General features: G+C 44.0%; 12 protein-coding genes, 2 long non-coding RNA genes and 2 pseudogenes across 23 annotated transcripts; 7 read left to right on the top strand and 9 right to left on the bottom strand.

Annotated features, from left to right (window-relative positions):
- The first annotated feature begins 1,479 nt into the window (after window positions 1-1,479).
- Window positions 1,480-93,832, top strand: LOC143960994 (protein tyrosine phosphatase domain-containing protein 1-like). 2 transcript variants are annotated; one of them, XM_077470087.1, is made up of 12 exons: window positions 1,480-1,576; window positions 28,464-28,663; window positions 40,496-40,576; window positions 41,243-41,361; window positions 42,482-42,619; window positions 43,329-43,876; window positions 44,073-44,189; window positions 47,754-47,876; window positions 60,550-60,648; window positions 61,913-61,990; window positions 79,203-79,313; window positions 87,226-93,832. In XM_077470087.1, exons 2-12 carry the CDS (start codon window positions 28,485-28,487, stop codon window positions 87,391-87,393), a joined length of 1,761 nt encoding a protein of 586 aa, XP_077326213.1. In that variant the 5' UTR covers window positions 1,480-1,576; window positions 28,464-28,484; the 3' UTR covers window positions 87,394-93,832. The 2 variants fall into 2 exon arrangements, with proteins under 2 accessions (XP_077326213.1, XP_077326214.1); XM_077470088.1 differs by lacking the exon at window positions 1,480-1,576 and having other exon boundaries at window positions 28,475-28,663; window positions 40,489-40,576.
- Window positions 93,833-102,694: 8,862 nt separating this feature from the next.
- Window positions 102,695-163,714, bottom strand: TYMP (thymidine phosphorylase). Of its 3 annotated transcripts, none has more exons than XM_077470085.1 (12): window positions 163,604-163,714; window positions 140,946-141,066; window positions 139,194-139,224; window positions 138,532-138,657; window positions 129,738-129,940; window positions 121,213-121,311; window positions 118,615-118,744; window positions 109,238-109,356; window positions 108,888-109,050; window positions 106,337-106,549; window positions 104,011-104,151; window positions 102,695-103,081 (listed from the first exon to the last, which is right to left on the bottom strand). In XM_077470085.1, exons 2-12 carry the CDS (start codon window positions 140,946-140,948, stop codon window positions 102,888-102,890), a joined length of 1,422 nt encoding a protein of 473 aa, XP_077326211.1. In that variant the 5' UTR covers window positions 140,949-141,066; window positions 163,604-163,714; the 3' UTR covers window positions 102,695-102,887. The 3 variants fall into 3 exon arrangements, with proteins under 3 accessions (XP_077326211.1, XP_077326210.1, XP_077326212.1); XM_077470084.1 differs by lacking the exon at window positions 163,604-163,714 and adding an exon at window positions 162,374-163,297; XM_077470086.1 differs by lacking the exons at window positions 140,946-141,066; window positions 163,604-163,714 and adding an exon at window positions 162,374-163,377.
- Window positions 163,715-188,638: 24,924 nt separating this feature from the next.
- Window positions 188,639-284,132, bottom strand: LOC143963250 (uncharacterized). The gene is made up of 3 exons (XR_013270918.1): window positions 284,104-284,132; window positions 189,596-189,678; window positions 188,639-189,061 (listed from the first exon to the last, which is right to left on the bottom strand). It is a non-coding gene; the product is annotated as an uncharacterized LOC143963250 (long non-coding RNA).
- Window positions 255,247-292,178, top strand: LOC143963247 (ciliary microtubule associated protein 1A). 3 transcript variants are annotated; one of them, XM_077472822.1, is made up of 8 exons: window positions 255,249-255,484; window positions 266,241-266,282; window positions 283,406-283,561; window positions 285,662-285,865; window positions 286,004-286,105; window positions 288,286-288,407; window positions 288,497-288,637; window positions 291,574-292,178. In XM_077472822.1, exons 3-8 carry the CDS (start codon window positions 283,453-283,455, stop codon window positions 291,664-291,666), a joined length of 771 nt encoding a protein of 256 aa, XP_077328948.1. In that variant the 5' UTR covers window positions 255,249-255,484; window positions 266,241-266,282; window positions 283,406-283,452; the 3' UTR covers window positions 291,667-292,178. The 3 variants fall into 3 exon arrangements, with proteins under 3 accessions (XP_077328949.1, XP_077328948.1, XP_077328947.1); XM_077472821.1 differs by having other exon boundaries at window positions 255,250-255,484; window positions 266,197-266,282; XM_077472823.1 differs by lacking the exon at window positions 266,241-266,282 and having other exon boundaries at window positions 255,247-255,484.
- Window positions 292,179-294,742: 2,564 nt separating this feature from the next.
- On the top strand, window positions 294,743-339,111 carry LOC143963249 (ciliary microtubule associated protein 1A-like). Of its 2 annotated transcripts, none has more exons than XM_077472824.1 (7): window positions 294,743-295,309; window positions 324,695-324,854; window positions 329,754-329,957; window positions 330,052-330,153; window positions 337,650-337,771; window positions 337,865-338,005; window positions 338,894-339,111. In XM_077472824.1, the coding sequence occupies exons 2-7, from the start codon at window positions 324,746-324,748 to the stop codon at window positions 338,984-338,986; spliced, it is 771 nt and encodes a 256-aa protein (XP_077328950.1). In that variant the 5' UTR covers window positions 294,743-295,309; window positions 324,695-324,745; the 3' UTR covers window positions 338,987-339,111. The 2 variants fall into 2 exon arrangements, with proteins under 2 accessions (XP_077328950.1, XP_077328951.1); XM_077472825.1 differs by lacking the exon at window positions 294,743-295,309 and adding an exon at window positions 306,195-306,308.
- A 6,384-nt stretch (window positions 339,112-345,495) lies between these two features.
- NME6 (NME/NM23 nucleoside diphosphate kinase 6) lies at window positions 345,496-371,456 on the bottom strand. Of its 2 annotated transcripts, XR_013270629.1 has the most exons (6): window positions 371,343-371,456; window positions 367,171-367,273; window positions 360,767-360,806; window positions 359,418-359,578; window positions 348,428-348,582; window positions 348,122-348,259 (listed from the first exon to the last, which is right to left on the bottom strand). XR_013270629.1 is itself a non-coding variant. In XM_077471435.1 (5 exons), the coding sequence occupies exons 1-5, from the start codon at window positions 371,439-371,441 to the stop codon at window positions 348,111-348,113; spliced, it is 552 nt and encodes a 183-aa protein (XP_077327561.1). In that variant the 5' UTR covers window positions 371,442-371,456; the 3' UTR covers window positions 345,496-348,110. The 2 variants fall into 2 exon arrangements, 1 of the variants encoding a protein (XP_077327561.1); XM_077471435.1 differs by lacking the exon at window positions 348,428-348,582 and having other exon boundaries at window positions 345,496-348,259.
- Window positions 345,496-1,112,851, bottom strand: LOC143962110 (uncharacterized). The gene is made up of 2 exons (XR_013270631.1): window positions 1,112,598-1,112,851; window positions 345,496-345,895 (listed from the first exon to the last, which is right to left on the bottom strand). It is a non-coding gene; the product is annotated as an uncharacterized LOC143962110 (long non-coding RNA).
- Window positions 374,873-400,389, top strand: LOC143963705 (rab-like protein 2A). Of its 2 annotated transcripts, none has more exons than XM_077473418.1 (9): window positions 374,873-374,928; window positions 377,958-378,154; window positions 382,356-382,385; window positions 383,507-383,586; window positions 387,500-387,579; window positions 391,138-391,249; window positions 391,393-391,490; window positions 391,866-391,949; window positions 399,757-400,389. In XM_077473418.1, exons 2-9 carry the CDS (start codon window positions 378,024-378,026, stop codon window positions 399,835-399,837), a joined length of 696 nt encoding a protein of 231 aa, XP_077329544.1. In that variant the 5' UTR covers window positions 374,873-374,928; window positions 377,958-378,023; the 3' UTR covers window positions 399,838-400,389. The 2 variants fall into 2 exon arrangements, with proteins under 2 accessions (XP_077329544.1, XP_077329542.1); XM_077473416.1 differs by having other exon boundaries at window positions 374,880-374,995.
- Window positions 427,552-484,204, bottom strand: LOC143962820 (TRPM8 channel-associated factor homolog). The gene is made up of 8 exons (XM_077472296.1): window positions 483,961-484,204; window positions 452,188-452,809; window positions 446,538-447,493; window positions 446,361-446,455; window positions 445,290-445,503; window positions 443,276-443,515; window positions 439,278-439,615; window positions 427,552-431,955 (listed from the first exon to the last, which is right to left on the bottom strand). The coding sequence occupies exons 2-8, from the start codon at window positions 452,802-452,804 to the stop codon at window positions 431,704-431,706; spliced, it is 2,712 nt and encodes a 903-aa protein (XP_077328422.1). The 5' UTR covers window positions 452,805-452,809; window positions 483,961-484,204; the 3' UTR covers window positions 427,552-431,703.
- LOC143963804 (TRPM8 channel-associated factor homolog) lies at window positions 494,969-540,706 on the bottom strand. Its single transcript, XM_077473537.1, has 8 exons — window positions 540,583-540,706; window positions 532,821-533,442; window positions 520,740-521,695; window positions 520,567-520,661; window positions 518,131-518,344; window positions 512,760-512,999; window positions 505,359-505,696; window positions 494,969-495,437 (listed from the first exon to the last, which is right to left on the bottom strand). Exons 2-8 carry the CDS (start codon window positions 533,435-533,437, stop codon window positions 495,186-495,188), a joined length of 2,712 nt encoding a protein of 903 aa, XP_077329663.1. The 5' UTR covers window positions 533,438-533,442; window positions 540,583-540,706; the 3' UTR covers window positions 494,969-495,185.
- LOC143964198 (TRPM8 channel-associated factor homolog) lies at window positions 579,977-630,425 on the bottom strand. The gene is made up of 7 exons (XM_077473902.1): window positions 629,809-630,425; window positions 604,633-605,588; window positions 604,459-604,553; window positions 600,052-600,265; window positions 593,356-593,595; window positions 586,160-586,494; window positions 579,977-580,501 (listed from the first exon to the last, which is right to left on the bottom strand). The coding sequence occupies exons 1-7, from the start codon at window positions 630,423-630,425 to the stop codon at window positions 580,250-580,252; spliced, it is 2,709 nt and encodes a 902-aa protein (XP_077330028.1). The 3' UTR covers window positions 579,977-580,249.
- Window positions 710,191-755,726, bottom strand: LOC143963646 (guanylyl cyclase-activating protein 1-like). Its single transcript, XM_077473333.1, has 4 exons — window positions 755,184-755,726; window positions 749,815-749,964; window positions 711,673-711,763; window positions 710,191-711,131 (listed from the first exon to the last, which is right to left on the bottom strand). The coding sequence occupies exons 1-4, from the start codon at window positions 755,379-755,381 to the stop codon at window positions 711,004-711,006; spliced, it is 567 nt and encodes a 188-aa protein (XP_077329459.1). The 5' UTR covers window positions 755,382-755,726; the 3' UTR covers window positions 710,191-711,003.
- On the bottom strand, window positions 746,180-746,360 carry LOC143964581 (U2 spliceosomal RNA; annotated as a pseudogene).
- On the top strand, window positions 895,257-984,949 carry GOLGB1 (golgin B1). 2 transcript variants are annotated; one of them, XM_077471017.1, is made up of 16 exons: window positions 895,257-895,447; window positions 900,346-900,443; window positions 908,777-908,944; window positions 925,632-925,745; window positions 926,513-926,815; window positions 932,177-932,287; window positions 935,685-937,047; window positions 946,086-946,147; window positions 953,321-958,359; window positions 958,478-960,266; window positions 960,370-960,513; window positions 962,255-962,386; window positions 962,540-962,634; window positions 972,038-972,163; window positions 977,902-977,995; window positions 980,611-984,949. In XM_077471017.1, the coding sequence occupies exons 2-16, from the start codon at window positions 900,363-900,365 to the stop codon at window positions 980,740-980,742; spliced, it is 9,753 nt and encodes a 3,250-aa protein (XP_077327143.1). In that variant the 5' UTR covers window positions 895,257-895,447; window positions 900,346-900,362; the 3' UTR covers window positions 980,743-984,949. The 2 variants fall into 2 exon arrangements, with proteins under 2 accessions (XP_077327143.1, XP_077327142.1); XM_077471016.1 differs by having other exon boundaries at window positions 895,257-895,462.
- On the top strand, window positions 898,484-898,662 carry LOC143964603 (U2 spliceosomal RNA; annotated as a pseudogene).
- Window positions 1,010,966-1,125,286, top strand: LOC143962108 (src substrate cortactin-like). Its single transcript, XM_077471434.1, has 18 exons — window positions 1,010,966-1,011,258; window positions 1,021,267-1,021,350; window positions 1,032,338-1,032,411; window positions 1,042,701-1,042,830; window positions 1,045,117-1,045,227; window positions 1,046,377-1,046,431; window positions 1,050,322-1,050,377; window positions 1,067,690-1,067,744; window positions 1,075,239-1,075,349; window positions 1,093,770-1,093,880; window positions 1,100,608-1,100,718; window positions 1,103,844-1,103,899; window positions 1,105,005-1,105,074; window positions 1,109,293-1,109,438; window positions 1,116,401-1,116,511; window positions 1,116,597-1,116,864; window positions 1,118,883-1,118,927; window positions 1,123,149-1,125,286. The coding sequence occupies exons 2-18, from the start codon at window positions 1,021,267-1,021,269 to the stop codon at window positions 1,123,283-1,123,285; spliced, it is 1,731 nt and encodes a 576-aa protein (XP_077327560.1). The 5' UTR covers window positions 1,010,966-1,011,258; the 3' UTR covers window positions 1,123,286-1,125,286.
- The last annotated feature ends 15,882 nt before the right edge of the window (window positions 1,125,287-1,141,168 follow it).

Genomic DNA, 1,141,168 nt, shown 5'->3' with positions numbered 1-1,141,168 from the left:
TAAGTTCAACTCAAACATCGGGTGTTTGCCCATTCGCCGAATTTGGAACATTATGGGGAATTAGTAGCAAATTCGAGCACTGCAGAATGCCCATAAGGCACTGTGAGTGGTATAGGACACACCCCATGCCATGACCCCTTAAAGGAGAATTATATAAAAAGAATGATTCAAAAAAATTTTTTTGTAATCATTAGTATTCCTTTAGACCCCTTTCACACTGAGGCGTTTTGCAGGAGCTATAGTGTTAAAAATAGCACTTGCAAACCGCCCTAAAACAGCTGCTCAATTCACTCCAGCGGTGCGCTGGCAGGACATCAGAAAAAGTCTGCCTGTTTCTTTGGAGTGGTGAAGGAGCGGTGAACTCGCCACTCCTCCACTGCTGCTCCCCATTGAAATCAACGGGGCAGCGCTGCTATACCGCTGGCAAAACGCTGCTGTGTCGGCATTTTGTGGGCAAATTTAACCCCTTTTTGGCTGCCGTTAAAACCGCCCCGCTAGCAGCCGAATAGCGCAGCTAAAACAATGGTAAAGCAGTGCCACTTTACCGCTGACGCCCTAGGCGGCACAGTGTGAAAGGGTTCTAATACTGGCTTTTGAAATGTACAAATGCAGCCATTTAGAAACTGGATGAAAGGTTTAGCACTGGGAAACACTTTTTTAAAGATAAAAAGTACTTTTTTTTTATACAACTATATAGATCAGACCGAAATGAAGGACAAATAATGATGAAAGAGGGACAGAGGGACTTTGTTCCAAATTGGGGACAGTCCCTTGAAATCAGGGACAATTGGGAGCTATGCAACTGCACCAAAGTAGCACTAGACTTTTTTTGAACAACGTTTTATGCTGTGCTATATTGATGTGAATGGGCACCATTGAAAACATTCCATTGTCATACTATTCTGTGTGACTCAATTCGCATCTAGTGTGATCCAGGCCTATGTCTCACGCTGTATACAGGAGAAAATATTACTTTCTGCTTTGATCTCTTTGCTTCATTCAATTTCTAAAGTGTTTCTTCCAATTCATCCTATTTTGACTGACTGACTCAGGTGCATGCACACATTTTCCAGGTTTGCACTTGATAGTAATAATGTTGTTACTATCCTTTTTTTTTAAAAGCAATTATTAAATACACCATTATTTAGATCACAAAGCAGTTAATTGCCAGTATCCTTTTACTCTGGCAGGATTATGTCTAGAGGAACTGGGATGACCAGGAATGTAATTACATTGTACTAGTCTGGCAGTTTGTTCACATTTCCTAGTTTTAAATGTTAAACCAAATTTATGTTCACTAAGACAGCGTATGGTGGTGCAATACTACAGTTTTATCATGAAAAAGCATTTAACTTACTACATTGTATCAGTTAATATTCTATTTTAGGCTTTAAAATTAATAACTGGAGTGTTGGTAATGGGAACGCTGAGCGGCTGGAAATAAAGACTAATGTATTACGCTAAGGAGATTACAACAAGCAGGCTGAGATGCATGAGGCCAGCTGGAAGAAGTAATTCTCTGTGAAGAACAAGCTACGATGGAGACATCACCAACACTGAGCTCACTACACACAAGGTAAAGTACCATTGATGAGTCCTATTTACCTTTGTGTAATATTTGTCCTATCTATCCTGTCCACAGCAAAAAGTCATATTCTGCTTTTCATTCTCTACCATCTAGATAAAAAGAAAAATAAGCCACTATTTTTTAACTTTTCTTACATTAGACGTGTTACTTACAGCATCCCATTTTAAACCCTTACCAATTACAGTCTAAAAACCAATACAGTTTCCAGATGTAAATGACGATCTAACAAGGCAAAGTGTCTTAAATGTGAATAACGTATTGCACCTTATTCATTTTTTAAGAGACCCACTTTATACTTCAGATCAAAGTATTGATGATACAAAAAAAACTGTATTATGAAAATTTATTTTATAACCATCCAATCTTAGTTCTAGAATACAACTAGTTGCTTTAAATTATAAAAAAAAAAAATATTTGGCACTCCACTTTGTGCACTAATACATCTTCAGTCGCCTTTAACAATAATCTACAGCCACTAGTGAAATTGCCTTGTAATTGAATTGTAATGTTTGCTATTCCTTGATCTATTTTCTGTAATAGGTTATCATATTATGGACCATGTAACTATGTTGCTTCTCCATTTGGAAGAAATAGTTTGGTGCTTTTCAGTTGTAAAATGATTAACCAGGATTCTAAATGCAGGGTCAGATAATAATCGTGACCCCTTGTCAAGTGTTTCATGATGTCTGTGTGCTTGCTAGGTAGAGTCACTCTTTTACTAGTCATACTCCAGTCGAAAAAATCGCTTGAACGCGTTTTCGAAAAACGAACACGCGGTTGTGAGAGCAAATGATATTGATATTGTCATCCAATGATGGCCCAATTTCGAATTATCAATCACTCAATGGACAGAAATTAGGCCCCGGGGGCACATATGCACTGTACCAACAGTTCAATTTTTAACGGGAGAGAAACACATTAATCTTTCAATTTATCATTCGTTTGGCAATAGGTTTCCAAACTTTACCTTTTTTGGCTCAAGAACATCAATTTGCATCTGTTAACTGGAAGAAAAGCAAACGGACTGTCCAAGTAACAGATTTTTGAACAATCTTTAGTCTCTAGTGTATGGGCACCATTTCTTTTTCTGTTGGTGCATTCATCACTAGAATAGAAAGTAAAGGGAAATCCTACATTTTAGAGTTTTCCCCAGAACAAGAGGTGAGTATATATCTTTCAGTGGGGAAACCTATTCTAGTGGAATTCCCCTCACTTTAAAGTAGAGTTCCCATTCTAAAAAAAAATAAAAAAAAAATGCACATACTACAAATACTGCAGCTGCTGACTTTTAATAATTGGACACTTACCTGTCCCACGATCCAGCGATGCGGGGGATAGAAGCCCTACTTGTCTCCCCCTCCACTCAGTGGCGCCGGCATTTTAACTGTGGGCGCTCAGCTGTGGCTTCACAGCCAGGCACCCCTGCGCATGCACGAGCCACTGCGTGCGCCGTGACTGGCTGCAAAATCATCTGGGACCTGTTATGTGTTCCAGATGATTGCCTAGAGGGAGGGCGGAGAGGTGATCTCCCTTCCTGCACCAAGGGAAGTGATGTCAGGAGCCCAGGTGCTGAAGGAGGGAGACTATGAGGTGAGAGTGCAGGAGGTGCAGGGAAATCTTCCTAATGAGATGCAAACAGCAAAAAATAAACTGAGAGGGATTTAACCCTTCTCTCTATTTACAACCAAAAAAAAAAGTTTTGGTCTTGCACTTTATGGTCCTTCCACAGCCTACTCTGCCCCATATTTAGTTTTGTGTATACTGTAATAGTTTGTTTTGTGTATTTTTTTTGTTTGTTTTTTTTACAGAAAAGTGTATTTTATTAATAGTGCAAGCATGCATAGATGCCCTAAATGACATAGATGCATGCATAGATGCCCTAACTGACAATAATAAAATATTGCATGTGTCAGTGATATTTGTTTCTAAAATTCCAGCCTGCTGAAAATTTTGTTGAGCTAATGGTCTATGGCAAAAAAAGGGAAAGGGATTTTTCCTTGAATGCATTGAGTTCTTTTGTCAATTGAATAGGTGAGAGGATCATGGTGGGTCTAAACAGTACATAAATCATTCAAGAGCCGATAGACATTTAATGATTTGATGTTTTCAGTGAGAAATGTGCCTATTCATGGCTACCTGAATCAAACTAATATCTAATTCCCAGCTGGTTTTAGTAGGGATTAAAATTAACTGGGATTCCCTCACACAGGGAACATCAGATTATTTTTGAATGAAGGAGATACAATGATTGTGCATGCTACTAAAAGGTACCAGTTGTTTTCTGTTCAATAGATATCTTAACCCCTGTACAGACGGTCGGAAAAAGGTCCGATCCGACCGTGTTGTCGGATAATCCGACCGTATGTGGGCTACATCTGACTTTTTCCGTCAGAATGTCTGACCAACAAAGTTTGAGAGCTGGATATAAAATTTTCCGACAACATAATCTGATCGGACTTAGAGAATTCCGATCAGACAAAGTGCCACGCATGCTCAGGTCAAATTATGAGACCAAAGCTATTGGCTACTAGCCGCAACGTAGTCTTTGTCTGGCCGTGTGTATGCAACACCAGTTTCGGACAAAATCAGACAGGAAAAATCAGACGGATTGCATTTATATTTAACGATAGTTAGAGAATATACAGAAATGTATCTTACTGTACAGTATGTCTCTACTACTTCTGTTTGATCACTCTTTAATATGTATATGATTTATATTTACTAATTGGCTTGATACCAATACTGCAGAAACCACAGAAAACACCAAGAAAAAAAGCTATTTTAATGTCAATGATGATAATTTATGTACTGTTGGGAAGCTAAAGTAATGTTGTTTAGGCTGGGTTCACACTGCTGCGGGGGGAGATCCGGATGTGATTCGCACCGCAAATCACATCCGATCTCCGTAGCGATGCGAGTACAGCCATACAGATAGTATGGCTGAATTCGCATCGCTCCCGCAGCAAACTCGCACGGGACCCTTTTTTTGGTCCGCAACAGAATCGGATCGCATGGGGGTTCACACCATGCGATCCGATTCCTGTGCGAGTCGGCAGATCGCACTGCGATATGCGGACGGATCTGGGGGTGTCATTAACATATCATTGACACTCCCAGCCGTCCGCATAGGGCAGTGTGAACTGCCGGCGGGAGTAATGCGATGCGGGAAAACGCAGCGGATTCGCGGCGTTCCCGCATCGCAGCGGTGTGAACCCAGCCTTAATGTTAATGCCCTATGGCACAAATACTTTTTTATTTTCAGTTCTGAGTAGAGTAGGGAATGGTTAGAAGCGTTTATTTTTTGCTGCCTGTGTTATCCCAGAGGTGTAACAAGAAGTGAGAGAAAATATATCAAAGGGAAAAGAATTCCCCATGAAGACAGCTGTCCCCGTTGTCATAGTACAGATAGATGGGTGAATCTCCCTGATGGGGACACAGACAACAATAAATACATTGAATGGAATCCACAGTAAATAAAGAGCTTCCAGTGTCCCACAAAAACTCATAAACAGAAAAAAACAAAAATCCCCAAAATATTGTTATTTTGTACCCCAAACCCCTAACCCATGGCCAAACAATAGGCTGAATTGGGTAAAGAGTCAAAGTTTGGACTGCATCTCGGTAGTCGGTACAGACTAAACCATTGGCTTATCCCTAATTAGGACTGGGTTTTCTTGTGGAGCAGTAAAAACCTGACAGGGAAGCTAACTCTTCCATCAATCTATCCAAAATGAAAAAAAGATTTTCCCTATATAATATTTTAGGTCTTTTAAAACCACTTAAGGACCACCCCATGTACATATATTGGTTCAGGGCGGTCCTTGAGTGTAAAATCACAGACCTGAATGTGATTCCATCTTCAGGGTCTTGGGTGCGCACATGATGCTGGAGACCCGCTCCCACTGTGATTGGACACAGCGAGAGCCAATCAGGGGGTCGGATGGATGCCATGTCCACTGAGAACATGGTGATCGTTTGTAGAGAGGCAGAACTGTGGTCTGCCTATGTAAACAAGGCAAGCTCACCATAATGCAGAATCAGTGGGAGCCTGAGTCTGTCATTTGCCACCATTGATGTACACAATAACACTGCGCAATAGCCAACAATGGAAAAAGTCTAAGGAAGCAAAACTGAAAAATAAGGCTGCTAACACGCTAAAACTGGGATCTTTTTAGCTCAGAAAACGTCAAGAATGCAAAGTGTAAGCGCCAAGCATATATAAATATTGCCCTTGTGATTGACAAAGAATAAATAAACAATACTGTGTGCATATACCTATAACAGGCAAATACAATGTGACCCAAAATATGGAAATATCACAATATGTGTAAAAAATAATGGAAAAATAGGTATATAAACATCGAAATCTATATATCTATAAAATTAAACATATATCATACTAAACAAAAGGAAATTCCACTTTACTGTGAAGTAATCCCAAAAGAAAGGGAATAGCAAGGCAAAAGTGCGGTGAACATCCACGTAAATGTGAAATAAAAAGAAAGAAAAAAAAATTTTTTTTTTTTAGGAAAACACTAAAGTTCATAGATGAGTAAAAAAACGTATAAAGTGTAAGTCCCAATAAACTTCGGTGTCCACAAGCGTCCCACTTTACTGTGACCAGAAATGACTTCACCCAGTGTAGCTCCCACCACCTTAAGAAGCGCAGGCTTACCGGATGGACGTGACCCAAATAGACATATGCCTAGGGGGTCAACAATAGCTTGCAATCGCAGTTACTGCAACTTTGGATACAGCATTCCACCATGAAAGAAGTCCAACCATAAACGATTCATTCAGTGTGACGAGCTGCGTGTGATCACCGTTTTTATGTATATAGACAGCTCCGGTAGAAATTCAGGCATAAAAGTAAAAAGATATAGCCGACATAGCGTAATAACGTTTTAAAAAAAGGCTTTAATAAAAGTTAAATATCAAACTCACATTTCCAGTGTAATCAATAAACATGTTAAAGAGAAAATAGGCAGTGGCAGAGTCCTCCCGACGCGTTTCGACCTACAGGTCATCATCTGGGGTGGGCTCCAACCACTGACCCACTGCCTTATATAGATAATACATAGAAAGACAATTGAAATCCCCCCTGTGTGACAAACATACCAACTTCCGGTGTAGGCAAGATGGTGGACCGGCGTGCGTTCCACGACTCAGTCTAAATGCGTTCCACCACTATAATATATGCTAACAACATGGAACTCGTATTGTGAGTAATGCATGCCCACTTCCGGTTCTGGCGTGCGCTCCACGCCTCGATGTCAACCTAAATATTTCTATAACTGAGACCATGTGCCTCGTGATACATACAAACCGAACGTCCATGGCAATGACACAGGGTGTGGAGAGAGTATGGCATCGCAACCAAATCAACAAAACACATAGGGAACATATCCAACAACGGGATACACCGGACCCATAACAAAAGTGATGGGCTCCGTTGAGCATAGACGACATCCTCCTCCCACTTGGCCATGAAAAGATTGGCCAAACTGGGCGCAAATTTGGCCCCCATGGCCACACCCCTTTTTTGCAAAAAGTACTGGACATCGAACCAAAAGTAACTGTGGCTGGTTGCAAATTCCAGCAGTTCGATAATGTACTCACGTTGGGCAGAAACTAGCGACTGCTCCCTGTTTAGAAAATGGCGCACCGCTGCAATTCCCTCCTCCTGTGGTATACAGGTGTACAGGGATGCAACATCTGCAGTGGCCATGATACAGTGTCCCTGGACCTGTAAACTCTCCAATCTTCTAATAGTGTCACCTGTGTCTTTTAGGTAAGAGGGCATATTTCTAACTAAAGGTTGGAGATAAAAATCTACATACCGACCTATACGTGATGTCACGGAATTGATACCACTGACAATTGGTCTGCCGGGGGGGTTAGTTAAATTTTTATGAATCTTGGGCAAATAATAAATGGTAGGTATTCTGGGTGATACAGGAACTAAAAATGCTCTTTCCTTTTTATTCAAAATCTTCTGTTCAAAACCTTTGTCGACAAGGGCTTTTAATTGTCCCTTGTAGACGCTGGTGGGATTATTGGGTAATCTATGATATGTGCCAGATTCGCTCAGAATATTGGCCATTTCCCCCTCATACTTTACCTTGTCCAGAATAACAATACCACCTCCCTTGTCCGCAGGGCGTACAATAACTTGTTTCTGGTCACAAAGTGACCGCAATGCTGCTTTAGGCAAGGAGGTAGGGTAATGATTCTTCACAGGTAATTTAGCTAAATCTTTAAGTACCAGATCTCTAAAGATTTTGACCGCAGGCGCGGTGGGTACTGGAGGGGAAAAGAGAGAGGGGTTAGATAACCCCGAATGCACAGTCCCTGATGTACTAGCATGATAGTCTGTTCGATATGGATTAGTGATTAGATATCTCTGTATGTTGATCTTCCGTACAAATTTATGTATATCTATGAACGTAGTAAATTTGTTAAGTTTGTTTGGGGGTGCAAATTTGAGGCCTTTGTCTAATATAGACATCTCATCATGAGTAAAAGATTTAGAACTCAAATTAAACACACCCTGGCCCATCAAAGCCTTCTTCGTTTTCCGCCTTTGTAGTCTCCTTCCACCTCTACACCCTCTCTTGGTTCTTGGCCCCTTTTTCTGGTGTACGGGTCCTCGTAAAAACCCTGCTGTTCATAATTCATAGAGGGTAAATTATAGGGGTATGGGGAAGGAGTATGCCCAATGTATGTGCTATCGGAATCTCTCATATCTCGTAAGGGTGCAAATCTATTTTGTGTGGATGGTATACCCTCCTGATGTTGGAATACCCGATTTTGATAATTAGAAGAGTTTGCCTCTCTAGGGGGGGATAATACGGAGAATCATTATAATCCCTGTGGGTTGAAGTGTTCCTCTGATGGGAATAACCCCTTGGGTGACCTCGTCCTCCCCTTTTCCCCCTTTGACCTCCCCTACCCCTCCTTTGGTTATTTGGAGTGTGTGGACTATAATGTTGAATTCGTTGTGTACCTTTATCAGACCACCTTTGAACCACCTCGCTATAAGATCTCGGCGGTACCGCATCTTGGGATGCGGTGGTACCAGAATTGGGAATAGTCCCTGCATTCATAGAAGGGATAGTTTGGTTTGGAGGTGGTACTAAGAATAATTTTTGCCACCCAAACACGTTGTTCGTTTTTGTAGTCATTCGTATCTCGGGAATATTTCTTCTGTTTTTTATTTTTTTGTTCACGATCCTCTTTCTCCAAATGACTGAGTAAATTAGAGGAAAGGGAGATATATTCGGGTGAACCTTTATACATATTCAACTTATCCTTAATCTCCTTAATTTCCTTATCAATGCATGTCAAACGGGCCAAGAGAGGGTGTAGAGGTGGAAGGAGACTACAAAGGCGGAAAACGAAGAAGGCTTTGATGGGCCAGGGTGTGTTTAATTTGAGTTCTAAATCTTTTACTCATGATGAGATGTCTATATTAGACAAAGGCCTCAAATTTGCACCCCCAAACAAACTTAACAAATTTACTACGTTCATAGATATACATAAATTTGTACGGAAGATCAACATACAGAGATATCTAATCACTAATCCATATCGAACAGATTATCATGCTAGTACATCAGGGACTGTGCATTCGGGGTTATCTAACCCCTCTCTCTTTTCCCCTCCAGTACCCACCGCGCCTGCGGTCAAAATCTTTAGAGATCTGGTACTTAAAGATTTAGCTAAATTACCTGTGAAGAATCATTACCCTACCTCCTTGCCTAAAGCAGCATTGCGGTCACTTTGTGACCAGAAACAAGTTATTGTACGCCCTGCGGACAAGGGAGGTGGTATTGTTATTCTGGACAAGGTAAAGTATGAGGGGGAAATGGCCAATATTCTGAGCGAATCTGGCACATATCATAGATTACCCAATAATCCCACCAGCGTCTACAAGGGACAATTAAAAGCCCTTGTCGACAAAGGTTTTGAACAGAAGATTTTGAATAAAAAGGAAAGAGCATTTTTAGTTCCTGTATCACCCAGAATACCTACCATTTATTATTTGCCCAAGATTCATAAAAATTTAACTAACCCCCCCGGCAGACCAATTGTCAGCGGTATCAATTCCGTGACATCACGTATAGGTCGGTATGTAGATTTTTATCTCCAACCTTTAGTTAGAAATATGCCCTCTTACCTAAAAGACACAGGTGACACTATTAGAAGATTGGAGAGTTTACAGGTCCAGGGACACTGTATCATGGCCACTGCAGATGTTGCATCCCTGTACACCTGTATACCACAGGAGGATGGAATTGCAGCGGTGCGCCATTTTCTAAACAGGGAGCAGTCGCTAGTTTCTGCCCAACGTGAGTACATTATCGAACTGCTGGAATTTGCAACCAGCCACAGTTACTTTTGGTTCGATGGCCAGTACTTTTTGCAAAAAAGGGGTGTGGCCATGGGGGCCAAATTTGCGCCCAGTTTGGCCAATCTTTTCATGGCCAAGTGGGAGGAGGATGTCGTCTATGCTCAACGGAGCCCATCACTTTTGTTATGGGTCCGGTACATAGGCGATATCCTCCTCCTATGGGATGGCACCCCTGAGACACTTTCAGAATTCTTTTTAGGATTGAATTCCAATGATAGGGGTATTTCGTTAACCTATCAAACTAGTACTGACAAGATACAATTCTTGGACTTGGAGATAGGAATTGCATCAGGAGGATTCAATTTTAAAACACATTTTAAGTCCACCGATCGCAACAGCTATATTTCCTTGGACAGTTGCCATCATAAAACCTGGCTCTCCTCTGTCCCCCGGAGTCAATTTATTAGACTTCGTCGTAATTGTACTGATAACCATACCTTTTTGGTTCAAGCCAATCGTTTAAAACAACAGTTCTTGGATAAGGGGTATTACGAATCAACCTTGGAGAAGCAATTACAGGAGGTTTTACATACCAACAGGGATACCTTGCTTCAGGTCAAGACCCCCCAGAGGGATAATGATAAATATAAGTGGTCCTTGATGACCACTTATAATATCCAACATAGACAACTGAAAAATATTTTCAGCAAATATTGGGAAGTTTTGAAAAAGGACTCCGTTCTGGGCCCTAAACTCCCCGAAAGAGCTAATGTCTTATTTAGAGGGGCTCCATCACTACAGAGTAAAATAGCCCCCAATATCATTAACCCCCCAGTTCGACCAACTTTTTTCCATAATCTTGTTGGGTATTTCCCGTGCAGGAAGTGTAGTGTGTGTCAGCACAACACATTAACACAACGGAAGATTTTGGACTTTACATCGACTGTAACTGGGAAAAGATATTCCATCAAAGCTTTTTGCACCTGTAAAACAAGATATATAGTATACCTAATAACTTGTCCATGTGGGAAACAGTACGTTGGCCATACCACTAGATAATTTTCCACCAGAGTGGGGGAACGTATTTCTCTTATTAAGAGTAAGGTATCCAAACATACGGTACCAAGACATTACAGGGAATGTCACAATAACGATCCACAGGGCACCCAGTTTGCAATAGACAGGTACACTCCACTTTGGCGAGGGGGGGCCCTTAAGAGAGGGGTCTCTAGGTTGGAGACCTATTGGATCTATGAACTCCAGTCCCACTCCCCATTCGGTATGAATGTGGAGTGGGATATCAATGCGTTCATTGATGATTCCTGAGGGGGCATTGTTCAAATTTTTTTTTTTTTTTTTTTTTTTGTGGGTATTCATGTCATGGCCTTTTCTGCTGTGCATATGTGTGCACAAATCTTTATTGATAAGATGATGATATCACCATTTTTTCCTTCTTTTTAGAAGGATATAATGGATATAGTATAATAATACGAGTGTGTTCTTTAATTAAAGACCTAACTTTTTCATCTCTTTTTTTTATATTCTTTGTTTTTCTAGCTCTTTAAATTTTACATTTAAGCTCAGCCTATGAATTTTCAAATTTTTATTAATAGCTATTGTTTAATTCCTGGTAAGGTATTAGGGCTTTCATCATTGTTTATACTGCCCTATAGCTATTTGATTTTGGGACACTAGGTGTCGCTAGCGTATCCACCTCCTCGTTGCCAGTTGTGATTGAGCAGGGCTAGGTCACATCTTGGCCTCGCTCTCCTTTCGAGACCGCACCGGAAGTTACGTTTGTTTACTTCCGGTTGCGGCACCATTGGGAACAACCAGCGTGGGTGCACTTCCGGTTCCGAGTCATCACTCTAATAGCATCAGGTAGTGTATCCCGTTGTTGGATATGTTCCCTATGTGTTTTGTTGATTTGGTTGCGATGCCATACTCTCTCCACGCCCTGTGTCATTGCCATGGACGTTCGGTTTGTATGTATCACGAGGCACATGGTCTCAGTTATAGAAATATTTAGGTTGACATCGAGGCGTGGAGCGCACGCCGGAACCGGAAGTGGGCATGCATTACTCACAATACGAGTTCCATGTTGTTAGCATATATTATAGTGGTGGAACGCATTTAGACTGAGTCGTGGAACGCACGCCGGTCCACCATCTTGCCTACACCGGAAGTTGGTATGTTTGTCACACAGGGGGGATTTCAATTGTCTTTCTATGTATTATCTATATAAGGCAGTGGGTCAGTGGTTGGAGCCCACCCCAGATGATGACCTGTAGGTCGAAACGCGTCGGGAGGACTCTGCCACTGCCTATTTTCTCTTTAACATGTTTATTGATCACACTGGAAATGTGAGTTTGATATTTTACTTTTATTAAAGCCTTTTTTAAAAACGTTATTACGCTATGTCGGCTATATCTTTTTACTTTTATGCCTGAATTGCTACCGGAGCTGTCTATATACATAAAAACGGTGATCACACGCAGCTCGTCACACTGAATGAATCGTTTATGGTTGGACTTCTTTCATGGTGGAATGCTGTATCCAAAGTTGCAGTAACTGCGATTGCAAGCTATTGTTGACCCCCTAGGCATATGTCTATTTGGGTCACGTCCATCCGGTAAGCCTGCGCTTCTTAAGGTGGTGGGAGCTACACTGGGTGAAGTCATTTCTAGTCACAGTAAAGTGGGACGCTTGTGGACACCGAAGTTTATTGGGACTTACACTTTATACGTTTTTTTTACTCATCTATGAACTTTAGTGTTTTCCTAAAAAAAATTATTTTTTCTTTCTTTTTATTTCACATTTACGTGGATGTTCACCGCACTTTTGCCTTGCTATTCCCTTTCTTTTGGGATTACTTCACAGTAAAGTGGAATTTCCTTTTGTTTAGTATGATATATGTTTAATTTTATAGATATATAGATTTCGATGTTTATATACCTATTTTTCCATTATTTTTTACACATATTGTGATATTTCCATATTTTGGGTCACATTGTATTTGCCTGTTATAGGTATATGCACACAGTATTGTTTATTTATTCTTTGTCAATCACAAGGGCAATATTTATATATGCTTGGCGCTTACACTTTGCATTCTTGACATTTGCCACCATTGCCTGCCACCAGATGCAGATTGTCACTTACCACGCCACCTGCCACCAGATGCAGCTTGCCACTTGCCATGCCACTTGCCAGACATTGCGGACTGTCACTTGATACATCACCTGCCACATGTTGCGGATTGTCACTTGCCACGCCACCTGCCACATGTTGCGGATTTTCACTTGCCACGTCACCTGCCTCAAGTTGCGGACTGTCACTTGCCACGTCACCTGCCACAAGTTGCGGACTGCCACTTGCCACGTCACCTGCCACAAGTTGCGGACTGTCACTTGTCACTTGGCTACCTGCACAGTGAGGGCGGAACTGCAGGGCGGGCGGTGAGAGATAATGTCAACTCTCTTTTCCCCCGCCCACCGGCTCGCTGATTGGCCAGCCGCCCAGCTGCCTGGCCAACCTGCTCTCTTACCCGTCCAGCCGCTCGCTCTTTTACCCGCCCACTAAGCTGCTCAGCTGCCCAGCCCACGCGCTCTTGCAAGTGCCCGCGGAGCTGCCCCCCGGATTCGCCCCTGCACTGATCGCTGTATTGGTGTCACTGGTCCCCAAAAAGTGTCACTAGTCTCAGAATGTCAAAGTCCCGCTAAAAATGGCTGATCACCGCCATTATTAGTAAAACTAATAAAAAAGTCTATCCTATAGTTTGTAGACACTATAAACTTTGCGTAAACCAATCAATATAAGCTTATTGGGCTTTTTGTTTACTAAAAATATGTAGCAAAATACATATTGGCCTAAATTGATGAAGAAATTTGATTTTTTACATTTTTTTTATTTGATGTGTTTTATAGCAGAAAGTAAAAAAATATTGCTTTTTTTTCAAAATTTTATTTTTTGTTTATAGCGCAAAAAATAAAAACCGCAGCGGTGATCAAATATCACCAAAAGAAAGCTCTATTTGTGGGAAAAAAGGACATCAATTTTATTTGGGTATATTGTCGCACAACCGTGCAATTGTCAGTTAATTCAACGCAGTGCCGTATCGCAAAAAAATGGCTTAGTCAGGAAGGGGGTAAAACCTTCCGGAGCTGAGGTGGTTAAACATCAACCTGCTTTTATCTGCTCTGGACACCATCTAGATATTACATACAATGCAATTCCATCTATCAGTGACCCCCGCCCATCTACAAAATGTATCAGAGCTGTTAGGAAGTAAAGTCCCGAGCAGATACTTTTGCAAAAAAATAAAAGACAAATGTAACAGGTGGAGTTTAGTCCTGAATTTTGTTTGCTGTTAATAATTAACAAAATATTCTAAGATATCACTGATGACTATTTTCTCAGTAATCTTATTGCTGTCTGATTCTGATGTTTAATTATTGCTGTAATTGTTTAGACATACATTTTTTAAAATTTTTCAGTTTAATGGTATGTGTCTGTAGAAAAAGGCCAAATGAGCAAATATATGACAAGGTTTTCTTGCAATATTTTCCTCAGTTTTGTAATTTTGGAGTAAATGTTTTAAGCTACACCAAATGAGGGTGACAATGCCCAAGTCAGATTTTAAGAACATGCGGAGTAATTGACTGGCAAGAAGGCTGATTGTCTTAATGGAAAAAGGGTATAGTAAATGCTATGAATTAGAGCTTGTTGTAATTATTAACCACTTTCAGACCGGACCAATTTGCTGGTCAAAGACCAGACCACTTTTTGCGATTCGGCACTGCGTCGCTTTAACTGACAATTGCGCGGTTGTGCGACGTGGCTCCCAAACAAAATTGACGTCCTTTTTTTCCCACAAATAGAGCTTTCTTTTGGTGGTATTTGATCACCCCTGCGGTTTTTATTTTTTGCGCTATAAACAAAAATAGAGCGACAATTTTGAAAAAAACGCATTATTTCTTACTTTTTGTTATAATAAATATCCCCCAAAAATATATAAAAAAACATTTTTTTCCCTCAGTTTAGGCCGATACGTATTCTTCTAAATATTTTTTTTGATAAGCGATTATTGATTGGTTTGCGCAAAAGTTATAGCGTTTACAAAATAGGGATAGTTTTATAGCATTTTTATTAATAATTTTTTATTATTTTTTTTTTACTAGTAATGGCGGCGATCAGCGATTTTTATTGTGACTGCGACTGTGGGGGACCCATCGGACATTTTTGACACATTTTTGGGACCATTGTCATTTATACAGTATTCACTGCTATATAAATGCAGTGATTCCTGTGTAAATGACACTGGCAGTGAAGGGGTTAACCAGTGGGTGGCAGTGTAGGGGTTAAGTGTTCCTAGGGATGTGTTACTAACTGTGGGGGGGTTGGGCTTTCATTTAGTGAACACTGATCTCTGCTCCAATCACATGGAGCAGAGATCAGCGTCACTAGTTGCTAGGCAGAATGGAGAAATGTTGTTTACAACGGCACTTCTCCATTCGGCCGCTCCGTGAGACGATCGCGGGGATGCCCGCGGCGATTGAGTCCGTGGGTCCCGCGACCGGACTGACGGGGTCCCGACCAGCGCGGGAGCGCGCCGCCGGCGGCGCGCTCCCGATGGCAGGGCGGCACATTTAAAGGGACGTACATGTACGCCCATTTGCCTGCCCGTGCCATTCTGTCGACGTACATCGTCGTGCGCTGGTCGGCAAGTGGTTAAAGTGTTACTAAACCCAGAACCTACATTCACTATATCTGGTCTCCCACAGTACACAGAACATGAAAATGCAATTATTTTAGTAAATATAAACCGCTAAATACCTTTTATCATCAGCAGTATATAGCAGTCTTGTGACTTCTATCAGTGCCTGGTTAAAGCTTGTAGGAGGGGGTTTGCTTTCTCCTCTGACTGTCCTATGAGACTGCAGGATCCCTGACCCTCTGTCTGGACAGTGCTGTGAGCCACCCAAAAAAAACTCTCTAGAAATACACACCAAACTGAGCATGTGCAGAGGGCCCCCCATGCTCTGTATTATTAGCAGATGGATTGGGGACTGTGGAGGAAGGGAAGGATCAGAGAAGACAGGATCAATCAGCCTTTTTGCACAACACAGAGGATTAAAGTGGAAGTAAACTCCCCTATTGTTTTCAGCCAAGGAAGCTGCCATCTTTGCCTCTGTTTAATCTTCAACTGCTATGGTGCTGCACATGTGATTCGTTATGACACCAGCCATTGGATGGTTTGATTGTTTGGCTGAGAGCACAGCCAATGTGCAGTTAGCATTCCCGGCATGCCGCTTTTTTTTAACTGTTTAAATCGATTGGTTTACTTCCACTTTAAACTATTATGTTCCACAGTGTGTATAACAAGCGTACTTTATTGCATATACAGACTGATTTTACTATTGTGGGTTTAGTAACACTTTAATACAACAAGATATGACACACCAGTTATTTAGTGCAGACTAAAAAGTGCAGTAAGTCAAAAGTCCTACATTTCAGAAGATATGTAGACACAGGATATGCTCACAATTTGTGCCTTAGGTCAGTATTGATGTGTATAGGGTGTTCATTAGGACATAGGAATGTCTTATAATTTAAGCCAGAAATGTTGTCAAAATGTCACATTCCATTGAAAAACCGGTTTAGAAAATGCAATTCAGTCTTTAAACAACAGGTTCCTACTGCAAAATCTGAAGTTCATACTGAAAGGTCTGTTTCACGTGGGCTTCAGCTTGTATAAGAGCAGTGTGAATAGTGAGCTTTTGCAGAGCTTTCAGCAAGCCTTGTTGAACTTTTTAACCTCCCTGGCGGTGATCCCGAGTCTGGCACGGGTTGGGATTTTAGTATCATAAGCGGTAACCCCGAGCCAGACTCGGGATCGCATTGCTGGATACAGGGAGGATACAGGGAGAAGTTACTTACCTTGTCCCTTGGATCCAGCGATGTCCTCCGCGCTGTGTGAGCGAGCTGTCCTCCGCTCGATTCACACAGTGCCCGAATGCCGCCGAGCTCCGTTCCCTGCGGAGTTGCGGCTCACGGGAGCGGAGATCGGTGCCAAATTCAAAAAAGTAAAAACACACAAAACACACACAGTACTGTAATCTTACAGATTACAGTACTGTATAAAAAATTACACACCCCTTCATGCATGCACTTTTATATTATAAATACAGTTTTTTCTGCTGGAATTTGGAGATTGTCCATAGCAACCAAAAAGTGTCCCTTTATGTCAAAAGTAATTTTAGACCAACTAGAAAACAGCGATAATAAATTATAATCACTTGCAGAATTGAGTGATAGCGATTTGTGAGGAAATTCGTCATCAAACACTAAATCTAATGACAGCGACAATTCTGCAAATGAGCAAATTTCAGTGTTTTTGGATTTGATTACATTATTGAATAATTTTTATTATTATTTATTATATTATAAACTTTATCATACCCGGGATGTCTTCTAGACTCTGGTTTGAACAGATTTAAGAGAGTTATTCCTAAGAATTATAGGACTACAATATAAAACGCCAAATTTCCATGCAAAATAAGTGTACCTCTTTCAGCACCTAAAACCAGAACTAATCATACCGCCAGGGAGGTTAAAGTACCATTCAGCTTCGGTTTGTAAATGCTGAACACAGATCCTAGTGGGAACTCTGATTGTCACTTTAAATAAGCTACTAGCAGGCTTCAGTACTATTTGAAACTTGTTGCATGCGGTGCCAGTGCGTCCATTAAGGGCAGACGGGCACTGCCCCCTCTCTCCAGACACCCCCCTCTATGAATAATGGATAGATTCATGCATAGCATAAATCTATCCGTGGCCACCGCTGCCGCCGCCACCCCCTACTCAGGCATGCGGCCCTTATCGAATGCCGGGCGCCTGAATTCCAGCAGTGGGGGTGTATTTTTGAAGCATCTGATTAGAGCTATAGTCTCTAATAGGCTTTAAAAAAGGTGAACTGCGAGTGCAGAGAATTGCGCTCACAGTTCAACCAGGTGTGTTAGAACAGTGAATGAATATTCACTGTTCTAACACTGAACCGCCCCTCTGCCAATCAGGAAGCAGCTGTTTGTCTGATATGACAGGTGCTGTGATTGGACGCCTATCAGGAGGAGAGGAGGGGAGGAGACGCATGGAGGACACAGCTGGCCGCTATCTTCCACTGCCCCACTGAGATAGTGTAAGTGCCGGGCAGACAGCAAGCGCCCGGGGGAGTCACAGTGGCAACTTTTGATGGGCACAGTGGTGGAATTTGATGGGCACAGTGGTGGCATTTGATGGGCACAGTGGCAGCATTTGATGGGCACAGTGGCAGCATTTGATGGGGCACAGTGGCAGCATTTAATGGGCGCAGTGGCAGCATTTCATGGGGCACAGTGGCGGTATTTGATGAGCACAGTAGTGGCATTTGATGGCACAATGGCTGCATTTTATGGGCACAGTGGCTGCATTTTATGGGCACAGTGGCTGCATTTGATGGCACAGTGGCTGCATTTGATAGGCACAGTGGCTGGGTTTGATGGGCACAGTAACTGCGATTAATGGGCAGTGGCTGTGATTGATGGTCACAGTGGCTGCATTTGATGGGCACAGTGGCTGCGTTTGATGGGTACAGTGCCTGTGACCGATGGGCACAGTGGCTGTGATTGGACACAGTGGCTGCGTTTGATGGGCACAGTGGCTGCGTTTGATGGGCACAGTGGCTGCGTTTGATGGGCACAGTGGCTGCGTTTGATGGGCACAGTGGCTGCATTTGGTAGGCACAGTGGCTGCATTTGATGGGCACAGTGGCTGCAATTGATGGGCACAGTGATTGTGTTTGATGGCACAGTGGCTGCATTTGATGGGCACAGCGGCTGCATTTGATAGGCACAGTGGTTGCGTTTGATGGCACAGTGGCTGCAATTGATGTTTTTTTTCAGCATTTTTCAGTTTGTTTGCGTTCCCCCAAAAGATTTGAGCACCAGCCGCCACTGGTTGTATGCCTGCTGAAGCCTGCTAGAAGCTTGTTTAAAGTGACTGCCAACACTCCTATTAAAATCTGTGTTTTAACATTTTTAAAATTAAGCTGAATGGTACTTTAAAAGCTTCAACAAAGCTTGTTGAAAGCTCTAAAAATGCTTTGTAAAAGCTATGTCTCATATACAAGCTGAATCCTGTGTGAAACAGGCCAAAGAGTACTTTATCTATGCCCCAGTAGGCTACTAGTGTTTGGTAAATTTAGTTTTTGGTCTCCTTGTAACCAAGTGGTTAGCAGTTATTGATTAGCAGTGTCTGTTCTAGCTTCTGTGGGAGCAGGCTCAGCTACTTTCCCCAACATCCCACTGAGCTCTGGGATAAAGTAGACAGAAGAGCTTAGACCTCGGCCTGCATATTGATGCCTCTTCAGCCAATCCCTGGTCAGGAGAGTGAGTGATCAGCAGGGGCTGAGAGGCATATAAATAGGCTGGGGCCTAGAACAGCTTTCTCTTGTTCCTGGGGGAGATCAGCGGCAACATGCAAGAATCCGTTTTTGGGGACTCAACTCCTGCTTGGTCTGGGAGACCTCTGGCTTAGCCTCCTGAACACACACAGAAAGCTCATCTGAGGATCCAGGACACAGGAAATTAAGTACAGAAGCTGATTGATACTGCAGATAGCGACACAGTTTTTAGGGCACAGTGAGTACTAGCCTTTTAGACATTATAGACTTTCCTTTGCTTTACTTGGGAGCTCTTTTCTCAGTACATCCAGGACTTTACTCCTGTTGAGGAGTCCCTATTTTTCGAGTCAGTTTATTCTTCACTTTAAAGAGGGTGTTCACACCCTGAAGGAGCAGATCAGCTATAGTGTCCTCAACTACAGTTTGTTAGAAGTTTCTTATGCCGCATAAACATGACCGAACTTTCCAGCAGAAAAGGTCAGACAGAATATTACAATCGTGTGTGGGCTTCATCTGACTTTTTTTTCAAAAATTCCAACAGACCTAGAAATAGAACAAATCTGTCCGATAGAATCAATTTCTATCGGGAAAACCATTTGTCATTATGCTGGTCCGACAGACCAAATACGATGCAAGGGCAGCTATTGGCTACTGGCTATTGAACTTCCTTTTCTAGTCCCATTGTACGTCGTCACGTTAAAAATGAACGGACTTTGATCCATTCGTGTGTGGGCAAGACCGTTCGTTTGGAAGTCCGCCGTAACTCAGTCGAAAGTCCATCGGGAAGACTGTAGGACCTTTTCTGCCAGAAAGTCGGGTCGTGTGTACACAGCATCCCAAAGCTCACCCTCACCCTATACCAGTTCTTTAACCACTTACGGACTGCTTGCCGTCTTTATACGTCGGTACTTTGAAGAGGAGTATCATTGTTATGGCAGCCGCTGGCTACCATAACCCCAGTATTCTCTTCTTCAGCGGGTGGTCCACTTTCAAATAAAAGTGGTCTCAGAGACGGATTCGCAGTTAGATCACTTTTATCGACGACGGGAGAGGCCCCCCCCTCCCGCTGTGCTATGGTGCCCTCCACTACTTACCAGAGCCGTCGGTAGCGGTGGAGGCGAACGAGTCCTCTTCCGTATGTGGTATGGAGACGAGTGAGGGGAAGATGGCCCCCATCTCCATACCATTGCATGGCGGAAGCGATGTCAAAACGTTACGTCTGCCCATAGCTCTTATAGAGACATTTTTATTTTATTTATTTTTTTCAAATGACATAAAAAAAAAATTTTTCGTTTTTTTTATTGCATTTTAGTGTAAATATGAGATCTGAGGTCTTTTTAACACCAGATTTCATATTTAAGAGGTCCTGTCATGCTTTTTTTCTATTACAAGGGATGTTTACATTCCTTGCAATAGGAATAAAAGCGATACCATTTTGTTTTTAAAAAGAACAGAAATAAAAGATAAAAGGTAAAATAAATAATAAGAAAAACATTTTTAAACGCACCCTGTCCCGCCAAGCTCGCGTGCAGAAGCGAATGTATACGTGAGCAGCGCCCGCATAGGAAACGGTGTTCAAACCACACATATGAGCATGCAACCTGTAGAATTCTTTAACCTCCCTAGCGGTATGATTATTTCAGATTTTAGGTGCTGAAAGCGGTACAATTATTTTGCATGGAAATTTGGCGTTTTATATTGTAGGCCTGCAATTCTTAGAAATAACTCTCTTAAATCTGTTCAAACAAGAGTCTAGTAGACATCCCAGGTATGAGAAAGTTTATAATATAATAAATAACTATAAATAATGATAACAAATAATAATAAAAATTATTCAATAATGTAATCAAATCCAAAAACACTGAAATTTTCTCATTTGCAGAATTGTCGGTGTCATTAGATTTAGTGTTTGATGACGGATCTCCCCACAAATCGCTATCGCTCAATTCTGCAAGTGATTCTAATTTATTATCGCTGTTTTCTAGTTGGTCTAAAATCTCTTTTGACATAAAGGGACACTTTTTGGTTGCTATGGGCAATCTCCAAATTCCAGGCAGAAAAAAACTGTGTTTATAATATAAAAGTGCATGCAGGGCACTGGACAGACCACTAGGGACAAAGGGGGTGTGTATTTTTTTATACAGTACTGTAATCTGTAAGATTACAGTACTGTATGTGTATTGTGTATTTTTACTTTTTTGAATTTTCCGCCGATCTCCGCTCCCGTGCGTGGTAACGTCGCAGGGAAAGGAGCTCGGCGACACTCGGGCACTGTGTGAATCGAGCGGAGGATGGCTCGCACACACAGCGTGGGGACATCGCTGGATCCAGGGGACAGGGTAAGTAAGTCTCCCTGTATCCTGCGATACGATCCTGAGTCTGGCTCGGGGTTACCGCTCGTGGTACTGAAATTCCAGCCCAAGCCAAACTCGGGAATACCGCCAGGCAGGTTAAACATCGCCTATGGAGAATTTTAAGGGTAAAAGTTTGTCGCCATTCCATGAGCAGGCGCAAATTTGAAGCGCGACAAGTTCAGTATCAATTTACTCAGCGTAACAATATCTTTCACAATTTTAAAAAAATGGGCTAACTTTACTGTTGTCTTATTTTTTAATGCAAAAAAGTGTATTTTTTCCCAAAAAAGTGCGCTTGTAAGACCGCTGCACAAATACAGTATTGCAACAGACTGCCATTTTATTCTCTAGTCTAGAGTGTTAGAAAAAAATATATAATGTTTGGGGTTCTAAGTAATTTTCTAGCAAAAAATATGTTTTTAACTGGTCCTAATTGGTTAAGCAAATAAACTGTAAAAAACATTTACTGCCCAATTCTTGACTGAAGTGACTGTGAACTACTGAGTGCCTGGCTGCCATGTTTATCAGGGAATGGAAGCTGGGATCAAACAGACAGACCAGCCCCGTGCTACACTCGTAGGCCTTGTCAGCTGACATCTCTCAGTCTTTGTAAAAACGTTTTGCTTTTTTTTTATTTTTCTGGTAAATGGCCGTGTATTTGTTGCAAAGTGAAATTGCACCGCATTCACTAAGCTCTGAGGAAATTTCCTATTCACAGTGCCACTTCCCTTGTAAAGTAAACAGCTAGTTTGTCCTTAGTAAATCAACACTGATGGGCTTAGGAAGTTCTAGAGCCCTTGAGGGGAGAACATATGCATTGGTCTGTGATGGAAGGCATCAGTCCGGGAGGCCAGTAAACCAATTACATTTGTACAACATTGTTGGAGAATACTGGATTTTGTAAATCTACAAAAGATGAAGATAGAAATAATGCAATTAGAAAATTAGCTTTGTAGAATAAAGCTGGCCATTGACAGATTTAAATTCATCTAGTTCAGAAGGGACTGGCAGAATTTTGAACAGTGCATGGCCATCCCTGTTTGACAGAAGTTGATCAATAGAATGGCTTCTGTTGAATGGACAACCTGGGAAACAAGCATGGGGACAACATGGGGAACAAGGTGCTTTTGGGTGGGGGGCCACAGAGCCCCCCCTTCCCCAAAGCACCCCCCATGTTGAGGGCACGCGGCCTGGTACGGCTCAGGAGGGGGGGGCACTCGTTCGTCCCCACCCCCTTTCCTAAATGGCCAGGCTACATGCTTGGATAAGGGTCTGATATGGACATTGGGGGGACCCCCATGCCGTTTTTTCAGCGTAGTGCTTCCCCTTTAAGTCCATACCAGGTGACGGGGGCCAGCGAGGTGTCAATCTCGCTGATGGAGGCGGCAACATTGACTTCCTGCGCTAGTCCCGTCTACCTGGAGCCGCGTTCAAAATTAACAGACTTTTCTCCATGTGTGGGCAAGTCCGTTCATTTCAAAAGTTTGGCGGACAAGCACATAGACGGCCGGATTGTTCGCCGGACAATTTTGAGTCAAAGCTTCTTTCTAAGTCCACCGGACTTTTGGAAAGAAAAAGTCCGCCAGAGCCCACACATGGGCGGATCATGTCTGATCATGTGTACGCAGCATAAGTCACACAGAGGTGCTTGAAACTGCTTCCTGTCATAATCCCATGAGGAAAGGGGGGTTCCTAGAAACCCCTCCCCCTTTCCATTTATGAGATAACAGACAGGAAGGCAACATACCAAAAAAGAATACACCAAACACAGAGTTTTTTTTGGATAATAGCTGGCCCGACCATTTATTGTTGGTTTAAAATAATATACTTCGAATAAATAATAACGTTGTATTTTATACACTCAAGCCACCAAGGCTCAAGTTGTAACTTAAATAATTTTAACTATTCACTTCCCAGATGACAGGTGGGACTAAACCCATCTGTCACAACAACCCTGTACTGAGGCCTGCTCAATACAACTCCGTAGATCCATATTAAAAATGTCCAACCCTATGCCATTCAGGTGTATTCATCATCTCTGTATAAACTGGAATAACCACCCTCCAGGACTCTGTGTCTGAAAGAAATTTCTCCAATAGAATTCAGACATTTTTCAGTTGCCCTGTTCACCCTTCTAATTTTCTCTAGTGGCCTCAGCAAAGGTGATTCCAACCACCTTAGCCTTGGGACTATTTTGTAAAAAACAATTAAGACCTGTGGAAAAGATGCCTTAAAACCAATAATATCATTTTGAATACTAAATATTTTTCCTTGCCCTATGTCATTCCCCCCAAATGAATACTCAAAATATCAGGAGGGGGAAAAATGTATTCAAATGACCCAATTCAAAGAATAAATCTGCCCACACCATACCTCTCCTCCCACTCCAAAAAACTTTAAAACTGGCTGGATCCAAACCTAAATTTTCAGAGTATTCTCTGAGAGCTGCTCTGCGCTGTGTCCAAAAAACGAAGGAGTGGCCAAGGAAACGATTCAAAGGATAGAATTAAGTCTGACATATAACTTGTAACTGTAATGCCTCGTACACACGATCGGACTTTCCGTCAACAAAATCCTGGAATTTTGTTTGAAGGGTGTTGGGTTCAACTTGTCTTGCATACACACAGTCACACAAATGTTGGCCAACAATTACGAACTTAGTGATGTACAAGACGTACGACGAGCCAATGTGATAATTCCGTTAGGAACGCTAGGTTTACAAGACCGAGCGTTTCCGGCTCGTCCGTCCTTGATTCCGAGCATGCATGTTTGTACTTTGGACTTTTGTCCAACTGACTTGTGTACACACTATCGGAAAAGCCAACAACACACATTTGTTGGCAGAAAATTTGAGAGCCTGCTAGCCAGCATTTGTTGGCGGAAAGTTTGACAACAAATGTCCGATTGAGCATACAAATTGTCGGACTTACCGCTAACAAGCTCACATCCAACATTTCCCATCGGAAAATTTGATCGTGTGTACGCAGCATTAGCCTTCCGTCTCCCTACTAACTTTATGAAATCTGAGTCTAGCCCAATTTTAGATGCCTCAGTAGCTGCCCCGATCTGAAAAGGAATGGGATGTAAAATGTCCTTGTAGAGTCAATATAGAAACACATTTTTTAAGAACGCTAATAAATTGAAATCTGGCAAATTGCGAACCATCTATATGTATAAACAAAAAAGGCCCTAAATGAGGCCTGATATGTAAATAGCTTGCTGGTAATTTAACGGGACATATGTAGGAGCCACTGAAGGCATGAAGACTAACCCACCTACCTTTACCCAACTGATCTGTTTTAGAATGCCTAATAAAAACTGTCACAACCTCATCTGTAATAAGTACATCACTAAATTGCAAACCAAACTTACCTGTTTTACTATACTGGACAAACTCAGAAACCTTGAGTGCTGCAAAGAAATTTATTGCAAAGACTGCCTTAAACATTACCGCTTCAAAATCAGAAAACACACACTCAAGCTGTGGAATCACACAGCATTCTTGAAAGATCTGAAGTAATAGGCCTCCGCCTATTCACACTAAAATTATCTTTCTTATAACCCTTCAGTGCTTGCTTAACCGAGAAAAAACCTGAACAAGAAGGCAAGGTCTGTCATTTTAAACAGACAGAGATTCTGGACATAACTTTATTCACATGAGACCATGAATAATTCTGTAGAAATAGATGTTTTAAAAATAAAAGTATCAATTTCTCAAAAAAAATATGTTTTTTGCTTAAGGAGTCCAGAAAGGCTAACCATAGAAACCAAGCTGACCAATATCCTGCCAGGGTAGCCATCACCACCAAATTTGTGATATTATCCGCAATTAGACTTAGATCAAATCCCAAAGATGGGATGGACACTCCATTCCCACAGCATCCGCTGTTGGTAATAAGCCGAAGAAACGGTCCATCTGTAATCAAGATAATGAATCCGCCAAATGATTAATTTTCCCCGCCACAAATTTAGCCTTGATCCATATGTTCAAGCTTAAACACTTAAAGATTAAGTAACGAAGAAAAATAATGACAGGCGGAGACTTGGATGACAAGCAGTTAATAGCGTATACAACCCCACTATTATCTGTACTGACCATAATTCTTCTGTTCTTAAACGCAGAGCCCCAGCCTCAAGGTCAACAACTATAGGAAAGAGCTCGAATAAGACTATGTTTTTCAAGTAACCTCTTACCTGCCATTCAGAATTCCAACTTTCTGCGCACCAGTGATTTTGCCATATGGCTACAAAACCAATGGTGTCTGCGGCATCCGTAAAGAGGTTAAAATTGGGTTGCCACACTCCTTTACCATTAAAGTTCTCAAGAAATTGTACCCAAACTAAAAGATCTTCCCTCATGTCATTTTCACTGTATCTATTGTTATATTTAAAAAATCCAGGCAAGTAGAAGGCTAATGTGTTGCATACACACGGTCGGACAAAGTTGTTGGAAAATCTGATCGTTCGGAACGTGATGACGTTCGTTCTTAAGGACGGGACTACGTTTAGGCTAGTAGCCAATAGCTTTGGTCTAGGAATTTGATCTGAGCATGCGTGGCGCTTTGTCCGATCGGAATTCTCTACAAACGATCGGACAAAGTCCGATCGATCCGATCGGACTTTTTCCGATCGTTTGTAGATAAAATTGTCGGAAAATTTGATAGCCCAGCTCTAAAACTTTGTCGGCCGGATATTCTGACGGAAACAGTCCAATGGAGCCCACACGCGGTCAGATTATCCGACAACACGGTCCGATTGAACATTTTCCGCCGGAATGTCCGACTGTGTGTACAAGGGCTAAGAAGTTTTTTCCACTGCTAATGGAACTCCAAATTGTTTACAAACCTCAAAAAATTATTGTAACAGGAAAAGACAATCCGAAGTGCCGGGTGGGCCTAAATATAAAAAATGATCTAAGTAATGAATCATTAACCCCTTCCCTACTGTGCATAGTGATATGACGGCGGCAGGAACCCTTTATCCCTCCGGGCCGCCGCCATATGAAGTCTTTTACTCCCCTAGCCTCTAGGGGGCTCGTCACCAGGCACCCGATGTGTGTGCCCAGCAGCCGCAACATCCACTGGGGACCCGCGATTGCCCGTGAACACAGCAGGACCATGGATCTGTTTGTGTAAACACACAGATCTACGTCCTGTCAGAGGAGAGGCGACCGATGGTGTGTTCCCAGTACAGCGGAACACCGATCGGTCTTCTCCCCTTGTGAGTCTCCTCCCCCTACAGTTAGAACTCCCTAGGATACACATTTAACCCCTTCCTCACTCTTAGTGTTATCCCCTTCCCTGCCAGTCACATTTACACAGTAATCAGTGCATTGTTATAGCTCTGATTGCTGTATAAATGTGAATGGTTCCAAAATAGTGTCAAAAGTGTCCGCTGCAATATCGCAGTCACAATAAAATAACAATAAAGATGCCATAAATGAATCCCCTATTTTGTAGACGCTATAACTTTTGCGCAAACCAATCAATGCACGGTTATTGCAATTTTTTTTTTTTTACCAAAAATTTTGCTTTAATATTTTATTTTCAGTTTTTGAACCAACAGGTGAAGCTTTCAATTTCTTGTTTTAAAGGCTCTCAGTTGTTTCTTTGATGACAGGAGCTTGTTGTTGACACAGACGTATGCTATTGTTTAAAACCTTATCAGAAGGTTTGTTTGGGCAACATATATAATCAGTATTTCTTGCATTGGTACATGTTCCACAGTGTCTGCCACTTTGCTATTTTTTAATACTCTTTTACATGTTTCCATTTCATATGTAGTGCTTATTTTATAATTAGGAAAAATGTTAACCACTTAAGCCTCGGAAGGTTCATCCCCTGTCATGACAAGGCCATTTTTTGCTATACGGCACTGCATTGCTTTAACTGACAATTGCACTTGACTTGCGATGTTATACTCAAATACAACTTATGTTCTTTTATTTTCCCCACAAATGATCACTTCTGCGGTTTTTATTTTTTGTACTATGAACAAAAAAATTTAAATAGTGAGTAAACTTTGCACCTCGTATTCTATATATAGTGCTCAAAAAATAATATGTATTATGCCACATACATATATTATATATTTTTCAATTAATAATATATGTTAATAATATATTTTCACTGAGTGCTCCCTTTTTGTTTATAATTATAAACGAAAAAAGGCTGACAATTTTGAAAATAAAAGTATATTTTTTACTTTCTGCTATAAAACATACCCAATATAAAATGTAAAAAATCTAATCTATTCATCAATTTAGGCCAATATGTATTCTGCTAATATTTTGGTAAAAAAAATTCCAATAAGCATATATCGATTGGTTTGCAGCGACTTTGAGCAAAAGTTATAGCATCTACAAACTATGGGATATTTTTATGACATTTCATTTTTTTTTACTAGTAATGGTGGCAATCAGCGATTTTTAGCTGGGCTGCGACATTGCAGTGGACAAATTGCCAGAGACACGTTATGAAATACATATAGATGTAACATGTAACATGTAACATGTTATAAAAGCTGGACTTTAAAATACCACGTTTTCACTACTAAAATCACTTTTTTTTCTAGATCATGTTCAATAACAAAAGCAATTTTTAACTCTGCAATTTCATTCCTTTTCACCTTTGTGTGCAAAACTTTTATGTATTTTAATGGCAGATATTTACAGTTCTCTTGCAGCTATTTATTGACTGACCTTATTAACCAGTTACATATTTTTTTCAGGTTTCCAGCCCGATTTAGAGGATGAGTTCTTCCGGAGAAGAGCCCCTCCCATCTTATTCTAATACCAGAGAGCGGATTGTTAAGGTTGTACCTCATCATTTAATTTGCTCCCTTACATGTGGAGGCCGTGAGTGTCGCTATGAGGGACCTGAAAACTGGTCCATGGAGCAACAAGCAATTCCAGGGTTGTACTCCTCCTGGTAAGACACTGTAGGTTTTGGTAATGCTTAAGGCTCGTTACAGCGTATAAATGCCTTCCTACAACAACACTTAGCCCTTGTACACGCGGTCGGACATTCCGACAACCAAATCCGTCAGGATTTTGTCCGACAGATTTTGTCCGAAACTGTTGCATACACACGGTCGGACAAAGTTGTCGGAAAATCCGATCGTTCAGAATGTGATGACGTTATTTCGTTACGACAGGACTACGTTCAGGCTAGTAGCCAATAGCTTTGGTGTAGGAATTTGATCTGAGCATGCGTGGCACTTTGTCCGAATTCTCTACACATGATCGGACAAGGCCCGATCGGATTATGTTGTCGGAAAGTTTTATAGCCAAGCTGGAAAACTTGGTCCGTCGGATATTCAGACGGAAACAGTCCGATGGAGCCCACACACGGTCGGATTATCCAACAACACGATCCGATCGGACATTTTCCGTCGGAATGTCCGACAGTGTGTACAAGGGCTTAGGGGTGTATTTAAAAAAAAAAAGCTGATCTATTCATCATGTAAATCTGCATGTACATTTGTTATCTGTGAGCACAAGCAAAAAAATTACTAATACGGGCTATTTTCTCTCCAGGTTGAATTATCATTATGGCCACTTGTTGGAGCTGATTAACATAAATAAGTATTTATTAACTATTATTATCAGCTTCATCTAGTGGCTGTAATATGGAATTTTCCTCATTCATTGTATTTTGTATTATTGAAAAACATTTGACCTGAAGAAAAAGAAGTCAATTAAACATTTTTCTTGCCCCATAGGATGAAGTGTTATGCAGCTAAGTAAACTAGGTAATAGCCAATTGAATTAGAAACATAGGTAACAGCAATGATAAGACTTTGATAACTAATCTGTAAACAGAAGGCTAAATCCACTTTTGAGTGCACTCTATATGAATGGCAGTGATGAAATGTATAACTCCCTAAAGTGGTACCTCTTAATATAGACAATAGCCAAAGTTCTTGTGGAGCATCTGTCTGAATGAGCAGTCTTTAGCCCTAATTCTTCAGCTGGCTGGCTTTGGGGCCCAGTCTTTCTGGTGATGCACATGGGTACAGTACCAGTAAAGTCTGCATAAATAATGCTGCTAGTTAGATAGCCAGTCCCTATGTGCTCAGTCCCGCTCAGTCCCTGCTAGTAGCAAGAGGTTAATGGCAACAGAATCCTCTCACCAGTCCCAGCAACAGAGGTCCCGCTGTTCAGATGTCAGTTCACTTGTGGGTCTCCCTGAAATGACTCCGGTCCTCAGCACAGGGCTACAGGCTTGTGTCAGGTTGATGTGCTCACAGGAGCAGTGATGGTCACACCTCAGACTCCTCCCTAGGTATTCAGCTTTTTATACTCAGCTCCCAATGGGTATTGTAGTCCAATCATCCATAGACTGCCATAGTAAAGTTTCTTTCCAGAACTTCATCTCCCATGATTTAGTGCTGACGACCATCAAGTTGCACATGCCCATACCTGTAGTGATTGAAATTAGATAAATGTGTAATAAATTCTTAATAACCACAAATAACAACAACAACGCAGAAAAATTATATATAGAATGCAATAAAAAAACAGTCCCAAAAAGAAGTCTTTCACATCAGTGTATGCTATAGTTCACCAATAGTGTCCTTATATAATACACATAATATCCCTCTTCATGCAGTACTCGTAACACCCACTCCCACTGTGCAAATTCAATGAGTGAGTCATCTATATCCATAAGGATTCCACCTTTTCCCTAGCTCCCTTAGTGATGCTGTCTCTCACATTCACTTGTACATTATTCTTAATATATAGGCATACCCCTTCCCCCTTTTTTAACGTCTCTCTCCCTGCGATAAAGGGTATACCCTTGAATGGTTGCCAGCCAATCATGAGAGCTGTTGAACCAGGTCTCTGAAATTCCCACAAAATCAAAATCCTTCTCGTACCACAATATCTCTAGTTCACCCATCTTGTCTGCCAGGCTCCTGCCATTGGTGAACATGCCACGTAGTTTAGGACTTGTTACTATACTTACCTTGGGTTTATGGGCTTTAGTCAACCTACCATTAATACCCCAATACTACCCTCTAGAATGTTTTCCGCACTGACTTTCTTTACCTCTGGGCCCTCCCCCCATCTCTTATTTTAATAACCCCGTTTTGTCCATCTTTACGCCCAGGTGATCTGCACCCTCCTCATTTAGGTGCAGTCGATCCCTTCTATAGTACTGGTGATCGACTGAGAAGTCGGCCAAGTCCTCCAGGAACCCAAACTCCTCCTTACTACACCAGCTCCTCAGCCACTTGTTTACTTCCCTAATCTCCCTCTGCCTTTCTGGTGTGGCTCAATATAGCTGTAGTATTAGTGAGAATACTAACTTGGAGGTCCTTTTCCTCAATTTAGCTCCCAAGTCCCGAAAATCATTCTTTAGGACACTCCATCTGCCTCTGACCTTGTCATTGATGCCAACGTGCACCATGACAGCTGGGCCTTCCCCAGCCCCTCCCAGTATTCTGTCCACCAGATCCGTGATGCGCCAAACCCGCTGATTCAATAAGTGAGTCATTGAGTCTGCACAGTGGGAGTGGTGGTCACGAGCACTGCATGAAGAGGGATATTATGTGGATCATATATGGACACTATTGGTGATCTATAGAATATAGTCATGTAAAGGCCTTTGGAACTTTTTTTAATTCCATTCCATATATTACACATTTATCTAATTTGAATCACTACAGGAATGGGGATGTGCTTAATATCTGTGTATTTTGGTTATAGTTTCAGACACTGGTTTGGTATGTTCATAAATATGTCATCTTGTTGCTTTCTGAGTTGTGTAAAGGAAATATACAGTATTAAAATAGTAAGATACTATACCAGAGAGGAGGCACAGTGCCCAGTGCCGCACTGATAGAGCCCCGGGAAAAAATATCCAGATAGAGTCAAAAAATATCAAAAAATGTTTTTATTGAAAAGTAGTTACAAATATTGCATAAAAAAATAAACAACAAATCCTGCACCTTACACAATCTAATGACAATGTTGTCTGGGGACAAAGACAAATCACAAACAGAGTGTCTAGACATCATCCACGCATCCAAACTGATCCTATATAGCACTATGTGTAAGTCATAAAAAACTTCTAATTAAACATCTTAATCGGAAATGGGATGTTTCCTTTTGGGAGAATTATATTTCCCAACGGATAATCCCTAGATGTCTGAGAGATAGTCATTCCTGTGGTATATCTGCACACTGATAGTTTTATTCCAAAATGGAAGGAACTATGTATATCTCATGGTACAGTTCTAATGAAGTTGATTGTAGAAGAGGAAAAATTACAATTGGTAAAAGTAAAAACTGAGATAGAACAAAGCAGATTGGACTTAGACCCCTTTAAAGAAAAATAGGAATTCACTAAACAGAACGACTTGGTTAGAAAGGAAATTGATAGAATACAATTTAAAATGGATCTCCTTGATTGGGAAAAATATGAAATCTTTGACCTCTCTTCACAAAACGGTAGGAATAGGTCTAGACGTAGACAGGGTAGATCTCTGTTCCCCCACCCTGAAACAGATATGGCTATGAGGGACCTTGATAGTGATGGTTTAGTTTGGTCAATCACTTTTTTAGATCAAGAGCGGGACAGTTCACTGTCCCCGGCAAAAAGTTCACAGGAAAAGACAGGTATTTTGAGACAGAAGAAAAAGAAATAGAAATTGAAAAAGACAAAGAAAGAGAAAATACAGAACACAATTACAGGACAAGGAGTCAACTAAGGAGAACCTAATATGTGATTCTCTCTTGGGAAGTCCAGATAATAAGGTTGTCAACCAAAAGAATCCCATATACAAATCCTTAGTAAAGGCCTATCCTTTTTTCCCAAAACAAATAATGGAGGAGTTTACAGTGTTTAAAGACATAATGTAAATCTTTTTATGGGCAAGGTTTTATTTCAGTTTAAAGAAAAAGTCCTGCAGCATTTGAAATCCTTCAGGAGTAGGTCAAAAAAGTGAATGAAGATCTTTTGGCCCTTCTGGATGAAGGACCATCTGATATTGATTCGCCAATATACGATGACACAATGATTCTTAGACAAGTTGACCAAAAGATACAAATCTAAAAAATGTTTACCCTTTTCAAAAAATAAGTTAATTGGTCATTTTTTTTACCTTGTAAGTAATGAGCTAAAGAAATTAAACTGGGAGGATTTCAATTGAGATAATCTAAATAGACAAGAAAGGGCAGCCCTTAATGAATTAAAGAATGCGAAGGGAACAGTTATTGAAAAGAGCAATAAAGGAGGTAATGTGGTTCTGATGAGTGAAGAGAAGTATGTTGAGGAGGTAAAAAGACAACTGGGTAATCCAGACATATATTTGAGACTTTCAAGCTCTCCTTTCTCGACTTTGGTTGAAGAAATCAATTAAAAGTTGATCTTAGGACAAGAAGAATTCCTAATCACTAAAAAGGAATTAAACCATCTATAAGTATCTCTCGGTTTTCTATGCTATCCCTAAGCTTCATAAGGACTTATTGAACTCCCAGGAAGACCCATAGTCTCTGCAATCAATGGACCCCTAAAAAGGGTGGGTCAATGTACTGACGGTCTTTTGGAGACAATGGTTCCTGCCCTGGAATCATATGTGAGAGACACCAAGGATGTTCTCAACAAACTTAGTAACATTGTTATTGATTATGATTGGTTCCTTGTCGGTGTTGATGTGGAGCCGTTATATACTTCAATGTCCCATCACTGGGGACAAAAAGCTGTGGAATTTTTCCTGCAAACATTTTGTCTACAAATGGCTCATCAAAACAAATTAGTCTTGGACCTCTTAGATTTTGTCCTACATAACAACTATTTTGAATTTAACAATGTTCCATGGGCTCCCTCATATGTGTGCCAACCCTTGGGTATGTGGGAAGAACTGGGGGTATATAAACTAAGATCCCTTGATAGATTTATAAGGCTGTGGATTTGTTACATCAACAATATTCTGGTGGTCTGGAAGGGAACCCGAGTCTGAATTGCAGGAGTTAATTAATGAACTCAATGGTAATACACACAATATCAGACTTATGTTTGGATTTGATCTTGTTTCGATTCCCTTTTCAAATTTTCAAAGCAGGATGGTGTTCTGGAAACTTCCACATTTCGAAAACCCACGGCGGCCAACATCTTACTTTGGGCAGATAGCTTTCACCCTAGAACTTTAGTGAAGGGTATCCCTATGGGTTAATTTCTCCATATTAGGTCTATGGTGTGGACAGCACCATAGGAACACAGGATTTTGTGCTACTACTAGTAGCAGCAGGTGGCCAGTACATTCGACTGTGCCTCATCACTCTCCACATCTCTCTAGTGATTCCACTTTGAGTTCAGCGTGCTGAGCACAGCCACAAGGAGAGACGATGAGAGCCTGGATCAGCTTTATCAGCTTTCTTTGCATACCGCTGCTACTCGGTCTCCAGCTAGCAGCGAAACACGTAACTACACATCAACCAATGGAATTTCATTGCTCAATATATTTTGGTCATTGTGTAGCCATCTGGAAACAATTGTTTAATACTATGCTTCTCATATGAGCACATGACCGGCTCCAATAGCCAACAGTTAATTTTCAGTTCCTTGTATCCATTATCTGTCAGTGGTTATGGCTTTGCAACTTCAGATGCCCATTCCCATTCCCCAAGTACTATTGTCAATGGTAGTGTCCCCTTAGCCTGAACTGTCGTCCTCTGGAACCCTGACAATTTGCAATGGCTGTTGCTTTTATTAAATCCATGTACAGGACTGCTTGGCCTGGAGTTGCTATTCCCCTCCATTTGCACTTATACATAGTGCTGTATAGGATCATTTTGGATATGTGGATGTTTGTGCTTGTCTTTGTCTCCAGACAACGTTGCTTTAGATGGTGTAAGGTACAGGATTTGTTGTTTATTTTTTATGCAATTTTTGTAATTACTTTTCAATAAAATTTATTTTTGATATTTTTGGACTCTATCTCAATATTATTTCCCTGGGCACTATGCCTCCTCTCTAGTACAGTGTCTTGCTATTTTAATACTGTATATTTCCTTTACTCAGAAATCAACAAGGTGACATATTTATGAACATACCAAACCAGTGTCTGAAACTATAACCAAAATACACAGATATTATATGATCCACATAATATCCCTCTTCATGCAGTGCTCATGACCACCACTCCCGCTGTGCAGAATCAATGGCTCACTTATTGAATCAGCGGGTTTGGCACATCATGGATCTGGTGGATAGATTATTGGGAGGGGCTGGGGAAGACCCAGCTGTCATGGTGCATGTTGGCACCAATGACAAGGTCAGAGGCAGATGGAGTGTCCTAAAGAATGATTTTGGACTTGGGAGCTAAATTGAGGAAAAGGACCTCCAAGTTAGTATTCTCACTAATACTACAGCTATATTGAGCCACACCAGAAAGGCAGAGGGAGATTAGGGAAGTAAACAAGTGGCTGAGGAGCTGGTGTAGTAAGGAGGAGTTTGGGTTCCTGGAGGACTCTCAGTCGATCACCAGTACTATAGAAGGGATGGACTGCTGCTAAACAAGGAGGGTGCAGATCAGCTGGGAGTAAAGATGGCCAAAAAGTTAGAGGGTTTTTTAAACTAGGAGACGGGGGAGGCCCAGAGGTAGAGATAGTCAGAGCAGAACATATTCCAGAGGGCAGTACTGGGGGCACTAGTGGTAGGTTGACTAAAGCACATAAACCCAAGGGGTAAGTATAGTAGCAAGTCCTAGCTGCAATCTCGGAACGCCCAATAAGCAGATAGTATGTGATCGGTCTAAACTACGTGGCATGTTCACCAATGGCAGGAGCCAGGCGGACAAGATGGGTGAACTAGAAATGGTGGTACGAGGAGGATTTTGATTTTGTGGGAATTTCAGAGACCTGGTTCAACAGCTCTCATGATTGGCTGGCAACCATTCAAGGGTATACCCTTTATTACAGGGATAGAGAGGGTAAAAAAAGGGAAGGGGTATGCCTATATATTAAGAATAATGTACAAGTGAATGTGAGAGACAACATCACTAAGGGAGCTAGGGAAAAGGTGGAATCCTTATGGATAGAGATCCAAAGGGATCAAGCTAAGGGAAAATAATACTGGGATTATGCTATAGGCCCCCTAACCTGAGGGAGGAGGGAGGAGGGAGGAGGGAGGAGGGGGAGACGGATCTCCTATCACAAGCTGGATTAGCAGCAAGGATGGGAAGTGTTATCATAATGGGGGATTTTAATTATCCAGACATAGACTAGGCGGAGGGAACCAGGCACTCGTCTAAGGCTTGCCAGTTCCTAAATGTCTTGCAGGACAATTTCATGGTTCAGATGGTAAACACACCAACTAGAAATAAAGCGTTACTGGATCTACTGATTAACAACAATACAGACCTGATTATAGATGTGGAAATATGGGGCAATTTAGGAAACAGCGATCACAGGTCAATTGGCTTCAGTATAAATCACACAAATAGGAAACATAAGGGGAATACAAAGACACTGAATTTCAAAAGAGCAAACTTCCCTAAACTACGAACCTTGCTAGAAGGCATGAATACGGATAAAATCTTAGGAACAAATAACACGGAGGGGAGATAGGTCTGCTTTAAGAGCATATTAAATAAGGGCATTAGCCAATGCATCCCATTGGGTAATAAATTTAAAAGAGCGGAAAAAATCCTGGATGGCTTAACTCCAATGTAATAATGCATATAAAATCAAAACAGAAGGCCTTCAAAAAATACAAGTTTGAGGGATCATCATCTGCATTCATATTTTCATAAAGAATGCAGCAAGAAATGTAAGGGTGCAATTAGGGCGGCTAAGATAAAACACAAAAGACACATAGTGGAGGAGAGCAAAAAAAATCCTAAGAAATTCTTTAAGTTTGTAAACAGTAAAAAAGGGAGGACAGGCCATATTGGCCCCATAAAGAATGAGGAAGGACATCTGGTTATAAAGGATGGGGAGATGGCGAAGGTATTGCATTTATTCTTCTCCTCAGTCTTAACAAGGGAATCAGGGGGCTTCGGTAACCAAAACTGCAGTGTTTATCCTTATGACACATCAAAGGAAGCACCTCCATGGTTAACAGAAGACAACGTTAAAATTATACTTGGTAAACTTAACATTATTAAATCACTGGGACCAGAAGGTTTGTATCCGAGGGTACTTAGGGAACTCAGTCAAGTAATTGCCAGACCATTGTTCATAATTTTTACTGACAGTCTACTGACTGGAATGGTACCAGCTAATTGGAGAAAAGCCAATGTAGGACCAATATTTAAAAAGGGCCCAAAATACATCCCTGGGAATTACAGACCACTTAGCCTAACATCAATTGTTGCAAGCTCTTGGAGGGGATAATAAGGGACTATATACAAGATTTTAGTAATGAAACGGTATCATTAGCAGTAATCAGCATGGATTCATGAAAATGTATCCTTGCCAAACCAATCTATTAACCTTCTATGAGGAGGTGAGTTGCCATCTAGATAAAGGAAGGCCGATAGATGTGGTGTATATGGATTTTGTAAAAGCATTTGACACTGTTCCCCATAAACATTTACTGTACAAAATAAGGTCAGTTGACATGGACCATAGGGTAGGTACATGGATTGAAAACTGGCTACAAGGGCAAGTTCAGAGGGTGGTGATAAATGGGAAGTACTCGGAATGGTCAGGGGTGGGTAGTGGGGTCCCCCACGGTTCTGTGCTGGCAACAATCCTATTTATTTTGTTTGTAAACAACCTGGAGGATGGGGTAAACAGTTCAATCTCTGTATTTGCGGATGATACTAAGCTAAGCAGGGCAAAAACTTCTCCGCAGGATGTGGAAACCTTGCAAAAAGATCTGAACAAATTAATGGGTGGGCAACTACATGGCAAATTAGGTTTATTGTAGAAAAATGTAAAATAATGCATTTGGGTGGCAAAAATATGAATGCAATCTATACACTGGGGGGAGAACCTCTGAGGGAATCTAGGATGGAAAAAGACCTGGGGGTCCTAGTAGATGATGGGCTCAGAAATGGCATGCAATGGCAAGCTGCTGCTAACAAAGCAAATAGAATATTGGCATACATTAAAAAGGGGATCAAACAAAAGGGATCAACTCCAGAGATAAAAGGATAATTCTCCCACTCTACAAAACTCTGGTCAGTTCTGGGCACCATTCCTCAGGAAGGATGTACTGGAAATGGAGCGAGAACAAAGAAGGGCAACAAAGCTAATAAAGGGTCTGGAGGATATTATGAGGAAAGGTTGCGAGCACTGAACTTATTCTCTCTGGAGAAGAGATGCTTGAGACCCCACAATAGGGTTAAAACTTTTTTGTGGAAAGGAGTTTAACAAGACACGTGGCCACTCATTAAAATTAGAAGAAAAGAGGTTTAACCTTAAACTACCTAGAGGGTTCTTTACTGTAAGAGCTGCAAGGATGTGGAATTCTCTTCCACAAGGGGTGGTCTCAGCGGGGGGCATCGATAGTTTCAAAAAACGATTAGATACGCACCTGAACAACCACAACCTACAGGGATATATAATGTAATACTGACATATAATCACACACATAGGTTGGACTTGATGGTCTTGTGTCTTTTTTCTACCTCACCTACTATGTAACTATGTAACTTTATATGGACACTATTGGCATACAGTGATGTGAAAAACTTTTGGGACCGTTTATTTATTGCATTCTATATATAATTTGTCTGTGTCGTTGATGTTATTTGTGGTTATTAAGAATTTATCACAAATTTATCAAATTTAAATCACTACAGGTATGGGGATGTGCAACTTGATGGTTGGCAGCACTGAATCATAGGAGATGAAGGCTCTATCAGTGTGGCATTTGGCACTGTGCCTCCTCTTTGGTACAGTGTCTTACTATTTTTGTAGGCTGCTTTGGCCACTGAGCCCCACTCTATTGGAGTGAGTGGATGAATATCCGGGGGTACCTTTGTGTATCTTGAATTTTTTTGTTGGTTTCCTTTTAAAAGTGCCCTGTAGGCAGTGGTTAAACAATATGTTAAGGATTAAAAAAACAGTTTAAACAGTATAAAGTATAAATTAGATAAAAGTTAGCAAAATCATAATACTCTGTGAATTCAGCGTCATGGACATACCATTTTTTTTCTATAAATAGTAAAATAATTTACTTATAAATTATTTTTTGTAAACATTTTTTTACAAAAACTGTTAAAATGCAATTGGATTATGGATTATCTTTAACATTCTTTCAATTAGAAAAGAACCATGCAGCTTCATAATAGGTGCCCAAACATTTTATTGTATATACCAGGGGTGTCCAAACCTTTTTTCAAAGAGGGCCAGATTTGATGAAGTGAACATGCGTGAGGCCGCGTACACACGGGCGGACTGTTCGCCCAACTTTGTCCGCTGAACAGTGTTTGGGCGGACAGTCCGCTCGTGTGTGGGCTTTCAGCGGACAGTTTCAGCGGACAGTTTGACGAACAAGGTTTTTCGGAAATTCCGTAAAACTGTCCGCTGAAACCTTGTTTGAGCGAACAGTCCGCCCGTGTGTAGGCTTGTTCGACAAACTAAGTTCCGCGCATGCTCAGAAAGGCTTAACACGCCGAAAGTTATAATGCAGTGTATAGGACGTCGTATTTTTCGTCCCGTCGTACGTGCCGTTCACGTCATCGCGCACGGTTTCAGCAAACTGTTCGTTCGTCGTGTGTGGCCATGTCCGTCCATGCTAATTTTGCCGAAACTGTTGGACGGACAAAGTTGGGCGAACAGTCCGCGCGTGTGTACGCGGCCTGAGGGCCGACCATTTTGCCTGACATTTTTTGAACCATTAAAATTAAATGCAAATTAACTAATACACTGCCCAACAAGAATTCTCTTGCTTTTGTGGCTGTGTGTGGTGAAGAGTCTAAGGATGAGCTCGGGCATGTTATTTGGCTATAGTTATACAGTATGTATCGCATATAACACGCACTTTCACATTAAGAAGAACATTTTAGGAAAAAAATGTAATTTGAAGTCAAGAACTGTGAAGCAAAATAAGGATCAGCACCCATCAATGCAGCCTAATCAGTGCCCATCTGCAGCCTCAACATTGCCATGAATGCAGCCTCACCATTGCTATGAATGCAGCCTCACAAGTGCCATGAATGCAGCCTCACCATCACCATGAATGCAGTCTCTGAATGCAGCCACACCATTACCATGAATGCAGCCTCTGAATGTAGCTGCACCATTACCATGAATGCAGCCTCTGAATGTAGCCGCACCATTACCAGGAATGCAGCCTCACCATTGCCATCAGTGCAGCCTGATCAATGCCCATCTGCAGCCTCAGAGGGGACGAGGAGGGGGCAGAACGAGTGCCAACAGATTACATACAGAAGAATCTCCTGTTTACTCGGTGGCCTCTTTAATACAAAGTCACGCCTCCTATGATAGACAGAACAGTCTTCCAATGCTAGCCCAGGAGACAGGACTTCCTATTACAGAGGTCGCCAAGTAAACAGGAGATCCTCCTGTATGTAATCTGACGGCACTCGTCCCGCCCCCTCCCTGGTATGATAAATACACTTTATATCTTTTGTGACCCCCAACAAATCCCTGAGCGCCGCATTACCAGTGGGGCTGCATGAAACGGGACCACGGGCCGCAATTGGCCCACGGGCCGGACTTTGAACATGCTTGGTATATACAATTTAAAGAGCTGATCACTTGACATGCTAATTAGTATTGTAGTTATTTTATGTGTTTACCTATACTATTATGTTTGTGGCTTTATTTGAGGTTTTAGGATTACAGATGAAATTCTGGCTATGAGCCGCCCATCCACTCGTCTGATGCAGGAGTACAAGATCACTGAGCAATTTCACAGGTAAACAGAGAACCTAGACTAAGCATGACCTATTAGATTAGGTACATTTTGAAAATTCAGAGTATTGTAGTTCAGTATTTTTACAGATGTGTGTTTGGCAGCTGGCCATGCTTACATCTACTTATTCAAGGCTTAATTCCTAAGGCCAATGCATTGTGGCTATCTTTTCTTTTCCTCTACGTGGCATACTATGGCAGGGTATTTGTACTGCTGCAGAACCTTTACAGTAATAACGGCTAGTAAGCTGACCACAGTTATTATAGACTGGGGCCAATTACATTGGGTAGTATGAACATTCCAATCACTCTATAGCACAGTGTGTTTTGTGTACTAAGTGTTTTGTGTACTAAGGCAGCCCATTGATTTTGAATGGGCTTGCAATGCAAGTATATGTCCCCACCCTATGACCATTCCTCTGACACATTTCACCCAATCAGGGCTGCATCCTAGAGATCAAGCCCTAATTGGGTAAATTCCATCAGTGGGTGGCCCTAGGGCGGGGACTGTTATTGCCATGCTTGTGGATGATACAATAAAGACTTGTGATACCTCCGGTGTTCTGTGGCTTTTCTCTTTGCTTTACAGTGATTGTGAATTTGAAATGCCTACATACTGCAGTGGGGTGAGATTAAAATAAAAAACTAATTGTGCTGTATAATTTGACAGATATGGGATACGTTCAGTTGTCAATGCACAGATTCCCTGGGAACATGGCTATTGTGGAGACTCCCTTGATCCTCAGAGTGGCTTTTCATACAGACCCCAGGATTTTATGGATTCTGGCAGTAAGTGTTTTTCTGTATATATTATGTTAGATGTAACTCAATGGTACATCCAGAGCATATATAGCTAAATATAAAAGAGTGAAAAGATAATTCCTTCAGTCACTGACACAAGAAAGGTCTTTTGTCAAAATGAACAATGTAGAGCTTCTGCAGGTCATCTAAGTTATTACCAGCTTTAGTGCATTTGCGACATTCTACCCATTCTCCCTAATTTCTCCAACTGTCAATTGATGCTGAAAAGGTTTGACCAGTATTTTTTTAATTGTTACATCTGGTTAGTTCATAAGTATATGGGCAAGTGGTAGGCCATCTCCCCCTTATGCCTAGGAATGAGGACCCTGCATTGGCCTAGTTGTATGTGACCCAAAATCTACAATTAAAACTACCACCATTCACACAGGTTTAAGTCTCTGGTCAACCTCTGCATTCCATAGTTTGGTTCTTCACTGGCTTCATCTACACACATGGTAATTAAACAGCATACAAACTTAAGTTTGTATTGCAAATTGCTTCTCTTCTCCATTTATGGTAAATCAAACCTTGTCTTTATGGTGGCATAAGACATACACTAGTTCTTAATTAGTCCTAAAAATAACATAAACTGTTTCCCTAGATTATATTTCTCACATTTGTCATGGCAATTCCTTTCAAAGAGCTACGCACGAATAATGGCACAGCAAGAATAAGGCCTGTAGTAATGGGGAAATCATGTGGCTTACTACACTGTAGACAACCTTCTCTGGATAAAAATTTTTGACAGACACCTCTCTAGCCCCACTCACCTGTTTCTAAATTACCCATGGCCAATGACAGAAAAGCCTGTTGCCTGGAACCTGAGGTACAGAATTAAAACCAAGACCTAACACTCTGAAACAATTAGGAAGTCTTTATTGCTTCGGTATGACCATGAAGGTAAAAATGATCAACTTCTAAAAAGACTCATTGCAAATGTTAACTAGAAATGGCAATTTTTTTTAAGTAGACCTGGTTTTTAAAGAATGTACTATACTTTAAAGCAATAGCTATGTTTGTGAAAATGTTTAACATATACTTGGAAATGGTTTTCATTACTGCCTTTCATTTTAACCACTTGACTTTGTTCCCATTTCATTCTTTCTAGTCTGCTTCTATAACTTTGGTCTTCCAGACTTTGGAGTAGCTCCTGTTCCCAGAATTCTGGACGCAGTGAAAGTCATTGCATTTGCTCTTAGAGAGGGGAGAATCGCTGTGCACTGTCATGCAGGACTCGGACGCACAGGTAACAGTGACAAGCTGGACCACTTTCTGAATAGTGTAGAAACATAGATTGCTATATCTTTCTTCTATATCTTTCAAGTTACACAATAATTACATGAATTTGTTTATATTTTTATACACATTTGGGATGAACCATGTTATGTATTGCTGCAGCTATATTTTATTTATTAATGTTTTGACTTGCTTTTCAGGATCATAAACTCCCTCTGCTAATTCCAGTGATATCAGTTTATTGGGAAATATCAGGAGCAGTCAGAATAACTTTTGTGACTTTTGTGCCTTCTTCCTTAGGCCCAATTCACATGGGCTCTATCTGGTCCAATCAGTAGGGGATCCATGAACAGAACGTTTGTGCCATCCATGTCCAGTTTCCTGTTTCTTTTAAAAAACAGAGAATTCCAGACCAATGTTAGATGTATGACTTACATCTGTTTACCTCAGAGACATCACCTTTAAGCATGAAAATACAGAAAAGAACGCAGACCTTTTTTTTTTTTCCTGGACTTGGACGGATTCGGAGGTAATCCGATGTAAATAAATGTCCATAGGTTTACATGGAGTTTTCAATCAGGCCTGCCTGAAAAACTGACAGACAGACCTCATCAGATCGCCAGTGTGAAAGGGTTAGGATCCATTAGGATAGTTAAAGTGATTGTCAAGACTCAAGTTTTTTTATTTTCATGCATTCTATTCTTCTGCTTTTCCACCAGGTGTTCTCATTGCTTGTTACTTGATCTATGCATGTCATGTAAGTGCTGCAGATTCCATTCGTTTTGTGAGACTGCGTCGCCCTGGATCTATACAGACAGGATCGCAGGTGTCTCTGGTGTGTGATTTTGCATTGTTCCTAAGTTCACAATGGCCAGTCTTTCCACAGGCCCCCCTTGGCCACCGTTCCTTTACTCTAGCACAGTACCTGGTTCAGCAACGTAACCTTCTCCATGGTCAGGAAGCTCGGAGCTTGCGCCATCTTCCCAAGCCAGTGGTAGTGATATGTCGAAGACTGGCACAGTTGGCAGGGGGTAGGAGAGCAAGAGGACCATGGGTGGAGCTGGAGAGAGAGGCTGCACACAGGCTCCTCCGCCAGGTCATTGTCAGAGCAGCAAATGACCGCCAGTGTAAGAAGATGCCCACACCAACTTGTGAGACTGATGACAATGAACAGGAGAAGACAGTAAAGAAGAGAAGAGGTCTCCTACAGAGTCAACTTAGCTGCGACACTGGAATACTGCAACTGCTACTCATGGGTGACACATCAGTAAGTGATTATGGCACATGTATATCACTGTGTAACTCCTTACAATAACTTGAACAGAAGCCCCTTATCTCTGATTAAATACAATATATAATTTGAAGGTCATCATTTGTTTGTAGCAGTTTTGTGCATTTCTTTTTTAGCTTACATTATCTTTATGTTCAGGATCGAGGTGATATATTATTTGCTTTTTCCACAGGTAGATGTGGCAAGTAATGGTATTAGTCAACTTGAGCTTGCCAAAACAGCAACAGCTTCAACAGACACTAATGTCCCTGAAGATTTGCAGAAGGGAATATACAGCAATATGCCAAATGTGAGTCCCTATGCAAAGAAAAGAATGGATAGATTATTTTAATAAAACTGTTGTTTAAAGCTGTATTTACTATAAGGCACTTGTAGGCCATGGTTCAGCTTAGGAGAGCAATAAGACGCAGCATTGAAGGCCAGTTTGAGTTTGATATTTTTTTCATTTTCATCCTGCTTGTCCAACTCTGCACTTATGTGGGTAAAGGAAAGAGAGATGGGGTGGAAAGTGAGCTTAAAGGGCAGGGTTAAAAAAAAATGGGCCTCTGTGTACCCATAGAATGTGCTCTTATTGCTGTGTCACAAGGTAGGGCCTCAGATACCTGTATAAACCTCCATCCTTGTTAAAAATGAGGTCAGGAGTCCATAACACATAGAGTGCAGGGGTCAGGGATACATACTGTACAGAGTGCTGTGATCAGTGCTGGATTTAGGAGACCATAATGCACAGAGTACAGGGGTCAGAAGTAAATAAGGTACACAATGCAGGGGTCAGGTGTGTGTAAGATACAGAGTGCAGATGTCAAGAGCACAAAATGAAGAGAGTGCAGGATTCAGTTAGCATTACTTTATCCCTCTTTCCACTCTCAGCTACAATCCCCCCTCGACCCCCAAAAAATCCAGCACCATCCTACCAGTACGATCTCCCCCATCCACTGAGCCCCTCCTCCCAGTACAAATCTTTGCCTCGTTTCCCCCTAGATCCCCCCCCCACCCTACCAGCATGCTTGTCTGCCACTGAAATAACTTCCCCATACATCTTGCCTCCCAGCATATATCCTCCTCCCTCAAACCCGCCTTCCCTCATAAAATCCTCTCCCCCCACAAATACCTCCTCCCAGCACAAATCCTCCCTAAAATCCCCCCTCCCAGATAAAATCATCCTTCCCACTTAAATTCCCCTGAAAAAATCCCCCTTCCCAGATCAAATCCTTCTTCCCACTTAAATTCCCCTGAAAAAATCTACCTTCCCAGGACAAATCCTCTCCCCCCCATTACAAATCTCCCTCCTAAGACAAAACAAATCCTCCCCCCAAGAACAGCAGACTTCCTCTATCCCCACCCAAATCTCCTTCACACCACAAATCCCCCCGCCCAAACTTCCTTCCCAACACAAATCACCCACCCCCATAATCCATCCCAACACCAATCCTCTCCCTCAAGCAAGTATTTTTACCATCCTTGGACGTTGTGTCCCCAGTACAATTCTCCTCTCCCTTGCTTACAGACCTCAGACAGATCACAGCAGAATGCTTGAGGATATCCTTCCAGGTCCCACTCGTTTTGTGTCATGTGACACATCAGAACTGAGGGGGAGCCTAGGGGAAGCTTCCCTGTAAACTTTAAAATATATTGGTCTAACAGACAGCTGACAGAGAAAGCTGCTGAATGCTTCAGTGGTATAGTGGGGTGTGTTCATGATGTTGAAGACTTGGGGCACCCCCAAAAAAATCCAATGCTAGCAATGCCACTGCTCTTCACATAAGGTAGACAGCATATTTCCTTTAGTACCACATTCTGGTTTTCATGGGACATACAGTAGCTATATAGATCGTTTTTTTGATATGGCTGTAATAAGGTTAAGTCACACAAGCCTCGTTGGGGTCTAGGTCAACATAATTTATAATATAGGCCTAATCATGATAAGGTCTGCCTTAAAGCCAAATGCAGAACTCTTCATATAGTATAATCCATAGTCCAGCGGTGCTGATTAAAAGCTTAACTGGCCACATACGTTGACCTAAGTTTTTAAAATGTCCATGATATGGTTCCTTTTTTGCAATTGACATTTCTAGCTTTAGAAATGCTTTTATATCCACATTAAGTCATATAATTTTCTTCACACAGTGTTTTACTCTACAGTGGAAACTCAGTGTATTGTTTAGTCTGCTGAATGGGAAACTGGTTCCCTTGTGTCTGGTCGTATTTCAACCACTGGCTGCAAACATGCAGTGTATTTCAGAATTTATATTAATAATGTAAAATGTGAAATTCAGAGACACAGCTATTAAACTACATGGCCTTATCGTAAAATCTAACTGATGCTTCCTCATGTCAGATATGACAGCCTCAAGCCTCATACACAGGATCGGATTGTTGGCCAACAAAACCGTGGCTTTTGGCAGAAGGGCGTTGGCCCAAACTTGTCTTGCATACACACAGCACACAATTGTTGGCCAACAAATACGAACGTAGTGACGTACTACATTGTTTTCACCTCTTTAGCGCCACCCTTTGGGCTCCTTCTGCTAATTTCGTGTTAGTAGAAGTTTGGTGAGTGTTGATTTGTGCTTTTCATTTCACACTTTTGCACTCAGTTTGCACTTGTCATTTCCTGCTTTTCAGTTAGTTTCTGAATGGCCGTTTGTCAACCAGACATGTTGCGGAATCGGAGGAGATAAGGTGTTATTTATTATTGGCCTTGGAGTTATTGCTTTGAGATTATTTTTTTGGTTGAATAATGATTTTATTTGGTAAAAAAGAAGAGAATGTGCAATGTATTTGGAGATTTCATAATCTACCACATCACGAAAATGTTAATTCTCCATTACGAGCGCTAGTTTACAAGACTGACCGTTTCTTGCTTGTCCTTGCTTCCGAGCATGCGCATTTGGACTTTGGATTTTTGTCCGACGGACTCTTGTACACACGCTCGGAAAATCCTACAACAGACATTTGTCCGCAGAAAATTTTAAAACCTGCTATCCAACATTTGTAAGCCGAAAATCTGACAATTGTCCCATGGAGCATACACACAGTCGCAATTTCTGCCAACAGCCTGTCATCACACAATTCCCATTGGAAATTCAGATCACGTGTACGAAGCTTTAGGCTCTCATGCTGCCCTTGAGGTGCCATCTTTCAATGACATTGTGCACACTATCATCTAATTCATGCACTTTTAAGTCCACTGGGGAACAAGTAAAAGAATGCAAAGAGGAGCAAACCAAAATCACACTGGTTAACAAGTTTCATTGGCCCAAAACTGCCTCTAGCTTGCAGCATACTATTGATAACCTTATGCAGTTCAATACAATACATAAATACACGTGGAGTGGAGTAAAACAGTCGGGATTCTTTATTTTCTTTATCCTTGCTCTAGTTCCAGAACTCAGCAGTGGCAGATTCAATACATTTCTTATGACAGAGTCACTTTAAAGTGACAGACAAGCAGGAATGGAAAGTAGAAAAGTAGGGAAAAAGATTTTTTTCTTGGTATTACACATTAGAAATAATATTTCAGCATGTTTTTCATCTTTTTTTTAAAAAACACAGTAGTTTTCAATTCACCTAAATTGTTCCACTGCAAAATAACCAACATCCGTGAAACATCTGGTAAATAGAATGTGATGTAACCCTTTAAACTTAGAAGAAGGTGTAAGTGTGGTGTAGCCTATTGTTCTTTGCACATAGCCAGTCATCCAATTGGTGCTTTTGCATTTCTCCTTAACACCCTTGTGCTTCTTCTCGAAAGCGATGAGTGACCATACTTGGATCCTATTAATCATGTGTGTACTGAGTTACTGTTTCATCATGCCATGTCTTGGTGACTGATGTTCTTGCCTGTTTGCAGAAAGACAATATAACTGAGCCATGTCAGCCGGTTACTCCACACCATGTTTTGTGCATTGCAGAAGCCCTGGCGGAATTACAAGCTGTTGAACTGGTGATAAAGCAAAGTGTGCAACAATTGCAGGTATGGCACCTAGTAATCCAAAAGAGGCTGGGTTCACACTAGTGCAAATTTGATGTGGGTTTCCCTCGCATGACAGGAGATTGTGACTCTGACTTTTGATTCTGAAATGGAGCTGGCCCGCAGTGGAGCTGGCCCGCAGTGCAGACGCTCCGGAGTGCATTGCACTGGAGTCCTGTGCGTCTTTGGCTCCATTTTAGGTCCAAAATTCAGACAGAAATTTTGGTCTGATTCATCCCTGTTCTGGAGAACAGGGACTCACTGGCCCCTGCTGTCAGGCGCATCAGTGTTTATTGTAAACTCAGCCTTAAACAACGTGTTTTAGCCCTCTAAGCCCTTGTACACACGGTCGGACATTCCGACAACCAAATCCGTTGGATTTTGTCCAACGGATTTTGTCCGAAACAAAGTTGTCGGAAAATCCGATCGTTCAGAACGTGATGACGTTATTTAGATACGACGGGACTACATTCAGGCTAGTAGCCAATAGCTTTGGTCTAGGAATTTGATCTGAGCATGCGTGGCACTTTGTCCAATCGGAATTCTCTACAAACGATCAGACAAAGTCCGATCGGATCATGTTGTCAGAAAATTTTATAGCCCAGCTCTAAAACTTTGTCGGTCGGATATTCCAACAGAAACAGTCTGATGGAGCCCACACATGGTCGGATTATCTGACAACACGGTCCGATCAGACATTTTCCGTCGGAATGTCCGACCGTGTGTACAAGGGCTTACAGTTACCCAGTCCCCAACTAAATCCTAATGTATTTTGGTAAATTCATGCCCTAATATGTGTTCGGGATTAAAGGGATGAGGTGGCAACCCTAGGTGCATGTAGCTAATCGCATAGAATTAGACAGTAAGAAACAGAAGGAAGAGAGAATGGGACTTTATATCAAGCATGACACTGAATTAATACCTCATTTGTATAAATCATTTGATTATTTATTAATTATAATCAAGTTAACAATATCAATGATCTTTTGCAAAAACATGATATATTATAAATAACTGTCCACTCATATACATACAATTATTATACAGAATTAAAATACAAAAATCTGAACAGCATGATTAGCAATATAAATTCATGAATCACTCATCCATTTATTATAAATAAATATATACAAAATGCATTTTGTGAGCCGAACTTTCATGGCATCTTGTAATGTAAACTCGATGCATTTCATGGCTCACAGCCATTCATCAGGAGTATGATGCAAAAAAGACACTCTAGAAATGAATCAACAACATATCTATCAATATAGGGTACCCCTTCAAAAGAGAAACATCTCTCAAGGAGGATTTAAAACTTACAAAACAGCTCAACATCAACACCTGTATCCAGGGGAAGGCATGGGCCAGAGATGAATTGTCTCACCCGGGGCTGAGATGAGGAATCCCAACCAGAACAAAGAGGGCAGCCAGGGAAAGGCCAGGTGACCACATCTCGAACGTGTGGATGCTAAGCAAACCATACTTATCTGCAAAAATATGTGAAAGAAAATGTGTAAGATGGATGGATGGATGCGTGAACAGGGGAGTGATTGAGCCTAGAACAGTTGGGTGAAAGGGATAATGCAAAAGTGTGTGATTGCTATGGTGAACTAAAGTGTGCTTATTGAGGGGACTAATACCAATATTAAATTGGGTAAGTGCCTTCAATTAACAAAAAAAAACACATGTAAAACCATACCCAACATGTACAGCCTATGTGCTTACCAAAGTAAAGGTGTAAAGTGTAAATACAGCCAATGAAGTGTAGAATGTTAATGAACCCTCTATTACCTGTGTATTTCAGTGAGCATTGACGTGCATGGATCCCTCTCATGTGAATAGCCCGTATGAATCGGTCAGCCGGCCAGCCCAAGTCGCTGTTCTCTCCGGTGCAGAGCGGGTCCCCGCCAATGTCATGAGAGCTCACCGTATCAGCGGGCAAAGAAGCGACTGATTTTGGCTCCACTCGCGGCAACTGTGTCTGCAGCGGGGCCAAGCCAGTCCCATCCCCGACTAGATGGAAAGGGGAATCCAGCCCCGCACTCTGGCATGATGACATCCAGAGCGGGGCATCAGAGCATGACACCAATACATAGGAGGTAGAACCCTGCCCCATGCTGTGATTGGGGGGAGTGAGTGTCATGCATCCCAGCCCATGGGACCATAAACCGTTAATTAGTGTGGTTTCCTTAGCATCCACACAACATCCACACGTTCGAGATGTGGTCACCTGGCCTTTGCCTGGCTGCCCTCTTTGTTCTGGTTGAGATTCCTCACCTCAGCCCCAGGTGAGATAATTCATCTCTGGCCCATGCCTTTCCCTGGATACAGGTCGGACTTCACTATTGAGCTGTTTATCATCACGGATCGTGACAAGAGGAGACAAGAAAAGGGGCAGTGAGGAGCAGAAGAACAGAACGGCCAAAGCTCTCAGTACTTTTCTCTCCTTCACATATCAACACTACGCCTGGGGCTGATGACACTGCAGCCCCCCCTCCCCCCATTGTCCAGGGATTACAAACAAGACTTCATGTATAATGTTTTACCTCTTTTTTTCCCCAAATATTCTTTGAGAGCTGCCATCACAAGCCCAAGCTATTGCAAATGTAGCTCTGACCCCCGAAGGAGCAGCTGAATTTATTGGGCTTACCATTACCTTCTTCACCTCGTATGCGTCTAGGGCTTTCCCGAGGCAGATGGCCCAAGAACTATAGATACTGACGACAGATCCGCTTGAAGGGATTTTTATTTGAAAAAGTAGTTAACAGTCTATCAGTATAGGATCAGAGGGTTTAGGTGAAAAGTCCAGGTACTCTTAGACCGCGTACACACGGGCGGATTGTCTGCCCAACTTAGTCCGCTGAACCGTGTTTCAGCGGACAATCTGCTCGTGTGTGGGCTTCAGCGGACTTTTTCAGCGGACAGTCTGACGGACTAAGTCTTTCGGAATTTCCGTAATTTTGTCCGTCCAAACTTGGTTTTGTCCGTCCAAACTTGGTTTCAGCGGACAGTCCGCTCGTGTGTAGGCAAGTTGGACGGACTAAGTATGGCGCATGCTCAGAAAGGATTTACACGGCCGAAGGTTGCATTGCAGTGTATTGGACGTCGTATTTCTAGTCCCGTCGTACGTGCTGTATACGTCATCGCGCAAGCTTTCAGCGGACTGTCTGTTCATCGTGTGTGGTCAAGTCCGTTCATTCAAAAGTTGAACGGACTGTCTGTCGGATTGTCTGACGAACTAAGTTGGGCAGACAATCCGCCCGTGTGTACGCGGCCTTAGTGTCAAAGTCAGTATGAAAAGAACTCTATTATTTTGAATAAATCCAGAGAATAGCCATTCACAGCTGGCTCCTCACCCTAGTTGGATAGTCCTTCTCTCACCAGGCCTAGCAGCCAACAGGGTGCTTGAGTCAGGAACAAGTCTCTGCCACAGACTTCGTTATAGAACCCGAAAGAGGAAACTTTGAAAACTCGTAGGACACTCGTGTGGTATCAGTATCTTGCAGCCGATCAGGCAATACCGCTTAGGTCCTTCAGCTTCACCAGGCTTTTGCTGAGAAACCAACCCTTGCATGGCCTTCTCCCGAAGATTCCTCCCCTGGTTAACTTTGAAGTTGCTGGGCCTCTCTACAACCCGAGACGGCACCGGACCACTTCTGAATCCTTCTTTTAGTTTCCACGCCTCGGGCTAGCCAGCCCCGAGACGTAAAGTCAGGTGGATCCGCACCCCAGGCCATGGAAGTCCTGGGGGCTGGTCAGGAGGACCAGTGAGAACATACTTCTGGACCGGAACCCCGAAACACGTGACATCTGAATCTTAAGTACCCCCTCCCAGAAGGCACAGCAAGAGTGACACTCCCACTGGGCTGGTTCAGAGAGAAAGAAACCTTAAAGCACCCAACTAGACTGTGTTTCCATACCTACCAGAAGTGACAGCGCCCCCTATAGCCAGGCAGAACACTCTGCAGTCCAGTCAGACTGATGCTGAGGTCAAAATTTAGAGTAATTAAGCCCAAACCAAACTGCGGTTTAGGGGTAACATTACATTTCAAAAACACATAGCGTGTGCTCTTCACGATCCGGCACTACATAAACATGTTTCCATCTCCTGTTAGCTTGTATGTTGCACAAGGAAGCTTGGAATCACAAGCTGCTACAACTATCAGTCCTGATCTAGGAATCTCTCTAGACCTGCATTCTGTTTTCCACAGCTGGCTGTTTGAAAGCACATGTTAGGAGCAGATGGGTGGGCACTTTTCTTCCTGCTTTTAGCCAATTGTAATCTCCAATAATTGCATGAGTGCATGGTAGCACGGAAATAATTATTTATGGCTCTTGATACGGAAGACATTGAAACATACATAAACACTAAGTGGTGCAGATACCTTCCTTGACTTCACACTAACTTTGGTTGCTGCATATTTGTCACAGGTCAGTGACTCAGAAGTATGTATTGAAGGTATATTAGCAGCATGCCAGCCAGGGACCTATTATTTATTTAGAGACAAGTCAGCAGTGGCAGGCTAATATGACAGGCTTCCATTACCTTCTCTGACAACCACAAGTTAGAGGTTATCATGTATTTATATATATTAGTAGAAAAAATGGTCATAATTTATTTTTTACATAGTTACATAGTAGGTGAGGTTGAAAAAAGACACAAGTCCATCAAGTCCAACCTATGTGTGTGATTTATATGTCAGTATTACAGTGTATATCCCTGTATGTTGCGGCCGTTCAGGTGCTTATCTAATAGATTTTTGAAACTGAAAACACAGCCTGTGGAAGGGGATTCCACATCCTTGCCACTCTTACAATAAAGAACCCTCTATGCAGTTTAAGGTTAAATCTCTTTTCTTCTAATTTTAGTGAGTGGCCACGTGTCTTATTAAACTCCCTTCTGTGAAAAAGTTTTATCCCTATTGTAGAGTCACCAGTACGGTATTTGTACATTTAAATCATATCCCCTCTCAAGCGCCTCTTCTCCTGAGAGAATAAGTTCAGTGCTCACAACCTTTCTTCATAACTGAAATCATCCGGACCCTTTATTAGCTTTGTTGCCCTTCTTTGTACTCACTCCATTTCTAGTACATTCCTTCTGAAGGACTGGTGCCCAGAACTAGACAGCATACTCCCCTTTTTAATGCATGTCAATATTGTGTTTGCTTTGTTACAGCAGCTTGGCATTGCATGCCATTGCTGAGCCTATCATTTACTAGGACCCCAGGTCCTTTTCCATTATAGATTCCCCCAGAGGTTCTCCCCCTAGTGAGTAGATTGCATTCATATTTTTGCCACCCAAATGCATTATTTTACATTTTTATACATTAAACCTCATTTGCCATGTAGTTGCCAACCCCATTAATTTGTTCAGATCCTCTTGCAAGGTTTCCACATCCTGCGAAGAAGTTATTGCCCTGATTAGCTTAGTGTTGTCCGCAAATACAGAGATTGAACTGTTTACCCCATCCTCCAGGTCATTTATGAATAAAGTAAACAGGATTCATCCCAGCACAGAACCCTAGGGGACCCCACTTCCCACCCTTGACCATTCCAAGTATTCTAGATTTATCACCATCCTCTGAACTCGCCCTTGTAGCCAGTTTTCAATTCATGTACTCACCCTATGGTCCATGCCAACGGACCTTATTTTTTACAGTAAACATTTATGGGAAATTGTGTCAAATGCTTTTGCAAAATCCAGATACACCACATCTACGGGCCCTCATTTATCTAGATGGCAGCTCACCTCCTCATAGAAGGTTAATAGATTGGTCTGGCATGAATGATTCTTCATGAATCCATGCTGATTACTGCTAATGATACCTTTTCCTTGCTTAAATATTGTATATAGTCCCTTATCATCACCTCCAAGAGCTTGCATACTATTGATGTTAGGCTAACTGGTCTGTAATTCCCAGGGATGCATTTTGGCCCTTTTTTAAATATGGGTGCTACGTTGGCTTTTCTCCAATCAGCTGGTACCATTCCAGTCAGTAGACTATCAGAAAAACTTAGGAACAATGGTCTGGCAATTACTTGACTGAGTTCCCTAAGTACCCTCGGGTGCAAGCCATCTGGTCCCGATTTATTAATGTTATGTTTCCCATGTCTAGTTCTAATTCTGTCCTCTATTAGCCATGAGGGTGCTTCCTGTGATATGTCATGAGGACAAACACTGCAGTTTTGGTTACTGAAGCCCCCCGATTCCCTTGTGAAGACTGAGGAGAAGAATAAATTCAATACCTTCGCTATCTCCCCATCCTTTGTGACCAGATGTCCTTCCTCATTCTTTATGGTGCCAATATGGTCTAACCTCCCTTTTTTATAGTTTATATTCTTAAAGAATTTCTTGGGATTTGTTTTTGCTCTCCTCCGCTATGTGTCTTTCGTGTTTTTTCTTAGCTGCCCTAATTGCACCCATGCATTCTTTGTAAAGTCTGAATGCTGGTGATGATCCCTCAGCCTTGTATTTTTTTTAAGGACTTCTCCTTTGCTTTTTTCAGGGAAATGGCCGAATAATGGGTAATCCTCTCAGTACCCATCATGGTTGCGCCAGGCAAATCCCCATTAGCAATAGCGGGTGCATGGAGGTGTGCGTGCATGCCGTGACAGATGTTGGCGTCCCCCTGGCCTATTTAAACCTGCCACTGATACATGCAGGTTGCTGGATTATCATCCTGTGTCTCCTGTGCCCTTTATATCCTGATCCTTGGACTTCCAGCTACTGACCCGGCTTGCTATACCTGTTTATCCTGAACTTCTGGCTTGACCCCTGGCTTATGTCCTGACCTGTGCTCCTGTCTGTCTCATCGTGTTTGACATCGGCTTGGCTGACTACTCTGCTATCTCCTGCCAACTGTGCAGGACCTGGCTTGATGCTGTATCCATCTCTGACTGATTCCTCTGTGTATGACCCCTGGCCCGGCTACTAACTCTGTTCCTGGTTTGCCCTGCTGTTCCATACCTGGGATCTCTCCTCGCATGGCTGCCAACACAGTTCACCTAGCGCACCCCAGTTGCCCTCTGCTAACCAGCTCATCCAGCAGCAGTACCGGCAATCTGTGCTCCTTTGGGCACCACACTACCTGTATCACTCCCAGGGGTGCATTGCACTCTCAGCAATCCAACCTTGCACCTGAGACATGACAGCTTTTTTATGAATTTTTACATTAGAGTTAAGCCATGCAGGACTTTTGTTCTCTCTTTTAAAGTTATTTCCCAAAGAGGTTTACTGCCTAATGCCCTTATTAAATATGCTCTTAAAGCAAACCCATCTCTCCTCCGTGTTCTTTGTTTCTAAGATTTTATCCCAATTTATATCTTCTAGCAAGGTTCGTAGTTTAGGGAAGTTGGCTCTTTTGAAACTCAGTTTCTTTGTGTTCCCCTTGTGTTTCCTATTTGTGTGATTTATACTGAAGCCAATTGATCTGTGATTGCTGTTTCCTATATTGCCTCGTATTTTCACATCTGTGATCAGGTCTGTATTGTTGGTAATCAGTAGATCTAGTAATGCCTTGTTTCTAGTTGGTGCGTCTACCATATGACTTATAAAATTGTCTTGCAAAACATTTAGTAACTTGCAAGCCTTGCATGGTTCCCTCCACCCAGTCTATGTCTGGATAATTAAAATTCCCCATTATGATAACACTTCCCATCCTTGTTGCTAATCCAAATTGTGTTGGAGATCTGTCTCCCCTTCTTCCCTCAGGTTAGGGGGCCTATAGTATTATTTTTCCCCTTAGCTTCATCCCTTTGGAGCTCTACCCATAAGGATTCCAGCTCCTCCCTAGCTATCTTATTGATGTCATCTCTCACATTCACTTGTACATTATTATTGATATATAGGCATACCCCTCCCCTTTCTTTCAAATATTAATTCTCAATTTTTTTTTAGGTTGAGAAAGCGAAAACAATTTGTTATATTACAGTCTAGAGCAGTCATTCTCAAACAGAGGTTCCTAGGGGTTCCTTGAGCTGTGGTTAATTGACCTCCTATTTGGTGGTGCTTGCATAGTTCCAAGGCCAATGGCATTTGAAATAGCCAGCTGCAGGACACAAATTATGTTTTTAGCTTTCTGCAAGGTCAATCCAAAAACTGTCAGGCCATACTATACAAAAGAAGGGGCCGACAGCTAATGTGTTTAACACCGTGGGTTGGTGCAATCCTAAAAAAACAATATTCACAGACCACCTCCCACCAGAATATCTCCCACCCAAGGTGTTCAAACATAGGAAAACTAGTATTATCACATCAAAAATCTGTATAGATGACAGCATGGACCAATAACATATTACATTACATTAATTAAATTGAACTTATATCATATATGTCAAAAAATCATTAGTGTGCACATCTAGAGCTGGTCGTTGAATAAATCATAAACTGCAAATAAAACCAAAAATGCGATGTAAAATAATAGTCTTGGAAAGATGTGTTTATTCCAATGCCTAATCCATAAAGGACATCATGTGCAATCGATATAACTGTATAACTATTGTGGCAGCAGGCAGGTGAAGTCACCTGGTTGTATCCAGGATGGTAAATATGTGTGTCCTAGATTCAGGCTTTATGCAGACTTTTACAATTAGAGGGGAAGAGTTAATGAGCCCAGCTGAAGCAAGTGGGCTCACTAAGGCCTCTACAAAAAAAAACAGCATGCATAGGGAGATGCTCCATCCTGGAACCAGTTTTGTGTTGTATAGACTGGGGAGTGTGTCACCTGTACTGTGCGGTGAGTTAACGCCTGTGTGGCAAAACCTTTACAACAAAGGCAGGGACTGGTACAGCACAAGGCTGTACCCAGTTGTTAGACAGGGAGTCTATGTGTGTAGTTAGAGGTCAAGCTGACCAGGATTTATTTTCTTGTTTTATTTTGTTTGGCTGTTATATGTATCACTGCATGGAGCATAAATAAACCGGATCTTTTGTTTTTTTGAACCTACACCGCTGTCTGCTGTGCCTGACTTTGTGTTGTGAACCCATCCAGGGGGTCACACACACCCGCTGCCGAGCTAGCCCCTCACACTATATATTCCATATTTTAACACATAAGAATGTGTATATGTAAGAAGGCCAGTATGGTGGCCTGAATTTATAGGAGGAGCCCAGGGGGGTATTGAACCAGCCCGCTCGCCTGGTCGGTATGTCCTTCCTATGCAGGCTTGTACAATTATCTCTTCAGCGCCAGTTTAATGTCCACTGTACGTTCATTCCAGGCTAGTGCAACCTCACAGCAAACTGTCTCACTTTAATTACACTTCCCTTTTACCAGAAACCCAGAGCCGATCTAGTGCAGCCCTTATCCCTCCTTGGTCTCAGTTGACTCTGGACTAGTACAGCATCTGCACGGAGTGACCCAGCTCCTCAACCAGTCTCTGTCCCACAACACGCTCAAAGCCTACCACACAGCTTGGAACGTGTACAGCAAATTCCTAACATCCTGCTACTTGGAAACAACAACAGACACCAAGCACATACTGGCTTTTATCTAATATTGCCATAATCAGTTGGCCCTATCCCATAACACTATCCAACTATACTTAACCAGTGTCCAGCACTTTCTGGCCTTGCGAGATCCCCCAAAACCATCTTTATTCGCATCCCGTGTGATCTGAGCGGCACCCAAAGACAACAACCCATGGTCAAGGCCAAATAACAAATGCCATCTTCCGGGATATGTCTACTGTCCTTGCTAGTTCGCCATTTGGCCTTCTCCCCATCCTGCTCATACAAGCAGCCATTACTTAGCCTACTACAGGTTCTGGCAGCCTAGCGAGTTCACCTACAGCAACCCTACAGGTCAAGTTCTGCATAGACATCACTTGGCTAGCTGCCAAGACCATTTCATCCTCCACCTTGCAGTGTCTAAAACCGAGCAACCTGGCTTTGGGGTAGACATCCATCTCTATAAAACAAACAATGTCTGACGTTCAGTAACCGTACTTGACCGCCTACTGTCACTCCTACCGGAACACTCAAACTCTAGTCCCCTACTACCTTTTCCAATCAAACCCTTGAGTGCCTGCCAGTTTGTCAAACACGTGCACCTCGACCCCAGTCAGTACCTCGGTCACTCTTTCTGTATTGGAGAAGCCTCTGCAGCATCCCGGCATGAGGTCCCAGATCATGTCATTAAAAGACTAAGCAGGTGGAAGTCTGCCTACGTCGCCTGGTACGTCCCCAATCCTCAGGTGCAAATGGCACGAGCATTCACCAAACTTGCTTAATAAATAAAGCTAAAACTAATAAAAATACACACCTACCTGAATGTTTTTCCCCCCTTATTTTGGCATACCGTCCATCAGACCAGGGCACACTTCAGGTTCATTTCATGTTGTAAGTCTCATGTTAAGTCCATGTTATCCATATCTGTATCGGCCATAGGGCTTCAACCATAAGTAAGAAGGCCTGAATTTAGGGGAGGAGCCTGGGGGGTATTTCACCAGCCCGCTCGCCTGTGGTCGTTGTCGGTTTCCTGTGCGCGATAGCCACCCTCCCATCCCCTTTTTGGGGCATTTCTCAAATTAATTTCTCTTCACAAAATATTAATTTCTAATCTTGGGTATGCCTTATTTTGGCATACCGTCCATCAGACCAGGGCACATTTCAGGTCCATTTCCTGTTGTAAGTCTCATGTTAAGTCTATGTTATCCATATTCATTTTGGCCATTGGGCTTCAACTATAAATAATTATAATGGTACCCGCATTAAAAGCAGGAAACCAAAATAAAAAAAGAGTGATTTCCGGTTGATCCTTGTATGGATATAAGGCAGACCCTCAAAATGGATGTAAGAAGAAAAAAGATCAGAAATGAAGAAAGGACATCATAAGAGATATAAAGTGTATACATGTAAGCATGTCCATAATCAAATCTATCAATGTGATATTGTGTACATACTGTATTAACCAAGAATACAAAGGGATACGAGAGAGAAATAGAGACAAAGAATATATTGATAAAGGCACTGATCGAACGAATCAAATTGTCTCCAATCCCTGATATTAGCTCTCAGTTTTATTAAACTCTTCAGCAAAATAAACTGTTGTAAATACATAAGGTTCATATTGTTTATATTGAGAAAATGGGTGGAAGCTGAAATTAGCACACAAGAAACAACCAACCGCATTTAAATTAGGAGTAATTAGATTGCAGTATGATCTGCAGTGCTGCTATATCACAAGCCTTTGTTGGTGGCAACAATAGGGGTCTTTTACACACTTTTATAAGCGTCCTGAGAGTCCGCAAAGATGTGTCTCATCTATAAAACTATCTCACTCATAAAAATGAGACACATCCCACTCGAAGTTGAGGCCTGCAGGTCTTCTAGTATTTAATCTAAAGATCCAATGAACTTATTATTTACACAATATTTTGAATTTATCTCCACCCCTGGGTGGCCTCACAATTTTTTTCCATACCCTGTATCATAAATTTGGATACATGTTTGTGGTGATGATCATTCCAATGACAAGTTACGTTAGTGGAATGATTCTTCTCTAAATGGTAGAGGTGATCGTAAATACAATCTCTTAATCTACGCGTCGTCCTGCCCACATATTGAATGGAACACAATGTGCATGTGATCACATATATTACAAAGCGAGTGTTACAATTAATAAAGGACAGGATATGAATGACTTCCTGTTTAGAATCAGAATCGCTACTGCATAAAGGTTTAGCCCAAGGAATTGTCCAACTAGAATACTTTTTATTGTATGTCCTAGATCAGTGGTCATCAGCCTTGTCCTCAGGACCCACTAACAGGCCAGGTTTTGCAAGATAACTGAAATACATCACAGCTGATATCATTTGGTGCTCAGTGATTGCAGTATTCTAGTCTGCATAAAGCCTGGCCTGTTAGTGGGCCCTGAGGACAGGGTTGATGACCACTGTCCTAGATGACTAGAATTAGCCCATAACAACATGTTGCCAGCAGTAGGCTTTGTATATATATTGGAAGTGTCGCTATCATTATTTCCAGTTAGAACCACATCTAAAAACTCAATAGACACCAATTCATGGTGTCCAGTGAATTTTAGATTTCATTGATTTTCATTCATGTATTGCAACCATGTTTCGAGGCTAATGTGTTGTCCAGAGACCAGAAAGAGGAGGTCATCAATATACCTACAGTAAAATACAGTATCACTTTCACAGAGACTATTGGGTTCCAAAAATGCAGAATTTCTCCTACCATCCCATGTACAAGTTAGCCAGGGATGGTGAGAATTTAGCCCCCATGGAGGCTCCGCATTTCTAAAGATAATAGTCCCTGTCGAACATGAAAAAATTGTGTGTGAGCGGATAAGCTCATCAAAATAAATTCCTTCAAGACTAGTGAAAACCTTCCAGATCTACCTAGGAAGTAGGAAACGGCTTGCAAACCCAAAGTATGGGGGAATTGAAGATTAGAGATTTGACACATCATGAGAAATCCAACTGTAGTTACTGTACCACTTTAAATCTTTCAGTTTTGATAGGAGTTGTTTAGTATCACGGTGAAAACCTGGTTCCTCTGGGGTAATGACACTGGGTAAGGCTTGTCTAGAAGTTAGTATATACAGAATTATGGAAATGCACAGTAACAAACTTGTTTATAACACATATGCATCTCATGAATGGTAATATAACATATGTTATGGAGTGTTACTTGTTTTATTATCTTCTGCAGAATCTTGTGAATGAGGAGGGAGCTTGGGCGGCAGTATCCACAGAGAGCAATCCCAAAATTCTTTGCACTCTGCTTTGGGATTGGTTGCATCAGCTCTCGGTAAGTCAGTATTCATGAATAAAGTTAAAAGAAAAGTTTGGGGATTTAAAAAAAAATATATATACTCACATCTATGTGGCAGCTGCAGCATCAGTGTGATGCGGCATCTGTCCCTCATTGGCTCTAAGACTGAGAACTGAGTGATGTCAGAACCATTGATTTCTCAGTTCTTGGGTGCTCTGAGCAGCTGCATGTGAAGAGGCAGAGCCAACTGTCAACCAGGCATCTGGATGGATACCGACAATATTGTCAGGGTCCTTAGAAATTCTGAAGTCTGCTATGTCAGCTGAAAGCAGGCAGTAGCCCACTCTCAGCTGATTCTGGATCACAGGATAACAAAAGTAATTGCACACCTGTTACCCACAAGAGAAGTATGGCCAAAAAAAACTTTTGCCATAATCCTCTTTTAAGCTGTGCATGTACACATAATATGATTTTCCTGAGAAAAAAATAAAAAAAATCACATCATACTTTAGCAGCAGCACTTTTAACAAGAACATTTGAAGGACAGGTAAAAAAAAGGCTCTGTTAGTAGGCTGATCATTCCTAGTGTTATATCAAGTTTTGAACTTGAGATGATGTACAATTTATGTAGTGACAAATTAGCAGAATTTTGAAGTTTCAGGAATCTTTCAGATATTGTATATTTTATATATGATCCAAGTCCTCCTTGTGATTAGACATGTGCATGATGAAAAAATGTGTTTGGTTTCTTATTTGGAATTAGTTTTATGTCTTTTTCGAATCTTCTTCGAATTTAACGATTTCTTTAGATTCAAAATGTTCGAATCAATAAATTTTGAATTGGCCGAATCGTAAACGTTAGATTTTTTTTTTTCTGATTCAAATGTGGCAAAGTGAACCAAAAAAAGAAAATTCTTCATCAAATGTTTACAATCAGTCTTGAAATCACCTTTGGCTTAACAGCATTATTTCGATGGTACTCTAATAACACACAGTCTTTGATTTCCGAAACATGTTTACAGTTCAAATCCGACTGGAATTCGATGTAACATTTGATTTCAATTTCAACTTGAATCTCAGAAATTCCGGACAAATTTAGTTTAGTTATTTGGAGCATTTGGTAAACTTTGTTTATACTGTAATTCGGGTATTTGGACATATCCGAATCTCCGAATACTGAAAAATTTGTCAGAATATTTGGAACGAAACGAACCGCACATGTCTAACTGTGATCTTTTCCACTTTTGCAACGTTTATTCTGTTTTGTATCATACCTTCTGACTACATTTCCTTTTTTTAGGAGCCTGTACTAAATCAAGAAGACATAAATCGCTTCTGTGATGGGGACTGGAGAAAGAATCTGACAAAACTAAGCAGGGTGAGACCACAGTCTTGTTTTTTGGAGGTGATATATAGATCAAAAAATTTCTTGTAGTAATCATTGTGTAAAGCAGGCTTATCAGTGTATCTTGAAGGAGGCATTAGGCACTGCTTTGGGCAGGGCCACCCCCATAGCAGTGTCCTCTACTACCACCTTGCACATCACCCCCCGAATCCCTGCATTGTGAGCATAACGCACTCCTGATTCTTGCATTCTGAGCATAATGCACTCCTGATCCCTGCATTCTGAGCATAGCTTACTCCTGATCCTGGTATTCTGAGGGTAACTCACTCCTCATCCCTGTAATGTGAGCATAACATATTCCTGATCCCTGTATTCTGAGGGTAACTCACTCCTGATCCCTGTAATGTGAGCATAACGTACTCCTGATCCCTGTATTCTCAGGGTAACACACTCCTGGTCCCTGATCCCTGTATTGTGAGCATAACGTACTCCTGATCCCTGCTTTCTGAGCATAATACACTCCTGATCCCTGCATTCTGACGGTAATGCACTCCTGATCCCTGATCCTTGCATTTTGAGCATACTTCACTCCTGATCCCTGCATTCTGAGCATAATGCACTCCTGATCCCTGCATTCTGAGTATAACGCACTCCTGATCCCTGCAATCTGACGCAACACCCACCTAATCACTGCATTCTGAGTGTAACACACTCCTAAACCATGCATTCTGAGCGCTGCTAAACACTGCACTCTCTTGTAATACTTTTTTTTTGTGTCCACTGCATTTGGGCTCTATTTTGGGGTTTGCAATGTATCATCACCCGCAATAGATCACAAAGGCAGTGTGTTTTGAAAACTGTGCAGGAAACACACATGGGACATACCTTTCTGGCATCATGTTCTGGTGTGAACTGGCCCTGACAACAGGACACTGTGCCCGGTCACCTTTGACTTCATCATTGTTGTTCAAGTAGATTTCCATCTCTCTAAGGTTGCCTACCCCTGCTATAGAGTGTCGCTTTGACCGTCGGGGCCACTGACATAACATCCAAGTCACCAAACTCATTCTGCACTTCATTCATAACCTACATTGTCTCCATAATGGGGAGGTAGAGTCATCAACATTTTTCTATGCAGGTCCATGAAATATATATATGTCCTTGTATTTATTTCCCTTGTGAAGATAGCCAGTGTTCTCAAATAATTGCCAAGGACGTCTTGCTGAAGAAGCAATGTATCTTGATAATGCAATTTTCCAGGAGCTTCCTTCCTCACTGTGCACGAGGAGCTATTTGGGTTTTCCCTTTCAGGAGAAAGGTGACACACTGAAATTAAAAACAGCTGCAGTGCCAACTTTTTCCAGTAAAGAGGAAAGAAACAGTGCCAAAGGCCTCAGCCAGTAGGGTTTCCACTAAATAATGAGAAGAGCATAGGAACAAAATGGGAGCACTTACAGTTAAGAAAATACTACTTTGTTTAGTGTTGCATTGTTGAATGTTCAGTCTTTTTTTTTTTTGCATATATTAAATGTAGATCTAAGAACAATTAACATAATCTTATCAAATATATTAGGGCTTGTTTGCACCAACCACCACAGTATACCATGGGTGCTGCTGTGCGCTGTGAAGCAATGCACTGTTTTCTTTTTTTTCTTTTTTCAACTTAATCACCTTTTAATTGCCAGGGGGTTGCAAAGTGATGTACTGCATCACATAATGCTGAGTTGAAAAAAGTATGTCCTACTTTTATTCAGTACACACCATTGCAGTGCAGCAGTGAACTCATAAAACTCAAGGCAAATTGCTTTATTTTAATAAAAGATGCATACCTATTTAAAAAAGATTGATACAGTAAAACCTTGATTTGAGAGTAGCTTGGTTTGAGAGCATTTTGCAAGACAAGCAACATTTTTAAATACATTTTGACTTGATATACAAGCGATGTCTTGATATACAAGTAGCATCACATCACAATGGAGTATAAAAGTGAAGAGAGGTGCTTCTAAGTGTAGCAATATGGTTACATTTAATGAGGGTTATGGATGAGCCAAACACCCCCAGTTCGGTTCGCAGCAGAACATGGGAACAGGCAAAAACTTTGTTCGAACATGCGAACACCGTTAAAGTCTATGGGACACGAACATGAATAATCAAAAGTGCTAATTTTAAAGGCTTATACGTATGGTATTATCATAAAAAGTATTTGGAGACCTGGGTCCTGCCCCAGGGGACATGTATCAATGCAAAAAACTGCTGTTTTTTCGGGAGCAGTGATTTTAATAATTCTTAAAGTGAAACAATAAAAGTGAAATATTCCTTTAAATTTCGTACCTGGGGGGTGTCTATAGTATGCCTGTAAAGTAGCGCATGTTTCCTGTCTTTAGAACAGTCCGAGAGAAAAATGAAATTTCTAAGTTAGTTTCTAAGAAATTTAAAAGTACTTGCGGCTATAATGAATTGTCGTTTCTGGCAATACACATAAAAGTCATTGAAATAAACAGCATGGGATTCCCCCACAGTCCATTACCAGGCCCTTTGGGTCTGGTATGAATATTAAGGGGAACTCCGAACCAAAGTTAAAAAAAAATAATTGCCTGGGGTTCCCCCCAAATTCCATACCAGGCCCTTCAGGTCTAGTATGGATATTAAGGGGAACACTGTGCCAAAAATTTTTAAAAAAATGGCGTGGGGGTCCCCCTCAAAATCCATACCAGACCCTTATCCGAGCATGCAACCTGGCAGGCCGCAGGAAAAGAGGGGGGAGAAGAGAGCGCCCCCCTTCTGAACCATACCAGGACACATGCCCTCAACATGGGAAGGGTGCTTTTGGCGGCCTCCTCAAAGCACCTTGTCCCCATGTTGATGGGGACAAGGGCCCCATCCCCACAACCCTTGCTCGGTGGTTGTGGGGGTCTGCGGGCGGGGGGCTTATCAGAATCTGGAAGCCCCCTTTAACAATGGGGACCCCCAGATCCTGGCCCTCCCCCCTGTGTGAAATGGTAACAGGGTACAAATGTACCCCTACCATTTAAAAAAAAAGTGTGAAAATGGTAAAAACGACAATACACGCCTTGGGACAATTCCTTTATTTAAAAAAAAAAAAAATATCCCACGAAGTCCATTCATCATCTTCTTTTTCTCTAGCTCCGACAGACCAAAAAAAAAAAAAAAAGCTGCACGCTGCCACAAATAATAATAAAAAAGTCATAAACTATCCCCCATTTTGTAGACACTATAACTTTTGCACAAACCAATCAATATACGCTTATTGCGATTTTTATTACCAAAAATATGTAGAAGAATTCGTATTGGCTTAAACTGAGAAAAAATTAGCTTTTTTTTTAAAAAAAAAAATGGGGATATTTATTATAGCAAAAGGTACAAAATATAGTTTTTTTTCAAAATTGGCGCTCTTTTTTTGTTTATAGCGCAAAAAATAAAAACCGCAGAGATGATCAAATACCACCAAAAGAAGGCTCTATTTGTGGGGAAAAAAAGGATGTAAATTTTTTTTGGGTGCAGCACCATACGACCATGCAATTGTCAGTTAAAGCGACGCAGTGCCGAATTGCAAAAAATGGCCTGGTCATTCAGCATCCAAATCTTCCAGGGCTGAAGCGGTTAAAGAACAACCTCTCTTCAAAAATTTGTAGAAGAATACATATGGGCCTAAACTGAGGAAAAAAATAGTTTTTAATCTATTTTTTGGGGGATATTTATAATAGCAAAAAGTAAAAAATATTGTGTTTTTTTTCAAAATTGTTGCTATTTTTTTGTTTTTAGTGCAAAAAATAAAAACCACAGAGGTAATCAAATACCACCAAAAGAAAGCTCTGTTTGTGGGGGAAAAAAGGACATCAATTTTGTTTGGGTCCAACGTCACAGGACCGCGCAATTGTCAGTTAAATCGATGCAGTGCCGAATCACAAAAAAAAAGTGCTGCGGTCAGGAAGGGGGTAAAATCTTGCAGGGCTGAAGCGGTTAAACTGAAAAACTTATGAATAAATGGTTGTGGAACGAATCATTTGAGTTTTCATTATTTCTTATGGGGAAATTCGCTTTGGATTACAAGCATGTTTCTGGAACGAATTATGCTCGCAATCCAAGGTTTTAGGCCCCTTTCACACATGCGGACATTATGTCTGTATTTCATCCATCCGTTTGCGGATGAAATACGGACATACATGCATTCCTATGGGATAGCAGACACCCGCTATCGTCTACCTCCGCTATTGTCCGATTCTGCAGACGGAGGAAAATCCTATATTTCTATCCATCTGCAGAGTGGATCGGATGAACACGGACAGACGGTCCGTGTTCATCCGATCCCCCATAGAGGAGAGCAGAGAGCTGACAGGGCGGTCCCGGCACAGTGTGCCGGGACCGCCCTGTTATCCGCCGTCTCAGCGAGGACAACGGAGCGATCCCCGCTGAGAAAGCGGATCATCACGGGGCGGATCATTACTGATCCGTCCCGCGTGAAAGGGGCCTTACTGTAATTGCTTTTGAAGTTACATTAACATGTTAAAGCTTATATGAGATTTTAGTGATTGGGTTTTCCATATAGTTTAACAGAGATTTAGAAATTGCACATAAAGTGATAACTCCCTCCAGTGGTGAATCAACAAACATATATTTTAAAATGACTATGAACAATACATTTTTACATAATGTTAAAGCGGAACTTAACCACTTTCAGACCGGACCATTTTGCTGGTAAATGACCAGAGGTCTTTTTACACTTTGGCACTGCGCTGCTTTAACTGGTAATTGCGCGGTCATGCAATGTTGTACCCAAACAAAATTTGCGTCCTTTTCTTCCCACAAATAGAGCTTTCTTTTGATGGTATTTGATTGCCTCTGCGATTTTTATTTTTTGCGATATAAACGTAAAAAGACCGCAAATTTTGAAAAAAAATGATATTTTCTACTTTTTGTTATTAGAAAAATCCAATAAACTCAATTTTAGTCATACATTTAGGCCAAAATGTATTCAGCCACATGTCTTTGGTAAAAAAAAAGTCAATAATTGTATATTTATTGGTTTGCGCAAAAGTTGTCACATCTACAAACTAAGGTACGTTTTCTGGAATTTACGCAGCTTTTAGTTTATGACTGCCTATCTCATTTCTTGAGGTGCTAAAATGGCAGGGCAGTACAAAACCCCCCCAAATGACCCCATTTTGGAAAGTAGACCCCCTAAGGAAATTGATAAGTGGCATGTTGAGCCCATTGAATATTTTATTTTTTTGCCTCAAGCGATTGAATAATGACAAAAAAAAAAATTTTTTTTTTTTTTTACACAAAGTTGTCACTAAATGATATATTGCTCACACATGCTATGGGCGTATGTGAAATGACACCCCAAAATAAATTCTGCTGCTTCTCCTGAGTATGGGGATACCACATATGTGGGACTTTTTGGGAGCCTAGCCGCGTACGGGGCCCCGAAAACCAAGCACCGCCTTCAGGCTTTCTAAGGGCGTAAATTTTTGAGTTCACTTCTCACTACCTATTACAGTTTTGAAGGCCATAAAATGCCAAGATGGCACAAAACCCCCACAAATGACCCCATTTTAGAAAGTAGACACCCCAAGCTATTTGCTGAGAGGCATGTTGAGTTCATGGAATATTTTATATTTTGCCACAAGTTGTGGGAAAATTACAAACTTTTTTTTTTTTTTTTTTTTTTTAACAAAGTTGTCACTAAATGATATATTGCTCATGCATGCCATGGGCATATGTGAAATGACACCCCAAAATAAATTCTGCTGCTTCTCCTGAGTACGGGGATACCACATATGTGGGACTTTTTGGGAGCCTAGCCGCGTACGGGGCCCCGAAAACCAAGCACCGCCTTCAGGCTTTCTAAGGGCGTAAATTTTTGAGTTCACTTCTCACTACCTATTACAGTTTTGAAGGCCATAAAATGCCAAGATGGCACAAAACCCCCACAAATGACCCCATTTTAGAAAGTAGACACCCCAAGCTATTTGCTGAGAGGCATGTTGAGTCCATGGAATATTTTATATTTTGCCACAAGTTGCGGGAAAATTACAAACTTTTTTTTTTTTTTTTTTTTTCACAAAGTTGTCACTAAATGATATATTGCTCACGCATGCCATGGGCATATGTGAAATGACACCCCAAAATAAATTCTGCTGCTTCTCCTGAGTACGGGGATACCACATATGTGGGACTTTTTGGGAGCCTAGCCGCGTACGGGGCCCCGAAAACCAAGCACCGCCTTCAGGCTTTCTAAGGGCGTTACAGTTTTGAAGGCCATAAAATGCCAAGATGGCACAAACCCCCCCCAAATGACCCCATTTTGGAAAGTAGACACCCCTAAATTTAGGGGTACACTAGTGAGACTAGGTAATAAATGGCGGGTGCCCTGAAACTATAAAAAAATAACTAACCAACCAGCGTCACCTGTAACAGTTATATGGTGATCACTGGTGAAAGGGTTAACTAGGGGGCAATTAGGGGGCTTTATGCGGTAGTATATGGGGGTCCCTGGCGCTATAAAAAGCTGCAGCGAACCTAAATACCTACCTGCCTAACTAGCGTCACCTGTGACACTAATACAGCGATCAGAAAAACGATCGCTTATTAGGCTGGGTTCACACTGGAGCGATGCGGGAACGCCACGAATGCGCGGCGGGTTCCCGCATCGCATGCCTCCCGGCGGCAGTTCACACTGCCCTATGCGAACTGCTGGGAGTGTCAGTGAAATGTTACTGACACCCCCAGATCAGTTCGCATATCGCAGTGCGATCTGCAAACTCGGATCGCATGGTGTGAACACCCATGCGATCCGATTCTGCTGCGGGCCAAAAAAAGGGTCCCGTGCGAATTTGCGGCGGGTGCGGCGGGTGCGGCGAATGGCTGAACTCGAATCGCACAGAGATCGGATGTGATTTGCACTGCAGTGCGGTGCGAATCACATCCGTTCTCATAAACCGCTGCAATGTGAACCCAGCCTTAGTGACACTGGCGACGGGGGGTGATCACGGGGTTAAACCTTTATTGGGGGGGTTAGGGGGGTACCTTAGAACTAAAGGGGGCTAACCCTAACTGCCATAACAGTTATTAGTCACAAATGACACCCGCCGGGTGATCAGGGGGTTAAACCTTTATTAGGTAATAAATGGCGGGTGCCCTGAAACTATAAAAAAATAACTAACCAACCAGCGTCACCTGTAACAGTTATATGGTGATCACTGGTGAAAGGGTTAACTAGGGGGCAATCAGGGGGCTTTATGCGGTAGTATATGGGGGTCCCTGGCGCTATAAAAAGCTGCGGCGAACCTAAATACCTACCTGCCTAACTAGCGTCACCTGTGACACTAATACGGCGATCAGAAAAATGATCGCTTATTAGGCTGGGTTCACACTGGAGCGATGTGGAAACGCCGCGAATCCGCGGCGGGTTCCCGCATCGCATGCCTCCCGGCGGCAGTTCACACTGCCCTATGCGAACTGCTGGGAGTGTCAGTGAAATGTTTCTGACACCCCCAGATCAGTTCGCATATCGCAGTGCGATCTGCAAACTCGGATCGCATGGTGTGAACACCCATGCGATCCGATTCTGCTGCGGGCCAAAAAAAGGGTCCTGTGCGAATTTGCGGCGGGTGCGGCGGGTGTGGCGGGTGCGGCGGGTGCGGCGAATGGCTGAACTCGAATCGCACAGAGATCGGATGTGATTTGCACTGCAGTGCGGTGCGAATCACATTCGTTCTCATAAACCGCTGCAATGTGAATCCTGCCTTAGTGACACTGGCGACGGGGGGTGATCACGGGGTTAAACCTTTATTGGGGGGGTTAGGGGGGTACATTAGAACTAAAGGGGGCTAACTCTAACTGCCCTAACAGTTATTACAGTCACAAATGACACCAATGCAAAAAAAAAAAAAAAAAAATGACATTGGTGTCACTGTGACTGGGGGGCAGGGGTAATTGGGGGGGTGATCGGGGGGTAAAGGGGGGGTGTGAGTGTGCCTGGCATGTTCTACTGTGTGTGTAGAGTGTTGGTGCAACTCACCGATCCGCTCTCCTCCGTGTCGGAACGAAAAATACCGACACGGAGGAGAGAATACATCACTTCCTCTCCTGTGTTTACATTACAGGAGAGGAAGTGATGTCACCGGGGATTTCTATTCGTCGGGAGCGATCGCGAGGGGGTGGCCATGAATGAATGGCCGCCCCCTCGTCCCGGATCGCTCCCGGACGAAAACCGACCGCCGCAGGCACCGGGCGGGGGCCCGATCGGGCCCCCGACCCGCGGGAGGCAAGGGACGTACATGTATGTCCTTATGCCTGCCCGTGCCATTCTGCCGACGTACATCGGCGTGCGGCGGTCGGCAACTGGTTAAAGGGTAACTCCTGTTTCGTGGGGAAAAAAAATAGCAAATAAAGAAAAAATAATATAGCACATGTATTTGCGACACTAATCATATTGTGATTGAATGTTATTAAAAATTACCTTTTCTTTTTAACCTCTTGGCGTCCGCGTTATAGCTGAATGATGGCCACAGCATGGACCTGAATTTCCGGGAGGCCATCATCCCGATCCCGGCCCCCTACCACAGGATCAGCTGTCAGCCAATGACAGCTGATCCCCATGATGAAAACAAAAGCTCGGTAACCGTTTTTTATTCTCCTCACAGCGTTAGGTGTGCAGAGGTAAGCAGAAAAGGAATTACAGTTTGGGGTGCACAGGTGAGCAAGGAGGGGATATATGGAGATAAGTAAGGTTGGTGCAAAGATGAGTAGAGGAGGCAGGTAGAGTTAAAGGTTGGAGGGTTGGAGTGGAGAGGATGGGGGAGGTTTGGGGTGCAGAAGTTAGCATGAGTTTTAAGATGCAAAGGTGTACTGACAGGATGGATAAAAATGTAGGTAGCGTGTAGGGCAGCCCAATTATTTCAATGGGCTGCTCTATGCTCTAGAAATGCAAAAGAAAGTCTCTAACCCTTTTTTAACGTCACACTGTGCCACAGTGACAGCACATCTCAGCAGATGGGTGAGGGTGTCATTAACAATTGATTGCACTGCTGTGTATCTGCTAAAGGACAGCACATTTCTGTGGTGTCAGGAAAGCGATTTTGCATGTGTTCCCGACACACAAATTTGAATGCAGGCTAAATGTCTCAGTTACATTGGTGGTCAGTGTAAATCTTATCATTACATTGGGGCTGGCTTGATGTAGAATCCTTTCATTCACACTAGTGGTCAGTGTGAATGCCCCCCTTACATTAGTGGTGAGTGTAAACCACCATTACATTGGTGGCCAGTGTTGAAACTCCTCTTTATATTGGTAGTCGGTAAGAAAAATCAGCATTGCCATTGATCACCCCCTCCCCTTCCCCCCAGCACTGCCACTGATCCCAAAAGTTTTAGGATCCCTAGGAGTTTTCTATCTATTGATGGGTCCCCTTACCTCCCCAGTCCATGGTTTGCAGGCAGTGAGGAGATGATGTGCTGTAACCTCTAGCAAGCAATCGGTGACCAGTAATACTGTACAGTAATCTCTAGCAACCAATCAACAAGCAGAAATCATGTGCTGTAACCTCTAGCAACAAATCAGTGAGCCATGATGTGTGCTGTAACCTCTAGCAACCAGTCAGTTAGTGGTAATAATATGCTGAAACCTCTGGCAACCAATCTCAATCGCTGCCTGATTTGATACAGTATACTGATTTTGAGTCTAGCTGCTATTTATTATATGTCTCAGAGCAGGTGGAGAGAAAAATTGCATGGGGGGGGCCCCAAGAAAATATTTGCCCAGGGTCCAATCAATATTAAAGATGGCTGTGTTTATAGCAACTGCAAGGGGAACCTTATCGGGAGGCAAACGGTGGTTAAATGAACAAATTGAAACCATGAATGGAATTTGAAGGAAAACAGCTTTGAGAACAGTTGGTCTGAAGTTATGTGGGCCAATGTGCCTTGTTGCGATTGGATTGGAACTGGACCATAGGGTGAGCCGTAGTGAGGGGTGTCTGTCAATGACATGACAAATCAAATAGTGATCTGAATTTAAAAGTGAACCGTTGCATCGTTGAGGTGACCAACAACAGTAGAGCGTATGATGAGATAAAAGAAACGAAAAATGCACGAATGACCCGACACAATGCGACTGCTGATCCTAAGGAGAACATGACAGACAATATATGAAAAAATACCACTGAATGATTGAAGTGATGGTGTCACGAATCGGGGGCGGGGGGCGTAACTGCGACTGACAGTGAACCCAAACTTTGGAATATGGGATGAAATGAGGGCAAAATGAAATGAACGAAATTAAGCTGACACGAGTGCTGCTAAAGCGACTGGACTCGGCATGTGGGGTATATGAAATTAAATGACCGAAATGATTGCCATGGCAAAGGTACGAATTGGTGTGTCATGATAGCGACTGACAGCAAACCTGTCTATGGAAAATGAAATAATAATGGCTAACACGAGTCAACCTAAATTATAGCATTGCCGATGTGACTGAATTAGAATCGGAGCAAGGGTATGTGAAATTTAACGAATTAAATGTTTGCCATGATAGTAGCACAAATCAGTGTGTTGCGATTGCGACTGATAAAGACCCGGACTGTGGAGCATGGAATTGTATGAGACGGAATGACTAGATTGAATCAGATGCGTCTGGATTTGAATCGGAGTGAAGGGTATGCGAAACTAGGGTGCCCACGTGTCCCGGATTGCCCGGGATTATCCCGTAATTTATATCCCTGTCCCCAGTCCCGGGCACCTTCATTCCGGGACAATAAAGTGTCCCGGAATGAAATTGACAATCTGGGAACAGGGGCGGACCGAGCTGCCATAGCGCTGGCTCTAGCTCCGCCTCCACCTCCTACTGATCACTGGTTGCTATAGCCGCCTTGCGTCTGGCAACCAGTGACGTCACAGCCCAGCGTTGAATGCGGAGGAGGATTTTACATCCTCCTCCTCCACGCTAGTGCTGCTGGGAGTCACTGCTGGTTCTTTTACCTCCGCACTTGGCTCCAGTGGCTGGCTTGCAGCTTGTGTGGGGTGTTTCTGTTCCCACACACTGCGATTACAGTGTGTACTGCATGGTATCTCTCCCTTCCTCCCCCCTCCTGCCCACCTCACACTAACACATGGACTGAAGTCCCCTCCCCCTTTTCCTCGGCTCACAGACAGGAGAAGGAGGGGGAGGAGAATGGACACAACAGGACGGGATGTGCTGATCTGAGGTTTGTACAGAATATTAATGCTTGGCACTTGCAGGAGAAGAAGACACAGAGACGGGGGGCAAGTTGTCAAAAAAGAATACTTGCAGCGATTTTGGGGGATAAGAGCATGCTGTATGTGCTAGGGGGCACTTTAGCAGAGGAGAGAAATTGTGCTGGGGGGGTCAGATTTTTTATTCAACCCCCCCTTCCTGTACAATTTCTCTCCCCTCCCAAAGTGTGCCCTCCTAGAACATACAGCATGCTCTTATCCCCCCAAATCACTGCAAGTATTCTTCTTTCACAACTTGCTCCCTCCCCATCTTCAAAGACAAACTGGCTGCTATCACGGAGATAATTGTACTGTCTGGTATCCTGGGAACTTTGACAGACTATCAGGAGGTGCACTCCTCTTCCTCCTCTCTCCACTAACTACCCCCCGCCATACACTCCGCACTCCTCCCCTGTACATATTACCCCCCTGCCATACACTCCGCACTCCTCCCCTGTACATATTACCCCCCCGCCATACACTCCGCACTCCTCCCCTGTACATATTACCCCCCTGCCATACACTCCGCACTCCTCCCCTGTACATATTACCCCCCCGCCATACACTCCGCACTCCTCCCCTGTACATATTACCCCCCTGCCATACACTCCGCACTCCTCCCCTGTACATATTACCCCCCCGCCATACACTCCGCACTCCTCCCCTGTACATATTACCCCCCTGCCATACACTCCGCACTCCTCCCCTGTACATATTACCCCCCCGCCATACACTCCGCACTCCTCCCCTGTACATATTACCCCCCTGCCATACACTCCGCACTCCTCCCCTGTACATATTACCCCCCCGCCATACACTCCGCACTCCTCCCCTGTACATATTACCCCCCTGCCATACACTCCGCACTCCTCCCCTGTACATATTACCCCCCCGCCATACACTCCGCACTCCTCCCCTGTACATATTACCCCCCTGCCATACACTCCGCACTCCTCCCCTGTACATATTACCCCCCCGCCATACACTCCGCACTCCTCCCCTGTACATATTACCCCCCTGCCATACACTCCGCACTCCTCCCCTGTACATATTACCCCCCCGCCATACACTCCGCACTCCTCCCCTATACATATTACCCCCCCGCCATACACTCCGCACTCCTCCCCTGTACATATTACCCCCCCGCCATACACTCCGCACTCCTCCCCTGTACATATTACCCCCCTGCCATACACTCCACACTCCTCCCCTGTACATATTACCCCCCCGCCATACACTCCGCACTCCTCCCCTGTACATATTACCCCCCTGCCATACACTCCGCACTCCTCCCCTGTACATATTACCCCCCCGCCATACACTCCGCACTCCTCCCCTGTACATATTACCCCCCTGCCATACACCCCGCACTCCTCCCCTGTACATATTACCCCCCTGCCATACACTCCGCACTCCTCCCCTGTACATATTACCCCCCGCCATACACTCCGCACTCCTCCCCTGTATATATTACCCCCCTGCCATACACCCCGCACTCCTCCCCTGTACATATTACCCCTCTGCCATACACCCCGCACTCCTCCCCTGTACATATTACCCCTCTGCCATACACTCCGCACTCCTCCCCTGTATATATTACCCCCCTGCCATACACCCCGCACTCCTCCCCTGTACATATTACCCCTCTGCCATACACCCCGCACTCCTCCCCTGTACATATTACCCCCCTGCCATACACCCCGCACTCCTCCCCTGTACATATTACCCCCCTGCCATACACTCCGCACTCCTCCCCTGTACATATTACCCCCCGCCATACACTCCGCACTCCTCCCCTGTATATATTACCCCCCTGCCATACACCCCGCACTCCTCCCCTGTACATATTACCCCTCTGCCATACACCCCGCACTCCTCCCCTGTACATATTACCCCTCTGCCATACACCCCGCACTCCTCCCCTGTACATATTACCCCTCTGCCATACACTCCGCACTCCTCCCCTGTATATATTACCCCCCTGCCATACACCCCGCACTCCTCCCCTGTACATATTACCCCTCTGCCATACACCCCGCACTCCTCTCCTGTACATATTACCCCCCGCCATACACTCCGCACTCCTCTCCTGTACATATTACCCCCGCCATACATTCTGCACTCCTCTCCTGTACATACTACTCACCACCATACACTCCGCATTCCCTATTTATTAAACAATAATTTGACACACTTTTTTTTTTTTAAGGTTATTAACCGATTAATCGAAACAATAATCGGCCAACTAATCGATTATGAAAATAATCGTTAGTTGCCGCCCTAAACAACACCCCCTTTAAGCCAATATTTAGTGCAATTTAAGACATGTCCACTGTTCACCACGACACGCTTTGCGCCATATTGTTGTTGTTCTTAATGCCTAGGGTCCGCTTTTGATCTTGCACACAGGTCTGCTGATTTCATATGCCCCTGCCCCAAAAATTGGCAAAAAAAGATGTAAAAAATCATCTTTTTTTGGGGGGGGGGGGGGGGGTGTCCCTGAATGGCAGTTTGGAAATGTGGTCACCCTATGCGAAACGTAACAAATGAAACGATTTGTCATGACAGAGGCATGAATCGGTGTGCCGCAATTTGCGACTGATAACGAACCGAACTGTGGAGCGTGGAATGCATGAGACGGAATGACTAGCAGGAGTCAACATGAATCGTTGTGTTGCAGATGCGACTGGATTCGGATCGGAGTGATGGGTATATGAGACGAATGGAATGATTGCCATGACAGAAACACAAATTGGTGTGCCTCAATTGCAACTGACAATGAACAGGACTGTGGAGCATGGAATGGAATGAGATGGAATGACTAGAATGAGCCGTTAGGAATTGGTGCGCCGCAGATATGACTGGATTCAAATTGGAGTGAATGGTATGCGAAGTAACATTGGATGCCATGACAGAGACCAGAATCGGTGTGCTGCGATTGCAACTGACAGCGAACCGGACTGCGGAGCATGGCATGAGATGACATGACAAAACTAGCCGGGACGAATCGGTGAGTCACTAGTGCGACTGGTTTCGGACCAGAGGGTAATGTGAACTAAAATAACTGAAATGAGACAGTAGGGGTTATTTACTAAAGGCAAATCCACTTTGCACTACAAGTGCAAAGTGCACTTGAAATTGCACTGAAAGTGCACTTGGAAGTTAAATCTAATGCCGCATACACACGACCGGACTTTTCGAGGCACTAGGTCCGACGGTCTTTCTGACGGACTTTCGGCGGAGTTCCGACAGACTTTCCGAATGAACAGACTTGGCCACACACAATCACACCAAAGTCCGACGGATTCGAACGTGATGACGTACGACCGGACTAGAATAAGGAAGTTCATAGCCAGTAGCCAATAGCTGCCCTAGCGTCGTTTTTTTCCGTCGGACTAGCATACACATGAACGGATTTCTCGGTCTGGTGGATTTCCGGTGGAAAAATGTAAAACATGTTCTATTTCTAAAGCCCGCCAGATTTTTGACAAGCAAAGGTCTGATGGAGTCCACACACGATCAAATTGTCCAACAGACTCGTTCCGTCTGACCTTTGCTGTCAAAAAGTATGGTTGTGTGTACGCGGCATAAGGGGTAGATCTGAAATGAGGGGAAGCTCTGCTGATTTTATTATCCAATCATGTGCAAGCTAAAATTCTGTTTTTTATTTTCCTTGCATGTCCCCCTCGGATCTACAGCGACTGCACTTCCAAGTGCCCTTTCAGTGCAATTTTAAGTGCACTTTGCACTTGTAGTGCAAAGTGGATTTGCCTTTTAAATAACCCCCAGTGTTTTCTAAGTGAAATGGACCGACGTATGTGGCGTGTAACAACAAGGTAAGAGACTGTACGAATGAAACCAATGAAAAACGGCTCAATGTTTTTGCTCACAAACTGAGCCACGAGTTTGTCGTTTAGCACAAGGCTAACTAAGGCTGCATATGGAGACTTAACGAATGACTCGTAAGTTCCGTAGTGGGATTTGGTGATACGGGGTACCTGGCAAACAACGATGCATTAAATGAAGAAATTATATATGAATCCTACCTACGACAATTGAGCAAGACTTGATCTACGAAAAACCACGAACGGAGACCTGAAAGCCTCTGGAAGTTCGGACATGCAACTCACAAACATCGAGTGAGTTGGAAGAGTCGGCCTAGTGACGCAACGAATCGCACACAGGAACCGACAAAGACCACAGATGAGTGGGCTGCTTAAATACCTCCTGGACTCTTCCCATTATTATTCCCATTATTATTATACAGGATTTATATAGCGCCAACAGTTTACGCAGCGCTTTACAATATAAAAGGGAGACAATACAGTTAAAATACAATAAAATACAAGAGGATTAAGAGGGCCCTGCTCACAAGAGTTTACAATCTAACAGGGTGGGGCAGATTGAGAGAGTTTAATATCACTTTAACAAGCAGTAACAGGTCATTCTTCTAGCTGCTTGCAATGTGATGTTATTTTTTCTCAAAACCCTCAAAGATCACAATAAAGACTTTCCAGTTACTGCAGGTTTTCTAACAGTTTAGAAGCTCCTACTGGGTATTTTCATTAGAAGGGTGACAGGCTGTTGTCATAGAAAAAAAGCTAAGATTTTAGTACTTCTGTTGTAACCTTTGAAGATTAATTTCTCCAACATGCCTATAGCTACAAAGATGAATGAGAGCTTGTTTTAAACTGCTTGTTTAAAATATGCAAATGCTTTACTGTGAATAGACTGGGTGCAGATTAAGTTTAATAAAATAGAGAGATACATAGAGATATTTTACTGACACAGATGTGGGTGGGGCTCGTTTATTGATATCCAAGATGCAGTAAAGTCACATGTTGGTACTGTGGCATTGTTATTATTTGGTAAAATAGAAGTAGCAAATACTCGTGGTGAACAGCAGCAAAGTGCTTGCTTAGCAATCCCAAAACATTATGGCATCAGAGTCTTGGTAATACAAGCAATTTGGGTACAACGACCTGTAGCAGCATTAGTGGTACTTTAACACAGGTCCAGTACTTATTATTTCACTTTAACTATGCTTACATTACTGGGAAAGCAACTGAGTGAAGAGGGTGGCAGATAGGCAGAGCAGTGGTGAAGGCAGACTGACAGAGTTCTTTGTCCCAGGGGAAAGCTGCTCTGTCCCTCCTCATCAGGAACCTCTCCCTGGTGCTAAGTGCACTGTCCCTCACCAGCATGGATCCTGCGCCAACTCTAGCCACTTTGCAAATGCACGCTAACTATAATGGGACAATATTTTTTATTCGCGCGACCCTCGCGAAAGATGGCCACGAAGGTAATCTTGTGTTGCCCGGTCTAATTGGACAGCTGCTCTCCTGATGATACCTACAGAATCATTAGAAGAACAAAGTTCTTCTCATCCTCCATTCTCTTTGTACAACGCCACCAAGAGAGGGGAGGATAAACTGCACCTGCCTACACACACTTTCACAAACACACTTCATACATTCCACCCTCCACTAACAGCACATCCCTCCCCGGCCACCTTAAAATTTTGCCCACACCCCTTTCAGTTCACACTGCATTCCTTCCTGTTCTTGCAGTGCAAACCTACCCAGCAACTTCCTCCTTACATGTCATGACATTTCTCCCATTTATCTCACCATTTTCTCATAGCGCGTCTCTCCCCAGCAAGCTTACTTCCACCCTACAAACAATGCATTGCTCCCTGGCCACCCCACCACCGTCCTCGCACTGAATCTCTCCTTACCTTTCCCTCCATGACTCCTTAAACCCCCATTCACAGTGCTTCCCTTTCTGGCCAAATCAGTCCCCATGCACCCAGCAATAACTTTGTGCTCCCAGTACATCCCTCCCTCCATCCAGCTTTAGTTCCAGGTCCAAAGTCCCTGTCCTGCTGTCATGACCACCTCCTTTACCTCCATCAGCATTAAACATTGTCCTCTCCGTTGCCTCTTACTAGATCATATAATAAAACAATTTTGTTGTTTGTGTATTGCAGAGTCAGGGGGAGATATTATGCTGTCTTCTGCAGTGTGTTAGCAAACTTCCTTCCCTGCCATGTACCCTGGAAGAGATGGTGTTAATGAGACTTATCAGAGCATTGACAAAGGTAGGTAACCCCTGAATTTTGCAAGAGATTTTTTAAATAAAATATCCTGTTAGCTACCGTACTTCTATTTATTGCAGTAAAAATTATAAGGGCTATAGCTGTGGATAACTGTTTAGAATTCTGAATTCTCGGTATCAAAAAACAAAACAAAAAAAAACAATTATTTCTTCTAAAACAGGAATTACTGCATAGTTTTGATACATACCATTTGCAGCTAACATGCAATGCTAGACAATTGCATCAGAAAGCCCAACATTCCCTCCAAACCTAGTATTACAAAAGCACCCTGTAAAAAATTTTATTGGTAAAATAAAGGTTTCATACAAATAAATACAAAATATTAAACCTATGAACTTTTATGAGCTTGAACCTAAATTTTCCAAAAACAAATTCCTTTTAGGTCTTCAGAGGTCATGATACATATTACAATCCTGTTTTGAAATCTGCAGATCTTTAAAAATAACTATAATTTGGATCACAGCTTTGGCCCCAGACATGCATTGCACACAACCACTGCGGTGTCATTATCATCAGGGCCATTTTAAGGCAGGGCAAAAGGGGAAGCTGCCATGGGCCCTGTCATTGTTGTGGGGCCCAAAACAGTTGCCTCATACTTGTCAACTACCCCAGTTTAAAATCCCTTGTCCCTTGAAGTTTTAGTCCTGTGCTGTGTCCCGATATCTCAGTGTGAAGTGTTGGTACTAATGCTGCCCAGCTCTGCCCTATTGTTGTGTACAGATGACTCCCATGCAGACCCTGTGTTTACATGTAAATAACCGGCATTGATATGTAAATAGCGGCGGCATTACTAAGTAAATAGCTGCGGCATTGATATGTAAATAAAGGCAGCATTCATATGTATATCATGCTCCCCTACAGTGAGGAGATGATGTGCTGTAACCTCTAGCAACTAATCAGTGAGCCGTAATGTGTGCTGTAACCTCTAGCAAGTTAGTAAGCAGTAATGATATGCTGTAACTGCCGCCAACCAATCGCAATTTCTGCCTGATCTGATACAGTAAACTGATTTTAAGTCTAGCTGCTATTTATTGCATGTCTCAGAGCAAGTGGAGAGTGAAATTGCATGGGGGGGGGGGGGGGAGAATTTTTTTTGCCCAGGGTCCAATTAATATTAAAGATGGCCCTGATTATCATGAATGGTTTAGCATTATTAAAAAATTGCAGGCTACCAAATGAACACATACTCTTTGTGATTTATCCAACCCCCTGTGCAAAGTAGAGGTTTTTTTATGCACTGAACACCATTGCAGTGCAGGGTATGCACAAACAGGAGAATTCAGCATGACATTGGAACAGCACAATGCCTCACTATGTTCAAATAAAATTACAAAATGATTGTATTGTGCTTCATTCATAACAGGGAGGTTGCATTGCAGATGGAAATAATGCTTTAGGGGCCATACTGCCAGATCTAATTTATCATTATTAAGTAAGAGTGGGGTGGTAAGGAATCATTGTCAGTATTTAATGGCTGGCTCTAGATAACACTAGGCTGCCAATGAAAGCATGAGATCCAGCCTATTAGTAGTTGGGGAAATGGGCATGAAACTTCCAGCTGCTGTACTTTCTTATACATAAATCTAGCAAATATCTATCATAAATCTACAGAATTTAACTTAAAGTGGAGTTCCAGTGATTCTTGGGTTTATTAAAAGTCAGCAGCTACAAAAAGTGTAGCTGTTGACATTTAATAAACTCACACTCACTTGTCCCACGATCCAGCAATGCGGCCGCCCAAACCCACGGTTCTCTCCCTTGCCTCTCCCCTGCACCGGCATCACAAATGTGGACACCCGGCTGTGACAGCTTGCGGCTTCACTTAGCATGTGCGAGTCATGCTGTGCCTCCTTAATGGACAGGAAATCTTCTGGGACCTGTGATGTGTCCCAGAAGATTGTAGGGAGGGAGGGGCAGAGGAGAACTTCCGTTTGAATTGCCTAGGTGGCCGAGTGGACGTGAGTGCTAGGTAACTGTCAAAATTAGGTACCCACACCCCCCACCCCCAAAAAAATGACATGCCAAATGTGGTATGTAGGGTGAGGAGTCCTTAACCACTTAACAACCGCCCATAGCCGATTAACGGCTTCAGGGTGGTTGTTTAACTCTGAGAGGCCGTTAATTAACGGCCTCCCAGAATTCTGCTCTTGTGCGCCCCCAGGGGCACGCACACGAGAGCATCCGTGACCGCCGGGTCCAGTGGACCCGGCGCATCACGGATCACGGTAAACGGCTGCTCATCGCGGCCGTTTACCACATGATCACTCCGTCAAATGGCGGAGTGATCACTTGTAAACAAACCGGTGTCATGTTATGACGCTGGTTCCTCCCTCCCCCTCTCTGTACCGATCAGTACAGCGGAGGGGAAAGAGATCGGTGTCAGCAGCGCTGTGGGCTGCATCTGCAGTGCCCACATCGCTGCTCACCGAATTTAACCCCTCCATACCCTGGCAATACTCTGCAATACCCCCCAATACTCTGCAATACCCGCCAATACTCTCCAATACCCGCCAATACTCTGCAATACCCGCCAATACTCTGCAATACTCGCCAATACTCTGCAATACCCGCCAATACTCTGCAATACCCGCCAATACTCTGCAATACCCCCAATACTCTACAATACCCCCTAATACTCTGCAATAACTGCCAATACTCTCCAATACCTGCCAATACTCTCCAATACCCGCCAATACTCTGCAATACCCGCCAATACTCTGCAATACCCCGCCAATACTCTGCAATACCCTGCCATAAATTACCATACCCAGCCATACTTGGAGATACCCTACAATACCCAGCCATACACGGATATACCCAGCCATACTCGGAGATACCCAGCCATACTCGGTGATACCCTGCAATACCCAGCCATAGATGCCCCCCCATCACCGCCCGCCGGTGCTTCTACCAACTCGCCAATACGATCAAAGCCAGAATCTTTTTTTTATTTCAGGCTTTCCAGCCTAGAGGTGACATGCAGGGTCTTATTGACCCCAGATCTCACTGTAAAGAGGACCTGTCATCCCATATTCCTATTACAAGGGATGTTTACATTCCTTGTAATAGGAATAAAAGTGATCAAAAATTTATTTTTGGGGAAAAAAAATGTCAAACTAAAATAAAGTAAAATGAACAATAAAAAAAAAAAAAAAATTTAAAGCGCCCCTGTTCCCATGTGCTCGCATGCAGAAGCGAACGCATACGTAAGCCCCGCCCACACATGAAAACGGTGTTCAAACCACACAAGTGAGGTATCGCCGTGAACGTTAGAACGAGAGCAATAATTCTAGCCCTAGACCTCCTCTGTAACTCAAAACATGTAACCAGTAAAAAAAATTTAAAGCATCCCCTATGGGGATTTTTAAGTAGCGACGTTTGGCGCCATTCCACGGGCATGTGCAATTTTGAAGAGTGACATGTTCGATATCTATTTACTCAGCATAACTTCATCTTTCACTTTATGCAAAAATTGGGCTAACTTTACTGTTTTTTTTTCTTAAGCACAAAACAGTTTTTCCCCCCAAAAAAACGCGTTCGAAAAATTGCTGAGCAAATACCGTGTGAGTTAAAAATTTGCAACGACCACCATTGTATTCTCTAGGGTCTTTGCTAAAAAAACATATATAATGTTTTGGGGTTCTATGTAATTTTCTAGCAAATAAATGATGATTTTTACATGTAGGAGAGAAATGTCAGAATTGTCCTGGGTGCTCCAGAACGCCTGATGGCGCTCCCTGAATTTTGGGCCTCTGTATGTGGCCACGCTGTGTAAAAATCTCACACATGTGGTATCGCCGTACTCGGGAGTAATAGCAGAATGTGTTTTGGGGTGTAATTTGTGGTATGCATATGCTGTGTGTGAGAAATAAACTGATAATATGACAATTTTGTGGAAAAAAAATAAAAAATAAAGGAAAAAAAATCTTGATTTTGCAAAGAATTGTGGGAAAAAATGACAACTTCAAAAAACTCATCATGCCTCTTACTAAATACCTTGGAATGTCTTCTTTCCATAAAGGGGTCATTTGGGGGGTATTTGTAATGTTATGGCATGTTGGGGTCTCAAGGATTGAAATAGGCCGTCAGTACTTCAGGTGTGATCAATTTTCAGATATTGGCACCATAGCTTGTGGACTCCATAACTTTCAAAAAGACCAAATAATATCCACCAATTGTACTTATTTTTATCAAAGATATGTAGTAGTATAAATCTTGGCCAAAATTTATGAAGAAAAATTACTAATCTGCTAAATTTTATAACAGAAACGAAGAAAAATTCATTTTTTTACAGAATTTTTGGTCTTTTTTCTTTTATAGCACAAAAAATAAAAAACCAAGAGGTGATTAAATACCACCAAAAGAAAGCTCTATTTGTGTGAAAAAAAGGACAAAAATTTCATATGGGTACAGTGTTGCATGACTGAGTAATTGTCATTCAAAATGTGAGAGCACCAAAAGCTGAAAATTGGTCTGGTTATTAAGGGTGTTTAAGTGCCCAGTGGTCAAGTGGTTAAAGTGGAACTTCCACTTTTGTGTGAAACTCTGCTTTAAAGGCTAAGTTCACCTTTCGGAAAATGTCATATGTTACACCTGTATTTAGGGAGTAACGTGACATATTCCTAAACACCACTGATTGTGGGTGCAATGCTTTGCAGGATCCTGTGGGAAAAATAATAAATGCTCACTTTTTCCTGCAAAAATATTAGCATTTATTTTTTTCCTTAACGGTGGACTTAGCCTTTATAGTGTATCTAAAGCCAAAACTTTTTTTAATGGTAATGGTTAGACCCTCTATTAGCTTTGCTTTGACGTCTGAATACCCATTCTATTTGTCCCGGTGACCAACGTTACTATAAAAGAATGTAATGGGAAATCCAAAATTTCACAGATATTACTAAAACAGGAATACAGAGAAAGTACAGTGGAGATTATTCTCACTTTAGAGGAATTTCCTCTCACTTGGTGATTTGTTTCTAGGACAAGAGTGTTAACCATTCCATACTAATCCAAAACAAAAAAATAGATTTTTGTACTTGCTGTAAAATCCTTTTCTGGAGATCATTGGGGGACACAGGATTCGAAAATGATTGGAGTATACTGTTGTCTATAGGAGGATGTGGATACTGGAAAACAAAAATCAGCGAGCAGCCTGGCATAACTCCTTAAATTTCCAACATGCCTCAGTTTTGTTATAAGCAGTGCCTAGAGAAAGACCATAAACACAGAAGGGTCTGTGTCCCTTAAATAACTTTAAGGAAACACATTTACAGTGAGTAAAAAAATTCTATTTTCTTCCTCACTTATTGAGGGACATAGGATTCAGAGACTATGGGATGTCCAAAAGCAGTCAAAATGAGGGATAGGCCACACAAAAAACAAAAAACCAACAAATCCAAAAATAAATAGCAGAAAAAATGGAATGGCCTGCAGCTCAAACAGCCACCTGAAGGATGTTATGTCTGAAGCTTGCATCATGTGAGGCTTGAACATCCAACTAGTAAAATGTATTGAATATGTGACCAGATATAGTAGAGTGTGTCTTGACAGCAAAGGGAAACACATGATCCTCAAGCCCTAAACTTGACTGATGATCTGTCTGAACCACAGAGAAATGGTGGGTCGGGAAGCATGTTCCCCTTTACGTGCACGTTAGGAATGACAAACACAGAGTCAGTCTTTCTAAGGGAAGAAATCGCTTTGAGGTAAACATGCACAACTCAAACTACATTCAGACAATAAACGGAAATCTTTTCTGATGTACTGGGACTGGACACGGGGATGAAAACGGAATGTCTGTGTTGAAGTGCAAGGCCGACACCACCTTAAGAAGGAGGCTCTAGCCTTTAACACCTCCTTGTCTTTGTGTAAGACAAGAAACGTTTCCTTTAAAATGCCCGTTCAGACACATGTGACAAGATATGCAACCTTGGGAAAGTGGATCCTGAGTTGGAGGTGACTGAAGGAAAATTGGGCAAAAGGGAGTGCCTCAAAATAAACTGCAAATAGGCTCCTGGAGTCTCATAGAGAAAGAATACATTGGTTGACTCATGGACTGAAGTGTGAAAGTCTGGAAGGGGAGAGCTAGATTTTTGTGGGAGAAGAACTCTGGCTAGAGCTGGGTCTAGAATCAAAGCCAATTATTCCAAGTGATGAGTCAGCTCCAACACAGACTTCTGAAGGTTTAGATACCACCTGAACATATTTAGGTTGTGAATTGTCCACACTATATTGTTGGACAGAACCTGTGCCGACAATTCCCTTAACTGGAAGTCATCTAGATACCCCACAATGGGGATGCCCTGGGAATGTAAAAAGGCAAGCATGGGGCTAGAACATTGGTAAACATATGAGGGGCAGATGAAAGGCTGGATGGCAAGGCCACAAACTGAAAGTTCTGTGGACCCCATGGCAGCAGCAAATGAATTGCTGATGTGCTGGAAAACAGAAACATGCAAATATGCTTCTTTGATGTCTACATAAACCAGAAAGTCTTTCTGATGAAGGAAAGCTATGACAAACCTGGTGATTTCCATGCAGAATGTTTGAGACCCAATGTCCCCATTTAAAAAGATTGAAATAAAATCCATGAGACCTTTCCAACACAGAAACTAGGATGATAACCTATTGCTCCAGAAGACTTGCAAGGGCCACATGGATGGCAACTAATATGCATGGTGACAGTGGAAGGTAAAACAGGGGGGAAGTTGGAAGTTTGTAGCCAGAGGAAACAACCCCCCCCCCCCCCCCCCATTAGGTGCCTTCAAAGGCTAAAGTACATCCCTGTACTTTGGAAAGGAGGAGCCCCTTTATACTGAATTAGGACTCTAGGTTTGAGTAATTTATTGGTCCAAGGTTTTTGATTAAACCCTTCCCATGAATTATGTCCATTCCCATATTTTTTGACTGAAAACATCACAACCATAGCAGGTAGCAATGCAAGGGCTGCCAGAGAAAACAAGGTGTTGTCAAAAATCTCTAAATGTATTTTTATGGGATCCTTAAATTCTGGTGCACCCTCTACAGGAATTGTCAGTGCTTTATTAAGACAGGCCACTGTATCAAAGCAGTATTGGATTGTAAAACATTTGGGAGGTTCAAAGAGTTTATCAGAAGTTCCCAGAGTACGTAAAGGACATTTGGGAAAAGCATGTGCAAGGGGACATTTTAGACTGGAGGAAGCTCCAGGCTGCAGCTCCATTGTTATGTAGGTGCTCCCTGCATCAATAAGAGCAGAAATGGGCTACCTAAACCTGAGAGTTATGATGGTTGCCTGTGACCCCTCAGGAGGAACCTCATCCGGCAAGGATTTGTGAGACTCTTTATCAGCTAGAGGCTCTGAGGATACTAACACTGCAGGTATGCCAGATGATGAATTTGAAGGGGAAGGTATAGAGTCAGCAACTAAATGTGCAATATTCTGGAGCTTATATGTTGCAATGCCATAGATCAGGTGTCTCCAAACTGTGGCTGAATGTGGCCCTTTGTTTGCCTTTATTCGGACCTTGGGGCACTACTAATCCAATTGACACCAATTATGGGGCCTTGCTTTCTTCCACTGATGTTAAGACATTTTCTGCTCCCACTGGCCAATCACACAATCTGCGCCTCCCCATAAAAGTCTGAAGGACAGTAAGCCCTTTGTTTAAAAAGTTTGGAGACCCCTGTCATACATCACCAGTAGGTGAAAACTAAACTCTAAAAACTTGGCCTAGGGAAAACAGGGGTACTGGATGTGAAAAATCATTCCAAGAGAATCCCTTTAAAGTCATGGATAAAATAGATGTAATTTTTGGTTTCCAATCTGCAGGACAGTGTTGACTAGTCTCCTAAATCAAGCCAGTTGTTCCTGTGTCTCTCTTATGTTCAACATTGTATTTATTTCCTTTCACAGCAGCCACCTGATATGCCACATTTGCCTCCAGTTCTGTTCCTGCAGCTTCGCTCTATTGTACAAGAGATAAGAGCTCAGGGAGTCATGTCCCGGGCACATCGCAAAGCAACAGATACAGCAAAACATGGACAGCAAAATACAGAGAAGAATGAAGAAAAGAGCAGTTAATAGTGACCTGTATAGTAGTTTAGTACTTGTGCACAAATCACAAGAATTATGTATGTATATTTAACAAAAACTGCAAGCATTTGTATGTACTATATGTTTACATTTTCTTGATAAAACGGTGCATGGAATATAAACCAGATATGGCCTCATTTATCACCAGTAGGAAACGCATGTATTGCGCACCAGTCAGGCTTGTAACTGTGTTCAAAATCATAAATTGCATATTGTTAATCAGTAGCATCAACAGCAGAAGTTGCTTTTTAGAAAAAAAGATTGAAGAAAACGTCCCACTTCCATTAACGCGTTCTGTTTCCCAGGGGGGAAAGTACATGTAGTACTATCTCCCAACTTTCTTGGTGCTACCTAAGGCTAGCTATAAGGTCAGACAGGGCACCCCTCCTCACTCAGCGACCATCTGACAACACTGCAAGCAAGGAGATGGCTGCTTTTGCAAACAACACTTTTTTCCATCTCTTAGCACTTGCTTCCGCTTGTCCGTAACACTTTAGCTGACAAGCCCCCCCCCTGCATTTAACATGAGACAGAAAAGTGCTTGGAGACGGAGAAAATCATCTTCTGTCAAAGCAGTAGTCTCCTTGCTAGCTATGTTGTTGGACTGCCATAAAGGGACAAAATGCAGACACACATATGCAGACAGCAGGACCAGGACAAATTGGGGGTGGAGGGTGGGGTGGAAGGGACACGTGACCTGGGCGCAGTGTTGATATGTGGCACATTGGGATTTTCAACTGCTTCATTCCCTGGCACCTCACTGAGAAGAGGGACTGCAGCGTCACTCCTGTTAAAAGGTGCAGAAGCCATGATAGCTGCTGGAGGGAGGATTCTGCTCTCTCCTCCCTTCAATAACAGCATACTGATAGATGGATAGATAGGCTCCTGCTGAGAACACACCTTAACCACTTCCTTACTGGGCACTTAAACCCCCTTCCTGCCCAGACCAATTTTTAGCTTTCAGAGTTGTCACATTTTTTATGACAATTGCATGGTCATGCAATGCTGTACCCAAATAACATTTTTATAATTTTTTTCCCAAAAATATAGCTTTCTTTTGGTTTGATGGTATTCAATCACTGCTGTTTTTTTTTATTTTTTGTTAGAAAACGAAAAAAGACCGAAAATTGTGAAAAAAACAAAACAGTTTTATAATTTGTTATAACATTTTGCAAACAGATCATTTTTCTCCCTCATTGATGTACCCTGATGAGGCTGCACTGATGGGCACTGATGGGCTGCACTGATAAGGCAGCACTAATGGACACTGATAAGTGGCACAAGTGGGCACTGCGAGGTGGCACTGGGTGGCACTGATAGGTGGAACTGAAGGGCACTGATAGGTGGCACCGATGGGCACTGATGGATGGCTATGATAGGCACCAATGGGCACTGGTAGGTGACACTGATGGGCAGCACTGCTAGGTGGCACTGATGGGCAATGATTGGTAACACTGGTGGGCATTGATAGGTGGCATTGGTGGGTATTGATAGATGGCACTGCTTAGTGGCATTGATATGCGCTGGTGGGCACTGATTGGTGGCACTGATATGCACTGGTGGGCACTGGCAGGTGGCACTGGTGGGCACAGATGAGGGGCTGTGGCTCTTCCTCTTTGGGACCAATGTCCCTTTCACAGAAGCCGGTGATCATTTTTTTACTCCTCACGCTGTCAAAAAAAGATTACCGTTCTTCTGTTTACATCACGTGATCAGCTGTCATTGGCTGACGGCTGATCACGTGGTAAGAGGCCGGCCCCTTACTCCTATCTGTGATCAGCTGAGTCTCATTGATCACAGAGCACTCCACGCGCACCCCCAAGAGCAGGCATGTCCAAAGTCCGGCCCGCGGGCCAATCGCGGCCCGCGGTCCGGTTTTGAACGGCCCGCCTGGTGTGCTGCGGGATCAGGGCTGTCAAATGAGCCGATCCCCGTCACTGTGAGAAGCTCCGTCGGCTTCAAAAGTGAAAGTAAAGTGCAGAGGAGTGTGCTGTGCTCTCTGCTTCCCCCTACAGTGCAGTACCCGGCTGAATAAGGAAATGGAATGGAAAGGTACTGTACTACAAGCTAGATTCGTTTTAAAAAGGCTTTATTTATGTGTATGTGTGTGTGTGTGCATGTGTGTCTGTATGTATGTATGTGTGTGCATGTGTGTCTGTATGTGTGCATGTGTGTCTGTATGTATATGTGTGCATGTCTGTCTGTATGTATGTGCATGTGTGTCTGTATGTATATGTGTGCATGTCTGTCTGTATGTATGTGCATGTGTGTCTGTATGTATGTGCATGTGTGTCTGTATGTGTATGTGTGCATGTGTGTCTGTATGTGTGTGTGTGCATGTGTGTCTGTATGTGTGTGTGTGTGTGTGTGCATGTCTGTCTGTATGTGTGTGTGTGCATGTCTGTATGTATGTATGTGTGTGCATGTCTGTCTGTATGCATGTGTGTGCATGTGTGTCTGTATGTATGTATGTGTGCATGTGTGTATGTGTGTGTGTGCATGTGTGTCTGTATGTATGTGTGTCTGTATGTATGTGTGTCTGTGCATGTGTGTGCATGTCTGTATGTATGTGTGTGCATGTGTGTCTATATGTGTGTGTGTGTGCATGTCTGTCTGTATGTATGTGTGTGTGTGTGTATGTGTGTCTGTATGTGCATGTGTGTCTGTGTGTGTGTGTGTGCATGTGTGTGTGTGTCTGTGCATGTATGATTGCATGTGTGTGTGTGTCCATGTATGTCTGTATGTATGCGTATGTGCATGTGTGTCTGTATGTATGTGCGTGTATGTCTGTCTGTATGTGTGTGCATGTATGTGTGTCTGTATGTGTGTGCAGCATGTGTGTCTGTATGTATCTGTGTGCATGTATGTGTGTGTGTGTATGTATGTCTGTATGTGCGTGTATGTATGTACGTGTATGTATGTATGTATGTGCCTGTATGTATGTATGTATGTATGTGTGTGCATGTGTCTGTATGTGTGTGTGTGTGTGCATGTGTCTGTATGTATGTAAGTATATGCATGTGTCTGTATGTGTATGCATGTGTCTGTATGTGTGTATGTCTGTGTGTATGTGTATGCATGTGTGTTACTTTTAATCCAGACCTCCCCCCTCCATTCTTGTACCATCAGAACTGCTTTTGTGGTGCTTGTGTGTGTGATAGCAGCCAGGATTGCTGCTCCTCTGAAAAGCAATCCATATACAGATCGCTTTTCAGAGGCATTTGAAAGGTGGTAAAGAGGCATTATGTTGCCTCCTCACCACCTGTTTTAAGCCCGTAAATGTAGCATCACTATACCGCAACTGTGCAGTCTACACAGTTGCGGGGTAGTTGCAGTGCAGGCCCATTCACCCTGAGCATACCTCCAGCTGCAGCCACAGCATGTGTACACCCCCAGCTGCTCCCTCTGCAGCTAGAGGGGGAGAAGTTGGGGGTGGTAAAAACAGCTTAACCATGTAGTTTTACTGCCCCTCCAATAAGCCCTTGGTTCACATCTGCATGGCTGCATGCTGTGTGTAGGGCAGCCCATGCATTTCAATGGGCTTCCATACCCACAAAAATGCAGGGAAAGAAGTCCCAGAGCTTTTTTTTTTTTTTTTATTGCGCTGCACCAAAAGCACCCCATGTTTCCAATGTGTGGGGTACCATTAAGACTTAACGGTACCCCTAAAGAACAGAGCATTCGTCTGTGTGTCGGGCAAACGAGCGCAACAAAGGCACGAGAATTTTTGTTGGGCCAGGTATGAGTGCTCGAATGACCGAATTTTAATGGTTCAAAGAATGTCAGGCAAAATGGTCGGCCCTCACACATGTTCACTTCATCGAATCTGGCCCTCTTTGAAAAAAGTTTGGACACCCCTGCCCAAGAGGGACAAGCAGCTCAAGCACGGGAGGACGTCATATGACGGTGTCCCAGCAATGTAGGTCCAGCTATAGCGTGGATGCAAGGAGGTTAATCTCAGTGTGGTTCTGTTGGGGAGTGAGGGAACACTGCCCTTCTTCCTGTCTACCTGTGACATATGACATGCCCAGAGATAGGAAGATAGGTCTTCATTCCCAGTGGGCACTGCGATGCGAAGAAGGTCACATGTGCCCTGCAGCAGAGACTTACTGGCTCCTAAATCTGGCCTTCCATCTCTCAGTCTAGCTGTACACAGGGCTATAGGAGGCTGCTATTACGAAAAAAAGTACTTACACTAGCTGCATTTAAAAAACACATACAGTATTTTATTCAATGAATTCGTAACTATATGAACTGATGTTTTCAATATCTATTTAGGATTTAGCTTAAGCCCTCAGCTTTTTGAACTCTTATTATTTCCTGCCTGTTTGCATTTTCTTATGATAAAATGACTAAAGATCACACCACAGTACTCATAGCTTTGTAGCTGCAGCACCATAGATTTTACGTCCCACACTATCCTAAAGGATTTATGTACATATACCGGTACTGCTTTTCTTCCTCATGCATGTCAATAATGAACATAAAAACACTCAAAGGTCTATGAAGCAGTCTGAAGCAATTGATAAGCTGATTATAGCAAACTCACAAGCAGGTCAAAAGGACACAAAAGCATACGACTTACTTCTGAGTATGCTGTCTATGTACGTGAACCATAACATGGCCAATATATTTTCTTCTATTTTCCCAGTTCAATGAGATGGAATCATCTGTGAAGAGCTCCAAAAGTGTATGCTTACAGAGCAATCAAAGGGAATAGGCAAAAGCACTTGTGATGCACCATTGCTATAGAACAGTGATGGCGAACCTTGGCACCCCAGATGTTTTGGAACTACATCTCCCATGATGCTCCACTACACTGCTGAGTGCATGAGCATAATGAGAAACGTAGTTCCAAAACATCTGGAGTGCCAAGGTTCGCCATCACTGCTAGAGTTAGCGTGACTCAAAATGTGTTCTATCAAACGGTGTAGCAGAACATTAATGGGTTAATCTAAAGTCTGTGTGATTCACTGTAGAAATATTTTCACAAACCTTCTAACCAGATCATTGTGAGGACAGTGGGATTATACATCCTGAAATCTGTCCTCTCTGAATCCTACATCACTAGGTTCACTAAAGCACCCAAGGAAGGTCTCAGGTTCACACTTTAGGCGGACGCGGGACTTGCTTTCCTGAACCTGCATTAAAAAAATGTGGTTCCCCTGATGAGGTAACTTATGATGAAATGCGTAGGGAAGAGCCGGCGGCTGTGACGCTATTGCACATGCGCTTGCATCCTCAAGGATTCTGGGAGTTGTAATTTATGTGAGTGCTTTTAACCTACTTTAAATTACATACTACTTACTTACACTATGGGAAGTTGTCTTGTTTTGTTTTTTATGCTGTGTACCTGGCCTTGATTGCATGGAGAATTACTATTATTATTATAATATTAATGATAATATCAAACGTTTGTAGACTTCTCTGGTAAGCCTCAGAGTGGTTGGGGGAGCACGGGGCTTGCATACTAGCTTTTTAAGAAGTTATTCACAGAAGTCACTGTGGACTATTATATGATTATTTATATTTATCTCTCTGTTTTGTGGATTGTTGTATGTTAGTTCATTTGTATCTTTTATTTTAAGCGCTGCAATTTTTGCATTTTATAGTTCATTGGTATAGTGTTTCCTATACTTGGTGTGAAAAAGCTTCTTGCAGTAGGCAAAAGGAATATTAGTTATGGAGAGAGATGCGTTCCCTGCAGGGCCGTTTTTAAGGCAGGGCAAAAGGGGCAGCTGCCCTGGGCCCTATCATTGTTGTGGGGCCCAAAGCAGCTGCCTCATACTTGCCAACTATCCTGGTTTAAATTACCTCGTTACCTAACCTAAACCTGATTTATGTCTGCATAGACTTTAGGAGGTAGATACTCAATGACCCTGTGAGGTGCTTTTTGAAGTCTTGCTGCAGCTGATTGCACAAAGCTCACATTAGTTGAACTGAGTACGCTCTATGATTATAAAGCTCGTGTTTTCCGGATAGCACTAGCAGCTCACTTAATTGCTTTCATTTGTTGCCAAGAATTGCTTTTTAATCAGAACTGAATGCATGAATGCATTTTATGGGAACATTAGCAGGATCAGAAGGCTATTGATAGCAAAGGCTATTGATGGCAAATCAAACACAATCCTACAAACTAATTCATTTTCTAATTCTTTAAAACTTTATTACTTTAAAACACTTTAAAACAAAATATACATTACAAATGATTAATTCAGGCACCTTTGTCGTATCTAAAATACAGAGTATGACAGGATACACCCGGTTTTACCACTTCCCTTTCCTACATTTGTGTTTAACTTGTTCTTAGAAGTGCTAAAATATTTCCATTTCTGATTTTATTTCACTGTTGAAATTTTATTAGATTACATTTTGTGATCACATTATTTTCTGTCAACAAACAAGCTGGATATTACAATAAAATACATTTTTCTATATTATATTTAAACTATTCGATCAACTGCTGTACTGTGTTTTTTTGGGGGGTAGAACAGGGAATGGACTTTGAAATTTTTCGTTCCAGTTCTTCACAGCCTATCCTTTTGGAACGGGTCATTGGGGTTGATTTACTAAAATTAGAGAGTACAAAATCTGGTGCAGCTGTGCATGGTAGCCAATCAGCTTCTAACTTTAGCTTGTTCAATTAAAGTGGGGTACCCCCTAACAAAAAAAAAATTAAAAGTCAGCAGCTACAAATACTGCAGCTGCTGGCTTTTAATAATCGGACACTTACCTGTCCCGGGTTCCAGCGATGCGGGGGAACGAAGCCCCCCCCTCGCTCCCCGCTCTGCTCGCGGCGCCGTCATGCATACTGTGGGCACCCGGCTGTGGCTTCACAGCCGGGCACCCACTGCGCATGCGCGAGCGGCGCAGGGCGCCGTGATACGTCGTACAGTCACCTGGGACACGTGACAGGTCCCAGGTGAATGTGCGGCGCGAGGGGAAGTGATGTCACCAGCCCGGGCAATGAAGAAGGCAGACTACGAGGGACCCCCTAGCAACCGGTATTTAGAGGTGAGTAAAAAATTTTTTTTTTGCCAATTATTTTTTTTTGATTTTTTTTAAGATTTTTAAGTAGTTTTATTTTTTGGGGGGCAACTCCACTTTAAGCCTTGACAATAAGCCCCCTGTTCACACCGGAACAACTTGTCATTACAAGTCGCACCCGATTGTCAGCAATTGTGCGACGCATCGATTTGAAAAAGTAGTTCCTGCACTACTACACTATCCTAACGTGGACCTTCAGTCATTATTTTCAACTTTCCATCTATTAACTCCTCTGTCCTTGTTGTTTTGAATTTGGATAGTAAAACATTTTTTTCTACCAGTAAATACCTTATAAAGCACACTTCCATTTTCTTGTCTGGTAAAAAGCCTAGGGTTATGATATCATGGGGGTGAGTCATAAGAGGGTGAATGAAAGCTGCAGAGCTGGAGGTGTGCCTCTGTGTATCTGTGTAAATCCAGGAAGTGAACAGGCAGCAGCTTCACCTGCCCACAATTAAAATGGCTGCAGCCAGATTCAGTGGAGGGAGATTTCTGCAGCATATTTGGCAAGCAAAGAATCACAGTATATATAAAATAATATGTAAAGTTGTTGAAGGGAAGCTTCAGAATGGCAAAGATGTTTTTATTACAAATTATGTGAGCAGAATCTGTAGTTCATCTTTAAAAAAGGGGGGGCTGTTGAATGGTGGTAAAAACATGTTTCAACCACTTATTTTTACTTATCTTTTTACTTATTTACTGTGCCCCAAACTAGTGGCTGCTTACAGCTTTCCAATATGGGTGTTCCTAGTTGAGGCAGAAGATGTTAAGGCTCAGTTCACACTGGTGCAATACGGGAAACCCTGCGAATCCAGTGCGGGTTCCCGCATCACACCTGAATCGCCGCCGTTTCACGCTGCCCTCTGCGAACTGCTGCGGGTGTCAATACAAAGTTAACCCTTTAACGTTCTGCTCCACCATTTTGGTGGAGTACATTTTGAGTCACGCTAACTCATTGAAAAATGTGGACTTTAAAGGGTTAATGACACCCCCAAATCGGTTCTGGCGTGGATAAACAAAAGGGGTCCTTCACGAGGTTTGTCCGAATGAGATGCAAATTCAGCCATACAGTTTGTATGTCTGAATACGCATCGCACAGACATTACATGTGATGTGCACAGAAATGCGGTGCGAATCACATGCGATGTCTGGCGTCGCACCAGTGTGAAGCGGTCCTAAAGCTGAAGTTTATTTTTAGTTTTATATGGGGGGGGGGGGGGGGGGGTTGTGGTGCAGTGGCAAACACATTCGTTGCCAGGAACTGCTTATCAATCAGAATTCAGAATTCCATGTATGAGTGAATTTTATGGGAACATTAGCAAGGTCAGGAGTGGAAGGCTACTGATGTCAAACACATTAGTTATGTGTAGTGGTGTGCACCTCTTTACCTGCAGGTGGCTGCTTCTGCTAAAAAAAACACCATGATGTTCCTTCACAGCCACTGGATACTGCCCTGAGCACTGCGAGGGTTAACAGAAGCTGGAGCTTCTGAAAATAACACAGAGATGTTCACAAAGCTGCCGCACATGTGCGTGGGGCCTTGAAGCAGAACTCTTTTTAAAATACAATGCAAGATTTATCAATCATATGGTGAGGACCATTCATAGGAAATCTTGTCCCATTGAAAGGAATTTTGTCTCCCTCTTGTGGTGGTCGCATGGTCTCCATAAGGCCTGGTTCACACCAATGCATTTTTTTAGTCCGTTTTCAATTTTGCAGAAACACACTACAGTCCATTTAATATGGTTTCCTATGGATGTAGTTCACATCTGTGCATTTTATGGAAAGTGCCAGGGACCAGTAGGTTGGGATTTTGGTTCCTCAGATTTCAATGGATCAAAAACATGTGTTGAAAAATGCAAAATTCACCTGAAATCTGCAAACTGCATAGGTGTCAACCGGGCCTCAATGGGCTTGAGGATTAAAATTTCGGTAGAGTCACCAATAGGTTTGCCACCTGTCCGGGATTCGCCTGGACAATTCAGTTTTGGATTCATGCGTCCGGGTTTCAGACTGCCTGAAACCTGAACACATTATTCAGACTGGACTATGGCCTCCCAGCAGGGTTGCTGGCTGCAGTTGTCTAAGCCAATGTTTCTCAACTCCAGTCCTCAAGGCGCCCCAACAGGTCATGTTTTCAGCCTTCCTATTATTTTGCACAGATGATTTGATCAGTTTCACTGCCTTGGTAATTACCACAGCTGTTTGATCTGAGGGAAATCCTGAAAACATCACCTGTTGGGGCACCTTGAGGACTGGAGTTGAAAAACACTGCTCTAAGCTGAGAGTGTCTGTTACACACTCTTTCACACTACCCAAAGCCAGCACTAACAGTTCCCCCACATACAGATGGGAGAGGAGAGAGGGCTCGATCTACTCCTCTTCCCCCCACCCCTATCCCTCTTTGTCTGCCCACACTCCAATCCCCAGCGTTGTGCCTCAGAAAAGGGAAGTGGGGGACCAGAAATTTGAAGTCCAGCAGCCTCAGATACATCTGGATAAGAGGTGCTGATTGCCAAAGGGTGAGTGAGCTCACTATCCAACCCTGTCTATGACTGAATTCTCCCCCCTTCTCTCTTCTGCCTCTGAGTGAGTACACTAACGTAAATCAGGGTTCTCAGAGTGCCCCTTATATCACAGTTCCCCTTTACACCAGAGGCCACAGTGTTCCCCCTTAGATCCAAGTCTTCACTGTGCATCAGAGTACTTAGTGTTGCCTCTTAAATTAGAGTTCCCAGAGCATCCCTTATGTTAGAGTCCCCAGAGTTCTCCCTTACATCAGAGTCTGCAGAATCCCGCCTTACAGTGTAAATCAGGGATATGCAATTAGCGGACCTACATCTGTTGCAAAACTACAAGTCCCATCATGCCTGTGACTCTGGGTGTCATGCTTGTGGCTGTCAGTGTATTGCTATGCCTCAAAAAAGGGGAACTCTGCGAATTCAGATGTAAAGGGGGAACTCTGTGGAAGGGGAACTCTGCGGATACAGATGTAAAGGGGGAACTCTGTGGAAGGGGAACTCTGCGGATACAGATGTAAAGGGGGAACTCTGTGGAAGGGGAACTCTGCGGATACAGATGTAAAGGGGGAACTCTGTGGAAGGGGAACTCTGCGGATACAGATGTAAAGGGGGAACTCTGTGGAAGGGGAACTCTGTGGATTCAGATGTAAAGGGGGAACTCTGTAGAGGGGGAACTCTGCGGATTCAGATGTAAAGGGGGAACTCTGTGGACTCTGATGTAAAGGGAGACTCTTGTGATTAACTTTATATAATTATAAATGTTATTTAATTGCAAAATATATGTATAATTTATACTTTAAAAAAACATTATGTGTGCTGCTAAAGTGTTCAGGTTTGACTTGAAGAAAAAGTGGCAACCCTAGTCATCAAAGGAGAGTAAATGAGCAGTGCAGTGTTGAGGCAACTGTCACAGAGACCGTCCATTGGGGAGATTCACAATTCTTCTTCTGCAGGCACATTTTTTAGCAGTTTCATATATATTTTCATAGATTACATTTGCCGGATTTTAAAACACTTTTTAAGATTGGCCAGTTTAAATACAGAAAGTGAACATTTGTTTGTGCTATTTCTTTTTTCTAACATTTTTTTCAACATTTCTAAATACTAAAAATCCAAAATTACTGGAGTGCCAAACATGGGCTGTGATTATTTACATTAGTTTTTCAAGCGAATACATTATTCTACAGTTTTACAGTACATATTAGTACAATAATATTTTTAACATTTTTACTACTTACAAATATTATATTAATGTGCAATGACAATTATACATGTACAGCATAAAGTGTTAAAGCGGGTTTCCACCCATCGGATTCCCCCCCCCCCCTCCGGTGCCACAATTGGCACCTTTCAGGGGGGAGGGGGTGCAGATACCTGTATAATCCAGGTATCTGCACCCACTTGCGGGAATAGCTAGCCGCAGATGTCCCCCATTGTGTTCTGGGAAAATCCCAGTTCCCAGAACACAACGGGGACCAGTGAAGACGTGCAGCGCGCTCACACATGCGCAGTAGGGAACTGGGCAGTGAAGGATGCAAATACCTGTATAATCCAGGTATCTGCACCCACTTGCAGGAATAGCTAGCCACAGATGCCCGCCCCCCGTTGTGTTCTGGGAAATTCACAGTTCCCAGAACACAACAGGGACCAGTGTAGACGCGCAGCGCGCTCGCAGCTTCACTTCCTGATTCCCTGACAGAGGATGGCGGCGGGGGCGGCAGGAGAGACGAGCGATTGCTCATCATCTGCCGACATCGCGGGCACCCTGGACAGGTGAGTGTCCATTTATTAAAAGTCAGCAGCTGCAGTATTTGTAGCTGCTGACTTTTAATAATTTTTTTTTTTTAAGGTGGAGCTCCGCTTTAATAAACCCAGCTGATAAAAGTCACATTTACAGGTTGTTTATGCATTTAGTTCACACACTTCACTCGATTTTTATTTTTATTGCACCATATGAATTTTGTTTTTGCGGTGGCTCCTATCAGTAGCCGGGTCTCTATGGAGCCACCGCAGCACGCACGCTCCCTCTGGGACTACACTGACATGCACAGACCACACAGAGATGCTGAAGCAAAAGAGAACCTGTGATCTGCCCACTTGCTTTTGAATGACATTTCATATGGACAATTAGGCTAGGTTCACACTGCTGCGATGTCCATGATCGGATGTGATTCGCACCGCACTGCAGTGCAAATCACATGCGATCTCTGTGTGATGCGATTTCAGCCGTACAGATAGTATGGCTGAATTCGGATCGTATCCGGCCCAAATTTGTACAGGACCCTTTTTTTGGTCTGCAGCAGAATCAGACCGCATGGGTGTTCACACCATGCGATCCGATTCCTGTACGAGTTTGCAGATCGCACTGCGATATGCAAACTGATTTGGAGGTATTATTAACTTTTAATTGATACTCCCAGCAGTTCGCATAGGGCAGTGTGAACTGCCGCCGGGAGGCATGCGATGCGGGAACCCGCAGTAGATATGCAGCGTTCCCGCATCGCAGCAGTGTGAACCTAGCCTAAAGGTTATTTTAACAAAATAGTTGTAAAATATATTTAAAAAAATAAAATAAACATTTTTTTTTGTTTACTAACTTTTCTGCTGGTCATCCACTGCAGTTAGATGAGAGCAGAGAGAAAAGCATTAAATCAATGAAACTTCCACATGCATGCAGATTGGAACTCACAAGCAAAATATGATGGGACATGTTGTCTCGTGGTCAATGCATCTGGTAAATTACCAGAAGTGGAGGAAGTGCTGCACCAGGTTGAAAGAGTGGAGAACATTAAATAAAAAAATGTTAAAAGTAGAGTATATGAAAAAGAAGCAACTAATGTAAATAATACATAGATATACAGTACATAGTGAGCTATTTTTTTTCATGGAGGGTTTATTAATACGTTAAACTATAAGGTCTGAGCTTTACAAGGATGCACTTAGGTCATTTATTTGAAAGGAAAATCGGGTAGAGTTGGCGCTATACCTTTAAATTTGCTATATATATCAATTCACAAAACTCTTTGCTCATTAGTGTTAAAAAATTATTACTTATCTGTGCATTTAGCTAAAAAAAATTGTTATAAGCATTGTGCCCAATAACGGGGGCCTCGTGCTACTATAATAACCAAAAGTGCAAAAAAAAAAAAAAGTTATTATGTTATTGTGTAATAGGTAAGTGTATGTGAAAGTTCATTAGTGCTACCAAAACTTAAATCAACAATTATGCCCAGTGATGCTATCAGAAACCACAGAATTTATGTTAAAATTAGCAAGTGAAGAAGTCCAAAAAAATGTAACAAGTGAAAAATCCAAAAAACTAAAATAAATAAAAAATGGAATTCAAATCCTTCAGTCCTTTTATCCTATAAACATAGAGTGCTGGCAAGTCCTTTTATAGTATGTTAAGCAGTTCACAACCAGTATTTCATTTCCAAATGGTGACTTGTGCAAGTATCCAAAGAAAATCTCCTGTGTGCTTTGGTGAAAATAAATTATATTGCGCTCACCAGATCCTTGCCCCTACTGGGGGAAAACCGCCTTCACAGTGTTTAGCCCCTGTGTCGCTCTCTGGCGTCTCCCTGGGAATCTGGTTATTCATCCACGGGTGAAATTCTCATTCATGCATTGCATAGAAAAAGGAAGGAAGCCCATAGTGTAGTATGTCTTTAAGAAGTGTTTATTAAAAGAAGAAAACTACTCACATAACATCAAAGCTGAATTCGCTATGTAAAATCCTCACACCACCAATCGCTGTGGTTTGCCCCTAAAGAGGTCACGTCCTTATGGCCACGCCTACTGGTTTCGTCACACAGACGTCATCAGGAGTGGCCATATTGGTGCACCTTTCCGTTTATATAGGGTGCAGTGTTCCGCGCATGTGCTGAGTTGTCTAGCTCCATCTTTGTGAAGGGAAATCGCCAATCATTTAGTTTTACTAAGTCTCCCGGGGTTTGTATTTGTTTTCCCTATACGTCCAAATTTGACCGGAACTTCCTGGGTCAATTACCATCAGAGATTCTAGGTTATAATGAGTGTAACTGGGAGTAAAGAGACCCGTCCCATGTTATTAGAAGGACCCATCCCGTGTTGTTAAAAATTGGACAGGGGTAACCTTTTTTTACGGGCATCTCAGATTATAGGCTTGGAACCCTGCATCCATATATGCTATGGTCTCTGTTAAAATGCTTAGTACCTGTGCCCCCGCAGAGGCACAGATTCACATTATTTACGTTATCTTTAATATGTTATAATTAGATAAAATAAAATAGAATAAAAAATTCCATTACTTTTTATAATTATAAATATTAGAATCACTATTATATATTGTATAAATGTAAAATAAAAGAATAAAAAAATGAAAAAATAATAACAATAAACATGAATGTAAATATAAAATTTAAAATAATAATAAAAATAAATGTAAAAATATATAGGAAATAAGATGTAATTAATAAAGTTTTAAAAATTAAAAGGGAATTCATTACCAATAGAGGGGAATGCGTATAGAAAAATGTGTCCCCCAAGATGGTTGAGATAATCAGATATCCATATCCCAATATAACTCCCCCTTCTATTCACGTATTATTTCTCTGTGTATAGAAGATTTTTATTCTGTTGAGCTTAAGATGTTGTGTAAAAAAATCCTATCACCCTAATATATAAAGGCCAGAGTGATAGGATTTTTTTACATTGGTAATGAATTCCCTTTTAATTTTTAAACTTTATTAATTACATCTTATTTCCTATATATTTTTACATTTATTTTTATTATTATTTAAATGTTTTAATTTTATATTTCCATTCATGTTTATTGTTATTATTTTTTAATTTCTTTATTCTTATTTTTATTTTACATTTATACAATATATAACAGTGATTCTAATATTTATAATTACAAAAAGTAATGGAATTTTTTATTTTTATTCTATTTTATTTTATCTAATTATAACATATTAAAGATAACGTAAATAATGTGAATCTGTGCCTCTGCGGGGGCACAGGTACTAAGCATTTTCAGCTTCGATGTTATGTGAGTAGTTTTCTTCTTTTAATAAACACTTCTTAAAGACATACTACACTATGGGCTTCCTCCCTTTTTCTATGCAATACATGAATGATAATTTCACCCGTGGATGAATAACCAGATTCTCAGGGAGACGCCAGAGAGCGACACAGGGGCTAAACACTGTGAAGGCGGTTTTCCCCCAGTAGGGGCAAGGATCTGGTGAGCGCAATATAATTTATTTTCACCAAAGCGCACCGGGAATTTTCTTTGGATACTTGCACAAGTCACCATTTGGAAATGAAATACTGGTTGTGAACTGCTTAACATACTATAAAGGACTTGCCAGCACTCTATGTTTATAGGATAAAAGGACTGGAGGATTTGAATTCCATTTTTTATTTATTTTAGTTTTTTGGATTTTTCACTTGTTACATTTTTTTGGACTTTTTCACTTGCTAATTTTAACATAAATTCTGTGGTTTCTGATAGCATCACTGGGCATAATTGTTGATTTAAGTTTTGGTAGCACTAATGAACTTTCACATACACTTACCTATTACACAATAACATAATAACTTTTTTTTTTTTTTTTTGCACTTTTGGTTATTATAGTAGCACGAGACCCCCGTTATTGGGCACAATGCTTATAACAATTTTTTTTAGCTAAATGCACGGATAAGTAATAATTTTTTAACACTAATGAGCAAAGAGTTTTGTGAATTGATATATATAGCAAATGTAAAGGTATAGCGCCAACTCTACCCGATTTTCCTTTCATATCCTAATAGCCCCACCCGCTTTTGGGGGGGCATACCAAGTAGAGGTAGCTCTTACCCTATATTATTTTAATATTATTTTAGTATTATTCCAACACCATTCTATAGGGCAATCTCATCCTATTTTCTTCAGTTATTTGCCTTCTCTCTCTGCACTGTGGTATCATTTCCTTGTTTCTTGTCATGAGAAACAATGATATCCCTGATTAAAGATGGTGGTGTAAATGCAGGCCGGTCTGTGATGCAAAGGGCATTTTGGAGGGCCTGTCTCTGTGTGTCATGAAGAGGAGGTTTCTCATAATGAATCCTGATCCAAGGAAACCCTAGAAGAAAGAAAACAGGTTTTAGTCAACAGATGGTGTATCTTTCTTTCTGAAAAACAAAAAAACAAAGTTAGAAGGGTAAACTTTTCATCAAGTATAGGAGCCAACGAAAAAAAATGGTATTGGAAGATTTGTAGAGTGTGTAAATTACACTCACTCGCTCCTTTAAAGGTTGTGGAGATGCGACCTCATGTCACAGGTGCAAATGAGCAGTGTATGCCTGATTTTGGTAGGCTTGCTAATTGTACCCCTGTGTGCTGGTTTCATAATCATCCCAGGAACAGAGGTCAGTGCTCAGACTTGGAGACAGCTCCGTCCGGCAGACAGGAAGTGTGGTCTGGGAGGGTCGTACTAGGAGACGGCTCCAGGAGAAATAGACCGGAGATCTCGGAGTCTAAGGCTGCAGGTGGCAACCTGTGTGTGCGCATCTGCAGCAGGCAGATGTGACCCATGACCAAAACAGCACAAAGCTGGCAGTGAGTAACCCAGGAGGCTATAGTTTGTATTTATACAGTGATGGTGGAACCCCCTCCGCGCGGGACGAATATTGTTTGTTTGAACTTTTTCGTTATCTGAACATCTCCCTGGACAATTAGTTTGAGAATTTTGTTTTTAAAACAAACCTTTTTTTATTGTATAACATTTTTAATAAAGACGTTTATTTTTATAATTGATGGAACAATGCTTATTAGACCCAAGGAGGTACACCTAAAGTCCCAAATGACTATTTATGTTTATATACTCTCTCTTTCAGGGATGGTACCTCCTTAGGGTAAGAGTTGAATTACACTCCCATACACGATATATTGACCACACTGGATTTTGCTGTGTTCCAGACATGGAGAAGGAGGAGATTTGTGCATATTACTTGAAGTATACAGAGTATTCTGACTTCTGTCATCATAATACTGTCTATGACTTCCTTTTACCTTTCTCTACATGTTGTCCCACTTTTACCAGGATTTCTGCTCCAATATTGTGATTAATTACATCGGTTGCCTTTTTCCTCCCAGCTCCCAGTGCATTTAGGATTTCAGCGATGGGTCTGGCCCGAATCAGCTCCACTGTCCCTAGAAACAGACAAAAATAAGCAAATAATATTAAGAAATATTCAAGATGTGAAATGCATTTATTAAGCAGGAATGTGGATTTTTTCAGAGTTCTCATAAATGATTCATACCCTATGGTGTACTTTGCTGACATAAAAACAAACATTTACATATAAAGGTGAGTAACTGAAATGATCTTACATTATATCCTATATGAGCTCCGTGTGAATTTCTATAAAATATATAAGGTGTTGATTGGTACCAAATCAGCCATTCGTAGTAAATGCAGATACACGTTAAATAGCCAGACAGGATGGCTGCATTGTTTTTGGGTCACATAAATTCTGCATGACTTCATACTCTGTAATGGTTTTACACAAAACAGCAAGTAATGGTGAGGCCTCTGTGCTGTCCATCCGCTACGTGCAACTTCACATGCTTCACACGTAGCCTTTCATACAGCTTAGCATCAGTCAATGCACAAATACACCCAATGCATCAGACTTAGTTGTAAAATCAATCTCTGCCATATAAAAAATGCTTATTTTCTCCAGGTTTTTAAGTATATTGCAACAAAAGGTAGGTAGTAGGATTTTAAATACCCCTCCAGTGATCACACAAGTACACTTATGTAAGAAAAAATATGTACAAAATCTTTATTTTAACAATAAAATATTTAAAAAACACATGTCAAATTGTCATGGCTTGCATACTGATACCAGCAAAACATTATCTACTACAACCATGTATAGCTGTTTGTCAAGATGAGGAACGCAGCTTCTTCAGGACCAGTTAAATGTGCATGATCACAAAAGTGGATTCTTTTTCTGGAAGATTTCAATTTATATACTTTTCATGCATCGTGTAACTATACCACACAGTATACAGAGATGTACTGGTGGAATATCCAGTGAGGTATAGTCTCGCCGGCCCATGGGAGAAAGATCATTACCAATGTAGAGCTCTTCATACAGAAATACCCCAAAGTCTCCACATGGTGTGGTAGTATGTAGTAGGTAGTAACCCTTTTCCAGCTAGCTAGCTAGCAAGTATCATTCAATATGTTACAAACTCTTAAGTGATAAAGAAACTATACTGTCTGTATATATACAATGAATCCCCAGTGCATCAAGCCTCACATATTTTATTTACGTGCATTACACAGGCAGCTGCCAATCAGTGTATTCTGACAGCAGCACCCCATGTCTGGGCTGGGGGAATTTCTCCATCTACCTAATTTGTGTACAAGCTGCCCGCTAGCTGAATAAAAAAAACTATCTATGGCCTAGTGTCTGATGAAAACTGAATCTAAACTAAAGGAACATGGAAGAGAAGGGAGGGTCAAGGTTGAACTGATATAACTAGCACAAAACAAAGGAAGAAAGCAAAGAAATATACAATAACGAGTCGTATAGGCCCTTGATACACAATTCTCAACGATGCAATGCTATCCAATACAAGGGCAGTAAAATATGTACAGGTGGGCTCATGTATGGTATATTGAAACCAGGCATATCTGTAGCGATCATTTGAAAATGCCTCAGTGATGCCATGCACACACGATTTGAATTTTGGTTGGAAAAGACTTTTCCCGACGGAATTCTGACGGGATTTCACTCAAGCTGTCTTGCATACACACAGTCACACCAAATTCCGCCCGCCAAGAACGCGGTGATGTACAACACCTACGTCGGGACTAGAAAGAGGAAGTTCAATAGCCAGTAGCCAATAGCTTCCATCTCCTAGTTGAATCTGAGCATGCGTGAGTTTTTGCGCATCGGAATTGCATACACACGATCGGAATTTCCCATAGAAAGTTTTGCAGTTGGAAAAATTGAGAACGTGTTTTCAAATTTTTGCTGGCGGGAATTTGGCCAGCTAAATTCTGATGGAGCATACACACGGTCGCATTTTCCAATGAAAAGCTCTAATCGGTCTTTTGCTGGCTTAAATTCTGATCGTGTGTACGCGGCATAAGTGTAAAAAGCACAAAGAAATCCTGTTAATTGTCCTAATCCCTATTTAAAGTTAGATCTCAAAGGGAGCTGTATTGACAACTGCCTTGTAGACGAGATACCCGTAATGGTCAGATGGTAATACAGCTTATGGGAATCACAAATATTATGTGTAAAAAAAAGGTGGTACCTTCATATATCATACCTATATAACCACAGACAGGCATTGTGAGTGAGACAAATATGCTGACCTGTTGTCTGCGCTATCAGCTCTTCTATGTGAGATGCTTTTCCTAAATTGCTGTTAGAATTAAGACTCCTTGCTATGTCAGGCTGTACCCCTTGAGCTTCCATCATCTTTCGAAAACATTGCAAAGCTGATCCGTCATCCAACACTTTGGCAATTTTCTCAGCACCTTGTGATTCTGACACAGCCTGACCACAAAGCCAGAGGAGGTATCCACCTGTAGGCAGAGGGAAAAAGGATCTTCCTCAAATTGATTAGATACAGCTCAGTGAAGTTTAATATTTCACATATTCTTGCAGTGTTGGTTTCATAGGTGTGCGCAGGGGGTGTGCCTGGGCACACTGTAATCACTATGTGTGCTACCCATCAGTGCCAACCCTAGGGTCAGCGACACCTGGGTGCAGAAATATTCCTGCCCCCCATGGGCGTGGTCATCTTACTAACCCCTCCCCTTTACAAATGCTTCTATGGCAACGAGTCAATGGCACAACACCTAAGGATAATGCTCAACAGCTTATCACCAGTAATTGTAAACTTTTGAGTTTACAGTTGTTTCAGTAAGCCTAAACTGCAAGCATGCCAACCACATCCTGAATTTTACCAGCATTAACTAATCACAGCTCTACTACTTAGCAATGTAGGGATTTGGAAACAAGAAATTAACAACTTGAATGCAGTAAAAGTCTGCAGCTCCCATTGGCTCCTTCAACATTTCTAACACTGATGAAGGAAAATTAAATAATCCTTTCAAAGGACGTGTAAGCACTTAAATCATCACGACACCATGCTTGATATGATGTCAGGATGATTGAATTACATTATTTCTATTACTACATTGTAATATATAATGAAATCGGTGGGAACCCTGAGCTTGTCACTTGCCACAAAATGCAGCGTGCCACAGTCGCCTGCCACCAGATGCAGCCTGCCACTTGCCATCATTGCCTGTCCTTTGCCACCATTGCCTGCCACTTGCCACCACTCCCTGTCACTTGCCACCATTGCCTGCCACTTGACACAATTGCCTGTCACCAGATGCAGCCTGTGTCTTGCCACCATTGCCTGTCACAAGATGCAATGTGTCATGTGCCACCATTACCTGTCACCAAATGTCACTTGCCACGATTGCCTGCCAGAAGCTGCAGCGTGTCACTTGCTACCATTGCCTGCGATAAGATGCTGCATGTCACTTGCCACGATTGCCTGCCACAAGATGCTGTGTGCCACTTGCCACAATTGCCTGTCCCCAAATGCCACTTGCCACCACTGTCTGTCACCAGATGCAGGCTGTCACTTGCCAGTACTGCCTGCCTCAAGATGCAGCATGTTACTTGCCACCATTGCCTGCCACTTTCCACCACTGCCTGTCATCAGATGCAGTGTCAGGGTGTCATTGCCACCACTGCCTGCCACTTGCCATAATTGCCTGTCACTTTCCACCATTGTCTGTCTCCCCAGATTCAGTGTGTTACTCATAGCCTGGCTCACTCTCCCTCCCCTTCAGCTGGGCTTGTTGGGGGCTGCAGCTTCCCCCTAGGATTGCAATGGGCCCGCCAGTCCTCGGACTACATGTCCCATGATCCTCTTTTTTCCTCCTTTTTGTTTTTTTTTCCCCTGGCCAAGAGGGAGGAAACATAGTGGCCGACTGTCCTGGCAAGCGCCTCTTCTGAGAACAGCAGCATGAGGAGGAGAGGGAGGAGGGAAAGAAGAGCCTGCAGATGCTCTCTTTCCACACAGAGACACAGCCGCTCTGATCTCCTATTCTGCTGCCCACTGATAGAAGGCGGGAGGGGGAATGGGAAACAGAGCCCTCTTCTGATAGCAGCACTTTGAGCAGGGGGGGAGGGAGGCAGCACAGTTTTTCCTCCTCGGACCCGCTCTTCACTCCTATCATTTGCCGGCGGGGAGAGCAAGTGGGAGTGGGATCCGTGGCACCTGAGCTTCAGCGCCCCCTCCTCTGCCTCAGCTCATGGTGCCTGGGCACGTTGCACCATGAGCACCCACCTGGGATTGGCTCTGCTGCCCATTCCCCCTACTGACTGTGCCCCCCCCCCATTGATGTCCCCCCCCCCCCTGCCCAGCAGTGCTACTGGCTTCCCTCCTCTCCTCTCTTCCTAGGGGCTGCAGGGAGATATTTCAGGATGGAGAGCAGGGAAAGGGGCTAGTAAATATGTAATTTACTAGCCCCTTCATTTTCTAAATGAACTCAGTGAACACACTCAGTCACTGTGGCCATTCACAAAGGAAGCATAGTAAACTGTTTACTATGCTTCAGTTTGTGAATTAACAGGATGCCGCTCAGCACAGAGCACTTCCCATTCATCCACTGCCCCGTGCAGGTGAGGCTGCAGAGAATGTGTGTTTGAGCTTTGGGGTGCACTCCCTAATGCAATAGGCTGCGCACACCTTGGTTTACAGGCAAGCAGGCTGATATAACAAAAGTAGCTGTCTATGTGTTGGTTGGAGTCTAATAGTTGGACAGATATGTACATGTAAGGTTCTGCATCAGGCAGTATATTCTGTATACGTCCCACAATATGAATACATTTCCTGACCTGTGCGTGTGACAAGTTCCCTGAGATCTTCTGGCCCTTTTCCTTCCAGACATTTCAGTGCTTCAATAACTTCCAAACTGTTTCCAACACAATGACCAATAGGATTATCCATATTAGTTATTAAAGCAATTGTAGGGATTCCGAGAGAGACTCCTACACTCACCTGAGAAAGACACATATGTACATAAATGTATACATCTCACTGATGACAATAACTACAAAGAAGAGAGCTGGGAGGTTTACTGGATAAAACACAATACAGCAATCAAACTCTCTTCACGTGCTTTAGACTACAGTGCTCAACAATAAGGATACATAACACGGTTAGGAGTTTTGTAAGAAACACTTACAAGACTATGCGCCAACCTTCTTGCATCTTCAATGGTTGGGCTTTGAGCCGCTTCACCAAACTTGACATCAAGGATCAGTGCAGAAAGGCTTTCAGCCACCTTCTTGCTCATCACTGAGGCTGTGAAGAGATCAGCACCATGGACATTGTTATGGCTATATTGACTCACAGCATAGCTTTCTTAACGTTTTACAAAACCTACAACAGTAAAATCACTATACGCAGTAAAGTCTCTATATGCAGTAAAGCATGCTTGTTAAACTCAAGGGAGCACTCTGCACATGCTCAGTTTGGTGTGTATTGCTAGAGATTTTTTTTTATGGGAGAGTGCATGTGATCGGTGCCAATCAGCACTGCCCAGACAGAGGGTCAGGGGTCTTGTTGCCTCATAGGACAGTCGGAGTAGAAAGAAAACCCCTCCTACAAGCTTTAACCAGACACTGATAGAAATCACAAGACTGCTATATACTGCTGATGAGAAAATGTGTTTAGCAGTTTATATTTAATAAAAATATTTGTATTTCCATGTTCTGTGTACTGTGGGAGACCAGATATAGTGAATGCAGGGTCCTGGGTTTAGTAACACTACGTTTTTTATATCATCATTTCATTCACAAATCTAAAAACTAATGCCCCGTACACACGAGCGGACTTTTCAACATCCAAAGTCCGAAGGACCGAGTCCGTCAGACTATCCGATCGTGTGTGGGCTGCAACGGACTTTTGATTCGCCAAAGTCTGACGGACTTTAGAAATGAAGCATGCTTCAAATTTTCCCAAAGGAACTCCGCCGGACCCGGTCCCCTTCGAAAACTCCGCTCGTGTGTGTGCTACTCCGACGGACTAAAACCGACGCTAGGGCAGCTATTGGCTACTGGCTATGAACTTCCTTATTCGAGTCGGGTCGTACGTCATCACGTTCGAATCCGTCGGAGTTTAGTGTGATCGTGTGTGGCCAAGTCCGTTCGGCCGAAAAGTCTGTCAGAACTCCGGCGGAACTCCGGCGGAACTCCTTTCGAAGTCTGTCGGACATAAGTCCTCTCGTGTGTACGGGGCATAAGGGTTTATTTCCTCATTTAAGGATAGTGACTTTGTAACAGGACACGTAATTGGCTGAAGGACCAGAGAGAAGGTAGCTATAACTGTTTACTAAACAGGTGCAAAGTTAGAGTCAATAATTGGAAAATAGGCTCAGAATGGCAAAGAGCATGCATATACTGGAGAATATTGCAAAACATGGATTCTTCAAAGCAATGTCTCTATGGCTTAAAGGGGTTGTAAAGCTAAATGTTTTTTCACCTTAATGCATTCTATGCATTAAGGTGAAAAAACATCTGACAGTGCCTGCTCCCCCAACCCCCCCGTTTTACTTACCTCACCCCTCGAAAGTCCTGCACTCGTCCCCCGACGTCCTTTCCACCGTTCAGCCTGGCCGCTGATTGGCTGGAGTGGATGGATGGAAAGCAGCGCAGCCATTGGCTCGCGCTGCTATCAATCACATCCACTGACGCGGAGTGCCGGGGGGCGGGGCTGTGTGATACAGCGAGCAGCTATAGCCGCCGGCTGTATCACGGGAGCGCACCCGCAGATGCTTCTCACCATGCGAGGGAGCTCGCATGAACGTGAGAAGCATCTGAGGGAGGAAGCCGAGACATCCGCCGAGGGACCCCAGAAGAGCAGGTTCGGAGCCACTCTGTGCAAAACGAGCTGCACAGTGGAGGTAAGTATAACATGTTTTTTATTTAACCACTTGAGGACCGCCGTATTGCCATTGTACGTCAGCACAATGGCACAGGCAGGCATAATCACGTACATCTACGTGATTGCCTTCCAGCGGGTTCGGGGTCCGATCGGACCCCCTCCCGCTGGTTACGGCGGTCCGATTCGGTCCAGGAGCGCTCCGTGATGAGGGGATGGCCGTTGGTTTTCGGCCACCCCCTCTGGATCGCTCCTGGCCAATGAGAAGCTTCCTCCCCTGTGTATTGTTTACACAGGAAGGAGGAAGTGATGTCATTCTCCTCGGGGCGGTCTTTTTGACCGGACTACGAGGAGAACAGTAAAAGTAAGTGTGCACCAACACTACACTGACATGTAGGTACACACAGGCACACAAACCCCCCCCGATCCCCCCCCCCGATCGCCCCCCGATCCCCCCCCCGCCCCCCCTCCCCCCCAGTCACAGTGTCACTGATTGCATTGATCATTTCTTTACTGATCAATGCATTCAGTGTCAGTTGTGACAGTAAAAACTGTCAGGACAGTTAGTGTTAGGTCCAGGGTAGCCCCCTATCACCCCCCAATAAAGATTTAACCCCCTGATTGCCCCTAGAGTTAACCCTTTCACCCCCTTTTGCCAGTGTCACTAAGCGATCATTTTTCTGATCGCTGCATGTGTCGCTAGTGTCGCTAGGTAGCTAGTTATTTTTTTAGGTTCACCGCCAGGTTTTTATATCGCTAGGTACCCCGATATACTACCCAATAATGTTTTTAACCCCCTGATTGCCGCTAGTTAACCCTTTCACCCCCTTTTGCCAGTGTCACTAAGCGATCGTTTTTCTGATCGCTGCATTAGTGTCGCTACAGTCGCTAGGTAGCTAGTTATTTTTTTAGGTTCACCGCCAGGTTTTTATAGCGCTAGGTACCCCGATATACTACCCAATAATGTTTTTAACCCCCTGATTGCCGCTAGTTAACCCTTTCACCCCCTTTTGCCAGTGTCACTAAGCGATCATTTTTCTGATCGCTGCATGTGTCGCTAGGTAGCTAGTTATTTTTTTAGGTTCACCGCCAGGTTTTTATATCGCTAGGTACCCCGATATACTACCCAATAATGTTTTTAACCCCCTGATTGCCGCTAGTTAACCCTTTCACCCCCTTTTGCCAGTGTCACTAAGCGATCGTTTTTCTGATCGCTGCATTAGTGTCGCTACAGTCGCTAGGTAGCTAGTTATTTTTTTAGGTTCACCGCCAGGTTTTTATAGCGCTAGGTACCCCGATATACTACCCAATAATGGTTTTAACCCCCTGATTTCCGCTAGTTAACCCTTTCACCCCCTTTTGCCAGTGTCACTAAGCGATAATTTTTCTGAACGCTGCATCAGTGTCGCTAGTGTCGCTAGGTAGCTAGTTATTTTTTTAGGTTCACCGCCAGGTTTTTATAGCGCTAGGTACCCCGATATACTACCCAATAATGGTTTTAACCCCCTGATTGCTGCTAGTTAACCCTTTCACCCCCTTTCACCAGCGATCACAGTATAAGTGTCACTGGTGACGCTGGTTAGCCAGTTAGTTATTTAGGTTCCCCGTCAGGTTTTTATATAGCGCCAGGGACCCCCATATACTACCTAATAAAAATTTGAACCACCTGATTGCCCCTAGTTAACCCTTTCACCACTGATCACCGTATAAGTGTTACGGGTGACTCTGGTTAGTTTGTTTTTTATAGCATTTTATATTCAAATCCGGAAGGCAGTGCTTGGTTTTCAGGGTCCCGTACGTGGCTAGGCTCCCAAAAAGTCCCCCACATGTGGTATCCCCGTACTCGGGAGAAGCAGCAGAATTTATTTTGGGGTGTAATTTGACTTCTGCCCATAGCATGTGTGAGCAATATATCATTTAGTGACAACTTTGTGCAAAAAAAAAAAAGTTTGTAATATTCCCGCAACTTTTGGCAAAATATAAAATATTCCATGGACTCAACATGCCTCTCAGTAAATAGCTTGGGGTGTCTACTTTCCAAAATGGGGTCATTTGGGGGGGTTTTGTGCTATTTTGGCATTTTATGGCCTTCGAAACTGTGATAGGTAGTGAGGAGTTAAATCAAAAATTTGCACCCTTAGAAATCCTGAAGGTGGTGATTGGTTTTCGGGGTGCCGTGCGCGACTAGACTCCCAAAAAGTCCCACACATGTGGTATCCCCGTACTCGGGAGAAGCAGCAGAATGTATTTTGGGGTGCAATTCCACATATAACCATGGCATGTGTGAGCAATATATCATTTAGTGACAACTTTTTGTAAAAAAAATTTTTTTTTTTTTTTTTTTTCATTATTCAATCCCTTAGGACAAAAAAAATAAATATTCAATCGGCTCAACATACCCATCAGCAATTTCCTTGGGGTGTCTACTTTCCAAAATGGGGTCATTTTGGGGGGATTTGTACTGCCCTGCCATTTTAGCACCTCAAGAAATGAGATCGGCAGTCATAAATTAAAAGCTGTGTAAATTCCAGAAAATGTACTCTAGTTTGTAGACGCTATAACTTTTGCGCAAACCAAAAAATATTCGCTTATTGACATTTTTTTTACTAAAGACATGTGGCTGAATAAATTTTGCCCTCAATGTATGACTAAAATTTAGTTTATTCGATTTTTCTTATAACAAAAAGAAGAAAATATCTTTTTTTTTCAAAATTTTCGCTCTTTTTCCATTTATATCGCAAAAAAAAAAAATCGCAGAGGCAATCAAATACCATCAAAAGAAAGCTCTATTTGTGGGAAGAAAAGGACGCAAATTTCGTTTGGGTGCAATATTGCATGACCGCGCAATTACCAGTTAAAGCAGCGCAGTGCGAAATTGCAAAAAGACCTCTGGTCCTTAAGGTATTTATTGGTCCGAGGCTGAAGTGGTTAAAAAAATAAAAATAATTCTCTTTACAATCCCTTTAATTAGGGTAACATTTTGCTGCATAGTATAGTCTCTATAAGACCCCTTTCACACTGGGTCATTTTGCAGGCGATACAGTGCTAAAAATAGGGCCTGCAAACTGATCTGAGACTGCCGCTGCTGTGTCTCCTAAGGGAAAGCCCCGAGGGGTTCACACTGGAGGAGTGCGCTAGCAGGACAGTAAAAATAAGTCCTGCTAGCAGCATCTTTGGAGCGGTGAAGGATCGGTGTACCTTCATGCACTTTGCTTGTGTGTGTGTGGCGGAATCTGTTGTTAATGCTGATTGAAGACCAGTCTATGGCCAAATTTATGGAAAAGGGACATTCTTTCAAGGAAAGCGAGGGGTACATATAATGGGCAGAGAGAACAACTGGACAAGTGGTGTAAAAGAGTCTATCTACCTCAAACTGGAACAAGCATCCCTAAACAGGGGTGGTGGCATTCCACACTAACTGTCACCCACGTTTACTGCTGCTTTAAAATCTCTTTCCTGGCAATTTGATGTCAATTCACACCTTCAGCCATGTAACAGGACAATCAACGTGTCCCTGACTTAGTGGGAGGACTGGGATGGAGGTTCACAAAACTTTAAAGCCAGCCATACATGGATTGAAATTTGGCCAGTTCAGCAAGGACCGGCTGAATTTCTATTCATGTATGGGCAGGCTGATTGTACCCATCGGTTGACTTGTGTACAACAAGCTTGTCAGATCTTTGGCATGCAATTACTGTCGGTGGCTATAGCCACTAGAAATAATCCTTGTGTACTGGCGGCAGCCTGCGCACCCCCTCCCCCCCACTGGCAGAACACAATTACGTTGCGGGAGGCATTCCCCTATCAACACTGATTGTGTTGATGGGGGAATTAAATGAAAATCGAATCATGGGCTGCCTAACACCTCCCTGCATGTTCTTGGACAAATAACAGCTGCCGCAATACATTCCATTATGGTTGGCACAGGAGGCCTTGGAAGGACCAAAGAGAGCGGTTTGGATGATATTTTGAGACCGGTTAAAGATGTAGCTGGGGGCAGAGTTGTGGATGGCTTTGTAAGTTGTTGTCAGTATTTTGAATTTAATTTGTGGCATGAGCTGAAGCCAGTGGAGGGTTAAGATGATTGAGTTGCCATATGGCTATAAATGCTGAGGTATGTTCCTGATACCTAATGAAAAAAAAAAAACTAAATAGGATCAACAGGATGCAGCACACAAATACAAGACCTAAATACAAAATAAAACAGAAATAAGGGCACAGTCCACAGGACATGAGAAGAAACTGAATTATATAATATCGCTGCACCTGCTTTTTTATGATTATGTAAAATGATGAGACCAGAAAAAGACATCTCATGAAATGATGATATGTCCTCAAAGGGGTATGTTTTTTTTTTTTTTTTTTTTTTTTATAATTCATTAGGCCTGCACTACGTAGTTAAGCTTTTATCTGGGGCTGTCTGAAAGATCTCCCTGTCTGGGACTTTACTCTGGTTGATTTCAACAAGTCCATTTAAACTCCTGGAAAGGTTTTAATGAACTATAAAAAAAAAACTGTACCCCTTGAGGAAATCTTTTTAAAAAAAAATGGCAGCCAATGCCCACTTTGGTAGCAGGAAGATTCCTGAATCCTAAAGGCCTTTTGAGAAATAATGAACTAATCACAGGACATTTTATGCGATAGCTTTTTCTATTCTCATCATTTTACATCCAAAATCATAAAAAAGCAGGTACAGTGCCTTGAAAAAGTATTCATACCTCTTGAAACTTTCCACATTTTGATCATGTTACAACCAACAATGTAAATGTATTTTATTGGGATTTAATGTTATAGACCAACACAAAGTGGCACATAATTGTGAAGTGGAAGGAAAATGATAAATGGTTTTCCAAATGTTCTACAAATAAAAAGTGAAAAGTGTGGGGGGCGTTTGTATTCAGCCCCCCTGAGTCAATACTTCGTAGAACCACCTTTTGCTGCAATTACAGCTGCATGTATTTTTGGGTATGTCTCTACCAGCTTTGCACATCTAGAGAGTGACATTTTTGCCCATTCTTCAGATTTGATAAAGAGTATCTATGAACAGCAATTATCAAGTCTTGCCACAGATTCTCAAGTGGATTTAGGTCTGGACTTTGACTGGGCCATTCTAACACATTAATATGATTTGATCTAAACCATTCTATTGTAGCTCTGGCTGTATGTTGAGGGTCGTTCTGGAGGGTCGTTCTATGTTGAGGGTCCTGCTGGAAGGGGAACTTCTGCCTCAGTCTCAAGATTTTTGCCCTGATTTTCTACTAAGATTGCCCTGTATTTGGGTCCATCCATCTTCTCATCAACTCTGACCAGCTTCCCTGTCCCTGCTGAAAAAAAGCATCTCCACAGCCCGATACTACCACCACCATGTTTCATGGTAGGGATGGTGTGTTCAGGGTGATGTGCAGTGTTAGTTTTCTGCCACACATAGCGTTTTGCCTTTAGGCCAAAAAGTTCAATTTTGGTCTCATCTGACCAGAGCACCTTCTTCCGCATGTTTGTTGTGTCCCCCCACATGGCTTCTCACAAACTGCAAATGGGACTTCTTATAGCTTTTGTTCAACAATGGCTTTCTTCTTGTCACTCTTCCATAAAGGCCAGATTTCTCGAGTGCATGACAAATACTTGTCCTGTGGACAGATTTTCTCACCTGAGCTGTGGATGTCTGCAGCTCCTTCAGAGTTACCATGGGACTCTTGGCTGCTTCTCTGATAAATGCTCTCCTTGCCCGGCCTGTCAGTTTAGGTGGACGGCCATGTCTTGGTAGGTTTGCAGGTGTGCCATACTCTTTCCATCTTCGGATGATAAATTGAACAGTGCTCAGTGAGATTATCAAAGCTTGGGATATTATTTTTATAACCTAACCCTGCTTCAAACTTCTCCACAACTTTATCCCTGACCTGTCTAGTGTGTTCCTTGGCCTCCATGATGGCATTTGTTCACTAAGGTTATCTAACAAACCTCTGAGGGCTTCACAGAACAGTTGTAATTATACTGAGATTAAATTACACACAGGTGGACTCTATTTACTGATTCGGTGACTTCTGAAGGCAATTGGTTCCACTAGTTTTTAGTTAGGGGTATCAAAGTAAAGAGGGCTGAACACAAATGCACTCCACACTTTTCATATATTTATTTGTAAAAAAAAATTGAAAACCATTTATCATTTTCCTTCCACTTCACAATTATGTGCCAATTTGTGTTGGTCTATCACATGAAATCCCAATTAAAAAACATTTAAGTTTTTGGTTGTAACATGACAAAATGTGGAAAATCTTAAGGGGTATGAATACTTTTTTCAAGGGACTGTAAGTGTTATTACACAATGTGGTTTGCCTTTGCTCCACCTTATGTCCTCTGAGGTTACCATTGACTCCTTTTGTGACCGGCGAGCTGACTATGCTGCACTGAAATCCCAAGAAGCTTTGTCAGCTTTGCCTGAAATCTCCTCTGCAAGACAATGTCAGCACAACTTTCCTCAACTCCATAATTTTCATCACTCATTGCTCACCTTCTACACCAGCTGCCTGCGTTTATTTTTTACAGGGCAGCAGTGATGCCGTTTTCAGCCCACTATTGGATGTTGGGAAGAATCACCAGGTATTTTTTAGAATTTACATTAAATAAGAAATTGTGCAAGCATTATGGCCTGTACACACAATCTGAATATCGTAGAAAAATATCATCCGAGGAAGAATCGTACGATTCTCGGATTGTGTGTACACTACTTTCGACAGCTGATCATGACAGTTCATCCAATATTATTCGATTGGATATGCGCGAAAATTTTCCTCGTATGATTCCAGATCGTACGATTTTCGCTTAGTCAGTATAGTTGTCATCCAAAAATACAATACAAATACATTACAACACATGACAACACTTCTAATTTTTTTTCCTGTCGTACGGGAATTTTCGTGACTTTATTAACCTATTCAAATTCTAAGGGAAAAGGGTTGTACGATCTGTCGTACGATATTCGGATCGTGTGTACAGGCCATTGGAGAGCTGTGATGAACATTTTTTAGATATTGTATATACATATACTTTTCATTTTGAAAAAAAGGAAAAGATAAGTGTTTGAAAAATGTCTCTGTTTTCTACACAATACTTAGAGATTGCTATTTTAGCAAAGCCTAAAGGTTTTCTTTATCATAGTTTATATTAAGAGAAACTTCCCTCCCCTTTACATTTTTTTTTCTTCCCGATACCCTGACCACTAGGTTGTTCTTAAAAAATCATACTCATGGGCCCAGCAAATCCAGCATCTTCTAGTGTATCCTGCCACTCCATCAGTGCATTCCAGGTCCCACACTGCCATCTTTTCCTCCCATGTCATCACAAGGTCAACTTGCTGATTCTTGCAACTGCCCTCTTGTGCCCCTGCACTATCCTATCACAGGGTGCCCAAGACTGCCCCAAAGGCCTCCTGGGATGAGTGACGTGAGTATCCAAGCATGCTTTGGGAAGTACGGGGGATGCCATTCTAGCTTAGACAAGAAAGCTGGAAGCACAGGGCCAGGTCCCTCAAAAAAGTATTTTGAGATTTTTTTTTCAATGTGGATTAGGGTATGTAGAGTTTTTAAAGAGCGAGAGGGTCAGTTTTAATAGTGCACTATGTGCATATTTTAATAAACATCATTAGTAGACAAAAAGCTAACATTTGGTGTATGTTGCCGCTACCTGTTATGAGAGGCAAACTGTCCACTGTCGCTGTAACATCCCGCATCTCATAGAGTATCTTATCAGCTGGGACAAGATTTGCAGACTGCCCAACAATACAACAGCCAACAGAATGAAGGATTTCTAACATCTGCAAACATAATAGAAAGATTTACTGATAGATATAATAAACTAAACGACCTTACAGTACTCAGTTTAAAGTGGTTGTAAACCCCAGTCATGAAATATGAACAAAGCACATCATTATAGTGTGTACTTGTCTTAAATAAGAGCACTAAGTGTAATTTCTGTCTACTGCTTTATTCCTCTGCTATCACCATTAATCACTTCCGACAAGTTTTCCTGACATCAAGAGAAAAAAGTGACAGGGGAGGGATCTCCAGCTGATTGACAGCCTTAACTGTGTTTCTGTTTGTTGTATGAAGGGGGTGTGTCTCTTCCCTCTAATCAGCTCTCATACCTCTCCTCACTCCCCACCCCCTGTTTTCTGACAGCTCAGACAAGCTTTAAAAAATGTTGGGCTTTGAAGGGACATTGAGAAGAGAAGATTGCAGATAAACAGGTGCAACTTACAGTCAGGTCCATAGATATTGGGACATCAACACAATTTGAATCTGTTTGGCTCTATACACCACCGCAATGAATTTGAAATGAAACAGACAATATGAGCTTTAACTGCAGACGTTCAGCTTCAATTTGAGGGCATTTACATCCAAATCAGGTGAATGGTGTAGGAATTACAACAGTTTGCATATGTGCTTCCCCCTTTTTAAGTGACCAAAAGTAATGGGACAATTGGCTGCTCAGCTTTTCCATGGCCAAGTGTGTGTTATTCCCTCATTATCCCATTTACAAGGAGTGGATAAAAGGTCCAGAGTTCATTTCAAGTGTGCTATTTGCATTTGGAATCTGTTGCTGTCAACTCTCAATATGAGATCCAAAGAGTTGTCACTATAAGTGAAGCAAGCCATCATTAGGCTGAAAAAAACAAAACAAACCCACCAGAAAGATAGCAAAAACATTAGGTGTGGCCAAATCAACTGTTTGGAACATCCTTAAAAAGAAAGAAAGCACTGGTGAGCTCAGCAACAGCAAAAGACCCTGAAGACCACAGAAAACAACTGTGGTGGATGACTGAAGAATTATTTTCCTGGTGAAGAAAACACCCTTCACAATAGTTGGCCAGATCAAGAACACTCTCCAGGAGGTAGGTGTAAGTGTGTCAAAGTCAACAATCAAGAGAAGACTTCACCAGAGTGAATACAGAGGGTTCACCACAAGATGTGTGGTGAGCCTCAAAAACAGGAAGGCCAGATTAGAGTTTGCCAAACAACATCTACAAAAGCCTTTACAGTTCTGGAACAACATCCTATGGACAGATGAGACTAAGATCAACTTGTACCACAGTGATGGGAAGAGACGAGTATGGAGAAGGAAAGGAACTGCTCATGATCCAAAGCATACCACCTCATCAGTGAAGCATGGTGGTGGTAGTGTCATGGTGTGGGCATGTATGGCTGCCAATGGAACTGGTTCTCTTGTATTTATTGATGATGTGACTGCTGACAAAAGCAGCATGATGAATTCTGAAGTGTTTCGGGCAATATTATCTGCTCATATTCAGCAAAATGCTTCAGAACTCACTGGACGGCGCTTCACAGTGCAGATGAACAATGACCCAAAGCATACTGCGAATGCAACCAAAGAGTTTTTTAAGGGAAAGAAGTGGAATGTTATGCAATGACCAAGTCAATCACCTGACCTGAATCCGATTGAGCATGCATTTCATTTGCTGAAGACAAATCTGAAGGGAAAATTCCCCAAGAACAAGCAGGAACTGAAGACAGTTGCAGTAGAGGCCTGGCAGAGCATCACCAGGGATGAAACCCAGCGTCTGGTGATGTCTATGCCTTCCAGACTTCAGGCTGTAATTGACTGCAAGGGATGGATGATTATTAATCTGTCCCATTACTTTTGGTCCCTTTAAAAAGTGGGAGGCACATATACAAACTGTTGTAATTCCTTCACCGTTCAACTGATTTGGATGTAAATACCCTCAAATTAAAGCTGAAAGTCTGCAGTTAAATACAGTTAAATTTCATTTCAAATCCATTGTGGCGGTGTATAGAGCCAAAAGATTAGAATTCTGTTGATGTCCCAATATTTATGGACCTGACTGTATGTAGGAGGATTTGTTTCATCTGTTTCATCTGTATCACCTGAGGCCGGTCACTTCACTAGGTATATGAGAGGGTTTACACTTTAATTTGTAGATGAAAACCACACTTTTTTTTAATCTTGTTTTTAACAGTGTCTTCATTTATCCTTTAAAGGCACTTGTTCAAAGATCTGTGGCATGGTGTCTTATATGCCTAAAAATAAAAAAAATGAAGCAATGGACCAGGTAATTTGTGAGCATAAAAGCACATTTTTTATTTAATTGTTTTACTGTTTAACTGTTGTGTAGTAAAATACTAGGTTAGCATTAGAGGTGTATTTTACAGGTGCTTTTGAATTTTAATCAATCTTTGACCGCTCAAAACAATAAAATGATATTATTTATTATGTCTGTTCTTACATTGTATTTACTGTACATACCTGCTCAGGGCTCTGCTTGGAGCTAAACCCTGGAACTGATTCCAACTTATCCAGAGTGCCACCTGTATGTCCCAGTCCTCGTCCACTGATCATAGGAACCTTTCATAAAAAGAATACAAACATTGGAATAAGTTTTGCATAACCTAAGATACTGGTGCTAACTCAGAGACGGATAACCAAGGTTCCCTGAGTTTACAAAATTTGTTTGGGGTAGCCGTATTTTAAAAGATTTAACTTTTCTTTGGAAGAATAGAGTTAAAGCGGTATTAAACCCCAAAGCAAACACTTATTATATTGCAGCTTACCAATTCTTAGATGTAATGGCTACATTTGATTTCTTTTTTAGGCTTTCTATCTTTGATTTTTATCTGATGTTCTGCCCAGTAAGTGCCCGTTCACATTACCGCGACTTGTCAGGCGACTTAGCCGCCTGACAAGTCGCGCTCCGTTCTGTACTACGGAACCGTTCTAATAGGAGCGACTCAAGTCGCTCCGACTTAGAAAAAGGTTCCTGTAGTATTTTCGGGGCGACTTCAGGCGACTTGCATTGACTTCTATACAGAAGTCATTTTGCAAGTCGCCGCTGAAGTCGTGTGCAGGTCGCGTCTGTGAGACGCGCTGCAAGTCACGTCGCCCCTGTGTGAACGGGCACTTAGTCTGTTGTTTTTTTTAAAGAACAATCTCTCTTCCAGAAGTATTAAGCTACAGGGATGAGACAAACCTTTTAATACTGGCAGGGGTGCTTAAAATTATCAGTTTTATCTATTTATTCAAAACCTTTATCCCAAAAGTAATAAAAAAAAAAAACTGTTGCTGAAACTGCTTATATGGTATTAGCTGGAGTTCAGCTTTAATTTGATAGTGTATTTAAATCTGCTACTCCATCTAACATGCTCCTCTCCCCAAATGAACCCCCTTCACGCCCAAGGGTAAAGCAAATTTTAATGTTTAAGCACAATTTTGCAACTTTGATGTGTTTTAGTAAAAATTCACATATCACCACAACTACTTTGTGCATCCAGGTGGATTATACCGTGCTTTTTTAAGACAAATTGGGCTTTCATTTTGTGCTAAATGGTAATGGATAGCTCCTGATTTTTCTTTTATTGTTAAAGGAAAACAGGTCAAAAATAGTAAAAAAAATAAATTAATTAAATTTAACTGTAGATTTTTTTGCAACTATCATAATCTTCCACCAAAGAACAGCCCAAATTACATTCTCCTGCTCCTGAGGTTCGCAGCGATACCAAATATGTGTATGTTAGTTGTTGTTTGTACCAGTAGTACAGCCCAAAAACAATAGTGCACATTTTGCTTTTTTTTATCCTACCTAAAACACACTGACATTAACTGACACTGATAGTAATAAAAAAAAAAAATCATGTCCAAAAATAAATACTGACCCTGACCTTTGACCCTAACCTTGGCCTTTGACCCTGACCCAAACACTAACCCTGGCACTGACCTAGATCAAACCCTTATCTAGGTCTTTTTAAAATATTATTAGTATTTTTTTTTCTCTGTAAGGAGAGATACAATGTATCTCTCCCATCTACAGAGAGAGAAAACATGGGGGCAAGCTTCACAGTGACTGATCACTGTGATAGCCAATCAGAGGCTATCACAGTGATCAGGTAACGTGGAGTAGTGAGTCCTGGGTCCCGATTATTAGTACGGGGCCCGGGGCTCCCACTGAGAGCCGGTCTTTGTGCTGGGAGATATGCAAATATGCGGCCCCATGGGAAAAAAAAAACCAGCCCAGTGGAGCCACATATTTGCGTACACTTAGTGTGAATTGGATTAAAAATGCTGATGTCCAAATGTGCCCCCTGTGCTTCTTCATCCAGTGGGGACACTCTAATGCCCTGTACACACGGTTGGAAATTCCGATGGAAAAAGTCTGATGGGATTTTGTTGTCGGAAAATCTGATTGTGTGTGGGCTCTATCGGACTTTTTCTGTCGGATTTTCCGACGCACAAAGTTTTAGAGCAGGATCTAAAATTTTCTGACAACAAAATCCAATCGCATAAATTCAGATCAGGTGTAAACAATCCTGACTGACAAAGTGGCACACATGCTCAGACGAAAGAGACGATAGCTATTGGCTACTGGCCCGATGTACGTGTTGTACGTCACCTCCTTCAGAACGATTGGATTTTCCAACAACTTTGTGTGACCGTGTGTATGCAACACAAGTTTCTGACAAAATCCGTCTGAAAAAATCTGACGGATTTTGTGGTCGGAATGTCCGACCGCGTGTACAGGGCATTATACAGGAGGTGTGTTACTGGCCAGACCGCCAGGTGAAAACATAGGGAGAAAAGCCTAAATAAAGAAAACAAATGCAGCCACCACATCGAATGATTGGCAAACAGCAATCTAGTACATTTTTGGTTTTGGTTTTGGGTTTAATACTTCTTCAACATGGGTCCACTAATGCAGATATATCTGTATTCACGTACGTCTCTTTCATATAACAAGTGACAATTGTGTAATTTAGGGTGCAGTAACTTTCCACTTTATTTAATAGAGTCCTTATGTTTAAGGCCCTTTTCATATCTAGCGATTTGGGATCCAATCCAGATTTCCAATACTTTGTGCCACCAAAACAAAACAGATATGAAGTGTTGGGAAGGACTTTGTGCATTTTGTCACTTTGTAACAGGAAATGTCTGAACAAATATCTTCATGGCAGGAAAGGGGATAGTGATATGGGTAGGTGACAATGTCAAAGAGGCACCAACATCCCTGAAAGTAAGAGTATAAACAAGAGAAATTTCAGTTTTTTTTGGGGGGGTGACCAGCAAATAGAAAATACAAGTACTAAGATACTCCAAGGGTGACCATGCTGGTGAATCGTTCTACTTGAGGTAAATGCCAAAGAACCAATCGTCTGATCTTTTGCTGCATTATTTAACACTCTGCTCTGCTCTATATTAAAATCTATTTTAATAATTTCTAGTTGTTTCTATATACACCTGCTGCTGTCTGTTTTTTTTAAAAAGCCCCCCCCCCCCCCCCCCCAGGGACAGATAATCTGCAGCAGGAATTTTGTCTCTGTTCTGTGTAATATCTGACCTAGACTTCTTTGATTCTGGCTTTATCTGTCCCTATACTAGTCTTACTAGTCTTTTTCTTTCGTAAACCCCAGTCTGTACAGTCTGGACCTAATTAGACCCTCTACTACCCTATTTTTGCAGCCTTTTCATCATATGTTTTCACAAATTAGACTACAGTCTGTAACTTGGCACCCTTGGCTTATCTTCATCTTAGCACCTTTTGATGTAAGTATGCCATACAGGCATACCCCACTTTTAAGTACACAATGGGGTTTATTTACTAAAGCTGGAAAGTACAAAACCAGGCTCATTTCTGCATGGAAACCAATGAGCTTCCAGGTTTTATTACCAATGATTAATTGAACAAGCTGGGGTTAGAAGCTCATTGGTTTCTATGCAGAAGTGAGCCTGATTTTGCACTTTCCAGCTTTAGTAAATAAACCCCATTGTGTACTTAAAAGTGGGGTATGTCTGCACTTACGTATGGTTCATATCTACACATTTATGCATACAATATTTTTTGCATGCATTTGATGCTTTTTCATATGCTTTTATGCATACTCCTTTATAATACAACACTTTTTATTAGCTATTCTCTTAGTCAAACAATTAATACAATTTGGTTAACACACTATAATGATATACACACAGATCCCAGCCTGGTCTGATCGGGCATTGATTGGCGTACATATGTGCTCTCTAGTAGACATGTGCACACTAAAATATTTTGTTTCAGAATTTCGTTTTCGTCTGAAAAATACATTTATTTAGTTACTCCCGAAATAAAATTGTTATTTATTTAGTTTCATTAAAAAATGCATTTGTCCGAAAATCCTAAATAATTAAGATAGAACCTGTTATTGAAGGCTTATGGTGTCTTTTGAATGTTCTAAGAAGATTCGATGGAGCAGCTAAACTGTACGACACCACAGTCGTACATTTCCAGTCGAATGTTCCGCCTACAAGCTATAGTAGAATACTAATGTTGTATGACACTAGTAATAATTATATTTATTAATTATTATTACTAGTCAACCAGCATTAGAATTCTTCTATAGCCTATGGGTGGAGCATTTGACCATAAATGTCCGCTCAAGCTGACTGCTTCGTCGAATCTTCATGTCGAATCTTTTCTCTCTATGTCGAATAATCTTGAACTAATAGAGTTAGGTTAGGCACATTCGACTTTTTTTGCTATTGTCTCTATAAAGTCAAATCTTTTCTCACTATGTCAAATCTTTTCTCTCTATGTCAAATAATCTTGGACTAATAGAGCTAAGGTTAGGCACACTCGACCACAGGTTCGATGGACACAGATTGCTATTGTCAGCATCATGTCAAATCTCCTATCTATATCGAACTGTTGTCACAACAAAAACTAAAATAAAGCATTTGTTTATGTCGGATCTTTCGGTTTTCGGATTCTGCACGTTTGTTATTGTTCGTTATAACGATAACGAAAATACCCGAAATTCGGACTAAAACGAATGCACATGCCTACTCTCTAGTGACTGCTCCCTTGCTATCCAGAATCCAGCTATAGGAGAGGAGATCTTATGTGGACAATGAAATAGCATGGCAGCTGATATTGTAATTTACTACGTTGCATAATGATTGCAGTGTCTCTAATTATGTTTTGTTCTATGCAGTGCTACATCTTTTCTCTCTAAATATATCCCCTGAGGAAGCACCTGGGTGGCGAAACATGTTGGGACAATCACTCTACTGTTACCGTGAGTGACTAGCTTTTAACTTCTTTGAAGACAAGATGTTTTCATGCACTCGTGTACCAAAAGCACAATTAATTGTTTAATCATGTATTGTATGTAATAATAAAATCTTTGTTATTTTTTTTATACATATCTTAGTACTTGTATTTTCTATTTACTGGCATGGCACCCCCAAAAAGTCTGATCATTAGAGGAGAGCAGGCTGAGTTTCCAGCACAGCTAGAGAACTGACCATGCTATGTTTTCCTGCTTAGTGTGGTCAGTTTTTATTAAGAAAGGAGATGGACTGGCAGGAACACCAGAGATTTCACACAAAGAAAGTAATACAAAGAGAACAGAATACTTGCATGCACATATCAAGAATATGAAATGATGGGGTAGCAAACACTTTAAATTAGATAATTGGACAAGTCAGACTGATGTATAAAGGGACAGTGGGAGACTGGAGTGATTCTCAATTCTGTGGAAATAACTAATATAGAGAGTAACATGAAATGCAAAGCAAAAAAAGGATAAGAAGCTGGAAAGGTTGCAGAAATACGCTGTGCACAGACAATTTAACAAAGTGAAGCATAGAGAGGTATTAAGTACGAAAATGATGTACTCTAAAGGTTTTATCAAAAATGATAGTCTTAAAAGTCAGTTTCTAATAAAATGTAACAGGTTATTTGGAAAGATAAACTTCATCCTTGCGCACGTTTATCGAATATTTTAAACATTTGGCCTTATTCATGAAAATTCTATCACCCTTGTTTAATTCTGAAAATTGTGCTAGTTAAGGCCTCATGCACACTGGACGTGATTAAAATGCCAGTAGCATTAGCCGTAGAAAGCTGTAGCTGTAGAATGAGTATTGCTGTGTTTTTGTTTTGTTTTTCTGCTTTTTTAGCTGTTTCTAGGTTTTTTTTTTGCCAAACTTTACTCTCAAGAATGCTTATAAACACAGAATAGCCCCGTTTTTCAGCTTTTTTTTTATCAGAGTTAGTGCATTTTTACAAAAAAATAAAAATTAAACCCACTAGTTCTGGGGGGTTTTTCCAGCCCAAAAACACCCTAGCCAAAAAACTTTGATAACAGCCTATGTGTGTGTGCATGGACACAAAGGATAACACGGAGTTTACTGGCTGCAGAAAAAAGATGCCTGAAACCAAAAATGGAAAAACATCCAGTGTGCATGAGGAATTAAATGACAAATGTTGTGCAGATGCTAATTTTTATTTATCTGCTAAAATATATTTTGTGGCCACCAACATATTTAAAACATTTTTACACAATTTACACACATTTTCAGAATTAGCCTTATTTGGAAATCAGTAAAGACCTTTATGGCAATAGGAAAATATGACATGGAGTCACTGAGATGCAAAATTATTTTTCTAACCTGATAAGAAATTCATGCTTCTATTTTAATGGGCATTTTTGTTTTTGCAAGAATAAACAGTAGTTGGTGCCTTATCAGTTTCTTGCATCATTTCACAATGTATTTAAACAGCAGAACGTGTTAGCTTGAACAGGTCAAGGTATAAACTGAACTTTAAACCATGTTTGCTTTTCCTTTTGCTATGTCATACATGTGCTATCAGCAGCTTTCTAGAACCAGTCAATTCTGTATATGTATCGCCAGCTGTATTTTGGGAAACCGGGAAATGCCCTTTGGATGCTTCTAGGCCAGGGGTACTGAATTCAAATTCATGGAGGTCTGGTTGGTAACATTTTCTTTCTGTATCAAAATTTTCTTCTATGACTCTTTCACATTACAGCCCACTTTACATTAGTATCCTCAGTCCCTCCTTTCCCATGACAGCCCCCATTACATCACACAACCCTCTTTCACATCACAGTCCCTCCTTAAATCACAGTCCCCCTTGCAAGCACAACCCCCCACTTCACAGCTTCCCCCTTGTGACATCACAGCCCCCTTTTAATCACAGCCCTCCTCCTAACATCACAGTCCCCTCTCAAATCACAGCCCTCCATATTATAGCTCCCCCCGCACATCACAGCCCCCCATATCACATCATAGCCCCCCTCTCACATTATAGCCCAACCATCTCACAGCTCCCTCTATCACTTCAAAGCTCCCCCTTCTCACACCACAGACCCCTATATCACAGCTCCCCCCTTTCACATCACAGTTCCCCCTTCTCACATCATAACCCCCCACATCAGAGCCCCCCCATATCACATCACAGCCCCAATATCACAGCCTCCGCTCTCACATCATAGCCCCTCTCTCACATCGAAGCCCACCCATCTCACAGCTCCCTCTCTCACATCACAGCTCCCCCTTCTCACACCATAGACCCCTATATCACAGCTCCCCCCTTTCACATCACAGTTCCCCCTTCTCACATAACAACCCCCCACATCACAGCCCCCCCCATATCACATCACAGCCCCAATATCACAGCCTCTCCTCTCACATCATAGTCCCTCTCTCACATCGAAGCCCACCCATCTCACAGCTCCATCTCTCACATCACAGCTCCCCCTTCTCACACCACAGCACCCTATATGACAGCTCCCCCATTTTACATCACAGCTCCCCTTTCTCACATCACAGTCCCCCTCTCACATCACAACCCGTCCATCTCACAGCTCCCTCTCTCACATCACAACTCCCCCCTTTTTCATCACAGCTCCCTCATCTCACATCACACCCCCCCACATCACAGCTCCCCTTTCTCACATCACAGCCCCCATATCACAGCTCCCTCTCTCGCATCACAGCTCCACCATATCCCAGCTCCCCCTTCTCACATCACAGGCCCCCATATCACAGATTCTCCCTCTCACATGACAGCCCCACTCTCACAGCCCCTGATTTCACAGCCTCCCATTTCACAGTTTCCCCCTCTCACTTCACAGCCTTCCCATATCACAGCTTCATCCTCCGACTTTCTAGCCCCCCCCCCCCCCCCATAATCTTTCCCCTACCATAACTCAGAATTTAGAGGGCAGGAGGAATGACAGGGTAGATTCCTCTTCTGGATGTCCTGCCGCCGCCGCTGAACTTACTACAGGGAAGAGGGTGGGAGGTACAAAAAGTCTGCACTGAGGGCGGGAGCTGCCCAAATCTTCTTGTTAAAAAGCTTGTTAATATAAAAGATTGGGCAGCTGCCACTCCCCCTGTAGACCTCCTGTGCCTCCCGCCCTTCTTTCTGCCACAAGTTTGGCGGCGGCAGCAGGTGAGTGCATTCAATAAAGAAGTCCATCCTGCCATTTCTCCCACCCTCTCCCTTGCTGTGATTTCAACAGCAGTGGCGGCAGGCAAGTGCATACAGAAGAGGAGTCCACGCTGCCATTCCTCCCGCCATCTACAATGCTGTGATTTTTACCAGCTGCAGCAGCGGGAGGAGAGGAATCCACTCAAGTGGGGTGACCACGGTCTGAACAGGACTGTCACTCGGTCCATGTCTGGACTGTGGTCCGCAATTTAGTGATGCCTGTCCTAGGCTCTTAACTGTCATAAAGGCAATCTAAAGAATGCTTTGCTCCTGTCATCAGATATGACTTATTCTGCACATACAGTACATTGAATCTTTATTATTTTTAGCAGCTCTGAATAATTTGGAATTGAAACTTAGCTGTAAGCATAGCCATACAATTTCACATATATGGTTTATTTGTGCTTTATAAATTATCATATAACATAATGACATAGTGATTAAGTAATAACAGTGAATATTATTATAATTATGCAGGTTGAATGTTTTTTGCTACATATGCCAATACCTTGCATCCACAGGCAGCAAGTGCTGGTGCCAGAGGCAGGCTTACTTTGTCTCCAACTCCTCCTGTAGAATGCTTGTCCACCAACAAACCATGCCATTCCTCTGGCCATGTCAGCACACATCCTGAAGCCACCATTTCCTTGGTCAGGGACATGGTCTCTTCTGAGTTCATTCCACGCAGCCAGATTGCCATAAGGAGTGCACCTAATGGTAAAAATATGCAATATACTTTATACTGCATATGATATTAAACTCATTGCACAGTTAGTTAGCTCAGTCTCCTTAAAGTTAATGTAAACCCTTTTTTTAAATTAAAATAATGGTACTGCACAGAGCAGCATCTATCCTCATCTTTTGGAGTTCTACACCTCTGCTCTCCTCTCCTCCTCTCCTGAGTGTTCCCCTATAGCAAGCCATGTGCTATGGGGGCACACGTGCAAGCATTCTCCTGAGTCGGGCTGTGTGCAACCATAGGCACACACAGCATGGCTCAGCCATGCCAATTGATCCCTCCTCACAGGATTTTCCTGACAGCAGCAGAAGTCAATGGTTCTACCACCAAGAACTGAGCGATAACATGACCACTGATTGCTCAGTTCTTGGTCTGCTCAGAGCAGAGAGCAGTGACTGTCAGTCAACACTCTCTGCTCCTCTAGTGCTTCTTGGAGCAATGGCCTAGAGAGGTGGTGGGTGCAGCTGGCTTCACCTCTCCAGTGGCATCACTAGGGCTGGTGTCCCCTGGTGTGGTAAAACATGGTGTCATCCCCCTCTTCAATCATTTTTTTCCCATATAACACTGCATATAATGGCAATAGTAGTGCCGCAGTGAAAGTAAACTCCCATCCCAATCCTGCATTACTGGCCAAGGCAGTCACTTTTTAACCCATCAACCCCCCATCTGCATTTGTGGTCATACAGCGAAAGTTAACCCACCTCCCCCCAGCCTTGGTGGTCATAGGGGGGTTAAATTTAAAAGCCATTCAATCCTAGCCACCTCCACTGCCCAGAGACCAATTGTTGATTACTTACCTGATCAGAGGTTTCCATGTTGCTCTCTCTCCCTCCATGCCAGGACTTTTCTCCTTCCACAGTACATTGTTCCTTTCATTGCTGGGTGCTGGAACGCAGAGAGTGTTCCAGTGCCCAGCATCATGGTGCATGATTGGCATGTTCTGGGTACAAGGGACATTGGTAGACATCACTGCTGCTGTCCCCATGGCTTGGACATAGCTGCGGGAAAGCTGGCAAAGTAGCAAGTATGCTCTCTCACTGCACTGAACCCCCTGACCCCCATTTTTCTATGTCCCTGTACTTGATGGTATCACCCCTCTGAAGGTCCACACCCTCAAAGCACTCTCTGTGATTGGCTCATTCAGTCATCCATAGATGCGGCGACAGCTGGATTTGGCGGGTGATCGTGGCTTCCTCCGGCCTCACTGTCCAAGTCTCATCGATGGCTGTGCCTGGGTGGGCTTCCAGCACACTTCGAAGTCCACATACAGGAGACAAGAAGAGCCCAGGTGAGTGATGGCTGTGTATTGCCGTGCCGGGCTGGCTGGAGACCAGCAGGCTCAGCAGTGACCGGGAAACGGATCAGGTAGGATGGGGATGGCCAGGGTGACACGTTCTTTGCCAGGCTGAAATGAGATGATAGAGGACGTTTATCTGAAGTGCAGCTCTTCTATCGCTTCTGGAACACCTCACATCCTGGAAGGGGGACACATTCCCACAGACTGGGAAATCATATTTGCCAACATGCACCCAGAGCTTTCTGTCTGCTCTGTGCTTCATACATGGGGGGGGGGGGGGGGAGAGGGGTCAGTGTATAGATAGTACATGGGATGATGAGGGGCAGTATGTGTGTGTGTATGTATATATATATATATATATATATATATATATATAGGGCCTTTTTTCAGTGGGAACGCAGTTCCCCCATCGCCAGCACTGAATATGTGCAATGAAAAGAGGTGTTGGGGTGTGATGGAGGGTCTATTGATGCTGGCTGCTGGGGGATTTATTGTTGCTGGAGGGGATCTATTTTTGTGTGGCGATTTATTGTTAATGGTGGGGGGATCTTTTGTTGATGGGGGTCAATTGTTGCTGAAATGGATCTACTGTTGATTAAGGGGTCTATTGTTGCTGGCTGCTGGAGAGTCTATTGGTGTTGGCTGCTGGGAGATTTGTTGTTTTTGTTGGGGGCCTATTGTTGCTGGGGTGGTATTTTGTTGTTGGGTTCTGTTGTTGCTGGGGGGGTCTATTGCTGCTGGCTGTGGGAGATCTGTTTTATTGCTTTTCTTGCTATTAGTCCCTTGAAATTACTTAGTACGATATAATGATTCTTTTCTCTGTATTCTAAAGGGGTCCTACTGGGAGGTGGTGGAACCAAGGGTAGTGTTTGGAGTTGGGTAAGGGATGGAGATGCAAATTGACTCAGAGGGAGGAGTTCCTGCACCTATTCTCTGCGAAAAAAAAGCTCTGTGTATATATGAAGTTGTGCTCATAAGTTCTCATGTCCAGGCAGAATTTATGATTTCTTGGCCATTTTTCAGAGAATATGAATGATAACACAAAAATATTTTGAAGCCATTTTTTAATCAACTGTGTTTATTTTTAAAATCATAATGGCAACAGAAGCTGCCCAAATGACCCTGATGAAATGTTTAGATACCCTGGTGATTTTGGCCCGATAACATGCACACAAGTTGACACAAAGGGGTTTGAATGGCTATTAAAGGTAACCATCCTCACCTGTGATCTGTTTGCTTGTAATTAGTGTGTGTATAAAAGGTCACTGAGTTTCTGGACTCCTGACAGACCCTTGCATCTTTCATCCAGTGCTGCACTGACGTTTCTGGATTCTAAGTCATGGGGAAAGCAAAAGAATTGTCAAAGGATCTGCGGGAAAAGATAGTTGAACTGTATAAAACAGGAAAGGGATATAAATGATGTCCAAGGAATTGAGAATGCCATTCAGCAGTGTTCAAACTCTAATCAAGAAGTGTAAAATGAGGGGTTCTGTTGAAACCAAACCACGTTCCGGTAGACCAGCTAAAATTTCAGCCACAACAGCTAGGAAAATTATTTGGGATGCAAAGAAAAACCCACAAATAACTTCAGATGAATTACAGGACCCTCTGAAAACATGTGGTGTGGCTGATGCAAGATGCACAATAAGGAGACACTTGAAGAAAGATGGGCTGCATGGTGGAGTTGCCAGAAAAAAGCCATTACTACGCAAATTCCACAAAGTATCCCTCTTACAATATGCCAAACAGCACAGAGACAAGCCTCAAACCCTCTGCCACAAAGTCACCTGGAGTGATGAGACAAAAATGTAGCTTTTTGGCCACAACCATAAACGCACCATTTGGAGAGAAGTCAACAAGGCCTATGATGAAAGGTACGGAGGTGGATTGCTTTGGAGATGTGTGAGTTACAAAGGCACAGGGAATTTGGCTAAAATCGTTGGCAAGATAAATGCAGACTGGTATCAAAAAATACTGGAGGAACATTTGCATTCATCAGCCAGGAAGCTGCGCATGGAATGTACTTGGACATTCCAACATGACAATGATTCAAAACACAAGACCAAGTTGACCTGTCATTAGCTACAGCAGAATGAAGTGAAGGTTCTGGAGTGTCCATCTCAATCACCTGACCTCAATATCATTGAGCCTCTCTGGGGAGATCTCAAACATGCAGTTCATGCAAGACAGCCCAATACTTTACAGGAACTGGAGGCTTTTTGGCAAGAGGAATGGATAGCCTTACCATCTGACAAGATAAAGAGCCTCATCTACAAATACCACAAGAGAGTTCAAGCTGTCATTGATGTTAAAGGGGTCAATACACGGTATTAAGAACTGGGGTATGTAAAAGTTTGATCAGGGTCATTGGGTCGTTTTTGTTGCCATTATGATTTAAAAAGAGTAAACAAAGTTGATTGATAATAAATGGCTTCAGCCAAACACTAACCATGATTGAAAGAAACGTTTTTGTGTTATCATTCATATTCTCTGAAAAATGGCCAAGAAATCATAAATTCTGCCAGGGTATGTAAAGGTATGAGCACAACTGTAAGCAAGAGGCACCACTAACCAAACACTCTCCAAACAAGTAAGGGACAATGTTGTTGAGAAGTACAAGTCAGGGTTATGTTATAAAAAAATATATATCATAACCAAATGGAAAGAACATGGCACAACAGCTAACCTGCCAAGAGATGGGCGCACACCAAAACTCACGGACCGGGCAAGGAGGGCATTAATAAGATAGGCAGCACAGAGATCTAAGGTAGCTGGAGGAGCTGCAGAGTTCCACAGCAGAGACTGGAGTATCTGTACATAGGACGACACTAAGCCACATGCTCCATAGAGTTGGGCTTTATGGCAGAGTGGCCAGAAGAAAGCCATTACTTTCAGCAAAAAACAAAATGGCACGTTTTGAGTTTGCGAAAAGGCATGTGGGAGACTCCCAAAATGTATGGAGGAAGGTGCTCTGGTCTGATGAGACTAAAATGTAACTTTTTGGCCATCAAAGAAAACGCTATGTCTGGTGCAAACCCAACACATCACATCGCCCAAAGAACACCATCCCCACAGTGAAACACGGTGATGGCAGCATCATGCTGTGGGGATTGAGGGAAAGATGGATGGTGCTAAATACAGGGATATTCTTTAGCAAAACCTGTACCACTCTGTGTGTGATTTGAGGCTAGGATGGAGGTTCACCTTCCAGCGGGACAATAACCTTAACACACTGCTAAAGCAACACTTGAGTTGTTTAAGGGGAAACATGTAAATGTGTTGGAATGGCCTAGCCAGAGCTCAGACCTCAATCCAATAGAAATTCTGTGGTCAGACTTAAAGTTTGCTGTTCACAAGCGCAAACTATCCAACTTGAAGGAGCTGGAATAGTTTTGCAAGGAGGAATGGGCAAAAATCCCAGTGGTAAGAAGTGGCAAGCTCATAGAGACTATCCAAAGCGACTTGGAGTTGTGATAGCCGCAAAAGGTAACTCTACAAAGTATTGAATTTAGGAGATTAATAGTTATGCACATTGACTTTTTCTGTTATTTTGTCCTATTTGTTGTTTGCTTCACAATAAAAAAAAAAAAAAAAAAACATATTCAAAGTTGTGGACATGTTCAGAAAATTAAATGATGCAAATAATCCATGTTAATTCCAGGTTGTGAGGCAACAAAACACGAAAAATGCCAGGGGGGTGAATACTTTTGCAAGGCACTATATATATCTATATATATATATATATATATATATATAGATATAGATATATAAATACATGGGGTGATGGGGCAGTGTATAATACATGGAAGGAGGGGGGTCAGTGTGTATATATAATACATGATGGTGGGGGTCAGTGTATATATCATACCTGGGGGGGGTCTGTGTATGTATAATATGTATAATACATTGCGGGGGTATGTGTATATATAATGGGGGGGTCAGTATATAACATACATCGAGATTAGTTTGTATATAATATATGGAGGGGGGGGGTCGTCAGTGTGTGTGTGTGCGTATGTGTGTATGTATATATAAAATTCAGTGTATATAAAATATATGGGGTCAGTGTATATATAACATATTGGGGTAGTGTATATATAAAACATAGGGCGAGGGGGGCAGTATGTAATACATGGGGTGATGGGGGGGTCAGTGTATATATAATACATGGGGGGGCAGTGTGTAATACATGGGGTAATCGGGGGGTTCAGTGTATATATAATACATGGGGTGATGGGGGGGTCAGTATATATATATATATATATATATATATATATTTATATATAATACATGGGGAGCAGTGTGTAATACATGGGGTGCTGGGGGGTCAGTGTACATATAATACATGGGGAGATGGGGGGGCAGTGACACAGATGCATTTTTTAAATTACATACATGTGCTTAGGGGGTAAGGGGTTTAATACTGTACTAGTGTAAGGGAGTACTAAAAGTAAATGAGTTGGGGTGCAAATTACTTGACTTGACCCCAGGTGCTGACAACCCACGCTACGCCACTGTGCACAACAAAAAATTTATTTTGTTTTGTTTCGGATTTATTTGGATTCATTTGTTAACCCCCTTCTGCCCAGCCTATTGTAATATGACAGCAGGGCGGGAGTCCCGTTATCCTCGGAGGATGTCATATGATGTCTTCCCAAGATTGGTCGCGCTTTGGCGTGATCTGTCACCCGCAGTGTCCCGGACACAGCAGATGACAGGTCAGTGTAGATCAGTGTACTGGCTTGCTGGCGTAGGTACCATGTAATTGCTGTGGCCAATCACAGCACATCACATAACAATTGTACACAATGAAAGGCTTTGATTCATGCCATCACATGCCATCTGCACCATGTGATTAGCTGTGACCAATCACAGCTAATCACAATAGTAAACACTGAATGAATAGTTTTCATTCAGAAAAAAAATGGTTATTATGGTAACACTGTATTGCTCTGTTCGCTGTATGTAAAAATAAATTTTCAAAAAAGATAAAATATTTTTACATACTGTCAGCGGTCAGTGTCTCTGATCACCGTCATACCAGTTATATGATGATGCTGTATGGCACTGGTGAAAGTATGTAAAAATGATTAAAAAATTGTGACAATTATTTTTTTATTTTTTTATTCTTCATCTCTCCAAAAATTGTGACAAAAAATTACAACTTCAAAAAACTCCCCATGACTTTACTAAATACCTTGGCCTGTCTACTTGGACTGTCTACTTGGACTGTCTACTTTCCAAAAAGGGATCATTTGGTGATATTTGTACTGTCCTGGTATTTTTGGGCCTCAAGAAATGAGATAGGCCATCAGTACATCAGGATTGATCAATTTTCAGAGCTATATATATATATATACACACTATATATTCCACAAATTTCCTACAGTCTAAATAATAGACACTGATTTGGATTATTTTCACCAAAGATTGTGGCCTAAAGATATGAAGAAATATATTTATTTGCAAAATGTTATAACAGAAACAAAGAAAACATTTTTATTTTCAAAAATTTCGGTCTTTTTTCATTTATTTATCAAAAAATAAGAAGCTAAGCAGTGATTAAATACCACCAAAAGAAAGCTCTATTTGTGTGGAAAAAAAATGATAAAAATTTCATATGACTGCACAATTGTCATTCAAAGTGTGACAGTGCTGAAAGCTGAAAATTGGCCTGGGCAAGAAGGGGGTAAAAGGGTCTGGTTTTGAAGTAGTTAAGTAAACAATTTTGTTTCGTCATATTCAACGATGATTCGTTTTCGGAATTTGTGTTGTATATATTTGTGGCCAATGCCCAACTATGACTTAGATAAACAGAATAAAAAATAAAATAAAACACTCATCTGCTGTCAGAGGGGTTCCCCGCTAACAGTAGAATGTGAAAAAAAAAGCATTCGTAATTTCTTTAAAAAAAAAAAAGCACGGGGATCCTCCCCCAATCCATACTAGGCCCTTCAGATCTGGTATGGATTTTGAGGGGAACCCCACAAAAAATGGCATGGGGTCGCCCCCAAAATCCATACCAGGCCCTTATCCGAGCATGCAGCCTGGCAGGCCTGAGAACTGGCGGATGGGCGAGCCCCCCCTTTGAACCATACCAGGCCACATGCCTTCAACATGTTGATGAGGACAAAGGTCTCTTCCCCACAATCCTGGTCCAGTGGTTGTGGAGGTGTGGGTTGTAGTTTATTGGATTCTGTAAACCTCCTTTAACAAGGGGGCCCCTAGATCCTGACCCCCCCAATGTGAATGAGTATGGGGTTCAACAAAAAAATTGAAAAGCAAATAGAAACATGAAGACAGTTTTTGCCAAGTCCTTTATTTTAAAATAAATAAACTTTTTTTTTTCGTGCAGGACGGTGGCCAGCATTCTTCGTGATTGACACTGGATTTACATTGGGAGCAATGTAAATCCAGCATCCATCACAAAGAATGCTGGCCACCGGAATGCGCGAAAAAATAAAATCCTGTGGCCTGCCAAACATGAACCGGTCCCATCCAGAGACACTCGCCAAATGACAGCTGGTAAGTATACATGGGGCAGGGACACCCGGTGACATCACCCAGTGACCATGCCACCCTATGACATCACACTTTTATAGTAGATACTTGCCTTTATCCAAAGCACCTAGTGTGGTTCCTATCTCCACTCTCCTCCCTCTGCTTTCTACATGCATCATTTCTTTGTTTATGTTGACACCAGACAATCCCAGGAGATGGACTGCCCCCCCTCCAGCACACAGAAGGTGATGGACAGCCACAACTGTGCATGTTTCCGTATGAGACTGTGGAGAGGAGGGAATTCTGTCCCCCTCTCTGGCCTCAGATTTCATTCAGCTCTCTGCTCTATACTGTGAAGTGTGTGACATCAGATCCCCACCCCCTGCTATCTGAAACTCAGAAGTGCTGTGTGAATTCACTACTTTGAATGGCTGTAGAGGAGAGAGGGTCACAGATAAACAGGTACATCTTAGGTATCATAGTTTTAACTCTCTGTATCACCTCAGGCTAATCACTTCAGGTGTATATATAGGGGTTTACAGTTACCTTCATTTTGATTTTAAGGTTTACGTACAGTTGAATGTTTTGTAGTGAATACATAACAAGATAAAATTGTGCAATTCAGGCAAATACCTAGTGTTTAACTTTAAATGGCTAAACCTTTGGTTTGTACATTGGTTCCAGAGTACTTATACATTTCTGAACCTTTCAATATCTGGGATTAGCTGTAAAGGGTAGGGATTACTCATTGTTTATTTTGATTACCTAGTTGACTGTCTTGAACTTGGCCTCTCATTGTCTCTTTCACCACATGCCTGATCTCCTGTGATGATAGTGGTAATCCATTACGCTTCTTACCAATTATATCAGCAATTCGAAACTGGAAAGTATCTTGAAAAGACAACAAGAAAATAATAAATCAAGGGCATATGCAAGTGTTATAATGAATCATACAAAAGTAACAACTAAGGCCTTATGCACACTGGACGTTTTTACAGCGGCTGTTTTTGGCTTCAGGCATTTTTTTTCTGCAGCCAATAAACTGTCCATGCACGCATAGGCTGTTATCAGCGTTTTTGGCAGGGGCATTCCTGGCTGGAACCCCCCCCAGAACTAGTGAGGAGTTTTTCAGCTTTTTTGCCTGATTGTGATTTTTCTTCACTCAGACCAAACAAGAATCACGGCAACATTTTCTAGGTGAAAGAAGGGTTTATACATGGTAGCTAAATGTTATACTATACAATTTAGATGTACAGATGCCCAGATTGTGTACACAATATCGCTGTCTTAATACATGCTAAATAGTTCTATACTCAAAAGAAAATTTGCAGTAGGAAACATAAGAATATTTATTGTTAAATAGATATGGCAGTATGCAGTATAACATAGCAGTAACGTGTAGTACAATATCCAAAACCATACCATACCATTACATCTCTCTGCTGTTGTGGTTGCCATCTGAAAAATAATAAGAAGAAAATGAAAAATAGTTATATATATAGTCGTACTGTCAGTGATGGTTCGATCAAACATAATTTTCCATGTACTGATTACACCTCCTACCTCTACTCACTCTGCACAAGGCCAAAGTTACACCTAATTATACTCACAGCTCTTTGACAGATTCTGTGCAACAGCATCCAGTGTCTATGGCCTCAAACACCAGGTGAGCCTTAAATTGTACTGTAGTGTAATTGAATGTACAGATGCAGTTTTGTTTCGTGAAAAAAACACAAAGCTTGGGTTGGGTATAACTGACTAAAACTATTTCCTAAAGCTAGCCCTTAACTCGAACCATAACACTTAAAGTAGAATTCCAGCTAAAGTTTAACTAGTCTAAAAAAAGGCTCCCTACCCCCTCCTAACCCCTATGCTGACTAACCTGTGTAAAAAAGATGTAAATACCTATTTTCAGCTTGCTGTCTATTGTTGCCCACAGACTAGTTCAGCCCTGCCCCAGCTTCCTCATCATTTGATTTGATTGACAGCATTAGCCAATGGCTCCTGTCTCTGCCTCCATGTCCAGTGAGAAGAGAGAGAGAGGAGAGAGACCCTGCTCTCTTGCACAGTACTGGATTTAAAATCAAGCTCAGGTGAGTATGGGGGGGGGGGGGGGGGGCTGGAGGGCATTAATGAAAAGAGTTACATTCTTGGGTTTAAATGCATTATTACACTTTAAGGGTTAAAGGTCAGCCCCCCCCCCCCCCCCCCACATACACACACACACACACTGTAAGGGTTAAATGCTCATTAACTCTTGTGGATCAGGAATAGGATATAATATTTACCTTACTACTTGCTCCGATAGGTTCCGGTGCTTATCTCCACTCAGGTTTGTGAGTGGTTCCTTGCCAAACTTGTGTACAATTGGTCCTGCATTGTACTTGATGAGATCATTTAGAAGAGGCTTCAGGGGACCATTGGCGCAAACCATTGGCACAAATGGAGGAAGCCTGCTAGAAGAAGGAGTAAGGTATTACACCTTATTCCTCATCACCCAGATCTAAAGAGCATTTAATCAACCCTTGCAGTATGGGCAGGAAAAGGTGATGGGTGTTTTGTTTTTTCTTTTTTATTGTCATTCTTGGAGTTGGCCTTTAAGGTTAAGATGCAACAATCCATTTGCTTCCAACATCAAGTATTATGTAAAATACGTTGATGATATTATTATCATCTGGGACAGCAGTGAGTCATGGATACATGAATTTGTGGCCCACTGCAATAGTAATGATATTTGTCTTTCCTTCACTTCAATCACTGATAAAGACACATTGGCCTTTTTTAGACTTACAGATGTGCCATGAAGGCAACCATATTTATGCCAAAAACTACACTAAACCCACCCCTGCATATTTGTTTCTCCAAGTTCAAGTATCAACGTTGCCAACATCCACGGTGGATTAACAACATCCCCAGGAGTCAGTTTTGTAGACTTAATATTGTGGAGCAAGCATAAACCCCACATTTTATGATGGAACACATACTGTGTAAACATTGGCCCCTTCTTAAACAGGATCAGTTATCTAGAGTCTGTTATACCAGACAAGCCCAAGTTTGCTTATAGAAAGGCTTCTAGTATCAAAAGCAAACTGGCTCCAAATAAGCTTAAAGCCTCGTACACACGTTACAATTGTTGGCAGGGGATTGTCTGTTGACAGACTGTTGTTCTAAAATCTTACCATTAGTATGCTCCTTTTGACAATTGTCCAATTTTCGGCCAACAAATGTTGGATGACAGGCTAAGAAATTTTCGTCAGACAGCGGCTTGATGTCAGATTTTCATATGGTCAGTACACAAATCTGTAACACAAAAGTCAAAAATACAAACAGGCATACTAGGAATCAATGCTCACCAAACACAAAATTAGCAGAAGGGGCTCAAAGGGTGGCGCTCAAGAGCTGAAATTTCTCATAGTACGTCACTATGTTCCTGTTTGTGGCACGACAATTGTGTACCATTAGTATGGAAGACAAGATCCTGGCACACGACCTTTTGACAAAAATCAGGCGCTCATTTGGCCAACAATCGTACCATGTGTGCGAGGCTTAAGAATAAACCACAGCCACTTTTTTCATCTCTACCTACATTTCTATCCATTATAGGCATGTATCAATGGTGCAAGCCCCTGTGCAAGACTAATCGCTCTGTCCAGCATGGACAGAAGAAATTCTAAACTAAAGGCAAGACCTACAAGATCAAGGAATTCCATACATGCTTATCTGAGTATGTGGTCTATTGTTTATCCTGTCCTTGCAATCTACTTTATGTAGGTAGAACCATATGAACTCTTTGGTTTGGAGAAAATTGCAGATTTATCAAAGATGGTATAGACACTTTTTAAAAATCATGGTAAATCTACAATGTTAGGGTCCAGGTTATTGAGGCTTTGCCTAGGGGTCTTCCTGTGGCTGAGCATTTCCAAAAACTATGCCGAAGGGAGACCTATTGGATATTTGCCCTAGATGCTCTATCTCCGGGTGGTTTAAATGAGAAATTGGAAATCAATTCTCTTTAATAACTGTTTTATGTAGAGCATCTACACAATATCACTCATAGACCTTTCTCTTTTTGTTTCAGCTTTTCAATACACATTTGGATAATTTTAATAAATATTAATTGCAGTAAGTCCTATATTCTATGCAGATGTATTTTTAGCATGTTATTGTCATGATATACATGGTGTTGCTACATTTTGTTTTTATCCTGTCTTATTATTTATTATTTCACCATTATAGTTTGTTGTGAATTCATGAAGAAATACATTTAATATTCACTGGCAGAGATGAGATTTCAGTAGGCCTACAAAAAAGTGGATGAACTATAATGTTGATATTATTGAACTGTGACCCTCTTGGAGAACTTTAAAGCAAAATACAGGATCTCACATGTTTTTCCAAATGTTCAGGGGATTAGTTATTCTTGTAGGTTTTACAAGCCTGTATTGAAACAAGATGTTGCCTGAACAAAAGGATGTTTTGTCACAGACACCAAAAAAACTCTTATCTATCTCCTTGAATGGACAAGGAAGGCCGTGCAAATATATATGGCAAGGTTTGGGCCATACTTAGGTTGTACCTGTGACTAACAGTCATTAAATCTGAATGACCAGAACAAATATCCCATTGTCTCAGAAAGTGAGAGATCAACAAAACCTATTGTGTGAATTGTCGAGACTTGAAGGGCACAACTAAGATCGAAACATTTATTGAACTGCTCAAGGTTCATCTCAAAACATGGTGTAAGAGGGATATGCAAGTCAGACATATTTCAAAAGTACTTCAAGTAATTCAAACTATATGTGATATTTGTAGGTCACAACAGAGACATTATAATTTTAGTATCCAATGAGTTGATGAAATCAGTTATAAAGAAAATATATATGAAAGTATAAGGTTATTAGTAGAATTGTTTTAGGAACAAATTAGTATTAAGAAAAACATATAATCGTGATTATAACTGTATAAGAATTTAACCTATGTTTAGATAAACAAATATTGATTGGATACCCGAATTATACATGTATCCATATAGATAATAATTGTATGTGATATTGTTTGATATATATCTAACCTGTGTCCTTTATAAATGGACTAAAGATTTAATAGATATACATTGATATACATATATAACCATTTTATACAATGGGGATTATTCAAAATTATGTTAAGTGTATTTTATATTATACTATCATTCCTGAACACTCGAGATATATTCGTTAGAACATATATAAAAAACGAACGCATATTATAGAAATAAAAATATTAACTTAAAGAGATAAAACCCCAAACACATGTGAGACACCTGGGCTCCTGGGAAAGCTAACCATTACATGTTGCCTGCCAATGAGGAGGGAACACATACCTTCTGGGCAGAACTTAGTATAATTTTATGATCTTTTTGTTTAAGAGGATATTTAAGAAACTAGAAAGATGCCATAAAGGAAGAGAGCTCGGGGAGAGCTGAGAGAGGGAGCTCAGGGGGAAGCTTAGGGACCCCCCCCTGAGAAGGGACACTGGAAGACTCCCAGACAAACTGATACTCATGCACCATGCATGAATACATATTTTTACATTCACGAAGATCCCTGCTCCTTGGAACTTGGAGGTCACACAAAGTAATTCCTCTGTAAGAGAATCTATGTTGAAAGTCACGGCAGCCATCTTAAAATTCCTGGTAACCAACAATCCACACTAATAGCCATTTGGAATGGGTAAATATATGTTTATCATCTCTTCTATGTTCTCTTAAATATTGATTTTTTTGAATATTCTATTATTGAAAATCTTTCTCCCGAATCAATAACCGCCTTTTAGATTTTTCTCTAAATTTAATTTTTCATTATAAATTTATTTTTGCATAGATGCCAATTTTATTGACAAACAAATGTCTAATTTATTTCACATCGTTAACCACTTACTTACCTGCAGTATAGTAACTGTTGGACGTGTGAAATACAGACATTCTGTTTAATTGTCAATTATCAAAAGGTTATTGATTCTACCGAGAAGTGATAATGGTGATAATTAAGTCCAGGGTACTACTACGCCCAGTTTGAGGGTATTTCCATTAATTGTCAAATGATCAAGTAATGCAATCTGTATTTTAATTTCATGTAAATATTTGTCTATTGTCAACCAATAAATGTAACTATTTTTATGATCACTTGTCTCCCTGAATACATTTCACATATATAGACTGTGTCATATAGATTGATTCTGTATCTTAAAAATATCTTCGTTAAAAATTACTTAATAAATATTGTGCAGGAAAATGTCCTTAAAAAGCACGACAAGTTTACCTTTATCATTATGTTGCTGGTTCTCTTAGGCTCATACCACATGACTACCAATGTTCTGGTTTTGAGCCCTGTCTTAAGTCTCCCTCTTCCCAATTCATTTCCATGCTTACCTATAAATTAGCCACATTGATAAGTGTGATGAATGCAGTATGTTATCAAAAAATACTAGAGGAACATTTGCATTTATCAGCCAGGAAGCTGCGCATGGGACGTACTTGGACATTGCAATATGAAATTGATTCAAAACACATGGCCAAGTTGACCTGTCATTGGCTACAGCAGAATAAAGTGAAGGTTCTGAAGTGACCATCTCAGTCTCCTGACCTCAATATCTTTGAGCCACTCTGGGGAGATCTCAAACGTGCAGATCATGCAAGACTGCGCTTGACAGAGTTTACAGGAACTGGAGGCTTTTTGCCAAGAGGAATATCCCTACCACAAAATACTTCAAGCTGTCATTGATGTTAAAGGGGGCAATACACAGTATTAAGAACTGGGTTATGTAAAGTTCTGATCAGGGTCATTTGGGTAGTTCTGTTGTCATTATGATTTAAAAAGAATAAACACAGTTGATTGATAATAAATGGCTTCAGAGAAACACTAACAATGAGCGAAAGAAATGTTGTTGCGTTATCATTCATATTCTCTGAAAAATGTCCAATGAATCAAAAATTCTGCCAGGGATTGTAAACTTATGAGCACAACTGTATATCCTTGTCCCTATATATTACATATACATCACACTTGAATATTGACTTCCGGATTATACCTTTTTTACAGTCTTTTATTTTTTATATATCCCCTTTTTTTTATTATTTACTTATTTTTTTACAAAACTTCTTTACCAATTTTTTCCTCTATTTATGCTCCGAGGTTCTGCTGGCACTTATGGTTCCACGAGCATAGACCATCCCCTTTGTTTTATGTTTGTCTTTTAGTTTGTAAATTAAGCTTGTACTCTTGTTGTTTGTCCCACATTAACTCTGTTTTCTCCTTTTGGTCTCATTATTATTATAAATTTTTCCCCTTTTATAAGTATCTGTCATTTAGTATATGTGTTTTATATAATGATGCCATTGCTCCCACCCTTAGTCCTGCCTTAGTTACTATAGAAACATCACATTTGCCCTTAATCCATGGTTATGAAGAAGGAGCTAGTGAACAGGCTCTGAAAGGCGGCACCGCCTCCGTTTGACTTCACATCCGGGTGCCTAAATTTCATGTTGGCTCCGGCAACGTGGCGGCTCTTCCTGCTTTCCTGACACCACCGCTCCACACCGCTGGTTGTCTATGGGATACGCTGCCAGGATAGTACAGGGAGAACTTCTCACTGGGAGTCTTTCTTAATCTGATGAGCCTGTACATTTATTACTTCTTGTAAAGGTTTTTAACTTAAAAAAGCATTTTTTTGCATATTGTTTTACTGCACTTACAGCGAAAGCACCATCTTTGTGTTTTAATTCTTTACTAGAGCTTGCTGCTCTCTTATGGAGTGCTGCTGATGTGCATCTCAAGACACATGCCTGCTATTCCTTTGTCCACATCATGATTTAGACTTTGAACTCCACGGTCTTTGGAGGGTCTTTTTTGCCAAGAACCCCCCTATACATAACTATTTTCTGTGCCTGCTTGTGAATCTAATGTTGCACTGCTTCTGGATTCAGAGCAGAATTGCTCTGCCCATGGAATAGAAAAAGTTGCAGGTGCTGTGGCTGTCAGGATTGTCACCTCTGGTTTACAAGCCTGTGGCCTGCCAATAAGAACCTGACCATAATTAGCCCCGGCACTGCCTCTGTTGCGGAAACCCTCTCGCTGTGAGCTGCATGTCTGGGAGAGGGAATTTGTGAGAAACAAATGGAGAATTTGGCTCATTCGGGGAAGGTTGAAAGTTTTTTGTTTATTCTGTGAGTCTTGTGCATCCCATACTAATTGGATTTAGGCCACATTCACGCGGCTGTTTACATGCTTACATGCTTTACATCCAAGAATTGGTAAGCTGCAATATAATAAATGTTTACTTTTGGTTTTAATTTTGCTTTAACTTCTAATTCTTAAAATTAACCCTACCATTTAAAGTACAATTAAAGACTCTTGTTTGACAGTTTTAACAAATACTAAAGCCTTCTTTACGTGGCCATTTACATACAGCCACTTGATTCCAGAAGATTCTTGAGGCTGGGATGATCAGGGCATGAGAATAGCCGTGACTGCGTTCAGGCTCGAACATCTATCCCTAACCACAGGTGTCTGATTTGTGTGTGGCTACATGCGAAAGCCATGCTTACTGTCAGCCTGTTATTAGTTTTAAAAGGCTGAGTGGCTGCTGTTATTTGCATGCCCTGATAATTCCAGCTACAAGGAACTCCGGACAGTTTAGGTAATAATGTGCTAGTGTTAACCATATACTAGCACATTATGACAGACTTACCTTAAAACAAAGCCCTCAGTGGCACGCTGTCACCGATGTCGGCACTTTCATCTTCACCTGGTCTTCCTTCCAGGTTTGAGCTTTTGGGCCGTTTGAATGGTTGGGCAGTGATGACATCACTCTTGTGCACACTGATGGAATTAGAAGTTGTGGCACAGCGCTCTCAAAGGATGACATACTCCAGTGTGCCATCTACTCAGAGCACAGTGCACATGCGCTGATGATGTCACTGGCTGCTACAAATTGTGAATTTCTCCTAAACTGTACACGTTTAATAGATACAGTGCCTTGAAAAAGTATTCACACCCCCTTGAAATTTTCCACATTTTGTCATGTTAGAACCAAAAACATAAAAGTATTTTATTGGGATTTTATGTGATAGACCAACACAAAGTGGCACATAATTGTGAAATGGAAGGAAAATGATAGATGGTTTTCAAATATTTTTACAAATAAATAATAAGTGCGGTGTACATTTGTCAATAATTTGTAGAACCACCTTTCTCTGTAATTAAGTCTTTTTGGGTATGTCTCTACCAGCTGTGCACATCTAGAGTGACAGGTTTGCCCATTTTTCTTTGCAAAATAGCTCAAGCTCTGTCAGATTGGATGGAGAGCGTCTGTGAACAGCAATTTTCAAGTCTTGCCACAGATTCTCAATTAGATTTAGGTCTAGACTTTGACTGGGCCATTCTAAGACATGTATATGCTTTGATCTAAACCATTCCATTGTAGCTCTGACTGTATGTTTAGGGTTGTTGTCCCACTGGAAGGTGAACCTCTGCCCCAGTCTCAAGTCTTTTACAGATTCTAACAGGTTTTCTTCTAAGATTGCCCTGTATTTGGGTCCATCCATCTTCCCATCAACTCTAAACAGCTTCCCTGTCCCTGCTAAAGAAAAGCATCCCCACATGATGCTGCCACCACCATGTTTCACGGTGGGGATGGTGTTAAGGGTGATGTGCAGTGTTAGTTTTCCACCAAACAGAGGGGTTGATTTACTAAAGGCAATTAGACTGTGCACTTTGCAATGTGCAGTTGCACTCTGCACGAGCAGGTGCTCCAGAGCTTAGTAAATGAGGTAAAGCTTCACTTTGCAAAGGATAACCCAATCAAATGCTAGGCAAATACAAAAACAGCATTTTTGCAGGCACGTGATTGGCTGATGGAAGTCAGCAGAGCTCTTCCTCATTTACTAAGCTCTGGAGCACCTGTTTGTGCAGAGTGCAACTGTACTTTGCAAAGTGCATGTTCTATTTGCCTTTAGTAAATCAACCCCATAGCGTTTTGCTTTTAGGCCAAAAAGTTCAATTTTGGTTTCATCTGACCAGAGCACGTTCTTCCACATGTTTGCTGTGTCCCCCACATGGCTTCGTGCAAACTGCAAATGGGACTTCTTATGGTTTTCTTTCAACAATGGCTTTCTTCTTGCCACTCTTCTATAAAGGCCAGACTTGTGGAGGGCACAACTATAACCAGCTTATCCCACCTGAGCTGTGGCTCTTTGAAGCTCCTCCAGAGTTACCATGGGCCTCTTGGCTGCTTCTCTTATTCATGCTCTCCTTGCACAGCCTGTCAGTTAAATTATGCACAGGTGGTCTCTATTTTCTAATTAGGTGACTTTCAAAGGCAATTGGTCCCACTAGATTTTAGTTAGGGGTATCAGAGTAAGGGTGGCTTTTTTTAGCGGCACTTTACCGCCAATTTTGCAGCGCTATTCGGTGGCTAGCGGGACGCTTTTACCCCCTTGCTAACGGCCGAGAAAGGGTTAAAACCACCGCAAAGCGCTGCTGCAGAAGCGATATGCCAGCTGCCTCATTGATTTCAATGGGCAGGATCGTTCATCGCTCCCAAGATGCTGCTAGCAGGACTTTTTTTACCGTCCTGCCAGAGCGCTGCTCCAGGGCTTTCACACTGGAGACACAGCAGCCACTCTTTCAGGACGCTTTGCAGGCGCTATTTTTAGCGCTGTAGCGCCTGCAAAGCGCCCCAGTGTGAAAGGGATCTAAAGGGGGCTGAATACAAATGCACACCACACTTTTTACATATTTATTTGTAAAAAATGTTGAAAACTATTTATTATTTTCCTTCCACTTCACAATTATGTGCCGCTTTGTGTTGGTCTATCACATAAAATCCCAATAAAATACAAAATACAGTTTTTGACAAAATCTGGAAAATGTCAAAGGGTATGAATACTTTTTCATGGCACTGTATTCACTGTACCTACCTTTAAGTCCTATTATAGGCTTACCTGTAGGTATGCGGAGCAGAGTTTACTGCCACTTTAAAAATTAGAAGTATTAAACACAAAAGCAAACAGTTATTATATTGCAGCTTATCAGTTCTTAGATGTGCTGCCTGCATTTACTGTATATACTCGAGTATAGGTCGATCTGAATATAAGCCGAGGCCCCTAATTTACCACAAAAAAAATGGGAAAACTTATTGACTCGTGTATAAGCCGAGGGTGAGACATGCCTGTCCATCCCTGTGTGTCCGTCCATCCCTGTGTGTCCAGCCCTGTGTGTCCGTCCATCCCTGTGTGTCCGTCCATCCCTGTGTGTCCGTCCATCCCTGTGTGTCCAGCCCTGTGTGTGCAGCCTTGTGTGTCCAGCCTACCTGTGTCCCGAGCCTGCGTCCCGAGCCTGCGTCCCGAGCCTGTGTGCTTCTGCACATACGGCGGCCATGCCAGGATCACCGCACCTCTTCTCGTCTGACAGACGGCGGCCATTCCCCTGTTCAAAAGCCGCGCCTCCGTCTGTGATAGGCGGAACACTCAATTTCCCAGCAGTCTGTGTTCCGCCTATCACAGGCATCCTCTCATCCTCGTCCGTAGTATGAGGATGAGCGGATGTCCGTGATAGGCGGACCACTGACTGCTGGGAAATTGAGTGTTCCGCCTATCACAGACAGGGAGGCGCGGCTTTTGAATAGTTGAATGGCCGCCGTCTGTCTGCTCGACGTGCTGATCGGGTAGACAGACGGCGGTGACTCGAGTATAAGCCGAGGGGGCACTTTCAGCCTCAAAAAAGAGGCTGAAAATCTCGGCTTATACTCGAGTATATACGGTAGTTTTCTTTTTTAGGTTTTCTTTCTTTCTTTCTTTTTTCATCTGGTTATCTAGCCAGTAAGATGTATCAATTCCAGTGATAAGAAAAAACATTTGCCACTGACAGAGGTGCTTACAATGATCAACTTTTATTTATTTATGTAAAACATTTATCTCAAAAGAAAAAAAATGTTCGCTGGAATGGCTTGTAAAGTTTTATCTGGAGTTCAGCTTCAATTTGTTAGTACATTTAAAACTGCTAGCACATCTAACACTCCCCTCCCCCCAAACTAATAATGCTGTTGTCCAAATATGCCCCCTGTTCTCCTTCATCCAGAGTGGGACGCTCTGATACAGGAGGTGTGTTACTGGTCAGATCATCAGATCACCAGGTAAAAACGCAGGCAAAAAAAACTAAAAAAATGCCTGAATTTGCCCCTAAATAGGACCAGGAGACCCACAGGACCCTTCTTCAATGCAGACTGTGGCAGCCCTGGACCCATTGAGAGCCGGACCTGTCATGTGAATTGGATGCGGAGAAACCTGTACCCAATTCGCATTTGTGTGAACCTGGCCAAAAAGTTTAGAATAGGGAGTATTACGTTATGTTGAGGGTGGAGTTAAGGTTTAGGTTACAGGTTAGGGCCATTCTTGCACACACTTTAATTTTTACTTGTTATGGTCCTAAAAATCCAGCTCTGAGAACTAACAGCGCTGCCTCCTGACACCAAAGCCCAACATGCTGCATTTGTCATTGTGAGATCCATTCCAGGCCAAGAATGGACTGAAACGTCAAATGGAAACTCATACGGCAGTTTCAATGCAGTTTGACACAAGGTAACCTCTTTGCCTAGCAAATTTGTGAATAGAGCTATTCAGTTTATTTTAAGAGTGCTTGGCAGACATGATACATTTACATTTCTTTTGCAGCCTGTATTTATGGAAAACTCCTTTGAAAAGAGAGTTATATCAGAGCCCCAACTTTTGCCTCGTCCTCCACCAGAAACTCTGCTATTTGGTTGCCTGTGTTGTGCTTCTGGGCATATTAAAACTAGACAGTTTTCTTCATCTGGAGATGTGTTCGCATAGTCCATTCTGATTGTACAATCTCCAGCAACTTTGCATGCGAGGGCCTTCCTAACCGAAGATAAAAATATTTAATTTACTTATTTAGGTAGGTCATGTAAGGCCTAATTCACATGGACACTGAGCGCTGTACACCATGAATTGTGTTTGTTTAGGTGGCTATAACGCCTAGATCCCGCATGCAGGCAGCCCCTGTAAGTCTAGGGCAGTGATGGTGATCTCCCAGATGCTTTGGAACTACATTTCCAATGATGCTCAACTACACTTCAGAGTGCATGAGCATCATGGGAAATGAAATTTCAAAACATCTGGGGTGCCAAGGTTCGCCATCACTGATCTAGGGGGTCGCACTGGGTGCATAGGCACAGCCATTCCTTCTAATTTGACAGGCATGCAGGTGGCTGTCTTAATGAGGCCTAAGTGTGTCCAGCTCAAGAAGAGAGACTACACACACTGAGACTGATTTACTATAGGCGTTTTAAAGTGGAGCTCCACCCAAAAGGGGAAGCTCAGTTTGTTCAACCCCTCCCCTCTTCCACTGCCAAATTTGGCACTTTTTGGGAGGAGCAGGTGCCTGGTTTTCACAGGTACCTCCTTCCACTTCCGGGTAAAATCGCAGATCGCTGATGCATTTCCAGACCCGCCTCTTTCCCTCCATAACCTTCTGGGACACATACAGGTCCTAGAAGATGGCAGGACCATTCGGAAAGCACAGCACAACTTAGATATGTGCAGCAGGAAACCGGCTGTGAAGCCTGAAGGCTTCACTGCCTGTTTCCCTTACTTACTATGCTGGTGCCTGCACCCAAAGCCAATTGACAAATCAGCTTGTGGGGGGGGGGGTCGACATCGTGGGATTCCTAGACAGGTAAGTGTCCTTATATTAAAAGTCAGTAACTACAGTATTTGTAGCTGCTGGCTTTTATTTATTTTTTCAGACTGAAGTTCCTCTTTAAGATCTTTACACTTCAATTATCCGATCATTTGGAAAGCAAGTTGTTGTTTACTTATTTCATCTGCACACGATTGGATATTCAGTGTAAAAAAGGAATTTGTTTTCACATGATTAGAGAAGTAAAGTTTTTGATTCTGGGGAGTATTCCACTTCCATTTGAAAATTTTAAGAAATCCATGTTACTTCAGCTCTTGGGACAGACAACCCTCCTGGCCCTGGGCCCACATTCACCATATCCCATCGCTAACTCATTACATGTAAGTATTCAGGACTGACAAATTCCCTTCTCCTGCTATGTTCAGTGCTATATTAGATTAATTATATTTCTTTTTTTACAGATAATGATGTCATATAGTGTTCAAACCATATGTGAAATGACAAATAAATATATATAATATTTAAACATATGATTAGAATAGTGCAAAGTACTAAAAAACATGTGCAAGGGTAGTCCTCACAAAAAATCTGCGGCTACAATATATCACATAAACAAAAATTCCATAAGCTCTAATATCCAGTGAAGGTAGCTTCAGTTCTAATGCATAGATATATCATTCACCGCCTGTGTTCCCGTCACCTTAATAGGATTGAAAACTTACCAGAAGCCCTACAAATAAGGCTTAGTAGAATCACTGAAAAGGCATTGGATGTTGCCCCAGCAGGCGACCCACAAACATCAAGGCAGGGCACTCTTCAGAGACACCCAGATACACGCCAGGAACTGCTCACTTCTGGGGTATTACAAAGAGATCCACAGGTATGCTGTGAACTTCCAGTGTTAAGAACAGCATACAGCCATGGTATGTTGAGAGGGAGAAAAAAAAGAAACTCCAATTGTGCAGAGGTTCCCTTTATTTCTTTTATTAAAAGATTTACAAAAACCGAGACAGAAACCCGATATATAAAAGACAAAAAACTTCCTTGCAAGGATTTAAAATAGCTTGATCCGTATCCAAAGGTCCCGCACATGCACAGTACGTGGGTATGTGTCAACCCTACGACTGATTCGCAGAAATGATGTAATCAGGGGCACGCACACATATCCGCGCCTGCGCATTATATACCAAAACAGCAAGGCGGAAGTGCGTGGGCCATTGGTCACACGGAAATTATATGAAAAGCTGATGCTGAAGCTCATTGGACGAGCTAGGTAATAATAAAGCAGAGAGCCACATTATTTAAAGGAATTGACACCCTAGTGACACCCAAAGGGCAACAATAATATTATTAAAAAAAAAAACACTAAATGGGTAATTGTCAAATACATAAGAATAAAAGCACACAGTGCCATCATGTAGACAGTTGCAATACTGCCACAAAGAAATACAATACAAAATCCTTTTTCCTTATATTTATTAATTATCTATAGGTAAGGATGTATTCTTAAAAAAAAACAAAGGAGAAAAAGTGCTCTTCCGCTTTGCCATCAGTAAACATAATCACACCACAAAGTCTAAAATAAAAAAGTAAATGACAAAAAAAGTCTTCCTTTCTCATTTAAAAATAAGACCACATAATTGCTCATATAATCATCAAGTGGAAAAAAAGAGGAACATAAGTCCCAATAGTAATGGAAATAGAGTTAAACAACTCATAAAAGGAGAAAGATAGGAGAAAAAGAACTAGGAAGGATACTACAACCACTAAATTATTATGGCAATGCTGATACTAGCGTGGTGGCGCTAGTGGAGGAGACATCAACAGTTATTGATAAAACAATTGATGTCCCACTCCACATTCAAGCTGTTAGGAACATGAGATCCAAGCTTGTGTATCTAGTTTGTTTCAGCTCTTGAGACACTACGTCTATCATTGCTACCTCGCCAATGTGGTATGTGTTTCTCCAAAGCAATAAAGGTAGTACCTTTAGGATCCCTATTATGTTTGAGATCATAATGCTTTGAGACATTATGTTTGTCGAAACCCTTTTGAAAATTAGCAACGTGCTGCCCTAGCCAAACATGTAACATCCGGATGGTGCGTCCTACATATTCTAAACCACAAGGCCACCTTAAAAGGTACACAAACATACATAACATACATACATACATAAATGATTTGATAGAATGTGTAGTACCTGCACCAACCAATGTAAATTCCTCTAATCTCCTACCACGAAATGCATTTATTCTGCAGATCTGGCATTTTCTGCAAGGGTAAAAACCTTTTAGATCACCAAGAAGGTTGGATGTGTAGGCGGAACCGGGACGTTGGGTGGTATAGAGTGCCTAAAGTTAGGGGCACCTCTAAATAGTACACAAGGTTTATCTGACAACAAAGGTCCAAGAACCCCATCATTTTTAATGACAGGCCAATGTCTTTTGATTATTCTCTTTATAGCCTAATGTTGGCTGGAATACCGTATATACTCGAGTATAGGCCGACCCGAATATAAGCAGAGGCCCCCAATTTACCCCCAAAAAAACTGGCAAACTTATTGACTCGTGTATAAGCCGAGGGTGAGACATGCCTGTCCATCCCTGTGTGTGTGTCCGTCCATCCCTGTGTGTCCGTCCATCCCTGTGTGTCCGTCCATCCCTGTGTGTCCGTCCATCCATCCCTGTGTGTGTGTGTGTCCATCCATCCATCCATCCCTGTGTGTGTGTGTCTCCATCCATCCATCCATCCATCCCTGTGTGTGTGTGTCTCCATCCATCCATCCCTGTGTGTGTGTGTCTCCATCCATCCCTGTGTGTGTGTGTATCCATCCGTGTGTGTGTGTGTGTGTGTGTGTGTGTGTGTGTGTGTGTGTGTGTGTGTGTGTCCAGCCTACCTGTGTCCCGAGCCTTTGTCCCGAGCCTCCGTCCCGTGCCTTGCCTCCTTGCCTCCTTGCCTCCGTCCCGTGCCTTGCATCCGTCCCGTGTCGTGCCTTGCCTTGCCTCCGTCCCGTCCCGTCCCGTCCCGTGCCGTGCCTTGCCTTGCCTCCGTCCCGTGCCCTCTTCGTCGGCGGCCATTGTAAAATTCAAAAGCTGCGCCGCCGCCTTCGCCTGTGATAGGCGGAACACTGAATTTCCCAGCAGCCTGTGTTCCGCCTATCACCCTATCACGGACATCGTATCATCCTCGTCCGTAGTACGAGGATGATACGATGTCCGTGATAGGCGGAACACAGGCTGCTGGGAAATTCAGTGTTCCGCCTATCACAGGCGAAGGCGGAGCCGGAGGCGCGGCTTTTGAATTACAGAATGGCCGCTGTCTGTCTGCTCGACACGCTGATCGAGCGGGCAGACAGCGATGACTCGAGTATAAGCCGAGGGGGGCACTTTCAGCCTCAAAAAAGAGGCTGAAAATCTCGGCTTATACTCGAGTATATACGGTAAGTGGTGAGGAAAGCTAGTCCAAAAATCATCACTGTTTTCTATTTGGGGAGGTTTATCACCCAAAAGGGTCTGGCGATCTATGTTCCCTATTTCTGTTATTAGACAATCAAGGGCCAAGTTATCATAACCTTTGGTCAAAAATCTAGATTTTAAAACCAAAGCTTCTTTCTTAAACTCGTCTAAATCAGTGCAGTTATGCCTTAGACGTAAAAATTGGCCCTTTGGAACAGCTGATGACAAGAATCCAGTGGGATATAACCGTTCCTGTCTGTCGCTTTAAAAAACATGGATGTAATGATTCTCTCATTCTCTATTGGAACATCGGTAGCGGCGGAGGCAATCGGATCCTTTGACATGCAGGGTATGGAGATTTTTTTTTATTGCATTTTAGTGCAAATATGAGATCTGAGGTCTTTTTGACCCCAGATCTCATATTTAAGAGGTCATGTCATGCTTTTTTCTATTACAAGGGATGTTAACATTTCATGTAATAGGAATAAAAATGACAGATTTTTTTCTTTTTTTTTTTTTTTTAAAGAACAGTGTAAAAATAAAATATAAAAGGTAAAAAAAATGTAAACGCTCCCCACCCCGCCCAGCTCACATACGTGAGTAGCGCCCGCATATGAAAACGGTGTTCAAACCACATGTAAGGTATCGCTGCGATCGGTAGAGCAAGAGCAATAATTCTAGCCTTAGACCTCCTCTGTAACTCAATGCAACCTGTAGAATTTTTTAAACGTCACCTATGGAGATTTTTAAGGGTAAATGTTTGTCGCCATTCCACGAGTGGGCACAATTTTTAAGCCTGACATGTTGGGTATCAATTTACTCGGCATAACATTATATTTCACAATATTAAAAAAATGGTGTATTTATTCAAAAAAAAGTGCGCTTGTAAGACCACTGCGCAAATACGGTGTGACAGAAAGTATTGTAATGACTGGCATTATATTCTCTAGGGTGTTAGAAAAAAAATGTATAATGTTTGGGGGTTCTAAGTAATTTTCTAGCAAAAAAAATGTTTTTAACTTGTAAACAACAAATCTCAAAAAGAGGCTCTGTCCTTAAGTGGTTAAGGTGTGTGTCTCTCATTGTATAATTCCCTTGTCAGGAACCATGAATCAGACTGAGGCAGAAGTGCAGAAAAAATAAAATGGTAAAATGGTATAAACAGAGCAAACATAGTTAAACTATAGCCAGAGTTCAGTAACCAGGACGGGTAGTCAGAACAAGCCAGAGAAACAGGAGTCCAGAGATCAGCGAAGTCGGGTGCAGCAAACAGGATCAGGAACCAGAAGGGAAGTTCGCCAAGCAAAAGTCTTTCACAGGAAAATACAGCAGAGAGAGTCCGGATATGTTGGCAAAGACACAAACGATCTGATCCAAGGAGCTTATATAACCAGCAGCTCAAGATGACAAGCAGGAAATGAAGATCAGGTGAGTGACTGTGGAAGGAAGAGTCTTTGGCAATTAACCGACAGCTGAGCACAAAGCTCTGAGAAGGAAGGGTTGAGCCCAGCCCTGACAGTACACCCTCCTCAATGACCCCTCCCCCTTGGAGGACCACCAGGTTTGAGGGGAAAATGCCTATGGAAGGCGGACAGGCGCATGTGCATCTGAGGATGAGACCAAAGAGCATTCCTCCAGACCTTACTCTTTCTAATGAACCAGGGACTGTATGCGCCCACGGAAGCTACAGGAATCCATGATAGATTATATCTCATATTCCTCATGGTTCTCAACCTGAACTGGGTGAGGATGTGGTACCGAAATGGTGAAAAGGTTGCATACCAAAGGTTTTAATAAGAAGACATGAAATACATTAGAAATATGCATATTAAAAGGAAGGTCTAAAGCGCAAGCCACTGGGTTGATCCTATGGAGAATACAGAAAGGCCCAATAAACCATGTTGCCAGTTTTACTGAGGGAGCGTGGAGTCGGAGGTTGTGAAATGACAACCAGACCCTGTCTCCAACTTGGTAGGAAGGTGCAGGTAGGCGTCTGCAGTCAGAATGGAGTCTGTACCTATCATTGGCACGTTACAATGACTCTTGGACCTGTACCCAAGTGGAATGAAGACAACGAAGATGCTCCTCCAATGTAGGAATGCTCTGAAGAACAAATGAGTCAGGCAACATGGATGGTTGGAAACCATAATTTGCCATGAGAGACAATCGGGAAGCAGTATTGATGGTACTATTGTGAGCAAACTTTGTCCAAGGTAAGAGGTCTGACCAGTTGTTATGGTGGTCAGAAATGTAGCAACGTAAAAAAACTGTTCCAAGAACTGGTTGGCTCGTTCTGTGGCCCCATTGGACTGCAGGTGATATGCAGAGGAGAAAGAAAGCTAAATTCCTAACTGTGCACAAAAGGCTCACCAGAACATGGATCACCTTAGGTAGCCCGTGTAAACTAAAGATCTCCCGAGCAAAAATAGAAGCTAGTTATTTAGATGTGGGCAACTTCTTAAGTGGAATGCAATGAGACAATTTTGAGAACCGGTCAACCACCATAAGGATAACTGTGTTGCCCGGAGATTTGGGTAACTCCACAATGAAATCCATTGGCAGGTGGGTCCAAGGCCTCTCGCCATTGGGTATGGGTTGTAGGAGGCCCACTGGAAGGTGTCGTGGTGTCTTACTCTGAGCACACATGGAACAAGGCCACCAGAATTGTTGGGAAATGGCCCAAAAGAGTTGGTCCTTCCCTGGGTGGCCAGCAGGCTTGGGAGAATGGTAAGTCTGGAGCACGGCAGTACAGAGCGGTCACAAGATTTCTCAGGAGGAGAATGGATCTTAGCGGCAAGAATTTTGTCACCCAAAGAAGAAGTGAGACTGGTGCGAACCATAGCCAGAATACGAACAGGAGGAATCACAGGTACAAGAACCGACTACATCTTGGAAGTGGAGGAAAACTGTTGTGACAAAGAATCAGCCCTTACATTCTTAGTACCGGGTAAGAATGAGACTATGTAATTGAAACTAGACAAGAAAAGCGCCCATCGCGCCCTTCTGGGAAAGAGGTGTTGAGAATCTTATGGTAAAACAGAATAAGAACCAGAACAGTGGTACCTTTGAGGAGATGCCTCCATTCTTTAAGGCAGTGTTTCTCAACTCCAGTCCTCAAGGCGCACCAACAGGTCATGTTTTCAGGATTTACCTTCAGATGAAATGGCTGTGGTAATTACTAAGGCAGTGAAAACTGATCAAATCACCTGTGCAAAATAGTGGAAATCCTGAAAACATGACCTGTTGGTGCGTCTTGAGGACTGGAGTTGAGAAACACTGCTTCAAGGGCTAAAATTGATCGATAACAACTCTCCGTCCCCAATCTCATAATTGCATTCCACACGAGATAATTTTTTAGGAAAAGTAGCCACATGGATGCATAGCACTCTCAGAGCAGCCACAACAGATCTAGAAGCAATACGAAAGTTTACTCCTAAAAAGAAAATAATGCTGAAGCCCTCAACTTCATAAAAATTGGCCAGTGAGAAAACAGGTGTAAGGTTGTGAGCTTCTTTTTTTATAGATCTAAACTGCATTGTTGTAACAGTTTAATAAAATATCAACTCCTCCCTCCTGTACCAATATCCCCAATTACTACCAAAAATATGAAAAATGTAGACTTCAGATATGTGTTAGGTAGAAATTGGCTAGCATCGGGACAGTACACGAGCACTTGAATAGACAGCAAAAACAAAAGACAATGCAGTTTTTAACTTGCAATAAAAATTACAGTGTATTATCTGAGCGGTAAAAGCCATCAATATTGTTTAGTGGCTGGACAGAATGTAAGCAGCTTGGTTAGGCTGCATATAAGAGGGAGAAATGAGAGAAATAGAAATGAGAGTTTATTATTTGTGAGACAATAGCCACAAATATTTACAGTAGCTGGACAATGCAGATACAGATGGTAGCAGGCAACAGCAGCTATCTGAAGCTGTAAAAAAGCTACACCAGAGCCATCCGCATTTACTGTGATCTGAACCCCACACTATCCAAGAGTTTTGCGCTGCAACCCCTCTTTTATTAAAATAATAACCCCCTCTCACAAAAATGTCCCGTGGTGTAAATCTGTTGTCAATCACGTCTTCCAACGATGTAGATTCATTGGCCATACCTAAGGACTATTATCAGGGATTAGAACCCCTTGTCAGTTTTTATTGCTGTCTGTGCCCCCGTTAGTAATATTTTCCCCCTCCCCTCCCTCTATTTCTCCTGTTTACCATTATCATTGAAAGTGAAAGTAAAAGAAAATACCACATTTAGTCAAAGTAATAGAGGGATAATCTTCCAATGGGGACACTAGTTCTGGTGACCTGGAGGTCCCCAAGGAATTCCCTTAATTTGCGTGGATTTCCTTTCAATTCCTGTTTGGCCATGATTTTAGTCTTTTTTTTTTCTAAAATAACAAATATGTTGATCTTACCTGCTCTGGCATTGGTTTTTCACAGAGTAGCACTGATCCTCCTCTTCTGGGGTCCCCCACTGGCAGTCCTGGCTTCTCCTCTACCCTGAATGTACCCATAGCAAGTTGATTGCTGGGGCCACTCATAGAGGCTCAATCTATTGCCACACATCAATTTTGAATTTAGGAGCCAGCTAAAAAAGTTAGGAGCCAGTTTTTTTTAACCACTTGCCTTCTGTAGGGCTCAAAATTTCAAGTCCTGAGCTGCTAGCCAAGCCTCAAGGGTTACTCGTCACCAGTTGCTACGCCCCTAATTCTGCCCCTAAACACACCCTCATAAATTATCTCATAAAATGACACTTAAATGTTTTATGCAGAATTAAGTTATAAAAATAAATAGTAACAACTTTATCTGTGCCCAACAATGCAGCCTGCCCGCGTCCACCAAAGCAGCCTGCCCGTGTCCACCAAAGCAGTCTTCCTGTGTCCACCAATGCAGCATGTGCCACCAATGGAGCCTGTGCCCACCAATGCAGCCTGTGCCACCAATGCACCCTGTATCCACCAATGCAACTTGTGCCACCAATACAGCCTATATCCACCAATGCAACCTGTGCCATCAATGCAGTCTGTATACACCAATGCAGCCTGTGCCCATCAATGCAGCCTGTGGTGATGGACACCCTCTTGCTCTCTCGCAGTGCTCCCACAGTCTTCAGTACGTAGCCTCACGCATGCACCATAGCAGAAGAAGGGGTGCTGGGCGTGTGGATGTAAACACCTGACAAAAGCAGGGGTACCAGGATGCAATTTCTAGACGTCATGGTGACTTGGTGCCTGGGATTTGTCGACCTGGGCCCTAGAATTAAATGCTGTACCCTCCCCACCTAAAAAAAAAATCATGTCCACCAAAAGACCCCCACATTCATTATTTTATATCATGATAGTTAATACTAAAAATACATTTATCAGGAAGTCAGACTTACATGAAACAGCACCTTGTTTATATGCAAAATTCTATGACATACCATTAAGCTCAACTCCAAGGGGCAGGCCAGGGCAGCATAGGGGCAGGCTAGGGTGGTATATAGACAGACTAGGGTGGTATATAGACAGACTAGGGTGGTATATAGTCAGGCTAGGGTGGTATATAGACAGGCTAGGGTAGTATATGGACAGGCTAGGGTAGTATATGGACCAGTGGCAATGCGTCCATTAAGGGCACACTGGCACCGCCACCCCCTCTCTCCAGCCAGCCCCTATATGTAAAATGGATAGATATGTGCATTGCATGAATCTATTCATGGCCGCTGTAACCACCCTCTATTCAGGCGTCTGGCCTCTTTTCAGATGCCGGGCACCTGAACTACAGCGGCGGGGGTGTATTTTTAAAGCACCTGATTGGAGCCATAGGTCAATCAGGGAGTGCAAGTCTAATACCCGTCACATGATTGGCTGAAAGCACAGACTTACACAGGACCTCCTCCTTTCCCCCAACCCACCCATCCCCCCCCCCCCCCCCCCCCCGGGTACGGCTGACCTGGACGGCTTAGAAAACCCCTCAACATCCACGCGTCTTCTTACCAGCTAACAGGATGGGCTATGCGGCTTCTGATTGGTCGGGGCCGCCCATGTGACGGTGCTGACCTATTAGAATGCTCCAAAATATTCCCTGAGGTAAGTTTTGGACATTCAGCTGAGGGGATTTCTAGGCCCCGGGTTCCTGACGTGAATATACCAGGGCTCAGAATGGGAGATTGCTGCGGTCCAGGTCAGAGGGACTGGGGGGTTGAGTGGCTAAGGAGCGGGTCCTGTGTAAGTTCACCTTACAGATTTTTCTGTAAAGGTAAACTTACACTTTAAGAATAAGAAAATGAGAATAAAATTGTGAGTCGTTGCTAATAGCAACCAGTTAGGTTTTGTTTTACGGGAAAATTGAGCATGTTTATCTGATTGGTAGCTATGAGCAATGACTTCAATTTAGTTCTCATGAATCAAGGCCCATACACACTATCAGATTTTCTGCTGATTCTTTTCCTTCAGATTTACCAAAACCATGTAGTGCAAGGGCCTGCCTGATTGCATACAAATTGAAACTCCTAAGGTTTGACCTCATATTATATGGTTTTGATAAATCTGAAGGAAAAAAATCAGCAGAAAATCTGATAAGTGTGTATGGGGTGGGGCTTCAGGCTCATTAAGCACAGGATGGACAATCAGCAGCTCCACAATTGTAATGATAAATGAACAGAGCTTCAAAATAATAAATGATAAAATAATAAATAAGCTTCAAAGGAAAGACAAACGTAAAGTTTAAAAGTAATATAATAGAAATTTACAGCATTAGGTATGTACTGATAACAGGCATTGAAAAAGAAATTATATATATATATATATATATATATATATATATGTAAATATACACACACACAGTATATTATTATTGTTCAAATAAGAAGTTGCGCTGTATTAAAAATAAAATTAAATTAAATACTCCAAACAATAGTGATCAAATAAATCCAAACGTCAAATGTAAATTCTTCTAATGATATCCACATCATTCACCACCGTGTAATGTGTGATGCTTTAGAGACACCTCCACCATAGATAGAGTGCTTGCTGACCAGCTTGCACAGATCTATCACAGACAGTAATAGGAGATCTGTGCAAGCTGGTCGGCAAGCACTCAATCTGGTGGAGGTGTCATCTTTAAAACACCACACATTACACGGTGGTGGAGTATTCAGTTTTATTTTATTTTTAATACAGCGTAACCTCTTATTTGAATATTTGCTTTGGGACGGTGCTATATCTCACAGTCGAGTTGTTGCTTTGATGTTCCTTTATACATAGGTGTTTAGTGCTGTTTTTCTTGTGTGTTTGATATTATTATTATTTTTGTTAGTATTGTTAATTATTTTTATAAATTGTATTTTACAACAAGCTCTCTGTGACTTGTAGCACAGAATGTGTAATCCTTCCCCAGCCAGAGGAGAATGCACATCCTGGAGTGAACGATGCCCATGCCATGCTGCCAATCATAACCATCTCACCTGTGTTCTCCTTGCAGAATGACCCCAGTGTCTTGTGCCTTCTCTCTGGGAGACGTGTGCCTTCTCTCAGGGTGAGTCTTGTGCCTTCTCTTAGGGTGAGTCCTGTGCCTTCTCTCAAGGTGAGTCTTGTGCCCCCTCTCTGAGTCTTGTGCCTTCTCTCTGAGTCTTGTGCCCCCTCTCTGTGTCTTGTGCCCCCTCTCTGAGTCTTGTGCCTTCTCTTTGAGTCTTGTGCCCCCTCTCCGAGTCTTGTGCCCCTTCTCTGAGTCTTGTGCCCCTTCTCTGAGTCTTGTGCCTTCTCTCTGAGTCTTGTGCCCCCTCTCTGAGTCTTGTGCCCCCTCTCTGGGTCTTGTGCCTTCTCTCTGAGTCTTGTGCCCCCCTCTCAGAGTCTTGTGCCTTCTCTCAGGGAGACTAGCGCCTTCTCTAAGGGTGAGCCTTGTGCTTTCTCTCAGGGTGAGTCTTGTGCCTTCTCTCTGAGTCTTGTGCCCCCTCTCTCAGGGAGACTTGTGCCTTCTCTCTGAGTCTTGTGCCCCCTCTCTGAGTCTTGTGCCCTCTCTCAGGCAGACTTGTGCCTTCTCTCTGAGTCTTGTGCCCCCTCTCTGAGTCTTGTGCCCTCTCTCAGGCAGACTTGTGCCTTCTCTCTGAGTCTTGTGCCTTCAATGAAGGGTGCCCTCCTCGGATGCTTCTGCAGTCAGCTGAACTTTTTTTTCATATTTGTTTAATTAGCAAACCTTTTCAATGCCAAGTTCACTGTCCGAGTGACAGAGGCGTTCCGGGAGGAGGGACGGGGCAGTGACACCACACAATGAATGAGGTCAGGGGACATGACCCGCAGTGTTATTATGCTGATGTAGTGTAGAGGTGACACTGAGATCGTGCGATCTGTGTCCTCTGCTGCTTTCTACTGTTATAATGCAGCTGTCAGGATTGTCCGATTATTCAGACTGCACAGAGCCGTATAACATACACATGGAAATGATTTCTTACATTACAGCAATCATAGCATGACTATAGAATGCTTGGGGAGTGTCAGTGCTGCCCATTAGAACGTCCAGTCAGAATCCTCTTGTGCATGGGCTGACCTATCATGTGTACTACAATCACCATCAGACTGGAAATACTGTGCTCTGGGCTGTGACAATGAACTGACATCGCCTATCAATACGAGCATTAAACACTGGAGTGTGAGAAAATATTGTCATTTGTTAAGATTAGGAATATTGCATCTCTTACTTCGCACATCATCTGGCTGCTGCTTTGTTAGTTCCACTCCGTGGGCTCGGTGTAATTGGTCCCCACTCCCCACTGATGTAGCTGTCAAACAGCATCCCCAGCACAGCATCCAAGCTGGGGGGCGGGGCCTGATTGGCGACGATAACCTTAGTTCCCCATTAGGTCCGCCGCACTTGTGGATGACGGATGACAGCAGACAGTGGGCGGGTCCTTAGACAGCAGACAGTGGGTGGGTCCTTAGACCGTGGGCGGGTCCCTAGGCAGCAGACAGTGGGTGGGTCCTTAGACAGCTGACTGCGAAACAAAAATGTAACTTAAAGGGGTTGTAAAGGTAAATGTTTTTTCACCTTAATGCATTCTATGCGTTAAGGTGAAAAAACATCTGACAGTGCTGGCCCCCCCAGCCCCCCGTTTTACTTACCTCACCCCTCGAAAGTCCCGCGCTCGTCCCCCGACGTCCTTTTTACAGTTCAGCCTGGCCGCTGATTGGCTGGAGTGGATGGATGGAAAGCAGCGCAGCCATTGGCTCGCGCTGCTGTCAATCACATCCACTGACGCGGAGCGCCGGGGGCGGGGCCGTGTGATACAGCTAGCGGCTATAGCCGCCGGCTGTATCACGGGAGCGCGCCCGCAGATGCTTCTCACCATGCGAGGGAGTTCACATGGTGAGAAGCATCTGAGGGAGGAAGCCGAGACAGCCACCGAGGGACCCCAGAAGAGCAGGTTCGGGGGCCACTCTGTGCAAAACGAGCTGCACAGTGGAGGTAAGTATAACATGTTTGTTATTTAAAAAAAAAATTCTCTTTACAATCCCTTTAACCACTTGCCTACTGGGCACTTTTACCCTTTCCTGCTCAGGCCAATTTTCATCTTTGAGCACTTTGAATGACAATTGCGCAGTAATGCAACACTGTACCCATATCCATATGCCATTTTTTTATAATTTTTTTCCCCACACAAATATAGCTTTCTTTTGGTGATATTTAATCACCACTGGGGTTTTTTATATTTTGATAAACAAACAAAAAAGACCAAACATTTTGAAAAAAACAACAACATTTTCATAGTTATAAAATTTCCCAAACAGGTAATTTTTCTCCTTCATTGATGTGCGCTGAAGAGGTTGCACTGATGGGCACTAATGAGGCGGCACTGTTAGGTGGCACTGATGGGCTCTGATAGGCAGCACTGATAGGTGGCACTGATGGGCACTGGTAGGTGGCACTGAGAGGCAGCACTGATAGGTGACACTGATAATGAGGCACTGATTTGCAGCGCTGATGGTCACTGATAGGTGGCACTAGTGGGCACATATTAGCAGCACTGGTGGGCACTGATTGACGGCACTCGTGGGCGCTGTTGGAATCAATATCCTCATAACAGAAGAAGGTTATTGGCTTTCTTCTTCTGTCGGCGTGTGGAGAGAAGAGCCAAGAACCGTCTTGTGTTTACATTCTGTGATCAGCTGTCATTGGCTGACAGCTGAGCACATGGTAAAGGGCTGCTATGATTGGCCCTTTACTCCAATCTGTGATAAGTTGAGTCAGAAGCATTGGAATCCTGTACTGTAGCCTTCTTTGGCTATACCGCAGGTGGCAAATGGTTAATGCCATTTATCAATCCTTAAATGTGATGGCTGCATTAGTCCATCTATCACTACCCTCTCCACAGGTTGACAATGTTACTGTCCAAAGAGTGGCTTCAATGCTCCTCCATAAAGCGCAGCCACCCTAAGGCAGTGGTTGCCAACCTTTCAGACCTCTTGGACCATTAAACTGACAATTTTGAATACCGGGGAGCACTAACATTAATTTTACATGCCTTATACACACAATGCCCACAGTCTGTGACCAGTGCTGCGATCAGAAGTCCCTTTCTTCTTCATCTCCTGCTCTCTGTACTACTCCCGGTACCACCCTCTGAGTTCTGTGTTCACAGGAGCTGGAACTATTGAGGAGGCAGCAGGTATCAATGCATGCTGATAGTATTGACTGTCAGCACTCATTGAGAACAACACTGGAAACAACATTGGGCAGTATACATCTGCCATAATGTTGATTCGCAGCAGAACCCCTGGGAACCATCAAATATTTTTCAGGCCACGGATCACTGGCTGGTGACTGCTCCCCTCAAGGCATTAGGAAGTATGTTCTAGGCTGGACCATCAGGTGAAAATAAGGAAAAAAGACCTAAGATAATTAAACAAAGCCACTACATCTAAGGATTGGTAGCTGCAACATATTATGTTTTTGCTTTTGGATGTAGATAAATTTTCAGCGATAGGAAGAAACTTTGGACATTTTTACAATTTAGTATTTACACATTCTTAGCCCTTGTACACACGGTCAGAAATTCCAACGGAAAATGTCCGATCGCACCGTGCTGTCAGATAATCTGACCGTGTGTGGGCTCCTTTGGACTTTTTCCATCGGAATGTCCGGCCAACAAATTTTGAGAGCTGGATATAAAATTTTCCAACAACATGATCTTCCGGTCAGATGCACACGCAGTGATCTGAGACGGAAGTTTGCCCCCCCCCCCCCTTTCCTTCGCAGCCTTGTGGGACACATCACATATTCCAGAAGACTGTGGGACCATTCACAAAGCACACAGTGCTTCGAGCATATGCAGTAGGGAGCTGGCTTTGAAGCGACAAGGTTTCACTGCTTCTTTTTCTTACTTAAGAAGGCAGCGCCTGCAACTGAAGCCGATTAAAGAATCGGCTTGGGTGAGGACATTGCTGGATCCCTGGACAGTTAAGGGTCCTTATATTAAAAGTCAGCAGCTGCAGTATTTGTAGCTGCTGACCTTTAGTTTTTGGGGGAGCCTGGAGCTCCTTTCTAATGTGGTCTTATCATGCCTCAAAGGTTTTGCTCCTTTTTTTTACATTTTATTTTTATTTGGAGTTAAAACCAGGGGAGACATGAAAAGCAAGCTACATTGTTGCAAGTAATCTGAAAATAACATTTATGTTATGAGTTATATATCTGCAATAAAGTTGACAAAATTCCTTGCAATGCGTTTAGGGCAGTTTAAGGAGAATTTATTTCTTGAGCTTTATTGTAGAAGTCAGACCAACATCTTGTGCTGTGAAAATAAATTACAAGTTTATTCAATGTGTACACATGACACTTTACCAACAAAATTGCTTACTGTACGTTTCAAGGATGTATTTGTACCATTTGAACATTTATGCAAAGAATTTGATCAGTTAAAAAGGGTCGCTGGTTTGAATCTCAACCATGAAACTACCTGCATGGAGTTTGCATGTTCTCTCTGTACCTGTGTGGGTTTCCTTCAGGTACTCCGGTTTCCTCCCACACTCCAAAGACATGCTGGTAGGTTAATTGGCTTCTGTCCAAAATTGGCCTTAGTATATGAATGGAGACCTTGGATTGTGGGCTCCTTGAGGGTAGGGACCAATGTGAGTGTGTGATGTACAATGTACAAGGATTGGGACAATGGTAGACAAGCACCCACACGCACTCAGGTTGAACTGGTGTCTTAATTCAACCTTACTATGTAACTATCAGCATGTAATATATTCCTCTTTAAAGGGTTGGTTCATCTTTTCTAGAAAAATTATAACGTGAACTAACACCATACATCCTGCCCACCTTTCCCCCTGGTCCCCATTGTACTTACCTCCATGGGTGATGAACTGTCAGTACCCGCACAGCCAGTGTAGTGGACAAAGGATTTGAAATCCTCACTCTTCACCAGCAGTGTCCCATCCATATGGGGCGCAGGGGTGCCGCCCCCAATACATGTGCCTGGCCCCTTTTCTCAATGCAAATGAGGGGGGGAAGTTTGTTTGCCGCCCCCCAAATAATATTGAGCACCAGATCAGAGTGATGCTGTGTGCTGGCTCTGACCAATCACTCTGATCAATCCCGGAAGCCCTGCAGAAAATGGACTATACTGGCTGCATGGGCACTGATAGCTCATCATCCACGGAAGTAATTACAGTGTAGGTACCAGGGAGGGTGAGGAGGGTGTATGTTGTTATTTCACCTTTTTATTCTTTCTGAAAAAGTGGACTTACATTTTAATACCAGTTATTAAAAAATGTAACCTTCTAACCATCCCAATCTCTGTGAATTTCCAGAAGACAGCCTCATTGTTTATCTATAACAAACTCACATAGAACAAGATAACCCAGAGTTCCCATGCTTGTTCCCACATAACAAATTATACCGTTCACACATTTAATTGTTATTTGGTAACTCTCCATAAGGTTGGAGGAGCAGAAGGGGACAGGACCATGACCACCAGGCCTGCTAGCTGATTGAAGTCATCTTCAAAACTCCCCAACAATTTTATTTTACACCTTTTGCTGCAATATTCTGATAGTACTGAAGAAGTGTTTGATGTGAAATGATTTTTTAGGGGCTGATCTTACAATTTGTATATTGCCATATGCATAGTTCTTATAGTATTAGCACCCTAAAACTTGATTCTAATACTATTCATTTTCCTTTTCCAAACAAAATAACTGAAGAATTTTCCTGCATTTTTCAATGCATCCATTTAAACTTCTCTTTTCAGTAGCATGTAGTTTCTAAAACCTTAGGATCTGTTCTCTCTTTAGCAATCTCCCTTGTGTTTTTATGAATGGGAATATGCATGTACATATAAAAAAAAGAAAAAAAACCTACAATATCTACTGTACACTGTGCTGTCTATATCTAAAATGTTTGCTGACTGGGTGTCCTAAACATTCCTATAGGCACCTACAATGTCTGCTGTATTGTTTGTAATTTGATAATGGTCAACTCCATCTGGTGGCTGTAATGTGGTATTTTCATAAAAAACTTAAATAAAAAGAATACTGCATTATGGCCACTAGATGGAGCTGAGGATCATAGGAGATATTCATATTGCAAACAATACAGAATACATTGTTGGTGCCTGTGCAATACAACCAGCATTTTATACATAGTCATCTGTGCACTATACAGTGCAATAAACACTGAAAAATAATACAATTACTGTAAATATAGATAGATAGATATATAATGCAGTGCTAACAATATTGTGTGTTTCCAGCTTTAGGTGGAGGGTGGTGGATTTTTACAAAACAAAGAAAAAGAAATGAGACCTTTTAGTATTGAAACGTCACTATATCCTACAATAATAAATTCTATTATCCTCAATACTATCTAGTGGTCGTAATAAGGCATTTTCCTGATCCACTCTATTCTGTATGAATCTGGAGAGAAAATAGCCTCATGACATATCGTGTCCATTTTTCATGGGACGAAGAGGTCTACATTTGTTTAAATACACCCATTAGTTTAATTCATAATCACCAGCAGCGATCCCTTATATCTAGAGCACATATGATTTACAATTGTCAAAATAAGAAAAGGCTGCACCTCACGTGGGCTCCAAGTAAAGTTTATTGGAATATTAAAATATACAAAGGACACAAGCAGTGGTCAAGGTAGACACGTTTCACACAACAGAAATGTGCTTAGTCATTGATTAAGCACATTTCTGTTGTGTGAAACGCATCTACCTTGACCACAGATGGTGTCCTCTGGTGTCATTTTGTATATTTTAATATTCCAATAAACTTTACCTGGAGCCCACGTGAGGTGCAGCCTTTTCTTATTTTGACAATTTACCACGGAGGTGAGCAGGGGAATGGAACTCAGGTGTGTGTTCCATCAGGTTCTGGGGCTGCCTGGGTCTGTTCTGAATCAATAGCCCCAACACCTATGTAAATCATATGTGTCCCTAATTAAGGAAACCAAATCTGGTCATCCTAGATCTATGTCAGCTATTATCTTAGCCATCTCACTATCCAGGTCAAAATGGCCCACTAGATGACTTCATTGCTCTATGGAGTTTATTAATTTTTAATGCTGCAGCCCTTTGCCACATTCCTGCAGTTCTCTTCCCAATCCTAGGCCACATTTATGAAAACCGTAAAGGCAACAGTTGTCTTAAGAAGGATATTATTGGTTATTGTGGGACACAATTAACTGAACGTGACAATTTTTTCCTTGGGTCTATAAAAAAAACCCCCATGTAAACTTCCCACTTACACTTAAAGTGGTTATAAACCTCAGACATGAAATATGAACAAAGCATATCCCTCTTAGGCTAGGTTCACACTGCTGCGATGTCCGAGATTGGATGTGATTCGCAAGGCACTGCAGTGCAAATCACATGCGATCTCTGTGCGATGTGATTTCAGCCATACAGATAGTATGGCTGAATTCGCATCGCATCCGGCCCAAACTCACACAGGACCCTTTTTTTGGTCCGCAGCAGAATCGGATCCCATGGGTGTTCACACCATGCCATCCGATTCCTGTCCGAGTTTGCAGATCGCACTGCGATATGCGAACTGATTTGGAGGTGTCATTAACTTTTAATTGACACTCCCAGCAGTTCGCATAGGGCAGTGTGAACTGCCGCCGGGAGACATGCGATGCGGGAACCCAAAGGATTTCCAGCATTCCCACATCGCAGCAGTGTGAACCTAGCCTTATAGTGTGTACTTGTCTCAATTAACCACTTCAATACTGGGCACTTTTACCCCCTCCTGCCCAGGCCAACTTTCAGCTTTCAGAGCTGTTGCAATTTGAATGACAATTGCACGGTCATGCAACAAAGTACCTAAACTACATTTTTAGAATTTTGTTTACAGAACTAGAGTTTTCTTTTGGTGGTATTTAATCACCACTGGGTTTTTTATTTTTTCCTAAAAAAATTAAAAAAGGCTGAAAATTTGAAAAAAATAAGTTTTTCTTAGTTTCTGTTCTAACATTTTGCAAATACATAATTGTTTTTCATGAATTTACTCCAAAATGTATTCTGCTACATTTCTTTGGTGAAAATAACCCAAATGAGTGTATATTATTTAGTATATAGGAAAGTTATAGTCTACAAACTATGATATATACAGTGCCTTGAAAAAGTATTCATAACCCTTGAAATATTCCACATTTTGTCATATTACAACCAAAAAACGTAAATGTATTTTATTGGGATTTTATGTGATAGACCAACACAAAGTGGCACATGATTGTGAAATGGAAGAAAAATGATAAATGGTTTTCGAAATTTCTAACAAATAAATATCGGAAAAGTGTGGCGTTCATTTCTTTAGCTGTTCAGTAAAGCCCTCAGAGGTTTGTTAGAGAACCTTAATGAACAAACAGCATTATGAAGGCCAAGGAACACACCAGACAGGTCAGGGATGAAGTTGTGGAAGGTTTAAAGCAGGTTTAGATTACAAAAAAATATCCCAAGCTTTGAACATCCCACAGAGCACTGTTCAATCCATCATCCCAAAATGGAAAGAGTATGGCACAACTGCAAACCTACCAAGACATGGTTGTCCACCTAAACTGACAGGCCGGGCAAGGAGAGCATTAATCAGAGAAGCAGCCAAGAGGCCCATGATAACTCTGGAGGAGCTGCAGAGATCCACAGCTCAGGTGGGAGAATCTGTCCCCAAGACAACAATTAGTCGTGCACTCCACAAATCTTAATGCAGAGTGGCAAGAAGAAAGCCATTGTTGAAATAAAGCTAAAAGAAGTTCTATTTGTGGTTTGCAAGAAGCCATGTGGGACACACACACATGTGGAAAAGGGTGCTCTGGTCAGATGAGACCACAATTGAACTTTTTGTTCTGAAAGCAAAACTCTGTGTTTGGTGGAAAACTAACACTGCACATCACCCTGAACACACCATCCCTCACCGTGAAACATGGTGGTGGCAGCATCATGTTGTGGGGATACTTTTCTTCAGCAAGGACAGGGAGGCTAGTCAGAGTTGATGGGAAGATGGATGGAGCCAAATACAGGGAAATCTTAGAAGAAAACCTGTTAGAGTCCGCAAAATACTTGAGACTGTGGCAGAGGTTCACCTTCCAGTAGGACAATGACCTTAAACATACTGCCAGAGCTACAATGGAATGGTTTAGAACAAAGCATATTCATGTATTACAATGGCCAAGTCAAAGTCCAGGCCTAAATCCAATTCAGAATCTGTGGCAAGACTTGAAAATTGCTGTTCACAGATGCTCTCCATCCAATCTGACAGAGTTTGAGCTATTTTGCAAGGAAGAATGGGCAAAAATGTCACTCTCTAGATGTGCAAAACTGGTAGAGACATACCCAAAAAGACGCAGCAGTAATTGCAGTGAAAGGTGGTTCTACAAAGTATTGACTCAGGGGGGCTGAATAAAAATGCACGCCACATATTTTTTTTATAAAAAATTGAAAACCATTTATTATTTTCATTCCACTTCACAATTATGTGCCACTTTGTGTTGGTCTATCACATAAAATCCCAATAAAATACACTTATGTTTTTGGTTGTAACATGACAAAATGGGGAAAATTTTGAGGGGTATGAATACTTTTCAAGGCACTGTATCTGAAAATCGATAGGTTCTGATGTACTGATCTCATTTCTTGAGGCCATAAAATGACAGGACAGTAGAAATAACCCCCAAACTACCCGTTTTTGGAAAGTAGGCAGTCCAAGGTATTTAGTAAGAGGTATTGCAGGTTTTTTGAAAAAAAAAAGGTTTTTTCTTTCTTATACTCTCATCAGTGCAGTACAGCATCATCATATAACTCGTGTGGTGATGCCCAGAGACACTGACCTTGTGACAAAAGGCACAAAAACAAAATGCTATAATTTTTTTTCTTTTTTTTGTCACACTGTGACCAAAGCAATACAATGTTACCATAGTAACATTGTATTACTCTGGGGAAGTGATCAGGATTTTTTTTTTCTTTTACACATTATTATGTTTGCTTATAGCAGTGTTTCTCACCTGGCGTTCCGTGGATTTATATCCGGCCAATGTTCCTAGTGTGCCCAATGCACGCTGACAGTAAGTACTGTCAGCGTGCATTGATACCCGATGCCCTCTCTTTAGTTCCAACTTAGAACTCAGATAGTGGAGTTGGGAGCGATGCAGAGAGCAGCGATCCGAATTCGGAGCATGGAGGCAGGGAGCCGAGAATGGAGGCATGGAGGTGGGGAGCTGAGAATGGAGGCATGGAGACGGGGAGTCGAGAATGGAGGCGTGGAGATGGGGAGCTGAGGGAGCTGAGAATGGAGGCATGGAGACGAGGAGCCGAGGGAGCTGAGAATGGAGGCATAGAGATGAGAAGCCGAGGGAGCTGAGAATGGAGTCATGGAGACAGGAAGCTGAGAATGGAGTCATGGAGACAGGGAGCTGAGAATGGAGGCATGGAGACGAGTAGCCGAGGGAGCTGAGAATGGAGGCATGGAGACGAGTAGCCGAGGGAGCTGAGAATGGAGGCATGGAAACGGGGAGCTGAGGGAGCTGAGAATGGAGGCATGGAAATGGGGAGCTGAGGGAGCTGAGAATGGAGGCATGGAAACGGGGTGCTGAAGGAGCTGAGAATGGAGGCATGGAGACAAGGAGCTGAGAATGGAGGCATGGAGACAGGGAGCTGAGAATGGAGGCATGGAGACGAGTAGCCGAGGGAGCTGAGAATGGAGGCATGGAAACGGGGAGCTGAGGGAGTTGAGAATGGAGGCATGGAAACGGGGAGCTGAGAATAGAGGCATGGAAACGGGGAGCTGAGGGAGCTGAGAATGGAGGCAGGAAGACAAGGGAGCCTAGAATGGAGACCATGGGGGCGGGGAGCTGTGGGAGCAGAGAATGAAGACTGGAGGCGGGGAGTCATGAATGGAGTAGAGAATGAAGAATGGAGGGGGGGAGTCATGAATGGAGTAGAGAATGAAGACTGGAGGCGGGGAGTCGTGAATAGAGCAGAGAATGAAGACTGGAGACAGGAAGCACCAGATCAGAAGGTGAGATCCTCTCTGAATGCTAGTAGTGATGCACACCATGGATATCAGAGAAAAGGAGCACATGGCTGGATCGGGAGGTGAAATTCTGTGTACAGAAGGGGTGAATGCAGACTGAGAGAACAGGAGGTGACTGTGTGTAACAGCACTGAATGCAGACTGCAGAGGGGGAGCAGAGAGTGGGGGGAAACAGCTGGATCAGGCTGAATATAGCAGGAGGTGTGATTATAATAGCTTTATGTTATGCCATAATTGTACATGCTTTTATGATCTCACCTCCTTCTACATTCAGTCTCATCCAGCCACAGGCCCCTGCGCTCTGTTCCCCGCCTCTGCAGTCTGCATTAAGTCGCTATCATACAGAGGATCTCAACTCCTGTGCTCCAACTGTCAGCACTCCTCCTGGCACCATCCTCACAGGTTCAGAGGAGCTGGAACTATGGAGGAGGCACCAGGTATCAATGCACATTGACTGTACTCGCTAGTACTGACAGTAGTTTGACAGTAGTCAGTGCATATTATAAACATTGGTATCATGTGCATATTTTTTTTTCTGTAGAGAAATATGCAACATGTATGCATTTTTCTGCAGAAAAAAATACTCAAATGACACCAACATTGTGGTGTGAACAGGGTATATAGAAATCAGTTGTTTTCTTTGTCCTTGCAGAGACTTACGTTAGGGAAATGCATGTCTCTGTGCATGATGTGAACAAGACCAAAGTATTCTATGCAGGTCAAATCTACACTATTTTACATCAATTCTTATGCATGTATGTTGTGAACAAGGCCCAACTGTTCCCTGTCTGCTGTCCTATTTATGAATGATGATATTTGGGAGTTTTGTTCAAGTTCGGTAATGCCCCGTACACACGAGAGGGATTAAGTCTGACAGACTTCCGACGGAGTTCTAGCGGAGTTCCGCCGGAGTTCTGGCGGACTTTTCGATCGAACGGACTTGACCACACACCATCACACCAAACTCCGACGGAGTCGAACGTGATGACGTACGACTGGATTCGACGTAGGAAGTTCCTAGACAGTAGCCAATAGCTGCCCTAGCGTCGGTTTTAGTCCGTCGGAGTAGCACACACACGAGCGGATTTTTCGAAGGGGACCGGGTCCGGCGGAGTTCCGTCGGGAAAATTTAAAGCATGCTTCATTTCTAAAGTCCGTCAGACTTTAGCTTCGCTAAAGTCCGTTGCAGCCCACACACGATCGGATAGTCTGACGGACTCAGCCCGTCGGACTTTGGATGTCGAAAAGTCCGCTCGTGTGTACGGGGCATTAGGCCTTATTCACAGCATAAGTGCAAAAAGCTAATGGAAAATATGTGCAAATTTGACTTGCTTAAAATATTTTGGGCTTGTTCTAACATAGATCTCTGCAAGGACATAAAGAAAACTATTGATTTCTTTGTGCCCTGTTCACCGTATAATGTCAGTGTCAGGTGAGTTCTAATATTTATTCTAATATTTAACCGCTTGCTGATCAGGCACCGTCATTATACAGAGGCAGGTCGGCATGATCCCCCGAACCGTCGTAGCTGTATATCGGCTCCTTTAAGCGGGATAGCAGGCTCGCACCCGCTGCACTATGGGGGTGCCGATGCATGTGGCCGGCTGTCGCAATGACTGCCGACCACGCTCGATCACGGGCACGAGAGCCAGAATAGGGACGTGTGTATAAATTAAACACACAAATCCCTGTTCTATGAGGAGAGGCAGATTGTGAGTTCCTACTAGCTAGGAACAACGATCTGTCATCACCTCTAGTCAGTCCCATCCCCCTACAGTTAGAGCACACACTAGGGAACACAGTTAGCCCCTTATCGCACCCTAGTGTTAACCCCTTCCCTGTCAGTGAGATTAACGCAGGAATCAGTGCATTTTTATAGCACTGATCGCTATATAATTATCAATGGTCCCAAAAAATGTGTTAAAAGTGTCCGATCTGTTCACCATAATGCCACAGTCCCGATAAAAATTGCAGATCACCGCCATTACTAGTAAAAAATAATAATAATAAAAATGCCATAAATCTTTTTGCTATTTTGTGGACACTATAACTTTGTAGCAGTGGTGAGTTACAGTTCGGTCCTAGTCCAGTCCCCTTTCCCCTGTCAATGCAGCGCTAGGCTAATGAAGCCTGAATGCTGCTCACACTGCACTCTAGGAAGATAAGGTATTTTTTGTCTCACTCTAATGGAGACCTCTATGGGGGGGGGGGATGATATATATAGACACGCTAAGGAAGGGGGGGGGGATGCTGCTAATATAGAGGGACTTTAATCCAATCCGATCCAATAGGGGTCACTTTGTAAGAAGGGTTGCTGAACTCTGAACTAATGGGGGATGTTAACTGCTGGTTTTACCACCATTATATCAGCGACACCGTATATCAGCAATCCCCCCCCCCCCCGTCCGCTGTCAGCATTCTCCCAAACCAGGCTGCTGTGATCACTGAATCGCTGGAGGAAGCCTGTATAAGGATACAGAGAGCCACAGGGAACTCCAGTGAACTGTCAGAAAAGCTGTCAGATGGCCTGGGACACTGACTAATCAGAGCGTTTCGGTGGCTTAACCACGCCTCCCATCATCAGAGACTGACCATTCACTGGAGTTTCCGGCAGCTCTCTGTATCCTTGTACTGGCTTCCTCCAGAAATTCAGTGATCACAGTAGCATGGATCGGGAGAATGCTGACAGTGGACTTCACACAGAATGTGATCTATGCTTACCGCTCTGTCACATGCAATACAGATTGTTTTCAAACATTTCATTTAAGAAAATCTACTGCACCAGCGGCTACCTGGCGCCTCTCTCTCCCTTCCAGTTTGGGGAGTATTGCTCGCAGAGGGAATTTTGCACTATTACCCCTACACCCCTGATTCCAACACTTTTTGTTTTGTACTCATGACTCCAAATAGACATTACACACTCCTGTCCTCTGCATTCTGTGCATAAGACTCACAGGCTCTTTCACACCTAGGTGTTCCAGAGTGGAGGTGGAATAGAAACTTCTTTTGGGTGACAGGCGTCCCGCAATTCTGTTTGCACAATTTTGACATGATATATCGAGTAACAGTTGTGGCAAAATTGTGCTGCGATTGGGGTGCTATTGAAAGTAACGGGATCGTGAGCACATCCAATGATTTACGGCATTCAGGAATCGTGGGCAGAATCGCGGTGATCCCATCTGTGATCCAGAATGTGAGTGGAGCCACAATTTGGCCACACTCACTGTTCAATCTGGTGCACTGAGCTGCATTACTACTCTCCTTGGGTCACCCAAAGGTGTCCCAGGTCTTCTACAATCTTATAGTGTATACTAAAAAAAGAAAACATGCCGTGCACCATTAAAGTGTTCAGGTTTGACTTGAAGAAAAATTGGCAACCCTACCGGTGACAGATCATGCCGTTGTGCGATTGGCACACCCTTACAGGACAACATATGACATCCAGCCAGGATGGGAAAGCCACCACCCTGCCGTCATTTTGCTATAGGCCTGGCGCAAAGTGGTTAAAAGCACTAAATGTAATTTCTATCTACTGCTTCTTTCCTCTGCTATTAGCATGAACCACTTCTGACAAGCTTTCCTGACACTGAGGGAAACAATATGAAAGGGGAGGGTCCTCCAGTAGAGTGGCAGCCTCAACTCTGTTCCTGTGTGCTGTGTGAAGGGGGTGCCCCTTCCCTCCAGTCAGGTCTCAGAGCTCTCCTTACTGAGCTCTGCAGAGTGTAATTTCAGCTCTCCTCCCCCTGTTTTCTGACAGCTCAGGCAAGCTTTATAAATTCTGGACTTTGAACGGATGTAGAGAAGAGAAGACTGCAGATCAGTGGCAGCCACTCATATGGGGCACAGGGGTGCGGTCCATCCTAATCTATTTGCCTGGCCCCTAATCTATCTGCAGGGCGCCAGACACATGGATTTCAATGGGTTATTTTTTTAAGCACATGATTAGAGCCTTAGGCTCTAATTTGCTTCAAAAAGGGTGGGCTCAGGGCGCAGAGCACTGCTCCCTGAGCCCACCCGGTTGTGTGAAATTAGCAAATTAATATTCGCTAATGTCTTCTTGTTTCTCCTCCCGGACAATCAGGAAGTGGGTCCTGAGACCCTATTGACCGGGAGTCCTAAGAACAGACTGGCCAAGAGTCCTAAGTCCTGATTGCCCGGGAGGAGAAGCGACTGATGGGACCCGGGAAGTCACGCAGGAGGGAAAACCGCCAAAGCCGCGACCTGGATGGGGTAAGTGCAGAGATGGCGGGGGCTTGGCAGGCAATGGGTGAGCATAGTGGTGACCGATCGATTGAGCGACGGGTGTGGGGGGGATCGCTGATCGACTGAGCCCTGGGGGTGGGGGGTGCTTGGCTATCTGGGGGGGAGCTTGGCTTGCTGGGTGGGGGCCGTGGGCTGCCCCCCAAAAAGATTAAGCACCAGCCGCCACTGCTGCAGATAAACAGGTAGAGCTTATGTGGGAGGATTTGTTTTTTCATTGGGTATATGTAATGTTTACGACCACTTTATATTAATTTTTAGCCAATGGAAAGCTAGTTAATAAGCAAGAAAATGCCCAAAAATGCAAGTTATGTTTTGAAGGCACCACCATTGAAGCTTATGGGGGCCAAAACACATAACTCTGCCCCAAAACAAGCTCATGAACTTTTTCAAGTGATGAGCTTCAACCAACACTTACTCAGGTGTGAAAGAGCGCCACTGAATACAATGGAAATCCTAGTGTCAACCGTTAAAGTGCTTCTGATGCATCAATACTGCTCTTTTTGCTACCTTTGCTCTATAGCAGGGTTTCTCAACTCCAGTCCTCAAGGCGCCCCAACAGGTCATGTTTATAGGCTTTCCATTATCTTGCACAGGGGATTTGATCAGTTTCACTGATTTAGTAATCCCACAGCCGTGTCATCTCAGGGAAATCCTGAAAACATGACTTGTTGGAGCGCCTTGAGGACTGGAGTTGAGAAACACTGCTCTATAGTAACATTTCCCCAGCCAGGAAAAAAAAAAGGAGGCATTTGCATCATATCTTCCTGTGTGAAGTCTTCATAGAAGCACGTATTATGCAGGAAAATAAAATGTTGCAAGAATGATTAACCTTTACATTCATAAGTAAAGCATTTACACAGAAAGAAAAGTATTTTTTCCAAAGAAGCATAGAGAATGGGAAACAACTAATTTCACCAAAATGTAAAAATAAATGTCAAACTCAATTATTGCAAAATGTTATAATAAAGCAACAAATACAGCAAAACAATAATTGTGTTATATAGACCACAACAGTATATTTAGTATACCATGCATATAACAAATACTTTAAAAAAGGAAAACCAGATTCAAATATAATAAACGGTGAAGGTAAGCTTCATATGCAGTGGGGAAAATAATCATTCGATCACCTGCAGATTTTGTAATTTTTATCAAGCTGTATTTGATAGAGACAGAATATCAATCAAAAACACATGATACAAATGTTATAAATTGAGATGCAGTTCAGTGAGTAAAATAAGTATTTGATCTCCTATCAACCAACAATAATTCTGGCTCCTGCAGACTGGCTACAGTATGTGCTCATGTAGTACACAGTCCTGTCAATTTAAGAAGGTGCTCCTGACAACTGGTTATGTGTATAAAAGACACCTGTCCACAGAATCTATTTCTTCCATTCAAGCCCACCATCATGGGCAAGACCAAAGAGCTGTCAAAGGACGTCAGGGATATGATTGTAGATCTGCACAGGGCTGGAATGGGCTACAAGACCATCAGTGAGAAGCTTGGTGAGAAGGAGACAACTGTTGGAGCGATTATTTCTCATGGGGTAGGGATGATCATGAGAAAAGTGAGGAATCAGCCCAGAAGTACACGGGAGGAGCTTGTGAATGATCTCAAGGCAGCTGGGACCACAGTCACCAAACAAAACCATTGGTAACATAATACGCCACCATAGACTAAAATCCTGCAGCACCCGCAAGGTCCCCCTCATCAAGAAAGCACATGTACAGGCCCATCGGAAGTTTGCCAATGAACATTTAAATGATTCAGAGAAGGATTGGGAGAAAGTGCTGTGGTCAGATGAGACCAAAATTTAGCTCTGTGGCATTAACTCAACTCGCCGAGTTTGAAGGAAGAAAATAGCTGACTATGACCCTAAGAACACAATCCCTACAATTAAGTATGGAGGTGAAAACATTATGCTTTGGGGCTGTTTCTCCCCTAAAGGTACACGCCAACTTTGCCGCATTGAGGGGCCAATGGACGGAAGCCATGTATTGCAAAATCTTGGATGAGAATCTTCTCATCCAAGAACACTGAAGAACACTGAAGATGGGTCATGAATAGGTCTTCCAGCATGACAAAGACCCAAAACATACCACCAAGGCAACAAAGGAGTGGCTCAAGAAGAAGCACATTAAGTTCATGGTGTGGCCTAGCCAGTCGCCAGGCCTTAATCCTATAGAAAATTTATAGAGGAAGCTGAAACTTCAAGTTGCCAAGCAACAGCCAAGAAACCTTAAAGGGGTTGTAAAGGTTAGTTGTTTTAAAAAAAAAAAAAACAACAAGCATGGTATACTTATCCCCTCTGTGCAAGGGTTTTGCACAGAGTGGCCCGATCCTCCTCTTATGGGGTCCCCTAGTGGCGCTCCTGGCTACTGTTCACATCGAGTGCCCCCTTGGAGACCCGCTTTCCAAGGGAACACTCGTGCGGGTGTGGTTCTGAGTCCTGCTGCTGCGCCCATTGACAAAGACAGCAGGACTCGGTCCTGCCTCCTGGCTCCCATGTCCATGCTCCCATGTTGATTGAAAGCAGTGGGAGCCAATGGCTGCTGCAGCTATCAGTCTGTCCAATGAGGACCTAAGACAGTGGCTGGAGCTGTTGTGCTCGTTCTCATCGCTGGAAAGATTGGGTTCAGGTAAGTAAAAGGGGGGGCTGCTGCACTACAGAAGGTTTTTCACCTTAATGGGGGGCTGCTGCACTACAGAAGTTTTTCACCTTAATGCATAGAATGTATTAAGGTGAAAAAACACAAGGGTTTACAACCCCTTTAACCTCCCTAGCGGTAATCCCAAGTCTGGCTCGGGGTGGATTTTCAGTACCTAAAGCAGTAACCCCGAGCCACACTTGGAATCACATCGGAGTATCCTTGTACAGTTACTTACCTTGTCCCCAGGATCCTGCAATCTCCACACGCTGTGTCTACACTCGATGTATCACAATGCTGAGCTCCGTTCCCTGTGAGCGTTTCGACACACGGGGACGGAGAACGGCACCAAAATACATACAGTACTCTGTAATCTTACAGAATACATTACTGTATCAAATAATTTCACATCCTTTTTGTCCCTAGTGGTTTGTCCAGTGCCCTGCATGCAGTTTTATATTATAAATACTGTTCTTTCTGCCAGGAAACTGGAGATTGTCCATAGCAACTAAAACTGTCCCTTTATATCAAAAGCGGTTTTAGACCAGCTAGAAAACAGTGATAATAAATTAGAATCACTTGCAGAGTTGATCGATAGCGATTTGTGGGCAAATTCATCATCAAACACTGAACACTAATGATAGCGACAATTCTGCAACTGAGCAAATTTCTGTGTTTTTGATTTGATTACATTATTGAATAATTTTTATTATTATTATATTATTATTTGTTATAATTATTTATAGTTATTTATTATATTATAATTTATGATTTTGTGTTTTAGACTTTATCATACCCAGGCTGTCTACTAGACTCTTGTTTGGATAGATTAAAGTGAGTTATTGCTAAGAATTACAGGCCTACAATATAAAACGCCAAATTTCCATGCAAAACAATTATACTGCTTTGAGCATCAAAAATCTGAAATAATCATATGGCCAGGGAGGTTAAGGATTTAGAGAAGATCTGTAAAGAAGAGTGGAGGAAAAGGGCAGAAAAGAAATGGAGAAAGAAAAGAAGTGTAGAAAAAGATAAAGGATAAAATTATTATACAAGAGGAATTAGAGGGCCCTGCTCGTTAGAGTTTACAATCTAGAAGGGAGGGTCAAGTGTAACAAAAGGTAATAACTGTGGGGAATGATGATATGATGGAGAAAATAAAAATACAGTTGTAATGTGTGGGTAAGATAGGCTTCTCTGAAGAGAAGGGTTTTCAGGGATCGTCTCAAAGCTAAAATGGTAATTAAATCACAAAGGTATGAGGGATGAAAAGATAAAGAGAAAGCAGACAAGTGGTGAAGGGATGGTAAAGGAAGTGAGGAGGAAAATAGTGGGTATACAAGGAAAGGAGTAAGTAAGGATGCAAGAGAAGAAATAAGGGATTAGGGGGTTTATTTACTAAAGCTGTAGAGTGCAAAATCAGCCTCACTTCTGCATAGAAACCAATCAGCTTATAACCTCAGCTTCTTCAATTAAGCTTTGGCAATAAAACCGGGAATCTGATTGGTTTCTATGCAGAATTGAGCCTGATTTTACAGCTTTAGTAAATAAACCCCTAGGGGATAAAAGGAAGGTAGGTAATGGAGGAAAGAAAGGATTTGTGAACAAGTAATCAACGGGAAAGGAAACAAGTAAAAGAAGTAAAGTGAGGAAGAGAAGGCATATGTGTAGCGGATGACATTTTGGATAAAATGTCATACACATGTAAATTTTGTTTTTGCCTCGGAACATAGGGGTTCTGAGGGTTAATTAAGTAGGTGGGCCTAACACAAGTCTGGCCAGGCTGTGTTTGTAAGTTCTGCCTGATGATGTGAACGGTGAGGTGCACATGACAGGCCAGAACCAGGCCTGGTTGGATGTTTAGGTATCAGCCTTCTCGGAACCAATCAGTGGGAGTGCCGGGCCCGCTGAGGAGCCTGGGAAGGGGTACTTAAGGGGTGTGGGTCACGTGTTAGGGGGAGAGGAGTTTGTGAGACCCGTGGGGTCTGGTCTGGTTCCAGGACCGGGGTAGCCCCGTAAGGGGTCCCGGTCACAGGGTGTTCAATACCCCGCAGCATGTTCCTGTGGAAGGTCCCTGATAGATCCGTCTGGTCTGGGGTAGGGATCCATTTGTTCCCGAGTCTCAGACCCGGCTGGTCCGAGGCACAGTAACTGAGGGAGGATTCAAGGTGTCCAGGTGTGCTCTTGGCTTGGAGAGGCACCACAGCTCGTGGAAGTGACCAGGGGAGGACTCTTCGGAGCAGGGCCGGAAAGGTACTGAGGAAAAGGTTCCTGTTCACATTTAGTTACAATTTGTCCACGTTCACGGGACTGTTTCAAGTTTTTTTAGTCAACGTGCTGACTGCCATGATCTTTGGCTAGAGATCTGTTCAGCCTTGAAGTACCCAGCTGCGAGTGTCTACTGGGTGGAATTAGAGACTTTGCTAGACCTGCAGTTCAAGGTGCCTGAGTTCTTCACCTGTGCCCTCTGTTCCCTAGGAGACTGTGTTGTCTGGAAGTTATTAACGCAAAATAAAACCTTTTAAAGAGGACTTCATCTGTGTCAGTGTTCAAGTCGTTGAGTATCAACCCTGGGAACCCCTAGACGTGGAAGGGCAGGCTGAGAGAAGGTAACTGGTAAGCCCAACAAGTCAAGGCCGCACAGCAAAGGTTGTGGCCGCTACATATGTAAGAGGAAGGAAAAAGTGAGTGGAAAATGAAGAAAAGTAGAAGGGGAGGAGAAGGGGTGAGGAACAGAAGGAGCGAAGGGATGGAGTGGATAATGGGAAAGGAAATAAAAAATAAATGGTGGGAGAAAAAACTGTGAGAGAAGGAATTAATAACAGGATATTAAAAAGGGAAGGGGAGGAAAAAAAGAAGAAAAGAAGGAAAAAAGGAGGACAGAAATTGGGAAAAGGAAAAAAATGAAGAAACCGAAGAAAGAAATAAAGCCATATTGTAGAAAGGGGGGGAAAAACATAAAATTATTTCATACTTACCGTAATTTACTTTTCCTGGTGCCTATCCATGGCAGCATACCTGTGACAAGCTCCGTCTTGGCTCCTCCCTCAGGACCAGTGAATATTATAAAAGAAAAGGATTAGTACACTCCCAGCATTCTACGTAATATAGCATACCGAGGGTGGGCCTGTATGCGGCCATGGATAGGCACCAGGAAAATAAAATTACAGTAAGTATGAAACAATTTTCTGTTTTCCTGGCGCCTCCATAGCAGCATACCTGTGACAAATTACTAGCTGAAGTGGGTGGGATGATGCGTAGTAAAAGATTTATGTGAAAAAGAATTTAAAATAGGCAAATGCCGGCCTGATAGCCTGTCTGCCAGTTTCTGGAAAGCTGCCGGGTCTACTCTGTAACCTCTCGTAAATGCATGTTGGGATCACCATGATGCTACCCTTTAGATAGTTTTGATGAATACGTCTGTTCTGGCTGTCCAAGAAGCAGACAACAACTGGGTGGCATACAGCCCAACTGAAGAGGAGGTTCCGGTCCCCTCTCCCGCTACACCTTCTTAACCAACTTGATTATCTATGAAACTGTTGTACTGCAAACTATGGCTCCCCAGCTGCCGCAGAACCACATGTCCCATGAGGTATTGTAAAGCTCTGATATTCACAGACAGTGCCGCTGATAGGGGGGGACCACTAGCCCTCCTGTACTGGGCCCTGCCCTGCAGGGGGGCCCGGAGGCAGAGAGGGGACTCCCAAATTAGGGGGACTATACTAATCCTGAGCTAGGGTCCCATGTAGTGTGCGTGGGAGGAAGCAGAAAGCAAATTATTTAAACACTTTTGGGCGTAATCTGCAGCCGTATGTCCAGACTATTACATACAGTACATCACACAATTCCCAGTCTCTTCTATATCAATACGCCTGTCGGGACTTGTGTAATGTAATTTTCTGGACATACGGCTGCAGATTACTCCCGAAAGTGTTTAAATACTTCGCTTTCTGATTCCGGCAGTCCAACTTCGTGCCCAGGAGGAAGGAGCAGAGGTTTTAGAGGAGCTCAGCTTCTGGCCGGTCCCCTCGCTCCCAGATCCAGAGGATCCAAGCCCTCCACCCCAGGAGAAGCACTGCATGAGGACCCCAGATAAAAGAAGCCAGCAGGACTAGGTGCTTGTGAAGTCAGGGAATGTTAGGTGGAGGTAGAGACTGGGCCGGGGCTCTGAGCATAAAGTTGGCCATACTGCATACTGCTCTCCCACATATCTAAAATATTGTGGGTATTCACCGTGCCCAGAGTCTTTTCCCTGCTGTACTTTCTATTGTGTTAATATACAGTATCAATGCTGCCACAGTAACCACATGGCTGGAGTGACACCTCTCAGGGGCATAATTGCTGTGTATTAGTGAATGCTTGTGTTGGCCACTGAAGAGTCATCCACAGTGGATCACTTTTCAGTGGGTTTTTGCTAGGTGGTGGGGAAGCAATAATTTGCCTCCTGATTTAATCCATTAAAACCTGTACCTGGCTGCAACTACATGCATAGTACACAGTTGCAAGTGGTCCCCTTTAATGGTATGGGTCATTTTGGGCTATCAAATGCCACACGGGAGATAACATTTGTATACCCCTATTTTAGGGTTGCCACTTTTTCTTCAAGCCAAACCGGAAACACTTTAGTGGCGCACAGCAAAAACAATTTTTTGGGGATTCTGTAAAGGATTGCAAAAGACCTAGGACACCTTTGGGCTCTCCAATGAGAATAGTAATGTGGCTTGCATAGTGCCCCCTCACCCTCACTGTTCTGAGCTACATTACTGCCTTAATATTGTGTCCAGGTTTCAAGTGGACACATGATTCAAAACCTGAACTGTCCGGGTGAATCCTGGACAGGTGGCAACCCTACCCTATTTGCTACCTTTGCCTGTTACCCCCTCCTGACCCCTGCACTCTGTATGCTACATACTCCAGATCCTATGTCTTCTATGTATTACCCACTCCTGACCCCTGAACTAATCAATACCCACTCCTGACCCCTTTATTCTGTACAGGCATACCCCACTTTTAAGTACACAATGGGGTTTATTTACTAAAGCTGGAAATTGAAAAATCAGGCTCACTTCTGCATAGAAACCAATGAGCTTCTAACCTCAGCTTGTTCAATTAAGCTTTGGTAATAAAACCTGGAAGCTCATTGGTTTCTATGCAGAAGTGAGCCTGATTTTGCACTTTCCAGCTTTAGTAAATAAACCCCACTGTGTACTTAAAAGTGGGGTATGCCTGTATGTTACATATTCCAAACCCCCTGCATTATATGCATTACCCAATCCTGACCCCTGAACTAATCAATACCCACTCCTGACCCCTTTATTCTGTATGTTACATATTCTAAACCCCTGCATTCTATGCATTACTCACTCCTGACCCCTAAAACATGAACATTACCCACTTCTGATTCTTGCATATGTATATTAAACCCTGCATTTCTCCATTGTACACAGTTTGCGGGTTAGAGGGAGGGGTGCTCAGGTTCAGGCTCCACCCCTGTTATGTGGGGGGCCCCTGCCAGGTAGACTGTACGGGCCCCATGATTTTTAACAGCGGCCCTGTTCACAGACATGACTAGACATAATGGATACTGCAGTTCCAGAATGGACTGAGGGGCCTCAGATGATGCTTCTTTGCTCTGTCTTTTTTTTTTTTTTGGAGTATTACAAATAGGTTAGATGAAAGTCTAAAGGGAGTTGAGGCTTGAAGATAGTGTTGAAGTAATATCTTCATGAAGAAGGTCAAAATTGGATCTGAAAAGATTGGCAGGGCCCAAGGCTTGGAGATAGTAGAGGAAGAGGAGAACTTAGGGATGAATCCATTTACTGTTCTAAGTTCCACTCTATCCAAGTGCAAAAAATAATATTATTGTCTTCTGATCCCAGTGCCTGAAGTTCTGATACTCCCCAGCCCGATGCCATCGCCACAAAGAAAAATAGTTTCCAAGTGAGATTCCACAAGGATACTGAATCAGATGGGGCAAAAGGCTGTTTTGATTAGAGCCCCAGAGTGATAGAGAGATCCTAAGTGGGAAATATTTTGCCTCGTTTCCACTGAACGTTTGGGTCAGTACAGTTTGGAAGGCCTAGAATGGTTCGGCCTATTCAGGTGAGCATTTCCACTGCAAGTCGGACCGCTAGGGGCCATATGGGGTTTAGAAAAAATGCATAGCGTGACGTCACACTAGTGCAACTAGAAACTTGAAGCTACAAACAACAACAACAATGGAGGTCATCCAGCAGGTTGTCTTTTCTCTAGTTGCCCTTTGGTTCATTGTAGTTAAAATACATGCCGTACTGTATGAGAGAAGGTTGCGAGCGGCAAAGAGAAAAACAGCAGATAAGAAAAGAAAACTTCTAGCTTGGATATTTAGCCAGGAAAAGTATACCTTCGTGTGGCAAAGACAAAGACTGCAGCGCTATAGGGTAAGCTGACCCACCTACCTGAGACACACTGACCCACCTACCTGACACACACACACACACTGACCCACCTACCTGACACACACACACACACACACACACACACTGAACCACCTACCTGACATGCACACACACACACACACACACACAAACTGACCCACCTATCTGACGCACACACACACACTGACCTACCTACCTGACACACACACACATGCACAGTGACCCACCTACCTGACACACACACACACACACACTGACCCACCTACCTGACACACACATACTGAGCCACCTACCTGACACACACACACACACACACACACACACTGAACCACCTACCTGACACACACACACTGACCACCTACCTGACACACACACACTGACCCACCTACCTGACACACACTGACCCACCTACCTGACACACACACACATACACTGACTCATCTATCTGACACACACACACACTGACCCACCTACCTGACTCACACACATACACACTGACCCACCTACCTGACACACACACACTTTCCCACCTACCTGACACACACACACACTGACCCACCTACCTGACACACACACACACACACACACACTGAACCACCTACCTGACACACACACACACACTGACCCACCTACCTGACACACACACACTTAATAATAATGCACAGTATAAGGAAAATTGGAATATTATATATGTTGTATTTATTGTGATATGTTACCATCTGTGTTTTTTTAGATGCTTCTGCTTTTGTCAAAGCAGCGCTGCTGACCAGTCATTTGGGCTCTCCCCCGCGCCAATGAGTGATGGGATGTGACTGTCCTGGGATTCACACACTCACATACACACACAGTGGGTGCACAATTTCAGAATGTCTGAGGAAACCTTCTCATACCTTTGTGCAAAGCTACGTCCAGTGATGGAGAAGCAAAACACCACCTTCAGAGCCTGTTTGCCTGTGAGGAAAAGAGTTGCCATTACACTGGGGAAGCTGGATACCAACAGTGAATACAGAAGTATAGGTCATCTTTTTGGTGTCAGTAAATCATCAGTGTGCCAGTGTGTGCAAGACTTCTCTACGGCTGTCTGCACATTGCTAGCTCCTGAAATTGTTCATTTTCCGGACCGGGAAAAGCTTAAAGACATGGCTGACTAATTTGAGAACAGGTGGGGCCTTCCACAGTGTGTTGGTGCTATTGATGGCTCACACATACCAATAATAGCACCACAAGAATACCACACTGACTACTTCAACAGAAAAGGCTGGCATTCCATCATCCTCCAGGGAATAGTTGATGGAAAAGGACTGTTCTGGAATGTGAATGTACGAAAGCCTGGGAGTTTGCATGATGCTTGTGTTCTACGATTGTCCCCATTTTGGGATTGGGTTGGCCAGGGAGGCCTGTATCCTGTTTGCACTAAGAATATTTGTGGGGTGAATGTTGGCTATTATGTTGTCGGGGACTCTGCCTACCCTTTACAAAATTGGCTCCTGAAACCATTTCCTGACAATGGCCATCTGACACCAGAACAACAAACCTACAACAAGAAAACATTCAGGGTAGATGGCGGTGTCTTATGAAGAGGAATGACAGTGACATTAAACTTGCCAAATCCATGGTCCTTACTTGCTGTGCTCTTCACAATCTTTGTGAAAGTCATGGAGAAGACTTCCATCAGGATTGGAATACATCTTCAGATGAGCCAGTACTAGTAATAGCAGCACAGGATATTGAAGAAGAGTGCATTGAAATACAGGCTCTGATGCGTCACTTCAACATTTAATTTCGTACCATGAATTTTTCAATTTTTTTCCAAGTATTACTATATTTTTAATAAAGTCTTACATTAAATCAGACATACTCAAAAAGGTCTCTCATGTTTTTTATTACACAAAAAAATAATCTTTCTATATATTCTTGAAAGTAAAAATTAGAAAAATATATTAACAGAGTTTTTTTACAAAAATTTAACTAAAATATTTTAACAAAAACAAGTGCCCAGGTCCTGTGCTGCATGAAAGGCAGTACTGTCTTGGTGGTGACCTGGGATCACGACTGGATCCAAGCACTTGAACAAGCTGACCCAGGACACCGAGGAAGGCCCGGTTGAAGGTAGCCAACTGCTCCATCTGCTGCTGGGAGATTTCTGCCTCCTGGCGCATAGCTTCCTGTGCATCCTGACGCAGTGCCTGAAACCGCCTCTCAGCAAGGTTCTCAATCCTTTCCAGCTGCCTTTCCTCTGCTGCCCGCATATCCTCCATGACTGTGTGCAGATCCAGCTACAACCATCTCCTTTCACCTGTAATATACAAAAGACCAGAATAGTGTTTTTGGTAGCATCAGACCCACCACTGTAACCCCCTTTTTCATCTGCCCCTCCAGACTGTACCCCCCTGCTCTCCTACCCCACCTCTGTTCCCCCTGCTCATCTGCCCCACCAATACACCTCCTTTCACATGTGCCACACTGCACATCTGTCTCACACTGCTGAACTCCTCTTCTCATCTCTTCCACCACTGTACCCCCTGCACATCTGCCCCACACAGCTAAACTTCCTTCTCATCTCTTCCACCACTGTACCCCCTGCACATCTGCCCCACACAGCTGAACTTCCTTCTCATCTCTTCCACCACTGTACCCCTGCACATCTGCCCCACACGGCTTAACTTCCTTCTCATCTCATCCACCACTGTACCCCCTGCACATCTGCCCCACACAGCTGAACTTCCTTCTCATCTCTTCCACCACTGTACCCCCTGCACATCTGCCCCCCTGCTGATTTATTTTAAGAAAATGCACAATTACAACTTTCACTATTATCATCATGTCTTACCAGTTGTCCGGTGCTGCGGAAAGACGTGGAAGCTCCATCATCTGAAAAGTTTGACGCATCATTGGAGTGTCCATCACCTGTTTCTAAAAATAAACATATGGTTATATATATTTTTGAAATGGTTAGCAGAGCGAAATCCTATGCCAAGTATAAAAAAAAAAACAGCAGTGTGACAGATATGCAGGGGGGTACAGTGGAGGAAGAGATGAGAAGGAAGTTCAGCTGTGTGGGGAATATGTGCAGGGGGTACAGTGGAGGAAGAGATGAGAAGGAAGTTCAGCTGTGTGGAGAATATGTGCAGGGGGTACAGTGGTGGAAGAGATGAGAAGGGGGTTCAGCTGTGTGAGGCAGATGTGCAGTGTGGCAGATGTAAAAGGAGGTGTATTGGTGGGGCAGATGAGCAGGGGGAACAGAGGTGGGGCAGGAGAGCAGGGGGGTACAGTCTGGTGGGGCAGATGAGAAAAGGGGTTACAGTGATGGGACCGAAGCTACCAAAAAAACACTTACCAAAGGGGTCTATCATGGATTCGAGAATTGCAGTTGCAGAGTCCAGACCTCCCTCCCTGCCTTGGTTTGCCAGCCTATGACCGTAAATGGCATCCACTACGGCTGTTGGCGTCCTTAATTTTTTTATATTGGCCTTTAAGCTTTGCCCTACACTGACCCTACATCCGTTTAAATCCCTCGGCTAACATCCGCTGAGAAATATCTTTATACACCTTTTCATTTCTCACTGATCCATCAAGCTAACTCTGAATAACTCTATCACCAATTATAGTCAGGAAAGTAGATAGTACCTGAGATGACCAGACCCTGCTGTTGTTTGCAGGCATTTCTCCTTTATCTGGACTGAACGGCGACGTGGTGTTTGGCGCTTTCCTTTGACATCAGCATTGACGTTTTTCTGTCCGCCAATCAGTGGAATGTATCGTGTGACGCCAGTAGCTCCACCCTAACCATACCGTTCCATTTTCTATGGCCCCACATCTGAAGCAGGACCCTGAATGGTGCGGTATGGTTCGGTTGTATGGGCTGCTTTCATAATGGAAACACTGAGAATAGCGTACCATACCGAACCAAGCTGAAATGATTCGGCCAGTGGAAACGAGGCATTTGTTTTAATGGGTGGGCTTATCTTCTTGACAGTCTTGAAGAATTAGATTATTACATCTACGGCCCATCTCTTGTCACAGCAGAGATTGCCACCAGCTGTACTTTTAAATTGCTTACCGTATATACTCGAGTATAAGCCGAGATTTTCAGCCTCTTTTTTGAGGCTGAAAGTGCCCCCCTCGGCTTATACTCGAGTCACCGCTGTCTGACTGCCCGAACAGCGTGTCGAGCAGACAGACAGCGGCCATTCTACCTTTCAAAAGCCGCGCCTCCGGCTCCGCCTCCGCCTGTGATAGGCGGAACACTCAATTTCCCAGCAGTCAGTGTTCCGCCTATCACGGACATCGGCTCATCCTTGTACTACGGACGAGGATGAGACGATGTCTGTGATAGGCGGAACACAGACTGCTGGGAAATTGAGTGTTCTGCCTATCACAGGCGGAGGCGGGAGGCGCGGCTTTTGAACAGGGGAATGGCCGCCAGGGCGCCGACGAAGAGCGGCGATCCTGGCATGGGACGACACGGAGGCTCGGGACGGGACGACACGGAGGCTCGGGACGGGACCGGACGGAGGCTTGGGACACAGGTAGGCTGGACACACAAGGCTGCACGGACACACACACACACGCACACACACACACACACACACACACACAGGGAGGGATGGATGGATGGACACACACACACACACAGGGATGGATGGATGGATGGACACACACACACACACACAGGGATGGATGGATGGATGGACACACACACACACACACACACACAGGGATGGATGGATGGATGGACGCACACACACACACACAGGGATGGATGGATGGACACACACACAGGGATGGACGGACACACAGGGATGGACGGACACACAGGGATGGACGGAAACACACACGGATGGACAGGCATATCTCACCCTCGGCTTATACACGAGTCAATAGGTTTCCCAGTTTTTTGGGGGTAAATTGGGGGCCTCGGCTTATACTCGGGTCGGCCTATACTCGAGTATATACGGTAATCCTAATCCTATATCAAGTTCTGCTTGCAAGAAGTCAAGGAGTTGAGAGTAAGAGGGTACATCAGGATTGAAGTTTTGCCGTTCATGAAAAATCTAAACTTATTCCAAACCTTGTCATACGTATTGTTAATTGAAGGCTCCTGTGCTTTGAGCAGACCTGAAACAACTCTGGAGAAACATCCTTATGATTAAAGTCTCTGTTTTAACATTCTAATGTGAAGGTTCAATCTGTGAAGATTTTGATGGGTCTGATGCCTCAAACCAGAAGAAAGGGTATCCGATGAATATATACCAGAGGCTGGACACTAATGCTGCGTACACACGATCAAACAAGCGGGTGGAAAAGTCCGGCAAACTGAAGTCCGCCAGACAATCCCCCCTGTGTGTAGCCTCCGGCATACTTTTTTGACCCGAAAGTACGGCGGACTTAGAAAGTAGTTTTGCACTCCAATCTTCCCACCGGACTCGCATTTTGGCGGACTATCCGGCCGTGTGTGTGCCAATCCGCCGTACTTTTGAAATGAACGGACTTTTCCCGCCCGGAGAAAAGTCCGCTCATTCGAGCGGATCTCCAGGTAGGCGGAGCCCGCGAAGGAGACGTCGCTGGCCCCGCCACCTGGTATGGACTTAAAGGGGAACCCCAACGCTGAAAAAAATCGGCGTGGGGTCCCCCCTAGGTCCACATCAGACCCTTGTTCGAGCACGCTACCCAGCCGGACAGGAAAGGGGGCGAGCGAGCGGCCCCCCCACCCCAAAGCACCTTGTCCCCATGTTGATGAGGACAAGGGCCTCTTCCCGATAACCCTGGCCATTGATTGTCGGGGTCTGCGGGCGGGGGGCTTATCGGAATCCGGGAGCCCCCTTTAATAAGGGGGCCCCCGGATACCGGCCCCCCACCTTATGTGAATGAGTATGGGGTACAATGTACCCCTACCCATTCACCTGTAAAATAAAGTACAAAAAAACACAACACACAAGATAAAATAGTTTATTGCACAGCTCCGGGGTCTTCCGTCTTCGGGGGTCTTCTCGCCTGACTCCTCCGCTATCTTCTTGTAGCTCTTTTACTAGCGGAGGAGCCCGGCTTTCTTCCTCGCCGCCGGCCTCTTCTTCCAACTTCGGGGGTCTTGTCCCCCCTCTTCGGTTCTTCTGCCGGGCCACCGCGCCTTCTTCTAGCTCTTTTACAGGCGGTGGCCCGGTCTTCTGTCGCCGCCGCCGCCACCGCCTTCCGTTCTTCTTCTTCTTCTTCTTCTCCTTCTTCTCCTGGAGATGTTAACTCGACGTTCTCTCTGGCCGCAATGCCAGGGACGTGCTGCGCGGCGACTTATATAGGGACAAGGGGCGGGGTCTTCGGTTGATGTCACATGGGTTGATGTCACATGGTGTCCCCGCCCCCTTACGATGTCACAGTCCCGGAGGATGCTGGGACTGTCGCCATGTGACATCAACCCATGTGACATCAACCCATGTGACATCAACCGAAGACCCCGCCCCTTGTCCCTATATAAGTCGCCGCGCAGCGCATCCCTGGCATTGCGGCCGGAGAGAACCTCGAGTCAACATCTCCAGGAGAAGAAGGAGAAGAAGAAGAAGAAGAACGGAAGGCGGCGGCGGCGACAGAAGACCACCGCCTGTAAAAGAGCTAGAAGAAGGCGCGGTGGCCCGGCAGAAGAACCGAAGAGGGGGACAAGACCCCCGAAGTCAGAAGAAGAGGCCGGCAGCGAGGAAGAAAGCTGGGCTCCTCCGCTAGTAAAAGAGCTACAAGAAGATAGCGGAGGAGTCCGGCGAGAAGACCCCCGAAGACGGAAGACCCCCGGAGCTGTGCAATAAACTATTTTATCTTGTGTGTTGTGTTTTTTTGTACTTTATTTTACAGGTGAATGGGTAGGGGTACATTGTACCCCATACTCATTCACATAGGGTGGGGGGCCGGTATCCGGGGGCCCCCTTATTAAAGGGGGCTCCCGGATTCTGATAAGCCCCCCGCCCGCAGACCCCGAAAACCAACGGCCAGGGTTGTCGGGAAGAGGCCCTTGTCCTCATCAACATGGGGACAAGGTGCTTTGGGGTGGGGGGCCGCGCGGCTCCCCCTTCCCCAAGGCACCCCCCATGTTGAGGGCACGCGGCCTGGTATGGCTCAGGAGGGGGGGGGCGCTCGCTCGCCCCCCTTTCCTGGATGGCCGGGTAGCGTGCTCGGACAAGGGTCTGATGTGGACCTGGGGGGGACCCCCACGCCGATCTTTTTCGGCGTTGGGTTTCCCCTTTAAGTGCATACCAAGTAGAGGGGTCAGCGATGTCTCCTTCGCGGGCCCTGCCTACCTGGAGACGCGCTCGAAATGAGCGGACTTTCCTCCGAGTGTGTGGGTGAGTCCGTTCATTTCAAAAGTAGGGCGGATAGTACGGCGGACTTAGTACGCCGTATTAGTCCGCTGAAAAAGTGCCGTGTGTGGGCAAGTAGCCCGTTCGTCGGATAGTCCGCTACGTGTGTACGCGGCATAAGAAATATTGCCCTAGGGAATCATGGGTCTCCATGCAAATATGGCAGGACTGTTATTACTGTTTATTGTTGATATTGCAAGTCTCAAGAGAATTTTCGAGGTAGGAGGCCAGAGGAGGCCTAAATTAGATTGCATGCCCTAGGACTTTACAGGGCATCTATTGATTCTGGCCAAGGATGAGGTAGATGTGAAATAAACCTCTGCAGCTTGATATTGCTTGCTGTAACAAAACGATGCAGTTTAGGAAGGGTCCACTGGCCCACAATCCAACTGAATTACTTTGGTTGTAAGGACCCTTTGTTGGGATCCAGGAATCCTTGGGATAGGTGATCGGCATCTGTGTTTAAGTGGGCTGGAATATAGACTACTCTTAGGTCCTTCAGATTCCCCTCTGCCCAACTGAGGATGGATTCTACTTCCCTTAGTAAGGAACTGTTGTTGGTTCCGCCTTGGTGATGTATGTATGATTATGCAACTCTATCTGAATCAGAACTTATTTGTCCTTGATTTGAGAGAGCAAATGTTGTCTTACAAATTGAACGCCCATCTCTCCTGAACCAACATCTGGTTGCAATGTGCCTCCTAGCCTATTGCATTTGCGTCTGTGGTAACTGTGGTCCAGAAGACATGCCTTAAAGAGGAAGTAAACCCTGATGAGTTTACTTCCTCTTTCATTCCCTGCAAAGGCAAAGCATAATGGACTACTATGCATCGCATAGTAGTCCATTATGTATCACTTACCTGACACAGGAGCCAGCGAAGTCGCCGCTGTCCCCTGTAGTCCGCCGCATCCATCTTCTTGGCGGGGTCTCGCAGCTTCGCAGCTGTCATTCGGCGAAGCCGCGATGACGTCACTCCCGCGCATGCGCACGGGAGCCGACACGCGCGGCAGCTCCGTCGTTGAGAATGCCGCACTCAGTGCGCCTGCGCGCCGCTGTCTACGGCGCATGCGCCGTAGACAGCGGTGCCTGTTTTTGGGCAAATATCTCCTAAACCATATAGGTTTAGGAGATATTTCTTGGACCTACAGGTAAGCCTTAATCTTGGCTTACCTGTAGGTCAAAGTGGTTTGTAAGGGTTTACAACCACTTTAATGGATGTGGCTTTACAGACATCTCACTCTTTGTCCACTAGTGCAGATCCCTGTGCATCAAACTTGTTTGATATATGGACTGGGATAGACAGATGCTTCATTGCTTTAGGAATTCTAGCTAAAAGGTGCCTGAGGTATCCATGTGTCCATAGGACCATCTGGATACAAAAAGACAAAAATCCCTATTAAGTTGAGTTAGTTTGAGGCTGTTATGTAGGACCATGTATTCACTCTCCTCGCTTTCTGAATGATCGCCCACACTTTCTGAGATGGCAGGGACACTGTCCCTTTCGCAGTGTTGAATAACGCGCCTAAACTGGAGAAAAGATGACTCGTTTGATGTTCCACTGTGTTCCACTAGCTGGGCTGGATCTTTTGATAAAAGGAGGATATTGTCTGGTTAGTGATAAGAACTGAGGCCCAGCTTTCATAAAGAAGCTTGGATAGTGATCCGAGCCCTCGTTAGGGCTCTGAGGGAAGTGCAGGGCCCGAAAGGGAGACTCTGGAATTGTAGATGGGCCTGGTCAACCTAAAATCTCAGATACTTCTGTAACAGTTGTAGTATGCAAGTAAGCATCCCTGAATCCCCGGGTACATCTAATTTTGCAGTTCTGGGGAATCAAGTCTGACTTTCCTCCTGTAACGCGGGAAATGGCTTTCTGTAACCTTTCTGCAAAGAGTGATTTACCATCAAAAAAGGGTATTTATAGTAATTTTGTTTTGACACATTGTCAGCTGCCTGTAGTTCTGACCACAATACCCATATGGCCAGGGGTCAAGTCCTGGGGAAAAAAGTGTGGGAACTCCCACCCAAGATCCACTCCCCTACCAAAAAAAAAAAAAAAAAAGAAGATACGCTCATATGCATATATATATTTCACATAAAATACAGTGACTGCAAATGCGACATGCTACAAGAGATGACCAGACTGCGAATGTGACTACAGGAGATGACCAGACTGCGAATGCGACATAGTACAGGAGATGACTAGACTGCGAATGTAACTACAGGAGATGACCAGACTGCGAATGCGACTACAGGAGATGACCAGACTGCGAATGCGACTACAGGAGATGACCAGACTGCGAATGCGACATAGTACAGGAGATGACCAGACCGGGAATGAGACTACAGGAGATGACCAGACCGCGAATGCGACTACAGGAGATGACCAGACTGCGAATGCGACTACAGGAGATGACCAGACTGCGAATGCGACTACAGGAGATGATCAGACTGCGAATGCGACATAGTACAGGAGATGACTAGACTGCGAATGTAACTACAGGAGATGACCAGACTGCGAATGCGACTACAGGAGATGACCAGACTGCGAATGCGACTACAGGAGATGACCAGACTGCGAATGCGACTACAGGAGATGACCAGACTGCGAATGCGACATAGTACAGGAGATGACCAGACCGGGAATGAGACTACAGGAGATGACCAGACTGCGAATGCGACTACAGGAGATGATCAGACTGCGAATGCGACTACAGGAGATGACCAGACTGCGAATGCGACTACAGGAGATGACCAGACTGCGAATGCGACTACAGGAGATGATCAGACTGCGAATGTGACTACAGGAGATGACCAGACTGCGAATGCGACTACAGGAGATGACCAGACTGCGAATGCGACTACAGGAGATGACCAGACTGCGACATAGTACAGGAGATGACCAGACCGGGAATGAGACTACAGGAGATGACCAGACTGCGAATGCGACTACAGGAGATGATCAGACTGCGAATGCGACTACAGGAGATGATCAGACTGCGAATGCGACTACAGGAGATGACCAGACTGCGAATGCGACTACAGGAGATGACCAGACTGCAAATGCGACTACAGGAGATGACCAGACTGCGAATGCGACTACAGGAGATGACCAGACTGTGAATGCGACATACTACAGGAGATGGCCAGACTGCGAATGCGACTACAGGAGATGACCAGACTGCGAATGCGACTACAGGAGATGACCAGACTGCGAATGCGACTACAGGAGATGACCAGACTGTGAATGCGACATACTACAGGAGATGATCAGACTGCGAATGCGACATAGTACAGAAGATGACCAAGTAGCTAGTTTTAAAATTTAAACATGTCCTTAGCCCCTTTATGGCACCTCCTTTACATTCCTGTCCTCACCCCCTTTGTAGAACCCCCCTTCACATTCCTGCCCTGCCTCCCTTTTATATCACCCCTCCTCATTCCTTTCTGTTTCTGATACTTTCCCCCTCCCTCCTTCATAACAGTGTCCTCTTCCCTGTCTTACCTTACACAGGACACAGCAGATGACATCGGAAGTGCAGCAAAGGGATGGACAGAGGGCGGGACCTGCCCCAGTTAACTGATTGGTTGATAGAATGCAGAGCAGTTCTATTAACCAATCAGTTAACTGAGCCAGCCCCTGCCCTCCGTGCATCACTGTGCTGCTCTTCCGATGTCAGCTCTGTGAAGACAAAGCAGCTAGCAGACTGTGCTAGAGCCTCGGGCGGCTCTGGTCCTGCAAAGGGAACGGCGTTCCTGCTGTGAAAAAAGTGCGGGGACGCCGTTCCCACGCGTTCCCGCAGGACTCGAGCCCTGCATATGGCTATCACAAGTAGCGACATTGATCTTGCGAAGTAACGAATTGTATGCATCGCAGTCTCACCAGTGAAGTCTGCTGAGAGACATAATTCGTCCAAAGCCTTGACTATATTTTCCCTTGGAACATTTTGATGAATCACTGTTTCCATGTTTTTGGTCCATGCCCACAGGGCAATTGCTGACTTCCAGGCGTTTACCCGCCATTTGGTAAGCTCCTTTAAGTTGGGGTCTATTCAATTGTCTAAAGGATACTCAATTGAGGCTGAATTATCAAGTTTTTTTCTTTTTTCCTTTCCTCTTCAACAATGTCTTTGATATCATCCATCAGAGTAAGCCTATGTTTCCACTCTTGCGACCTGAAAGTCGCACGATTTTGATGTGACTTGAAACAATGCCTGTGTATTCTTGAGTGTCTATTGACCTCAAGTGCCATCAAAGTGGGACCAAAGTAGTGCAGGTACTACTCTTAATTCGCTGCGACTTGAAATCGCACAAATAAATGGTTGGAGTTACCACCTCCTCCCTTTAAACCCGAACACATATGAATTACACAGATTCTGTGGCTGATTAAGGTGGTAATTAAACTCCTTAGGTGCCTTATCTGCATTCAATTAGCCTCAGAACCTGTGTAATTCATATGTGTTCGGGTTTAAAGTGATGAGGTGGCAACCCTATAAACGGTACTCATTGGAAATCATGGGGTGTGACTTGTTATGCAACTTTGCAATCCCAAGTCGCACTAGTGGATACCAAACCGAAAGAAGGAACCGGCTTCTTTAGAAATGGGAAGTACATCCTGAAAACTCAGATGTAGTGTTGGCTTTCTCCCAGCTAATAGCTGGCTTTACAGGCTGGACATAGGGCTGTACTAGGAAAAAGGTGAAGTCTGAGGGCCAAGCTCTTCTGAGGTATCCTCAGATAGCCCCCCGTCATCCAGATGTCTAGGAGGGATACATGCTGTGTGGTGAGAGGATTCTCTCGGGAATAGGCCAGGAAGAGTTAACTTCTCTGGAGGAGCTAATTGCTGCACTAAACCTGCTGTTGCTCCTTCCACCATGTATCCCCTGCCAATCTTTGAGTAGGGCAGCTTACCTGTTAACCCTCTGACTCTCTGTCTACTGAATAGATGCTAAAACAGCTTTTGCAGACCAATTGGCTGGTAATGGAATGACCCCGCATGCTCAGCATTTAGGGATATGAGAGTTGGTGAATGTGAAGAACTATGTCTTTTCACTGATGAACCCTTGCCGCTTGCATGGTATGCTGATCTGGTTGGGGCCATCATAGGTTTGTTTATGTCACCTTGAAACGTACCAGCATAAGTGCTCTCTTTCTTTTTTTTTTTTTACTCACCTGGGTGACGGTCCCTACCTTAAATGTTGGAAAGGGTCTTTTTGGAGTGGTGTACTGCTTATTTTCTATTCCTGAGTAAAGAAAAAGAAAGAAATTACATTTACAGTGCCTTGCAAAAGTATTCGGCCCCCTTGAACTTTTCAACCTTTTCCCACATTTCAGGCTTCAAACATAAAGATATAACATTTTTATTTTTTGTGAAGAATCACCAACAAGTGGGACACAATTGTGAAGTGGAACGAAATCTATTGGATTTTTGAAACTTTTTTAACTAATAAAAAAATGAAAAGTGGGGCGTGCAAAATTATTTGGCCCCCTTGCGTTAATACTTTGTAGAGCCACCTTTTGCTGCGATTACAGCTGCAAGTCGCTTGGGGTATGTCTCTATCAGTTTTGCACATCGAGAGACTGAAATTCTTGCCCATTCTTCCTTGCAAAACAGCTCAAGCTCAGTGAGGTTGGATGGAGAGCGTTTGTGAACAGCAGTTTTCAGCTCTTTCCACAGATTCTCGATTGGATTCAGGTCTGGACTTTGACTTGGCCATTCTAATACCTGGATACGTTTATTTGTGAACCATTCCTTTGTAGATTTTGCTGTATGTTTGGGATCATTGTCTTGTTGGAAGATAAATCTCCATCCCAGTTTCAGGTCTTTTGCAGACTCCAACAGGTTTTCATCCAGAATGGTCCTGTATTTGGCTGCATCCATATTCCCCTCAATTTTAACCATCTTCCCTGTCCCTGCTGAAGAAAAGCAGGCCCAAACCATTATGCTGCCACCACCATGTTTGACAGTGGGGATGGTGTGTTGAGGGTGATGAGCTGTGTTGCTTTTACGCCAAACATATAATTTTGCATTGTGGGCAAAAAGTTCGATTTTGGTTTCATCTGACCAGAGCACCTTCTTCCACATGTTTGGTGTGTCTCCCAGGTGGCTTGTGGCAAACTTTAGACAAGATTTTTTATGGATATCTTTGAGAAATGGCTTTCTTCTTGCCACTCTTCCATAAAGGCCTGATTTGTGCAGTGTACGACTGATTGTTGTCCTATGGACAGACTCTCCCACCTCAGCTGCAGTTCTCTGCAGTTCATCCAGAGTGATCATGGGCCTCTTGGCTGCATCTCTGATCAGTCTTCTCCTTGTCTGAGCTGAAAGTTTAGAGGGACGGCCAGGTCTTGGTAGATTTGCAGTGGTCTGATACTCCTTCCATTTCAAAATGATCACTTGCACAGTGCTCCTTGGGATGTTTAAAGCTTGAGAAATCTTTTTGTATCCAAATTCGGCTTTAAACTTCTCCACAACAGTATTACGGACCTGCCTGGTGTGTTCCTTGGTCTTCATGATGCTCTCTGCGCTTTCAACAGATCCCTGAGACTATCACAGAGCAGGTGCATTTATACAGAGACTTGATTACACACAGGTGGATTCTATTTATCACCATCAGTCATTTAGGACAACATTGGATCATTCAGAGATCCTCGCTGAACTTCTGGAGTGAGTTTGCTGCACTGAAAGTAAAGGGGCCGAATAATTTTGCACGCGCCACTTTAGTTTTTTATTTGCTAAAAAAGTTTAAAATATCCAATAGATTTCGTTCCACTTGATAATTGTGTCCCACTTGTTGGTGATTCTTCACAAAAAATAAAAATGTTATATCTTTATGTTTGAAGCCTGAAATGTGGCAAAAGGTTGAAAAGTTCAAGGGGGCCGAATACTTTTGCAAAGCACTGTACCATTGGCAAAAAACAGGGTCCTCTCCAGGGGCTCCCCACATAGGCAATCTCCTCAGATGACAACAGGCTGCCATGCTTAAAGCCCCCAGTAATAACCAATGGAGGGGGGGCATCTGTGGAAGATACAACCCTCTAAAAAATGATTTTGACAAACAAGGGCAGAAAAAATCAAGATGGCCACCACGACCTCAGGCCAGATCTTGCATGTGCGACCAGAGGCACTAGGATCTATGCGGCCTGCCCGACTCAGCCCGACGCTCCTGACGTCCACGCATGCGCAGAGCTTGCAAGAAGATGCTGAGGGACTCAGAGAAGCTGGTGCAAGGTATGTTCTGCTCACTATAGTAACCAGGAATTAAGGTACAATAGCAGAAGGAGGGGAAGGTGGTGGGGGAGGAAGGACCTGAAAAAGAGAGAGAGAGGAACACAAAGAAAGGAAAGCAAGAGAGAATGGATGACAGGAGGGAGAAATGGAAAGCTAAGGCTAAGTGAAAAATAGATATAGCTTCTTTCTCTGCTGCAGGCTTGATACTGATACTGCAGGCCAGTATACTGTATAAACGCAGATAGGGAGTCCCTTCTGTGGGGAGCTTCTATCTTGTCAATTATTTTAGCTGCCCAAGAATAGGAACTGCACCTGGGAGAGGCTTGAACCCAGCTGGAAGCTGCCGATTGTAGGGGTAAGGGATGTTCGAACACCATTCACTGGCCATGAGGTATGAGTGAAAAAAAGGAGAATGCTGGGAGTGAACGAATCCTTTTCTTTTATAATATTCACTGGTCCTGAGGGAGGATCCCAGGAGGAGCTTGTCACAGGTAGGCTGCCATGGAAGCCCGAGGAAAGAAAGATAACAGGGAAGGAAGACAGGAATGGAATGAATAGTAGGAAGTGAAAAGGGAAAGGAAACAAGTGAAATACATGGAAGACATTTTAAACATAGTGCAGATTGGTAACACAGGGCATTTAAAGTGCACCACTAAAATGGAAAAGAATGCTACTTGGAAACAAAGGCTTTTAATACTTACCTATCCTGTTTCCTGTGCTGCTGATCTCTTGGCTGTCTTAAAGAGATACAGCTGTTGAAAATTCTTCAGCATCTGACACATTTTGAGGTCTGATGCCTGTTTCTCCCTTGAGTGCTATGGTTCCTTCTGCTGCTCCCTAAATCTCTAATGTGTCCGGCAAGTCCTTTGCACAGCCAAGTTGGAGCCTGTTGGAGTGCCATTGTAAATGAATGGCAATAGAATCCACCACATTTTTTCTCATGTATTGCCATTCACTCTGGTAACTCAACTGTGTATTGCTACTACAATATACTGGCAAGAATGGGCCCTAAGTCTGTCCATATACAGCCCAATATAAGCAAGTAATGAAAACAGTTTGAACATCGCTTGCTCAAAAAAACAAAAAAGACACGTAGAGGCACTAAGTAAGAAGAGATTATTATTGCTTAAAGAGATACCTACCACACAAGAAAGTATGTTCGAAACTTACAACCATTTGTTACCTTTTCTATGGACATTGCATTTCAGGTAACCACAAATTTAAACTAAATATATAACTCAGGTAATTATGCTGTACCCATTACCACTGGTCTTTAGGAACACCAGCTACTGTATGTATACTATGTACAGTTAATACTATTTCATTCTCAATTTCTTACACCTGGTGTAAATTCATTTTTAAGTAAATTTGTTCCTGAGGACAGAAAACAAACTAAACATAAAGGAATTCCTAGAGTGATATGTACACTACCCTTAGGTCAGTGACCCTGAAGTGAACTAATACATGGATAGTTTTGTAAATTGAATGCTATTTAGTGGATGAAAAACCTCTGTCATGAGTGGTATAGATAACAATGAATTCAGTAAGAAAACAAAACGCTTTTTTCAAGAGAACTACTTGATCAGAAAAGTGGAAGATACAGTTATATAAATCAGTTTTCCCCAAACTACAGATTGTAAAATATGTGAAGGGCTAGTGAAAGTCAAGGCTGCAAAATTAAAACTATATATATAACCAATAACTGTTAGTGCTTATAATAAATAAATCTTAAACAGAAATAGTGGCCATATATATGGTAATAATGTCCGTGATAAAAAGTCCATAAAGTGAAGAAATTAAGTGGAAAATTTGGTCATGTAGAATAAGACTGGATCAAATTGAAGATATATAGTCCTTTATAGCATGAGTAGATAAGAAAGACAGCCACCACCGATTATAAGAAGGCTTACTGGAACAAATAGACCCAAGTAAGTATATGCACAATGAGTCGCAAAAGCTTGTGGTATAAACACCAATGAATGGATCATCGACACGTATAGTTTAAACCAAGATGAGAGATACCTCCATATACTGAAGAAGGTTCCAACCAGGCTCGGCTCAGATAAACCAATATCCACAAGTCTCGGTGGGATATGTCTTAACCATACAGTGCCTTGCAAAATATTCACCCCCCTTGTCAGTTTTGTTGCCTCACAATCTGGAATTAACATGGATTATTTGAGGATTTGCATAATTTAATTTACAGAACATGGCCACAACTTTGAAGATGTTTTTTTTTTTTATTGTGAAACAAGCAACAAATAGGACAAAATAACAGAAAAAGTCAATGTGCATAACTATTCACCCCCCTTAAGTCAATACTTTGTAGAGCCATCTTTTGCGGCTATCACAGCTCCAAGTCACTTTGGATAAGTCTCTATGAGCTTGCCACATCTTACCACGGGGATTTTTGCCCATTCCTCCTTGCAAAACTGCTCCGGCTCCTTCAAGTTGGATGGTTTGTGCTTGTGAACAGCAATCTTTAAGTCTGACCATAGATTTTCTATTGGATTGAGGTCTGGGCTTTGACTAGGCCATTCCAACACATTTACATGTTTCCCCTTAAATCTCTCAAGTGTTGCTTTAGCAGTGTGTTTTGGGGTTATTGTCCTGTTGGAAGGGGAACCTCAGTCCTAGCCTCAAATCACACACAGAGTGGTTCAGGTTTTACTCAAGAATATCCCTGTATTTAGCACCATCCATCTTTCCCTCAACTCTGACCAGTTTCCCAGTCCTGACTGTTGAAAAACATCCCCACAGCATGATCCTGCCAGCACCATGTTTCACTGTGGGGATGGTGTTCTTTGGGTGATGTGATGTGTTGGATTTGCGCCAGACATAGCGTTTTCTTTGATAGCCAAAAAGTTCAATTTTAGCCTCATCAGACCAGAGCACCTTCGTTCATACATTTTGGGAGTCTCCCATATGCCTTTTCACAAACTCAAAACGTGTCATTTTGTTTTTCGCTGAAAGTAATGGTTTTCTTCTGGCCACTCTGCCATAAAGCCCAACTCTACGGAGCATACGGCTTATTGTCGTCCTCTGCTGTGGAACTATGCAGCTCCTCCAAGGTTACCTTAGGTCTCTGTGCTGATTCTCTGGTTAATACTCTCCGTGCCCGGTCCATGAGTTTTGGTGTGCGGTCTTCTCTTGGCATGTTTGCTGTTGTGCCATATTCTTTCCATTTGGTTATGATAGACTTGATGGTGCTTCTAGGGATCATCAAAGATTTGGATATTTTTTATAACCTAATCCTGACTTGTACTTCTCAACAATATTGTCCCTTACTTGTTTGTCAAGTTCCTTCATGGCAGTGTTTGATTAGTGGTGCCTCTTCCTTAGGCATTGCAGCCTCTGGGGCCTTTCAAAAAGGTGTGTACAGGGGGTCCCCGGGTTACAAACAAGATAGGAACTGTAGGTTTGTTCTTAAGTTCAATCTGTTTGTAAGTGTACATTTTTTAAGTGTAGCTCCAGCCAAAAAAATCTATTTTTTAAGCTTTATGGATAACATATGGAAGGGTTATCACCCCTGTAACATTTGTTTAGCTGTCTGTGCCCCTGTACAGAAGATTTCACCTCACTTTCTGTCCCACTGGTAATTGGAGTTGGAAAATTTTGGGCTGTTAGGGATACAAGGTTGGGTGATAAAGCATCAGTGGAGATCCCTTTTTCCCATATTAATTCTTACAGGAGAGATTTTCCCTTCCTAAAGGTAGATTTCCTCTTACTTCCTGTTATCTCCCTCCGTTTGTAAGTAGGAGTCGTTTGTAAGTCGGATATTTGTAAGTAGGGGACCCCCTGTATATGTAATGACAGATCACATGACACTTAGATTGCACACAGGTGGACATCATTTCACTAATTATGTGACTTCTGAAGGTAATTGGTTGCACCAGAGCTTTTTTGTGGGCTTCATAACAAAGGGGGTGAATACATATGCAAATGCCATGTAAGCCTGTAGGTATGATAAATTTAATGTATAAAAATTGGGAACACTCACATTTGAGAAGAGTAAAAATAAGTGCTTGTAAACATCAATATAGGCAATGCAATGACATCAGCAGAGCTCATGTTGACGCGTTTCGTCTAAGAAGATTATATTTCATTTTTCCTATGCCGCCTCATAGATGGGATTTATTTTTATGTTTCAATGTTTTTATTGACATTTTTACAAAAAAAAAGAATATAATCTTCAATGCAAGAATAAGTACAGCATAAAATGTATACAAAATCCAGAGTTATCCCATCAATTTGTGGATATCCCTACAGTGTACCGTATTGCAAATACACGTCTTTACTATCTATAATAATTGAGCTATCTTTGTCCACATGAGGCATCCGCTATTCTCTTTTAGAATTTCAGACGTGGTCTAAGGCTAATACTATGTATCTGTTATATACAGTTAGAATTTTATTTTGTTTTATAATTCAAGGTCGATCTTCTGCTTACAACTTTTATATGTATTGTAATAATAATAATAATAATAAATTTTATTTATAATGCACTTTCCATCAAAAGACCTCAAAGTGCTACATAATTACAATAAAAACAAACAAACCGCTTAATTTACAAAACATTTGCTAAAAAGAAAAGTCTTCAACCCCTTTTTAAAATTTTCAGTAGACTGAGAAACCCTCAGACTATCAGGCAAAGCATTCCACAGACGTGGGGCAGCAGCACAAAAAGCCCTATCTCCCATGGTTTTCAACCTAGTTTTTGGAACCTCTAAACAATTCAAATTAGTTGAGCGAAGGGAACGCGGTAGATTTTGCAATCTAAGAAGTTCCTTAAGATAAGGTGGAGCTTGTCCATGTATGCATTGATGCACAAGAAGAGAGACCTTATACTCAATCCTTGTAGAGACCGGCAGCCAATGAAGAGATTTTAAAATTGGAGTGATATGCTCATGCTTCCCCACTCTCATTAGGATCCTTGCTGCAGAGTTTTGAACGTATTGCAGCCTCTGCATGCTCTTTCTCGGATTCCCAATGAGAAGTGCATTGCAATAATCCAGCCTGGAGGAGACAAAGGCATGAATCAACCTTTCAGCATTGGAAAAAGAAAGGATAGGACGAAGTTTAGAGATATTACGAAGGTGGTAGAAAGAAGTCTTGCATACTTGATTTATATGAGCTTCAAAAGTGAGTTGGGAATCCATTTTTACACCAAGATTAGTGACAACAGACGAAACTGGAATTTTAGAGCCTGAAAAGGCAATACTTGTTATCAGCGATGATTTAATCTGGTGAGATGTTCCAATCATAATAAACTCAGTTTTGGAGCTATTTAGTTGCAAGAAATGTTGTTCCATCCACTCCTTTATCTCCTCCAGACAGGCGGTAAGGACTGAAAGGGGTGACTGCACTGAAGGAGTTTCAGCTGCAGCTTTTACATAAAGCTGTGTATCATCAGCATAACAATGGAAAGAAATATTATAACGATTTATAATATGGCCCAAGGGAGTAAGATATAGAATAAATAAAATCGGGCCAAGCACTGACCCTTGGGGAACTCCGCAGGTAACCACATGCGGTTTAGATTTAAAATGACCCAATGTAGTTTGTTCAATCCTATCTGTAAGATATGACTCGAACCAACTGAAGGCTAAATTTTTTAGTCCAACATTATAACGAAGACTATCTAAAAGAATGCCATGATCGACAGTGTCGAACGCAGCTGACAAATCCAACATAATAAGTAAAGATGGAGAACCGGCATCAGATGACATAAGAAGATCATTTGTAACCCGAACAAGAGCGGTCTCCGTACTATGAGCAAAACGAAAGCCTGATTGAAATTTTTCAAAAAGGCTGTTATGCTTGAGATGATCCTGAAGATGACTTGCAACTGCTTTCTCAAGTACCTTAGATAAAAAGGGAAGATTAGAAATAGGCCTATAATTAGAAAGGACTTCCGGATCAAAAGTGGATTTTTTAAGCAGTGGTCTAATAACAGCACTTTTTAAAATGGAAGGAACATGGCCAGTTCGAAAAGAGTAATTAACAACAGCAGTAATCAATGGACTTAAAACTGAAACATACGTTTTTACCAGTGGAGTTGGAAAAGGATCCAAGGAACAGGTTGTGGGCTTCATTTGCTTAACAATACCCTGTACCTCTTCCAACGACACCTCTGGTAAATGATCCATTTGTCGGGGCACAAAACAGTTTAAATGGACAGTTTGAGCCAAAGGACCAGACAGAGAGGAACGAATATGATCAATCTTGGATCTAAAAAAATCCATAAATTCATTACACCGCTCTTCCGAAATAGCAGTAGTCGATGGCGAATTTGGCTTAAGCAATTGATTTATAGTTGAAAAGAGCTGCTTAGAATTTCCTGAACTATTTCGTATAACTTTAGAATAGAACTGCGACCTAGCCTCCTTAAGGGACTGTGCATATAGATGTTGATGCTCCCGGTAAATTTGTTTATGGACAGTGAGGCCAGAGGCTCGAAAACGCAGTTCAAGAACCCGTCCCACTGCCTTCATCTTACGAAGCTCATCTGTATACCACGTGGGGTGAGTGAGTAAAAGTAACAGCTCTCGTTTTAAGTGGGGCATAAAAGTCCAACAGACTGCTAAGCTGGCTATTATAATAAGCCACCGCATCATCAACAGAGCAAAATTGTGTAGATAGATGCTGAAAATCCATTGCCAAAAGTTCAGGATTTATATTTTTTAAGTTTCTAAAACAAAATGTCCCGCTTGGGCTTATAACAACTGGATGATGATGTCAAATCCATTGAAATAGCCATATGGTCTGACACACCTAGGTCATACACCTGCAAATTAGTCAAAGGAGCAAAATTCGTAATGACCAGATCCAAGGTATGCCCCCTAGTATGTGTGGGGACATCAACGAGTTGTTTTAAATTAAAACAATCCAGCAGCTGAAGAAATTCCGCTGCGGGATGGCACGAAGGGGTATCAACATGAATATTTAAATCTCCTAAAATAATAACATTTACATTTGATATACAAAAGGTTGTTAAAAGATTTGACAACTCAGCAATAAATGATGAGCTAATTTTCGGTGGCCTATAAACAAGAATGAACAACACAGGGAAAGGAATTTTACATTTAAAAGCAAGACATTCAAATGACACTAAATCTGGTACTAATTGCAAAGATAGCTCCAAATGGCTGCGGTAGATAACTAACAGACCCCCACCTCGCCCTGTGCTACGGGCTATTTCAAGATAACTATACCCTTTAGGACAGCTCTCGTTTAAAGAAGAAAAAATATTTGGCTGATGCCAAGTCTCTGTAATGAACATAAAATCCAAACATTTATCCAGAATATGATCATGAATAAAACACGATTTGTTTGTAATAGATTGTGCATTTAAAAGTTCAATTTTGCTACTTGAAAACGCAACACATCTTCGCACCGGTCGCAACAGACTAAAATCCACCCCACGTTTCTCCTTCAACTCAGCAAGCGATGTTGCCATAGAAATGTTTAAACCACATAACTGATGATCACCAGCGCGCCGCTGACGCATGCGTGAAGTAACAGTTCGTATTGCTGACCAAAGAGTCGGGATGGTATGATTAGTCTGTGAACAAACAAACTTTCGCCGAGAGCTTCTATGGATATAACGTGGGCGGCGGAGTAGTCCCAGCTGTTTAATCACCGCAATACATGGTGGAGCCAAAAAACTGGTATAATTCATCAGCTGTTTAACTGAATAACTCAGACGTAATGATGGTACCAATGGCAGCATTTTAAAAGCACAAAATAAATATCCGTAGCACTAAAGTGCAATGCACGAAATGTCTATGAAGGAATACAAATAAAATACAATCAGGGTTATATTAATCTATACCCTGGATAGCTACCACATAGTGCAGGAGTTCATTTTAGGCCAAATACACTGTAGTCCTTCCAGAATTGCACTGTTCCCAGTTTATGTGAAAAATTGCAAAATACAGTAAGGAAAATGTAGAATTAAAAAAAATATAATCCAAGTCCCCGCACCTGCTTACCAGCTTCCAAGTTCAAACAAGAGCAACAAAACTGTGTAGCTTAAGGGAGAGGACCTGCTCAGCCATTCAAACACTCTGCTACTCAGTTTCTCTGCGAGTGATAGTATTCAGCTGTTCCTCGTCACTCCATTTTCCTTCCACATCTCCAGATAGCTGATTTCAGCCGCTCGGCTGTTTGAATACTCGGCCGCTAAGCTGTTTGGGCACTCGGCCGTTCGGCTGCCCGCCTGATCGATGGCTCTGGAATCGACTGGCCGGCCGCTCCGCTGGCAACAGATGTCATAGGGCTCCTCCTTCCTCGTCCTCCCCTCGTCCCCTCCTCGTCTCCAGCCCGACACAGGACACACAAGTGGAACACACAAGCGCCGGCTGGAACCCGCCCACCAAAGCGGAGAAACAACAGGGAGCGGAGAAGCGGCGAACAAGCAACAGGCCACGCCAGCGTCCTCTCCTTCCCTCTCCTGTAGACTCTCATTAACTAAGTATGAGTAAGAGGGAATGGATAGCTGTATAATGAGGATACCACAACACTCAGCTCCCTGAGATCAGAATATATTCTTCAGATGTAATCACTGTTCAGGGATTATAGGGAACAAATCAGATGATTCTCATATAACTACGGTAAAGACCAAGAAAGGAAAACTAACAAAAGAAGAGAGAAAAAAAAAGATGGGATTTATTTTTAACAAGGGTTTCCTAGAATTTAGATTCATAATAATAGGTATAGTTTTATATGGACCAAAGTGTTCCTGAGGCATTTTTACTCAACTAGTCTGTCTTTAATTGGTGCATAGATGTGATTTAGACAGACCTACTGTAGACAGCACAACATACTACCAGTAAATGGCAAATCCACTTAGTTGTTGTTCAGTCATTTAGTCACGTCCGACTTTTTGTGACCTCAGAGCGCCAGACTTTTCTGTCCTTCGCTACTTCCCGGATTTTGCTTAACTTCATGCTCATTGTTTGGATGATGCTATCTATTCTCCTTTTCTCTTCCATGTTTCCCAGCATCAGGGTTTTAGCAATAAGTCCTCTCTTCGCATTAGGTGGCCAAAGTATTTGAGTTTCAGCTCCAGCATCTGTCCTTCCGGTGAATATTCAGGTTGATTTCTTTCAAGATTGACTGGTTTCCACTTTACTGAAGGTACTTAATTGGAACCTAGCCAACCAAGAATTATGACACAGTGAGGTATGATTAGCCAAATATGTCACACTTTTATATTCTCTTAGTTTTTCTTATGCTACCTCCAACCAAGTCATCTTAAAGTGGTTGTAAACCCTTACAACACACTTTGACCTACAGGTAAGCCTAGATTAAGGCTTACCTGTAGGTCCAAGAAATATCTCCTAAACTTACACGGTTTAGGAGATATTTGCCGAAAGACAGGCACCGCTGTCTACGGCGCATGCAGGCGCCGTAGACAGCGGCGCGCAGGCGCACTGAGCGAGGCACCGTCAACGGCGAATATGCTGCGCGTGGCGGCTCCTGTGCGCATACGCGGGAGTGACGTCATCGCGGCTTCGCTGAATGACAGCGGCGGAGCAGCGAGACCCAACGAGAAGATGGATGCGCCGGACTACAGGGGACAGAAGTGACATCGCTGGTTCCTGTGTCAGGTAAGTGACACATAATGCGATGCATAGTAGTCCATTATGCTTTACCTTTGCAGGGAATGAAAGAGGAAGTAAACTCATCAGGGTTTACTTCCTCTTTAACCACCACGAACAACAACTCCTAATGGTGGTAGAAGTTCTAATTTTATCTTTTCTCCCACATCTTACTTTACTAAAGGCTGATAAGATGCTGGTGTGGGCTAATCAGAAGCCAGCATGAGCATGAACAGAGGTGCTGGTCAGGGCTATATTTAAATAAGTGGTACTAGTTTATCAACTTAGTACACTGCAATGTACATGATGACATGCTAGGACATGTTTATCAGGAAATTGCTGTACGTTTGGCCTCATTTACTTTATTTCCGATCTAACTTAATAAATTGCTATATGACATATAAACCACAATGAATAGGCATCTCATCTCATGTTGTCTCGCAATGCTTTGAACTGAGAACAGCGCACAAACTAACAAGCAAATTGTTGCAGGTTTAAACATTCTGAAAGTGGAAGTGGTTTTCTCTTCTGTCTCAAGCTGTTTGTGCTTCCAGGGTATGATAAATAATGCTATGATGGTAATGATCTGTTCTGGAGTGCTAATGTGCAATAAATTCTTATGTGTCAGGAGACAACTAAATCGTCCATAGCTTTCATTCTAAAGACAGCAACGTTATTTATATATTGCAATAATAATAAATTAAAACTAATAAATTAATATTAGTAGATAATGTTCTGGCATCGGTGGTTATGGTAGGGGGAAGGGGGTTGTTACTAGAAATGGCCCTCCCCAAACAGGATATTGCACTACCTGTAGGTAAATAAGAGAACCAGCACCTCCGCTAAATGGAAGAGTATGTTTAATAATAAAGTTGGCAGTGCCTCTGCTCAGGACAGGGCCTCTGTGAAAAGATGGGATTTCCTTCCTGGGAAAATAACTAATCAATAATCTAAACAAGGTACCCAGGAGCAGAAGAATTACGACAACCAGCATATTACATTAACCATAGTATATAGATGCCCACCAGCATAGAAATAATAAAGCTTTATAGAAGAAGAGATTAATAACAGTACATACATCCAATGTACAAACAGGTATCAACAAAGGGCCGAACAAAAGTCCAGGGGAAATTGTGCACATATACCTGGGTATATATGGTTATTAAAAGATATACCTCCAGAAGAATGTTGCAGCAAAGTCCAGTTGTAGGGGCCCCTGAGGATGATGTGGTGTCTGTCAATCTGTCAGAGACCTAAAAACAAGATCAGCGGCAAGGGAGTATACTCCAACTGTTGTCCTACCAGCCTGCAACAAAGCTTCTCATTGGCAGGAACGGTGGTCTGGCACATGAACTTAGAGTTAGCCTATCTATGCTGCACTTTGGTCCCTCCCTAGTCGTTTCTAATCCAACATGCAACTAGTTAGTGGCCATCGGATGCCCAACACGGCTCTAGCCTATACTGCTTATTGAACCCTAAGCTAAAACTAGCCAAAGTATCCAAAAGTATCCTAGAAGAGAAATGTTTAACTAGAATAACAGGAGTTGCATATAAACTATATTGCAATAAAGAGATTAATCTACTAATATACTGGAAGGTAACCACTACATAAAGAGGATTCGGAAATATGCTTAGGAAGCTATGGGTAGCTGAAGTTAAACTACTGGAACATAAAAATACTTGCACAATAGTCTCTACTTCTGAAATGGGTGAAAATACAGCAGCAGTAGCAGCCTCTCTGTGTAGAAAGCAATTTGGCTCAGTTCTCCCTCTTCACTTCTTCCTTGTGGGGTTTTCAAAGCCCCTTCCCAAGACAGGACATGTTAAAGGGTTTGTAAAGTCTCAAGGTTTTTCATCTTTATGCATTTAGGTAAAAAGCCCTCTGTGCTACAGCTGTCCCCAGAGCCCCCCCTTTTTCTTACCTTAAACCCGTCCATCCATCGGAGACAGCCTACGAAGAGGAGAACCCAGGAGCGCATGCACAGGGCAGGTAAGTATAACATGTTTGTTATTTAAAAAAAAACAAAAAACTTTACATTCACTTTAATACATATTTATACATAATATTGTGATATTAACAGCTACATTGCCTTGAAAAAATATTCATACCCCTTGGTAGAGACCGCTTCTTCAGGAAGAATTATTATCCTCTATAAAATAATAAATCATAATAATCTTATATCAAATTAACCATTGCATAAAACATTTGTTTATGTTTTATTCAATGGTTAATTTGATATAATATTATTTTTACAATTTATTATTTTGTAGATGATAATAATTAATTTCTTCTGACTGCAAAACATGTATAAGATTATACATCAAGATCTACTACATACTGTATCCTCATTACCAATTGTTGAAAACCTATCATCACCTATGACGCGTACACACGACTGGACTTTTCGACGGACTTGGCCCGGCGGACAATCTGACGGACTTTGCAGCTGAGGTCTGCCGGACTCTCAAACGAACAGACTTGGCCACACGATCACTCCAAAATTCCGACGGATTTGAACGTGATGACGTAGAATAAGGAAGTTCATAGCCAGTAGCCAATAGCAGCCCTAGCGTTGGTTTTAGTCCGTGGGACTAGCACACAGACTAACGGATTGTCCGCTAAAAGCCGAGTCCGGCAAACAAAATTTGAAGCCAGTCTTATTTCTGAGTCCTCCTGACTTTTGGGAAGAAAACGTCTGCTGGAGCCCATACACGATCGAATTGTCCGACTGACTCTGGTCCGTGGAAATTCCGATCGTGTGTATGTGGCATTACAATTAACAAGCAAAAATGTACTGCTGTAATTGCTGTTTTTATTCATATATATGAATATGTATATTCTTTTAATGAATTTGTAGAAATAAAATGTTATATCTTTTATAAAAAACATAGTTAATTCCTGGGTACAGAGACAGTCCATTTTCCTTTTTGCCAGAGGCATGATTGGGATAGCCCCGTGCACTCCTCTTTAAATGTTGAAATGAATGGTGGAAGCCCCTGTGCAGACAACTGTTTTGAACTTTTCTTTCATTTAAAATAAAAGTGGTCCATCTAGACCTAAAAATGCACTTTCTGGTAGGCGTGAGCTTACTGGAAAGCTCTACACAATTGAGTTAACTTCTTCAAGTTCACAAGTAGTGGAGGATATGGACAAAGAGGTGGAATTGTGCAAAAGTAAGCTTATGCCAGGAACTGTCTGGGTCAGAAAAAGTGCAGTGTGTAAGAAGGAAGCAGCCCTTAAAGAGACAGGGCTCTGTATTTTGAACTGTATAAAAGCTCAGCATTACAGTGTGCATGGCTGTTTAGGATGTTTCAATTTGAGATGGCCAGTCCGGAGAAACTCTAATTTTTGAGTCTGCTGGGGACTGGTGCAGATGACATCTGTCAGTGTTAACCCCAGCTAAAGGGGAGATGCATGCTGTTGTCTCTGGCAACACTGGTCTAAGTGTGCCACAGCATGAGAAGTGGTCTAGCACAGATAACTGGGCCAGGAGAGGGTGAGGATGGAATGTGATCACACATAGCAACAATGTTAAGGCTGCTCGTGGGGTCTATGGATTGTGCACTTACCCTACTGGGGGTCTGAATTGCTGAACTTTAACATTAATACAAGTTTTCTTCTCTGCTACTGGACTCTGAGTGTTTACTGCCACGGCACCACACTGCACCTCCCACAGATGTAATATGGGTGATCACTGAGATGTGTGCTTTTTCGTCCAGAGACAGTGCCAGGTCCAACAGAGGTGTCCCGGGAAACCTCTCAAGAGCCTGCAGCATTGGAGCTTGTGGTTTCTCAGGACAACTGTAGAGGGGGAGAGTGATCCTCTAAAGGTGGAGGTGGATGTTCATGTGTTAAATGGGCCACAGGCTCAAGTTGGTAATGGGCTAGCTGCTAGAGCATTCCGCTAGAGATAAAAATGCTGATGCCAATATGAGATTAGCTAATGCTTTTGATAAAGACAGTAAAATACCCTGTGTCTTGCAGAGCAAAGGTAGTATAGTTAAAGGTTTGTTGTCTCCCATAGCAACAGTTGGTAAGGCAACAGAGATGTTCCTGGGAACTGCCAAAGAGCTCAGTGTGTTGGAGCTAGAGGTTGCCCAAGACAACTGTGATGCTGCTCTGGTGGGACAAAGGAGACCTGTCATTTATAATAAGAGTGCAGTCTGCTAACAATGAAAATACTTATGTGATCAATGATGCGCAGGGGGAGGTTGGGGGAGGAGCTCTGTGCCCAGTGGTTGTAAACTGACCTGTGTTATATGCATTTTATGAACCCTGCAACTCTGTAGGCATCAGAATTCTGAACCCTGCACCCTAGACTTAGCCCACTCTTGAACTCTGCTCTCTGTACGTAGCACAATCCTCAACCCTGTGTTCTGAATGTAACGCACACCTGGATCCTGCACTCTATACGTAGCACATCCCTGAACTCTGCACACTGTGCATAATGCACTGCTGTACCCTGCAATCTGTATGGATCACACCCCTGAACTCTGCTATTTGTACGTAGCACACTTCTGAATGCTGCTGTCATCTATCTGGTAAGGGGCAGAATTGACGAGGTTGGCTAATCCTGTGTCTCCAACCTAGGCCCCGCTGAAGGTGGAACAGATGGTGTAGAGGGACAGGAGTGATACACACAAGTTCCGTCAGGTATCGATAGCAGAATTTGCAGCTGGAGATTCAGGCTTGAAAAGTCAGGCAGGACATCAGGCTAGCAGAAGATATATACTTTACACACAAATACATAGTGTCCATAGAACCTTTTACATTCCTTATTGGCATCACATATTACATTCTCCCCCCCCCCCCTTCCCCTCCAAACAAGAACTCCCGACCCCAGATCCCTCTCCTCTCCCTCTATCCCTCCATCAGTGCTATGTATCTCTCCGTTTTCCTAAATTCAAGCCAATGTCGCCATGTCCTTTGGTGTATCTCCCTTGTATCTGTCGTATTTATTGACTCTTTAATAGCTCTCACCCACTCCACCCTTGCTATCCACTCCTTTATCCTCTGGGCCTCTTGAGTTTTCCACATACATGGGGTAAGGGCTTTAGCTGCATTCAAAAGGTATGGAACTAAGGTCCTTCTATACTGGGAGACCCCCTTCTCTGTGTCATGGAACAAGCATACTCAAGGTTGTTTTTTAATACGTTCTCCTGTTATATGGAAAATTGCTTCTATGATTCCATCCCAGTACAGTTGTATTTTAGTACACTCCCACCAGAGGTGCGCAAAGGTCCCCAGTGCGTCGCATTCCCTCCAGGGAGTTGGGGGGCTTTCTCCCCCGTACCTGTGTGTCCTCTGAGGGTTCACGTACCACCTGGCGAGCAACTTTTAGGCCATTTCCGTTGTTTGAGTACCCTTTGCTGAAGGGTAGGCCAACCTGAGTATTTGATGGGCACATTTTGCTGTACCCATGAGCGTGTCCCTTAACATAAAATGTGTCCATCAGAGTGCCCCTTAACATAAAATGTGCCCATCAGAGTACCCCTTAACATTTACTATGCCCATAAATATGCCCATCAGAGTGAACCTTAACATTAAAAAAGGGGCAAGCTGATGGGTATATTGTATGTTAAGGTTCATGCACATCATGTTCCTCGTACACATGCTAGGACTTTGTTATATATACTGTTATTTTATGCATGTAAAGCCATCTTATTGCATTGGAAGGATGTAGGCCCTCTTTCGGCCCACGCATTCTTCCATAGTGTTCATGGGCTTCTCCCCAAATTGAAATTGATATATAAAAGTAGGGCATGCTCTAAGAAATTCACCAAAATATGGCAACCATGGTTAGATGTCTCAGAGGATTTCTGGGGGGATGTCCTATCTTACCCAGTGAGTCTCTCCACTAATGTAGCTTTGGAACAGTGATCTGAAGGTTGGCTATACATCGGCCAGGGATTGTTTTGTGCAAGACTTTCCGTTACATAGGGAGAGCTTGAAAATGTGCCATTCATACGGGGTCGTATGTGGTGTGGGTTTGAATGTGTGAATGTTGTTGGGGTTTTCTTATTCTCTCCACGGACTACCTGCTTTTTGTACATTAATGGATACTTGACTTGATATTTACATAAGTGCCTTATGTGCCTGTACTGTGAGTCTGTTTCCTTTGTATTTTTGTGTTGTAAAAACTAAAATAAACACCTTTAAAAAAAAAAAAGGTTCACGCAGATGGGCACATTTTATGTTATGGTTCACACAGATGGGGACATTTTATGTTATCGACATGCTGATGGGCAGATTTTGTTGAAACAGTAAGAAAAGCTCTAGAGAGTTCGGCTTCGGCCAAAAAAAGGAAAGAAGACTTATACAATCTTTCATGGAAAATACTTGTGATCTCGGCCCTATACATTTTTTTACATTTAATTCACTACCCCGTCATAAACCAACTTGTGCTAGATTAATTAATTAAATCAATAAATAAATTGTATCAATAAATGCCATGTAAAAGTGTGAACCAACGTTTTTTCTTTGTATTAGATTAATCAAATTAATCAATGAAGAATTTAAAGTGCATTAAGGGATGGCTGTGCAAAGCAAAGTATTTTCCTTGTAAGAAAGGGCTGTTGTCCTCTGTATCCCAATATTATTTGTGCCTCCACCTTGTGAGGGGCATTTAATAATATGGACTGCCACTGACCAGATATGTTGGACTCCCTTACCATATAGCAAGAGAAGGCTGCTATGCTTATAGGTCTTTCTGGGGACCTATCCCACTACGGTGTCCTCTGGTTACCCCCACTGGTGTGGGTTACATCCAGTGGTGACTCCAGAGCTCCCGGATCAGAATGTGCAGGTGTACAGGTGAAATGTGGAGAGAAAAAACTCCTTATAGTATAAAATACTCAAATGATTTATTGTATATTGGCATCATACATGATAAAAATCCATCAAAATAGTATTGCTGTGAATGAAATATGGCTAAACTGAATGACACAATAGCAAAAACGGCCATTCACATGCGTGGGTAGTGGTCGCTGCCAAGTGCATGGCGTGCATTTCACTGTCTGGGGCGATGGTGATGTGTGGGAGATTTCTCTCCATATATTGCCTGTACACCTGCACATTCTGATACTGGATCTCCGGAGTCACCACTGGAGGTAACCCACACCAGCGGGAGTAACCAGAGGACACCGTGGTGGGGATAGGTCCCCAGAAAGACCTACAAGTACAGCAGACTTCTATTGCTAAGGTGGACGCACAGATAATATTGGGATACGGAGCACAATGGTACTTTCTTACAAGGAAAAGACTGCTTTGCACAGCCATCACTTTATGCACTTTACATTTTCCATACATTCTTCATTGATTAATTTGATTAATCTATTACAAAGAAAAGACTTTGGTTAAAAAATCTAATAATGTATGCACTTTACATGTCATTTATTGATATAATTTATTTATTGATTTAATTAATTAATCTAGCACAAGTTGGTTTATGATATGGTTTAGTAATAGATATTGAATATTATAGCACTGGTAATTTATTACAACATTAGGTGCAGCAAGCGCTGTCATAAATTTATTTATTCATGTTTGGCTCACTTGTGGAGACAGTATTGACAACAATGGCCCAATTACAGTAACACACTACTGAACCCTGCACTCTGTATGTAGCAGTCCTGAACTCTGCACTCCGTACATAGCGCACCCCTGAACTCTTTATGCATCATATCCCTGAACTCTGCACTTTGTGCATAATGCACACTGAACCCTGCACACACTCCTGGTATTTAACAATGCTCCATTAGGACCTTTCCCACAGTGCAATTTAGCTAGTAGTGGGGTGTGTGTCTTGTGTTGTAAGTGGTGTGGGGGTGTGGTCAGTGTTGCCAGCACTGATTACTTTTTTTACTGACAAAATATGAAAAATATACTGAAGGAGCACATTTTTTACTGACAATCTGAACTATGACACTCCTATTATAAACTAAGGCAATCAATATTTGAATGCTAAATTTTTCAGGAAAAAGAATACATGCATATATATTTGCAGGAATTTTTTTTTTCGGTTTTATATTTTTACCCAAGAAAGCCTGCAAACCATTGCACCCACGCTCCGTGGATCATGAGTACAGTGTCAGGCTCCTGCAGACACTTCCGCCAGCTTTTTCAGGAGGAAAGCTGGAGGAAGTGTCAAAAAACTACAAGTGTGCTGATCAAGGGGAGAGGGTTAGGATGCTTAGCAACATGTTAAACGCTAAACACTGGTGTAACACATAAAATGTTCCTAAAGGTGAACTTCGCCTTTAAACAATAAAAACAATGTGTAAACATTAACAACAAGTAACCTCCCTGGCTTTACAATTAAAATGTGAAAACAGCGTGACAAAATGTGAGCAAGACTAAGATTACGAAAGTCTTCGGGGAAAGAACAGAAAAAAAAAGCTCTGCAACATGCATAGCGAGTCACGGTGACCAATGGGCATGGCCAGTGGGAGGGTCTTAAAGAGGGATTGAACAGAATTTGTGCCTGTTGAGACAATAAATAACCTTGGTCAGGTCTATATGTACAGCATAAGGCAGTGATGGCGAACCTGGGCACCCCAGATGTTTTGGAACATGACGCTCTGGCACATTACAGTGTAGTGGAGCATCATGGGAACTACATAGCTCCAAAACATCTGGGGTGCCAAGGTTCGCCATCACTGGCATAAGGTATAGAGTAACAGTGATCCGGAGTAAGTAAAAAAAAAAAAAACACGTGGAGTGCAGCAGTCAGGATTAGCACTACATTCACAGCAGAGTCCTCCCTTACATCAAATTCTCCATCTTTCCCATGGGCATCCGCAGGTAGGGGCAAGGGGGGGTGCCCCCCCCTGGAATCAGGGATCAGATCACCCTCATCACCCCTCTCTGTCACCCCCCCTCTATCTCTCACCCCTCTGTCTTTTTCACCCCCCTCTCTCTGTCACCCCCCTCTGTCTCTTTCTGTCACCCCCCTCTCTCTGTCACCCCTCCTCTCTCTGTCACCCTCCATCTCTCTCTGTCACTCCCCACATGTATGCAGTCTCTTACAGTCTCTTAAGCCAGTATGCCATCTCTGACAGTCTCTTGTGCCATGTCCGCAGTGTCTGACCATCACCTGTACTACGTCTGCAGTCTATGACTGTGATAATGTCATTGTCGAAAAAGGGTCAGAGAATGGGTGACCTTAAAATGATGCCCCTCCCTGAAAAAAGTTCTGCGGACGCCCATGATCTTTCCCCCTATAAATCAGAGTCCATAGAATCCCCCCTTACATCCATGTCCCCAGAATGTCACCTTACATCAGAGCCATACCTTACATCAGAGCCCTACCCTATATCAGAGCCCCCTTACATCCTCAGGGCTTCCAGAGTCCCCTCTTACATCCTCCAGAGCAGTGGCTTTACTATGGGGGTGTGGGGGTGCGGACACTTGCCAGAGGGGTGACACCAGGGGTGGACTGGGCCAGGGGCTAGGATAACAATGCCTCATAAAGGGTTCCACAAGCATTTATCGGCTCCTCTGTGACATCTCTCCCACCCAATCTGGTTGTATGTACAAACTGCAAAGCAGAAGCCTCCTCCTTCTTAGCATGGACATTGTACACAGACAGGAGGATGAGCCGGAGAGGAGGGACACTACTGCATGAGCCACACTGCTCTGAGGACTGCAGAGAGTTTACTATGAATGGAGAGCTACTGGGGAGGTGGACACAATGACCAGGAAGGGAGGGTGGAGGGGGCAGGTAAAAGGGGGTGTACACCTGGAGGAGTGATTTGGGGGGGGGTCGAGGGTAAGAGGATTTGTACTGTGGGGTGCTTTGGGAGGGGGGAGAACTTGTGCTAGAAGGGGGAGTGGATTTAAAATTGCCCCACTCCACCTTCTAGCACAAGTCTTCTCTACTCCCAGAGCACCCCCCAGTATGTATCCAACCCACTTAAGTCCTCTCCCATCTCAACGTGCCCCCAGTACATATCCTCTCCACCCCACCCTCTAACACAAGTACTCTCACCTCCCAAAGCTTCCCCCAGTACATATCAGCTCCCCCACCTCACCTTCTAACACAAGTCCTCTCCCCTCCCAGAGCACCTCTGAGCACATACTCGACCCCACCCCACCTTCTAGCACAAGTCTTCTCCCATCCCAAAGTACTCCTAACACATATCCAAAACCTGGATTTTGTTTAATCATGCCCCTTAAGCCCCTCCCAATGTAAAATTTGTATTACTAAGGGGGAACTTTGAAGCATTTGAAGGGGGTACTCTGGGGGATGTAAGGGGGAACCCTGGAAGTACTAAGTTAGTACCTCCAGAGTGCTACCTTAGTACTTCTGTACTCTTATCTACTTGGTACTAGGACTTGTCCATTAAGTATACCTGTGGACTATACATGTGTATTCTTTTGTTCTTCAGAATCTACCACTTGACTCACTGGGGATGATTTACTAAAATTGGAAAGTGCAAAATCTGGTGCAGCTGTGAATGATAGCTTTGACCGAAAAAAGTTAAATGTTAAAGACACAAAAAATGAATACAATTGGACATAGATTAGTTCACTTTGGAGGGCTAACATAGCCTCAAATTACTTACACAAACTCTGCTTATCAAAAAGTATAGGTACAGGGGCACCAATAGCCCTATATATGACAAGAATGTTTCCAGCATGGGATTAATCACTGTAAAAATGAAAAATGCAAGACTAAGGGCTAAGTTGCATACATACAGCATACAGCTGCGGCATACATTTTTAACCTGCAATAAGTGGAAGCACAGAACGGTCGCCCCTGTTGTCCAGCTCGAGTGAGAGTGGACTGGCTGGCCTTATAAGCCCTCCACTCGGTCGGTGTCTGATGTCACCAACTGAGTGAGGACGTATATCAGCCATGTGCTGATGGAGGCCATGTCGTTGGCCTACAAGGACCAAGATGTCAAACTGCAATGCTGTCACATGACACAAATACGTCACATAATGCAAGATGGAAACACCGACGGAAGGCGATGCGAAGAAAACCGCCGTGTAGACCAATTGGCAAAAAGGGGGCAGAGCCAAACGGAAAGGCAAGGAAAAGGCTTGGCCAGGTGATCACATAGGCAAAGTGTACAGTGGCTTAGAGCAGGCGTCCGTCCCAAAAGGACAGAAGCCCTGGGCATCCATGCAACCACACAAAAACACGAACCCCCCTATATATACCACTAAGGACAGCCCAGGGAAAACATCAAAGGTTACCCAGGCAGAAGGAGAGGAGGGGAGAGGTGGGAAGCCAATGTTGGCGAAACATGTAGGGACGCAATACACACCAATACCCATTTGATGTAAATGGGATAATGTGGCCAGTTTTTTTTACCATTATTTTGGAGTGGTGGCTGCAAAATTGTCAGTAAACTGTTGCAGTGATATTTATGGTGGTAAATATGAGTGTGTGGCATTCTTGTCAAATTACAGTGACTTCTACAGTAAGTCAAGTGACCTAAATGCAAATCATAACATATACGTCACATATAAAAGTAAATAAGTAAATGTAATGTTGTCTTAGTACACTGTACATTAATGTTTAGCTAGCCAGTGAGCGTACAGAGAACAAAGATTAAAGGAAAAAGTGGGTAGGAGGTGTTAGGTGGTAACTTATAAACATGTACAGGTTTAGTACGTATGTCAGGGACAATGCACTCAAAAAAAACGATTTCATAAAAATTTTATGACTTTGTAGAACCCTCGGCAATCTGTTTCACCATTGAAGAACAAAGGCAAGTACTGTATATGTTGTTTGCAATTGTCACGTAGCAATATGCTGAGCTGTGAGAGCTCATGTTAGTTTTCAGTCTTAGTTATTGATAATGACAGAGGCACAAAACTACAAGGTCAGTGACATGGCTTATCACAACTTATCATTGTTATACTTTATCGCCATCTAATTGTGAAAAGAAAAATAACAACTCAAGGAGTGGTGATGTATGGCATTAAAACGTGTGCTACAGTATTATTGTTATTATTATTACTGATAATAATAATAATAAAGGAATATATATATTGTGCCAACAAATTACGCATCACTTAAAGAGTTTGCAAACCTCCATTTTCAAGTTGTACCTTATAGGTAAGCTTTATTATGCGCTTACCTATAGGTACAGTAAATAGCTCCCTGTTCAGGTGATATTTCTTTTTTACTGCGCCGATGATGTCATTCGCGCACACGCTGTGAAGAAACGGCCCTCCAAGCCGTTTCTTCACTGACTGTCAGCTCCCGCAGGCAGGTGCAGAAGTGATGTCACGCAAACCCTGGCCAGTCGCAGAGCTGGACTCCACGGCCCCAGAAGGGAGGGAGGAGGGCGAACATGGATGCGGCCTCCAGCGAGGACAGCGCGAGTTTTGATTGCAGGTAAGTGTCACATAATGTGCTAGTATGTATAGCATACTAGCACATTATGCTTTTACTGCTGTATGCTTACCTCAACAGAGGAAAACAAGAACCCACTGAGGCCTAAAGGATGAAATCCTATAGATGGGACAAGATTGTTAACACTTGTCTCAAAAAGAGTATGTAGAAATATAGATGCTCTCCCACAAACATAGAGATTTTACATAGATGGTTGAACCCTAATACTTGCTGCTGCAGACTGTAACTGGGGCTTAAAAGTCTGTAGCAGCAAGTATTAGGATTCAATCATTTAGGGATGATACTATATAATTATATGTGTATATATATATATTTGTACTTGGAGACTTTATGAAAAATCAAATAAGAAACGTGATGAAGGAAAACATAAGAAGTGACCTGGGGTGTGTCAAAAGTTACATGGTCAGTACACCTAAAGGGGCATACTCAAATATGAAATGAAAAGGAAAAGATAAGAATAAAGGGGACCAGGTGGATGGGATATGCAGGGCCGTCTTTTCGCATTGGGCACGCAACATTCAGATGTCACAAACTTCGCTGCCGCATTGTGCCAACGCTGTGCGGCTCCCTCACAGAAACAGAGTGCCGCACGATCAGTCCCAGTATCAGTCAACGACTCAGCGGTGGGCAGTGTGCAGTGTGAGTCAGCTGTCACTGTGAAGAACAGAGCTGATGCTTTCTCTGTGGTTCCGGCTCTTCACAGGCGGAGTGATATGAAATGCACTCTGCCTGTGACAGATACAGGAAGTATGCTCTCTACTGCAGCCGCATGCTGCAGCTTCCTGTCACACTTCCGTGTCTCAGAGGAGCCAGGCAACAGTACACACACCAGCATTAATACCTACAGTGGGGATCGAAAGTTTGGGCACCCCAGGTAAAAATGTGTATTAATGTGCATAACGAAGCCAAGGAAAGATGGAAAGATCTCCAAATGGCATCAAATTACAGATTAGACATTCTTATAATATGTAAAAAAAAAAGTTAGATTTTATTTCGATCATTTACACTTTCAAAATTACAGAAAACAAAAATATGGCGTCTGCAAAAGTTTGGGCACCCTGCAGAATTTATAGCACGCACTGCCCCCTTTGCAAAGCTGAGACCTGCCAGTGTCATGGATTGTTCTCAATCATCATCTGGGAACACCAGGTGATGTCAATCTCAAAGGTTTTAAATGGCCAGACTCATCTGACCTTGCCCCAACAATCAGCACCATGGGTTCTTCTAAGCAGTTGTCTAGAAAATTGAAACTGAAAATAGTTGACGCTCACAAAGCTGGAGAAGGCTATAAGAAGATAGCAAAGCGTTTTCAGATGTCAATATCCTCTGTTCGGAATGTAATTAAGAAATGGCAGTCATCAGGAACAGTGGAAGTTAAAGCAAGATCTGGAAGACCAAGAAAAATAGACAGAACAGCTCGCAGTATTGTGAGAAAAGCAATTCAAAACCCACGTTTGACTGCACGATCCCTCCACAAAGATCTGGCAGACACTGGAGTTGAGGTACACTATTCCACTATAAAGAGACACTTGTACAAATATGGTCTTCATGGAAGAGTCATCAGAAGAAAACCTCTTCTACATCCTCACCACAAAAATCAGCGTTTGAACTTTGCAAATGAACATATAGACAAGCCTGAGGCATTTTGGAAACAAGTTCTGTGGACCGATGAGGTTAAAATATAACTTTTTGGCCAGAATGAGCAAAGGTACGTTTGGAGAAGAAAGGGCACAGAATTTAATGAAAAGAACCTCTGTCCAACTGTTAAGCATGGGGGTGGATCAATCATGCTTTGGGGTTGTATTGCAGCCAGTGGCACAGGGAATATTTCATGAGTAGAAGGAAAAATGGATTCAATAAAGTTTTGGATGGTAACTTAATGCCATCTGTGAAAAAGCTGAAGTTAAAGAGAGGATGGCTTCTACAAATGCATAATGATCCTAAACACACCTCAAAATCCACGGGGGATTACATCAAGAGGCGTAAACTGAAGGTTTTGCCATGGACCTTCACAATCTCCTGACCTCAACATTATTGAAAATCTATGGATAGACCTTAAAAGAGCAGTGCGTGACAGACAGCCCAGAAATCTCAAAGAACTGGAACATTTTTCTAAGGAAGAATGGGCAAAGATAACATTCAAACAAGAATTGAAAGACTCTTGGCTGGCTACAAAAAGCATGTACAAGCTGTGATACTTGCCAAAGGGGGCAGTACAAGATATTAACTCTGCAGGGTACCCAAACTTTTGCAGACGCCATTTTTTTGTTTTCTGTCATTTTGAAAGTGTAAATTATGGAAATAAAATCTATTTTTTTTTACATATTATAAGAATGTCTAATCTGTAATTTGATGCCATTTGGAGATTTTTCCATCTTTCCTTGGCTTCGTTATGCACATTAATACACATTTTTACCTGGGGTGCCCAAACTTTCGATCCCCACGGTACTAGCACCAGCAGTACCCACGCCAGCATTAATACGCACCAGGCAGCACCAGCAGCACCAGAGTGTGAGTGTGTACATTTATATATATTTATTTTGTTTTTTTTGTTGTATGATTTAGTGGTGAAAGTTATTAGTGCCCGGGCCCCCCTAAGTTCTGAATGTAATATCTTATGTGTCCACCTTATATATCAATCTTAGAGTTGCCACTAGTTCGAGGAAGTGTAAGAAAGGTGAGGAAAAATAAACGTTATTACGTGTTGGTGAAAATAACCTTTAGAGCAGAAATGAAACGTAATGTTTTGAGTGGAGCGCAAAAGAGGAAAAAGGCTGCAGAGGAGAAAGAGAAAATGTGCAAACTTTGTGCAATTGTGCGTGATTGTGTAGACAGGGCCCCAGTGCACTGTATTGCCTGGGGGCCTATAATGCTCTTAAGATGGCACTGGGGATAAGAGAGGGAATGCCGACAGGAGAAAGGAGCAGGAGGGCAGGTTTAAGTACAGCCTGACTCCTCGTACAAATTCAGGCTAGCCTGCGGCCAACCTTCTCATTTGTACTTGGAGTCTTTATGAAAGATCGAGTAAGAAACGTGATAAGAAAAACATAAGAAGTGACCAAGGGTGTGCCAAAAGTCACGTGGTCAGTACGCCTTAAGGGTTGCAAAAATAAAGACAGTAGGATAAATCAGCAAACAGATTTATTTTAAGTAAACATAACATCAGTCAGCTAAATGCCTGGAAGCCTAAAGCCCCATACACACTATCAGATTTTCTGCAGATTTTTTCCTTCAGATTTACCAAAACCAGGGGCGGACTGACCATTCGGCCACTCGGGCACTGCCCGAGGGCCCTGGGGCACTAGGGGACTCCATCAGGGTTGCCAGCCTCAGTAAAACTAGACAGTATGTAAAAATCTGTGTTTGTTTGTTACATCTTTCTCTGAAATGTCCCTTACCGACATCCTTTTGGTCTAAAAATCCTGAGATTATAGCTGTCCCACCTCTCCAGTACCTTCTCAGCCAATAGAAACATGTCTGTGTATACTGTGTGTACATGTATGTGTATGCTATGTGATTGTATACTGCATGTGTGTGTATACTGTGTGGCCCCATAATCTCTGATTGCCTGGGGGCCCCATAATCTCCTATTGCCCGGGGGCCCCATGAGTTGTCAGTCCGCCCCTGACCAAAACCATATAATATGAAGTCAAGCCTGTGTATGCAATCAGGCAGGCCCTTTTACTACACGGTTTTTGGTAAATCTGAAGGACAAAAATCAGCAGAAAATCTGATAGTGTGTATGGGGCTTAAGACATCTCAACATGTGGATCCGGGGCATATTTGGAGAAATATGATGAGTTCCATCTACCCAACTTCTTAATAATGTGAGCTGGGATCCCCTAGTGAGAATCTGCAGAAGCCACCCCTATTCTGAAAGAGTGACCAGAAAAGAACTACAGAGTTTAACCCTAGGTTGGTCAATAATGTGCGGCAATGCTTGGTAAACTGTGCCACCGTGAGGAGAGCATGAGGGAAGGGTAACAAGGGACTATCCCCAGGTTTGTCTATGACCAGCTCCATAAGCTGGTCCAAAACTGCAATGGGGCACCAAGCACTGCCAGTCTTGAAAAACCTGAAGTCCGTACCGGCCCCAAACTGCTGCGTCTTGCGCGCAACCAAATGTAACCAGAAATTATCTGGATGTCTAACCAACTGGCTAATTGTGAGCACACGGGAACTCGAGCCGGAACGGGTGGACTCGCCCAGCCTGAGGAACCCATAGAATGCCAAATATATAGCTGCTTTGAGGACCACGCTGAGCAGCCTTTCAAAAGGTGACCTGGTCACCAAATCAGACATGCCTTGGAAGGTATGTCCAGAAATAGGAAGTATGCCGTGAAGAAGGAAGACTATTCCTCCGAATACCCCTCAGAATGACCTTGACAATATGGGCTGAAAAGATGAACGGTCTATTCAGGGTCCTGTAAAGACAAAAAATGTCGACCCCTGCTAGTCACGTTTTGATTGTGCCATATGACAGATTCAGATGTGAGGGATAGAAAGCAACAAAAGCCAGCAGGTATCGAACGTCATGACCATTAAATCAAGGATAAGGGGAATGGAAAAAAGGTTTTCCAGGCCGTGCAAGGACTGCGGGGATGGCGTGGCCAGGGCCGCGGTTAGAAATCACGGGGCCCCATACAGCGTACCTGACAGGGCCCCTTGGTCCCGCCCACAACCCCACCCCTGACCTCATGCTGTCACGAAATCTGGGGGAAAGGTGGCAGGAGCTGAAACATGTAAGATGTTCCAAAAGGCAAACCTTTAAAGTGGTGTTACGCCCCCAAAAAAATAAACATTAAAAGCCAGAAGCTACACATACTGCAGTTGCTGGCTTTTAATAAATGGTCACTTACCTGTCCTGGAGTCCAACGATGTTGACACCCGCAGCGGATGTTTCCATCAGATGTTGGGTGCTCCACCACCATTGTGGGTAAGGGAACCCGGCAGTGTAGCCTTTCAGCTTCACGCTGGAAACCCTACTGCACATGCGCGAGGCCCCGCTTCTTCTCTCCCCTTTTGGCCCGGGGGCCAGGGGAGGAGGAGGGAGCCCCGCGGTGACATCACAGCTCTGTGGCAGGGAATCCTGGAAGTGGAAAAGGATAGCTGATACCTTATCAGATGAGCAGAAGTTCCACTTTTGGGTGGAACTCCACTTTAATAACCATTATTATTCTATATTTTTTTTTTTACCTGAATGGACACAAGTCAATTCATATCTGGACTCCTGTAGACCTACATGGGGCTTTCAAATCGGGCCATCAAACTTAGCTACTGTGCCATCAAACTTAGCTACTGTGCCCATCATACACAGCCACTGTGCCCATCATACACAGCTATTGTACCCACTGGTCCACAGGAAAAACTGACAGGCGGACCTGATTACAAGGCTTGGGTGAAAAATTCTAAAAGGGGAGTGATTTGGGGGTGGTAAAAATGCATCTTGGCTGTGTGTTTTTACTGTCCCTTCCCCCCATCACATGTGTAAAGTAGCATCTCACTATGTTCTCATGGTCATTATGATGATCAAAGCACAGCAGGTTCTCTATGGCTCTGTCAGTGTAACATGACTGTGTGGTGTTGACTTTCTTATGGCTGTGCTGTGTTATAGTCTGTAACACACAGTACAGCCTTATATTAAGAAACTCACCACCACACAGCATGTTACACTGACAGAGCCATAGAGAACCTGCTGTGCCCTGATCATCATAATGACCATGAGCACACAATGGGGAGTCAGGGGACTGAGCCTCAGCCTGTGTGATGTGTGTGATGTGATGTGTGTAGGGGAATTGCTTGCCTGTAGGACCAGCGTCGGGATTACTCTCTCTTTCAGTCTCTCCTTCAGGCTGCAGCAGCACGGCACTTATTGAGGGAAGGGAGCCGCAATACAATTGAATCCATCCACCCAGGAAAGCATACAGTGAGCACAAGGTACACAGATGCAGAGCAGGGATTGTATGCCTATACCGGGCCCCCCCTGCTGGCTGGGCCCGGTATAACAGGGCTGGTTGTACTTCCCTATTAGCGGTCCTGGGCGTGGCACAGGCATCTGCTTCTGGGATCTGTTGAAAAAACAATTGATAATTAAGCCGCAACAGACCATCTGTTATTACATTCTCTGCCGCACTGATAAACCTACAGTAGATGACCGCGATATTGTGTCAATCTCGCTGCTTTTATCGTCGAGATTGACACCCTGCAAGCCCCGTCGTGGGAGCCAGCGCCGAGCCGGCTCGCATCAGGAAAGTAAAAATGTTTATTTTCCTTTCCCGATAAGCGACAAGCATCGCTGGCCGGGTTCACACTGGTGCGAATTAGATTCCCGCCAATACCAGGCACTGTATTTGGTATGAATCCTAAGGGAGAACTCCACGCCAAATAAAAAAAAAAAATGGCATGGGTTCCCCCTCCGGAGGCATACCAGGCCCTTAGGTCTGGTAGGGATTTTAAAGGGAATCCCCTACCCTGAAAAAAAACGGCGTGGGGGTCCCCCAAAATCCATACCAGACCCCTATCCGAGCACGCAGCCCGGCCGGTCAGGAAAGGGGGTGGGGACGAGCGAGCGCCCCCCCTCCTGAGCCGTACCAGGCCGCGTGCCCTCAACATGGGGGGTTGGTGCTTTGGGGGAAGGGGGGCGCCCTGCGGCCCCCCCACCCCAAAGCACCTTGTCCCCATGTTGATGAGGACAAGGGCCTCTTCACGACAACCCTGGCCGTTGGTTGTCGGGGTCTGAGGGCGGGGGCTTATTGGAACCTGGGAGCCCCCAGATACCGGCCCAACACCCTATTTGAATGTGTATTGGGGTACCATGTACCCCTACCCATTCACCTGGTGAAAAAAAAGTAAATAAAACACAACACACAAGGGTTAAAAATAGTTTATTTATCTTGCATCTTGGGGGTCTTCTTACCGCCGCCCGGGGGTCTTCCGACTTCGGGGTTCTTGTCCCCCTCTTTGGTTCTTCTTGCCGGGCCTCCGCTTTCTTTCTTTAGCTCTTTTACTAGCGGAGGCCCAGTCTTCCGTCACTGCCACCCCTTCTTCCGACTTCGGGGGTCTTGTCCCCCTCTTCTGTTCTTCTTGCCAGGCCACCACTTCTTCTTCCAGCTCTTTTACTAGCTGTGGCCCGGTCTTCTGCTGCCGCCGCCGCTGCTGCCGCCTTCTGTTCTTCTTCTGCTTCTTCCTTCTTGAGATGTTGACTCAACGCTCTCTCCGGCCGCAATACCAGGGACGCGGTGTGCGGCGACTTATATAGGGACAAGGTGCGGGGTCACAGATTGATATCACATGGTGGCCACGCCCCCTTATGATGTCACAGTCCCAGCATCCTCCATGATGGCCCCGCCCCTTATGATGTCACAGTCCTGGAGGATGCTGGGACTGTGACATCATAAGGGGGCGGGGTCACCATGTGACATAAACCGATGACCCCGCCCCTTATCCCTATATAAGTCACCGCACACAGCATCCCTGGCATTGCGGCCGGAGAGAGCGTCGAATCAACATCTCAAGAAGGAAGAAGCAGAAGAAGAACGGAAGGCGGCAGTGGCAGCAGAAGACCGGGCCACCGCTAGTAAAAGAGCTGGAAGAAGAAGCGGAGGCCCAGCAAGAAGAACCGAAGAGGGGGACAAAACCCCCGAAGTTGGAAGAAGGGCGGCAGTGGCCGCCTTCCGCTTTTCTTCTGCTTCTTCCTTCTTGAGATGTTGACTCGACACTCTCTCCGGCCGCAATGCCAGGGACACGGTGTCTGGTGACTTATATAGGGACAAGGGGCGGGGTCACCGGTTGATGTCACATGGTGACCCCGCCCCCTTATGATGTCACAGTCCTGGAGGATCTGATAAGCCCCCCCGCCCGCAGACCCCAACAACCAATGGCCAGGGATGTCGGGAAGAGGCCCTTGTCCTCATCAACATGGGGACAAGTTGCTTTGGGGTGGGGCGGCCGCAGGGCGCCCCCTTCCCCCAAAGCACCCACCCAGGACAGGATCGCGCTGGAAACACATTATCGGCGTCACCTACTGTACAATGCATGTGAAAATGAAACTGCAGGGACAGCCAAATCAGCCTGCGTACGAAGGACATGACTATTAATGACCTACAGTGCCTTGCGAAAGTATTCGGCCCCCTTGAACTTTTCAACCTTTTGCCACATTTCAGGCTTCAAACATAAAGATATAACACTTTAATTTTTTGTGAAGAATCACCAACAAGTGGGACACAATTGTGAAGTGGAACGAAATCTATTGGATATTTTAAATTTTTTTAGCAAATAAAAAACTGAAAAGTGGTGCGTGCAAAATTATTCGGCCCCTTTACTTTCAGTGCAGCAAACTCACTCCAGAAGTTTAGCGAGGATCTCTGAATGATCCAATGTTGTCCTAAATGACTGATGGTGATAAATAGAATCCACCTGTGTGTAATCAAGTCTCTGTATAAATGCACCTGCTCTGTGATAGTCTCAGGGTTCTGTTGAAAGCGCAGAGAGCATCATGAAGACCAAGGAACACACCAGGCAGGTCCGTAATACTGTTGTGGAGAAGTTTAAAGCCGGATTTGGATGCAAAAAGATTTCCCAAGCTTTAAACATCCCAAGGAGCACTGTGCAAGCGATCATTTTGAAATGGAAGGACTATCAGACCACTGCAAATCTACCAAGACCTGACCGTCCCTCTAAACTTTCAGCTCAGACAAGGAGAAGACTGATCAGAGATGCAGCCAAGAGGTCCATGATCACTCTGATTGAACTGCAGAGAACTATAGCTGAGGTGGGAGAGTCTGTCCATAGGACAACAATCAGTCGTACACTGCACAAATCTGGCCTTTATGGAAGAGTGGCAAGAAGAAAGCCATTTTTCAAAGATATCCATAAAAAGTCTTATCTAAAGTTTGCCACAAGCCACCTGGGAGACACACCAAAACATGTGGAAGAAGGTGCTTTGGTCAGATGAAACCAAAATCGAACTTTTTGCCCACAATGCAAAACGATATGTTTGGCGTAAAAGCAACACAGCTCATCACCCTCAACACACCATCCTCACTGTCAAACATGGTGTTAGCAGCATCATGGTTTGGGCCTGCTTTTCTTCAGCAGGGACAGGGAAGATGGTTAAAATTGAGGGGAAGATGGATGCAGCCAAATACAGGACCATTCTGGATGAAAACCTGTTGGAGTCTGCAAAAGACCTGAAACTGGGACGGAGATTTATCTTCCAACAAGACAATGATCCCAAACATACAGCAAAATCTACAAAGGAATGGTTCACAAATAAACGTATCCAGGTGTTAGAATGGCCAAGTCAAAGTCCAGACCTGAATCCAATCGAGAATCTGTGGAAGGAGCTGAAAACTGCTGTTCACAAACGCTCTCCATCCAGCCTCACTGAGCTCGAACTGTTTTGCAAGGAAGAATGGGCAAGAATTTCAGTCTCTCGATGTGCAAAACTGATGGAGACATACCCCAAGCGACCTGCAGCTGTAATCGCAGCAAAAGGTGGCTCTACAAAGTATTAATGCAAGGGGGCCGAATAATTTTGCACGCCCCACTTTTCTTTTTTTTATACCGTATATACTCGAGTATAAGCCGAGATTTTCAGCCTCTTTTTTGAGGCTGAAAGTGCCCCCCTCGGCTTATACTCGAGTCACCGCTGTCTGACTGCCCGAACAGCGTGTCGAGCAGACAGACAGCGGCCATTCTACCTTTCAAAAGCCGCGCCTCCGCCTCCGCCTGTGATAGGCGGAACACTCAATTTCCCAGCAGTCAGTGTTCCGCCTATCACGGACATCGGCTCATCCTCGGATGAGCCGATGTCCGTGATAGGCGGAACACTGACTGCTGGGAAATTGAGTGTTCCGCCTATCACAGGCGGAGGCGGGGCTTTTGAACAGGGGAATGGCCGCCAGGGCGCCGACGAAGAGCGGCGATCCTGGCATGGGACGACACGGAGGCTCGGGACGGGACGACACGGAGGCTCGGGACGGGACGACACGGAGGCTCGGGACGGGACCGGACGGAGGCTCGGGACAGGTAGGCTGGACACACAAGGCTGCACGGACACACACACACACACACACACACACACACACACACACACACACGGATGGATGGATGGATGGATGGACACACACACACGGATGGATGGATGGACACACACACAGGGATGGATGGATGGATGGACACACACACACACACAGGGATGGATGGATGGATGGACACACACACACACACAGGGATGGATGGATGGATGGACACACACACACACACACACACACACACAGGGATGGATGGATGGATGGACACACACACACACACACACACACACACAGGGATGGATGGATGGATGGACGCACACACACACAGGGATGGATGGATGGACACACACACAGGGATGGATGGATGGACACACACACAGGGATGGACGGACACACAGGGATGGACGGACACACAGGGATGGACGGACACACACAGGGATGGACAGGCATATCTCACCCTCGGCTTATACACGAGTCAATAGGTTTCCCAGTTTTTTGGGGGTAAATTGGGGGCCTCGGCTTATACTCGGGTCGGCCTATACTCGAGTATATACGGTAAGTTAAAAAATCCAATAGATTTAGTTCCACTTCACAATTGTGTCCCACTTGTTGGTGATTCTTCACAAAAAATAAAAATGTTATATCTTTATGTTTGAAGCCTGAAATGTGGCAAAAGGTTGAAAACTTCAAGGGGGCCGAATACTTTCGCAAGGGACTGTAGAGCTACTTTTGTTGATAATTTCCATGGCAGCTTGATTGTCCATTGAGAAAACAACAGTTTTTGCCCCTGACTAAAACCTACCCCACACCTGGGCCGCTGACACTATAGGATAGATCTCAAACAAAGCTGAAGACTCTGTAAACCCTGAGATAGCCAAGATCACCTCCATGGCCCCGCAAGCCAGTGGGTACCAAAAATGGCAGCAAAACCTACAGGGGCTGCTGCATCCGTCACAACCTGAGGAGAAAACATGGACTCTGCAGGGATAAACATGGCAATCCCATTCCAATGCTGGAGGAACTCATCCCACATATGCAGGTTAGCCAGAGTTGCAGCATCCAGCTTGACCCGAGAGTCTGAGTCAGGGGCTGATGGCAACAAAGCCAATAACCTTGAAATAAATTACCTACCCTGAGGAATGATTCTCATGGTGAAGTTTAATATGCCCAACAAAGATTGCAACTCCACTCTGGAACAAGCCAGAGAGATAGTAAAAGTATGAATACAATCTCTGATTCTAGCAAACTTATCTGCTGGTAGATTGGCCTGCATGGCCTATGTACCCAGAGTGATCCCCAAAAAGGTACCCACCATCACTGGGCCTTCCATCTTCTTGACTGCCAACAGGATGTTGAGCGCTGCAAAAACTGACAATAATTTCCAGCAGGGGCTTGCTTGAAACTCTCTATAAGGAGGAAATCATCCAAATAGTGAATGATTTCACAACAGCCTTCAACATGAGTAAGAATCCAATTGAGCGCTTGCGCAAAGGTATCAAACAGTCAGGGGCTGCTTTTGGAACCAAAGGTGAGCTTGGTGGCAAAATAATACAATAATGGTAGATATTCCCGTGCTACTATGGCAAAGTAAATGGACAAATAAGAGTGCTGTAAACACCGTGAGGGTCAAACACTACCCACAGATCAGTATAAATAAAACCAATAGGTGGTGTTGCGCTCCCAAAAAAACATTAAAAACAAAATAGAGTGCAATAAATAGTAAAGTGCAATATATATGCTGTGATGACTCCAAAATACATCAAAAATAAAAAATTGATAATAATTATGGAAGATTCATTATATAAACAAGCACTTTAAAGTCAAAATAAAGTGCAAAGCAGCATGCAAAGAAAAGGGCAACAGTGATGAGCAGGTGACTGTAATGAATAAAATGATAACTGTCCAATATCAACAAGTGGATATAAATCATATAAATCATATGACTCACAGGGAGTCTAAAGAAATGAAAGGTGCAAAATAGTGCAAAATAGTGCTACTGAATGGCAGAAAAGTCCTTCTGGATCCAAAATGCAAGGTGCAAAGTGAAAGTGCTCTGCAGTAAACAGTAGATGGCACTGTGACTTCAGTGGTTGTGGACCTTTGGTGTAAATGACACCCGTAGATGTACTAACTTCTTACCTTAATGTTGTAAGGTAAGCAGCATTCAAATGTAAGAGAAAGAGGGGGTTGGTCACTCAGGCGAGTGTATTTCCTGCGCGTTCCTTCCTTCCCTCACATATCAACTAACTCCACCCGAAAACAACCCTCTTTAACCCCTCCAGCTGACCCAGTTTCACTCAGGCAGGCCTACAGAAACCTGAAAAACATTTCAGGTTCAACATGACTAGTGGTGTGACGAACCATGATGAATGAAATGGCCTAACGTAAGCTGACTGAGAAACGGGTGAGGAGACTTGCCACTGCATAAGCCAATTAGAAACGATCATCTCAACCCGCTGTAACCTAAAACGCGATAGGCAAATACCGCAGTGGCAAAATGTGACCTGAAACATGAAGGCAAAGTACGATGAAGTGAACAATGCATAAGAAATGAGGGCTTACCTTCAACCGAGAATACAAGACCTGTGCCTGACGACCGATGCCCACCCTGAAATATAATGTATGAGCGGGACTGAAAATGTGTCAGACCCCTGAAACAGGTACTGAGTAACCTGAAACATAGCAGATAACTTTACGTAACCCAAACCCACAAAAAACTGAAGACGTGTCAGACAACTGAAACGAGTGTTGCGAAGACATGATTGATGCATGACCGTGAGCATGAACGGATGAGGAGACTTGTCACCGCACAAGTCAAATTAGAAACTAAACATCTCAATCCAATGACATCCATAAACGTGATGGGTAGGGATGGCCGAACGGTTCGCCCAGCGGTCGTTTCGCGGCGAATTTCGGCTGTTCGCCGTCCGCCCGATCGGCGGACTATTGCCGCCGCTCGCCCGGCGGACTTCCGTGTTTACTGTGTAAAAGAACTTTGACCTATGATGACACATCCATCATGGGGTACAGGACAGCCAATTGAGACATTACAGCACATGGACACTTGGACATTCCCCCTAACTTATAAATAGACCCGATCCGGCAGCCATTTTACATTCTTTCTTCTGTCACTATAGGGAGAGGTTGCTGTGTGGAGCAGGGAGAGATTGCAGTGACCCAAATCGCTAGCTATTTGGTCCACAAAAGTTCTTTTCAGGACTGGTATAGGTGTTAGGTGTAGTTCAGGATATAGGTTTGAGGCACTGCTGTGCTACTGATTGTTGCAGCAGCCTGTCTCTTGTCAGTGTAGAGAGAGGGACAGTACACTGTGTGCGGCAGGGACAGTCAGTTTAATCATTAGCTGTTACTATTAGGTCCACAAAAGTGCTATTCAAGTTATTGTTCCAGCAGCCTCTGTTTTGTCAGTTTAAATAGGGACAGGCAGGAAGCTGTGTGTGGCACAGTGAGGGACAGTCAGTTTAATCAGTAGCTGTTACTATTAGGTCCACAAAGGTTCTTTTCAGGACTGGTATGGTAATAGGCTTGTACACGTATATTATTCTTTCTTCCAAATATAGAAAGAATATTATACTTGACTGCTGCCCTTCTGCTGCAGTAATCCTTTATCAGTATAGGGACTGAGGTACAGTCTGCTAATCATTCACAACCTACTTGTTCCACAAAGGTCCTTATAAGGACTGGTAAGGTCTAGGGTGCTACAGTACATAGGGTTGAGTGAGGTACAGTCTGCTATTTCTTAAGACTGGTATAGGTCCACAATACATAGGGTTGAGGTGCACTACTGCTGACTGCTGCCCTATACTGCAGCAGTCCTTTATCAGTATAGGGACTGAGAGTTTTGTCACAGGGTCATTTAACAAATGACAGGCAGAGGAAGAGGCAGGCCCTTCCGCAGGGGTGGTAGGGGTAGGGCAGGACCAACAGGCTTGAGCCAAAGTGGGAAGTTGCAGAAGGTGCGTTCAATTACTTTAAAGGACGCACCAGACTTGGTTGAGTGGCTCACTCAGCCTTACTCTTCTGCACCCTCCTCATCCTCTCGATCTGCACCCTCTTCTTCACTCTCTGCTATGTGCACCCCCAAAGACACTACCACCAACAACACCACCACCACATACCTTCCGCTTGAGTCACAGGAATTATTTTCCGATCCATATCAAGACATTTCTGATGCGCAGCCACTCTTGGTATTGGATCAGGAAGAGGAGGTAGCAACAACCGCTACTCAGCAGTCTGACGTCAGTACCCAGATTAGCCCAAGGAGGAGGTTGGTTCCCAGTGTGGCTGCCTACTCCGAGATCTCTAGTTATAGCGGTGGGGAAGGTGACGTCGATGATGACTTGTCTAGTGATGTCACGTGGGTGCCCACAAGAGAGGAAGAGGAGGGGAGTTCAGAGGGAGATATGGACCAGCAGAAAGGGAGGAGAAGCAGGAATAACTTACATTGCACAGGAGGGACAAAGCAGACTGCAAATGTATCAGGAGCGAGTCATCGACCATGTACGGTCACATCTGGCGCTCCCAGGACACCGGCACATGGCTCCGCAGTGTGGGCTTTTTTTAACGTGTCCGCTGCTGACAATAGCGTTGCCATCTGCAAGCTTTGCAGTCAACGCATTAGTCGCGGTAAGCCCAACACTCACCTAGGGACGACCGCCTTAAGAAGGCACATAAGCAGCCATCACCGAGCCCAGTGGGAGCAATGGAACACACAAAGCCACACTCCAGGCTCTCACCGTCCAGCCTCGTCTTCTACTTCTCCTTCTCCTCTCTCCTCACAATTGTCCTCCACTCCACCTTCCATCACGCCAAGCTCACGTTTTTCTGCAAAAAGGCAGGCTTCCGTGGGCCTAATGTTTGAGCGTAAAAAAATGATGACGCCGGATAACCCTCTTGCCCAACGGTTGATGGCTGGCTTGTCAGAACTGATAGCCCGCCAACTACTGCCATATAAACTGGTGGACTCGGAGGCCTTTCGAAAATTTGTGGCTATTGGAACACCACAATGGAAGGTCCCAGGAAGGAAGTATTTCTCACAGAAGGGCATCCCAGAGCTATATGGCCATGTTCAGCGGCAAGTGAATGTATCTCTGGCACACAGTGTCGGTGCCAAGATACATCTGACCACAGACACATGGTCTAGCAAACACGGACAGGGAAGGTATATCACTTTTAATGCCCACTGGGTGAACCTTCTGACGGCCGTCAAGCATGTAACCCGTAGCACCCGTGTAGATTTGGTTTTACCGCCACGGATTGCATGCAGGCCTGACTCTTCTTCTCCTCTTCCTGCTACTCCATTCTCCTCCCTCTCCTCCTCGGCTGACTCCTCCTTTTCCGCTGCTAGCGTCTCTTCCACTTCGCCGCCCAAGCTCCCCAGAACCTATTCGACATGCCAGGTGAGACGTTGCCATGCCGTGCTGCGTCTGTTGTGCCTGGAAGCCAAGAGCCACACTGGCCCGGCACTCCTTTCAGCTTTGCATTCACAGGCAGATCAGTGGCTAACACCGCTCAATTTTACAGTTGGTAAAGTGGTGTGTGACAACGGTGCCAATCTGCTTAGCGCATTGAAACAGGGCAAAATTATGCATGTGCCATGCATGGCACACGTCTTAAACTTGGTCGTGCAGCGATTCGTTGTCAAATACCCTGGGGTCCAGGACATCTTGTGGCAAGCAAGGAAAATCTCGGCCCATTTCAGAAGATCTTACACGGCCATGGCTCTCCTTGCTGACATTCAGCGGCGACACAATCTGCCAGTCAGACGTCTTATTTGCGATTGCCCGACGCGATGGAACTCAACCTTCTATATGCTTGATAGGCTGCTCTAGCAGAAACGTGCAGTTAATGTCTACCTGTATGAACTCTGCGGCAGAACAGGTTCTGGGGAGCTGGGTTTTTTTTCACTGCGCCAGTGGCTGCTCATGCGCGACACATGCAGACTTCTGCGCCCATTTGAGGAGATCACCAAACTGGTCAGTCGCAGCCATGGCGCCATCAGTGACATGGTACCTTATGCCTTCTTTATGGAGCGTGCATTGGGTCGTGTCATTGATCAAGCTGTGGAGGAGCAGGAGCGGGAAGATGAGGAAGTCGCAATGCTGGATGAATTCCCAGGGGGGGCTACTCTATCTGAGACAAGTGAACAACAGGAGTCTGAAGAGGAGTCAGAGGAGGATGGTGTCGGGGGTGATGAGGAGGAGCAAGAAGAGCATGCTTTAAACCTTTCTGGGATCCCTGTTGTTGTGCGTGGATGGGGAGAGGAGAATGAAGAGGACGACATTATCCTGGATGATGAGCAGGAGCCAGGCCACCACACTGCTTCCAGTTTAGTGCAAATGGGGGCCTTCATGCTCTAGTGTTTTAATAGGGACCCCCGTATAAAAAGCATAAGGGTCAAGGACCAGTACTGGATGGCAACGTACTTAGACCCCCGGTACAAACACAAAATGGCGGAAATGTTACCGCCGTCACAGAGGGCTGTCAGAATGGAACACTTCCAGGCCTTGCTTCGAGAAATGCTGCATTCTGCTTTTGCGTGCGCTGGCAGAGGAGCAATTCCCACTCCCAGAGAAGGAGTTGCGGGTACCAATCCAACAGCGCCTGCAAGAAGAGGCCGGTTTGAAGATGTGTTGGTGACTTCGGATATGAGGTCATTCAGCCGACCCATCGACAGGTGTCATCCGGATCCAGCATCAGGGAACGCCTAGACCGTCAGGTGTCCGACTACATCGGGTTACTGGCCGATGTGGACGCTCTGAGGAGTGATGAACCCCTGGACTACTGGGTGGGCAGGCTTGACCTCTGGCCAGAGCTTGCCCAATTTGCAATCGAACTGTTGGCTTGCCCCTCGTCCAGTGTCCTGTCCGAAAGGACGTTCAGCGCAGCAGAGGGGATCGTGACCGATAAGCGTACTCGCCTAGCTCACGACAGTGTTAACTGCCTCACATTTCTAAAAATGAATGAGGCATGGATCTCGGAGGAATTCAACACATGTGACCAGTAGACCATGTATATGTCTATAAACAATTTTTTTAATCGAGCACACAGACCTTCTTTCTTCATTTGGCTCACTTCCTTGTCCAAAAAAAGCACACCGTACTATATGCCCGTACCCTCCTGTTTGAAGAGGTGGAGCGGTGTCATATTTCTACTAGGGCTGCTTATTATGAGGGGCTCCCACCATCCCTGTGCTGTGCTGACTTCCTCCTGGGGCTGATTATTATGAGGGGCTCCCACCATCCCTGTGCTGTGCTGACTTCCTCCTGGGGCTGCTTATTATGAGGGGCTCCCACCATCCCTGTGCTATGCTGACATCCTCCTGGGGCTGCTTATTATGAGGGGCTCCCACCATCCCTGTGCTGTGCTGACTTCCTCCTGGGGCTGCTTATTATGAGGGGCTCCCACCATCCCTATGCTATGCTGACATCCTCCTGGGGCTGCTTATTATGAGGGGCTCCGACCATCCCTGTGCTATGCTCATTATGAGGGGCTCCCACCATCCCTGTGCTATGCTCATTATGAGGGGCTTCCACCATCCCTGTGCTATGCTGACTTCCTCCTGGGGCTGCTTACGGTGCAGGTGTCAGTGCTGTATATCACGGTGCTGGTGTCAGTGCTGTATATCACGGTGCTGGTGTCAGTGCTGTATATCACGGTGCTGGTGTTAGTGCTTTATGTCACGCTGCTGATGTCAGTGCTCTCTATCACGGTGCTGCTGTTAGTGCTGTATATCACGGTGTTGGTGTTAGTGCTTTATGTCACGCTGCTGATGTCAGTGCTCTCTATCACGGTGCTGGTGTCAGATCACTCTATCACGGTGCAGGTGTCATTGCTGTATGTCACGCTGCTGATGTCAGTGCTCTCTATCACGGTGCTGTTGTCAGTGCTGTATATCACGGTGCTGGCGTTAGTGCTTTATGTCACGCTGCTGATGTCAGTGCTCTCTATCACACTGCTGGTGTCAGATCACTCTATCACGGTGCAGGTGTCATTGCTGTATGTCACGCTGCTGATGTCAGTGCTTTCTATCACGGTGCTGCTGTCAGAGCTGTATATCACGGTGCTGGTGTTAGTGCTTTATGTCACGCTGCTGATGTCAGTGCTCTCTATCACGGTGCTGGTGTCAGATCACTCTATCACGGTGCAGGTGTCATTGCTGTATGTCACACTGCTGATGTCAGTGCTGTATATCACGCTGCTGGTGATCATCTCCTGCACCCTCTTCTTTGCCTGCCCTGACCTTCCCTCTCCTCCATTGCCTTCATGAGCTCCACAGTCCTGAATTGTCACAATTTCACATATAAAAAAAGAATGCTTGTAGTTGTCGCTCCCAGATTCACCTCATACATGTGTTATGTCATTGGCCATGTGGTGGGACTATGTTTGCACAACTAGTAATTATTTTGTGGCTGCAAATTTGATCTGTAGGTTTGCAAAGTTCGCCTCCCATTGGAGTCAATGGGGCCCACCGCGAACGTTACGGTTCGCGAACTATCGGCCGCGTTCGTGGTCCGCATTCGCGAAACGTCCCGTCGGAAGTTCGTCCATCACTGGTGATGGGTGATCCTGCAGTGGTATGAACCATCAGGCCTAAAAGGACCATAACCCCTGTATGTGAATGGCAGCCTATAAAAGATAAACCAACAAACACCTACCTGAGCTGGACTGAAACCTGGAAGAAAGATACTTTGTGACCCATGTTTGCTAAGCAGGAACAACAACTACAGGAAAAAAAGGAACAAAACATACTAAAGCCCACACTTGAAATGACGCATGGCTGAATGAACTCAGGTAGGAAATGAAAAATCATTGCAACAACAAATGACTAACATATATCCATTGTGAGTCCATCTATCGCATGACTAACATATATCTATAGTATCCTCTGAATGGAGGAGGGCCAGACAGGATGTAATAATTAACCAGGCCACTGACCTGTGAGATGCCTAGGAACCTCTGGCAGGTGCCCTCCAATGGCCAACCCAACGTGACGTGGTGGGATATGGCTGAAACTGATGGAAGGAAGGTGGAAGCCGTGCTGCCTCAGTATCCCCACTAAAGAAAAACTACCCCATGACTGTGGCAACGAGCCCTGTGCTGATGACCTGGCCAGTGTAACATATGCTGCCGCAGCAACTTCCCCCTCATGTGGCCCTGAACAAAGTAAGATTTGACAGCTCTAACAAACATAAGCCCCAACCAATCCTACCATGCCCTACCACCCTGCCTAAAGTCCAAACCCCAGCCTCTCCTTATGCGACCATCACCAAGGGAAACCTGTGTAAAACAATATAAGTGGAAACTTGTGAACTCAAATCGTAAATAACTAGACACATTACGCTTACTGAGTACTCTGAACTGAACACGGACTGGCGGAATGTAAGCACACTATAACCAGTGTCCTAAAGATGGCCCTAAATATTCCCTCATTGTGATTTTTTGTTTCCTATATTAGTAGTCGTATTCCCAGTTTTATTGTTACACCACTGATCTGGGTAGCGGTAAATTGTATGCCTTGGTAGATTTTGTTGTGTAAACAAATCGCTACCATTTCAGTGACTATTGGCAACAATTGTCTTACAGGCGGCAACACAATAGATACCTCAAGTGAATAACAACGTGCTTGCCTCTCAATCTTTCAAACTGCTTGACTTGCCTTTGTGTGTGTTTTATACTCAATATAGAAGCACTGAATTGAAATAGCTAACACTGAGTTAATAGCAACAAACAGTAAATTCAAACACTTATATTGACAAGATATTTAACTTGCATTTAACATGCTTCTTCTAATATAAAGCAATTATAAATAACGTATCAATTTCCTCATAGGAAATGTCTATGCTATTTAGCTAAAATCCGCATTTTTGACTACAGAAACACTTAAAACCCCCAGAATATTACAGATTAGAACAAAAAGTTTATAACTGCAATTCTTATTTGGCACATTATTTGTGCAGCTGTTTATCAAATCTATATTTTAAGGAGAATACACCAAGGCCTCTTTCACACTGGGGTGTCAGCGCCGTCGGTGGTAAATCGCTGCTATTTTTAGCAGTGATTTACCGTTGTTTTTGTGGGGGTTTTTGGCCACTAGCAGGGCGATTTTAACCCCCGCTATCGGCCGAAAAGGGGTTAAAACGATGCTGCAGCGGTGCTTTGCCGGAGGTTCGGCAGCAGTGCTCATTCAGTTCAATGGGCAGGAGCAGTTTAGGAGCAGTGTATACACCGCTCCTTCACCACTCTAAAGATGCTGCTTGCAGGAGTTTTTTTTAACGTCCTGCCAGTGCATTGCCTAATGCCGCGTACACACGACTGGACTAGGTCCGACGGAATCAGTCCGTCGGACAATCCGATCGTGTGTGGACTAATCCGATAGTTTTTCGTTTAAAAAAAATCAGACAAACCTAGAAATAGAACATGTTTAAAATCTGTCCGACGCATTCAATTCCTATTGGGGAAAACCGTTCGTCTATATGCTAGTCCGACAGACCAAATACGACGCAAGGGAAGCTATTGGCTACTGGCTATTGAACTTCCTTTTTTAGTCCCGTCTTACGTCCTCAAGTTCAAAACGAACGGACTTTGGAACGGACTTAGTCCGTTCTTTTGTGGCCAGATCCGTTCGTTCGGAAAGTCCATTGGAACTCCGCAGAAAGTCCGTCAGGAAGACCATCGGACCTAGTCTGCCGAAAAAGTCCGGTTGTGTGTATGTGGCATTATGTGTGAAAGCCCTCTGGCCTTCACACTGAGACCACAGGGGAGACGTTTTTCAGGCGCTTTACAGGAACTATTTTTAGCCCAAAATCGCCTGAAAAACATCTCAGTGTGAAAGGGGTCTAAAATTAATCTTAGAGCACACAAACACAATTCACAATTTTTTTTGGTATAAAGAAAAAAGAAGAGGTAGTGTCAATTAAATAGATACCACATACTTTATGTAAAGCCTCAAAACTGTGTGTATGTGTGCATGAAATGGAGAAAAATTGCAGTACCTAAAATTATCAATAAATAATTGTAGATAATTATAGATGATTGTAAATATCTTTATAGTTCATCTGTTTAGAGTTTACTGTAACTTAGGGACCTAGAATTATTGCTCTCTCGTGTCTCAAAAGTATTGTGACACCTGCCTTTACACACATATGCACTTTAATGGCATCCCAGTCTTGGTCCATAGGGTTCAATATTGAGTTGGACCACCCTTTGCAGATATAACAGCTTCAACTCTTCTAAAAGGCTGTCCACAAGGGTTAGGAGTGTGTCTGTGGGAACGTTTGCCCATTCTTCCAGAAGTGCATTTGTGAGGTCAGGCACTGATGTAGACGTGAAGGCCTGGCTCACAGTCTCCATTCTAATTCATCCCAAAGGTGTTGAATCGGTTGAGGTCAGGACTCTGTGCAGGCAGTCAAGTTCCTCCAACCCAAACTCGTTCATCCATGTCTTTATGGACCTTGCTTTGTGCACTGGTGCACAGTCATGTTGGAACAGGAAGGGGCCATCCCCAAACTGTTCCCACAAAGTCTGGAGCATGAAATTGTTCAAAATGTCTTGGTATGCTGATGCCTTAAGAGTTCCCTTGGTTGGAACTAAGGGGTCAAGCCCAACTCCTGAAAAACAACCGCACACCATAATCCCCCCTCCACCAAATGATTTGAAACAGTACCCAAAGCAAGGTCCATAAAGACATGGATGAGCGAGTTTGGGGTTGAGGAACTTGACTGGCCTGCACAGAACACCTTTGGGATGAATTAGAGTGGAGAAAAATGTTTAAACATGTAGCGCATCCCCCATAGAAGCCACCGGTGAAGAGGGATCCCCACCCTGCACAACCAGGCACACCAAATTTTCCACAGGATCACTGAGACTGGAAACAGTCCTTGCAGCTTTGTTTTATATTTTTTTATTTATTTAGGGGTTAATAAATTAGATGGGGGTAGGGGTTTTTATGAGATGCCCACTTGACTGGAACAAAATATTTTCAGGGACGCTCAACTATATACACTTTTATGTACACTTTTTTTCCTCCAGCACTTCACAACACAGTGACGCAAAGAGGAGATAGAGGGGGCAGGGCTGAGCCGCAGCTCCATGTCTGAATGGACACAAAGAGCAGCGGCTCAGCTCAGGTGCCCTTATAGCAAGCTGCTTGCTATGGGGGCACTAGGTAAGAGGGAGGGGCCAGGAGCCTGAGAAGAGGAGAATATGGGCTACTTTTTGCAAAATCACTGCACAGAGCAGGTAAGTACTGTAAGAGAATGTGACTCCATTTTGGATTCCCCTCCATTTTACATAAAGTAGAAAATAACTTTTGTGTATGTGAGTTTTGGCATGGTTAGCTTGACTAGCAGTTTGCATAGAACCACACACAATGAGATTCTGTGGTTAAGCCAAATCTTGAAGTAACATCCTGTGTTAGCAAGTCATCAGTTATTTCTTGTTATCTAGCCAGCAGTCTAACTCTTGATAAGAAAGTCCTGAGTGTAAGTTTTGTATAACCCTTATGCCGCGTACACACGATCGGACTATCCGGTGGACCAGAGTCTGTCGGACAATTCGCCCATTCGTGGGCTCGGGCCGACTTTTTGTTCCCAAAAGTTTGGCGGACTTAGAAAGAAGTCTTGACTCAAAATTGTCTGCTGGACTCGGCAGTCCGGCGGACAATCCACCCGCCTGTGTGCTAGTCCACCGGACTTTTGAAATGAATGGACTTGCCCACACATGGAGTAAAAGTCTGTTCATTTTGAACGTGGCTCCTGGTAGAGGGAACTAGCTAAGGAAGTCACCTCCATCCAGCGAGATTGACACCTCGCTAGCCCTGTCACCTGGTATGGATTCAAAGGGGAACACCTACGCTAAAAAAACGGCTTGGAGTCCCCCAAGGTCCACACCAGACCCTTATCTGAGCAAGCAGCCTGGCCAGTCAGCAAAGGGGGTGGGGACGAGCGAGCGCCCCCCCCCCCCCGAGCCGTACCAGGCCACGTGCCCTCAACATGGGGGTGTGGGTGCTTTGGGGAAGGAGGGCGCCCTGTGGCCCCTCCACCCCGAAGCACCTTGTCCCCATGTTGATGAGGACAAGGGCCACTTCCCGACAACCAACGGCTAGGGTCTGCGGGTGGGGGGCTTATCAGAATCCGGGAGCCCCCTTTAATAAGGGGCCCCCAGATTCCAGCCCCCCACCCTATGTGAATGAGTATGGGGTACGATGTACTCCCATTCACCCGGGGGAAAAAAAGTGTTAATAAAAAAACACAACACAGGTTTTTAAAATGCTTTATTAGACAGCTCCGGGGGTTTTCTTCGTTCTTCGGGGGTCTTCCTGCCGGACTCCTCCGCTATCTTCTGCTCTTTTACCGCTAGCTCTTTTACTAGCAGAGGAGCCCGGCTTTCTCCTTCGTCGCTGGCGCAGTCCAGGGGTCTTCTTCTGACTTCGGGATCTTCTTCCGACTTCGGGGGTCATGTCCCTCTCTTCGGTTCTTCTTGCCGGGCCTCCGCTATCTTTTTACTGCTATTTTACTAGCGTTGGCCCAGTCTTGTCACTGTCGCCTTCTTCTTCTCCTTCTTCTTCTTCCTTCTGATGTTGACACAACGCTCTCTCCGGCCGTAATGGCAGGGACGCGTGGTGTGGTGACTTATAGGGATACGGGGTGGGGTCACCGGGTGATGTCACATGGTGACCCCGCCCCTTATGATGTTACAGTCCCAGCATCCTCCGGGACTGTGACATCAAAAGGGGCAGGGTCACGTGATATAACTCGGTTACCCCGCCTCTTATCCCTATATAAGTCGCGGCACAACACGTCACTGCCATTACGGCCGGAGAGAGCGTCGTGTCAACATCAGAAGGAAGAAGAAGAGAAAAAAGTCTGCCGGAAAAGTCCGGTCGTGTGTGCAAGTCCGTTCAGAAAGTCTGGAGGACCTCCGCTGTAAAGTCTGGCAGGTTGTCCGCCGGATAGTCTGATCATGTGTACGCGGCATTAGACACGTATTTTTACTGATATATAAAACTACTGTTGTACTCAATAAAGACAGACACCTTGTGAAAACACTCAAAGCTTTTTTCCCATGTCTCATGTGGTGTCTCACAGATCCAAAAGGGTCCCGGTGGTCTGCCTGCATAAACCAGGGTGGTTGTCAAGGTGTATAATTCCTTTCAAGTATAACATGTTTTTTATTTTTAAATTTAAAAAAAACAAGACTTTAGTATCACTTTAATGATGATTAAGAAGGTTTAGTTCTGCTTTAATGCTCAGGACGAGTTTTGCAAGGTTAGCATTTGTTAGCAAAACTGTACTTACTGTATGTTTGCAATAAATGTTTTATTGGTCATGTAGCACTGACCCCGAAGGAGCTGCTGGTTTGATTGGGCTTACCGTTACCTTCTCCTCCTCGATCTGTGTCTAGAGGTTCCCATGGTAGATGGCCCAGTAAACTCAGAGATTGAAGACAGATCCGCATAAAGGGATTTTTATTTGCAAAACGTAGGCAACGAACAGTCTCTTAAAATAGGATTGGAAGGTTAGGAAGGAAGTTCAGGTACTTTTAGTGTCAAAGTCAATAATGAAGGACTTGCTTACTTTGTCTAAATCCAGAGAATAGCCATTCACAACTGGATGTTCACTCAAGTTGGATAGTCCCTCTCTCACAAGGCCTAGCAGCCAACAAGGTGCTTTACTCAGGAACAAGTCTCTGCCACAGACTTTGTAGAACATACAGGAATACGTCTCTGCCACAGACAGTGTTGTAGACTTCAGGAAACGAACACTTATGGAACACTCATGTGATACCTGGATCTTTCAGCCAGATTGGCCATGAGACTAGATTTACTTAGGTACTTCGGCCCTTCCAGGCTCTTGCTAAGAAACCAACCCGTATGTGGTCTTCTTCCGAAGAGTCCTCCCCCGGATAGCTATGAAGTTACTGGTCCTCTCCAACTACCGGAGATGGCACCGGACCACCTCGGAATCCTGCTTTAGTTTCCTTGCCTCGGGCTAGCCAGCCCTGTGACAACAAGTCAGGTGGATCTGCACCCCCGGCCATAGCCTTCCTGGGGGCTGGTCAGGAGGACAAGGACCATGGAGTCAGAACATCCTTCTGGACTGGAACCCTAAACCACGTGACATCCGCATCTTAAGTACCCTCCCCCAGAAAGCACAGCAAGAGTGACACTCCCACTGGGCGGACTTCGAGAGAGCGTAAACTTAAAGCACCCAACTAGACTGTGGTTCCATGCCTAACAGAAGAGACAGTGCTCCTTGTGGCCAGGCTGAATATCCTATAGTCCAGTCAGACTGATGCTGAGGTCTAAATTTAGAACAATTGTACCCAAGCCAAACTGCAGTTCAGGTGTAACCTTAACTTTTAAAAAGCATAGCGCGTGCTCTTCAGGAGCCGGCGCTACAGTCAAACAATGTAGAGTCTAGTTACACACACTTAACCATTGTTTAGTCTTGAAGATCTACACATCTTGCCAAAGACATATTTGCCAGTCTAAGTGTGATAGGATAACATGAAAAAACAAACATTTTTTAAGGCATTAGACCTTCTGAGGATTACACAACATCTTTGAGTAGAGCTGCAGTGGTATGAAGTTTACTTAAAGAATCTGTGATAGCAAATGGTTCTTAACATCTCTCAAAGGGTTGGAAATGGTGATGAAATTATGGCCAATCCCTGGTATGAAAATCCACATACCATTAAGACACTCAAGAGTAAGGCATGGTCAGTAAAGCCGCTTACACACGTAGCCGTCTGTCCGACATACTTAGTCTGGCGGACTTCCTGCCAGACTGTCCGTCAGACTTTCCGAACGGGCTACTTGCTCACACACGGCACTTTTTCAGCGGACTAATACGGCGTACTAAGTCCGCCGTACTATCCGCCCTACTTTTGAAATGAACGGACTCACCCACACACGCGGAGGAAAGTCCGCTCATTTCGAGCACATCTCCAGGTAGGCGGGGCCCGCGAAGGATACATCGCTGGCCCCGCCGCCTGGTATGGACTTAAAGGGGAACTCCAACGCCGAAAAAAAACGGCGTGGCGGTCCCCCCCAGGTCCACATCAGACCCTTGTCCGAGCACGCTACCCGGCCGGCCAGGAAAGGGGGGACGAGCGAGCGGCCCCCCTCCTGAGCCACCCCAAGCACCTTGTCCCCATGTTGATGAGGACAAGGGCCTCTTCCCGACAACCCTGGCCGTTGGTTGTCAGGGTCTGCGGGCGGGGGGCTTATCGGAATCCGGGAGCCCCCTTTAATAAGGGGGCCCCCAGATACCGGCCCCCCAAACTATGTGAACGAGTATGGGGTACAATGTACCCCTACCCATTCACCTGTAAAATAAAGTACAAAAAAAAAAAACACAACACACAAGATAAAATAATTTATTGCACAGCTCCGGGGGTCTTCCGTCTTCAGGGGTCTTCTCGCCGGACTCCTCCGCTATCTTCTTGTAGCTCTTTTGCTAGCGGAGGAGCCTGGCTTTCTTCCTCACCGCCGGCCTCTTCTTCTGACTTCGGGGGTCTTGTCCCCCTCTTCGGTTCTTCTGCCGGGCCACCGCGCCTTCTTCTAGCTCTTTTACAGGCGGTCTTCTGTCGCCGCCGCCGCTGCCTTCCGTTCTTCTCTTCTTCTTCAGATGTTGCCTCGCCGAGTCCTCCGCTCACAATGACGGGGACCGGGCACGCGGCGACTTATATAGGGATAAGGGGCGGGGTCTTCGGTTGATGTCACATGGATTGATGTCACATGGCGACAGTCCCAGCATCGTCCGGGACTGTGACATCGTAAGGGGGCGGGTCACCATGTGACATGAACCCATGTGACATCAACCGAAGACCCCGCCCCTTGTCCCTATATAAGTCGCCGTGTGCCCGGTCCCCGTCATTGTAAGTGGAGGACTCAGCGAGGCAACATCTGAAGAAGGAGAAGAAGAGAAGAACGGGAGGCGGCGGCGGCGGCGACAGAAGACCGGGCCACCGCCTGTAAAAGAGCTAGAAGAAGGCGCGGTGGCCCGGCAGAAGAACTGAAGAGGGGGACAAGACCCCCGAAGTCGGAAGAAGAGGCCGGTGGCGAGGAAGAAAGCCGGGCTCCTCCGCTAGCAAAAGAGCTACAAGAAGATAGCTGAGGAGTCCGGCGAGAAAACCCCTGAAGACGGAAGACCCCCGGAGCTGTGCAATAAATTATTTTATCTTGTGTGTTGTGTTTTTTTTGTACTTTTATTTTACAGGTGAATGGGTAGGGGTACATTGTACCCCATACTCATTCACATAGGGTGGGGGGCCGGTATCCGGGCCCCCTTAATAAAGGGGGCTCCCGGATTCCGATAAGCCCCCCGCCCGCAGACCCCGACAACCAACGGCCAGGGTTGTCGGGGAGAGGCCTTTGTCCTCATCAACATGGGGACAAGGTGCTTTGGGGTGGGGGGGCCGCGCGGCCCCCCCTTCCCCAAGGCACCCCCCCATGTTGAGGGCACACGGCCTGGTACGGCTCAGGAGGGTGGGGCGCTCGCTCGCCCCTCCTTTCCTGGCCGGCCGGGTAGCGTGCTCGGACAAGGGTCTGTTGTGGACTTGGGGGGGACCCCCACGCCGATTTTTTTTGGCGTTGGGGTTCCCCTTTAAGTCCATACCAGGTGGCAGGGCCAGCGGTGTCTCCTTCGCGGGCCCCGCCTACCTGGAGATGTGCTCGAAATGAGCGGACTTTTCTCCGGGCGGGAAAAGTCCGCTCATTTCAAAAGTAGGGCGGACTGGCATACACACGGCCAGATTGTCCGCCGAAATGCGAGTCCGGCGGGAAGATTGGAGTGTAAAACTACATTCTAAGTCCGCCGTACTTTCGGGTCAAAAAAGTATGCCGGAGGCTACACACGGGGGGATTGTTTGGCGGACTTGAGTTTGCCGGACTTTTCCACTCGCTTGTTTGATCGTGTGTACGCGGCATAAGAGTACCTTTCTGCAAAACAGGAGTGTTGATGTCATAAAGTTGATCTTATAAAAAGAAGAAAGCAAAGAGAGGGGTAGGACGGGGTAGAGGGAAAGAGTTGAACCAGAGGGGGCCTTCACAAGCAGGATTAACTTTCTATTGGTCAGCTTCAGAGCGTTATAGCTTCAATAGCTATAACAATGACCTGGCAGAGACCTGCAGCAAATCTGTTCACATGTGGGAAATCCAAAGATGTGGCACAAAAGAGTGGCGGTAGGTCTGCAATATTATCGGCTGAGGTTCCTCTTTAACGAAGGACAAAATTAAACCTATGAATTACTAGATAAAACTCCCCATATATACAAGCCCCAAGTATTTGCTGACTGCTGAAAACAACAAGGTCAACCCTATCACTTACAAAGTGAGGCATTTTTGTTTTTGCTTTTGTTAATCCTCCCCAGCTTATCCCTTGTTGTGCCCTAAATTTTTTTTCCTCTTTGCTACTCGGCTAAGAAATCATTGTGGGAATGTTATGATATACGATATAGTAAATTGCTACGTTAGCACTATCTCAGCATTTTCTAATTCTTTGAGTCTAAGAAGAATGTACAGTCACAGCTAAATGCTAGTATTAAAGGATTTTTTTGCCCGGGTAGTTTGAGTAAGGATATGTTTTAGTTAGTCATTTCACATTTAAAAGGGACCATAACTATACTTCATTTTAAGTAAGCTTAGGCTCACTTTCACTACTCAAACTTTGTTCTTTAACTCTAGTTCCTCAGTTGTATAGGTCACTGGTCTAGGTCATTGGTCTGGGATAGCCCAGTGGCCTATACACCTGCGGAACGAAATGCTGTTAAAGCTTCCTCAAAGCAACCAATAAGGTTTTACCATGTAGGCTAGATTAATTGTTTACATTATCACATTTTCTGCAGACGTATTTTTAACTCTAATGCCGCGTACACACGACCAGACTTTTCAACATCAAAAGTCTGACGGAATGATTCCGGCAGACTATTCGATCGTGTGTGGGCTGCAGCGGACTTTTGATTTGCAAAAGTTTGACAGACTTTAGAAATGGAACATGTTTCAAATTTTTCCGAAAGAACTCCGCTGGACCCAGTTCCTACCGAGAAATCCGCTCGCGTGTGTGCTAGTCCGACGGACAAAAACCGATGCGAGGGCAGCTATTGGCTACTGGCTATGAACTTCCTTATTCTAGTCCGGTCGTACGTCATCACATTCGAATCCGTCGGACTTTGGTGTGATTGTGTGTGGCCAAGTCCGTTCATTCAGAAAGTCCGTCAGAACTCCGTCAGAACTCAGTCGAAAGTCTGTCGGACCTAAGTCCGGTCGTGTGTACGCGGCATTAGGGCTAGTTTACACTTGCTTTGTAAAAGCTCTCTGAACACCAGTCAAAGCCCCTGTCACTAAATAAAACAATCCGGTTTACACCTCGCTTTTGCTTCGATGGGGCTTTGATGAGGCTTTGGTGGGTTTTCGGTGAGGCTTCAGTGGGGCTTTAAGTGAGCTGTGCCATAACCTTCTATGGAGGCTTTGAAGATGCTTTGAAGCACCACTAAAGCTACATGGAGTATATTTTTGAAGCGAAGCTGAAGCAAAGCAAAAGCAAGGTGTAAAAAGTACTATAAGCTAACCATTTTATTTAGTGACAGGGGCTTTGACTAGTGTTCAGTGAGCTTTAATAAAGCTTGTCTGAAGCCTTGTTTTGAAGTAAGTGTTAATGGGGGTTATTTACGAAAGGCTAATTCATTTTGCACTACAAGTGCAAACCAGTGCACTTGAAATTGTACTGCAAGTGCACTTGGAAGTGCAGTCGCTGTAAATATAAGAGGTAGATCTGAAATGAGGGGAAGCTCTGCTGATTTTATCATCCAATCATGTGCAAGCTAAAAGGCTGTTTTCTATTTTCCTTGCATGTCCCCCTCGGATCCACAGCGACTGCATTTCCAAGTTCACTTTCAGTGCAATTTCAAGTGCACTTTGCACTTGTAGTTTGCACTAGTAGTGCAAAATTAATTTGCCTTACGTAAATAACCCCCAATCTGTGTTAAAAACTGAAGGAAGTGTAAACGAGCCCTTTCTAGACAGCACATACTGTTTAACTGTAAAGACTCAACTGGGGGAAGTACCTGTATGGATGTTGCATATTCTCGTTAGTTTTTCCACAAATATAGTGGTAGGCTAAATGCTGCCTAACCAAATGGGCCTATAGTGTCTATAGACTGCTTTCACACTGTAGCGCTAGTAACAAGGGTTGTAGATATTTTTTCTTAAAGGTGTTCAGTTTTGGGCACCTAGAGGCAAACTATTGGCATGGCAAAATTGTGCTAACAGTAGAAGCAGCTTAAAATTTGAGTTTACTCACAGTGATAATTTCCAAAATTATTTCCCGTGTTCAGTGGTCACTTCTATATTATGCTCTCACCACTGAACACGGGAAATAATTTTGAAAATTATCACTTCCCTCTCCTTCACGCACGGAAGATTCCGTCACTCACCAGAGACTTTTATTTTATTTTTATCTTTATATTTTTATATCTGTATATTTTTATATTTTAATTTTTTTCATTGTTTATTTGTTTTTTTCCTGCACTGCACATATCTTCACTTATATTTTTGAAGTGTGTCAGTCATCACGAAATTACTTCTGACTACACTTTGCATGATATTTTGTGCAATACACCTTATAACCAAATATAGTCACCATATTTTTAATAGTTCTGAGATAACACAATTTATTTTGTTTCCATAATTTTAATTCACGAATGATAACATATAGTTATTGGCACATGTAAACTCACTGGCACTTGCACTTTAGCAACATATTGTTTGAGTCACTTTGCGAATAAGCAATTTCCACTTTATGGTTTTTTTCATGTTTTTCATTTAATTGCCAGCACGCTGACCATTACAAAGTTAGTTTTCATGCACAGGTCTATTACTTGCACTTTAGTATTATTGATAGTAATATTTGGATGAACATTTCCTATTTTATGTCTTTTATTTTATGATTTCCATTTAATTGCCAGCACGCTGAAAATTATACATAACAGAGTTTTCACGCACAGATTTGTAGTGTGTACTGTGGGAGACCAGATATAGTGAATACAGTGTCCTGGGTTTAGCAACACTTTAATGTTTGTTTTTACATGTACCTCCTTCCTTATGAAAAAATATGGTACATGCATAATTTTTAAATTAATATTAGCACTTGTGGCTGTGGTACTCATCTTTTCATTTGCAGGAGTGACGTCATCCTGCACTGGTCAATGGAGGAGCCGAAGACTGGCAAACATAAGATGTCGGCACTGGTGAGGGATGGGATTGTTGGAGTGAAGGTAAGTTTAGTTCCACTTTACGAGCCATTGTCTCTTGACAGTTGGCCTCCGCAATAGCAACCAGCTCTCCTCCTTTCTTCCCTTGTTGTGGTAATTGTATGTCGTTTTTCACCCCTTATCTAAAATGGAACTAAAGTCTCTTTATTGCAGAAGAGACAATGTCAATGTAATGCTGCTTCTGCAATAAAATGAACCTACCTGCCTGCTCAGTGTACACTTGAGCACAGCACTGGGATGACTGCCCTCCTGCGCGTGCACAGGAGTGATGTCATCCTGTACCAGCCAATCAAGATGGCCAAAGAAGAAGCCGTAGAGAAGATGCCGACACTGCCTAGGGACCTCTCGTACAAGTATTTTGGACTTTGCTTCCTCTTTAAGGGGGAGACTAATTTATAGAGTATTTGTCTTATATGGTTTTCTTCTACTAAAGCTTGAGTTTTATCACCAGTTTGGTTTTACGTTATCTATTTTGTTCTGTACCGTTTATTAATAAATTAACCAATAAAGTGCCACAGTCATTTATATTACCAAAAAATTTCATAGTTCTGCATTTTTTAATACACATTGTTATATATATTTTTTTATTTTTGTCAGTTTAGGGGTACCGCTTGCATTCCCATTCTCATGTCGATCGTAGAAGAGCTTCTAGAAAAGTACTTCAGATCACTCAGGTGTGAACCAAGGCTACCTGTGCTTCAGCGTTGGATGTTACCGTGGAGACAACCACAGCGAGAACGAGTCTGAGCCGAGAGAGAACAAAGTGAACGCCGGAGGGAGGGGAAGACTGCTGTGTCAGATGGAGAAACAAGTGTGAGAGTGTTCTTTTTCCGTTCCTGGGGGCACAAGGTACTGTGCTACACTGTCATCATGTAGGGACTGTATGGGGACTGATCCCTGGTAAATGCACTGCTATTCTGTAACTAAAGCTGAATTGAGAAGAAGTAAAAATACATAAGCCCTTGTACACGCGGTCAGACATTCTGACAACCAAATCCGTCGGATTTTGTCCGAAACTGTTGCATACACACGGTCGGACGAAGTTGTCGGAAAATCCGATCGTTCAGAACTTGATGAGGTTTTTTAGTTATGACCGGACTACGTTCAGGCTAGTAGCCAATAGCTTTGATGTAGGAATTTGATCTGAGCATGCGTGGCACTTTGTCCAATCGGAAATCTCTACACATGATCGGAGTATGTCCGATCGGAGCATTTTGTCGGAAAATTTTACCAACAAGTTGGAAAACTTGGTCCGTCTGATACTCAGATGGAAACAGTCCGATGGAGACCATACACAGTCGGAATATCTGACAAAACGGTCCGATCGGACACATTCCGTCGGAATCTCCGACCGTGTGTACAAGGGCTTAGACTGGTTCAGAGAATGATCAGTGTGAGGACTGAGTCCTGAATGAACTGTCTTGAGGTTGTCTATGTGGAAACACTAATTACCTGAGGTCAGTGACTATACCTTTATTGTACGTGTACACGGGAATATACGGTATGTCCTCGTATTCTCTTGGAATGTGTGTCTGTTGCTATACAACTGGAAAGATAGCACATAGTAAATAAAACCAGCTAGTTACTAATTACTAAGGTTTGACCACTAAGGTCGATTACTGATGTAGACCTAAAACTATGACTTACTGAGTAAATGCAAAAATATATATATGTGTATGTATGTATGTATGTATGTATGTATGTATGTATGTATGTATGTATGTATATATATATATATATATATATATATATATATATTGTAGACATGTCACTGGAGAAGTGATCGAGGGGGTGTACATCTCACCTAGGTTGCTACACAGTGTGAGATGGTAAATCCAGGATGGATCAGTTTCTCAGCAGCGATATGCTGCTGAGTTGTTATTTAATTTTGCCGGGCCTGGGTTTATATGGAATGGCAGGTAGGTTTGGTAGAGGGACCTGTCATTCCACATCCCCCGATCCAGTTCTGGGTTTGGGATCAGGTGAGCCTTGATCCTAATTAGCCTGGGAAGCTAAAGGATCTGCAGGGTCTGCAGGTGATTGCTCTCAGCCAGGGAATGAACAATCTGTGTGTTGAAGGAAGCTGCAAGCACAGCCACTGCTGGAGCTAAAACTCACCCTGCGATATCCAGGCGAAAGACGCTGTGTTTGTAAGTGTCAGATAGGTGAGCAGAACCTGTTAGTAAGCGCCCAGCCGGGCTAGGACTTTTATTTTTGTTGTACTTAGAAAGCACGGTGTTGCTGTATATTTTGTTTGCTGGACTGTTTGTACCACGAATAAACGCCAAGATCTGATTTATAATTTCCAAGTCTGCTGTGAACTGTGTCCAAACACACCCTACCCCGGGAAGATCCCTTACAATTGGTGGAGGTAGCGGGCAACACGGTTGCTAGGGGCAACGGTGTGGACAGACTTGGCTACAGCTGCTTATGTCTTGGGTGAAAGCTGCAACTACACTCCAAGAACAGTCCAGCAACATGGAGGAGATGCTGAAGCAGTTTATGCAAGTGAGTTTGCAACAACAGCCACGACATGAACAGTCCATGGCTGCACAACAACAACTTATCGAGCACCTGATAGCAAATCGAGAGGCGCCTGTGGTTGCTAATCCACCCACAGTGATGGGAGCCGCTCCAGAGATTTTTTTTGGGAGAAGGACTGTGCAGAAAGCGCTGCAAAAGATGACTGCTGAGGACGATGTTGAAGCCTATCTAACAGTATTTGAGCGCGTGGCTGAGCGAGAGAAGTTACCAGCCGCTGAGTGGGCAGAGGTAATTGCGCCCTATTTAACAGGTGAACCTCAAAAGGCCTACTATGACCTCAGTGAGCAAGAGGTTAAGGACTATACTCGGCTAAAAGAGGAGATACTTGCCCGACTAGGAGTTACTACTGCAGTCCGTGCCCGGAGGGTACGCAACTGGAGCTACAGTCTGGACAAATCAGCGAGGTCCCAGATGTATGACCTAATCCATTTGGCAAGAAAGTGGTTGGAGCCAGACACTTCTACTCCTGCACAAATCCTAGAGAAGATCGTGATGGATCGCTACCTCCGAGCGCTTCCTACTGACCTGCAACGCTGGGTGGGACAAGGTGATCCTAAGAATGCAAACGAACTTGTCAACCTTGTGGAGAGGTTCCAGGCGACTGAGGACTACCTCCGTGATGTTCCTGCAGCATCTTCACCTCCCCGGAGCGCCAGACCTGTGCCGTCAGCTGGTAAGAGACTTCCATCTATTGGGGGAGTGTGGAGGGGTGCTGATGGGGGGAAAAGGGCTCAAGTGGTGTCTCAGGGACAAAAGGCTGGTGATGGTCCCGGGTGGCTAAGGGGCTCTAAAAAGGACTCCTTGCCAAGGGGACCAGGCCCTATCCAGTGTTGGAGATGCCATGAGGCGGGACACGTGTCTGCCCATTGCCCCCTTACCACTGAACCCATGGAGTGTGACGCTAGCCGGCGTCAGTCGCTATTTGCGGAACCATCTTGTGCTGCAGTTCCTGGACTAGAGACTGAACCGCAAATCTGCGACATCACAATCAATGACTTTCCTGTTAAAGCGTTAATGGACTCAGGAAGCCTCGTAACCTTGGTGCATGCTAGCCTGGTGACTGGGGACTTAGAGTCTAAAAAGCATATGAGTGTTGTGTGCATACATGGTGATACAAAAGTGTACCCTATAGTGCTGGCTAAAGTCGGGACTGAACAAGGCACCGTACAATATGAAGTGGGTGTGGTTAAAAACCTCATGCATAATGTAATATTGGGGCGCGATTTTCCATTATTCTGGGCTCTCTGGGAAAAAAGAAAAATCCCCAAAAGGAGTGAGGATACCTCTAAGGTGGTTGCCTTGTCCACTGTGAATGATAAAAGTGTACAGGATGAAAATGATTGTTTTCCTTTGCAGGTCCTGGCTGGGGAGGAGGAGGCTCCTCCCACTGAGCAAAATATACTAGACTTAGAGGTGTCTAGCGATAATTTTGGGGCTGCACAATTACAGGACCCCACTCTCAAAAATGCGAGAGAGCAGGTTGCTGTTATGAACGGGGTACCTCAGGAACCAGATGCTGAAAAAAGATTTCCACATTTTTCGGTGACTAATGATCTTTTCTATAGAGTCAATAAGGTTAAAGATGAGATTGTGGAACAGCTTCTGGTACCTAAGCCGTACCGGCGTCAGGTGCTTGACATGGCACATAACCATGTTCTTGGGGGACACTTGGGGACTGACAAAACGCGAGAGAGGGTTCTCCAGAGGTTTTTTTGGCCGGCCATATATGAGGACATTAAAAAATACTGTGAGTCGTGCCCCACATGTCAGGTTAGTGCCCCAGTGTCACATTTTCGCAGTCCTTTGGTTTCACTCCCTATTATAGAAGTGCCTTTTGAGCGTATTGCCATGGATTTAGTGGGTCCCATTGTAAAGTCAGCTAGAGGACACCAGTATATTTTGGTAGTCATGGATTATGCGACCCGCTATCCTGAGGCTGTACCCTTAAGAAACACTGCATCTAAAACAATTGCACGTGAGTTGTTTTATATGTTTTCTAGGACTGGGATCCCCAGAGAAATCCTAACTGACCAAGGTACGCCATTTATGTCGAAAGTAATGAAGGAGTTATGCAAACTATTTAAAATCTCACACATCCGTACCTCTGTATACCACCCCCAGACGGACGGATTGGTGGAGAGATTTAATAAAACTTTGAAACATATGTTGAAGAAAGTGGTGGCAAAAGATGGTCGTGACTGGGATCATTTATTACCCTACCTCATGTTTGCTATTAGGGAGGTGCCCCAAGCGTCCACAGGGTTCTCACCATTCGAGTTGGTCTATGGTCGTCACCCTAGGGGTCTACTGGACATTGCAAAAGAGACATGGGAGAATGAGTCCACCCCATACAAGAGTGTTATTGAGCATGTAGCACAAATGCAGGACCGTATAGCCACTGTAATGCCCCTGGTAAGGGAACACCTCCAGAGGGCTCAAGAGGCCCAAAGTAGAATTTACAACCGGTCCGCAAGAATCAGGACATTCAACCCAGGCGATAGGGTCCTTATACTAGTCCCCACTGTTGAGAGTAAATTCTTGGCGAAGTGGCAAGGTCCCTATGAAATTGTTGAAAAGATCAGTGAGGTGAACTACAAGGTGCACCAACCAGGTAGAAGGAAGCCTTTCCAAGTTTATCACATAAACTTGATCAAGCCCTGGAAAGACAGGGAATCCTTGGTGGCGACAAATACTGTTAATAATTTGTCACAACCAATCCCTCCAGTCAAGGTAGGTGATACTCTATCAGTGTCACAGAAACAGGAGGCTCAGGAATTTTTACAGAAAAACAAAAACAAGTTCTCTGACCTCCCAGGGCGTACACACCTCATCCATCATCACATTGAAACTGAGCCTAGAAGCAGAGTAAACCTTAAGCCCTATAGGATACCGGAGGCACGTAGGGAAGCCGTATCTGCCGAGGTAAAACGTATGCTTGCTCTGGGGGTAATTGAGGTGTCACAGAGTGAATGGTCCAGCCCAATTGTGCTAATCCCAAAGCCCAATGGAACTTGGAGGTTCTGTAATGATTTCAGAAAGTTGAATGAGATCTCCAAGTTCGATGCGTATCCTATGCCCAGGGTAGATGAGTTGATTGAGAAGTTGGGTAACGCCAGGTACATAACCACCCTCGATCTCACAAAGGGCTACTGGCAGATTCCACTTTCTGGTGAGGCTAAAGAGAAAACTGCATTCTCCACCCCTGATGGGCTATTCCAGTATGTAGTGATGCCATTCGGGTTACATGGAGCGCCTGCAACTTTCCAGAGGTTGATGGACTTGATTCTGCGACCACATCGTGATTACTCAGCTGCCTACCTCGATGATGTGGTCATTTTTAGCCCTGATTGGGAAAGTCACCTCTGTAAGGTACAGGCCGTGTTGGATGCCATAAGTGATGCGGGGTTGACCATAAATGCCGAGAAGTGTGCTCTAGCCCTAGAAGAGGCCAAATATCTAGGCTACATTATTGGGAGAGGGTTAATTAAGCCACAGCTAAATAAAATTGAGGCAATACAGAATTGGCCTAGACCCCTGACAAGGAAACAGGTTAGAGCTTTCCTGGGTATTACGGGGTATTACCGTAGATTTGTGCCGAACTTTGCCTCAGTTGCTGCTCCACTAACTGACTTGACAAAGGGCGGAAAGACAGCAATGGTCACGTGGACCCCAGAGGCCGAGAAGGCTTTCCAAAGCCTTAAGTCTGCCTTGTGCCAACCACCTGTCTTAGTTACCCCCGATTTCAGGCGAGAATTTCTGGTCCAGACAGATGCCTCTAACACAGGCTTAGGTGCAGTACTCTCACAAGTAGTGAATGGTGAGGAGCATCCAGTGACGTACTTGAGTAGAAAACTAACCCCGGCCGAGAAAAATTATGCCATTGTGGAGCGAGAATGTTTGGCAGTAAAGTGGGCCCTAGAATCGTTAAAGTATTACTTGCTAGGCAGGAAATTCAAGTTGGTGACAGACCATGCCCCCCTAACATGGATGAAGTTAAACAAGGAGAGAAATGCAAGAGTGACTAGATGGTTTCTCTCCCTACAAAACTTTAATTTCACTGTGGAACACAGGCCAGGGAAATTACAGGCAAATGCTGACGCATTGTCAAGGGTAAGTTGTCTGTGGGGACAAAAGGCTCAGCCCTCCGGTCTGAAAAAGAGGGGGGGGATATGTAGACATGTCACTGGAGAAGTGATCGAGGGGGTGTACATCTCACCTAGGTTGCTACACAGTGTGAGATGGTAAATCCAGGATGGATCAGTTTCTCAGCAGCGATATGCTGCTGAGTTGTTATTTAATTTTGCCGGGCCTGGGTTTATATGGAATGGCAGGTAGGTTTGGTAGAGGGACCTGTCATTCCACATCCCCTGATCCAGTTCTGGGTTTGGGATCAGGTGAGCCTTGATCCTAATTAGCCTGGGAAGCTAAAGGATCTGCAGGGTCTGCAGGTGATTGCTCTCAGCCAGGGAATGAACAATCTGTGTGTTGAAGGAAGCTGCAAGCACAGCCACTGCTGGAGCTAAAACTCACCCTGCGATATCCAGGCGAAAGACGCTGTGTTTGTAAGTGTCAGATAGGTGAGCAGAACCTGTTAGTAAGCGCCCAGCCGGGCTAGGACTTTTATTTTTGTTGTACTTAGAAAGCACGGTGTTGCTGTATATTTTGTTTGCTGGACTGTTTGTACCACGAATAAACGCCAAGATCTGCTTTATAATTTCCAAGTCTGCTGTGAACTGTGTCCAAACACACCCTACCCCGGGAAGATCCCTTACAATATATATATATGTATATGTGAAAAATGTAAAAAGTATTGGGACACCTGCCTTTACACGCACTTGAACTTTAATGGCATCCCAGTTTTAGTCCATAGGGTTCAATATTGGGTTGCCCCAGCCTTTGCAGCTATGACAGCTTCAACTCTTCTGGGAAGGCTGTCCATAAGGTTTAGAAGCGTGCCTAGGGGAATGTTTGGCCATTCTTCCAGAAGAGCATATGTGTGATCAGGCACTGATATGGACAAGAAGGCCTGGCCTGCTGTCTCCACTCTAGTTCATTCCAAAAGTGTTCTATTGGGTTAAGGCCAGTCATGGTCCTCCATCCCAAACTCAGTCACCCATGTCTTTGTGGACCTTACTTTGTGCATTGGTCCAAATAATTTGTTGGAGGGGGGATTATGGCGTGGGGTTGTTTTTTTAGGGGTTGGGCTTGATCCCTTACTTAAAGTGAAGGGAACTCTTAAAGCATCAGCATACCAATACATTTTGGACAATTTCATGTCCCCAAATTTGTGGGGACAGTTTGGGGATGGCCCCTTCCTGTTCCAACATGACTGCCCACCAGTGCACAAAGAAAGGTCCATAAAGACAAGGATGAGTGAGTTTTGGGTGGAGGAACTTGACTGGCCTGCACAGAGTTCTGACCTCAACCCGATAGAACATCTTTGGGATGAATTAGAGCGGACACTGAGAGCCAGGCCTTCTCGTCCAACATCAGTGCCTGACCTCACAAATACGCTTCTGGACGAATGGTCAAATATTCCCATAGACATACTCCTAAACCTTGTGGACAGCCTACCCAGAAAAGTTTAAGCTGTTAAAGCTGCAAAGGGCGGGCCAACTCAATATTGAACCCTACAAACTAAGACTGGGATGCCATTAATGTTCATGTGCGTGTAAAGGCAGGCGTCCCAATACACCAAAGTAATATTTTTTTCCTAAACTGCAGGTCCTTGATTCTTGCCTGGACCTCGCGCATGCGCAGAAAGGCCACTAGTCACTCCGAGACGTGGATGCAGTTCTGCAAACTGTCTCTTGGAATTTCTACATCATGCATCCCAGAAGGCAGCTTGGAGGATCTCATGCATAAAAAGAAATGGCGCAAGTTCTATGCCAGTTTACTGGCAAGGTCCTCAGCCTGTCTGTGTTTGTGTAGGAGGTACAGTGCATGCGCAGATACAATGCAGGTCCCATAGACTTGACATAGATGCTCTTATGCTGTAAAGTACTGCTTAAACTGTCGGCACTATACAAGGTGTGTCTAAAATATTTGGTGATTGGTATCGGAAAAAAAACAAACCAGAAGATAAAAACCTTTATTGGTCTTCAAAATAATAGCCATCCTTCACAACACACTTTTGGCAACGTTCATAAAGCTTGTGGAAACTGTCAGCAAGGCCTCTTTAGGAACCAATGGCAGAACTACTGTCACACATCGTCTTGAACGTTTGTCTTGATCTGGGACTTTTGCAGGTCACTCTTTTTGGGTCGCAAGGAGGACGTGAACATCATCAGTTGCCACTTGGATTCCACAACGAACTGGTATCACCAGGTCTCACCCCCTGTGACGATGGTTCACAGAAAGGATGGATCTTGATCACACATGGTAATGAAATCTCCAGAGGTTTCCATCCGTTTTGCTATCTGTTCATCTGTCAGCTTGTGCGGCACAAACCAGGAACAGATCTTCCACTTACCCCAAACTTTGCAGATGATGGTGCACACCGTGTCCTTGCTAGTGTCCAATTCCTCCGCCATCAAGCGTAGAGTCAGTCGCTAATCTCGTGCCAGCATTTGTCACACTCTCTCCATCATGTCTGGGGTTCTGCTTCTCAACGGCCGACCCGAACGTGGCTCATCCTCAGTCATTTTCTTCCCATCGCAAATGAGTTTCAATCAGTCGTAAACACCTTTTCTGCTCACGGCTTCCATCCCGTACACTTGCTCCAACATTTCATGCTTCCCCATCGCCGTTTTCCCCAATTTATAGCAGAACTTGATGTTCACTTTTTGCTCCTTTGCACTGTGACCCTACCTCTCTCAGTGACTACGGTTGACTGCCCGCGCAGGTTTAACCTGAGGTTCACGTGTACTCCACGCTAGGTACCACTTCTCGATGTGTCTCTGGATAGCCATGTGCATGCGCGCACACCTGGCCCACGTTGCCATTGAGATATTGGACCATTCATCAAACTTTTTAGACACACCGCATATAAATTCTGTATATTAATAATAATAGATCCCGGCATCATGTCTGCACATGTGCCAGAGCAGTACAGGGAGAGCTTAGCCTACAAGCAACAGAGCGCTGGAATCACCGGAGTATAGTAGTCAGTATGTTTTTTATTACGTTCATATAGAGACAAGTTTTAGTATTTAAACATTATATTTTTAACCCCCGTGGAGGTATTCCCGAGTCTGGCTCGGGGTGAAAATTCAGAACCATTAGCGGTAACCCCGTGCCAGACTCTGGATCGTATCGCAGGATCCAGGAAGAGCTTACTTACCTTATCCCCTGGATCCAGCGATGTCCCCCGCAGTGCTCATCCTCCACTTGATCTATCACGGAGCCGAGCTCCGTTCCCTGTGAGCGTTACAACGCACGGGGACGGAGATCGGCGCCAAATTCAAAAAGTGAAACACATACATTACATACAGTATAATGTAATCTTACAGATTACATTGCTGTATGTAATTATTTCACCTCCCTTTTGTCCCTAGTGGTTTGTCCGGTGCCCTGCATGCAGTTTTATATTATAAAAACTGTTCTTTATGCCTGGAAACTGGAGATTGTCCATAGCAACCAAAACTGTCCCTTTACCTCAAAAGTGGTTTTAGACCAGCTAGAAAACAGCGATAATAAATTAGAATCACTCGCAGAATTGAGCGATAGCGATTTGTGGGAAGATCTGTCATCAAACACTGCAACTGAGCAAATTTCAGTGTTTTTGATTTGATTACATTATTGAAGAATTTTTATTATTATTATATTATTATTTGGTATAATTATTTATAGTTATTTATTATATTTTAATTTGTGATTTTGTTTTTCAAATGTTATCATACCCGGGATGTCTACTAGACTCTTGTTTGGACAGATTTAAGTGAGTTATTCCTAAGAATTACGGGCCTACAATATAAAACGCCAAATTTCTATGAAAAACATTGTACTGCTTTCCGTATCTAAAAATCCGACATAATCATACCGCCAGGGAGGTTAATAGTAAGAGTGGCGTTCCTCTTTATGGCATTGCACGTTTATTTTTTATTTTTCTGTCATTATGATCTCATGCAGGCGCAAATCTCCTCTAGTGTAGAAATCCTGGCATTTTTCCATGCCCGGTGAGCCATAGGTGGCCTGCACAGCCTGCCATTATAATGAATGGCTGCTGTTGTAAGTTTAGCACTGCAGGAGTACACATACCTCCCAACATTTTGAGATGGGAATGGGGGACACCTACTAGCAAATGTATGTAGGCATAGGACACGCCCTCCTGCCACACCCCTTTAAAGGAGAATTAACAAAAAAAAAAGTTAATTAAATTCACAAGGTGTTTTTTTACCACTACTATTCCTTTATATTTGCTTTTGAAATGTACAAATGCAGCAATTTAGAAATTGGATGAAAGATTTAGCACTGGGGAACCCTTTTTGAAATAAAAAAAAGTGATTTTTATATACAACTATATAGATCAGACCAAAATGAGGGACAAATGAGGGGGAAAGAGGGACATTGCTCCAAATCAGGGACAGTCCCTCGACATCAGGGACAGTTGGGAGCTATGGGAATACGTCATAGGTGTAGGTAACCAAAAATGCAAGCATTGACATGCACCAAGTACTGTATGGCCAAGCACATCCCTTCCCTTTTTATTTTTGCACCATCAGAAGCTCTAGCACAGAAAAAAAGTCAGATTTTTACACTAGAGGAAATTTGTGGTTGCATGTATTGTGTGTATGAGCCCTAAAACGTCTCGGGTGAATATTAGACCCTGAGGTTTTATTCTGTTCCTTTTGTATGTTTGCATCTAGGAGTGAATTGAGTGAAGATGGTTTGTTTTAGTAACAGCCTCCAAGCCCGGTAACCAGGGACACAGTGTTTAGTGAATGGACTGGGATACAGAGACTGAGGTTTTGTCATACTTTGCTCTGAGTTTTCTGAATAGGAGGCAGGCAGAGCAGTCACCTAAAATACTGCTGGTGACAACTTCTGAATGTGATTTTCACTAATGTCCCTTGCAGAAATCCTGCTTTCTAGGGTTCAACTTTCATTTACCCCCTGACAGAACAAGATCAGCCACAGGAAATTTCATCAACGTGTATTTGTGGTGAGTGCACATTTTAGGTTATTATTATATTGTATCATTTAATTTAATGTTGTATATGGCTTTTGCATTTTCAAAGCTTGCTCCTTAATATTTCTGTTGTGGTATGAAAGCAGTATTAAAGTCAGAAACAAAATTGTAATATATCCACAATCTTTGTGGTAAGCTGCATTACTTTTCTTTTTTAATCTCCCCCCCCCCTTTTATTTTAACCTGGTAGTAATCCTGCCAGTAACACATTCCTGTCTCAGGGTCTCTGCACTCTGGAGGGGGGAGAAACAGAGACCTTTGGACAGAAGTATTGTCAGTCTGGGGATAGGGCATAGCTCCCAACTGTCCCTGATTTGGAGGGACTGTCCCTGAATTGAATATCCCTCTGTCCCTCTCTCCTCCTCATTTGTTCCTCATTTTGGTCTGATCTATATAGTTGTATAAAAAAAAGGCACTTTTTATCTTTCAAAAAGTGTTTTTCAGTGCTAAACCTTTCTTCCAAATTCTAAATGGCTGCATTTGTAAATTTAAAAAGCCAATATAAAGGAGAAGTAGTGGTAAAAAAAGCACTTGTAGATTTAATTAATCTTTTTTTGTTAATTCTCCTTTAAGGGGGTGTGGCAGGGGGCGTGTCCTATGCCTACATACATTTGCTAGTAGGTGTCCCTCATTCCCATCTCAAAATGTTGGGAGGTATGGGAGAGGGTAGTATTAGGTGGACTACCAGATTTAGATGGATTTGACTAACAAATTAACACTACTAGGGAAGCTGTTATCTTTTATTCATTTATGCAAAACATGTATCCCAAAAGGAAAAAAAAAACAGTTGCTGTACCTGTTAAAAAAAGTGTTCAAGTGATTGTAAACAATCACCTTGTAAAACAATCCTTTCTTTTTAAAATAGAAATGAAAGGCAAAACACTTGTGTATAGATATTAAAAAAAAGATTATAAATACCCCTTTTTCCCTTCTTTCTAAGTGATCACATTCCCTCTGTCCCCTCTGTTCTCAGCTGCATAAGAGCTGGGGGAGGAGAAGCAACAGTACACTGATCACTCCAGTGAAAAGCTGTGCGGGGGGGGGAGGGGTGTCAGGACAGGACAAGTCTGATCATTGGAGGAGACTCAGGAGAGTACACTAAGCCCTTGTACACACGATTGGAGATTCCGACAACGAAATCCGAAGGATTTTGTCCGTCGGATTGTGTCCGAAACTGTTGTATACACACGGTCGGACGAAGTTGTCGGAAAATCCAATCGTTCAGAATGTGATGACGTTATTTCGTTACGGCGGGACTATGTTCAGGCTAGTAGCCAATAGCTTTGATGTAGGAATTTGATATGAGCATGCGTGGCACTTTGTCCGATCGGAATTCTCTACACATGATCGGAGTATGTCCGATCGGAGCATTTTGTCGGAAAATATTTCTGGCAAGTTGGAAAATTTGGTCCGATGGATATTTCAACGGAAACAGTCCAATGCAGACCGCACACAGTCGGAATATCCGACAAAACGCTCCGATCGGACACATTCCGTCGGAATCTCCGATCGTGTGTACAAGGGCTAAGTTTGCAGCATAGCTAGAGAACTGACCACAGTGTTTTCTCATGCTTAGTGTGGTGAGTTTTTTAATAGGAAAGCAGAGGGACTGGCAGGAACATCAGGGATTTCACATAAACTAAGCAATACAAAGAGATCAGGATACTCTTTCATACAAGAACATGGTACAGCAGACACATATAAGGAATATGAAATGTTGGGGTAACAAACACTTTAAAGCAGAACTAAACATTTTGTTCCCAAAAAAGCAGGCTTTTTATTGCAGAAGAGATCTATAATGTCTCTTCCACAATAAAATAAACGTATCTGCCAGTTCACAATCCTCTGCAGAATGTAAATGGAGCTGTGCATGCGCATTGACTTTATCCCACACTGGCCAATCAAGATGGCTGAAGATCTGCACTTGAAAAAAGACAGGTAGAAGATGCCGGCGCCACAGAAGGACCTCGCGGGCCTTTAACCAGTGGAGCAGAGGTAAGTATTATCTACCTTTGGTTCCATCTAACTGTCACTTTTTCCAGACAGACAGGTCTGTTAAAGGAAGTTAAAATATGAGAAACTTACCAGTTAGATTAACAGGTGAAAATAAAGGCAAAAAAAAAAAAGAAGAAAACGAATGTAGCCAATACATCTAAGAATTACTGTGAGCAGGAGCAGTAGGGCAGGGCTATCAATCACTATGTCCTAAAAGGAAATGTGGTAGGAAGTTTTTTTTGTTATTACCAAATTCTATTCAAATTACCTAGCACCACAAAATGATACTTGGTTCTGTATTCTTTAAAAGGGCAGTACTGGGAGGTGGGTAGGGGTAGAGAAAGAGGGTGACCTGGAAAGGGGAAGTGCAAGACGTTGCAGTCAGGAGTCTGCACAGACATCAGTTTTTCCAAAACTGGCTAGGCAGGGTGCCCAGTTTGGTATTGGACCAGTTCGTCAGTGCTACGTCTCAAAAACCCGGGGATAGTCCTCTGTTGCCTTTCCCTAGTGCTCCTCTCTCCGTAGCTCAATTCGTGCTACATTGTCGTACCCAATTGGCCAATTTTTTGGGGGGGTTGGACCCTTAGGCACACTCTAGCCATTCATTTAGAATGGGAGGGGCTTCCGCTGCTTCAAGCCAGGTGGTCCCTGCTTTTATTGTCATGTAATTGGGTTGGTGGAGGTCATCTTGTTTCTCTAAGCATATCCCAGATCCACTGTTTATGATGTCGCAAGCTTTGGCAATTTGGCCAGTTTATAGGTTTCAGCATGTCACAATCTTTGTTCAAACTTCATCCTACTGTGTTATTTTTGCCCACTTTTAGGCATAATGACCACGTGACCTGGGCACACCATGTTCTCAGTTTCTCTTTTCCTTTCCTATACTATCCATATATAAGACTCTGAGTACAAGTGTAAGGCTAACCGCAGGTGAGCCTGTATTTGTGGGAGGAGTCTGGCCACATAAAGCCTGCCCTCTTTTCCTCCTCCCCTGGTGGTCGTAGCTCACGTGTCCCACCTTCCCATTCCCTTTTCTGTTACTTTTTACATTCCATTTTATTTCATACTTGGGCATGCCCACTTTTAGGCATACTGACCATGTGACCTCGGCACACCGCAGGTCAATGTTCTCAGTTTCTCTTTTCCTTTCCTATACTATCCATAGATAAAACTCTGAGTAGAAATACAGTATCTCACAAAAGTGAATATTTTATTATATCCTTTCATGTGACAACACTGAAGAAATTACACTTTGCTACAATGTAAAGTAGTGAGTGTACAGCATGTATAACAGTGTAAATTTGCTGTCACCTCAAAATAACTGAACACACAGTCATTCATTTCTAAACCACTGGCAACAAAAGTGAGTACACCCCTAAGTGAAAATGTCCAAATTGGGCCCAAAGTGTCAATATTTTGGGGGGCCACCATTATTTTCCAGCACTGCCTTAACCCTCTTGGGCATAAAGTTCACCAGAGCTTCATAGGTTGCCACTAACATCCTCTTCTACACCTCCTTGACAACATCACGGAGCTGGTGGATGTTAGAGACGTTGCGCTCCTCCACCTTCGGTTTGAAAATGCCCCACAGATGCTCAATAGGGTTTAGGTCTGGAGACATGCTTGTTTAGTCCATCACCTTTACCCTCAGCTTCTTTAGCATCTTGGAGGTGTGTTTGGGGTCGTCATCTTGTTGGAATACTGCACTGCAGGCCAGTTTCTGAAAGGGAAGGGATTATGCTCTGCTTCAGTATGTCACAGTATATGTTGGATTCATGGTTCCCTCAATGAACTGTAGCTCCCCAGTGCCAGCAGCACTCATGCAGCCCCAGACCATGACACTCCCACCACCATGCTTGACTGTAGGCAAGACACACTTGTCTTTGTACTCTTCACCTGATTGCCACAACACATGCTTGACACCATCTGAACCAAATAAGCTTATCTTGGTCTCATCAGAACACAGCACATGGTTCCAGTAATCCATGTCCTTAGTATGCTTGTCTTCAGCAAACTGTTTGTGGGCTTTCTTGTGGACCATATTTAGAAGAGGGATGACAGCCATGCAGACCAATTCGATGCAGTGTGTGGCGTATGGTCTGAGCACTGACAGGCTGACCCTCCACCCCTTCAACCTCTGCAGCAATGCCAGCAGCACTCATATGTATATTTCTCAAAGACAAACTGGATATGATGCTGAGCACGTGCACTCAACTTCTTTGGTCTACCATGGCGAGGCCTCTTCTCAGTGGAACCCGTCCTGTTAAACCGCTCTATGGTCTTGGCCACCATGCTGCAGCTCAGTTTCAGGGTTTTGACAATCTTCTTGTAGCCTAGGCCACCTTTATGTAGAGTAACAATTATTTTTTTCAGATCCTTAGAGAGTTCTTTGCCATGAGGTGCCATGTTGAACTTCCAGTGACCAGTATGAGAGAGTGAGAGTGATAACACCAAATTTAACACACCTGCTCCCCATTCACACCTGAGACCTTGTAACAATAATGAGACACATGACACCGGGGAGGGAAAATGGCTAATAAGGCCAAATTTGGATTCACTTAGGGGTGTACTCACTTTTGTTGCCAGCGGTTTAGACATTAATGGCTGTGTGTTGAGTTATTCTGAGGGGACAGCAAATTTACACTATTATACAAGCTGTATACTCACTACTTTACATTGTAGCAAAATTTAATTTATTCAGTGTTGTCACATTAAAAGATATAATAAAATATTTACAAAAATGTGAGGGGTATACTCACTTTTGTGACATATATATATATATATATATATATATATATATATATCCACAACCTTCTTTCTGAGGAAGTTGTTTTGTTCTTGGCATGATTACATTGCACATGTCAGTAGCAGACCCTAGACAGGTTTCACCTGCATACTCCCTAATGCCGTGTACACACAATCAGAAATTTAGTCAGAAAAAACTTGGATGGTTCTTCCGACGGAATTCCACTCAAGCTTGGCTTGCATACACACAGTCACACAAAAGTTCTCTGAACTTTCGACCGTCAAGAACACGGTGCCGTACAACACTACAACGAAAATTAAGTTCAACGCTTCTGAGCATGCTGTCGAATTGTTTCCGAGCATGCGTAGGAATTTTGCGCGTCGGAATTGCTGCAGACGATCGGAATTTCCTATTGGAACTTTTTCCGACCGAAAAATAGAGAACATGCTCTCAATCTTTTGCTGGTGGCCACCAAAAGCCCAATGGAGCATACACACGGGCACATTTTCCAACCAAAAGCTCTCATCTGTCTTTTGCTGGCCGAATTTTCCGATCGTGTGTACGTGGCATAAGGTTCACACTAGTGTGGGCCGTGCATCCTGTGTTTGCTCGGGCACGGCATCCCATTAATTTGAATGGGCTGCTGTGCCGTGTGAAATGTACAAAATGCGGCCACAGGGGAAGCGCATGGTCATGCGATTCCCGCACTAGTGGGAACTGAGCCCTAGGAGGTCTTAATCAATAACACCTAATCTGGAACACCAGGTTCTATGGATTTGATGAATGGATTGAGGTGGTGGTAAATGTAGGAGTTTCGTGGTGAATGTAGCAGTGGTGTGGTAAATGTAGGAGTGTCATTACTTTTTCCACATGACAAATCTGCATTTTTTTCTATTTTAGATTTTGAGAACAAATGCAATATGTCAATTTTATATGTCATTTGTTTGAATATAACTAATTTATCTGCAGACACTGTTCTACTAAAGATATGTTTGCCTGTTATATACAAATATATTGTAAAAGTAAACAATTTGAATGGGTTGTACATATCTTTTTATATGACAGTAGCGGGCGTTAACAATGACTTTTCATTTGCCCATAGTGGAGAGCAGAAAAAAAGGAGCCAGGTGGACATATAATAAAACTCCATACCAGTAAAATACTTTTTTGTGAATCATACAATTTGATGCAAAAAATTATGAGAAAATAACAAACACATGTAAAATAAAAAGGGGCTTTGTGAATTAATACTTATGGGGGCTTGTTTGTAAAGTTGCGTTGAGCCCAGTTTTCTGGCGGAAACATGCCTTTTTTTCTCTGATGCTGTGTGTTGCAGTGCCAAAGTACATTGTAAAAAAGGTAAAAGCAAAGAGATTGGCAAAACCCTGTGTTGTCACCTTGAACAATGTTATTTCTTCAGCTTTTCTTTGAATATAATGGGATTACAGCAGGCTTTGGGTAATGTACAGTGCCTCGAAAAAGTATTCATACCCCTTGAAATGTTCCACATTTTGTCATGTTACAACCAAAAACGGAAATTTATTTTTTGGGGATTTTGTGATAGACCAACACAAAGTGGCACATAATTGTGAAGTGGAAGGAAAATAATAAATGGTTTTCAACATTTTTTACACATATATATATATATATATATATATATATATATATATATATATATATATATATATATTGTAGACATGTCACTGGAGAAGTGATCGAGGGGGTGTACATCTCACCTAGGTTGCTACACAGTGTGAGATGGTAAATCCAGGATGGATCAGTTTCTCAGCAGCGATATGCTGCTGAGTTGTTATTTAATTTTGCCGGGCCTGGGTTTATATGGAATGGCAGGTAGGTTTGGTAGAGGGACCTGTCATTCCACATCCCCCGATCCAGTTCTGGGTTTGGGATCAGGTGAGCTTGGATCCTAATTAGCCTGGGAAGCTAAAGGCTCTGTAGGGTCTGCAGGTGATTGCTTCTCAGCCAGGGAATGAACAATCTGTGTGTTGAAGGAAGCTGCAAGCACACCCACTGCTGGAGCTAAAACTCACCCTGCGATGTCCAGGCGAAAGACGCTGTGTTTGTAAGTGTCAGATAGGTGAGCAGAACCTGTTAGTAAGCGCCCAGCCGGGCTAGGACTTTTATTTTTGTTGTACTTAGAAAGCACGGTGTTGCTGTATATTTTGTTTGCTGGACTGTTTGTACCACGAATAAACGCCAAGATCTGCTTTATCAAATTCCAAGTCTGCTGTGAACTGTGTCCAAACACACCCTACCCCGGGAAGATCCCTTACAATTGGTGGAGGTAGCGGGCAACGCGGTTGCTAGGGGCAACGGTGTGGACAGACTTGGCTACAGCTGCTGATGTCCTGGGTGAAAGCTGCAACTACACTCCAAAAACAGTCCAGCAACATGGAGGAGATGCTGAAGCAGTTTATGCAAGTGAGTTTGCAACAACAGCAGGCTCAGACAGAGGCCAATAGACGACATGAACAGTCCATGGCTGAACAACAGCAGATGATGGCTGCACAACAGCAGGCGCAGACAGAGGCCAATAGACGACATGAACAGTCCATGGCTGCACAACAGCAGATGATGGCTGCACAACAGCGGATGCATAAGGAAGAGTTGCAAGCTTTGCGCCAAAGCCAACAACAACTTATCGAGCACCTGATAGTAAATCGAGAGGCGCCTGTGGTTGCTAATCCACCCACAATGGAGGGAGCCGCTCCAGAGATTTTTTTTGGGAGAAGGACTGTGCAGAAAGCGCTGCAAAAGATGACTGCTGAGGACGATGTTGAGGCCTATCTAACAGTATTTGAGCGCGTGGCTGAGCGAGAGAAGTTACCAGCCGCTGAGTGGGCAGAGGTAATTGCGCCCTATTTAACAGGTGAACCTCAAAAGGCCTACTATGACCTCAGTGAGCAAGAGGTTAAGGACTATACTCGGCTAAAAGAGGAGATACTTGCCCGACTAGGAGTTACTACTGCAGTCCGTGCCCGGAGGGTACGCAACTGGAGCTACAGTCTGGACAAATCAGCGAGGTCCCAGATGTATGACCTAATCCATTTGGCAAGAAAGTGGTTGGAGCCAGACACTTCTACTCCTGCACAAATCCTAGAGAAGGTCGTGATGGATCGCTACCTTCGAGCGCTTCCTACTGACCTGCAACGCTGGGTGGGACAAGGTGATCCTAGGAACGCAAACGAACTTGTCAACCTTGTGGAGAGGTTCCAGGCGACTGAGGACTACCTCCGTGATGTTCCTGCAGCATCTTCACCTCCCCGGAGCGCCAGATCTGTGCCGTCAGCTGGTAAGAGACTTCCATCTATTGGGGGAGTGTGGAGGGGTGCTGATGGGGGGGAAAAGGGCTCAAGTGGTGTCTCAGGGACAAAAGACTGGTGATGGTCCCGGGTGGCTAAGGGGCTCTGAAAAGGACTCCTTGCCAAAGAGACCAGGCCCTATCCAGTGTTGGAGATGCCATGAGGCGGGACACGTGTCGGCCCATTGCCCTCTTACCTCTGAACCCATGGAATGTGACGCTAGCAGGCGTCAGTCGCTATTTGCGGAACCATCTTGTGCTGCAGTTCCTGGACTAGAGACTGAACCGCAAATCTGCAACATCACAATCAATGACTTTCCTGTTAAAGCGTTAATGGACTCAGGAAGCCTTGTAACCTTGGTGCATGCTAGCCTGGTGACTGGGGACTTAGAGTCTAAAAAGCATATGAGTGTTGTGTGCATACATGGTGATACAAAAGTGTACCCTATAGTGCTGGCTAAAGTCGGGACTGAACAAGGCACCGTACAATATGAAGTGGGTGTGGTTAAAAACCTCATGCATAATGTAATATTGGGGCGCGATTTTCCATTATTCTGGGCTCTTTGGGAAAAAAGAAAAATCCCCAAAAGGAGTGAGGATACCTCTAAGGGGGTTGCCTTGTCCACTGTGAATGATAAAAATGTGCAGGATGAAAATGATTGTTTTCCTTTGCAGGTCCTGGCTGGGGAGGAGGAGGCTCCTCCCACTGAGCAAAATATACTAGACTTAGAGGTGTCTAGCGATAATTTTGGGACTGCACAATTACAGGACCCCACTCTCAAAAATGCGAGAGAGCAGGTTGCTGTTATGAACGGGGTACCTCAGGAACCAGATGCTGAAAAAAGATTTCCACATTTTTCGGTGACTAATGATCTTTTCTATAGAGTCAATAAGGTTAAAGATGAGATTGTGGAACAGCTTCTGGTACCTAAGCCGTACCGGCGTCAGGTGCTTGACATGGCACATAACCATGTTCTTGGGGGACACTTGGGGACTGACAAAACGAGAGAGAGGGTTCTCCAGAGGTTTTTTTGGCCGGCCATATATGATGACATTAAAAAATACTGTGAGTCGTGCCCCACATGTCAGGTTAGTGCCCCAGTGTCACATTTTCGCAGTCCTTTGGTTTCGCTCCCTATTATAGAGGTGCCTTTTGAGCGTATTGCCATGGATTTAGTGGGTCCCATTGTAAAGTCAGCTAGAGGACACCAGTATATTTTGGTAGTCCTGGATTATGCGACCCGCTATCCTGAGGCTGTACCCTTAAGAAACACTGCATCTAAAACAATTGCACGTGAGTTGTTTTATATGTTCTCTAGGACTGGGATCCCCAAAGAAATCCTAACTGACCAAGGTACGCCATTTATGTCGAAAGTAATGAAGGAATTATGCAGACTATTTAAAATCTCACACATCCGTACCTCTGTGTACCACCCCCAGACGGACGGATTGGTGGAGAGATTTAATAAAACTTTGAAACATATGTTGAAGAAAGTGGTGGCAAAAGATGGTCGTGACTGGGATCATTTATTACCCTACCTCATGTTTACTATTAGGGAGGTGCCCCAAGCGTCCACAGGGTTCTCACCATTCGAGTTGGTCTATGGTCATCACCCTAGGGGTCTACTAGACATTGCAAAAGAGACATGGGAGAATGAGTCCACCCCATACAAGAGTGTTATTGAGCATGTAGCACAAATGCAGGACCGTATAGCCACTGTAATGCCCCTGGTAAGGGAACACCTCCAGAGAGCTCAAGAGGCCCAAAGTAGAATTTACAACCGGTCCGCAAGAATCAGGACATTCAACCCAGGCGATAGGGTCCTTATACTAGTCCCCACTGTTGAGAGTAAATTCTTGGCGAAGTGGCAAGGTCCTTATGAAATTGTTGAAAAGATCAGTGAGGTGAACTACAAGGTGCACCAACCAGGTAGAAGGAAGCCTTTCCAAGTTTATCACATAAACTTGATCAAGCCCTGGAAAGACAGGGAATCCTTGGGGGCGACAAATACTGTTAATAATTTGTCACAACCAATCCCTCCAGTCAAGGTAGGTGATACTCTATCAGTGTCACAGAAACAGGAGGCTCAGGAATTTTTACAGAAAAACAAATATCTGGGCTACATTGTTGGAAGAGGATTGGTTAGGCCACAGCTAAATAAAATTGAGGCAATACAGAATTGGCCTAGACCCCTGACAAGGAAACAGGTTAGAGCTTTCCTGGGTATTACGGGTTATTACCGTAGATTTGTGCCGAACTTTGCCTCAGTTGCTGCTCCGCTAACTGACTTGACAAAGGGCGGAAAGACAGCAATGGTCACGTGGACCCCAGAGGCCGAGGAGGCTTTCCAAAGCCTTAAGTCTGCCTTGTGCCAACCACCTGTGTTAGTCACCCCCGATTTCAGGCGAGAATTTCTGGTCCAGACAGATGCCTCTAGCACAGGCTTAGGTGCAGTACTCTCACAAGTAGTGAATGGTGAGGAGCATCCGGTGACGTACTTGAGTAGAAAACTAACCCCGGCCGAGAAAAATTATGCCATTGTGGAGCGAGAATGTTTGGCAGTAAAGTGGGCCCTAGAATCTTTAAAGTATTACTTGCTAGGCAGGAAATTCAAGTTGGTGACAGACCATGCCCCCCTAACATGGATGAAGTTAAACAGGGAGAGAAATGCAAGAGTGACTAGATGGTTTCTCTCCCTACAAAACTTTAATTTCACTGTGGAACACAGGCCAGGGAAATTACAGGCAAATGCTGACGCATTGTCAAGGGTAAGTTGTCTGTGGGGACAAAAGGCTCAGCCCTCCGGTCTGAAAAAGAGGGGGGGGATATGTAGACATGTCACTGGAGAAGTGATCGAGGGGGTGTACATCTCACCTAGGTTGCTACACAGTGTGAGATGGTAAATCCAGGATGGATCAGTTTCTCAGCAGCGATATGCTGCTGAGTTGTTATTTAATTTTGCCGGGCCTGGGTTTATATGGAATGGCAGGTAGGTTTGGTAGAGGGACCTGTCATTCCACATCCCCCGATCCAGTTCTGGGTTTGGGATCAGGTGAGCTTGGATCCTAATTAGCCTGGGAAGCTAAAGGCTCTGTAGGGTCTGCAGGTGATTGCTTCTCAGCCAGGGAATGAACAATCTGTGTGTTGAAGGAAGCTGCAAGCACACCCACTGCTGGAGCTAAAACTCACCCTGCGATGTCCAGGCGAAAGACGCTGTGTTTGTAAGTGTCAGATAGGTGAGCAGAACCTGTTAGTAAGCGCCCAGCCGGGCTAGGACTTTTATTTTTGTTGTACTTAGAAAGCACGGTGTTGCTGTATATTTTGTTTGCTGGACTGTTTGTACCACGAATAAACGCCAAGATCTGCTTTATCAAATTCCAAGTCTGCTGTGAACTGTGTCCAAACACACCCTACCCCGGGAAGATCCCTTACAATATATATATATAATATATTTGAGAAGTGTGGCATGCATTTTTATTCAGTCCCCTTTGCTTTGCCCTAACTAAAATCTAGTACACCTATGTGTAATTTAATCTCAGTATAAATACAGCTGTTTTGTGAAGCCCTTAGAGATTTGTTGAGGACCTTAGTGAACAAACAGCATCATGAAGGCCAAGACAGGTCAGGCATTAAGTTGTGGAGAAGTTTAAAGTAGGGTTAGGTTATAAAAAAAAAAATCTCATGCTTTGAACATCTCATGGAGCACTGTTCAAGCCATCATCCAAAAATGGAAAGAGTCTGGCACAACTGCAAACCTACCAAGAGTTGGCTGTCCACCTAAACTGACAGGCTGGGCAAAGAGAGCATTAATCAGAGCAGCCTGGAGGCCCATGGTAACTCTGGAGGAGCTGCAGAGACCCACAGCTCAGGTGGTAGAATCTGGCCACGGGACAACTATTGTGTTAAAGATTGAAATACTACATAAAGTGGACCTTGTAGGCACACAAGTAATAGATCTAGAAGAACATTAGTAATATTTACCTTGTTTTATTAAAAAATAAGTATAAAAATACTGAGGTACAGTTATTACAACAATATGTAACATAAGAATAAAATTAGTTATTAATATACCCTACACATATAGAGAATGACATCACATAATAGCTAATGTAACCACACTCATGACAATGAACCATATAGGTTCTTGAATCATTGCCTGATGAAAATATCCAATAAATTGTGTGTCCAAATCTAGGTCCGGGTATATCAATTTTTTCAGAAGCTGGACATGTTGCGCGTGGATTACGCTTCCTTGGGAGCAGCAATTTTCTGATCAACAATAAAAATTACTAAATAATACATAGAAATATACATATAATGTAATATTAATAATAATGAATCTAAATAACAAAAAATAATTAAGAAAAAACAGGAGACTCAGCTCAATCAGAGGCGCACAAGTATCACCCACGTTAGCTAAATCCACAAGGGCAGCAGCAAAGTCGCCTAGTGTGGGCATATTAATAACTAATAATTTAGTACTTTCATAGTGTCACCCTATGTTAAAGTACTTTTTTGGAAAAAAATCCTTTTAGTCTAAACTATTAGTTGTGCACTCCACAAGTCTGGCCATTATGGAATAGTGTCAAGAAGAAAGCTATTGTTGAAAGAAAGCTATAAGAATTTCTCCTTGCAGTTTGTGAGAAGCCATGTGGGAGATACAGCAAACATGTGGAATAAGGTGCTCTGGTCAGATGAGACCGAAATGTAACTTTTTGGCCTAAAAGCTATGTGTGGCGGAAAACTAACACGGCACATCACACTCATGTTGTACGGATGCTTTTCTTCAGCAAGGACAGGGAAGCTGGTCAGAGTTGATGGAAAGATGGATGGAGCCAAATACAGGGCAATCTTAGAAGAAAACCTGTTAGGCCGCGTACACACGCGGGGACTGTTCGCCCAACTTTGTCCGTCAAACAGTTTCGGCAAACAGTCCGCTCAAAATTAGCATGGACGGACATGGCCACATACGACGGACGAACAGTTTGCTGAAACCGTGCGCGATGACGTGAACGGCACGTACGACGGGACGAAAAATACGACGTCCTATACACTGCATTATAACTTTCGGCGTGTAAATCCTTTCTGAGCATGCGCGGAACTTAGTTTGCCGAACAAGCCTACACACGAGGGGACTGGAACTTTGTTTCAGCGGACAGTTTTTCGGAATTTCCGAAAAACCTTGTTCAGCGGACTGTTCGCTGAAACTGTCCGCTGAAAGCCCACACACACACGAAAGTTGGGCGAACAGTCCCCGCGTGTGTACGCGGCCTTAGAGTCTGCAAAAGACTTGAGACTGGGATGGAGGTTCACCTTCCAACAGGACAGCAATCCTAAACATACAGCCAGAGCTACAATGGAATGGTTTAGATCAAAGCATTTTCATGTGTTAGAATTGCCCAGTCAAAGTCCAGACCTAAATCCAATTAAGAATCTGTGACAAGACTTGAAAATTGCTGTTCACAGATGCTCTCTATACAATCTGACAGAACTCGAGCTATTTTGCAAAGAAGAATGGGCAAAAATGTCACTCTCTAGATGTGTAAAGCTGGTAGAGACACCCCCAAAAAGACTTGCAGCTATAATTGCAGTGAAAGGTGGTTCTACAAAGTTTTGACCCAGGGGGGCTGAATACAAATTCACACCACACTTTTCAGATATTTGTAAAAAAAAAAAAATGAAAACTATTTATCATTTTTCTGTCCACTTCACAATTATGTGCAACTTTGTGTTGGGCTTTCACATAAAATCTCAATAGAATACATTTACGTCTTTGGTTTTAATATGACAATCTGTGGAAAATTTCAAGGGGTATGAATACTTTTTCAAGGCACTGTACATTATTGGAAAAATGATTGGAGGAAAACAACAAAAGAAAAACAACTATTTTAAACAAGCCCGGTTGGTATCATTATTTAAACTAAATGACCTGAGCTAGCCTTACAAAAATTGCTAAGGTAAAAAGAGCGCAAGTGCATGTGTTCAGATCAGTCCTAAGAAACCTACATAGGTATAGCCAACATGTTTTATTTTTTACATTTTTTGGGGATAGAGCAGGGAAGGATTAAAACCCCTGCCAGGTAATTTTTTGTTGTCTGTGTATCATTAGGGAAATTTTGCTTTACTTTGTGTACAGGGGTCCAACAGGAAGTTAGGGTGATTTCCCTCTTAGAAATTTGTCTCAATGAAAGGTGTCCCAACTGGAAGATTTCTCCCTGAATCTTGTTCTGTGGACAGCTATAACATTTTGGATTTCCTCTAACTTTCCTTTTCTGAAACCATTGTCATCAGTACAAATGGAGTGGTGAATCTCCCCAATGGAGACACACCAGATAGAGGGGAGAATTCAATAAAGAATTTGCAACTTGTTTCTGTTGGTATAATCTCTATTAAAATGGCCTGCAACTTGCATTACTTTAATTACCACTTCCAAAATGTACAACAGATTCTTGTAGTTCTTATTTGCATTACGGTTGCAATGGGTCGTTATAGCTGTGACAAATTCAAAAATAACTACCTCCAGTTCATAGTTAATGAAACTGGAGATAATTAGGGCAAACTCAAACACACGAGACAAAGTTATAGGGGTTGTGTAATGTGTTTTGTATGTACTTCATTGGTTGTTTGGATACAGGCCACCAATGCTGAGAGACTGGTTGCCCATCAGGTTTGCCCTCTTTGTGATTGACAGCGGACCGCAGTCTGTAGCTGCTATTGTGTTGAATAGCAGCTATGCAATCTGCCCACTCCTATGTGACCTCATATATAACTAGTTTCAGAGTTCCTCATCAGATTCTGCCCATCCAACAATCTCAACTCCATGGACACTGTGCAAGATAGGTGGACAGAGCCCAATGGGGAACTCTGAAAGACTAGTTCTCCATGAGGTCCACCACCTTTGTGATTGACAGTGGACATTAGTGGGCAGATTTCATAGCTGCCATTGGTTTAAATAGCTAGCCTAGCATTGCTGAGCTCCACTGAGGAAGAAATGTCTGGTATGGACACACCAAACTCAGTGCTGGCCTTCATGTGACAGATTCATGTACATGTTTCAGACAGGTAAATGTATCTGTCACAAAACGCTAACAGTTGTAGTATAGAGGCCTGACAGAATGCTAAAGAATGTCTACAACACCCTTTATGAATTCCAGGGAAAGAGTCTAATGCCGGGTACACACAAGCGGATTTTCCTTCGGAAAAATCTTGGATGGTTTTTCCGATGGAATTCTGCTCAAGCTTGACTTGCGCACACACGGTCACACAAAAGTTTGTGGAACTTTCGACCGTCAAGAACGCGGTGACATACAACACTACGACAAGCCGAGAAAATTAAGTTCAATGCTTCCGAGCATGCGTCAAATTGTTTCCGAGCATGCATAGGAATTTTGCACATCGGAATTGGTACAGACGATCAGAATTTCCGATCAAAACTTTTTCCGACTGAAAAATTGAGAACCTTCTCTCAATCTTTTGCTGGCGGGAATTCGGCCAGGAAAAGTCTGATGGAGCATACACACGGTCGCATTTTCTGACCAAAAGCTCTCATCAGTCTTTTGCTGGCCGAATTTCTGATTGTGTGTATGCGCCATTACTCTTCCCCACTCTATCCAAAAGGAAAAAAATAACTAGATATAAACTTTAAAAAGGAAGCTGTCAATTAAAAGCATGTTTTGTCCCACTGGCTGGCAGTGCATGCTGGGGTTTTTTATTCATAACACCTACAAAGCGAACAGCTACATTTACAGTATAGATGAGATGCATTACTTTTTAGTGTGTTAAAGTGCATCAATTCTGAAAATGCTTTCTTCATGACTATTGATTACTTCATTAGCTACAAAGTTTGAGTTAATGTATATTTACATTAATTCAGTGTAACAATATATATTATAATATATTCCACATATGATATGCGACAGACCTTGGATCAGGAAATAATTGTAATTTGCTGTAGGGGCACACAGTAAGACTCCTCCATTTCATCTCAGCAGGAAATCCATACACTTATATCCCTTCTGAATCAGATCACAACATGAAACATATGTGATATCCACGTTCGTTCCAATTCTGTTTCGTTTTTTTCTCCATCTTGTAATGCAAGAAAAACAGACCCATGTAATTCTGATTGGTGGCCAAATGTAAACAGATGTGCAGCCGTTTATCTGTTTGCATCCTTCCTGTTCAGGCCTGCCAAATCAGACCTAGGCCTAAATCTACTGCGTTTGGTCTGATGAACCTAAATGAACCCAGATGTACAAACGCACATCCTTTTATATGTGGCAACCCCATAGGTGTGCACAGCCTATTGCAGTGTTTCTCAACTCCAGTCCTCGAGGCACCCCAACAGGTCATGTTTTCAGGATTTCCCACAGATGAAATGGCTGTGGTAATTGCTAAGGCTTTGAAACTGAATAAATCACCTGTGCAAAATAATGGAAAACCTGAAAACATGACTTGTTGGTGCACCTTGAGGACTGGAGTTGAGAAACACTGGCCTATTGCATTAGGGTGTGCATACCAAAGCTCAAACACATTTGCGTGTGTGCATGTGTATATATCTATATACCGATGGTGTCAGCAGAGCAATGGATGATGTCAGTAGGGCAGAGATTGGTGTCAGTAGGGCAGTGGATAGTGTCAATACTTTTTATTATTATTATTGAATTTTTTTTATTATTTTTTACAATTTTTATTGGAAGCCTCATTGAGAAGTTTTGATGAAATATCAGGGGTCTACACAGGGGGGGTCTGAGCCACACTGGGTGATTAGGGTGTGCCCAGACACATGGCACACCTATCAGCTACACAATAGGATACATTGTAGTCATTTTTGATCTGTGTAATCATGAGTTAAAACCTGACTGATGGATTGTCCTTGTGAAGGGACCTTTGTGTAAATGTGCCCACATTATATAATCTTGGTTATTACAAGAAGAGAATGAATAAAACAAATTATAATGCCTCTGAATCACACACTGTATGAATCTGTCCACTGTAGTATAGTTTATAAATAAACATTTATTTCTCTTTAGTTTTTCAAAGTCTGTGTGTATGGTGACACCCCGATCATAAGTTCACCATGACGGCTGAAGTTCACGTTGGAACCTGGAAGCCCCACAGACCCCGAGGGCCAATTGCAGCTCTTTATAGCAGCCCGGGACCTAAATATGGATTGCCAGGGAACACAGGTAAATGCTGAAGCTATACTGGGTTAGTAAGGCCTTGTTAGTTTGAAAACCTGTCTTTTTGTGTCTGTCTAAATAGAAAAAAAGGAAAGAAAAGCAGAAACTGCAAATACCTTTTTTTACAATCACTTGTGCTGTATTAGGACAGACAATTAATGACTTTTACATCTGTTGCAAGCTGAATATATGCTGAAGAAGGTATAAGAAGGGCTACGTGGATTTACCACTTCAATACTGGTCATTTTAACCCCCTTCCTGCCCAGGCCAATCTTCAGCTTTCAGTGCCATCACTTTGAATGACAGTTGCGCAGTCATGCAACACTGTACAGATATGACATTTTTATCATGTTTTTCACACAAATCAAGCTTACTTTTGGTGGTATTTAATGACCAATGGGTTTTTCATTTCTTGCTAAACAAACAAAAAAATACAGAAAATTTTGAAATAAACACTTTTTTCTTAGTTTCTGTTATAAAATTTTGAAAATAAGTAATCATTTTGAAATGATTAGTGCCCTAAAGATCAGTGTAAAATATGTACTTACAGCCTTCCCAGTTATTGACTCTCCTTTACTCACACAGACACAGCGTGTGTCAGGAAAGGACTGTTGATATCCAGCAAGTCTGTTTACATGTGATCAGCTGTGATAAGACACAGCTGATCACATGGTAAAGGGCTGCTGTAATTAGCCATTTTCCCTGATCTGTGATCAGCTGTGTCCAAAGGACACAGCGATGACAAAGCACACCCAATGCGTGCTCCAGGGGGTGGGGTTCTGACATCCATAGCCACGATCCCAGAACTGGAGGACTGCGCTGTAGACATCTTTCGGCTATAGCGTGGTCAGTAAGTGGTTAAAGCTAAATTCCAGGTATGTTTTTTTTTTTTGCAAAAATAATGGAGAACTGCTGTAGAAGTGGAGAATGAATGTAGTAGTCACTACTGTCTTACAGGTCCAGTGCTGAGTGTCTGCCCTGCATAGTAAACCTAGGGGGGTGCTGGCTTAGTATGGGCCCCTTTAACAGAATTTTCTCATTTAATGCAAAGTATTCTCTGATTGGACGAGTTAGGGGGATCGTGATGTTAGTCTCCCTTCTCTCCACCTCGGCCAATTAGAGAACAAATTGCATTCACTAAGAAAAATGAAATTCTGTAAATAGTGTCCATGCCAAATGAGCGACCCCCATGGGACAGGACCCATAAGACAACGGAGATCACTGTGGTAGTGGTGACAGGTATAGCATACTAACATTGGTCCAAGCTGAACCAACGAAAATATGTATTTTAAGGCCACCTTCCCTGTCTTTGCTCCTGGCAGAAAAAGCTGCACATCCATTTGGGCGTTCATTGATTCAATTTTTACAGAATATTACATTTATTCTGGCCACTGGAATAAATGAACGCTCAAGCGCTGACCACGCCTAGCGTTTAGGTGCATTCAATGTTTCCTGATTGTGCAAGTGGTGCATTTTTTTAGCCTCTAAATGCTCCTCTTCTAATACACTTGTAAACGCCTACATTACTAATCAAAAGTTTTAGACAGGTGTGAAAAAAATGCTGCAAATGAACCACTCTCTGCACACCCACAATGGTTTTACTCCGGACAGGTGCCAGCTGAAGGCCAGGTGGTGTACCTGTACATTGCCTGGCACATGCGCACTGGTGTGCCCCTGGTAATCACTGTAACAACAATCAAATTTTAAAAAGAAAAAATCCCTGATCATTCCCCTAGAGTAGTACAGTGTTACGATGGTGACTTACAGACCAGCCTGCGACCAACCAAATTGACCAATATGTGTTAAAAACAGGGGTTTAGTCTGCACACATTTGCAATGGGCTGTGCTGTACAGGCTGCAAAAAAAAAAAAAGTCAAACACCTGCATATTTACATTCTACATCAGTACCCAGAGATATACGTAGCTAGCTTTATGTATATATCCTGTTTTTCTATAATGTTTGGACTTGACCATGCCCTCTTCAACCTCTCAAGGCTAAGACTACTTATCTTGTAGTTATGAAAAAAAAGTATGAAAAAATTATGTTTCCGTAAATTTGAAGTAAATACTTTCCCTGAAACTGCTTTCATTTGGATATCTTTGCAGGTTACATCCAGCATGATCCTAGTAAATATAGAGCACCTGCATATAGCTTTGGTAGCCGCCGCTTCAAGTTTGTTGATAACTGCTCCCCAGGACCAGGGTATTTGGTGCCAGCTAATATCACCATGAGGGGCAGAGATGGCACACCAGCATATTCACTCTATGGAAGACCCAAGGATCTAAATATTTTCAGAACTCCAGGACCAGGTGATATTATAAGTGATAAGATAATTTTGTGCAGGAAAACAACAGGTTTGTGATATAAAGCTTTTGTTAAAAAAAAATCCTCCAAATTCACCCGTGTGTGTGTGTGTGTGTGTGTGTGTGTGTGTGTCTTTTTAACAGGTAGTTACTCTCCGGAGCGTGCTGGAAAATCTGCTTATCGATCAGTTCCAATATATTCACTAGGGGCAAGAACAAAGACCTTTAGCAATGACCAAACACCAGGTAAGTGTTACATTTGTGACATTTAATTATGCAAAATATCAGTTAAAATGACTACTAGCAAACATTTATGATAATAGTAATTCATATATCCCTGTATGTAGCGATCGTTAAGGTGCCCATTTAATAGTTTTTTAAATTATCAATGCTCCTTGCTGATACCACTGTTAAAGGATGAGCTCAGGCGTGTTCGCAAACAGCACGTGCAGAGCCCGCCAGGAAGTCATCACTGCGGAACGCTAATCACAAGCAGTGAGACATTTCCTGATCTCTGCAGCCACGCATCGGGACAATGTCACACTGCTTGTGATTAGCGTTCCGCAGTGCCAACTTCCTGGCAGGCTCTGCATTGCAGTGCAAATCATATGCATTCTCTGTGCGATGCGATTTAAGCCATACAGATAGTATGGCTGAATTTGCATCGCTTTCGGACCAAACTCGTACAAGACCCTTTTTTTGGTCCTCAGCAGAATCGGATTGCATGGGTGTTCAAACCATGTGGTCCAATTCCTGTCCAAGTTTGCAGATCGCACTGCGATATGCAAACTGATTTGGGGGTGTCATTAACTTTTAACTGACACTCCCAGCAGTTCGCATAGGGCCACCGGGAGACATGAGATGCTGGAACCCACAGTAGATTTGCAGCGTTCCCACATCACAGCAGTGGGAACCGGCCCTTATGGTTAACATCTTTTCCAGCATAAGCCTGGGCACACCCTAATGACCCCCTGTGTGATAGTGTAGCTGCATGCCTGCTGTCTCCCGAGATCTGCTGTGAAATGCTTCAAGAGACAGTTTCACATTGAGCAGTCAGGGAGGCTTGTAAGAGCCGCTCAGTGTGTGACACTGTTATGTAATGTAACTGCATGCAGAGACCATCTGTCAAAGTTCGGCGGTGATGTCGGGGTGTACAGAACAGAACAGCTATTGAACACCAGCCAACAGGATAGGGGCAGGGCGGGCCACTCCGTATATGTGGATCCACTCCCTTTCTTATGCAGCCCAATCATTGGCTGGTGTTTGATAGCTGATAGAAAGGAGCGGAACCACATACACAGTACCTATCCCGTTGGCTGGTGTTTAATAGCTGTTCTGTTCTGCCCACACCTGACATCACCACCAAATTTTGACAGATGGTCTCAGAATGCAGTTACATTACATGACAGTGTCACGCAGTGAGCGACTTTTACAGGCCTCGCTGACTGCTCAATGTTATAATCCCCCTCTCCTCTATCAGTGGCAATCAGCGCCGCATATCAGTGCCCATAAGTGCCTATCAGTGCCACCTGTCAGTGTCAATCAGTGCCAATCAGTGCTACCTGTCAGTGCCAATCAGTTCCACCTATCAGTGTCAATTCCTGCTGCCAATCAGTGCCAACCAATGCCACTTATCAGTGATAATCAGTGGCCATCAGCGCTGCCTATCAGAGCCCATCAGTGCTGCCTATCAGGTGTACATCAGTGCCACCTATCATTGTCAACCAATACCACCTATCAGTGCCTATCAGTTCCGCCTATCCGTGCCAACCAATGCCACCACTGACCATCAGTGCTGCCTATCAGTGCCTCTTATCAGTGCCCATATGTGCTGCCTATCAGTGCCAATCAGTGCTGCCTATCAGTGCCAATTAGTGCCCATCAGTGATGCCTATCGGTGCAGCCTATCAGTGCCAAATATCAGTGCCCATCAGTGCTGCCAATCAGTGCCACTAAATGCTGCCAGTGCTGCCTATCAGTGCCATTAGTGCTGCCAATCAGTGCCACCTATCAGTGCCAATCAGGGACTATCAGTGCTGCCTATCACTGCCATCCATCAGTGCCAATCAGTGCTGCCAATTAGTGCCAATCAGTGCCACCCAGCAGTGCCTATCAGTGCCCATTAGTGCTGTCTATCTGTGCTGCCAATCAGTTCCCAGCAGTGCTGCCAATCAATTCCCATCAGTGCAGTGCAGGGATGGGAAGATGAACTCTGCAGACAGGCACAGTGTCCATGGGGGGCACCCATTATTTTCCTAGCCAAACACCAGAGCCCTCAAAGTACAGGTATCCAGGCTCCTGACCAACTGTTTCTTCCTCTGAAGCCCTTTTACCCCAACAGAAGTCCCAGCCGGGGACACAAGTACCTGCTGTCTCAGTGCTTTCTGGGACTGTTTGTCACAAATGCTATACCTTATGTATTTTAGGTCCTGCAGCATATATGCTTCCATCTGTGCTTGGGCCAAAAATTGTTAACAGATCGTCAGCACCAAACTTCTCTATGACTGGACGAAGCAAAATAGGAAGCTTCCATGAAGATCTACAGAAAGTAAGCAGTCTTATTTTTCAGTCCATATTCAAGCTACATTTTTATTGACATCTATATACTAAAAATATATGTAACCTCTCCAATCTCAGACACCGGGACCTGGAACCTACCGTGTTGTTGAGCCATCAACATATAAATATAAACCTCCACAGTACAGTATGACCGCCAGAAACTCCCTGCCTGGAGACACCACACAAAAACCAGGTCCAGGAGCCTATAGTCCAGAAAGGGTAAGATTCTTCATGAGATTGAGATTAACAATATGCTACAATGCAATCATGTTCTTCTATCAGCTGTACATCCTAAGAAAAACTTGCAATGTTAAAGTGAGAGTAATGCTGTAAAAGATATATCAATAAATATGCAGCTCTTATTTGTGGTATAACCCTATTAACCAGAAAAATATATTTAACATTCCACAAATTCTAAACTTTTAACTCAATTTTTCCTTGTGACAAATCATCATATATACAACATGTATAATCTAAAGCCCTCATGTATACAACATGTAGAATCTAAAGCCCTTTGTAAATTAAATTCAGTTTCAAATCTTCAACAAAAATCATTCCATTCAATATATTGATGTTTGAACCCCTTTTACTTATCTACCACACACAGTGATCCCTCCACCTAAAATAATGAACCTGCATTCACCAGCTTTTTTGCCACATAGGGATACCATTCCTCCAGACTGTAGACTACCACTTTTACTCCACAAGATATATCATAGATGTCACCCCCTTTTTTTTTTACAAGATATATCCTCTATCATTTATATAGTCACATTCAATACAATGGAAGTGTAAAAACCTTTTTAAATGTAATAAAAGTATCTAAAAAATTGCACTCACATGTCATAAGTGCCCATTAGCACAATATACAAGAATCCAGCAACAGCGGGTATAATTTCTTATGCCATCCAGTTCCTTTCCAGCAGCCTATCTGTATCTAGCTCTCCAATGTCTTCCGCTAGCATTGTCATAAAAGGTTTACAGCAACTCCACCAGCCATATTGGTAATGCCACCAGACTCCACTCGGATGTGTTTCGTCCATTTGGACTTTCTTAAGCATACAGACTGGTGATGTTGCAACACTTATAGGATGCATCATGTTAGCAATGCTGTCATATACAGTATATTAATAGTTTAAAAATCAACGGTGGGTTTCTTCTCTAACATACATGATTCTTTTCCTAATCAGATGTGTTTATCCTTTTGTAATCCTACTACGCATATAATCAGAAAGATTAAGAGCCTGATTATATAGGTTAAAAATGCCTGTTTTTACCACACTCTGGCCACCTGTGTCAAAAGACATAGTTACTTATTAAGTTTTTATTTTCCTTTTATTTAGCTTTGCTCTCTTTGTCAGAGTCTGTCATAGTAACTTTTGTCTGTCTTAGTAACTTGTGTTGGGAGTCAGAAGTCATCTACTGCCCAATAGTTACTGTCTGTCAAATGTCTTAACTTAAAAACATAAAAACAGTGTGTGAACAAACAATGCACACGCCTTGAATTGTCAGACTTCATATGACACCTGACCCTATTATACAATTTCTTTAACTTTATTTTATGTTTACCAAAACCATTTAATACAAGGTCAAACCTAAACGCTTTCAATTTGTATGCAACTAAGTAGGATCTTGTATTACATAGTTAAAAATAAATCTAAAGGAATTTGAACAATAAAATAGTTTAATGTATGGCAAGCTTAAAGGGGTTGTAAACCCTCAAGGTTTTTCACCTTAATGCATTAAGGTAAAAAACCTCCTGTGATGCAGCTGCCCCCCTTTTACTTACCTGAACCCGGTCTTTCCAGCAACGGGGACGAGCCCATCAGATCCAGCCGGTGTCTTGGGTCCTGATTGGATAGATTTATAGCAGCACAGCCATTGGCTCCCACTGCTATCAATCAAATCCAAAGGTATAAAACAGAGAGGAGATAAGGGTGCTCTGGTGGAGGTGGATAGCTGGTCAGGGGGATGATAGTGATGAGATGGCCCTTCTGGCAGCACTTTGGTTAGAGGGGAAACAACTCTGAAGATATAAAAAAGGAAAAGAAAGGTGTATCTAAGTGCAGTATGCAAAATTTAATAAAGTGATTGTTGAGTGTTAAAAAACAAGATAAAATCAGGAGTCCTCATCTCTGGCATGTGTCCATCCTCAGCACGATGGTAGAGAGCAGTGTAGAGCCATCCAGCAGCTGTAAAGCCTTCTTCTACGTACGTTCCAGTTTGATATGCCCCCACCAAGTATATCCATCTGTGGCACCCAAAGCTCGAATGTGTTATGTTTTTTTAGGCTGTTATTATATCTATCTTCTTTAGCCTGACAAATCCCAAGCGCAGCACTCGTTGTTAGTATGAGCCGGGATGTGTGGCTGGGCGTGTTCACAATGTGCCCGAGCCCGCAAGGAAGCTGTCAGAGCGCAGCCCTACCGCCTATCTCAGGCACTGTGACATTTTCCCGATCACTGCATCTGCAGTCCGCAGATGCAGAGATCGGGAATAGTCACAGTGTCTGTGATTGGCTCTTCGCGCTGTCAGCTTCATAGCGGCTCGGGTACCTAGACTTGTGAACATACCCAGCCACACGCCTGGCTCATACTAAGATTAAGATTCAGGATTTGTCAGGCTAAAGAAGATGGATATATTAACAGCACAAAAAACATAACACGCTCAAGCTTTGGGGGCCACAGATGTGTATATTAATATATATGCAAATTCCAAGTGGGGGCCACATCAAACGAAACGCGGGCTGGACTTTGGACATGCCTGCTTTAAGGGATGGCAGCTGACATATTTCTATCCTACAGGTTTCTTTTAGGCAACAGTTTTCCTTATTTGCGTTAGTGCCAGGTTTGTGTTGCATCTTTTTCTGCAGTTTTTTTTTTCTTACCCAACATTAAATCCTCATACACAAAAAAAATTATATGTTAAGTACTATAAGGATTTCTAGCAATGGATGTTATTTTGCTGATATATTTTCAGTGGAATATAAAATACACAAAGGTGACAACTGCATCCAAAAAGTAAAAGAAAACTTTAGCACCGTATTGCAGATGCAAACTAAATGATGTACCATATTTAGGATCACATGTATGTGCTCATTGCTGGATTGTAGCAGTAGATGTTAAGTGTGCTTGACATTTGTCCTTTCTCTTTAGGTGGTCATGTCTCGGCCTCAAGCCCCTAATTTTTCTTTTGGAATCAGACACTCCGAATATGTGGCTCCATTGATTGTGGATGTAGTAGACTAAGCAGCAAAAGTCTACCAGCACAGACCTACCTTCAAAAAAGAGGAATGGTCTTCATTTCCCCACTCTATAGACATGCTGTAATGTCCTTCGCCTTGTGGTAGCTCTGCAACACAGTACAATGCAGCAACTCAGACATACACCTTGGTGTGTGGTCCTCTGGAAGGTCATACGATAAGTTTTATTATGTCTCCATGTTTAAATTCATTTATATGCAGTTCACATTTCACAATCCTTTACGATGTTTGACTATTAAGAGTTGAAGTTGACCGACTAAACTACACCAATTTGTAAAAAAAATAAAAAATCTTTTTTTGTATTTTAACTACCTGTGTATCAGAAATCTGGAATTGCAGAACATGTTTTTGGAGTGCCAAACTAACGTTTGCACAGTTTGTTTTAACTGAAACAAATGCCTTTTGGAATCAAATGTATAATATCATATTGTGCCAGTTTAAATAAAGTTAGAATTTCCTATTTAACATAAATAAAGGTCAAGAATCTCTGGTAACATATACTATCAGTAGAGCAGTCCTTTATTTTACTTTTTTTTATGTAGATAACTACCCTGCTTTTATCTCATTTTATTTTGGCAATATCTAATATCACCAATCTGTTCTGAGATGGCAAAAACATTAGCATCTGCCATTTCAACACAAGAATCTTATTAGGAAGTCACTATCACATATTACTCAGGAATGTATACACCATAATCTCCATTAAATGCAACTTTCATGAAGAAGAGAAAGCCTACACAGCCATCAATGGAGAGTGTGTACAGTAAACTATAGCTGAGCCCTTTGGTTCCCTTAGGCAATGTAAGCCTTTTCATATACAACTGGAGTTGATAGGACTAATGACGTGTACACACAAGCGGACTTTTCGACAGCAAAGGTCCGACGGAACAAATCCGTCAGACAATTCAATCGTGTGTGGGCTCCATCAGACCTTTGCGGTCCAAAAATATGACAGATTTTAGAAATAGAACATGTTTCAAATTTTTCCGACGGACTTGAGTCCGGTCGAAAATTCAGTTCGTCTGTATGCTAGTCCGACGGACGAAAACTGACGCTAGGGCAGCTATTGGCTACTGGCTATGAACTTCCTTATTCTAGTCCGGTCGTACGTCATCACATTCAAATCCATCGGACTTTGGTGTGATTGTGTGTGGCCAAGTCCGTTCATTCGGAAAGTCCGTTGGAACTTCACCGAAAGTCCGTTGGAAAGACCGTCGGACCTAGTATTTTCCTGTACCCTGTTATTCTTTTGCTGTGGATTTTTTGATTTTGTTTTTAAGTGACCCACATTGTTTTAATAAAAAATGGGATTTCAAGTCTTTTTCCAGTATGCGGCTATCCAGAGTTTTGTCCTGTTCCTTTGCTCATTCGGAAAGTCCATCGGAACTCTGCCGAAAGGCCGTCTGGAAGAGCGTCGGACCTAGGTCGTTTGTACGCGCCATAAGATTTAAGTGCAACACTGTTGCTGTTAATGTCCAGATATGGATTAATTCAAATGTATAAAATGTACAGAAAGCCAAAGCCTTTTGGGGGTCAACACATGCCCCCTGCCTCCAGATTTTTAGGAGACAAATTATATATGTAGGCTTAAATTGAAATTGGTACTTCCATATTGGTTGTGTGTTGCTGCTTGTCGGCAACTGGTTGTGGCAGCCACAATTGTGGTCCTATAACCCCTTGGAGCGTGCGCCTCCCAGCCCTTTAAGGGGTTTAGGATTCCGGGAGGCGGAATAGGGTTTATGATCCTGTGACCGCTGTGATTGGCTGTTACATCAGTCGCATTATCGGAAAGCTTACGATCTCAAGCAATGATTGGGAGCTTTCCGTTAGCTGCAAGTAACTGTGCCAGGAGTGCGCAGGGCACACGCTCTTGGCACAGCTGTATTTGCACTAATGCACGCAAATATGTGGCTGCTCGGCACCAAGGCCAACCTGCTGAGAGGCTGCATATTTGCGTGTGGCCGGCACCAAGAAGGTAATTCCAGTCACAGCTACCCAAGATGACCAAAGAGCCCACTTGGTGCGCAGAAGCTGCTAGCCCATTGTCCAAACAATCTACACCAATAAGCCAGGGTTCCATGGCCACCAACCCACTCCTAGGGCTGAAACTTAGTATTAGGCTGGGTTCACACTAGTGCGAATTGGATGTGGGTTTCCTTGCATCCAATTCATAGTTACATAGTTACATAGTAGGTGATGTTGAATTTTTTTTATCCCTATTGTGGGGTCACCAGTATGGTATTTGCATATTGAAATCATATCCCCTCTCAAGCGTCTCTTCTCCAGAGAGAATAGGTTCAGTGCTCGCAACCTTTCCTCATAACTAATATCCTCCAGACCGTTTATCAGCTTTGTTGCCATTCTTTGTACTCGCTCCATTTCCAGTACATCCTTCCTGAGGACTGGTGCCCAGAACTGAACAGCATATACCAGGTGCGGCCGGACCAGGGTCTTCTAGCGCGGGAGAATTATCATTTTATCTCTGGAGTTGATCCCCTTTTTAATGCATGCCAATTTTCTGTTTGCTTTGTTAGCAGCAGCTTGGCATTGTATCAGGGATGGATCCAGAGTCTAGTTTAGGGAGGGGCACTGCCAGAAAATAAGGCTGCTTTCACACTGGGCATCGGCAGTAAAGGCCGCTAGCGGGGCGGTTTTATTCCATTTATTTCTACTGAGACACACAGCCGCTACATCCCAATATGACATGTTGGTGCGGGTCCTTGAATAAACCCTACATGCATTTTGGGATCCGCGCGCATGACATATTGGGAGATAGCGGCTGTGTGTCTCAGTAGAAATAATTGGGATGCATGTAACACTTCATGCATCCCCAAGCCAGTAAAAGACAGCCCTGCATGTTAGGCGCATGTCTGCAGCACGCCCTGTGTGAATGAAGCATAAAGATACATTTTTCTGTCATTCTATATCATTATTATCATGATAATCACACAATACAGGTGCTGTGGCTCAACGCACCTGTACAGTGTGATTATCATGATGATAATGATGATGATTGGTAATTGTAATATGGCACATGGAGGGGGTTAATGTACTCACTGATGTATTACTGACCAGTGGCAATGAATTAACCTCTTTGTGCTGCATTAGTGGCAGTGTTTATAAACCCCTTTAATGCTGTAGCATAAAAGGGGTTAATTGATGGTGCCACTGTCATTAATGCAGCACAAAGGGGTTAATTGCCACTGGTCACAAATACATGAGTGAGTACATTAACCCCCTCCATGTGCCATATTGCAATTGCCATTGTAAATTATTTCACCCCCACCCCCAAAGCGTTAACCACTTCACATGTAAGACAAGGTGTTAACTCATTAACATAACAATGCCTGTCGTAGCTCATTAACATAACAATGCCTTAGCTAAGTAAGTGATCACTCACTTGCAGTGCCCTGAGCTGGCTACAAGTCCATCTTGTCTTCAATCCTGCGCGCCTCTGAATCGCGACGTCACACCAGCCGGGACTAGGAAGCTCCTGTCGGGTGATCACTCCGCCTCACAGGGAAGTAAAGTGACACTTGCATCGGAAGCAGAAATAAAGTCCCTGCAGCTGCATTTAGATGTCTCGTTAAGGCAAATCTGGTGATGTGGCGGAGGGAGAAAGCCTTGGAGTAAGTACTATTGCCCGTTGCCCCCCTCGGGTCTGCCCCTGCATTGCATGCCATTGCTGAGCCTATCATCTACTAGGACCCCCGGGTCCTTTTCCATCTTAGATTCCCCCAGAGGTTCTCCCCTCAGGCGAATAGATAGCATTCATATTTTTGCCACTCAAATGCATTATTTTCCCTTTTTCTACATTGAACCTCATTTGCCATGTAGTTGCCCACCCCATTAATTTGTTCAGATCTTTTTGCAAGGTTTCCACCTCCTGCGAGAAGTTATTGCCCTGCTCAGCTTAGCAATTTGCTTGACAGGAGATTGTGACCGGCTCTCAATGGAGCCGGTTCATACATCTCATGTGCGGCTGTGAAGCGAATTGCACAGGGGTCCGTTTCAGGTCTGAATTCAGGCAAAAATTGTGGCCTGATTTGTCACTGAAACGGAGAACAGGGACACTCCGGACCCCTGCTGTGAGCCACATTGGTGTTAGATGTGAATCCCTTAATGTTTTTTTGCGATAGAGTATGGTAGCGCTACCCCCGCAGGGGCCGCTGGATTTTTGGGCCTTCCCTTTACACACAGGAATTTTGCAGCTTTCAAACAGACTCAAGAATCAGTCAGGGGATTTTTGTTTTGTTTTTGTTTGTTTATGGGTTAAACTTGGATAGGGAATGGGGACGTAAGGGATGCCTGGAACTGTAAATTGAATATCACAACATATTTTAATTTTGACTCTAGTCTGTGCTTACTATGATGACACCTATATCCTCATGAACAGTGTTTTGTCATGCCAGCAATATTAAATCCCAAACTATTATTTGTTGGGCCTACTTTGCTTAATATAACCGCTTGAGCCCCGGACCAATTGTCAGCCTAAGGACCAGAGGTATTTTTACAATTTCGCACTGCACTGCTTTAACTGGTAATTGCGCGGTCATGCAATGTTGTATCAAAATTTGCGTTCTTTTCTTCCCACAAATAGAGCTTTCTTTTGATGGTATTTTTTTTTTCTCTTTTGATGGTATTTGATTGCCTCTGCGATTTTTATTTTTTGCGATATAAATGGATAACTTTTTGTTATAAGAAAAATCGAATAAACTCAATTTTAGTCATACATTTAGGGCAAAATTTATTCAGCCACATGTCTTTAGTAAAAAAAATGTCAATAAGCGTATATTTATTGGTTTGCGCAAAAGTTATAGCGTCTACAAACTAGAGTACATTTTCTGGAATTTACACAGCTTTTAATTTATGACTGCCTATCTCATTTCTTGAGGTGCTAAAATGGCAGGGCAGTACAACCCCCCCCCCCCCCAAATGACCCCATTTTGGAAAGTACGGGGATACCACATATGTGGGACTTTTTGGGAGTCTAGCTGCGTACGGCACCCCCCCCCCCAAAATGACCCCATTTTGGAAAGTAGACACCCCAAGGAAATTGCTGAGGGGCATGTTGAGCCTATTGAATATTTTTTTTTTGTCCCAAGTGATTGAATAATGACACAAAAAAAAAAAAAGTTTACAAAAAGTTGTCACTAAATGATATATTGCAATTGCACCCCAAAATATTCTGCTGCTTCTCCTGAGTACGAGAATATGACATATGTGGGACTTTTTGGGAGTCTAGCCGCGTACGGCACCCCGAAACCAATCACTTCCTTCGGGATTTCTAAGGGTGCAAATTTTTGATTTCACTCCTCACTACCTATCACAGTTTCGAAGGCCATAAAATGCCAAAATAGCACAAACCCCCCCCCCCAAATGACCCCATTTTGGAAAGTAGACACCCCAAGCTATTTACTGAGAGGCATGAAATATTTTATATTTTGCCACAAGTTGCAGGAATATTACAATTTTTTTTTTTTTTGCACTAAGTTGTCACTAAATTATATATTGCTCACACATGCTATGGGCATAAGTGAAATTACACCCCAAAATAAATTCTGCTACTTCTCTGCTACACAAAAAAAAAAAGTTTACAAAAAGTTGTCACTAAATGATATATTGCTCACACATGCCATAGTTATATGTGGAATTGCAACCCAAAATATATTCTGCTGCTTCTCCTGAGTACGGGGATACCACATGTGGGGGACTTTTTGGGAGCCTAGCCACGTACGGGACCCTGAAAACCAAGCACTGCCTTCCGGATTTAAATATAAAACGCTACCAAATAAAACTGTTAGCGATCGCAGGGATCAGGCCTGACTCTGCAAACGCTGCAGTTATGTGTTTAGTGTTTTGTAAGTGACAGTGATCGATCGATACTGCACTTGGGTGGGCTGGGCGGAGGGGTAAAACGCAGGTGCCAGCAGGTATTTGGGCTGATCCCGCTAACAATGTGTTTTTTTGGAACCCTAAACTGCTGGGGACGCTAGTATAGATCTGATCAGATATTGATCTGTTCAGATTCTATACCACTACGGGAGGTTTATGCTTTGCGCGTGGGTGTTAGCGGTAATGGCACTAACCTAGCGCTGCCTGGGGCGACGCAGACCCTGACCCTAAAACCTAATTGATATCACCCGCCGGGTGATCAGGGGGTTAAACCTTTATTGTGTAATAAATGGTGGGTGCCCTGATGCTATAAAAGCAAACTAACTAACCACCCGTAACACTTATCTGGTGATCACTGGTGAAAGGGGGGCGAAAGGGTTAACTAGGGGCAATCAGGGGGTTAACACCATTATTGGGCAGTATATCGGGGTACCTAGCGCTATAAAAAACTGGCGGTGAACCTAAAAAAATAACTAGCTACTTAGCGGCACCAGTGACACTAATGCAGTGATCAGAAAAACGATCGCTTAGTGACACTGGCAAAAAGGGGTGAAAGCAGTGGCGGCCCGCCCATAGGGGGGCGCCCGGGCGCCGCCCCCCCTCCCCCTAGGTGTAAAAAAAAAAAAAGTAAAAAAAAAAAGTAAATAAAAAAAAAACAACGGGCCCTTTAAGACATTAAAAAATAAAAAATAAAATGTCATTTAACAATTTAACATAGTGTACTGTGGCGCAGAAGAAGAAGAACGGGCGGCGGCGGCGACAGAGGACCGGGCTACCGCCTGTAAAAGAGCTATAAGAAGGCACGGTGGCCCGGCAGAAGAACCGAAGAGGGGGACAAGACCCCCGAAGTCAGAAGAAGAGGCCGGCGGCGAGGAAGAAAGCCGGGCTCCTCCGCTAGCAAAAGAGCTACAAGAAGATAGTGGAGGAGTCCGGCGAGAAGACCCCCGAAGACGGAAGACCCCCGGAGCTGTGCAATAAAATATTTTAACCCTGTGTTGTGTTTTTTTTGTACTTTTTTTCACAGGTGAATGGGTAGGGGTACATTGTACCCCATACTCATTCACATAGGGTGGGGGGCCGGTATCCGGGGCCCCCTTAATAAAGGGGGCTCCCGGATTCCGATAAGCCCCCCGCCCGCAGACCCCGACAACCAATGGCCAGGGTTGTCGGGAAGAGGCCCTTGTCCTCATCAACATGGGGACAAGGTGCTTTGGGGTGGGGGGGCCGCACGCCCCCCCTCCCCCAAGGCACCCCCCCATGTTGAGGGCACGCGGCCTGGTACGGCTCAGGAGGGGGGGCGCCCGCTCGTCCCCACCCCCTTTCCTGGCCGGCCGGGTAGCGTGCTCGGATAAGGGTCTGGTGTGGATCTGGGGGGACCCCTACGCCGTTTTTTCGGCGTAGGGGGTTCCCCTTGGAATCCATACCAGACCTAAGGGCCTGGTATGCTCTCGGAGGGGGGAACCCACGCCAATTTTTTTTCAGATTACATAAGGGGCGTGGTTTATGAGAAGTGGGAGGGGCCAAAATGATGGGCGGGGTCATGATGGGCGGGGTCTGGCACCCCCCCATCCAAAAACTTCACCAGCCGCCACTGGGTGAAAGGGCTAACTCTAGGGGCAATCAGGGGGTTAAACCTTTTATTGGGGGGGTAGGGGGCTACCCTGGACCTAACACTAACTGCCCTGACAGTTTTTACAACAACTGACACTAAATGCAGTGATCAGAAAATAAATTATCACTGCAATCAGTGACACTGTGACTGGGAGGGGGGGGGTGATCGGGGGGTGACAGTGTGCCTATGTGTACCTACATGTCAGTGTAGTGTTGGTGCACTTACTTTCAGTGTTCTCCTCGCAGTCCGCCCCAAGGAGAATGACATCACTTCCTCCCTGCCTGTGGTTACTATACACAGCGGGGGGAAGCTTCTCATTCGCCAGGAGCGATTGAGAGAGGATGACCAGAAACCAACGGCCATCCCCTCATCCTGGATCGCTCCTGCAGCGAAACGGACCGCCGCATCCAGCGGAGGGGGTCCGATCGGACCCCCCACCCGCTGGAAGGCGAGCACGTACATGTACGTGCTTGTGCCTGTCGATGCCATTGCGCCGACGTACATTGCCATGCGGCTGTCCTTAAGTGGATAAATATCATTTTTCTAGCTGTACAGTACAAGACACAGCATCTTTAGTCTTCAAACCGATATTAAACCCAAACCCAAAAATGTAATATATTGCAGCTTACCACGCATTCGATTCGGTGGATGCATTTGTTTTCTTTTGTTAGGCTTTTCCCCTCGGTTTTCACCAGTTTCTGGCCAGTAAGAAACCTCCTGTGTTACAGTACCCCTACTATGAATAAAGGAGCACAGGGAGCAACTTCTGGTAGTAACATTTTCAGTATGGGGAGAGGGGAGTGGAACAAATTGCAGATGAACTCCAGGCAACAATTTTAAAACAGTTACAGCAAACAGTTTTTTTTCCCTTTTGGAATAAATGTTTTACATAAATAAATTGATAAAACCAATCATTGTAAGCACCCCTGTCAGTGTTAAATGGTTTGTCTCTACCCTGTAACTGATACATATGCAGGAGAGCTTTTTCTTTTGAGAAGAAAGAAGGCCCCCCAAAAAATGAAACTAGAACAGCCACCAAATCTAAGAATTAGTAAGGTGCAATATAATAAATGTTTACTTTTGGGTTTAATACCCCTTTAACAATGGGTTATATGTAGCTACCATCAGGTGATTGGACACTGGCAAAACATAAATCTGCAGGGACAGTTCCCTACGTAGCCCAGAAAGCTGCAGGGACATGCCCCTGTGTATCCCCTCTCATTGCCAGCTAGCTGTTTTGTTTTGTTTTTTGTCAAATGTGAAGAGCAAATCCAAGAAGCGGTCTGGGCCTCTTATTCCTAATGGTCAGCATCTGATGTGGTAAGTGCTGGCATAAGCTTGTTCTTATGCTGTCCAGAGTGCCAGTACCTCCATATCCAGGTTTTAGGTGCTGTGCAGGTTGCATAGGTGAAGCCTGCAAGGGTAAAAATGGCCTTGAAGAGGAGATGTCACATACCAGGACCGCCAATGAAGTTTACATTTGGCACAATTTTTGTGAGGGGGTGTGGGCTACTGTGACTGTGCAGCCTCATGATAGGGCGCTCCACTGTAGATGCCCAGCCGCAGGTCATGGCATGCTACTACATCTGTGTGACCCTGCTCCCAGTTAGTCTAGTGGGCATGCACGTCTCACTTCTTTTATTTCCCTAGCGAACTTCCAGCAGGAAACAGCGGTTTCCAACTTCTGCTCCTAGGGTTCCTGGGTTCTTCAACAGACTACAGTGCCTGGCTAACCCACAAAAACACTGAGTCCCATGTTTCTGTTATCTGATCTGATTAAACACTGTAATCAGCCTCAGTAGACAATATCTCAGCAGATTTTAAAAAATGTCATTAATCGAAACAGCCAAACTTGGCATTTTGAATGCTTTTAAGTGCAAAGGAGGGATCTGGGGTCTTATAGACCCCAGATCGATCCACAAAAATACCTCACATGTGACTATTATGCCGCGTACACACGACCAAAGTTTTCGATGGACTTGGTCCGGCGGCCTGGAATCCGTCAGACAATTCAATTGTGTGTGGGCTCCAGCTGACTTTTTTTTCCCGAATCTAGAAATAAAACTTGCTTCAAATCTTTCCGACGGACTAGAGTCTGGTCGTCTGTGTGCTAGTCCGATGGACTAAAACCGACGCTAGGGCAGCTATTGGCTACTGGCTATGAACTTCCTTATTCTACATCATCACGTTCAAATCTTTTGGACTTTTGGAGTGATCGTGTGTGGCCAAGTCCGTTTGTTTGAAAGTCCGGCGGACCTCAGCTGCAAAGTCCATCGGATTGTCCGCCGGACCACGTCCGTCAAAAAGTCCGGTCGTGTGTACGTGGCATAACTGTCATAAGGGATGTTTACTTTCCTTGTGACAGCAATAAAAATAATAAAAACATTTTTTAAAGGGACAGTACAAAAAAAATAAAAATAAGAGAAAAAAAATGTTCCATGCTCGCGGGCCAAAGTAAACACATACGTAAGTTGCGCCGGCAAATGTAAACAGTGTTTAAACCACACATATGAGGAATGGCTGTGATCATGAGACAATAATTCAAGTACAAGACCTCCTCTGTAACTTTAAACAGGTACCCATTAAAAATCTCCATAGGTGATGTTTTAAAGATTTTTAAGTACCGTAGTTATCTATAAGTATACGGTATAGGTACCTATACCGTAGGTATCTATTTACTTGGTGTAACATCATCATCTTTCACATTATACAAATAATTGGGCTAACTTTACTGTTTTTTTTTTTTTATTGCCTGAAGTGTATTTAAAAAAATAAATAAATTGCATATGAAAGACCGTGGCGCAAATACAGTGTGACATAAAATATTGCAATGACCACCATTTTATACTCTACGGTCTCTGTTAAAAAAATGGCCATAAATTTTCCCTCATTGTGATTTTATTTTTTTATTTCCAGTGTTATCAAGAATGTTCCTATTTTTATTGTTACCCCGCTGTCGCTGATCTGGATAGCAGTAAATTGCAGCCCTTGGTAGAGTTTGCTGTGTAAACTATTAACTGTGATTTCAGTGACTATTGGCAACAATTGTCCCACCGGCTGCATTACAATAAATGCAAATACCAGGAAATAACTGTGTTTGCCTCCATGACACTTTTAAACAGCTCAAAGTGTTCTTATGTGTCTTATGCAGGGTATACACACCAGGCTGGACCAATGTAACTGTAAAAATGACATACCTAGACTTCAGCTTTAAAACTTTCTGACTGCTAAAAAGAAAAATGCCAACCCTATCACTTACAAGGGGAGGCATTTTTGTTGTCGCTTTTGTTAATCCTCCCCGGCTTATCCCTAATTATGCCTTTACTTTTTTTCCCTCTTTGCTACTCGGCTCAGAAATCAGTGTGGGAGTATTGTGATATATGATATAGCACATTGCTAAGTTAGCACTAACCTAGCATTCTCTAATTCTTTGAACACAAGAAGAATGTCCGGTCACAGCTAACCACTTGCAAGAATGTGTCAAAGGATTTTGTTACCAGGGTAGTTTGTGTAAGGCTGTGTGTTGGTTGGTCATTAACAGAAAAAATTTCTACAATGAAAGGAACCGTAACTATACTCCATTTTAAGGATGCTTAGGCTATCAGTCCTTTTTTTTCACATTTATTATTGAAACTTTGATCACCAATATTCACCCAATATTTATTGGTGCATAAGCTCAGTGAACAGGGGTGGACTGACAACTCATGGGGCCCCCGGGAAATAGGAGATTATGGGACCCCCAGGCAATCAGAGATTATGGGGCCACATAGTATACACAAACACACACAGACACAGTATACACAGACATGTTTCTATTGGCTGAGAAGGTACTGGAGAGGTGGAGCAGCTATAATCTCTGGATTTTTAGACCAAAAGGATGTCGGTAAGGGACATTTCAGAGACAGATGTAAAAAAAAAAACACAAATTTTTACATACTGTCCCTGGTTTTACTGAGGCTGGCAAACCTAATGGGGCTCCCTAGTGGCATGGGGCCCTCGGGCAGTGCCCGAGTGGCCCAATGGTCAGTCCGCCCCTGCCAGTGAACCATATACCTGGGGAACTAAACGCTGCCATAAATCCTCAAAGCAACCAACCATGTTTTGTCCTTTAGCCCTCACCCACACTTATGTGACACAAAAACACATGTGATATGACATTAAAACTCGTTATAATATGGCAACTGAACTGCATCGCCATTCATTCTAAATGACACCTAAATGGCACCAGTCAGTATATGTGTACTAAATTGCATCACAATGCATGGCTATTTATAAAGAAAGGGTTGCTCATTTTTTCGTGCATAGGACAGCTATTTTAAATGAATCAGCTTCCCTAATCACAACACACCTAAATGCACAAAAATACAGGCACACTATCGCATAGGTGTGAAGAGGGGCTTGGGTTAGATTCACATTTTGTATTGTGAAAGTGATCTTATTTATTAATTTTGTAAAGGGCAGTGCATGCTGATTAGCTGTATAGACCCCACAAGGGACAATACCTATATGGATGCAGTATATCCCCCCTGTTTTGTCTAGCAGCCCACAAATATATTGGTTGGCTAAAGACTGCCTAATGAAATGGACCTAGAATGTGGGTAAGAGTGTAATCACCATACAGTGTAGTAAAATGTTGCATTTACAGACATTTCTCCTAATTTTCTGTTCTTTTCACAACTATCACATGAACAGATAAAAGAGTACATTTCTCCAATGGGGACAAAAAGCCATAAAAAAAGTGACAGATATCATATTTTTCCACTAAAAATAGAAGTACATTATTATTGCTGGGTTTGTACATGTTTGTCCCAATGCCCGCTTAAAGGAATAGGAAGTAGAAATGTACCCAGCAGGTATACAGTGCATCAATCACTCAGGATATTTGTTAGAGCAGTGGTCTCCAAAATGCAGTCCAGGCGCCAAATTTGCTAGCTTTTATGTGGCCCTTGGAGCACTATTTAATCTACTGATACCAACAATGGGGCATACTCCTCTCTCCTAGATTGTAAGCTCTAACGAGCAGGGCCCTCTGATTCCTCCTTTATTGCATTGTATTGTAACAGTACTGTCTGCCCTCATGTTGTAAAGCACTGTGCAAACTGTTGGCGCTATTTAAATCCTGTATAATAATGATAATAATAATAATTCCCTCCACTAACCCCAAGGAAGTGGCATAATTCTTCCCAAGGACTCCAATGATGGGGCACAATTTCTCTCAATGATAACAATGGCACCTAATGACACCAATGAAGGGCCAAAATTCTTCCCAAAGACACCACTGATGAGGCACTACTCCCATTGAAACAAACGATGGGGCACTATTCCTCCCACTGGCGTTGGGACCTTTTCTACTCCCAATGAACACAATAAGCCCCCCTAAAGCATAAAATACAGTAAAATGGTCATTTATTTAGAAAGCTTGGAGACCCCTGTGTTAGACATTAGTGAACAAAGTCATCTTTATGTGAACTAATGTAAAGTGTTCAAAAAAAGGCATAAGCCCCCATTTAAAATAAATAAATAAATGCGCCTACTTGATTAATAAAGAAATGTGCATGCATTATTATTATTTGCTTTATTTTTTTTGCATTTAATTCTGCAAAGTATCAAAATGTCAATCAGTGGGCCGCGGATGCAGTGCTCTGACTCCTGCAGACTATTCCACCAGCCACAGGTCCATACTGAGGTATGTCCCTTCAGTTATGGGCCTATAGGAAATATCAATGGACATCACCGCACTTGTGCTCTGTTGAGAACTATGAGTCCCTCTACCACAGTGGCATATGGGACTTGAATTATTTTTTTTTTAAATGATGCTATGCATGGCTGCACTGAATTAAAATAGTGACAGGATGGTGCAAGGAAACATGCCACTGGATTCTGTAAGCAAGCGAAGCAGACCGTGACCATGTTTCATATTATTTCCTGGACCAGAATGGTGGCTGGATGTGGAGCCAAAGCTAATAAAACAAGAAAAAAACAAGAAAAACAAAAACAAATACCCCCCCCCCCCAAAAAAAAAGAATGGCATGGGGGGGGGGGGGGCACACATATATGTGCATTATATTTTAAACTATACTATGCAATAAAATGATTCTGAATTCATTAACTACAGATGTAATTTTAGCTCATTAACCTGTATTGTACATGTATACATAAAAGTATGTCCTTTTGTGTGTGACAATGACCATTGCTATAGAGTTGGCAAGCCAGCATGCAGTTAATAAAACCAGCTAGTTAATAATTACTCCAGATAAAAGTATGTCAAGGGCGCTCAGAATGTCAGGACCAGGCAGATAGTGTCTTTATTGAACGGATGAAGTGGTCTTCAAACACTTAGGGCTGCACTCAAAGAGAGAAGCAATCTCTAATAGAAAACAGATGAAAGAAAAAAGGCGACTCTAAGTAAAGAATTAAAACTTTTAATATCCCCAAACAAGATTAAAAACACTTACATAATCAAGGATAAGAAGAGGCATAACATGGATGTATGAAGCAGGTGATCCGGCATCAGGAGGTCCCAGTGTATCATCACAGCTTTCCAGGGGTAACGATATGCAGCAGTAGAAGGTGCCAGGATAACCAGTAGGTGAACACCCCGGGCTCTGGAAACACTGGTGAAGCAATCGTGCCGTCTGAGTCAGCGTGGAGCATGAATCCTGGAAATGGCGTCAGCGGAAGTGGATGACAACCAGCATGGGCCGCAAACAGGAAATATGACATCAAAATGGGACGCTTTTCAGAAGTACTGATTGGTTCCTTCTGTATGCCATTGACAGACAAATATGTTATTAAAATGGGACGCATTTCGGAACTGCTGATTGGTTCCTTCTTCAAGCCAATGACAGTGTCATTGGCTTGAAGAAGGAACCAATCAGTAGTTCCGAAATGCGTCCCATTTTGATGACATATTTCCTGTTTGCGGTCCATACTGGTTGTCATCCCCTCCCGCTGATGCCATTTCCGGGATTCATGCTCCACGCTGACTCAGACGACGCGATTGCTTCATCAGTGTTCCCAGAGCCTGGGGTGTTCACCTGCTGGTTATCCTGGGACCTTCTGCTGCTGTTGGATCACCTGCTTCATACATCCATGTTATGCCTCTTCTTATCCTTGATTCTGTAAGTGTTTTTAATCTTGTTTGGGGATATTAAAAGTTTTAATTCTGCACCTAGAGGCGCCTTTTTTCCTTTCATCAGTTAATAATTACTGAAGTTTGAGCACTTGGGACAAAAATTGATAACTGATCTAGACCTGAAACCCTTGACTCACTGAGTTACTGCAAAAATAGGAATATAAAAAAGGTATCAAAAATATTTTCCTATGATATATATATATATATATATATATATTTTTTTTTTTTTTTTTTCATTAAAACATTTAGAGTAACTATGTTTCCCTGTGGTTTTATTCAATCCTTTTGTATTTTCACATGTTGGAGAGAATTAAATAAGGATGGTTTGTTTTAGTAACAGCCTCCAAGCCCGGTAACCAGGGACACAGTGTTTAGTGAATGGACTGGGATACAGAGACTGAGGTTTTGTCATACTTTGCTCTGAGTTTTCTGAATAGGAGGCAGGCAGAGCAGTCACCTAAAATACTGCTGGTGACAACTTCTGAATGTGATTTTCACTAATGTCCCTTGCAGAAATCCTGCTTTCTAGGGTTCAACTTTCATTTATCCCCTGACAGAACTCGTCCTGGGATTTAAAGTGCTGTTATAAAATCAGCCACAGGAAATTTCATAAACCAATAGTGTATTTGTGGTGAGTGCACATTTAAGTTAATATGATATATTTTTATTATATTACCTTAAAATGACAATAAACTAAAGTGGTTTAAAAAAAAAAAAAATAGAGTATGTATTCTTAACTCAAAAGCAGTGGCGTAGCGTGGGTTGTCAGCACCCAGGGCAAGGCAAATAATTTGTGCCCCCTAACTTGCAGACTTTTAGCACTCCCTTAGTCCCTTCCAATACAATAGTATTGACCTACCCGATTCCTATACTGACCACTACACTACACTGTCCATTATACCATACTGTTCACTACACTGACCACTATACCATACTGTCCACTACACTACACTGACCACTATACTACACTGACCACTATACTGTCTACTACACTATACTGATCACTACACTGCACTAACCACTATACTGTCCACTACACTATACTGACCACTACACTATAATGTCCACTACACTACACCGTCCACTATATTTTCCACTATACTAAGCTGTACTGTCCACTACACTGACCACTATACTATGCTATACTGTTCACTGCGCTATATTGTCCACTGCGCTACACTGTCCACTACACTAAATGCTATACTGTCTACTATGCTATACTATCCACTACGCTATACTGACCACTACACTATACTGACTGCTATGCTATACTGTCCACTGCACTATACTGTCCACTGCACTATACTGCCCACTATACTACACTGACCACTACACTATACTGACCACAATACTGACCACTATACTGTCCTGCCTAAAGTCTTCATATACTGACATATACGGTGCTTCCCCCCCCAGTCCATCCATTCCTCACCTTCTTGTCCCTTTGAAGACAGTGGCTAAATTTTTTTCTATGTTCATTCATGGTAAGAGCGTGGCCACCCTCTCTTGCTCATTTCCGAGATAGACTATGGAATTTGTAGTGTGCATAGAGCAACGCACATGACTACAACTAACATACCCTGCTCATTCCAAACTGATGGAAGTGTGACGGACTGGGGTTTATATGGTCACAAAACAGACACCCCAAAGCAAAGTACATATTCGTTTTTTTTTTATATTTCTAAACATCTCCCTTCTATTCTATTAATAACCAGTAGATGGCAGAGAAGGTACACAAACAGAGTCTATATAAGGCCACACACCATGTGACTGGAAATTAAACTACTTCCAGCCATAAAGTCAGTGGTCATATCTCATGCTGTTTGTGTGATTCTTTCCAGGTATGTACTCTAAATTGTTCCTAATCTGTATTAACCTGTGATAGAAAGATTCCTAAACATCTTGAGCAGATGCAGAAAAAGTCTCAGCAGATTTTATGCTATAGTTTTGCTGTAATTAGAAGTTTAGAACAGCATGTGTCAGAAACAAGTGAAAAGTGCATAAGAACATGAAAATACTGCATTAGTCAGAACAAATGTCTATTATAAGCACTAAACCATTCTAAATAGGTATATTTAAACCTGATTTATTGAAAATGGCATAGATTTATAGAAGCACATGTTTTCTGTTATTTAATATAGAAAAAACCTATTGTATGTAAAGCTTATGTATTGCATCATACAGACATGCAATGTGCACCATCTAGTGGTTAAAAAAGAGTACTACCATGAAAATATTTGTATTAAAGCAATGCATTGCTAGTATGATTATTGCACACTTAAAGTGTACCAGAGAGATAAAGATAATTATCTATAACACTGAATAACAAGGATATATGTTATTAAAATATAGTAATGTTCATTGTTATAACTACGTTTTAAAATACTTTAGTTAAAATCTGTATTATATATATTGTTAATGGTTATAAACATGTGACTATAAAAATGTAAAAGATGTATTGTTATGTAAAAATTAAACTACTTCCAGCCATAAAGTCAGTGGTCATATCTCATGCTGTTTGTGTGATTCTTTCCAGTCCACGCCAAGCTGATCACCTTATCTCATCGCGTCTACAATCATCGGCTCTCTTAATTCACATTTTGAGGCCGGTAACATTTTGGGGGCTCGTGTGCCGGGATTCGTTGTGTTACCAGTGAGAAGGAAGTGTGAGACAAGCGTGAGCCTGCTACAGAGCTACAAGGAGAGTCGTGAGTGTCGTCTGCCTCGTGAGTGCAAGTCTTCAGATTGCAACAGAGATGGCGTCTCCTCGTCGTGCGCTGATGTGGGATATCCAGAAACAAATTCATCTGCTTAATGAAGAACAGCTGCATAGCCTCGCTATTACGCTGGAAGATGAAAGAGACGTGGACGTTCCATCAGTGACTGGTACCAACGAAATGGAACTTGTTGACTTTATTAAAGACTACTTGAGAAGTGATCAGCTGGAAAAGTTGGAAGATCAAGGTATGTCTTACCTACTCATCATCCAAGACAAGATCAATGAACTAAAACTTAACAAGGAAAGTACAACTGTGGACATTGCAACCGCTGCAAAAAAAATAAGTAGTGGAACTGCAAGGACTGAATAGGTATCGGAGGTGGTGAGATTAACTGATGTTGTTGCTTTATTGCCACGTAGAGAATTTAAAATGCATGGTGGTGTAATTTCAGATCATGGTTCGGACATGAGTTACAGTAGTGTGTGCAGACAAATTGACGAGGGTCTAACAGAAAAATTCCCTGAATCTGAAATTATACGCACAGTGTTGAGAATAATCAAACCTGGTAATTTTAAAGATATGTTGACTGACAAAGATGATCTTACTGTTGCTGAATTGAAAAGGTTTTTGAAGTCACATATGAGAGAACGAAGTGGTAATGAGTTATTGCAGGACCTTAGCAATGCTACCCAGCAAGAAAGAGAAACAGCACAACAATTTGTTTACAGGCTAGTGGGGTTAAAACAAAAAGTTCTGTCTACATCACAACATGATAGGCGAGAGCTTAGCTATGACAAAAAACTGGTGCAAGCCATATTCCTTCATACACTCTATCAGGGACTAAATGAGAAAAATTCTAATGTTAGACGAGATATCAAGCCTTATGTGTCTGATTTGACAGTAACGGATGACTTTATCATAGAGAAAGTCACCAGATCAGTTGATGAGGAAACAGAAAGGCAGAGACGCTTAAACAGTGCTCCTAAACATAAACCTATTACTGTTCATTCATCACAGACACCAGGTAATAGTGAAAAAGACACCTTCCAAAAGAGAGTTGAGGGAGATGTTAAAGCAAATCACACTGCATTAATGGAACTAACAACACAGGTCTCTGCTCTCACAAAGAACCTGGAAAAGATGATGAAGCAAACTCCTATTGTTGGAAACCAAATGACTAAGCCACTAACCAATGTTCAAGTTCCAGATACAACTCACTGCAAGCCCAGGTGTGATGATTGCATTAAACGAGAGAGTCAGAACTGCTACCATTGTTTCTACTGTGGTTGGACAGGACACAGAGTGGTTGATTGCTTGAAGAAAAGAAGGCAGTCGGGAAACGACAGACGGTCACTGGGAAAGGGACAACCAGTGACCACCTCAAATGATCTGTCCCATGCTAAGGTAAACAGGGTATTCACCCACCGGTCAACTAGAACACTCCCAAAAGAGAATGGATTCTCCAAACAACACGTAGCACAATTAATTGGAGGAAAATGCCTACTGTCATGTCAGATGAATGGTGTACCGGTTGACATGTTGATGGATACAGGAGCTCAGGTCAGCATTGTCGGGAAGGCATGGTTAGAAAAGTTTCTACCCAGCGTCTCCATTAGGCACATACAAGATTTACTTTGTGATGACAACTTATCCATTACAGCTGCAAATGGTTCTATCATTCCATTCATCGGATGGATGGAAGACTGCCTGGAATTCGAAAGTAGTGGACATGGAAACTTAGCCATTTATGTGCCAATGCTGGTGAGTGACTGCTGTAATGACAATCCAATTCTTGGGTTTAATGTTATCGAAGAATTGATCAGAGAAAACCGTGACCGACCAAACAGCACCCAAAACCTGACTATCTTGCTGAGTGAAGCTATGAAAGTAAGACAGAGTGTAGCGAATAACATTGTCAATGCTGTCAGTCAAGCAACTGACCCAGGAGAAATATTCAATAGTCGTATGGTCAAAGTGGGGAAGAAGGGACTCCAGATTAAAGGAGGCGAGCTCTGTGAAGTCAAATGCAGAATTAGAGCGTGGCCGAAAGGAGGAATCATGTCATTTGAACCACTTCCCGAATATCCAGTTGAGGAAGGACTTGAACTATTTCCTTCAGTGGTAGATGTGCCAGATGGGTTCTCTAAACTGGTGAAGATACCTATACTGAACCGTGCTCAACATGACATCTACCTTCCACCCAGAACAGTATTGGGTACCATTTCTCCAGCAGCTGAGATTCTACCATTGTCTCCAAACAAAGACGATGGAAAGGGAATTGACCAGAAGAAAAGGGTGTTTCATGTAAACCAGTTGAATCAAGTGGACACTGGAAATCAGCTACCCACTAACAAATCTGTTAAGTGGCACCCACCTGTCAATTTGGAAGGTCTCTCAGAAGAAGAACAGGAGATAGCGAGACAAATGTTATATGATGAATCAGATGTCTTTGCTCGAGATGAGGGAGACATAGGATGCATCCCTAACCTGAAACTGAGGATAAATCTGAAAGATGAAACTCCTGTCCAGAAATGCTACAATTCGATACCGAAACCCCTATACAAAGAAGTGAAAGAATATATCCAAAACCTTCTTGACCGAGGTTGGGTAACAAAATCTTCTTCCGCATACTCATCACCAGTTGTTTGTGTTCGAAAGAAGGACAGTAGCCTACGACTATGTGTTGACTTTAGGGAGTTAAACCGAAAGACTATCCCAGATAGACATCCACTACCCAGAATACAAGATCTGCTGGATAGCTTAGGAGGATTTACGTGGTTCTCAATCCTGGACCAGGGTAGTGCGTATCATCAAGGCTTTGTGCATGAAGAGTCCAGACATCTGACGGCTTTCAGCACCCCCTGGGGACTCCTGGAGTGGAACCGTATTCCATTTGGATTAACAAATGCCCCAGCAGCTTTTCAGAGATGCATGGAGAATGTATTAGAGGGCATCAGAGACAAATGTTGTTCTCCATACTTGGATGACGTACTTTGCTACTCCAAAACTTTTCAGGTGCATGTCAATGATATTAGGCAAGTGCTTAGTCGAATGCGTGAGCATGGTATCAAACTTAGACCGAAGAAGTGTGAACTCTTTAAACGACAGATTCGATACCTTGGACGAATGGTGTCAGAAGAAGGCATAAAAATTGACCCAAAAGATCTTGAAGCGGTATTACATTTGAAAAGGAAAGAACCAAAAACAGTGGGAGGGGTCAGATCTTTGTTAGGATTCCTGAGCTACTACAGGTCCTTCATTCAAGATTTCTCTCGAATTGCTAAACCACTGTATGAACTTTTGCAGAACACTGAGAAAGAATCTGCTACATACATCCCCAAAAACAATCGGAGGGAATCTATAAAGAAAAACGGGAACAAAGCACAAGTGCCATCTAAAACACTGATTCAATGGACACCCAAACATCAAGCTGTAGTATCCAGACTGGTGGACATGCTAACCAATCCACCAATTCTAGCATACCCTGATTTTGATTTACCCTTCGTCTTACACACTGATGCTTCCAATGAAGGCCTAGGTGCTGTACTATACCAACGACAAGGAGAAAAACTTTGTGTTATTGGGTTTGGCTCCAGAACATTGACTCCAGCAGAGCGCAATTACCATCTTCACTCTGGTAAACTTGAGTTTTTAGCTCTCAAGTGGGCAGTCTGTGACAAATTCAGAGATTACTTGTACTACGCTCCAACATTCACCGTTTACACAGACAACAACCCATTGACATATGTATTGAGTACTGCCAGACTGAATGCTGTGGGTCATCGCTGGGTTGGCGAGTTGGCTGATTTCCACTTCGATATCAAGTACAGGCCAGGTAAACAGAATGCAGACGCAGATACACTGTCACGATTTCCGGTGGAACTCATGAAGAATCTGAGTGAGTACACAGAGCTTGTACCATCTGAGGTTGTGTCAGCTATGTGGCAAGGGAGCAAAGCTGTTGACGAAGAAGAGGCATTATGGGTGGCTTCATTGACTCTTCACTCAGAAAGTGATGTGGCCGAAGAATTGCTGAAAGGACAGACAATCTGCCCAATGACTCAGGAGAATATCAGAGCATTACAACAAGACGATACCAACATTAGAGAAGTGGTCTGGCTTAAGGAGAACGACTGGATTCCAAACCACAAAGAAAAGGAGAGTATGACCAGCAAAACAAGACGTTTGATACATGAATGGAATAAACTCAGAGTCGATGAAGGAATCCTCTACCGACACTCTGGAACCCGAAAACAGCTAGTTCTACCAGAAAAGTTAAAACCATTGGTCTTAAGAAATCTTCATGATGACATGGGTCACATTGGTACTGACAAGGTAACCCACCTAGCACGTGAACGATTTTACTGGCCATTTATGCAAAAAGACATTGATGAATATGTGCTGAAGAAGTGCAGCTGCATCAAACAAAAGCGTCCAAATATCACCGAAAGAGCACCTATGGGTTCGATTACTACCAGTTCACCTTTGGAGTTAGTATCCATTGATTATCTTCACTTGGAGAAAAGCAAAGGAGGATATGAGTATATACTTGTAATAGTTGACCATTTCACACGCTTTGCACAAGCGTATCCAACTAAGAACAAATCTGGAAAAACGGCGGCAGAAAAGATCTTTCAAGATTTCATACCACGTTTTGGCTATCCAGAGAAACTCCACCATGACCAAGGAAGAGAATTTGAAAACAACTTATTTCAGACATTGCAACGATTGGCAGGGATTTCTCATTCAAGAACTACTCCATACCATCCACAGGGTAACCCAGTGGAGAGACTGAACCGTACTTTGTTACAGATGCTTCGCACCTTAGAGGAAGAGAAAAAGTCAGATTGGAAAGAACATCTTCCACATATGGTTCATGCATACAATTGCACCAGGCATGAAGCCACAGGATACTCGCCATTCTTTCTATTGTATGGAAGATCTCCTCGTTTGCCAATTGACCTAATGCTCAACCTAAATTTGGAAAAGGAATCAGAAAGTCAACCAACATTTACTCAGAAATGGGCATCTAGAATGCAAGAAGCTTACAAAATCGCATCCGAGAATAGCAAAAAATCATCTGCTAAAGGGAAGAAGTACTATGACAAAAAGATAAAAGGAGCACCTCTTCAACCGGGTGATCGGGTCTTAGTACGAAATCTCTCTGAAAGAGGAGGACCTGGTAAACTTTGTTCATACTGGGAAGAATCAGTACACAAAGTGGTAGAAAGAATCAAAGATGGGCCTGTGTACAAAATTCAGCCTGAAAGTGATAAAAAGACTATTCGAGTACTGCACAGAAATCTTTTACTACCAGTAAATGACCTACCAATTGAAGGACACATTCCAAGAGTACCGATGAAACAAAGACAATCAAGTAACAGAAAGGATACCAGAATGGATGTGGACCAGGAGGAGGAATGTTCAGATGAAGAAAGATGGTATTATCCTTATATACCAGAGACTACAGAAAGTCATGATTGTGTTGTGTCTCAACCAAACTCTCAAAACGTACAGAAAATTCCATTAAGAGTTTCTGCTGAAGAGTTCTATCCTACAACTACCACACCCAATCTTGAACAAGAACAAAATGATGGAACAGTAGTTGGCGACCAAATCTGGGCTACAGATATGGTGGGACTAGACACTGCAGAATTACCCTCATTAAGTCAAGACTTACCTGTGAACCAAGATATGCAAATGGAAAATGATGTTGATGGAGAAGACTCAACTCCTGTCAGAAGATCTACCAGACAAGTTAAGCCTAAAGAGATCTTTACATATGACACACTAGGTCAGCCAAGATACATACCAAGTCAGATTCACACCATACAAACTCCTACAATGCTAGCTACTCCCAGGACATGCCAGGTAGTTAACGTAGCTCCTTGGTGGCAACAAGTACCTATTTGGGTTATTTAAATCACTAAATAGTGTTCAGATACCAATTGAGTTTAATGTCGGGAGCCATTAACTGAAGGAGGGGAGAGTGTGACGGACTGGGGTTTATATGGTCACAAAACAGACACCCCAAAGCAAAGTACATATTCGTTTTTTTTTTATATTTCTAAACATCTCCCTTCTATTCTATTAATAACCAGTAGATGGCAGAGAAGGTACACAAACAGAGTCTATATAAGGCCACACACCATGTGACTGGAAATTAAACTACTTCCAGCCATAAAGTCAGTGGTCATATCTCATGCTGTTTGTGTGATTCTTTCCAGGTATGTACTCTAAATTGTTCCTAATCTGTATTAACCTGTGATAGAAAGATTCCTAAACATCTTGAGCAGATGCAGAAAAAGTCTCAGCAGATTTTATGCTATAGTTTTGCTGTAATTAGAAGTTTAGAACAGCATGTGTCAGAAACAAGTGAAAAGTGCATAAGAACATGAAAATACTGCATTAGTCAGAACAAATGTCTATTATAAGCACTAAACCATTCTAAATAGGTATATTTAAACCTGATTTATTGAAAATGGCATAGATTTATAGAAGCACATGTTTTCTGTTATTTAATATAGAAAAAACCTATTGTATGTAAAGCTTATGTATTGCATCATACAGACATGCAATGTGCACCATCTAGTGGTTAAAAAAGAGTACTACCATGAAAATATTTGTATTAAAGCAATGCATTGCTAGTATGATTATTGCACACTTAAAGTGTACCAGAGAGATAAAGATAATTATCTATAACACTGAATAACAAGGATATATGTTATTAAAATATAGTAATGTTCATTGTTATAACTACGTTTTAAAATACTTTAGTTAAAATCTGTATTATATATATTGTTAATGGTTATAAACATGTGACTATAAAAATGTAAAAGATGTATTGTTATGTAAAAATTAAACTACTTCCAGCCATAAAGTCAGTGGTCATATCTCATGCTGTTTGTGTGATTCTTTCCAGTCCACGCCAAGCTGATCACCTTATCTCATCGCGTCTACAATCATCGGCTCTCTTAATTCACATTTTGAGGCCGGTAACAGAAGCAAGGGGGAAAGGAGGGGTTCAGGAGCTCAGTAAGGACATTACAATGAGGCAGAAAAACACAGTAAGAAACTATTTTAAAAAATAGATTACAGGGCCATTAAAGTGGAGTTCCACCCATATAAAAGTCAGCAGCTACAAAAAAGTGTAGCTACTGACTTTTATTAATCAGACACTCACCTGTCTTACGTTCCAGTCTCTGCGGCGCACTGTGAGGGAGGGGGGAGAGGTGATCTTCCTTCCGGCAACGCGGTGCTCTGGGAAGAAGTGGGAGCTAAAAAGAGGATACCCGCCCCCCCCCCCCCAAAAAACAATGACATGCCAAATGTGGCATGTCAGGGGGTCACCTTTACTTAAAGCGGAAGTTCCATTTTTGGGTGGAACGCCGCTTTAAGTAGTGGACATGTATGGATTATTTCTGGAGAATAAGGATATTGTTTAGTGTCACTTTAAAGCTTGACTCCAGAAAAATATGAAATTTCAACAGGTCATTCTATAGGTATGACTCTACTCCGCAGTGTTCCTTTCACTTACCTCTTCGCAGCCCATCCTACAGTGTGTCCAAAATCTAAAGTCTAGCACGCAAGTGCCAAATATCAGATGGCGTTGGCTGGTTCAATAGAAACCGGCTGAAATCCGACCCATGTGTGCTGCAGCTGGTTGGACAGAAGCCGGCCGTTCGGCTTCTTTTGAAGGGGCATGACTGAAAAATGTCTTCTGATTGGCTCCTGACTAAAGTGTTCTGGCAGGGACGCTTGCCCCCTGTCAGAATACAATAGGACAGCGGTGGAGATTGCTGTACTAACATTGCATGGTTAGTACAGCGGCTCCTCCGGGGCTGTCAGTTTTTCATTCAGCCCTACTGGGTTGAACAAAAAAAAAAAAACTAATAGTGTGTATGAGGCAGTGCCATTTTGCTCAATGAGGAATGGTAATTTCCTGCCTTGGGGATCAGCCACTTTCCCCAGCTTGTTGACTGTTAGTACTGGTCCCCTTCCTGCCTACCAATAGGAGGTGGCCATGTCCCCCAGGCAGTGACATGGACACCTAAAGAAGGACACTGACAGAGAGAAGGAGACGGCTCAGGACCTGAATATCACTGGCTTTCAGGTAAATCAAAAGAGAATTTATATATTTTTTTAATAGCGATCAGTCCGAGGAATGTGGGAGCGAGGGTGGGATGGGGTTCTGTTTTGCCCAAAGTTGCGATATAATATATATATATATATATATATATATATATTATATAGAATATATAATATATATATATACAGGTAATATATAAATATATTACCTGTCCTGCCTTGTTGCTAGGATACAAAAACCAATAGTTTTCAGTCCTGCAATGCAGGGAGTGTGCGTCCCATTGTTTTTGACGTACCATCAACAAGTCAGGAAGTGGGGGTTGCTAACTAGGGTTTTTTAGCCAGGCTTCTGAGGAGACCCACATGGCTTACAAGTAAAACAATAAAATGAATGATCATTTTACAGAGCTGTACAGATTTTTAATATTCACTAGGGACCCCCTGGTTTAGCAACTAGGGTGAACTTAGCCTTAAATAAGCCTATCAACTGAAAAAAAAAACCACATGTGCGGTCCTGTTTTGTGTATCTTGGAAGTACATCCTGGGTAATGATGAGCTGAGCATACCTGGGTTCAGTTCGAGGAGGGTTCACTTAACATTACTGAAGATGCTGAATCTGAACCCCTTTGGGAGCCAAATGTTCCAAAACAGTAGTAGACATTTTTTAGGTTAATAGGAAAGGGATTATCAAACAAATGACATGACAGATTGGACACTGGGTAACATGACCCGAAACAAAAAATAAAAGAAAAAAATTCTATTTGACAGGGAGCAGCAATTTTAGTAATGCTTAAAGCGGAACGCCACCCAAAAGGGGAAGTTCGACTTATCTGCCTCCTCCTCCCCTCTGCTGCCACATTTGGCACCGTTTGGGGAGGTGGGGGGATCGGGTAATTAGTTTTGATAGGCACCCCGCTTCCACTTCCGTAGTGAACTGAGTCAGAAGTTCCACCCCCTCCTCCTTCCCCTGCAGCCGCCCCATTCACAAAGCACAGCATGCTTTGCGCATGCACAGTAGGGAACCGGCTGTGAAGCCACAAGGCTTCACTGCCAGTTTCCCATAGTCTAGATGGCTGTGCCAGCACTCAATAGCCAATTCAAAAACCGTCTCAGGTGAGGACACCATTGGATTCCTGGACAGGTAAGTGCCCTAATATTAAAAGTCAGCAGCTATAATATTTTTTTTTCCGAAGGAGCCTGGAGCTGCTCTGTAAAAGAAAACATTAAAAATGCAAAATTTTTCTAATTGACTTTAAATAACATGTCTGGGAGATGCCCTGACTCTGCCTGTGAAACGGCACATCTGAGAGATGTATATAACCTACTACAGCAACACTGTGTACCTAAATTGCCGGCAAAATGCCAGCCACTATGCTGTTTGTGAACATTCATCCATACCAGGCCCTTATCCTAGATTAGGGTCTTATATACCAAGCCCTTCAGGTCCCCACACAAAGTCTAAAACAGACCCTTATCCAAGCATGCAGCACACTCATATATGGTCAGTGATATCACCCGGGAGACCTTGCCCCTTTGTTTATAACAGCTATCACCTGCCGGAGTGGGAATGGGTTCTTATTCTTTTGTTGGGTCAGCGGCGTGGGACATCATAATTGTCGTAGATCTACATCACTGGACAGTGTAATTAACAGGCCTTTTTTTTTTTTTAATGAAAATACTTTACTTTTTTTTGTGAATGAGTAGGGGTGCTTATTCACCCACGGGGAAAGCCATTACTTGGGGCCATGTCCTCTATGAAAGAAAGTGTGACAGGAAGTTTTTATATATGTAAAAGTGTCTCTTTCAGTCATCCTTTTGCAAGACATTTTTTTACAGTTTCACCACCCTTTCCTAAAGGTAGATTTAGGCATATAGACCACATTCCACCCTTATCAAGGGATGGTGATGGAGCGACCATTGACTGCTTCAGCACCATGTGTACAAAGAGATTTTGAGCTGCACACTGTGGCATAAAAAGGATTAAATGAACCACATCCTTTCTTCCTTTAAACGCTAAATTCACCTTTTCCAGAAAATGGACTATGTAGTCAAGGAGCTCCAATAGATATTAAAAAACTGTGCAGCTTTGTAAAATATGCAGTAATTTTATTGTCATACTTGTAGGCTATTCCCCCCCCCCCCCGGCCTAAAAGCGCCCAGTTAGCAACCCCCTTCCCTTGACTTGTTGCTAAGATGGAAAAAACTGTTGGAAGCCCACAGCAAGCATAACAGACGCAAGGAACAATCGTTTTCCTGTCCTAGCAGCAAGTCAGCACATCCATTAGGGTCCCCTGCCTGCATCGACTATTTTCTGGAAAAGGTAAACTTAGCCTTTAAGGGACAGTTCACGCCATATGCAGTCCTGTGTGTTTTTTTCTGCATCAAGAACGCAGGGAAAGTAGGTTATATGGTTTCCAATGGCATAGCTCACACCGATGTGGTCAGTTCCCGGGCTTGCCAGTACCAGAAAATTTAGAACATGCTGCATTTTGCCTGCACTGGACTGTACTGGAATGCAGTAAAAATGCACCAAAAACGCACTGAACCCCAGTACAGTGAAGAAAAAAGAAGGAAAAAGCATCTGGGATGCATCCAGAAACGCACCAAAAATTCATTAAAACGCGCATGCAGAAACGCATCCGTAACAGATCTAGAGAGCATTCTTGTGGTGTGAACCAGCCCTAAGTCTGCCCATACTTGTTATCTATATGGGTACATGTTAAATCAGGTTGGTTCTTTCTTATACCACTCCCATTATAATTACTGTTTATAATTTTTTCCTTTTTTAGATTTGTATGTATTTCTGATATTGCCCTTTTTTACATTTTTATGTGGGGGATTGTCTGAATCTTACTTGAGTCCTCTATTGCCAATCTGACACAGTGGTGGTGGTAGTTGTATTACTAAATCCTTGCTCTATGTGATTTGATTTATTATGACATACTAATCTCATTTTCTAATTTTTTATAGCAACCAACTTCAGTCTTTATCTTTTATTGATGTCCACTTGTTGGCCCTATATGCTATAACAGTGATTCATTGTTGTTTGACAATCAGTGGTTAGGTGCTACACACCAAGTTTGATTTATGTTGTGCACTTGGTTACCATGACAGCAGTATTCTCTGGCTATTGTGGGCAGTGAGATGCCAGAGTTCCTCTTCCTGTATTGCTCTGACATCACTTCTGGTTTGTTCGGTTGCTATGCCAATGGAGTTAACAATGGTGATGTGCATCAGACTGCTCTAATTGTTGGTGTTTTATACATCTGCTGATTTCTAATACACTTACTATTATACTGATGTCTCCTTGTACAGTTTGCAGTGATGTATTGAGTTGCTATGATCTGATATAATATCATTACAGATTATATTTTCTTCAGTGCTTTATAAATGGTATTTATAATATACCTATGATTTATTATGCTTTAGACTAGAGTAACATCATTATTAGGACTGTTGCTATTGGTTACTGCTGTCTGAACTGATATTGTAACTACTTTAAAACATTAAAGCTGAACTAAACCCATTTATTTAACTGTTTTTCAGAACAGTTAAATTCAAGGCATGCCATTGAGTGATAACTGTTACAGTTGCTTGTGCTCTCAACCAAACTATCACGCTAGCAAATGGCTGGTATCATACTTGATGTGCAGCACCATAGCAACTGCAGACCAAAAAGAGGCTAAGATGGCAGCTTAACTGGCTGTAAAGAGTAGGATGGTTTAGTTCCACTTTAGTGTTGCAATGGTCATGTCTTGCAAAAGTTACTAAGATAAAAAGACTGCAGGTACATGTGTTCAAATCAACCCTTGTAGCCTCCTATGCTTAGGAAGTATACAAAGCCTTAAAGCAGTAGTAAACCACCATGCATTTTTTTTCAAACCTGCAAGGTAAAGTTATAAGGCGCTAGTATGCATCGCGTACTAGCACATTATGTAAAACATACTTTAAAACAAAGCTCTCCAGGGACGCGCTGTCACTGCTGACAGGGCTTCCATCTTCACCCGGTCTTCCTTCCTGGTTCACGCCCTCCTGCTGTTTAAATGGCTGCGATGACGTCACTGCTATTCACGGTCTCTGAAGGAACGGTGCTGACATGCCGTTCCTTCAGAGCGCATGTGCCAGTGATGTCACAGGCCCATTCACAAGTAAATATTTGCTAAGCGGTGAACGTTTGGGAAATATTTACTGTACAGTACCTATAGGTAAGCCTTATTATAGGTTTACTTAGAGGTAAATATCAACCATGGGGGTTTACTCCCACTTTAACTCTATGCTCTGGGGTTAAAGGGGGGGGGGGGGGGGTTTGAGACTTGAGAAGAGACTTCTGGGGAAGAAGGGGAGGATAGAGGCCCTGGCATTTCAAAGAAAACAGGGCTTAAAGTGTAGCCATTTATTTTTTATTTTTTTGCTGTCGATGAATCATTGGGGGAATTTTCTTTCTCTTTCTGTCCCAGAGAAGCAACAAGTTACATCAAATCTACCAAAGTGATGGGAATTTCCCTCTTAGACAGTTGTCCCCCTAAAAGGTGTCTCCAGTGGATGATTTCTCTAAGCCCCCATACACACGGTCGGAGATTCCGACAACCAAATCCGTCGGAGTAATTCCGATGGATTAATTCCGGAAGAGGTCCGGAAGTGATGTTGCATACACACGGTCGGACAAAGTTGTCGGAAAATACGATTGTACATAACGTGATGTCGTTATTTCGTTACGAAGGGACTACGTTCAGGCTAGTAGCCAATAGCTTTGGTCTAGGAATTTGATCTGAGCATGCGTGGCACTTTGTCCGTCGGAGTAGGCTACACATGATCGGAGTACGTCCGATCGGAGCATTTTGTCAGAAAATTTTACCGGCAAGTTGGAAAAGTTGGTCCGTCGGACATTCCAACGGAAACAGTCCGATGGAGACCACACACATTCGGAATATCCGACAAAACGGCCCGATAGGACACATTCTGTCTGAATCTCCGATCGTGTGTACAAGGGCTTTTACTTGCTCTGGAGACAAATTTTGCATTTCCCCTCTTTCCTTTTCTGTAACAATAGTCAACAGTACAAAAATAGTGGTGAATCTCCCTGGTGGGGATACAGACAGCAGACAGAAGGGGTTATTTACAAAAGGCAAATCCACTTTGCACTACAAGTGCAAACTACAAGTAAAAAGTGCACTTGAAATTGCACTGAAAGTGCACTTGGAAGTGCAGTCACTGTAGATCCGAGGGGGGCATGCAAGGAAAATAAAAAACAGCATTTTAGCTTGCACATGATTGGATGATAAAATCAGCAGAGCTTCCCCAAATTTCAGATCTATCCCTCATATTTACAGCGACCTCACTTTCAGTGCAATCTCAAGTGCACTTTGTACTTGTAGTGCAAACTGGATTTGCCTTTCGTAAATAACCCTACAGAGTCTATGGCTCCAAGGCCCCTTTCACACAGGAATCTCTAGTTCAGCCTTTCTCAACCTTTTAAAGATGGAGGAACCCTTGAAATAACTTTATGATCTTAGGGAACCCTTGCTAAAAAATTACTATATCTAAAATTCATTATACACTAGTCTAGTGTGGTCAGTGGGAAGAATGTTCCTTACACTTGTGGACATTGGGATGAATTAGCACCTTACAGATAGCTAAAAAGATCAATAGTGTCAGAGGGAACTTATCTGAGAGTCAGAAATTGCTCAATACTCAAGGAACCCCTAGAAACCTCTGTAGGAACCCTGGTTGAGAAACCCTGCTCTAGTTCATCTCAGCAGGGAATCTTAAACCAGGGTTCCATGGAACCCTTGAATTCCTCCAGAGGTTTCTAGGGGTTCCTTGAGTATTGAGCAATTTCTGACTCTCAGATACGTTCCCTCCACCATTGATCACCACTGAGTTGGATCAGAACAGAGACAGATGTCATGAATGTGACATCCATGTTCATTCTTGTTCAGTTTGTCCTCCATATTGTAATGGAGGAAAAATAGATCAATGTAATGCCTATGGGTAGCCAGATATAAAAGAATGTGTGCCGGTTTATATCTGTTTAAATCCATTCACTTCAGGTCAGCAAAATCATTTTGTTCAATCTGACAAACCTAAACAGACCTGTATGTAAACAGATGCATTTATGTTTACATCCATCCATAGGGATACATTACAGTCCATTTTTGATCCATCTAATCACAGGTCAAAAAATGAACTGACAGAATGCTCATTTTAAAAGGGGTCTTAGTGTAAACATGTCCATATGAGTAGCCAGTCTTTATTATTACAAGAAGAGAATGAACACAAACGGGGATATTTTTCAACCGTCATAAGGCAAAGCAATGCTAAACAGGAGAACTGAAATGCATCATGAGATTTATTACAGGGTTACAGCCTCAGTCATAAATTCCTCATTTGGCTGCTCTAAAGTTGACACATGCGATCGCGATAAATCTGACCCTGACCATTTCTTAATTATGGGTCCATAGGCGTGCACACAGGGTGTGCCGGATTTGCCTAGGCACTCCCCATGCCTTGCCGATTGCCCCTGCTTTCTGGAGCCCCTTGTCTCTTCCCTGCAGTGCTTCCAGCTTCCCACCAATCCCACTGACTGCTGCGGGAGATGTTTCAGAATGGAGAACAGGGGAAGGGGCCAGTAAATATTTAATTTACCAACTCCTTCATTTCCTGAATGAACACAGAGAGTGATCTGTACTGATCGCTCCTGTGTTGATTCTTATCTGAAGCAAAGTAAACTATGCTTCAATTTGTGAATGAACAGCCACTCAGCACAGAGCACTTCCCATTTGTTCACTGTCCAGTGCTGCTGAGGCTGCAGAAAAAGAAACTGGGGAATCTCTGTCCTCTCTCCCATTCTCTGTCTCAAAAGTGAGACATCAGGGGTCTGTTTAGACCTTTGACATTTCACCAAAGACCCCCAACAGAGCTCCTAAAAAAGTTGCTTTACTGACACCGTCTTCTGCTCTGCTGATATACATGTATGTGTGTTTGTGCTCTGGGGTGCACACCCTAATGCAATAAACTGTGCACACCAATGTATGGGTTGTTTTAGAGTGAAAAATCGGTTTAAGTCTAGGTTCACATATATGTAGGTTGAGGAACGCATGCTAATTGCACGCATTCTCCAACCCACATGTAAAGCTTGCTGTTCTTTTGCAGTTGCATAACGGCGTGATGCCATTATTTCTTAATGTCACCCCCATGCATCAGAAAATGTGGTGCACTTTTTAAAAAAAGAGTCAGGGACTTTTTCTCTGCATTTTCCACAGATACAGCAGCCCATTCAAATGAAAGGGCTGCTGTGCACATGCAAACGCAGCATGCAGGGCCTGCACAGAGGTGAACCTAGCCTTATCGTCAGTAATAAATCTGTCTTCAAACTGTGCAAACTGTCGCACTTTGCCAGGAATACAGAAACACAGGTCTGTAAACCAATTGCAGAGCCTGGTCTTATTGTCATACTAAATTGCTTGTTAAATGTCCTCCAAAGAATTCGAATTTTTCTGTAAATCATATGTATCTGTCCACTATAGTATGCTTTATGAATAAATATTTTTTTCTTTCATTTTAGTCATACAACGTCTTTGTGTATGGTTTCTGACATCCCAAATATAAGCTCACTATGACTGCTGAAGCTTATGTTGGTATCTGGAGGCCCCACAGACCCCGAAGGCCAATTTCGGCCCTTTACAGCAGCCCAGGACCTAAATATACATTGCCAGGGAGCACAGGTAAATGGTAAAGCTTTACAGGCTTAGTCAGACCATGTTAATTTAAAAATGTGTATCTGTCCATTATATGCCCATTTTTTTTGCAATTGCTTGTACTGACTAGAACAGACAAATATGAATCTTTAAACCTGTTGCAAACTAAGGCAACAGGTTGGTGAAATCTGGTGGTAAAACGCCACTAAAAATAGCGGTGTTTTACCGCCGACGCTATGGGCGGTGTGGTGTGAAAGGGGTCTTAAATGTTTGAAGATGATCTCAAGGCACATATAAAAAAAAACAATAAGCCAGAGTTTCCTTTAATTACACAACGGTATACAGATAAAGCAGTTCACCTTAAAAGATGGTATATACAGTGCATCATACAGAATCACAAATATAAATATAGAAAGGCATCACTAAATTGCAATAATAAATAACAACCATAAAAATCGAATTCAGGTATATGCAGTGCTATGAAAAATTATTCACACCCCTTGACATTTTCCACATTTTGTCATGTTACAACCAAAAATGTAAATGTGCTTTATTGGATTTTTATGTGATAGACCAAATGATAAAGGGTTTTCAAAACTTTTTACAAATAAATATCTGAAAAGTATGGCGTACATTTGTATTCAGCCTCTTTGAGTCAATACTTTGTAGAACCACCTTTCGCTGCAGTTACAGCTGCAAGTCTTTTGGGGATGTCTCTACCAGCTTTGCACATCTAGAAAGTGACATTTTTGCCCATTCTTCTTTGCAAAATAGCTCAAGCTCTGTCAGGTTGCATGGAGAGCGTCTGGGAACAGCAATTTCAAGTCTTGTCACAGATTCTCAATTGGATTCAGGTTTGGACCTTGACTGGGCCATTCTAACACATGAATATGCTTTTATCTATTCTAAACCATTCCATTGTAGCTCTGGTTGTATGTTTGGGGTCATTGTCTTGCTGGAAGGTGAACCTCCGCCCCAGTCTCAAGTCTTTTGCAGACTCTAATGCCCCGTACACACAAGCAGAATTTCCACCAGAAAAAGTCAGACGAGAGCTTTTCATCATATATTCTGACTGTGTGTATGCCCCATCAGACTTTTTACGTCGAAAATTCTGACAAACCTAGAAAGAGAACATGTTCTATATTTTTCTGACGGAACCAATTCCTATGTGGAAGACCGCTCATCTGTGTGCTGTTCCGACGCACCAAAAACTATGCATGATCTGAAGCAAGTACGAGACAGAAGCTATTGGCTACTGGCTATTGAACTTCCGTTTTCTAGTCCCGTTGTACATGTTGTACGTCACCGCGCTCTTCGCGGTCAGACTTTGGTGTAACCATGTGCATGCAAGACAGCTTGAGCGGAGTTCCGTCGGAAAAACCTTCAGAGTTTATTCCGACGGGAAAACCAGCCGCGTGTACAGGGCATAACAGGTTTTATCCTAAGATTGCCCTGTATTTGGCACCATCTAGCTTTCCATCAGCTCTGACCAGCTTCCCTGTCCCTGCTAAAAAAAAAGCATCCCCACAACATGATGCTGCTACCACCATGTTTTATGGTGGGGATAGAATGTTCAGGGTGATGTGCAGTGTTATCCACCACACATAGCACATTGCTTTTAGGCCAAAAAGTTCAATTTTGGTCTCATCTGATCAGAGGACCTTCTTCCACGTTTTCTGTATCCCCCACATGGCTTCTCACAAACTGCAAACGGGACCGCTTATGGCTTTCTTTTTGCCACTCTTCCATGATTTGTGGAGTGCCGTACTAATAGTTGTCCTGTGGACAGATTCTCCCACCTGAGCTGCGGATCTTTGCAGCTCCTCCAGCGTTACCATGGGCCTCTTGGCTGCTTCTTTGATTAATGTTGTTCTTGCCCGGCCTGCCAGTTTAGGTGGACGGCCATGTCTTTGTAGGTTTGCAGTTTTGCCATAATCTTTCCATTTTTGGATTATGGATTGAACAGTGCTCCGTGAGATGTTCAAAGCTTGGGATATTTTTTTTATAACATAACCCTGCTTTAAAATTCTCCACATCTTTATCCCTGACCTATCTGGTGTGTTTCTTGGCCTTTGTGGTGCTGTTTGTTAACTAAGGTTCTCTAATGCCGCGTACACACGATCTGAGTTTGCGGCAGAATTCCCCAAAAGTCTGACAGACCTAGTAATAAAACATGTTTCAAATCTATCTGACGGACTCAAGTCAGACGGACTAGAAATCGCAAAAACTGTTCGTGTGTGTGTGTGCTAGTCCGATGGACCAAATACGAGGCAAGGTCAGCTATTGGCTACTGGCTATTGAACTTCCATGTTTAGTCCCGTTTACGTCATCACATTCAAAACAAACAGACTTTCATATGGACTTAGTCCGGTCATGTGTGGCCAAGCCCGTTTCATTCAGAAAGTCCGTTGGACCTCTGCCGAAAGTCAGTCGGGAAGACCATCGGACCTAGTCTGTCGAAAAGTCCAGTCATGTGTTAGATCTGTGGAAGATCGCATTGGAGTCGCCACTGGATTGATTCAGGATTCCCTTAGTGTCACAACGTGGCAGGCATACTCCAGGGAATGGAGTGCAATGCTGTTGGAGGTAGGAGGGTTGGAGTCCGGGGTGGAAGTTTCCTCCGTGGTTCTATACTTCGTGGTGCGTAATTTTGTTATGGGGGTGTCAGCGTCATCCGTGGGCCGGAAATTGGCGGGCTTAGTCCTCTGGTACAAGTTGCAGGGTGTGAGGGATTTTACCAAATGTCAGGCCTCACTTATTTTAGGCCCTAAGTGGCCGTTATGATTTCCCTTCTTCCTGTCTTTGTTACCCCCTTTTTTATGTTGTACGTCAGTTGGTTTGTCATATTGGTAGATGGTACTGTGGTTTTCTGTTTCTTTACAGGTCAGCATTGTATCGTTTGGATCCTGGGGCAGTCATACATCTTTTGGGGTGCCAGAAGGGTGGAGGTCAGGCCTGAGGCTAGGCAATTAGGCCTCCCCTCGGAGTTAGGCAGTGTTGATGGATCGGTGTGCGGGGCATGCTTTGGAGTCAGGTGGTCCCAGAGGTTAACCGTTTTGCTAGGCTGGACAGGGCCCCGGCTATCTTCAACATACATGCATACATGCATCATCATACTTGGGCATTAGATCTTCCAGGGAATGGATCAGAGATAGCAAATTTTATTTTCTCAGGCTTCGCAGTGCTTTTCCAGGCACTATCATACTCTGATTGGACATTGTGGCCCGGATGGCATGACACAAGGCTAGATTTGTGGAAAAACTTAATAAAGCCAGAGTCAAGGTCAATAAGGAGGTGAGGAGGTTTGTGGTCAGGAATGGGGGTCTGGTCAGCAGACATTTAGAGTTGGAGTCTGATACTTGGCAATTCCTGAGAGGTGACAGGGGGGGAACCTCAACGCAGTGGGTATGGACCTTTGGTTTTTGGGATTGGAAGATGGCTTGCAGCGGGCTTTTCATGTGTGGCAGGGCGCGCAGGTGTAAGGCTTTACACCTCTATCGCTGTGGCATTTTGGGGTCCTTGATGGCAGTCTAAATCTGGTCATTGGGTAAACAGTGGGGAACCATCAGAGATATGGTTTCCTCGAGTGGGAATAGTTCACTGCACAGTGACCGAGTATTGTTAAGAATCCTATGTGACTGAGGTTAGTTGGGTGTAGGCCCTGAGTCAGTAGATTGCGACTGGGGTGGCAACTCAGCTAGCTGGTGCCTCAGACACCAAATGTGTTAGGGGTATATGGTACCGTGAAGGATCTCAAAAATAAATGTATATGGAGTAGGTCACAATTATTATGTTAAGTATTATGTTAGTTATTTAAATAAAGCTGTTATGTTAATAAAGGGTCCGGTTCCGCCATTTAACCCCACCCTATGTGTTGTGTGGTTCTTATTTAAATAAGGGGGTGTTATTTTTTTATATTCTTGGAGTATTTGGTCAGTTGGACGGTTAGCTCTTAGCTACCCTACTCAAAAAAGGACTGTAGCTGAGCAGGCACAAAATCAGCGGAGGGGATACATGACAGGGTGGTAAGGGTATCCAGTCAACACAGGGTTAATATAAAATACTGTCTGTTTAGCCAGGATTAAATATTAGCTGTGGAGAAAAGGAGATGGGGGGAGCCCAGAGGGTATTAGTTGCTGGAAGGGGGTGGGGCTTTAGCAGTTGCAGAGCAGGAATCAAGGAACAAACATCCCTCCCTCCCGCCCTTTTTGTTTTTTATGATGATGTTTGTGTTATGGCTGTTATATTCTGTATGAGCGTTTTGAGGTCCTTGACGCCGGTCTAAATCTGGTCATTGGGTAAACAGTGTAGGTATGGTATCCTCGAGTGGGAATGGTTCACTGCATAGTGACCGGGTATTGTTAAAGAGGAAGTAAAGGCTATTAAAAAAAAAAAAAAGGCAACCTGCAAGGCAAAGGCATAATGAGCTAGTATGCATAGCATACTAGCTCATTATGAATAACTTACCTGAGAACGAAGCCCCCGAAGCGGTCCTCCATCTTCATCTTCGCCGCTGCCATGTATCCTAGAGTGACTTTTGGGTCTCACTGCTCCAGCACTGTGATTCGCCGGAGCCACGGTGACGTCACTCTCGCGCATGCACACAGGAGCCGACACGAGTGGCATATCGCAGTGATCTGCAGCCAGCTCAGTGCGCCTGCATGCCGCTGTCTACGGCGCATGCGCCGTAGACAGCGGTGCCTGTCTTTTTGTAAATATCTCCTAAACTGTATAGGTTTATAATGTTTGGACTTGACCATGCCCTCTTCAACCTCTCAAGGCTAAGACTACTTATCTTGTAGTTATAAAAAAAAAAAAAAGTTGTCGGGGGCTTCAATGGGCAAATACGGTATGAAAAAATTATCTTACCGTAAATTTGAAGTAAATACTTTCCCTGAAACTGCTTTCATTTGGATCTCTTTGCAGGTTACATCCAGCATGATCCTAGTAAATACAGAGCACCTGCATATAGCTTTGGTAGCCGGCGCTTCAAGTTTGTTGATAACTGCTCCCCAGGACCAGGGTATTTGGTGCCAGCTAATATCACCATGAGGGGCAGAGATGGCACACCAGCATATTCACTCTATGGAAGACCCAAGGATCTAAATACTTTCAGAACTCCAGGACCAGGTGATATTATAAGAAGTTCTGTGCATGAAATTCAGTTTGCAATATAGAGCTTTTATAAATTTCCAAATTAACTCTTGTGTGTGTCTTTTAACAGGTAGCTACACTCCTGAGCGTGCTGGGAAATATGCTTATCGGTCAGCACCACAATATTCAATAGGGGCAAGAACAAAGACATTTAGCAATGACCAAACACCAGGTAAGTGCTAAATGTGTGACATTTAACCACATCAATAGCGGGCACTTTCGCCCCCTTCCTTCTCAGGCCAATTTTCAGCTCAGTGCTCTTGCATTTTCAGTGACAATTACGGGGTCATGCTACGCTGTACCCAAAATAAATTTTTATCATTTTGTTTGCACAAATAGAGCTTTCTTTTGGTGCTATTTATTCACGACTCCGTTTTTTTTATTTTTTGTGAAAAAAAAGAGCAGAAATTTGGAAAATAAACAATATTTTCTTTATTCTATTTTAAAAGAAATCCAATAAAATCGAATTTTGTCAGAAATTTAAGCCAAAATGTATTCTGCTACATGTCTTTGGTAAAAAAATCTGAAAAAGTGTGACGGAGGAAAAACCTACTTTTCCATCCGTCTGCGAGTGACGACGGACTCTGACAGGTCCGTCCCTGCACAGTGTGTAGAGACGGACCTGCCATCTTTCTGCTCAGTGGGGATCGACGGAGCGATCCCCACTGAGCAAGCGGATGTTCACTATAATAACAATATAATAACAATAAAAACAATATTTGGTTTGTGTGATCATGGACAGATGTACGCAAATGATCATGTACAGATGTGCGCAGGTGATCACGGACATATGTGTGCAGATAATCATTGGGGACATGTGATTTTACTGGGACATATGTGGAGGACAGGTGTTTTTAGGGACATGTGTGTGGGGAAATGTGTTTTACACTGTGTTACTATGCTGGTGATCAGTGTGTAAAAAGCTGTAAAAACACAGCTCACACACGGTTCACCAGCTGGCTGCAGCGATCCACTCTCCTCTACTCACGACAACTAATGTGTGAGGAGAGGAGAGCCGATCACCTAGCAACCGGCTCTCTGTTTACATCACATGACGGCTGTGGTTGGACATGGCCATCATGTGATCAGGAGGGCCAATCACAGAGCCCTCCTGCCGATCTGAGATGCACCGTGTCCGGGTGACACAAGCGCTTCGGGATCGTGCAGCTGCACGGGACCACGCGCGCTATCCCCCTCCTTCTGAGGGACGTTCCTGAACGTCCACTCAGGAGAGTGCCCACCTGGCCGTACATATGCAGTGGCCTGGTGGGAAGTGGTTAATACCCCAAAATGTCAGATAAATGTCTTTTAAATCAGTGGTTCTCAGCTCTGTCCCCAAGTACCCCCCACAGATCATGTTTGCAGGTTTTCCTTTATCTTGCACAGGTGCTTTAAATCATAGTCAATGGCTTGGTATTTTGGACAGCTATCTAAGAGAAATTCCCAAAAGATGCCTGTTGGGAGTACTTGAGGACATGGTTGAAAACCACTGCTTTAAGTGACAACTAGAAAAGGTTTGCCTGTAGAGGGATCAAGAGTAACACCACTCCTACAGCGCTGCGGCTTGCAGGACTTTTTTTTACCATTTTGCAAGCGCACTGCTCCAGTGTGAAAGCCCTTGGGCTTTCACACTGGAGACAGGAGAGGCTCTATACAGCCGCTATTTTTAGCGATGTAGCGCCTTTAAAGCGCCTCAGTGTGAAAGTAGCTTTAATAAAGAAAACAATTGCTAAGGTAACTATGAGGAAAACGGTATTTGAACAAGGAGATGAATGGCCATTCAAAAAAACACTTGTCCCAGGGTCACAATAGGACACAAACTCTCAAAGTATGGCAAAATCTTACCTTAACTATTCACTAAAATAGTAGTGTTTTTTGGTAGATTACAAATCCACTACTGTTCAAGTGACAACTGTAAAATTTTTGATATTGTCTTCACTTTCTGTCCCAAAGACAACACTTACTGGGACAGAAATTTGTAGTGAATCCCCTTCCTGGGATACATGCAGCAACAAAAACACAATAAAAGTTTTAACCGTTACCCACAGCTGGAGGTCCACATTAAAGCATGTAACTGCACACCTCCCAACAGTCCCAGATTCCAGAAGACTGTCACAATATTTCAACAAAATCCTGGTATCCTATGGTGCAGGGCTGTGTCCTGGAGCCCAGTGCCAAAACACTCAGTTACCCCACTTAGCTCCACCAACATACATTGCAGTGCAAGATCTTCCTCTCCAGCCCCCCATCTTGCTTTCAGCCAACAGCAATGAGGTCCCTATGGTGAGGGGGGGGGGGGGGGGGGGGCATGGCTGACATGTATACATTGAGAAAGGGAGAGGGAATGGATGGAAATGAGCGCAGGCAAGTAGCCGCAAGATTGCAGCAGGAACTTTGCTGGAACACCAACCAGTGTTAATCCATCAAGAAAGCACTGACTCAGAGCCTCCTCCAACAAGTAAATACCAACAGGTCAGCTTTAACCCAGTGCGTACAGAGGAAAAGTGTGTGTGAAGGGGGTGGGGATGTGTATTGGGGGGTGCAGTGTATACAGAGGGGGGGGGGGCAGTGTGTGTGGGGGAACGGGGGGCAGTCTGTACAGTTAGTGAATTTATTTTGACCTATTTCCTAGGTTGTGTTTAATTGTTTCTAATCAGGCTCTTATTGAGCCCTACAAAAAAATATTCACCGCAATGTAACCACATCCACTTTTTTTGCCATGGTGCGCTAAGCTCGCTGCAGGTCTATATTACCCTAATTTGTCCCTGATTCTCGTATTTTCGAGTTAGGAGGTATGTAATTTACAGATGGGAACACTCAAAACGTATTCTTTTTCAGATTTAGCAATAGAAAAACAGCTACTTTAAGCTGAACTCCAGGTATGACGTTGCAGCACATCCCCTGATGCCGCGTACACACGTAGCCGACTGTCCGACGGACTTAGTCTGGCGGACTTCCCACCAGACTGTCCATCGGACTTTCCGAACGAGCTACTTGCCCACACACGGCCGTACTATCCGCCCTACTTTTGAAATGAACGGACTCCCCCACACATGCGGAGGAAAGTCCGCTCATTTCGAGCGCGTTTCCAGGTAGGCGGGGCCCGCAAAGGAGACGTCGCAGGCCCCACCACCTGGTATGGACTTAAAGGGGAACCCCAACGCCGAAAAAAAATCAGCGTGGGGCCCCCCCCCAGGTGCACATCAGACCCTTGTCCGAGCACGCTACCCGGCTGGCCAGGAAAGGGGGGCGAGCGAGCGCCCCCACTCCTGAGCCGTACCAGGACACGTGCCCTCAACATGGGGGGTGCCTTGGGGAAGGGGGGCCGCGCGGCCACCCCCAAAGCACCTTGTCCCCATGTTGATGAGGACAAGGGCCTCTTCCCAACAACCCTGGCCGTTGGTTGTCGGGGTCTGCGGGCGGGGGGCTTATCGGGAATCCGGGAGCCCCCTTTAATAAGGGGGCCCCCGGCTACCGGCCCCCCCACCCTATGTGAATGAGTATGGGGTACAATGTACCCCTACCCATTCACCTGTAAAATAAAGTACAAAAAAAAACAACACACAAGATAAAATAGTTTATTGCACAGCTCCGGGGGTCTTCCGTCTTTGGGGGTCTTCTCGCCGGAATCCTCCGCTATCTTCTTCTAGCTCTTTTATTAGCGGAGGAGCCCAGCTTTCTTCCTCGCCGCCGGCCTCTTCTTCCGACTTCGGGGGTCTTGTCCCCCTCTTCGGTTCTTCTGCCGGGCCAACGCGCCTTCTTATAGCTCTTTTACAGGCGGTGGCCCGGTCTTCTGTCGTCGTCGCCGCCGCCTTCCGTTCTTCTTCTCCTGGAGATGTTGACTCGAACACTCTCTCCGGCCGCAATGCCAGGGACGCGCTGCGCGGCGACTTATATAGGGACAAGGGGCGGGGTCATCGGTTGATGTCACATGGTGACCCCACCCCCTTACGATGTCACAGTCCCGGAGGATGCTGGGACTGTCGCCATGTGACATCAACCCATGTAACATCAACCGATGACCCCACCCCTTGTCCCTATATAAGTCGCCGCGCAGCGCGTCCCTGGCATTGTGGCCGGAGAGAGCGTCGAGTCAACATCTCTAGGACAAGAAAGAGAAGAAGAAGAAGAACGGAAGGCGGCGGCGGCGACGACGACAGAAGACAGGGCCACCGCCTGTAAAAGAGCTATAAGAAGGCGCGTTGGCCCGGCCGAAGAACCGAAGAGGGGGACAAGACCCCCGAAGACTGAAGACACCCGGAGCTGTGCAATAAACTATTTTATCTTGTGTGTTGTGGTTTTTTTTGTACTTTATTTTACAGGTGAATGGGTAGGGGTACATTGTACCCCATACTCATTCACATAGGGTGGGGGGCCGGTATCCAGGGGCCCCCTTATTAAAGGGGGCTCCCGGATTCCGATAAGCCCCCCGCCCGCAGACCCCGACAACCAACGGCCAGGGTTGTCAGGAAGAGGCCCTTGTCCTCATCAACATGGGGACAAGGTGCTTTGGGGTGGGGGGGCCGCGCGCCCCCCCCCTTCCCCAAGGCACCCCCCATGTTGAGGGCACGCGGCCTGGTACGGCTCAGGAGGGGGGGGCGCTCGCTCGCCCCCCCTTTCCTGGCCGGCCGGGTAGCGTGCTCGGACAAGGGTCTGATGTGGACCTGGGGGGGACCCCCACGCCGATTTTTTTCAGCGTTGGGGTTCCCCTTTAAGTCCATACCAGGTGGCGGGGCCAGCGACGTCTCCTTCGCGGGCCCCGCCTACCTGGAGACCCGCTCGAATAAGCGGACTTTTCTCTGGGCGGGAAAAGTCCGTTCATTTCAAAAGTACGGCGGACTGGCACACACACGGCCGGATTGTCCGCCGAAATGCGAGTCCGGCGGGAAGATTGGAGTGCAAAACTACTTTCTAAGTCCGCCGTACTTTCGAGTCAAAAAAGTATGCCGGAGGTTACACACGGGGGATTGTCCGGCGGACTTCAGTTTGCCGGACTTTTCCACCCGATTGTTTGATCGTGTGTACGCAGCATAAGGAGCAGCAGTTAAACTGGAATCCCCCACCCTGCACAGCCAGGCACACCAAATTTTCACAGGCACTTCAGAGACAGAGAAAAGTCAGTGACTTTGTTTTTGTTATTTATTGAGGGTAATAACTTGGATAGGGATGGGAGGTTAAGGGATGCCCACTTAACTTTTGGCAGAACTTGGCAGGACACTCTTCCTATATACAATCTCTCAATATAGTCTCTTTATACAGCTCAACTTCTTCCTCCGGCACATACTTGCTAGCAGAACCCAACTGGATCACTGTGTGAATATCTGACAATCACTCAGTCAGATTAAAGGCAGTTCACCATTACAGTCAGGAACCTGAGGCCCCTTGAATGTGTAGCAAAAGAATTACAGTGTCCTGCTTGTACTCTTCCTCCTGTGGCCACTGATCCCAGCACCACCTCTTCAGGCACTGCCAACCCACCTTACTGCAACTGCCCCTTTACTAACCCCCCAGGCTAACTTTTCCACCACAGTCCTCCTGACGCTCACCAACCCACGCGGATGACTCTCAGGAGATCTCTCAGTAGTGCTGACCTGGTCCTGCTGTCCTCTTTCCTTCCTCCCATGTCTTCAGGTAGGGTTTCCTCCATGTGTTTTGGCAGGATCCTTCCAGCACCCGAGCCCTGGCCCAAGGTCACCCCCCCCCCCCAGACTAGGGGCAACCCAGAGGTCCACCAACAGCCTCCTCAGCACTTCATCTCTATCTCGACTGCCCCTGCTGGCATGACTCATGCCTATTTATGAGGTGTCCTGCCCCCTGGCAGCCCTTACTGTGGATTGGCTGAGGCCCTCATAACTATGCCTAGCAGCTCCTCCTAACCTCCACCCACTATGTCCAAAACATTCTCCAATGTCCCAGAAAACAGGGGAGGGCACCAGAAAGACTGCTGGGATGAGTTATCCAGCCCTGAGTCACTGAACTCTGGCCCTAAGCCATACTAAATTTACCTACACTCTACTAACTTCTAGCACACACTAGAGGGTGCTACATTGTTAATTGCATAGCTTGAAGCAATGTAAGTATGCATATTTCATACCTGCTTGACTACAACGACCTCTGCTATCTTACAGGTTTTGTGGCAAGTGGCTGCTCTAGGATCACAGGGGTTCACTTGCTCGGCCCCGCCACCATTCACAGAATGCGTTGAATTTTTTCAATTAATACAATATGTTCACTGTTTGGACAAGGTGGAGAGATGGGTTGGTGGTGTCAAAAACTCTACTTTGTGGAAATTGTGGTCAGTATGCAGTGGGGCAGCTGTGGTGAGTTTGCAGTGGGACAGCTACTTGGTACAGGAACTGGAAGATAGAGGCGATCCCTGTAGAAGCGCCAAATGCTACAGTGATTGTCAACTTCCACAGCAATCCATCAAGTCTGAAATATGCCTACTTACATTAGTCCAAGCTGGACCAATGTAACTATACAGTTAAGGTCATATCTGGAGTTCAGCTTTAATTTGCCTACTGACCGTCAGTCTTCAGGGAACGTTTTTACATTTAATACAGCCAGAACAGCCTCCACATAATGATGCAGCAATTTTGTTCTTGACACATGTTCAGCTTGGGGGAATGTCTGAAATACTTTAGCTGCTTCTTAGCAGATAATGTTGGACCAGTCAGTACATTCACTGATACTTGCACTCGCCATATGTTCATGTTTTATTTTTAAATAAAAAACTGATTATTTTCAGTGCTTATAGCCTAGCACAATGACATAAGGACTGGTATACCTAAGACAAGTTGGCAATGCACATGCAGTCCAAGCCATGCTGATACCAGTCTACATGCCTTCAGCACTGGGGTCATAATAGGAAAAGTCCCCAGTATGGGATATACCAACCAAAGCACTGATGTCTAGTTCTGAGTAGCAGTGGGCTCTTCTGGGCTTACGTGCAACCTATTTGCCCTGCATAAATAGTTTTTAGGTACTTTGGGACCCTAACCCATCAACTAGTGCATGTGGGTATGAAATAATTAAAATAAAAATGCAAACAAAAAATAACTTGCAGCTCATCCATTAACATCTCACTTAGTCCTGCATGGGTTCCCTTTAACATCACTGAGGCTAACACAAATTCGTATATCACAAAATTTGTTACAAGATAGAATGCCTTAAACCAGTTCACCAAATAGGGGGTAGCAACCTGCCTGTGAGGTGCAACACCATGGAAACAGATGTGCATTTCTTCACCAAGTATAGAAAGTTTGAGGTTCACCAAATACAGTAATTCTAATCCTTTGTCAGGTGAGTTTGACATGGCCCCTGAAATTACAGAGATGCCACACTCAGGGTCCCACAGTCAAAAGTATGTACCCCTTCAGATCTATCTCTCTGCTTAGAACTACTTGCCTTTTAATAAGTCACCAGACACAAAACCTATAATTAAGTGGACAGTGTGGTGATCAGGGAACCTACCCACTCTTTCCCTGGTCAAACTCCAGAACCCCCAAATTATTGGTATCCAGAATGCAGGCCAAGGTTGTCTTCCTTTGAAGCCCTTTTTATCAGACCAGAAGCCCCAAGCCCAGGCCACAAGTATCTGCTATCTCAGACCGTACCCTGTGTTTTCTGGGGCTGTTTGTCAGCAAGGTTTTTCCTTATGTATTATAGGTCCAGCAACATATACACTTCCATCTGTGTTTGGGCCAAACATTGTTACCAAATCATCAGCACCAAACTTCTCTATGACTGGACGAAGCAGGATTGGAAGCTTTCACGAAGATCTTCAGAAAGTAAGCAGTCAAATAGTTTCTGTCTGTAGTAATACCTACATTTTTTTTGCCTTCTATATCGTATAAATATCTATGTAATTTCTCCAATCTCAGACACCAGGACCTGGAACCTACCACGCTGTTGAGCCATCAACATATAAATATAAATCTCCACAGTACAGTATGACCGCCAGAAACTTCCTGCCTGAAGACACCACACAAAAACCAGGTCCAGGAACCTATAGTCCAGAAAAGGTAAGATTTTTAATAATATTGAGATTAACCAATATTCAACAATGGAATCATATTCCTGAATCTGCTGCGCATTTTAGGGAAAAAAATGCAAATTTAAATGTGTTCTTAGTATGAGTAATGCTGTGAAAGTGTAAATAGAAATGTAATGTGTTTTAGTGAAGGAGAGGCTTTGGTGTATATTAAATGCTGTAGCTCAGTGCCTTGTTCTGTTCTGTTTAAACTTTCGCTGCCAGAGCCATTTCTGTTTTTTGCACGTTTAAAAAATATATATTTTAGGTCTACAACTTAGTTAAAATCCCCAAAACATTATACATATATTCTTTAAGCAGAGACCCTGGATAATATAGAATAAAATGGTGGTAGCTCCAATTGTTTGTCACACAATATTAGCAAAATGGTATATCAAACTCAAATTTTCTGTAAAAAATACACTAAAGTTAACGTTAAAGTGGAAGTAAACCCTGATGGGTTTACTTCCTCTCTTTGTTTCCCTACAAAGGTAAAGCAGAATGGGCTACTATGCATCGCATGTCACCGCTGTCCGCTCTTCCACGGAGCGTCCATCTTCTTTCTGGGTATCGTGGCTCCGGCGCTGTGATTGGCTGGAGCCGCGATGATGTCACTCCCACGCATGCGTGCGGGAGCCGCCACGAACTGCATAACGCCGTTAGCAGCGGAATGCTCAGTGCACCTGTATATTTTATATTCCATTAAAAATATACCAAAGGTGACAACAATATGTAAGAGAGTGAAACAAAACTTTAGCAGTGTACAGCAGATGCAAACTGAAGGCGGGATCATATTCAGAATTACACATACAGTATGAGCTTGTTGCTGGATTGTAACAGTAGATGTTAAGTGTGCTTCACATTTTGTCCTTCTCCTCAGGTGTTCTTGTCTCGACCTCAAGCCCCTCAGATCTCTTTTGGAATCAGACACTCAGAGTATGTTGCTCCATTGATTGTGGATGTAGAAGACTAAACAGCAAAGTCTATGAGTACAGACCTACTGTCAGAGGAAGAACAGAATAGAAAAGCAAAGCTATGTTTTGCTATTAAGAATTAAAATTGTACAACTAAAATACAGATTCGTTTTGGTAAAACAAATTTTTTTTTTTTTATTGTAAAGCAGATCTCGACCCCAAAGAAGAAGCTCTGCTTCTTTGCTTCCTCCTCCCCTTCCCAAAACCAGGTACCAGCTCCAACTTCTGGGTAAGATCACAACAATTGTGTGCCGAACTACAAAATTTCCAGCCCCTCCTCCTCCCCTGCTGTCTTCTGGGAGACACAGGTCCTAGAAGACAGCAGGACCATTCAGAAAGCGCAGCATGACTCACTTCACTTTCTGTTTCCCTTTGGGCACTTTCACACTGGCAGCACCTGGGCATTGGCGGTAGAGAGCCGCTATTTTTTTGCAGCTCTTTTTGCCCGATTTTCACCTCCGATAAAGGCCAAAAAAGGGTTAAAAGGAGATGTGTATATGGCTAGAACTCTGATTTACCTACCTGTGTGTCAAGTAGAATCCCAGAACCAGTTGTAGTTGTGCCAAACTAATGTTGCACAGTTCTAACTGAAAATGCGTTTAAGAATCAAATTTGAGATTATATATCTATCTCTATATGTCATATGGTGCCAGTTAAAATTTCTTATTCTCTTATTTAACAAATCAAGTGGTTAAAGTGTTACTAAACCCACAACAGTTACATTTGTCTTTATATGCAGTAAAGCATGCTTGTTATACTCACTGTGGAACCTAAGGGGTTAATCCTCCGCATTGTGTAAAAAAGCTGTTTGAGTCTCCTCTGATCCTCCCCTCCTTCCACTGACTCCTAATAATTTCCCGATAACACAGGCTATAGAGTCAGACTGCACATGTTCAGTTTGGTGTGTAGTGCTAGAGAGGTTTTTTTTTTTTTTGGGAGAGTGCATGTGATTAGCAAAGGGCCAATTAGCACTGTCCAGACAGAGGGTCAGAGGTCTTGCAGTCTCAGAAAACTCCTCCTACAAGCTTTAACCAGCATTTGGCTGGACACTGATGGAAGTCACAAGACTGCTATATACGGCTGATGAGAAAAGGTATTTAGCAGTTTATCCATGTTCTGTGTCCTGTGGGAGACCAAACCATATATTTTGAATGCAGGGTCCTGGGTTAAGTAACACTTAAAGAATCTCTAGTAACATATATAATCAACAGCACAGTATATATAATTTTTTTTTTTTTTTTTACATTGCTGTAGTCATCAGTCCCATTTTTATATAACTTTATCCAAGCAATATCTAATATCACCAGTCTATTCTGAGGACCACAAGGATATCATAACGTGCCAGTCCAACACAAGAAACTTGTTAGGAAAATTCAAGTTAGACTTACCGGTAACTTTTTTCCATGAGTCTTTAAGGACAGCACCTGAGAGTGTGGCTTCTCCCACGTGCCAATAGGAAACACTTCTTCCACCAAACTTTGAAAAGAACGCTAAGCAACTTGACCACGTAGCCACCTTACAAATTTGATCTGGGATGGCACCAGTTTTTTGAGCTCTTGTTGAATGAGCTCCAATTCCTGGTGGGGAGATAGACCCATCTGAGAATAGGCTACAGAAATAGCCGATTTAAGCCATCTAGCAATTGACTTTTTTGATGCTTGTTGGTCTTTTTTGTTCCCAGCAAAAAAAACAAATAACGAGTCCGAGGATCTAAAACCTTTTGTTAACTTCCAAGTAATGCAATAGGGTACGTCTAACGTCTAAGTTGTGAAACAGCTCCTCCTTTTTTCCTAAGGCTCCATGCACACTGAAGCTCAAAAAAGCTATTTCTGGACGCCAGATTGCTGGCAGAAAACGCTGGTTGAAAAACCTGCTTTTAACAGCGTTTTATACTAGCGTTAATGAGCGTTTTACAGCGTTAGCGTTAATGGCCGTTTTTTATAAAAATACACAGAGGACACTCCAAAAATCCCACAATGCATTGAAAAATAGAATGCCGAACACTAATGAACGAGCGTTAATGAGCGTTTGTCGTTTTTTGCCGCTGAAAAACGGCACTTTGAACGCGAATTTCTGGCGTTCAGAAAAAAGCCCATAAACTCCACTGCTCATTAAAGCTGAAAAACGTCCATGTGTGCATGGACACATAGGCTAACATAGAGTGGAGTTTATGGGCTTTTACAAAAAACGCCCAAACGCCAATAAACTGCAGTTTATCAGCTTCAGTGTGCATGGAGCCTTAAGGGTTTGAGCAAAAGGTTGGCAGGATGATCTCCTGTGACCTGTTCTGAAATGTTTCCACTTTTGGCAAAGACCCAGGATTTACCTTAAAGCGGTGTTCCAGCCGCAATTTTTTTTTTTTTTTTAAAGTCAGCAGCTGCAAACACTGTAGCTGCTGACTTTTAATAAGGACACTTACCAGTCGAGAGAGCCCACGATGTCGGCCCCCCGAGGCCAATCTGTCCACAGGATCAGGTGCCAGAGCCGCCATCCTAACGAAGGGAAACAGGCAGTGGAGTATGCGGCTTCACTGCCCGTTTCCTAATGCGCATGCGCGAGTCACACAGCGCTTTGTGAATGGACGCCTGTCTACTGGGCGTCCCAGAAGACATTGCGCCCCATCTCCTGGGAGACAACACAAGGGAGGACAAGAACGTGGACTAGGAAGTGGCAGATTAGGACACTCTGCCTAGCAACAGCCATTTCTGGCACGTAAAAACGTTTTTTTCAAATGTTTTTTAATGTATTTTAAAGGAGCATGTTTATGTTTTTTTTTAGGGTGGACCTCCGCTTTAAGTACAATACTATCTGCACAAATGCTCTCCTGGGCTTTGGTGGCCATTTTCCATGTGATTGTCCCTATACAGGATGCCGGAGGCCATTTTCTTGAAGCCTGAACACGTTTTTCAGTGTTCTCTAGTGGTGGCATGTGCTCCTGATGGCCATTTTAGCTGTGTTTTATGTCCTTGTGCTGGACGCTAGGCGGCCATTTTTTGAAGCCTGAGCACACTTCAGAGTGGTTTCAGCGCCATTTGCAGCTGCTTCCACCAACACAGCACTGTTTCCTCTGCACGTGGGAGCCAACAGAGACTACAGGCACTACCTGCTGGATAGCGCAGAACCCCTCAGGGTATTGAGTCCTGCGGGAAAGAGTCCCTCAGCTAACGGCAATAAAGAGGGTGGGACTGTCACTGTCCTAAGTCCCCTTCGGGTGGCAGACAGGGTAGGGTCAGCATGGCTTCAGAAACTGGTGTTTCTTCCCCTGAAATCCAGGCAATTGCAACCGGGTCACCTGCGGACTGCGCAGTGCCCTTGGACACCCTGACGGCTGTCCTCAATTAGTTTGTTGCCAAGATGGAGGCAGCACATGGGCAGAAGGGTGCAAAAAAGCGGCCCCTACTCCACCGTCCTCTGGGGAGAGCTCTGACGCAGACTCGGGCCCTGAGGCTGGTGACCCCTGCTCTGTCTTGTCAGACGACGCTGACCAGGACCGTTTGGACAGTGAGAATTAGTCCCCGTCTGGGTCCGTGCGCGACAAAGTGCTTGTTGGAGCACAAATCACAGCTGTGCGTAATACCCTGAAGATTCAGGAGCCAGCAGATCCCTCTGCTGATGTAGTGGTCCCTTTTGGGTCCCGTAAGCCAGCACGTTCACCTAAGGTGTTCCCGTATCTGACTTATTTTGACAAGTTCATTTACAAAGAATGGGGTCGCCCGCAACGGACCTTTTCAGTCCCCAAATCCATGGCGGTGCGTTACCACTGTGAGTCTACATGTTTGGAAATAGTTTGTAAATGGATAGAAAACTGGCTAAAAGACAGACTTCAGAGTAGTGGTTAATGATTCTTACTCTGAATGGTCTAAGGTTATCAGTGGTGTACCTCAAGGTTCAGTGCTGGGACCCTTACTTTTTAATATATTTATAAATTATATTGGGTCTGGGATCAAAAGTAACTTTTCTGTCTTTGTAGAGGACACTAAGCTATGCAGTGAAATAACGTCCTTACAGGATGTCTCCAATTTACAAGCCGATCTCAATGCTCTTTCTAATTGGGTGACTATGTGGCAGATGAGGTTTAATGTTGAGAAATGTAAAGTTATGCACTTGGGGGGCTAAGAATATGCATGCATCATACATACTAGAGGGGCAACTGGGGGGATCCATAGTGGAGAAGGATCTTGGGGTTTTGGTAGATCATAAACTCAATAATAGCATGCAATGCCAAGCTGCAGTTTCCAAAGCGAACTAAGTCCTTTCCTGTATTAAGAGAGGTATGGACTGCAGAGAGAGAGATATCATTTTGCCCCTGTTCAAATCATTAGTAAGACCTCATCTGGAATATGCAGTTCAGTTTCGAGCACCAGTTCTCAAAAAGGATATTGGGGAACTGGAGAAAGTACAGAGAAGGGCAACCAAACTGATAAGAGGCATGGAGGAACTCAGCTATGAGGAAAGATTAGAGGAACTTTTAATCACTCTTGAAGAGGAGATTAAGGGGGTATATGACAAATGTACAAATATATAAGGGGTCCATATAGTGAACTTGGTGTTGCGTTAGTCACTTTACAGTCAAAGAGGATAAGGGGGCACTCTTTACGTCTAGAAGAAAAGAGATTTCATCTCCAAATTACGGAAAGGTTTCTTCATAGTAAGAGCTGTGAAAATGTGGAATAGACTCCCTGCAGAGGTGGTTCTGGCCAGCTCAGTAGATTGCTTTAAGAAAGGCCTGGATTATTTCCTAAGTGTACATAATATAACTGGGTACTAACATTTATCGGTAAAGTTGAACCCGGGGGAAAATCCGACTGCCTCTCGGGGGATCAGGAAGGAATTTTTTTTCCCCTGCTTTAGCAAATTGGATCATGGTCTGCTTGTTTTTTTTTTTGCCTTCCTCTGTATCAACTGTGGGTATAGAATTGGGTATATGGGATTGTATGAATTTTTTTTTTTTTTTTTTGTGTGGTTGAACTGGATGGACTGGTGTGTTTGTGGACTAGTGTCCAAAACAGCAAATCTCATCACCCACATATTGGGTCACTAAAACGCTACATAAACATATAACAACATAAATATGTTTAGATCTGTACACACAATAATTTTTTTTAACAGGTAAACAAGTTAACCTCTTCACGACCGCCGCACACCGGTGTACGTTAGCAGAATGGCACGGGTACGCAAAAGGGCATACCCGTACGTCCCTTCATAATCCCGGGTTAGCGGGCGCGTACCTGCGGTATTGATGTCCGCCGGTGACCCGCGATCGCGATGAGGAGAGGTACAACAGGGAAATGTAAACAAGGCATTTCCCTGTTCTGCCTAGTGACATGACCAGAATCTACTGTTCCCTGTCAGCAGGAGCAGTGATCTCTGTCATGGCCTAGGTAGCCCACCCCCTACAGTTAAAACACTCTGAGGGAACACATTTAAATCTGATCGCCCCTAGTGTTTAACCCCTTCCCTGCCAGTGACATTTACACAGTAATCAGTGGCTATTTTTAGCTCTGATTGCTTTATAAATGTCAATGGTCCCAAAATAGTGGCAAAAGTGTCCAATCTGTCCGCCGCAATCCAGATGAAAATCAGATCGCCGCCATTACTAATAATAAAAAAATATATATAATAAAAATGCCATAAATCTATCCCCTATTTTGTAGACACTATAACTTTTGCGCAAACCAATCAATATACACCACTTTTTTTTTTTTTTACCAACAATATGTAGAAGAATACATATTGGCCTAAACTGAGAAAGAAAATATTTTTTTAATATTTATTTTTGGGGGATATTTATTATAGCAAAAAGTAAAACAATATAGCTTTTTTTTTTTCAAAATTGTGAGGCTTTATTTATTTATAGCGCAAAAAATAAAAACCGCAGAGGTGATCAAATACCACCAAAAGAAATCTCTATTTGTGAGAAAAAAAGAACGCAAATTTCGGGTACAACATTGCACAACCCTGCAATTGTCAGTTAAAGTGACGCAGTGCCAAATTGTAAAAAGCGCTCTGGTGTGGAAGTGAGTAAAATCTTTCAGGGCTGAAGTGGTTAAATGAGCCTCATTCTTTTTTTTTTTTATCAAGGTTAAGAAATTAAAATAATCAAAAAACACAGATTGTTTTAAAGTCAGATTCTTTTCTGCATGGGTATGGCATCAAAGGCTCCTAAGCTGAAGATAACTGCATTCCAAGAGTCTACAAACATTATAGCAAACACTGCTGCATCACATCACCCTCTGAAATTACCTTCTGCTCCTTGCACTGGCCTACAGACATTTTCTTTTTGATGCCAGTCTGTGCTTGCTGTGATCCCACATTGTATTCTCATTATTGCATTTTATCATGCCAACAAAGTGCAAATTTATTTTTTGTTTGTGTCTGCTCTGCCTAATAGTAGGTAGTAAAATGCTATTTAACATCTCAGTCACAGTTAATGAAATATAGTGGGTAGTATTCTGAATTACTATAACATAATATAAATTATTAGTGGCGATAATCAGAAGGCATACGATAGATTCCAACTTTTAATGATATGCTTTTCCAAGCTCTTTTCTCAAACCTCATACATCTTTGTGGGTTGCTCATCTTAATACTTGAATTTATGTTTAATAAAAAAGAAAAAAAAAATCATGAACTGGCATTAAGTGTTTGTAGCCCTTAAAAAAAAAAAAAGAAAAGAAATGAAAAAGAAGGGAGATCCTGTTCCCTCATAGCAGGTTAAACAGCACAGTGCTTGTACTGTCTAACTTGCCCCCCTGGAAGCTGTAAAAAGCTTGGCTGATCCTGTCTGGTTTTGCCCTCCCCCCTGTAAGCTGACCATGGTTTATCATGGCTGCTGAGCCCTGAAACCGTGGTCAGTGCTGCTGTTAGTAGAAAAGGGCACTTTTAAAAAAATCACTGCCAGCAACTCTCTTAAGTAGCAATATTATACTGTATATGCTTGTGTTAAAAACTAAGCTTCCAAATACCTTTTTGGATGCATCTTCAGGCCGGTCATATGACTCCTGGGCTACAGTGGGAGGGGCTGAGTGGCCACATGACCTCCCTGGGTGATGTCAGAGGGAGATCTCGGCCCCTCCCACTGTAGCCCAGGATTGGAGGTGTACAGCAGTTGGGAGTCATGTGACCGGCCTGAAGATACATGCAAAAAAGGCATTTAGAGGCTTAGTTTTTAACAAAAACTTATACAGTACATTTTGACTGGATACAAGTGAGGGTCTAGAAGTTAGGGTTACAAACACCTTAAAGCCAATGCATTTTCTTTCTCCTGAAAGGCTACTGTGACCATGGAACCCATTATTTGAGAAAGTAAGAAGAAAGAGTTAAATGAAAACTGCACTTTAAAGTCTGATGGAACAAACTGGACAATTTTCAGTGCAGTCTCATTAAAAATGTAATGGCAATTTCAATCTGCAGGCATTTATGATCCTCTTAGGCCTCATGTACACTAGGTGTTTTTACAGTTGCTGTTTTGGGCATCAGACTTTTATTTTTTATTTTTTTAACTGCCCCTCAACTCCCCTGCATGTTATCCTTTGTGTTTATGCACACATAGGCTTTTAGCAGCATTGTTTGGCAGGGGCATTTAGTGGCAGAAAAGAAACCCCTCTGCCAGCTCATTCTGGAGCAGCAGTGTTTTGGCAGAAAAATGCTGACAGCTTCTAAACTCTGCTTAATGCTGGTTTACAGCGTTAGCAAAGTTTTTTCTTTTATGAAGCAAAGGCTGCTGGCGTCCTTAACCAGCGATAAGCTGGTTGCTAAGGAGGGGGCCGGGAAGCAAGCCGCCGCATCCTTGACAAAGGATGAGTCATGTAAAAAAAAAAAAAAAAAATTGTCAGCAATACAAAAATTTAAGAAAAAATGTAAGAAATGTAAGAAAAATGGCATGGGCCCCCCCAAATTGGGTCTGGTATGGATTGTAAGGTGAACCCCACGCCAAAATTTTAAAAAACGGCATCCCCCCCCCCCCTTAAAGCCATACCAGACTCTTAGTTCCAAGTATGGATTTAGAGGAAAAAAAAAAATATATATTAGACCCTATCTGAGCATGCAGCCTGGCAGATGAGCAAGCGCACCCTCAGTCGGTGACATCACAAGGGGCGGTGCTACCAGGTGGCCACGCCCCTTCGTTATTTAAGAACTGTCAGACGGCGGAGCCAGCAGACAACAAGAGCCTTCATCGGGACCAAAGGTTTTATTTTTTGGGTCAGCATTGGTGGCGGGTGTCTTGATTGACGACAGATCTACAGCCGGGAACATTTTTGATTTTTTAACAAAGGAATTGTCAAAAACTTGTGTTGTATTTTTACTTTTTTTGTGAAAGTACCCCTACTCATTCACATGGGGGGGGGCAGGAGCTTCCATTCTTCCAGATTTGGATAAACCCCCTTGCCCGTAGACCCCCCACAACCCCATTGCTTGCTCGTCTCGTCCATCCCATCCTGGTCTGCCAGGCTGCATGCAAGGATTAGGGTCTGGTATGGATTTTGGTGTAGGGATTTCCCTCAAATTCTGTCTGGTGTGGATTTGGGGGGGGGGGGGCACATGCTGTTTTTTTCACATTTTTGTACTTCCGGCAATGTAATTTTTTTTACATTTAGCGGTTAGTGCGGAACCCGCTTCTTAACAACCAGCTATTCACTCATTGTTAGGGATGCCAAAGGTCTCACTCCTTAGCGCTATAGCTCTTAAAACATAGCTTGCACACCAAGCTAAACACTGGCAGAAAAAACGCCAAAACGTTAGCGTTTTTTTTTGTCCAGCATTTTTACAGTCTTTTTTTTAGCTTTCTAGTATGCATGAAGCCTTAAATGCCCAGAAGTTACTTTGTTACATGATATCACTGGGAGGTGATGTGCATCCTTTGTGTAAAAACAGTTGTGTATACCTCCAGACACTCTTAACCTTATATTCGGTCACTTTAGGAAAAAATTCCAGCTCAAAATAAATATTCCATATATCGCTTCAGTATTACTGCTTCTGTCCCTTTACCAATCTTTCCATTAGTTCACATTTAAAAATGTTAGATTTTCAATGAGATTTTAAATGGAAATACATCCCGAGCATAAGGATATTGTTGAAGTATTGGCTATAATCCATTCCACAGTGCAAGGCATTGTGTTTCTCTCATTGTTGCACAAGCCGATGTTCCAATTTCTCCTCATCATAACATAATGGACCCGCTCTGTAAAGAGGCTCTTCTTCTTCATACCAGCGATTAACATTAAAGTCAGGGAAGAAAAAGGAGATTTCACGGCGGGCTGAGTCTACGGAATCTAGAAGGGAAGACCATTTAAACAATGAACAAATTAGGAAGAAAAATAAAATTTACATTTAGTGTATCGATGGTCAAAAATATTGATTTCAACATTGTATTTGATTTACATCTAGCCTATTCTATTTATCTGAATGATTTTGAAAACATACTTTTCTGTGACACATACCCACTATGCCCTGTGATAATGCACTGCAGTGTCAGAGGTCACAGATCCTGCCTTCTTTCTTAGCTATAGAAGTGCTGAGAAGAGGAGTTCCAGAAGGCGGAGTCAGTACAGGAATCGCTGCTTGCAGGCAGCAAGGTACCATGCGATATGTAGTCCTTAGGAATCAAAAGTAAACAAAAACAATTATCAAACTGCAAAGCATTCAGGGAATCCAGGAAGTTATGGAAAGGGATGGGCAGCAATCACAGCATGAAAAGAGTCAAAGCTGATAAGACATCATCTCTTGTGATCCATAGCTCCAGGATGTCTTTGGCCAGCAGAGAGCTCATACCCACAGCTGGAGCTTTGTGGTCATGTGAAAACTAGAAATGGGAATGCAACATTTCACAGGTAACCTATCCTTCTTCCACTTTAAAGCGGGACTGTACTGCGGAAAAAAAAATATTAAAAGCCAGCAGCTACAAATACTACAGCTGCTGACTTTTAATAAATGGACACTCACCTGTCCCAGGGACCAGCGATGCCGGCAGCCGAGGCCTATCGATCGCTCGGCTCTCGGCTGCTGCCGCCACCATTCTAGGTGAGGGAATCAGGAAGTGAAGCGAATCGGCTTCACTTCCCGGTTCCCTACTGCACATGCGCGAGTCGCGCAGCGCAATAGGAATTGTCCACGCCGTCTCTGGGACCCGTGTGTTTCCCAGCAGACAGCGCGACAGGACAGGAAATGGCATAGACTCCCACGGGAGTCTATGCCCGGAAGTGGGTGTAAATACCTGTCTTTGACAGGTATCTGCACCCCCCTCCCCCCTGAAAGGTGGCAATTGTGACACCGGAGGGGGGGGGGGGTTCTGATCAGCGGAAGTTCCACTTTAGGGCGGAACCCCGATTTAAGTTCACAAAGACACTGACAGTGAAGTGGGCAAGTAACTTAACCAGCAAAAAGAGAGAAAGGGTTTAGGACTTTGAGTGAAGCATGCAGCTAGAGAGCAAGGAGGCACTAAAGGTTATCAAAATTCATTTTATTCCATAAATACAACATACAATACATTACTGGAACAGAGATACATTGAGACCCGCAAGCCATCTCAAGTTGAGTTGCATAATTTATAATATGCAATATAAATACGGAAACAAAAGATACAATTGTATATGACGTCCCATACAATAGTGATAAAATAGTCACTGACTGTAAACATAAGGTAACAGCATTGTTGGCTCAAACAACTGGATGTATAACCATGATTGTAGCATCTATAGCTCAACACGTTTTGTGACTAACTTTCACTCATCAGGAGCAGACGCTGTAGGGATGTCTAAAAAAATTGAAAGGTGAACAGCGAGTAAACTGAACACACATAAGATGGGGAAGGGGGAATGATGGAACATTCACCCATACTTACAGGTCAACAATGAACGTGGAGTGCGGCGGTGGATGCCAAACCTCCACTTGGCATCCACCACCGCATTCCATTGTTCTCTGAGGAAACAATGGATATTGTGGAACGCGTCTTCTGATTGGCCGACGCGTCACTTCCGGTATACGGAGCTTGCGCTCCACGCTAAAACACACTTCCGGTTCCGGTTCTCGGACTCTCCGGACGCTAGAAGGCACTGATACTGCCTATTGCCATCATCTGGACATCCACGAGGCGGCATTTTCTACAAAAACTAGGCTGCTACACTGAAGCCTCTGCTGCTGAACATCTATAATGGCCGTTCCAGCTATTTATCATCTCCGCTCCTCCGGATAGAAGTGGCTGTGATTACCCTCCCCTCCGTTACATTTTATGCCTGACTACAATGTCATTTTGTGAGTAGCCATTTATTTGGCTGTGTGATTTTATCAGATTAAATATCATTTACCTTATATACTACACTTAGTTTGGCGCACTTCTTGTCTTTTCTACAAATGACTTGAGGTAGGCCATGGGGCTGATTTACAAAACGGTTTGCATCATGAGTTGTGGCGCACGCCGATGCGCAGCGGCCGTTTTCGTATTCACAAAGCATTTACACCTGTAACACAGCGCAATTCCCTATTTACTATTATCATGCCGGTGCACGGGAGGCGGCGATCGGTGCGCCGCTATAGACATGGCGCACGCATTAGTCAACTCAGAATTAAAAGAAGGTGGAAGTGCCAATATTATGGGGGTGATGCGAGGAAGTATAGTTATAACTGTCCAAGTAACAAATATGCCCAAAATAGAATGGAAAAGTAACTTTCTCTGAACAAGCTTGCTGCTCCTGCAAATTCACTTGAAACTGCGCGAGGTAAATTTATGCACTGCGCATGTGGAAGCAGCATTTGCGCAGTTCAAGTGCTTTGGTTCACTGCACCGACAAAATCTTAGTAAATGTCAAGCCACGTAGTTGAATTTGCATAAGTTGAACCTCTCAACTTGACTTTTTTTACGCTGGTTCACTTCTATGGCTTTTAAGGCTACGTGCATACAGGTCATGTTAGCATTAAGAAAAAAAAAAAAATAAAAAAAAAGTGTGGGGGTCCCCCGAAATGCCATACCAGGCCCTTGATTTTAAGGGGAACCCCGCACAAAAAAAAAAATAAAGGCGTGGGGGTCCCCCTCAAAAACCATACCAGACCCTCATCCGAGCGTGCAACCTGGCAGGCCGCAGGAAAAGATGGGGGACGAGAGAGCGCCCCCCCCCCCTCCTGAACCGTACCAGGCCACATGCCCTCAACATTGGGAAGAAACTGAAGGATGAAGAAAGGAAGAAGAACCGAAGAAGATGGAAAGAAGAAGACTTTAATAAAGTAATTGTCAAAAACTGGCTCTTGTCATTTTTAACACTTTTGTCACTTTTTCGGTGAAATGGTAGGGGTACTTTTGTACCCCCTTACCATTTCACACGGGGGGGAATCTAAGGGTCCCCTTGTTAAAGGGAGCTTCCAGATTCCGATAAGCCCCCTACCCGCAGACCCCCTCAACCACCAGCCAGGGTTGTGGGGATGAGGCCCTTGTCCTCTTCAACATGGGGACAAGGTGCTTTGGGAGGGTACTCCAAAGCACCCTCCCAATGTTGAGGGCGTGTGGCCTGGTACGGTTCAGGAGGGGGGGTGCTCTCGCCCCCCCTCTTTTCTTGCAGCCTGCTAGGTTGTGTGCTCGGATAAGGGTCTGGTATGTATTTTGAGGGAGACCCCAGGCCATTTTTTTTTGGCCTGGTGTTCCCCTTAAAAGCCATACCAGACCTAAAGGGCCTGGTATGGATTTTGAGGGGGACCCCCACTTAATTTTTTTTTTTAAATTAAAGTCGCCTAGCCTGGGGGCGACTTAAAGTCGTGTTGTAAGTCACCCCAAGTCGCACTGGAAGTCGTGTTGCCCCTGTGTGAATGGACTGTTAACGATACGGCGTGTGCTATTATCAATGGCATATTATTATAGCATGCGCCGGCATATTATCTGTTGCGCTTATGCATGTGCCGGTTCACACGCTCAATTAATAATTTATCTGGAGCACAAATTAAGGTTTGAACTGGCGCAGCGCATTCATCATAGTAAATTACCCCCAATGAGTGTAGTGTTGGAAACAAGTGTCAGCTATGGGAAGGAGAGGAAAACATCAAGTATACATGGAAGACAATTACATATATGTTTGAAAAATACTTTTAAAGATGATTATATGCACATGATAAAGCTGAAATGTAGGCAAAACACTTGCTTACTGGGCATGTTTACCCCCTTTCCTGCCCTGGTCAATTTTTAGCGCTGTAACAACCTGAATGACAATTGCGCAGTCATTCATGCAACACTACTATTTTTTTACAAACAAAAAAAAGACAGAAAATTTGGAAAACAACAAACTTTTTTTTAGTTTCTGTTATAAAATTTAGCAAAAAAGTTTTTTTTTTTCCTTCATCGATAGGGTTCTTTCACACGGGCGGTCTGCCCGGAGGACTCTGCTTTGCTTAGCAGGGGATCGCTCTGCTGATCCCCGTTGAGCAGGTGGATGACAGGTCAGTCTCTGCCTACTGTGCCGAGACGGACCCGTCAGAGTCACGCTCTCTTTGATGGGGAGATCATATAAAAGTGGACTGCCTGTGTTTTTTCATCCGATCTGCCAGTCGGATGGAAAATAGGGTCACATCAGTCTGGATTACATGGACAGGATTGGATCGGATAGCAGCAGGTGTCAGCGAACATGTCACCACTGACATCCTCCGCTCCATAGGCCATAGACTACAAGCATTGAACTTATTCTCTCTGGAGAGGAGATGCTTGAGAGGGGATATGATAGCAATGTACAAATACCTTTTCCGTGAAAGGGCATTTAAAAAGACACGTGGGCATTCATTGAAATGAAAAGATAAGCGACTTACAGTGGTGTGAAAAAGTGTTTGCCCCCTTCCTCATTTCCTGTTCCTTTGCATGTTTGTCACACTTAAGTGTTTCGGAACATCAAACCAATTTAAACAATAGTCAAGGACAACACAAGTAAACACAAAATGCAATTTGTAGATGAAGGTGTTTATTATTAAAGGTGAAAAAAAATCCAAACCATCATGGCCCTGTGTGAAAAAGTGATTGCCCCCCTTGTTAAAACATACTATAACTGTGGTTGTCCACACCTGAGTTCAATTTCTCTAGCCACACCCAGGCCTGATTATTGCCACACCTGTTCACAATCAAGGCATCACTTAAATAGGAGCTGCTTGACACAGTAAGGTCCACCAGAAGATCCTTAAAGGCTACACATCATGCCGAGACCCAAAGAAATTCAGGAACAATTGAGAAAGAAAGTAATTGAGATCTATCAGTCTGGAAAGGGTTATAAAGCCATTTCCAAAGCTTTGGGAATCCAGCGAACCACAGTGAGCCATTATCCACAAATGGCGAAGACATGGAACAGTGGTGAACCTTCCCAGGAGTGGCCGGCCGCCCAAAATTACCCCAAGAGCGCAGCGACGACTCATCCAAGAGGTCACAAAAGACCCCACAACAACGTCCAAGGAACTGCAGGCCTCACTTGCCTCAGTTAAGGTCAGCGTTCATGCCTCCACCATCAGGAAAAGACTGGGCAAAAATGGCCTGCATGGCAGAGTTCCAAGGAGAAAACCACTGCTGAGCAAAAAGAACATCAAAGCTCGTCTCAATTTCTCCACAACACATCTTGATGATCCCCAAGACTTTTGGGACAACATTCTGTGGACCGATGAGACAAAAGTGGAACTCTTTGGAAGGTGTGTGTCCAAGTATATCTGGCGTAGAAGGAACACTGCATTTCATAAAAAGAACATTATACCAACAGTAAAATATGGTGGTGGTAGTGTGATGGTCTGGGGCTGTTTTACTGCTTCAGGACCTGGAAGACTTGCCGTGATAAAAGGAACTATGAATTCTGCTGTCTACCAAGAGATCCTGAAGGAGAATGTCCGACCATCTGTTCGTGTACTCAAGCTGAAACGAACTTGGGTTCTGCAGCAGGACAATGATCCTAAACACACCAGCAAGTCCACCACCGAATGGCTGAAGAAAAACAAAATGAAGACTTTGGAGTGGCCTAGCCAAAGTCCTGACCTGAATCCTATTGAGATGTTGTGGTATGACCTTAAAAAGGCCGTTCATGCTCGAAAACCCTCTAATGTAACTGAATTAGGACAATTCTGCAAAGATGAGTGGGCCAAAATTCCTCCAGGATGCTGTAAAAGCCTCATTGCACGTTATCGCAAACGCTTGGTTGCAGTTGTTGCTGCTAAGGGTGGCCCAACCAGTTATTAGGTTTAGGGGGCAATCACTTTTTCACACAGGGCCATGATGGTTTGGATTTTTTTTCACCTTTAATAATAAACACCTTCATTTACAAATTGCATTTTGTGTTTACTTGTGTTGTCCTTGACTATTGTTTAAATTGGTTTGATGTTCCGAAACACTTAAGTGTGACAAACATGCAAAGGAACAGGAAATGAGGAAGGGGGCAAACACTTTTTCACACCACTGTAACCATAAACTTCGTAGAGAGTTCTTTAATGACAGAGCTGTAAGAATGTGAAATTTTCTTCCACAAGCAGTGGTATCAGCAGGGAGCGTCAATAGTTTAACCACTTTCAGACCGGACCATTTTGCTGGTAAATGACCAGAGGTCTTTTTACACTTTGGCACTGCGCTGCTTTAACTGGTAATTGCGCGGTCATGCAATGTTGTACCCAAACAAAATTTGCGTCCTTTTCTTCCCACAAATAGAGCTTTCTTTTGATGGTATTTGATTGCCTCTGCGATTTTTATTTTTTGCGATATAAACGTAAAAAGACCGCAAATTTTGAAAAAAAATGATATTTTCTACTTTTTGTTATTAGAAAAATCCAATAAACTCAATTTTAGTCATACATTTAGGCCAAAATGTATTCAGCCACATGTCTTTGGTAAAAAAAAAGTCAATAATTGTATATTTATTGGTTTGCGCAAAAGTTGTCACATCTACAAACTAAGGTACGTTTTCTGGAATTTACGCAGCTTTTAGTTTACGACTGCCTATCTCATTTCTTGAGGTGCTAAAATGGCAGGGCAGTACAAAACCCCCCCAAATGACCCCATTTTGGAAAGTAGACCCCCTAAGGAAATTGATAAGAGGCATGTTGAGCCCATTGAATATTTTATTTTTTTGCCTCAAGCGATTGAATAATGACAAAAAAAAAATTTTTTTTTTTTTTTTTTACACAAAGTTGTCACTAAATGATATATTGCTCACACATGCTATGGGCGTATGTGAAATGACACCCCAAAATAAATTCTGCTGCTTCTCCTGAGTACGGGGATACCACATATGTGGGACTTTTTGGGAGCCTAGCCGCGTACGGGGCCCCGAAAACCAAGCACCGCCTTCAGGCTTTCTAAGGGCGTAAATTTTTGAGTTCACTTCTCACTACCTATTACAGTTTTGAAGGCCATAAAATGCCAAGATGGCACAAAACCCCCACAAATGACCCCATTTTAGAAAGTAGACACCCCAAGCTATTTGCTGAGAGGCATGTTGAGTTCATGGAATATTTTATATTTTGCCACAAGTTGCGGGAAAATTACAAACTTTTTTTTTTTTTTTTTTTTTTCACAAAGTTGTCACTAAATGATATATTGCTCACACATGCCATGGGCATATGTGAAATGACACCCCAAAATAAATTCTGCTGCTTCTCCTGAGTACGGGGATACCACATATGTGGGACTTTTTGGGAGCCTAGCCGCGTACGGGGCCCCGAAAACCAAGCACCGCCTTCAGGCTTTCTAAGGGCGTAAATTTTTGAGTTCACTTCTCACTACCTATTACAGTTTTGAAGGCCATAAAATGCCAAGATGGCACAAAACCCCCACAAATGACCCCATTTTAGAAAGTAGACACCCCAAGCTATTTGCTGAGAGGCATGTTGAGTCCATGGAATATTTTATATTTTGCCACAAGTTGCGGGAAAATTACAAACTTTTTTTTTTTTTTTTTCACAAAGTTGTCACTAAATGATATATTGCTCACACATGCCATGGGCATATGTGAAATGACACCCCAAAATAAATTCTGCTGCTTCTCCTGAGTACGGGGATACCACATATGTGGGACTTTTTGGGAGCCTAGCCGCGTACGGGGCCCCGAAAACCAAGCACCGCCTTCAGGCTTTCTAAGGGCGTAAATTTTTGAGTTCACTTCTCACTACCTATTACAGTTTTGAAGGCCATAAAATGCCAAGATGGCACAAAACCCCCACAAATGACCCCATTTTAGAAAGTAGACACCCCAAGCTATTTGCTGAGAGGCATGTTGAGTCCATGGAATATTTTATATTTTGCCACAAGTTGCGGGAAAATTACAAACTTTTTTTTTTTTTTTTCACAAAGTTGTCACTAAATGATATATTGCTCACGCATGCCATGGGCATATGTGAAATGACACCCCAAAATAAATTCTGCTGCTTCTCCTGAGTACGGGGATACCACATATGTGGGACTTTTTGGGAGCCTAGCCGCGTACGGGGCCCCGAAAACCAAGCACCGCCTTCAGGCTTTCTAAGGGCGTTACAGTTTTGAAGGCCATAAAATGCCAAGATGGCACAAACCCCCCCCCAAATGACCCCATTTTGGAAAGTAGACACCCCTAAATTTAGGGGTACACTAGTGAGACTAGGTAATAAATGGCGGGTGCCCTGAAACTATAAAAAAATAACTAACCAACCAGCGTCACCTGTAACAGTTATATGGTGATCACTGGTGAAAGGGTTAACTAGGGGGCAATCAGGGGGCTTTATGCGGTAGTATATGGGGGTCCCTGGCGCTATAAAAAGCTGCGGCGAACCTAAATACCTACCTGCCTAACTAGCGTCACCTGTGACACTAATACAGCGATCAGAAAAACGATCGCTTATTAGGCTGGGTTCACACTGGAGCGATGCGGGAACGCCACGAATGCGCGGCGGGTTCCCGCATCGCATGCCTCCCGGCGGCAGTTCACACTGCCCTATGCGAACTGCTGGGAGTGTCAGTGAAATGTTACTGACACCCCCAGATCAGTTCGCATATCGCAGTGCGAGCTGCAAACTCGGATCGCATGGTGTGAACACCCATGCGATCCGATTCTGCTGCGGGCCAAAAAAAGGGTCCCGTGCGAATTTGCGGCGGGTGCGGCGAATGGCTGAACTCGAATCGCACAGAGATCGGATGTGATTTGCACTGCAGTGCGGTGCGAATCACATCCGTTCTCAAACCGCTGCAATGTGAACCCAGCCTTAGTGACACTGGCGACGGGGGGTGATCACGGGGTTAAACCTTTATTGGGGGGGTTAGGGGGGTACCTTAGAACTAAAGGGGGCTAACCCTAACTGCCCTAACAGTTATTAGTCACAAATGACACCCGCCGGGTGATCAGGGGGTTAAACTTTTATTAGGTAATAAATGGCGGGTGCCCTGAAACTATAAAAAAATAACTAACCAACCAGCGTCACCTGTAACAGTTATATGGTGATCACAGGTGAAAGGGTTAACTAGGGGGCAATCAGGGGGCTTTATGCGGTAGTATATGGGGGTCCCTGGCGCTATAAAAAGCTGCGGCGAACCTAAATACCTACCTGCCTAACTAGCGTCACCTGTGACACTAATACGGCGATCAGAAAAATGATCGCTTATTAGGCTGGGTTCACACTGGAGCGATGCGGAAACGCCGCGAATCCGCGGCGGGTTCCCGCATCGCATGCCTCCCGGCGGCAGTTCACACTGCCCTATGCGAACTGCTGGGAGTGTCAGTGAAATGTTACTGACACCCCCAGATCAGTTCGCATATCGCAGTGCGATCTGCAAACTCGGATCGCATGGTGTGAACACCCATGCGATCCGATTCTGCTGCGGGCCAAAAAAAGGGTCCCGTGCGAATTTGCGGCGGGTGCGGCGGGTGTGGCGGGTGCGGCGAATGGCTGAACTCGAATCGCACAGAGATCGGATGTGATTTGCACTGCAGTGCGGTGCGAATCACATTCGTTCTCATAAACCGCTGCAATGTGAACCCAGCCTTAGTGACACTGGCGACGGGGGGTGATCACGGGGTTAAACCTTTATTGGGGGGGTTAGGGGGGTACATTAGAACTAAAGGGGGCTAACTCTAACTGCCCTAACAGTTATTACAGTCACAAATGACACCAATGCAAAAAAAAAAAAAAAAAAAAATGACATTGGTGTCACTGTGACTGGGGGGCAGGGGTAATTGGGGGGGTGATCGGGGGGTAAAGGGGGGGTGTGAGTGTGCCTGGCATGTTCTACTGTGTGTGTAGAGTGTTGGTGCAACTCACCGATCCGCTCTCCTCCGTGTCGGAACGAAAAATACCGACACGGAGGAGAGAATACATCACTTCCTCTCCTGTGTTTACATTACAGGAGAGGAAGTGATGTCACGGGGGATTTCCATTCGTCGAGAGCGATCGCGAGGGGGTGGCCATGAATGAATGGCCGCCCCCTCATCCCGGATCGCTCTCGAAGGAATGCCGACCGCCGCAGGCACCGGGGGGGGGCCTGATCGGGCCCCCCACCCGCGGGCAGGCAGGGACTTATATATACGCCCATATGCCTGCCCGTGCCATTCTGCCGACGTATATCGTCGTGCGGCGGTCGGCAAGTGGTTAAAAAAAACGATTAAATGGGCACCTTAACGATCACAACATACAGGGATATACAATGTACTAATGACAAAAACACAAGCACACTCGCACATCACAGGTTGAACTGGTGTCTTTTTTTTTCAGCCTAACCATCTGTGAATGGAGGCTCTGATCAGGTCCATCTGAAAAACTGACAGGCGGTCCTAATCGAAAAGCCAGTGTGAAAGGGGCCATAGGATCCAAAAGGACACAGTGATCACAGAGCGCACTGGAGGGGGCAAGGGAGGGGCATGGTTCTGGAAGGATGTCCATGGACACCCTCCCAGAACAACAGAGCTGTGCTGTAGCTGTCTTTTGGCTATAGCGTGGTAAGGAAGTGGTTAAAAGAGAAGTATGGGTTTAAAAAATAAACATTTATACTCAGGTGGGTGCAGTATTGGTCTGATGCTGCATCTGTCCCGTGCTGCTTTTATGACTGAGGACTGAGTGATCAAAGGCCGCTGATCCCTTTGTTCTCAGTCTTTAGTGAGCAGAGAGGCGGTGACTCTCTGCTCTGCCCCTCCAGCGCACACTGGAGTGCTGGGCAGTGGAGGGGGTGGGAGCGGCTGGCTCAGTCTCCCAGTGGGTTACTGAGATGCTGAGCCAGCTGCTGGTCCAGGCATCTGTGTGGATCCCCACTGTAAGGTCAAGATCGATCTAGAGCCCAGACCGGCTGAGTGACATCAGTTTAGCCCGCTGCTGGCTGAAAATGGGTCACAGGAGTGCAAAACGAACTGCACTCTCCTGATCTCCAGAAGTAGTACAGCCAAAATAGCTTTGGCTATACTTCTTTAACTCTTTGCAGCATAACAAGATGACATCAATGACCAATTTATTATTTGTAAACAGAACTCAGAAGTGTCTCACCTGATCCATGAGTGGTGTTACGAGTGTCGGTAAGTCCCAATTCTCCACGGACAGTTTCTGGAGCATCAAGTCTTGCTCTAAAGACCTTTGTTGGACCCATAAGCCTCCTCCACAACTGGACAGCATCATCATGTGCTAGGATGTATGCCCGCATTGGGCCACTGCATGGAAATTAGAAGAGTCAGATGTTATAATTTTCATGGTCTTCATCAATCCGTTTCAGCAGAAAACTCTGCATGTTCGGTATTTTTTGAATGAAATTAAGAATCAACACCAAGTTAAAATTTGACTTATAATCACAGTAAGTAACTGAGGTATCACTATTACTATTTACACAACAAACAACACAATCTCCTGCACTTGGGGGCTTGGTCTATGAAAGTGTGGTGCAGTCAACCCTTTAGGTTTTAAATGGAATGTCACAAATCTTGCTGCCCTCCTCAGAACAATGGGTATCCTTGAAGCTGAAACATACAGAAAAGAAAGGAGGGTGCACCGACCGTTACATCGCTATGGCTCTGATGAAGAGGGTCCTCCCTCGTAACGCACAAGCCGCTTTGCCATGCTGTCTGGTCCTCCGTAACATCTGGTCCAGGTTTCAGATTTTAGAGACACGGTTTTATTTGTTGATGTACTGACATTCGTTTTTTTCACGATTCTATGCGAGTATGACCATTGGTGTTACCCTTTAATAATTTTTTTCTTTGGTAATGCACAAGGTCAGTGTGCCCTCCTTTCTTTTCTATATGTTTCAGCTTCAAGGATACCACTGCTATTTACCACAGATGATCAAACAATCATGTGGCTGTATCTTAATACATAGCATGCAGACATGGTTAGGAGGTTCAGCTCTTAATCAGGCAATATAATGGGGGAGATGCATGATGCACATGGTTGATTGCTGATGCAGCAGTTCTGTTGACAAAAAAAACCTGGTTAATGAGAAAAGACTGGTCAGACTTGTTCTAGCTGAGAGGTCCACATCTGCTCAGCAGTGGAGTGCAGAGGGGCATGCTAAACATTAAAGTGTATTGTTGTTGACACTTTTACAGGGTACTAGAAAGGACACCAGATAAACTGGCCACTCTGTATATATAAAGTAAATGAAAATACATACAAAAACGTTACCATGCAAGAAAACTTTTAAAGTACAAATGATGATGTAAGCATCAAAAGTAAGATTAGTACACATCTGAAAAGCAAGCACCCTACACAGGGCTGTAGCAGAACTTTATTCCTGTCTACCCCCAGTGAATTACTGATGCGGCTCTGCCAAGATCCTATGCAAATAATAAATTCTGAAAGTATCTGCATAGAGCTAAACAACGTGTAAAGAATGCGCATTTTACCTTGACATGAATTCCACCAATCGTTGATAAAAGAATCGCCCTTAATGAAAAAAAAATATATATAAATATATAGATTATATACACAATAGATGTATATATGCTCTGATAAAGAACAAGGACATTGGGCATATCAGCATGAACAGAAATGCAAAGGAAGAATATAGTCTAAATTAAAGTGGTTGTAAATCCTTACATGCTGTATAACCAGTGAAGTGACTGGCCTCAGGTGATACATATACAGGAGAGTATAGAAAAAAGGGGATGGAGAGCTGAAGTTGCACATGCTCAGTCAGGCGTACTCAGAGCTGATTCGATGGAAGGGACAAACCCCCCCCCCCCCTCCACACAGCACACATTAACAGAGCAGAGGTTGTCAATTTGCTGGAGCTCCCTCCCCATCACCTTTTTTTCTCTTGGTGTCAGGAAAACTTGTCAGACATGATTCATGCAGATAGCAGCAGAAAAAAAGTGACGCTTAGTGCTCTTAATTGAAACAAGTACACACTATGGAGGGGTATACTTTGTTCATATTTAATGTCTGAGGTTTACAAGCACTTTAACCACTTCAATACTGGGCACTTTCACGCCCTTCCTGCCCAGTCCAATTTTCAGCTTTCAGCACTGACGCATTTTGAATGAAAATTGCACGGTCATGCAACACTGTACCCAAAAAAAAATTTTTCCCCACAAACAAAAAATAAAACCAATAATAAAAAAACAAAACTTTTTTTAGTTTCTGTTACAAAACTTTGCAAACAATTACATTTTCTACTTCACTGATGAAGCTGCACTGATGATAAGGCACTTATATAAGGCACTGATAAGCAGCCCTGATGGGCACTTATAGGCGGCAATGATCAGGAGGAACTGGCAGGCATCACTGGTGGGGCCAGAGTGCCATCCCAAATGGGCACTGATTGGCATCCCTGGTGGTCTCCAGTGGGCATCCTCGATGGGTCTGCGCTGATAATCACTGCGCTGATTATAAAAAAAAAAGCACATTATGCAACACTTACATGCAAATGAAGCCCACGCCGTCCCCATTGCAGGCCGCATCCATGTTTGCTCCTCATCCTTCTGGGGCTGCAGACTTCGGCTATGTGACTGGCCGGAGCCACCAGTCATGACACTTGCTCCTGAGGAAACGCCATGGGCAGCCGTTCCTTCAGAGCGAATGCTCCAATGACATCATCAGCACAGTATGCAGTAAATATTTCCTAAATGCCGCATGTTTAGGAGATATTTACAGTACCTATAGGTAAGCCTTATTCTAGGCTTACCTATAGGTACAAGTACTGCAGGGAGGTTTACAACCACTTTAAATTTACAGATGACAGTTTTATGGAGCTCTGGGAGTACATCTATTGCTACACTCCTGGAGCTCTATCATTAGAGATGGTGCCTTCTCAAACGCTGCATCTCTGCCTGCCCCTCCCCTCTGCTGTCCATTTACAGGAGCCTTTGTATTTTGTGAATGAGTTCTATAAACGTGTAGATTTACACACCTCTGCCAAACTACACAAGAAGATCACTCTAATACTCCTTAGTTCAGCTTTGTCACCTCCCTGCTAACTGGACAAAGGCATTGATGCTAATGCATTGTTCAGTGTGCGATGTGTATGACATCTAGGTGCTAAATATAATTGGTAGATCAATTTTCTGCCAGGCATGCAAAAGTGATTGGGTGGCTCCAGTCGCTACTGCATCCGTGAGTTTGTTTTACCAGTTCACCGTTTGGATGTACCACTCATGTCCAATGAGCTGAACTACTTAAAATATCCATAGATCTTTATAGGGCTTGACCAATTCATTTCAAATATCGCAAAGCAGAATTCAGAAACATGATTTTGTAATGCGTCAAAAGCACAACTCTTTAACCAGCATATGAAGGACACCTTTAGAGGTATGTGTACTTTACTACCAGTGGTAATTTCATAGTGTTAATTTTTAAGTAAATCTGTGGGGAGAACATTAAACTGCTACTTTTGTTCAAAAGTAGGCACCTCAGGGTGGTAGCATGCCAATTGTATTTCTTTCCAGGCTGCCTGTCCTGCAATCATTAAAGTCCAGTTCATTTCAATATACACACATCAGTCAGCTTTTATAGATGCCGGCCCTGACCCACCACCTGCACCTTCCTGTACTGCATTATTGACTCAACACCATTATGAGTGTCCTCACTAAATAATACCAGAGGCAGCAACCACAGATGGGGGGTATTGCATGAAGCCCCTTTCACAAGAGCAGACTGGTTAAGTCTGCCTGTCAATTTTTCAGTTGAACCGAATCGGACCCTCCAATCTCCTCTATGGATCGGCGGTTGTAAACAGATGTGTTATTGTCGAGCTGCCAGGGCACACTGCAAGAAATGCAAGCTGGTCTGCCGGCACCTGGAAGTGCTTACTGTTGATTTTACAGTAAATGGCATTTTATTAGGTTAAAGTGGAACATTAGGTAAACCACTAAATACACAGTTCAGATATGCTGTATATCAGTGGTCATCAACCCTGTCCTCAGGGCCCACTAACAGGCCAGTTTTGCAAGATGAAATATAACTGAAAAAAAAACTGAAATAATCGCAGGTGATATCACAGGCCCCATCAGATGTGCCAATCAGTGCCCCAATAATAAAGTCTGCCAGTGCCCAGCAGCAACACCTGTCAGTACCTCATCAGTGCTGCCTGTCAGTGAATGGAATACTTGTATAGCGCACAATGCGAACTGAATCGCCCCTGTCAGTGGCCATCACAGCTCCCTGTCAGTGGGCATTAGTGCCACCTATCAGTGCCCATCAATTCTACCTATCATTGCCACCTCATCGGTACCAGTCAGCGAAGGGGAAAACAAAATTTTCATGACAGAAACTAAGAAATTCTTTGTAAAAAAAAAAAAAAAAAAAAAAAAAAAAAAAAAAAAAAGAAGAAGGATGTTGGTCTTTTTTAGTTTGTTTAGCAAAAAATAAAAACCCCAGAGATGATATACCACAAAAGAAAGCTCTATTTGTGGGAAGAAGAAAATTGTAAAAAATTTAGTTTAGGTACAGTGTTGCATGACCGCGCAATTGTCATTCCTAGGCAGGAAGGGGCAAAAGTGGCTGGTACTGAAGTGGTTAAATTCCCTTTCACAAAAAGGCTTTATCCCTATTGTGGGGTCACCAGTACGGTATTTGTACATTGAACTCATATCCAAGCATCTCCTCTCCAGAGAGAAAAAGGTTCAGCGCGTGTAACCTTTCCTCATAACTACGGTCCTCCATCTACTAGGACCCCCGTGTCCTTTTCCATCCTAGATTCCCCCAGAGGTTCTCCCCCTAGTGAGTAGATTGCATTCATATTTTTGCCACCCAAATGCATTCATTTTAGATCTTTCTACATTAAACCTCATTTATCATGTAGTTGCCCACCCCATTAATTTGTACAGATCTTCCTGCAAGGTTCCCACATCTTGTGGAGAAGTTATTGCCCTGCTTAGCTTAGTATCATCTGCAAATACTAAGATTGAGCCGTTTATCCCATCCTCCAGGTCGTTTATGAATAAATTAAATAGGATTGGTCCCAGGACAGAACCCTATGGTTCCCCACTTTCCCCCCCGGACTGATCTGAGTATTCCCATTCATCACTACCCTCTGAACTCACCCCTGTAGTCAGTTTTCAATTCATGTACTCACCCTATGGTCCATGCCAACGGACCTTACTTTGTACAGTAAACCTTTAAAGGCAACTATATCAAATGCTTTTCCAAAATCCAGATACACTACGTCTACAGGCCTTCCTTTATCTAGATGGCAGCTCACCTCCTCATAGAAGGCTAATAGATTGGTTTGGCAAAAACGATTCTTCATGAAATCATGCTGATTACTGCTAATGATACTGTTGTCATTACTAAAAATCTTGTATATAGTCCCATATCATCCTCTCCAAGAGCTTGCATACAATTAATGTCAGGTTAACTGGTCCGTAATTCCCAGGAATGTTTCTTGGCCCTTTTTTAAATATTAGTGCTACATTGGCTTTTCTCCAATCAGTAGACTGTTCGTAGGTCTTTCCTGACATTTTCTTAGTCGCATCCTACAGCAAAAGCCATGGTCCACAGAGAGCTTTCAAAGCATCAGCGGGATCTTATTGTTAAAAGGTATCAGTCAGGAGAAGGATACAAAAGAATTTCCAAGGCATTAGATATACCATGAAACACAGTGAAGACAGTGATCAAGTGGAGAAAATATGGCACAATGGTGACATTACCAAGAACTGGACTTCCCTCCAAAATGTATGAAAAGACAAGAATAAAACTGGGTCAGGGAGGCTACCAAGAGGCCTAAAGCAACATTAAAGGAGCTGCAGAAATATATGGCAAGTACTGGCTGTGTGGTAAACGCATCTGAGATCTAAAAGCATTCGGGAAAAATGTGTTATGGTCTGATGAAACCAAGGATTAACTTTTGGCCATAATTCCAAAAGACATTTTTGGCACAAAAACAACACTGTACATCGCCAAAAGAACACCATATCCACCGTGAAGCATTACGTTTTGGGGCTGTTTTTCTTTAGCTGGAACAGGGGCCTTAGTCAAAGCAGAGGAAATTATGAACAGTTCCAAATACCAGTCAATATTGGCACAAAACCTTCAGGCTTCTGCTAGAAAGCTGAACATGAAGAAGAACTTCATCTTTCAGCACGACAACGACCCAAAGCATACATCTAAAACCAACAAAGAATGGATTCACCAAAAGAAGATTAAAGTTTTGGAATGTCCCAGCCAGAGCCCAGACTTGAATCCGATTGAAAATCTGTGGGATGATCTGAAGAGGGCTGTGCACAGGAGATGCCCTTGCAATCTCACAGATTTGGAGTGTTTCTGTAAAGAGTGGGCAAATGTTGCCAAGTCAAGATGTGCCATGCTAATAGACTCATACCTAAAAAGACTGAGGGCTGTAACACAATCAAAAGGTGCTTTAACAAAGTATTAGTTTAAGGGTGTGCACACTTATGCAACCATATTATTTTAGTATATTTATTTTTACTTCCCTCCATCTAAAAGATTTTAGTTTGTTGTTCAAGTGAGATGTATAGTTTATAGGTCACATTAAAAAAGGTGGAAAAAGTTTTGAAATGATTTATTGTTGTCTCATTTTTTTATATCACAAAAACCTGACATTTTAACAAGGGTGTGTAGACTTTTTATATACACTATATGTGGCTTAAAGTGTTACTAAACCCACAACAGTTAAATCAGTATGTTTATGCAGTAAAGCATGCTTGTCATACTCACTGTGGAACCTAAGGGGTTAATCCTCTGCATTGTGTAAAAAGGCTGTTTGATCCTGTCTTCTCTGATCCTCCCCTTCCTCCACTGTCCCCAAACCATCTCCGGACAGTACAGAGGCTAAGGGACAAGCTGCACAGTCTCAGTTTGGTATGTATTGCTAGAGTTTTTTTTTTCTTGGGGAGAGTGCATGTGATTAACATGCAGCCAATCAGCACTGGCCAGACAGAGGGTCAGGGGTCCTGCAGCCTCATAGGACAATTGTGGGAGAATGAAAACTCCTACAAGCTTTAACCAGACACTGGTAGAAGTCACAAGACAGCTCTAACATCTGATGAAAAAAGGTATTTACTAAAACTATTGCATTTTCATGTTCATGTTCTGAGTACTGTGGGAGACCAAATATAGTGATTGCAGGGTCCTGAGTTTAGTAACAATTTAATAGTTTAACATTTAAAGTATTATCAAGCTACAGTTGTACTGTATGATTCATTAATTACATATAGATGCCAAATGTTGACAGAATTTGTTTGCTGATACATATAAATGTTTGATATAATCCAAAAGAGAGCAGCACTCGCAGTTCTTGAGAGGTGAATACACAGGGGAGATTTTCAGGACTAGCGTGTGCCTCAAAATAAAATCTTCACTGTGCGCTCATCTCTCAAGACCCGCGAGTGCTGCTCTCTCTTTTGGATTATATGAACTACAGCCTTTTCTGCGCACCGGGGGCCCATTTTTTATTTGTAATATGTGTGCAATGTTACCAATGAATTATAATGTTTAATATAAAACAAATTTGATTATATATTATTTCTACAGATATTTCTTATTATATTTCCAGCTCGCCGATCACACTAATGTTCTGCAAGCTGTAGATCAGAAAATTTTTTCATGGGCTTCCCAAGATCTCATATTAGATCTCAAGATCTAATATCAAAAAGGCTGCTCTCATAATAATAATAATAATAATAATAATAATAATAATAATAATAATAAATAGTTATAAAAAAAGGTATTTTTTTTAATACTTAGAACCTAAGGTGTGTTTCAATAAGGGGACAAAATGAAAGCTTTCTGCACAACACATTTTTAAATATAATCAAATACATGTTTTATCCTCAGAAATAATAATACTTACCGGCGTGTTCATGGTAGAAATTCTGTGAATCATTAATCCGCCAATTAAGTTCCTTACTTCTTACAATGAGGAAATGGTTATTCAGAATCTTCTGATGTACAGCCTATTAAGAATGATAAAAAAAAATAAAAATCCTGTTAGGCTTACTGGTAATGGTATTTCCACAAATCTTCCAGGACAGCTACTTGAGAGATGATTGGCTCCGTCCTCTACAGGAAACACAATTTAGAAGGCCCCTCCCTCTCCTCTGACCCTCAGTTGTTTGAAGATCACGTAAACCTCCACCAAAAGTGTACCAGGCAGAGGAAATAACAGAATCTAACTAAACACCACCACCAGGTAAAGTAAGGAGACCAAAGAATAGGGTGGGAAAATAGAGGCTTTCCTGGAAGATTTGTGGAAATACCATTACGGTAAGTCTAATGGGGGTTTTCCCCCCTCATCTTCCAGGACAGCTACTTGAGAGGATAAGTAAGATTCTATACTTTAGGGAAGGACGACGGCCTAAAGTACTTTCCTTCCCAAGGAGAGGTCCTAGTTGGAGGGTATCTGGACTCTATAATGCTTGATAAATGCAGGAGAGAAGGACCAGACAACAGCTTTAGATATCTCTCCCATGATGAGGCCAAAGATCTAGTCGAATGAGCTCTAACTCTGGTAGGAGGGGTGTGACCTGATGCTCTGTAAGCTTCAAATTGCTTCCCTAATCCATCTGGAGATGGAACCCTTGCTTTGGTCCCCTTCTTGGGGTCACTAAACAACACTAAAAGCTGTGAGGATCTTCTAAACTCCCTAGACCTTTCTAGATAATGTAGAAGACATCTTTTTACATCCAAAAAAACTAAACCTTTCCTCTTCCGCATTTCTGGGGGAGGAACAAAAACTAGGAAGAACTACCTCCTGGGACCTGTGAAAGCTGGAAGAGACTTCGGGCAAATACAAGGTCCTTACAGGAAAGGGACTCTAAATCAGAAATTCTTCTCCCTGATGTTATGGCCAACAGAAAGGTAATATTTAAAGTAATCAATTTCAGAGAGGCCTCATGTAATGGCTCAAAGGGAGCTTTGGTCAGAGCATTGACAATGAATGACAGATCCCAGGGAGAAATCTGTTTAACAACCTTGGGTAAACTTCTAGCTCTGGCTGAAAGAAACCTCTTGACCAAAGGGTCCTCAGCTTGTCTTCTCTCTAAACAGAGACAGGACAGCCACGTGAACTCTAAGGCCGCGTACACACGCGGGGACTGTTCGCCCAACTTTGTCCGCTGAACAGTGTTTCGGCGGACAGTCCGCTCGTGTGTGGGCTTTCAGCGGACAGTTTTAGCGAACAGTCCTCTGAACAAGGTTTTTCGGAATTTCCGTAAAACTGTCCGCTGAAACTTTGTTTCAGCGAACAGTCCCCTCGTGTGTAGGCTTGTTCGTCAAACTAAGTTCCGCGCATGCTCAGAAAGGATTTACACGCCGAAAGTTATAATGCAGTGTATAGGACGTCGTATTTTTCGTCCCATCGTACGTGCCGTTCACGTCATCGCGCACGGTTTCAGCAAACTGTTCGTCCGTCGTGTGTGGCCATGTCCGTCCATGCTAATTTTGAGCGGACTGTTTGCCGAAACTGTTTGACGGACAAAGTTGGACGAACAGTCCCCGCGTGTGTACGCGGCCTTAGGGTGCTGACAGAAAGTCCTTTCCCCAATCTAGGCAGTAGAAAAAAAAACAACTCCTGTTTTCTTCTGCTGGGGGGGAAAAAAAAAAAAGTCTTCCAAACTTTTCCATAGATCTTCCTGTATTGAAGTTAAGGACTCCGGAATCCTCAAATGAGAGATCTGACTTTTTAGATACTTGTGACATAGGAGCGTCTAACCTAGGACATTTCAAAAACACCTCCTCAAAAATCAGAATGAAAGGGAAATCTTCTCTTATGTCCTATAGACTGGAACAACCTTCTTTCAGGTTCTTTCCATTCAGAAAGGATCATGTCCTTGAGTGAGTGATGTACTGGAAACGACTTAGGTTTATGTCCCTGTAAGCCTCTGTACATCTTATCCTGAACAGACTGTGCTTGCTGAGGCATCTCGATCTGTTCAGAGGTATATATTGACTTTAAAGCCCCATACACACTATCAGTTTTTCTTCTGAGTTTTTCCTTCAGATTTACCAAAACCATGTAGTAGAAGGGCCTGCCTGATTGCATACAAATTGAAACTCCTAAGGTTTAACCTCATATTATATGGTTTTGGTAAATCTGAAGGAAAAACTCAGCAGAAAAACCAATAGTATGTATGGGGCTTAATAGTTTGTCAATGTCTTCAACTGGAAAAAGAGAAGGAGGATAAAAACAAGAAATATATAGGAAGTATCGTATATATTTTGAATCCAGATTAAATGGGACTGCTTTTTATGTTATATTATACTATCTTTTACATTGCTATTCATATTGTTTTTCAGGATAATGGGAATTAACAATAAGGTATGATGTGTAGCTGTTATGCATTATCAGAACAAGTGAGGAGTAATGTAATGGTATGACAGCCACTGGTGATGTCAGTTTTATACTTTGAGACTAATATTATGGTTTGAGCAAGATATAGTACAGAAAGAATGAATGATGCATTTTAGACATTTTAGTTATTTCAGATCACTCTGTTGTTATGTATAGAGCAAGTGCTTTGCAGTATACCGTTGAGTAGCATAACAGAGGTGGGAGAGAACCCAGACCGCTGACGTCCATGATTGCGTTGACGGTGCGGTCCAGCCTCATACACCATCCAGTATACTGCTTAGCAATGGAGTAGAGGTGGGTGGAAACTCAGACCGTTGACGCCGGGGATGACGGGCGGTCCCGCCTCACATGTTATTTAAACCAGTAGTCGCATAGCGTGGCCACGCCCTCTGAAGACGTAATCACTACAAAACGCATCAGCGCATGACCACATGACCTGTCAGCACGATACAGCTTGGCGTCCATCATTTTTTGCTTAGAATAAAGATCACGATTCTCTCACATTATACAAAAAAAAAAAAAAAAAATGGGCTAACATTACTGGGTTTTTTTCCCAATTCATTTAAGTAATTTTTTTCTCAAAAAAATGCATTTGAAAGACCGCTGCGCAAATACAGTGTGACATAAAATATTGTAACCACCACCATTTTATTCTCTGGTGTCTCTAATAAATTTTTTTTATATATATATATCTGCCCTGCGTTTGGATAAGCAGCGTATCCACATTGCATCCACGATGAGTTGATTAAGACATCAGCGTACGGATATGCAACGTGTCACTTCCGGGTCTGGCAGAAGTGCATCAGACCCCATCTTGATACACTCAATGCGGGGAAATCAGGAGGATGCTTACTCTCCACATTTCCAGGCAAATGCTAGATATGTGTAATGGAAGTTGCCACTGCTAAGACAACACAAGGCAAGTAATCCATATCAACACAGGGGGGCCCTTTTTAGTCTACTGAAGTAGAGACATATCACAGACATGGTCACAACCTGTCTGGGTATCACAAAAAACAAAAGGGGGGGGGGGGGTCAACCAACTATGGTTACCAGACCTACAAAAAAAAAAAAAAAAAAATAACAAACATTACAGTGTGTAATCCTGGAGGGCCTGGAAACACAAAACAACTGCGGATCAGGAGAGGGAGGGGCCTTTCAAATTGTGTCTGATTTGTATTTCCTGTAGAGAGCAGAGCCAATCATCTCTCAACTAGCTGTCCTGGAAGATGGGGGGGGGGGGGGGGGGTATTTCAGTCCAAAACAATCAATGCAATTGTGCTCTTTACTTGAGGAAAAAAAAAAAAAACTTTTTTACTGGAGGACAACCAATAGAAATGTTGAGAAGACAAGAAAGCCCAATATCTCTCCAAATTCTTCAGTGTGATTTGCATATTTTACCCATTTTAGCTTGTGTGACTGGTATGCCATCCCAGTATCTGAAATATGAAACTGAAATATGAAACTGCCAGAACTGGAATATTATAAACATCCCAATAGATCATCTTCCCACTCTTTAATTTCAGCAAACAGGGATTGCACACCAACTGGCGGCCGGTTTGGTGTACAGCAGATACAAGAAACAAATGCCCCTTTATTTTTGGAGGATCTTCCTTGTTTGTTTTGTATCTTTCTATCCAACAGTTGCATGATAAGAAAGCAAACATTCTTACTTGACATATAATTGGATGGGCCACAGCATCAGGTTTAATGACAGCTAAAGTGAGCTGAAGAGAGCGAGTCCAGCGCAATGTGGACATGATCCCATTCATGAAGGAAGGCACTATCTGTAAAGAGAAAATAAAGACATATATTGTACTAGGTACCTGAAATTGTTAAACAACATCATTTCTATGTGATTATCAGGCATTAAGCACACAGGCTTATGAAACCAAGCAGCAGAAAATTTATCAGAAAAAAAAAGCCAATTACATTACAATATGTATGCGTGTATGTACCCCACTTATGCTTGTATGGTGTTTGAGCCAAAATGCATTCTACAAATGCATGTTTTTTCTGTTCAAAAGGTCTTTGGTCGTTTTTATTTCTGCCTCTAAAACCACTCCCTTTCAAATATTCCTGTACATGCCTATGTGTGTATGACAACATACATAGGCATCAAAAAAAAAAAAAAAAAATGCCGATTGCCTGTATAAGTGAAAGAGAATTACAGCCAAAGCTCTTTTGTCCCTACTTCTCCTGTAGATCACTGGAGTGCGGTTTGTTTGGCACTCCTGTGACCTGTTTTCAGCTGACAGTGGGCTAAAGTTCACTGTCAGATGATGTCACTAAGCTGGTCCAGGCTCAGGAAAGATCCCGACCATATGGTTGGGATCCACTCAGATGCCTAGACTGGCACCTGGCTCAGTCTCTCAGCGATCCACTGAAAGCCTGAGCAAGCCCCTCCTGACACCACCACTCCAGGGAGTGTGCGAGGGGCAGAGCATAAAAATAGCTACTTTATTTCTGTGCGTTGCTGCTGCAGACTTCCCCTCACTTCCTCCTGTCTAGTAAAATGTTATCAGCAGGACAAAAAGTGAGTAGAAGAGTTTTAATGCATATTTACACTTTTTTAGAGTGAGAAACACCCCCTGTATGTTTGGTATGTGTTCCTATTCACACAGAATAACCCCATTTTTTTTTTAAATTTCTTAGATTTTAGATATTTTTCAGGAGGAGGTGCCTTGGCTGATAGCAAGGTTCTTTGAACAATTTTGGGGTGGCTATACATTGGAACCTTGGTTAACGAGTAACACGATTAACGAGCGTTTTGAAAGACGATTCCGACTCGGTTTGCAAGTGTTGTCTTGCAAAACGAGCAGAATTCAAGCTAATGGGGTGTGCAGTACGTCTGGAAATACTCTGTTCCCGAGCCTTTCCATGTTCAGCCAAGCTGTCCCCGAGTATTTCCAAGGCTCTCCAGTGCCCCCTCCCCCCCCATGTGGTATTGCATGCAATAGAAGTCAATGCAGAACAAATTATCTTAATTTCCATTGACTTCTATGGGGAAACTCGCTTTGATATGCGAGTGCTTTGGATTACAAGTATTCTCCTGGAACTGATAATGTTCGTAATCCAAGGTTCCACTGTACATGAGACACTTCCTTTTTTTTTTTTTAACTGCTTGCCGGCCGTATAACATAGATATACAGCGGCAAGGTGGTTCTGCTGCGCCAGATCATGTACTAAGTACGTGATCTGGCAGTTCCTGTTAGGGGGGAAGTGCCCCTTGTGACCCGGCCGTGCTGTGATTAAATACAGCAGGTGTTGGCCAATGGATTGCCGCTGGCATTTTTATGAATTTACACAGGACAGGGATCTTTTCTTTTACGAAAAATATGTATCGAAATACATATTGACATAAAATTATCAAAAAATTAGATTTTTTTTATTTTTTCACTTGATGTATTTTATAGCAGAAAGCAAAACAAAAAAATTAAATTTTCGGTCTTTTTTTTTTTTTTAAATAAAGCTCTATTTGTGGGAAAAAAAGGACATACATTTTATTTGGGTACAGTGTCGCACGACCGCGCAATAGTCATTTAAAGTAACATAGTGCCGTATCGCAAAAATGGCCTGTTTAGGGGGGGGGGGGGGGGTACATCTTCCGGGGGTCAACCGGCAGGCTGAACAAAAATAACTGACCTGATTCAGGGAATCCCTCTCACTATATCTTTGTATTCTGACAGTGAAGAGGGATTAGAACCCCTGTCAGTTTTTTATTGCTGCCTGTTTCCCTGTTAAGGATATTCCCCCCTTTCTATTTGTCATGTTTACCATTATCATCAAAAGTAAAAGAAAAACAAAGTCACAAATTTTAGGTTGTCCCCACAACAGTAGGCCTCATGCACACTAGATGTTTTTACATCAGCTGTTTTTGGTTTCAGGCATTTTTTTCTGCAGCCAGTAAACTCCCCAGCATGTTATCCTTTGTGTCCGTGCACATGTAAGCTGTTATTGGCGTTTTCTGGCTGGAAAAAAAACCCAGAACTAGTGGCTTTTAGACTACCTGCACACTGAGGCGTTCCAGGCCCTTTAGCGCTAAAAATAGCACCTGTAAAGCACTTGAAAACTGCCTCCCCTGCAGCCCCAGTGTGAAAGTCCAAGTGCTTTTACACTGGTGCGGGAGGGCTGCCTACACCGCTCCTAAACTGCCCCTGCCCATTGCAATCAACAGGGAGGCGCTGTCAAAGCACCTGTAAAGCCCACTGATGGGTTTTTCCTCACTCGCGCCTATCAAACGCGAGTAGAAGAGAGCCAATCGGCTGCTCCTCTGACGGGGATGGGGGTCCGTGCTGATTATCAGCGCAGCCCACCCCCCGAGGATACCCACACTGGACTACCAGGGATGCCACCCATGGCCACAATGGATACCAATCAGTGCCAAACAATAATACCTGCCAATCAGCACCATAGATTAGTGAACATCATATTAACGTCCATCAGTGATGGAGAAAACGTACTTATTTATAAAGTTTTGTAACGGAAACAAAAAAAAAAAAACGTTTTTTACTACTAGAGAGGAAACCCCCAGAATTCCCTCACTTTGGAGAGATTTCCTCTCAGTTCTTGGTGTGTCTATGGAACGGGAAGTGAAGGGAAATCTCCCCAAATGGACACATGGCAAAAAATAAATAAATAAAAAAACCTGACAGGGGTTGCAATCCTCGATCACTCTTCACAAAATAAAATAAAATAAAAAAGATTGCCTATAGTCCCTTTTTGAGTGTATATACACTGAATGTCTTGCCTATAGACCCCTGTGTTTATGTATGCAGCTCAATGGGTGGAATGTGAAGGAACGCTTCTACAAAAGGCTGATCGCAGACTAGCCCATCCAAACAGGGAATTGTCAGGTCAGACCATTCATTGCTCCCAATGCATTGCTGGGGACACTCACCCGTTACCCCTCCCGCACTGCTCCTCTATGGCAACTCTAGACGCCACAGCACGCCGTTTCCGGGTCACCTCACCCGGCGCTAGAGAACCCTCACCACATAACTGTTCTCAGATGTTGCTGTATTCATGTCTCTAATGAAGAAGACATATTACTGGGGCTAAAAGGACAAGTGTGGTTCTTTGGGCTTCTAAAAAATGGCCGCCACTAGAGTCCTCGCCGCTCCCATGTGCGGACCTCCTTTTCCGGCTCTCTATCACCTCTACTAAATGAAAGCGGTGCGCCGTTCATAGTCCTCTCAGTGCGCATGCGCGGTCTCTGCTCTTAGGCATCTGTTGCTAAGCAGAGTGAAGTGGATGGAGGTGAGTGACGCTGATCATAGGAGAGGATCACATCGTACATCGCTAGCTCCAGTCCTATGTATACAAGGTATGTTCTGTGTCCGTCTACTTCTCACCCACAGTGACTCCACAAGGTGCCCATTCATTAGAAGATGTTGTGTCTGGTGTGTATTGGAAAGGATTGGGGCTCCATAGATGAATGGTCTGCTTGTGGCCCCCACCAGACGGTGATAAATCATAGGGCCCCTGTGCTGGAACACTGTGTGCCCCCATTCAAGAGATGAGGAGTAGACCGGACACCCGATTCCCCCTCTTCTCATAATAGGACACGAGATGAAGGCTAGGGTTAGAAGCTGCGACTAAATGCGCTACTTTTGGTAAAAAAGGGATCTGAATTGAGATTGCTTTTCAGAGGATATCGCTAGGCGGTGAGGAGGAGATCACCACCTGTTTTATCCCCATTAATGGCGAACAAACGCACCACAACTTGCATGTGGTTGCTGGGCATTGCGGCTCTTCCCCATTCACTTGAATATGATGCTTTTAGGCCAGTGATCGCAGCATGTTGGAGAGTTTTTGGTGCAGACGTAAAGCATGCGGTTTAGCGCACACAAAAATGCACAGTGGGTGTCTTTGAAGCAGATCTTTGCTGCCCCCCCCCCCCTATTTTTTATTTTTTTCCTTTACCCTTGTTTACTGGGAGGTGTGTTGTGCACATTTCTAGATACTCCCCCCACCCAGCAGATCCAGGGTTGTCCCGCTCAGATCCTCTTGTCTTCTGCCACCACTTTGCCCCTTGCCGCCATGTTGTTTGTGACATCATCAAGAGGCCCGTCGACTCTTCTGGGTTCAGCTGGAGCATCTCCCAATGGTGCGGCACTGGACACTCCCCTCCTCCTTTGTGGGTGAAGGGCACAGTGAGAACAGTGCACATCATTTACCTAGGTAAGTGATGTGCATTGGGGGCACACATTTTTCATAAAAAAAAACAAAAACAAAACTCTATTCAAGTAGAGGAGGCGTGAATTGGAGTTAAAGTGTTACTAAGCACACAACGGTAAAATCAGTCTTCATATGCAGTAAAGCGTGCTTGCTATACTCACTATGGAACCTAAGGGGTTAATTCCTTGTATTGTGTAAAAAGGCTGTGTGATCTGTCTCTCTGATCCTCCCATTCTTTTACTGTCCCCAATCCATCTCCAGAACAGAGCATTAGGGGACAAGCTGCACATGCTCTGTTTGGTGTGTATTTTTTTTTCTTCTTAGGAGAGTGCATGTGATCAGCACAGGGCCAATCAGCACTGTACAGACAGAGGGTCAGGGGTCCTGCAGCCTTATAGGTCAATCAGGGGAAAATGAAAACTCCTCCTACAAGCTTTAACCAAACACTGATAGAAGTCACAAGACTGCTCTAACTGCTAATGAGAAATTATATTTAGCAGTTTATATTTAATAAAATAATTGCATGTCCATGTTCTGTGTACTGTGGGAGACCAGATATAGTGAATGCAGGGTCCTGGGTAACACTTTAACCACTTCCCACCCAGCCTAGCCTATAGCAGAATGACGGCTGGGCGGTGGGTCAGTTATCCTGACTGGGCGTTATATGACGTCCTTCAGGATAACAGCCACCACGTGCCTATGAGTGGTGTGGCGTGTCAGTCTGACACACCGCTACACCGATCTCGGTAAATTACCACGTGATCAGCCGTGTCCCATCACGGCTGATCATGATGTAAATAGGAAGAGCTGTTGATTGGCTTTTCATCACTCACGTCTGTCCGATCGGCGGCTCTCCTGACAGGGGGCGTCTGCGCTGATTGTTTATCTGTGCCGCCCCTCCTCAGATGCCCAGCATGTGGCCATCCACATGTGAAAAAATATGCCCAAAATATGCCAATCATTGCCCACAAATGGGCACTGACTGGCACATTACAAGACAGTGATGCTCAGCAGTGCACCCAGCAGTGCCCATCAGTGCCCCCTATCATTGGTGCCCATCAGGGCCACCTCATTGGTGCCCATCAGTGCCACCTTATCAGTGCCCCCGTAAGTGCAGCCATATCAGTGCCCATCATTGAAGAAGAAAAAATGCTTATTTACAAAAAAAGTAAGTTTTATTTTTATTTTTTTTCAAAATTTTCGGTCTTTTTTTTTTTAACTTGTTGCGCAAGAAATAAAAATCGTAGAGGTGTTTGTGGAAACAAAATGATAAAAAAAAATTTGGGTACAGTGTAGCATGACCGCGCAATTGTCATTCAAATTGCGACAGGGCTGAAAGCTGAAAATTGGTCTGGGCAGGAAGGTGTCTAAGTGCCCGGTATTGAAGTGGTTACATTTATTCCAAGGGTGAAGATCCGAAGATTTATTCTAAGAATTAACTACACCTCCATACATCTGCCCTCTGATTCCTCCTGTATTAAGATATATTGTAACTGTACTGTTTCCCATAACATTGTAAAGCACTGCGCAAACTGTTGGCACTATATAAATCCTGTATAATTCTGCTAAACTGCAGTGCGTTTCTCTGCAGGTTGGGAATGCACGTGATTTTGTGTGCATTCTCCAGCTGCAGAGATGTGAACCTAGCATAAGGGGGAGGGGGACAGTTGAGGGGAGCTAAAAGTTTGGCTTATCTGTGTGTTTTTAAGCCCGCAACCACACACCTGTTATTTGTTTGAAGTCCGATCGTGTGTATGAGGCTTTACTCGTATGGGATGTACAGATAAGCAGATACACTGACAGTAGAGCAATCTCCTGATCACTGGTGCAATGCTTTACAGACTCCTAATATTATAAATTAACTTTTTTTTTTTTTTTTTTACCTGCAAAAAGCTGTGCATTTATTATTTTTTGTACAAAGGTGAACTTATCCTTTTAAATAAATATTTTCTAAAAACCGCTCCAGGATGTATAGTTCCTTTGCTTATAAAGGGATTTTTCTTATTGTTTGCAGAATTATATGAAAAAAGACAACCCTGTTTTTACTTGATAAAACGAAACGCTTTGTAGAATGTTATCTCCTTTTTTTTTTTTTTCTTTTTATAAAGGTGGAACGTCGCGATACGCACACTGACTGCAGCCTTTCTTAATATTCGCCTGTATTATTCTTTTTGATGTCCATGAAAGTTGTCACCAACATGGCAAGAGATGGGCAGGTAGTCACTGAGATTGATCAGGAGAAATATGATGCTGATGAGAATGTCAAAATCATCTGTCTGGGAGACAGCGCAGTTGGAAAGTCAAAGTGAGTAGTGTCTGTGTAAGCACCATGTAAAAGTCACACATTTCCTCCTCTTTTTCTTACACCTGACCTGTGTTTTTCCCATACTGTGTAAAGTAACAGCCTTATGTTATTGTATGCAGCGTAGGTTGTTTTATTATTATTAGTAGTAGTAGTTGTAGTATACAGGCTTTATATTGCACGAATAGTTGGCTCAACACTTTCCCATACAAAGGAAGACAGTACAGTTACAATGCAATAAAATACAAGATGATTAGTAGGATCTAGCTCTTAAGAGCTTACATTCTAATAGGGAGGGTCAAGTGGTACAAAAAGTGAGGCATAAGCTTATGCTGATGGAGAAAGTAAAAGTTCAGATTTTAGCTGGAGGTGGATAGACTTTCTCGAAGAGATGAGTTTCCAGGGATTGTCCAAAGGTGGCGTCACACTGGCCTGCTGCAGTCTCACTGCGTTTTTGAGCAAAGTGCAGCTAACCCCGGGTTTTCATGGGGGTTAGCTGCATTTTCCTATAGCCTTCCTTGAGGTCCTGGGGTGTCAGAAAGCGCACCAAAACTCCTGCATGCCGCATCTTTGGTGCGCTTTCTAAAACTGCAGTTGATGGAAAAGCACAGCTAAGCCCTTGTACACACGGTCCGAGATTCCGACGGAATGTGTCCGATCGGACCGTTTTGTCGGATATTCCGACTGTGTGTGGTCTACATCGGACTGTTTCCGTCGGAGTATCCGACAGACCAAGTTTTCCAACTTGTTGGTAAAATTTTCCGACAAAATGCTCCGATCGGACATACTCCGATCATGTGTAGAGAATTCCGATCGGACAAAGTGCCACACATGCTCAGATCAAATTCCTACACCAAAGCTATTGGCTACTTGCGTGAACATAGCCCCGTCGTAACGAAACAAGTCATCACGTGGGATTTTCTGACAACTTTGTCCGACCGTGTGTATGCAACAGTTTCGGACAAAATCCGTCTGACAAAATCCGACGGATTTGGTTGTCGAAACCTCCAACCGTGTGTACAAGGGCTAACCCCCATGAAAACCGCAGGTTAGCTGTGCTTTAGTAAAAGCGCAGTGGGGCAGTATGACACCTCACTAAAAGTGGAGTGTGTCTGTACAGTTCCTAACTTGGCTGACAAAGTGGTGGGGGAACCAGTGCAAGGCAAGTACATATACCATATGTTCCATATGGTAATGTGGATGGGCAAAGTACAAGTTCAAGTTAAGTTTTTAAGTACAGTAAAACATAGCAGTCAATCAGATTGAGGGCCTATGCACGCCATGTGAAGTGACCTGTGTTTTTCTGCACCAGATTAACGCAGGTCGCTGCAAGAGCACAAAGAAAACAATGTGCCTCATTCACACTACAATGTTGTGTACATGTGTTTGTAAGATGTAACCTGTCTGCATTTTAACATATAGCACATTTAAATACAATGCAACTGAAAGTAAGGGAATATATATATATATATATATATATATATATATATATATATATATATATATATATAATTACACACATATTTATTTTTTATTATTATATATAGATTAAATTGGTAGCCTTTGGACCCTTCCAGGGACCTGTAACTTCACAGTGCATGACATAAAATTGTTGCTGATGTACATGAACATGCCATGTAACACAAGATGCTTTTTAAATGCGCATCAACACACATGCATTTTTGATAAGCTGCGGTGAGTTTGTATGTGCAGCATGGTGTGAAGGAACCCTTAATCTTGTCTTGATCTGATCTAGCTGAGTGAATTCTGATTGTTATGGTTTTAAGGGGTTGTAAAGTCAGAAGGATTTTTTTATCTTCATGCATTCTTTGTAATCCAAAGATGGTATCCTCAATTTAAAATGCAAAAGAGGCCAGATAGTACATTATTGTTTTAAATATAGAACTTTATTGTAGGTAAACATCAGGGTTCTCACAATTTATGAATGGGAGAAAATAGGAAGCGCCACCTGAGTGTAGTATTAAAAGCTGCTTTAATGGCAAGGTATCATAATACACTTACAAGAAGTAAGAACATAAAAAGCTTATCTGTATAGATGTGTGGAGGTCCCTGGGTCTGGATCTGGTCACTGTGTATGGCTGTGAGATGTTTTCCTTAGTGGCTGTACACGTCCTGTGTACACCAAGAGGGAGCAGAACTCTGCATCAGACACTCATGGATGAGGTCACAGGAATCGCAGAAATGCATCTGGGGTAACGTCCACAGAGAGGGAAAGGAGAATTGACAGGCTGCAGGCTACGCGCTCAGAGCTTCAGCTCCTTCCATTGGCCTTCTATTCTACAGGCCAATAGAAGGAGCTGAAGCTCTGAGCGCGTAGCCTGCAGCCTGTCAGTTCTCCTAATCCAGGCCAATAGAAGGAGCTGAAGCTCAGGCTGCAGGCTACACGCTCGATCATTTCTCCTAAAAGCAGGCCAATAGAAGGAGCTAAAGCTCCAAGCGCGTAGCCTGTAGCCTGTCAGTTCTCCAGCAGGCCATTAGAAGGAGCTGAAGCTCAGAGCGCGTAGCCTGCAACCTGCCAGTTCTCCTTTCCCGCTCTGTGGACGTTACCCGGATGCATTCCTGTGATTCATGTGACCTGTGGCGTCATCCATGAGTGTCTGATTCCTGTTCCCTCCTGGTGTGCACAGGACATGTACAGCCACTGAGGAAAACATCTCACAGCCACACAGCCATACATAGTGACCGGATCCAGACCCAGAGACCTCCAGATGGACTCCACACATCTATACAGATGAGCTTTTTATGTTCTTACTTCTTGTAAGTGTATTATGATACCTTGCTATTAAAGCAGCTTTTAATACTACACTCAGGTGGTGCTTCCTGGTTTCTCCCCTTTTTGTCTTCCTTTATACAGATCAGCTCTGTGAGGATAGCAGCCGCCGATGCCCTGCTATTAATTCAACACTCTTTACCTTTTTTATCTGGAAACATTTAACCCCCGAATCCCTGACCTTACTATGGACTTTTGATACACGATTGTGATTTTTATTTTTATTTTTTCTCTGTTCATATTCACCTGTGTTTGCGCTATTAGTAATTGTTACCTTTCTCGCACTTTATATGTGCTTGCAGGGCACCAGGCTATAGAAAACATGCAATGTTAAAATCCTCTCCAAATGGTTTGCAGGGTTGTGTCGATCAGCAGCTAGCTCAGAGAGCAAGTGACTGTCTCCTCCACCATCCTAGCCCCTCCCCTAGGTGTGACCACACAGGGCGATCACGTGTCTTCCTCAAGGAGATCCGAACAAATGTTTGTATGGAAAGTCTACTAGTGTATGGCCAACTTTAGTCTACCAATCACAGTGGTGAAACAATAGGAGCAGGAGACAAGCGTGAGTGGGCAGAGCTGGCTGCTAATTGCTTCTTAAGCCCCATTTTCAGGAATCCCAGAAACCTGTATGGAAAGTTAGACCTAGCAGGTAGGCACCTGTAAGTACTAAATGCAAATAAAAAAAATGTTTCTATAGCCACAGCAGCTTAAAAATCGCTGGAAATAAAAAGCACTTGGGGCCAGTTCACTTCAAAATGCACTGCAGATGCGATCTACAGCGGGTGTCAATAGAAAGTTAGTGACACCACAAACGCAGGTCGCAGACGCAGTGCAATTACCAGCACCTTATTGCAAAGTACCATAGGATTTGGTTGCATTGTGTTTCTAAAAGTAGTACATGCACTGCTTTTTGATGCGGTGCGATTATATTCCATTCCAAAATAATGGGCTAAAATTGCACTGCACAGGAATGCAAGGCGCATTCCTGTGCGATTCCTGTGTTGACATGGTGTGAACTTACCATTAGAAATGCCATAAACTATAGTGAACCTGTCACTTCTCAACTTTTGCTAGGCCTTCACACTATCCACTGAGGATATTGAGGTATTTTTATTGGGTAGTGGGATGGAGTAAAGCTAAAGAATTTGGAGCCTCAATTTCACCGTAGATTGGGGGGTTTACCAGGCATGCAGACAAGGAGTTTCCATTTATGAAGGCGATGGCAGGCACTTTTGCTCTTAGTTTGGACTTTGTAGTACAGGAATGTTAAGCTGGAACAGAATGCAGGACCCCGACCCCAGTGCTAACCTCTTAACTGTTACCTTTTGAATGCATAAGATGTGCTTTATTTAACCAGCATAACTATTGCAGACTTGCATTATTGCCTTTTAATTGGGTTTATTCCTTTTGCAGGTTAATGGAACGTTTCCTTATGGATGGATTGTATCCTTTATGATCTCCGTTTTTCCTTCAGCCCAATCGTGCTCACTCAAGTTTAACTTACAGTTCTGTGTGCCTTCTAAAAAGTATGGTCTATGCTCAGATCTGAGCTAACAAAGGGACACTAAATTCTGGTTTAAAAAAACTAAAGGGTAACTCCACTTTCATGGGGAAAAAAATAGCAAATAAAGAAAAAATAATCACAATTATGATACAAGTCATATTGTAATTGAATGTTATTAAAGATGACCCTTCCTTGCCTTGTGTTTTAGACTAGCATTTATACGCTATGTTATATTATATTTTTCTTTAATCTGAACCTAAACCATTTCACCTCTCTCCATAAACAAAATTGTCTTGCTACAACCTCTAACCTTTCTGCTCCATGATTGTATTGCATAGTATCACTATCTGCTTTAAAGCTAGCATGGTTTGAGCCTGGTGATTGAACGATGCTGAGGTCTAATATGCAGAAAATGGGCACTGCTGTATGACATAATGTTAACTGTTCTCAATCCTCTGAAAGCGTTTTGTATTTTACCTTTGGACCCTTTTCACACTGGGGCCCTTTGCTGGCGCTACAGCGCTAAAAATAGCTCCTGCAAAGCACCCTGAAAGAGCCGCTCCTCACGCTCCAGTGTGAAAGCCCTTGGCCCCGAGGGCTGGAGTGGTGCACTGGCAGGACAGTAAAAAAAAGTCCTGCTAGCAGCATCTTTGGAGCGGTGTATATACCGCTCCTGCCCATTGAAATTAATGGGGCAGCCTGACTATACCGCCAGAAAAGCGCCCCTGCAGCAGCATTTAGCGGTGGTTTTAACCCTTTCTAGGCCGCTAGCAGGGGGGTAAAACCTCCCCGCTAGAGGCCTTACAACCCTATTATAAAGATTGCCAGCAGCTTAGTGTTGAGTGGGTCAGAAAACCTTGAATAATAGAAATGGAGTGATGCAGAATTATATGGGATTTACTTATCAGTAAGTTTGAGAGGGGATATATTTAGTGGTAAAGTTGTAGAGCCAATTAATTGAAAATAATCCCAATTAGAGAATATCTTTTATATAGTTGGTTAAAATAAGATATTTCTGTTTGTATTACTTTTCTTTTTGTTGAACCTTAACTTGTTACAGTCGTCCTCAGCAGCTCTCAACCTTTGCTCTGACACTCTATAAATATACCACGACTGTGGATGACAAGACTATTCTTGTGGGTAAGTGCTATTAAAGTGATTGTAAAGTCTTGTGTTTTTTTTTTTTTTAACAAACATGTTATACTTACCTCCTCCTGTGCAGTTGGTTTTGCACAGCACAGAGCAGCCAGGATTCTCCTCTTCTTGGGTCCCTCTTTTCTGCTCCCCTCCTATGGAGTGCCCCCTCACCCAGCAGCTCTCTGTGGGGGCACCCAAGCTGAGTCATAGCTCTGTGTATCCATTCAGACATGGAGCCCCGACCTGGCCCTGCCCCCTCTCTGCTGATTGGCTGGCTGACTTGCCGCTGCTGTGTCCCAAACGACTTAGACACTCATGGACATCGCTGGAGAGAGACAGGGCTCAGGTTGGTAATGGGGGGGGGGGGGTGCTGCTGCTGAGGAGGCTGCTATATACACAAGTTTTTTTTATCTTAATGTATGGAATGAATTAAGATAAAAAAAACTTTCTGTCTTTACAACTCATTTAACACCTACAAATAGTTTTTTGCTAAAGTTGTGCATTGACCTTAAATCTTAACTCTAAACAACTAAATCCAGAGCTGAAATATGTACTGTATATATAAACTGTTTGCCTGCTAAAGTATTTGTAATTCTGTTCAGTTGGCCTTGTGATAACATAGCTTTGCCACTTTAACTACCTCATAGGGAGGTGGACGTCTGCAGGGAGATAGACATCTGTTTCTGAAGTGTTTTTTTTTATAAACATCACTTCAGAAGTCGCCCTTGGGCAGCCAGTTAATAGTGTGAATAATAATAATGTGAATAGTGCAGTTATCTGACAGCTCAGTTCACAGGCACAGTGTACAGAGCTGATCCAAGTGGTTCTGTACCGTCTGATCTCTAATAGGCCAATAAAAATAATCACAATGTAAACAGTGTAGTGTTTACATGTGTGAAACCTCCTCTTCCTGTTACAGGGGAGAAATGGAAGATCAATCGTAAGTTCAAAATTAGCAGCAGACTGAAGGCAGTGGGGATCTGATTGTGGGATTGTTTTTAAATGCTAAATTCCGCTTTACATAAAAAAAAAATAGTGCATTGTCAGGCTCCTGCACACACTGTCTACAGCTTTGTTGCCCATGCCTCTGTATGGGTTGTCATTTTCAGAGCTATAGACGGTGTGAATGAACTACAGGCGTGCTGATCAGCCAACCCACATTTCATTTAAAATACAGTGGCAGATGGTACTTGTAGGTTATGCATTCACAGAAATCTGAATGACATGACACAGCTGTTTGGGCAGAGCCCAGCACAACCGCACTTTTTTCTTAAAAGTGACAGCGGCTACGAGGAGAAGAACCCCTGACCGCTGTCACTGGGGGAGAGGGCAGAAGCTGGAACATGTTACATGTACCACCCGTATATTTAAGGTGAACTTATCCTTTAACCTTTTTACCGCCTTCTTCTCTCCTACACTACTGATATCCATACTGTCCTGTATTATACTTGTATATTAACCCTATTACCTCCCTTATCCTGCAATATCACTGTATAACCTCCTATTTTCCTTGCATGATCTGTACATTAACCATTTGGGCACTGGTGCAATTTATTTTTTTTTTTTTTTCTGTGCGCATGTAAAAATCTTAATTTTTGCTTATAAAATTGCTTAAAAACCGAACATTATATATTATCTGAAAGCAGAGGAGCTGTAGAATACAAAGATAGTTGTTTCAAAATTTTTTATTTTTTTTTTGTGGCACATTTATTAACCACTTGCCGACCAGCGCACGACGATGTACGTCGACAGAATGGCACGGGCAGGCAAATGGGCGTACATGTACGTCCCTTTAAATTTGCCGCCCTGCCATCGGGAGCACGCCGCCGGCGGCGCGCTCCCGCGCTGGTCAGGACCCCCTTGAGTCCGGTCGCGGGACCCACGGACTCGATCGCCGCGGGCATCCCCGCGATCGTCTCACGGAGCGGCCGAATGGAGAAGTGCCGTTGTAAACAACATTTCTCCATTCTGCCTAGCAACTAGTGACGCTGATCTCTGCTCCATGTGATTGGAGCAGAGATCAGTGTTCACTAAATGAAAGCCCAACCCCCCCACAGTTAGTAACACATCCCTAGAAACACTTAACCCCTACACTGCCACCCACTGGTTAACCCCTTCACTGCCAGTGTCATTTACACAGGAATCACTGCATTTATATAGCAGTGATTACTGTATAAATGACTGGTCCCACAAATGTGTCAAAAATGTCCGATGGGTCCCCCACAATGTCGCAGTCACAATAAAAATCGCTGATTGCCGCCATTACTAGTAAAAAAAAAAAAATAATAAAAAATTATTAATAAAAATGCTATTAAACTATCCCTATTTTGTAAACGCTATTTAACTTTTGCGCAAACCAATCAATAATCAATTATTGTGATTTTTTTTTTTTTTTTTTTTTTTTTACCAAAAATATGTAGAAGAATACGTATCGGCCTAAACTGAGGGAAAAAAAATGTTTTTTTATATATTTTTGGGGGATATTTATTATAACAAAAAGTAAAAAATAATGCGTTTTTTTTTCAAAACTGTCGCTCTATTTTTGTTTATAGCGCAAAAAATAAAAACCGCAGGGGTGATCAAATACCACCAAAAAGCTCTATTTGTGGGGAAAAAAGGACGTCAATTTTGTTTGGGAGCCACGCCGAATCGCAAAAAGTGGTCTGGTCTTTGACCAGCAAATTGGTCCGGTCTGAAAGTGGTTAAACTCCTATTTTCAGGAAAAAAATTGATCACATGAATTTAAGTGCAAAGACACATAATATTACTAATTTTTTGTAAATAGATACCATACATGTAAAATCTTAAAAGTGCATGGGTTGTATGAAAAACCTTTACATCTCATAAGTTTAGAGTTAACTGTGAGCCCTGCTGAAATAATTATTCTCACTCTGACATCTGCAGTGGTTACCGTGTACATACACAAGCACACCCTGTGCACATGTTTGCATTTGCGTGTGCATGCAGTGGGGGTTACTGTTGTGTTTTTTTGTTTTTTGTTTTCTTCCTCTAATTTATTTATTTTTGTTACTTTTTATTCATTTACTTTTTTATTTAACCTTATTGTTATCACAAGGGGGGTTAACAAACCCCCATGTAAAAGCATTGGGCAGGTGACAGGTACTCTTTATTGAGACATTGGGGGTCTATTAGATCTCCTCTGCCCTCTGAAGCATGTAACCAAGCAGAGATCTACTCTGTTAGATACTTCCCTGCTGAATCAGCAAGAGAATGACCGCTCTGAAACCAACAGTGACAAAATCGGCTTTAGTGCAGAGGAAATTGGGGAATGAATGTTCTTCAGTCTTCTCTCTCTCGGCTTCCTGAAGCCGATGGATGTGGTCCTGGGAAGAGTCCAAAGAGCGGAACTAGTTAATCGTGTACCGTATCTAATGTTCTAAATGCCATGGTTTAACCACCTAAATACCAGCAGATTTCTTCATTTCCAAAATATTGTGGCAAAACATTAGGTCACCTTGGAGCGTCTACTTTCCACAGTGGAATCATTTCAGGGGTGTTTGCCCTGTGTTGGCATTTTTTATTTGATACGTTTTAGAACAAAACGTAAAGAAAACATTTATTTTATATAATACAACATAACTTAAATAAATGATTATTAAATGCCACCAAAAGAAAGCTATATCTGTCTCAAACAAACTATATAAAACGATTTAATAATTGTCTGTCAATCTATCAAAGCACTGAAAACTGAAATGTTGCCTGATAGTGAAGGGTTATATACAGGTAATTGGTGTCTGATGGGGTGGGCTATGGCAATGCAAAGAATGTTAACTGGGCAGCTTCTTTGTTCCTGTTGCAGTCCTTATCAATAAGTTAAAGGGAGAAATGCTGCTACTTTGCATAGGTCCCATTCTGCCTTAATCTATTTTTGATTCTATGTGTTCTTTTGTTTCAGACTTCTGGGATACAGCAGGGCAAGAGAGATTCCAAAGCATGCATGCTTCCTATTATCACAAGGCACATGCTTGCATCTTGGTAAGCTTCATGCAAATCCGCACACTGAGCAGAAGACATTAAACCTAAAGTAACAAAAACAAAAGAAAAATAAAGACGATTTTTTTTAGGGATGCACCGAAATTTCGGCCACCGAAACATATCGGCCTAAAATGCCCTTTTCGGCAATTTGCCGAAAGAGAAAAACGGCCGATAATGGAGCCGAAAATGGGGCGGGGCCAGGGTAGGGGGCGGGGCTCCGTCCCCCCGCCCCTGGTGCGCCCATCATGAAGAGCTATATCATGCTATAGTGAAGGCGAGCCGTCTCCGCCGCCTGTTTGATCACAGCGCGGGAACATCACAGCTTTCAGTTCAATAGCTGTGTGTTCCCGGCCGCGCACCGTCACGTACAGCCCCTCCCCCTTGTCAGGCACTTTGATAGACAGATCATCCGTCCAATCCTACGGGTGATCTGTCTATCAAAGTGCCTGACAAGGGGGAGGGGCAGTACGTGACGGTGCGCGGCCGGGAACACACAGCTATTGAACTGAAAGCTGTGATGTTCCCGCGCTGTGATCAAACAGGCGATGGAGGCGACTCTCCTCTTCTCTCTTCTGTTTTCTCTTCACAGGTTAGCTGCTATGAGGGGAGACACACACTGGCTGCTATGAGGGGAGACACTGGCTGCATTGTATCAATTGTATCATGTGTCATGTATCATGTGTGCAATTTCTGACCATCTCCTGTACCACGTCTGCAGTCTCTGACCATCTCCTGTACCACGTCTGCAGTCTCTGACCATCTCTTGTATCACGTCTGCAGTCTCTGACCATCTCCTGTACCACGTCTGCAGTCTCTGACCATCTCCTGTACCACGTCTGCAGTCTCTGACCATCTCCTGTACCACGTCTGCAGTCTCTGACCATCTCCTGTACCACGTCTGCAGTCTCTGACCATCTCCTGTACCACGTCTGCAGTCTCTGACCATCTCCTGTACCACGTCTGCAGTCTCTGACCATCTCCTGTACCACGTCTGCAGTCTCTGACCATCTCCTGTACCACGTCTGCAGTCTCTGACCATCTCCTGTACCACGTCTGCAGTCTCTGACCATCTCCTGTACCACGTCTGCAGTCTCTGACCATCTCCTGTACCACGTCTGCAGTCTCTGACCATCTCCTGTACCACGTCTGCAGTCTCTGACCATCTCCTGTACCACGTCTGCAGTCTCTGACCATCTCCTGTACCACGTCTGCAGTCTCTGACCATCTCCTGTACCACGTCCCCAGTCTCTGACCATCTCCTGTACCACGTCTGCAGTCTCTGACCATCTCCTGTACCACGTCTGCAGTCTCTGACCATCTCCTGTACCACGTCTGCAGTCTCTGACCATCTCCTGTACCATGGCCCCAGTCTCTGACCATCTCCTGTACCACGTCTGCAGTCTCTGACCATCTCCTGTACCACGTCTGCAGTCTCTGACCATCTCCTGTACCACGTCTGCAGTCTCTGACCATCTCCTGTACCACGTCCCCAGTCTCTGACCATCTCCTGTACCACGTCCCCAGTCTCTGACCATCTCCTGTACCATGTCCCCAGTCTCTGACCATCTCCTGTACCATGTCCCCAGTCTCTGACCATCTCCTGTACCATGTCCCCAGTCTCTGACCATCTCCTGTACCCTGTCCCCAGTCTCTGACCACCTCCTGTACCGTGTCCCCAGTCTCTGACCACCTCCTGTATAAAAATATTTTTTAAAAACAGTCATTTTCGGTATCGGTGCTGTTTCGGTATCGGTTTTGGTTTTCGGCCTAGTGTATTTTTCATTTTCGGTATCGGTTTCGGCACCAAAAAAACCATTCGGTGCATCCCTAATTTTTTTTTTTTTTTAATATTTAACATACAAAATATGAAGGATTATAGTCTCCCCTTAATCCCTTCATGTCCATGGCTAAAATGAGAATCACGATTTTATTTTTTTTTTTGCTTAGAAGATAGATCACGATTCTCTCATGATTCTCGCAGCGTAACATCTTTCACATTAAAACAAAAAAAAAATTAACTTTTACTGTTTTTTTTTTTTTCATTTATTCATTGTAGTGTATTTTTTCCCAAAAAATTGCATTTGAAAGACTGCTGGGCAAATACAGTGTGACATAAAATATTGCAGCATGTTCCCATGTTGTGCAGACAGCTGGATCCTAGAGAAATCTTCACTGCAGGGATGCCTGTCCTCTCCCTGTCTCTGACTAGGTTGGTAACCACTGTGAGTTGATCAACTGTTCTTAGTAGTTAAAGCTGAGATTTAGCTAAACAAAAAAACCCACAGCTTTTGCCAGATCACTTACCTGTAAAAAAAAGTATGTCTGATGTCTTTACTGCAGGGATGCCTGTCCTCTTCCTTTCTCTGAACTTACAGTGTTGCAGTGATTAACAGCTTCAGCACTTCAGGTGGAACAGCAGTACAGGCAGTCCAACAGGGACATGCCTCCTCCTTTCTCCTCTTTTACAGAAAATGTATTTAATTGATTACATTGCTTGTAGCATGATCTGTGAATGGGGAGAGTCTGATCAGTCACAGGATTATTATTTGATTATTATTTTCCATTCACAGGCCGTGCTGCAAGCAGTGTAATCAGTTAAAGAACATTCCTTAGTGGAGGAGGAGGAGGAGGAGGAGGGGGGGGGGCATGGTCCATATCAGGCCCATCTGAACCAATGTTCTGCTTGAAGACCTAAAGCTGTTGACCATTGCAGTGCCAGAAGTTCAGAGAAAGGAAGCGGACAGGCATCCCTGCAATGAAGACAACATGGGGCATACTTTTTTTTTTTTTTTTTTTTTTACTGAAAAGTAAGGTGACTAAAGCTGTAGGAATTTTTTGTTTAGCTGAATTTCAGCTTTAAGGCTGCATTCACACCTGAGCGTAGCTTTTTCAAGCAGAAAATCATGCGAATTTACCGCGATTTTGCAGCGTTTTTACCACAATTTTGCTGCGTTTTTTACTGCGATTTGCCGCGATTTTGTGCAGGGCAAAAGGTCACCAATATTAAAAGAAGAAAAACGCCCAAATCTGCTCGATTCGAGCGACAAAAAAAGGGTCCGGAACTTGTTTGAGCTTCAGGCGACATGGAGTGGAGATGTGAACCATCTCCATTGAGAATAATAGATTTTTTTCCCCTCTAGCATTTTGTAGCTTCAAGCTACAAAATGCTCAGGTGTGAATGGGGCCTAACGACGAAGATCAGTTGTTCACCTCAGAGTGGTTTCCATTACCAACCTAGTCTCTGGGTTACCCCGTTGGCACTGTAAACAACACTCTATTGGAGATCAGAGCCATCTCTGTCATATGGAGCTACACAGAAAAATACTTTGTCAATTCAGTGCAGGGACCTGCCTGGAAGAACATTACCTTGCAAGTAGAGCTGTTGGGAAGTAGTTAAGGTTCAGTGTGATCTACTATTTTAATTCTTTCTAGCCAACAACCGTTTTAATTTTTTGTTTGAAATCGAAAATCAGAGACCTTTGCTTGTACAGTACATATTATGTGTTGCAATACTTTTCTTCTGTCAAAAAGGTTTATTGCTGTTCATTTTATACACAGGTATTTGATGTACAAAGAAAAATTACATACAAGAACCTTACCAGTTGGTATCAGGAACTGCGGGAATACAGACCAGAGATTCCTTGTATTGTTGTAGCAAACAAGATTGATGGTGAGTCAATATTTTGTAAGGTAGTATCCATTTTCTCACAATGCCTGAACATGTTTACCCTCATTGGGCAAATAATGCATGTCCCCTGTCATCTATATTTTCACTAGTAATTCATCGGTACTGTCACTTTGTTTGTTTTCTAGCTGATCTTCGTATGACTCAGAAAGGCTTTAACTTTGCTAAGAAGCACAGCCTGCCATTCTACTTTGTTTCTGCTGCAGATGGCACAAATGTGGTAAAGGTAATGCATATTATTGGTTATTATTTGTTTTCCAAGTAGTTTTTATTAATGCTTATGTGGTGGAGTCTCCACCCCAAAACCAATCACTGCCAAAGGCTTGTAAAGGACACATTAGAGTTTAGGATTACATGGCGTGAGGAAGAGGGAATGATAGTTGTATTATTGATCTGGATGGAAAAGTCAGAGAGGAGGGTACGATTTGGGGGGGGGGGGGGGGGGGAAGGAATATTATGCAGTTGGATTTTGTATGAGAAAGTTGTATGACATTCTTGCTAAGATGTCAATTAGTAAGTTAGTGATTAGTGGTTGGAATTTGCAGCTGTCATTAAGGATTTGTGCACTTTTTACACATTTACGTTTTTTTTGTGTTTTTAGTTGTTTACAGATGCTATCAAACTTGCTGTATCTTACAAGCAGAACTCACAAGACTTTTTAGATGAAGTGATGCGGGAACTGGAGGTAATTGTGATCCCACTGGAATGTTATAATAATAATAATAATATATATATATATATATATATATATATATATATATATATATATATATATATATATATATTCTTTATTTAAAGCTAAACTCTATGCAAATATACAAAAACACCATATAATCCAGCTGCGTGTCATCAAATCATGACATGTATTTTTATAGATGCCATAAATACCTGAATCAATTTTGATATTGGCGTCCTGCAGTCCTCTGTACAGTAGCATTGCAAGAGGGGCAACACTTAGAGCCAATCATGGCCTATTCCTTAGTGTATTACTATTCAAGATATACATGTGTTTACAAGGGGGTAAAACACAAGGACAAACGTATGACTCTACTGTTGTCTGATTACAGGCATCAGTATGTCCTGGACCAGGCTGCATTTCTGCTCTGTAATGTGAAAAAGAGGTTCAGGACCGGCTTTTGCTGCCTTGCAGGGGTCTCTAGATCACAGGACGGGTTAAAAAGCATTAAAATCCTTTAAGTAAAGCAATTTTAACTATTTGCTTGTATTTAGGCATAGCCTTTCATCATCTATGCCTATGGTTATCATTTCTGATGTTAGTAGCATTATGTTCTTTGTTTCATGTTTGCTGCTATAGCCTGTACCAGGGGTAGGCAACCTTTTGAGCACAATGTTTTCAAAAAAATTGAGAGTGCCTATTTTATAACAAAAAAATGTCAACTTCACACTCAATCACGAAAAGGATTTTTTATAAAATAAATGCTTTAAACTACTTGTACTACTACTAGTAATGAGTAATTAACATCCTGCACTCTCGCACCTCAGATCAGCCCCAATTCCTGCACCTTCACACCTCAGATCACTGTCCCGCTGCAAATCTGTTTCACCACTGTACGCCCCTGCTCATCTGCCCAACCACTGTACTACCCTGTACATCTTCCACACCACTCTACCCCCCCCCCACGCTCATCTGCTCCACCACTGTAAACCCCCTACCTCTGCTCCACCACTTTATCCCCCTGTACACCTGCCCCAGCACTGTACCACTTTGCTCATCTGCCCCACCAACGTACCCCCTTTCTCATCTACCCCACCACTGTACTACCCTGCACATTTGCCCCACCTCTGTACTCCCCTGTTCATCTGTCCCACCAGTGTAACCCCTGTACATCTGCCCCACCAGTGTACCTCCATGCACATCTGCTCCACCACTGAACTATCTGCTCATCTGCCCCACCGCTTTAACCCCCTTTCTCCTCTGCCCCACGACTGTACCTCCTGCACATCCCACCTCTGTCCCCCGTGCTCTTCTGCTCCACCACTGTAACTCCCTGCTCATGTGTTCCACCGATGTACTTCCTTTCTCCTCTGCCCCACCACTGTAACCCCCTGCATATCTGTCCCACCAGTGTACCTCTTTTCTCCTCTGCCCCAACACTGAACCCCCCCATGCTCATCTTTCCCACCACTGTAAACCCCTTTTCATTTTGTACCCAATGCTTTTCTGTCCCATCACTGGACCCCTTCTCATCCCTCCCAACACTGTACCCCCTCTCATCCCTCCCAACACTGTACCCCCTTTCTCTTCTGTCCCACCACTGTAACCCCCCTGCTGATCTGCCCATCAATGTACCCCTTTTCTCATCTGCCCCACCATGGTACCTCCCTGCACATCTGCTCCACCGCCATATCCCCATGCTCTTCTGTCTCTCATCTGTCCTAACACTGAACCCATCTGCTCATCTGCCGCACCACTGTAACCCGCTTTCTTATCTGCCCCACCAATGTACCTCCTGCACATCTGTCTCACCTCTGTACCCCCCTGCTCTCCTGCCCCACCACTGTAACCCCCTGCTCATCTTCCCCACCAATACACCTCCTTTCACATCTGCCCCACTGCTCTACCCCCCCCCCCTCGCTCATCTGGCCCATCACTGAACAACCCCCCCCCACTCTTCTGTTCCACCGCTGAACCCCTTTCTCATCTCTTCCACCACTGTACCTCTCTGCACATCTGCCCCACTGCTGTACCCTCATGAGCTTCTACTCCACCTCTGAACCCCTCAAGCTAATTTTCCCCACTGCTGCACCCTCCTGCTCATCTGCTCCACCGCTGTACCATTTTCTCATCTATGATATGCAGAGTGGGAAAAGGAAGCAGAGATGAGACACATCTACCTGTCCTGGCGCACTCATCCTGCTGATCCACCTATTGCATCCAGCCCACGTGCTTGTATGTAATGTAGATGATGTATGTGATGTCACATACAAGCATTTGGAATGGATGCCCAATGATGAGCTCAAATCAGGGGCATTTTCTGAAAGCAGTGGGCCTGTGAGCAGGATCCTAAGTTGAGGCCCCGCAGCTGAGAAAAAGTTGTTGGGTGTGATTTTCATTGCCCTGAATACTGGCTGTGGCTTAAAGGGACACAGAGTGCCGGGGTTCAGTAGTAAGTGACACAAAGGTTTAGGAATAATTTCAACAAGGTTCCCAGAAGCTCAACAGTAATTCCACAAACTCACCTGATTGGGGTTTTCTCAATCGCAGTGAAATCCATTATTTCTGAGATTGGTAGTGGCAACCAATCGAGTCCTCTTCCGCCAGATGGTGGAAGGGGCTAGCAGGACTGTGATTGGCTTTAGCAGTGGCCAAGACAGTCTTCCTCCTGGAAACAGGAAACACCCCACCCAGCAGAACTGCACCCAATCTCTTCCCCATCACAAAAGCTGACAATCGCAGCTACAGAAAAGTTAGAGAACCAAACAATGTTTCCCATCTTTTACAATGTGTGGGGGCACAGTGCCTCCCCCTCAGTGCAGGTGTGGTGTGGAGAACTCTGAGATTGTAATGCATTAGTGTCTCACTGACACTTCCCTGCGCTGCTCTGCTGATGGGGAGGGAGCCGAGTGTCTGCAAAAGAGGCTTCGTGTGCCACTTGCGGGGAGGTTGAAAATGTAACTGTTTGCCTATAGTTCTGCACTCCTTCTCTGAGAAAATTTTCTTGAAAAGCAGACTGCGCTTGATTGAAAATGACTAATTATTACCCATCTCTTTATGCTGCCAGTCTGTAGGATCTCTGTATATTAATTTAATAAATACAGAAGAGGGTAAATGGTAAAAAATGATGGTCTCCTTGAGTGTATGGTTTATCAAATATTGAACCTAGGCCACTAAACACAATAGCTTGGCTAAACAGGAGCAGGCAGTTTGTCAATATGTGCCAAGATTAGGAAAGATCTTCTTTGGTATGTTCTTTTGTAAAGTAGTGAAGATGCAATATGAGATTGTAAATTGTGAATGTGACTATCATCTGATTCACCACCAGTGATTGTCTATTACTGTTATTTAAAAGCGTACACCAGGAAGATATTATTATTATTTTTTTTCCTAGCTTTAGTTTTGGATCGACTATGGAAGGGCTAGAAACTGTCAAGTTTCTACTGCATTTCTCCACTGGCGAAAAATAAAGTGTATATTATCCCACGCTCCCTAATTTACAAACCAATTTCTATTGTGAAAAATATGATATACAGTCATGGCCGAAATTGTTGGCACCCCAGAAATTTTTCCAGAAAATCAGTATTTCTCACAGAAAAGTGTTGCAGTAACACATGTTTTGCTATACACATGTTTATTCCCTTTGTGTGTATTATGCCGCGTACACACGATCAGACTAACCGGCAGCCTTAGTCCGGCAGACAATCTGCAGGACTATCCAGAGGAGGTCCGTCGGACTTTCCGAACGAGCAGGCTTGCCCACACACAAATGCACTTTTTCGGGCGGACTAGGTGAATTTCTTTTTATTTATTTTTTTTATTATTATTTTTTTTTGGGGCCAGTATGTTTTTTATTTTTATTTATTTTATTTTTTTTTTCCCCTTCATCTCATAAAATCTAACAGACACCTTTCCCACTGGGCGTTTTTTAGGTGCTTTTGGGCTAAAAATAGCGCCTGTAAAGTGCCTGCAAAACGTCTCCCCTGCAGTCTGTGTGAAAGCTCGAGTGCTTTCACACTGAGGAGATGCGCTGGCAGGATGTTAAAAAAAATAAAATAAAAGTTCTGCAAGCAGCACCTTAGGAGTGGTGTATACCGCTCCCCCACCACTCCTGCCCATTGATATGAATAGGCACCACTGCCGAAGCGCATGCAATTCAATTTGGCAGCGGCGCTTTATGGGTGCATTTAACCTCTTCCTCGGCCGCTAGCTGGGTTATATGTGCCCCACTAGAAGCCGAATAGCACCGCTAAAATGACGGTAAAGCGCCGCTAAAACTAGCAGCGTTTTACCGTTGATGCCTGCCCGCTCCAGTGTGAAAGCAGCATTAATAAGTGATATAGAAAATTTCTTACATTTAAACATTTATTAAACAAAACAAACCTCCAATCAGTTTACTTGTATGTATAATTTAGATTGAAAAAAAAAAACCTATATATTAAATAAAAACAGGTAATCAAAACTTTTGGATGAAAAACAAATGGGCTAACTTTACCGTTTTTTATTTTTATTTTTTAAATCATTAGTGTATTTTTTTTTTTTCCCCAAAAAAAATGCATTTGGAAGACCTCTGCGCAAATGCCGTGTGACATAAAATATTGCAACAACCGCTATTTTATTCCCTAGGATTTCTGGTAAAAAAATATACATAATTTTTGCGGGTTCCAAGTGATTTTCTGGCAGAAAATACTTTTAAATCTGCAGATGTTCCTCTATAGGTAAGCTCATATAAGATGGAATAATCTCATAGTGTAATAATTATTAGTTATCCTCGCGCTACAATGACTAGACAAGAAAACTAATATGGTTGCAGCAAAACACAGACAGAGGTGCAAACCCTCCCCTCAAATGTGATAATAAGTAAAAAGTGGTGTTGCGCTCCACAAAAAGTACTAAATTAATTCAATAAATGCATAGATGGTGATAAATAATAAATACCATGCAAGATACAAAATAAACTGTATGTGACTGTTTAAAATCAATTCCTTCAAGGTGTGCGACCTAAAGTGTATCAATACTAATTAAATACTATACAAACCAGTGTAATGTGACCGGTTAGATATTCCAAATCAAAATAATAAAAATATAAAAATATTCCCAATAAAGTGCGAGTAAAGCAAAGTGAATAAATAGTAAAATTACAAATAGGGTTCAACCAGTGATAATAAATAAAACAACACAATAGGATCCAAAGTGTGTCTTATTCCATAAAGTGCATCCAGTGAAACAAATATATATTAATAGAATAAAAAGCACAATCCAAAAAAAAAAGGATTCTTAGAGTGTCTCTATTTATAGCAAAAAAAGCAATCCATATCAAGCCATGCAATAGTTGGGTCCCCACTGTGCTATATAACGGGTTAATTCCCCCGGGGCGGTAAAGACAGGAAAAGCCGTTGTGTCGGAAGCTGAGGAGGATCTATCAAGGAATTGATGAATAATACCGATTATAGTCCCTGATGAAGTCACGTGATCAATGACGATACGCGTAGGATTGGCTTAGGATACCGGAAGTGACGTCCGGGGTACGAACGAGGAGTTCGTTAGTTTTTTTTCGCTATAACTTTGCTGAATATTGTGCTACTATATGTGAGTACCCAGGACTATGTCCTTTCTATAATAAAGTTTGTTTGGCATTACTTCACTATTTGAGTTCCTTTCTCTTTTATGGTGACGATCTATGGTCCATGGCTGAGTACCTAGAGGGGATTGCCTGTGGTGCCTGCACCAGCTGATAACATACATTTTAACCACTGGAACTTATTGCTGTTTACCTGACAGCAGTGAGGTAAGGTACTCAGTGTGTGAACACCTGTCTTGAGGAGTAGAAAGATCACCGGTGGAATTATCCCCTGCTTTCATTCACGGAATTAGCCCTTTATATAGCACAGTGTGGACCCACCTATTGCATGGCTTGATATGGATTGCTTTTTTTGCTCTAAATAGAGACACTCTAAGAATCCTTTTTTTTTTTTTGGACTGTGCTTTTTATTCTATTAATATATATTTGTTTCACTGGATGCACTTTATGGATTAAGACACACTTTGGATCCTATTGTGTTGTTTTATTTATTATCACTGGTTGAACCCTATTGTACTTTATTGGGAATATTTTTATATTTTTATTATTTTGATTTGGAATATCTAACCGGTCACATTACACTGGTTTGTATAGTATTTAATTAGTATTGATACACTTTAGGTCGCACACCTTGAAGGAATTGATTTTAAACAGTCACATACAGTTTATTTTGTATCTTGCATGGTATTATTTATCACCATCTATGCATTTATTGAATTAATTTAGTACTTTTTGTGGAGCGCAACACCACTTTTTACTTATACTCTCATAGTGTAGCATATTAATGGTACCTCATTTATTAAAATGAATGCACTTACATGATAAAAAAAAAACATTCATCGGTAGAAGTGAAATACATCAGGGCCATGGCTCCCACGTCACTTCTGGTTCACTGCACACCTTTTCCCAGCAGTGCTTCTGTGCAGTCACATGGTTTTCTCAGGTCTTGCTCCCTAGCAGAGAGACTCCAGTGGGAGTTCAGATTGTAATTTAGTTTTTAAACAGTAGCTAAGCATACAAATTTAAAAGTTAAAACAAAAAAACAAAAAATGATCCCAAGTCATTGAACTTACCTATGTGTTTTATATTATATATGTTTTTGGTCTTTAACCACTTTGGCTCTGCAAGGTTTTATCCCCTTTGTGACCAGAGCAGTTTTTGCTATTCCAGCAATTGTGCAGTAATTCAACACTATGCTCAAATTACATTTTTATAATTTATTATTTTTCACACAAATAGAGCTTTAACTGACAATTGCACGGTCGTGCGACGTGGCTCCCAAACAAAGTCGACGTCCTTTATTTTTTCCTACAAATACAGCTTTCTTTTGGTGGTATTTTATCATCCCTGGGGTTTTTTATTATTATTTTTTATTTTTTTTTGATATAAATGAAAAAAGATCACAAACTATAAAAAAAATATATATTTTCTACTTTGTTATAAAACATATCGAATAAAACATTTTTTAAAATAAATTCAGAGCAAAATGTATTTTGTTACATGTCTTTGGTAAAAAAAAAAAAATCCCAATTACAGTATATTAGGTGGTTTGTGCAAAAGGTATAGCGTCTACAAGCTAAGGTGTGTGTGTGTATATATACTAGAATTTACGCAGCTAAGACATTATACTAGTAATGGCAGTGATCAGTGACTTATAGTGTGACTGTGATAGGGTGACGGGCAATCTGGTGCTAGCTGATGCTGGCTGAGAGGTGCACTGACACTGTCACTGTAGAAATGACACTGGCTAGAAAGGGGTTAACATCTAGGGCAATCAAAGGGTTAACTCTGTGCTTAACAATGTGTAATGTGCTGTTTTTTTCTCCCTGTGCTTTTCAGGGAGAAAAAAACAGATCGCTGTTCAGAGTACACAGCGTTCTGTGTTTTTGTAAACACGGGAATCTGTATGTGATTGGTCACAGCCGATCAGCTGACTTCAGCCAAAATCATTGGCTGAAATCAGCTGCCACACTCATTCTGTATCCAATCACAGCACAGGTTGGCAGAGGGCATGCACAAGCGCACCCCAGACCTGGAAGAAAGGCTGCATCATATTAGTATGTCGCCCGGCCTGCAGCTGCCGCCCGCTCGCAGTGCTACTACTACTGTGGGCGGCAGCAAGTGGGTAATGTAAATAGATTCTCTTTGATTTTGGAAGTTACAACTTGTTTTTTTTTTTTTTTTTGTTTTTGTTTTTTTGAGCTTAAAATCTATTTTTCTAAATTTTCCTTACAGAATTTTGAGCTTGAGAAGCCTGATGATCAGTCTCAAAATGATGAGACCTCTGAAGACAATGAGCCAAAGAACACTTCATGAGATGCTATTAAAGAGGACTTTTGAAAACAATACTGGACATACTGTAGGTTTCTGTGACATTTACCAGGCCCACTACCTACCACGCCAGGATAACGCAGGATAAGGGACAGACCATGAGGGCTAAACCTCAGTAGTTTTTAAACTCATTATGAAACTAAGTGTAATGATAGGGATTAAATTGGCCTCAACTTTAGAATGTTTAACAGTCTCAGAGAATACATACCCTTGGCAGAAACCAAGTTGTTACTCATGTAAATTTGGATGGTGGCAAAGTCAACTTGGGATTGCTATAGCAAATTTAATTTTGTGGACTGGTCTGCCAAGGGTTAATTTGTCGGATGTTATATGCAATGTCCAGTTGCTCAGAATTGAGTAAGAGATCATGAAGGCAGCTTGTTACTGGACTTTTATGGACACACCGTTACTCAACAAAGAATACTTAAACTTCTAGGAGACATCCTTTAAGATGGTCTGCACATTTCAGTTTTATATCTGGGAGATTGGCAAATTTGTTTTTTGTATTATTCATTAAGACACAGAATCAGAAATAAATGAGCGACAGTTGGGTTTTTATTGCTGCCTACAGCAGAAATTGGAAACCGGAAACAAAAAAAACCTGTTGGACAGCCAGGTGTAACCTCTCCATCACCCATCATGCTCCATTTTTTTTTTTTCTTTTTTACTTCATTGTACTTCATTGCTGACATGAGCCTGTAGTGTGTCCTTCAGCCACTGGACCCTTTTTTTAAGTACTTCCTAGACACCTAATGCACTGTTTTGTTAGCCCCAGAGCACTTTACAGGTCCAGGGCCGCAGCACAGCCTTTTGTGTGACCCGGTCCTTGAGGATTCCCTTGGGGGTATGCCCTCAGATGGGCAAAAAACTCTGGAATGTAGCATGTAATCACTAGGTTCTGCATATGGTACTTTCCAGTACCCTGGTTTGCTGCAGAATGCTCTCCAGGCCTACTACTTTAGAAACTGTCTTAAACTTTACCTATTTAGAGCTTGGCGCAGTATTAATTCTTTTTGAGCTATTGTTTTTTCTTAAATAAACGAGCAGGAGAAATATGTGCTGCACCTATAACTGCAGTGTTGTGCTTCTACTCCACACTATATCTTCTCATCTTTTACATTAAGTAGTCCTTTCGTCACTGTTCTACTTGCAAGGGGCACACAGTTTTAACTCTTTGTCCTTCCTGCTGTCTACAGTGTGTTGGTCATCTCTGGGAATGTAACCTCTTCTGCTCTCAGCAGCTAGTTTGTGATTACCAAAGATCTGCAGTGCCCCTGCTTTAGCTTTTTAAGTCAACTTGCTAGACCATAAGGATATGGACAAAGCATGTTTGACATATCCAAAACTATCCTTACTGACCATTGAGTTATGATGAGTTTTAACCCACTGCATTACACTATTGTGTATGGCAGATTACTGTATATTGTATATCAAATCTCCAAGATTAATCTCCTAACTGTTAAAATGTGGAGAACCCTTTCACTGCGACGTACGGACCTGACAGCGCGGGGGGGGGGGGGTTTACACACACACCTTGTGGCTGCAGCAACTGAGATTGTGTGTGTGTGTGTGTATCTATGTATCTATCTGAGAAGCCTACTTTTGGTTGTCAGATGGAAGTAATCTGGCACCTCCGCAGCTTACAAACTCCCCCCCCCCCCCCCACCCGTAATGGGCGCCCCAACACACGTGTCCCCGCCATGTATACTGGGCTGTGCATGCCCATCAGTGCACCCAGGGTGAGCCTAGCAGGTGCCACCGGTTAGAGGAGGGAGCTGACCGGACATGTGGGACTTGTACAGACTGGCGGGGGGGGGGCTTGTGCTGACTGGGAGGGACTTGTGCAGACTGGGGGTGGGGGGATTGTGCAGATTGGGGGGGGGGGGGACTTGTACAGACTGGCAGACTGGGGGGGGACTTTAGCAGACTGAGGGAGCTTATGTAGACTGAAGGGCAGACTTGTGCAGACTGGGGGGGTGGGTTGTTGGTTCATGGGAATAGCTTGGCACACAGTGGAAGTGGCAGATGGTAATGGGGGGGGCCCAGGTCAACTTTTGCACCGAGGCCCACAAGCTTCAAGCTACACCTCTGCCCCTATGTGATGAAAAAATAAGTACAAAAGAATCTTAAGAAATTTTAAAAGATTTGTTACACCCAAGTACAATAGGATTTTTGTACTGGTAAAATAAGTTTATTTGGGTTTATTAAAGCTCAAAGTTCCCACTCCTCAGCAGGCATGTACTGGCCATTGGGACAACCGGGAGTTTACCGGTGGGCCGCTCTGATGAAAGGGGGCTGGTTATGGGACACTCTGATGTAAGGGGGCTGCTGATGGGACTCTCTGATGTAAGGGGGCTGCTGATGGGACACTCTGATGTAAGGGGGCTGCTAATGGGACACTCTGATGTAAAGGGGCTGCTGATGGGACACTCTGATGTAAGGGGGCTGCTTATGGGACTCTCTGATGTAAGGGGGTGCTGATGGGACACTCTGATGTAAGGGGGCTGGTAATGGGACACTCTGATGTAAGGGAGTGCTAATGGGACACTCAAAATGTAAGTGGGCCGGTCTGGATTAAGTCCAGGGCCAAATTTCTGTCCCAGTCCAGCCCTGCTCCTCAGTGTTATAATAATATTGCTTTTCTACAAAACGGATACATGGTGGGTTTTTACGTGGCTGGCCAATAACTGTTTTGCTTGCCCCTGTAAAATTCTTACTGTAGGGCATCAGTAAAACCTAGTTATCTCTAATTTACATCTGATTCTGTGTCCATTAATATACTCCAATAAACTCATTTTATGTACAGAAGTCCTGTGTTTTCTTACACGGTTAGACGATCTGCAATGTACCCTGGGGTGTTTGGATTCTCCCCCAGTGCAATTTGTAAACTTGCCTTCTAGGACATCAATTATGCCTTTCAAAATAATTTATGATTCACCGAAACAACACAGCCTGATTGTGACCCTCCAGAAACTTTACAAGAGGAAACACCGGAAGGGTTATATCAGGGGAAATAGTATAACCACACTTTGCCAAGTCCACAATTTTCTCTGAACGCTTGGCTCTCTTGTCTTTATTGCCATCTTATGCAAGGATTGCACATGGATTGTGTTCTAAGATCACACCTTAATGTGGCACTTACACATTAGGAAGATTACACCTTATCTTATTAACTGATTAAAAAAAAAACTACTTCAGGAAGCTGCCTTGATGATTGCCCCCTATAATAATGAATAGTCTGTTTTGAATATTGAGGTAGTTTTAAGACAAATCAACAAAATAACTTTTGATTTTGGATGTTGTCTTACAATTCTTCCTTTCAATAACCACCGTTTTGCTTGGCTTAGATTACTGATCAGACTTTTCCTTAGCAAATTTATAGTAGTGTTAAACTTATGTCATCATAACAAGCCTTGTTATTAAAGTTCCCCAGTAAATTTTTTTTTTTTTTAATACTCTGCTGTAATTGGGTTTTTTAAATGCAACATAGGTAGTATCATTATTGAGGTCCTTTTCATTTATGTTTATATAGTTTAAAACAAATCGGATCTAGGAAGAAAGCAGGGTCCATCTCTGCTGTGGGCGTCTGAAGCCTTCTTGTATCCATTTCTGGGATTCGGTGCCATTGGCTACCCAGCATGCACCTCCTGATCTCGTGCCTGTGCATTAATGCTACTGTGCGGCACTCCTTCCTCCTGACCTGTTGCCTTAGGTGGTGGAAGTTCCCGCCCAGGTTGCTACTGTAACCTCCCGTTCACATCATTTCCATCTGGGGAAATAGCGTGAGCATTGGACTTATTGAAAGTAAAAAAAAAAAAGAGTGGAACTCTGCTTTAAGGTGTTAAATACTGCAGTATCTTTTACCATGAGATCATTTGATGTATGCTTTGGTTATTTCATATAAAATATATATATTTTTTTTTTCTATTTGGTGTTTACTTATATATTTGTCTATATAAGACTGGTTGAATACTTTGTTTTATGGGGATAATTTGGTTTACCGGGCAATGTTAACAGTGCTTTGGCATGTTATGTCTTTTAGTTCATCCTACAAATTTAGTCTCCCTGCTTACTGGTGGAGTTTGTGGAACTGGCCAATATTGACTTAAATGTTTTTTTATTCAACAAAGGAAATGGGCTCTTGATTCCTCTACAGTTTAAGTTAAAGTATTGTTCCCTGTCATTTAAATGGTAAATGCCAAAACAGTGCACAATAGAGGCTCTGAAATTGGAGAGTTTATTGTTAGAAGGTAGGGCATAGCACAAGAAGGATCAAGGCTTAAAGTAGTTCTATAGCCGAGTACACAATATTTTTTATTAATCTTTATTTAAGGAATGCAGCTTTTACAATAGGTAATGGACAAAAAAATCAAACATGTCAACTCAACTATTTCCATTAATAAGTAGTGATAACAACTTTTCAGTTGGGTCTTTTGTACTTGAGTAAATGGAACAAAAGAGTGAACCCGGTATAGGTTCCAATACTTCGATACAGTGAAACATAGAGCTGTGGTCTAAAGACTCTACGACATTTATACTCTCCCTACCATTGTTAAACATAGATGTTATGAACACTTACGTTCTAATAAATAAAATTAGTGGGGAGGGGTGATACCATCTGGGAAGCAAAGTACACTTAACTCTATTGATCAGGTACAAAACCCTTGAATTTTAGGGGACTAAGTATATTCTTTATAGTACCTATAGGTTGTAGCTCCTATTCCTCGAATGGCAGGAAAGGTACTAAGAGATGACCTCAAACGAGGGGGATTTTTTTCTTTTGTGGGGGGGTAGAAGGTGGAGTGTCACTAGGGGAAAGAAAAGAGTAAATTGGGGATAAAAGAGAGGAAGTAAAAGGCGAAGGAGGGGGGATATGAGGTTCCGGGAAGGCCAGCGACCCTAGACTCCAGTTTATCATTGGTCAAGCTACTTAGGTAAAGGACTTGTAATTGTCTGAAAATTGGAACAGATTTCAGTGTGTCCAATGGGAGTTGTGCTCCTCCTCCCTGTCCCCTAAAGCAGCTGTGAGACGTTCCATCCTCTAGATATCACTAACCCTAGCGAACCACTGTGACACTGCTGGCAGGGTTTGCTGCTTCCACATACTGGAGACACACGGCCTGGCTGCGCTTAAGAGGTGTTTCAGAAGTGATTTGTGATAGCGCCTACAGGACATAGGAGTCAAATTTAGAAGTACTGCTGCTGGGCTATCCTGGAGATCAATGTCCGTAAGCTTGTGGATGATCTGTAACACTTGTCTCCAGAAAGGGGTCAGAACTGGGCATTCCCAGAAGATATGAAGTAGCATTCCAGTCTGTGTACCACATCTCCAGCACAGAGGACTGTGAATATGGACGCTAAGCAGAATTTTGCATGTTATTTCCTGGTATTCACTACATAAGGAAGACTTATGTGTGAGATGGAGTATACGATTCTTTTGCTCATCCGTGAACGTGGCATTAAGATCCCTCTCCCATTTCCTCAGATACGGGGGATCATGTTGGGCTGTATGTGTCAGTAATATGTTATATGAACTTGAGAGGGATTTCCGTATAGGCTATTCTCCCAGGCACAAGTCCTCAAAGGACATTGGTTCTCTCCGGAAACCTCCGGCTTCCGGGAGGGATCTGAGGAAGTGCGAGCGTAATCCTCCATCTGCCCAAGATGGAGGTACCCGAAATAGGGTATATGCCTGTGAGGTCACTCCATCCCGAAGGTCCAATGAAAGAGGAGGCTCTAGCTAACCTCTTGTCTGGGTGAAGCCGGAAGAATCGATCAGATACCGGGTAAAAAAATCTGGCTGTCCAATTATAGGTGTTAAAGGAAAGGGGAAAGCAGGTCGTCTTTGCCCTCTTAAAATATCCGTTTAGTTCCTGTAGTGTGGGCTCCATTAGTGGGTGAGGAGAATCTGGGGAATCGGGTCCTGCTCCAGGGCAGTCCCTCCAGGGGAAATGGCACCGTTTCCTGTTCTAGGCATACCCATAACTTATGAGGTTGGTGTCTGCACCAGTCTACCACTCTATTCATATGAACAGCTGTGTAGTACAAGGCTGGATCCAGGAGGCCAACCTCTCCTCTGGATTTTGGTCACTGTAATAGTGATCTTTTAAGTCACATAGGTTTACCCTGCCACACATAGTTAATGAAGATCATCCGTAATTTATGGAAGAAGGTCTGCGGTAAACCGATCGGCAGGGCTTGTAAAAGGTAAAGCAGCCTTGGCATAATGTTCATCTTTAAGACATTGCATCTACCAAACCATGAAACCGCAGTTCTTCCATCTGTCTAGATCTGAGGCGAAAATACAGAGGAGGGGCTGAAAATTAAGTTGATAGATTAGAGGTAGATTCAAAGGAATCTTGGTGCCTAAATATTGGATTGCCTGGGGAGTCCATCGGAAGGGGAAGTTGGCACCCAGGTGAGACTGTGCGTTTGGGGAAAGGGTGATGTTAAGGGCCTCCTGACTTTTGCAGGTTAATTTAAAAATTTGATAAGACCCCATATTGGCGAATAGCCGATATAAGGATCGGAGTACACACTATTAGTTGGAGCCACTGTACTAACCATACAAGGTTAGTTCAGCGATCTCCCCCACTGAGCTGTTGTGTTCTGGCAGGGGGACTGTAACCCTGTTAGAACACACTGATCAGTGCTCTCTGCCGTTGTTTAAGAGCGCTGATCTGGAGTCGGATGCTGGTTTTTCTGCATGCATGGCCCGCTTCTGTTAGAGAGACCGACATTCACACGAGCCGAATTTGACTTTTTTTTTTTTTTTTTTTTTACTGCCCATTGTCTCCCGATTTTCGGCCCGTGTGCACGGGGTTTTAAGGCAGAAGGTTTTTATTTATCTTGATGCATTATGCATTAAGATATATTTAAAAAAAAAAAAAAAACCTTCAGTATGCAGCAGCTACCCTAATACTTACCATCTCAATCCAGAGATGTTCCACAAGAACCTTGGCTCCCTGGGACTATCCCTCCTGATTGGCTGAGACACAGCAGCTTGCGCCATTGACTTCTGCTGATGTCAGTGAGCCAATAAGGAGAAAAGGGGCAGGGCTGAGCCATGGCTCTGTGTCTGGACACAGAGCAGTGGCTCAGCTCGGTTGCCCCCATAGCATGCTGCTTGCTGTAGGGGCACTCAGTAGAAGGGAGGGGCCAGCAGCTCAAGAAGAAGAGGATCTGGCTTCTCTGTGCAAAACCACTACATGGAGCAGGTAAGTATAACATGTTTGTTATATTAAATTTTTTATTTTTTTTTTGCTTAAAAATAACTTTAAAGCGGAGCTCCACCCTAAAGTGGAACTTCCGCTCATTGGAACCCTCCCCCCCTCCGGTGCCATAATTGGCACCTTTCAGGGGGGAGGGGGTGCAGATACCTGTATAATACAGGTATTTGCACCCACTTCCGGCATAGATAGCTGCAGATTCTGTGGGTATTTACGCCACTTCCTGCGGTGCCCCCGCTGTCTGCTGGGAAACACGCGGATCCCAGAGACAGTGCGGACCATCCTTATTGCGCAGCGCAACTTGCGCATGCGCAGTAGAGAACCGGGAAGTGAAGCCACAAGGCTTCACTTCCTGATTCCCATACCGAAGATGGAGGCGGCATTACCCGAGAGCCGATCGAGAGATCGGCTTTAGGTGCCAACATCGCGGGTGCGCTGGGCGTGTAAGTGTCCATATTTTAAAAGTCAGCAGCTGCAGTATTTGTAGCTGCTGACTTTTAAAAACAAAAAACGGTAGAACTCCCGCTTTAATTTCAGTTTGGGCAGAGGTCAAGGCTGTATGTACAGTGTGGACCTAAAACCCGAGGGGCTCCACAGCTTGCATAGTTAACTTGAAAAAACACACAAATCCATCCACTTAAACCAACATAGATATAGAAAACCACCATATATACAGTATTTCACAAAAGTGAGTACACCCCTCACATTTTTTGAAAATGTTTTACTATACCTTTTCATGTGACAACACTGAAGAAATTACACTTTTCTGCAATGTAAAGTAGTGAGTGTACAGCTTGTATAACAGTGTAAATCTGCTGTCCCTTCAAAATAACTCAACACACAACCATTTACTGTCTAAACCGCTGGCAACAAAAGTGAGTATACCCCTAAGTGAAAAAGTCCAAATTGGGAAAAAGTGTCAATATTTTTGTGTGGCTACCATTATTTTCCAACACTGCCTTAACCCTCTGGGGCATGTAGTTCACCAGAGCTTCACAGGTTGTCACTGGAGTCCTCTTCCACTTATCCATGATGATATCATAGAGCTGGCGGATGTTAGAGACCTTGCGCTCCTCCACCTTCCATTTGAGGTTGCGCCACAGATGCTCAATAGGGATAGGTCTGGAGACATGTTGGCCAGTCCATCACCTTTACCCTCAGCTTCTTTAGCAAGGCAGTGGTCATCTTGGAGGTGTGTTTGGGGTCGTTATCATGTTGAAATACTGCCCTGCGACCCAGTCTCCGAAGGGAAGGGATCATGTTCTGCTTCAGTATGTCACAGTAAATCTTGGCATTCATAGTTCCCTCAATGAACTGTAGGTCCCCAGTGCCGCCAGCACTCATGCAGCCCCAGATCATGACACTCCAACCACCATGCTTGACTGTAGGCAAGACACACTTGTCATTGTATTCCTCACCTTGTTGCCGCCACACACGCTTGACACCATCTGGACCAAATAAGTTTATCTTTGTCCCATCAGACCACAGGACATGGTTCCACTAATCCATGTCCTTAGTCTGCTTGTTTTCAGCAAACTGTGGGCTTTCTTGTGCATCATCTTTAGAATAGGTTTCCTTCTGGGAGGACAGACATGCAGACCAATTTGATGCAGCGTGCAGCATATAGTCTGAGCACTGACAGGCTGACCCCTTCAACCTCTGCAGCAAGGGGTGTGAGAGCGATAACCTCAAATTTAACACACCTGCTCCCCATTCACACCTGAGACCTTGTAACACTAACGAGTCACATGACACCGGGGAGAGAAAATGGCTAATTGGGCCCAATTTGTACATTTTCACTTAGGGGTGTACTCCCTTTTGTTGCCAGCGGTTTAGACAATAATGGCTGTGTGTTGAGTTGTTTTGAGGGGACAGCAAATATACACTGTTAAAAAAGCTGTACACTCACTACTTCACATTGTATCAAAGTGTAATTTTTTTCAGTGTTGTCATATCAAAAGATATAATACATTTTTTCTTTATAAAAATGTGAGGTGTGTACTTTGTGAGATACTGTTAAATCCTATACCCACAGTTGATCCAGAGGAAGGCAAAAAAAAGGCATGATCCAATCTGCTTCGGGGGGGGGGGGGGGAGAGTCCTTTCTGATCCCCCAACAGGCAATCTGATATTCCCTGCATCAACTTTACCTATAAATATTAGTATCCAGATATATTATGTGCTTTTAGGAGAAAATCCAGGCCTTTTTAAAAACAATCTACTGAGCTGTGCAGAACCAGCTCTTGGGGGAGTCTATTGCACATCTTCATGACTCTTACTGTAAAGAAGACTTTCTGTATTTGGAGATTTAAATCTTTTACTCCAGATGTAAAGAGTGCCCCCTTGTCTTTTGTGATGACCTTAGGGTAAATACCCCCTCTTAATCTCCTCTTCTTTTGTTCCTCTAATCTTTCCTCATAGCTGAGCTCCTCCATGCCTCTTATCAGTTTGGTTTCCCTTCTCTGTACTTTCTCCAGTTCCCCGATATCCTTTTTGTGAACTGGTGCCCAAAACGGAACTGCATATTCACGATGATGTCTTAATAATGATTTGTAAAGGGGCGAAATTATATCTCTCTGCAGTCCATGCCTCTTTTAATAAATTTAAAGACAATCGTTGAACATCGCTTCCAGTTTCAGTTCATTGGAACTGGCCACTGTGGCCAGGGATAAAGCTAATCAAGCACAATCTGTGCTTGATTAGCTTAGTGGAGTGCAGAGATGACATTGGGGGTTTAATAGAACCCTGATGTCTCCTTTAAGAGAACCTGTCACCTTCACTTTGCTGCCATATAGGCAAAAAAGTTGAGTGGAAAAGTTTAATTTTAAAAAAATGTATGCTTATTATTTACTGTTAATTCAATAATGATGAATTGTAAAAGCTTTTTAGGCTGAGCATGTTTGGTATCTATTTACACAACACAACCTTTTGTATTCTGCCAGTGTTTGTGTGCACTAAAACTCATTTGAGTGTAGTTTTTACAAAAAATTTGCTTTTGATAAATAAACTATCGCCCTAATATTGTGCAACATTAAAAAAAATTGCAATTACAAATATTTTATTCTACAGATCTCTGCTTTTGAGAGAAAAAATATTTTGTTTAAAAGTGATGCTACAGTCTTGTTTTTTTTTTTTTTTTTTGCCTAAAAATAACAAACATCTAATGCTTACCTGCTCTGTGCAGTTGGTTTTGTATAGAGCAGCCCAGATCCTCCTCTTCTCTGGCCCCCCTTCGGGTCTCCTGTCCCCTCCCCCCCAGTGACTGTCCCCACACCAAGCCGAGCTGCAGCTCCCTGTGTCAATTCAGACACGGAGCCCCTGCTAGGCCCCGCCCCCTCTCTCTCCTCATTGGCTGACTGACTTTGACAGTAGCGGGAGCCAATGGTGCTCCGCTGCTGTCTCAGCCAATGAGGAGGAGCATCTTGGGCAGCCGAGTCTCTTCTGCAACATTGTTGGATAGCGAGGGACCTCGGGTAAGTATTAGGGGGGGGGGGGGGAGGGGATGCTGCACACAGAAGGTTTTTGTGCATAGAATGCATTTAGATTAAAAAAAACTTGTGACTTTACAATCACTTTAAGGCTCGGTTCACACTTAAAAGCTATGGATCGCACAAGAACGCTGTTCTACCCTCTTTGTTTCAGGGATGAATCCGGGCTCAACTTGTGCACAAAATAGAAAAAAAAGGCCCTGGCAGTTAATAGGTTAATCTGTATTTGTGCTGTATTGGTTTTAACCACTTCAATACAGGACATATATACACGATTCCTGCCCAGACCAATTTTTAGCTTTCAACGCTCTCACACTTTGAATGCCAATTAGTCAGTCATGCAACAATGTAACCAAATTTTTTTTCATACAAATAGAGCTTTCTTTTGGTGGTATTTAATCACTACTGGGTTTTTTATTTTTTGCGACATAAGTGAAACAAAAGAGAAAATTTTGAAAAAAAAATAAAAAATTTTTTGTTTCTATGATAAAATTTTGCAAAGAAGTTTTTTTTTTTGTTCATACATTTTGGGCTAAAATGTATACTGTTATATCTCTTTGATAAAAAAATTACCCAAATTAGTGGATATTATTTAGTCTCTGTGAAAGTTATAGGGTCTATAAGCTATGGTGCAAATCATTGAAAATTGATCACACCTGATGCACTGACAGCCTATCTCATTTCTTAAAGTGGTTGTAAACCCTTACAACACACTTTGACCTACAGGTAAGCCTAGATTTAGGCTTACCTGTAGGTCCAAGAAATATCGCCTAAACCTACACGGTTTAGGAGATATTTGCCGAAAGACAGGCACCGCTGTCTACGGAGCATGCGCCATAGATAGCGGCGCACTGAGCGTGCCGCGGTCAACGGCGATATGCCGCGAGTGGCGGCTCCCATGCGCATGCGCGGGAGTGACGTCATCCCGGCTTTGCCGCATGACAGCGGCGGAGCAGCGAGATCCACCGAGAAGATGGATGCGGAGGACTACAGGGGACAGCGGTGACTTCGCTGGCTCCTGTGTCAGGTAAGTGACACATAATGGACTACTATGTGATGCATAGTAGTCCATTATGCTTTACCTTTGCAGGGAATGAAAGAGGAAGTAAACTCATCAGGGTTTACTTCCTCTTTAAGGCCCTGAAATGCCAGGAAAGTGCAAATACCCCTTTTTGAAAAGAAGACGGCCAAAGGTATTTAATGAGGGGCATGATGAGTTTTTTGAAGTTGTAATTTTTTTCCACAATTCTTGAGAAAATTAAGAATCTATTTTTTTTTCACAAAATTGTCATAATACCAAGTTATTTCTCACACATAGCATATGCATACTTCCGATCACACCCCAAAATACATTCTGCTACTCCTCCCGATTATGGTGATACCACATGTGTGTGACTTTTACACAGCCAGGCCACACAGAGAGGTCCAACATGCAGGGCGCACCATCAGGGGTCCTAGGAGCATAAATTACATCTAATTTCCAAACAATTTATTACATTTTTGAAGGCCCTGGAGCACCAGGACAGTGGAATTACCCACAAAATTACCCCATTTTGGAAAGCAAACACCCCAACTTCTATTCTATGAGGCAAAATAAGTCTTTTGAATGGTTCATTTTTTTCCACAAGTCTTTGGAAAATGTGGAAAGAAAATTAAAATGTGTTTTTTACACAAAGTGGTCAATGTAGAAGATATTTCTAACTCAAAGCATGTATATAGCAAAAATTACATCCCAAAACGCATTATGCTACTCGTCCTGAGTATGGCAATACTGCGTGTGAGACTTTTACACAGCTTGGCCACATACAGAGGCCCAACATGCATGGAGCACCGTCAGCTTTACATTTTGAAGGCCCTAGAGCACCAAGACAATTGGAATTACCCACAAAATGACCCCATTTTGGAAAACAAACACCCCAACGTATATTCTATGGGGCATTATGAGTCTTTTGAATGGTTAATTTTTTTACACAAGTCTTCAGAAAATGTGCAAAGAAAATTTAAATCTTTTTTTTTTTTTTACACAAATTTATAAGATATTTGTAACACATAGCATGTATATAGAAAAAATTACTTCCCAAAAGACATTCTGCCACTCGTCCTGAGTATGGCGATACCACATGTGTGAGACTTTTACACAGCCTGGCCACATACAGAGGCCCAACATTGAAGTAGTACTTTCAGGTGTGCTAGGAGCATAAATTACACATCTCATTTCATTCCTACCTATCACACTTTTGAAGGTCCTGGAGCACCAGGACAGTGGAATTACCCACAAAATTACCAAATTTTTTGAAAGCAAACACCCCAATGTATATTCTATGAGGCATGGGCTGCAGATAGGAACTTGGGTACTCTGTTGGGCTTGAGACAGGTACTCAGTTACTCTGATGGGCTGGTGACAGGTACTCTGGTACTCTGATGACCTGGAGACAGGTACTCTGCTACTCTGATGGGCTGGTGACAGGTACTCGGGTATTCTGATGGCCTGCTGACAGGTTCTCGGGTATTCTGATGGCCTGGTGACAGGTATTCTGGTATTCTGATGGCCAGGTGACAGGTATTCGGGTACTCTGATGGGCTACAGATAAGTACTCGGGTACTCTGGGCTGGTGACTGGTACTCTGGTACTCTGATGGGCGGTGACAGGTACTCAGATGAGCTGTGACAGGCTATTCTTTAAGGAATACATTTATAAGCTAACATGGGAGATATGTTCCCAGAGGAATTATAACATACTGAACTCATTAACTATGCTCATTTGACCCAATATTGCATCCTGCACTTGTATCCTATGAATAGAATTATGGGTCAGGGGAAATCCCATACTAAGGTTACACCTGAATATGCTGAGCACAATCATATGGGAACTTCATTCTCATCAGTTCTGTAGCTATGTCCAATATATGAAACAATGTTTCTTATTCTCTTAGCCCTTGTACACACGGACGGAGATTCCGACAACCAAATCCGTTGGATTTTGTCCGAAACTGTTGCATACACACGGTCGGACAAAGTTGTCGGAAAATCCGACATGATTACGTTATTTCGTTACGACGTTCACGCTAGTAGCCAATAGCTTTGGTGTAGGAATTTGATCTGAGCATGCGTGGCACTTTGTCCGATCGGAATTCTCTACACATGATCGGAATATGTCCAATCGGAGCATTTTGTCGGAAAATTTTACCAACAAGTTGGAAAACTTGGTCTGTCGGATACTCCGACGGATACAGTCCGATGTAGACCACACACAGTCGGAATATCCGACAAAACGGTCTGATCGCACACATTCCGTTGGAATCTCTGACCGTGTGTACAAGGGCTTAGACCTAAATAGAATGGTTAAAAGAGCTCTCCTTATTTACTACTTGCAACCTAGATTTGCAGAATATTACCATTAAATAAATAAGGGGACTCAGTCATGACTTAAAAGATACAATTTATTTCTAGGGTTTCTAGGGTTATTTATATAGGCTTTAGAAACAAAGTTTTAGAGAAGTCTAAGTTCTTGATCAAAGACATATCTCATTTACCTTTTTTAGATTAGATTTTTTTTTAATTCAATTTTTCTTGAAAAACTATTATAGAAAATAGATAATACTTTCAATAAGCCATAAGGGCTATAAACATGCATCCTAGCGATGCAAAAAGTGTTTTTTTTTTTCTTTTTTTAATTTATATTTTTTGTTTCTTGTTTGACAAAGCGGTTCTCCTATTCACGGAAGTTCCGTGTGCCTCACCTAGTCTTCCTCGGATCCCCTCCCATAATATGGGGGGACTCAACAAGGGCCTCTTGTCCCCTGTTGGGGGGTTTTACCCTTCACCATGGGTAAATTTTGAATACCTCCATATTATATTATTAAGCTTAGGTAATGTAAACTTATCTGTCTTTTTCTTCTTTCCTAATCTAGATAACACTGGACCTTTTCTTTCTTTTTTCCCTTTTCAAGTCCATATGGGTTGAGTTGAGAAATCGTCAGGTCAGAGTGCTGCCTATTGACTCAGCTGCCATGGCCCCCTTAAACATTTTATCCCTGAACGTACAGGGACTCAATGTACCACAGAAGCGCACTAAAGCATTTAGGTCATTCCAAGCAAAAAATGCACACATTGTGTGCCTGCAATGGACTAATTTTACAGTAAAATCAACGCCTACATTTTTTAGTTCATTGTATCCACAAATATTCACTGCCTTGGCCAATACCAAACAACGTGGAACTCTTGTGGCTTTCCACCGGTCTACTCCATTCACAATTCATTTGGAAATTAAGGATCCGGAAAGAAGATATCTAATCCTTATGGAACACATTTTGGACACAGAAGTAACTGGTTTCTTAGTATGCACCTAACAAACAGCCAATTCCATTCTTAATACATCTATTACAAGTAGTTAATGCACATAGACTGGGAACAAACATTGTATGTGGCGATTCCAAGCAGGCTCTCCTACCATTTCTGGACAAAAACCATATACTGCACCCCGTAACCACTCTAAAATATCTCTCTCTCAACTCGTTTCCAAACACAATTCAATTGATTCATGGAGAGAGAATAATGCAACAAAAATAAATTACACCTACTTTACACACCCACACCAAACATTCAGTCGTATTGACCACATTTTCCTAACCACAGGAATGATACCTGAGATTCTCTCATCAAATATAATCCCCATCCCATGGTCTGACCATAATGCAGTCCTAGCAACTATTGCATCAACCATACCTAAAGCACAAGATACAACATGATATTTACCAGAGATATTACTTAAAAACCCTTTATATTGTCACAAAATTGAACATGCTCTGAAAGAATATTTAACACTCAACAAAAGCCCAGAAATTTCCCCAATAACATTGTGGGAAGCACATAAAGCGGTCTTGAGGAGAACACTTCAGCAGCAGTATGGAATACTCAATAGAGAACGCAGAAATCTTGCAAGAAAATTGGAAACACAATTTAACTCCTTTTTCTTAGCTTTCCAAAGCAATCCTAATCCAACTACTAAAAATAATTTAGAGAAGGCACTCCTGGAATATGATCTTTTTCTTACAGAATCATCTGATAAATGACTGCATCGTTCCAGACATGCTTTTTTCATGAAATCTAACAAACCAGGCACATACCTGGCGAGGGCACTCAGATCAACAAATAACTCATTTAAACCAATTAGATTAAAACTATCTACAAACATATATACAAGCAACCTCCTTAAAATCGTTCACAAATTTTGTTCTCACTTAAATACACTATACACAGAATCAAATACATTCAATTCAAACTAAGCAGATTCCTTCTCGCAAATTAACCTACCTGAACTAACTGTTTCACAAAAAACACAACTTGAGATGCCTATCACAGCAGAGGAAGTAGAAAAGGTCATCAAAGAGTTGAAAATTAATAAAAGACCAGAACCAGATGGTTATTCTGCATTATACTACCGTACCCTTTTAGACTATATTTCCCCTATATTGGCAGAGGCATTCAATGATTTACTCGAAAATAAATAATTTAGACAAGAATTCTTATTGGTGATCATATGTATGATTCCCAAACCCCATTCCGATGATACTTCTTATACTAACAACCGACCTATCTCAATGCTAAATTTTGATATCAAAATTCTCGCAAAGATCTTAGCATCCCGTCTAAGTAGATTCATTGACACACTTATAAATTGTGATCAAGTTGGCTTTATGCCAACACGACAAGCAGGCGATAATGTACACTGAGCAGTTCTTTTAGCGCAAATTGCCAAAACACGTTGCATTCCCTCCTGCTTTCTCTCACTTTATATTCAAAAGGCTTTTGATTCTAAATCCTGGTCCTACCTGCATTACACATTACAGAAGTGGGGTTTTGGCACAAATTTTACAAACTGGATCAGGGCACTATATAATAAACCTAAAGCATATGTTAAATATTCAGGTTATAAATCTGATACCTTTAACCACTTGCCGACCGCCGCACGACGATATACGTCGACAGAATGGCACGGGCAGGCATATGGGCGTATATTTACGTCCCTGCCTTCCCGCGGGTGGGGGGCCCGATCGGGCCCCCCCCCCGGTGCCTGCGGCGGTCGGTTTTCGTACGGGAGCGATCCGGGATGAGGGGGCGGCCATTCATTCATGGCCACCCCCTCGCGATCGCTCCCGACGAATAGAAATGCTCCGTGACATCACTTCCTCTCCTGTAATGTAAACACAGGAGAGGAAGTGATGTAATCTCTCCTCTGTGTCGGTATTTTTCGTTCCGGCACCGAGGAGAGAGGATCGGTGAGTTGCACCAACACACTACATGTACAGTAGAACATGCCAGGCACACTCACACCCCCCCTTTACCCCCCGATCACCCCCCCAATTACCCCTGCCCCCCCAGTCACAGTGACACCAATTGCATTTTTTTAAATTTTTTTTGCATTGGTGTCATTTGTGACTGTAATAACTGTTAGGGCAGTTAGGGTTAGCCCCCTTTAGTTCTAATGTGCCCCCCTAACCCCCCCAATAAAGGTTTAACCCCGTGATCACCCCCCGTCGCCAGTGTCACTAAGGCTGGGTTCACATTGCAGCGGTTTATGAGAACGGATGTGATTCGCACCGCACTGCAGTGCAAATCACATCCGATCTCTGTGCGATTTGAGTTCAGCCATACAGATAGTATGGCTGAATTCGCGCCGCACCCGCCGCAAATTCGCACGGGACCCTTTTTTTGGTCCGCAGCAGAATCGGATCGCATGGGTGTTCACACCATGCAATCCGAGTTTGCAGATCGCACTGCGATATGCGAACTGATCTGGGGGTGTCATTAACATTTCACTGACACTCCCAGCAGTTCGCATAGGGCAGTGTGAACTGCCGCCGGGTGGCATGCGATGCGGGAACCCGCCGCGGATTCGTGGCGTTCCCGCATCGCTCCAGTGTGAACCCAGCCTAATAAGCGATCATTTTTCTGATCGCTGTATTAGTGTCACAGGTGACGCTAGTTAGGCAGGTAGGTATTTAGGTTCGCTGCAACTTTTTATAGCGCCAGGGACCCCCATATACTACCGCATAAAGCCCCCTGATTGCCCCCTAGTTAACCCTTTCACCAGTGATCACCATATAACTGTTACAGGTGACGCTAGTTGGTTAGTTATTTTTTTATAGTTTCAGGGCACCCGCCATTTATTACCTAATAAAGGTTTAACCCCCTGATCACCCGGCGGGTGTCATTTGTGACTGTAATAACTGTTAGGGCAGTTAGGGTTAGCCCCCTTTAGTTCTAAGGTACCCCCCTAACCCCCCCAATAAAGGTTTAACCCCGTGATCACCCCCCGTCGCCAGTGTCTTTAAGGCTGGGTTCACATTGCAGCGGTTTATGAGAACGGATGTGATTCACACCGCACTGCAGTGCAAATCACATCCGATCTCTGTGCGATTCGAGTTCAGCCATACAGATAGTATGGCTGAATTCGTGTCGCACCCGCCGCACCCGCCGCAAACTCGCACGGGACCCTTTTTTTGGTCCGCAGCAGAATCGGATCGCATGGGTGTTCACACCATGCGATCCGAGTTTGCAGATCGCACTGCGATATGCGAACTGATCTGGGGGTGTCATTAACATTTCACTGACACTCCCAGCAGTTCGCATAGGGCAGTGTGAACTGCCACCGGGAGGCATGCGATGCGGGAACCCGCCGCGGATTCGTGGCGTTCCTGCATCGCTCCAGTGTGAACCCAGCCTAATAAGCGATCGTTTTTCTGATCGCTGTATTAGTGTCACAGGTGACGCTAGTTAGGCAGGTAGGTATTTAGGTTCGCCGCAGCTTTTTATAGCGCCAGGGACCCCCATATACTACCGCATAAAGCCCCCTGATTGCCCCCTAGTTAACCCTTTCACCAGTGATCACCATATAGTCTCACTAGTGTACCCCTAAATTTAGGGGTGTCTACTTTCCAAAATGGGGTCATTTGGGGGGGGTTTGTGCCATCTTGGCATTTTATGGCCTTCAAAACTGTAACGCCCTTAGAAAGCCTGAAGGCGGTGCTTGGTTTTCGGGGCCCCGTACGCGGCTAGGCTCCCAAAAAGTCCCACATATGTGGTATCCCCGTACTCAGGAGAAGCAGCAGAATTTATTTTGGGGTGTCATTTCACATATGCCCATGGCATGCGTGAGCAATATATCATTTAGTGACAACTTTGTGAAAAAATAAAATAAAATAAAAAAGTTTGTAATTTTCCCGCAACTTGTGGCAAAATATAAAATATTCCATGGACTCAACATGCCTCTCAGCAAATAGCTTGGGGTGTCTACTTTCTAAAATGGGGTCATTTGTGGGGGTTTTGTGCCATCTTGGCATTTTATGGCCTTCAAAACTGTAATAGGTAGTGAGAAGTGAAATCAAAAATTTACGCCCTTAGAAAGCCTGAAGGCGGTGCTTGGTTTTCGGGGCCCCGTACGCGGCTAGGCTCCCAAAAAGTCCCACATATGTGGTATCCCCGTACTCAGGAGAAGCAGCAGAATTTATTTTGGGGTGTCATTTCACATATGCCCATAGCATGTGTGAGCAATATATCATTTAGTGACAACTTTGTGTAAAAAAAAAAAAAAAAAAAAATTTTTTTTTGTCATTATTCAATCGCTTGAGGCAAAAAAATAAAATATTTAATGGGCTCAACATGCCACTTATCAATTTCCTTAGGGGGTCTACTTTCCAAAATGGGGTCATTTGGGGGGGGTTTTGTACTGCCCTGCCATTTTAGCACCTCAAGAAATGAGATAGGCAGTCGTAAACTAAAAGCTGCGTAAATTCCAGAAAACGTACCTTAGTTTGTAGATGTGACAACTTTTGCGCAAACCAATAAATATACAGTTATTGACTTTTTTTTTTTACCAAAGACATGTGGCTGAATACATTTTGGCCTAAATGTATGACTAAAATTTAGTTTATTGGATTTTTCTAATAACAAAAAGTAGAAAATATCATTTTTTTTCAAAATTTGCGGTCTTTTTACGTTTATATCGCAAAAAATAAAAATCGCAGAGGCAATCAAATACCATCAAAAGAAAGCTCTATTTGTGGGAAGAAAAGGACGCAAATTTTGTTTGGGTACAACATTGCATGACCGCGCAATTACCAGTTAAAGCAGCACAGTGCCAAATTGTAAAAATACCTCTGGTCATTTACCAGCAAAATGGTCCGGTCTGAAAGTGGTTAATATCGAAAAGGGCACTAGGCAGGGGTGTTCGCTTTCACCCCTGTTATTTGCACTTCTCATAGAGCCACTTGCCCAATGGATCAGACCAGATCCGACCATAACGGGTATTGAAGTAGGGGGATTTCAACACAAAATTTGTCTATTCGCGGATGATATGCTCCTATTTTTTTCATCGCCACAAGTATCAGGCCCTAACTTAATGCAAATACAGAGCATGGGCTAGAAGTGGTATGCTACAGATGCACAAATATGTGAATTCATCGTCCTTTATCCCTTTCCCAACCCTCTGTGATAATTATGGAATACCGCAATCAGAACTATTTACGTACCTCCAGATCAAAAATTTTTATGCCTCTTTTAACCACAGACAGTTCACTAACTAATTTAACTAACTTTGAAAAATATTGTAAAAACGACCCTCATGCTAGGAGCATAATCTTGACCTTATATGTTCAATTGTTAGCTAAACCTGAAACAGAGAAACCAGCTTATGTCCAGAAATGGGAGGTGGACTTAGGACAAACACTGGAAATCACAGAATGGAATCAAGTCTGGTCAACAACCAAAACAGACTTTCCCAATATATTAGCGGTAGAGGCGAATTATAAAGTACTAATAAGTAGGGATGGCCTTTCGGTTCGCCCGGCGGTTGGTTTGCGGCAAATTTTGTGTTCGCATTTTGCCAAACCGGCGGACTTCTGGCGCTGTTTGAGCGGTGGACATATGCGTTTACATTGTGAAAGAACTTTGACCCATGATGACACATCCATCATGGGGTACAGGACAGCCAATTGAGACATTTCAGCACATGGACAATTGGACATACCCCCTACCTTATAAATAGACCTGATCTGGCGGCCATTTTACATTCTGTCTTTTGTCAGTGTAGGGAGAGGTTGCTGTGTGGAGCAGGGACAGACTGTAGTGACACAAATCACTAGCTATTAGGTCCACAAAAGTCCTTTTAAGGACTGGTATAGGTGTACAGTATATAGGGTTCTGGTGCACTGCTGTGCTGCTGATTGCTGAGTGCACTGCTAACTGATTCTGCAGCTGTCTTTTGTCAGTGTAGGGACAGGACGCTGTGTGGAGCAGGGACAGTCAGTTTAATCACTAGCTATTACTATTTGGTCCACAAAGGTCCTTTTAAGGACTGGTATAGGTGTACAGTATATAGGGTTGTACACGTATAATATACTTTCTTTCAAATATAGAAAGCCTATTGTACTTGACTGCTGAGCTGAGTGCTGACCGATTCTGCAGCTGTCTTTTATCAGTGTAGGTACTGAGGGACAGTCTGCAAATCACTAGCTACTAGGTCCACAAAGGTCCTTTTAAGGACTGGTATAGGTGTACAGTATATAGGGTTGTACATGTATAATATACTTTCTTTCTAATATAGAAAGCCTATTATACTTGACTGCTGAGCTGAGTGCTGACCGATACTGCAGATGTCTTTTATCAGTGTAGGGACAGTCTGCAAATCACTAGCTACTAGGTCCACAAAGGTCCTTTTAAGGACGGACTGGTATAGGTGTACTATTTGGTGTGCAGTATATAGAGGTGTAATACACGTATAAAATACTTGCACATATAGAAAGCATAGTATAGTGCATTTCCACTGTGCAGCCTTGTGACTGCTGAGCGGTTCTGCAGCAATACTACAAAGAGTGACAAACGCAATTAAAAAAAAAGGATTATAACTGTTGTGATAGACCAGTGGCCCCCAAAAACAACAGATTGAAGCGGGGTGTTATATACCTTCTTCAACATACATACTGCACTTCTCTAGAGACTTTTGTCACAGGGTCATTTAAAAAATGACAGGCAGAGGAAGAGGCAGGCCCTTCTGTAGGGGTGGTAGGGGTAGGGCAGGAGCAACAGACTTGAGCTAAAGTGGCAAATTGCAGAAGGTGTGTGCGATTACGTCAAAGGACGCACCAGACTTGGTTGAGTGGCTCACTCAGCCTTACTCTTCTGCACCCTCCTCATCCTCTCGATCTGCACCCTCTTCACTCTCTGCTGTGTGCACCTCCAAAGACACTACCACCAACACCACCACCACCATATACCTTTCGCTTGAGTCACAGGAATTATTTTCCGATCCATCACAAGACATTTCTGATGCGCAGCTATTCTTGGCATTGGATCAGGAAGAGGAGGTAGCAACAACCGCCACTCAGCAGTCTGACGACAGTACTCAGATCAAGGAGGTTGGTCCCCACTGTTGCTGTCTACTCTGAGATCTCTAATTATAGCGGTGGGGAAGGTGACGTCGATGATGACGTGTCTAGTGATGTCACGTGGGTGCCCACAAGAGAGGAAGAGGAGGGGAGTTCAGAGGGAGATATGGACCAGCAGATAGGGAGGAGAAGCAGGCGGAACTTAGATTGCACAGGAGGGACAAAGCAGACGGCTAATGTATCAGGAGCGAGGCATCAACGATGTACGATCACATCTGGCACTCCCAGGACGCCGGCACATGGCTGGCTTTTTTTTAACATGTCCGCTGCTGACAATAGTGTTGCCACCTGCAGCCTTTGCAGTCAACGCATAAGTCGCGGTAAGCCCAACACTCACCTAGGGATGACCGCCTTAAGAAGGCACATGAGCTGCCATCACCGAGCCCAGTGGGAGCAACGGAACCCACAAAGCCACACTCCAGGCTCTCACCGTCCAGTCTCGTCTTCTACTTCTCCTTCTCCTCTCTCCTCACAATTGTCCTTCACTCCACCTTCCATCACGGTGTCCTCACGTTTTTCTGAAAAAAGGCAGGCTTCTGTGGGCCAAATGTTCGACCGTAAAAAAATTACGACGCCGGATAACCCTCTTGCCCAACGGTTGACAGCTGGCTTGTCAGAACTGACAGCCCGCCAACTACTGCCATATAAACTGGTGGACTCGGGGGGCCTTTCGAAAATTTGTGGCCATTGGAACACCACAATGGAAGGTCCCAGGAAGGAAGTATTTCTCAGAGAAGGGCATCCCAGAGCTATATGGCCATGTTCAGCGGCAAGTGAATGTATCTCTGGTACACAGTGTCAGTGCCAAGATACATCTGACACAGACACGTGGTCTAGCAAACACGGGCAGGGAAGGTATATCACTTTTACTGCCCACTGGGTGAACCTTCTGACGGCCGTCAAGCATGTAACCTGTGAAACCTGTGTAGATTTGGTTTTACCGCCATGGATTGCATGCAGGCCTGCCTCTTCTTCTCCTCCTCCTACTCCATCCTCCTCCCTTTCCTCAACTGACTCCTCATTTTCCGCTGCTAGCGTCTCTTCCGCTGCGCCGCCCAAGATCCCCAAAACCTATTCGACATGCCAGGTGAGACGTTGCCATGCTGTTCTGCGTCTGTTGCGCCTGGAAGCCAAGAGCTACACTGGCCCTGCTCTCCTTTCAGCTTTGCGTTCGCAGGCAGATCAGTGGCTAACACCACTCAATTTGACAGTTGGGCAAAATTACATACGTGCCATGCATGGCACACATCTTAAACTTGGTCATGCAGCGATTCGTTGTCCAGCACCCTGGGGTCCAGGACATCTTGCGACAGGCAAGGAAAATCTCGGCCCATTTCAGAAGATCTTACACGGCCATGGCTCGCCTTGCTGACATTCAGCGGCGACACAATCTGCCGGTCAGACGTCTTATTTGTGATTGCCCGACGCGATGTTACTCAACCTTCTATATGCTTGATAGGCTGCTCCAGCAGAAACGTGCAGTTAACGACTACCTGTACGAACTCTGCGGCAGAACAGGTTCTGGGAGCTTGTTTTTTTTTCACCGCGCCAGTGGCTGCTCATGCGCGATGCATGCAGACTTCTGCGGCCATTTGAAGAGATCACCAAACTGGTCAGTCGCAGTCATGGCGCCATCAGTGACATCGTACCTTATGCCTTCTTTATGGAGCGTGCATTGCGTCGTGTCATTGATTAAGCAGTGGAGGAGCAGGAGCAGGAAGATGAGGAAGTCACAATACTGGATGAATTCCCAGGGGGGCTACTCTATCTGAGACAAGTCAACAACAGGAGTCTGAAGAGGAGGATGGTGCTGGGGCGGATGAGGAGGAGCAAGAAGAGCATGCTTTAAACCTTTCTGGGATCCCTGTTGTGCATGGATGGGGAGAGGAGAATGAAGAGGACAACATTATCCTGGATGATGAGCAGGACCCAGGCCACCACACCGCTTCCACTTTAGTGCAAATGGGGGCCTTCATGCTCCAGTGTTTTAACAGGGACCCCCGTATAAAAAGCATAAGGATCAAGGACCAGTACTGGGTGGCAACGTACTTAGACCCCCGGTACAAACACAAAATGGCGGAAATTTTACCACCGTCACAGAGGGCTGTCAGAATGGAGCACTTCCAGGCCTTGCTTTGAGAAATGCTGCATTCTGCTTTTGCGTGCACTGGCAGAGGAGGAATTCCCACTCCCAGAGAAAGAGTTGCGGGTACCAATCCAACAGCGCCTGCAAGAAGAGGGCGGTTTGAAGATGTGTTGGTGACTTCTGATATGAGGTCATTCTTTCAGCCGACCCATTGTCAGGTCTCATCCGGATCCAGCATCAGGGAACGCCTAGACCGACAGGTGTCCAACTACATCGGGTTAACGGCCGATGTGAATGCTCTGAGCAGTGATGAACGCCTGGACTACTGGGTGGGCAGGCTTGACCTCTGGCCAGAGCTTGCCCAATTTGCAATGGAACTGTTGGCTTGCCACTCGTCCAGTGTCCTGTCCAAAAGGACGTTCAGCGCAGCAGGGGGGATCCTAACCGATAAGCGCACTCGCCTAGCTCACAACAGTGTTGACTACCTCACATTTATAAAAATGAATGAGGCATGGATCTCTGAGGAATTCAACACATGTGACCAGTAGACCATGTATATGCATAACTCTATAAACAATTTATTTAATTGAGCACACAGACCTTTTTTCTACCTTTTGGCTCACTTCCTTGTACAAAAAAAGTACACCGTACTATATACCCGTACCCTCCTGTTTGAAGAGGTTGAGTGGTGTCATATTTTTGGGTCCCGCAGCGAGTTGCTGGTATCGGTGCTGCTGTCAGTGCTCTCTATCTCGATGCTGGTGTCAGTGCTCTCTCTCTCTCTCTCAGTGCTGGTGTGGTCTCAGTGCTCTCTATCTCTGTGTCTGGTGTGGTCTCAGGGCTCTCTATCTCGGTGCTGGTGTGGTCTCAGTGCTCTCTATCACGGTGCTGGTGTCAGTGCTCTTTATCATGGTGCTGGTGTGGTGTCAGTGCTCTCTATCTCTGTGCTGGTGTCAGTGCTCTCTCTCTATCTTGGTGCTGGTGTGGTCTCAGTGCTCTCTATCTTGGTGCTGGTGTGGTCCCGGGGCACAGGGCAGTCCACCCTTTTTTAAGCCAATTAGAGCCCCGGACTCTAATCATGTGCTTCTAAAAAAAAGAAGAAAAAAAAAGATCAAAATCCATGCCTCTGGCGCATGTAGATTAGGGGCCAGGTGCATCAATTAAGCGGGCGCGCCCCATATGGAGCAGCCACCACTCGTGTCTAGATGCTCATACAAAATGTTTTATTGTCTATATGCATGAGATAACTTATATCCTTTCAACTAAAAGGATGTGAATGTAAATAAATACATACATAAATAACTAAATGTGTAACTTTAATAGTTTATAATCTTTTTTTTTTAAGTTTTAAGGGCTAGTTCACACCAGCCGCTGCACTTCATTACTGCGCTCATCTGGCTTAGTGAGCTCGCAGACTGCATTGTTTCCTTTTTTGAAAATTATTTTTAAATTTTTAATTTTGTTGAGATGTCACACAGACATTTCATAAAGTTCAATTGCTGGCCATGCAGTGTGAGGCAGTGGATTACCTCTCACTGTGCTGGAAAAAAAAGTACAACATGCAGTGTTTTTTTTTTTTTGGTTTTTTGTTTTTCAGCAAATCGTGCCTGCGCACCACTGCAACACAGTGGTGTGAACTGGACAAATAGAAGACAAAAAGCATTTTGCCTTGTCCATGTGGTGGGACTGTGCTGGAATAGCTGCCCAATGCAGTCCCACCACATCTGGTGTGAACTAACCCTAAATGTATTGTATTTTTTTTTTTTTAAGTGTCATATTGATTTAATAAATTTTGCCAGCCAACTCTTTCTCTGAAAGTGTCTTCAAAATGCTATTTTACCAGCATTAAAACCAGGGACTTCACCTTTTTTAAAAGAAGTTTTCACCAGTGAAAGCCTCCATATTTCTACCAATGCACTTTTCGTTTAATAACAACAAAGTCTAATATGATGCTAATTGTAATATATAAGCCTACAGTTAGTATTAAAAAAAAAAAAAAAAAAAAAAAAAGCACAAGGGATGTTATCTACTATCAGTATGATCTGTGCCTTATGCTGCTCTCTCCTGGTTTAGTATTAATCTTCCTCTAACCCCCATCTCTACCATCATCAGCTTTTTGGTGCAGCAGGGGCTAACAGAGCTAAGTGGACCTGTCTTATACACTCATCAAGAGTGCTGTTGTGGTCCAACATTTCTGCCCATCTCCTAAATTTGTAGAGACTGTGCTATAGCCTCTTTGAATAGAAAGTGATCTATGAATGGAGGCGGATGATTAAAAAGTCCTTCTCATCCATTTTGCACCATCAGAGCGAAACGCGTTAAGGGCGCGGCCTGCCCAGAGTCCAGGCTGAGGTTGCCATTTACCATAGATCTCTGGGATGGTACAGATATGTGGTCATAGGGAAACTTTTCTTCACTTCGAGCTGCATAATTAGTGTCGGTGAGAGTGATAGTGCCTTATCTCTGGTGTCAGTGGAATAAAATATGCCCCATTGTTGATGTCATCAGAAGAAATGGTGCCCCATAGTTCATTTCGGTGAGAGGAATAGTGTCCCATCATTGGAGTCAGTGGAAGGAATAGTGTTCCATTGTTGGTGCCACTGGATGGAATAGTGTTCCATTGTTGGTTCCACTGGATGGAATAGTGTTCTCTTGTTGGTGTCACTGGATGGAATAGTGTTCTCTTGTTGGTGTCACTGGATGGAATAGTGTTCCATTGTTGGTGCCACTGGATGGAATAGTGTTCCATTGTTGGTGTCACTGGATGAAATAGTGTTCCATTGTTGGTGTCAGTGGAAGGAATAGTGCCCCATTATCGGTGTCAGTGAAAGGACAAGTGTTCTATCGTCAGTGTCAGTGGGAACAATAGTGTTCTATCGGCGTCACTGGGTGGAATAGTGTTCCATCATTTATATCAGATTCAGTGGGATAAATAGTGTCCAATTGTAGGTGTCCATGAGAGGAATAGTACCCAAAGGACTGCATCTGGCAAGCAAAGGGACACATCTGGTTTGCAGGGGGCAGTTCGGGGATTGCGGCCGTAATCCATAGACCATAGTCCACTGTGGGAGCAAACATGAAAGGTTGGCTATGTTTCTACAAACAGTGGGACCATGGAGAACGAAGGTATCCAGGCACCTTCATTGGAGTCAGTTGACAGCAGCAAAGAAAAGGGATTTACTGAGGGTAATAGAAGGTACTTTTCTGACTTAAGGATATATACTTGAGTTGATTGTTTTTATTTTAAACCAGAGTTGAGTGTCACTTTAATTCATTACTTTCCCCACTTTATCTCACAATGCAGTTTTGAAGGGGCTTTACCCTGATACCCTGTCTCCCTTTCCCCTGATCTTTTTTTTCTGTTTTAACATATTTCCATGTTTCCCCTCTTATCTGTTGTTGCTTTCGGTTTCTTACAAAATCATCATAAAGCATCAAAGACAGACAGTTGATTCAGTTTAAAGCACTCTTTATTGATTCAAATGTCATTTGCAAAGCAATATTATGTTTCCAATCTACATAAAATAGTAAAATAATAGCAAAGAATTAATTTAGAACAATTGGTTTGAATTTATAAGCAGAAGGCTCTTATTCATCTTATTCATCTCCTTGTTCAAGTTATCTATGATGTAGCATAAGTATGTAATCACTGGCGTGTACACAGTGTGTGTTGGGTGTGGCACATCCTAATCACCTCGCGTGGTGCCGATTCCCCCTGCTTCCTGTCTCCCCCCTGCAGTGCTGCAAGCTTCTCTCCTCTCAGGAGCGGGGAAGGGGCTGGTAAAAACTTAATTAACCAGCCCCTTCCTTTTCTGAATGAACACAGTGAGTGATCTGTACCAATCGCTCCTGTCTTCATTCTTAACTGAAGCATAGGAAACTGTGTTTACTCCAGGCTGCATAGAAAGGGACTGGGGAATCTCTGTCCTCAGTTTTTTTTCTCTGTTTCAAAAGTGAGACGTCAGGGGTCTGTTTAGATCCTTGATATTTCACCAAACCCCCATAACAGGGCTCCTAATTTCTTTTTTTTTAAGTAATAAAAAATAATATTGTAAAAAAGAATAGAAATAAGACCTCTTTCACACTGAAGGCGTTTTTCAGGTGTTTTAGCGCTAAGAATACTGCCTAAAAATGCCTCTCATGCCTCCCCAGTGTGAAAGCCTGAGTGCTTTCACACTGGGGCGGTGCGCTTGCAGGATGTTAGAAAAAGTCCTGCAAGCAGTGTCTTTGGGGCGATGTACACACCATTCCCAAAATGCCCTGCCCATTGAAATGGATGGGCAGCGTTGCCGAAGCGATGCAGTACAGGTGCTTTTAACCTTTTATTCAACCACTACCGGGGGTTAAAAGCGCCCCACTAGCGTCTGAAAAAGCGCTGCTAAAATGATGGTAAAGCGCTGCTAAAACCCAGCAGCACTTTACCGCTAACCCGGCCATGGCTGAGTGTGAAAGGGGTCTTAAAAACGAACTAACACTGTACAACTGCCCTACTGACACCACTCTTTGCTCTACTGGCACCATCCGCTGCTCTGCTAATATAACTCTGCTAATATAACACTGCTAATATAACTCTGCTAATATAACGCTGCTAATATAACCTGTACACCTAAAATGCTGGGTTCTTTCTTGCTCTGTTATATACCAGTAACTACATATGCTGCCTGACATGTTATAAGTGTTTCTGTATACTTCAATTAAGAAAAAGGTAAAAGGGCAATAAAGTATTTAGCAATCTTCGATGTATATGTTAAATGGATGCAGTTTACTATAAAACTTCTTTTCAATGATCAATACATGTAAATGTTTAAAAAAAACTTTATTTCTCTGTATAGTTTGTAGTAAAAAAAAAAAAAATGTGAGCACCACATTTGATCATTACATGTAAGTGGAGTCATTTATACAATAGTTTCATAGTTAGTCTTTTGAATAAAGACACCAGTCCATCCAGTTCAACCTGAGTTAGTGTCTACAATTGTCCCTATCCCTGTACATTGCACACTCACATCGGTCCCTACCCTCAAGGAGCCCACAATCCAAGGTCCCCATTCATATACTAGGGCCAATTTTAGACAGAAGCCAATTAACCTACCTGCATGTCTTTGGATTGTGGGAGGAAACCGGAGTATCTGGAGGAAACCCAGGCAGGCACAGGGAGAACATGCAAACTCCAGGCAGGTAGTGTCTTGGTTGGGATATGAACCAGCGACCCTTCTTACTGCTAGGTGAGAGTGCTAACCACTATACCACTGTGCCACCCAAGAAATTGTTTCTTTACAGTTTGTAATACCTTGAAACATATGGTGAAGACTCTGTAAAGTAGTACAGTAAAACCTCGGATTGAGAGTAACTTGGTTTGAGGGTGTTTTGCAAGACAAGCAAAATTTTTAAATACATTTTGGCTTGATATACAAGCGATGTCTTGATATACAAGTAGCGTCACGTCACAACTGAGTATAAAAGAGTAGAGAGGCACCTCTAAGTGTAGCAATATGGATACATTTAATGAGGGTACAACATTTAGCAACATATTGCTACACTTAGAGCCTATTTAGCTTCTAATCCCCTTGTGGAGGCTTCCATTTGTGGATGCACATTTTATGGTTGCACAACCTATCACATTGCTATAATCTTTTTATATGGACTATAAGCTGAAGGACCTATGACTAAATGGTTGTGGAACTAATCATTTGAGTTTCCATGATTTCTTATGAGGAAATTTGTTTTGATATACAAGTGCTTTTGGTTACAAGCATGTTTCTGGAACGAACTACGCTCGCAATCCAAGGTTTTACTGTATGTCTGTTTTAGTTAGTAGTATTATCGGGTGACAGCTTAGCCATTCCTTAGCAGTCAAAGGAATAGAGAGAGTTTGGTTGGTTGTTGGGCCAGCATTTCCTCTAATGTACTGTAGATTAGTGTGTTTTCATGTTTTATTTTTTAATAAAATATACAGTAATAATTCTTAATCTGAGCTGTGATATGTTGGTGGATCACACCCAGTACTGTATGAGTAGTCTGTCTCACTTGTCCTTCTAAAATATGCACAGCATATAAAGCCCCATACACACTATCAGTTTTTCTGCTGAGTTTTTCCTTCAGATTTACCAAAACCAAATAATATGAGGTCAAACCTTAGGAGTTTCAATTTGTATGCAATCAGGCAGGCCCTTGCACTACATGGTTTTGGTAAACCTGAAGGAAAAAATCAGCAGAAAATCTAATAGTGTGTATGGGGCTTAAGAGTTCTATTTAAACTCACAGCACAGCATCCAATTCAAACACATGATGCATGAGAATCCTAGTTAAACAGGAACCACATTTAGTAAACTGATATGTAACGAAACAGGTAGGACAGGTTCAATCTGCTAGTGCTAAAAGTTCTCTATGCTATCTGCCATCAGCACCTGTGACTTCAGCTTGTTAATAAGGGATGTTGGTAAAAGACAGGAGATAATTAACCTACCAGCATGTCTTTGAGGTGTGTAGGAACTCACACAAACACAAGAAAAACATGCAGGTAGTGTCATGGTTGGGATCCAAACCAATGATCCTACGGCAGTGATGGCAAACCTTGGCACCCCAGATGTTTTGCAACTACATTTCTCATGATGCACAAATACACTGCACAGTTTATAAGAATCATGGGAAATGTAGTTCCAAAACAGCTGGGGTGCCAAGGTTCGCCATCACTGTCCTAGGGCCTTCAGGACAGGAGAGCTAAAGCCCAATTCCAGGAATAATATGACTTCAATAGATTGTTAGGACCAAGTTGGTCCAAACGATTTCCTTTAGTAACCAATGCAGTATCTACCAGCACTGCATAACCTCCGTGTAGCGCTAGCTGCATACAGTATACAGTGCTGTGTTCTGGCAGCAGTACAAGGACTTCTTGTCCCGTTCCCAGCACAAAATTAAGTCAGGCTGAGGGCCGCTCAGAAAGTCTCTTTGAATTTCTATGAATAAAAATGCAAAGATTCCTGTAGCTGATGCTAAACACAGTTTATACAGCACTGACATTCGCTTCATTGATTAGGAAAGTAAATTGTTTCTTTTGCCAGCTTGGTCCAAACAAACCGCTTAAAATACTATGGCATCTCTAAGTGCAGGTTTATGCATGAATTTTAAAAAATATTAACTGAAATCTCAAAAAGAAAAGATTATACAGATTTTATTTTTTTTTGCAATTTGATGGTTCCAACAATTAGTATATCTGGGTTTGGTTTGTTTCAGAGTGGATTTGATTTAAATCACAATTTAAATCGTGATTTGATTCACTAGTAAAAAGGCTTGATTTAAATCAAGTCGATTTAAATCATAATTTTTAAAGAGCAACTGTCATCTCTGTCCTGCAATGGATCCTTCTCTGACCTACTGTTGACTCACCAACAGTCCCATTTACTTTAATGGGATGGCTGGTGATGTGGCAGAAGGTGAGGGACGTGGTGGCAGAAGGTGAGTAAATCAAAAAAATCTAAAAAATCTATTTGTATAAAAAAAAATCAGATTTTTTTTTTTTTTTTAAATCATTGATTTTTATCCACCCTGGTTTGTTTTTATGTTTCTACTTGTTAGAATAGGATACAGTGTGGTTTATGTAAATGCCCTTATGCAGAATTGGTATACTTCTTCATAGGATCTTCCTCCCACATAGGCAATGTTGATAACTTCTGCTTGGTTTTCTCTTCAATGGGCCACCCCCAGGACTGGAAGAACGGAGCCAAGTTCTTATTGACAGTTTGAGAGAACTTCTCCGCCCAGAGATTCATCTTATCCGAATTATTTCCACTGACCTTTGACAGTTTCTGGTACTCTGCAAATAAACTTTTAAAGGGATCCCATCCGAATCCTTCTTGTAACTGAAAATTAAGGGAGTTGGTAAACATGTATAAAATAAAACCTCACTACATACAGCTTATCATGTATTCAGTATAGTGCTGCACGTTACTGTATATGTACATTAAAGGTAAACTCAAGTCAAACGCAATTACTATAACTTTACATTGTTGAATTGGTCTAATTTTAATTTTTTAACTGCAGTTGGAGCTCAATATAAATCTAATCCCAGCTGTACCTATTTACTGCTCTATGCCTTACCTTGTCTCTAAGTCCCCTTCCGCTTTGCCAATACACATTGCAGCATGAAAAGGAGGAGAAACAGAGAAATTCTTATATGAAAGGATGCTGGCTGCATTGGACTGTTTCCAAAAGTCATATAAATGGTGAACTTAATGGATATTTGTAGTATTGGTACAATGTGTCAAGTGCGCTCCAGAAATCACGAGTTCCTGAAAAAAAATGGAGATTAAGAATGGGGGGATGCTCCATAGTGTAGTATATTTGAAACGTATTTATTCAATTCAAGTAAAGATAGACCGGTACTCACATAGACATGAATCAAAGTAAGGCAGTGTAAAAACGAGCAGCGAGCTCGATTGCATCACTTCCGGTGTCTCAGTCTCGACGCGTGTTCGTCACAATCACATGACTTCATCAGGGGATCATCCCCTGATGAAGTCACATGATCGTCTATGTGAGTACTTGTCTATCTTTACTTAAATTGAATAAATACGTTTTAAATATACTACACTATGGGGCATCCCTCCTGTTCTTAATCTCCACCTATGGTCCACTGGCAAGACCCATCCATCCATTCTGGACACCCTCAGGTTACTATTAAAGGGGACGCTAACTGTAGGCAGGACACCTTTACCAAAAAGAGCCTGTGCTACCATGCTAGGACGGTCACCAGGGACCTTAAAGACACATATTTACATGCTGTTACCTTACAGCACTAAGGTAAGGGGACACCCATATATTTAATAAGCACGGAGGATTTAACAAGTCACCCACCACCAGCAGCACTTTGCAAAATTTTGTTTACCAGCACCAGCACTTTATTATTGTGTTTACAGAGCCACTATATATACGTTTATACAAGGAAGCATTTTTATGGACACTCTGATATATGCTCTTTTATGGATTTATTAACCCTATAATTTACATATATGGTCTAATATTTGTTATTATAATTTTAATCTAGTTCACACCTAATGATCTAATATTTGCTATTATCATTTTAATCTAGTTCACACCTTGGATATATGCACTTCTTTCTACATGCCTAAGTCTGGCAACTGTCAGCACCTGCTTTGTATATTTATTTGATTGTACTATTATCATTTTAATTTTGCTTATTATCAGTCTACACCTGGTATTTGCACTTTTTTTTTTCTACATGCCTTAGCCTGGCAACTATCAGCACCTGTTTTGTATATTAATTTTATTACACTAGGACGTTTAGCACTTTATCCTCTATGTACAGCGCACCACTACCTCTTTATCTTTATTTCTTTTGGGTTCAGACATTTCCCTCAGTGTGTGCAGTAGTACGTGTTCTATAACCATTTGAGTTGGCACAGGAATACCTTTTTTCCTATTAATAACAGCTCTCCTTTGCTCCCCACACCATCCTGGAGTAGATTATAAGCCCTCAGAGCTTCAGATCAACTAGGCTAGCACTCTAATACAGTATTAGCACTGTATGCCTAACACAGTGTCCCTGAGATTTTCATTCCGGAGTGGTTAAAATTGATATAATGGCTAAGGTTTATAATAAAAAAAAAAAAAAACACAGCTTAAAGAAATAGTGGTGGAAGGGGTTAGTGGGTTTAGAAATCACACCAGGGCTCCAAAAAGAACTGATTCAGAAGAAGACTGGTTAGTTACTGAGGACATTTTGGTGGCTGAAGAAATAAAGGCTAAAAGTTATCTCCCTGCACTGCTGTTCTTTTCTTGCAACTTCTACCCAGAGTAATATACCGACTACACTGACATTTTCCCTGCAACATGGCCTTGAATTAGATATGCTTTATGTTAAGGTCAATTACATTATTGTTCCAGTTGACGCTACTATGTGCCACAGAGAGGGGTCACATCAAAATTTTGCAACGAGGCCTTATGATCACTAGTTACACCTAGGGTTGCCACCTTTTCTTCACACCAAACCCGAACACTTTAGCAACCTGGAATACCTTTGGGTGCCCCAAGGAAAGTAGTAATGTGGTGTGCATAGTGTGCAGCAGCAAACAGTGGGTGTGGCCAAATTGCTCTTTCTGACATCATCATCCTGCCATGCAGTAATGCAGAAATTGCCCCAAGACAGCCGCCTGCAGCTCCCAGATGGCAACAGATTTGTGTGACTATCTTGGTCACTTGAGGAGCCACTGCCCGTTTGAATAATGTGTCTGGGTTTCATTCTGCCTGAAACCTGGACACATGATTCAAAATCCTGATTGTCCGGGTGAATCTTGGACAGGTGGCAACCCTAGTTACACCCATGACTGTGAGGATGTTTCTGGTTTTATAAATATGGCAAATGTTACATAAATCAGCAATTAACATTAAAACCAGAACAAACCCCAAATCTTCTAAAAAAAAACTTTCACACTGAGGCACTTTTCTGGCACTTTAATGCTAAAAAAAAAAAGCACCTGAGGCTCACAAAAACCTATTTCCATTAAAATCAATGAATGCTTTCACATTGGGGCAGAGCGCTGGCAGGGCGGTCAAAAAACTCCCCTCTGCATTGAAATGAATGGAAAGCTCTTCAAAAGCGCCTGAAAAGCTCATCAAAAGAGCTCAGTGTTTTACTGGCAGTTTAGAAGCACCTCAGTGTGAAAGGGGCCTAAGGGCTACATTTGTTTAATAAATCAAGCCAATAAACGTATAGCAAATCATGGCTGCGTGGGTCTTGTCCCGGAAGTGGGTGTCGATACTGGGATTATCCAGGTAACTGCACCCCCCCCCCCCCCCCGAAAGGTGCTGATTGTGGCACCGGAGGGGGGGAGGGATCAGATGAGCGGAACTTCCACTTCAGGGTGGAGGACCGCTTTAAATGAGGGATGCCATTGCTATCAGATATTGCATAGGGAATATAAATGTAATTTATTAGTTCAACACATAGGAACAATTCTTGAAATACATCATATATTCTAATGGTCATTGAAGCCCCTGCACTTTCCTTGTCCCCTTGCAGCTTTGTAAACATGTACTGCTTTCAAGTCGATTGGGTCAGCAGAAGCATCAGCGGTGCGGGGGAGGCTGCCTGTAACACTCCCCTTTCATTTAATCAGAATAGACTGTCCCTTGGAGATCTTCAATTTATCCCAAAGCAGCCCGAGTTGGTGGGAGGAGCCGGGGTGTGGCTACCTCCTCCACTCCTCCCAAACAATTATTCACACAGGCTGAGAAGGAGAGGCTGCAGCAGCCCGGGAGTGTTCATATCCAGGAATGCAGTGAGAGACAGAGCACATGCCACTGCATACAGCTCTAAGCTGCCACTATTTCACCCTACCCAATCATACCACTATACCTCCCTATGCTATCCAATTCTGTCACTATACCTCCCTATGCTATCCAATCCTGTCACTATACCTCCCTATGCTATCCAATTCTGTCACTATACCTCCCTATGCTATCCAATCCTGTCAATATACCTCCATATGCTAACCAGTCCTGTCAATATACCCCCCTATACTATCCAATCCCGTCACTATACTTCCCTATGCCATCCAATCATGTCACCATAGCCCCCTATACTATCCAATCCTGTCACTATACCACCCTATAGTATTAAATCCTGTCAATATACCTCCCTATACTATACAATCCTGTCACTATACCTTCCTATACTATTCAATCCTGTCACTATACCTTCCTATACTATTCAATCCTGTCAATATACCTCCCTGTACTATCCAATCATGTTACTATACCTCCCTATGCCATCCAATCCTGTCAATATACCTCTCTATACTATCCAATTATGTCACTATAGCTCCCTATACTATCCAGTCCTGTCACTATAGCTCCCTATACTATCCAATCCTGTCACCATACCTCCCTATACTATTCCATCAATGCACTGTAGCTCCCTATACTATCCAATCCTGTCACTATAGCTCCCTATACTATCCAATCCTGTCACTATACCTCCCTATGTCATCCAATCCTGTCACTATACCTCCCTATGCCATCCAATCCTGTCACCATAGCTCCCTATGCCATCCAATCCTGTCACTATAGATCCCTAAACCATCCAATCCTGTAACTATATCTCCCTATGCCATCCAATCATGTTAATATACCATCATATGCCATCCACTCATGTCACTATAGCTCCCTTTACTATCCAATCCCATCACTATACCTCCCTATACTATCCTATCCTGTCACTATACCTCCCTATGCCACCCAATCCTGTCACTATAACTCCCTACACTATCCAATCCTGCCATTATACCTCCCTATACTACCCAATCCTGTCACTATACCTTCATATGCCATCCAATTCTTTCAATATACCTCCCTATGCTATCCAGTCCTGTCACTATACCTCCCTATACTATCCAATCCTTCCACTATACCACCCAATACTACCCAAACCCAATGCTATACATAACTACACCTGATACTGTACACTCCTGACCTCCCTCTACTGTGTCCTCCAACCCCCCTGTACTGTGCCCTCCTGCCCCCAACCCCCATACTGTATACAGTCATACATAAATACAGGCTGCTGATATGCTGGGAGAGGCATTTATGGCAGGGTGGCAGTGTGTACAGGGATGGAGATAGTTTAAAAAAGGAGTGCGAGCAGTGTGTACAGGGGAAAAGAGTCAGTGTATATGGGGGGATAGGAGGGGGCAGTGTGTAGAGAGGGTGAGACAGCGTGTATAGGGGGTGAATTTAATTTGAGATAATTCAATAGTTGTCTGTATTTGTTGTTTCTAATCATGCCAGGCCCAATATGTAGCATTATTTAGACACACCCACTCCATGCCACCGTGCGCATAGCATGCCGTTGGTCACCATCTTCCTGATATTGGCCCTAGTGCATTACTTTGCCCAGGGGCCCATGATGTTATTAAGATGGCCCTGGGTATGGCGATCTGTGTTTGTCCCCTTACATCCAAGGCTCCACTCCCCCTATATTAGCCAAGCATGGGTATACAGCTTACTTGTGAGCACAGACCCTCTGCTCAGTACCTTTTTTCTTCCTTTTTAGGGATATCTGTTATATTAACACATAATACCTGTGCATTTGCATTTATAGTATATCTCTGCACCCAACTCCTGATGTGTGGTCAAGAGTCATAAAATGCATAGAGTTTCCCAGGGTGCCTTGACAAATCTGGCAGACCATCTATCATTTTATATGAATTGGTCATTTACTATGCAAAAATATATATATATATTTATGATCTACCTGGAATCATGTCTATTATGTGTATGTACACAATTTATATATATATGCTTATGTCAGCTCTTTTGCATTAAGGTTTTTTCAATGGCCATTAGAATATATGATGTATTTAATTAATTGTTCCTAGGTATAACTCAGTGGCAGTGCGTCCATAGAGGGGACAGGCACGCCTGCCCCTCTCTCCTGCACCGCTCTATCTATTGTCGCCGCTGCCACCCCCTATTCAGGTGTCCGGCCCTTTGTCGGGTGCCGGGCATCTGAATTACAGCGGCGGGGTTTCTTTGGAAGTGCCTGATTAGAGCTGTTAGCTCTAATAGGCATCCTGATTAGAGCCATGGGCTATAAATAATAGGCTTCCAAAGGGGTAAACAGTTGGCGCAATGCTGTACATTTTCTGTTTACACAGTGTTATGTTAGAGAAGCTAATACATCACTTCCCTTTGGCCGCGTACACACGGGCGGACTGTTCGCCCAACTTTGTCCGCTGAACAGTGTTTGGGCGGACAGTCCGCTCGTGTGTGGGCTTTCAGCGGACAGTTTCAGCGGACAGTTTGACGGACAAGGTTTTTCGGAATTTCCGAAAAACTGTCCGCTGAAACCTTGTTTCAGCGAACAGTCCGCTCGTGTGTAGGCTTGTTCGTCAAACAAAGTTGCGCGCATGCTCAGAAAGGATTTTCACGCCGAAAGTTATAATGCAGTGTATAGGACGTCGTATTTTTCGTCCCGTCGTACGTGCCGTTCACGTCATCGCGCACGGTTTCAGCAAACTGTTCGTCCGTCGTGTGTGGCCATGTCCGTCCATGCTAATTTTGAGCGGACTGTTTGCCGAAACTGTTTGACGGACAAAGTTGGGCGAACAGTCCCCGCGTGTGTACGCGGCCTAACACTGACCGGCCTCTCAGGTTGCCGGGTCTTTGTTACCTGTCACCTGATTGACTGAAATCACAGACGCTGTGATTGGACGCCTACCAGGCGTCCAATCATTGCAGAAGACGGGAGGAGGTCGGGATGAAATGGAGGACACCAGACACTGCCTGGCGCCATCACACACTGCACACTAGAGACAAGGTAAGTGCTGGGCAGACAGTGGGCGGGGGGCACAGTGGCAGCACTTGGGGCACAGTGGCAGCATTTAATGGGCACAGTGGCAACATTTGGGGCACAGTGGCAGTGTTCGATGGGCACAGTGGCAGCATTTGAAGCACAGTGGCAGCATTTAATGGCCACGGTGGCAGCATTTGGGGCACAGTGGCAGCATTTAATGGGCACAGTGGCAACATTTGGGGAACAGTGGCAGTGTTCGATGGGAACAGTCGCAGCATTTGGGGCACAGTGGCAGCATTTAATGGGAACAGTGGCAACATTTAGGGCACAGTGGCAGCATTCGATAGGAACAGTGGCAACATTTGGGGCCCAGTGTCAGCATTTAATGGGCACAGTTGCAGCATTTAATGGGCACAGTGGCAATGTTCGATGGGCACAGTGGCAGTGTTCAATGGGAACAGTGGCAGTGTTCGATGGGCACAGTGGCAGTATTTGGGGCACAGTGGCAGTGTTTGATGGCACAGTGGCTGCGTTTGATGGCACAGCGAGGCTGCAATTGATGGGTTTTTTTTTCCTGAATTTTTCAGTTTGTTTGCGCCCCCCCAAGGATTTTGACCACCAGCCGCCACTGATTCAACTAATAAATTCCATTTACATACCATATGCAATATCTGATAGCAATGACATCCCTCATTTAAAGTCTCACTTTTTCCTTCCCTGTTTTTATAGATGTACATTGGGGATGGAGGTTTCTCCTTGCAGTTGTGCCAGGTCACATTCTCTCTGTTGCTTCTCTCTGTTCCTATGTCTTTATGGGTTGCCAAGTAAGATGTTAGTTGTTGTTAGATATCAGTGTTTGGTGTACAATACCTGAAGGTAGGTCTCCAGAGCAGTCCACACATTCCATTTTTCCAGCTTGGCTCCATCTTTTAAATATTGCTGGATTCGATTTTCCCTGTCTTTTGGCTTTAGTGCAGGATGTGCTTGATTCCTTGGAATATTCAGGACAGTTTCATGTACATATACTGACCAGAGGTTGCATGTTGCTTCTGTGGTATGAGGCGGAAATTCCCAATTGCCCCTCTGCTCATTGTGGCCAAGTTCATGTATCGGTCCCCAGAAACCATTTTTTTTTATGTGCTCGACATTGGTTATTTCTTTTGCTGACTGTAAATGACACATTATTGGGTATCCAGCATGCATCCAACCTTAAAAAAAGGGCACAATAAGTTACAGATCAGTATCACCCATCACAATATTTACACTAATACACCCACAGCAAGCACTTGCAGGAGGAACGCAGAGGGAGGTAAGTCATGTCAACTCCCAATACCTCTGCCATACCCTTGCCGGTGTTTGCCTTGTACAAGTGCTGGGAGCCAAAGACAGGCACTCACTAAAATGCAGCTGTGGTGTCAGGAGGCCATGCACCTAGGAGGATGGGACAAAACACTGCATGTACTTATGTCCAATCAGTAACTAAATACTGAAAAAAAAAGTGATGCTTGCTCTTTATAGCCTTGTGGTATCCAGAGCATGATATTATCTCATGTGTTGCAATGTAACCACTGTACAACAGAGGTATATGACTCAAGATCATGTACAATTTAGACAGTAATGTAATTATACACAAACAGAAGTTGCGATCCAAGTTTCAATTATAGAACAATGAATCATTTGTTTACTGTGGATGTGTTACTACTCCCTGCTTATGATACAACTTCTCAACAGAAGTGCTAATGAGTATTCACAAGCTCTATGAGAAAATGTTATGTTTAATAAATGGATATTTTATTTTTAGGGCTCTTTCACACGGGGCGGATCCGTGCTGATCCGCCCTGTGGACATCCGCTTGCTCAGCGGGGATCGCTCCGTCTATCCCCGCTGAGCAGGAAGATGACAGGTCCGTCTCTGTACACTGCGCAGGGACGGACCTGTCAGAGCGCCGCTCTCCCCTATGGGAGATCGGATGATGACGGACCGCAATGTCCATCGTCACCCGATCCGATGACGTATGGAAAAGTAAGATAAAAAATAAATAAAAAAGTGTATTGTAAATGCTGTTAAAGTTATATGTAAAAAAGGTTTCTGGAAATAGGTATGTCTTATGGTGGTTAAATACTTACTTTAATACAAAGAAAATACTTTAACCACTTGCCTAAAGGAGACTTATACCCCCTTCCTGCCCAGGCCATTTTTCAGCTTTCAGCGCTGTCGCAATTTGAATGAATTGAATTGCGTGGTCATGCTACACTGTACCCAAATTTAATTTTTACCATTTTCTTCACACAAATAAAGCTTTCTTTTGGTGGTATTTAATCACTGCTGGGTTTTTAATTTTTTACAAAAAAATTAAATAAACAAAAAGACCAAACAATTTGAAAAAAAAAATTTTTTTTTACTTAGTTTCTGTCACTAAATGTTGTAATTAAGTAATTTTTCTCCTTCACTGATGTGCGCTGATGAGCACTGATAGGCTGAACTGGTGGGCATTGATGGGGTGGTACTTATGGGCACTGATGAGGCAGCACTGATGAGGCGGCACTGATTGGCACTAATATGTGGCATGATGAGGAGGCACTAATATCCCACACTTATAGGCACTGATAGGTGGCACTGATAGGCGGCACTGATGGGCACTAATATGTGGCAATGATTGGCACTGATAGGAGGCACTGGTGGACAACACTGATGGGCATTAATGGACAGAAGTGATGGACAGCACTGATAGGTGGGACTGATAGCCAGCACTGACTGGCATCACTAATGGGCACTGATTGGTGGCACTTGTGGGCAGTGGTGGGTACTGATTGCTGGCACTGGTAGGCACCGATTACTGGCACTGGAGGGCAATGGTGGGCACTGATTGGTGACACTGTTGGTGCTATAATGTAATCAGGAAACTGATGATCAGTGCCCTGATTATATGTTTTGTTGCCCCCTGCGAGGAGATGTCTCTGATCGGCTCTCCTCGCCACACACTCTGTCAGTGTGATGTGAGTAGTGCTGATTACCGGCATCTCCGTGTTCACATGTGACCGGCTGTGATTGGGCACAGCCGATCAACCTGGTTAAAGAGCCATGGACACGGCTATCTACAAAGATCATGGTCGCGCCGTGTCCTAGCATCACGGTATGGCCGCGATCACCACGCTGTGCACCCCTGCAGGGGAGCGTGAGAGCACCCGTTCTGGGACGCCGTCATATAACGTCATCCCAGAATCCCAGAATGAAAGCCGCACCGCATCTGCCATCATTTCATGGTGGACGGGCGGCAACTGGTTAAAGAAGATTTTCACCCTTCACCCCCATTTTTTTTCTGGTACAATGTTTTTATTGATATGCGAAGGAAAACCAGATGCCAAATTCCCACGCACACAAATAAAAATTTGTTATGGGATATAAATTATAAACCAACAGTAACCCTCAGGGGCTGAGGTGGGCAAGGGGAGGGGACCTGTTCACAGAAATGGGGTGAACAAAACCAAACTAAGCACAGGACAAATAATTGAACAAAAAAAAAAGGGGGGTAGAGAAAAGGGAGGGAGGAACAAAGCGACGTGCAAGACCCCCAAAATCAGAAAAAAGGGTAGGAGAAGAGGTAAAGAAGGAGTAGGGAAAGGAAGAAGGAAGTTTCCCCAGGTTGGAGATGGAGTCAAGCTAGTTTGAGAGGCCTAGTAGGCTGTTCGGCTGTAACGTTGTAAACAAATAATTTTTTGGAGAAATTTGGCATGGGAGTCTTGGAGGATACAGGTAATTTTTCATGGATCATAAGAGTCGTCAAGGTGCTCTTCACCTCTGAAAATTATACAGCTAGCTTTTTTCAGCCCTTGCTATTGTGCTCTTAGCTGCAACAAACAGATAGGTGGCTAGTTTCTGCTGGTAAGTGAAGAGTCTTGGGATCGGACAATGGAGCAATGAAAGTTTGGGGTTCTTGTGGAAGAGTATGTGGAAAAGGGTAGACAGGAGTTCGAAGACCTTGATCAAAATATCACGAGGTGGGGGCAGGACCGTCAAATGTGCATTTCATCTCCTCGTTCACCCCCATTTTTTAAAGCCCTGCTTCCCTGGTGGTGAGTTCTGCTAATTTTGGATACTCGCTCAGCGGATAGAGCAGATCCAGTGCTGTCCAGCTGAGATCCTCTTCTCTTCTGGCAGGACTCGGTCCTGCACTGCCATATTTTGACATCATCAATAGGTTCAGTTAGCATGCCTTCCAATGACATGCTGACAGGCCTGCCCCCTCCTCATTTCCTCAATGAAGGGCTATGCCTCCTGGGAGGTAAAGGGAGGAGAGTGCACGTCTTTTGCCTAGGCGTACATTTTATAAAAAAAATAAAGAAAATAAATAAAAAAACAAGAGCCATATTCCTGCAGAGGATGGGAGAAGGGGTGCAGATCATGTATTGGAGGGTGAAGATCCCCTTTAAGAAGTCACAAACAAATGTACTGTTTTCACCAGGGCTAGTGGTAAGCATACTACAGCAGCCCTGTTCTTTGTGAAGTATATTTTTTTCTATACACTCAAAAGATGGTGGTGTGTATTGGGATTATGGCCCATCATTTGAAATTCGGTATATGGTATACTAAAATGAATTATGCGGCTTCTATCCACATGACTTTGCTAAAGTTTTGGTTAAGTCAGAGTTATTTTACTTTTTTTTTGCACAATGGATGAAAATGTGCTCACTTTCCCATTAAAATAACAAGAAACATTTTCTTTATGGGAAAAATACTTTACATTAAATGCCTATAACTTAAAGTGTGCCTGGGGTATGTACGTTTACAGAATTATCTCAGAGAGTAGCCCTGAAACTATTTCTTAACACTCCCATCAATGATCACCAAAATAAAAAATAACAACGTACCAGCTGATATCTGTACATCTGTCACAATCCTTTCAGGACGGGGAAATTTCTTAGGAATTGCTGCTAGATCAGCAATGGCTGCCATGATCTCATCCCACAATGACATCAACGTTTCTGGATCCTCTAGTGAGCGGATGGCATCAGAGGGTACAGTAAGAATGATGCTTTCTGTAATAAACTCAGCCCAAGGAGCTGGATAGTTACGAATTGTTTGCTGCCATGAAGAGAGGCTAGTCTGACCTAAAAAAGAATACAAATTACATTATTGTACTATTTTATTTTACAAGCATTTAATTTAATAATCCTTAATTACATTTAACTGTAAGGTATTGTAGTATAACATTTTTTGAGCAAAATATCTCAAAGGAATAAACTGGCATATGATTGGCAATACCTAAACTGCTATTATTTTGACAGTCCGACTACCACCATGCTAATGCTGCAGTTTCAGTAATAATTCTTTATTTGACACTAGAAATGTACATATTTCTGTACTTCAGATACTACTTGTTGTATACATACAAGTACATACATACTAAACAACTAGATATGTGCAAGAAATAATTTGTTTCAATATTAAGTCCAGCCCTGGAATTATCCATTTTGCCTGGGTTGTCTGCTACTGGAATTCATTTTTTGGCTTGTATACCTACCCATGGACTGTTACGGTTTATATACTGTTTATCCATGGACATCAGATGGTGGTCTGTCATTAAAAATCATTCTGATTGGATTCTACTTTGCACCCAATATACACATGCTTGCTAAATGTGTGCATATGTGAGGAGCTATGGTCCTCCAATCATTGAAAATACAATAGAATTAACAATGTTTCCTCTAAGACAGGGGTCTCCAAACTTTCTAAATAAAGGGCGAGTTCTTGTCCTTTAGACTTTAGGGAGGCAGAACTATGGCTAGAGGGAGTAATAAATGCCCTGGCAAAAAAAAAGATAAATTACTGCATCATTGGAGTCACCGGGAGAAATTAAGCCCTGTTGTTGACAGTGGAACTATAAAACAGTGGGAAGAATTATGCCCCACAGTTAAAGGCATAGTTGGTGTTAGTAGGAGGAAATGTGTCTCATATCAGTGGGAGAAATGGTGCCCCAAGGGTGCAGATGTGGCCCTTTGGCAAGCAAAGGGTCACATCTGGCCCGCAGCACACACTTTGAAGACCACTGCTCACCCTCTATGAGCGATCCACAGTGGATTGGTTTTTAGATGGTGTTTGACAGTTGACTTGGAGGAAAAATGTTGCTTCCTCACCACCTGGTTTGCACACGATTACAGGGCAGTTCTAGACTGGCACCATATACTTGAATGGTCGTGTTCAGTGGCAGTAGTGAACCCCAATTGCAAGTATAAGCTAGGCCTTACAGAGAAGCATATGTGAGGAGCTATTACATTATTTGTTGCAGTCGTTTTGGAGCATAGTCTTTAAAGCCTTCCTAGCATTGAATGTATCCGAAGACCAAAGTTTTATAATGTAGGCTTCTACCAACAATTACATGTGTTCTAAACTTTTTTTGTAATTTAAATCCCAACAATTAGCACCTCTATTGATGTGATGGGAAATCTCTCCAATGGAGTAACACATATAAATGTAAACTGTTCCCTGCTCTATCAAACTAAATAAAAATCTTTAAAATTGTACATTTATTAATACCAACATGGTCTTTATATTCATAACTAATGAAAGCAAGATTCTACAAACAGACAAGCCTTCTTTTTGTCTTCTTCATCCTTTATAATATTTCGTAAACAAACCATGACCTTTCAAATGCATTAACTGATCATGACTTTTGTTGAGCCGCATTTCTGTTATTTCTGTTATTTTTTACAAAATCACTGCTAAAACTCCAAACTATTCAATTGTGTTAGACAAAAATATATCCCTGCAATAATAATAATAATCTGTATACTGTATATTTACGGTAATAGCAAAAATTCACCTTTACAGACAAAATGCAAAACATTCTGTATTCAGAGTATATTCTTTTTTTCAAATGCTTACCCTTAATGAATGTTGGAGCTCGTTCTGCACCACACACTGTCACTGGAATCACACCCAACTGGCTTTTTGCTTTGACAATAATATATAGAAGACCTCCCCATATACAAGACATTTTTACTTTTTCTCCACTAACATCTTTCTGATGTATAACCGCTGGAGCGCGACAGAACTCCTTTGCTCCACTCAAGTTATCTGAGTGGCAGCCAACCTGAACCTGGAAAAATAGTAAAAGAAATGTGTAAGCTAAATATGTATATAACAGTCATTTAAAAAAATAAATTATATATTGAATTTGTTTTGCCCAGTAATTCTAATCTTAAACAACTTGTATAGAAATTACCAAAATGTTCTCCAAAATTTACCCCTCTAGAGAGTATCCCAGTGCTTCTTTTTTCTTTTACCCAGTTTCCGTAGGGAGAAACAGCTTTTATTTAGCCTTTCGAGTGAGTGGCACCTGCTGGGAACTCAGTTTGTGTCTTTTATTAAAACATACCCTGTATATCCCCCAACACTTTTCTGTGTTTATTTAAAAAAAAGCCTATGCTAAATGCACTTTTACTTACCTAAATCCATGGTCATGTGATGCTTCGGGTCCCGAGTCTTTTATCTACTTCTTTTGGCATCCAAATTGCTTCCAATGGTGTCCAGTAGTGGATTCCTCGTAGACAGTATGCCTTCAGTGTAAATAACCATCGTAAAGGAGCCACAATTTGCATCCAGGGTTGTATGCTCATGCACGTGTTTGGACAAGCATTGGTGTAGACCCTCATATAGCAGCATACATCCATTCATTGCAATGGGAAGCTGTATGCTGCACCTGTGGCTCCCTTATGCTGGCTATTTGTAAGTGGTGCACCCCAAAGTTCTGCTTCGGAACAATTGTTTGCCGCTCCCACCACCCCCCAAAAAAAAAAAAAATGCAGCAGCCACTGGTAATCACAGAATATATTGTGTGAAGATTCTTAACCCCTTTAGTAAATTAGCTCAAATGTTATGATTTGCAACTACATGGCAAATGGGGGTGCCAAAAAGGGCAACAAAATTAAGTACAACAGTTTAGAAAAGAAATACCTGAAGACCTTGTCCAGCAGCTGATGCTGGAAACATTAGTATTGCAGTTTTTCCAGGGGGCAGAAAGAGACCAGTACTTCTCCATGCATCAGCACCTAGGAGTAATGCAGAAATTGTTACCGTACCACAAATCTTACATAGATGGAGGCGCCAAACTTTACATTTTTAATGTTCTACCTGGGTTTGTGGCATCAATCTGAACTGTAACAGGGTCCTGGTCCAATAAATCAGTGTCACCTTCCTCATGGTCATTCAAACATTTAAGGCAGCTGACTTCTTGAGCCAAGCACATGATAAAGGCCTCTTTGGAGCTGTTTTTCACAGGACACTGTTTACTGACAGTGGGCAAATTGGACCCTTGTACTAGATGTGTCAGTTCGTGCTGTAGTGATGAGGTAAGAGGGCTGGCTGGAAGCTTCATGTATGATGAGACATCTTGTCTGAGTTTGTTCAACCAAGAGCTGAGAGGTGGTTTCAACTCAACTCCACTGTTCAAGTCTCTTAGCATTTCGCAAGCTGCTCTAGGGAAGTGGTAAATACTATCAACTGCTTCGGGATCCAAAGCCTTATAAACTCCTTGCCCAACTGTCTGTGCTAGAATACTAATTCCAAACTTGTTGAGGATTTTATTTCCTGGGTACTGGGAAAGCACATTTGGGTTGGAATAAGACCAGTACCAGGCATGGCCAGCGATGAGCAGGCCCCCACCTTCCGCCACAAATCTATGGATCTTTTCAGCTTCTGCATCACTGTACGAGTTGCAGCAATATACACTGAGACCAGGAATCAAGTCAGAAGCCACACAAGATAAACCTTCATTCTGTAACACCCGGAGGAGATTTCCCAGTTGCTTAACACCAATTTTTCCATTTCTGCACCTGTCTAGCCAAGAAATAGCATTGAGAATGAAGGTTTTAAGCTCTGGCTTGGAGAGGTAGCCTTCATGTGTTCCTACAACAACACGTCCTCTGCCGTAGTATGCAGCACCAAAAAAGCATTGATTGTTGTTGTTGAGCCCAATTGGAAATGTTAGAGGCCCATGAAGAAGAAGTTCTGAGGGTACGCATCCTCCACTGATGTCCAGGTCATTCACACCTTGCATGAGATGCTTTAAATCCGCTGAAAAATTTATACTGTATAAAACAAAATAAGACACCCCTGCAGTCATTAGTTTTGCACACAATAAGAAATGAACAGGAATTATAAGTGTAAGTGGGTGCAGTCGGTTGTGTGTTCCACCCACTTGCCCCCCTCCCCCATTAGTGTGCTGCTGGCTCTCCTCTCTTCACTGTTGCTGGCTGTCTGCTGCTCTCTCCCGCTGCTGCTCTGATAGCTACTGCTGCAGTGTGGGTCTCTATGTTTGGATCCGCCACTGCTACCTGCTGCATAAGTGCTGTACAACACAAGTAAATGGCTGCAGAACTACATTGCCTACAATTCCCTGGCACAGCAGAGGATGAAAGGCAGGCTTTTTTGTGGGCAACCACTGGAGCTTGGGGTAGTCTAGTGCTGGGAGCGAATGATAACATGCTACCTTGAGTGTCTGTATCCACTCATGCCAGGGTGCCAAGACACTTAGCTCCTGTGAGCCTTTTGTGTGTGGGAACCTGGAGCAGTGCAGACCCATTGCAGGGGTGTCTGTGCTCACACCATGGACCAAATGACTGAGATGCTGAGAGTTCTGCTTCTGTGCTGGAACCCAAAGCTGGAGGGACCTGTTGCCATGTGCTCCTACAGTCAGGGAGAGCCAGTGAGCAACCAATCATGAGGAACTGATAGTAAGAACCTGATAGTGAGGACTGAGACTTCTGTAGCAGCTGACCACTAAGCATATGGGATCAGATTTGTCTCCTGCCAGGAGTGGTGAGCGGAATTACAACACTTAAAGTGGTTGTTCCCTTATAGTAGATTAAACAGCACAGTGCTTATGCTGTCTAACCTGCCCCTCTCTAAGCTGTAAAAAACATGGCTGATCCTGCCACTTCCTGTGTCCTCCTCTGTAAGCTGACCACGATAATCATGGCTGCTGAGCCCTGACCTCTGTAGTCAGTTTAAGTGCCACCGTCATCCACAGCTCTCCTCTGTCCTCCTCACCCCCCCCCCCCCCGCCTGTCAGCTCCTGTGTCTGTTTGAGCCGTCTCTGCCCCCCTCCTGTCGCTATTTGTATAAAAAAAACTATCCTGGCAGCCCCTCTCCTTTATTCGACGATAACTCACTGTGTAAGTGTTTGTTTAAATAGATACCTCTAAATACCTTTTTTCAGTTATCTACAGGCTGGTCACGCTCTGCTACTATAATCCAGGGCTACAGTGGGAGGGGCTGAGTGGTTGCATGACCGACATCAGAGGGAGATCTCGGCACCTCCGGCTGTAGCCCTAGATCATAATAGCAGAGTGGTCGGGAGTCACGTAGTTAGTGCCATTACTATTGATCCTATTTGCACCAGTTATAATTTGGATTATCATTACCACAGAGCTGATGAGAATTTTTTTAACACTATGATTGTGATCACAGTATAAGCAATAATTCTTACACTGTGAATTGCATCCATTCATTGCCATTGTGTACTATTGTGATAGCTGTGATTTGCCATAGGCACCACTTAGTACTGTTTTACTGACCCTGTACCATGTGATTAATATGACCACATGGTATACAATGACTATAAATGACAGCCACTGTTTACCACTGACATGTGAATCACATCAATCACCTGGTATCAAGACCAAAAACAGCAGCCTCATACAATTATCTATGTTAAGATTGCGGCGCTGCGTGGTCCCTAGGACACACACAAGGCATGCTAGTAGGAGGACATCATATGATGTTTTCTTGGGATGTTTCCTTGGGATAACAAAGAATCCATACGGCCATATTAATAAAATAGGCCAGGTGGGAAGTGATTAATCATCTTGCCTTAATACACCTGTTTACCTACTATCCAGTTGCTTGTGTCCCATTTTTTGTGTACTATCATAGAGTGGTAGCCTACTAACACTTGGGTTACACAGGTGTGAATGACTAAAACCAGGTGTGTCAGTGGGCAGCTTAAACAGTCATGGTAGAACAGAGAACCCTTCATCTCACAGCGGCTCCTGTGTGGGTAAGTGCTACACGGCCACACATGCCTCTTCTGTGCAGGGACCGGGAGCAGTGCAGACTCATCGCTGGGGTGCCTGTGTCCACACCAGGGGCCAAAGGACTGAGATACTAAAAGTCCATGTTAATTATAACCAGTTATTATTTTATAATTTCAGTTAATTTCCATTTTATGGGTCTGTGTTCAGATTATTCAGTGCTGCATCTTTAAACCTGTTCAGTTATCTGCTTATTGTCTTAAAGTGTTTGTAAACCCTGTAAAAAAAAATCCCCAAAAATAAAAAACCTGCAAGAGAAAGGCATAATGAGCTTGTATGCAGAGCATACTTCTGGGTATCGTGGCTAGGGTGCTGTGATTGTTCGGAGCCACGATGACGTCACTCCCGCAGCATGCATGCGGGAACCGCTGGTAACGACACAGTACAACTGAAGCAACAGTACGTATGGGCCATTGCTTCAGTTTGCTTAAGTGTGCATGTGCTGATGACATTGGCACATGCAAATACAGGGATTTAGGAGACATCCAGTGTAGCTACAGGTAAGCCTAATTATAGGCTTGCCTGCAGTATAAAGTGGTTGCAAAGGGTTTACAACCACTTTATCACACCTGTTTATCTACAATGTATTATCCAGTTGCTTGTGTCCCATTTTATGTGTACTATTATGGAGTAGTAGCCTACTAACACTTAAGTTACACAGGTGTTAACTGTCTTCAACCTATAACCATTTGTGTCGGGGGTGTCTTAGCAGCTTAAAGGGTTTGTTAACCCATTTATATAAGACTATGCCAGCCCCTCTAGGTGAGTAGAGAATTCTGGACAGCTGCCCTCCAAATGAAATTTCTCATGCCTTTATTAGAACATCAAGATCACACTGTACATGTCACAGCAAAGTAATAAAGAACCAAAAACAGATAGAGGATGGCATAGCACACTGTGTAAGTATTTTTCAAAAAAGAGCATTCTAAATACCGAATTTGAGCTATCTTCAGGCCGGTCACATGACTCACGGCTGCTTTACGGCTCCGATGTATGTCTTCTGCAGGAGGGGCCATGATCTCCCTCTGACGTCAGCTGGGGTGATCACGTGGCCGCTCGTCTCCTCTGCAGAGGCACTATATCATAGCTGTAAAGTGTCCGCGAGTCAAATGACCGGCCTGAAGACAGCTCAAATTCGGTATTTAGAATGCTCGTTTTTGAAAACGACTAACATAATGTGCTATGCCAGCCTCCAATAGAGGGGCTGGCAGTGACAATTTTAGTTTTTTATTTTACAATAATATCGGCGGGGGGGGGGGGGGCCGAGCCGGAGACAGACACAGAGAGGGAGATGACAGGCAGGAAGGTGGGGGTGAGAGGAAAGCAGAGGGGACAGCAGCGTATGATGCAGGGTTGTACTCTGACCACACCCCCCATACCCGCCTAGCAACGCCACTGAGCACAGGGATTTTATTATACCTTGCATTTGACACAGTGCGGCAGTGGCGGCTTCACACACAAAGCCACTCCAGCAGCAACTATCAGCACAGCAGTGGAGGGGAAGCAGCCCACAGCTAGCAACGGTGAAGAGAGATGAGTCGGCAGCACAGTGGTTGAGATTGGGGGCGAGCAAGTGAAACACGCAACCAGCTGCACCCTGCTACATAAACTTACAAGAAAAGATAGCATGTAAGATTTAAGTGGGATAAATAATGATATATTGCATGAAGACTAATAGAAAAGTGGTCTTACATAGTTACATAGTTAGTAAGGTTGAATAAAGACACCAGTCCATTCAGTTCAACCTAAGTGAGTGTCTACAATTGTCCCTATCTCTGTACATTGTACATCGCACACTCACATCGGTCCCTACCCTCAAGGAGCCCACAATCCAAGGTCCCCATTCATATACTAGGGCCAATTTTGGACAGAAGCCAATTAACCTACCAGCATGTCTTTGGATTGTGGGAGGAAACCGGAGTACCCGGAGGAAACCCACGCAGGCACAGGGAGAGAATGCAAACTCCAGGCAGGTAGTATTGTGGTTGGGATTCTTGATTTATTTTTATTAGAAGAACAATAAGCGGTCTATTTGTCAATGATTTCACTCACTATTAATACAATTTTCATCCAAAATTCACAAATGTTACACACCTGTGGTTTAATTAGAAAAATAATTTTGATGATGTGGCATTGTCCCAAACTCCATGTATATTGGAGGGGGGTGATTGGCACCCTGAGCACAGTGTTCTGGGTGTCAGTCCCTTGGGACCCCAGGTGCTGCATTCTGGATTTGCTGGACGAACTGGAGTGGGAATCCCATACCAGAGAGGCCCTGTCTAGGGCACTCTTCATGGCCCGCAAATTGATAATGCTACACTGGAAATCGGATTCACCTCCGACGGTCAAGGAATGGACCACTACACTAGGCAATACGCTGAGAATGGAAAAAATCATATATAAGCATGGATGATGTTCACATAAATTTGAAAAAACTGTGGGGGCCATGGCTGGACATCCCGGGTCTTGCTCCAGATGACCTTGTCATGGACAGAATTCTGGGTCCTAGTGTGGGCTAACTGTCATGTGCATTCTGAATATGGATAACTGGATTGTATGCATGTATTACCAAATAAAGTTATTTTTCTGGATAAAAAAATAAGAAAAATTATTTTGGGTAAAGGTTGTGTGAATCTTTGTTGAAACCACTGATAAATCACCTTAAGGTTTATCAGTCACAGTGTACTCACACTTTATGCACTGGACTCCATGGTATGTTCCCAGTCACACGGAAGCTCCCCTTCTCTCCATATTTGTTGGTGAAATACACTCCAGCAACTGATGTTATTTTGTTCCCAGGAAAATGACACAGAACGTTCTCTTGTGGCTGAATTTGTGACCAGTACCAGGCTTGAGCTCCAATAAGTACACCTCCACCTTGACTCAAAAATGTGACAATATCTTCTGCCTGGCTGTCATCATATCCAGTAGTACAGAACACCCCTAGATCTTTCTTCAGACCGGACACCTTTTGTACCCTGTGTCCAGAGGAGGACAGAGTCTGCTCCAGGTGATCTAGATTGTTGTTAACACCAATTACTGCCTCTAAAGATGGTTTCAGCCAGGATATAGCATTCTTCAGGAAATCCATGAATTTTGGTTGGTTTAAATATGCCTCATGGCTCATGACCACTATTTTACCCTTCCCATACTTAGAGGCAGCCAAGAGGACGTGTTGTGCTGGTGTCACTAGCAATGGGAAGGCCGTGTCACCAGTCAGGAGAAGCTGGCAAGGTATGTTGTCTCCAGAGAAGTCCAGGCTACACAGACCATGGACAAGTGAACTGTAGTCTTCTTTAGCTGTCATATTTCCTATAAACAAAAGTATGTAATCAATTTAAATTAAATGAAATCTTTAAAGTTTTTATTAGTCAAAGAGCAATCAAAGCCCACAAATTAAAGCGGAAAGGAAAGGTGATTATAGGCCGGTACAGGGTTGGCCTTAAAGCATATGCTTACCTACAAAAAAATACAAAGCACAGGGGACATTACTTACCTTCAGTGTGATTTGTCCCTTGTGCTTTATTAGAAATCTTATGTCATCTGATGCCCTCCCATCCCTGTCACCACAATCTTCCAATGTGGCGGAGGTTAATAGAACTGAGGAGCTGTCCACGGCTCATCAAGAATGCCTGACTATGACTGCCCTTTCTTCCCAGCTCCTCCATTCATAGAAACCAGTACTAAAGATTCTATGAATGAAACTTGATCGATGAATGGAGGAGGTGGAGCTAGCATTTGCCCATCCTCCATTCATAAATCCATTTTTTATTTATAGAAGCTGTAAATAAGGAGAGAGCGAGCTATAATAGAAGTAGCTTGTATGCCTAGATACCCTATCTGAGATGGTCTATGCTTCTGTTAGAGGCTGATTGATGTGGAGTATGAAGCTGCATGATTCGGAACTGAGAACGTTGTGAACGCTGCATCTGCTACCTGTTACCTGCTCTTCCCCATTCCTGGTGGGATTACTACGCAATTAGGCACATATCAGGCACGTACTAGGCTGTTGCTGGCAAGAGAGAAGGAGAGTTGGAGCAGTTGAGGCGTCCGTGGATGACGGTACACTTCCTGCTTGTGAGAGAGGTTAGGGGTCGGGCTCCCCTGTGGGTGTAGGAATGGCAGACTGATGGACGGAGTTGGTGCCAGAGTCCGCCAAGAGCACTGTGGAGAGGGTTCTGGTGGTCGCAGCTCCCCTTGCCCCCTCTCGCTCCCCCCTCACTCTTGCCTGTGAAAAAGGCTTGGGAGAGGTTAAGGAGGAGGCTGAGCCTGTTAGTCTGCCAGCGGAGGGCGGTACTAGGTGGAGAGAGCCGGCCTGAGAGACAGGAGACGAAACGGAGGACGTAGTGAGGCAGTCGGCCCCACGGAAAGCTCACCAGAGGACTGGAAAGTCTCCCTGAAGGTAGTTGGAGGAGACAGAGGAGCTGAGGGAAGTTTGCAGCAAGGAACCTAGTGGCCGTGTATGCTACCGACGTAGCATAACGGCGATTTGCTCAGTTGAACCATGTTGCCGCAGTACAACTGTGGTGGCTGGTCGGCATGCAGTTAAATAAGTTGTATAGATCTGCCATGTTAGTTATCATATGTGCTTCTTAATTACCTACTAATTCGATCACTATATGCTCTATGAACTGTATTGCTAAAAGTGTGCATTAAGCTTTACACAGGATTCGATAATAATTTTATTCCTTGAGATGATGAGTGCATAGAAGGAAACAACAATTTGAGAAAATAAAATATGGGGAAAAAGGGGGTAAAAACCATCCAAGTAGAGAGCCAGAATTGTAACTCTAAAAAAACATACATGGTACAGGACAAAGCTGATCAAAGATCGGAACAAGTAGCAGAAAGAGTAGAGGGAATAATCTCTTCCCCATAGAATCAAATGAAGAAAAAATAATGGAGCTGGGGAAGAATAAATTCAGTAGAAATATGAACAACTGCTAATGGAAAGAGAAAAAGATATGGAGAACTTACAGGTGTTTCCTACAATGCGGGATATGGCTGAGATGATGTTGCATTTAGAATGCATGATTAAAGGAGAACTGAATGCCACCAGGATGGACATACAGAATTAATCCAAAATACATCTAGATGAACATAAAAAAGCAATTATGGAACTGCGGGCAAGGGTTGAATTGAATTGGCTGGAAATGAGAAATATCTGATATAGGATGGAAGATCAAGAGAACCGAAATAGATGGAATAACTTAAGGATTCGCGGAGTCTGTGAAAAATAGTGATTTATATAAAACAGTTTGTAAGGTGTTCAATAAAATACTGAACAAACATAACATCTCCCATACGCTTTGAAAGAGTTCACAGAATACAAAAGACAAATATGTTAACAGAAACCGCAAGAGATGTCATAGTGAGATTTTCTCACTATGATATAAAAAAAAAACAAGTCTCATAAAATTCAATGAGACTGAGATTTTTATCTTCACAGACTTATTGCAAGAGACCCTGACCCGTAGGAGAGCTCTGAAACCCCTAATAAACCAGTTACAAGCAAAAGATATTTCTTATAGATGGGGTTTTCCAGCTTGTCTGATGGCTAAAAACAAGGTGTATCAGCCACACTGCGATTTCCAGAGGACTTAAAATAATTTTGTTTCAAATTAGATTTTCCATGCATTAATTTGGAAAATTGGGAGAAAAAAACCCAGAGCGGGGGAAGTTAAGTGATCAGCAATGGAAAAAAGTTTAGCGTTTTATCAATAGAATAGAATATAGTTTAAGTAAACAATCAGCGTAAGTAAAATAAGACGATAATGGATTAGAAGGTGAAAGGACTCGCTCAGGATGCATGGGGGCCCGGCGATGCCTGCCTGTACCCTCAGAACCATCCCTGAATTTAGGATGAGATCTGGGGGTCCACACAGGCATACTGAAACTCCTAAGGGATGCCCTGCCTGGCTGGGCACCAATAGATTGGGCGACAGCAAGGTAGGTCATATCATTGATATTCAATGAAATGGGGATTGGGAGGGGGGAGATGGGGCCTATATATACTGGCGATAAATTAGAAGGGGCTGTATTGTGTTGTCATGTCTTGTTAAATTTTGTGTTAGTTGAGTGGATCATCTCTGGAAAATTTGAAGTTTTTTATTTGCATCCCATGATTAAGAGCCTTTGGATATTTATACTTCACAGGTCTGAGAGATGGCGTCCCTGAAGATAGTGACATATAATGTTAGAGGTTTAAATACTGCAGGAATTAAAAAGCTGGTCATCAAATATTGTTTTTTTTACAAGAAAACAATTTTAAATGGCCATCCAGGGTTGGATTGAATTCAAAAAGCTTCCCAGTTTGGTTTAATGGATATTCCCCTGATAAGAGATCCAAAGGAATAGCAAAGACAAAAACATGCCATTTAATTTAAAAGCAAAGGAAATGGATTCTGAAGGAAGGTACCTGTCCATTAAGGAATCCCTGTTTAATATCGAATATATATTCGTTAACATATACTGCCCAAATATCCATCCATGCCTCTTTTTGAGAATGATAATGAATAGATTAGAATATTTTAGAATATTTTAGAGAGGGTAAAGCAATTATGGCAGGGGATTTCAATTTTGTACTTGATCCAACCCTGGGTACCCAACCCCTCTCCCTACGTTCAATAAATATCTTAAGGCAATTAAACAAAAACTGCACCAACAGCAGCTTGTGGAAGCATGAAGAATCTTTCACTCTAAGTGGAGGGACTTTACATATTATTCTAAGGTACACTCCTCCTACTCGAGAATTGATTATGTTTTCTTAGACCATCAGCTTCTAGAGGGGTAACAGACCCGGGAGAGTGCTGGCAGGGGTGATTAAACCTAGAAGGAATTTAAAATATATTATGAAAATGAAAGATAAAAAGGGAGAAATGAAATACTCTACTAAAGATATTAGTAAAATCTTCTTGGAGTACTACCAATCATTATATAAAGTTCAAAATAGTGATGAGAAACAAAATAGAGGGAATAAAATAGAACGGTACTTAAAGAAGATAAAGTTACCGATCCTATTGGACGAGGATGTGAGTAAATTAGAAAAAGATATTTCCAAGGAAGAAATCGAGCAGGCAATTAGGAAAAGTAAGGGTGGTAAAAGTCCGGGTGCGGACGGTTATACATCCCTATATTTTAAAAAGTTTTCAGGTATAGTGATGGCCGAACGGTTCGCCCGGCGGTCGTTTCGCGGCGAATTTCCGACATTCGCGGTCCGCACGTTCGAACGCCTTTTTCCGTCGTTCGCCGCGGCGGACTTACGTGTTTAATGTATACAAGAACTTTAACCTTTGGTGACACGTTTATCATGTGATACAGGACAGCCAATTGAGACATGACAGCACATGGACACTTGTACATTCCCCCTAACCTATAAATACACCCGATCCGGTGGCCATTTTACATTCTTTCTTCTGTTAAGATAGGGACAGGTTCCTGTGTGGAGTAGGGAGAGATAAACCACTAGCTATTTGGTACACAAAAGTTCTTTTCAGGACTGGTATAGGTGTTAGGTGTTGATAGGTTTGCTGTGCTGCTGATTCTTGCAGCAGCCTGAGTGTCTTTTGTTAGTTTAGAGAAAGGGAAAGGACGGTGTATGCTACAGGGACAGCCAGATTAGTCTTTCATCATCATCATCATCATCATCATCATTAGCTGTTACTATCAAGGTCCACAAAAGAGCTGTTCCAGTAACCACTAATCGTTCTCTTTTTTTGCCAATTTGTATAGGGACAGGAAGGAAGCAGTGTTGTCAGGCAGTGAGGGTAATTTTAAAGACTTGCTGTTATTATTAGTTCCACAAAGGTTCTTTTCAGGACTGGTATCAGTGGTACAGTAATAGGCTTGTACATGTATAATATTCTTTCTTCCAAATATAGAAAGGATATTATACTTGACTGCTGCCCTTCTGCTGCAGTCTGCTAAACATTCACAACTCACTTGTTCCACAAAAGTTCTTATAAGGACTGGTAACTTGGTATAGGGTGCTACGGTACATAGGCTTGAGTGCGGTACAGTCTGCTGTTCTGTAAGGACCGCTATCGGTCCACAATAGATAGGGTTGACGTGCACCACTGCTGACCGCTGCCCTATACTGCAGCAGTCCTTCAGCGGTATAGGGACTGACGTACAGTCTGCTAATCACTAACACACAACCTGCTTGTTCCACAAAAGTTCTTATAAGGACTGGTAACTTGGTATAGGGTGCTACGGTACATAGGCTTGAGTGCGGTACAGTCTGCTGTTCTGTAAGGACCGCTATCGGTCCACAATAGATAGGGTTGACGTGCACCACTGCTGACCGCTGCCCTATACTGCAGCAGTCCTTCAGCGGTATAGGGACTGACGTACAGTCTGCTAAACACTAACACACAACCTGCTTGGTCCACAAAAGTTCTTATAAGGACTGGTAACTTGGTATAGGGTGCTACGGTACATAGGCTTGAGTGCGGTACAGTCTGCTGTTCTGTAAGGACCGCTATCGGTCCACAATAGATAGGGTTGACGTGCACCACTGCTGACCGCTGCCCTATACTGCAGCAGTCCTTCAGCGGTATAGGGACTGACGTACAGTCTGCTAAACACTAATACACAACCTGCTTGGTCCACAAAAGTTCTTATAAGGACTGGTAACTTGGTATAGGGTGCTACGGTACATAGGCTTGAGTGCGGTACAGTCTGCTGTTCTGTAAGGACCGCTATCGGTCCACAATAGATAGGGTTGACGTGCACCACTGCTGACCGCTGCCCTATACTGCAGCAGTCCTTCAGCGGTATAGGGACTGACGTACAGTCTGCTAAACACTAATACACAACCTGCTTGGTCCACAAAAGTTCTTATAAGGACTGGTAACTTGGTATAGGGTGCTACGGTACATAGGCTTGAGTGCGGTACAGTCTGCTGTTCTGTAAGGACCGCTATCGGTCCACAATAGATAGGGTTGACGTGCACCACTGCTGACCGCTCACCTATACTGCAGCAGTCCTTCAGCGGTATAGGGACTGACGTACAGTCTGCTAATCACTAACACACAACCTGCTTGTTCCACAAAAGTTCTTATAAGGACTGGTAACTTGGTATAGGGTGCTACGGTACATAGGCTTGAGTGCGGTACAGTCTGCTGTTCTGTAAGGACCGCTATCGGTCCACAATAGATAGGGTTGACGTGCACCACTGCTGACCGCTGCCCTATACTGCAGCAGTCCTTCAGCGGTATAGGGACTGACGTACAGTCTGCTAAACACTAATACACAACCTGCTTGGTCCACAAAAGTTCTTATAAGGACTGGTAACTTGGTATAGGGTGCTACGGTACATAGGCTTGAGTGCGGTACAGTCTGCTGTTCTGTAAGGACCGCTATCGGTCCACAATAGATAGGGTTGACGTGCACCACTGCTGACCGCTGCCCTATACTGCAGCAGTCCTTCAGCGGTATAGGGACTGACGTACAGTCTGCTAAACACTAATACACAACCTGCTTGGTCCACAAAAGTTCTTATAAGGACTGGTAACTTGGTATAGGGTGCTACGGTACATAGGCTTGAGTGCGGTACAGTCTGCTGTTCTGTAAGGACCGCTATAGGTCCACAATAGATAGGGTTGACGTGCACCACTGCTGACCGCTCACCTATACTGCAGCAGTCCTTCAGCGGTATAGGGACTAAGAGTTTTGTCACAGGGTCATTTAAAAAATGACATGCAGAGGAAGAGGCAGGCCCTTCCGCAGGGGTGGTAGGGGTAGGGCAGGAGCAACAGGCTTGAGCCAAAGTGGGAAGTTGCAGAAGGTGCGTTCAATTACTTTAAAGGATGCACCAGACTTGGTTGAGTGGCTCGCTCAGCCTTACTCTTCTGCACCCTCCTCATCCTCTCGATCTGCACCCTCTTCTTCACTCTCTGCTATGTGCACCCCCAAAGACACTACCACCAACAACACGACCACCACCACCACCACCACATACCTTCCGCTTGAGTCACTGGAATTATTTTCCGATCCATATCAAGAGGACATTTCTGATGCGCAGCCACTCTTGGTATTGGATCAGGAAGAGGAGGTAGCAACAAGCGCTACTCAGCAGTCTGACGCCAGTACCCAGATCAGCCCAAGGAGGAGGTTGGTCCCCGGTGTTGCTGCCTACTCTACTTATAGCGGTGGGGAAGGTGACGTTGATGATGACGTGTCTAGTGATGTCACGTGGGTGCCCACAAGAGAGGAAGAGGAGGGGAGTTCAGAGGGAGATATGGACCAGCAGATAGGGAGGAGAAGCAGCAATGACTTACATTGCACAGCAGGGACAAAGCAGACTGCAAATGTATCAGGAGCGAGTCATCGACCATGTACGGTCACATCTGGCGCTCCCAGGACACCGGCACATGGCTCCGCAGTGTGGGCTTTTTTTAACGTGTCCGCTGCTGACAATAGCGTTGCCATCTGCAATCTTTGCAGTCAACGCGTTAGTCGCGGTAAGCCCAATACTCACCTAGGGACGACCGCCTTAAGAAGGCACATGAGCAGCCATCACCGAGCCCAGTGGGAGCAACGGAACACACAAAGCCACACTGCAGGCTCTCACCGTCCAGCCTCGTCTTCTACTTCTCCTTCTCCTCTCTCCTCACAATTGTCCTCCACTCCACCTTCCATCACGCCAAGCTCACATTTTTCTGCAAAAAGGCAGGCTTCCGTGGGCCTAATGTTTGAGCGTAAAAAAATGATGACGCCGGATAACCCTCTTGCCCAACGGTTGGCGGCTGGCTTGTCAGAACTCATAGCCCGCCAACTACTGCCATATAAACTGGTGGACTCGGAGGCCTTTCGCAAATTTGTGGCCATTGGAACACCACAATGGAAGGTCCCAGGAAGGAAGTATTTCTCAGAGAAGGGCATCCCAGAGCTATATGGCCATGTTCAGCGGCAAGTGAATGTATCTCTGGCACACAGTGTCGGTGCCAAGATACATCTGACCACAGACACGTGGTCTAGCAAACACGGGCAGGGAAGGTATATCAGTTTTACTGCCCACTGGGTGAACCTTCTGACGGCCGTCAAGCATGTAACCCGTGGCACCCGTGTAGATTTGGTTTTACCGCCACGGATTGCATGCAGGCCTGACTCTTCTTCTCCTCCTCCTACTCCATCCTCCTCCCTCTCCTCCTCAGCTGCCTCCTCCTTTTCCGCTGCTAGCGTCTCTTCCACTGCACCGCCCAAGCTCCCCAGAACCTATTCCACATGCCAGGTGAGACGTTGCCATGCCGTGCTGCGTCTGTTGTGCCTGGAAGCAAAGAGCCACACTGGCCCGGCACTCCTTTCAGCTTTGCGTTCACAGGCAGATGAGTGGCTAACACCGCTCAATTTGACAGTTGGTAAAGTGGTGTGTGACAACGGTGCCAATCTGCTTAGCGCATTGAAACAGGGCAAAATCACGCACGTGCCGTGCATGGCACACGTCTTAAACTTGGTCGTGCAGCGATTCCTTGTCAAATACCCTGGGGTCCAGGACATCTTGCGGCAGGCAAGGAAAATCTCGGCCCATTTCAGAAGATCTTACACGGCCATGGCTCGCCTTGCTGACATTCAGCGGCGACACCATCTGCCGGTCAGACGTCTTATTTGCGATTGCCCGACGCGATGGAACTCAACCTTCTATATGCTTGATAGGCTGCTCCAGCAGAAACGTGCAGTTAACGTCTACCTGTATGAACTCTGCGAAAGAAACGGTTCTGGGGAGCTGGGTTTTTTTTCACCGCGCCAGTGGCTGCTCATGCGCGACACATGCAGACTTCTGCGGCCATTTGAGGAGATCACCAAACTGGTCAGTCGCAGCCATGGCGCCATCAGTGACATGGTACCTTATGCCTTCTTTCTGGAGCGTGCATTGCGTCGTGTCATTGATCAGGCTGTGGAGGAGCAGGAGCGGGAAGATGAGGAAGTCGCAATGCTGGATGAATTCCCAGGGGGGGCTACTCTATCTGAGACAAGTCAACAACAGGAGTCTGATGAGGAGTCAGAGGAGGATGGTGCCGGGGCGGATGAGCAGGAGCAAGAAGAGCATGCTTTAAACCTTTCTGGGATCCCTGTTGTGCGAGGATGGGGAGAGGAGAATGAAGAGGACGACATTATCCTGGATGATGAGCAGGAGCCAGGCCACCACACCGCTTCCACTTTAGTGCAAATGGGGGCCTTCATGCTCCAGTGTTTTAATAGGGACCCCCGTATAAAAAGCATGAGGGTCAAGGACCAGTACTGGGTGGCAACGTACTTAGACCCCCGGTACAAACACAAAATGGCGGAAATGTTACCGCCGTCGCAGAGGGCTGTCAGAATGCAGCACTTCCAGGCCTTGCTTCGAGAAATGCTGCATTCTGCTTTTGCGTGCGCTGGCAGAGGAGCAATTCCCACTCCCAGAGAAGGATTTGCGGGTACCAATCCAACAGCGCCTGCAAGAAGAGGCCGGTTTGAAGATGTGTTGGTGACTTCGGATATGAGGTCATTCTTTCAGCCGACCCATCGACAGGTGTCATCCGGATCCAGCATCAGGGAACGCCTAGACCGTCAGGTGTCCGACTACATTGGGTTAACGGCCGATGTGGACGCTCTGAGGAGTGATGAACCCCTAGACTACTGGGTGGGCAGGCTTGACCTCTGGCCAGAGCTTGCCCAATTTGCAATCGAACTGTTGGCTTGCCCCTCATCCAGTGTCCTGTCCGAAAGGACGTTCAGCGCAGCAGGGGGGATTGTGACCGATAAGCGTACTCGCCTAGCTCACCACAGTGTTAACTACCTCACATTTCTAAAAATGAATGAGGCATGGATCTCGGAGGAATTCAACACATGTGATCAGTAGACCATGTATATGTCTATAAACAATTTTTGGAATCAAGCACACAGACCTTCTTAATTCATTTGGCTCACTTCCCTGACCCAAAAAAGCACACCGTACTATATGCCCCTACCCTCCTCTTTGAAGAGGTTGAGCGGTGTCATATTTCTACTGGGGCTGCTTATTATGAGGGGTTCCCACCATCCCTGTGCTGTGCTGACTTCCTCCTGGGTGTTCTTATTATGAGGGGCTCCCACCATCCCTGTGCTGTGCTGACTTCCTCCTGGGGGTTCTTATTATGAGGGGATCACACCATCCCTGTGCTGTGCTGACTTCCTCCTGGGGCTGCTTACGGTGCTGCTGTCAGCGCTGTATGTCACGGAGCTGCTGTCAGCGCTGTATGTCACGGAGCTGCTGTCAGCGCTGTATGTCACGGAGCTGCTGTCAGCGCTGTATGTCACGGAGCTGCTGTCAGCGCTGTATGTCACGGAGCTGCTGTCAGCGCTGTATGTCACGGAGCTGCTGTCAGCGCTGTATGTCACGGAGCTGCTGTCAGCGCTGTATGTCACGGAGCTGCTGTCAGCGCTGTATGTCACGGAGCTGCTGTCAGCGCTGTATGTCACGGAGCTGCTGTCAGCGCTGTATGTCACGGAGCTGCTGTCAGCGCTGTATGTCACGGTGCTGCTGTCAGCGCTGTATGTCACGGAGCTGCTGTCAGCGCTGTATGTCACGGAGCTGCTGTCAGTGCTGTATGTCACGGAGCTGCTGTCAGCGCTGTATGTCACGGAGCTGCTGTCAGCGCTGTATGTCACGGAGCTGCTGTCAGCGCTGTATGTCACGGTGCTGCTGTCAGCGCTGTATGTCACGGAGCTGCTGTCAGCGCTGTATGTCACGGAGCTGCTGTCAGCGCTGTATGTCACGGAGCTGCTGTCAGCGCTGTATGTCACGGAGCTGCTGTCAGCGCTGTATGTCACGGAGCTGCTGTCAGCGCTGTATGTCACGGTGCTGATGTCAGTGCTCTGTATTACGGTGCTGCTGTCAGTGCTCTGTATCTCCTGCACCCTCTTGTTTGCCTACCCTGGTCCCTGACCTTCCCTCTCCTCCATTGCCTTCATTAGCTCCATAGTCCTGAATTGTCAGAACAATTTCCCAAATAAAAAAAAAATGCTTGTAGTTATCGATCCCAAATTCACCTCATACATGTATTATGCTATTGTCCAGGTGGTGGGACTACGTGCTACCCCCTAATAATTACCCCGTGGCCGCAAATTCGACCTAAAGGTTTGCGAAATTCGCCTCCCATTGAAGTCAATGGAGCCCGCGGCGAACGGTCGTTTTCGCGAACGTTTGTGTCCGTTCGCGTTTCGCGTTCGCGAAACGTCCCGTCGGAAGTTCGTCCATCACTATTCAGGTACCCTGACTCCTTTTTTTCATTTATATATGAATTCTATCAGGAAGGTCTGAAGATTCGTGAAGAAGCTTTGGGGGCCTATATATCACTCTTATGCCTTGTACACGGTTCAACATTCCGACTACAAAATCCGTCAAATTTTTTCCACCGGATTTTGTCCTAAACTGGTGTTGCATACACACGGTCGGATAAAGTTGCTGGAAAATCCGAACGTTCGGAACGTGATGAAGTTCGTTCGTTATGACCGGACTACGTTGAGGCTAGTAGCCAATAACTTTGGTCTCGTAATTTGATCTGAGCATGCATGGCACTTTGTCCGATCGGAATGCTCAACAAACTATCAGAAAAAGTCTGATCTGATTTTTTTGGTCGTAAAATTTGAGATCCTGCTCTCAAATTTTTTCCGTCCGAATTTCTGACGGAAAAAGTCCGATAGAGCCCACACACAATCAGATTTTCCGACAATATAATCCGATCGAACCTTTTCCGTTGGAATTTCTGACCGTGTGTACAGGGCATTAGGGAAAGAAGGGAAGGACCCAACTCTGTACTCTAGCTTTAGGCTGATATCCTTGATCAATGAGGATGTTAAAATATATGCAAGGATTTTGGCCGAAAGATTGAGACCACTTATGCCAGATTGTATTGAGAAAGATCAAGCAGGATTTGTTCCTGGGAGGGAGGCAAGAGATAACATATTAAGAACAACTTTATTGATGCATGTAGCAAAAAAGGGAAAGAAACCTGTTATTTTTCCAGCAATGGATGCCGAAAAAGTTTTTGATAGGTTAGATTGGGACTTTATGCTGCGGACACTATATAAATTTGGTATGGGCCCACGAATGCTTAGGTGGATAGAGGCTTTATAGTCCAACCCCACGGCTAAAATTCAAGTAAATGGAATTCTGTCTGAGACCCTCCTGCTATATAATAGTACATGCCTGGAATGTCTCCTCTCTCCCTTACTTTTTGTGTTTTCCCTGGAACACTTTTTAGCCTCTATAAGAACTAATTATAAAATTAAAGGTGTAGAGGTTGCGGTACAAGAACATAAGACATCCGCGTTTGCGGATGATGTTATGTTATATATAACGTATCCTACACAAACACTCCAGAGATTTTGTTTGAACTGAGTGACTACGGGGCTGTATCAAATCTCAAGATTAATATAGAGAAAACTGAGATATTAAATATCTCAGTCTCCTCAGATGAAGGAAGTGAGCTCAGATTTCTGTATCCCTTTAACCACTTCAATACAGGGCACTTAAACACCTTCCTGCCCAGACCAATTTTGAGCTTTCAGCGCTGTCGCACTTTGAATGACAATTGCGCGGTCATGCTACACTGTACCCAAATGAAATTTTTATCATTTTTTTCCCACAAATAGAGCTTTCTTTTGGTGGTATTTGATCACCTCTACGGTTTTTATTTTTTGCGCTACAAATAAAAAAATACCGAAAATTTTGAAAAAAAAAAATGGTTTTCTTTTGTTTCAGTTTCAAAACTTTGTAAATAAGTACGTTTTCTCCTTCACTTATGGGCACTGATGGGGCTACACTGATGGGCACTGATAAGGCGGCACTGAAGGGGCACCAATGATGTGGCACCAATGAAGTGGCACTGATGAGGTGGCATTGATGGGCACTGATATGTGGCACTGATAGGCGGCACTGATAGGCGGCACTGATGGGCGACACGGATGGGCGACACGGATGGACACTGATAGGTGGCACCAATTGGCACTGATAGCTGGCACGGATTGGCGGCACAGATGGGCATGGATAGGCGGCACAGATGGGCATGGGTGGGCACTGATAGGCGGCACAGGTGGGCACTCATAGGCGGCACAGGTGGGCACTCATAGGCGGCATTGGTGTTATACTATACTAATGGATGCCAATCAGTGCCAAACAATAATGCATGCCAATCAGTGATGCCCATTGTGGGCACTGATTGGCATCCATTATGGGCACTGATTGGCATCCATTGTGCTGACTGGCATCCCTGGTGGTCTAGGGATTACCTTTTGCTGGGCATCCCTGGTGATCTGGTGGCATCCCTGGTGGTCCAGTGTGGGACTCCTCGGGGGGGCTGTGCTGATAATCGATCAGCACAGACCCCCCCTGTCAGAGGAGCAGCCGATCGGCTCTCCTCTACTCGCGTCTGACAGACGCGAGTGAGGAAAAGCCGATCACCGGCTCTTCCTATTTACACTGTGATCAGCCGTGATTGGACACGGCTGATCACGTGGTAAAGAGTCTCCGTCGGAGACTCTTTACCGAGATCATAGTTGCTGGGTGTCAGACTGACACCCCGCAACAACGATCGCCGCGATGTGCGCCTCCGGGGGCGCGCAGCGGCTCATAATCCTGATCACGTCATATGACGTCCGATCAGGATTATGAAACCACTTTGCCACCGTCAATTGCCTATAGGGCGGGCGGCAAGTGGTTAAGTGGATGAAGAGAGGCCTGAAATATCTGGGAGTGTTTTTGTCAACATCAACAAGACCTATATCGGGACAATTATTTGCCTTTATTGAATAAAATTAAACAAGATTTGAGAGGATACCCTGTACACAGACTATCTTGGTTTGGAAGGATAAGTGTCATCAAAATTATGACTCTCCCGAGAGCCTTGTATATCTTTCAGTGTCTTCCGATAAATATTCCTGCGGCTTATTTTAAAACATTTAGATTGATACCACAAAAGTTTATATGGAATAATAGGGGCAATCGTATTGCCTATAAAATTTTTGAGTAGACCAAAGGAAAGGGGAGGACTATTCCTTCCAGACTTTAAAAAATACCACGCAGCGGCAGTACTGCGGAGAGTCATGGACTGGGTACATGGTTCTCCAGATAAAAAATGGGTGTCATTAGAGGCAGAGTAAATCAGCTTTGAGACAGATTATTTGGATTCCAAGGCAATATAGAGGTTCCTCTAGCCACTTACAGACCGGATCATTTTGCTGGTCAAAGACCAGACCACTTTTTGCGATTCGGCACTGCATCGCTTTAACTGACAATTGCGCGGTAATGCGACTTGGCTCCCAAACAAAATTGGCGTCCTTTTTTTCCTACAAATAGAGCTTTCTTTTGGTAGTATTTAATCATCTCTGTGGTTTTTATTTTTTGCGCTATAAGCAAAAAAAGAGCGACAATTTAAAAAAAAAAAAACGCATTTTTTTTACTTTTTGTTATAATAAATATCCCCCCAAAATATATAAAAAAAACATTTTTTCCCTCAGTTTAGGCTGATACATATTCTTCTACATATTTTTGGTAAAAAAAAAAACGCAATAAGCGATTATTGATTGGTTTGCGCAAAAGTTATAGCGTTTACAAAATAGGGGATAGCTTTATAGCATTTTTATTAATATTTTTTACTAGTAATGGCAGCGATCAGCGATTTTTATTGTGACTGTGACATTATGGTGGACACATCGGACATTTTTGACACATTTTTGGGACCATTGTCATTTATACAGCAATCACTGATTCCTGTGTAAATGACACTGGCAGTGAAGGGGTTAACCAGTGGGTGGCAGTTTAGGGGCTAAGTGTTCCTAGGGGTGTGTTACTAACTGTGGGGGGCTGGGCTTTCATTTAGTGAACACTGACCTTTGCTCCAATCAAATGGAGCAGAGATCAGTGTCACTAGTTGCTAGGCAGAATGGGGAAATGCTGTTTACATTCAGCCACCCCGTGAGACAATCGCAGGTATGTCCGCAGCGATTGAGTCTGCGGGACCCACGACCGGACTCACGGGGGTCCCGACCAGTACGCGGCATTGAAGATTAGACGTACCTGTACGCCAATATGCCTGCCCGTGCCATTCTGCTGACATACATCGGCGTGCCCCAGTCGGGAACCGGCTAGAGAAATGGCTCCAATTACCATAGAAACACTGAGAGTATGGGATAAGCTTTTTAAAAATACATTCTGGCAATATAATAGTCCTTTGATGCCGCTGACAGGCAACAATTACTTCCCTCCAGGCAAGGATAATAAATTGTATTTAAAATGGACTTCCTCGAATCTTCTGAGGTTAACCTCCCTAGCGGTAATCCCGAGCATGGCTCGGGCTGCAATTTCAGTACCACGAGCAGTAACCCCCGAGCCAGACTCGGGATCGCATCGCTGGATACAGGGAGGATCCAGTGAGAGGTTACTTACCTTGTCCCCTGGATCCAACAATGTCCCCCCACTGTGTGCGCAAGCTCGTCCGCTCGATTCACACAGTGCCCGAGTGCCGCCGAGCTCCGTTCCCTGCGACATTACGGCGCACAGGAGCGGTGATCGGCGCCAAATTCAAAAAAGTAAAAATACACAAAACACATACAGTACTGTAATCTTACAGATTACAGTACTGTATAAAAAAAATACACATCCCCTTTGTCCCTAGTGGTCTGTCCAGTGACCTGCATGTAGTTTTATATTATAAATACAGCTTTTTTCTGCCTGGAATTTGGAGATTGTCCATAGCAACCAAAAAGTGTCCCTTTATGTCAAAAGTGATTTTAGACCAACTAGAAAACAGCGATAATACATTATAATCACTTGCAAAATTGATCAATAGAGATTTGTGGGGAAATTCGTCATCAAACACTAAATCTAATGACAGCGACAATTCTGCATATGAGCAAATTTCAGTGTTTTTATATTTGATTACATTATTGAATAATTTTTATTATTATTTATTATCATTATTTATGATATTGTAAACTGTATCATACCCAGGATATCTACTAGACTCTTGTTTGAACAGATTTATAAGAGTTATTTCTAAGAATTGCAGGCCTACAATATAAAATGCCAAATTTCCATGCAAAATAATTGTACAGCTTTCAGCACCTAAAATCAGAACTAATCATACCGCCAGGGAGGTTAAAAGATGTCCTGAAGGGAAATATCCTTTGTTCATTATTGGAAATGCAAGGAAAATATGGGGTAACATAATGGGATACATGCAGGTATAGACAACTTCAACACTTTGTAGAATGACTTCCGAAACCCCTCCACTCAGTTAATGAGCTAAATTCATGGGAACGATTAGTCAATCAAGGGGAATTTCCAATGTATATATGATGTTGATGATGCCCCCAGATGTGGAATCCCTGTGTCCCTTGGAGGGGTGGGAACTAGAATTTAATCAGCTATTGCCTGAAACAATGAGAAGTAAAGTTTATGACTGTGTTCATTCATCTTCAATGGATACAAGGATGAAGATGATGGAAGATTGCTTATTTCGAATTGGAATTTTGTGGGTAAACCTAGGCTTTAAGGCCAAGGCCAAATCACAGTTTTATGGTATGAACCAACACTATATCAAACAAGGCAAAATACCTTGTCTTTGCATTGGAACTGCACTGAGTAAGGGTGAAAAATAATGGGGGAAAAGTTGCGCTACTAGTATCAAACAGCTGCCGGCATCAGCAATAAGATGAATTTCATAGGATAAAAGAATAAAAAAGATGCAGCACTAAAAAATATATGTGAACCCCAGATGAATGTCTAGGGGTATATGCTCAATATAAGGTTCTGTATATAAATGCTAAATACATATATATTCAAGGAAGTGAAAAACTATATAAAACATACCAAGTAACCGAAAATTGTGATATACAGTGCTATGTGTATACATATACAAGAAATGGTCCTGAAAATGAAACAGAAACATTCATGGTGGTGCAACACCACAGACAAAATGTGCAAACATAAATTGGCCAGAGTAAATAGCTCATGGAATAGCTGGTAGAAAAACTTTCAAAAATTCAAAAGACATGAATGGCCACATGAGAGTCCTAGAAAAAGTTCTAACTGACATGCTCAGTCCCTTGTACATATCACAGGGTGCTGACGTTCATAAAGTGTGATGGTGAATCTGAAATATACAGGGTGATATTCAGGGCTCAAGTCCTGTGGGAACTCATGGGAACGGAGTTCCTGTACTTTTTTCACAACAGGAACTCAGTTCCCGTTAGCAGCCGTGTCCTGCAAGACTTAGTTGTATGCGAGCTGTGTGGCAGGTGCTACACCAGCAGCTGCCGACACAGCTCGCAATAGTAAATGCCACACACCTGACCATTCAGGCATTGCCAGTAGGGGGCACCATGACAGCTTCCGGTTCGATCTACCTGTCAATCACAGCTAGCTGACGGGTAGATTAGGTCCCTGCTGCTAAGAGATTGTATTTAGTCAGACCTCTCGTGATGCGCTCCTCCCCGCCGGCCCCTCCTGGTTTTCTATTATTTCCAAATGTTCCCGTCACTGTGGTTGAAAATGAACTTCAATTTGACCCATCCATACCAGATCCTTATCTGAGCATGCAACCTGGCAGGCCACAGGAAAAGCGGGGGGGGGGGGGTGAGGTCCCCTTGTTAAAGGGGGCTTCCAGATTCTGATAAGCCCCCATCCGCAGACCCGGGCAAGGGTTGTGGAGAAGAGGCCCTTGTCCCCATCAACATGGGGATAAGGTGTGTCAGGAAAGGTTCCCTCCGCTGATAATATCGATCATTTGGCGTGCAGTACTGAGATCCACCAGCAGGTGTCTCCTGATCCCATTCTCCTTGTCCCCCCATCCGCTGATCTACTGTTTATGACCCTGGCCTGGCTTGACTATGATTCTGGTACTCCCTTTTGCTACATATGCTGGTTAGTTTGTTTATCATCACAGTTTGGTTTGGTTTGTTCACTCAGTTTGTATTGGTGTTGTGTTCACATTTATATGCATTGACTTAAATAAACTTACTTTCACCTATTTATGTCTGGTTCACTCTGTCGCAGTCACACAGTTCTGGTCACATCTAGTTTATGACAGAATACCAGGGCCATCCCTGACCAGAAGTGGCCAGGGGAACCATTTTGCTTCAGTTTGGTTGCAAACATGAATGCTGATGTTATTTATTTTTCTCTGCTGGCATCTGAAAGTAGTGATTATTGTTGACCAGTTGTTTGCGTTTTTATATTGTTTGGGGAGGTGCAGCCTTTGATCAAGATCTGTACTGAGCTGGCCCTGCTCTATATTCCAGACGACCATGATGATTTAACTCAGGTTGTATCTTTAGTATGGCTTTTTGATCCTACTGATTTTTGTGATTTTTGTGAACACTACTCAGCCTGTTCCCCACAGATGATTGCTGAGTGCATTTTGTCTGCTCACATATATTTTCAACATGGTCTGACATGGTGCAATCAGCCCCAGCCAAACAAACAACCTCTGCCATCAGACACCAGCCTACCCAAATGTATGCTTCCCCATCAGCCATGTCAAACCTCAGTTGCAGCCCAGTACACGCTGCTCCCAACCAAATATTTATACCCGGTCTCTGCTCCCTGTACTTATCCTGCACTCAACCCACCTGCCTCTTCTCCGCTGCCTACAAACCCACAAGATCTTCCCCCAGCTACTGTTACCTCTTCTCTGCCATATCCCAATCCTCCTTTCCAGTCTGCTGCACCCCTTACCTACAGTCCTGCAGTCACCTACAGAGCTTCAGTGGCTAAGCCAAAGAAAAAACAAAAGTTTTTCCCAACCAAAACGATCCTGCCATTAACCCAACCTGCCTCCACACCCACCAATCTGTCCCAGCTTGAAGTTCTGGTGCCAGAGCTCCAGCCGGAGGTGCCAGAGTTCCAGCCCGGAGAGCCAGCGTTCCAGCCTGGAGAGCTAGAGTTCCAGCCCGGAGAGCCAGAGCCAAAGTTCCAGCCCGGAGAGCCAGAGCCAGAGTTCCAGTCCAGAGAGCCAGAGCCAGCGTTCCAGCCCGGAGAGCCAGAGCCAGCATTCCAGCCCGGAGAGCCAGAGCCAGCATTCCAGCCCGGAGAGCCAGAGCCAGCATTCCAGCCTGAAGAAGAGGAGCCAGTTTCCTGGTCTGAAAGTGCGTTGCCCATTTCCCGGCCTGAAGTGCCTGCTGCCCAGCTTGAAGTGCCTGTGCCTGCTGCCCAGCTTGAAGTGCCGCTGCCCAGCTTGATGTGCCTGCTGCCCAGCTTGATGTGCCCGCTGCCCAGCTTGATGTGCCCGCTGCCCAGCTTGATGTGCCTGCTGCCCAGCTTGACGTGGCTTGACGTGCCTGCTGCCCAGCTTGATGTGCCTGCTGGTCCACTTGAAGTGCCTGCTGCCCAGCTTGATGTGCCTGCGGCCCAGCTTGAAGTGCCCCGTGACTGTTGCCCAACTTGATGTGCCTGCTGCCCAGCTTGATGTGCCTGCTGCCCCGCTTGATGTGCCTGCTGCTCCACTTGAAGTACCCGTGCCTGCTGCCCAGCTCGATGTGCGTGTGTCTGCTGTCCAGCTTAATGTGCCTGCTGCCCAGCCTGATGTCCCCGTGCCTGCTGCCCAGCTTGATGTGCCTACTACCCAGCTTGAAGTGCCCGTGCCTGCTGCCCAGCTTGAAGTGCCCGTGCCTGCTGCCCTGCTTGATGTGCCTGCTGCCCAGCTTGAAGTGCTCGGGCCTGCTGCCCAGCTTGAAGTGCTCATGCCTGCTGCCCAGCTTGAAGTGCCTGTGCCTGCTGCCCAGCTGGAAGTGCCCATGCATTCTGCCCAGCTTGATGTGCCTGCTGCCCAGCTTGATGTGCCCGCCGCCCTGCTTGATGTGCCTGCTGCTCCACTTGAAGTGCCTGTGCCTGCTGCCCAGCTTGATGTGCCTGCTGCCCAGCTTGATGTGCCTGTGCCTGCTGCCCAGCTTGATGTGCCTGCTGCCCAGCTTGATGTGCCCATGCCTGCTGCCCCGCTTGATGTGCCTGCTGCCCAGCTTGAAGTGCCCGTGCCTGCTGCCCAGCTTTTGATATGCCTGCTGCTCAGCCTGATGTGCCCATGCCTGCTGTCCTGCTTGATGTGCCTGCTACCCAGCTTGAAGTGCCCGTGCCTGCTGCCCAGCTTGAAGTGACCATGCCTGCTGCCCCACTTGATGTGCCTGCTGCCCAGCTTGAAGTGCCCGTGCCTGCTGCCCAGCTTGAAGTGCCTGTGCCTGCTGCCCAGCTTGATGCCTGCTGCCCAGCTTGATGTGCTTGTGCCTGCTGCCCCGCTTGATGTGCCTGCTGCCCCGCTTGATGTGCCCGCTGCCCAGCTTGATGTACCTGTGCCCGCTGCCCAGCTTGATGTGCCTGTGCCTGCTGCCCAGCTTGATGTGCCCGTGCCTGCTGCCCCGCTTAATGTGCCTGCTGCCCAGCTTGATATGCCTGCTGCCCCGCTTGATGTGCCTGCTGCCCAGCTTGATGTGCCCGCTGCCCCACTTCATGTGTTTGCTGCTTGACTTGATGTGCCTGCTGCTCCACTTGATGTGCCCGTGCCTGTTGCCCTGCTTGATGTGCCTGCTTATCCACTTGATGTGCCCGCGCCGGCTGCCCAGCTTAATGTGCCTGTTGCCCAGTTCGATGTGCCTGCCGCCCAGCTCAATGTGCCAGCTACTCAGCTTGAGGTTCCTGTGCCTGCTATCCAGCTTGACATACTTATTTCCCAACCTGATGTGACTGTGCCCACGGCTCGGCTTGACGCCATGGACTTTCCCCAGCAACCACTAGTTGGAGCATCCAGAGGTCGCTCCTTCGAGGGGGGGTACTGTCAGGAAAGGTTCCCTCCGCTGGTAATATCGATCATTTGGCGTACAGTACTGAGATCCACAAGCAGGTGTCTCCTGGCAGTTTGGAGCTGTCAGAAGAGCTTTTCCCTGCTGGAATTATGTAATCTTTGGCCCGCAGGACTGGCATCCACCAGCGGAGGGATCCTGGCAGTGTGGAGCAGGTATTACCTTCTGCAATCAGGCGTCACATGACTGATAGCAGACATAATATAAATACCCGGCAAGTGCACACACACCTTGCCCTGGTATTGTCCTTGTGCCCTGACCTGCGGCCTGTTTATCTGTTACCTGATCCTGAAACCTTGATTCCTGCATCCTGCCTCCTGAACCTGTTGTACCTTATCCAGTCTATTCCTGCATCCCTGGAACCTTGTCCTGCAACCTGATCCCTTTCTCCTTGTCCCCCCATCTGCTGACCTCCTGTTTATGACCCTGGCCTGGCTTAAATACGATTCTGGTACTCCCTTTTCCTGCATATGCTGGTTAGTTTGGTTATCATCACTGTTTGGTTGTTTGGTTTGTTCACTCAGTTTGTATTGGTGGTGTGTTCACATTTATGTGCATTGACTTAAACTTTCTATTTATGTCTAGTTCACTGTCGCAGTCACACAGTTCTGGTCACATCTAGTTTATGACAAGGTGTTTTGGGGAAGACGCCAATACACCCTCCCCATGTTGAGGGCATGTGGCCCGGTACGGTTCTCGCCCCCCCCCTTTTCCTGCGGCCTGTCAGGTTGCATGCTCGGATAAGGGTTTGGTATGGATTTTGGGGGGACTCCACGCCTTCTTTTTTCAATTTTGGTGCGGGGTTACCCTTAACCACATCAGACCCGGCGTATAGTCATATGACGCCTGCATATGGGATCTCCCATCCTTGGCGGGCGTCATATGACTTTTCTCATTCCTGGCCATCTAGGGGGCGCGCGTGCGCACCCGCGGCATCGCTAGGGACCGCCGGGCACCTGCGATTGCCCAGGAACACAGCAGGACTGTGAATCTGTGTATGTAAACACACAGATCCACGTCCTGTCAGTGGAGAGGAGACCGATGGTGTGTTCCCAGTACAGAGGAACACCAATCGGTCTCCTCCCCTTGTGAGTCCCCTCCCCCACAGTTAGAATCACTCCCATAGGGAACATATTAACCCCTGCAGAGCCCCCTGGTGTTAACCCCTTCCCTGCCAGTCACATTTACACAGTAATCAGTGTAATTTTACTGCACCGATCGCTGTGTAAATGTAAATGGTCTCAAAAATGTGTCAAAAGTGTCCGTTGTGTCCGCCATAATGTCACAGTCACGAAAAAAAATGCAGATTGCCGCCATTACTAGTAAAAAAATAAAATAAAATAAATGCCATAAATCTATCCCTTATTTTGTAGATGCTATAACTGCACAAACCAATCAATATACGCTTATTGCGATTTTTTTTACCAAAAATATGTAGAAGAATATGGCCTAAACTAAGGAAAAAATTGGTATTTTTTTTTAAATGGGATATTTATTATAGCAAAAAGTAAAAAATATTTTGTTTTTTTCAAAATTGTTCCTCTTTTTTTGTTTATAGCGCAAAAATAAAAACCGCAGAGGTGATCAAATGCCACCAAAATAAAGCTCTATTTGTGGGAAAAAAAGGACGTCAATTTTGTTTGGGTACAACGTCGCATGACCGCGCAATTGTCAGTTAAATCGACGCAGTGCCAAATTGCAAAAAGTGCTCTGGTAAGGAAGGGTGTAAAATCCTCCGGGGCTGAAGTGGTTAATATTCATACCAGACCCAAAGGGCCTGGTAATGGACTGGGGGAGGGGGGGACCCATGCCATTTTTTTCAATGATTTTTATCTATATTGCCGGGATCCGACAATAAATTACAGCCGCAAGCAGTTTTAGATTAAATTTTTTCCTTTAGAAATGTAATTTTGTTGTGGTACTGTTATAAACACGGGCAAGATGCGCTACTTTACAGGCAGACTAAGGACACCCCCTAGGCACGATATTTAAAGGAATATTTTATTTTCATTGTTTCACTTTAAACATTATTAAAATCACTGCTCCTGAAAAATCGTCCATTTTTAAAACTTGTTTTTGCATTGATACATGTCCCCTGGGGCAGGACTCAGGTCCCCAAACACTTTTTATGGCAATAACATGCATATAAGCCTTTAAAATTAGCATTTTAGATTTTTTATGTTCGTGTTCTATAGACTTTAACGGTGTTTGCACACATATTTTGCCTGTTCGCAAGTTCTGGTACAAACCAAACCGGGGGGTGTTCGTCTCATCCCTAGTGGTGATTATGAACTATTCCCCACACGTACTCATACCAAAGCACTCCTACATAATACCTTTAAGTCAGTGCATTACCATTGTGTATAGAGCCTATTACTATACATTGATTCATCCAATTTAACATAATATTGATTCAAGGTCACAATCCTTGATGTTCCATATCTATATTGCACCTGAAAGTTAACCAGAAAGAACCAGAAAAGTTAACCAGTAACAATGTTGAATAATTAATTATTCAAGAATCTATAGGTGTGGATTAAACTTTTAGATGGGTTTGCTACTAGTAGCAAAATGTTGTGTGCCTTGAATTCCATGAACAGTTGGGGGTTTGTTCACAATTACAGAGGAAGTAAACCCTGATGGGTTAACTTCCTCTTTCATTCCCTGCAAAGGTAAAACATAATGGACTACTATGCATCGTCACTTACCTGACACAGGAGCCAGCAAAGTCACCGCTGTCCCCTGTAGTTCCGAGCGTCCATCTTCTTGGTGGGTCTCCGTGGGTTTCGCTGCTCCGGCGCTGTGATTCGCTGGAGTAGCGATGACATCACTCCCGCACATGCGCACGGGAGACGACACTCGCGGCATATCGCCGCGATCTGCAGCTTACCCAGTGCGCCTGCGCACTGCTGTCTACGGCGCATTCTTCAGGTAAATATCTCCTAAACCTATACGGTTTAGGAGATATTTCTTGGACCTACAGGTAAGCCTTAATCTAGACTTACCTGTAGGTCAAAGTGGTTTGTAAGGGTTTACAACCACTTTAACTACTTAATAACCGCCCTATAGCCGAATGACGGCTTCAGGGCGGTTTCTTAACTGTGGGAGGCCGTCATATGACGTCCTCCCAGAATTCCGCTCTCGCGCGCCCCCTGGGGCGCGCACTCGAGAGCATCCGTGACCTCCGGGTCCGCAGGACCCGGCGCATCACGGATCACGGTAAACGTCCGCTCGCCGCGGCCGTTTACCACGTGATCGCTCCATCAAATGACGGAGTGATCACTTGTAAACAAACCCTCCCTCCCCCTCTCTGTACCGATCGGAACAGCGGAGGGGGAAGAGATCGGTGTCAGCAGCGATGTGGGCTGCATCTGCAGTGCCCACATCGCTGCTCACCGAAAATTAACCCCTCAATTCCCTGCAAATACTCTGCAATACCCTGCCATTACTCTGCATTACTCTGCAATACCCTGCAATACCCTGCAATACTCTGCATTACTCTGCATTACTCTGCAATACCCTGCAATACCCTGCAATAGTCTGCATTACACTGCAATACTCTGCATTACCCTGCCATTACTCTGCAATACCCTGCCATTACTCTGCAATACCCTGCCATTACTCTGCATTACCCTGCATTACTCTGCAATACCCTGCAATTACCCTGCAATACCCTGCAATACCCTGCAATACCCTGCAATACTCTGCAATACCCTGCAATACCCTGCAATACCCTGCAATACTCTGCAATACCCTGCAATACCCCGCAATACCCTGCAATACTCTGCAATACCCTGCAATACTCTGCAATACTCTGCATTACCCTGCAATACTCTGCAATACCCTGCAACGCTCTGCAACACCCGCCAATACCCTGCAACAATCTGCAATGCTCTGCAACACTCTGCAATGCTCTGCAACACCCACCAATACCCTGCAACACTCTGCAATGCTCTGCAACACCCGCCAATACCGTGCAACACTCTGCAATGCTCTGCAACACCCTCCAATATCCTGCAATGCTCTGCAACGCAATACTCTGCAACGCCATACTCTGAGATACCCAGCCATACTCTGATATACCCAGCCATACCCAGCCATAGTCGGTGATACCCTGCAATACCCAGCCATAGACACCCCCCCCCCCTCCCGCAGCCCTCCGGTGCTTCTACCGACTCGCCAATACTATCAAATCCAGAATCTTTTTTTTTTTTTTTTTCAGGCTTCCCAGCTTAGAGGTGAGATGCGGGGTCTTATTGACCCCACATCTCACTGTAAAGAGGACCTGTCATGCCATATTCCTATTACAAGGGATGTTTACATTCCTTGTAATAGGAATAAAAGTGATCAAAAAATTTATTTTTGGGGAAAAAAATGTCAAACTAAAATAAATAAAGTAAAATGAACAATAAATTTTTATTTATTTTTTTAAAGCGCCCCTGTCCCCATGTGCTCGCATGCAGAAGCGAACGCATACGTAAGTCCCGCCCACATATGAAAACGGTGTTCAAACCACACATGTGAGGTATCGCTGTGTACGTTGGAGCGAGAGCAATAATTCTAGCCCTAGACCTCCTCTGTAACTCAAAACATATAACCAGTAAAAAAAAAAATTAAATTGTCGCCTATGGGGATTTTTAAGTAGCGACGTTTGGCGCTATTCCACGAGCCTGTGCAATTTTGAAGAGTGACATGTTAGGTATCGATTTACTCTGTGTAACTTCATCTTTCACATTATGTAAAAATTGGGCTAACTTTACTGTGTTTTTTTTTTTTTAAGCACAAAACAGTTTTTTTTCCAAAAAAAAGCATTCGAAAAATTGCTGCGCAAATACCGTGCGAGATAAAAAGTTGCAACGACCACCATTGTATTCTCCAGGGTGTTTGCTAAAAAAACATATATAATGTTTTGGGATTCGATGTAATTTTCTAGCAAATAAATGATGATTTTTACATGTAGGAGAGAAATGTCAGAATTGTCCTGGGTGCTCCAGAACGCCTGATGGCGCTCCCTGCATGTTGGGCCTCTGTATGTGGCCGCACTGTGTAAAAGTCTCACACATGTGGTATCGCCGTACACGGGAGTAATAGCAGAATGTGTTTTGGGGTGTAATTTGTGGTATGCATATGCTGTGTGAGAAATAAATATGACAATTTTGTGAAAAAAAAAAGAAAGTAAAAAAAATCTTGATTTTGCAAAGAATTGTGGGAAAAAATGACAACTTCAAAAAACTCATCATGCCTCTTACTAAATACCTTGGAATGTCTTCTTTCCAAAAAGGGGTCATTTGGGGGGTATTTGTACTTTTCTGGCATGTTAGGGTCTCAAGAATTGAAATAGGCCGTCAGTACTTCAGGTGTGATCAATTTTCAGATATTGGCACCACAGCTTTTGGACTCTATAACTTTCACAAAGACCAAATAATATCCACCAATTTGTACTTATTTTTACCAAAGATATGTAGTGGTATAAATTTTGGCCAAAATTTATAAAGAAAAAATTACTAATCTGCTAAATTTTATAACAGAAATGAAGAAAAATTCATTTTTTTTACAGAATTTTCTGTATTTTTTCTTTTATAGCACAAAAAATAAAAAACCCAGCGGTGATTAAATACCACCAAAAGAAAGCTCCATTTGTGTGAAAAAAAGGACAAAAATTTCATATAGGTCCAGTGTTGCATGACTGAGTAATTGTCATTCAAAATGTGAGAGCACCGAAAGCTGAAAATTGGTCTGGTTATTAAGGGTGTTTAAGTGCCCAGTGGTCAAGTGGTTAATGCAGTGACTTGCATTTTTCTGCACTAGATAAATGATAGTCACTGTCTCAGGTGTCCACGAAGGGAGCAGGAACCACATAAGATGATGCTTCCTCTGAAGCATTGGCACCTGTCCCAGGCAGAGTGATATCAACTGCAAAGCTGGAAGAGGAAAAGGTCAGTGTAATAAAATCACATACACTGCCCTTTTTGCAATGGGCAAATTAGCACTTATAAAAAAAGTGTTATTAGGCTGCTTTCACACTGATCCACAAGTGCAGGGAAGTTCAGTGCACTGCTGTTTATCCCCCTAGCCAGCTTTTATGCAGCTGAGAACAGAGGGAATGAGGTGTTTAGAATGTTTTTTATTTTTTTTTATATCTATACACAAATGTTTTTTTTTTTTTACAATTAGATTTTATTAAAGAAATAGCCAGTTACAATACAAATATAGCAATACATAACAAGCGCAAATACAATTGCCTGTGTGTACCATAGGGTAACAATAGCGTTACAGACTCAAACTCATACTTTTAGTCCTCTTGTTTGCATATAAACAGATTGACAGAAGATCCCTATTAGACTAATAAGCCCCTCCAAAAAAAAAAAAAAAAAATGGAAAGGCCCATTAGTAAAAGGGTAGGTACCCTACCATTCCCAAAGCGTCAATAGGATCTAAACATATATATCAATGGGTTGTAAAAGCCTATCCCGGCGTATCTGCCTTATAACTTTATACCACTCTAAATACACCCCATTGCCTATCATACAAAGGCCAAATGTGACTAATAGATATAAAAACAAAAACAAAACAAAAAAAAAAAAAAAAAAAAAAAAAGGACAATACAATTGTCCCTAAATAATCAAGCGGGCATTGCTAGCCCGAACACACAGCGCCCCCTCCACCTCATGTTTGTATCAAAAAGGCGTTTACAGAGGAATTGCTAAACACTACCCAAGGTCGCCATATAACTATATACTTGCCCATGCTTTCATGGGCTATAGCCCTAATTTCTTCCATTTTATGCAAATATCCTATCTCCCCCAGCCATTCCATAATTGAGGGAGTCATAGTGTTCCTCCAATATCTCGGTATCACTGTCTTGGCGGCAGTTAGAAGAAATCTAATCAGCGATTTTTTATATTTACTCATAGAAAGGTCAGTAATATGTAGTAGACAACATTTAGCGTCAAGGGGGATCTGTGTATCAGTTATTTGTTGTATAATACTAATCACTTGGCCCCAAAATGGTCTGATTAGGTCACACTCCCACCATATATGTTGTAAAGTGCCCTTAGCTTGATTACAACGCCAACATAGGTCTGGAACATCGGGGAACCACTTATGCAATTTAACTGGCGTGTTATACCAATTCGTCAGAAGTTTAAAAGAAGTTTCCTGTAATCTAGTGCTAATTGCACATTTATGAGCAAATACACATGCCTGTAGCCATTGGTCGTTTGTAAATGATGCATTTAATGCTGCTTCCCAGAAAAGCTTATGTTTATTAGGTTCCAGACGTGCTGCGGGTTGTAACCACGCATACGTGAGAGAGATATTTTTCGTAGAAGCCTTGGCACGAAGGCAAACCGCCTCAAAAGGCGTTAATGGTCGTATAAAATGTTTGATCCTCCGCGGGCTCAAAATATAATCATGTATTTGTCTATACGTCCATTGCCCCGAAACGGTTAAACCCAAAGTATGTTGTAAGTCCAACATTGATTTAATCTTATTACCCTCAAGACAATGAGTGGCTAATAAGGGCAGATTCCCACATATAAAGTGCCGGATAGGTTTATGCATGCCTGGTATAAAGTCAGGATTATCTACTAGCGGTGTTAATGGGCCAGGTGAAGTAGTCAAACCCGTTGTTTTAGGCTGCTTTCACACTGATCCACAAGTGCAGGGAAGTTCAGTGCACTGCTGTTTATCCCCCTAGCCAGCTTTTATGCAGCTGAGAACAGAGGGAATGAGGTGTTTAGAATGTTTTTTATTTTTTTTTATATCTATACACAAATGTTTTTCCTTTCATTTCTATTTTAGGCTGACTGTGTTGTTTTAGGGCCGGTTCACACAGGGGGCGACACGAGGCGACACGACTTGCCGTGCCGCGACCTGACAAGTCGCCCCCGTTCTGTACAATGGAACCGTTCTAAGAGGAGCGACTCGAGTCGCTCCGACTCAGAAAAAAGGTTCCTGTACTACTTTTGGGCGACCTCGGGGCGACTTGCATTGACTTCTATACAGAAGTCATTTGCAAGTCGCCGCTGAGGTCGCGGCAGGTCGCGGCGAGGCAAGTCGGTGTCGCCTCGCATCGCCCCCTGTGTGGTAAGGTAAGGGGTTTAAACATACTTTCAGTTTGCAGGCTATACAAAATAAATAAATGATAACAAACAAAAATTATCCTCAATCCATGCTGTTAAAGTGATACGAAAAGTTTTGTTTTTAATCACTTCAGCCCGGAAGATTTGGCTGCTCAATGACCAGGCCATTTTTGGCGATACGACACTGTGTCTCACTTAACTGACAATTGCGCGGTCGTGCGATATTGTACCCCAACAAAATTGACATCCTTTTTTTCCACAAATAGAGCTTTCTTTTGGTGGTATTTGATCGCCTCTGCGATTTTTATTTTTTGCACTATAAACAAAAAAAGAGCAACAATTTTGAAAAAAACATAATATCTTTTACTTTTTGCTCTAATAAATATCAAAAAAATATTATTTTTTTCCTCAGTTTAGGTCGATATGTATTCTTCTACATATTTTTGGTATAAAAAAAAAAATAGCAATAAGCGTTTATTGATTGGTTTGTGCAAAAGTTATAGCTTCTACAAATTAGGGCATAGATTTATGCCATTTTTATTATTATAATTTTTTTTTACTAGTAATGGCGGCGATCTGCGATTTTTAGGCGTACATATCAGACATTTTTGACACATTTTTGGGACCACTGACAATTATACAGCGATCGGTGCTATAAAAATGCACTGATTACTGTAACAATGTCACTGGCAGGGAAGGGGTTAACACTACGGGGCGATCAAGGGGTTAACTGTTATCCCTCACTGTGTTCTAACTGTAGGGGGGATGAGACTGTCTAGGAGGAGAAAGAGATCGGTGTTCATACTTTGTCTCTACTCCCCTGAAAGAACCAGGAAAGATCCCGGTCCTGAAAGATCCCAATTCTCGCTCTTTCACGAGCGATTGTGGGAGCCCGGTGGTCATCGCGCCCGTCGGGCACTTGCATCAGCTCCAGGCACACACTGCGGGCACGTGCACCCCTAGTGGCAAAAAGGTGAAGCCAAGTAAGGTAACGTTGTTTCACCCAGCCGTGCCATTCTGCAGCAGTAAAACTGTGGCGGCTGGTCGGCAAGTGGTTAAAAATAACAAATATGTTATACTTACCTGCTCTGTGTAGGGGTTTTGCACAGAGCAGCCTGTATCCTCCTCTTCTCGGGTTCCCTGCCATCGCTCCTGACTCCTCCCTCCTGCCAGGTGCCTCCACATCAAACAGCTTGCTCTGGGGACACCCAAGCAGACATGCTCCCGACCCACGGCTCTGTGTGTGTCCATTCACACACAGAGCCGAGGCTCCTCCCTGCCTCCTTCTTCACCTGATTGGCTCACTGGCTGTGATTGACAGCAATGGGAGCCAATGGCTCCTGCTGCTGCCAAAAACCAATCAGGAATGCGAGTCCCCAGAGAGGCAAGGCTCTCATGGGCATCGCTGGATCGAGAGGGGACTCAAGTAATTATTGGGGGGGCTGGTACACACAAGTTTTTTATCTGCATGCACAGAATGCATGCAAGTACAAAACCTTGTGCCTTTACAAATACTTTAAGGAAACCCTCCTGCTGGGCCATTGTATTCTGACAGCTGCCACCAGTGGAAGTCAGAATACCTGGACAGCAGCTGCATTTCATTGACGACAGCTGACTGTTCACCTGTCAATATTTCACATAGCAAATTTTGTCATCAGGAACCGGCTGAAATTCACACAGTGAATGGTGGTCAGCCTAATGGCCTTTACACACAGTCCAAAAATCGGACAAAAATAACAGCTTTCAAATCGATCGTATGATAATCTGATTGTTAGTACAGAGCTTTCGAGAGCTGATCATGACAGTTCATCTGATATTATCCAATCAGACAAGCATAAACATTTATCTCGTACGATACCAGATCGTATGATTTTAGTTTAATCAGTTCAGTTGTCATTCAAAAATACAATACAAATACACTACAACACATCACTTCCGAATTTTTATTCTGTCGTACAAGAATTTCCCTCGCATTAGTAAACTCTTCATTTTCGATATGGAGACTAGCATGCAAAAAAAAAAAAAAAAAATCTGTTGTACAATTTTGTGGTGTGTACGAACCATTAGACAGGAGCTTAACCTTTTAGAATATGTTGAATATACATAATAACCCTTACAATATTGGCAGGTTCCCATAAATAAGCATCATTGGCTCCATTGATTATAAACGGATGACCAGCAGGCATGTACTGGCCATTGGGACTACAGGGAGTTTCCCGGTGGGCCGATGGCTCAGTGGGCCGGTTTCAGTGACAAAGTAATGGCTCGCCCTCAACTTCACACAGTGATGTGAGAAAGATGAGAAAAATACATAGAGAATAAGTGAAATAAAAAAAGAGGTTAGTGAGGACTCCTTATGTTATGCTACTTATGTTTGCACAATTACGTATAGTTTTATATACTGTTTTTGTCCTTGTTTGCAAAATTAAAGCGGGCTGGTCTGGATGAAGTCCAGGGCCAATTTTTTGTCCCAGTCCAGCCCTGATGACCAGTATATAATAGAATGAAAGAATTTGGGAATAAAGTCATCTAGTATAGACATATAACACAGAGCAGAGAGATACATACCTGTCGCAGAAGAAAACGATCAGAAGTGGAGCCAGCAAACCCTGTCTAGATTTAACATTCCAGTAAGGGGATGTCTAATAAGTCATTCACACTGGGTGGAGTCCATAGATGAACTGTGCAGATACCAGCACACTAACAAAGGGAGGATTATAACAGGACAGAGAGGATGAACTAGGAGAACTGGGACTAGGAGAACTGGTTTGTAAACCCAGACCGATACGTCACTGTAGATCAGGAAGTGAGTTAGCTACTTTTCTTTCTATGTACAGCACAAGACTGTAAATGAAATACGAGCTGTTCACGTCCTTCCTGTGGGCTGTACAACTTCTAGATGACCACTAGAGGCCCCCACTCTCCATGCAGAGTGATAACATTTTTTACAAATTGGTTCATTCCCGACAGCGCCTTCAGAGGCTGCACTTCTGCTAGGTGGCCACACGAGGGCTGCAAATTCCACTGTACATTGGTATTATCAGCAGCAGAGTAAAATGTCTAGAAACTCCTGTGCTAATGACAAATGTAATTTTTAACCACTTCAGCCCCGGACCAATTGTCAGCCTAAGGACCAGAGGTCTTTTTACAATTTCGCACTGCACTGCTTTAACTGGTAATTGCGCGGTCATGTAATGTTGTACCCAAACGAAATTTGCGTCCTTTTCTTCCCACGAATATAGCTTTCTTTTGATGGTATTTGATTGCCTCTGCGATTTTTATTTTTTACGATATAATAGGAAAAAGACTGGAAATTTTGAAAAAAAAAAGATATTTTCTACGTTTTGTTATAAGAAAAATCGAATAAACTCAATTTTAGTCATACATTTAGGCTGAAATGTATTCAGCCACATGTCTTTAGTAAAAAAAAATGTAAATAAGCGTATATTTATTGGTTTGCGCAAAAGTTATAGCATCTACAAACTAGAGTACATTTTCTGGAATTTACACAGCTTTTAATTTATGACTGCCTATCTCATTTCTTGAGGTGCTAAAATGGCAGGGCAGTACAAAACCCCCCCCCCCCCAAATGACCCCATTTTGGAAAGTTGACACCCCAAGGAAATTGCTGAGGGGCATGTTGAGCCCATTGAAAAAAAAACAAAAAACAAGTTTACAAAAAGTCACTAAATGATATATTGCTCACACATGCCATAGTTATATGTGGAATTACACCCCAAAATATATTCTGCTGATTCTCCTGAGTATGGGGATACCACATGTGTGGGACTTTTTGGGAGCCTAACCACGTACGGGACCCCGAAAACCAATCACTGCCTTCAGGATTTCTAAGGGTGCAAATTTTTGATTTCACTCCTCACTACCTATCACAGTTTCGAAGGCCATAAAATACCAAAATAACACAAAACTCCCCCAAATGGCCCCATTTTGGAAAGTAGACACCCCAAGCTATTTACTGAGAGGCATGTTGAGTCCATGGAATATTTTATATTTTGCTACAAGTTGCGGGAATATTATAAACTTTTTTTTTTTTTTTTTTTGCACAAAGTTGTCACTAAATGATATATTGCTCACACATGCTATGGGCATAAGTGAAATTACACCACAAAATAAATTCTGCTGCTTCTCCCGAGTATGGGGATAACACATGTGTGGGACTTTTTGGGAGCCTAGCCGTGTACGGGACCCCGAAAACCAAGCACCGCCTTCAGGATTTAAATATAAAACGCTACCAAAAAATAACTGTTAGCGATTGCAGGGATCAGGCCTGACTCTGCGAACACTGCAGTTATGTGTTTAGTGTTTTGTAAGTGACAATGATCGATTGATACTGCACTTGGGTGGGCTGGGCGGAGGGGCAAAACGCAGGTGCTAGCAGGTATCTGGGCTGATCCCGCTAACAATGCGTTTTTTTGGAACCCTAAACTGCTGGGGACGCTAGTATAGATCTGATCAGATCAGATATTGATCTGTTCAGATTCTATACCACTACGGGAGGTGTATGCTTTGCGCGTGGGTGTTAGCGGTACTGGCACTAACCTAGCGCTGCCTGGGGTGACGCAGACCCTATCTGACCCTAAAACCTAATTGATATCACCCGCCGGGTGATCAGGGGGTTAAACCTTTATTGGGTAATAAATGGTGGGTGCCCTGATGCTATAAAAAGCAAACTAACTAACCAGAGTCACCCGTAACACTTATACGGTGATCACTGGTGAAAGGGTTAACTAGGGGCAATCAGGGGGTTAAAACCTTTATTAGGTAGTATATGGGGGTCCCTGACGCTATATAAAAACCTGACAGGGAACCTAAATAACTAAATAACTAACTGGCTAACCAGTGTCACCAGTGACACTTATACGGTGATCGCTGGTGAAAGGGTTAACTCTAGGGGCAATCAGGGGGTTAAAACCTTTATTGGGTAGTATATGGGGGTACCTAACGCTATAAAAACCTGGCAGTGAACCTAAAAAAATAACTAGCTACCTAGCGGGCACCAGTGACACTAATGCAGCGATCAGAAAAACGATTGCTTAGTGACACTGGCAAAAGGGGGTGAAAGGGTTAACTAGGGGCAATCAGGGGGTTAAAACCTTTATTAGGTAGTATATGGGGGTCCCTGACACTATATAAAAACCTGACGGGGAATCTAAATAACTAAATAACTAACTGGCTAACCAGCGTCACCAGTGACACTTATACGGTGATCGCTGGTGAAAGGGTTAACTCTAGGGGCAATCAGGGGGTTAAAACCTTTATTGGGTAGTATATGGGGGTACCTAACGCTATAAAAACCTGGCGGTGAACCTAAAAAAATAACTAGCTACCTAGCGGGCACCAGTGACACTAATGCAGCGATCAGAAAAACTATTGCTTAGTGACACTGGCAAAAGGGGGTGAAAGGGTTAACTAGGGGCAATCAGGGGGTTAAAACCTTTGTTAGGTAGTATATGGGGGTCCCTGATGCTATATATAAACCTGACAGGGAACCTAAATAACTAAAAAACGAACTGGCTAACCAGCATCACCAGTGACACTTATACGGTGATCGCTGGTGAAAGGGTTAACTCTAGGGGCAATCAGGGGGTTAAAACCTTTATTGGGTAGTATATGGGGGTACCTAACGCTATAAAAACCTGGCGGTGAACCTAAAAAAATAACTAGCTACCTAGCGGGCACCAGTGACACTAATGCAGCGATCAGAAAAACTATTGCTTAGTGACACTGGCAAAAGGGGGTGAAAGGGTTAACTAGGGGCAATCAGGGGGTTAAAACCTTTGTTAGGTAGTATATGGGGGTCCCTGATGCTATATATAAACCTGACAGGGAACCTAAATAACTAAAAAACGAACTGGCTAACCAGCATCACCAGTGACACTTATACGGTGATCGCTGGTGAAAGGTTTAACTCTAGGGGCAATCAGGGAGTTAAAACCTTTATTACGTAGTATATGGGGGTACCTAACGCTATAAAAAAGTGGCGGTGAACGCGGGGTGACAGTGTGCCTATGTGTACCTACATGTCAGTGTAGTGTTGGTGCACTTACTATGTCCTCTCCTCACAGTCCGGTCAAAAAGACCACCCCGAGGAGAGTGACATCACTTCCTCCCTGCCTGTGTTTACACTACACAGGCGGGGGAAGCTTCTCATTGGCCAGGAGCGATCGAGAGGGGATGGCCAGAAACCAACGGCCATCCCCTCATCCCGGATCACTCCTGAAGCGAAACGGACCGCCGCAGCCAGCGGGAGGGGATCCGATCTGACCCCCTCACCCGCTGGAAGGCAAGCACGTATGGGTACGTGCTTGTGCCTGTACATGCCATTCTCCCGATGTATATCTACATGCGGCGGTCTTTAAGTGGTTAAGGGCCAAGTTCACCGTTTTTATTCTAATTTCCAGCTCCCCTATGTACCAATATGGCATTAATGTACTTATTTTGCAAAAAAAAACAGCTTTCCATTAATTCTACACAGGCTTACCTTACTCTCTTCATAGCTGTTTAACCACTTGCTTACTGGGCACTTAAACCCCCCTCAGTCCCAGACCAATTTTCAGCTTTCAGCGCTGATGCACTTTGAGTGACAATTGCGCGGGCATACAACACTGTACCCAAATGAAATTTTTATCATTTTTTTCCCACAAATAGAGCTTTCTTTTGGTGGTATTTAGTTACAGCTCGGAGTTTTATTTTTTGCTAAACAAACAAAAAAAGATGCAAAAAAAAAAAAATCATGTTTTAATAGTTTGTTATAAAATTTTGCAAACGGGTCATTTTTCTCCTTCATTGAAGTGCGCTGATTAGGCGGCACTGATAGGCTGCATTGGTGGGCACTGATGGGCTGCATTGGTGGGCACTGATGGGCTGCATTGGTGGGCACTGATGGGCTGCACTGGTGGGCACTGATAGGCATAGTTAAGGCGGCACTAATAGGCACAGATAAGGCGGCACCGATGGGCACAGATAAGGCGGCACTGATGGGCAAAGATGGGCACAGATAAGATGGCACGGATGGGTGGCACGGATAAGTGGCACGGATGGGTGGCACGGATGGGCACTGATAGGTACCACAGATAGATGGGACTGATGGGCACTGATAGGTGGCTCTGATAGGTGGCTCTGATAGGTGGCACTGCTGGGCACTGATGGGCGGCACTGCTGGGCACTGATGGGCGGCACTGCTGGGCACTGATGGGCGGCACTGGGGTGCAGCACCTTTGAGGCAGATTGGGTGGCACTGTGGGTGGCACTGTGGGGTGGCACTGTGGGTGGCACTGTGGGTGGCACTGTGGGTGGCACTGTGGGCACTATGGGCACTGACAGGGGGCACTGACGGGGGGCACTTACTTTTTCTTTTATTTTACTTCAGGATGGCACTGCGGGAGGCAGGTGGGCACAGGCAGGTGGCAGGTGGTCCCTTGTATTGATGGCCGTGATCGGGACTGATGTCCCGATCACGGCCGCCGGTGATCGGCTTTTTTTTTCTCTCCTCGCGCTGTCAGCGCGAGGAGGAATAATAGCCGATTACCGGCTCCGTTCTATCACATGATCAGCTGTCATTGGCTGACAGCTGATCACGTGATAAGGGGTCGGGATCGACCCCTTACACGGATCGGTGATCAGGCGAGTCTCACGGACTCGCCGATCACAGAGCGCGCCGCGCGCGCCCCTCAGGGGGCGCGCAGGCCGCTCGTAACCAGGACGACGTCAATAGACGTAGTCCTGGAAATGTAGGTCCGCGCTAATTCCGTCATTTGGCAATAGCGCGGATCTGAAGTGGTTAAAAACACTGCTAGAGTACTTCTGCCTGACTTCCTGGACAGATTATAGGTCATGACACAGGAAGGAGTGGTCAAAGTAATGGAATGATTATAATAATAACAATAATTATAAAAAAAATATAGGATCACAGTGCTCAATACACCAAAATATACATAAATTAATTCAATCAGTGCAAACAATGAATAGTCCATGCAAAATTTTTTATAAATAATAAAAGTGAAACAGTGATGAAAAAACGAAGATGCAGCCTCCCATTAAGAGCTGCAATATCCCACAGAGTGCTTCTTACTCCCTGCTAGTGGCTCAGACAGCTCAGAAGAGTGCTCCATTTCTCATTAAGGCTGGGTTCACACTGCTGCGGCTACGAGAACCGGATGTGATTCGCACCGCACTGTAGTGCAAATCACATCCGATCTCTGTGCGATGCGAGTTCAGCCATACAGATAGTATGGCTGAATTCGCATCGCACCCGCCCCAAACTCGCACAGGACCCTTTTTTTGGTCCGCAGCAGAATCGGATCGCATGGGTGTTCACACCATGTGATCCGATTCCTGTCCGAGTTTGCAGATCGCACTGTGATATGCGAACTGATCTGGGGGTGTCATTAACATATCACTGACACTCCCAGCAGTTCGTATAGGGCAGTGTGAACTGCCGCCGGGAGGCATGCGATGCAGGAACCCGCCGCGGATTTGCGGCGTTCCCGCATCGCTGCAGTGTGAACCCAGCCTTATACTCAAAGATCACTCAACAGATCACCTCTAAGTGCCCCCCCCCCCTCCAGGAATCATCTCACCTGAGGGAATGTGATCTCAATAAAGTGAGATCAATACAAGCCTTTTAGCCTCCCCGGGCTGCACTGCAACCATAAGATGAGTGCTTGTCAGCTGCTGCTATATAGCGTTGCCACCTGTCTGGGATTCACCCGGACAGTACGGATTTTGAATCATGTGTCCAGTTTTCAGTCTCCCTGGATCCCAGACACATGATTCATTCAGATCGGACAGTGGAAGCTGGGGATCGGGGGAAGGAACATAGTTAGTGCTTATTGGGGCAGCAGCTGGGGGCTGAGGAAGGAACAGAACTAGTTAAATCAGTCAGCAGAGCACTAAAACTTGTACAGTGGCTCCCGACAATTAAACTATAGTCCCAGTCCCACTTGCGTATATTAATCTCCCGGGGCATGTAATTGCCGGGTACCGCAGTACAAGGATTACTTTGATGGGACTATTGGTGGTTTTCAGGCTCAAGTGAAGTAATCCCTGTGCTGCGGTTCCTGGCAATTACATAAAAGCAGAAAAAGTGCAGCGCTAACAAAGCTAAATAGCTATTAGAAGATACTCACAATTAAATTAATATTGTAAGTAACTATGAAATATATTTATAATAATAAAAAAATAGAAATAGAAAATTCACGTGATTTATTTATTTTATCAAGAGTTTGAATGAATTTTTGTTTTTCATTTGGTGAGTGTCTGCTTCAGTTTTACTTACTAAAGTTTTTCACTATTACAGGAAAGCTATATGAATTTCTTATTTATTTATTTATTTAAATCTTTTTTTTTGGGTGTTTGCCTTAGTTTTACTCACTGAGAGTTTTTTCACCACTACAGGGAAGTCACGTGAATTTTCTATTTATATTTTTTTATTATTATAAATATATTTCATTAGTTACTTACAATATTAATTTAATTAACTGTGAGCATCTTCTAATAGCTATTTAGCTTTGTTAGCTCTGCACTTTTTCTTCTTTTTTTGTAAATTAGCTTGAGTTGGTGTATCTAAACTCTTGTCCTAGCTGCTTTTTTTCTTTTTCCTTTTTTCATTTATTCTAGCGCAGTGTGAATCCCTGCTGGGGTTCTTCTTTTTTTATTTCCCAGCAATTACATGCCGCTGGATTGATAGAGAAGTGGAGGTCTGGAGGGTGACATAAAGATTGCTGCTGCTAGATAAGGATTAACTACTTCTGTTCTTTCGCCAGCCTGATCAGACTCGTGTATCCTGGTAACCTGGTTGTTAGATTAGGAGGCGAGGAGTTAATGGGGGGTCGTTGCCTTGTTTATCTCTGCTGGTAAGAGGAAGAGGAGGATGTGGGGGTGCATGGTGGATAAAAAACTGAACTCAGGGGCTGCCTGTGTGGATCTGTGAGGATGTGAACCTGGGGAAAGGGGGGGGGGGGGCGCGGGGCAGGATGGACAAGACTGATGTGCACAGGGGCTGCCTGTGACTGTGTGTAGGCCACTGATGGTTACCCTCTGTATTACATATTACCTCTGCCATACTATTGACCTCCGCCTTCTGCTTTTTTTTACATGCCCCGGTGGATTGTCGGGACTGATTTATTTGTCAGAAGCACTGCATTAAGGATTACTCCGCTGCTCCCTGATAAGCTTTATCTAGTTCTGCTAAGGTGCCTGACCAACTTCGGCATCTTTTGTTACCTTAGAAAGTTTTAGGGAATGTCCAGTTCACTTTAGGCTGGGGTCACGCCTATGCAAATTGATTGAGGGTTTCCCCACATCCAATTTGCATAGCAGGAGAATGTGACCGGCTCTCTATGGAACCAGTTCACATATCTCCAGGGTGGCCAAAGAGCGCACTGTGCATCTTTGGCTCTGTTTCGGGGCAGAATTCAGGCATAGATTCATTCCAGATTTGTTCCTGAAATGGAGAACAGGGAGCACAGCGTTCCTCTGCAATCCTCAGCCGGCTCCAGTGTGAGCTAAGCCTAAAGGCAGTGGCAGTACATCCATAAAGGGCGCAGGAGCGCCACCCCCCTCTCTTCTGCACCCCTCTATTACCAATAGATAGATTCATGCATTGCATGAATCTATCTATGGTTGCCACTGCCGCCCCCTATTCAGGTGTCCAGCCCCTTGTCCAGCATTTGAATTCCAGTTCCGGCGGGTGTTTTTGGAAGCACCCGATTAGAGCCATAGGCTCTAGAAGGCTTCCAAATTGGTAAACAGCAGGTGCAATGCTGCGCTTTCGCTGTTTACACAGTGTTGTGTTAGGGAACCGAATAAATCGCTTTACTAACACTGACCCACCTCTCAACCAATCAGGATGCTCGGGTCTGGTTACCTGTCACCTGATTGGCTGAAGCGACAGGCGCTGTGATTGGACGCCTATCAGGCGTCCAATCATAGCAGAGGACAGGAGAAGACCTCAAGGACTCGGAGGGAGCGTGGAGGCCATCACCGTGACCCGAGACTGGTAAGTGCCGGGCCGGGGGCACACTGGCAGCAACTGATGCACACGGTGGCTGCAATTGATGTTTTTTTTCAGTTTGTTTGCACCCCCCCAAAAATTTTGAGCACCAGCCGCCACTGCCTACAGCCCAACTCCAGCTTCTTTTCCTCCCTACCCTAATTTTCTTAAAGTCCACCTCCAGTAATGTGCTGTAAATTAGCAATTAAACTGTTCAAGGAAGGCAAAGCACTAACAGCTGATGGCTACATTCACCTTGGCGATTAGGGCTGGTGGGAATAGTAGCAGCAGGCATTAGAGATTCCTGTGGCAGCTGTTAGCGAGTAGGTGCGGCAGCAGGCCTCCTTCACTATAATGACATTTCATCAGGGGCCACAGCTATTCGTTCCTCTCTGAATGGCCAATAATTACCTGTGCTGATCGCTGCTGGATGCCGGACTGTCAAAATGTCAGTATAGTGAAGGGGGCCAGCAGCCACACCTAGCTGCTGAGAGCCACATCAGGAACTGTTACAATTTGCACCAGCTCTAATTGCCACTCTGAAAGTAGCCTAAAGCCTCTTTCATACTGATGCGTTTTTACTTTGCAATGGGGACGATTTACACCTCTGAGCTGTGGGTGAAGTGCGTTTTGAAAAGTCGTGCATGCTGCATATTTGGTGCGGTGTTGAAAGGACTCGGAGGGAGCGTGGAGGCCATCACCGTGACCCGAGACTGGTAAGTGCCGGGCCGGGGGCACACTGGCAGCAACTGATGCACACGGTGGCTGCAATTGATGTTTTTTTTCAGTTTGTTTGCACCCCCCCAAAAATTTTGAGCACCAGCCGCCACTGCCTACAGCCCAACTCCAGCTTCTTTTCCTCCCTACCCTAATTTTCTTAAAGTCCACCTCCAGTAATGTGCTGTAAATTAGCAATTAAACTGTTCAAGGAAGGCAAAGCACTAACAGCTGATGGCTACATTCACCTTGGCGATTAGGGCTGGTGGGAATAGTAGCAGCAGGCATTAGAGATTCCTGTGGCAGCTGTTAGCGAGTAGGTGCGGCAGCAGGCCTCCTTCACTATAATGACATTTCATCAGGGGCCACAGCTATTCGTTCCTCTCTGAATGGCCAATAATTACCTGTGCTGATCGCTGCTGGATGCCGGACTGTCAAAATGTCAGTATAGTGAAGGGGGCCAGCAGCCACACCTAGCTGCTGAGAGCCACATCAGGAACTGTTACAATTTGCACCAGCTCTAATTGCCACTCTGAAAGTAGCCTAAAGCCTCTTTCATACTGATGCGTTTTTACTTTGCAATGGGGACGATTTACACCTCTGAGCTGTGGGTGAAGTGCGTTTTGAAAAGTCGTGCATGCTGCATATTTGGTGCGGTGTTGAAAAACCACACCAAAAACGCAGCTTTCCATTCAAGTTTTCGGTGGGTTTTTGGGTCACGTGTCCATTTTTCAAAGGTACAGGCAACCCAAAAAACGCACCAGAAACGCAACAGGAAACACATCTGAAACATAGAAGAATCTTGCTGCTTGCAGATTTTGCTGCACAGTAGTGTTAAAGGGCCCTAAATAGTCCTGTTCCTTCCCCCAGCTAAGTAGATGGGGCCCAGGGAAGTTTTTTTTGTAATTGGTGCAGACCATGAGGTTACTCAGCAAAGTCCCAAAGTAAACAATAATAGCCCTGTTCCTGTGCCCAGTTATCTACTGAGTTGACAGAAAATACTGAAATGGCTGAACAGACATAGGGCTCATTTACACATGTAGGGCCCTCTGAATAGAAATCCACATTTGGATTGCTTTTTAGAAGGCATTTGACAGGCAGGCAGGCAGGAGGCGAAATATCACTTCCTCATTACATTCGATTAAATGGAATGAGTTAAGCAAGCAGTAGTTAGGGTTGCCACCTGTCGGAGATTCACCCGGACAGTCCAGGTTTTCAATTGTGTCCACTCTCATACTGGTGCCATCCACTACTCTACTTCTACCATCCACTGTCCACTGTTTTGCTGACTGACACTGTCCACTTTTAAGGTAGGTTAAGTTCACATATTTACAGTGACATTTGTTTTTTTAATCTATGAATATTTTATGAATACAAAAATGTTTTTTTTTTTATTCAACCATGCCACTATATAAGCCCCTCACACTGTTAATGCAATTTGGACACACCTACTGTTTGCCATGGCGCGCATAGCACGCTACATTACTACTTTCATTGGGACACCCAACAGTGCCCCAGGTCTTTTACAATCTTATAATGTATACTCCAAAAAAAAAAATGCCTTACGACACTAAAATGTTCGGGTTTGGCTTGAAGAAAAGGTGGCAACCCTACTGCTATACCACCCTCTGAAAGAACCCTTTATGTGGTAGCTGAAGCCACCAGGCTTCAAAATAGTTTCTTCACTCGAACCATATAACTTTTAAACTCTGGAAGGTGGTATTCAGATAATTTAGACTGAGGGTGTGTTTTTTTTATCCATTGTGTTTGTATGTGGTTATACAGTTTATTATCTTTTTACATACAATTCTACATACTTTTTTTTTTCTAATACAAGACTACATCTGTAATTTATTTGTCTTTTTATTGAAGGATAATGCATTTTTTTAAACAGTCTTGCATATTGAATCTAATACAACTGTGGGAGAAATCTCGAATAGAAGAAGGATTATACAGAATATCTTAGCCATTGAATGCTTCCAACATGTATATTTACTGGATGTAGTTTGCTTCATATTTCCACTTTTTACGATAGGATATAAGGTGGTTTCTGCAAGTGCCCTTATGCAGAATTGGTGTACTTCTTCATAGGATCCTCCTCCCACATAGGCAATGTGGATAACTTCTGGCTGGTTTTCTCTTCAATGGGCCACCCCCAGGACTGGAAGAACGGAGCCAAGTTCTTATTGACAGCTTGAGAGAACTTCTCCGCCCAGAGATTCATCTTATCTGAATTGCTGCTACTGACATCTGACAGTGTCTGGTACTCTGCAAAAAGATGTTTGAAGGGATCCCATCCGAAGCCTTCTTGTAACTAAAATGAAAAAAAGTTGGTTAGTTTGGTAAAGAAGACTCACTACACACTGCTTATCATATATGCAGTATTGCACTGTATGTTACATGTACTGTATGTAATATGTGTACATTAACCACTTCAATAAAGGGCCTTTTCACCCCCTTCCTGCCCAGGCCAATTTTCAGCTTTCAGCGCTGTAACATTTTACGTGACAATTGCGCAGTCATGCAACACTGTACCCAAATTAAATAATTTTTTTCCCCCACAAATAGAGCTTTCTTTTGGTGGTATTTGTTCACCTCTGTGGTTCTTAGTTTTTGCGCTATAAAAAAAAAGTGCGACAATTTTTTAAAAAGAATATATATTTTTTTACTTTTTGCTATAATAAAAATCCCAATTTTTTTAAAAACAAAAACAAATTTTTTCCTCAGTTTAGGCCGATATGTATTCTTCTACATATTTTTGGTTAAAAAAAAAAAAAGGCAATAAGCAAATATTGATTGATTTGTGTGGTGTGTGTGTGTGGTGCTCAGGAGTCAAAGGTGAAGGAGGTTTTGACTCAACATTGACCTACACTATACTGTATTGTGGGTGAATATACTTATATGGTCTCCCATATGGCCCCCAATCTGTCAGGCATACTCACTCAGGTTTCAGATAATTTATCGTTGACTTAATTTCCCAGAACAGTGGGGATGGTTCCCTGTGGTCATTGTCAAATTTGTAAGTTTTTCAAACGCACTGGGGTCTTCACCGAACCAGATGGTTCCAATGTCTATTCTATCAAAAACCTTATTAAATCTGCCACCACTCAGGTAATTTACAGTATTCAATGCCCATGCAATAAGATGCACATAGGTAAAACTAAATGCCAGTTACCGCATTGGTGAACACATCAGGGATATTAGACAGAAGGAACCTGAGAGCCCCCTGGCACAACATGCTCATTCCAATATGAACTAATGCACCCCCCCCCCATACCATCAGAGATACAGACTTTTAAACTGAGCGCAGATAAACTGGAACGTCCCTCTACTATTTAGTCCAAAGGATGAGGCAAAGGATTAGGCACCCATGGTTACCAAAAAGAATGTAAAATTTCAATTCGCCTGACCACAGAACAGTTTCCCACTTTTCTACAGACCATTATAAATATGCTTTAGCTCACAGAAGATGGCAGCCTTTTTGGATCATGTTCAGATATGGCTTCTTCTTTGCATGATAAAGCTTAAATTTGCATTTTTGGATGGCACAGTGAACTGTGGTTAAGGTGAACCCTATGACAAAAATAAGAAAAAAATGGCATGGGGTCCCCCCCAAAATTCATACCAGGCTCTTTGGGTCTGGTATAGATTTTTAAGGGGAACTCCATGGCAAAATGTAAAAAACAAACAAACAGTGGGCCACCCCACCCCAAAATCCATACCAAGCCCTTTGGGTCTGCCATAGATTTTAAGGGGAACTCCAAAATCCATACCAGACCTTTATCCAAGCAAGCAGCCTGGCAGGCCAGGAAAGGGGGTGGACAAGCGAGCGCTCCCCTCCTGAACCATACCAGGCTGCTTGCCCTTAACATGGGGAGGGTGCTTTGGGATCTCTTCCCAACAACGCTGGCAGTTGGTTGTCGGGGTCTGCGGGCGGGAGGCTTATCAGAATCTGGAAGCCGCCTTTAACAAGGGGGCCTCAGATCCTGCCCCCCCCCATGTGAATGGATATCAGGTACATTGTACCCCTACCCATTCACCAAAAAAATTGTCAAAAAGTAAAAACCACAATAGACAGTTTTTGACAATGCCTTTATTAAAAAAAAGGTGTCCTGCGATGTCCATTCATCTTCAATTACACCGCCCGACTTATCAGAAAAATAGAAGAAAAAAAAGCTCCACCTCAATGGGAGGTCTCCCGTCTGCTCCTGCGCATGCATGCAGTCTGCCGTGCACGTGCATTGATGCGCCCAGGCATCTGCAGACGCCTGTGTGCACGCCGGACGGGAACTAATAGTTCTCTTACATGGGCAGCGTCTGGATGCCCACTAGGGAACTTTTCTCAGGGTGAAGCTGAAGATAGGCCTGAATCAACTGTGGAGCATGTACATTAGAAGAATGAATTATCTTCAGGGCCATAGCTCCTCCATTTAATCAAAAACTGTGTTTGACCCCTTCCCTTCTGGCAATCCAGAATGGCTTCAACCTCAAATTCTTTGTTTACTTCAACAAGCAATGGGGGAGGAATCTCAGGTTCTCGGTCAGGGAAGGGGTCAGCCACGGATCGTTTTAAGAGAGATACGTGAAACACCGGTTGAATCCTCAAACTCGCCGGCAGGTTGAGCTGGAAGGCAACAGCATTGATCCTTTTCTTTACTGGGAATAGGCCAATGTACCTTGGTCCTAATTTTTTAGAGGGACAAGCCAACTTTAGGTTTGTAGTGGAAAGCCATACTTTATCCACCAGTTTAAGGTCTAGGTTACCCCTTCTCCTCCTGTCATAGAACCTTTTATTACTTTCCTGGGATTTAGTGATGGTTTCTTGCAAGAGTCGGTTGTTGGAAATCCAGAACTCCAGACGATCCTGTGCTGCTGGAACTGAAGATTACTGGGGAAAATCAGACAAGAAAGATGGGTGAAACCCATAGTTTGCCAAAAAGGAAGTTTATTTGATTGCGGAATGAATAGAGTTATTATATGCAAAAGGGAGGCCCAGTCATTTTGTGCAAACGAGGAAAAACAATGCAAATACTGCTCCAGGGTCTGGTTTATCCTCTCTGTTTTACCGTTAGTCTGTGGATGGTATGCAGAGAACAAACAGTGTTTAATGCCCAGAACTTCACATAAGGATTTCCAAAATCGGGAAGTGAATTTTACCCCACGTTCTGAGGTAATGTCAGCAGGAATACCGTGTAGGCATGCAACTTCCTTGATAAAAGAAGAGGCAGTCTCTGCTGCGGAAGGGGTGCCTTTCAGGGGAACAAAGTGGGCCATTTTGGACAATCGATCCACAATCACAAAAATGGTGGTGAAGCCTTTGGATGTGGGTAGTTCAACAATAAAGTCCATGGGGATCATGGTCCATAATTTATCAGGAACAGGAAGAGGCTCCAACAGACCCCAATTCTTGACTTAATGTAGTCCCTGCAATTCTGTACCAAGTCTGGCCACCAGAAGGAGTGAAGAGCCAGATTTTAAGTCTTATGAGCTCCGAAATGCCCTGCCAAGGGATGGTCATGGCACATGTAAAGAACTGCTGTCCGTAAATGCTCAGGAACGAAGATCTGCTCGCTATGAAAATAGAGAGCCTCTTTCAGCTGAAGGTAAAGTTTCTGAGATGGGGGATGGTTCTGAACTGATGTCTTGATTTGAGAGATGATATCAATCTGTAACAGAAGAAAATTTTTAGCAGGTAAAATGGAATCGGGCTCAGGAGGAACCTCGGTGTCTTGAAACATACGGGAAAGGGCGTCAGGCTTCCCGTTCTTAGATCCAGGCCGATGTGCAATGTGGAAGCAGAATCTTGCAAAAAATCTGGCCTGGTGGGGTCTTAGTCTCTTGGCTGCTCTTAAATATTCAAGGTTCTTGTGATCAGTGAACACAAGAATAGGATGTGCCACTCCTTCAAGAAGATAGCACCATTCTTCCAAGGCAGATTTGATAGCAAGTAACTCCCGATCACCAACGTCATAGATCCTTTCTGGGGCACTTCGTTTTTCTGGAAAAGGTGACAGGGTGAAGTAGGGATTTTGTCCCCTTTTGCTGAGACAATATGGCTCCCACAGCAATTTTGGAGGCATCAACCTCGAGAACATAGGGCAAGATAGGGTCAGGATGTCTCAAAATGGGTGCAGATGTAAAAAGGCCCTTCAATTTTTCAAATGCAGCTTGAGCTTCTAAAGTCCATGTGAAAGTTGTGCGCAATCTGGTTGCGTAATAGGGGATATGATACCCAAAAAGTTCTTGATGAATTTCCTGTAAAAGTTAGAGAATCCCACAAACCGCTGCACAGACTTTTTATCAGTAGGGGTCGGCCAGTCGAGTACTGCAGATACCTTCTGTGGGTCCATAGCAATCCCATCTGCGGAAATAATGAGACCCAGGAACTGGATGGTCAGCTTCTCGAACTCGCAGTTTTCAACTTTGGCATAGAGGTGGTGTTTCCTTAGTCTGTCTAATACCTTTTTAACATGGACTCGATGTAATTCAAGGGAAGTGGAGAAAATTTGTATGTTGTCTAAGTAGACGATGGTAAACGCATCAAGGAAGTCCCAAAATACATCATTCACAAAATGCTGGAAGGTAGCTGGTGTGTTACAGTCCGAAGGGCATCACCCGATATTTAAAGTGCCCAAAACGAGACCTAATGGCCGTCTTACACTCATCCCCTTCTCTGATTCTGATCAAGTTATATGCTCCTCTTATATCCAATTTCAATCCCGCTCCGGCAGGGGAAGAAGAAGGCTGAATAAAACCCTTGTCAAGGTTTTCATCAATGTACTTTCCTCAAGTTCAAGCTCAGAGAGAGGGAAGATTCTGCCAAAGGGAATTTTAGCACCAGGCAAAAGTTAAATAGGGCAGTCGTATGGTCTGTGAGGGGGGAGAGTGTCATCATTCTTCTTGTTGAAAACATCTAGGTACTCATGATAGACAGAGGGCACAAGTTTAAGCCCTTGTACACACGGTCGGGAACATTCCAACCACAAAATCCGTCGGATTTTTTCCGACGGATTTTGTCTGAAACTGGTGTTGCATACACATGGTCGGACAAAGTTGTTGGAAAATCCGATCATTCGCAACGTGACGACTTTCGTTCATTACGACGGGACTACGTTCAGGCCAGTAGCCAATAGCCAATAGCTTTGGTCTCGTAATTTGATCTGAGCATGCGTGGCACTTTGTCCAATCTGAATTCTCTACAAACTTTTATATCCAGCTCTCAAACTTTGTTGGTCGGACATTCCGATGGAAAAAGTCTGATGGAACCCACACACTGTCGGATTATCTGACAACGTGGTCCGATCGGACATTTTCCGTCACAATGTCCGACCATGTGTACAGGGGCTAACAGTCTCAGAATCTAAGTTGATGCAGAGGAGTGGCTCTCTGGGACTGGGTGTAGGAAGAAGGCACTGTTCTTTGCAGTATTTAAAAGAAAAAGACACTTCCCCAGAGGACCAATTGATGAGGGGATTATGTGCCCTCAGCCAGGGTTGCCCAAGGATAACAGGGAAAAGCGGGGATGTGATGACATCAAGACAAGGGAGTTCCCAATGCCCAGAAGTGGTAAAACAGGGAATAGGTGCAGTCTCCAGAGTGACGGGTTCAGACTTAATACCTGAGCCATCCACTAGGTGGACCGAGAAGCTGTTTTTCTTGGCACACAGGGGCAGTTCATGCATGGGTGCAAAAGAAGAGTCCACAAAACAGCTGCAGGCCCCAGAGTCCACGATGGCAGAAACTGTGAGAGTCTTTCCTGCACACTGGAGAGAGATTGGCAACAAGGTTTGGTTATGCCCAGGGCTTAGAGAAGCAACCATATGAGGTGGAGGAGAGGATCTTTTAAGATGTCTTCAGGGACATCAAAGAAAATGCCCTTCATCGCCACAGTAAAGGCAAAGTTTAAGATGGTGGCAATGAGATTGTTCCTGTTTGGACAGACGAGATCTCGGAAAACTAGTGTGTGCAACCTTCTTGACGTTAACAGTGTCCTTAGGCATAGCTGCAGAGGAAGAGGGTAAATGGACCTCGAACTGAACAGGCAACAGATGGAGGTTCCTGGCTCTCTGGGACTGTCTTTTGTGCAGGCGGCAATCGATCAGTATACAGAGGTGAATCAAGTCATCCAAGGACGTGGGTGCATCCACCCTGGCCAGTTCTTCCTTGATAGCTTCTGATAAGCCGAGACAAAATTGAAAATGTAATTCAGAGCTATGCCTTTGGTATCAGTGCTCCACAATCGAAAGTCTGAGACATCATCCTCTACAGGCCTGGAGCCCGGTTGCAGGTGACTCAGAGTGGTTTCGGCAGTCTGTTGACGGAAAGGATCAGCATACAGTTGAACCCTTGACTCCTGAATCTTCAGAGGTTGGGACCGGGCTGGATGCAGACTGTGGTTGGTTGTGGAGTTGAACAAAGTCCATGTGCAACCCTTGTACCACATGAGAGAGTGCGATAACAATCTAGCAGAGGGTTGACAGAAGGGAGACCTCCCTTTCAGACTCCATTACTGGCTGACTGGTACTGTCACGTACCTGGGTGGAGACTGAAATGACGAGATCGGCCTCTGTTGTATCTCCAGCCCAGGTCCTACCGGAAGGGGAACAACGGGAACTGAGGGCCAGGAGGAACACGAGTGCCTGCAGATGTGTACCCGGAGACTTGCAGCAGAGGATGCGATCTTGGAAGAGCAGGAGAATCTTCAGATCAGGAAAGGTAGTCATGCACCAAGGATCAGCTGGGATTAAAGAGGCACTCCGCAGGAACAGTGGTACTGGAATGTTAAGTGATGTAAAGTTCCTGGTAGACTTGCTGCAAGAGGTCGCCGCAGGTCACAGGATCGTGGTTGCAGACCCTCGGAGAATGATGATGTCACGTACCTGGTGGCTGAGCGCATGGATGCAGGGAGAGGCTTCTCGTATTCCTCTGGCTCAAGAACTCCTGGTAGAGCAGACAGATGTTCAGGAGTACAGAAGGGGCACAAGTGCCTGGCAGGTCACAGATGCAAGGGCTGGTCCGGACTCCAAGAAGCAGATGCAGGCTGGAACTGGGGTCAGCGGTGAGCAGGAGCAGCAGGAACACTCACACCAGATCAAAGAGGGATGTGTCTTGTAGATCAGGACACTCAGCGGATCTTCAAGCAGGCCGGGTTGGACACTGGTAGGCAGGAACAGCACCAAGGCAGCAAGCAAGGCATAGTCGAAGTCTAGCTGGGTCAAACACAGGCAGGCAGGTACAGTACCAAGACAACAGGCAGAAGAATAGTCAGACAAGCCGGGGTCGGTGGCAGGCAGCAAGCAGAGAGTAGTTAAAGGCAAGCCGGGTAACAGGAATCGGGTAGCAAACAAGGTAATAACAGGGGGGTCTCTCAGGAACACTGTAGACTGGACAGCAGGGAAGCAAGGTGACAGGTCCCTTTAAATAGCCCCTTTGGCGCCAAGACTTGTCATACTATGCGTCTGCGCGCACATTACATTAACATTACCGCGCACCCGTGTGCGCCCATCAGCGCTAGCGTGCACACACGTGCACTCGACAGCATTAGCGCGCACCCGCCCGACAGTATTAGTGCGCACCCGCATGCGCCCAACAGCATTAGCATGCACCCGTGTGCGCCCGACAGTATTAGCCTGCACCCATGTGCGCCCGACAGCATTGGCGCGCACCAGTGTGCGCTGATTGGCTCTTCTGCTGGGGATTCTGCAGGTAAGACTTCCGGGAACAGCCGGATGATAAGAACGTCCTTCTTGACAGATGAGGAGTAACACAGAAGGCAAGAGCAGGGTCTCAAAGATAGCCAGGTCCGGTAACTGGCGAGCAACGAGGTACAAGGCAGCAGGCAGAAGCAAGGTCAAATGGGAAGCCAGAATCAGAAACCGGATCCAGAAGCAGGGTCAAGGCAAGTCAGGTTCATCAACAGGTATCAAGCAGGATAATAGCAGGATTCAGATATCAGAGAACAGCTGAAGACCAGTCAGCAACAGTCTGGTATCTGTCAGAGCACTTCTTTAAATAGGCCGTCTGGCGCCAATTGGCGTTATGGGCATGCTCCTGTGCGTACATGCGCCCAAGCATTGATGCGCCCAGGCATCTGCAGATGCTTGTGTGCGCGTGAGTGCGCACCGGACGGGAACTAATAGTTCTCTTACAAACACTCTCCCCATGATGGCACGTGGCCTGGTATGGTTCACAGGAGGGGGGGGGGATGGGGGGCGCTCGTTCGCCCACCCTCCATCCTGTCCTCCAGGCTGCATGCTTGAATAAGGGTCTGGTATAGATATTAGGAGGAACCCACGCCAATTTTTTTTTACATTTTGGCGTGTAGTTCCCATTTAAATCCATACCAGGCCTATGGAGTGGGGGGGCCACTGTTTCTTTCCTTGATTTTTCATCTCATCTTCAGCTGGCAATACATTACAGCTGCAAGCAAGTTTGAATTACATTTTTTCCTTTAGAAATGTAATTTTGCTGCGGCACTGTTCTACACATCACACAGATGCGCCACTTTACAGGCAGAGCCCCCAGGCAGGTAGACCCCCCAGGCACGATATTTAAAGGAATATTTAATTTTTATTGTTTCACTTACAGCATTATTAAAATCACTGCTCCTGAAAAAAAACTGTAATTTTAAAAACGTTTTTTTGCATTGATACATGTCCCCTAGGGCAGGATCCGGGCCCCATAAACTTTTTTTAGGCCAATAACTTGCATATAAGCCTTAAAAATAAGGACTTTTGATTTTTCATGTTGGTGTACCATAGAATTTAATAGGGTTTGTATGTTCTTTTGAACCTTTTGCCTTAAAAATAACCAAACAGCTGCTGTTCAGATGACAAATTTCCACCCAGCTCCTCAAAGGATGTCAGGCAGGAGGCAGCTGAAAGTGCCACCCACTGAGCAAATTTTGCCCAGTTTATCAGGGAACAGCCAAAATATAAACAGTGAATGGCCAGCTTAAGTGTTGGAGTGCATTTGATGACAACCATAATTTCCTATAAAGTGCTTGAAACAGCTGATGTCAGATGCGCAGGAGGAACCTTTGGGATTTTGGTGTCATTGGTCACAACTCCTCTTTGCTTCCCCTCCTAATCTGAGATTTATTGCCCCAAGAGTTTCTAATCATCCCTAACATTTCTCTCATTAAAAAAAAAAATGCTGTCAACCCACCCAGAAAAGTCTAAATTCAGATTTAAATTAGACACGTTTTATGTTAAGGTCAATTACATTATTGTCTCAGTTGACATTGCTACATGCTACATAAAGAGGTGACCAACAGGTATGATGGTCTGTAGTTAACCCTTGACTATGAGGAGATGTCAGGACCTGGATCTGAACCCAGAAACTCTGCGCTTTGTGGCAATAATTCTTCTTGCTGAGCCACCTGAGATGCTGGACAGCTCCCTCCCTGATTCCTTAGACAATCTTGCCTTATACCTGGTTTCTTGTGAATCTTGAACTCTTTGCTCTTCCCATAAATTTCTTATTTAAGCCATGCCGTTGCACTTCACGTTTGCCAGATTATTGTGCTTTCTCCAGTCGATATCTTGCTCCTTGGGGAATCTGCAGCTGTCATTATCTTCACTACCATGTTATCGCGTTACCCCGTTACCGACCTTTGGCTTGTTCCTCAACTATGCTTTCTCTTGATCGCAACCTGCAACCACTTGTTACCAACCTTTGGCTTGTTTACTGACTAGATGTCCGCTTGATAACTCCCTGCTATATCTGCTGCTGGACCTCAGCTTGCTCATCTCCTAATGGGGCGATCCTGAAGACCCCAACCTGGTACTAACATGCAGCGACGCCCATATCCACCATCAGGAGCTTTGGTAAATGATGGTTAGTGCTTTAATCCTGCACCTTGGGTGAGCCCGTGTCATCCACCAAAATGATCTGCTTGCGCACTTATCCTGCTGGTCGGTGGGAGCCTCTCTACTGCTATAACCACTGTTCTCTCAGCCTGGACCCTGACCGTGACAAGAGATTTATATTTTCAGTATTCTAAACATGGTATATATTACTAGTATTTACCATTAAAGCAAGAACAAATCTCAAATCTCCTTTGAAGGGATAAATGTATTTTTATAAATCAGGCCAGTAAATTTTCAGCAAAGGTATAGCAAATCATTAGTGAATCAGAGATTTTCCCCTTTATAAACTGACCCCTATGTCTCTATGAGTTGAAAAGAAATATATGATTTATTAATAGATATCAGTGTCATCTGTTATACAATACCTGAAGGTAGGTCTCCAGAGCAGTCCACACATTCCATTTTTCCAGCTTGGCTCCATCTTTTAGATATTGCTGGATTCGATTTTCCCTCTCTTTTAGCTTTAGTTCAGAATGTGCTTGATTCCTTGGAATATGCAGGACAGTTTCATGTACATAAACTGACCAGAGGTTACATGTTGCTTCTGTGGTATGAGGTGAAAATTCCCAATTGCCCCTCTGCTCATTGTGGCCAAGTTCATGTATAGGTCCCCATAAACCAACTTTCTTTATATGCTTGGCATTGGTTATTTCTTTTGCTGACTGTAAATGACACATTATTGGGTATCCAGCATGCATCCAACCTTAAAAAGAAGGTCATCTCAATAAGTAATAGATCAACATACAAAACACTAGAGACATAAAAAAAATGACCTAATTAGCATGCTCGTAGTCCATTGAAAACTACAAGTCTGTCTGCAGTGGTGGAAAACGAGATCCCTGTGAATGAATTATGCTCACACAGCCGTGCCTATTTTAAAGATGTTGTAAACCTCTGACATAAACACATGAACAAAGCCCATCTTTCTATACTGTGAACTTGTCTCTATCCAAAGAGTGGCTGGAGAGTTTCATTTTTCTCTGCTGCCTTGTTCCTTTGTTATCTGTATGAATCACTTCTGACAGCTTTTTCCGAAACCAAGAGTAAAAAACGGTGATAAGGAGGTGAGTTCCAGCACACAGCTTGTGATTGACAGCATGTTCACCGTGTACTATGAGGAGGGGATGTGTCCCTTCCCTCCAATCAGGGCTCAGAGTTCTCTACAGTGTGAGGCCGCGTACACACGCGGGGACTGTTCGCTCAACTTTGTCCGTCAAACAGTTTCAGCGGACAGTCCGCTCAAAATTAGCATGGACGGACTTGCCCACACACGACGAACGAACAGTCCGCTGAAACCGTGCACGATGACGTGAACGGCACGTACGACGGGACTAGAAAACGACATCCTATACACTGCAATGCAAACTTCGGCGTGTAAATCCTTTCTGAGCATGCGCGGAACTTAGTTTGACGAACAAGCCTACACACGAGGGGACTGTTCGCTGAAACAAAGTTTCAGCGGACAGTTTTTCGGAATTTCCGAAAAACTTTGTTCAGCAGACTGTCCGCTGAAACTGTCCGCTGAAAGCCCACACACGAGCGGACTGTCCGCCGAAACACTGTTCAGCGGACAAAGTTGAGCGAACAGTCCCCGCGTGTGTACGCGGCCTGAGTCTTAAGATATCTGCCCCCTGCTTTTCATAGCTGAGAGATCCCATGTAAACTGAGCACTTTGAATGACTGTAGAGGACAGGTGGCTTCAGATATGGGAGGATTTGTTTTACCTCTGTGTATTATCTAATTTAAGTCACTTCACTAAGTATATGCAAGGGTTTTCAACCACTTTAAATGTGGCAGCAGCTACAATGGGAAATAATCCCTGCTCAGGGGATGAGGGTGGTTAGTGCTTAGTAAGATTTTACATGTTACTTTAAATACGGGTGTAACATGTTTCTAATAGTGCACTTAGCCTTTAACGATTCTGTGCAGTATCCAGGGCACCTTATTATCTAGTTATCTTGTAATGCAATTTAACCATTGTGCCAGGCAGCAGAAGTATATGACCCAGGGATCAAGTATAATTTAGAAGGGACTGTATTGTATCTGTATACACAAACTGAAGTTGCCTATCCAAGGTCATTTTAGAGCAATAAATTGTTCGGCAAGCATCAGCATGATACTAGCAGTAAATATGATACATCATCTCAATAGAATTTCTAATAAGTGTAGCACTGACCCCCTAAGGAGCTACTGGTAATTGACTGGGCCTGTACTTTGCTTTTCCACCCCCAATTAATTGTCTCAACCCACTTGACACAGCTGTGTAACAGTGTTTGTATGTAAACCCAATAACCAGGAATGACCCAACAATAGCAATACACATTTATTGTACCTCTATTATTACCTGGGTATCCGTTGCTCCACCTGCTATGAGAATAAACAAGCCTCACACCAATTATACCTTAACCAGACTGTAAGTTTACTGAAAGCTGGTTTAAAACAGTAATGATTACAACAATTTTGGTATACAGACTTAACACAATAATAAACTGAATAAAGTGTATGTGAATAATTATCACTCAAGGATTACTTAAATGACTCATGCAGGAGCATCTCCAAGTGGGACTAATGCTCAAGAAGATAAGACATTGACACTGGGCACCTTCCCACTTCCAGTACCACTTTGCAGACACACTAAACCCGCTGCACACTATGTAACATTATTAAAACAATACAACACAGTATAATTTCTCAAGAGCTCCCCCTGCTTTGTAATGCAGTCTTTTGCATGTAGCAGAAACACAAGGCCTTACAGTGAGTGGTATAGTCTCTTCCTTCTTTCTTCAGCTATCCATATTATACTGCAGTATTTGTATTCCAATGGATTAGTAGATGGTAGAGTAACATAAAGTAAGAGTATCAGCAACTCCAGCTTTGCAACACACTTATAACTTCCTTCCGTGAGAATGCACTCAGGCCATCAGTCAGTATCTAGTGAAATATTGCCTTTAAAACCTGGTTGAACACAGTCTATTTAATCTAGACCGTTTTGTGGAACTGCAGGTCTCAGCAACACTGTGAAACTAGTCTATAGTGTGTTAAGTGCTTTATATAAACTCTGGGCAACAGCCCTCTCATCACACCAGGCTTGGACAATGGTACTGCGGCGTCTCTGATCTCAGTGGGGGCTCCAACACACCACACTGCTCCGTCAGATGAACGATGGTTCTTGTCAGGCTCCTTCAGGCTTAAAAAAAATCTAGGCCTAAACCTATTTTACAACCAACACACAGCCATCAAAAAAATTGTGACAAAATATTGGCACATGTTAACTATGGATCCTGCCATTGGCCCATTTGTACCGGCCACCCCCAGCTTCACATACAAACGAGCAAGATCCCTTAGGGATCAGCTCCTCTGTAGAGAATTTAGAGAAGGGGGCAAACACGACCCCTGTAAGAACCAAGGTACATTTACCTGTGGGGGCTGCAATTTTTGTAGGTACCTGAATACTTCCAAGAATGTCCTTCTACCTAATGGGGAATGTTTTAAACCAAGACATTTTGCAAATTGCAAAACAAGTGGGGTGGTATATTTGCTTACTTGCGAGTATACCAGCTTTTATATTGGCAAAACCATTAAGGAGTTCTGGCGCAGAGCTTCAAAATACATCGCAGCCATGAAAACATGCAATCCCAACTTACCGCTAGGGCATCACGTTACTAACGTACATGAGGGTTCCTGCCCCAAATTCTCGTTCATCATTTTGGATTGCGTGCATGTTGGTATGCGTGGGGGGACCTAAATAAAATTTTGCCCCAATCTGAACTACGGTGGATCTTTAGACTTAGTGCCACCCAACCCCCAGGTCTCAACACCTCGATTTCCTTCAGACTCTTTTTGGAAGTCTTTTCATTGGGTGGTTCGGAATGGGAACCCCCTGACATGCCTTCTTAGTCGTCTCATCCATATCCTTAAATTTAACCTTGTCATCCACATCTTAAATTCACAAACCTTTAGAGTGAATATGCCGATTTATATATTATATTTTCTTGTATTTTTTTGTATATAGCACTTGTTCCCTTTTATTTGTATATATGACGATGTATATGTATGTATTTTTTACCCTTACTTGGTTGATATTATTGGTATCACAATAGTCTGTTCCTTTTTCTTTTTTTTTTTGACATTTGTCCTTTAGTGCCAGGAGTGCTCCCCCTTTTTTCAGGTCTCGGCGGGGGGGAGTGTCAGCACAGTCGGGGCTGTCCCTCCTCCTCTGGTCCTTCCCCGGGGGGGTGACCACTGCCCCCCCACTCGGCGCAGGGGGGCCGCCGGTGGGGATATCTATCACCACCGGCGGCACCCACGATGTGGAGGAGCGGGTCACTCTTCATAGGGCCCGCTCACTCCGCTGGAATTTCCCTGTGCCGTGGGCCTCCGACACTGGCGTGGGTCCCCGCCCCCTCCCGAGCTTGACGTCCAGGGGGGGCCTGGTCGGGCTCGGCGTTGTGTACACACGCCGGCTGCGGTTGCCATGGGGGCCGGCTCAATTGCGGGTCTTAGGGGAACCACCATCACTGGGTCGGGCTATATCAGTGTATGCCACTTCAGGTATGTACTTCCCTACCCAGTACGTTGAGGTTTTCACAGTCACCTGACATTTTCATATTCCTACTTTACCTCTTCACCCTTTTTCCATAGGACGCTGAGACCAACTTTTCCACGTTTCCCTACCGTGTCTTGCTGTGTGGTTATTTTTTTGGTGCCCTCTGCTGGGGGGGGGGGGGGGGGTGTTGTGTGCTCTTCTTTTTTTCCCCCTGGGACGCCTTTGGTTTTGGACACAGAGAGAGAGGGGGGTGCTTTCTCACCTTTCTCCCCCTCCCCTCCTCCCCCCCACCCTGACCTGCTGCAGCAGTCCCTGGGATTAAAAACACCCGGATGTACCGGATGGTTTCTTTCATTGTTTTTAATGCAACACCTACACGGATGTGGCAAATTATTATGCTTCCAAACTTCATGGTTAGTACTGACGGTTACTTTTTCGTTGTGACTATCTAATATTGTGTTAACATATATATGCATCCTTTTTTCTTGTTCTTTATTTGTTCTCATACATGCCTTTGATATTTTACATATTTCTTGATCAAATGCTCATGAAATATTCCCTTATTTGCAGACATATTTATACTGTGCTGTCTCCAATCAGTACCCCTGAAGAAGAGTGATTCACTCGAAACGCGTCGGATCCTTTTTCCCGTACATGTAGTTCACGTGTTGTGGTTTTTATGATTGTGATTGCTTCATACTGTATTGCTTTTGAGTTCATGTACACTGCATCCTATGTATTACTTGTCTAAACATACACTTTTATGTATACAGTGCCTTGCGAAAGTATTCAGCCCCCTTGAACTTTTCAACCTTTTGCCACATTTCAGGCTTCAAACATAAAGATATAAAATTTTAATTTTTTGTGAAGAATCACCAACAAGTGGGACACAATTGTGAAGTGGAACGAAATCTATTGGATATTTTAAACTTTTTTAGCAAATAAAAAACTGAAAAGTGGTGCGTGCAAAATTATTCGGCCCCTTTACTTTCAGTGCAGCAAACTCACTCCAGAAGTTCAGCGAGGATCTCTGAATGATCCAATGTTGTCCTAAATGACTGATGGTGATAAATAGAATCCACCTGTGTGTAATCAAGTCTCTGTATAAATGCACCTGCTCTGTGATAGTATCAGGGTTCTGTTGAAAGCGCAGAGAGCATCATGAAGACCAAGGAACACACCAGGCAGGTCCGTAATACTGTTGTGGAGAAGTTTAAAGCCAGATTTGGATACAAAAAGATTTCCCAAGCTTTAAACATCCCAAGGAGCACTGTGCAAGCGATCATTTTGAAATGGAAGGAGTATCAGACCACTGCAAATCTACCAAGACCTGGCCATCCCTCTAAACTTTCAGCGCAGACAAGGAGAAGACTGATCAGCGATGCAGCCAAGAGGCCCATGATCACTCTGGATGAACTGCAGAGAACTATAGCTGAGGTGGGAGAGTCTGTCCATAGGACAACAATCAGTCGTACACTGCACAAATCTAGCCTTTATGGAAGAGTGGCAAGAAGAAAGCCATTTCTCAAAGATATCCATAAAAAGTCTTGTCTAAAGTTTGCCACAATCCACCTGGGAGACACACCAAACATGTGGAAGAAGGTGCTCTGGTCAGATGAAACCAAAATCAAACTTTTTGCCCACAATGCAAAATGATATGTTTGGCGTAAAAGCAACACAGCTCATCACCCTCAACACACCATCCCCACTGTCAAACATGGTGGTGGCAGCATCATGGTTTGGGCCTGCTTTTCTTCAGCAGGGACAGGGAAGATGGTTAAAATTGAGGGGAAGATGGATGCAGCTAAATACAGGACCATTCGGGATGAAAACCTGTTGGAGTCTGCAAAAGACCTGAAACTGGGACGGAGATTTTTCTTCCAACAAGACAATGATCCCAAACATACAGCAAAATCTACAAAGGAATGGTTCACAAATAAACATATCCAGGTGTTAGAACGGCCAAGTCAAAGTCCAGACCTGAATCCAATCGAGAATCTGTGGAAAGAGCTGAAAACTGCTGTTCACAAACGCTCTCCATCCAACCTCACTGAGCTCGAGCTGTTTTGCAAAGAAGAATGGGCAAGAATTTCAGTCTCTCGATGTGTAAAACTGATAGAGACATACCCCAAGCGACTTGCAGCTGTAATCGCAGCAAAAGGTGGCTCTACAAAGTATTAACGCAAGGGGGCCGAATAATTTTGCACGCCCCACTTTTCATTTTTTTATTAGTTAAAAAAGTTTCAAAAATCCAATAGATTTCGTTCCACTTCACAATTGTGTCCCACTTGTTGGTGATTCTTCACAAAAATTAAAAATGTTATATCTTTATGTTTGAAGCCTGAAATGTGGCAAAAGGTTGAAAAGTTCAAGGGGGCCGAATACTTTTGCAAGGCACTGTATTTGTATCCCGTACGGAAAATATTTTTTTCATATGATCACCTAAAATAAAATCTAATACGCATCTAAACCCCAAGTAGTCTTTTTCCCACTAAAAGTCCCATCTAAGAGGAACATTTTTAAACTTTATTCTTCAGGCTTCCTGGATCCTCCGATCCGGTCACACAGTGTTCCAGCACTCTGTGTCCGACACCTCTCTGGTGGCATCCACTTTGTTCCACGCCGTACAGGCCGCGCTCTTTGGGACACTTCCCCACAGGTCCCTGCAGGCAGGTCACGCATCCCAGCAAGAAGAGAGCAAAGAAAAAGTATGGCCGCTCTGGGCCTTTTATTTCCCTAGTTCTTCCCCTTGACCTCATGGATAGGAAAGTGAGGCACTGTGGGTAAGCAAGTCTTTTCCAGATAAAGTCACTTCTTGTATATGCTTTAAAGCATGTTCTGATGTGTAAAACAAAGTCACAAGAAGCATAAATGTTCTGGCCACTAGAGGGAGCCAAATACTAATCTAATATCTAAATAATGATACTAATCTAATAGCATTACATTATTATGTAGCATTAGACGCAAAAATCCCAGCGCTACATATTATATTTACAGGGCTCTAACAAGAATGTCAGATTTAATAAGTGGATTTATTAAACCTATTTCACAAGAAAAACTAAAAAAAGGGAATACTACTGTACTAGTGTAAGTCTATACAAATGCCTTTAAAAAGTAAACTGTGCCTTTCTTTACTGACTGAGGTTGTACATATTTACAAAATTATCCCAGAGAAAATAAAAAAACGATTTCTTAATGATTGATCAACAAAATAACCTACCTGCTGAGATCTGCACATCTGCCACAATTCTTTCAGGACGAGGAAATGTCTTAGGAATTGCTGCTAGGTCAGCAACAGCTGCCATGATCTTATCCCACAATGACATCAAAGTTTCTGGATCCTCTAGTGAGCGGATGGCATCAGAAGGCACAGTAAGAATGATGTTTTCTGTAATAAGCTCAGCCCAAGGAGCTGGATAGTTACAAATAGTTTTCTGCCATGAAGAGAGGCTAGTCTGACCTAAACAAGAATATAAATTATTCTTCTATTTTGTTTGACACGTTTTTCTTTGAAATGTAATTGTAATTTATGACATTATAAAATCTATTAAACAATTTACAAATGGAATTCACTGGCATATGCTTGACCAGTGGTGGCCCGTCCATAAGGGACGCAGGGGTGCTGCCCCCTAATCTATGCACCCGGCCCTGAATCTACATGCAGGGCGCCAGACACATGGATCTCAAAAGTTTTTTTTTTTATGCACAGGCTCTTCCTTCCCACTGGGGGGGTCAGGGGCCACCACCTTCCTGGCAATATTGAGCACTGGCCGCCCCTCTGGTTGACATCTAAATCTAGAAATGTGCTTTTACACCATGATATATTTATTCTCAATTGATAAGTCTACTCTGGAATTGTTCATTTAGGCTGGGTTGTTTTCTACTAGATTTTTTTTGGGGGGGGGGGGAGTTTGTTTATACTGTTTATGTACCAATTGGCTGTTTTCTACTTATATACTGTTTAATAATGGACAATAGATATTGCTTTTTCATTAAAAACACTCTGGTTGGATCCTACTTATTGTACATACTCGATAAATGCATGCATGTTATCTCCAATCACTGCAAGAAAACAACCAAGTTTCCTTGGATTATGGAATGCAAACTATAAAATGCAGTCATTTTGGCATTGCTCAATTGTACAATCATTTTGGAAAAAAATCTTTCTGATAATTACAAAATGTTTTGATCGTCCAATTTTTCCAGACCCAATTATAGCTCTTCTTAATTGAAAACCAGCCTTTCTGAATCAGAAACAATTCAAATTAGTTCTTACACTCCTGATAGCCGCAAAGCAGACTATAGCCAATGCGTGGAAAACAGATGTGGTGAATATTGCAGAAACCAAACATAGAATGAATCAATCTTTCATCCATGCTAAAATGGACGCTATAGATAAAAACCAGATAACAAAGTTTGATATCATATGGAAACCCTGGATTAAATATTATACGTCAGATAATATTGACAACCGAGTTTTATTGTTATGGTGATTAAGATTTTTTATAGAATTACAACATTAGATGATATATAAAACCTCCTCCGGAGAATTATTCCCTCCCCTTCCTCTCCTATATACCTTTTATGTTCTTCCCTTATATAATACTTACTATAAACATACTTTAGAAGTTATGGTCAAAACTTTAAAATCATATATTTTCTTTTAGACATATTTATATTTTCTTGGGATTAAAATGTTTAAAACTCAGCTATAAGAATGTTTTAAAATTCTAAAATATATAAGGCCATTTATTGTCATTCCCACGAGAATATCTTGAAATTCTTCTTTGCTTTGTATCATCCGTACTTCAATATGTCTACTTTTTATTTCTGGTATCACATAATTTGTCTTATATTCTGTACATGCAATTTATTTTAACATAAAATAAAAAATTTTGAACAAGAAAATGCACTCATTTTGAAGAATAGATTGTCCTAGACCAGGGGTCTCAAACTGGTGGCCCTCCAGCTGTTGCGAAACTACAAGTCCCATGAGGCATTGCAAGGCTGACAGTTACAAGCATAACTCCCACAGGCAGAGGCATGATGGGACTTGTAGTTTCGCAGCAGAGCTGGAGGGCCGCCAGTTTGAGACCCCTGTCCTAGACTCTAATATACCTCATGACAGGGTTATATTAATAGTATCATGGGCCCCTGGGCAAAGTAATTCACTGGAGCCCCTACCAGCCTGCCCCAATTTATGCACATATTCTGAAGATTTAAAGTGGAAAATACAGACTGAAATCTTACCCCTCTACCTACCCAGGCAGTTTCTGGAGCTCTGCATCGGTTCAGGAAGAATACCCTGAGCAGGGCAGCCATCAGAAATTTTGGGTCCCCTTACACAGCTTTAGGCCTGGGCCCCTCTCCCCCCCCCCAGCCTGACCACTAACATTACCCAGAGTCCAGAGTTTAAGACCCCTTTCACACTGGGGTGGTGCACTTCCAGGACATTAGAAAAAGGCCTGCAAGCAGCATCTTTCGGGCGATGTGGGATCATTGTATACAACGTTGCTCCACCACCCATCATTGACACTCAATTGGCAATCAATTGGCACCGCTGCCTAAGCACCTGCAAAGCGCGTCGGCAGTGGCGCGTTGCAGGCACTTTTAACCCTTTCCTCAGCTGCTAGCGGGGTGCTAAAAGTGCCCTGCTAGTGGCCGAAAAGTGCCGCTATAACAGTGGAAAAGCGCTGCTAAATCTAGAAGCACTTTACTGCCAATGACCCCCCGCCACACTGGGGCACTTTGCAGGCACTATTACCCTAAAAATAATGCCTGAAAAGCACCCTAAAAGAGGTGCCACTGTCTCTCCAATGTGAAACCCCCAAAGGCTTTCACACTGGAGCAGTGCACTGGCAGGATGCTAAAAAAAGTGCTGCTAGCAGCATCTTTGGAGCGGTGAAGGAGCGGTGTGTATACTGCTCCTCCACTGCTCCTGCCCATTGAAATCAATGGGCACCACAGCTATACCGCCGGCAAAGCGCTGCTGCAGCAGTGCTTTGCGGATGGTTTTTACCCTTTTTCGGCCACTAGCGGGGGTTAAAAGCACCTCGCTAGCGGCTGAATACCCTCGCAAATACAACGGTAAAGCGCCGCTAAAAATAGTGGCGCTTTACCGCCGAAAGCCCCAGTGTGAAAGGGGCCTAAGGCATAGTTCACCATTACCATCAAACTGCCTATGCAGATAAGGGATGTCTGTAAATAAAAAATAAAAAGCGTTTGGAGCCAGAGCTGAAGACCAGCACTGTGTGTAAACTGCTGCCTGCTTGTAATCTGTGTCAAGGAGACAGGAACTCAGCTTCCCAACGCTCGAGCTTATTGCTGAAGATGATCTACGAGCCAGTTCCTCCTGTGTGTCTCTGTGTGCTGGCTCTGGACCGCAGGCTCTGTGTCTCCATCCCCTGGATGCCGGCTGATGATTGGTCCCCTGTCCCCCATGGGGTCGGCATCTCTGCAGCTCTGGAACTCAAGTCTGACTCCAGACTGTGTCCGTGCTGTGGGGGAAGTGAAAGGAGGATTCTTTCTCTATAGCAGCTGGCCGCCGCGAAGGCTAGCGTTGGCACAAAGGGTCATAGATTTCATTTGCTGCTGTAGGTGGAGTGGGCCCTGGCCAGCCAGGTCCCTTTGGATGCTTGGGCCCCTCACTTGAGTACTGCCTGTACCCCCTGATGATGGCCCTGACCCTGAGTCCGAGCATTTTATTGCTGTTGCTTGTGTGGGTGGGATGTGTATTGCGTGATACCCGCGGGCCTTCCTCCCCTGTCCAACTCAGGCACTTTTTTGCATGAAAGGGACATGAGAGGAGGACCAGTAGGGATCGTGGCAATACACATCCTGCCCACACAAGCAACAGCAGTAAAATGCTCTGCCGCGAGGGATTCTCCCAGAACCAATGCAAAGTGGCAGAAACTGTTGGGGGAAGTTAGAGGGGGAGATTTCTTTCCAGATTATAAAGTTAGCCCATTGCAGGCTGCTACTGTCCCCATGGCCTCTGCATTAAGGCAGCCCTGCCTGATGATTGTACCTTTTTAAGAAGTTGACAATGACCAAAATGTTTATGTTATATAGGCTGCCTTCTAAATTAGACATTTTTTGCTACATTTTAGGTTTCTAATTAAAATTAATTTTTTTTATAATTGTAGTTTTTAAAGCCCAACAATTAGAGCCTTTGTTGGGTTTTATTTGCTATTGGTGTGCCTATTTGGGACTTTTCTGTCACCTCTGATCAGTGCAAGTAGTGATAGGAAACGTTTTTTAGAAAAGTTAAAGCGGGAGTCCGCCGGGACTCCGCGTTTTTTTTTTTTTTTTAAAGTCAGCAGCTACAAATACTGCAGCTGCTGACTTTTAAAATAGTGACACTTACCTGTCCAGCGCGCCCGCGATGTCGGCACCTGAAGCCGATCTCTAGATCGACACTCGAGTGCTGCCGCCGCCATCTTGGGTATGGGAATCAGGAAATGGAGCCTTTCGGCTTCATTTCCCGGTTCCCTACTGCGCATGCGCGAGCCGCGCTGCGCAATGAGGACGGTCCCCGCTGCCTCTGGGATCTGTGTGTTTCCCAGCAGGCAGCGGGGCACTTGCGGAAGGGGGCGGGCACTTGCGGAAAGGGGCGTAATGTACGCCCCTTTCCGCAGAGAGCTAGCCCGGAAGTGGGTGCAGTTACCTGAATTATCCAGGTAACTGCACCCCCCTCCCCCCTGAAAGGTGCCAATTGTGGCGCCGGAGGGGGGGAGGAATCCGATGAGCGGAAGGTCCATTTTAGGGTAGACCTCCGCTTTAAGAAGGTTTAGAACTTTTGGATATGTTTTCATTGCTGTTCCTGAGCAATTTTCTGCTTAAATCTTGTAGCTTAAAAATGCTCAACAAGCCACATCCCCATTCATTTCAATGGCCCCTGTTCACGTCTGAGCATTCTGTCACCTGAAACAAAATGCCTGAAGCTCGAAAAAGGTACATCATATTTTTGGCAGATTACAAGCATTTTTGGCCCCACAGACTTCAATAGGAACACCTGACTTGAGCATTTTATAAGCGTTTTCTGCTCAAATAGCAGCTCTCTACCCTTAATTTTCTCTCCCTCTGCTCCCCCTAGTGCAAAGCTGCAAAAAAAGCTTAAAGAAAAATGCTCCCGAAAAACGCTAGTAAATCAATACGCTCAGATGTGAATAGAGCCTTATGGATGTAACAAGTGAAGCAAAATCTCATCAATGGAGGCACAGGCAAAAAATTCAAACTCTATCCCGCTCTATCAAATAATTTTGTAGAATCAAAGAAAAAAGATTCTATAAAACAGGCACAGCCTGCCCTGTTTTGTCTTCATTGGCCTTTGTACTCTTTTGTGAAAACATCATAGCCTTCCAAATGCATTAATCATGGCCTTCTAAATGCATTAATCGATCATAACTTTTGTTGAGCCACATTTCTGTTATCTACCACTCCCGATTCAATCACTGCAAAAACAATGTAACTATATTAAACAAAAAGATACCCCGTTTTATAATCTGTATATATTTAACAGCCAAAATGCACTTTTTCCAACAAAATGCAAAACATTCTGTACTTGGTATGTTCCTATTTCATATACTTACCCCTAATGAATGTTGGAGCTGGTTCTGCACCATACACTGTAACTGGAATCACACCCAACTGACTTTTTGCTTTAATAATAATATATAGAAGACCTCCCCATATACAACACATTTTCACTTTTTCTCCACGAACATCTTTCCGATGTATAACCATAGGCGCACGATAGAACTCCTCTGCTGCACTCAAGTTATCTGAGTGGCAGCCAACCTGAACCTGGAAAAATAGTAAAAGAAATGTGTAAGCTTTCCAGTGTAGGTTAGCTATATTTATAACCTAGTCTCAAAATAGCAACCAAATTGTTCTGCCCGTTCTTCCAAGGCCTCCGGCTCTCTATCTCCCTTGTCACCTCCTCCCATGCTTGCTTCCAGGACTTCTCCTGAGCCTGTCCCATTTTATGAAACTCCATACCCCAATCTGTCTGACTATCTACTACTATGTCCCCTTTAAGGTGATCCCTGAAAACCCTTCTCTTTAGAGAAGCCTACCTTACCCCCACCTAACAACTGTACTTTTATTTTCTCCATCAGCTCATCCCCTTGACCCTTCCTTTTAGATTGTAAGCTCTAATGAGCAGGGCCCTCTGTTTCTTCCTGTACTGAATTGTATTGTAACTGTACTGTCTGCCCTCATATTGTAAAGCACTGTGCAAACTGTTAACTATATAAATCCTGTATTATAATAATAATAAAAGTATAGGAGGGTCATTGAAAAGCAAATGTAGTCTGAATTTTTTTTTTTCAGTGAATATAATCTTAAAGCAAATAACCGAACTGACCCCCAAACCTCCCTCTCTACACTGTGTCCCAGAGTTCCCCTTTTTCTTTTACACAGTTCCCGTAGGAAGAACTGGTTTTATTAACCACTTGCCAACCAGACCAATTCTGGCACTTTGCTCCTACATGTAAAAATCTAAAAAAAAATTTGCTAGAAAATTATTCAGAACCCCCAAACACTATATATGTTTTTTAGCAGAGACCCCAGAGAATAAAAGCTGTGTGCCTCATCTGTAGCTCTCTTATGCAAAATGGGGGAGATCAATGCGCAAACCAAGGGGGAAAACAATACTAGGTAGCTGCCAACATCAGGGTGTTCTCATACTAAATAAAGAGTTGATAATAATATATTTGAATGTGGTGCTCACCAAACAAAAAGGATTAAATCCAAAAAATGATTACAGTGAACCTTTGGAGCTAACGCAAGCAAAGTATGTCCTCAGGTATCATAAGCATCTATAAGGCTGGCCATACACCATATTTTCTTATTCAATTTTCTTTAGATTTATCTTCAACTATTTAGTGCAAGGGCCTGCCTGATTGCATACAAATGGAAAATGTTAAGGTTTAATCTCATATTATATGGTTTTGGTAAATCTAAAGAAAAGTTGTACAAGAAAATAGTATAATGGATGGCCAGGCTTACTTAGTATCTCATCAATCACAAGCCAGCGATTTAGTATATCACTGCCTAAACCAATAGATGAAAATCCCTCGTCCACAATAATTTATTGATTAACTGAATGTCATCAATATTGGGATGTTTCAATTTGCTTCATTTACTGAAGACTCACTAATTTATAGAAAAATAATTTTTAAATGATTTATTGTTAAGAATTATTGTTAGGACTTTTTAGGTCATTATTTGAAGTTTCAATCTATTTCTTTGAAGCCTACTGATTAATTGGCTCGCTATGTGCAGCTATTAGGAGGTTGTTTTTGCTGTGTGACTTATTTCCTCTCAGCTGTGTGATTATTGTGGAGGGGGGATTTTCATCTTTTGGTTTAGGCAGTGATATACTAATCACTGGCTTGTGATTGATGAGATACTGATTTAGAGATGCTTATAATACCCAAGGAGATACTTTGTTTGCGTTACCTCCAAAAGTTCACTGTAATAATTTTTTGGATTTAATCCTTTTTGTTTGGTGAGCGCCACATTCATATGTAGCTCTCTTTTGCTGTCTATCTATACTCAATCGCATTGTTAAATGGGCATGCTGAATGCCCTCTTGTGGCCATGTCCATGAAACCTAAATGCAAGCAGTGTAGAACCTTTTCTCTGGTATACTCTTAATAAATAAAACTGATTTCAAGAATAAATATAGTTTCTGATGGCACTATGTAGAATACAACGCTGCAAATTGCCTCTGACTTACAAGCCGAGGTATACACAATGAGCTTATTTAACCAAAGGAGTTGAAAATCTCTATGCACTAAATTGTGTGAACATTTTCTTCAATTATACAATCATAGGAAAGTTAATTTCCTATTCCCTCTTTTGATTTGTGCATGACTGGTGATTCAAAGTGAGCAGTAATTCACTTTCCCCATGATTAGATAACTGAAATGAGCAATATGGTAAATGAAGTTGGAAATAAGGGTAACAAAACTATGCACACAATTAAGTACAATTCAGAATAGCATTTCTAAGAGAAATACCTGAAGACCTTGTCCAGCAGCTGATGCTGAAAAGATTAGTATTGCAGTTTTTCCAGGGGGCAGAAAGAGTCCAGTACTTCTCCATGCATCACCACCTAGGAACAATGCTGTAAAGGTTAAGTACTACACATTTTGCATAGATAGAGACAAAGACATACTTTTTAATGTTCTACCTGGGTTTGTCGCATCAATCTGTACTATAACAGGTTTCTGGGCCAACACTCCAGTGCCACCTTCCCCACTGTCATCCAGACATTCAAGGCAGCTGACTTCTTGAGCCAAACAAAGGATTAAAGCCTCTTGGGAGCTGTTTTTCACAGGACACTGTTTACAGATAGTGGGTAAATGCCACCCTTTTACTAGATGTTTCAGTTCTTGCTGCAGTGATAAGATGAGAGGGCTGGGTGGAAGTCTCATGTACATGCAGACATCTTGTATGAGCTTGCTCATCCAAGTGCTGAGAGGTGGTTTGAGCTCAACTCCACTTTTCAAGTCTCTTAGCAGCTGGCAGATTGCTCTAGGGAAGTGGTAGGTACTATCAACTGCTTTGGGATCCAAAGCCTTATAAACTCCTCGCCCAACTGTCTCTGCTAGAATACTAATTCCAAACTTGTTGAGGATTTTATTTCCTGGGTATTGGGAAAGCACATTTGGGTTGGAGTAAGACCAATACCATGCCTGGCCCGCAATAAGCAGGCCTCCGCCTTCTGCTACAAATCTATGGATCTCTTCAGCTTCCACATCACTGTATGAGGTGCAGCAATATACACTGAGACCAGGAATCAAGGCAGAAGCCACACAAGTTAAACCTTCATTCTGTAACGCACGGAGGAGATCTTTTGATTGATTAACAGCAATCTTTCCACCTCTGCTCATGTCTAGCCAAGAAATAGCATTGAGAATGAAGGTCTTAAGCTCTGGCTTATCCAGGAAGCTTTCATGTGCTCCTACAAAAACACGCCCTTTGCCATAATATGCCGCACCAAAAAAGCATTGGTTTTTGTCGCTGAGTCCAATTGGAAATGTTAGCGACCCATGAAGAAGAAGATCTGAGGGTATACTTTGTCCACGTATGTCCAGGTCAATAACACCTTGCATGAGATGCTTTAGATCCGCTGAAAAATTTATACTGTATAAAACAAAATCAGACAATCCCGCAGCTATTAGTTTTTCATACAATAAGAAATGAAAAGCAATTATGACTTTTCAATAAAAGCATACCATGTAAGATTTAAGTGGGGTAAATACTGATATATTGTATGAAAGACAAATATAATAAAAAAAGAAATGAAGGGCATTTTTTGTAATAATAAGGGGTCTGTTTATCAATGTTTTCACCCAAGATCCAAACGACTTTCACACAAAATTCATATATGTTCCAACTAAGATTTACATGTTACAAAAAAGTGTGAATCTTGGGTAAATGTGTGAATCTTGGTTGAAAACATTTATAGCCAGACTCCTAATATCTGCTGACATTAACATAATAAAAAGTTAATAATGGCTTCTGATTGTTTTCAATGTTGAAAGGAAGCAAGTAGGTAGCCCTAGCACACAGTAAGCCCTTGTACACACGATCGGAGATTCCGACGGAATGTGTCCAATCGGAGTGTTTTGTCGGATATTCCGACTGTGTGTGGTCTGCATCGGACTGTTTCCGTCGGAATATCCGTCGGACCAAATTTTCCAACTTGCCGGAAATATTTTCCGACAAAATGCTCCGATCGGACATACTCCGATCATGTGTAGAGAATTCCGATCGGACAAAGTGCCACGCATGCTCAGATCAAATTCCTACATCAAAGCTATTGGCTACGAGCCTGAACATAGTCCCGTTGTAACTAAATAATGTCATCACGCTCTGAACGATCGGATTTTCCGACAACTTCGTCCGACCGTGTGTATGGAACAGTTTCGGACAAGATCCGTCGGAACAAAATCTGACAGACAGAATCCGACGGATTTGGTTGTCGGAATCTCCGACTGTGTGTACAAGGGCTAAGCCCAGTGCAATTTTTGTACATACCATAGGGTGAGTGAACTGTAAAGCAGATCACTAAAATGTGGCTCACCCAGGCAATCTGGTCTACTCAATGGCCTACAGTTGGTGAGATCTGCACCAAGGACTTCAAATACAGTAAAATATGGTTACTGTACTGTGCATAATGTACCGCAGTGTCAAAGTTAAAGTGACCATAGCATCAGATATATTTTTTATATCAAGTATATACATGCCAAGTAATGATCTTGATCAATTGATGAATTTGATTAATTTCCAAGAGACATGCTGGAAAACGTTCAACTAATCAGCTGCAGACGGCAATCAGTGTATTCTGACAGCAGAGGGTTCCATTGTCAAAATACAATGTTTTTGTTTGTGTGGAGGGAGGAATCAGGTTTTTTTTTCATTCAGTCACCTGGCCTCTTGTGACATGTGACATGCCATAAAGCTAAAATGTTGCAGTCTGGCCACTGTGTGAGAAAAGACAGCGGAAATGGTCTGACTGGTACACACAATGAGATTATCGTGTGTACCATTGTCCGTTTTTTTTTTTTTTTTTGCATGCTTATTTCAGATCGAACCTGAAAAGTTGACTAAAGTCACAAACATTCTCGTACAACAGAATAAAAATTCAGAAGTGATGTAATTTGTTGTAGTGTATTTGTATTGCATTTTCAAACGACAACTGATTAAATGAAAATTGTACAATCTAACATCGTACGAAAAAAACTTTTCGTGCATGTCCGATTGGATAAACTGTCATGATCGGCTCTATAAAGCTCTGTACTTACAATCTGATTATCGCACGATTGCTCTTAAAACTGTATTTTTCTTACGATTTTCTGATCGTGTGTACGGGGCTAAAGGAAGGCCAAATCAAAGTTTTATGGTGTGAACTGACACCATAGGAAAAAAAGGCAAATTGCCTTGGCCTAGCAATGCAAATTGTGTGAATGAGTGCCAACTTTAAGGTTTGGGTTACATTAAAAGGTCAGGGTTTCAGGCATCAGTCCACTGACTTATGGAGAATTGCTATTAAAGTGGTTGTAAACCCTGTAACACCACTTTTACCTACAGGCAAGCCTATAATAAGGTTTACCTGTAGGTACTGAAAATATCTCCTAAACCTGCACGGTTTAGGAGATATTTACCATATACGCTTGCACCGACGTCATCAGTGCATGCACACTGAAGAAAGGGCACGATCGTGCTGTTTCTAAAGGAGCCGTGCCATGACCAGTGGCTCCCGCACGCATGAGCGGGTGTGACGTCACACGACTTTGGCCAGTCACAGAGCCGGAGTCCATGGCCTCGGAAAGGAAGAGGGATGAAGATGGATGCGGCCACCAGCGGGTATAGTGGGGACATTGCAGGCTTTGTTTGCAAGTAAGTGCAACATAATGGGCTAGTATGCGATGCATTTCATGCTTTTACTTTGCAGGGGAAAAAAAAGAGGACGTAAAACCCATCAGGGTTTACTTCCTCTTGTAGCAACAATGTTGCAGTCTGGTCACTGTGTAGAAAAAGATAGAGAAAATGTTTCCAGCAACCTGATGACATCTCAGACTAAGCAAAGGCACACACTGGAGCTCAAGAACATTTTTTAATGATGAAACCTACATTACTGTGTATAGTTTTAGAAGAACTGTTAACTGCAGTGAACTGTTTTGGTTCTGTGGTACCTATGACAATTTTATCACATCACGCTGGCAAAGTTATAAAAATATAGAATATATAAATTATTCTTTGGATATACCTAAATGTAGTACACGCCTAAAATAGGTTGCTAGGAAAGCTAGGTAAATATAGTTATTTTGGCTCCACTGTAATTAATAAAGCAGTTTGTGATTGTTTTGGGCTGTTCTAGGCTCCACTGGCTGCAGGTTTTATTGCTTCTTCCTGCCTCTTGGAAGATTCTATAATGTTGTGGGCTGGAAAGGCAAATCAGCAACCTAAAATATTTATGTTGTCTCAGCCAATCCCTGGGGGAGGGTGCCCAAAAGGTGTCTGGGGCATGCATAAATAGATTGGAGCCTGAGGCAGACATGATCTTGTCTAGGAGGAGAAGATCCCAGCTCAAAGGGCTAAAGCCCTTCTGGGCAGCCATGCTGCAACTTTACCTGTGTTCATTGAGGTTGAGGGCCTGTTTGCTAATAGTTTTTGGAGTGTTTGGAACCATACAGTAGAGATACAAGTGGACAAGTAATCCATGGAATGGGATAAATAGCGCCAGCAGGTCACGAGGAGAAGGGGGGGGGGGGTTGTGACATGTATTTCAGGGAAGGGGTACATGCTGCACATGAGGAAGAGTAGCAATATGGTGGCTGATATCCATTTTTTCAGTCACTGCACAGAGTTGGCTTCAAGGAGTCCTAAAGCAGGCTGTGTCTGGTCAGAGAAAAATGCGGGAGAAAGATTGCAGCATTAAAGGCTTGGGGTTGTTGTGGCCACAGTAACAAGCCCCTCCTAGAACTGACTCCCAGCAGCCTAATGCTCTGTCTCATTCAGAGAAAACCTGACCTCCAGATTTTATTTGGAGGTTCCCGAGCCATCCCAGTCAGCTGGACTAAAGCAGGAGGCATCCAGAGACCCTATTACAGTGTAGTAGGATAAAGCCACCTCAGACTTAAGGCTGAGACCACTGTCTAGAGAGTTCCCTCATGGCTGCATTGGGAGGGTCGTAACCAGGGCCGCTGTTAGAAATCATGGGGCCCCATACAGCCTACCTGACGGGGCCCCATTGACCCCGCCCACAACCCATCCTGGCTCCGCCCATAACCCCACCCCTGCCTCCACGCTGTCAGGGCAGGAGGCAGGAGCTGGAACATTTAACATTTACAGCGCCCCACCAATCATAACTGTATCTGAATGGGAGAGATGTCAGTGTTTTGACATCTGTGCCCATTCAGTTTGTGTCTTCATACGGAGCTTTCAATCAGGTCTGCATGAAAAAGGACCTAATTGCAAAGCTTGGGTGAAAGGTTATGAAAGGAGAGTGGTTTGGGGGTGGTAAAAATGCAGCTTGGCTATGTATTTTTACTGTCCCTTCCCCCATCACATGTGTAAAAGTAGCATCTCACTATGTGCTCATGGTCATTATCATTATGATGATCAGAGCACAGCAGGTGCTGTGTGGCTCTGTCAGTGTAACATGACTGTGTGATGCTGACTTTGTTATGGCTGTGCTGAGTTATAGTCTGTAACACACAGTACAGTCATATATCAGGAAAGTCAGCACCACACAGTCATGTTACACTGACAGAGCCATACAGCACCTACTGTGCCCTGATCATCATAATGATAATAACCATGAGCACACAGAGTCTAGGGACTGCACATGCTACAATAGTGTGACCTGTCAGTGTGTGTGTGTGTGTGCAGGGGACTGCTTGCCTGTGCACCACTGCCATTGTCCAGATTACTCCTGCTGCTCTGTCTGTCTCAGCCGTCCCAGTGATAAGTCCCTCAAGCTGCAGCACTTACTGGATGAAGGGAGCCGTATAACAGTAATATCCATCCGCCGGAGAGGCATACAGTGAGCAGGAAGAACTTTAGTTTGTGCAGGTATACTGAGAACAGCATGCGGCACAGCATTGTATCCCTGCACCCGAAAATAGAAAAAAAGTCCCTCTTCTGCTTTCACCTCCTGGGCCCCTCTGGTAACCTGATGGGGCCCAGGAAATGAATATATATTCCTTATATATGTTAGTAATCAAGTGGGTGCAGGTTAATATAGTTATTTCGTTTTTTTTTTTTTTTTTTTTTTTTTTAGCTAGAAGTTAAAAGCTGCTCGAGCCCCCCCTGCTGGCCGGGCCCGGTACAACAGGGCTGGTTGTACTGCCCTATCAGCGGCCCTGGTCGTAACCACCATTGGGAAAGTGAAAGGCATGATCGGTTTCATCCTAGAAAGGCCACTAAAACTGAACTGAAGAACTCAGAGAGCACCAGAGTTGAAGGAGTTTCTGAAGAAGCCAGCTGCTGTCAGCCACCCTATTGCCCCTGCACAGAGGGAGCCGAGGCATTCAGTCAATCAGGTGAGCTGGTGGGGAGTGATAGTGGCGGAGAGACTGACCCTGATGAAATTCATATTATTATTCTACCACCCCTTTTATACAGTCATACTTGCTTTTTACATTATTGTGTCTTGTTTTAAAGAGTAAGTAAACCCTGATGAGTTTACTTCCTCTTTCATTCCCTGCAAAGGCAAAGCATAATGGACTACTATGCATCGCATAGTAGCCCATTATGTGTCACTTACCTGACACAGGAGCCAGCGAAGTCGCCGCTGTCCCCTGTAGTCCGCCGCTTCCATCTTGTTGGTGGGGTCTCACAGCTCCGCCGCTGTCATTCGGCGAAGCCGCGATGATGTCACTCCCGCGCATGCGCACAGGAGTCGACGCGCGCGGCAGCTCCATTCTTGGAAATGCCGCGCTTAGTGCGCCTGCGCGCCGCTGTCTACGGTGCATGCGCCGTAGACAGCGGTGCCCGTTTTCGGGCAAATATCTCCTAAACCATATAGGTTTAGGAGATATTACTTGGACCTACAGGTAAGCCTTAATCTAGGCTTACCTGTAGGTCAAAGTGGTTTGTAAGGGTTTACAACCACTTTAATACTTGTTTTTGTACTAGTGTAATATTCTTACATTGTTTTACATTCCCTTATTGCAATCAAAGTGTCCCAGATGTGCAAGTCTTGCCTTGTGAATTTCTTCTTTCTCTGCTGTGTATGTTTATTGACATTACTTTCATACCACTGCCGTTCCATCAGGGAGCTGCTGTGTGAGAAATCTCTTCCCGGTCCCTCCCTGTCAGGTTTTCTACAGCAAGGAGAGCAGACACGTAGCTGCACAAGGAAACTAGGAAACTGAGACCAAACGAACAACAAGGTATATATCCTAAAGTGGTATTTATTTACAGTGAAACACAGCAAACCATGACACACAGAAAACATAGCAAACACAGCACACAGTAAACATGAACAACCCCAAACAGAACCAAAAACCCCACTAACAAGAGCTGTTAAACCTGAACAGCTTAAAAAAAAATAAAAAAAAAATATATATATATATATATATATACATACATACATACACATATATATATATATATATATATATATATATATATATATATATATATATATATATATATATACATACATACATACATACATACACACACACATATACATACATACATACATACATACACATATACATACATACATACACATATGTATACATATATACATATACACAGACCAAGCTAGGGACAAGGGTTGCAAGGAAGGGTGGATCACGGCTGGGTACAGAGCAGAGGGAGGCAGGAGCAAAGCAGAGGGGTGCAGACTGAATCAGGCTGGGCATCAGGCAGCAAGGCCGGGACCAAACTCGTGATGCACCAGGGGAAGGGAGGAGCAGCCTTAATTCACCCCCCTGCCAGCTGAACACTAATGTGACTGATTAGTACAGCCTGCTGGCTCCTGGGAGACACCTGCTGGTGGACACTGGAGCTGCAGAAAACCGCCCAGAACAGCATAGTGCCACCAGCAGGCGAATTCTATTATAACATTACTCCCCATTTAGGAGCAGCCTCCGAACGCTCCATAAGGCTCCACCACTGGTGTCTGCACATCAACTGGACACCCTGCTGCCAATGTCTGCAGGCCTGGCGAGGACCCCGCTGCCCTGGGTCCCAAAACTGGCTAGATAACCTGCTGGTCTGATTTCCTGAGACATATGACATCTGATTCCTCAAAATAGTAGGCATCCCAATGCTGGGGTACCATGAGCCATCCACAAATGTAGCCCTGGGGTCGTGTGACAACAATGGAACTCTGACACCGAAATGCCTGATTACAACAGCTTGCCTGGTTTCCAGGACTTATTCCACATATCAACGGCCAACTAGGTTTCCCCAAGGCACTGGTTGCCCGACCCGAGATCCCTAATGCGCCTGGAGTTATATCAATCACATTCAGGTCGTGGCAAGGAGCAAATGGTACTCTGCCACTCCCCTGGAGCTCATCACTACCACGGTCGTGAAGGCAAACATAGCTACCAGTTGCACAGGGTATGTCTGGACCACCAGGCTTAGGTGCAACTGTAAGAGGGACCCTACCGAGGCCAGACAGGTAACCCATTTAGGCCACCTAACACTGGAACTTTAGAAGCCTCAGACACAACAGCAGGTGGGAGTTTAACCCAGTCAACAAAGTCCAGCTAACACCAAGTAATGAGTTACACCAGTGTCTGATGCAGCCTCAAAAAAGTGCTGCAAAAGTCAGTTTCTGTGCCTCATCTGATGCACTTAGTATATCTTTAGTGACCCTTTTGTTATATTTTACTTTTTTCAATATAGAAATTTTGGTCCAGTCCAAGAAGGAGCTATTCGCTCCTCTGTACCTAGTCCTTGCAGTGAAGCACTGGCTGCAGTCTGATTCTGGATTCTGTTAGGCCCGGAAAGGGCACCGTTTACAATTTTCATGGTGTGGACTGACCAATAAGTTCCATCCTCACTCAGATGTATCCTGTGTGGATTATTTTTACTTTGTAAGTAGTCATTACACATGGCTAAATATACATGATTGTTTCTGTATTCACTGCATTTTCTGTAGTTGCTATGATATTGTCAAATTTCTTTTTGTTACTTATTGGATACTAATACTATACCATTTGCACATTTTCTTCTATTGTAGAAAATGTGTACCCTGACTTAATTAACCTCTGAAGGAGGACTGTTAGTCCATAACATGTAAGGCGTCAGGTGTCTATGCCTGTATGGGTCATCACTAGTCCGTTCTACCTCAGGACAGTGGTTTTGAGAGGTGAGGTGAGAGATAACCGGAAATAATAGCTCAGACCAGACCTGAATAAAAGGTTGTACTTTGCTATGGGAAACTCTCCCCTCAACAGCTATAGCATGTGCTATCAGAATGCATCTCAACAGTTTCTCCACAGTGAGATCCTGCCACATGAAGCAACAATCTTTATCTACTTCTACTGTGAGCTGCACATGATAGATTACCTTCGCTCTAAGCATCCTGACAAGGCAAAGCAAAAAGCTCAAAGCAACTGGCTCTCAGTTCCCAAGTGCAACAGATCTGGTTGTTGATGGGCATCAAGGAGACCAGTGGTGGCTGGTGCTCAAATTTTTTTTTTTTGTGGGGGGGTGGGGGCGCAAACAATGCGCATCAATTGCTGCCACTGTGCCAACGCTGCCACTGTGCCCCATCAAATGCTGCCACTGTGCTCATCTAAGCCCTTGTACACACGGTCGGAGATTCCGACAACCAAATCCGTCAGATTTTGTCCGTCGGATCTTGTCCGAAAGTGTTGCATACACACGGTCGGACAAAGTTGTTGGAAAATCAGATTTTTCAGAACGTGATGATGTAATTTCGTTACGATGGGACTACGTTCAGGCTAGTAGCCAATAGCTTTGATGTAGGAATTTGATCTGAGCATGCGTGGGTCCGATCGGAATTCTCTACACATGATCGGAGTATGTCCTATCGGAGCATTTTGTCGGAAAATATTTCCGTCAAGTTGGAAAATTTGGTCTGACGAATATTCCGACGGAAACAGTCTGATGCATACCACACACAGTCGGAATATCCGACAAAACGGTCCGATAGGACACATTCTGACGGAATCTCCGACCGTGTGTACAAGGGCTTATAGTGCCACTGTGACCCCCCCCCCCCCGCCTGCTTGCCGTCTGCCCAGAACTTACCCCATCTTGGTGGCGGGTCAGGCATGCGGGTGATAGTGGCAAGCGGTGGGATCTTGCAGTGGGTCAGACAGCGGCTCATGTGTTCTCTGTGCATCTCCTCCCCTCTTCCTGATCGGCGTCCAATCGTAGCACCTGTCTTTTCAGCCATTCAGGTATCGGGTAACAGATCCATGCACCTGATTGGCTGAGAGGTGGTCCAGTGATAGGAAAGCACATATTCATTCGATTTTCTAACACACCTTGGTGGACTGTAAGTGCAATGCCTTGCGCTCACAGTTAACCTTTTTTGAAGCCTATTAGAGCCAATGGCTCTAATCGGGTGCTTCAAAAATACACCCGAGCTGCTGGAATTCAGGCGCCTGGCATCCAAAAAGGGGCCAGGTGCCTGAATAGCAGGTGGCAGAGGCGGCCATGGATAGATTCATGCAATGCAATGCATGAATCTATCCATTCTACACAAAGGGGAGTGGCTGGAGAGAGGGGGCAGTGCCCACGGGTGCCTTAATGGATGCACTGCCACTGGACATGTAGCTGCACAAGGAAACTGAGACCAAACAAACAAACAACAACATATATATCCTAAAGTGGTATTTATTTAAAGTGAAAAACAGCAAACCATGAACACAGACAACACAGCAAACACAACACACCGTAAACATGAACAACCACAAACAGAACCAAAAACCCAGCTAACAAGAGCTGTTGAACCTGAACAACTAAATATATATATATACAGACTAAGCTAGGGACAAGGGTACAAGGAATGCAAGGTTGGAAGGAAGGGGGATCACGGCTGGGTACTGAGCAGAGGGAGGCAGCAGCAAGGCAGAGGGGTGCAGACTGGATCAGGCTGGGCATCAGACAGCAAGGCCAGGACCAAAATCGTGACACGCTGGGGGAAAGGAGGAGAAGCCTTGAGTAGCCCCCCGGCAGCTAAACAAACACTAATGTGACCACTTAGTACAGCCTGCTGGCTCCTGGGAGACACCTGCTGGTGAACACTGGAGCTGCAGAAAACTGCCCAGAAAAGCATAGTCAGGGACTGCTGTGTGAGAAAAACCACCCTGGCCCCTCCCCCTGTCACTTTATATTCTGTATTTTCCCCCCATAGGTTGCTTGATAAAGGAGGCTGAGCTCCAGAAATGTGTTGAAGCCACTCACTCTTCTGATATACTTCCATCCACATTAGAGCATATCAAAATGTTCACTCTGTGCTGTGTGGTAAGTCCCAACGCGTTATCAGACTCTAATCTTGACATGTTAATAAATGTTGATAATGCACACCTTGCTGCCTTCCAAAGACTGGGGGAGTCCAAATGAACTGAAAGCATAGAAGAACGCAGAGGGTGCATAGGCCTAGCGCATTATTCTCAATACAAGTTTATATTTTTTTTTAAATGGAGAATATACTGACAAACCAGTACTTGCTGTGCTATGACACAAGTACTGGTTTTTGAGTATATTCACGTCTATTTTATTAAATAAAAACATGTATTGAGGATAATACGCTAGGCCTATGCACCTTCTGTGTTCTTCTATGCTTTGAATCCTTCCTTCACAGCCTAGGAGCAGTGGTGGTTTGGCCGTGGGCGCTACTGATTATATGCTTGTTGGTGAACCTGACTTTTTGCACACAAGGGCTCCGGGGTCTTTCAGTTCTGATGTGTCTTACTGGTGTGTCACTCTCCCTCTCATCTCCATGCTGGATAATGTGCATGTGCCTGTTTTTAATAAAGTGTTCTCATTACTGTTTTCTAACTTCTACGTCCCGGTGCTGTCTTTTCTTTCCATGTATTGGAGTGAATCCACCCCTGATCCAGATTCAGGAGCTGCAGGAGTCACCCAACTTCAGTTTACTCACCTGGGATTTATTTCTTCATTGGACTAACCTTTCTGGGACTGCTTTGTATGCTGGTAGTGCTGAATTTTGGTGTGCCTCGGCACACAGTGTTGGTTGTCTGACTGATATTGGATGGAAGCCCCCAGGTATCCAGATACAATCTAAGTAAAGACCTGAGTGTAGGATCCTGGTGACTGTTGCTACTGCTATCCCCTATGCATCAGTATAAGTGTTTGCCTGGCCTGAGACATTTCAGTTGTTGTCTCTGTGCTGTTTATTTATATGGGCATTTGATAAAAGGACTATCCTAAGAAGTAGGGACATAATGGGGAGTGTCCACTGTTCAGCTTTTATGGAGTATCCCACTTCTTCCTAAGCCCTATCCAGGTTACTTAGCAATAAAGTTCAGAAAAGGTAAGATTGTTCATTGAACTATAAGAGTGAGCGTTTCTGTGTGCCTGGCTGCTGTTGCACTAAACTGGGAGAAGAACCTGGGGTAAATCAGCGGCCCCTATGGGGGCAAGTGCTACATATATAGTATATTAACAATTACTTAATAGTCATAAAGATATGATAAAATACATTAATAAGTAATAAGAATTTTCTGAACTACAGAGAACAGTGTATTCATTATTACAGCTCTATCATTTCAAGGATTATTAGTCATAGGGTACTCACTCTTGATACACTGGACTCCAAGGTATTTTCTCACTCACAGAGAAGTTCCCCCTCTCTCCATATTTGTCAGTGAAATACACTCCAGAAACTGATGTTATTTTGTTCCCAGGAAAGTGACACAGGACATTTTCCTTTTGGTGAGAGTAAGACCAGTACCAAGCTTGGGCTCCAATAAGTACTCCTCCACCTTTTCTCAAGAATGTGACAATATCTTCTGCCTGGCTGTCATCATATCCAGTAGTACAGAACACACCCAGATCTCTCTTCAGACCGGACACTTTTTCCACCCTGTATCCAGAGGAGGAAAGAGTCTTCTCCAGGTGACCTAGATTGTTGCTAACACCAATTACTGCTTCCAAACATGGTTTCAGCCAGGATATAGCGTTCTTCAGGAAATCCATGAATCGTGGTTGGTCTAAATATGACTCATGGCTCATGACCACTATTTTACCCTTCCCATACTTAGAGGCAGCCAGGAGGACATGTCCTGCTGGATTCACTAGCACTGGGAAGGCTGTGTCACCAGTCAGGAGAAGCTGACAGGGTATGCTGTCTCCCGAGAAGTCCAGGCTACAAAGACCATGGACAAGTGAACTGTAGTCTTCTTCAGCTGTCATATTTCCTATAAGCAAAAATATATGATTAATTTAGATAAAATGAAATGTTTGAAGTTGTACAAAGAGCAATCAAAAACAAATGAGTACTGTCCATGATACTTTTTTAATTTGCTCTAACATTTTTAGGACAAGCTTTTGGGGTGTACACCCTTCTTCAAGGTCCAAGCAGTACTAACACACAAAGTTTTAGCGGAATGTTAAAGTGGTAGTAAATTTTGCTAACAATACTTATTTTATGGGGCCCTCAGGTGGGTTAGTTAGTTAGCAAGGTTGAATAAAGACACCTGTCCAACCTGAGTGAGTGTCTAAAATTGTCCCTATCCCTGTACATTGCACACTCACATCGGTCCCTACCCCCAAGGAGCCCACAATCCAAGGTCCCCATTCATATACTAGGGCCAATTCAATTGCAACAGTCATGAGCTGAAAATTGTGTGATTGATGAACGAAAAACTAAAACTATGTCCCATTTTCATACACAGGAAGACCTCAGCTAGGAGGAGGCTGTGGCAAGTGGCAGCCAGGAGGTGGCGGGGGTAAGTGGCAGCCAGGTGGATCATCTCCTTCCTCCTCCTCCTGCCACAACTACAACAGCAGAGCCACAGCCTGGAAGGAAGCCTGCAGGGAAGTGTCTAAGGAAGACCAGAGAGTGATGGCCTGGGTTCAGTCTGGTCTGACAAAAGATGCAGGCTGTTATATGACCACAGCCTGGGGACATGTCATCTGTTGCTCTTCCTGATCTCTTGGGACTTCTGGACCAGACTGTACTCCCTTATATATGGACTCCTCAGGCCACCAATTTTGCCTTTAAATAGTTGATGTGTGCCCTGGGGGCCAAAGGCTTTGAAAAATGTACCAGTTTCTCCAGCGTTGCCTTCCTGTTTATTTGATTATGACACCTAATAAAGTTTTTTTGGGTTAAAGAAATACTTCCCTATGTGTATTACTTAAAAAAGGACAGTTTATTTGTGAGTAGGCAGATACATTTCAAAAATACAAAGTCAAAGTAACAAGAGACACCAACACCAAACAACCTCCTCGAGATTAAAAAATAAAACAATAAAATAAAAAGATAATAATGGTGTTGTGGTAAGTTGACACACAAAAAAAACGAAGATGACCAACATTTTAAAAAAAGGAGATTTTGATTAAAAAAGCAACCACAATTTTTTTTTAAATATTAGAACATAAAAATCCAAAATGATTCGGGAGATCTGACAAATAAAAATATTTTATTCATGAAATTAGAAGAAAGAATAAAGAAAGAAGTTTGTGAGAAGTGTGTGCGAATAGGAGCAGCAAAACAACTTCATTCTTGTAGCATTATAAAGAAAAAGAGAATGTGCTGCATTAAACAATTTTTAACATTGCAGCGTGACGAATGTGCTATATCCATTATGAACGCTGGTTTTACCAGACCGAGCGCTTCTGTCTCGTAATTTATTCTGAGCATGCGTGGCACTAGGCTACACATGATCGGAATTGACATGATCTAATTTTGTTATCGGAAAATTTTAGATCCTGCTCTCAAATCCGACGGAAAAAGTCAGATGAAGCCCACACACGGTCGGATTTTCTGACAACGTGATCCGATTGCACATTTTCAGTCAGAAAATGCGAGCGTGTGTATGGGGCATTAGACTGTTGTGGTCTGAGGAAACCCTCCTTCTGGGGGTGGTGACCTCAGGCCTGGAGCTCGGGAGCTGGGAGGGAGCCTCTCTCTAACCGGTCATTGAGAGGTGTCCTGGAACGGGAGCAGGAAGAGGACAGTTGGGAGCACTACCAGGCAAGTCATTTAGAAGGGATACATGCCGTGTTCTGTGAGTGAGAAGCACAGTGTGAAGCTCTGGGAGAGACATGTCAGAATTTGGATGTGGAGCCAGAGGTAGAGACTGTGGTGATGTTATAGAGTCAAGTCATTGCAGCCAACTAAAATGGTTGCTACCACAAAGGGGACTGTAGACCCCTGCCTGTAAAGGGCTACTATAAAAATGTTAGAACTTATTAAGAGTGAGGCCTAGCCATGTGCTAACCGTGACAGGAATCTATATTTGAATTATATAATGAAGTGAAGCAAGTGATCTCAAGTATTGTGCAGAGAAAATTTAGACTCAACCAACATTGATTTAATTGAGAAGTATTCATCATTTGGGCATCCCATGTCCCCTTTCCCCATCCAAGTTGAATCCCCTAATAAAAACAACAAAAACAAGCAAGAGCCTGTTCATTGTCTGGGAAAGTGTGCCAAAATGGATGTCTGACCAGCAGGGTGAAATGTGTGGATGCTAGAACACATTTACTGCTACATGTAATTATAGCATCTTCTAGATAACCACAAGAGGCCGCCATTTTTAATGTAGAGTGATAACATCTAGAAAAATTTAGTACAACCCTGGTGTTCCATCAGATTAGACAACCCATCAAATCTGGTAACGGAAGTGACATTCCATCATGGCCATCTTGGTACACCACGCACTCAGCCACACTAATGCCGTGTACACTCGACCGGACTTTCCGTCAGACTAGGTCCGACGGAATCAGTCCGTCGGACATTCTGATTGTGTGTGGGCTAATCCGATCATTTTTCATTTAAAAAATTTGACGGATCTAGAAATAGAACATGTTTCAAATCTGTCCGACTAAATCAATTCCTATCGGGAAAACCATTTGTCTGTATGCTGGTCCAACAGACCAAATATAGCGCAAGGGAAGCTATTGGCTACTGGCTATTGAACTTTCTTTTTTAGTTCCGTCTTACGTCATCACGTTCAAAACGAACAGACTTTCGAATGGACTTAGTCCGTTCGTGTGTGGGCAAGTTCGTTCATTCAGAAGTCCGGCGGAACTCCAGTGAAAGTCTGTCGGGAAGACCGTCGGACCTAGTCTGCCGGAAAGTCCGGTCGTGTGTATTAGCGTACAGTCTGAAGCACCAAGCGCACATCTTTATACACCCACCAAAGTCTTGCATTTATTTATTTAAGGTACTTATATAGCACCATCAATTAGGTACTTATATAGCACCATAGTACTTATATAGCACCATCAATTTATGCAGCGCTTTACATATACATCGTACATTCACATCGGTCCCTACCCTCAAGGAGCTTACAATCTAAGGTCCCTAACATTCATACATACACATACTAGCGACAATTTAGACAGGATTGAATTAACCTACCCACATGTTTTTGGCGTGTGGGAGGAAACCAGAGTATCCGGAGGAAACCCACGCAGGCACAGGGAGAACATGCAAACTCCAGGCAGGTAGTCTCATAGTTACATAGTTACATAGTAGGTGAGGTTGAAAAAAAGATACAAGTCCTTCAAGTCCAAGCTATGTGTGTGATTATATGTCAGTAATACATTGTATATCCCTGTATGTTGCGGTCGTTCAGGTGCTTATCTAATAGTTTCTTGAAACGATCGATGTTCCTCGCTGAGACCACCACCCGTGGAAGGGAATTCCACATCCTTGCCGCTCTTACAGTAAAGAACCCTCTACGTCAGTGGTCATCAACCCTGTACTCAGGGCCCACTAACAGGCCAGTTTTGCAAGATAACTGAAATACCTCACAGGTGATATCATTTGATGTTCAGTTAATGCAGTATTCTAGTCTGCATCTCCCCAAGGCAATACATAAAACCTGGCCTGTTAGTGGGTCCTGAGGATAGGGTTGATGACCACTGCTCTAAGTAGTTTAAGGTTAAACCTGTTTTCTTCACATTTTAATGAGTGGCCACGAGTGTTGTTAAACTTCCTTCTGCAAAAAAGTTTTATCCCTGTTGTGGGGTCACCAGTATGGTATTTGTATATTTAAATCATATCCTCTCTCAATCGTCTCTTCTCCAGAGAGAGAATAAGTTCAGTGCTCGCAACCTTTCCTCATAACTAAAATCCTCCAGACCCTTTATTAGCTTTGTTTTCCTTCTTTGTACTCGCTCCATTTCCAGTACATCCTTCCTGAGGACCGGTGCCCAGAACTGGACAGCATTCTCTAGGTGCGGCTGGACCAGAGTCTTGTAGAGCAGGAGAATTATCGTTTTATCTCTGGAGTTGATCCCCTTTTTAATGCATGCCAATATAGTGTCATAGTTGGGATTCAAACCAGAGAACCCTTTTGCTGCTAGGCAAAAGGGCTATCCACTACACCACTATGCCGCCAATTTCACACTTGTTTTTACCAGTAAACTGAGCTTATATCTTGAAAATACAGTATTTAGAAGTCAGTGACACTGTTTTGATGTTGAATTTTAAAAGCAGCAGTCTTGTGTCAGATTAGCAAACGTGTGCTTTTAAAATTCAACATCAAAACAATTTCACGGAGTTCTATATACTGTATTTAACGCTATAAGCTCAGTTAAAATAAGTGGGAAATGCAAGAATTTGAGGTTGTGATAAGATATCTGCTTGGTGCTTTCAGACTGTACACTTAGGCTATGTACACACGATAGGATTTTCAGACAACAAAACAGTGGATTTTTTTACGAAGGCTTGTCTTGCTTACACACGATCACACAAGTGTTGTTGGAAATTACGAATGCCAAGAACACGGTGACATAAAACAAGTTAGACAAGCCAAGAAAAATGAAGTTCAAAAGCCAGTGCGGCTCTTCTGCTTGATTCTGAGCATGCACAGACTTTTGTGCATAGGAATTGTGTACACACGTTCGTAATTTCCGACAACAAGTCTTGTTGTGGGAAAATTTGAGAACCTGCTCTCAAACATTTGTTGGTGGAAATTCCAACAACAAATGTTCTATGGAGCTTACACATGGTCGGACTTTCCGACAACAAACTCACATCCAATATTTGTTGTCGGAAAATCCTATTGTGTGTACAGCCCATAAGTGTGGCCAAGTGCGGGGGTGAACCAAGATGGCCATGACGGAACGTCACTTCCGTCACTAAATCTGATGGGTCGCCTAATCTGATAAAACACAGCCAGCACCTTCTAATGGCTGCACTTCTGCTAAATGTTTTACTGTACAGTGGTATCATCTTCAGCTGTTCATGACTAGGAATTCCTGAGTTAATGCAAATGCATAAGCATATAGTTGAATACATTCATCTAGAATAATTTTTATTATGTTTCACAGGCTGTGTACAGCCTCAGTCTAGGGGATGCTTTTAAAAAAAATGATTGCTGAATAACTTGAACAGGAGAGGGGTTCAGGGATCTGGATAGTCTAAAGATAGCAGAAATAACAGGAGGACAGGTTCTCACTAATCTTCTCTAAGCAGCCAGTCCTGAAAGTAACAGGGGATGGTAAGAATATCTAGGGCTTAATAAGAGCTGTCCCAGTCCTTATAGCATCTCCTGGCACTTAATTCCATTCTAGCACACCTAATACCGCGTACACACGATTGGACTATCCGGCGGACTTGGTCCAGCGTGTGTGGGCTTTGACACCTCGCTTGCCCCGTCACCTGGTACGGACTTAAAGGGGAAGCCCTACACCAAAAAAACGGCGTGGGGGTCCCCTCCATAGTCCATATCAGACCCTTATCCAAGCACGCAGCCCGGCCAGTCAGGAAAGGGGGTGGGGATGAGCGAGCACCCCCCCCTCCTGAGCCGTACCAGACCGCATGCCCTCAACATGAGGGGTGCTTTGGGGAAGGGGGGCCCTGCAGCCCAAAGCACCGTGTCCCCATGTTGATGAGGACAAGGGCCTCTTCCCGACAACCCTGGCCGTTGGTTGTCAGGGTCTGCGGGCGGGGGGCTTATCGGAATCCGGGAGCCCCCCTCTGTCCCCTTTGGCAGAATTAGAGGATGAGGCCCTCATGATTATTCTGCAGTGGAAGAAAAAAGTTGGTGAGATGCCATGGGTGGATAGTACGCCTGAAAGTGACAAAGCCACCAACTTAGCTAATTTTGTCTGCATTATCAGAAACTGGCTGAAATTTGCACAGTGCATGGCCAGCTTTAGGCTGGTGCCACTTATCCTAACAGAATATCTTAGTGTAGCACCGTACTAGTTAGTGTAGGTTGCTAGGCAAATTTAGTTTAGCTGCTCTGTAACAAGAGAAGCATCCACCTTACAAATCACTCAGCATCTGATACCGCTCTCTGCCAATCCCTCCACTGGCTGCCACTCAACTAATCAAATTAAAAATAGTAACAATAACTTACAAAGCCATTCACAACTCTGCCCCCAGCTACATCATTCACCTAATCTCAAAATACAAACCAAATCATCCTCTTCATTCCTCTCAAGACCTCCTGCTCTCTAGCTCCCTTATCACCTCCTCCCATACGCGCCTCCAAGACTTCTCCCGAGCCTCTCCCATCCTTTGGAATTCCCTAATCCCAATATGTCTGACCATCTCCAACTCTATCTACTTTTAGGCGATCCCTGAAAACTTTTCTCTTCAGAGAAGCCTATTCTGCCTCCACCTAACAACTGCACTTTAATTTTCTCCATTAGCTCATCCCCCACAGTTTTTACCTTTTGTATCACTTCACCCTCTCTTTTATATTGTAAGCTTTAACAAGCAGGACCCTCTGATTCCACCTGGATTGAATTGTATTGTAACTAAACTGTCTACCCTAATGTTGTAAAGCATGGTAAATCCTATATAATAATGACAATAATCTTGTGGGAATTCTCTGCCAGAACAGTGTGCAGAGAAGTATCCTTGATCAAACCAGTTTCTTGGGGTATCCTATGCTTTCCTTCGCCACATCCAAGTTTAAATTTGCAATAAAAGCATAAAAGATACTTCCAGGCAGTGGCGGCTGGTGCTCAATATTTTTTCTCGGGGGGGTGAGGAGTGGCAAACAAACCCGAGCCCACCCTTTTTTTGAAGCCAATTCGAGCCTCGGGCTCTAATCACGTGCTTCAAAAAAACCCATTGCAATCCATGCATCTGGTGCCCCACATGGAGATTAGTGGCTGGGCGCATTTATTAGGGGGAGGCGCCCCTGTCCCCCTAATGCTCCTTCAGGGGTGCGCTACTTTTGTGTATATACAGTATATATATATATATATATATATATATATATATATATTCCTTAAAATATTGGCAGGTTCCCAAAATAAAGCTACATTGGCTTGATTTACTATAAACACACAATGAGTAAATAGTTGAATGAAAAATTTTTGAAATAAAGCCAACAAGACAATGTAACAAAGAGCAGTCATACCTGTCACAGAAGCAGACGATTGTGAGTACTGCCAACAAACCCTGTCCGGATTTAGTGTTTCCAGTAAGAGGATGTCCAAGAAAATTTTATTTACATTGGGTGGAGTCCATAAATGAAAAGTAAATGTAACTATTAGCACAGTGATGAAGGGGAAATTATGAACAGCAGGACAGGGAGGATAACAAGGGGAAGTTGTTTGTATCATTTTAGATTAGGGAATGAGTCAGCTACTTTTTCTATGCACAGCACAAAACTGCGAATGATATTGTTCTGCCTGTGAGCTACACATTTTTAGATGAGCACAAAAGGCTGCCATTCCAAATGTCGGATGGCAACATAGTTGGAAAAATACTGGAGGGTTTACTAAGGATGTGGAGATGGAGAAGGTATTGAATCTATTCTTCTCTTCAGTCTTCACGAGGAAGCGACATGTCACAGCAAGCACTCTCATGGCTAACAGAGGATAGAATTAGGAATATACTTGAAAAACGTAACATTAATAAGTCACCGAGACCAGATCGCTTGCACCCGGGGGTCCTTAAGGAACTCAGTCAAGTAATTGCCAGACCATTGTTCCTAATTTGTACGAACAGTCTACTGATTGGTATAGTACCAGCAGATTGGAGAAAAGCCAAAGTAGCACCAATATTAAAAAAAAAGACCAATATATATCTCTGGGTATTACAGACCAGTTAGCCTAACATCAATAGTTTGCAAGCTCTTGGAGGGGACGATAAGGGACTATATACAAGATTTTAGTAATGAAAACGGTCTCATTAGCAGTAATCAGCATGGATTCATGAAGAATCGTTCTTGCCAAACCAATCTACTAAAGGGGTTGTAAAGGTAAACATTTTTTCACCTTAATGCATTCTATGCATTAAGGTGAAAAAACATCTGACAATACTGGCCCCCCCAGCCCTCCCGTTATACTTAACTGACCCCTTAAAAGTCCCGCGCTCATCCCCAACATCCTCTTCAGCCTGGCCGCTGATTGGTTACAGTGGATGGATTGAAAGCAGTGCAGTCATTGGCTCGCGCTGCTGTCAATCACATCCAATGACGCTGCGCAATGGGGGCCAGGGCCGAGTGATACAGCGAATGGCTTTAGCCGCCGGCTGTATCAAGGGAGTGCACCCACAAGCACTCCACATCATGCGGGGAGCTCACATGAAGTTGTGGAGTCCTTGCGGGAGGGAGCTGAGACAACCGCCAGGGGACCCCAGAAAGACCAGATTCGGGCCCACTCTGTGCAAAACAGGCTGCACAGTGGAAGTAAGTATAACATGTTTGTTATTTGAAAAAAAATAATTCCTTTACAACCCCTTTAACCTTCTATGAGGAGGTTAGCTGCCATCTAGATAAAGGAAGGCTCGTAGACGTTGTGTGTCTGGATTTTGCAAAGGCATCTTATACAGTTCCCCATAAACGTTTACTGTACATACTAAGGTCTATAAGCATGGAACAAAGGGTAGTACATGGATTAAAAACTGGCTACAGGGGCGAGTTCAGAGCAGTGGAAGCCCGTCCATAGGGGGCACACGGGCGCTGCCCCCCAAGCTATTAAAAAAAAAAAAGGCCTTTTAAGAGTGTCCAGGCGCCGGACACAGAGCGGTCTATGGGAAGCTTCCCAGCTTGCAATCAGCTGATAGCGCGGATCTGTAGTGGTTAATGCAATAATCAGCATGGATTCATGAAAGACAGAATTTTTAAACAAATCTGATTTATTTTTATGAAGATCTAAGCAAAAACTTAGATAAACGAGTGGCCATGAATACAGTATACTTGGATTTTGCAAAAGCATTTGACACAGTTCCATAGACGTGGCTAGTGTGTAAGGTTAAAGCCCCATACACACAGGCCAAATGCAGAGAGCACTGATCAGAGTGTTCTGGCAGGAGGGCCCTCTCCCTGTCAGAACACAACAGCTCAGCAGGGGAGATCGCTGTACTAGCACTAGATCATTAGTAAAGCAGCTCCGACCAGAGCTGGGTTAAAAGGAAAAAGACTTATAGTGTTTACCAGGCTTAAGTCTATAGGCTTAGGAAACTCAGTTTGTAAATGCATAGAAAACTGGCTAAAAGGTTAGATTGTATTCAGAGTAGTGGTTGATGATTCATACTCATGCCGTGTACACACGATCGGAATTCCGGCCAGAAAAAGACTGATGAGAGCTTTTCACCGGAAAATGTGACCGTGTGTATGCTCCATCGGAATTTAGCTGTCCGAATTTCTGCCAGCCAAAAATTTATAGCATGTTCTCAATTTTCCCGACGGAAAAACTTTCTATCGGTAATTCCGATCGTGCGTATGCAATTCCGACATGCCAAAAAATCACGCATGCTCAGAATCCCATACGAGACGGAACCGCTCGGTCTGGTAAAACTAGCGTTCGTAATGGAGATAGCAGATTCGTCACACTGCAAATTTTTAAAGTGTTCAATGCCGCGCATTCTCTTCTTTATATAATGCTAGAAGAATTAAGTTGTTTTGCTGCTCATATTCACACAGAGTTCTCACAAACTTATTTCTTTATTATTTCTCCTGAATAATTTTTATTTTAATTTAAGCCAGATCTACATAATATATATGTTTTTTTTGTAAAGTCCTTTTTTTTCATTAACATACATTTTTGGATTATTGTATTATTTCTCGTGCTCTCCTTTTTATTTTTTTATGTCACATTTCCACAGCACCATTATTATGTAGTATTTGTAAACCTGTTTGTTGTTGGTGTCCCTTGTTAATTTTGACATTGTATTTTTGAAATGTACCTGCCTACTCACTTAAAAATGCTATATTTTCTATTTGAAGAAAAACACATAGGCAAGTATTTCCTTGAAAAAAAAATCACTATTTATTTTACATCATAAAAACAAAATAAAGATGAAGGCAACGCTGGAGAAAGTACTTGAATTTGCAAAGCCTTTGGCCCCCAAGGCACACATGAACTTTGTGGCTCAAAAACTTGGTAGCTTGAGAAGTCCATATAGAAAGGAGGTCAATCTAGTCCAGAAATCCCAGAGAACAGGAGCAGCAGTAGATGACATATGTACCCAGGCTGTGGTTCTACAACAGGCTGTGTGTTCTTCAGACCAGACTGAAGGCATGCAATCACTTTCTTGTCTTCCGTACAGCCTTCCCTGCAGCCTTCCCTAGAGGCTGTGGCTCTGGAGGTGGACCTGTGGCAGGAGGAGGAGGATGGGGGAGCGCACACAGGTGGTCGTCATCAGTTATTTCGCCACTCAACCCCTTGTGGATGCTTGTAAAAATAATTTTTTCACATTTGCGCCATTGGCACTCCTCCATTTGCTGTAAATTGGAGGCTATGTAGATGCCATAGGCCTCTACAGCATCGAGGGGGGATTTCAGGGCATCATTAGCCTCCTTGATGAGGGCCAGTGCTGTCCTCCTCTGTTTTAGTCCCCTTCCTAGGCCTTTTGTAAGGAAGGATGAGGGGAAGCTCCTGAGACTGGGGGTTACTGGGCCCTGCCACCTCCTGGCTGTCACCTTCCCCCACCTCTTCCTGTGTGCCACTTGCCAGAGCCTCGTCCTGGCTGAGGTCTTCCTGTGTATGAAAAAGGGACAGAGTTTTAGTTTTTTGTTCATCAAACACACACAATTTTCAGCTCATGACTGTTGCAAATTTAATGTTACTAAATAGAAAAGACTATCATTCTGAGCCCAGCATTTTTCATTCTTACCCCAATCATTTTTGGCCACTACTGTCTATTAATATGTGAAACACTTTTTGTTAAATCATTAATTTCTTATCATTAATAACATATAATTAACAATCATCATTTTCACATAAAAATATATATAAAAATCCTATACCTGGCTCCAACTGGGCTCCTCAATCTCCTCCTGGATGGAAGGCCCAGGTTGGTCCACAGAAGCCTCAGCTGGGGTTGAGGGAAGGCTGGATGGAAGGCTGGAGGGAAGGAGTGCTGGAAGAGTCTAAAGCGATTCCCTGGCCTCAATCTGGTCATCAAGAAAGCGCATCCTGTTATAGTACCACAGACTAGGCACATACACCTTATCTGCTGCTGCTCCTGACCTCAGGGATTGCTGGACCTTCTGATACTCCTTCCTATAGGTGCTTCTCAAGCTACCAATTTTTGTTTCCAGAGACCTCATGTCTGCATTGGGGGCCTGGGTCTTTACAAATTCAAGCAGCTTCTCCAGCGTTGCCTTCCTAGCTGCTTTGTTATGATATAAGGGGTTTTTCACTTCCCATAGATTTCTCATATCTCTGTATTTATCCAGGAATTCGCCCAGGTATTCTTGATCTTTAAATGTATACATATTCTCTGCAAGACCAAACAAAAGACCAAAAAACTCATCTCACGATTATCTTAAAAGCCAATATAGGCATCAATCTAGATTCAGTATAGTCCGCTCATGTCACCAAAGTTAAAATCTTAGATTCGGTCTAACGTTCGTCACTTTCGTTCCTCCTTCCTCTGCACACAGAACGTAGTTACGACACACACGTGTTTAAGCTTTATATACACTACGCATGCGTGAAACTCCGCCCGCCCCTGACGTTCTTTCTAGAATATTCCCCACACACAGAATGTAGTTACGACACACACGTGTTTAAGCTTGATATACACTGCGCATGCGTGAAACTCCGCCCACGTCGCCCGCCCCTGACGTTCTTTCTAGAATATTCCCCGCCCCGTCTCTTTCATTGCAGTGGGAGAGGAACATGGCAGAGACACACCAGGTGCATAATAGCAGTAACGAGGAGGAGGAGGAAAGCCCGGAAGCAGGAACGTCCTGATCCCGGAGGAGATTTACGGCCACAAATATGTCCTTTGCTGAGATGTTGGAGATGGTCGACATCTTGAGGAGGAACGACTATGATGGGAATTATGGTCCATACCCAAACCCAAATCTGAGAAAGGCCAAGATCATGTCTAAAGTTGTGAAGAGTCTGTACAGGATCCAAGGATAAATTGAGGAAATGCTGGTCGGACCTCAAATTAAGGGAGCACGATCAGTATAGAAAGATCAAGAAAGTTCTTCGAAAAAGTAAGTATTTGTCACGTGTTCCTATTATTATTAATATTGCATGCTGCGCCATGTGTTTTTCTTTATGGTGTACATTTAAAAATGGCTACTTTCATGTTCATACGCACAGTAAGCGGTCGTAGTAAACATTGTTCGTTTCCTAAATAAATACGCTGTTTTCCCAGATACCCTATTGAATACATTTGTTCATGTTATTTTTTAATTTAATAAAAGAGGTTTAGGACATTGTTGTCTAGATGTGTTTGAACCTAGAAGGAACAGCAAACTAGATTCAGTGTAATGTATGGAGATGACAGTCAGCATCTGTCTATACATCTGGACTCTGGTGCACTAGTGTGGGACACCAGAACAAACTTTTTAGGGTATCAAACACAGGTACTCCATTGGATACTTGGGGGCCCAAAAAAGGTAAGTATTCCAGCTTTAGTAGGACATAAATCATGTCTTCAGCTTGTAATTCTGACCAAACAGACAATTGTACCCCACTTCCAAGCAATGTTTATCATTCATATTTGTTGCCTCAAATATCTGTGTGCTAAGTATACCTTTTGTTTCATTCTCATAGGGGAGCAAAGAATTGGGAGATATAAGGTCACCAGGGACCCCTCACCTCCTGAACAAGGGGAACAGAGGTCACAAGCTGAGGATGTGGAGGAAGGAGAGGTGCTCGAGACTGAGACCACAACAGGTGAGTGTCTGACACCCCAGCTTCAGGTAATAAGAGATGTATGCTTGCATATTTCTAATACATGGTGTGTTTTTTTGATTTTTAGGTGATGTACAGGTTGTGGAAGAACAATCATCAGCTAATTTCACCAGTGACAGCGCCCAAAGGCTAATCCAGGACATCATGTGGTGCAGTCAGGATTTACACGTTATAAAACAGAAAACTATGGATATTGAAGTAAAACTTAACAACATGATTGATGTCCTAGGAAGAATTTAATTTTACCCAAAATTGCCACTATTTTGTGTCAAAAAATTTTACATTTAAAAAAAGCCTAATTTTGAAGATGCACACAGTGTGCCAACATGTGCTATCTGCCATCAGGGGATAGCAATGTACGTGTTTTGTGCCTGCAACCCCTTCCTCAAAACTCAAGTAGGTGAGAGGAAGGTGTTGCACCCCCAAAACACATCCATTTGTCCCCCATGATGGGAGATAGCACATATTAACATTAGGCATGGGATCAGAATGCAAATCCCCACTTTGACTCCCAATTTGTGTGCATCTTCAAAATTAGGCTTTTACAGGGGTGACTTCACCCCATCTGTGGAAAGCAAGATCCACACATTTTGGACAATGTAATGAGTGATCTTGCCTTTTAAGTTTTTCAATGTTGAACTTTGTAAGTTCCATAGTCGTGTATGTTCTGTTTTGAAACATGGCTGTTTATGTAACCTTAAACCCAGAAAATATGTAGCTAACTCAAAATGTTACATTTAAAAAAAAAATATGTTTTACAACACACATGTGAATGTGTACGGAGTAAAATAATTTTTACTCAACAATGTGCGGCTTCTTCTTTCAATGATCAATAACATTTTTTGTGTTTAAATTGGTGTTTGCACTGTCAGTGGGTTTAGATAATAATGTACAAACCACTTGGTACTGCAAGTGCACTAGGAGACAGAAAAAAGAAACACAAGCAGGAATTAAAAAATCCAGATTTTTCCAGCTTTAAATGTAAAATTTATTCAAACATGTGCTGGCAAAGCAATGGCCCCCCACCCCGACAAATATTACAAATAATTTTGGCGCACTTCACAGGCACTTTGGGGGGGGGGTCAAGCCAGGACGGGCCGCTTCCATGGATGTCATTAATTGCGGAAGTCCAGCGTCAGGCCCAACTGTCACCACATAATTTGGGTTGTTTCTTTTCAGAAAGTTATGCAGGATGCAGCAAGATAAAATTATGGTATTCAGTTTGTATTCCGCCATATTAATGGCCTTTTGAAACAGGCGGAACCGGCTGGCCAGAATCCTAAACGCGTTCTCCACAACTCTTCTGGCTCTCGCCAGCCGGAAATTAAAAACCCTCTTCTCAGGGGTGAGGGTCCTCTGGGGGAATGGCCTCATGATATGGTTTCCCAGACCAAAAGCCTCATCTGCTACGAACACAAATGGCAGTCCTTCAACGTTCTCCTCTGGGGGTGGCAATCCCAAGCCACCACTCTCGAGACGTCGGTAAAACTCGGTCTGGGTAAATACTCCTCCATCCGACATCTGGCCATTCCTCCCCACGTCCATATATATAAACTCATATGTCGTCGACACCACCGCCATCAACACGATACTATGAAACCCCTTATAGTTAAAATAGTATGACCCCGAATGGGGTGGTGGGATGATGCGGACGTGCTTCCCATCGATTGCCCCTCCGCAGTTAGGAAAATTCCACCGCTGGCCAAACTGGGAGGCCACAGTCTGCCATTCCTGTGACGTTGAAGGAAACTGTGGAGTCAAATAAAAAAATCTAATTAGTAATTTTGCACAAAAACATTACAAGCAAATTATACACAAACATTGTTGGCCAACATCAGTATAACATTTCTTGGAAAGAGTATTTAAAGGCTAAAATATAAGGTCCACTTATTAGATTCATCACCCCCTCTGATGGCCCCTTGTAAATATTTTGGGGGGGAGGTATGTTTTGGACAGGTAACAACAAATTCATGTGTGTTACTTTGGCCAGCCCCTTCTTAATTACACTATTGGCAGCCCACCGGACAGGTAATAAGAAGTGGCATCAAAAAAAATTAATAAATGGAAGCACATTTGTAGATTCTGCAATTACCTATCAAGATAATAATAGGAGAATAAAAATGAAAACAGTAGCATTTGAAAGTATTGAGGCAGGCCCTTGCACTACATGCTTTGGAGAAATGCATCCATAAATCTGACCACAAAAGAGGTAGGTATAGTGTGTATTGGGTTTGCAAAGTCAGCAGATAGAGGATTGCTATCAGCTGACTTATTAGCGGTGGGGGGGAGGGGGGTTCCAAATGATTTTGGGCCCCCCAAAAAACCTCTGACACTCTACATGAATTTAAGGACAAAAATAACATTTGTAAACATTTTAGGGGGTCTTTGGGGTAAAGCATTAAAATGGAGATGACAAAATACATTGTTAAGTGACTAGACTATAGGAGTATATGGGCCTCGGATAGCATGCTGGGGGGATTAGTGAAGGCAAATATGCATGAAGGACAAAAAAGAGCATACAAAATTCCAACATGCATGAGGACTAGTGATGGCCGAACGGTTCGCCCGGCGGTCGTTTCGCGGCGAATTTCCGACTTTCGCCGTCCGCGGGTTCGAACGCCTTTTTCCGTCGTTCGCCCCGGCGGACTTACGTGTTTAATGTATACAAGAACTTTAACCTTTCGTGACACGTTTATCATGTGTTACAGGACAACCAATTGAGACATGACAGCTCATGGACACTTGGACATTCCCCCTAACCTATAAATACACCCGATCCGGTGGCCATTTTACATTCTTTCTTCTGTCACTGTAGGGAAAGGATCCTGTGTGGAGTAGGGACAGAGAAAACGCTAGCTATTTGGTACACAAAAGTTCTTTTCAGGACTGGTATAGGTGTTAGGTCAGCAGCCTGAGTTTCTTTTGTCAGTTTAGATAAAGGGACAGAGCGCTGTATGCTGCTATTTTAGGGACAGCTCAGCCAGATTAGTCTTTCTTCATCATCATCATCATCATCATCATTAGCTGTTACTATCAGGTCCACAAAAGAGCTGTTCCAGCTAATCGTTCCAGCCTACTCTTTTTTGCCAATTTGTATAGGGACAGGCAGGAAGCAGTGTGTCAGGCAGTGAGGATAATTTTAAAGACTTGCTGTTACTATTAGTTCCACAAAGGTTCTTTTCAGGACTGGTATCAGTGGTACGGTAATAGGCTTGTACACGTATAATATTCTTTCTTCCAAATATAGAAAGAATATTATACTTGACTGCTGCCCTTCTGCTGCAGTCTGCTAATCATTCACAACTCACTTGTTCCACAAAGCTCTTTATCAGGACTGGTAACTTGGTCTGTCTAGGGTGCTACGGTACATAGGCTTGGGTGCGGTACAGTCTGCTGTTCTGTAAGGACCGCTATCGGTCCACAATACATAGGGTTGCCGTGCACTACTGCTGACCGCTGCCCTATACTGCAGCAGTCCTTCATTGGTATAGGGACTGACGTACAGTCTGCTAATCACTAACACACAACCTGCTTGGTCCACAAAAGTTCTTATAAGGACTGGTAACTTGGTATAGGGTGCTACGGTACATAGGCCTGAGTGCGTTACAGTCTGCTGTTCTGTAAGGACCGCTATCGGTCCACAATACATAGGGTTGCCGTGCACTACTGCTGACCGCTGCCCTATACTGCAGCAGTCCTTCAGCGGTATAGGGACTGACGCACAGTCTGCTAAACACTAACACACAACCTGCTTGGTCCACAAAAGTTTTTATAAGGACTGGTAACTTGGTATAGGGTGCTACGGTACATAGGCCTGAGTGCAGTACAGTCTGCTGTTCTGTAAGGACCGCTATCGGTCCACAATACATAGGGTTGCCGTGCACTACTGCTGACCGCTGCCCTATACTGCAGCAGTCCTTCATTGGTATAGGGACTGACGTACAGTCTGCTAATCACTAACACACAACCTGCTTGGTCCACAAAAGTTCTTATAAGGACTGGTAACTTGGTATAGGGTGCTACGGTACATAGGCCTGAGTGCGTTACAGTCTGCTGTTCTGTAAGGACCGCTATCGGTCCACAATACATAGGGTTGACGTGCACCACTGCTGACCGCTGCCCTATACTGCAGCAGTCCTTCAGCGGTATAGGGACTGACGTACAGTCTGCTAAACACTAATACACAACCTGCTTGGTCCACAAAAGTTCTTATAAGGACTGGTAACTTGGTATAGGGTGCTACGGTACATAGGCTTGAGTGCGGTACAGTCTGCTGTTCTGTAAGGACCGCTATCGGTCCACAATAGATAGGGTTGACGTGCACCACTGCTGACCGCTGCCCTATACTGCAGCAGTCCTTCAGCGGTATAGGGACTGACGCACAGTCTGCTAAACACTAACACACAACCTGCTTGGTCCACAAAAGTTTTTATAAGGACTGGTAACTTGGTATAGGGTGCTACGGTACATAGGCCTGAGTGCGTTACAGTCTGCTGTTCTGTAAGGACCGCTATCGGTCCACAATACATAGGGTTGCCGTGCACTACTGCTGACCGCTGCCCTATACTGCAGCAGTCCTTCATTGGTATAGGGACTGACGTACAGTCTGCTAATCACTAACACACAACCTGCTTGGTCCACAAAAGTTCTTATAAGGACTGGTAACTTGGTATAGGGTGCTACGGTACATAGGCCTGAGTGCGTTACAGTCTGCTGTTCTGTAAGGACCGCTATCGGTCCACAATACATAGGGTTGCCGTGCACTACTGCTGACCGCTGCCCTATACTGCAGCAGTCCTTCAGCGGTATAGGGACTGACGCACAGTCTGCTAAACACTAACACACAACCTGCTTGGTCCACAAAAGTTCTTATAAGGACTGGTAACTTGGTATAGGGTGCTACGGTACATAGGCCTGAGTGCAGTACAGTCTGCTGTTCTGTAAGGACCGCTATCGGTCCACAATACATAGGGTTGCCGTGCACTACTGCTGACCGCTGCCCTATACTGCAGCAGTCCTTCATTGGTATAGGGACTGACGTACAGTCTGCTAATCACTAACACACAACCTGCTTGTTCCACAAAAGTTCTTATAAGGACTGGTAACTTGGTATAGGGTGCTACGGTACATAGGCTTGAGTGCGGTACAGTCTGCTGTTCTGTAAGGACCGCTATCGGTCCACAATAGATAGGGTTGACGTGCACCACTGCTGACCGCTGCCCTATACTGCAGCAGTCCTTCAGCGGTATAGGGACTGACGTACAGTCTGCTAAACACTAATACACAACCTGCTTGGTCCACAAAAGTTCTTATAAGGACTGGTAACTTGGTATAGGGTGCTACGGTACATAGGCTTGAGTGCGGTACAGTCTGCTGTTCTGTAAGGACCGCTATCGGTCCACAATAGATAGGGTTGACGTGCACCACTGCTGACCGCTGCCCTATACTGCAGCAGTCCTTCAGCGGTATAGGGACTGACGTACAGTCTGCTAAACACTAATACACAACCTGCTTGGTCCACAAAAGTTCTTATAAGGACTGGTAACTTGGTATAGGGTGCTACGGTACATAGGCTTGAGTGCGGTACAGTCTGCTGTTCTGTAAGGACCGCTATAGGTCCACAATAGATAGGGTTGACGTGCACCACTGCTGACCGCTCACCTATACTGCAGCAGTCCTTCAGCGGTATAGGGACTAAGAGTTTTGTCACAGGGTCATTTAAAAAATGACATGCAGAGGAAGAGGCAGGCCCTTCCGCAGGGGTGGTAGGGGTAGGGCAGGAGCAACAGGCTTGAGCCAAAGTGGGAAGTTGCAGAAGGTGCGTTCAATTACTTTAAAGGATGCACCAGACTTGGTTGAGTGGCTCGCTCAGCCTTACTCTTCTGCACCCTCCTCATCCTCTCGATCTGCACCCTCTTCTTCACTCTCTGCTATGTGCACCCCCAAAGACACTACCACCAACAACACGACCACCACCACCACCACCACATACCTTCCGCTTGAGTCACTGGAATTATTTTCCGATCCATATCAAGAGGACATTTCTGATGCGCAGCCACTCTTGGTATTGGATCAGGAAGAGGAGGTAGCAACAAGCGCTACTCAGCAGTCTGACGCCAGTACCCAGATCAGCCCAAGGAGGAGGTTGGTCCCCGGTGTTGCTGCCTACTCTACTTATAGCGGTGGGGAAGGTGACGTTGATGATGACGTGTCTAGTGATGTCACGTGGGTGCCCACAAGAGAGGAAGAGGAGGGGAGTTCAGAGGGAGATATGGACCAGCAGATAGGGAGGAGAAGCAGCAATGACTTACATTGCACAGCAGGGACAAAGCAGACTGCAAATGTATCAGGAGCGAGTCATCGACCATGTACGGTCACATCTGGCGCTCCCAGGACACCGGCACATGGCTCCGCAGTGTGGGCTTTTTTTAACGTGTCCGCTGCTGACAATAGCGTTGCCATCTGCAATCTTTGCAGTCAACGCGTTAGTCGCGGTAAGCCCAATACTCACCTAGGGACGACCGCCTTAAGAAGGCACATGAGCAGCCATCACCGAGCCCAGTGGGAGCAACGGAACACACAAAGCCACACTGCAGGCTCTCACCGTCCAGCCTCGTCTTCTACTTCTCCTTCTCCTCTCTCCTCACAATTGTCCTCCACTCCACCTTCCATCACGCCAAGCTCACATTTTTCTGCAAAAAGGCAGGCTTCCGTGGGCCTAATGTTTGAGCGTAAAAAAATGATGACGCCGGATAACCCTCTTGCCCAACGGTTGGCGGCTGGCTTGTCAGAACTCATAGCCCGCCAACTACTGCCATATAAACTGGTGGACTCGGAGGCCTTTCGCAAATTTGTGGCCATTGGAACACCACAATGGAAGGTCCCAGGAAGGAAGTATTTCTCAGAGAAGGGCATCCCAGAGCTATATGGCCATGTTCAGCGGCAAGTGAATGTATCTCTGGCACACAGTGTCGGTGCCAAGATACATCTGACCACAGACACGTGGTCTAGCAAACACGGGCAGGGAAGGTATATCAGTTTTACTGCCCACTGGGTGAACCTTCTGACGGCCGTCAAGCATGTAACCCGTGGCACCCGTGTAGATTTGGTTTTACCGCCACGGATTGCATGCAGGCCTGACTCTTCTTCTCCTCCTCCTACTCCATCCTCCTCCCTCTCCTCCTCAGCTGCCTCCTCCTTTTCCGCTGCTAGCGTCTCTTCCACTGCACCGCCCAAGCTCCCCAGAACCTATTCCACATGCCAGGTGAGACGTTGCCATGCCGTGCTGCGTCTGTTGTGCCTGGAAGCAAAGAGCCACACTGGCCCGGCACTCCTTTCAGCTTTGCGTTCACAGGCAGATGAGTGGCTAACACCGCTCAATTTGACAGTTGGTAAAGTGGTGTGTGACAACGGTGCCAATCTGCTTAGCGCATTGAAACAGGGCAAAATCACGCACGTGCCGTGCATGGCACACGTCTTAAACTTGGTCGTGCAGCGATTCCTTGTCAAATACCCTGGGGTCCAGGACATCTTGCGGCAGGCAAGGAAAATCTCGGCCCATTTCAGAAGATCTTACACGGCCATGGCTCGCCTTGCTGACATTCAGCGGCGACACCATCTGCCGGTCAGACGTCTTATTTGCGATTGCCCGACGCGATGGAACTCAACCTTCTATATGCTTGATAGGCTGCTCCAGCAGAAACGTGCAGTTAACGTCTACCTGTATGAACTCTGCGAAAGAAACGGTTCTGGGGAGCTGGGTTTTTTTTCACCGCGCCAGTGGCTGCTCATGCGCGACACATGCAGACTTCTGCGGCCATTTGAGGAGATCACCAAACTGGTCAGTCGCAGCCATGGCGCCATCAGTGACATGGTACCTTATGCCTTCTTTCTGGAGCGTGCATTGCGTCGTGTCATTGATCAGGCTGTGGAGGAGCAGGAGCGGGAAGATGAGGAAGTCGCAATGCTGGATGAATTCCCAGGGGGGGCTACTCTATCTGAGACAAGTCAACAACAGGAGTCTGATGAGGAGTCAGAGGAGGATGGTGCCGGGGCGGATGAGCAGGAGCAAGAAGAGCATGCTTTAAACCTTTCTGGGATCCCTGTTGTGCGAGGATGGGGAGAGGAGAATGAAGAGGACGACATTATCCTGGATGATGAGCAGGAGCCAGGCCACCACACCGCTTCCACTTTAGTGCAAATGGGGGCCTTCATGCTCCAGTGTTTTAATAGGGACCCCCGTATAAAAAGCATGAGGGTCAAGGACCAGTACTGGGTGGCAACGTACTTAGACCCCCGGTACAAACACAAAATGGCGGAAATGTTACCGCCGTCGCAGAGGGCTGTCAGAATGCAGCACTTCCAGGCCTTGCTTCGAGAAATGCTGCATTCTGCTTTTGCGTGCGCTGGCAGAGGAGCAATTCCCACTCCCAGAGAAGGATTTGCGGGTACCAATCCAACAGCGCCTGCAAGAAGAGGCCGGTTTGAAGATGTGTTGGTGACTTCGGATATGAGGTCATTCTTTCAGCCGACCCATCGACAGGTGTCATCCGGATCCAGCATCAGGGAACGCCTAGACCGTCAGGTGTCCGACTACATTGGGTTAACGGCCGATGTGGACGCTCTGAGGAGTGATGAACCCCTAGACTACTGGGTGGGCAGGCTTGACCTCTGGCCAGAGCTTGCCCAATTTGCAATCGAACTGTTGGCTTGCCCCTCATCCAGTGTCCTGTCCGAAAGGACGTTCAGCGCAGCAGGGGGGATTGTGACCGATAAGCGTACTCGCCTAGCTCACCACAGTGTTAACTACCTCACATTTCTAAAAATGAATGAGGCATGGATCTCGGAGGAATTCAACACATGTGATCAGTAGACCATGTATATGTCTATAAACAATTTTTGGAATCAAGCACACAGACCTTCTTAATTCATTTGGCTCACTTCCCTGACCCAAAAAAGCACACCGTACTATATGCCCCTACCCTCCTCTTTGAAGAGGTTGAGCGGTGTCATATTTCTACTGGGGCTGCTTATTATGAGGGGTTCCCACCATCCCTGTGCTGTGCTGACTTCCTCCTGGGTGTTCTTATTATGAGGGGCTCCCACCATCCCTGTGCTGTGCTGACTTCCTCCTGGGGGTTCTTATTATGAGGGGATCACACCATCCCTGTGCTGTGCTGACTTCCTCCTGGGGCTGCTTACGGTGCTGCTGTCAGCGCTGTATGTCACGGAGCTGCTGTCAGCGCTGTATGTCACGGAGCTGCTGTCAGCGCTGTATGTCACGGAGCTGCTGTCAGCGCTGTATGTCACGGAGCTGCTGTCAGCGCTGTATGTCACGGAGCTGCTGTCAGCGCTGTATGTCACGGAGCTGCTGTCAGCGCTGTATGTCACGGAGCTGCTGTCAGCGCTGTATGTCACGGAGCTGCTGTCAGCGCTGTATGTCACGGAGCTGCTGTCAGCGCTGTATGTCACGGAGCTGCTGTCAGCGCTGTATGTCACGGTGCTGCTGTCAGCGCTGTATGTCACGGAGCTGCTGTCAGCGCTGTATGTCACGGAGCTGCTGTCAGTGCTGTATGTCACGGAGCTGCTGTCAGCGCTGTATGTCACGGAGCTGCTGTCAGCGCTGTATGTCACGGAGCTGCTGTCAGCGCTGTATGTCACGGTGCTGCTGTCAGCGCTGTATGTCACGGAGCTGCTGTCAGCGCTGTATGTCACGGAGCTGCTGTCAGCGCTGTATGTCACGGAGCTGCTGTCAGCGCTGTATGTCACGGAGCTGCTGTCAGCGCTGTATGTCACGGAGCTGCTGTCAGCGCTGTATGTCACGGAGCTGCTGTCAGCGCTGTATGTCACGGAGCTGCTGTCAGCGCTGTATGTCACGGAGCTGCTGTCAGCGCTGTATGTCACGGAGCTGCTGTCAGCGCTGTATGTCACGGAGCTGCTGTCAGCGCTGTATGTCACGGAGCTGCTGTCAGCGCTGTATGTCACGGAGCTGCTGTCAGCGCTGTATGTCACGGTGCTGCTGTCAGCGCTGTATGTCACGGTGCTGCTGTCAGCGCTGTATGTCACGGAGCTGCTGTCAGCGCTGTATGTCACGGAGCTGCTGTCAGCGCTGTATGTCACGGAGCTGCTGTCAGCGCTGTATGTCACGGAGCTGCTGTCAGCGCTGTATGTCACGGAGCTGCTGTCAGCGCTGTATGTCACGGAGCTGCTGTCAGCGCTGTATGTCACGGAGCTGCTGTCAGCGCTGTATGTCACGGAGCTGCTGTCAGCGCTGTATGTCACGGAGCTGCTGTCAGCGCTGTATGTCACGGAGCTGCTGTCAGCGCTGTATGTCACGGAGCTGCTGTCAGCGCTGTATGTCACGGAGCTGCTGTCAGCGCTGTATGTCACGGTGCTGCTGTCAGCGCTGTATGTCACGGAGCTGCTGTCAGCGCTGTATGTCACGGAGCTGCTGTCAGTGCTGTATGTCACGGAGCTGCTGTCAGCGCTGTATGTCACGGAGCTGCTGTCAGCGCTGTATGTCACGGAGCTGCTGTCAGCGCTGTATGTCACGGTGCTGCTGTCAGCGCTGTATGTCACGGAGCTGCTGTCAGCGCTGTATGTCACGGAGCTGCTGTCAGCGCTGTATGTCACGGAGCTGCTGTCAGCGCTGTATGTCACGGAGCTGCTGTCAGCGCTGTATGTCACGGAGCTGCTGTCAGCGCTGTATGTCACGGTGCTGATGTCAGTGCTCTGTATTACGGTGCTGCTGTCAGTGCTCTGTATCTCCTGCACCCTCTTGTTTGCCTACCCTGGTCCCTGACCTTCCCTCTCCTCCATTGCCTTCATTAGCTCCATAGTCCTGAATTGTCAGAACAATTTCCCAAATAAAAAAAAAATGCTTGTAGTTATCGATCCCAAATTCACCTCATACATGTATTATGCTATTGTCCAGGTGGTGGGACTACGTGCTACCCCCTAATAATTACCCCGTGGCCGCAAATTCGACCTAAAGGTTTGCGAAATTCGCCTCCCATTGAAGTCAATGGAGCCCGCGGCGAACGGTCGTTTTCGCGAACGTTTGTGTCCGTTCGCGTTTCGCGTTCGCGAAACGTCCCGTCGGAAGTTCGTCCATCACTAATGAGGACAAAGAGGAAATTCCCAGCTTATTACAATTAGGTTAATTATAGAATGGTGAAAGAAATACAATACATTAGCAAACATTAAATACATATAATGTGATGTTAAAGGAGAAAACTTACCCTCATATATTCCTTCTGCAGGACCTGCATGATGGCAGAACAGGTCTCTGGGATAATGATTCCCAGAGCCTGGGGGGAGATGCCTGTCGAGAACTTGAGGTCCTGAAGGCTTCACCACGTAGCCAAGTACCGCAACATGGCAACTAGCCTCTGCTCCGGAGTGATTGCTTGCCGCATGCAGGTATCCTGCCTGTTGATATAAGGGGACAGCAAAGCCAGGAGACAGTGAAAAATGGGGTCTGTCATCCGGAGATAATTCCTGAAATCATTAGGATTATTCTCACGGATCTCACGCAGCAAAGGCATATGAGAGAACTGGTCACGCTGGCGCAACCAATTCTTGGTCCACAAACTCCTCCTCGCCCTGTTCATGGACCGGGCTTGTGTCAAATTAAGAACCCCAACACCAAGCCCCCGCACAGCACGAACTCTACGACAAGTACGTACATGTAACATGGCTTCAAAATGGTCGGCTGGTCAGAAAGGACAACAGAAAGCACTGATAAACAGCAAGGCCTGAAAGAACGAAACGCAAATCAGCAACGAGCGGACAATAAGCACTGAAAATCAAATCGTACTATACCAAGATATAGTCCACAATGAGCAACAAATGCTTACTGACTACACGCACTGATAAGCAGATACGCACCGACAAGCACAAACTGTAGAGCAGTAACGATCTGAATCACATATCTGAAAAGCGTGAATCGTCTCTAACCAAACTTCTACTAACACGCGATAAACACGAGATCAGCAGAAGGAGCCCAAAGGGTGCCATACGTGGTGCTGAACTTCCCTTTTCTAGTCCCGTAGTATGTGATGTATGTCACCGCGTTCTTGGCGGTTGGAATTTGGCGTGACCCTGTGTAGGCAAGACATCTTGAGCGGAATTCCATCGGAAAAACCATCTTCTTCCGACGAGAATTACGATAGTGTGTAAGCGGCATCAGAGTGGTCTAGGGTTATTAATGGTGTTGGAAGGTTCAGTGTTGGAACTCTTACTTTTTAACCTATTTATAAATGATGTAGGATCTGGGATTCAAAGTATAATTTCAGTGTTTACAGATGACACCAACCTATGCAGTGGAATAACATCCTTACAGGATGTCTCCAACTTACAAGCTGTCCTCAATGCACTATTAGGCCGGGTTCACACCGCTGCGATGCGGGAACGCCCCGAATCCGCGGCGTTTTCCCGCATCGCACACCTCCCGCCGGCAGTTCACACTGCCCTATGCGGACGGCTGGGAGTGTCAATGTTATGTTAATGACACCCCCAGATCCGTCCGCATATCGCAGTGCGATCTGCCGACTCGCACAGGAATCGGATCGCATGGTGTGAACCACCATGCGATCCGATTCTGTTGCGGACCAAAAAAAGGGTCCCGTGCGAGTTTGCTGCGGGAGCGCTGCGAATTCAGCCATACTATCTGTATGGCTGAACTCGCATCGCTACGGAGATCGGATGTGATTTGCGGTGCGAATCACATCCGGATCTCCCCCTGCAGCAGTGTGAACCCAGCCTTAAAGTGATTTTAAAGGTTGGAATGTGTTTTTTTTAATTAAATAACAAACATATTATACTTACCTGCTCTGTGCAATAATTTTGCACGAGCAGCCCTGATCCTTTTCTTTTCGGATCCCCCGCTGGTGGTCCTGGCTCCTCCCACTGCTGAGTGCCTCCAGCTACACTCCTGTGAATGGACATTGTCTATTCACATATGGAGAGCGGCTCGGCCCTGCTCCCCACTCTCTCCTTATTGGCTCATTAGGTGTGATTGACAGCAGCAATTATTGGCTGCCTTGTGAGCCAATGAGAAGAGAGAGACCTGAGAGAGCCGCTGTCTCATGCACATCACTGGATCAAAATGGGCTCAGGTAAGTATAAGGGGGGGGCTGCACCCAGAAGGATTTTTACCTTAATACAAAGAATGCATTAAGATAAAAAACCTTCTGCATTTAGAACCACTTTAAATTGGGCGACTATATGGCAAATGAGGTTTAATGTTGATAAATGTAAAGTTGTGCACTTGAAGACTACGCCCCCTTTCACACTGAGGCGTTTTTCAGGCGCTACAGTGCTAAAAATAGTGACCTGTATAGCGCCTGAAAAAAGCGTCTCCTTTCACTCCAGTGTGAAAACCACTCCTACCCATTGTCAATGGGGCAGCGTGGCTATACCGCCGGCAAAGCGCCACTGCAACGGTGCTTTGCGAGTTATTTTAACCCTTTTTGGGCCACCAACGGGGGGTAAAACAGCCTCGCTAGCAGCCGAATACCGCTGCTAAAACGACGGTAAATCGGCGCTAAAAATGGCGGCGCTTTACCACCAACGCCCGCACCGCCCCAGTGTGAAAGGGGCCTAAAAACATGCATTTGTCGTACATTCTAGGAGGAGAGCAGCTGGAGGAGTCAATGGTGGAAAAGGATCTGAATGTTCTAGCAGATCACTTACTTAAAGCGGAGTTCCACACAAAAATGGAACTTCCGCTTTTTTGGTTCCTCCCCCCCTCCGGTGTCACATTTGGCACCTTTCAGGGGGGAGGGGGGAGCAGATACCTGTCTAATACAGGTATTTTGCTACCACTTCCGGGCATAGATACCCGAGGCTCCGGTGGGTATCTATGCCACTCCCCCCTGCTGTATTCTGGGAGACACACAGGTCCCAGAAAACAGCAGGGACCAGTGGGAACGCACAGTGTGAGTCGTGCATGTGCAGTAAGGAATTAGGAAGTGAAGCTGCAAGGCTTCACTTCCTGATTTCCTTACCAAGGATGGTGGCGGCAGCACCCGACAGCCAAGGGATAGATCAGCTTTGGGTGCCGACATCGCGGGCGTCTTGGACAGGTTAGTGTCCATATTTTAAAAGTCAGCAGCTGCAGTATTTGTAGCTGCTGACTTAAAAAAAAAACAGCGCAACTCTACTTTAACTACTTCCTGACCGTTGGCAGTCAAATGATGGCCAGGCGGCGCACCTATTGTGGCGGGAGGCTGTCATATGACGGCCTCCCGTTTAAACAGGGAATGCGCGCAATTGTGCACGGTCATCCCTGTTTCTTCGGTGGCGGCGTGTCACGGAGACACCGCTCGCCATCGAAGGGGGTGAACAGCCATTGGTTATGGCTGTTTACCACGTGACTTCATCACGGCCGATCACAGATGGTCACTGTGCACGGCGCATGTGCGTGATCGTGAGCGTGCTGCGCGTACACGTCAGTGGCGGCGTGTTCCCCGGGAACACTGCTCGTCACCGACACTGGTAAACACCCATTGGCCAGCTTTTTACCAACGTGATCGGCTGTGATCCTTTCACAGCCGATCACTAAAATGTAAACAAACCGCGGTATCGAGATGTTACCGGGTTCTCCTCCTCACACACCGATCGTGTGTGAGGAGGAGGTTGCGGTAACATCTCATTACCGCTCAGTGTACACCAATCACACTGATTGCCCCCTCCCATAAAGAGGACCTGTCACCACCCCTCATAGTACCTGTCAATCACAGTCCATCAGAGTACCTGTCACAGTCCATCAGAGTACCTGAGTACCTGTCACAGTTCATCTGAGTACCGGAGTACCTGTCCCAGCCCATCAGAGTACCCGAGTACCTGTCACAGTCCATCAGAAGACCTGAGTACCTGTCACAGTCCATCAGAGTACCCGAGCACCTGTCACAGCCCATCAGAGTACCCGAGTCCCTGTCACGGCATATCAGAGTACCCGAGTACCTGTCACGGTCCATCAGAGTACCCGAGTACCTGTCACGGTCCATCAGGGTACCCGAGTACCTGTCACGGTCCATCAGGGTACCCGAGTACCTGTCACGGTCCATCAGAGTACCCGAGTACCTGTCACGGTCCATCAGGGTACCCGAGTACCTGTCACAGCCCATCAAAGTAGCCGAGTACCTGTCACAGCCCATCAAAGTACCCAGTACCTGTCACAGCCCATCAAAGTACCCAAGTACTTGTCACAGCCCATCAAAGTACCCGAGTACCTGTCATGGTTCATCCGAGTACCGGGGTACCTGTCACAGCCCATCAGAGTACCTGTCACAGCCCATCTGAGTACCCGAGTACCTGTCCCAGTCCATCTGAGTAACCGAGTACCTGTCCCAGTCCATCTGAGTACCCGAGTACCTGTCACAGTTCATCTGAGTACCTGAGTACCTGTCCCAGTCCATCTGAGTACCCGTCACAGTTCATCTGAGTACCTGAGTACCTGTCACAGTTCATCTGAGTACCTGAGTACCTGTCACAGTTCATCTGAGTACCCGAGTACCTGTCACAGTCCATATGATTACCAGAGTACCTGTCACCGCCCTTCAGAGTACCCAAATACCAGTCACCAAGCCATCAGAGTACCTGTCACCAGGCCATCAGAGTACCCGAGTACCTGTCACCAGGCCATCAGAGTACCCGAGTACCTGTCACCAGGCTATCAGAATACCCGAGTACCTGTCACCAGGCCATCAGAGTACCCAAGTACCTGCCACCAGGCCATCAGAGTAACCGAGTACCTGTCACCAGGCCATCAGAGTACCAGAGTACCTATCTCCAGCCCATCAGAGTACCCGAGTACCTATTTGCAGCCCATGTCTCATAGAATATACGTTGGGGTGTTTGCTTTCCAAAATAGGGTCATTTTGTGGGTAATTTCACTGTCCTGGTGGTCCAGGACCTTCAAAAGTGTGATAGGTAGGAATGAAATGAGGTGTCATTTTTGCTCCTAGAACGCCTGAACGTACTACTTCAATGTTCGGCCTCTCTATGTGACCAGGCTGTGTAAAAGTCCTACACATGTGGTATCGCCATACTCGGGAAGAGTAGCAGAATGTATTTTGGGGTGTCATTTTTGCTATATACATGCTATGTGTTAGAAATATCTTATAAATTAACAATTTTGTGTAAAAAAAATGCGTTTTAATTTTTTCCCACATATTCCAAAAACTTCTGGAAAATCTATAATTCATCTATAAGGACCGAAGCCGTATTTGACATTGTGGGCGAGGTATATAGATGACGTCCTCCTCCTGTGGGAGGGGACTAGGTCCCAACTGGATGAATTTTTTCTTAACATCAATGACAATGATAGGGGCATAAGATTTTCAGTGGAGGCTAATTCTGATAGTGTCCACTTTCTGGATCTGACAGTCAGTAAGTTTAAAGGGGGTTTCAAAACGATATCCTATTTTAAGAAAACTGACAGGAACTCTTTTATTCCTACAGGGAGTTGTCACCACAATTCTTGGTTAAGATCAATCCCTAAGGGTCAGTTTATAAGAATGAGGAGGAATTGCTCCAATGTCAGTGATTTTAGGTTACAGGCAAACATTCTAAAAAGGAGACCGGAGGAAAAGGGGTATGATGTTGAATCTATGAATTCAATTATAGAACAGATTGCTGATGTTGATAGAGCCTCTTTGTTGAAGGCTGGTTTGGGTAAAGAAAGGGAGAAGCCTATTGTCCCTTTTGTTACAACCTTCTCCACCCAACATTATTTAGTCAAAAAGATGTTGCGAAGACATTGGGATCTGTTGTCTAATGAGAGAATCATTCGTACCTTTCTTCCAGCTAACCCAGAGATCATTTTTAGGGGGTCCCCTCTTTGAGACACAGGATAGCCCCTAATGTAATAGATCCTCCCACTAATAAGGTCTCCTTTTTTCAACAACTAACAGGGTATCATCAATGTCGACGGTGTCAGATCTGCACACTAAACAAAAATAAAAAGAGAAAAACTGAGACATTTGTCTCTACCAGCACTCAGAGGGAGCACAAAATTGAACCTTTCATAACATGTAGCTCTAAGGGTGTTGTATACCCTTTACAATGCCCTTGTGGGCTCCAATACCTAAGGAGAACCAAGCGAGCCATGCAGGTTCGCTTGGGAGAGCACATCACAAACATTAGGAATGGGTATAAATTTCACTCGGTATCCAAACATTATGATTTACATCATGACCATAATCCAGCAAACACCTTATTTCTAAGCATTGACAAGTTCAGCGCGCACTGGAGGGGTAGTTCCCTGGTGCGTGACTTGTCTAGACTAGAAATGAAGTGGATACATAAAACACGATGTTATACACCTTATGGTCTTAATGTGGATGTTGATGTGAACACTTTTATAGATAATGGTTCCTGGGTTGGGTCCATTGGTTTGGTCTTGATTTGATTATGGAAGAGGGTTTGTTGGTTCTTTTTGGCAATCTTTATGGATCGTTATTTTGAATCACCTAAATGCCCTGCGGGATTATATCCATCCAACCGACATCATCCCCCCTTGAGGAGATGTGATGGGTATATTTCGTTCGGTACTGACGAGTATACGCATAGAACATGATTTCTATATGCGCATTCGTCTAAGTATGCAGAGGTAGATCTCTTTATTTTTATGAATATAGGCCTAATATGGAGTGTCTGCTCCAGTTAACAAGACAAGTATATTTTGATACTTGCTGGGCCGGGTTGAGGGTTTTGGCCATTCATGATATCATCTGTTGTTGCCCAAGGAAGGTGTTTTACCCTTTGGGTGGATGATGAGGTGTGTTCGAATTGCCTTTTCATTATCCAACACATGGGGATTGTATTGAACCCTCGACATATCTTAATGGCTTGTGATTTTGGTGTGAGGGGTTACCCACACACTATTTAATCCAAACAATATTCCTCGTGTTGTTTTAATTTTTTTATTTATTTTTTTTATTAATTTTAGCCGGTTGGTGACCCAAGGTAAACCATGGGACAGTAATTCCCTTTTATGTGATTGAGGTTAAAAGATTTCCCCTTGGGGGCTTTTGGATTTATTTAACATATATCCTAATTTGTATAAATATAATTTTTCTAATTGTCCTTTATTTATAAGGTTAATTGGAATAATGTTCTCTACATAAGAATGTTCCTTTTCTTCGTATATTTTAAATTTTATGAATTTTAGATTCTTTGAAACGATCTGATGATCTGTTTGGGCATACGTCCCTTATCCCTGAAGGAGAGTATGGTTGGTGTAGCGGGTATGAGTCCCTTTGTGTTTGGTTGCATATAATGCAATTGTGCGATTAAACATGGAGGGACAGCTCTATCCGATCGTGTACTCCGGATGGGACAATAAAGAGAAATAGTGGAGCTGGTTAGTGTGAACCTATCTGGGAAATGGTCCTCTTCCCTTTTCTAGAGTGGGTTTACTACTCAATAGTTAAGATAGGGGCGAACGATCAATATTGCCCTGTTTCAAAATGGCGGATTAGGAGCTGTAGCCAGGAGCTCGGAAGTGGGCGGTTACGTTCTTTGCCAGTGAGTATTTATGCCAGTGGATCAGCGCGCCGCCTGTACCCCAGGAAGAAGTCATTTTGGACGAAACGACGTAGGGTGAGCAGCGTGCTGACGTCACCGCCGTTCCCCGTTGACCAGGAATGGCGGGCAGTGTAAATAGGAGAGAGCCGGCCGGCTCGTGATTATACACACGCTTGTATTCAGCTGGAAATCTGTGAGTTTGTTACTTTATTTTTTTACGGTCGGATTAAAATTTTATATGGAGTTACGCTATGGGAGCCTTTCTCTTTTTTCCTATTAAATGATTATGGTGGAACGTGAGACGATCTGAGAAAGAGGTACAGGAGTTGGAGTCGCCAGCAGAGCCTATTGAAGGGACCAGGAACAATCGTTTTGGTAGCAAGCTTGTACGATCTCCCTAAAAAGAGATCTTGTCAGCTGGTAAGCCTTACTGAATCTGGTGGTGGATGAACCTCTCTCTCTGGGCGCACCTGTTATATACTTGAAGGATGTTTTATGGAGTCACTTTAATGGACTAAAATTCATCTCCTTGTGTCTCTCTCCCTCCTTTTTTGGACTGTTTTGTGTTTTAATTTTGAGTAATTTTGCACTTTTTATAGTCACATACACTTTTCAGTATTTAAAAACAGGATATAATATGTCACATGATTATGCTGGTATTTTTTAAGTTCTAGCGCAGCTTTATTTTTGGATTTAGTTTATATTATAGTTTATGTATTGTATGGTTTTTGTACGGCAAATTCTACCCCCCTTTTTTTGTATGAGGATCCAGACTGATGATTCTGGAGCTTACTTGCACAACATTTCATAGTATCACTTTGCACTTTATATTATTTACTGCAGCACCTATGCACCTTATGAATTTACCATATATATATATATATATATATATATATATATATATATATATATATATATATATATATATATATATATATATATATATATATATATATGTCTCATATGCACTTTATTAGTTTATAACCTTTTTCACATATATGGTAAAAATTATACTAGTAGCACTAAGTTTGGAGGCCAGAAAACTCCCCGTAGACACAATATAGTGGAACAGGGTATGAGGAGTTTTCTCTCGCCTACTCTTCAGATAGGTACGATATATACATATACAGGGGCGCCCTGCTCCTCCTCCTTTTTAGTTGTCTCTATCTGTTCCCTTCTCTGGGATTATTTTTTTACTTTAATAACCAGCACACATATAGATGACATAGAGGGGTATATTTACTAGCTTTATTTTCTTCATAAACAAGTACTTGTTAAAAAGGGTTGGATCATCCGATAGAGGGAACAGGTAACGCAGTAGAGGTAGCGCCATTAGCCCGGTTTAAAGATTATACACTATTACAGACCACAGACTCCACATAGAGGCTGTGGAACTAAAGGGCGGCAGCAACCTAACGTCTAGCCCCCCCCCCTTTCATTCTTCATTTTTTTTTCCTTCCCCCCCTTTTTTTCCCTTCCCCCTTTTCTCCCCTCTCCTAAGCGCGGCCACTCATATATACAAATTTACCACGGGTGTATCTGTCTGCTACAGCTCCTTTCCGGAGATGAGACTCTCTGTTTGTATCGGTGGCTGGTCCGAAAAAGGGTCTGATGTTCTCGTTGACAACCATCTCTCGGTGGATTAGACAGATCGTGGTTCAGGCTTATGCCTTAAAGAAGAGGGTGACCCCCTTTCCTTTCAAGTCACATTCCACCAGGGCGAATGGAACCTCCTGGGCTTTCCGACATCAAGCGTCTGTCTCCCGGGTGTGTAAGGCAGTGACTTGGTCATCCGTTCACACTTTCACTAAATTTTACAAAGTTGACCTGAGTGCATCTTCGGATGCTTACTTTGGCCGCAAGGTTTTGTAGGTGGCTGTGTAAGTTACAAGGTTGTTGTGAATGCATCTTCAAATGCATAAGTTGGTCACAGGTTTTGCTGGCGGCCGTTTAAGTTGGCAACTCCTCTATTGAGGAGTTCCTGTATGTTGTGGGTGAAGTTATTTAATGCTGTTTCCACCTCTTGTTTTTTGACACTGCTTGGGGTCGGATTTAAAGGAGCTGTGTCTGTCAATGAACGAAAGAGAAAATAGGATTTTTGTATTCACCGTAAAATCCTTTTCTCTGAAGCTCATTGACGGATACAGCACCCACCCATCCTATTTATGTTTGTACTGCTTTTTGACAAACTGATCTACAGGAAGCAGAGTGAGGGGCTATAGCCAGTGGGACTGCCCCCTGGGCGGTGCTGTGCAGTTTTGCTGTTTTTACATGTTTTACATGTTCTGCCTAGTCCTCTCCTGAAGGTGGTGATATAACCCTAAGGTCAAGATTTAAAGGAGCTGTGTCCGTCAATGAACTTCAGAGAAAAGGATTTTACGGTGAGTATAAAAATCCTATTTTTTGGCTCTGCTGTACTCAGCTAGGCAGCAATTTATTTTCCAATTCTGGTTAGGTGTATCACCAAGACTGTGTCCCAGTCAGGGGTCAGACCAGTAGCTTTAGCAGTAGAGAGGCTCGCACCGGCCATTTGAATAAGTATAGAAGCAGGTCACCCTGGCAGATTACACAGGCTCACCTGTGTGGAGTCTATGTACTAACCAGTGTTCACTAGCGCTCCTGATGGTGGAGATCGGTTTTGCTGCATGTTAGTGTCAGGTCACAGTACTCAGGTTCGCCCCACCAGGAAGTGAGCAAGCCAATGTCCAGTAGCAGATATAGCAGAAAGCGTTCAAGCAGAGGCATAATCAGTAAATAAGCCAAAGGTCGGTAACAAGTGGTTTCAGGTTGAGGTATAGCAGAAGCGAAATCGAGGAACAAGCCAAAAGTCAGGAGCGAGTGGTAGCAAAGATACAGACGGGAGCAGGAGTGACAAGAGTGAGATATTGGGTGGAGAGAGCAAGAAGAGTCAACACCAGACACAGCAGAGGTTGCAGGTTCAGACCCGGGTCCTGACAAGCCTGGTGGTTGATTGCTCCTGCCTGCCTCTGGGAGAATCTTTGTTATTGTAATAAAGGGTTAAGCTTTTTGTTACATTTATTTGTTTGTTACCAGGTTACTATGCTTAACCTTTTAGATATGTGGATGTAGTGCAATAATTCAACAACTCAAAGATAGCATAATAATAAAACAAATTTTGTTTGGAAACCGGAAGTGACGTTTACATCTGAGCAAGACGCTCACCGGTCTATTGTCAAGCTGTGTGCCTTATCCGTTTTTCCCTTGTGAGTAGACAAGTTTTATTCTAATAAAAGTGTTGATTTTAAATACTACACTATGGTGGATCCTTCTGACTTGTCCCCTTGAGCCTTTTCGCTATTAACAACCACGAGGAAATCGGATGAGTCTTTGGCACCGTCAGAAGTCCGCTCTGCAGCTTTCCCCCTGACCTTTCCAAGCACTCCCTGCAATATAGTTGTTTTTTCTCGCTGCATACCTCGCAGCTGTGAGGTAATTATTTAGTGTAACCAGCACTGCCACGGAATACCACTAGAAGAGAGTTGGCTTGGCACATTGCACTTTAATTTTCTGATTGTGAATATTGCATGCAAATTGCACGATTGGACTGTGTATAGGACACTTTATTGTGATTCACTGATTTATTGCGATTCACTTATTTGCTGCTATTGATTCCTGTTGGAATTTGCTTATTTTATGGTTTTTGTGTTTTTATCACAAGTTTTTTCTCACATTGTATTTTTTACACTGTACTTTTTTAGTGGTTATATGTTTTTATCACAGGTTTTTTTCTCACACTGTATTTTTTACACAGAATTTTTTTAGTGGTTATATGCGCTTATATGCATTTAGCACATGCATCTTGGATTTTGACACTTGAGTGATGCACAGAGACACTTTAAAATAGTTGTTTTATGCAAATGCACGGATGCACTTTCAATGCGATTCCATAAGCACTTGGCACTGTATAAGCACTATTGCACTTTTTTTTTTTTTTTCGCCTTGATAGTAATATTTATTTTTATCTTTACACTTTGTTGTACATTATCATTAGTTTATTTGGTATTTTTAGGAAGCGCAACACAACCCCCCCTGTTTCAATAAAACAAATTTACTTGGTTTCAGGATGTATTACAGATGATAAAATAGATAAATACAGCATCACTCAAGTCCAAGGAAGACCGTAATTTCAGTTGAAATATATACACCTTTCATATTGTGAGGCTTCCTTGTCTGGAAACTAGTTAAAATCAGTTTCATCAAATAATGAAATAATAGAAACAAGACTAGGAATGTTAGCATATAGTAAGGTCAGAGTGAACAGAAGTAATCTAACATACATACATATATATATATATATATATATATATATATATATATATATATATATATATATACACACACACACACATATAAACCTCTTGTATTTTTGTAAATATTTTATTATATCTTTTCATGTGAAAACACTGAAGAAATTCCACTTTGCTACAATGTAAAGTAGTGAGTGTACAGCTTGTATAACAGTGTAAATTTTCTGTCCACTCAAAATAACTCAACACACAGCCATTAATGTCTAAACTGCTGGCAACAAAAGTGAGTACACCCCTAAGTGAAACCCTCTTGGACATGGAGTTCACCAGAGCTTCACAGGTTGCCACTGGAGTCCTCTTCCACTCCTCCATGACGACATCACAGAGCTGGTGGATATTAGAGACCTTGCGCTTCTCCACCTTCCATTTGAGAATGCCCCACAGATGCTCAATAGGGTTTAGGTCTGGAGGCATGCTTGGTCAGTCCATAACCTTTACCCTCAGCTTCTTTAGCAAGACAGTGTTCATCTTGGAGGTGTGTTTGGGGTTGTTATCATGTTGGATTACTGGCCTGCATCCCTGTCTCCAAAGGGAGGGGATCATGCTCTGCTTCAGTATTCAAAGTACATGTTGGCATTCATGGTTCCATCAATGAACTGTAGATACCCCGTGCTGGCAGCAGGACATGGTTCCAGTAACCCAACTGTTTGCAGGCTTTCTTGTGCATCATCTTTAGAAGAGGCTTCCTTCTGGAATGACAGCCATTCAGACCAATTTGATGCAGTGTGTGGTGTATGGTCTGAGCACTGACAGCCTGACCCCCTCACCTATTAAACCTCTGCAGCAATGCTGGCAGCACTTATACGGCTATTTCCCAAAGATGACCGCTGGATATGATGCTGAGCATGTGCATTCAACTTCTCTGGTCGCCCATGACGAGGCCTGTTCTGAGTGGAGCCTGTCCTATCCTGTTCTATGTGTCCCTGTGAGCCCTGGAAATCGATTGTTTTCTGTGGAACCAGCATTTAGCTGAAAGGAGCATTTATTGATCTATTTGAGGTGAAAGGCTGGGGCAAACCATTTGTGCACCTCGGATGGTGAAATCTTCTTGGATATTTGGCACTTGCACTTTTTTGCACTGCTTAATACATTTATATGTCACTATATATGCTAGACTTATTTGCACTTTAAATGGGACTATTTTTCACACATCCCTTTGGAAACATCATATTGTTATTTGCACATTAATTACTTTGCAGCTCAGATTGCACATTTTTGGTAATACGTATTTGCTTGATTTGCACACTTTATGCACTTTATTTCCATTTATTATTTTTTCGAGAATTGTTGCTTATATCACATTATTTATATTAGAATCATGTTATATATATTTTCTACATTCACATCAGTCCCTGCCCTTTAGGGTGCTTTCACACCGAGGTTTCGCGGCATCAGCGGTAAAGCGGCGCTATTTTTAGTGGCCCTTTGCCGTAGTTTTAACGCCACTATTCGGGCACTTTTAACCCCCGCTAGCGGCTGAAAAGGGTTAAACGGCCCGCAAAGTGCTGTTGTAGCGGCTCTTTGCCAGCGGTACGGCGGCACTGCCCCATTGATTTCAGAAGAGGATTATACACCACTCCCACAGCACTGCAAAGATACTGCTTGTAGGACTTTTTTTGCCGTCCTGCAAGCACGCCGCTCCAGTGTGAAAGCACTCAGGCCGCGTACACACGCGGGGACTGTTCGGCCAACTTTGTCCGCTGAACAGTGTTTCGGCGGACAGTCCGCCCGTGTGTGGGCTTTCAGCGGACAGTTTCAGCGAACAGTCCGCTGAACAAGGTTTTTCGGAAATTCCGAAAAACTGTCCTAAGAAAATTTGTTTCAGCGAACAGTCCCCTCGTGTGTAGGCTTGTTCGTCAAACTAAGTTCCGCGCATGCTCAGAAAGGATTTACACGCCGAAAGTTATAATGCAGTGTATAGGACGTCATATTTTTCGTCCCGTCGTACGTGCCGTTCACGTCATCGCGCACGGTTTCAGCAAACTGTTCGTTCGTCCTGTGTGGCCATGTCCGTCCATGCTAATTTTGAGCGGACTGTTTGCTGAAACTGTTTGACGGACAAAGTTGGGCGAACAGTCCCCGCGTGTGTACGCGGCCTCAGGCTTTCACACTGGAGAGGCAGGAGAGGCTCTTTACAGGCGCTATGCAGGCACTATTTTTAGCGATGTAGTGCCTGTAAAGCGCCTCGGTGTGAAAGCAGTCTTAAGGAGTAGTGATGGCCGAACGGTTCGCCCGGCGGTCGTTTCGCGGCGAATTTCCGACTTTCGCCGTCCGCGGGTTCGAACGCCTTTTTCCGTCGTTCGCCCCGGCGGACTTACGTGTTTAATGTATACAAGAACTTTAACCTTTCGTGACACGTTTATCATGTGTTACAGGACAACCAATTGAGACATGACAGCTCATGGACACTTGGACATTCCCCCTAACCTATAAATACACCCGATCCGGTGGCCATTTTACATTCTTTCTTCTGTCACTGTAGGGAAAGGATCCTGTGTGGAGTAGGGACAGAGAAAACGCTAGCTATTTGGTACACAAAAGTTCTTTTCAGGACTGGTATAGGTGTTAGGTCAGCAGCCTGAGTTTCTTTTGTCAGTTTAGATAAAGGGACAGAGCGCTGTATGCTGCTATTTTAGGGACAGCTCAGCCAGATTAGTCTTTCTTCATCATCATCATCATCATCATCATTAGCTGTTACTATCAGGTCCACAAAAGAGCTGTTCCAGCTAATCGTTCCAGCCTACTCTTTTTTGCCAATTTGTATAGGGACAGGCAGGAAGCAGTGTGTCAGGCAGTGAGGATAATTTTAAAGACTTGCTGTTACTATTAGTTCCACAAAGGTTCTTTTCAGGACTGGTATCAGTGGTACGGTAATAGGCTTGTACACGTATAATATTCTTTCTTCCAAATATAGAAAGAATATTATACTTGACTGCTGCCCTTCTGCTGCAGTCTGCTAATCATTCACAACTCACTTGTTCCACAAAGCTCTTTATCAGGACTGGTAACTTGGTCTGTCTAGGGTGCTACGGTACATAGGCTTGGGTGCGGTACAGTCTGCTGTTCTGTAAGGACCGCTATCGGTCCACAATACATAGGGTTGCCGTGCACTACTGCTGACCGCTGCCCTATACTGCAGCAGTCCTTCATTGGTATAGGGACTGACGTACAGTCTGCTAATCACTAACACACAACCTGCTTGGTCCACAAAAGTTCTTATAAGGACTGGTAACTTGGTATAGGGTGCTACGGTACATAGGCCTGAGTGCGTTACAGTCTGCTGTTCTGTAAGGACCGCTATCGGTCCACAATACATAGGGTTGCCGTGCACTACTGCTGACCGCTGCCCTATACTGCAGCAGTCCTTCAGCGGTATAGGGACTGACGCACAGTCTGCTAAACACTAACACACAACCTGCTTGGTCCACAAAAGTTTTTATAAGGACTGGTAACTTGGTATAGGGTGCTACGGTACATAGGCCTGAGTGCAGTACAGTCTGCTGTTCTGTAAGGACCGCTATCGGTCCACAATACATAGGGTTGCCGTGCACTACTGCTGACCGCTGCCCTATACTGCAGCAGTCCTTCATTGGTATAGGGACTGACGTACAGTCTGCTAATCACTAACACACAACCTGCTTGGTCCACAAAAGTTCTTATAAGGACTGGTAACTTGGTATAGGGTGCTACGGTACATAGGCCTGAGTGCGTTACAGTCTGCTGTTCTGTAAGGACCGCTATCGGTCCACAATACATAGGGTTGACGTGCACCACTGCTGACCGCTGCCCTATACTGCAGCAGTCCTTCAGCGGTATAGGGACTGACGTACAGTCTGCTAAACACTAATACACAACCTGCTTGGTCCACAAAAGTTCTTATAAGGACTGGTAACTTGGTATAGGGTGCTACGGTACATAGGCTTGAGTGCGGTACAGTCTGCTGTTCTGTAAGGACCGCTATCGGTCCACAATAGATAGGGTTGACGTGCACCACTGCTGACCGCTGCCCTATACTGCAGCAGTCCTTCAGCGGTATAGGGACTGACGCACAGTCTGCTAAACACTAACACACAACCTGCTTGGTCCACAAAAGTTTTTATAAGGACTGGTAACTTGGTATAGGGTGCTACGGTACATAGGCCTGAGTGCGTTACAGTCTGCTGTTCTGTAAGGACCGCTATCGGTCCACAATACATAGGGTTGCCGTGCACTACTGCTGACCGCTGCCCTATACTGCAGCAGTCCTTCATTGGTATAGGGACTGACGTACAGTCTGCTAATCACTAACACACAACCTGCTTGGTCCACAAAAGTTCTTATAAGGACTGGTAACTTGGTATAGGGTGCTACGGTACATAGGCCTGAGTGCGTTACAGTCTGCTGTTCTGTAAGGACCGCTATCGGTCCACAATACATAGGGTTGCCGTGCACTACTGCTGACCGCTGCCCTATACTGCAGCAGTCCTTCAGCGGTATAGGGACTGACGCACAGTCTGCTAAACACTAACACACAACCTGCTTGGTCCACAAAAGTTCTTATAAGGACTGGTAACTTGGTATAGGGTGCTACGGTACATAGGCCTGAGTGCAGTACAGTCTGCTGTTCTGTAAGGACCGCTATCGGTCCACAATACATAGGGTTGCCGTGCACTACTGCTGACCGCTGCCCTATACTGCAGCAGTCCTTCATTGGTATAGGGACTGACGTACAGTCTGCTAATCACTAACACACAACCTGCTTGTTCCACAAAAGTTCTTATAAGGACTGGTAACTTGGTATAGGGTGCTACGGTACATAGGCTTGAGTGCGGTACAGTCTGCTGTTCTGTAAGGACCGCTATCGGTCCACAATAGATAGGGTTGACGTGCACCACTGCTGACCGCTGCCCTATACTGCAGCAGTCCTTCAGCGGTATAGGGACTGACGTACAGTCTGCTAAACACTAATACACAACCTGCTTGGTCCACAAAAGTTCTTATAAGGACTGGTAACTTGGTATAGGGTGCTACGGTACATAGGCTTGAGTGCGGTACAGTCTGCTGTTCTGTAAGGACCGCTATCGGTCCACAATAGATAGGGTTGACGTGCACCACTGCTGACCGCTGCCCTATACTGCAGCAGTCCTTCAGCGGTATAGGGACTGACGTACAGTCTGCTAAACACTAATACACAACCTGCTTGGTCCACAAAAGTTCTTATAAGGACTGGTAACTTGGTATAGGGTGCTACGGTACATAGGCTTGAGTGCGGTACAGTCTGCTGTTCTGTAAGGACCGCTATAGGTCCACAATAGATAGGGTTGACGTGCACCACTGCTGACCGCTCACCTATACTGCAGCAGTCCTTCAGCGGTATAGGGACTAAGAGTTTTGTCACAGGGTCATTTAAAAAATGACATGCAGAGGAAGAGGCAGGCCCTTCCGCAGGGGTGGTAGGGGTAGGGCAGGAGCAACAGGCTTGAGCCAAAGTGGGAAGTTGCAGAAGGTGCGTTCAATTACTTTAAAGGATGCACCAGACTTGGTTGAGTGGCTCGCTCAGCCTTACTCTTCTGCACCCTCCTCATCCTCTCGATCTGCACCCTCTTCTTCACTCTCTGCTATGTGCACCCCCAAAGACACTACCACCAACAACACGACCACCACCACCACCACCACATACCTTCCGCTTGAGTCACTGGAATTATTTTCCGATCCATATCAAGAGGACATTTCTGATGCGCAGCCACTCTTGGTATTGGATCAGGAAGAGGAGGTAGCAACAAGCGCTACTCAGCAGTCTGACGCCAGTACCCAGATCAGCCCAAGGAGGAGGTTGGTCCCCGGTGTTGCTGCCTACTCTACTTATAGCGGTGGGGAAGGTGACGTTGATGATGACGTGTCTAGTGATGTCACGTGGGTGCCCACAAGAGAGGAAGAGGAGGGGAGTTCAGAGGGAGATATGGACCAGCAGATAGGGAGGAGAAGCAGCAATGACTTACATTGCACAGCAGGGACAAAGCAGACTGCAAATGTATCAGGAGCGAGTCATCGACCATGTACGGTCACATCTGGCGCTCCCAGGACACCGGCACATGGCTCCGCAGTGTGGGCTTTTTTTAACGTGTCCGCTGCTGACAATAGCGTTGCCATCTGCAATCTTTGCAGTCAACGCGTTAGTCGCGGTAAGCCCAATACTCACCTAGGGACGACCGCCTTAAGAAGGCACATGAGCAGCCATCACCGAGCCCAGTGGGAGCAACGGAACACACAAAGCCACACTGCAGGCTCTCACCGTCCAGCCTCGTCTTCTACTTCTCCTTCTCCTCTCTCCTCACAATTGTCCTCCACTCCACCTTCCATCACGCCAAGCTCACATTTTTCTGCAAAAAGGCAGGCTTCCGTGGGCCTAATGTTTGAGCGTAAAAAAATGATGACGCCGGATAACCCTCTTGCCCAACGGTTGGCGGCTGGCTTGTCAGAACTCATAGCCCGCCAACTACTGCCATATAAACTGGTGGACTCGGAGGCCTTTCGCAAATTTGTGGCCATTGGAACACCACAATGGAAGGTCCCAGGAAGGAAGTATTTCTCAGAGAAGGGCATCCCAGAGCTATATGGCCATGTTCAGCGGCAAGTGAATGTATCTCTGGCACACAGTGTCGGTGCCAAGATACATCTGACCACAGACACGTGGTCTAGCAAACACGGGCAGGGAAGGTATATCAGTTTTACTGCCCACTGGGTGAACCTTCTGACGGCCGTCAAGCATGTAACCCGTGGCACCCGTGTAGATTTGGTTTTACCGCCACGGATTGCATGCAGGCCTGACTCTTCTTCTCCTCCTCCTACTCCATCCTCCTCCCTCTCCTCCTCAGCTGCCTCCTCCTTTTCCGCTGCTAGCGTCTCTTCCACTGCACCGCCCAAGCTCCCCAGAACCTATTCCACATGCCAGGTGAGACGTTGCCATGCCGTGCTGCGTCTGTTGTGCCTGGAAGCAAAGAGCCACACTGGCCCGGCACTCCTTTCAGCTTTGCGTTCACAGGCAGATGAGTGGCTAACACCGCTCAATTTGACAGTTGGTAAAGTGGTGTGTGACAACGGTGCCAATCTGCTTAGCGCATTGAAACAGGGCAAAATCACGCACGTGCCGTGCATGGCACACGTCTTAAACTTGGTCGTGCAGCGATTCCTTGTCAAATACCCTGGGGTCCAGGACATCTTGCGGCAGGCAAGGAAAATCTCGGCCCATTTCAGAAGATCTTACACGGCCATGGCTCGCCTTGCTGACATTCAGCGGCGACACCATCTGCCGGTCAGACGTCTTATTTGCGATTGCCCGACGCGATGGAACTCAACCTTCTATATGCTTGATAGGCTGCTCCAGCAGAAACGTGCAGTTAACGTCTACCTGTATGAACTCTGCGAAAGAAACGGTTCTGGGGAGCTGGGTTTTTTTTCACCGCGCCAGTGGCTGCTCATGCGCGACACATGCAGACTTCTGCGGCCATTTGAGGAGATCACCAAACTGGTCAGTCGCAGCCATGGCGCCATCAGTGACATGGTACCTTATGCCTTCTTTCTGGAGCGTGCATTGCGTCGTGTCATTGATCAGGCTGTGGAGGAGCAGGAGCGGGAAGATGAGGAAGTCGCAATGCTGGATGAATTCCCAGGGGGGGCTACTCTATCTGAGACAAGTCAACAACAGGAGTCTGATGAGGAGTCAGAGGAGGATGGTGCCGGGGCGGATGAGCAGGAGCAAGAAGAGCATGCTTTAAACCTTTCTGGGATCCCTGTTGTGCGAGGATGGGGAGAGGAGAATGAAGAGGACGACATTATCCTGGATGATGAGCAGGAGCCAGGCCACCACACCGCTTCCACTTTAGTGCAAATGGGGGCCTTCATGCTCCAGTGTTTTAATAGGGACCCCCGTATAAAAAGCATGAGGGTCAAGGACCAGTACTGGGTGGCAACGTACTTAGACCCCCGGTACAAACACAAAATGGCGGAAATGTTACCGCCGTCGCAGAGGGCTGTCAGAATGCAGCACTTCCAGGCCTTGCTTCGAGAAATGCTGCATTCTGCTTTTGCGTGCGCTGGCAGAGGAGCAATTCCCACTCCCAGAGAAGGATTTGCGGGTACCAATCCAACAGCGCCTGCAAGAAGAGGCCGGTTTGAAGATGTGTTGGTGACTTCGGATATGAGGTCATTCTTTCAGCCGACCCATCGACAGGTGTCATCCGGATCCAGCATCAGGGAACGCCTAGACCGTCAGGTGTCCGACTACATTGGGTTAACGGCCGATGTGGACGCTCTGAGGAGTGATGAACCCCTAGACTACTGGGTGGGCAGGCTTGACCTCTGGCCAGAGCTTGCCCAATTTGCAATCGAACTGTTGGCTTGCCCCTCATCCAGTGTCCTGTCCGAAAGGACGTTCAGCGCAGCAGGGGGGATTGTGACCGATAAGCGTACTCGCCTAGCTCACCACAGTGTTAACTACCTCACATTTCTAAAAATGAATGAGGCATGGATCTCGGAGGAATTCAACACATGTGATCAGTAGACCATGTATATGTCTATAAACAATTTTTGGAATCAAGCACACAGACCTTCTTAATTCATTTGGCTCACTTCCCTGACCCAAAAAAGCACACCGTACTATATGCCCCTACCCTCCTCTTTGAAGAGGTTGAGCGGTGTCATATTTCTACTGGGGCTGCTTATTATGAGGGGTTCCCACCATCCCTGTGCTGTGCTGACTTCCTCCTGGGTGTTCTTATTATGAGGGGCTCCCACCATCCCTGTGCTGTGCTGACTTCCTCCTGGGGGTTCTTATTATGAGGGGATCACACCATCCCTGTGCTGTGCTGACTTCCTCCTGGGGCTGCTTACGGTGCTGCTGTCAGCGCTGTATGTCACGGAGCTGCTGTCAGCGCTGTATGTCACGGAGCTGCTGTCAGCGCTGTATGTCACGGAGCTGCTGTCAGCGCTGTATGTCACGGAGCTGCTGTCAGCGCTGTATGTCACGGAGCTGCTGTCAGCGCTGTATGTCACGGAGCTGCTGTCAGCGCTGTATGTCACGGAGCTGCTGTCAGCGCTGTATGTCACGGAGCTGCTGTCAGCGCTGTATGTCACGGAGCTGCTGTCAGCGCTGTATGTCACGGAGCTGCTGTCAGCGCTGTATGTCACGGTGCTGCTGTCAGCGCTGTATGTCACGGAGCTGCTGTCAGCGCTGTATGTCACGGAGCTGCTGTCAGTGCTGTATGTCACGGAGCTGCTGTCAGCGCTGTATGTCACGGAGCTGCTGTCAGCGCTGTATGTCACGGAGCTGCTGTCAGCGCTGTATGTCACGGTGCTGCTGTCAGCGCTGTATGTCACGGAGCTGCTGTCAGCGCTGTATGTCACGGAGCTGCTGTCAGCGCTGTATGTCACGGAGCTGCTGTCAGCGCTGTATGTCACGGAGCTGCTGTCAGCGCTGTATGTCACGGAGCTGCTGTCAGCGCTGTATGTCACGGAGCTGCTGTCAGCGCTGTATGTCACGGAGCTGCTGTCAGCGCTGTATGTCACGGAGCTGCTGTCAGCGCTGTATGTCACGGAGCTGCTGTCAGCGCTGTATGTCACGGAGCTGCTGTCAGCGCTGTATGTCACGGAGCTGCTGTCAGCGCTGTATGTCACGGAGCTGCTGTCAGCGCTGTATGTCACGGTGCTGCTGTCAGCGCTGTATGTCACGGTGCTGCTGTCAGCGCTGTATGTCACGGAGCTGCTGTCAGCGCTGTATGTCACGGAGCTGCTGTCAGCGCTGTATGTCACGGAGCTGCTGTCAGCGCTGTATGTCACGGAGCTGCTGTCAGCGCTGTATGTCACGGAGCTGCTGTCAGCGCTGTATGTCACGGAGCTGCTGTCAGCGCTGTATGTCACGGAGCTGCTGTCAGCGCTGTATGTCACGGAGCTGCTGTCAGCGCTGTATGTCACGGAGCTGCTGTCAGCGCTGTATGTCACGGAGCTGCTGTCAGCGCTGTATGTCACGGAGCTGCTGTCAGCGCTGTATGTCACGGAGCTGCTGTCAGCGCTGTATGTCACGGTGCTGCTGTCAGCGCTGTATGTCACGGAGCTGCTGTCAGCGCTGTATGTCACGGAGCTGCTGTCAGTGCTGTATGTCACGGAGCTGCTGTCAGCGCTGTATGTCACGGAGCTGCTGTCAGCGCTGTATGTCACGGAGCTGCTGTCAGCGCTGTATGTCACGGTGCTGCTGTCAGCGCTGTATGTCACGGAGCTGCTGTCAGCGCTGTATGTCACGGAGCTGCTGTCAGCGCTGTATGTCACGGAGCTGCTGTCAGCGCTGTATGTCACGGAGCTGCTGTCAGCGCTGTATGTCACGGAGCTGCTGTCAGCGCTGTATGTCACGGTGCTGATGTCAGTGCTCTGTATTACGGTGCTGCTGTCAGTGCTCTGTATCTCCTGCACCCTCTTGTTTGCCTACCCTGGTCCCTGACCTTCCCTCTCCTCCATTGCCTTCATTAGCTCCATAGTCCTGAATTGTCAGAACAATTTCCCAAATAAAAAAAAAATGCTTGTAGTTATCGATCCCAAATTCACCTCATACATGTATTATGCTATTGTCCAGGTGGTGGGACTACGTGCTACCCCCTAATAATTACCCCGTGGCCGCAAATTCGACCTAAAGGTTTGCGAAATTCGCCTCCCATTGAAGTCAATGGAGCCCGCGGCGAACGGTCGTTTTCGCGAACGTTTGTGTCCGTTCGCGTTTCGCGTTCGCGAAACGTCCCGTCGGAAGTTCGTCCATCACTATTAAGGAGATTATAATCTCAGGTCTCTACCCCACATGCATAAATACACAATTTAAACATTAGCTAAATAACCTCACATCTCACTAGAGCTTTATGCATAGAGGAACTGTAAACATCTTAACTATTAAAACTATGAGAAATCTCAAAAAGAAAAGATTATACAGAATGTTTTAGCCATTCAATGCTTCCAACAAGTAAAACAATATAGGAGTGTGGTTTAATATTTCCGCTCATTACAATAGGATACAGGGTCAGGGTGGTTGCTATAAATGCCCTTATTCACAACTGATATACTTCTTCATAGGATCCTCCTCCCACATAGGCAATGTGGATAACTTCTGCTTGGTTTTCTCTGCAATGGGCCACCCCCAGGACTGGAAGAACGGAGCCAAGTTCTTATTGACAGCTTGAGAGAACTTTTCTGCCCAGAGATTCATCTTATCTGTATTATTTCTACTGACATATGAAAGTGTCTGGTACTCTGCAAATAGATTTTTGAAGGGTTCCCAGCCAAAGCCTTCTTGTAACTAAAAATGAAAAATGTGGTTAGTTTTTTTAATAAAAGCTCACTATGCATGGCTTATCATGTATGCAATATAGTGCAGCATGTAATATTTACATTACAATTAACACAATAAGGCCTCATGCACATGGACGTTTTTACAGCCGCTTTTTTGAGCGTTTTTTGCAGCTTAACCACTTGCAGACCGGACCATTTTGCTGGTCAAAGACCAGACCACTTTTTGCGATTCGGCACTGCGTCGCTTTAACTGACAATTGCGCGGTCGTGCGACGTGGCTCCCAAACAAAATTGACGTCCTTTTTTTCCCACAAATAGAGCTTTCTTTTGGTGGTATTTGATCACCCCTGCGGTTTTTATTTTTTGCGCTATAAACAAAAATAGAGCGACAATTTTGAAAAAAACGCATTATTTTTTACTTTTTGTTATAATAAATATCCCCCAAAAATATATAAAAAAACATTTTTTTCCCTCAGTTTAGGCCGATACGTATTCTTCTACATATTTTTGGTAAAAAAAAATCGCAATAAGCGATCATTGATTGGTTTGCGCAAAAGTTATAGCGTTTACAAAATAGGGATAGTTTTATAGCATTTTTATTAATAATTTTTTATTATTTTTTTTTTACTAGTAATGGCGGCGATCAGCGATTTTTATTGTGACTGCGACATTGTGGGGGACCCATCGGACATTTTTGACACATTTTTGGGACCATTGTCATTTATACAGTAATCACTGCTATATAAATGCAGTGATTCCTGTGTAAATGACATTGGCAGTGAACAGGTTAACCAGTGGGTGGCAGTGTAAGGGTTAAGTGTTCCTAGGGGTGTGTTACTAACTGTGGGGGGGTTGGGCTTTCATTTAGGGAACACTGATCTCTGCTCCAATCACATGGAGCAGAGATCAGCGTGACTAGTTGCTAGGCAGAATGGAGAAATGCTGTTTACTCTGCATTTCCTCCATTCGGCCGCTCCGTGAGACGATCGCGGGGATGCCCGCGGCGATCGAGTCCGCGGGTCCCGTGACCGGACTCACAGGGGTCCCGACCAGCGCGTGAGCGCGCCGCCGCCGGCGCGCTCCCGATGGCAGGGCGGCATTGAATATTGGACGTACCTGTACGCCAATATGCCTGCCCGTGCCATTCTGACGACGTACATTGTCGTGCGCTGGTCGGGAAGTGGTTAAAAAGGCTTGTCCATGTTAGTCTATGGCTTCATGCCCACCTAGGCGTTTTTGAGCTGCAAATGGCATAGGCGTTTTTAAGCTGTAAAAAAAACCCAGGACCAGTGCGTTCTGTGGTGCGGAGCTAGAGCTGTAAAAACGCGAATCGCGGGAAAACGTGCAAAAACGCGCACAAATGCGCAAAAACGCGCATAAACGCGCAACATAATTTCTTTGTTTTCTGAGTGCTATAGCCAAGAGATGTGTTTCTTTAAAAACGCTACTTAACGCTAAAAAACGTGCAAAAACGCCAATGCAAAACGCGGTAAAAATCGCGTTTTTTTAACGCCGATTTTTCCAGGCGTCGGAGCTAGCTTTGCAGCCAGTTTTTTAAAACGTCCGTGTGCATGAGCACTTACTATAAATTTACATTGCTGAGTTGGCCTAATTTGCAGTTTTGTATTGTAGTTGGAGCCCAATATAAATCTAATCTCAGTTGTACATATTTACTGGCTTATGCCTTACCTTGTTCTATGTCCCCTTCTGTTTTGCCCATACACATTGCAGCATGAAAAGAAGGACAAACAGCAAAGATTTATATGACAAGAAGCTAGCTGCATTAGACCATTTACAAAAGGTGAACTTAATGGATTTTTTGAAGTATTGGTAGAGTGTTTCAAGTGCACTCCATAAATCATGAGTTCCTGGAAAAAAAACATGGAGGTAGCCACTGATGGCTTCTAAAATGGTAGTTGCTTGGCTGTCAAGCTGACTCCCTAGCTTGTTCCACAACAACTATGGGGATAAGGACTTCTAATCTAACTCTGACTTCCATGGTATGCAGACCTGTACTTGTCCCAGGTACTGGAGCCGACTGGTCAGCAAAATAGCCACACAACAATCACTTTGAAAAGTAGTCCAATTATTCATCCTATGCCAATTTATTGACTAGTTATACTCTTTATAATCCAGTGTGTTGTGTAAATGACCAGAGCACTGGGGTAAGTACCTGTGCAAATGGTATTTAGGCATTAATCTTACGGACTACTGTCAACAATAAACATAATAAATAACATTATAGCTTACTAATCATTTAGACAGAATGAAATTATGGCCCATACCTGTGTGGCATGGACAGTTTGTGGCTACCTGGGTCAAGGCATCACTTAGTAGTTGGCACTAAGAAAAAAATAGCAGGAATCTAGAGCTGGAAAAACACTGTATAGAGGGGCTTACTTTCTGAGAGAGCTCAGCCAAGCAAGGTGCCTTAGTTTAGCAGAGTCTGAACACTACATGTAATACTAATAATAATTTTTGTGGGGTGAGGAAGGAAGGCGCCCTACTGAAACATCAGTTAGGTAATACATTTATAATCGTATCACTTTATAAGTCCCGCGAGTGCATTCATGCATTGTGTTTCATCTTTATTTACAGTATCTCAGAAAACTGAGTACACCCCTCACATGTTTGTAAATATTTTATTATATCTTTTCATGTGACAACACTGAAGAAATTACACTTTGCTGCAATGTAAGGCCGGGTTCACACCGCTGCGATGCGGGAACGCCGCGAATCCGTGGCGTTTTCCCGCATCGCATTACTCCCGCCGGCAGTTCACACTGCCCTATGCGGACGGCTGGGAGTGTCAATGATATGTTAATGACACCCCCAGATCCGTCCGCATATCGCAGTGCGATCTGCCGACTCGCACAGGAATTGGATCGCATGGTGTGAACCCCCATGCGATCCGATTCTGTTGCGGACCAAAAAAAGGGTCCCGTGCGAGTTTGCTGCGGGACCGATGCGAATTCAGCCATACTATCTGTATGGCTGTACTCGCATCGCTACGGAGATCGGATGTGATTTGCGGTGCGAATCACATCCGGATCTCCCTCCGCAGCAGTGTGAACCCAGCCTAAAGTAGTGAGCGTACAGCTTGTATAACAGTGTCAATTTGCTGTCCCCAAGGGGCAGACTGACAACTCATGGGGCCCCTGGGCAATAGGAGATTATGGGGCCCCCAGGCAATCAGACATTATGGGGCCACACAGTATACACAAACACACACAGACAGTATACAATCACACAGTATACACAGATATGTTTCTATTGGCTGAGAAGGTACTGGAGAGGTGGGGTAGCTATAATCTAAGGATTTTTAGACCAAAAGGATGTTGGTAAGGGACATTTCAGAGACAGATGTAAAAAAAACACAGATTTTTACATACTTTCCCTGGTTTTACTGAGGCTGGCAACCCTGATGGGGCCCCCTAGTGGCATGGGGCCCTCGAGCAGTGCCCGAGGGGCCCAATGGTTAGTCCGCCCCTGCTGTCCCCGCAAAATAACTCAACATACAGTCAAGCCTCTTATAAAGATGATGCACAAGAAAGTCCACAGTTTGCTGAAGACTAGCAGGCTAAGGACATGGATTACTGGAACCATGTACTGTGGTCCGATGAGACCAAGATAAACTTATTTGGTTCAGATAGTGTCAAGTAGACTTGTACACAATGGAAAATTTTATTTAGTTTCTTACTTTCTTTCTTTCTTATTTAGTTACTGAATCTCGAATCATGCCGAATCCATTCGTTATATGTGCTATAATTTTGTTCGTATTCGTTAAAATTCGATATTTATGTATGTATATATATATTCGTGATAATGATTCATAGTTTGGAAAGTCATTTGTTTATTGAATCTTTTAGCACACACAATGACAATATCTCTTCTCCTCAGCTCAAATACAATACAACACCCTTCTCACTCAGTTCTCAGGTATGCACTTTGCCAGTAATCCAACCTCCAGGACAAAATGAATCAGCTGATTGGACTGTACGATTTTCTTTGAGTTGACCTTTTGTTTCATTAGATCGTTAACAAATTACTGAATCAAGTTGAATTCATTCGTTATATCTGCTATAATTTCTTTCGTATTTGTTGAAATTCGTTTTGTTATGAAACAAGGTTTAAAGGTTAAATGCCTGCATTAATGCTCTTTCCTAGCAACTTCTTACAGTAGTGTACTGACTATGCTGACATTTCCCCCACAACCAAAGGGGAACTTACCGTATATACTCGAGTATAGGCCGACCCGAATATAAGCCGAGGCCCCCAATTTACCCCCAAAAAAACTGGCAAACTTATTGACTCGTGTATAAGCCGAGGGTGAGACATGCCTGTCCATCCCTGTGTGTGTGTCCGTCCATCCCTGTGTGTCCGTCCATCCCTGTGTGTCCGTCCATCCCTGTGTGTCCGTCCATCCATCCCTGTGTGTGTGTGTGTCCATCCATCCATCCATCCCTGTGTGTGTGTGTGTGTCCATCCATCCATCCATCCCTGTGTGTGTGTGTGTCCATCCATCCATCCATCCCTGTGTGTGTGTGTGTCCATCCATCCATCCATCCATCCCTGTGTGTGTGTGTCTCCATCCATCCATCCATCCCTGTGTGTGTGTGTCTCCATCCATCCATCCATCCCTGTGTGTGTGTGTGTCCATCCATCCATCCATCCCTGTGTGTGTGTGTCCATGTGTGTGTGTGTGTGTGTGTGTGTGTGTGTGTGTGTGTCCAGCCTACCTGTGTCCCGAGCCCGTGCCTTGCCTCCGTCCCGTGCCGTGCCTTGCCTCCTTGCCTCCGTCCCGTGCCGTGCCTTGCCTCCGTCCCGTGCCGTGCCTTGCCTCCGTCCCGTGCCGTGCCTTGCCTCCTTGCCTCCGTCCCGTGCCGTGCCTTGCCTCCGTCCCGTGTCGTGCCTTGCCTCCGTCCCGTCCCGTGTCGTGCCTTGCCTCCGTCCCGTGCCTTGCCAGGATCGCCGCTCTTCGTCGGCGCCTCGGCGGCCATTCTATCCTTCAAACGCCGCGCCTCCGCCTTCGCCTGTGATAGGCGGAACACTGAATTTCCCAGCAGCCTGTGTTCCGCCTATCACGGACATCGTCTCATCCTCGTCCGTAGTACGAGGATGAGACGATGTCCGTGATAGGCGGAACACAGGCTGCTGGGAAATTCAGTGTTCCGCCTATCACAGGCGAAGGCGGAGGCAGAGGCGCGGCGTTTGAAGGATAGAATGGCCGCTGTCTGTCTGCTCGACACGCTGATCGAGCAGGCAGACAGCGATGACTCGAGTATAAGCCGAGGGGGGCACTTTCAGCCTCAAAAAAGAGGCTGAAAATCTCGGCTTATACTCGAGTATATACGGTAACTGTATCTGAGCACCACAAACTGAAAATGCCATTTAATTCCTTTTAAACATACAAAGCAAATTTGCCCATTCATGTCTGTATGCTTTATCTTGTTGAGAAATCACTTTCCCCCAGCCCCCTGCCCAGTATTTCTAGCTGCAGCCATCTTGAGTAAGGGTAGATGATTCATGTAGCATTTACTTCCAGGAAACTATCTGCTTTTAGCTTAGGCATGCAGGCAGGAGGGTGTGCTTGACTGACCTCAATGTCTTTATGAGTTAAAAAGTAAAATGTAATTTTAATAGGTAGATATCTGGTGTACAATACCTGAAGGTAGGTCTCCAGAGCAGTCCACGCTTCCCATTTCTTAAGGTTGGCTCCATTTTTTAAATATTCTTGGATTCGAGTTTCCCTATTATTTGGCTTTAGATTAGGATGTGCTTTATCCCTTGAAATATTTAGGACAGTTTCATGTACATATACTGACCAGAGGTTACACGTTGCTTCTGTGGTATTAGGTGGAAATTCCCAATTGCTTCTCTGCTCATTGTGGCCAAGTTCATGTATCAATGCCCAGCAACCCTTTTTTATTTGCTCAACATCGGTTATAGTCTTTGCTACTGATGTCGGACCCATTATTGGGTATCCAGCATGCATCCAACCTTAAAAACAAGGTCATCCCACTAAGTAACTGTTCAACATACAAAACATTTGAAAAATAAAGGAATAATATGACTTGGGTCAGTTTGTGAAGAAGATATATAGCACTTAAATAATCTCTACAGTATCCAGGGCACAATATTATCTCCTCATCTTGTAAGGCAATGTAACCATTGTGCCAGGCAGCAGAAGTATATGGAGATATCTCAAGTCTCTCGCAAGATGCGGGATCCTCCCGCATTTCGGGGGCACCTCCCAGACAACTGTGATCACCGATCTCCCTGTATAGCTGACCTCCCGTGGCTGTGGGCTAAAAAGCTATAAAGGGAGATCGTAAGGAAGTGACCGGTCATTTACCGGCCCCTGCCTTTTCTTAATTGTACACAGTGAGTGAGATCACTCCTGTGTCCTGTGAAAGCTGAGCAGAGTAATCAATAAACAACTACTGACACCACCCCCTGCCTTACCAACACTGTCCACTACCCCAACCCCCTCCCCCCAAAAAGCATAAAAAAAAAAAAATTGTAAACAAAAAACAATATGTAACAATAAAAACTACTGACACAATCCACTACCCTACTGACACCATCACCGCCACATACTCCCCACCCCTTCCCCAGAAGCACTGTGAAAAAAGTGTTTAAAAAAATGATTTCAAGAAAATAATAAACAACAAAATTGTAAAAAACAATAGAGAAAATAATAACAACCAAAAACGACCGACACGCTGCTCTACAGACACTGTCCACTACCCCCTCCCCCAAAAATAAAAAATTTAAAAATAATTTAAAAAAATACAATTGTAAAAAAATAAATAAAGAACTACTGGCACCATCCACTGCCCTATTGACACCATCCTGCACATACTACTCACCACTGTACACTCCACACTCCTCACATGCACATTATACCTACCGCCATACACTCCACACTGTATGTTCCCTATTTAACATTAATACATTCTGCACTATGTAAGTCATCTCAGACTCTATAAAACCACACCCCACTTAAGCCATGCCCAATATGTAGCACGGTTTAAGCCATGGCCACCTCCCTGAAATTAGTTTTTGCAGATTGGGATGTCTGTATATGACTCAAAGAATCATGTACACTTTAGAAGGAACTGTGTTGTATCTGTATATACAAACAGATATTGCCTATCCAAGTTCATTATAGAGAGAGAAATCTTTTCCCAAGTATGTTACTAGCCAGTATGATTGTCTCAATAGAAGTTCTAATAAGTGTTTACGGGACTGTAAAACCAAATGTCATGTTTAATAAGTGCATGCTGCAAGTTCTAGGATGTGATAAATTAATCGTTTAAAGGTGTGATTGGTGTATTGCAAATGCAATAAACATTGTATACTGTATGTGTAAAAAATGTGTATCTGGAAATTTCTGATGCTTAACCATTTGCTTTCACTTGCTGTCGCACTTAGAATGACAATTGCGTGGTTATGCAACATTGTACCAATATCAAACTTTTATCATTTTTCTGAGATAGAGCTTTCTTTTGGTGGTATTTAATCAACACTGGGTTTTTTTTTTCTAAACAAAGGAAAAAAATAGGGGAAATTTAGAAAAAAAACCTCTAATGCCCCGTACACACGAGAGGAATTAAGTCTGACAGACCTCCAAAGGAGTTCCGCCGGAGTTCCGCTGGAGTTCCGACGGAGTTCTGGCGGACTTTTCGACCGAACGGACTTGACCACACACCATCACACCAAACTCCGACGGAGTCGAACGTGATGACGTACGACTGGATTCGACGTAGGAAGTTCATAGACAGTAGCCAATAGCTGCCCTAGCGTCGGTTTTAGTCCGTCGGAGTAGCACACACACGAGCGGATTTTTCAAAGGGGACCGGGTCCGGCGGAGTTCCGTCGGGAAAATTTAAAGCATGCTTCATTTCTAAAGTCCGTCAGACTTTAGCTTCGCTAAAGTCCGTTGCAGCCCACACACGATCGGATAGTCCGCCGGACTCAGTCCGTCGGAGTTTGGATGTCGAAAAGTCCGCTCGTGTGTACGGGGCATTATGCCCCGTACACACGAGCGGACTTTTCGACATCCAAACTCCGACGGACTGAGTCCGGCGGACTATCCGATCGTGTGTGGGCTGCAACGGACTTTAGCGAAGCTAAAGTCTGACGGACTTTAGAAATGAAGCATGCTTTAAATTTTCCCGACGGAACTCCGCCGGACCCGGTCCCCTTTGAAAAATCCGCTCGTGTGTGTGCTACTCCGACGGACTAAAACCGACGCTAGGGCAGCTATTGGCTACTGTCTATGAACTTCCTACGTCGAATCCAGTCGTACGTCATCACGTTCGACTCCGTCGGAGTTTGGTGTGATGGTGTGTGGTCAAGTCCGTTCGGTCGAAAAGTCCGCCAGAACTCCGTCGGAACTCCAGCGGAACTCCGGCGGAACTCCTTTGGAGGTCTGTCAGACTTAATTCCTCTCGTGTGTACGGGGCATTAGTTTCTGTTATAAAATTTTGCAAATAAGTAACTTTTCTCCTTCACTGATGTGTGCTGATGAGGCTGCACTGATGGGCACTGAGAAGCTGCAGTGATGAGGCAGCACTGATGGGCACTGATGCGGCACTACTGATAAGGCGGCACTTATGAGGATGCACTGATGAGGCTGTACTGATATGTAGCACTGATGGGCATTTATGAGGCAACACTGATAAGGAGGCACTGATGAGAATACACTACTAGGCAGCACTGATGGGCACTGATAAGCAGCACTAATGGGTACTGATAAGTGGCACTGATGAGGATACATTGATGGGCAGCACTGATGGCCACTGATGGAAAGCATTGATGGCACTGATGATCAGTGCCCTAATTATTTGTGTGCATGTCCCCAGTCAGGATTGCCAGTTACCGGCTCTCCTTTCTTCACACTGTGACATTGCATGAGGAATGTACTGTAGATAACCGGCAATTCTGTTTACACTGTGATCAGCTATGAGTGGACACAGCTGATCACATGGTAAGAGACTGCTGTGATTGGCCCTTTACCCCAATCTTTGATTTCCTGTGTCTGAAAGACACAGAGATCCCAGAACGCACGGATGATACCCTGGGGGTGCGCAAAGGGCGTGGTTCCTGGAGGATGTACATGGATGCCCTTCCAGAACAACAGAGCTGCGCTGTAGCCATCTTTCGTCTATGGCACAGTTAGGAAATGGTTAAAGTGTAAGTTCCTCTTTTCATAAAAAATGAAAAGGTGAACTAACAACATACACCCTCCTCGTCCCCATTGCGCCTACCTACATAGGCAATTAGCTGTCACTGCCCATGCAGGCAGTGCAGAAGTCCAGGAATTTGGAAGCAACCACTATTCTTGCCCTTCTTTCCATAGTGATTCCAGTGGTCAAAGTGTTTACACGCCAGGATGTGACCAATCAGAATTGCTCCAATCCATCCCAGAAGCGCTAAAGAAAGAGGGGAAGAAGAGCAGGGCTTTCACATTCCTGAACTGCTGCACTGGCTGCATGAGTGGTAATAGATAATCAACCATGTTAGTAAGTGCAGTTGGGACTGGGGGGGGGGGGGGGGGGGCATGGAGGATGTAGAGTGTGTGTTCACTTTTTCGGTTTTTGTGAACTACACTGCATTTGAGCACCATAAACTGAACATTCTATTTAATTCATTTCATATTCAAAGCAAACTCACCCATCCATCCATGCCTCTATGCTTTATTTTGCTATGAAATCACTTAGAAAAACACCCCCTAACATTCCTGGCCATCTTAGTTAAGGGCAGATTATTCATGTAGCATTTACTGCCTGGAACCGTCTGCCTGTAGCTCAGGCATACAGGCAGGAGGGCGAACTTAGCTTAAAAAAAAACAGGGCACTTTTCTCCCTGCCCATAAATGCCCATAATAGGACAAAAGTGCTAGTAAAATAATGCTGCATGCGCAGTTTCAGAGCTTGCCAATCCTGAATTCAGCCGGCGGGCGGGTTTCATAGAGTCTGTGAAGTTTGAAGTTTCACAGCCTTCAAAAACAGTAACCTGGAGGCTGAACACACAGAACGGAGGTGGAGGAACCGTAGTGGTGATCTGTCTAGGCAATTCAGAGTCCACAGGGACAGAGTGACATCCCAGGGGATGGTTGAGGCAGGGGATGATGGTGGCAGGGGGTGATGGTTGCAGCAGGTTATGGTGGCATGGGGTGATGGCAGCATGTGATGGTGGCAGGGGGTGATGGTGACAGGTGATGGAGGCAGGAGGTAGCAGGTGATGGGATGATGGTGGCAGGAGGTCTTCAGAATTGGGGACATAAATTCTAGTGATTCTAGAGCTTTCCCCTCACTTTATGTGGTGGTTATGGAACAGAAGTGAAGGGGAAATCTCTCCCGTTGGACATTGGTGACAAAAACTGATGGACTAAATAATCCGCCCTTATTAAATTGAAAATAACAAAAATATGTTTTTTACTTTAATATCTACCTTAAATCACATTGTTATTAGCCTAGTGTACTTGTTTGTAGACTAAACACTGAAATTTCCACTTAAAATTAAATTTTGGAAAATGCCAGTAAAAACTTGGCTGTGCCAGGAAATTTTGGGTGTTGTGCCAGTAAATTTCAATCTGGTAGGTTGGCAACACTGGCATACAATCAATGTTGAATGAGAGAGTGAAGTTCCACCTTAAGTTTTAAATACTTGCTTCACTGCCACACAATATTCCCCATGGGGTTTTTTAGCAGCAATTATGAGTAAAAAAAAAAAAAAGAGAATTTGTAGAAAAATATATAATTTTATTATCAAAAGACAATTAGACAAAAAAAAAAAAAGAAGACAATTAGACAATATTGGTATAAGGGTTAAAAACATGAGCTCTGGTAAATACATTGCGAGACTAATGGATTAGGAAAAGGAAACATAATGTTAACTTAACAATGCCATGTGGGTTAGAGAAAAATATATATCAACCTACAATAATATAATTGTGGTTTCAACCTACAATCATTAAATTGTAGATATGCTGTCTGATGTTCAGGAAAAAAGCCCCAATACATTTCAACCTAAGGAGGTTCTTATATTTTCTATAAGTACATCAAAAGACAGATGGTATATAATATGGTATACAATCATACTAATTTTTACATTTATCATGAAATATAGTCGCATCATATTTACCCCACTGATGGTCCCAGAAAATGCTGGGGAGCCGTCCTCACCTCCACCTCAAGCGGGGCCACATGCAGCCGCGGGGCTTACAAGTGGATACGGGTTATTGGGCGCTCCAAAAAGGAGAAGAGCATGGGGGCCATTAGCACCTGGAAGTTATCATAATTATAGTAATTAATATATTAGATACAATAATTAAATTGTGGTCATGCTGTCGGATGTTCAGAAAAAAAGCCCCAATGCATTTTGACCTAAGGGTTTACAGTCTTCCTCAGGGGGTTCTTATAATTTCTATAAGTACATCAAAAGACAGATTTTCAATGGTATATAATATGGTATACAATCATAATAATTTTTACATTTATCATGAAATATAGTCGCATCATATTTACCCTCTCCACCAAATGCGCTCGCTTAACCAGAGACTTCTTCTTAACGAAACTATGACGTTAAACGATAACGATGATGTTATTTCGTTACGACCCACGGCCGCGGGTGGCCCCGCTTGATGTGGAGGTGAGGACGGCTCCCCAGCATTTTCCGGGACCATCAGTGGGGAAATCAACTGTTCTTTTTGAGTGTGTTCTTTTAAAAAAGAAGAAGTCTCTGGTTAAGCGAGCGCATTTGGTGGAGAGGGTAAATGATGCGACTATATTTCATGATGAATGTAAAAATGATTATGATTGTATACCATATTATATACCATTGAAAATCTGTCTTTTGATGTACTTATAGAAATGATAAGAACCCCTGAGGAAGACTGTAAACCATTAGGTCGAAATGCATTGGGGCTTTTTTTCCTGAACATCCAACAGCATAACCACAATTTAATTATTGTAGGTTGAAACCACAATTTAATTATTGTAGGTTGAAACCACAATTTTATTATTGTAGGTTGATATATATTTTTCATTAACCCACATGGCATGTTAACATTATTTTTTTCCTTTTCCTAATCCATTAGACTCGCTATGTATATACCATAGCTCATGTTTTTAACATTTATACCAATATTGTCTAATTGTTGTTTGATAATAAAATTATATATTTTTCTAAAAATTCTCTTTTTTTTTTCTCATAACTGCTGCTGAAAACCCCACGGGGAATTTTTCCTTTTTTACAATATTTGTTATCCAGCTTCTCAGACTCTGCATATGTGTCATACAATGTTATAGTATTTGCACATATGTAAAGTGAGCTTAAGAAGCCACAAACACGTACTATTTTCATCAGGGCTACTGGTAAGCATACAAAGGCAGTTCTTTTTTCCCCTTTTTTCTATACATTCAAAAGATGGTATATGCAACAGGGGTGTGGAAAGGATGGCCGGATGCTGTTGCTGGGTGGATCAGTGGTGTGGATTGGAGTCATGGCCCCTCATTTGCAATGCTATCTGATATAAAGATGATATGCTATAATGAACTCTAAAGCTGTTTTCCACAAAACTTTGTAAAGTACTGGATATGCCTAGGCTGGGAAATGTTTTCTGCACAATGGACAAAACATGTCCTGCAATTAAACCATACACATTTGCTTCATGAGAAAAATTGAAAAGAGGGAATATTAGTCTATACAAATGCCTTTATTGTAACGTGTGCCTTTCATTACTGACTGTGGATGTACAATATTTACAAAATTATCCCAGAGAGCAGCCTTCACACCATGTCTTAACACCTTCTCAGATGATCGAAGATCGCTAAAGTATAAATAACTTACCATGTGAGATCTGTACATCTGTCACAATTCTTTCAGGACGAGAAAATTTCCTAGGAATTGCTGCTAGATCAGCAACAGCTTCCATGATCTCTTCCCACAGTGACATCAAAGTTTCTGGATCCTCTAGTGAGCGGACGGCATCAGAGGGCACACTAAAAATTATGTTTTCTGCAATAAGCTCAGCCCAAGGAGCTGGATAGTTACGAATTGTTTCCTGCCATGAAGAGAGGCTAGTCTGACCTAAACAAGAATATAAAAGATCGTATTTTCCTATATTATTTTACACATTTTTATTTAATATTCCTGTAAAATATCATTGTAATTTTAATTCATCCCATATAAAATGTATTACACAACATTTCTAAATTGAATTTAGAAATAAATATTCCAAGGGTCATACATGCTTTTGTGGTAACTGCAGGTAAGTAGAACTCCGAAGTACTGGATTGAACTCAAGGGGAAAATTTCTTCCAGACACAAAATGGATGTTAACAGGTTCTCTCCAATTACATGAAAGGCCAACTCCAAACGGTAAACAAACAGGATGGAAAGATAAGGCCATATAGCGTAATTCCGTATGTAAAATAAATGTATTAAAAAAGTAACAAACTTACATTTAAGTAGTTTTTCAAGCTCTTTCAATATAAAAATGGCAGCAGTGGAGTCCTACCGACGCGTTTCGTCCTCATAGACATCGTCTGGGGTGTATGACCCTTGGAATATATATTCTTTTGGGTCAGAATCATCTGGTAAGCCCACATCTACTAAGGTGGTGGTATCGATACATGGGTGTCTGCATGTTGTATCTTTAGGATTGGACGGTTCATCTGATATCCAACTGCACACGTGGGACTTTAATTTTCTTCCTTTAGAAGGACTTTTCATTTTTATAACTTTTCACATTGATTATTTGTTTATTTATATATATGTTTGGGCACATATAAGTATACGGTTATACGGAAGTGGTATGACATTTTTGCTGCTAATTAATGTTACACATGTTATATGAAACACGTGAGTCTATGCGGTTTTGCACGTATTTGTGACATCTATCTATAGATTTATGCACAATATTTCCTTTCTAGTGCTACACTTTACACAGTTTTTCTTCCACTGTTTTGATTTGAACAAGAGATCCAATTTGGTGTGTTAGCTGCTTCTTAACATTTTGACAGCGCAGTGTTCTTTTGGTTTTATTTTTTGTACACGGGTGATCAAATACCACCAAAAGAAAACTCTATTTGTGTAAAAAAAAGGACGTCAATTTTTTTGGGAGCCGTGTCGCCTGACCGTGCAATTGTCAGTTAAAGCGACGCAGTGCCGAATTGCAAAAAGTCCTCTGGTCAGGAAGGGGGTACATTTTTCCAGGGCTTAAAGTGGTTAAGGCCGCGTACACACGCGCGGACTGTTCGCCCAACTTTGTCCGCTGAACAGTGTTTGGGCGGACAGTCCGCTCGTGTGTGGGCTTTCAGCGGACAGTTTCAGCGGACAGTTTGACGGACAAGGTTTTTCGGAAATTCCGTAAAACTGTCCGCTGAAACCTTGTTTCAGCGAACAGTCCGCTCGTGTGTAGGCTTGTTCGTCAAACAAAGTTGCGCGCATGCTCAGAAAGGATTTTCACGCCGAAAGCTATAATGCAGTGTATAGGACGTCGTATTTTTCGTCCCGTCGTACGTGCCGTTCACGTCATCGCGCACGGTTTCAGCAAACTGTTCGTCCGTCGTGTGTGGCCATGTCCGTCCATGCTAAGTTTGAGCGGACTGTTTGCCGAAACTGTTGGACGGACAAAGTTGGGCGAACAGTCCGCGCGTGTGTACGCGGCCTAAGACCAAAATATTCATGTTATATAGACTGCTTTTGAACTTTGATATGATGCCACTTCTTGCCATTATTTAGGTTTGCATGTTTTCCAAATGTTTATTTTGAGGCCTCATGTACACTGGGCATTTGCCTAGCTCTTCAAAACACCTTTCTTCTGGCAGGAGAAAAGCAGCGTCAAAACCACATTTAAAGTTGCATTTTTGCAAGCGCATTTAAGCGTGATAAGTGCTAGAGTGTTTATTAATTTCATTGGCCAGAATATTAATTAATAAAACAAACGAACACCTAAAAACTTGCTGCAGCCAGTGCTTATGCACATTTTGATGCGTCTAAAGCCCCGTACACACGAGAGGACTTATGTCCGACAGACTTCCAAAGGAGTTCCGTCGGAGTTCTGCTGGAATTCCGACGGAGTTCTGACAGACTTTTCGGCCGAACGGACTTGGCCACACACGATCACACTAAACTCCGACGGATTCGAACGTGATGACGTACGACCCGACTCGAATAAGGAAGTTCATAGCCAGTAGCCAATAGCTGCCCTAGCGTCGGTTTTAGTCCGTCGGAGTAGCATACACACGAGCGGATTTTTCGAAGGGGACCGGGTCCGGCGGAGTTCCTTCGGAAAAATTTGAAGCATGTTCCATATTCTAAAGTCCTTCGGACTTTGGTGAGTCAAAAGTCCGTTGCAGCCCACACACGATCGGATAGTCTGACGGACTCAGTCCTTCGGACTTTGGATGTTGAAAAGTCCGCTCGTGTGTACGCGGCATAAAGGTGTTCACATGAGTTTAGGGCATCAGGAATTTTTTCTGCCAAAAGGCTGCTTTTTCTCAATGTGCTGACGCAGGGCTTTTGATCTCTGCCTCTAAATGCCTATGTGTGCATGGACACCCAGGCTAACAATAAGGGTGTTTATAGGCAGAAAAAAAAATGCAAGATGACTCTGGAAGTAGCTTTCAGTGTTCATGAGGCCGAGAGCGCAACAATTAGAACCTCTATTGGGTTTTATTGCTGTTTGTGTGCCTATTGGGGAGATTTTTCTTCCCTCTGAACAGGACAAAAAGTGATGGCAGCACAGACAAAAAAAAATATATTTTTAGAAGAATTAGGAAGGATTAGAACGTCTGATAAAGTTTTCATTGCTGTTTCTGCCTACCTTTATGTGTGTTTCAAGGACTGTAAGTGAAGCAAAATCTCTTCAATGAGGTCACAGATAGACATTCATATGATAAATTCCCATTTTGCAATATGTTTAATATTCAGGTTATAACATGTAACATGTTACAAATGCACCGGACCCCGCATCCTCCCCCAAGTCCCTATTTTGACAGCGAATAGGGGATCTTCTCCCCCCACTTGCTGTCACAATCTAAAAAAACAAAACAAAACACAGCTATGCGTCACCAACCCAGCCTCGCCATCTATTCACAGTGTTCTGTGAATGGGAAAACCAAAAGTCCAGACAGCCTTTGTGGCTGTTGGCTTGTAGTTCTCAATAAACCGCCAGGACGCAGTTGATTGCTCTAGGTAGTTCATTGAGCTTCCTGTCAGAGTGTAACTGCCTGCCAGTATTGGAGTTACGGGCAAGACAGCTACACAGAAAGTCTGCAGGACTGTGGTATTACACTGATGATTTGCTGATCGTGGGTTCAATGCAAAAAAATGTGCACTTATTTATTTTTTTGTAAATGGGAATTTATCATTTAAACTCTACCCTGCTCTAATAAACAAAATAAAAATAAAAATCAGCAAAATTGTACATTTGTTCATATCAATATGATCTTTATAGACATCACCATTCATAATTATTGATAAGATTTTCAAACAGACAATGCCTTCCCTCTTTTTGTTTTCTTTAGGCCCCATTCACACTTGAGCACCCTGCGATACTTTGGTCCAACTTTGACGTGACTTGAGGTCCATAGACCTTGAAATTACAAAGGAATTGCTTCAAGCTGCATCGAAGTCGTGCCAAAAGTTGCGCGACTTTCAGGTCGAGTGTGAATGGGGCCTCATCCTTTGTAATCTTTTGTAAACATATCATAACTTTCCAAATTCATTAACCAATCATGACTTTTGTTGAGCCACATTTCTGTTATCTCCCACTCCCAGCTTCTCTGCCTTTTTATAACCGCTTTTGTATTAACCACTTAAGGACCAACCTCGTTTTGAGATTTTGGTGTTTACATGTTTAAAACAGTTTTTTTTGCTAGAAAATTACTTAGAACCCCCAAAAATTATATATTTTTTTTCTAACACCCTAGAGAATAAAATGGCGATCATTGCAATACTTTTTTTCACACCGTATTTGTACAGCGGTCTAACAAGCACACTTTTTTTGTAAAAAATCCACTTTTTTGAATAAAAAAATAAAACAACAGTAAAATTAGCCCAATATTTTTATATTGTGAAAGATAATGTTATGCCAAGTAAATTGATACCCAACATGTCAGGCTTCAAAATTGCACCCGCTCATGGAATGGCAACAAACTTTTACCACTAAAAATCTCCATTGGCGACGTTTAAAATTTTTTACAGGTTGTAAGTTTTAAGTTACAGAGGAGACCTAGGACTAGAATTATTGCTCTCGCTCTACCAATCGCGGTGATACCTCACATGTGTGGTTTGAACACCTTTTTCATATGCAGGCACTACTCACATATGCGTTCGCTTCTGCGCGCAAGCTCGGTGGGACAGGGCACGTTTAAAAAAAAATGTATTTTTTTTAATAAAATTTTTATTATTATTATTTATTTTACCTTTTATTTTTTATTTTTACACTGTTTAAAAATATTTTTTTCACTTTTATTCCTATTACAAGGAATATAAACATCCCTTGCAATAGAAAAAATCATGACAGGACCTCTTAAATATGAGATCTGGGGTCAAAAAGTCCTCAGATATCATATTTAGACTAAAATGCAATTTAAAAAAAAATTGTAATATAAAAAATCATTTAAAAAAATGGCCCTTTAAGAGCTGTGGGCGGAAGTGATGTTTTGATGTTGCTTCCGCCCAGCAATTGTATGGAGATGGGGGCCATCTTCGCCTCACTCGTCTCCATACTTGACAGAAGATAGGACGTGATCGCCCCTGCTGCTGCCGATGGTTCCAGTAAGTGGCGGAGGGCACCAGATCGTGGCGAGAGGGGGTGCGAATGCGGACCGTCACAATTCACAACAATATATAGCTATATATATATATATATATATATATATATATACACACACACACACACACACACACACAGTATCTCACAAAAGTGAGTACACCCCTCACATTTTTTAAAATATTTTATTATATCTTTTCATGTGACAACACTGAAGAAATTACACTTTGCTACAATGTAAAGTAGTGAGTGCACAGCTTGTATAACAGTGTAAATCTGCTGTCCCCTCAAAATAACTCAACATGCAGCCATTAATGTCTAAACTGCTGCAAACAAAAATGAGTACACCACTAAGTGAAAATGTCCAAATTGGGCCCAAAGTGTCAATAGTTTGTGTGGCTACCATTGTTTTCCAGCACTGCTTTAACCCTCCTGGGCATGAAGATCACCAGAGCTTCACAGGTTGCCATTGGATTCCTCTTCCACTCCTCCATGACAACATCATGGAGCTGGTGGATGTTAGAGACCTTGCGCTCCGCTCCTTCCATTTGAGGATGCCCCACAGATGCTCAATAGGGTTTAGGCCTGGAGACATGCTTGGCCAGTTCATCACCTTTACCCTCAGCTTCTTTAGCAAGGCAGTGGTCGTCTTGGAGGTGTGTATGGGGTTGTTATCATGTTGGAATACTGCCTTGCAGCCTAGTCTCTGGAGGGAGGGGATTGTGCTCTGCTTCAGTATGTCACAGTACATGTTGGCATTCATGGTTCCCTCAATGAACTGTAGCTCCCCAGTGCTGGCAGCACTCATACAGCCCCAGACCATGACACTCCTACCACCATGCTTGACTGTAGGCAAGACACACTTGTCTTTGTACTCCTCACCTGGTTGCTGCCATACACGCCTGACACCATCTGAACCAAATACGTTTATCTTGCTCTCATCAGACCACAGGACATAGTTCTAGTAATCCATGTCCTTAGTCTGCTTGTCTTCGGCAAACTATTTCCCAAAGACAACCTCTAGATATGACGCTGAGCACGTGCACTCAACTTATTCTGTCGACCATGGCGAGGACTGTTCTGAGTGGAACCTGTCCTGTTAAACCGCTGTATGGTCTTGGCCACCATGCTGCAGCTCAGTTTCAGGGTCTTGGCAATCTTCTTACAGCCTAGGCCTTCTTTATGTAGAGCAATATTTCTTTTTTTCAGATCCTCAGAGGTTCCATGTTGAACTTCTAGTGACCGGTATGAGTGAGTGAGAGAGATAACACAAAATTTAACACACCTGCTCTCCATTTACACCTGAGACCTTGTAACACTAACAAGTCACATGACACGAGGAGGGAAAATTGCTAATTTGGACATTTTCACTTAGGGGTGTACTCACTTTTGTTGCCACCAGTTTAGACATTAATGGCTTTATGTTGAGTTATTTTGAGGGGACAGCAAATTTACAGTTATACAAACTGTACACTCAATACTTTACATTGTAGTAAAGTGTCATTTCTTCAATGTTATCACATGAAACTATATAATAAAATATTTACAAAAATGTGAGGGGTGTACTAACTTTTGTGAGATACTGTATATATATATATATATATATATATATATATATATATTTATTTATTTATTTATTTATTTAAGGTTATAATCTTATCTTATCTGTATAATGTTGTTGTATGTTTAACAGCTAAAATGCACTTTTACAGACAAAATGCAAAAAAATTCTGTACTCGGTATATTCCTTTTCAAATACTTACCCTTAATGAATGTTGGAGCTGGTTCTGCACCACACACTGTAACTGGAATCACACCCAACTGACTTTTTGCTTTAACAGTAATATATAGAAGACCTCCCCATATACAAGACATTTTCACTTTTTCTCCAAGAACATCTTTCTGATGTATAACTACAGGAGCACGATAAAACTTCTTTGCTCCACTCAAGTTATCTGACTGACAGCCAACCTGGACCTGGAAAAATATTTTAAAAAATGTGTAAGTCTGAACATGTACAGGAAGGTCATACAAACCTAATTGCATATTGAATTTGTTTTGCTCAGCGATTCTAATCTTAAACAATTTGTATAAAAACAACAAAAACTGACCCCCAAACCTCCCCCTCTACACCATTTCCAAGTTTTCCCTCTCTTTTACCCACAATTTTTATTAATCCTTGTTATGTACTCACCAGGCTTGTAAAACTTCTTGTAGTAGCACCTACTGGGAGCTCAATTTGAGTCTTTTAATAAAATTCAACCCAAAATTCAGCAGACAGCACGCCAAGACAGGAAACAGCATAGACTCCCGTGGGAGTCTATGCCCAGAAGTGGGTGCAAATACCTGTCTTAGCCCTTGTACACACGGTCGGACATTCCGACAACCAAATCCGTCAGATTTTTTCAGACGGATTTTGTCCGAAACTGAGTCTTGAGTCATCTATCTTCTGTATAGTGCACCTTCTTTTGGTGTCCACATTGCTGCCAAGGTGACATAGACACATCCATTGGTGTCCAGTAGTGCAGTCTGCAATAGCATGCTGACATTATAAAGATGCTACTGGTTGGCACGCTCATAGCCTATATCACTGGATTTATAGATCATAACTCCAGGAAGCAGCATCAGTTGATGAAAATGGGTGAAGGACATAGGTATGCAAGGAAACCTTTCAAAGGTAATTTTTTAAAGTCGTCAAATGGGTGGTTTGAATGGATTACTGGGAGGAAATCTTTGCTTTCAGATTGGCTTCAACATTGAATAAATATATTCACACAATAAATACAAAGAGTTCATGGTCAAGGTTTCATAACCTAAGGCTTCATGCACACAACTGCAAAAAGGCCTACAGCATGCATAGAGCATGAACAGCTAGTGTAAAGGAGCCACAGTCTGCGTCCAGAGGTTTATGCTTGTGCGCATGCGCACGTTTATGCAAGCATCAGCATAATTCATCATATAACATTGTAATAGGAGGCTGTCTACTGCACCTGTGGCTCTCTTATGCCCGTTATTAACGCGCCATGCATGCTAAATGCCTTGTTGCATGGAAAGTGCATGAAGCCTAAATGGTGAAAAAGCACAAGTGCTTTACCCCAAATTTTTGTTTTGGAACCTTTTTTCTGTTATGGTCTTAAAGTGGGAGTCCGCCGTTTTTTTTTTTTTAAAAGCCAGCAACTACAAATACTGCAGCTGCTGACTTTTAAAATAATGACACTTACCCGCCCAGCGCGCCTGCGATGTCGGCACCCGAAGCCGATCTCTCGATCGTCTCTCGGGTGCTGCCGCCGCCATCTTGGGTATGGGAATCAGGAAGTGGAGCCTTGCGGCTTCATTTCCCGGTTCCCTACTGCGCATGCGCGATGCGCAATAAGGATGGTCCCCGCTGTCTCTGGGATCCGTGTGTTTCCCAGCAGACAGCGGGGGACCTTCGGTAAGGGGCGTAGATTCTGCGGAAAGGGGCGTACCTTCTGCAGATATCTATGCCGGAAGTGGGTGCAGATACCTGTACTGTACAGTTGTGGCGCCGGAGGGGGGGGGGGTTCCAATGAGCGGAAGCTCCACTTTAGGGTGGACCTCCGCTTTAATGGATCAAACAGAATTAAAAAATAAACATACTGGGGTTGATTTACTAAAGGCAAATCCACTTGGCACTACAAGTGCACTTGGAAGTGCAGTCACTTTAGATCTGAGGGGAAGATCTGAAATGAGGGGAAGCTCTGCTGATTTTATCATCCAATCATGTACAAGTAAAAATGCTGTTTTTTATTTTACAGTGCACTTGTAGTGCAAAGTGGATTTAGTAAATAAACCCCACTGTTTTTTCAGATGTGGAATACAGCCCTTGCAAAATGTCTCCAGATTACAAGCTGACATATGACACACATATACACAGTGAGCTGACATATACACAGTGACCTTGCATTCCATACACTACATTGTGTGAAGATTCACTTCAGTTATCCAATCACGTGAAAAGCAAATTCCTATTCAATTATTTCACATGCACATGACCAGGGGAGGGCTGGCAGCCTTAGGCCTGGGAGGCAAGTCCAGTCAAGTGGCCCATAGAACCGGTGGTGGCAAAGTGGTGGATCGGGAAAACAGTCTCTAAGGTTTTTCATGATCACAAAGGTGGGGGGTGCAGGGAGGACAATGTGGCACTCCAGGGCCTGTGGGGGACTTGTACTACCATGGCCTCCAGGAACTAAACTGCAAGCAAGTCCCTGTATGAATCCCTCAGAGCTGAGGACCTGACCCCCCCCCGCAACTAGACAAACTACAAGTCCCAGCATTAACCCCTGAGATCTACGGATGTGTCCGCTTAGATCCCACGGGTTCATGCTGTGCCCTGTAGTCCTTCACTAGTTGGGGGGGGGGGGGCAGAGGTGTGTGACACATCCTGAGCTCTGAGGGGTTTATGCTGGGACCTTTAGTCCTTCACTTTTGGGGTGTTACATCCCAAAAAGTAAAGTACTACAAGTCCCAGCATGAACCCTGGCTGAGATTTAAGGATGTGATCTCCTCCTCTGCTGCTGGCTCATGCTCCCATGACACACGTATGTTCTAATTCATTCACTTCTCCCAACCTCACCTCAGGCAACTTGACCATAGGGTCTAATAGGCTTCAAAATAGGGTGGACTCGGAGCGCAGAGCATTGTGCTCAGAGCCCACCCAGGCGTGTTAAATTAATATTTGCTTTTCTAACACTGAACTGCCTCTCTGCCAATCAGGAAGAGCGGGTCTGATATCCGTCACCTGATTGGCTGAAAGGACAGTCGCTCCTATTGGATGTCTAGCAGGAGGAAAAGCATGGAGTAAGCATAGAGAACACAGGAGCTGCTGCCTGTCCCACAGCTCCCTGCCATCACTCGCTGCCTGACTTGCCACCCAGATGGGGTAAGTTCCGGTCAGACAGCAGGTGAGGTGGGGTGCTGGGTAAATGCCGACGGGAGGTGTAACATCGGCTGCATTTGATGGGGCACAGTGAGGCTGCATTTGATGGGGCACAGCGAGGCTGCATTTAATAGAGTGAGGCTATTTTTCAGTATTTTTTAGTTTGCACCACCCCCCCCCCCCCCCAAAATAAATATTTTGAGTACCAGCCACCAGACAGAGAGAGACATCGCTCCAAATTGTCCGTAAAGAGAGACCACTCCTCAAGAAAATTGCTTGATTCCTTTATCAACATAGTAAAGCCTTGTACATACCACTAGTTTTTTTCTCAATTCAGTGAGTTGAACAACAAAATAAAAAAACTGACAGCTCTGGTTGACCTGAGCATTGATCACTTTTCAGCGGAGTGGCAGTGCCTGCTGCAAGTGTGTACAAGCCTTTGGGTGCACACTGGTGTGCTGCAGCTTGGCCGCAGTGCTTATGTACACAGTTTTCCTTAGCCGCAGTCCCATAGGCTTATTTTAGGTTGTGCATTTTTGCTGCAGTTTTTTTTATAGCACACCAAAGATGCATCCATTTTTGTGCACTTTCAGAAAATGCAGCAAAAATGTGCAAACTAATAGAAGTCAATGGGACATGCAGGAAGACCATGAGATCACCAACACTGCAGCAGACCAGTGTGAGCCCAGCACATAGTACATAGGAGCAGGTACTGCACATGCTGCTGAAAGAAAGCTTCTTATCTGCAGAGAGAAGGGGGAGAGGAATTTGGGAGATAGAAGGGAGAGGCCAGTCACAGCCCACTAAGTTGGAAGGAAGGACCCAGCAGGCAGAAGGCTCGGTTATCAGCTTCCAGAGCTTCCCATACAGATCACCGATGGATCTCAGTTTGAATGTTCCCGCCCACACATCCGATTCACAGCCGCAGCACACAGGCTGCCCAGAGTGTGGACGGGCACAGTGAGAGAGGGGGCTGGAGGAGGCAGAGCGGATCCACCCTCTTCCATTCGGCTGTGCTCAGCCAACTGCACATGCTCAGTTCTCAGCTGGCAGCACATCTGCCTTTTTACGGGGATTTAGAGAGCAGCTTGGGGGGAAATTGCATCCCTGCCCCCGGCTCAGCCCACCCCTGCACATGACTGCACATTCAAAGTGAACAGTAATTTGCTTTTCACATGATAATTAAACTAAGGTAAGCAACATGGCAAATTAGGTTGCAATTAATGGCAACACAATTAAGTATAATTCATAATAGCATGTATAAAAGAAATACCTTAAGACCTTTTCTAACAGCTGATGCTGGAAACATGAGTACTACAGTTTTTCCAGGGGGCAGAAAGAGTCCAGTACTTCTCCATGCATCACCACCTACAAGTAATGCAATAAACATTATTGTACCACAAATCTTGCATAGATGGAGACAAAGACATACTTTTTAATGTCATACCTGGGTTTGTTGCATCAATCTGTACTGTAACAGAGTGCTGGGACAATAAATCAGTGCCACATTCCCCACTGTCACCCAAACATTGAAGGCAACTGACTTCTTGAGCCAAACAAATCATAAAAGCCTCTTTGGAGCCATATTTCACAGGACACTTCTCACTGACAGGGGGCAAATGACCCTCCTGTACTAGATGTGCTAGTTCGTGCTGTAGTAATGAGACTAGAGGGCTGGCTGGAAGCTTTATGTATGATGAGACATCTTTGCTGAGTCTATCCAACCAAGAGCTGAGAGGTGGTTTTATCTCAACTCCACTTTTCAAATCCCTCAGCAGCTCGCAGACTGCTCTAAAGAACTGGTACGTACTATCAACTGCTTTGGGATCCAAAGCCTTATAAACTCCTTTCTGGACTGTCCCTCCTAAAATACTAATTCCAAACTTGTTTAGGATTTTATTTCCTGGGTACTGGGAAAGGACATTTGGGTTGGAGTAAGCCCAGTACCAGGCATGGCCAGCTATAAGCAGGCCTCCACCTTCTGCCACAAATCTTTGGATCTTTTCAGCTTCTGCATCCTTGTAGGAAGTGCAGCAATACACACTGAGGTCAGGATTTAAGGCAGAAGCTACACAAGATAGACCTTCATTCTCTAACACATAGAAGAGATCTCCCAGTTTATTAACACCAATCTTTCCATTTCTGCCCATGTCTAGCCAAGAAATAGCATTGAGAATGAAGGTCTTCAGCTCTGGTTTGGCCAGGTAGCCTTCATGTGTTCCTACAACAATGCGTCCTCTGCCGTAGTATGCAGCACCAAAAAAGCACTGATTGTTGTTGGTGAGCCCAACTGGAAATGTTAGAGGTCCATGAAGAAGAAGTTCTGAGGACATATTTCCTCCACTGATGTCCAGGTCATTAACTTCTTGCATGAGATGCTCTAGATCCGCTGAAAAATGTATACTGTATAAAACAAAATCAGACACTGCAAAAGTTAGCAAGTTGCATACAAAAATGCATTGTGTAAAGTTAAAGTGGGGAAAACTGTGGCATATGGCATGAATGACAAATAAAAAATGAAAGAAGACCACTTTTTGTATTTTTAGAACAATAAGGGGTTTATTTATTAATGTTTTTACCTAGGATTCCTACAACTTTTACCCAAGATGTGCACATGCTCCACATGAGATTTTAACAGAAAATTGTGTGAACTAAAGCTTAAAGGTTATACAAATCTTCAATGAAAACTTTGATAAATAGACCCCTAATAACTGCTGAAAATGACATATTAAAATGACATATTAAAATGTAAATCATGGACATAATAATGATTTCTGTTTTCAATGCTGGAATTGAGCAAGTGGGTAGCCCTCGCATACAGTAAGAACCAGCACAATTTTTGTACAAACGGAGAGAGTAAACTGTGAAGAACATCAGTAACTTGTGGATCACCGAATAAATATGGTCTGCTCAGGGGTCCACAACTGTTGTTAACCACAACATCATCCATAGCACTTCCACAAAAGTGATCTACACCAAGGACTGCAAATACACAAAAATATGGATATAGTACTTTGCACATTTTTTTAACAAATTGTGCGGTGCAATAATTAAAGTGGCTTTACTATCACATATATATTTTCATATTATGAAATTACATACCAAGTAATGATCTAGGTAAATTGATGAATTTGTTCGAATTCTGTCAAAAGGACATGCTGGAAAACTTTTATCAATCGGTGGCTGCAACCAAACAGCTGCATATAGTTACATAGTTACATAGTTAGTAAGGTTGAATAAAGACACCAGTCCATCCAGTTCAACCTGAGTGAGTGTCTACAATTGTCCCTATCCCTGTATATTGCACACTCACATCTGTCCCTACCCTTAAGGAGACTGATGACGTCATTTCACCCTAGGCAATGACACTTGTTGGAGCGTAAAAGTATTTTTTAATAATGAATCCTACATTGCTGTGTATACTTTGACATCCACTGAATCCTGCAGTAAAATGTTTTGATTCTGTGGTAATTGTAATGACTTTATCACTTCACTTTGGCAAAGTTGAAAAAATAGAATATAAAAATCAATCTATGGAGATACATATATAACGGAAAATTGTATACTCACCTTTCCGTCATTTTCCTTTCCTGTCGCATCTTCATGGCAGCATATACCTAGGGGTTGTGGCTCCGCCGCCGCAACCTGATAGGATCACGTAGCTATTAAACCTTGAGAGTGCCCCCTCCCAGTATTCTCAGTATATATATATCTCACCTCAGATGAGTGGTCATCTGTATGCTGCCATGAAGATGCGACGGGAAAGGAAAATGACGGAAAGGTGAGCATACAATTTTCAGTTTTCCTGTTGCATCATGGCAGCATACACCTATGGGGAATAACTCACAAACTGGGTGGGTATGAGCAGAAGAGAAAGTTTATTTACAAGGAATAGAGGTGTTGGACTATATAATTGCTCTCTCGAATTCTACCGCAGACAACCTAGTGGAGTCTACTTTGTAATGAGATATAAATGTATTTTTTGATGACCAGGTGGCTGCCTTTCAGATGGTTTCTGAAGAAACCCTGCAGTAGGCAACCCAGGAGGTTGCCATTGCCCTTGTGGAATGTTCCCTTAAGCCCTCAGGTACTTGTTCTTGGTGTGGTAGTGAGGTACCACACCAGTGTTTGGACAGATGATTCTCAACCAGGCAGGTTGAGGGGCTCCAGTTTATTTTCTTATTTGGGAGGAAACTGGCTTTTCAGTTTCCTCATTGTTTACTAAAATCCGTTTTGGGATCTGGAGCCCAGGGATTTCGTAGCGATCCTGGTGGGATGAAATCCCCAGTCCTGGGTCCAGGTTTTGAGATCCACCAGGATACTGACTGGTCAGGTTTGTGCTGGGCTATTTGTAGACACCTGACCATGGTTCTGGGCTCCACCCTCCCGACGAGTCCAGGCAAGCAAGGGAGACGTGTGCATGTCTGTACAGGTGGGTCTGTCTGAGCAGACAGAGGGTCCAAGCCTGTGGGCTGAAAAAGGAAGCTGCAAAAGAGTGCTGAGGTACTGGGTGTACAGGAACTCTGTTATAGAGCTGAGAGGGCTGAAGCATAAGTTGGAGCAGCAGTGCTGCTAAAGAGAGCCAGGTGGCCTGGTATTTTTTGTTTTACTTACATTGTTCCTGTGGAAATCTGAAACCCCTGTGTGGGAAACTCTTCTATATTGGACATTTCCTTTCTTTAATAAAAGTGGGCCTACAAGCCCTTAAAATGGCATATCTGGCGTGGACTCAGCTCACTGGTAAGCTCTACCCTTAAGCTAAAACAACCACCGGTGTTACAAATGGTGGAGAAATGCGGGCATACAGACAGTGAAATCCGGGTCTCTGCACCAGTAGTGACTCATTTCAGGAACTGCTGCTAGCTGTGTGTGGCAGCCAGGCAAACTGCATTGTGCAGGATTTCAATTGACGGACTGTGTTGCACCTGTGAGAATTTTTTTTACTGCTGAAAACTGTGTAACAAGCAGGGCCGGACTGGGAATAAAATCCAGCCCTGGAAAAAATTTCATACCAGCCCCATAGCATTATTATACCAGCGCAACAGCATAACGTCATTATTTTATATTCATAAAAGGGAAAACCATACATTTTAAAGCACATTTGAAGAGTGTATTATATATAGATAAGACAGATATGAAATCACATAGGGATTTATATATATATATATATATATATATATATATATATATATATATATATATATATATATATATATAAAAGCAAATTCCAGTTAAAAGTGGTCAATCATCAAGGGGGACCCCAGAAACTCAGAACATGGGGGGGGGGGGGGAGACCACCTTCTGCAGAAAGAATAGATTAAGGTAAGGGGGGGGCGGGGGGGGGTTACTGATATAAGGGGGAACACTTTATATCAGTGCCGTTATCGTATTCACTCCCCCCTTACATCAGTGACCCCCCTTTACACTGGCCTGGTGGTGCTTTCACTGACCTCCTCTCAGGTGCACCATGCAGGGCTCAGTCAGTCAGCTCCAGCTTGGTTGGCTCTGTTTTTATCCTATAGTCTCCTCTTCACAGTCCACACAAGTCTGACTTCTCCCATGACCCCCATCCTGACTCCTCTCCAGACTCCCTCAGAGACTACAAACATGATACAGGAGATGGTCAGAGACTGCAGACATGATACAAGAGCTCAATGCAGCCTCACCAGTGCCCATCAAATGCAGCCTCACTGTGCCCATCAATTTAGCCTCACTGTGCCCATCAATGCAACCTCACTGTGCTCATCAAATGCAGTCTTACTGTTCCCATGAATGCAGCCTCACTGTGCCCATAATTGCAGCCTCACTGTGCCCATCATTGCAGCCTCACTGTGCCCATCATTGCAGCCTCACTGTGCCGTGAATGCAGTCTCGCTGTGCCTATCATGTCAGCCTCTCCTGTGCCGCATGTCCCAGTCTGCAGTCCCTGTCTGCGGGAAGGTGTGTTGTTGATGCTCGGTACAGTACCTTGCATGTCAGCAGGATATCCATGATGGCCAGCAGCAGGCAGAGCCTGTTCTCGTTTTGGATGGGGACGGTGCTCCTTCCAGAGGATCTGTTTGCTGTGAGATGGAGTGGTCCTTGGCCACCTGCACCTTCAGCCATCCTTATTTTTCGGCCCCAGTAAGCCTGTCCCCTGGTCCTGGGGAAGTGGAGAGCACTGGGTGGGAGCTGGAGAGAAGGGGGAGCAGAGAGTACTGGTGGGGCTGGAGAGCACATGGGTGGGGGCAAAGAGCAGGGGCGAGTGGAGATCACAGGGGTGGGGAGTGCTGGAGGGGACTTGAGAGCAATGGTGGGGGCCAAAAAGAACAGGGGTGGAAAGCATGGAAGGCTGAGAGTACTGGGGGGGCTAAGAGTGTGGGGTAGTGAAGAGCACTGGGGGGGGAGCTTGAGAGTACTGGGGGGCCAAAAGCAGGGCTGGAGAGCACTGGGGGTACAAAGAGCAGGGTGGAGTGGAGAGCAATTGGGTGAGCTTGAGAGCACCAGTGGGGGGCAGAAAGAACAGGCGTGGAAAGCACGGGGGACTGGCGAGCACTATGGAGGACGGAGAGCACTGGGGGGGTTGGAGAGCACATGGGTGGGGGCAAAATGCAGGGGGAGTAGATAGTACAGGGGTGGGGAGCAGAGAGTGCTGGGGGGGACTTTAGAGCAATGGTGGGGGCCAAAAAGAACAGGGGTGCAGAGCACGGGAGGCTGAGAGCATTGGGGGGCTAAGAGTGTGGGGTGGTGAAGAGCACTGGGGGAAGCTTGAGACTACTGGGGGAAGAAAAACAGGGCTGGAGAGCACTGGGGGGTACAAAGAGCAGGGAGGAGTGGAGAGAAATGGGGGGAGCTTGAGAGCACCAGTGGGGGCCAGAAAGAACAGGAGTGGAAAGCACGGGGGACTGGAGAGCGCTATGGGGGGTGGAGAGGACTGGCAGAGTTGGAGAGCACATGGGTGGGGGCAAAATGCAGGGGGGAGTGGAGAGTACAGTGGGGAGCGGAGAGTGCTGGGGGGAGCTTGAGAGAGCACTGGAGGGGGAGCCAAAAAGAACAGGGTTGGAGAGCATGGGGGGCTGGAGACCACTGTGGGGGGCTGGAGACCACTGTGGGGGGGTGGAGAGCACTGTGGGGGGGGGGGGTGTTGGAGAGCACTGTGGGAGGGTGGAGAGCACTGGGGGGGGTTGAGAGCACTGTGGGGGGCTAGAGAGGACTGTGGGGGTTGGAGAGGACTGTGGGGGTTGGAGAGCACTGTGGGGGGCTGGAGAGCACTGGGGGGGAGGGCTGGAGAGCACTGTGGGGGCAGACTGGAGAGCACTGCGGGGGCTGGAGAGCACTGTGGGGGGGTTGGACAGCACTGTGGGGGCTGGAGAGCACTGGGGGGGTGGACAGCACTGTGGGGGGGTGGAGGGAGAGCACTGTGGGGGGCTGGAGAGTACTGTGGGGGGTGGACAGCACTGTGGGGGGGGGGGGGCTGGAGAGCACTGTGGGGGGATGGACAGCACTGTGGGGGGGCTGAAGAGCACTGTGGGGGGGGGGGTGGAGGGAGAGCACTGTGGGGGCCTGGAGAGTACTGTGGGGGGTGGACAGCACTGTGGGGGGGGGCTGTAGAGCACTGTGGGGGGGTGGAGGGAGAGCACTGTGGGGGGCTGGAGAGTACTGTGGGGGTGGACAGCACTTTGGGGGTGTGGACAGCACTGTGGGGTGGGTGTTGGAGAGCACTGTGGGGGGGGGGGGCTGGAGAGCACTGTGGGGGGGGTGGACAGCACTGTGGGGGGTTATAGAGCACTGTGGGGGGGTGAAGAGCACTGAGGGGGGGGGTGGAGGGAGAGCACTGTGAGGGGCTGGAGAGTACTGTGGGGGGTGGACAGCACTGTGGGGGGTGGACAGCACTGTGGGGGGGGGGGGGGCTGGAGAGCACTGTGGGGGGGGGGGTGGCTGGAGAGTGTGGTGAGGGAGGAGAGCAGGAGGGGGGGCAGGGAGCACAAGGATAACTGGAGGGGGCAGTAAAAGAAATTGGATTGGATAGAAGGAGAAGCAGCGGCTGCATGGAGGAATATAGAGAGCTCACCTCCTCTATATGTCCTGCTTCTCCTCCTATCCAGGCACACAGGGCGGCATCTCTTACTGTGTATCACAGAGCTGGCTGGCTGTGTTCAGCAGCCGTGCTATAACACGGCTCCGCCCCCCTAGACCTGCTTGTGTGATAGTAGATAGAATCAATACTCCGCCTATCACACAAGCAGGTCTAGGGGGGCGGAGCCGTGTTATAGCACGGCTGCCGAACACAGCCAGCCAGCTCTGTGATACACAGAAGGAGAGAGGAGCAGTGCAGCCGAAAACGGCCCCAGGGCAGGCGGCCTACCGGGAAATCTCCCGGTATCCCGGTAGGCCAGTCCGGCCCTGGTAACAAGCTGCTGTGCATGTGACTGCAAGGATGAGGCAGTCAAAACACAAGAAGTTCATGTTAAATCAAGTTAAAGAGTAAGCTCAGCGTGGCCTGAGAAGATGTGTCCACATTGGAGGGCCAGACAAAAGGGGCCAGTGATGTGTGAGACAGTGAATGAATCGTTCAAGCGGAATCGCAAAGAGTGGACCACAGTGCAAGGGGCTCAGATCTTGGCCTCTGACTATATGCAACCAATGCTGCCTACAGAGGAGGTTAGGGACTTCCTTGTAAGATTTGAAAAAGTTGCTGTAAAGAGAAAATGGCCTAGGGACCGTTGGCCAAAATTGCTGCAAACCTTATTACGGATAGCGTTCCGGTCAGTTTACCATTTGATGGATGGGGACCAGAATGACTACCGCAAATTTAAAGAGGAAATCATTTTTAGAGGAGAGTTCCATCGTATCATGGGCCGCCACCAATGCTCCAGGATGGGAGAAGTGTCACCAGAAGACATAGGTTTTGGAAATCCAGAGAAACGCAAGGTTTTCTGTCATGACCGCTTAGAGAAAGTGGTCAGCGCAGAAAGGAGAGCACATCAGCCTGAATCCTGCATGAGGTATAGCCAACCAGATTTGCAGTGCAAGTCTGCAGTTACCCCTAGCAACAGGGATCTTGTGTTACCTACAGGGGGCATCAGTGGGTCCAGAAAGGCTGCAGTGTTGCTCCATGGCCACATGGCGCAACCTGTGAGACAGGGCACTCAAGTGAAGGCTATGACACCAGCTGCAGGAACTGGTAAGATTGTTTCAGTTTATTATGCTGAACCCAGTGAAGTGGCAATATGTCCAGTGGGGAGATCAGCAGTACAAATGGACATAGACTTGCTGCAGTGTGCTACCCAGAGCAGTGGGGAGGCGCAGAGTAAAGCCCAACTAGCCGCAGGGCTAACGACTGGAAAGGACATGGGGACTCTGCACATCGTACTGACAAAAGTAATACTATTGGTAAAGGTGATGATTGTAATGACATTGAAACGTGTATTTCTTGTAATGTCATATCTGAGAGTGAGGTTGGTAATGTCTCCACTACCAATGATGAGAGTAGGGGATCTCCCATGACAGGCAGAGACACAGGATTGTCCATGGAAGTCTCATGGGGTCTCCATGTGTTGGAGTCAGAGGCTGTCCAGGATGGCTCTGTTGCTATGCTGGTGGAACAAGGGGGGACTAATTCACACAGTGAGAGTGTGTGGGCACAGCCCCACAACCCTAAGTGTAACCCAGTTGGCAACGGGTTAATTCAGCCTGCAAAAGCTGAGAGTGCAAAGCTGGAGGTGTCTATAGCGCCACCAGAGCAAGGTGGTCAAAATGGGGTATTGCACCTTGCCTTGGTTGAGGATGCAATCTTTCAGGTTGATGTGAGTAAATAAATATTGTCACAATGTGAGGTAGATAAAAGTGACGTGTACTGTTTTGGCTAGTGATTCCCAGGTTCCTGTGGAGCCTTCTAGAGCAGCTAATGAAGTGCTGTGGACCATCGGTGATGGAACCACAAGGGACTGTGATGATTGGTGCAAGGAAGTACTTGCGGCACTAGGACAGGTGACAAGGAATTACGAAGCAATGATGTGTAACAAAGATGTGGACAGAACACCTGCTATGCCCAGTGGAGGGATCACAGAATGGCCGGTGCTCAGCAGTACACCAGCCCCTGTAAAGGTTGATGCCCTCCAATCTGAAGGAACTGGTCTGGGCACAGGCATGGCACATGGGTTGTCCACAGCCCAGCAACTAAATAATAGCATGTATCAAGGTGAGAATGTGACGATTGTTGACCTGCAGAGGCTCATTGTTGAGTTGGAGGGGAAGAGGAGACATGTGGCTGACAGTACTCCAGGGGAGCAACAGGCAGTGATGGTGGGTACCTCCAAGGAGGTGAAGGCCTCTTCCAAGGTCTCAACCTCTCAGACTACAGTGGATGAGCCCCTCCATGTCTCAGAGGAGGGAAAGGTCCCTAGATAGGTCACAAATTTAGACATGGAATGTTTAGAAATAACAGAAACTTTACTTGAAATGCTGGAGTTGGCAAAAACACACTCACTGTACACTTGGGTGTCTCCATCATGGTCGGATTAGGTAGTGCTGTGTAGTACCAATGGGTGGAGGCAAGTGGTACAGGCGGTGCTGGAAAACCTTGCCCAAGTATGGAATTGGTGGGCCCAATGTTTATTAATCGTTTGGCACAGGATCTCCCGATTCCCGGTGAGGGTACTTACAGTTGTTAGGTATGGAAGTCGCTCTGGGGAACTGTTGGAGATATCAGAGGTCTCTCTGCCTGGTGCAGTGACTGAAGACATCTTTGCTGGTGGGGTCCAAGGTTCGGCTGAGCAGTGGTCAGTAGAGGGCACAGATACAGTCTCACCTGCTAGACCTTATGAAAAGGAAGGGCCCAGAACAGATGCAGCAGTAGTGGAAATGCTTTCTGTGGGGGCGTGACCGGATGGTGATGGCGGCGGCGTGCGAGGAGTGAGAGAGGTGAGAGTGGTGTGTGCTCTCACCGCAACGCTGACAGCTGATGCCTGTGCCCGGTTAACAGCGCTTTGAGCTGTGATGCCCACAAGAGGAGAGGAGAGAGGAGGACGGATGTTAGTATACACTTCCTTAGTCAACTTGCTCCCATAGGCTGTTCTCACAGACTGGCTGGTACCTGGTGTCTTGTCCGTGGGGATCCTCCTTGTATACTGGAGCGGAGGAGCTGTTGGTCGATCCGGGGCTGTGGAGGCGCTGCAGAGGGGACTGCCTGTGTGGTCTAGCGAAATCCCGGTGAGTGCTCGGGAGACGAGGCGACAGCTCGATAAACACAACGAAGCCAGTCTCGGCATACCACATACCAGGTAAAAAAATTCTAAACCAAACAGCTAAGCAGTGGAATAAGCAGTGAAGAGAGACCTCTGGTGGCCACCTGCAATATTGTCTGGCATCTCCTGTATGTATCAGAGGTTATATATCAGTATGTGGAAAGTACTTGAGAGATATTTCTCTTTACCTAGTATAATATGCCTGCCAGCTACCTATAGTGCTCCAAAGGGAAAATAGAAAGTGTGGAGGAGTGGAACTTATATTGTCTGAACTTTCATGAATTAACCTGCTAACAAATGTGTAAGATCTGACCAGGCTTTGAAAGGAAGGGAAAAAAAAAAAAAATGTGCCGCACCTGTTTTTGTTGCTCTTGTTATTAAGAGAGGGGGATCCTAGCTGGACAGTGGGAATTGTCGGAGCTTTTGGAGGCTATATAACTAAAGTGGATCCCCACGGCATTGCGGAGGCTGCGTTGTGAGTACCCCCCTCCCCTCCCTCCCTCTTTCCCTGGAGGAGAAGAGAGCAATCCCCCCTTTTTATTTTTTAATTTTTTTGTGTTCCTTGGTTATATACCGAATCAATTATGGCAGCAAGGAGGAGAGGGGAAGAGCTGGCAGGTCAAGAGAATGTTGGAACGCAATCTTTAAGGTCAGCTAAGGATAAAGACAAGGAAAAGAGCTCCCAGGCCATGGCAACAGGGACATCAGCAGCAGCAAAACTAGAAAAATATGCGCATACTTCTGAACATACGCCAACTAAGGGAGCTCAAGTAAAAATCTCAACAGATAGAAAGAGCCAAGGGCAATCAGGACTGGTAGGGGGAAAGAACGCAGTTAAACAAACGGTGGGTACTGTCGGGAGATCCGAAACAGTGTCTATGCAGGACCATTTGATTAATGGAGAAGGAGAACCCACATTAAAGGAGGTGTTGGGGGCGGTTAATGTGTGTAAACAATCTCTAGTAGAGCTATGTGAACAAACAAGAGGCATTAAGGAGGAGCTAGCTTTGATGCGGCAAGATCTTCAAAACACGGCTGATAGGATAACAGCAGCAGAGGGGAGAATATCTCAGATTGAAGATGAGGTATACCCATTGAATCAAGAGGTCAAAGACCTAAAAATACAGATGGGGAAATTTGCAGGGAAATTGGATGAAATGGAGAACAGGCTCCGGAGGGACAATGTGAGGCTGGTAGGTCTCCCGGAAAAATGTGAAGGCCCTGATCCAATCATATTTCTGGAAAATTGGCTTGTTGAAACCTTTGGAAGAGAGACTTTTTCCCAACAGTTCGCAATCGAAAGGGGGGGAAAGAGTCCCGGCTAGAATCCTGAACCGAGGGGGCCAACCCAGATCCATCTTACTGAAATTCTTGAATTATAAAGATAAAGCGGCTGTGCTCCGAAAGGCCAGAGAAATGGGTAGTATCACTTATAAAGGGGCCAAAGTTTCATTTTATTCTGATTTCTCCCCGGACTTACAGAAGCGCAGAGCAGAGTTCGCTGAAACCAAGCGCAGACTTCAGAAATTAGATGTTACATATGCTCTGCTGTACCCAGCCCGGTTACGAGTTGCAGCCTTGGGAGAGACTTTATTTTTTGATTCTCCTGCTGGTGTGTCAGCTTGGGTGGAGGAAAAGGGGGATCGGTTGATAAGGAGGTGAAGGGTTAGGGGGGGAGGAAGGAAAGCCTCTTCCCCCCTTCCTCCTTTTCTCTGTTTTTCCTTTTTTTTTCTTTTTTTTTTTTTCTCTCTCCCCTTTTTTTTTTTTGTCCAGTCTGTTTTTTTTTTTTTTTTGGTTTGTCCATCCCTTTACTCTCCTTGCTCCCTCCTGCTCTCTCTTCCCCTCACCCCTGACTGAGATCGTTGGGGGGGGGGGGGGGGGGTGGGTATGGACGGGGAGATATAGTGGGTACAATGCACCTGAATTACGGGCACAATGTATATACACATGCAACGGTGGGAGGTGGGACACCCACAGTATAAAGGATTACATGAATGAAATTAGGAAGGGTAAAAAAAATGAGGCACAGGTTGGGTTTAAGGGAAGTTGGGTTAGGGAGGGGGGGAGGGGGGATAAGGTAGTATGTGAATGGGTGGGGAAGAGAAGGGAGTTTGAAGGTATGGGTGAGGTTGTAACGGTCACAGGAAAAGCCCCTAGGGGTAACCCAGAAGGGTATGGGGAGGGGTGGGGAGTAGGAACAAGGAATAAAAAGGGAAATATTGGACAGGAAAAGGGCAAAGATTGCACAGTAATAGAGGATAAATTAAAAATAACGTTGGGAATATATGAAAAGTTTATCTTTTCTCTTTCACTAAAGGGAAGTTTGGGACAGAATGGTATCACAATATTCAAAAGGATACACAAGGTTATTAGGAATTTTAGTTTGAGTAGGCTTTTTTTCTCTCCTTTTGTTCCCTCACATCTCGCAACTTTTTTTCAGAGGGGGCATAGAGAACATCCCTATGAGATCAATTATAATATTGAGATAATCCCTTTTTCCTGTCATTTTTTACTGTTTTCTGGAAAGGTATGCAGGATAGAGTTATGAATATTGGCTCCTGGAACGTTAGAGGGATGGGTACATCAGTTAAAAAAGCAGCGGTGTTTGATGCCCTCGAAAAATGTGATATCGGGTTGGTCTGCTTACAGGAAACGCATCTAACTGAGGACTCCAAGTTGGAGAACTACAGCAGGAAATTTCCCACTCAGTTTCACTCAGTCCACACCTCTTATTCAAGAGGGGTGGCTGTGTTGATAAGAAAAGAAGTAGCGTTTAACTGTCGGCAGACCAGCATCGATAAAGAAGGGAGATATGTATTTTTGCATTGTGTAATTGAAAATCGGGAGTATGTCATTGCAAATATTTATATTCTACCCCCGTTTAAACTGGATGTTTTATATAATCTAATGGAATTTATAGTAGGTAAATCTGGGATCCCAGTAGTAGCAGTGGGAGATTTCAACGAGGTTATAAATAAAAATCAGGATAGGTTCCCATCAGGGACAAATTTGCAGAGAGAGGGTGAGAGTCGGTTATCCAGGTTTATGCAAGAAGGGGGACTATTTGATTTGTGGAGAGTTCGGAATCCGGACCTCCTACAATATTCGTGTTTTTCAAGTTCTTACTCTTCACTCTCAAGAATAGATTTAGTGTTGGGGAACGAAGAAGCTAACCAAGTGGTAAGGGAAATAGTATACCAACCCAGGGGGGTGTCGGATCACTCATTGGTGACGGTATCGGTTAACTTAGAGAGGAGAAGTCCCCCGAAAGTATGGAAACTGAACCCAGTATGGCTTGAGATTATTGGGGATGCAAGCAAAGTACTATCCCAGCTAGAAGAGTTCATAGAGCTCAATAAGGATACCGCTGCAAGTGGAGTAATATGGGACGCATTAAAGGCCTACCTCAGAGGTATCCTTATTCAACAGGTGGCAAAAATTAAGAAAATATCTAGAGAATGGTAGAATACCGTTAAAAGTGAGTTAGTAGGAGCAGAAAGAGAATATATAGTAAATCCCTCCCCAGAGAAACGAAAGGTATGGTTAGATACACAGCAGAAGTATAAAGAAATGATTATCAGGAAAGCTGAGAACAAAAGACTATTCCAGAAACAAGTGGCGTTTGGGGAGGGGGAAAGTGTCGGGAAGATGCTGGCACACCTAGTGAAGACCAACTCCTCGCCATCCATCGTCCCCGCGATCAGAACAGAGAAGGGAGAAATCTCAACTCAGAATTCAGTGATTATAGATACTTTTAGATCATACTATGCAAAACTGTACAGATCGCAGGGGATGAGGGGAGACGAGGAGATGGAAAAGTTTTTTGGAAATATTAAAGTCCCTTCCCTTACCGAGGAGGAGAGAGAGACAATGGAAGCCCCATTAACATTAGAAGAAATTCAATCTGCAGTGACAGCAATGGCTAACCAGAAGTCTCCAGGACCAGACGGTCTTCCATTGGAAACCTATAAATACTATGGGAAAGTACTGCTTCCAGAGTTTCTCAGAGTGTTAAATAGGGTAAAGGAGGAAGGGAGATTGCCTACCTCGATGACGGAGGCAACGATAATCGTTCTGCACAAGGAGGGGAAGGATCCGTTGGAAACTAAATCTTACCGACCTATCTCACTTTTGTGCACGGACGCAAAAATACTAGCTAAGGTACTGGCGGCCAGACTGAATAAAATTATTTCTAGATTAATACATCCTGATCAGACAGGATTTATCCCCGGTAGATCAACTAGCATGAATATTAGAAGACTATACCTTAATTTACAGATACCAACGGAAAACATAGGGAAAAGGGCAATTATGGCTTTGGATGTAGTCAAAGCCTTTGATAGTCTTGAATGGAGATACATCTGGCGAGTTCTGAGAGAATTTGGCTTTGGCTCCTCATTCATTGAATGGATAAAAATCTTATACAATGGTCCTAGCGCTAGAATTAGGGTTAACAACGAGTATTCAGATAAGATATTATTAGAAAGAGGTACAAGACAGGGGTGCCCTTTGTCACCCCTGATCTTTGCCCTTGCAATGGAACCATTAGCCATTGCAATAAGATCTAATGCTGATATGGAAGGCTTTAAAAGAAAAGCGAGGGAAGAAAAGATCGCGCTATACGCCGATGATATTCTCCTCTATCTGGGGGACGTGGAGAAGTCAACCAGGCAGGGGATGAAAGTCCTCGGGGATTTTAGCAGCTTCTCGGGATTAACAATAAATTGGGAAAAATCATCTCTGATGCCTGTAGATACACTGGAGAGTCAAACTATATCGACAATCCCGCAGTTAGAAGTAGTGGAAAAAATAAAATATTTAGGAATATACATACAAAGTGATGCAAAAAGGTATATAAGTGATAATATCGCCCCCTTACTAGTTAAATTTAAAAATAAAATCGAAATCTGGAAGAAACTCCCTCTTTCGGTTGCAGGGAGATGCAATCTTATCAAAATGCTATGGATGCCACAGTTATTGTATCTGTTGCATAATGTGCCGTTATGGATAGATATAAAGTGGTTTAAAAAAATAGAAACACTATTTAGAGAACTCATATGGAGCGGAGGTACCTCAAGAATAGGCCTACAAATTCTGCAATTACCGACAAGGAAAGGAGGAATGGCAGTACCTCACCCAAGAAGCTACTTTTTAGCTGCACAATTGCAACATCTGGGGACGAGCAATGAGTTTAGTGGAGATATAAATAGGAAGTTAATGATTACTGGGACACCTCATAAAACCATAGTAGAGGCCTTGGAGGCAAACTCATTTCCCTATAGAACGCCCACAATAAAACTCGCTCTAAAAGTATGGAAGGCAGTAAAAGCGATAAAGGGTCTAGAAGGGATGACCAAAGAAACCCCATTATGGAATAATCTGAACCTACAGGAAATGGGAATGATAGAGAGGCACAAAGATTGGGAAAGTAGGGGGATTGACAGACTGGCCCAGTTGTATGAAGGAAGTATAATAAAAACATTTAATACACTGAGAATGGAATATGATCTACCAAAACACTCATTTTATAAATATTTACAAATCAGACACGCATTATCGAAACAATTTGGTACATCGGGGCCAGTGTGGAGCAAATCCCCCATCTATAATAGATTAAAATCTGAAGATAGTGCAAAAGGGTTTATAGCAGAAATGTATCCATATATTTGTGAAGGGAGCATAGAAACTCCAGATAAACTTAAAAGTAAAATAAAATGGGAGGAGGAAGTAGGAACATTCTCAGATGAGCAGTGGATGAGGATACTGGAGGGAGGACACTTGATATCTGTCTCACCAGCCCAGAGGGTGTCACATCTAATGCTGCTACATAGAGCCTATTATACACCGAAGAGGCTATACAGGTTTAGGCGAAGGGAAGATGATGGCTGCCCGAGATGTCAGGCGACAGGGGATCTGATGCACATGTTCTGGAGGTGCCCTAAACTGTTCCGTTACTGGTCAGAAGTTATTGCTGACTTGAATGAAACATTTGGAGTGTCGGTTGATGGGAACCCCAGAATGTGCCTATTGGGCCTGAATGAAGGAATAGGAGGGCCGGCCTGTATAAATAAAGCAGTAATGAGATGTATGTTCCAGGCAAGGAAGCTAATAGCGCAAAGGTGGCAGGCAAAAAACCCCCCATCGGTAGCGGAGTGGAGACAACTAATAACAGAGACGATCTGGAAGGAAAAAGTAGTATATGTAAGGAGAGGGAATTTTAGGGAATTTAATAAAATGTGGAAACCATGGTTAGACAAGTTGGGTTACACAGTATAAAGAACTGGAGAGAATGACGTTTGGAGGGAAGAAGGAGAGAGAGAATATGTGGTATAGGTGATAAGAAGTTAGTGGTATAGAGAGTAACACGGTCATAGTTTGGGTATGAGGGGCCCACTGCTTCTTCCTGTTATGTACGTGAGGGGGGGGGGGGGGAGAGGGGGAGGGAAATGTTAATGTGGAAAACGGAGTGTTTAACTGTATAAAGTTTATGAATGGAAAAATTATTATGGAAAATAAATAAAGATTATATAAATTAAAAAAAAGGAAATGCTTTCTGTCACTGGCCAAGAGGTACAGGTTAAGGTACCCGGAGACGCTGTGGGAGAAAGTGCTGAAGGTATTGGTTGCGGTAGCACTGTAATGTGTACACCAGTTGGTATTATCACAGTAAAGAATGAGTTGTGCTTGGGTCAGTCTCATTTGTTAGGACAGGCGCCCATGGAGCGTTGGACAACAGGTGAGGTGGAGCTTGGTGATAGTTCCGTGGAGCATAGTCGCTCGCCTGTGTGTGGTCCCTCCTCAGGACAGGTCCTAACAAACTCTGAAAAAAGCACTGATGGTATTGGAAGTTGGGATCTCAAAATTGGTGATCTGCTAATGATTGGTGCTGTTAATAATGATGTGATTGCCGTGGATAACCAGAGAATGGTATCAGGACCTATAGTGAAGGTTAAAGCTGATGTCAGTGAGTTGAAAGGAAGGATCAGGGAAAGCAGAGTTTCCCCAAGAAAAAGGAATAAACTCAGGGACCCAAAAAGAAGAGGGAGAAGGCTGAGGATGGGAAAATAAAGGACCCTGTTAAGATCCAGAGTGGGACGTGCCTGGAAGCGCATCCGAAAAAAAAGGTTGGGCCTACGTGACTGACACCCAGCACAGAGGTGTCCCAACCATGACGAGTGCTGGTGTTCCTCCCTCTGGATCGAAAACAAAGGGGGATATGTGGTAGTGAGGTACCCCATCAGTGTTTGGATGGAGGATTCGCAACCAGGCAGGTTGAGGGGCTCAAGTTTATTTGCTTATTTGGGAGGAAACTGGCTTTTCAGTTTCCTCATTGTTTACTATGGATCTGGAGCCTGGGGATTTCGTAGCGATCCTGGTGGGATGAAATCCCCAGTCCTGGGTCCAGGTTTTGAGATCCACCAGCATACTGACTGGTCAGGTGTGTGCTGGGCTATTTGTAGACACCTGACCATGGTTCTTGGCTCCACCCTCCCGAGGAGTCCAAGCAAGCAAAGGAGAAGTGTGCATGTCTGTACAGGTTGATCTGTCTGAGCAAACAGAGGGTCCAAGCCTGTGGGCTGAAAAAGGAAGCTGCAAACGTGTGCTGAGGTACTGGGTATACACAAACTCTGTTATAGAGCCGAGAAAGCTGAAGCATAAGTCGGAGCAGCAGTGCTGCTAAAGAGAGCCAGGTGGCTTGGTTTTTTTAGTTTTACTTAAATTGTTGCTGTGCAAAGCTGAAACCCCTGTGTGGGCAACTCTTCTGTTATTGGACATTTTCTTTCTTTAATAAAAGTGGGCCTACAAGCCCTTAAAACAGCATATCTGGCGTGGACTCAGCTCACTGGTAAGCTCTACCCTTAAGGAAAAAAAAAACCCAATGTTACATTGGTTAGATGAGTAAGCTATTTTAATGATATTAACCAACCATGCTGCAATGGAGCGGTAGGTTGCTGCTTGTCCTCTTCTGAAGCCATGTGGGATGACTAGGAGATTCTCTGTCTTCCTAAGGTTACTGGTTGCCAAAGGTAATCCAGGATATTGGTCTTTACATCGAGTGGATGTGGGTTACCTTGTTCTGTAGAGAGAGTGGGAAGACATATCTCCTGATTAAAGTGGAAGGAAGATGACACTTTCAGGATGAAGCGATCTGATGGCTTTAAGACTACCTTGTCCGGGTAGATGGTTAGGTATGGTTCCTTCGCCAGTAGGGCCTGCATCTCTGAGACTCTTTTAGCCAAAATAATTGCTATCAGTAAGATGACCTTGAGAGTTAGGTCCCACAGAGAGATTCCATCAGTTGGAAAGAATGGTTCATGGGATAGGACGTCTAGCACTACCGACAGGTCCCAGGTCAGAAAGGAAGGTTTTCTGGGGGGCCGTAACTTTAAACAGGTCTTCTGGAATTGAATAAAGGGCTCCTGTGCCCACTTCACTCCTGTCATGGCAGACAAAGCTGACATGTGCACCTTCAGGGTATTTGAACCAAGGCCTTTGTCGAGGCCTGTTGGAGAAACTCAAGGATCTGAGCGACTGTTGGAGATGATGGGTTCCAGGATTGCTGTTGTGCGACTGAGAGAAACTTTTCCCAAATTCTTTTGTAGGTATTGTTGGTGGTACTTCTTCTGGCTTGGAGAAGAGTGTCTATCCCTTTCTGGGAGCAGCCTTGGACTAAGAACCTAGCCCTTTCAATCTCCATGCTGTCAGGTGTAGCCTCTCTGGGAATGGGTGGAGAAGTTGCCCCTGAGAGAGTAAATCCGCTGCCATTGGGAGCGGCAATGGCTTTTAAGTATTCAGTTGGAGGAGGGTTGTGAACCATGGCTGCCTCGGCCAAAAGGGGAGGACTGCTATCACTGTAGATTCTGACCTCTTTAGTCTGAGTAGAAACCTCGGAATGAGTGGCGTCGGTGGAAAGATGTAGCCCAGACAGAAGTTCCAGTCTTGCTGCAGGCAGTCCGTGCCCTCCGGGAAGGGGGAAGGGAACTATCGCCAGGTACCTCTGGCATTTCGTGTTGGTTGGGGTCTCTGCCAGATCTATATCCAGCACTCCCCAAGTTTTGGTTATTAGGGAAAAGGCTTGGTGGCTTAAGGCCCATTCATTGTTGTATACGAAAATTCAGCTCAGAGTGTCGGCCAGTTGGTTCTGAGCTCCTGGGACATACGTTGCCCTTAGCCCTGATAGATTTAGCTGTGCCCACTCGAGGACAGGGTGAACTTCCTGCTTAATGGAGCGACTCCTGGTGCCTCCATGCCTGTTGATATAGGCAACTGACACTCGGTTATCCATTTTTAACAGGACTTCTTTCCCTCTCAGGAGGGAAATAAATGCTGCTTTTATCTCCAAAACATTCAAAACCACATTCTGTGTTTTGAACGGCCAACGGCCTTGTACTGCGTAGTGATGGTAGTGTGCCCCCCAGCCCTCCATGCTGGTGTTTTAAGTGATAAGTGATTATCTCCTAGGGAAGGAGGACTATTTGCTTGCATCTCCTCAGATTGCGCAATCTGGTCCACCACCAGAGTGATTGTTTCACTTCCTTTTGAATTGCAATTGGTTGAGACATTGATACCCCATTCCATTGAGCCCATTGGACCACGGGAAGGTTGCTGAGAATGATCCCAATATGCTGAGATATTCTCTGCCTGGGAGCGTGGTAGATATTAGTAGCCTCTTTGCCTTTTGGATCAAAATGGGAATTTTCTCTTGAGGGAATTCTATTGTGTTGAGGTGGGTATCTAGTTCCACCCCCAGAAAGATCATTCTTTGGGTGGGCTGTAGGTTGCTTTTTCTCCAGTTTATTAGCCCACCAAATTTTTTCAGGGTGGAGATTAGAATAGTTCGAGGCAGTAGGAGGGAATCTTGATTGTCCGCGAGCATAAGGATGTCGTCCAGGTAATGATGGACTCTTAAACCTTGCTCACTCAGTAAGGCTATCACTGGCAACAAGACTTTGGTGAATGTTCTTGGAGCAGTGGAAATCCTAAATGGGAGACTTTGAAATTGAATCTCCAATTGTGGCTGAACTGTATAGTAGCTACCGTCCATGGGTCCTTTATTATTTCCGTCCAGACCTGCTTGTACTTCAGCTGGTAGTAGAGGCCTCCCTGTATTTATCTGGGAGATTTTGCCTAGCGGCAGGTGGCCTTTGTTGCATGGGCCTTCTGTCTGAAGGGATAAGTCCCGATTTCCCGCCGGTGACTTTTGAAATGGCCGAGTCCAGTTTTTCTCCATAGAGGTTCGCCCCCCTCGAAAGGGATTTTACACCAGTTGGATTTTTAGGAGGGATCAGCCAACCAGGGTTTCAGCCAAAACGCCCTTCTGGCCATCACTGAACTTAAAATTGTCATTGATGCAGATTTTATTATATCCACAGAGGCCTCTGTGACTAAATCGCTCACAAGAGTCAGCTCCTGGAGGGCTGAAATTACTTTTTCCTGTTCCACCCCCTCTGTTACTAGCTTCTCTGCGTTAGAGGACTAGCTAGAGATAGCCCTTCCCACAGCTGCCAGAGCCACTGCTGGCCTACAAGCGCCACCTGCAGATAGATAGGATCTTTTAAGATCCAGGTCGATCTTTCTATCCAACACATCTTTAAAGGTGACTGCGTCTTCTATTGGGAGTGTTTTACGTGCCTAGTCAGGTGCTTCAGAGAGGAGTCCACCACTGGTGGAGATACTAATGGATTGACGTTAGGCTCTTTAAGCGGATAGAGCTTTGCTAATCTATTACTGAGGCGGTTTTTTTTCTCAGGCTTTTGTCACTCATCCTTGATTAGATCTTGAAGCTCATCGATGAACAGGAAGGTCTCTGGATCTTTTTTAAGGTTCGGAAAGTATTTCCTCAATTTTTCAGGAGTTTCTTTTTCTTCCACCCAATCAATTGCTTCCTTCACTGATTTCACAAAGGGTTCAATTAGTGAGAAATCGAAGCCGGTGGATGTCTCTAGGTCATCATTATCAGACAGGATATCCAAATTTTTTGATGAGGAGGGAGTAGCAGATGAGGTGCCTTGTACAGGTCTGCTTCGTTTCGGGCCCATCCGATTTGGAGGGACAATTCTCTGGCTGACTCCCTTGCTTCTAGCTCTTTGTCTCTAGTTGCTTCTTTGACGCACGTGTGACAGGTCAGCTTGTCCAGAAGCACTATGGCACCACAAATCCAGCAGGAGTTCCCAGATGGACGGAGACTTTGGGCGTGCGGACAGTGCCTGCGCATAGGAGATCTCCTGTGGTAGTAGTGGCTATGCCATGAGTAAGATTTTGAATGGCTCCTCCTGCGATTTGATCTACCTCTCCTGCGGCTTGAGTGGCTTCTGTCGCGGTCTGAGTGGCTTTGCCTATGACTTGAGCGGCTCCTTCTTGAATGTGATGATCTGGCTGACCTGGTAGGGCTGTTCAATTAGGCAGCATTAGTGACAGGCTCTCTTTTTTCTTCATACTTGCGAATCACCCCCTCTTACCTATTAGGCTGACGATGGTCTACTGGGGGCAGCGGCCTCCATGGAAAGTAATTCCTAGCATACAGTATATGGTGAAATCAGTATGCAAGATACAAGCAGGAAGAAGCTTAAGACAACACAAAAAAAAAAGTACAGGGAACTGACCTGATGGATGCAGAGAGAGAAAGGAGGATTGCAGGGTAGCAGATTAGATGGTACAGGGAGTGTCACTGGCAACAAGACTTGGGTAGATCGTTTTTTCCCCCCAGATACAAGTTCAGGTAAGAATGGGAAGAAAGAGACAGTTTTTTAAATTTGCTGCTGTCGCGGTGGTGATGACTTCACGCCCGTACATGCACACAAGCGCTTCGTAAGGTCCGGCACCATCTTGGAAGCTGGCGTCCGCACATGCATGGAAGCGCTGAGACGCTCAGTGTCATGTACAGGGCGCCTGTGGGACTACAGGGCTCAGGCACAGTGAAAGAGTTTGTTGTTTTGTTTTTTAAACAGAGTGCACAGAGAAAAGGCTGGAAGCTGCTGCTATAATAAACCTTTTTAAGGTTTGTAAAAGTTTGGCACATACCCCTGAGACCATCAGAGTGGGATTCCTTCCATTTAGCTCATTTAGAGGCTGTGAATGAATGAATGAATGAATGAATAATTTGTATAGCGCACAACGCGAACTGAATCAGCTCAAGGCGCTGTGATGTGCTTTGTTGTCCAGCTTCTAGAAGAGGAAGGTATTGAGTTTTTTCCTGAAGACCTGGTGGTTTTCCAAGTGGATGTTGGTTGGTAGAGCGTTCCATAGCCGTGGTCCTTGGACAGCGAATCTCCGTTCCCCCTTCGATTTGTACTGGATTTGGAAACGAGGAGGTTTTGGTTAGATCATGGGTCTTCAAACTATGGCCCTTCGGTTGTTCAGAAACTACAATTCCCATCATGCCTAGTCATGTCTGTGAATGTCAGGGTTTTACAATGCCTCATGGGATGCGTAGTTCCACAACAGCTGGAGGGCCGTAGTTTGAGGATCCCTAGGTTAGATGATCAAAGACTGCGGTTGGGTGTGTAGTGTTTTATTTTCTCGAGTAGGTATTGAAGAAGACCGTCTCCATGCATGCATTTGTGGGTGAGGCAGAGGGTCTTGAATGTGATCAGATTCTTTATGGTTAGCCAATGTAGGCTCCTCAGGGAATGGGAGATTGATTCCCAGGGTTTTTTTTCCTGTTATGAGCCTTGTCGCCGTGTTTTGGATAAGTTGCAAGCGCGCAAGTTGATATTGGGGTAATCCTATGTAAAGGGATTTTGCGTAGTCAAGTCGTGAATTAATGACTGTTCCAACTACCACTGCTTTGTCCTTCTTTGGGATGAATGGGATGAGTCTGCGTAGCAAGCGGAGCAGATGGTGAGAACCACTGACTACTGCTCCTATTTGAGCATCCATTGACATTTCCGAGTCAAGAGTGACCCCGAGACTCTTGGCCTTGGTCTTTGGGGTGATGGTCTGCCCAAAGATGATGGGTGGTGTCCAGGGGATCTTGGTTCGAGAATCATGGTTTGCATGTAGGATAAGAAGCTCTGTTTTCGATTCGTTGAGTTTGAGGGAGTTAGTGGTCATCCAGTCTTCTATCAAAGTGAGGCAATTTTCTAGTTGCTGATGATGGTCTTTTTGTCCGGTGATAGTAAAGTTGCGTGTTGCGTGTCGTTTCACTGTCTGTGAACGATTTCCCTGGAAGGATGCGAACCATTGAAGATCTGAGTACCAGGAGACAGGATTCTCCGTCATCTGCTGCTTCGAGCGTCGTCCCATATCTTGAGGAGTGCTGTTTCTGTTCTATGGCTTTACAGGTAAGGACTTCCACCCAGGAGAGGCTTGAACCTGGCTGGGGCGGGAGCAGTAAGGTATGCTGTTCGGTCTTTGTCCGGTGAGGAAAAAAATGGAGAATACTGGGGCGGGGGCCCTCTCAAGGTTTAATAGCTACGCGGTCCTATCAGGTTGCGGAGGCGGAGAGCCACAACCCATAGGTGTATGCTGCCATGAAGATGCGACAGGAAAGTATATTATTACCCACTTTAGGACCGCCGCATGGAAAAATACGTCGGCACAATGGCACGGACAGGCACAAGCACATACCCGTATGTGCCTGCCTTCCAGCAGGTGGGGGGTCCGATCGGACCCCCTCCCGCTGGCTGCGGCGTCGGTTTCGCTTCAGGAGCGATCCGGGATGAGGGGATGGCCGTTGGTTTCTGGCCATCCTCTCTCGATCGCTCCTGGCGAATGAGAAGCTTCCCCTGCCTGTGTAGTGTAAACACAAGCAGGAGGAAGTGATGTCACTCTCCTCGAGGCGGTCTATTTGACCGGACAGCGAGGAGAGAAGACATAGTAAGTGCACCAACACTAAACTGACATGTAGGTACACATAGGCACACTTTCACCCCCAGTCACCCCCTGATCACCCCCCTGATCACTTTTTGGGTGTCTACTTTCCAAAATGGGGTCATTTGGGGGTGTTTTATGCTATTTTGGCATTTTATGGCCTTCGAAACTGTGATAGGTAGTGAGGAGTGAAATCAAAAATTTGCACCATTAGAAATCCTGAAGGCAGTGATTGGTTTTGGGGTGCCGTACGTGGCTAGGCTCCCAAAACGTCCCACACATGTAGTATCCCCGTACTCAGGAGAAGCAGCAGAATATATTTTGGGGTGCAATTCCACATATAACTATGGCATGCGTGAGCAATATATCATTTAGTGACAACTTTTTGTAAACTTTTTTTTTTTTGTCATTATTCAATCACTTGGGACAAAAAAAAATATTCAATGGGCTCAACATGCCCCTCAGCAATTTCCTTGGGGTGTCTACTTTCCAAAATTGGGTAATTTGGGGGGGGGGGTTGTACTGCCCTGCCATTTTAGCACCTCAAGAAATGAGATAGGCAGTCATATTTTAAAATCTGTGTAAATTCCAGAAAATGTACTCTAGTTTATAGATGCTATAACTTTTGCGCAAACCAATAAATATACGCTTTTTGAATTTTTTTTTTACTAAAGACATGTGGCTGAATACATTTTGGCCTGAATATATGACTAAAATTTAGTTTATTTGATTTTTCTTATAACAAAAAGTAGAAAATATCTTTTTTTGTTTTTAATTTTTAGTCTTTTTTCATTTATATCGTAAAAAATAAAAATCGCAAAGGCAATCAAATACCATCAAAAGAAAGCTCTATTTGTGGGAAAAAAAGGACGCAAGTTTCGTTTGGGTACAACATTGCATGACTGCGCAATTACCAGTTAAAGCAGTGCAGTGCGAAATTGTAAAAAGACCTCTGGTCCTTAGGCTGACAATTGGTCCGGGGCTTAAGTGGTTACATTTACTAATCTATAAAGATATAATAAAATGCATCTTAAAGTAGTTGTAAACCCTTTTTTAGTCACTTTTATCTATAGGTAAACATAGAATAAGGCTTACCTATAGGTAGTGGAAATATCTCCTAAACGTGCGCCTTTTAGGAGATATTTCACTTGTAGTGTGCCGATGTCGTCATCGGCACCATGCACTGTGAAGGATCGGACCACTGTGCTGTTTCTTCCCCCAGCGTGTGCCGTGACTAATGGCTCCCGCGCACATGCGTGGGAGTGACGTCACACATCTCTGCTAAGTCACAGAACCGGAGTCCGTGGCCCCCAGAAGGAAGAGGGGCAAAGATGGATGCGGCCTGCTCAGGGGACAGCGCAGGCTTCTTTTGCAGGTAAGTGTGATATAATTGGCTAGTATGCGATGCATACTAGCCCATTATGCTTTTCATTTGCAGGCCTTGTGGGGAGCAAAAGAGGAAGTAAAACCCATCGGGGGTTAACTTCCTCTTTAATATTTAATATGAATTTTCTAAACTCTAGCCACCAGTTTATTTCTTATTACAGCTCTAGCACTGCAAGGAATATTAGCCATAGGGTACTCACCCTTGATAAATTGGAATCCACGATATGTTCTCTCTAACAGAGAAGCTCCCCTTCTCTCCATATCGGTCAGTGAAATACACTCCAGCAACTGATGTTATTTTGTTCCCAGGAAATTGACACAGGACATTTTCCTGTTCGTGAGATTGAGACCAGTTCATGGCTTGGGCTCCAATAAGTACACCTCCACCTTTTCTCAAGAATGTGACAATATCTTCTGCCTGGCTGTCATCAAATCCAGTAGTACAGAACACCCCTAGATCTTTCTTCAGACCGGACACCTTTTCTACCTTGTGTCCAGAGCAGGAAAGAGTCTGCTCCAGGTGATCTAGATTGTTGTTAACACCAATTACTGCCCCCAAAGATGGTTTCAGCCAGCATACAGCATTCTTCAGGAAATCCGTGCATTGTGGTTGGTCTAAATATGATTCATGGCTCATGACCACTATTTTACCCTTCCCATATTTAGAGGCAGCCAACAGGACATGTTGTGCTGGAGTCACAAGCAATGGGAAGGCCGTGTCACCAGTCAGGAGAAGCTGGCAGGGTCTGCTGTCTCCAGAGAAGTCCAGGCTACCCAGGCCATGGACAAGTGAACTGTAGTCTTCGTTAGCTGTCATATTTCCTATAAGTAAAAAATATATGATAAGTTTAAATGAAATTAAATGTTTGAAGTTTTATTTGTCAAGAAGCAATAAAAACCCCAAAATTACTATTTTTCCCTTTTGGTGTAAACATATTTGAATTCTAGTTTGTGTCAGTCTGAATTAGGTAAAACCTAGGTACATCCCCATAGAAGGGACCCAAATTCTATCAAAGTAACTCAAATACAATTGCAAATATAAAGTGCATTCTATAGCAGAGATTTACAGTATTGTGTTCTTTATACAACAGTATCCTGAGATTGCTTCCTAGAAAAAACATTAGATGTATAAGATGTAAAAAATGTAAACAATATGACATCAGGAGAAAGCATTTCTTAATTCATAACAAGAAAGAACAATTTTTTTTTATACTCATCATAAAGTGACGTGTTAATACTGATGTGCATTGGCACTTCTAGCACACCTTACTGCCAGCACTAGGGTTATTGGTTTCCGATATCAACCATGACACTACCTGTATGGAGTTTGCCTGTTCTCCCTGTACCTGTGTGGATTTCCTCCCATACTCCAATTGCATGCTGGTAGGTTAATTGGTTAACCTGTCTAAATTAAGCCTAGTATGTGTATGTGTGAGTGCGAGCTAGGGATTGTAAGCTCCTTGGAGGCAGGGACTGAGGTGAATCCACAATATTTAAAATCTTGTGTACATTTCAGGTCTGTATAAATACCTGTAATAAAATAAATAAATAACAATTTATTTGTAGAGTGAGTTAAATGCTCCCCAATACTTTGTCACTTCACATAGTGGGGGTATCAAATGAAAGGTGATTATAGGCTGCTGCAGGGTGGCCTTAAAGAGGAGTTCCCCTTAAAACAAAAAAATTCAAAGTCAGCAGCTACAAATACTGCAGCTGCTGACTTTTAATAATAGGACACTTACCTGTCCAAGGGTCCAGCGATGTGGGGGAACGAAGCCCCACTTGTTTCCCCCTCCACTCGGCAGCACCAGCATTCTAACTGTGGGCCACAGCCGGGCACTCGCTGCGCATGCGCGAGCGTCGACGGGTGCCGTGATTGGCCACGCAGTCATCTGGGACCTGTCACGTGTCCCAGATGACTGACAGGAGGGAGGGGGCAGAGCTGAGCCTTTCCTGCGCCAAGGGGAAGTGATTTCACCAGCCCAGGCACTGAAGGAGGCACACTACGAGGGACCCCCTAGCAACAGGCATTTAGATATGAGTTAAAAAAATAAATTCAAAATTTTTTTTTTTTTAATGAATTTTAATGATTTTTTTTTTTTTATGTGCAACACCACAGGTGATGGCCCAATAAAAGTTTTATAGTGTGAACTGACACCACAGGAAAAAGAGAAATTGCCCTATCTTTGTATTGGAACTGCACTGGGTAAAGCCGCCCAGTGAAGACCAAAGCAAACAATTTGAACCAGCCCTTACTTTCAGGTTTGAGTTATGTTGAAAAGTTAGGGATTAAAGGCTAAGGTTAAAATAGATTTCAGGGGGTTAAAGTGACAGGTAAAGGTTTAGGGTCAAGATTAGGGGTTAAGGTGGCCATAGATGGCTTCTGTCATACAGGGGCAGCCATACATACATTGAAATTCATCTAGCCCCTGCTGAACTGACTACATTTCAATCCATTTCTGGCCAACTTTAATTTTAGGACATATTTTGTTGACAATAGTGGTGAATATGGATTATTCTGCACAAGTAAACTCATGTCAAAGCACATCTACAAGATACTTATTCGTCAGTAGATGTGCCAGTGTGTATAGAGCCTTATATATCGTACAAGCATTCATTCAACTTTAAAAAATAATATCGATTCATTTTATCCTGCCTCCTAATCTACATATGGTTGACCTAGAAATGTAAAAGAGAAAGTCACATTCCTTGATGTTACCATATCCAGATTGCACCCTTGAAAAGAGTAACAAAGTTGATAATCCTTTAAGATTTTTTTCAATCTAGGTGTAAATGAAATGTTTAGACATTTGCTACTAGTAGCAAATGTGTGCATTGCATGAACAGCTATTTCAGATTAGCTTGTTTTATAATTCTTCTTGGACTCCGACTTAATGCTAAAGAGCAGTTCAGAACAATGATAATGTGTAAAGTCACATACCAATAAAAAATAATTTTACAGTTAGACTGAAACCCGATCAGTTTCTATGGACACAACACATGGGACAGGAAGTGGTTACATTTACTTTCTAGACAGTCATTGAATAAATACACCCAGACAATATATTTGGATTAATAAAAGTTTTTATTGGCCGTGGCCTTATTTATTGGTTTACTATATTTAATATCAAAAATTATTAAACAACTCAATAAATAGTTCTTTCATCAGAACTCATAAATAACTTTTTTTCAGCATAAATACAAGTATTAACATGAACAACTCAGCTTTTATAGCTCAAGTTGTATTATAACAAGCATAAAATTAATAATAAATTATTAAGGCAGGAGCCATAACAAAATAAAAAGGCAGGAGCCATAGCAAGCCTCCTGCCTACCTCCCCCAACCCTTGGCCTTTTCCATGGCTGTCTGAAAATTTAAGTTAAAAATATCTAGACCTATATCTAAAAGATGAATGCCATCTCTCCAGAAAATACCTGGAAGCCCTCCTTCTAAATCCTCATGTCTAAAGGAAATGCCATATCCTAACGTCATAAATTTTTCAATACACCCATTAATACGCTTCCTATTTTTTCAAAAACAGAAAACATATCCGTTTGTAACTAGACTAAGTGAATAATTATTTCAGAGAAGATAATGACAGTCTTGGGAGATACAGACTTTAACTTTTGAATTGCCAACTGAATTTGGAATAATAAATTCAAGGTTTTTAATTTGCCAATATCGTTACCTCCCAGATGTATAATCAAAATATTAGGTAAAGGCCATCCATAATTCAAACTTCCCAATACCAACATAATTTCCCCCAAACCATTTCCCGTTTATCAAACTAATCAATTTGAAAAATGTTCAGATCCAAATTCTCTCCGTAAACTATTTTCAATGCTCTTTTATGGGCCCAGAACACAAAGGAGTATCTGACGATCCATATACATTTTGGTGTACCTGAAAGTCAAAATTGGACATTAGGCCTAACATAAGAAGTATAAGTATTTGATTTCCATCTGCCGATTTGTTTGATCTTATCCTTATCCAACCCAAGTTTAGCCGCTTCTGTTGCAGCGCCAATCCTAAACAAATGGCAGGACAGTGGAAGCTTGTCTAATTTAAGAACTCACAGACATTTGTCCAATACTCTACTGAATCAAAATTTTGTCAATGGCAAATTGTTCTCATGCACAAATAATAAGTCCTGTCCATAAGGTCGAACACTAAGATATTTATTTAAAAGTTGAACTGGGAAAATTATTGGATTATTACATTTATATAAAGTAATCCATGAACCCTTGCCTAATTGATCAGTTTTTTGATCGTTGCAAAAAAATTGTAATGCAATTGTCCCTATTTTCCACTGCTTTAAACTAAAGGCCATTTGAGCCTTTTTTGTTGTGTGGTACTAATTCAGAAATTCTCAAGATTGTGAAAAAACATATTGAAAAAGCCATTTTGAACAAACAAGCCTCAAATTTAGAAAAGCAAATACTTTCTGTTAGGGATGAGCTTAGTGTTCAAGTCGAACGCCATCGCAGTGCATTGCTGGCTCATGATTGGCCAAGCATGCACTGTAACCCCGCATACTTGGCCAATCACAGCGCCGGCAGCGAGGAGAGCCATGATTGGCCACAGGCAGGATGCCTGTGGCCAATTATAGCTCAGGCTGTGTAGTAGACCCCCCACACTATATAAGGCCGCCAGTGCAGTGGCCTTGTGTAGTGTTCCGGCGTCTGCAGGAGTTTGTGGGTGTTGTCTGTGTGCCTTGAGAGCAGTATACACCTGTATCTACCTATATAGCTATATTGCTCTTTTGTAATTGAGCTATCAGCTATCTGCAGGAGTTTGTAGGTGTTGTCTGTGTGCCTTGAGCGTAGTATACACCTGTATCTACCTATATTGCTCTTCTCCAATTGAGCCATCTGCAGGAGTTAGCGGGTGTGGTGTGCCTCCAGCACAGCCCAATATACACCTGTGTCTACCCTTTATTGCTGGTGTTCTATAATAAAGGCATCTGCAGGAGTTAGTGGGTGTTGTGTGCCTCCAGCACAGCACAGTGTACACCTGTATCTACCCTTTAATTCCTGTTGTTCTATAATAATGGCATCTGCAGGAGTTAGTGGGCGTTTTGTGCCTCCAGCACAATATACACTACCCAATTGCTGGTTTTCCCATCTCCCTTCAGGCCATTACCATTTCTGGAAGGCCAACAAGGAGAGGCAGACAGGCACGAGCCAATAAAAGAGGGCAAGCAGGCTCTGTGTCTAGAGACAACAGTGCTGGTCGTGGATGCGGTGCATCGTCATCAGCACGTGGCCATGGGACACGTTTGTTCTTATTTTCAGCAGCTGGATGTGTTGAGCCGCATCATGCCGAAGACTTGGTAGAGTGGTTGACCAAGCCCTCTTCATCCTCCTCATCCTCTCTCACCCAGGCTCAGGGTACTAGCAAGCAGCTGCCAACGCATTCTCTTCCCACCGCGGATTCCTGAGGAGTCCCCCGAACTCTTTGAGCACAGTGTTGGGTACATGCTCCAGGAGGATGCCCAGTCTTTTGTATGCTCTGATGATGATACTCTGCTAGAGGAAGGCAGTAGCGTGAGCGCAGAGAGAGGGGGTGCTCAAGAAGGACAGCAATCTAGCAATCATGTTCCACAAGCTGCAGCATACCGCCAGGTTTGCTCCAGTGATGAAGAGGCAGGGGATGATGAGGGCACTGACTCCATGTGGGTGCCTGGTAGGAGAGAGAAGGAGGAGGAGGAGGAGGCACATCTCCAATGAGGCAGGATGCCCTCCGGGGGCCAGCTTACAGGCAGCAGACCGACTGAATCACACCGCAGAGCTCCGCCTGTGCAGGGCGCTGCCTCTGTGCGTTATTCTAAAAGTTCTTTGGAGTGGACCTTTTTTGAGATGAGGGCATCAGATCGCACCACTGTTATTTGCAACATATGTTTCAAGCGTATATTGTGTGGCCAAAACATCAGCCGCTTGGGCACCACATGCTTGACCAGACATATGTTGACCTGCCATGTAGCTCGTTGTCAAGCTTACCTCAAAGACCCACACCAAAGAACAAAGCGGACCTCTCCTTGCTCCTCATCAGCTGAGATCTCCAACCCCACTAGACCTTCAGTCCTCTCTGAAACCTGCGCTGAGAGGAATGAAGATGTAGAATTAGGTGTGTCACAGGCAAGTGCTTGCGGGCACTCTGCAAGCAGTACACCCACGTCCGATTGCAGCCATCCACATGCCCAGCGGTTGAATACTAGCTTGGCTAAATTGCTAGCACTTCAACTGCTACCTTTTCAGTTGGTAGACTCGGCCCCCTTCCGTGAGTTTGTGCAATGTGCGGTTCCTCAGTGGCAGGTCCCCAAACGCCACTTTTTCTCATGGAAGCCGATTCCAGCTCTCTACCGTCATGTGGAAGGCTATGTCCTTGCCTCGCTGGACAGGGCGGTCAGCGGTAAGGTGCATATTACCGCTGACTCATGGTCTAGCAGGCATGGACAGGGACGTTACCTGTCTTTCACGGCCCATTGGGTCACTCTTCTGGCAGCTGGGAAGGATGCAGGACAAGGTGCAGTAGTGTTGGAGGTTGTTCCGCCACCATGCCTCCAAAATGCTACTACTGGTTGTGACACACCTCTCTCCTCCACCCCTCCTCTTCTTCTTCCTCCATGGCCTCTGCCAGTGCTCTGTCCTCGGAACCAGCGGTGCTCCGTAGGCGTTCAAGGGGCTATGCAAGTACGCAGGCAAAACAATGCCATGCGGTGCTTGCGCTGGTTTGTTTGGGGGACAGGAGCCTCACTGGGGCAGATATTTTGTCAGCTCTGCAGGGGCAGGCCGGGAGGTGGTTGATGCCATGCCAGCTTAAGCCAGGATTGGTGGTTTGTGACAATTGCACCAACCTCCTCTCCGCCCTTCGACAGGGACAACTGACCCATGTGCCCTGTGTGGCTCACGTCCTTAATCTGGTGGTGCAGCGGTTCTTGGGCAGGTACCCAGGCTTACAGGATGTCCTGAAGCAGGCCATGAAAGTCTGTGTGCATTTCCGCCGATCATTTAATGCCTGTGCTCAGCTGGCTGAGCTCCAGAAGGAGTTGAACCTGCCCAAGAACTGCCTTATATGTGACATGCCCACCAGGTGGAACTCAACGTTGGCCATGCTGCAGCGGCTGCACACGCAGCAGAGGGCCATCAATGAGTACCTGTGCGACTACGGCACCAGGACAGGGTCAGGGGAGCTCGGTTTTTTCTCACCACGCCAGTGGGGCATGATCAAGGATGAATGCACTGTCCTGTCACCATTTGAGGAGGCCACAAGGATGATGAGCAGTGACAGTGCATGCATCAGTGACACTGTACCTCTTGTCCACCTGTTGGAGCATACGCTGCATGGAATAATGGACAGGGCACTTGAGGCAGAACAGAGGCAGGAAGAGGAGGACTTCCTTGCCTCTCAAGGCCCCCTTTATCCAGACAGTATTCCTGCTGTCCGACCCATCACACAGGAAGAGGATGAGGAGGAGGATGATTGTGTCAGCATGGAGGTGGAGCCTGGCACTCAGCATCAGCAGCAGCAGTCTTGTAGGGATGATTTACAGTCCCAAGAAACCTGTGGACTTTTACGTGGCTGGGAGGAGGTGGCTGCGGATCATGTTGTCCTTAGTGACCCAGAGGACTCCAGACCAAATGCCTCAGCTAATCTACGCTGCATGGCCTCCCTGATCCTGCAAAGCCTTTTCGGAAGGATCCCTGTATTCTTCGGATCAAGGAGAGGGACCATTACTGGCTGGCCACTTTCCTTGATCCACGGTACAAAGGTAAGGTTGCAGACCTTATCTTGCCGTCGCAGAGGGAGCAGAGGATGAGACATCTCCGAGAGGCCTTGCAGAAAGGTCTGTGCAACGAGTTCCCAGAGACTGGGAGGTTACAAACTCCTGGTCCTGGACAAGGTGTTGCTGAGGCATCGGTCAGAAGGAGCAGTGGAGAAGGTGGCCGTCTGACCGATGCATTCAGACAATTTTTTAGTCCGCAGCCACAAGGTATGTTCGGTTTCAGAAACCATCGCCAGCGTCTGATTTACATGATTCAGGAATAACTAGGGGCAAGGTCAGACTTGGACACCTTTCCCACCGAAAATCCTCTGGCTTACTGGGTCTTGAGCATGGATCACTGGCCAGAGCTTGCACAGTATGCAATTGAGCTACTGGCCTGTCCTGCATCCAGCGTTCTTTTTTCGGAACGCACCTTCAGTGCTGCTGTTGGCTTTGTAACCGATCACAGGGTGCGCCTGTCCACCGACTTGGTTGATCGACTGACCTTCATAAAGATGAATCAGTCTTGGATCACCCACAGCTACCAAGCACCTGAAGCTGATGTAACCGAATAATTTTTTTTGAAATATCACATCCCTTCAAGACTGCTGATGCTGAGTGACTGTTCTGTTTATGCTGACTGTCTATCCTCTTCCTCCTCCGCTGATATCTTGGAAGAAAATTTTTGGTTCTGGGTGATGCCACCAGCCCAATTTGTCATCCCGTTTAATAGGGGCGTGTAATTACAATTTTTGATGCAATGCTTTGCAGCAGGGCTCATTCCTGCACTACAAATAGAATATATGGGAGAGGTTGCAGTGTCGTGGCACCAGCACTAATGCCTAAGGCCCAGTTTGTCAGCCCCTGTTTAACAGGGGCGAGTAATTACAATTTTTGATGCAATGCTTTGCAGCAGGGCTCATTCCTGCACTACAAATGGAGTATATGGGAGAGGTTGCAGTATCGTAGCACCAGTGTCTAAGGCCCAATTTTTCAGCCCCTGTTTAACAGGGGCATGTAATTACAATTTTTGATGCAATGCTTTGCAGCAGGGCTCATTCCTGCACTTCAACTAGAGTATATGGGAGAGGTTTCAGTGTATAGGCCCAATTTTTCAGCCCCTGTTTGACAGGGGCATGTAATTACAATTTTTGATGCAATGCTTTGCAGCAGGGCTCATTCCTGCAGTCCAACTAGAGTATCTGGGAGAGGTTGCAGTTTTGTGGCACCAGCAAGCAGTGCCTAATATTTCAGCCCCTGTTTAACAGGGGCATGTATTTACCATTCTTGATATAATATTTCACAGCAGGGCCCGTTCCTGCGCCCACCGAGAGTAACTGTGAGGACTTACAGTGTTGTGGCACCAGCCCCACCACAGCCACTAAAGGCACTATTTTTCTACCACTGTTCAACAATGGCATGTAATTACAATTCTTGATATAATTCACAGCAGGGCTCTCCAGCGCCTACCAAGAGTCACTTTGAGGGCTTACAGTGTTGTGGCAACACTAACACCTTAGGCGCAAATTTCTGTAGAGCATATAGGGCAGGCCCCTACTTTCAAACATCCAACTTACAAACGTCTCCTACTTGCAAACGGATGGAGACAACAGGAAGTGAGATGAAAAAAGACAGACGGCAAAACAAATTATACAGGGGTGATAACCCTTCCCTATGTTTTCCAAACAGCTTAAAAATAGATTTGTTGACTGGAGCTACACTTTAAAAATGTACCAGTTCAAAATTACAAACAGGTTCCACTTAACACAAGAAACAAGGATGGATCACTGGCCAGAGCTTGCACAGTATGCAATTGAGCTACTGGCCTGTCCTGCATCCAGCGTTTTCGGAATGCACCTTCAGTGCTACTGGTGGCTTTGTAACCGATCACAGGGTGCGCCTGTCCACCGACTCGGTTGATCGACTGACCTTCATAAAGATGATTCAGTCTTGGATCACCCACAGCTACCAAGCACCTGAAGCTGATGTAACCGAATAATTTTTTTTGAAATATCACATCCCTTTCAATAACATCTTTCTAATTTTTATAAAGGGAGTCGAAATTCTATAAGGGACATATCAATTGTAATTCCTAAAAATTCCTAAAAAAAGTTTTTTCTTTTACTAATTGAAGTCCAAAATTCTCACAAATATTAAAAAATAACTGTAAAAGATTCATACAATCTTCTGACCCATAGGAACCAAGAAATAAAAAAATTGTTTAAGTAGTGTAGTACATATGAAGACCATGAAATCTCCCATACTACCTATTCAATAAAAGTGGAAAATGCCTCAAAATACCGACATGAAAGGAAACACCCCATTGGTAAGCATTTATCAAAGTAGTACATTTGTTCAAAATAAAATCCCAAAGAAATGAAACTGTTCGGGTGAATAGGCAATAATCTAAAAGCAGATTTTACGTCAGTTTTAGCTAATAATGCATTTGAACCTAATTTTCTTACATCTCCAAATGATGCATATTCAACCGAACAAATCTCACCAGATATTTGATCATTAAGGGACTTACCTTCGGGAAATGGTAGATAATAGTTAACACCAGTCCATCCTGAGTGAGTGTGTGCATGTCTACAATTATCCCTGTCCCTGTACATTGCATCTCATTAAGATGCACATCTATTATATTATTCTTTATGGTACCCATATAGCGCCATCAATTTTTACATACATCCTTACCCTCAAGAAGCCCCCATTCATACACTAGAGCCAATTTTGGACAGAAGCCAATTAACCTACCAGCATGTCTTTTGAGTGTGGGAGGAGACCAGGGTACCCAGAGGAAACTCATGCAGGGACAGGGGGAACATGCAAACTCCAGGCCGGTAGTGACATGGTTGGGATTTGAACCAGTGACCCTTTTTTTTTTTAACTGCTAGGTGAGATTGATAACCTCTACACCACTGTGCCGCCCAAATGAATAATGAATAACTCTAAATTTATTAGGTTATTTTTTTGGTAGTATTCCTAAAGGTGATATTCTAATATCTGAAAAAGGTGGATTTTTAAAAGGACCTGCAATTCTATGTGCTTTCATTTCATTGGTAGTTTTTTCTCTCACTATATCTTCTAATGTATTCACCGATTTGAGATATTTTACAATCCTTTCCATTAAATGATGGAAACACAAAACCTTCTTTAAAACAATTATAAAGCATGAGCGCCGTCTGCTGATCTAGATATTTGTGTAGCCATGGCAGTATGTTTTGTATGATCACTGGCGATGGAGCTTTTAAGAAAGGACTGCTTATGCCACGTACACAGGATCGGACTTTTCAACGGACTAGGTCCGACAGTCTTTCCGACGGACTTTGCAGCGGAGGTACACCAGACTTTCAAACGAATGGGCTTGCCCACACACGATCACTCCAAAAGTCAGCCGGTTTCGAACACGATGACGTACAGCATGTACGATGGGACTAGAAAAAAGAAGTTCAAGCCCCAGTACGACACCCTTTGGGCTCCTTATGCTAATCTCATGTTCATCTCGTGTTAGTAGAAGTTTGGTTAGAGACGATTCACGCTTTCAGACTTCAGCTTATTTTGATTGTTTTCTGCGGTTCAGTTTGTGCTTGTGAGGTTTGTATCTGGTTTTCAGTGTGTGTTGTTCAGTTCGTACCTGTAAATCAGGGCGATCTGGTCCGCTCGTTCCTGTTCTTCAGGTCACTCTTCACAGTGGTTGCTGCTCTTCAGTGTGTTTTGGTTACGTTTGTTTGTTTGACCAGCCGACCACTTTGAAGCGCTGGTGTGTGGACGTACTCGTTCTCGAGTTTGTGCTGTGTGGGGGCTTGGTGTTGGGGTTAATACTTTGGCCCGAGCCCAGTCCATGAACAGGGGGAGGAGGAGTTCATGGATGAAGAATTGGCTGCGCCAGCGTGACCAATTCTCCTATATGCCTTTGCTTTGTGAGATCTGTGGGAATAATCCTGAGGATTTCAGGAATTATCTCAGGATGACGGACCACGTTTTTCACCATCTGCTGGCTTTGTTGACCCCTTATATCAGCAGGCAGAATACCTGCATGCGGCAAGCCATCACTCCAGAGCAGAGGCTAGTTGCCACGTTGCGGTACTTGGCGACAGGGAGAAGCCTTCAGGACCTCAAGTTTACGACAGGCATCTCCCCCCAGGCTCTGGGGATCATTATCCCAGAGACATGTTCTGCCATTATTCAGGTCCTGTAGAAGGACTATATTAAGGTAAGTTTCATCCTTTAACATTATATTATATGCATTTAAGGTTTGCTAATGTCTTGTATTAATTTCATCATTACCTAATTACCACGATTGGAATATGCTGTGAATGCCCCCTTTATCTTCATGCATGCATGATTTTGTTTTTTTATACTCCTTTTTTGGCCTACATGCATATTTGCCTTCACTAACCTCCCCAGCATGCAATCCTGGGCCCATATACACCTATAGCCTAGTTCCTTTAACAATGTATATTGTGAGCTCCATTATACTGCTTTCCCCCAACCACCCCCTCAAATGCCTCTAAGTGTAATATGTGGTCTTAAAATCATTTAGAACCCTCCCCCACCCCATAAAATGTCTCCAAGTGTAATGTGTGGTCTTAAAATCATTTAGAACCCTCCCTCACCCCCTCAAATGTCTCCAAGTGTAATGTGTGGTCTTATGCCACGTACACGCGATCAAATTGTCCGGCGGACTTGGTCCGCCAGACAATTCGATCATGTGTGGGCTCCAGCGGACTTTTTCATCGTAAAGTCCAGCGGACTTAGAAAGTAGTTTTGACTCAAAATTTGGCCGCCAGACTTGGCTTTCAGCGGACAATCCGTTCGTCAGTGTGCTAGTTTGGCGGACTAAGAATGACGCATGCTCAGAAGCAAGTACGAGAAGGAAGATATTGGATACTGGCTATTGAACTTCCTTTTTCTAGTCCCATCGTACGTGATGTACATCATCGCGTTAGAAATCGCCGGACTTTCGAAGTGTCCATGTGTGGCCAAGTCCGTTTGTTAGAAAGTCCGGCAGATTGTTTGCCGGACCAAGTCCGCCGGACAATTCGATCGTGTGTACGCAGCATACTAATCATTTAGAACCCTCCCCCACCCCCAGTACAATTTTATCAATGGGCCATCAGAGGGGGTGAGGAATCAGATAAGTGGGCCTTATATTTTTTATTTTTTTTAAATACTACTTATAAAAAATTTTATACTGCTGTTGTGCAAGAATGTTTTTGTGTAATCTGCTTGCAAAGCTAGGTTTAAAAGTTCTTATAATTTTTTTTTCTTGTTTGACACCACAGTTTCCTTCCACGCCACAGGAATGACAGACTGTGGCCTCCCAGTTCGCTGACCGTTGGGACTTTCCCAACTGTGGAGGGGCGATCGATGGGAAGCATGTTCGCATTGTGCCTCCACTCCATTCCGGGTCTTACTACTTCAATTACAAGGGGTTCCATAGTGTAGTGTTGATGGCAGTGGTGTCGGCACAATATGATTTTATGTACATGGACGTGGGGAAGAACGGCCAGATATCGGATTGGAGGAGTCTTCGCCCAAATGGAGTTCTGTCAGCATCTCTAGACTGGTGGCCTGGGATTGCCACTTGATGTCAAGAATGTTGAGGGACTCCCCTTTGTATTCATCGCATATGAAGCCTTCGGTCTGGGCGAGCACCTAATGAGGCCATTCCCCCAAAGGACCCTCACCCCAGAGAGGAGGGTTTTTAACTACCCGCTGGCCAGAGAGAGAAAAGTTGTGGAGAATACCTTTGGGATAATGGGCAGCCGGTTCCGTTTGTTTCGCTCAGCCATCAATAAGGTGGACTATAAAATCAATCACATAATCCTGTGCTGTTGCATACTCCATAATTTTTTACGCAAACATTCTCAAGCATATATTACTTCAGTTGGGTCTGGGCCCGGACTTGCAGAATCTGTGCTCACAGGTCTGGATACTGGCCGTACTGGCTTGGCCCCCCAAACCGCCCGTCAAGTGCGGGACAGATATGTCAATTATTTTAATGGTAGGGGGGCCATTGCAATGTCAGAACATATTTCACATTTCAATTAATAAAAAATATTTTTTATGAGAAAATGTTGAGTTTTTATTCTTGTTTGCTTTTCTTTTTGGCTGTTTCCTAGGTTCAACTAGTGCACTTGTAGTAGTAAATTTCCCTTTAGTAAATAAGCCCCTTTGTCACTGAAAACACAAAATGAATTACAAAACTTGTATTTAGTGTTGAAAGAAGATGCCACACACATTGTTGTTGTTTAAAACTTTTACTGTGCGCACATTCAAACATGTGCGTTTTTTGAAAACGTCATTCAATGTTTTTGTGTTTTTTTTTGGGGGGTGGGGGGGGTATTTTTTTTTTTTTTACTCAATATAAAACTTTTTTTTTTTGGGGAACAATATTTTTTAATTTTTTTTTGGTATTATCTGCATTTTGTATTTTTTTTTGTTTAAAACAGTGTTTTTAGAAAAAAACTAACATACCCGACTCTGGAACTTACAAAGTTCAACATGTAAAAAGTTGCAGGTGATGTCACCCATGTAAAAGCCCAATTTTGAAGATGCACACAAATTGGGAGTCCAAATGGGTAATGTCAACATATCTCCCATCATGGGGGATCAATGGACATGTTTTATGGGGGCAATCCCTTCCTCTGACCTACTAGCATTATGAGGAAGGGGCTGCAAACACAAGACGCGTACATTGAGATCCCCTGATGGCAGATAGCGCATGTTGGCACACCGTGTGCATCTTCAAAATTTGGCTTTTAAAATTCTAAAAATAAAAAAAAATGTTCTCATTTACTAAGGAAATGAAGAACATGATCAATTGTGTTTTAGGAAAAAAGGAATTAGATTCTCCTTCTTGAAACATCAGGATACATCACTTGACAGAAAACAGACAGAAAACAGAGGAGGAATCACTTGCCCTCATTAGGGAAGCCAGCGAGTTCCTCACTACCCCTCAATGCTGAAGAGGCCTATGGTACATATTTGGCCACCAGGTTGATGGAATTGGAGAAGGGCCAACGCCTGCTCTGTGAGGGGCTTTTTTATGAGGCCCTTCAGAAGGGTTTGAGGGGCCAGCTTACGGAATCCAGTCATATTTCTAATGAAGCCCCTAGTCCTCCTCCTCCTCCTGCCACAAGTCCACCACCAGAGGCACAGCCTCCAAGGAAGGCTGCAGAGAAGCGTGGAGGGAAAGCTGCAGGGTAGCGTGGAGGGAAGGCTGCACGGAAGAGTTGAAAGTGATTGCCTGGCTTCAGTCTGGTCTGACAGAAGATGCAGGCTGTTGTAGTACCACAGGCTGGGGACGTAGATGTCATCTGCTGCTGTTCCTGATCTCTGGGAGTCCTGGATCAGGTTGTGCTCCCTATTATATGTACCCCGAAAGATCCCAATTTTGTTTTCCACTGACTTCATGTGTGCCCTGGGGGACAAAAGGCTTCACAGATTCCAAAAGTGTCTCCAGTGTTGCTTTCCTCTTTATTTTGTTAACCAGAATAAATGGCTATTTTTTTTTTTTTTTTCAAAAAATAATGTACTATGTGTTTTTATTTAAAAAAGGACAGTTTGTTTGCGAGTAGGCAGGTACATGTCAAAAAGACTATGGGGGGTTATTTACAAAAGGAAAATTGATTTCGCACTACAAGTGCAAAGTGCAGTCACTGTAAATCTGAAGGAAAGATCTGAAATGAGGGGAAGTTCTGCTGATTTTATCATCCAATGCCAGGTCACCTGAGACCAGGTGACAGATGCACTCCGTAGGAGTCGGAAGTGCACAGCTAGGTAGTGGACCTGAGGACTGACTGCTGTGGATAGTACTCAGGGAGATTCAGGACACAGGTCTACAGGATCACTAACACAGATCCCAATGGGAGCTGAAGCATAGATTCCCCAGGGCGTGGAGTCTAAGAGCCATCGGGTGTTCGCCAGAGCCTCCAGTGGTGAGGATAGACTTCGCTGCAGTCTGGCTCCAGGTCGCGGCCCCTAGGGTCTCAGAGCTCACACTCACAGTAGACTACAGGAGAAGGAAGCAGCAGGCTGGAACAACACGGATTGTAAGGGGATAAGGCAGAGGTCAGGGCAACTAGCAGACAGGAACAACAGAGTACACGCCAAAGGTTCAGGGTCACAGGCAGACAGGGATGGTCAGCATAGTTGCCAACTGTCCCGAATTTCCCGGGACATTCCCGGGATTAGGACCTTTGTCCTGATTTAATTTTGTCCCGAGAAATGTCCCGTGAAATTCGGTTTGTCCCCGTTTTTCACCGCCGGCCACTAGAGGTCCATGGCCGGCGGAGACGATGTGTCCGCCAGCCACCATTTTAAAGACGACCAGAAGCTGATCTTCAATAGAGATGCTGCGGCGCCACCCACCCCCGCTGCCAGTGTCTGTGAAGTGCATGAAAGGTGGGTGGCGCCGCAGTTCAAAGTCTTTCCACGTGGCAACAACGCCGTCTAGAGAATGTCGGGGGCCAGTCTGGATGTCGGGGGCCAGTGAGTCTGGATGTCGGGGGCCAGTGAGTCTGGATGTCGGAGGCCTAGTATGGATGTCGGGGGCCATTCTGGATGTCAGAGGGGGGCCATTCTGGATGTCAGAGGGGGGCCATTCTGGATGTCAGAGGGGGGCCATTCTGGATGTCAGAGGGGCAGTCTGGATGTTGGGGGCCAGTCTAGATGTCAGAGGGGCCAGTCTAGATGTCAGAGGGGGCAGTCTAGATGTCAGAGGGGGCAGTCTGGATGTCAGAGGGGCCAGTCTGGATGCCAGAGGGGGCCAGTCTGGATGCCAGAGGGGGCCAGTCTGGATGCCAGAGGGGGCCAGTCTGGATGTCAGAGGGGGCCAGTCTGGATGTCAGAGGGGGCCAGTCTGGATGTCAGAGGGGCAGTCTGGATGTTGGGGGCCAGTCTAGATGTCAGAGGGGGCAGTCTAGATATCGGGGGCCAGTCTGGATGCCAGAGGGGGCCAGTCTGGATGCCAGAGGGGGCCAGTCTGGATGTCAGAGGGGGCAGTCTGGATGTCGGGGGCCAGTGAGTCTGGATGTCGGGGGCTAGTGGGTCTGGATGTTGGGGGCTAGTCTGGATGTCGGAGGCAAGTGAGTCTGGATGTCGGGGGCCAGTCAGAGTCTGGATGTGGGGGGCTAGTATGGATGTCGGGGGGCAGTCTGGATGTCAGAGGGGGGCCAGTCTGGATGTCAGAGGGGGCAGTCTGGTTATCGGGGGCCAGTCTGGATGTCAGAGGGGGCAGTCTGGATGTCAGAGGGGGCAGTCTGGTTGTCGGGGCCAGTTTGGATGTCAGAGGGGGCCAGTCTGGATGTCAGAGGGGCACCAGATGTTAGGAGGACTGATGGGGACACCAGATGTAAGGAGGGGCTCCGCTGATAGAGACAGATGTGAGGAAGGCTGCTCTGATGTGGCACCTGATGTAAGGAGGGACTCTGCTGGGGGCACCTGATGGCATCTGGTGGTAGGCAACGTGGCTAGTGATGCGCTCAGGGCTCCCACTGATTCTGCATTATGGTGAGTTGAATGATTTTATTTTATATTACAATGTAATAATAGAAATAATGCACTTCAATCATTCTGACACCATAACAATCATGGCGCCAGGATGATCGAAGCGCTAACACCAGGTATTTGGAGAATCTTTATCTGCTGATTGTCAAACTCTGGAAAACACATATTGCTATTGTGGTGTAGGATCGGGGGCTGCTGTCCCTCCATCCCTCCCCCCCTTTCCCTCTCCATCCCGCATTCATCTCAGACTCTAACCACACCCCTCTGAGCCACGCCCATGTAAGCCACACCCACTATTTTATGTAAACCACGCCCATACTTTGCCGCGGTGCACAGGTTAATATAGGGTTCCCTGATAGGGCCTGGAGTGGAGTCATGCTTAGAGGAGAGGTTATAAAAAAAACACCAGGTGGAAGTGTCTGGCCTCTTAGTCTGAACACATGAGGAGAGGTAAGCAAACAGAGGAAGATTACTGCATAACCATGACATCCAATCATGTACAAGCTAAAATGCTGTTTTTTTGTAGTTTCCTTGCATGTGCCCCTCGGATCCACAGTGAATGCACTTCCTAGTGCTCTTTCAGTGCAATTTCAAGTGCCAAATTAACAAGGGACACCAACCTCATTAAGGTTCATAAAAAATACAAGATAATAATGTTATTGTGGTAACTTGAAACTCCAAAAAAAAATAAAAATGGAAATCACTAGAATTTTTTGTATTTTTTTAAAAACTGGAAACTATATATTGTTGAAATCTAAAATTATAAAAGATGAGTCTAAACAAGAATTGTAAAGATTATGGAGATCTGGCTTTTAAAAACTAGAATATTAGTCAAGAGATGAGGAAAGAAGTTTGTGAGAACTCTGTGTGAATATAAGCAGCAAAACAACTTCATTCTTCTAGCATTATAAAAAAGAAAAGAATGCGCTATAATAATAGATCACAGAATTAGCAGCGTGAGAAATGTGCTAGCTTCAATACGAATGCTAGTTTTACCAGACCGAGCGCTTCAGTCTTGTACTTCAGAGCATGAATAATTTTTGGTCCGTCGGACTAGCGCACAGACAAACGGTTTGCACGCTAGAAAGCTGAGTCCATCAGACAGATTTGAAACATGTTTTATTTCTAGGTCCAGCGGACTTTTCTTTCCCAGCTGACTTTTCTAGCCCACACATGATCGAATTGTCCGACGGATTCCGGTCCGCCGGACCAAGTCTGCCGAAATGTCTGATCGTGTGTAAGCAGCATTACTCTGTGATTGATTTGAAGTAATTTTTTTTTATGCATTTCATCACCGAGTGTGGACCAGAGCAAAAGGAACACTCATGTCTATAACAGCAGTTTTCAGCCCTTTTACAATGTGCGTCATTAAACGCAAAACAAATGCCCTTTTTGTAAGACGTAGCATTACTATTAGCTTGCAAAGTCTGAGGCTGCACCATCAGGGGTTTTTGTGGTAATAAAAGATTTAGCCATAAACTAATGTCTTTACTTCCCCATGGAAGGTTTTTGTGTACTGCTAATTCCTGTCTAAATGGCTCATCATAGATGATCTAACCAAATCCTTCAAAATTTTTATACGATTCTAGAATTATGTCTATGTGATGAAATAGGCCCATGCTATGCTCAGGATATTTTTTGCATATTATACTTGCATAAACGCAAAAGGCCTGAAGCCAGTTGTTAAAATTCCTGGCAACAGGCCTTCTCCTATTATCAACAGATTTTTCTTTATCATTCCTGAGAAATTCTTTGCTGGAAGGAAGCAATGATAATAAATCAATGAAGTCTTCATCCCATACTTTTTCTTTGACTGTTGAAGTTTAACCACTTAACAACTGGCCCATAGCCGAATGATGGCTACAGGGCAGTTGCATAACTCTGGGAGGGCATACAGTGACGTTCTCCCAGAATCCCGCTCTCGCGCGTCCTCTATCAAATATTTAGGGATTCAACTCACTGACCGGTTTGATACACTATACTCCGCTAATTTCCCTACTCTTTTGGGCATGGTGCGCAGAGACCTGTAAAACTGGACCAAGACCTCCTTCACATGGCTAGGCAAAGTTAATATACTTAAAATGATCATCCTCCCAAGGATACTTTTTCTGATGCATATGCTACCTATCCCTATCCCCAAAAGCTTCTTCGCCCAGCCTAATGATCAAGTTCATATGGCACAATAAAAAACCTAGGCTGGCTATGTCCCTACTACAGAGATCTAAAGAGGTGGGTGGTCTAGGCCTTCCAGACATACATCGCTACTATAGAGCTATAGCGCTCAAACATATCCTGAACATATAACATAGAGGGCTCTCAAAGTCACCTTCCCCATTGATCATTCATGCCCTCCGAGTCTGGGATTGCACTAATGCCTTGTATGCCGAGGTCCCCTCTGGTTCCCTGTTGACACCGCTGGGAGGCTTCCTGTGGTTCTCTCCTGGGGAATAGGTAGCCTTTTTTGAGTCATGGGTCATCGACGGTAACTATAGCTGTGGCAAGTTCCTGGAATGAGTCAAGTTGATCCCTCCTAGAGACCAGTGGCGGCTGGTGCTCAAAATGTTTGAAAAAAAAACATAAATTGCAGCCACTGTGCCCATCAAATGCTGCCACTGTGCCCATCAAACACTGCCACTGTGCCGATCAAATGCTGCCACTGTTCCATCAATCCACTGTGCCCATGAAACGCTGCCACTGTGCCCATCAAATGCTGCCACTGTGCCCTCAAACGCTGCCACTGTGCCCATCAAACACTGCAATCTGCCCATCATATGCTGCCAGTGTGCCCAAATACGGCCACCATGCCCGTGATATACTCCCAGTGTGCCCATCAAATGCTGCCAGTGTCCCTCCCAGGACACCCTGCTCACACCACCCCCACCCCCGTGGATGGGTCGCAGGACACACCACTGACATACATACCCCCATCCCCTCCACCGCGAGTGGATCACAGGACACACCGTGGCCCTGACACCACCCCCCTTGAGTGGATCACGGATCACACCACGACGCTGACACCACTCCCCCGTGAGTGGATCGCAGGAAACACAACAGCGCAGACACCCCCGTGGATGGATTGGTGCTTACCTTGTCCTCTTCCCTGGCATCTTATCTCCTCTCACTTTCTCTGTACCACTTCTGCCAAAGCGCTGAGCATCCAATAGGGACACCTGGCGCTTTGGCCAATCAGGAAACAGGTCTCACTGACTTGCCTCCTGATTGGAGGGGAGACAATGTATTGTGGAAATAGCAAATATTCATTCGCTATGGTCACACAATTGGGTGGGATTAGGGAGCACTCTCTGTGCCCCGAGCCCACCCTTTTTTGAAGCCTATTAGAGCCTCTGGCTATAATCATGTGCTTAAAAAAAAAACACCCCTCCCGCCCCCACCATAGGAATCCATGCGTCTGGCATTCTGAAAGGGGTCGAGTACCTGCGGCCCTATCACGTATTTACCCCTCGGTTACAGACCGTTGCTGGCGCGGCTGTGGTCAGAAAGGCAGGCTCCTACACATTTGGTGGGACTGCCCGATGATTAGCCCATTCTGGAAAGAATCCACATAAAGGATGCACTCCAGATTGATACCCCGCTTTCTCCTGCATGTCCCTGCCCTCCCTCTGAGCCATTACAAGAAAAGCACACTTCCACATCTCTTGAATGCTGCTAAAAGGCTTATACCTCTCTATTGGAGAGGTATGCCCACAGGTTCCTACCATAGTGGAGTGGGTCAAGAAGGTGGACAAAATTAGAGAGGCAGAGGAGTGGGTAACAAGGTGCAAAGACAAAAGCAAATGGTTTATCAGTATCTGGGCACAATGGCAGAAATATACTGCTGACCCAGACCCTATGCCATCTAGCCTGGAAGTTGCATTGTTGGAGTTAGCAGAGTCCTCATTGAACGTACCTGTCAATGGTCATGTGCATGGCTGAACCTGAACTTTCACAATCCTTCCTGAAATTGAGACTCTTATTCCTATCCTTTTCCTTTCTCTGGTTCATGTAGCCGACAAAGTAGACCAAATCTCATGTTTGCCCTATTCTATGCAATTTTTTTTAATGCTCTTTCCTGGTTAATGTTCCTACAGTACTTTTGATGGTTGCACCTGTCAAAAATGTATCTGACAACCCTGGTGCCCTGGTGAGGCCCTTGCCTGGGAGGGCTACAGTGGGGGCTCAGGCAGCCGTACCCCTAGATGGTGGTATGATGGAGGCTCTTCGGCCCCTCTCCTCTGGGGGTGGGGCCGGTCGGGTTCACGGTGGCTGCTGGGCAAAGAGACGCCTCAGAGTATAAGTGTAGACCTATAGCATGGTTTGTGCTCCCCCCTGTGTATTGTAACCATGCATGTTCCCACCCCCTTCCCTAACCCCCTACCCTTTTCCCATGTCTCCCCAGTTTCTATACTCGGATGTTTTGGAGCATTTATCTCTATGGTTGAATCTGCTACATTTCAAACCCTTATTAATGAGACATTGTTGACTTTGTTGTATTTTATATGTTTAATAAAAATAAAGATTATATTAAAAAAAATATAGGAGTTAGAGGCGATGAGCCAAGTATTATAGCCCTTTTGCAGAGCTCTGCTGCTGATGACTTCCTTAGGCGACTGGCAGTTGAGCTCTGACAGAACCCCCTTTATATAGGGGTCATCCAGGCTTCTAAAAGCTTCCATGACCAGATTATGGGTTTCCCCTTTTTTAACTGTCTCAAGGCCCCCCATTACCTTGTGTGACCTACTTTCCAGGGGGGCCTTGAAACCTGTTAGCTGTCGCTGTCCCATTAGAAAAGGGACCGGGGGAACTTGAAACCCTCTATCCCTTTTCTTTTCTTTTAAATTCTCATCACCGTGTGTATTGTTTGTAGAATAATCCCCATTTGGATGAATTTAAAGACTAGTTAAAAGCTCTGACAAGTTTTTTGCTGTCTGTGTCCCATTGGGAACATTTTCTTACCCACAAAAGGATCCAGAGGAAATTCCTCCAGTGTGAGGGAAAATACAGAATGGAGGGGGAGGGTTCACAGAAAGAGTATACTTGTTAAAGTATTTCTCTGGTCACAGCATACACTTTCATTTTATAACATAAGCATTGTAATAACAATATAAATAATAGTTATTTTTGACAATCCAATATAAACTTACTTGAAAAATCTCCTTTCATGTTGTGAGTTCTGCCTGTCCGCTGGCCATTTGCAGCTTATTTTCAATTTCTAAGGACTACTTATGTACAGTGGTTCTAGGGCCGCCATCAGGGGGGGACTAGGGTGACCACAATTCCAAACTGCTATTCAGGGACAATTTTGCCAAGGGGGGGGGGGGGGGGGTGTTGAATGTAGTCTCGGGGTTGACGGGGATTTCAGGGGCGAGTGATCAAATCATATTATTTCTATTACTACATTGTAATATATAATGAAATAGTTCAACTCACCATAATGCAGAATCATTGGGAACCCTGAGCTTGTCACTTACCACAAGATGCAGCGTGCCACCGTAGGCTGCCACCAGATGTGGTGTGTCACTTGCCCCCATAGCCTGCCACCAGATGCAGTGGCACTTGCCACCCTGCGCTCTTGCTGGGTAAGTCCCTTGATCCAAGTGCCTACCTGATTCCTACACTGACCTACTTGTCCACTACACTGACCCCTACGCCGACCTACCTGCCCCCTACACTGACCCCTACGCTGACCTACCTGCCCACCACTACACTGACCCCTACGCTGACCTACCTGCCCACCACTACACTGACCCCTACGCTGACCTACCTGCCCACTACACTGACCCCTACGCTGACCTACCTGCCCACCACTACACTGACCCCTACGCTGACCTACCTGCCCACCACTACACTGACCCCTACGCTGACCTACCTGCCCACCACTACACTGACCCCTACGCTGACCTACCTGCCCACCACTACACTGACCCCTACGCTGACCTACCTGCCCACCACTACACTGACCCCTACGCTGACCTACCTGCCCACTATACTGACCCCTACGCTGACCTACCTGCCCACTACACTGACCCCTACGCTGACCTACCTGCCCACCATACTGACCCCTACGCTGACCTACCTGCCCACTACACTGACCCCTACGCTGACCTACCTGCCCACTACACTGACCCCTACGCTGACCTACCTGCCCACTACACTGACCCCTACGCTGACCTACCTGCCCACTACACTGACCCCTACGCTGACCTACCTGTCCAGTACACCGACCCCTACGCTGACCTACCTGTCCAGTACACCGACCCCTACGCTGACCTACCTGTCCAGTACACTGACCCCTACGCTGACCTACCTGTCCAGTACACCGATCCCTACGCTAACCTACCTGCCCACTATACTGACCTACCTGCCCACTATACTGACCTACCTGACCCCTAAAATGGCATACCTGCCCACTATACTGACCTACCTGACCCCTAAAATGACCTGCCTGACCACTATAACCTACCTGACCTCTACCATGACCCACCTACCCACTACACTGACTTCCCTGTCTCCTGCACCTAGCTACCTGACCCCCCTGACCACTACACTCCTTACTGCACTACTCACACTACTGACTACTCCCCCACACAAATATAAGGTAGATCGGTGGATTTCACTCACCACTCCAGGCCAGGATTCCATGAAGATCATAGATGTCTGCTATCCCCCAGTCGCTCCTCTGTATCCCCCGCAGGTCTGGCTCTCCCCCAGCAGCCGCCATACGCTCGTCTGCATCGAGCACCGCCCCTCCCCCTCACACACATGGGCTGCCTGTGGCCCGCACCTGAGGAATCATGGGGGACAGCCAGGGCAGGCAGGACCACTGGAGTCCCTGAGCGGGGGGGGGGGGGAACCCGGGTGCTGAGGAGTGTCTGCCTCATTGGAGGTGTGTGGTGATTATATGGGCTGGAGCCTGGAAGAAGTCACTTGGGCTGCCCACCCCCACGGTACACCACTGGGCTGGCCCGGCCGAATGACATCATTGACATTCAGCAGTTAATGGAAAATCACAAACGGCTGCATCAGTTTCATTCTGGGACACTGTATTGTCCCGGAATGAAGGTGCCCGGGACCCGGGACAGACCTGCTAATTGCGGGAATGTCCCGGGCAATCCGGGACACGTGGGCACCCTAGGGGGGACAGACAATGCAAATGTAGGGGGCCCAGGCATCTTGAGGGGCCTGTCGCCCTGCAGAGCCAGGAGGAGGCAGGAACGGGTGAAGGGAAGCTGGGTCGTGCACCACAGAAACAAACTTGACAGCTTCTGATTAACGATGTCATTGAGCTCACACATCAAGCTCATTACTGCCACCTCTGTGCACCCCTCATGTGTGATGCTTGTACTGTATTATGTACTGTGATCGTCTGCAGCTCCTCTGTGTCTCAGCAACATGTTTCAGCTTTGTGGAAACAAGAGGTAGGAAGACATCCTTTACAAGTAGGGGCTTTGAAGGAAAGGGGGGGCTGTTTGTGTACAGGGGCAAGAGCTGTGTGCATGTTTACAGATGTGTGTATGTGGGGGGCTGACATATATACAGGTGTGAGGGGAGCTGAGCGCTTACAGATGTGTGGGGCTGAGTGCATACAGGTGTGAGGGGGGCTGAGTGCGTACGGGAGTGAGGGGGGCTTAGTGCGTACAGGAGTGAGTGGGGCTGAGTGCGTACGGGAGTGAGTGGGGCTGAGTGCGTACGGAAGTGAGTGGGGCTGAGTGCGTACGGAAGTGAGTGGGGCTGAGTGCGTACGGAAGTGAGTGGGGCTGAGTGAAATGCCTCCTCTCACCAACTCTGTAGTTCAGAAGGCAGGCTCACTGAAATGTGTGACACAGCAGTGCCTATTAACAGGGCACACAGGGCATAGTGAATACATAAATGTGTGGGGATCTTCACAAAGTAAGTTCACAAACTTCAAGATCATTTAGAATAACCACCACTACCTGATTTACTTCGGCAGAATGGCACGAGCAAGCAGAAGGGCTAACCTGTACGTCCCCTTTGAAATTCCCGTCTAGGAGGCATGAGTGCACTCCCACCGTGCGCCACAGGAGCAAGCCTGCGGGTCCCGCAACCTCGATGCGTGTCGGCGGCCTACGTTTGCGATGATGAGAGGCAGAACAGGGAGATGTAAACAAGGCATTTCCCTGTTTTGCCTAGCAACATAACAGGGATCTACTGCTCTCTGTCATGGGGAGCAGTAATCTGTCATGTTGTAGTGAGCCCATCCCCCCTACAGTTAGAACACATCCAGGGAACACACTTAGCCCCTTGATTGCCCCCTAGTGTTTAACCCCTTCCCTGCCAGTGACATGTGTACAGTAATCAGAGGCTATTTTTAGCTCTGATTGCTGTAAAAAAATTTCAATGGTCCCAAAATAGTGTCAAAAGTGTCCGATCTGTCCGCCACAATTACATAGTTACATAGTAAGGTTGAATAAAGACACCAGTCCATCCAGCTCAACCTGAGTGTCTACAATTATCCCTACCCCTGTACATTGCATCTCATTAATGCACCCATATAGCGCCATCAATTTACACATACATTGTACACTCACATCTGTCCCTACCATCAAGGAGGCCACAATCCAAGGTCCCCAACCCACATTCATACACTAGAGCCAAATTTGGACAGAAGCCAATTAACCTACCCGCATGTCTTTGGAGTGTGGGAGAAAAACAAGAGTACCTGGAGGAAACCCACGCAGGCACAGGGGGAATGTGCAAACTCCAGGCAGGTAGTGTCATGGTTGGGATCTGAACCAACTACCCTTTTTACTGCTAGGTGAGAGTGCTACCCGCTACACCACTGTGCCGCAATGTCACAGTCATGATAAAAATCACAGATCGCCACCATTATTAGTAAGAAAAAAAATATATAATAAAAATGCCCTAAATCGACCCCCTATTTTGTAGACGCTATAACGTTTGCAAAAATCAATATACACTTATTGCGTTTTTTTTACCAAAAATATGTAGAAAAATACATATCGGCCTAAACTGAGGAAGAAATTATTTTTTAAGATATTTTTTGGGGATATTTATTATAGCAAAAAGTAAAAAATATTGTTTTTTTTTCTTTTTCAAAATTTTTGTTTATATTGCAAAAAATAAAAACTGCAGAGGTGATATAATAACACCAAAAGAAAGCTCTATTTTGGGGGGGGGGGGGGGAAAGCATGTTTCGTTTGGGAACAAATGTCGCATGACCGTGCAATTGTCAGCTAAAGCGACACAGTGCTGAATCGCAAAAAATGCTCTGGTCAGGAAGGAGGTAAAGCCTTCCAAGGCTGAAATGGTTAATAGGGGTAGGTTAAAAAATAATTGACATACAATGTGCAAATGCTTTTGCATTTTGATTGTAGATAACCTTTAAGTCTAGGAGCAGAGGAGTACGTTTTAAGACTTCACTCACATTTATGCATGTGGCTTTTGAGCATTTCTGCTGTGCTTTTTGCGTTTCAGAGACTTTGCCACAAAATTAGCATTTTGCTTTTTTTTGGCGGGGAGGGGGCAAATTTGTTGGGCATATTGAAAAAACAAAAAAGTCTAATTCTGGCAAAATCTTAGTAAAAAATCACTACATGCAATATCCTCCACTGCTGAAATTACCGGTGCTCAGGCGCAGTTTGCTAGGAGCCGCCAACAAATCTAGTACAAGAGAAGAGCCTCCACCACGGTAAATTGCAGTATGTTCAAACAGCACATCAAGTCAATGCGTTTCAGCTTAAAACAGCTTTAATCATGACCATTAGGGCTGTTTTAAGCTGAAAAATATAGACTGGCTATGCTGTTTAGACCAACACAATAACACAATTACAATAAAACTTCAAGCAATACTGTGATTTACCATGGTGCCGGCTCTTCTCTTTTACTATTGATGAACTGTGTAAGGAAAAGTTTGTACAATGTGAGGAACATTTCGATTTTTATGAAAGAGGTGGTATGGAGTAGGTAACTAAGGAGTGTGTGCCCATTGTAAATGGAAGGTTGTACTTCAATGGATACTGGGAAAATAAAAAGCTTAGTTATGATTAAGCAGAAGATATTTGGAAATGTAAAAAGTGGAGGTATTGGTCAGTTTAGTTATGTTCCTTTAATTTTCTATATATGTTTTATGTTCATTTTTGACAATATTAGATTTTGGTTTTCTTTGTACTGATATATATTTTCTTTATTTTTATGGGTGGTGAGTGGAGAGGATCTGTGGAGAGAAACTATGGAGGGATAGAATAGGAATGTACTGTGTTTTTGTAGGAGTACAATAGAGGGATATTGTATAGTAGGGATAGTTTTTCAATTTGTGTACTGTATTTACAAGATGTGGGTGGTTGTGGAGTTGATTGTTAAAAAAAAAAAAAATGGGATCTTGTTTTTGCATGGGGAGGAGAGGTTGGGACCTTTGTATGAATGATATGAATAATTATTGGATTTATTTTAAGTTATGTAATTTATTTTTTGGAAATTATGGAATATGTTATGTAAGTTGTTTTTTTCAGTTCAATTTTAAGAGTTTTAAAAAATTGGAACACATCCAGTACTCCCAACACTAAGCAATGAACATTACACAACTACTCCAATACATAGTAAGCAATCGCCAATAGCAACAGCCACAATACCAAAGTATAAAAAAGTACACAAATTAAGAAAAGCAATCAGATATTTTAAACTTACCGTATGCAGCAACTGCTGTTCAAAGTATGCACCTTTGTTTGTTGCACTTCTGTCCTGATGCACTCACAACTCCACAGAGTATGCTCTACAGAGATGCTACTCCTCTTAAATACCACATCAGTTATGATTCACTCACCTCTATTACCCATATGCTGATTAGAACACACCCAGTACTCCCAACACTTAAGCCTTGTGCATATGATCGGATTTTCGGAAAATGTGTGATGACAGGCTGTTGGCGGAAAATACGACCATGTGTATGCGCCATCGGACAATTGTTGTCGGATTTTCCACAAACAAATGTTGGATAGCAGGTTTTGTTTGTGTGTTGTCAGATTTTCCAAGCTCGTGTACAAAAGTCCAAAGTACAAACACGGAAGCAAGGATGAGCCAGAAGCGGTCAGTCTTGTAAACTAGCGTTCGTAATGGAGAATTAAGATTCGTGACGTGGCAAATTATGAAATCTCTAAATGCAGCGCACATTCTCTTCTTCTTTAGTAAGATACTAATGAAGCTACTTTGCTGGTGATACTGATGGAGTTATTGCAAACACATTTTCAAAGGCTTTCTTTTTCTAGTGATATCAAGAATAATCTTATTTTTATTTTTTGATTTTTGGGCAAGTTACCACAACACCATTATGCCGTAAATAAATATTTGAACTAGAATGTGCTTTCACAGGGTGACACTGTGGATGCACAAGTAATAATGTGCCAATGTCTTGCTTTGTATATGAAAGAGAAGAGAACTAGTTGATTGGACTTTTAAAGGCACATAGATAGCTGGTCTAAAAATGGTTAAATGTATTAATCAAATATCCCCAAAAATAATTGCATACAAAGAATCAATAGAATTGGTATTAATACACCCTTATACAGCAATTCTGACACCATAGAATAGTAATAACACAATACAAAACTATATCCACAAGCAGAGGCCAAAAACAGATTTTGTAAGGTACGGTCTCCAGATAGAGGTGTGGATGTTGTGGGAAGATTGGGTCAGAAGTGTGAATCCAGGTGTAAATGATTCAATTGTTAGCTCGATATGTTTCGCGTCAGAAAACGCTTCCTCAGGAGCATTTTACTCAAATACTTTTACGTAGCAGGAACATATGATGCTATGTTGCTGGTAAGCAATAATATACACTTTCATATATCCAGGGTTATAAACCGTTGCCAGACACAGACTCTTAGGAGGTAATCAGATATAGTGCTAATTAGCAGCATGTGTATACTAGAGCAGTCCGTTTATGTAGCAGACATATTACTGAAAGTTCACATAGGCTAGCGTCTCCAAAAGTATTATAAGTCCAGAGTGTATGGCATTGCTGTGGATCTCAGTGCATCACTCAGCACTGCTACTACAGAGTAGTAGCAGTGCTGAGTGATGCAGGCTAGGAGAATTATTGCCATTAGATGGCAATCAAGAGTACCCCCTACAGTAAGCAATAAACAAGACCCTCTGCAAAGAAAGAGCAGTGTACATAAAAAGAGGCAATCTTAAGGAATTTGATAAGACGTGGAAGCTATGGCTGGAAAAAATGGGCCCCCTGGTATAGAGTGTAAAAGCTACAAAAGAATTGGAGAATAACTAGAATATATAAACCAATAGGAAAAGGATACACTAGATAATTACAATGTAATATGTTTTTCAATTGTAATAATTTAAATCACGTGAAAAGAAAATAACAAGGGTGAGTAAAATTGATCTGTATAAGCAATTACGATTTCACTAGGTGGGAAATGGGAGCGATGGAAAAGGGGGGAGGGATCAAGGTGTAATGTTAGCTTTACAACTCTGGAAATGGGAGAAGAAGGGGGGATAGGGGTGACCCTGCCCCCCCCCCCCCGGTCTTTATTTTTTTCTTCACTCATTTTTGGCATAGAGTGGTTTTATCCCTGATTAATTATTAACCATATTGGGAAGCCAAGATGTTGGTTACTTGTTTCTTCGTTTTCTTTTTTTTTGTAATTGAAATGGAAAAATTGAATAAAGAATTTAAAATAAAAAATAAATAAAAAAGAATAGATCATGCATTAAACAGGCCCGTCTCCATTCCAGGAGCTTAAACAGGTGTGATATTTTGACAAATCAACTCTCTAAGCAGGACAGAATTGCTAATACTTGTTTTTTTTTCACACAATACAGTTCATAATTCCAAGACATAAATGCATAATATCCAAAGATCTCCAAATTCTATACAATGATGATTCCTATAGGGAGGTTCTAAGTCAAGGTGTTAATATGTGGCCAGAAAAGCACGCACATTGGGTAACATGGTGTCTCCTAGTGCCTATGTTTCCAATCCACCAACACCACAGGCAGGACCATCTTTAACCACTTGACCACTGGGCACTTAAACACCCTTAATAACCAGACCAATTTTCAGCTTTCGGTGCTCTCACATTTTGAATGACAATTACTCAGTCATGCAACACTGTACCCATATGAAATTTTTGTCCTTTTTTTCACACAAATAGAGCTTTCTTTTGGTGGTATTTAATCACCGCTAGTTTTTTTTTTTTTGTGCTATAAAAGAAAAAAGACTGAAAATTCGGTAAAAAAAAAAAGATTTTTTCTTTGTTTCTGTTATAAAATTTAGCAGATTAGTAATTTTTCTTCATACATTTTGGCCAAAATTTATACTACTACATATCTTTGGTAAAAATAAGTACAAATTGGTGGATATTATTTGGTCTTTGTGAAAGTTATAGAGTCCACAAGCTATGGTGCCAATATCTGAAAATTGATCACACCTGAAGTACTGACGGCCTATTTCAATTCTTGAGACCCTAACATGCCATAAAAGTACAAATACCCCCCAAATGACTCCTTTTTGGAAAGAACACATTCCAAGGTATTTAGTAAGAGGCATGATGAGTTTTTTTAAGTTGTCATTTTTTCCTACAATTCTTTGCAAAATCAAGATTTTTTTTCCTATTTTTTTTTTTCACAAAATTGTCAGATTATCAGGTTATTTCTCACACACAGCATATGCATACCACAAATTACACCCCAAAACACATTCTGCTATTACTCCTGAGTATGGCGATACCACGTGTGAGACGTTTACACAGCGTGGCCACATACAGAGGCCCAACATGCAGGGAGCACCATCAGACGTTCTAGAGCACCCAGGACAATTCTGACATTTCTCTCCTACATGTAAAAATCATCATTTATTTGCTAGAAAATTACATAGAAGCCCAAAACATTATATATGTCTTTTTAGCAAAGACCCTAGAGAATACAATGGTGGTCGTTGCAACTTTTTATCACGCACTGTATTTGCGCAGCAATTTTTAGAATGCTTTTTTTGGGAAAAAAAACAACAGTTTTGTGCTTAGAAAAAAACAAAACAGTAAAGTTAGCACAATGTTTTTGCATAATGTGAAAGATGAAGTTACGCTGAGTAAATAGATACCTAACATGTCACTCTTCAAAATTGCACATGCTCGTGGAATGGCGCCAAACGTCGCTACTTAAAAATCCCCGTAGGCGACGCTTTCAAATTTTTTACTGGTTACATGTTTTGAGTTACAGAGGAGGTCTAGGGCCAAAATTATTGCTCTCGCTGTAACGTTTGCAGCGATACCTCACATGTGTGGTTTGAACACCGTTTTCACATCTGGGCCCAGATGATGACCCATAGGTCGAAACGCGTCGGTAAGACTCTACCACTGCCTATTCTCTCTGACATGTCTGTTAGCAACCATGGGAATGTGAGTTTGATACTTTATTTTTATTAAAAGGATTTTTTTTTTAAACGTTATTACACCATCTTGGCTCTATCCTTCCATTTTATGTCTGAGTTGATGCCGGAATTGTCTCTCTAAAAGCGGTGACTACATACAGTCCATTATATTGAAAGAACCACTTGTCTTGGGATCCACACAACTATGGAACGCTGAACCAGTGCCTCAGTAGTTGGAACTATAAGCTATTGCTGACCCCTTAGATATAAGTCTATTCGGGTCATTTCCATCTGGTAAGCCTGTGCTTCTTAAGGTGGTGGGAGCTACACTGCGGTGGAATTGCTTATGGTCACATCAGATTGGGATCTTTGTTTTCACCAAAATTTGATTGGGACTCACGTCTATACATTTATTTTTACAAAATATGGACTTTATTGTTTATATATTCCTTTTTTGAAGTTTATATCCTCATATTTGGGGTCATGTTTCACAAAAATGTATAGTTACATGAATACACTGTATTGGGTCTTTTATATATTCCCTTCTCAGTATATATGTTGCTTATGTTTCCATATTCACTATTTTTATTTGTCTTCACTTGTTATTTTTGATTATCACAGCAGCATATGTTTAGCGCTTACACTTTATATTTGATAACACATTAAGGCTCACTGATTAGTTGCTAGAGGTTACAGCATATGGTTTCTGCTTGTTGATTGGCTTCTAGAGATTACTGTACAGTAATACACACCGGGCATGCAGGTGAGTCATCTGTACACAACAATAGGGCAGAGCTGGGCAGCATTAGTAGCAGCACTTCACACTGAGACACAGCACAGGCCTAAAACTTCAAGGGACAAGGGAATTTAAACTGGGATAGTTGGCAAGTATGAGGCAGCTGCCTTGGGCCCCGAAACAATGGCAGGGCTCAGGGCAGCTGCCCCTTTTGCCCTGCCTTAAAGACGGCCCTGACCACAGGCATATACAGATGTGGAGCGCCAAGATGTTCGAGTTGTAGCCACCTGGGTGACTCTCATAGTGTCACCTCTTGTTCCAACGGTTTCATCCTAACCATTGCACAACTAGTTACTTGCCATACTGGGTTTGTCATACATCTGATTACATGCATAGCATACAATATCCAGTATGTAGGAAGGACAGCTAGAATACTGAGTGACAGAATGAGTGATCACTTTTCGGACATTAGAACAAGTAAAACATTAATCTAGCTAGACATTTCAACCAATTTCATCATCAAAATACACAGTCTTTCAAGGTACAGATTGTGGAGAGGGTCGATAGTAGCCTCCTTGTGGGGGCGATCATTTCTGCCTCCTTTGTAGGAGGGAGGTATACTGAATATTTAAGCTTGATACTCACATCCCCAGAAGTTTAAACTTTGAATGGGATCTCACACATTATTATGAATAGTTACTATGCTTTTGTATTATGAGTCACCCATGCAGTTGAGGTCAGGGCTCTGTGTAGACCAGTGAAGTTCCTCCACCCCAAAGTCATTCATGACTTTATGGACCTTGTTTGTGCATCGGTGTGCAGTCATGTTGGAACAGGAAGGTGTCATCCCTAAACTGTTCCCACAACGTTGGGAGCATGAAATTGTCCAAAATGTCTTGGTAAGCTGATGCATTCACTGGAACTAAGGGGCCAAGCCCAACACCTGGAAAACAACCCAACATCATAATCCCCCCGCCACCAAATGATTTGGGCCAGTGCACAAAGCAAGGTCCATAAAGATGGATGGATGAGTGAGTTTGGGGTGGAGGAACTTGAGTGGACTGCAAAGAGTCTGGATCTCAACCTGATCGAACACCTTTGGGATGAATTAGAGCAGAGACTGCGAGCCAGGCCTTCTCGTCCAGCTCAGTGCCTGGCCTCACAAATGCACTTCTGGAAGAATGGTCAAACATTCCTATAGACACACTCCTAATTGGGGACAGCCTTCCCAGAAGAGTTGAAGCTGTTATCAGGGCCTGTGCTAGATTATTTTTCGCCCTTGGCAAGACCAGCTACTTGTTAATGGTGCATCTGCAAACGTGTGCATTTTCACACATTCCAAACCACATGGGGCAACAGCACAGTGGCACGGAAAATAGTTAGGGACTTTTCTGTGTTTTTTTTTTATGTAGGGCATAACGAGCAAAAAAAAACAAGGAAACGTGCCAGAGCTTTGTTGCATCTGTAAGTGTGAAGCTCAGAAACACAATGCAAAGCAGGTCAAAGGCAACTTCAGAACTGTCATCACTAGAAATATAATTGAGAAACTGCTGACTCCCATGTGATGTGTCACGTTAAACTCACTGGCTTGATCATCACAAATAGTGATGGACGAACTTCCGACGGGACGTTTCGCGAATGCGGACCGCGAACGCGGCCGATAGTTCGCGAACCGGAACGTTTGCGGCGGGCCCCATTGACTTCAATGGGAGGCGAACTTCGCAAACCTACAGGTCAAATTTGCGGCCACAAAATAATTAATAGCTGTGCAAACATAGTCCCACCACATGGCCAATGACATAACACATGTATGAGGTGAATCTGGGATCGACAACTACAAGCATTCTTTTTTTATATGGGAAATTGTTGTGACAATTCAGGACTGTGGAGCGCATGAAGGCAATGGAGGAGAGGGAAGGTCAGGGACCAGGGTAGGCAAAGAAGAGGGTGCAGGAGATGATCACCAGCAGCGTGACATACAACAATGACACCTGCACCGTGATAGAGTCATCTGACACCAGCACCGTGATAGAGAGCACTGACATCAGCAGCGTGACATACAGCAATGACACCTGCACCGTGATAGAGTCATCTGACAACAGCACCGTGATAGAGAGCACTGACATCAGCAGCGTGACATAAAGCACTCACACCAGCACCGTGATATACAGCACTGACAGCAGCACTGTGATAGAGAGCACTGACATCAGCAGCGTGACATAAAGCACTCATACCAGCACCATGATATACAGCACTGACAGCAGCACCGTGATAGAGAGCACTGACATCAGCACCGTGACATAAAGCACTCACACCAGCACCATGATATACAGCACTGACAGCAGCACTGTGATAGAGAGCACTGACATCAGCAGCGTGACATACAGCAATGACACCTGCACCGTGATAGAGTCATCTGACAACAGCACCGTGATAGAGAGCACTGACATCAGCAGCGTGACATAAAGCACTCACACCAGCACCGTGATATACAGCACTGACAGCAGCACCGTGATAGAGAGCACTGACATCAGCAGCGTGACATAAAGCACTGACAGCAGCACCGTGATATACAGCACTGACAGCAGCACCGTGATAGAGAGCACTGACATCAGCACCGTGACATAAAGCACTCACACCAGCACCGTGATATACAGCACTGACAGCAGCACCGTGATAGAGAGCACTGACATCAGCAGCGTGACATAAAGCACTCACACCAGCACCGTGATATACAGCACTGACAGCAGCACCGTGATAGAGAGCACTGACATCAGCACCGTGACATAAAGCACTCACACCAGCACCGTGATATACAGCACTGACAGCAGCACCGTGATAGAGAGCACTGACATCAGCACCGTGATATACAGTACAGCACTGACACCTGCACCGTAAGCAGCCCCAGGAGGAAGTCAGCACAGCACAGGGATGGTGGGAGCCCCTCATAATGAGCATAGCACAGGGATGGTGGGAGCCCCTCATAATAAGCAGCCCCAGGAGGATGTCAGCATAGCACAGGGATGGTGGGAGCCCCTCATAAAAAGCAGCCCCAGGAGGATGTCAGCATAGCACAGGGACGGTGGGAGCCCCTCATAAAAAGCAGCCCCAGGAGGAAGTCAGCACAGCACAGGGATGGTGGGAGCCCCTCATAATGAGCATAGCACAGGGATGGTGGGAGCACCTCAAAATATGCACAGCAGAGGTACAGCCCCAGGAGGATGTCAGCATAGCACAGGGATGGTGGGAGCCCCTCATAATAAGCAGCCCCAGGAGGATGTCAGCATAGCACAGGGACGGTGGGAGCCCCTCATAATAAGCAGCCCCAGGAGGATGTCAGCATAGCACAGGGACGGTGGGAGCCCCTCATAATAAGCAGCCCCAGTAGAAATATGACACCGCTCAACCTCTTCAAAGAGGAGGGTACGGGCATATAGCACGGTGCGCTTTTTTTGGACAAGGAAGTGAGCCAAATGAAGAAATAAGGTCTGTGTGCTCGATTAAAAAAATTGTTTATAGACATATACATGGTCTACCGGTCACATGTGTTGAATTCCTCCGAGATCCACGCCTCATTCATTTTTAGAAATGTGAGGTAGTTAACACTATCGTGAGCTAGGCGAGTACGCTTATCGGTCACGATCCCCCCTGCTGGGCTGAATGTCCTTTCGGACAGGACACTGGATGAGGGGCAAGCCAACAGTTCGATTGCAAATTGGGCAAGCTCTGGCCAGAGGTCAAGCCTGCCCACCCAGGGGTTCATCACTCCTCAGAGCGTCCACATCGGCCGTTAACCCGATGTAGTCGGACACCTGACGGTCTAGGCGTTCCCTGATGCTGGATCCGGATGACACCTGTCGATGGGTCGGCTGAAAGAATGACCTCATATCCGAAGTCACCAACACATCTTCAAACCGGCCTCTTCTTGCAGGCGCTGTTGGATTGGTACCCGCCACTCCTTCTCTGGGAGTGGGAATTGCTCCTCTGCCAGCGCACGCAAAAGCAGAATGCAGCATTTCTCGAAGCAAGGCCTGGAAGTGCTGCATTCTGACAGCCCTCTGTGACGGCGGTAACATTTCCACCATTTTGTGTTTGTACCGGCGGTCTAAGTACGTTGACACCCAGTACTGGTCCTTGACTCTTATGCTTTTTATACGGGGGTCCCTATTAAAACACTAGAGCATGAAGGCCCCCATTTGCACTAAACTGGAAGCGGTGTGGTGGCCTGGCTCCTGCTCATCATCCAGGATAATGTCGTCCTCTTCATTCTCCTCTCCCCATCCACGCACAACAACAGGGATCCCAGAAAGGTTTAAAGCATGCTCTTCTTGCTCCTCCTCATCCGACTCCTCTTCAGACTCCTGTTGTTGACTTGTCTCAGATAGAGTAGGCCCCCCTGGGAATTCATCCAGCATTGCGACTTCCTCATCTTCCCGCTCCTGCTCCTCCACAGCTTGATCAATGACACGACGCAATGCACGCTCCATAAAGAAGGCATAAGGTACCATGTCACTGATGGCGCCATGGCTGCGACTGACCAGTTTGGTGATCTCCTCAAATGGCCGCAGAAGTCTGCATGCTTCGCGCATGAGCAGCCACTGGCGCGGTGAAAAAACCCCCAGCTCCCCAGAACCTGTTCTGCCACAGAGCTAGAGGTAGACGTTAACTGCACATTTCTGCTAGAGCAGCCTATCAAGCATATAGAAGGTTGAGTTCCATCGCGTCGGGCAATCACAAATAAGATGTCTGACCGGCAGATTGTGTCGCCGCTGAATGTCAGCAAGGCAAGCCATGGCCGTGTAAGATCTTCTGAAATGGGCCGAGATTTTCCTTGCCTGCCGCAAGATGTCCTGGACCCCAGGGTATTTGACAACGAATCGCTGCACGACCAAGTTTAAGACGTGTGCCATGCATGGCACGTGCGTAATTTTGCCCTGTTTCAATGCGCTAAGCAGATTGGCACCGTTGTCACACACCACTTTACCAACTGTCAAATTGAGCGGTGTTAGCCACTGATCTGCCTGTGAACGCAAAGCTGAAAGGAGTGCTGGGCCAGTGTGGCTCTTGGCTTCCAGGCACAACAGACGCAGCACGGCATGGCAACATCTCACCTGGCATGTCGAATAGGTTCTGGGGAGCTTGGGCGGTGCAGAGGAAGAGACGCTAGCAGCGGAAAAGGAGGAGTCAGCCGAGGAGGAGAGGGAGGAGGATGGAGTAGCAGGAGGAGGAGAAGAAGAGCCAGGCCTGCATGCAATCCGAGGCAGTAAAACCAAATCTACACGGGTGCCACGGGTTACATGCTTGACGGCCGTCAGAAGGTTCACCCAGTGGGCAGTAAAAGTGATATACCTTCACTGCCCGTGTTTGCTAGACCACGTGTCTGTGGTCAGATGTATCTTGGCACCGACACTGTGTGCCAGAGATACATTCACTTGCCGCTGAACATGGCCATATAGCTCTGGGATGCCCTTCTCTGAGAAATACTTCCTTCCTGGGACCTTCCATTGTGGTGTTCCAATGGCCACAAATTTTCGAAAGGCCTCCGAGTCCACCAGTTTATATGGCAGTAGTTGGCAGGCTATCAGTTCTGACAAGCCAGCGTCAACCGTTGGGCAAGAGGGTTATCCGGCGTCATCATTTTTTTACACTCGAACATTAGGCCCCCGGAAGCCTGCCTTTTTGCAGAAAAACGTGAGCTTGGCGTGATGGAAGGTGGAGGACAATTGTAAGGAGAGAGGAGAAGGTAGTAGAAGACGAGGCTGGACGGTGAGAGCCTGGAATGTGGCTTTGTGTGTTCCGTTGCTCCCACTCGGCTCGGTGATGGCTGCTCATGTGCCTTCTTAAGGCAGTCCTCCCTAGGTGAGTGTTGGGCTTACCGCGACTAATGCGTTGACTGCAAAGATTACAGATGGCAGCACTATTGTCAGCAGCGGACACGTTAAAAAAAGCCCACACTGCGGAGCCATGTGCCGGCGTCCTGGGAGCGCCAGATGTGACCGTACATGGTCGATGACTCGCTCCTGATACATTAGCAGTCTGCTTTGTCCCTCCTGTGCAATGTAAGTTATTCCTACTTCTCCTCCCTATCTGCTGGTCCATATCTCCCTCTGAACTCCCCTCCTCTTCCTCTCTTGTGGACACCCACGTGACATCACTAGACACGTCATCATCGACGTCACCTTCCCCACCGCTATAAGTAGAGATCTCGGAGTAGGCAGCAACACCAGGGACCAACCTCCTCCTTGGGCTGATCTGGGTACTGTTGTCAGACTGCTGAGTGGCGGTTCTTGCTACCTCCTCTTCCTGATCCAATGCCAAGAGTGGCTGCGCATCAGAAATGTCTTGATATGGATCGGAAAATAATTCCTGTGACTCAAGCGGAAGGTATGTGGTGGTGGTGGTGTTGTTGGTGGTAGTGTCTTTGGGGGTGCACATAGCAGAGAGTGAAGAAGAGGGTGCAGATCGAGAGGATGAGGAGGGTGCAGAAGAGTAAGGCTGAGTGAGCCACTCAACCAAGTCTGGTGCGTCCTTTAAAGTAATTGAACGCACCTTCTGCAACTTCCCACTTTGGCTCAAGCCTGTTGCTCCTGCCCTACCCCTACCACCCCTGCGGAAGGGCCTGCCTCTTCCTCTGCCTGTCATTTTTTAAATGACCCTGTGACAAAACTCTTAGTCCCTATACTGATAAAGGACTGCTGCAGAATAGGGCAGCAGTCAGCAGTAGTGCACCTCAACCCTATATATTGTGGATCAATACCAGTCCTTAAGGAATAGCAGACTGTACCTCACTCAACCCTATGTACTGTAGTACACTATACCTTACCAGTCCTTATAAGGACCTTTGTACAACTAGTAGGTTGTGATTAGCAGACTGTACCTCAGTCCCTATACTCATAAAGGACTGCTGCAGAATAGGGCAGCAGTCAGCAGTAGTGCACCTAAACCCTATATATTGTGGACCTATACCAGTCCTTAAGGAATAGCAGACTGTACCTCACTCAACCCTATGTACTGTAGTACACTATACCTTACCAGTCCTTATAAGGACCTTTGTGGAACTAGTAGGTTGTGATTAGCAGACTGTACCTCAGTCCCTATACTCATAAAGGACTACTGCAGCAGAAGGGCAGCAGTCAAGTATAATATTCTTTCTATATTTGGAAGAAAGAATATTATACGTGTACAAGCCTATTACCATACCAGTCCTGAAAAGAACTTTTGTGGACCTAATAGTAACAGCTACTGATTAAACTGACTGTCCCTCACTGCCACACACAGCTTTCTGCCTGTCCCTATTTAAACTGACAAAACACAGGCTGCTGCAACAATAACTTGAAGAGCACTCAAAACTATATCCTGTACTACTTTACCATATCAGTCCTGAAAAGGACTTTTGTGGACCTAATAGTAACAGCTAATGATTAAACTGACTGTCCCTGCTGCACACAGCGTCCTGTCCCTCTCTCTACACTGACAAAAGACAGGCTGCTGCAACAATGACTTGAATAGCAGTGCCTCAAACCTATATCCTGAACTACACCTAACACCTATACCATACCAGTCGATAAAAGAACTTTTGTGGACCTAATAGCTAGTGATTTGGGTCACTGCAGTCTCTCCCTGCTCCACATAGCAACCTCTCCCTATAGTGACATACGAAAGAATGTAAAATGACCGCCGGATGGGGTCTATTTATAAGTTAGGGGGAATGTCCAAGTGTCCATGTGCTGTAATGTCTCAATTGTCCTGTACCACATAATGGATGTGTCATCATAGGTCAAAGTTCTTTTACACAGTAAACACGGAAGTCCGCCGGGCGAACAGCGGCAATAGTCCGCCGATCAGGCGGACCGCGAACAGCCGAAATTCGCCACGAAACGACCGCCGGCCGAAGCGTTCGGCCATCCCTATTAATGACACCCCCAAAATTGATTCGCAGAACACAGTGCGAACTTTGAAATTGGATGGATTTGGATCGCAATGGTATGAACACCCATGCAATCTAATTCCAGTGCGGAACACAAAAAAAAGGATCCTGCACCATTTTGGTGTGAATGCAATTTCAGCCATACAATCTTTATGGCTGAATTTGCATCGAACAGACATTGCATGTGATGTGCACCAGTGGCGTCACTAGGGTTGGTGTCAACCGGTGCGAAAAAAATTGGTGTCCCCCCCCCACCAACTATAGTCCCCCCTCAGTACAGACCCCCCTCCACTAACTACAGACCCTCTTCCCACAGTATAGATCCCCCTCCTTCAATACAGACCACCCTCCATCAATATAGACTCCCCTCAGTACAGACACCCCTTCAGTGCACACCCCTCCATCAGTACAGACACCCCCACCTCAGTAAAGACACCCCCACCTCAGTGCAGACCCCCCAGCATTACAGACACCCCCCTGAGTGCAGACCCCCCAGTGCAGACCCCCTCAATACAGACACCCCCCTCAATGCAGGCCCCCCAACAGTACAGACACCCCAGTGCAGACACGCCCCTCCGTGCAGACACCCCCCTCCATGCAGACACCCCCCGCCCAGTACAGACCCCTGTGCAGACACCCCCAGCAGTACAGACACCCCCCTTTACTTACCTCAGAACAGCAGAATATCATACACACAGTGTCCCTCAAGCTCGGCTCCTCCTCTGTGGATGTAAACAGAGAGGAGGGGAGGCGGCTTTATCCCGCTCTGCTGCTGAGGGACACAGCCGCGGCATGGGACAGTACAGCAGGCGTTGTTAGCAGTGACGTGGCATTACCCACGGGTGTCACCCCTCTGGTGGGTGTCACACGGGTGCGGCCCGCACCCCCCTAGCAACACCACTGATGTGCACAGCAATGCGGTGTGAATCACATGCAATGTCTGACATCGCATAAGTGTGAACCCAACCTAAAGCATCTTTCAGTATTTATTGCTGTCCATGTCCCTACTGGGGAGATTTGTCCTGGTGACTACCACACTCCCATATGTCGTCCAGGTGTCACAAGGACCGAAATGGAGAGAAAATCTCCCCAGTAGGGTTACAGACATGAATACATTGCAGACAAATATTTATCTCCTCCCCATTCTATCTAGAACTAAAACAACTGCTGGTGTAAGTCCCGGTTCACATTAGTGCGATGCCAGACATTGCATGTGATACACATCACATTGCTGTGCAGACAACATGCGATGTCTGTGTGTTGCGAACTGTATGGCTGAAATCACATCACATTCGCACCAAAATGGTGCAGGACCCTTTTTTGGTCCACACTGGAATCGGATCACATGGGTGTTCACACCTACAGTATGTGATCCGATTCCTGTACAATTTCACAGTTCGCACTACGATCTGTGAAACAATCTGGGGGTGTCATTAACTTCACAATGACACCCCTAGAAGTTCGCAGATCTCAGTGTAAACCACCATGCGATTCTGGTGCGATGTGGAAACCGCACTGGATTCGCAGGGTTCCCGCATCGCACCAGTGCGAACCGAGCTTAAGGCTGGATTCACACCTATGCACTTTTAGTCCTTTTTGCATTTTGCAGATTTGCACTACAGTCCATCTAACATGGTTTCCTATGGAACACGTTCTGTAGTGCAAATCTGAAAGATGCAAAAAGCACAAAAAATGCATAGGTGCGAATCCAGCCTTAGACTGTAAGTTATTGAAACAGGTCCGACCAAATATTTATATAAAAGCATCTTTTCTAAAAGAAATTGAAAAGCTATAAAGTTTTCTTTTATAATTCACTAAGAAAAGTCTAAAAGTGAACTCTGGAGAAAAAAAAAATGTAACTATATTCCTTAATAGTCACACAATATATACTACATTTGCATTGTGTGTACTAAATCCCTTTGCAAAGCCTGATATTGTCTTGTAAAAGTCATAGTGCTATCATCACTGAGCTTGCATTTAGCCTGTGCAGATGGCATGGGAGGCCCCACCCACTATAGGTTGCCCACAGAAAACTACAGAAGGGGGGCGGAGACAAGACCGATCACCCTGGACATGGAGACAGATTAGCTGTGACCAGTCTGTGTTACAGGAAGTTCCTGCAAAAAAACAAAATTTCACACTGGAATACTACAGTGTACAGATCTGGAAGAACTAAACAGAGAATAGCAAGACTGAAATAACAGTACACATACCTCTTTAGTTAGACAACATTTGTTTATCCCAGACTTCAGCTTTCTTGATTTATCAAGTCACATCATAACAGCACACACACCTCTTGTATTTATATTTAGATAATATTTTCTTATCCCAGACTTCAGCTTTAATGATTTATCAAGTCACATCCTAACAGTACACATACCTCTTGTATTTAGACAATATTTGCTTGTCCTAGACTTCAGCTTAAAGTGGTGTTCCACAGAAAAAAAAAATCATGAAGATTCCTAAAAAAATAAAACATTTGGAAATTTTTATTTTTTTAAACTTACCTCTAAATGCCTGTTGCTAGGGGGTCCTGTCTCCTTCAGTGCCTGGGCTGGTGACATCACTTCCCCTCGGCACAGGAAGGACTCAGCTCCGCCTCCTCCCTCCTGTCAGTCATCTGGGACATGTGACAGGTCCCAGATGACTGCACAGCCAATCACGGCTGTGCAGTGGATGCCTGGCTGTGAAGCCACAGCCTGGTGCCCACAGTTAGAATGCCGGTGGTGCCGAACGGAGGGGGAGACAAGCGGGTCTTCGATCCCCCGCATCACTGGACCCTGGGACAGGTAAGTGTCCGATTATTAAAAAGTCAGCAGCTGCAGCTGCAGTATTTGTAGCTGCTGACCTTTATTATTTTTTTTCTTCAGGGGAACTCCTCTTTAAATTATTTATGAAGTTAACTCAGAATCTGCTACAAGGATGTTCACAGCTGTCCGGTTTGACTGCAGTGATCCGTTGTGAAGTTTTACTGCATCATACAGCTCCCTTAATTTTTTTGTAAAAGTGCACAAAGTGCAGTGACATGCGTTGCCTACCTGTGCACTGCAATAAAATGTAGCTCATCTGCATTTTATCACAACTCACTGCTCCACACCTCCAAGTTGTGTTGCAGCGTGTATGGGGCACACATTACTGGCAATCAGAGTGAAGAAAAATGCCAGTCACCACATTATTGTGAACAAGCCCTTGGGTCAGAGGTGTCCAAACTTTTTTCAAAGAGGGCCAGATTTGATGAAGTGAACATGCGTGAGGGCCGACCGTTTTGCCTGACATTCTTTGAACCATTAAAATTCGGTCTAAGTGTGTTCATTTGAGCACTAATATACTGCCCAACAAGAATTCTCTTTCCTTTGTGGCTGTGTGTAGTAAAGAGATGAGCTTGGGCGTAATATTTGGATATATATATATATATATGTGGGAGATTAGCTTGCAGGGATCACCTTTTTTGAATGACAGTCAGCAAATGGGCACCTTTCTTAAAAATCTGGCGGATGCCAGGTTTATTTACAGAAGGTTTGCAAAATGAAACAAAACAGTAAATTAAATCCTTGCCGTCTGGCGCTAACTAAACAAATAATCTCCTCTCTATACAGTACAGGGCTGGTCCCTGTAACCCACAAAACATAAGGTAAAGCAAACCTTTTTCAGTCCAATACACAGAGCTCCTCTCACTCAGGTTCCTTCCTGAGTCTCAAAAAAAACACACCAAAAATGTATGTTTGAAATCGTGCGAGTTCAGCTGAATTGAAAACGGCATTTCAGTCCGACTTCAGGGGCGATTGGAAACATCTATGTGGGTTCATGCACAGATGTCTATTGAAATCACCCCCCGAAGTTGCCAAAGATAGTGCAGGAAGATATTACTGAATATTAATTCTCTATCTTCACACAACTGGTGGGCTCCAGGTCCCACCCTTTTTGAAGCCAATTAGAGCCTCCGGCTCTAATCATGTGCTTCTAAAAAAAAAAGAGAAAAAAACATTAGAATACATGTTTTCAGCGCCCTGCATGTAGATTAGGGCTCCTGCGCATGGATTTGGGGGACGATGCCCCTGTGCCCTGCATGAGGGGGCCGCCACTGTTATGTCATCTTGCAATACTCTTACTCATAGTTCTCAGGAGTTAAAAGTTCACTGTAAACTCTCAAGTTTTTCTCATTCTCTGGTGCAATTGGGGATCATGGGTCAACACCATTAACCCCTTTCTAAGTACCTGACAAGACAACACATTTTGGCTATTTCATTTTACAAATGCGGAAGTCTACTTAATAAAATGTCCTAATTGTTTTTCCAGGTCATTAAGTTGAGTATGAATATATTCCTGCAACTACAGCACTTTAATATCTTACTGTATAGAAGTATGGATCTTTCTTCCTTACTGACCACTTCACTTATCCTCATCATTGAGCTTAAATTCTCTCATTTCAGAGTGGCTTTCTCTGCCCTATTCTTCTGTTATCAGGATGATATTTTCTGCACTGTGCTATGGTGACATGAATAGTGATTGTGAAAATTTTGCTGAAAAAAAAATTCCAATATAGTCACGCAACTCTTCATATAGCCCATATACCATCAAAAGCATATGGATTGTGGATTATGAATGATAACATACATACCGCTGGATATCCTGAGTGGCGAGAGGGCAGTTTTATATATATCTTGCAGGGGGAACATTGTTTTTTTTAATGTAATTTCACTAATAAACTACCTGCTCAATAACAAGATGCACTCTGTGATCTCTTTTTACATGCCATTATGGTGCTTAAATTAAACATATATGTGCATTGTACGAGGGCTAACTGACCTGACCAAAATAACAATCCAAAATTTAAATCATTACAAATCCAGATCGATTCAGATCGATTTTAATTTGAAACAAAATCAAAATCTGTATATAATATTCCTGCTGCTGAAAAAATGATGGTCATTCTAAAAATGTTGTCCCTAGGTCAGGTGTATTACGGGGGCCCCATCAACATCTGTCAGTGTACCTGTGCCCAAAACCATCGTGTAGCAGTAGTTGGGTTGTCCATTCAATATGAGTTTACTGGAGTATCGTTGTACCTTTACAAGAACCTCTGTGATACTAGTGTCCCAACAAGATCTGCTGTGAAAGCTGAAAACTTTCTTATATGTGAAAATCGAAAAAGAAAATTGAATTTGGTTGAATTTTCGAATTTGGTCGAATACAGAAAATTTTGATTGCATTTTAATATGAATAAATTAATATTAACAAATTCCAAAAATAAAACTGAATTTTTAAATTAGTTAAATAACTAATCAAAACTAAATTACTCTACTGAGCATTTTTTTTATATAATCTTTATTTGATATTTTCAGAATAGCACATTAGAAGAAAAACAGAGTACAACAAAACAGACAAAAGAAATAAAAGGAAACAACAATAAGGGGTGTTGGGTTACATGCGTAGAAAGAGCCTCTGATACATTCAGATATCTAGCCTCATGTGATTTCATAAAATTATACCCCAACCACAAGGGGGTTTGTGAATCAGGAACCTTTGTATCTGGTCAGGGTTGCGTTTTCATTTATAGAATACAGCACCTCACATGTTGCATCCAACATGACCCAAAATGAAATGATGGGAAAAGAGGGGAAAGGGGGGATGGCCAAACCTGAAACTGATCACCTAGCTTGACAGCAGTAGGTGTGAGTCACTAACTGATGCAGGGATCTTAGGGGTTTGAAGTATCTTGGTCTCATCCTCCACGTACTTATGTGGTCTACTAATCTGTCTGCCAACGGGTAGCAACAGATGTTGTCTGAGTTTTTGTGGACGTACAATGTATCCAAGTGGCCCATATAGCATAAAATGTATCATACCTATCCTTGCACTTCGCCATCCACTCCTCCGCCGCCATGATGGAATTGAGTAGACGCACCCAATCAAGTCGCCCCGGAACATGGGTCGACTTCCAATGTATAGGAATCAGACGTCGGGCAGCGTTTAAGAGGTGTGGAAGACTTGATTTGTGATAGAGGCTTAGAGGAATGGATGGCACGTGCAGTAAGAACTCCATTGGGGAGTCTTGCAGATCTATATCCAAAATAATTTTTATCTGTGCCCTGATATCTTGCCAGAAGGGCTGCAGCCTCGGGCACTCCCACCAAATGTGCAGGAAGGTGCCTCGAAGCCCACAGCCCCTCCAATATGCAGCAGAAGCTGTTGGATATATTCTAGCCAAGGTCGCTGGGACTCTGTATCATCGAGTCAGCAGCTTAAAGCTATTTTCTTGCATCTTAGTGTCTACTGAGCTCTTGTGAGTAAGATGATGACCCAATTGGGCCTCTGTAAATGTATGCTGCGGGTCTCTCTCCCATTCTCGTATGTATATTGGCTTACCTTGGGACTCCGCAGACTGCAACATCTCATAAAGCACTGAAATAGAGTGAGGGATGGGGTCGGCGGACTTACATAGCTTTTCAAACGGGGTCACGGAGGAAGAAGGTCGAACATGGTGAGGCAGGCTACTGATAAAGTGTTTAATTGTCTATAGCGCCACTCGTCCTTCAGGAAGCCGCCAAATTAGGAGCATAGCCAGTCCAAAGAGACTAGGCCCTGTTCATGTATAAACCTCCCACATCGTGTCTCCCCATCTCTTGCCCACATGAGGAAATAGGAGAGATGTTCCCCTGGGATGAATCAGGGGGAGCCCCCCAGAGGTGCAAGCGGAGATACCGGTTGCAATAGCTGCTCCTGTGTATTCAGTGTATCCCAGGACTTCATAGCAGTATGATGTTTCCAGTCAAGAATTCTCTGCAGGGCAACCGCCTCATAGTACCTATGTATGGAAGGGACTCCCAAGCCCCCAAACCTCTTTGGACGTTGCAGTGTGCGGAAGGCCAAGCGGGGAACCCCACCCTGTCATATAAACTTTATGAACAGGCTGTTGAAAGCTGAGAAGAAAGATCTGGGAAGAGCTATAGGATCCATCTGAAGACCGAACAGAATTCTTGGCAGTATATTCATTTTCAGGATACTGACTCATCCACGAAAAAGTGGTGCGATCCCATTGTAAGAGGTCTGCTTTAATGTTGTTAAGTAAGGGGGCGAAGTTACATGTATATAGTTGTGCATACTTGGCTGGAAGGTAAATACCTAAACACTTTAAGGACAAACAGCACCATGTAAAGGAAAAGGATGCTTGTATTTGGGAGCGTATCGCAGGGGGAATAGCAAGGAGGAGGATCTCTGATTTACTGTAATTAATTTTAAAATTGGAGAGAGAGTGGAATCTCTGTAATTCCACCATAATATTAGGAAGGGAGATCAGTGGATCCATGGCGTAAAATAAAACGTCATCGGCGTATGCCGAAAGTTTGTGTTCCGTCGGCCCCACCCTGAGCCCCTTAATGTCAGGGTTGGATCGTATCATATTAAGTAGTGGTTCCAGGGTGAGAGCAAATATCAGGGAGGACGGGGACACCCCTGTCTTGTCCCGTTCCTAATTGGGAAGGGGTCAGAGAGCGTCCCATTCATTTTAACCTGGGCTTCTGGGGAACTGTATATGGAGCCTATCCACCTGAGCATGTTATGCCTCAGACCTAATCTAGACAGCACCGTCTGGAGGCCCAGTCCATCCTGTGGAAAGCTTTTTCAGCATCCGTGGATAACAGGAGACAGGGTTAACTGGGCTGCCGCAGGCCCGCCTAGTAAATAAGTTGAATAGCCGATTGGAGTTACCCTGGCCTCCCTTCCCATTATAAATCTCGTTTGATCCGGGTGAATTACCGTTGGTAAAACAGATTTAAGTCGATTAGCCAAGACCTTTTGATGTCAGTATTCAATAACGAGATTGGCCTATAGCTGCTGGGAATGGATAGATCCTTCCCATCCTTCGGGAGGACTGCTGTGCCTCCTTTGGAAGGGAAGTGCCCGACACCAGGGCATTAAATTATGCGCATATGCGATCAGACAAAAACTATTACAATTTTCGGTAATATGCATTAGTGAACCCATCTGGGCCAGGACTCTTTCCTAATGGAAGGTCTTTAATAACTGCTTCAATCTCCGTTATAGCCACAAGCCGATCAAGCTGCTCGCTAAGTTGTGCCGATATTTGGGGGGCTAGCGCTTCTTCTAAATATTGTGATATACGTTCCGTTTTCTGCGAGGGCGTGTGGCCCGCTAGTGTGGCAAGGAGCTGGTAAAGTTGGGCATAGTATTTTCTGAATGTGTCCCCGATTTTGGAGGATAGTGCTGTTGGAGAGCCCACGGTGGTTTGTAATTTATGGACATGGCAGGACATGCCTTGTCATTTAAGGGCCCAAGCATTTATTGCCAAATTTATGAGAGACATATCTCAGTCTATCCCGAGTCTGCGTTTCTAGCAAATTGGACAGCTTTTCCCTAAGGGACACAAGCACCTCATACAGTTGGGGAGTCATTTGGCGTTTGTTTAAGCTCTGCGATGTGTAGCTGGGTCAGTAGGGACTGAAGTTCCCCACTGCGTGCCTTTTTGAGTCTAGATGCCTGGGAAATAAGATCGACCCGAATCACGGGCTTGTCCCCCCCCATCCAGATGTCATCCCTGTCTCTCCCGGCATGTTCTCTTTAAAATATAGAGAAATGGTATCTGAGAACCGCTGTTGTGCAGTTGCATCATCGCCACGTCCAATGACGGACATCTGGGGAAGAGGGAGCTAGGGAGACGGAGATGGGTGCATGGTCGGAGATTGTCAGCATTTTGATCGATGCACTGGAGATTGACTCTAAAAAGCATTGATCCACCAATAGAAGATCTATCCACGTATACACTTGCGTGGCAGAATAGTAGCTAAAGTCTTTTAGGGTTGGGTGGAGCACTCTCCAGCAGTCGACCAGATGATTAGCATGTAGGGTCTTGCAGAACCGTTTGGGAAAGGCAAATGGATGTGTTGAATGACTGGAGGAGGTGTCCATCTGCGGGTCAGGGCAGACATTAAATTCTCCCTCCACCACCAGTCTCCCTTTGCGAAAACCCCAACAAATTTAGGTCTGGGCGAAGTACTGAGATACTATTGATTATATAGATGTGTGGGGATGAGGGGAATGGGAGTCAGTCCTGAAAGGAGTCTCCTGCAAGAGTAAAATATGTGCACCCAGTCTTTTTGTCTCAAGCCCCAACTTACTGTGTTTAGATGGGGAGCTCAGGCCACGGACGTTATACGATACGATCTTCAGATCAGCCATAGTTGGTCACTGGTAACGCCGGACTTTGCAGCGGAGGTTCGCCAGACTTTCCGAATGAGCTGACTTGCCCACACATGACCACACACGAACAGACTTTTCCGGCAGACTAGGTCCGGCGGACAATCCGCAGGACTTTTGGCAGAGGTCCGCCGGACTTTCCAAATGAACAGACTTGCCCACACACAGAGTAAAGTCATTTTGGACATGACTTCAGATACAACGGGACTAGCGAAGGAAGTCAATGTCGCCGCCTCCATAGGCGAGATTGACACCTTGCGGGCCCCTTGGGTTTTAAGGGTAACCCCAATGCTGAAAAACGGCATGTGGTCCCCCCAAAGTCCATACCAGACCCTTATCTGAGCACGCAGCCCGGCCGGTCAGGAAAGGGGGTCGGGACAAGCGAGCGCCCCCCCCCCCCCTGAACTGTACCAGGCTGCGTGCCCGCAACACGGGGAGGTGGGTGCTTTTGGGAAGGGGGGCCCTGTGGCCCCCCACCCCAAAGCACCTTGTCCCCATGTTGATCTTCTTCCAGCTTTTTTACTAGCGTTGGCCCAGTCTTCTCGTTTGTCGTCGCTGCCGTCTTCTTCTTCTTCCTTCTTCTCTTCTTTCGATGTTGACATGATGCTCTCCCACTGTAATGTCGGGGACACGTTGCGCGGCGACTTATATAGGCATAAGGGGCGGGGCCACCGGGTGAGGGTCTGGTATGGACTTTGGGGGGACCCATGCCGTTTTTTGGCGTAGGGGCTACCCTTAAAACCCATGCCAGGCGACGGGCACGCAAGGTGTCAATCTCCCCGATGGAGACGGTGGCATTGACTTCGTTCTTTAGTCCCGTCGTACCTGAAGTCACGTTCAAAATGAACGGACTTTAGTCTGTGTGTGGGCAAGTTCATTCATTTGGAAAGCCTCCCAGGCGGCCCGGTGGTGGAGTGGCTGTTGATGTGCGCCAGTCAGGAATGTCCTCCGGAGGTAGGCCAAGGCAGGAAAGAAAGTGGGGTAGGTCATATTTGTTCCATAGAGTGACTTGCTGACCCCCTTTAGTAACAGAAAGACTGAAGGGGAATCCCCAATGGTAGACCAGATGTGCATCTCGCAGGATATCCAGCAATGGTTTAAGGGCCCTTTGTTGCACCAGCGTGCGTCTGGATAGGTCTGGAAATAGGGACAACTCGGCCCCATCAAAGTCCATGTAGTGAACCCCCCTAACATGGTACATAATGCGTTCCTTTAGGGTATACTTGTGCAACTTACAAATAATGTCCCAAGGTTTATCTGGATCATCAGAGGGGGGTCTGAGGGCTCGATGGGCATGGTCTATCTCTATGCGGTCAGGTGCCTCAGCGGGGGCAATCGATAGTTTCAAGAAACTATTAGACAAGCACCTGAACGACCTCAACATATATACAATGTAATAATGACATATAATCACACACATAGGCTGGAATTGATGGACTTGTGTCCTTTTTCAACCTCATCTACTATGTAACTATAAAAGTGAACAAAAAGTCCTGCGCAAATCAATCAAAAAAGTCCTTATAAAGTGCTAGGTGCCGATGAGATATAGATGAATAAAAAACTACACATATATATGAAAAAAAATATTTAGGAAAATATAGAAGTCCATAAAGTGAATATCAACGTGTAATTCACAGGCACCAATGGTGAAAAAATGCAGATGAAAGCAGTGATATAAATCCCAGGATTAAAGGCTCTCAGAACTCTCACCTCCAAGTATACAAAACAGGCACATCAGAAAAAGCTTACCAACTCCACTCCTCGTCTCCAGCCACCAGGGGGGTCCTCCACTGCAGCAAACTAGGAAGGGATATTCTCCACACCGGGCCACAAGGGGGCCATATAATACATGTAAACTTATGCTGTAGTTGTGGGGAAGATATTCACAGAGGTGTGCGGCTCAAAAATATAATAAAAAACATGGAGAGAGAGGGAAGGCTCTGATAGTGTAGTAATTAGTTAAAATATAACGATTTAATTGAAGAAATAAAAATCGGACTCTCACATTTAAATAGGGATGAGCCGAACACCCCCCGGTTCGGTTCGCACCAGAACTTGCGAACGACCCCCGCGTTCGGTACGAACGTTAGAACCCCATTGAAGTCTATGGGACTCGAACGTTCGAATTGGAAAGTGCTCATTTTAACGGCTAATATGCAAGATAGTGTCCTAAAAAGGGTTTGGCGACCTGCCTCCTGCCTCAGGGGACATGGGTCACTGCAAAAAAAAGTTTTAAAAACTACCGTTTTGGCGGGAGCACTGATTTTAATGACGATTAAAGTGAAAAAAAAAAAGTGAAATATTCCTTTAAATATGGTGCCTGCGGGGTGTCTGTAGTATGCCTGTGAAGTGCCACGTGTTTCCCGTGTTTAGAACAGTCCCTGCACAAAATGACATTAAACGGAAATAACACCATTTAAAACTGCTTGCGGTTTTAATGTTATATCTGGTTCCTGCAATATGGTTGAAAATCATTGAGAAACATGGCATGGGTAGCCCCCCCCCCTGCCCATTACCAGCCTATTTGGGTCTTGTACACATATTAAGGGGAACCCCGTACCCATATTAAAAAAAGGAAATGCGTGTGGCCCCCAGGCCCTATATACTCAGAACAGCAGTATACAGGCGGTGCAAACAAGACAGGGACTGTGTAGGTTTGTTGTGTTAAGTTGAATCTGTTTGTCATTTTCAACCGGTACATTTTTAAAGTGTAGCTCCAGTCAAAAAAACTATCTTTAAGCTTTTTGGAAAACATAGGGAAGGGTTATCACCCCTGTATAATTTGTTTTGTCGTCCATCTTTTTTCATCTCACTTGCTGCTGTCTCCTTGCGTTTGCAAGTAGGAGATGTTTGTAAGTTGGATGTTTGAAAGTAGGGGCCTGCCCTATATTATAGCGGTATGTACTGGGTACAGAGCACGCAGACAGCACGCACTCCTAACACTACTGACTGCAAGCTCTATTATTAACCACTTGTTAGCCCAATGTTTGCATAAAGTGAAAGATGAAGTTATGCTGAGTAAATAGATATCAAACATGTCACTCTTCAAAATTGCACATGCCCGTGGAATGGCGCCAAACGTCGCTACTTAAAAAATCCCCATAGGCGACGCTTTAAATATTTTTTTACTGGTTACATGTTTTGAGTTGCAGAGGAGGTCTAGGACTAGAATTATTGCTCTCGCTCTAACATTCTCGGCGATACCTCACATGTGTGGCACATGCGAGCACATGGGGACATGGGCGCTTTAATTTTTATTTTATTTTTTTATTGTTCATTTTACTTTATTTATTTTAGTTTGACATTTTTTTTCCCAAAAATATATTTTTGATCACTTTTATTCCTATTACAAGAAATGTAAACATCCCTTGTAATAGGAATATGGGGTGACAGGTCCTCTTTACAGTGAAATCTGGGGGGTCAATATGACCCCACATCTCACCTCTAGGCTGGGAAGCCTGAAATAAAAAATAAAAAAAAGATTCTGGCTTTGATCGTACTGGCGAGTTGGTAGAAGCACCGGAGGGCGGTGAGGGGTGGGGGGCGTCTATGGCTGGGTATTTCAGGGTATCACCGAGTATGGCTGGGTATCTCTGAGTATGGCTGGGTATGGCAATTTATGGCAGGGTATTACAGAGTATTGGCGGGGTATTGGCGGGGTACTACAGAGTAATAGCAGGGTACTGCACTGCAGAGTAATGGCAGGGTACTGCACTGCAGAGTAATGGCGGGGTACTGCACTGCAGAGTAATGGCGGGGTACTGCACTGCAGAGTAATGGCGGGGTACTGCACTGCAGAGTAATGGCGGGGTACTGCAGAGTAATGGCGGGGTACTGCACTGCAGAGTAATGGCAGGGTACTGCACTGCAGAGTAATGGCGGGGTACTGCACTGCAGAGTAATGGCGGGGTACTACAGAGTAATGGCAGGGTACTGCACTGCAGAGTAATGGCGGGGTACTACAGAGTAATGGCAGGGTACTGCACTGCAGAGTAATGGCAGGGTACTGCACTGCAGAGTAATGGCGGGGTACTGCACTGCAGAGTAATGGCGGGGTACTGCAGAGTAATGGCGGGGTACTGCAGAGTAATGGCAGGGTACTGCAGAGTATGCACTGGTATTGCAGAGTATTGGCAGGGAATTGAGGGGTTAAATTCGGTGAGCAGCGATGTGGGCACTGCAGATGCAGCCCACATCGCTGCTGACACCGATCTCTTTCCCCTCCGCTGTACCGATCGGTACAGAAAGGGGAGGTAGGAACAGGCGTCATAACATGACGCCGGTTTGTTTCCAAGTGATCACTCCGTCATTTGACGGAGCAATCACGTGGTAAACGGCCGCTATGAGCGGCCGTTTACCGTGATGCGCCGGGTCCTATGGACCCGGCGGTCACGGATGCTCTTGAGTGCGCACACCTCGGGGCACGCGAGAGCAGAATTCTGGGAGGCCGTTAATTAACGGCCTCTCTGAGTTAAACAACCGCCCTGAAGCCGTTAATCGGCAATGGGCAGTTGTTAAGTGGTTAAAGCTAGATCACTAGCTATATAGGTGAGGTGAATATAGTGGTGTATACTGCAGTCAGGGCACAGACAACAACCACTACACAGCAGCAAGATAGAAAATCAGCCAAAAACGATTGGTGTGTACTGTGTTGAAGGTACACAGAACACCCACTGCTTCAGATGCAAAGTAACACACTACAGGAGGCCGCCTTAAAGGCGGCCTTATATAGTGTGGGGTGTGCACTACACAGCCTGAGCTATGATTGGCCACAGGCAGGATGCCTGTGGCCAATCATGGCTCTCCTCGCTGCCGGCGCTGCGATTGGCCAAGCATGCGGGGTCACAGTGCATGCTTGGCCAATCATCGGGCAGCAATGCACTGCGCCAACGCAGTGCATTGTGGTCCGCGCGCGCGTCACTCGAATTTTGACGCGAACGGCCAAGACGTTCGGAATTCGCCGAACGGCCGAACGGCCAATGTTCGAGTCGAACGTACGTTCGACTCGAACACGAAGCTCATCCCTACATTTAAACATAAAAAACGGCACAAGAAGTAAAATGGTGTATGGCGTCTTCCGCCAGTCCTACTTCCCTTCCGGTACGACGTACGGCCACTCCCTATGCGTTGCATCAATCACGTGACTTCTTCAGGGATTTGTGATTGGCCGCTGTGTAACTCCTTAAATATAACCAAACCGGAACTGCCGAATCGGCCATCTTGGTAATGGTAATCAGGAAATAAACAAATGTGGACCGGAAGTATTGATTCCGCCATCTTGCTACTCCGGCTGAAAACAACCGGAAGTGCAAGCTGCGCCATCTTGGTGCTCTTGGCAGGAAGATAAACATTAAGAAAATGAATCAGAGAAAAAAAATATGAAAAAATAATAAAAAAATTGGCAACAAAGAGGAAGTATCATTCCCCATATACCACCTAATAGAATATAGAACAACCCAACACAAAGAATTTAAAACCGCCGACATATAAATACATATGTGTATAGATCGCCATTAATCAATAGTATACGGCCATAAAAGGAAACTCAGCAGCAAAAAATAAAACATAGCTGAAAAGAGAAAGCATGGGTATATATGCCTAGGGTATTGAAAAAATAAAGATACCTTACCAATAAAATACATCGTCTGCACATAGCAGGGATATAGAAAATATATAAAAAATCATTAAAATGACATCTGTATCATGACGTAAAACGTCTATATCATGGTGTAAACTGGTATAACACCAAATGTAAAATCGCATACCGAAAATGAAGTAGGACTTTACATATACAGAAAAAATAAATGTAAAAAAACAGCATCACAGGATTATAAAATAATATATTATTAAAAATAAAAATAAAAAATATATATAAATACATCTATTATTTTAATATATTAAAAATTACTTAAAAAACTGTTTAGATCAAAGTCAACATTAAGACCATCAGGGTGAAAAGATCTCATAGTGTATATCCACTTGGATTCTTTTTGGCTAATCGTTCTGATTTTATGGCTACCTCTCCACGATGGATTGTATCTCTCGATACCCCAAAATTGTAAATGGGAAGGGTCCCTATTGTGTACCTGGTCAAAATGTCTAGAGACGCTATGCTTGGGAAAACCTTTAAGAATATTTTGTATATGCTCTTTTAATCTGACTCTCAAGGCTCTCTTAGTTCTTCCTATGTACTGTAAATTACAGCTACATTGCAAGCAATATACAACTCCTTCGGTATGACATCCTATAAAATCACGGATAGTGTATGTTTGTCCAGTAGTGGTAGATGCAAATTCAGTTCTTTTATTTTGAAATTTTTTAGACTGTCGACACGCAAAACTATTTCTGCATTGGTAGAAACCCTTTCCTGTAAAAAAAGTATACCCCTTCCTGGGTGGTGGTTCTACCACTGATTTTGCAATGATATCCCTCAGAGTAGGGGCCCTCTTATAAATAATATTCGGCTTATCAGGTAAGATGCTTCCCAAATCTCTATCTTTTTTCAGGACATGCCAATGACGCCGGACAAGTCTAGATACTTCTTTATGCTGTACATTGTAGTCCAATATTAGGGAAGGGACCTCATAATTAAACCTTCTATCTTTAGTTTTCTACACTATCAGAGCCTTCCCTCTCTCTCCATGTTTTTTATTATATTTTTGAGCCGCACACCTCTGTGAATATCTTTCCTGCAACTACAGCATAAGTTTACATGTATTATATGGCCCCCTTGTGGCCCGGTGTGGAGAATATCCCTTCCTAGTTTGCTGCAGTGGAGGACCCCCCCGGTGGCTGGAGACGAGGAGTGGAGTTGGTAAGCTTTTTCTGATGTGCCTGTTTTGTATACTTGGAGGTGAGAGTTCTGAGAGCCTTTAATCCTGGGATTTATATCACTGCTTTCATCTGCATTTTTTCACCATTGGTGCCTGTGAATTACACGTTGATATTCACTTTATGGACTTCTATATTTTGCTAAATATTTTTTTTCATATATATGTGTAGTTTTTTATTCATCTATATCTCATCAGCACCTAGCACTTTATAAGGACTTTGTTGATTGATTTGCGCAGGACTTTTTGTTCACTTTTATTTTTGCTGGGTAGTTTGCGTATACTATCAGGTTCAGCCGCATTTCTTGCACCTTACATTTGCACGTGCACTTTTTTTCTTGATTATTTATATTTTTTCCTATATTTATTATTTTATACACCAATTTTTGAAGAGGTATTTTTACCCTGTTTACTGTTTTTAGAATAGTAGCGCGAAGGCCTTTTTTCCCTATTTCACTGTTAGCACTTACACCATTCCTTTGCAGCCACTATGGAGGTGTTTACATATATGGATAATAGGAATATTAATTTAGATGAAGTTTTTTCACATAATAAAGCACGTAACTCTGACTTGGAAAGTCTGGTTAGGAAATTAGGGCACCATATGGAAAAAAAGATTAGTTTATGGTGGGACACCAATACTTTTGAACAATATATTAGAGAAAACATTGCTCCCAGACGTATTAGGTGGGAATTACCACCAAATGATGGTCTTATAGACAAAGAGTCTATGGAGGAATGGTATGAATTAATCGCCATTAATCAATAGTATACGGCCATAAAAGGAAACTCAGCAGCAAAAAATAAAACATAGCTGAAAAGAGAAAACATGGGTATATATGTCTAGGGTATCTCATCAGCACCTAGCACTTTATAAGGACTTTGTTGATTGATTTGCGCAGGACTTTTTGTTCACTTTTATTTTTGCTGGGTAGTTTGTGTATACTATCAGGTTCAGCCGCATTTCTTGCACCTTACATTTGCACGTGCACTTTTTTTTTTGATTATTTATATTTTTTCCTATATTTATTATTTTATACACCAATTTTTGAAGAGGTATTTTTACCCTGTTTACTGTTTTTAGAATAGTAGTGCAAAGGCCTTTTTTCACTATTTTACTATGTAACTATGTAACTCATGCACCACATAGCATCTTTTTGCCTGAGTACTTGCGTAGCCCCTTGAAAGCTTACAGAGCACCGCTGGTTCAGAGAACACATCTGCAGAAGAGGCCATAGAGGAAGAAGAAGTGGAGGGGGTGAAGGAGAGAGATGTGGCAGAATCATCGCTAGCATTTTGGAGGCGTGGCGGCGGAACAAGCTCCAACAATACTGAACCCTGTCCTGCATCCTTCCCAGCTGCCAGCAGAGTTACCCAGTGTGCCGTGAAGGAAAGGTAACATCCCTGTCCATGCCAGCTAGACAATAAGTCTGCAGTAATATACACGTTACTGCTGAACGCCATGTCCATCAAGACAAAAACATTGCCTTCCACATGCTGGTAGAGAGCTGGAATGGCTTTCCATGAAAATAAAGCGCGTTTTGGAACCTGCAACTGAGGTACAGCACATTCCACAAATTCACGGAAGTGGGCAGAGTCTACCAGCTGAAAAGGCAGTAGTTGCAGTGCTACCAATTTGGCTAAGCTGGCATTCAACCTAGCATTCAGAAGGTGAGCTGGAACTGAATTTCTTTTTACAGTTTAGCAGGGTAGGGAAATTTTCCTGCTAAAATCAGATAGTGGTGTACTGCTAGCAGATTGGTTGCAAGTGCTTGGGACACCTATTGCTATACCTTCATTCCTCTCAGTGCAGGTTTTTGAGAGGACTGGTGTAGGGTTGGAGATCCCAGATGAGGAGCAAGGAGAAGTCCACCTTTTTCTTTGATGTGGGTCTTTCAAGTGCTGTTGCCAACGGATATTGTAATTATTAAAATATTTATTTTATATTTAATTTATACCTAATTTATTTATATTTAATGAATATATTCAATTTAGCTTTTATCTATGTAGGGTGGAACATATTATCTTCACAGAAATCTCTGGTAGACCAGACAAGTCGGTGCCTAGGCTTGTATATACAAACAATGAGATCCAAACCTCATTGTTTTACACATACTCACTTCAAATGATCCCATGCTGGGATATGCAATGAAGGGAGGCCAACCCATAATCAATACTTAACTTCCTAGGAAAATTCAAGTTAAGCTCATGCTAAGAATAGTCACAAGGATTTGCTTTAAAGGGGGCTGACTTATGCAATGTATAGGGATTGGAGATGTAGCCAGTCCTTAACCACTAATAGGGAAGCTCACCAATCCGAGCCACGCTATGCCAACCAATGAGGCATCAGAGAGCAACCATCAGAATGGAACCTTGGTGTGAAGGGTAATTATGGGAAAGGTCTTCATTTTACTTGTAACTAAATATGTTTGGAGATTAATGTTTTCAGGAATATACTCTGCATTCCTTCATGTAATTCTCTTATTTTAACCTAATATTTTTTTCCTTGGTGTAGACTATAGATAGATGGTTGTATATTAGATAGAAAGAACTCTCATTTAACCCAACTCATATCCGAGAGATATTAAATCTCAAATAAAGTTTACGGGGAAAAGACTGCATGGGAGGTCGTCATATGTCTGGTCAAGCATGTGGTGCCCAAGCGGCTGCTGTTGTGGCCATGCTTGATCCGCTTCAGACATAGGTTGCAAACAACAATTGTGCGATCTACTGCACATGTCCCCACACCAAGGAACTTTTCAAAATCAGCAGAGAGTCAGCAGCGCCCTGCACCTGCAGAGCTCTGTGGTGTGATACAGTAGGGTGGCTGCCCTTAAGCTGCCCCCACATGCTGTGCCGTGCCTCATTGGAGATGTGCCTCCTCCTCCTCCTCTATTCTATCAGGCACCCAAGTAGAGTCAGTGACCTCATCATCCCCTCCCTCCTTGTCACTGGAGCAAACTTGGCACTATGCTGCAGCTGGGGGAACATGACTGCCAATTTCTTGTCCTTCTTGATCACCCCCTCTCTCTAGGCTCACGTTACTCCCTTCCTCAACCTGGGAACCAACATCAGAGCCTTCAAATCACTGCGCATCCTCCAGCAGCATGTACCCGACACTGTGGTTGAATAGTTCGGGGACTCCTCCATGCATGACGGTTGGGCTACGGAAGGAGTGACTGTGGACAAGGAGCTGGTGGAATAGGCTGCTTTGGCAGCTGCATAGGAAGGAAAACTACTGAGCCTGGGTGACAGAAGATGAGGAGGATGAGGACAGCTTTGTTATCAGCTCCACCAACTCTTCTGCATGTTCTGGCTCAATAACAGGGTCAGCAGCAGAAAAAAAGGATAAGTTTGCCCCATGACCACTGGCAGAGGATGCACCATGTCCATGACCAGCGCTGTTGACTGTAGACACAGAGCCTGCTTGCACTCTTTTAGTGGCCTGTGAGCATCTGCCTCTCCTTGGTGGCCTTCTGGACATGTATATTTTGTTTTGCAACACTGCACTACACTGAATTGTGTACTGTGTACACTACCAGAAAAGTAGTAGCAACTGCACTACATCTGCACTGTATTGTAATTAAGATTTTTGATCTAATATTTCACAGAAGGGCCCATTCCTGCACCCAACAAGAGTATCTATGAGTGGTTAGTGTTGTGCCACCACCACCACCGCCTAAGGCCCAATTGTTCTGCCCCTGTTTAACAGGTGCACGTAATTACAATTTATGATCTAATATTTCACAGCAGGGCCTGTTCCTGTGCTCAACAAGAGTATCTGTGAGCAGGCCCGGACATGTTAACCGGCCCCTTCACCGCTGTCCTCTCTGACAGATCCCCTGAGAGGGGGAGGGGGTGAGGTGGGACCAGGAAAGAGCATGGGGGTTGGAGAGCACAGGGAAGAACCTTGAGAACATGGAGTGGGGCGAGTGCACAGGGGAGAGGCAGAGAACACAGGGAGGAAGAGGAGAGCACAGGGGGGCAATGTAGAGCATAGGGGGAGGTGGAGAGCACAGGGGGGCAGTGGAGAGCATGTGGGGAGGTGGAGAGCACAGGGAGGGCGGCGGAGAGCACAGAGGGTGGCGGAGAGCACGGGGGTGGCGAGCGCATGGGGGGTGGGCAGAGAGCACGGGGAGGTGGCGGATAGCACGGGGAGGTGGCGGAGAGTATGGGTGAGGTGGTGGAGAGCATGGGGGTGGCAGAGAGCATGGGGACGGCAGAGAGCATGGGGGAGGTGGCGGAGAGCATGGGGGGATGGCAGAGAGCATGGGGGGGTGGCGGAGAGCATGGGGGGATGGCAGAGAGCATGGGGGTGACGGAGAGCATGGGGGGTGGCGGAGAGCATGGGGGGGTGGCGGAGAGCATGGGGGAGGCGGAGAGCATGGGGGGGAGGCGGAGAGCATGGGGGGAGGTGGAGAGCATGGGGGGATGTCAGAGAGCATGGGGGGAGGTGGCAGAGAGCATGGGGGGATGGCAGAGAGCATGGGGGGAGGTGGAGAGTATGGGGGGATGGCAGAGAGCATGGGGAGAGTTGGAGAGTATGAGGGGATGGCAGAGGGCATGGGGGGAGGTGGAGAGTATGGGGGGATGGCAGAGAGCATGGGGGGAGGTGGAGAGCATGGGGGATGGCGGAGAGCATGGGGGGAGGTGGAGAGCATGGGGGGATGGCAGAGAGCATGGGGGGATGGCGGAGAGCATGGGGGGTGGCGGAGAGCATGGGGGGAGGTGGAGAGTATGGGGGGATGGTGGAGAGCATGGGGATGGCGGAGAGCATGGGGGGAGGTGGAAAGCATGGGGGGAGGTGGAGAGTAAGGGGGTATGGCAGAGAGCATGGGGGGAGGTGGAGGGTATGGGGGAATGGCAGAGAGCATGGGGGGAGGTGGAGAGCATGGGTGGAGGTGGAGAGCATGGGGGAGGTGGAGAGTAAGGGGGTATGGCAGAGAGCATGGGGGGAGGTGGAGGGTATGGGGGGATGGCGGAGAGCATGGGGGGATGGCGGAGAGCATGGGGGGAGGTGGAGAGCATGGGGGGAGGTGGAGAGTATGGGGGGTGGCAGAGAGCATGGGGGGAGGTGGAGGGTATGGGGGTATGGCGAAGAGCATGGGGGGATGGCGGAGAGCATGGGGGGAGGTGGAGAGTATGGGAGGTGGCAGAGAGCATGGGGGGAGGCGGAGAGCATGGGGGGGAGGCAGAGAGCATGGGGGGGAGGCAGAGGGCGGAGAGCATGGGGGGGTGGCGGAGAGCATAGGGGGTGGCGGAGAGCATGGGGGGAGGTGGAGAGCATGGGGGGTGGAAAGTATGGGGGGTGGAGAGCATTGGGGGTGGCAGAGAGCATGGGGGGAGGTGGAGAGCATGGGGGGTGGCAGAGAGCATGGGGAGAGGTGGAGAGCATGGGGAGAGGTGGAGAGCATGGGGGGTGGCGGAGAGCATGGGGGAGGTGAAGAGCATATGGGGGGGTGGCAGAGAGCATGGGGGGAAGGCGGAGAGCATGGGGGGTGGCAGAGAGCATGGAGAGAGGTGGAAAACATGGGGGTGGCAGAGAGCATGGGGAGAGGTGGAGAGCATGGGGGGTGGCAGAGAGCATGGGGGGGAGGTGGAGAGCATGGGGGGTGGCAGAGAGCATGGGGGGTGGAGAGTATGGGGGGGGTGGAGAGCATGGGGGGGTGGCAGAGAGCATGGGGGAGGTGGAGAATATGGGGGGATGGCAGAGAGTATGGGTGCCTTGGAGAACATGGGGGGAGGTGGAGAGCATGGGGGGGTGGCAGAGAGCATGGGATGGCAGAGAGTATGGGTGTGGTGGAGAGCCCAGGGGGAGCAGCAGAGAGAAGCAGGATAGGAGGAGGGCTGGGGGCGGCTGCATATAGAAGAGTAATTCTCTCCATCTTCCTCCTGCAGTTTCGGAATGCTTCTCCTCTCCCTCTCGCAGGCATTCCGCTACTGCAGGAGGAAGATGGAGAGAATTATTCTTCGATATGCAGCCGCCCCCAGCCCTCCTCCTATGCAGTTTACAGGGGGGCTGAACTCACATTTTCACCGGCTCCAAGGTGTCTGCTCTGGCTCCTCCTCCCGGCACCAACGGCTGACCTGTATAGGTGGCCCGCAGCCGCGCAGAGGCCGAAGGAGTCTCATCTAGCTCCTCCCCCCGGCGCCAATGGCTAGCAGACGGGCGGCCGAGGAGAGGCCGCTGTTTAACCACTTGAGACCCGCGCTATAGCCGAATGACGGCTACAGCGCGGATCTCCTTTTCCGGGACTACGTCTATACGTCTATTGACGTCGTCCCGTGAACGAGCGGCCTGCGTGCCCCCTGAGGGGCACACGCGGCGAGCACTGTGATCGGCGAGTCTATGAGACTCGCCTGATCACTGATCCGTGCAAGGGGTCGATCCCGACCCCTTACCACGTGATCAGCTGTCAGCCAATGACAGCTGATCATGTGATATAACGGAGTCGGTAATCGGCTATTATTCCTCCTCGGGCTGTCAGCGCAAGGAGAAAAGAAAAAAGCCGATCACCGGCGGCCGTGATCGGGACATCAGTCCCGATCACGGCCAGCCCTGCTAGTGCCCACCTGCCCCCTGCCAGTGCCACATTAATAAAAAGTAAGTGCCCCCGTCAGTGCCACCCTGCAGTGCCCATAGTGCCACCCAGCAGTGCCCACAGTGCCACCCAGCAGTGCCCACAGTGCCACCCAGCAGTGCCACCCAGCAGTGCCACCCAGCAGTGCCCACAGTGCCACCCAGCAGTGCCCACAATCTGCCTCAACAAAGGTGCTGCACCCCAGTGCCACATATCCGTGCCCATCAGTGTCATCTACCAGTGCCCAGCAGTGCCGCCCATCAGTGCCCAGCAGTGCCACCTATCAGAGCCACCTATCAGTGCCACCTATCAGTGCCCATCAGTCCCATCTATCAGTGGTACCTATCAGTGCCCATCCGTGCCACCCATCCGTGCCACCCATCTGTGCCACCCATCCGTGCCATCTTATCTGTGCCCATCTTTGCCCATCAGTGCTGCCTTATCTGTGCCCATCGGTGCCGCCTTATCTGTGCCTATTAGTGCCGCCTTAACTATGCCTATCAGTGCCCACCAGTGCAGCCTATCAGTGCCCATCAATGCAGCCTATCAGTGCCCACCAATGCAGCCCATCAGTGCCTACCAGTGCAGCCTATCAGTGCCGCCTCATCAGCGCACTTCAATGAAGGAGAAAAATGACCCGTTTGCAAAATTTTATAACAAACTATTAAACATGATTTTTTTTTTTTGCATCTTTTTTTGTTTGTTTAAAAAAATAAAACTCCGAGCTGTAATTAAATACCACCAAAAGAAAGCTCTATTTGTGGGAAAAAAATGATAAAAATTTCATTTGGGTACAGTGTTGTATGCCCGCGCAATTGTCATTCAAAGTGCATCAGCGCTGAAAGCTGAAAATTGGTCTGGGACTGAGGGGGGTTTAAGTGCCCAGTAAGCAAGTGGTTAAAAGGGGCATGTAATTACAATTCTTGATATAATATTTCGCAGCAGGGCCTATTCCAGCGCCCACCAAGAGTATCTGTGAGGGCTTACAATGTTCTGCTACCACCAACACCTAAGGCCCAATTTTCCCCAGAGTGTATAGGGCAGGCTGTATAGTATATACAGGCGGTCCCCTATTTTAAAACATCCGACTTACAAACGACTCCTACTTAGAAAAGGAGGGAGACAACAGGAAGTGAGAGGAAATCTACCCTTAGGAAGGGAAATTCTCTCCTGTAAGGCCGCGTACACACGCGGGGACTGTTCGGCCAACTTTGTCCGCTGAACAGTGTTTCGGCGGACAGTCCGCCCGTGTGTGGGCGTTCAGCGGACAGTTTCAGCGAACAGTCCACTGAACAAGGTTTTTCGGAATTTCCGAAAAACTGTCCGCTGAAACCTTGTTTCAGCGAACAGTTCCCTCGTGTGTAGGCTTGTTCGACAAACTAAGTTCCGCGCATGCTCAGAAAGGATTTACACGCCGAAAGTTATAATGCAGTGTATAGGACGTCGTATTTTTCGTCCCGTCGTACGTGCCGTTCACGTCATCGCGCACGGTTTCAGCAAACTGTTCGTACGTCGTGTGTGGCCATGTCCGTCCATGCTAATTTTGAGCGGACTGTTTGCCGAAACTGTTTGACGGACAAAGTTGGCCGAACAGTCCCCGCGTGTGTACGCGGCCTAAGAGTTAATATGGGAAAAAGGTATCTCCACGGATGCTTTATCACCAATCCTTGTTTGCCTAATAACCTAAAATATTCAAAATTCAATTGTCATTGGAACAGAAAGTGAGGTGAAATCTTCTGAATAGGGGCACAGACAGCAAAAAAAATGTTACAGGGGTGATAACCCTGCCCTATATTATCCAAAAAGCATAAAAATCGATTTTTGGGCTGGAGCTACACTTAAAAAATTTACCTGTTCCAAATTACAAATAGATTCAACTTAACAACAAACCTACAGTCCCTATCTTGTTTGTAACCCGGGGACCACCTGTATACTGCTGTTCAGAGTATATAGGGCCTGGGAGCCCCACGCCTTTTTTTTATTTGAGTCTGGGGTTCCCTTTCATATACATACCAGACCCAAAGGGCCCAGTAATGGGCAGGGGGGGGCAACATTTCATTACAGCCACAAACTGTTTTAAATTACTTTTTTCCTTTAGAAATGTCATTTTGTACAGGGACTGTTCTAAACATGGGAAAAATGTGCCACTTTACAGGCATACTATAGACACGCCCCAGGCATGATATTTAAAGGAATATTTCACTTTTTTTATTTCAAGCTTTATAAAATCACTGCTCCCGCAAAAAGTCAGTCTTTAAAACTTTTTTTTACATTGATTCATGTCGCCTGGGGCAGGACCCAGGTCTCCAAACACTTTTTATGACAATAACTTGCATATAGGCCTTTAAAATTATCACTTTTGATTTTTCCTGTTTGAGTCCCATAGACTTTAACAGGGTTCCCATGTTCGCACAAATTTTTGGTCTGTTCACATGTTCTACCACAAACCAAACCAGGGGGTGTTCAGCTCATCCCTATTCAGATGAGGCCAGGCCCAGACTGGGAATAAAAACCAGCCCTGGAAATAATTTCATACCAGCCCCATAGCATTTTTATACCAGCCCAACCGCATAATGTCATTATTTTCTTGTTCACAAAAGGGAAAACCATGTATTTTCAGAGAAGCCTACCCTACCCTACCCACACCTGACAACTACATTTTCATTTTCTCCATCAGCTCATCCCTCACAGTTATTACCTTTTTGTTTCCACTTGATACTCCCCTCTAGATTGTAAGCTCTAATGAGCAGGGCCTTCTGATCCATCCTGTATTGATTTGTATTGTAAGTTTACTGTCTGCCCTCATGTTGTAAAGCGCTGCGCAAACTGTTGGCACTCTATAAATCCTGTATAATAATAATAATAATAATTTGAAAGCACATTTGAAGAGTGTATTATATATAGATAATAGAGGCATGGAATTTACAAACAGCACCAATTTTATACTGGCAAAAATCATGGCATTAACTGGCACATACATTTTTTTACTGACACTGCAAAAAAGGACCTAAAATTGCAGTTTTCAGTGCAAATATCAATATTTAAGCTATAAACAAAAAAGCTATTAACAATGTGTTTAAGTTAAATAAAAGTCAAAAAACATATTTCTCCATTTAGATGAAGGTTAGATTAATATAACCCAGCACAAAGGTCCCCCATATATCAGGAGCCTGCAGAACTCTGATATAAAGGGGGCACTGGTGACCAGAGACCCCACTTATATCAGAGTCCACTGCATTCCCCTTTACATCAGAGTTCTCACTTACTTTAGGGTCTGTAGCATTGCCCTTTACATCAGAGTTCCCCCTTGCAATGTAAGGTGGAATCCTGCAGACTATGATGTAAAGGGAAACTCTGGGAAAGTGGGGAGGACTCTGGTGACCAGAAAGAAAACACTAACCTTTATATCAGTGTCCCCTTACAATATTATACTGACTCCCCCCCAGACTGGCCTGGCAGCGCTGTCACTGACCTCCTCTCAAGTGCACCGTGCAGGGCTCAGTTAGTCGGCTCCAGCTTGGTGGCTCTGGTTTTATCCCATAGTTTCCTCTCCACAGTCCAAACATGTCTGACCCCCATCCCTGCAGCGCTCCTATTCTTGACTCCTCTCCAGACTGCAGATGTGATATAAGACAATAGATGGTCAGAGGCTGTGGATAGTACAGGGGAGGTCAGAGGCTACGGATGGTACAGGGGAGATCAGAGGCTGCGGATGGTACAGGGGAGGTCAGAGGCTGTGGATAGTACAGGGGAGGTCAGAGGCTGCAGATGGTGCAGGGGAGGTCAGAGGCTGCGGATAGTACAGGAGAGGTCAGAGGCTGCAGATGGTACAGGGGAGGTCATAGACTGCAGAGGGGATGACAGGAGGGGTCAGAGGCTGCAGAGGGGCCGACAGGAGGGGTCAAAGGCTGTGGAGGGGACAACAGGAGAGGTCAGAGGCTGTGGAGGGGATGACAGGAGGGGTCAGAGGCTGCGGAGGGAACGACAGAAGGTCAGAGGCTGTGGAGGGGACGACAGGAGGTCAGAGGCTGCAGGAGGGACGACAGGAGAGATCAGAGGCTGCGGAGGGGATGACAGGAGAGGTCAGAGGCTGCGCAGGGGATGACAGGAGAGGTCAGAGGCTGCCTAGGAATTTGGTTGGGATCTTGTGCCCTTGTGGGATGATCCACATGGCGAAATCGAGTATGCCCAGCAAGTATTGTAGATAGAATAAGAAAAACCACTGCTCCAAGATAGCCCTCCAGGGCAAATGTTATTCCTCCTATCAATGAGTCCCAGGTGCTGGCTGATAGACACACAATAGGCAGGTAGGCAGAACAAAACTCTGGATAGCCGCACACCGGAAAAAGACTTGAAATCCTGAGTTTTATTAAAAAATCGTAGTTCACATCACATCAAATAGTCCAGAGCAAAGGAAAAGGGGTGCAATAACGCTAGCAATTAGCATTATTGCATCCCTTTTCCTTTGCTGTGGACTATTTGATGTGATGTGACCTACGGTTTTTTAATAAAACACAGGATTTCAAGTCTTTTTCCGGTGTGCGGCTATCCAGATTTTTGTTCTGCCTACCTGCCTACAGCAAGTATTGTAGCTGACTCTTGGTACACTCTTGAGTAAGGGTAAAGGTGTGAATGACCAACCTGATGTGTGTCAACTTGTCGGGTGGCAGGCTGGTTTGCATGGACTGTGCGTCGAGCGTGACACTCAAGAAGGTGATGGACTGTGCCAGGCATTCCACTTTATTCTCTGCTATGGGCACATTAAATTACCAAATACCCCTCTTAAGCTGTCAACGTCTACTGGGGGCTCACTGGGTATTCATTGAGATAGTGGGTGACATTCTGGCAACGTGCCTGATGCGACAGGGTCCAGGAAAGGGACTGGGCATAAGTATCCAACAGCCTCGGGCTGTTTTGTTTTGTATTTATAGTACCAAATGACAATTTGGTGGCAAAATAATATAAGCCTTTCCACTTGATCCCTATGCCATCACTAGAGGGATAGCTCCATGGGCAGTAATTTGAAAGCTTCTGAGATATCCACTTTGGATTGCCAAGCACCTACTCCTATACTAACGATTAGTGATGGCCGAACAGTTCCCCCGGCGGTCGTTTCACGGCGAATTTTGGCTGTTCGCGGTCCGCCCGTTCGGTGGACTATTGGCGCCGTTCGTCCGGCGGACTTCCACGTTTACTGTGTAAAAGAACTTTGACCTATGATGACACATCCATCATGGGGTACAGGACAGCCAATTGAGACATTACAGCACATGGACACTTGGACATTCCCCCTAACCTATAAATACACCCGATCCGGCGGCCATTTTACATTCTTTCTTCTGTCACTATAGGGAGAGGTTGCTGTGTGGAGCAGGGAGAGATTACAGTGACCCAAATCGCTAGCTATTTGGTACACAAAAGTTCTTTTCAGGACTGGTATAGGTGTTAGGTGTAGTTCAGGATAGGCAGTGCAGTGCTAGTGATTGTTGCAGCAGCCTGAGTGTCTTTTGTCAGTTTAGAGAAAGGGACAGGACGGTGTGTGCTGCTGTAGGGACAGTCAGATTAGTCATCATCATTAGCTGTTACTATAAGGTCCACAAAAGTGCTATTCCAGTAACCAGTTATTGTTCCAGCAGCCTCTGTTTTGTCAGTTTTATATAGGGACAGGCAGGAAGCAGTGTGTCAGGCAGTGAGGGTCAGTTTAATCAGTAGCTGTTACTATTAGTTCCACAAAGGTTCTTTTCAGGACTTGTATCAGTGGTATGGTAATAGGCTTGTACACGTATAATATTCTTTCATCCAAATATAGAAAGAATATTATACTTGACTGCTGCCCTTCTGCTGCAGTCTGCTAATCATTCACAACTCACTTGTTCCACAAAGCTCTTTATCAGGACTGGTAACTTGGTCGGTATAGGGTACTACAGTACATAGGGTTGAGTGAGGTACAGTCTGCTATTCTATAAGGACTGGTATCGGTCCACAATACATAGGTTTGAGGTGCACTACTGCTGACCGCTGCCCTATACTGCAGCAGTCCTTCATCGGTATAGGGACTGACGTACAGTCTGCTAATCACTCACACACAACCTACTTGGTCCACAAAGCTCCTTATAAGGACTGGTAACTTGGTCTGTCTAGGGTGCTACAGTACATAGGGTTGAGTGAGGTACAGTCTGCTATTCTATAAGGACTGGTATCGGTCCACAATACATAGTGTTGAGGTGCACTACTGCTGACCGCTGCCCTATACTGCAGCAGTCCTTCATCGGTATAGGGACTGACGTACAGTCTGCTAATCACTCACACACAACCTACTTGGTCCACAAAAGTCCTTATAAGGACTGGTAAGGTATAGGGTGCTACAGTACATAGGGTTGAGTGAGGTACAGTCTGCTATTCTATAAGGACTGGTATCGGTCCACAATACATAGGGTTGAGGTGCACTACTGCTGACCGCTGCCCTATACTGCAGCAGTCCTTCATCGGTATAGGGACTGACGTACAGTCTGCTAATCACTCACACACAACCTACTTGGTCCACAAAAGTCCTTATAAGGACTGGTAAGGTATAGGGTGCTACAGTACATAGGGTTGAGTGAGGTACAGTCTGCTATTCTATAAGGACTGGTATCGGTCCACAATACATAGGGTTGAGGTGCACTACTGCTGACCGCTGCCCTATACTGCAGCAGTCCTTCATCGGTATAGGGACTGACGTACAGTCTGCTAATCACTCACACACAACCTACTTGGTCCACAAAAGTCCTTATAAGGACTGGTAAGGTATATAGGGTGCTACAGTACATAGGGTTGAGTGAGGTACAGTCTGCTATTCTATAAGGACTGGTATCGGTCCACAATACATAGGGTTGAGGTGCACTACTGCTGACCGCTGCCCTATACTGCAGCAGTCCTTCATTGGTATAGGGACTGAGAGTTTTGTCACAGGGTCATTTAAAAAATGACAGGCAGAGGGAGAGGCAGGCCCTTCCACAGGGGTGGTAGGGGTAGGGCAGGAGCAACAGGCTTGAGCCAAAGTGGGAACTTGCAGAAGGTGCGTTCAATTACTTTAAAGGACGCACCAGACTTGGTTGAATGGCTCGCTCAGCCTTACTCTTCTGCACCCTCCTCATCCTCTCGATCTGCACCCTCTTCTTCACTCTCTGCTATGTGCACCCCCAAAGACACTACCACCAACAAAACCACCACCACCACCACATACCTTCCGCTTGAGTCACAGGAATTATTTTCCGATCCATATCAAGAGGACATTTCTGATGCGCAGCCACTCTTGGTATTGGATCAGGAAGAGGAGGTAGCAACAACCGCTACTCAGCAGTCTGACGACAGTACCCAGATCAGCCCAAGGAGGAGGTTGGTCCTCGGTGTTGCTGCCTACTCCAAGATCTCTACTTATAGCGGTGGGGAAGGTGACGTTGATGATGACGTGTCTAGTGATGTCACGTGGGTGCCCACAAGAGAGGAAGAGGAGGGGAGTTCAGAGGGAGATATGGACCAGCAGATAGGGAGGAGAAGCAGGAATAACTTACATTGCACAGGAGGGACAAAGCAGACTGCAAATGTATCAGGAGCGAGTCATCGACCATGTACGGTTACATCTGGCGCTCCCACGACACCGGTACATGGCTCCGCAGTGTGGGATTTTTTTAACCTGTCCGCTGCTGACAATAGCGTTGCCATCTGCAATCTTTGCAGTCAACGGATTAGTCGCGGTAAGCCCAACACTCACCTAGGGACGACCGCCTTAAGAAGGCACATGGGCAGCCATCACCGAGCCGAGTGGGAGCAACGGAACACACAAAGCCACACTGCAGGCTCTCACCGTCCAGCCTCGTCTTCTACTTCTCCTTCTCCTCTCTCCTCACAATTGTCCTCTACTCCACCTTCCATCACGCCAAGCTCACGTTTTTCTGCAAAAAGGCAGGCTTCCGTGGGCCTAATGTTCGAGCGTAAAAAAATGATGACGCCGGATAACCCTCTTGCCCAACGGTTGACGGCTGGCTTGTCAGAACTCATAGCCCGCCAACTACTGGCATATAAACTGGTGGACTCTTTCGCAAATTTGTGGCCATTGGAACACCACAATGGAAGGTCCCAGGAAGGAAGTATTTCTCAGAGAAGGGCATCCCAGAGCTATATGGCCATGTTCAGCGGCAAGTGAATGTATCTCTGGCACACAGTGTCGGTGCCAAGATACATCTGACCACAGACACGTGGTCTAGCAAACACGGGCAGGGAAGGTATATCACTTTTACTGCCCACTGGGTGAACCTTCTGACGGCCGTCAAGCATGTAACCCGTGGCACCCGTGTAGATTTGGTTTTACCGCCACGGATTGCATGCAGGCCTGTCTCTTCTTCTCCTCCTCCTCCTACTCCATCCTCCTCCCTCTCCTCCTCAGCTGACTCCTCCTTTTCCTCTGCTAGCGTCTCGCCGCCCAAGCTCCCCAGAACCTATTCCACATGCCAGGTGAGACGTTGCCATGCCGTGCTGCGTCTGTTGTGCCTGGAAGCCAAGAGCCACACTGGCCCGGCACTCCTTTCAGCTTTGCGTTCACAGGCAGATCAGTGGCTAACACCGCTCAATTTGACAGTTGGTAAAGTGGTGTGTGACAACGGTGCCAATCTGCTTAGCGCATTGAAACAGGGCAAAATCACGCACGTGCCATGCATGGCACACGTCTTAAACTTGGTCGTGCAGCGATTCGTTGTCAAATACCCTGGGGTCCAGGACATCTTGCGGCAGGCAAGGAAAATCTCGGCCCATTTCAGAAGATCTTACACGGCCATGGCTCGCCTTGCTGACATTCAGCGGCAACACAATCTGCCGGTCAGACGTCTTATTTGCGATTGCCCGACGCGATGGAACTCCACCTTCTATATGCTTGATAGGCTGCTCCAGCAGAAACGTGCAGTTAACGTCTACCTGTATGAACTCTGCGGCAGAACTGGTTCTGGGGAGCTGGGGTTTTTTTCACCTCGCCAGTGGCTGCTCATGCGCGACGCATGCAGACTTCTGCGGCCATTTGAGGAGATCACCAAACTGGTCAGTCGCAGCCATGGCGCCATCAGTGACATGGTACCTTATGCCTTCTTTATGGAGCGTGCATTGCGTCGTGTCATTGATCAAGCTGTGGAGGAGCAGGAGTGGGAAGATGAGGAAGTCACAATGCTGGATGAATTCCCAGGGGGGCTACTCTATCTGAGACAAGTCAATAACAGGAGTCTGAAGAGGAGTCAGAGGAGGATGGTGCCGGGGCGGATGAGGAGGAGCAAGAAGAGCATGCTTTAAACCTTTCTGAGATCCCTGTTGTGCGTGGATGGGGAGAGGAGAATGAAGAGGACGACATTATCCTGGATGATGAGCAGGAGCCAGGCCACCACACCGCTTCCACTTTAATGCAAATGGGGGCCTTCATGCTCCAGTGTTTTAATAGGGACCCCTGTATAAAAAGCATAAGGGTCAAGGACCAGTACTGGGTGGCAACGTACTTAGACCCCCGGTACAAACACAAAATGGCGGAAATGTTACCGCCGTCGCAGAGGGCTGTCAGAATGCAGCACTTCCAGGCCTTGCTTCGAGAAATGCTGCATTCTGCTTTTGCGTGCGCTGGCAGAGGAGCAATTCCCACTCCCAGAGAAGGAGTTGCGGGTACCAATCCAACAGCGCCTGCAAGAAGAGGCCGGTTTGAAGATGTGTTGGTGACTTCGGATATGAGGTCATTCTTTCAGCCGACCCATCGACAGGTGTCATCCGGATCCAGCATCAGGGAACGCCTAGACCATCAGGTGTCTGACTACATCGGGTTAACGGCCGATGTGGACGCTCTGAGGAGTGATGAACCCCTGGACTACTGGGTGGGCAGGCTTGACCTCTGGCCAGAGCTTGCCCAATTTGCAATGGAACTGTTGGCTTGCCCCTCATCCAGTGTCCTGTCCGAAAGGACGTTCAGCGCAGCAGGGGGGATCGTGACCGATAAGCGTACTCGCCTAGCTCATGACAGTGTTAACTACCTCACATTTCTAAAAATGAATGAGGCATGGATCTCGGAGGAATTCAACACATGTGACCAGTAGACCATGTATATGTCTATAAACAATTTTTTAAATCAAGCACACAGACCTTCTTTCTTTTTTTGGCTCACTTCCTTGTCCAAAAAAAGCACACCGTACTATATGCCCGTACCCTCCTCTTTGAAGAGGTTGAGCGGTGTCATATTTCTACTGGGGCTGCTTATTATGAGGGGCTCCCACCATCCCTGTGCTGTGCTGACATCCTCCTGGGGCTGTACCTCTGCTGTGCATATTATGAGGGGCTCCCACCATCCCTGTGCTGTGCTGACTTCCTCCTGGGGCTGTACCTCTGCTGTGCATATTTTGAGGTGCTCCCACCATCCCTGTGCTATTCTCATTATGAGGGGCTCCCACCATCCCTGTGCTGTGCTGACTTCCTCCTGGGGCTGTACCTCTGCTGTGCATATTTTGAGGTGCTCCCACCATCCCTGTGCTATGCTCATTATGAGGGGCTCCCACCATCGCTGTGCTGACTTACTCCTGGGGCTGCTTATTATGAGGGGCTCCCACCATCCCTGTGCTATGCTGACATCCTCCTGGGGCTGCTTATTATGAGGGGCTCCCACCATCCCTGTGCTATGCTCATTATGAGGGGCTCCCACCATCCCTGTGCTATGCTGACTTCCTCCTGGGGCTGCTTACGGTGCAGGTGTCACTGCTGTATATCACGGTGCTGATGTCAGTGCTCTCTGTCACGGTGCTGCTGTCAGTGCTGTATATCACGGTGCTGGTGTGAGTGCTTTATGTCATGGTGCTGATGTCAGTGCTCTCTATCACGGTGCTGCTGTCAGTGCTGTATATCACGGTGCTGGTGTGAGTGCTTTATGTCACGCTGCTGATCTCAGTGCTCTCTATCACGGTGCTGCTGTCAGTGCTGTATATCACGGTGCTGGTGTGAGTGCTTTATGTCACGCTGCTGATGTCAGTGCTCTCTATCACGGTGCTGTTGTCAGATAACTCTATCACGGTGCAGGTGTCATTGCTGTATGTCACGCTGCTGATGTCAGTGCTCTGTATCACGGTGCTGCTGTCAGATGACTCTATCACGGTGCAGGTGTCATTGCTGTATGTCACGCTGCTGGTGATCATCTCCTGCACCCTCTTCTTTGCCTAACCTGGTCCCTGACCTTCCCTCTCCTCCATTGCCTTCATGCGCTCCACAGTCCTGAATTGTCACAACAATTTCCCATATAAAAATAGAATGCTTGTAGTTGTCGATCCCAGATTCACCTCATACATGTGTTATGTCATTGGCCATGTGGTGGGACTATGTTTGCACAGCTAATAATTATTTTGTGACTGCAAATTTGACCTATAGGTTTGCGAAGTTCGCCTCCCATTGAAGTCAATGGGGCCCGCCGCGAACGATCCGGTTCGCGAACTATCGCCCGCGTTCGCGGTCCGCATTCGCGAAACGTCCCGTCGGAAGTTCATCCATCACTACTAACGATGGCTTGAATGGCTAGGTCAACTGACGAATGCTTAAGGGAAAATTCTTCTGAGGGTATTAGGGAGTTCAAACTTGGGACGTGAGAACAATGAGGCACGGACAAATCATACACTAACAACGTTTATTAGAATACATGCGCACGACAAGTCCAATAGGGCTGACTCTCCAGACAGTGAAAGGTGAATTGAAAGAGGGGCGATCATGTACCACCGGTCTAGTTTGGTTTGTAACAAGATGCCAATGGCTGACTCATCAGTGGCAGCTGAGAGTAGGTTCTTGCAGTCGTGTGGGGCATCGTGATGAGGTTGGTGTGGAATCCTTATGTGCATCCCTGCACAAAGAAGGTGGCCAGGGAGGGATTTGGGTGGGAGGATAGGTAGAACCCAAGCCACCCAACAAGCATGCGGCCTAGTCATGATGTATTTAGCTGCTTAATGCCGCCCGTGAGTAATTGTGAGGTTTGTAGCACTGAGAATTCGAATCATAGTGCCGATGATGCGACTAGACTCGGATCAGGCTGTTGGTGTGAGTAACGGTGGGGTTTGTAGTGCCAAGGATCCGAATCGCTTCGCCAATGATGCGACTAGACTTGATCCGGCTGTAGGTGTTTTGTTGTGCCGAGGATCCAAATCGTTGTGCCAATGATGCAACAAGACTCGGATTGGCTGCAGGTGTAACGGTGAGGTTTGTAGTGTAATGGATCTGAATCGTTGCGCTGGTGATGCGACTAGACTGGATCAGGCTATTGGTGAGAGTAATGGTGGTGTTAGTAGGTGTGGTGTTCATATGAGGTGTGGATGGGGGGTTTGTAGTGCCGAAGATCAGAATCGATTGTGGCAATGATGTGACTAGACTCGGTTCGGGCTGTCGGTGTTTGTAGTGCCAAAGATCTTAATCATCGTGCCAATGATGCGACAAGAATCGGATCGGTTGTAGGTGTGAGATGCCTTGTACTATGCACCTGAGACAATGCCCTAGCTTGTGAAGTCCTGGTTGGGGTTGAGAACCAGGGGCGACTGGGAACCTGTAGTTAGGTGACATAGGAAATTGTTTTAACAAGGGGGATTGCAAAGAGCTGTTTGGGTCATGACTGGCCCCCTGGTGAAGGTGCAAGCCTTGTCGTCAGAGTGTGGGTTTTTTTTTTTTTAGTTTTTTTTTACCTGAGGGACTGCCGTCCAAACCTGGTGCAGGTTAGGCCAACTGGAACTCTACTGACCTAAAGGGAGAAGCTACAGAGAATAGGTGAGCAGCTGATTTGCCACTGGAGAGGGTGAGTGGCCAATTTTGAGCCACTTGCAGAGATGCTTGCAATGATTGCAAGTAAGCAGCCTTATCAGGAAGGTGAAAACAAAGGTAGTGAAATTTGAGCATGTATGAATGACGTACAAATAGATGGAGTGAGACATGTATGTTTATGCTTGATAAGAGTTATGTAAGGCCAAAGATCTGAATCGCTGTGCTACTGCATTCGTATTGCGAGTGCGACTAGATTCGGACCGGGCTGGAGTGTGAGTAACGGTGGGGTTTGTATTGCCGAAGATCAGAATCGTCGCGCTGATGATGCAACTAGACTCGGATTGGCTGTAGGTGCGAGTAACGGTTTGTATTTGCTGAGGTCCTGAATCGTTGTGCCGATGATGCGACTAGACTCCGATCGGCTGTAGGTGTAACAGTGGAACTTGTATACCGAGGATCCGAATCGTTGTGCCGAGGATGCGACTAGACTCGGATTGGCTGTAGGTGGCTATTTGGTGTTGTGTAGGGGGTTAGTAGGAGGCGTGGGGGTAAGTAGGAGGTGTGGTATGTCAGGCACAGGTTTGGGGAGTTACTCCGCTGATGTGACTTGATTTGGAAGTAGCTTGTAGTGTGAGTGAATTCCGTGTATTCGTAATGTTCATGCCGCCTAGGCAGCTAGATACATACGGTCCCGAGAAGAGGGCTGCCATAAGTTGCGACTGGGCTCGAATGAGGTACAAATCCCAACGAATGAGTACGAATACATATGACTAATGTGGTGAAATTTTTACAACGCAGTGAGAATGAGGCAAGAGACTTACGACATGAGACGACAACAGTTTTACGAATGGGGAACATGATAGATAATTGTTTGAAACTTATGAAATGATGTCTGCTACGAAACGGTTTGTAAAGTGAGATGACTCAGATACGAATTGGTTATAAATGTATGAAACAAATTCGATACGAATTGTTAGTAAGTAGTATTAAATGGAACTGATGGGAATTGGTTGTAGAGTGTATGCCACCCCTAGCTCTGAAACTGAACACAACCAACCATCCAACCCCCCAGGCTAATCAAGGTGCAGGCAAGGCACCAGATGGGTCTAATTACCACCTCAATTAGCCACAGAACCCATACAAGCTCATCTCGAAATGGATGAGACAGCAACCCCATGGACATGAATCATATAAGCAGTGAAGCTTATGTCGAGTGATATCGGACAACGACCGTCATCAGCTCGGAGGATTGGATCTGCAAATGAATCGTATGTTTGTAGATGGGATGACAAACAAGGCAGAAGAACCTACGAACGTACTGCACCTATGCGAAATTGTCGGGACAGGAGCGACAACTAGGCGGCAGCTTTTTTAACAAAAGGGATGCGCCATAGGAAGCATAACTAATCGCAAGATTGCACGTGTTACGAAAAGGTTTGAATCCTACCTGCAATAGTGAGTGGGAACCGGCCACGAAGACCATGAACGGAGAAGCCGTGACGTGCTTGCGATCGAATGCACAGACTCCTGAACATGAGGTGAGCTGGGAGAGCCAGCCTAGTGATGTGTAGTACCGCACACTGGAACTGACACAGACCAGTGTGGGTGGTCTGCTGAAATACCCCCTGGGGTCCTACCATAATTTCAGGCCACCATACTGGCCTTCCTATACATATCTCATGTTTTGACTGCAATTTTCTTTGCTTTACTTACAAACAATCAATACTGGGTGCACCCATAAAACATAATTCACAGAGCACTTTGGGTTTTGTAACAATAGAACATAGTGGAAGCTGTTCTGTTATGTCTTATTTAGTGGGGTAAAAAGTTACTTATGCTACTGAGCTTTGTTAACAACATACATTTTGGGAAAGCCTGAAAAACATGTAAATTACACCTATTGCTTTCTCTAAATTTCAGTCTGCCTTTAGCCCAAAACATATTTTTAATCTAAAATATTACAATTACTTAATACTTCTCATAGTTTGATCTTTAACACCTAGTATGAGAAGAGGTGCTGTTGGGTATCAAAACATAGATTGGCTTTATGGTTAAAGTGATTTGTAGTTTTTTCAATATTTACTTTTATTGCCTGAATACAAACATACATCGCATTTTTGGAAGTTTAGCAAGACTGGGCACTGGCCAAATAGCCAGACTATATGCTTTCAAAGAGCTGTCAGGAGAAAAAAGAGATTAAAGGCTGTCTGCATGAGCGTCATTCTGACCTGAGAGGCTTAAGGTTCAGTTCACTATGACAATCCTTATTTACTACACCTAACAATACTGAAAATAATTGTTATGGCAAATAACACTCTGGTTGCGACTTAGTGCATTAACCCTTTAGTGTCATATTGTCTTTCCTGTGAAACTTGAATGCTGTTGTTGCTTGTGTACATTGGGAGGTTATAGGAAGTTATAGGAAGTCTGATGCCTCTAATAATAATCAGAGGCATCAGATACAATATGGTGGAGTGAGAGACTGAGTATTACCAAGTTTAGCAGGTCTGTGATTGGCTGCACCTCCTGCTGTCTGACGTATGTATTAACCAGTTTCCAAAGTATTTCACTTTTATGTGACCAGCACTGTCCAGGACTAGGAGCATCGGCATCAGCCAAGATTTACAGTGTGCTGGGTGCTGCTGGCATCATAAACCAGATGATGGCACCAGTGGTAATCCCACTGCATTTTGTAATACATAGGAGAGGTCTTTGAAGCCATTGAGTTTCTGGATATTAAGGTCATAAACTCAAATACATATAAAAGGCCTAAAAGTGTAGACCCATGAAGGGTTGTGTTTACCTGAACGAGGATGCACAGGTATTCTATTCTGTACATCCCCATGCAAGCAGTCCCATTGGTTTCAAATAGGGTGCAGTGGCTACACACACAGAGACACTCCTCACAATCTGCCATCCGTGCGGGTGTAGGTACACAGCCCTGAATGCAGACAGTGTGACAGGCATGATCTCTTTGAAGGATATAAAATAATATGCTCTCCTCCTTCCCTGAATCTTTTCCATCTCTTCCTCCTCCGTTCTTTGTTCCTGTGTCCTGTAAGGCCGCGTACACACGCGGGGACTGTTCGCCCAACTTTGTCCGCTGAACAGTGTTTCGGCGGACAGTCCGCCCGTGTGTGGGCTTTCAGCGGACAGTTTCAGCGAACAGTCTGCTGAACAAAGTTTTTCGGAAATTCCGAAAAACTGTCCGCTGAAACTTGGTTTCAGCGAACAGTCCCCTCGTGTGTAGGCTTGTTCGTCAAACTAAGTTCCGCGCATGCTCAGAAAGGATTTACACGCCGAAAGTTGTAATGCAGTGTATAGGACGTCGGATTTTCCGTCCCGTCGTACGTGCCGTTCACGTCATCGCGCACGGTTTCAGCAAACTGTTCGTTCGTCGTGTGTGGGCAAGTCCGTCCATGCTAATTTTGAGCGGACTGTTCGCTGAAACTGTTTGACGGACAAAGTTGAGCGAACAGTCCCCGCGTGTGTACGCGGCCTAAGCTGCTAAGTTCCTCCTTTTTAAATCCTGGTGCACTTTTGATGCGCCATTTTTCACCTATCTGATGGTAGCTCTTCTTGCCATTCTTGTGCCTTAAGCACCAGTTTTGCAGACCCTGAGTGGATTTAAAGCCAAAAGCAAAACTTGAATATATTGTAGTTTACCAATCCTTACATTTGGTGGCTACAATAATTTTATTTTTTCTGCCTTTTTCCTTCTTCTTTACTTAATTCTGGCCAGTAAGATCTTTCCTGTCTTAAGCCCCATACACACTATTGTTTTTCTGCTGAGTTTTTCAGATTTACCAAAACCATATATATAATGAGGTCAAACCTTAGGAGTTTCAATTTGTATGCAATCAGGCAGGCCCTTGTACTATATGGTTTTGGTAAACCTGAAGGAAAAACTCATCAGAAAAACTGATAGTTTGTATGGGGCGTTAGGGTGTTTCCCCTCGAGATGGAGGAGCTATTGAGCCACCCTCAGACAGCAGCATTGTCAATCTGAGGAGAGGGGAGTGTTAAATACATCTGATTTAGATGGCCTTGAGTTCCAAATAAAGCTAAACTCCAGTTTTTTACTTTTTTGGGGGATAAAGCTTTTACGTGAATAAAAACTGACCATGGTTTGCACCCCTTCTTAAATTATTTATTTTGACCTGCTAACTGACACTTTGTTTAGACAGCATGGTCTGGTAAAGTAAATTAAAAATACTTACTGGCTGGGGAAAATAAAATAAAAAGCCTACAAAAAGAAAGCTAACATAGACACCACATCTAAGAATTGGTAAGCTTCAATATATTACAGTATATGTTTGTTTTTTGGGGTTTTTAACAATAGCTTAATGGTATTCCAGTGTTAATTCATCTTTCACAACATTGTTCTTCTCCCTCAGGAATCACGCACTAGATTAATATACAGTAGATGGGCAATATATTTTGCTATTTTCAGATGAGATATTGTTGGATATAGCAATATACAAAAGAAACAAAAATGGATAATTATTTTTTGACACAGAATCTATTTCCAGTTATGAATTCACATGTAATTCTAATGTATTTTTAAAGGCACTAATTCCAGAGTTGTCCTACTTATACTTTTTTTAAATACATAATACACCACTAACCAAGAACTGAGCATGTGCATATCAGGTGATAAGGCGTTTAATAGATGCATGCTTGTTCCAGGCCATTATTGAAGTACTGAAGCCAGATGCAGCCAGACAGCTAGTATTTTTGGAGAGAGGTCAGTAATGGCAGACTACATGTCTTTAATATATTGTAAACTAAATTGTAAGATTAAAGATACATATGTATTATATTTATTGAATTACTTTAGACAACATTGCATTCAGGCGCAACCCCATATCTAATATTTACATTTTATTGAATATTTATAGAAAGCAGCAATTTTATATACAGCTTACAAAAGGCACAAGCATACAATAAACAAAAATGTAGAACTTTGCAGTCATATTCCTTAGATATAATGAAAATAAATCTGTACATTCCCTAATACATCTCACTAGATGTCAATGAGATGTACACACCACACAGCTGATCATCATATAGCTTCTTGATAACCATATCACTCCACACGATTCAGGATCTTCATTTGCCTTACAATATTTTTATATTTTAACTAAATAAATATTTTGAAGCTTTGGTGATGGTGGTTGTTCTCTCTATCACCCATTTTCAGCCTTGATCTGTTACACAAAGTAGTTGTAACGCATATGATCTATTCTTGTCACTTACCACACACAAATCTACATATAGCCACCAATACCTTCAGTACTTCATTCAATACATAAAATCTTCTTTTGGCTGCCTTGGTGGCTACTTACATAGCCCCACATAAAAAAAATTCACATCCATCCTGTCATGTCAAACATTGAGAACATCTAATACCAAACATTTTCAGCAATGGGCCAATCTTGGTAGAATTAACTGGAATTCTGTAAAGTTAAATATGTAACAATGTTTTATAAACTGTGCCTTTTATGTATTGAATATTATATCTTAACAAATTTGTTTGGCATGCAAAATATTTGATGTTGTGTGTTTACCTATTAGCATATTGGTGGCTAATCTAATGTGGCTGTGTGGATCTTTTCCATGGTGACAATACATCCATGATGTCAAAGTAATTATTACACAACACAATTGGCTGGCCATCTGACTCAGACACTGTGTCTTCGGTTGTTAATCATGGTCATAATGTGAGTCAGATCAAGACTTTTCATCATCAAATCCATAAATTCTTCATCTTTACGAGCTCCCTCCACAAACTCTTCAAGAGACAGTTCCCCTATGAAAGACAGAAATCAAAGTAAAAGTTGTCAAAAGCATAAATATCAATAAAGATTGCAATTTCCCAATGTAACAAGTGAATTAGTTAATGATAATTCTATAGGAAACACTGGAGGAGATTTACTAAAATTGGAGCACTCATAATTTTGTGCAGCTGTGCACAGGGCTGCTGTTTGAAATCATGGGGTCCCGTACAGCCTGATTCCCCCCCCCCCCCAAAAAAAATATATATTAAAATGATACTGTCATTAAAAAACAATATAATCATTAGTAGCAGGCAGCAGGGGGAATCCAAGGGGATCAGTGCTGCATGGGGGTGGGGAGGGTTAGGCAGTTACAGGAACTAATCCCCTGTGTGCCTCTCCCTACAGCAGCTGTAAGCCGATTAGAGGGAGAGAAGTTAAACCCAGCCTCTAGCTGCTGCAGGAAGAGACACCAAAGGGATGAGTTCCTCTAATTGCCCCCCTTACCGATCACCCTCTAATGCCCATACCCGATTTTATCTAACATAAATGTATCCCATGTAAATATGTTCTCACCATCTCCATTTACATCAATCTTGTTAAATACACGATTGGTAAACTCTTCTACTGTTGTGTCATGATCACAGCCATTAATTGCTCGTACTGCCTAGGAGGAGAAAATAGAAAAAATATATTTCACATAAGTGCTATTACTGAGTGCTAATCAAATGCATTCAAAATTTTGCCTTTAGTAAATCCACCCCACAAAGTGGTTGTATTTACATGATCAGACTGATCTGTGAGTTTAAATATAGAGTCTGCTGGTCAAGTTAGCAATGTTTTTAATCATTTACAAATTACAATATTTATGCCAATGTCAGTTATAATTGGTCACACTTCTCACATGCTAAAATGCTTAGTTTTGCATGTGGGCTACTGTCAGTTTTTTTTTCCAGGCAATGAGTGAGTGAATGATGTGCTGAAACACTGTTTACATTTTTTTATTCTTTTAACTTTACAAAATGTACAATTGTACACTCCATCAAGGTCTCTGAACGGGAGAACTTAATTAGATTAGATCATTAGAATTTTTCTCTTCTTTTCTTCTTTGCTGAGTCTTTACTTTGATGGCTTAGACTTTGTTGTTTTATAATTAACATGCAAAATTTTAAATTACTTTTTAATTAATTTTATTTTATTATTTTAGTCAAAGCCACCATTTATTAAGCACAGACTATTGGTAGGGGTCAGCCTGTCCAATATCATAATAAGTGCTTGCAAACAAATAATGGGTGTACTGTAAACACAGTTCATAAGCGTGTAAAAATGAAAGCACCTGCTGTCCAAATAGCCCTGTCAGAAATGGTTTCTGGAGGCAACATCTGAGATGTGGTCAAATACTTTAACTTGCCATCTAGGACATCTAGGAAAGAGATTTCCAAAACGTAGAAGGGAAACGTGAAACATACATTTATTCTATTGTTATTTAATTGTTCCACTAATGCTTTAATAAGTGCGATGTAAAGGTCCGGAAAAGAAGAATTTGCTCTATGCATCTGTGTCATGTTACCACATAGCATGGGTACATTGAAAAGATGATGTTCCCACAAAATGGGGTACATGTCATCCCCATCACTGTGCCCTCTACCCGCAGGCAATAAATGTTCGACAAAAGACGCAAGTAATTATGTGTCATCAAAAATGTTGTATTAGAAAATCTTTCTTCCATTCTGTACTGTTTGAAGACCTTTTCATGTGAGATGGAGGAATATCGTGCCTCCACATCAAATGATACTATCATCCTTTAGTAAAATCACCTCCTCCTATAGGGTTAAAAGATGTGGAGTGCCTCAGACATAGGATGGTAAGGTTTTGACATGTTCCTGTAGAAAAGTATCAATATAAACATCACATGAATCGTAGGTTAGACAAGAACTCTAGACACCACATCCCATGTATAGCCATAAACAAAACGTGAAATGCTTCAGAGGAGTTAGGATTTTTGGGCACCTCAACAATCCCAGCTCCTTTAGCAATGTAAAGACTTAGCCCTTGTACACGCAGTCGGACATTCCAATGGAAAATGTCCAATCGGACCATGTTGTTGGATAATCCAACCGTGTGTGGGCTCAATCTGACTTTTTTCGTCAGAACGTCCGACCAACAAGGTTTGAGAGCTGGATATAAAATTTTCCGACAACATGATCCGATCGGACTTTGTCCGATCGTTTGTAGAGAATTCCGATCGGAAAAAGGTCCCACGCATGCTCAGATCAACTTACGAGACCAAAGCTATTGGCTACTAGCCTGAACGTAGTCCCGTCGTAACAAACGAGCGTCATTTTCCGACAACTTTGTCCCACCATGTGTATGCAACACCAGTTTCGCACAAAATCCGTCTGAAAAAATCCGACGGTTTTTGTGGTCGGAATGTCCGACCGTGTGTACAAGGGCTTATGTTTTGAGTTAGTGAACGGTTCCCTAAAATGACTGGACAACTCGCTCTTTTGATTTTTTTCTTGTAGAATTCTTGTAGCAAATCTCTAGATTCTTGTACATATCTTTTCATGTTTTTCTCTATTCATTACCACTATGTTGCCACTTTTGTCTGCTGGTTTAATCACCAAACTTATATTTGTAAATAGGTCTCTTAGAGCATTTTGTTGTGCTAATGTAATGTTGTCTTCCAAAACTGGTGGTATAAAGTTTTTCAATATCTTCCAAAACATGTGTTATAAAGGCTGCAAGGTTGCCATTAGTGGTAATGTGTAGGAAAGACATTATTAAGTGTCTCCACAGTGGAAGCACATGCATGGAATGGCTAGATGTGGGACAGGTGAGCCTGGAGGCTGCCCAAGCCCACTTAAAGTAACAGGAGCACACTGGACACCCAGCAAGAGCACAATGGCAGCGAAGGTGTCCAGTGTGTCCCCAACCCGTATATTGGGCATAAGTAGGTATTTTTTATTTTATTTTTTGTTATTTTGTGTAATCTGTATGTAGACATTTTAAACTATTGTTACTTATTTAAGCACAAAACTAAAAAGCTTGATTGTGGTATATGGGGTGGGGGGCATTTTTGCACCCTTGCCTTAAATGACAGAAGACCTTATCCAGGCTCTGATTTACACTTTTAATTACTTAACTTAATAAAAATTGACATTATGGTGTTGATTTACTAAAACTGGAGAGTAAAAAATTTGGTTTAGCTCTGCAAAGAATCAATCGGCTTTCGGTTTTTATTGTCAAAGCTTAATTGAACAAGTTGAAGTTAGAAGATAATTGGTTTCTACGCAGTTCTGCACAAGATTGTTCTGTGTTTACATTTAAAGTGTACTGTGAACATGTTTGAACTACATATATATGCAGGACAATAGTATTACATGACTTGTTTATGATTTCTATGTCAGGTTACTGGGTCAGTTCCATAATAATCTTTAAAACTCTGTCCTTGGCAGATAGAATAATGCTCTTAATAGGAGATTAATCATAACTAGCCTTAATCCCATGTAAATTGACAGGACAGCTCAACAAGCACCTTCAGGCATGTCTGAACACATAACAAGGAAACAATACCTGCCAGGGAAGACCTGGGTGAGTCAACAAGCAGACTGAATCAACTAATTGGTGTTGGAAGTGGTGGAGGTGGCATAGTAAATAACCAGATAGTCAGTGTAAACTGAACTGGGTGAGATAATATATAACACAGTTAGGGTCTGTGTGGATGAGCTATTATTTGTTTCAAATGGATTTTGCATGCACATACAAGTCTTTGGGAATGCAAAACCCACATGAAACTAGTTGAAGGTCAGTTACAGCTCAAATGCACTTGTCTATAAATTCGAAAACTGATCTCAGAAGCATCTTAAATTGATGCTATCAACACAATCCCAAAACCTGGGGGTACTTATAATGGTTAAAACTGATGGATGTGGTGGCTTTATATTTTACAATATGTCCAAATTTACAAAATGTATGTTCTTTACAACAAAAAAAGCCCCGAAAAAAACACAAATAAATCCATGTTCAGTCTACAAGGGGAAGGTCCAAAGCACAGTGAAATGTGTTCAAGAAGAGCTATAAGCAAAATAAAAAAATAAATATATGGTGTATGTCACTAGCACTAGCACAGTTTTTGTTTATCTCAGTCCCCTCTGTAACATAGTTTATTACTTGTTGATCCTACCAATAGATCTTTTCATTTTCTATTTTCTTTAGCAAAGTGATACTGTCAGCGGTACCCGCTCCACCTCCCGCCGCCATCGCCGCTGCCGCTTTTACGGTGTCTCTCATCCACCTACCCTCCGCTCTCCTCCTCCCCAGCCCCCCTCCATGGCGATCCGATCAGGATCGGAACCCTCAGCTCGTGTGGGAAAGCAGGGCTTGTTTAAAAGAGGACAAGGGGAGGGGCGGTATGAGGGCTTGGAAAAAGGGGATGGAGCGTTAGCGTGGCATCTGGCGTGGGTTGACACCCACAACGAGGGCTAATTGGGGCTAACTGAGGCTATAAGATGCACTCTTTTGCAGGTGCACAGCTCAAGGAGGGACACAGCGGATGGAGGGCATGTAAGTGTGGCTCACACAGGCATCCCCAGGCAGCATTTACTTAGCACCACACTGGGCCTTTTATAGCAGCTGCAGTTGCTGGACTATATTGCTCAGCAGTACGTGCATTTCTGGTTGTACCTCGGCATTTGTGCTTGGCATCATGGGCAGAAGAGGTACAGGTACCCTGAGAAATAGGGGCTCAAGGTGATCTCCCTGAGGCCCTGAGGACCCCCCTCTGCAGCACCATCTCCTCCTAAAGAACCTATGGAGGCTGGTCAGGGTGAGGAATCGGTGTCAGGGGCTACATCTGCTGCTGGCACTGCAGCCCCTGTATTCATCACTCAGGTGTTTTTTTCCTCAACCATGAGTGGATTAGAGGAAAGATTAATGGCCATGATTACATCTTCACTAGGGGGAAGAAAGCGCATTAGATCTCCTTCTACCCAGGACCCGCAAACAGAGGAACTCTGGGAAAGGGGAGATGATTCCCTCTCTGGAGATAGGGATGAGGATTACTCCTCTTCCAGGAAATCTAGTGAGGAAGGTCCCTTTCCGGCTTCACAGGCTGAGATATTTCTGGTGCAATCTCTTACTGAAAGGGTCCGCTCCACATTTAGGTTACCCGTATCTGAGCCGCTTGAGAAACCCACATCTATTTTGGGTTCACTTAAACCTCAAGCTGCACATAATTTTCCTGTTCATTCCCTGCTGGAAAAGCTTACTTATTCTGAGTGGGATCACCCAGATAAAAAAAAAAATCCCTGCTAAAAAGTTTCAGCTCTTTATCCTATGGAGAAAAAGTTCACAAAGATGTGAGGTATACCAGCAATTGACGCCGCTATCTCCTCTGTGAACAAAAATTTGACTTGTCCGGTTGACAACTCTTAAATGCTTAGGGATCCATCTGATAAAAAGATGGAATTCCTGTTGATAAACGTTTTTGCCTTCAGTAGCTCAACCTTCAATGGCGGCAATTGGGGTATGCCAGTCCTTAAGAGATCACTTGAAACAGGTGCTCAAGGTTTTTCCTGAACAGCAGGCCCAAGAATTAGCTGAGCTGCCAGCAGCCTTGTGTTTTGCAGTTGATGCAATCAGAGATTCTATCCTTCAGACCTGTCATCTTACGCTTGGGCTGGTACAGATGCATAGAATCTTGTTGCTGAAAAATTGGTCGGCCAAAACTCCATGCAAAAAGCTCCTGGGCGGGGTTCCCTTTTCGCAGTGAAAAGCTGTTTGGGGATGACAAATATATATACAAAAGACATCAAGTGGGAAAAGTACCCTTTTGCCAGTTAAGAAATGGAGTAAACATCCTTTATTTAAGCACTTGCTTACTGGGCACTTAAACCCCCCTCAGTCCCAGACCAATTTTCAGCTTTCAGCGCTGATGCACTTTGAATGACAATTGCGCGGGCATACAACACTGTACCCAAATGAAATTTTTATCATTTTTTTCCCACAAATAGAGCTTTCTTTTGGTGGTATTTAGTTACAGCTCGGAGTTTTATTTTTTGCTAAACAAACAAAAAAAGATGCAAAAAAAAAAAAAATCATGTTTAATAGTTTGTTATAAAATTTTGCAAACGGGTCATTTTTCTCCTTCATTGAAGTGCGCTGATTAGGCGGCACTGATAGGCTGCATTGGTGGGCACTGATGGGCTGCATTGGTGGGCACTGATAGGCTGCATTGGTGGGCACTGATAGGCTGCACTGGTGGGCACTGATAGGCATAGTTAAGGCGGCACTAATAGGCACAGATAAGGCGGCACCGATGGGCACAGATAAGGCGGCACTGATGGGCAAAGATGGGCACAGATAAGATGGCACGGATGGGTGGCACGGATAAGTGGCACGGATGGGTGGCACGGATGGGCACTGATAGGTACCACAGATAGATGGGACTGATGGGCACTGATAGGTGGCACTGATAGGTGGCTCTGATAGGTGGCACTGCTGGGCACTGATGGTCGGCACTGCTGGGCACTGATGGGCGGCACTGCTGGGCACTGATGGGCGGCACTGGGGTGCAGCACCTTTGAGGCAGATTGTGGGCACTGTGGGTGGCACTGTGGGGTGGCACTGTGGGTGGCACTGTGGGTGGCACTGACGGGGGCACTTACTTTTACTTCAGGATGGCACTGCGGGAGGCAGGTGGGCACTGGCAGGTGGTCCCTTGTATTGATGGCCGTGATCGGGACTGATGTCCTGATCACGGCCGCCGGTGATCGGCTTTTTTTTTTTCTCCTCGCGCTGACAGCGCGAGGAGGAATAATAGCCGATTACCGGCTCCGTTCTATCACATGATCAGCTGTCATTGGCTGACAGCTGATCACGTGATAAGGGGTCGGGATCGACCCCTTGCACGGATCGGTGATCAGGCGAGTCTCATGGACTCGCCGATCACAGAGCGCGCCGCGCGCGCCCCTCAGGGGGCACGCAGGCCGCTTGTACACGGGACGACGTCAATAGACGTAGTCCCGGAAATGTAGGTCCGCGCTAATGCCGTCATTTGGCAATAGCGCGGATCCCAAGTGGTTAAAAGGACTCTTTCTCCAGCACCTGGGGCATCAGCCTCCAGGCAGTCATGACGGCCTCCACCATCAGGTTCAGGAGGTTTAAACTAAGAGTCAACCCCAAGGACAAAAGAAATCCTGGGGGAGGAAATCTACAAGACTGAACACTAAAGGCTCTTTATGAAGGGGCTCCCCCGCTCGTTCGAGTGGGGGGGAAGACTGCTACAGTTCTCAAGGGTCTGGCAGGAGGAATTTCAGGACAGATGGGTGATCTCCACAATAACTTTAGGTTACAACTAGAGTTCACAGAATTCCCATCTCCTCGTTTCCTCAGATCAAATGTCCCCAAAGACCCAGAGAAAAAAGTCTCTCTTCCAAGCGTTGGATTAACTTCTGTCGCAAAAAGTAATCATGGCAGCTCCCATGCAAGAGCAGGGGTTGGGCTTTTATTCAAACCTATTCACGGTGCCAAAGCCAAGTGGAGATGTCAGACCCATCCTGGATCTCAGGGATCTCAATCATATTCTAAAGATTCTATCTTTTTGCATGGAATCAATCTGATCTTTAGTCTCCGTCCTACAAGGAGGAGAACTTTTGGCATCAATAGACATCAAAGATGCTTACCTGCATGTACCTATTTTCCCCGCTCATCAGAAATATCTGCCTTTTTGAAGTAGAAAATCGTCATTTCCAGTTTGTAGCTTTGCTTTTCAGTCTAGCTACTGCACCTCGGGTGTTCATAAAGGTCCTGGCTCCACCTCTGGCCAGATAAAGGGCCCATGGTTGTAGTGTACCTGGACGACCTGCCCTTAATAGACTGGTCGGTAGCCAGTTTAGACGAAGGCTTGGTCACCACAGTCAACTACCTGGAATATCTAGGTTGGGTTCTCAACCTAGAGACAGGGCTGGTGCAAGTATTTTTGACAGACACCCTAGGCGAAACCTCATTTTGCCGCCCCCCCCCATTGGCTCCACCCCTGACTCCACCCCCTTTGCCCTGCCCATCTTTTTAATGAAGCACCCATCAAATGCAGCCCACCAGCATCCATCAAATGCAGTCCACCAGCGTCCATCAAATGCAGCCTACCAGCGCTCATCAATGAAGGTTTGCTTTCTTCCATTCATTCAGGAGTCGGTATGCAGTCACAGTCCTCCGCCGCCTCTGACACTATGTGCGAACAGAGCGGCGGGCTGCGTGCAGATGCTGAGACTTAGTTGCTGCAGAGAGAAGAGAGTAGGAACATCAGTGGCCAGGTGCCCTAGGCAGCAGTGCGCCCTAGGTGGCTGCCTAGTTTGGCTAGTGGTAGCACCGGCCCTGACTAGAGAAGTCTTCTTTAATACCAGTATGAAGATTAGAGTACTTAGGGCTAATCATAGATACAACCCAAAAAACGTGTTTTTTACCCCAGGCAAAAGTCAGTGCAATAAAGGTGCTGGTTCAGCTAGTCAGGGCAAAGAAGAGTCCTTCTATCTGGCTTCTTATGAGATTGTTGCGTAAGATGGTGGCTTTGTTCAAAGTAGTTCCCTATGCCCAGTTTCATTCAAGACTGTTGCAAAACAGTATCCTTTTTACCTGGAATAAGAAGGTCCAGGCACTGAATTTTCCAATGCACTTCTCTCCAATAGTGCGCCAATGTCTCATTTGGTGGTTGGCACCCGAGAATCTGCGGAAAGGGAAATCCTTTTTACCAGTCACCTGGAAGGTGGTAACAGATGCCAGCCTTTTGGGTTGGGGAGCCGTTCTGGAAGAGGCGACTGTCCAAGGGACATGATCCAGGATCGAGAAGACCTTACCCATCAATATTCTGGAGATTTGTGCGGCGTGCCTAGCTCTAAAAACCTGGACATTCAAGTTGCAGGGTTCTCCTGTCAGGGTCCAATCTGACAATGCCACAGCAGTGGCTTTTATCAATCACCAAGGTGGCACCAGGAGTCGTGCAGCCCAGAAAGAGTTAAACCAGATCCTGATCTGGGCAGAAAAGCATGTGCCGTGCATATCGGCAATCTTCATTCCACGAGTAGAGAATTGGCAGGCAGACTACTTAAGTTGCCAGCAGTTGTTCCCAGGGGAATGGTCTCTTCACCCCAACATCCTCCCGGCCATATGTCAAAGATGGGGGATACTGGATGTAGATCTGTTTGCATCTAGGTTCAACAACAAGATCGACAACTTTGTGTCAAGAACAAGGGATCCACTTGCATGAGGGACGGATGCGTTGGTGACTCCATGGCGTCAGTTCTCACTGATTTATGCATTCCCTCCTATTCTGCTGCTACCACGGCTTCTTCGCAGGATCAAGCAGGAAACAAAGTCAGTGCTTCAAGTGGCCCCAGCGTGGCCCAGAAGATCTTCATATGCAGAAATAATAAAGATGGCGGTTGGGGGTCCCCATGGACCCTACCACTACGTCCAGACCTGCTATGGCAGGTACCAGTGTTCCATCCTACCTTACAAATGCTAAATTTAACGATTTGGCTATTGAAACCCACATTCTGAAGAGGCATGGGCTTTCAGGCCCAGTAACTTCTACCTTGATTAATGTAAGGAAGCCAGCTTCCAGAGTAATTTATTATAGAATCTGAAAGGCTTATGTCTACCGGTGTGAATCCAGTGGTTGGCATTCCAGGAAGTATGTCATAGGGAGAATCCTTGACTTTCTGCAAATGGGGTTAGAGATGAAATTGGCCTTCACTACTATCAAGGGCCAGGTCTCGGCCTTATCTGTGTTGTTTCAACATCACATTCTTTGGTCTGAAGCTTTATACAGTGGGTAGCCTGGCTCAATCAACCGGATAGAGCCCCCCTGAATTCCTGGGACTTGAATTTAGTTCTGTCGGCTTTACAGAAACAGCCTTTTGAGCTGATATGACATTCCTCTGGTCCTTTTGACAAGGAAGCTAGTTTTTCTAGTAGCCATTTCTTCTGCAAGAAGAGTATCAGAATTGGCGACTCTTTCTTGTAAAGATCCATATTTAGTCGTTCATAAGGATAGAGTAGTCCTAGTTTTCTTCCGAAGGTGGTTTCAAAATTTCACCTAAACCAGGATATTGTTCTGCCTTCATTCTTCCCAGATCCCTGTTCTTATGCCGCGTACACATGATCGGAATTCCGGCCAGAAAAAGACTCACAAAAGCTTTTCATTGGAAAATGCGACCGTGTGTATGCTCCATCAGAATTTAGCTGTCCGAATTTCCGCCTTTTAAAATTGATAGCATGTTCTCAATTTTCCAGACCGAAAAATGTTTCTATCGGTGATTCCGATCGTGTGTATGCAATTCCGACACGGCAAAAATCACACATGCTCAGATTCAACTACGAGACAGAAGCTATTGGCTACTGAACTTCCTTTTTCTAGTGTTGTACGTTACCGCGTTACAAACTATTGGAATTTGATCTGACCGTGTGTAGGCAAGACAGCTTGAGACGAATTCCATCGGAATTCCGTCGGGGAAACCATCAGAGCTTTTTCCAACGAGAATTACGATCGCGTGTATGCGGCACAAGGAAGAAAAGTCGCTACATTCTCTGGATGTAGTGAGAGCGATCAAAGCCTATTTGGAATTGACCGCTCAGGTTTGCAAAACGGATGTTTTGTTCGTGTTGCCTGGAGGTCCTAAGATAGGGCAGGCAGCGTCCAAATCCACCATTGCTAAATGGATTCGGCAGGTCATTTTTCAAGCTTATGGTTTAAAGGGGAAAGTTCCACCTTTTCAAATCAAGGCGCACTTCACCATGGCTGTTAGTGCTTCTTGGGCAGTGCATCACCAGGCCTCCATGGCTCAGATCTGTAAGGCCGCAACTTGGTCTTCAGTCCATACATTCACCAGATTCTATCAGGTGGATGTGAAAAGGCATGAGGATATCGCTTCTGGTCGCAGTGTACTGAAGGCTGCAGCACAGGGTCCTCAGGTCTGATTGCTCTCTACTTTGTTTGTGTCCCCTCCGCTCAGGTGGCATTGCTCTGGGACATCCCATCAGTGAATACTGTGGCTCTGTGTCTTGTGATGTACGATAAAGAAAATAGGATTTTTATAACAGCTTACCTGTAAAATCATTTTCTTGGAGTACATCACAGGACACAGAGCTCCCGACCCTGTTTTTTGGGGGATACGTATTACACACGTATTGCTTTGCTACAAAACTGAGGTACTCCCAGTTAGGGGAGGGGTTATATATGGGGCTAAACTTCCTGTCGAAGGTGTGCCAGTGTCTATCATCTAGTGGTGCCTATATAACCCACCAGTGAATACTGAGGCTCTGTGTCTTGTGATGTACTCCAAGAAAAGGATTTTACAGGTAAGCTGTTATAAAAATGCTATAATTTACCTGCTCTGTGCAATGGTTTTTAACAGAGCAGCCCAGATCCTCCTCCTCTTGGGTCCCCCAGGATTGTCCCTCCTGCCTAGTAGCCCCAGACAGCACCATTCAGACACAGAGTGTGGTTTGTCTCTGCGCCCACTCTCTCCTCATTGGCTGACTGGCTGTGATTGACAATAGTGGGAGCCAATGATGACAGCTGCTGTCTCAGCCAATGCGGAGGGAGAGACCTGGGAGAGCCAAGGCTCTTGTGCACATTGCTGGATCGAGACGGGACCCAGTTAAGTTTTAAGGGGGCTGGGAGCGCTGCCGCACACAGAAGGTTTTTTAACCCTCGTGCATAGAATCAGTAACATATGGCACAGACTTTGTATCCACAAAATATACTTTACCAAGGATTATAGCGTATATAGCCCAGCGCACAAAGTGAAATGGTTAGGACTATGTCTTGTACAGCTCAGCATACAGAGTTCACTTGTCAGTTAAAGTAACCTATTAGAATCATTCATACTGAATGATTGGTATACAGTCATATAATGCATTTGTTATAGAGTAGTAGTTCTTAACCTTAGTGAGATCAGGGCCAAGTAACTTTCTTCAAGAACCTTCCATGCCAGTAAGGGTCTATTACTTTACTGTGGTGTGTTAACAAGCAGTATGTCAAGCTTTAAGTTAAAGCAGCCCATTCAATATCCAATATTGCTTCCCCATACTTATTTCTATCCACACAAGAAATGTATAGGAATGCAAAGTATGTATTCTCATACATTGTTGAATGAATATAAACTTTTTTCGCCTGCCTACTAATTTCTACATATGTCTATTGTTCTACCCTCTACCTCAGGGATATGCAATTAGCGGACCTCCAGCTGTTGCAGAACTACAAGTCCCATGAGGCATAGCAAGACTCTGACAGCCACAAGCATGACACCCAGAGGCAGAGGCATGATGGGACTTGTAGTTTTGCAACAGCTGGAGGTCTGCTAATTGCATATCCCTGCTCTACCTCATAGTCTTGTAATATCAATAGCCTTACATAGCAAGCAAGCAAGAGGCAAGTGATACATCTATCTTTCCAGCTGATGCAGTTCTAGGTGTGTCTCATTCAGTATTGGTCTCCACCACTCTCCATGTTGCCACTGAATCTCCTGGTCATTCTCAAATGACAGCCTCTTCAACTGCTGTTCACCTCTGCACCCTCTCTAAGCCCCCTCCAACACTGCTCACCTCTGCACCCCCTGCCACCCTATCCCTACACTGCTCATCTGTGCATCCCCTGCCACCCTCTCCCACCACTGCTTACCTATGCATCCCCTGCCACCCTCTTCCAACACTGCTCACCTCTGCACCCCCTGCCACCCTCTCCCAACACTGCTCACCTCTGCACCCCCAAGACTCCTCGAACACTGTTCACCTCTTCACCCTCTGCAACCTTTTTACAACACTGCTCACCTCTGCATCCCCTACCACCCTCTCCCAAAACTGCTCACCTCTGCATCCCCTGCCACCATCTCCCAACACTGCTCACCTCTGCATCCCCTGCCACCTTCTCCCAATACTGCTTACCTCTGCATCCCCTGCCACCCTCTCCCAACACTGCTCACCTCTGCATCCCCTGCCACCGTTTCCCAACACTGCTTACCTCTGCATCCCCTGCCACCCTCTTCTAACACTGCTTACCCATGCATCCCCTGACACCCTCTTCCAACACTGTTCACGTTTTTATCTCTTTACCTTTTTTATTTTTTGATGAAATGGAGCCACAGCAGACCATTTATTTGAATAGGCTGTCATGCCCATGCAAATGCAGCACACAAAAATGCTAATGTGTGAATGTAGCATAAGTAAATATTCTCTACTACTTATGATGACCGTACAATGATTGAATTTCGGTTCGCTTTTGTTGAAGTAGCCAAAATTCTCTTAGTGGGTGGCCCTGTCAGCACCCTTCTGCCTGATATCTTTTAATTGAAAAATCAAAGAAGCCAGGTAAAAAAACTTTTGGCAAAGTTTTGGCAACCCTGGTTGGACCAGTTTTCAGCGATGAGCCCACCTACCCACTTATTCCCTTTTTTTCGTGACTCTACTTCTAGTGTCACTCTTTTGCTGGTATTGTTATATGGTCCTAGAGTGGGGGCACTGCCCTCTTGCACATATGGAGGCATATTGGATTGTTTTCTTCTTTGACCCCTAAGAGGGCTCATGGGTACTCTCTCTCTCTCTCTCTCTCTTTCTTTATTCTTGTATATGAACACAGGTCAATCTGTCAAAAATGCTGCTTAGTGTATACATGTTGATCTCTGAGACACTGTTTGTGTAGCTCACTCTCTAGGCCTTGATTGTCGAGCTTTGCACTGATCATTGCTTTCCTAATGGACAGTATTGGTATTGCCGCACCCCCACCTGGCTACCTTTTGTCTTTTTTATCTGTTGTTCACCTATTTGTATGTGGTATGTATGCTTCCAGTTTCAAGCTACTTTCAGTGGTTGGCCTTGGCGTCTGTTCACTGTTTTTTATGTTTGCCTTTTTACTTATTACAAAAAATGTGAAAAAACTATTGGCTGGACAGCAGTTGCTGCTTCCAATCAAAATATATAAAAATATATAGCCAGCAGATATATGTATAGTAAGATTGAAGGAATCCTTAGATTTTTTTTGTTTGGCCTGCAGGTGTCAGTGTATGGCTAGCTTCAGTTATGCCCTGTACACAGGAGTGGAATTTCCGTCTGAAAAATCTTGGATGGTTTTTCCGACAGAATTCCGCTCAAGCTTGGCTTACATACACACGGTCACACAAAAGTTCTCTGAACTTTCGACCATCAAGAACGTGGTGACGTACAACACTACAATAAGCCGAGAAAATTAAGCTGAATGTTTCTGAGCATGCGTCAAAATGTTTCCAAGCATGCGTAGGAATTTTGCATGTTGGAATTTGTACAGACGATTGGAGTTTCCGATCAGAACTTTTTCCGTCTGAAAAATAGAGAACCTGCATACACACGGACGGAATTTCCGACCAAAAACTCTCATTGGACTTTTGGTGGCGGGATTTCCAATCGTGTGTACGGGGCATAAGTCAACCACAAAGACTTTTCAAGAAATTGAGAATGAAGACAATTCCCCTATTAGTCTTCAAAAGCAGGGAAATTGACTATCTCTGTACCAACTGGACAGAATGCACATTGAAAAAAAATAAAGTATTTTATTTATACAGAAAGATAAAAGCAAGATTTCCAAATACAGAGGAGGAGTACATGTCCTGTGAGGACCCACTATACCTCTTGTCTTCATTTGGAGCACACTAAGTATTAGTGACATACATGTATAGACAATCTGTATTTAAATAGTATTTTGGTATGAACATTGGATAATTTATGTAAACTTATTTTATTTATTGTGTATTCTGCCCAATTGGTACCGGGAATTGTCTCCATTCTCAATTTCTTAATATTACTTGATGGTGATGGTACCCCCACTTTGAATTTGAATTTAGCTTTATTCGAGGCCATCTTTTGGCATGCTGACTTCTCAGTTAATGCCAAGATCAGCACTTATAGGCCTTAACTGTCAAATGATACACCTTCTTCATCTTCCTCCGCCTCCTCCTTATCTGTCATTTTAACAAACCACCTTATTCAGATATCTTTAATTGTTCGCAGCTTTCCATTTAATAGATAATTATAACTGACATGCCTGAAAGAAGGAAATAATATTATGACTTGCTAAAAAAATACTGTTCTCATCTCCACGTTCCATTTCACGGACGGAATCGCCACAATTCTGCCCATGATTCGTAATAGAGGCAACTCGTGGGACACCCAAGCATTCCCTGTGCGTTGACAGTCAATTTCAATAGCACCCCAATTGCGGTGTGATTTATCCGTGATTCGTCGTGCGACGTTCTCAGTAAAAATGCATGAACAGAATCCCGGGCCACCTGTCACTAAAAGAGGTACATGGGCTTCTTTTGGATGATGGGAGTCCCGTGATTCTATTTGCATGATTTTACTGCAATTGTCGCCCCTATACGCCAAGATGTGAATGGAGCCTAAGGCCCTGTTCATTCCTGAGTGTTTTTCAGCTTGTAAAACTCTCAGGTCTGAAGCTCCAAAACACCCAAAAAGCAAAATCCCATTAATTTCAATGGCTCCTGTTCACATATGAGAATTCTGTCGCTTGAAGCAAAATGCCTGAAGCTCAAAAAAGTTCATGAGCTTCTTTTTGGCAGATTAGAAGTGTTTTTGGCCCTATGAACTTCAATAGAAATGCCTGACTTGAGCAGAAAAAAATCTTGTAAAACGCTCAAATAGCAGCTCTCCACCCCTAATTTCCTCTCCCTTTCCTCCCCCTAGTGCTTTCTACTGGCTAGAAAAAAGTCTGAAGCTGTAATACACTTCTAAAACACTTTAACCACTTCAATACAGGGCACTTAAACACCTTCCTGCCCAGACCAATTTTGAGCTTTCAGCGCTGTCGTACTTTGAATGACAATTGCGCGGTCATGCTACACTGTACCCAAATGAAATTTTTATCATTTTTTTCCCAGAAATAGAGCTTTCTTTTGGTGGTATTTGATCACCTCTATGGTTTTTATTTTTTGCGCTACAAATAAAAAAATACCGAAAATTTTGAAAAAAAAAATGTTTTTTTTGTTTCAGTTTCAAAACTTTGTAAATAAGTACGTTTTCTCCTTCACTGATGGGCACTGATGGGGCTACACTGATGGGCACTGATAAGGCGGCACTGATGGGCACCAATGAAGTGGCACTGATGAGGTGGCATTGATGGACACTGATAGGCGGCACTGATAGGCGGCACTGATAGGCGACACGGATGGGCGACACGGATGGACACTGATAGGTGGCACAAATTGGCACTGATAGCTGGCATGGATTGGCATGGATGGGCGGCAGAGATGGGCATGGATAGGCGGCACAGATGGGCATGGGTAGGCGGCACAGATGGGCATGGATAGGCGGCACAGATGGGCATGGGTGGGCACTGATAGGCGGCACAGGTGGGCACTGATAGGCGGCACAGGTGGGCACTGATAGGCGGCACAGATGGGCACTCATAGGCGACACAGGTGGGCACTCATTAGCGGCACAGGTGGGCACTCATAGGCGGCACAGGTGGGCACTCATAGGCGGCATTGGTGTTATACTGTACTAATGGATGCCAATCAGTGCCAAACAATAATGCATGCCAATCAGTGATGCCTATTGTGGGCACTGATTGGCATCCATTGTGCTGACTGGCATCCCTGGTGGTCTAGGGAGGATTACCTTTGCTGGGCATCCCTGGTGGTCTGGTGGCGTCCCTGGTGGTCCAGTGTGGGCATCCTCGGGGGGGCTGTGCTGATAATCGATCAGCACAGACCCCCCCTGTCAGAGGAGCAGCCGATCGGCTCTCCTCTACTTGTGTCTGACAGACGCGAGTGAGGAAAAGCCGATCACCGGCTCTTCCCATTTACACTGTGATCAGCCGTGATTGGACACGGCTGATCACGTGGTAAAGAGTCTCAGTCGGAGACTCTTTACCGAGATCGTAGTTGCTGGGTGTCAGACTGACACCCCGCAACAACGATCGCTGCGATGCGCGCCCCCCGGGGGCGCGCAGCGGCTCATAATCCTGAGGACGTCATATGACGTCCGGTCAGGATTATGAAACCACTTTGCCGCCGTCAATTTGTAATAGGGCGGGCGGCATGTGGTTAAAAAAGCTTGCAAAAAGCTGGAAAAATACTTAAAAAGCCTAAATGGAGCTGTAAATATTTGTGCTTTTTTTTTTTTACCTGTCTAAAATAGTTACATTTATATGGCATCCTGTGGAACTAGAAAAGTTCCAAAACATCTAATTGCAGGAAAATATAGATTTTCAAAAATCACTATTACCTTCTATAGAGAAAAAACAATACTGTATAATAAAATCTGTCTTAACCACTTTCCGACTGGCTCACACCGATGTACGTCGGCAGAATGGCATGGACAGCCTAATGGTCGTACAGGTACATCCCTTTAAATGTGCCATCGGTGCATGCCGCCGGCGGAGCGGGCGCCTGCCGGTCGGGACATCCGTGAGTTCGATCGTGGATCCCGCGGACTCGATCGCCGTGGGGATACCCACGATCGTCTCACGGGGAGGAAGAACGGGGAGATGCTAATGTAAACAATGTAATGTAATGTTCCTGTGACAGACCTAGCTGGGACCGAGGCTCTTGGAGGGGACTGAATGCGAGCCTCTTGCCTTGTGATTATGGGCCCTCGCATTTGGGGGAACGGTGCTCTTTGTGAGCTGTATGCCTGGGGACCCCTGAGGTGGTGTTACTTGGATTCAGATCCATGTCCCCCCCAAGACACACAGACTCTGGATATGTAAATGCCATGTTAGCAGTAGACTGAATCACACTATTGGGACACAAACTCTTAGATGCTAATATCATCACCTCCAGCCACCTATGTGTCTTGTATAATGTAAATGAGTCTAGTCTGGCTTGACACAGATTCTAAAAGAGTATTTCACCTATTGTTGTTTGTGCTAATTAACCTGCAATTGAATTGTTAGTGAGCTAGGAGCCAAAAAGTCTTATCCCTCAGTCAACTAGTCTGAGTATTGATTTAGATAATTAGCTCATGCTAATTAGGTTAGGTTTTAGTCTTCTACTGTATTATAAATACTTGGCATTTTGGTTCTAATAAATTAGTCCATGTAGAGCAGCTAAGCAAGTGTCGCCTTCTTTTGTGCTTGGGAGCGGTTGGAATATCTGATATCTATATTCAGGCTGGGAGGAAGTGGTATATGGCATAAGCACTCAATCGGAGTGTGGGATCGGTTTCATCACATTGGTGGCAAGCAGTGGGACACTTCCTGCAGTCTGGAACATCCAAACCTCCACCTGGATCCAAGGTTTGGATAGCAAGAGAGCAGGAGATGTACAGATACCAGCCGCCATGGAGAAGGAATTCAGAAGGAGGTTATGAGAGATGCAGCTACAGCACAGAAGACCAGTATCAGAGCAGGTCCTGCTGGGATGGTTTGATTCTATTCGCTGTGGACTCTGGAAGGAAGCGCTAGCCCGTGAGCAGGGCCACCAGGGAAAAGTTCTCCTCTCTAACCAGGAAAGGTTCTGGTCGCAGTATGGATTGCGGGTGCTGTTTTTAGGAGAAAAACCGCACAAGGAGCGGACAGCTGAATTAAGCAGGCTGGTCTGGGCAGAGATTAAGCTGGATGAGAGTTACAGAGCCCTCCAGTGGCATGTTTTCCAAGCATGTCCCTGGATAGTGGATGACAGCCCAAAGGAAGGCATAAGCTATGGTGGCCTGGGACTGTTGTATGTGAAGCTGACAGGGGACTCTAACTTTGGGAGTGATTTGGAGTGGTGGTTGGATGAAATCATGGATTACAGAAAAGAGATACTGAACGTCTCAGAAGTGCACTGGGCACTGGAAGATTTGGAGATTTCTGGCCGATCAGGAATGGGAGCTGGAGATCGCCTACAGACGGCTGCTAGACTCTGCTCAGTGCCAGGGCTGGGCTCCCTTTGCCTGGGACTATAAGGAAATACCAGTGGACAACTCTGAAATCCTGGCTGAAGAGTCGGCAATGTGTCAGAGTAACAGTGTGCTTTGCCAACCTGCCCCCCACTATGGACGCGGAGGTCTTATGGCGGATGCAGCAAGTGCTGACTGATCTTGATGATCCTGTTTCTGCATTGGATGATCTTGGATAGAGGAATGTGCCTGTTCAGCAGCATGCCGGAGAACCGGCAGTGTAAAATATGGAGATTTCCATCCCCAAAGCTGAAGTGCTGACAACAGGGCAAAGCTCTTCTAACCTCTGCTCAGCATTGATGGCATTTTCTGGGTTCCACGGACAGGTGAAACTCTATCCCCAGACACCAGTTGCAGAGACAGGGGATTTGATAGATTTGATAGACTTTTCTGCTGAGGAAGAAGAACCAGTTGAGCCTCAAGTAGAAGATCCATGTCCCCCCCCAAGACACACAGACTCTGGATATGTAAATGCCATGTTAGCAATAGACTGAATCACACTATTGGGACACAAACTCTTAGATGCTAATATCATCACCTCCAGCCACCTGTGTGTCTTGTATAATGTAAATGAGTCTAGTCTGGCTTGACACAGATTCTAAAGAGTATTTCACCTATTGTTGTTTTTATTGTTTGTGCTAATTAACCTGCAATTGAATTGTTATTGAGCTAGGAGCCGAAAAGTCGTATCCCTCAATCATCTAGACTGAGTGTTGATTTAGATAATTAGCTCATGCTAATTAGGTTAGGTTTTAGTCTTCTACTGTAATACTTGGCATTTTGGTTCTAATTAGGGATGAGCTTCGCGTTTGAGTCGAACATACGTTCAACTCGAACATCCGCTGTTCGCCCGTTCGGCGAATTCCGAACGTTATGGGCCGTTCGCGCCAAATTCGTGTGGCGCTCACGGGCCACAATGCACTGCGTCATCGCAGTGCTTTACTGGCTCATGTTTGGCCAAGCATGCACTGTGACCCCGCATGCTTGGCCAATCACAGCGCCAGCAGCGAGGAGAGCCATGATTGGCCACAGGCAGGATGCCGACCTTATCTTGCCATCGCAGAGGGAGCAGAGGATGAGACATCTCCGGGAGGCCTTGCAGAAAGGTCTGTGCAACGCGTTCCCAGAGACTGGGAGGTTACAAACTCCTGGTCCTGGACAACGTGTTGCTGAGGCATCGGTCAGAAGGAGCGGTGGAGAAGGTGGCCGTCTGACTGATGCTTTCAGACTATTTTTTAGTCCGCAGCCCCAAGGTATGATCGGTTCCAGCAACCATCGCCAGCGTCTGATTTACATGGTGCAGGAATACCTAGGGGCAAGGTCAGACTTGGACACCTTTCCCACCGAAAATCCTCTGGCTTACTGGGTCTTGAGGATGGATCACTGGCCAGAGTTTGCACAGTATGTAATTGAGCTACTGGCCTGTCCTGCATCCAGCGTTCTTTCAGAACGCACCTTCAGTGCTGCTGGTGGCTTTGTTACCGATCACAGGGTGCGCCTGTCCACTGAATCAGTTGATCGACTGACCTTCATCAAGATGAATCAGTCTTGGATCACCCACAGCTACCAAGCACCTGAAGCTGATGTAACCGAATAATTTTTTTTTAAATATCACATCCCTTCAAGACTGCCTATGCTGAGTGACTGTCCTGTTATGTTGATTGTCTATCCTCTTCCTCCTCCGCTGATATGTTGGAAGAACATTTATGGTTCTGGGTGATGCCATCAGCCCAATTTTTCTGCCCCTGTTCAACAGGGGCGTTTAATTACAATTTTTGATGCAATGCTTTGCAGCAGGGCTAATTCCTGCAATAAAAATAGAGTATATGGGAGAGGTTGCAGTGTGGTGGCACCAGCACCAGTGCCTAAGGCCCAATTTTTCTGCCCCTGTTTAACAGGGACATGTAATTACAATTCTTGATATAATATTTCACAGGAGGGCCCGTTCCTGTGCCCACCCAGAGTAACTCTGAGGACTTATAGTGTTGTGGCACCAGCACCACAACCACCAAAGGTCAATTTTTCTACCACTGTTCAACAATGGCATGTAATTACAATTCTTGATATAATCGTTCACAGCAGGGCACTCCAGCGCCCACCAAGAGTCACTTTGAGGGCTTACAATGTTGTGGCAAAACAAACACCTTGTTCTGACATTTCTGCAGAGCATATAGGGCAGGCCCCTACTTTCAAACATCCAACTTACAAACATCTCCTACTTGCAAACGGAAAGAGACAACAGCAAGTGAGATGAAAAAAGATGGACGACAAAACAAATTATACAGGGGTGATAACCCTTCCCTATGTTTTCCAAAAAGCTTAGAAATAGTTTTTTTGACTGGAGCTACACTTTAAAAATGCACCAGTTGAAAATTACAAACAGATTCAACTTAACACAACAAACCTACACAGTCCCTGTCTTGTTTGCACCGCCTGTATACTGCTGTTCTGAGTATATAGGGCCTTGGGGCCACATGCATTTCCTTTTTTTAATATGGGTACTGGGTTCCCCTTAATATGCGTACAAGACCCAAAGGGGCTGGTAATGGGCAGGGAGGGCTACCCATGCCATTTTTCTCAATGATTTTCAACCATATTGCAGGAACCAGATATAACATTAAAACCGCAAGCAGTTTTAAATGATGTTATTTCCGTTTAATGTCATTTTGTGCAGGGACTGTTCTAAACACGGGAAACACGTGGCACTTCACAGGCATACTACAGACACGCCCCAGGCACCATATTTAAAGGAATATTTCACTTTTTTTTTCACTTTAATCGTCATTAAAATCAGTGCTCCCGCCAAAACGGCCATTTTTAAAAACATTTTAGGCATTGACCCATGTCCCCTGGGGCAGGAGCCAGGTCCCCAAACCCTTTTTAGGACAGTATCTTGCATATTAGCCGTTAAAATTAGCACTTTTAATTTCGAACGTTCGAGTCCCATAGACTTCAATGGGGTTCTAAAGTTCGTTCAAATTTGGGGTCCGTTCGAAGGTTCTGGTGTGAACCGAACCGTGGGGGTGTTCGGCTCATCCCTAGTTCTAATAAATGAGTCCATGTTGAGCAACTAAGCAAGTGTCGCCTTGTTTTGTGCTTGGGAGCAGTTGGAATATCTGATATCTATATTCAGGCTGAGAGGAAGTGGTATATGACGGAAGCACTCAATCGAAGTGTGGGATCGGTTCCGTTACAGTTCCCCTACCCCACCGTGTAAAATTCAAAATGCTAACCACAACATACAAAGCCATCCACAACATCGCCCCCATCTACATCACCAATCTCATCTGCAGATATCGCCCAAATCGTCCCCTCCGCTCCTCCGAGGACCTCCTGCTTTCTAGCTCCCTTGTTACCTCCTCTCATGCTCTCCTTCAAGACTTCTCCAGAGCCTCTCCCATCCTCTGGAACTCCCTGACCCAGTCTGTCCGATCAGCCCTTACCCTGTCCACCTTTAGGAGTTCCCTGAAAACTCATTTATTCAGGGAAGCCTATCCCACACCCACCTAACTGTCCCCCAGTCACCCCCATCAAATCATTTTCTGCAGCTATTACCTTTTGTACCACCACCCCCTCCCTTTAGAATGTAAGCTCTGAGCAGGGCCCTCCTGTACCTTTTGTATTGTACTGTAATTGTGTTGTCCCCCCTATACATTGTAAAGAGCTGCGTAAACTGTTGGCGCTATATAAATCGTGAATAATAATAATAATAATAATCTCCTCGTTCTGCCTAGTGACAGTGTCACTGATCTTTGCTCCCTGTGATCCGGAGCAGAGATCGGTGACGCGTCATACACAGCCACGCCCCCCACAGTTAGAAACACTCCCCAGGGCTCACTTAAACCCTACACTGCCCCCTAGTGGTTAACCCCTTCACTGCCAGTGTCATTTACACAGGAATCTGTGCATTTGTATAGCACTGATTGCTGTATAAATGACAATGGTACCAAAAATGTGTCAAAAATGTCCAATGTGTCCGTCATAATATTGCAGTCACAATAAAAATCGCTGATCACCGCCATTACTAGTAAAAAAGACTCAGTTAGACTTACCGGTGACGGTATTTCTAAGAGCCTTTCAGGACAACCCCGGAGAGAGTAGCTCCACCTTGCAATCAGGAAACACATGCCCACTTTAAAAACACCTCCTCCTCCTCCATGGCTTCAGTTATTGTGGCCTTCCGACGCTGGAAAACAAAGCACAGAAAGCACAACACCATGGTAGAACTTAATACATTTACTAAGCATAACCTAGGGAGGGAAGTAACGGTTGTCCTGAAAGGCTCTTAGAAATACCGTCACCGGTAAGTCTAACTGAGTCTTTCTCAAATCGCCTTTCAGGACAACCCCGGAGAGGATAACCGAGAAACTTACCCTAGGGCGGGACTACTGCCTGCAGTACCTTCCTGCCGAAGGCCTGATCTGCTGCAGACAGTAGATCTAACCGGTAATGCCGGAGAAATGTCGAATAACTGGACCAAGTGGCAGCCTTGCAGATTTGTTCAGGCGTGGCACCGGCCCTTTCAGCCCAGGAAACTGCCGTGGATCTAGTAGAGTGGGCAGCAATACCTGAGGGAGGTATTTCTCCTTTTGCTTTATAGGCTTCTGTTATAGCCAACTTAAGCCACCTACCCAGCGTACTTTTAGAAGCTTTCTCCCCCTTGCGTGATCCAGAAAATATCACAAAGAGGGCGTTTGATTTTCTAAATTCTTTAGTAACTTTCAGAAACTGTAAAAGACACCTTCTCACATCCAATGTGTGAAAAACTTCCTCTCCTGCATTTGCTGGGCTTGCAGAGAATGTAGGTAACACTATTTCCTGTGATCGATGGAAAGTTGAGGATACTTTCGGTAGGAATGCTGGATCCGTCCTCAGTACCACCCTGTCCTGATAAATTCTAAGGAAGGGTTCTGTAATAGCTAGAGCTTGGAGCTCGCTGACTCTCCTGGCCGAGGTGATGGCCACCAAAAAGATTGTTTTTAAAACCACCTTCTGTAAAGAAGCTTCTTGTAAGGGTTCAAACGGTGCTCCCGAGAGACCCTGTAAAACTGTAGACAAATCCCAACTGGGAAAGTCTTTAAGGGCTACTGGTCTATTTCGAGCAAGAGCCCTAAAAAAAACTAGAAATTAAAGTTTCTTTAGATAAAGTATTTTCAAAGAAAACTGATAAGGCAGCCACCTGAGTCTTCAGGGTACTGGCTGCGAGACCCTTCTCCATTCCTTCATGGAGAAACTCCAAGACGGACACCCTGCTCTTGACCTTGAGTTCTCTAGAACTGCACCAGGAGTTGAACTTTTTCCAGACCTTCATGTAAATTGCCTGTGTAACTGCCTTCCTACTGGACAGCAGGGTCTTTACTACTTTATCTGAGAGACCTTTAGCCTTTAACAGGTCCTCCTCAGAAACCAGGCGGTTAGCTGCAGGAGTTCCACTTCTGGATGACTTACTGTCCCCTGTGATAACAGATCTTTTCTGAGTGGTAACCTCCATGGGGGCTTCGAGGCTAGGTTTCGAAGACCCGCGAACCAGGGTCTTTTTGGCCAAAAAGGAGTGACTAGTATTAAGTCTGTCCTTTCTTCCCTGAATTTCCTCAGTACTAGTGGAATTAGAGGAAAGGGGGGAAAGGCATAGCACAGCTGGTAATGCCAGGGGTGAGCGAATGCATCCAACCCTATTGCTGCATCTCCTCGGTGAAGAGAAAAGAATCTGTCCACCTTTGAGTTCTGCTGGCTGGCAAAAAGGTCTACCTGAGGAACCCCCCAGGCCTCGGAGATCATCAGGAACACTTCCTGATTCAGACTCCATTCTGCCTCTAGCAATTTGCGCCTGCTTAGGAGGTCCGCAAACAAATTCTGAGAGCCCTTCAGATGCACTGCCGATAGTGAGGCTGTGTTCTGTTCTGCCCAGGCTAACAACAGATTGGCCAGCTCCATCAAGCTCCTGCTTCTGGTTCCCCCTTGCTTCATAATGTAGGTAACCGCTGTTGTGTTGTCTGACAACACCTGAACATGGTGGCCTCTCAAACTCTGCTGAAATGCCACTAAACCCAGAAAGATCGCCTTCAACTCCCTCCAGTTGGATGATCTTTGAGCTTCCTGTTTGGACCAGACCCCCTGAGATGTCTGACCATCCAGATGGGCTCCCCAGCCCCAGGCACTTGCGTCTGTAGTAAGGCGCTTGTCCACAGGAAAGGTCCACACCAGGCCCCTTGAGAGGTTTGCCTGGTCTCTCCACCACCAAAGAGCCCTTTTCGTCTTTGACGAAATTTTTAGCTGTTTTTCCAAAGGATCCTGATGGGACCAGCTTGACAGAACCTCCCTCTGAAGGGGTCTGGAATGGAACCTGGCCCACTGAACAGCCGGGATTGCTGCCGTAAGCAGGCTGTCACGTACCTGGTGATGGAGCCCGGAATGCAGGGAGCGGCCCCTCGTATCCCCTGGCTATTGAACCCCTGGAGATGGGAACAGGTACTTCAACAGTTCAGGGGGCACAAGTGCCTGGCAGGTGGTAAAGGTCCAGATGGTCAGCTGGCACAGACAACAGGCTGGAACAGAGAACGACACTTGACAGTAGCAGGTAAGCACTTGTGCGGAGACTGGCTGGTGAATAGACGTCCCGTAGAACAGGAACTCAGGTAGGTAGCAGGAACTGCGGTAGTCAGATACAGGCCGGGTCAGCAGGATACGATCAGCGTGGTACAGAGGGATAAGGCAGAAGCGTAGTCGAACAAGCAGGAGTCGTGGGCAGGCAGCAGTCAATCAGAATCAGAGAACAAGCCGGAAGTCAGGAATCAGGTAACAGGTTCAGGTTTACGAATAGTATGGATCACGGACACGCTGTAGACCGGACAGCACGGGTGGAAGGGAACTGGTGACTTAAATAGGCCTTAGGGCGCCGAGCGGACGTACGACGGGTCAGCGCGCCCTCACACGTAGACGTGCCCCCGTTCGCGACCTACGTGCGTGTGCGCGTGCGTTCGTGTTGACGCGGATGCGCTCGTTGGCTTTAGCGCGCGTCAACGGAAAACGACGAGTTCTCCACGACGGATCTCTACAGGTGAGTCCCTTGAATACGACCGGAGTGCCCGAGTGGTCGTGACATTGCCCCCCCCCAAGGGGCAGCCTCCGGATGCCTAAACGAGCCCACTTATTCGGATAGGACCTCTTGAAGGCGTGGATAAGTCTTTTGGCGTGGATATTGGTCTCCGGCTCCCAGGAGTTTTCCTCAGGTCCATACCCTTTCCATTTGACTAAGAATTGCGTCTGGTTTTGCCTCTTCCTGCAATCCAGGATAGCCTCTACCTCGAACTCCATTTCCCCATTGACCAGTACGGGTTCCGGAGGGTTAGAGATTCTGTCGGTGAAGAGGTCCGTGACGGTGGGTTTGAGGAGAGAGGCATGGAAAACTGGGTGGATTCGGAAGGACTCCGGGAGTTTGAGTTCGAAGGCCACATCGTTGAGTTTCCTCTTGATTGGAAAAGGACCTATGAACTTGGGGCCCAGCTTTTTAGAAGGGCAGGAGAGTTTAAGGTTCCGGGTAGACAGCCAGACCCGATCTCCAACCTTAAGGTCCAGCTCCCCTCTTCTTTTGCGATCAAATACAACCTTATTATGTTCCTGTGACTTGGCCAGGGTTTCCTGCAGAAGCTTATTGTTCTCCTCGAAGAAGTTCAGGTTTCTCTGGACCGCTGGTACGGAACACTCGGGAAGGTCACCAGACAGGAACAACGGGTGAAACCCAAAGTTCGCGTAGAACGGGGATTGCTGGGTGGCTGAATGAACAGTATTATTGTATGCGAACTCCGCCATTGGTAATAGAGAAGCCCAGTCGTCTTGGGAGAAGGACGAAAAGCAGCGAAGATATTGTTCCAATGTTTGGTTTGTTCGCTCAGTCTGACCGTTGGTCTGTGGGTGGTAGGCTGAGGATAGGCGGAGGTCAATCTTCAGAGCTTCGCAGAGTGCCTTCCAAAATCTTGAGGTAAACTGCACCCCCCTGTCGGAAGTGATGTTGGCAGGAATGCCGTGAAGCCTCACAATTTCTTTTATAAAAATGTTGGCTGTCTCCGCGGCTGAAGGGGTGCCCTTCATGGGCAAGAAGTGCGCCATCTTGGTGAGTCGGTCGACCACAACGAAAATCGTGGAATGGTTCTCTGAAGGGGGGAGTTCCACAATGAAGTCCATGGAGATCATTCTCCATGGTCTGTCGGGGACGGGTAGTGGTTTCAGAAGGCCCCAGGTCTTTAGTTTATCGCCCTTACTTCGGATGCAAGTGGTGCAGGCTTGTACGTACTTTTTACAGTCGTCCTTCATCCGCGGCCACCAGAAGGTGCGTCTAAGTAGTTCCAGGGTCTTGAATGATCCGAAGTGGCCAGCCAAGGGGTGGTCATGACAGGAGGCCAGAACCAGAGTTCGGGCTGTCTGGGGGACGAAAATCTTGCTTTCATGCCAAAGAAGGCCATCACTGGAAGATAACGGAATGCCAGCCGGAGGAATGGTGCCTAGGGACGCCTGTTTGAGCTGAGAGATCACATCTCCTTGAAGAAGAAGGAAGTTCCCCGCCGGGAGAATGGTGTCAGAAGAAGGTGAGTTCTCCGGTTGACTGAACATACGGGACAAAGCGTCCGGCTTAGTGTTTTTGGATCCTGGACGGTACGTTATGTGGAATACGAATCGGGAAAAGAAGAGTGCCCACCTGGCCTGACGAGGCTTGAGTCTCTTGGCTGACTTCAGATACTCCAGGTTTTTATGATCAGTGTAGATCAAAATTGGATGAGTAGCCCCTTCTAGTAAATAACGCCACTCTTCAAGGGCGGACTTGATAGCTAAGAGCTCACGGTCTCCAACATCATAGTTTCTCTCAGCCTCAGATAATTTGCGGGAGAAAAAGGCGACTGGGTGAAGTAAGGACTTGGGTCCCTGCCTTTGGGACAGTATTGCTCCTACTGCTATTTCCGAGGCGTCCACCTCAAGGGTATATGGCAGAGCAGGATCGGGATGTTTCAAGACCGGTGCAGAGACGAATAGGTCCTTCAGTGACTGGAAGGCTTTTTGTGCCTCCGGGGTCCACTGGAACCTTTGGTTCTGTTTAGTCAGTCCAGTGATGGGAGCAATGATGGCAGAAAAATCCTTAATGAATTTGCGGTAAAAATTAGCAAAGCCTATGAAACGCTGGACTCCCTTTTTATCTGAGGGGGCAGGCCAATCTTGGATGGCTGAGATTTTCTGGGAGTCCATCTCTACTCCTCTTACTGAGATGACCAAGCCAAGGAACTGAATGCTCTGCTGTTCAAAGGTACATTTTTCTGGTTTGGCATACAGACCGTGGAGACGGAGACGGGTCAGTACCTTCTTCACGTGTTCCCGATGAATGGCTAGAGTGGAGGAGAAAATTAGAATATCATCCAAGTAAATTATAACAAACAAATCTAGATAGTCCCTAAAAATATCATTAACGAAATGTTGGAAGGTGGCCGGGGCATTGCATAAACCAAAAGGCATCACCAAATATTCGTAATGCCCAAAGCGGGTACGGAAGGCGGTCTTCCACTCGTCACCCTTCCGGATGCGTACAAGATTATAGGCCCCCCGAAGATCTAACTTCGAGAAAAACCTAGCGGATCCCAGTCTTTGGAAGAGTTCAGGTACCAATGGCAGGGGATAGCGGTTCTTGATGGTAATCTTATTCAGAGCCCGGTAGTCCACACAAGGGCGTAGCGAGTGGTCTTTCTTTTCGACAAAGAAGATGCCAGCGCCTGCCGGAGAGGTGGAAGGCCGAATAAACCCCTTCTCCAAACTGTCGTCTAGGTAAGATTTTAGGGCACTCAGCTCAGTCTCGGACAGAGGGAAGATTCTTCCGAAGGGGATCTCTGCCCCCGGGAGTAGTTCTATAGGACAATCATATGACCTATGAGGAGGAAGGGTCTCTGCACCCTTTTTACTGAAAACATCTAAGAAGGCGTGGTATTCCTTGGGTACCGCTAGTCGAATATCATCATCATCAGATTCGGAACAGAGGAGAATTGAGGAGTCCCCGACAGGATTCTGGCAGCAATGCAGATGACAGTAGTCCGAGAGGAACTCGATGGTCCCGGTGGTCCAATCAATCCGCGGATTGTGTGCCTTCAACCAGGGCATGCCGAGGATGATTGGAAATAGCGGGGACTGAATAACATCCAGGCACAGAAGTTCTTGATGAGTCCCGGCTATGACAGCAGATAGAGGACTAGTTTCCAAAGTCACTGGTCCTGAGCCTAAGGTAGATCCGTCAGCCAAGTATACGGAGAGTCCCTTTTCCCTTGGTCTGAGGGGAATCCTATGTCTTCGGGCGAAGGAAGAGTCGAGGAAGCCACTGCAAGCACCGGAATCAATAACCGCGTGGGTTTGAATAGTCCTTCCTGGGAGCTGCAGAAGGACAGGAACAGCTAGATGAGAAGTGTTATCAGGCAGCATGGGTGAGGGAACAGGAGGAACAGGAAGACACTTAGGTATCTTGGCTGGGCAGGCATGAACAAAATGTCCTGGTTCTCCGCAATACAGGCACAGGTTATTGGTCCGGCGACGTTGGCGCTCTTCTGGTGTCAAAGACGGGCGCAGGAGGCCCAGTTGCATGGGCTCTGGGGTGTCCAACGTGGATGCAGATGGAACGGGAGGAGTAGGGTGACTAGGCACCCGTGGTAGCATCCAGATTGGACGGGTAGCCGAAGAAGAGCGTTCCTGGCGGCGTTCTCTCAGGCGTCTGTCGATCTGGATAGAGGTGTCTATTAGGGCTTCTAATGTCCCGGGGATGCCTACACGGGCCAACTCATCTTTCAAGGCCTCGGAAAGGCCCAAGCGGAACTGAAAACGCAGGGCCGCGTTGTTCCATTCCGTGTCTGCACTCCAACGCCGGAATTCCGAGACGTAGTCCTCTACTGGTCTACGACCCTGCTGCAGGGCACGTAGGGCTGCTTCTGCGGTAGCAGCTAATTGGGGGTCCTCATAGAGCTTAGACATGGCCTGAAAGAAGGTGTCCATGGAGTCAAGAGAAGGGTCTTTACGCTCTAACAGACGGTGTGCCCAGGTCTGAGGTTCATCTGTCAGCAAGGAAATGATGAATCCCACCTTTGTCGCTTCCAGAGAAAAGGTCCGGGGTTGCAAAGCAAAATACAGCTCGCAGGAATTGCGGAAGGCCCTAAACTTGCTTCGGACTCCCGTAAATCGTTCCGGAGTTGGCACCCTGGGTTCCGGTGGTAACATAATTACCGAGGGCGAAGCATGGGCCCCTGGAGCGGCCGGTGCTGAAGCAGATAGTGCCTGGACTTGTTCCTCCAGTCTTCCGTAGCCCTCCTGCAAACTCTTAACTGCTTGCGTAAGGCCGGCCAGATGATGGCAGAGCTCGTCCATGGGGGAGGCTCCCTGCGCGGGCTCGGACATGGCTGTCCGGTACTGTCACGTACCTGGTGATGGAGCCCGGAATGCAGGGAGCGGCCCCTCGTATCCCCTGGCTATTGAACCCCTGGAGATGGGAACAGGTACTTCAACAGTTCAGGGGGCACAAGTGCCTGGCAGGTGGTAAAGGTCCAGATGGTCAGCTGGCACAGACAACAGGCTGGAACAGAGAACGACACTTGACAGTAGCAGGTAAGCACTTGTGCGGAGACTGGCTGGTGAATAGACGTCCCGTAGAACAGGAACTCAGGTAGGTAGCAGGAACTGCGGTAGTCAGATACAGGCCGGGTCAGCAGGATACGATCAGCGTGGTACAGAGGGATAAGGCAGAAGCGTAGTCGAACAAGCAGGAGTCGTGGGCAGGCAGCAGTCAATCAGAATCAGAGAACAAGCCGGAAGTCAGGAATCAGGTAACAGGTTCAGGTTTACGAATAGTATGGATCACGGACACGCTGTAGACCGGACAGCACGGGTGGAAGGGAACTGGTGACTTAAATAGGCCTTAGGGCGCCGAGCGGACGTACGACGGGTCAGCGCGCCCTCACACGTAGACGTGCCCCCGTTCGCGACCTACGTGCGTGTGCGCGTGCGTTCGTGTTGACGCGGATGCGCTCGTTGGCTTTAGCGCGCGTCAACGGAAAACGACGAGTTCTCCACGACGGATCTCTACAGGTGAGTCCCTTGAATACGACCGGAGTGCCCGAGTGGTCGTGACACAGGCCCAGAACTGCCATAGCCATCCTGACTGAGACTGTCTGGTTGCTCTGTATCCGCTGTACAGCTAGCTGTAACTTTTCCTGTTTTTCCAACGGCAGGAAAACTTTCTGGAGAATCGAATTTAATGTATACCCCAGAAATTTCATTTCCTGTGAGGGGGTCAGGATTGACTTCTCTAGGTTTAGAAGCCATCCCAGGCCCTCGAGGTGAGACTGGGCCCTCTGGAGATTGACTAGGACCTGCTCCCTGGAGTCTGCAAAAAACAAAAGGTCGTCCAGATAAGGAACAACTGGAATCCCCTTCAATTTCAGGGGTTCCAAAGCCTCTGCCATAATCTTCGTAAAGACCCTGGGAGAGGACGAGAGTCCGAACGGCAGAGCCCTGAATTGGAGGTGCCATACCGAACTCCCTACCTTCAATGCCAGGCGCAGGAACTGCTGCGATGCCTGATGAATTGGTATATGAAGGTAGGCATCCCTTAGGTCCAGGGATGCCATGAAGCATTCTGGGGTCAACAGCTTTGTGATGGAGAAAATTGTATCCATCCTGAAATGTTTGTACCGAATGAACCTGTTCAGGAATTTCAGATTCAGGATTAGACGGTACTTCCCTGAGGGTTTTTTCACCAGAAAAATATGTGAATAAAAACCCCCGCCCTGCTGGCTTACTGGGACTTGAATCAGAACCTCTTGCTGTATCAGCTCCTGTAACAACAGCTTCATTGCAGAGGCCTTCTCCTGATCCCTTGGCAATGTTGTCACATAAAACCTGCTCGGGGGTGGTTCTGAAAACTCCAACCTGTACCCCTGATCGACAACGCTCTTCACGAACAGATTTGGAGACAGCCTGTCCCATTGTTCGCGAAAAGCTGACAGTCTCCCCCCCACTGGGGAGATATTGTCACTTGTTCTTAGGGGACTGCTCTGGGGGAGATCTAAAGAGGACTCCACCCCTGCCTTTGCCCTTCTGTGAACCCCATCTGCTCTTGTGCTCCTGGTCTTTTTTATGGGACTGCTGAAAAGCACGAAAATTCTTTTTGGCAATCTGCTTTTTCTTAGCTGGAAAAGCCTTCTTTTTATCGGCTGTTCTATCCAGCACAGACTCTAAATCAGGACCAAAGAGCAAGTCACCCGAGAAGGGAAGACCACACAGCTTGACCTTAGAGGCAGTGTCCCCAGACCATGTTTTCAGCCAAACTGCTCTCCTGGCTGAATTTACAAGAGCCGAAGACCTAGCGGCCAGTTTAACTGATTCTGCTGATGCATCCGCCATGTATTTGACTGCATTCAGGATCAGTGGAAAGGACTCTAAGAGATCCTTGCGGGGTGTCCCCGCCTCAATATGGCTCTTCAGCTTCTCTACCCAACATTCCAGATTCCTGGCCACCACCGTAGCTGCCATTGCTGGTTTTAGACTGACTGACGCGGCATCCCAAGCTTTTTTAAGGATGGAGTCAGCTTTTTTGTCCATTGGGTCTTTAAGGATCCCCATATCTTCAAAGGCTAGATCCGTTCGTCTGGATACCTGCGAGAAAGCTGCATCGACTCTAGGTTTCTTATTCCAAACCTCTGAGTCCTTATCTTCGAAGGGAAACCTTCTTTTGAGAGCTTTAGAGAAGAAAGGGGCTTTTTCTGGGTCCTTCCACTCCTTTCTCACTGAGTCTGAGAGGACCCTGTGGACAGGAAAAACTCGCCGTTTTGTTTCGTCCAACCCCTGGTACATTTTGTCATGAACTGACAGTTGTACTCTTTCTTCCTGAATTTCTAGAGTAGTGTAGATTGCTTTTAAAATATCATCTACTTCCTCTAGTGATAGCTTGAATTTGGAGCCCCTGCTATCTTCTTCCTCTTCCTCCTCCTCAGAATCCCTGAAGGAGATGAGAGTACTACCCCCTTCGTCTCCAGACTCTTCAGTTTCCACCTGTCTGGATGACGACGCCCTGGGGCTGGGCGGTAAGTTCTGAGGCTCGGTCTGTGCGGGAGGGTTTTGTATCAGAATGGACTTGACTGAACTCAAAGAGTTTGTCAGCTCTTTAACCGAAGAAAACAAATCCTTATATTGTTGAGATGTTTCCTCTTCCACCAATTCTCTGATACAATTTCTGCACATTGCCTTCTGCCATGAATCTCTGAGGGGGGTTTTGCAGGAAGGACATTTTCTCTGACCTGGTCTAGCTTTTCCTAGTGATTTTTCCTGAAACGACATACAGGTTTAATTCACTAAAAGCTCTCAACAACCAGTTGCTTAACACCAAGCCAGTGCAGAGACCCACCACCAAACAGACCTACTAGTGAGACCCCAGAACTAGGCTGCAAAAGGTCAGAGCGAAGTCCACCTCTGACCTGCAGCGACAGGCCCCCAAGAGGGGGGAACAAACAAAGACATACCCACAGTAAAGCAGAGGGTGCCAGTGCACCTTACGTACCTGGGCTGGACCGGTGCTGGGGGCGCCTGTCTCCGCCATAGCTGGCTTGCACTCTTCCATCGTTTGAGTGAGGCAGCTATTTTACAAACAGCTCTCATTTTAAATTTTCCCGGCCGCCGCGTCATCAAGGCCGGCCGGAAGCGGAAGCACACGGTCACCTGACCCGCCCCATGACCCCTGCGTTCCAGGCGCTGAACCACGGCGCCACGCCCCCTCAGAGCGCCCGCGCGTCACCGTGAACGACGCCGTCGCCGCCCGGGACCCGGCGCCGAAAACGGAGCCATGCCGCTGACCTGCAGCGGCCTCCGCCAGCAACAGAGCCCTCCCTGCGCTAACAAGCGGACACCGGGCACCCGACGCCGGCACTCCGAGGGTCCTTACTCCCGTGAGATGGCGGGACCAGGAGCTCCAGGAGTCCTCTCCCCGTGGAGATGCTGCTGGGGGTCAAAGAGAAACAACCTGCAACAAAAGGTAAGCCTTACTCCCCTGCAGAGAGTGTAGCTCTCCCTGGTTCAGGCACATGCTTCCTCCAAGGAGGAAACACAATAACTGAAGCCATGGAGGAGGAGGAGGTGTTTTTAAAGTGGGCATGTGTTTCCTGATTGCAAGGTGGAGCTACTCTCTCCGGGGTTGTCCTGAAAGGCGATTTGAGAAATAAATATTAATAAAAATGCCATAAAACTATCCCCTATTTTGTAAACGCCATAACTTTTGCACAGACCAATTAATAAACGCTTAGAATATGTAGAAGAATATGTATCGGCCTAAACTGAGGACATTTATTTTTATATTATATATATATATATATATATATATATATATATATATATATATATATATATATATATATATATATACATATATACATATACACACACACACACATTTTTTGGGGGGGGGATATTTATCATAGCAAAATGTAAAAAATAATTGTTTATAGCGCAAAAAAATAAAAACCGCAGGGATGATCAAATACCACCAAAAGAAAGCTCTATTTGTGGGAAAAAAAGGGCGTCAATTTTGTTTGGGAGCCACGTCGCATGACCGCACAATTGTCAGTTAAAACGTCGCAGTGCCAAATCGCAAAAAGTTCTCTGGTCTTTGGCCTGCAAAATGGTCTGGGGCTTAAGTGGTTAAAGTGGTTCTAGGATCTAGGTGTTTTTACTTTAATACATTTTTGCATTAAGATAAAAATAAAAAAAACACACCCCCCAGCCATTCCTACACATTTACCTGACACCTCTCACAATCCAGCGCTGTCACCACCAACAGCCCCGCTCTTGTCTCTTCCTGGATTCACAGGCTTCACTGAGAGCTTCTGCTGTTGCTAATCAAATCCTGTGAAGATGTGGCAGGGGCGTGAACAAGTCCATTGACTCACACAGTAAGCTCTGGAACATACCTGCATGGATGCCTCCATAGCACAGGGTTTGCTATGGGGGCACTTGGAGAAAAGGAGGAGTGGCGAACACAAGCAGGGGACCACCAAGGAAGAGGTAAGGGACTGCTCTGTGCAACATTGTTGCACAGAGCAGGTAAGTATATCATGTATATTATGTTTTTTATTTTTTTATTTTTTATTTTATTTTTTACCTGTCCTAGAGGTACTGCAATACTATGTTGCATAGAGTGGACAGTGCAAGCTCTTCTTCCATCTCCCTGTTCTTAAAGCCATTTAATATATGGTCCCCAGATAGGGCATGTATCAGATAACTGATAAGAACAGATACTACACTTGATCTTGGCCAAAAGGCCGAGAAGCAATATTTTTTAATTTTAAGAAAAAAAAACATAATTTTTATCCTGGACTTGGACAATTTAATGAGCTGAACTATGTCTGATGCGTTCTATTAAAAATAAAAACATACCCCTAAACATCTATCTGTGTCCCATAAGCAAGATTTCCCTTCACTTCCCATCCCAAAGCCAAAACAGGAGGTGAGAGGAAATCCCTCCAAAGTGAGGTAATCCCGGAGTGTCACCAGGGTTACCAGAATTGGGGTCATCATTTGAAGATTACCCCTATATTACTGTTCAGGATCAACCCAAAATTTGATAAAACAGACAGTTGTTTTAATCTTTTCAAAACTAAAATAAAAAAAAAAGTTTTGCCTTTAATTATAATTTAATTTGGTTGCTTTTTAGAGAGCAATAATCAAAAACCATAACAGGATACCATCACTTTTATAATGCTTTAATTACATAAATATATTAAAACTAAAAAAGTCTATACATTTGTAGACTCTTTAGTTATATGTTTAAACATTTGTGAAGACAGGTAAATATAGAGATATTAGAGGCACGCTATTACAACTCTCTGTAGTAAGAACTCTCTCTCTCCCTCTCATAACTTTTATGGCTACTTGAGTAGTATACAGGAGGAAAATATACATTTACAGTAAATTATCAGCATACATTTGGTGGATTTTAACCACTTCAAGACCAAACCTATTTCTGACACTTGTTGCTTACAAGTTAAAATCAGTATTTTTTGCTAAAAAAATTCCTTAGAACCCCAAAATTGATATATATTTTTTTAGCAGAGACCCTAGAGAATAAAATGGCAGTTGGTGCAATATTTTATGTCACATGGTATTTACACAGTGGTCTTTCAAACACAAAAAAATAAAGGAAAGCTCTGCTCGTCTGCCTCCTCCCCCCTCCTCTGCCATATTTGACACCTTCTGGGGGGGGGGGCTGGGGTAGGTACCTGGTTTTGTTGCGGCTCCCCTCTTCCTTCCCCGCAGCCTTCTGGGAAACTTTACAGACCCCAGAAGACTGTGAGCCTATTCGCAAAGCACAGCAGCATGCACATTAGGGAACCAGCTGCAAAGCTGCAGGGCTTTTCTGCCAGTTTTCCTTAGTCAAGATAGCGGCGCCAGCACCCGGTAGCCGATTGAGGGCACTGCTGGATGCTGGACAGGTAAGTGTCCTAATATTAAAAGTTAGCAGGTACAGTATTTATAGCTCATGACTTTTAATTTTTATAGTGGGAGCCTGGAGCTTCTCTTTACTTTATCCCAACTGTTTCCTTGCATCACAGATCTAATCTAATCCAATTAGGTAAGCGGCTTTTCTTTCTTTTTTTTTTTTTCTTTTTTTTTGCAGTCCTGTAGTAAGACTGTGGGCCTTAGAATGGTAATAGAGCAGGTATATGTTTTAATCTACAATGAGAAGTATAGCAATAAGTACTATATTTTATTTATGTATTTTTTTTAAATATTGTATTTTAAGTTGTTTTCTGTGTACAGAAACTCATCAAATTTCTCCTGAGATTGCACAGGTTGACTTTAGCTACAAAAAATGCAGAAAGCTGCAGTTTCTGATTTTATGGAGCTTAGAGCTTAAAGTTAATTGTACATTCTCATAACAAATATCTGCAATATTTTATATATATTTAAGGTATTTTAATGTAGTCCTTTCTATGTTCACATCATCAAGAAAAAACTATCAGATTGAAATCCGGTATCAGTCTTCTGCTAATCAGGTCATGTACCACTCCAGCCAAATGACCTGGTCAAGTTCTTGCAGAAATTTTCCATCAGAAAAGCCAGAATGAAATTGTCTATAACCAATATTACCAAAATGCTACTGATTTTAGGATTTGTTTGTCAAGTTTGTGCACAAAATATAAATGTTGTTTAGCTAAGCTGGTATTTCACCTTTTAAAATGTACCACTTGGTCTTTTGTAATATTAAATTATGTCTATGAACACAGATGTTACCAAGAAAGCGGAGTATATGAACCAACCATGGCATATAAAGTACAACAAATGTCAAACTTATACTGTGCGTGGTAAGAGTTTGACAATAATGTCCTGGCATCAATACCCACTCAGTCTCGGTGCTAGACATGTTTACAATAGGTGTGGGCAACTCTTAAAGTGGTATTAAACCCAAAAACAAAAAATTGAATTTGTTGCAGCTTAGCAATCATCAGATGTGGTGGCTGTATTAGTTTTCTTTTTTTAGACTTTTTCCTTCTATTTTTACCTGGTGATCTGACCAATAACACACATCCTGTATTATAATGCCCACACTCTGGATAAAGAAGCACAGGGGGCACAGAAGATGGCAGCATTGCTAATCTGGGGAAGGATAGTGTTACAGTACATATGCTAGCAGATTTAGATATACCAACAAATTGAAGCCCACACATTATAATTCACAGCAAACAGTTTTTCTTTCCTTTTTAGGGTAAATAGGTTTTACAGAAATTAATAAAATGTGCTTATTGTAAGCTCACCTGACAGTGTTAAATTGTTTGCCTCATACCTGTAAAAAGATGCTTTCTGCTAGAGAGCTTTTTTTTTTTAAAAAAAACAAACAAACTTATTGGCTGAGTCGCCAGATAAAAATAAAGGAAAGAAAGCCTAAAAAAGAAAACTAATGTAACCATCACATCTAAGCCCTTGTACACACGGTCTGAGATTCCGTCGGAATGTTTCCTATCGGACCGTTTTGTCCGATAGGACTGTTTCCGTCGGAATATCCGACGGACCAATTTTTCCAACTTGCTGGTAAAATTTTCTGACAAAATGCTCCGATCGGACATACTCCGATCATGTGTAGCCTACTCCGACGGACAAAGTGCCACGCATGCTCTGATCAAATTCCTAGACCAAAGCTATTGGCTACTAGCCTGAACGTAGTCTCGTCGTAACGAAATTACGTCATCACGTTATGTACAATCGGATTTTCCGACAACTTAGTCTGACCGTGTGTATGCAACATCACTTCTGGACCTCTTCCGGAATTAATCCGTCGGAATTACTCTGACGGATTTGGTTGTTGGAATCTCTGACCGTGTGTACAAGGGCTTAGAATTGGTAAGCTGCAACACAATAAATGTTTGCTTTTGGGTTTAATACTGAGTTTACTCTGTAATAAAATGGGACTGACTAGGACAGGCAATACATAGTTATATACTTTAGACGTTATATAATATGTGTGTGTGTATGTATGTGTGTATATATATATATATATATATATATATATATATGTGTATGTGTGTGTATATATATATATATATATATATGTATGTATGTATATATATATATATATATATATATATATATATATATATATATATATATATATATATATATATATATATATATGATATATTACTGGTTGAAATTGATGGAGGTCCCAAAGTCTTGCAACTATTACATTCGGTATACATTTTTTGTATTACTGTCTATGTAGCAAACTCTAACCTTAATTATATTAAGCAATTCATGTCGATCAATGCAACCGTTCCCATCCACATCATAGAGCTTGAAATACCAACGAAGTTTCTGCTCAATCTTCCCTCGAAGAACAAGGCTGAGTGCTGCTACATACTCCATGAAGTCTATGTAGCCATCCTGAAGAAAAAAACATTATTGCTTCAAATACCGTATAGTAAAATATAATCTTAGAATCCTTGATCTTTATGTGATAAAGCAGCAAGAAAAGTTGAGTTGTATTAATATAGGTGATAAACATTTTATGTTGTGAGTGGTGACTTCAAATCGTAGCTTTCTTATCTCAGCATTAAGAAAAATTCTTCTGTTACTTATTAATTAATTTTCTTTTAATATACTGATCTGTTGTTGGCCCTTTTTTAATGTCCACTGTTACCTTTTTTCTTTCTTACCTAAAAAAAATAAAATAAAAATGCTTAATTGCCAAATATACATTTTCAAACAATCAGGGAACAGCTAGATCTTTTTATGTCAGATCCAATTTTCCTAGTTCTTATGTCCTATGCCCAAGGTATTTAAATTATTATGAGTTGTTAGGTTTTCTTAAGAACAAACTAAATAATTTTATAAAACTCATACCTATTATTAATGTCGAAAAATAACTGTGTAAGCGTTTGAAGCTAGACCACAGTCAAAATGAAAAGGGAGAACTGCCTAGGGCAGTGATGGCGAACCTTGGCACCCCAGATGTTTTAGAACTACATTTTCCATGATGCTCATGCACTCTGCAGTGTAGCTGAACATCATGGGAAATGTAGTTCCAAAACATCTGGGGTGCCAAGGTTCGCCGTCACTGGCCTAGGGATTCTCCCCAAGCCACCATGGGTCCAAAAGGGCACTGTTGCTAGTATTCTGGTGTTGTGTGAATGCCACAATGGGGTGGATTTACTAGAAGCAAATAGACTGTGCACTTTGCAAGTGCAGTTGCACTAATTTTCCCCAGATACTATTAAATGTGGCAAAGTTTGGCTATTTTCCATCATCCAATCATGTACAAACAAAACCTTTTAAACCTTGCACCTGACTGGGTATTCTTTACAAAATAAAGCTTTACCAGTATACATTTACTAAGGAAAATGAGTGTAAGTGCTTTTGCAAAGTGCGCAGTCAATTTGCCTTTGGTAAATCAACCTCATTGCCTCTCCATTCAATGTCTTGCACTACTATAGTCTTCATTCTCTGTAAATCCTCCAAGATAAGTAATGATGCCAATTGCACTTATACTTTATTCCCTGCCCAGCAGTCTTCCTCTGGCCTCAGTGTGCTTATCAGAATTATTTTAATCGCATGTTTGTGAATATCTTGTGCAAGAAAACACCACATCCATGTTAGCTGACATCACTCTGAATATTGCCAAACAACATACGATATATAAAACACATACCAAAATATTTGCATATTTAATGTACTGTAATGCAACAAAGAAATTGTGAAAGATCATACAGATGCATACTCAGGAACATTCTTAAAATCTGTAATCCTATGAAAATTGTGTGTCACAAATTAATATATGGTTGTACTGGAAATAGCCATCCCCAATTTGTGCCATATAATAGTTTTAGGTCAGCTGACAGATTATGAAGAGTAATAGGCTCTATCTCTTTATCTTGGAACTAGTGTGCTACCCATGGCTTGGGGTTTCTTTCATGAGAGCCTTCTCACACCAATCAAACCTACCCTGAAAGTCTAAATCGCATTAGTGGCTTTTGGTAAACAACGTATCTCTTAGCTCAGTTTTACAAATGATATTGTAGTACATCAGGTCCTATTTGATACCAATATTTACAGAACATATGAACTTCTCAATGTAGTGAATTTTTGGCCTAGAACTAAAACTTTCTATTAAATGTAAGGCAGTTAGAAATGCCATGGAAATCCGGAACCACAGTCCACACAGTTTTTGTGTCCTGCCTGTAAATATTTCTTAACCTGAGAGTTGTTTGCTTCAGTGTTTTTGTGACAGAGAAAATGGGGAGCAGTGGAAAGGAGTCTACCGGTGATGCTGGGATAAAATAGCAATCAGGAAAAGTTTACTAACCATTACAGTGGCCAACCAGCAGCATCTGCAGGTAGAGATGAGGTATAGTGCCTTGAAGTAATACTTAGTGCTGTGCTTTATATAGTTTATGTTGTAACTTATGTTATATGTTGGTTTTATTATTATGTTATATATTATTTATAATGTACAGTGCCCATTGGCATTTTCCACATTTTGTTATGTTACAACCAAAATTTTAATGTATTTTATTGGGATTTTATGTGATAGAACAACACAACATGGTACAAGTAGTGAAGCTAAAGGTAAATGATAAATGGTTTTCAATTTTTTTTACAAATAAATATCTGAAAAGTGTGGTGTGCATTTGTATTCAGCCCCCTTTACCCTGATACCCCCAACTAAAATCTAGTGGAACCAATTACCTTCAGAAGTCACCTAATTAGTAAATAGAGTCCACCTGCATGTAATTTAATCTCAGTATAAATATAGCTGTTCTGTGAAGCCCTCAGAGATTTGTTAGAGAACCTTAGTGAACAAACAGCAACAAAAAGGCCAATGAACACACCAGACAGGTCAGGGATAAAGATGTGGAGAAGTTTAAAGCAGACTTAGGTCATAAAAAACTGTCCCAAGCTTTGAACATCTCATGGAGCACTATTGAATCTATCATCCAAAATGGAAAGAGTATAGCACAACTGCAAACCTACCAAGACATGGCTGTCAACGTAAACTGACAGGCCAGGCATGGAGAGCATTAGAGCATCAGAGATGCAGTCAAGAGGCCTATGGTAACTCTGGAGGAGCTGCAGAGAGGTGGAAGAATCTGTCCACGGGACAAATATTAGTTGTTCGCTCCACAAATCTGGCCTTTATGGAAGAGTGGCAAGAAGAAAGCCATTGTTGAAAGAAAACCATAAGAAGTCCTGTTTGCGAGAAGTCATGTGGGGGGCACCGCAAACATGCGGAAGAATGTGCTCTGGTCAGATGAGACCAAAATGTAACTTTTTGGCCTAAAAGCAAAACGCTATGTGTGGCTAAAAACACTGCACATCACCCTGAACACACCATCTCCACCGTTAAACATGGTGGTGGCAGCATCAGGTTGTGCTTCATTGGTTCCACTAGATTTTATTTAGGATTTATCAGGTTAAAGGGGGCTGAATACAAATGCACACCACACTTTTCAGATATTTATTTGTAAAAAATTTTGAAAACCATTTATCATTTACCTTCCACTTCAGAATTATGTGCTGTGTTGTGTTGGTCTGTGACAGGGATATGCAATTAGCGGACCTCCAGCTGTTGCAAAACTACAAGTCCCATGAGGCATAGCAAGACTCTGAGAGCCACAAGCATGACACCCAGAGGCAGAGGCATGATGGGACTTGTAGTTTTGCAACAGCTGGAGGTCTGCTAATTGCATATCCCTGGTCTATGACATAAAATCCCAACAAAATAAATTTGTTTTTGATTGTAACATGACAAAATGTGGAAAATTTCAGTGGGTATAAATACTTTTTCAAGGCACTGTAAATCCTTGCTCTCACCAAAAGGAGCTGACCCAGGTGATCGTCATCTCATGTCTTTAGGAAGCCATGGTTAGCACTTGGATCGGAAATTTAAAAATATGATGGAAACCATTAACAATGAGATACTCATATTGGTTCCTCCACCATAGTTGTTATGATTAAGTTTGGGTAATTCAAAATATTCCACAGAGCTTCTGGATGACTATAGTTCCCTTCACGTTAGTCTCTACCCTTCAGAAGCTTACACTGTAATGCCCCTTCTCCACTCAAATACAATACTATATTGTCCACCTATACATCCCTGACATAGTCCACTGTGCAGTACAGAAAACACAGAAGAAGGATTTACAATATTCTTTGATTCAGAGAAGTTTACAATCCTTACAATAGTCACTTTTGTTATGTACACCTTTTGTTTTATACTCTAGTTTAACTTGCCTCTATTTTCTCATATAACCAATTACATATCTTAGATATGTATATTAGGCCCCTTTCACACTGAGGCAGTTTTCAGGCACTACAGCGCTAAAAATAGCGACTATATAGCGGCTGAAAAAAAAACAGCCCCTTTCACTTCAGTGTGAAAGCCGGAGGGCTTTCACACTGGAGCGGTGCGCTAGCAGGACAGTGAAAAAAGTCATGCTAGCAGCATCTTTGGAGCGGTGTATTCACTGCTCCTAAACCGCTTCTGCCCATTGAAATCAATGGGGCATTTCCGCTGCAGCGCTGCTTTGCGGGCGGTTTTAACCCTTTTTCGGCCGCTAGGGGGGGTTAAAACCGCCCCACTAGCGGGCGCATACCGCCGCTAAAACGATGGTAAAGTGGCGCTAAAAATAGCGCCGCTTTACCGTCGACGCCTGCACCACCCCAGTGTGAAAGGGGCCTTAGAGATATGTATATCTCCATATTATATTGCATTTTAAATTCATTAACAGTGTGTGCATACAGACATCTCTTCTCTGTGCCCTAGTTCACTTTGATGCTACTTTGAAATTGCGCTACTTCACTTGAAGTAGCGCGATTTTAAAGTAGCAAGGACAGCACGATTTCAGGTGCTACTTGATAGACATCTGTGCGGTTTGATGCACAGATGTCTATTGAAGTCACACTTGAAATCGGCAAAGTAGTGCAGGAGGTACTTTTGTAAATTGGTGCGGCGCCCCAAAATCTGTGTCGCACTGATTGGAACAGTGCCATTGCCTAAAATAGGTTGCAACTTGTCATGCGATTTGATCTCACAAATCGCATGACAAATTGCTCCAATGTGAACCTAGGCTTAAGGAAAGAAGAAAGATATCTAGCAACAACTCAAGAAAATAGGGCATTTCTCTTCTTAACTGGGCATGACACATGTGATATTCATTAGACTCCATTTACACCATTTTTGTTGCTGTGTAAATATCAGTGATCTTTATGTGTTGGCAGATTATTAAAGAATTTAGAAACCAGGTAATCCAATTTAGGCATCTATAGACACTTTAAGAAGCCAATGGATGAGTGTCACAAATAACAAAAGATACGGTTTTAAAATATTAGGCACCAGTTGTCAATATTTAGATGCACATTGGTAACCTGGCTTTTGGATTTTGTCTGATTAAGTGAGCCATTCTCTTTTTATTGGATTCATATGAATTGTTTAGCAATAGAGACAGCTATATATGAACAATTCATATGAACAATTCAAAATGGAATTTTTTTTGAATGATGTCTATAAAATAAATCTTTATCTACATACATTACATTTGTTTAGAAACTAACAACATTTGTCTTACCGATATCTGTGAATATGCAAAAATGCTTATGCATCTCACCTTATTCATATCAAATGTCCGAAACATTTGCTCTATGTAGCTGTTGGCATCTCCACTTAGTCCTCGCAAACCAAAGAATTGCTTGAATTCGTGCAGAGTGAGCTGACCAGATGGACATTCTGTCATAAACTTCTTGTACCAGTGGTGAATCTCCACTGCTTGCAGGTCATCCACTGTGCTGCTGCTGGTACTTCCCATTGTTGGTTAGCTTTTAGTGCTCTCCCAAAAATAAATGAGTTTAACCCAAAACACTGTATTCTTCACTTCTGACAAATTTCTAGAAGACTGCAAGATAAGACGGTAATCTTGGCACAACTCTTTGTCAAAGTTTGTGAAGAGAATCAATCCGCTTGTAAAAGGGTTTAACGGGTATTCTTTATATCAAATCTTTGATATATATGTACCGTTCTTCTGTGAATTATTCTCCCTTCTCATAGGATAAATTTGACTGTTCCTGGGTGTTCTGTATTCTGGGGTCTCTCCGTTTACAGGCAGTCCCCTCAGCACAGTTCCCCTCCAACAAGTCCTACAGTTGCATTGTGTCAATGCTTTTAAAGTGACCCTTGCACCTCTTGGCAGTCAGAGGGTGTGTAATCCTGTTTGATGCCAACTAAAGAATATCCTGAGCCTGTATGTCTCAAGGTTAATCTTAGACTTGAGAGATTATGGTTCTCATATCAGAGCCCTTCATGTGCCAAGTCTCGTGGCATGTCGTGACAAAAACAATGAGCCATGGCTGTGTCTATAGCATTCTCCATTTACTGACAACATTAATCAAAGCTTTTTATTATGTCACATTATGATAACAAATACCTTGGTGTAACATGAACTCCTAAGGACACTCAAACATATCTATGAACAAATCTATACAATTCAATATGTAATAAATATGAAATATAGCTTTTTTCAAGGCTATACATTATATTGTTCATATACGTTAAAAGCCCATTTTACAGAATAGCATTGAAATTATACAGCTAGGAAAAAACGTACATTGAGAAAAACTTGTAATAAATCTACTTAAATGTTTTACAAACCAACGTAGTAACCATTGTCATTATGGCGCATCTACTTTGAGGCTTTGATGTCAACCGAAACAATGGTAAATGATGTAAAGATGAAACAATATTAGTATTGATAATAATCTATAATAATAGATTAAAAGTAATATATAATCATTTTTTTGTTGTTTTTAAAGGGGAGGGAAGAATTAGAAATATTGGTTTTAATTGCTGTTAGGGAGGTTCATTCTGTATTTCTTGTGTTGACCATGCTCACTGGAACTCAAAGTGAGGGAAAATATAAAGTTTTGTGTTGCCACTGTTGTGTATTTGTTAAGGTATGCGTATTGCCATTTTAAGAAAATGTTATGGCATTCCTGCTTTATTTGCCGGTTCACACTGGAAAACTGCATTTCATGCATATTTCCTGCACCGCATTCCAAATGTACTGGGTATGTGATCTGCTTCAGGTGTCAATTGATTCCTAATGACACCCCAATCGCAGATCGCAAACAGAGTGTGTTTGCCTGCACCAGATCGCATGATACAGCAGTACCATCCAATCTGGTTGCAGTACGTTTTTAAAAGTAGTGCATGAATTCATTTTGGTGCAATCCAGTGAGATTTCAGCCCATTCAAATGAATGGCCTGAAAATCGTATTGCACTGAATCACACAGGAATTGTACAGAAACGCGCTGCTGGTGTGAAGCTGTGTTCTGCCAAGATGTGTCCACAATCGAAAAGTGCCGCGCACGGAAGGAGACTCCAGCTGATTTGCCGATCAGCTGGAGTGACGTCAACATAGTGCACGCGCACATCGTAGAAGGGTTTTTTAGATGGGAGATACCATTTCAACGGCACGATTGAAAGCTATACGAAGAATTGAGGGACACCGTAGATGTCAGAGTGTGCCTCGCTGTAAACCCACGGCGCAACAGCGAGGTACAATATGACAAATGCGGTGTCCCTCCGCTGTTTGCATAGCATTAAATTGTGCCAGAGAAATGGTATCTCCCATCAAAAAAAGGCTCCTACGATGTGTGCATGCGCTATGGTGATGTGACTCCAGCTGATCGGGAAATCAGCTGGAGTGCCGTTCCATTCTGTGCATGCGCAGGCACTTTTTAATGGCAGACACATCTCGACAGAACACCAGCACTAATAATAATAATAGAGGGCGCTCGCTCGCCCTGCCTTTCCTGGCCTGCCGGGCTGCATGCTCGGATATGGGTCCGGGGACCCCACCCTGTGTTTTTATTTTTATTTTGGCGTGCCCCTTAAAATCCATACCAGACCCGACGGGCCTGGTATGGATTGGGAGGGACCAAACAATGTTTTTTTTATGATTTTTTTATTGCCGGCATTCTTTTGTTTCAAATCTTCTTTTTATTATTTAAAAAAAAATAACCATAATACATACTGGTTCATTTACAACATCATACATAAAACCCACTCAATATATTCCACATTTATTAACATCCAACATACCACCAAACACACAGAAGAAAAAAAAAACCCATTCCCTTTCTTACATTTTCCCCCTCCTCACCTATCTCCCCTCCCCCCTAATATCCATGTTACACCTCTTTAACCCTCTCTCTTTTCTTCCCTCTCCCCCTCTTTTAAATTATAAATATTCTTTCAGTCCATTTGAGAACCTAAACTCTTCCCATTGTTTCCATACAATTGGTAACTGATTATTTATATATCCTTCTTCTCTTATTTGTTTTTCCATGAAGCATATTTCGTTCATTTCACATATCCATTCCCACACTGTTGGACTCGTTGTTTCTTTCCATTTACGTGCTATTATTGTTCTAGCTGCTGTTGTCATATGTTGTATTATCCCATTTTTCATACTATCCACTGTATCTGACGTAAGAGAGAATAATGCTACCTTCACATCTGGAGCCAGTTTTTTTCTAGTCACTTTTTGGTATATCTCGAAAACAGTTAACCAAAAGTTTTTTACTTTCTTACAACTGAACCAGATATGTTCCATTGTCCCTTTTTCTATCCCACACCTCCAGCATTTCTCTGTATTTCCTCTATTAATTATTTTTAATGCCACTGGACTCCAGTACCACCTCATTGTCACTTTATAGTTTTGTTCTTGATGTTTTAACGCCGTTGAGGTTTTATGTATTATTCCTAAAAAAAAATTCCATTCTTCTTCTGTAATTATCTCTCCTAGTTCTTCTTCCCACTTTCTTATTCCTATTAAATCTCTAATATCTCCTGTGGGTAACAGCGATACATATACTTTAGATATTTTATTTCTTTCAATAAATGTTTCTAGTTGATGATATTGTAACCAGTGTTTTTTTACTTCTAATCCGAGATCAGTTAAACTAGGCATATTTCCATCCACCAGTATCTGGACCAATCTTATATTCTCCATCTTGTTCCATTTCAAATAGCTAATGCTTTCCAATGCTGGCTTAAATTCTGGGTTGGGAGTACGCTACACGCCTATAGCCGCTGGTCCCAAATCGAGAAGTTGTGGCTGGCCCCTACGCATCCTAACTCCATGTTGTGGAGCACGGAAATTAGCCTTAGTAAATATCAAACATTGGGACCAATAGCGTTGGTTCGCACTTTATGGCTCCGCTCCAAAAAAGTGTATCCGCTGTCCTCACCAGCCTCCCTGGCCACCTCTTTTTTGTTCACTCCCAATGTTCGGGATAGTCTGACATCTCGAATGACCCAACCCTGGTTTAGTAGGGGTCTCTTTCGTTTTGGTCAGCTGGTGGACACTAGGACTAAGTTACTTCGATCATTCCAGGAATTAAAGGATTTATATGATTTACCTAAACAAGCATTCTATAGCTACCTGCAGATCCGCCATTTCGCACAATCTTTTACACCGACCCTACATTTCTCCCCTGTAACTGAATTTGAAAAAGTATGCCTGGAGGGCTCATCTCCGAAGGGCATGATTTCACGTACCTACCAAATTCTAATAGCGGATTCCTCTTTGACGGGTCCGCGGCACGCGTATATGGATAAATGGGACAGGGATTTGGGGGAGGCCGTGCCATTGGAGACCTGGCAGCGGGTCTGGTCACGTGCAGCTAAAAGCTCCATTTGCACTTTATATAAGGAAAATCAATACAAGGTTATGCTGCATTGGTATCAAACTCCGTCCCTGCTCCATTCTATTTACCCCTCCGCGGACTCCCGCTGTTGGCGCTGCCGTAGTGCAGTTGGGACACTCTTCCATATTTACTGGACTTGTCCACGAGTTGTCCCCTACTGGGAAATGGTTAGGACCTTATTATGTACCATTTTTGAAGCACGAATACCGTTAGACCCCAAGCTGTTTCTCCTGGGCCTACCTCCTGCCACATTATCCCGATCCTCCCAATTCCTGTTAGCCCACGTGCTGACGGCTGGGCGCTGCCTAATTGCCCTAAAATGGAAGAAACGGGAGATTCCTTCACTAGTGGAGTTACACACTAGAATTAGAGACGTCAAGCGTATGGAATACCTTACAGCTTCCCTAAACAACACGCTTGACAAACATAACAAGGTATGGGATCTTTGGGATAAGATGGAGGCACCCGCCTTCTGAGTGTGGAGGGGGAGGGGGCGCGGGGTAGGTGGGTCGGAGGGGCGTCCTTTACTTTGCTTTTCTTTCTTTTGCTTTCCCTTTTCATTTCTTTCTTCTTCTTTATCTAAAAAGGTTTGTTAATTTGACCGGTAGCAGGCTGCAGGAATCTAACCCTCCCGGTAAATGAGTGTTATTGTATTGTAATGCTTGAGCTGATGCAATGCTATATTTTTTGCCTTTGCTTACTGTGGTCTGTGACCGCTTATTTCTACTACCTGTGCCTTAATGTTCCTTCTTTGATTTCTTTGTTTCACTTGAAATTTCAATAAAATGTCAGTTTTCAAAAAAAATTCTGGGTTGGACATCAATGGAGACAAGGGTCCAGTCCTGGAGGATAGCTTACCTTTTTTCAGCACCGCATCCCATATTTTTAAAGTAGCTCTCGCAAAGATTGGCAGTTCCTTTTTTTTTTCCCTTAATTCAGGTTTTATCCACGGCAATAATTTTAGCTGTGTCCCCGCGATATCCTCTTCCAACATTACCCATTGTTTATTTTTACTATCATGTTGCCAGTTTATAATTCTAACCAATGATGCCGCTTGCATATATTTTAAAAGATCAGGTAATGCCAAACCTGCATTTTCTTTTGTTCTAATTAGTGTTTCTCTTTTTATTTGGGAGTTTTTTTTTGCCCATATAAAACTACTTATGGCCTTCCTTAGATCTATCATTATCCTCTTAAGTGAAGCGATGGGCAACGTTTGGAATACATATAAAATCTTTGGCAATAATTCAATTTTTACTATATTTATTCTCCCTAACCATGAGTATGTTATTTTTTCGGATTTTTGCAATTGTTTTATTACTTTGCGTATAACCATATTATGGTTTAATTCCTGTATCAGCTTCAAATCAATCGGAATCATAATGCCCAAGTATTTAATCGCCTCTTTCTGCCATTTAAACGGGAAATCTTTTTGTAAAAGTAGTTGCATTTCTTCTTCTAAAGTAATATTCATCATTTCTGATTTATCGTAATTTACCTTGAAATTGCTTAATTCCCTGAATCTATCAAGTTCTTTTATTATATTAGGGATTGTTATAATAGGGTTTGTTATATATAGTAATAAATCATCTGCGTATACTGCCAGCTTGTATTCCTTGTCCTTAATTGTAATCCCTTGTATATCTTTATTTTCCTTATTGCATTAATTAGATGTTCCATTACTATTATATATAATAAAGGGGATAGGGGGCACCCTTGACGGGTCCCTTTGATACTTTTATATACTCTGAGAACATCCCGTTTATTCTTACTTTGGCTCTTGAATTGGCATATAATGCCATAATCCTGCCTAGCATTCTAGGGCCCAGTCCTATCTGTAATAATGCCTCCTCTAAGAACCGCCATCCCACCCTATGGAAAGCTTTCTCGGGCCGGCATCTATAGTTAGTAAACAGGCTGGGATGGCGGCTCTCTGAGCATGCTCCATCAGCGTGCATGTCTTTATTATGTTATCCCTGGTTTCTCGCCCCTTTATGAACCCTGTTTGATCTAGCTTTATATATTCCAGCATTCTTGGAGTTAATCTATTAGAAATAATTTTTGAATATAATCTAATATCAATATTTGTTAATGAAATAGGACAAAAGTTTTTACTTAATGTATGGTCTTTTTCTGGTTTTGGGATAAGTATAATATGAGCTTCTGTACTCTGTGGTACAAAAGTTTGCGTTTTAGTTATGGAATTATATGTTTTTTTAAGTAAAGGTATAATTAAATCTTGAAGTTGTTTATAAAACCTTGCTGTGTAGCCAGCTGGTCCTGGGCTCTTTCCCAGGGCCATTTCGGCTATTGCCTGTTGTATCTCCTCCATTGAAATTTCTTCTTCCATTTCCTCAATTACTTCTCTAGGGAATCTAGGCAAAGCTGTTTCATATTTTCCAATCTCTTCAGCCCTTTCCTCTTTTTTATTTTCCTGTTGTATTTCTATATTATATAATTTATCATAATAGTTTTGGAATGTTTTTATAATTTCAGTTGGATCGTATGTTATTTCCCCATTTGTTTGTAAAATCTTTACTATAGATGTTGTGGGCTATTGTTCCCTCAATGTTTTTGCTAATAGTTTCCCCGTTTTATTTCCGTGTTGGTATCATTGTGTTCTGTTCTTGTCCCTTATATGAAGAGACTCTTCGTCAAGCACGGCTTGCAGCTCAATTCTTTTGTCTTTTTTAAGAGTATATTATCCTCTGACTTCAGGTTCTGTTTGTTTACCTTCCAATCTCCCAATTTCCAGCAACAGTTGAGTTTTCCTTTGCTCTTTTTCCCTTTTTAACCTACATCCGTGCTTGACGAACAGTCCCCTTAACACGCATTTTAAAGTTTCCCACTGCATGGGGAGTGAGGTATCATCTTTATCATGAATTAACTGAAATTCCTTTATCACTCGCTGAATATCCTCCTCACATTTTTTATCTTTAAGCAGATTATCATTCAGACTCCACCTTCCTCTTGTTTTTTTATATTCCGTTATTTCTAATTCTAGATATATCGGTGCGTGATCTGACCACAAAATTCCTCCTATGCTTGTTGTTGGATTCATCAATAGCCCAGTTTGATAAAAAAAAAAAAAAATCTATCCTATGATAAGAGTCATGAATATTTGAGTAGTATGTGTAGTTCTTTTCCTTTTGATGTTGTGCTCTCCATATATCAATCAGTTGATATTTATCTAATAGTTCTTTAAATTCTTTTAGTTGTTTATTTTTTCTTTGAGAGTTGGTATTAGTGGTGTCCCTTTTCATATCCATTATAAAATTCAGGTCTCCCCCAATTATTATTATTCCTTCTGCACTGTCCAATGCGTTCCTCAGGATTTTTATCCCAGTCTTAATTTGTTCGTAATTTGGTAAATAAAGATTAATAATTGTAACCATCCTCTCAAATAGTTTAACCTTTACAACTACCGACCTACCATCTTTCCCCTTATATTCCTGAATTATTTGATATAACATATCTCTATGGAACGCTATTGATACCCCTCTTGATTTGGAGTATGGGAATGTATCATGAATCCAGTTAACATAGTTCTTATTAGTTAATTTCGGAATGTGGTCAGAACAAAAATGCGTTTCCTGTAATAGGACTATTTTTACCTTTTGTTTATGGAAGAAGTTTAAAATTTGGTTTCTTTTTGAGGGAGAGTTAAGGCCTCTTGCATTGAAAGAGCATATTTTCAACCCCTCCATTTTGAATTTCAAGGGTGGGATGTACTATTCCCCGGGGGATCCTACCTAGTATCCGAAGAGTAAGAAGAAGGAGAGCGAGAAAAAGAAAAGAAAAGAAAAAAACCCTGCACTTAAACCTAACACCCCTTATCCCTAATTTCCTCCCCACCCCCACTTATCTCTTCTCCGCTCACTCCCCCCCCCCCACTCACCCCTTCTCATTCACTACCCTATAACTAATGACTTCAATAAGTCTAACTTACTTAACAAGGTCCCTAATAGGAGGGGAAATATCGGAACCATTGGTTTAGATTAGCCGTCCGTCAGTTTTTCCCATGCCACTTATGCCACTTATCTATTCACATCTAGCTCCATACTTATGGCTTCTATTGCTATTCGACTTATCCCTTATTTTATATCCCTAAGCCTCTCCCTTCTCTCTCCTCTTACCCTTGACCCCCACAGAGAGAAAAAAAAGGGGACCATAGTTATAATCTGGGAACGGATGGCACAAGGATGGGGCGAGGGGGAGAGAAAGAAGAGGGGAAGGAAAGAAAAATGTTTTCTTTTTTTTTTTTATCTGTGTGTATACCCATATATTAATTTAAAGATACACACTCCACAAACCCTTTACCTAGTGTATCATCACAGCGCTGTGGATAACTCAATATTTTATATCTTAGCAGCCACTTACCATAAAATGTCACATATAAAAAGGTGCATAAAAAAATAGTAGTAAACTTCCAAAAAACTAATTAGTTGCACGTGACGCTATAACCTGTATACCTTTCAGTGCACAAATCCTCACCTCCTCAGTGATCCTATCTCGAATCATAAATTGTCTAATCAATAACAAAATATATAAATATTAATCACTCAGTGAATACCCAAATTTACATTTAAATTACACATATAGTGAAAAATATATAAACGAATGTGAATATAGTCCATCCACCACACAATATTCGAAAAAGCATCCAAATAACAGAAAGTCTTTCTATAAATGCATAAGAAGAATATCCAGTGTTCAGATTCCTTTCTACAAGTGACTCCTTCACCACACCATCCGTGATTTATGCTCCCCCCTTCGTGAAAACACTCACCGACTGCTAAGCCTTACACTCTCGTGTGAGGCTCATGGGCTTTCAAATGATCTCTCAAGATGAAATTCAGACCCCAGCACATCCGATTGGAACTTCTCCACTTACGCACTTCATTGTATAAATATATACCTCAAAGAGAAATCACAGAGGGAGACCCCAATAGTGTAATACTGCAAACACTCTTTAATGTATAAAAAATCTCACTCCTTATGCACTCACATGAACTTAAAAACGCAAAATCACTTCAAAAGAGTAAAAAGACTCGCTTCACAACTTCACTCCACAATACTATTCTGAATACGTCGGGGCATTGGTGGTCACGGCGGACTCATAAGATACGGTACTGTATCACTTGATCTCACCCCTCCTCGTGCGTCCCGCCTGGTCCCACACAGCAGGTCTATTCGAAAAAGGGCGCCTTCAAGTCAGATGAAACAGTCCTCTTAGTCCTGTGCCTCCTTCCCAGCTCCGTGTATGTCAGCTCAATAGTCACCAATGCCCCGACGTATTCAGAATAGTATTGTGGAGTGAAGTTGTGAAGCGAGTCTTTTTACTCTTTTGAAGTGATTTTGCGTTTTTAAGTTCATGTGAGTGCATAAGGAGTGAGATTTTTTATACATTAAAGAGTGTTTGCAGTATTACACTATTGGGGTCTCCCTCTGTGATTTCTCTTTGAGGTATATATTTATACAATGAAGTGCGTAAGTGGAGAAGTTCCAATCGGATGTGCTGGGGTCTGAATTTCATCTTGAGAGATCATTTGAAAGCCCATGAGCCTCACACGAGAGTGTAAGGCTTAGCAGTCGGTGAGTGTTTTCACGAAGGGGGGAGCATAAATCACGGATGGTGTGGTGAAGGAGTCACTTGTAGAAAGGAATCTGAACACTGGATATTCTTCTTATGCATTTATAGAAAGACTTTCTGTTATTTGGATGCTTTTTCGAATATTGTGTGGTGGATGGACTATATTCACATTCGTTTATATATTTTTCACTATATGTGTAATTTAAATGTAAATTTGGGTATTCACTGAGTGATTAATATTTATATATTTTGTTATTGATTAGACAATTTATGATTCGAGATAGGATCACTGAGGAGGTGAGGATTTGTGCACTGAAAGGTATACAGGTTATAGCGCCACGTGCAACTAATTAGTTTTTTGGAAGTTTACTACAATTTTTTTATGCACCTTTTTATATGTATACCCATATATACATATATAAGCATATTATATTACATACATATTATTACTTTTATTAATCGTGTTTTATATCAACTTCAGTTGCTCTTTATATCACACCCACCTCCCTTTATTTAATCTTTTGACTGTGAGAGGGAGAAAAAAAAACAATTACATTTTATATCTGTGTGTATACCCATATATACATATTATTACTTTTATTAATCGTGTTTTATATCAACTTCAGTTACTCTTTAGATCATACCCTTTATTTAATCATTTGACTGTGAAAGAGAAATAAAGAGAGAGAACAGTACTTCAGCATATCAAAACCTACTCATCCCTTTTACCCCTAATTGTGAGAGAAAAAAAATAAAAAATAACCGTAATTAAACATGACAAAAAACTGCTCACCCATTTTAACCCTTATTCATAGTGAGAGAAAAAAACAGAAAATTGTACCATACTTACCGTAATTTTCTTTTCCTGGTGCCTATCCATGGCAGCATACCTGTGACAAGCTCCGCCTTGGCTCCTCCCTCAGGACTAGTGAATATTATAAAAGAAAAGGTTAGTACAGCCCCCGCATTCTCCGTAATATAGAATACCGAGGGTGGGATTGTATGCTGCCATGGATAGGCACCAGGAAAAGAAAATTACGGTAAGTATGGTACAATTTTCTGTTTTCCTGGTGCCTCCATGGCAGCATACCTGTGACAAATAACTAGCTGAGATGGGTGGGATGCTTAGAAGTCTATTTTAAAGAAATTATTATTTAGAAGAAGCGAGGGCTGATGTGACTGCCTGTCTGCCAAACTCCACCGATGCAAGAGCTCCTGGGTCCACCCTGCAATGTTTCAGAAACGTATGTCGGGACGACCAAGTCGCTGCCCCACAAATAGTTTCAATTAACACATTCGCTCTTGCCGCCCAAAAGGCAGAAACTGCTCTGGTGGAGAGCGCCCTGACCGCCAAAGGGGGTTCCAGCCCCTTTGTCCTGTACACCTTGTGAATGAGTCTAACGATCCATGAGGCAATCATTCTTGCTGACGCCTCCTTGCCTTGGTGTTTGCCCCAGGGAATTATAAACAGCCTGATGGAATCCCTGAATGATGCTGTGGCCTGCAGATAGCATTTCAAAGTGGAGGCAATGTCTAGCTCATGAAGAGAACCAGAGTCCTGTTCTGAAAATGTTGGGAGTGCCCAAGGTTCTGACATGTTTAAGGATGATGCGACTTTGAGAATAAATCCTCACACTGTTCTGAGTTCTACTCTGTCCGGATGGAATATGATATGATTATGATCTGCTCCTAAAGCTTGGAGCTCTGAAACCCGTCTGCCAGAGGTTATAGCTATCAGGAAGGCTAGCTTCTAGGCTAGATTCCAAAGCGATGCTGACTCCGAAGGGGCAAAAAGGTGGACTGGCTAAGGACTCTAGGATAATAGCAAGGTCCCAAGAGGGAAAAGATTGTTTAGTTGGCGGTCGGATCTTTTTGACAGCTTTGAAGAACTGTATTATTAATGAGTCCTTGGCCCATCTTCTACTGGTTTGCCAATGAAATTGCTGATACCTGTACTTTTAGTGTACCTAGTGCAAGACCTAGGTCTAGGCCTGCCTACAAAAACTCAAGAATTTGAGAGGATGATGGGGAATCTGGATCACAGCTTCTGCCAATCATGAAGGCCCTGAACTTTTGTTTGTGGATGGTTTTCTTGCCTTGAGCGGGGTTGCGATCACTTTGTTGGAACACCCTAGAGATTGGAACCTTTCCCTTTCAGCTGCCAGATGTGAAGATCCAGCCTGCGGGGATCTGGAAGGGTGTGACATCCTTGCGAGAGGCGAAAAGGTATTATTGGAACCTTGACTGGAAGTCGGGTACTTAGATACATTGCTGTGGGGAACGAAGGATGTGTTGGCCAGTACAGTAGGACCGTTATCACTATCGAGGTTTCTATCATAAGCCTTGACCGGAATCTTGGAATGAAAGGCCGTGGAGGGAAGGCATAGGCCTGATTGCATGCCCAGGGGGCTGAGAGGGCATCTAATGCCTCCGCTTGGGGTTGAGGAAGCCTTGAGATGCACCTTGGAAGCTTGGTATTGAATGCTGTTACAAATAGGTCTAGCTCGAGGGGACTCCACTGGTTCACTATCCAGTCGAAAATCTCCGGGTGTAGAGACCATTCGTTGGCATCCGCAAACTTGCGGGAAAGGCGGTCGGCCCTCAAGTTGAGATGGCCGGGCAGATAAACTGCCCTCAGGTCCTTTAGATTCCTTTCTGCTCAGAGTATTATGGGTTCCACCTCCTTCAGGAGGGACCTGCTGCGTGTCCCCCCTTGCCGGTGTACATAGGATACCGCAGTCCTGTTGTCCATTCGGAGGAGAACAGGTTTCCCTGTAATCTCGAACCTTAGGGCTAGTAACGCAAGGTAGGCCGCTCTGACCTGCAGGACATTCGACACCAGGCCTGTTGTATGGAAGGACCATCTACGCTGCACTGAGATCCGGTTGCAGTGTGCTCCCCAACCTGCTGCACTGGCATTGGTATTAATTGTGATCCAGTCGACATGCCCTAACGGGCGTGATTTCAGAAGTGTCTGTTTCTTCATCCACCAATGCAGACTCCTGAGCATCAAGGTCGTCAAGTGTATGGGTTGGGATAGATACCACCTGTTCCACAGTCTTTTGCCAGCAGTAGAAGGTCGTCCAAGTAGTGGCATACCCGAAGCCCCAATTCTCTCAGAGGGGCTATGATGGCAATTGGGGTCTTTGTGAAGACTCTTGGCGATGTGCAGAGGCCCAATGGAAGACTCTGGAATTAGAGATGTACCTGCCCCACCGCCAATCTCAGATACTTCTGGAAAGGAGGGAGTATGGGTATATGCAGGTAAGTGTCCTGCAAGTCTATTGACAACATCCAGCCCCCTGGTTGGTCTACACAAATAATCGTTCGTAGTGACTCCATTTTGAATCTTACTAGGAAGAAATAACGATTTAGACTTTTTAGGTCTATCACGGGTCTCCACCCTCCATTTCTCTTGGGGACTGGAAACAGGGTTGAGTAAAAACCCGAAAATCTCTCTGATGGAGGCACTGGAACTACTGCTTGCTGTTACTGCAAGGAGAGAAGAAATTGCTGTAGCACTTCCGTTTTTTAGGGGGGAACCTTGACACCCTTGTCAGGGAGAAGAAGACCTTGGGAGGTTTGTCTAGGAACGGCCAGAAATGGCCGTATCTGACTGTGGAGACTACCCAAGAATCCCTGCACTTTTGCTCCCAGATCTTTGAGAAGTGTTTTAGCTTGGCCCACACAGGACTCGCTTGGGCTGGCCAGGCGTCGAAAGGATTTAGTAGAATCCTGTGGGGTAGGCATTGGTCTCTGTCTTCGGGTTTTGAGGAACGTGGACTGTGTGCTTTCCCAATTATGCCTGAAGCCTTTTCCCTGCCTGGACTATCGGTAATCCTTATTCTTGGAGTATTGGAATATGGGTGCGATTGTCCTGGAGCGCCTAGATCACCTGTCTTGGGGTAGCAGGCCTGATTTTCCACCAGTGACTCGAGAGATGTCCTTGTCCAGTTTTTCCCCCAAACAAGGCTTCACCATCAAATGGTATCTTGCACCAGTTCTGTTTGGAGGCGATATCTGCTGCCCACGGTTTCAGCCACAAGGCCCATTTGGCCATAACTGTGTGGAGCATTGCCCTTGCGGAGCAACGAATTGAATCGATGGCGGCTTCACCAATAAAGTCTGCTGAGAACTTCAGCTCATCCAAGGCCTTGATTATATCCTCCTCTGGGATGTCCTGTTGGATTGCTGACTCTATATTATCTGTCCAGACGCGTAGCGCATTGGACACTGATGTCAGGGCTATGACAGGTTTACAGGCGTTGTCTGCCATCTGGAGCCTTAAAAGAAGTTGAGTCTTCCAGGGGCAATGTGACATTCTTTGCCAACCTTACCACTGCTGCATCGACCACTGGAGAACCCTCCAGCATTGCGGAATCAGGCTATGAGAGAGGGAATAACTTTCCCAACCAATTAATAGAGAACATTTTCTCTGTCTTTTCCCACTCTTCCTCAATCACATCCCTGATCTCGTCCATGAGAGGAAAAATGGAGATCTGGCGTTTGAGAAAGGGGAAGTGCGATTTAGACTTCTTAAACCTTTGTGTTGGTCTCTCCCAGCCGATCGCTTGTTTAGCTGCCTGTACATAAGGCTGGACCATGGCGAAAGCAAAGCCAGAGGCATCTAGGTCATCAGATGATTCCTCTGAGATGGCATTCTCTTCCTGATGTTTAGAGGAGGATGCCGGCGTCAGACGAAAAATTCCACTTGTGGACAGCCCCGGGATGGAAGCCTCAGCCTCAGCCGTTTGCTCCTGAGGAGGAGACGCTGGTTGTTGCGTCGTCATTGTGGCTACCAATTCCGCAAGGGAGTCCTTTACTGCTTTCTTAAGTAGGTCCGCCATTTGCAGACCTTCAGCTGCATCGTCCCTGAGGCAATCTCAAACAGATCAGTTTGTCTGAAAGTGGGGCAGCTCCACACGCCTGACATCTTGGAGATCTAGGTCTCGGGGAGCATGAGTGATGGCGCCGTTTTGGCCGATGCTTTCTGCCACTTCTATAATCCCCATGCCAGGACGACCTGTCTCTGCTGTGACTAGAGTCATCATCGTCTTCATGTCGCCTTGAGGTCCTCTTAGACATCTTCTGGCGTACAGGACTGAAATACATAAAGTACCAGCCTGAGTGCACTCTTTTTTTTTTTTTAAAGTGTATCAACTTACCTGGACGTAGGTCCTTACCTCAGGTGTAGAGTAGGATCTTGTGCGGGTGGCGAATGGCTCATACTAGACGGATTAGCAGAAGCAGCAGCTAAGAAAAGAGTTTTAGAGGAGAAAAATCAACCAACCGTGTCCTTGACTGGAAAAAATGGACTTCAATAAATACATCTAAAATACGTCTAAATCTTCATTTTGTCTTCTTGTCCCTTTTTTTTTTTTTGGGGGGGGGGGGGGGGTTAAATTATATATATATATTTTAATTTTTTTTTTTTTTTGTAAATAAAATAACTTATTTAATTATTATTATTTATTTTTTTTGTAAATAAAATAATTTATTTAATTATTTTTTATTAATTTTATTTAATAATTTAACATGTTTATTTAATTTTATACTATTTAATTAATTAATTAATCCATCTTCTCTTTTTTTTTTTTTTTTTAATTATATTAAAGCTCAGAGTAGCAGTTCTCCCTGCAGCCACAGGCGTCCCACTGAGGCCATCAGGGAGATAAACAGTAGAACAGGAGAGGCAGGGCACGCCTCTATCCTGTCTTTGACATTTTGAGGGCACAGCTGTCACTGTGCCCTTATCAAAGATGGCCGCCGCGGCCTCCGAATCCACTGCGCATGCGCCGATCGGCGGAACAGTAAGCTAGAAGCCTCACACCGCCGGCGCATGCGCAGAGCACGGCGGGGAACGCCGAAAGTTAAATAAAACGCCGGCGCTGAGCGCGCGCGGCTCCTATGGAGCCGGGAATGGCGGCAGGGGCTAAGAGGGAGTTTTTTCTCTGAGAGAAACAAACAAATGGGAGGTCAAAAGAAAAGAAACAAAGAAAGAAAGAAATGGAAGGTTGGGGAGGGGAAGAGAGCAAAAGAGAGAGGAAAGAGAAAAGGGAAAAGATAAAGATATAAAACCTAAAAGGGAAAGGAAAGGAAGGAAGAAAAGAGAGAAGGGGGAGAAAAAAAAAAAAGAAATGTAGAAATAGCTGCTGCCTCCGTTACCATGAATGAGCTGGTGCCTGATCAATTTGCAGATAAAGCTCTTACTTAAGAGACAAACTGCTTGTCCCAAAAGATCCTACAGAAGGGACTTCCAACCTTATAAGCGCGTTTAGCTGCCCAAGAGAAGGAACTGCGTCTGGGAGAGGCTTGAACCCGGACGGAAGCTGCCGACTGCAGAAGGTAAGGACGCCGACCAGAATTCACTGCCATGAGGTATGAGGAAAAAAAGGAGAATGCGGGGGCTGTACTAACCTTTTCTTTTATAATATTCACTAGTCCTGAGGGAGGAGCCAAGGCGGAGCTTGTCACAGGTATGCTGCCATGGAGGCACCAGGAAAAATAATTTAACAGTACTTCAGCATATCAAAACCTACTCATCCTTTTTACCCCTAATTGTGAGAAAAAAAAAAAGGGAAGAAAAAAAAAAAATTAACCGTAATTAAACATGACAAAAACCTGCTCACCCATTTTAACTCTTATTTATAGTGAGAGAAGAAAAAAAAATAAAAACATAAATTGACAATAATTAGACATGTCAAAAACCTGCACCCCCATTTCACCCTTATTTAAAGTGGAGGGATTCTCTTTAAATTGACAATACTTCAGCATATCAAAAACCTACTCACCCCTTTTGCCCCTAATTGGAAAAAAAAAATTGACAATAATTAAACATATTAAAACCTACTCACCCTTTTAACCACCTTATTTATAGTGAATAAAAAAAAAAAAAAAACCTTAATGACCATAAATCACAAACTAGCCCCCCATTCTTAAATCCCCCCCCCCCATCCAGTTCCTTAAATCCTTATAAGCCTTTTACTAATTTTCTGTAAGGTTTTGGCCATTCTGGTAAGTCTACTAGTGAGAGACCAAGAGTCTTTACAAATTTCGGTAAGTCTTCTAGATTCCTGTAAACTACTGTCAAGCCTTCATAATGAACTTGTAATTGAAATGGAAATTTCCATCTATACTGTAAGTTCCTTTTTCTAAGTTGCTCCAACAGCGGTTTTAATGCTCTTCTTTTGTCCAAAGTATATTTGGATAGATCCTGAAAAAATGTCAGTTGTTTCCCGTCATATTCTATATTCTCTTTATGTCTTGTCGCAGTCATTATTTTATCTTTTATTTGTGCGTAGTGCAATTTACAGATAACGTCTCTAGTTTCACCAAATTTTACCCTTCTCACTCCAGCTATTCTATGTACCCGATCGATCAGCAGATCGTCTATGGACAAATCCTCATCCAACCCTTGGAAGATCCCCTGTAACACCGAAATCAAGTCCCTTGAGTTCACATTTTCATCCAGACCTCTAATTCTTATATTGTTTCTTCTGCTTCTATTTTCCTGTTCATCTAAAGCAGTTCTAGCTTGTACTAATTCATTATCCTGTTCGTGTAATCTCTCTTTTAGTTGAGACATCTCTTGCTCCATATTTGTCATTCTTACATCCAGTCTGCCTATGGTCTCCTGTGTTTTTTGGGTAGATGTTTTAATCTCTTGTATTTCAGTTTTATACGTATCCTCCAATCTGTGTATATATTGATCCATGTCTGCCCTAGTAGGGAGGGAGCGGATATATGTCCTTATGTCCCAACTTCCATTATCTCCTTCCCTTTGTTCTGCTAGTAATCCTGTTATCTCTATCGGTGAGCTGTTCCTGGGGTGAGTTGTTGTTTCCTCTCCTAGTGTCCCCAAAGACGCTAATGTTTCTGTTTCTGTCATTTCTAATAATTCCTGTGATATTTGTATCGTATGCCCTGTTTGTGATGTTTGCTGAGGCGATTGAGATTGACCCTGTATCTCTTTCTGTGGGTGCATTTGCTGAAAAAAATCCTTAATATCAGTGGTTTGAGTGGCCTGGGCCCCTGTAGTACCTTTATTTATTCCCTCTTTTTTGTCCTTTTTGTTTTTTTGACTTTGTGGTGTTTTACTACCCCTCTTTGGTGCCATATCTTGTCCTTTAGTTTTTCTGTGGGGTTTTTCTGTGGGGTTTTCAACCCTTTTCTAAACCACGTTAGTGTCCCTTTAAAAAAAAAAAATCCCTTTTCCTTTCTTTTTCCTTTTTTGCAGTGCTCGTCAGCAATGTTCTTAAATAGACTGTCAACGATCCAGTGTATCTCAATAACGTTTTAGATATAATCCTCTTGTGTGCATATCTAGTTAAACAGTCCATTATGGGTCATACCTAAATTAATCCAATCCTTTATATTTTTGTATATTTAGCTTTTTTTTTTAAGTTTTGGGTTAATCAATTAGTTGAACTCCCATAGCTAAACCATTAGCCTTAACAGCAAACGACCATCCTTGATTTAATCACTTTTATCATTGAATGCACTCTTCCCTTTTTTATTTCCTTTCTTTTTCTTTTTTTCTAGATCTTTCCCAGGGTCTTTTCTCTTTATTTCTCTTATTATCTAATATATATGCAGTTCTTTAATCCTTGAAACCAGAAAATGTTTTTTTTTTCCAAAGCTCACAGTCCTTACTTAATTCGAAATGAACTTTAATATATTTATTATAAGCATTAAATCTTACTTCCCTCTTGTATTCTTCATTGCTGTTTTCTCTTTTCCTTTTCTTTTCTTTTCCTTGCTGTTACTCGCCTTACTGTGCTTTACTGTGCTTTACTGTGTCTTCGGATCTCTCTGGCGCTCTAATCACTCCATCTGAGGCTCCCCTGAGGATCTGAGGAACTCTGCTCTCTGCCTCCTGTTACGGGCACCCCCACTGCTCCCTTTGGGGTTTCTCCTGGTCCCCGCCTGATTTCTCCAGAACCGCCCTGCCGCGTGGACGGTCAAACAGCTATCGGCATTGGCCGCCGGCTTCCACCCCCACACCGATGCCCTCGCCGGACCTCCTCCACCTCTTCGGCTCAGCTATGCCTCATTCCGCGTTCAGCGGCGTTCTGCGGTGTTCTGTGGCGTTCTGCGGCGTTCCGCAGCGCTCCACAGGCTGGCTCCACGAGCTCCACAGGCAGGCTCCGGTCCTCACGTTCCACTCCGCCAGAGTCCGCACGATCCCCCACAGGAAGACACAGATATCCACTGCAGGTCTACAGGTATGACAGCGTTCGAGTAGCTCTTTCTCTTATCAAGGCATGCTAGGGTAACGTCCTTATCATCCAGCCATACACTCCAAGCCAAAGCAGCAGCAGCAGCAGGTCCACTTTACGGAACAGCCATCTCCACCAACAGCTCCGCCCCCCTCCTTCCCTGAGTCCAACATGAGTTTGACTCGAACTGCCGGCATTTTTTGTTTACAATTCAGCTCTCAGCGGGGAAGCTTATGAGTTATTGGCTGTTAAGAACACGACAACCGGCTTCCCGACTTACTCCTTAACAACCAGCTATTCTTCATGGCTGGCTCTCACCACATGCAGTCCAGTGCATTTTTTCTGCATCAAAAACGCATGGAAAGTAGGATATATGGTTTCCAATGGCATAGTTCATACCAGTGCAGTCAACTCCAGGGCGTTCCAGTTCCAGAAATAAAGTAGAACATACTGTATTTTTTCTGGACTGGACTGTATTGGAATGTGGTAAAACGAATCAAAAACACACAGGAATGCACCGGAACACATCAAAAACGCAAAAAAAATGCACCGGAGCTCAGTACAGTGAAAAATAAAAACAGGTATAAAGAAGAAAAAAAGCATCTGGAGTGCATCCGGAAATGCATCAAAAACGCACCAGAACGCATTAAGAAACGTGCATGCAAAAATGCATTCATAATGGATTTGCAGTGTGTTTTTGTGATGTGAACCAGCTCTCACACAGAATTTGAATTGGTCGATCATTTTTCGACCGATCCAAATCTTCTGAAAATTTGGAATTCATTGGAAAACGAATATACGAAACAAAATTAAACTAATTTCAATTATATTCATTACCATTTTATTCAGAGATTCTGATACATCCGAATCTGAATAACCAAAAATTTCTTGTGCTGCACTTTGCGAATGGCCTGGTGGTGGGAGAAGGAGGAGGGGGGCCACTGTGAAGTCCTCCGGAAGTGGGAGCGGGTACCTGTCAAAACCAGGTATCCACTCCCCAAAGGTGCCAAATGTGGCAGCCGGGGAGGGGAGAAAGCAAACAAGCAGAGCTTCCCCCTGTGGGTGGAGCTCTGGTTTAAACAAGTAGCTTTGTACCCATATGGCCATTGCCTTTTTCTAATTTTGAGTGTCCTAATGGTACATAAAACGTCAGCTATCTGCATCTTTTGGATCTGCTGCTTATTCTGACATGAGGCCGACTTTACTTTTGAATTTTTTCATCATATGCTTGACTCGAATTCCCCAGATTTGTGACACGTTTGCATTAATACCAATAGAAGATGAATCTCTCACAATTGCAAACCCGTGGGCCATTTATTGGGTACTTTGACTGTGCTTTACATTGAAAAGGCCATGCTGTACCCCTATCGCCATGAGTTGTGCTCTATCAAGAATGTCCCCTTTGACCAGTTTAATGTATGTTTCTTCATAATACGTTCTAAACTGTTTAGTATATCAATCTTCTCTTCTATTGTTAGCCATATTTGAAGGTTATAATATGCTTGAAGTTATGATATTTTATTTGTTTACTGCCTACAGTTTGTACCAAGCTTGCTTGAGATATCATTTTAAACTGTAATTTACATTATTCAATAAAACATTTGAACAAGAATCTCTTACCATTCTCTTACTATTTGTCTACAGCTACTTAGCACCACCTAGAGCCTAACAGTGGCAGTTTACAATTTCTCCTGCATTCCTTGAGTTCTTACATTGCAGCAGGGGCGGACTGACCATTGGGCCACTCGGGCACTGCCCGAGGGCCCCATGCCACCAGGGGGCCCCATCAGGGTTGCCAGCCTCAGTAAAACCAGGGACAGTATGTAAAAATCTGTGTTTTTTTTACATCTGTCTCTGAAATGTCCCCTACCGACATCCTTTTGGTCTAAAAATCCAGAGATTATAGCTGCCCCACCTCTCCAGTACCTTCTCAGCCAATAGAAACATGTCTGTGTATACTGTGTGCTTGTATACTGTGTGTGTGTGTTTGTGTATACTGTGTGGCCCCATAATCTCTGATTGCCTGGGGGCCCCATAATCTCCTATTGCCCAGGGGCCCTGTGAGTTGTCAGTCCGTCCCTGCATTGCAGACTTGTTTTTACAAACCAGGCTACACAGTCACATTTTTAAAAGCAGTTATTTTCCTGAAAGTACACATGAAAATATTCTGATGCATTTACAGTGGATTTCACTCTAGTGAATTTTGTACAAAATGATTTTGGCTGAAGAAAAACACACTGTGTGTACATCAAGTTCAGTCTCCTGCAATTACTAGTAGTTTTGGTCCACAAAAAGGAAAAACAAAAACCCCATAGGCATTTTGGCCAGTTCTGCACTCCAGGTGTATAGATGACACCTGGAGGGCAGACTTTCCCCCAAAGGGGCCACTGCAAATAAACTGGGTCCCCCTTACCTTTTCAGAGGTTGCCCATCCTGTTTCCAGTCCCAGTAGCACACCAACAAATTTAGACTCCAGGCTAGAGGTCTTTTTACTTTTTATTACAGAGAGGAGGGTTTCGTGTGTAGGATACCCAAGGCACTCATAAATCTTGGAGAATAGCGTCCTAAATATCTTTGATCCAGCAGTATTAGGCCTTGTAGTAGCAGCCTCAAAAATAATGCTCTGTCACCATCAAGTACTTCCACGCCTGGAACTACAGGCGAAAGGGCCCACATCTCTCCAGCTGAGTTTACACTGGCACGTTTTTTCATGCAAATTTCATTTAGGCCCTCAGTACATAGCACCTCCTGAGGCCTAGTAGCAGTAACATCTCCAGAACACACACACACATGCCCCCTCCAAGGGAAGAAGCCCCAGGGGAGAGAGAGTCTGATCAGATCCTCCCAAATATTTATCTCCTCCCCAGCCACACCTTTTGGGCTAGCCTCCCAGGGATTGGCTAGGGTCCAATAAATATTCATAACCTAAGAGATTGATCCTCCCACTCTATTTCAGGAATATTCTTCCAGCAGCAGATATATGCAGTCAGATACTAGGTTTAGGGAAAGCTGAGCAGACTTAAAAAATTAATTGTAGTTCAGCTAGGGCCATATGCTAAATGTAGCCAGCCAGGCAGGGGTGCTACACGGGTGAAAGCAATTCTCCCTGATCATTCAAGGCAGTCAGATTAGCTCTGTAGATCAGAATTTCTCAACCTTTTTTAGGAAAAATTGGATAATTTGGTGGTAATCTCCTGCTTTTTTTTAAATATCAAATGAAAACTGATCTATACATTATTTTCTGTAAACGTTAGCTGTATACATTATCACGACTCATCACAAACAAAGTGAAAAAAATTTAGCTGGATAGCCGCACTCCAAAGTATTTAACTTTATTGCAAAAATATGATTAAAATCATGGCATCTAGGCTAATGTACGGACTAACTGCACAGCGGCTGTGCAGTTAGTCTGTACATTAGCCTAGATGCCATGATTTTAATCATATTTTTGCAATACAGTTGAATACTTTGAGTGTGGCTATCCAGCTACATTTATTTCACTGTGATTCCTGTTGCAAACAGAGCCAGCACCCTATGGGATTGTGGAGACAGCTGTTTTGGGAGAGGTCATTACTTTGGAGCGGTAATCTTTTTGTATCATCATAAACAAAAGGACATTTTCTTACTCCTAGTATGTATTCTGCATGGAGTGGGTGGAGGCCTCTCTGAACAAAGAAATCTAGGTCCAAAAACTCTTTGAAGTATTGGAATCATTTGTACTTGGCTGATACTCAACACTTCATAGACAATGGTATCTAACCAGATTTCATGCTAACGATCCATTCGCAATTAACAATTGTCCTACCTGTGGTTGCAGGAAAGAAATTTACTCCTGCCTAAGAACTGACCACAACCCTTTGTCCAATTATTAGTTATATTTTTGTCCAAGTCATTTAACAGATTTACTGTTTATTTTATTCGTTGATGGAATGCAATTTGTTCATGATTCTCTTTTCATGCTGCCACTGTAATTTTAAGTTTTTATTAGCCAACTGTAATGGCCCGGACACAGATTCTATGACTGGTCAAATGTTTCGGCCTAATGTCTGTCAACTGTATTCTAGCTTATTAAATAAAATTATTAAAAATGTTTCTACTCCTGACGTGAATGAGGATATCATATATGTGCTTTTTTGTTTGTACCTGAAGTAGGGCAAAAAAACAAAAGTGCACATTCTGCTTTTTTTATCCTACCTAAAAACAATGAAACTAACACTAACATGAACAAAAAGGCCTCATGTACACTGCTGCTGGTAAATGGACGTAAGGAGCAGTTGGGCATTTTTTCAGCTGCCCCTGATCTCTCCTTTATGTTATCTTATCAGTACATGTACACACAGTCGTTTATAGTAGTTTCTAGGCAGTTGAGTTTAGAAGCCTTTTCCTGACGCCTTCATGGCAGCACACACTGGGTTGTGACTCCGCCCCCACAACCTGACAGGATTGGATTAACTATAAATTTGAAGGGGAGACACCCTGCTGCATTCTCTTTTTTATCCTCACCTGACAGGTTGGACGGACGGAGTTTTCCTGTTACAGATGAATAAGCCTCTACCGCATTCGCCCCAGCAGGTTCAAGCCTCTCCTGTTTGGAAGTCCCTCCTGTACAGTCTCTAAAGGAGCTTCTATGGAGGGAACCCCCGCTCTGGTGGTCTCAAGGGGCTACTGGATTTCTGGCATTACCAAAGCTTTAAAGAAGCTTTTTTACCTTTGCAGTGGACTCCCCTTCTTCTTTTGCCTATTAATTCCTCTTATTTAAATAATATCCATCTTTTATTCCTATAGTAAGTGGTGGTTTATATTCCCTTTTTTTCTCTACCTTTGGGATTGCTGTCTCTTGTAGTCCCCTGTCATGGCCGCCGTTTGTTTCTCCTTCAGTGGTGTTTTCTCTATGCTGTAATTCCAGCCTAGATGGCGCCGTTCTGCCACTCTGAGCACGTGCAGTGCTAGTGTTTTTTTTCCCCCTATGTTTTTAATGTGTGTTCCCTTATCCAAAATGGCGCCGGAACACTCGGGACGCTTCTGTGCATGCGCAGAGCGTCAATTAGCCACCGCAATGGCGCTATTTTCAAATACAGAGCTGTATTTCTCTGTGATTCTGCTGTGCAATCTGCAAAACTTAAGGAAGGTTGCTGCCTCTGCATGTAGATCACTCTGCAGTCTCCAGGTAAGTCCCTGTGGGACTCCTATATATATTATTATTGTTATTATATTGTTTCTTGCAGATAAACTTTGTTAATAAATAATATATATATTTATAAGTGAATTGTATGTGTGTATGTGTGTGTGTATGTATGTATGTATATGTGTATATATGTGTATATATATATATATATATATATATATATATATATATATATATATATAATGTGTATGTGTATATATATGTATATATGTGTACACATTATTTCTCTCTATATCTCAGACTGTCCTTCACCCCTTTTTTTCTATGGAGTCCACTGCCCATGCAGACCACCATCAGCAAGTTAGGTAAGAGGCTTTACCGGGCAAGGTAAGTATTGAAGGGGAGAAAAAAAGAGAGTGCCAGACGTTAAATGCTGCATTTTTTTGGCAGCCCGTCTAGATCAAGAGGCGCAAGTTCCAGCCATGGGAGAAGGTCTAGCCATACGTCTAGCAGGATGTCCCGCAGAAACCGCTCAAGATCTCCTTCATGACACTGAAGACACAGCCACTCACAACATAGCTACTCATGCCACAGTCGATCAAGTCGCAGGAGATCTCCTTCCTCACAATGTCAAAGCCGCCACACCCAACCTGCAGCAAACGCTTGCTGGGTATGCAGCGCTCTGGCACTGCCAGATAACTTGCCTGTCGCAGACGCAAGAATTGCTACAGACCTCATAAGAGAATCAGTGCGGGGGTCCATACTGGAAACAACAACACCAGCATTAGATAGAGCTGCTCCCAGTACTTCTTCAGCAGACCCCCATCTCACTCAGGCATCACAATCTTCCTTTGAAGATGAGGGTCAGGAGATGTCAGTGGGCTTTGATTTTTCCCTGGTGGAACCCTTTGCAAAGGGCGTTAAAGAAGCATTCGGCTGGCAAGATGATGCGGCGGAACCTCAGAAAATACGGAAATATTTTCCAAACCTAAAAAGAGATCCGTTATCCTTTCCATTTATAGAGGAGCTGGTGGATCTCATTAAAGATGAGTGGGAGAGGTCTGACAAAAGATCTAGTCTTACAAACAGATTAGCCAAGATGTACCCTTTAAAAGAGTCAAAAGTGAAGCCTTTAATTAATGCTCCCATCGTCGATTCCTCATTAATGCGCCTCACCCGCCACGTCACACTACCAATCGAGGATGCTGTTTCCTTTCGGAATGTGCTCGACCGAAAGATGGACCTAGAATTGAAGAAGGCATATTCCATGGCTGGGGGAGCCTGTAGACCAGCAATTACCACAGCAGCAGTGGCCACAGCCATCTCAGGATGGGCATCTAAAATAGAAAAAGACCTACAGGATGGCATTGAAATGGGAAAGATTATTTCCTCTCTGCAAGAAGTCAAGCTAGCAGAGGCATCAGTAGATATTATAAGATCTTCAGCCAAGGCTATGCTGGCCTCCGTAACAGTGAGAAGAGCGCTATGGCTCAAACCGTGGATGGCCGATACAGCATCAAAAATAAATTGGTGCAGAATTCCATATGATGGCGCAAATCTGTTCGGTGCCAAGTTAGACTCTGCCATATCCAAGGTAACAGGAGGGAAGTCAGGCCTGATCCCCTCCGACAGGAGACCCAAGACGCAGAAGGGACCTGTTTACAGATGTAATCTTCCAGACAAATATAGAGAGTCCAGGTCCTACTCTCCTGGTAGGGAATTTAGAAGGGACTGGAAAAACACAAAACCTTCTTTTCTAAGGATACAGAAATCTAAGGCCACCCCGGCAGGGGAACAGAAGGAACTTCACCAAGATCTGGTCAGACCATATAAAGGATTTATGGACATTGTCCACAATCCGATTCGGACACAGGTGGAAATTCAAAAACAGACTCCCACCAAATCATTTCCAGGCAACCAGAGTACCATCCTCAGTACCCCAAAGGATTCTGCTAGTAAAGTACGTAGCAGAATTGAAACAAAAGGGAGCGATCCTGGAGGTCCCATCATGCCAAAAGGGAAGAGGGTTCTACTCTTCCTTGTTTCTGCTAAAAGACAGGGGATTTGCGTCCTGTATTAGACCTCAAGATGCTCAACAAGAATATCAAAGTGGAGACTTTCAAAATGGAAAACCTTCAATCCATACTTCTAGCAATAAATCTGGGCGATTGGATGCTTTCAATAGATTTATCGGACGCTTATCTGCATATACCAATTCATCCGGCCTTTCAAAAGTTTCTCCGGTTAGCCATAAACCAACATCATTTCCAATTCCAGTGCCTCCCATTCGGCATCTCTTCGGCACCCAGGACATTTACAAAAGTATTGTTACCGTTGGTGGCTTTCCTCAGAGAAAAGGGATTACACGTCCACCATTATCTGGACGACATCCTACTTTTAGCAAAGGATCAAGAGACGTTGATTCATCACCGAGAGATCCTCCTTACAACCTTCCAGAAGTGGGTGGATAATCAATTGGGAAAAGAGCTGTCTGCGACCCACACAAAATATGATATTTTTAGGGGCAGATCTGAACACCAAAACAAACAAGATACAGCTCCCACAAGAGAAGATCCGGCCTCTGATACAGAAAATGCAGAAGCTGCTATCAAGGAATCACTTACCAGCCAGAGCCTGTCTGAGTGTACTAGGGTCCATGTCCGCAACCATACCCATGGTGCGATGGGCACAGTGACACATGAGAACCTTACAGAACTCATTCCTCAGGCAGTGGGATGGAGTCTCAATGCGTCAGACCATCTTCATCTCCAGATCAGTGAAGCAATCGATATGGTGGTGGACGCGTCTGAGCAATCTCAGGAAATACAAACCGATAGTCCCTCCAGACCCGGAAGTAGTCACTTCGGATGCATGCCAGAGCAGTTGGGGGGCCCACTATCAAGACCAGGCAGCCCAGGGCCAGTGGCATATTCAGGCTCAAGGTTTGGTCTCGAACATTTTAGAGCTCAGGGAAGCCGTTTATGCCTTAAGGGCATTCACACCATTTCTGACGGACAAGAATGTGCTCATTCGAATGGACAACCAAGTAGCAGTGTCTTATGTTCAGAAGCAAGGGGGTACCAGGAGTGCCACCTTGATGGAAGAAGTTCGGCCCATCTTGGAATGGGCTCAGATACATCTAACAAGTTTAAAAGCAGTGTATGTCCCAGCGGCACAGAACATACTACCCGACTGCCTGAGTCAAGAAACGCTATCCAACGAGTGGTGGTTGAACCCTCGGACTTTCTCCCTCCTTACGGAAATCTGGGGAACGCCGGAAGTAGATTTAGCAGCCACTCCGACGAATACCAAGTGCCACAGATTCCTGTCAAGAGGTTCATTCCCATCGGTGGAGGGAGTGGACTGTCTAGTTCACCCATGGAACTTCAAGTTGGGGTATATATTCCCTCCAACTCCATTAATTGTGAGGTTCCTATCCAGGCTTCGGTGATCCTCGGTGACGGTATTTACGATTATTCCACTGTGGCCAAGGAGGCCGTGGTTCACGACACTCTTACAGTTCAGCCTTCAACCTCCAGTTCCTCTCCCAATAACTCCGGATCTTCTGTCTCAAGGTCAATTTTTACATCCTGCATCAGAGAAATTGCACCTGATGGCCTGGAGATTGAGAGGGCTAGACTAAGAGCGCAAGGCTGTTCTCATGAAGTCAACCCTGATGCAAGCCAGGAAAGCCACTACCAATACCATCTATTCAAAGTTTTGGGGAAGATTCTGCTTCATGGCACAACAGAAAGGATGGAATTCCCTTTCTCCGGAACCCTCTCAGGTCCTGGAATTCCTCCAGTCGGGGGTCAACAAGGGTCTAAGCTTAAGTACCCTAAAGGTTCAGGTATCAGCTCTGTCAGCTAAAACAGATACTAAGTGGGCATTCCATCCATTGGTAATCCAATTTACAGAGCCTATCTAAACATTAAACCCCCCAGGAGGCCAGTCTTTCCATCATGGGATCTTTCAATAGTTCTCCATGCTCTCGCTTCTCCTCCGTTTGTTCCATTTGAAACTATCTCTTTATGGGACTTGACTTTAAAACTGTCTTTTCTCATTATGATTACATCAGCTAGGAGAGTGTCGGAGATCCAAGCATTAAGTTAGTTCTCTTTCCTGACAAAGTAGTCCTCAGACCTTCCAAACACTTCATACCCAAAGTGGCAACTTCCTTCCATTACAACCATCATCCTTCACGGAACGATCAGGGTAATCCTCATCCACTAGATGTCAAAACAACCATCATGAACTACTTAACTGCTGCCACCTCTTTTAGGAAAACTAACTCTCTTTTGATCATTCCCCATGGAACCAGGCGTGGGCAAGCCGCCTCCTCATGCACTATTGCATCCTGGTTAGTCAGAACCATTAAAAAAGCTTACTCCACCCAGCATATGGCGATTCTTGAAGACATCAGGGCTCATTCAACTAGGGCAGTGGCTACCTCTTGGGCAGCATATTGCAGGGTCTCACCAGAGACAATATGCAGGGCAGCAACGTGGTCCTCCAGGAATACCTTTATTTTCCACTACAAGGTGCATTCTGCTCATTTATCCATGGCCGACTTCGGCAGATCCGTCATTAGAGCCAATTCTTCAGCATTATAAGGAATAAATATTATTTTACTTGCACCCACCCGACTGGCGAGTTATTTCCCAGTGTGTGCTGCCATGAAGGCGTCAGGAAAATGGAAAATTGTATACTCACCTTTCCGTAATTTGTCTTTCCTGACGCATCTTCATGGCAGCACACAGTTGCCCTCCCTGTTTCTTTTGTGATGATATTTACAGAGAATGCAGCAGGGTGTCTCCCCTTCAAATTTATAGTTAATCCAATCCTGTCAGGTTGTGGGGGCGGAGTCACAACCCAGTGTGTGCTGCCATGAAGATGCGTCAGGAAAGGAAAATTACGGAAAGGTGAGTATACAATTTTCCATTTTTTAGAACGCAAAAAAATGGGTTCATACAGATGTTCAGAGGCTTTTGAAACACTGTAACAGCTTGTAAACGCTGATAAACGAGGTAACTTGCATATAGCAGCATTCCGTTTACAGACGTTTTACATTTAAAAGCAAAAAAAAAACGCGCCATGTAAACGTGGCTAAACGGATGTTTTTAGATGCCGGTTTCTAGCTGTCAAGTTAAATCGTTCACGAGAGGTAAAACAACGTCCCATGTACATGAAGCCTTAGGCCCCATTCACACCCGAGCACATCGTTTTTAGGCAGAAAGTCACGCAATTTCACGCTCAGGGCTGGGCTCAGCCCTTCCTTCTCAAAGCTGGCCGCTAAGCTGTCGGTTAATTGCCAGCTCCTTTCTCTCCATAGTGACTCATCTATTGATAATCCTGCTCGTCAGTACTGCCTACCCAGATGATCCCATTTTCATACACAGAAAGACCTCAGCCAGGAGAAGGCTGGGGCAGGTGCCAACCATTAGGTCGACCATCGCTCTCCTCCTCCTGCAGCTTCTGCCACAACTACAACAGCAGAACCACAGCCTAAAAGGAAGTGTCTAAGGAAGACAAGAGTGTGATGGCCTGGGTTCAGTCTGGTCTGACAAAAGATGCAGGCTGTTATATGACCACAGCCTGGTGACATAGATGTCATCTGTTGCTGTTCCTGATCTCTTGGACTTCTGGACTAGACTGTACTCCCTTACATATGAACTCCTCAGGCCACCAAATTTGCCTTTAAATAATTGATGTGTGCCCTGGGGTACAAAGGCTTTGCCAATTTCAGCAGTTTCTCCAGCATTGCCTTCCTCTTTATTTTCTTATGACCCCTAATAAAGGTGCATTTATTTTTCAGAAATACTTGCCTATGTGTTTTACTCCAAAAAACACAGTTTATTTGTGAGTAGGCAGGTACATTTCCTAAATAAGTGAAATCAACCAGGGACACCAACCAACCTCCTTGAGGTTTCAAAATACAAGATAGCAATGTTGTTGTGGAAACTTGACACACAAAACCCACAAAAACATTATGGAGATAACAAAAAAAAATGGAGATCTTGAATAAAAAAACAAGCACAAAATACTTAAAAATATTAAAAACATAAAACTAAAATAATTATTTGGGAGATCTGACGAATAAAAATATTCTATTCATGAAATCAGGAGAAAGAATAAAGACAGACGTTTGTGGGAAGTCTGTGTGAATATGAGCAGCAAAACAACTTCATTCTTCTAGCATTATAAACAAAAAAAGAATGTGCTGCATTAAACAATTTTTAACATTGCAGCGTGACAAATGTGCTATATCCATTACAAATGCTAGTTTTACCAGACCGAGAGCTTCGGTCTCGTAATTTATTCTGACCATGCGTGGTACTTTGGACTTGTCTACACATGATCGGAATTTACGCAATCGGATTTTGTTGTTGGAAAATTTTAGGTTCAGCTCTCAAACTTTGTGCGTCAGAAATTCCGACTGAGGGGGGCGTGGCCAGGCAGCGGATGCAGCCAGACGCACTTTCAGCTCTCTCCACAGAGAATCCGATATATTATCCTGAAGACTCACCGCTCAGATCAAAGATTTTAACTGATAAGTGTTGGAGGGTCCCCCGAGTGCGGCCACGGTAATATCGGTTTTGCTGCATCCTGATGTCCTCCGCTAAATGGCTGAACACGACCCAGTCCGTGGACAGCATGGCCCAAAATGGCCCCCAAGCACAACGGTCTGCTAAAGAGCTCCACAGAGAAGCGGCGGAGAAACTTCTCGAGGTCCCTCTCCACACAACCTGCTACCTCATCTACCACACCGGATGATTTGTTAGGGGGTGTATCAGAAGAAGACGATACCGTGCCCCTGGAAGACGCCAGTGGATCGGGATTCGCCTGGGACGCAATAAGTACCCCAGAGAGCGGCTCCACAAGGCCTCATGCTCCCGCCAGCCCCACTGATGAAAACGCGCCCTCTTACCACTATCTTTGCGGCGGTGAACACATGCAATGCCTCCCTGACAGCCCTCACAGCCGACATAAAAGGAGTGAAAGCTGAGATCACCTTTCTGAGACAGGACACTCAAAAACTCAGAGAAAGAACCGCTGCATTAGAAGGGAGAGTTAGCTCCATAGAAGACGACATGGTGCCTAAGCAAAGGGACCTTACCTATAATAACCACCTTCTAACACAGCACTCATCCCGTTTAGATGAGCTTGAAAATAGAATGAGAAGGAAGAAAATCAGAGCCATAAGGTTGCCTGAAAGGGTAAAAGGAAAATACCCTGTGGATTTGTGGAACATGCACACAGGGTCCCAGCCAGGCCCCTACAGCCGGGAGCCCCTCCAAGACCATTTTTATTTAAGCTTCTCCACTACAAACATAGAGATGCAATACTACATAATGCCAGAATCAAGCCAGAGGCATTAAAAATCGACAATGTCAAGATATCCTTCTTTCCATATTTCTCTGCAGAATTACAGAGGCAGCGAGCAAAATTTGTGGATGTCAAACGACGCCTTCGGTCACTTGACCTGAAATATGCAACGTTGTACCCTGCGCGCCTTCGGTTGGAATCACTGGGCTCAGTGCAATTCTTTGATTCACTATCCACGGTTGCACAATAGCTGGATCGAGAGGAACAATCGCTTCGGGAAGCCTGTAACCGATGCCCTGACCCCCCTGAGGGGTAACGTATCACCTCTATGGATATTCCGGCGTCTTCCAATTCCTAATGACAAGGCGGAGAAGTTGCTTATCTGTAGTCCTATAATCACCACCAAGCAGGGCTCGAGTCCTGCGGGAACCCATGGGAACGGAGTTTCTATACTTTTTCCACAACAGGTTCACAACTCCGTTCCCGCATCCTGCAAGACTTTGAAGTATGCGAGCTGTGTGGCAGGTGCTACACCAGCAGCTGCTGACACAGCTCACAATAGTAAGTGCCGCACAACAGGGGTGGACTGACCACTCAGGCATTGCCAGTCGGGGGCCCCATGACAGCTTCCTCTTCAATCTACCTGTCAATCACAGCTAGCTGATGGGTAGATCAGGTCCCTGCTGCTAAGAGATTGTATTTAGTCAGACCTCTCATGATGCGCTCCTCCCTGCCGGCCCCTCCTGATTTTCTGTCTCCTCATCCCCCCCCCCCCCCAGTCTCCTGCATACTTGCTCTGTGTGTCCCGCTGAATCTCCCCTCCTCTATTTTCAGTGCCAATGCCATATGATGAGAGAACCCAGAGGAGGAGAACAGCTATTTTGTTCACAGGACATGCAGGGAGAGAGGTGAGCTGAGGGAGGAATATCAGTTTGGGGTGGTAAGCTGAGCACAATACCTGGCAAAGTTTAATGCCAGGAGGGAAGTTTATGTGGAAATATGTGAAGGGTTGGAATAGCAGCGAGTGTGTGTTGGAGCCCTGCAGAGTTTGCAACCCCCCAAGCTAATATACATCTCCTAAGCAGGAACAAATCACTATCTCCCCAAGCATGCAGTTAATTTATGACCTTTCCGTTTAACCCTCAAAATGACTGACCACACATCACAGCGCAGATGATACTAAATCTTGTAAAGTTGATAATCTTGCATGGCAAAGGCAACGTTATTCCAGTTTGTGGGATATTTTCTAATGGGCTGTGTAACATAGAATTTGCATAATAATTTGGAACAAGGTGTATTTGTGTTAGAAATTCCCTTTGTTTTTGTAAACTGGCACTTTACAATAAATGTTGCACTGTATTTTCTGTGAAATATATATGCATATGAGCATATCATTCTTTTATTTTTTTTTGGTGGGGGAGTGAATCTTGGGTGGGAGTTCCCACACTTTATTTCCCCAGGACTTGACCTCTGCCACCAAGGCTACTTGTTCTAATTGCTGAGAAGTTCTAAGACACTGAAGTGCACTTCCACTGTTGCCCCCAGGATGGTCTTGTTAACCTCTAAAATCTATATTTCTGATTTATTAATAACAAGATATGATATGGGTTAAATTAGAGTTCTATTGACCAGGAGGAAAAGCTTTAAATATAATAACATGTATTAAAAGTAGTTGAAAGTCTAGCTAATACACAAATCTCTATCTACTTTTTTACGTTTTATATACTTTGGAAATGATGAGATTACATTCGACTCACTTCCCTTATCGAGAGATGGTCACGTTATACGACGCGTTCCACCTTATATGTGTTTGCGAACTACGTAAGCCGGAAGTGGGACGTTCGTATCTATCCTGCGTTTGGTCACGAAGGTTATCGCTTTACGGTCGATTGTTTGATTGGCTGACCAACGATCGTGAAGAATGCCTTTGCGTTCGCGCCTTTTTGCTGCTGTTGCTGTGATTGGCTTAAACATATACTAAACCCGGAAACATTTGTTTGTCTTTCCGGGAAAAATATGATTCGATTTATAGCTTTTTGCTATCGTCTTAGCCGTTTTTTCAATCCGATGCTTATCTTTTATAAGAGGTCCACTACAGCCATTGACGTTTGACCTTTGGATAATCTAATTTAATATATGTTAAGCCTGGTTTATCCGAACGGGTTCATAACGAGGCGTGGCACGCGGGTTGACGGCCATTCCATACCGGAAATGAATCCCGGTGACACGGGCTGAACGAATTCGTGCCTAATTGAGGGTTTGGTATTTAAGTGTGTAAGCTGCAGCCGAGTAGTACCCCAGATGACGTCTTCTACGACGAAACGCGTCGGGACTCTGCTGCAACTTTGTTTTATCTTGTTAAGCGCACAAACCACTTTACACATGTGAGTTTTGTACTTTTATCTTTTATCTATTTCTATAAAAACGGAATTACTCTATGTTTGGTCCCTGCTTCTTTTTCTTATGTTCTTAAACCGTTTTTGGATATATCTGGTTGGAGTTAAAATACCTTGTAACCCATGAAGAGATCACCTACATTTGAAGTCCCCCTGGTTAACTGCTGCTGTGAGGATTTGCATATAGTTGCAAAAGCTTGTACGATCCCCCAAATGTAAATTTGTGAGGATCCAACATCTCCGGTAAGCCTCCAATTCGCCTGGTGATGGGAACTTCACACGATTAATATATGAATCTTTGAAAGGAGGTGCAATCTATTTCACGTTTGTGGATCATACAAAGATATCACACACAAAAGACTTTGTTTTTTGGGACTGTTCTTTCTTTGTTTGTTTTTTCTTTCACTTTATTACTTGGATATTCTTTGAGTCACTTATATATATAATTTATGTCAAAAATGTATATATCTTGAGCACTACTTTATAGTGTAATTTTACACCTATATGTAAGATTTATGAGATTTATTGATTGATGTTATGAGAAGCGCTACACTTTTTTACAATATTGTTTATTTTGCACTTGATACCCCGGTGATGTGTTAGCAGCTCTTCTTTGTGGTTTTTATTTACTTTTTGATAAGAATAGCGCAGTGTTTTGTTACAAATTTTACGTAATACACAAATCTCTATCTATGGTCTTACATCAAGTAAGATAATACTAGGTTGAAATAAAATATTTACATGAAGGAATACAGAGTATATTCTTCAAGACAGTGATCTACAAGCATATTTAGTTACAAGTAACAGGGCACGCCTTTCCCAAAAATTACCCATCCTTACCAACATTCCACTCTGATGGCTGGTTTCCCAAAAAAGAGAGCTGTTCCTCCCCTTTGCTCTGAATATATGCCTTCATGCTGATGCCCCATAGGCTGGCCTAGTTGGATCATGATTGGAGGGCTTACTACCTAAGTCGGCCCCCTTTCATGAAAATCCTTGTGGCTATTCTGGGCAGGAGATGTAATTGAATTAGCCCAGGAACTTAGGTATTGATTATGGTTGAGCTCTCTTTATTGTCTACCCCAGCATGGGGTCCTTTGAAGTGAGTAGGTGTAGAACAATGGAATTGGCTCTCCATTGTTGGTATATACAATTCTGCTCTTAACAAGCGCTTGGGGGAAGCCCTGTTACCCGGCTTTCATAGATGCAAGCCAAATGAGATATATTCATAATTACAATATTTTAGAGATATTAATGAAGATTTCACATAAACTCATAAGGCAACAGTCTGGTCCAGACCTCCCACTGCCTCTTGGCATCTCAGTTTGGCCATGTTGGCCAGGTTCGGAAAGTTTTTTGTTTTTGTTTTTTGATTTGCTCCACCACGGGTCCACACCCATCATCGCCACTTTTGCTTAGCGGAACTTCAACTCTATGTGCCTCTATTCCATGCCTCATCCTCATGCCGCAGCTACTGACACAATTGCTGTTTAATAACTGCAATCCACCTCCAGGTCGTATGGGATTCTTGACATTTTTTTTTCTTTTTTTCCCTCTCCCCCTTTTTTTATTTCACCCCCTTTGTCTATTTGCCCATCCCATAATCTCTCCGACTATCCTCACTACTATCACTATGTCAATGCAATGTCTAGAATAACCAGAATACTTTCCTGGGGCCTGAACAATCCTGTCAAATGCCTGGCTGTGCTCCGCACAGTTAAGCGCGTCAACGCGGATATATTCTGTCTACAGGAGACTCACCTCCCATTGATCTCCACTCCCCAATTTGCCAAACGACGGTTTTGCCATCAATAACATGCGTGAGTCTCCTAGTCAAATGCAACATGCAGTTTTCTGCTTTAGAAGTTACAATTGATCCTGAAGGTCGTTATATTTTTATTGTGTGCTCTCTTTATGGGAATAGATGTATAATTGCAGGTCTGTACATCCTGCCTCCATTCTCTACTGGTCCTCTCAAAATTCTAGCTGACTTTATGTCCCACTTCTCAGGCATACCAGTCTAGGTCATAGGGGATTTTAATAACTTCTCCGACCATGACAAGGATAAACTGCATTACCGGACAGTAGATAATACACAGAGGCGACATGGCCAGACCCCATTTGCTCGCTTAATAGCAGAAATGGGTCTAGTTGATATTTGGAGGATGCATAATTGATCTGGGGCTGGGTAATACTCAATTATTGCAGCTGATCGTATCCTCTCAATACCACCACAGACACGTGTCTGACCATTCACTATTGACGGTTGACTTACACATAGGGGAGGTAAAGAGTAGGTCACTTTGGAAACTCAACCCATTCTGGCTGTAACGTATCCCAAACCCTGATCCGATCCCAGAACTTCTACTGAATTTCTTCAAACATAACATAGGCTCAGCAACCATAGATCCAGTGTGAGAAACAGTGAAAGCATTCCTACGCGGCCAGTTCATTAGAACCATAACCAGGGGCGTAACTATAGGGGGTGCAGCAGTCGCGACCGCAACCGGGCCCTGTGCTGCAGGGGGCCCATGCAGCCCCCTCTACATATGGCCGGCAGCAGCATAGGCAGCTAGGGGTACCAGTGCACCATGCACACGGGTGGCTGGAGGTGGAGGGTGACTAGCAGAGCTCCATGCTCGACTATCGCACTGGCTGCTCTTTAGTTGTGCATTCCCCGCATGACCTGTGTCCTTGGCCGGCTCCTCAGAGTACCCCTCTCCTGCTCCATGCATTGCCACTCAGTCCGATGTCTGTTCTCCCCGGCCAGATTAAAAAAAAAAAATAATAAAAAACTACTGATGCCAGTGGTGGAACTACAGGGCTCACAAAGGTCATACCTCTGGCCACGCCCTGGAGTTCCACCACCAGCCTCAGAAGGAAGGGCCCTGGCTGGGGTCAGGGGGGCCCTTCATGGTTTCTTGCATCGGGGCCCTGAAGGTTCTAGTTACGCCACTGACCATAACCCAGATTAAATCCTCAACTAAACAATGGGAATTGTCAATACTTAAGGAAGCACAGAATGCAGAAGGAATATATGTATCTGACCCCTCAGATGACACAAAAAGGAGGTGGTTGGCAGCTCAAACCATGCTTAGGGACCTCACACTACAGTTGGCAGAGAACAAAAGATTCTTTCTACAGCAGAGCCATTTTGAGGAGGGGGAGAACACAGGACATATGTTAGCAATTCTGGGTAAATCGCAACAAACTTCCTCACATATAGGGACAATAAGGAACTCCAAGGGCACACCATGCCATGCAACTAAAGATGTTATAGAAGTATTTAAACAGTTCTTCCAAAATGTCTACTCCTCTAAGGTCCATCTCTCCCAAGAAGATATCTGCTTGTTTTTAGATAGGCACCCCATACCGTGCCTTACTGCGTCAGACTCAGCCCTACTCAATGCACCCCTAAGACCTTGTACACACAGTCGGACATTCCGACTGAAAATGTTCAATCGGACCGTGTTGTCTGATAATCCGACTGTGTGTGGGCTTCATCTGACTTTTTCCATCGGAATGTCCGACCAACAAAGTTTGAGAGCTGGATATAAAAAATTTCCGACAACATGATCCGATCGGACTTTGATCGTTTGTAGAGAATTCCGATCGGACAAAGTGCCACGCATGCCCAGATCAAATTCCTAGACCAAAGCTATTGGCTACTCGCCTGAATGCAGTCCCGTCATAACTAAATAACGTCATCACGTTACAAACGATTGGATTTTCCGACAACTTTGTCCCACCGTGTATATGCAACACCAGTTTCGGAAGAAATCCGACGGATTTTGTTGTCGGAATGTGCGACCGTGTGTACAAGGGCTAACAGAAAATGATCTGTTGGAGGCACTGGCCCATGCACAGAATGGCAGAGTACCCAGTGCTGATGGCCTCCCGTCAGATGTATACAAGCGTTATACAACACAACTAATCCCAACTCTCCTACAAGTTTACAACAAGGCTTTTGAATCGGGGACTATTCCGGCTTCTATGAATGAGGCCCTTATAGTGGTACTATTATAACCTGGTAAAGATGCCTTATCACCGGATTCGTATAGGCCCATTTCCTTACTCACTTTTGATGTCAAACTGATGGCCAGAATTCTGGTAAACAGGTTGGCCAAATGTATTCAAAAAGTGATTCATAGAGATCAATCCGGTTTCATACCGACAAGATCCACATCCCAAAATCTGGGTAGACTAATCCTAAATCTACAAATTCCCACAGACAACCCAGGCAACAGAGCCATCTTCTCATTAGACGCCGGTAAACCGTTCAATAGCGTCCAATGGCCCTATCTATGGGAAGTGCTATCCAGATTTGGAGTAGGCACTTCTTTCTTGAAATGGGTTCAGCTATTTTATAGCTCCCCATCAGCGAGAATGCGCATTAATGGTGAGGTGTCCGAATCCTTCAGACTTCATAGGGGCACGCTATAGGGGTGTTCACAGTCACCCCTGTTGTTTGCCCGTGCCCTAGAACCTTTGGCTATACATATTAGAGCGGCTCAGAATATTTCCGGTTTTAAACAGGGACCTAGACAAGACGTTATCTCCCTATACGCAGACGACACATTAATTTACTTAGGAGACACTGACAGCTCCCTGAGGAATATTATGAGCCTGATTGCAGATTTTGGAGAACTATCGGGTTTCAGAATTAACTGGAACAAATCAGTACTTATGCCCCTTGATCCCCTACCATCGAAACAAAAAAAACACTCAAAAAGGATGAGTGTATAACCTCTATGGGAATTTAAATTGGGTTGCTAGCATTGTATTAGTAGATAAGAAAGATATTCAGTATTTGAAATAATTATTTATTCAACAAAAGAAAAAAAAAGCCACTAAAAACAAGTAGCATTACACATAAAAAATTGGATGTATACTAGAAGTACATAACATATATACATAGAACAATGAATGACCAGGTCTATTGCAAGAGATGATCTTTACAAAAAGTGGCCCAACGTTTCGAGGTATATATAAACAGTTGACCTCTTCTTCAGGGGTAATTCATGGTCAAATCAAGTAGATCTGTAGTAAGAAAAAAAATAAAAAATACATTGCAAGTTCTCATGTCAGTCACGTACATAGATACCCATAAGCAAAATACAATTTTAATAGTTAGTCATGTGTACATTTCAATATAATACACTGACGCAGTCATATTTCACATAGCAACAAATGCATATAAATAGATACATATTACTAACCATATGTGTAGATGGTGAACTTCATATAACATCCAACAAGATGAAAGGAAATCCAAATATGTAACCAGGACAGGGAGGTTATTGGGGAGAAAACGTACACACCCCAGCACCATGGATCTCGTGTTCCTGTCAGCCAATCCGGAATCCCAGCCACCATATGGCATCACAGAGGGCACCACCACACAGGTCCGCCACACTCCAATTGGGTATTTAAACTGGCTAGGTTGAAAAATACATACAAACATGTATCATATACCGTATATACTCGAGTATAAGCCGAGATTTTCAGCCTCTTTTTTGAGGCTGAAAGTGCCCCCCTCGGCTTATACTCGAGTCATCGCTGTCTGCCCGCTCGATCAGCGTGTCGAGCAGACAGACAGCGGCCATTCTATAATTCAAAAGCCGCGCCTCCGGCTCCGCCTTCGCCTGTGATAGGCGGAACACTGAATTTCCCAGCAGCCTGTGTTCCGCCTATCACGGACATCGTATCATCCTCGTACTACGGACGAGGATGATACGATGTCCGTGATAGGCGGAACACAGGCTGCTGGGAAATTCAGTGTTCCGCCTATCACAGGCGAAGGCGGAGGCGCGGCTTTTGAATTTTACAATGGCCGCCGAGGCGCCGACGAAGAGGGCACGGGACGGAGGCAAGGCAAGGCACGGGACGGGACGGGACGGAGGCAAGGCAAGGCACGACACGGGACGGAGGCAAGGCACGGCACGGGACGGAGGCAAGGAGGCAAGGCACGGGACGGAGGCTCGGGACAAAGGCTCGGGACACAGGTAGGCTGGACACACACACACACACACACACACACACACACACACACACACACACACACACACACACACACACACACACACACACACACACACACACACAGGGATGGATGGATACACACACACACAGGGATGGATGGATGGATGGAGACACACACACACAGGGATGGATGGATGGAGACACACACACACAGGGATGGATGGATGGAGACACACACACACAGGGATGGATGGATGGATGGACACACACACACACAGGGATGGATGGACGGACACACAGGGATGGACGGACACACAGGGATGGACGGACACACAGGGATGGACGGACACACACACAGGGATGGACAGGCATGTCTCACCCTTGGCTTATACACGAGTCAATAAGTTTGCCAGTTTTTTTGGGGGTAAATTGGGGGCCTCGGCTTATATTCGGGTCGGCCTATACTCGAGTATATACGGTAAGTACCTCCCCAAGCATCCCCGTCAACATTGGGGTAATATCAAAAAAATCTGTGATTACATACAAACTGAGCTGAAAAGACCTACCCTCACTGCTGTTGCAAGATATATTAGATCACAGGTGTGAATCCACTCATGGGGACCAGGCTTGAGAAATCCCTCTATAGGGGCAGGGCTCAATTATCACCACACTGAAAAAGAGTCCTGTACCCAAAATCTGGGGGCATAAAATATAGACAGGCAAATTAATGTCTCCATCCTAGTGTCAGACATGCCTCTAACAGCCACAGCATATTATACTGTATATATGTCCATGTAGCTTACCAGATAATCTCTGTCTGTCCCAAGAACCTGTGATCAGCTGCAGGCAGGAGAGAGCACTTGTGATCAGCCTGTTAAATACAGGCGTCACATGGTGCTCTTGATTAGGCCAATTCAGCCCAGCTGTGTCTCCTAGATCGGAGAGCCACTGGAGCTAGGCATATCCCCGCTGAGTTGGGTGCCCCCCGGGTGGGCGGCGCACGACTCCCCCCGCAATTGCGCACACCAGCCCATCGGCAATCTCCACCGAGACGCCGGGGAGGCGTGCCCACGCCACGGCGCCCCGCACATGGCGGAACCCCACGGCGCATGCGCGAGGCCGGCCCGCGCCACCCTCACGCAACAATTCTCCCACGTATTTAAAATACCAAATATTTTTCTTATCTACTAATACAATGCCAGCAACCCAATTTAAATTCCCATAGAGGTTATACACTCATCCTTTTTGAGTGTTTCTTTTTTGTTTCTATGATTATAGGGAAGTGGGCTTATTTTGGCATTCTTTATATATAGGGTGGACATCAACTCCTTTTTCTTGATCCTCTACCAAACCCACTGCCAAGGGATATAGAGGTAGTGGAAGAATTCCACTATTTGGGCATACAAGTGACACCAGACCCCACTCAATACCTAGAACTGAATATGGTCCCATTGCTCCAAAAATGTAAACTAAAATGCTAAAATAGGTACTCACGTTTAGTAAATAGTACACAAGCAAAACAGAAACGAGCAGCAAGCTTGTGCACATCACTTCCGGTATCTCGTTTCCCGACGCATGTTCGTCACGATCACGTGACTTCATCATCCCCTATTTTTTACTGTGTTGCTAACAATAAATATTTTAAACTACTACACTATCGAGCATCCCTCTTGCCCTGTCTATGAGGTTCACCCGCTCCAGCGATTTTAAAGGGGACGCCACATACCCGCTCCAAGTGATTGTAAAGGGGACGCCATATACCATTATGACCAGACACCTGTGAGACCATATTGGGGAAGCCCCTCCTGGGGATACACAAGGGTTCCATCACAAAGCCTCTTTTATATACTGTAACCTTACAGCAGTAAGGTAAGAGGACACCTATCTACCTAATTCCACAAAAGGGGAAGAACCACTCATCACTGGCACTGTATCACATAAATATTTACCAGCACTAGCACTTTTATAATAATTTGTGATATTTGGTCACCTCAAGTTTGCACTTCTTTTGCAACTGTTGCACGGAAATTATTATTATTGCAACTATTGCACCGACACTTTATAATTTTTATATTTGGTCTTGATAAGTTTGCACCTTATTTTTTGCAACTGTTGCATGGACATTTATTTTTACTATTTTGATTATTTCGTGAACTCTTTTTTCATGTTATGATTCATTATATACATATCAAATATTTTCTAACAATATTTACTAGCACCAGCACCTTATATGCTTTGGAGTAATACCTGATAATTTTTGCACAAAATTTTTTTTCACGTAGATAGATTGTGACCTATTTTTATTTATATATTTTTTTTTTTCATGAAGCATTGAAGATAATCTTACTTGTATATTTATGAATTTGCATTTTTTGCACTTCACCTAAAATTTCATGTGTACCATTGCCTCTTGCTAAATAGCTTAATACCTCCCCTACCATACCTTTCCTACTCCTGCACCTGCACCTTATTTTGTACAGCACAGCACTATTCTATTCCTTTGTTCTTACCTATCTGGGCCTTGATATCCCTCTCAGTGTCTGCAGCAGTACCCATCCTTCCTTATCTGATTGGTTGGCACAGGGATATTTGTTTTTATTATACATGGTTTGTTATTTTATTCAGCCAGGGGGCTAAATGAAAAAAAAAAATACAGATTGCTCCATCTACAGAAACAAAGAGAGTGAGGAATCCCACGTTTACAATAAACATCTGAAAAGTGTGGTGCATTTGTATTCAGCCCCCTTTACTCTGATACTCCTAACTAAAATCTCGTGGAACCAATTGCCTTCAGAAGTCACCCAATTAGTAAATAGGGTCCACCTACTTGTAATTTAATCTCAGTATAAATACAGCTGTTCTGTGAACAGCATCATGAAGCCCAAGGAACACACGAGACGGGTCAGGGATAAAGTTGTGGAGAAGTTGGGTTATAACAAAATATCCCAAGCTTTGAACATCTCGCAAAGCACTGTACAATCCATCAGCCGAAAATGGAAAGAGTATGGCACAATATGCAGTTTACCTGTAAAATCCTTTTCTTTGAAGTACATCATCGGACACAGGGCCATAGTAATTACTATGTGGGTTATAGGCCACCTTCAGGTGATGGACACTGGCACACCCTAAGACAGAAAGTTCACTCCCTATATAACCCCTTCCACTACTGGGAGTACCTCAGTTTTTGTAGAAAAGCAATACACGTGTATACTAAAAAGAGGGGACCGCTGTGTCCCGTGATGTACTTTAAAGAAAAGGATTTTACAGGTAATCTGTTATAAAACAAATCCTATTTTCTTAATTGTACAACAAGGGAGCCATGTGGGATGTCCCAGAGCAATGCCAACTAAGGGGAGGGAGACACAACAGAGTTAGGGCAACATGAGACTAGAGGAGGTTATACTGCTGCCTGCAGCACACTATGCCCAAAGGTGATATCCTCATGCCTTTTTACTGAAGACCATGGAAGCTTGGTGATGCACTCCCACAAAGCACTGACACTAGTAGAGTGCGCTTTTTATTTGAGAGGGTTTGAGAGGGTAGAATCCTCCTCTTTAAACCATAAGCCTCAACTGTTACTTACTGAATCCATTTAGAAATAATAGATTTCTCAGTCTCGCCGGAACTTCACACCCCTTCCCCTCCCCCTCCCTCTTTACTTCCCTTCTGCTGCCTCTCCTTCTCTACTTTCTTCTCCACCTATTGACACTGTCTGTGTCACCCATCCTCACTTTCAATAAATGAGAAAATTCCCCTTGTTTGTGGCTAGTTCTTGGAAACATTCCTGCTAATCCAAGATTAAGAGCCATAACTTACATGTTATAGAAAAATTAGGGTCTGTCCTCTAAAATGTTAGGCCTGGTTCCTGATCTACAGAGTTAAGCTCTTACTACCCCCCAGAGGGTCCCCCTTCTCCTGATTAAACTTACACAATGATCTACACATGATTAGTACAACTGGGTTCTGTGTTGGTTGGGAGGTTCCTCTACTATTCCAACCAGGCTAGAGAATTTAACTGTTGTGGAGTCCTCAGTCCACAGCTCTCTGTTTTTCTATAATGAGGTAATGGAACCTGAAATGTTATCTCATTAATGTACAATGATTTGCTGGAAAAGTTATTTCCATAATTTGATACAGGAATTGTTTGTAGACATGTTTGAAAGTTTTATTATTCTGAACAAGCCGCATTTCTTAAATAAAGAGTTTAAAAAAATAAAAATAAATAGTAGATTTCAATGCTGCCTGTCCCTTTTCTAGGACCTTCAGGCAACACAACAAAACATCATTTTTTTAAATCTGAGCAGTCAACTTCAAGTAGACCTTGAGTGCTCTCACCACATCAAGAGAATGTAGTAATTTCCCTTTCCGTAGTACAGGTTATGGAAAAAATGAAGGTAGAACAATATCCTAGCTTGCATAAAACCTAGACACTACCTTTGGTAGAAAGTTAGGATGAGGATGCAATACTACCTTATCTTTGTGAATAATCAAATATGGCTCTTTACAAGTAAGAGCAGCCAACTCTGATACCCTTCTTGCAGAAGATATGGCTACCAGAAAATTAATTTCCTTACCAAAAGGACCAAGGGAATATGCTGTATCGGCTCAAAAAATGTCTGTTTCAGCAATGCTGACAGAACTAAATCCAAGTCCCAAGGGTTCAGGGGTGACTTAACCAGAGGATTAAGCCGCGTTACCCCCTGAATAAGCTACGAACCAAAGAATGCAAAGCAAGTGATTGTTGAAATAATACCAATAAGGCAGAAACCTGGCCTTTGATAGTATGCAATACATATGCTTTCTAGACTCTATAATCTATGATTCTGGAAGCCAGCTTCCCTGCATTAATTAAGGTAAATACCATTGGACCTGACAGCCCACACTTCTTTTGAATGTGGGATTCAACCGCCAAATCGTTAAATTTAGCGTTTGTAAGGTATGATGGAATACCAAACCTTGTGAGAGAAGGTTTGGACGTCGTGGTAGGGTCCATAGGTCCCCTCCCGCCATCCTTATGATGTCTGCATACCAAGATCTTCTGGCCGTGCCGGGCCACAAGAATCACTGATCTCCCTTCCTGCCTGATCCTGTGAATCATTTATGGAAGCAGCAGAATAGGAGGTAATGCATAAATCAGCGAGAACTGATTCCACAGGAACACCAAGGCATCTGTTCTGCATGCTAGCAGATCCCTTGTTCTTGACACAAAGTTGTTGATTTTCTTGTTGAATCTGGACGCAAACAGATCTACGTCTGGGATCCCCCATCTTCGGCATATTGCCAGGAAGATATCGGGGTGAAGGGAACATTCTTCCGGAAACAACTGCTGGCGACTCAAGTAGTCCGCCTGACAATTTTCTATTTCCGGGAATGAAAACTGCTGATAGGCAAGGTACTTTGTTTTTTGTCCAAGTTAAGATATAATTCACCTCTCTCTAGGACGCACGACTTGTTGTGCCCCCTTGGTGATTGATATAGGCCACTGCTGTGGCATTGTCTGATTGGATCCTGACAGGACAATTCCGTAGCCTGAACATTCAGGCCCTCAAAGCCAAGCGTGCTGCCTGGATCTCTAGAATGTTGATGGGCAAGGTCATTTTTGATCTGGACTATCTCCTTTGGACAGTCGCTTCTTCCCGGACTGTTTCCCAACTCAAAAGGCTGGTATCTACTGTTACCATCTTCCAAGTAGCTGGTAGGAAAGATTTTCCCTTCTGCAGATTCTTGGTTATCAACCCCCAACTGAGGCTCTGGTGCACCCTGCAGACAGACACATTGGGAAATCTAAAGCTTGGACCTACTTGTTCCAAGCTGAAAAATACTGTTTTGCAGCAGCTTCAAATGAGACTGAGCATAAGGAATGGCCTTGAATGAAACCACCATCTTTCCCAACAACCTCAAAGTCGAATAGAAGGATTCTTCTTTGTTTTGACCATCTGAATCAATTCCTTTATGGAACTGATCTTTGCCTGGGGCAAGAATATATTTTTCTGGGCTGTATCAATAATCAGACTCAAGTATTCCAATCTCCTTGATAGTTTTTTAAGGAGGATTTCTCTAGGTTGAGAATCCGACCTTGGTATTCCAGGTAGTTGACTGTAGATCATACTTTGGTCTAAGCGGGCTACCGACTGATCAAAAGGCAGAGCTACAAACTGAAAAAGAAGATTTTCTACCTTGAAACATAGATATTTCTGGTAAATATAGGTACATGAAGGTATGCATCCCTGATGTCTATTGATGCCAGAAGTTCTCCACCTTGTAGGACGGAGACCACTGATCGGATTGACTCCAAGCGAAAAAAGCGAATATTCAGAAACTGATTTAAATCTTCGAGATCTAGAATGGGTCGGACATACTCATTTGGTATTGGTACCATGAAAAGGTTTAAATAAAACCCCAATCCCTGCATGGGAACAGATCAATCTTTTGAGACAAAGGATGGTCCAATGCTTGAAAGAGAGACTTCTTTTCCTCTGGAGCCTGAGAAAATGAAGAGACAGGGACTTTTGGAACTCAAGTTTGTACCCTTATTGAGGACGTCCCTTATCTGCAGCCTACGGCAGCTGGCATTCCTAAGCGGTCTCCCATCCAAGTACTGACCAGACCCAAACCTGCTTAGCCTTTGAGATCAGATGCTTTCAGGGTAATGTGGCCGTAGGCTTCCTGCCAGACCCCTGAGAACTGCGGAACTCGAGTGAGTGGGGTGCCCCCTCATAAGTAGGCTTCAGGTTCCTTCTTGAACTTGATGGCGGAGGCCGTCGTGACTACCTGGAAGCAGATGCTCCTGGCACTGGAGATGGAGCTTGTTTAAATGAAATATGTTTATGCCTCTTCCAAACTAGCAAAAGAATACTTTTTACACAAAATAATTTCTGGATGTATTTATCCAAATCATCAAAAAGGATAAAGGTGAAAAACTGCGCTAAGGTGAATAAACAATATGTGGCAAATTAATCCCAAAGGACTGAATTCAGCTGCGGCTTAGCTGTATCACATATTACAGAAATAGACAATTTGGAAAAATATTAAGCCGCGCTAAGTGCACTATAACAAAATAAAGTGACAATATAGATACAATACTATTCTGCCCCTGACCGATGGGGGAGCAAACAATATAAATATTATTCCCTGCCACACCCTTGAGTGGGCAGACCACAACTTAGTGTACAAAAAATATATAGATCAGGTGATCACATCTAAAAACACCCGTGAACTGAGAGTCTCTATACACCCACAAAATGATGAGCAAATAGATAAACTAAGAAAAAGTCCAGCTGGCATGGATTAGATAAAAATAGAATCTTCCATAAACGAAAAGTGTTCAATCCACCACCAAATATCTGAAGTTACTTCTTACCGGAACTTCATGATCCCCCACTACAGAGGATCACGGTGAGCTTGCAAATATAAAGTTGTCCCCCACTTCAAAGGAATCCTAAAGGGATGAATACTGTTAAATGATCTCATGTATAGGTGTTAGGACCTGGGCTTGAACCTGGGACCTCTGGAGTGTCTGGCTGTGACTCTGCTTGCTGAGCCACCTGGAATGCTGGACAGTAGGGATGAGCTTCGTGTTCGAGTCATTGGCGAATTCCGAACGTTTGGGCCGTTCGCGTCAAAATTCGAGTGACGGCCGTGCGGACCACAATGCACTGCGGTGGCGCAGTGCATTGCTGCCCCATGATTGGCCAAGCATGCACTGTGACCCCGCATGCTTGGCCAATCGCAGCGCCGGCAGCGAGGAGAGCCATGATTGGCCACAGGCATCCTGCCTGTGGCCAATCATAGCTCAGGCTGTGTAGTGCACGCCCCACACTATATAAGGCCGCCTTTGAGGCGGTCTCGTGTAGTGTGTTACTTAGCATCTGAAGCAGTGGGTGTTCTGTGTACCTTCAACACAGTACACACCAATCGTTTTTGGCTGATTTCCTATCTTGCTGCTGTGTAGTGGTTGTTGTCTGTGCCCTGACTGCAGTATACACCACTATATTCACCTCACCTATATAGCTAGTGATCTAGCTTTAACCACTTAACAACTGCCCATTGCCGATTAACGGCTTAAGGGCGGTTGTTTAACTCTGAGAGGCCGTTAATTAATGGCCTCCCAGAATTCTGCTCTCGCGTGCCCCGAGGTGCGCGCACTCGAGAGCATCACGGATCACGGTAAACGGCCGCTCATAGCGGCCGTTTACCACGTGATTGCTCCGTCAAATGACGGAGTGATCACTTGGAAACAAACCGGCGTCATGTTATGACGCCGGTTCCTCCCTCCCCTCTCTGTACCGATCGGTACAGCGGAGGGGAAAGAGATCGGTGTCAGCAGCGATGTGGGCTGCATCTGCAGTGCCCACATCGCTGCTCACCGAATTTAACCCCTCAATTCCCTGCCAATACTCTGCAATACCAGTGCATACTCTGCAGTACCCTGCCATTACTCTGCAGTACCCCGCCATTACTCTGCAGTACCCCGCCATTACTCTGCAGTGCAGTACCCCGCCATTACTCTGCAGTACCCTGCCATTACTCTGCAGTGCAGTACCCCCCATTACTCTGCATTAACCCCCATTACTCTGCAGTAACCCCCATTACTCTGCAGTACCCCCCAATACTCTGCAGTACCCGCCATTACTCTGCAGTACCCCCAATACTCTGCAGTACCCTGCCATTACTCTGTAGTACCCCCCAATACTCTGCAGTACCCTGCTATTACTCTGTAGTACCCCGCCAATACCCCGCCAATACTCTGTAATACCCTGCCATAAATTGCCATACCCAGCCATACTCAGAGATACCCAGCCATACTCGGTGATACCCTGAAATACCCAGCCATAGACGCCCCCCACCCCTCACCGCCCTCCGGTGCTTCTACCAACTCGCCAGTATGATCAAAGCCAGAATCTTTTTTTTATTTTTTATTTCAGGCTTCCCAGCCTAGAGGTGAGATGTGGGGTCATATTGACCCCCCAGATTTCACTGTAAAGAGGACCTGTCACCCCATATTCCTATTACAAGGGATGTTTACATTTCTTGTAATAGGAATAAAAGTGATCAAAAATATATTTTTGGGGAAAAAAATGTCAAACTAAAATAAATAAAGTAAAATGAACAATAAAAAAATAAAATAAAAATTAAAGCGCCCTTGTCCCCATGTGCTCGCATGTGCCACACATGTGAGGTATCGCCGAGAATGTTAGAGCGAGAGCAATAATTCTAGTCCTAGACCTCCTCTGCAACTCAAAACATGTAACCAGTAAAAAAAAATTTAAAGCGTCGCCTATGGGGATTTTTTAAGTAGCGACGTTTGGCGCCCTTCCACGGGCATGTGCAATTTTGAAGAGTGACATGTTTGATATCTATTTACTCAGCATAACTTCATCTTTCACTTTATGCAAACATTGGGCTAACTTTACTGTTTTTTTTGTTTGTTTTTTAAGCACAAAACTGTTTTTTCCCCCCAAAAAACGCGTTTGAAAAATTGCTGTGCAAATACCGTGTGAGATAAAAATTTGCAACGACCACCATTGTATTCTCCAGAGTCTTTGCTAAAAAAAAAAATATATATATAATGTTTTGGGGTTCTCTGTAATTTTCTAGCAAATAAATGATGATTTTTACATGTAGGAGAGAAATGTCAGAATTGGCCTGGGTGCTCCAGAACGCCGGATGGCGCTCCCTGCATGTTGGGCCTCTGTATGTGGCCACGCTGTGTAAAAGTCTCACACATGTGGTATCGCCGTACTCGGGAGTAATAGCAGAATGTGTTTTGGGGTGTAATTTGTGGTATGCATATGCTGTGTGTGTGAAATAACCTGATAATATGACAATTTTGTGAAAAAAAAAAAAAAGGAAATAGGCCGTCAGTACTTCAGGTGTGATCAATTTTCAGATATTGGCACCATAGCTTGTGGACTCTATAACTTTCACAAAGACCAAATAATATCCACCAATTTGTACTTATTTTTACCAAAGATATGTAGTAGTATGAATTTTGGCCAAAATTTATGAAGAAAAAATTACTAATCTGCTAAATTTTATAACAGAAACGAAGAAAAATTCATTTTTTCGCAGAATTTTCGGTCTTTTTTTCTTTTATAGCACAAAAAATAAAAAACCCAGCAGTGATTAAATACCACCAAAAGAAAGCTCTATTTGTGTGAAAAAAGGACAAACATTTCCTATAGGTCCAGTGTTGCATGACTGAGTAATTGTCATTCAAAATGTGAGGGCACCGAAAGCTGAAAATTGGTCTGGTTATTAAGGGTGTTTAAGTGCCCAGTGGTCAAGTGGTTAATAATAGAGCTTGCAGTCAGTAGTGTTAGGAGATAGTGCGTGCTGTCTGCGTGCTCTGTACCCAGTACATACCGCTATAATATAGGGCAGGCCCCTACTTTCAAACATCCAACTTACAAACATCTCCTACTTGCAAACGCAAGGAGACAGCAGCAAGTGAGATGAAAAAAGATGGACGACAAAACAAATTATACAGGGGTGATAACCCTTCCCTATGTTTTCCAAAAAGCTTAAAAATCGTTTTTTTGACTGGAGCTACACTTTAAAAATGTACCGGTTGAAAATGACAAACAGATTCAACTTAACACAACAATCCTACACAGTCCCTGTCTTGTTTGCACCGCCTGTATACTGCTGTTCTGAGTATATAGGGCCTGGGGGCCACACGCATTTCCTTTTTTTAATATGGGTACGGGGTTCCCCTTAATATGCGTACAAGACCCAAATAGGCTGGTAATGGGCAGGGAGGGCTACCCATGCCATGTTTCTCAATGATTTTCAACCATATTGCAGGAACCAGATATAACATTAAAACCGCAAGCAGTTTTAAATGGTGTTATTTCCGTTTAATGTCATTTTGTGCAGGGACTGTTCTAAACACGGGAAACACGTGGCACTTCACAGGCATACTACAGACACCCCCCAGGCACCATATTTAAAGGAATATTTCACTTTTTTTTTCACTTTAATCGTCATTAAAATCAGTGCTCCCGCCAAAACGGCAGTTTTTAAAACTTTTTTTTGCAGTGACCCATGTCCCCTGAGGCAGGAGACAGGTCCCCAAACCCTTTTTAGGACACTATCTTGCATATTAGCCGTTAAAATTAGCACTTTCCATTTCGAACGTTCGAGTCCCATAGACTTCAATGGGGTTCTAACGTTCGTACCGAACGCGGGGGTCGTTCGCAAGTTCTGGTGCGAACCGAACCGGGGGGTGTTCGGCTCATCCCTACTGGACAGCTCCTTGGACAATTCCTTGAGTGATCTTGTCTTGAATCTTGTTTGCCTTGAACCTTGAACCCTTTGCTCCTCCCATGAACTTCCTGATTTAAGCCATATCTCTGCACTTCCTGGTCGCCAGAATATTCTGGCCAAAAACATGGAGCCCATTGTAGCAGCTGCCGTGGCTCCTCTCAGGGTTCAAATTGCTGAGTTACAGGCATTTGGTGTTGACTACCAGGAAAAATTTTCTGAGTTACAAATTGAAGTGAAAGGTCTACAAGAGAAAATCCTTGATCTACACAAACAATTGCAGGATTTTCATGCCCGAGATACTGCTGCCATAGAAACTAATGCACGAATGCCCCTACCACTCAAGTTTAGCGGAGACCGCCGCCATTATAGAGGATTCCTTAATCAATGTCGTATATACTTTCAGATGCAACCTGCTGCATTCACTTCTGACAGGAAAAAGGTGCTGTTTATTATCAACCTCCTGACTGAGGAAGCCTTAGCCTGGGCCTCCCCTTATGTGGAGAAAGATGATGTCATCCTGGATAATTTTGATTCTTTTGTGACTGCGATGAACCAAGTTTTCGATGATCCTAACCGCTGTGCTACTGCTGAGGCAAAATTGCACAATTTACGGCAGGGAAGATGCTCTGTTGCAGAGTACACAACTGAATTCCGATGTTGGATCTCAGATACCAATTGGAATCCAGCAGCACAAAAGAGTCAGTTCCGTCAAGGACTCTCGGAACAAGTAAAAGATGAGCTTGCCAGAGTAGAAAGTCCTGATGACCTCAAAGCTTTTATTAAATTATGTATTCGAATTGATCAGAGACTTACTGAAAGGAGAAAGGAGAGACTGGGAATCCTAGGCAGTAATGGTGGCATGCGTTTTTCTACTACTCAGTATCCTCCTAAGGGTCCAAGAGTTTTTCCTGATTCTGACACTCCTGAACCTATGCAGATGGATGCTATTAAAAGATCTATTACTACTCAGGAGAAAGAAAGACGACGTTCAGAAAACGTATGTCTTTATTGTGGAGACTCTGGACATTACGCAGTTTATTGTCCCAATAAATTTAAAAGAACAATTGCAGCAACGGATGTTACAGTATCTGAACAAATAAGCTCAATTTCTCAGTCCATCTCTCCTTTGATTCAGGAAGCAAATAAAGTAAATTCTTTATCAACTCATTTTGTCATCCCTCTAAGCTTATTGTTGAAAGCAATGAAATACCTTGCTCTGCTATGCTGGACTCAGGGGCTGGGGGAAACTTCATCGACATCGAATTTTCCCAAAGTAATAACATTCAAATAAGAAATAAACTTGCCCCAATTGATATGGAAACTGTGGATGGCTCACCTTTGACTTCAGGACCTGTTACCCACGAGACAATCCCACTTAAACTCCTAATTGAAACTGACCATCAGGAGACTATCAGCTTTGAGCTGATTACATCACCCAAGTTCCCTATTATCCTGGGCATTCCTTGGTTCTCTATCCATAATCCCTCTATCAACTGGGAGACACGTTCTTTAAGATTTACATCTGACCATTGCGAAAAACATTGCAAAGAATCTTATCAAATAAGCCCTCCACCAACCCAAGATTTACAAGCAGTTTTGGCAACTATCCAGTCATACAACAAGCTACCTCCACAATATCTTGAGTTTCGGGACGTTTGTGATAAAAAGAACGCAGATCAGCTGCCTCCTTATCGCTCTTATGATTGTCCCATTGAATTGCTTCCAGGGGCAGAAATACCATTTGGTCGCCTTTATTCTTTATCAGAACCTGAACTGAAAGTGCTCAGGGAGTGGATTAATGAGAATCTTGAGAAGGGTTTTATCAGACACTCAACCTCTCCTGCTGGCGCAGCCTTATTCTTCGTGACGAAAAAGGACTCCACCCTGCGTCCGTGTATTGACTACAGAGATTTAAATAAGATCACAATTAAGAATCGCTATCCACTCCCACTGATTCCAGAAATGCTTGAGAGACTCCGCTCTGCCAAGCTCTTTATCAAATTAGATTTACGGGGGGCATACAACCTTGTCCGCATTCGTCCTGGAGATGAATGGAAAACTGCTTTCAGAACCAGATATGGACATTTTGAGTCTTTGGTCATGCCCTTTGGGCTTTGCAATGCTCCTGCAACTTTTCAACATTTTATTAATGATGCTTTTCGAGATTTGCTTGATCAGTTTGTAATAGCATATTTGGATGACATTCTCATTTTCTCGGATACTTTGGAAGAACACCGCAAGCATGTCTGTATTGTTTTCAAGAGATTAAGGCGAAATCAACTTTACATAAAATTAGAGAAATGCGAGTTTGAATAAACTCAGATCCAGTTCTTGGGATACATAATCTCTTCTGAAGGGGTAAGCATGGATCCTGATAAGATCAAAGCTGTGGTGGATTGGCCCGCCCCTAAGAATGTTAAAGAGATACAGCGATTTGTTGGATTTGCCAACTTTTACAGAAGATTTATAAGGAATTTCTCTAGGGTAATTGCTCCAATCACACAGTTGACAAAGAAAGGGGTGCCCTTTTTGTGGTCACCTGAGGCACAGGCTGCCTTTAGTAAACTGAAAACTCTCTTCACTTCTGCACCAATACTGGTACATCCAGATCCAGAACTACCTTTCATCGTAGAAGTTGATGCTTCTAATTCTGCTGTGGGAGCTATCCTTTCTCAGCGAATGGGAGAAAAAATGCAGCTTCATCCTTGTGCTTATTTCTCTCGACTGATGTCTTCAGCCGAGATAAATTATGACATTGGAAACAAGGAGCTGCTGGCAATTAAGGAAGCATTTTCTGAGTGGAGGCATCTGCTGGAAGGGGCTAAGCACCCTGTAACCGTTCTCACCGATCATAAAAATTTAGAATTTATTAGGTCTGCTAAAAGGTTGTCATCTAGACAAGCACGTTGGACCCTTTTCTTTTCTAGGTTTAATTTTGTTATTTCATACAGCCCTGGGTCAAGGAATGGTAAGGCTGATGCCCTATCACGGATGTTGTCTGGGCCTCTCCAGGAAAGCACCTCTGAATGTACAATCCTGCCTCAAAAGAACTTTCTAGGGGCCATGAGTTCAAAGACATTTCTTAATCTTCTCAAGGAGGGGTATGAGAATGACCCACTTCTTAATAATCTTCCTAAGGACATTAACCTCAAGTACAACAATGGTTTCTGGACTCAAGCGCATTGCCTCTATGTACCTGAATCAGTTCGGGTAGAAGCCCTCAGGTTGGTACATGACTACAACAGAAGAACTCTTATCACGTTCCTTTTGGTGGCCTGGGTACAAGAAAGATGTTAAGAGTTATGTGGCTTCATGTCTAACCTGTGCTCGCAATAAGACACCTCGATCTTCTCCTCTGGGGTTACTTCTACCACTACCTGTTCCATCAAGACCATGGGGGTCAATTTCTATGGACTTTGTGGTTGACCTTCCTCTTTTAAAAGGGATGACCACCATTCTGGTAGTCGTTGACCGTCTCACTAAGATGGCTCATTTTATTCCAGTTAAAGGGGTACCCTCCGCCGAACATACTGCTGAGGTAATGGTTAGAGAAGTTTTTAAACTTCATGGAATTCCTGATGATGTGGTGTCTGACAGAGGGATACAGTTTACCTCAAAATTTTGGAGAAGTTTTTGCTCAGCTTTGGGTGTAACAGTTAATCTGTCCTCGGCTTTTCATCCGCAGTCTAATGGTCAGACCGAGAGGACCAATCAAACTCTGGAGCAATATCTTCAATGCTTCGTGAGTTATCTTCAGGATGACTGGGTGGACTACCTTCCTACGGCAGAGTTTTCTTATAATAACTCTAAACATAGTTCCACATCCTAAAGCCCATTTTTCTTAAACACTGGGTATCATCCAGTTTTTATTCCTGATCTCCCCATCTCAACTTCAATTCCTGCTGTTACCAACAGACTAACTTCATTACATGAGATCCAGGAGAAATTGACTGATACATTGAAGGAGGCGCAGGAATATTACAAGAAGGCTGCTGACAGACATCGTAGGTCTATTCCCACTTTTCAAGTAAGTGAGAAAGTTTGGTTATCTACCAAAAATTTAAAAGTTCAAGTTCCATGTGCTAAGTTGGGTCAAAAGTTTATGGGACCTTTTGAGATTTCTGCTCAAATCAACCCGGTCACTTTTCGCCTAAAACTTCCTGACAATATGAAGATTCACCCTGTGTTTTATATATCACTACTCAAACCATTTCATGAAAATACTTTTTCTGGAAGAATTCATCCTCCTCCCCCACCTGTCGAGGTACAGGGTGAAGAAGAATTTGTGGTGAGAAAAATTCTTGACTCCAGGATCTCTAGGAACAAATTGCAATATTTGGTTCAATGGGAAGGATATGGGCCAGAAGAAAATTCTTGGGAGCCTGAGGAGAATGTTCATGCCTCTAGATTAACAAGGGAATTCCACCAGAGGTTTCCTCAGAAACCTGGCCCTAAGGCGTCCAGGGGATGTCCTGGGAAGAGGGGAGCACTGTTAGGACCTGGGCTTGAACCTGGGACCTCTGGTATGTCTGGCAGTGGCTCTGCTTGCTGAGCCACCTGGAATGTTGGACAGCTCCTTGGACAGCTCCTTGGACAGCTCCTTGGACAGCTCCTTGAGTGATCTTGTCTTGAATCTTGTTTGCCTTGAACCTTGAACCCTTTGCTCCTCCCATGAACTTCCTGATTTAAGCCATGTCTCTGCACTTCCTGGTTGCCAGAATATTGTGCCTTTACCAGCCAATATCTTGCTTCTATCTCTCCTGCTGCCGACCGTATCCTCGCTACCTTTCGTTACCGACATTTGGCTTGCTCCTGGACTACGCTTCTGCTGAATCCCAACCTGCAACTATTGGTTACCGACCTTTTGGCTTGCTTTCTGACCACGCTTCTGTTTGATCCTTACCTGCTTATCCGCTACTGAACCCTGGCTTGCTCACCTCCTGGTGGGGCAATCCTGAGGACCGCGACCTGGTACTAACACGCAGCTAAATCATCTGGAGCTCTGGTGAAAACCGGTTAGTACTTAGACTCTGCACCTCAGGTGAGCCTGTGTCTTCTGCCAGGGTGACGGCCTGTGTTCCTATCCTGCTGGTTAATGGTAATCCTGCAACTGCTATAGCAATTGGTCTTCGAGCCTGACCCCTGATCGTGACAATAGGGATAATAGAATGGAAATAAAAAGGAAAGAAGGAAAGGAGAAACAAGGGAAGGATACTATTAATAGAACCAGAAGTGAACAACACAAGCTCTAATCTACATATGAGGAAAAAAATGTAAAGTATCATTCACCTCTAAGCCCTTGTGCACACAGTCAGACATTCCGACAACAAAATCCGTCGGACAAATTCCGCATACACACTATTGTTTTTCTGATGATGAGTTTTTCAGATTTACCAAAACCATATAATATGAGGTCAAACCTTAGGAGTTTAAATTTGTATGCAATCAGGCAGGCCCTTGCACTATATGGTTTTGGTAAACCTGAAGGAAAAACTTAGGGTGTTTCCCCTCTAGATGGAGGATCTATTGAGCCACCCTCAGACAGCAGCATTGTCAATCTGAGGAGAGGGGAGTGTTAAATACATCTGATTTAGATGGCCTTGAGTTCCAAATAAAGCTAAACTCCCGTTTTTTACTTTTTTTTGGGGATAAAGCTTTTACGTGAATAAAAACTGACCATGGTTTGCACGCCTTCTTAAATTATTTATTTTCACCTGCTAACTGACACTTTGTTTAGACAGCATGGTCTGGTAAAGTAAATTAAAAAAACTTACTGGCTGGTGAAAATAAAATAAAAAGCCTACAAAAAGAAAGCTAACATAGCCACCACATCTAAGCCCTTGTACACACGGTCGGAGATTCCGACAACCAAATCCGTCGGAGTAATTTCCGACGGATTAATTCCGGAAGAGGTCCAGAAGTGGTGTTGCATACACACGGTCAGACAAAGTTGTCGGAATTTCCGACCGCCAAGAACGCGGTGACGTAAGTCGCGTATGACGGGACTAGAAAAGGGAAGTTCAGCACCACGTCCGGCACCCTTTGGGCTCCTTCTGCTGATCTCGTGTTTATCTCGTGTTAGTAGAAGTTTGTTTAGAGACGATTCGTGCTTTTCAGATTTGTGCTTCAGATCATTACTGCTCTTCAGTTTGTGCTTGTCGGTGCTTATCTGCTTATCAGTGCGTGTGGTCAGTTAGCATTCGTTGGTCATTGTGGACTATATCTTGGTATATAGTACGCTTTGATTATCAGTGCTTATTGTCTGCTCGTTTCTGGTTTTCAGTTTGTTCTTTCAGGCCTTGCTGTTTATCGGTGCCTTCTGTTGTCCGTTCTGACCAGCCGACTGTTTTAAGCCATGTTTCGTGTACGTACTTGTCATAGAGTTCGTGCTGTGCAGGGGCTTGGTATTGGGCTTTTAGCTTTGACACAAGTCCAGTCCATGAACAGGGCGAGGAGGAGTTCGTGGACCAAGAATTGGTTGCTCCAGCGTGACCAGTTCACGCACATGCCTTTACTTCGTGAGATCCAGGAGAATATTCCTCATGTATTCAAGAATTATCTTTAGATGACGGACCCCGTTTTTCACCGTCTGCTGGCTTTGCTGTCCCCTTATATCAGCAGGCGGGATACCTGCATGCGGCAAGCCATCACTCCGGAGCAGAGGCTCATCGCTACGTTCCGCTACATGGCGAAAGGGTGAAGCCTTCAGGACCTCAATTTCTCGACAGGCATTTCCCCCAGGGCTCTGGGAATCATTATTCCAGAGACCTGTTCTGCCATCATTCAGGGCTATATTAAGGTAAGTTTTCTCCTTTTAACATCACATTCTATGTATTTAATGTTTTTTAATGTATTGGATTTCTTTCCTCATTCCCTAATTACCATGATTGCAATATGCTGTAATTGATATGCTGTGCCCCTTTGTCCTCCTGCATGCTGGAAGCTTTTCAAGTTCCTTTTTTGTCCTTCATGCATATTTGCCTTCACTAACTTCCCAGCATGCTCTTCTGGGGCCATAAACCTATAGCCACTTAGCAATGTATTTTGTCAGCTCCATAGTATTGCTTTCCCCTAAACACCCCCTAAAATTAGTACAAATGTTATGTGTGTGCTTAAATTCATGCAGAGTGCCAGATTTTTTTTTTTTTTTTTTTTTGGTGGGCCAAACTCATTAGAAACCCCCCTCCCCCCAACTGCTAGGTCAGCTGATAGCAATCTTCTATCTGCTGACTTTGCCAAACCCAATACCTACCTTTTTTCTGGATGAATTCACCAAAGCATGTAGTACAATAGCCTGCCTCAATACTTTCAAATGCTACAGTTTAAAGTTTAAAGTTTTTTTTTTTTCTCCTATTATTATATTGATAGGTAATAGCAGAATGTCAAAATGTGCTTCCATTTGTTCCTTTTTTTTGTATTATAACACTTCTTACCTGTCCGGTGGGCTGCCAATAGTGTAAATAAGGAGGGACTGGCCAAAGTATCACACATTATTTATGCATTCAGCTCTCAATGAAGTGGAGAGGGTTATCTGTCCAAAACACCCCCCCTAATTTTTTCCAATGGGCCATCAGATGGTGGGGGGGGGGGGGGGGGGTTAATGATCTGATAGGGACATTATACTTTCGGCTTTAAATACTCATTTCCAAAAATGTTATACTGATCTTGGCCAAAAATGTTTGTGTCTAATTTGCTTGCAATGTTGATCTGCAAAATTACTATTTTTTTTTTTCTCAAGTCATCTTCCAGGACGGCACACCTGAGAGATGAGAGGCTCCTCCCTACAGGAAACACAATCAATCGACAGCTGTTTTAAGTCCCCACCCTTCCCCTTGATCCTCAGTTTTTGATTGTGTTTCTCCCTACACAGCGAAACTGTTTGTTTTTTTCCAAATGACCCGAAGCCTGGGGCTGGTGGTCTCCCCCTGGGAGCCGGACCACAAGCCTGGGAAGCCTCTGGGTCTGGTAGGATATTCTTGTCCTTCCTGGGGGGTTCCCCTATCTTTTCCTCAGGGCGGGCAGCAGAAATTGGAAGAGCCCCCCTGAGAGCTGAAGGACCCTGGGTACAGTGGTGTACCCAGAACTTCAGGGGCCATTATCCTGTCTCCCCCCTCCTTACCTGTACAGGTGGCTGTTCAGACGGGGGTGCTGGCCATCGGTTCTTTCCAGGGGGCTTGTCCCCGACTCCTGGGTCCCCGGTAGCTCGCGTGGGCTGCCGGAGAGGGCGTGGCAACAAGCACCCGCGTCATTTTCAAACTTCGGGAAAATGGCAGCGGCGTTCTTACCCAGGAGGGAAGGCTGAGAGTCAGTAGGAGCAGGCGCCCACATCCTCCTTTCTCTAGAGCGAGGAGGCACCAGTTTACTACGGTGGATGTCTGCCTTAACCACCTCAGATATGAAGATGGGAATGAGGAATGGAAGGCATTGCCCCCCCCCCCCCATGTATATAGACTGACTTCCCTATGGGGACAGCAGTTGGGGGGGGGAGCACTTTGGCGGCTATCCTCCTTGCGTGTGGACCATAAGGATGGAAAAGCAAGCCCGCTGGCTGTGGCAAAAAGAGGAAGACGACAACGGTGAGTACTTTACTTTCCTTTTGCCGTGGGAATTTAGCTGCAAAATCCCCAATTCCAGCCAGAGGGTTCCTGGGCATTTGAGATCTCACCTGGGGTCTGGATTCAAATAGCCCTTAAGCTTCTGCTAAAAACACCAGCCGCAGCTCCCTCTTACATCAGAGAAGCTGTATGGTGGACAGGTGGTGCAGAGGAACGAGTGTGCCTAAACCACTTCAGATGAGAAAGAGGTAGGTAGGCCATTGCTCCCCCTTCCCCGTGTATATACTGACTGGTGCAGTGCAGAACCTGGGGTCGGGATACAAATAGCGCAGACGCCACTGCTAAAACCACCAGCCACAGCTCCCTCTTACAGCAGAGACACTGGTTATCGCAGCAGTAGGTTGCCAGCCTCTCCCTACATGCCCAGTTGTGGTACATTTAGTAGGGATGAATATAGCGTACAGAGGGGACCTGGTAGATACAAAGTTACTTACAGGCCAGGTATACCACTGAACAGGTTATTAATTGGGCAGTGGTTGGTGGATTCAGAAGCTCCCCTGGTCAGCAGGTGCACTAGGTTACCGGCCCTATTAGCCCAGCTGCTAGGAATCTGAAGTTGCTTCACAATGTTTAAAAGCTGACCTAACATTCAAGGATGGGCAGAGACCAAGCTACTGTGTGGCACAGTAGGGGTTCCCTTGTCACAGATCCTCCTTTTGGGGGTTGCCTGCTATAGTTAACTTTCATAAGCTCCAACCTCCCACTCCACCTTTACACTGTGTTTATATTATAGTGTAGGAGGTAAGAAGAAACTTATTTTTTATTGGTTTGGGCTACAATCCACGCAGTGGCAGATCTAAAGGCGATTCACCATAGATCGCTCCCTACATCCTTTTAATTGAGGATTTTCCGTGCAAACCTATGCAAGAGCTACATAATTAATTGTTTGAAGCCTGCAAATAGCTATTTACCTCCCAGGCTAAACTGGTAACCACCTCTTCTAGAGAGGTCTTAAATTGGTCTCTAGGGCTGGGCTCATTGAGACTTTAGTTGCTAATCAGCACCACCTGGATATGTGCTGGCTAGCGTTTGCTCAGTCTATGGAGGTAAGGTAGGACAACAACTACTACTAATAGTAGGGTGTCCAACCATTTTAGGATCTGTTCCTTCTCTGGTGGTGAAGGTTTAGTATCTACAGCCCAGGCTATGCCTATGAAATAAATTGCCTGTTGGTTATTTCATAAAGGGATAGACCATGACTCCTCATTGGCTGCACACCAGTAGACCTCAGTAGTGAAGGTTTGTGCTTGCTGGGATGTTTTTGTGGCACAGCAGAAATACACATTGAGATTTGTGACATCTCTGCTTATAAGGGCTATATTGCTGTACATCAGAAATGCACTGCACTGAAGCTTGTTTGCTGTCCTTTATATACTAAAGGTACTGCTTTGTTTGGCTACAGATCAGAAAAATACAACAGTGAAGGTGGTCTGTACTTTCTGGTTTTGTGTTGCACAGCAGAAATGCACATCATTGTGTCTGGTGACATCTCTGCTCATAATGGTTATATTGCTGCACATCAGACATACACAAGATTGAGGTCTGTCTGTGGGGCTTTGTGTCCTGTTTTACTGCCTTGTTGGTTACTTATCAGAAAGGCAGCAGTGAAGTCTGATGGTCCTGATTTGCAGGGCGCTGTGCTGATTCAGACAGTGCTATTAACAGCAATGGCTGCCGAGTTTAAACATGCGATTTGACATGTTGAGTCGCATGACAAATCATTTCAATATGGATGTGCTATCTCTATTCATAGTGTTTTATTGTTGCACATCAGATTTGTACAGCATTAAGGTCTGTGAGGTTTTGTGTCCTGTATTACTGCCTTATCAGAAAGGCAGCAGTGAAAATTGATGGTTCGAATTTGTTGGGCTACATAGTAGAAATACAAATTGAACCCCTGCCAGGTGTAGTACATATACTGCCTTTGGTAATCCATGTAGCACCACAAAGTGGTGTTGTGCTGATTTTAGCCATGCGATTTGACATGTTGAGTCGCAAGGCCAAATCGCTTCAATATGCATGTGCTATCTCTATTCAGAATTGTTATATTGTTGCACATCAGACATATACAAGATTGAAGGTTGTCTGTCCTTTTATGTCTTGCATATTCTGCCTTATTGGCTGCATATCAGAAAGGACACAGCAGTGAAGGTTGCTTGTCTTTTTCTGATTTTGTTTTTGCTGCTCAGCTGAGAGACACATTGAGGATGGTGGCCTCTCTGCTCAGTATTGGTATATTACTACACATCAGACATACACAAAGATTGAATGTTTGTGTCCTGTATGTCCTATATTTACTGCCTTATCGTTTGTATATCAGGCTAAGCAGTGTTTCTCATGGATCTACCTTTCTGCATCTTAGGGATACACAGCAGGGGTTTGTTGGCTGCAATCCTCCAGGGAGTCACAGCATTGGGGACCCCTTACTGGTTCGACCTGAAAATTGCTATTTGTTTTTTTTTTTTTTTCCCTGCGACCTGTGTAATCTTGAGGTCTGTGGATCCAGGAATCAGGGACTGCTGGTGTCGCACAGACACAAATGGTACCCATTGGAAGCCATAGTATATGACTTCTCATGCGTCTTGCAGTCCCAAGTCGCAGGTTGGGTCGCACGGGTGTGGGAACCCTAAACTTATCTGTCCCTTCTGATTGAGGTTTTGCTACACAGCAGGAATACTCATCATGGCGTTATTGTTTTATTTTGCAGCAGACCAGAAAGATTGCAGCTGTAAAGGCTGTCTGTCTTTTTCCTCAGTGTCTGCTTTTATGTTGTTGCACAGCAGAAATACTCAAGATTGAAGCTTGCTGGTGCTTTCTGTTTCAGAAAAACACAATGCTGCAGGTTGCTCGTGTCCTTTCTCAGTGTTGTTTCTATCTGAACTACACTACAGAAGTGCATGACAGAAAGGATTGTCTTGTGTTCCATATTTTTCCCTGTGGCATAGCAGAAATGCACAACACGGGAGTTGGTGTTCATATTAATCTTATAACTGTGGTGGTTTGTCAGAAATACACAACATGGAAGTTTGGGTCTTTCTGTCTTTATAGCCTTGTTTTGCTGTACATAGGTAAAGCACAACAGTAAAGGGGGTTCCTGTCCTTTCCGTATTTATATATCAGTTATGACCTAGCTAGCTGCACTAAAGAAATACGCAGCATTTAGGGTTTGCTTGAGTCTTAATGTTTTTACGTCTTGGCAGCACATCAGAAAACCAGACTATGAGGACTGTTTGTCTACGTTGAGGTTCAGATTTGGGTCTCTTCCCATATTTGATATATTGGTTTAGCTAGTCACACTCAGGCACACAACATTGTTGTCTATGCTTGTGTCCTTTCTGTCTAAATCTATTGTGCCGTGCCCACAATCTATGATCATTTTATTTGTGATATTAATAATGCATGTATCACCTTTTGTATTTCAGCCTTCTTTTCCATGGAGGGGCCAGGAGTTCGGGCTGCAGCTGCCACATGTCAGAAAACCTTGACCACTTGCATTCAGGGATGCCAGAACCATTTCCTAGGGTTGAAGCCCTGTAGGGTTATGGGACACTGGAGGAAGGGGATAATGAATCGCCCTGTTTAGTAAGAACTTGGAGAGTTCTGTTCAGAGGAGTATTAGGGCCTGAGGATGAAGTATAAAGATGTATACCCAATCGAATAGGTTTCGGCTTGGTGCATGGCCTTCATTTTGCCCTTTTAGCAAAACTAGACATAGCAATATGGGTAGTCTACTCCTGCTAGGGACTTTAATTCTCCTGAAGAAGGCTCTCAGGCGTAAGTAAGGACATAGATTGGGCATGCCTTAAACCCAGGGTTCAAGCTTCTGTTAATCTATTTCCCTTAAGTAGGCTTCCCTTTAGTCTTTTGCTGACATAAAGATAAAAAGGAAGCAGTTTTATTTCCCTCAACAGGATAGTGTTAAGACAGGCCCTCTTATTGATTAATGTAGTGTCCTTGTCTTACACAGGTCTCTTATTTATCTTTTTAGTGGTTCTAAGTAGCACCTACAGGCATAATAGGCCATGGTTGTTAGATGTGTGAGATAGGCAACATTGCTAACCTACAAGTTTAACATGTTTTCTGATTCCATTTTTAAGAGCCCATTTCACCTAGATACTGCATCTGAAGCGGAAAAGGCAGGAACATCTGTGGAGCAGACCTGCAGATCAGCCGCATGATCCAGCTAACATGCCTTCATCAAGCATATGAGCGTATGGAGTGGAGGTAAAGCTCACTGCAGAGCCAAGGTTCGCCAAGAGGGTTTTGCAGTGGCCCCACCCTAAGGTAGGCCTGAGGTACTTGTTTATCCTCTCAGGTGTGCCGTCCTGGAAGATGACTTGAGAAAAGTACCAGTTACTTACCGGTAACTGTCTTTCTGGGAAATCTTCCAGGACGGCAGGCCTACTTCCCGCCCGTTGGAGGAGGGAAAATTCTAGAACACTAGAAGGTGAGTACCTATGAGGAATGATTTCCCTTGTGAACCTGGTTCAGGAGTTACTTCTCTACAAACTGAGGATCAAGGGGAAGGGTGGGGACTTAAAACAGCTGTCGATTGATTGTGTTTCCTGTAGGGAGGAGCCTCTCATCTCTCAGGTGTGCCGTCCTGGAAGATTTCCCAGAAAGACAGTTACCGGTAAGTAACTGGTACTTTTTTTTTTTTTTTTTTTCTTGTTTGACTCCACAGTTTCCTTCAACGCCACAGGAATGGCAGACTGTGGCCTCCCACTTTCGCAGCCGTTGGGACTTTCTCAATTATGGAGGTGCAATTGATGGGATACACGTCCGCATCGTCAACTTGGGGTCATACTATTATAATTACAAGGGGTATAATAGTATCGTGATGTTGGCGGTGGTGTCAGCAACGTATGACTTCCTGTATGTGGACGTGGGGAAAAATGGCCGTATGTCGGATGGTGGAGTGTTCGCGCGGACGGAGTTCTACTGGTGTCTCCAGAGTGGCAGTCTGGGCTTGCCACCTCCAGGGGGGCCATTGATATGCCAGACAATGTCTGAGAGGCATTTTTTTAAGACATTTTTCTTTGAAACTCCAATAATCTATGTCTTCATTTACTGCTTGGCTTTGTTTTAGGTGTCTCCTTGGTTTGATTTGTGGTGTTTGGGCCTTTTTCTACAACAGTGCAAACCCAAATTCAGAGCGAGATGAGGTGACAGTCTCTTCTTCAGATAATCTTATTATGTTGTGGGTCTGCTACACACACACACCTTGTTTTTGTTGATAAGGTGTGTAGTGCATTACTGCCAAAAATATTGATAATTTTCAGCAACATGGCAGAAATATGTGGGGTCATAAAAATGGCGTGATTGGGGAAATTTAACCATCACTGTGGGTGTTATTTACTAAAGGCAAATCCACTATGCACTACAAGTGCACTGCAAAAGTGCACCTGAAACTGCACTTGGAGTGCAAAGTGGATTTGCCTTTAGTACATACCACCCATTGCAACAGAAAACAACAACTTTACTACAAATACTGCTTTTGCACATTAAAAAAGGAAGCCACACATTGTTAATAATTTAACTTTTTACTCAAAGCACATTCCCATGTCCGTTTAGAAAAGGGTTTTACAACAAACCAACATATTTGGTATATATAAAACATTATTTTTGGTAACATTTTTCTAACTTGGTGTTTTTTGTGCAAACGGGCATGTATCAAAGCATAACATACAGAACACAGGAACTTACAAAGTTCAACTTTGAAAAGTGAAGACAATATCAGACATGAGTATGTACAAACTGTTTGTATTGCCTTCATCAGATGGGGTGTCACCCCCTGTAAAAGCCAAATTTGGAAGATGAACACAAATTCAGAATCATAGAGTGGCCAGTTTCCTCCTGTTCCCATGCCTAATGTCAACATGTGCTATCTCCCATCATGGGGTATCAATGTACGTGTTTTGGAGGTGCAACCCCTTCATCTCAGCCACTTTAGTAGCAAGGAAGGGGTTGCACCCACAAAACACGTACATTGATCCCCCATGATGGGAGATAGCACATGTTGACACACTGTGTGCATCTTCCAAATTTGGCTTTTCTAAAAATATAAAAGTGTTTTTTTTATTATAAATGGATGCTAGCTAGTTTTGGGTTTTTCAGACTCTCCCTAAAACATCAATGATGCTCTTAATTTTTTGTTGAACATCATTGAAGTTTTTCTGTATATTCTCTAAATCGTGATTGCACCCCATTATCCAATGGGGATCTGGGCACTTTTACTGGTAAAATGCGATTCTTCTTCCACAACATCCACATCACCTGAAAAGAAACCAAAAAAAAACACACCATGTATTATAAATATGCAGGCATACATTGATTAGCTTACCTGAAGCTGTGGTCTCTGACACTCACCTGTTGTGGTGCCAATTTTATCAATTTCGACAATCTCTCCTTCCTCCTCCTCCTCCTCCTCCTCTGCTTGTGCTTTTGGTATTTCCCCTTCTTTAGGAGGTGTGGGGTCCCTGGTGTCCTCAGACGTCCTGAGTCTTCTCTCCCCTATGAAAATGTAAAAAAGGAATAGTTCAAAGGTGAATACATTATTTTTGACACTTTCTAAAGCTGGAATACTTACCTGTTGTGTGAACAATGTAGTCAAGTGCAAGTTGGCAAAACATAGTTTTTGGAGTGGGCTAACAAACGATGTTTATTACGAACGATTGAACCCATGAACATGAAAGTGGCCATTTTAAACTGTACAACATTAAATCAAAGCACATGGAGCAGTATACAAGCAATAATAATAATATGAACACACGACAACTACTTACTTTTTTTTGAAGAATTCGCTTGATCCTTCTGTACTGATCGTGCTTCCTCAGTTTCAGGTCTGACCAGCGTTTTCTCAGTTGATCCTTGGATCGCTGTACCCCACAATTCTTCTGAAGACTCTTCACAACTTTAGTCATGATCTTGGCCTTTCTGACATTTGGGTTTGGGTAAGGCCCATACTTCCCATCATAGTCGTTCCTCTTCAATATGTCCACCATCTCCAACATCTCTCCAAAAGACATATTTGAGGCCTTAAATCTTCTCCTCCGGGATCGGGACGTTTCAGGCTCCGGGCTTTCCTCGTCCTCCTCCTCGTTACTGGAATTATTAGTGCGTATCTGCTGTGTCTCCGCCATGTGCTCTCCCCACTGTGCCAAAAGAGAAGGGGCGGGGAATAGTCTAGAAAGAATTTGGGGCGGACGGAGTTTCACGCATGCGCACTGTATATAAAACGCAACACGTGTGTGTCGTACGTACGATCTGTGAGGAGCTGATGCGCCGATTGTTCACAGGAAGGTACCGTTTTAACTTGGTACATCACTAGCCTATACCGCTTCTATATAGGCCTATGTTGGGACCAGATTAAGGGGAGTTTAGCCTGACATTATTATTAGGGTTTGTTTTGTGTCTTGCAGACAAGATGGATCCCTTCAAGGAATCACATTTTATGGGGCTATTCATTGATCAGGAGATCCAGATGCCATTTATGTCCCCAGGATGGTGTACTACGAGAGGCTGCATTTTCTGGCAGACCAGGGGGAACCCAGGCCACCACTCTACCATCTTCCTTCAAGGCTTCCTTCACCCCCAGCTGAGGCTTCCAATGTCCAACCTGGGCCTTCCAGGCAGCAACATGTGGAAGGGGCCCAGCTTGAGACAGGTATAGCATTGTTGAACATATTTCTTGTCGTACATTTAATGATGTTAACTAGATGTTGTTATTGATCAGTAAGTTGTGATTTAACAAAGTGGTTTACATATCAATAGACAGTAGTTACCAAAAATGATTGGGACAAGAATGAAAAATGCTGGGCTCAGAATGATAGTCTGTTCTATTTGTTAAGATTCAATTTACAACAGTCATGAGCACAAAATTGTGTGATTGATGACCAAAAAAATAAAACCATGTCCCATTTTCATACACAGGAAGACCTCAGCCGGGAGGAGGCTGTGGCAAGTGGCAGCCGGGAGGTTGACCATCGCCCTCCTCCTCCTGCCACAACTACAGGAGCTGAGCCACAGCCTGGTAGGAAGCCTGGAGGGAAGTGCCTAAGGAAGACCAGAGAGTGATGGCCTGGGGTCAGTCTGGTCTGACAGAAGTAGCCTCTTGTAGGACCACAACCTGGGGACATAGATGCCATCTGCTCTTCCTGATCTCTTGGACTTCTGGACCAGACTGCTCTCCCTGAGATATGTACTCCTCAGGCCACCAATTTTGCATTTTCAAATTATTTCATGTCTGCCCTGGGGGCCAAAGGTTTCGCCAAATTGACAAGTTTCTCCAGCATTGCCTTCCTGTTTATTTGTTTGACACCTAAATAAAGTTTTTGTTTTGGTTCAAGAAATACTTGCGTATGTGTTTTACTTCAAAAAGGACAGTTTATTTGTGAGTAGGCAGGTACATTTCAAAAATACAAAGTCAAATTAATAGCAAGGTGTCAGAAACCATTAATCAGACTGAGACAGAAGTACAATTAAATCACACTTGTTTATTAATAAAAATAAAAAGGTAAATAGAAAAAGCGTAGTCAAGCATAGCCAGAGTCCAGTAACCAGATTGAGTAGTCAGCCAGTCCAAAGTTCAATAACCAGAACGGGTAATCAGCCAGGCCTGAAGTCAGGGATCCAAGTAGAGCACAGCAAGCAGGGTAAGGATTCAAAAGGGATGTCAGCAAGCCAGTCTTGAAACAAACCACAGGAGATGGTTTCTTGTGATGTGACCAACGCGAAGGCAGAGGTGAAATGAGCTGGAAGGCTTTAAGTAGGCAGGTCAGATGAGCATAATCGGGAACAGCTGGTAACTGTGGAGAGAGAAGAGAGCTGGCAATTAGCCGACAGCTGAGTGGCCAGCCCAGAGAAGGAAGCGCTAAGCCAGCCCTGACACAAGAGGCACCAACACCAAACAACCTCCTCTAGATTAAAAAAGAAAACAATAAAATAAAAAGATAATAATGGTGTTGTGGTAAGTTGACACACAAAACACACCAAAAAAATTGTGAAGATGAGTAAACTGTCAAAAAAGGAGATCTTGATTAAAAAAACCAACCACAAAATTTTAAACCAAAAAAAAAAAAAAATGATTGGGGAGATGTGACGAATTAAAATATTGTATTCATGATATGAGGAAAAAGAATAAAGAAATAAGTTTTGGAGAAGTGTGTGTGAATATGAGCAGCAAAAAAACGTCATTCTTGTAGCATTGTAAAGAAAAAGAGAATGCGCTGCATTAAAGAATTTTTAGCATTGCAGCGTGACGAATGTGCTATGTCGATCAGTTTTACCTGACCGAGCGCTTTCGTCTTAGAATTTATTCTGAGCATGCATGGCACCTTGTCCGTCGGACTAGGCTACACACAATTGGAACTGACGCGCATCGGATCATGTTGTTGGAAAATTTTATAGCCAAGCTCTCAAACTTTGTCCTGTCGGGTTATCCGACAACACGGTCCGATCGGACATTTTCCATCGTATTTTCTGACCGCGTGCACAAGGGCTAACTTAATGTTAGTAAGTCAATATATGGAGAGAGAAGAAAGTTGCTCGTGGTGGTGGTGCGCCCCCCCCCCCCCCCCATGGGCAGTGCATATGTCTAATGACAGGGAGTGGAAGGAAGAAGAGTGTCAGGGCTGGCTTAGCCCTTCCTCCTCTGGGCTGGCCGCTCAGCTGTCGGCTAATTGCCAGCTCTTTTCTCTTTCCACAGTTACCTGCTGTTCCCGATGATGCTCGTCTGACCTGCCTATTTAAAGCCTTCCTGCTCACTTTTCCATTTGCCTTCGCATTGGTCACATCACAGGGAACCATCTCCTGCTGTTTGTTTCAAGACTGGCTTGCTGACATCCCACCTGGCTTCTTATCCTGCTTGCGGTTGCTCTCCTTGGATCCCTGACTTCTGCCCTGGCTGATTATCCGATCTGGTTAATGAACTTTGGACTGGCTGACTACCTGATCTGGCTACAGGATTCTGGCTATGCTTGACTACGCTTTTTTTCTATTTACCTTTTTATTTTTATTAATAAACAAGTGTGATTTGATTGTACTTCTGTCTCAGTCTGTTTCATGGTTTCTGACAAAGAGTAAACTTAGCAAGGTAATAATAACGATTGGTCAAAGTCAGCCGGTACGTAATGCTTGACCCAAGATTGCCAAATCTTGCGAAATGTATTTTATTATTTTCTATAGCAGTCATTTTGGCAAAAGTAAGGGCTCTGTTCATCCTATGTTTAGCCTCAGCCACTACCAAAGTTTGAGATTTCTATGCTTTGGCTATAGTTTGTTTAGCTGCAGTGGCAAGGTGAATGAATAATTTGAATTGAGTTTGCGTTAGGTCCGATGGTTTGAGATTCAAAAGAGCCATTTCTGGGTCAGGAAGAATAGAGGTGCCCAGAGCTTTGGAGGCTATCGCAAATATTTTCTTCCAAGATTCTTGGGCTATCAGGCATAGCCACCAGATATGAAAGTGTGTACCAGGCATTCAGAGGCGGCTCTCCAATTAGGCAAATTAGGCGATCGCCTTAGGCCTCACGATCGCAGGGGCCTCGCCATCGCTGAATTTGCCCGATATGTGGAGTGCCAGGATCCCCATCCCTTGCTCTCCCCGCCAGCCGCCGGCAAATGACAGGTGCAGTCCGAGAAGGAGACCTCCTTCACCCCCCTGCTTGAGCCGCCGCTGAAAGACTGGAGGGTTCTCTGTGCTTCCTGCCCATTCCCCCTCCAGAGCAGCAGAAGATCGGAGCGGCTGTGTCTGTGTGGACAGAGAGAGCAGCAGCAGCAGCAGCAGCAGCAGCTGTGGGCTCTTCTCCCCTCTCCTCCTCTCCTCACTGTAGTCGGGAGCTGTGCTGACTATGTTTCTTCCCTCTCCTTCTTATTGTGCAAGAAAAAAAAAAAACACTAAACTGAAGCAGAGAGGAGAATTGTGGGAATTGTAGTCCCGAGGTCTGGACATTGCAACTCCATTGGAAGAAACTGCAGCCCTCAGCGTGTCCAGCTGAAGAGGAGGGAAAGAGAGTCAGGAGCTCAGGAGAGCTTTTGGGGAAGTGCACCCAGAACTCCAGCGAGAGAGAGAGAATCTCACTGCACTGCACCACCAGGGAAAGCCACACAGCCAGCACCATCCCTTGTGAAGAAAGGCATGAAGTTATGTCCAGAATACAGATCTGGGTGCTACCCAGCGGAATCGCCACAGGCAACCCAGAATGAGCTGTATCCCCAGGTATGGTAAGAGGGTCATTCGGCCATTATCTACTGCCATCTATAGGAACTGCCCACCCTGTTATTCTTTGGCCCGAAGGGTGCTCTCAGACTGGGGCGTCAGCAGTAAAGCACCGCTAATTTTAGCGGCCATTTACTGTAGTTTTTGCAGAGGTTTTCAGCCGCTAGCTGGGTGCTTTTAACCCCCAGTAGCGGACAAAAAATGGTTAAAACCACCTGCAAAGCGCCGCAGCGCTGGCCATTAATTTCCATGGGCAGGAGCAGTGGAGGAGTGGTGTATACACCGCTCCTTCACCACTCCAAAGATGCTGCTTGCAGGAGTTTTTATAACATCCTGCAAGCGCAGCACCTCAGTGTGAAAGCACTCGGGCTTTTACACTGAGACTGCAGGGGACCCATTTTTCAGGTGCTTTACAGGTGCTATTTTTAGCCCAAAAGCGCCTGAAAAACGCCTCAGTGGGAAAGGGGTCTTATACTGCCTACAGGCCCTATTCACAGCTGCAACATGCACCAATGATTAGAGATGAAGATTTCAGACTTAGGCTGGGTTCACACCATAGCGATGCAGGAACGCCGCGAATCCGCAGCGTTTTCCCGCATCGCATACCTCCCGCCGGCAGTTCACACTGCCCTATGCGGACGGCTGGGAGTGTCAATGAAATGTTAATGACACCCCCAGATCCGTCCGCATATCGCAGTGCGATCTGCACACTCGCACAGGAATCGGATCGCATGGTGCGATCCGATTCTGCTGCGGACCAAAAAAAGGGTCCTGTGCGAGTTTGCTGCGGGAGCGATGCGAATTCAGCCATACTATCTGTATGGCTGAACTCGAATCGCACAGAGATCGGATGTGATTTGCACTGCAGTGCGGTGCGAATCACATCCGGATCTCCCCCCGCAGCAGTGTGAACCCAGCCTTAGTGCTAGTTTACACTGCAACAATGTCCGACATTGAATGCGATTTGTACCACACTGCAGTGCAAATCGCATGCAATTTCTGTGCAATGCGATTTCAGCCATACAGCTAGTATGGCTGAATTCACATTGCATTCAGACCAAACTTGCACAGGACCCCTTTTCTGATCCGCAGCAGAATCGTAACGCATGGGTTTTCACACCCATGCAATCAGATTCCTGTCCGAATTTGCAGTTTGCACTGCAATATGTGAACTGATTTGGGAGTGTCATTAACTTTTATTTAACACTCCCAGCAGTTTGTGCCATCGGGTGACATGTGATGCGGGAACCCACAGTGGGTTTGCAGGTGTGATGCGAGAATCCTGCGAATCCACTGCGGGTTCCCGCATTGCAGTGCAAACTGTCAATTCAGACATGAATCAGATCACATGGGTGTGAACACCCATGCAATCCAATTCTGGTGCGGGCCAAAAAAGGGTCCTTCACATGTGATTTGCACTGCAGTGTGAAAAACTGGTGTGAACCAAGCCTAAAAACTTCCCTATAACAGTGGCCCCAGGGCTATGGCCCGCACTACCATATGACGACTTAAGCCGCCACCTCAGGGGCTAGGATAGGGGGGCAGTAAAATGCTAATCCCCAGCCACTTGCTGGGGATTCTGATTTTTACAGTGCTGAATGTGTTTTTTTTTTTTTTTTTACACACCAAGCCACTATAGCAGCTAGGAGTATGTGTACTTTAGTAAAGCCAACTGTGACCTTTCATGTGGAAGTGTTACAAGTGGCTGTGAAGCCGCCTATCATTTCCACAACTGCCACGATGTGCAACCCCCTTCAACGTGTTTACCGGGCATCACTGTCTCACCTGCGGGCCCGCTGCTTTTATGGTGGGTGGCACTGAGAAGGGTGGCAGGAGCTCAGCAGACCTTCGTCCACTTAGCCACCCTCCTGTACACAGACTGAGAAGTGTGATGTATGATGTCAGGGGCGGGCTGGGCCAGGGTTCACAGTGGCAATTTCCCCCTAGGCCACAGTAACCTATGGTGAAAACAGCCGGCAGCTGCTGCCCGCTGCCTTTATTTTTTTTCTCTCCTGTAGGAGGTTGGGCCGGAGGCTTAGGGGGGTGTATTTTTTTCCATTATCTGTGTCCCTTTCTGATGATGATGTGCTGGTCGGAGCAGATGGACTATTTCTTCAGTTTCCAGGATATGCCCATTCAGCTCCGCACACATGTTCTTCTGCCTTGGCTAAAATCCCAGCCAGTCATTTTCCTCCGCTCCCCACCCAGTAGTAGCCGGGGCCCAGAGAGGGAGACCTGAGAGGCTGTGAGGCAGGTGGCGAAGGCGACGGGCAGAGAGAGGCAGCTGAGCTCAGCTGATGATGTCCAGCAGCAGGAATAGAGGGGAAGCAGATCCAATCGTGGGGCTGCCAGTGCCTTCAAGACTTCAACACAGGTGTGCTTTGGGGGTGTCTGTGAATAGACTACATTGCATCCTATGTAAACAAGGCAGTTCGCCATTCTGTCAGTATGGAAGACATTGATCCTGTGTTCCTGCAAAGCAGGTACAGTGATCCATGTCTTCCCTTAGTAAAAGCACCTCCCCCACAGTGCGAAAACACTTGTTAGGCACACATTTAACCCATTGATTGCCCTAGATGTTATCCCCTTCCCAGCCATTGTCATTAGTACAGTGACAGTACATATTTTTAGCACTGATTACTGTATTAATGTCACTGGTTTCCACAAAGTGTCAAAAGTGTCACTTAGTGTCCGATTTGTCCACCGCAATATCGCAGTCCCGCTATGAGTCGCTGATTGCTGCCATTACTAGAAAAAAAAAAAATGTCCCCGGATTTCATTTTAAAAATCTGGTCACCTTACCTTAACACTGCTGTGCTCAGGCAGCGTTAGGAGCCCTGTCTCACTTAAGACCCCTTTCACACTGAGGGCGTTTTGCAGGCGTAATAGCGTTAAAAATAGCGCCTGCAAAATGCCCTAAAACAGCTGCTCCATGCACTCCAGTGTGAAAGCCTAAGGGCTTTCACACTGGAACAGTGCGCTGGCAGGGCGTCAGAAAAACTCCTGCCAGCAGCTTCTTTGGAGCTGTGAACTCACCGCTGCTCCCAATTGAAATCAATGGGACAGCGCTGTGATACCGCTGCCAAAACGCTACTCCAGCAGCATTTTGCAGGTGGATTTAACCCCTTTTTGGCCACTAGCTAGTTAAAACCCCCCCACTAACGGCCCAATAGTGCAGCTAAAACAACAGTAAAGCGGCGCTAAAAATAGTGCCAGTTTACCACTGACACCCTAGGCGGCTCGGTGTGAAAGGGCCCTAAGCATGCCGAACATCTGATTTGCAGCACTTTAAAAACATTACCAGACATCTTAATGCTGCTGTGTGCAGGCAACGTTAAGAGCCCTGTTACACTCACCTCTCGCCTAACCTAAGACTCCTGATGTTCTGCCTGCCAGCCATTGAGGAGTGATGTTGCGTCCACGCACATCACTTCTCCCATCCACCGCAGGAGGATCTCAATCTGGGAACGCCTTCTGCGTATTTTAAGGGCATCAGTGGGGCCTCATGTCTAAGTTTTGCCTAAGGCCTCACAATGCCTAGAGCCGCCCCTGCAGGCATTGGACATCCCTGAAAACAGGAGTCTGAATAGGAAGGAACAAATTTTGCTATTCTGGCCGGTACTAAATACCATTGTGCCAAAACTTTAAAGTTGGTTTCTAACCCAAAGCAATTCGGGGAAGAAGTTTTAGTAGCTAACCAGATATTAGACCACTCTTCTATGTCAAAAGTAAAAAGTGCGATCCATATCTTGCGACCATTTGACAGTATATGAGGGTAGTTTTTCATTGAAGGGCATATTAATGTGTCAATATAGGAGTGAAATCAGGCCTCTAATATGTGGGTCGCTCTTACAAATGCCCTCAAACTGCTAAATCTGGTTGAGTGGAGAACCTGTCCTAATGAAGGGTTTATAAATGTTTTTAATTTGGAGGTATCGAAAAATTTCAGTTCCGGGAAGTCCAAAGCTTTCACATAATTCAGAAAATGTGTGTAATGGGTTGTTGGAAACCAAATTATGCAATATAATTAGGTTAGTAGAGGACCAAGCTGTTAATGGCATCGGGAATTTCCAAGCTGGGTAGAAAGCTGGGTTTTTAATGAAGGAAAGGAGGGGATTATGTGAGGACTGAAGGTTGTGCAAACTTTTACATTTGTCCCAAATAGCTAAAAAATGTTTGGTAATAGGATTAGATATATGTACTCTATCTTTAGGCTGGAGCCATAACATGGGGTCAATATCAACAGATTCGACAGCAACCCATAGAGGAGTTTCTGTAGTGGAATGGTATTTAGGCAATTGGGATAGTTGTGCTGCATAATAATAGGAAGAAAAATTTGGTAACCCTAATCCGTCCTTCAATTTAGTAACAAACAATGTAGATTTAAGAATACAGGGTTTATTGGTGCCCCAAATAAATTACATAATTCTGAGCTATGTAAAACCTAAGAAGTATGAAGGTATTGGAATGGGGAGTTCCCTTAAATAGGTAATGGAATTTTGGTAAAATTTACATCTTAATGGCATTAATCCGCCCAAACCAAGACAAGGAAAGAGAAGACCATTGCTTCAATAAACCGGTAATTTATTTTAGAAGTGGTAGAGAGGTAATGGTAATGAGGACTTAGCTTGGAAAAATTCCGCTTGTGTTAAAGAAACATTTAGCACATTAGATTTATTATGGTTAACAAAAAATCCAGAGACTACTGCAAATTTGTCTAATAAGTCTATTAAGTTAGGGGCCGACACATGTGGATGAGGTAAGAAAATAAGGATGTCATCGGCGAAGAGACATAATTTGTATTTGTATCCACCCAACTCTATGCCTTTGACATTCAGATTAGAACGGATTAATTGTGCCAAGGACTCTATAACTAAGGCAAAGAACAATGGGGATAAAGGACAACCTTGCCTATTTCGTCTACCAATGTCGAATTTTGCTGACTTATAAGCAGTGTATTTAACGTAGGCCTGTGGATTAGCATAAAGAGAGGAAACCCATGTTAGAAAGTGATTTTTAAACCCCCATTTTTGCAGAATATATTGCATGTAAGGCCAGGAAACTGAATTGAAAGCTTTTCTAATATCTAAAGATATGAGGCATGTCGGAATATTAATTTTTTTAGCAGTATGGATAAGCAAGAGAGCACGTCTTATATTGTCGCCCACCTGTTGCATGGGCATGAAACCTGTTTGATCACGATGTATTAATTGACCTATAATAGCATTCAATCGTGTCGATATGATCTTGGCTAATAATTTGATATCTAAATTTAGGAGGGAAATGGGGCGATAATTAGTCCAGGAGGTGAGATCAGAATGAGGTTTGGGAAGCATGGTTATTATAGAGATCAAGGTTTCGGTTCTAAACGAATTTCAAAAATCTCCAATATTTTAACTGGATTACTCGTGTAAGTGTCACGAGAAGTTTTCAGTTTTATAGATGTCTGTGTATGTTGTATTTTTCGAAGAATATGTGCCATTAAGGTGCCAGGTTTGTTAGCCTTAAGATATTGAATGTGCTATTTTTTGCGTAAGACTTTATCAGCTGAGTCAGTTAGAAATAGGTCTAAATAAAGACATGATTTATCTAAATTTGCATTTGTAGTAGCGTTAGGATTAGACTGAAAAGCCATATGACTAGCATTAAAATTAGCTTCCAACTTTGCAAATAAAATCTTACGTTCTCTTTTTTTAAGAGATGTGGCCTGTTGTATAAGTTTGCCAGGAATGACAGTTTTATGGGCTTCCCATAGAGTAAGGGCTGATATATCTGCATTATCATTAAATGAAAGGTAATCTGTGAGTTCTGCCTCTATCTCTAAGCGATGGGATGGGTGGGTTAGTGTCAAATCATTGATACACTAAGTTGTATCTTGTGACCTGGGTATCGGAGACGCTATGGTGGTGACAATCGCACAATGATCAGTCCAAAAAAAGGGAATAATTTTAGAGGAAATAATCTCTGGGAGCATACTAGCTAGGATCAAGATGTGGTCTATATGCAAAAAAGAATTGTGTGGATATGAGTAATGAGTAAAGTGCCTACTAGTGGGGTTAAGTTCTCTCCAAGAGTCTACCAAACCATGTAAATTTAGCAAGCATTGGAGGGATAATTTGTTAGAATTTGTAATAACTGATGGCGGAGATTTATCCAAATATGGAAAAACAGTAGTATTCGAGTCCCCACATAAAATGGTTGTCCCAAACTTGTATCGATAATTTGGAAAAGATGTGATAGGAAAGCCTTCAGGCGTTTGTTGGGGGCATAGTAGGATACAATTGTTACTGGTGTATCCGAAATATATCCTGTAAGTAGAAGATATCTATCCTCAGGGTCGTTTAGTTGGGATACAAGAGTAAATGGCATAGTCCTATGAAATCCGATAAGTGTACCACGTTGTTTAACAGTAGCTGAGGCTGTATAGAATTGTGGGTGTGTGGCAGATAAAAATTTAGTAGAGGCCTTATCTATGAAATGAGTTTCCTGTAGACAAATAATATGAGCTTTTTTGGTAGCAAGGGAGTGCAGAGCATTAGTGCGCTTATGTGGAATATTGAATCCTTGTACATTCAACCACAATATATTTATGGGGGCCATAACACCTCAAAGACAATTGCTATGTCAGGGAATACACAACCCAAACCGTGAGCCCAGGGGCGGGCTGGGCCGGGGGGCAGGGTGGCAATTTCCCCCTAGGCTGTCCTAACAATATACGTATAATGGCCGGCGGCCACCGCACACGATTTTTTTTCTTTTTGGGTCAGAGCAGGGGCTGTCAGCTGAGGCAGAGGAAACTCAAGAAGAGGCACTCGCTTATGTAGTGGAGGCTCTTTTCCCGTACCTCCAGTCGGTTGCGCTCACACTAATCCACTGACAATGGAGTGAGAGCCAACCTGTCAGCTCGTGTGGGGGATTCCCCCCCTCCTCCTCTCCTCCGAGACTGAGTCCGAACACTTCAGCATGTGTGAGTGGCCGCCCACTCTGTTCCCTCCCCTGCTTCCTCATTGGTAGAGGGAGGGAGCCCATCAGCCAAGCCTCCAGCAGCTGCAAAGCATCGTGGGACATGTAGTCCCTATTGCCGGTGGCCCAATAGCAATTCCTGGGCGCAAAAAATTCCCTAGCCTGCCCACAGAAAGAGGACAAACGAGGGACTGCGGGGGAGCAGACTGTCACCCCATGAGGCTGATCCTGAGGATAGAGCAGAGATAATGTAAGTTTTTTGTGAATGTGTTTTTTTTATTTTTTATTAAAAGGTCTTACACTATGAAGATTTCTCACTTCTTTCCCATTGTTTCAAGCTGGGAGCTGATATTATTAACCCCTTCATGCCTAAACAACAAAATCTTTTGTTAGAAAATTGGTTAGCACCCCCAAACATTATATATATATATATATATATATATATATATATATATATATATATATATATATATATATATATATATATATATATATATATATATATATATATATATATATATATATATATATATATATATATATATATATATATATATATATATATATATATATATATATATATATATATATATATAATTTTTTTTTTTTTTTTTTTTTATTCTAGACCCTAGAGAATAAAATGGCAATTGTTGCAATATTTTATGTCACACTGTATTTATGTAGCTGTTTTTCAAATACAATTTTTTTGGAAGAAATACACTTTCATTAATTTACCACTTCAATACCAGGCATTTTCATCCCTTTCTGCCCAGGTCAATTTTCATTGTGCGGTCATGCAACGTTGCACCCAAATTAATTTTTACCCACAAATAGAGCTTTCTTTTGGTGGTATTTGATCACCTTTGCGGTTTTTATTATTTGCGCTTTAAACAAAAAAAAAGAGTGCCAACTTTAACCACTTCAGCCCCGTCCCATTTTGCTGGCCAAAGACCAGACCACTTTTTGCGATTCGGCACTGCGTCGCTTTAACTGACAATTGCGCGGTCGTGCGACGTGGCTCCTAAACAAAATTGACATCCTTTTTTTTTTACCACAAATAGAGCTTTCTTTTGGTGGTATTTGATCACCCCTGCGGTTTTTATTTTTTGCGCTATAAACAAAAAAAGAGCGACAATTTTGAAAAAAACGCATTATTTTTTACTTTTTGTTACAATAAATATCCCCCAAAAATATATAAAAAAACTTTTTTTCCCTCAGTTTAGGCTGATACATATTCTTCTACATATTTTTGGTAAAAAAAAAAATCACAATAAGCGATTATTGATTGGTTTGCGCAAAACTTATAGCGTTTACAAATAGGGGATAGTTTTATGGCATTTTTATTAATAATTATTTTTTTTACTAGTAATGGCGGCGATCAGCAATCTTTATTGTGGCTGCGACATTATGGCGGACACATCGGACATTTTTGGCCAATGTGTAATTTTCGATATATTTTTTGTAAAAAAAATTGCGATAAGCAGCAATAAGTTATAGCGTCTACAAAATAGGTTATTGATTTATGGAATTTTTTTTTTTTTTCTTTTTACTAGTAATGCTGCAATTTTTATTGTGACTGTGACATTGCGGTGGACAGATCGGAAACTTTTGACACTATTTTGGTACCAGTGAATTTTATACAGCGATCAGTGCTATAAAAATGCACTGATTACTGTATAAATATCACTGGCAGGGAAGGGGTTAATAGTAGGGGGTAATACAGGGGTTAAATGTGTTACCTAGGGAATGATTCTAACTGTGGGGGGGATGGGACTGACTAGGGAGGAGACCGATCCTATATACTAGGAACACACGATCTGTCTCCTCTCCCCTGACAGGATGTGGATCTGTGTATTTACACACACAGATCCACATTCCTGCTCTGTCATGAGTGATTGCGGGTGCCCGGCAGACATCGCAGCAACCGGGTACATGCATCGGCTCCTCGGTGACGTGTAACTCAGTTTACCGCCAGGAAGCCAAGGATGTCCTATGATAAAGAGCACACTGGTGACATCTATCATAGAACCTGGTCCAGGAGGCATGACTTCGTATGACAGAAGCCGCACTGGGTAAAGTGGGAGATCTCCGCTCTGTGTTATCCAGCAGCTTTTCTCTCTCTAATCCCCATGCACTGAACAGACTGCATTGATGGGCTATGGTGAGGCTGCATTGATGGGCACTGACAAGGCTGAGCTGATGGGCACTGGTGAGGCTGCATTGATGGGCACTGATGAGGCTGCATTGATAGACACTAGTGAGGCTGCATTGATGGGCACTGATGAGGCTGCATTGATAGACACTAGTGAGGCTGCATTGATGGGCATTGGTGAGGCTGCATTGATGGGCACTGATGAGGCTGCATTGATAGACACTAGTGAGGCTGCATTGATGGGCATTGGTGAGGCTGCATTGATGGGCACTGGTGATGGTGAGCTGATTCGTGGATTAATGGGCCACTTGACTAGACTTGCCCCCCAGGCCTAAGGCTGCCAGCTCTCCCCTGCGTGAGCCGCAACCACCACCCCGAGAGAAGAAAAAGAGGAAAGAGAGAGAGGGAGAAAAAACAAAATCCAAACGAACAAGCCAATTTGATGCAAAAAATGTTAACATATAAAACGCTATCAAGAATTAAACACAAAAATCCTTTGTGAAAATAAAGTCCCAAGTATAAAGTGAGGGTTTTGAAAAGGCAATCCAAAGATGATTCTGCCGAACTATCACCCAAGTGCCGATACCACCACCTTGATAGATGTAGGCCTTTTTTCCACAATCTGATGGTTATTTCCCTTGTAAAAAGTGTGTTGTTTGTCAACACAACGCGTTAGGCAAACATAAAACACTAGAGTTTAGATCATCAGCTACCAACAAAAAATATCCGATTAAGACGTTCTGTACGTGTAGTACTAGATATGTGGTTTATTTAATTACCTGTCCATGTGGCAGACAATATGTTGGCCGTACGACAAGGACTTTTTCAATTAGAGTTGGCGCACATATCACTCTGATTAAAAGTAAAGATTCTAAACATAGTGTCCCTAAACATTATAAGGAGTTCCATAACAGCAATCCAGAGGGCACTCAGTTTATCGCTATTGACAAATATACTCCACCTTGGAGAGGGGGAGCTATGACAAGGGGAGTATCAAGACTTGAGACCCACTGGATTTATGAGCTCCAGTCCCACTCCCCGTTTGGCATGAATGTGGAGTGGGACATTAATGCTTTTATTACCGATGCTTGATATATACATATATGTATTAATTTATATATATATATATATATATATATATATATATATATATATATATATATATATATATATAATATATATGTAAACAGAATCCATCTCACTGGGTTGTCCATTTGGTAGTTATACTACTTAAGGGGAGACTAATGTGTTTCAGAACAGCCCCGAGTTTGATATAGGTGAAATAAAGGCATTTAAAAGATGTAAGGGGAGATACATAATGATACAAATGTAGGTTTCATCTAGTACAATATGTACCACTAAAAACGCTTTTTTAGTATAAACATATTTATATTGCTCAGATTTTTTGTATATGTTACAATGTTGGCCGCACTGATTATTCACAAAATCAGTTCGGCGAGATTTGGTAATAACGATGCTTGGCCTATTGGTTTTGGGGTTGTTATGGTTTTGGCTGGAGGTGGCATGATGTCAGGAAAGGCTGGCTGGGGACAGTGGTCCGTCACCTGTCTGTGCGCGCCTGCGGGTGCCTGGTGCGCGTGTTCGCGGACGCCCGGTTGCGCGCGGGCGCACAGTTACCGGCGCCAGGCGGGCTATTTAAACCCAGTTCTCCCTTCTGATCTTGCTGCTTGATCTACAGCGTTCCTGAGACTATTACCTGAATCTGATCTGTTTGTGTATTGACCCGGCCTGACCTGTAACCTTCCCTGCCTTCTGCCTGCCTCTGACCTCCGGCTTGTCTACGACTCTGCACCTGTCTCATACTGGTCCATCCGTGCTCATCCGTTATCGACCCGGCTTGTTCCACGTTCCTGCCTCTGCCTGCTGCATCTGTTCCTGTACTGACTGTCTGGTTTGACCCGGCTTGCCTGACTCTTCTGTGTGCCTGCCCCTGAGTGATCCACCTGTTCCTGTTGGTCTCCTGCTGTCTACTGGTTCCTGTCTGCTGTAACTGGGGCCTGCTTGTCCAGCTACAGTTCCTGAAGTCAGCCAGATCCCTCCACCGGCTGTTGATCCTGCCAGGCACTCGTGCTACCTCTGACTCCCGTGCCTCCTGTCACCATCATCAGGGGCCGTGAGTCGGGGACGCAAGAGAGGTCTCCTTCTGCATTCCGGGCTCACCACTAGGTACGTGACAGTATCAAGCAGCCATGACCGAGCCTGCGCAGGGAGCCTCTCCTTTGGATGAACTGTGTTTGCATCTGGCGGGTTTGACCCAGGCAGTTAAAGGCCTTCAAGAAAGCTATTCCCATTTGGAAGAACGTGTTCAAGCCCTCTCCCCGCCAGCTACTACCCAGGGGTCACCATTCGCCTTTTCCAGCATGCCTGCTCCACCAGCAGTGGTGATGTTACCCCCTGAACCTCGAGTGCCCACGCCTGAAAGATTTTCTGGTGAACGCAGCAAATTCAGGGCCTTTCGCAACTCCTGCGAGTTATACTTTGCTCCTCAGCCACTGACTTTTTCTTTGGAAGCCACTAAAGTGGGCTTTGTGATCTCCTTGCTCCAGAACGAACCCCAGACATGGGCACATCGCCTTCTTGAACAAAAGGCTGACGAACTTTCCAACCTGACCACCTTTTTTGACGCGATGGCCCGAATCTATGAGGACCCTCAGCTCTCAGCAAGAGCCGAAGCCGCTCTCCATGCATTACAGCAGGGTCGCAGGGCCGCAGAGGACTACGTTGCAGAATTCAGGCGTTGGAGTGCAGACACCAATTGGAACGATGCTGCTCTCCGCTACCAGTTCCGGTTGGGTCTGTCTGATCCCCTGAAAGATGAACTCGCCCGTGTAGGGGTTCCTCAGACTCTAGATGAATTAATCAATCTATCCATACAGATTGACAGGCGCCTACGTGAACGCAGGTCAGAGAGAGCTGCAGGTCCGTCACGTCCCACCTGGATGTTGCCAAGAGTGCCCAGTTAGTCAAGTACTATGCCACCAGCTCAGTCTACTCCTACTACTGATGTGCCGGAGCCTATGCAGCTGGGTTTGCTACGACCAACGCTCACACCTGAAGAACGTCAGCGTCGCCACATGAATGATCTGTGCATGTATTGTGGGGAGCCTGGGCACTACGTGAGGTCCTGCCCAACAAAGATCCGTAAGTGGCTTCCTCCTTCTGCTGATCAAGTCCTTGCAATCACCAATGCTTCCCCTCATCTTGCTCTTTCCGTTTTGTTGCAGCTCCCCGGAAAGAACATCCAGGTTCCCGCTATCGTTGACTCGGAAGCATGCAGCTGCTTTATGGATTCTGTTTTTGCAGCAAAACACCACATACCACTACGCTCCAAGACCCAAGGACTACTGATACATCTTGCCGATGGATCTGCCATCCGGTCTGGTCCTGTCACCCAGGCAACCATCCCCATCTCTGCCAGCATATCCAATCTTCACCATGAACTTTTATGTCTTGACATCATCACCTCACCCTTGTTTCCTGTTATCCTGGGAATGCCCTGGCTCCAGGCCCACAACCCTTGCATTGACTGGACTACCAGAGATGTTACCTTTCCTTCACCCTATTGCTTCCAACATTGTCTACCAAGGACTTCCAACCAGCCCACAGCTCTAATGTGCCTGGATACGGAAGCTCGCCAATTAGTTCCAGAGGCATACCACGACTTCATGGATGTCTTCAGCAAGAAAGGTGCAGAGACTCTTCCCCCTCACGGGTCTATGACTGTCCTATCGAGCTCCTCCCTGGGGCTGAAGTACCATTTGGAAGAATTTTTCCTTTAACTGAACTGAAACTGGCAGCACTCAAGGACTATATTGACGAAAATCTTAAGAAAGGATTCATCCGCTCTTCCACATCCCCTGCAGGAGCTGACATTTTCTTTGTGGAAAAAAAGGACCATACCCTTCGGCCATGTGTCGATTATCGGGAACTAAACAAGGTGACCATTAAAAACCGATACCCTCTTCCTTTGGTGCCAGAACTTTTCCAGAGACTGGGGGCAGCAGTCATTTTTACTAAATTAGACCTACGGGGGGCCTATAATCCGGTCCGCATAAGAGAGGGTGACGAATGGAAGACAGCTTTTCGCACCCGATTCGGACATTTCGAATATCTAGTTATGCTGTTTGGGCTCTGCGACGCCCCCGCCACCTTCCAGCATTTTATAAATGACATCTTCAGAGACTTCCTGGACCTATTCATCATCATCTACCTGGATGACATTTTGATCTTTTCTGCCTCCATCAGTAGCCATTGTCAACATGTCAAGTGTGTGTTAGAGCGACTCCGTCAGCATGGCCTTTATGCAAAACCTGAGAAGTGTGAATTTGAACAACAGAGTATACAGTTTCTGGGACTAATCATTTCTGTTGAGGGCATTAAAATGGACCCTCAAAAAATTTCCGCTATCCTTGAGTGGCCTGCTCCTGTGGATAAAAAGGGTGACTGCTTTTGACACCCTTAAGAGACTTTTTACCTCCGCTTCCGTACTGAAACACCCTGACCCGGCTCTCCCGTTTGTTCTGGAGGTTGATGCATCTGAAGTCGCCGTTGGGGCAGTACTCTCACAACGACAAGGCCCCAAGTCTCTTCTGTTCCCTGTTGGCTTCTTTTCACGCAAGCTTTCTGCTCCTGAAAGAAATTATGATGTGGGAGACAGGGAACTATTAGCAATAAAAGCGGCTTTCGAGGAGTGGCGGTACCTTCTGGAAGGAGCAGCTCACCCGATCCTGATCTATACGGATCACAAAAACCTGGAGTACCTGAAATCTGCTAGAAGGTTGAAGCCGCGTCAAGCCAGGTGGGCGCTGTTCTTTTCCAGGTTTGCCTTCCATGTCACCTACAGACCGGGTTCAAAAAATACCAAACCGGACGCATTGTCCCGCATGTTCAATGATCCCAAAGTACCTACCTCTCCGGATACTATTCTGTCGGCGGAAAACTTTCTCCTTCTTCAGGAAGATCTGTTAAGCCGGATTAAGCAAGCTTCCAGTGAAGACCCCCCTCCTGCAGGAGCAAGGCTGCTTGCGAAAGACGGTCTGTTCTGGCTTGAGGACAAAATATTTATTCCAGAAAATCTTCGGGCCACCATACTCGGGCTCTGCCATGACCATGTACTAGCTGGCCACTTCGGTGTCTCCAAGACGTCTGACCTCGTGCAACTCACGTTCTGGTGGCCGCAAGTTGCAAAGGACTGCAAAAGATATGTGGAGTCTTGTACCATCTATAATCGCAGCAAGGGTAATAAGGCCAGGGCTTGGGGCCTGCTCAAACCTCTACCTGCTCCAGAGAGACCCTGGAAGTTAATCTCCATGGACTTTATTGTTGAACTTCCCCCTTCAGAAGGCCATACGGCCATCTTTGTGGTAGTGGATCAGCTGTCCAAGATGGCACACTTCATCCCCTTGAAAGGAACACCATCAGCACCTGAAACTGCACAAGTTTTTATCAGGGAAGTCATCAGACTTCATGGAGTTCCAGCCAACATCATATCAGATAGGGGGGTGCAGTTTACCTCTCGTTTCTGGAGAGCACTATGCAGTTCCCTTGGCATCGAGCTATCTTTTTTTTCTGCATACCACCCTCAGACAAATGGGCAGACAGAGAGATCTAACCAGACTCTTGAGCAGTATCTACGCTGCTCTTCCTCCTTTTCTCAGGACGACTGGTTCTCTCTGTTGCCACTGGCCGAGTTCGCTTATAATAATTCCATCCATTCTACCATCAAGCAGACCCCGTTTTTTGCCAATTATGGTTTCCACCCATCATTTCTACCCAACTCTGTTCCTGAATGTTCTGTGCCAGCCGTTCTCAAGACTGTCGATTTTTTCAGTATCAACAATAAACTGTTGCAGGAAACCATGACCAGAGCACAAGCGCTAAACAAAGAGACTTTTGATAAAAACAGACGGGGGGAACTGATTCTGAAACCTGGAGACCAGGTTTGGCTGTCTACAGTTAATCTCCGACTCGCTTGCCCTTCAAAGAAATTGGGCCCTAAGTTTCTGGGTCCCTTCACAGTCAAGAGGAGAATCAATGAGGTGGCCTACGAACTGGAACTGCCAGAAACACTTCAGGTACACCCCGTTTTTCATGTTTCTCTCCTGAAACCCACCATTTCTAACCCTTTCCCAGGACGAGCCACAGATCCCCCTCCTCCTATTATGGTCAATGGTGAAGAGGAGTTCGAAGTGGAGGCAATAATGGATTGCAGGAAGAGAAATAACTGTGTCCAATTTCTCATTATATGGAAGGGGTATGGTTCCGAGGAAAACTCATGGGAGCCTGAAAGCAACATACATGCCAAGCATCTGATACAAGCCTTCAAGAGATCCCATCCTGAGAAAATGGCCCGGTTGGGCATCCGGAAGCTGCCCCTTGGGAGGGGGCAATGCCAGGAAAGGCTGGCTGGGGACAGTGGTCCGTCACCTGTCTGTGCGCGCCTGCGGGTGCCTGGTGCGCGTGTTCGCGGTCGCCCGGTTGCGTGCGGTCGCGTGGGTGCGCACGTTTACCGGCACCAGGCAGGCTATTTAAACCCAGTTCTCCCTTCTGATCTTGCTGCTTGATCTACAGCGTTCCTGAGACTATTACCTGAATCTGATCTGTTTGTGTATTGACCCGGCCTGACCTGCGACCTTCCCTGCCTTCTGCCTGCCTCTGACCTCCGGATTGTCTACGACTCTGCACCTGTCTCATCCTCTGGTCTATCTGTGCTCATCCGTTATTGACCCGGCTTGTTCCACGTTCCTGCCTCTGCCTGCTGCATCTGTTCCTGTACTGACTGTCTGGTTTGGCCCGGCTTGCCTGACTCTTCTGTGTGCCTGCCCCTGAGTGATCCACCTGTTCCTGTTGGTCTCCTGCTGTCTACTGGTTCCTGTCTGCTGTCACTGGGGCCTGCTTGTCCAGCTACAGTTCCTGAAGTCAGCCAGATCCATCCACCGGCTGTTGATCCTGCCAGGCACTCGTGCTACCTCTGACTCCCGTGCCTCCTGTCACCATCATCAGGGGCCGTGAGTCGGGGACGCAAGAGAGGTCTCCTTCTGCATTCCGGGCTCACCACTAGGTACGTGACACATGAGGTTTCCACGCGCCACTTACGGTAATTCTGTCTATTAACAATTGAGACATTGAGGTTTTATATGCTGGCCCTGGTGTGGTTTGTGTTGACATCGACATCGAGGCTTGATACGCAAACCTCGATGTGATATAGAATACCCGCAAGTTACGTTATGGACACTCGGTGTAGGCCGCTGTAAAGCTTGTGTGGTTACCGACATCGAGGCTTGGAACGCAAGCCTTGTTTTAAAATACCCGGAAGTGACATTATGGACATCTCCGGTGTAGACTTCAGTGTGGCCCGTAATAATATCGACATCGAGGCTTGGAACACAAGCCTTGATGTGATTTGGAACATCCAGAAATGACGCTATGGATATTTTTAGCGTCATCTCCGTGGGTCACACTCAGTATTATTTAGAAGTTACAGGGAGGTAAGAGAGCCTTGGAAGGACTTTCCTTTTTTTTTAAATAAGTTAATTTGGGTCCAGGCAAATAATTTACCTGTCTGGTGATACATTGAGTACAGATTCCAGGTGGAACGCATAATCATGCTATAGAAACAAGGTGTGGAACGCACGCCCGGCGGCCATCTTAGATACAAACCGGAAGTGATCAGTGGTGACACAGGGAGATGGAATCTGGCTTATTTGCATTTGGTACCTTATATAAGTAAGTTTGGCAGCAGTGGTAGTATACCCCAGATGAAGTCCAAGTGGACGAAACACGTCCAGAGGACTCCACTACCGCCTATTTTTTATTGACAAGCGCTAGAGTAACTACATAAATGTAAGTTTGTTACTATTTTTAATAAATACTTCTTTAAACGGTATTATGCTATTTTGGCCATATTCTTTTGACCTATGTGGATTTCGGCTTGTGTCAGAGATCTCTTTTAAGTGAAAAGGATCAAGTATGTCTAGGAGTTGTAGGAAGGCAAGTTCCACAGTGAGATTGAACAACTTGTGATCTGGGAAGTGTGTTCTCCACAACCAGAGTGATAAGCATGTATGACCCTTAGAATATAAGTTCATTTGGGTCAACACCATCCGGTAAGCCTACATCTATCAAGGTGGTGGTATCGGCACTTGGGTGATAGTTCGGCAGAACCATCTTTGGATTGCTTTTTCAAAACCCTCACTTTATACTTGGGACTTTATTTTCATAAAGGATTTTTGTGTTTAATTCTTTAGAGTTTTTTTACACATATTGGTCATTCATTTATTGTTGTATACATACTAACAAGCACCAATGACATTGATATTGAAGTACACTTTTTTGAGGTATTGGATAATTGAAACTATATGAATCTTTTTTTCTTTCATAAGTTTAATTTGTACACAGATTCACGTACTGTTATTTTCTATACAGCGCTACACTTTAAATATCCATTTTTAGCGTGTTAGCAGCTCTATTTGGATAGCGCAGTGTCACTTTTTTGGTACATAAAATGCTATCAATAGGGTACAGGAGCGTCTCTGAGGAAATTCAAAAAATCCCCCAAGAGTCTCACATAATCTTAGTGGGGTCTGGGGGTTACGTAAGGGGCTGCAAGATGTTCCAAAAGGAAGGACAGCACCAGAGAACCACTATATCTAATCAAAAAGTAATAGTGCTTTGAGGACCCGAAAAAAGAAAAAGCATCAAAATTACAAGAAACCCGCTATGAATTCATCAGGGCCACTTGTGGCCAAAAATAACATAAAGAAATGCCTCTAGAGAAAAAACAAGTTAAAAAAAGAAAAAAAAAACTATGCAAAAAATAATAGTCTAGAATCTACTTCAGTTCATCAGGACCGCATAGACTATCCAATATATAATATACGAACCATAATTATTTTGATGAGTCCCATTTCCTATTACTTTCCTTGGAGCTTCCGTGAAAAGTCCTTAAAACATAAAGAGAATACTGAACCAGGCTGAGTCTCATAAATTAAAAGATGAAACAGGAACTTTAAAGAGGGATTCCACCAAAAAAAAAAAATATTAAAAGCCAGCAGCTATAAATACTACAGCTGCTGACTTTTAATAAATGGACACTCACCTGTCCCGGGTTCCAGCGATGCCGAGGCCGATTGATCGCTCGGCTCTCGGCTGCTGTCGCCACCATTCTAGGTGAGGGAATCAGGAAGTGAAGCGAATCGGCTTCACTTCCCGGTTCCCTACTGCGCATGCGCGAGCCGCGCCACGCAAAAGGAAATCTCCGCGCTGTCACTGGGACCCGTGTGTGTCCCAGCAGACAGCGCGGCAGGGCAGGAAATGGCGTAGACTCCCACGGGAGTCTATGCCCGGAAGTGGGTGAAAATACCTGTCTTTGACAGGTATCTCCACCCCCCTCCCCCCTGAAAGGTGTCAATTGTGACACCGGAGGGGGGGAGGGATCCGATCAGCGGAGGTTCCACTTTAGGGTGGAATCCCGCTTTAAGGTCCTAGTGACACTAAAGTCCTGTGCAAGTAAAGATTATGGGAAGGGAAAAAAAAAAGGATTAAAATACATGATAAAAATATATATATATTTTCCTGGAAGGAAGCAATGAAAGTGGAGTTATAACAATAAGCCAGAATCCAGTAGAGTGATTATTAACTGATGTTACCTCTAGCCAAAATTTCAGAAGGCTATTGAGGAAAATGACAAAAATAGGATGAAATGATAAAATACACTCAGTCCATAGAATCAGTAGCAATCGATATTGGATTATCATATCTACCACGTTTGTGAAGATTTTGATGTGATGAAGCAGGTGTTTCAAATCCAGTTGATAATTGTTGTTGCTGTGGGGATCTATAAGCAGAGTGTCTGGGAGGGTGGTTCTTAGATGAAATTTGATCCACAAGGCCCATTTTAAGCAATGCTGTTTGCAATTCCTCAGAAGAGCGACACACATATTTGTGTTCAAGATGGGTGAAGCGTAGTGAAAACAGGAATCCCCAACTGTATGTAATTTGATTGTTAATAAGTACTTGCAATTGTGGTTTGAGTGTGCGTCTCTTGGCAACAGTGAGTGGAGAAAGGTCTGCAAAGAGCTGATATTGGTGTCCTTGAAAATTGAGATTGTTATTACCTCTGGCTGCTGAAAGTAATTGCTCTTTAGTATGGAAGAAGTGAAATTGAGCAATTATGTCCCTGGGAGGACCGTTTGTCTTGCGTGGGGCTAGAGTGTACTCTGCCCATCTCTAGCCTTTCAACAGGAATGCCAGGTTGCAGTTCCTGGAAGAGGGCTATCATAGTAGCTTGTAAGTCTACAATGGACTTAGGAGTCGCTCTGATTCTCAAATTAGAACAACGGTCTCTCTTTTCCTGGTCCTCTAAACAGGACTGTAACAACAAATTCTCATCTTTAAGGTTATCTAGTTCAGAAGTATAATGTTGAGTATGATTTTCAATCTCATCTACCCGCACTTCTAATTCAGCTGTTCTCTGTCCCAGCTCTCTAATTTCCTTAGTCAGCTTGTCAGTTATGTGGTCAGATGTTTGTTTAAGAGCTTTTTGCAGCATACTTTTAAATTGTTTAAACATAGTCGATTGAACTACTGATTTTGAGCTCCCTATGTCAAAGTCAGCCCTTGTACACACAGTCGACGGAATGTGTCCTATCGGACCGTTTTGTCGGATATTCCGACTGTGTATGGTCTTCATCGGACTGTTTCCGTCGGAATATCCGACGGACCAACTTTTCCAACTTGCCGGTAAAATTTTCAGACAAAATGCTCTGATCGGACATACTCCAATCATGTGTAGCCTTCTCCGACCGAAAAAGTGCCACACATGCTCACATCAAATTCCTAGACCAAAGCTATTGGCTACTAGTCTGAACGTAGTCCCGTCGTAATGAAATAAAGTCATCACATTATGTACAATTGGATTTTCTGACAACTTTGTCCGACCGTGTGTATGCAACAGTTTCGGACAAAATCCGTCAGACAAAATCCGTCAGACTAAATCCAACGGATTTGGTTGTCAGAATGTCCGGCTGTGTGACAGAGGCTTGAGGCTGCGTTCTGTACTGCGCTGTGAGGGGACAGCCGACTTGGATAATGGCCCAGATGAGGTTTACTTTTTAGAAACAGCTTTAAAATTGATTTTCTGGCCTTTAAGGACCATGATATCGGTACCGAAGGGTCCTGTGATGTGAAGGACACAATCGAGTGTCGTTTGTTTGACCACTGAAGCCCGTGGCTCTCCGGTGTGTCCGTCCCTGGAGCAGAGCTCTCAGGAGACATGTCTGCTCCCTCAGACTCCGCACATGCCAGCCATGAATACTTTTTCAAGGCACTGTATATTTGCCAGCCTTTGTACCTTCTCAAAACCTCTTATCTTCTTATGGTGCAGTAACCAAAACTGTACTTCTTATTCAAAATGTGGCCATACAGGGATGATACTATATTCATATCTCAGGTTTTTATACATTCCAAGTTCTTCTTTAGGTCTGTTTCAAACCCAACACTCCATTTAACCAGTTGCCGACCGCCGCACGACGATGTACGTCGACAGAATGGCACGGGCAGGCATATGGGCGTACATGTACGTCCCTGCCTTCCCGCGGGTGCCAGCGGCAGTCGGAATCCGTTCAGGAGCGATCCAGGATGAGGGGGCGGCCATTCGTTCATGGCCACCCCCTCGCGATTGCTCCTGACGAATGGAAGTGCAGCGTGACATCACTTCCTCTCCTGTAATGTAAACACAGGCAGAGGAAGTGATGTAATCTCTCCTCCGTGTCTGTGTTTTTCGTTCCGGCACCGAGGAGAGAGGATCGGTGAGTTGCACCAACACTACACAATACAGTAGAACATGCCAGGCACACGCTCACCCCCCCTTCACCCCCCGATCACCCCCCCCAATCACCCCTGCACCCCCAGTCACAGTGACACCAATTGCATTTTTTATTTTTTTTGCATTGGTGTCATTTGTGACTGTAATAACTGTTAGGGCAGTTAGGGTTAGCCCCCTTTAGTTCTAGGGTACCCCCCTAACCCCCCCAATAAAGGTTTAACCCGTGATCACCCCCCATCGCCAGTGTCACTAAGGCTGGGTTCACATTGCAGCGGTTTATGAGAACGGATGTGATTCGCACCGCACTGCAGTGCAAATCACATCCGATCTCTGTGCGATTCGAGTTCAGCCATACAGATAGTATGGCTGAATTCGCATCGCACCCGCCGCAAACTCGCACGGGACCCTTTTTTTGGTCCGCAGCAGAATCGGATCGCATGGGTGTTCACACCATGCGATCCGATTCCTGTCCGAGTTTGCAGATCGCACTGCGATATGCGAACTGATCTGGGTGTGTCATTAACATTTCACTGACACTCCCAGCAGTTCGCATAGGGCAGTGTGATGCGGGAACCCGCCGCGGATTCGTGGCGTTCCCGCATCGCTCCAGTGTGAACCCAGCCTAATAAGCGATCGTTTTTCTGATCGCTGTATTAGTGTCACAGGTGACGCTAGTTAGGCAGGTAGGTATTTAGGTTCGCCGCAGCTTTTTATAGCGCCAGCGACCCCATATACTACCGCATAAAGCCCCCTGATTGCCCTCTAGTTAACCCTTTCACCAGTGATCACCATATAACTGTTACAGGTGACGCTGGTTGGTTAGTTATTTTTTTATAGTTTTAGGGCACCCGCCATTTATTACCTAATAAAGGTTTAACCCCCTGATCACCCGGCGGGTGATATAAGTTTGAGGGTCAGATAAGGTCTGCGTCGCCCCAGGCAGCGTCAGGTTAGTGCCAGTACCGCTAACACCCACGCACAAAGCATACACCTCCCTTAGTAATATAGTATCTGATCAGATCTATATTAGCGTCGCCAGCAGTTTAGGTTTCCCAAAACGCATTGTTAGCGGGATCAGCCCAGATACCTGCTAGCATCTGCGTTTAGCCCCTCCGCCAAGCCCAGCCCAGCCCACCCAAGTGCAGTATCGATCGATCACTGTCACTTACAAAACACAACACACATAACTGCAGCGTTCGCAGAGTCAGGTCTGATCCCTGCGATCGCTAACATTTTTTTTTGTAGCGTTTTGATACAGTCGCTGACAGCCTAGGTGCTTTTTTACCTGTGAGTCTCACTAGTGTACCCCTAAATTTAGGGGTGTCTACTTTCCAAAATGGGATCATTTGGGGGGGGGGGGGGGGGGGTTTGTGCCATCTTGGCATTTTATGGCCTTCAAAACTGCGATAGGTAGTGAGGAGTAAAATCAAAAATTTACACCCTTAGAAATCCTGAAGGCAGTGCTTGGTTTTCGGGGCCCCGTACGCGGCTAGGCTCCCCAAAAATCCCACACATGTGGTATCCCCGTACTCAGGAGAAGTAGCAGAATTTATTTTGGGGTGTCATTTCACATATGCCCATGGCATGTGTGAGCAATATATCATTTAGTGACAACTTTGTGAAAAAAAAAAAAAAAAGTTTGTAATATTCCCGCAACTTGTGGCAAAATATAAAATATTCCATGGACTCAACATGCCTCTCAGCAAATAGCTTGGGGTGTCTTCTTTCTAAAATGGGGTCATTTGTGGGGGTTTTGTGCCATCTTGGCATTTTATGGCCTTCAAAACTGTAATAGGTAGTGAGGAGTGAAGTCAAAAATGTACGCCCTTAGAAAGCCTGAAGGCGGTGCTTGGTTTTCGGGGCCCCGTACGCGGCTAGGCTCCCAAAAAGTCCCACATATGGGGTATCCCCGTACTCAGGAGAAGCAGCAGAATTAATTTTGGGGTGTCATTTCATATATGCCCATAGCATGTGTGAGCAATATATCATTTAGTGACAACTTTGTGAAAAAAAATAAAAAAAAAATAAAAGTTTGTAATTTTCCCGCAACTTGTGGCAAAATATAAAATATTCCATGGACTCAACATGCCTCTCAGCAAATAGCTTGGGGTGTCTACTTTCTAAAATGGGGTCATTTGTGGGTGTTTTGTGCCATCTTGCCATTTTATGGCCTTCAAAACTGTGATAGGTAGTGAGGAGTGAAATTACAAATGTATGCCCTTAGAAATCCTGAAGGCGGTGCTTGGTTTTCGGGGCCCCGTATGCGGCTAGGCTTCCAAAAAGTTGACCACATGTGGTATCCCCGTACTCAGGAGAAGCAGCAGAATGTATTTTGGGGTACAATTCCACATATAATCATGGCATGTGTGAGCAATATATCATTTAGTGACAACTTTGTGTAAAAAAAAATATATATATATTTTTTTGTTATTATTCAATCGCTTGAGGCAAAAAAATAAAATATTCAATGGGCTCAAAATGCCTCTTATCAATTTCCTTAGGGTGTCTACTTTCCAAAATGGGGTCATTTGGGGGGGTTTTGTACTGCCCTGCCATTTTAGCACCTCAAGAAATGAGATAGGCAGTCATAAACTAAAAGCTGCGTAAATTCCAGAAAACGTACCTTAGTTTGTAGATGTGACAACTTTTGCGCAAACCAATAAATATACAGTTATTGACTTTTTTTTTTTACCAAAGACATGTGGCTGAATACATTTTGGCCTAAATGTATGACTAAAATTGAGTTTATTGGATTTTTCTAATAACAAAAAGTAGAAAATATAATTTTTTTTCAAAATTTGCGGCCTTTTTACGTTTATATTGCAAAAAATAAAAATCGCAGAGTCAGTCAAATACCTTTTAAAAGAAAGCTCTATTTGTGGGAAAAAAAGGACGCAAATTTTGTTTGGGTACAACATTGCATGACCGTGCAATTACTAGTTAAAGCAGTGCAGTGCCGGGGGCGTGGCCTGGACGGCGATGGAGTAGGTCGCAAGTGAGTTGCGCTCCGCTCCCGGTATATCCTGTACGCTTATCCTGCCCTCAGCGACTGCCTTTTTAGCACGGAGAATCGGCGGATAGGGGTCCGGTCATCCTTCCAGACATGTCTCCGTCAAAGAAGCACAGCTCGGCGGCGGCTTCCTTGGAGAAATTCCGTAGGCAGGATAGAGAGCCGGCCCAAGATGGCGCTTCCTCGCCTTCCGCAACCCCTCCGGCGGCAAACGACACGGACAAGGTGCTTGAAGCTATATCTGCCTGCCAATCTTCCCTTACAACCAAGATTGAGGAGATCAAAGTCGACATCTCTCTCATGCGGCAGGACATGTCCAAGATCAGGGATCGTGTAAAGGAGGCCGAGGACAGGCTTGGTCGGGTGGAAGACGAGCTACATCCGCTCCAGCAATCCCACGAGGAGGTGAGGCGCCAACTCCATCTTCTAGCTCAAAAGCAAGATGATCTAGAAAACAGGGCGCGCAGGTCGAACGTTCGGTTTATCGGCCTGCCGGAGGGAGCAGAGGGCCACGATCCGTCTACTTTTCTAGAGACTCTTTTGACCAACACCTACGGTCGGGAAGCATTTTCTAATACCTTCGTTGTGGAACGAGCGCATCGCATGCCAGCGAGGCGCCCGCCGGAAGGCGCACCACCACGTACGTTTATCGCCAAACTGCTCAACTTTCGGGACAGAGATGCAATTCTGCGCCTTAGCAGGGAGAAGGGCAACATTCCGTTTCAAGCAGGCCATGTTATGGCGTTTCCAGACTTCTCTGCAGAAGTGCAAAAACAGCGCGCCCGCTTCATGGAAGTTAAGAAGAGGCTGAGAATCCAACATTTGAAATATGCTATGATGTACCCAGCGCGGCTGCGAGTTCTGGGCGAAGACCGAGCTCATTTCTTTGATGACCCGGCGCAGGCGATGGACTGGTTGGAAAGGAGGGAGGCTGATAGGAACCGCCGGGTGCAGTGACTGGCCCGGTCCCCCTAATTTGGGATGTTGTCCTAGAGTTTTACCTCCCCGATATACTTACCTATCACCGGTGAAGAGGTACTTATCTTGGAATGGCCTACCTATTACCGAACATCATACTGATGATGACTGCTACCACTGTGGGCCTTCCCCAAGGCGGCCCGTGCCTGTTTTGTTCCCATTAGACTGTTGCGAGGGCAGTAGATGACCTGCACCTATTCTGGAGTGCCCTGCCGGACTGCTTACGGCTTTTGCTTCTCCTCATTCTACCTGAAATGGACTTGAAACTTTTTACAGCGTGGCCCCGAGTTTTCCTCGGGCTGCCCTTTACCGTGGGTATTCCGTGCTGGGACGTGTGCCCCCCTCTTTCTTCCCTTCTTCCTCCTCTCCTCTTCTCTTTTCCTCCTCTTCTTTTGCTCTGTTTCTGATCGCTTTACCTCAGTTATTCTGTCTTCTCTGTTATTGACCCCAATATTGATTTGCCTATTCCACATGTGTCGCTGATGGGATCACCCCTTTGTTTTTGTTGGCACCGGGGGCGGAGGCTGTGACCCTTGTTTTACGGCTTAGCCCGATGGGCTACTCTATGCGCCTTATGCAGCGAGTAGTCGCCCCCTGTGTAGTTAAACGCCCGACCTATCCCCGTGTGGCTGTGTGCAGTCCGAGCAGTGGAGGGAGGTTCTGCTGGCTGCATTCGCTACGGGGGATGAGGGCGAAGGTTTGGATGTTTGGGGACGTGTGCTCCAGTTCAGTTGGAAGGACTGAGAGCTGGGTGGGGGGTGGGGGGGTGGTTTGGGGGTTTGGGTTCATGATATTTTCTTGGTTGTTGTTTTTTGGGGTTATGGTACAAAGGGAAATACTTCAATGTCTGATGATGAGATGGTGGGTGGGAAAATCGAGAGTTATGCTGGGCTCTGCACTGGGGGTCAGTCCGCCTAGCGAGTTGTATCATTTAAACGCCACTAGTAAATGGCCCCAGTTAAATTTTTGACGTGGAATGTCCGTGGGATTAGAGATAAGCTAAAGCGTACGGCTGTCTTTGCATGCCTCAAATCCTACAGAGCAGACGTTATAGTGCTGGTGGAAACGCATGTAACGGGCCAGCTACAGCTGGCGCTTCGGAGGCCGTGGGTTGGCTGGACTTACCACGCTACCCACACTCCATATTCCAGAGGAGTTTCCTTATTAATAGCCAAGACAGTGCCCTTTCACCTCCTTGATTTGCGGACTGATCCCCAGGGCAGGTTTATATTTCTTAATTGCACTATTCAGGGCAGGAGGTTTCTGATTCTGGCAGTATACATACCGCCCCCATACTCGGCTGCTGTCGTGTCTGAGGGCATGTCATATATGGCCCGATACCCTGATACCCCGGCCATCTGGCTAGGGGACTTCAACCTTGCCCTTGACCCAAGCATGGATAGACTTCGGGGTGGCTCTGCCCCTGCGATCCATATGGGGTCTAGACTGAGTCGCACCCTTCGGGAATTTGCATTGACAGATGTGTGGCGCTATAGAAACCCCACATCCCGGGTATACTCCTGTTTTTCGGCTACGCACTCTACTATGTCCCGCAAAAAAAAAAAAAAAAAAAAAAAGCAGTGCAGTGCCAAATTGTAAAAAGACCTCTGGTCATTGACCAGCAAAATGGTCCGGTCTGAAAGTGGTTAAAGAACAGTTGGGGACTCAAGCCTCTCCTTCAAAGCCCCCTTCCCACCTTGAGGTCCCATTTGTGGTATTGTATTATTTTATTATTTTTTACTTAACTTTTTGTGATGTGTGGTGGTAGGTTGTCCTGGATGATACTAAAAGTGGCACTGCCGTGATTACATCTCTGCATCAATTCACAGTGAGTTCAGAAAAACGTACCCAGGGGGCAGGGCCATTAAACCTGCACTCTCTAGATTTGAAGTTATATTAAAGGATTTATTTTTTTTAAATAACAAAAATGTCATACTCCCCTGCTCTGTGCGGTGGTTTTGCACAGACCAGCTCGCATCCTCCTCTTCTTGAGTCCCTTGCTGGCTCTTTTGGCTCCTCCCTCCTGTCGAGTGCCCCCAGAGCAAGAAGGTTGCAATGGGGGCATCCAAGCAGGCTCATTCTTGAGCCGTGGCTCTGCATGTCCATTCACATACAGAGCCTTGGCTCAGCCCCACCCCCTCTCTCTCCTCATTGGCTCACTGACATTGGCTCCCACTGCTGTCTCAGTCAATGAGGAGGGAGAGTCCCCGTAGAGTTGAGGCTCTCGTGCACATCGCTGGGTCAAGATGAACTGGGATCCCCCACCCTGTACAGCCAGGCACATCCAATTTTCACAGGCACTTCAGAACCAGAGAACAGTCTGTAAAATGATTTTTGTTATTTATTGAGGGTTAATAACTGGGATAGGGATGAGAGGTTATGGGATACCCACTTGACTTTAGCAAAACCTTAGGGACATGCTTCCTATATACAGTCTCTATACAGCTCCGACCTCCAGCACACTTTTGCTTGCAGATCCCAGCTGAATCACTGTTTGGATATCTGACAAACTCTCAGTAAGCTGTTTGAGCAATGGCCCATTACATGCAGGACCCAAGGTCCTTGTAGTGTAGCAGAAAATACAGTGAAACAGCTTTCACATTTCATCCTGTGGCTACTGATCCCAGCACCATCTCGTCAGGCACTGCCAACCCACCTGACTGCAGCTGCGCCTTTCACTAGCCTTCCAGGCAAACTTCACACAGCAGTCCTCCAGACTGACTCTCTCTCTCTCTCTCTCTCATCAGCCTACCCAGCTGACTCTACAGGAGATCTCCCAGGAAAGGAATGAAGACTTGGCAGAATGCGGTCTTCAGGGAGAACTGGCTACATGTGTCAGTCTCCCCCTTGTAAGTCCCCAGTAGTGCTGACCGGCTCCTGCTGTCCTCTCCCCTGCCTCCAGGAAGGGCTTCATCTGTGTGTTATGGTAGGATCCTTCCAAAACCCAATCCCTGGCCCAAGGTAACCCCCCAACTAGGGGTTACCCCAGAGGGCCACGACAGTGTAATCAGCACTAAATCTCCATCTTCCACCCAACTACCCTTGCTGGCATGGCTCATGCCTATTTATGAGGTGACCTGCCCCTGCCAGCCCTTTAATGTGGATTGGCTGAGGCCCTCATAAATAATCCAAACAGCTCCTCCTAACCTCCACCCGCTAGCTCTAGAATTTTCCACAACCTTCTAGACCAGGGGGAGGCACCAGGATGAGTCATCCAGCCCTGACTCACCGAACCCTGAGCCAGATTCACAGGTCAGGCTTAGCCCTGAGTCAAACTACATTTCCCTACACTAACAAACCTACCTTACACCTAGCACACACTGGAGGGTGCTACACCCCCCCTTAAAAAAGCATCAACATCGACTGGGAAAAACAGGGCATCCCATAAAAAAATAAGGGACAGAAAAAAGGAAAATAACCTGGAAGGGACTTTTTACGAATACATTAGTGGTATCAAAAATATACACATTTTGTCTCAAGGAGCATATATACAGTATCTCACAAAAGTGAGTACAGCACTCACATTTTTGTAAATATTTTATTATATTTTTTGATGTGACAACACTGAAGAAATTACACTTTTCAACAATGTAAAGTAGTGAGTGTACAACTTGTATAACAGTGTAAATTTGCTGTCCCCTCAAAATAACTCAACACACAGCCATTAATGTCTAAACTGCTGGAAATAAAAGTGAGGGGTGTACTAAATTTTGTGAGATACTGTACATCACATAAATATAATAGGCATGTATAAGGCATATATTTCAGTTGGAGCACCTCCCCATAGAGGGAAGCCCTCCCAGCAAATTTTAGAAACTCAGAGCCCATCATGAAGCAGAGGGCAGCCGTCTATAAAGATACCAGCAGAACAGAACAAGAAATACTATCTATATGTACATTCTGCCAGCAGGGTTTATGAACCTAAAGTAAAAAAAATCATTTTTCCTACAACTTACCTGTAAAATGCTTTTCTTGGAGTACATCACGGGACACAGAGCAACCATAATAATGACTATATGGGATGTCCTAAAGCTGTACACTTGAGGGGAGGGAGACACAATCACAGAAACTGCCACCTGAGAATGACTTCTTCTGCCTCCCAAAACATACTGTGGCCAAAGCAGAATCTTCCGTGGCTTTGATATCCATCTGGTAAAATTCTGTGAATGAATGAACAAAAGACCATGTAGTGGCCTTAAAATCCTGAGCCACTGACACCTGATGGTGGATGACTCAAGATGACCCCATACACCTGGCAGTGAGCGCATTCAAAACATAGGCTCAAATAATTAACTGTCGGATCCAATGAAAATAGTTAACTTGGACAGCACAAACCAGGATGCCTGACCTGTAACAACAATTCAAGTAATTCTCACAGCCAGAACTACCTCCAGAGTATGCAGTGATCTTACTCCTGTCAACTGAGGATCAGAAAAGAAGGCAAAACATTGTCTTGATTCAAGTGAAAACTAGACACCACTTTAGGTAATAAAGATGGATGAGGACGTAAAATCACCTTATGATGCAAGATCAAAAACGGCTCTTTGCATGGAAGAGAAACCAGCTCTGACACCCCACTTAGTGAAGTGATAGCGAAAAAAGAAGCCCCCTTCTGAGATAAAAGGACTAACAGTCTCCCAATTGGTTCAAAAAGTGTCCTCTGCAAGGACAGTCAAGAACAAATTCAAGTCCCAAGGACACAAGAGTGGCCCGACAGGTGGGACTGTCTAGGTTTCACGCTGTATGAAGTATGCATCCAGGAGTGAGAAACAACGACCCCTGGAAAAAAAAAGAATAGGGACAAACTCTGACCCTTAACTAGTACTTAAGGCCAATCTCCTCTCACCTATTGATTGGGGAAAGAAAAATAAACTCTCCCACTCACATATTTCTGCAGGTGCCATTTCCTGACTTCACCCCAGGCATAAAATATTTCCAAGTCTTGTAACTGAAATTCCCTGCAGCTGGCTTCCAGGGGCTCAACAGTGTGGAAATACAAGACTCAAGACCATTAGGTCCCACTGGACTGTGAGTGTCCAAGGAGCGACCCCCATAAGAACCGCTATATCAGTGTGCCAAGCCCTCCTGGGCTATTTCGGCTAACACTATTATTCATGTTATCACCTCCCAAATTCTTTGCAAAAGATGTGGAAGAAGTCAAAACAGAGGGAAAGTGTCAAATAAGGGAGAACTGGTCCATAAGATGTTACCGGTGCATCTACCCCTATTGCCAGTGGGACATTCGTCCCAAACACAACCTGCCCCAACTTGTTGTAGAACTTGGAATCTAATAGATTCACCTGCAGCGTTCTCCCTGCCACTATTCTATACCTGGAATATGCACTGACGATAGAGACAGCACTTGTGCTGTCCTAGACAGAATGTGGTTCACCTTCCTGAGCCACATGACTCCTCGTGCCACCCTGGTGGTTGATATATATGTCCCTGCAGAGGCTTTTCTGGATAGAACCTACAACTATTTCGTCTCATAATCCAGAACAAGGCTTACTGGCCAAAAGTTCCAAGATATTAACGGGCAGTATTCTCTCTTGTGGAGACCAAGTCCATTGAACTGTAGCCACCTTCAAACCAAATGGAGAAACTGGCATCAGTGGTTATCTTCCAATTCCTGAAAGGAAGAATTCAACCTTTCTAGATTCTGAACCATCAACCACCAATCTTTAGTAGGGATGAGCCAAACACCCCTTGGTTCGGTTCGCAGCAGAACATGCGAACAGGCAAAAGGTACCAGTTACTTACCGGTAACTGTATTTCTGGGAAATCTTCCAGGACGGCACACCTGAGAGATGAGAGGCTCCTCCCTACAGGAAACACAATCAATCGACAGCTGTTTTAAGTCCCCACCCTTCCCCTTGATCCTCAGTTCGAAAGAAGTAACTCCTGAACCAGGTTCACAAGGGAAATCATTACTCATAGGTACTCACCTTCTAGTGTTCTAGAATTTTGCCTCCTCCAATGGGCGGGAAGTAGGCCTGCCGTCCTGGAAGATTTCCCAGAAATACAGTTACCGGTAAGTAACTGGTACCTTTCTCAAGTCATCTTCCAGGACGGCACACCTGAGAGGATAAACAAGTACCTCAGGCCTACCTTAGGGTGGGGCCACTGCAAGACCCTCTTGGCGAACCTTGGTTCTGCAGTGAGCTTTACCTCCACTCCATACGCTCATATGCTTGATGAAGGCATCTAGGCTGGATCATGCGGCTGATCTGCAGGTCTGCTCCACAGATGTTCCTGCCTTTTCCGCTTCGGATGCAGTATCTAGGCGAAATGGGCTCTTAAAAATGGAATCAGAAAACATGTTAAACTTGTAGGTTAGCAATGTTGCCTATCTCACACATCTAACAACCATGGCCTATTGTGCCTGTAGGTGCTACTTAGAACCACTAAAAAGATAAATAAGAGACCTGTGTAAGACAAGGACACTACATTAATCAATAAGAGGGCCTGTCTTAACACTACCCTGTTGAGGGAAATAAATCTGCAACTGTTCCTTTTTATCTTTATGTCAGCAAAAGACTAAAGGGAAGCCTACTTAAGGGAAATAGATTAACAGAAGCTTGAACCCTGGGATTAAGGCATGCCCAATCTATGTCCTTACTTACGCCTGAGAGCCTACTTCAGGAGATTAAAGTCCCTAGCAGGAGTAGACTACCCATATTGCTACGTCTAGTTTTGCTAAAAGGGCGAAATGAAGGCCATGCACCGAGCCGAAACCTATTCGATCGGGTATACATCTTTATACTCCATCCTCAGGCCCTAATACTCCTCTGAACAGAACTCTCCAAGTTCTTACTAAGCAGGGCGATTCATTATCCCCTTTCTCCAGTGTCCCATAACCCTACAGGGCTTCAACCCTAGGAAATGGTTCTGGCATCCCTGAATGTAAGTGGTCAAGGTTTTCTGACATGTGGCATCTGCAGCCCGAACTCCTGGCCCCTCCATGGAAAAGAAGGCTGAAATACAAAAAGGTGATACATGTATTATTAATATCACAAATAAAATGATCATAGATTGTGGGCACGGCACAATAGATTTAGACAGAAAGGACACAAGCATAGACAACAATGTTGTGTGCCTGAGTGTGACTAGCTAAACCAATATATCAAATATGGGAAGAGACCCAAATCTGAACCTCAATGTAGACAAACAGTCCTCACAGTCTGGTTTTCTGATGTGCTGCCAAGACGTAAAAACATTAAGACTCAAGCAAACCCTAAATGCTGCGCATTTCTTTAGTGCAGCTAGCTAGGTCATAACTGATATATAAATACAGAAAGGACAGGAACCCCCTTTACTGTTGTGTTTTACCTATGTACAGCAAAACAAGGCTATAAATATAAAGACAGAAAGACCCAAACTTCCATGTTGTGTATTTCTGACAAACCACCAAATACAGTTATAGGATTAATATGAACACCAACTCCCGTGTTGTGCATTTCTGCTATGCCACAGGGAAAAATATGGAACACAAGACAATCCTTTCTGTCATGCACTTCTGTAGTGTAGTTCAGATAGAACCAACACTGAGAAAGGACACAAGCAACCTGCAGCATTGTGTTTTTCTGAAACAGAAAGCACCAACAAGCTTCAATCTTGAGTATTTCTGCTGTGCAACAACATAAAAGCAGACACTGAGGAAAAAGACAGACAGCCTTTACAGCTGCAATCTTTCTGGTCTGCTGCAAAATAAAACAATAACGCCATGATGAGTATTCCTGCTGTGTAGCAAAACCTCAATCAGAAGGGACAGATAAGTTTAGGGTTCCCACACCCGTGCGACCCAACCTGCGACTTGGGACTGCAAGACGCATGAGAAGTCATATACTATGGCTTCCAATGGGTACCATTTGTGTCTGTGCGACACCAGCAGTCCCTGATTCCTGGATCCACAGACCTCAAGATTACACAGGTCGCAGGGAAAAAAAAAAATTGCAATTTTTAGGTCGAACAAGTAAGGGGTCCCCAATGCTGTGACTCCCTGGAGGACTGCAGCCAACAAACCCCTGCTGTGTATCCCTAAGATGCAGAAAGGTAGATCCATGAGAAACACTGCTCACTGCTGTGCCTGATATACAAACGATAAGGCAGTAAATATAGGACATACAGGACACAAACATTAAATCTTTGTGTATGTCTGAGGTGTAGCAATATACCAATACTGAGCAGAGATGCCACCATCCTCAATGTGTCTCTCCGCTGAGCAGCAAAAACAAAATCAGAAAAAGACAAGCAATCTTCACTGCTGTGTCCTTTCTGATATGCAGCCAATAAGGCAGTATATGCAAGACATAAAGGACAGACAACCTTCAATCTTGTATATGTCTGATGTGCAACAATATAACAATTCTGAATAGAGATAGCACATCCATATTGAAGCGATTTGGCTTTGCGACTCAACATGTCAAATCGCATGGCTAAAATCAGCACAACACCACTTTGTGGTGCTACATGGATTACCAAAGGCAGTATATGTACTACACCTGGCAGGGGTTCAATTTGTATTTCTGCTATGTAGCCCAACAAATTCGAACCATCAATTTTCACTTCTGCCTTTCTGATAAGGCAGTAATACAGGACACAAAACCTCACGGACATTAATGCTGTATATATCTGATGTGCAACAATAAAACACTATGAATAGAGATAGCACATCCATATTGAAATTATTTGTCATGCGACTCAACATGTCAAATCGCATGTTTAAACTCGGCAGCCATTGCCGTTAATAGCACTGTCTGAATCAGCACAACGCCACGCAAATCAGGACCATCAGACTTCACTGCTGCCTTTCTGATAAGTAACCAACAAGGCAGTAAAACAGGACACAAAGCCCCACAGACAGACCTCAATCTTGTGTATGTCTAATGTGCAGCAATATAACCATTATGAGCAGAGATGTCACCAGACTCAATGATGTGCATTTCTGCTGTGCAGCACAAAACCAGAAAGTACAGACCACCTTCACTGTTGTATTTTTCTGATCTGTAGCCAAACAAAGCAGTACCTTTAGTATATAACGGACAGCAAACAAGCTTCAGTGCAGTGCATTTCTGATGTACAGCAATATAGCCCTTATGAGCAGAGATGTCACAAATCTCAATGTGTATTTCTGCTGTGCCACAAAAACATCCCAGCAAGGACAAACTTTCACTACTGAGGTTTACTGGTGTGCAGCCAATGAGGAGTCATGGTCTATCCCTTTATGAAATAACCAACAGGCAATTTATTTCTTTTTTTTTTTTTCAAAAACATTTTATTGAAGATGCAAATCACAATACAGAAAGTACAAACAGTGTAAAATCAATGGCATTTGTTACAACTTATAGGCGAACATAGGCGCCTTGAAAGAAAGACAAGATATAATAGTAGACAACAGTATGCTATGCATGACAATAAAGGGGTGCACTAGCAAATAAAAATATATCGTGTGACATTTATAAGGTATCTAACTTGCTACCTGTGGATCATAGGTGTTTAATCGAGTCTCTGAGGATGTTTTGTGTGATTTGGGCATCCCTGCCAAGGCACATTAATCATTAAAAGTATAGACAGAGGAATAAAGCGATTTATGTGAATAACTATTGGAAAGTGTGTGTATAATCTATCAACATGAGTATGTAGCAAGATATATAAGGGGTTTTGTAGACTTCTGAATCCTGGGAGTCTAAGAGGTTATATGCTGTGATACAATAAATGATTTCATTTCAAGGGGTTAAATTCCTATGAAAGAGGTCCATGCCTCATTCCTGGCTCTCAGGTCTGCATAAGACTTTTGTACTTATCAGAGGTCTGAAAGTGAATCCAACAGGCCCATGTAGTTGTGAACTTTGCAGGGGTATCATTGGCCTGGTGTATTAGGTCCTCCATAGTCATTACATTGTTAATGCATTGAAGCCAATCCCTGAGTAGGGGGGTGTCATGGGAGCGCCACTTCCGTGGAATGCAAGCTCTGGCAGCATTGACCATGTGCATGGCTAGAGACTTAAGGTAGGAACTATGTGAGTGGTCTGAGTGATGTAGTAAGAATTGGGCCGGAGTGTACTCTAAATGGTAAGTCGTGACTTCTTCTATTGTTTTATGTATTTCCGACCAATATGTTTGTATGGCCGGGCATGACCACCAAATATGCAAAAAAGTTCCAGTATCCGTGTTGCATCTCCAACACTTCTGGGAGATGGAGGAGTTCATTATGTGAAGTTTGTGTGGCGTAAGGTACCACCTGGAAGCTATTTTAAAGGCAGTCTCTTGCGTGTTGGCATTAACCGAACCCTTATGGACACATCTATATATACGATCCCAATCACTTTCAGAAACTTCCATTTGAAGGTCAGTAGACCATTTTTGCTGTATATGGAGGTTGTGCTTAGCGCTGTCCTGAAACAGCAGTGAATATGTGTGCGAGATTAAGTGGCGTTGGGGTTCTTCCTTATTGCATAATTCTTCAAAAGTAGTCAAAGCTCTGGACCATTGTGGTCTGATTGTATGATTAAGTAGAAAATGGTGGATCTGTAGGTATGCCCATAATGGAAAGGTTTCTTGCTCTACGAGAGATGCCAAATCCTCCCTTGAGAGGATAACATTGTCGCGGAAGAAATGTGTTGCTCTGACCGTCTTATATGGCCACCTTAGTGTAGGGAAGGATGGGAGGTTACCAGGTGGGAAATCTGGATTGCCGCGAAGGGGGGTCATTGGACCTTTTGTGGAAGAGATGTGGTGGTGAGTGTTCGCCCAATGGAAAGAGTGTAGTGTTGGAGCTATCAGAGGGTGGGACTTATATGTTCGCTTTTGATAGGTATGATCTAGCCACGGGAGAGAAGTTAATGGGTTAGGGGACATAGCCTGTTCAAGACGAACCCAATCCTTGAACGGGGCATGTATATGCCAATCGATAATCCTGGTAAGGTGGCAAGCCACCTGGTATTTGTAAATATCCGGGAGGCCTGTACCCCCCTTCAATTTAGGTAAAGTAAGTTTGAAGAAATTTAGGCGTGAACGACGTTTGTTCCAGACAAATTGTGTACATATTTTGCGATATGTGGAGAAGAATGTAGGAGGAAGTTTTATAGGGATAGTCTGCAGTAGGTATAAAATTCGTGGGAGAATGTTCATTTTGATTATTGCTATTCTACCGAACCAAGAAAATTTTTCCGGGGACCACTTCTGAAGATCGGCCCCAATCTTTTGTATCAACGGGGCATAATTTAAGGAGTATAAGTTTGATAGAGAGGCTGGGAGTTGGATTCCCAAGTAAGTAATTGCAGTTTCTTTCCATTTGAACGAAAAGTTAGTACGGCATACCGAACACAACGAGTCAGGCAATGATATATTCAAGGCGCTAGATTTGTCAAAGTTGATCTGTAAGTTAGAAAGCATCTTAAAGTCCGAGAAGTCTTGTAACAAGTTGGGGATGGACGTCAGTGGGGCGGAGAGGAAGAGGAGAATATCGTCCGCAAACGCTGCGACCTTGTATGTGTGATTTTTAATGTCGATTCCTCTAATGTCTGGGTTAGCTCTGAGCCGTCTTAATAGGGGTTCTAGCGTTAAAACAAACATCAAGGGGGATAGAGGGCATCCCTGACGTGTACCATTCGATATGGAGAAGGCGTCCGACAGATGGCCATTTACCCTAACCTTTGCTGTGGGGACAGAGTAAAGAGCTAGAATTGAATTCAACAAGCGAGGCGGGATATGTATAGCTTTCAGTACCTCAGACATATAGTCCCAGGCCACTCTGTCGAACGCCTTCTCCGCATCCAGTGATAGCATGAACCCAGGTGTCTTTGAAATTGATAACCAGTGGCCTACATTTATGGCTTTAAGGGTGTTATCCCTAGCTTCTCTTCCCGGAATAAATCCGACTTGATCTGGACTAATGAGTTGGGGTAGAAGTGGTAAAAGTCTATTAGCTAAGGCTTTGGCGTACCATTTAAGGTCTACATTCAGTAGAGAGATTGGTCTATAGTTCGTTACTGTCAGGGGATCCTTTCCCGGTTTCGGTATAACCGCTATATGTGCTTGTAAAAATTCAGCAGGGGGATGGGTAGGCTCAGCAAGTGAGCGGAAAGCCTTCAGAAAATGTGGTAAAAGGATGTCTGTAAACGTTTTATAATAGGCTACTGTCAGCCCGTCAGGGCCTGGGCTCTTCCCTGGTTTAAGCTGCTTGAGAGCTACAATGATTTCTTCTGACGTTAAGGGAGAGTCTAAATCTCTAGCTGTGTCATCTGAGACGGGGTCGGGACTGTAGCGAAGCAAAAATTCTTTAATTTTTTCTTGTCGTATTGCCGATTGATCTACCGTCTGTGTCGAGGGGGTTAGATTATAAAGTTTTGTATAGTACTTAACGAACTGATTAGCTATTTCTTCAGATTTGTGTATTTTTCTGCCAGTGACATCGGTCAGAGAGTGAATGGTAGTGGCGGCTCTTCTAATTTGAAGTGCTCTGGCCAATAACTTGCTAGTTTTGTTACCATATTCGTAAAAAGATTTCTTGTAAAGAATATATTTGCGTTTGGTTTGTGTATCTAATAATTCTAGGAGTTTTGCTCGAGCTTCCGTAAGTTCCGTAAGTGTAGCTACTGCTTGGGAATGTTTGTGGGCCGCTTCTAGTCTCTTAATTTGAGTGGTAAGATCTAAATATAGCTTCTTTCTTTCGCGGTTGCGTTTGGCCTTAAGAGCAATCATTATTCCCCTGATTACACTCTTATGTGCCGCCCAATTATTTAAAGGGGAAGTGTCTTCAGCTTTATTTTCAGTAAAGAAATGTTTCAAATGGGTATTGAGTTCTGCCTGAATGGAAGTGTCGGTGAGTAGGGATGAGTCAAGTCTCCAAATTGGAGTCAGCGATTTGGCTATCGGGAATTGTAGGGTGATCGAAATTGGGTGGTGGTCAGATATGACCATTGGGTCTATGGAAGCTTTTCGTAGTAGCGGTAAGTCTTTTTGTGTTAGGAATAGAAAGTCAATACGTGAGTATCTGTCGTGGGGGGCTGAATAATAGGTATAGTCTCTACAGTCGGGGTTTAAAGTACGCCAAGTATCATGGAGCAACATCGTAGTTAGGGATGAGTTAATAGCCTTCAAGGCTCTATATGGAAGAGAGGACGTGCCGGTGGATGTGTCAAGGATGGGTACAAGGGGGGCGTTAAAGTCTCCTCCCAGGATCACAATTCCTTCCTGGAAGGAGATTAGTAAGTTCGTTATCTTTTTGAAAAAAGCCACCTGTTGAGTGTTTGGGGCATATATGTTGACTAGGGTAACTGTTGTGCCAGCATATTGACCTTTAAGGAAGATAAACCTGCCGTTTTCATCTATCAATTGATCAGTGAGTTGAAATGGGCTATTTTTGTGAAACAATATTGAGACTCCTTTCGACTTTGTGAGAGGGGAAGTAGCGTGAAAGGCTGTAGGGTATCTATCATCCCGAAGTTTTGGGGTTGCGTTCGTCTTGAAATGTGTTTCTTGCAGAAAAATGATGTCTGCTTTATCCCTGTGCATAGTGAGGAGGAGTTTGGACCTTTTCTCCGGGATGTTCAGACCTTTAACATTAAGTGAAATTATTTTAGCTGTGAGGGGGACTGTTGGATTCAGGGTAGAAGACATTTTGAGATATTCCTCTGTCTATGTCGAGAGAGAGGATGCAGTGAGATCCGAGTCGACTCGAGGTGAGGGAAGAAGTTGAGTAACCGGAGTCTACTCAACTATTGTATAACTGGCGTGGTAAAGTCCCTGGAAATCCTCAAAGGGACACCCGGACTGTGTATATATAGTCGCCAGATAGGGTCAGTGGTGTTGTAGGGTAAGTTTTATTGTATACCTGAAAGGTACCACTGTAGTGGGGTTGACTCGACCCAGGACGAAGATGGAGTGCCTATAGAGTTGAAATTCTATCAAAGTTGGTATTGTAACAAAAGGTCAACTTTCTCCGTTGTCCTGTACCAAAGAACTGAGATTTATACCTAAATCGGTACGGTATCCAAATCAATTGTAATCCGTCTAGCCTGCGGCCGGGATCACAACTGGTAAAAGAAATTACCATCAACAAGTGTGGGGGATGTCATGCAAACCTCTGCTAGCCTTGCTATTTATACCTAAGGTCGTTATAGGATATAATCCTAGACTTGAAACAGTAATGGGCTATCAGTGAAATAGATTACTCCCGCTCAGTTTGTTTGATTCTTGTGCATGTCGCTATGAGCGATTTTAGTGACATAGATTATCTAGGCCATAGATCACAGCAATGTGTGAAAGACCTGGCCCGTGGACTTGTTATCAGTTACCTAGTGAAGCAAAAGCTTGAAAATTGGGGTGTAAAACAGAAACCAGAACCAATGTCTAACTAAAATATTAACAAACAATACCAAAATCCCAAAAGGACTGTTTCACTCTCGTGCGTTAATATTATCGTATAATCCTCCTCGCCTTTGAAGTAATAACTCGGTTTAAAGAAAGACATAAATATGAAAACACGGAAGATCAGACGTCAAGTATCACATTGAAAAGGATAGCTCTATCATTATGAAAAATATTGTCGCCTCAGGGAAGGCCCTCTTGTAGCGGCATGGAGGAGCCCGGAGATGTCATTGGGTGGCAATGAGCCTTTCACCCTTGTTGCTCCTGTGCAACTACTAAGCTCAGGCTTACGTGAGGTCCGTTGTGTCCAGCCCCCTGGGATAGAATAAAAATATCATTACCTCGTACCTCTCTAGCGTGGCTAATAGAGGATGGACACAGCAGAACCCGCAGGTAGCACTACATATGCTGGCCGAGTTAATAGTCTCAATAAAGCAGGATGAAGCCCCATTTAAAAAGCGTTACCGTAATTCTGGAAATGAGCCCTTCAGTGCGAGGACATGAGTATAGTCTTATCCCTTGCGGTATATCTTCTAGCTTAGATGCAGTTTACGTTGCCGGATATGGATCCTGCTGTTTCCATGGATACTGAAGTCGGTCGCGCTGAAAGGGTGCGGACGTCCATGTAAGGTATGGAGAGCAAAAGTTCGGATTAACGTTCAGGTCGTAACGACATCCTTCGATCGGAGGTGTAAAGTTCCGTGCATACATCCGTACGTGAGTACGTTCGCAGGTTAAGGTTCTAAAAGTGTACCCTTCCGATCAAGTCGGTGGAAAGCTGTCCGAATGCAGCACCGACGGTGTATGACTTTCGTAGCGTCCGATCGAGTTTTCAAAATAAGAGGGACGTGTTCGAGCTTGATCCGAGGGAACTCAGTCTACAGTTGAGAAAAGAGGTTCAAGGAGACGTGCTTGCGTCTTTCAGTGGGAGTAGCGTGGCGGAATAAACTGGTTAGTAACATTGAGATAGGATCAAAGACAGCCATGTACATAGAAATTAGCGTATAACTGAGGGTATATACGAGAGTTTTAAATTGGAACTTTCGTGGTTTAATGACAGTCCGTAACTGGGGAATCAACAATGTTAGACATGGGTTGCTCCAGAGTATGACATGTAGACCAACTTAACGATCTCTTCGTGCCCTTCTCGGCAGCGGTGCTGCGGAGGGGCTCGTTGGTGGGTGTCTGAAGCTGGAACCTCCTCCTGCCCTGCTTAGAGAAGGGGATCTGCGCCTCCGTGGATTCGGGGTTTGAAAGTCCATGCGGTCATGGTCTGGGTAGCTACATACCGGGATTTGGAAATCCGCATACCAATTCGGGAGGTCTATGTATGGGATGTCCAGCACACGGCAGAACGAATCCAGCTCCTCCGGGACCCTCAGGGTGGCGGTGCGGCCAAGGTATGTGGCTTGTAGAGCGAACGGGAACCGCCAACGGTACCGTATGTCCCTGTTCTTCAAGACATCTAGCAACGGGCGTAAATCTCGTCTGTGCCTCAATGTAATCGCCGATAAGTCTTGAAAGATATGAATAGGGTTGTCCTCATATGTTAATCCTGGTCGGTCTCGGGCCTTTTTGAGGATCTCTTCTTTGATTGCAAACTCATCGATGTGACAGATTACATCCCTTGGTGGGTCTGCTTCTTTGCCTTTGGGCCTCAGTGCCCTGTGTATACGCTCCATAGCGATAGCAGTCTGTTGCGGCCTGTCCAAGAGTTGATTAAAGACAGAAGTCACAGCCGGAATCAACTGCTCTTGGTCGATGGATTCAGGTAGGCCGCGCACCCTGAGGTTATGCCTGCGGCCTCTATTATCAATGTCCTCGACGTGGCGCTGAAGGTCACGGAGCTGCATGGTATGGGTATCAACGCGACGGTCGGTTCTGTGTATGGCCTGTTGGTGTTGTGAGGCCTGAGTTTCCACCGCGTGTACGCGGCCTGATATATCATGGAGTTCTCGGCGGAGGTCGGAAATCGCTGCTGTAAGTGTGTCTTTTATATCCGCCGCTACCGCTCTCAGGTCTTGTAGGCTGGGGTGTTGATGGAGCGGAGGGTGAGCGGGTCCTGGCGCTGGCGGTGCGTCCATTGGAGTAAGTGTGATGCCGACATGGCCACTGGGATGTCGAACGGCTCCGGGAAGAGGTGCCCATGTTTTGAGCGGAGTGCGCTGGTTCAATCCCCCGTTAGTCAGATTACAGGCCACAGGCTAGACGGAGCTAAGGAGTCAAGCAGCCATCTTCATCCCAAGGCAAGCCACGCCCTCGCAATTTATTTCATAGGCATAGCCTGGGCTGTAGATACTAAACCTCACCACCAGTGACGGAACAAATCCTAAAATGGTTGGACACCCTACTATTAGTAGTTGTTGTTGTCCTACCTTACCTCCATAGACTGAGCAAACGCTAGCCAGCACATATCCAGGTGGTGCTGATTAGCAACTAAAGTCTCAAATGAGCCCAGCCCTAGAGACCAATTTAAGACAGCCTCTAGAAGAGGTGGTTACCAGTTTAGCCTGGGGGGGGGGGGGGGGTAAATAGCTATTTGCAGGCTTCAAACAAGCAATTATGTAGCTCTTGCGTAGGTTTGCACAGAAAATCCTCAATAAAAAAAGTTTCTTCTTACCTCCTGCACTATAATATAACCACAGTGTAAAGGTGGAGTGGGAGGTTGGAGCTTATGAAAGTTAACTATAGCAAGCAACCCCCAAAAGGAGGATCTGTCACAAGGGAACCCCTACTGTGCCACACAGTAGCTTGGTCTCTGCCCATCCTTGAATGTTAGGTCAGCTTTTAAACATTGTGAAGCAACTTCAGATTCCTAGCAGCTGGGTTAATAGGGCCGGTAACCTAGTGCACCTGCTGACCAGGGGAGCTTCTGAATCCACCAAACACTGCCCAATTAATCACTTGTTCAGTGGTATACCTGGCCTGTAAGTAACTTTGTATCTACCAGGTCCCCTCTGTACGCCATGTTCATCCCTACTAATGTACCACAACTGGGCATGTAGGGAGAGGCTGGCAACCTACTGCTGCGATAACCACAGTGTCTCTGCTGTAAGAGGGAGCTGTGGCTGGTGGTTTTAGCAGTGGCGCCTGCGCTATTTGTATCCCGACCCCAGGTTCTGCACTGCACCAGTCAGTATATACACGGGGAAGGGGGAGCAATGGCCTACCTACCTCTTTCTCATCTGAGGTGGTTTAGGCACACTCGTTCCTCTGCACCACCTGTCCACCATACAGCTTCTCTGATTTAAGATTGAGCTGCGGCTGGTGTTTTTAGCAGAAGCTTAACGGCTCTTTGAATCCAGACCCCAGGGGAGATCTCAAATGCCCAGAAACCCTCTGGCTGGAATTGGGGATTTTGCAGCTAAATTCCCACAGCAAAAGGAAAGTACTCTCCGTTGTCGTCTTCCTCTTTTTGCCACAGCCAGCGGGCTTGCTTTTCCATCCTTATGGTCCACACGCAAGGAGGATAGCCGCCAAAGTGCTCCCCCCCCCCAACTGCTGTCCCCATAGGGAGGTGCCAGGTTAGGCTGTGTCCTGCACTGTACCAGTCAGTCTATATACATGGGGGGGGGGGCAATGCCTTCCATTCCTCATTCTCATCTTCCCATCTGAGGTGGTTAAGGCAGACATCCACCGTAGTAAACTGGTGCCTCCTTGCTCTAGAGAAAGGAGGATGTGGGCGCCTGCTCCTACTGACTCTCAGCCTTCCCTCCTGGGTAAGAACGCCGCCGCCATTTTCCCGAAGTTTGAAAATGACGCGGGTGCTTGTTGCCACGCCCTCTCCGACAGCCCACGCGAGCTACCGGGGACCCAGGAGTCGGGGACATGATCCCCCTGGAAAGAACCGATGGCCAGCACCCCTGTCTGAACAGCCACCTGTACAGGTAAGGAGAGGAGACAGGATAATGGCCCCTGAAGTTCTGGGTACACCACTGTACCCAGGGTCCTTCAGCTCTCAGGGGGGCTCTTCCAATTTCTGCTGCCCCCCCTGAGGAAAAGATAGGGGAACCCCCCAGGAAGGACAAGAATATCCTACCAGACCCAGAGGCTTCCCAGGCTTGTGGTCCGGCTCCCAGGGGGGAGACCACCAGCCCCAGGCTTCGGGTCATTTGGAAAAAAACAAACAGTTTCGCTGTGTAGGGAGAAACACAATCAAAAACTGAGGATCAAGGGGAAGGGTGGGGACTTAAAACAGCTGTCAATTGATTGTGTTTCCTGTAGGGAGGAGCCTCTCATCTCTCAGGTGTGCCGTCCTGGAAGATGACTTGAGAAAAATGTGTTCGAACACGCGAACACCGTTAAAGTCTATGGGACACGAATATGAAAAATCAAAAGTGCTAGTTTTAAGGGCTTATATGCAAGTTATTGCCATAAAAAGTGTTTGGGGACCCGGGTCCTGCCCCGGAAGACATGTATCAATGCAAAAAAAAGTTTTAAAAACTTCATTTTTTTGGGGAGCAGTGATTTTAATAATGCTTAAAGTGAAACAATAAAAATGAAACCGCCTGTACATATACGTCGGCACAATGGCACGGACAGGCACATCCATGTACCTGAACGTGCCTGCCTTCCAGCGGGTGAGGGGTCCGATCAGACCCCCTCCCGCTGCCGGGGGCGGTCCGTTTCGCTTCAGGAGCGATCCGTGATGAGGGGGCGGCCATTGATCAATGGCCGCCCCCTCGTGATCGCTCCTGGCAAATGAGAAGCTTCCCCTGTCTGTGAACTGTAAACACAGGCAGGAGGAAGTGATGTCACTCTCCTCGTGGCGGTCTTTTTGACCGGAACGGCGAGGAGAGAAGACATCCAAGTAAATGCACCAACAGTACACTGACACATAGGTACACATAGGCACACTTTTCACCCCCCAAATCACCCCCTGCCCCCCCAGTCAGTGTCACTGATTGCAGTGGTCATTTATTTACTGATCACTGCATTTAGTGTCATTTGTGACTGTAAAAAGTGTCAGGGCAGTTAGCTTTAGACCCCTTTAGGTCCAGGGTAGCCCCCTACCCCCTAATAAAGGTTTAACCCCTTGATTGCCCCCCAGGTAACCCTTTCACCCCCTTTTGCCAGTGTTGCTAAGCAATCGTTTTTCTGATCACTGCATTAGTGTCACTGGTGCCGCTAGGTGGCCAGTTATTTTTTAGGTTCACCGCCAGGTTTTTATAGCGTCAGGTACCCCCATATACAACCTAATAAAGGTTTTAACCCCCTGATTGCCCCTAGAGTTAACCCTTTCACCAGTGATCACCGTATAAGTGTCACTGGTGATGCTGGTTAGCCAGTTAGTTATTTAGTTATTTAGGTTCCCCATCAGGTTTTTATATAGCATCAGGTACCCCCATATATTACCCAATAAAGGTTTTAACCCCCTGATTGTCCCTAGTTAACCCTTTCACCAGTGATCACTGTATAAGTGTTACGGATGACGCTGGTTAGTTAGTTTACTTTTTATAGCATCAGGGCACCCGAGATTTATCACCAAATAAAGGTTTAACCACCTGATTGCCCGGCGGGTGATATCAATTAGGTTTTAGGGTCATGTGGGGTCTTCGTTGGCCCAGGCAGCATCAGGTTAGTGCCAGTACCGCTAACACCCACGCGCAAATCATACACCTCCCTTAGTGGTATAGTATCTGAATAGATCAATATCTGATCTGATCAGATCTATACTAGCATCCCCAGCAGTTTAGGGTTCCAAAAAATGCATTGTTAGCAGGATCAGCCCAGATACCAGCTAGCACCTGTGTTTTTCCCCTCTGTGCAGCCCAGTCCACCCAAGTGCAGTATCAATCGATCACTGTCACTTACAAAACACAACACACATAACAGCAGCATTCGCAGAGTCAGGCCTGATCCCTGCGATTGCTAACAGTTTTTTTTTGTAGCGTTTTATACAGTTGCTGACAGCCTAAGAGCTTTTTCACCTGTGAATCTCACTAGTTGTACCAGTAAATTTAGAGCCCAAAATGGCAAATCGAAGGTACACTAGTGAAGAGGCCTACACGTTTCTGAGCATGACAGATAGTGGAGAGGAGGTCACTCATCTGTCAGATTCAGGCTCAGAATACGATCCTGTAAACGACATAGCTTCGTCGCCAGATAGCTCTGGCGAAGAAGGTGAGGTCCCTGCTAAGGTAAGGCATACCCGATCCCGATCTTCTGATGCTGTTGAGGTGCAAGGTCCCTCGTATGGAGCAGAGAGCCATTACTAGCGGCGCTATTCCTTCTGATGAACTGGCAAGCACCAGCGGCCTAGTACACCCTGGACGTACATCCAGCACTGCAGTAACACTTGGTGACATGGCGAGTCCCATAAGTGCAGTTCAAGCTGGCGAGGTGGCAAGCACCAGCAGTGTCCCACTGCCACCAAGAAGAAGACAAAGGCAGGCCTGTCGTTCCCATAGTGTCCTTCCTGCAGAATTTTCCAATCCTTATTGGGTGCCCACCACTTCTGCAGAACCCGTACTTCCCCCATTCACTGGCCAACCCGGTATTCAGGTGGAAACAGCTGATTTTACGCCACTTGATTTTTATTCGCTGTTTTGCACGGAAGATCTCTATAGATCTATTGTGGACCAAACTAATTTATATGCTGGTCAACACATCGCCGCTAATCCCCAGTTGCCTTCCCTTGCCAGAGATTGTAAACCAATTACGGTTTCTGAATTTAAGACCTTTCTGGGCCTTTCCCTCAACATGGGCATACATAAATTCACAAAGTTGCGGACGTATTGGTCCACGCGCCCAATTGACCATATGCCCGTGTTCTCTGCCTCCATGTCCATGAAACGATAAGAGCAGATCTTGCGGTTCATTCACTTCAACGACAATGAACTTTGTCGTCCTCGTGAAGACCATGAATAGGATCAGCTCTCCAAAATTCGGCCCCTCATAAACCCCTTCAACCAACGTTTTGCAGCCTTGTTTACTCCCCATCAAGTTGTCTGCATTGATGAGTCCTTGATTACATTTTCTGGCCGCTTGTCTTTCAAACAGTACCTTCCCAGCAAGCGTGCCAGATACGGGGTCAAGCTCTATAAGTTCTGTGACAGGGCAACAGGCTATACATGGAGCTTTACGGTTTGGCCAGATTACATAGGGAGCGCTGGCAAGATAGTGTGGAACTTGGTGTCACCCTTATTCGGAAAGGGGTACCACTTGTACGTGGACAATTATTACATGAGCGTGCCACTGTTTAGTAATTTGTTTGTTCAGCAGATTGGAGCATGTGGCACCGTGCGACCTAATCTCCGAGGCTTTCCCCAGCGGCTTGTAGATTACCGTCTTAGACTGGGGAGAGAGCCTGCTTGCAGTGTAATAACTTCCTCGCTATGAAGTGGGGGGATAATAAGAATGTTTTCGTTCTTACCTCCCTTCATGCAGACACGACGATCCAAATTACTACGGCGACTGGTGTTTTGGAGAAACCCCTCTGTGTCCACAAATATAACCAAAATATGGGAGGGGTGGACCTCAACGACCAGATGTTGGTGCCGTATCTAGTTGCCCATAAGGCCAGATGCTGGTACAAAAAACTGTCTGTTTACTTATTTCAATTGGCTTTGCTGAACGCTCATGTGCTATACAGAGTTTCAGGCGGGACTTTATCCTTCCTTACATTCCAGGAAGAAAAAAATCAGAATTGTGCGAGGTATAAATGAAGATCCGCTTAATAGTAGCCAACATCCCAACATGAAATACTATAGAAGTTTTCCCCTTAAAAAAGGTGGGACTTTTTAGGCATAGACTGTGACACCAATTGATTTGGTAAAAGTATATAAAAAAATAATTTTATTTCAACATAAACAAAGAATAATATATTAACATACATTTCCGAACAGGAGAAAGGGACACATTACTTCCTCCATGTGCATATATTTATAAAACCAGAAAACATTTGCTTCCTACATCTTATTCAAAAAGAACAGACTTCTATGACATTGTGTATAGGCGTATTCAAAGCATTCTACAAACAAGGTCAAATTGCGTTAATATTGTGCATCCAATGTAACCTACGCGTTACGGAGTTATCTTACTCCTTCTTCAGGGATGATCCATTTTAGCACACTTAAATTTACAAAATAGTAGAATCTATAAAAAACATAAGAAATAATTATATATACGTACAATTTAAAAAAAAAAAAAAAAAACACAACACACCACTAAAACGCACCACCTATATATACGATCTTCACTCCAAGATACAGGTCTAGGCTCATAATGAGGGGGGGATGTTTGACCACCTTCTTGGATGGGAACCGGGACCGCAGTGATAGGCGGACTGTAAGGGAGGAGGTGTACAAGTAAAGTAAATGCATGTCAAATTTTCACATGCCTAGATTTTAAATAAGTATTGCATGTATTTTACTGCAGCGCCAATAATGGCAGATAAAGGTTCTATATGTTAACCCTCTTGTATGACTTCCGTCATTACATTTGTACTAAGAGGGAAACACCCTTAAAGAAAGGGGGGAACTTTTTCTAAAAAAAAAACTATCTCAGTGATCATTCCTAAAGATAATAATATTGCAAAATCTTTTAAAAATCTTACCCAAAAGCGTTTCGCAGAGTAGTTTGCTGTGTCCCGAAGAGAAAAACACCTGAGATTCCTATGTTAGAATTGTTAAAATGAGATGCCCAAATGTTGCAACTCTTTTAAATGTTTAAGGCGATCTATTTGGCTTAAAGTCGCTGCACTCTCTCTGTAGTCCAAGGATTTTGGTGCTATGGGAGAAAAAGATTCCCCCCAGAGATAGACGTGTCAGGTCCAGCCTAAAATGGGAAGGGGAAGGACAGTTATAGCCATTAATTCCCCTTCATTTTTCCATAAGGCTGCATACAGACCGACATAAAAAAGTATATATATTTCCTTACCTTAAATTGTATCTCTCAGCAAGTCACCTCCTCCATGGCCATTGCAGACTGATAACAGACTGCTCCTGGCCCATTAAAGTATCTCACCGCCCCACCTCCTTCCCTCCCCTTCCAGGTGAAGTAAATATTACTCACCTGTGAGTCCTATCACCTAAACGCGGTCCCCCAGGTGTGCGGCGCACGACGTCGCCCCATGCCCACATCCAAAATGGCGCCGTGGGAGGAGTGACGTCATGCGTCATGCTCCCACCGACACGCATGCGCAGATCGTACCTTAGCCCTGGAGTTGGCCAGACAGTGTTGTTCACTAAACTACATCCCCCAGCAAGCACAGCGCCAGCAAAAGTGTCAGCAACTGCACATTCATGTAGGATGTGTAAACGCATTTAACCTCACGTTCGTCCAAGATGTCTATAGGGCGAGCGTGGGTGGAAAACCTAGGGAGACAGAGAAACAGGAAGCTGGGGTGATCAGACCCACATCCCATTTCTGTTACAGGTATACCGATGAGCGAGAAAAAAGGCCACCAGGGGGGAAAAACAAAAGGTACCTGCCAACCAAGGGCAGGCTTCTCCCCTCCATAGTGGCCTTAGCGTGCCGGGATCCCATCCAGAAGAGCCCCATTGTGTTCGAAGAGCCAAAATTCACCTAATCGAGGGGGGAAGAAAAGTACATAAAAAAAAAAAAAAAAGAAAAGGCTGCTGCATTAGGATTAAAACTAGGTGAGGGATATTGGTCTGATTTTTTCTTTAATAGGGATTTAGGTTTTTTCGCCCTTTCTTCTAAATTGCCCTCTTGTATGGATAAAAGTTTTTCAATATCAAGGCTGTCAATTAAGTCAGCCTGATCATCGTTTTCATTGAGGAGAGAGACCAGTAAGTTGATCACATTTTCCTCCTCCTTACTCAGTTGTTTATCTGAAACAGATGTCTCGTTATACATATTTTTTAAAAGAAGTTTTCTTGTAAAGAGGTTGAGGTCCCTTGCTACCTCAAATTTATTCAAATTTTCATTTGGGCAGAATCCCAGACCCTTCAGAAGTACTTCTGTTTCTAGATTGGTTAAAGTGTAAGAAGATAAATTAATTATATTCATCTGTGTATTCAAAGGAATTATCATAGAATGATTTATGTAGTTGTCGGCACATACGCCATTTTGTTCCCTTTGATTATATTTGAGCTCGGGCGGCTTGGAAAAGAAGAAGAAGAAAAGATAGGTGCCATAGGGGTGGAGTACAGACTTCGGGCACATCTAATCTTTCGGTGACAGGTAATTCACAGAGAGAGATCTCTGTAGAACTTTCCTCTTTTTTCCCCCTGTGAAGAGGCACAAGATTGCACTAACTTACGACAATACACTGATCGCAGAGACACGAACTCCACCCCTATGGCACCTATCTTTTCTTCTTCTTCTTTTCCAAGCCGCCCGAGCTCAAATATAATCAAAGGGAACAAAATGGCGTATGTGCCGACAACTACATAAATCATTCTATGATAATTCTTTTGAATACACAGATGAAAATAATTAATTTATCTTCTTACACTTTAACCAATCTAGAAACAGAAGTACTTCTGAAGGGTCTGGGATTCTGCCCAAATGAAAATTTGAATAAATTTGAGGTAGCAAGGGACCTCAACCTCTTTACAAGAAAACTTCTTTTAAAAAATATGTATAACGAGACATCTGTTTCAGATAAACAACTGAGTAAGGAGGAGGAAAATGTGATCAACTTACTGGTCTCTCTCCTCAATGAAAACGATGATCAGGCTGACTTAATTGACAGCCTTGATATTGAAAAACTTTTATCCATACAAGAGGGCAATTTAGAAGAAAGGGCGAAAAAACCTAAATCCCTATTAAAGAAAAAATCAGACCCTTGTCCAAGCACGCTACCCGGCCGGCCAGGAAAGGCCGCGTACCAGGCCGTGTGCCCTCAACATGGGGGGTGCCTTGGGGAAGGGGGGGCCGCGCGGCCCCCCACCCCAAAACACCTTGTCCCCATGTTGATGAGGACAAGGGCCTCTTCCCGACAACCCTGGCCATTGGTTGTCGGGGTCTGCGGGCGGGGGGCTTATCGGAATACCGGCCCCCCACCCTATGTGAATGAGTATGGGGTACAATGTACCCCTACCCATTCACCTGTGAAAAAAAGTACAAAAAAAAAACACAACACAGGGTTAAAATAGTTTATTGCACAGCTCCGGGCGTCTTTTTCCGTTTATATCGCAAAAAATACAAATCATAGAAGCACTCAAATACCATCAAAAGAAAGCTCTATTTGTGGGAAGAAAAGGACGCAAATTTAGTTTGGGTACAACATTGCATGACTGCGCATTACCCGTTAAAGCAGTGCGAAATTGTAAAAAGACCTCTGGTCCTTAGGCTGACAATTGGTCCAGGGGTTAAGTGGTTAAATATCGTGCCTGGGGGTGTCTATAGTATGCCTGGTAAACTGGCACAGTTTTCCCAAGTTTAGAACAATACCACAGAAAAATGACATTTCTAAAGGAAATAAAGTAATTTAAAACTGCTCACGGCTGTAATGTTTTGTCGAGTCCCAGCAATATAGATCAAAATCATTGAAAAAAATGGCATGGAAACTCTGCGGAAATTTGGGCCTAATGCCGCGTTCACAGGACCGAACTTTTCGAGGGACTAAAGTAGGGGCCTGCCCTATATGCTCTGCAGAAATTTGGCCCTAAAGTGTTGGTGTTGCCACAAGTTAACACTATAAGCCCTCAAAGTGACTCTTGGTGGGCGCTGGAGCACCCTGCTGTGAACTATTATATCAAGAATTGTAATTACAGTGGTAGAAAAATTGGGCCTTTGGTGGTTGTGGTGGTGCTGATGCCACAACACTGTAAGTCCTCACAGTTACTTTCAGTGGGCGCTGGAACGGGCCCTGCTGTGAAATATTATATCAAGAATTGTAATTACATGCACCTGTTAAACAGGGGCTGAAAAATCGGGCCTTAGGTTCCCCAGATGATGTCAGTTGTAGACGAAATGTGCGTAGGGACATTGACGTGCTGACGTCATCGCGACCTGTGTTGTGAGCGGGTGTATGCTAGCCGGCCAGCGAAATATTTTTACAGATGCTTGTTTTTACCGAATATATGTAAGTGCAATTTTATTATTCATTAAATGATTCACACTATGGTTAGTCTCTTTTTCATCTCTATGAGCCTATGACTGTTGTGTGCTCCCTGCGGCTGCTGCTGTCCCTGGTTTATCATTGATGCTTGGTCAAGGAGAGGTGACGTGAGTGATTTGGTATTCGGAAGGTCTCTTGCTACATAGACCATACCAAGGTGGTCCGCGGAGGTGTCATTGCTGGGTTAATATCTACTATACAGGCTTTAACAAAGCTTGCCTCTGGTAAGCGTGACATCTATGTGGTGGTGGATAACGCGTTGGTGGTGTTTGTGCACTCATAATTTTCAGTCACTTCTTACTCATTTGGACTTCATTGGACTTTATTATTTATATATATATATATATATATATATATATATATATATATATATATTTTTTTTTGTATTATCTATGAATTCATATTATGTATTGTCTTTTTATTTATTTATACACGATTAATGGGGGTTATATATAATATCAGATATATAGAATTTAGCGCAGTTTTTTCCGTTACTATATCCTGTACTGTGCATATCACACATTTTTAGAGCTGTAGCTGGGAGGGGTTATTCTATACTGATAATTTCATTTAATTTTTAGCGCTGTATTATTTGCTTTTCTTAGGCACTGGTGCCAAAACACTGTAACACCTCACAGATACTTTAGCTGGAGTGCAAGCATGAGTCTTGCTGCAAAGCATTGCATCAAAAATTGTAATTACATGCCCCTTTTAAACAGGGCCGAAAAATTGGGCCTTAGGCACTGGTGCTGGTGCCACGACACTGCAATCTCTCCCAGATACTCTAGTTGGAGTGCAGGAATGAGCCCTGCTGTAAAGCATTACATCAAAAATTGTAATTACACGCCCCTGTTAAACAGGGGCTTAAAAAGTGGGCCTTAGGCACTGGTGCCACGAAACTGCAACCTCTCCCAGATACTCTAGTTGGAGTACAGGAATGAGCCCTGCTGCAAAGTATTGCATCAAAAATTGTAATTACATGCCCCTGTTAAACTGGGGCTAAAAAATTGGGCCTTAGCCACTGTTGGGGGCGCCCAGAACCAAAAATGTTCTTCCAAGCTATCAGTAGGATCATTTAGAAGGAAGAGGATAGTCAGTCAACATAAAAGGATAGTCACTCAGCATCAGCATAGGCAGTCTTGAAGGGATGTGACATTTCAAAAAAAATTATTCGGTTACATCAGCTTCAGGTTCTTGGTAGCTGGTGGTGATCCAAGACTGATTCATCTTTATGAAGGTCAGTCGATCAACCGAGTCGGTGGACAGGCGCATCCTGTGATTGGTTTAAAAAAGCCTCCAGCAGCACTGAATGTGCGTTCGGAAGAACGCTGGATGCCGGACAGGCCAGTAGCTCAATTGAATACTATGCAAGCTCTGGCCAGTGATCCATCCTCAAGATCCAGTAACCCAGAGGATTTTCGGTGGGAAAGGTGTCCAATTCTGACCTTGTCCCTAGGTATTCCTGCACCATGTAAATCAGAAGCTGGCGATGGTAGGTGGAACCGATCATACCTTGGGGCTGCGGACTAAAAAATTGTCTGAACGCATGGGTCAGACGGCCACCTTCTCCAACGCTTTTTCTGTGACTGACTGAAGCCTCAGTAACCCGTTGTCCAGGACCAGGAGTTTGTAACCTCCCAGTCTCTGGGAACACGCTGCACAGACCTTTCTGCAAGGCTTCCCGGAGATGTCTTATCCTCTGCTCCCTCTGCGATGGCAAGATAAGGTCCGCAACCTTACCCTTGTACCGTGGATCAAGGAGAGTTGCCAGCCAGTAATGATCCCTCTCCTTGATCCGAAGAAAACGAGGATCCTTCCGCAGGCTTTGCAGGATCAGGGAGGCCATGCAGCGTAGGTTAGCTGAGGCATTCAGTCCGGAGTCCTCTCGGTCACTAAGGACAACATGATCCGCAGTCACCTCCTCCCAGCCATGCACAAGTCCACGGGTTTCTTGGGACTGTAAATCATCCCTAAAAGACTGCTACTGCTGATGCTGAGTGCCAGGCTCCACCTCCATGCTGACATAATCCTCCTCCTCTTCATCCTCTTCCTGTGTGATCGGTGGGACAGCAGGAACACTGTCTGGATAAAGGGGGCCTTGAGAGGCAAGGAAGTCCTCCTCTTCCTGTGAAAATCTTAATTGGTTCCTGTGACAGGAACTTTGATCAAGCCGCAGACAAAGCTTCTAGTCTAGACAAAAGCATAAAAAAAGGAAAAACATATGTGTAGCACTATGCCAAAGTATCAAATTTGAAATATACGTGCCAACATATATATATCTCAAAGCATATAAATGGAAAATGCGTTCACTTGTGCTACGTGAACACAAAAATTAAAATCAAACATTATTAAGTGAAAAAACAAATATAATCATTCACAGCTTTTTCTTAAAAAAGTGCAAGTGCTGAAATAGTCGCAAAAAATGAAATCCGGTGCCAAATTGTGTAAAAACTTCCAAAGTGTACTCTTCATACATGCAACACCACCACCACCGTGAAACTGGAGGAGGCTTACCAAAAGGCTTGGACTTAGCTAGGCGTATGCCCCCCAAGACAAGTAGGCTTATGGATGGAGTTCAACTCAATATGTATAAGTAATCCACAGATTCAGCTCACACCGCAACATCAATTTGGCAAAGATTCGTTGTTATCCAGTAAGAGATGGGGTAATGATATCATACATAGAGCCATAAAGATAGAAATCTAACATAGCGTAATATTGTCACAAAAATTACTTTAATATATAAGGCGTATAAAGGAACACTCATATTTTAAAGGAATCAAAACAGCATATACATAAATGAATGCAAGTGATGTCTGCAAAGGAGTCCAACAACGCGTTTCGACTATGGAGTCATCATCTGGGGTGTGGACCCCCCTCCCAGCATCGCTTATAAAGAAATGGTGACCCCATGGCCGTTCAAGATGCCAAAACGCTTCCGCCCATCATCATTTCCGGTTATAAACCGGAAGTATATAACTCGCGCATATCGGAATACCGGCCCCCCACCCTATGTGAATGAGTATGGGGTACAATGTACCCCTACCCATTCACCTGTGAAAAAAAGTACAAAAAAAAAACACAACACAGGGTTAAAATAGTTTATTGCACAGCTCCGGGCGTCTTTTTCCGTTTATATCGCAAAAAATACAAATCATAGAAGCACTCAAATACCATCAAAAGAAAGCTCTATTTGTGGGAAGAAAAGGACGCAAATTTAGTTTGGGTACAACATTGCATGACTGCGCATTACCCGTTAAAGCAGTGCGAAATTGTAAAAAGACCTCTGGTCCTTAGGCTGACAATTGGTCCGGGGGTTAAGTGGTTAAATATCGTGCCTGGGGGTGTCTATAGTATGCCTGGTAAACTGGCACAGTTTTCCCAAGTTTAGAACAATACCACAGAAAAATGACATTTCTAAAGGAAATAAAGTAATTTAAAACTGCTCACGGCTGTAATGTTTTGTCGAGTCCCAGCAATATAGATCAAAATCATTGAAAAAAATGGCATGGAAACTCTGCGGAAATTTGGGCCTAATGCCGCGTTCACAGGACCGAACTTTTCGAGGGACTAAAGTAGGGGCCTGCCCTATATGCTCTGCAGAAATTTGGCCCTAAAGTGTTGGTGTTGCCACAAGTTAACACTATAAGCCCTCAAAGTGACTCTTGGTGGGCGCTGGAGCACCCTGCTGTGAACTATTATATCAAGAATTGTAATTACAGTGGTAGAAAAATTGGGCCTTTGGTGGTTGTGGTGGTGCTGATGCCACAACACTGTAAGTCCTCACAGTTACTTTCAGTGGGCGCTGGAACGGGCCCTGCTGTGAAATATTATATCAAGAATTGTAATTACATGCACCTGTTAAACAGGGGCTGAAAAATCGGGCCTTAGGTTCCCCAGATGATGTCAGTTGTAGACGAAATGTGCGTAGGGACATTGACGTGCTGACGTCATCGCGACCTGTGTTGTGAGCGGGTGTATGCTAGCCGGCCAGCGAAATATTTTTACAGATGCTTGTTTTTACCGAATATATGTAAGTGCAATTTTATTATTCATTAAATGATTCACACTATGGTTAGTCTCTTTTTCATCTCTATGAGCCTATGACTGTTGTGTGCTCCCTGCGGCTGCTGCTGTCCCTGGTTTATCATTGATGCTTGGTCAAGGAGAGGTGACGTGAGTGATTTGGTATTCGGAAGGTCTCTTGCTACATAGACCATACCAAGGTGGTCCACGGAGGTGTCATTGCTGGGTTAATATCTACTATACAGGCTTTAACAAAGCTTGCCTCTGGTAAGCGTGACATCTATGTGGTGGTGGATAACGCGTTGGTGGTGTTTGTGCACTCATAATTTTCAGTCACTTCTTACTCATTTGGACTTCATTGGACTTTATTATTTATATATATATATATATATATATATATATATATATATATATATATATATATATATATATATATATATATATATATATATATATATATTTTTTTTTTATTATCTATGAATTCATATTATGTATTGTCTTTTTATTTATTTATACATGATTAATGGGGGTTATATATAATATCAGATATATAGAATTTAGCGCAGTTTTTTCCGTTACTATATCCTGTACTGTGCATATCACACATTTTTAGAGCTGCAGCTGGGAGGGGTTATTCTATACTGATAATTTCATTTAATTTTTAGCCCTGTATTATTTGCTTTTCTTAGGCACTGGTGCCAAAACACTGTAACACCTCACAGATACTTTAGCTGGAGTGCAAGCATGAGTCTTGCTGCAAAGCATTGCATCAAAAATTGTAATTACATGCCCCTTTTAAACAGGGCCGAAAAATTGGGCCTTAGGCACTGGTGCTGGTGCCACGACACTGCAATCTCTCCCAGATACTCTAGTTGGAGTGCAGGAATGAGCCCTGCTGTAAAGCATTACATCAAAAATTGTAATTACACGCCCCTGTTAAACAGGGGCTTAAAAAGTGGGCCTTAGGCACTGGTGCCACGAAACTGCAACCTCTCCCAGATACTCTAGTTGGAGTACAGGAATGAGCCCTGCTGCAAAGTATTGCATCAAAAATTGTAATTACATGCCCCTGTTAAACTGGGGCTAAAAAATTGGGCCTTAGCCACTGTTGGGGGCGCCCAGAACCAAAAATGTTCTTCCAAGCTATCAGTAGGATCATTTAGAAGGAAGAGGATAGTCAGTCAACATAAAAGGATAGTCACTCAGCATCAGCATAGGCAGTCTTGAAGGGATGTGACATTTCAAAAAAAATTATTCGGTTACATCAGCTTCAGGTTCTTGGTAGCTGGTGGTGATCCAAGACTGATTCAGCTTTATGAAGGTCAGTCGATCAACCGAGTCGGTGGACAGGCGCATCCTGTGATTGGTTTAAAAAAGCCTCCAGCAGCACTGAATGTGCGTTCGGAAGAACGCTGGATGCCGGACAGGCCAGTAGCTCAATTGAATACTATGCAAGCTCTGGCCAGTGATCCATCCTCAAGATCCAGTAACCCAGAAGATTTTCGGTGGGAAAGGTGTCCAATTCTGACCTTGTCCCTAGGTATTCCTGCACCATGTAAATCAGAAGCTGGCGATGGTAGGTGGAACCGATCATACCTTGGGGCTGCGGACTAAAAAATTGTCTGAACGCATGGGTCAGACGGCCACCTTCTCCAACGCTTTTTCTGTGACTGACTGAAGCCTCAGTAACCCGTTGTCCAGGACCAGGAGTTTGTAACCTCCCAGTCTCTGGGAACACGCTGCACAGACCTTTCTGCAAGGCTTCCCGGAGATGTCTTATCCTCTGCTCCCTCTGCGATGGCAAGATAAGGTCCGCAACCTTACCCTTGTACCGTGGATCAAGGAGAGTTGCCAGCCAGTAATGATCCCTCTCCTTGATCCGAAGAATACGAGGATCCTTCCGCAGGCTTTGCAGGATCAGGGAGGCCATGCAGCGTAGGTTAGCTGAGGCATTCAGTCCGGAGTCCTCTCGGTCACTAAGGACAACATGATCCGCAGTCACCTCCTCCCAGCCATGCACAAGTCCACGGGTTTCTTGGGACTGTAAATCATCCCTAAAAGACTGCTACTGCTGATGCTGAGTGCCAGGCTCCACCTCCATGCTGACATAATCCTCCTCCTCTTCATCCTCTTCCTGTGTGATCGGTGGGACAGCAGGAACACTGTCTGGATAAAGGGGGCCTTGAGAGGCAAGGAAGTCCTCCTCTTCCTGTGAAAATCTTAATTGGTTCCTGTGACAGGAACTTTGATCAAGCCGCAGACAAAGCTTCTAGACCAGGGCTCTCAAACTGGCGGCCCTCCAGCTGTTGTGAAACTACAAGTCCCATCATGCTTCTGCCTGTGAGAGCCATGCTTGTAACTGTCAAACTAGCAATGCCTCATGGGACTTGTAGTTTTGCAACAGCTGGAGGGCCGCCAGTTTGAGACCCCTGTTCTAGACAAAAGCATAAAAAAAGGAAAAACATATGTGTAGCACTATGCCAAAGTATCAAATTTGAAATATACGTGCCAACATATATATATCTCAAAGCATATAAATGGAAAATGCGTTCACTTGTGCTACGTGAACACAAAAATTAAAATCAAACATTATTAAGTGAAAAAACAAATATAATCATTCACAGCTTTTTCTTAAAAAAGTGCAAGTGCTGAAATAGTCGCAAAAAATGAAATCCGGTGCCAAATTGTGTAAAAACTTCCAAAGTGTACTCTTCATACATGCAACACCACCACCACCGTGAAACTGGAGGAGGCTTACCAAAAGGCTTGGACTTAGCTAGGCGTATGCCCCCCAAGACAAGTAGGCTTATGGATGGAGTTCAACTCAATATGTATAAGTAATCCACAGATTCAGCTCACACCGCAACATCAATTTGGCAAAGATTCGTTGTTATCCAGTAAGAGATGGGGTAATGATATCATACATAGAGCCATAAAGATAGAAATCTAACATAGCGTAATATTGTCACAAAAATTACTTTAATATATAAGGCGTATAAAGGAACACTCATATTTTAAAGGAATCAAAACAGCATATACATAAATGAATGCAAGCGATGTCTGCAAAGGAGTCCAACAACGCGTTTCGACTATGGAGTCATCATCTGGGGTGTGGACCCCCCTCCCAGCATCGCTTATAAAGAAATGGTGACCCCATGGCCGTTCAAGATGCCAAAACGCTTCCGCCCATCATCATTTCCGGTTATAAACCGGAAGTATATAACTCGCGCAGGCCGTTTTTTTAGGAGTTAAATACCTCTTTTCAATGCCAGCTTATAAATCGCATTTACACATTCCGATCTATTGATCTAGAAAGGGCCTTATTTAGATGTAACACAAGTGAACGCGTTTTCCATTTATATGCTTTGAGATATATATATAAGTTGGCACGTATATTTTGAATTTGATACTTTGGCATAGCGCTACACATATATTTTTCCTTTAGTCCTCCTCTTCCTGCCTCTGTTCTGCCTCAAGTGCCCTGTCCATTATTCCACGCAGCGTGTGCTCCAACAGGTGGACAAGAGGTACAGTGTCACTGATGCATGCACTATCACTGCTCACCATCCTTGTGGCCTCCTCAAATGGTGACAGGACATTGCATGCATTCCTGATCATGGCCTACTGGCGTGGGGAAAAAACCGAGCTCCCCTGACCCTGTCCTGGTGCCGTAGTCACACAGGTACTCGTTGATGGCCCTCTGCTGCGTGTGCAGCCACTGAAGCATGGCCAACGTTGAGCTCCACCTGGTGGGCATGTCACAGAAAAGGCGGTTCTTGGGCAGGTTCAACTCCTTTTGGAGCCGAGCACTGGCATTATATGACTGGCGTAAATGAACACAGACTTTCCTGGCCTGCCTCAGGACATCCTGTAAGCCCGGGTACCTGCCCAAGAAACGCTGCACCACCAAGTTAAGCACGTGAGCCAGACAGGGCACATGGGTCAGTTGTCCCTGTCGGAGGGCGGAGAGGAGGTTGGTGCCATTGTCGCAAACCACCATTCCTGGCTTAAACTGGCATGGCGTCAACCACCTCTCAGCCTGCCCCTGCAGAGCTGACAGAATATCTGCCCCAGCGTGGCTCCCGTCCTTCAAGCACACCAGTGTAAGCATGGCATGGCATCTTTTTGCCTGCGTACTTGCCCCTTGAATGCCTACGGAGCACGGCTGGTTCCGAGGACAAAGTACAGGAAGAGGCCACGGAGGAAGAAGAAGAGGAGGGGGTGGAGGAGAGAGGTGTGTCACAACCAGTAGTATCATTTTGGAGGCGTGGTGGTGGAACAACCTCCAACACTACTGCACCTTGTTCTGCATCCTTCCCAGCTACCAGAAGAGTGACCCAATGCGCCGTGAAAGATAGGTAACGTCCCTTTCCATGCCTGCTGGACCATGAGTCAGTGGTAATATGCACCTTATCGCTAACCGCCCTGTCCAGCGAGGCATGAACATTGCTTTCCACATGCTGGTAGAGAGCCGGAATCGCCTTCCGTGACAAAAAGTGGCGTTTGGGAACCTGCCACTGAGGAACCGCACATTGCACAAACTCATGGAAGGAGGCCGAGTCTGCCAACTGAAAAGGAAGCAGTTGAAGTGCTAGCAATTTAGCCAAGCTAGCATTCAACCGCTGGGCATGTGGATGGCTGGGAGTGAACTTCTTACGACGGTCCAGCAGCTGGGGCAGGGAAATTTGCCTGCTACAATCGGACGTCGGTATACTGCTAGCAGATTGCCTGCAAGTACTTGGCTGTGACACACCTAATTTTACACCTTCATTCCTCTCAGTGCAGGTTTCAGAGAGGACTGAAGGTATAATGGGGTTGGAGATCCCAGCTGATGAGGAGCAAGGAGAGGTCCGCTTTGTTATTCGGTGTGGGTCTTTAAGGTACGCTTGCCAACGAACTGCATGGCAAGTCAACATATGTCTGGTCAAGCATGTGGTGCCCAAGCGGCTGATGTTTTTGCCACGCGAGATACGCTTGAGACATATGTTGCAAATAGCAGTGGTGCGATCACACCACACCAAAGAACTTTTGGAATAACGCGCAGAGGCAGCACCCTGCACAGGCAGAGCTCTGCTGTGTGATTTAGTCGGTGTGCTGCCCTCAAGCTGGCCCCTGGAGGGCATCCTGCCTCATTGGAGATGTGCCTCCCCCTCCTCCTCTCTGGCACCCACGTGGAGTAAGTGACCTCATCATCCCCTCCCTCCTCATCACTGGAGCAAACCTGGCAGTATGCTGCAGCTGGTGCAACATGACTGCCAGATTGCTGTCCTTCTTGGGCATCCCCTCTCTCTGGGCTCATGCTACTGCCTTCCTCTAGCTGGGTATCATCATCAGAGCCTTCAAAACGTTGGGCATCCTCCTGAAGCGTGTACTCAACACTGTGGTCAAACAGTTTGGGGGACTCCTCAGGAGGACATGTTGGGTCGAGGGAAGGAGTGACTGATGCCATTGAGATAAAGGAGGAGGACGCGTTGGCAGCTGCTTTACCCTGAGCCTGGGTGAGAGAGGATGAGGAGGATGAGGAGGGCTTGGTCATCCACTCTACCAAGTCTTCGGCATGTTGCGGCTCAACACGTCCAGCTGCCGAAAATAAGGACAAGCGTGTCCCATGACCACGTGCTGATGACGATGCACTGCGTCCAGGACCAGCACTGTTGCCTCTAGACACAGAGCCTGCTTGAGCTCTTTTATTGGCCCGTGACTGTCTGCCTCTCCTTGTTGGCCTTCCAGACATACTAATGGTCTGCAGGGAGATGAGAACACCAGCAATTGGGGTAGCTTTAGGTGCACACTGAGCATTTGACACAGTACACCGACTGTAATTACTGCAGCTGCCTGCCTATGGTATAGGATCTGAAGAACACCAGCAATTGGGGGTAGCTTCAGGTGTATACTGTGCAGGGGGCACAATACACCGACTCTAAATGCTGCAGTTGCCTGTGGTATAGGACCAGAACAACACGAGCAATTGGGGGTAGCTTTAAGTGTATACTGTGCAGGTTGCACAATACACCGACTGTAATTACTGCAGCTGCCTGCCTATGGTATAGGATCTGAAGAACACAAGCAATTGGGGACCATTTCAGGTGTATACTGTGCAGGTGGCACAATACAACGACTGTAACTGCTGCAGCTGCCTGTGGTATAGGAACAGAACAACACCAGCATTTGGGGGTAGTTTCAGGTGTATACTGTGCAGGGGGCACAATACACCAACTGTAACTGCTGCAGATGCCTGCTGTATAAAACCAGAATAACACAAGCAATTGGGGGTAGCTTCAGGTGTACACTGTGCAGGGGGCACAATATACCAACTGTAACTGCTGCAGATGCCTGTGGTATAGGACCAGAACAACACCAGCAATTGCGGTAGCTTCAGGTGTACACTGTGCAGGGTGCACAATACACCAACTGTAACTGCGCGTGTACGAGCGTGTACTAAACACCCTGAGCTATAATTGGCCACAGGCATCCTGCCTGTGGCCAATTATGGCTCTCCTCGCTGCCGCTGCTGTGATTGGCCAAGCATGCGGGTCACAGTGTATGCTTGGACAATCATCAGCCAGCAATGCACTGCAATGCCACAGCGCAGTGTGGGCCATGAGTGCCACGCGAATATGGTGCTAACGGCCCACAAAGTTCGCCGAACGGGCCAACACCCGGTGTTCAAGTCGAACATGCATTTGACTCGAACACCGAGCTCATTCCTACAGGCCAAATTGAACTTTCCTATATAGTAGGATGTCTAATGACTATAAAACAAGTGGAATTTGGGTGAGCCAAGATGGTTTTTATATAGGAATAGCTTGGCTTCTTATTTGGAATTTCCCATTGAAATGCATGAGTGACAGGCTGACAAGTTTGCTGCCATATTTTATGATTTCCATCACTTGGTCCGGACTACTAGGATGCCCAATGAATTGAAAGCAAGTGGAATTTGGGTGAGCCAAGTTGGTTTTCAGATATTTATTCAGAATTACCCCTTTAACCACTTCCCACCCGGCCTATAGCAAAATGACGGTCGGGCGGTGGTTCGGTTATCCTGACTGGGCGTCATATGACGTCCATCAGAATAACACCCTCCATGTGCCCGTGGGGGCGCGCATCGCTGTGATCGGTGGATCGTTGTGTCAGTCACCGACGGAGGCTCTTTACCGTGTGATCAGCCGTGTCCAATCACGGCTGATCACAATGTCAACAGGAAAGGCCGTTGATCTGCTTTTCCTCACTCGCATCTGCCCACACTAGACCATCAGGAGAGGCGCCAGGACCACCAGGGAATGGGGCAACATGTGGATGGCCAGATATGTACCCCATGGCTATCAACATGTGCAAATTATGCCCAATCTGTGCCCACAAATGGGCACTGACTGGCACCATTATGTAACATATGATGCCCAGCAATGCTACCCATCAGTGTCATCAGTGCCACCTATCAGTGTCCATCAGTGCAACCTATCAGTGCCCACCTATCAGTGCCACCCATAAGTACCCATCAGTGCTGCCTACTAGTGCCCATCAGTGCCGTCTGAGTGCCACCTATGAGTGCCCATCATTGCCAACTATCAGTGCTGCCTATCAGTGCCCATCATCAATGCCCATCAGTGCCACCTCATTGGTGCCCATCAGTGCCTATCAGTGCAGCCATATCAGTGACCGTCATTGAAGAAGAAAATGTACTTATTTACAAAACAATTTAACAGAAACAAAGAAAAACTTGTTTTTTATTAAAAAATTTGTTTTTTTATTTGTTGCGCAAAACATACAAACCGCAGAGGTGATCAAATGCCAAAAGAAAGCTCTATTTGTGGTGAACAAAATTTGGGTACAGTGGAGCATGACCGCGCAATTGTCATTCAAATTGCTACAGTGCTGAAAGCTGAAAATTGGCCTGGGCAGGAAGGAGTGTCTTGTATTGAAGTGGTTAACCACCTCGCACCCGCCCTATAGCCGAATGACGGCCGTAGAGCAGGCGCTTTCGTCCGGGTGGCCGTCCCTGGACGTCCTAATGTTTACTTCCGCAATGCGCACCGCCGCGGGCGCGCATCGCGGAAGTTCTGTGTTCGCCGTGTCCCCCGGGGACAGGCAAACACAGATCGCTGTAAACGGCCAATCACAGCGGCTGTTTACATTTTGGAGGCGTGGTGGTGGAACAACCTCCAACACTACTGCACCTTGTTCTGCATCCTTCCCAGCTACCAGAAGAGTGACCCAATGCGCCGTGAAAGATAGGTAACGTCCCTTTCCATGCCTGCTGGACCATGAGTCAGTGGTAATATGCACCTTATCGCTAACCGCCCTGTCCAGCGAGGCATGAACATTGCTTTCCACATGCTGGTAGAGAGCCGGAATCGCCTTCCGTGACAAAAAGTGGCGTTTGGGAACCTGCCACTGAGGAACCGCACATTGCACAAACTCATGGAAGGAGGCCGAGTCTGCCAACTGAAAAGGAAGCAGTTGAAGTGCTAGCAATTTAGCCAAGCTAGCATTCAACCGCTGGGCATGTGGATGGCTGGGAGTGAACTTCTTACGACGGTCCAGCAGCTGGGGCAGGGAAATTTGCCTGCTACAATCGGACGTCGGTATACTGCTAGCAGATTGCCTGCAAGTACTTGGCTGTGACACACCTAATTTTACACCTTCATTCCTCTCAGTGCAGGTTTCAGAGAGGACTGAAGGTATAATGGGGTTGGAGATCCCAGCTGATGAGGAGCAAGGAGAGGTCCGCTTTGTTCTTCGGTGTGGGTCTTTAAGGTACGCTTGCCAACGAACTGCATGGCAAGTCAACATATGTCTGGTCAAGCATGTGGTGCCCAAGCGGCTGATGTTTTTGCCACGCGAGATACGCTTGAGACATATGTTGCAAATAGCAGTGGTGCGATCACACCACACCAAAGAACTTTTGGAATAACGCGCAGAGGCAGCACCCTGCACAGGCAGAGCTCTGCTGTGTGATTTAGTCGGTGTGCTGCCCTCAAGCTGGCCCCTGGAGGGCATCCTGCCTCATTGGAGATGTGCCTCCCCCTCCTCCTCTCTGGCACCCACGTGGAGTAAGTGACCTCATCATCCCCTCCCTCCTCATCACTGGAGCAAACCTGGCAGTATGCTGCAGCTGGTGCAACATGACTGCCAGATTGCTGTCCTTCTTGGGCATCCCCTCTCTCTGGGCTCATGCTACTGCCTTCCTCTAGCTGGGTATCATCATCAGAGCCTTCAAAACGTTGGGCATCCTCCTGAAGCGTGTACTCAACACTGTGGTCAAACAGTTTGGGGGACTCCTCAGGAGGACATGTTGGGTCGAGGGAAGGAGTGACTGATGCCATTGAGATAAAGGAGGAGGACGCGTTGGCAGATGCTTTACCCTGAGCCTGGGTGAGAGAGGATGAGGAGGATGAGGAGGGCTTGGTCATCCACTCTACCAAGTCTTCGGCATGTTGCGGCTCAACACGTCCAGCTGCCGAAAATAAGGACAAGCGTGTCCCATGACCACGTGCTGATGACGATGCACTGCGTCCAGGACCAGCACTGTTGCCTCTAGACACAGAGCCTGCTTGAGCTCTTTTATTGGCCCGTGACTGTCTGCCTCTCCTTGTTGGCCTTCCAGACATACTAATGGTCTGCAGGGAGATGAGAACACCAGCAATTGGGGTAGCTTTAGGTGCACACTGAGCATTTGACACAGTACACCGACTGTAATTACTGCAGCTGCCTGCCTATGGTATAGGATCTGAAGAACACCAGCAATTGGGGGTAGCTTCAGGTGTATACTGTGCAGGGGGCACAATACACCGACTCTAAATGCTGCAGTTGCCTGTGGTATAGGACCAGAACAACACAAGCAATTGGGGGTAGCTTTAAGTGTATACTGTGCAGGTTGCACAATACACCGACTGTAATTACTGCAGCTGCCTGCCTATGGTATAGGATCTGAAGAACACAAGCAATTGGGGACCATTTCAGGTGTATACTGTGCAGGTGGCACAATACAACGACTGTAACTGCTGCAGCTGCCTGTGGTATAGGAACAGAACAACGCCAGCATTTGGGGGTAGTTTCAGGTGTATACTGTGCAGGGGGCACAATACACCAACTGTAACTGCTGCAGATGCCTGCTGTATAGGACCAGAATAACACAAGCAATTGGGGGTAGCTTCAGGTGTACACTGTGCAGGGGGCACAATATACCAACTGTAACTGCTGCAGATGCCTGTGGTATAGGACCAGAACAACACCAGCAATTGCGGTAGCTTCAGGTGTACACTGTGCAGGGTGCACAATACACCAACTGTAACTGCGCGTGTACGAGCGTGTACTAAACACCCTGAGCTATAATTGGCCACAGGCATCCTGCCTGTGGCCAATTATGGCTCTCCTCGCTGCCGCTGCTGTGATTGGCCAAGCATGCGGGTCACAGTGTATGCTTGGACAATCATCAGCCAGCAATGCACTGCAATGCCACAGCGCAGTGTGGGCCATGAGTGCCACGCGAATATGGTGCTAACGGCCCACAAAGTTCGCCGAACGGGCCAACACCCGGTGTTCAAGTCGAACATGCATTTGACTCGAACACCGAGCTCATTCCTACAGGCCAAATTGAACTTTCCTATATAGTAGGATGTCTAATGACTATAAAACAAGTGGAATTTGGGTGAGCCAAGATGGTTTTTATATAGGAATAGCTTGGCTTCTTATTTGGAATTTCCCATTGAAATGCATGAGTGACAGGCTGACAAGTTTGCTGCCATATTTTATGATTTCCATCACTTGGTCCGGACTACTAGGATGCCCAATGAATTGAAAGCAAGTGGAATTTGGGTGAGCCAAGTTGGTTTTCAGATATTTATTCAGAATTACCCCTTTAACCACTTCCCACCCGGCCTATAGCAAAATGACGGTCGGGCGGTGGTTCGGTTATCCTGACTGGGCGTCATATGACGTCCATCAGAATAACACCCTCCATGTGCCCGTGGGGGCGCGCATCGCTGTGATCGGTGGATCGTTGTGTCAGTCACCGACGGAGGCTCTTTACCGTGTGATCAGCCGTGTCCAATCACGGCTGATCACAATGTCAACAGGAAAGGCCGTTGATCTGCTTTTCCTCACTCGCATCTGCCCACACTAGACCATCAGGAGAGCCGCCAGGACCACCAGGGAATGGGGCAACATGTGGATGGCCAGATATGTACCCCATGGCTATCAACATGTGCAAATTATGCCCAATCTGTGCCCACAAATGGGCACTGACTGGCACCATTATGTAACATATGATGCCCAGCAATGCTACCCATCAGTGTCATCAGTGCCACCTATCAGTGTCCATCAGTGCAACCTATCAGTGCCCACCTATCAGTGCCACCCATAAGTACCCATCAGTGCTGCCTACTAGTGCCCATCAGTGCCGTCTGAGTGCCACCTATGAGTGCCCATCATTGCCAACTATCAGTGCTGCCTATCAGTGCCCATCATCAATGCCCATCAGTGCCACCTCATTGGTGCCCATCAGTGCCCATCAGTGCAGCCATATCAGTGACCGTCATTGAAGAAGAAAATGTACCTATTTACAAAACAATTTAACAGAAACAAAGAAAAACTTGTTTTTTATTAAAAAATTAGTTTTTTTATTTGTTGCGCAAAACATACAAACCGCAGAGGTGATCAAATGCCAAAAGAAAGCTCTATTTGTGGTGAACAAAATTTGGGTACAGTGGAGCATGACCGCGCAATTGTCATTCAAATTGCTACAGTGCTGAAAGCTGAAAATTGGCCTGGGCAGGAAGGAGTGTCTTGTATTGAAGTGGTTAACCACCTCGCGCCCGCCCTATAGCCGAATGACGGCCGTAGAGCAGGCGCTTTCGTCCGGGTGGCCGTCCCTGGACGTCCTAATGTTTACTTCCGCAATGCGCACCGCCGCGGGCGCGCATCGCGGAAGTTCTGTGTTCGCCGTGTCCCCCGGGGACAGGCAAACACAGATCGCTGTAAACGGCCAATCACAGCGGCTGTTTACAGCGCGATCGGCGTGTCCAATGGGAGATGATCTCATATGTAAACATATGAGATCATCTCTCAGCGCCGCTCTCCCTCCTCACACAGACAGAGTGTGAGAGGGGAGAGATGAACGGCTGCAGCGGCAGCCGTTCTGCTTTGATTCGATAAAAAAAAAAAGTAAAAACAAAAGTGCCATCCTCCCCCAGCAGTGCCATCCTCCCCCAGCAGTGCTATCTGCCCCCAGCAGTGCCATCCGCCCCAGTGCCATCCACCCCAGTGCTACCTGCCCCCAGTGCCACCTGTTGTCAGTGCCATTTGTCCCCAGTGCCATCTGTCATCAGTGCCACGTGTCATCAGTGCCACATAGTGCCATCTGTCATCAGTGCCACGTATCAGTGCCATTTGTCATCAGTGCCACCTGTCAGTTTCACGTGCCATCTGTTGTCAGTGTCACGTGTCACCAATGCCACTTATCAGTGCCATCTGTCATCAGTGTCACGCGTCATCGGTGCCATGTATTAGTGCCATCTGTCATCGGTGGCACATATTAGTGCCATCTGTCATCAGTGCCACGTATTAGTGCCACATGTCTTCAGTGCCACGTATTAGTGCCACGTGTCATCAGTGCCACATATTAGTGCCATCTGTCATCAGTGCCACGTGTCATCAGTGCCACGTATAAGTGTCATCATTGCCACGTATCAGTGCCATCTGTCATCAGTGTCACGTGTCATTGTCCTGGTGCTTCAAAAGTGTAATAAGTAGTCAACAAGTTAGATGTGTAATTTATGTTCCTAGAACACATGATGGCGCTACCTGCATGTTGGGCCTCTCTATGTGGCCAGGCTGTGAAAAAGTCCCACACATGTGGTATTGTAATACTCAGGAGGAGTAGCAGAATTTTTTGGGGGTGTCATTTGTGGTATACGCATGCCATGTGAGAGAAATAACCTATTACAATGACAATTTTGTGGAGAAAAAAAAAAGAAAAATCTTAATTTTGCAAAGAATTGTGGGAAAAAAATTACAACATCAAAAAGCTCACCATGCCTCTTACTAAATACCTTGGAATGTCTACTTTCCAAAAAGGGGTCATTTGGGGGGTATTTGTACTTTCCTGACTTGTTCGGGTCACAAGAAGCGAGATAGGCCACCAGTACATCAGATGTGATCAATTTTGTGCGATTCGCACCACAGCTTGTAGACTCTCTAACTTTCACAAAGACCAAATAATATCCACTAATTTGGGTTATTTTTACCAAAGATATGTAGCAGTATAAATTGTGGCCAAAATTTATGAAGAAAAATTAATAATTTGCATAATTCTGTCACAGAAACAAAGAAATATGCGTTTTTTTTCAACATTTTCGGTCTTTTTTCATTTATAGCGCAAAAAATAAAAACCCCAGAGGTGATCAAATACCACCAAAAGAAAGCTCTATTTGTGGGAAAAAAAGGACAGAAAATTCATTTGAGTACAGTGTTGCATGACTGAGTAATTGTCATTCAAAATGTGAGAGCACCGAAAGCTGAAAATTGGTCTGGGCAGGAAGGGTGTTTAAGTGCCCAGTAAGCAAGTGGTTAAATACATGGCATATAGGGAGATAGAATTGTTGTTAAAGTTCATTAATTTATTATAAACATTGCAGATGATTGAAGCTGGCCGAATATTCCTAGTCTTCTCATTGCATAATGCATAGCTCTTGCCTTGTATCGCCCTGCTAGGGCACTCTGCCTCTTTGTTATTGGTGCGCTACCACGTTTTGCTTGCACTGATTGGTCCTCTGTTATGTCCCCTGCTTCCAGATTGGCTTCCTCTACATTCCAAGGCGTGGCTTTTAATTCCTTCCCTCTGATTCGATGCCGGAGGTCATCCAGGGGGCAGGACGGACCTGAAGATGGCGATGCTATTGGTGGAAACTGTGCAGGGGGTGTGCTGGCGCTGTAATCCGGAAGTGCCGTGTTGCTGATGTGGCCGGAGGAGGAGCTGCTACCGATAGGTACGGGAGGAAATCAGAGACTACGGAGAGCCGTGTGAGAGGAAAGGCGGAGGGCCGTGCACGGTGAGCCGGGCGAAGGTAATGCTGTGCCGAGAAGGAAGAGTGCTGCATACAGTGGGCAGGGTTGTGTGTTTAATGCTGAGTCCCATGTATGTATAGAACGTGTCCTCTGGTCACAGCACTATAATGTATACAGAGCCCCCATCACTGACATCACAAAACTATAATGTATACAGAACCCCCATCACTGACATCACAGAACTATAATGTATACAGAACCCCCATCGCTGACATCACAGAACTATAATGTATACAGAACCCCCATCACTGACATCACAGCACTATAATGTATACAGAACCCCCATCACTGACATCACAGCACTATAATGTATACAGAACCCCCATCACTGACATCACAGAACTATAATGTATACAGAACCCCCATCACAGAACTATAATGTATACAGAACCCCCCATCACTGACATCACAGTACTATAATGTATACAGAACCCCCATCACTGACATCACAGCACTATAATGTATACAGAACCCCCATCGCTGACATCACAGAACTATAATGTATACAGAACCCCCATCACTGACATCACAGAACTATAATGTATACAGAACCCCCATCACTGACATCACAGCACTATAATGTATACAGAACCCCCATCACTGACATCACAGCACTATAATGTATACAGAACCCCCATCACTGACATCACAGAACTATAATGTATACAGAACCCCCATCACAGAACTATAATGTATACAGAACCCCCCATCACTGACATCACAGTACTATAATGTATACAGAACCCCCATCACTGACATCACAGCACTATAATGTATACAGAACCCCCATCACTGACATCACAGCACTATAATGTATACAGAACCCCCATCACTGACATCACAGAACTATAATGTATACAGAACCCCCATCACTGACATCACAGAACTATAATGTATACAGAACCCCCATCACTGACATCACAGAACTATAATGTATACAGAACCCCCATCACTGACATCACAGCACTATAATGTATACAGAACCCCCATCACTGACATCACAGCACTATAATGTATACAGAACCCCCATCACTGACATCACAGCACTATAATGTATACAGAACCCCCATCACTGACATCACAGAACTATAATGTATACAGAACCCCCATCACTGACATCACAGCACTATAATGTATACAGAACCCCCATCACTGACATCTCAGCACTATAATGTATACAGAACCCCCATCACTGACATCACAGAACTATAATGTATACGGAACCCTCATCACAGCACTATAATGTATACAGAACCTCCATCACTGACATCACAGCACTATAATGTATACAGAGACCCCATCACTGACATCACAGAACTATAATGTATACAGAACCTCCATCACTGACATCACAGAACTATAATGTATACAGAACCCCCATCACTGACATCACAGCACTATAATGTATACGGAACCCCCATCACAGCACTATAATGTATACAGAACCCCCATCACTGACATCACAGAACTATAATGTATACGGAACCCTCATCACAGCACTATAATGTATACAGAACCTCCATCACTGACATCACAGCACTATAATGTATACAGAGACCCCATCACTGACATCACAGAACTATAATGTATACAGAACCTCCATCACTGACATCACAGAACTATAATGTATACAGAACCCCCATCACTGACATCACAGAACTATAATGTATACAGAACCCCCATCACTGACATCACAGCACTATAATGTATACAGAACCCCCATCACTGACATCACAGCACTATAATGTATACAGAACCCCCATCACTGACATCTCAGCACTATAATGCAGGGGTAGGGAACCTTGGCTCTCCAGCTGTTTTGAAACTACAAATCCCATCAAGACTCTGCCTCTAGGATTCATGCCTGTGATTGTTAGGGTCTTGCAATGTCTCATGGGACTTGTAGTTTCAAAGCAGCTGGAGAGCCGAGGTTCCCTACCCCTGCTATAATGTATACAGAACCCCCATCACTGACATCTCAGCACTTTAATGTATGCAGAACCTCCACCACTGACATCACAGGCCTATAATGTATACAGAACCCCCATCACTGTCATCTCAGCACTATAATGTATACAGAACCCCCATCACTGACATCACAGCACTATAATGTATACAGAACCCCCATCACTGACATCACAGCACTATAATGTATACAGAACCCCCATCACTGACATCACAGAACTATAATGTATACAGAACCCCCATCACTGACATCACAGCACTATAATGTATACAGAACCCCCATCACTGACATCACAGCACTATAATGTATACAGAACCCCCATCACTGACATCACAGAACTATAATGTATACAGAACCCCCATCACTGACATCACAGAACTATAATGTATACAGAACCCCCATCACTGACATCAGAGCACTTCAGTAATTTAAAGTTCAGAGCTCCAATGCTTATTAATGTCTCTAGTAATGCTGCTCTCCTTGAGCGGGGTAAACGCCAAATCACTATGAAGACAATTGCCTCCTAAAACGCATCGGTTTTCCAATTGCAGAGATTTGTCATCCCCGATATTAAAGTTATGTGAATTATATGCTTTTAATCATCTCATGTTTGTTAGTGTGTCTTTGACTTTTTTCAATAAACATTAATTGATGGTGAAGGTAATGTACCAAGTGTTTGCACCATCCTTTTTTTTTTCTTTACAATGATATGTGGGCATTACCTAGTAATACAGCCTACCTGACGCCTACCAATCAAGGCATTCTTATATTTGCATAATTCCTCCAAATGGTAATCTTACTACTTGCATCAGGGATCAGGGCTCCTAACGCCAGGTACACACGGGCAAAAAACGGACAGTTCTGCAGGCATCACCCTGTGTGTACAGCTCCTTAACTAACAAAAGCCAATCTCATGACCGGCTTCTGTCAACGAGCAAACCAACAGCAGTTCGGCATTCGATCAATGCTCTCAGCCAATGGCGTGTTTTTGCGGGGTAGGGGCAGTCCCCCTGTCAAAACACAATAGCACAGCAGAGGAGAACGCTGTATTAACATCGCTTCTCTGCCTTTTGGCTGAGATCAAGTGTAGTATCTGTTCTTATCAGTGCTTAGTAGGGGTGCTGTGCAGTTGTTCTGGCCTGACCAGAGGCTGGAATGGCTAGCTATATAGCATTCCTGCTGGTATGATGAAGGCTAGTCCTGGCTGGAACAGAAACAGGGGCACCAACCTTTAGTTGGGTCATGGGAGTAATTCCCCCCAGGAAAACTGAATGGGCCCAGTTCCTCCTGGTTTTAATGGATCTACCTTGTCTTGGCATGGGCTGGTAAGGCAGAGAGTCCGCAGTGTCTGTGCTGCCTGGGAGTGGTTGTCCTAAGGGTGCTCTTATTAATACTTGGGTGTGGGACCCCTTGGTGTGAAAAGGCACATGGTCTCAACACCAAAAACGTTCTTCCTGCACTGCGCCTTTTAGGGCTAGGCCTTCTGGCTAAGTCCAGGGCAATTGTTACCGGGCTTCAGGGCCTAGCCAGTGCTCATTGCAGGGCCACTTATTTTTATTTTGTTTCTCCTTCACGTTTATCACCTTCACTTTTGTGTGTGTTTTTTTTTTTTTCTCACTTGGATTGAGTGAGTCCTGAGGATTGCCATAACGTCTAGGGGGAGGTTGTGTAGCCCTTGGTTTCCTTCCTGGCTGGTCACGAAGAGAGGGGTCCGCCAGGCCTTTTGGCTAGGTGGACCAAGGCAGGATACCTGCACCCTGGGGGATCAGGGAGCGGTCCTACCCCTTCAGGGGGGAGGACAAAAGCACACCCTTAAGTGCACTTTTTAGAGTGTGGTAAGATTTTAATAGGAAAACAGATGGACTGGCAGGCACACCAGAGATTTCACACAGAGGAAGCAGTACAAAGAGAACGAGCTACTTTCTCATACAAGTACATGGTACAGCAGGCACATATCAGGAATATGAAAAATTGGTTTACAAACATTTTAATCAATATGTACCACTTTAAAAAAAAAAAAATCTGTGTTTTTAGAGGTTACCTTAGCTCAAGTACCCTTTTGGGTTTATTTTTTTACCAGTACCCCCTAGCTGTGCAAACATGTTTTCCAAATATTTAGTTTTGTTTTAATAATTGAAAATACATTTTTTTTTCCTTATATATTATTTATATAATACTGATGAGGAATGTAGACAGCAGAAGATTCCTATGAACCTGTTAAATGTAGCCCCCTGGGATACAATTGCCACTAGTTTAGAACCCGTGCTCCAGCGCATTGCATCTCAAATTCTGGTCCTGAGGGGACGACTGACAAGTTCTAGCAGGCCTTGTGTATGAAGTATCTAAAAGAAGCTTGGTTTGTGTTTTTCTCCTGGTAATCAGTCGGCTTCTTCATTTCTTTTATAACTCACATGGGGGGGTGGAATCTGGGGGTTAAAGGGGGCTTCCAGACTCAGATAAGTCCCCTGCCCGCAGACCCCCACAGCCCAGGGTTGTGGGGAAGAGGCCCTTGTCCCCATCAACATGGGGACAAGGTGTCCCAAAGACCCCCGCCTCCCATGTTGAGGGCATGTGGCCTGGTATTGTTCAGGAGGTGGGGGGTGCTCACTCATAGTCTTAGAATGCACTGTGCAGCACGCAGTGCATTGTGGAGTGCTCGGTGGCCGAGTACCCCATTGAATGCCCCGCAATTTTGGGTATCCACTGAATGGGCAACGTTGATCTTGTGCTCGGTCCAAACCGCTCGCCCAACGCTAACCATTAACTAAACTAGCTAGACAATGACAAAGCTATTGAATCCACTTTTTCAGAGAATAGCCCTGCAGTTTCTATTTCCTTCACTATAAAGTTGTAATTGTGCTGTTTTGATGTACCTGTTTTTTGTACTAGGCTAACAATCTGATTCTTGCTTTTCAGGCCGGATTCTACTCGGAATGTTCAGTCGTCTGTCTGGCCTTGCTAACACAGTCCTACATGAATTGTCTGGAGATGGTGAAGGATCGGAAATTGTACAGGTGTCTGCGAGTGATGTTTTTATTTATAGTCTTGTGGGCAAATAAATGATATTTCAGTCATGCAAAAATTGACTCCCGGCCTATTCACACTTTAGCTTTTTCTTTGTGGTGTATTAATGCACAAACATTGACCTGTGAATGAATGGGTTAAAAATTAGGTACATGACCCTTTTTTTTAAAAGCAGCACACTACAGCAAATGGTATGGCCATTGTGGTGCACTGCTGTGAGTTGGGCTCTATTGTACGATGCGTTGCAGTATTAGTTGCAATGAAGAGCAGGTGATGCATGTGTTTTAGTGGCATTGCCACAAAGTGTGATGGGGCCTTTAAACTATAATTTGTGTTTCCCACAGTTTTGCCTTTGGGAAAGAATTTGCAGTAACTATTTCAAGTACTGTGGATATCTAGAACATGTGCAGTATGTTAACGTCCCTTACCAGGATGATTTAGTTGTACATTTGTACCTTCTGATTCAAAGACAGACTGGTTTGCTCACATCATACCAAGTCATGGCCATTAAAAGCCATACTGTAGCTATTGTACAAAGAATAAAGGAAAGCACTGCCTTTGTCGCTAGGAGACACGTCCAATGTATGAAAGGTAACAGAGACTTTCTGCAGTTTTCCAAAATGAGGTGCCCATTGAAAACATTGGGCATAGAAATGGAGCTTTCCTATTGTATATGATCCTATAAATGCAGGATGGCTAATTGTGTCCAAAGTCACTTCTAATCTTAGTTTTCCAACCCTTCACAATGAACTGACAGCAAAAGTGTTGGATGTAAAAGGTAATTTTATAGCCCATCAGTAGTGCTTGCTTCAAAATCATATTTAAAGCGGAAGTAAACCCAGTTTCATTTCCGGCATGAGCCGGAAATGTAACACTCCCATTGGCTGGTGTCATAACTGAACATGTGCAGCATCATGGCCGTTGTAGATTTTAAACAGAGGCAAAGATGGCAGCTTCCTTGGCTGAAAACGATAGGAGGTTTACTTACACTTTAAGCGCTTTCCATGCTTCTAGGTTTATATAGCAGATGTGATTACACAGTTCAGACACTTCAGTTATATATTTAACTTTTATGTTCTACATTGTTGTTGAGACCAATGGTAATTTATTAAGACGCCTGAATAAATACAAATGTTTTCTTCAAGTGATTTAAAGCCACACCCTAGGCACTAGACAAAAAAATGTTCTTACAGTGGGGGCTCCCCTGTACTGCAAGTGTTAAATAATTTTGAAGTCTTGGGGTGGTGGATTAAGATGTAATCCCGTATTCCTTGTTCTGGATGGCTTCCTCCATGCTGTGCAACCAATCCTCTGAAGCCTCTTTTCTATGGCACTCTGGATGGCGGTCGAGCCCACCCACAACCTGGAGTATCAGAGCGAAGAAGTGAATGGTGCTAAAGGAAAAACTTTTTTTCCTTTTTAATGCATTCCCGTTCTACCACTTTCTGTGCTCCCCGCAAATACTTAAATGTATCGATCCAACACTCTGCTCGGTTGGATCTGTTCTCTCCCTTCTCCCTGGCCAAGAGCACCTCTTCAATACCCAGCTTCCTTTCAATATGCATACTGCATACCGTATATACTCGAGTATAGGCCGACCCGAGTATAAGCCGAGGCCCCCAATTTACCCCCAAAAAACTGGAAAACTTATTGACTCGTGTATAAGCCGAGGGTGAGACATGGCTGTCCATCCCTGTGTGTCCGTCCATCCCTGTGTGTGTGTCCGTCCATCCATCCCTGTGTGTGTGTCCATCCATCCATCCCTGTGTGTGTATCCATCCATCCATCCATCCCTGTGTGTGTGTGTGTGTGTGTGTGTGTATCCATCCATCCATCCATCCATCCATCCCTGTGTGTGTGTGTGTGTGTATCCATCCATCCATCCATCCATCCCTGTGTGTGTGTGTGTGTATCCATCCATCCATCCATCCATCCCTGTGTGTGTGTGTGTGTGTGTGTGTGTGTGTGTGTGTGTGTGTGTGTGTGTGTGTGTGTGTGTCCGTGCAGCCTTGTGTGTGTGTCCAGCCTACCTGTGTCCCAAGCCTCCGTCCCGAGCCGCCGTCGTCCCGAGCCTCCTCCGTCCCGTGCCGTGCCTCCTCCGTCCCGTGCCGTGCCTCCCCCGTGCCGTGCCTCCTCCGTCCCGTGTCTCCTCCGTCCCGTGCCGTGCCGTGCCTCCTCCGTCCCGTGCCGATGGATCGCCGCTCTTCTCGGCGGCCATTCTACAATTCAAAATTCCGCCTCCGCCTGTGATAGGCGGAACACTCAATTTCCCAGCAGCCTGTGTTCCGCCTATCACAGACATCCTCTCATACTCGTCCGTAGTATGAGAATGAGCGGATGTCCGTGATAGGCGGAACACTGACTGCTGGGAAATTCAGTGTTCCGCCTATCACAGGCGGAGGCGGAGAAGGAGGCGCGGCTTTTGAAAATTAATGTCCGCCGTCTGTCTGCTCGATACGCTGATCGAGCAGTCAGACAGCGGCGACTCGAGTATAAGCCGAGGGGGCACTTTCAGCCTCAAAAAAGAGGCTGAAAATCTCGGCTTATACTCGAGTATATACGGTATATGGAATATAGATAGGGTTAAAGTAAAACAAAAAATATAAACCTGTATATTCCCAGATGTATCATTGCACACTCTTCCACTGACCAATGATACAGTGCATTGAAAAAGTATTGATAGCCTTTGAAACTTTCCACATTTTTTGTCATGTTCCAACCCAAAATGTGAATGTATTTTATGTGATAGACCAACACAAAGTGGCACATAATTGTGAAGTGGAAAGATGAATCATTTTCACTTTTTTTTTTTCAAATATCTGAAAAGTGTGGTGTACATTTTGTATTCAGCACCCTTTACTAATAACTAAAATCTAGTGGAACTAATTGCCTTCATAAGTCACCTAATTAGTAAATAGTCCACCGGTGTGTAATTTAATTTAATTTCATCTCAGTAGAAAAACAGGTGTTATGTGAAGCCCTCAGAGGTTTGTTAGAAAACCTTAGTGAACAAACAGCATCATGAAGACCAAGGAACACGCCAGACAGGTCAGGGATAAAGTTGTGGAGAAGTTTAAAGCAGGGTTCGGTTATAAAAAAATAAATAAATAATAATATCCCAATCCTTGAACATCTCATAGGGCAGTGTTTAATCCATCATCCGAAAATGGAAAGAATATTTCACAACTGCAGACCTACCAATACATGGCTTTCCACTTAGATTGACAGGTTGGGCAAGGAGTGCATTAATCAGAGAAGCAGCCATGAGGCCCATGGTAACTCTGGAGGAGCTGCAGAGATCCACAGCTCAGGTTAGAGAATCTGTCCACAGGACAACTATTGTGCCCCGTACCCATGATCGGATGTTGGCTCAAACTTATCTTGGAACTTTGTGCGTCAAAATTGTGTACACATGATTGGAATTTCCGACAACGGATTTTGATGTTGGAAAATTTGAAATCTAGAGCTCAAATTTTGTGTGTCGGAAATTCCGATGGAAAATGTCTGATGGAGCTTACACACGGTCAGAATTTCCAACAAAAAGCTCTAATTGAACATTTTCCATCTGAAAATCCGACCGTGTGTACGGGGCATTAGTCCTGCACTGAACAAATCTGGTCTTTATGGAAGAGTGGCAAGAAGAAAGCCATTGTTGAAAGAAAGCCATAAGATGTCCCGTTTTGCAGTTTGAAAGAAGCCATGTGGGGGACACAGCAAACATGTGGAAGAAGGTGCTCTGGTCAGATGAGACCAAAATTTAATTTTATGGCCTAAAAGAAAAATGCTATGTGTGGTAAAAAAAAAAAAACTAACGCTGCACATCACCCTTAACACACCATTCTCATCGTAAAACATGGTGGTGACAGCATCATGTTGTGGGGATGCTTTTCTTCAGTAGGCACAGGGAAGCTGGTCAGCGTTGATGGGAAGATGGATGGAGCCAAATACAGGGCAACCTTAGAAGAAAACCTGTTAAAGTCGGCAAAAGACTTGAGACTGGAGGTTCACCTTCCAGCAGGACAAGGACCCTAAACATACAGCCAGAGCTACAATGGAATGGTTTAGATCAAAGCATATTCATATGTTTAGAATGGCTGAGTCAAAGTCCAGACCTAAATCCTATTGAACATCTGTGACAAGACTTGAAAATTTCTGTTTAGACGCTCTCCATCCAATCTGACAGAACTTGAGCTATTTTGAAAAGAAGAATGGGCAAAAATTTCACTCTCTCTAGATGTGCAAAACTGATAGATACATAGTAATTGTTAGTTATCCTCGCGCCACAATGAATAATCAACAAGAAAACTATGGTTGCAGCAAAACACCGGCAGGGGTGCAAACCCTCCCCTTAAAGTGTGATATCAAATAAAAAAATTGTGTTGCGCTCCACAAAAGATGATAAATCATTTCAATAAATAAATATATAATGATAAATAATACCAAGCAAATAATAAAATAACTGTATGTGACTATTCAAGACCAATTTCTTCAAATGTGCACCTTTTTAAAGTGCATCAGTGCCAGTCAAACAATATTCAATCCAGTGCAATGTGAATGGTTAAATATTCCAAATAAGGATAATAAAATATTCCAAATAAAGTGCAAATAGTGAAAAATGAGTTAATACTAATACTAAAATTATGGATAGATGTCAAACAGTGGAAATAGATAAAAAAAAATGCAATAAAATTCAAAATGTGTCTCAATCCATAAAGTGCGTACAGTGAAAAAAATGGTAAAATAAAAATGGTAAAATAAAAAGTCCAGTAAAAAATTGAATGTCTCTATCTATAACGTCAAAAACAATCCGTATCAAGCCATGCAATATGTGAATCCACACTTTGCCATACAGTAAACTAGCTCCGTGAATAGAGACAGGGGATAATTCCACCGGTGATCTTGTGAATCCTCAAAATCAGATGTTCACACACTGAGTGCAGTGGCTACCTTACCTCACTGCTGTAAGGTAAACAGCAATTATTTCCAGCAGTTTCAATGTTGTTGTCAGCTGGTGCAGGCACTACAGGCAATCCCCTCTAGGTATTCAGCCATGAACCATAGATCATATCCATAAAAGAAAAAGGAGCTCCAATAGTGAAGTATGTACTGCCCGATATACTTTTTATTATAAAAAGGACATAGTCCTGGGTACTCACATTTAATCACACAATTATTGAGCAAAGTTACAGCATAAGATGAACGAACTCCACGTTTGTACCCGGACGTCACTTCCGGTATCCTCCTAATCCAATCCTACGCGTATCGTCACATGATCAGTGGTCTATCACATTAAATCCCAATAAAATACATTTACCATTTTGGTTTTAACATGACAAAATGTGGAAAATTTTAAGGGGAATGAATACTTTTTCAAGGCACTGTACATCTACACTGCCTGATGCTGCTTCTGTTCACTTCTTTGACACTATGCCTGTGTGGTTCATTACTGAATGTTGCTGCACTATACATTTTGTCATATATTTTTTTTTTTTCACCCTGTTACATGAGCAGATACCCTTTTGCTGGTATGTATTAAAAGAAAAACAACACCAAACATATTAAGTAGGACTGGTAGCCTGAAAGGTCAGTCAGTGGACTAAAGGCACTGGATTGCTGTCCTCTGTGTAAGCCCACATGCACATGGAGCTTAGAAAATGCCACTTTTACGGGGCCTTCAGCATTTTTAATTTTTTTTGCATGCAAAAGCACCTCTATGTAAGCTTATGTAGCCATGCACACATAGGCTTTTACAGGACTATTATAAATGATATATTCTGACCAGTGAAATGCATTTACGATCAAATGTCATATGTACATGCGTGCATACATATTGTAACAGGGAAGTTTTTTCTGCCACATTTAGAGAAAAAGTATGCTTATTTTCATAAGCTTGTGTGCATGAGGCATAAATATAATGTTGAGGTTTTACAAACCCTTTTGGAATTGGGATGGCTGACACACATTACAGCTGACATACTGTACTGGTGCAATCTATGAGTTCTTTGATATTGTTTTCACTGTTAAAATCATTGAGTGACATGGTATCAAGTGAAGTGGACATGAGCAGGCAGTGTACACATTCTTACCACAAGCTACCATAAAAAGAAAATGGATATGCAAGAATAGAGATACCACACATAGAAAAAAAGTTTTCATGTAAATAATTGACAACATTTAGTGACCGCTTTTATGACTCAGTATTATATACATCAACAACTGATCACGCCTCGTTCCTAAGAATATGTATAGTAATATATATTACTGTGTGACAACTGAAGTTGAAATATATATGTATATGTGTGTATATGTAGCACTGACCCCTGAAGGAGCGGCTGGTTTTGCTGGGCTTACCGTTTACCTTCTCCACCTCGTTCTTGGCTTGGGGTTCCCGAGGTTTATGGCCCAATAACTGCAGAGACCGACACTTGAATCCCTTTTGAAGAATTTTTATATACATAACGTTGAACAAAACACACTCTCTCAGTTAGGAATAGAGGGTATGGGTAGGAAAGCTCAGGCTTGTATCTCTCTCTAGATGATCCAGGGAATAGCCACTCACAACTGGATACCTCAGCTGTCGGATAAATCCTGGTTTATGGATTTAGCAGCCGACAAGTGATTCAAACTTAGCAAAGTCTCTGCCACAGACTTGGTTGTAAAACTTTAGATGAACACAGAAAGTCTCTCACAGGAACGTAGTTGTAACTGAATGATGAAATTAGGAACTTTCTTACAGTACCAGAATCTTGCAGCCGATTCGGCGATACCATAAGAATGCGGATTTACTTGGCGTCCTTTCAGCTCAGCTTCCAGGCTCTTATCGAGCAGCCAGCCTTGTACTCATTTTGAGGTGCTGGGCCTCTCCAAACCTGAGACGGCACCGGACCACCTTGAAATCCTCCTTTCAGTTACTGTGCCTCGGTCTAGCCAGTCTCGAGACTCAGAAACGCATGGATCCACACCCCAGGCCATGAGGGCCCCTGGGGGCTGGTCAGGAGGACCAGGACCATAGAGTCAGAACATACTTCTGGCCCGGAACCCAGAACCAACACCTCAACACCTTAAGTACCCTCTCCCGAATACACAGCAAGACAATGAACGATCAAAAAACAGCGCATCAAAGAAACTCGTGGTGTAATATGAAAAAAACACTTAAAAAGTAATTTATTAAATATAAAACGAAACAAAGACATCTGATCCTCCTAGGATCTGGAAAGCATAAAGTCCATCAATCAAAAAAAATGACAGATGCTTGGTGATAAGTACCCCTCGGGTCTCTCAGTTGTGACTTTGAGATGATAAGAACGAAGACAAGACTGCACTGCTAACAGTTCCCTGCACCTGGTAACTTGGTGACTGTAAACAATCCTCTCTCATAAAGAAGGGGAAACAAAAAATATATATGAGCCAGTGCAAATGGATGGAACTGTGTTCCAAAAGTCACTCACTTTAAGGATGATCTGTTGGGCTGGGGTGCCGCCGTGCCGAGCCTGTGGAGTGGAGGGGAGGTGTTTAGTTCTGCTCCGTATGATGTGTTTGACTCTAGGGCGGAGGTGCAGTGCACGCTGGATGGTGTGTATCCAAATTGGACACAAGGTGGCGTCCACCTGGCGTAATGGGAGGCTTGGAGCGCACCGCACTGCGTGTAACGCCGCACTGTCCGAGCGGCTGTTTGTCACGTGGAGGGCTCCGAGATAGGAAGGGTTGCCATGCCGACTCTCCTGCTTACATGTTTCGCGTGCCTGCGCTTTGTCAAAGCTCCAGCAAGACAATGCACCCGCTCAGAGAGAGAGATTGGTACCCAAAGCGTCCAACCAGACTGCGTTCCAATGCCTGTCAGAGATGATACATGCACCTATGACCAGGCAGAATATAGTACAGTACAGCCAAACTGATGCCAGAATCACAATTTACATAATTTAACCCTAAGACCCAACTATGGTTATATATATATATATATATATATATATATATATATATATATATATATATATATATATATATATATATATATATATATATATATATATATATATATATATATATATATAAATTTTTTTTTTTTTTATGTATGTTGTGCTTGGACTTTTTTTCTTCTGAACGTTACAGAGATGGTTGAACCATTCACAGCTTGCTTTTATAGTCGTTTAGTCTGCTTTTATGTAGACCTCTTTAGATTACACGTCATTGATACAATTTAATTTCCCAACATTGAGTTTATAAAAGAAAGCAATAGTAATAGCTGAGCTGTGTTGTCTGGAAATGCTGATAGAAACACCCTGATTGTCTCAGTGACAGAAGTCTATGTTTTCCTGTTTTGCAGGACCCAGGGGCAGAATCTGGTACAGTGGAGAAAATGTCAGAGGACCAGATGGAAACAATGGCTCACTACGAGCAATTGGTGATTCAGCTGAAGGAGCTCATCCAGCAAAAGGATGCAGAGATCCAGCAGAAGGACACAGAGCTTCAACAGAAGGAAACGCAGCTTAAGGTACAAGGGTTTGCGTAACTGATCAGTAGATTTAAAAGGAATATATAGTTACTTAAAGCAATATTTCTCAAACTTTTTAGAATTGTGTACAATCCCAGGACACACCAATCTGAGAGTTTGTTTACACCAGGAGGTGTGTCTGAGCACACTTGCTTTCTTGTGTGCTCCTGCACCTCAAGGTCTTTTTTTATTTTTTGTTTTGTTTTATTTTTTATTTTTTTTGTGCTGCTCTATTCGTGTGAAAGTTGACAGCAGTGCCATGTGTGTGGGTTTCTTTTTTTTTTTTTTCTTTTATGCATACTAAAGCTCATTGTAAATATTGTCTCACTACTCAAACTTCCTGTCTGTAAATGTAATCCAGACTTATTCAGCAAGGCAATGCAAACAGCTATAATGAGTAGTACCCCATAGCACCCAATCAGTAGCCTTCATCTAAGGAAGTGCTCTGTTGAGCATCTGATTGGATTCCATTGGTTTCTGCCCTTTTCACATTATCATCAGTGCTCTTTGCTCGGCACCTGAGAGCGAGGCAGAGATGGATAAATTTTAAAATAATTAACCACTTCAGTGTTGGCCTTTCCGGGCAATTTTCCAGTTTTCAGTGCTTCATAAAAAAAAAAATAATAAAAAAAAAATCATTCATAAAAACAAATGGTTACCAAAAAAACCTTTTTGAAAAGAAGACACCCCAGTTTTTTGCAGCAATTGTTTGCATGGTGGTATTGAAGGGGTTGAAACGTGGAGCTTGGTAATGGTACACTAGACACATTAAAAGTACAGGTAAAACAGAAGGGTGTTAATGGAGAAAGGGGTTATTATACAGGTCACATAGGGGTTTATTTACTAAAGCTTGGAGAGTGCAAAAATCTGGCTCACTTCTACATTGTTTAAAAGAGGGGTAATATCCGCGCTAACCAGTGAAAATTGATTAAAGGGATAATAATCTCAGATAAAGACAATGTGCAATAAAATAAAAAGGTGTATGAAGAATACCCATTTTACCTTAATAAAAAACACAACAGTGATGAACAATACCCAGGTGTTGCAATTAAAAAACCTGAATATAGGGCTTAAGTGTAAGGGAAAAAGAACTTCAATTGCGCTACCCTGGTGAGATTAATTGGTAAAATAAATAATCAAATTTAAATAAAATTTACTATAATTAAATAGTGTGACAAATTTTGCCATTCACCCCTACAAAGGGATCTAATTAAATCACCAAGTAAATATATAAATAAACAAATTAGTGATTATATAGAAAGATATTAATTTTAAAATAATTGTCCACAGTGCATAAAAAGAAAAAAAAACGGAATCAGTAATAGCTATAGGATCTACAGGATCAAAGCAAAAAAAACTTTAAAGAATTCCTTCCTTAGTAGCAACAAATTAGCCAGGATTAGCAGAACAGCAACTGTTTTCTTTACTTTGTTTCTTCTTGTTACAGCCACCGCATATACTTCCACAGATAGTCAGCTCCCAGAGAAGATATATAAAAAAATGACCAAATGGCCGCTTACCAGATCAATAAGTCAGATGGACATATATTAGTATCTCTACACAGAGCGATATCCCTCTCTCCTCCACCGCAAGAATGGTCTGTTCTCCACTCCCAAGTAATGACTCTCCTGCTCCGTGTTCAGCTGTTCTCTATCCACCCTCAGCTGCTTCACAAGCTGTGAGTGCACCAGACAGAACCTCCGTCTACCATATAGGGCAAAAAAACGTATATAGTGAAGTGAGTTTTAACACATCAAAATTTCTTTATTAAAAAAAACACACTTGGCTAACATACCAAGGAATGTATAAAAAGCGTAGCCACACCAAACACTGCAGTACACAAAAAATGAGGAATTTCTTAAAACGGGTAAAAAGAAGCTGTGTATCAATATAAATTTCCATATGTACAGTCATGCAGACTGTACCAAATGTCTAGTCCTTGGCTCCAGCTGATGCGTTTCTCTTTACAAAGCATCCACTGGACCCTGGTCTCCTTTCCCAGTAGATGCTTTTTATGCACTGTGGACAATTCTTTTGAATTAATATCTATATAATCACTATTTGTTTATATATTTACTTGGTGATTTAATTTGATCCCTTTTGTAAGGGGTGAATGGCAAAATTGGTCACTTACACTATTTAATTATGGTAACTTTTATTTAAATTTGATTATTTATTTTACCAATTAACCTCACCAGGGTAGCACGATTGAAGCTCTTCTTCACTCACTTCTACATTTAACCCCCCCCACTTTACTTATTTTTTATTTTTATCAAATACTTTTTATTGACATACCATTCCCCCCCTTTTTATGGGATACAATCTGTGAGGGGGACAGTGAGACCTCCGGGCCTGATGCCAGTATTCTACTCCATTGTTCCTCAGTTATTTGCCCAATATCCTTCTCCCATTTGGGTCTGATGGAGAGTCCCCCATCACCTTCCAATTCAGCCCTACTAATGCACCCATACATGTCGGAAACCAACCCCTTAGACATCTCGGCATTAACAACCCTTTGGAGAGAGGGCATTTCACTCCACTTCGCTGCCCTTTCCCCAAACTGAGAGTCCAGAGCAAGTCTTACCTGCAGGTACCTATAAAAAGACCTATTTGTTACTGTATATTCCACTCATCTCCTGAAATGTTTTCAACCTACCAGCCTTATACATTTGTGCCAGGCAATGGATGCCACTTTGTTCCCATTCCTCAATCTTCCCCATTGCCATCAGCTCCTTTTAACTTCTTATTGTCCCACAAGGGGGAGAATTCAGAGAAGCCACCATAGCCCAACATGGCCTAACAACTTCCCAACTTTTTACCATCAGTTGGGCCGTAGGGCTACCTAGAGCCAAACGATTCCGCCTCAACAGCCTCTGCTACTGTAGCATGGCTAGTATCTGCCAACATCAAGTTCCCTCCCACTTCCCTCTCTGCTGGCAGATTACCCCCTCTCATCTGCTGTATCTGTGCGGCTAAAAAATAATTTCTTGGGTTTGGCAAGGCTAGTCTCCCCTCCTCCCTTGGTAACTGCAGCTCCCGCAAACGGATTCTAGCCACTCCCATTCTTCTAGATCAGTTCCCTAAAAAACACTGTCCAATTTCTTAAACCAATGCTTTGGAATCCAAACTGGGGAGTTATGTAACACAGGATCTGTGGCATCCAAGCCATTTTAATTAAATTGCAGCGGCCAGCTACCGAGAGTGGAAGTTAAGACCACACCCGGCATTTCTGCTTTCGTTTTGTCATGAGCGGGAGTAAATTATATGCTATATATTGTCTTGGATCTTTTGATATATTAATGCCCAAATATTTCATTTGACTTACTACCCTCACTTAAGCTGTCTGATGGGATAAGGGCTCTATAAGAGGGTCCCTTGGCAACAGTACCGACTTTTCCCAGCTAATCTCCAACCCCAAGAGATGGCCAAAATCTCTTACTATGCCATTGCTGCCTTCAGAGATGTTTGTGTGTGTCCCAGGAACAACAATACATCATCCACGTACATTGCAACCTTCTCTTCTCTCAGCGCCCTCCTAAATCCATGTACTTTCAATGAGGTTCTCAGGGCACTAGCCAGTGGCTCTATTGCCACGGCAAAAAGCAGGGACGATAATGGGCATCCCTGTCTCGTCCTCCTCGCCAACCGAAACCACTCTGAACTTTCCCCATTTATTCAAGCACTAGGTCCCTCATATAATATTTTGATCCATTTAACAAAGTTAGGGCCAAATTGAAATTCCACCAAGACTTGCCAAAGGTAAATGCTAAAAAAAACCTTGATGGCATCCAATGACAAAGATAGCCCTAGTCCCTTCATTTCCGTTTGGTAGCTGGATATTTATGTAGGCCTGCCATATATTCACACTTGCTGCTCTATTGGGTATAAAACCTGTTTTATTCGGATATATACGTTTTGATATTATTCTATTTAATCTCGCCGCTAGTGCCTTTGCTAAAATGTTTACATCTGAACAGAAAAGGCATATTGGTCTGTATGATGCTACTTCCAGTTGATTTATTTTTTTTCCCCTTCTTTTGGCAGTACTATAATTGTTGCTTCTGTCATAGATGATGGGCGCTTCCGTTCTCCCACAGCCCAGTTAAGCACCTCCAAGAGTTTTTAGCCTCCAATCCTTCTCTGTCCTCCTCTGAAAGGCACGGGGATCCTCAACCCTTTAAAAAAAAAACACATCTCCCCCTCTACATTTATATTTGCTGTGCTGTACAAGCTTTTATAGTAATTTGTTAAATTCATTCACTATTTCTGGAACTGCCCTGGTAATTTTCCCTCTCTCCCTCGGTTCTAATGGCCAGTATAGTGAAAGATGGTGCATTTGGCCTGTTTATCAAAGCCAGTATTCTCCCTACTCACTCCCACCTCCTCAAAAAAGCTCTGTTTTTGCAATAACCTCCTATTTGCTTTAGTCAAAATCTGCTTCCTATATTCTTCCTGTGTCTCCAACCAATCCTCATACTTAGCCGACATCGGGTCAGCCACGTATCGCCCTTCCGTGTCTCCAGAATTCCTCCCTGCAGTAATGTCTTTAAATTTTTGTTTCTTAACCGGAGAGATTTGCTGGATTAATACCCCCCGAAGAAACGCCTTCAGGGTGTCCCCGATCACCCCCATGAGGCTGACCGTCCGTTTTTAATTCTATAAACTCCGCCAGGCTGGCAGTAATTTTCCCTGAATTCTCAATCAATTCCAGCCAGAAGGGGTTTATCTTCCAGTCCCTCCTTCTATAGCTATTCTCTATCTTTACTGAAAAAAATCACGGGTGAGTCATTTGAGAGACTCCTCAACTCATACCTTACTTCTTCCATCATATTCAAGGCCTCCTCATTACAAAGCACGAGATCTATTCTAGACAGATGCAGGCGCGGGGAGGAAGTTGAGTACAAAGTGCAGACTCTCCTTAGCTGGAAAGCATGCTGGCTATTCACACAGGATACAGGAGCGGTGGGGTACGTAAGGGCTGCATACAGGCATTCCCAATAGAGGAAAGACATTTTAGCCAGTGCTAGGCTGATCTTTTATTAGCAGCATTTCTGTTGCTAGACTATTCAGCAAATAGTGCATTTAAATAGTGCCTCTGCTTTTGTGCTTAGGACTATGGCCGCGTACACACGGGCGGATTGTCTGGCCAACTTAGTCCGCTCGTGTGTGGGCTTCAGCGGACTTTTTCAGCAGACAGTCTGGCGGACTAAGTCTTTCAGAATTTCCGTAATACAGTCCGTCCAAACTTGGTTTCAGCGGACAGTCCGCTCGTGAGTAGGCAAGTTGGACGGACTAAGTATGGCGCATGCTCAGAAAGGATTTACACGGCCGAAGGTTGCATTGCAGTGTATTGGACGTCGAATTTCTAGTCCCGTCGTACGTGCCGTACACGTCATCGCGCAAGCTTTCAGCGGACTGTCTGTTCGTCGTGTGTGGTCAAGTCCGTTCATTCAAAAGTAGGACGGACTGTCTGTCGGATTGTCTGACGAACTTAGTTCGTCATACAATTAGGGGTAGAGATGAAGCTGGCCTTGAGTACTATTAAGGGCCAAGTCTCGGTCTTATTTCAAAGACCGCTTGCTTTGCTTTCTTTGGTATGGGTTTTTATGCAAGGGATGATGCGGCTTAACCACTTTCAGACCGGACCATTTTGCTGGTAAATGACCAGAGGTCTTTTTACACTTTGGCACTGCGCTGCTTTAACTGGTAATTGCGCGGTCATGCAATGTTGTACCCAAACAAAATTTGCGTCCTTTTCTTCCCACAAATAGAGCTTTCTTTTGATGGTATTTGATTGCCTCTGCGATTTTTATTTTTTGCGATATAAACGTAAAAAGACCGCAAATTTTGAAAAAAAATGATATTTTCTACTTTTTGTTATTAGAAAAATCCAATAAACTCAATTTTAGTCATACATTTAGGCCAAAATGTATTCAGCCACATGTCTTTGGTAAAAAAAAAGTCAATAATTGTATATTTATTGGTTTGCGCAAAAGTTGTCACATCTACAAACTAAGGTACGTTTTCTGGAATTTACGCAGCTTTTAGTTTACGACTGCCTATCTCATTTCTTGAGGTGCTAAAATGGCAGGGCAGTACAAAACCCCCCCAAATGACCCCATTTTGGAAAGTAGACCCCCTAAGGAAATTGATAAGAGGCATGTTGAGCCCATTGAATATTTTATTTTTTTGCCTCAAGCGATTGAATAATGACAAAAAAAAATTTTTTTTTTTTTTTTTACACAAAGTTGTCACTAAATGATATATTGCTCACACATGCTATGGGCGTATGTGAAATGACACCCCAAAATAAATTCTGCTGCTTCTCCTGAGTACGGGGATACCACATATGTGGGACTTTTTGGGAGCCTAGCCGCGTACGGGGCCCCGAAAACCAAGCACCGCCTTCAGGCTTTCTAAGGGCGTAAATTTTTGAGTTCACTTCTCACTACCTATTACAGTTTTGAAGGCCATAAAATGCCAAGATGGCACAAAACCCCCACAAATGACCCCATTTTAGAAAGTAGACACCCCAAGCTATTTGCTGAGAGGCATGTTGAGTTCATGGAATATTTTATATTTTGCCACAAGTTGCGGGAAAATTACAAACTTTTTTTTTTTTTTTTTCACAAAGTTGTCACTAAATGATATATTGCTCATGCATGCCATGGGCATATGTGAAATGACACCCCAAAATAAATTCTGCTGCTTCTCCTGAGTACGGGGATACCACATATGTGGGACTTTTTGGGAGCCTAGCCGCGTACGGGGCCCCGAAAACCAAGCACCGCCTTCAGGCTTTCTAAGGGCGTTACAGTTTTGAAGGCCATAAAATGCCAAGATGGCACAAACCCCCCCCAAATGACCCCATTTTGGAAAGTAGACACCCCTAAATTTAGGGGTACACTAGTGAGACTAGGTAATAAATGGCGGGTGCCCTGAAACTATAAAAAAATAACTAACCAACCAGCGTCACCTGTAACAGTTATATGGTGATCACTGGTGAAAGGGTTAACTAGGGGGCAATCAGGGGGCTTTATGCGGTAGTATATGGGGGTCCCTGGCGCTATAAAAAGCTGCAGCGAACCTAAATACCTACCTGCCTAACTAGCGTCACCTGTGACACTAATACAGCGATCAGAAAAACGATTGCTTATTAGGCTGGGTTCACACTGGAGCGATGCGGGAACGCCACGAATGCGCGGCGGGTTCCCGCATCGCATGCCTCCCGGCGGCAGTTCACACTGCCCTATGCGAACTGCTGGGAGTGTCAGTGAAATGTTACTGACACCCCCAGATCAGTTCGCATATCGCAGTGCGATCTGCAAACTCGGATCGCATGGTGTGAACACCCATGCGATCCGATTCTGCTGCGGGCCAAAAAAAGGGTCCCGTGCGAATTTGCGGCGGGTGCGGCGGGTGCGGCGAATGGCTGAACTCGAATCGCACAGAGATCGGATGTGATTTGCACTGCAGTGCGGTGCGAATCACATTCGTTCTCATAAACCGCTGCAATGTGAACCCAGCCTTAGTGACACTGGCGACGGGGGGTGATCACGGGGTTAAACCTTTATTGGGGGGGTTAGGGGGGTACATTAGAACTAAAGGGGGCTAACTCTAACTGCCCTAACAGTTATTACAGTCACAAATGACACCAATGCAAAAAAAAAAAAAATGACATTGGTGTCACTGTGACTGGGGGGCAGGGGTAATTGGGGGGGTGATCGGGGGGTAAAGGGGGGGTGTGAGTGTGCCTGGCATGTTCTACTGTGTGTGTAGAGTGTTGGTGCAACTCACCGATCCGCTCTCCTCCGTGTCGGAACGAAAAATACCGACACGGAGGAGAGAATACATCACTTCCTCTCCTGTGTTTACATTACAGGAGAGGAAGTGATGTCACGGGGGATTTCTATTCGTCGGGAGCGATCGCGAGGGGGTGGCCATGAATGAATGGCCGCCCCCTCGTCCCGGATCGCTCCCGGACGAAAACCGACCGCCGCAGGCACCGGGCGGGGGCCCGATCGGGCCCCCGACCCGCGGGAGGCAAGGGACGTACATGTAAGCCCTTATGCCTGCCCGTGCCATTCTGCCGACGTACATCGGCGTGCGGCGGTCGGCAACTGGTTAATCTGCCAGTTAGATCACCTTTTAACCCTTGTGACTTGAACTTCGTTTTGTCAGTGTTACAAAAACAGCCCTTTGAACCGATACAGCATACTCCCATACTCCCTCGCTATCCTGGGCCATCAATGCTGCTACTGCTGATGGTACTGGGCCTTGGCTCTTTCTTCCCACAGAAGAGCCTGTCTGGGGATGTGGTTGTTGTACCCCTCCAACCTGCCCTCATTTCACGGGTGTCTGGCCCGGTATATGGGCAAATCTTTCCAGCTTTGCGACGGCTTGCTTCCCCTTCTCCTTCACTGTGCTTGCGCACTAGCGCCATCATGTATGGCCACCTCTTCCGTCCCCCTCCTAGTCATAGCAGAGAAAAACAAATAGAAGAGCGCCACTCAGTAAAAGGTGCTTTAATCAATAATATAACAAATATCTGTCACTTACATATGACAAGCAGAAAGCTGAGCGTAAACGGGAACAACTGCTATGGTCATTAGCGTGTCCAGGAGTGCCAATAGAGCCCGTGATTATGACCGCGAGACGCTGGGGGGGAACCAGGCTGCGTCGTGCGTCTGGCAGACTACAGAGCAGCTCGAGGAGACGGCGTGTGACGTCAGAAATGCAGGGGAACACAATGCGTTTCTGAGCATGCGCGGGATCCGGATCTCAAATGTAATAATAACGTTTACGCCCAGCTTTCTGCTTGTCATATATAAGTGACAGATATTTGTTATATTATTGATTAAAGCACCTTTTACTAAGTGGCGCTCTTCTATTTGTTTTTCTCTTCATATGATTGAGCCAGCTTCACTCTAAGAAAAGCAGCCTTCTGTGAAAGTGCATACGTTATTGCTTGTCCGTCTAACAAGATCCAGCGTTTGGACTGACTGCACATTTCCAAGTACTTTTTATTTAATATAAAAATTCGTGTTTTGGACAGTAGTCTTATGAAGACTTTTTACTGATATCTATTACATTCATTTTTATTTATTTGTTTGATTAATTATGTGATCCACATTGATTTACTGAGTGCCATTGTTCTTTTATGTGTTTTCCTAGTCATAGCAGGGAGGTGTGGATTCCGCTCCGGCTTCCTCCTACACCTTCCGCTGCTCTATCCCGGGCGTGCGCTGCCTCCTCACCTCTCACTGAGGAGCCGCACCGCTGATGTCCCCTCGGGAGAGCTTGCCGCCGGTGTCCGCCGCAATGATGGGACGCGCTACGCCACCTCTCTGACACCCCAGTCAGTCACACCGCCTCCTGGCATCTCAGCACAGCCTCAGCTCTCTCTCACGCTGCATCTCCAGAGTGGGAGCAGGTATGAGGTCCAGGCTGCAACGGCCTCTCACCTCAGTCACGCCCCCTGTTTTACTTACCTGAACGTTATCTTTCTCTGGCCAGGAACGAGCTCTAGCTGGTGTCTCGTGTCCTGATTGGATAGATTGATAGCAGCGCAGCCATTGGAAAGGCCGCGGATCACGGCGTGTGCCGATCCGAACAGGGTGACCCATTCGGATCACGGATCGGTGACGATCCGTTGCACCCCTAGCTATGAGTGGATGGTATTCTGGGTCACTTTTAGCCCAAGACACAAATTATGATGAGTAGAATATGGACCATACAGTCCATGTGAGAGAGAACTGATTCTCCTTTCCAGTTGCCCAGTCCACCAAGGAAAGCATGGGCGCCGATCTCCAGACGCGGGGGATAACTACCATGGCCAAAATGTCTTTCTTTACAGATTTGGGTCCAGAGAGTATAGACAAGTTTACTCTGGGTGAGGGTTACATAGAGGTTGCCACCAGCTTTACAGTATAATTCAAAGATTCATTGCCAAAATCTCTTTACAGGGGGGCAATGCCACCAGATAAGGAGCTTAGTTCCTTTGGAGGCATGACAATGCCAGCAAGTTTTTGGTAATGATGGATTAAAATGGTGAATAGTCGATGGGCATCTGTACCATCTGGTCACCAGTTTTTTTGGGGTTTTTTGCCAGTCAGAGAGAGAGATAGTATGACTGACTAAGTTCTGATTCCCAGACTTGCGTATAGGGTGGGAGGTCAGGAGAAAGAGAACATAAAAAATAGTAAATCGTAAAGTTGGGAAACCACATGAGTAGGGGGGTCATCCTGTAGGCACATATCCTCGAGTCCAATCGGCACGTCAAGGGTGTCCCACACTAAAGGGATAGCACAAATATAGAACATTACTTGTCTCTGAAGCCACTGTGTTGAATTTTGGGAGAGTGACACGGAAGGAGTATCAGTTGTTGGTGACAGATCTACTCTAAGAACTTAAGCGAGTCGTCTATACGCTGCCAGTTCCTAGGGCCCAAACCCTGCCATTCGTAAAGCTAGCATAGGCTCCAAAGGTTTAGATAGACCAAGTTTGGATGTCAGGTGGTCCCATATTTGAATTGTCTGACGAGTAATGTCACTAGGAATAGACAGGCCCTTACACTAAAACAAATTGAACCTAAAAACAGTATAGTGTTATTTTTTATTTGCAGTACTTTACATTTACCACTATGCCAGCCCTTTCAAGCATCCAATATAGACAAATCAAATCTGTTAAAATACAACATACTTTGTTTGCACAAGCTTTTGAGCAGCTTTGTTTTTCTTCACGCTTTGCAGTTTTTTCCATCATATCCTTTTTGCATTGTTTGCGTATCCTGGAAAGTGTTTTCTGTACTTTATAACATTGAGCTTACCTTCTTGTTTAAAGTGGTGTTCTGCCTTTAATATATAGACACTTGCCTGTCCAGGGAGCCTGCGATGTCGACACTCCAGCCGACTTTCGGATCTGCTGCCGCCCCCGCCGTTTGTTGTAGGGGAAACCGGCAGTGAAGCATTTCAACTTCACAGCTGGTTCCCTACTGCACATGAGCAAAGCCCGCTGCACTTTATAGTTGGCCCGGCGGCAGGAGGGAAGGAGAAGGGGGGCATAATTTCTGAGGGATGGTGCTGCGGCGCCGTCCCCTGGAAGTAGGGTAGGGTACCTGTCAAAAACGGGAGGGAGGAAGCAGATCAGCGGAAATACACTAAATCTAACCTCAATATTTGATATATATAATTTTTTATTATTAATACATTTTTTATTTTTTTTGTATGCGTGCCATTTGCATTGTATTGAAAGTCAAATCAAAACAGTGCGGCACTAATAACTTTTAATTGAACAAATACCTATACTTTAATCTTGCCAAAACAGAAATCTATATATAAAAAAAAAGTCTAATATATTCAAATAACTGCCCTAAAACTCAAAAGTCCACGCCTTTAAAAAAAAAAAAAATCTAAATTCTATCTTCAGTAAGATTCCCAACATATAGGCAACGATATTCACAAGGTGCACTCCCAAATAATGAGAAAAGATGATCCGCAACTCCCCACCCGCTCTCCAAAATCTTCAAAATCTATTGATATTGATACAGACAGCCGATGTCATTCCGTTTCAGCGCTGCGGGCCCTGTTCTCTCCCAAATAACACTCGCCTTCATAAATAGACTCCCTACAACAGAAAAGGTCTACAAGTGCATTTGTCATCAAGGAAGGGAAAGGGGGCGTTCCACTACTCCTCATCAACTGCATCATTCAATCCTAAAAGGATTCTCGGCTATCATTTCTTCCCAAACTGATAATGGCTAATAAATCATAGTGCTTGCTGTTGTCATATAAAATTATTCCATTCACAAAAATATTGTGCTTTATGCAACAAACAAGTGCAACAGGGTGCTCTTCACACTGTGCAGTAATCCGGTTTGTTAACTCCACCCCTCAAGTGCATCAAATCTGTTCACATTTAGCAGATTACCCCTTAAATTACAGGAGGTCCAACAGACCTTCTGAAATGTAAAAAGAGGTATATCTTCCAATAAGTCTAATCCTCCCTGCAACAGGCAGCTCCGGGGTTAATCACTCCACTCCTTTGCAAGCAACCGTATTTCATAAATAAAACCCTTTTACAACAGAAAAGATTTATAAGCGCATTTCTCATCAAGGAAGGAAAGGGGGTTCCGCCACTCCTCATCAACTTGAACATTCAATCTTGAAAGGATTCTCATTCACCTTTTTTCTTCCCAAAAATGACAATAGCTCAGAGAAGGAAAAAAATCTGTGTTTCACTGTTTTCATATAGAATTATTTCTAAATTTATATTCCACTCGCAAAAATATTGTGCTTCATGCAACAAACAAGTGTAATAATCCAAAGTGTCTATCAAAGTGCTCTACAGATCGTGCAGTAATCCAGTGTCTTCACTGCACTCCCAAGTGCATCAGATCTACTCACCTTTAGCAAATGACCCCTTAAATTACAGGAGGTCCAGCAGTGCTTCTGAAGTGTAAAAATAGGTATATCTTATAATGGACCCAATGCTCCCCGCAACAGGCAGCTCAAGGGTTAATCACTCTACTCCTTCCTTGCAAGCAACCATACTCAAAAAAACAAGAAGAGGGCTCATAGTGTATACTCGTAGACTAATGGCCAAATCCACATTTTAAAACCCTCACATGGTAGTCAGAAGTATTGGTTTGTATCAAACAAAAGGAAACTTTACAACCTGTGTCGCGCTGCTTGAAAATGGCAGCGGTCTGAGTACCTGCATGAGTGATGATGTCACTTGCATGGTATAGAGCAGAATTACACAAACAATTACGCAAACAGCCTTGCCATCATTTAAACAAAACGGGACAAATGTGAACCCTAAAGTTTATACATGCTAGGGTCCAATGAAGATGATTACAAATCCAAAAATGGACCATTGATAAAGCCATGCCTAGTAAACCTCAATGGCAAGCGTAGTCGTAAAGACTTAAAGCAGTTGCCTAAAGGGCTAGAACCAGTTGTAAACCAGGCTGATTCCAGGCCACCTAGGGAGATACAGAGATTCTGCTATACTGAACAATCTCGAGGGCTAACCAAAGGCTTAGCAGCTACCTCTGTTTTTTCACACCTTCAAAACAGGAGGTAGGGCATCCCCGCTTCCACCGACACAGCTAGATCCCACAGACGGTATCAGTGGTCGAGAGCCCACATCTCTCCCCAAATATATTTCACACAGCCGTTTAATATAAGAGTTGAATTCATTTTTAAGGCTATCCGAATTTGTTGATTCAGAAATTGATGTACGCGTGGAATTCAATAAAATACTTTGACATAAAAAATAAATAAAAAAAAAGGCTTAAAGCAGTTGTGAAGGCAAAGGTTTTTTATCTTTAATGCATTAAGATAAAAAACCTTCTGTGTGCAGCTCCCACCTCAGCCCCCCCCTAATACCTGAGCCCCCCCCCCCCAATACCTGAGCCCCATCTCTATCCAGATGTACACGCATGCCTCAGCTGTCCAGAAATCTCCCTCCTGTCAGTCAAAGTCAGTTCGCCAATCAAGAGAGAGAGGGGACAGGGCCCAACCGCAGCGCCGTGTCTGAATAGATACACAAAACTTTAGCTCGGGTGCCCCCCATAGAAAGGTGCTTGCTGTGGGGGCACTTGACAGGAAGGAGGGACCCCAGAATAGGAGCTTCTCTGTGCAAATTCAACTGCACAGAGCAGGTAAGTATAATCTGTTTTATTTTTATAGAAAAAAAAGAGACTTTAGTATCGCTTTAACATCAGTATATGATGACCTCCAATCCTTAAAGCGATAATAAACCCCAAATCAAAAGTGTAATATATATTATTGCAATTTACTAATCCTTAGAAGTGGTGGCTGCATTTGTTTTTTCTTTTTCATGCTTTTCCCTTCTGTTTCCACCTGGTGATCTAGCCAGTAAAGCAGCACCTGTATTAGAATGCTTACACTCTGGATGCCAACAAAGACACCTTTTGGAGAGCATTGGGAGGAGGGGAGTGTTCGATGTACTCGCAGATGTAGATGCAGTAACAAATGGAAGCCAAACTCCAGCTAACACTTTTTAGTCAGTTAGGTCTTTTTTAATCCGACAGCAGTGGAAAGGTGATGAGGAGACCTTGTAGTGCCTCCTCGCTGTCTGTTTTAACTCCCAGCATGCCAGACAACCATGCTTTTGCAGCCCAGCACCATTCACTTAAATAGGTTGCACTCGGCGGATGGTGCAACCCACTGAGTGCAACAGGGGGTATAATTCCTGTCGGAAAGAATTGCAGGAGTAGTGTGTGTACACCCCCAGCAGCAGCAAGAGCAGCGGTTGAGGGGTGATAAAAATGTGCCTTAACCACAGGGCACAGGGTTTTACCATTAGTGTCAGCCGTTGGAAGTAATCAGCCGGCTGTACACACCTTCCAGGACAGTCATCTCCCCCATCCCAACTATTTGCTGATATAAACAAAAAAAAGCGACAATTTAAAAAAAATATATATATTTTGTACATTTTCCTATAATAATAAATATCCCCAATTATTATTATTATTATTATTATTAATTTTTTTTTTTTTTTAAAGCTACTTTTTTCCTCAGTTTTTAGACTGATATGAATTCTGCTATATAATTTTTGGTACTAAAAATAGCAGTAAGCATATATTGATTGGTTTGTACAAACGTTATAGCATCTACAAAATAGGGGAAAGATGTATGGCTTTTTATTTATTTTTTACTAGTAATGATGGTGATCAGCGATTTTCATCAGGGTCTGCGTTAATATGGCAGACAGATCGCACACTTTTGACACATTTTTGGGACCATTGGCATTTATACAGCAATCCGTGCATTTTTATAGCACTGATTACTCTGTAAATATCACTTGTAGGGAAGGGGTTAACTGTGTATCCTGGGGAGTGGTTCTAACTGTGCGGGAATGGGACTGCCTGGGTGAGGAGACTGATCGTTGTTCATACTTAGTATGAACAACAGATCGCTCTTATTAACCCCTGACAGCACGTAGATTAGTCTATTTACATTGACAGATCTCCCTTCTGTCTCTGTGCGGAGCGATCGTGGGTTTCCGGCAGTCATTGCGACCGGCTCAAGGATTGTGCATGCACCCCTAGTGGTCAAAAGGTGAACTGACGTACAGTTATGTCGGTTCTACCAGGGGAGCCAACCTGCCGCAGTACAACTGCGGCGGCTGGTGGGAAATAGGTTAAAGATTAAGCTTTGGCTCTCCAGACAGTAAGCCACATCCCAGCTAAATGGCAGAACTTCTTCAGGCAACTGAGGTTCTGAAATTTGACAATTGAATGATTATGGAAGGACTAAGGCCCCTTTCACATGGCCGGACCGATTGGGGCCGCCCATCAGTTTATTGCTCTCTATAGGGCGGCTTCATTGGACATGTGTTTGTTGACACCTGCCGACATTCAATCCGATCCTGTTCGCTAAAAACAGATTGATCACATTAAACGACAGTCGTGTGGAAACAGAGAGGCGGTCTGTTTCCATCCAACAACCCATAGAGGCTGTGTCCATGTCTGCTCTGCATAGCGGAGCGGACACAGACCTGTCATCCGCCTGCCCGGCAGGGATTAGCAGAGATCACCAGAGAGATAACCCTGCTGAGCAGGCAGATCCACTGGTGGACTCCAGTGTGAGAGGAGCCTTTAGGGGTCGCTTAGATGAGCTTTGAAATTGTAAATACCACGGGTGCCCCTTTTAACCAACTTGTAGCGTCAAGATTTGTTATTGACTGGGTTTGCACACATTTATGACGCTTTTGCATGGGTAACTTAGCCTTAGAGTCACCATACACTGTACGAAGATTGCTGAGTCACAAAATGTGTCATCCTTAGATGGTAACTCTACGTAATGTGAGCACCTACCTAATCTATCCAGCAAAGCAGGCGTTGCACTACATGGTTATTGAATCCACTGGATATGGATCTGACAGGTTTGATTTTAAAGCGTTTGTTAACCCAAAAAAATATGGATTCAGCTCCTTTTAAAGCATTTTATAGGCACAGTGCTTGTGCTGTGTAATTTGGACCCCTGTAACACTTAAAAAATCTGTCCGATCCTGACAGTTTCTCCCTTCTCCTCTGTAAACTCACCACAGTAATCATGGCTGCTGAGCCCTGACACCATGGTCAGAGTACGTGCCTCCTTCATCCACAGCCTGCTCCTCTTTCCTCCCCCCTCCCCTCTCTGCGTGTCACCTAGTGACAGTGCCTCCCCACCCCCCTCCTGCTGCAGGAATAACCACTATATACTGTCCGTTCTGTCTCCTAATGCAGTGCCCCGTGTCCCTGTGTTTCATTTAAAAAAAATTCCTCCTTTACCTTATCTCATGGCGGCTCCTGGCGATCATGTAACCGTCCGTGTCTCCTCTCTCCTCTTCTCCTCGTGTCCCGCTAATGACAGCGGTAGAATCTTGGCCCCTTCCGCTGTTTTTGTCAGACAGACGGAGAGACACAGCCGGTTACATGAGTGCTGAGAGCCACTGTGAAATACGGTAAAGGTGGAATTTTTTTAATAAAACACAGAGACGGGGGCACTGTATTAGGAGACAAAACAGATTATGTTAGCATATGAAAGTAGGTTAACAACCACTTTAACTACTATATTAACTATGGTTCATTTATTTATTTACACTTTTTTTTTTTTTCTTGAGTAGACCGTATTTAAATCATGAATGTTTCATGTTTGCTTCTAATGTGTTTCAGTTGGAAAAGGAAGCTTCTGATGCAAAAATCACCAAATTAAAACTTCAAGCAAAAGCCAAACTGACCATACTAAACAAACGGATAGAAGAGCTCAAGAAAACGGCAACTAGCCAGGTATATGCTTTTCTCAGTTTCACCTGCATTAGTGAGCAGACCTTCAAAATATGCGGTATTTTTTTTTTTTTTAACATTCATTCGTTGCTTTGAGCTTTTATGTGTGAAATGTCTTATTTGAAGAACAGTCTCCGTTTCTCCTCCTTTACTTTCCTGTTGCCAGGGCAACATAGAATAGAAATGGAAGACTTGTTGCTGGGAGAGAAATACAGATCATTCTTTCTGATTCTTAAAGCAGAACTATACTCGCCTCCATCCCAGCGTATACAGTGTCCACGAGTACCGTCACACCTTTTGGCCGGTTTTCTTCCTGATTTGCGTCCCTGGCCATTTTAATTGGCTGGGATGAGATTGCATTAGTTTTTTTGGCAGAGGTCATAAATGTCCACTGAGCAGCGCAAGCTCAGCTCACTGTACATTGCCAACAAGCAGGTAAGAATACTTTAATGCAGTAAAGACATAGAGGTTAATTTACTAAAATGGGAGCATGCAAAATCTGGTGCGGGCTGTGCTTGGTAGACAATTGGCTAACTTCAGGTTTTTCAATTAAGCTTTGACAAAAAAAACTGGAAGCTGATTTGTTTCTATGCAGAGCTGCACCAGATTCTGCACACTCCAGTTTTAGTAAATCAAGCTCATAGTATGTTCTCTTCTACAATAAAAATCCTGCATGCTCCCAGATATTGGGTAAAGTTCCACTTTAATACATAAGTATTTTCCTTTCTGTCAGACCAAAATGTTCTTACATTTCCTTTGTTGCCATTCAGGTAAATCCAGATGAAAATCAAGATGCTCATACTACAGGGCTGAAAGAAATATCACAAAGTGTGCAGAACAATGAAGAAAGTGCTTCAAAACTACACGAAAACATTAGTGAGCTGACAAGAGAGCTTCATGATAGTCAAAAGAACATTACTGAGCTGACAAGACAGCTTTCTGAGAGCCAAGAGACAATAGTCACTCTCACCCATCAGCTTCAGGACAGTCAAGAAATTGTTAATGACCTCAGAAGAGCACTTCATGAAAGTGGGGATGCTGCTAGAGAGCTGCACAAAAAACAGGAAAAAGAGGTAAGACTAGCCTTTGTGACTAATTTTAAGGGAGTTATAATAGATATATGGTTTCTGCCATTGCAAATTGGTATGCAGGTTGAAGTCCCAGGGCTTATCCCTATCCCTGCTTGCAATCACTCACTGACCAGGAACAGGTATCCACAAATTGCATATATCAGCACGTTATATGCACATACCTTTTTCCTGGTAAGTAGTGAAGAGTTGTGTGTGTGCTTTTTTTTTTTTTTTTTTATATACCGTATATACTCGAGTATAAGCCGAGATTTTCAGCCTCTTTTTTGAGGCTGAAAGTGCCCCCCTCGGCTTATACTCGAGTCATCGCTGTCTGCCTGCTCGATCAGCGTGTCGAGCAGACAGACAGCGGCCATTCTATAATTCAAAAGCCGCGCCTCCGGCTCCGCCTTCGCCTGTGATAGGCGGAACACTGAATTTCCCAGCAGCCTGTGTTCCGCCTATCACGGACATCGTCTCATCTTCGTACTACGGACGAGGATGAGACGATGTCCGTGATAGGCGGAACACAGGCTGCTGGGAAATTGTGTTCCGCCTATCACAGACAGGGAGGCGCGGCATTTGAACAGGGGAATGGGCGCCGACGAAGAGCGGTGATCCTGGGACGGGACCGGACGGAGGCTCGGCTCGGGACGGGACGGGACCGGACGGAGTCTCGGGACGGGACGGGACCGGACGGAGGCTCGGGACGGGACGGGACCGGACGGAGGCTCGGGACGGGACGGGACCGGACGGAGGCTCGGGACCGGACGGAAGCTCGGGACACAGGTAGGCTGGACACACAAGGCCACACACACACACACACACACACACACACACACACACACACACACACAGGGATGGATGGATGGATGGACACACACACAGGGATGGATGGATGGATGGACACACACACACACAGGGATGGATGGATGGACACACACACAGGGATGGATGGATGGATGGACACACACACACACAGGGATGGATGGACACACACACACACAGGGATGGATGGATGGATGGACACACACACAGGGATGGACAGGCATATCTCACCCTCGGCTTATACACGAGTCAATAGGTTTCCCAGTTTTTTGGGGGTAAATTGGGGGCCTCGGCTTATACTCGGGTCGGCCTATACTCGAGTATATACGGTATAAGCCAATCTTTTAAACAAAAAGAGACAAAGTACAAATGTTATAATGGTTATTTAGAAAATGGAAAATACCTTTTAGATTCTGACTATTAGGTCACAGTTCCCACCTGCAGAAAAATTACACAAGGTACAAAACGAAAAGCTCAGCTTTTTGCCAGTGACCAAACTTCTCTTCTGCTAGAGGCAGTTCAATTAGTCACAAAGCCCAAGCATGGGCACTGTGCCCTCTGGACTAGAGGAGAGGGACCTTTTTGGCTTGTTATCAGCACTTGGTTCTCAAGCCTACATCTCTGATGGTATGTAAAGGGCAGCTTGTACTTATGGGAAGGCACCATCAATGCTAAAAGATAAATCTAGGTTTTAGAGCAGCATTTGCTACCATCCAGGCAAAGTATTTTTCAGATAAGATTTTGCATATTTCAGCAGAATAATGTTAAACTGCATACTGCATCTATGACAACAGCATGGCCTTGTAGGAGTGGAAGAGTCTGGGTGCTTTGCTGGCCTGCCTGCAGTCCAGACTTTTCACCTATTGAAAATACTCTGCACATTTTTAAATGAAAAATGCAACAAAGAAGACCCAGGACTGTTTAGCCGTTAGAATCCCATATTAGGCAAGAATGGGACAGCATTTCTCTCCCTAAACTCCAGCAACTGGTCTCCTCAGTTACTAGACTTTTACACAGTGTTTGTTGTTAAAAGAAGAGGGGATGCTACACCGTGTTAAACAGGGCCCTGTCCCAACTTTTTTGAGATGTGTTGATGCCATCATTTTCAAAATTAACTTAATTTTTTATTTAAAATGGTACGTTTTCTCAGTTTAAAAATGTATACTTTTATATGTTTTTATTGTTAATAAAATATGGGTTTATGAGTTTTGCAAAGCATTGCATTCTGTTTTTCTATAGATTACATAACTAGTGCCACAATTTATTACTTCATGAAAAATTCTTCCCCTGTAACCATAGAGAAGAAAGTCATATCTGACATATTTAGGTGGCAGTACCTGCAAGTCTTTGTATTACACAGATAACTCACCGGACATGACAGCCAGGTGGGTTTCTTACATGAGAAGAAAAGCCTAGATGATTATGTGCATGGGCCACACTGTGGCCATACTGCTGCCCAGAGTTTTGCTGTGCCCTACTGTCGACACTGGGCATGCTTCCTGCTCATGTCACTCCTAGCGCCATTCCTTGGGGCTGCTGTGACTTCTGCTGTGGAGCCTGTGTTCGTAGAAGCACTTTATTTTTTTGACTGTAGACAAAAAGTACAAATCCATTCAGTTTAACAGAACTCTAAAAAAACTCAGTCACTTGGGAAAATAAATACAGGTGAAACTTTTAGTGTTACTATCTTATACTGTATATTATTACTAGGGGTGCACCGAATGGGTTTTTTGGTGCCGAAACTGATACCGAAAATGAAAAATACACTAGGCCGAAACCGATACTGAAACAGCACCAATACCGAAACATATTTAAAAAAATATATATTTTTATACAGGAGATGGTCAGAGACTGGGGACGTGGTACAGGAGATGGTCAGGGACTGGGGACGTGGTACAGGAGATGGTCAGGGACTGGGGACGTGGTACAGGAGATGGTCAGGGACTGGGGACGTGGTACAGGAGATGGTCAGGGACTGGCGATGTGGTACAGGAGATGGTCAGGGACTGGCGAAGTGGTACAGGAGATGGTCAGGGACAAATGGCCGATAATGGGAGTGTGGCCTGGGTGGGGGCGGGGCCCGGTGCCACCCATCATGGGGGTCTCCTGAAGCGCAGGAGAGCCACTTCCGCCGCCTGTTTAATCACAGCGCCGGGAACATCACAGCTTTCATTTCAATAGCTATGTGTTCCCGGCCGCACCGTCACACACAGCCCCTCCCCCTTGTCCAGGCACTTTGATAGACAGATCACCCGCAAGATTGGACGGATGATCTGTCTATCAAAGTGCCCGGACAAGGGGGAGGGGCTGTGTGTGACGGCGCGCGGCCGGGAACACACAGCTATTGAAATGAAAATTTCGGTGCATCCCTAATTACCATGTCCTTCAATGAACACAGAGAAAGGGTTGTTTTTTGTTGGGGTTTTTTTTTTTTCCAATGAATTTGATGACATTTAAAAAATGTGTTTCCTGTTTGCTGAAATTACCCTAATGGTTTTAGGCACAATTACATAGTATACAGAACGAGAAACAACTACTGCAGTGTGTTGGTAAGCCGCTGCTTGTGGTCCAGCTCAGTTCTTCTATTGTGATGATTTTGTAGTTGATCTCCTGGTAGTTAATCTCTGAGGGATTTATATGTAAGCAGGAGAAACCAATATGCAGTACCTTCCATAAGTGAATAAGCCTGGGGCATAGTTTGACAGCAGCAGTGGTAACTTGGAGAGACTAAAATGTGTGGGGTTAAAGAGAGGCAGCATGAATTGGACATTGGAGTAGGATAATAGATGAGGCAGTGTAGATCAGAGGCAAAGGGGATCAGTGGTAACGGAGCTGTATTTCAGAAGAGGAATCTGGGAACAGTAATTGCAGAGATGGATGGAAGAAGAGGCCGCAGGAATCTATGCTGGCAGGGATGAATGGGAGAGGAGGTAGCAAGGATTAGTAATGGAATAGCAGAACCGAAAAGAAGGCCTTGGGAATCTGTGTAGGTGGAGGGAGAAAGGAGGGGTGACTGCAGTCATTGGCAGATAAAGGCAATGTAATAGTAATCCCTAAATATATAAAGTACTTACTAGAAAAAATGGCAGGGATAATGAATACAAAGTGGGACAAAAGAGGAGGGTACCTATAACAGTGGAATAGGGAAGGATATAATGGCACAGAGGGTAGCTATAGTCCGTGACAGCAGTGCATGCTGCAGAGATTAGTGACCCCGGTGCTAGGTGGGCCTTATACTGTCTTCACTTCTGTTTTGGTTATCTGATCTTCCCACACTCTCTTCACATGTTTCCCTATGCCTACAAAAGCTCTGCTCTTTCCAGTAGACCATATCCACTACCTTCTCACTAACTGCGATTTCTCTATCCCCTTGCCTGTTCCCTCCCATATCCCTCACATTTATAATCTCAAATAAGCTGCTTCCAGAAGCCTTGTTGTGAGTGGCAGAAGGGCTTTGATAGTTGGTTAAATCACGAGTGGCAGCAGAATGTAGCTAGGAGCAATATTTTGGATTGCCAACCAGTTCAGACAGAGATTAGAGGTGAAGGCAGGACATTGCGGGCTTCAAAGGGGAAATAGAAGGGAGAAGGAAGAGCAAGGGGCTATTGAAAATGGAAGAAATAGAAGACAAGCCGCAAGAAAGATAGGAACTTGTGAAAGCAAGAACTTAGGCTTAATTGATTTCTTTTGAGACACCTAAAGATAGATGCCATATTGATAACCATTTATTTTTTTAATATTTGCTGCTACGTCATGCAATTAAGGGCCAATTTGGTGCTTTGACTCTGAACTATCAGTATTCCTGTTGGAGCATTTGATGTACAACTCTGACCACACAAAACTGGTCACCACCTGATATGGTTGTTTACAAGGCAAGGGCTCCAATCCATTTGACTCTTCCTATCAGAATTGCTTTCTATATATCCCTGACCTAGCATAGGAAAGATGGGAAGAAGCTATGGATAATGGTTTCCAAGATGTCATCAGCACAGCCGATAGGCTCACTCAGTTTAAGTTTATTCATAATCTCCACTGCACTCCTGACAAATGTTCTTGCATGGGCTCTGGGGCATAGGCCAGTTGTCCCAGAGGAGAAGAGATTCTGCTAATCTGGACTTGCTCACATCTACCTTCTGCAGTGATGTCCTTACCTTACTTGAAACCAGTCTAGAGTGTGTTTCTTGGGAATTTTGTTCCACAAACTCAGACTTTTCTTCTGTTTTTCCCAAAATAATGCAATCAGTGCCTAGACAGTATTGCTCTCAACGAAGCTGTTGAAAGCCAATTCAGATTATGTAACTGGATCATAGTCTTTTAGGATAGATCAGGAAATCCATTATGTGAGTAACTGTGTGTCTGAGTTTTGCATATTCTGTCTTTTACATTTTAGAAATTGATCTCTGCTCCTCCTGTGTACAATCTGAAGCAAAGAGAACTGAAATGGGTATCCTTACTAAACCAATTCCAGATGCCATTTATTCTGGGCAGGCTTAATTTATTGTAACTATTCAGAAAATTAATATTTGTTTTTCTTATTAGATTCAACATCTTCAGAGAAAACTTGAAGAACAGAGCGAGGCCCTTGGCTCCCGCACTCAGGTGGTGCAGATGTTAGAGCAGGAGTTGCAAAATGCTGAAATTCAAAAACAGGTAAAAATTAAATATTTTCTAATTTACTTTCTTTATTATAAAATTATTACCAAAAATAGAAATATCGTATTTGGTAGACTGGTTCTTGCATCCCTCACAGGTATATATAAAACATTGTGTGTAGAATGGTAAACATCCCTGTGAATTTAAAAATGATTAATTTTGTGTAACTGGTACAAATATAGCGCTTTATAGCTTAAAATCGGTCAAAACAAAAACTTGGTGAACCTCGTTCTGCATGCCTCTTTATGGAAGTGGCCATCTTGGTAGTGTCAGAGCATTGCTTACTCATGTTACAGTCTCCAAGAAAGTTCAACGGTGAGCAGCACAGAAGTGAAATCAGAAAATCTCCATTGATGGGATGGGGCACAGGCCATCCGCCACAGCCTCTGTCACCCCTGCTCCCGGGGGGAAAAGAGCCTGCATGTAAAGGCTCACTTAACCATGGCTTATCCAGGAATCCCCCCTGCAAAATTCTCCTGGCTGAGACTAGCATGCTGTCTCCATTCTGACACAGAGCAAGATCTGAGGAATATGTAAAAGGTATGTGCTCTCACACCCTCTAGTGGTAGAAACTCAAAAGAAGAAATCCATAAGTAAATTTAAAATATCTTAAGATTCTTCACTTACCTTTTCCCCGCTGCAGGATTAAGACCAGACAAACACAATCTTCACCCATCACGGCATGTTACGTTTAAAAAAACCTTCAAGGACTGGGCTTCTTTTTATCGGGGGTCCACTTCTTTGGACCTGTATAGCACCCTGCCAGAAAACTTAATGGTATTAGATGCATAACTGAAGTACTGGATCCCAGGGTCCAGCCCTCCAAGGAGGGGCATTTACAGCCAAAACCTTGTTTCTTCCGTCATAAGGCCCGGGTACCATCCACTTTGGCCTCAGTGGCACTTTGGATGGACCCGGTCTGCAAAGGCTGTTTGATCCAGCAAGGATCTTTCCAGTGGAGCCCTTCATAGCACATCTTCAACTGTGACCAAAACCTGACAACTGTGACCAAGACACTGGCGAAAAGAACTGAGGTGCTCCCTGCATGGGAAGGGGTTAGATAGGGAGGCAACTTCCTGTTTAGGGTGTGCCAGTGTCCATCACCTGAAGGTGGCCTATAACCCACATAGTAATTACTATGGCTGCTCTGTGTCCCGTGATGTACAATAAAGAAAGGTCAACAGTGAGCAGCACGGAAGTGAAATCAGAAATTCTCCATTCAAAATCTCCTGGTAGTTGAAGTCAGGGGCAGCAGTGCCCTAGATTCACACTGGAGATGTAAGGCTGTAGGCATAGGAGTGCCTAGGCAAATTGATATAAAAGGAAGTACACTGATATTTTTCAGCAGAAATTCAAGACAAAATGGTACAGGTGCTGCATAGGTACAATTAACACTTCTAAGAGTGTCTATAACATATAAAATCTTCACTTTTTTTTAGTTAATGTCCACTTTAACTTTTATACGTTTTAGTCTTCTGAAACATAGAATATGATTAAAGTGACAAGCATTTTCATATTTTTAGTTGGGGAGCTTTAAAGTGATTGGAAAGTCTCCTCCTTTTTTTTAAGTTTAAAAAAAAAAACAAGCATGTTATACCTACCTCCTCTGTGCAGGGGTTTTGCACATGGCAGCTCTGATCCTCCTCTTCTCGGATCCCTCTTATGTGCTCCTGGCCCCACCATCCCGTTGAGTGCCCCCACAGCAAAGTGCTTGCTATGGGGGCACCCTGCTGAGCCACAGCCTCCTGTGCCCATTCACACATACAGCTGCGGCCCCACCCCGCCCCCTCTCTCCCCATTGGCTGACTGAATTTGACAGAAGTGGGAGCCAATGGTGCCACACTGCTGTCTCAGCCAATGAGGAGGGGAGTCCCCGGCAGCTGAGACAATCCTACAACATCGCTGGATTGAGATGGGGCTCAGGTAAGTATTAGGAGGGGGGCAGCTGCACACAGATGGCTTTTTATCTTAATGCATAGAATGCATTAACCACTACAATACTGGGCACTTTCGCCCCCTTCCTTCCCAGCCCAATTTTCAGCTTTCAGCGCTCTAGCGCTTTCAGTGACAATTGCGCGGTCATGCTACACTGTACCCAAATGAAATTTTTATCATTTTGTTCGCACAAATAGAGCTTTATTTTGGTGGTATTTATTCACGACTCCGTTTTTTATTTTTTGCGATATAAGCGCAAAAAAGCGGAAATTTTGGAAAAAAAAATATTTTCTTTTTTCTATTTTAAAAGAAATCCAATAAAATCAAATTTTGTCATAAATTTAAGCCAAAATGTATTCTGCTACATGTTTTTGTTAAAAAAAATTCAGTTAAATGTATAATAATTGGTTTGTGTGATCACGGACATATGTACGCAAATGATCATGTACATATGTGTGCAGATGATCACGTACATATGTGTGCACATAATCATTGGGACGTGATTTTAGTGGGACATATGTGGGGGACATGTTTTTATTATTAGGGACATGTGTTTTTATTATTTGGGGACATGTATGTTTTTTGGACATGTGTGTTATGGGGACATATGTGGGGACTGTGTTTGTACTGTGTGGTGTGTTGTGTGTTTACACTAGACTGATGATCAGTGAGTAAAAAGCTGTAAAAAACAGCTCATACTCACTGATCATCAGCCGGCTGCAGCGATCTGCTCTCCTCTCCTCAGCGATGACTTCTGTGTGAGGAGAGGAGGAGCTGATTGCCTAGCAACCGGCTGTTTGTTTACATCACATGACGGCCGTGATTGGACACGGCCGTCATTTGATCAAGAGGGCCAATCACAGAGCCCTCCTGCCGATCTGAGATGTGCCGTGTCCGGGTGACACGAGCACATCGGGATCGCGCACGTGCGATCCCGCTCCTTCTGAAGGACGTTCCTGAACATCCTATCAGAAGTAGACGGCTCCCACCCGGCCGTATATATGCATTGGCCGGGTGGGAAGTGGTTAAGGTTAGTAAACTTTCTGACTTTACAATCCCTTTAAACAAGCCCTTCCTGGCCTCTGTTGCTGCACGTACTGTGAAGCAATTCATTTTAAATGTTGCCTCCGGTAGCTTACCTCCTCTATCTCTCTTCTCCCAGTGGTAATTTGGCAGCCTTCTATTCTGTAAACACAGAGCACAGGCACTAAGAGAAAAGAGCATATTGCATCAGGGAACTTCTTTGGGCAGTGCTTCTGTTTTGTTATATTTAGCTGTGAACTGTCCTACAGTGCCTGCAACTACTAAGCTCCAATATAGGATTTACTGGTTGCAAAGAATATGTAAATCATTGAATGTCCATAACCTAGTTTTGGGTTCACATTAAATAGTAAGCATATTGACTACTTTTCCTATTGTGTTCTTTTGATTTACTTTTATTTTCCTCTTTGCTTTCAAGGTTCTCTCTGAGCAATATCGGGAGATGGAACGAGAATTGCTGTCTCAAAAAGAAAGTGTTCAGGAAATCGTGCTGTACAAGGAAATGCTTGATGACAAAGATAAGGCATACCAAATGTTACAAGAAGAGCTGGATAAAGAAAGAAGTGTCAACAGCCAGTTAGAGTCTCTAAGAACAGAGGTTGAAAGAGGAATACAGGTACAAGATGAACTAGAGCAGGCCAAACAAGCTTTGGAAATGGAGAGGGAAGCCAGGAAACAAATGGAAGAAGCAAGACAGCAGTTGGACATGAAAGTACAGGATGATATTGAAACATTCAGAGCTCAGCTGGAGAAAGACTTTCAGGAAGAACTAGAAACCTTGAGGGCAGAACTAGACAAAGAGAAAGGCGCTGTAAAAGGTTTAGAGGGGTTGAGGTCAGAGTTGGAAATGGAGAAAGGGGCTCAAGAGCAGGAGTTTGCAAAGTTGAAATCAGAACTGGCAAGGAGTCAAGAAGTTGATGAAGAGGTGCAACAACTAAGAGCAGAATTAGATGAAAGGAAAGAATCTCAGGAACAAGTAAACATTGAGTTAGAAAGGTTAAAAAGTATTAATGAGATGCTAATAGGGAAGGAGAAATCTGGTCAGCAAGATGCAGAATTAGCCACCAATGAAACAGATGATCTAAGTATTCAGTTAGAAAATGTAAAAAGTGAACTGACAAAAGGCAAAGAAAGCCAAGAAGAGCTGTCAAGACTAAAGGAAGAGCTACAGAGCGTGAAGGAATCGCTGGCTGATATTGATCAAGTGAAGGACGAACTAGAAAAGGGCCAAGAAACATTACTCAAGTTAGATTTAATGAAACAAGAATTACAAAAGTTAAGAGAAGCTGATGTTCTGGTGCACACATTGCAGCAAGAAATAGACAAAGAAAAGGTGAAAGACCATCCACAACAGGTTAGTGGAACAGACACTGTTAACAGCAATGAATTTAGTCAACACAAGGCACTTAGTGATGAAAATGGAGAGGTAGATGCAATCAAAAGGTTGGAAACCGATGCACAGAATGATGGTGATAGAGATGAAGCAGTAAATGTAAAAGAAGCATTCGAAAGAGATGGACACAATGATATTGATGGAGAGGAAACAGTGAATGTGAAAGAAACGTTTGAAACAGATGGAAATAATGAAGGTGATAGAGATGAAGCAGTAAATGTAAAGGAAGTGTCTGAAACATATGGACACAATGATTTGGATAAAGATGAAGCCGTAAATGTAACAGAAATGCCTGAAACAGACAGACAAAATGATGAACATACTAATGAAGAATTGCATCAACTGTCAGATACAATGTCCAAAACACAGTTACAAGAAGAATTTTCGGGTAAGACTTTGTGATATAATCCTACACAACACTAAGGCAATAAAGAGTCACTTTGTTATTCAGCATCTCTTTAAAGCCCCCTCCCCAAAGCGACCACTCATACACAGCATTCCCCCCCCTGTCACAGATGCCACAAAATGCCCATGTAAGCTTTTATGTCTGATAGCGCTGGAGCTTACACAGGGTTCATGATGTCACCCTCCCCATTTTGTGACGGTATTCCTGCCTGGCGATTGGCTGCTTACGTGTGAGCACTGCATCATGGGATGAAGTCACATGCTGTTCTACACTTTTTAAATACTTGGTGTTTTGTGTTACCTGCAACGAAGGAACGGTGGTGGAGCACCAAGTAGGTGAGTATGGGATGGTCTGGCTCTTAGGTAGCCATCCCATAGGCTCTGTCACTTACTCCTAAAGTGAAACAGTCAGTTTGTAGCCCTGTTTAAATAAAGTGGTATAAAATCCAACACCAATAATGTAATATATTGTAGCTTACCAATCATTAGATGTGATGGCTGCATTTGTTTTGTTTTTAGCCTTTTCTCCCTCTGTTTTTACCTGGTGGTGATCTGGACAGTAAAACACATCTCCTGTATTAGAGTGTCCCCACTGTGAATGAAGGAGCACAGAGACTCCTTTGGATAGCAGCATTGTCAGTCTTGGGGGAGGGAAGCATTAGATACACTAAAAGATTTATTTACACCAACAAATTGAAGCTGAACTCCAGTTAAGGCCCTGTTCCCATCTGAGCAGAGCGATTTATTTATTTTTTTATTTTTTCCAAGCGTTTTTTATTTGAGAGTTTTTCAAGCATACTAGGAGTGTTTTAGAAGCGTATTACAAGCATTTTACGTGTGTATTTAAGCCTCAGTTGGTTTTATTTGAGCCAACAGAAAGCATTAGGGGTAGAGAGCTGCTGTTTTGCCAAAAAACATGCAATAAAATGTTTGCAAAATGCTTGTGTTGAGTGTTTTTCAGGTTTTCTTATTGACATCTATGGGGATAATCTGTCTAAAAGAAAATAAAATAAATGTGTAGCACTCTGACCAAAAAAAATTGTATAAGATTGTATGTATCACCATATAAATCTCAAACTGAATATAAAGAAAACATATTCCCTGGAGATACTTGAACGTGAAATCAGGTTTTACTTATTAAATAGATATAAGTGATGCGATAATAAGTGAAAAATTAGTGAATGGTCCTTCATGAATTATTTTCAAAGAATATTCCCTAGTAATACTTAAACATGAAACCAGGTTCAAAGTCTTAGATACATATGAAAGAATGTATGACAATTAAAATAAATACTAGTGAAATTAGATATGAGTGAAAAAAATGAACAAAATGAATAATCCTACACAGGTTATTCTCAAAGAATGTGCAAGTGCTAAAATGAGTCCCAAAATGTGAAATCCAAATTGAATTTTCAGAAGGGAAAACTTCCAAAAGTGTACTCTTCATGCATGCATCAACACCACCTCCGTGGGAATGGGGGAGGCTCACCGGAAGACTTGGACCTGGCTAGGCAAGTCTTGTAGGCTTATATATGGAATTCAATAGGTGTAGATATTCAGCGAACTCCGCTTACACTGCCTCACCAGTTGGACGAAAACCTCATTAATTTCCGGTGAAAGATGGGGCAATGGTATCGTGTGTACAACCATAAAGATAGAAACCCAACATAGCGTAATACTGTCACAGAATCCACTTTATTACATAAGTGTAAAAAGGAAAGCTCACATTTTGTAGATATCAAAATGGCATGTACATGAATAGAAGGTAAGCGATGTCTGCGAAGAGGTCCACTCAACGCGTTTCGACTACGGAGTCATCTGGGGTTCATTTTTTCACTCATATTTAATTTCACTAGTATTCATTTTAATTGTCATACATTCTTTCATGTGTATCTAAGAGTTTGAACCTGGTTTCATGTTTAAGTATTACTAGGGAATATTCTTTAAAAATAATTTGTGAAGGACCATTCACAAATTTTTCACTTATTATTATAGCATCACTTATATCTATTTAATAACTAAAACCTGATTTCATGTTCAAGTATTACCAGGGAACATGTTTTCTTTATATTCAATTTGAGATTTATATGGTGACGCATACAATCTTATACAATTTTTTTGGTCAGAGCGCTACACGTTTATTTTCTTTTTGTCTATGCTTTTTTGTCTAGAAGCTGTGTTGGCAGCTTGACCAAAAAGGTTCTTATCACAGCACAGTATACATTTCAATATCCTTTTCACAATCTGTCTAAAAGAATGTCATGTACTTTTTTGAGCGGCAGGCGTTTTGCTACAGGAGACAAAATGCTCAGTTGTGAACAAGGGCATTGAAATGAATGGGATTTTGTTTGCCGAGCGTTTTAGAGCCACAAGCTTCAAGCAGAAAAGCCCTTAGGTGTGAACAGGGCCTAACCCTTTTTAAGCAGTTACAGCAACAGTTTTTTCCTTTTTGAGATAAAGATTTTACATAAATAAAAACTAACTATTGTAAGCACCCCTTTCAGTGTTAAATGGTTAGTCTCAACCCTTGACAGCTTGTTCTGTTGAAAAACAAAAGAATTACTGGCCGGATCACCAGGTGAAAAGAAATGAACCTTAAAAAAAAAAAGAAAACAAATCCAGCCATTGCATATAAGAACTGGTAAGCTGCAATATGATAAATGTTCGCTTTAGGGTTTAGACCCCTTTCACACTGAGGCACTTAAAGGCTGCCTATAAAATGTCGGGTGCTTTTGAGGTGTTAGCAATGCACTTTTTTTTTTTTCATGTCATGTGGCTCAAAAGAACCATTTTGCAGCACTTTTCGTGTGCTTTTGAAGCACTTCCCATTCATGTCAATGGAGAGGGGCATTTTTGAGACACTTTAAGCGCTTCAAACATGCTCCAAAGATGCTGCTTGCAGGCTTTTTTCACGCCCCCACCCCAGTGTGAAAGCATCCACTGATATTAATGGTAAAATTATTAATGGGATGTTTTCAGTCACTTTTTTTTTAGCACGAAAGTGCCTAAAAAGCACCTCAGTGTGAAAGGGGTCTTAATACCATTTTTGTCCTATACCTTTTGCAAAGAAAATATTTTGAAATGGTTGCTTATTGTAGTCAGCATAGCCGTATGCCTGTAGCGTGCACCTTCAAAGACAATATAATGTATTTTTAGTAAGAAGGTTCAGATTTTGAGTTACTAATGTAACAGAATTGAAACCTTTTTTTGTTACTTTTATTTATTTTATTTTTATTTTTTTTAAGCTCTTTGTTTATATCGTCGCAGTACAAAATTTAAAGAAGACCTAAACTATTTCAGGCATGCCAGGATTGATAACTGTCACATTTGCTTGTGCTCTCAACCAAACTGTCAAGCCCTCAAATGGCTGTTGCCATAATTGATCACATGTGCAGCACTATGGCAGTTGCAGATGGAACTGAGGCTAATCTGATGGCTTCCTTGGGTAAAAAAAGTATGGAAGGGATTAGTTCCACTTTAAGGCCCCTTTCACACGGGACGGATTAGTAATGATCTGCCCCGTGATGATCCGCTTGCTCAGCGGGGATCGCTCCGTTGTCCCCGCTGAGCCGGCGGATAACAGGGCGGTCCCTGCTCACTGTGCAGGGACCACCCTGTCAGCTCTCCTCTATGGGGTCCGTGTTCATCCGATCCGCTCTGCTGATGGATAGAAAAATGGGATTTTCCTCCGTCTGCAGAATCGGATGATAGCGGGTGTCTGTGGATGTTTATCCGCAGACACCCGCTATCCCATAGGAATGCATGTATGTCTGTATTTCATCCGCAAACGGATGGATGAAATACGGACATACGGTCCGCATGTGTGAAAGGGGCCTTACAGGTGTACCATCAAAATAAAATAAAAAACTCTTTCTAATAGTGTGTTGAAAGTTCCAACAAAGAACATAAGAAGCATTATAGAACAGCAGATATGCATTGTGATCATATACAGTTAAAAAAGGGGGAGGAAAACAAATATAGGCTACTGTGTGAACATGTCAGTCACCTAACCCCCTCTCCAAATGGGAAGGTTTGGGTAACAAATAATTGCACCTATAATATAGATTGCAATGGTTGATACATAAGCTAGGAATAAGACTAAAAGTCAGGTGAGGGAAGAAGGGAGGGTGGATGTAATAAGAATGGGTGATGGAGGGAAAGGGAAGTGGACTTGCTAGCGGGTGTAAACAGGCATGTCTGCTTAAATCCAATCTGCTAAAAACAGACAAAAGGGGATCTTTTCCCTTTCTGTATATTGGATCGGTTGGCAGTTGGGTGTAAACGGACAAGGCAGTCTGTTTATATCCGACCGCCCATATCTCCTCTGAGTTGTTCAATGTGGAGGTGAAATCTTCCATAGTCATGATGTGATTTACCTTTGCAAACCAAAGACTTGGGGAGTGCTTGGGCCGCCTTCTGGGCTTTTGCTGCTTTTAATAGTTGGCGGGTGAGTGATGTTTTATAGATGGCAATGGGTCGTTCAGTCAAATGTAATAGACAAGCAGCAGGATCTTGGCTTAGGTAGACAGAGGTGAGGTATTTAATTCCGGTGTGCACTTCACCCCAAAATTGTTGAATCTTTGTGCTTTGGCAGAAGATATGAAGGTGACTTCTCTATTTAATGTTATTGCTATTACATTTTAATTCATATGTACAGTGCTTTTGAAAAGTATTTACAGCGCTTTTTTTTCCACTTTTTTTTTTTTTAATGTTTCAGCTCCGAAATGGAGATTAAATTTATTATTTTCCTTTTAAAATTCTACAAACAATAACCCATAATTACAACGTGAAACAAGTTTTGTTCTTTGAAAATGTATTAAAAATATAAAACGAGAAAAAAAAAACACATGTACATAAGTATTCACATCCTTTGCCCAATACTTTGTTGAAGCACTTTTGGTACTATTTACAGCCTGAAATCTTTTTGAGTATGATGCTACAAGCTTGAAACACCTATTTTGGGCAGTTTCTCCCATTTTTTTTTCTTCACAGGACCTCTCAAGCTCCGTCAGGTTGGATGCAGAGTTTTGGTACATAGGCATTTTCAGATCTCTCCAGAAATGTTCAATTGGGCTCTGGCTGGACCACTCAAGGACATTTACAGAGTTGTCCCACAGCCACTTCTTTTTTATCTTGGCTGTGTGCTTAGGGTTGTCATCCTGCTGGAAGATGAACCTTTGCCAAAGTCTGAGGTCCAGAGTGCTCTGGAGCAGGTTTGAATCAAAGTTGTCTCTCTACATTGCTGCATTCATTTTTCCCTCGATCCTGACTAGTCTCCAAGTTCTTCTGCTAAAAAAACATTCCTACAGCATGATGCTGCCAAAAAAAATGATTCACTGTAGGGATAGTATTGGCCAGGTGATGAGCGGTGCCTGGTTTCCTATAGACATTACACTTGCTATCCAGGCAAAAGAGTTCAATATTTGTTTCATCAGGCCAGAGAATTTTGTTTCTCATGGTCTGAGAGTCCTTCAGATGCCTTTTACAGAGGCCAGGCTGGCTGTCATGTGCCTTTTACTGAGGAGTGTCTTCTGTCTTTTCACTGTACCATACAGGCCTGATTGGTGGAGTCTTGCAGAGATGGCTGTTCTTCTGCAAGGCTCTCCGCTCTCCACAGAGAAACGCTGGAGCTCTGTCTGAGCGATCATCGGGTTCTTGGTCACCTCCCTGACAAAGGCCCTTTTCCCCCTGATTGCTCTGTTTTGCAAGGCGGGGTGGTTCCAAACATTTCTGTACCCTGTACCCTTCCCCAGATCTGTGCCTCGATACAATCCTGTCTCTGAGGTCTGCAGGCAATTCCTTGGACTTCATGGCTTGGTTTGTGCTCTGACATGCACTGTTAACTGTGTTACCTTATGTAGACAGGTGTGTGCCTTTCCAAATCATGTCCAGTCAGCTGAATTTACTACAGGTGGACTCCAGTCAAGTTGTAGAAACATCTCAAGGATGATCAGTGGAAACAGGATGCACCTGAGTTCAATTTTGAGTGTCATGGCAGAGGCTGTGAATAATAGGAAAAGAAAATGCCGCTCCAGGTGAGTGATGTAACCAGGTAAGCTGGGGAATGGGCTCCTCTCAGGGGTGCTAGCCTCGGCTTGCCGGCTGTGCAATTTGTATAAAAAAGGAATGGATGGCTGCACACCAAGGTAGTGATGATTCCTTTTTTTGTAAAGCCTGTAACATGAATGACGACACAGGACAGCCAAACAAGTACAGGTAGACGCGTTTCACACAGCGACACTGCGCTTATTCATTACTGAATTCAGTTCAATAATGAGTAAGCACAGAATCGCTGTGTAAAACGCGTCTACCTGTACCTGTTTGACTGTCCTGTGGTATTATTCATGTTAAGGATTTTACAATAAATGAATTCATCACTACCTCGGTGTGCAGCCATTGATTCCTTTTTATCCAAAGGCTGTGAATACTTTTATGTACATTTATTTTTTTATTTTATTTTTTGAAATTTTCAAGCAAACTTCTTTTACGTTGTCGTTATGAGGTATTGTTTGTAGAATTTTGAGGAAAATGGTGACTTGAATCCATTTTGGAATAAGGCTGTAACCTAAAATGTGGAAAAAGTGAAGCGCTATGAATACTTTCCGGGTACACTGTAATTCGTACATCGTCTACAGATTTACTAATATTTCTCTGTAATGTGCATCAGTGAATGTCATTCGTATCCCTGCCAAGGAACTTCTGAGATGAGATGGTATTTGCATGGTGACTGGTGTCTCAGGACATAAAAAAACTTTAGGTCTAATGTAGAAAAATTTTAAATAATGCATTTGGGTGGCAAAAATATGAATGCAATCTACTCACTTGGGGGAGAACCTCTGGGGGTCCTAGTAGATGATCAGCTCAGCAATAGCATGCAATGCCAAGCTGCTACTAGCAAAGCAAACAGAATATTGGCATGCATTAAAGTGGTTGTATAGCCACTTTTTTACTTTTTACCTACAGGTAAGCCTATAATAAGGCTTACCTGTAGGTAAAATTAATATGTCTTAAACCTGTACGGTTTAGGAGATATTCACTTTACATACAGCCGCTGACCTCAGAGGCGCATGAGCTGTGAAGGTCCGGCAGACGCTGCCAGGCCATGCCGGGAAAAAGACTCTGGCGCACGTGCGTGATGTCATCGCGGCTCCAGCCACTCACAGCGCATGAGCCGCGAACTCGGAAGACACGCCAAGGGCAAAATGTCAGCTCAGGAAGGATGTACTGGAAATTGAGCGAGCGCAAAGAAGACAACAAAGCTAATAAAGGGTCTGGAGGATATTGGTTATGAAAAAAGGTTGCGAGCACTGAACTTATAATAACTTTGGAGAAGAAGCTTGAGAAGGTATATGAGTTAAATTTACAAATACCGTACTTGTGACCCAACAATAGGGATAAAACTTTTTTTGCAGAAGGGAGTTTAATAAGACTCGTGGCCACTCACTAAAATTGGATGAAAAGAGATTTAACCTTAAATTGCGTAGAGGGTTCTCTTTACTGTAAGAGCGGCAAGGATGTGGAATTCCCTTCCACGGGCAGTGTTTTCAGTGGGGAGCATCGATAGTTTAACCACTTATGGACTGCCACACGCCGATGTACATCCTAACTTTGAAGAGGAATATCAGCTAGCTGCTGCCATAACCCAGGTATCTTCTTCGGGCGGCGGTTCTGCTTCAGGATAAAAGTGGTCTCTGCAGTGATTATCCACGAGAGATCACTTTTATCGGCGGCGGGAGAGGGGCCCTCTGCCGCTTACTAGAGGTGAAAGGATGTTTTCCCTTCCTGGGTATGGAGACGAGTGAGGGGAAGATAGCCCACACCCATCTCCATACCATTGCAGGGTGGAAGCGACATCAAAACGTCACTTCCGCCCGACCATAGCTCTTAAAGGGTCTTTCTCTTTTTTTTTTTTTTTTTGTTTTTCCGTGTAAAAATAAAAAATATAAGGTAAAATAAATAAGGAAAAAAAATATTTTTTTACACGTCCCATCCCGCATATGAAAATGGTGTTCAAACTACACGTGAGGTATCGCCGCAATCGGTAGAGTGAGAACAATTATTCTAGCCCTAGACCTCCTCTGTAACTCAAAACATGCAACCTGTAGAATTATTGGGGTGCCTGGCAGCCACTAGCACCCCCCCCCCCCCCCGTTTTACTTACCTGAGCCCCGAATTTGCGTTGGCGTTCCTGCCGTCCCTCTCTCCACTGGTTCCCGGCTCTTGATTGGATAGATTGATAGTAGCGCAGCCATTGGCTCCTGTTGCTGTCAATCAAATCCAATGATGCGGGGCCAAGTCCTGCATTCGGCCTCTATGGACACTGAATGCTGGACTCGGGAGTGCGCCTGCAAGGTAACCCCCTCGGGAGAGCCCTTCTCCAAGGGGGTTTTCTAATGCGGGGAAGAGGCACCGAGGGACCTCAGAAATGGATGTTTGTGCAAAAGGAACTGGACAGTGGAGGTAAGTATGACATGTTTGTTATTTAAACAATAATCCTTTAGTATCCACTTTAACAATTGTGTTTTATTCTGTTGTATGGCCTGAATATCGTACCACCTTTTTTGTTTAATAGTAGAAATTGGATATGTAAATAAAGTCACAAAAATTCTCATACGACAGAGAGAATTTGTGCTGTAATGTATTTGTATTGTATTTTCAGACGACAACTATACTGACTAAACGAAAATCGTACGATCTGGTATCGTGCGAGGAAATTTTCGTGCTTGTCCGATCAAATTATTATATCGGATGAACAGTCGTGATAGGCTCTCGAAAGTAGTGTATACACAATCCGAAAATCGTATGATTCTTCCTCTGACAGTTTTCGTACGATATTGGGATCCTGTGTATGGGCCATTAGGGTATAGTCTATCCATCTTGTATTATGTTTCTTTTTTTGTTTTATTATTTTTGAAATTTGATTATCTAGAAATTTTTTAATATTTTATAAATCAGAAATAATTTTATCAGAAAATAAGATGTTTCTTATGTCATAACTGAAAAATGAATTACTCTTTTTAGATATCCATACCCTGTTACCTGTGGAAGATCACCTGAAAACTGTAAATCTCCAGCCAGAGCAGGTACAAAATGTAAACTGTTTGAATTGTAACAGCCTACATACAGTTGCCCTATTAGTTACATCCACAATTTCTATTCTCCTGTTTTTTTGTTTTTTTTACCCCCCCCCCCTCTTCATGACCAGACTATTTTGTGTGAGACGGAACGGCGTTACTTTAACTGAAAATTACACGGCCGTACAACACGGTTACATAAATGTATGTCCTTTTTTTTCCCCACAAATAGAGCTTTCTTTTGATCTGTATTTGATCACTTCTCTTTTTTATTTTTTGTGCTATAACCGAAAGCAGCCCAACAATTCAAAAAAAAATTTTTTTTTACTTTCTGCTATAAAATATACCCAATAAAAAAAAAAAATTTGAAAAAAAATCTAATTTCTTTATCATTGTAGACCAATTTGTATTCTGCTACATGTTTGTGGTATTGGGATTTTTATAAGAATTTATTGATTGGTTTGTGCAAAAGTTATAGTGTCTACAAACTATGCAATAGTTTTGTTTATTTTTATTTTATTTTTTTACTAGTAATGGTGGCAATCAGTGACTTATAGCGGGACTGTGATGTTGTGGCAGACATTTGGACACTGACACTTTTGACGCTTTGCAGGAACCAGTGACATTAATACAGTAAAATATACTAATGCTACTGGCTGGGAAGGGGTTACCATCAGGGACGTTTTAAGAGTTAACTGTGTACCCAGACAGTGTTTTGCTACACTGTGGGAGGTGCTTTTACTAGGGGAAGACAGGGATCCTAGTAGCTGCTTTGCAGAGACACAGAATCCTTGCCTTCCCTCTTGGCAGGACAGCGATCTGCCTTGTTTACATAAGCAGATTGCAGTTCTGTCATTCTGGGCAATGATCGTCAGGTGCCGCCGGTGGCCATTGAGTCCGCAGTACCTGCCAGTCAGCTCCTGCTGTGTATAATCACAGCAGGAACGAACCGCTGCCAGCGTGCATTCACGCCCCTCACCCGGAAGTGTGTGTGTGTGTGTGTGTGTGTGTATATGTGTATATATGTATATATATATATATATATATATATATATATATATATATATATATATATATATATATATATATATATAAATATATAATATATTATGTGATCCTGCACACAGCTGATGCCCCTGTAGCAGTAGAACTACTATAGGGCGGTCTCTAGGTGGTTGATTGAATTACAAATTACATTGCTGTTATAATTGCAGTGTGTGACACATATCCCCTTCTCAATATTTAGTTTTATATATATTGAAAAAATGGTATGTATGTATATGTTTTTGGTATCAACTGAAGCGTATGATAGCAAAGCTTCTGATACTAATTTGATTGTTTATGTAGGGCAGCACCATGGTGTAGTGGTTGGCACTTTTGCCTAGCAGAAAAAGGGTCGCTGGTTTGAAATCCCAACCAGGGCACTACCTGCCTGGAGTTTGCATGTTCTCCCTGTGTCTGCGTGGGTTTCCTCCGGGTACTCCGGTTTCCTCCCACACTGCAAAGACATGCTGGCTTAGGTTAATTTGATCCTGTCTAAATTGGCCCTAGTATATGCATTAGGGACCTTGTGAGTTAGAGACCTTAGATTGTAAGCTCCTTGAGAGCAAGAACTGATCTGAATGTACAATATATATGTAAAGAGCTGCGTAAATTGACAGCGCTATAGAAGTCCCTGAAATAATAATATATATATATATATATATATATATATATATATTACATTTTGATATGGTTAAAGAGCGGCATCTGGGTGGAATAATTATAGTTGGAGGGCATGGAATATAAAAACGTTATCGTACAGTACATGGGCTTTTATATTCATAGACCTTGGGTTATAGCAGGGGTTGACAAATTTGCTTTGAATTTAGGAGCCAGTTAAAAAAGTTAGGAGCCAGTTTTTTTGTTTTTTTTTTTGTGGTAGGGATTGTCAGCTCCCGGGGTAAGGCCACTCATTTTCACCCCCTATCCCTAACTCTCACAATGGAGCACCCAGTCAATAACTCCATTGAAACGCTGTTACATCAGGGTTATGGGCTGACCAGAAAGAGTAAGGCTGGCAACAGATGGAACTGGCTGGCACTGGCAGGTGGCACTGGCTGGCACTGGCAGGCACATGGAACTGCCAGATGGCACCGGCAGGTGACACTGGTTGGCATTGGCAGGTGACACTGGTATGGAACTGGCAGGTGACACTGGTATGGAACTGGCAGGTTACACTGCTTTGGAACTGGCAGGTGGCACTATTGACACTGGCAGGTGGCACTGGCGGTGGCACGTGGCACTGATTGGCAGGTGGCACTGGTTTGGAAGTGGCAGGTGGCCCTGGTTGGCGGTGGTACTAGTTGTCACTGGCAGATGGCACTGATTGGCGGTGGCACTGGTGGGTGTTGGCAGGGGGCACTGATTGGCGTGGCACTAATTGGCGGTGGCACTGGCAGGTGGCACTGGTTGGTGGTGGCACTGGTTGGCGGTGGCAGGTGGCACTGATTGGCGGTGGCAGGTGGCACTGGCAGGTGGCACTGGTTGGTGGTGGCAGGTGGCACTGGTTGGTGGTGGCAGGTGGCACTGGTTGGCACTGGCAGGTGGTACTGATTGGCGATGGCAGATGGCACTGGCAGGTGGCACTGATTGACGGTGACACTGATTGGCACTGGTAGGTGGCACTGATTGGCGGTGGCACTGGTTGGCACTGATTGGTGGTGGCAGGTGACACTGGCAGGTGGCACTGATTAGCGGTGGCACTGGTTGGCACTGGCAGATGGCACTGGTTGGTGCTGGCAGGTGGCACTGGCAGGTTTCACACAGAGCACTCTGTTACTGAAATGTAACAGAGGAGCTGTCAGAATTGAGCTTAATGTCTGAATGGGCGGGACCCAGCCGGGGTGTGAAACTGACAAGTGACAGAGAGGCGGATCTGTCAGATTTGAGCTTGATGTCGGGGTGGGCGGGACCAGGCCGGGGTGGGCGGGGGCCGGGTGGGCGGGGGCCGGGTGGGCGGGACTCAGCAGCTATCAAACACCAGCCAACGATTGGGCTGCTTAAGAAAAGGGGTGGGCCACATACGCGTAGCAGCCCGCCCAGATCCCATTGGCTGGTGTTTGATAGCTGCTGGGTCCCGCCCACCCTGGCCAGTCCCGCCCACCCCGACATCAAGCTGAAATCTGACAGATCCTCCTCTCTCCGTTGCTTGTCAGTTTCACACACTTAGCGCGGCACCGCTGAGTGTGGAGGGAGGGAGGAGGACGGCAGTCAGTGTTAATGCTGCTGCATGTCTGGGGCATCAATAGTGAGTGGGCTGGTGGCAGCTTAGGCGCAAGGTTGCGATTTCTGGTTGCATTGGCAACCTGGCACCTGGGGTTTGTCGAGCCCTGGGTTATAGGCTAGTGCAGCCTTTCTCAACCTTTTCAACACAGAGGAACCCTTGAAATAGTTCTCTGGACTCGGGGAACCCCTGCTGAAAATTTGAAATCTACAACTCATGATACAATAGTGCAATGGTCAGTGGGAAGAATTACCTCCTTACAGATAGCTAAAAAGATCAATGGTGTGAGTGGGAAGTTATCTGACGGGCAGAAATTGCTCAATGCTGAAGGAACCCCTAGCAACCTCTGGAGGAACCCTAGTTGAAAATCACTGGGCTAAGGCCTTCATGTGAATGGACAATCTTTTGAGGACATGCCCCCCTATAAGCCTACCCCACTCCATGAATCCTTTGTTTTTTTTTGCTCGTGTCCAATGATGATGGACCTACATCAAACTGTTGAGTAGGAAAGTTTTTGCGTCTCAGCTTTTATCTAATCAAAAGTTTTTATACTGTACTTTCAGTACCTTCAGATGTTTTGCTTTGATGCCATAGAGTTGTACTGAATTGGCAATCTCTACCGCCCAATGCTTATCTGTGTTTATTTTGTTTAAAGTGGTAAACCCTTTACAACCACTTTAACCTACAGGTAAGTCTAGATTAAGGCTTACCTGTAGGTGCTTGAAATATCTCCCAGACCTGCATGGTCTAGGAGATATTTGCAAATCGCCATACAGCAACTTCTCCTGCGCATGCGCCGGAGTTAGACAGGGCACGCTGTGCTGTTTCTAGCCTGGGTCATGTTGTTGAAGGTGGCTCCCGCGCTCATGCATGGGAGTGATGTCACGCGACTCCAGCCAGTCACAGAGCCGGAGTTCGCGCCCCCGAAAGGAAGAGCTACTAGCGAGGAAGACGGGGACGTTGCTGGCTTCTCGCAGGTAAGTGTCACATAATGGGCTACTATGCAATGCACAGTAGCCCATTATGCTTTACCTTTGCAGGGAAACAAAAGGAAGTGACACCCATCAGGGTTTACTTCCTCTTTAAGTAATTACTAGGTACATCCACATAGAGGATAGACTTTTTGATGTTTTACCACAGCCCTGCACAGAAACTCTGCAGAGATAGTGCAATGAAATCATGGGGGGGAAAAGTAACTGTATACTTTTGCAACATTGTAAGGTTTGCTTTTATATGTAAACATATTATGGTCGTGTTTGTTTTTTCTAATAAAATTGGTAATTTATTTGTTCTGCAGTCCTGCTACACGCCATTAAATGCTTAATGGGTTATTGATGGTTATCATATACATGATTGAAAAGTACTGTATTTATCGGCGTATAACACACTTTTTAATTTTAAGAGGGAAGTTTCAGGAAAAAAACCTTAGTGCCCATCTGCAGCCTCACCATTGCCCATCAATGCAGCCTGATCAGTGCCCATCTGCAGCCTTGTCATTTCAGCCTGATCAGTGTCAATCTGCAGCATCACGTCAGATTACACATAGTGGGTATCTCCCAATTACAGCGACTTTTAGCGGGACTGTGATATTGTGGCGGACATTTGGACACTGACACTTTGACACTTTACAGGAACCAGTGACTCTAATACAGTAATAGGTGTTAAAAATATACTATCACTGTACAAATGCTACTGGCTGGGAAGGGGTTACCATCAGGGGCGATCAAAGGGTTAACTCTGTGCCCAGACAGTGTTTTCTACACTCCAGTCCTGCTACACACCATTAAGTGCTTAATGGATTATTGATGGCTATTACATACATGATTGAAAAGTTACATATTTATCATCATAAAACACACACCTTAATTTTAAGAAGTTTCAGGAAAAAAAAATTACATTTTAAATAAAGTACTTTGAAGCAAAATAAGGGTCAGTGCCCATCTGTAGCCTCACCATTGCCTATCAATGCAGCCTGATCAGTGCCCCTCTGCAGCCTCATTAATGCAGCCTCACCATTGCAGGCTGATTATTGCCCATCTGCAGCCTCATGTCAGATTACATATAGCAGCGATCTCCCAATTAATCTGTAACATCTTTAACTGCTTGCCAACCGCCAGCTGTAAATTGACGGCCAGGCGCTGCAGCTCTCATGGCGGGAGGGCGTCATACGACGCCCTCACCTTTTTCCGCCCACAGGGGGCGTGCGCACGCCTGCCGTGTCACTGGGGACTCAATGCACGTGCCTGGTGGTCGCGATGTCCGCCGGGCACCCGCGATTGCCCGGTAACACAGCAGGACCGTGGATCTGTGTATGTAAGCACACAGATCCATGGGCTTGTCAGAGAAGAGGAGACCGATGGTGTGTTCTCAGTACAGAGAAACACTGATTGGTCTCCTCCCCCTGTCAATCCCCTCCCCCTACAGTTAGAATCACTCCCAGGGAACATATTAACCCCTTGATCACCCCCTAGTGGTTAACCCCTTCCCTGCCAGTCACATTTATACAGTTATTAATGCATTTTTATAGCACGGATCGCTGTATAAATGTGAATGGTCCCAAAAATGTGTCAAAAGTGTCCGATATGTCCCCTGCAATATCAGTCATGATAACTTTTGTGCAAACCAATCAATATACGCTTATTGCAATTTTTTTACCAAAAATACATATCTGCCTAACCTGAGGAAAAATTTTGTTTAAAAATAAAAAAAATGGATATTTATTATAACAAAAAGTAAAAAATATTGTTTTTTTTTTTTTTCAAACTTGTCACTCTTCTTTTGTTTATAGCGCAAAAAAACAAAACGCAGAGGTGATCAAATACCACCAAAAGAAAGCTCTATTTGTGGAGACAAAATGATAACAATTTCATCTGGGTACAGTGTTGTATGACTGCGCAATTGTCATTCAAAATGTGACAGCGCTGAAAGCTGAAAAATGGCTTGGGCAGGAAGGGGGTGAAAATGCACTCTATTGAGATGGTTAATATGGAGTCCTGCATCCTGGACTGGCTCCTATGATAGCCAGAAAACTGATCCAATGCCAGTCCAAGAGACAGGACTTTGTATTACAGAGGCCGCCAAGTAAACGTGAACCTCGCTCTATGTAATCTGATGATGCTAGCGCCTCTCCCCTCCAAGGCAGCCAAATGCAAATATTTGCGTATAACATGCACGTGTTATTTGCAACGGATTTTCAGGGAGAAGAGGTGCGTGTTATACACCCATAAATATGGTAGTTAAGAAAAATGTTCAATGAATGTTTGTTTGTTTTTGAACTGAATGCTGCAATGCATCTGGAGAGAAATAATCAGCTATCTGATTGTTGCTTTGTACGTAAAGTGTAACGAGGTATAGCTTGACTTTCTTGTTCTATGCAATAAAGTTTGTCCAAATGTGGGGTGCCAAAAAGATGCTGATAAAAAAAAAACAATCGAAAGAAGTGTTACACAATTGCCATCTTATGTAAGCTTTAAAATGGTGTCCCTACCAGTATTCAGAGAGTGGGAGCAGGCATCCCACCTGTCACCAAGCCCCGGTAGGCAGGGCGAAACATGTCATGGGTGGCTGGAGCAGCGCTGGCTAAGGCCATACACCGCCATATTCACATCTGAAGCACTGGGTCGGTTTTGAGTGGCATCTTACCCCACATATGTCCACGTTTTAAAATCTAGAGTAATAGAAAACACTTATAATAGACAACTGGGATATTGCTTTATTGTGGAAGAAGCATTATCATTTTAAAACATCCCTGGGGAAACAATCTGTTCCTTTTAATTATAAAAAGGTAAAAAAACTACAGACCTTATAGTCTTTAACTGAGGTTTATATTTGGCACTTGATTTTGTAATGCAAACGGTAAGTTGTCTAGAGCATTATCCTTCTCCCTCCAATAATGGTTACACTTTTGCCTATTATAGATGCTGCACTCATCTGTATTGGAAGTTCAGTCTCATTCTGTATCCCAGGAGCTAGTTGTTGATGTTGTGATGGAAGACATAAAGGAAAAACAGCTGTCCATCCTTATGTTGGACCTAGTAGATACTCGGGAAGAAATAAATAAGTTAAAAGGACAACTGAAGGTGGAACAAGAGACAGGTCATACTACGTTATTAACAGAGAATATAGAGGAAGGTCGCAATTTGGAGGAATGCAGAGATTCTGACATCCGATCACTGAAAGAGCAGGTGAAAGAACTAAAATGCCAGTTGGAGGTTGTAAAATCTGAGAAGGATGCTATAACTTTAAAGCTTCAAGCTGCCGTTCAAGAGCAGAGACCATCTGAAAGGCTTTCTCAGTATGAGCTGGAACCTTCTGTTTTAGAAAAACAGCATTTGCCTGATTATGAAAGTCAAAATATACTGGCAGAACAGGTAAATAGTTTAGAAAATGAATCAAAGTCCAAAGATGTAAAGGTTACTGCATTACAAAAAGACCTGGATAATATGAATCTTCTGCTCTCTGAGCAGAATTCTTTATCAAGGTTACTGGAAAACCAGTTAGAAGAGAGGAATAAAAGCATTGAAAGCCTAAATGAGCTGCTAATTCTTAGCCAAAGTAAAGAAGAGAGACTGTGTGAGGCACTTGCAGCTAATGAACGTGATTTGGTCTCTCTTCAAGAGCAAGTTTCGCAAAAGTCTGCAGCGCTAGAAATCCTACAACTTTCATCAGCAGAAAAGGAACAGCAGATTGAGGAAGTCAGCCATAGTTTTTCTGATAAGATGGTTCTTCTAAATGAAGAAAAGTTTTCCATGGTTCAGGAGATAAAGTCCCTAAAAGAGCAACTGAGATCACTTGTCCAACAAAGTGGAAAGGAGGAAGAATCACTGGAGACCATAACAAGAGCCAACACAGAGCTAAACCTTCAAAGAGATATGCTTACTCAAGAGAAGTCTAACCTTCAAGAGATGTTGCAATCCATTCAAACAGAACTTGAGGAGGTAAAAAGTCAACTGAAAAATGTGTCCTCTAGTTACACGCACAGTCAAGAAATCCTCAAATCTGTTCAAGGTGAAAACGAAGTGTTGCACGTCCAAATGGAAGACCACAGAAGTGAATTCCAGAAAAAACAGAAGGAACTTGAGGAACTGCATATCCAAGTTGAAAAGCAAAGGCAAAATTATGATCAGCAGTTGCAATTCTTGACTGAAAAACACCAGAGTAGCCTGAATCATGTTAATTGCTTGCAGAAAGAAAAATGTGAATTAGAACAACAGCTGAAATATTTTAAATCGGAAGATGATTGTGAGGTTGGAATAAAAGAGAGGGAGGAACTGCATATTCAATTAGAGCATCAGAAGAAAGAGATCGAGCAGCTTAAAAGAAAGTTGCAAGCAGCACTAGTTAGCAGAAAGGAATTGACTAAAAAAGTATCAAAATTGGAAGAAGATCTAGAAAAAAATAAAGCTGAAAAAGTTTTGGAACCTGAAGAGATAGTCTCTTTACAAAATATTAGCCTAAAATCTGAAGAGGAAATGGTATGCAAACTAGAGATAGAGGAGGAGCTTCTTAAAAAACAAGTAGTGAGTCTTGAATCTGAACTAGAACATTTAAAGAGAGAGCTATCTGAAAAAGGTTTGGCTAATGAACAACTTCAAATTTTGATTGATGAATTAAGAGGTATATCCAGACATGTTGAACAGGTAGACAGCATGGCATCTGAAAAGTCAGATAGTCCATCCAATCAATTAAATACAGAAGAGAAAGTCAATATGCTATCAGAGCTTGAAAATAGAATAACGCAACTTGAGCAAGAAAAGGAAAACCTACAAAAGAAAGTCCAAGAGGCTCTAAACTCTCGCAGGGACACCATTAAAAAGGCACAAGAGAAAGATCGGCACCATCGTGAACAGCTAAAACAACAGAAAGAAGAGTTTAATCTCTTGCAAGAAAAGCTTGAAAAAATACAGGGGAACCAAAAATCGGATCCAGATCCCGACACAATTCTAGAAGAACGAGCAATGCAAACAGAAATACCGTATCCAGTAGAGCAACTGTGTAGTGACTCTTCCCATGGAGCAGAGGGCTTGATGTCGTCTGTGTGTGCCTCTCAGGACAGTTCTGAAAAATCTAACCAGAGAGAGGAATGGGTGGACTTTTTACCAGGAAAGGTTGAAGACACCTTAGTTCACAAATCTCCTCCTACGGATCTGACACTGGACAGCTACAAAACACAGTTGGCTCTCTTTCAGTCTCAGAAAAATGAATTGGAGTTAAAGGCCTTGCAATTGGAAGAGAAACTTGATAAACGCTTTGAGGAGATTTCACATCTACACGATACCATAGACCATTTGACTACACAGCTACAACAAGAAAAAGACAAGTGTTTGGTTTTAGAAACACAAGCTTCAGTTTTAAAAACTGAGCTGGAAAAAAGCAAGCAAATATCTGATCTACAGGAATTGACAATTGAGCATATAAAAGATGAACTAACGCATAAAAAAGAAGAGGTTGGACAACTTCACCAGGAGCTGGAAGAAAGAAATATAGCTCTTAAGAATGCTAATGACCTTGTTTCAGAAAAAGATGATATAATTTTGTCTTTAAAATCTCAGATGGAGCTTCAAACCAAAAATCATGAGGAACATTGCAATAAACTTGAAGTAAAAGTTCAAGAAGTACAGCAAAAACAAGAAGATGACGTTGAAGGAGAAAAAGGAAAACAGCAACTTCAGCGAAAGCTTCAGGCTGCATTGATCTCCAGAAAAGATGCACTGAAAGAAAGTAAGGCTTTGAAGTTGGAGTTGGAGACTATGAAAACTCAAAGGGAAGATTTAGCTAATAGACTACGAGTTGCAGAGGGATCAGTAAGTGAATTGAACCTAGAAAAAGAAACTTTACTGAATACGTTATTTGCCCACAAAGAAGAACGAGGTAAACTGATAATGGAAATAGATAAATGCTTATTGGAAAATCAAAACCTTGAAGCTTCGTGTGAAAGCCTAAAGCTGGCATTAGTAGGAATTACAAAAGACAAAGAAGACTTGAATAAAGAGTTGGAATCCTTGAAAATGTCACATGACTCAAATGCATCTGAATGGCAAGACAAGCTGTCTGACCTTCAAAAAGAATATGAGACATTACTGCAGTCATATGAGAATGTTAGTGATGAAACTGACAGAATGAAGCGTGCAGTGGAAATGGTGAAACAAGAGAAGCAAGAATTATTTACCAAGATGAAACGTGTTGAGGTTGAAAAGAAAGAAGTAGAGAGCCAACTGGAAGAATCACAACTGGAGATAGAAAATATGAAGGAAAAGATGAGAAAATTTGCTAAATCAAAACAGCAAAAAATACTTGAACTTGAAGAAGAAAATGATAGATTGAGAGTAGAATTGCAGAAGGCAACAGAGGTGCAGAAATCAAATTGTTTACAAGAAATTGTGGTGGTTAAAGAAGAGCTAACGAGGGTCAAATCCGAAAACAATGTCTTAAAATCAGAACTAGAACTGGCTCAGTCTGAAAAGGAAAATTTCACTAAGGAAACCGAAACACTGAAGCTCCAACTACACAGTGTTGAATTAGACTTGCAAAAAGTTCTAGAAGAACGCAGCACTGAGATACTAGAAAAGGAAGTTGTCAGCAAAACTAAAGCTATTGAATATCATTCAGTACCTCATAAGCCGGTTGTTGATGAAAGAGTGGCTACTTTAGAATTGCTTACAGAAAATGATGAAAAAGAACAAGCAACCTTTGAGAAAATTTCACAACTTGAAGAAGTTATTGAAAAGTTAGAAACCCGTATGAAGGCAAAAGAAAATGAAATTGAGAAAATGAATACAATTCTAAATGAATTTCAGGAAGAAAAGCTAAGATCAGACACTCTGTTAAGCAGTTCACAAGATATGAATAATAAAATGGAGAAAGACTTTTCAGATCTGAAAAATAAATATCGAGTTGCTGTTAATGACCTTGATGAAGTTAATAAGCAGAAGCAAGCCTTGGAAACTGAGAAGGATGAGTTGGAAGAGAGGTTGATGAATCAAATGGCTGAGCTGAACGGAAGCATTGGAAACTTCCAGCAAGATGCTGTGGACTTGCAGATTAAAAATGAAAGTTTGAAGCAAGAGTTGGAAAACCTTCAACTACAACTAGAAGAGGAAAAAAGACAGATGGAGAGACAGAAAGCTGAAGCCATATCTGAGGTTCATAAAGAATTTGTGGAAAAGTTAAAATCAGTACATCAAGGTGAAAAGGGCAAAATGACCCAGTCAAAAGAACTACAGGAATTGCTCAAGGAAAAGCAGCAGGAAGTAAGACAACTACAAAAAGACTGCATACAATATCAAGAAACAATCAGCCGGTTAGAAAGAACTTTTAAAGCCCTGGAAATTGTGCACAATGAGTGCGAAAAAGAAAGAGTAGCCTCCAGTGATAGAGTAGCAAAAGCTGTGGCAGACACAAAGAAGGCTGAGGCTGAGCAAACATCGCTTCGTGTGTTACTTGATGACGCTCAAAGTGAAGCTGCAAGAATTTTGGCTGAAAATGTAAAGATCAAGAAGGAAATACGAATAATTACAGAGAACACTGCACTTGTTTTAAAAAGGAAAGAAGAAGATATGGAAAAGAAAATTGAAGAGGAGAGGGTGAAACATGTAAAAGAAATGGCAAACTTACATGCGAAGATAAGTTTGCTACAGCAAGACAAAGAACAGCTTGAAGGATCCATTAAGCGCCTACAGGGCCATTTTGAAGAGAAGAACCAAGAAATAAAAGATATGCAAGGAAATCTGAATCAAAACATAGCAAAGCTTGCAGCGTTCACTCGTAGCATGTGTTCTTTGCAAGATGATAGAGACCGTGTTATAGAGGATTCCAAAATGTGGAATGAGAAATTCAACGATGAATTGCAGAAAAAGGATGATGAGATACGTGATAAAGACAGAATATGCATGGATCTTAAAAATGAGCTTCTGCAGGTCACATCTCAAATTGATGAACTCAAGGGTCACGTGAACAGGTAAGAAGTTGTTTAACAAAAATTTATGACTAGATTCTTTTTTTCCATACCTGTTTATCTAAATAACCTGTCAAAAACATCTTATATTTCAGTCCCATTTTGTATTTCTTTATTTCAGGCTACAGTTAGAGAATGAAGAACTGGCTACGGCTGGGCAGACTGAGGTAGAGCGTCTTGCTAAAACAAGAGATTCTCTGCTGGAGGAAAAATCGATTCTTTCTTCCTGTCTGGAAGAAGAAAAGAAGATTCACCATGCCTGCCAGGAAGAGCTGAAACTGCACAGCCAGGAAGCAAAAGATAGGCTAAACCAACTAGAGAGTCTGAACATAGAGGTGACACAGTCTCGCAATGAAAATAAGAATTTGCTGGAAACCGTACAAAGGTTAGAGGCAGAAATTCAAGACTTAAAGCTGCAAAATGAGCAGACTCAAAGTGACCTGCAGGCTTCCAAATCTTTAACAGAACAGCTGCATGTAGAGCTGGAACAGAAAGAAAAAGATGTTGTGCGGTTGCTAAGTGCTTGTGATGAAGCAGTCAGTGTAGCTGTGGGGGAACTAAATGAACTGCATGCAATTCAGTGCAAAGCTTTAGATGAGAGATTAGAAGAAGCTGAAAAGGATAGAAAACACATGCAAGGAAAATTAGAAGAACTGAAAACTCAACTAAAAGCCAACCAGGAGGAGTCTGACCGAAGTAAGGCACAGTTACAGGCATTTACCAAATCTATGTGCTCTTTACAGGAGGAGAGAGAACGCGTTTTGGGTGATTATCAGCAATTGGAGCAAAGACATCTTGATGCAATTCTTGCCAAAGATGGCCTCATTCAAGAGGCAGCAGCAGAAAGCAACAAGCTCTGTGAAGAGTTAAGATTCCTCCGAAGCCGCACCGATGACCTAAATGCACAGAATGCTAAATTAAATGCTCAGCTAGCTCGCTACCGGGAAGACTTAAAAGAGGTGATCTCGCTGAAGGATTCACAACTTAAGCAGTTATTGGGGGAAAAATTACAGGAGATTGAAAAGTTGCGTCTTGAACAGAATAACCAGGAGCAGCTGCTAAATCAGGAAAAGGGACAGCGGGATGCTCTGCAGCAGGAGTTAGATGAAACAAAGAAGGAAAAACACAAAAGTCTAGAACAGGTTGATAGTCTGACACATGATATCTCACAGCTAAAAAATGAGAATGAGGCACTTAGAAATCAGCTTAAACAGGAGGAACATGAAGTGCAAATCCTAAAGGAAGAGCTATTGCAAGTGAAAAAAGAATTGGAAAGCATCAAAGAAGAAGCTGTTTGCATACAAGCAAAAGCTGAGGAGCGAGTGCGGCATGCAGAGGATGACTTGAATAAGAGGCTCCAGAGCATACAGCATGATACTGGCATATTGCGTAATGAGACAGAGACAGCAGAAGAAAGAGTAGCAGAACTAGCAAGGGATCTCATGGATGCAGAGCAGAGGCTGCTAAATGCTCATGAAGAAATCGCTTCTCTTAAAGCTCAGATACAAGCATTTGGGGGATCCATGAGATCTTTGCAAGACAGTCATGATATTGCTCAAGAAGAGATTAAGAGCTTGCAGGACCAATTGAAAGAATTTATTAACCTGAATGAAGAGCTTGGCTTAGTAAAAGCAGAAAGGGATAACCTTAATTTCATGCTAGCAGAAAGCAAAGAGGAACAACAACGAATACAAATTCAACTGAAAGAGTTTATGTCCAGCTTGCAGGTGCGAGAGGAGGAAATCCGTAGAGTGACCGCTGATTTTCAGGCATCACAAATGCAGCTTCGCAATATGTCCAAAGCAATGGGAAGTCTGCAGGAAGATCGCGATAGATTGCAAAATAGCTTGAAGACACCTCCTAGGGAAATAGAGAGGACTCAGCAGAGCCCATACCAAAAAGACAGCAAGGTATTTCCTTTGATAAAATTTTCTTTGTCAAATAAAAGTGTGCCTCTGGTTGTAAAATAATATATTATATAATCATAGTAACAAATGCCAGTGTATCTTTCAGACCTCCAGTGATCATTCCAACCGTTTACTACTGGAAGACCTTCAGAGCACACAGGCAGCAATGCAGAACCTACGCACTGAACTCAGTGACACACTGAGTCAAGTACACCAAAAAGAACTGATGATACAACAGCTCAATGTTCAGGTTAGTGTAAAAGCACTAGGACATGGCTGAAAATGTATCTGTGTTTATTTTTATTTTTTTCTGCAAAGCCTTTTCCATGACACGGGAAAAGTTCTCAGCTAAGGACTCAACAAGACTCGCAGAACTAGCTGAGAAATTTCAAAGCAAGGACTCAACAAGACTCGCAGAACTAGCTGAGAAATTTCAAAGCAAGGCTACTTAGAGCTGGTCAGCTATTTCAGCACAGCACAGTTCCTGGCATAGGAAAGCATTTAAAAACAAGGTGCAGAGTAGCCTTTGATCTGTATCAGGGGACTGCAGAAGATACATAGGTAAGTGTGGGTTCGGAGGATTTGTATTTGAATTCACTGATAGTTTCCATCCTCCAAATGGCTGCAGTCAATGTGTTGAGCAGCTTCTGTGAGATAGAACAGTGTCCCCATCTATCATAAACTGCACAGGGCTTGTCGCGCTACTAAATTCGCAAGGGATGTTTTGTCAAAACTTTTCCCCCAGATCAGTGCCTGCAGGCAGAGAGCTTAATATGAAGCAATTTTTAAACAGCTATCGAAGCTAGTAAATGTAAAGCTTTTAAACTTGGGATTTAATTTAAAGCCCAGTTCTGGGCAACATTTACCTCCCTACCATCCTTCCCTCCCTCCTAGCCCCCTATAAAGATATGTTCATTTTTTACAGAATGTTTTCAATCTGAATTATTAAAGATGTTCATATAAACAAGATAAAGCATGGAAAGAAAATATTGAGCAAATATATAACTAATCCCAACCTAGAACACTATTACAAGTACAAAAAAAAATAATCAAATAATATACTCTATAGACAAAAATAGCTCAATGAAAAGGTCGGAGAACAGAGCTGACCTCACATAGGAGCACATATGGATAAATTCCAAGGCCATTCAATGCGGGGCAGTTAAAATTGAAAGAAAAAGGACAAAAGGAGTAAAAAAAAAAAAAAAAAAAAAAAAAGGTTTAGTTTGTTACATACTCCTCTTCCCACAAGCAAAACTGTGTCATTCATAGGAATCTGTAAATGAAAATAGTCCTGTCTACTCTTGTGGCAGACAGCTTCCAGTTCTCAATAGACCTTGTGCATGCTAATCAGCATGCTCGTCAGCCATTGACACTGCATACAGCCTGTAACAGTCCAAACGGAGGTACAGGCAATAGAGCTGCAGGCAATGTGTGCAGGAGCATGACATTGTACCCAGGATCCACTGAAGAACAAACATTTGTGCATTTTTTTTTTTTTTTTTCAAAAAGGTGAACGTAGCCTTTAAGTTTAATATACTCACCTGAGTCCCCCATCCAGGTCCCTCGCTGATGCTGTTGCCAATTGCTGGGACTGCTTGTCCATCGCTGCATGTTAATCCTCACCATCCCGTCTTTCACTCCCTTTTGGATTTTGAAAGGCCCCCTCTGCATCCCAGCCAGTGGGAATTGTCCATATCGCTCAGTTAGTGACAGGGACAACCGGAAGAAAGACCCCAGCAGGAAGTAAACAGAGGGGAGGACAATGAGCTGGATGATCACATGACCACACCCTGAGGTAAGTAAAAGTCGGGTTTAGGGAGTTTTTTTTTTTTTTTTTTTTTTTTTATCCGGGCAATTACATGGAAAGCAATTTTGAAGGCGATTTAATATTATCCCAGATTTGTGTTTTAGAATGAATTGTTCAGCGACATAGCATTCTTTAGATGTTAACAGTTCAGCTTTAACTTCATCTAATTGTATTTCTGCAGCTTTCTCAGATATTCGAAGAGAAAAGTTCTTTATCTCTCCAGCTGCATGATAGCAACCAAAGCCTAAGAGACGCTATCAACCGGTGTTCATCCCTTGAGCGACAACTGCATGAAATGCATCCCAAAAGTTCGGTAAGAATAGATGCTACCCAATTATTAACAAAGCTGGATGTGGCAGAAACATTACAAAAAAGACAATGTAAATAGTTTGTGTTTTGCAGTTGTCTCTCTTTTCATTACGAGTACATTTCTGTCCTTAAATTAAAATTGAGATTCTTTCTGCAGGATACTTTACTGAGTGATTCTGCACCTGGAGCCCCACAAGAAAAGAAGGAACCCCAAACTGAAGCTGATAGACAACTCATGGAGCTTCAGCAAAGGTTAGTTATATTTCTGTTCTTTACTCTGTGACAGCCTTAATAAGCTTTACAGCTGCTATTGTATACAGTGGGGACAGAAAGTATTCAGTCCCCCTTAAATTTTTCACTATTTGTTATATTGCAGCCATTTGCTTGAATAATTTAAGTTCATTTTTTACCCTCATTAATGTACACACAGCACCTCATATTGACAGAAAAATACAGAATTGTTGACGTTTTTGCAGATTTATAAAAAAAAAAAAAAAAAAAAAAAAAACTGAAATATCACATGGTCCTAAGTATTCAGACCCTTTGCTGTGACACTCATATATTTAACTCAGGTGCTGTCCATTTCTTCTGATCATCATTGAGATGGTTCTACACCTTCATCTGAGTCCAGCTGTGTTTTGATTTTACTGATTGGACTTGATTAGGAAAGCCACACACCTGTCTAGAGCAAATGAGAATCATGAGGTCAAAGGAACTGCCTGAAGAGCTTGGAGACAGAATTGAAGGCACAGATTTGGCCAAGGTTACAAAAAAAAAATTCTGCTGCACTTAAGGTTCCTAAGAGCACAGCGGCCTCCATAATCCTTAAATGGAAGACGTTTGGGACAACCAGAACCCTTCCTAGAGCTGGCCCTCCAGCCAAACTGAGCTATCGGGGGAGAAGAGCCTTGGTGAGAGAGGTAAAGAAGAACCCAAAGATCACTGTGGCTGAGCTCCAGAGATGCAGTCTGGAGATGTGAGAAATTTGTAGAACGTCAACCATCACTGCAGCCCTCCACCAGTCGGGGCTTTATGGCAGAGTGGCCCGACAGAAGCCTCTCCTCAGTGCAAGACACATGAAAGCCCGCATGGAGTTTGCTAAAAAAAAAAAAAAAACGCCTGAAGGACTCCAAGATGGTGAGAAATAAGATTCTTTGGTCTGATGAGACCAAGATAGAACTTTTTGCCCTTAATTCTAAGCTGTATGTGTGGAGAAAACCAGGCACTGCTCATCACCTGTCCAATACAGTCCCAACAGTGAAGCATGGTGGTGGCAGCATCATGCTGTGGGGGTATTTTTCAGTTGCAGGGACAGGACGACTGGTTGCAATCGAGGGAAAGATGAATGCAGCCAAGTACAGGGATATCCTGGACAAAAACCTTCTCCAGAGTGCTTAGGACCTCAGATTGGGCCAAAGGTTTACCTTCCAACAAGACAATGACCCCAAGCACACAGCTAAAATAACAAAGGAGTGGCTTCACAACAACTCTGTGACTGTTCTTGGATGACCCAGCCAGAGCCCTGACTTAAAGCAGGAGTCCACCGGGACTCCGCGTTTTTTTTTTTTTTTTTAAAAGCCAGCAGCTACAAATACTGCAGCTGCTGACTTTTAAATAGTGACACTTACCTGTCCAGCGCGCCCGCGATGTCGGCACCCGAAGCCGATCGCTCGCTCGGCTGCCGGGTCCCGCCGCCATCTTGGGTATGGGAATCAGGAAATGGAGCCTTTCGGCTTCATTTCCCGGTTCCCTACTGCGCATGCGCGAGCCGCGCGGCGCAATCCGGACGGTCCCCGCTGCCTCTGGGAGCTGTGTGTTTCCCAGCAGGCAGCGGGGCACTTGCTGAAGGGGGCGGGCGCTTGCGGAACGGGGGCGTAACCTACGCTCGTTCCGCAGAGAGCTAGCCCGGAAGTGGGTGCAGTTACCTGGATTATCCAGGTAACTGCACCCCCCTCCCCCCTGAAAGGTGCCGATTGTGGCGCCGGAGGGGGGGGGGATTCCGATGAGCGGAGGTCCATTTTAGGGTGGACCTCCGCTTTAAACCCAATTGAGCATCTCTGGAGAGACCTAAAAATGGCTGTCCACCAACGTTTACCATCCAACCTGACAGAACTGGAGAGGTTCTGCAAGGAGGAATGGCAGAGGATCCCCAAATCCAGGTGTAAAAAACTTGTTGCATCTTTTCCAAAAAGACTCATGGCTGTATTAGATCAAAAGGGAGCTTCTACTAAATACTGAGCAAAGGGTCTGAATACTTAGGACCATGTGATATTTCAGTTTTTCTTTTTTGATAAATCTGCAAAAATGTAAACAATTCAGTGTTTTTCTGTCAATATGGGGTGCTGTGTGCACATTAATGAACAAAAAAAATGAACTGAAATGATTTTAGCAAATGGCTGCAATATAGCAAAGAGTGAAAAATTTAAGGGGTCTGAATACTTTCCTTCCCCACTGTATCTTATTTGTGACATTGTTAACTATCCCTTCTTTTATATTATTTTAGGTCTGCTCCTTAACCATTTGCTTACTGAGCACTTGAACACCCTTCCTGCCCAGACAAATTTTCATCTATCAGTGCTGTCACACTTTGAATGACAGTTGCAACACTGTACCCATATGAAACATTTTAAATTTTTTGGTAGTATTTAATCACTGTTGGGTTTTTTATTTATTTTTAAAAATAGTTATTCCTGCGCTCCAATGGACTATGAATAAATAATGGTCAATGGTGCTGCAACCACCGTATGGGCCAAACACTACCCCAAAAAAATATTTGCAAAAAACAATCAAGCGATGGTGTTGCTCTCCAATGTGAACTGCGATTAATATAAATACCAACTTACAACGTGGACACTGATATGGGACAAAATACAATTTAGGTAAAATAATAAAAAACGTAATCGATAATGTGCAAAAAAGCAAAATAGGAGTGGAAACGGGCTAAGTACAATAGAGAAAGAGAGTACTTAACAGCTAGCATAGATACAATGAAAAAAAATGGCATAAATATAGCAATGAAGCTTCAGAATGTCCAAATGTGCAACATAGTGCAAACAAACAAATTAAGGTGCAAGCGAACAAAATAAAGTGGCTGAAAGTCCTTTACAACTCATAAAACAATAATAATCACACCATACAGAAGGCAAACCTTCAGAATGTCCAAATGTGCAAAGGTGCAATGAGTGGTATGGATTCCACTTAGTATTAAACTGCAAGGTGCAGGATGTGGGGTAGCATCAGTAGGGTGACACAGTGACTATAGGTGAATCTTCGGTGAGAAATGTCACCCGCAGGTGTACTAACTTATTACCTTACAGCTGCAAGGTAAGCAGCATATAGTAAAGCCAGTGGGTCACTCTGGGGCAGAGGGGAAGGAGCGTCTTTCCTTTCTTCTCAGTTGTAGATCACCTAAAGGGTCACAGCTTGTTTCCAGGGACAGGTACTCAGCAGAGTGGTTTTCTCCCAGTGTGTCAAGCAGGTAAAATAGAGAAACACAGAGGCTCTCTGGTGTAGTATGTTTAACACTTGATGTAAATTTATTCAACATAAAGCAAGAAATAGGGTGTGATATTATTGGTTTATGAGTTGTAAAGGACTTTCAGACACTTTATTTTGATCGCTTGCACCTTAATTTGTTTGCACTTTGCACTATGTTGCACATTTGGACATTCTGAAGCTTCATTGTTATATTTATGCCTTTTTTTTTTCATTGTATCTATGCTAGCTGTTAAGTACTCTATATCCGTGTCCACATTGTAAGTGTGTATTTATATTATCACAGCTCAACACCATTGCTTGATTGTTTATGCAAAAAAAAAAGTTTCATAGTTTTGTTATAAAATTTTGAAAACTGGTAATTTTTCTCCTTCATTGATGTGCGCTGATGAGGTGTCACTGATAGGAAGCACTGATTAGGCGGCCCTGAAGGGCCACAAATAGAGCTTTCTTTTGGTGGTATTTGATCACCCCTGCGGTTTTTATTTTTTGCACTATAAACAAAAGAAGAGCGACAATTTTGAAAAAAAAAACAAAACAATATCTTTTACGTTTTGCTATAATAAATATCCCAATTTTTAACAAAAACGAAAACAAATGTTTTCCCTCAGTTTAGTCCGACATGTATTCTTCTACATACCAAATACTTTTTGGTAAAAAAATCGCAATACGTGTTTATTGATCGGTTTGCACAAAGTTTATAGCGTCTACAAAATAGGGTATAGATTTATTGCATCTTTATTATTATTATTATTATTATAAATTTTTTTTTTTTTACTAGTAATGTCGCCAATCGGTGATTTTTATTGGGACTGTGATATTGCGACAGACAAAGCGGACACTTTTGACACATTTTTGGGACCAGTGACGTTTATACAGCGATCTGTGCTATAAATAAACTGGTGACTGTTTGAAATGGATCCAAAATTATCAATTCATCCAAGGTGCAAATATTAAAAAAAGGGCTTGTGCTCGCCTCCACTAGTATCACAGGCTGCTTACCTCACATATGAGTCAAAATCAGCAGTGTTTCCCTCTGGGGATATTGAAGATTACTGGCGTGGTGTAGACACTTAAACTTCTTTATCCCAGACATCATCTTTGGGTTCTGCAGAACTCCAATCGACTTACCAAATAGGATATAATATGCAAAAAAGAGGGTCAAATCTAGTGTTCTGTCTGAGATTATTCACATAGAAAAATGGTAGGTGCACTCACAAGTATGGCACAATGAGCCATGCTAGCTGAGACACCTTTTAGACAACAAAGTCTCGAGATGGCCACGATGTGACATTACGCAGACTCCGCACCCCCTAGATTCGTGTCATCAGAGCGTTGACTTCTTCAGTAGGGGTGGAGCCAAAGAAGGTGTCTGGGATAAAGGAGTTTGAGTGTATACACCACGCCAGTAATCTTCATTATCCCCAGAGGGGAACACTGCTGATTTTGACTCATATGTGAGGTGAGCAGCCTGTAATACTGGTGGAGACCAGCACAAGCATTTTTTGAATATTTACACTTTGGGTGAATTGATCACTTTGGATCCACTTCGATCAGTCACCAGTTTATTTTTTAGTATGGGAACTTGGAGTGCACCCTGCACTTTCTCAATACTTTGGAGTGTGTCAGGTGCCTGCGTCCCCTCACCACATTCTATTATCCCTCTTATGCCGCGTACACACGTGGCAGACTATCCGGTGGACTTAGTCTGGCGGACTTTCCGAACGAGCTACTTGCCCACACACGGCACTTTTTCAGCGGACTAATACGGCGTACTAAGTCCGCCGGACTATCCGCCGTACTTCTGAAATAAACAGACTCGCCCACACACGTGGAGGAAAGTCCGCTCATTTTGTGTCTTTGAGTGTGTCTCCCGGTAGCTGGGGCCAGCGACGCCTCCTTCCCATGTAGAACTAAACATTGCAGTGGTAGACTTGCAGCAGTTTGAGTTAATCTGAGTCCTGGATATAAGTAGGGAACAGTAATGCCTCGTACACACGATCAAACAATTCGGTGGAAAAGTCCCACGGACTCAAGTCCGCCGGACAACCCCCCCCCCCCCGTGTGTGTGCTCCGGCGGACTTTTTTTTACCCAAAAGTCCAGCGGACTAAAAGTATTTTTGCACTCCAATCTGTCCGCCGGACTCGCATTTCGGCGGCCAATCCGGCCGCGTGTGTGCCAGTCCGCCGTACTTTTGAAATGAACGGACTTTTTCCGCCCGGAAAAAGTCCGCTCATTTTGAGCGCGTCTCCAGGTAGCCGAGGCCAGCGGCGCCTCCGTAACCTGGTATGGAGTTAAAGGGGAATCCGTACGAAAAATCGGCGTGGGGATCCCCCCTAGGTCCATATCAGACCCTTATCCGAGCATGCTACCCAGCCGGCCAGGAAAGGGTAAAAAAAAGTCAGCCGGAGCCCACACACGGGGGGGATTGTCCGGCGGACTTGAGTATTCCACCGGATTGTTTGATCGTGTGTACGAGGCATTACTGTTCCCTACTTATATCCAGGACTCAGATTAACTCAAACTGCTGCAAGTCTACCACTGCAATGTTTAGTTCTACATGGGATTACAATGGGATAATATCAAGAGAAATAAAGTACAGATACTTTTAGTAGTTGTATGTAAAAGAACATGTAATGGATTTTTGTAAATTCATACTGTAATTTGAAATAGCAAAGACCCTAGAGAATAAAATGGCAGTCATTGCAATATTTTATGTTACACTGTATTTGTGCTGCAGTCTTTCAATCGCAATTATAAAAAAAATCCACTTTGATGAATTAAATAAAAATGAAATGGTAAAGTTAGCCCCATTTTTTTGTATATTGTGAAAGATGATGTTATGTCGAATAAATAGATCCCTAACATGTCACGCTTTAAAATTGCACACGCTCATGAAATGGCGACAAACTACAGTACTTAAAAATCTCCACTGACGATACTTATATTTTAACGGTTACCTGTTAAGAGTTACAGAGGAGGTCTTGCACTAGAATTATTGCTGTCGCTCTAACAATCACGGTGATACCTCATATGTGTGGGTTGGACACTCTTTACATATGCGGGCGTGACTTACATATGCGCTTGCTTTGACGTGTGAGCACGGAGGGAATGGGGCGCAATAAAGAAAAAATAATTTTCTTCTTTTATTTATTTACTCTGTCCCTTTTAAAAAATAAAAATTCAGATCACTTTTATTGCTGTCACAGTAATAGGCAGTGACATGCACTCTTTATGGAGGGATTTGGGGTTTAAAAGACCCCAACCCCCTCCTCTCCACTTTTAAAAGCATTCAAAATAACAAGATTGGGATTCCGGGTTACTACATCAGCAACCCGATCAAAGTCGATTTCAGCAATTTTCGAGTTTCTGGCCAGCTGGTGGAAGTGCCGGTGGGACGGGAGAGCCCCGGGTTAGCTGCTTGTAATAATGGCCGTGTGGCTGCTTAGCAGCATCGGTTGTTATTACAAGAAAGCTGACCGTCGGCTCTAAAAAATGGTACTGGGGTGATGTCTGCAGCTGCAGACATCACTCCGGTACAACCACTTGAGCAAAATGACGTACAGGTACGAGATTTTGTGGCAGGTGGTTAATGAATGTGTTTTATTTTTAGATTTGAGTATAGCTTTACTTGTTATTACTCAGTTAATTAGGGATAGGGTTACTTGACAGATACAATAAGGGGAAAAAAGTATTTGATCCCCTGCTTATTTTGTACATTTCCCCACTGACAAAGATATGATCAGTCTATAATTTATAGAATAACAACAAAAATATCCAGAAAAACACAGTTCAAAAAAGTTTCATAAATTGATTTGCATTTTAATGTGTGAAATAAGTATTTGATCCGCTATCAATCAGCAAGATTTCTGGCTCCCAGGTGTCTTCTATACAGGTAATGATCTGAGATTAGGAGCACTCTCTTAGGGGAGTGCTCCTAATCTCCGCTTTTTACCTTTATAAAAGACACTTGTCCACAGAAGCAGATTCCAATCTTTCCACCATGGCCAAGACCAAAGAGTCATCCAAGGATGTCAGGGACACGATTGTAGACCTACACAAGGCTGGAATGGGCTACAAGACCATCGCCAAGCAGCTTGGTGAGAGGGTGACAAGAGTTGGTGCGATTATTCACAAATGAAAGTAACTGTGAATCTCCTTCCCTCGGTCTGGGGCTCCATGCAACATTTGACCTCTTGGAGTTTCAATGACCATGAGAACGGTGAGGAATCAGCCCAGAACTGCACAGGAGAATCTTGTCAGTGATCTCAAGGCAGCTGGGACCATAGACGCAAAAAAAAACATTCATAACACACTACGCTGTGAAGGACTGAAATCTTGCAGCGCTGGCAAGGTCCTCCTGCTCTAGAAAGCACATGTACAGGCCTGTCTGAAGTTTGCTAATGAAAATCTGAATGATTCAGAGGACAACTGGGTAAAAGTGTTGTGGTCAGAGGAGACCAAAATCGAGCTCTTTGTTATCAACTCAACTCGCCGTGTTTGGAGGAAGAAGAATGCTGCCTATGACCCCAAGAACACCATCCCCACCGTCAAACAAAGGTGGAAACATTATGCTTTGGGGGTGTCTTTCTGCTAAGGGAACAGAACAACTTTACCGCATCAAAGGGACGATGGACGAGGCCATGAACCATCAAATCTTGGGTTAGAACCTCCTTCCCTCCAGCCAGGGTATTGAAAATGGGTCGTTGATGGGTCGTTGATGGGTATTCCAGCATGACAATGACCCAAAACACACTGCCAAGGCAATAAAGGATTGGCTCAAGAAGAAGCACATTAAGGTCCTGGAGTGGGCTAGCCAGTCTTCAGACCTTAATCCTATAGAAAATATGTGGATGGAGCTGAAGGTTCGAGCTGCAAACCTGGTGGCCAACTACAAGAAATGTCTGACCTCTGTGATTGCCAACAAGGCTTTTGACACCAAGTAGTAAGTCATGTTTTGCAAAGGGGGAAAATACTTATTTCACTCATTAAAATGCAAATCAATTCATAACTTTTTTGAAATGTGTTTTTCTGGATAATTTTTTATTTTTATTCTGTCTCTCACTGTTAAAATAAACCTACCATTAAATTATAGACTATTCATTTCTTTGTCAATGGGCAAACGTACAAAATCAGTAGGGGGTCAAATGCTTTTTTTCCATTTGCTGTACATGCTTGTACACATGTTAATTAATTTTTGGCATGAAAATCCCACTCAAACAGCTCCCAGTACCAAAAACAGTATGCTGTATTTAAGTGGTTAAGAAGTCAAATGTTAAAGGAGAAGTATTGCCAAATATTTTTTGTATATACTTCTCCCATGGATCACAGGAGTGCAATCCATCATTCAGCTGGTCCAGGCTTGGGAAAGGAGCCAGACTTTACAGTCAGGATCCACCCAGATGCCTAGACCAGCAGCTGGCTCAACCTCTAAGGATGCTGCTGATGGCTTGAACCAGCTTCTCCCACCCCTTCCATAGACCAGCGCTCCAGTGAGCGCCGGAGGGTCAGAGCAGAGAGACGGTACTTGACAGTCCCATACTTTCTGCTCAGAGTGGAGGGGGAGAACTGAGTGATCAGTAATGTTTGCTCAGTTCTCAGCGTAGAGCCAGCAGGGGAAAGCTGCAGCTGGGGTTGGTGCTGCAGCCAATCTAGGTGAGGTATAATTTTTATTTTTATTTTCTGCATTTCTGAACTTCTCTTTTAACATTTGTTTTCCTTTCATTTCACTTTTTTTTGAGAATTTAATATACCACCAGTTTCTGTAGTGATAATAAATGGATGGGTTTTTTTTTCTACTTAGTTTAGGTAGTCATCTGGGTTTTTACAAGCAGGTACACAATGAAAAAATGACCTATATGTGTTTTTGGGTTTTCACCTCCCTGATACAGAGTCTCTAATCTGCTGGCTTCAGAATGGCTCCAAAGCCATCAGTTTTCTGCATCAGTGCTGCTAATTTTTGGGCACCTAATTAAAAAAAAAACAAAGGTAAAACCGTGTCTGTCTCAAAAGGGACCTCTACACTAACCCATAAAATGAACACCTCCTGAACCCCAAAGCTGCCATTAGCTTAGAGGTGTTTTTCCCAATGTCATAACAGTAATCCCATGAAATGCCACACTTATTTTTTGTTTAAAAAAATTATTTCTTTCTGTATAGATATCTGGAACTGAAGCAACAGAGTACTGAGCATGAACATGACAGGTCAGTCCTGGAGCAACAGCTGAGGGAGGAACGCCAAAGAGCAGAGGACCGGATACAGGAATTGGAAGAAAATATAAACAGGTAAGACAGCTGGCCTAGACCATCTAAGTAAAATGGTGCTCAGGACAGGTAAGATCAAGGTAGTCTAAAAGGGTCTTGATTATGGAGTGTTAAGCATAAAGTGTATTGATCTAAATCTCTCCATTGGTTTTTAAGTTCTGTTACTTTCATGATGATTGTTTGATGGCTTTTATTTTTTATTTCATTATCATACATCACGGCACACAGAGTTAGGCTAATATTGATTACCTACTGGGTTATACGCCATCTCTAGGTGAATGGGCACTGGTAGACAAAGTCTAAGACAGGAAGTCTGCCCCTATATAAACCCTTCCATACAGGAAGTACTTTAGTTTTTTACCAGTGTCTGCAAGGTGGATGGACACATTTTGTTGAGCTCTCCGAGTTCCAGGTCTTTAGTCCCAAAAAACGGTTCTTAAATGAATCAAGGGATTGACCGATCAGATCCATTTGAAGAAGAGCTTTTATGCTTAAATAAATAGTACACAAGCTTCACAAAGAAGACGCAAGGATCCTGCAAGGTTTTGCCTGCATAGTGGAATCCTCGACACCACAGAGCTAAGGCATTTGTACAGGGTGCTGTACAAGTCCAAGGGAGTGGACCATAAAACATGAAAGGGTTACTCAGTCCTTGAAGGTCCCCAAGTGATGGAACCCGCCATGATGGGTGAAGATTGGGCTCTTTTCTACAGCTGCCCTGTGCCTGGACGGGTAAGGGTATTTACTTGTTGTGGGGTGCCCCAGTGATTGTAACAATCAGTCAAGCTAGCTAGAGGCTGTGCGGTGACCACAGGGGGGCGTTTTGGGCTAGAAGTGGTTGTTTGCAAAGAGTATATTTTTTTCTTAATGGATGGTTCACGCACGAGGTTGCGCCATTGTGCATCGTGGTTTGCCATGGCGCACGTGCGCTGGCCAAAGTGCACAAGTGTTCGCAGCTGTTTGGCGCCCATGGCACACGCGGCTTCACCATAGTCGTTGTGCGCACACAGAGCCGTGCATGCACCGTAGCTTGATCTTGGTGTTCGAAGATTTGCGTCATCTGCTAATACACCTGCATTTATTCACTGGAACCCACGCACGTACATGCACATGCATGTGTGGAACGTCCCAGGTCACAGCCAGCTTATTTAAGTGGAGTATGGCAGACATGCAGTGCTTCCAGGGGACCAGACATTTTCATCAATTTCTCCTTACCCGGTTCACGTAAGTCACCAGGTGTTGCTTGGCAGTCTAATGTGCTTAGCAGGACTGTTGCATAGGGGCTTGGTAAGTCCTATTAAAAAGGGTCTTCCTTCTGGGGTGTGTAAATACTAAACCCAAGTACTTCCTTTTTGTGGCTTGCAATGTCTTTAAAAAAGAGGAACGGGACTTACACTACAGGGATTACACTACACTACATCTAAGTCATCAGTAGCTCCTGAGGAGCCTAGTCTAAACCCTAGTGTTTTATTCCCTGAAAGACCAGAGGCTTCTGGGCAATCTGAGGCTCTGCGCCTGTCTGGTATTGTGTCTATGGTCAACGCTGCTACTTCAGCCTTTCTCACCAGGGATGATCTGCCCTCAGACAGGTTAGATGACAGGATTTCTGACACGATTGCCTCTATCTCACAAGGTAAGAAGCATGACAGATCCCCCTCCCCGAGCCTCCTATCTTAGAGCAGGAATGGATTGAGGATGGGGAAGCGCTAAATGGCAAGGATTCTGTGGAGGGCCTGGCAGATGAGTCTGCTTCTGAGAAATCTGGGCCAGAAGATGTCCAGTTGGTATCAGCCTCTCAGTCGCAGAGGCTTTTGATGCAGGCTCTTGCCGAGATGGTTCGTTCTGCCTTTAAATTGCCTCCTGTAGATGTTTCTGAGCCCCCCTGGTCCTCTTTGGGGTCAGACCGCACAGGCATTCCCCTTGCACCCACTGTTGAAACAGGCAGTGTATGCTGACAGGATTTTCGTTCCTCCCAAGAGGTTTTCCCTTTTATATCCCATGGAGGAAAAGTTTGTTAAGAAATGGAGCAGCCGTAGATGTGGCAGACTCTTCCTTAACCACTTCAGCCCCCGGAAGGATTTACCCCCTTCCTGACCAGAGAATTTTTTTCTCGGCACTGCGTCGCTTTAGCTGACAATTGCGCGGTCACGCAAAATTGTAACCAAACAAAATTGACGTCCTTTTTTCCCCACAACGAAACCTTTCTGGTGGTATTTGATCACCTCTGCAATTTTTATTTTTTGCTAAGCAAAAACTAAATTTAAGAAAAAAAAGTTTTTTTCTTTTTTCTTTTGTTTCTGCTATACAATTTTGTAAAAAAGTACATTTTCTCCTTCACAGATGGGCACCGATTAGGCGGCACTGATGCTCACTCATAGGTGGCACTGAAGGGCTGGCCTGATTGCACTGATAGGCATCACTGATGGCACTGGCAGGCATTGTTGGCAGCTGCCTTGGGTACTGATTGGCAGCTGCCTGGGCACTGATAGGTATATCCCTGGTGGTCTAGGGTGGCATATCTGGTGGGTGTCCTTTTATGGTATATAGTATAGTAGTGAAACTAATAAATATTAATAAAAAGCAAATGAATATCAAATCCAAAATGCATAACATTAAATTATAAAAGATAATCTGTGCAGTTCATAAAAAATCGCAGAGAATGGGAAAATGCTATGCACATAAAAAAATCCTCATGAGAGGTCAAGACTCTACAACATCAATGAATCAGTCCTTCATGTAACCCCATCCGATTCTTATACGTGGGACTTCAAATATATGCGGTAGTATGGAAATGTGATACTTGACGTCCAAATTCCACCAATAGCAAACTTCAAACTTAAGAACTGGTCAGCCAAGCTTCCTTGTAAGACGTTATTGGCAGGGTTCCCCTTTAATGCGGAACGTTTTGATTGGTAATGATTTGTACAAATATATCCAAAGAATTTCCAGAGGGAAGAGCTCTCTAAATCCTGTGAAGAGAAGGGCCAGGGATCCCTCGTTTAAAACCTCCGGGACCACTTCCTCAGGTGTCTCATCGCCAAGGCAGTTCCCCTGCCAACAAGACACCAGAGCCAAGGTCAAGCTGCAGGGCCAGAAGAAAACCTGGGTCCACAACTCTTCTAAACCCGGCACCAGGCCCTCCTTTTGAGGGGACACCCCCACTCTATCGGGTGGGAGGGAGGCTGCTGCATTTTGTGGACATTTGGAAAACCGTAGTTCAGGGCGAGTGGGTCATCTGGACTTTATCCCACGGTTACAAGCTTGAATTGCAGGGGATTCCCCCTCAGAGGTTTCTAAGATCCAGCATTCCCTCGGATCCTCCAAAGAGAAACTTATTGTTTCAGGCATGAGATCATTTAGTGCATCATGTAGTGATTATACAGGTTCCTGTAGCCGAATGGGGCACGGGGTTTTATTCAAACCTGTTCACGGTTCAAAAACCAAAGGGGGACACGGATCGGCATCTATTATTCCAGTCCTTTCGAATGGCTTCTGTCCACGCAGTAGTAGCTTGGAGGGGCTCACAGCTCAGGGGAGATGGTCAAGGGCAGAACAAAGCCCTGCCCATCAACATCCTGGAGTTGTGGAGTGGAGCTTCAGGATTGCCCTATCAAGGTTCAGTCCGACAATGCCACTGCAGTAGCCTATATAAACCATCAGGGCAGTACCAAGAGTCATTCAGCTCAGAAAGAGGTGAACCACATGCTAGCCTGGACAGAGGGACGTGTGCCAGTTCTATTGGCGGTTCATATCCCGGAATAGAGAACTGGAAGGCAGATTATCTCAGCCTCCAGCAGATCTGCCTGGTGGAATGGTCGGGTGTTCCAGAAAATTTGCCAGCATTGTGGATGGCCTGATGTCGATCTATTGGCATCCAGGTTCAACAACAATTACATCAGTTTGTGTCCCGAACAAGGGTTCCTCTGGCAACCGCAGCAGATGCTCTGGTAGTTCCATGGAGCCAGTACTCCCTAGTTTATGCTTTCCCCGAATCCCTCTCCTTCCACATTTGTTGCGCAGGATTTGGAGAGAAGGGGGTTCCAGTCATTCTGGTGGCACCAGCCTGGCCCAGAAGGCCCTGGTTCCCAGAGATTGGCAATATACGGGCCATGGATGCTTCCTCACCACCACAATCTACTGTCTCAGGGTCCTATATTTCACCCCAATTTACAGTCTCTAAATTTGCATGGCTATTGAAGCCAGGGTGCTGAAGGATCGTGGCATCTCGGAACCAGTGGTGTCTACCCTAGTGAATGCTAGGAAAGCGGTCACTAGGAAGATCTATCATAAGGTCTGGAAGATTTGTATTGCTTGGTGATTGGGAGAATTCTCTCTTTTCTACAGTCGGCTGTGGAAATCAGATTTTGTCCGAGTACAATCAGAGGTCAGATTTTGGCCCTGTCAGTATTCTTCCAAAGGCCTTTAGCTGCCCATTCGTTGGTCCGAACCTTTTTGCAGGGGGCAACACATTTGCTTACCTCCCATTAGGTCACCTATGTGTCCTTGGGACCTTAAATTTTGGTGCTGTCTGTGTTACAGAAACAACCATTTGAACCTATCAAGGTAATGCCATTAGTCTTGCTGTCACACAAGCTAGCCTTCCTGATGGCCATCACCTCGGCTAGACGGGTGTCGGAATTGGTGGGCTTCTCATATAGGGAACCATACCTAATTCTTCACCACAACAAGGTGGTGTTGCATCCTATTCCATCCTTCTTGCCAAAGGTGGTGTCGGCCTTTCATTTAAATCGGGACACTATTTTTTGTCTTTTTTCTCTCAGCCTCATTCGGCGGAAGAGAGACAACTGCATTCCTTGGACGTTGTCTGTGCAGTCAGAGTTTATTTGATCTGTGGAGATCTGAGGATCGCATTCTGTTTTTGTTTTATCAGAAGGACCCAAGAAGGGGCAGTCAGTTTCCAAAGCTTCCATTGCCAATTGGGTCTGCCAGTTGGTCATTCAGGCTTATGGTCTGAAACACAAGGCTCCTCCCTTTAGGGTGATAGCTCATTCTGCCAGGTATGTAGGAACCTCTTGGGCTTTTCGCCAACGGGTATCTGTGGCTCAGATTTGTAATGCTGCTACCTGGCCTTTAGTGCATACGTTCACAAGATTTTATCAGGTAGATGTTGGAGCAGCCAAAGATTCGGCTTTTGGCCATAGTGTACTACAGACTGCCGTTTTTAAAGTCTGATGGCTATTTCTGTTTGACAGAGTGTCCCCCCCCCCCCTCAAAGCTATTGCTCTGGGACATCCCAGTAGGTAATGAATATCAGCCTAACTTTGTGTCCTGTGATGCATGATAAAGAAAACATGATTTTTTTGTCATACCTGTAAAATCCTTTTCTTTGAATATATCACAGGACACAGAGGTCCTTCCCCTCTTTTCAGGATTTAGTGCTTGCTACAAAACTGAAGTACTTCCTGTATGGGAGGGGTTATATAGGGGCGAACTTCCTGTCTAAGACTTTGTCTACCAATGTCCATTCACCTTGAGATGGTGTATAACCCAGTAGGTAATGGGTATTAGCCTAACTCTGTGCCCTGTGTGTAATCAAAGAAAATGATTTTACAGGTAAGTATTACAAAAAAAAATGTTTTTTTCTTTTTTGTGTGTGTGTGTGTGTGTTCGTAAGCGATGGATGCTTTCTTATTATATCTGATAAAAACACAGCCCAATGTTTTCGCTGTTGTGGTTTGCAGTGAGCGAAATGTAGTTGAATTGAGGGTATAATATGTTTTTTTGTTTTTCCTATGTAGATTGAGTTCACAGGATTGGTCAGTCCATGAGAAACCTGTTGCAGCACATGAGATGTCATTGCTAATCGAGCCACATGATGTACCAAATGTTAAGGTGAACAAGCCAAATTTTGCTTTTAAACAGCTTGCCCAGATAAAGGTTTATTATAGTTTTCTGTTACCGTTGTATTATTTGTACTTTGTGTTGTTATCAGACATTCTCCAGCTCCACTGCAACGTCTTATTTCTGCTTCTAAAAAAATATTACGTTTGGCTGGCTAAATAGTTTAATTACTTTTGTTATTTACCTGGAACAGATATGTCAACACGTGAGGATAGATACATGAAACATGCCATTATTGCTTTTTTTTTTTTCCATAATGGTGCATTCTCTGGGGCTTCATGCTGATCCAGACTTTCCTAACAAGAGAATCTCTGACCTGAGCAATGTAATATTTTGTATGTGCAGAGATTTTCTTTAAAGAAGAATTGTAGGTATGGATATTTTGACATAGTGACATTGGTCCAGCTTGGAGCATTGTAGTTCTACTATATACCAGGGGTCTCTAAATTTTTTTAAACAAAGGGCCAGTTTACTGCCCTTCAAAATTTAGGGGGTCTGAACTGTGGCCAGTAGGAGTAGAAAATGTCCTGGCTTCAGTGGTAGTAAACAATGTCATAGACTTGGTGGTCAGAAAGAGTAAAATAATGATATCATTGGTGTCAGTGGGAAGAATAGTGCCCTATTTCTGGTGTCAGTGGGACAAATATTACATTGTTAAAGTCAGTGGGAGGGCTAGTGCACCATCTTTGGTGGAATAGTGCCTAGTATCACTGAAAAAAATAGTGTCCTAAGGGCTGGATAAAGGCAAGCAAAAGGGCTACATCTGGCCTGTGGGCTGCATTTGGACCCTGTCATATGCCATACCTGTGGGGTCCCCTAGGAAGCTGAAAATCACTGTAATCAGTAGTCACCATGTCAGTGAGCAGCGGCTGCAGTGGAGAGGAGGCAGTGCCGACAATGACTTTGATATGGGGGCCTATGAATGATGTCACAGCTCTTGGAATTCCCCACTGTTGTCGAGCATTCATTCCTCTCCCCTGCAGCCACCGCTTACTGAAGCAGAGCTGACTAAAAAAAGAAAAGTATACTCCTCTTTTTTTACACAGGTTAGGTAACAGGAGAGGGGAGGGGACCTTAAGCATACTTAGTGTTAGGCTAGAATTCTATTTTAAAATCAAAGTATACAACTAAGAGATTATGTTTAAAGGATAAATTCACCTTTAACAAAAAAAAAAAAATGCACATTTTTTTGCTGGTAAAATAATGTGCATTTACTGTTGAAGTAAACTGTTGTTTGTTTTAGGAGCCTGGATCACCAGTGATCAGCAGGTTGCTGGTGCCATGCAGGTCTCCTGCAGATTGTCAGTGTAAGCTGTCTGCCCATACATTGTATAGGCAGGAAGTTTTACATTGACAGAATTAATGAATTACCACAGTGCTTGACAGCGCAGTGGTAGTTCATTGAAGACTACTAGCCAACAGCTGCAAAGGCTGTTAGTTCTTGTAGTTCATTGATTCACAGGGATCTGTGACTCAATGATGCGGCCCTGCTCTTTGAATTGTGGCAGTGAGTACGGGGAGAAGATCCCCAGCTCACTGCTACAAGGAGGAGGAGGAAGAGCTGTCTGATGCTGAACATGTTACATAATTTGGGTGTAACATGTTCAGAAAGGTGAACTTATCCCCTAAGACACTAATATGCACTATGAGGAGTTAGGAGATAGTGTTGGGCAGATAAGACTGCAGATCAATGAAACTTCAGACCCAAATAAAAAAAATAAAAAAAAACAAACGAAGCAAATCTGAATCTTTCATAAATTGAGTTGTATGGAGTTGTGTTATATTATCTTAAAGTGGAATTCCACCTGTTTTTTGAATGTCCAATTACTGTCATGCCCATCTTGAATTCTGTAATAAATGGCAATACATTTTTTTTTTTCTTGTTTGTAAATGCCTTTTTACTCTTTTGCTGCAGCCACCTAGCTGATTACGTCACTAGGTGATTTGTAAGTGCTCTTGGGATAGCAGCATCCTGTATCCCAGGAGTCCTTGCAAATCCCCTAGTGATGAAATCTCGTGTTATTTCCAGACTGGAAATGACGTAAACGGGAGAACTGGGATGTCATGATTGACAGGTTGCTATAGCAATGTGACAGGAACTTCCACCATTGCTATGGCAACCTGTCAAGAAGAGAGAGAGCCGCTTAGGGGCCTCACTGCGCAGGCACCAGATCAGGAGGTGCAAGCTGGGTAGCCAGCTGCATCGAATCCTGAAAATCAAGAGAAGAGGGCATCAGATGCCCACAGATGACATGGAACCTGCCTGCTTCCAAGATCTGGTTTGTCCTCAAATATTTTAACACAAACTACTGGGACTACACACATGGCATGTTCTAAATGCTGCTAAATATGTTTAAACAAGTACGGAGGAGTATTTTTAAAGAAAATAAAAAGTATTGGGGGGGGGGGGGGGGCTGGAACTCCACTTTAAGTCTGAATATACTGCATAAAGCCAAGCAAGATTCTTGCTCTAAATTCTTTTGTCCCAAATGATTTTAAAACCTTTCATTGTCTCACTAAAAACTATGTTTCGTTCCCAAACATACATGCACCCAGTACCTCTCTCCAACAATCTTGCAATCATTCTATGTAATTTTTCATTTCAGGCAAGAAGCTCACCACTGAAAAGACTACTGCGACTTGTGTTCTGCTCTCGCACCAAAACACCCCTGCTGGCTTCATTGTATCTATTACTTATTCATGCACTACTGTTCTTATGCTTAACTGGGCATCTGTAAGAACATATGCTTTTACCCCGAAAGGGATGACATTGGAGTTGAAGAGCACCATTCCAGTCCTCATGCTGAATATAATTGGGAAATGAGTTGAAGCCATGACTAGCACCAAGAGATCCCTATTCTTATCTTGGTTGTGTCTTCACTGAAAGTGTGGAACGGCATCATATCTTGTACTCAGGGCTCCAGCACTATATATGAAGATGATGTCAGCAACATCACTGGATGCAACACACTGCTTTCTAAAAAGTCTGCATTTTTTTAAAAGCTTTTCAACTCCTTTGACTGATGGCAAACAATAGACATCTAACCCAGTTCACCTTTGTTGCCTTTTCCACAACTCTTAGGCTGGTTTAGTTCTCTCTGTGATCTCAGAAATAATGTTTATTCTATAGAAATCTGTCCTCTATTTGATTGTGCTAAATTGGGAGGGAGAGGTTGTGTAAACCTGTAAATCTGTTTAATAAGAATGTTGCATATTTATATATTACCAGTTACTGTTTTCTCTTTCTAAAAGAACCTTTTTGAAAGAGTTCGTATTTATTATTGCTAATGCACAGTATTGTTTGTGCGCATTTGTAATGTTTCATTCCTGTACGTGTAGGTTTCCCTAAAAATGCTGTTTGATTTTTTTTTTCTTGTGTTTTTTTTTTTTGCTTTTGTGTAATTTGCACAGAATTTTCTCATATCATCATGACTTTCTGCATCAGGAACTTACAGAACCATGTAGATGACAAAGCCCAGTAAATGTGTTGATTGGCTTTTATCACCTTTTAGGGAGCCTAAAGCTGGCCCTACCCTATGTAACCGGATTGTAAAATCTCTGTACAAAAACAAACTTTGTAATATGAGGACAAACCTAAGAAATCCTTTCAATTTCTACGAAATCAGGCAGGCCCTTGCACTGCATAGTTGTAGTAGAACAATTAGATTTGTACAGTGTATAGTCGGCTTTACATCTATGGATATCCAGGCTTAATTTTTCAAATGGGGGAACTAAAGGAATACTGTATGGAACAGGCTCTAGATTTTTTTTTTTTTTTTTTTTCTAATGACTCTAGGTAATTATCCAAATAAAAACTCAGAACAATTAAGGCCTCCACTGGCGAAAGTAAAGTGACTCAAGCCTAGCTCCATGTTTCATTGCACTTTAAATAGTCGTTTTCGATCAAGCTGGTTCAAACTTATGATTTCCTTCACCAAGAAATGCAGCGGCTGTCAGAGCTGTATGAACTTTACTTTATGTAGGCTCAAAATACAGTATACAGCGCTGTGTTTCGGCAGCAGGACGGGTACTTTGACAAAATCAAGTAGAGCTGAGCGCTGCTCAGCCATTCATAGGAACATTTGTATTTTCATATGAATGTAAGGATTCCTCTGATTGGCTGAGGGCAGGTAGATGATGTCTCGATCTCTGCCTCAGGCAATCCGAGGAACCTTTGTATTCATTCGTACCTGTCACACTGCTGGAATATAGAGCTACACGATTCTGGCCAAAATGAGAATCATGATTTTTTTTTTTTTGCTTAGGTTAAAAAGATCGTTATTCTCTCTCTATTCTCGTGGCATAAAATCTTTCGCATTATACGAAAAAAATTGGGCTAACTTTACTGGTTAGTTTTCTTTTTCTTTTTTTTTTTTATTAAATTGTAATTTTTCTTTTCCAAAAAATTGCATTTGAATGACTGCTGCGCAAATACAACGTGACATAAAATATTGCAACAACCACCATTTTATTCTCTAGGGTCTCTACTAAAAAGTGTATATTTCCAAATGTATTGGGACACCTGCCTTTACACACACGTGAACTTTAATGGCATCCCAGTCTTAGTACGTAGGGTTCATTATTGAATTGACCCATCCTTTGCAGCTATAACAGCTTCAATCCTTCTGGGAAGGCTGTCCACAAGGTTTAGGAGTGTGTCTGTGGGAATGTTTGACTATTATTCCAGAAGCACATTTGTGAGGTCAGGCACTGATGTGGACAAGAAGGCCTGGCTCAAAGTCGCTGCTCTAATTCATCTCAAAGGTGTTCTGTCAGGTTTAGGTCAGAATTCTGTGCAGGCCAGTCATGTTCCTCCACCCCAAACTCTGCATTGGTGCACAGTTATTTTGGAACAGGAAGAGGCCATCCCCAAACTGTTATCACAAAGTTAGGAGCATAAAGTTGTCCAAAATGTCTTGGTATGCTGACGCCTTAAGAGTTCCCTTCACTGGAACTAAGGGACCAAGCTCAACCCCTGAAAAACAACCGCACGCCATAATCCCCCCTCCACGAAAATTTTTTGGACCAGTGCACAAAGCAAGGTCCATAAAGACATGGATAAGTGAGTTTGGGTTGGAGGAACTTGACTGGCCTGCACACAGTCCTGACCTCAACCCTATAGAATACCTTTGTGAAGAATTAGAGAGGAGACTGCAAGCCAGGCCTTCTGTCCAACATCAGTGCCTAACTTCAAAAATGCGCTTCTGGAAGAATGATTAAACATTCCCATAGACACACTCCTAAACCCTGTGGGCAGCCTTCTCCAAAGGGTTGAGGCTGTTCTTGCTGCAAAGGGTGGGCCAACTCAATATTGAACCTCATGGACTCACTGGGATGCCATTAAAGTTCATGTGTGTGTGTGTGTAAAGGCAAGTGTCCCTACTCTTGGTAATTTAGCGTGTTTGTATGTATGTATATGTATATACACACTATATCGTTTCTGGTCTTCCTGATGTACTGAGATAAAATGTCTCATTGTTAATTCTATTAATTCTACATCTTGTTTAAATGATGATTATTTCTGTTTGGCAAGTAATCAGTGTTATCATCTGAGTGTTTGTGAATGATTACCTTTTTAAACCACTTCAGTATGATTCCCCCAGTTTATCAAAGTGATGAAAGCACATTCCATGGTGAACATTTTTTTGAAAGCTGTCAGACATTTCCCCCCAGTCTTGTTAGAAAAGATTTAAATTAAACGACCAAAATGAAGAAGGATATAGTAAAAAGTCAGCAAAATTGCACTGACATCCAGAACACCAATTTGAATATCCAGCCTGACACATTGAAATAAGCCGCATGAGTTAACCGAGGGGATTTTAGGCAATGTCAGGAAGATGATCTGCCAGTACCTCTTTTTTTAATGAGTTTGCTTTCTAAAATTTGAAGTTTTTTTGCTCTATTTTGCTGTGCTAGGCTCCTTATTACTCTGATTCCAAAAGGTAATTACTAGCTTCTGAATGAGAACCTTCTTGAAAAAGCCATTCACTAGGTGTTGTTATGACTGTAATTCATAATACCTGTAAAATAGTATATTTTAGGCATTAGGTTACATTCGCCAAGACAGCCCCCCAAGATAAGGATCCTTATTTTTTTATTTGACAGTTCTTTTCAGCCAGTTAGATGTAAAAAATAGACACATGGCTCAAATTAAGCTTCTTATCCTCGTGGTAAAGTTTTGCAGACTGATCCTTTTTTGCCTCAGTCTCTATTCACACAGGATAAGGCGTACCAGGATATCCTGAAAACCAATATGCCTTGTAAAGCACTACATTGTCTATAGCTATAGGACTGACAGCCATCATAACCCACAGAGATGTATAGATGTAGTTGGCTGTAAGAGTACAGTTGGGGAGGCCAACATTAAGCCATGGTGTTGTATTTGGGCAGGTTTTCTGTATGCCTCAAGCATAATTGAAGGGCCAAAGCCGCACCGGTTATATACAGTTCTGGTTACTAAATGCAGTTATATAAAAAAAAATGTCTAGTGGGAATGTATGTCAAGAATGCATGGTGTAGCAGCTATTCTACCATGCCAGGAAGAAATTGTTATTCACCTATAATTCCAATATATATACACACACCAATCGTATGTACATCTGTGGCGTTTACATATAAAAAACACAAGCAATTGGTCATTTTTCTCATAAGAACCAATAATTCATGTTTAATCGGGCTCGTTTTTAATTATGAATTATAAAACAATCAACCTGGCTGGTTATTGTAGAATATCACTCTCCTCCTTTCTTTTTTTTTTTTTTTTTTTTTTTTTTATAAATAAGCCAAAGTGTATGCATTTGTATTTTCATTCCATTATCTAAGGGACACTTGTCTTCTGTCTCATGATTAGAAACTGTATCACACCAGGTTTCTGATTACCTCTGTGATGACAGGGCAATGTTGATATACATTTTAATTACAAATAAAAGTATTTTTTTTAATAAACCAGATTTGTTTGCTTTTTTTTTTTTTTTTTTTTTTTTTTTTTTAGTTTCCGACTAATATGTACATTTAATGAATATAAAGCATTTTGGGCCTTGCTTACTATACACTGCCTTTGGACACGTACTGTATGAAAAAGCTAGTATACTATTGATCAGCACTGAGTGCTTTTTAGCTGACTTGGCCATTCTATGAAACATTTACTTAGTGTTATCCGCTAACAATGAATTATTAAATAGAGAAGTGCCCTCCTAACGTCTCTTTCAACTTTTTGCTCGGGTACCTAAAAGGTTTCAGCCACAGGTAACAGATGGCTTTCATTGTCCGGCCACCATCACATCAGGTAATGGCTGGTTGTGCAAATAGTCACAAATCGCTGTGGCCGCCGACAGCCTATCAATGCAGTGCAGTCTCACAGCTAACCACTCTCAGCTGTCAAACCCAGGAACATATATTTGTAGATATCTGCCACTGAAATTCGCACTGTGGCAAAACACCTGTGCGAATGTACCCGAATACATTTATTTTCTACGATTGCCTGTGTCAGCCAGTGGCCATATTGCAGCATTTTCCTGATTTGATATACTGTATTTCAGCAAATGCTGCATTATGGCCACTAGATGGAGCTGATGATCATAAGAAATCAATTTAAAAGGCAAATTTCAGAAATTATTTGTGATGGCTGTGTGAATGCTTGAAACATCAATAAGGATTTATTTAAATTTTTTTAATTTATAGCTTCGTAAGGGTGGAGCTTGATCCAAACAGGATTATCATTCAGGTATACCTAGCACAGTGCCTTCTATAACCTTTACCCTGCTCTTTGTGCCCCTCCCAAAAAGAGGTGAGATCTGGAGAATATCACTGTTGACGTTTCTGGAGACTTTTGGTGCAATTCAGGAAATCAGCTGCAAGTGTTGCAATATACAAGCATTACATAATGATCTCGCTTTCCTGAAATGAACATATGTGCTTCAAGAAACCCTGCCCACTTTTACACGATCTGCATGTATAAGAATCTTCATGGCTGAATTTTGACAGCTCCTTTCTCCCTGCAAGCAGTTACATTACTTGACAGTTTCACACTGAGCAGATCTTACAAGCCTCACGATCTGCTCAATGTGATACTGTCTCACAGGCAGCAGGGGCTACTCACTGCTCTGATGCAGCATTTCATGGCAGCCCAGGCAGATCTTGGGATACTAACAAACACAGGGTGATTAGGGTGTGCCCAGGCACACTCGGCACACACCGTGCGCACGCCTATGTCCATGCTTGTAACTGCCCCCACCGCCACACCAATAATCCCAGATTGTCCCCTGTGTCCTCCCCGAGTCCTCCTCTGGTCCCCCCTCATTGTGGATCTGTCGGGATGGAGAGCGGAGGAAGGAGTCAGTAAATCTGTCATTACCAGCTCCTTCCTTTTCCGAATGCATGGATTTTGTGATCACGGACTCTGTCCATTCATAACTGTGAGGGACTGGGGAATCTCTGTCCTCAGTCCCTTCCCTGTCTCAAAAAGCATTGTAAAAAAATACATATAAATAGTACAAAATAATAAAAATATATATATTGTAAAAAATAAAATAAAAATAATCTACTGACAGTCCATGCCTCATCAATGCCACCTGTCAGTGCCCTTCAGTGCTGCATATTAGTGCCACTGTCACATGACAGAAAAAAAATGGTATCGGCCAGTACTGGGGGGGGGGGGGGGGGGGAGAATCAGTACTTGTACTCTGTCTTAAAAAAGTGGTATCGGTGCAACCCTACTTACTGTAAATTTATTTTCCTGGCTCCAATCCACGGCAGCATACATGCGGTTGTATGCTGCCATGTTGGCACCAGGAAAACAAAAAATTGTATCAAATACTTACTGTAATTGTCCTTTTCTGGCGCCAGTCAGTGGCTGCCTTCTACCACATGTATACAGCCATGTTGGCGCCAGGAAATTGACTTTCACTTAATATACACTGGTGGTGAATCAATCACTGTCATTTAAGACACAACCTTTCTTAGTTCATCTTCATGGCAGCATACAGTGGGTTGTAGCTCCACCCCTGCAGTCCCATAGGACTAGTTAACTTTACACTATGACTCATTCCTTTCTTATGCCATTCTTTGTAAATATCCCCAATTAAGGAAAGGTGAGTATACAGTTTTTTTTTTTCCATTTTTCTGTAACATTATGATAACATATGATGGGGATTAACTTGCAACAGCAGTAAGTTGCTCATAACAAGACAACATTTATCAAAATGAATCATCAAACAGTTGAATCAGAAGGTGGTTATTGCTCTACTTGTAAAACTCAACAGTTCCTATACAGGCTAGATCAATTTTGTAGTGAGAAATAAAGATATTTGCTGGTGACCACGTTGTCTCCTTATTTATTATTTGTAGTGGAATGTAACGAGAGATAATGACATTGACATCGCCTGGGTGGAGTGACCATCCAGATCTTCAGTTATTGGAAAACTTTGAGAGACCTAAGAATTTTCAGTAGCTTTAATGGCCCAATAAGAAACCGTTCTTACTGACACTTCAGAAGATAATGCTTCAAAAGTTGACCCTCAGCCAGAGGATCAAAGATGCCTTCAAAAATTGTGAAATAAAGATCAACAATCTCTTATTTAAGATAAAAAAAAAACGAGGTGACATTGGGTAAAGACTCTGTCACTGTCCTTAGGATTACGCTGTATTGATAGAACATCAAGTTGGGTTTGCGCCAGCCAACAGCTGTTCTGCCACTTTTATTGCTGAAGCTATAACTATCAGGAACAACATTTTTACTATATCATTCAATAGACACATAGTACTGGTGGGGTGAAAGGGACTGTTCATTAACCTCCCTGGCGGTATGATTAGTTCTGGTTTTAGGTGCTGAAAGCAGTACAATTATTTTGCATGGAAATTTGGCGTTTTATATTGTAGTCCTGTAATTCTTAGGAATAACTCTCTTAAATCTGTTCAAACCAGAGTCTAGCAGACATCCCGGGTATGATAAAGTTTATAATATAATAAATAATAAAAATTATTCAATAATGTAATCAAATCCATAAACACTGAAATTTGCTAATTTGCAGAATTGTCGCTGTCATTCAATTTAGTGTTTGATGACGAATTTCCCCACAAATTACTATCGCTCAATTCTGCAAGTGATTATAATTTATTATCGCTGTTTTCTAGTTGGTCTAAAATCACTTTTGACATAAAGGGACACTTTTTGGTTGCTATGGACAATCTCCAAATTCCAGGCAGAAAAAAACAGTATTTATAATATAAAAGTGCATGCAGGGCACTGCACAGACCACTTGGGACAAAGGGTGTGTGTAATTTTTTTTTATACAGTACTGTAATCTGTAAGATTACAGTACTGTGTGTGTTTTTACTTTTTGGAATTTGGGGCCGATCTCCGCTCCCGTGCCCCGTAACTTTGCAGGGAACGGAGCTTGGCGGCATTTGGGCACTGTGAATCGAGCGGAGGACAGTTCAATCACACAGCGTGGAGGACATCACTGGATCCAGAGGACAAGGTAAGTAACCTCTCCCTGTATCCAGCGATGCGATCCCGAGTCTGGCTCGGGGTTACCGCTTGTGGAACTAAAATTCCAACCTGAGCCAGACTTGGGATTACCGCCAGGGAGGTTAAACAATCCAGAATAGACAAGTACGCTGTGGGAAAGGTTTGACTCTTAGGGCACGACGTTAGTAATTATACAATCAGTGGAAGAAATGCCCACCTGTAATTTGTTAGTGGTGCTTACATCTGCACATTTAGGTCTGGTTCTGAGACAACAGGTCTGGATTTAGAGAAAGTCAAATTGTTTTTCTACAGCTAGGCTCATTAGCAGAGAAAACGATGGCTTTCTTGACCATTTCCATGGTACAATGAAGAGGACTAAAACTGAATGTAATATGTAGGCCTGTTTTCAATTCCAGTGATAGTGCATGAAATACACCCTCCCTTCAATTATAAGGGTAGGAGGCTACGAAGCAAGGACATTTTGTATTTTTATTGTTGCGGCAAGGTCCACCTCTAGTATTCCCCACAGTCTGGAAATGTTTTACATTTTGTTCCGCCACTGGTTGTTGGCAAAAAATGTACTCAACTTAGCTGTTTCTTAGCCCCAGAGTGAACACCACCTTTGATTCAGGACATTCTGTTGGGTCTGGATCATTAATTGGTTGTACCTCCCTCATCCTCCCACCCTAAGGAAAGCCCTGCATTATACAGGTTAAAGGAAAGAAAATTGCTTGGTTCCATTAACATGGTCAGTGTTGATGGGGGAATCCCTCCCACTGCGATATTGTGTTCTGCCGGAAGGAAGCCTTCACCACTGGCAGAATACAATGATCACTGCTGGCAGCTATATATTATAAGCCAGCATAGCACTTCCAAGTAAGCAGTTCTTTCCATCTGGAACAGAAATCTGAGCACAGTGGAGACACAAGAGAGCAAGTACAGGCTCAGTACAAACAGAAGAACACCACATTACCAGCTGATGGAAAATTGCTCTCACCAGGGTGCAGTGACCAGTAAAATCTGATCTTTGCATATGTCCCTAATGTGAACATGGCATGCAGTACACACAAGCTGTGCACTCACTGCACACACACATTGAGCATTTGATTTGGGAAGGCTAGCTTTGTTGCACTGTACATAGTTCACTTGCTGTCCAGGGCAGTTACCATTATGACTAAGCGAACCTTGATTTGTGAAATGCCTTAATGTTGCCATACCTGCATAGACGTCTCATGATGTCTTATGATGTATCTTGATGGATTTTTATCTGTAATAAAGTAATCATCACTGCTTCATACCTGGGAGTGCAGTCGACCTTTCTTGAACCATTGGCAGCTACCATTACATTGCAGTCTTCTTTTACAAATGCTTAGGCTTAGCTCCCTCATTGCAAGATCCCATTGGCTAGCTATGTTGGTACTTATCTTGGTTGCCTATTGCTGCTCATTTAGTGAGGAGAGCTACAGTGTATGCTGGTCAGATTTTAGTTTACTGCAGTACCTTAAAGCGGAGCACCACCCAAAAGGGGAAGCTCTGCTTGTTCGCACCCTCCACTGCCAAATTTGATACTTTTTGGGGGGGAGCGGGTACCTGGTTTTGACAGGTATCCGCTCCCACTTCCTGGCAAGATCGCTGCACAGTGATCTCCGTCATGTCTGGACCCTCCTCCTTCCCCTGCTGCATTCTGGGATCTGTGTGTGTCCCAGAAGATGGCAGGACCATTCAGAAAGCGCAGCGCAGTTTGCGCATGTGCTGTAGGATACCGGATGTGAAGCCCGAAGGCTTCACTGTCGGTTTCCATTACTTGCAATGACTACACCTGCACCCAAAGCCGATGGACGAATCGGCTTGGGGTGCCAACATCACGAGATCCCTGGACAGGTAAGTGTCCTTATAATAAAACGTTCAGCCCTGAATAACGAACTCCATTTAAATCAATGGGACCTGAACGTCAAAAATCAAGTGTCCATTTTGAAGGTTTATATGTATACATTAAGTTTGTAAAAAACGCCATTTTTAAATGAGCAGTGATTTTTTTTTATTTTTAAAGTGAAATCATAAAATAAAATAAATCCTTCCAATATAGTGCATGGGGAGTCCCCTTAGTCTACCTGTAAAGTGACAGATATGTACCATGCCTAGAATCTGCTGCAGCAATAATTGCATTTATACAGCCAAAAAAATTATATTTTCCCTGCAAGCTGCCTTTATTTTGTTCAGCAACAGCTGGGGAGCCAGTGTGAATGATGAGGCCACAATGTAGTGCACTGGGAACACAATTTAGAGGTTTTTTTTGGATACATTCTGGTATCACTTTGACTTTGGATATAAAGGGTGCGTAAATATTGGTCTTTGGGTGTCGGTGGTGCCTTCCCACTGTAACCCTATAGAGGTACTCTTGATGAAAGAAAGAATTGTCTTTGCTGTAAAAAATTGCAATGATATGCACCTGTCAGGTGCAGAAAAATGGTCTTTGGGTGTTAATTGTGGCCATGAAACCTATACCAAAAACATTCTTCCAGATGAAATGATTGAACACCCTCAAAGTTCTGCATAGATTCCACATCCCAAAAAGACTTAATCAGTGACATTGGCATCAGGGGCTTCATAGCTGGTAATTCAGGACTGATTCATTTTTATAAAAGTCAAACAGTCCACAAGAAGTCTGTGGACAGATGCATTCTATGATCAGTAACAAAACCTCCTGCAGCACTGAATGCCTGTTCTGAAAACATGCTGGATGCAGGGCAGCCCAACAACTCAATAGCATACTGAGCTATTTCTGACCAGTGGTCTATTCTCATGACCCAGTAATTCCGTGGATCGTCAGCTGGAAAGCTCTCCATCTCTGTTTTGGCCCCGAGGTAATCGTCCACCATGATGCTGCCAATGGGATGTGGAAGCTGACAGCCCTAGTGCAGTGAGGACTAAAAAAAATCCAAAATTCCTCACTTAGGCGGACGCCTTCTCCAACGCTCCTCTCTTGACCAAAAGAAGACTCAGAACAATGTTTTCCACCACACTGTAACTTACTGGAGTCAGGAAAAATGCTCAATAAAATCCTCTTTAATGTGTCCTCAAGCGATTTTATCTTCTGCACTCTCTGTGGGGACGGGATGAGTTCTGAGACCTTCCCCTTATAACGGTGGTCAAAGAGGTTGCCAACCAGTAATCATCCTTCTCCTTTATGTCACGTATTCTTGGGTCCTTTCGCAGGCTTTGAAGCATGAGGTTGCCCAATGCGCCTCAAATTTGTCAAGGCTTGAGAAGCAGACTCCTCTGGGTCACTCAGGATGACAGCATCTGGAACTTCCTCCTCCCAGCCACGTACTACTCCCAAGGAACCTAGGGTTGGAAAGCCATCGCTTATAGATTGACGCATATCTTCCTCTTCTAAGTCTATGAAAGTGCCAGAATCCTCCTCCTCCTGTGTGTTCTGTGACATAGGAATGATGGTGTCTGGATAAAGTGGGCCTTGAGAGGAAAGGAAGTTCTCCTCTTCCTCCTGCTGCTCTGCCTCCAGTGCCCTGTCCATAATTCCATGCAGAGTCTGCTCCAGCAGGAACACAACAGGGATTGTGTCACTGATGCATGCACTGTCACTGCTCACCATCCTTGTGGCCTCCTCAAATGGTGACAATACAGTGCATGCATCCTTAATGATCAGCCATTGGCATGGGGAAAAAAATCCAAGGTGGCTTGAGCCCGTCGTTGTGCTGTACTGGCACAGGTACTCATTGACAGCCCTCTGCTGTATGTATAGCCGCTGTAGCATTGCCAAAGTTGAGTTCCACCTGGTGGGCATGTCACAAATCAGGCTGTTTATGGACAGGTGGAATTCCCACTGAATTTCAGCCAACCGAGCACTGGCTGTGTATGACCACCTGAAATGGCTACGGACTCTTCTGGCCTGTTTTAGAACATCTTGCAACCCTGGGTTTCATACTTGGGAAACGCACCACCAAATTGAGGACATGTGCCAACCTTCCCTGTCTAAGGGCTGACAGGAGGTTTGAGCCATTATCAGACACCACCATTCCTGGCACCAGCTGGCGTGGTGTGAACCACCTCTGGGCCTGTCCCTGCAGAGCAGCAAGAATCTCTGCTCTGGTGTGGTTTCTGTCACACCAGCTGCAGCACTGCATGGCACCTTTTAGCCTGACTTATGGAATAGCCCTTTGAACGCTTAGAGGGTGTTCATAGGACAATTCTGCAGAGGAGGGCATGGCGGTGGCAGAGGAGGAGAATGGGGTAGAGCTCACAGGTCTGGCATCATCACCACCAGCTGTATGGAGATGTGGGGGCACAACAAACTGCAGCACCGAGCCCTGTCCTGCATCTCATACAGTAAGGTGGATTTTACATTGTGCAAATTCACAGAAGGGGGCAGAATCCACTAGGCTGAAAGGCAGAAGTTGGAGAGCCAACAGCTTTGACGAGCTTGCATTTAGGCGCTGGGCGTGTGGGTGTCAGGGACTGTATTTTTTTTCCACTGCAGCAGATGGGGCAGAGGAATTTTCTGGCTACAGTCTACAGCTGGGGATGTGCTGCTGGCAGATGTGCTGCTAGGACCTGGGACCTGGGACACCCTGTGCTATACCATCATCCCTGTCAGTGGAGGCTGCTGAAAGGTAATGACTCAGTATAGCAGGGGCAGACTGAAGTGGGTAAGGAGGAGGAGGAGGGACAGATTTGTGCCCCTTTTGCATGACTTTTAGGTGCTCTTGCCGGCGGGCTGAGTGGTTGAACGTTAAATTCCTTGTTAGGCATGTGGTACCCAATTTGCCACGTTTGATGTGCCTGAGACACAGTTTGCAGATAGCAACAGTGAGATCTTCTGCAGATGTGCTGAAAAGGCCCAGACAGCTGAGCTTTGGGGAGTGGGCTGGGAGATAAAAGCTGCAGAATGTGATGGAATAGGGTGGCTGCTCTCTACTCTGTCTTGATGCCAGCCTCTTTGGGGTTGTGCCGCCTCACCTTCAGTTTCCTCCTCTGCTCTATCTGGCACCCAAGTCGCACTAGTTACATCATCATCATCATCATCATCTCCATCTTCATCATTACCACTGGAGACAACTTGGTAATACACTGTGGCTTGGGGAAAATGAATGTCAATTTGTCTACCAGTGTTCCTAACTCTCTCTAGGCTCAGGTTCCTGTAATCCTCAACCTCAGAACCAACATCTAAATCCAGTAATGGCTGGGCATCATCAAGGGCAAGTGGCTAACGCTGTGGTCAAATAACTCAGCTGACTCCTCAATGGCTGACGTTGGAGCTATGGCAGGAATAGATGTGGACAAGGAGGCAGGTTTATCCAGTCTAGCAACTGCAGGGGACTGCACACTTGTCTCTGCTTGTGTGATAGGGGCTGAGGAGGATGAGGAAGATTTAGTAAGCCAGTCTACCACCTCCTCTGCTTGCTGTGGCTGGATAGCACAGGCAAAAAAAGAGGAAATGATGCCCTGCCTGAGGAGTGACCACCACGTCCACCTTTGCCTGTGGACACATTTATTTATTGCTGGCCCCCTTACAGTGCCAAGAGAATGTCTGCCTCTCCTGGTTGTCCTCCCAGACATTAGAGGGAGGGAGGGGGCGGTGCTTATAAGTAAATGTAAAGAAGAAGTTGAAATCTGTACATCAATGCACTTTAATCAATGTAAATAGGTGTCTGGTGCACTTTAATTTGAGTACTCAAGCTACACAGACACACTTCACGGGACATACTATAATATACTGCAATATAATGTGCCAGATGTACTGTGACGCACAGAACTATATGTCATTAAAATGGCAGTAACGCACACAAAACAATATGGTGTTAAACTGGCAGCAACACAGAAAACTATATGGCGTTAAACTGGCAGTAACACACAGAGAAGTAAATGGCTTTAAACTGGCAGTAACGCATACAAAATGATATGGCGTTAAACTGGCAGTAACGCACACAAAACTATATGGCGTTAAACTGGCTGTAACGCACACAAAACTATATGGCGTTAAACTGGCAGTAACACACTCAGAACTATATGGCGTTAAACTGGCAGTAACACACCCAAAACAATATGGCATTAAACTGCCAGTAACGCATGCAAAACTATATGGCGTTAAACTGACAGTAATGCACGCAAAATTATATGGCATTAAACTTGCAGTAACGCGCACAGAAGTAAATGGCATTAAACTCGCAGTAACGCACACAAAACTATATGGCATTAAACTGGCAGTAACACACAGAGAACTATATGACATTAAACTGGCAGTAACGTGCGCAAAACTATACGGCATTAAACTGGTAGTAACGCATGCAAAATGATATGGAGTTAAACTGGCACTAACGTACACAAAACGATATGGCGTTAAACTGGCAGTAACTCACACAGAAGTAAATTGCATTAGACTGGCAGGTAAGCAATCAAATAGATGTGTTGAACTACGCTGACACTATCTGAACTGTCCCTACTCTAGCTATATACTAATGTCAAGATTACTGACACAATCTCACTACACTACACTATAACTATATGAGCTGTCCCTATTCCACACTAATGTATGTATGAATGACACAGTCTCACTACACTACAGTTAAACTATCTGAGCTATTCCTACTCTAGCTGCACACTATGCAAAGCTGAATGATGGTCCTCCTCACTACACTCACTCTATCCCTAGACTCACACTAAACTAATATTCTACACTGACAATTTAAGCAAAATAGCACAGTATAGCACACTAACTGAAAGTACTGAACAGAGCCCTGGAGAGTGTCTATGCGAATGTTTATAAAAAGAAATTACCAGAACTCATACCATCACTTAAAGAATTAAGTGGCAATGATGCATTCCCCTTATTATGTCTCTCCTCCACTTACAGGAGGCTACTGCCGTAACCCAAAAACAACGTACAATATAAAATTACCTTTCAAATAGGGTCAAGGGTTAACCCTACCAAAAGGAAAAGGCAGCTACTATGGCTATAGCAGACAAATATAAGAGGATATCAGTTAATTCAAACTTTTATTAATTATTATTTTTTTTTTTTTTTTTTGCACCTTTATTGGTCTCTGCCTATTTCCCCGAGGAGATATGGAGACTTTAAAAATAATGTCCCTGAATGTAAAGGGACTGAACGTCCCGGAAAAAAGACGAATGCTATTCCACGATTTAAAGAGACTGAAAATAGATGTAGCGTTTATCCAAGAAACACATTTCAGAGAAAATAATCTTTCTCTGCTGAGGTCTACGGGATATCCAACGGTTTACCATGCACTTAACCCGATTTCCAAAACTAAGGGAGTTACCATCATGATATCAAAAACAGTAGCATGGAATCATAAGGATTCCATGATAGATGCAAAGGGAAGGTATCTCTTTGTAAAGGGGACGATGGGAGGGGTAGGAGTTACATTAGCAACATATTATGCCCCCAATATACAACAAGACCTCTTTGTTAAAGAGATACTTGATAAACTTATGGATTTTGAAGAAGGACAGTTGATTATGGGGGGAGACCTTAATATCCCATTAATCCCCAGTGAAGACACCTCATCAGGGACATCGTCAGTGACACCTAAAACAAGAAAGAGGATAGCTCAGGCATTAATAGAAACAAAACTGGCAGATATATGGCGATTATTACACCCCAAGGAAAGAGATTACTCTTTTTTCTCCAATCCGCATAGAGTGTACTCACGAATAGATATGTTTTTTATTCCGCATAAACAATTACCCTCAGTTAAGGAAGCCACTATTGGCCTAATTACTTGGTCAGATCATGCTCCAATTTTTTAAAAATATAAATTAACGGGGAAAAAACATCTAACCTCTAGGATGTGGAAACTTAACGAGAGTCTCCTCCAGGATCCTTTAGTCCTGGAGGATATTAGAAAGGAGATAAAATTCTTCTTTCAGGAGAACGAAGGCCCAGAAAGTTCCTCGGGTACAATCTGGGAAACGCACAAGGCAGTAATCAGAGGAGTATTAATTAAGCATGGAGCAAGGATTAAGAAGGAAAGAGAAACTAAGTTAACAGAATTATTAGTAAAAATGCAACATCTAGAAGCACAACATAAACACGCCCAGAACTTAGAAGTTGAACAAGAATTAATAAGTATACGTAGGCAAGTTACAGATTTACTACAGTACAGAGCTAAAATGGCAATTCAGATAGGACGTAAGTGTAGCTATGAATCCGGCAATAAATGCGGAAAACAACTAGCGAGAGCATTACGGGAAATACAAACCAAGACACATATACCTATAATTAGGAAAAAAGATGGGGAGGAAGAACGGATGCCAGAACAGATCGCTGGTGTGTTTGGCGATTTCTACTCCTCATTGTATAACCTGAACTTGAGGGCATCAGATCAAGCTAAGATAAATGAATACATAAGTTCAAGTGAAATGCCGACTCTGACAGGTACTGCACGGGAGGAGATGGAATCCCCAATCACACTAGAAGAAGTACAAAACACGATAAAACAGATAAAAAGTGGGAAAGCACCTGGTCCAGATGGACTAACAGCCCAATATTATAAGACGTTTATGCTGGAATTAGGCCCACATATGGTTAAATTGTTTAATGAAATAGGAGACATATCGACTTTCCATTCAGATACACTTAAAGCTACAATCACAGTGATACAGAAGGAAGGTAAAGACCCGAAACAATGTGGAAGCTATAGGCCAATATCCTTACTGAACGCAGATTTGAAAATATTTAGCAAACTACTAGCCTTGAGGATACAACAGTATTTGCCCTCTTTGATTCATCAAGATCAAGTGGGATTTGTCCCAACAAGAGAATCAAGGGACAATACTATTAAGGCCTTAAACCTAATACATACTGTTAACTCTACCGAGACTCCCTGTATATTTCTGGGAACAGATGCAGAAAAAGCTTTTGATCGGGTGGGGTGGGGGTTTATGTTCTCGGTACTCCGACATATAAAGCTAGGAGGGAAAATGATGGGCTGGATAACAAGCTTGTATGGAAAACCTACAGCTCAAGTAAGAGTAAATGGAGTGGTATCTACACCTTTCCCAATAACAAATGGGACCAGACAGGGATGTCCATTGTCCCCTTTGTTATTTGCGTTGACCCTCGAACCACTTTTATGCAGAGTAAGGCTCAACAGGGATATCCAAGGAATAATTATAGGAGATACCCATAATAAAGTTGCAGCATATGCAGATGATATGCTTTTTACAGTGACGAACCCGATAATCTCGCTCCCAAATCTATGTAAGGAAATCGAGACATACAGTACACTATCCTACTTTAAAATAAACTGCTCCAAGTCAGAAGCCTTAATGATAGCAGTCCCAGAGAAAATGATGAGACTAATAAAATTAGATTATAAATTTAATTGGACGGACTATGGTTTGAAATACTTGGGAATAACGATCGCAACAGACCTCAATAAGATATATGAATTAAATTTTGCACCAGCATTGAAGATGGTACGAGGATGCCTGGAGAGATGGCACAGGGGAATATATTCCTGGTTTGGAAGAAATAATATAATTAAGATGAATATTTTGCCAAAACTCCTGTACCTCCTACAGGCAATTCCAATGTTAATACCAAGAAAATTCTTCAGAACTATACAAACATTATTTATGAAATTTATCTGGGCAGATAAACAACCAAGGATACGGAGGACATTATTAACATTACCAAAGCAACACGGGGGATTAGCAACACCAGACATATATAAATATTACCAGGCAATACATCTAGGTAGACTACTAGACTGGTGTCGACATGGAGATCAGAAAATATGGGTAAAATTAGAGCAAGCACAATGTAGGGAGCTACAGAGGGCTACAGAGGGCTGAAGAATAGGGGGGAAAATAGTAAGAGGGGTAGATGAGTAAAAAGGAGATAACAATACAACTCTAATCTGATTGGGAACAGTACCAACCTAGGATCAGACATGGGGTATGTGGGACTAAGAGAGAAGTTTCTATGTTACTGCCCCGATATGTTATATATATTACCACTAACCTTGCGTGTTCTCTTTGTGGTTTTATATATTATACTATAAGGGGAGTAAGAAGCGAACGAAATGGAATGAACTGTTATGCTATTTCTGTTTATTATGTATGAACATGGAAACTCGATGTATGACTCTTAGATTGTTTTTGTAAAACTCTGTTTTTGCTTACCTATGGAAAGGGAAAAAATAAATAAATAAAGAAATTGTAAAAAAAAAATTACCTTTCAAATAGGGTCAAGGGTTAACCCCACCAAAAGGAAAAGGCAGCTACTATGGTTATAGCAGACAAATATAAGAGGATATCAGTTAATTCAAACTTTTATTAATTATCAAAAAAAGCCACAACAATATAAAATCACGTAGCCCTATGGCTAGAGTACACCCGACCCTGCTGGGCATCAGATAGTGACACACCAAAAATCGAAAGAATACATTCCTGGTGCGTCCTACAACCAATAACCAAGATACATTCAGACAATAGACTCACATAAAACACAGACAAAACGGACAAGGCGCCACTCATACCAATCACGCACTGAGTTCCTTGTGAGTAACCTGTCAGGGCTGGCTTAGCCCTTCCTCCTCTGGGCTGGCGGCTCAGCTGTTGGCTAATTGCCAGCTCTCTTCTCTCTCTTCAGTTACCAGCTGTTCCTGATGATGCTTGTCTGGCCTGCCTTTATAAAGTCTTCCAGCTCATTTCTCCTTTGCCTTCACGTTTGGTCACATCACTAGGAACCATCTCCTGCTGTTGTTTCAAGACTGGCTTGCTAACATCCCTCCTGGCTTCCATCCTGCTTGCAGTTGCTCTCCGTGGATCCCTGACGTCTGGACTGGCTGATTACCCGATCTGGTTTATGAACTTTGGACTGGCTGACTACGACTACCTGATCTGGTTACTGGACTCTGGCTTGCTTGACTATGCTTTTTCCTATTCATTTTTTATTTTTATTAATACAAGTGTGATTAGATTGTACTTCTGTCTCTGTCTGTTTCATGGTTCCTGACAGTACGTGAAGGCCATGAATTCAGAAGATACAGTCAATCCACTTGTTGGTAATATTTTTTCCAGATTGGATGAGCAAGATCACCGCATGGATCAGTTTGCCTTGGCGTTACAAATGCTCCTGAATCGCACGGCTCACCTGGAATCCCCCACGGTGGCTGCTTCGGTACTACCTGAGTCGCAGGCCATCCCTGCTGTTGCGCCAGTCTCTGTGCAGGCACCCGCCTCAAGTATTACCTCTATAAGAGTTATGTCTGGTTCTGCTCCGCTTCCCCAGCGATTTGGGGGCAATCCAGTTCAATGCAGAGGGTTTCTCAATCAGGTTGAGATATACTTTGAGATGCTGCCCCAGGCGTTTCCCACGGACAGAAGCAAAGTAGGTTTTGTGATATCTTTGCTTTCTGAGAGAGCCTTGGCCTGGGCTAACCCTTGTAATATTTGGGGGTTATTTTAGCTTAAAAGGTAGAGCTTACCAGTGAGCTGGATCCACACCAGATGTCGTTTAAGGGCTCGTAGGCCCACTTTTATTAAAGAAAGTAAAGTCAGATAACAAAATAGTTGCCCACACAGGGGTTTCAGCTTTCCACAGCAGTAATGTATGTAGAACCAAAAATACCAAGCCACCTGGCTCTCTTTAGCAGCACTGCTGCTCAGACTTCTGCTGCAGCCCTCTTGGCTCTTTAACAGAGTTCCCGTACACCCAGTACCTCAGCACTCTTTAACAGCTTCTCTTTCAGCCCACAAGCTTGGACCCTCTGTCTGCTCTGACAGACCGACCTGTGCAGACATGCACACTTCTTCTCCCTTGCACGCCTGGACTCCTCGGGAGGGTGGAGCCCAGAACCATGGTGTTGGCTTTGTTTTAAGCCCAAGACCCACCTGTGTAATCATCCAGCCAGACTGCTGGCTGTTCCCAAAACCCGGTCCCAGGATTGGAGATTCCGTACTACCACATATCCCCCCCCTTTGTTTCGACCCCGAGGGCGGAACACCCAAGTTACTTTTGGCACCTCTGTGCCAGATACCATTTACAGAAGTACCCTCCTGTCCAACCTCGCTTCTCCTAACGGGGAACTCCACCCAATGCCTCCTTTGGTGTCTCCCTCTAAGCCTTACTGTCACTCTGCTATGAGCTTTGATGCAACCTTCCCAACTTTTCTTCCGAGTGCATTTCCATAAGCACTTCCTCTCCTGAAATCTTAACGGGTACCCGTTGGTCTTCCTACCAACCCTTCTGCCTCCACGCTTCAGGTTCCCAGGTTTCCCCAAAACTCTCTCAGTGGTACTGTTCTGAGACTGTAGGGGGCCTATTTCTATAGTGTTAAGAACGGAAACCCACCTCTTATTTCTGGTACCTGACTCAGCAGTCACTAACTGATTACCAGGTTTACCTGTACCTTTGGACACCACATTATCATGTACCATTAACACATTATTTGGTTCATCATTGACAGACATATTCAAACCAACATTAGACCTCTCAATGTTACACATGTCACCAATGCCTTTTTTTCCAACATTTGCTAGGGTAGAGTCTGCAGAGGGCACACATACTAGAGGGCCGCCATCACCCACAGGAACCTCACAGGATGCTACCTCCCCTGGGTTCACCCATTCTGCAGGCAGCTGTCCTACCACTTGACCTGTTCTGATGCCATCTGTATTTTTATCCACGCTCCTTGCCCATTCCCCTGTCCCGGGGACCTTATTAGGTTTGTCACCTAGACCAAGCACTGGACTGGGGACCCCAGTCTCTTTAACCACCTTTGTTTGAGCCCTGGTCAGGATCTCTGCTGCTTTCAGGTCCACACATGGCCCTTCCACCTCATGTGGTTTTTCTACTGGTGCAGTATACACGCCCTTCACCAACTGACCAGCACCACACTGGACCATAGCAGCAGAAATGCTTCCCATCTGGCTGTTAGGAGGTGTAACCACAGGCAATTTAGGCTTATTTTCAACTTCTCCAACGTCTGTCTCAAATATTTCTTCTGCACGTAGTCCAGCAGCATACGTAGCAGCAACTTTTAACAAAAGTAGCAAATTTAGGAATAAACCATTCCTGTCCTGTTTTGCTTTGCTCTGTACAGCCTGCCATACAGTGCTCCACCTAGTGGTACTGCGCAGTACCAGCCCATCAGACTGTGGAGGAGACACACTAGTATAGATTGGCTGTACATCCCAAAGTTCAAGCATCTCTTTTAATGCTTCAGTTATAAACCAGGCCCTTGACTCCAGACCTAAGTCCTTCCTGGGGACTTTCATGACACTGGGGATGCAGAGAGACTCACTTGCTGAGACTTGAAAAGTTGCGACGGTTAACAGAACCTCCTCCCGGCTGGAGGTAAACACAGCCTGGTGCTCCACCAGAGCGCTGCCAGGTGCTGGACTCATACCCAACTTCTCAGGCTCAGCATCAGTGAACTGCTCCAGAACATTACCAGTGACGTCACGTTGACACTCCATGTCAACCTCAGTTGTGTGGGTCACGGACAATGTCTCTGCTGTGCCCTTATTTGGTTCATCCTGCTCACCAGGGTTAACTCCTGCAGCAGCCACCGTGCCCTCATGTACAGGCTGTTCTGCAGCCCCTCCTGCTGGCCCAGCAGAAACTGTGTCCACCTTATCTTTGTGCATAAAAGCCCTATCTATCAGGGAGATAAGATTTTTGCTCCAACTATCCCAATCTGTTGTATGTGCGCTCCCTTCTGCGGTACTCCTCAGCACCGATCCATCTGCCCAAGGAGACACATAAGAACAGACTGGCTTAGCTGCAGACTCATTACACCAGTCATTGTAAATCATGTCAGACTGTGGTAGCACAGGTTGCAATACACCATATTCACCACCTTGCTCAGCTTGCATTTCATAAGCCTCACACACCTTTGCATTTTTCACAGGTTGTGTTAATCCACCATTTACCTGCACATTTTTAGTACTAGCAGCTTGCACTAACACATTACCATTACATGGTACAGTTCCATTCTGTCCCACCAGAGTGACATTGCAGTTGTCCAGGGCAACCTCTGACTCCAACACATGAAGTTCCCTGGAGATTCCTGTGGACAACTGTGCTGTCTTACCACCAGTTGCTACAGGCAACGGCCCATTTTTGATAACCCCAGGTTCTTTCAGAGCAAAAGTTTTCCCAACAGCATTAAACTTTTCATTAACAGTAACACTTATAGCATTTTTCGCATTTGTAGGCTGTCCTAGCCCATGGTCAACTTGAGCCTGATAGTCATTAGACACAACACTTTTAGTCATCAACACAGGTTCTATTTGGATTTTAACCCTTGCATTCCCACTATATAGGGAAAAGTCATTCTCAAGTGCACATTCAGTGGCCCCACTAACTGGGGTCACTCTCACATCATCATGGACAGTCTCGTAACCAGTCCTTTTACACATGAAATCAGCAGTTCCAGCCATCATTTCATTAAAGACAGTCTTACCCACCGCAGTAGTTGGGGTCACCATCACCATCTTCATTTGAGTACGTTGTCTTATGCACCAGTCCTCTGCTGCACTTTTACTGGCCAACTCCTCCTGGTGGCCATGGGATGAAACTACAGCAGGCATCTCCCACCGTTTAGCACCCCCTGCAGGCACAACAGGAAACTTCTTGTTGCTAGGGGTGACTGCAAACATATTTCCACCGGAATCTGGGCCTACAGACAAAACTTTCTCAGCAACATTATCTCCAGCCGTATTCCACAACCTAGGGCAAGAAAACATGCCATGCCCCAGCTGGCCACACTCCAGGCATGGTACTGGACGATTTTTTCCCAAAGCGATTCTCTCCTGGTGATTCCCAGCTGGCCGGAATGCACAGGCCTCTTTGTGGGGATGCTGAACCAAACCTCTACTGCAGCTCCTTCCAGGCATAAATTTCACTCCGGTTGCCATGGGAGACCGCACTCTCCCAGCAGAACTTTGCTGGCTCTCTCCAACATAATAAACTGGCTCCTCCTTAAGCCACTTTCCACGATCCTTATTAGACATAGCCCATGGTACAGAGACAGCCCGACTGGCTTCCTTTGCATTGCTATGGGCAACCACTCTCATCCTCAGCCTTTGATCAGCCTCTCTCCTTGCATATCGCATGGGCTTCTCTCTGCTGGATCCCGTCTCATGCTGTGACACATTCACATTTTTCACATTAGCTGTTTTAACTGCATCAGCTTTGCCAGGGGCAACAACAGCCCTCTTCCAGTTATGGACATCCAGCGGCTTTCCCCTTGCACTGAGGGTTGGCTTCCTTTCCTCTGTAGCTTGGTCCAGTGCTGCTAAATGCCGTTTGCACCAATCCACTGCAGATTCAAATGCTGGTGGACTCTCCATAATAGCAGTCACCTGTGCACTCATTGCACTAGGGTTGCTAGGGACAACCCCAGCCCTTTTTCTCCTGGATACACTCTGATCAGGTATGTATGGGGCTCGTTTGGGTGGTAACAACCCCTCCAACCACAGAGCTCTGTCTCTCATTTAAAGCAAGTTGCTTTTCTCTTCATGCAAGCTTTCCTCACCTGCACATTGCACACACTGATTGTGCTGTCTCATGCACACAAACACAGTTCATAGCAAGAGAAAAAAAAATAAAATTTGACTTTTCATTCACAGGTACACCAACACGCAATGCCTTTTGCCTGGCTGCACTTCCACACACAGCCAATAGTTCCTGATGCGACTTACTGTAGAGCAAGGACCCGGATTCCACCGTCTTGTGCCCGCATTCGAACACCACTTGTAATATTTGGGGGTTATTTTAGCTTAAAAGGTAGAGCTTACCAGTGAGCTGGATCCACACCAGATGTCGTTTAAGGGCTCGTAGGCCCACTTTTATTAAAGAAAGTAAAGTCAGATAACAAAATAGTTGCCCACACAGGGGTTTCAGCTTTCCACAGCAGTAATGTATGTAGAACCAAAAATACCAAGCCACCTGGCTCTCTTTAGCAGCACTGCTGCTCAGACTTCTGCTGCAGCCCTCTTGGCTCTTTAACAGAGTTCCCGTACACCCAGTACCTCAGCACTCTTTAACAGCTTCTCTTTCAGCCCACAAGCTTGGACCCTCTGTCTGCTCTGACAGACCGACCTGTGCAGACATGCACACTTCTTCTCCCTTGCACGCCTGGACTCCTCGGGAGGGTGGAGCCCAGAACCATGGTGTTGGCTTTGTTTTAAGCCCAAGACCCACCTGTGTAATCATCCAGCCAGACTGCTGGCTGTTCCCAAAACCCGGTCCCAGGATTGGAGATTCCGTACTACCACACCTCTATGGGAGACGCAAAAACCTGTTGTCTTCAGTTACCCTCCGTTTGTGGCCTCCTTTAAAAGGGTTTTTGACGTTCCCGCACGCTCCGCTTCTGCTGCCAAGTGCCTCATGTCCATCAAACAGAGTACGAGAACTGTTGCCGACTACACCATTGAATTCCGTATTCTGGCAGCAGAGGTTGCTTGGAACAATGAGGCCCTCATGGCTGCTTTTTCTCATGGTCTCTCGGATTCCATCAAGGATGAGATAGCAGCCCGAGATGTACCCACTGAGCTGGAGAGCTTGATCTCATTTGCCATCCTCATTGACTCCAGACTCAGAGAAAGACTTTCTCTTAAGGAGCGCTTGCGGAAGCCTCCTGTACGTTTGCCTTCGAGCTTTGTAGTCCCACCCATGCCTCCCTCCCCTCCCATGCCTCCTGGTACCGAGTTGGTCTGTGAAGATGAACCCATGCACCTGGGCATCACGCGTCTCTCTGCGGATGAGAGAGCCTTTAGGAGGAGGGAGAGATTGTGCCTTTATTGTGGCCAGGCAGGTCACTTTTTGAAGTCCAGGGAACGCCCGAACCTTGAGGTCCTGTCATGGACAGACCTTAGGTGGTGTTGTTTCATCCCCAGTTATCCAGAAGGATAAGCCCCTGGTTTTGGTCACTATTTCTTGGGCTGAGTCGTCCATCGAGATACAGGCTCTAATCGACTCTGGGGCTGCAGGCCTGTTCATTGATGCTGCATTTGTTTCGCAGCACTCGATTCTGCTGCAGCTGCGTGACACTCCACTTGCCATTGAGGCACTTAACGGGAGACCTTTACAGCCTGCCCATGTGACTCATGAGACGGTTCCATTGTCCATGGCCGTAGGGGCTCATCACCATGAGATAATCCAATTCCAAGTTATTTCCTCACCCAGATTTCCACTGGTCATTGGTTATCCTTGGTTACCGAGGCACAACCCCTCTTTTGATTGGCTCCGTGCTGAGGTTCTCTCCTGGTCACCACAATGCAGTGAGACATGCTTCCTGAAGGTATCCAAGGTCCTGTGCACCGCTTCACTCCCCTCCCTCCTGGAGGAGTACCGTGATTTTGGCGATGTCTTTGATAAAGGTCAAGCCGGTAGTTTGCCTCCACACTGCCCTTATGATTGCACAATTGACCTTCAACCTGGTGCCATACCTCCTTGTGGTCGGGTTTACCCTTTGTCGGTCTTTGAGGATAAGGCCATGGAGGAGTATGTTGCTGACGCACTTTCTCGAGGTTTTATCCGCAAATCCTTGTCTCCTGCTGGTGCTGGTTTCTTCTTTGTAAAAAAAAAGAGCGGTGAACTGAGACCTTGTATAGATTATAGGGGTCTCAATCGTGTCACGATTAAGAATGCCTACCTGATTCCATTGATTACAGAGTTATTTGAACACCTCAAGGGAGCAACGGTTTTCATGAAGCTTGACCTGAGAGGGGCATACCATCTCCTGCGCATTAAGGAGGGCGACGAGTGGAAGACTGCGTTTAATACCAGAACAGGCCATTATGAATACCTGGTAATGCCTTTTGGCCTTTGTAACGCCCCGGCAGTTTTCCAGGAATTTATTAACAATGTCCTCCAAGATTTGATGCAGTTGTATGTGGTGGTCTATTTCGATAATATCCTCATATTTTCCAAGTCCCTGGAGAGCCACCACACAGATGTCTGTTGTGTACTTCAGAAACTAAGAGAGAACAATCTCTATTGTAAACTGGAGAAGTGTGAGTTCCATCGTGAACAGGTTACATTCCTGGGCTATGTCATTTCCGCTGATGGTTTTTCAGTGGACCCAGAGAAACTTTCGGCAGTCCTACAGTGGCCTTGACCCGTGGGTTTACATCCTCTGCAGCGTTTCCTGGGCTTTGCCAATTACTTTCAGAAGTTTATTTGTAAATTCTCGTCTCTGGTCAAGCCTCTGACTGATATGACCAGAAAGAACGGTAACCCACAGAGTTGGTCTCCGGAGTCCATTAAGGCCTTTGAGACTCTCAAGGCTGCCTATGTTTCTGCTCCTATGTTGGCACATCCTGATCCTACATTGCCTTTTATCCTTGAAGTTGATGCTTCTGAGACTGGAGTTGGCGCCCTTCTGTCTCAACGTCCTAACTCTGAGAGCACTATGCATCCATGTGGCTGCTTTTCCAAGAAATTGTCACCTGCTGAGTGCAATTATGAGATTGGTGACAGAGAGCTGTTGGCGATCATTTTAGCTCTGAAAGAATGGAGAAATCTCCTTGAAGGTACCACTGTGCCCGTTCTTATTCTTACTGACCATAAGAATCTTACATTCTTGTCTGAGGCTAAGCGACTCTCTCCCAGAAAGGCGCAATGGGCTCTTTTCTTGTCGAGCTTTAATTACATTGTCTCATTCTTACCCAGTACTAAGAATGTAAGGGCGGATGCTTTGTCACGACAATTTTCCTCCACTTCCAAGTCGGAGTCGGTTTCGGTTCCTATGATTCCTCCTGATCGTATCTTAGCTACGGTTTGCACCAGTCTTACTTCTCCTTTGGGTGACAAAATTCTTTCTGCTCAGGTCCATGCTCCTCCTGATAAACCTTGTGACCGCTGCTTTGTCCCAGAGAGTCTCTGTACTGCAATGCTCCAGACTTATCATTCTCCGAAGGCAGCTGGCCATCCTGGGAAGAATCAACTCATTTGGGCCATCTCCCAACAATTCTGGTGGCCTAGTCTACGGGCTGATGTTACTGCTTTTGTAGCTGCCTGTCCCGTGTGTGCTCAGAGTAAGACTCCACGACACCTTCCAGTGGGCCTCCTACAACCCATACCCAATGGAGAGAGGCCCTGGACTCACCTGTCTATGGATTTCATTGTGGAATTGCCCAACTCCCAAGGCAACACTGTTATCCTTATGGTGGTGGACCGGTTCTCAAAGATGTGTCATTGTATTCCACTTAAGAAGTTGCCCACCTCTAAGTAACTGGCTTCCATTTTTGCTCGGGAGATCTTTCGCTTACATGGGCTACCCAAGGTGATTGTCTCGGATAGGGGCAGTCAGTTTGTCTCCCAGTTCTGGCGAGCCTTTTGTGCACAGTTGGGAATCCAGCTTGCGTTCTCTTCTGCATATCACCCGCAGTCTAATGGGGCCGCAGAATGAGCCAATCAGTCCTTGGAGCAATTCCTACGTTGCTATATTTCTGACCATCATAACAACTGGTCTGACCTATTACCTTGGGCAGAGTTTGCTCACAACAGTGCCTTGAATTCTGCCTCCCGATTGTCTCCATTTATGGGGAATTATGGTTTCCAACCTTCCATGTTGCCTGACTCGTTTGTTCCGCAGAGTATTCCTGCATTAGAGGAGCATCTCCGTGGTCTTCGTTCCACTTGGCTACAAGTCCAGGAGGCTTTGCGTCATGCTAATGATAGGTACAAACTCCATGCTGACCGCAGACGCCTGCCAGTGCCTTCCTACCAGGTTGGGGACAGGGTCTGGCTGTCATCTCACAACCTCCGGCTTTGTGTTCCCTCACTGCAGTTTGCACCTCGGTTTATTGGGCCTTTCCGTATCCTTCGCAGGATTAACCCAGTAGCTTACGCGTTGGAATTTCCTCCTAGTATGCGCATCTCAAATGTGTTTCATGTCTCCATATTGAAACCGCTGGTCTGTAACCGATTTACCACCTCGGTGCCACGTCCTCACCCTATTCAGGTTGAGAACTATGAGGAGTATGAGGTACAATCCATTGTTGACTCCCGTAGGTTCCGTGGGCGCATACAGTACCTGGTGCATTGGAAGGGGTACGGTCCGGAGGAATGCTCCTGGGTTTCATCCTCTGATGTACATGCCCCTGTCCTCCTCCGCGAGTTCCATAGATGGTTTCCCCTCAAGCCCGGTGGCCCTCCGAGGGAGAGGGGTCATTGAGGGGGGGGGGGGGTACTATCAGGGCTGGCTTAGCCCTTCCTCCACTTGGCTGGCCACTCAGCTGTCAGCTAATTGCCAGCTCTCTTCTCTCTCTTCAGTTACCAGCTGTTCCCAATGATGCTCGTCTGGCCTGCCTATATAAAGTCTTCCAGCTCATTTCTCCTTTGCCTTCACGTTTGGTCACATCACTAGGAACCATCTCCTGCTGTTGTTTCAAAACTGGCTTGCTAACATCCCTCCTGGCTTCCATCCTGCTTGCAGTTGCTCTCCGTGGATCCCTGACATCTGGACTGGCTGATTATCCGATCTGGTTTATGAACTTTGGACTGGCTGACTACTTGATCTGGCTACTGGACTCTGGATTGCTTGACTACACTTTTTCCTATTTATCTTTTATTTTTATTAATAAACAAGTGTGATTAGATTGTACTTCTGTCTCTGTCTGTTTCATGGTTCCTGACATAACCTCCCTTATTGCAAAAAAGTTTTTCTTAAAAAATTATAAACAAAATAATTCATATTATAACAAAGAAGCATGTATGGTCCCCAAGAATTGCAGGTATGTAACAAAAAAAGCATCAAACTTATTTACTATAAAATAGTTAATAAAATAACCAATTAATTGATGTCAGGTGTTGCTTCTGGGCTATCACCGCTAAAACAAGTTTCTTTACTTTTCACTAAATCTCATTTAGGTCTTCCAAAATTCTGAAGTTCCTTGAAACACACAGTTCCTTCAAAGATATTATGTATTCATTTAATGAACAGTTATATTTGTACATGAGATAAGGTTATAAAATGCTATTAAATATAGCTGCTGGTAAGGAAGATGTCTTTCTCCATTATAATCAGGGAATTTTTTGATAGTTTAAATCACAAATAGCTTCCACAGCAGTCTCCTACATGCATGTATAAATCATCAGTCCCAGACAAAGTAACCATCTGTAAAAATAAAGAATTTCAAGTAGCATACATTGTAACCATCCCATATCATACACAGCTGTTCAGTTTCTCGGTGGTTCACTACGTTACCGCTTCCTGATGGAACACCGATCAATTGCTGACACTTCTCTGATTGAATACCCGCAGTTCAGAGTCCTCGCCTCTGCTTTAAGTTCCATAAGCAGGACAATATCCAACGGAACACTGCTCAGCTTGCCAGGTCAGCCAGGATACAAACAGGTGCTGGTTTAACTTTAGCCAATATCTCAGTGCAGTGCTGGTCGGCTACCAACATTTCTCTGGTTTACCATCCGCACATCAGTATCCTGCACTGTGTTTGTAATTACAAGCAAGAAGGTGTCCAGCGGAACGCTAGACAGATGAGGATGGCTATTCAATATCCATTAGCTTACATGTCACTGACATTGGTTACTGCTCTCCACACTGGGGATGACACTATAAGTGCCTATAGTCCGTGATTGCGTTGATGCGTTTTGCAGCGGCATGTTGCGTAGCTTCAACTGGACATCAAGTTCAACTGTGGGAGGATGGGACTGACTAGGGGAGGAGACCGATCGGTGTTCCTATATACTAGGAACACACAATTTGTCTCTTCTACCATGCAGGACCCGGATCTGTGTGTTTACACACACAGATCTACGTTCCTGCCCTGTCACGAGTGATCGTGGGTGCCCAGCAGACATCGCGGCCACCGGGCACGCGCACCAGCTTCTCGGTGACGCAGCATGCGCCTCCTATACCATCGGGAATCTGAGGACGCCAAATGATGCCTACCCAGGATGGGAGATCCAATCTGAAGACTTCATATGACTATGGGCGGGGAAGGAAGTGGACCCTGGGCAATAATTTTGTTGGGCCCTCCAAAGTCCATTTGTTAACTATTTTCAGGCAGTGAAGGCTCAAGGGGCAGCTACTTTGGGCCCCACAACAATGACTAGGCCCAAGACAGCTGCCCCTTTTGCCCTGCCTTAAAGATGGCCCTGGCATTGACCCACACACAACAAGGCACTTGTGGTCAGATCCATAAAAAAAAAAGAAAATGCAACACAGATACAAATGCTGTGTTTTTTTGCCCATGTGAAAGAGATCTCATGTTGAAATTACTTCAGGAAACAAAACAGATGTACTTCCTGACTTCATTATATCTAACATTGCAAAACATTACTTTACTTTCTACCTTATCATTGCACTGCCTGTATGCCTACCTGTCACTGAACTTTACTGCGAAAACAAATAGGTAATGTATTAATGTTTCATTTTAAGGCATTATATTTAACTTTCTATTTTGTAAACCAAATATTAGCATGAGTGAACTAAATAAAAAGTTTGAGAGAAAAATCTCTTCTACGAGTGTTTTCCTTCATTTGACATTAACAATGTTACTACATCAAAATAGTAGCATACCGTCTGGAGTTAGATTTATATACTTGATCGTGTACACTGACACAAGAACCACAGAAGGGGAAGTCAAATTTTAGAGCCATGAAATGAAAGAGAGGAACTGTGACAACAGGAAGTCAGCAGAGACGAAATAGTCATCCAACCACATAGTATAAGGAACAGGACAACTTTGACAGATTAACAAATACAGCATATCGAAGAGAGGTAAATTTACACTATAAGACCAAGACAACACAATCTGAACGGTAAGCAAAAGATTACTTTATTTATGTCAATATGTTTTGTAGTTAAAAAATGGTAGTCATATAAATGTATGCGTAGTTGTCAGTTGTTCTCAGATACATTGATAAGCATGTCTGCGTATGGGAAACCTAAACTGAGAATAATACAGGGGCGGCCATTGGTGATCTTCTTATAAAAATGTTAGTTGCTGGGTTGTCTCTATTTTCTGTCAGTTACCTGCAACAAGCAGGCAGATTAGATAAGAAGAATGAAATCCGGGTTCGTAATCTGTATACATGTTCCAGATCAGTGCTTCAAGAAGAATGTAACCACTGGATCAGTGTGACAGCCAGCTAACATTATATAAAATACAGAAAAGTGCAGTGCCAGTCAAATGTCCTAAAAGTCAATATAAATCTGCCAACAATAGATGGTAAATTGATAGAGATGATAACCCGTCACCAGCAGAGGTGGAAAGAAAAAGAATGCGCTAGTCACCTCGATGCATAAAGGGGCAATCCTGCTTACCAGAATGTGCATAGAACGCCCCCCCACAGAAACATCATTCCCTAACTTTTTGATTGACTCAAAAATCAAGCTTTGAGGGTCATAGCTTGGCGACCTGAGGTCACAGAGGCAACAAATTTGTGGAGTAGGTAGCCTAAGTCCTACCCAACCACTGGTAAAAAAAATTGGGGCTCCTACGAGTTATGGTTCTGGAAATACAGGGTTTTTTAAATAAATAAATAATCAAGCTTTAAGGGTCATAACTTGGCGACCTGAGGTCACAGAGACAACAAATTTGTGGAGTAGGTAGCCTAAGTCCTACCCCACCACTGGTAAAAATTGAGGCTCCTACGAGCTATGGTTCTGGAGATACAGGGTTTTTTAAATAAATAAATAATCGAGCTTTGAGGGTAATAGCTTGGCGACCTGAGGTCACAGAGACAACAAATTTGTAGAGTAGGTAGCCTAAGCCTTACCCCACCACTGGTAAAAATTTGGGCTCCTATGAGCTATGGTTACGGAGATACGGGGTTCCTTGCGCAGCCTGTCAGAAGCTACATGCAGAGCTTCCAGTTTAAATACAAGCTGACACACTCTTTTTGCAGCAGACTGAGAGACTAAGCTCACAGTGCCTCTCCTCACTTCTTGTCAGAGGCACTGAGCTCAATGCACAGCTTGGAGTCTTGGACCAATGGTAAAGTACCATTAGCCCTGGCTGTCCAATAAAAATGCTGCAGTGGGGGCTTTCCTCTCACTGCAGTGTCATGGAAGGTCCTTTTAACTACAAGGAAATACATGGGTTTATGGGTATAAGATTTACCCACAATCCCATGTTTTTCTCACACAGTTAGGAGGGAGAATGAGAATCTGCTGCTGTTGAAAAAGTACTGTTATAATCAAGCTAAATCATATATTATTATGCTATATGTTATAACATAATAAAATCGTATCCAAGTTGCACCCATACAAAGTTGCATCAGAGTTGCAAAGTTGGTGAAACTTTGGAGTTGCCAAGTGTACATAGAGCCTAAGTGAGTTCCATTGAACCTGTTTGCTGTGATCTACAAATAGTTATTGAGGGATCGAGAATATAGGCTTGTTTTTACACATACCTGTAGACTAAAACTCACTGTTAGTAGCTGCCAAGATTCCAGTTTCATGGTATTGTATTAGTCTATTCCTTGAAGATGGACAAAATAGTTTATGAGGACAAGGCTGGTTAGACTGTAATGGTTTCCTATGAAATTGTATTGGCATTATATAAAAATGTTAGTTTAGTGCAGTGTTTAGCTGAATTTTAAAGTATAATTACATGGAGTAACATGATGACTTTCCTACATGTCAAACTATCATTGTTTTTTTATGCAGCCTGTGCATTTAGTTGTTTCCACTAAGGTTTTAGGTCATGTTGTACTTTCCTCTATTTGCAGTTTACAGAAATGGCAGCTCGGTAGCAATATGACTGTGCATTTAATTAAAAGGAAATGGCTAGCAACTGTAGAAAACCTACAACTCTTCTGTGAAAGAAATCTAGTGTTGTGGTGGCTGTTTTTAGTTTTTCCATTTTTGCTCCTGCGTGTGTTTAGGTGTCATCCTATAACCAAGCAGGAAAAAGGTCACCTTGTTTGATGCAATAGAAGCTTTCTCAGCTTTTCTGTATGTAAGCTTATTTATCATCATAAAGGACCTAGGCAAAGAATTAAAATTTTCAAGGGTTAGCATAAAGTCTATAAATAAGCTGTTTGTCATGTATAGCTGGATAAAGGGCAGAAAGGCATGGTTTGTATGGCTCTGCCCACTAGCCTAAATTGAGGAACAAATCCCTTGTTTTTGGGATTTGGGATGAAAGAGAAATATGCAGTAGATATCATCTGCTTTGGAAAAGCTCTACAATGCTTTGCAGAGGTAAAGAATGCCATTCGATTGTGCCTCTGAAGCAGCCGGTGGAGACCGGAGAAACCGGTCAGGTTTCCATTGTGCATCTCTTGATTTTGGCCACTTGATATTCATACTTACCTCTATGGCACAGTAGACCCTGCAGGGAATGATCACTCCACTCCCTTAAAGACATTGGCAGGGGTGGACTTACAACTCATGGGGCCCCCGGGAAATAGGAGATAATGGGGTCCCCAGGCAATCCGAGATTATGGGGCCACACAGTATACATAGACATGTTTCTATTGGCTGAGAAGGTACTGGAGAGGTAGGGCAGCTATAATCTTGGGATTTTTAGACCAAAAGGATGTCTGTAAGGGACATTTCAGAGAAAAAACCCACAGATTTTTACATGCTGTCCCTGGTTTTACTGAGGCTGGCAACCCTGATGGGGCCCCCTGGTGGCTCGGGGCCCTCAGGCAGTGCCCGAGTGTCCCAATGGTCAGTCCGCCCCTGGACATTGGTGCTTCATGGGACCTGATAAGTATACCTACAATACCTCTTGGATGTGAAACTGTTTCACTATCTTGTGTACTCTTACCATGGATTACAAATTCGGATTGGTAGGTTGAGTTTGTCATATGACTTATCACAGGTCAACAGTACAGTAAATCATACAAGTAAATGGCGCAAAACTAAAACAATAATCCACAGTAAATCGAAACAACAAAGTGCTGAATGAGCATATATTTATGCACTAAAAGTCTGCTTTAAATTATGAAAAGAGTCCATGAATTATGCACAAAAATTATAAATGCATAATCTGCTCAATGGCAATGTCAGTTAGCAGGATGGGAGCGGAAGGACAGGGGAGTCACAGTCCACAAATCACGGCAGCCATCCAGTGCAAACAGAAACTTTGTTCCCAAAGCACTGAAAAAAACAAGAAAAAGAGGTGCCCCTGGGTGCAGATTGTATGATAATTTTAATACAACAAGTGGTTACAAGCATAACTCACATTTCAGTAGTAAGTGTAAGGCATAGTACAGTCCCATACAACGGGGATTATCAGTGAGGTCATTCCCTGGGATGAATTTGTTGTCCCTGTGTTCGTCTCCAAAGCCGCTCGGTGGTGTTCAGCCGGCAGCGGTGAATGGACATCAGAAGGAAACTTAGGAAACAGACTGTAATCCAGACGGAGGGCGATGACGTCACTGGAAATGCAACGCTTTTCTCGAGCTGGCTGGCCGTGAATAGCGTGACGGCCGCGCTCCTTTCTCAAGCTGATTGACAAGGACCGATAACCAAGAATATATGGAAGGGGAGGGAGGGGGAGTGGCCAAAGTGAGTTTTTGGCCCTATGTAGCGATGCATCCCGGCAACTATAATACGGCAGTGCACAAGGGAAAGAGAACATGATATAAAAACATTTAAAAACATGAAACCGCAAATAATGATGGACTGCTATCCGGATAAAAACAAACATTGCAAAAAATAAATACATTATATGAAATCAGCAAGAGATTAAACACAAACAATGAAATAAAAACACATCATTGCATAACATTAATGAATAGAAAAAATAGCAGTATATGGGAAAGAGGAAATGATAATGTATGAGTGCATAATGTAAAAAATGCATGTGAAATTTATATGGCAAAAGGGAAATTTACATGGGAAAAAGTTCCCTCAAGCTCTATAGCTATACTACCTTCTTCCTTTGATTCTATATTGTATAGTATTAGATTATATATTACCATTATCATTTCTTCTTTTCCATATTCTGCTGAAGTGATATTTTTCACATATTTTTTCTATTCATTAATGCTATGCAATGATGTGTTTTTATCTCATTTTATTTGTGTTTAATCTCTCGCTGATTTCATATAATGTATTTATTGTTTGTTTTTATCCGGGGTAGTAGTCCATCATTATTTGCGGTTTCATGTTTTTATATCATGTTCTCTTTCTCTACATTGGGCCAAAAACTCACTTTGGCCACTCCCCCTCCCTTCCCCTTTCATATATTCTTGGTTATCGGTCCTTGTCAATCAGCTTGAGAAAGGAGCGCGGCCGTCACACTATTCACGGCCAGACAGCTTGAGAAATGTGTCGTATTTCCAGTGACGTCATCACCCTCCGTCTGGTTTACAATCTGTTTCCTAAGCCTCGTTCTGATGTCCATTCACCGCTGCCGGTCGAACACCACCTAGCGGCTTTGGAGACGAACACAGGGTACCTTTTGTATTGAACTGTACTGTAATTGTGTTGTCTCCCCTATACATTGTATAAATATAAATTGTGTATAATAATAATAATAATAGTGGAACCAATTGCCTTCAGAAGTCACCTAATTAGTAAATAGGGTCCACCTGTGTGTAATTTATTATCAGTATAAATAAAGCTGTTCTGCGAAGTCCTCAGTGTTTTTTTAGAGAACTTTAGTGAACAAACAGCATCATGAAGGCCAAGGAACACACCAGACAGGTCAAGGATAAAGTTGTGGAGACATTTAAAGCAGGGTTACATTATTAAAAAATATCCCAACTTTGAACTTCTCACGAAGCACTGTTCAATCCATCATCTGAAAATGGAAAGAGAATGGCACTGCAAGCCTACCAAGACATGGCCATCCACCTAAACTGACAGGCTGGGAAAGGAGAGCATTTATCAGAGAAGCAGCCAAGAGGACCATGGTAACTCTGGAGGACCGGCAGAGATCCACAGCTCAATTGGGAGAATCTGTCCACAGGACAACTATTGATAAAGATAAAGACACTATCTTTATGGAAGATTGGCAAGAAGAAAGCTATTGTTAAAAGAAAGCCATAAGAAGTCATGTTTGCAGTTAACCAGAAGCCGTGTGGCAGAAAACTAACACTGCACTTTACCCTGAACATACCAGCCCCACCGTGAAACATGGTGGTGGCAGCATCATGTTGTGGAGATGCTTTTCTTCAGCAGGGACATGGAAGCTGGTCAGAGTTGATGGGAATATGGATGGAGCCCAGTACAGGGCAATCTTAGAAGAAAACCTGTTAGAGTTTGCAAAAGACTTGAGACTTGGACAGAGGTTCAGCTTCCAGCAGGACAATAACCCTAAACAAACAGCCAGAGCTACAATGGAATGGTTTAGATCAAAGCATTTTCATGTGTTAGAATGGCCAACTCAAAGTCCAGACTTAAATCCAAATGTAAATCTGTGGTAAGACTGGAAAATTGCTGTTCACAGAAGCTCTCCATCCAATCTGACAGAGTTTGAGCTATTTTGCAAAGAGTAATGGGCAAAAAATTCACTCTCTAGATGTGCAAAGCTGGTAGAGACATACCCCAAAAGCTTTTGCAGCGAAAGGTGGTTCTACAAACTATTGACTCGGGGGGGCTGAATGCAAATGCACACCACACTTTTCACATATTTATTTGTAAAAAAATTTGAGAACCATTTATTATTTTCCTTCCACTTCACAATTATGTGCCACTTTGTGTTGGTCTATCACATCAAATCCCAATAAAAAACATTTACGTTTTTGGTTGTAACATGAAAAAATTTCAAGGGCTATAAATACTTTTTCAAGGCACTGTACCTCCTCTGGACCACTGTTATTACCAACTTTTCTCAGCTACCCTACCATTATTCATCTTTGTCATCTTCCAGCATGAACATTTTTAAAATAACCTATATATGGAAGCTCTGTAATAGTATTCATAAGAGGCAGTACCTTGAGGGCCCTTTTTTCTTCAGTGTATGAAGAAGTAAAGAGCTTTTTGGTTTTCTTGGCCTTATTTAGCGCCAACAATTTATGCAGTACCTTACATATATTGTACATTCACATCAGTTCCTGCCCTTAGGGAGCTTACAATCTAAGGCAGGGGTCTCAAACTGGCGGCCCTCCAGCTGTTGTTAAACTACAAGTCCCATGATGCATTGCAAGGCTCACAGTTACAAGCATAGCTCCCACAGGCAGAGGCATGATGGGATTTGTAGTTTTGCAACAGCTGGAGGGCCGCCAGTTTGAGACCCCTGATCTAAGGTCTCTAACTCACATTTATACATACACATACCAGGGCCAATTTGGGCAGGAGCCAAAGAACCTACCAGCATGTCTTTGGAGTGTGGGAGGAAACCGGAGTGCCCACAATAATCCACGCAGATATCTTTATTCTAATAAGCTACATACTGTAAATATTTTCAAATGTTATTAGGGCAACCCAGCAAGACCAGCATTACAACATCTTAAGGACCTTTCACTTATTCCAATAGACTGTAAACTATTGTAAACAGTGTCCTGTTTGTTGCCTGTGCATTGAAATGATTGCATGTCTATCAATTAGATTTTGGTTTTGGTAGTCAGCAGCTTTATTGAGGTAAGCTAAGATTTAGTTTTACTGGCCCACTGTTAAATGCAGTTTTAACTTAAAAATTGTTTACTTACTTAAATCAGTCGCTATTGTAGAAGTAGTTGTAAGAATTAGCTTGAGTCATACACTCTATTCACTGGTCACAATAATCCAGAACAAATGCTTACATAGATTTCATGCTGAATAAAGGAAACAACATTTTCTACACTTCCTCCTGTACTATAAATAGTAATTACTTTATTAGAACAAATGTAATGTGGGGTACTACAGCAGATTAATGGTGCATATTGATGTTGATAGATACATCCAATCATAATAAAAGCATGCAATCTGGTTTTTATTCACAAAGCATGCTGTAGCAGACATCATACTCTCAAACTACTGCCTAGATGTTATCCTTAACCACTTGCTTACTGGGCACTTAAACCCCCCTCAGTTTTCAGCTTTCAGCGCTGATGCACTTTGAATGACAATTGCGCGGGCATACAACACTGTACCCACATTTTTTTTCCCACAAATAGAGCTTTCTTTTGGTGGTATTTAATTACAGCTGGGAGTTTTATTTTTTGCTAAACAAACAAAAAAAGATGCAAAAAAAAAAAAAAATCATGTTTAATAGTTTGTTATAAAATTTTGCAAACAGGTCATTTTTCTCCTTCATTGAAGTGCGCTGATGAGGCGGCACTGATAGGCTGAATTGGTGGGCACTGATAGGCTGCATTGATGGGCACTGATAGGCTGCACTGGTGGGCACTGATAGGCATAGTTAAGGCGGCACTAATAGGCACAGATAAGGCGGCACCGATGGGCACAGATAAGGCAGCACTGATGGGCAAAGATGGGCACAGATAAGATGGCACGGATGGGTGGCACAGATGGGTGGCATGGATGGGTGGCACTAAGGGGCACTGATAGGTACCACTGATAGATGGGACTGATGGGCACTGATAGGTGGCACTGATAGGTGGCTCTGATAGGTGGCACTGCTGGGCACTGATGGGCGGCACTGCTGGGCACTGGTAGATGACACTGATGGGCACGGATATGTGGCACTGGGGTGCAGCACCTTTGTTGAGGCAGATTGTGGGCACTGCTGGGTGGCACTGTGGGCACTGCTGGGTGGCACTGAGGAATCAGGGGGCGCGCAGGCCGCTCATGCACGGGACTACGTCAATAGACGTAGTCCCGGAAAAGGAGATCCGCGCTGTAGCCGTCATTCGGCTATAGCGCGGGTCTCAAGTGGTTAAATAGAACATTTAAATATGGGAGCCGCATTCACTCCCAATCAATCTATTTATTGCCAAATGGGAGGAGAATGTATTTTTTTTTTAATCGTATTCCTTGTTTTGCTGTCAGGAAAAGATATGTTGATGATATATTTTATTTTTTATCTGGGATAGAGATATAACAGTATTAGAAGCATTAAATCATGAGGGGATAAAATTAACCTTTAATATTGGGAAACAAAGGGTTTATATGTTGGAATAAACTATTTAAGGCCGCGTACACACGGGCGGACTGTCTGTCCAACTTAGTCCACTGAAACACATTTCAGCGGACAGTCCGCTCGTGTGTGGGCTTCAGCGGACTTTTTCAGCGGACAGTCTGGCGGACTAAGTCTTTCGGAATTTCCGTAATATTGTCCGTCCAACTTTGGTTTCAGCGGACAGTCCGCTCGTGAGTAGGCAAGTTGGACGGACTAAGTATGGCGCATGCTCAGAAAGGATTTACACGGCCGAAGGTTGCATTGCAGTGTATTGGACGTCGTATTTCTAGTCCCTTCGTACGTGCTGTACACGTCATCGCGCAAGCTTTCAACGGACTGTCTGTTCATCTTGTGTGGTCAAGTCCGTTCATTCAAAAGTAGGACGGACTGTCTGTCGGATTGTCTGACGGACTTAGTTGGCCAGACAGTCCGCCCGTGTGTACGCGGCCTAAGGTTTCATATAAGTTGCACACAACATCTTATTTTAAGCTTACTGACCATAATTGTTATATTTCCATTGTTCCAATGAGTTGTCATCACCCATCTTTGGTCAATAACATACCCAAAGGTCCGTTTATGAGAATTAGGCACACCTATGATCCATTAGAGCAGGGGTCTCCAAACTTTCTAAACAAGGGGCTAGTTTACTGTCCTTCAGATTTTAGGGGGCTGCACTGTGGCCAGTGGGAGTAGAAAACGTACCAAAGACAGGGGCGAAAAAACAATGCCCCATCTTTGGTATCGGTGGAAGGAATTGTGCTCTATCATTGGTGTCAGTGGGGGGAATAATGCCCCATCATTAGTATCAGTGGGAGGAATAGTGCCCCATCAATGGTATCAGTGGGAGGAATAGAGCCCCATCAATGGCATCAGTGGCAGGAATAGTGTCTCCTCATTGTTGTCATTGGGAAAAAAGGTCCCAATTATTGGTGTCAGTGGGAGGAATTGTGCCCCATCATCGGTGTTAGTGGAAGGAATAGCGCCCCATCATTGGAGTCAGTGGGGGGTTATGCCCCATCGTTGGTTTCAGTGAATAAAATTAAGCCCCAATAGCCAGATAAAAGCAAGCAAAGGGCTGCATCTGGCCCTCGGACCACAGTTTGGAACCACTGCATTAGAGGATTGTAGGTCACACTTTTTATAGGGTTAGACTAGAACAGAATATCAAACTGGTAGGGAATGTGGACAGGGATACTCTACTGTTGAAAAAACACATGAAATGGGTAATGAAGATCATTTCAGACATGCATTTGCATGCATGTAATTAATTTCTTACCCTAATTTAAAGAGATTAGTTAAATTGTTGGGAAACATTATACCATTTTAGGTTGAATATGTATTTATTGCGTTTCCGCAAAAATACAATAAAAGGAAAAGAGTCAAAAGTTGCAATTAACAACTCCATATTAACATTTGCCCAGTTTAAAAAAGGATATAGAATTAGGGCAAATTTTACCAGTTCTTTCAATATAAAAAAAAATTGTTCCTAATGGAATATCTTAGCAATTAACAGTGTTGATAAGCCCCAACAGATTACTATGTTTCTACATTTATGTAGAAGAAATTCAGTATGTACACGTAAATAAAAAATTAAATAAGAAAATGGTAATTTCGAACAGGAAATTTACAGGAGTATTTCTAACTCCAGGACAGGAAATGATGGTGAATCTAGTAGGAATACTGACAGAGGTTTTAACTCTTCCACATCCAAAACTAACATATTCAAAAGATGTTTTTGTTGCTTTATGAGGTTTATCTGGTAATATTCAATAACGTCTCTATCCTATATGTGTTTTTACAACAGATGTGGAAGGCAGCTGCGGGACACAACGTTTCAGTAACTCAGAATGATGGTGGAGATGATTGGGAAACTGATCCAGATTTTGTGGTAAGTCAAATTCGTTATTTTAGGCAATATATTGTATATATTTTACGTTACTTTTAATCTATGTTGATTTCAGCTAGCTCAGTTAGTTTCTATGACTAGACACTAAAACTGTTCCATGGACCAAGAGGATTTACTGTAATAGTTTTTTAAGTGTTATTTGTGGGGACAGGGTGGCAGGGAGGTATACCCACAGGTTTATTTCAGTCTGTTTTTTCTTTTTAGACTACTGCAACCACACTTATTCTTGCTTACCATATTATAAAAATTTCAGCTACTACCACTATGCAGTAACTGTTCAATTGGTATTCCTTGTCTACCTTAAATACTTTTAAGGAAGTAAGACACATTTTTCCCATACTTGGATGCACCAGGATTTATGTACTACAATATAATACCAGGGGAGATGGAACCACAGCCTTACTGAAACATTACTGAAGTACCAGAAGACATAAAAAGCCAAAGATCAAAACACAAAACGTCAAAGTTGAAGTTGTCCAGATCAGAGGTTGGTACAAAAGAAGATTGATCAGTGTATACTTCAAGCAACAACGTCTCACTTCATTTGCTCCCTAATAGCAATGGAAGCAGCGTTTGGTGCAGGCTGCAAAGGTCAAGGGTCAGAATCAAGCAAAGTTGGCAGCAGATTAACAAACTAGCAAACGAGTCAGGATAAATTGTGAAAGGGGAACCAGTCATCCAGGCTAAAGCTGGCTGTACATGGTTCTGTTTTTTTTGTTTTGCCAGTGGCTGCTAGAAACAAACGTGAACAAATTCTCCCATCTACCCATTCAAGAAGGATGTAGAAATCTTCCCCACTGTTGTATTCTGACAGCAGGGAGAACCGCCCCCCTGACAGAATACACAGATCAATGGCCAATGGCTGCAGCTGCTGAACGTGCAGATTTCATGCAACAGGGCAGTGAAACAGAAGTCGATTGGCAGATTGTCTTCTCTTCAACTGAAGTGGCCACACATGGATCAAAAAGTGGCCACACATGGATCAAAATTTGGTCAGTACCTGCTAAACCAAATAAAATTTGATCCATCTATGGCCACCCTATAGTGATTGTAAACCTATCACCACTTTGCCTCTGAAGCAGCCGCCTGTACCCGGCGAAACCAGCCAAGCGTATCTGGCATCTACCTTCTTTCTCTGCCCCAGTGGTGATCCGTTGGTGCGCGGTCTACATTTCCATGAACCCCTGGATGGATAAGTATACAAAACTTGCATGCATGCCTCTATAAGCACAGCCATTGACTCTTGGGTCCTATTCAATTTAACTTTTGACTCTCTTCCAAGGCAGCCAATGAAACGGTTTACTTGACTATGCATTGATGTGCGAGGGAGACTATGTTCACAAAATACACCTTGGTCCAACTATAGGACCATACAGATATATGCTCTAGATATCAATTGACTTTGCTTATTTAGTGAAAATTCACCCTCCTCTGGACCACATTAATTAATCTCTCCCTTACCACTAGGGATGAGCCGAACACCCCCCGGTTCGGTTCGCACCAGAACTTTCGAACGGACCCCACGTTCGTTACGAACGTTAGAACCCCATTGAAGTCTATGGGACTCGAACGTTCGAAATGGAAAGTGCTAATTTTAACGGCTAATATGCAAGATACTGTCCTAACATGGTTTAGAGACCTGGCTCCTGCCCCAGGGGACATGGGTCAATGCAAAAAAAAGTTTTAAAAATGGCCGTTTTAAATATGGCGCCTGTGGGGTGTCTGTAGTATGCCTGTGAAGTGCCACGTGTTTCCCGTGTTTAGAACAGTCCCTGCACAAAATGACATTTAACGGAAATAACACCATTTAAAACTGCTTGCGGTTTTAATGTTATATCTGGTTCCTGCAATATGGTTGAAAATCATTCAGAAAAATGGCATGGGTAGCCCTCCCTGCCCATTACCAGCCTATTTGGGTCTTGTACGCATATTAAGGGGAACCCTGTACCCATATTAAAAAAAGGAAATGCGTGTGGCCCCCAGGCCCTATATACTCAGAACAGCAGTATACAGGCGGTGCAAACAAGACAGGGACTGTGTAGGTTTGTTGTGTTAAGTTGAATCTGTTTGAAATTTTCAACTGGTACATTTTTAAAGTGTAGCTCCAGTCAAAAAAACTATTTTTAAGCTTTTTGGAAAACATAGGGAAGGGTTATCACCCCTGTATAATTTGTTTTGTCGTCCATCTTTTTTCATCTCACTTGCTGCTGTCTCCTTGCATTTGCAAGTAGGAGATGTTTGTAAGTTGGATGTTTGAAAGTAGGGGCCTGCCCTATATGCTCTGCAGAAATGGCGGAACAAGGTGTTAGTTTTGCCACAACATTTTAAGCCCTCAAAGTGACTCTTGGTAGGCGCTGGAGCGCCCTGCTGTGAACGATTATATCAAGAATTGTAATTACATGCCATCGTTGAACAGTGGTAGAAAAATTGACCTTTGGTGGTTGTGGTGCTGGTGCCACAACACTATAAGTCCTCACCGTTACTCTGGGTGGGCACAGGAAGGGGCCCTCCTGTGAAATATTATATCAAGAATTGTAATTACATGTCCCTGTTAAACAGGGGCAGAAAAATTTGGCCTTAGGCACTGCTGCTGGTGCCACCACACTGCAACCTCTTCCATATACTCTAGTTTTTTTGCTGGAATTAGCCCTGCTGCAAAGCATTGCATCAAAAATTGTACTTAAACGCCCCTGTTAAACAGGGGCAGAAAAATTGGGCCTTAGGCACTGGTGCTGGTGCCACCACACTGCAACCTCTGCCATATACTCTAGTTTTATTGCAGGAATTAGCCCTGCTGCAAAGCATTGCATCAAAAATTGTAATTAAACGCCCCTGTTAAACAGGGGCAGAAAAATTGGGCTGCTGGCATCACCCAGAACCAAAAATGTTCTTCCAACATATCAGCGGAGGAGGAAGAGGATAGACAATCAACATAACAGGACAGTCACTCAGCATCAGCATAGGCAGTCTTGAAGGGATGTGGTATTTCAAAAAAAATTATTCGGTTACATCAGCTTCCGGTGCTTGGTAGCTGTGGGTGATCCAAGACTGATTCATCTTGATGAAGGTCAGTCGATCAATTGATTCGGTGGACAGGTGCACCCTGTGATCGGTAACAAAGCCACCAGCAGCACTGAAGGTGCGTTCCGAAAGAACGCTGGATGCAGGACAGGCCAGTAGCTCAATTGCATACTGTGCAAGCTCTGGCCAGTGATCCATCCTCAAGACCCAGTAAGCCAGAGGATTTTCGGTGGGAAAGGTGTCCAAGTCTGACCTTGCCCCTAGGTATTCCTGCACCATGTAAATCAGACGCTGGCGATGGGTGCTGGAACCAATCATACCTTGGGGCTGCGGACTAAAAAATTGTCTGAAAGCATCAGTCAGACGGCCACCTTCTCCACCGCTCCTTCTGACCGATGCCTCAGCAACACGTTGTCCAGGACCAGGAGTTTGTAACCTCCCAGTCTCTGGGAACGCGTTGCACAGAGCTTTCTGCAAGGCCTCCCGGAGATGTCTCATCCTCTGCTCCCTCTGCGATGGCAAGATAAGGTCGGCAACCTTACCCTTGTACCGTGGATCAAGGAGAGTGGCCAGCCAGTAATGGTCCCTCTCCTTGATCCGAAGAATACGAGGATCCTTCCGCAGGCTTTGCAGGATCAGGGAGGCCATGCAGCGTAGGTTAGCTGAGGCATTCAGTCCGGAGTCCTCTGGGTCACTAAGGACAACATGATCCGCAGCTACCTCCTCCCAGCCACGTACAAGTCCACGTGTTTCTTGGGACTGTAAATCATCCCTATAAGACTGCTGCTGCTGCTGCTGCTGATGCTGAGTGCCAGCCTCCACCTCCATGCTGACACAATCATCCTCCTCCTCCTCTTCCTCCTCCTCATCCTCTTCCTGTGTGATGGGTGGCACAGCAGGAACACTGTCTGGATAAAGGGGGCCTTGAGAGGCAAGGAAGTCCTCCTCTTCCTGCCTCTGTTCTGCCTCAAGTGCCCTGTCCATTATTCCACACAGCGTATGCTCCAAGAGGTGGACAAGAGGTACAGTGTCACTGATGCATGCACTGTCACTGCTCACCATCCTTGTGGCCTCCTCAAACGGTGACAGGAGAGTGCATGCATCCCTGATCATGCCCCACTGGCGTGGTGAGAAAAAACCAAGCTCCCCTGACCCTGTCCTGGTGCCGTAGTCGCACAGGTACTCATTGATGGCCCTCTGCTGCGTGTGCAGCCGCTGCAGCATGGCCAATGTTGAGTTCCATCTGGTGGGCATGTCACATATAAGGCGGTTCTTGGGCAGGTTCAACTCCTTTTGGAGCTCAGCCAGCCGAGCACAGGCATTAAATGATCGGCGGAAATGCACACAGACTTTCCTGGCCTGCTTCAGGACATCCTGTAAGCCGGGGTACCTGCCCAAGAACCGCTGCACCACCAGGTTAAGGACGTGAGCTACACAGGGCACATGGGTCAGTTGTCCCTGTCGGAGGGCGGAGAGGAGGTTGGTGCCATTGTCGCAAACCACCATACCTGGCTTAAGCTGGCGTGGTGTCAACCACCTCTCGGCCTGCCCCTGCAGAGCTGACAAAACATCCGCCCCAGTGTGGCTCCTGTCCCCCAAACAAACCAGCGCAAGCACGGCATGGCATCGTTTTGCCTGCGTACGTGCGTAGCCCCTGCAACGCCTACGGAGCACCGCTGGTTCTGAGGACAGAGCACTGGAAGAGGCCATGGAGGAAGAAGAAGAGGAGGGGGTGGAGGAGAGAGGTGTGTCACAACCAATAGTAGCATTTTGGAGGCGTGGTGGCGGAACAACCTCCAACACTACTGCACCTTGTCCTGCATCCTTCCCAGCAGCCAGAAGAGTGACCCAATGGGCCGTGAAAGACAGGTAACGTCCTTGTCCATGCCTGCTGGACCATGAGTCAGCGGTAATATGCACCTTACCGCTGACCGCCCTGTCCAGCGAGGCAAGGACATTGCCTTCCACATGCCGGTAGAGAGCCGGAATCGCCTTCCGTGAGAAAAAGTGGCGTTTGGGGACCTGCCACTGAGGAACCGTACATTGTACAAACTCACGGAAGGGGGCCGAGTCTACCAACTGAAAAGGCAGCAGTTGAAGTGCTAGCAATTTAGCCAAGCTAGCATTCAACCGCTGGGCATGTGGATGGCTGGGAGTAAACTTCTTCCGCCGGTCCAGCAGCTGGGGCAGGGACATTTCCCTGCTATAATCGGACGTGGGTGTACCGCTAGCAGAGTTCCCGGAAGCACTTGGCTGTGACACACCTAATTCTACACCTTCATTCCTCTCAGAGCAGGTTTCAGAGAGGACTGAAGGTCTAGTGGGGTTGGAGATGCCAGCTGATGAGGAGCAAGGAGAGGTCCGCTTTGTTCTTTGGTGTGGGTCTTTGAGGTACGCTTGCCAACGAGCTGCATGGCAGGTTAACATATGTCTGGTCAAGCATGTGGTGCCCAAGCGGCTAATGTTTTGGCCACGTGAGATACGCTTGAGACATATGTTGCAAATAGCAGCGGTGCGATCTGATGCACTCGTCTCAAAAAAGGCCCACACCAAATAACTTTTAGAATAACGCGCAGAGGCAGCGCTCTGCACAGGCGGAGCTCTGCGGTGTGATTCAGTCGGTGTGCTGCCCCTAAGCTGGCCCCCGGAGGGCATCCTGCCTCGTTGGACATGTGCCTCCTCCTCCTCCTCCTCCTCCTCCCTCCTTCCAGGCACCCACGTGGAGTCAGTGCCCTCATCATCCCCTCCCTCTTCATCGCTGTAGCAAACCTGGCAATATGCTGCAGCTTGTGGAACATGACTGCCAGATTGCTGTCCTTCTTGAGCATCCCCTCTCTCTGCGCTCACGCTACTGCCTTCCTCTAGCTGAGTGTCATCATCAGAGCCCACCAAACACTGGGCATCCTCCTGGAGCATGTACCCAACACTGTGCTCAAAGAGTTCAGGAGACTCCTCAGGAGGACGTGGTGGGTCTAGGGAAGGAGTCACTGATGATGACATTGAGAGGAGGGAAGACGATGCGTTGGCAGCTGCTTTGCGACTACCCTAAGACTGGGTGAGAGAGGATGAGGAGGATGAAGAGGGCTTGGTCATCCACTCTACCAAGTCGTTGGCATGTTGCGGTTCAACATGTCCAGCTGCCGAAAAGAAGGACAAGCATGTCCCATGGCCACGTGCTGATGACAATGCACCGCGTCCACGACCAGCACTGTTGTCTCTAGACACAGAGCCTGCTTGCCCTCTTTTATCGTCTTGCGCCTGTCTGCCTCTCCTTTTTGGCCTTCCAGACATGGTAATGGCCTGAAGGGAGTTGGGTAAAACAGCAGTTGGGTAGTTTATATTGTGCTGGAGGCACACACAACTTCCAATAACTCCTGCAGATGGCAATTGGGCTCAAATAGAGAACAGCTATGTAGGTGGATTATAGCGGTATGTACTGGGTACAGAGCACGCAGACAGCACGCACTATCTCCTAACACTACTGACTGCAAGCTCTATTATTAACGATAGATCACTAGCTATATAGGTTAGGTGAATATCACGGTGTATACTGCGGTCAGGGCACGCAGACAATAACCAGAAAACAGCAGAGATAAAGGGGTATATACAGATGTATACTGTGCTGTGCTGGAGGCACACACAACTTCCAATAACTCCTGCAGATGGCAATTGGGCTCAAATAGAGAACAGCTATGTAGGTGGATTATAGCGGTATGTACTGGGTACAGAGCACGCAGACAGCATGCACTATCTCCTAACACTACTGACTGCAAGCTCTATTATTAAAGATATATAAATATAGTGAAGTGAATAGTGAATATAGTGGTGTATACTGCGGTCAGGGCACAGACAATAACCACTACGCAACAGCAAGATAGGAAATCAGCCAAAAACGATCGGTGTGTACTGTGTTGAAGGTACACAGAACACCCACTGCTTCAGATGCTAACACACTACACGAGGCCGCCTCAATGGCGGCCTTATATAGTGTGGGGCGTGCACTACACAGCCTCAGCTATGATTGGCCACAGGCATCCTGCCTGTGGCCAATCATGGCTCTCCTCGCTGCTGGCGCTGCGATTGGCCAAGCATGCGGGGTCACAGTGCATGCTTGGCCAATCATGAGCCAGCAATGCACTGCGCCATCGCAGTGCATTGTGGGCCGTGAGCACCATGCGAATTTTGACGCGAACCGACCAAGTGTTCGGATTTCGCCGAACGGACGAACAGCCAATGTTCGAGTCGAACGTACGTTCAACTCGAACACGAAGCTCATCCCTACTTACCACTATGGGAGTTCTCACAATATGAGTTAACCAGAGTTTCATGTTGCTCCACCTGTTCCTTCACCTGGCACCTTGGAGTTTTGATATTTATCATCTTTTTTCACAAGGACATTATCATTGAGTGGCTATTGGCTTGTCTTCCTTTTGCATTACAATGCATTGAACTCTTTGGCCGCGTACACACGCGGGGACTGTTCGCCCAACTTTGTCCGCTGAACAGTGTTTCGGCAAACAGTCCGCTCGTGTGTGGGCTTTCAGCGGACAGTTTCAGCGAACAGTCCGCTGAACAAGGTTTTTCGGAAATTCCGAAAAACTGTCCGCTGAAACTTTGTTTCAGCGAACAGTCCCCTCGTGTGTAGGCTTGTTCGTCAAACTAAGTTCCGCGCATGCTCAGAAAGGCTTTACACGCCGAAAGTTATAATGCAGTGTATAGGACGTCGTATTTTTCGTCCCGTCGTACGTGCCGTTCACGTCATCGCGCACGGTTTCAGCAAACTGTTCGTACGTCGTGTGTGGCCATGTCCGTCCATGCTAATTTTGAGCGGACTGTTTGCCGAAACTGTTTGACGGACAAAGTTGGGCGAACAGTCCCCGCGTGTGTACGCGGCCTTTGTCTCCATAGTTTCATTTATCTACCATGCATAGGATCACCATTACTTGATTTTATTTTGGATTACTAAATCATCATGCAATGATGTTTGTAGGGGCTCATTGAGTATTTTGTATACAGTGAGAGAGGTAGATGCATGTTTTTAGGTGTGTATGATGTAGGTTTTGGTATTTTAATGCATTACACAATTTGCAGTTATTTATCTTTTGTTATATTTCTGATTAATAAAATGTAAATGTATTACAGTCCAGCAAGTAGCATTATTTGCATTCTATGTAGTTCTTTGGTGGTTGAGTTCAAATCAGGCCTTTTAACAAATTTTTTTAAGTTGTATATTTAATGATATACTCCCACCGTTTAGACCATTCCCCCTTATCCTTACTATTATAATCTCTGTAGGCGATTTATGGGGCAATCATTGAGTGCCTATTACTGTGTTCATTGTAAACCTCTGACATGATATATGAACAAATCATAATCCCAATATAGTGTGTACTTATCCCAATCCAGAGCTTTTTTTGCGATTCGGCACTACGTCGCTTTAACTGACATTTGCGCGGTCATGCGACATTGCACCCAAACAAAATTGACATTCTTTTTTCCCACAAATAGAGCTTTCTTTTGGTAGTATTTGATCACCTCTGTGGTTTTTATTTTTTGCGCTATAAACAAAAAAGAGTGTCAGTTTTGGGGAAGGGGTTAACACTAGGGGGCGATCAAGGAGGTAATGTGTTCCCTAGAGTGTGTTCTAACTGAAGGGAGGAGGGGACTGTGTAGAGGAAGAGATAGATCGTTGTTCATACTCTGTATGAACAGACGATCTGTCACTTCTCCACTCAGAGAACTGGAAACTGTGAAAAACCCAGCAAAAACCACGGTAAAGCGCCACCAAAAATAGCAGCGCTTTACTGCCGACAGTGCCGATGCCCCAGTGTGAAAGGGGCCTTAAACAGATCAGCTTATGTTGGAGCATCTCACCTTACTACAAAGTTACAATGTTGCAGTCAGAGCAATCACAGTAGTAGAGGAGCCTCCTGCCTGCAGCAGATTGATGACATTATTTTAGCTTAGGAAATGTCACTTGCTTGAAGTTCAAGTGTTGCTTTTTTTATTTTAAAAGGTATAGATTTTTTTTTAAATGATAATTTGTTCGTTAAGTTAATCATTTTGTTTCGTCATATTCTTTAAGTTAGAATGATCAGTTTTTGAAATTTGTTTAGTATATTTGTATTAGGTTTTTGTTTATTCAATTTGATTTTTGATTCAAAATGCGAATTTCAGAAGATGGCTATATTTGTTCTATTTTATTCTATTCTGTTCTATTTTTTATATTCTATTCCATTCTATTCTTGTGTTTTCTTTTCTATTCCATTCTATTCTTGTGTTTTCTATTATATTCTATTATTTTCTATTCTATTCTGTTTTATTATACTATATTATATTCTGTTTTATTCTATTCTATAAAGCGTCCTAAGTAGGAATCATAATCTTATTTCACTCTTTTATCTTACTGTATTTATTGTAATATGTTTCCATTTCAAAATCAAATTAATTTTCATATAATTTATTTTGGACTCATTGAAATTCATTACTATTATGATTCAGAAATTCAGATACATCCGAATATCCAAATAATTACAATTTTGGCCAAATTTCAATTCATTATGAAACGAATTGCATATGTCTAATATTCATGCAAAATTGTAAAGTTACTAAAAATGTCCACATTAAAATGCCTCTAGTCACCTTTAGTGTTCAAAAGCCAATATGTCCAACTTAACTACAGCTAATTAAAATTGAGTCTGTAAATTTTTTCCACAACCATTTGAGCATTTACATACATAACCCCCTGTCTACCAAGGTAGGTCCTGGCATTAAAGGGGCTAAAGCATTCTCATGGCGCTGCTGCAGCACTAAACTTGGTATGGATTTTTATGGCCGGCGATTTTCTTTTTTATAAAGATAATCTTTTTTTTGTAGCTCTCACTATATAACTTGATCTTTACACAATGTGAACTCCAACAGCAAAGATGAAAACATCTTTATTTGATTTTTGTATTTCAAGTTTTTTTGATCTGCACAGTAGCGGCTAGTGATTTATTTTTGGGGGGTGGCAAACAAACGCCACCGGTGGAGCAGAACTAGCACAACTGCCCCTAACTCCCTCGTGTGGTGCAGCACTAACACCCCCAGCAACCCCCTGCACACGCGGAGCGGCACTAACACCCCCAGAAAACCCCCTCCTGCCTGTCCCTGATCTTAAGTGTGACAGGCTTGGGGAAAGCTTCTCCACTGTCCTCTCCTGGAGCATCTTCCGCTGTGCGTCTCCTCTCTGCTCCTCCCAGCTCTGGGCATCCAATAGGATCGCCTGATGTTTTGTCCAATCAGGAAACGGGTACCTGCTTCCCAATTGGCCGGGAGGAGGATCAGTGTTGCAACAGCAAATATTAATTTGCTGTTGCAACACACCTGGGTTTGATCGGAGCACATCCTCTGCGACCGAGCCCATCCTATTTTGAAACCTATTAGAGCCTCTGGCTTTAATCAGGTGCTTAAAAAAAACCGCCTCTGTAATTCATGCACCCGGTGCCCATAAAGGGGCTGGACACATGAATAGGAGGTGGTGACGGCAGCCGTGGATAGATTCATACTATTCATAAATCTATAAATTGGTGGTCTGGAGAGAGGGGGCAGTGCCCCGGCGCACCTAATGGGGGTCTGCCAATGGATCTGCAAATATACAATACAACGCAAAGCACCATAGCAACATTCTAGTAATGAATAAACTGTTTACAGGCTTCATTTACACAGAAGCCAATGCCAGTGCTCCTCAATCCCAGAGAGGGGCCAAGCTGGTAAACTGGCAGACAGCCAGCTCCCACCAATTACTGCGTCAAACATTTTTTGAGCACACCTCATACATCAAAGGTCTTTAGCTTTAATTTTAATAAACAGTGACATGCAATTTTGTTAAGCTGACTAACATAAAGAATAGATGTTTAATTGATAATTTTTAGTGCTAATTCATTATATTAAAATGTACCTTTCTTAGAACGACATCAGTGAAGAGGAACAAAGGTGGGGGGCTAAAACCATTCAAGGATCTGGCCGTCCTCAGCATATAAAGTAAGTTCTCTACTTTTGTAAGCAAAATTTAACAGGATGTCTAGTTTTCTTTAAAAGATACCTGTCCTGCTACTGTACGTGTGTTTGAACTGCCAATCCAACTAAAAAAAAAGAACAGACCATGTATGGATAGAAAAATAAAACTGAAGGGGCCATGGTTTGGTTATTTGTGATGGTCACAAGGGCAGGACAGGCTGCTGCCTTGCTATCTTTGGCAGAGGATGCAATCCATCTGGCAGTGTCTGTACAGGGTGAATGTTTGCTGGCTATTTTTTATTATAATCAGTGGTATAATTTGCTGGCTGTTCCGATTTGTATAATGGCAGATTGTCAGGTTGCAAAATATGTACAAAATATGTACAAATATTGTTCGAAGGAATAGAGGTGCTGGCTGTTTTGAGCGGGTATTTTGGCTATTTCTTGCTGTATTACTGTAGAAGGTGATATACACTCACCGGGTAATTTATTAGGTACACCTGTTCAATTGCTTGGTAACACAAATTGCTAATCAGCCAATCACATAGCAGCAACTCAATGCATTTAGGCATCTAGACGTGGGGAAGATGACTTTCTGAAGTTCAAACTGAACATCAGAATGGGAAGAAAGGGGATTTAGGTGACTATGAACATTCCACGGTTGTTGGCGTCAGATGGGCTGGTCTGAGTATTTCAAAAACTGCTGATCTACTGGCATTTTTTGTTTCAAATATATTTATTGGAGTTAACAGGTAAATACAGAAGAGATAAGGCAGAAATCATATGTAGGGTTTCTAAAAACAGGACTAGAGAAATTAATTAGCAATAAGGTTAGGAACCGTTGCACATACATATGTCATTCTGAAGGCATAACTTGTAATTGAGCAGTATTGGTTCAGCATCCCCACAGGTGGTAGTTGATTGCAATTTCCCTATCGCCCCTAATGGAATCATACTGTGACTGGGATATGCTAATAACCGAATACTGGTACCTTAATGCTCGTGGTTCCCAGAAATGTAACATATCATGAAAAGCAAATGTATGCTTATTATAATAACTCAACATTGGGGTAAACTTAAACAACATAAACTGTAACAAAAGGGACTGGGAGGCAAATTAAATTACTGCTACCAACGTTTCTAAAAGATACCACAGTATGCAGAATAGATGGTAGGATATCAATATAAAGCCATAGAGTAGTTAATGTTATGGCTTAAGGTCTGGGTGGAGGAACCAAGCTTGCCAAATTCATACAAATTGGAGCGCTTTAAGCTTTTTGAATGTCAGTAATTTTTCATATTGACACTGAATATTAACCCTTAAGACTACTTCTCTTGTGGGAAGGGTAGGAGGGTAGGAGTTTTCCATTTACTCGCTAGAACTGTTCTAGCTGCGAATGGGACATGGGCGATTACTATTCTTACCGTATTAGGATAAGTATCTAGTCCTATATTCAAGAGGGCCAATGCTGGGGTCAGTGGTATAGAATGCCCTGTGATTTCACTGATAACTATGGCTATTCCATAAAACATGGTAACTATTCCCTATTTGGTTACACATTCTCCAACATCTGTTCGTGGAGTCTTTAAATATTTTGGACAGCCTGTCATAAGATTTTTTGGAAATTTTCCAGTGTTCAACACAGGAAGAAGTGCTGAAGCTCAATCAAATGGATTTCAACCATTGCTGCAGACTGAATTCTGTCTCCAGATCTTTTTCCCATTTAAGCATGTCGGGTGTTTTAGTCGTTAGTACAGGGCCTATCATGGTGGTGTAAAAGAAAGAAATCCCTCGGGTCATTTTTTTTGCTTTCCCTTGAAGGAATTCCCAAATAGTAATAGGAATTTCTATGTATTATTTACATTTGGTAACTGAATGGAAGTGTATAATTCACATTAATGTATACGCGTCCATAGGATGATCGCTATGCTGTAGGTGTTTTAGAAAGTTTATACCCTTTTATGACAATCTTTTACATCAAAGCCATCAATAAGCCATTCTTACGTTTTGACTGGTATTTCTAGTTTGTGTAAGTTTTCATTGTGGGTTTTATGGGAAAATAGAGTTCTCCAGGTATTTAAAGTAGCTCCAATGGTGGAATGCCTCACCTTGGAGGCTACCAAAGGGGACATAAGAGACGCTGCAAGTATCACTAGGAAGTCCTGGTGGTTCAGAAAACTTTTTTCCATGTTGACACATAGTGTGTCACCTGCCGGTGTGAACCAGTGTTTAACCTGGGCTAGTAAGGATGCGTTATAATAACCTAGTAGGTCCGGTTGGCCTATACCCCCATTCCTTCTCATTAATTGTGAAGAAGAAAGGGCATTCTACGATTTTTGCTTTGCCAAATGTAGTCCCTCAAGATGGAATTGCATTTAATGAAAAAGGAGTTAGGAAGGTGGATAGGAAGTGATCCAAACACATAAAGTATCCTTGGGAGGATTTGCATTTTAAAGGCAGCTGCTCTGCCCACCCCAGAAAGTAGAGTTTTTCCCAGACGTTTTAGATCTTCAGCGATATTGGACTGTAATGCAGGAAAGTTAGCCTCATAAATTGAGCTAGCTGGATAAGAAAATTGAATTCCCAAGTATGTTATGGATTTAGTTCCCCATGTATACGGAAATTAATTTTTCTAAATTACTATTTGTTCTTGGGGTAATCCCATGGCCAGGATCTGATACTTATTAGAGTTGATTTTATAGTATTAAAGAATAGGGAGAATAGGCAGATTGGTTTGAGGTGATAGAAAGGCAACAGTAACTCAAATAACCACTCGTTGCAACCAAGAAATGCAGAATACCATCTCTGAATGCACAACACATCAAACCTTGAAGCAGCTGGGCTACAGCAGTAGAAAACAACACTGGTTGCCACTCCTGTCAGCTAAGAACAGGAAACTGAGACTAAAATTCACATAGGCTCACCAAAATTTAACAATAAAAGATTGGAAAAATGTTGCCCGGTCTCAATTTCAGCTGCAACATTCAGATGGTAGGGTCAGAATTTAGCGTAAACAACATGAAAGCATAAATCCATCCTGCCTTGTATCAACAGTTCAGGCTGGTGGTGGTGGTATAATGGTGTGAAGGATATGTTCTTGGCACACTTTTGGCTCTTAGTACGTATTAATTGAGCCTTGTTTAAATGCCATGGTCTACCAGAGTATTGTTGCTGACCATGTCCATCGCTTTATGACTACAGTATACCCATCTTCTGATAGCTACTTCCAGGCGGATAATGCACCATGTCACAAAGCTCCAATCATCTCAAACTGGTTTCTTGAACGTGACAATGAGTTCACTGTACTCCAATGGCCTCTGCAGTCTCCAGATCTCAATCCAATAGAGCGGTGGTTCTCAACCTCAGTCCTCAAGTACCCCCAACATGCCATGTTTTCAGGTTTTCCTTTACTTTGCACAGCTGCTATAAATCAATATCAATGGCAAGATATTGATAAGAGCTGTTTTATCTAAGGGAAGTTCCTAACAATTGGCCATTGTGGGTACTTGAGGACTGAGGTTAAGAACCCCTACAATAGAGCACCTTTGGGATGTGGTGGAATGGGAAATTTACATCATGGATATGCAGATGACAAATCTGCAGCAACTGTGTGATACTATCATGTCAATACAGACAAAAATCTCTGACGAATGTTTCCAACACCTTGTTGAATCTATGTAATGAAGATTTAAGGCAGTTCTCCTAGACAAAAGGGGTCCAACCCGATACTAGCAAGGTGTACCTTAAAAAGTTGCCGGTGAGTGTAAGTCGCTGGTTGTATAAGCCCATATAATAGGATGCAGGGGTTGCAGGATCTGTACTGGCTGTTTAAGGTTGTGTTTTGGGGAAGTATGGATAGCTGACTTTTAAAGAATGGATTAAAAATGACCATATAAACTAGCTAATTGTTAAAGCAAAATACCTTTTTTTGTTTTTGTTTTGGTGCCACAGACCTAGTTTTCTGAATATTTACATATTATCCCCACTGTATTTACCTTTAGGTGATCCCTGAAAACCCATCTTTTTAGGGAAGCCTATCCTGCTTCTAACTAATAAACTGTACTTTTACTTTCTCCATCAGCTCATCCCTAACATTTATTACCTTTTGTATCACGTGGCTCTCTTTTTTAGAATAGAAGGTCCTGTGATACCACTTGTATTGAATTGTATTTCTCACTCCATTTTGTAAATTGCTGTGCAAGCTGCTGGCACCATGCAAATCCTGTATAATAATAATAATAATAATAATAATAATAATAATAATCATGGGCGTAGCATAAGGGGTTGCAGGGGTCACAACTGCAACCTCAACCCTAGCTCCAGGGGGCCTCTGCTGCCTACCTGTCATATTATCATATCCTCCAGAAAATCCTGCTCCGATCTGCCCTAGGGCCCTACAGCCACGCTCCAGTACTTGGCTTCTACTGTGCCTTCCACAGTCCACACCCCTCTGTAACCTTTGGCTGGGGAGAAGCTGTGAGCCATTTCCTGAATGGAGAGGAGCACGAGGTGAGAACAGCCCAGGATGGGGAAGTGTCTGTACTGTGTGCTGGTAACCAAGCTCAGCGAGGCAAGAGGAGGAGAGTGTTGTCCTGTAGCCACGATAAGACCAATGTCACTGGTGAGGTATGACACTGCTCAGTGTCTCCTAGTCACCAACTGGGATTCTCTGTACACCCCCCTAATTACCCCACTTCCCTGGCAACTGGGGAAAAGACACACACCTCCGGGAGGTGACCTTCCCCCAACATCTACCAACACTGACAGAGAAACCTTCAGAAATTGCTAAAACAAATCCCTTAACACCTCCTCGGGTGGCCCCTGAAGGGCTGCAGGCTCCAGATTTTGTGTCACATGGCATTGCACTCCCAGATCTAAGTTGACCCCCCCAAGCACCCTGACCATCCCCTCCACCCTGGATGCTATGCCTGGCTGCTGAGCTCCTTTCCCATTACAGCACTCTATACTGTTCCTCCTCTGCAAGGCTGAAATCACATTCTATTACAACACAGCCAGTTAGCCATGATCTGCACAGGGTGTATCTGCCTACTGCAACTACACTGCCATTCTGACCAGGGGATTTCACAGGTCAGAACGAATACATAAATGCCGGATACACCCTGTGAAGACTGACAGACTGTGTGTAAAAGAATGTGATTTCAGCCCTGTATAGTGGGGGTGGTGAGCTGTATACAGTCCTGGGATGGGAAAGGAGCTCTGCCAAGTGACCTGCCAGGGGTCCCTGTCCTCTGATTCTCCAGCGATGATCCCTGTCCTCTGATTCTCCAGTGGTAATCCCTCTCCTCTGATGTAAAAAGGAATTCTAGGAACTCAAAACTCTTAAGCCACTTTGAGTATCTTGGCGTGCGGTAGATGTATCTGCAAGCACGTTGGAAGCAGTTGGAGGGGCCCAGGTCAACTTTTGCATTCGGGCCCACAAGCTTCAAGTTGTGCCTCTGATAATAATAATATACCCCTCTTTTATAAGTCAGCATTGCATGAATGTTTTTATATGAAAATTCAGTAATAGTCAATCATCATTGCTAAGCTTTTATTCTCAAACTATCACATTCAGGCTTTTGTCTAACCATGTATGGGCAGGTTGATTGTAGAATCAGCTTAGGTACAACTACAACAAATTTAGTTTATTTGATTTTTAGGGTGCAATATTGCCAGCAGTTATAACTGCTAGCAATAATCACTGTGTTCTCCCAGCAGGGACCCCCCCCCCCCCCAACTGAGAGAACAAAATAGCTCCACAGGAGGCATTCCCCTGTCAACACTGACCAGTGGTTGCAGGAAAGAAAATCATATCATCTATGCCCTGTCAAAGTCTACAGTTAACAGGATTTATCAGGGTTTACAATGCACCCAATTTTTACCTACTTGCTGACATTAAAGGAGGTCTGCGGTATTAGGATTGCCAAGAGAGTACAGGGCTTACTACATATAGGGGAAAGGTTTCTTGCTTTGTCTCCATACTCCTAAAATGCATCTGCATTTCCAACACATCCACACCTTTGTGCACCATACTTGATATCCTGCTGTGTCCTGCCTAATTTAAAATAGCAACACTCATATAAGAGGCTCACTAAGTAGAACAGCAAATATTAGAATAATTGCCCCAAAAGCAAAAACATGTCACCAGTATCAGTTCCTACTATTTCTATCAACAATGGCTGTTCCTATTTTTCTAACTTCTAGCACACCTTAATTGCAAAACTGCACACAGGCAAGAAGTGATTTGTATTGTTCTGTACATACACTTCTGCAGTTAAACCAACACACTGAAATTCTTGATGCCCTTAGGTGGCGTACACACGCGGGGACTGTCTGCCGAAACTAAGTTCGTCAAACAGTCCGCTCAAACTTTTGAATGAACGAACACGCCCACACACGGCACTTTTTGAGCGGACAAATACGGCAAACTTTGTTCGTCGTACTAAGTCCGCGCAACTTTTGAAATGAGCGGACTCGCCCACACACGAGGCAACAGTCCGCTCATTTCGAGCGCGTGTGCAGGTAGGCGGGGCCCGCGACGGAGACGTCGCGGGCTCCGCCGCCTGGAATGGACTTAAAGGGGAACCCCAACGCCGAAAAAAATCGGCGTGGGGGTCCCCCCAAAGTCCACAACAGACCCTTGTCCGAGCACGCTACCCGGCCGGCCAGGAAAGGGGGGCGAGCGAGCGCGCCCCCCCTCCTGAGCCGTAGAAGGCCGCGTGCCCTCAACATGGGGGGTGCCTTGGGGAAGGGGGGGCCGCGCGGCCCCCCCACCCCAAAGCACCTTGTCCCCATGTTGATGAGGACAAGGGCCTCTTCCCGACAACCCTGGCCGTTGGTTGTCGGGGTCTGCGGGCGGGGGGCTTATCGGAATCCGGGAGCCCCCTTTAATAAGGGGGCCCCCGGATACCGGCCCCCCCACCCTATGTGAATGAGTATGGGGTACAATGTACCCCTACCCATTCACCTGTAAAATAAAAGTACCCAAAAAAAACAACACACGAGATAAAATATTTTATTGCACAGCTCCGGGGGTCTTCCGTCTTCGGGGGTCTTCTCGCCGGACTCCTCCGCTATCTTCTTGTAGCTCTTTTGCTAGCGGAGGAGTCCGGCTTTCTTCCTCCCCGCCGCCGGCCTCTTCTCCCGACTTCGGGGGTCTTGTCCCCCTCTTCGGTTCTTCTGCCGGGCCACCGCGCCTTCTTATAGCTCTTTTGCAGGCGGTGGCCCGGTCTTCTGTCGCCGCCTTCCGTTCTTCTGCCGGGCCACCGCGCCTTCTTATAGCTCTTTTGCAGGCGGTGGCCCGGTCTTCTGTCGCCGCTGTCGCCGCCGCCTTCCGTTCTTGTTCTTCTTCTTGTTCTTCTTGTTCTTCTCCAGGAGATGTTGACACGTCGCTCTTTCCGGCCGGAATGCCAGAGCCGCGCTGAGCGGCCACTTATATAGTGACAATGGGGCGGTGTCACATGGTATATGTCACATGGGTTGGTCACATGGGTTGATGTCACATGGGGACTATGACATCGTAAGGGGGCGGGGTCACCATGTGACCAACCCATGTGACATATACCATGTGACACCGCCCCATTGTCACTATATAAGTGGCCGCTCAGCGCGGCTCTGGCATTCCGGCTGGAGAGAGCGACGTGTCAACATCTCCTGGAGAAGAACAAGAAGAACAAGAAGAAGAACAAGAACGGAAGGCGGCGGCGACAGCGACAGCGGCGACAGAAGACCGGGCCACCGCCTGCAAAAGAGCTATAAGAAGGCGCGGTGGCCCGGCAGAAGAACGGAAGGCGGCGACAGAAGAACGGAAGGCGGCGACAGAAGACCGGGCCACCGCCTGCAAAAGAGCTATAAGAAGGCGCGGTGGCCCGGCAGAAGAACCGAAGAGGGGGACAAGACCCCCGAAGTCGGGAGAAGAGGCCGGCGGCGGGGAGGAAGAAAGCCGGACTCCTCCGCTAGCAAAAGAGCTACAAGAAGATAGCGGAGGAGTCCGGCGAGAAGACCCCCGAAGACGGAAGACCCCCGGAGCTGTGCAATAAAATATTTTATCTCGTGTGTTGTTTTTTTTTGGGTACTTTTATTTTACAGGTGAATGGGTAGGGGTACATTGTACCCCATACTCATTCACATAGGGTGGGGGGCCGGTATCCGGGGGCCCCCTTCTTAAAGGGGGCTCCCGGATTCCGATAAGCCCCCCGCCCGCAGACCCCGACAACCAACGGCCAGGGTTGTCGGGAAGAGGCCCTTGTCCTCATCAACATGGGGACAAGGTGCTTTGGGGTGGGGGGGCCGCGCGGCCCCCCCTTCCCCAAGGCACCCCCCATGTTGAGGGCACGCGGCCTGGTACGGCCCAGGAGGGGGGGCTCGCTCGCCCCCCTTTCCTGGCCGGCCGGGTAGCGTGCTCGGACAAGGGTCTGTTGTGGACTTTGGGGGGACCCCCACACCGATTTTTTTCGGCGTTGGGGTTCCCCTTTAAGTCCATTCCAGGCGGCGGAGCCCGCGACGTCTCCGTCGCGGGCCCCGCCTACCTGCACACGCGCTCGAAATGAGCAGACTTCCCTCCGAGCGGGAACAGTTTGCTCATTTCGAAAGTAGCCTACACACGGACGGACTGTTCGCTCAAACCAAGTTTCAGCGGACAGTTTTTCGTAATTTCCGAAAAACTTTGTTCGTCAAACTGTCCGCTGAAACTGTCCGCTGAAGCCCCACACACGAGCGGACTGTCCGCTGAAACACTGTTCAGCGGACAAAGTTGAGCCAACAGTCCGCCCGTGTGTACGCGGCCTTACTCCGACAAGTTTTCTGTATTTTTTTTTTAGCTCTCTTTTCTCCAGTCGTCTAGTAGTGACAGGATAGATATCATTGTAACCTCATAAAACTTAAAGTGTTACTAAAGACACAACAGTAAAATCAGTCTGTATATTCAGTAAAGAGAGCTTGCTATACTCACTGCGGAACCTAAGGGGTTAATCCTCTGCACTGTGTAAAAAGGCTGTTTGATCCTGTCGTCTCTGTTCCTCCCCTTCTTTCATAGTCCCAAATCCATCTCCTGATAGTACAGAGCCTTGGGGGCAAGCTGCACATGCATAGTTTGGTGTGTATTGCTAGAGATTTTTTTTTTTTCTTGGGAGAGTGCATGTGATCAGCACAGGGATAATCAGCACTGTGCAGACAGAGGGTCAGGGGTCCTGTAGCCTCATAGGACACTCAAGATAGAATAAAAACTGCTCCTACAAACTTTAACCAGACACTAGTAGAAGTCACAAGAAGGTATTAAGCAGTTTATATTTACTAAAATAATTGCATTTCCATTTTGTGTGGAATGTGGGAGACCAGATATAGCGAATGCATGGTCCTGGGTTAAGTAACACTTAAAGGTCTGTGCTCAAGATCCTGTAAATCTGTCCAGTGTTTCATGCAACGCTTTTGGAAGTGTGGCTTTGGATGAAGCTGGATGAGGCTGCTTTCACCTGTTTATTAATGGCTTTTCTAGGTGTGCGGTGTTTAAGACCTTTCTTTATACATATCCACCAGATAGATCTTTTTCTTTAATCATGCATTATTTTCTCCAGACTTGTGCCTCATTCACACAGGGGCATAATCAACTGGATGCCCATGGATGGCCAAGTTTACCCACACAGGGATGCACAAGTGTTCCATGCATGCCTTTACAGGGAGTCTCATTCATGTGAATTGGGACATAGCAGCTGCATGGACACAGACGCTGCTCCCAATCTGATATCTGTGTGGGTGCAGGCCAACACATGTCAACGAGGCCTTAAACAAAGCCTGTACTGTGAGATAAATTCATGGCATGCCTCCAATGCTGACCACATTTAAAAAGCACTAGTTGCCTGGCTAGCTCTGGCTTTTTCATTTTTTTTAGGTTCTCACCTAGGACAATAATGCTGCAAATAAACTCAGGAGAAAGTCAGAACTTTTGAGCTGTATTTTTGCCCAGAGCCAAGGAAATATTAAAACATTGGATCAGCATAATGGCCAGGAAATTGCATTTTTAGAAGAGGCCAGCATTGGCAGTCTGTATATTTAATTCAGTATGGATTTACAGTACAATCAGAGAGCCAGTTGAAGATGATCCTTGTGCATACTGGGAAGCACATGGGTAGGGAATGTATATGTTTTATTGGAAGAGCTGGCACCTACAGCAGAGGAAAATGGAAGCGCAGGCAGAACTGCTCGAGTGTAACATAAGTTGGAATAGCAGTCTTAAGCTGTTTATGGTCATGACATTAGAGGAACATATAAAAATGTATAGACTGTAACTTTTTTTGATTATTATTTTTTCTTGAAGTATAAATCAGTTAAGAAGCAATGTTTCTAAAGAACATGAGCAACTAAAGAAGAAGGAGTTACAGGAAGGTCCAAAAGCCTCATATGGATATGGAGGACAATTTGGAACAGAGAAAGACAGAATGGATAAGGTGAGTCTTTAAAATGTATGAAAGTTCTTAAAGTGGGACTCTAGCTCAATATTTTTTTTCAATTTGGATACAGTGGGGGATGTTACATCCTTTGTTAGGTTCCTTTTACTGTTTGTTAGGTTGAGAAGATTTCCTTTACTCTTCGTGTCCCAATAACAGCTGTCCTAGTAATCTTTTTTTATCACTAAATTGTTTCTTGCTTGTTTTTACTGCCTCCTTGTAACTTTTTTCCCCATCACTTCTGGACGCTCTAAGCCAGTGATGGCAAACTTTGACACCCCAGATGTTTTGGAACTACATTTTCCATGATGCTCAGCTACAATGCAGAGTGCATAAGCATCATGCGAAATGTAGTTCCAAAACATCTGGGGTGCCAAGGTTCCAAGGTTTGCCATCACTGCTCTAAGCAAAGCAAGGCAAAGGAGAGTGCATATAGTCCTGCTGGTACTCAGGAATGGGGTGCTGGCTTAAAATATCAACATCCAGTAGTGGCACCTTAAATGCGATCATTCACCGTTCTATGCACTCTACAAATCCTAAGTCCGTAGTATTTAGTCAATCTCAAAAGTGATTAAGAGATGTTAGCTAAATTCCAATATACAGTGGGACCATGTAGAACGAATGTAGCCAACCTCTAATTGGAAGTCAGATAAAAGCAGTAAAAAAACGAAATACTGAGATTTGGAAGAGGCTGAGAGTTTTTAAAGTTATAAATACATACTTATCTCCTTGCAATCTAAAGTGGGAGTAAAATCCCTAGGCTGATGATTTAGACCTATAGGTAAGCCTATAATAAGGCTTGCGTATAGGTACAGTAAATATCTCCTAAATGTGCACTGTTTGGGAGATATTTATTTGTGACGCCGATGGTGACTTCGCCAGGGCATGCGCTCTGAAGAAACAACATACCTGTGCCATTTCTGCAGAGCCCTGTGCCGTGAACAGCGACTCCTGCACGCATGTGACATCATTGTGGCTCCTCCATTCAAAGGACCAGAGCCTGTGAACCCGCAAGGAAGACCAGGTAAAGATAGAAGCCCTGTCAGCAGTGACAGCACACCATTGGAGGGCTTCGTTTTAAGGTAAGTTTCACATAATGTGCTGGTATGTGATGCATACTAGCACATTATAATTACCGTATATACTCGAGTATAAGCCGAGATTTTCAGCCTCTTTTTTGAGGCTGAAAGTGCCCCCCTCGGCTTATACTCGAGTCATCGCTGTCTGCCCGCTCGATCAGCGTGTCGAGCAGACAGACAGCGGCCATTCTATTCAAAAGCCGCGCCTCCGGCTCCGCCTTCGCCTGTGATAGGCGGAACACTGAATTTCCCAGCAGCCTGTGTTCCGCCTATCACGGACATCGTATCATCCTCGTACTACGGACGAGGATGATACGACGTCTGTGATAGGCGGAACACAGGCTGCTGGGAAATTCAGTGTTCCGCCTATCACAGGCGAAGGCGGCGGCGCAGCTTTTGAATTTTACAATGGCCGCCGACGAAGAGGGCACGGGACGGAGGCAAGGCAAGGCACGGCACGGCACGGGACGGGACGGGACGGGACGGGACGGGGGCAAGGCAAGGCACGACACGGGACGGATGCAAGGAGGCAAGGCACGGCACGGGACGGAGGCAAGGAGGCAAGGCACGGGACGGAGGCTCGGGACAAAGGTAGGCTGGACACACACACACACACACACACACACACACACACACACACACACACACACACACACACACATGGATGGAGACACACACAGGGATGGATGGATGGATGGATGGAGACACACACACACAGGGATGGATGGATGGATGGATGGAGACACACACACACAGGGATGGATGGATGGATGGATGGAGACACACACACACAGGGATGGATGGATGGATGGATGGATGGAGACACACACACACAGGGATGGATGGATGGATGGACACACACACACACAGGGATGGATGGACGGACACACAGGGATGGACGGACACACAGGGATGGACGGACACACAGGGATGGACGGACACACAGGGATGGACGGACACACACACAGGGATGGACAGGCATGTCTCACCCTCGGCTTATACACGAGTCAATAAGTTTGCCAGTTTTTTTGGGGGTAAATTGGGGGCCTCGGCTTATATTCGGGTCGGCCTATACTCGAGTATATACGGTATTGCTTTGTAGGAGAATTTTTTTTTGTAAACAAATTTACTACTGCTTTAAAATCTGCCTGCGCAAACAAACAATTACATTTAAAGCTTACTGATAGCTGCTTCTTCTCTTTACAAGAGTGCCCTCGGTCACGACTACAAATCAGAAGTGGAAAAACACTCCTCACAGACTGATGCAGCTAAAGGCTTTGGAGGCAAATATGGAGTGCAAAAGGAAAGATGTGATAAGGTGAGTTTACCTTCTGAAGAACCAGCAGCAGGAATAATATGGCAGCCTTCCATGATTCCCTAGGACAAGAGTTTCGGAAAAAACCATGCAAGCCGTTTGTGAGCACAGCTGGTGCTCTACTGGTATTGGTAAAATTTTTGTTTTTTTTAATCATAGACAAAAACCAGAAATCTTCTCTTCACTGATGTGTCAAAAGTAAACTGAAATCGAATAATTTACTATAGGCTACTGCATACAGCTGCACAATTCTGGCTAAAATTAGAATTACGATTTTTTGCTTAGAAGGTAGCTCACGATTCTCTCACGATTCTCACGTTGTAACATCATCTTTCACATTAAAACAAAAAAAAATTGGGCTAAATTTATTGTTTGTTTGTTTTGTTTTTTATTCATTGAAGTGTATTTTTTCCCCAAAAATTGCATTTGAAAGACCGCTGGACAAATACAGTGTGACATAAAATATCGCAGCAATTTACATTTTATTCCCTAGGGTCTCTGCTAAAGTATATATAATGTTTGGGGGTTCCAAGTATTTTTATAGCAAATAATATTGATTTTTAGCTTAAACAAGTGTCAGAAAAAGATTTAGACTTTAAGTGGTTAAACTTCCTGCATTTACACATTGTTTAAAAACTTGGCAGACTGCCTGGATTTTTTTTTCTTTACACACAGAAGTTTCCATTTGATCTAAGAAGGAAGAGTTAGTTACAATTTTTCATTTTAAAAACTTGGTAGGCTGCCCAGATGTTTTCTTTTGACAGCTGAGTGAGCAGACAAGTCTCTCTACTTGTTATATGAAAGAATCGGCAAACTCTGGAATAGAGATCGTCAGAGGGGTTGAATCAAGATCACAATTTTTTAACGATTAATTGTGCAGCTCTACTACTGCACTTTGTTACATCATTATTATATCATTGATTATTAATCATAATAATTATTATTAATTATTAATCATAATCAGTTTATAATCAGTTTATACATATTCAGCATATATGTTCAAGAAGTAAAATTTAACATGTGTATATATATATATATATATATATATATATATATATATATATATATATATATATATATATATTTACAATATATATATTGTAAATACATTCTTTACATTGTACTGTTTAAATAATTGCTTTTTTATTTTAGTCTGCGGTAGGATTTGATTACAAAGGTCAAACTGAACAACACTCTTCTCAGCAAGGTGAGATGATTACTGTAACTTTATACATGGACTACATCATTCAGCAGAAAGTCTATATTAGCATCTTAACCGGAAGGATATGCCATGTAATGGTCTGTATAGGCCAGTGATGGTGAACCTTGGCACCCCAGATGTTTTGGAACTACATTTCCCATGATGCTCATGCACTCTGCAGTGTAGTTGAGCATCATGGGAAATGTAGATTCAAAACATCTGAGGTGCCAAGGTTCGCCATCACTGGTATAGGCAGGCAATACACAGGAACCACCAACAAGGACAGAATGGGGGCTTAATTTACCAAAGTGATAAAAGTACACCTGGGCTTTACTAAAGCGTGAGTAACAATTGCCCTAAGCCAAATTTACTACAGTGTGAAGTAAGGTGAAGTGAAAGTGTACCTAGGTGTACCTCAAAGAGAAAAGTTTGAATTCCCTTGAACCATGGTTAGACGTGTGACGTACATGTCAGTGACCTCATTAAAGCTTTAGTAAAACAAAAACTTTGTAAATCATTCATATTCCTTCACATTACATCACACTTTAGTAAATCAAGCCTAGGTTAATTTCTCTTCATTTCACTTCACTTCTAATACCTCAGAGGTACGGTAAATCAATTTAGAAAGTCCCTGTTTCATTAGCTTACATTCGCACAGGTGTTTGCCATGGTGTGAATGGCAGTGGTGGTAATCTACCAATTCTTATTGCTGTCTTTGATCTGGTGAGAGCAGCTAGTTGCAGCCGCCAACCCCATACGCTTCAATAACAGGTTGTCAGCAGCCGCAGCTATTGGAGATTGCTCACTGCGGTGCTGCACGCCCACAATGTATATCCAAGTTCCTTGATATCTGTAGCAAAACACTGTGTGAATGTAGCCTCAGGCTGGGTTCACACTGGTATGACACGACTGTTGTACGGCTTTGCCCTACCACATTGGTCATAATTCCATCCGACTTGAATGAACAAGATACGATTATGCTCCAACTTTGAGATAGTCCGACTTGTCCTTTGATCAATCAAAACAATCCCAGTGTGACATAAATTCCTTTTTCTGCTGCTGTAATTACCATGTCGGATGTCACAAGTCGGAGGGTTAGGATGAGGATCAGAATTTGATCTGACTTCAATTATATTGAATGGGCTGAAAACGAACCAAAGTAGTGCAGGAACCTTTTTGCAAAGGCGAACCGACTTGTGACAGACCAGTTAGGACAGCTCCTATGACAGCCGACTTAACTGGTCCGACACAAGTCGGTCTGACTTTAGCAAAGGATCCTGCACTGCTTTGGTCCATTTTCAGCCCATTCAATATCATTCAAGTCAGATCAAATTCGGATCCTCATCCCAACCCTCCGACCTGTGACATCCGGCATGGTGATTACTAGACATGTGCATTAGTTTTCGTCCAAATGCATTTTCGTCCGTATTTAGGGTATTTTCGTTATCTTTTAACAAATGATAACGAACGCGCAGAAACCGAAAACCGAAAAGATCCGACATAAACAAATGCTTTATTTTTGTGTTCGTTGCAACAACAGTTCGATATAGATAGGAGATTCGACATGACGCTGACAATAGCAATCCGTGTCCATCGAACCTGTGGTCGAATGTGCCTAACCTAACTATTAGTCCAAGATTATTCGACATGGAGAGAAAATATTTGACATGAAGTTTCAGCGAAGCAGTCGCAGCAAGCGGACATTTATGATCAAATGCTCCGCCCATAGGCTATAGAAGAATTCTAATGTTGGTTGACTAGTAATAATAATTAATAAATATAATTATTACTAGTGTCATACAACATTAGAATTCTACTATAGCTTGTAGGCGAAGCATTCGACCGGAAAAGTACGATTGCGGCATCGTACAGTTTAGCTGCTCCATCGAATCTGCTTAGGACATTCGACATTCGACAGACACCATAAACCTTCAATGACAGGTTTGATTTTCGGATGAATGTTTTTTCTAATGAAGCAAAATAAATAAAAAAGAATTTCGGGAGTAACTAAATAAATTTATTTTTCGGACGAAAACGAAATTCCGAAACAAAATATTTCAGTGTGCAGCAGCAGGAAAAGGAATTTATGTCACACTGGGATTGTTTTGATTGGTCAAAGGACAAGTCGCCTATCTCAAATTTGGAGCAAAATTGTATCTTGTTCATTCAAGTCAGATGGAAGTAGGACTGATGTAGGACCGACGTAGGACCGATGTCACAGGGCAAAGTAGGATGGCAGTCGTACAACAGTCGTGTCGTACCAGTGTGAACCTGGCCTCAACCTCTTGACTATCAGTGCCATTTATAAACTGTGGTTCATTCTCGCTGCTATTATAACACGCATGCATAAAAGTTCAGATGGGTGCATCTATATATGAATAAGGCAATTCCATTAAACATATTATTATGTTGAAGGAGTGAATGCAATAATTTTAGGGATATTATCCATGGTTAACTAAACTAAATTGATGACCTGTAAAGTCTTTTATAGTGTCTCCTATGGACACTTTTGTGTACTGAAATTTGAGGTTAAGGTTTGATAGGTTTGGTATCTATTTACTTAACACAATCTCATCTTTCATATTTTACCAATTAATTACGTAAAATATTGTGTCTCTGTGCACTACAGTTAACTTTAGTGTATTTTTTTACCAAAAATGTGGGATTGATAAAAGTGTGCTAATATGTTACATGCAAAATTGCAATTACCATCAGGGTCTTTTTTTTTCAGAAAGTGTATAATGTTTGGGGGGATTTACTAATCTTCAAGCCTAAAATGTGCCTTTTAACATGTTCAAAAATGTAAAAGATAGGCTTTGGCAGCAAACTAGTTAAGGCATTGTGATCCAGCATTAATGGATAAATGAATGTGCTTACATGTGCCTATCGGCCGCCCAATCTGTGCTGTCATTCTGTACAGCACAAGTTGGTCAGCAGGTCCCGGCCAATGATTTAGTCAGTATAGAGCCCTGTGTTTACTAACAACACAGGGCTCCATACATGGAGCAGGGATGTGGCTGTTCTCCCTGAAATGCAGGGAGAAAAATCAGCCACATCGATTAGTAAAAGCAGCACACAATACACATTGTTAGGCACACAGTTAACCCTTTGATTGCATAGGTGTTAACCAGCCAGTGTATTTAGCACAGTGACAGTGTATAGTATTAGCACTGATCACTGTATTAGTGTTACTGGTGATGGCAGTGGCAGTTAGTCAGTTCCCACCCAGTTTCAGTTAGTGTCGGATTGCCCATCGCAGTATCACAGTCCCACTATAAGTCACTTATCACCGCCATTTCTAGTATTAAAATAATAAATAAATAAAAATTCCAGTATATACTGTATACCACCATTTGTAGATACTATAACTTTCACGCCCATCAATCAATACACTCTTATTGGGATTTTTTTTTTAACCAGAGACATGGAGCAGAATACATTTTGGCCCGAATTTATAAAGAAATTTGATTTTATTATAATTTTTTTTTTTTTATTGGATATGTTTTTTTAGCAGAAAGTAAAAAAAAGTTAAGTTTTTTCAACACGTTCAGTCTTTTTTCATTAATATATTTAAAAAAAAAAACCCAGTGGTGATCAAAAACCACCAGTGTGTGTTGAGTTATTTTGAGGGGACAGCAAATTTACACTGGTATACAAGCTGTACACTCACTACTTTATATTGCAGCAAAGTGTCATTTATTCAGTGTTGTTACATGAAAAGATATAATAAAATATTTATAAAAATGTAAGGGGTGTACTTACTTTTGTGAGATACTGTATCTCCCAAAAGCTTGTTTGTAATACAAACTATAAAAAAAAATATTCAGTAACACTTTGAAAGTTGAAAATTTTATAGTATATATTTTTAGATTTGCTAATATTATCTCTCTGTACAGATCATTCCAAAGGTTTTGGAGGGCGTTATGGAGTTCAGAAAGACCGCGTGGACAAGGTAATATGTGTATGCAGTGCAGCAATGTTGACAGATAGGGAGGGTGATTGATTTATTAGAGGAAGGACAGCTGTGTTGTATGAGGTCCTTAAGGAAAGAAATGATATATTATTATGAGCATTCTAAAGATAAGAAAAATTTATATAATGTAACAGAAAAGAGTATACATTTAAATACACAGTTTTCTTAAAGTAATCCCTTATAATCCTATGTTATACATAGGTTATCTGAAGATTAAAAAACAAAACCTGCTGAATAATATAAATTCCCAGCCTATTCAACTACTACAGAAAATACACAAAATAAGTGTTTAACGAGTCAGTCTCTGTCCTTTTTTTTTTTCTTTTGGTCTTTTTGCTAGCATTACAGTGGGAGTAAACTTCCATCTATGATTTTTACCTATAGGTACAGGCATACCCCACTTTTAAGTACACAATGGGGTTTATTTAATAAAGCTGTAAAGTGCAAAATCAGGCTCACTTCTGCATAGAAACCAATGAGTTTCCAGGTTTTATTACTAAAGCTTAATTGAACAAGCCGAGGTTATAAGCTCATTAGTTTCTATGCAGAAGTGAGCCTGATTTTGCACTTTACAGCTTTAGTAAATAAACCCCATTGTGTACTTAAAAGTGGGATATGCCTGCACTGTAAATATCTCCTAAATGTGCACCATTGAGGAGATATTTACTTTAGATGGTGACGTCACTCACTCTAGCGCTCTTAAGGAATGCCATGCCCGTGCCATTCCTTCAGAGCCGTGCCGTAAACTGTGACTTCTGTGTGCATGTCGTTCATATCGCTGAAGCCTGCGAACCCAGAAAGAAGACCAGATGAAGATAAAAAGCACCTTCAGTGGTGACAGTGCATTGCTTTGTTTTAAGATAAGTCTGTCATAATGTGCTAGTATGTGATGCATACTAGCACATTATGATTTAAACTGCCCAGGGCCCGATTTGTTTTTTTTTATGCGGTTTACTACCGTTTTCAAAGAAAAGCTAAAGCATAATTGTTTTGAGGAAAGTCAAAGCAGTTTTTATGCTGAATCACAAGATACAGTACTTTGTATATCATATAATCAGAACAAATATGCAGATTAGTAAGTCAGCTATGATCCTCTTGATTTAGCAATAACTTTGCCATTACTTACTAAAAATATTTGTACATAGTTTTTCTTTTTTTTTTGGGAGGAATGGGACAAAAAAATAAAACTTTCTTTTGGCAACATTGTATCAATAATTATCAATTGTCTATATATTTTAAAGGTAAGAAGTTGATCAAAGTGGAAGAAATATTTTTGTGTTTTTTTCTCTGATTTCTCAGTTTTTTCTCTAAAAGAAATGCTCATTTAATATAACTAACTCAGGGGCGTGTCCGGATGTAAACCATGGCGGACGTGTATTGTAAGAGCTCCGCTACTCCTGCAACTTAATCCGCTGCCATCCGCAATCACAAAGACCTGTTGGGAGCCAGACACCTTCCCCAACTGTCCATCTGGGTGCCCTGTGGGGTTTGGAGCCCATATTGCCCGGAATTCCTGCATTAGACGGCCCGAGAGCCCTTTCCCCTGGACAATCGCGGCCGCCATTTTTCCACTCCGAGGCCTACTAACACCAGCCTTCATCCTCGCTTACCGGGAGGTAGGGGATTCTCATCCACCTTCATATCCCTCTCCTGCATCCTCTCTGTACCCTCCGGTGGCCCGGTTGAGCTCCGGGGACGCTCGTGGAGGCCGCGGCCTGGTGCGGCCTAGTGGGGCCTGCGGATCCCCGGTGTGTCCTGCAGCAATCATCCCGCGGAGGTGCGACCGGTCTGGCCTGGATTCGGAGGAGCGGACCGTCCCTCTTTGCGCCCGGAAAAGACTCCATCCGAGGTATATACAGTGCTGGGAGGGAAGGAGGACAGATCCAGGCCTGAAGAAGCAGCCATATTGCTCCACCCGACTGCCTGTGGCTGAATAGTATAGCGGCCATCTTGGTACACCCGGGCGCGGGGCTGCCACTCACCCATAGCCAGGTCACGCCCCCCCTTGCCTGCTGGTAATGCCCAAGCTGCCACACCACTTTCTATAGTGTGGCACATCTACACCTCAGTCCCCACGGTGCCTGCAAATAGGTAACACGGCCCCTGGCCTAGTAGTGGCCATCTTGCTCCACCTGGCTTATGGCTTATTGCTGGTATAGTGGCCATCTTGCTCCACCCAGTGCTGCTGTTCCTGCCTGGCCATAGTCCGCCCCCCTCCTCGGCCCCAAGAGCACCCCAGGCTGTCATTCCGCTGCCCTGCAACACCTATTCCAGCTCTCCCCTGCTCCCCCCTCCTCTTACAAACGCCTGGAAGGAGGGCTGATCCCAGTTCCAATATTGTGGCTATCTTGCTCCACCCGGACACTAACATTGCAACAAGAGCCCACTTCCACCGCCAACACGGACCGCATTAGCTGCTTTCCCACTTCGCATATGGGTGCGTGTGGCTGTTGATGGCCGGCTGAAGATATGTACCGCTGAGCTCTGTGCTATCCCGACAACTGCAGGCTGTGTCCCCCAATATTCATACCCGATTCGCTGATGGCGGCTTCCAGCTCTCATCCTGCTGACTTTGCTGAACTACAACAAGGCTCTATCCAACGTTACCTACTTCGTACAACCTCACAAGACTCCCGTGCAGGGAAAGACAGGCTCTCGACGAGCCGAACCCCAAGCAAACTGAAGCACCCTCCACCTACTACAGCGGCTTGCCCTACCACTGGAAACAACTCGGTTGTACAGCCGAATCCCCCGATGGACCCTCCGGATCCCCTGGCCGGATTTGCACTGTCCCCTTCCACAAATGTAGAAGTTGTTCCAGAAGACATGTCTTCCTCAGCCTTGAGCAGGGCTCCAGGCTCCACGTCCACTGCCCTACTTTCTGCCTTCAGGGCTGACTTTGATTCCTGGGCCTCCAAAATGGAAACTTCTCTCCAAAGTGAACTGAATGCCCTCAAGCAACGGGTTTCGGCATCGGAGTCTGCAATTTCTACAATGGCCACCACCCAAGAAGACCATACGGCCCGTATAACGGCACTTGAACTTGCATCTACGGCTCACCTCTCCCGGTTGCGGCAGCACCAGCTCCGAATAGAAGACAGTGAAAACCGGAGCCGCAGGAATAACATCCGGCTGCAGGGTGTCCCGGAGGCAACCTCGGGTAATGACCTCAAACCCACTATTATTGCTATGCTAAATCAGGTCCTGGAGAGGGAAGTTACGTCCCCTATCGAATTGGATAGAGTTCACAGAGTTGGGGGTGGGGGGGGAGACGGCAGGGATCGCCCTCGGGATGTCCTTTGCCGGGTACACTACTACACTCTGAAGGAGGAGATATTACGCAGGGCCTGGCGCCTGGGCCCACTGGACTTTCATGGATCCTCCATACACCTGTACCCAGATCTTTCCCGCAACACGCTGTACATGCGGCGGGTGGTCCGCCCACTGCTGGAATTGATTCGTCAAGTAGGTGCAACGTACACGTGGGGCCACCCCTTCAGCATCAAAGTGACCCGGGAGGATAACCACAAATTTGTTCTATCAGACCCAGACCAGCTTCCTGCCTTCTTTCTCTTCCTGGACCGAGACCCTATCACCATCCCAAATTGGCTGGATCCTCCAGATGACCGTCAGCGACTACCGGGTCCTCCTCTGCAACGCCGGAGACACTCACGACCTAGATTTGTTCCCCCTGGTCCCAGAATACGGAGAGCCACATCACCAGAAGACTAATCTGAACTCTCTCTCTCCACTAGGTGGTTACGGGTCTTATCCTTGATACAGGCCGGGTTTGCCTTAACAACGTTCCCTACCCCCCCCCCCCTCCTTCTTTTTTTTTTTTTTTCTCCTCCCCTTTGTACGTTTGTTCCCCTGCCATTGACTCCTGCTAACTGTGTACTTTGAATGCTATGGGAGGTTTAGCTGTCTGGCGAGGCTCGTGGGTTCTTCCATTGCCCTCCGCTGGTGCAGTTGTACTGCTGGGGCTATAGAAGGGTGGACATTGCCACTGTTGTTGCTTATTGAGTTGCAGTGGACACACTCATTATGTCTCCTTGCAACGTTGGGCCTACGGACTGACTTGACATGCCTTGATTATGGTCCCCTGGTTTGTCCTGGGGATCCCAAGTCTCTCTTCAGAACCAACCCTAAATTTATCTGTGGCACGAGCCCAGTAGCCTTTGTCAGGGGCAACTGATGTACGTTTGCACCATTATCTGAGCTAGAAAAAGACGACGATTTTGGATAAAGCTGTTATGACTGTGGTAATTGGTGTGTTCAACCTCCTCGAGACCACATGGGAATACCTGAGCCTTTATGTTGTCCCCAGCCAGTTCCTACCTTGTTGTTTTTCACTGCTGTTTTTTTTTTTTTTTTTTTTGGTTTATACTCCTATAATGTTTCTGTAGCCTGGGGGTACCATGGTATTAGCTATACATTCAATTTTTTTTTTATTATTTTTTTTTTTTTTTTTTTGAGCATTAGAAGCCATGGTCCTTGGGTATGTTACACTTATGTTATATATGCCTGCTAAGTTGTCGGGATCACAACTCAGCTATTCTAACCTCGTTCTATCCCCCTAAATAGGATTGGCACAACTCGTGCCTGCTATGTGATATTTCACAAAAGGGTTACGTTTTTACGGACACTCTAGGATTCCTCTGGAGCCGCCTTACCCCAGGGGCTCTCTCTGACCTGCCTCTTCTCCATCTCTCCCCCCTCCTTTCTCCCTCCCCATCTGTCTTTGTACATCTCTCCCTGTGCTCTGCTACCTTTCCTGTTGTCTTACTTGTTTTCATTTCTATTTTTTTTTTTTTCTGTCGCTCTATCATGGCCCACACGGCGACGTCTCAACCCAGGATACAATTTTGTTCATACAATGCGAATGGCCTCAATACTGCCGCTAAACGAGGGCAAATCCTTTACCAGATGCACAAACGCCTAGTTAATGTGCTTCTGCTCCAGGAGACACATTTTCACTCTGCCTCCACTCCTTCCTGTTCCAGCAAATACTTCAACAGATGGTTCCATAGTACTAACCCGACCCAGAAAACCAAGGGAGTGTCTATTGCCTTTCATAAGACGCTCCCTATAGAAGTGCTTGACCACCTGTCTGACCCTCAGGGAAGGTATGTTTTTGTGAAATTCATGTTATGGGCACCAAATTTACGGTAGCTAATATTTACCTCCCAAATGTCAATCCGGTTGCATCTGCATTGCAGTACCTGAAGATTCTGTCAGGATTCCTGGAGGGTAAGCTTGTTTTGGGAGGGGATTTCAACACACCTCTAGATCCTCTCTTGGATTCCTCCACCTCGCGATCATGCCTCTCATTCCCCAAACTGAGGGCACTGAAACGTGCGTTCTACGATCTGCGTCTTGACGTTTGGAGGGTGCTACACCCCACATCCCGTAACTATACCCACTTCTCTCACGTACACCACACTTATAGTCGCATAGACTACTTAATGTGTGACCACAGCTGCCTAGATTGGTCCCCTGACTGCACCATAGACCCTATGGTTTGGTCTGACCACTCTCCCATTCACATGACATTCTCAATCCCCTCCACTCCGATCAGGGAGTGGACATGGCGATTGAACGATTCGTTGCTTACAAACTCGGAGTGTGTGGCGAGGGTTACAAATACCATTTCTAACTTTTTTGCTGACCACGCCTCTGATACGACGTCGCTGCCCTTTCAATGGGAGGCATTAAAAGCAGTCCTACGTGGAACCTTCATCCAACTGGGTACGCGCTTAAAGAGGGAACGTTCGGCTGCTATCACGGCTGCACTCCAAACTCTTAGGAACCTAGAAACTGACCATAAACGATCCCCGACAGTGACCACGCTGACGGACGTTTCTAGGGCACGATCTCAACTCAGAGAACTATATGAGACCTCCGCACGTACATATTCGGATAAGCTTGCTTTCCACCAGTACAAGTTTCAGGATAAATGTGGTAGGTCATTGGCTCGATCCCTGCATCCCAAAACTTCTTCCGCTTTTGTACCCCATATTCGGGGGGCGCGGGGGGACTTGATCTCCTCACCCTCTAAGATGGCTGAGGAATTCAGGGACTTCTATCAATCTCTGTACAATATCCCTCTGTCTCGACAAGTAGGATCCCCTTCTATCGAGTTGGCAGACAAACTATCCTATATCTCGGAAAACGCTCTCCCTACATTAGATGGTGACACCATTGCAGACTTGGAAACCCCTATCACTGAGGACGAAGTTGCCAAAGCCATAGCGGGAACGCCAAGTGGAAAGAGCCCAGGCCCCGACGGCTTCACTCCTAAGTTTTACAAACTTTTCGCCACCCTCCTCACACCCTTTCTAACCCGGATGTTCAACTCCTTGACAGAGGGATCTAAGTTCCCTCCACAAACGCTTGAGGCCCACATCTGCCTCATCCCAAAACCAGACAAAGACGCCACTCTATGTGCAAACTATCGGCCAATATCCTTGATTGGTGTCGATTTGAAAGTCTTTGCCAAAATCCTTGCCAATAGATTGCAACCGTTGCTGCCCAAAATAATACACTTAGACCAGGTTGGCTTTGTGAGCGGCCGGGAGGCTAGGGACAATACAACAGTTGATGCGGAGAAGGCATTTGACCGGGTAGACTGGCAGTTCCTCCGATTATCCCTGCAGCAAATAGGGTTGGGAACTAATATGGTAGCGAGAGTGATGTCCCTATACTCCTCTCCGTATGCTAGGGTTAGACTGAATGGTTTATTATCTCCAGCCTTTTCTATCTCCAACGGGACACGGCAGGGGTGCCCATTGTCCCCCCTCCTCTATGTCCTAACTATGGAACATTTGGCTATTGCTCTACGCAACAATCCTTCTATCCAAGGCATAACAGTCGGGCCCACTCATAATAAACTCGCCCTATTCGCAGATGACCTGCTCCTGTACGTGACTCACCCACACACATCCTTACCCTCAGTGCTGCAGGAATTCCAAAAATTCGGAGCGGTTAGCAACTTCAAAGTTAATTATAGTAAATCAGAAATCCTTAACATATCCATGCCTCAGTCGGCCATACGAAGACTCTCGACTACTTTCTCTTTTAAAACTGATTCTTCTTCCATTAGGTATCTCGGAATTCAAATACCGGCGGACGCGTCCCAGCTCTTTGCTCAGAATTTTGCCCCCCTACTCCTTAGGGCCCAGGCAGATCTAGCTACATATACGTCCAAACGGCTCTCATGGCTAGGTAGAGTGCATGCTTTGAAAATGGACGTTCTTCCTCGTTTCCTATATTTGTTTCAAACCGTTCCCATCCACATACCTAATTCGTACTTTAGGAAATTACGCCAACTGTTCTCCAAATTTATTTGGAATGCTGCTCGCCCCAGAATACGGTATGAAACATTATCTCGTCCGAGGGTTCGGGGGAGGCCGGAGCGCCGGATGCCTCCCTGTACCATAAAGCAGCAGTGCTCACGCGCATACTAGATTGGTTCCACCACTCTTCCACCAAGCTTTGGGTTCAGTTGGAATGTCATATGAACCCAATTGATCTCTCCGCCCTCCCATGGACCTTGCCCACGGTCCGGGGGGGGGGTCGGGTCCCCTCAACGACCTTACTCGTCACACAATCCAGATTTGGGACCGTATGATGACCAAAAGGGGCCTATCAAAATACATGGGGCCTATGACTCCCTTCTTTGGGACCCCGGCCTTTCCTCCGGCTATGAGGGTATCAAAATTCGGACCATGGCAAAGAGAAGACCATAGGAGGCTTGCCCAAGTCCTTCGGGCGGATCCCACTTTAAGGACAGATACCCCTACCAGTCTAACCTCCCGGCATCCCATGCAGTGGATGCAGAGACAACAGACTATCTCCTACATACGGACTTTCTCATCCATTCCAGATGTCCTTGCTGAACCGACGGGGTTTGAGAAACTGATCTTGCAGGCAGAACCTCCAACACATGTAGTATCTCAACTTTACTCCCTCTTGCTTAATATCTCTTTCCCTGACCTCCCTCCATTTACGGTGGCCTGGGAGACAGAACTACAACACCCTATCTCTCCTATTGACTGGCAAAAAAGCTTTCTTTTGACGCACAAAATATCCCTTGCCACTAAGACCCAGGAAAAGGGTTTTAAACTGGTAACGAGATGGTACAGATGCCCATCAACTGTACACCATTTCAACCCGGAAGTACCGGATACCTGCTGGCGGTGTCTTAGCTCCCGGGGAACCATGCTCCATATATGGTGGGAATGCCCTCCGGTCCAAAGGTATTGGCAACAGATATTCAAACTTTACTGCAAGCTGATGGCGACCTCTCTACACCCCTCACCTGAGGTGGCTCTCTTGTCTATACTCCCTGGTACGTTCAAATCCATCAAAAGAGATATTCTACGTCACTTCCTGGCGGCGGCCAGGGTAGTGATTCCCCGTCATTGGAGATCAACGGTCATGCCTTCCCTGGGGGACTGGGCGACGGAGGTGGACCGCATAAGGGACCTGGAACGTCTGTTGGCAGAGGAATGTGGTAAAAATGAACAGTTTACTCTCACCTGGACATCATGGTCCATGTTCCGGTACTCCTCTGAGTTTATCTCCTGGGCTGAACATGGCCTGGGTGGCGTCGCCCTGGGACCATGATGGAGTGATCCTTGTCCCCTATCTCTATGCCCTCTCTTTTTTATACCCTTGATCCTTTTTCCTTTCTGTATATTTCCATACATCCCCAGAAATCCATGTAGCTAGTGAACCATGGCTTCGGCTTATCTGTTGTTCCTGAATCGATGTAAGAACCCCACGTAATATTTCTCTATATAATTTCGTCTGTTGCTCTGTACGGGGGAGTTCTTTAGCATATATGTTTTATCTATTTCAGTCTATATGGATGTATGTGGGTGTGTATGTATGTATGTTTGTATGTATGTATGTATATATATATGTATATGTATGTGTGTATGTGTATATATATATATATATATATATATATATATATATATATATGTATGTGTGTGTGTATGTATATATGCATGCATGTTTTTTCCCTCTCTCTGCCCCCTTTCCCCCCGCACAAGGATTGTTATCATTAAAGGTTTCTTGATAGGATTTCTATGCATGCTCTCAATCCGTTTATTTGTACCATGGACATGTTTTTGTTAAGACACATACGATGCATATTGTTGGTATATCTTGTTATCGTTTGTAATGTTTAACCTCTCTTTCTCAACCTTTCTCCTGAATAAAATTAAGATTGAAGTAATATAACTAACTCAGAAACACATATGCAATCAGCAATAAAAGCTGTATAAATATTCCCAATAATTAAATGTTCAAAGTTATCAATGTGCAATCATATCCCTTTTGCAAAAGAGTACTCAATTGTCCAAAAAAGTGTTTAAAAAATGACACAGGCCAACACACATTTTAGTTTCTCGAATGTTAGACCTGTTCCTGGGTATATTTGACATAATGGGGTTGATATACTAAAACTACAGAGTGCAAAATCTGGTGCAACTCTGCATAGAAACCAAATCAGCTTCCAGTTTTTTTTGTCAAAGCTAATTTGAACAAGCAGAAGTTTGTAGCTCATTGGCTACAATCGGCTGCACAAGATTTTACCCACTCCAGTTATAGTAAATCAACCATATTGATTCCAAAAATGGCACCATTCTTTCTCTATCAGCTCTAATTTTGGAGATACAGCATATACCATATACCCACCTTCACTCTGGTCACCCATCAAAAAACAGGATTTTTTAAATCCATTTGTATCATGAAAGAAACACATAAAAAAAAAAAGCCATAACCTCTACAGTGCTCAATCTTCAAAAATGAAATGATCAACATATAGTATAAAGTGTAAAATGTGCCGAAATGTGCTCCAAAAAAAAAATTCATCCAGTTATGACCTTCACAGCTGAGCTCTCCCTAAATTGAATAGACTTACAAGATATGATAGACCACTACAGCTAATGGTAGAATCACACTTGATAGAATCACTTTCCCCCCTCCGATTTTCCATTCAGATTTCCCCTCTAGTTGATAAATACATAGAAAAGGTAGAACCTCCAAAAGATCATGAAAGATAAGAAAATAGTTGACTATAATAGACTGCAGTATTAGCAAAAGAGAGTTGCCTAACCTAGATAAGAATACACTTTAATTCATAAATTAACAAGGTTAAAGGCCGCACCATGGTTTTCTGATCTCATCTGTTGCCAAGAGCAGGAGAGACAGATCTGCGTTAGCTGAGTTGGCCAAGTTGTAGCTTAACATACTTCAGAAAGATCTTTAGTATTAGGGTGGGGAGAGATTGGGAAGGGAGTGAGGGGATGAACGAAATGCAGGGGCGCAGAAACCATTCCATTATGTGCCTTTCCCTCAGCTGGGATCTGTTCCTATGCTGTCAATACCAGGGGTCCCCCTCTTCCTCGCCCCTCCTTTAAAGCGGAGACAGGGGAGAGGGTAGTAGGAAGCAGGAGGAGGTTGTGGAAAAGTAAATATGAAAGAGTTAAAATTACTGACATATAATGTCAGAGGGTTAAATACCCTGGTCAAGAGGCATGGGATATTGAAGGAAATAAAACAAAATGCAGCGAGCACAGTATTTCTACAAGAGACACATATAACACAGGATACAAATGTGAGATTATACTCAAAGCATCATCCAACATGGTACTATGGTGACTCTCAACAAAAAAAAGCAAAAGTAGTAGCAATAGGGCTAGCAGGAGATGTTAAAGCGGGAGTCCACCGGGACTCCGCGTTTTTTTTTTTTTTTAAAAGCCAGCAGCTACAAATACTGCAGCTCCTGACTTTTAAAATAGTGACACTTACCTGTCCAGCGCGCACGCGATGTCGGCACCCGAAGCCGATCGCTAGGTCGTCTGTCGGGTCCTGCCACCGCCATCTTGGGTATGGGAATCAGGAAATGGAGCCTTTCGGCTTCATTTCCCGGTTCCCTACTGCGCATGCGCGAATTGCGCTGCGCAATAAGGATGCTCCCTGCTGCCTCTGGGAGCTGTGTGTTTCCCAGCAGGCAGCGGGGGAACTTGCGGGAAGGGGCGGGCACTTGCGGAAAGGGGCGTAAGTTACGCCCCTTTCCGCAGAGAGCTGTCCCGGAAGTGGGTGCAGTTACCTGGATTATCCAGGTAACTGCACCCCCCTCCCCCCTGAAAGGTGCCGATTATGGCACCGGAGGGGGGGAGGGTTCCGATGAGCGGAAGGTCCACTTTAGGGTGGACCTCCGCTTTAAGTTTATGTTAGAAGACCGGACGGTGGACCCGGAAGGTCGGTTTATATTTGTAAAGTTTAAAATACATGAAATAGAATATACTCTTGCCAATGTATATTGCCTAAACAAAAATCCAACGGGCTACCTGATAGAAATCTTGGGAAAACTGTTGGATTTTAAAAAAGGTAAACTAATCCCGGCAGGAGATCTGAACTTCTGCATGGATCCAAAAATGGATATTACGTCACAGGCACTGGGGACTGGGAAACAGCAACTTAGGAGAGTAACACAAAAACGACATCAGTGTCAGCTGGTGCACGGGACTTACTCAAGATTGGATTATATAATGGTAGCGCACAGATTGCTAGAGTCAGTGGTAGTTGCAACAATAGAAATATCAACACTATCTGACTATGCCCCAGTAACGATGATAAGTAAAGGAAACAAGGAAAAAATCGCGTTACCCCCTAAAAAAATAAAAATGAAATTTTGTACACATCAAATACTGCTGCAGTTCTGCTATATACCAAAAGTTCTATACTCATAAACGTGACCCAAAGAAAGAACCGCGCTGTCATAAGAGTAAACTTAGGTTGTGTGCTTCCCCTAAAGGAAATTTAACATATACTAAATTATGTTGCAATATCAAAAAAAATTGTTATATCAATACCTCATACCTGAAAAGATATTTTGATGTGAAATTATAATCATAAGTGTGCATCAACAGCAATAACACATCTTAAATCTGTTATAAATGGTGCAAAATTACAACATCTACACTCTTATCACAATATGTGCAAAACAGTGATTTAACTGCATATACATCAGCACAAATCAAGAAAAAAACAAAAATGAGCTAAAGAAATCTCAATAATAAAGTGTCCAATTGTCAAATTGTTAAAGAAAAATCCGTGAGAACTCTAAAACCACCACGTGTCAGATATGATTTAAATTCTCAGTATCCTGTTCGAAATCTCAGCGTATATTGTAGTGCACCACCACCGGAAGTGAGGATTAACTCCTTACCAGATGTCCTTAAATAGTACGCTCTAAAAGATCAGGCCAGGCTATGTGCATCCCTCAATCGTCCATAGGCTCCGCCCACAAGCCAAATCGTATTTCAGTCAGGCTCCAATAAGTTTACAATGACCGGTCCACCATAAAGGGGGGGGAAAAAAACGCTTCAAATAGTGTAAAAACCTTTTATTAAGATTTAAATATAAAATAAGATGAGAAATGCACTTACAAAAGTACAGCAAAGTTAGGCGTATCACAGTGGGAGGCGCCGGCCGGACGCAATTCTCCACGACAATAACCTTTCACCAGCTGGTCTATTCAGAGGCAATGGATAGCTTGTCACACCGTTTTATTGAGAGTTCTTTAGCTCATTTTTGTTTTTTTCTTGATTTGTGCTGATGTATATGCAGTTAAATCACTGTTTTGCACATATTGTGATAAGGGTGTAGATGTTGTAATTTTGCACCATTTATAACAGATTTAAGATGTGTTATTGCTGTTGATGCACACTTATGATTATAATTTCACATCAAAATATCTTTTCAGGTATGAGGTATTGATATAACTATTTTTTTTGATATTGCAACATAATTTAGTATACCGTATTTTTCGGACTATAAGGCGCACGTAAAAGCCTAAATTTTCTCCCAAAAACGACCGTGCGCCTTATAGTCCGGTGCGCCTTATATATGACCTGTTGACATCGCTGGAGTTCTTTGTTAACAGTATCTGTCATCTTGACGTAAACCTTCGGACTATAAGGCGCACGTAAAAGCCTAAATTTTCTCACAAAATCGACCGTGCGCCTTATAGTCCGATGCGCTTTATATATATGGAAATATCCATTTTATCAGCCGGTCGTTGCTAGTGCGCCTTATAATCCGGTGCGCCTTATAGTCCGATGCGCCTTATATATGGAAATATCCATTTTATCAGCCGGTCGTTGCTAGTGCGCCTTATAATCCGGTGTGCCTTATAGTCCGAAAAATACGGTATGTTAAATTTCCTTTAGGGGAAGCACACAACCTAAGTTTACTCTTAGGACAGCGCGGTTCTTTCCCAGTAACGATGAAGCTAAAATTAGTAGGAAGTAGAGATCAGATGAGTACCCGGAGGTTCAATGAAGAATTATTACAGGATTGCAGGATGAAACCGCAGGGGTAACTGAAACTACGATTAGGGAGGCCCATAAAGCCTATATTAGTGGCATTTTGATCTCTATTGGGACCAGGAAAAAAGGGAAAAGACACAGAATATGTATAGGTTAATATCAGAAATACAGAAGTTTGAACAACTGCATAAAAAGAATATGGACATGGGGCACAGTGGGAGCTAATATTAAAAAGGGAAGAGTTAAAAGAACTAATGGACCAAGACACAAGATGGATCTTCAATAAAGTAGCTAAAGATAAATATCAATGGGGAAATAAGCCAGGAAAATATTTAGCAAGAAAATAAAAAAACAATCAACTTTATAGGAAAAGTAAAAAACGGAAAAGCGGTAATATTATACTCGACAACAGAAATAGCCTGGGCCTTTCAAAGTTATTATAGTGCTCTATATGCAGTGAGAAAGAAGGGTACACAAGAAGCGGAACAAAGCAAAATACAAAAAATACAAGATTATTTGTATGAAATAAATCTACCTAAAAAATCCACAGAAAGATTACAACATTTAGAAGAACCAAAAACGTTAGAAAAAATAAACTCAGAATTAAAACATACACCAACAGGGAAGAGCCCAGGGCCCGATGGCTTTACGACAGCGTATTATAAAAAGTTTACAGAGCAACTACTACCAAAACTATGTAAGTATATAAATGGACTAGGAGAAGGGGAAAATATGAGGAAACAATCATTGTTAGCACATATCACAGTGATACCTAAAGAAGAGGAAGATGCAACTCTGTGTTCTAGCTATAGACCAAAAGCACTTTTGAATGCAGACACAAAAATAAATGCTTAAGTCTTAGCCACCAGATTGAAAGAATTAATGCCTGATTGGATCTATGCAGATCCGACAGGGTTTATCCTGAAAAGAGAGGATAAAGATAATGGAATAAGAACATTACTCCTACTGCATAAACTGAAAAACCGAAAGGTCCCTGCCCTATTTCTGTAAATAGACGCTGAAAAGTAAACTGGGATTTTATGATAAAAACAATAAAGAATATTTTACAGAAACCAGGAAATCAGACTGAGACAGAAGTACAGTTAAATCACACTTATTTAATAATAAAAGTAAATAGAACAAACGTAGTCAAAACATTGCCAGAATTCAGGAACCAGAACGGATAGCCAGACAAATAAAACATCAGGGAGCCGGAGATGAGTGTAGTAAAACAGCAAGCAGGATCTGAAGCCAGAAGGGATGTCAGCCAATCGAGTCTTTTAACAGGAATGCAGGAGAGCATCTCTGTGATGTTGACTAAGGCGAAGGCAGAGATCCTCTGGGCTGGACGGCTCAAGTAGGCAGGACTGATGAGCAGGATATCATCAACAGCTGAGTAACTGTGGAAAGATAGGAACTGACAATTAGCCAACAGCTGAGTGGCCAGAGAAGGAAGGGCTGAGCCCAGCCCTGACAATATTGGAATAGACCCTAGGATGGTTGGGTGGATTAAAGTGCTATACAACCATCCTACGACCTCAGTGAAAATTCATGGAAACCTGTCACCCCCCCCTTTGAAATGTTAAATGGGCTCTCACCCCTTTTGTTTGTCCTGACATTAGAACCACTTTTGGCAACAATGTAGACATGAAAGGGGTGAAGGATTGGGAAAGAAGAACATAAAGTAGCAGCATATGCAGACAATGTCCTGTGCTATATAACCAACCCCAGAATTACATTACCAAATTTTATAAATGAATTAAAAAATATGGAGAACTGTCTAATTTAAAGATAAATCCGATAAAGTCAGATATTAAATATAAGTAAAAAAGAAGAACAAGCTTCACAGGGAGCGTTCCACTTTACATGTGGGGAAACAGACTTAAAATATCTTGGGATAAAAGTACCCTCTTCCCTTGGTAAACTATACCAAGCAAACTATATCCCATTACTAAACGAGATTAAGATGGAACTTAAAAAAATAGCTATAAAATCACTTTCTTGGATAGGATGAATAAACATAGTAAAGATGGTAATACTCCCGAAAATATTGTATAAGTTTAAGATGATCCCAATAGCACTACCCCAGACATATTTTAAAATACTAAAAGGAATAATATCAAAGTTCATATGGCAGAATAAGAAACAAGGGATACAGCATGTGGTGTTGAGCAAAGATAAAGCACATGGGGGTTAGCTGCGCCAGATATAAAAAGATACTATGATGCTGTAGTATTAGCACAAGAGGTTGAGTGGACTAGGATAAAAATGACAAAAGATGGGTGAAAGTAGAAAACACAATTAGATAAGAATATTTGGGTCCCACATAAATATAGAATATTAAATGAAAAAGTCCCAGGACTGACTAGAAATGTTTTTCGAGTCGGGGATAGATTGCACCGACAAGCACAGTGGGAATATAATTCACCTTTAATTTCATTGACAGACACAAATAATTTTTTACCGGGAAATAGGGCAAAATTTGGGGACTGGGTTAAACACACACAGTTAAAAGATATTATAGATAAAGGGAAACTATGTCCATTTCAAGAATTGAAACACAAAGGAGGAATAGAAAAATTGAATGAATAGAGGTATTTGCAGCTAAAGCATTTTGTATCAACGCTCCCACAATCGATACGATCAGAAGAAACGTTGAATTAATTTGAAAAGCTATGTAACTATTGGGGGCCTGTTAAAAATTGTATAGCAAAGGAAATGGCGGAGCCGAAAATACCTCCATACATTGGAAAATGGGAAAGGGAATTGGATACACAATTAACAGAGCAACAATTAAACAAAACTCTAAGAGCTGTATATAGTTATTTGGTATATATATATATAGCATAGAAATGGACTATAAATGCCTGGCTAGATGGTATATAACTCTGGTTAAAGCACATAAATATCAATCAGAGAATTCTCCATTGTGCTGGAGAGGATGTAATTCACAATGTACCATGACCCAAATATGGTGGGAATGCCCAAAGATACAGGAACACCGGCAGGAGGTGCGTCAAAAGATTGTCAAAATTTCTGAAACAGAGGTACCAGATAATCTTTGGAGCTGTTTATTCCACAGTACAAATAAAACAGTATAAGAATACAATAGTTCCTTTTTTGTTAAACGTAGATAAAGGAGTAATACCATAAAAATGGCTTGACCCAGAAAGACCTACAATAAGGGAATGGTTTAAAAGAATTGAATGAATATATATATATATTATGGAGTATTTCAGTAGTAAAGAAGATGACCCGACAGAAACGTTTGCTGGAATATGAAAAAAGTGGATAGATTTAAAAAAAAAAAAAAAGTAATTATGTTGATAGCTATGTGGAAGTGTAAAATAAAAATCTGGGAGGAGTAGAGGAGGAATGGGCGGGGCCACCCTTTGCAGGGGGGCGCCTTAGGGGAAAGGGGAAATGTATTTTAATTATTATATTTATGATGAAATACATTTTGTGTATAAATAATTCTGTATATGGAAAAATCAATAAAATATACCGTAAATAAAATAAAAAAACAAAACATACTTTGTGTTTTGTAATCCTGTTTGTTGATACTGACTGCTGTAGGTACTTGCAAAAGGTGTAAATGCATGATATCCTTTTGTACATAAGGTATTGATGTTTTTTTTGTTTTTTTGCCTTCCAAGATAATGGAAGTATGTAAAGATTTTGGCAAGGACATGCATTTTTTATTCTTAAAAGTGTCCCTCTTGCCAGTCTTGGGAAAAACTGACAAAAGTCATAGGATAGATGGCAAACATCTGATTTCATGATGGGATACAAAGTAAAAGACAGCTGAAACACTAGAGTTGACCACAAGTTCCCTACAGCCAGTTTCCAAGACTTAAAAATAATAAATACTTTGTAAAAATGCAAAATGTATTTTACTGTATGTTGCCTTAGAATTCAGTCCATTTAAAGTGTTGTTTTTTTCAGTCTGCACTAGGATATGACTACAAGGCTTCTGTGGAACAACATGCATCTCAGCAAGGTGAGCAGCTAACATCAATAAAATGTACAGTATACAGCCTGCAGGTTAAAGGGAAATACAGACTGAATTTATATTAGCTGAGTATTGAACTGATGCTTTGGAAGCTTCTTGGATACAGCAAAAGGCTTTACTTCTATGGAGGAATATATTACATGCCTTTTATCATAGACAGGAAGAGTACAACAAACAAGTGCACAGTGAGGGAAGTAAACACTTTCTCTCATTATATTACCATAGAATACACATTATAATACTGCAGTGCCACCTGCTGGATAGAAAGGTATAATGCATATATATATATATATATATATATATATATATATATATATATATATATATATATATATATATATATATATATATATATATATATATATATATTTATATTTATATATATTTATATTTATATATATATTTATATTTATAATCACCTTAGGAACCTGCTTTACATTACATGCTATTGTTTTTCCAACAATTTAAAGGTCAGCATAGTGGATAAGTTATTAGTACCTCCGCCTAGCAGCACTAGGGTCGTCGGGTCAATTCGAACCATGGCACTACCTGCCTAGAGTTTGCATGTATTTCCTGTGCCTGCGTGGATTTCCTCTGGGTAATCTGTTTTTCTCCCAAACTCAAAAGACATGCTGGTAGGTTTACACATACATGAACTTTAATGGCATCCCAGTCTTAGTTTGTAGGGTTCAACATTGAGTTGGCCCACCCTCTGCAGCTATAACGGCTTCAACTTTTCTGGGAAGACTGTCCACAAGGTTTAGGAGTGTGTTTATGGGAATGTTTGAACATTCTTCCAGAAGCGCTGTTGTGAGGTCAACCATTGACGTGGATGAGAAGGCCAAGCTTACAGTCTCCACTCGAATTCATCCCAAAGGTGTTTTATGAGGTTGAGGTCAGGACTCTGTGCTGGCCAGTCAAGTTTCTCCACCCCACCTTGCTCATCCATGTCTTTATGGACCTTTGTGCACTGGTCCAAATCATTTGATGGAGGAGGGATTATGGTGTGGGGTTGCTTTTCAGGATTGAGCTTGGCCCCTTAGTTTCAGCAAAGGGAACTCTTAAGGTGTCTGCATACCAAGGCATTTTGGACAATTTCATACTCCGAACTTTGTGGGAACAGTTTGGGGATGGCCCCTTCCTGTTCCAACACGACTGCCCACCAATCCACAAAGCAAGGTCCATAAAGACATGCATGAGCAAGTTTGGAGTGGAGGAACTTGACTGGCCTGCACACAGTCCTGATCTCAACCCAAAAGAACACTTTTGGCATAAATTAAAGTGAAGACTGCGAGCCAGGCCTTTTTGTCCAACATCAGTGCCTGACCTCACAAATGCACTTCTGGAAGGATGGTCAAACATTCCCATAGACACACTCCTAAACCTTATGGACAGCCTTCCCAGAAGAGTTAAACGCTCTTATAGCTACAATGGGTGGGCCAACTCAATATTGAACCCTACGAACTAAGACTGGAATGCCATTAAAGTTCATGTGTATGTAGAGACAGGCGTACCAATACTTTTGGTAATAAAGTGTATGTATGTATGTGAGTTAGGGACCTTAGGTTGTAAGCTCCTTGAGGGCAAGGACTCATGTGAATTCATAATATATATCTAAAGTGCTGCGTAAATTGATGACCCTTTATAAATACCTGTAATAAATAAATAAACCCAATAACAAAATGTAATACATTGCATTATATCAGTCAATATATGTGGTTGCTGTATTCATTTTCTTTGTTTTTCAAGCTTTCACTTCCTTTCTTGTTATCTGATGATCCTACCAATAACACAATTGCTGTTTTAAGGTGACAACTTCTACTCACGGTACTTGAGGAGCAGTATTGTTACCTTACTAGCTCATGATTAGAACTAAAAAACACCTCCCTCTCTTCTCAGAACTGGGAAGAGCTGATAAAGATGCTTGAGATTTGAACAAATATAATTAATTTGACTTCAACTGTATTTTTACCAGACCAAAAAGGAGCAAATAAGAGAAGTTAATTGTTAGAGTTTGCATACACATTTAGATGCTGCTTGATATGGAAGCAATGGATTTTAGTGCATAGGTGCATCAGTGACAACTAGAGGTTATATAAAATATGACAACAATTATAATTTTGGTCAAAATTATACAATCAGATCCAGATCTGTCACTACAACCTTTAGGGTCCCGCTGCAGGAAACTATGAAGGCCCCCCCCGACCCCATCCTGGGGGCCCTTTCTCATGTTCTGATACGTGCCACCTACTGCCGCCTTGAGGCCCCCCCATGATGGTGGAACACCAGGGCCCAGTCGCAAGTGCGACCTTTGAGACCCTGGTAGTTCTGCCACTGACCTTACTATTACTAGGGGACATTTTGGAGGATGTAAGGGAGCACTCTGGAGGTACTAGTAACAGTACCTCCAGAGTGCCCCCTTAATGCCCCCAGAGTGCCCCCTTACATTCCCCTGAATGCCCCCTTAGGATGAGTGGTGGTGGTGGATGGGGAAATGGGATCAATGGTGGTGGCAGGAGGAGAGATGGGATCAGTGGCTGTGGTGGGGGGGATGGTATTAGTGGCGGTAGTGGGATTGGTGGTGGGGAGGATGGGATCAGTGGCGGTAATGAGATCATTGCTGGTGGTGGTTGTGGGGGTGGGATCAGTGGTGGTAATGGGATCAGTGCTGGTGGGGAGGATGAGATCAGTGGCAGAGGGATAGTGGTGGGGGGATGGAATCAGTGGCAGTGGTGGGATCAGTGGTGGCAGTGGGGGGGTGGGATCAGGGGCAGAGGGATGGTGGTGGGGGGATGGGATCAGGGGGAGAGGGATGGTGGTGGGGGTTTGGATTAGGGCAGATGGATGGTGGTGGGGGGATGGGATCAGGGGCAGAGAGATGGTGGTGGGGGGATTGGATCAGGGGCAGAGGGATGGGGGTGGGGGGATTGGATCAGGGACAGAGAGAGGGGGGATGGGATCAGGGGCAGAGGGATGGTGGTGGAGGGATCAGATCAGGCAGAGGCATGGTGGTGGAGGGATCAGATCGGGGGGATATCGGTGGGGGGATGGGATTAGCTGGCAGTGGTGGGATCAGTGCCGGTGTAGGGGAGGATGGGATAAGGGGCAGAGGGATAGTGGTGGGGGTGGGATCAGTGGAAGTGGTGGGATCAGTGCCGGTGGTGGGGGGAATGGGATCAGTGCCAGTGGTGGGGGGGATGGGATCAGGGGCAGAGGGATGGTGGTGGAGGGATCAGATCAGTAAGAGGGATGGTGGTGGAGGGATCAGGCAGATGGATAGTGGTGGGGGGATCAGATCAGGGAGAGGGATAAGATCAGGCAGAGCAGGACCGTTTTTAAGGCAGGGAAAAAGGGGCAGCTGCCCTGGGCCCTGTCATTGTTATGGGGCCAAAAGCAGCTGTCTCATACTTGCCAACTATCCTGGTTTAAATTCCCCCATCCCTTGAGGTTTTAGTCCTGTGCTGTGTCCCAATATCTCAGTGTGAAGTGCTGCTACTAATGCTGCCCAGCTCTGCCCTATTGTTGTGTACAGATGACTCAGCTGCAGACCCTGTGTTTACATGTAAATTACCGGCATTCATATGTAAATAGGGGAAACTGGCAGCATTGATATGAGGTCATATCCACAGTAATCTCTAGCAACCAATCAACAGGCAGAAATCATGTGCTGTAATCTCTAGCAAATAATCAGTGAGCCGTAATGTGTGCTGTAACCTCTAGCAACCAGTTAGTGAGCGGTAATGATACACTGTAACCTCTGGCAACCAAGTGCAATAGCCACCTGATCTGATTCATTAAACTGATTTTGAGTCTAGCTGCTATTTATTGTATGTCTCAGAGCAGGCGGAGAGCAAAACTACATGCGGGGGGGGGCCCCCAAGAAAAGTTTTGCCCAGGGTCCAATCAATATTAAAGACGGCCCTGAGGCAGAGGGATGGTGGTGGGTGGATGGGATCCATCTGCCTGATCTGATCACCCCCACCAGCATCCCTCTGCCTGAACTGATCCCCCCACCACTATCAATCTGCCTGATCTGATCCCTCCACCACCATCCCTCTTCCTGATCTGATCCCTCCACCACCATCTCTCTGCCTGATCTGATCCTTCCACAACTATCCCTCTTTCTGATATGATCCCTCTGCCACTATCAGTCTGCCTGAGCTGATCCCTCCACCACTATTCCTCTGCCTGATGGCAATGGTGGTGGGGGGGATCAGATCAGGCAGAGGGATATTTGTAGGGGATGGGATGATGACACTGGCATTCCCCTGCTTTTAGTGTTAGTCGGTTCCCCCTCCTTGTTCAGTGCTCTCTCAGTTTGCAAACTCACAGTGCCTCCAGTAATTGCTCTCCCAGCATGGATTCACTGTCTGCACCTCACACAGGGGAGAGGTCCTTCCTCTTCATTCTAATGACCCGTCAGCTGACTTTCTCCTCCACTCTATTTTCCTCCTCCCGACATGGAGCTGCTTGGAGGAATGGGCAGAGCTCTGTGCTAGTAACATTGAGTGCTCACTCAGGCACAGTGTGTACATTGTCCCACCTGTAACTAGAATTGGCAAGCGGCGGTAGCCCCCCCTCCCCCCGCACATTGTACTGCTATGTCCGGGACATAGTGTTCCGATCATTGCCTAGAAGCGGCAGAGGCAGTGCGGGCATTGCCTAGAAGCGGCAGTGCGGCCCCCCCACAGTGGTGGAACTCCGGGGCCCAGTTGCAGGTGCGACTGCTGCAACATGATAATTCCACCACTGGTACAATCTACTAAATACAGGTTGTGTGGAAACTCAGTCCTGTTAGGTGACGATGCATGTGGCAGGGACTGTATAGTTTAGAAAATATTTCATAGGATCTCAACAAACTGTAACAAGTATGTTGTGACTGTACAATTCAACATTATGCTCATGCAAAATAATATCATTAGAATCCTTAGGTGTGGGGTAGGCAATATTACAATCTTTTACATAAAATTACATAAAATTACCATAAATGTATCATTTTTAATGATCTGGGGGCACCATTGTAATACAGTTTATTACAATAAAAATATAGAGACTGTTTTTATAGAGTAGAATTCCAGGTTTGCTTTGCCTTTAAATCATTTGTTTGGGCTAAGCTGGCCCTAATGAACTATTTCCATTACTAAGTGAGGTGGACGCTATGGGGTTAATTTACTGAAGGTAAATAGACTGTGCACTTTGAAGTGTAGTTGCACTCTGCATGTGCAGTGGCTCCAGAAGTTGGTAAATGAGCATTTTATACAGCACAGTGATTATTCTCTATTATTTGGCCCCCTGTAACACCTGTAATACCTGGCTGATCCTGTCTGGTTCTGCCCTCCCTTATGTAAACTGACCACAGTATATCATGACTGCTGAGCCCTTACACCATGGTCAGTTTATGTGCCACCGTCACCCTAAGCCCTGTGTGAGCCACCCCTTCACTGTTCCGAGCAGTGCACACATTACTGCTCCCAATCACTGTCAGCCCCTCTGCTAGGATTACATGTAGGATATATTATATGCCATTTTCCAACAATTCTTTTTAAATACCATTTTTCTTTTTCCCAAGCAGTGGTCATGTGACCACCCGGTGCTGTCTTTCTCCGATGTTTGTATTAAAGAGGGTGATCACGTTACCACCCCAAATACGTCAGAGGGAGATCTCGGCCCCTCCCTCTGTAATGCAAACATCAGAGGAAGACAGCACTGGGCGGTCAGACCACCCGTATCTGTGATAAGAAAAATGGTATTTAGAAGAAGAATTTTAGCAACTGCCACATAGTATATATTACATGTAATCCTAGCAGAGGGGCTGGCAGTGGCTGCGTGCACTGCCTTACCAACCCTTTTAACTTAACTTGATATTTCTGACCACCTGATCGCTTTGCACTAATTTCATTTTCTACTAAAGAAAAGTTGGAAAAATGTAAAAGTTCTCTGCAATCTCCTGTAGTCAGCCTTCATGTAGCTCACTGTAAATGCACTTCCTAAATTTTGAGGCCTGCAACTTCCTCTATCTCTGCTTCCTTTATTACCAAACACATTGAAACTTCCAAAGCAAGTGTGAACCTGATGGCTGTAGTAAAAGTCTTAGTACTGGCTTTTTTTTCTTTTATACTTTTTGCATTGGGATAAACAACAAAAACAACCCCTAAGTATTGCGACAAATGGACAAAAGACCTTTGTTCTGCTCCACAACCAGGCGAGTGGTGTAAAATGTCGGAGGCCTTGTTTAAAGCATTTCGTAATGTTCTGGCTCTTGAAAACTATTTCAAAGTTATGTCACGTTGGTTTTTTATGTCAGCTAGGATCGCGACAGGTCTACCATCATACCCGTCCAACTACTTTTGCGGTTTCCCGGATTTGGGCGATATGAAACATATATGGTGGACCTGTCCCAAGGTCCAGAGGTTGTGGATTAGGGTATACACATTGGTCGATATGGGCCTCCATGTGAATTTACAGGGACCCATGGTAGGCACTCTTACATAAACCTATTGTAGATGCCACCATTGGGAACGCACTGTAATTACTCACATTTTTATGGCAATGAAGCAAACTATAGCATGGCTGTGGAAAACACCACTTTTTTGCTTTGAAGGAGTCAAAAACCGGGTTCACGTTTTGTGATATGGCAGCCCTGGATAGACCACTTTCTTCCTTCTCAAATGGCCTCCCGATTCTTAGAACTGTAAATATTCCATGTGGTACAGTTTAAAAACCCCTGGGGTGCCCCCCCCCCCCTCTATTTCCCCTCCTTTCTTCTCTTTGTTTCTCTTTTCTCTCTGCTTCTTACTTTTTCATGCTTTCTCCCTCTTTGTGGAGCTCCTGTAAGCCCCAGATTAATAGTGCAGGCTGTGGCCGTCTATTTTTTTTTTCTTCTCTCACTTTTTTTATTTTTTTTGTGCGGGACCTTTCCTTTATATCCTCCACTCATGTCACAAAATTGAAAATTGCAAGGACATTAATGGTCCAACGCATGATATTGATTTGATTATGTCGTAGATGTTCATCTCTGCAAGTCCTGTCTTATCCATGACCTATTGCAGCATAAGATGGTTTCCGCTCTCATTTTATATTTGGAGAGTAGTATACGCGCAAAGTGTGTTGATATTGTTAATGTTTACATCTTGTTTCTGTACCGTTCCTACCCCTCTTGTTATACTGGAAAATTTTAATAAAAGTTCAGTAAATGTAATACAACAAAAACAACATCTGGCTTCTTGCCTCACAAGCAAAAGTTCTCCGATTACTAGAATACTGACACAGGGGAGTGGAGTGGACTGGTATGCTTTATCGATGATTGGATGAAAAAATGAAGAAAATCTCAAAGCTTTATTTTCAGTTTTTACTAGAGTGTACCATTAAGTCACACCTCTGCAGATTGTCACTTAACCTATTGACCAAGTAGAAACAGTGAGAAAATAATCACATGATAATTTTCATCAATTTATTTCACTTATTTTTACTTATGCCCTTCAGATTATTCTAAAGGATTTGGAGGTAAATTTGGTGTACAAAAAGACAGACAAGATAAATCGGCTCACAGCTGGGCCCACAAGGAAGAGGTACAGCCACATCAGTCTCAGACAGGTATGTAGACCACCCATTAAAGTAAAAAATCCATGAACCTATGATTTATAATTGTGATTATAGAGATAATGAGGATGATTTACTAAAAAAAGCTGAGAATCTTCATCAAAAAATAGTTTGAATTTATTTATTTTTTATCTGGTCATGTGAATCAAAGGAAGAAAGTGAAGATCCATGTAGAAAGTGAAGAGTCTCAACTTCTTTTGTAAATCAGATTCAATATCTGAAATGTAAATCCACTCACATAAACAGTTTTGCCGCGTACACAGGATCAGATTTTCAGACAGAAAATGTTGGATGTGAGCTTGTTGGCGGTAAGTCCGACCCTGTGTATGCTCCATCGGACATTTGTTGTCGGACTTTCCGCCAACAAATTTTGGCTAGCATGTTCTCAAATTTTAGTGATATCAAGAATAATATTATTATGTTTTTTTAATTTTTTTTATTTGTGCAAGTTACCACAACACCATTATCCCGTAGTTTTTAAGAACAAAGATACAATTATGTTGGTGTCCCAACATGACTGCTGTCATTTGAAGTAAAACCCATAGCCAAGTATTATTCTCCACAATTTTTTTAGTAATGGGATCAGTGCTGGTGGGGAGGATGGGATCAGTGGCAGAGGGATAGTGGTGGGCGGCGCTAAAGAGCTGAAAAACCACGTAGTATGTCTAGTACGTCACTATGTTTAATAATTGTTGGCCAACATTTGTGTGACCGCGTGTATGCAAGACAAGTTTGAACCAACACACATCGGACAAAATTACATGGTTTTGTTGATGGAAAGTCCGATCGTGTGTACGAGGCTTTAGTCTCTGCAACATCAGGGGTTCTTCTGAAACTACTGTACTGGTGTCCTGACATGGTAATTAGATATTTACTTAATACCCACTTCCTCCGAAAACATTTTCTTTAAGTTTTGGTTAGAGTGGGGAAGAATTTGAATCTCAGGTCAGGTTTTTACTACTAGTTAAAGAAAGTGAAAAAAAAGGACTGGACCTGTAAGGTTATCTTAATGTTTTTGCAATCTTAACCCCTTCCCGCTGCCATCTCCTGGCCCTTTATGAGCTTCTAGATTCTGGGAGATGTGCATTTAAGTCATGTGACCACTTTGATTGACTGTCACATGATCAGAAAGCTTTTGATCACAAGTATGCATTAGTAGCTTTCCGATCCCCGCCGGTGACTGTGCATACATGTGGCCTCTCAGCATGTTTGGCAGGCGGGAAGAGGTTAAAGTGTTGACGTTGCTGTAACTAATGGTGTTGCCGAGCAGGCAGCTTCTATACCCTCATGGATCTCTACTGTCTCCTTGGCTTGTAGTAGAATCTAACAAAAATTGAAATTGAAGCACCACACCTCTTCTAAGAGGTCCAGATACAACTGTCAAACCAGTTGTGACAAGACCTGTGCTTGTAATCACTCTGGAAGAAATAACATTAAAGGTCCAATTCACGTCTAGCCTATTCTCATTTTGTTATCAAGCCCTGATGAAGAGAGCATTTTTGAACTGCCAAAATGCATTGGATAATTTGTGGCTTAACCCTATAATTGTTATTGGAATAACGTTGCATCTGGACCTCTTAGCAGTGGTGTGGCACTTCAGTTTCCATTTTTGTTATTGCTCCTATCTTTGTCCCCACTGGGGAGATTTCTACTTTCTGCCATCATAATCTTTTGTCCACAAAATGGGAGGTGAGGAGATATATTTCCACTGGAAACACAGACAGCAAAAAAAAAAAAAGCTTTTGGAAAGGTTAGAGGGACTTGATCCAAAGTTGGTTTAAATTCTCAAGCCGCGTACACACGGGCGGACTGTCTGGCCTACTTAGTCCGCCGAAACACATTTCAGCGGACAGTCCGCTCGTGTGTGGGCTTCAGCGGACTTTTTCAGCGTGCAGTCTGGCGGACTAAGTATTTCGGAATTTCCGTAATACAGTCCGTCGGACTCGCATTTCAGCGGACAATCCGCCCGTGTGTGCCAGTCCGCCGTACTTTTGAAATGAGCAGACTTTTCCCGCCCGGAGAAAAGTCCGCTCATTTCGAGCAGGTATCCAGGTAGGCGGGGCCCGCGACGGAGACGTCGCTGACCCCGCCGCCTGGTATGGACTTAAAGGGGAACCCCAACGCCGAAAAAAATCGGCGTGGGGTCCCCCCCAAGTCCACAACAGACCCTTGTCCGAGCATGCTACCCGGCCGGCCAGGAAAGGGGGGCGAGCGAGTGCCCCCCCTCCTGAGCCGTACCAGGCCTCGTGCCCTCAACATGGGGGGCCCCCCCACCCCAAAGTACCCTGTGTTGTGTTTTTTTTTTGTACTTTTTTTCACAGGTGAATGGGTAGGGGTACATTGTACCCCATACTCATTCACATAGGGTGGGGGCCGGTATCCTGGGGCCCCCTTATTAAAGGGGGCTCCCGGATTCCGATAAGCCCCCCGCCCGCAGTCCCCGACAACCAACGGCCAGGGTTGTCGGGAAGAGGCCCTTGTCCTCATCAACATGGGGACAAGGTGCTTTGGGGCCCCCCCTTCCCCAAGGCACCCCCCCATGTTGAGGGCACGTGGCCTGGTACGGCTCAGGAGGGGGGGCGCTCGCTCGCCCCCCTTTCCTGGCCGGCCGGGTAGCGTGCTCGGACAAGGGTCTGTTGTGGACTTGGGGGGGACCCCCACGCCAATTTTTTTCAGGGTTGGGGTTCCCCTTTAAGTCCATACCAGGCGGCGGGGCCAGCGACGTCTCCTTCGCGGGCCCCGCCTACCTGGAGACGCGCTCGAAATGAGCGGACTTTCCTCCGCGTGTGTGGGCGAGTCCGTTCATTTCAAAAGTAGGGCGGATAGTATGGCGGACTTAGTCCGTCGTATTAGTCCGCTCAAAAAGTGCCGTGTGTGGGCAAGTCCGTTCATTCGAAAGTATGACGGACTGTCCGTCGGATTGTCTGACGGACTAAGTTGGCCAGACAGTCCGCCACGTGTGTACGCGGCTTCAGTGTAAAGGTAAGTCACTACTGTATAGTATAAAGTACCTTGCCTCTTTAACCCAGGAAATTGGAAAAGATACAAAAGAGCCACACTAAAGCTTAAGAAGTCCAAGACTATTTATTTCTTCATGGAAATTCAAAGATAATAAGCCAACACATTTATAAGGCTAAACTATTCCTCTTATTAGGGCTCCAACTGCTGATTTGAACAGAGTGATGGACTTGTGCAGGTTAATGGACATTTTTTTTTTTTTTTTACAAACTATTTTATTATGTGAAACAGTCATAATCCAATAGACTCATGTTTAAGGGATATAGGCGAGAAATTTACAAAGTTCAGATGTACAAATGGCTATAGGTAGGTAACATATATATATATATATATATATATATATATATATATATATATATATATATATATATATATATATTAACAGTTCAATAATATGAAAGTAATCTATATGACATTTAGTATTATGTGTCAAGGAGATTGTAAATGTAGAGAGATATCCCATTGTTTCCATTTTTATCAAAAATATGCATGTGTCTGAAAGAACATGATGAATGCATTCAGAAAGTTTAATTTGTTCCCTTCTGTTTCTTACCTGGTGCCAAGGTATATGGGTAGAGCGCACATTAAATGCTATTATTCAATGAATAGAGCTAAATAAGGTATGGATAAGTCTAGTACAAGATATGGAAATACTTGGTATAGGTGTGAACAAAAGACACATTTGTGGTTAAAATTGTATTGTTTTACCTGTCAGTTGCTCTATTTTGCTCAAGGTTTGACATGCAGGTTTCAAAAAATGTGTAAAAAAGTATCTTGAGACAGGCAGCCCCTAAAGAACAGGGGGGATGATGATGGGTAGAAAAAATGTGTTATTTCAGGGATTAAATACTATCTAGTATGTAGCTTAATAGCTGATTCTCTAACAAATAATATTCTGGTGCTTTTATGTAGGTTTCGTAACATGACTACCCATTCTTCTCTCATAGCTTGAGCAAGGATTTTATATTGTTAAAGAGTGGTGTATAATTAGCCTGAAAAAGGGGTTTTATAGGAGGAAGTAATGTGGATTCCTTAATATCTAAAGGAGCTAGAACACCATTCAAATGGGATTTTTTCCCTTTAGAATGGATGCCATTTGGGGTGGTATATTTATAGGCATAGCAGAACATTTGGATAGATTTACACCTAAACCAGTGAGGTTATGGAATATATCTAGTTCTTTAATGAGGTTTGGTAGAGAAATTTTCGGGTCAGTGAGAAATGACATCCTAACTTAGTTTAAATTCTCTGGAGCCTTTAGTGCAGGGGTAGGGAATGTCGGCTCTCCAGTTGTTTTGAAACTACAAGTCCCATGAGACATTGCAAGACCCTAACAATCACAGGCATGACTCCTAGAGGCATGATGGGATTTGTAGTTTCAAAACAGCTGGAGAGCCAAGGTTCCCTACTCCTGCTTTAGTGTAACTTTTAATCCTTAAGTTATTTTGGATAGCAAAGGTGAAGGGTTGCATGGCTAAAGCAAATAGGAGTAGAGATAATAGACACCCCTTCCTAGTGCCCCTAGAGTTCCCTAAAGCAGGAGTAGGGAACCTTGGCTCTCCAGCTGTTTTGAAACTACAAATCCCATCATGCCTCTAGGAGTCATGCCTGTGATTGTTAGGGTCTTGCAATGTCTCATGGGACTTGTAGTTTCAAAACAGCTGGAGAGCCAAGGTTCCCTACTCCTGCTTTAGTGTAACTTTTAATCCTTAAGTTATTTTGGATAGCAAAGGTGAAGGGTTGCATGGCTAAAGCAAATAGGAGTAGAGATAATAGACACCCCTTCCTAGTGCCCCTGCCCAGTGAGAACAAAATCTTTATTAGAATTATTACCAAGGAACTTAATGCTTTTTTGTGGATTTTGATATAATGCTTTGAATCCTTGTAAAAATTCATTACATATGCCATATTTAGGGAGCAATAGATCTAAATAAGACCGGCTGACTCTATCAAAAGCCTTATGTATATCAAGGCTAAGTATGAGCGCCTGGTGTGAGTGCAGATTAGAGTCTTGGTGTGATTTAAAATTTGAAGGAACTAGCTGCTTTGCTTCTTTTATACAATCAGTTGGTGAAGCACACTATCGTAGGAGAGGATCCCCAAGGGAGGGGGAATGTTATAGCTCCTGAATGCGTTGGATTGCTATCTTTGGGCTTCTATTATGAAATAAATACTCTTAGCACTCGTGTTTATCCCCTACCATCCAGCAATAAAGGGTTGAAAACGGAAAATTTATGTCAAATACTTACCGTAATTTTCCTTTCCTGATGGACTCCATGGCAGCCTACGTGTGGGTTTAGTCCCACCTCCATTACCCTATAGGACGACACTCCCATAAATCTTTGCTCCCTGCCACAGGCCGTGTTCGGTAACTATCCTACTCCAGCCATTTGGAAGGGAACTCCTGCTGCCATGGAGTCCATCAGGAAAGGAAAATTACGGTAAGTATTTGACATAAATTTTCCGTTTTCCTGACAGACTCCATGGCAGCCTACGTGTGGGAAATAACTCGCCAAGACACACCCGGGTGGGCAAAAATGCTGCTTAACAAAGATTTATTTGACACCGTCAACTGACAAAACTTTAACTCCAAAATCAACTGAGGATAAAGCTGCTGGCTCAACACAATAATGAGACATAAAGGTGTGAATGGAAGACCACAAGGCCACCCTGCATATCACGTCAGGAGCCACATGGCGAGAAGCTGCCCATGAGGTAGAAAGACTTCTGGTCGAATGTGCCGTCACTGCCTGAGGAGGAGCCAAGCCCTTTTCCCTGTATGCCCACTGGATTGCTTGAACTATCCATGCTGCAATTGCCCTGACTGATGCTCTAGTGCCCTTGTTCTTTCCGCAGAACAGAACGAACAGGAAGTCCGACTGCCGGAACAGAGCTGTAGCTTCCAAGTAGAGCTTTAATGAGCGTCCAACGTCAAGAGGATGAATTTCCGAGGAATCCGAGGATCTGAATAAGGGTAGAGAGATTTCCTGATTATCATGAAAAACCGAAGTGACCTTAGGGTTTGACCCCAACATTGGAACTAGGACCACTCTGTCCGGAAAAAGGTTAGAAAAGGCTCCTTGACTCCCAGAGCTTGAATTTCTGACACTTGTTTCGCTGAGGTGACCGCCACCAGGAACGCGGTTTTCAAGGTGAGTTCTCGGATGGAGAGATCCTTACTGAGCAGAGAAAAGAAGTCCAGGACTAGAGGCAGATCCCATTTAGGGAATCTGGGTTTTCTTTGGGGTCTCAATCTTACTGCACCCTTGAAAAACTGCTGGATAACGGCATGCCTGGCCCACTGAACCCCTGTAAAAGCAGAAATAGCCGAAACTTGAACCCGAAGGGAGCTAACTGATAAAGGTAAGTCCAAGCCTGATTGCAGGAACCCCAACACATCTTGAACTGTGGGTGAAACATAGGAACTGGTTCTGGAGGACACATAAGAAACAAACTTGGCCCAGATTTGTTCATACACCTTATTAGTGCTTCTTCTCCTTGCACTTAGGAGAGTGGGAATGGCTTCCTTAGGACACCCTAGAGCTTCCAGCTTTCCCCTCTCAAGAACCAGACCTTCAACCGAAGGTGAGCCGGACATGGATGGAGAACCGACCCTTGGGAGAGAAGGTCCCGTCTGGATGGAAGAGGAACCGGGTCCCGAAAGCTGAGGAGGGATAGGAGAGGAAACCAGGGCCTGTTGGGCCAGTACGGGATTATTGCCAATACTTCTACTCCTTCCCATCTGAGCCTCTTCAGGAATTGGAAGATAATTGGAGGAAAGGCATATGCCTTGTGGAATCGCCACTGCTCTGTTAGGGCATCTATCCCATAGGCCTGCGGATATTTGAACCTTGAATAGAACCTTGTTAGCTTCTTGTTGAAACGAGAGGCGAATAGGTCCACTTCTGGAGACATCCCCAGGGATAGAACCCACTGAAACACCTCTTCGTGAAGGGTCCATTCGTTGTTGTCCAAGTGGACTCGTGATAGAAAGTCCGCCTGGACATTGAGGACTCCGGGTACATAGGCTGCTGTTAGGTTGGACAGGTTCCTCTGGGCCCAACGCATTATTGGATCCACTTCCTTCAGCAAAGACCGACTTCTGGTGCCCCCTTGCTTCCTCACGTATGCGACCGCAGTCGTATTGTCCAGCCTGAGGACTACGGATGCACCCTCTATCAGATGTGGAAACGCCAACAGCGCTAGGAAGGCTGCTCGTAGTTCCAACACATTCGACACTATTCCCCGAGAGGGAAAGTCCCAAATGCCCTGAGCCACTTCCGAAAGACAATGTGCCCCCCAGCCCTTGTTGCTGGCATCTGACGTTACTGAGATCCATTTGATTGGCAGACGAGAATGACAATTCAGTAGATTCTCCCGACGAAGCCACCAAAGGAGGGAACCTCTCATGGTCTGAGTAACTTTGATGGACTGGGCCTTCTCTCCCGACCATTGACGGAGAAACCCCACCTGAAAAGGGCGCATCCTCCATTGTGCCCACTTCACCATCGGTATAGTAGACACCATGGTGCCTATGATCTTTTTTTTTGTAATTCCTTTATTATTTTCCACAATGAAACAATTTCGCATACCATAACAAAAAATGACAGTTATTAAGATAAGAAACAGAGACAGGAATCGGATGCAGTGTGGCGTAACAACAACATTATCAAATATCAGACAGTAGATAGCAAACATCAAATCTCAAAACCCGATGCTATGCACCCAGTAACAAGCATAAGCGGTTATGAATACGAATAACGGTTAGCGGTACACCGCCCCGGGGGGAACCATCCGACCGCTATCTCAGCAATCTCCTACCGCCAGTTGAGTCACCAGGGCTAAACTGTAGTAGACTCACTAAAACCTGTCACGGAAACCTGACCCACCACCAGCTAGGCCCAGCCGTGCGGCACACCTGATGAGTTATGAAAAATAGGATATTCAAAGTATCTAAATAGGCCGGCCTAGGGTGGGAGGCGAATCAGGTAAAGGGAAGGGGAACAAGGGGGATAAGAAGGCAGGAGGGTGGGGATGGGAGAGAGAACAGAGAGGCAAAGCAAAGGAAAACGGGGTGGAGTGGCGGCACCTCCTGATCAGGGGACGGGTTACACTACAAAGACTGATCAGGGATAGCAACCTCGCGAAGGTAGTCATCCGTGTAGATGTATTGTACCCATGGTCGCCATTTCTCCCGGAAGGCCTCCTCCCCCCCACGCAGAGTGGCAGTAAGATCTTCCATGTTTCTGATTTCATTCACCTTGGCATACCACAGGGATTTAGCCGGCGGAATCTCCGATCTCCAACACAAGGGAATGCATGCTTTGGCGGCATTCAAGAGATGAATGGTAAGAGAAGCCTTGTACTTCTTTATCGATCGCTTAGAGAGGTGCAGTAAACAAGCCGCGGGGTCTCCCTCCAGGGCAGCACCAGTCAGGTGTTCGATCGTGCGTGCCACCTCCGCCCAGTAAGGTTGAATTCTGGGGCAGTCCCAGAAAATGTGTAGCATCGTCCCCTCCCCCACATTGCACCGCCAACATAAACTGGGGACCTGCGGGAAGAAACGGTGTAGAGAGGTGGGCACCCTATACCAGCGGGTCAAAATTTTATAGCAGGATTCCTGAACCCTAGTGGCAATAGATGACTTCTGAGCGAAGTAGAGGATCTTCTCCCGCTGTGAGCTAGTAAATTGGACACCGAGGTCCAGCTCCCATTTGGCGAGATAAGGGGGGACAGACCCTTCAGGCGGAGAGATCAGCGAGGAGTAAATCAGAGATAAACAGTGACGAGTCGGTTCCCTGCGGTAGCAGATGTGCTCCAGCTCCGTGAGCGGGCGCGATATGCCGGGTGTCCTTGCACATCGGCGCAGGAAATTGCGAAGTTGGAGACTACTCCAGAAGTCCAATGGGGGGTCTAAGGTGGATAGCCTTGCTTCTAGTGCAAGTGTGCCGTCCGGATCCAGGAAGTCATAAAAATGGGAGCGCCCCGCTGATGCCAATCGCCCAAAAGCGGGGTTCTGCCCGCCAGGCGGAAAGTCCGGATTACCCAAAATGGGCACCATGGGGGAGGGCATCGGGGAGATCGAGGAGCGGCGAAAAGTGTCCCTTATTACCCGTAAGGTGCTGCCTAGCGTAGGATGGTCATTCAGGTCCCTCGGAAACGAGGTAGTGACCCATGGCCAGTACCTGGCCAAACCCTCAGAATCTTCCAGTTCCATCGCCACCCACTGCTTGGCCTCCGCCTGGCAGTACCAGTCGACCAGTCTAGTAAGGTGGGTCGCCCTGTAATACGCCTTGATGTCTGGAAGACCGACTCCTCCCCTGTGCTTAGCCATATGAAGGATCTGCAGTTTGATGCGTGGTGTTTGACGGGACCACATGAAGTCACGAAACAGCGAGTCGACACGCTTGAAGAAAGATGGAGGGAGACGGATGGGGAGGGCTTGTAACAAGTACAATATCCTAGGCAAAACGGTCATCTTGATGGCGTTACAGCGGCCGAACCAGGTTAAAGTAAGAGAATGCCATTGTTGAAGATCGGATTTGAGTCTGAGAAGGAGCGGAGTAAAGTTCGCCTGGTACAAGTTAGAGGGATCCGCACAGATCTCGACACCCAGGTAATGAATGGTATCGGTCGCCCATCGCAGCTGATGAGCTGCGCGCAGGCGGCCGACAACGGCCTTATCTACCGTAATGTTCAGAAGGGATGATTTAGTCAAATTAATCGAAAACATAGAGAGGGCTCTGTAGCACTGCAAGGACTGGAGAAGGTTGGGGAGCGAGTTCAGAGGGTCCGTTAGGAAAAAGATTAGGTCATCCGCAAAGGCGGCCACCTTGTGGGACCCAGAGGATTTATGGAAACCAGCAATGCCAGAGTCCTCCCGAATCCTGCACAGGAGGGGCTCCAGCGAAAGTATGAAAATCAGGGGGGACAAGGGACAGCCCTGCCGAGTGCCGTTGCGGATGTCAAAGAAACCGGACCTCGTTTCATTCACTTTGACCGCAGCCGTGGGATGAGAGTAGAGGGAAAGGATCCACCCAAGCATCGAGGGACGGAGACCAATGTGCTCCAGGGTGGCCCGTATAAAGGACCAGTCCACGCGGTCAAAAGCCTTCTCCGCGTCGGTGGACAGCAGGAGAAGGGGTCGTGCCGAGGACCTGGCCGCGTGGACTAGGTTCAACACCCGAATGGTGTTATCCCGGGGCTCCCGATGAGGGACAAAACCCGCTTGGTCCCTGTGAATCAAAGCCGGGATATACGGGAGCAGCCTATTGGCCAATATCCTGGCGAACAATTTTAGGTCGGTGTTCAGGAGGGCTATCGGACGATAGCTACCGCACTGAAGTGGATCCTTCCCCTCTTTAGGAATGAGAGATATGTAGGCTCGTAGTGAGTCCACCGGAAAGGAATTACCATCCGTAATTGAGTTAAGGGCCGAGACCAACGGGTGAGAAAGCGTCTCAAAAAACGTTTTATAATAGGTTGGAGTAAAGCCGTCAGGGCCAGGGGCCTTCTTCGGCTTCGAACTAGCTAGCGCAGCCCCCAACTCCGTGATCGTAATAGGCTCCTCCAGTTCCATCTGAACCTCAGCCGGGAGTGAGGGCATGCCAGACGTGGCCACATAGGACTGTGGGGTGAACCCACTGGCAAAGTCGGGAGCGGCCGAATGTGGCCTGCCCAAATTGTAAAGGCCTTCAAAAAACTAACGGAACTCCGATGCTATGCCAGAGGATGTGGTCGCTCTTTGGCCCGCAGACGTCAGGATATGAGGAATGTAAGTTTTAGTGCGAGGACCACGCAGAGCCCTAGCCAGCATGGAGCCGGGTTTATTGCTAAATTCATACATCGAGCGATGAGCCCAAGCCAATTTTTGCTTTGTTTTATGGAACAAAAGCAAGCGAAGCTCTTCGCGAGCCTTAAAAAGGTCCTGAAAGGTGGATCGCGCAAGACTGGCTTTGTGGGCACATTCTAAAGAGCGGATCAGGGCGAAAAGCTCATCCACTCGACGTGTCCTCTCCCGTTTTACACGCGCCCCTATGCGGATTAAGGTGCCCCTTACCACCGCCTTGTGGGCCTCCCACACCGTCAGGGGGTTGGCAACTGAGGCCACGTTGACGGAGAAGTACTCCCGTATCGAGGCCAAGACCTCTGCGCGGATCTCCTCCGACTGCAACAGGGCCTCGTTTAGTCTCCACGATGGGGGGGTCTGAGTCACGGGGCCCAACTGAAGTGTCAGATGGATCGGAGCATGGTCCGAGAAGGAGATAACATCTATGGCAGTCGAAACCACCCGGGGCAGATCCTTGTGGGATATCAGCAAGTAGTCCAGCCGCGTATAGGAGTGATGGACGTGGGAGAAGTAGGAATAATCTCGGGCCTGCGGATGTAGTACACGCCAGGGGTCCACCAGGCGTAGAGTATGTAGATCCGCTTTCATCCGCTTAAGCCGAGCGTATGAGAGATGGGAGGCGCCACGAGAAGCATCCAATAAAGGGTCCATAGCAAAGTTAAGATCTCCCCCAAAGATGAGTATACCCTCCGAAAACTCTAACAGTTGGGGTAACAACTTCCGTAGAAATTGTGGATGATCAACATTAGGGAAATAGACATTGGCGAAAGTGACCTGCACATCGCACACCCTGCCCTTCAGAAGGAGGAAACGGCCCTGGGAGTCCACCCGCTGTGCCTCATAGACCCACGGCAGCGACTTGGCCAGGAGGATGCTAACCCCCTTGGATTTGGAGAGAGGCGATATACTGTGGTATGCTGTTGGGAAGGCCCCGTTTGTCAGTTTCGGAATACGCTCTCCATGGAAATGCGTTTCCTGTAGGAAGGCAACGTGAGTTCCACTCTTGCGCAGGCTAGTCAAAAGCTGCGAGCGTTTTTCCGGGACGTTAAGGCCACGTGCATTGAGGGAGGTGATCTTCAGGAGACCCATAGTGCCGTCTAATGCGGCTGCGACCGTTAAGTGACGGACAGAAAAAATAGCCCGACCTCACCAGAGACCCCACCAGGAGGCACCACCACCCAGGGGAGGGGGAGTAGAGGAGGAGAGGGAGGGGAGGAGGGAGGCAAGGAGGGAAGATAAGAGGGGAGGGGAAGGGAAGGGTAAAAAGGTAGGAAGGATGGGGAAACCTGAGTACCAAGTGCTAAAGCGCAATAAACCCCCGTTGAGCACAGGCGGTGCCCAAGCAAGGAGTCGCCCTAATTGGGGGTGGGCAACAGAACTAATGTAGCTACAGACTAAACAACAAAATAACAGATAAAATACAAGTAAATGCAAAAAACATGTCAGGAGATGCACAGGATAAGAGCAGCGAGAACCATAAAAGAAAAAAAAAGAGAAACAGTAACATAGAGAGAGGACACAGGTGCCAACGTTTTATTCAGCTAAACAAAAAGAGAGATCCCCGGTGACCGAGATCAAGTGCCCATGTTGCGAGCGGGCAGGACAAGCCCCTCCCACATGACCTACACCCATCATCTAAACAGACTCAGAACCTCTCCGCCCCACCCACCCGATGCCAGGGCCCGAGCGCGGCCCCTTCCATGACAGCTACACTCACCATACACGTGGAGACTATAGGGTCACGGACGTAAAAAAAACATGTCAGGGTACAGAAACATATCACCATCCGTCGTCCCACAGAGGGCCCATCCGCCCAACCAGCCCCACCACCCCCCACCACAGGGCGGCCGGCGGCACAAGCCCCGCAGGACGGGGGGGGGAGGGCACGACCCAACGGATACACCCGCAACCAATACAACAGTCCCCCCCACCCCCCAAAGAGACATGATCACCCCGACAGGATGTACTGGCCAAGGTGTGCTACCCAGAGCAAGAGGCCCGTCCTCCTCCGACCCGCCGGACAAAACGCCCATCCCCTAACACGGGGAAATGCAGGCCGAGAGAGGAGGGGGGCCCATCTGTGAGAGCTAGCACTAGCCCAACTGAGATGATAAACAGAGTACATTGAAGGAGAGATACTTACAGTCCCCTTGGCAAAGTTCCTGGCAAGTCAAGGGGGTCCGCCACAGTCCGAGGCCTGGCGAACCTGACAGTCAGGAGGGCTTGAGTAGACGGGGTCCGGAGAGAGGGTCAAGATGGCGCAGGCAGGCCAGCAAGGGGGGATAAGGCAAAGTCTTACCAGTCCACAAGGTCGACATCACGGTCACGCCTCAGAGGATGTTGGATGCGGCCTGGAGACCTCTCGATTCGGTGCACGGGAACGGGACCGTCGTACCCGCTGTCGCCTGGGTAAGGGTGGGCCAGATGTATCCTGGGTGAGTAGATATTCAAACCAATTCGGAACAGTGATGGCCGCCCTGTCGATGAAGCCAAACAGATCAGGTAGTTGGTCAGGTGAGTGAAGATGGAACTCCACACCACGGTGCCGAACAATCAGGTGAAAGGGATGGCCCCAACGGTACGTGGCATCAGCCTCCCGTATCAGATCCAGGAGCGGCCTCAACATACCACGCATGACACGGGTCTGCCTGGAGACATCAGGAAAGATTCGTATGGAGGCACCGTCGAAGTCAATTGCGCCCTTGTCCCACGCCAGGCGCAGGATCTCCTCTTTAATGGTGAAGAAATGCACCCTGCAGAGGACATCTCGCGGGTAATCCAGAGGAGTCGAGGGCGCTGATGCTGCAGAGGGGGCCCTGGGGCCCGGCACACGATGGACCCTGTCCAGTTCCAGCGGCGCAGTAGGAGGCTTGTCAAGAACCTGGTTCAGGATAGCCGTAACAGTGGCGCGGAGATCTGGGCCCGCTGTGGCCTCGGGGATACCTCGGAGGCGCAGATTGTTTCGCCTACTTCTATTCTCGCCATCGTCCAGGCGAAGCTGGACATCAACAAGATGGCGGCGGAACGCCCTGTGCTCAGTCTCCAGGGAGGTGAGGCGGGCCTCGGTGGAAGCATTGGAGTGTTCAATAACAGTTACCCTCTCCTCCACTGTATCAACTTGCTGCTTGAGGTCATGTAGTTCCCTCGTGAGGGCATTAACAATGGAAGCCGCCATAGCATTTAAGTCCTGCTTGGAAGGTAGGCCTGAGACCAGCTCCCTAATGGATCCCTCTGAGAGGCCACTCACCTCCCCTGCATGCTCAGTGTGCAGCTGTGAGTCCGTGGCCGGGATGGATGGGGATGGAATGGGAGAGTGTGCCCCGGGAGCAAGAGGGGGGAAGTTCTCCTCCGATGTCACGGCCCCTGCTACAGCTCCCTTCTTGCCTGTGCTGGCAGCGCTGGTCCGGGGGGTGCGCGGCGGCGCCATCTTGGTCCGCGCGGCCGGCGAGGAGATCGGATCCTGCCGCAAAAAGTACTGGGAGATTTCGGGACCCCTCCGATCCTCCGTGGCCAGCGGGTGTTTGCGGTCCCCTGGCATGTGAAGGTGGCTCGGTTTCGTTCGTGCTACGGGCGGTTCTCGGCTCGGTCCCGTGCAGAGCTCCTGTCTGTGCTGCCTTACTCCGCCATAGCTAGCGTGCCTATGATCTTTAGGCAATGAAGAGCACTGAGACGAGATGAGGAGAGAGCTAGGTGGATCCTGTCCCGTACTACTGCAATCTTCTCCTCGGGCAGAGAGATGGTACCTTTTGCCGTGTTGAACAGGGCGCCAAGGAACACGAGAGACTGTGTAGGAACCAACTGGCTCTTCTCTAAATTCAGGAGCCAACCAAATTCTTTGAGGGTTGCAATGACTTGATCCCTGTGGCTCAAGAGACAATCCTTGTCCTGAGCGAGAAGAAGCAGATCGTCTAGATAATGATGAATCCGGATCTTTCTGACTCTCAACAAGGCTACAACTGCCAGAAGGACCTTTGAGAAAGTGCGAGGGGAGGTTGACAGACCGAAAGGAAGGCAAGTAAACTGTAAATGAAGCTGGCCAATGGAAAAACGAAGAAACTGTTGGAACTCTGTGGCCACTGGGGCGTGAAAATAGGTGTCTTTGAGGTCTATTGAGACAAGCCAGTCCCCTGGCTGCACTGATTGTTGAATCGTGGACAGCGTTTCCATTTTGAACTTTTCCTTTTTTATGTAGTGATTTAGATGCGTCAGGTCTATTACGGGTCTCCATGTACCGTTCTTCTTCTGGACCAGGAAAAGAGGTGAATACATTCCCCTGCCGCGCTGGACATCTGGAACAGGAATAGCGGCGCCTTGATCCAACAAAGATTTTATGTAAGTTAGAAGAATTTGTCTTTTTTCTTCCGACTTTGGAATGGATGTGGGAACACACTTGAGTTTGGGTACACTGCTGAACGTCCACGTGTGTCCGGAGGAAACCGTCTTGACGGTCCAAAAATCCTGGATCAAGGCCGCCCAAACATGTCGAAAGTGGAACAAACGTGCTCCTACCCGGACCGCCTGGACGGGCTTGATCTCAAAAGGACTTAGTCGGCTCCTTCTCCCCCATTGAACTGCTTTTCGCAGACTTCTTGAGAGATGTCTGTCTGGACCTCCAAGATCTGGAAAATTCCCGTCCAGGCCTGTAAGTGCGTGCCTCCCTAGCACTATCTTGAACCTGCTTCCTAGGGAACGATCTTCTTTGATTCTGCAGGCGTCTATCCTGGGGAAGAAACCCCGACTTTCCCCCAGTGGCTCGAGTTATGGCACTATCCAGTTTATTGCCGAAAAGGGAAGAACCATCAAAAGGAATACGGCACCAAACCTGCTTAGAAGCGGGATCGGCCAACCAAGAACGGAGCCAAAGGGCACGCTTGGCAGTTACAGATGAGAGCATAATTCGAGCCACCAGACGGATAATGTCGATCGAGGCCTCTCCCAGGAAAGCTGAAGCCAGTCTCATTTCCTGAATGGGAGAACTCCTGGCCAGATCTTCAGAAACGTTCCTGAGTGAATCATCAACGTTATTGGACCAAACCTCCATTGCTTTAGACAGAGCCGCTAAGGCCAGAGCCGGCTTACAGGCCATGCCAGCCGTAAGATAGATCCGCTTTAGGTCAGAATCAATTCTCCTATCCAAAGCGTCCTTAAAAGAGACTGTGTCTTCAAGGGAAAGGGTCACATGTCTGCCCAGTCACATTACTGCTGCGTCCACTAGAGGGGGAGACTCCAAGTTCTTAACCTCTTCTTCCCTTAATGGCTTTGACCAAGGGAGGGAGCAGGGCAAAGTCAAAACCTGAACCAGACTCTTCCTCCTCAGATTCACTCTCTGGACAGCAGATGGATGGCTAGGCAACGAGGAATCCCAAGTGTCCTGGGCCTGAGCATCCCTCCCCGGAGACCTTGGAGACTCTATGGGAGACAACTGGGGGGCTTCAAACTTCTTAAGACTGTCTTTAACCAATCTTTCCACCATAGACCTTAGCTGTTGGTCAGAGTCACTCCTTTCACCCATCGCTTTAATATAACAGGCATCACAAAGGGACTTGTCAGCAGGAACCTGCGTCTTGCACCCCCAGCATACACCTTCAGCTACGTGACTTGGGCCAGCTGTTGAAGGGCGGGAAGATTCCCGGCTATGGAGACTGGTTCTCGCAGGAGAATCACGTCGTCTGGACCTGGAAGAGGAATGCCGGCGGTGGGACTTAGACGAGTCACTTCCTCGGTGAGAACTTCGTCGTTGAGTAGACCTAGAAGGGCTGTAGAACAAAACCAGCAGTGTTAGTGGAACATTCCCTAATGTTCCACTGCTTCCCCCCCCCCGGCAGGTAACCCCAAAAGAAGTACCTTCTCCGAGAGGGCTGGCCACTAGCAGGCGGTGAGGCATCCAAAGGATCCATCAGGGCTGGAGAAAAAACAGCCTAATTTAAATACAGAAAACAGCTAAGGAGGCAGAGAAAAAACTGATCCCATAAAGACACATACCTAAAACTGAAGAATCAGAGCTCAGGAATGGTGCTGCAGGCTTCACAAACATCCCAGGGATACTACAAGCTGTTTTCCGTTTTTAAATTCGCCGCCATAATGACGTCACGATTTTCGTCACTAAAACGCTAGTGCGCATGCGCGAAGCCCGCATCGCGCATGCGCGAACCAAGCCTCGTCCTCGCTCCGGTCTCGCGCATGCGCAGAACGACCGAGCGGCAAACGAGGAAGTAACTGGGCAGCTGGAACGCACGGAAACCAGCCACCCAATCAAGCCAGATACACCGCACGGCGCTGTATGGGGAGACGAAAACAGGGGGACACTGCACAAAAATAGAAAGCAGACAACAAGACAAATAAAGGCTGCCATGGAAAGAAAATGGCTCACCACTCCAGTAGACGGACACCAGCCGAGGTAGGTGCCCACACATGCCGGACTTCTGAGAGGAGGAGGGGGGAAAGTTGGGGGCGAACAGTCACCTGCTAGTAGCAAGGCTCACGACTTAAAACGCGGTTTCACCTGTCAGTGACCAGGCATACACCTCTTCAGCGCCTCTTCCATATGCCCCTTTTCCATACTCCGCTAGTAGCTAGAGCTTATTGGAAATTTGCGACTTCCAAGTCGCACGGCCGGTCCGTATCGCAGAAAAAAAAAAAAAGTAAGTCTTCAGGGTAAAAAGACACATGTTAAGTCCTATGGAGTAGGACAAAAAAAGAACACGGCCTGAGGCAGGGAGCAAAGATTTATGGGAGTGTCGTCCTATAGGGTAATGGAGGCGGGACTAAACCCACACGTAGGCTGCCATAAAGTCTGTCAGGAAAGATGTTTTCACTCTTCCCTACTAAAAAAAAATTTAAAAGAAGCCTTGGCTAATGCTGGGCTTTAGCATTTTATTTCTGTATAATATAAGGAATTTTTCTCTCTGAAGCAACTGGATTGACATGTGGATGGAAATAATGTACATGTATACACTTACCATTTACAGCATTGTTATTTTGCACTTGACATTATTTATTTTCCTTTAGAATATACTACGAGATTTTTTTTTTCTTTTCTCTTCTCTTTGTATATTAGTGTAAGTGAGCTTCTTTTACATGAATATATTATTTCTATAATATGTTACTTGTACAATGTATTGTCTTTTCTGAACTCTACAATAAAATATTTTGACAAGGAAATAATGTGCATGCTTTGTCCAAATGAATGTTACAATGTAACAGTACAATGGATATTACAATGTAAATACATTTAGTGTAGTTGGGACCATTGTAAATAAACATTATCTGAGTTGCCCATGTACAGAGCAGGTTGAAGACCTCCTGGCTCTGCACAGATCACTGCTATAAAAGTCAGAGATTTAAATCTGTTGTTTTTGCACAGCTGATAAATTAGAAATGACAGCACAAATTCAAAAACTAAAAACAGTTTTCATATTGTGTCATTCTGCTCACTGTTCTAATACTTTGTATATGACAGAGTGACATTAGTATATAATATATTCAGTTTTTTGGTTTTAAATGTAGTTTTTCCACCAATATTGCTACTTTTATTTTGGCCTCATTAGATCACTCTCAAGGATTCGGAGGGAAATTTGGAGTACAGAAAGACAGACAAGATAAATCTGCTCACAGCTGGAGCCATAAGGAACAGCTACAGCCCCATGAATCTCAGACAGGTAATATGTACACCCAACTAATTAGAATGTTGGCATGTGGCTCTAATCTACAAGTCATATATTTGTATGTTAGTTATTTCTGAGTAGGGTTGGGCCAAACACCCCCCCCCCCCGGTTCGGTTCGCACCAGAACACCTCAAACAGGCAAAAAGTTCTAGCGAACATGTAAACATTATTGCCATAAAAAGTGTATGAGGACCCGGGTACTGCCCTAGGGGACATGTATCAATGTAAAAAAAGGTTTTTAAAACAATAGTTTTTTTCAGGAGCAGTGATTTTTTTTTGATAATGCTGAAAGTGAAACAATAAAAATTAAATATTCCTTTAAATATCGTGCCTGGGGGTCCCCTTAATATGCATGTAAAGAGGTCCATCTGTGCGATGTGTAGAACAGTGCCACAGCAATAATGACATTTCTGAAGGAAAAAATGTAATATAAACGTGCTCGCTGCTGTAATATATTGCTGGATCCCAGCAATATAGATGAAAAAATCAATGAAAAAAATGGCGCAGGGTCCTACCCCGTTGATACCATACCTTCGGGCCCTGGGCTGTGGTTGTCGGGATCTGTGGGCATGGGGCTTATCAGAATCTGGAAGCCCCCTTTAACAAGTGTCCAGTGATGTAAATCCAATGTCAATCACGCCGCCCGATGGACCCAGAAAATAGAAAAAACTCAAATACTCCACCTCCATGGGAGGCCTCCTTGCGACTGCTGTCTTTTTGCTTTGACAGCTCTTATATAGACAAGGGCGGACCACCCACTGACATAACATGATGTCACATGATGTCAAAAGGGACGGGGGCACTCTTTATTATCACGGGTGGCCCCACCCTTGCCTGTATAACAGCTGTCAAAGCCAAAAGACAGCAGTCGCTGGGAAGCCACCCATGTGGGAGGCATTTTTTTTTCTATTTTAAAATTTTCAGGTCCATTGTGCAGTGTGATTGAAGATGGGACACTTTTTCTTTTTTTTAATAAAGGAATTGTCAAAAGCTGTCTGTTGTGGTTTTAACTTTTTGACACTTTTTGGTGAATGGGTAGGGGTACCCGTCACCCATTCACATGGGGGGCCGGGATCTGTGGGTCCCCTTGTTAAAGGGGACTTCCAGAGTCTGACAAGCCCCCCTGCCTGTGGACCCCGACAACCAGTGACCAGGGTCATCGGGAAGAAGCCCCTGTCCCCATCAACAAGGTGCTCTAGGGGGCACCCCAAAGCACCCTCCCCATTTTAAGGGCAAACGGCCTGGTATGGTTCAGGAGGGAGGGGTGCTCGCTTGTCCCCCTCCCTTTCCTGGCCTGTCAAGCTGCATGCTCGGTTAAGGTCGGGTATGGATTTTGGGGGGACCCCATGGCATTTTTTTTATTTTGCCATGGAGGTCCCCTTAAAATCTATGCCTGACCCAAAGGGCCTGGTAGGGATTTTGGGGGGAACCCCAAGCTGTTTTTTTTTTAACTTTTGGATGGAATTCCCCTTAAAATCTATACCAGACCCAAAGAGCTTGGTATGGATTTTGGGGGGGACCCCACGCTGTTTTTTTATTAGTTCTGTCATAGGGTTCCCCTTTACCACTTCAATACACTGTATTATATACTCTGCACTATATACCCTGCACTGTATTATGTATACTACACTGATGGCACTATATACTCTCCACTGTATTATATATACTACACGGACTGCACTATATACTCTTAACTGTATTATATATACTACATGGACTGCACTATATACTATTAACTGTGTTATATATACTACATGGACTGCACTATATACTCTGAAATGTAATTTTTTGTACTACACGGACTGCACTATATACCCTGAACTGTATTATATATACCAGTGGTCATCAACCCTGTCCTCAGGGCCCACTAACAGGCCAGGTTTGCAAGATAACTGAAATACATCACAGGTGATATTATTTGCTGTTCAGTGATTGCAGTATTCTAGTCTAAATCTCCCCAAGGTAATACATAAAACCTGGCCTGTTAATGGGCCCTGAGACAGGGTTGATGACCACTGATATATACTACACTAAATGCACTAAATACTCTGAACCTTAATATATATACACTACACTGACTGTACACTACCTGTCTAATCTCAATTCATTCACTATATACGAAATAATAATATTTTACTTAATGTGCTGTTTAATCAAGGAGTGGAGGTGAGAGTTCTGAGAGCCCATAATTTGTTTCCGTGCATAAGCTTTGCCCTTTGTTTCTCTGATGGGAACCATTTTTTTTTAGTACCTTTGGTGTCATCTAAGCCATTAAGAGACTCATTTATATGGACATATTAATGGTGCTTGCTTTCCTTTATCTTTTTGATTATTATCACTAATATTTATCTAGTTCTTTTTCATTAGCACTAGTCACTTTATAGATTTGTTATATTATTTTATACACTAGTCTGTTTGCGCAGGATCATCATGTACTGTATATTTTTTATTTTTGGTATTATGTGAATACTATTAGATCCAGCTGCATTCTTTAGCACTTTAATTGCAATTTGCACGTATATATTTTTTATTTATTATTGCTGTTAATGTGCGTTTATTTTATGAGGATTTTTTATAGCACTTTATATGAGCACTTGTTTGCAATTTTTAAATTTTTTTAAATGAAATTCATTGATATTTATTCACCATATACGTAGTTTTCACTTTTAGGTAGTAGCGAGAAGGCTATTTTTATTATTCACTATATACGGCCACTGTGTAAGCAGCAGCCTTATATAGTGTGGGGTGTGGACTTGGCCCCTGAGCCATGATTGGTCGACTTTGGCCAATCATGGCTTTCACAGCTCATCGCGCTGTGATTGGCCAAACATGCAGGTCAGGTGAATGCTTTGGCCAATCAGCAGCCATCAATGCACTGCAATCTCGCAGTGTATTATAGGGCGCTGCGCGGTGGTCAAACATGTCGCAAGCATCCCATATGTTCTTTTGTTATTTTGTTTGTAAGAACGAACAGCTGATATTCGAGCCCATCCCTATTTTTGAGTCTAGCATACTTCTCTCTGCTAGGGATAGGTAGCTCCATAAAAATGCAGCATGATATAACATGTTGTAAGTGTATTAATATTTGCTATCAATTACCCATTGCCAGAAAATGGTTACCAATGCCATTGACGGCCAAAATTAATAAGTTGTATTTGCCAAAATGTAAAGCCTTCTCAGAAGATATCATGTGTGAAATATATGTGATCCCCATTCCCAACTCTCCTTGTCATATTGACCCCTAATTTAATGTTAAAGGTCCAATTTACATCTAGCCTATTCACATTGTGAAGGTTAATGAAGTGTGATATAAAATTGTAAGGAACTAGCTGCTTTGTATCTTTTACACAGCTGGTGAAGCACACTATTGGAGGAGAGGATCCCCAACGAAGGGGGAATGTTATAGCTCCCAAATGAGTTGGATTGCTATCTTTGGACTTCTATTATGAAATAAATACTCTTAGCACTCTTGTTTATCCCCACCATCCAGCAATAAAGGATTGAAAGATGTTTTCACTCTTCCCTATTATAAAAAATTAAAAAGAAGCCCTGACTAATGCTGGGCTTTAACATTTTACTTCTGTATAACAGGAGTAGACAACCCCCGGCACCGGTGCTGCAAGCAGCATGCAAAGCCTCTTTTGCCGGTCCATGACTCCCTCCCCAACAGCAGAGAAGTGCAGGGAAATGTCGGTGAGATGATAATGCATTCCAATCTCACAATTCCCCATGCCGCACCTGCACTTGGGGGAGGCACTGCGCCCCCACACATTGTAAACAATTGTAAACATTGATTGGTTATCTAACTTTGGTGTAGCTGCAATCGTCAGATCTTGTGATGGGGAAGAGATTGGGTGCAGTTCTGCTAGGGGGCAGTTCCTGTTTCAAGGAGGAGGAGGACTGTGATTGGCCACTGCCAAAGCCAATCACAGTCCTGCTACCACCCACCATCTGGAGGAAGATGACTCACTTGGTTGCCACTACCAATCTCAAAGAAGGAATTTCACTGTGATTGAGAAAACCCCAATCGGGTGACAGTTTGTGGAATTACTGTTGAGCTTCTTTGAACTTTGTTGAAAAAAAAAACATAATATATAATATATATATATATATATATATATATATATATATATATATATATATATATATATATATATATATATATATATATATTTATACTACGTCACTTACACCTGACCCCTGAACTTTGCATCACTTACTACTGAATCCCTGCACTCTGTGTCCCTTTAAGCCACAGTCAGTATTCAGCACAATGAAAATCACACCCATTTTTTCTGCGGCGCTTCGCGCTGCACATTTGCACAGCTGCAGGGGTCTAATCTTGCACACAGGCCCACTGCTTTCAGAAAATACCCCTGACCTGAACTCATCATTGCATATCCATTCCAGATGCTGGTATGTGACATCACATACAAGCACGTGGGCTGGATGTGAGAGGTGGATTAGCGGGGATGAGTTTGCCAGGACAGGTAGATGTGTCTCAATTCTGCTTCTTTGCACCACTCTGCATATCGCGCATATTATAGATGAGAAGAGAGTACAGCAGTGGAGCAGATGAGTAGGAGCGTACAGCGGTGGGGAAGATGAGCAGGGGAGGTTTTGCAGTGGGACAGAAGAACAGGAGGGTACGATGGTGGGGAAGATATGCAGGGGGTACAGTAGTGGAAGAGATGAGAAGGGGATTCAGTGGTGGAACAGAAGAGCAAGAGGGTTACAGTGATGGGGCAAATGAGCAGGGGGTTACAGTAGTAGGACAGAGCAGCGGGGGGGGGGGGGGGGGTTCAGTGATGGACAAGATGAGAAGGGGGTTACACTGGTGGAGGAGAAGAGCAGGGGGTACAGACGTGGGGCAGTTGTGCAGGGGGGTATAGTGGCAGGGCAGAGGAGAAAGGAGGTACATTTGTGGGACATATGATCAGGAGGTAATGTTACAGTGGTGGGGCAGAAGTGTAGGGGGGGAAAGGTGGGACAGATGTGCAGGAGATAATGTGGTGGGGCAGATGAGAAAAGGGTTTAAGCATAGGGGTACAGCGGTGGGGCAGATTTTCAGGGGGTACAGTGGTTGGGCAAAGTTCAGGAGGTACAGTGGTGGGAGAGATGAGAAGGGGGTTTAGCGGTAAGACAAAAGAGTACAGTGATAGGGCAGATGAGCAGGGGGTTACAGTGGTATGGCAGATGAGCAGGGGGGTTCAGTGTTGTGCCAGATGAGAAGGGGGTTACAGTGGTGGAAAAGATAAGCAGGGGGGGGGTTCAGTGTTGAGGCAGATGTGAAAAGGAGGTGCATTAGCGGCACAGATGAGCAGTGGGTTCACTGTGGTCGGGCAATAGAGCAGGGGATACAGACGTGGGGCAGAAGAGCAGGGGGGTACAGAAGTGGAGCATAAGAGCAGGGGGGTACAGAGGTGGGGCAGAAGTGCAGGAGGGTACAGAGGTGGGGAAGAGGAGAAAAGAGGTACCTTGGTGGGACAGATGAGCAGAGGGTTACAGTGGTGGGGCAGAAGAGCAGGGGGAACAGTGGTGGGGAAGATGAGAAAGGGGGTTACAGTGGTGGGGCAGATGAGCAGATGTTCAGTGTTAAGACAGGTGAGAAGGTGGTTCAGCGGTGAGACAGAAGAGCATGGGGGTACAGCAGTGGAGCAGATATGCAGGGAGATACAGTGGTGGGGCAGATGAGAAAAGGGGTACATTGTTGGGACAGATGAGCAGGGGGGTTACTGTGGGGAGACAGAAGAGCATTGTGGTACAGTGGTGGAGCAGATGTGCAGGGGGTTAGAGGTGGGGCAGATGAGAAAGGGGGTACATTGTTGGGGCAGATGAGCAGGGGGTTACAGTGGTGGGACAGAAAAGCAAAGGTCTTACAGTGGTGGGGCAGATGTGCAGGGGGTTACAGTGGCGGGGTAAATGTGCAGGGGGTTACAGAGGTGGGGCAGATGTGCAGGGTAGTATAGTGAGGGGACAGATGAGCAGTGGGGTACAGTATGGGGACAGATTTACAGGGGGTACAGTGATCTGAGGTGTGAATGTGCAGGAATTGGGGCTGATCTGAGGACTGGAGGTACAGGATTTGGGGCTGATCTAAGGCATGAGAGTGCAGGATGTTAGTCACTTTTACTCAAGTAGTTTACAGCATTTACTTTATAAAAAATCCTTTTCGTGATTGAGAGTGTGAAGTTAAAAATGTTTTGTTATAAAATCGGCACACTCAATTTCTTTGAAAACATTTTTCAGCACACTCTGCTCAAAAGGTTGCCTACCCCTGCTGTATAATATAAGGAATCTTTCTCTCTGAAGCAAATGGATTGACATGCAGATGGAAATAATGTGCATGCTTTGTCCAAATGAATGTTACAATGTAACATTACCATGGATATTACAATGTAATCATTTTAGTGTAGTTGGGACCATTGTAAATAAACATTATCTAAGTTGTCCATGTACAGAGCCGGTTGAAGACCTCCTGGCTCTGCACAGATCACTGCTATAAAGTCAGAGATTTAAATCTGTTGTTTTTGCACAGCTGATAAATTAGCAATGACAGCACAAATTCAAAAACTAAAACCAGTTTTTATATTGTGTCATTCTGCTCACTGTTCTAATACTTTGTATATGACAGAGGGACCTTTGTAAATAATATATTCAGTTTTTGGTTTTAAATGTAGTTTTTCCACCTATATTGATACTTTTATTTTGGCCTCATTAGATCACTCTCAAGGATTCGGAGGGAAATTTGGAGTACAGAAAGACAGACAAGATAAATCTGCTCACAGCTGGAGCCATAAGGAACAGCTACAGCCCCATGAATCTCAGACAGGTAATATGTACACCCAACTAATTCGAATGTTGGCACGTGGCTCTTATCTAGAAGTCATATATTTGTATGTTAGTTATTTCTGAGTAGGGTTGGGCCGAACACCCCCCCCCCCCCCCCAGTTTGGTTCGCACCAGAACACCTCGAACAGGCAAAAAAGTTCTATCGAACATACAAACCTTTTAATTGGGACACAAATATGAAAAATCGAATTCCTAATTTCAAAGGCTTATATGCCCTGGGGGACATGTATCGATGCATAAAAAGTTTTTAAAACAATTTTTTTTCAGGAGCAGTGATTTTAATAATGCTTAAAGTGAAACAATAAAAATGAAATATTCCTTTAAATATCATGCCTGGGGGTCCCCTTAGTCTGCCTGTAAAGTGGCGCCTCACATGAGGTCAGAAGGGGGCAGGTTCACTCGGTTACGTCATCGGGTGGACCTGCTCTTGCCTATAAAACAGCTGTCAAAGCCAAAAGACAGCAGTCGCCGGGATGCCTCCCATGGAGGTGGATCTTTTTTACATTTTTCTTTTTTTCGGGTCCATCGGGCGGCGTAATTGAAGATGGATGGACATCGCGGGACACTTTTTTGTTTTCTTTTTTAATAAAGGAATTGTCAAAAACTGTATGTTGTGGTTTTTATTTTTTGACAGTTTTTTTGGTGAATGGGTAGGGGTACAATATACCCATTACCCATTCACTTGGGGGGCCAGGATCTTCCAGATTCCGATAAGCCACTTTCAGACCCCGACAACCACTGACCAGGGTCGTCAGGAAGAGGCCCCTGTCCCCATCAACATGGGGACAAGGTGCTTTGGGGGGCACCCCAAAGCACTCTCCCCATGTTGGGGACAAGCAGCCTGGTATGGTTCCAGGGCACTCGCTTGTCCCCTCCCTTTCCTGCCCTGCCAGGCTGCATGCTTGGATAAGGGTCTGGTATGGATTTTGGGGGGGACCCCATGCCATTTTTCTAAAAATGTTGGCATTGAGTTCCCCTTAAAATCTATGCCAAACCCTAAAGGAACTGGTATGAATTTTGAGGGTGGGCCCCATGCCATTTATTTCTTAATTCGGTAATAAGGTTCCCCTCAACCACTTCAAAACACTGTATTATGAACTCTGAACTATATTCCCTGCACTTTATTACATATACGACGCTGACTGTACTACATATTATGGTACTTTGAAATGTATTATATATACTACACGGACCGCACTATGTACTCTGAACTGTATTATATATACTACACAGACTGAACTATGTACTCTGAACTGTATTATATATACTTCAGGGACTGCACTATATACTCTGAACTGTATTATATATACTTCACGGAACTGCACTATAAACTGTGAACCGTATTATATATACTACACGGACTGCACTAGATACTTTGAACTGTATTATATATAATACACAAACTGCATTATATATTCTAAACTATATTATATATACCACACGGCCGGCACTATAGACTCTGAACTCTATTATATATGCACTACACTGCCTGACTGCACATTACACTTTACTACCTGCCTAATCTCCATTCATTCACTATATATGGCAGCCGTGTAAGCAGCAGCCTTATATAGTGTGGGGCATGGACTTGAGCCATGATTGGCCAAAGGTACCCTGCCTTTGGCCAATCATGGCTCTCACAGCACATTGCGCTGTGATTGTGATTGCGCTGTGATTGGCCAAAGCATTTAGGTCAGGTGCATGCTTTAGCCAATCAGCAGCCGTCAATGGGGTCCTCCATGCCGCGAGTGCCACATATGTTTGATTGTTCTACAAACATACGAACAACTGATGTTCGAGCCCATCCCTATCTCTGAGTTTAGCATACCTCTCTCTGCTAGGGATAGATATCTACATGATATGTAGCTCCATAAAATGCAACATAATACAACAATTCTAAATGTGTTTTTTTAATGTTTTAAGTGTATTAATATTTACTATCAATTACCCATTGCCAGAAAATGGTTACCAATGCCATTAATGGCCAAAATTAATAAGTTGTATTTGCCAAAATTGAAAGCCTTCTCAGAAGCTATCATGTGTGACATATATGTGATCCCCAGTCCCAATTCTGGTTGTCATAATGACCCCTAATTTACACTTCGAAGTCATCAACCTAGTCTTAGAACAAGCAGCCATGTGCAAACATCCAAACTGAATACTTAATGCAGGGTAATGGCTTATTAAGAAGGGAAGCCAAAGGATCAGCATGCCAGCTAAGCAACTTACACTCATGAAAGATTTATTTTTTAATAAACAAGGATATATATTCAGAAAAAAATAAACTTTAGTTCCCTTCTAAGCGGGATAGCCGATGGAGGGAGAAAAGCAGTGGATATTCCAAGATTTAAAAACACACAAACATTTTTCCACCCAACTATGATAATGTTCATGGCATTGTATACACTGAATCTAGTCTGATCTTATTTCAATTTTTCGTTTACAAATAAGGTGTCTATGGCTGTGTCCCCTCTGTCTGCTCTGTGCTGTATTTGCCATATGCTTTGCTTCCTATTTATATAGGGCACACCCATAGTAATGTAGCCATGTTTTTGCTACAAGTCCATGTCCAAACATCTGATATTCTATGATAGTTACACCTCCAATAAACTGCAAAGATCTGGCAGAAGAGAAAGCAGGTCTTTTAATTATGTCGGTAGATATGTGAATAGATATTTTATGTGTGTGTATATATGGTATAATAAACAATATAGCACAGGTTAGGTGTCCATTAAAGTGTTGTGTACACCTTGTGCTTGATATTCCAAAAATTTGTTCAGGTGGGCACTGGCACCCGTCCTGTGTGTAGGCTGCTTTTCTTTTGGTATCTGCATCCGCCCCTTGCTTCATGAAGGCAGCCAATAGAGGTGGATTCTGACACAAATAGTGTATTTTTGGGACCAAGCAGCTGCTCCTTTATGGTTGCGTCTGCATCTCCCTCTTTAGGTTGGCTGCATGCAGGGGTGTATGCAGACGCCAAAACAAACATGGCATGCATGCAGGAGAGGTGCCAACGTTCATCTGAACAAAGCCTAAAACCTTAAAAAATAATGGTGCTATCACTATTTTAAATTTCTCTAACTGAAAGTTATTTTGATGATTTAGATTATGCCAAAGGGTTTGGAGGGCGCTTTGGAGTACAGACGGACCGTGTGGACAAGGTGAGAAGATCAGATTGCACTGTTTATTATGCAGTAATCGCTGATAAGAATAGATTGCTTTGTTTGTCAATTGTCAGTTGCAATCCATTATTGTATCTAAACCAGTGAGTCAAGGCAATTCTAATCTCTAGTTGTGCTAATTACCGTACCTAGAACCCCAATTGTACCCATAAAAAAGGCAAATTCTCTATGTAAATATTGGAAAAGGGATAGAATGGTAAAGTGACAATATTTACGTGTGTTGATAATAAAGCTACCAACCCTACACATCCCAGCTAAGTGACTGGTAAGGAAATAGAGTATTTTTAAATCCACTCTTTTGCAACTGGTATGAATCAAAATAAATGCAGCGTTGTATATTGTTCTGGTATACTAAAGTAATAAAAATGGTGTGAGCTTTCTGCTCTTTTCTCAATTGAGTCCATATGATCACAGTGCATGATCGAAAAGTGATAGTTCTTTGTCAGGCATTATATAGAATTACATATAGACAAATGAGACATTCAAAAAGAAATAATTACTCTACCTTAAAAAAAAAAAAAGCAAATCTGTCATGTTAGGAGAATAAATTCTGCCATTGCTGGCCTTCTGAATGTTACATTGGCTGTCTTGCTTTAGTACTTTGAGTCTCCACCCTGGAAATGGTATGCTGATTACAACTGTCCTGACCTGCATAATTTTCTATGTCAATTAAAGAATTAAAAACAATGTGCCAGGCAACTATTAGAGCCTTCAGAAGGAGGACATCAATGGCAGCCATTGTTTCATAACATATTTACTTTAAGAAATATAGGATCATCTGATGTAACTTTGTCATAGCATACTAAAGAGATCATTAAATAAGGTCATACTATTACAAGCTATGAATGATTATGTCCAAACATGCCATAATGTGGTGGGTTTACAGTGATGGCTATAGATCTCAACCAAACATCAGAACCTCAACTGGTAAAGTTATGTCCAGTTATCAGTTATTTCCTAATCTGTCTTAAATGACCTTGGGTTTGACATACTGCATATAGAAAAGGGAATTTGCAATATAGGTTTAAAAAAGGACTAATTGTGTATGCGTACCTCACCTTTTTTATGTATTTTGTCCCTACAGTCTGCCTCAGGGTTTGCTGACATTGAAGCCCCAAGTTCTGGATACCAGAAAACACAGCCCCTGGAAGCCAGTAAGTTCCAACAATTGGACTATGTTTATGGAAACAAACCAAGAGCTATATGGGTAGAAATAGAAGCAATCACAATAAAGCTAACAGGAATATACACTTGCTGAGCAAGCCTTTTCTGGCACTTTTTGTTTACAAGTTTAAAGCAATATTTTTTTGTAGACAATTACTTAGAGCGCCCCCCCAAAAAAATAAAATGTTATATATATAAAATGTTATATATATATATATATATATATATATATATATATATATATATATACATACCAAGGAGAAAATAATGGCACAAACAAAGCTTTCTTCCTCCTATCTCAGCGCAATGTCTAAATAAGCTCTGGCCAATAAAGGAAATCACAAAAAATATATACCACTTCCTATGACAGACGTATATATCATATAACAGCCACTTAAAAAGCAGCAATATATAGTAAATGATAAAATCAATTATTTCTGTATAAAAAATCAGCCAGACACAAAAAATCTTATCACAGCGGCACTCATATCCAATTTAAACACATCAGTGACTGGCATCAGTGAGTAAATTAAAAAAATTAACAGTCAGATATCAGCTGAACTAACAATTAAATGCTGGGAAAACAGTTCATATATTGGATGGTGTATGGAATTGCACGTGCTGCATTTATAGTGAATCTGTTAGTGAGTGCACCTTCACCGCAATCCTTCACAGTAAGCTCCACATGCCCCGCTGGGGATTCTACTCACCAAAAAGATGTTAGAAATAGACCTTACACCTCCATAATATCCTGCCAGGTAATCGCACTGGAACACTCAAGATGTGGATATTCTTTCAATTACACACGTCTGCGATGTCCTCCCGCATATATGATTCGATCTCATCAAGCGATTTCAAGCGATCAGATCATTCAGAAACATAGGGAGAGATAAAACTCCACATAGAGCAGTTCCATTTTTAAAAGTTTATTAAATATCACAGAAATCTTGTATAAAGGTTTGTAAAAAAAGATCTCCATATTCATACAGCATCTGGTTCCCTGATTGATTTGAGTAATACGGTGTCAGTAGCCTTAAAGAGCTTACTGAATTTATTTTTTTGCTGGAAGATCAAAGGCACTATGCACATGCTACCTGAGCAGTTACAATCCACTCACCGCTTCGAGTCTCTAAGTTCAATCTTAGGGAGCCTGTAATACATTTCTTTCCTGGTCGCCATGAGGTCAAACCTTGACTCGTCAAAGGGCCCGTACTGACTTTGTCAAAGGGCTTCTAGAGAATAAAATGGCGGTTGTTGCAATATTTTATATTGCGCAGTATTTGCGCAGGAGGTTTTCAAATGCAATTTTTTTTAAATACACTTTAATTTATTTTAATGCAAAAAAATAACCCAATTGTTTTGATAAAATATAAAAGATGATGTTATGCTGAGTAAATAGATACCTAACATGTCATGCTTTAAAATTTCACACGCTTGTAGAATGGCGACATTTTTGTGGATCGTTTCTCAGGCACACTGGTAAAGTGGTAAGCCCAAAAAACACCGGTGAGTGGCAGGAGGGGTGGGTGCCCCTCCTGCTGCTTCTGAAAGCAATCCAGTGTCTATTTAGCCACTCGGACTTCTTTCATGAGAAAGCAAGACGGCAGTTAAAAAAATAAATCCTGGGGTTATGGCTGATAGGTTCAACCAAAACCCTAGTAAACCACTTGCAAGCCGCAATTTATATATACGTATTGCAGTTGGCATGTGGCTACTTATCAAACAGTGAACTTGTTCCCTGTATCTTAAAACACATGCGCCAGGAGGATTCACCTGCAGTGAATATTAGGTTAATGTCATATGTATTGCATTATAAATACGCCCCTTATGTACCTTTGCATTATTATATTATATTCCTGAAATCAAAGTGTGTAGTATTCCAGAAGAAGAAAATAATTTTACAGTAACTGTAACTGTAAATATTATTGCTAAATACTTGATTCTTCGTTGAATATTTTATACTCATAAGAACTTGTTTAAGGTGTGATTATATTTTACTTTTGTATTATTATTATTATTATTGGGTAAATAATACATTTTTCATATTCATATTTTGCATTATCTTTTTGAAGCAGCAGCTAGAGCTTTAGGTTTCTTTTACAGACTCTCTGTTGTTTTCTACTTTAAAGTAATAAGCATTGTTTTCAGACCTCAATAGCTCACAATGAATTTGTACACACAACTGGATGATTCAGTCAGCAGTGGCTCATTGCTTTACTTCATGTATAGGAAGGCTTAGTCCAAGGTTTCTATCAGCACTTCAAAGTGAGCAGCTACTGTTTATAGTACTTGGGTTATTTTCTAAAACTGGAGAGTGCAAAATCTGGTGCAGCTCAGCATAGAAACCAGTTTCCATTTTTTTTCTCAAAGCTTAATTGAACAAGCTGAAGTTAAGTTGATTAGCATGGCTAACATGCAAAGCTGCAGCAGATTTTGCAGTTTTTTTTAAAATAACATTTTTATTGACTTGCTGAAACAGGAGGTAAACTTGATACATCAAGGTAGTGTGCAGAAGATTTAATGATACAAAAGTTGTTCTAATAAAAACCTTCAGGAAAATAAGCAGGCAAAGATAAGAGGAAAAACTTTAGATAAAAAAGATCTCATTTTAATAACAAAATAACAGACTAGTCCTGTAAAGTAGCGAGGCGTGGATGGAGTCCTCACAGAAGTAAATCCAACCCACCTGGTCAGGAATATTCCCAGGAGGACCAAGAATCCAAAAACTTCATATGCATGCCCACAACATTAACCCCTACAGGGAATAAGGGAGGGAAGAGAGGTGAGAGTGAGGTGAGGTGAGGGAGAGGGGATAACACTAAGGTTATAAGGAAGTGTCCAGAAGTCCAGAGACCGCTAAGCCACTTGAGTACTCAGGAGAAAACCAATGATGCAATGTTTCCAAGGATGTTTGCCCAGAGACAGAGTTCCTAAATATGTATGGAAGCAGGAGTGCAAAAATTGATGGTGCTTCGGAAGAAAGCATATGTGTGCTAATCCCCAAAACGAAAGGAGGATGACAGAGCAAGCCTTTTTGAGTTTAATAAACTAGAGACCATAGATATTGAATGGGCTCCCGCGCTTAATATGAGATTAAAGTGGACTGTACTTATTCACTGGATGCCGCAAACACTTTTGACGAGACACCACCTCATGTATTCAGACAAAATTAAAAGTAAATTGGTGTTGCGCTTCCAGGAGCCTTTTGAAAAAAAGGAGAAACCCCAGGGGGCTGCTTCCTTCAAAAGGAGTGTAATCTAATAGTGTATAGTCACCCCAAACACATAGAAATAAAATATAGAAAGCCTCTATACATGGTATAAGAATATACAGGTTAATATATCACCTAATAAAGTGTTTATATACATTAAATTGTGTATACAAATAATTAACTATTAAAGTGCTAAGTGCAACTTATATTTCCGTGGTATGACAAAAAGTGCTACGTGCAATAAAACGCATAAAAATATTTTAAAGCACACAAAATAAGCAAGCAAAGTGCTGAGTGCATTCAGTAGACAAAAAAACTAAAATATGCGTATCATTTAGCTAAGTGAACACAGTTCAGTGACAGTATCACATATGCATATAAAGTGATTCCGTGCTTCTAACGTGCATCAAAACAAATGGATCTTCTTCCACATAGGTGATTCCACACATAAGTGTACACACTGGGTAATTACCTCCCCGCTATATAAGGTATAGCGTATATGCAGTCTCCTTGCAAGTATATCAGGTGGAAGAGGGGGAGGAGGGGGGCCTCAGGGAGTCGCTCTCAGATCTCTATCCATAAAACTCCATCCAGGAACTCCAATTTGGCTCAAAAAGCAAATATGAGGGCAACCATAGTGTAGCAAGTTTTTTAAAAGGTCACACTTTTATTTAGGATTAAAAATACTCACAGTCGAATGAGGTAAATAAGACAGTATTCTCAGCAAACTGATTCAAACAGACCGCTCTACTGCGAGCGTCACTTCCGATCTCCGTATCCTACGCGTTACGTCACTTCCGGTGTCTTCAACTGGGTATCCCAGTAATATAATGAGTGTTGAGGAGCCTAGGTATTATTTTTCCGATTTTTACCATTTTCAAAGTGTATATGTTGTGTTCGGATCACATTTATGCTTGAGGGCTGCAGAAAAAAAGATAAGGTCGTGTAATATTTTTTTTACAGTGAAAATCCTAATAACAGCATTTATTTTTTTAAGTGACAAGTGATGCTCAGAATCTAAGATCACGATTTGAAAACATGGCCAAGACAGCAGAGGAAGAAAACCAAAAGAAAGCAGAAGAAGAGAGAGCAAGGAGACAGAAGAGAGACAAGATGGAGCGACAAGGACAAGTAAAAAAAGAGGTAAGACATAAATAAAATAATTGCTTACCGTATTATCACAGTTTGGATAAAAAATTGAATCTTACAAAATATCAGTTCACTAGGAATTTTCCTTTTTAACAGCAAACTCCTGGGCCAAAGGTTACTAATCTCTTCTCCCAGTAGATATCCTTGGTCACAATGGCTACCTTGCATTTTGATTAGAAAACAATACAAAAACCAATGAAGGCAAAGGAAAAAAAAAAAGGACGAGAAATAGTCAGAGTAACATACTGTAGTCTATGTAGTTGAATGTTTACAATGAATCTGCCCATACAGGGCAACTTGAAAGGTTTACTTAGACACCCCTCCGCTAGTGGCATACACTCACCTTTTCTCATTCTTCGACTGCTCTGTTTGGGTGCAAGGAGCTAAGTAAAATATCCAGCAGTTCCAAGGTTGGGTAGGCCTGTCACTCATTCCACCTTTGCCCTCTCCTGATTGGACAAATTCTGTTACATGGGGCTGAAAAGTGGTTCAAAGCCCTGTGTGAGCTCTAACAAATCAATCTGGAGCTTACATAGGACCATTTTTCCCCTGCCTTGCATGAGTATAACTGATAATTCTTTATCGTATATCACGGGACACAGAGCCATAGTAATAACTATATGGGTATATAGCCCACCTTTAGGTGATGGACACTGGCACGCCCTAAGACAGGAAGTTTACTCCCTATACAATCCCTCCCATTACTGGGAGTACCTCAGTTTTTTGGCCAGTGTCTTAAGTGAAGGTCATGAGTAAAGATGTGCTATGCAGAGGCTCCACTGAAGTATTCCTTGCTGGAGCAAGCCTTTGCAACCGGATCCATACAAAGTACCATTGAGGCCAAGGTGGTTGGTACCCAGGCCACGTGCCTGAAGAAACAAGGTTTTGCCTGTAACGCTTCTCTTTTGAGAGCTGAACCCTGGTATTCAGTGCTTTGGTCAGATTGCAGTGCCATAAAGCTTGCTGACAGGGTGCTATATGGGTTCAGGGCAGTGGAACCCCCGATTGAAGGTTTTTTTAGCGTAGCCCGCCATGATGGGTGAAGATTGGGTCTATTTGGTTGTATCACAGAACCCTGCGGCAGGATAAGTTAAGTGGAGGTTTCTAAGGAATTTTAAAAAAGAATAAAATTTCCATTGGATTTCTCCTATACAGTAAATGTCATTATGCCTAAAATCACCACTAGGGGCTGTAAAGAGCACGTACCTGTTTCCATGCTTTCAGATCTCGCTCTGTGTCATCACGGGACACAGAGGGCCCTCCCCTCTTTGGGTACATTGCTTGGCTACAAAACTGAGGTACTCCCAGTAATGGGAGGGGTTATATAGGGAGTGAACTTCCTGTCTTAGTGCATGCCAGTGTCCATGACCTAAAGATGGCCCATATAAAGTATTTAATAAATTTGCCTTCTTTTGGTCCCCAGTCACCCACTCTAGATTATTTTGTAAAGGGCCTAGATGCTCAGACCTGACCTTTTTACTATTAATATATTTGAAGAACTTTTTGGGGTTTGTCCTACTATCTTTTGCAATCTATCATTTGCTCTCTTAAAGTGTTTTTTTTAAATCTTTCCCGTATTTGTTTTTTGCTTACAGCGAACATGATACGAAATCAAGTTATTGTCACTGCTACCCAGATGTTTCTTTATATGAACATAATAACAAGCTCTGCATGGTTTGAGATTACCAGGTCCAACAGAGCATCATTCCTAATTGGTGCCTCAATAAGGAACTGAATTTATTCTCTCTTGAGAAGAGAAGATTAAGGGGGGATATGATCAACATGTACAAATATATAAGGGGTCCATATAGTGAACTTGGTGTTGAGTTATTCACTCGACGGTCATCACAGAGGACAAAGGGCACTCTTTATGTCTAAAAAAATAGAGAAAGGTTTCTACACAGTAAGAGCTATGAAAATGTGGAATAGACTCCCTTCAGAGGTGGTTCTGGCAAGCTCAGTAGATTGCTTTAAGAAAGGCCTGTATTCTTTCCCAAATGTACATAATATGATATTAACTAAGGCTGTGGAAATGAAAGATTAATTCCTTGATTAATCGATAAATTTTTTTAATCAATCAAAATTCTTTTGATCGGTACTCACCTCTCCGCCGGCTTCCGGGTCTTCAGGGAGTTCCGTGGGAGATCCAGTGATGTCACAGACATCGACGTCACTGGACTTATCCCCCCTTCCCCAAGTGCCTCCGTCTACAAATGAAGGGAGGGGGGGAGGAGTCCGGTAACGTCAAGGTTCTGATTAAACGTAACGCGTATGGGGGAGGAGCTACACATGACGTCACCCGCTGCTGCCCTACGGAACTAACACGATTGTCCGCTTTACATGCTTTACATGCTGTGTTTTTATCATCTTTATGTGAATAGTTTGTGTTTGAACACAAAAAATTAAATCTTAAACTTAAGCGGTGATCTTTTCTTTCTACCCATGACCTGGCGTACTTGCTGAGATCTAAGGAGATGTGAGAGAAGTTTATGGTCTGTGTTAACCCTTTTGATACGCGCTTGCATAACCACCTGTTTGCACAGGGGTCCATGCCATAAGGTCAAAGTGATTAGTTAGACCGGAGGTGGAAGGATTGTCATGCTACTGTGGAAAAAAAAAATGACTTATGTCAGTGCTACAGTTTGAATTTAAAACATATTTGTGTGAACTGTGAAGTTAAGTATTGGATTGTGGAAACGAACTAGTGTCGGGTGATTGTATATAGTGTATACCGCATTTGCCACTGACTAATGCAGAGTTGCAACGCAAGGAGATCAACTAAAAGTAGTTTGATCTGTATGTGCGTTATAATTAATCGAAATTAGTCGATTATTCGTTTTTAAAAAATTAATCGAACACGAAAATTTTAAATAGTAACAGCTCTAGTATTAACATATATAGGTAAAGTTGATCCAGGGTAAATCCGATTGCCTCTCGGGGATCAGGAAGGATTTTTTTCCCCTGCTGTAGCAAATTGGTTGATGCTTTGCTGGGGTTTTTTGCCTTCCTCTGGATAAAACTGCAGGTATAGGATTTGGTATATGGGATTGTATGATATTATTTTATTTGTTTATTTATTTTTAGGGTTGAACTACATAGACTTGTGTCTTTTTTCAACCTGACTATGTAACTATGAGTAAACATAAAGTTTACTTTAAAGCGGGATTCCACCCTAAAGTGGAACCTCCGCTGATCGGATCCCTCCCCCCTCCGGTGTCACAATTGACACCTTTCAGGGGGGAGGGGGGTGGAGATACCTGTCAAAGACAGGTATTTACACCCACTTCCGGGCATAGACTCCCGTGGGAGTCTACGCCATTTCCTGCCCTGCCGCGCTGTCTGCTGGAACACACACGGGTCCCAGTGACAGCGTGGAGATTTCCTATTGCGCGACGTGACTCGCGCATGCGCAGTAGGGAACCGGGAAGTGAAGCCGATTCGCTTCACTTCCTGATTCCCTCACCTAGAATGGTGGCGGCAGCAGCCGAGAGCCGAGCGATCGATCGGCCTCGGCTGCCGACATCGCTGGAACCCGGGACAGGTGAGTGTCCATTTATTAAAAGTCAGCAGCTGTAGTATTTATAGCTGCTGGCTTTTAATATTTTTTTTTTTTGGTGGATTCCCTCTTTAAGAATCATTCTCTTCAATGTCACTCACTAGTATAAAAAGAATGACACAAAAAGCAAGTGTCAGTTAAAATCATATGTAGCGCCGGGCTCCTGAAGAGAATGTTTTTGTCAATTTAAATGTTCCTAAGACCATAGTTGGGTTTTAAGGTTAATTGTAGTAAATTATGGTCTCAGTATCAGTTTGGCTGGACTGTATTGTGTTCTGCCTGGCAATAAGTGTGGGTGTCACTTTTGACAGGCATTGGAACGCAGTCTGGTTGGACGCATTGGGTGCCAATCTTTCTCGAACCAATCAGTGGGTGCGTTGTCTCACTGTGTATTCTGGGAGAGGGTACTTAAATTGCTGAGGTCACATGATTTGAGGTTCCGGTCCAGAAGTATGTTCTGACTCCATGGTCCTGGTCCTCCTGACCAGCCCCCAGAGGCCCCCATGGCCTGGGGTGCGGATCCAACCGTTTTCGAGTCTCGGGGCTGGCTAGCCCGAGGCACAGTAACTGGAGGGAGGGTTCCAAGGTGGTCCGGTGCCATCTCAGTTTTGGAGAGGCCCAGCAACTGAAAACGCAACCAGGGGAGGACTCTTCAGAAGAGGGCCACGCACAAGGCTGGCTGCTCAGCAAGAGCCTGGAAGCTAAGCTGGAAACTACACCAGGTGAATCCACACTCGTACGGTATCGCTGGACTGGCTGCAAGATACTGAGAGTTCTCTAATTTCATCCTTCAGTTACAACCAAGTCTGTGGCAGAGACTTTGCTTTATCTGAATCACCTGTCGGTTGCTAAATTTTACCAAAAGGGGATTTATCCGATAGTTGTAATATTCAGCTGGGAAGGGCTATTCCCTGGGTTGCATAGAGAGAGGCATTCAAGTGTCAGCAGTTCCAAGAGTGCCTGAGTTTTCCTACCCATACCCTCTATTCCCTACTGAGAGACTGTGTTTTGTTCAACGTTTTGCAAATAAAAATCCCTAAAGTGGATCCAGTGTCAGTCTTTGCGGTTCATTGGGCCCTCTACCTCGGAAAACCCCTAGACGCACACGAGGTCAAGAAGGTAACAGTAAGGCCAAAAAATAATCGGGGGTCAGTGCTACACATATTTGCAAAAATGTTATTACATAATATCGAGTGAGCCCCTGTGCGTCAACATGTTTTGCTAATCCTCTTTTTCAGAAGACACAAAAGGGGAAAAGAAACAGGTTTCACTACATAAAAAGAGACATTATATATGAGTCAATTATATTGTGTTCAGAAATTAGACATTTAATAGTGGCAAATCATATATACAGACTTGAATATTTGCAAATGTTATTGTATTATTATACAGGATTTATATAGCATCAACAGTTTGCGCAGCACTATACAACATGAGGGCAGATAGTACTGTTCCATTACCATTTAATACAGGAGGAATCAAAGGGCCCTGCTCGTTAGAGCTTACAATCTCCGAATATTGCACACAACACAAATAGCGAGTTAGCCAAACTGTTTACCAGATGTATCGACCCTCAAAAATCTGAGTGGACAAGCAACGCCTTTATGACATTAATCACTAGGGATTCCTATGCTCATACATCACGATCTCCATAATGCCCATTCTACAAACAATTGCAGTGAATGTGCTCCCACCTGATGTTCAACAGTGTGTAGTCCTGAACGTCAGGAGGTAGAACATTCACTGCAATTGTTTGGAGAAGATGCTTTGTGGAGATGTATGTGATGTATGAGTGTGGGAAGTCTTAGTGATTATTGTGATAAAGACGCTGTTTGACCACTGAAAATTTAGAGGGTCAATACATTCAGTTTTTTTTGCATTCTCTATTGGGACTATTTGAATGGACACCTTCTTTATTATATTGATATTTTATTCTTGGAATTAATGTTTATTTCATATATGATTCATTCATGTTTACTGCTGCATTTATTTATGAAGTGGTATTTTCTAATTCGTGGTCAGAAAATTGTGTTAGCTGCTTTACACCATCTTACTAAGTCTGAGCGCAAGTATTACCACTTTGAAGATTTTAAATTTTTGTCATATCCTATGTTAGATAATTTTAGATTGATATCATCACTTGGTCTCTGGGCTATACAATGCAGACAGATTATGGCTAGTGGAAGGGGCCAGCAGGATGCTTTGTTAAAGTGGTTGTAAACCCTTACAAACCACTTTGACCTACAGGTAAGCCTAGATTAAGGCTTACCTGTAGGTCCAAGCAATATCTCCTAAACCTATACGGTTTAGGAGATATTTGCCTGAAGACAGGCACCGCTGTCTATGGTGCATGCGCCGTAGACAGCGGCGCGCAGGCGCACTGAACGCGGCAGTTCCAAAAATGGAGCTGCCGCATTTGTCGACTCCCGTGCGCATGCGCGGGAGTGACGTCATCGCGGCTTCGCCGAATGACAGCGGCGGAGCTGCGAGACGCCACAAGCAAGATGGATGCGGCGGACTACAGGGGACAGCACGACTTCGCTGGCTCCTGTGTCAGGTAAGTGACACATAATGGGCTACTAATGCGATGCATAGTAGTCCATTATGCTTTACCTTTGCAGGGAAAAAAAGAGGAAGTAAACTCATCAGGGTTTACTTCCTCTTTAAACTATCACAGCACCTATCCTCGGCCCTGATAAAAACAGTGGGCTGACTCTTTGGTGAAGTTTTGCAAATATCAAAACGCCTTGATGGGGGGATGTCAATAAGGAGGAGTAAAGCCCTTTACATACAATCAGAATATCATACAAAAAAATCAGATTTCAACGAGATCGTACGATAATCTGATCGTTAGTACACAGTTGTCACTCAAAATCTTCTGAAGGGACAAACAAAAATTTAATCAGTACACTTTTCGTCTGAAAATACAATACAAATGCACTACAACACATTACATCACTTCTGAATTTTTAGTCTGTCATACAAAAATTTTCGTACTTTGGTAACCTATTCTTTTCGATATAGAGATCTAAAGAAACACAGACGATCATTCATCTAATAATCTCATTGTGTATACTAGGCTTAAGTGTTCCTAGGCAAGCTGCATTTGCATGCTTTTCATTCTTGGCAAGGCCAGAATGTGATGATGTGCCTCCATAAGTGACAAAACTAAAATCCAAAAAAAAGAAAAGAGTGGGCCAGGGGTAGTCAATCTGGGGAGGAAAGAGGGAGAGATGACTGTGAGTGTTCTCCATCCAAGCCGGGTAGCTGAATCTGACTTGCTGCTGCCTCTAATACACACTATGACTAAGCAGTTTCAGTAAAGGTGAGGAGCCTGAACAACTGTACAAGACTTAAGGTAAAAATAGAATTAAAATTTAAACTGTTCATTTTGTTGTAGGTTCAAGAGAATGTAGAAATTGAAGTGCCTCATGAGCAAAAAGTTCCAATACCGGTTCCTACTCCATCGCCACGTGTTTCCACAGTGACTTCCAAACCTACTGAAGATGAAGTAAATACATTTACATAGACTTTTATATTAGATATGGGATCTTCCACATCTTATACCCTTCACATCTTCTCTTTATTTATTACAGGATCCTAACTATGAAGCACCTCCAATGGTCCCTCCCAAATTGCCAATGATGATGGTTCCTGTGCCCCCTCCAGATGAATCAGGCTCTGAGGAAGAGACGTATGAAGACATTATTATCCCCCCACCTATCACAGAAGATGAGTATGAAGCCATTCCAGATCCTCCACCAAGGGAGCAGGAAGAAGAGGATGGTGATGATTATGAATGTATCCTGGATGAACCAGTTAACCAAAAACAGGACGAGCTTTATGAAGAATTACCAAAAGATAGTGAGTAGAATGAGAACATTCAAAAATAATAAGAAGAAGTGAAATAAAAACCTAAATGTTTTCTTGTCAAACATATTTTATTTATTAAGGTTTTCAAAGTAAATACAAAAACACAACATAAAAACCGATACAGCCAAATACAGTTCAAAATCATTTGGAATTGAATAAGTACAGTATATTATGTTTGTTTTATCAATTTGATAATATTGAGGGCTGTGATAGCTCCAAAACAGTACCTTTCAAGTTTGAAGCTAACCTGACTAATTTACTTTAATGTTTTCTCTGCCATCCACACTGGTACGTTTTTCCTGCATTGTTACCTTTAAATCCTATGGGACTCTTTACACCACTCCTTTATGGGTGCGGTACGTTTTAAAGTCCTACATGCTGCATCTTTGGTGCGGTTTTGAAAATCGCACCAAAAATGCAGCTCCCCTTTGAAATAAGTGGAAAACGCATCAAAATCAAGGCAAAATAGCTTTGCGTTTTTGGTGCATTTTCGAGTCACATGTCTATTTTTCACAGGTGCAGGCAACCTGAAAGCACACCAGAAACACACAGGAAATGCATCTGAAAATGCGCTTTTGCTACAGAGCAGTGTGAAAGGGTCCATGTCTACATTGGCTACATATTGTCACTACAAAATTTTAGAAGTACAGCCAAAGCTCGTTTGACTGTACTTCTGTGGATTACAGGAGTGCAGTTTGTTCTGTACTTCTGTGACCCATTATCAGAAGACAGCAGGCTTCAGCCCGATGTCAGCTGACGTCACAGGGCCGGTCCAGGCTGGGGAAAGATCCTGACCATATGGTCGGGATCCACCCAGGAACCTTGACTGGCACCCGACTCAGCCTCTCCCACCCTCTCCACAGCTTAGCGCTCCAGTGAGCGGGGGGGGGGGGCAGAACAGACAGTGGAGACTGACAATCACCAGCTATCTGCTCACGGAGCACTGAGAACGAAGCAATCAGCAGTGTTTGATCGCTTGGTTCTCAGCCTTAGAGCCGGCTGGGGACAGATGCAGCATCGCATCAATGCTGCATCCATCTAGGTAAATATGATTCTGAAAAAAACCCCACTTTCTATACTTCTTATTTAATGATTTGAAATTGACATCTATTTATATAAATTCCCTGATCAGCATAGTCATTGAAGGCCGCAGAACATGCCAATTAACAAGGTGAAAATCCAGCGGTTGCTAAGTTCTAGGCAGCAAGTGAGGCCCCTTTTAACCAGTTCCCGACCAGCGCATGCCGATGTACATCTCCCCATTCTGCCTAGCAACAAGTGAGGCTGATCTCTGCTCCATGTGATTGGAGCAGAGATAAGTGTTCACTAATACAAAGCCCAGCCTCCCACAGTTAGTAACACGCCCCTATATACCTATATAACCAATCCCCGGAAATGTAATTTCCTGCTTGTGTGATTGGCTCATTGATTTTCTCAGACAACTGTGCAAAGATGATAGTAACATTTTAGGTATCCCTGCAATAGGAATTTAATTTTGGATAACTACTTCTAAAGGGATGCAGATATTGCAACTTTCCTCATTAGAACACCGAAAGTGCATCAGGCAGTTATAATGAGTGCAGACCCTCCCTGCCAGGAATCAGCCTGGACTGGACTCAGTAAAACAAGCAGCTTTTTCTTCAGTAAAGAAAAAGGCAGACACCTGCTACATAGCCTGTGAAAATCTGTGCTATGTACATGGATCGCCCCAAGGGAACTTTCTTTGGAGACAAAAGTAGAGTTACACTTTAAGTCTCTGCCAACCCTGCTAATAATGATTATATCTACAGCTTATGGTACATTATATAAATAAGCCTGGTTGAAAGAGGCTGGCATATACACTAATATGTATAAAAGAGTGTCATTGTCACTCGATTCTTCCTAGAAGTGCATTTGCTTTTAGAGTTTTCTTCAAAGATGCATGTAAGCTCACAGCACTCAACAATAATTTTTATAAAGAAGCTTTATTTTCAAAATGAACACATTCTTTTTTTTCTGTTCTTAAACAGGCAACTCTGGATCCTCTGCTATTGCTCTGTATGATTATGAAGCAGGTAAGCTGAAATATGTATATTTTATTTTCCATTAAAATACCAATAGTGAGACAGTCTTATTGAAATAGAACTTGTCTGATGCAGTGGTACTGTGTGGCTGATTCATTAAAACTGGAGAAAAGAAATTGGGAACCAAAGTGTAGTTGCCAGTAGCAACAAACCAGGCAAACCAGCAACAAACCAGGCTTCATCCTAAATTTTATGGGAAAATTAAAGAATTCTTATTTATAAACTGTGAGCAATTACTGATGTTTTGTTCTCATATTCTATTGTCCCCTATGTATGGATCTGTCTAGTCTGTGTGCAGTCTTAGTGCTAAATAAATGCAGATACCTTATGAGATGTTAGAAATTCCACTGTAAAGTCAGGATTGGGATACACAGCCTGTGAAGATCTAGGAAGTTCTATTTGCTTAATGCAGCAGAGAGAGCTTTATAACTGGGCGGCAGACAGACATGTGACTTTGGCAGGTCATGTGACCAGGCTCTTCTCCTGGCTTTTTTCTTTTACTACCTTATTTAATTTAGTGGTGGTCCACAAACTTCAGAGTCCTGAATCTGGTGGCATGCTAAGCACATCCATAAAGTACATTGCTGTGCTTTATAAATGTGTTGTTTTATTTATTTCATAAATATATAGACTTCCCTTATTTTATTATGTTCAAGGCTAAAAAATAAAATTACTTTTAAACGTTTTTATTCTTGCAAACAATAAATATTGCATGTGCATGTTGCCTATTTTCAGCTAACAATTGGAGCAATTAGATTACCAGGCTAGCCTTAACTGTTTTGCCAAAGAAAAAAATTTCTGTTTACACAGCCCAGTAGCTGAAGCCCATATTGTATGCTGAATGAGCCAAAGGAGTGACCCAACCCTCCTTCTTCCCCTCTCTCCTCTCCCTGCTGTGTTGCCCCCTATACAGAGTTTAAATTACACATAGACACACAGATAAAAGAAGCTATTGTTGTGTTCCTACTTTAGAAATCTCATAATACCATGCAAAACTTGTGTCATTGTGACACTCTTTAGAGAATATATGTTCTCATTCACACAGGCGCTGAGACCTGTTGTCTGTGAATGGGTCATGTGTTGAGCGGCTTAAAGCGGACCTTCAGTAATTTTTTTTAACTTTCCATCTGTTAAATCTTCTGCCCTTGTATTAACTTTGGATAGTAAAACATTTTTTTTTTCTGCCAGTAAATACTGTATACAGCCCACTTCCTGTTTCTTGTCTGGTGATTAGCCTAGGCTTATGAAATCATGTACAGCTCTCTTGCCGCGTGCACACGACCGGACTTTTCGACGGACTAGGTCCGATGAAATGAATCCATTGGATAATACGATCGTGTATGGGCTCCAGCGGACTTTTTTTTCCCAAATGTCCGACGGACCTAGAAATAAATCATGTTTCAAATCTTTCCGACGGACTCGAGTCCGGTCGAAAAATCCATTCGTCTGTATGCTAGTCCAACCGACGAAAACCGATGCTAGGGCTGCTATTGGCTACTGGCTATGAACTTCCTTATTCTAGTCCGGTCATATGTCATCACATTCAAATCTGTCAGACTTTGGTGTGCTTGTGTATGGCCAAGACAGTTCATTCGGAAAGTCCATCAGAACTCCAACGAAAGTCCGTCGGGAAGACCGTCAGACCTAGTCCGTCGAAAAGTCTGGTCGGGTGTACGCGGCATCTCTATCACTCTCCTGAGAGTTTGCCAGGAAGGGAGGGGGGATGAGTCATACAAGGGCCAATGAGAACTGCAGGGCTGCAGAGCTGGAGGTGGGTTTTCTGTGTGTCTGTGTAAATCCAGGAAGTGAACAGGCAGCAGCTCCAGCTGCCCACAGTTAAAATCGATGCAGCCAGATTCAGAGGAGGGAGATTTTGCAGCATATTTGGCAAGTACAGAATGGCAGTACATATAAAATAATATGCAAAGTGGTTGGAGGGAAGCTTCAGAATGGAAAAGCTGTTTTTATTACAAATTATGTGAGCAGACTGCAGTTCCTCTTTAAGGCACCAGGTGCTACATGCAGGCAACACTTTTTAAGCCTATGGGGATGCAGCAGCTGCACAGAAACAGCCACTTGTCCCAATCTGACAATGTGGATGAGTGGTCCTGATTGTACACAGTGTACACAGCTGTCAAATGGATTTCGATGGGATGTCTGCACCCAGCACTTGGTGGCTCAGGCCTCTTCAATGCATGGCCCATTCACAGACGATGGGTCTCAGAGCCTGAGGCCTAAAGGTGTACTTGTGAAATATAGATTTTATTAAAAAAAAAAAAAAAAAATCTATACAGCACAAGTTTACCAACTTTTAAAAGTAATCAAAAAATAAAAGAAACCTCAAACCATTAGAGGTGCCGTTTAAATAAACAGCATAGCAGCCAGATGGTGAGAGAAGGTTTAGTGTAAACAAATGATTATGATTTATTCCTAGTATTATAAACAAGGTCAGTGAGTGAGTCCCTCTTTTGGTCATGAAAGCAGAACTTAGTTTCATATACACAAAGAGTAACACAGTATACCAACTATTTACCAAAGATACAAATATATTATACTTTAAAAACAATAATTGCTCTGTTTTTTTTGCCACCCTTTTCAGACTATTTTTAGTGTACTTAAGTGATGCTGCTATACAGAGTAGAATCAAATGTACAGAGGGTTAAGGTAATGAATTTAAAGGCCAAATCCATATTTGGATAAAGCGAAGGAAGGTTTAGAACCTTTGGCAAGTTTGTTTTACCATTTGTGTCCACGCTGGGAAGATTTCCCTTCTCTTCTTCTTCTGATGGCACAATCCTAATTTACTGTGGGTGGCGCTTATCATTGGAACAGAAATTGAAGGGAAATCTGCCTACGGAAACAAAGACAGCAATAAATACATGACAAATGTTCTTACACTTCACTTGCTCTTCTAAATATGCATTTATACCTATATATCCCCATTGGAAGGATTTCCACTCACTTACTGCTCTGGTAAAACAACATGAGGTTAGTAGAAATTTCACACAGCATTTAATTACTATTAGGCCTCGTTCACACAGGCCCTTGTGTAAACATGGCTCTCGCATGGGTGTACAGCTAAGTACGCCCATCCGAGGGCCGTACTTGCCTACATGGGTATGCACAGGTGTTCTGTGCATCCTCGTGCAGACAGTCCCATTCATGTCATTTGGGAGGTAGTGGCTGCACAGACACAGCTGTTGCTCTCAATTTGACAGTCATAAGCCCCGAGGCCCCAGCCCCAGGTTTGACAACAATAGGCAGTGACAGCTACTCTTTATGGAAAGATCTGGGGTCTATTAGACCCCAGATGTCTCCTCTGCCCTTAAAGGCATCTGATCACACCAAGATTGGTGTGAACAGATGCTTTCACAATTTAAAAATGGCACTCTTTACATACGAGGAAACTGGAAGTAACAAAATACTAGTCGCTTCACTTTTGCTTTACCGTAGAGCTGATCAGGACCACCTGGTCCTCAAACAGCTTGCTGGTAAGCCAGTGAAACCGTTGGCTTCATTCTAGGCTTGCCAGTGGAACGGTAGAGGCCAGAAAAGCACCGGCGGGTGGCGAGATGGGAGGACCCCTCCTGCTGCCTGTAAAACCAATCCTGATGCTAATTAGCCACTAGGGTAGATCATCAAAGCAGCCTTCGGCTGAAAAAAAAAAATACCGGGATGATTACCAGGCATTATCCCAGCATAATACTTAAAACTGCCGACACACATGTATGTTATAAGTAAATGTATAAATCTCATGCTTGTTGCTGATTGCAGAGCTCTAAAGCCCCATACACACTATCAGTTTTTCTGCTGCGTTTTTCCTTCAGGTTTACCAAAACCATGTAGTGCAAGGGCCTGCCTGATTGCATACAAATTGAAACTCCTAAGGTTTGACCTCATATTATATGGTTTTGGTAAATCTGAAGGAAAAACTCATCAGAAAAACTGATAGTGTGTATGGGGCTTTACTCTGACTTGGCAAGGCATATGTCAGAACTCTCCAGAGAGACCACTGCTTGTACACAAAAGTTGTACCGAAAGTTTAGTGGGGCTTTAAATAAAGTTCTGACCAATATTTTATTCAAGCTGAATTTTATCTTCAGGAGTAAAATGTACTGGAAATGACAATTTTGGGACAAAAAAACAAACAAACAATATGTACTGTATCTTTATAATGTGTGCATCTACATCTTCCTGTTTTGTAATTCACAGGTGGTGATGATGAGATCTCATTTGAACCTCAGGATATCATCACAGACATTGAAATGATAGATGAGGGTTGGTGGACTGGATCCTGCAATGGGCGGCGAGGGCTCTTTCCTGCTACATATGTGGAGCTTATGCAGTGATAACCCAACCTTACAATTATACACAGCGTTCAGATTTCTGATGTCATGCTTCTTGAAAACATTTTATTCCAGTTGTGTTTTGTAACTTGAAAGTCTTTTAGGACAGTAATATAAGTAAGGTGAAAAATTCATAACTGTTGTTCAAACCCAACTCCAGCAAGGATTTTTTTGTTTCGTTTTGGACATAGTGGGGAAGGGATCGATGGGAAATGGTAGTTTTTTTCCAATCTAATGGGGAACTGTTCAACTCTCTCTTATTAAATTGGTTGTTACCTTAAACATGTAATTTACTGGCAGTCCCTCTATTATATCTAGGCATAACACACAGTAAGTGTTTTATTAAAAGAAAGCTTGTAAATACGTTTTTACAGCTATATTCAGGCCTGTCACATGACTCTCAATTGGTCTCCTACTCCAATCCAGGTCTACAGGGGAGGTCACGTGACTGCTCAGCCCCTCCCACTGTAGCCCTGGATCGGAGTAGGAGACCGGCCAGGAGTCATGTGACCGGCCTGAATATAGCTGTAAAAATGTATTTACAAGCTTCATTTTAATAAAACATTTACCCTGTGTGTTATGCCTAGAGGGGCTGCCAGTGACAATTTGTAATCTTTTATTTTTTACTAATCGCAGCAAGGGGGGGGGGGCAGAGACAGGTACAAAGACACATGGAGCTTACAGGCAGAGATGTAGGGGGTGAGGGGGACAGAGGGAGCTGTGGATGATGGAGAGATGCAAACTAACCACTGTAGTCAGGGCTCAGCAGCCATGATTATCCTGATCAGTACACAGAGAAGGACACAGGAACTGACAGGTTTAGACAGTTTTTTTTTTACAGCTTAGAGAGGGGCAGATTAGACAGCACAAGCACAGGAACAGAAGCTCTTTTTTTGTTTGATTTGCTAAAACTGGAGAGTGCAAAATCTGGTGAAGCTATGCATAGAAACGAATCAACTTCTAACTTTAGCTCATTCAATAAAGCTTGGACAAAACAACCTGGAAGCTGACTTTTTTTTGATTTTGCACTCTCCGGGTTTTGTAAATCAACCCCAGAGTCTGTCTCTTTTTGCCCCATAGACTAGTAGTCCTCAATCACTGTACACTATCAAGCTACAACCTCCCCGCTGCTGGGCTGTGTCTTTCTTAAAGTGACAGGCAAAATGACAGCTCAGCCAAACCATCAATAGTTGGCTGTCAATTATTTCCAAACCAGCGATCTGACTCAGGCATCCTACTATTGTGACACTTGGTCATTTTTGTTTCATAATTCAGTAAAGAAAAATCAACATGGTTGTGGTTAGTTTTGTGTTGTTAAGAACTTTTTAGAAATTGGAACTGGGTAAAGGTTAGTAGGCTGTTCGTAGAGGACTGGTGATAGATGCATACATGGGGCTACTGAGATTCTGATGGATGAACAATAAAAGATTTTACTCTGAGGGGCTGCTGATGAATGTAAGGGGGCTGGAAATTAGGAAGACATGCAGTTGAATATAAGGGAGTTTCACATGGTGGGGTCCACTGATGGATGAATATGAGAACAACTATTGAGACCGCATATCAGAGGGTGTCTTTTGGTGTCTACTTAAATAACAGTAACTCATATTTTCAACTGATTACTCCCTTTTTATTACATTTTAAATACATATTTACTATTCCCATACTTTTATTGTATGAGTGTTTGTTTAGACTGAGGGGTGTTAGGGCATGGCAGGTTTCAAAGTATTTACCAGGCCCTATGATTAAGAACCATTGCCATAGACAACCACTTAATTTATTCACCGTTCACCGGCTCGGACAGGAAGCAAGGTGAAATCTCTCCGAAAGGATCAAGGACAATAATAAATACCTTATTCTTTTCAAACTGATCAAAGAACAAAAAGTCATGGCTGGAGTTGAGTTTTTACATGTACAATTTCTACACTTGCAACAAAGTTTATATGATTATTTTTATCCACAATGCAACCTTCAATAATTATTCTGCATTAAACTTATGAAAAACTTTTTAAGACTTTTATATCAATTTTATGTGAAATTGATCAATATTTAGCAACTGACCTGATAATTTAATCATATCATAACCTAACAAGCATACCATAGTTACATAGTTAGTCTAATTGGATAAAGACACAAGTCCATCTAGTTCAACCAATAAAAGGGAAAAATAATCATACAATCCCATGTACACAATCCTATACTCACAGTTGATCCAGAGGAAGGCAAAAAACCCAGCAAAGCATGAACCAATTTGCTCCAGCAGGGGGAAGAATACCTTCCTGATCCCCAGAGAGGCAATCGGATATTCCCTGTATCAACTTTACCTATAAATGTTAGTATCCAGTTATATTATGTACATTTAGGAAAGAATCCAGGCCTTTTTTTAAAGCAATCTACTGAGCTGGACAGAAGCAGCTCTTGAGGGAGTCTATTCAACATTTTCACAGCTCTTAGTATGAAGAAACCTTTCCGTATTTGAAGATTAAACTGATTGTTAAACCACTATCTCATCTTTATATCATCCCTTATCTGTTAGATAAAAAGCGACATCCTAGTGCCTGTTCTTTACAAACAAATAAAGATTTCTACCTGTTTTAACAATATCTTCCAGCAATAAGATGACTCCAGGCTCTCAGCTCTCCCCGTCTGATATCTGCAGTGGGCGGGCCGAAATTCCCCTGCTGACGTCAGCCAGAGAGCCTGGAGTCATGTGATCACTGGAAGACACTGCTAACAGGTAGAAATATATTTTTTTGTTTTGTTATATCATTTATTTATTTATTTTTTGTTTTGTTTTGTTATAAAGCACAGGCAATAGGATACAGCTTTTTATCTGACAGAACAGATGATATACAGATCACCTAGTTTTAAAGCAGGAGGGACAGGAGCAGATCAGCGATAGTGAGAGATGACAGGCAGGGAGGGGAGGAGGAGGACAGAGGGAGACACAGTAGAGCTGCAGATAGCAGCATATGATGGAGGTACGTACACTGACAACGGTGTCAGGGCTCAACAGCCCTGATACATTGTGGTCAGCATTCAGGGGGGAGGGTAGAAACTGGCAGGTAATAGAGGGGGCCAAAATACACAGCACAAGTACTGTGCTGTATAACATACATTAAAGCAGGGGTAGGGAACCTCGGCTCTCCAGGTGTTTTAAAACTACAAGTCCCATGAGACATTGCAAGACCCTACCAATCACAGGCATGACTCCTAGAGGCAGAGGCATGATGGGATTTGTAGTTTCAAAACAGCTGGAGAGCCAAGGTTCCCTTCCCCTGCATTAAAGGAACAAGATCTTTATTTTTTATTTTTGGGTTAACAAACAATTTAAACTCTTTCCTCCAGACATAAAGATTGGCCCCTTGTCCACTGTGATGACCTTAGGCCTCATGTAAACTGTTGCTGGTAAACAAATGTTTAGGAGCAGTTGGTCATTTTTTTTCAAAGGACAAGGAGAGAGGTGCCTCTAAGAATAGACGTTTGTAAACACTTTAATTAGCATACAGTTTATGCACTCACATTTGGAAGAAGTATCATGAGCATATCAGTCCCAATAAGTCTAGGTGCAACTCCTGCTAACTGCTTCCTTTGTCCGTGTTGCTCCAGCGCTGTCTCAGAGAGTGTCACTCCATTGCAGATGGATGCCAGCTATTGTGGAGGAACTTGAGGGTCAGAATGGAACTCAGGCAGGGTAGGGTAGCAGAGAGATGGCATCACCAATAGTGGACGCGTTTCATAAGCATGCGCGCTACGGTCATAAGGCAAGCTGCACTCCTTTCTCAACAGACATGGAGGAGGGGACAGCATAGGCTCATTATAAAGGGGATGGACCCGGGAGGAGAGGAGAATGATTATCAGAGAACGGGCCATACTGATTAAAAACATGCCAACATGTAGTGAGAGACAACACACACATGCAAATGCAAATATAAACTATTGAGAGACGCTGAGATAAGATATTTAAAAAACTTGTTAAATATATCAACTAGATAAGCTATGAAAAGGTAATAGGCATATTATATAAGAGAAGAGATCAATCATAAGAAATTGATTATTTAATCATAATTGATCCTAAAAAAATGTTGTTATTACATAAAAAACATATATCTAAACATATTAAACATATAAAAACTATATATAAAATATGCCAATTAATATACATACATTTATAGCAACAATAAAAATAAGTATCTGTAAAACCCATATATATCAATATTCAATAAATATTAATTAAACGATTTTATGATAAATTTATAAATTGTGTTAAGAAATTAAATGTAAGGGGAATAAAAAATAATAATGTCAAAATCAAGTGGACAAATATTTTTTTTTTTAAATATAAAAATAATAATAATAAAAATAAGGTAAATTGGATTAAAATTAAAACAATTAAGGAGCAATCACTAACTATTACAAATCAGTCTCAAAGGGTAAAGGATAATAAATAATAAATGACAAGACATTAAGGCAGGTGACTGAGGCCCGATGATCATACGCATATTTATATAGTAGTGGGAAGAGGGATAATACGAAGGTCATAGAATAAATCTACTATCAAGATTCGTACTATGATTAATTAACTAAATAAGTCACATGATATCAAGGAGTTGAGGGGGAAGAGGGAAGGGAATAGGGGTAATCTTTATTTTGGTATTAGTTATGTTTAATTATATTATTAATTAGAATATAATTATATTATTTATGAAGGGGGAGTGAGGGGGGTTTGTGGGAACAGGAGGGGGGGTTTATATGGGAAGGAAGAAAGAAAGGGTGGTTGTCTGCAGTATTTAACTCTCTATAGATATATATGATATGTACATACTCGTATACATGTGAACCCATGTATATGTACATAAAGGCACACACATACAGACATTTAATAAAAGTCCCCACAAATAAATAAATATATATATATATATATATATATATATATATATATATATATATATATATATATATATATATATATATATAAAACTTTAAAATGTTAATAAGGTTATCACTAAATCATATCACTATCAATACTTACAAAATCAGATTCCGCCTCCCACATAATAAGAGACCTTGAGTAAAATAAATGCAGGCTTAAAAAGTTTTATATGATAATATGTAGCTATTAGGATACAGAATATTTATGTTGATATAATAGTAGAAATTTCAATGCTCTCATTAATACCACCGGACGAAAGGGCATCAAGGTTATAAATCCAGGATGTTTCCCTAGCACAAAGTTTCTTACAATGTTCAGCAACAGAAAGGGAACTGGGTATCCGTTCAATGACCCACACTTGTAGGCCATTGGTGGAATGTTGGCGGGCCTCAGAAAAGTGTCTTGGAATGCTATGTGGGTCAGTCCCTCCTTTGATGAGTCTCCTATGCTCACCAAACCTCGCCCTAAGGGCTTGTATAGTTCGATTTTGACATTATTTGTTTTTATTCCCCTTACATTAAATTTGTTAACACAATTTATAAATGTATCATAAAATCTTTTAATTAATATTTATTGAATATTGATATATATATATATATATATATATATATATATATATATATATATATATATATATATGTTTAACATGTTTTATATATATATATATATATATATATATATATATATATGTTTTTATGTAATAATAATATTTTTTTAGGATTAATTGTGATTGATTAATCAATTTCTTAGGATTGATCTCTTTTATATAATATGCCTATTACATTTTCATAGCTTATCTAGTTGATATATTTAACACGTTTTTTTAAATATCCTATCTTAGCGTCTCCCAATGGTTTATATTTGCATTTGCATGTGTGTGTTTTTTATTTATTGTCTCTCACTACATATTGGCATGTTTTTAATCAGTATGGCCCATTCTCTGATAATCATTCTCCTCCCCTCCCGAGTCCATCCCCTTTATCATGAGCCTATGCTGTCCCCTTCTCCAAGTCTGTTGCGAAATGTGTTTTTTCTAATACCCTAGAGAATAAAATGGTGGTCATTGCAATACTTTTTGTCACACCGTATTTGCACAGCGGTCTTTTGGAAAAAATTCACTTTTTTTAATTGAAAAATAACACAACAGTCAAGTTAGCCCAATTTTTTTTATACTGTGAAAGATAATGTTACGCCGAGTAAATTGATACCCAACATGTCATGCTTCAAAATTGCACCCGCTCGTAGAATGGTGTCAAACTTTTACCCTTAAAAATCTCCATAGGCGACGTTTAAAAAATTCTACAAGTTCCATGTTTTAAGTTACAGAGGAGGTCTAGGGCTAAAATTATTGCTCATGCTCTAACGATCGTGGCGATACCTCACATGTGTGGTTTAAACATAATTTCCATATGCGGGCGCTGCTCATGCATGCGTTCGCTTCTGCACGTGAGCTCGTTGGGGCGGGGCGATTTAAAAACATTTTTTTTCTTTTCTTATTTATTTTACTTTATTGTATTGATTTAAACATGTAAACATCCTTTGTAATAGAAAAAAGCATGACACATCCTCTTAACCACTTGACCACTGGGCACTTAAACACCCTTAATAACCAGACCAATTTTCAGCTTTCAGTGCTCTCACAATTTGAATGACAATTACTCGGTCATGCAACACTGTACCCATCTGAAATTTTCGTCCTTTTTTTCCCACAAATAGAGCTTTCTTTTGGTGGTATTTGATCACCTCTGCGTTTTTTATTTTTTGTGCTATTAATGAAAAAATACCGAAAATTTTGTAAAAAAAAGCATTTTTCTTCATTTCTATTAAAAATTTTTGCAAATAAGTAATTTTTCTTCATAAATTTGGCCAAAAATGTATACTGCTAAATGTCTTTAGTAAAAATAACCCAAATTAGTGGATATTATTTATTCTGCGTGAAAGTTATAGGGTCTACAAGCTATGGTGCCAATCACTGAAAATGTATCAATTTGATCACAGCTGATGTACTGACAGTCTATCTCATTTCTGGAGACCCTAACAAGCCAGTAATGTACAAAAACCCCCCAAATGACCCCTTTTTGGAAAGTAGACATTCCAAGGTATTTAGTACGTGGCACGGTTAGTTTTTTGAAGTTGTAATTTTTTCCCACAATTCTTTGCAAAATAAAGATTTTTTTTATTTTAATTTTTTTTCACACCAAATTGTCATTTTACCAGGCTATTTCTCTCACACGGCATATACATTCCACAAATGAAACCCCAAAATACATTCTGCTGCTCCTCCTGAGTACGGTGATACCACATGTGTTAGACTTTTACACAGCCTGGCCACATACACAAGTCCAACATTGAAGTAGCAACTTCAGGCGTTCTAGGAGCATAAATTACACATCTAATACCTCAACCACCTATTACACTTATGAAGGCCCTGGAGCACCAGGACAATAGAAACGCCCACAAAGTGACCCCATTTTGGAAAGCTAACACCCAGGTGGGCACTGATGGGCACAGGTGGGCACTGATGGACACAGGCGCCACTGATGGACACAGGCGGCACTGATGGACACAGGCGGCACTGATGGGGCACTGCAGTGGCACAGGTGGCACTGATGGGCGCAGGTGGCACTGATGGGCGCAGGTGGCACTGATGGGCACAGGTGGCACTGATGGGCACTATAGTGACTTTGGTGGCACTGGTGTGGCTCTGGTGGCACTGATTAGCACACAGATGGCACTGGTGGGCACAGGCGGCACTGGTGGGCACAGGCGGCACTGGTGGGCACAGGCGGCACTGGTGGGCACAGACGGCACTGATGTGGCACTGCAGTGGCGCAGATGAGCACTGATGGGCACAGATGGCACTGATGGGCACAGGTGGCACTGATGGGCACAGGTGGCACTGATGGGCACAGGTGGCACTGGTGTGGCACTGGTGTGGCACTGGTATGGCACTGGTATGCACTGTAGTGGCACTGGTATGCACTGGGGTGGCACTGGGGTGGCACTGGGGTGGCTCTGCTGGCACAGAGGTGGCACAGAGGTGGCACAGAGGTGGCAAAGGTGGCACAGGTCGCACAGGTGGCACAGATGTGGCACAGGTGATAGATGGCACTGGTCTGGCACTGGTCTGGCACTGTTCTGGCACTGTTGTGGCACTATTTGGGCACTGCTGGGCACTGCTGGGCACTCACGGTTATTTTTTATTTTCACTGGAATGTTCTCCTCTCCTCTCACGCTGCATCGGTGTGAGGAGAGGAGACTGATGACCTTAGCTTGACCCGGCAAGCCGAATTGTTTACATTTGTGATCGCTCCGTCATTGGACGGAGCGATCACGTGGTAAAGGACCGCTGCCATTGGTCCTTTACCGCGATCCGTGTTGCGCCGGGTCCCGTGAACTCGGCGAGCACGGATGTTCCGGCGTGCGCGCCCCAGGGGGCGCGCACGAACGATTCTCCGGGAGGCCGTTAATTAACGGCCTCTCAGAGATAGCAAACCGACCTATAGCCGTTAATCGGCTATAGGCCGGTTATTAAGTGGTTAACCACTTTCAGACCGGACCAATTTGCTGGTCAAAGACCAGACCACTTTTTGCGATTCGGCACTGCTTCGTTTTAACTGACAATTGCGTGGTCGTGCGACGTGGCTCCCAAACAAAATTTACGTCCTTTTTTTCCCACAAATAGAGCTTTCTTTTGGTGGTATTTGATCACCCCTGCGGTTTTTATTTTTTGCGCTATAAACAAAAATAGAGCGACAATTTTGAAAAAAACGCATTATTTTTTACTTTTTGTTATAATAAATATCCCCCAAAAATATATAAAAAAACATTTTTTTCCCTCAATTTAGGCCGATACGTATTCTTCTACATATTTTTGGTAAAAAAAATCGCAATAATCGATTATTGATTGGTTTGCGCAAAAGTTATAGCGTTTACAAAATAGGGATAGTTTTATAGCATTTTTATTAATAATTTTTTATTATTTTTTTTTTTACTAGTAATGGCGGCGATCTGCGATTTTTATTGTGACTGCGACATTGTCGGGGACCCATCGGCCATTTTTGACACATTTTTGGGACCATTGTCATTTATACAGTAATCACTGCTATATAAATGCAGTGATTCCTGTGTAAATGACACTGGCAGTGAAAGGGTTAACCTGTGGGTGGCAGTGTAGGGGTTAAGTGTTCCTAGGGGTGTGTTACTAACTGTGGGGGGGTTGGGCTTTCATTTAGTGTACACTGATCTCTGCTCCAATCACATGGAGCAGAGATCAGCGTCACTAGTTGCTAGGCAGAATGAGAAAATGTTGTTTATACAGCATTTCCTCCATTCCGCCGCTCCGTGAGACGATCGCGGGGATGCCCACGGCGATCGAGTCCGCGGGTCCCGCGACCGGACTCACGGAGGTCCCGACCAGCGCGGGAGCGCGCCGCCGGCGGCGCGCTCCCGATGGCACGGCGGCAACGAATATTGGACGTACATGTACGCCAATATGCCTGCCCGTGCCATGCTGTCGACGTACATCGTCGTGCGCTGGTCGGGAAGTGGTTAAGTATGAGATCTGGGGTCAAAAAGGCCTAGAGGCGATTCAGTTCGCATTGTGCGCTATACAAGTATTTCATTCATTCATCTGGACTTAAATGCAATAAAAAATAAATAAATTGTAATTTGAAAAAATGACAAAGGAAAAATGCTCCTTTAAGATTTATGGGCAGAAGTAATGTTTTGACGTTGCTTCCGCCCTGCTATGGTATGGAGATGGGTGGGGGCCATCTTACCCACACTCGTGTCCATATCCAGTTAGGAAGAGGACCTGATCGCCTCCGCCGCTACCGACGGCTCCGGTAAGCGGCAGGGGGCACAGGAGAGCGGCAGGAGAGGAGGGCCCTCTCTCGCCGCCGATCATGGAGATCTCGTGGCAAATCCGCTGCAGAGACCACCATTATCGTAAACCAGACTGCTCACTGAAGAGATGGATATCTAGCTTATGGCAGCAGCTGCTGTCGTTACCGAGATATCCATCTTTAAAGTGCCAACGTATTTATATACGGGGGGCGGTCTGGAAGTTTAGGCTAATATTTTATATTTTTGTCCATTTTACATGCAGAGAAAGCTGTGCTCACAAACTGTTGGGACAAACTATTGTTTTATTTAAACCTTGCAAATAAAGAGTGCCTATTGTAGTCAGTACCCCTGATATTGTTATGGTCTGCCCCAATCCCTGGTATATTTAGAGGAGAGCTTGGTATGTAATTTCAACAATAGTGCACCTGTGCCCATGGACATTTAAGATTAACTCCACTTTTGTTGAGTTAAAGAGGAAGTAAACCCTGATGGGTTTACTTCCTCTTTTTTTCCCTGCAAAGGTAAAGCATAATGGACTACTATGCATCGCATAGTAGCTCATTATGTGTCACTTACCTGACACAGGAGCCAGCGAAGTCGCCGCTGTCCCCTGTAGTCCGGCGCATCCATCTTGCTGGTGGCGTCTCGCAGCGCCGACGAATGACAGCGGCGAAGCCGCGATGACGTCACTCCCGCGCATGCGCACGGGAGTCGCGTCTCGCAGCTCCGCCTCTGCCATTCGGCGAAGCCGCGATGACGTCACTCCCGCGCATGCGCACGGGAGTCGACAAATTAGGCAAATCCATTCTTGGACTTGCCGCATTTAGTGCGCCTGCGCGCCGCTGTCTACGGCGCATGCGCCGTAGACAGCGGTGCCCATTTTCGGGCAAATATCTCCTAAACCTTAATCTAGGCTTACCTGTAGGTCAAAGTGGTTTGAAAGGGTTTACTTCCTCTTTAAGTGGGTGGCTGATTTGTACACATTGCAGGGATTTTAACAAACTTAGTTACAGATTCTTTCCTTTTTCATCCTGAAGGAATAGCTGTTTGTTTGTCTGTGTCCATGTAAAAAATGAATCTGTATGGTTTAACCGTTTCCCGACCGCCTCATGCAGATATACTGCGGCAGAAGGGCATGTACAGGCAGATTAACTTTACACCTTTACATTGCCCTTTAAGAGGCGGCTTTCAGGCGCAGTGTGTGGCACCTCTGTGTGCGCCTGCCTGCCGTGAGCTCCGCCAGCGCGATCGCGGGTCTCTGGAGAGGAAGAACAGGGAAATGCTAATGTAAACAAGCATTTCCCAATTCTGCCTAATGACACTGACACTGATCACCGTTCCCTGTGATCGGGAGCAGTGATCATTGTTGTGTCACACACAGCTCCTCCCCGCCACAGTTAGACTCACTCCCTAGGACACACTTAACCCCTATAGCGCCACCTAGTGGTTAACCCCTTCACTGCCAGTCACATTTACCCAGTACAGTAATCAATGCATTTTTAATTGCACTGATCGCTGTATCAATGTGAATGGTCCCAAAATCGCACCAAAAGTGTCCTATGTGTCCGCCATAATGTTGCAGTCTCGATAAAAATCGCTGATCGTCGTCATTACTAGTAACAAAAAAAATTACTAATAAAAATGCCATAAAACTCCCCGATTTTGTAGACCTTATAACTGTTGCTCAAACCAATCAATAAACGCTTATTGCGATTTTCTTTACCAAAAATATGTAAAAGAATACGTATCAGCCTAAACTGAGGGAAAAAAAATGCTTTTTTTATATATTTTTGGGGGATATGTTAGCAAAAAGTAAAAAATAATGTGTTTCTTTCATAATTTTCGCTATCTTTTTGTTTATAGCGCAAAAAATAAAAACCACAGAGGTGATCAAATACCACCAAAAGAAAGCTCTATTTGTGGGGACAAAAGGACATAAATTTTGTTTGGGAGCCACGTCGCACAAATGCTCTGGTCTTTGGCCAGCCAAAAGGTCCGGGGCTTAAGTGGTTAATAATTAACAATCAGCTGCTGCACGTGCAGGGCTCTAATGAGGAAATTGGCAGGGTCTGCATCCCTTTAGACAGGATTTCCCTTTGGGAGTATCTCACCAAAAATAACATTTTTGTTGCATGGGATGCTCAAAATCTGATTTGTATCTTAACCAGTTCCGGACCAGCCGCCGCAGTTATAGTCCAGCTGCGGGAAGCATCGTAGCTATGCGTCGCACGCGCAGCCGGCAGGAGGGAGCACGCCCCACACCGGCCGCAACCATCGGATCAGAAACCGATCAATCCCCAGGCCCAGGCCAATGATATCTGGCCTGGACCTGGTGATCCTTCCTGACGAATGATATCCTTCCCCTGTTGTGTAACTGTAAACACTGTAAAAACTGTAAACATCTCTCCTTGTGTAGGTCTTTTCTGTTCCAGACCAAGGAGAGATAACATCTAAATGTGAGTTGCACCAATACTACACCACCCCCCGATCAGCCCCTAGTTAACCCCTTCACCACCTGTCACTGTGTCACCCAGTACAGCATTCAGATTTATTTTTTATCACTGTACTGGTGTCATTAGTGACAAAAATCAGCATTAGGGCATTAGTCTTAGGCCCAGCTAGGTCTAGGGACCCCCCCAACCCCCCCCAAAGAGGTTTAACCCCTGTCACCTGTGATCACTGTATAAGTGTCAAGGGTGATGCAGTTTAGCTAGATTTTTTTATAGTGTCAGGGCACGCTTTTAAATTTTTATTTTACCCAATAAAGGTTCACCTGTTGGGTGACCAAAGTTAGGTTTTAGTGTCAGATAGGGTCTGCGTCACACCAGGCAGCGTCAGATCACCTCCCTTTAGTAATATAGTGTCTGAACGGATCAACATCTGATCTGATCAGATCTATGCTAGTGTCCCCAGCAGTTTAGGGTTCCCAAAAACACAGTGTTAGCGGGATCAGCCCAGATATCTGCTAGCACCTGCGTTTAGCCCCTCTGCCCAGCCCAGAACACCACACCACATGTGCAGTAACAATCACACGTGCACCACACCACAAGTGCAGTATTAATCGATCACTGTCATTTACAAAACATAACACACATAACTGAAGCAGTCGCAGAGCCAGGCCAGATCCCTGTAAACGCTAATGCCGCGTACACACGACTGGACTTTCTGCAGAAATGGTCTGACGGTCTTCCCGACAGACTTTCGATGGAGAAACGACAAACTTCCGAATGAACGGACTTGCCCACACATGAACGGACTAAAGTCTGTTCGAAAGTCCGTTCGTTTTGAACGTGATGACGTATGATGGGACTAGAAAAGGAAGTTCAATAGCCAGTAGCCAATAGCTGCCCTTCCGTCATATTTGGTCCATCGGACCAGCATATAGACGAACGGTTTTCCCAAAAGAAATTGAGTCGGTCGGACAGATTTGAAACATGTTCTATTTCTAGGACCGTCTGATTTTTTTAAAGAAAAATGATCGGATTATCCATCGGACCTATTCTGCTGGAAAGTCCGGTCGTGTGTATGCGGCATAACGTTTTTTTTGGTAGCATTTGAATCAGTCGCTGACAGTCAGGTGCTTTTTTTCTTGTGAGTCTCCCTACTGCACCAGTAAATTTAGAGACCAAAATGTTTAATCGAAGGTACAGTAGTGAAGAGGCCTACACGTTTCTGAGCATGACAAATAGTGAAGAGGAAGTCACTCATCTGTCAGATTCAGGCTCAGAATACAAACCTGTAGGCAGCAGCGGCACCCTGACAGATAGCTGATGACCTAGTTGTGGTTGCTGCCAAGGTCAGGCTTACCAGACCCCGTTTTTCTTCTGCTGTTGTTGAGGTGCAAGAACTGCAGGTCCCTCGCATGGAGCAGAGAGCCAGTACTAGCACCGCTCATCCTTCTGGTGAACTGGCAAGCACTGGTGGCCTAGTACATCCTGGTTTTACATCCAGCACTGCATTATCACGTGGTGACATGGCGAGTCCCATAAGTGCAGTTCAAGCTGGCGAGGTGGCAAGCACGAGTAGTGTCCCACTGCCACCAAGAAGAAGACAAAAACAGGCCCATCAAGCCCATAGTTCCCTTCCTGCTGCATTTGCCAATTCTAATTGGGAGCCCACCACTTCTGCAGCACCCGTACTTCCCCCATTCAAGGGACGAAACCCAGAATTCAGGTGGATTTTACACTTGATTTTTATTTTTCACCGAAGATAGATCTATTGTGGACCAAAGCAATTTGTATGCTGGTAAATTCATCGCCACTAATCCCCAGCTGACCCTTGCCAGAGATTGGAAACCAATTACGGTTTCCGAATGTAAGACCTTTCTGGGCCTATCCCTCCTCATGGGTGTAACTAAAAAGAGTGAGTTGCCGTCATATTGGTCCACTGACCCAATTCATCATATGCCCTTGTTCTCTGCCTCCATGACCAGGACACAATATGATCTTGCGGTTCATGCACTTCAATGACAATGAACTCTGTCATCCTCGGGGTGACCCTGGATTTGATCGGCTCTGAAAGAAATGTGGCCCCTTGTGAACCACTTGAACTGTTTTGCAGCCTTGTTTACTCCTGATCAAGTTGTCTGTGTTGATGAGTCCCTGATTACGTTTTCTAGCTGCTTGTCTATCAAAACAGTATCTTCCCAGCAAGTGTGCCAGATATGGGATCAAGATGTATAAGCTCTGTGACAGGGCAACAGGCTATACATGTAGTTTTATGGTTTACGAAGGAAAAGATAGTCACGTATATCCGGAGAACTGCCCAGACTACATAGGGAGAGCTGGTAAGATAGTGTGGGACTTGGTGTCACCCTTATTCGGAAAGGGGAACCACTTGTACAGGGACAATTATTACACGAGCGTGCCACTTTTTAGTCACCTTTTTGATTATGCAATTGGCGCATGTGGCACTGTGCGATCTAAGCGCCGGGGCTTCCCTCAAAGGCTTGTAGAATCCCGACTTAGACGGGGGGAGAGAGCCTGCTTGAAATGTAATAATTTGTTAGCAGTGAAGTGGAGGGATTCACAGAATGTTTTTGTTCTGTCCTCGCTTCACGCAGACACGGCAGTCCAAATTCCTATGGCAACTGGTGTTGTGAAGAAACCCCTCTGTATCCACAAATACAACCTTAACATGGGAGGGGTGGACCTCAACGACCAGTTGTTGGTGCCGTACCTAATTGCCCATAAGGCCAGACGCTGGTACAAAAAATGTCTATTTATTTATTTCAGTTGGCTTTGTTGAACGCTTTTGTGATATACAAAGCTTCAGGATGGACTGGATCGTTCCTTAAATTCCAGGAAGAGATCATCAGAGCCTTTTTGTTTCCAGATGGTGGTCTTGCCCAACTTCCCAACGCAAATGCAGTTAAAGGCATTTTCCTTATGTACTCTCTGGTACCCCTACCCAAAGAACACCCCAAAGAAGATGTCATGTCTGCAGTAAATGCGGATTATTGTCCCTCCTGTCCTGACCAACCTGGTCTCTGCATTGGTGAGTGTTTCAAACGATTCCACACACTAGTTTAGTATCAGCATAGGGTACTGCACCACACAGTCCTAGGCACACTAAAACAGAGTCTCGGGGTCTCGAAAAAGATGTGATGGCCATCACATTTTGGGAGACCCTAATCTGCAACGTTCAGTTTACAGTTTTTTTTTTACAGTTTTTATGTAGCGGATGACATTTTGGACAAAGTGTCATTTATGTGTAAATTTCGTTTTTGCCTCAGAATGTTAATGGGGTTCTGAGGGTTAATTATGTAGGTTAACTTTGACATCCGTTTGGCTGGGCTGTGTTAGAGTTTTGCCTGGTCATGTGTACGGTGAGGTGCACATGACAGACCAGAACCAGGCCTGGTTGGATGTTTTGGGTATCTGTTTCCTCGGAAACCAATCAGTGGGTGTGCTGGGCCCCGCTGAGGAGTCTGGGGAGGGGTACTTAAGGTGTTGAGGTCACGTGTTACGGGTGGTTCGTTCGTGACTGGACTGGAGTAGCCCCACGAGGGGTCCCGGCCACGGAGTGTTCGATGCTCCGCAACATGCTTCTGTTGGTTACCTCAATAGATCCACCTGGTCTGGGGTAGGGAACCGCCTGTTCCCGAGTCTCGGAACCGCCTAGTAACTGAGGGACGATTCAAGGCATCCGTGTGTGCTCTCGGCTTGGAGAGGCACCACAGCTTGTGAAAGTGACCGGGGGAGGACTCTTCGGAGGAGGGCCAACAAGCTGGCATCCTGAGAAGTGCCTGGTTACTGAGTTGGGAGGGACATTGACGAATCCACGCTTTTTCCAGTACTCTCAAGGAGACAGAGAACATTCCAGGTACTGAGGAAAAAGGTTCCTGTTCACTTTCAGTTACAACTTGTTCAAGGTCCAAGATTTCACAAGTTCTGAATCAAATTGTTGACTGCCATAATCTCTGGCTAGAGATTTGTTCAGCCTTGAAGTGCCCAGCTGCGAGTGGCTACTCTCTGGGTGGTACTAGAGACTTTGTTATGTCTGTAGTTCAAGGTGCCTGAGTTCTTCACCCTTGCCCTCTGTTCCCATATGAGACTGTGTTGTTGTTGGATGTTACCCCTGCAAAATAAAACCTTTCAAAAGGACTTTATTGGTGTCAGCATCCAAAGTTGTTGGGTATCAACCTCTAGAAGTGGAAGAACAAGCCAAGCGGAGGTAACCGGTAAGCCCAAAAAGTTAAGGCCGCCTGAAAAGGGTTATGGCCGCTACATTTATAAAAGTGAAAAAAGTGAAAAAAAAAAAAAACACCAAAAAATATAAAATAAAAAATCCAAAAATAGTTGTGGTTGTATTTTTCTTCTCTCTCTCTATTGTTCTCTCATATGTTCACTCTCTACTGTCTTCTCTACTGTTCGCTCACTATTGTTCTATATCTATCTTTCTATCTCTGTTTTATTTTTACTGTGTTTTATTGTATTTGCTTTGCAGGTATGGTATATTATACTGTAATGTTTGCTTTATTGTTAACCATCATTTGTTTAGCAGGTAAGCGATTCAGCTGCAGCGCGTGTTTATTTATCTTGACAGCAACAGCGTTTTCTCCCACGCTTCATAAAGCCGTGACTCCAGCACTGTCGGAAGTGATTTCACCACCACAGTTAAAAAAAAGAGCATATATACCGAACCATGGGAGCAGGGGTGGAGGAGCGACCATGTGTATGAAAGACAAGGAAACTTGTCTTTCATACACACGGTCGCACAAAGTTGTCGGAAAATCCGTTTGTTCTGAAAGCGGTGACGTAGAACACGTATGACGGGACTATAATAGGACCAGTAGCCAATAGCTTTCGTCTGGTAATTTATTCGGAGCATGCGTGGCACTTTGTCCGTTGGAATTGTCTACATACGATCGGATTTTGCTGTCGGAAAATTTTAGATCATGCTCTCAAACTTTGTGTGTTGGAAATTCCGACGGAAAAAGTCCAATGGAGCGCACACACGATCGGATTTTCCGACAACACGATCCGATCACACATTTTACGTCAGAAAGTCCAACCGTGTGTACAGGGCATTACTGTTATACTGTAATGTTACTTTGTTTTATTGTTAACCATCATTTGCTTAGCAGGTATGCAATTCAGCTGCAGCATGGGTTTATTTATTTTGACAGCAACAGCGTTTGCGCCCACGATACATAAAGCCGTGACTCCAGCACTGTCGGAGGTGATTTCACCACTGCAGTTAAAAAAAATGGTGCATGTATGCCCATCATTAGAAGTGGGTGGATAAAGGGCGATATTCTAATGGTGGGCATACCCACCGATCAATCTCTTTTTTTCCTTCAGCCCACAGGCTGCATAAAAAAAGAACATTACAATGCATGCCCAACAAGGACCAGCAGCGTACTGTTATGTTGCTGGACTTTGATGCCTGCAGGTTTAGGTATCATCTTGGTATCACTCTTTTTGGCCAGCGGTTGGCTTTCATATAAAAGCAATCCTAGTGCTAATTAGCCTCTAGACTGCTTTTATAAGCAGTGGGAGTGAACGTTCCCCCCCCCCCACCATCTTCCATGGTTTTCTTGGGCTCTCCTGTCCCAACAGGGAACCCGAGAAGGCAGCCGGTGGTTCAGTTGACCATAGAGCTGA

The sequence above is a fragment of the Lithobates pipiens genome, unplaced genomic scaffold (assembly GCF_037356315.1).
Source record: "Lithobates pipiens isolate NorthernLeopardFrog02 unplaced genomic scaffold, aLitPip1_a1.2 Scaffold_8, whole genome shotgun sequence".
Taxonomy (NCBI): Eukaryota; Metazoa; Chordata; class Amphibia; order Anura; family Ranidae; genus Lithobates; species Lithobates pipiens.
Note: the sequence above shows the minus strand (reverse complement) of the source record. Positions and strands in the feature narration are given on the sequence as shown.

Excerpts from the sequence above, each read along its gene's own strand:
- LOC143962108 (XM_077471434.1), top strand. The coding sequence starts at position 1,021,267 with ATGTGGAAGGCAGCTGCGGGACACAACGTTTCAGTAACTCAGAATGAT. Across the intron at positions 1,042,831-1,045,116 it reads AGAAAGACAGAATGGATAAG|AGTGCCCTCGGTCACGACTA; the intron begins GTGAGTCTTTAA and ends TCTCTTTACAAG. Across the intron at positions 1,118,928-1,123,148 it reads TCTGTATGATTATGAAGCAG|GTGGTGATGATGAGATCTCA; the intron begins GTAAGCTGAAAT and ends TGTAATTCACAG.
- LOC143962820 (XM_077472296.1), bottom strand. The coding sequence starts at position 452,804 with ATGACAGCTAAAGAAGACTACAGTTCACTTGTCCATGGTCTGTGTAGC. Across the intron at positions 447,494-452,187 it reads TGGAGTCCAGTGCATAAAGT|TATAAATTTTTCAGCGGATT; the intron begins GTGAGTACACTG and ends TGTTTTATACAG. Across the intron at positions 443,516-445,289 it reads AGCTCCAACATTCATTAAGG|GTCAGACTAGCCTCTCTTCA; the intron begins GTAAGCATTTGA and ends ATTCTTTTTTAG.
- GOLGB1 (XM_077471017.1), top strand. The coding sequence starts at position 900,363 with ATGTTCAGTCGTCTGTCTGGCCTTGCTAACACAGTCCTACATGAATTG. Across the intron at positions 960,514-962,254 it reads TACAACAGCTCAATGTTCAG|CTTTCTCAGATATTCGAAGA; the intron begins GTTAGTGTAAAA and ends GTATTTCTGCAG. Across the intron at positions 962,387-962,539 it reads AAATGCATCCCAAAAGTTCG|GATACTTTACTGAGTGATTC; the intron begins GTAAGAATAGAT and ends TTCTTTCTGCAG.
- LOC143964198 (XM_077473902.1), bottom strand. The coding sequence starts at position 630,425 with ATGACAGCTAACGAAGACTACAGTTCACTTGTCCATGGCCTGGGTAGC. Across the intron at positions 604,554-604,632 it reads GATTGATGCAACAAACCCAG|GTGGTGATGCATGGAGAAGT; the intron begins GTATGACATTAA and ends CATTACTTGTAG. Across the intron at positions 586,495-593,355 it reads AGATGTACAGATCTCACATG|GTTGGATGCATGCTGGATAC; the intron begins GTAAGTTATTTA and ends CTTGTTTTTAAG.
- NME6 (XM_077471435.1), bottom strand. The coding sequence starts at position 371,441 with ATGAATGGGATCATGTCCACATTGCGCTGGACTCGCTCTCTTCAGCTC. Across the intron at positions 367,274-371,342 it reads CCCATCCAATTATATGTCAA|GCTGTACATCAGAAGATTCT; the intron begins GTAAGAATGTTT and ends CATTCTTAATAG. Across the intron at positions 360,807-367,170 it reads TTTCTACCATGAACACGCCG|GGCGATTCTTTTATCAACGA; the intron begins GTAAGTATTATT and ends TTTTTCATTAAG.
- LOC143963804 (XM_077473537.1), bottom strand. The coding sequence starts at position 533,437 with ATGACAGCTGAAGAAGACTACAGTTCACTTGTCCATGGTCTTTGTAGC. Across the intron at positions 518,345-520,566 it reads CTGCTGGACAAGGTCTTCAG|GTTCAGGTTGGCTGCCACTC; the intron begins GTATTTCTCTTA and ends CTATTTTTCCAG. Across the intron at positions 495,438-505,358 it reads CTCTGGAGACCTACCTTCAG|TTACAAGAAGGCTTCGGATG; the intron begins GTATTGTATAAC and ends TTTTCATTTTAG.
- TYMP (XM_077470085.1), bottom strand. Across the intron at positions 106,550-108,887 it reads GGAACTTGTCACACGCACAG|GTGGATACCTCCTCTGGCTT; the intron begins GTCAGGAAATGT and ends CTCTGCCTACAG. Across the intron at positions 103,082-104,010 it reads GGGACAACATGTAGAGAAAG|GGTTTCCTTGGATCAGGATT; the intron begins GTAAAAGGAAGT and ends TCTTTCTTCTAG.
- LOC143963646 (XM_077473333.1), bottom strand. The coding sequence starts at position 755,381 with ATGGGAAGTACCAGCAGCAGCACAGTGGATGACCTGCAAGCAGTGGAG. Across the intron at positions 749,965-755,183 it reads GGACATTTGATATGAATAAG|GATGGCTACATAGACTTCAT; the intron begins GTGAGATGCATA and ends TTTTTTCTTCAG. Across the intron at positions 711,132-711,672 it reads GATTGATGTAAATGGAGATG|GGGAACTGTCTCTTGAAGAG; the intron begins GTGAGAACATAT and ends TGTCTTTCATAG.
- LOC143960994 (XM_077470087.1), top strand. The coding sequence starts at position 28,485 with ATGAGTTCTTCCGGAGAAGAGCCCCTCCCATCTTATTCTAATACCAGA. Across the intron at positions 41,362-42,481 it reads GGATTTTATGGATTCTGGCA|TCTGCTTCTATAACTTTGGT; the intron begins GTAAGTGTTTTT and ends CATTCTTTCTAG. Across the intron at positions 61,991-79,202 it reads ATCTGACAAAACTAAGCAGG|AGTCAGGGGGAGATATTATG; the intron begins GTGAGACCACAG and ends TGTGTATTGCAG.
- LOC143963249 (XM_077472824.1), top strand. The coding sequence starts at position 324,746 with ATGACTGCTGAAGCTTATGTTGGTATCTGGAGGCCCCACAGACCCCGA. Across the intron at positions 329,958-330,051 it reads TTTCAGAACTCCAGGACCAG|GTAGCTACACTCCTGAGCGT; the intron begins GTGATATTATAA and ends GTCTTTTAACAG. Across the intron at positions 338,006-338,893 it reads GAACCTATAGTCCAGAAAAG|GTGTTCTTGTCTCGACCTCA; the intron begins GTAAGATTTTTA and ends CCTTCTCCTCAG.
- LOC143963247 (XM_077472823.1), top strand. The coding sequence starts at position 283,453 with ATGACGGCTGAAGTTCACGTTGGAACCTGGAAGCCCCACAGACCCCGA. Across the intron at positions 283,562-285,661 it reads TGGATTGCCAGGGAACACAG|GTTACATCCAGCATGATCCT; the intron begins GTAAATGCTGAA and ends ATATCTTTGCAG. Across the intron at positions 288,408-288,496 it reads TCCATGAAGATCTACAGAAA|ACACCGGGACCTGGAACCTA; the intron begins GTAAGCAGTCTT and ends CTCCAATCTCAG.
- LOC143963705 (XM_077473418.1), top strand. The coding sequence starts at position 378,024 with ATGTCCATGAAAGTTGTCACCAACATGGCAAGAGATGGGCAGGTAGTC. Across the intron at positions 378,155-382,355 it reads AGCGCAGTTGGAAAGTCAAA|GTTAATGGAACGTTTCCTTA; the intron begins GTGAGTAGTGTC and ends TTCCTTTTGCAG. Across the intron at positions 383,587-387,499 it reads TGACAAGACTATTCTTGTGG|ACTTCTGGGATACAGCAGGG; the intron begins GTAAGTGCTATT and ends CTTTTGTTTCAG.